General features: G+C 31.2%; 59 protein-coding genes and 7 non-coding genes across 99 annotated transcripts; 29 read left to right on the top strand and 37 right to left on the bottom strand.

Annotated features, from left to right (window-relative positions):
- The first annotated feature begins 21,627 nt into the window (after window positions 1-21,627).
- On the top strand, window positions 21,628-32,098 carry LOC125068106. 2 transcript variants are annotated; one of them, XM_047677115.1, is made up of 10 exons: window positions 21,628-21,880; window positions 21,963-22,172; window positions 22,687-22,799; window positions 23,690-23,792; window positions 23,919-24,074; window positions 24,480-24,597; window positions 27,258-27,440; window positions 27,697-27,784; window positions 27,867-28,102; window positions 28,186-32,098. In XM_047677115.1, exons 1-10 carry the CDS (start codon window positions 21,801-21,803, stop codon window positions 32,020-32,022), a joined length of 5,124 nt encoding a protein of 1,707 aa, XP_047533071.1. In that variant the 5' UTR covers window positions 21,628-21,800; the 3' UTR covers window positions 32,023-32,098. The 2 variants fall into 2 exon arrangements, with proteins under 2 accessions (XP_047533071.1, XP_047533070.1); XM_047677114.1 differs by having other exon boundaries at window positions 22,684-22,799.
- Window positions 32,084-33,070, bottom strand: LOC125068107 (zinc finger HIT domain-containing protein 3). The gene is made up of 3 exons (XM_047677116.1): window positions 32,909-33,070; window positions 32,688-32,833; window positions 32,084-32,354 (listed from the first exon to the last, which is right to left on the bottom strand). The coding sequence occupies exons 1-3, from the start codon at window positions 32,971-32,973 to the stop codon at window positions 32,176-32,178; spliced, it is 390 nt and encodes a 129-aa protein (XP_047533072.1). The 5' UTR covers window positions 32,974-33,070; the 3' UTR covers window positions 32,084-32,175.
- Window positions 33,071-34,279: 1,209 nt separating this feature from the next.
- LOC125068418 (beta-glucuronidase) lies at window positions 34,280-59,581 on the bottom strand. 3 transcript variants are annotated; one of them, XM_047677529.1, is made up of 13 exons: window positions 59,557-59,581; window positions 47,698-47,961; window positions 46,908-47,090; window positions 44,255-44,424; window positions 43,512-43,654; window positions 40,806-40,996; window positions 40,206-40,352; window positions 39,630-39,802; window positions 38,921-39,064; window positions 38,009-38,093; window positions 36,243-36,419; window positions 35,512-35,650; window positions 34,280-35,053 (listed from the first exon to the last, which is right to left on the bottom strand). In XM_047677529.1, exons 2-13 carry the CDS (start codon window positions 47,956-47,958, stop codon window positions 34,872-34,874), a joined length of 1,995 nt encoding a protein of 664 aa, XP_047533485.1. In that variant the 5' UTR covers window positions 47,959-47,961; window positions 59,557-59,581; the 3' UTR covers window positions 34,280-34,871. The 3 variants fall into 3 exon arrangements, with proteins under 3 accessions (XP_047533485.1, XP_047533484.1, XP_047533483.1); XM_047677528.1 differs by lacking the exon at window positions 59,557-59,581 and adding an exon at window positions 48,549-48,661; XM_047677527.1 differs by lacking the exon at window positions 59,557-59,581 and adding an exon at window positions 48,267-48,299.
- A 9,275-nt stretch (window positions 59,582-68,856) lies between these two features.
- Window positions 68,857-68,927, top strand: Trnag-gcc. Its single transcript has one exon. It is a non-coding gene; the product is annotated as a tRNA-Gly (tRNA).
- Window positions 68,928-73,398: 4,471 nt separating this feature from the next.
- On the bottom strand, window positions 73,399-73,471 carry Trnak-cuu. The gene has a single exon. It is a non-coding gene; the product is annotated as a tRNA-Lys (tRNA).
- A 1,156-nt stretch (window positions 73,472-74,627) lies between these two features.
- Window positions 74,628-74,700, bottom strand: Trnak-cuu. The gene has a single exon. It is a non-coding gene; the product is annotated as a tRNA-Lys (tRNA).
- A 19,664-nt stretch (window positions 74,701-94,364) lies between these two features.
- On the top strand, window positions 94,365-244,440 carry LOC125068045 (matrix metalloproteinase-2-like). The gene is made up of 12 exons (XM_047677020.1): window positions 94,365-94,726; window positions 98,288-99,062; window positions 151,071-151,193; window positions 151,298-151,470; window positions 235,490-235,639; window positions 239,348-239,493; window positions 240,831-240,989; window positions 241,073-241,704; window positions 242,052-242,193; window positions 242,274-242,433; window positions 242,528-242,631; window positions 242,831-244,440. Exons 2-12 carry the CDS (start codon window positions 98,589-98,591, stop codon window positions 243,097-243,099), a joined length of 2,532 nt encoding a protein of 843 aa, XP_047532976.1. The 5' UTR covers window positions 94,365-94,726; window positions 98,288-98,588; the 3' UTR covers window positions 243,100-244,440.
- On the bottom strand, window positions 105,945-106,017 carry Trnak-cuu. The gene has a single exon. It is a non-coding gene; the product is annotated as a tRNA-Lys (tRNA).
- On the top strand, window positions 113,234-113,306 carry Trnak-cuu. Its single transcript has one exon. It is a non-coding gene; the product is annotated as a tRNA-Lys (tRNA).
- Window positions 155,497-155,569, top strand: Trnak-uuu. Its single transcript has one exon. It is a non-coding gene; the product is annotated as a tRNA-Lys (tRNA).
- An 863-nt stretch (window positions 244,441-245,303) lies between the features above and the next one.
- On the bottom strand, window positions 245,304-245,736 carry LOC125068371 (cytochrome c oxidase assembly protein COX19). The gene has a single exon (XM_047677471.1). The coding sequence runs from the start codon at window positions 245,610-245,612 to the stop codon at window positions 245,361-245,363; it is 252 nt and encodes an 83-aa protein (XP_047533427.1). The 5' UTR covers window positions 245,613-245,736; the 3' UTR covers window positions 245,304-245,360.
- Window positions 245,737-246,230: 494 nt separating this feature from the next.
- On the top strand, window positions 246,231-256,646 carry LOC125068500 (probable RNA-binding protein 19). Its single transcript, XM_047677676.1, has 15 exons — window positions 246,231-246,414; window positions 246,490-246,852; window positions 247,349-247,591; window positions 247,826-247,939; window positions 248,463-248,643; window positions 248,966-249,057; window positions 249,666-249,771; window positions 250,133-250,324; window positions 251,517-251,678; window positions 252,149-252,252; window positions 252,330-252,833; window positions 254,620-254,822; window positions 255,645-255,761; window positions 256,075-256,183; window positions 256,415-256,646. The coding sequence occupies exons 1-15, from the start codon at window positions 246,379-246,381 to the stop codon at window positions 256,619-256,621; spliced, it is 2,733 nt and encodes a 910-aa protein (XP_047533632.1). The 5' UTR covers window positions 246,231-246,378; the 3' UTR covers window positions 256,622-256,646.
- A 154-nt stretch (window positions 256,647-256,800) lies between these two features.
- LOC125068501 (transmembrane 9 superfamily member 3) lies at window positions 256,801-260,230 on the bottom strand. Its single transcript, XM_047677677.1, has one exon. The coding sequence runs from the start codon at window positions 260,162-260,164 to the stop codon at window positions 258,437-258,439; it is 1,728 nt and encodes a 575-aa protein (XP_047533633.1). The 5' UTR covers window positions 260,165-260,230; the 3' UTR covers window positions 256,801-258,436.
- Window positions 260,231-260,512: 282 nt separating this feature from the next.
- On the top strand, window positions 260,513-264,386 carry LOC125068503 (notchless protein homolog 1). Its single transcript, XM_047677678.1, has 10 exons — window positions 260,513-260,724; window positions 260,800-260,957; window positions 261,042-261,178; window positions 261,502-261,676; window positions 261,884-262,058; window positions 262,200-262,344; window positions 262,424-262,613; window positions 263,393-263,556; window positions 263,876-264,002; window positions 264,278-264,386. Exons 1-10 carry the CDS (start codon window positions 260,581-260,583, stop codon window positions 264,288-264,290), a joined length of 1,428 nt encoding a protein of 475 aa, XP_047533634.1. The 5' UTR covers window positions 260,513-260,580; the 3' UTR covers window positions 264,291-264,386.
- LOC125068504 (something about silencing protein 10) lies at window positions 264,314-266,978 on the bottom strand. The gene is made up of 2 exons (XM_047677679.1): window positions 266,718-266,978; window positions 264,314-265,765 (listed from the first exon to the last, which is right to left on the bottom strand). The coding sequence occupies exons 1-2, from the start codon at window positions 266,732-266,734 to the stop codon at window positions 264,379-264,381; spliced, it is 1,404 nt and encodes a 467-aa protein (XP_047533635.1). The 5' UTR covers window positions 266,735-266,978; the 3' UTR covers window positions 264,314-264,378.
- A 390-nt stretch (window positions 266,979-267,368) lies between these two features.
- On the top strand, window positions 267,369-268,833 carry LOC125068248 (cysteine-rich with EGF-like domain protein 2-B). The gene has a single exon (XM_047677335.1). The coding sequence runs from the start codon at window positions 267,560-267,562 to the stop codon at window positions 268,667-268,669; it is 1,110 nt and encodes a 369-aa protein (XP_047533291.1). The 5' UTR covers window positions 267,369-267,559; the 3' UTR covers window positions 268,670-268,833.
- Window positions 268,834-269,096: 263 nt separating this feature from the next.
- On the bottom strand, window positions 269,097-288,548 carry LOC125068544 (active breakpoint cluster region-related protein). 4 transcript variants are annotated; one of them, XM_047677749.1, is made up of 21 exons: window positions 288,190-288,548; window positions 286,982-287,210; window positions 286,620-286,812; window positions 285,381-285,537; window positions 284,971-285,220; window positions 284,653-284,827; window positions 283,309-283,450; window positions 277,044-277,160; window positions 276,773-276,958; window positions 276,427-276,624; window positions 276,222-276,341; window positions 276,023-276,145; window positions 275,471-275,668; window positions 274,938-275,147; window positions 274,508-274,703; window positions 274,141-274,334; window positions 273,740-273,903; window positions 273,384-273,523; window positions 272,980-273,125; window positions 272,365-272,489; window positions 269,097-272,018 (listed from the first exon to the last, which is right to left on the bottom strand). In XM_047677749.1, the coding sequence occupies exons 1-21, from the start codon at window positions 288,463-288,465 to the stop codon at window positions 271,778-271,780; spliced, it is 3,780 nt and encodes a 1,259-aa protein (XP_047533705.1). In that variant the 5' UTR covers window positions 288,466-288,548; the 3' UTR covers window positions 269,097-271,777. The 4 variants fall into 4 exon arrangements, with proteins under 4 accessions (XP_047533705.1, XP_047533706.1, XP_047533707.1 ...); XM_047677750.1 differs by having other exon boundaries at window positions 284,653-284,824; XM_047677751.1 differs by having other exon boundaries at window positions 286,620-286,743.
- Window positions 281,890-282,954, top strand: LOC125068551. Its single transcript, XM_047677758.1, has 3 exons — window positions 281,890-281,981; window positions 282,053-282,584; window positions 282,732-282,954. The coding sequence occupies exons 1-2, from the start codon at window positions 281,906-281,908 to the stop codon at window positions 282,553-282,555; spliced, it is 579 nt and encodes a 192-aa protein (XP_047533714.1). The 5' UTR covers window positions 281,890-281,905; the 3' UTR covers window positions 282,556-282,584; window positions 282,732-282,954.
- A 432-nt stretch (window positions 288,549-288,980) lies between the features above and the next one.
- On the top strand, window positions 288,981-295,903 carry LOC125068546 (armadillo repeat-containing protein 5). The gene is made up of 12 exons (XM_047677753.1): window positions 288,981-289,357; window positions 290,475-290,701; window positions 291,057-291,279; window positions 291,393-291,561; window positions 291,649-291,819; window positions 291,924-292,366; window positions 292,805-293,132; window positions 293,224-293,412; window positions 293,531-293,768; window positions 294,055-294,163; window positions 294,241-294,386; window positions 294,474-295,903. The coding sequence occupies exons 1-12, from the start codon at window positions 289,112-289,114 to the stop codon at window positions 295,231-295,233; spliced, it is 3,249 nt and encodes a 1,082-aa protein (XP_047533709.1). The 5' UTR covers window positions 288,981-289,111; the 3' UTR covers window positions 295,234-295,903.
- LOC125068548 (cytochrome P450 315a1, mitochondrial) lies at window positions 295,847-299,798 on the bottom strand. 2 transcript variants are annotated; one of them, XM_047677755.1, is made up of 8 exons: window positions 299,657-299,798; window positions 299,390-299,565; window positions 298,879-299,282; window positions 298,545-298,748; window positions 298,141-298,277; window positions 297,828-298,022; window positions 296,256-296,471; window positions 295,847-296,061 (listed from the first exon to the last, which is right to left on the bottom strand). In XM_047677755.1, the coding sequence occupies exons 1-8, from the start codon at window positions 299,666-299,668 to the stop codon at window positions 295,936-295,938; spliced, it is 1,470 nt and encodes a 489-aa protein (XP_047533711.1). In that variant the 5' UTR covers window positions 299,669-299,798; the 3' UTR covers window positions 295,847-295,935. The 2 variants fall into 2 exon arrangements, with proteins under 2 accessions (XP_047533711.1, XP_047533712.1); XM_047677756.1 differs by having other exon boundaries at window positions 299,390-299,586; window positions 299,667-299,768.
- Window positions 296,466-297,749, bottom strand: LOC125068549 (cytochrome c oxidase assembly protein COX18, mitochondrial). Its single transcript, XM_047677757.1, has one exon. The coding sequence runs from the start codon at window positions 297,590-297,592 to the stop codon at window positions 296,522-296,524; it is 1,071 nt and encodes a 356-aa protein (XP_047533713.1). The 5' UTR covers window positions 297,593-297,749; the 3' UTR covers window positions 296,466-296,521.
- A 3,549-nt stretch (window positions 299,799-303,347) lies between the features above and the next one.
- Window positions 303,348-309,607, top strand: LOC125068547 (26S proteasome non-ATPase regulatory subunit 2). Its single transcript, XM_047677754.1, has 18 exons — window positions 303,348-303,524; window positions 303,595-303,651; window positions 303,733-303,951; window positions 304,020-304,105; window positions 304,195-304,401; window positions 304,833-304,991; window positions 305,080-305,209; window positions 305,378-305,603; window positions 305,764-305,997; window positions 307,030-307,178; window positions 307,266-307,368; window positions 307,481-307,647; window positions 307,720-307,825; window positions 307,922-308,085; window positions 308,225-308,409; window positions 308,786-308,991; window positions 309,125-309,243; window positions 309,344-309,607. Exons 1-18 carry the CDS (start codon window positions 303,450-303,452, stop codon window positions 309,536-309,538), a joined length of 2,787 nt encoding a protein of 928 aa, XP_047533710.1. The 5' UTR covers window positions 303,348-303,449; the 3' UTR covers window positions 309,539-309,607.
- Window positions 309,608-309,834: 227 nt separating this feature from the next.
- On the bottom strand, window positions 309,835-310,795 carry LOC125068280 (PRKR-interacting protein 1 homolog). Its single transcript, XM_047677383.1, has 3 exons — window positions 310,581-310,795; window positions 310,270-310,449; window positions 309,835-310,142 (listed from the first exon to the last, which is right to left on the bottom strand). Exons 1-3 carry the CDS (start codon window positions 310,683-310,685, stop codon window positions 309,894-309,896), a joined length of 534 nt encoding a protein of 177 aa, XP_047533339.1. The 5' UTR covers window positions 310,686-310,795; the 3' UTR covers window positions 309,835-309,893.
- An 843-nt stretch (window positions 310,796-311,638) lies between these two features.
- LOC125068003 (enolase) lies at window positions 311,639-314,704 on the top strand. Its single transcript, XM_047676937.1, has 8 exons — window positions 311,639-311,782; window positions 312,047-312,151; window positions 312,229-312,423; window positions 312,616-312,868; window positions 312,959-313,155; window positions 313,234-313,482; window positions 313,576-313,727; window positions 314,227-314,704. The coding sequence occupies exons 2-8, from the start codon at window positions 312,080-312,082 to the stop codon at window positions 314,408-314,410; spliced, it is 1,302 nt and encodes a 433-aa protein (XP_047532893.1). The 5' UTR covers window positions 311,639-311,782; window positions 312,047-312,079; the 3' UTR covers window positions 314,411-314,704.
- A 1,819-nt stretch (window positions 314,705-316,523) lies between these two features.
- LOC125068410 lies at window positions 316,524-317,321 on the top strand. Its single transcript, XM_047677518.1, has 2 exons — window positions 316,524-316,726; window positions 317,108-317,321. The coding sequence occupies exons 1-2, from the start codon at window positions 316,601-316,603 to the stop codon at window positions 317,237-317,239; spliced, it is 258 nt and encodes an 85-aa protein (XP_047533474.1). The 5' UTR covers window positions 316,524-316,600; the 3' UTR covers window positions 317,240-317,321.
- Window positions 317,322-317,473: 152 nt separating this feature from the next.
- Window positions 317,474-321,245, bottom strand: LOC125068409. The gene is made up of 5 exons (XM_047677517.1): window positions 320,751-321,245; window positions 319,951-320,101; window positions 319,309-319,451; window positions 319,047-319,232; window positions 317,474-318,011 (listed from the first exon to the last, which is right to left on the bottom strand). Exons 1-5 carry the CDS (start codon window positions 320,941-320,943, stop codon window positions 317,830-317,832), a joined length of 855 nt encoding a protein of 284 aa, XP_047533473.1. The 5' UTR covers window positions 320,944-321,245; the 3' UTR covers window positions 317,474-317,829.
- A 2,356-nt stretch (window positions 321,246-323,601) lies between these two features.
- On the top strand, window positions 323,602-327,057 carry LOC125068467 (THO complex subunit 5 homolog). Its single transcript, XM_047677602.1, has 5 exons — window positions 323,602-323,876; window positions 323,976-324,113; window positions 324,750-325,040; window positions 325,118-325,457; window positions 325,547-327,057. The coding sequence occupies exons 1-5, from the start codon at window positions 323,784-323,786 to the stop codon at window positions 326,755-326,757; spliced, it is 2,073 nt and encodes a 690-aa protein (XP_047533558.1). The 5' UTR covers window positions 323,602-323,783; the 3' UTR covers window positions 326,758-327,057.
- Window positions 327,058-327,747: 690 nt separating this feature from the next.
- LOC125068465 (serine/threonine-protein kinase unc-51) lies at window positions 327,748-355,876 on the bottom strand. 4 transcript variants are annotated; one of them, XM_047677598.1, is made up of 17 exons: window positions 355,490-355,876; window positions 350,357-350,533; window positions 338,216-338,432; window positions 337,871-337,944; window positions 337,623-337,783; window positions 335,532-335,668; window positions 334,109-334,201; window positions 332,538-332,657; window positions 330,878-331,131; window positions 330,524-330,631; window positions 330,079-330,196; window positions 329,846-329,997; window positions 329,307-329,424; window positions 328,715-328,843; window positions 328,509-328,627; window positions 328,097-328,235; window positions 327,748-327,853 (listed from the first exon to the last, which is right to left on the bottom strand). In XM_047677598.1, the coding sequence occupies exons 1-17, from the start codon at window positions 355,616-355,618 to the stop codon at window positions 327,768-327,770; spliced, it is 2,331 nt and encodes a 776-aa protein (XP_047533554.1). In that variant the 5' UTR covers window positions 355,619-355,876; the 3' UTR covers window positions 327,748-327,767. The 4 variants fall into 4 exon arrangements, with proteins under 4 accessions (XP_047533554.1, XP_047533555.1, XP_047533556.1 ...); XM_047677599.1 differs by having other exon boundaries at window positions 330,878-331,083; XM_047677600.1 differs by lacking the exon at window positions 334,109-334,201.
- On the top strand, window positions 339,532-342,660 carry LOC125068468. The gene is made up of 4 exons (XM_047677603.1): window positions 339,532-339,677; window positions 340,332-340,779; window positions 340,860-340,997; window positions 341,661-342,660. The coding sequence occupies exons 1-4, from the start codon at window positions 339,634-339,636 to the stop codon at window positions 342,360-342,362; spliced, it is 1,332 nt and encodes a 443-aa protein (XP_047533559.1). The 5' UTR covers window positions 339,532-339,633; the 3' UTR covers window positions 342,363-342,660.
- Window positions 355,877-356,402: 526 nt separating the features above from the next.
- Window positions 356,403-357,883, bottom strand: LOC125068221 (density-regulated protein homolog). Its single transcript, XM_047677284.1, has 4 exons — window positions 357,534-357,883; window positions 357,290-357,460; window positions 356,635-356,774; window positions 356,403-356,551 (listed from the first exon to the last, which is right to left on the bottom strand). Exons 1-4 carry the CDS (start codon window positions 357,709-357,711, stop codon window positions 356,507-356,509), a joined length of 534 nt encoding a protein of 177 aa, XP_047533240.1. The 5' UTR covers window positions 357,712-357,883; the 3' UTR covers window positions 356,403-356,506.
- Window positions 357,884-360,034: 2,151 nt separating this feature from the next.
- Window positions 360,035-369,210, bottom strand: LOC125068527 (septin-2). 3 transcript variants are annotated; one of them, XM_047677719.1, is made up of 9 exons: window positions 366,520-366,908; window positions 365,458-365,649; window positions 364,925-365,183; window positions 363,010-363,160; window positions 362,669-362,834; window positions 362,364-362,520; window positions 361,702-361,786; window positions 361,391-361,406; window positions 360,035-360,968 (listed from the first exon to the last, which is right to left on the bottom strand). In XM_047677719.1, the coding sequence occupies exons 1-9, from the start codon at window positions 366,635-366,637 to the stop codon at window positions 360,910-360,912; spliced, it is 1,203 nt and encodes a 400-aa protein (XP_047533675.1). In that variant the 5' UTR covers window positions 366,638-366,908; the 3' UTR covers window positions 360,035-360,909. The 3 variants fall into 3 exon arrangements, with proteins under 3 accessions (XP_047533675.1, XP_047533676.1, XP_047533674.1); XM_047677720.1 differs by lacking the exons at window positions 361,391-361,406; window positions 366,520-366,908 and adding an exon at window positions 368,853-369,210 and having other exon boundaries at window positions 360,037-360,968; XM_047677718.1 differs by lacking the exon at window positions 361,391-361,406 and having other exon boundaries at window positions 360,037-360,968; window positions 366,520-366,907.
- A 4,535-nt stretch (window positions 369,211-373,745) lies between these two features.
- On the top strand, window positions 373,746-384,712 carry LOC125068525 (carboxypeptidase D-like). Of its 3 annotated transcripts, XM_047677715.1 has the most exons (12): window positions 373,746-373,920; window positions 375,838-375,946; window positions 376,316-376,480; window positions 376,929-377,062; window positions 377,311-377,447; window positions 379,746-379,933; window positions 380,023-380,052; window positions 380,816-380,992; window positions 381,927-382,045; window positions 383,334-383,510; window positions 383,707-383,799; window positions 384,372-384,712. In XM_047677715.1, exons 2-12 carry the CDS (start codon window positions 375,838-375,840, stop codon window positions 384,477-384,479), a joined length of 1,437 nt encoding a protein of 478 aa, XP_047533671.1. In that variant the 5' UTR covers window positions 373,746-373,920; the 3' UTR covers window positions 384,480-384,712. The 3 variants fall into 3 exon arrangements, with proteins under 3 accessions (XP_047533671.1, XP_047533673.1, XP_047533672.1); XM_047677717.1 differs by lacking the exon at window positions 380,023-380,052; XM_047677716.1 differs by lacking the exon at window positions 380,023-380,052 and having other exon boundaries at window positions 380,798-380,992.
- Window positions 381,573-382,780, bottom strand: LOC125068530 (superoxide dismutase [Cu-Zn], chloroplastic-like). Its single transcript, XM_047677723.1, has one exon. The coding sequence runs from the start codon at window positions 382,678-382,680 to the stop codon at window positions 382,087-382,089; it is 594 nt and encodes a 197-aa protein (XP_047533679.1). The 5' UTR covers window positions 382,681-382,780; the 3' UTR covers window positions 381,573-382,086.
- Window positions 384,713-386,990: 2,278 nt separating the features above from the next.
- On the bottom strand, window positions 386,991-393,587 carry LOC125068528 (replication factor C subunit 5). Its single transcript, XM_047677721.1, has 8 exons — window positions 393,373-393,587; window positions 393,232-393,296; window positions 392,907-393,034; window positions 392,643-392,805; window positions 388,259-388,418; window positions 387,856-388,070; window positions 387,299-387,376; window positions 386,991-387,221 (listed from the first exon to the last, which is right to left on the bottom strand). The coding sequence occupies exons 1-8, from the start codon at window positions 393,402-393,404 to the stop codon at window positions 387,061-387,063; spliced, it is 1,002 nt and encodes a 333-aa protein (XP_047533677.1). The 5' UTR covers window positions 393,405-393,587; the 3' UTR covers window positions 386,991-387,060.
- On the bottom strand, window positions 388,576-391,994 carry LOC125068529 (ras-related protein Rab-28-like). The gene is made up of 5 exons (XM_047677722.1): window positions 391,649-391,994; window positions 391,226-391,405; window positions 389,714-389,947; window positions 389,040-389,628; window positions 388,576-388,706 (listed from the first exon to the last, which is right to left on the bottom strand). Exons 1-4 carry the CDS (start codon window positions 391,727-391,729, stop codon window positions 389,413-389,415), a joined length of 711 nt encoding a protein of 236 aa, XP_047533678.1. The 5' UTR covers window positions 391,730-391,994; the 3' UTR covers window positions 388,576-388,706; window positions 389,040-389,412.
- Window positions 393,588-396,950: 3,363 nt separating the features above from the next.
- On the bottom strand, window positions 396,951-402,998 carry LOC125068383 (cap-specific mRNA (nucleoside-2'-O-)-methyltransferase 1). The gene is made up of 14 exons (XM_047677481.1): window positions 402,734-402,998; window positions 402,558-402,659; window positions 401,820-402,346; window positions 401,603-401,746; window positions 400,852-401,125; window positions 400,578-400,774; window positions 400,324-400,507; window positions 399,984-400,209; window positions 399,606-399,720; window positions 398,823-399,072; window positions 398,606-398,706; window positions 397,977-398,092; window positions 397,517-397,755; window positions 396,951-397,374 (listed from the first exon to the last, which is right to left on the bottom strand). Exons 1-14 carry the CDS (start codon window positions 402,744-402,746, stop codon window positions 397,136-397,138), a joined length of 2,727 nt encoding a protein of 908 aa, XP_047533437.1. The 5' UTR covers window positions 402,747-402,998; the 3' UTR covers window positions 396,951-397,135.
- A 2,950-nt stretch (window positions 402,999-405,948) lies between these two features.
- LOC125068407 (THO complex subunit 4) lies at window positions 405,949-407,972 on the bottom strand. Of its 2 annotated transcripts, none has more exons than XM_047677514.1 (4): window positions 407,637-407,972; window positions 406,702-406,930; window positions 406,396-406,584; window positions 405,949-406,293 (listed from the first exon to the last, which is right to left on the bottom strand). In XM_047677514.1, the coding sequence occupies exons 1-4, from the start codon at window positions 407,838-407,840 to the stop codon at window positions 406,139-406,141; spliced, it is 777 nt and encodes a 258-aa protein (XP_047533470.1). In that variant the 5' UTR covers window positions 407,841-407,972; the 3' UTR covers window positions 405,949-406,138. The 2 variants fall into 2 exon arrangements, with proteins under 2 accessions (XP_047533470.1, XP_047533471.1); XM_047677515.1 differs by having other exon boundaries at window positions 406,702-406,915.
- Window positions 407,973-408,229: 257 nt separating this feature from the next.
- Window positions 408,230-411,489, top strand: LOC125068193 (U6 small nuclear RNA (adenine-(43)-N(6))-methyltransferase). The gene is made up of 7 exons (XM_047677243.1): window positions 408,230-408,486; window positions 408,570-408,783; window positions 408,907-409,047; window positions 409,532-409,667; window positions 409,798-409,914; window positions 410,001-410,161; window positions 410,923-411,489. Exons 1-7 carry the CDS (start codon window positions 408,382-408,384, stop codon window positions 411,471-411,473), a joined length of 1,425 nt encoding a protein of 474 aa, XP_047533199.1. The 5' UTR covers window positions 408,230-408,381; the 3' UTR covers window positions 411,474-411,489.
- A 1,271-nt stretch (window positions 411,490-412,760) lies between these two features.
- On the top strand, window positions 412,761-414,012 carry LOC125068158 (histone RNA hairpin-binding protein). Its single transcript, XM_047677193.1, has 4 exons — window positions 412,761-413,099; window positions 413,188-413,290; window positions 413,367-413,489; window positions 413,809-414,012. The coding sequence occupies exons 1-4, from the start codon at window positions 413,045-413,047 to the stop codon at window positions 413,972-413,974; spliced, it is 447 nt and encodes a 148-aa protein (XP_047533149.1). The 5' UTR covers window positions 412,761-413,044; the 3' UTR covers window positions 413,975-414,012.
- Window positions 414,013-414,091: 79 nt separating this feature from the next.
- On the bottom strand, window positions 414,092-416,749 carry LOC125068157 (high mobility group protein 20A). 2 transcript variants are annotated; one of them, XM_047677191.1, is made up of 8 exons: window positions 416,625-416,694; window positions 416,289-416,590; window positions 415,931-416,090; window positions 415,714-415,856; window positions 415,442-415,560; window positions 415,244-415,366; window positions 414,711-414,876; window positions 414,092-414,262 (listed from the first exon to the last, which is right to left on the bottom strand). In XM_047677191.1, exons 2-8 carry the CDS (start codon window positions 416,530-416,532, stop codon window positions 414,123-414,125), a joined length of 1,095 nt encoding a protein of 364 aa, XP_047533147.1. In that variant the 5' UTR covers window positions 416,533-416,590; window positions 416,625-416,694; the 3' UTR covers window positions 414,092-414,122. The 2 variants fall into 2 exon arrangements, with proteins under 2 accessions (XP_047533147.1, XP_047533146.1); XM_047677190.1 differs by having other exon boundaries at window positions 416,289-416,749.
- A 1,760-nt stretch (window positions 416,750-418,509) lies between these two features.
- LOC125068187 (exportin-6-A) lies at window positions 418,510-426,065 on the top strand. Its single transcript, XM_047677234.1, has 21 exons — window positions 418,510-418,662; window positions 418,802-419,011; window positions 419,080-419,274; window positions 419,475-419,646; window positions 419,727-419,856; window positions 419,950-420,088; window positions 420,441-420,604; window positions 420,723-420,846; window positions 420,914-420,996; window positions 421,071-421,179; window positions 421,360-421,452; window positions 421,621-421,771; window positions 421,889-422,054; window positions 422,361-422,487; window positions 422,571-422,711; window positions 422,930-423,145; window positions 423,543-423,724; window positions 423,812-423,991; window positions 424,068-424,260; window positions 424,366-424,587; window positions 424,775-426,065. The coding sequence occupies exons 1-21, from the start codon at window positions 418,660-418,662 to the stop codon at window positions 424,871-424,873; spliced, it is 3,099 nt and encodes a 1,032-aa protein (XP_047533190.1). The 5' UTR covers window positions 418,510-418,659; the 3' UTR covers window positions 424,874-426,065.
- On the bottom strand, window positions 426,066-427,882 carry LOC125068188 (ADP-ribose pyrophosphatase, mitochondrial). Its single transcript, XM_047677235.1, has 4 exons — window positions 427,519-427,882; window positions 427,219-427,435; window positions 426,446-426,594; window positions 426,066-426,373 (listed from the first exon to the last, which is right to left on the bottom strand). The coding sequence occupies exons 1-4, from the start codon at window positions 427,778-427,780 to the stop codon at window positions 426,093-426,095; spliced, it is 909 nt and encodes a 302-aa protein (XP_047533191.1). The 5' UTR covers window positions 427,781-427,882; the 3' UTR covers window positions 426,066-426,092.
- Window positions 427,883-428,921: 1,039 nt separating this feature from the next.
- LOC125068485 (condensin complex subunit 1) lies at window positions 428,922-437,630 on the bottom strand. Its single transcript, XM_047677626.1, has 21 exons — window positions 437,377-437,630; window positions 437,183-437,296; window positions 436,943-437,115; window positions 436,640-436,812; window positions 435,999-436,140; window positions 435,549-435,644; window positions 434,974-435,147; window positions 434,665-434,826; window positions 434,458-434,595; window positions 434,011-434,376; window positions 433,568-433,897; window positions 433,272-433,472; window positions 432,641-433,183; window positions 432,379-432,558; window positions 432,091-432,302; window positions 431,655-431,825; window positions 430,995-431,267; window positions 430,068-430,332; window positions 429,768-429,953; window positions 429,453-429,552; window positions 428,922-429,034 (listed from the first exon to the last, which is right to left on the bottom strand). The coding sequence occupies exons 1-21, from the start codon at window positions 437,492-437,494 to the stop codon at window positions 428,955-428,957; spliced, it is 4,197 nt and encodes a 1,398-aa protein (XP_047533582.1). The 5' UTR covers window positions 437,495-437,630; the 3' UTR covers window positions 428,922-428,954.
- Window positions 437,631-440,166: 2,536 nt separating this feature from the next.
- On the top strand, window positions 440,167-441,547 carry LOC125068191 (translocon-associated protein subunit gamma). The gene is made up of 4 exons (XM_047677239.1): window positions 440,167-440,424; window positions 440,580-440,799; window positions 440,953-441,084; window positions 441,305-441,547. Exons 1-4 carry the CDS (start codon window positions 440,292-440,294, stop codon window positions 441,369-441,371), a joined length of 552 nt encoding a protein of 183 aa, XP_047533195.1. The 5' UTR covers window positions 440,167-440,291; the 3' UTR covers window positions 441,372-441,547.
- A 186-nt stretch (window positions 441,548-441,733) lies between these two features.
- On the bottom strand, window positions 441,734-453,009 carry LOC125068480 (metabotropic glutamate receptor 6). Of its 3 annotated transcripts, none has more exons than XM_047677621.1 (3): window positions 452,901-453,009; window positions 444,159-445,563; window positions 441,734-443,102 (listed from the first exon to the last, which is right to left on the bottom strand). In XM_047677621.1, the coding sequence occupies exons 2-3, from the start codon at window positions 445,495-445,497 to the stop codon at window positions 442,984-442,986; spliced, it is 1,458 nt and encodes a 485-aa protein (XP_047533577.1). In that variant the 5' UTR covers window positions 445,498-445,563; window positions 452,901-453,009; the 3' UTR covers window positions 441,734-442,983. The 3 variants fall into 3 exon arrangements, with proteins under 3 accessions (XP_047533577.1, XP_047533576.1, XP_047533578.1); XM_047677620.1 differs by lacking the exon at window positions 452,901-453,009 and adding an exon at window positions 443,935-444,066 and having other exon boundaries at window positions 441,749-443,102; XM_047677622.1 differs by lacking the exon at window positions 441,734-443,102 and adding an exon at window positions 443,967-444,066 and having other exon boundaries at window positions 444,154-445,563.
- Window positions 453,010-458,639: 5,630 nt separating this feature from the next.
- Window positions 458,640-462,465, bottom strand: LOC125068434 (CUE domain-containing protein 1). The gene is made up of 3 exons (XM_047677548.1): window positions 461,808-462,465; window positions 459,706-460,001; window positions 458,640-459,319 (listed from the first exon to the last, which is right to left on the bottom strand). The coding sequence occupies exons 1-3, from the start codon at window positions 462,092-462,094 to the stop codon at window positions 459,153-459,155; spliced, it is 750 nt and encodes a 249-aa protein (XP_047533504.1). The 5' UTR covers window positions 462,095-462,465; the 3' UTR covers window positions 458,640-459,152.
- A 3,891-nt stretch (window positions 462,466-466,356) lies between these two features.
- On the bottom strand, window positions 466,357-472,013 carry LOC125068241 (lysosomal-associated transmembrane protein 4A). 2 transcript variants are annotated; one of them, XM_047677325.1, is made up of 7 exons: window positions 471,888-472,013; window positions 470,439-470,550; window positions 470,140-470,344; window positions 469,347-469,455; window positions 468,495-468,651; window positions 467,329-467,571; window positions 466,357-467,058 (listed from the first exon to the last, which is right to left on the bottom strand). In XM_047677325.1, exons 2-7 carry the CDS (start codon window positions 470,544-470,546, stop codon window positions 466,972-466,974), a joined length of 909 nt encoding a protein of 302 aa, XP_047533281.1. In that variant the 5' UTR covers window positions 470,547-470,550; window positions 471,888-472,013; the 3' UTR covers window positions 466,357-466,971. The 2 variants fall into 2 exon arrangements, with proteins under 2 accessions (XP_047533281.1, XP_047533280.1); XM_047677324.1 differs by having other exon boundaries at window positions 469,347-469,485; window positions 471,888-472,012.
- Window positions 472,014-473,082: 1,069 nt separating this feature from the next.
- Window positions 473,083-473,621, top strand: LOC125068114 (ragulator complex protein LAMTOR4 homolog). The gene is made up of 3 exons (XM_047677127.1): window positions 473,083-473,121; window positions 473,185-473,323; window positions 473,462-473,621. Exons 2-3 carry the CDS (start codon window positions 473,190-473,192, stop codon window positions 473,619-473,621), a joined length of 294 nt encoding a protein of 97 aa, XP_047533083.1. The 5' UTR covers window positions 473,083-473,121; window positions 473,185-473,189.
- Window positions 473,622-473,643: 22 nt separating this feature from the next.
- Window positions 473,644-475,429, top strand: LOC125068112 (protein RFT1 homolog). The gene has a single exon (XM_047677125.1). The coding sequence runs from the start codon at window positions 473,644-473,646 to the stop codon at window positions 475,318-475,320; it is 1,677 nt and encodes a 558-aa protein (XP_047533081.1). The 3' UTR covers window positions 475,321-475,429.
- LOC125068113 (vacuolar fusion protein CCZ1 homolog) lies at window positions 475,423-481,513 on the bottom strand. Its single transcript, XM_047677126.1, has 11 exons — window positions 481,362-481,513; window positions 481,180-481,277; window positions 480,968-481,058; window positions 480,800-480,859; window positions 480,594-480,719; window positions 480,348-480,520; window positions 477,073-477,347; window positions 476,542-476,726; window positions 476,270-476,355; window positions 475,672-475,799; window positions 475,423-475,580 (listed from the first exon to the last, which is right to left on the bottom strand). Exons 1-11 carry the CDS (start codon window positions 481,431-481,433, stop codon window positions 475,522-475,524), a joined length of 1,353 nt encoding a protein of 450 aa, XP_047533082.1. The 5' UTR covers window positions 481,434-481,513; the 3' UTR covers window positions 475,423-475,521.
- A 481-nt stretch (window positions 481,514-481,994) lies between these two features.
- Window positions 481,995-489,724, top strand: LOC125068240 (EF-hand domain-containing family member C2-like). Its single transcript, XM_047677323.1, has 16 exons — window positions 481,995-482,134; window positions 482,321-482,476; window positions 482,840-482,990; window positions 483,151-483,263; window positions 483,339-483,428; window positions 483,765-483,841; window positions 483,911-484,076; window positions 484,491-484,653; window positions 485,034-485,217; window positions 485,467-485,617; window positions 486,001-486,189; window positions 486,958-487,103; window positions 487,182-487,298; window positions 487,936-488,115; window positions 489,093-489,234; window positions 489,566-489,724. Exons 1-16 carry the CDS (start codon window positions 482,078-482,080, stop codon window positions 489,674-489,676), a joined length of 2,193 nt encoding a protein of 730 aa, XP_047533279.1. The 5' UTR covers window positions 481,995-482,077; the 3' UTR covers window positions 489,677-489,724.
- Window positions 489,725-489,893: 169 nt separating this feature from the next.
- On the bottom strand, window positions 489,894-534,196 carry LOC125068404 (dual oxidase maturation factor 2). Of its 3 annotated transcripts, XM_047677510.1 has the most exons (11): window positions 534,078-534,196; window positions 527,055-527,241; window positions 494,453-494,629; window positions 493,752-493,809; window positions 492,917-493,054; window positions 492,525-492,750; window positions 491,895-492,106; window positions 491,582-491,762; window positions 491,279-491,431; window positions 491,032-491,145; window positions 489,894-490,961 (listed from the first exon to the last, which is right to left on the bottom strand). In XM_047677510.1, exons 3-11 carry the CDS (start codon window positions 494,615-494,617, stop codon window positions 490,913-490,915), a joined length of 1,296 nt encoding a protein of 431 aa, XP_047533466.1. In that variant the 5' UTR covers window positions 494,618-494,629; window positions 527,055-527,241; window positions 534,078-534,196; the 3' UTR covers window positions 489,894-490,912. The 3 variants fall into 3 exon arrangements, with proteins under 3 accessions (XP_047533466.1, XP_047533467.1, XP_047533465.1); XM_047677511.1 differs by lacking the exons at window positions 527,055-527,241; window positions 534,078-534,196 and adding an exon at window positions 510,291-510,551 and having other exon boundaries at window positions 491,279-491,428; XM_047677509.1 differs by lacking the exons at window positions 527,055-527,241; window positions 534,078-534,196 and adding an exon at window positions 510,291-510,531.
- A 6,781-nt stretch (window positions 534,197-540,977) lies between these two features.
- Window positions 540,978-577,484, bottom strand: LOC125068265 (dual oxidase). Of its 3 annotated transcripts, XM_047677357.1 has the most exons (29): window positions 577,274-577,484; window positions 569,115-569,204; window positions 557,084-557,155; window positions 552,268-552,429; window positions 552,000-552,187; window positions 551,050-551,133; window positions 550,242-550,356; window positions 549,484-549,650; window positions 549,018-549,254; window positions 548,095-548,291; window positions 547,658-547,791; window positions 547,464-547,578; window positions 547,185-547,386; window positions 546,952-547,105; window positions 546,662-546,831; window positions 546,402-546,557; window positions 546,138-546,284; window positions 545,903-546,034; window positions 545,614-545,817; window positions 545,327-545,514; window positions 544,968-545,235; window positions 544,638-544,866; window positions 544,026-544,243; window positions 543,781-543,895; window positions 543,524-543,707; window positions 543,182-543,341; window positions 542,949-543,104; window positions 542,731-542,859; window positions 540,978-541,926 (listed from the first exon to the last, which is right to left on the bottom strand). In XM_047677357.1, exons 2-29 carry the CDS (start codon window positions 569,194-569,196, stop codon window positions 541,798-541,800), a joined length of 4,494 nt encoding a protein of 1,497 aa, XP_047533313.1. In that variant the 5' UTR covers window positions 569,197-569,204; window positions 577,274-577,484; the 3' UTR covers window positions 540,978-541,797. The 3 variants fall into 3 exon arrangements, with proteins under 3 accessions (XP_047533313.1, XP_047533314.1, XP_047533315.1); XM_047677358.1 differs by lacking the exons at window positions 552,268-552,429; window positions 557,084-557,155; window positions 569,115-569,204; window positions 577,274-577,484 and having other exon boundaries at window positions 551,060-551,133; window positions 552,000-552,066; XM_047677359.1 differs by lacking the exons at window positions 552,000-552,187; window positions 552,268-552,429; window positions 557,084-557,155; window positions 569,115-569,204; window positions 577,274-577,484 and having other exon boundaries at window positions 551,019-551,113.
- A 2,795-nt stretch (window positions 577,485-580,279) lies between these two features.
- On the top strand, window positions 580,280-586,461 carry LOC125068405 (transcription factor 15-like). 2 transcript variants are annotated; one of them, XM_047677513.1, is made up of 4 exons: window positions 580,280-580,536; window positions 581,548-581,678; window positions 583,647-583,731; window positions 586,334-586,461. In XM_047677513.1, the coding sequence occupies exons 1-4, from the start codon at window positions 580,391-580,393 to the stop codon at window positions 586,344-586,346; spliced, it is 375 nt and encodes a 124-aa protein (XP_047533469.1). In that variant the 5' UTR covers window positions 580,280-580,390; the 3' UTR covers window positions 586,347-586,461. The 2 variants fall into 2 exon arrangements, with proteins under 2 accessions (XP_047533469.1, XP_047533468.1); XM_047677512.1 differs by having other exon boundaries at window positions 581,545-581,678.
- Window positions 586,462-590,542: 4,081 nt separating this feature from the next.
- On the bottom strand, window positions 590,543-654,742 carry LOC125068445 (integrin alpha-PS1). 2 transcript variants are annotated; one of them, XM_047677560.1, is made up of 17 exons: window positions 654,308-654,742; window positions 604,128-604,255; window positions 603,351-603,374; window positions 601,535-601,652; window positions 601,247-601,360; window positions 600,837-601,048; window positions 600,287-600,512; window positions 599,722-600,118; window positions 599,092-599,472; window positions 598,725-598,920; window positions 598,463-598,614; window positions 598,090-598,340; window positions 597,596-597,698; window positions 592,835-592,970; window positions 592,455-592,753; window positions 591,903-592,127; window positions 590,543-591,688 (listed from the first exon to the last, which is right to left on the bottom strand). In XM_047677560.1, exons 1-17 carry the CDS (start codon window positions 654,481-654,483, stop codon window positions 591,452-591,454), a joined length of 3,375 nt encoding a protein of 1,124 aa, XP_047533516.1. In that variant the 5' UTR covers window positions 654,484-654,742; the 3' UTR covers window positions 590,543-591,451. The 2 variants fall into 2 exon arrangements, with proteins under 2 accessions (XP_047533516.1, XP_047533517.1); XM_047677561.1 differs by lacking the exon at window positions 603,351-603,374.
- A 1,679-nt stretch (window positions 654,743-656,421) lies between these two features.
- Window positions 656,422-666,011, bottom strand: LOC125068446. Of its 2 annotated transcripts, XM_047677562.1 has the most exons (8): window positions 665,850-666,011; window positions 664,186-664,357; window positions 662,879-662,968; window positions 660,322-660,531; window positions 658,373-658,642; window positions 657,941-658,283; window positions 657,603-657,859; window positions 656,422-657,322 (listed from the first exon to the last, which is right to left on the bottom strand). In XM_047677562.1, exons 2-8 carry the CDS (start codon window positions 664,333-664,335, stop codon window positions 656,990-656,992), a joined length of 1,653 nt encoding a protein of 550 aa, XP_047533518.1. In that variant the 5' UTR covers window positions 664,336-664,357; window positions 665,850-666,011; the 3' UTR covers window positions 656,422-656,989. The 2 variants fall into 2 exon arrangements, with proteins under 2 accessions (XP_047533518.1, XP_047533519.1); XM_047677563.1 differs by lacking the exons at window positions 662,879-662,968; window positions 664,186-664,357; window positions 665,850-666,011 and adding an exon at window positions 660,641-660,794.
- A 10,957-nt stretch (window positions 666,012-676,968) lies between these two features.
- LOC125068298 (HEAT repeat-containing protein 6) lies at window positions 676,969-688,490 on the bottom strand. The gene is made up of 16 exons (XM_047677407.1): window positions 688,207-688,490; window positions 687,882-688,130; window positions 687,548-687,808; window positions 686,629-686,832; window positions 686,264-686,548; window positions 685,904-686,115; window positions 685,236-685,465; window positions 684,191-684,519; window positions 683,612-683,819; window positions 683,281-683,444; window positions 682,550-682,672; window positions 682,155-682,279; window positions 680,119-680,206; window positions 678,203-678,427; window positions 677,591-677,806; window positions 676,969-677,403 (listed from the first exon to the last, which is right to left on the bottom strand). Exons 1-16 carry the CDS (start codon window positions 688,351-688,353, stop codon window positions 677,146-677,148), a joined length of 3,324 nt encoding a protein of 1,107 aa, XP_047533363.1. The 5' UTR covers window positions 688,354-688,490; the 3' UTR covers window positions 676,969-677,145.
- Window positions 688,491-689,117: 627 nt separating this feature from the next.
- Window positions 689,118-697,020, top strand: LOC125068358. The gene is made up of 17 exons (XM_047677458.1): window positions 689,118-689,376; window positions 689,783-690,009; window positions 690,149-690,211; window positions 690,786-691,000; window positions 691,079-691,358; window positions 691,431-691,558; window positions 691,638-691,901; window positions 692,036-692,163; window positions 692,583-692,631; window positions 692,737-692,829; window positions 693,470-693,508; window positions 693,836-693,877; window positions 694,326-694,499; window positions 694,975-695,160; window positions 695,764-696,125; window positions 696,856-696,920; window positions 697,000-697,020. Exons 1-17 carry the CDS (start codon window positions 689,118-689,120, stop codon window positions 697,018-697,020), a joined length of 2,595 nt encoding a protein of 864 aa, XP_047533414.1.
- A 179-nt stretch (window positions 697,021-697,199) lies between these two features.
- LOC125068122 (ATP-binding cassette sub-family B member 6) lies at window positions 697,200-713,974 on the bottom strand. Of its 2 annotated transcripts, none has more exons than XM_047677137.1 (17): window positions 713,899-713,974; window positions 713,392-713,544; window positions 712,533-712,677; window positions 711,432-711,631; window positions 711,182-711,332; window positions 709,895-710,066; window positions 706,583-706,749; window positions 703,101-703,338; window positions 702,682-702,857; window positions 702,148-702,217; window positions 700,882-701,017; window positions 700,323-700,530; window positions 699,836-700,014; window positions 699,290-699,404; window positions 698,872-699,012; window positions 698,446-698,567; window positions 697,200-698,304 (listed from the first exon to the last, which is right to left on the bottom strand). In XM_047677137.1, the coding sequence occupies exons 2-17, from the start codon at window positions 713,535-713,537 to the stop codon at window positions 698,115-698,117; spliced, it is 2,556 nt and encodes an 851-aa protein (XP_047533093.1). In that variant the 5' UTR covers window positions 713,538-713,544; window positions 713,899-713,974; the 3' UTR covers window positions 697,200-698,114. The 2 variants fall into 2 exon arrangements, with proteins under 2 accessions (XP_047533093.1, XP_047533094.1); XM_047677138.1 differs by having other exon boundaries at window positions 713,820-713,927.
- Window positions 713,975-715,423: 1,449 nt separating this feature from the next.
- Window positions 715,424-750,063, top strand: LOC125068181 (G protein-coupled receptor kinase 1). Of its 2 annotated transcripts, none has more exons than XM_047677224.1 (16): window positions 715,424-715,898; window positions 720,053-720,129; window positions 728,999-729,072; window positions 729,151-729,252; window positions 733,487-733,561; window positions 733,634-733,695; window positions 733,770-733,878; window positions 736,234-736,368; window positions 742,736-742,901; window positions 743,974-744,115; window positions 744,534-744,708; window positions 745,177-745,277; window positions 746,024-746,186; window positions 746,785-746,953; window positions 747,372-747,616; window positions 747,697-750,063. In XM_047677224.1, the coding sequence occupies exons 1-16, from the start codon at window positions 715,786-715,788 to the stop codon at window positions 747,889-747,891; spliced, it is 2,103 nt and encodes a 700-aa protein (XP_047533180.1). In that variant the 5' UTR covers window positions 715,424-715,785; the 3' UTR covers window positions 747,892-750,063. The 2 variants fall into 2 exon arrangements, with proteins under 2 accessions (XP_047533180.1, XP_047533179.1); XM_047677223.1 differs by having other exon boundaries at window positions 744,534-744,714.
- Window positions 750,064-751,318: 1,255 nt separating this feature from the next.
- Window positions 751,319-754,076, top strand: LOC125068282 (lysophospholipid acyltransferase 7-like). The gene is made up of 7 exons (XM_047677385.1): window positions 751,319-751,582; window positions 751,961-752,232; window positions 752,322-752,473; window positions 752,628-752,842; window positions 753,111-753,296; window positions 753,426-753,558; window positions 753,865-754,076. The coding sequence occupies exons 1-7, from the start codon at window positions 751,377-751,379 to the stop codon at window positions 754,057-754,059; spliced, it is 1,359 nt and encodes a 452-aa protein (XP_047533341.1). The 5' UTR covers window positions 751,319-751,376; the 3' UTR covers window positions 754,060-754,076.
- Window positions 754,077-754,127: 51 nt separating this feature from the next.
- On the bottom strand, window positions 754,128-761,785 carry LOC125068441 (pyridoxal kinase). Its single transcript, XM_047677557.1, has 5 exons — window positions 761,500-761,785; window positions 760,542-760,788; window positions 759,178-759,444; window positions 756,973-757,152; window positions 754,128-755,610 (listed from the first exon to the last, which is right to left on the bottom strand). Exons 1-5 carry the CDS (start codon window positions 761,593-761,595, stop codon window positions 755,495-755,497), a joined length of 906 nt encoding a protein of 301 aa, XP_047533513.1. The 5' UTR covers window positions 761,596-761,785; the 3' UTR covers window positions 754,128-755,494.
- Window positions 761,786-762,557: 772 nt separating this feature from the next.
- Window positions 762,558-763,658, bottom strand: LOC125068271 (biogenesis of lysosome-related organelles complex 1 subunit 1). Its single transcript, XM_047677366.1, has 3 exons — window positions 763,480-763,658; window positions 763,337-763,409; window positions 762,558-763,046 (listed from the first exon to the last, which is right to left on the bottom strand). Exons 1-3 carry the CDS (start codon window positions 763,538-763,540, stop codon window positions 762,797-762,799), a joined length of 384 nt encoding a protein of 127 aa, XP_047533322.1. The 5' UTR covers window positions 763,541-763,658; the 3' UTR covers window positions 762,558-762,796.
- A 2,013-nt stretch (window positions 763,659-765,671) lies between these two features.
- Window positions 765,672-768,299, bottom strand: LOC125068220 (acyl-CoA Delta-9 desaturase-like). Its single transcript, XM_047677283.1, has 7 exons — window positions 768,200-768,299; window positions 767,854-768,082; window positions 767,398-767,528; window positions 767,107-767,312; window positions 766,736-766,921; window positions 765,994-766,150; window positions 765,672-765,842 (listed from the first exon to the last, which is right to left on the bottom strand). Exons 2-7 carry the CDS (start codon window positions 768,077-768,079, stop codon window positions 765,672-765,674), a joined length of 1,077 nt encoding a protein of 358 aa, XP_047533239.1. The 5' UTR covers window positions 768,080-768,082; window positions 768,200-768,299.
- Window positions 768,300-785,070: 16,771 nt separating this feature from the next.
- LOC125068402 (kazrin) lies at window positions 785,071-878,045 on the top strand. 6 transcript variants are annotated; one of them, XM_047677505.1, is made up of 20 exons: window positions 785,071-785,252; window positions 845,641-845,820; window positions 848,182-848,452; window positions 848,730-848,990; window positions 851,871-851,992; window positions 852,546-852,708; window positions 854,869-854,996; window positions 855,841-856,017; window positions 861,626-861,770; window positions 862,047-862,184; window positions 865,966-866,056; window positions 867,946-868,130; window positions 868,501-868,688; window positions 871,051-871,260; window positions 871,404-871,562; window positions 873,394-873,517; window positions 873,688-873,832; window positions 876,058-876,169; window positions 876,249-876,544; window positions 877,722-878,045. In XM_047677505.1, exons 2-20 carry the CDS (start codon window positions 845,785-845,787, stop codon window positions 877,861-877,863), a joined length of 3,093 nt encoding a protein of 1,030 aa, XP_047533461.1. In that variant the 5' UTR covers window positions 785,071-785,252; window positions 845,641-845,784; the 3' UTR covers window positions 877,864-878,045. The 6 variants fall into 6 exon arrangements, with proteins under 6 accessions (XP_047533461.1, XP_047533460.1, XP_047533462.1 ...); XM_047677504.1 differs by having other exon boundaries at window positions 862,041-862,184; XM_047677506.1 differs by having other exon boundaries at window positions 862,032-862,184; window positions 871,072-871,260.
- An 8,979-nt stretch (window positions 878,046-887,024) lies between these two features.
- On the top strand, window positions 887,025-887,108 carry Trnal-uaa. Its single transcript has one exon. It is a non-coding gene; the product is annotated as a tRNA-Leu (tRNA).
- Window positions 887,109-895,253: the final 8,145 nt, after the last annotated feature.

Raw genomic sequence — 895,253 nt, 5'->3', positions numbered from 1 at the left:
AAGAGTATTTTGATTTGATTTGATTTTTTAAAATTATATAAGATGTGAAGTTGTCACTAAATTATCGGTTTTGCGAGCTATTTTATCAAGTATTTTCCAAATCATCCTGTGTGTGCATCATAAAAAATCACTCTCATCATTTTTTCATGACGAACCTGAAGAAACATAACATAAAAAATAAATGTATTTTCGTTATGCGTGTGAGCATCGATTGATTTGTAACTTTAAAGTTTGAACAGTTGTTGTAAGTATTTGTTTGAAGGTTTCTACTTTCTGGTATTGTAACATCAAACTATTGCACGCTTGGCATTAGTAGTTTTATTTTAAAAAATATCTCTGAATGAATTCGATATCTGTTTTTTTTTTTTATTATAATGTACTTACATGTGATCAATCTAATTTGATACTTTTAGGTAGTAAAACGTATTAACATAAATATAGAAAAGTAAATTTATCTTAAGTACTAACTTTAGGCTTATCTTTTAAATACATAACCTTATTAAGATCTATAAATAAGACTTCCGTAATAGTGTGAATACTTACCATGTTCGATACTCGACAAGGCTTGACGATCTCAGTCCGATTAGATGAACAAATTAATACAATGCTTATTAAACACGATTGCTCGATTCACGGAACAAGCCTAGTAACACAGCTAATGTCTGAATATCTCATTGACGCGAGTACACCACTGTTTGACAACACATCAAGAATGACGCAGATATTATTTGATTGAAAAAAAAGCGCGGCAAAATGATGGCTGGCTGGGCGGAGCGGGGCGGGACAGGGCGTAGCGCCCTTAGCACCGCCCCCTGACTCACCGGCGTCGGGTGCGCCTGCGCCGACCGTCGCCGGCGCAACAAAGAACTCGAACAACCTTACTAAGTGAGGAAGGCTATAAATTATATTAAAATCATATAACTGTTTTAATTACATTGGTTTTATATGACAGGTTTTACCATAGCTGTCAAAGCTATTATTAAAATCAAACAATTTATTTAAAGGCGGAGAACTCTAACAAGTCGACTCACTCAATAGCTCGGAGCTCGCCTTGACGTGATATGTTAAATATAATTAAGTGTGTCCAGTACAAAAAAAAACACGAATATTTTTTTCTATTATTGGCTTGCCGGTATTCGAAGTCGATAGATGACTCACGAACTTGTCTACAAATCTTGTTTTCAACATCCGTGATCACGAAATGCTTTTTATTTTAGTTTATAAAAATATTCTATTTATATATATGTAGTAGGTACATCGACTACTTTCTATTAATGGTATTTTTCAAAGTCATGCGTGTTTTGTTGGAATTGATTTATTAACTATGGGTATTAAAAGCTGTAAATAAATTGGTGAATGGTTATAAACAAATCATAAGAGGTAGGTAGGTTACGGATACCTATATATACATAAATACAGTTAGGTATTTCTAGATATTTGTGATAACATCAGACTCGAAAGGATTAAAGTATTTTTTTATAGAAGTACTAGATTATGTTATTAAACATGTTTTATATAATGGTTAGACTATCTTGTGAAACTTATATACACACTTTAAACCTAAATAGTATATTAGTTAATTGGTACATATACCTTTGACACATATCGAAATACCATACAGTTATAATCTTAACACGTAATTTGATATCAAATTATTACACCTATATAAATACCTAGCTATACTGCTGTGGTTTGACACGCATGAAATTGATACAACTTTAAATATTACATAAAAACCATCACCCCCTATTTCATTATCTCGAACCCCCGAGAAAAAATGAAAAATGTTTTAAAAAGACTCATCTTCAATTCCTAAACTATCTCGATACAAAATTTCGTCTAAATCGCTTCAACGGTTTAAGCGTGAAGAGGTAACAGATAGAGTTACTTTCTCATTTATAATATTGGTATAGATTAACTTACGATAATTTATTCTGATTTATTTATCGTCAAGTATGTCATTTGATGACATTAAATTAATGTTGTGTAGAAACAATCATCACCTTAATTCTTATTGAAAATGTGTCAAACTGATAACGACTGTACTAATTATTATCAATAATGATAATTCATATTACATCACGTACAAATTATATTATATAAAGAAATAAAAGAGGAATGTTTTTATTTGTGAGTGTTTCAGTAGAGTTTAAGAAAAAAAATATTATCTAATCAAATTTGCAACTTTTGTAACATGAAAAACGTAGGTTATATAGAGTTTATTTTTTGTATGTTGAAGTCTGGGAAGTTGAATACCTTAGCATCCTGGGCCCATGGAAATGCACCTTACTTCCTGTATTTTAATAATCAGAATATCCATACGGGTAAGTTTTTCGAGGTGCTATGGATTTCTTTTTGAGTTTTTAAACGTGGACGTGTGAGCTTAAAAAGGAGACGAATACAAAAAAATCACCACTTTTTGCAACTTCGCTTAATTTGAAGCCTTTGGCTTAACCCAGGCTTAACCTCAACCTCCAGGGAAATCATCCCCTTTGTATAATGTTTTATTTCAACATATCCATATAAATTATCGGTCTTCGGAAGACTCAGAGACCTTGGGAAGTCAATAGAATAAATGGGATAGGTGTCAAAATATAACTTAGGGATTTATATCAGTATGTACTTAAACGAAAACTTTGTATATAACATTTATAGATCCACACAATATCAACAGATATGTCCGTGGCCAGTTCTATCTATGGTGAGTATTTTTTCTTTGTTTCATGTTAAGGGTACAATGGGTTAATTAAAATCGACTAAATCATATTCGTGCGATTTCTACATTTGCTGTATATTGTCTTTGTATCGATTAAAATACAAAAATCAAATTATATAACACCGACCTACCAGACAGAATAAGTACGTCTAAAGTAAAGTCAAAACTCAATAGTTAAAAATCCTTATTCAATAAAGAAGCATTAGGTACTTTTGCCTTTTGACTGGAAACAAATACTTCACACAAAGCCCTGAGAAGATAGTTTCTTAAATAGATACTTAGGTAGATCGTTTCTTTCCCAAGGTGTGTTATTTACATAATAACACACCTTGGGCAAGTAATTAGTTTTATAATATTCTTTAACACACAAACGTTCCTTAACGATTTATTTTCATTTTACTTCTGAGTATGTTATTTTGGTTTAGTAATTTTGATAAAATATTAGACCTAATTATCTCTTCATTACCTATCGAACAAACAGCATGGTTTATGAAAATTGTTAGTGTCTTAATAGTAGTCTTTATATGCTAACATTAACAAACTTTCGGATCGATCATGTTGTGTAATGACTTTTCTAAAGTATTTGATAAAATTAAACATGATATTTTAAAACAGGTAATTTACATAGATGGACAGACCCCGTGTACGCAATCCTATGTAAGCTGTTAATTTAATTTTTTTCCATATAACTACGATAAACTATAATCACACAGATGTTTTTTTATTATTTAAGGGCTTAACTAAAATAATGGCTCTATATCAAGTTCCAGATATTTTCAGAGGTTTTTTTATATTTTGCTACATTTTATATTATGAGTTTTTGACATCTATACTATTATAAAGAAGTAAAATTTTGTATATCACTAAAAAAGTATTATGATACTTTTAGAAATATGTGTTATCGATATGGTCTAGGTTTAGTCTATACAATAAAAAGAACTCTTACAGCGTCCATCGCTGTTTCTGCTCTTATTGTACCTTTTACAAATAATTTGCGATGGTGACTGAACTGACAATAGTTTACTACAACCCCGTCTTATGTGAGGGGCGGAATGTTAAGTAGCGGAAAATGCTCAATCGATCTCGTCTCTAAATTTTATCACGGTGACGTTTGCAGTTGAAGCAATTGGAGTTATAGTAAAAAAACATAGCATTTTTGGCTACTGGTCCGTATTTATTTAAGAAACTTACTACATTTTAATTCGTTTATTAAAATTTATTTATACCTAATATTGTATTTCGTTTGTGTTTGTAGGTCACACTACACTTTTTTGTGTATTTATACTAATTCTACACTTATTTCAAAAGTTATCGAATCAAACTCAGCTAATTTTCAAAACAAAAAACGATTACTACAAATTAACAAGGTACTAATTTTAGCTGTTTGTTAGTTGGTCCGTAAGTAAAACCTTAAAATAATAACGGACTCAATGTGGTCCTTGTGGTACCCTGGATTTGAAGCAATAGGTAGGATCTATGCATTAGGGTTTCGAACCAATAAGATCATCTTCAATTCCTAAAATAACTAACTCAATTAATACATAAATATCTGCTTATTGTTCTGACAACAGCTTAAAAATAACCTTAGAAGTTATTCGTTTTCCATAACTCGAAAGTCGAAACTCAACGCAGAACACGAACGTGAAATGTCTGAATGTAATATGCGACATTTACTATACTACTGAAAAAAATATATAGGATATAACCAGCAAAATGGCATAACCCGTGACGTATAAGTCGGTGGTCAACATTTCACAAGTGGGATGCTGATAAATTATTGCGTTTTATGATTTTATATACTAATAATTATATGTATTTTAAACAAAAACAGAGAAGAAAAAAGTATGGAACTGTTTTGTCTATTTGTATATAGATGTAAATTAGTACCTGTGATCGAATTTGAAATGGGATTTCCTTGCTACTAGGGCTTTTAATTATTCGATATATTTTAAAGAGGAAATATTATTTGTCTACTATTATTAATATGCGATAGAAAACGTCACTATTGAGGTTTCATTAAAATCTATATTACATTTGTGTCCCGGTTATAGTGTAAATATTTTTTATATGTATAAAATGTGACTAGTAAAATTGTCAATAATAAAAGTCTTTAAAAAAAATCTTACATAGACAGGTTGTGGAACTAGGTTTATACTGTTATGCATAGATTTAGTTACATTACAAAATATGACTCAGTGCAGTGACGTCAGACGACCTGCCCATTGGGCAACTGGTTCAGCATGGCCTGCCCCCTGTTTCTGAGAACGGACAGCTCATCCTTGCAACCAAACTAAAAGAAAAAATAAACAACTGTGTGTGATTCCAAGTTTTCGTCCGCTACGCTATACGTTCCGCGCAATTAAATATAGACTACGACATTACAAAGTCTACTTTTATATTAATTGTTCCTTTCAATAGTATTTAATAATGGAGCAATTATTGATAAAATCAATTATATTTTCTCAAAACCTTTATCTTTGTTTTCCATAATTAAGTCCGTTCTATTTCGTCGAAATGAACTGACTTGCTTAGTATTTGAACTATCCCAGACATGCAGTTGCCAATATCGTGTCGTAAAGTATTTGAAGAAAGCTCACTCCAAATATTAACTTTGTAAAAGAATAATAATAATAAAAGTTGTGTTCTTCAACCCATTATACTTCGTTAAAAAGTGAAGGCCACCTTACAGCAGTGGTAGCTCACGGTGTATCACCAAAATTTCATGAACTTATATACTTATATACTACATATATATCGTAGCTTATATTTTATCTCAAAATACAATCACCAAATTAAAACTTACTTTCAAATCTATTAATGACCTTTATACATTATTTCGCCAATGTCTCATTCTCATAATCCGATTTAACGGCAAATATAATAACCAGATACCAGAAAGATTTCAGGCGTTGGATCAAGGGCTTTACGTGCTCTTCGAGGAATTCACGGAATTGTACGTACTTTCAACTAAATAAACCTAATAACTTTTTATAGACTCGGTTTAAGCCCACCGCCAACAGATCGAGTACCTTTCGAATTCTAAAGATTTACACAGCGTGAAAAAAAAGACAATTCAATTGAATAATTTTACTATAATATCGAAATTAACTTTAAGATCAGTTTTGCTTACCCTAAGAGACATAAGAAATATCCAAACTTTGGGAGATTGACATTATCAAGCGATTCGATTATGACCCGTAAGCGTATCGTGTAATTTCCTTTTTGTACACTTTTTTTGCCTATCAGAAAAAAAAATAGCTTAAAAAGTTTCGTTTACAAGAATAAAAAAAAAAGTTTAGAACATTTCCGATGTTTGATTATCCACGTTTGTTTCATTTTATTCATAAAGTTACAGTCAATATTCTGCGAGATACTTTAGTAATAACACTAATAAAAATAATCCCAGCAGCAATTTTGTGCCCAAGAGAACGTTTTCAATAATAAAGCACTCACCTCCAACTATATATGAATGTAATACAATTAATCAAAATTGCAACAGAAAAATAAATATTGGTTTTAAGGTAATGTCCAGTAAGATCTTTACGATATCAGGTGAAATTCGGCAACAGCACAATCGATCGGCAGAAATAGGTTGTACTATGTCAATAAAGAAACAATTCTAAACCGTATATTTGACTATACGCATTTTGCTAAAATCGATTCTACTTAATTTTATTACTTGAAAAACTGCTATAAAATTTAAACTTATAAAATATAGATTTAATAAATATATCTATGTATAGGTTTATGAAATATTATAAGTAAGTTTATGCAAAAATTAATTTATTGCCTCGATGTATTTTGTTACTTAAAAGCGTGTCAAAATTTTAACTAAAATTGCTATACGTGATACTATATTTGAATATAAGTGCTTCTTTTATTGAGTAACTGAAATAAATTTTCTAAAATATCTTTCGTTACATATTACGTGCACTATTTAAAAATTAACAAAATGTTGTGCGGGCGCATGCGATCCGAGCTTCGACCGGGTGCGGGTGAACGACCGCCAAACCGCGAGCCCGCCATGTTGGATTCGTCACGGCGCTCGCGCATTATGTCTTCTGCGCCACACCACCGCTGTCTGTATCACCTCGTGGCAATATAAGATGTAAAAACGCGAAATTTTATAAATCTTTGTTAGAAAGTTATAATTCCAATCAACAAATTGCCCATTAGAAATGACAATTTTTTTTAAAACCTTCAATGATTATATTCTTATTAGGTATTATACATTAAGTAGATACACTAATGATAGTTCGTTTGCACCATGCGTCGTTGCTCTAATTGTTGGTTAGCTTATAAAGCTGCAAATGTCGAGGCTTCGAAGACAGTAACAGCAATCAAAAGTTATTGAGTTCTTATGTTAAGAATCGTTAAGCGCGTGATGCGGTGTGTCTTGCACTTGCTCTCCTTCCGTTCGTCATTGTCATTGGGATTGGCGTCTCATCGCAGTATAAGAGTTAAGAAAAGATTTTGCATCTTTGGCTATTACCTTGCGCAGTAACCTGCACAGTTTGCACCGAGATAGTTATTTTTTAATGATAGTAGGACTTTTTCGGATTCGTATTCGTGGGTTCGAACTACAAAAATTCTACCGAATAACTTATTTTTTTCAGTTTTTTTTTCAGGTTGAATGTGCCAGTATAATTACAGGCTTAAAGGACTTAACGTCTTGGATTGTAAAGAGTGATTCATACTTTTTGGTTTTAGTTGACGGTTTTGAGGGCGACCTCTTACGTTTAGGTGGCCCTTTTGGTGTCTTAAGAAAATACAAATTAATAATAATGTTATACTGTCAGAGACGAGGGAAGTCAAATAATTTGATGCAGGTTTTCAAGATTAATGTGGGTGTCTTTAATTCGTTACACTTCGGATATATAATGTTTTGAATGGCTCAGTTAAGTAGGATAAATGATCCTGTAATCCAATCTCTAAATAAATTCAGGAAGTGTAATCGCTTTGACATTAAACGACATCGGGTCGCACATTTAAAACAAGCTATGCTTTGGAATAAACGTGATAGAATGTTGAATCTATTTGATATTCATTAGGAACTATATATAGGATTACAGTTTAGATCCAAGAAAAGTTACCATTTGACTCTGTAACGAATATGCTATCATTAAATCTTATTTACTATCTAAATTATTACTTATTTAAATCTTGATTTTTTTGTGTCTATGTAATAATTTGTACACCTTTTTAAACTTGGACTTTGAAGATACACTTTTTTAAATATTCCATTTATTTTATATTTTACACTACCCACCGCGACTTCGTTCGCGGAAATTTAAAATATAACATTATATTTGTTCGTCTAAGTTACAAATAAGAAGGTATATGACCGTATTTGTCTTGTTTTATTAATAATAATGCCATAATAAAATAATAAATGATACATTAGTGGGAAAGATGCGATTAAAGTTAAAGATTAAGCGCAGCAAGCCTCTTGAAATCAATTTTTTTCGAAATCCTTACTTATGGCGCCTCTACGTACCAAAACAATGGTCACCTGTCAAAATTTAAAGTCATTCAACCAGAATATTTTCCGCAATGTCTAAACATCCTTCCTGGGACGTAACATTCGTATATTATTTTTCAATGTTCCTAATACCCATGTTAGTTAAATAATTGTGTTATTTGTTTTAAAATAATTAGCAAGTAATATTGCATGAAGCACATTCATGCGTGAATACTGCGTGTTAACTATCCATGTTGGTGCGAATGTTCGCATAATAGTTGAGTATCGATGATATTATTGTTGATATCATTATAAATATTTATGCACTTTTTTCGTGTTCAGGTTATTGATATTCCACTGTATGAATGATAGTCATATGACTACATTTATTTTTAATAAGATTTAGATTAGTAATATTATGTTGTTTATAAATTGTAGTTTATAATATTTATATTAAACTTTGCTGTTTAAGAGGTGCATCCTTTAGTGAATTTGGGGCATTTATTGGGAAGTTGTGAGCATATTATAAAGACATGAGATTATTATCTTTTTCAGGTTTAATACAATATATTATGTTCAAACAAACAGACCATCTTAAATTTGAAGTTGTCATTTCAGACACAACCAGAGATTGAAAATAAACGCTTAATTAATTATTATAATTTCCTACTTAACAAGTAAAGCGTAATAAAATGGATTCGAAAGCATATTGATAGCAATTATAGCTAAGTTCGTGCTTAAAGTAATTTGATCCGTTGAGAAAGGCGGTATAAAATAAATATTAGCATCCTAAACGATTAAATGGTCTTAATATATCGCATGTAGGTGACATTCCGCTTGCAAAGGAGAAACTAGTCGGACTGCATTCAGGGCCCGCCCTTAGCCGAGGCCGGGTACCGTTGTTGCTAGTGCCATGGCGGGTGTTGCCAGGGCTGACGCATGTTCTAAGTATTTATACAAATAAAATAAAATATCCTTAAATTTTAAAGTTTTTATAATATGTTACATATAAACGATAGATGTTTGTTAATTTTATTATTGTTATTATTAAAAGTTTTGTTGTTTTCGGAACGTTTTCATAGTTTCTATTATCTTCCTATTAATATAAAAGTATTTTTATATTAAACAGTGTAGGTCTCATTCGATGAAAAATAAATATCACAGACAATGTAAAACAAAATGTTATTGATGGTATTTATGAATAAATATATTTTTTAATTGTGATAATTCTTGAATTAGTTTAATATTTCAATACTGTATACAGCGGGAAAGCAAGAAAATTCAAATTCGTTCAGCTATCCATTCGGATTACGGGGTGTGAAAGTCACGGAAAGCTAACGCGACGCAATGGCTACCTAACTAGGCACTAGCACTAGGCACTAGGCAGCCCTAATCGCACAATGGATCTAACACCGAGCTCATAAAGGCACGATCTATCCGTAAACCCGCTTTAGACATTGCAGAGCTTTTTAGACATTGAATTTATTACGGAAACTTTTATTGAAGTATCTAATTCCAAAAGTAAAATATATTCTTACTTATTTTTATTTAAATACGAGTTAAAAATCTTTTAAAATCAATTTTTTGGTAAAGTCAAAAATGGTTCTAATGTTTACAGAATCGCCGAAGCCTTGACAATACCAAAAAAAAGGATAAGTTTAGGCCAATAGATATTTGAATTTCGTTATATTGTAAACCGTAAAGAATAATAATTTCAATGTTTACGTTGGTTAACTATGTAAGTAGTACGTATCAAACAATTTATTTATCTTCACTTATGAAATGAGAGGCGAAGTTCTGTTTTAAAAATATTCAATAAAAATAATAAAGTTAAAATATTAGTGTTGTATAATGGATTGGACTCGCCGAAACAATCCAAACTCGAGAGATATACTCTTGTACTAGTGCTATACGTCTTGTTCTATTACCTCTAGCTTATGCATCTTTTTCATCATCGGATCAGCTAAATGGTTTTAAATTATTTTAAAGTCCGAATTTCATATTTCAAAACCGCAAACAAAAATAATCTTATTAGAGCGTAAGGTTCCAATGAAGTCGTCATGTTAAACTTGCGTAATTTTAAATTAAATATTAATAATGTTCCTAGTATTCCTATGTGGAAAGAGAGGTAATTAAACCTTGAACAGTGCAAACAACAAAATGATTACACTAGGTATTGCGTACTAACAATAATACAAAATAATAATTGTAGTAATTTTGTTAAACTCTCTAGAGCATCGTATAACGAAACAATAATTATACATTACACAACCGCATTGATAAGTAGGTAGGTATAATAAACTTGCAAAGATTCAAATAGATACGCATACGACATTTAGAAGTACTTAGTTTAAAATCGACTTCCTCAATTTCTACAGATTGCCTTTGTTAGATACATAAGTATAAAAAATAAGCTAATATAAAGCGTGTAAAATTTAAATTAAAAATAAAAGGTAAATAAAAAAAAAACATACACGCCATACAGTTTTTTATATTTTTAATTTGATTCTATTTAATATTGGAAGTTTTTAATGTGGAATATTGAAAGGATATAGTATAGAGGAATGACCGGCCTTGAGGAATGCCGCCGGTGCTCATTGTAAGCAGATTCGCCAACGAGGCTACTTGCCGCCATCATATCTTGAGTTTCATCTACAGCCAACGTACGACACACTTTAATTGGATCTAACTTTCGAAATATCTTGCGCGTTGTTTCACAGACATCATTCTCAAACTTATCTTTAAATAATATTGAAACTTTTTATGTTAATTTCGATATTCAATTACCTCTTTGTTGGTGCCGTAGCATGTTTATCATACAATGTTTATATAAAGATTTATACTGCACTTAATACACCTACATCAAATTTGGATCTGAAGACTGAACCAGTCTAAATGAGTTCTATGGAATACAATAAAGAAACCGAGACCCAAAAATATATTTAACATCTACTAACTATACCACGTTCTAAGGAAGCCAACATGTTAAATATGGTTGAACGATATATCGTAAGATTATTATCATAAGGAGTATTATACAAGGATGATAACTGGAATACAATGTCCGAGTCAGTAATAAAAAAAACAACAGAACAATTGCAATTGTACAGTTTTAGAAATCGTAAAATTTTGATTGTGATGCTTTCAAGGCTTATAAACTCGGAAGTGATATCATAGGACAAAATTTCTCCTGATATTTGATTATTTCTAGAAAAAAAGTCCTTAATTAAATTGGTAAATAGTCTTGGCACACTATAAGAATTTTCAGGTGAAAGGACTTAGCTATATATCTGTTTCATCAATTCATCCAAGTCCAATCTGCTAAAGAAAGTCACAGATAAATTATCGCCTTACAGATATTATATTCCTGGAGTTATGGAGTATGTAATACACTGGCTCACTCGTCTATTCAAACCGGAATAGAGCATTACAGTGCATTATTATTTATTTTTGGTGGAAGAATTGATTAATTATTATTATTAATTATTAAATAATTCCGTTGAATATTTTATTAGGTATTGCAAAAATCAGGACCGTATGGAATGTCGGCAGGAATGCTAGCAGCATTTTCACATTGAAACTTGAATTGTACTGCGATTCCTTGAAGCTCTCAGTGGAGGCAATAACACGAGGTTTTGTTCCAAAACTAAAAATTACAATTTTATGTTAATTTCAATGTAAATTACATGCTTATGATGAGTATGTAATGATGCAATGCTCCAAGTTTGATTCACTCGTTTTGAGAGAGCGGTAATGACTCAGTGTTGCGTGATGCGCTCATTTCACTGCGATTCATACACGAGGTTGTTTTGCTGATGTCTAAACGTGAATTGTATAGTCATTGTAACTAACTAAATGGTCTCAAGTTACTTATAAATAACAAAAACGATAGATTATAGTATATATGTACTGTTTTTTTTTAAATAACATATAAGGTTCATTTGTACTTAGGAAATTTACATTTTTTTTAAAATACTCTTGTCGGTTTTGCAGAAGATTTCTAGTAGTTCTAGATTTTATATACATATAAATATAATTGTTATAATATAACTTTAATATATATTTCCTTCTATAATATAAAACTTAAATAAATAATTTTTAATGGGTTATAATATAATTAATAAAGAAATTAATGTTTACGGCGACAAATGTAGACAGCTTCAGGGCAACAAGTGAAGTGCGAGTAACGGCTTGTATGATTACAATCATAATATTCTTAATTTTTTAGTGAACAATTGACATTTATCTTTTATTATTATTATATCAGATAAATAATCTATACTCCGTGCACATTTCTAATACACCATCAACACTAGTCTATCGGAGAGCTTATCAGAGAGCCAAAGCTCTCCTTTAAGAATTTTTACATCGACTTTGTTGTGCCTTCTTGAAGTAGCTTTCCGCAAGCTTTGTAATTCGGAAGTTCATAGTGTGAGTAGCATATTTATTCTTGTATTGTTATAAAGAAATTTCTGCTGTATTGGTTCTTTAAAAAATATGCCACGAGCTTAACAAAAAGTCAGCTTCAACGCTGCGTTCTAATTGTATCATATAACACTCTTTTTAACTTGAGCCTTAAGCCTTTAATTTTCAAGAGTTTATGCCATAATTGCTATATAAGTTAATTAATAAGAAAATCAATGGTAGGTGTTTTTGAATATGAGTCATTTACTATCCAGAAGTTGAAAGATGTCTGTCAGTGCCAGTACAGCGTTGAACAGTTTCGAAAAATTATACCCCACTACTTGACCAGTTGTTAATTAAAATTATTTATTTTAAGGCACTTAGGTTTAATTATTTCGCGGACTTGTGCGGACTAAATTTTGTTTTCGATAATTACATACATAACATAAGCAGCCCGTAAATGTCCCACTGCTGGGATAAAGGCCTCCTCTCCCTTTGAGGAGAAGGTTTGGAGCATATTCCACCACGCTGCTCCAATGCGGGTTGGCGGAATACACATGTGGCTGAATTTCGTTGAAATTAGACACATGCAGGTTTCCTCACGATGTTTTCCTTCACCGCCGAGCACGAGATGAATTATAAACACAAATTAAGCACATGAAATTTCAGTGGTGCCTGCCTGGGTTTGAACCCGAAATCATCGGTTAAGATGCACGCGTTCTAACCACTGGGCCACCTATTAATTGAATTATATTACCAAAATTTGACAATTTAAAATACGAATTAAGTAAAATTTAAAGTATTCCTTATTCTTATATCCTCTTCTTCTTTTTAAAGATCACGCTGAAACAGAATCTTTAGTTCGCCTACATTCTGAATCACAAATTAGTATTATTAATAATAATTGTTTTATATATCAGCTATTGTTAACGATGCAAATTATAGGGCAGTCATAGTTATAAAAATCTATGATAGAGGAGTTTAATAAAATTTTTCAGTGTATTATAACTTTTTGACATCTTAAATAATAATATAAAAAATACTATATCTTGTATGTATTATATGTATTTAGTAAGATTAAAAACAATTTACAGTACAAAAATAACTATAAATTTTCATATCCTACCCGAAACCTATAGGTACATGGAAGATCTTTACGATAAGATTCGTAAATTTATGGGATGAGATTTTTTAGTTATTTTTTTTTGCTATTTTTGGTCTTTGCCGCTTGGTCTACATGATTAAAAAAAACCTATTCAATAACTGTTTTCGGCTTCGTCAAGTAAAAGATATTTTTAACATACCTTTCCCTTTTGGTTAAAGAAATTGTCTCGATTGCTTTAATTACGCTTATTAATTGTATTTGTGGGATATGCAATATATAAAGTCACGTAGAATGATAAAACCAATAAAAAGACGTGAATTTATTTAACAGACCTTCTGAAAAAGTATCGATCGGTACCTTTGTATCAATAATAATACTTTAAGTATAAGTTTACTTAATGTACAATATTCGATTGGACAATATTTAGTCAGCAGTTTTCAAACGAGAATAACCTCGGTGAAAGGAGCGTCTATCTTACAGCGGCATTATTATACCATTTTGTGGAGTTTACTAGAAATGCAGCGTCATAAAACGAAATCAAATTTTACTTAACAAATTAACTTGAGAGCGGATAAACCAGCGTCAATGTCCCAGCTTTAGACCGTAACGAGCAAGTAACGTTATATTCAATTTTAAATAAAATTGTTATTATTTTGTGTGGCATTAATTAGTCTTGTTGAATTTTAAACGTTTTCAAGTGATCAAATAATATTATATCTACATCGCGATACCTGAATACAATAACCTAACGTTTGAATTTATCGTAATTCATCTGTGAAACAACTTATAGCAAGCGGTAAGGAAGTGTAATTCAATTATCGACTGTGATAGGTCGGAAACTGTAAGCTCCGCCGTATAAGGGCTTAATTAACTAAGTCGAACAGCGACAAGGTATCGAGATCAAAGACGTTAGACGGCACAGACGGTCGGCCAGACGCGTGGAGGTGCATGCGAGAGGGGAGGGAGAGGGAAGTGCAGACGGCGAGGGGTGGTGAGTGGAGAGCGGGGAGTGAAGGCTGCGTTACGTCAGACTGCCGCATCCGGGTTCGCGGCCGGCGGCTCCGCACGCGCCGGTGTCTATTGTCCGTGCGCTGCTGCTGGGCAGGTGGACCCCGCACTCGATCAAAAATTAAGCTCAACCACAAAACGCTTTTATTCATTTTATCAGTAATGAATATAAGAATTAAAAAAACGACTATTGTTAATAGTTACTTGTAAATGAAACCCTTATTTTAGGAGAAAGCGTAAAGATGCATTTAAATTATTATTGAATGTAATTTAAAAAAATGTAACGTCACAATTTATCACATATTATAGAATACATTTCTTGCTTGTGGGTAATCGCTGTTGCTAAGGCGCCGGTCGCTTGTGTCCGCTTGTGGCAGTCGGAAATTGTCTAAATTCTTCAGCGTTCCGTAACCGTTCTCCATCTCCCTCATGCACGTTGTGAGAAAGCTATTTCATATCTCATTTAGTTTTTGTAAATATAAGTTACTTAAAGCTGTCATAGCTCTGATGATATATTTTTTAAATATGTAGTTAATGAAATTAATAATATATAAATTATTTTTTATATGTTCATGTCATAAATTAAATGGTTTAGTATAAAGTTCAATACTATGTGGGTTTACATATAGAATACTTATTACTGGATTAAAAATAGTGACTTCAAGCTTTAAATTTAGAAGTCGAAGCAGATATAGAAAAGGCTAATGTAATAATTAATTTACGAGAACTTTTAATTAAAGTTCTTCTTTCGCCGCCACCGTAACGAAATGTGGACATACAGCCAACAAAAAACTTTTTTAAATAAAAAATAATTGTATTTTTATATATTTACGGTAAACTACCTATGTCACCATATTTAATTATAATAATAACACTTTAATCCTTTCTAAAAAAGAGTTAACACCAATGAAAGCTATCTATGAGAACGATTTTCAAACGACAATAACTATTTTCCGCGTCTGCATCCGTATAAAGACTTGAATTGAAAATATCTTGTAGTGTCAGATTTATCGGCAGAGCGAGGGCGCATGATCGAAGATAAATCACCGGCTGACGGCATCGATATATCCTGTAACGTTACAGACATTTTGTGCGTGAATAATTAAAACGATCGTGTTTGAAGGTATTTTTAAAGAGTAAATAAAAAAGAAAACAATTTATATATATAAAATAATTTAGAATTCTAAATACTTTATATTATACCGGAAACGGATATTTAAAGGTACCGGTTAAAACATTCAGTTTTAATGAATAAAAACCTACCTATTTTAAAAAGTAATTAAATGTTGCGTGTCAAAGCATCAATGAAAAATTTAAAGTAAAAGCGATTTTCTGCAAAAATCATAGTGGCGAAACTAGACGCTCTAGTTATATGGATCGTTCAACATTCCGTGTTTTATGTCCCCCAGTCGATCTTGGCGCTGGTCCAATAGCATTGCATTTTTTGCGCTAGCATCGAACCGGTTACCGAAAGTTGCGATAACGGCATAGCCGGCGAGAGGCGCGAGATCGGTCGTGGGAAGACCGAGTTCCGGCTGTGCTACTTGCGGCACGCCTTTCACCGTGCAAGGTCGCTGCGCGGCCGCGCCACTTTCTTTTATATAATCGCCTGGCGTTCAGCGGAATGCGACACCCAAATTTATTGCGATGACGTCACGTCAAGGTGATTCACCGCACCATTACCTAGGCTGGCTGTTCTTTATCACGGTCGCGCAGGACTTGGTGATGTAACTTTGCACGTGTCGCGGATGTTAAATCTTACGAAAGGTCGGCTATTAGTTTGGTCGTGTCGTAGGTGGCAACGCTTTGCGAAGGATCCTCCGATTTCCATATAAACTTAACCTTGATGATGATAAAATCCATTGGATTGGACACATCGACTTATTTAATGTATGTTCTGTAGATCAAAGTAATCTGTATATTTTATAGAAAAAAATAAATTAGGTCGTACATATGATGATAATTTTAAATTTCTTTTAAAAAAAGAAACAATTCTTAAACAATATACAGAAAATGTTTTGTATTAAAAATAGCCGTTTTCATATTAATTAATTGAAATATACCATAAATGTCACAAAGTAGAAAGTGACAGTTAGTGTCATATCCGGATCATTCCGGAACTAAACGCGCAGTGCTTGTATTACATAATCACGTCGATTGTCGTCAAGCCTAAAATTTAAATAAGTTCCGTTCTAAGAAATGAAAGAAAATAAATCGTTAAAACTTCGCAGTACTCGAACCTTCAGTAAGTACAAACGCATTCGGATATATATAATTTTGATGAACTGCATCGTCCTTATATTATTATTAGGACTGCGTTAAAATATTTTAAATAATGCCAGATTCAACCTTAGTTCCGCCACTACGTACTGTGAAAAATGCCGCCCGGTATATTTATTTACATAAAATGAGTAAAGCTTCGATATAAATTTGTTAAAAAGACGAAATGACTCACTTCATAGCATTTTAGAAAAAGCGAAGAAAATTTTGTTTTCTTATCCTCGAAATTTTAGTGTTTCTGAAAATTACCTGCTCTGGGCCGAGCCCTAAGTGCACCAGTGCACATCCAGGGCTGCCTCCAAACCGCAATACTATGTAGTGTTGTGGTTTCAGTGGTTGAGTAAGATGTAATAGGTAATTACAGATACAAGCCATATTAGATAAATCCTCACGATTGGATCTAAAAATGATTGTGATAATTCTAGTATATTAAATAAATTACTCGCAGTCAGGGTACTAAATGCGGGGCTATCCGGTACAAACCTAGTACAATCGAATCCATGATAAATACGCCTTCACGCCGAAAATGGGAACGCTACCAAGACTGGGCTAACGCATCAGTGTCTCGTGATGTAAATACCAGCGCATTCAGAAAGGAATATAACTCTGCCTCTAGGTCCTTCAAAAACGTGATCGCTAAGGCGAAGACGGAGTACATTGGCAGAATTGGCGAGAGACTGGTGCGCCTCCCTTCAGGAACACGTGCGTTCTGGTCTCTCACCAAGGCTGTCTTAGGGAATTTCTGTCAGCCTTCCTTACCATCTTTGCACAAGGACGGTGAGTCATTGGCTCATACAGCGAAGGAAAAGGCTGATCTTTTAGGCTCTCTCTTCGCGGTGAACTCGACTCTGGATGACCGAGGAAAGTCACCACCAACAATCCCGCGGTGTGATACCACGATGCCGGAGGTTAAATTCCGGCAAAGTGCAGTTCGTAGAGCACTTCTTTCCTTGGATATTCATAAGTCGAGTGGACCCGATGGCATCCCTCCAATCGTGCTACGGACTTGTGCTCCCGAGTTGGCGCCGGTCTTAACGCGTCTTTTCCGGCAATCCTATGCATTCGGCGTCGTCCCGAACTCCTGGAAGACTGCTTTGGTGCATCCGATCCCTAAAAAGGGCAACCGCTCTGACCCGTCCAATTATAGGCCTATAGCCATCTCCTCCTTGTTCTCCAAGGTAATCCAGCCCATTATAAACTGCCAGCTCCTGCGGTACCTAGAGGAGTACCAGCTGATTAGCGACCGCCAGTACGGTTTCCGTCGGGGTCGCTCAGCCGGTGATCTTCTAGTTTACCTTACTCATAGATGGGCGGAAGCAGTTGAGAGCAAGGGGGAGGCATTAGCAGCCAGTCTGGACATAGCGAAGGCCTTCGATCGCGTGTGGCACAAAGCGCTTCTTTCGAAGCTTCCTTCCTATGGGCTTCCCGGGAAATTATGCAATTGGATTACCAGTTTTTTGGCAGATCGGAGCATCAAGGTCGTTGTCGACGGTGCATGCTCTGACTTAAAATTCGTCAATGCTGGTGTTCCACAAGGCTGCGTTCTATTACCCACTCTGTTTCTTCTGCATATCAATGACTTGTTGCAAATCAGTAACATTCACTGCTATGCAGACGACAGCTCCGTAGACACCTCATACACCGGCCGTGCTAATATTTCTCGGGAAAACGTCGAAGAAAACCGGAACAAACTTGTGTCTGAAATCGAGTCTTCGTTAAACAAAGTCTCGAACTGGGGTCGGCTAAACCTAGTCCATTTCAACCCCAAAAAGACGCAAGTTTGCGCGTTAACTGCTTAAAAAACACCATTTGTCGTATTTCAACGATTTGAGAACATTCCGTTAGCCGCCACAGCTAGTATCGGAATACTTGGCGTCGATGTTTCGAGCCTCGTTCAGTTCCGCGGTCAATTGGAAGGAAAAGCCAAATTGGTATCAAAAAACTCGGTGTGCTCAGCAAGGCAAGACAGTATTTCACGTCGGCCCATCGTCTAATACTATACAAGGCGCAAATTCGGCCTCACATGGAATACTGCTCTCACCTCGGGGCGGGTGCTCCCCAGTACCAGCTCCTTCCATTTGACCGTATCCAACGTAGAGCGGCTCGAGTTATCGACGATCAAGCCCTTTCCGATCTGCTTGATCCTTTGGCTTTGCGTAGAGATGTTGGATCGCTCTGTATCTTCTACAGAATTTATCACGGGGAATGTTCCGAGGAATTGTTCGGATTAATTCCGGCTGCTGAATTTCACCTTCGGACATCTCGTCAAAATTCCAAATATCACCCGCACCACCTAGATGTCCGAAAATCCACAACAGCGCGATTTTTAAGACATTTTCTGCCTCGCACAACCACTCTGTGGAACCAGCTTTCGCCGGCGGTTTTTCCGAACCGATACGACTTGGAAACCTTCAAGAAACGAGCGTACTCTTTCCTGAAAGGCCGGCAACGCACCTGCAAGCCCCCCGGTGTTGCAGATGTCCATGGGCGGTGGTAGTCATTTTCCATCAGGTGAGCCTCTTGCTCGTTTGCCACCTCTGACATAAAAAAAAAAATGCTTACCTTTTGCTAACCAGATTCTCGCACACCTGTATCACTTACCTCCTTAAGCAAACGATTCAAAATGGGGTACAATCATATACAAACATAGTGCAATCGAATGGAAGTCATTAAAATTAATTATTGTATACCTAGTTTTCAACTTCACACAGGTATCTTTTCCTAAAATCTTTTACCATAATTTGCGAAACCAATACGGTATTCTAAAAACGACAACATTTGAATTAAAAGTTTTTTTATTTAATACAATAATATATTTTTTTAATTAGCTAAGTGCTATTTTAATGCATTTATATTATTTAGGAGAGGTAGCTTTTGCCTAGCAGTGAGACATTTAAAGGTTGTTACGTTTATGTACATTTAATTGTTTTAGATTTTACTAGATACTCGTCTTACTTTCCCTTGTATATATAAAATTAAGATTTCAGCTCAGGAATGTTATTTTTTTTATCGTGAGATGTATATTACCATACAATCAATATCTTACCATGCCCTGGTCTTTACTGTTAAATTATAAAAAACTAAAGAGAAGGGTTTTATTTCCTATAGAAATCTCTGGAATTAATGACTGCTCTTGCTAATTTTCAAATATTTGCTAAATTAGGTGTACCTGAAGGAAGTATTGATAATAGCTTCAATTTTTTTTAATTAATTATTTTCATAAACAATATAAAAATAATGACTATCAATCTAAATATACGATATTTTTGATGAGAAACAGTGAGGCCTGAATTGAAAAGGCTTAGGCTAGAAATTCATGCACTTCTTACAGAGAAACTAAGCGTCACTGGGCTATATTTGTAACATCCATCTGGTCATTAAAAAAGGGAATCTCGTCTGAGCTCTACGTGTGGCCCACACACAAAACTGTCACGGCGTAGGGTGACTAGTAACAACATGCTAAGGCTGGATCGAGAGATTAATGCGTATATTCACTTGTCAGCTATAGTAAGCATCTTAAGGTGCAGACGCACAACATTTATATTATTTGAGTCAAGACGAGTCCTCCCTTTACAGCATCCTTGATTAATAACTCAGGTAGTGAAGCGACTCTTTTGGCGCCCTCGTTTAATGATAATATGCAATAAAGTGCAATCATGCCGCTTAGGCAAAACACGATAATGCAGCTGTTGCTGAGGGTAAACACTGCTGCTCCCGATAAGGATCGGGAGTTAAAGGTAGCTTGTATTCGTCGAGGGGCAGGTGGTCGCGTGTCTAATGGATACTAATAAATACATAAGCATTTAGAAATAAATACTTAGTTACTGCTTTTTTTGCAGAAATATTAGTTTAATACATCTTTAATATTATCATTAATGCCGACTGACATGCAGATCGGCTTTATATATATAATTGTATTTAACTAACATAATGTATTTCTAATGTTAGAAAAGAGTAACTACACCACCAGTGTAACAGTACCGCTGGTAACTTTACTTAATATAGTTCTGTAAAATTACGATTCAAAAGTCACTGCCAAAGCTTACTTGCTTACTTGAAAGTATATTTTGATTAGACTTAAGAAAAAATATATTAATGTTGCAATTATAGTCGATAAGAGATTTTTACCAATTTGATTTTTTATATCAATTATTTAATATCGATTTATGTATATATCTGTATATTTTTTAAGAACTTATTTCACAACACCTAATCCGATTTACAAAGGAAATATTATTATGTGAAGTTTATTTTTTATTTTAGACTAATTGTGTTTAGTATCCAATTTATTAGCCTCTCATTGTACTAGTAGATGATGTAGAAATGTATTTCGCCGTTAATAGCTAGCATCCATTTATTATTATCAAACAATATCAATAAACCAACGTACTAATGATACTTTTATTACCCAGTGCATCAGCTCAATATTGGTCCAACTTGTAACGGAGGCCTTAAAACAAGTTAAATACAAAAACCACTTACAACAATACCACTTATAAAAATACAATCACGACTTCAGGAATTTGAATTTCATAATAAGTACTCTGTAATTTTTTTTATATATAATCTGTTATATTTTATTTTATCTGTGCAATTTCTTACTTTTCGATATAATCTGTTTGTTTATTTTCTGAATAAATTGTGCTGCTTTTTCGTTATACTACCCTGAACTTGACTATTATACATAAAATGAAATATTGTTATGTGACATTTTATTTTGTTATTGTGAAAATGGTCATGTAATTAAATAAGAGTAAAGACGGTCGTACTATCAAATTCGTCTAAATCATTATTATAGGTTACCGTTAAATTAAAATACGAAAAACATGGATCGAGAACCCGAAAGCCCTCAAAAAGTATTGAAAAATTCACTTTTAGATAAAATTAATAACAAAACGTCGATCACGTAAGTAGCTTTAACTGTCGTATAGTGATGACACTTGTGGCAAAGCTTCCCAAATCTACCAATTCGAATACTCTTTTTCCAGTTGTTCTAAGGTACCAGAATGTCTGTTCGAAGCTAAGGCTGCTGAAAAGCACTTCAGTAAATTTGGTCGTGTACAAAGGATTCGCTTACTACCGAAGAAGTTGATGTGTATTGTTGAATATGATCAGCAGAGTTCAGCGGAACGTGCTGTTCTCAATGCTGGTGCTTACGATGGTTTTATGTTTGATGTAACACGCATGAAGCCTAGAGTGTAAGTATATTATCTTTTAATTTAGATTAAACAAAATATCTTTCAGCTTTATTGTCAATTGTATATTATGTAAAATAGTTAAGTATGAAGTATTTAAATATATATAAACAGCTACCTGTCCTGGCTTCGCAAGGGTACGATAAGGGTCTACATGAAAGATTCATAAACACTTTTGTTCTAAAACATTCCCTCATGTAAAGGTTCAACATGATCAGATACTCTATGACTTTAAAATCCTACTATTACAATGCTACAGGAATTCCTAAGCTGGTTTTTCAATTCTTGGTTATTCCTAAATTATTATTTTTTTCAAACTTTTGTGTATTGAATTGCATTTTGTCTTAATATTGTTTTTTTTCAATTATTTCATTTTTGTAACATTATATTTATATGGAGACAAACATTATATAAAACAATTGATAAATAACATCTATTAACAAATCATTATTAATAAAAGTTTCAGAAGTTTGAAATTGACATTATGATTACTAAGTAACTTACAATCTTTCAGTAGAAGAAAAAGTAAGAAGGATGATGATCCAGATTGGGTACCAGACCCAGAGGTAGAAGAGGAACTGACAGCCATGAGTGGAGCACCTCTATTTTCCAGAATTTCTAGGCAAAAAGGTATTTTAAAAATTATATTTCTTATATATAAGGAAGAGAAACAATCACCCACAGTTGCACAATGCTACATGTATCTTTGGCAAAAGAACAATTAGATTTTATTCTGTTATGTGCATAATTTGGGTTATGGGCTATGCTATATATTATTATTGTGCCAAAAAAGTAAAATTACATTGTTTTTTACCATGCTTTCTGAAAAAAATGCAATCAGTTGTAAATAATTAAAGAGTTTGTATGAAGGTTTGAAATGTGTAAAGAATGCTTAAATGGTTCTAAAAGAACATGCATATTTAACAGAATATTTTCTCAATAGATTATGTCTTTACTTGATACAAAGAACAAAAAAGTGAAAAAATAGGCTTAGATCATTGAATTAGAAAATGTCACAATTTGAAAACTCAGAAAAAACCAAGGTCTTACTGGATGAATAGGTTCTAATATAATAGGGTAATTTTATTTTGGCCATTAACATCACCTTTGTAACAAAATATTTTTGGTATCTCTCACAAATAGGTCTCTCGTTATGGTATGATATCTGTTTTCCAGATTTGGGTAAATATTTTCAGTAGTATTGAGAATAAACCTGATTTACTAATATTGTATATATATCATGAATTTAAGAGTGGCTGATCTTCAATATTTGATTTGGGTAAAATATACAATCAAATATAATAGTTCAATACAGAGTTCACAGTTTGTTATGTAGTTACTGATCATAGTTTCAAACTTTGCTGTCTTTTCTATATGTGAGTTTTCTGTGATTAATCCAATGGCTTGTGTAAATTTTAACCATGTACCTGATTATTAATATACACATATAAATACATAATAATTTATATATTTGAAAAATGAATAGGGACAACTAAAATAGTATGTTTTATTCTTTGCAGCGATGGATGTTAATGTACCAGTGAGTTCTATTAAGCCAATGAAATCACCAATAAGGAAGAAAATGGTTACAACTACACCAAAACGAGTGAAGAAAGTAGTAGTGTAAGTGTACATTTAGTTAAATAAAGTATTTCTATTCAAAATAACTTATAAATAAACTCTTAAACTTCTACATTTTGGAATGTATAAAAACTTCTTTGTAACTAAAGAAATAATATTTTTTTTTAGTAAACAACCTACCATGAACATGGAACCTCCCGTCATGGTAACAACAACGCCAACTTTTCTTAATACTAAAGAGGCGGCTCTAGAATTGCACAAACTACGTTCTAGAGTATCAATGACACCTGATGAGAAATGGAGGACATTAGATGCAAGGGACAGGTAAAATAAATTGATTGATTTAATATTACATATTATAAAAATATTGTTGTTGCTGTATTTTTTTTATGTGCAAAAATAGCACTGTATACTGTACTGTAAGTGCACTTTCACCGTATTATCCTACCCTCATAATCCACACAGATTGTAGTGATTAGACAGGAGTTCAGACGCAAAATCATGGCTATACACGATTTTGGGTCACTGAAATATATTACAGTGGCAACTTCTAGACTCAGTTCAGCTACTGAGAAAGTATGGTTAGACCTAACATGGGGTTCGTTAAGCTTTTGTTCAAATGTAGTCTATAATTATATTTTATATAGGTAATAAGTATAAATTGACTACCAATGTGACAGTAATATATTTTGTATGAATTTTCTTATGTATATAATTTAAAACTCACAGGATTCTTAGAGCATGGGGTGGTGCAGGTTCAAGGGTAAAAGTTGGTGGAGCAACCGTAGGAACATGTCCTGATATGTGTCCAGAGAAAGAATTACTACACAGACAAGCTGAACATCAAGTAAATTTAAATTAAATTAAATTATATTATTAACCCTTATGTGAGTGACGAGGTACCCGGGTACCTTTGGCTATTTTAAATTTAAAAAAAAGTATGTTTTACGCCCTGTAGGTACCTGTAACTTCGTGAGAGCTCCTAACTATTTATAAATTACATATCTTTTAATGTTTTGACCAAGTCTATTATTTACAATGTTTTGTGGAAACCAAAACATATTTTAAACTCACAATCGAGTGACAAGGTACCCGGGTACCTCTTTGTGTGTTGTATGACTATGAAAAAAGCATTTATAATTTCGTATTAAAATTAAATAATAAACATGTTTTATTTTTATAATAGTTACAAATTCTTTGTTCATACAGAATTAGTACAGCTCTCGAAGCAGGTGTTACATGTTGGACGAGTTACTGCATGTTCATCACAAATTGGTTTTCTGCAGTTGGTGCAAGCTTTTCGAGTTTTTCTTTGCTTGCGTTTGAGTTCTCTGCATAGGTAACAACTTCCGACGACTGCAACACGCCCGGTAGAATCTCGTCTAGTCTGACTTATAGAAGTTGTAGATCCAGAAGAAATTGACGGCCTAAGTTCTCGACCAAGCACGTCCTGCATTGCAGATCTCACATGTAATTTTGATGTCACAATGCAATTTTTTGATCTCTCTTCTATATTTTTACTACACAGTTGTAGACTCAATGATTTTAAAAATTTTCTACGTCTGTCACTCGAGGTCAATTGTGGGTTATGTTCCATATAAATGATATATGCCGCCAAAGCTGCAATGTCAATGATGTTGTAAAAAAGTGCTAAAGGCCACCGATTTGTTCTGCGTTTTACAGTATATTCTGCTAACAGCTTATCCATGTTATCCACTCCACTTTTGGTTTTATTATAATATAAAATTATTTCAGGCTTGGCAGTTTCCTTATAACTTTCAATTACTGGTGACATGTGCATTGATGACAACATTATTACTGCTTTCTTTTTTTTAGGTACGTAAGAGCATACAGTTGCTGCTTTGCTAAATGCGAAGTTAGAGGAATAAATCGACCTCTCCTTGTGTGCTTGCATATTTGCAGGAAGAAACCGTTTATTTTTTCTTACCGTTCCAACAAGTGTCATATTCCATGAATTCAAGGAATGAGCCAGTTGCAGCGACGTAAAAAAATTATCCGTAGTTACATTGAGCCCTGAATTTTTATATTTAGCCACTAGATCTAATACAGTGCATTCTCCTACATTTGTTTGACGCATGCCATCACTTGACTTTCCTGTATATATTAGTCCATTTAGGGGGTAGGAATTATTTGCATCAGAAGCCCAGAATATTTTTATGCCATACTTTTCTGGTTTTGATGGCATGTATTGAGTAAAGCGAGTCCGCCCACGATATCCATATAGCTGTTCGTCAACGGTAATACATTCACGAGGCTTGTAGAGTTTTTTCAAATTTGAAATAAACATAGTCCAAATATCTCGTATAGCAGCGGCTTTATCAGCTAACAAACGTTCAAGGCGCGTTACATCATTATCAAACCTTATGAAGCGTAGCAGCATTTTGAATCTATCATGGGACATCGCAGCACGAAATAATGGTAAGTGACTGGATTTCCAAAGTTCAGTCAAATGCTCTTTATTAGATCTATGCACCCCACTAAAGATTAGAATACCAAAAAATGCATCCAATTCTTGTTCTGTGAATGGTTTGAATATTTTTTGTTTTGGTCGCTTGCTAATATCAGGGTAATTTTCCATCAGTCTATTATTGTATGCTTCAGTAACCTTAGTCCCTTTACGATTAGTTTCCCTCAAGATTATGTCACACATTTCATTGGACAATATATTTTTGAATATTTCCATTTGATTATAAAGTTTACTGAAAGATGCAGCTCCGCCCCGTTGGCGAAGAATATTTCGGTTACTAGTTTGTGTTCTGGGAAGTGGTTCAGACTGCCACCGCGTTCCATCTTTTGCAATAAGAATATTTTCAAGCGATTCCCCTTCAAAACTCGCATCGGAATCGTAAGAATCAATCTCATTTTCGACTTCAGCTTCTGGCTCAACGTCCGAAATTTCAAATCTACTCTCTTCAACCAAAGGAATATAATCATGTTCATTATCAGAAGCAACAAACTCACCCTCGTCACTAGAAGATTCTTCTAATATCGCTAGTAATTCTGTTGAATTATATCTTCGAACACGTGATCTTTGTTGAGAAGTACTCGCTCCGATATTCATAATGAAATAATTATAAACTCACAAAATATAAATATACTCGAACAATAGAAACAAACGTATGCAGTCAAATGTCAAGCACGATGCAATGAATGGATTCAGTGTTTCTTGCGCGTCGATAACCATGTACCGCACTCCACTTCTCCTCCACTTTGATCGCCACAGATTGTCAACTGTTTAGCTTAGCTAAAATAATAATATTCAAAGTATATGTAACACAAAAGCAGACCTTGATTGTTTACATTACTTATAAACTGTATGAAGGTACCCGGGTACCTCGTCACTCTGTTAAAGGTTTTTTAGTTGTCACTCACATAAGGGTTAAAAACCACTCTAAAAATAATTTAATTAAAATTACTTAAAACTAGATTTGTATAAAGTTCTAATTTGAAGTTTTATAATAATATAATGAAAGCAATTCTTTACAGGTGATGACATTAGAAACAATAATTGATTCTGATGGTCTATTAGAACCATGGCGAGCGGTGAAGCAGTACAGTCGTAGCTCTGCTGATCAAGAGATTCCAATGTGCTATGAGCTAAGACCAGCGACAGTCCTTATGAGAACTTGTGTTTACCTCCTGCATGAAATAGCTGATACCTCTAGACAGGTAAGATATATATCTTTGTGTAACGGGCATATAAATGGCAAAACTAAAAGTAATTATTCAACTTTGACTTTAAACTGACGTGACATAATTGATCGAAATTTAAGTTAATATATATGAAATGGCATCTAGCATGTCGACGAAGTAGTTATCGGAATTATGGAAGAAAAATTAAAGTGAATTAAGTAGTTCGTAAAACATTTACCAAATTTTACTACATTTTGTATTTTGTTAATAATTTATCCTTTTTTTTGTGAAGGTAACTTTGGCTGACTGGTTTCATTTTATGTGGGATCGTTTTCGTGGAATTCGCAAGGATATTACTCAGCAGGCTCTATGTTGCGCCGGTATTTATTTATTGTTTTAAATTATATTGACTACATAGGATATGTTATAATCTCCCTCTATATGTTTTGTTTTTTGTTGCAGATTCAATCCGTATGGTAGAGATATGTGCTCGTTTTCATATTCACTGTGCTGCCCGCCTTGCTGACTTAGAACACACTCAGTTTGACCAAAAATTAAATACTGACAATCTTACTAAATGTCTTCAGACACTTAAACATATGTATGCTGATGTAAGTCCTGAACAAAAGCCCAATGAAGCCGAATTCCGGGGGTATATAGCTCTACTAAATCTTGGCGATGCTAACTTCTGGTGGGAGGTTAGTAACATTCATACCAATTTCTTACAATACCCAAACTTTGCAAATCATTTTTGCTTTTATTTATTTTTTTAATTTTTCAGATAAAACAATTGCCACAAGAAGTTCAAAAGTCAGAAGCAATTGTATTTGCCATACAAATATACACAACCTTGGACAATAATAACTATGTAAAATTCTTCCGTCTTGTTAAGGAAAAAGCAACATATCTACAAGCTTGTATACTTTTGAGATATTTTAATGATGTCAGAGCTAGGGCTCTAGCAAGAATTATTAAGGCATACGCCCCAAGAGGTGGATCTCTATACCCAGCTGAAAATTTAATTAAAATACTCGCTTTTGAAACAGTTGAAAGTATGAAGTCATTCATAAGTCACTATGGTTTACGATTTGCAAAAAATGAAGCTGAAATAACCGTAATTCTCAACAGAAACCAATTCATTGAAGATAGTGATCCATATCCTATCTCTAGAGCTATAAAAGTTATAGAATCAAAAAGACAAAACACAGTTGGTGAAGTAATTTCTGGAGGTCGCCTTCCAACATACAATTATGCAAAAAACACTGTTCATTCAAGTTTTAATAGTGATGGTAGATTAAAGGAGACCGCTTTAACTGCTGAAGATTTAGAGTATAATACTATAAATGATAGTGATAAAGATGTGAACACATTAAAATTAGAATTACAAAAACTTTTACAAGTTGGTAAAAATATTGGAATTTCAGAAAGAATTTTAGAACCAAAGAAAAGTGGTATCTTTGTCAAAGCTGAAGTTAGTCCAAGAAAAAATCAAAACTTATTTTCAAGGGCAGAATATGACACAAATCAAAGCAAAGTCTTTTCTTTTCAAGCAGCTATTCCAGTTGCATCAACAGAAGTTATTAAAAATTCACCAGAGAAAGTTTTGGAAAGTTCTAAAAATATATTTACATTTTCAAAGCCACAAAAAACAGAAACTATTCCTATCCTTCCAGGTAATGTGTTTCAGACACGAAGTACGGTCTTTACAACAGAATCCTTTTCAGATAGGCAAAATATTTTTAATAAGGGAGGTGAAAATGGAAATTCGTTGAATGCTTCAAACAATTTATTTAATACTAAACAAGTAGGTGATGGTTTAAAAAAATCAGTTATTGGTAAATCCATATTTAATCAGCATGTTGATAAGAAAAATGACACAAATATCGTAAATAGCAATAATATTTTTATGAGCGCAAATACAAATTTGTTTTCTAAGCCCGAAAACATTCCTAGTAATGTTTCCACAAGAGTCGACAATCATAACTTATTTCAAAAACCTGTGGATAGTATAAGCAAGAGTTCTAACATTTTTGCTAAACCTGCACAAGATCAGTCATCAATAACAAATCCTTTTACTTCTAAAACTCTGTTTGAATCAACTTCTAAATCAGAAAATAACACACAAAGAGATATCCATCCATGTCCCCAAAATGGTGATACATCTGTTGCAATATCACCTGGAAGCTTATTTAAAAGTGCAAATCAGCCTTTAACCGAAAATCCATATACCATATTTCAAAGCAAAAATAAAGCCCCAACAGTGGCTGAAAACATATTTCATTCTGTTCATTCAAAAAATAATGTTTATGAATTTGATAGTAATCAAGGTAAATCAACTGCCGAATTACCTAGCGTCGAGCAAGAAAATGAAGAAGAGCAAAAAAGGCTGCAGGAAATAAATAGGATGGAGCAAGAAAAACTTGAGTTGCAAAGAAAAGAAGAAGCTAAACGTAATGAAGAAATAAGGAAAAAAATGGAGGAGTTGAGAAAAATGGAAGAGCTGAGAAAATTGGAAATTGAAGAAAAACGTAAGAAAGAAGAAGCAAAGAAACAAGAGGAATTAAAGAGAAAATTAGAAGAAGAAAAGAAAATGCAATTAAGGCTTATTGCTGAGGAGAAAGAAAGGTTATTTAAAGAGAGAGTCGAACATGAATCTGTTGAACTATTAGATGAACTTATTAATGAGATTGGAGATGAAGAAGTGCGAGTTATTGTTAAAGAAGAGAATGAACGTTTAGAAAATCTTATTTCATTTGCCAAAGAAATCACTGAAAGCATATGTTCAGATTTACTTAATGAAATTTGTGATTCTGAACTTAAAGCTGAGATTTTCAGAACTAGAAAGGTTATGAAAAAATGGTTCTTAATATGGAGATTACAATTTGTTAGAAATTATAAAAGGCGAAGTCTTTTGGAAGAAACTCCAGTTTGGTTACCAGACAAAACGCCTCAAGAAGAAGCAAGATGTTTAAGGAGATTGAGTGAAAGAGCAGCATTAAAAAATATGAATGCTATTCACAGAGGTTATAGATTTACAGGAGAGTTGAAACAGATACCAACACCAAAACCATACAATGTTTTAGATATTATTCGATCACCTCTCTTGAAGCGCATGAAACAAATAGAGTATCCTTATGATAAATGTTTTTTTTGGAAAGTTGCTCTAGTGTCGCCTGGTGATGCGAAATATCTTTATAAAAAAATAAACATTGAAAAATGGCTAAATGATGTTTTTAGTGATCGAAACATACATGATACAAGTGACAGTTTGATTTTTGTTAATAAACAGTCATGGAATAATTTGATGGAATTTGCTATTTCAATTAGTCTGATTAATAAAGACAAATTAAGCATTGCTAATGAGGCCCTGAATGGTGCTAATGGTGTAATATTTTACAACACCGAAAGTGATAATAACTGCATAGATATAATAGAGCAAACATTGAAATGTAAATATCAATATCAAGTGATACCAATTGTTCTTGTCACAGTACAATTTAAGGATACTGGTATACTGAATCAACTTCAAGACAAATTAAACATTTTAAAAAATAATAATACTATTTCAGGCTATAAGGTATTTACCCTTGAACCTGAAAATGTCAATGATTCCATTAATGCTTGTACTAAAAATGCGTTAAAGTGGCTTGCAAAGAATTTTCCTAAGTCACCACCTCTTGAAATAGATTATCTCAAATCGATTTGCCAAAGATACTTGGGTTTCGAAATATGGCATAAACTAAAATCTGAAAAGGACCATCAAACAGATTTGGTACTTAAAGATTTGCAAAAATTAGTGACTTGCTACAACTGTGCTGTTGATAAATTGACTCAAGTAATAACAAATGAAGACAATTTTAACTATATGTCATTTCCTTTAGAATTCAAAAAATATTTAGATGATACTTCACCTTATCCCAAGCCGTATGAGTTTATTACTAGCAGTGTGAAACAGTCAGATAATATAAGTGCCATAAAATATATGATGAAGAAATTGAAACTTCCAAACCCTGTATCTGCCTTCTTACCCAATAGTTTAACTGATATGCAAAAACAGATTAGGAAATATTGTAATCAGATAAGTTGGTTTCAAGACCCTGAAGAAGTCGTCTGTAAAGTTGTGGCTATCTTACCGAATGAATTTTCTGACATAGATATGCAAAGTGATCAATTCAATGAATGTTTTAAGAATTATGATTTAATAGATTTATTAAATGTTATTGTGTATGAAAAAATTAATAGCTTAAATAATTTTGAAAATAAATTTGCTATATATATCAAATCTGATTTAGAGGAATATCGTAATTTCCATTGGTTATATGAAGTAGATGTTTATACTAAAAGTAAGCATCGTGCATTGGAATATGAAGATGACATTGATTATCTTATAGAAGCAAAACGGCGAAAGATACATGACAAGTCATTTGATTTGAATTTAACCTTAGAAGATAAAGATTGTACTATGGTTCAAGAAAATATTCAATTAGTAAATCAAAATATATCCACATATACCACCTACAAAGATGTTGTATCTGATCTGGAACTGAAGTTAAATGAAGAGAAGAAAAAATCTGAAGAATTAGACACTTTATTAAGAGAAGCTCTTTTAAATGTTTAGTGAAATTATTCCATATAAATGTTAATTTAATGAAGTCATTATTTAAATAAATTAATTTGCATAATTTTGGTCACACTTTATTTAATAAAATATTTTAATTAGTTAACAATTCAGTTACATTTTCCTTTTATTTTATATCTTAAACATTCAAGTTTATTCATCATTACTGCTGTTTTGAACAACATTTAAACAAGCATCAACAAATTCTGTAAATATTGGTTCTTGCATATACTGATTGATTAGTAAGTCAGGGTGTGGTGAAGAATCCAAAATTTCTAGTATCTCTCTTACATGTGGATTTTGTAAACATTTTCTTAATTCACTTGATTGTTCTGAAAAAGAATATAAAAATTATAATTTCTAGTACATAAATGTTAATTTATAATTCAATCACAATAATAAAAGAATTATTTAAAAATAACATGAGTGAAGTGTGTCATTTCATTTGATCATGATTTTATATGAAAGGTGTATAAAATAAGATCAGCTGATTGGGTTTTGGGTTCGTTGACATTACTAAAGTAACTGAAATGTCGGATAATAAGCTATAGCCTGCTGTAAACTGTAATTTATATATAGTTTAATTTTAAATTTTAGGAGTTATTTTCTTGTAAAAATTAAGAAAAAATAAATTCTAATTAAATATTTAAAAACTCAATTTATACCCAGTAACTTCAGCCTTTCAAGTGGCACTGTGTCATCTGTAGGAAACTCATCTGTGTTAGGAGATTCTTCTTTTGGAGCTTGGACTTGTGATGGTGGTGGCGAGCATGGGCTCTCTTTGTGAAGCTTACAGCAAGCAACTGAGCAACTGCAATAAATATGGATGAGCTTTTATACGTTATTTATTGAATCAAACAGTGTTAAGTATTTTTAATGTACTTACTATGGCTCTCTACAAATTGGGCATTTGTATTTTGAATCCTCACCACATTGTATACAATAATCCATATCAATTTTTCAGGTAAATCTTCTATTTGTTTTAATTTAAAAATACACAAGACTTACTTTTACTATCAGTATTAACATACAGTTTACAAAAGTTTATTAATTTTTTAAAGAAAAACACAACCTTTTTGGACAATGACAGTTGACATTGACATTGACTTAAAAAATTAGAATCTGTTCTATTATTTTTAAGGATCGTAATAAAATATTGATTTTCCTTATTAAGCCATTTAAATGTTTTTCCTTTTTAACTATTTTCTGTTATAATATATATTTAATTATTTTTAATACTAGCTGTTTGCTTTAATACCCGCAGCTTGGCTCGCGTAGAATATGAATATATTAACAAATTAACTTAAAATATTACGTTAATGTACCTCTTTGTGAACCACATTGATGTGTATTACATCCCTTAGGGTACAATATCCAGAAACGCTTAAATGCGAATCAACTCATTTTTATTCGGTAAACCAAAAATAAAATTTTTAGCTTCTAACTTCAAATTGACGGACTTCCAGACTAACCTGTTTACGGAATGTTCTAAATTCTAGTTCTAAAAATAACAATACTTTCAACAACTTACATCCACCTTCCACCTTTTCAACCCTTTACAGCCCTTTTTGTCAAATAAAAAGCCTATGTCCATTCTCAGGCTTTAGACTATTTGTGTACCAAATTTCATTAAAATCGGTCCACTAGTTTTGGCGTGAAGGCGAGACAGACAGACAGACAGAGTTACTTTCGCATTTATAATATTAATATGGAAATATGGATAATATTTTATACTTAGCCGTATCCAATACTTAAAGATAAATCTATATCATACTCAATTGATTTATCACGTTTAGAGTGTTCCGTCGCAGGTTAGGCTTGTTTGACAAAAAATAATATAAGTAGTCCCAAATTGAAAAAAGAGAATATAACAATACTCTGCTGAATGTTATGTTAAAATTTTCTGCGATTCTCTTGAATAACTCTGTAAATGACTGAAGATTGTTGAATCATTGGTCTTTCTAGATATTACCTTTTGATTCCAAGCTTTAGTACCCGTTTGTTCGCCTTAGCAGAGAAAAGGGGAAGCTAAGTGGTGAATATTATGCGATTCAAACTAAATCATTGTCCTATAATTATGATATGGAATTTTGTTATGGGGTAATGACATTAAAATTGTATTTATTCTTTAGAACAGAGCCTTCCGAACTATTTATAACTGTGTTGAAGTCTATTAATCTCAAGTATGTATATAATCGTAAAATGTTCTTTTTTAAAGCTTGTTTTAGAATAAGGTTAGGAAGTAAAAATACGATACTAATATTTGTACTTTAATAAAATTACACACAATAAATATTAACAAACACAACATATTCATTTCAACCGATTACAATGCAACATGTCAAATTATAAGGTAACATTATTTCTAGGAATATAATAGTTTACAACAATACAAAAGTTACAGTGTATAGAATATAAACGAATAAACATAAGTAAAACATGTGCTTAGTTAAGTTTTTGTTGGTGGGTTTATACTTACCTTCTCCATCTGTGTCGTCCTTTCGTGTCGGCACCCGGGACATTTATGTAAATATTTGTAAAGTCTTAAAGTAAAATCGATACAAACAAACGGGGCAATAAAATAAACGAAATTAAAGTATAAAACACATTCAGGAATTCGAAAATAAGAGAGAACCGAAAGGAGCTTAGGTACATTATGAGTGTATTATTTACAATACAAAATATCAGCTGCTATGAGACTTTGTGCCGTTTGCATCAATCAATGAAGCTAAGCACACATACTGATCGGGACAGACGTAATACATTCTTTCTGCTCGGCTCCGGCGACCATTCCAAACAACAAGGCATCAAGTGGTAGTGAATATTGGATCGAGGCGACCGAGCGCGCCCTAGAGCTCGGAGCGCGCGAGCGGCGCGTGGTCGCTGACGTAGAGCGCGGGCGCGGGCGGCGCGGCGCCGGCGTCGGCCGCGGCCAGCGCCAGGTAGCGCGCCCGCAGGTGGTGCGCCGACGCCTTGGGCTGCCGCGCCCGCGTGAATATGCCCTTCTTGTTGCCCCCCACTCGCGTTATCGCTGAAAGCGCGGAGCATACTCCTTCGTGATCGATTGACGGAAATTTATTTATATTACGCGAGAAGTGACTCGAGAGAATCGTCTAGCCCGAATTTCGACCACGGCAGACGGAGTGATCGATGGTCTCCTGGCAGCCGCTGTGCTTTATATGAGTTACTGGATACTCGTGAGCAGTTTAAGTTTTTGAATCAAACCCAGGCGTTAGTTAGTTTGGGTGCAAACACTAGTCCACTATAGAGTGGAATAGCGTTTGCACCTACTTACTTCTGCGCTGTTGACTAGACTTAGTTGTGAATTGCCGTCGTGCTCGAAATTCAAGTTGTTATTATTATTTTCAAAAATACATAAATAATACATATAAGTGTTGGATAAAAACATAAAAAAATATTTCAAGTTCTACGCTACGTTAAGTCAAGTTCCGTGAAATCAGTGATACGATTACGTATATGTATACTTACTCTGTGCAGTCTTAAAGTCGGCGAAGTTCCAGATGAACTCCCCAGAGAAAAATCCAGCATGTCGTAATCGATCGAAAGCTTTAAAGTGTTCCGACATTACTGCTACTTGGTACTCTTCCGACCACACGTATTCTGGTAACTAAAAACGTGATTTTTGAGTGTGTCTATTTTAACGTAGTCATAAATTTTAACTAATAATAAACAGCTGTTAATCAAAATTAATTAGAAATGATTCGATAATTTCATTAAGAAGCGGAAATACGTGATATGATGGTTTATTTGAGTTACATTGATCCTTTCTTCCTTGGCAGTTCTTATCAGAAAAACTTAAAAAGTAAATGTCAACCTACATCATGTATACACATATATAGCATTCCTCTTCTTCTCCCATAAAATGAATTTGCAAAATATGTAAGTACTAATAATATAATAGTAAGTAAGAAATAATACAAATGAACAGCCAAAGTATCCTCCGAATTTGATATCATTAGCTTTATTTCTATCTATCCCAATATTTTTTATTATTTACATTATAAATGGAAATTCAATAAATTTAATCTATTACTAAAACTTCCTTCCTTATTTTTATTAAACCGGCATGGTGACAAGAAAACAATCCACCAGCAAACGATTTGCCAGAGAGTTAGCGTCGGGGAGAACACCGATGGTAAAAATCTACCAAAACCGTTTTGCTGTAAAGTTTTTAACACTGCATCGATCAGCAGACTTACCATATGCAATCCGGCAATAGTGTCCGCTCCGTACTCCGTCATGATGACGGGCTTGTTGTGCTTCCGGAACCAGGCGGTGGCCTCGTCCACCACGTACGCGGCGATGTTCAGCAACGAGCCCGTGTTCGCATACCAGCCGTTGTAGCGGTTGAAGCAAATCACGTCCAAGTGCTGACCCTGGTTGAAGGGTGAATGCGGGGTTCTTTATCATTTGCTAATGATTCGATCGAGCTGATTCTGATCGTGATGTATAGAATTGGGCGATACTTAAACAGTAGTCTTAAATTAAAAAGTAAATGAGTAACATGTTTTTGTATCTCCAGAGGCTACTCAATTTTACAGTACAAATAATTAATTTTCTTGTTTTTGTTTGGAGATTAAAAATTTATATTGATGTGATGTTCGCGATTAGATTTTCTGAACGCGTTGTTCGCTTCGGCTACGGCTGAAGTATTTCTAAGCGTAAATATCTAGTATTGAGTCAATTGCTTTTTAATATAAGCTTTTAACAAATTAAATGGTCAATGTAATGACAAATTATTTGTATCATTTGTAACAAAGACTAGTTATTACAAATGATATAAAATTGACTATGATATAAAAGCAGGTTTAAAGTTAATTTTGCAGCAGTTGTAGTTGGAACAAAATTGTATTCAATATATTTTTATAGGTACAACAAAAACTTAGGGTAAATTAAAATAATCTTATACCTAAAATATGTCCTAAATACCCGAGAAGTCAAATTTAAGAATTATGTAAATATAAAAATAGTTTAATTGAAAGTGATATGCAGTTAAAATATTTGAAACAGCTATATAAGAAGAAGTCGAATTCTAATAGGGTTTGAAATGGACATGGTACGGTATAAATTGAAATAATTACTTAAAAGGTAAAGTTAAAACATACCGGCGTTTATAACTGGAATGGATCAGTTTATCGAAAATGTCATAGATTTCGTTGCATCTTATATGTTGAATTTATAAGAAGGAAAAAGGTCGCCCGTTATATTGTGCAAGGTTCAATAGAAAACTAAGTGTAGACTAATGATGTGGTGAAAATGGATCTAGTAGATGTTTTCGGGTATCATGGATTGACTTTGCCAAGTAATATCTCTTTAGACAGAGAGATTGATACTTGTATTAGAATTTTGGCTCAAATGTTTGGGTAGCATAGTCTAAGGATATCTATGAGTCTACTGGAATGATCCTGACGAAGCATCTTAAGCGGACATAAGACCACCAGCGACCAGGAGGTTATAGACCAGGTAGGTGAGAAGTGTAGCACTGTAGATGTAACACTGCAATATCATGTGACGAAATAGACACTGAAATCTGTACAGCAGCCTAACTAGGTTTTATGAATCAAAAGCATACATAGAATATTGTCTAGAACATGTTTACAAAATGAAGCCATCCCATTGGCCAATAAGATCAATGAGAGAGAGAAGAGATCAATCTCAGAGAAATTTGGTTTTCTATTGAGATTTATGAGCAGCGTTGAAAGCGATTTGTTTGATTTCAATAATTGTTAATATTTTCGGCCGACACTTAAATTATTTCTTTTAGAAGGAAATATGTAGGTTAATGTTGATGAAAAAATTGATCAAAACATCTTGTTTTCATTTACGATTCAACCATTATTATTTCATACGTATATTTCATGAATGTATTTAACTTGACATTGAATGCTATTATGTAAATATCTAGTTCTTTAAAATAATTGTATTTTGAATTAAAAATATTTTATATGTACAGATAAATACGCACCGATTTATCAATGAGGTAGTTTTGAGCGATTGCAATCGTAACTGGTCTTGACAAATCCATGGACTTCACGTGTTTCACGACGTTCCTGGACATGAAAACATGCAACACATTATAATCATATAGGGATATCGCTTTACATTACATTCGACACTGTAATATGACGTTTTAAAAGGGCTTTTTGTCTACTTGAATAAAAAATATTTTGATTTTTGCTGGCCCAATGTCACGTAAATCTTATATGAAAATTGCGGATTCAAACACAGGCAAGCACCGCTGATATGTCATATGCTTCATTTTTTTTTAAATGTATTGCCTGCCGCTACAACGTCTAAAGCATATGTTTAAATAAAAATTAGCCACATTATGCCACATTTGCAAAATCAATTAAAATATGATATGCATTTGTTAAAAAGGCATTAGTGTAATAATAAACCAAAACATTAGAAAACTTGTTTCTATTCTGGTAACTATTTAGTAAGTGGTATCTTACTTATAGTGGCTCGTTTCACAGAATTCACCTCGAGGTGAAGACCATCGTGACATTTACCACGTGTATTGAAGAAGCGTAGTGGAATAAGCTCCAAGAGAAGAGGAGAAGGTCCTCAAAGGAAGGAAGGCATCACTTCGTTATAATTTAAAGACTCTGACTATACATGTTCTTATAAAGCACAAGACAATTTTAAAAATAAGGATGTAATATATATAAATCTATAAAGTATAATGTATTAGGTTTTGTATTTATTAGAACATGTACGAAGATTACATTGAGTAAAAGTAAATCACAAAGGTTTGACCTTGTTTTTGTTCAGTGAGTTTTGGAGACAGACTTGAAGATGACCAGATGATAAAATTCAACTTGACAATTAAATGAAAGTTCACCTTGACGGTGAAAAATAATCGCAAAATTCTTACCCAAAATATGCATTAGCCTTAACATTCTGAGATCTGGGTTCGTTGGAGATAGACCACATGATGACACTAGGGTGATTCTTGTCTCGCCGGATGAGTTCAGTCAGAGACTGTTTGTGCTTCTCCAGCAGTGCGTCCGTGAAGATACTATAAGTTACATTTAGATCAATTGAAACATGTACCTATACAGTTATATAGAGTTGTATATTGAATAACGTAAACTTATTCATTAATAAAATGTAGGTTACAACTTGAAGGCAATCAAATTTTAAACTTTTAGCTTGACGACGTTTAGGAATAAAAATGGTCCCACAATCGAACCCTGCAGGACATCAATGTATGATTTTTTAAGATCTTCTATGACATGAATTACGAAAATAAATGTTTTGTTGTCTACAATTTTTTAAATATAAGTAGGTAGGCAGACATTGGCCACCTGATGTTGAATAGTCACGACTGCTCAAATATTTATCATTTCTAATATTACTAATGCGCCACCTTGGGGACTAAGATGTTATGTCTCCTGTGCCTGTGCTAACACTAGTTCACCCACCCTTCAAACCGGAACACAACAATACAAATGGGTGATACCTACCTAGAGGGGTTTGCACTGAGCTCTACCAACTAATATTTTTTAATAGTAAATTTTCCAGCTGTTCTTTAATGAAAATGTTAATATTGCTACGAGCATCTGGCTGTACATTTAACTCACTCAGTGTCGACGCCAGGACATTCGTCAATAATCATGATGCCCTGTTCGTCCGCCAGCTGGTAGATTTCTTCAGCGTAGGGATAGTGAGAAGTGCGGAACACGTTCGCGCCGACCCATTTGATGAGGTTGAAGTTCTTCACCCATAAAACAGGATCCCAACCTTTACCACGTAGCTGTTAAATCAAATTTAAATATATATAAATAAATACATATCATGAATTAACATATATATATATATATATATGTTAAAAGTAAAATATAAGGATCAAATCAAATATTATTACTAGGTAATAATATTAAAGATTTATTCTTGTACTGTATCGCGAATTTCTACATACGTTACATTCAATGTTTCACTAATCAATTACAATTCTTCAATTAATTTATTCAAGCATGCCAACATTCTATGCGGTCATGATTTGAAATGAAAACTTATAATATTAACAGATTATAACACATACAGTACATAAATTATATTTATTTTTTTTGTTATTAATTAATCTGTAAAAATCGAATATTAGAAAAACGTATGTTAAAAAATATAAATTATTAAATATAAATATAAATTCAACTTACATCGGAATCTTCGTGCATACCGAACCCTCTTAAATAGATCGGCTTATCATTGAGGTAGATCGTTGTATTGCTCCACGTCACAGTCCTTATACCTACTTTCAAACTGTATGTATCAATTAATTCCCCTAATGGACCTAATAGAGATGCCTGAAATGCAAATATACATATGTTGAATGAAAACAATTTACATTATTAGAACAATTCGTATAATTAAAAATACTGTGACATGTCGTTAGGATTAGATTTTGGTTCAATCGTGATGGAAATATCAGTACTACACTGTAGGAAATTTAAATTTATTTTTACCACCACCAAGCGACACCAATGTAGGGATTTACAAAGAGATCAGGAGACTTAAAGTATTGATGTCGTTTTCGAGATTTATTTCAGGCACGAGCCTGAAATAAATCGCTAGCTCCAGGATGCTGCTCTAAGTTCTTTGGCAAAAAATCTTGACAATTATTGGCCTGCTTCGAGATTCGAAACCAGGGCCTCTTGGAAGCCATAAATATTAGTCTATAAATCTACAAGTACTTTGTAGATTATGTAAAATTTTCGTTAATTGTCTTTTAAGAATGATATAAATAAAAAAGTATTTACCCTTAAAGTATATAAATAGCCAGGCTCTGGGTGCATGAGGTAGGGCCACCAAAAGTTGGCGTTCCCGAGCTCCAAAAGACCAGCGCAGTCATTAGCACCGGCTACTTGGGTGCCGTTCTTATCATATAATTGTATGAGGCATTGTGTGTTGGATATCGTGTTTTTATACGTCACGTTGTAGACTACGAAACCTGAGTAAGAAGATATAAAATTAACTCCACCAAGTTATTATTTTATACAGGAGATATTTCTTCATTAGTATCTTGGATGTTATTTATTTAAGTGGGACAATGTTTGAACTATCTATTGCTGATCGAATTCTCTTTCCTCGTTAAGGAATATAATCTGAACATATGTTTTTTGTATGAAATAAATTCCTAACAAAAGATTATCAACGGGTAAACCCACGGATGTAGTGTAACATTAAAAAAACAAAAGCTTATCACATTAAAAAACAAAATTCAGCGTCTATTTTAAAATCTTTTATTGATAAATGTGTTCTTGCGGCTCTCATACATTAAAATAAAAATATGAGTGTATAAAATTTATTGAACTATAAATTAGTTTCGGGTGATACATAAATTATCAGGCGAAATAAATTGTTTATGATTTGATTAATAACCCTCAACAATATCGTACATTTCATAAGCTCTTGTAAACGTTATAGTAGACTTTTATTAGTTATTGTTAACGGCGATAAAGCGTGCAATTAATGTTCGATCTCTTATCTTCACACTTTAATTTGATTCTACTAAACATCAATAAATTGAAAACTTTATTGTTTTAATATACAATAATATTAATTTCAACACTGTCACGCAAATAGAACAGATCATAATTGCATAGATATAAGATCTATTCATTTTGAAAGGCGCGCGTATATTATAATCGGCGTGCATTAGAGTGAGTGACGTGTGTTACAAGATGTCTTAGTGTGCGTGAGACGACGAAGAGTAAAGACAGCAAAAAAAAAATACTTAGAATGTATTTCTTAAGTACATTTCATTAATAATTAATATTATTAACGTGGAGGGGCTAGATATATCGAGATATATAGATAATAGATCTTAAATAAATTATAGCGTTAATAAAAATAGATCTACAATTTATTGAGGCGTGGTGACATATTCACATAGTTAGATAATTTAAAACTAGTATAAATGTACTTTTAATGGAACGATATAAACGCAATTAACATCTCTTTTGACAGTAAACGTCAAGCAACCTCGTTCACATGAACCGTTAAGTTATTGTTCGCCCTCAGTGCAACGTTGATATGATCATTGCATTGTGGTTTACAGGCTCGTAATATATGTATGAAGCATAATTTGTACAAGGATCATGCAACCATGAACCAACATTATTTCGAATATTCAAATCTTTGTTTAGGCACTGGATTGTATCACTAATATTATCCCCGTGAATACTTCAGACAATACTTATTCATCTTCATAATAAGCGTCGTTTTTCACTAATATTATGATATAGTTTTTTTGGTTTTAACATTGTTATCATCAAACCATTAGACGCATTTTAATGCAATTTAGAGAAAGAAATTCAAATTTAGTATAGATTAAGTACAAGTTCACACAAACGTTATGTTTAGAAACGCTGTATTTAAATTCGACTTGAATCTATTGCCACACTAACCACTCCTAAATAACCTTACTTCAAGAAAAGTTCATAAGAGCCAATACTTTGTTTTCTCCTATAAACTTGAACCAATCGCAGGTCAGCAATTAGAACTCAGCGACTAGACGAGCTGGCGCCGAATAAGACCTCGAACAGTTTAGCGGATTATACGTAGGGCTAATTGGTATGAGATCTCACAGAATATTCGACATGATCATTCATAATTGCTAAATTTTAATTAACTATAGCAATTATAAATTATAATTACCTACCAGATTCAATGAAGTTTGCTTTGTGAGATTTTGGATCACGGTTAAATATTATCGTCTATATTTCTCGCACGAATACATTGGACGTATAATTTTATTTGCTAGTATTTACAAGAATATTAACGAAATGATACACTGCTGTGATAAAATGAAAATGAAACAAGTCTATGTCAACCGGGATATTGAAAAACAATAGTTTTGGTAATTTAATTGTATGACAGTTGATAAGTTATAGTTTGTATTTAAGACGTTTAGATGATTTACTCAGGATTGTTAAGTAACAATCTACAACTTTATTTATTTTAAACGAGCTAGTTTCTTCAGGGTCGTCATACGAATGGCAAATATTTGTTACTCAAACATATTGATGTATCTTATTTGTTCATTACATATCAGTTATTGAAATACGAGTATATGGTAAAGTAGTCAAAGAAATTGTTTGTTTTTACAAGTACTTTGATAGATAGATGAGCGGATACACCACTCGATAGTATTTTGTTACCTGTGTCCACAGATATAGATACTGTTAGAAATGTCAACAATTGTAAACGATTTCACACTGCCCACTCTATCATCAAACCTTCAAACCGGGACTAGATGTCAATAGAGAAGTATAATTTATGTTTAGTCGTAGTATAAGCGGCTAATTTATCACTGAGACCTTCGTTTCGTTCATATTTATTTTATATAATACGATACTAAATTAGTATTTAATTTTAGCATTAATTCGTAAAAATATATTTTTTTCCTTGGAAATTGAAGCTTGAATTAATTATAAAAAATAAATGGACTTGAAACGACTTACCAGTTAGTCCTTGTATGTCTGTGTTGACGATGACATCGTCAATATAAGCCTGCGGCGTGGTGTAAAGGAACACGGAGCGGTGAATACCCGCATAGTTGAAGAAGTCAAATGTATACGACTGTTCTTGACGAATTTTCGTGTTCCTGGTAAAGCAAAAGGAGATTATTGTATGTTGGCAATATTTTCGGTAAAGTCAACCATATTACTATTAACATTAGTAGTGAAATATTGAACTAAAAACATAATTAATAGAAATAATAATTTATAGTAACCATCAGAGGTGGAGTTTGCTTTTCTCTATTTTTCTAATTTTTATATTGTTTGAGATAACAGGCTTAGTACTAACGATTGTTTTAACTAAAAAAATAACATTTTTAAATCAATAATAATAAAAAATCTAGTTTTGAAATGTGTTGTCGTAATCTACAGAACAACATTTCAAATGCACTTGGATTTTTATGGTTGAAGCCTCGTAAAGCCCGTGATTACTAGGATCTATCGATACTGTTGTTGAATATTAATTTATTAAGCATATAAGTTCCCGGAGTCGTTCATAAATAAAAAGAAATCTACATCAAGTAACCCTAGTACTTACAATTTCTCATATTGTTGCATAAAAAGGACTACCTTGAAAGCATAAGAGCTTAACATTTCCTATCACTATTAATCATAAGACCTTTTCCTTATTTATAAATTGCTTGCATAAATAATTTCAGTGATATATAATGTCAATTACGACTCACCCTACAAAAATGTCTCGTATAGATCCCTGTGGCACAGTGTCACTGAGTAATGTGTTGTCCACGACGACAGTGAGGAGGTTGCTGCTGTTGTAACTCACGAAATCAGTAACTTCAACTTCGAAGGGCAGGTGACCGATTTCATGGTAGGTCACAGGTTTTCCGTTCACCCACTAAATAAAATTAACATGAATGCACGGCGAAGTAAAAAAGGAGGCTATGATTTCAGAAGTCTATATAAGTAAGTGTTCATCTTAAACCGTGTAGCTAACTCAAAAACAAAAACTTGACAGGTGATGTGTTGTGGTAACTCGAGTTTCGCATGTCATAAGGAAGGTTTGATATATCATATGCCAATGATCTAACATGCCCGTTATGACTTGAATATTCAGCCAAGCAAAAAAAAATTAAGACAAATGTTCGATACGTCAGTATCGGATAAATGGTTTTAATTTCAACTTACTGTTTATTGACAGATTGATTTGAAATTATCTATTAGACAATTATTTTGTTATATTTTATTTCATTAGGAGGATAACGGTACATAATAAACACATTATTTAAGATGATAATAAAAATTATGTTCAAAATCTACACTTATAGGCTAATTAAATTTAATATTTATTAAATGATAATACGTCATTCTTTGCTCTACATCTTAAATTATAGTAAACAGTTTGTTGTCAGAACTTATTTTTATCACTTGGAGCCATTTTATCATTAAAGCGAATTGTTAAAACGATTTCCCACTGAGGTAGCACTTTAGAGATAAGGCCCGAATAACTAAACAAGACACATTGATAACATATGACTGTCGGGAATATTGGTTATTCATCTGTTTTTTAGACTAGTGATGTAAAAAATACCTATAATTAATAGTCGAGCTATTTATAGGATAAAACACAATGAACATAGAAAATAAAAAATAACGAGCTTGTAATTACTTTAAAGCACTTTATATATTAAAATCATACTTTTATTGCGTTTGCAAGTTCTAAAAGAAGCTGTCACATTAGATAACCGCTCGGCTCTAGTTGAGATAGCACCCTTAAACAGAGGTTTCAGTGGCAGCTATTTTTTTCTATTATCTTTTACAATTTACCATATCAATAGTTTGAGGAACATGAAAGAGAGTCGTTAATATAACTTTCATCAATTCATGCCACGACGTCTCGCATATCACGACGATTACCGCATTCCTTAAATGCGACTATCTGCCACAAACTCGCCGCAGAATTAAATTCATCTGATCGTGTTACGAGATTTCTTTGACTTGAATGACTTATTGTAAGCCAATATTACGATAACGGTTAATTATTCGCTATTCGGTTTTGTGTACTTCTTAAAACAATAAAAATATATATGTATGATAGCAACAATGAAATTGATTAGATGTATGTTGTATGCAATTGATATCATAATTCTTAACAAGAAATACGCGTCGAAAGAAAAACACACAAGCATTTTACATACACGAGTACACACATAAAAACGTGGAGACAGTCATATTTCTAAAACATTCATAATGTGTGAAACTTAAACAATGGGTATTTTATATTATTTAGACTTTTAGACATCAAAATAAGAATCAATTAAAATTATCAGCCAGTAGAAGGTTAGTAAACCACGCGTTGTTCGAAAATCAGTAAACTATTAAATTGCTTTTAGTTGTAAAATTATTGTCTAAATAGTGATAAAGGTATATTTATATTGTCTAAAGGATGTATGAAATGTCACGAGTTGAGACAGGTCAGTTGAACGTAGCGTGTCTAGATCAATTGCGGACGAGGGACTTCGTTTAAAATCATGTACTTGTATTAATTTAATTCGATTGTACTGAGGTTAACGGTCTATCATTCCTAGTAATTTGAAGAAAATGGTATCTAATATGGTATGGTTCAAGCATCGTGTAATTAAAAAATTGACTATTTAAATTGCTAACATTATATTACTCGAGATTTATATATATTTATATAATTTTAAGAAAAAAAGTTATAATTCGCTATATTATAAAACTATATACTAGATAATATATATTCCTTATATATTTATATATATAAGGAATGAAGATAATTTATAATTATAATGAAAATTGTGTTGCTTTCTTTTATAAAAAAATTAAGAATCTCTACTGTAATGTAACTAGTAGTCGTCGTTTATTTTATATAGTATAGAAATTTATGAGGATAGAAAAAGGTGAATTTTCGTCAAAAAGGGGAAGTAATATAGTTGAATGTCCTAAGTTTCGCACAGCACAGCCCACAGGTCAGTATCGGTCATTCGGTTTATCGTGGCGGGTGTGGCGAGCTATCGCGACACCGGTCTCGCCCGACCTGACAAATTGTTCAATTATCCGAGCAATTGCCTAGCGACAGATGATTGGCATAGATACCTTCATTCCGAAGACTTACGTGATCCTTATTCAGTTACATCGGATTAACTGGAAATCTCTTAAATTACGCTTACAGTTAGGTAATAGAATAAGTATGTACTTACTCTGTTGGAGAATTTCTCAAACATTTAAAATAATTATATTTTAAATAATCTTAAAAATATACAAATTTAAATAAAAAGACATTTTAATAAAATACTATATTTAAAGAGTTAAAAAATATATGGCAAAAAGAGTATGTTTGTTATTTTAAAATATACTTACAACTTGTGCAGCGTAATGAACGCTGCTAAATCTAAGCCAAACGCGCTGTTCCATTTTAGACCACCACGGTGGAACATGGAAACGTCTGTCGTACCACACCAGGCCGACGTGGTCTCTCAGAGAAGCATCCTCGCCAATGTCGTTATACGACGCCGGAACCGGCATCGGAATAATTGGACCTGTCTGTACAAAGTTTTAGTTCACTTTTAAATAAAGTTAAAAAAATAATGTGCAGAAAGGATTAAAAACTATACGATTATTCATTAAAGCCAGGCTTATAAACATTAAAATGTTTAAGAAATTTGCATAACAGAGAAGTGAACTACGAAACAATAATTTTGTAACTTCCTTTCGCGTGTCCGATGACGATGAGATACGTGTGTGAATGTATGTAACAAAATCCTTAACAAACACATCTGGCGTAGGTACTGGGTACTACTTGAAACAAAACAGTTTTTTTTCGCAAAATACGTCCTCTAAAACACCTTTAAAAGAGTCAAGTTTTTAAGACACTAATTAAATATTATTATATTTACGATGACAATGTCGAAAAAATAAAAATGTGTTTTAGAAACCAGAATCAGGAGGTAAATAACCCGGTGAACTATGTATGGATCGCTAAATATAGCAAGCAGTAAAAAACGAGGATAAATTGTTCGTTAAATATTTATTATACCATAGGTGTTTCGTAATAATGATACGTATAAGAAGTTTTTTTTAACTCCTCAGTCAATTCATTAATATTAATAATTATTAATATGATTTATGCTTCTATTGAATAAACATTTACCTTTTCGAGATCCTGTTCGTACCAGCCATTTCGGTAACCGTATTCGGGATCTGTTGGTGATCTTCTGAAGTTCCATATACCATCTAATCTTCTCAAATCTCTGGTCTCTGTTGCTCTTGGATACAAGGTTCCTCCATTGAATTGAGTTTTCTTTTTTTGTGGCTGATTAATCTCGTTTGCGCTCGCGGTTCCCGGAACGGTAGCATTGACAATTGATACGACAATAGAGAAGATGACTAAGCTTGATCGACTTTTTATCATTATCTGTAAATGAATACAAATTTGTTTATTTCAGACATTTTACACATCGAGGGGTTTGTAATTTTATTGCTATTTTTTATTTTAAATAATAACTTAGCTTATTTGTTTTAATATGTCATATTCCCATTCAATAATATAGTAAAGAAATTGTATTATAAATTGTTTATGGGAAATGTAACCATTTTGACACGTAAACTGTTTGTTAGTTTATATTGCATGTTGATGTTTTGAGCTCTCATGATACGATAAGAAAGTTATATATGAACATCTTTCATAAAAAAATAACAAATATACTCAAAGTCACACACACAAAGTCTTGTATTCATAGTGTAAGTACAATTTTTATTAAGCAATCTTATTAGCCTGTTGTCATAAATATTGTAGCTTCTCTGGTTTTAAGTAAATACTCTTTGGTATGGATTCTCTTCAATTTAGTTTATGAAGTTACAAGATTTTTAAAGAAAGTATTTTCTAAAGATATAAAACACAAAACACGTCTTATATATTTAAAACGATTGAGTCTCAATTGTGTGCGGACAATGTAAAATAAAATAATGATTTAAAATATGAATAAGTCTGTCAGTCCTTACCACGTTAAGAGCGATATCGATTTTGAACAGAATTTCTGAAGTCGAATGATTTACGAGCTAGTACTTAATTGGTTATATTGATGTGTTGTTGCGAAACAAGTTGGCTTTCTAGCGCATGCGCATAAACAATAGGACTAATAAAAATTCTGTTTCGGATTCCACATGCCGCCATAGCCATTGCAGAATGTGACGATAAACGGATTTTTTACAATTTTCACATAATTATGATAATACTCAGTTGTTACACAAGCTTTAAACAAGTAATTATAGCATTGTTTGCAATATTCAAGTATAATTTCTATCACAGTATATAAGTGGAACTCACACGTCGTCGTTGTGAGTGTTATGGTTTTTTAATCATGTGTTTTTTATTGTAATAATATTTGCTTTTTCCGATGATAAGTTTGATTGTTTTGTCAGGCTTTCAATCATCTCAAGAGTAAAATAAAGTGAAACATTTTGATACTACACTAATATCTACTTACGTGCAGTACCATGACAGTACCTAAATAACGCACTATACATCATATTTGAAGTGCATTTATTTAACATGCATTGATCAAAAGAAACTTCGTAGTAAATTTTATAGCAAATAAACTAAACTACGAAGTTACATAAATAAATATAACCAAATGATCAGGTATAGTTTATAAATATTGTAGGTATATTCGAGCAAAAACTTAATAAAAATATAATCATTGTTCTTCATAACAGAATAGGTTCTATAATAACGTCTAAAAAAATCTAATTAAAAATATTTTTACATACATACTTGCGGAGGCCAACAATTGTTTGTAAGAAGTCACAAGAAACTTATTAGCATTTAAAAAAATTTAAAGGCGGATGTAGACTAACCAAAGACAACATAGTTTTTTAATACTTGTTTAACGTTTAATATAATATTATATTTTAATATTCTTTTGTGACAGTATGAGATTCGGAAGGTGTTTTCTAAGCGGTGGGGCATTATGACCAAAGAACATAAGATTACCGATGCATTCAAAACAATCACGTAAGTAGGTTGTCAGGGAATTATTCCATTACTTATTTTATAACAATGGGAAGTTATGGTTTCGAAAAGGCTAGCGTTTTTAATCTCATTTATTTTTTAAATTAAATCTTGAAATGAAATCCTTAAAATTTATTTATATAAGAACTATGGGCCCCCACTTTTCTGTTGCGCCAGGGCCCCCAGACCTCCAAATCCAGTCTTGAGCTTAATCGGATCATTTAAGCTTTTCATTTGATTTAAGGTTATTTATAAAGTTACGAGTAAGTAGCAAAAAATATTATTTAGCGATGTTTCTTAGGCACTAATACCATTGGATTATTTATTTGAACTGAAATTTATTTAATATTTTGCATACTATTATAAAGTTCAATCCAGTGAGAAAAGAAAAATATTATATAATAAACGTCTCTCTATAAACTTTCCACGAACGTATAAGTTAACTTAATAATATAGCAATTAATAGGTCGTTGATATCCGATTAAGTTATCGTTTAAATTTGTTTGTAGATTGATTAACTTCGAGATTGGGCTTCATAAGGTTTTATTTGATAACACGAATTGTAATTTTAAGTTTCAAAATACTTACAAATGTTAAAAAAAATTACATTGTCAAATTAAATAATTATTCTTTGAGAAATAAATACTACAACATAAGTCTTTATAAGGTGAAGGTGATATATGATAAATCCTATCTATTGATATAATAAGGAAAAATTTATATGCCATTCAATAATTGTGCTATTGACTGCTTAATTAGCTATCGATAATTAATAACAACTTCACAAAACAATGTTAAGTAAGAAATTATCACGAAAGTTACGCTAAATAATAAAACGCTTTGATACGCTCAGTATTCTCGTTATCTTGAAAGTTATATATCTTTTTTTCCTGTTACTCTCCGAACCAGTAGTGGTATCCCGAGAATTATTATTATGTATTTCCAGATTGCTATGGATGAGAAGAAAAGGTGAAAGATAGGGATTTAATTTACACAAGAAAATGAGAGAAAATTGTTACGGTGTTTTGGTTTGGTAAGCATAATTAACGTGAATGACGATAATATAGGATGTGAATATAAGGACATTCGAATAATCTGTTCAGGTCAATAAATTAGACTAAAATGAAACCCTTCCTATAGATAATAATTAACCACAGAGACGCCACATAGTTGTAACATGAAAAATTATTTTTTCGTAATATGTCCAAGTTTGCTGCAAATGGGAAAATGAAACACAAAGTAACCGTTTTACTAAAATATAAAAATTGAATTATTAGAATGCCATGAAAATTTAAGTGGCCAACAATAGTAAGTGATATAATACGTGACTTTTTTTATTATTGCTACGTTCATAATTTTGTATTGAACCTTGGCTTCGATAGTATACAAAATTTTATGTCAATGGGTAGGTACAGGTGAGTATGTATTCTATCCAATTCATATCAAACGTGTACATTGTAAGACGTGAGATAATAAATAACTCTTCCGGATCTGCGATTGATTCTAGGCAAACGATTGCTTGATTGACCAACGATGCCCTTAACGTTTTTGTTATTTCGTTATTAAAATACACATTTATGAATAGGTAGGCTGGCGGGCAAATGGGCCACCTGATGGTAAGTGGTCACTACAACCCATTGGAGTGATAAGAAATTTTAATCATTCCTTAAATCTCCAATGCGCCACCAACCTTGGGAACTAAGTTATCATGTCCCCTTTGCCCGTAGATACACTGGTTCAGTCACCCTTCAAACCAGATTACAATAATACAAAGTATTACTGCATGGCGGTAGAATATGATGAGCAAGTGGTACCTATACAAGCGGGCTTGCACAAAGCCCTAACAACAAGTGGAATAATATAATATGTCTGATATTGATATGTTTCAATATATAATTAGGAATATACTCGCTTATCACAATATACGCTCCGAGGAGTCTAAACCTTAGTCTAAAGTGATAGGGAGACCGTTTATGGAACTCCTTATCACTTGACGTGCTCAAGACGTGCTCAATCGAGCAATACTCACAAAATTCAAGTCAAGGCTATTATTCAGCGTTTATAACACTAACTGTGCTTTTAATGACTGTTTGTGTAAGTTTGTGTTTGATTATTACATAGGTAACTTATCTGACTGCCTCGTTGGTTTAGTGGTTAGAAAAAAATCCGCAGAACCCGAGATCACCCTCCAATCCCCAGGCCGAGCAAATAACAAGTTTGTGAGTTTTTCTAAAGAACAATTCTCGGTAAAAGTCTGGAGTTTGGAAGTCGGGAGTGTGTACACTCACGTGCATCGGAAACCACATGAGTTGTACCTGAGGTTGCGCACATTCTGGTCCGTTATATTATGTCTAGCATAGTTGGCTGATTTCCCTTGGTTCTTATACCAATTTTGGCCGCAGAGGCGGAAATCGGCATGATGCTCGTTATGATTATCTGGTCACATTTGTATCTTCTTTTCCCTGTCCTTGTCCCAAGCTATTTGGGGTGTCCGCAGCATGTCTTTTCCTTCCATTCATCCCTATTAGTTGTCACCTCGCCATCTGACCGTTCACATCCATCTCTTTCATATGCCTCCTCACACACTCTATCAATGTCTTCACAAGTAAAGTTAGTTTGCATATAAGAATTTATATAAATTATATTTTCTAAGTTTTATCATCCGTCTGTACATAGTATGGTCTTTTATTCAAATATTCTTCGGTAAGAGATCTTTGTTTTAGCGATAAGATTTAATGCTTACATAACGCAGTACATAATTTTACTTCAGTTTATAGCTATATTTTATTATACTCTTCATAATAAAGCATTTTTATATTCTATTCTAAATCTGGTTTCCATAACATTGTCGGCAATATAATAAAATTTGCATTAGAAATAACAATAATAATATACCTTGAATTTGACATTGAAATTACAAATCAATGGATATTAACATTCTTGTCATTAAATATATTCAAGTTTACGATTAAGTAAAGGGGATTTTTAATAGTTTAATTTCTCCTGTTTAATTTAATAACTCACGTGCCTCGGAAAGTACGGTAAGCGGTAGATATATGATAATAGTAACAGCCTGTAAATTTCCCACTGGTGGGCTAAGGCCTACCCTCCCTTTGAGAAGAAGGTTAAGAGCATATTCCACCACGCTGTTCCAATGGGGGTTGGTGGAATCACATGTGGCAGAATTTCGTTGAAATTAGACACATGCAGTATTTCTCACGAAGTTTTCCTTCACCGCCGAACTCGAGATGAATTATTAAAAACTCATTTTTATACAAAATATAATATTCTACAAGCTGCAACTTGGCAGATATGGATAATGCTGAATAAATAATGGAATCCGTGCGAATATCTGGAGATATTACCAAGTGCATATGTACTTTGCCGCATGTGTGTTATTTAAAAGGCTATTTGCTGAGTGGCGGCAGTGCAGGTTTAGTTATAGCAAAGTTAATGAATTTTACCTTTTCGTCACGTATGAAATAATGAAGTGCTAATGGACAGAGCTATTGACCTGACAAACGGTCTCTTTACGGAATAAGGAGCACAAATAGCCACGCATTAGTTTCCACTTAACCTATTTTGCCTAACCGTTGTTTTTATCGTTTTAATAGTTAAGCCCTTTTCGAAAATATTTATTAGCTATGTCGTTAAATAATTAATAAGTAATTAATATCATAAAAATGAAACGACACCATAATTAATGAGACAACCAAAGTTGTAAAATGAAGGAAAAGTAATATTACTATAAATTACTAGTAAAAGTAAAAAAAAACATTGCTCGTATACATTAATTGAAAATTTTGTATCGGTTACATTTTTCTAATCTAATTTAACCGTTGATATTGTACGCAGGAGACTTAACATAATGACCCAGTTTAAACTCCCAGCAAACACGATAGGTTTCGTTAGCTGTAACAAGCTTTTAGCGTTATCGAATACCGTATCTTGGTAACAAAGCGTCAAGCACCTCATAAAATCTTATATTAACAATATAGCATCCATATACCAATGCCATTTCCTTAACAATCCTAGAATGTAATCGTACAGCTTACTTATTTATGATCATGTCTGTTCTTCTGTTTATATGTCATTGCTACTTACTCTTTATTATTAATTATTACGCTATTTGTTTTATTTTTTATTACTTTAGTGATGTTTAAATACATTCGTTTAATATGCAAAAACACTTATATGTTTGCAGTTATATATTTATTACCGTGTGTTTGCATAAATCAATTGAGATTACCTCATGTTTGACAAATGGTTATTTTACGAAATCTGTTTCAGAAACTATTCAAAAGACAAATCCTTATTCTATATAATTTACAGAAGCATAAGTCAATATTTTTTATATTCTAACCAAAATTACCTAATATTATTATTAATTCAATTGTTTGTTCAATTTACTATTTATAGAACGAGTTTTTGGTAAAGACGAAAATATGATTAATAATTATTGTGTTATAAGTTCCTTGTAAAATGAAAATTTGGACATTAGGTAGGACTCACCCATTGGTGAGTTTATATTTTTAAGAGCCTTGCTCTTAAAAATATAAACATACCCAAGGACCTTGATATTTTGACTTTGAAGATTCGGTATATCTATTTATGTCGCCATATTGTGTATACTGAACATGATCCGCGTTTGTCGTAAAATGATACACGTCTAATTTGATTTAAAACTTAGTATTCCTTTCGAGCTAGTTGATATAGCGTGTCAGTGTTTATAGCACTTGTCCCACATCGATATGGTGATTTGTCGGGCATACTAAAGACTGAAAGCTCGATTCTTAGATTACTACTTACATTGTAGATGTAAACAAATTGCGACCTATTTACATCGTTTGTTCGTTTATATCAAGTCGTGTTTAACTTCCTCGTCTATGAGGATCGGCGTTCCGAAGTAGTTTTTGGATAATAATCTGATGTTGCTTACTGAAGTTATATCATTAAAAAATAAAAAGTTGATCTTATAGAGCTTGTAAATTTGTTATAATTGATCCTATACTTATCAAAAATTGGTATTTGAGTCAACATTTTTTACTAACCCTTTTGATAAAGTGATTCTTTACGAACGATTTTATTTATTATTAATGAGGACTGTTTGATATATAAAAATATATTTTGACTTTGAGGTTAATTGTGAACTGGGTGAACTAACATGTGAAATATAAATTTAAATATTAAAGTATTATTTAATGTACACTATTTGTGGAAAAACAATCTTTTAAATATATTTTTTTACAATTATTTAGTACATAAAGGAGTCTATCTCTATACCTCATTTTTTATTTATTTATTGTTGTTTATATACATATAAAAGAAATACTCGGAACATTTATAAATATGTAATATGTATTTTTACAGATTAGTAAATTCTAACAAAATCCTAATATACAATTATCTACCACCATAATTATTTTATTATTTACGATTATAATTATTTCGTTGTAATTCATTCCTCAGATCGTGTAAGTCGTGATTCAGAAATATGCGTACAATTTAATTTTATCTGTAATACTAAGGATGAGGGGTTCGAGAGGTTACGTTATTAGCAAATGAAAGAAAATGTTAGGTATACCGGAATATATTTTCTTTTGAAATCATGCTTTTATTCTTTTTTTTCCGAATCCACGCAAAAATTACTAACTAATACATTTGACACACAGGTTAAGTTTAAGGACGAACAGCGTTATATATAGCAAGCCATGTTGCACATATTTTGAGATAATATATATCAGAGTAGTCGATGGTTCGATCGCCTTTCAACGGAATGCTACTAAAATTACATTAGTAAAGTTTAAAACTTAACAGAGAAATCCGACAGTGTAAAGACACACAGTCAGGCGGACGGTCTATAATAATATAATTTATGATACAGTAGTTTTGTGTTCTACTTTAGTGCTCTAATAAGAAGCTAAAATGACGTTATAGAGAATTTTACAGATAAAATTTACGGAAAAACAACAAAAATACATAACTTTCCTAAAGACTAAAGTATTATATTCTACATTACAAATAAATAACATCAATAAGATGCTTGAAATACTAATTTGATTCAAGATCTTAATTCATGTAACAACAATGATGAGTGTGATTTAAATGTATATATTTTGGAATATTTAAGTATGTTTTATTGTATGTATGCCTTTTGTTAATATTTCGATCAAATTATAACCTCATAGACGCCTTTATCCATAGACATAAAAATATAAAAAATATAAATCATTTTGTACACCGTTGATGCGCCGCCATCCATAGGATTGAAGATGTGATATCTCATGTGCACCTATCATTAAAATGGCTCACTCAACATTTAAACCAGAACACAGCGATACAGTGTAATGATATTTGGCGTTAGAATCATATACGAATGTTTTGTACCCTATCCAGACGGACTGCAGAAAGCCAACGATTAAATCTAGAATAAATGAATGAGATTCTCCTAGGACAGTTAAGTCGTGTGAATTTCGAATTAATATTAAATACACAAGTTGTACCCACGACCTTACGTGTGTTCTTTTGAAGTGTATGTACAGTTTATTTATGATGGATTAAAGGGCTTGTAAGCCTTGTGATGGCCAGGTCGAAGAGAGTGTTGGAATAATCAAAATTTTGCTTAAAAATTTTTGTTAATTATTTACATATAGACAAGAGCGCAGGGCCGGACCGTAAGTTTAGGGGGCCTTGGGTTAACACTACTTAGGGGCCCACCAAAGATATATTTGAACGTAGACTCGAATTAAATTAATTGAATGGGATTGATTAATTACAGGACTCGCAGGGCTGCAAACCATATGATTTCTTTAATTAAAAATAAATATGGATTATTTCGCATTATCGTCTATTTTTTACTTTAAATTGACTTTGCGGGCCCCCCTTGAATCCACGGGGCCCTGAGATGAAGCCCAAAAAGCCATATGGTAGATCCGGCCCTGCAAGAGCGAGTAATTGCTGTATAGATTAAGTTAAACGACCTTGTATAATAAATATCCTAAGATAATTAAATTTTAATTTAATAAAAGATATAAGATTTAAATATAAGACTTTTATTTCTTTCTCGATTATTTTAAATTATATTAATTAAGTGCCAATCTTCGCTTAAGTTGATTATTATTTATCATTTCGACTTCAGTCATTTTTAAATGCAATATATTAAAGTACAATTGAATTTCGTTCGTTGATTTAAAAACGCGGAAGAATTATATAATGTACTCATATGTATTCAGAACAAAAACATGTTATGTACAAATTAAGTGTAGTTCGATGTGCGTCGGAAATTAACATGTTTTTTCGTATTCAGATTTTGTAAGTTAATTTATTTTGATTTTTTTATTTAAAAGGGTGACATAATAAATATCTATGACATCTATATTTAACTTCAAAATCAAAAACAAAATATACTTTATTGAAGTAGGCTTTTACAAGCACTTTTGAATCGTCATTTAACAAACTAAGTATTTAATGTAAATCTACCATCGGTTCGGAAAGTAGATTCTACCGAGAATAACCGACAAGAAACTCAGTAGTTATATTACTAAATGAATATAAAACTTAAATACCGGTCTTTATTAGTATAGATATATAAAGTCAGTAACACAGTAACACCTATAATATTAGTATTATAAACGTAAAAATCACTCTGTCAGTCTGTTACGTCTGTTGTTACTAAGCCACTGAACCGAATTTGATGAAATTTCTTACGAAGCAAACTCTATGCCGAGAAGAATGAAGAATATAGTTCTTTTTTTGATTAAAACTTACGACTGCTACCTCTAACGCGCAGACGAACTTAAACTAGTAATTAATATGTTTATTGAATATTCCGTAAGTACGTACTGTATAATTTTCATAAATATTGTCTATATTTTCTCTTCATTCTATTATTAACATTAGTATGCTAAATAGATAAAATAAATCTCGCTTTAGTAATATTTTAAATACGACCATAAATAAATGTTGTCGAATAAAATAATAATGTAACAATTTAATTGTTCGTGGGAAGATTCAATTTAATTCTTCATTCGATAAAAATGCAATTTAAATCGTTATAAATCTTTTCCATTTATATTAAGGTTAACTCATTTCTTCCTTACGATTTTCAAAAAAGATAACCGGCTGGCAACACAAGGTCGTGTGTGTGCACACAAATATTATCCAATAAAAAAAACGAATTCTGCTATTTTGTAGCTTATATTTTATAATATCATGTTGTTGGAAAGCATTTATGTAGATATAAATATAAATTTACTTCTCATACTGTTTTCGATGTGTGTATCTCACAAATAAAAAACTTAGGCTATTCAAGCTAATGCCTAGACCTACAGATTGTATTGCTAATTCATTTTAATTAGTGCGCTTGCAAGAATGGCATGTCTTTAAGACCTATGAAACTATACAGTACTTTACCGATTATCAAATAGATACATAAAATTTTATATATTTTGAAAATATTCCTTTTTCGCGTGTTCTTTGCCAGCGCTCGCACAAGTCAAAGTGTCAATTTGAATCTTCTGAACATATTGTTAATTAAATGGAAGCTATAAAAATCTATGGATTATGTTTTTTTTTCAACATTTATTGATTCAGTTTTATCATTTTTCATTTGAAATTTTATTGTATATCAAATATTGCTTAACTAAAATCGAACCATGTGAACCATTAGCTATTGTATGAAAAAAAATTGATTGCAGAGCTCAATGCAGTCTGGTTCTTATGAAGGGTCACCAATTATTTTTCGGCACAAAGAAACCCGTGACAGTTTTTTTAGCTGAATATTGGTATAAAACTATTACAACAATAATACCAAACATATACTGGTGTATCTACTAAACATGTTAACATATTAAATTTAAGCATTTTTAACTCTAAATTTTATTATTAGGTCTGATTCGATGGATGTCCATTAATCGTGCTCGTAATTCTAATCAAAAATGATATAATCAAAGCTACTCAGTAATGAGTATTTTAAGACTATTCTACAATGAGAGAAAATCAATAAAAACAATATTGACATTTTCAAAGCGAAGTTGTCGTCTATTTGTCACTAGTAAATAAATATTTATAGTCCAGACCACTTAAATATTAGTTTCATAAATATTATCTAATTTTGTTTCATTTATTTTATTTGTCTTAAGCATAAACTTCTTTAAATAAACCTCTTTTTTAATTTTATGTATTTAAAATAATAAAACAAAAGTGATATTAATTAAATTATAATTTAATTTACTTTTTAAAATATAACACTAAGTGGAGCTGTCGTTTTATTGAAAATTTATTGCTACAAAGTTGAACGGACTTCAAACATATAAATTATGATGTTTTCATTTTATTAGTTTTATTTTCCGGCATCTCTAAATTACCTAATTAAATAGGTTAAAGGAGTTCATTGCTATAAAGGTGTCGGACATCGAAACCACGATCTCAGATGTTTTGTTTTTTTTTTTTTGGCGTGTATTTAAAATGTCCTTATATTAGTTTAGAACAATAGAACAAAAAGCAACGACCTTAAAAACATCTTATTTTTTATAAATGGTAACATTTGAATCATCAAATTAATATAAATTGATAAGTATATTTTTAAACATAGGTAGGTATTAAATTATAGTATTGATAAATATCATTCATTAAGATATGCTTGACAAACAACGAAAACATAACTTAAATGTTAAATGAAGTTAAATCAAGGATAGATAGAAAACGTATAGACTTTCGTTTATTTTATTTATAAAACAAAATACCGTTTATGAACTTAAAGACATAAATATCTGCTTATTTAATTTAATTGCAAATAAAAACTGCAGCTATTATTATACCAGTAAAATCAAACATATACCTAGCAAACAATCTTTTAACCTTAAGCATTTAATTTTTTAACAATACATATCTAATTATTATTAATTAATTTAATGCTACAAAAATCAAGAAACAAACATGAAATCAAATCAATAAATAACTTTTATTAATTATATTCAATAAAAATAAAACAATACTTACGTTTTAATAAAAAAAACTTGTAGGCAGATGTTTTCAAAATTTGCGCAATTTTTTTATTATTTTATAACAATTTAAAGAAATATATTTTCACTTTAAAGCTAATATTTACAATATTTTTAGATATTTTTAATCATTCTAATAAATCGTTTTAATATCTAAAATAATTTGCACGTATCTAAAGTTATTTTCCCTCCATGCGATATTCAAATTTCGAACACAAGCGCGTTCTCCACGCCACGCCAGATGCCGGACTGGCTGGATGTAAAAAAAAGCTGTCACCGAGATAGGAACGCACCGGCATAAACCAACCAAATCGGAATTAATACAAGTATTTACTGTTCCACTAGTATTAATGAAGCAATTCTACGTGGTCGGTTACGTTATACCAATTCACTTTCTAGGTTTAGCGTGACTGAGTTGCTCCAGAGCTAAAAACAAACTAATGTAATGTAAACAATGATAACTAGCGATTAAAGGTTATTGTTTGTAGTGATGATTTCTATTATGTAGCTAATTGATTTATTCATTTAATTATGGAGATATTTATTATGACATTTCTTTTACGCTAGTTGAAAGCAGAAAATAATTAAGTACTAATAGGTATATTTTTTATTGTCTTTGTTTATTAAATGACACAATAATAAAATAAAATAATATATGTCCTCAATTTATTTAGAATAATAATGGAATTATATTATTAAATAGGTAGATATGTTATATAATTATAATTAATTTGATCATGACATCAAATCAGTATTAAATTTGAATAACGTTGCCTTTGTTCAAATAAAATAAAAATATTTATCAAAACTAGATTTTAACAATTTTGAGTGTTGCCATGAGAGCAACGGAAAAAAAAGACTAAAAAGTTCGCTATAAACACGCTCTAGAAACTTGTGAATTATACAATTCTCTTAATTGATTTTCAGCGCCTTTAAATTTTATTGCAATATTGCAGTAATCTCAGATGGCTTACCTACCTAATTTAATAAAACGGCATGCCAAGTTTCATTTGTTGTTAGACATAACTTCTCTCCAACTTATGTAGAACCTTAGAAGAGAAACTTACAACAAAACCTAATTTGTGGCTATCTTAGAAGCTTTAGCATATATTGATTCTATCGACAGTAATGAATTTGTAGTATTCACCGATTCAAAAAGTGCCCTGCAACATTTGGCTCGTTGTACCTCGACTTATCGAGGCACACCGATAGCTTATAATATTTTAAACCAATTGTTAAAACTAAATTCAGGTGGAAAATCTGTGTATTTACAATGGATTCCATCACATGTTGGTGTTAGGGGCAATGAAACGGTTGATTACTTGGCTAAACAAGCTTGCTTCGAAGGTGAACACATATCTATAACGCCATTTTTTACGGATCTTATTTGGCATATAAAAGTTAAGTGTAATTCTATGTGGACTGAATATTTTGACAAGCGATCTAAGGAGAAGGGTATTTGGTACAAGACGATGCAGCCTCATCCACTAAAGATATGCTGGTTTGACAACCATAGACTTAGTCGCAGAGATGTAATAACGGCTCTAAGGCTTCGCGCCGGGCACATTCCAACTAATAAATTTGCCTTTCTTATAAAGAAATCGGAAACACAGAATTGCATCCCCTGCGGAGTAGTAGAGGATATTTACCACGTTTTGTTGGAATGTGTTCGGAACGAGGGTCTTAGGATGACTATAGCTACTCAATTTAATATTAATGATTTGAATATAATTGATTGCATGACTTTTTTGGCGTTTCCATTAAGTGCTGAAGCTAGAGCATTGTATAAGTTAGCTAACAAGTATTTTAGGTTAAGGAAATAAATATGTAATTTTAAATAACAGAGCGACATAGTCACACATGGTGACAAAGCTCTTTAAATAAAGAAAAAAACAAAAAAAAACAAAACCTACCCCTAAGTTAGTTTGGTTTCCGGATTCTTAGGACTTTTAAATAAAATTAACAACAAAGTAAATTTTCCAAAAATTCTGCGATAAGAAACTTAGAAACAGCCTAAAGCGGTGATCCTGTTTGCACTAATCTACGATCGTTTATTTTCATATGAGCGAATGAAAAATATATTGCAATTTTATGGTAATGTAAATTCAGTGTATTTTATTTTGCAGAATGCCCACATAATTATTGCTGCCATTCACGCGGTTTGGCTTATGAAGAACCACTTCTTTGTTATATCTACATAAAACAAAGATATTCAACATAACCCGATTTTTTTTTTCTTTTAAATATTTAATAACTAACCAGTACGTTTTACAGTTTAAGAGTAAGAACATTTTGTCAAATAACAATAATAAAAAAAAATAGATTAAAAAGAGTAAATATATTTATAATCATTTTATTTATTTCGTAATATGTTTAAAATTATATATTTATGTAATGAACATAATATAATATAAGTGTTATAATAATAATTATAGTTATGTTTCATGAATGTACACCAAGCACTTAAATAGTCCAATAAAAAAAAAGCACTCAATGTTGATGAAACGATATGTTAATAGAATAATCAAATTAAAACCCATACATATATCGGTATCGAAATATAATGTTAGCGTATGAATTAACATTTAATTTATCGTGTGCTCAGAAAATGAAACGGAAATTGTCAAAGACTAATTCACCTTAGCCTTTTGCCGGAATCCATTTTAGAAATATTTTTAAATGCTCACAATGTCACTGTCAATTCGTTATTGGTTTACTTTAAAACTAATGTTCAGTAAAAAAAATCGGTTGGCAAAAAGAGGAGATAACGGTACTGTGCCGTTTTGCCTTCGTCTATTTCTGCGATACTTATGTACATATAGATACTCTTTGGCACTGATATATAACACATTAAAAAAGAGAACCATAGAGAATTAAACATAAACAATATTGCATGTTAATGGTAGGAATTTCCAAAAATTATTCTATATCTCTGAAACTATGCAGACACTACTACCAGTACGTATATTTCATAACCCATAAAAAAGTACATAGTACAATTTTAGACAGCTACATCTTTTTTTTACGAACATTTTGTTTATATAGATGTATATCATTTACTAAAATGCTTTATTACAGAAAACACATTAGGAATAACAGTACAATTCTAGTAACTTATATCCCGATTACATTCCGATCCAACTTAGAAGATAAACATGAATAAAAATAATAATAGCATCATTGTGATCTATACTGCTTACTTTTCTTATACCTTAGTTCTTACTGTGAAGTATGATATCGAATTTTGTTTTTTGGAAGATGATATCATATGTTTAGCTTTTCGTACGATATTAATATCACGTACACATTTATTACGTGTGAATATGAACGCATAAAAAAAGTTTTTTGTAGGTACAGTCACGATACTGACAATTGAAAAATATATACGAAAATTTTTTTACGAAGGTTTATTTATTTACTATTAACTATTATGGACAAATTATTTACGAAAGATCAAATATATTAAAAATACGAGACACATCATTATAAATACTCTAATGTTAAACCATTACTATTATTATTTATTTTATTTACTTTTAAACCATTGAAATCTATCAAATAAGGAAAATATAATATTTGTTATATTTTTTATATATACGTATATTTTTGGTAACAGTTATACAATGAAGCTACAATAGCACATCTTGATTGAAAGGTCACGTCGAATAATGGCATTAAGGCTGGGTCATTGGGTTAGTGTTGTACTAACCCAAGGTCGTAGTCTTAATCCTGCTTGAATCCCCGCACCACAGGCGTGTGGAGCCGCAGGCGATAAATAGTAATAACATAGACGAATGAATACTTTTTTTGCAGACTGTACATTTGTAGCAACCATAAGTCACGGTGTTCTCACTAATATCAAATTACTTAGTAACTGGTAGTAGAATCTGTTATGATATTTTTAACATTTCTAAATTTACTTTTTGGAAACAAAAGTTTCTCAAATTGTCACCTACACTAGTTGATTGATTTCTTGTTTAAACCTAAGCCTTTGTTGTTATGACGTTACCAATTTTCCTAGTTTAATATATAATCATTTTAATAGACGATACGAATTAAATGTGACAAATATTTCTACCATCAAATTAACCTAGCTACAAACACAATATACCAAAGGTATATTTTGTTTCTTAGTTGGTATTGTTAACAAGAAGTTAAACTAGTGAGGACAGTCAGCTGCGAAATTCTAGGTCACGATATGACCTAGTTAATCTATCCTGTAGGTACATACCTCGCTATTAAAGGAACTAGTTTAAGTGGTTATTGGTACAGGCTTAGGAGATACGATGAGGCTTTAAAAATCATCATAGTCAAAAAAAGGGTTTTTGGATAATGTAAATGTTCTTGATAAGCAATGGTTTATTTTATTAAAGGGATCTAATACCTTTATAGTTATATAGGAATTAGTCTAAACTGTATATTTTCCACGTGAATTCGTTAGTATGCGGAAGCCGTATTTTGTTAAACCCTAATGAAATGATTCGGCATTATGAAAGATTTGGCCAATATCTAGGTTAGCTTTTTATTACAGAGCTGTGCCAAAGAACAGTTTTATATAACCGACGTCCAAATAAAGAAAATAAAGAAGCAAGTCTATAAGTCATTTTGCCGTGCCCAAGGCAGAGGTGGGACAGTCGACGCAGCGCAGCTGCACGGTCATAACTGTTGTACGTGTGTAGGTACTTAAGCTAGGCAGTAGGCCGTAAATTATTATGTTTAATTTCTCGGGTACAATTTACGTAATATTGTTACATAGTAAAATTACTTTAAACCTTCCCTTTAAATAGTGTAAGTTTTTATAGATGAGTAGCCGTAACAATTTATTGCCTAAAATAAAATTTTAAAAATTAGGTACTCATTACGATTTAGCGCGAATTACATTTAACATTTCGTCTAAACTTATGCGAGCTTACATACTATATATCATAAATTCTTACATAGTACGTACATTTACGAGAAACACCGTGATGGCCCAGAGGTTGTTACATGTGAATTTTAATTTGAAGACTGCGAGTTCAAGAACTTGCAAGACCATCAGCTGAATTAATTATAAATCACTGAACTCGGGTTTTTCTAATTAATCTCTCTCTCATTTTTAGCAGAGAAAATCTGTCACGTTTACGAACCCGCATCGTAGCAGCGAGGACTTTGACCAGAGACAAAGAGAGGACTATGACTAGCTGAGGGATATTTTGTACGCTGTTCCTTTAATGAGAAACAGGATAAGGTGTATTGGGCCGGTGTTCGTACAATCGATAACGGGCGAAGACATCGATTATTTCTATAAAGAAAAATACAAGAGATTTAAATATAAAATGTTCAATGCGAAGTCGAGGCGACTTCTTATTCATACCAAGTATAATGAGGTCCAACAGGCCATGAAAAAGATGTGACATTATGATAATGACGTAAAACAACATACTTATCTACTGTATATTCCAATCGAATATTCATGTCATTTTTAATACATATTCCGTAAACAATAAGTTGTTGGATTTTATGATGTTACCTGTTATAAATAAATTTTAATCAGTTTTTTGTAAAATCAGTGTTGGTCATGATTACTGTCGTCAGATGTTAATTAATTTCTTATTATTTCTCTTTATTGTTGTTTTTTGTTTAGATCAATAATGTTTTTTTTTAAATCTATTTTTGTATGTACATACTTTTTTAATTGTAAAATATTCCTCTCAAATAAAGGTTTTTCTTATTTTTATTCTATTATTTACTGTATCTGCTTTGCCCTCATATAATTCAGTTTGAGACGAAAATATTTTAAAGTTTGCCATTTTGAAGTTTTTTTTTAATAATTATACACAATATTTAATTTATATATTGGATTGGTATAGTAAGTACACCGAAAAGCAAAAAAAAAAAACAAATAATATTAGTATGTACAATTGTACACATATTACATGAAATTGTAGACTGTAGTATACTATACATTCTAAATTTGTAGAATACGTAATATTAGGAAAGCATAAAATACTGATAGCCTCTCCCTTCCCTGTTTAAGCCCGTCTGGTGGCACCTTCTTATTAGTCATTCTGCCGTTAAAAACAAATCCTTAGGTCCTAATTCCGACATCTGAATTCCTAATACATGATGTTCCAGGAATTACGTTCAAGGAACATATTGTCTAAGTTCCGTGGATGGTATTGACGATATTGTCTTTGGGCCAAAGTAACATTTAAGAACTGCCAAATAAGTCTGCTTTCAACTAAAACAATAAAAAAGGTACGATGTAAAAATTTTACGTTGAACGTAATGAAGGCAGATAAACTAATCATTTGGTGGTAGGTCTTTGTACAAGCCCGACTGGGAAGCTACCACTCACTCATAATATATCTAAGGCTCAAGGGACATAATAATTTAGGTCCCAAGGTCATTGCTGCATTGGAGATGTAAGGAATGAATAAAATATTTTACGGCACCAACGTTTATGAGCGGTGGTGACCACTTACCGTCAGGTGGACAATTTGCAAATCCCCCTAGCTACATATTTCATTAAAATGCACTTAATATGAGAGTATGTAGGTATAGGTTATCTAATTGATGTTATTTATATTGTGGTTATAACTCGAACACTCAATCTCAAGTAAAATAGATTTCAAGCTTTACGATCCTTTTTAAATAAATGTTATGCAAATTAACTTCACCTCTGTTGTGGTCGATACTAGATATAGGTGTTTATTGCTCTATTATGATCTCTTCTCTGAATCACGAGATAACTGTATTTTCCCATAAAGCGTTTATTGACAGCGTATCAATTCGTGAGCAGAGATATAAATCTTCACGAAACGACTTCGAAACACATCAAAATCGCGAAATGTCTTTATAGTATGTATCTACTTGTAAGTAAATATTTTCTCAGAAGTTATAGTGAAAAGTTTTAGCAGTGGATTTCTTTAATAATGTTTATACTTTATATATTATATTTTTCGTTAATACTAAGTAACTTTTCTAAATAATTATGTATTAGTAATTATTATTGGGCTTGAAAACAGGCACATTTAGTATTCAAAAGCAATGTTTCTATGTGAAATCATACATCGAAACTGTTTGGTTGCAAAAAGAATAACTAGTAACCGCTGCATGTTAAATAAAAAGTAAGCCATACCTACAATATACTTGTGCACATTTTCAACTATACCCTGTTCAAGTTAGCTTGATCTTTTTAACAGACGGGTTAGTGATTAGAAACAGAAAATATAACATAAATAACTGTCGACGGAACGATGGAATGCGTAATTCAAATTAGAATTTAATATATTTTTTAACTTATTTTTCTAAAAAGAGTTATACCAGCTAAAGAGACCACCAGCCAAACCAACCAAAGCCAACCACTAGCCAAAGAGACCCCAACCTTAAGGACCCCGTTCGTAACAATAACTTAACAATGATCCTTTAAGGATCTTTTAAGGATTTTTGTAAACGATATATGTAGCAGTTACTGCCTGTTATTCGCGTCCCTACTTTCCGGCCAATGTAACATTGTACAAGCGTCTATTATTTTCAGTGTTTCTATTTAAATTTTTACTTTGAAGCAATAATATATATAATAGAAAAAGTCTTAAAATTTTCTTGTCTAGGAATCTTTAGGAACTTTTATATTATGTTTTTTTTTTTTACAATTTTTAAAGTCATTAAATTAAGAAAAAAATATGTTCGTCATTGCAAAGTTATGTCGATCAGAAAAAATTACATCTGTCAAAAAGATCAAGCTATCTTGTACAGGTTATACGGATCGCTTCAACCTTAAAAATTATAATAATCATCTAATAATGAGATGTCATAAAAACCTTACTAAAATACAAATTAGAATTAAAAAAAAAAAAAAAAACTTAATACTGAGCTATGTTGAATGCCAATTCTTGCTAAAGATCCGGAAGACTTCGAACTTTATAGAACTTTCTCAATTCTGTCACCGAGTTAAGATTTCAACAGATCTGGTAACATTAACTAAAATCTCTTTAGGTGCCATGCTAATTTCATTTATGACGTAGAATATCGAATTCAAAAAATTCGAAGGTCATAGACATTTCACCGATTGCTTCTATTGCATTGCTTCCTAGGGGCTTTATAGGCTTCTTACGTAGCTATTTTTTGAGATAGTCCTGGTTTAATCAGGGATTGTGGTATATTCTTCACTAAAACCGTATTGTTCGTACGCTGTTATGTTTTCAAGTCAAAATCGATATATGTATTTAATAATTGTCTGCCATTATAATATACTAATATTGTAGGTCTTTGAACTCAATAAAAATAATAGCCGTGGACTATAAATTACAATTTTATGTCTTTTATTATAGATTCATAGTAAGCGGATTCAGATACTTTTAGATAAGTTAATCGTTTGTTTTTTTTTCAATATTCAGTCTTATTTTCTTATAGAGTTGTAGGTATATAACATTAATTAATGGTAATCCTTTTTTTTGGCAGGTATCTACGTCTAAATTTAACATATATGGTTAAATAAACCATATACTGCAGTAGGTATTGTACAGATGAATGTATATTGCAGTATTATTGGACGAACTATTAGCTTTATTTTATTTGCACACAATCGTTAAGCAAACATACGTATCGTTAATAACAATAATTAAAAAAAATGGAGCTCATAATGAAGAAAGAAGCGTCGCAAACTTTTTCACGCTTGTCATTTCGGTAGTAGCAGCCGTCTTTTTCCGTTGTTGTCTATTTCTGGACCATGAGCGTGGTACAAAAGGAGACTACACAACTATCTATTTATCACGTCGATTATCTACGGATAATCTCTAACACCACTTCTCATAGACAGAAGGTTTGTTCAACTTCGTAAATCAGATCCTGCATCTCCATGTTCAATGCGGGACATAACTCGAGCGTATGTAGGGTAGTTATATCCCTGTCAGAGCCACACTGATAGAATATCGTCCATGTTGCGTCCGATCTTCGAAAGAAACATCGGTCATGCCAAAGCATTATGTGCAAACCGGACAATGAAAAAATAAATCGAACTATAAAAAAAGGGGATAAAATTATTGGTAAAAAGGTTGTATCCACACAAGCGAGTTTGTAAAAGGCCCTACCACAGGTTAAACCTTAAAAAAACGATTCAATAATATACGTCGATGATGTAACTAAAATAATTATTTACTTACTAGATTTATTACTAAAGTAGTAAATATCATAAAATTAGCTTAAATATTCTAGTAGTAGTTGTTTAATTTTATTTAAGAAATTTTTAAATAAAATATTATTTAAATATCACTGGTTTTTTTCTATCATTATTTCATTTTTGCTCTTTCAAATGTAAGCATCGGTGGTTCAGTGGTAGAATGCTCGCCTGCCACGCGGGCGGCCCGGGTTCGATTCCCGGCCGATGCATCTTATTTTAGTATAATTTTTCTTTTTAGTTTTTATGTTGATGGTTTTATTTTTAATTTTAAAATAAATATATAGTTTTTTTATTGTGTTTCAATTTGTTTCATAAAAAAATAACTAGAAAGTAAGCACGTTTTGAAACAGTATCGAATTAAAAATACTTATTAATATAATCTGTCAAAACTAGGAATTATTGGTTTTCGTTACTCACTATTGAAAGTTTAATTAATATCAAATTGTGAAATTCTATTTCCTGTTTGTAAAAATTAAACGTTGAAAAAATAGACAATATAAGAATACTCATTATTTTGGTCTAATAAAAAAGTATTGACAGCGCCATCTCTACGTACAACTGATAACTATATAAAGTTACTCACCACATATTGTTGCTATTCACTACTAGGTGGCATTATCGCTCTAAATTTTAATAGGCTATAATATGCTTACCCATGTATCAAGCTTATCCACAGTAATATGTTATTATAACAATATAAATAAAAAAAATACAATTATTTTATAATTAAAAATACTACTATTATACTACATATATTAAACATGATAATAATTATTTCCCATATTTTCTTACTACACTTGTACCTACTTACTAGTTAGTAAAGCATTTAAAATAAAAACTATGATTTGATAAGGGGTTGCGTTGCGTTACTTAATGCTATCAGAAGCTAAATTATGTTAACGCTAATTTGTTTCGTTGTGAGATAAGTTCCGAAGCCATCTTTCCTTAATAGGAGAGTAGACAAGGAACGAGGGACATGTATGGTCTGTTATTTTTTTGCAATGGTCTGTGGACTGTGTTCGCTATTAACTTGCAATAAAAATAAATTTCTATACGGCAGACCGTATTTATCAGAATAAATTCCTCATTTTTTTTATGATTTAGATATGACGATCAAATACGCCCTCTGATGGTAAGTGGTCAATACCACCCACAGACATTGGGGCTGTAAGAAATATTAACCATTCCTTACATCGCCAATACTACACTCACCTCCACTAGTTACACTGACTCACTCATATTTTAAATCGGATCACAACAATACGAAGCATTGTTGATAGAATATTTGATGAGTATGTGGCACCTACGCAAACTTGCACAAAACCCTACCAACATGGATTAATAACTAATTCCGAAAAAGAAATACAAATCAAATACCAGAATTGAAGAAACATATTGAATATAAAAAGCGTGTTGGGACAGCTAAGAAACACAAGTAAGATATTACGTCGTTAAATATTCAACAGAAACTTGCTTTGAACAATTGAGACCCAACGGATATAAATCCTTCAACGCCGCACCCTACAAGTCCATATCCGAAACTCATGACGCACGGTATTGCAGTTAAGGGATAATCCGTTCCAACACACCTAGGACACGTCCCACGTACTGAAATCGCACGTAACGGTATGAATACGATCCCGCGTGACTTTCGTTTATGAAACCAAGTTTTACTTAGCTCAGATGTTGACTGTGGGCGGAAGAATGCTTATACGGTTCCAGTAATCGTTTAATCATAAACTACTTCAATAATATTAAACAAAAATTTCTAATATATTAAGTATAACTATAAGAAAATTGAAGTACGTTAACGTCGATGACTCAAATTTACTTATTTCGCTAAGCCACTATTAGCAAAAAGTAAACTTTTTGTAACAAATTGCAGTTTTTACTTTTAGTTAATGCAATTATTCTCATCTCTCTGTACTGTGTATGATCATCTTCGGCTCCCTGTTGGATTTTTTACAAGGAGCCGAAGATGATCATATCTTATGTACGCGTTATGAATGCATTGGTAGAATTTGTATAAACTAGAGCATGTAGGCGGCCTATTGTTTTACATGACGGTGTAGCGGAACTTTTACGAGTGTATTTTTAATATTCCAAGGCGTCACATGCTTATGCAATACAACGGTTAATATAATCGGATCATGAGATTTAAAATTAGAGGACAAGAACTCCGCGAATAACTCGTTGATAATCAGACCTAAAGATTTAAAAGCGTAACTTTGCAGTAAAAAAAACCGAAAATGTTGTATTGAGTGCATGCGTCAATTATCAATTATGGTTTTTATAACTTATAACAGAAGTATCAGGCAAGTAAATACTGATTTTTCTGACAGTTTTATAAAACATTGTGAACTAATAGATAGGATAAAAATGAGGCCAAAAGTGTAGAATGATGTCGATGATGGACTATCGCACAGATCTACGATACTATGAGAAAATAATAAATTATTTATTTTGCTATAGATACTAAACTAGTTATTCTAATGATTCGCCAAACAAAGGTAAAATGTGTGACGTTTCTTTATACATTTTTCATAAGCTCAATCAAGTGATATAAGAAAATAAAAAAATTCAATACAGACTTAACTTAAGCGTATTTTATGCTTATTTTGTGCTATCATTATAATATAATAGATACAAAAGACAGCCAGACAATTGTCGGTGATGACTCAGTTATTGTGACACATTGTGCATTAATTTTATAAATGCAACATAAAAATCGATTACAAGTCGCATCCCGTGCATTTTTATCTCATGAAGCACATAGTAACATTCGATACTAAACATACGGGTAGTCAGCACTTATAACAAAAGAATTTAATATCTATAAGAGCCGAAATGGCTAGGACACCTGAAGGCGACTGTGGAAAATATAATGTGGAATTCTTTGGGTCAGATGTGACATTTTTTCACATGTGCATGTTTAAAGCCCTAAAGCTTCTTCTTTAATGTTGAAAAGACAGCTTCGCACAGCAGTCAGACATTTTCGGGCTATGTTGTTAAAATTTGTTTGTGAGAAAATATCAATTGTAAAGACTAATCTTTTATGTTTCAAGATTATATAGATCATTAAAAGTATAGTCAGTCGTCGTTGATTCGAAGTTTCTCGATCTTCTTCTTGTCTTGTACATTCTGAAAAAAAGATGCAAAAGTACGTTTTGAATAAGGTTTATTTCGATATTCTTTGTAATGCTTTAGATGTGCCTTAGTGTCAAATGTGGATCAGTGTAATTTAACGTATATAAAAGGTAGCCATCAAGTAATCAAACAGCTTGTCTGTTTTCAAGTCTTTATTACATTAACTTACATCAGAAACATGATAGATATTTCCTTCATAAATAATTCTTAATTTTTATGCAATATTCTATTAATTTCCATGTTTATGATAATGATCATTTCTCGTTAAGCTAAAAACTAGTTGTCAGTCTTGACTTCATATGGGTAAAATTCAAACAACACTCCCATTTCATTAATTCCCCCTTAATGATAAAATTTCCAAAAATCCTTTGTTAGTTTTCTAGAGTATGTATTTTAGGATGTGCATTGATTGTCAAGGCAAGTAATTTGATGTTGGTCATGAATTCTGTGAAATATTGGTTGAAAAAATACGAAAAGTAAATTGTCGACCTATTAACATATGAAAAATAGTTACCACGACTTCTGAGAGAGATGTTTCGGTCAAAAGTAATACAAATAAATATTTACGATAATTAAAAAATGTACATACCACATACACACACTTCAATTAAAAAATATTTCCTTGTTTTTCTTATAGATTTGACTTGAGACTGGTTAAATTTGGAAATATTTTTCAAAACTCTCCTTATATTAGAATATTGCTTCCAGTTTTCGGTCTTCGTGGTAAAATATAAATCCCGAATTTTGTTTATTTAATTATTTTGAAAACAAATGTTCCTTAAAATGTAATAATTAGTTACGATACACTGGTTCTGACAACGGAGGTGTCTGGACTTAAAACAAAATGTTTTCGTTTGAATTATTTTAAAGTCGTTTTAAAGTTGCAATAAAGAAGATGAGTAACTGTTTGATAAAGAGCTTATCAGTTGCTATTTCAAAATATTATAGGCAGTAAACATGAGAGGAGATAACCGGTTAATGTGGGACGATAAATCACTTGCGAGCGTATTGCTTCTTATCTCAGAATGCGTTTTGAGCTTTAAGTGTTTCCTTACTTACCAGTTCTTTTTGTTGGTAAAGTAATGCATATCTTTTACGGTATGTTCAATTTTGTAAGGGTGATATTTTTAGTAAAACCTACATTTGGGAACGCTTTGCATTGGTATATGCGCATGCGTTACTTTGAGTCGAATCTTAACTTTAAATATGCAATTGTATGTTTGTTTGCTAGTTACGCTAATAAATTTTTCATACACTGTGAGAGATACAGAAATAGACAAAAGTCGCAGGAGATATCGCGCGCGGAAACTAGTTATTAAATAATGTAGATGTTGATTTGTTTTATCATACAAACCTTATAATTAATATAGAATATAAAATGATTATATTGTTATTGTGAATGTGTGAGCATCAATTTAATTATTGGTTTTATGAGCGTAATGTCAATGATGTACTCATTTGTCATTAAAATCCAATAAATTGAATTTTACAGTATACAATGTATATCAAAATAAATTTATAATTAAAAAAAAGCGCCCAACGTGGGGCTCGAACCCACGACCCTGAGATTAAGAGTCTCATGCTCTACCGACTGAGCTAGCCGGGCTTGTCCAATGAAGATATTATTTGTGATACTGCATTAAAATTATCTTTCTAGCTAATTTCAACCAGGTACACATTTCCTGGGCTCTCTCACTGTTTCCCGAAAAAGAGCATATTACTTGGGTTGCCATCGCGAACTGTTAAATAATCTTTATTTAATTAAAATAAGTAATCAAGAAAAAAAAATATAGAGTATAAAAGTAATTAAAATAAATAATAAAAAATTAGTACGTTAATTTGATACATATTTATAGTATTCTCACATTTTTGCAGCACAGATAAATAACACTTATAAAATATGTTCTATTTTATTATAAAATGTTAGTTATATAAATACTTAGTAATTTATTGATGTTTGGAAAACAATGTTAAGTTTAATTCTTCTGAAATAATTATCTTAGTAAGTGATATTTATGTTGAGAAATTAGTATATTCAACGCGATTAGGTATTTATGCCAAAATAAAGCAAGCTGCCTCAAGCTGTCAAATAATTATATGTATAGACAAATAATTATTTTGTATGTGTGTATTTCACTGACGTCCTAAACGGTTGGACCGATTTTAATGATTTTTCTGTGTGCGTTTGAGTGAATCCACGAATGGTTTATATTGAACCCCGTAGGTAGAAGTGCAGTCAAGTTTCTGGATAGTTTTAGAAAATATGATATCAGCACGGGCTACGAGTAATATATCCAATACAAGCCTTCCTTTTTTTTTTTTTTTTTACATAAAAGTGCATAAGATACACGTAACTATATAAGAAGTACTAAATTTGATTTAAATTTTAAAGAAAAATATCATCTCATCTTTTTAGTTTTTTACGTAGTATTACTAATATTACTATTTGTACTTAACATTGCATGTAATAAAAGCATCTACAATCCCCCCCTTTCTGTAACCGTCATAGAACGGTTGTAAAGTTACATAATGCTCTGTCTTTCTCTTTCTAATATTCTAGTACTGATGTAAGAAAGAGAGAAATTAATGTGTAAGTCCACCCACTATACAACGTTTATTAGTACTTATTGTTAATATTTAAAATGAACGTAATTAATTATACCGATAAAATAAGAATTTATATTAACTACTTTTACTATAAAAGTCATAACATTCAATTGTATAAAACGTTTTTATTATCAAAAACACCGGTTAAAAATTAACGCCCAACGTGGGGCTCGAACCCACGACCCTGAGATTAAGAGTCTCATGCTCTACCGACTGAGCTAGCCGGGCTTATGCAACTGCAACTGAAATGAATAACCATATCCTTTACATAGATACAATATTTCTGTTTTAACAGAAATATTTGTCCGACAAAAACTTGACCTAATTTATATTTGTTTGACGATCTATTTGCTTCAGTTTAAACAAAATGAATTTGTCTACATTTAACGAAACATGATTGTACATTTTATACTCTACCTGCAATGAATAGTAACTTACTTACTTGTCAATTATTAGGTAGACGTTGCATTTCGTTTTTAACAAGCTTATTTTAAATAATTATATGTAATTTATTTAAATACAGTTTACTTTAAATTATACATAATATGTATGAAATATGAGCCAAGTCCGATTTGTTTGCTTATATGTTTTTGTTAGGTAACTGACTAATGAGCTCTTGATATTAATCAAACATGCATCATCGTGTAACTGTAGATTAACGTGTCCAAATCTTTATCGTGACGTCAGTCCGTACGAGCTGTGGAAGGTTTCTATTGCACTCCACCATAATCTTTAACAAAATCGAGTTTCGAGAATTCAGTTCACCAATAAGTTATATCAAAATTCAAAAGCTCATATTCTGATTATTTTTGAACATTCAGGTTTTTGTTACAAGCTTTTATTTAAACCGTATAAATTTATAATCATGTAGAGTAACTTTGCTTAAATGCGTTGTAAGTATAATATGCAAAGCATATAACAGTCTAGAATAATTACATTTTGTTATGATTGATATTACAGGTCTTATTTAATTATTTCAGATATTATAGAGATATAATTCAAACCAATCAGAAGCGATTCGATTAAATCGATTAACTAAAATACATATAATCATTATAATTTGCAATTCGAATCACACTTCTCTAAGGCTACAAAATGTCATAAAATGCAATTATAAATCAATACAATTACTATTTTTTGCGTTTTTATCTTCGAGATTCGGTTAAGATACGCATAATGTAATAATTATTAGTTCAATTTAATAAAATTCTATACAACTATCATTTTCTTGCACAATTACAGTACTGGATCAGATACTTTATTGGTTTTTTAAAAATGAATGACAATTAACTTAAAGCTATATATTTTTTAACTTCAAAAGCTTCGAGTAGCTTTTTTTTATATCGTTTACATCATGGAAAAATAATAGCTGTTGTTAACTGCTAAGCTAGGTCATTCGTTGGTGTTGCTTAGTAAATCTAACTGTCTACGTCGATGCGTGTCGTTTCCTGTGAGCGACACCGGTCGCATATTGAAGAGGCAGCGTGTCGTGGCGCCTATGTCCCTTTTTAGGGAAATTGTGATCTAGGGAACGTATTTTTTGTAATATTATTGAATTTACCTATTGTCTATAAGGTATTTCCTGTGAGGAATATATTGAATTGAAACATAAAGTAAGCTCAATTGTAATAAATAACAAGGCCTTATAGAAAGCTATTATATAATAATAATCAGATATTTGCTGTAATACTTTATAGAATAGAATAGAAAATAGAATTATGTATTTTTTATATAATTTTTTACATAAGTCGCAAACCGATTCGTAATGTAATTTATTGGTTTATGTTAGCAATGACGAAGAGATTTGTTTAAAATAAACTTTATTATAAAACAAATATATATAGTTATCTGATATTTCATTACATAGTATTAAACAAAGTCGCTTACCGTTGACTGTCCCTGTGTATGCTTAGATATTTAAAATTACACAACGGAATTTGAAGCTGTTTTTTTTTAAAGATAGATTGATTCAAGAGGAAGCTTTTTTATGTATAATACATGCACAATACAGTAGAGAAACACTAATCATTTTAGAGGTTTCAAAATAACTGTACTACAGTATTGTACACCATATAAAGGAATTCAAAAAAATCCTCGATGGTATGTCTATCTTTTAGGGATAACTCACAAAAACCATTTTTTATCATTTACTTTTTACGTGAAATAATGGCTTATTTTCGAAGCGATTTTAAGCAATAGAGCATCAATCCTTTTCCAATTAAGTATCTTAAATAGATTGTGCATTTAATATAGATCAATATTGTTTAATGACTGTGAACATTGTAAGATATTTTGTAGTATATTTAGTATGAGCTTGGCACCCGTGCGAAGATGGGGTGGGACCCTAGTGTTATATAAAGTCTTACGTCTTTATATACTTTAATAATATTTTGAAGAGGCATATATACATATATATCGTATTACCAAGACTATATAGATTTGCTAACTTATTGACTATGTAAATTCCTCACGTCCATTTCATTCATGAAATCCGACTACATTGAATATTCTACAAGTAAATGGTTGAATGGAATTACGATAAACTCCGGTCATTTGATCAGCAGTCAGATCAACAATGTGATTAATCTTAGTTTAGGTATAATGAGGTGAATGGTTTCCGGATTTCTCTGAGTCATTTTATAATTCATTGAAGCCTCAATAATTTGACTGTAGAAAGAATGGTGATAATAAGTTGTTTTTTGGTTTTATATAGAATTTTCTCTAAGTAAAATAGTAATAATTAAGTTAATAACAGCTTGTAATAGTGAAATATATTTACATATACAACTTTATTATTTCGTTTAATATACATTTAAGTAGTTCTCATATAAAAAGAAAAAAAAAATCAACAATTAAACTATTAATGAATTCCAATTCAGTTTAGTCAAATTTAGTCCTAGATGTGTCTGCTGATCACACCAACTCTTGTACCGGGCTTGAATTTCTGTATGAAGTTCTTCTGTTAATAATTTCCCAGTAGCAGCCTGGTAACCTGGCAATATTATACTCTATATTACTCTATAAAATACTTAGAAAAATGTTAGATGATTAAGTTTTTCTATACTCAATTGCTCTTGAGTAGATTAGAGTTGGTAGTATTATAGTATGATATAATAGGGTAAAGGGTTCTGAAGGTAACGCTGTTGATCCTGCGCTTGATTTTCTACGTCCGGTTCTAATTGCCTTCAGAAATTGACCTCGGTGACCGAAAATCGGTCATCAAATTATTTTTACCGACATCACTTACACCGCGACACAGTTTAGACCATTACTGTTTTTCTACAGAATAAACTAAAAAAAGTTTCTTAGTCATGTTTTTCTTTCATTAATGAACTTGTTAGTTTAGGAACGAAGGTATCATTATTTAGTATACTTTGCGGTTTGTTTCCCGAATGTACCGTAAAACGGGATTTCCAATGATTCATTATGTAATTAATATTATTAATAAATGCTTTTAGATCGTCGAACTGTATTAAGCTCTCGATTTGAATTTTCCCTATGTATATATATATTTTAAATTAAACTATTCTACCTAAAAGCAATTGGTTGACAGTTTGATATTCCAGTTATATATCTGATAATTTTATTGTCATATTTTAGGTGTGCGATACACAATAGTAATAAGGTCAGAGAATCGAACCTTCGACTTTCGTATATCTAAAGAACACCCTTGTGCAAATGCGGTGTTGGGGAAATGTTATACATGTTTTGTAAAATGTCGGAATATAAATTTGTAAATATTCCAAACTTAAAAATTAAAATAAAATTTAAATATGGATAATAAAATACATAAGGTATTTTTAAATTTTCTTACATTATTTATTTATGTTATAATTTTATCATTTTAATTATTGTGACGTGGTGACAAAAAAAAAACCGAAATCATTACAACCAATTGACGTATTTCAGTGCGCAAATAAGCAACAATTGTATAAAAGGAATTATAATTAAATAAACTCATTTTATTTTCACTGAAATATATTTCCAATGTTAAATATACGGGTATATTATAATTTTATTGGGAAATGATTTGGGTGAACATTTAAATCCAATTTGTTTACACGGAACAGTCGCCGTGACGCATGCCGTGCCGTGACTTCTAGAAACCTAGGAGGCGCGACTTTCAGTCCACTAAGGACTGAAAGTTAGACACAGTTGGAGACTGTTCAGTAATAACTTTTAAGCAACTATAGATGTGAATGTGGTATGATTACGTAAATAGTTGGTTATAATTATTATGCAAAATGCTCTATTAAAATTATATTCGTTTAGTACATAATAGGCTGTTATAACGCTGAAAAAAATTTATATTCCTTGAGTTGGCTCCACCCTTATACCATTTTAAGTACATATCAATAACCTCTTAATATTTTCTAGTTTTAAAATTTAAAACAAGGCTGTCCTGAATCGACATAACTGGCCAGTATTTAAAAGTTAAAAATAGGATAATAATGTACATACATGAACCCCAAAACATTACAATCCTTTTTGGACAGTAATGTAAAACTCCAGTTAAATGTTGTTTTCTGTGGTAATCGGAGGTCAGATAAATGTATAAAAAAACAATATTTTAAATTTAAATTTAATATTTTCTAATCAATACTAGAAATGATTATAAAGTCGTACGTTCTCTGTTAACGCCCCGCCATGACTAATATGACCATTCGTGTGGGGACGGCTCAGAGGACTGCTTCAGTTCACAGAACTTAGTACACACGTATAAAAAAATGGAGTTATTGTGACAATATTGTTATGTTCTACTTGGCACAGTGACCGTGTCGCTTTAGTTGAATAAATTCACAACTTTGACACTGCAACCGTCATCGCAATAATTCTAGGTTTAATAGATATAGGCAGCGGGCGCGTTCATACGAACACGAACAAAACACGGCACGACGCACGCGCTGCTTGCCACATGACGGCTCCTCACGACCGATCTTTAGTCCAACCGTTCATCCAACCCTCCACCCGTAGCGAGGTCGTTCATGAATGTTGATGATGTTGGATAGTATTGGCACGCAATCGCTCCGGATGGCGGTACATTGTAATTATACGAATGAACCCTCCACACATCAGTGTCAAGGTATAGCCTAGAAGTACCAATCACTTTAACGTCCTCGATAGGGAATGAGATTGAAACGTATCTGTGGAGAGTCTGTTTGATCGATCATAAGTTGGATGGAGAATGATGTCAAGTTGGAATGTTGGACAGTTGGACGATCCTGTGGCGCCGCGCCGTCATCGCTTGAATACCTCTGCAAAAGGTTTTTGACGAAATTTACTTTTGTGTCGTTACTAGAGATGAAACGGATAGCAGTTTGGCCGGATACCGGATACCGGATATTCGGCCGACCATGTGGCCGGATAGCCGGGTATCCGGCCGCCGGATATCCGGCGAAACTTAGCCGATTGCAATTGCGTCCCATATTCTTTGTGGGCAGCTAATGCCAAACAATACCCAAATTTAACAAAGTTTGCTAAAATCTAACTTTCTGCACCTTGCAGACCCTGTTGCTGCTGTATAGCGAAAGACTGTTTTATGAAGAGAAACGCAACTGCCTGCTACCTCTCAATGCAGAAAAATTAGTATTTATTCACCATAATTTGCCCTTAGTGCAGTATGAGTACTAATTCATTCATTTTCTCAAACTAGTTATATTTAAGTTAAGTGATACTAACTAAAGAATTACTCAAAAATATTTTTCTTTTATCCAGTTTTTTTTTATTCGGCCGGATGTCTATCCGGTATTCGAATAGTAGCTATCCGGTATTCGGCCGGATAGTATTAGGGTGGCCGGATAGGCCGGATACCGGATAATTACCGGATATCCGTCTCATCTCTAGTCGTTACTAATAATAGAACGCAAACTTTGTATTATATGCATATAGATATGCAGCAATTTTCTTTGACGGGGATATAATTTTTAATTTTGTTTTGTTAATTAACAATTAATAATCACGTTATTAACGAATGTTATAATGTAAAATACGCGTTTAACTGTATAAGGAATTTGACGGCCGGCGCGGCGGCGGTGGCAAACGGTTAATTTATTATATATATGTGCTAAGTCTCATGTTCCTTGTTCGTATAATTGACGTAAATATAACTTTACAACATTGTCCTTAAACTCAGCAAGATATATAAGTACAGTTTAATGAAATGGTATTAGTGAATTGATTAAAGAATAAAAAGATTTCATCTGATTTATACCTTATGTATGAAATCGTTGGCGATAAAGGTTAATTCAGTTCGCATACGTTCACTTCTTAGTATGATGACAATATGAACATATCGAATCATTCACCCGTCGTTTACGACCGTTGCGACGGCTTTATAGTCGGAATAATGAGCGCGATGGAGCTTATGTTTGTTGTAATTAATTTAGTGCACATCGCAAATTGTGTTATGTTCTGGGCTTCTAAATAAAAAGCACATCTTCACGAGCGTACGTCGAAAAATTACATGTTAATGTCGAGACGTTTTACCAAAGTAAAGTAATGTCCATTCAGAGGCATCAACAAATTAGTCTTTCACATAAAAGTACTCTAATTATCGGTTTTAGTGTCGATTATGTTCACTGTTTAAATAAATCATTTTGCGTACTTTTTACACATACATATGTCGCAATTTGTCTTTAGTTAGTTTAACTGAGTTATAAATATGTAATATATGTATTAATCAATCACTGATTGGCAATCAGTAATTCTAAGCATATTGCAATAACGAAATAGTCCGTCAATTATTATAATACATGGATTTATTTTCATCAAAAGAGTAACTACTGAGTTTCTTCCGGTAGAATCTACATTCCGAATCGGTGGTAGCTTCTTAATATACATATATTGCTAAATGACGATTGAAAACTACTTGTAAGAGCCTACTTGAATAAATTATATCTTGATTTTGATGTAACCATATTGTAAGCGAATTTTTTATATCAATATACGAATATTTGAAGTAGAGCAATATTATTTAGTAAAGTTAAAAGTTTATACATATTAATACCTACATAGAGTTAGGTGAGTAGATATCCGATAAAATAATAACATATATATTAATGTTATTATTTTATCGGATATCCAATTATATGGAAGAGCTCCTTCATAATTGTATTATTAAACAATTAATTTATGTTTTCGTAAAAGTCGAAATGGCGTAGTAGATATAATAAGTAAGTGCTTAAAATTCGACTTTATAATACATACAACCAAAAACGGTGCAACGGTAGAATTAAGTTCTGCCATATGTGTATCCATCAACTCGCAATGTATTTATTATAGAGATAGAGTAATTTTCAAACTGTCCCCATAAAAAGAAGTCTGCAAAAAACTTAGGGTTCTGTGCAGACCCATCTGATTAGATATTCTTTCGCCAATCAGCAATACTTAGTATTTTTGTATTTCAGTTTGCAGGCACAAGGGATATAACATTTTAGTTTCCATGGTTAGTTGTACATTGGCAATGGCCTAGGGTGGTGAGACCACCCACCACCAGTTGGCCCATTTACCTTATATCATAAAAAACATTACTACTACAATCTATTCGAAATTTAAGCAATCGAAAGTTTATGTCTGTATAAACCTAATGGGTTCGCGAAATTAGTCAACAAGTGACTGATTCGTTTATAAATAAGTATTTATTATAACCCAAATACATATGATTTATTTTATATATTTTTAAGAAGTAATAATTTTTCATATTACGAAGTTTGTATCTTTATTGTGCTTTTATTATTGGCTTGATTTATTACTTCCTCGTCGCCACCGTCGAGAGTTACTTAAGATATCGTTTTTCATGTGAAAATTGACATTTCGGTATGAGGAACGTTAAATCTTTATCTCCTGTCCATTACTCGTTTAATAATCATCACTTCTTTTATTAAATAAAGCCTCCTAAGCTTGTCTTTAAATTCAGTCTTATCTCAATGATGACTACACGTATTTTGAACAATTTTATTTTAAATGTTACTTTGTTTAGTGTATAGAATTTGAATGTAACGTTTGAAATGAAATTTTGAAATTATTAATCCGATATTAAAAATAGGCAGCCTTATTGAACTATTGAACTCAAAATAATGGAAAAATACACAAAAGGCAAGGACAACACGTTTGGGCCTTTCGCAAGCTTAACTATGATATGTACCACTCATCACTAATATTTTTACCGCCAAAATAGTCATACTTAGTATATTATAACGAGCCGCTTACCACCAGCTAGAAGCATCATACACAGGCATACCTAGTTTCTAGATTGGTAGGTTGTCAATGACATGACAGTGACAATATAAGATGGTTAGTATTTCTTAAATCGCCAATAACAAAGGGCTACTGCTATCTTTAGATGGATTTTTTGCCAGACGGCATATTAAAAATTAAAAAAAGGTAAGGTTTAAACAAATAAATAAAAAAATAAACAATCTAAACGCAAAAAACCGTTAATTTGTCACGTGTACCGAGTTTTGTAGTTGTAAGAAATAAGTATAATTTAATACTAAAACTGTTCTCTTTAGAAACAAGGTATGTATTCAATTTATATTGTGTATAAACGAAATTCATCACTTGCTGGTAGTAAAAACCTCATTAAAATAATAGTGCTACCGCTGCAGTACTTATGAAAACGACAGCGCTTTTATGAAACGCTTTCAGTTATAATGTAAACAATTAATATTTTTCAATGTTGTTTTTTTCTGAAAATTTTCATTTCAAATTATTTAATTGTTACAATATTTTGATTTAATTCAAAGATGTTTAATTATATTTCCTAGGAATTGGTTAGTTAATAAATAAATCGTAATAAACTATTATGCTTTAGAATTAGTAAACGAAGACTTTGCCACATTTAAAATTAAAAAAAAAACAATATTTTCAGAAATAATACAAACATGTGTTATATTATACATCATACATGTGGTATTTATGTATCATCCAATTTTTAACTTTCTTGTTGAAAAAAACTTGATATTTTCTTGTAATTGTAATTATTTACCATTTCAATTATGATTCATTTTATAATTCAATAATGATCAAGCATTTTACGAAAAAATCGGGACCAGTTAATTTTTTTTCTAAATAAAAAATTAACAGTATCCACGTTATGACGCGTTAGGTGCAACATGACTCATTCGGAAAGTCAGTATAAAGTTATTTTAAAGGGGAACGTTCCGCATTTTATTATGCTATGTTAATAGGTAGGCATGTTACTTTCATTGAGACATTAGAAATAGTATTTATTAGTATTTTAAAATATATAAAATATTTTATAAAGAAATATTTTTAGAATTTAAACTTCCAAAACGTCAAACGGATACACAACAAAAAAAGTTCCATACCATTGCTATATTTTATGAGATATGCGTTATCGCTTAAAAACAACATCAGCCAACAAATAACAAAGGATGATGGCTAAAATAGACAACAGCATCATAAACAAAAACTTATCAAGTCATTATTGAAGAGCTTACTCTATGGTGCTTTTAAAAAGGATATCTACAGAGACAGATTCAGTCTATCCACGAAAATTATATGTGTATATTTTTTGCCAGGTAGGCCAAAAATACCAGTCTGACCCGAATGACCGATTGAATGAATGTGGTACCTACCTAGTTTTGGGACGGTATGAGTCACTATTTATCCCAGTTCATAATTTCTTAGCAAAAATAATAGACGAATAGTTTTACAGGATTCTAGTGATTTTTGTTACATTAATAACTTTTTTATTTTTATTATATCCATAAAATAATAAAACGATGCAATTAACGTGTTTTATTACAATGTGATAAAATTCTATTTTCACGCAAATCACAATGATTAGGTATTGTTGTTATATCTAATACTTAGATTTGTTGATCAGAATTTCAGGTTTCATAGAGATCCATTCTTTATTTTTTGCATCAATTAGGTCGTAGTTAATAAAAGTCTAGTAAAGTCTAATAACATATTTATTAATGTATTCATAGTGTAATTGCAGTCTCAAGTTACATAGCATCTTAGATACAAAGCTTGGTGCAATTACAGTGTAAAAAGTGGTTTTTATTTCTGGCAGCACTATTGTCTATGAATGTGACCACTTAACATCACGTAAACTATTTGCTCGTCTGCCTTTCTAAATTAAATAAAGCTATAAACATAATTACAATGGTATTTTAGTCGGATTTGTAGTTTATTGAACATTTAATATTTAATTGTTATAAAATTAAATTAAAATAATATATATATAATATCTTTTTTTTTCTTGTATTTTAATGCTAATAAGAAAAATGCCATCGTTCAAAATAAAAATAAAGAAATTGAAAAGTATAGCTTTAACATAAAATTCGTTTGTACAAACAACTCAGACAGAAACAAATTTGATCAATTAAGCGCTTGACGTGGCTCTCTGAAACAATTGTCGTAGGACAGTCTACGTGTCTGTCTGGGTTTCCGGACTCACTTAAAGGAAACTTTTATATGATAAGCCACGATCAATGAGATGATACAGACAGCTTACGATCTAATAGAAACAAATAAAGGTATATTCGCTAAATTATAGAATACTTTATTTTTAGAGGAATAGTCTTTTTTACAGGAAAGTTATTCCAAAAACGTCTTTAGGTAATATCCCTCGTAAATTTTTTTGTACTTTGCTAGCTTTTATTCAACTTCACCTGTTAGTACGTTTGCCATGGAATCAGAACAAAATTTTAAATCAGTTCTAGTAGTTGTTATTGTATTAACTTATTGAATATATATATTTTTATATTAAAAATGATTAAGAACTGAGTATTTATGTCCTGTCTCTCATACAAATAAAATATTACAATGAATGATTAATTTAACCAAATATTTTGAATCCCGATAAAATTTTGAACATAATTTATCGTCATTTTCTTTGAGGCTTTAAATAATAGTATAGTTGCATTTAAAAGTATATTTGTAATAAGTAAGTGTAGCATCTAAGACCGACTCGTATGTCGTAAAAGCAAACAGCAAACGCTCTCTTAATAATCTATATAGACATTGATGCCGTAAGAAGTTTTATACGTTCCTTACATCGCCAGTTCGCCAGAAATCTTCTGAGCTGAGATTATGCGTGCATGTCTTTATAATAATCATCAATTTCGATGTTTCATTATTGCCTAAACTTTCCGAGTCAGTCTCTTTATTAAAATATACCTAATTAGGATATGTTAATATATGCCCTAATATGTAATATTAATGACGCATGGGTTATTTCTTTGCTGAAGCTCGAAATATTCTCTACATAAGCATTAACGCATTAATTAATTTTAATGAACAGAATTTGCAGCGATATTTTAAGAATATAACTTTAAACACAAACAACATTTTGGTAATATTTATTTGACCCACCTAAATATAATTCGTCATAGATGGTACATATGATGCAAATTGTTATTGTGATTCATCTTGGTTTGTTAAAGAATGAGTAGGCAATAGTTCATGAGGAAATAGGAATAATTTTTGTTATTTACAAAAAGTTGAGTTAAGTTTCATTGGACTTCTACAATATTTTCGTTACTAAGACTATACTGATTTAAGCAATATGTGTTGTATATTATTTTAAAGGTTACAAACGAGTACCAACATAGCAATTATCATATTTAAATATTATTTTTATTTATTGAATGATACAAAGATCTGAGTTATTACAGTTTTTTGTAATACCATACAAAATCGAAGTGTTATTGAAATATTATTTTTAGTTTATTGTTCGTTACAAAAAACGTTAACACGAAATTATATAGAGGTAACATTTATATTGGTTCTAAATCTAAAATTATCTGCTTAATATAGAGGTTTACGAAGAGTGACTAAATTTAATATAGACTCTTAGTAAAATTACAGCTTATCAATTTCATTAGTTGATCTAATTGTAATAATATGTTTGTAGGTCTGTGTAGCGTCATTATCACGCAGGATGTCGGTCGGGTCGTCGGTCTGACAGCCCGAAACTAATTATTACAAATTGAATTCTGTATCAGTTTGTAATATTATATTTATTCGGATATCAAATATAATGATAGAAATCATTATATTATACTATGGAAAAAAACAAAAATCAAATCAAATATCCAGACGTTTTATTTTGTTTTTCATTTCAATACGAGTACGGAGTTATTTACTTGATTTTCTTTGTTCAATTATAATATTCATTCGAATAATCACAATTTATTTATGGTATATTCATGTATCATTGTGATATAACGAGGAAATTATATATTTTTGGAATGTGTTATGATTTATGCACATATTTAATTAAGCGCTCAATGTAAATGGGCTATTTTTTACTATTCAGTCGTAATTAGCAAATTTCATTGACATGAAACATTTTTTTCCTGATTCCTAACGTGTGATGATTTTTGTTGTACGGTTTAAAGTAATATTTGTACTAAAGCAACATTCAAATTAAATTTTGTTGTAAAACATTAGTATGAATTCTTTAGCGACGTAGAACGTTAATCCAGCAAGAACATCGTATATTATTGAATATTGCTTTAATTCTAATTTATATAAAACTACTGTTTGTCAGACTACATACTCAGATACAAAAAACAACTACGAAATGATACCATCAGATTTCTTAACCTATTCAACAAAGACGTATAAAGTCACAAAGTAGTGAATCCAAAATTATATTTTTACAAGTGTCATCGTCCAAATTGTTAAAACGCTATTAGTATAGTCACTGCTGTCATAATTAGTCATTATGTGCAAAAGCTAGTCATGCATTTTCTGCACGTGTTAAGATTTCTAGAAAACGATAATGAATTTTAATGATATTACATCGTAACCTGATGACGTCAAACACCTTATTTTGTGTCTTTCTGACCGATTTCGGCAAAAAGCGCAGGAGATGTTATCGTTTACAAGACTGTGCGCACAATGAAATTTTAAATTCTCTACTAACATGAAAATCCAACAATACTAGATCAAGCGAGCAACTAGACTAGATCAATGGCATTGAGTGCTTTCTTAGTATCAGAAGAGTAATACAGCTGCCTTTGTATCTGCGACATCTATCTTGCCAAAAAAATCGTCACAGGTTTAGTTGATCTGTCTTATAATACAAATGCATTCGACCTCATTCCTCATTCCGTCAGCAACCCTATAACTAAGGCCCTCTTTTTCAATGTATTATATCTTTGTTAACTTTTTTTAACATTATTTTAACTGTATTCCCAAAATAATTTTTGCAATTAAATATGTCGTATTAAGGATACGGTTATTGTTAAATAATACGGCTTGGATTTGTTAAAATTAAACAGTTTTGATATTTGCAATTTAGCTATGTAAGTATATTATGTCTGGTAATGCAATAAAAATGTACTTACTAAGGAATAAGCTCAAAAGCATTTTCTACCAAATTAAAAGTTTGTAATAAATACTCTTTGAAGATTGCATACTTAGTAACGCTGTTTTTCTTTTATTTAATACACAAAGTTCTGGATTTGTCAATAGTAAATTGTTTTTGAATACATTTGTCCTATGATTAATGCTCGCATTTGATCTAAGTAACTCGTAGTAAAAAAGGCGGTTCATTTAAAGGTCAAAACAGGGCCAAATATCCTTGTTGATTCATTTAATTCCAAGCGTGGATCATTTATCAAGACATCCAATCCAGTGCTATACAGACTATTTTTTGCTCGGGAGTTATTTCTCGGAACGACAGATTAGTTATAAACCTTGAAAGTTATTTTAAAGATCTGAGTAACTTTAAATACAGCATTTATATATACCTCAATAATGATAAATATAGTACTAAATTTAATAAGATCGCCACTACAGTGAAAAATGACAATCTGTCTGTCTAAGCGAATGGATCTAAAAAAATATTTTGATTCAATTTTATTCCGTTCATGGTTAATGACATTTTAATTAAAATAAAACTTTACTTAGATGGCACTACATGATTGATCGACTGATTTCCGAAACAATCTAGTTGAATTGTTTAATAGCAATAAATATAATTATATATTTCTTTTATAAAAGTAATTCGTAGAGTCAGACGCGATAATCTCAACAAATATCAACCCGATTTGTAAATTTAATCAGCTTATTGAGGTAGGTTATTGGCTTCATATCTTGACGGTGCAAGCCTAAGGAGCCGCGGTGAAGTAACGATAAACGTCAACCAATATGGCATAATGTATGGAACAGGTGTGTTAAACTGTGTGAAACATCCAAATTTAACGCGAGTGAAAACAGTTATTATTTATAAATAAGATAATTACGATTGATGTTTGTTAGATTTAAATATTAATAAGAATTATAAAGTAAATTAATAGATTGTAAATGTAATTCTGTTTGGCTAAGACCTATTCTTTCTTTGAGAAAGATTGGAGCTTGTTCCACCACTGCTCCTATGCGGGTTGATGGATACACATGTGACAGAATTTCGTTGAAGTTAGGACAGAAATTCAATGGCGCTTGTCTGGATTTGAACCCACAATCATTGAGTTGCTCACTTTTTTAAAACTGGGCCACGTCTATTCTAGAATAAGTATATTTTATTTTTCTGATATACGTGACACTTTATTTATGTTAAACAGTAAATTTACAGATACAGAGATTATTAACAATAATATCATAATACACTGGTGAAGCAAATGTAATGTAAATCGAAGCATGCAAAAGACGTCATAACGAAAACATATGATTAGCAAAAAAATAATAATAAATAAATTTCTCGCATTCAAGAACATGCAAAAACTATTGACCTGTCACTTAGTCATCAAACGTATGTAACGGTAGCCGTCCAGTAGGTCAAGTACTCGGAAATGACTGAGGTTGCGTTTTGGTGTGTTCCCGTGTTACTCACCGACGCGGACGTCGCAGAAACACAAATATTATACACACATACACGCTGCGACATCGATGTAGCGGATAGCGATATAAAATTAATAAATTCATAAATGACCTACATAATACACCGAATTTTTCATTTATATTATATATGGCCTTTAAGTCTGAATAAATATATTTGTATTTTTAATTAAATTAAAGCATTTTTGGGACAGTAAAATAATTTTCTAATTCCATTTAATCGCTTCCGTCGTGTATATGGTATAGGTACAACGAGAATTTATGATGAACTTAATGAAAGCAGGGCGAGCGTCAGTCTAATGCTCAATTTCATCCTTATTCGCGTGTAAGATAATGAAATTGACGTAGGTCATAACAGGAAAACACGGAATAATGTTTTATACCTTATTAAGACATGATTTTGTTGGTTTTTCCAAAACTGAATTAATTTGTTATTACAAATTAAACAAAATATATAGTATACGATTGATTAATAAGATACTGATACGGAATTATTTGATGAGCTAAATAGTGTTATAAGATATGTATTTCTATTAATTAATTTCCGTCTGTGGTATCTCGATATGGAAATTAATGGACGGATTGGACAATGGCCCACGAAACCAGGCGCTATATTTAATTTATTTATAATAATGTTGATTATGAAAATTTTTTTGATGTTCCTATTCTCTGTTGACACTGTTTGCAAAACATTTATGTTTAATGTTTTTTCCAATACATATTAAATTGATCTTTTAAATAACAAAATATCAAAAAAAATATGTAACAATCGTGTTTGGAATTCGTTTACATTTTAACGCCTAAACGGATTTGGATTTGTTTTATGCTATTCAAAACTGATTATTATAATTACATTTCAACACTATCAATGCCCACGAATAGCGAGTTCTATATCCGAACGTTATAGCAAAAAAGATCATGATTTATATATTAATGCATAATTATTGTTTGATAAAAGTATAATCGGTCGGTATTCTGCAATATATAATATAGTTTATATCATGCAGACGAAGTTGGGATTAATATTAACTTATCTTGTTTCCACGCTTAGTTTCACATGACTGGTCGCAATAAACAACATGAAATTGTTACATATAAGGCGAGGAAGTCCACGAATGTACATGCCTGAGGAGTAGCACTAGAACAGCTATAGCCATCGTGACGTTGTTATTATGAACAATGAGAAATAATCATTTAATGGCTTAACCAAATAATATTACTCTTATTGCATTCTATATTATAGATACTAAATTAGTATTATATTATGTTATAAGATAATTGAATACTATTAAATTAATAAAAAAAAATAGAAAATTTAGTCAGTTAGAATTGAGTCTGTAATGCCTCTAAGTCCCATCTGCTGGGCTGAGCCCTCTTTCTTGGAGATTATGCCACTACGCTGCTCCAATGCGGGTTAATGGATATGGAGAACTACATTTAAATTAGACATATGTATATGTATATGCAGGTTTCCTTACGATGTTTTCCTTCACCGTCGAGAATGATCGAATTATTAGCACAACTAAGCACACGGAAATTCAGTGGTGCATGTCTGGGTTTGAACCCGCAATCAATGGGTATGATGCTAATACTATTTTATATACTAAGATAATCGAGCGCTTTTTATAAGTTAATACAAACTAAAGAAGTTTTCAGTCAGTCAGATATAAGATCTGGTCAAGTAACTGGAATTTTATTAAAATAACACAATTAAAACCAATTATAAATATTATCCATATATTTGTTTGTTTTTCTGTCTATACTGCAGTGAGATCACTACAAATATACTGCATATACCTTATTATATACGTATTATATCAAGAAATATTTTTCGCCAAAACATAATTATCCAAGGCATACTTGAAATCCGCAGACATAATTCGTCATTAATAAATATGTTTCGATTGCTAATTACTATTACCAGATGGTATATAATTTAATCAGCTGTGCGGTTGGAAATTATAATGCAGAGTGGAACGGCATTCGCCCGAGGAATTGCGATATGAGAATCATGATCAGAATACCGTTATTACCAATATTAATATATTAATTTGAATTTGGACTCTATGATGAAGAAACTAATTAAATAAGATAAAAACTGCAACTTATTTCAGAAATGAAATTTGAAATTATATAAAAAAAAATGAATAACGAAGACTAGCTGTTTTGTTTTAATCCTTTATTTATTTATATGGAGAATAAATAAAATAATTTAAAAATAACTGTTTGTTACCACGTTATAAATATTTGATTGATTATATTTAGTTGTAACCACCCGCTTCGCTCAGCGTTAATTCAATTTTTTAATAATAATATTATTTTATGATTAATTATAAAACACCCTATGATCGAAATCCTTTATGTGCTGGTATGATTCACTTTATAATCGAACTAGCGACCCACCCTGGCTTTGGACGGGTGCAATGCTGATATTGATATATTCTACACAATGTTTAATATACTACGTTCACAGCTTTTTTGTATTAGACAATACAAACCGTTATTTTAAATCTGTAATATCGTCGATAATATTCATTTAAATTACATGCTGTAAAGGGCCATATTGATCTATATTAAATGAACAATGTATTTAATTGGATAAGGATTAAGGCTGTATTGCTTAAAATCGCTTCGTAAATAGTCGTAGAGATCGTTGTTTCTGTACTAAGTCGCAACGTGGTTAAATGCATAACCTTCTTCGACTTACATTCTAAAATTAAAAATTGTGAGCTTTAAAAAAACCTTCCAATCAAAATTATTTTTAAACATTCCTATTTATAAATTAAAAAAAGTTGTGAGTTATAAATGCTTATTGTATCAAATGAGTGGATGAAATAAGAACATATATTAGTTGATTTATTTATAGATTAAGTTAACACTGTTAGTTAATTTAGGTGTAATTAAAAAAAAACAGAATTTCTAGAATCTAAATACAAGTAAATGCGGCAGCTTCACATACATTACTGTGTTTGGAGAACAGGTAGGCCTCGTTGAACAATAACGTTTTATCATAGCTATTTACGTAAATGGCAAATACCAAAATCGGATGTTTATTCATGTTCGTAAGTCTTTACGGCATGTAAGATCTGTGATAAATAAGGACATTTCCAGTTGATTCCGTTAGCGCTGCACTAAATCAGAGTCATAATTTTATCTTTTGTAATTAACATCAACGTATGTATATCTGGGTTATAAATAAATAATTATTCAAACTCAAAATTAAGATATAATTTTTCAAGGCTTTTACATGCAATTTGATTCGTCATTTTATAAAACTTTATTAAGTGAAGCTACCACCAGTTGGGAATGATGATTCTTCCGAGATGAACTAGCAAGGAACTCAGTAGTTACTCCAAAATTTAAACACAATATAATTGTATAACCCACCCGAACCAGCTCTACGCTTTTCATCAATCATCTGTATAATCTTGTGTTAAATTATTTTGCTTTATTTATTATTGTATTTTTTACAGATGATTTGAATTTATAAATATTAATAATACTTTCTAGGAATTTACAAACAGGAATAATTTACTCTTCACAAAGTTGAGCGGTTTTTGTACTATATGTATGTTCCATTTGGATTCCAAGTTTTCAGAGTTTCAACAGGATTCCTTACGGACAGTGATTTTTTCACAACCATAGAGTTAAATGCAGAAGGTAATTGGATAAATTGTAATATATTTTGCTCTTAATACATCTTTGTATTTATAATACAAGCTACTTAGTACTAACAATAAAATCTGTATCGACCAATACGATCTATTTGTCCGCACTGAGCTTAACAGTCTTACTGCACGACCCACATCTTATTTTTTCATGCGCCTATTCAAAAGTTTAGCATTACAAATAAAATTACTACAGGTTTTATTTAAAGAAAATACGTAATATTAAAATATTATTTTTTTTATATTAAGAATGGATAATGTGTGGTCAATAAATTGAACTAAGATTATTGTTTACTTAATCTCAATTGTTTAAACAAAAAGTAGTTGCAGCGGCTTTTCAACAAATTATCTATACGAACTTGTCTGTAAACATTTTAAAGATGTACAGCTTCACATATAAACTACACATGTCTTACGTTTAAGTTACATATTTAGGATACGTCTTATAGTTTAAATCGAGTTTGCTTGGAAAACGTCACGAGGGAGAATTCTCAGTCCAACGACGACTATAACTATAAAAAGTCTTATAATATGAAGCAATTTCTTTTTTTGATTTTGATTTTGATTCTTTAATCGGATTATTCATTTGTGCATGAATATTATAAAACGAAACTGTCCCACAATACTTCTCTATTAATGTGCAATGTGTAGTCTATTGTTTTTGTGAGACAAAGTACTATATATATATATATATATATATAAATTCATTGTTTTTCAAACTTTTATCTATGGGTATTGAAACATTGTATCCTTATGTAATTAATCAAAGTTAAATCATTCATTTGTTGAGCATACAATAACCACATACGAAGTGTTGTATTAGGAAACAGATTTAAAACTATATGTATGAGAATATAAATTTAGTCTAACAATATGCAACTTAGTTTTACTAAAACTGTGTGAGAAGATTAGTTCTAAGCTCCAACGCTGCTTGATGTCTAGACACTGCTCCAGGGACTCGATAAATTCACTTCAATTTTCATAAATAACATGTTTACTTTCTCAAAAATTAGAGATAGTTTGTCGATTGAACTCGTTGAATACAAAAAAACTAGATGCATACATTGCTAAGATTTTATTTTCCACTGTGTGCCGTGCTAATTGCATTTGTTCGAACCAAATTACCGATAAATAAGTTTCCCCCTAATTTAGTTGCACACAAAGACCATACAGAAGCTTCAGGCATTAAACAAAGGCGCAACGCTAAACCGAAAGAAATAACCAGACGAAATTGCCCCTTATTGTACACACTTCATTGTGTCGACAATAATAACCCACAAAGCGCCACACACACATGTGCATGTTCACTACAACGCAAGCGAAGGCGCATGCACTACGTTCCGTTCACCCGAAGTTCACAATTCGAAGTTTAGTACCGACTCGCGCGTGGTCGCGGCGAACGCGTGCCGAGCACTTTGCTCATGGACACTTTTATTGCTCACGAAATATTCCGACTGAATGCGATCGTCAATAAGTCCGTGATTTTCAAATGAAATAAAGTTTACATCTCTACTTTTAATACGATTTTATGTGTGGCCTATTTATACTTACGGTTTGTCTTCTATGAAAACTAGGTAATACATTTTATTACCGAATTATAATACAATATTCAGTGTAAAGTTTTATAGAGCAGTGCTTTCAGTGTAGCGTTGTGGATGTTTGTTGTCTCTGTCGAATGAAAGCGAAAGGAAGCGCTCAGCATAGGGGGAGTTGTTTTGTTTTCGTGGTTTTCTTTGCGGCAAATTTGTAGAGCGAATTAAGAAAACGTAAGTGTTCTATTTTGTTTTGTGCTGTAAACTTTTCTTACGAACCTTGTTCATTTTTTATTTGTAATATGTGATAATAAATTTGTCCGTAAAATACTTAAATAAATATACGTGTACATATTTTAGATAAATAAAAATTGTTATGCTTATTTCAATATGTTCCGAAGCTTTAATTGAGTCGGGGTTAGTTTATAAATAGTTACACTTAGTTCATACTTGCTTTCAACTTGTGCCGAGCATGATCCGCCGACTGGAACTCCTACATTTATTTTAGCTTATTTCGACATATTTCAAACAGACATCCAACAACTCAAGCCTTATTGCTTAAGAAAACAAATTGATTCAATATATAAAATGTAATGTAAATGAAGCCTATTTATATAGAAAAATATTACGAGAGCTTTTTTATCAAAAGTTATTTCTGTTATTAACTTTTAAACAAAAATACTATTTTAGGGATTATACATTGAATTATTTGATACAAAGTATAGACAACCATTAAAAAAAAATAATTAACTTGGAAGGTACTACATTTCATTGTCTTTTTGTATTTGGATATAAGTCAATGTATCCTTCCGAATTTATGTACGATGCCATAAAAATATTTCAATGAAAATCGGCTTTTGATACATAATGATTACAACTGATACTTTGTACTTACTTTATGATTTACGTCGATGCAGTAAAATGAAAACAAAAGTAACAGCTTGCAAATGACCCACTGCTGGGCTTATGTCTCATGTCCTTTTGAGGAGATTGTTTGTAGCTTATTCCACCTTGCAGCTTAAATACGCGTAGCGAATATTGATACAGTAATGTCAAGAATCAAATAATCATTAATGTCCATCTCTAGTTGACGTGCAAATTATAACAATAAACGCCATAAAATCTCATGAAATAAAAAAAAGACTAGAGGCGCCAATTTATACGTAGACAGTCGTCATTACTTGAATTGTGATTTATGTAAGTAGGAAATGACATTCTCTTAACGTTCTGCTGAGCAAATAAAAATCAATAGGCCCAATAAAATAATATAACTGTAATTAATTGAGAGGATTGACACAATTGGGTGTTAGAGCACTTGAGTAACGGCTTTTTTGTGGTGACTATTGACATGTTTAATTTTGATTTTTCCCCAATATGATTACTAATAGAACTCAAATTATAATTTAAATTCTTTAACATCGAAATATGAAGACTATCTACTACTGCTGGCCGTTTCTTCTCGATAGAATTTTCAGTCCGAACCGGCTTACATTAAAAACCTTATAAAGTAACGGTCCACAATGTGCTTATTATTTAGTATATATCTACACTTTTATATACTCTTAAATTAAATGCATACGATTACCCATTAAAAACAATATTGCTTACATGTAGAAGTCAGTCATACTTATTATAATTTAAATAATTGTAGAATAATGACACTTGAATGATTACCAACGTAACAGTACTATCACCTCAAAACTAACGATTACTCGAGCTGTTCTCATTAAATATGAGTACCCACGTAGTGTTTGCGAATTATTTCACTCGATTTTGTGTACAGTGCTAACTTGTAATTTTCCTTTAAGATGGGATTATTAGACAGTATCTAACTACCGTTATATTTTATGAAGTAATAGTTATATTAAAATATGTTAATTTACAGAAATTAGACATTATGTTTCCTTCAATTAAATCCTTTTAAAAGTTGATTTGTACACATACAAATAGACGAACAATAAATAGAAAAACTGTGTTTTATAATACACTAGCGACCCGCCCCGGCTTCGCACGAGTGCAACGCTACCACTAAATATACTACAGAATCTTTTACAAGTTTTTCATTCGTTAGACAATACAATCCTGTCCCTGTCCCTGCATTTTAAATCTGTAATATCTTCGAAAATATTCATTTCAATTACTTGCTGTAAAGAGCCATATTGATCTATATTAAATGCACAATATATTTAAGGTACTTAATTTTATAAGATTTATGCCGTATTGCTTAAAATTGCTTCAAAAATAGGCCATTTTTTCTCGTAAAAAGTAAATAATAAAAATAGTTATTGTGGGTTATCCCGAAGAGATAGACATACACCATCCAGGACTTTTTTGAAGAACTTTTTAAGGTGTACAATACTGTAGAACATTATTTTCATCTACCTCGTATGGTTGAGCCAGAATCTGCAATGTAAGCGAAAAAAATGTGTTTATTTATGACATCACTTTGGAAATCTCTAAATTTATCAGTATTTCTCTACCATATTGTGCATATATTAAACATATACAACTTCCTCCTGAATCAATCTATCTATTAAAAAAAATCGAATCAAAATTTGTTGTGTAATTTTAAAGATCTAAGCATACATAGGGACAGACAGCGGTAAGCGACTTTGTTTTATACTATGCAATGATAATTATTCATATAGAAACACGTTTTATTATTTAAAAATGAAAACGGAATAGTAAACAAGTTCAATCCTATAATTTCTACCGATAATAAGTTTCGATGTAAGTGAGATATCAAAAAGTATCTCAAGGCGATGACGGAATTGCAAGCATCTAGACTAAGCAGAATTAACAGTAGTTTAGCCAATCAAGGGTTTGTCAACTTGTTGTTGATAATCTTAGTTAAAACCGGGATAAATATCCCGGTTTTAACTAAGATTATCTTTGAAGGGATCTTGATTAATAATTTAACCGGTTGTTATTTTCCGTGTTTAATGGTTACGGAAACCGCATAGGCAAATTGCAATTTAAAATGTCTTATTGAAATATATTTCTGAATATTATCTTATATTATTTTGTTGTCTTGCATTACAATCGATTCTTGTTATGAGGACTTTTATTTTAAATATAACATTGGAAATATAAAAGCGTATATAACTAAAATACCTGATTATATTCTTTATACAAATTGTTTTAAAATTATACAAAAAGATGTCTATTAACCAATCACGTCAACAGTGAAAACGAAACCAAAAAAAAAGGAAAACTTAGTGCATTAATTAAAAAATTAAGCCGCTGGCGAATTTTAAGGGACATTATTCCTTTAAGAATAATGATGCCTCATAAAAATATGTTTAGTTGGATGGCTTAAAAATCTCTAAATTACTTGAAGAAACGTAGAAATATTTTGTAGGGCTACTGCTGACTAAGTTGTTATTTATAATGATATAATACTCCGTATTAAAGAAGGAAATTATTGTGGAATTAGTCTTAATCATTAATAAATTATTTATTGCAATACCAGCATGCATTTAAAATATATCATTGTTGGACATTACAAATGAAGATTTATGTGAGGATGTCCTTCAAGCGTTATCTAACTGACATTGTTTATATAGACATCTTATCAATGGACAACTTTCTTGTTCTGCTCCGTAATATTTTTATTATTCAATGAACGCCTTGTTCTGTTTACTCAGATAAACTTTATTATTACTCAATTAAATACTAAACCTATGAGAAAGTAAGCCACGGTTTGTCATATAACTAACATACTCGAAAACAGTGCCTACCTTTGTTTTCGATCGTTATCAGATTTCATTTATCATGCGTTGTCTTTTGTTGCAGAAAATCGCTTCGATATCTTGTGCATACAAGAATATTATAAGTGTAAAACAAACAGTCACGCCGCCCACGTTGCTTGATAACGCAGCATCCCGTCCACAGAGAAATTAATCTGGAACACGGTATCAGGAAACTTGTCGATAAAGTGCTCTGCGCTGTAGCACTGGATGAGCGCACAGCTCTATATCGCTGGCACTGCCTGGCAAACTGAAATGATCATTGACCTTGTTTTAATCCGGAGTAATGTAGCACAGTTGAAAAGATTAAAACTAACAATTAATAAGTACTAAGTAAACCGCTAAATATGGGGGTCAATAAAGAAATAACACGAGGAAACGACACGAAAACGAAAATGCAAAAATCACATTTACGTATCGATACAAAAAATTCGAGTGAAAATCATTCCAAGGATATAGAGGTAAATGATTCGACTGATTTAGTTAGTAGTGTAAAATGTAAGAGTGAATACGGATGCCAAATCGAAACACGGTGTTCCTTAATCGAGTACGGATTGCATAAGAACGAAGACGAATACGGAAAAGGATCGATTAGACAGAGGGTACGGTTCGACGGATATGGTGGTGCAAGGCGAGCCGCCGATTTGAAATTTAAATGTGTGCGGGAGACGGAGGAGTGTACGGATGCCTTCGGGAGGACAATGGGTGTGCACGTGCGAGTGGTTGCCGTGATAGGACTCGTGTTCATGTTACTGGCGACGAGTGCAGCCGCGCCGGCGAGATCTCGCACAGGACGAAGTACACACATTGAGAAAAATGCGGTAAGTTAAACATTATTGGATTAAATAATGAAAATTCAAACAATTCAGTCTAATTTCTTTTTTATTTTATAAAAATAGAATACGTTGAAACAGCAGGGTTATGACATGCATACAAAGTGGTATACAATGTATTCTGAGGACTGAACGAATTGTCTCGTCTGGCCCTTGCCGGAAACTGAATGCATATATTAAGCTTCCATTGTCTGCTTATCTGCATCCTTATCTGTTATACCAAAAAGAAATGGGAAGACATCTATTGATATAACTGCAGATGTTTCTCTCAAAAGAAGTTTTTGATGAGACGATGTAAGGATGATAAATATGTTTAGGAAATAGAATAAACATCCTAAACAGGAATTACTTTATCTACCTTTTTAACAATACAAATATTAAATACATTTTTTTTTTCGAATAAATATTAAAAATACAGCGAAGTGGTCATAGTCTCTCCTCACTTTGCCAAAATCATAAATCAAAAACAAATATCTAACGTAAAAGTTAGCATCAGCCTACCAATGTGCTACCACTGGGCAAAACCTCCTCTGAAGGAGAACAGTGGGAGCTTATTCGACTATGCTGCTCTAATTAATCTGCATTAGAGTTATTAGGCGGCTATGTTTTAATAATGCGCTTTTTAAATGCACGACTCGAACACTAATTCTGGCTATATTCGGGTATGAATAAGCGACTGATTTCCCGTTTACATTCAATGTCCTTTTATCTCAGGAATGTTGAACCTATCCTTTAAAAAGGCTTCTTTATATTGACGGATTAACGGCCATTTTAAGGCGTATTTCTGAGTGCCACTATTATGGGGACAAAAAGCTAGCGTGTCGTATTAGATTACTGACAGTGACAGACGGATGGACCGCTCGCGAGATAAATGGGCTAAGTGACGAGTGGGAGGTTCCATCGTCCTCTAACACTCCATGGCCGGGAAGACACGTCCATTTATTACGAGGACAGCTAGAAATGAAAAATCCGGCGAATTTAAAACGGAAGTGATAAATTGTCATCTATTTCGTTTTTGATACGTACTTAGTATACTTTTTTTTTTTAGCATTAGCAGCCTGTACATTTCCCACTGCTGGGCTAAGGCCTCCTCTCCCTTTGAGGAGAAAGTTTGGAGCATATTCCACCACGCTGCTCCATTGCGGGTTGGTGGAATACACATATGGCACAATTTCGTAGAAATAAGACACATACAGGTTTCCTCACGATGTTTTCCTTCACCGCTGAGCACAAATTAAGCACATGAAAATTCAGTGGTGCCTGCCTGGGTTAGAACCCGCAATCATCGGTTACTATGCACGCGTTCTAAACACTGGGCCATCTCGGCCCAGTGTTTAGTTTTAACTTCCTCGGTAATAATTTATAGTTTTGAATTGAAAGCGAATACAATTTATTAATGTGTAAGAAAACATCTGTCCATAAAACATCTGGTGCAGTACATGCAACAATAGCGAATCAAAGCCGATAAAAAGCAGTTTCTTTGTATTATATTTAATACTAATACTTAAAACAATAAGTAAATTGGTAAAACTTTTATATATTAGTGCATACGCATTCTAAAAGGATCGATTAAATTTATCTATGAATCGTTATTAATTATAAAAAGTTAAACCTAATATGTTTACTTAAACTTTGTTATATTAAAGTCTCAAAGCTCAATGGTTTACAGGCCGCCTAGCGATGTAAGTCCCTAGTTCGATCCTGACCCCAGAGCTATTGTCGTATTACAGCTGTAATTAGTAATTAACGTGAGGGAAATTTGGGTAGAAGGATTGTGCATAAGAATAATAGTGCTCAATTTTACGAGTCCACCAAATTATTACACTTAAAGAATTTATTTCGAAATAAAACAATTTTCAATCCAATCACATTTTTTTTAAAGTAATACATTATTAATTTTCTGTAATATGTAATTTGTGATGTACCGTTACAAAAACAAAATAAATTAAATCAAAGTTAAATTAAATTTAATTACAGTTTAAACACGTTACGATGGCGATGGTTAGCAGCTTCCTGTACAAGTAGGTCGAGTTTGTTCTAAACTTATGTAGTTGTATGAATGATAAGTAGACCATCGCGTTGCGTTATTCCATTGCTGCTATATGAGTGTTTTTGATTTTAGATTGCATATAAAAGTCGTGTGTGGTGCTTTGATTGACATTTATAAGTGCTAAAATTATAGAACTATTTAGTTGTACAAACCATTTATTATTTAATTTCCATTATTTTTACGTTATATCACGTATCCGATAAATATATCGTCTAAAATAACAAGTCACGTGTCTCATTTCCATTAAATCTATGGAACTCGCGTTTTTTTTTCATATAACTACGTATTCATATTGACATACTATATAGAAGTATACTGCAAGTGCGGCAATTTGTATTAAAAACCAAACGTTTTACTTTATCAATATCAACTGTGACAAGCGAATAATTCAGTATTAGAGACCCAAGCTTACAAGAAACGTCGATTGTTTTTCACGCCATGCCACGAGCAAATGCACTAAATTATGGTTAGTGGTCACTTCTGCCCATAGACATTGGCGCCGTATGAAATTTTAATCATTTCTTAACCAAAGCGCTACCAATCTTAGGAACTGAGATTATGTGTCCCTTGTGCCTGCAGCTCACATACCCTTCAAACCGGAACACAACAATACTAAGTAATAATACTTGGTGGTAGAATATATGATGAGTGGGTGGTACCTACATAAACGGGCTTCCACAAATCTCTACCAAATCAAGGTGTATCGAACAAATAGTATTATATTTTCATTGAAGTTAATTTTGAAGTTAATAAAGCATTTATAGAATAGGCCAATAAAATAAAATAGAATTCAATAATAAACTTAATTGATCACAAAATTTTAATGGGAATATATAACAAAATAAACCACCAAAAAATTATCACTCCACTGTTCCGACATAAATTAGTAGGATGAAGATTATCAAATGCATTCAAGTCAACTTAGTGTACATCACAATTTGAAAGAGCAATGATAAAATCATCTGTATATACTCGTGAAAAGGCAAATGACAATATCTGATGTGTAGTATTAAGGAGATGAGCAATTTAAATTATTTAAAAGTTTAACCAGATATGACTGGCTGGGAAAAGAATCAAGCGAGAGTAATTTGTTTACCCGTTTAGTATAGGCAGTAGAATGAACACGCGAAAAATTTGATAAATAAACGTGGTATTTAAATAAAGAAACAACTTGACGATGAAACAAAATGGCTTAATTTTCACGCCCAACTAACAGATATAACAGTCCTCCATGGCGCAATCAAACCTTTTTTAGTATTTTCGTCTGACGTGTTACATAGTTCTAAAACATACAAATTAAATAAACTCATGATGTATATTCTATCCATATTATCTCTTAAAATATTTAGCGGTAAATATTCACTCAACATTTATGAAATCGAAAACCACGTAAAATTTAAATTTATAAATGGTAGGCAATTCAGTGAAATGGAAAATATATTAATGAGCTTAACATAACCTCTTCGGCATATTCCATACTAATCGAATGGAACACAAGGGACCACAGGGATGCTTATGTTATTGGATCAGATGGTGGTATAAATATAGGAGGTTTAAATGGGCTTACAACAGACTATTAAGTCTCGATAGCCACTTTTCATTTTTTGTTGATTAACCCTTTGGGCAACTTTGTTATATTAATATCTCGGTCGCTGGCATTTGTTTCCGTTCCTTTAAATCATTTTCCTTGTGCTTCACTTAAAATTAGATTCCGCCCACAGCTTCTCCCACGTGTGAAAGTGCTAAGTCAGGTGTATTTGTTCTGACCGCGTGTATGTAGTATTTTATGATTAACCATTGAATAGTTAAGACATTATGATGTAACAAACAAAACTCACCACCGCACTTAACTAATATTAGTTATGATATAACTAGAACAGTAACAAGTAGTAACAATAAGAAATCGCGACATCAAATGATAGCAGATCTATATTTGCTAACAAGTCTTATTATAATTAACAAATGTCAGTGCTTTTCAATGGTCTTAATTTAATATTCATATTAAGTTCTGGCAGAATATTTTGCTCTTAACTAGTAGGTAAATACACGCCAAAGAAAAAAAATTAGTTCGACGCTAATATTAAAGTATTTCGTACTATGAGAGAATTTTCCATTTATCACGTGACATGATATTATGTAGATATTTAAAGAAGATAGCTACATCAATGTTCAAATCATGTCTGAAGTCTGAGCATGCAGGTTTTTCATTTATATTTATTTAGTACGCAGCGTGGGTAATATCCTCGTTAAAGATTCCAATTTCGTTGGAATCTTTTCAGAATTGAATGGAGTCTTGTCGTTGGTATGTTTTATACGACAATATCGTTACTTTTTATATATTTCAAATACGAACAAGATTAAAAAGCTTGCCATGCTTCACTGTCCTTACGCATGTTATTCTCATACAGACGAGACCTATCCGCGGACACGACAGGTTTCCTGCCTGTGCATCATCCATGCCAGTGACATTTACCGTGCTGCAAACAAAGGTTCGTCTGGATCGTTAGCTTCAAGTGCACACTTTGTCTTACTAGACAATTATTGTACCTGTAGCCCTTATTACGTGGATTTTAAAGTTTATTCTCTAATAATCATGTATGCTATTTACCTTTGTATCAGACTGTTTTGCATTGTCAACTATATCGCGCCACTCTTTGAAAGACAACTAATAATGGCTTTTTCATGCAAGACAAAATGTATTTTTTAATTAAAACAGATATAATAATTTGCATACCTACTACAACAGTTACAACTATTTTCTGAAATTATGAGTAAACTAATAAAGTCAGGTTAACTAATGGGACTACTATATATTGAATGCTCATTGGCCGCCTATAACGTCATCGTCTGCCGCCGACTAATGATCATTCAGATTAAAGTCAAATCATTTAATATGATTTGATCAGCCTTTCAGAAGCTGAAGGTTAGTGAAATAAAAAATAATCAATAGAATACTGAATATAAAGTAATTCTATTAAACACAATTGTATCGAACAACGACACGATTACACAAATTTATCTCTATTTGATTTATTATTTCACAATAACTGGTTAATTTAATACGTTACAAAAGTTCTTAAACAATTGCAGAATTCAGCAGCGGTTACGCTTTAATTCGACCGCAAACCATCGACATTTTAGTTAAGGCAATGGCACTAATTGAAATCACTTTCGTCCCCAATTTATAGTAGTTGAAAATTAATTGACCATCCTGTCGCGGAAACTAGCGTTGTTAACCGCGTACTCTTACCACTTCTATACTACGCGTTTAATGACTCGAATCTCGAACTGTCAAATATACCTGCATAACCTGCTATATTCAACCTTAAATACAAAGGTATAAAGCGCATATTTATAAAATCGTTTGTAAAGTATAAAAGAGATTTTTAAAAGGGGCAATTTCTATGAACTCTGCACTTATTGTCCCGAAACTCACACTACTTCTTTCACAGAAATGTATGTAACTGAGCTTGAACGGTGAAATCTTTTGTTGAGTGCATGGGTTTTTAGATGGCGTTCAAACGTTACGTGTGTAAACAGCTTTAAATATAGCTTTTACTAAAAACGTTTTTACGTTTGGATAAAACAAAGCAGTTTCTGTAAAAATACATAATAAAGGCCTATCTTGTATTTCATTTTTTAAAGTACAGCGTTATATTTTTATCTCACATTAACACTTACACACATATAAAAACTTTTAAATCATAATATAAATATAAAATTACTATTTAATAACCTTATTAGTAGTCTTCTTATTACATGATTAATTAATACTTAATTTAACGTATTGATAAATAATAGAACTTTAGTATGACAACTGCTGTAGGATTTTTTTAAAAGTAATCGCCACTGTCTTAGTTTTCTTTTGAACAAAAAAAAAGCAAATGAAAATTATCTACAGTACGATGTAGATATTAATATATTGTTGTTTGTCACTATATTTAAATATATTGTTGCTGTAGATTCAAGAACAACGATCAACAAATGTAAACTGTGTATTACCGCTGTAGGTAAACATTTCGTAGAAATCCTTATAAGGATTGTATTCAGCTCAAATATTATACCCTGAGTCAATATATGGATTAATTTTAATCCCGTCGATTCGAATTAATGGAAATTTAAATGTACGACATACAGGCCAGCATAACCAGTGTAACTATACAATATTTATTTATACTTAAACGTACTTTATATTAAAATTATCACAATTCAATAAACATCTTACAGATATGATTATACGGATTTTATAAAACCTCAAATACGCTTACCCTAAAATATACGGAGTCAATATATGGAGTAGGTAATATTAAACCCGACCAGTGTAAGTGAAGTCGGAGGAACAAGAGCCTTTTGTAACTATATTTATTATTCAACATTCGAACGAGAAGTACTTAACTATTTCGTTGCGATAAGCGAATTACGTAAGATACTATCAGTTGAGCAACAAGTGTGAATGGGCGTGTAATTAGAGTCTACGATATTTATATACTGTAGCGGTGTGATACAGCTCATATTGGCAAGGTTTGCTTCGTTAGCTAAGATTATTAAATTAACCCTTTAAATATTAGATATCCTTAGCCTATTTTTCCAGATTTTAAAAGCTTTGGTTTTTTAAAGTGTTTTAATTTTGTTTACCTAAATATAATTTTAAACTCGTCAGCGACATTTACCTAAGTAGATTTTGGAAACTTTCTCAAACTCAGCATAGTTTAACAACTACAGTGTACAAAGTTGTGTGTATTGAACGTATAAATCATAACTCAGAAGTCTCTTGAGGTTGAATGAATATTTCGAAAAAAATATTAGGATAAAAAATAATTCGCCCAACGTGGGGCTCGAACCCACGACCCTGAGATTAAGAGTCTCATGCTCTACCGACTGAGCTAGCCGGGCTTATACTAGAGTGACGAAAGAGTTTATATTTTATTACAATACAGACAGTATAATAGATATTATTTAATAATCAACACAAAATTGATGAGAACAAAAATTTTATTTATTAACAATTTCATTTGCAAATATAGTAGTAGTAACTCATCGTCATTGACCTAAATTAGCTTCGCTATGCGATATCAACGCCTGACATTTATATTTCGAGCATACATTTAGTTGCATTTTAGATAATTGATTTAGAATCATAATTATAATTATTTAATTTTATTTGGGTAAATAGTCAAATTTCTAAAGCGGATATGTTAAATATTTTATAATATTTTTGTATTTCAACATATCAAATAGAATTTATTTGTAATTCTTGCTTTTAATAATTTTAGGTTCTGGTTAGTGATGGTTCTATCTAGATCAGGGTCATTATTAAAAGAAGCGTTTTTGTTTCAATTGTAACCAACGAGGGCAAGTTATTTTAAGTTAATGTTATATCTTGTACAACTTTGTACGAGGATAGAACAGCGTATTGCAATCAACCAATATCTGTTATAGAACCAAGAAGTTTACTCTTTATGCCGTCGGTCTCTTAATTTATATGTTTTTTTATGATATAGTAAGGTGGGCGGGTAAATAGGCCACCTAATGGGAATTTGAGCTATATCGCTTAAAATCGTTAAAGCTATTCTGAGAGAGATACATATACCATCTCGGACTTTTTGAAGACCTTTTTAAGGTGTACAATACTGTAGTACATTATTTTGATCTATCTCGTAGGGTTCAACCAGCGTTTGCTATGTAAGCGAAAAAATATGTGTTTATTTACGACATCACTTTAGAAACCTCTAAATTCAGTATTTCTCTTCTATATTGTGCTTGTATTATACATATGAACCTTCTTTTGAATCAATCTATCTTAAAAAATACCGCATCTAAATCCTTTGAGTAATTTTAAAGATTTAAGCATACCTACACAGGGACAGACAGCGGTATGCGACTTTGTTTTATACTATGTAACGATATAAATGATACGGAGATCATGTGACGTGACTAAAGTCAAAACAATTTGCTAATTGAATTAAATTAAATCCAACTGTGTTCTTCAATACATATATAAATAATTGAAATGTTTCCACATTTCCTTACAAGTGTTTAAACACTGTATTAAACACACACTGTGTTTAAAATTTGACGTATCAATGGACAATTGATATAAGTTTGATCCTCCTTTAATTATTAATTTAGGAAATTCTCAATCACACTTCATATCCGCTGCGCCAATTAAACGCTGTGCTCTTAAATTTAGTCAATCTGAATTATTTACGTTACAGTCGTTCGTGGTTCATTATTAGAATTTGCATTTGAAAATTGCCAGGTAACTTATTAATTGTCAACTCATTTTCAATGGAATCGCGTCAAAATGATTATGGAAATTATTCGAATATCCATTCCACGCCAGGAGACATCTTACAATATTTTTTTTATATCATATCTTTTTTTTTTTTTTTGAGCACACCGACCACTTGATGGTAAGAGGTCATCTTCCATAGACACTGGCAAAAAGTAGGTATTTTAACTACACGCAAATAATATGTTAGACTTTCGTTGCTTACACGGGCTTAATCATTTTTGAAACCGGAATACATCAATACGTTAATGTATATGGAAGCGGTAAAATCAATTATGACTAGGTAGCACCCGCCCAAGCTGACCTGCTCAAGGCCCTACCACCGTTAACCTGTATACGCAGTAGTACTTACAGTTAATATAAATTGCATTTTGTATGCAACAATAATACTAAAAACTCATTCGTTGAATCATTTTCGAACAACGGATATTAGTAAATAGTATTATTTTCCTTATGATAATAAAACATTTTATCAATCGTACGAAATTAATCCGTTTTCTTTGAAGTAACGTACAAACGTTTCATATTTCATCGAATATAAACTGACCCAAATACATTTCGTAATTATCACGGGTTAGTCGCCTGAAGATCGCAGACAGCGATAACAAATATTATTCGGTTCCTTGAATTTTTATTTATGGGGTAAAATATAATATTCAACCCTTGACATATTAGGATTATGGAGGTTAAATGAATTTAAATCGATATTATGTGACTCGTACGTACATATGTGTGAGTGCAGACAGTGAGTTTTATTGAGCTATAATTTATTAAAAACATTGCTTTGTAATAGTCAAGGTGTTTTATTTGCTATTTGTTACAATATTTTATAATATAGAGAGGAATTTGTAGTTCTTAAAGAAGTAACTTAATATAAATCTCACGATTGATTGATTACGTAAGCACATATATGCGTCTTCTTTAACTTCACCTCCGCAAAATTCCAATCATAAATGACCTCAACCTTATTGGTCATACTAAGACAAACGGCATGCCGGTTGACATTGCCATTGCGATGAGAAACTATGACATACGTTTGACGTTTGTTGAATACTTCAGATCTTGTATTGAATGTGTATTATTCCATTCAAGATGATTGTCAGTTGAAAGTATTGACCCACTGACTTCTGGAATATTGGATTATTTTTGGAAAAATAGTAATTATACATTATATTTTAAGTTGATGTGTATAATACCTTTGCATATAGACAATATTTAATGGTATTAACATTATCATGGTACGTCCATATTTTGCTTTCAAAATGGTATGCAGAACATATTTTAATCCATAAATGTCGCTATATTTACCTTTTTATTAGCAGATAACAAGGTGACACAAACATGTGCGTTCGTAGGTTTGTAGTTGTAGTTATATATGTATTAAAAAGTTACTGAGTATTGAGTCGAATTTTCTCAGTAGTTTAATAGACTGATTCATGAGTCTTGTAAACAAACGATTCAAAAGTTACAAGAGCCTTTTAACAATACAAACGAAGTTTATGACTGACAATTTTATATATATTTTTAATAATAATATTATACTATTTACGCACTATTACTAGTACTATTTACGTACCGATCATAAAACAGTTTTTTTTTTTACTATGAATATAATTAAGTAACTATATTTACTTCATATGTTTTACAATGTCCCATAATACATCAATGTCACGAACATAGCAATGCAATTTTATGAGGAAGTTCACACTTGTGCCAGATAAATTTTTATTTATAATGCACACGATGCAGTGGGCTTTGAGCGGCATCCTCGAACCGGAAACCCCGTCTTGAAGGATAAATATAGAACAGGCAGACATGAAAACATTACACACGAGCTTTGGTTGCTTTTGCAATTATTACTAATTACGTGTGCACTATTAGAAGGAAATAATAATATAATTTTTTATTTGTGAATTGAGAATTCAAATTTAAAGTTCATTTAATTGTTAATTGGAAACAATTGAAGGTATATACTAAAATATACGACATTAAAATTGACAGACAATATTTAGAGAATGTATGAGAGTTATTTGGTGATACAAGAACGTCGCCACGGATTAGATTAAATTCAACGATCAAATGACCTTCAAACATTTTCATAAAATAAACGAAATATAATTTAATTGTATACTTTCAAATAAAAAATGAAATAAGTTATACAAGGCTAGCTTATCTCATCTCATTACAAATGCAAATATTTTTAGTTATTTTTAGATACTAAAAATTGGCAGATAGATTCTTAATATATTACTATGCCTTTTTATACATATTTAGGTATATATGTCTCTAAAGATTTATATAAAATAAACCATTATTATAATATAATTAAACCGAGCGAATTAGGCGGAACAGTAAGTTAAAAAGCTGATTATATATAATGATATTAATACTGACATTGTTATATTTGATTAAGGTAATAAAAGTTTTTTATTACATTAACACTTCAGTTCATTTGATAATATATCAATCATGAAGTTATATCAATGAAATACGTAACAACAATTATTATTAGTATAATATTATAAGATTTTTTAGTACACATCGTTTACATTAACGCCTTTCACTAATTCACAGTCTACAAAACAAAAGTGAATACGTGACATGAATTAATTATTAACCAAATTATTGAACAATGTAACAATAACATTAATTGTACATTATTATTAGCTTTTGGTCTGCTTGTATGTCGTTCGTCCACAGATTTTAAAACGCTACATAGCGATATAAATCGTCCGTCGATCGATATCGCATGTCATAATAGTTTCATTCGCATGTCTGATTCTTACTATTTATGTGATAATGGCAGCAATATAAGCAACACGTAAGAAAAGAGTCTCGTTGCAATGGCACCGTCTGGCGCCATATGCAACATGGACGATCAGCTTTAATCAGAGTAATCAGTATTCAAATCTCGTTCGTCCAACACACGTGAGGTCCGGACGAATTTCGAATCTGTTCCGGTGACTCATTGTGTCCGTTTTGTCTATAGCGGATAGGTACGCTCAAACTAAATTAAATGCATGCAATCGTGACGGTTTAAATTTTATGATATCGTTTTCATCTGCATCATTTAAGGCGACAGGAATTTATTTGCATTACCTTTGTTTAATATGTCAAAATATGTAAATGTGCACGAAAAAATAAATTGGCAATACGTACTGGCTATTGTCCTTTATAAATTACCTACCTACACATTGGTTGCTGGACAATTCTGTACTCGATATATCGAATAATATGTAGGATATAATTTTGAGTCTACCCAGTAAGCCAAACTATCTATCTCATTTTTAATTTGTTTATATTCTTAACTATTGAGGTAAACAGTTTTACTTTGAATTTAATCATGAAGTTTTCATTATTAGGTGTCTAGATAAACAATTAATTAAAGTAATACAGATAAATTAAAACTTTGCGTGTAAAACCGTAAAATTTTTCAGAAACATCACCCCTCTGTATTTGATGACTCATGTTAAATTACATTGAACAATTTGAAAATGAATAAAATAAATAGATAACACCAAGGAGTTTTTAATACAATAATGAGAGGTTATAATTCGCCAATGTCACGTGCGATGAATTTACTTAATTAATGTAAATTATTTTTAATTACTGTTAGAGAGCAGCAAGAGGGCAATTGTGGCGTAACTTAATAATGTTGACTTTTAAGTTAATTTAAACAAAGTTACGAATTCGTTGACATTGACGTGTATTTTAATGAGTCTTATAGACAATTTACTTATAAAACTAATTTTACATAACGAACTTAAATGCCACATTATTTAATGACATTAAAAATAATCATTTGCATTTAATATTTATTTTTTTTTGGAAAATAAAGATTGATATATTAATTATGATCAAAAGATTTTTTATTTTAGTATAGGGACTTATAAAGCTTGATTTTTTTTTAATTTAATGTTACATCACGTTTCATAGCAAAACAAAAGAAGAAATAACACAGCAAGCGTGCCATTTTATGTTTCCTATTATAACTTTTTGTCATTATAGGCTTCGCACATTCAAGGCAGGTCGGCGGTTTCACTAGAATTTTAGTAAAGTAGTATTACAACAAATATATTTACAATTGTACGGGACTTTCGATCTTATAATTGAATAATAAAGCTTATATTTATATGTATAAGCCAATACGCATACTTTGAGCTCTTTGATTGGTTGTACACCCTTGTTACAGTGGACAGCAACCTTAAAAGTGCATACTGCATTCTCTGTGACCGCAGTTTTTATGTCGCAAAGTTTATGCCAACGTCACATTTCTTGAACTATTGAGTAATGAAACTTGTAATCTTCATAATGATTGTTAAAATCAACAAATCCGTAGAAAAAATATCAAAATATTACATTATTACAATTATTTTTAATACAAATTGTATTCTGATTAATTTTAAGGAGCCTTAACATTAACAAAGCATACCGAAACCTTTGCTTGATATATCTTTGTAAGAACTTTACATTCTAAAATTTTTAGTGTTTGTTGATTAGGTGCGTGGTGTGCGGATTCCTGTCTCGTTTTATTATAAAAGTTCTAACTTTTTCTATAGCTCAAAATAAAATTATTAAACTATAATATTTTTTTTTTTTAAAGGAAGTTTCTGTTTGAATTCATTGCAGTTTAGAATAATAAACACGCAATCACTTTATGTACACGGCATACATTTGAATTATATATTTATAAACTAGATTATAAGTTTGAAAACAAAAAGATATATTTTTCTTACCTTTAGAAGACGATAAGAATCGACAAAGGTACTCATCCCTTTCACGACTTTTTGCATATAGCAAATAAAAATAAGATTAAATTTAAAATTAAAACGCTGATACCTATCTCCAGTAGCTTATCTTGTATGCAATTAGAAATCAATGTGTACCCAAATATGTGTATAACATCAAGCTTAACTTCCATTTAATTCTTCTTAAGTATAGCAAATATATGGAATTTGATTGACAATACAATATTTTACTATTTATAATATATTTTAATACTAGGTACAAGACTCTTCTAATAATAAACCCTTTAATCTTGAGAATATTTGTTTTGATATTACGAATCCGTACAAGCTATACATTACACTGACGAAAGCATGTTTCATAGTCGTTGTAAAATATGCATCCTAATTAACTTAAATCATACAACAAGTAAATATTCTAAGTATTCGACGAGTTATTCTTACGTATATTTCTTATAATGCAATGTGTGTGAAATAGCAAGGTGTTTTTATCTTAATTAAATTAATTAATACCGAATATGGACTACATAGATCTACGAAACAGGTTTTATTTGGAAAAAAATCTAAGCTTGATACTGAAATATACACTAATATCAAAGTTAGAGAATTTGTTCATTTGAGTGTGCAAATGTCAAAAACTAGGACACAGATTTAAAAAAAAATCTTATGTATGGTGTTATGGTTCTTAATTATGTATTGTAGAAGCAGTGTCCGAACCAGAAGTAGAAGTAGGATCAAAATCGAAATATACTGTATTCAAGTAGGCACTTTAAAATCGTCAGTTTACAAACTATATTAAGTATAAGATAAGATATGGACGGCTCCATGGGTCCCTAGTCAGAACCGCTAAAAGTTCCTCCCTGGCTTACTCTCTGTATCGCCTGCTGCAGCTCTTTTTTCAGCTGACGATAAGCCACATAAGACTCATCGTGATCACCGTGAAACAGTCATGTACGATTCAAAGATAACGCAGTTGAATCCATGGAGAACTGCTAATTATAAATAGATTTTATTTAGATTATAAAAATATATAACGTGTGATATAAACACAAATTTGATACGTAAGCGATAAGCCCGGCTAGCTCAGTCGGTAGAGCATGAGACTCTTAATCTCAGGGTCGTGGGTTCGAGCCCCACGTTGGGCGCAGCTTTTTACCTATTCACGCTAACATTTTAGTAACAACGTGTAAAATATTAATAAGTTCCGGTATTAATACAATCAATAATTGTTTTTTTTTTTTTTATTTATATAATATTCAACTAGTAAAAACTAATTTTAGATCGTAAGGTATGGTTTTATTCCAAAATATAATCAACTGAATATACGCCAGTATATCTTGGAACTAACTTACCCAATTCTTTCCTAAATACCAGATACAAAACACGGAAGAACATTAATTACGGTAGAGAATGTTATTGTTTTCACTCGCATAGTTTTCTTTTTAGACATTTCCAAATATACAACGGAGTGAGCGGAACGGCGCGTGCGCAACTATTTATCATAGAATACCTATATCTAGTGCTAAGTTTAGAAAGGGTGAGAGGCCTGACTAAGATACATTTACAGAAATAGATCAAAGTAAAATTTTTTCTTTACTGTTTTTATATTCTCGAATTTAATTAAACAAATCAGATTCAGTTCTCTGATGATCTTTTTCTTTATTGTGTATTTTATCTGTAACTAGAAGGTTTTAATTGCAATCACGATTTTACGTTCTAGGTGTTAATTTAAAAAAAAAAATTAAGACCACTAATACATAAAACATCACATGAAAAAAGCAAACGTTAGTAAAAACTCATCAAAAATTTATTAAATAAATCAAAAATCAAGCAGAAAAAAATACGAATAATACGTCCAGTCCATATACCTTATATATTATATTGTTACCTGTGTAATATTAATTCACGTAGTGTATTTAATTATTATTAGTAAAAGTAGTCAATTTAATAGCAGGTGTAAGTAAATGTCCAACTGCTGGGCTTGAGAAGAATTTTTGGCTTATTCCAAGAGGCTACTCTAATGCGGGTGGATCGATATATGTAGTAGATTTTTATCCAAGCATGAGATGCCAATTCAAGGCCAGGGTTTGATCCCGTACAAAATTTACATCATCCGACCATTGGGCCATCTCGGTTCGTGTTATCTGTGTAATCTGTCAATTTCAAATGTCAGTGCCCATATACAACGTAATTTAATGAGGAACTGAGATAAACCTTAGACTGATCACTGTGATTAATGATAAAAATACGATGACAACGGTACATGATATTGAAAAATAATAATTTTAAAGTATATCGGGCGTGAACTTTAGTTATGTATAGTATTTTTAATTTTTTTTTGAATTTCACTGATTTGGTATCGTCATCCATAAGAATTTTTAAATATAACGTCAATATCTATATTTTTTGTCTTTTATTGAATTATATACCCCACAGACTCATGACTTCTGATTTTTTTTTATTGTTCTGGTCCGACATTGCGAATTTAATTCTAATATAATTTAATTTAGATGTTCATAATACATATAATTATATCTTATATTAGTCCTGTGCTTATATAAGATATAATTATATTACTATGTTATAATTTTTTTGTCTTTGTATTGACAGTCTTTTGGTGTTATGATTTCTTACTGCGTTTGAAGTAGTCTCGGTCTTCCGGATAAATTATTTACCTAATTAAAGTCTTTTAGTTCCTGAGTTCCTATACCATCTCATATCGTAGGTAAATTTTGTTACCGCCGATCTTTCATTGATTCTTCTTAGGTCAGGGTATTTTCTGTTTAAATCCTGTTTTAACAATCAATAAGATAGTGTAATTAATAAAGGATTTTGATTTGAATTGATTTGTCCCCATATATGGGTAATTACATAATGGTGATAAATTAAATATTAAGTAAACACCAAATGATAAATTTCAATTTTACGAATTACTTATGAATCGTATTTGCATCGTTCAACCAATTATTTGGTCATATAAATAATTCATCAGACAAATAATAATTTGATTTGATAATTATTTACATTTCGTAAAACGTATTTAACTGAAATTACTTTGTATTTCAAATCTAAAAAAGATTTATTGCTGAGTTTCATGCCGGTTCCTTACGGTAGAATCTACATTCCAGACCGGTTATAGAAAGTTCCAGCTTAAAAAATAGTTATGTAAAATTACGAATCAATAGTGCCTACTTAAATATATATTTTTTATTATGATATCATTTGACAAATAATTGATTTATTTATTATATGGTTAATAGATACAGATTATTTTAACATGCATCAGATTTTCTTTTATAAAACTAAATGTTTGCAGAATAAGATAATTTTAGTTGCTTAAATATATTATCTTTGAAATATAAAACTTCGTAATCTAATATCTCATCAACAGCACACACAAATAATACTTTTTAGGGGTAAGGTAAGCGTTCCGTTGATTGTTTTAAACATAATTTTTTCAGCAACTTCTGTTTCTGCTTATTTCAAAGTAATATTTATTATCTGTGTTTAAAATAAGAACATATTTTCGGTTGAAATTTTGTCAATAAATTCAAATAATTCTTCTTATAAAAGATAACCTGCGAAAAGTTGTCTGCTTGGTGAAAAGTTGTCCCTAAACTAATTAATTTAACGCCATTAATTTTTTATAATATCTTCCTTTTTTATATAAAGTAAATTTATCCCTAAAAATAAGAATATTACGATAATCCTCCCCGTCTCTCCTTCTTTCCTCCCCATAATGAGATAGTTAGATTGATGACTCAAAAGTTATTGGTAAATAAGCTATTGCAATACTAGCCGTGTACGCGATGCGATTTCCCATCGGAAACATTTTTCAGAAACCCTCCCAATTTAGCACCTGTTAGAACTTTTTAGCCAGTACACCTTTATTAACCGTCTGAGGTAATAATTATTTGTATGTTTAAGTTAAATTAAAATATATATATTAAACACCAATTAAAATTATTTAATTTAAAAAATTAAGAACCATCATACATATATTTATCCCCGAATTAATTCTCTTCATTCAGCCTCTAAAAGGCGAATTCTCAAAAAAGCCTCAACTTAAGTAAAGTAACTGACTTAGAGTAATGACTCTTTCTAATGAGCAGAAACATAAATATTGTTTTCCATATTTCTAACCCCAGAAACGACGAATTTTCATACACTTCCATCCCTTATTAAGCCTTCTCTGGAAGTGAATTTCGAAAAATCCATCAACAATCCGTTAGTTCTAATCTGCGATTCCTTAGGAACTCATGTGCAATATTTATATAGACTCACTGGTTTGGGCTGTGCGTTGAGTTTCAGTCATAATATAAAAATGTTATTAAATATATGAAAAATATAAACTATCATATTTTAACTTATATATGTAAGTCAATTGGATTGTTGATTTATAAAGAAAATCGTAATAATACCTTGGGTATATCAGTTATTATATGGCATAAAACTAATTCATTATTAAAACAATAAATACTTCGTATATGTATATAGAAGTGATTAATCGATATTATACCATAAAATCGACGATTGCATGTTTAGCAATCAGCGAGCTCTTGGACACGTAGGCTCAATACTATGAAACGATATTCAAATCAATATTTCACTGTACCGGGCTAACTGCTCTATTTATCACGTTACCTTCCCGACCGGTCTATAAATAAATGTAACGGGCAACTTTCTCCGCGAGAGGGCGCGACCGATCAGCTGATGCGTTGCGAATGAGGGCACAGATCAGAGATTCATATTATAAACATGTGTTGATGGGGCTTTATTTCATCGTCTAAACAAACTTTGATTATAGACTATTATGATTATAAATTTTATTTGCAGCTTATAATATCAAAGTATCTTTCTACATAAATTAAAGCATTTTATAATATAATACGTGTCTATGGTGCTAAATATTGCTAGAAAATGTGTAATTTAGGATCAGTTCAAGGGTATCATCAAATTATCACTACATTATACCATTCTATTGATATATACTCATAGACGCTTAATAAGCTTTACGATACTAGTATATAATTTATTAATATGAGTACGTTCATCGTTTAAAAAGTTCGGTCTTGATTCTTAATTTAGCGCACTGTTTTAGACCTAAGTTATTATTTCTAATTAAGGTTAATTTATTATGAATTTCAAATTATATGTGAACTAGCCTACATGTGAACTAGAAAGACTTTAGCACGCAAACATGACATTTCAAATTAGTGCAAACAGAACTAATTTTAATTAATACCTACATTAAAATTAGTATGAAGGTATAGTTATATATTATTAATATACTGTTACACATTTTATATCTTCCTTGTAAATATAACAATTTTATGTTTTGAGCTTAAAATAAATAACATTAAAATCAGTTAACGCACTCATGTTTTGCAATAACTCTGAAATGTTTGAGCTCACAGTTACGACTTATATGACTCAAGGGCTTAATTTGGAATCTTGCGATGAGACTTAGCAACTTAACATCTAAGTTTCAATTGCTTTATTTATCTAAAACAATACCTAAACTAAATACACAACATTATTATCGAGCTAGGAAAATTTATTACTCATTCAATTTTACGAGTCATAAATTTCTTTCGTATAAATAAATACCGTTGCTACCACATGTCTGGTCATTGCTATCGAGTAATATAACGAGTACGTACATATATACGTCTACGCCTTGGTTTCAATATTCAAATGCGGGGCCTCGACCCTTATAAATGCACTACTCTTGCTATTGGTAATTAAAAATGACAAGCGACACCGGGTGACACTCCATGTTACGGCATTTACAATGGTGATTTAAATGGGACATAAAGTTAAAACAAACTGGCGTTGATGTTGATTTCGAGCCCGCTTTTATGGCGGTTGTTTGTATAGCAGCGGTAAAAGCGATATTTGTAAAGGTCGTTCGAGCCCCGCGTATTAATAGCTAAGCGCCCCTGGGGCTTTAAAATTCGTCGGCGTCGCCCCATTCGTAATATATCATGATATCGAATTCTATACCCTGCAAGCTATTGCATTTATTTATATATACATATTTAATGGAATGCCAGCGTTTCTTAAATCAAATTTAAAAAATAAAATTTAATCGACTTAAAAAAATTACCGAAAATACACTCACAATTATATTGTCTGTACTGATTTTCATTTTTTGTTATTTTTAATATTGATCAATCGCGCATTGATCTTGCAATTGATGCAAAATGTCAAAAAAATATATTGAGGTCATACACTCTTTTAATATAATCACATGTTACAGACTTCTTTAATTGCATGAATACTGTTACTCAAAATATATACGTCAACGTTATTCAATGGAGGGCGCACAATACACTATGGCGGGAAGCGCAATCGATTGACGAGGTCAACGACACAGGAACTGACCTTTTGTAAAGTACAGCTGATCGAACATCATTTAATTACAAAAATCTTCTATTAAAATACAAAAAAAAATTTTGTAATTAATGAGATCAACGTCTCAACGAAGTAGTCTCAATGACTTCACTTAACTAGTTAATTTAATACATAATTTATTTTTAACCAAAGAACATAAATAACGGTTTATAATCTTTGAATTAAAGAATAAAGAAAGCTTTATTTCGGTGATTTATATCAAACATAATCGCATGCATCTTCACGTCATGTCACAATCGCTGTAGTATTTTATCCTGTCAGCGGGAATGTTTTTGATGCACGCGCAAATTTTATTTGGCACATCGTATTTGCTAAATGAAGTATTTTCTGTGGCTGACAACAAGGAGGCACTAAATGTGGCTAATCAGTCAGTTGGGGTAGAATCAAATGCAGCGCTTTGGCTGGCGGCCAGTGATGCGTAAAATAACCTATTACAGAATCCTTTTGTTGTCAACTGAGCGGCTCGCCTCTTTCCCTCTCTCATTCTGGCGAGACGGTTAAGACCTTAGATACTGTAGAAAAGTTGTTCGAAGTTTCAAGACAAATTGTATTCTTAGGGAAAGCCTCAGAAAGTATTGGAAATTTTGATGTTGCGAAATCACAATACAAAACAAATGGTATGTATATAATTATACGTTATAATAGTACAAATACGTCATTATTGTTATGAAAAAGTTTTTATCACACTGATCAAAGTATTACTCAGATCCTATTTCTGAGTAGGTAATGTAATCGTCTAAAAGGATGTGATCCCTATCTAAGATTAATGATTTCTAGTTCACTGTTGTTTTCAACGCTAGCAATACTTTGGCTACAGTTTCGCCTTAACAAATTTACCTTTAACTATTTCTTAAGTTTCTCACGGATTAATAAGTTTTTTTGGATATACATGATATTCAGTAAAAATTCTAATCAAAATTTAAATATTTTTAATAACCTAAATAATTTATTTCAAATTGTTTATCTAAAATGAGCAGGCAAATTTCATTGTTTACACTGCACCGATAAAATTGTATCGGCGGTGATTCATCCCGCAAAATCGTAAAACCTGTTACATAAATGTGGGTCGTTGAAAGTTCATATCGCCCAGTGCGTTATGAAACTGCGTACAGAGAGATTTCTGAACAAAAACATTACTATTATTTATTCATATCAAATATTAAGTAATTTTAAATTTATAGGCAAGACTTTAGTATTAGTAGAAAAGTGAGCTATACAAATAATTGTACTAAATTATATGACAACATACTTTAGTTAAGGTTCAGGTAAAGGTAAGTTAATCCTTATTTTCTATATACAACAACATATGTGCACTATTTGTAATAGAAATGTTTCAATTAAAATACACAATAAGTGTTTTTTTTTTCTTAAATCAAGTAATGAAAAATATAAATCTTAGTATAAATCTGGAAAATGTTATTATGGATAAATATACTTTCTCTTAGTATTTTTTTAATTGAAATGATTTATTATTCAATGCCTCAATAGTTCGAATGTGAATCGTCTGAAAATGTAAAAATCGCAGGTCTTAAGTCTGACCTTTTAGGATATTTAATTATTCAATCCTAACACAAGTCTTATGCTTAATTGGAAGGCCATCCCTTTCCCTAGTGGTACCTTCAAACTCTGTAGCTTTAGAATATTAGTATAGAAGTAATTGAAACACAAAGACAATGAGACGCTAATGATTTTGGAAATAGGTAATGAGTTTCTGTTTACATTTAATCTGTGAATAATAATAATTATAATAGTTATTTGAACTGACAATGGTTTGTAAATAAGCTTTACACTAACTACTAATAGGACTACTAAGGACAAATTTTACATGACGTTGATGTATCTCAAGTTATAATTTTAGCCTAATTTTTATAGCCTTTATTACAAAAACAATACAAAAATAACCAATACTTTTAATACAATATCTAATGTAGGTACTGCAACGAATAATTTAAATAATAAATCGGACAACTCATAGAAATCTATTTAAATTGAAATATTATAAAGTATCATCAAATATATTTGAAAAATACTGTGCGTTATTTGATATCACACTCCAATCTAGAGGTTATTGACCTAATAGGTGTTGACTACCATAAAACAACCACATAATACTCGTAAATATTAACAGCATGTAGGAGTGCACTTGTTACGATTATTTGTATTCGATCCTATTTTATTACCAATTTTGGGACCAAAAATATTATTACTAGCTTTGTTGTTAGGAAAATTATTGTTGAATATTGTATTGTTATCAATTCAAACAACGTTCGGATGAATTTGCAATTGATATGTAAAACTAACATTGCGAAATATTGCTGGGAATTAATGCATACAATTAGACGTATTGTATAAACGGCAATAATTAACTTTTACAGGTAATAAAACTGAATACTATAATTAAACGAATTAAACTGTTTTTACAAAATAAATAGAAAAATCTTTGAATTAATTCATGAAGTTTACGAAGTTATCCACATAGCCCAATTTGGTTTGAAGTCTTATTTAATAAAATAAAAAGGCTATGCTTTAACAATAAAATGGATTAAGGGACTGTCACGGGTCATTCCTTTTTTTATTATAATAGGTAAGCGGACTGGCCTGGCAATTGTGGTGTAGCGGTAGAATTTATTTGCATATAGCCCTACCAGTTAATAAAATTTTACCACTACTCACCAAGTAACATTCCTCTGTTGATAAATGTTATTGCATAATATTTCGTTTCAATAACTGATAAACTGCTTCGATTTTATTGTGTACTTCGGTTAAATACTCATAAGATGTGTATATGTCACTGTAAAAGCTCGAACTACGGTAAATCTTAAGATTTTCCAGTAAAACCTAATATTTACCGATTATGAATGGTAAATATGCATAAAACTTTGTGATTCGAACTTTTACCATCATTCACTTGGTAAATCTTAGGATTTACATGTTAGGTTAGGTTAGGGTTGGAATGGTAAAAGTCCGAAAAAGTCGTCCCTTTTTAATAAATACTTACATTTATACATATAAATACTTGTAAGATAGTATTAATTGATCACTTAGTTCTTAAAATTGAGTTTAAAAAACTTAACTTATTAATTTTAATAGAATATTAGTTATCATCCACTACTTCGCTAGCGTTTTAGGCACTGGTCATCGGCTGTTAGATATAAAAAGTAGCCAATGTCCTTTCCTTGAAGTTCAGATACAGAGACAGACAGAGAGTTATTTTCGCATTTATAATATTAGGTAGAAAACATATAATATGTTTTTCGTGCGCGCGCAGAAAAGGACACATTTTTTTGTATTTTTTTTTTTAAATGAAGATGCAAAAATACAAAAAAAAAGATTAATAAAATTAGATGGCTATCTCACGTTGATCGTGATTGACGGAGGAATGTTCGTCAAATCAATGCGCACTGGGCCAGCACCGGGTGAACGTCTTATTTATTGACTTGACATTATGAGAATTAATCGATATCCATTACAATTTATAATCAAGTATAAATTTTTGCGTCCTAGTTATATTTGGCAAGGAAAAAATTGGCGTCTTTTAAAGAGGCATTTTAAAAAGTTGAATTTATGTTTAAGAATTAATTAATACTTCCAGATATAACACCAATAGCTGATAGGTACTACATAATATTGTTGGTCTAAATGTGTAAGTGTAAATCTATAAAACAGTTTTGACTTTTATAACAGTACAAAACGAAACTCGAAACGTTAGATTTTCTAAATATGGACGTTTTATTCATTATTATAGTACGATTAAAATAACTTCGATTTTGAATAGCGAAAACTTATATTTTTTCCTCGTTGATTTGTTTCAACTTTAACACAATAATGACATTTTGTTTTTTACAATATCCAATAAGTGACATAGAAGACAATTGAAAGCTCATGGTACAGCACAAAGTCCTTAACACTTTCAATCCAGAACTAAGAATAACACTTTTCTCGTTTACTTTGTTGTCTTACGCAAGTTTAGTTCGCACTAGTTGAGAATACAAACGACGTGTGTCCCGAGATGTGACGTATACTCTCTGAATACAAGCAACTAAGATGAAAGTAAGTAAACAACACAGTTAATCAAACATGAGGAATGAATCGTTCGTTTATAAACACAAGACGTCCCTAACATTTACATTTGCTGTTTATTTATCGATTGAAGACTTTAAGCCACTTAATCCTTACTTTGTATTTTGTTTAAAATGTAATTTTTAAATTATAATTTTTCATTGTCTAAAGTTCAATTAAATTATGATAATAATTGTCATTTTTTTAAGATAATAAAAGTGGTAATCAAGTTTTATTTTCAATTTTTATGTTTATAATATGTCATATGTGGTATTTATGTAATCTTATGTAGTTATTGGTATTATTAATGTAGGTATAAACAAATACATTACCTACCCTGATTTCAATTTTAAATGTCCTAAGACGAAAGTTGTCTGGAAGAAAGCTACTGAGCGGTAAAGCGGTCTTGGTTGTACGTGTATTTTATTTTCTTCACTTATTTTTAATCTGTGTTACGTATTAGACAATACATGTAGATACATCAAACTAAAAAAGAATGAACTACTAAAAAGAGCCACCAAAGTCAACAACAACCCAACATGTCCATGGAGATTAGAATATAAAATAAAATAATATGATTTATAATAAAGAGTATAAATAAACCGAATATAAAAGTTTATACATCGAAGGTTACTTTTAAATATTAAGAATTGATGTACTCGTATTGGACTGTAATACGGACAACTTAGTTTGACGAGCACGTGTACTTTATGGGTGGGACTGGCGCTTGCAGTTTGCCATTCGATTCGACAGTATGTTACCAACATCAATTTACGTGCTGCGTGCGAAGTGCTACTGCGGATATCGATTATTGTTTAAAACGACGGATTCGGGGATACGATAGCGATTTTTATAGCGAGTCGTAAATATGAAAAGTACTGCAAATTCTATCGAGACTATTACTTTTGATTTTAATAACCTTAATAAAGGTTAAACAGCTTATCTATCTAATAAAATGTACAGCGATTGATAATTTAAGAAAAGCTTCAACAATAAGTTTTCGTTATTAATTATTTTATATGGTTAATTTAGGCCATCATATCAGATATTATTTTCGAACTGTATTTTTTATATCACTTCACCAATAAATACATCTACACTCTCGTTCGCCAATAAATGGTCATCACTCAAAAACTTAATAAATAATTTGACCAGCTTATATCAATTGAAAGCCTGTCTTGAATGTCTACTCCCTTTTAAGGATAAAAGTTTGGGCTTATTATAACGGAAAAATTTAACCATTTTCCAATTGCGCTAAGTAAGGTACTATAAACACAAATTTAAAAAAATGAATCCTCAGTGACATGTGCCGTGTTGGGACCTCCTATCATCGTTTAAAATCTGCTGAGCTGTAAAATAATTTCAATATGAATATTATCATTTAGATCCACACAATTAATGGTTTTGATGCCAATATGACCACCATAATTTTATTAATATCATCATCTGGTTATTCTCAGACGTTTTGTGACTTTATAACAAGTCGACAAGACTGATAATCATGACTTTTACAAATGGCAGCAAAACGCTTAAATATCTTGTACACTCTTGAAGTTCGGAACGTTTGATATCACACAAGCGCCTTTAATAAACTCCTTATTGAGTGTGTAATAAATTGAAATGGAACTGTAACATTATTTAAAGCACAGACGCGAACGTTGTGAACGATTTCATTGTTCGCGCAACTTGTACATTGCGATCATTGTTATTAGATAATTTGAAAGTCCATTTTGAGTGGGTACTTATTCACATTGTACTACAATCAAGCACTTTGTACCGGACTATTCCAGGCAAGCTATCTACTGGCTGATTTGGCTCTCTGACTGAGACTCGATCACAGTAATTCTAACGCAAACTATCAACTCTTCAAATGCAATCAGTCAAATATCTTTATTCAGTATAGAAAATTACATTTACTTATTCATTGTCAAAAAAATTTATTCGTATTTCATTTCGGTATGAAGGAAGCCAGCCAGCGTAATTTCAGGCGCTTGCATCTTAAAATCTCAGGTCAAATGGCTGGTGGAATGAATAGAGTGAAAATGGATTAGTGCTCCTACATTGTCAGTGTCTCTAAACACATATAATCTATTACTATATACTACTTATATAAGAATACTTCTATTTTTAACGCTAACTTTTTCAATCAAGCAAAATATATTTCAAGTTTTTAAATCTAAAAGCTTAAACAATTTAATGTCCTTCGCATGTATACATGAAGGGTGAAACGAAATGAAACTTAGAAATACATTATGATGTTCAACGTTTAATGACTTTGTATACAAATAGCTAGTCGCTGCTCATTGAACCAAATCATTCACATCGGCGCAGGCGCAGTCACAACCATATTTGTATCAATCAACCGTTGCACATGTAATTGAGCCGCAGGATGTTACCCATCACGGCCATTGAGGAGCTTTTCTGAAACATCACATGCAAATTAACTAATATCAATCTTATTGTATTATATTAAAGAATATATTATCATAATCTTGCAAAGGCCGTTAATGCGATTATTTATAGAACGAATAGCCGCGATGATTATTGCAATAAAGTTCGAGACGTTAATAACTCTCGTGAAAGTATCTAAATTTTCTTAACACTTCAACATTATCGGTGGTAGGGTTTGTACACATTAGCTACCGTCTTACTTTGTAGTGTCGTGTTTAAGGGTGAGAAAATCGTATAATTACACAAATAATATTTTGTTAACAATTGACTTATACTTTTAACCAGTATAAGGACGAAGTTGATCACTTATTATCAGGTGACCGTGTTCGACATATGTGCTCTAAAAATAATAAATAAATCAATTTCTTTTTTATTGCTTCAATATTGTTTATTATATTGTCTAATAACAAATAATATGTCATAGAACGCTTATTTAAGTTAACTTTGATAAACTCTGGTGCCAATACAATAAAGTGACAAGATATCAAGACTGGCATAAATTATAAATCAAATAAATATGAGGATTCGTTTATAATTTTATACTGTTCATGGAGATCGGTTAGAACGATAAAATCTAAAAGATATTTTTGTGCAACAGCAGTTTTATTATTAGTTCGAGGAACTTTTTACGGTCCCCCATCAAGACGTCAATCAATGCATTTAGTTTAACGGCAATATGAAACGCACGTTAGCGAGTTACTCACTCATCATCATTGTAGGGTTGTCGATATCTTAAAGAATTTTTTGCTTTTTTTAATAGCAGATTTTATATATTTTATCCCAAATCGATTAAATGTAAGTAAAGTAAAATTAAAAATTAAGTAATAATATTTCAATTTTAAATTGTACAAAACACATTAAACTATTTTTAATCTATTTAGAAAACCTACAACTAGCGATGTGTTTATTGATTTTTTTTAATCTATATAATATTAAATTATACTTATGACAGCCCTAAAATCAAGAGTACAAGGTTTTTAATCTTAACTTTTAATCGATTTGAGATGAAAAAACATAGCACTTTTACAAATCAGACCAAATCTTAGTGATATTTTATATTTTCTTTAATTATTATTTTATAATTCATTATATTCTTAAATTAACTTTAATGCTATATTCTATAAAAATCTAAGTACCGTTTATGGTTTTATCGTTTTACTATTATTATTGCAACATAAAACTTAAAGCGATTTCATAAAGCAATAAACCCGTCCTTGTAAACTTTAGAATTACACAAATTTGTATCAATCTTTCCAGTTTTATATTTTGCGTACGTTATGTAGGTTTTCTTCTTTTTCCTTATATATATAACTCAAACGAGGTCGCACTTTAAGCGTTTAAAATTAAATTCAAATTATTAATTTTATTGCGTTCAGAAGATACGCTTCTAAATTGATTAAGACTTAACGGATTTCGAATTAGTCAAGATGTGTATTTATTATTAGTTGTCCTGTCCTGTGTTTGTTTGTACTTATTATTAGTTGTCCTTTAATATAATATTAAATATTTTAATGAGTAAATTTTATATATCTTTAATATGTCTACTATAACAATAACTTTACATATTGAATGTCTGCTTTTCTAAGTACAGTAAATTGGATTGAAACAGTACGAGTATGTTTGACCACCCGTGCGTAAATGAATCTTATGTAAAGTAGGTATATGTTCCACATTTGTACTTCAGCCGTTTATCTATTTCTGACTCATATTAAAGCAAGTCATTAAAAGCGTAAGTTTCAATACAGAATAACCTTTCAGTAGTTTCTGTGGTTAACTTAGTTACAAAAGCGAATTCTCCTTAATCATTTAAGTATATAATTTTCCTCTTCCTCACCTCACTCCTTTGAAGGAGTCAATCCGTTCGTTCCGGCTCAATCTTCTTCACTTTATCCTGTCTTTTGAAAGCGACTCCGTTGGCCTTTGCCGTTTCTAAGACTAATAGCCCTTTTAGAGTCTCAATGAGGTAATCATTGGAGAAATGTATTGGAGTATTAATAGAGATATATAATGCGCTAGTCTTATATGAGATAAAGTGACTTAAAGGACGATGAATTTAAGTACAAGCTTTAAATGTCAACGTTGACATGTCTTAGATTGCTTAATACTAAACATTAAGTTAGCACGTGAGCGCTTTTATTATGTAATTAGTATCTATCACTATGCATGTATTTAAATTTAAGCTAATCACTGTTTTCATCGTCGTTTCTTATAATTCATTTAACGATATTTCCTATTAGTAGTAGAGCTGTATTAAAGACATACCGTCATGATGAGCTATGAATACATATTTTGCAAATAAGTCACCTACGTCACGCGTGGACAGGACAAGAACTTTGGAATTTCACTCATAAATCAGAGCAATAGTGTAATTCGATATTAAGCAACATACTTGGTTGTGATTAATTATGTTTACAGTAGGATGCAGTCCAGACGCCACATTTGCTGCACGGTGACGTGGCCGGACAACCATTGTTCATGACTGTATGGATTAATTATATTATTTAACAGGAATCATCTATAAACATGGACACTTGAATACGATCGCATATATAGAGCTTAGAACGATGAACATAGAGATGATTATTCAACGATGTAAGTAAAAACAGCCGAATGACAATTTTTCCTGAAGGCGACTGTCGTCTTAAAACGTCTATGAATAAAGAACCAGGATGTGCTGGTCTTTGTCATATTCATCGAAAAGTCATTTCCTTAACATGATATTAATACTACAAATACGTATAGTATTTCTAATAATTTAACAATGAAATTAATGCGCTTTGTCAGTTAATTCAAAGTACGTACGGTGATGAATTTTGCATGCGTGTTCATTTACATTGGCGCCCCGTGCGAAGTGAATGCTACAATGACGTTATCATTTATTTTGTTTACTAAAAGAATTAATGTCCCCGTAAATTATGTTAAAGTGACCGTTTTGAAGTGGCGGTATTTTAGTGAAAGATTTGCTTGCGGTTTTGACATGACGATAAAATTTACAACGCGCCATAGTAACCATATTTCAGCGATGGACCATAAAGTACACGTGTTTAACACACAATGAGCAATTTGTGTTTTTTTTTCAAAATTATGTCCCAACAAAACGAATACACTAATTGATTCTTAAATCTTTTAATACGAACATAAACTTACTGAACAATAAATGCGAAATAATTTTAAATAATTCCTATTAAACATTATTAAAGTAACCAATTTTGTAGGTAATACATTTTTAACTTAAACTACATATGTTGGTTTTTGTGATTATTAGTAGTTTTTTAGTCACGTTTGTATATAACTGGATAGGTAGTTGAAACTTAGGTAATTTGTAATAAAACCAGTGAGATTGTAAACTGACGAAAAAATTTAAACGGAGCTTGTAATAAAACGCACATACATACATACTTTTTACAACTTTATTTATTTTCTATTATGAATAAATATACTAAGATTTAATTTGACCAAAATTAAGTCATTTACATACACTTTATGTAATTGAAAAGTCACAAATGAAATTATAATATCAGCTTGACAATAACGCTGCGACACATACATACATGTGACGGATTAATACAGAATTCTAAATGTTTTCGGTGAATTCCTGTGATTACAATTAGTGTAAGTAAGCCACAGATTATAAATACAATACATAAAAGCCTAACATTGATTAGTTTGGTTATCCTATAGTCTCCTCTAAATTGAAAGTCCATGGCACTGAATAGTTTACGCTGTGTATTTATAGTCAGTCATTGCCTTTTATAAATATATATATATATATACACTCCACTGAGTATATTTTTAGTGCTAATACTTTTAGAAGTATTACTAAGTATAACGATACTATCATAACATAATGTTCTTAATAAATATTTGATTTCGTCTGGTACATAAAGGTAGCTCTTACTAAGAACGAGTCAGTATAAATAATGTATGGATAAAACGTCTCATAAAGTCATAACTATGTAATTTATAACATGAAGTCGGAAACATATGAGTACTTTATATTACCTTAAGGCTGTTTTTACCTTTCAATATAAATAGTAAGCTTAACATGACGTTTCACGATCATTTTATATTATTTCTATGAAATGCCATTTATGAAAATTCGTTTTTTATTCATTCATATTCTAATAATTATTGTATATATTATGGTATTTTCATTGTACTAGCTGAGAGAGTCCAGTGGTTAGAACGAGTACATCTTAGCCGATGATTGCGGGTTCAAACCCAAGCAAGGACCACTGATTTTTTTATTTATAATTTATTTAGTACTCGACGGTGAAGGAAAACATCGTGAGGGGACGTGCATGTGCCTACTTTAAATGAAATTCTGCAACATGTATATACACCAACCCACATTGGGGCAGCGTGGTGGAATACGCTCCAAACCTTCTCAAAGGGAGAGGAGGCTTTAGTCAGTTAGGCACTCACAGGCTGTTCCAATTGTACTTATATTCAATTGATAAAACAATAGAGTGAACCGACATAGGCCAATGGTAAGAAAACATGGAATTAAGCCGAAGATCACGGATAATAACTCTCTATAGACTTAATATTGTGTATATAATTCATCTCGTGTTCTTCGGTGAAGGTAAATTTCCTGAGGAAAACTGCATATATTGGATAAAATTGTGACAAATGTATATTTAATTGGAATCGTGGAATAAGGTTCTAACCTTTGTCTGAAAAGTAAATACAGCTTTACCCAGTACTAGAACATTTATGGTCAATTATTTACTTCATATCAATCAATACAGCAGCTAATTAGTGAGTGATGTTGATTTTATTATTAATAATAATATAATTGTATTAGATTCTAATTAATTAATGCAATTGGACTACAATGACATCATATTATATATTAATTAATGATATAACCGAGAAATTAAAGCAACGACATGAGTCTAAAAATAACTATTCTGACGTTTTTAATTTATGTAATAAACTCTATACTTACTCAGGTTTTGGGTTTTTGTTAAATTAATATAAAATTAAAAACGCTTATTCGAAAGTTCTTGTTCGACTGTTATTTGTATATGATATAGATAATAAAAGAATTGAGAAGTAATACAGAGATCATAGATCAACTGATCTAGGTAACTGTTGAAATAAAGCGAATGTAACGCGGGTAAAACATAAGCACAACACGGCCGCTGTTGTATTGTATTCTATTATTAAAACTTTTTTAATACGATTAATATCACAGATTAGGTTATACGTAAAGCAATTTATTTTCCGTTTCGAATAATGTCAATATTTCCTGAAATTAATTAAAATCATATTGCAATTCACAAGTTAAATATCATATTTGTTTATTTACCTCGGTTTATGAATCCCTTTTTATTATGACACATAATAAGATATACACTAAATTAATTATTATTATATATTTACATGTAGATATAAGTTCTTATTTAATTGGTCACCTCTTAATAGGAGTCGAGATGGTCCAGTCAGATGTAAATATGCGGATTCAAACCTGGGCAAGCTCCGTTGATTTTGATATGGTTAATTTTTTAATTGTCTTATACTTGCTCGGCTATAAATGTGAATATTATTGGGGGATCAACATGCCAAGTTTGACAAAGGTGTTTTGACCGAGCCGCATTGGATCAGCGTGGTGAAATATGCACAAAACCTTCTCCTATGCTAAATGTAGAACATTTAAAAGCTGTTACTATAGCTCTTCTCATAAGCCGGTATTGTAAGATGTTGTATTGTATGGCCTTTTCTTATGTGCTCTCTTCTTATGCACTCCCAACAGTGAGTGAGTGTTATCTAAATTATTTTATTATAACATTCTGTTATTTATATATAAAGTAATTTGAAGATAATTATATGTTATATTGACTACCGCAAATATTGGCAATACAGAGTCACTCAAGGAGATAAAGGTACATACGACCAGGTAATCAATAAGCTACCGTTTCTATTTTATTTTTAACTCTAACTATTTAGTAGAATTTTATACTATTCTTTACGATACGCATTTTAAGTACCGATACAGTAGTATAACATGATAATTGAATATAATTTCCTCACTGTGTGAACAAATCAAAAACTCTTAAGTTTTTATTTAAATTTGACACAACGACAGCAAGCTTATATAACATGACACTTGACAAAGTCGAAAGCATTAAGTCTTTGAAATAGGCAATTATAATAAAGCAATTTGAGTAGACAGAAATTGTAAAATTATAAAGAGATAAAAGGCATCGCGTTAGTCAAGAAAATTTGTTAAAATCTGCATAATAAATGCGGCATCACGCGTCATAACTTCAGAGGGAATAAATTAATTAAGTCTTATTCGGAAGGAGATTTGTTAAAACCCTCTACTCTTCTGATAGCGCTGACAGAAAATAAAGTTACATTACTTTTAGAATAATTTAATCGGAAAATAGGATGAAGTAGGTTATTATTAAGATATCAACAAATACCCTTCCCTTACCCAATTTATTTCGATAAAATTTACACTTTCATAAATAAAACTGACGAGATATTAAATTCAATACCTAATCTACCTAAATAGTAAAAATAAAATAAAAATAACACAGATAAATTTAAAGGAAGTAATAATATGTATGATAAATTCTTTCAAGACTCGTTTTATTAGCCGCAAATCAGAAAAAGTTCAGCTCACGCGGCAGACTTTTAAATCTTGTCAATAAACAAACATGCTTTCTAACGAGTGTGAAAATAGATTCAGTTCCCTGGGGAGAAGAGTGAGTCGGCAAGAAGTAGGAATACTAGCGAATATGATAGGCGCCAAGACGGCGCTCTGACTCATACGACCTCTTTAATCAGAGGACGCCTACAGCACTTCCTTAGCATAATACTCTTCTGCTAAACGATTTTACACCTTAATACTCGAGGCGTAAAACTACAGATAAAAATAATGGCTCAAACAATCATAAAAACTATGATAGCCGCTGCAGATGCTGAACTATAACAATGCTCTAAATCTGGAGTCTAATTTCCTTTGTGAATGTTCATCTTAAAACACTCGACTATTCTTACACCGAATGAACTTCGGTTCAATTAAAAATACACACTTTTACTTCAGTAACTATTTGAATAAGATTTTTATGCAAAGGTATTTACATTTTTTTCTTGCTATTAACTGTTAACCTTTTATAAATAAACAATTTTGAAATTAAATTGAATGTTATAAATCTTTAAAATATGTTTTCTAAGAAGTGTAAATTAAATATACTCCGGAACTTTGATGTATTTAAATGACAAAAGAAATGAAATAAAACAATCACGATATTCATACATACCGCGAATAAGTATCGAATAAGATCAAAAGTTTTATATTCGTATCAAATATAACGATTTTTTAATTTCAACGCTTGAAGTTTATTTCTTTTATTAATATATGTTTTACTGTATATTATTATTGCTCACAATGTTGCAAGTAAGTTAGCTTTATAAAATTGTTTTTATCATCTGTCAAAAAAATCCTATACTTTATATAATTTTGCAGTTAGTGTACATCTTCTACGACAGCACAATAAAAACTCCTTAGTCATATTTATTTAACACAACGTTCGCAACGACGAAAGTGAATCTTTGCCTATGTAATATATAGTCATAGAGCATGTAGAGAACACTTTAGTTTAAACAAATTAAAATGTTGATGAATGTAAAACGACAATTACTAAGCTAATAAATGTATGAAATACAACCGGCGACCTCATTTGATTCTTATTTAGATTATCGGTCACTTGTTAATTTTATTAATTCATCAAGAGCATCACAATATGCATCGCTGCATGGGGCATCGCATATCGCTTTTCAAGTCACTGAACTTTTTGTTAACCCAAATTGGCTTGTCCGTCTGTGTATGTCCACAATAATTAATCAAGCTTGCCAACAACTAAGGGACGTTAATAATGTCCAAGGACCACTTCAATTTATAACAATTCCCTCTCAAAGTCCGCAAGATAATTAATAGTTGAGATAAATGCATTTTACTGACTAGACGTATTCAGGCGTAAGGATAGATAATCTTTATTAATATATTTAACGTACCTGTATCGAGATGAAAAGTTTTCATGTGTTTATTATTATCATTATGTTCTGTCTGGATCAGACAAGCTGTTATTTAGATTGAAACGAGTATTGTCCAGATGGTTAGCTTCTGGATTTATATTTTTAGCGCTTTAAATATTTTTATGAAACAAAATGAAATTATAACAACAGTACGTTTGTATTTTTTTTTAAATGGTAGACAACGGTACACAATGAACGCATTCTTTGACAATTAAAACTTATGATTAACATCGTGTACAGACTTGCAGGCTATCAAAACATACAGATCATAAAATGATACTACAACGTTCTTTGCCAAACATTTATAAATTATAACTTTCTTTTCAATACAACTTATTTAATACATCAAAACAATTAGAAATATTAAAAATACGTAACTAGTGTAACAAGAGAAAAACAATTATATTATATTCGTTTATGACATGTGGAAACGGCTTACTCTCCTGTTAAGTTTAAAATTAAAAATGGAGTTCAGTCACAATAATTTACTGCAGCTTGTCATATATATATCGCGGAACTTTCTACTGAAAATATAAACAAACCCCAATACCTTATATAAAGTTCTAATCTCTGATTGGTTTCAATAATTTTCACATTAAAATATTATTAACGATCTGTAATTAACGTATGCATTGAATACACACAGAGTTTTACACGATTTTAATAAAGACCTTAAGTACATACATGTACTGAAGTTCTTCAGATATATCTGGTATTCTAGTAAGTAGGTTATACATATTATTATTATATGTGTTTCTTCTAAAACGTGCAGAACTCCGTGCGATGTTTTTGTTACCTCAACAAAATAAATTAGCTCTTGACAAATATAGTTGCTATTGATTAAAACCGACCTTGGATTAAGAGACACGTGTTTTAAACAGCTAATAGTTGTTCTAACTATATTATTACCGCTAGGCATTTAAATTGGCCTTTACACATGAAATAAATCTAATCAAATTATACGAATTCAAATAATTCTTTATTAATAAACAACAACAAGAACAACAACAGCTTTTGTAAAATTTTCGGTTCTGGTTTTATAATAGTATGTAAGTATATACATATACTTATACGTATTTATTTTGGACATGGGGCCTATAGCTTTAACTCTCACAGCTAAAACTATAGGTAACTAATTATATATAATAAAAAATATTTAATGAAGTAACGTAGTTTTATGGTTATGTGAGTGAGAAGTTTTTTTACTGAATCATTTTATAGATCAGTGTCAACCACTTCCATTGGCAAATTAAGATACTTTTAAATAAATAGCCTAGCCCAGAGACATGAGTGTCTGCTTAAAGTCTTTCTAGTTTGTCTGTCATTATGTTTTGCGAGTTCCATTTCAGACACCTATCAAAAAATATACCGAACAGTCTAACAAAAGAACTAATCTCAAGGAATTTTCGACCTTATCTTAATTAGACATAAAACTTCAACGTGATTAGTATGTCTATAGAGGTGAATATGTTTAATCATAGATTTTTTACATTTGGTCATTTACATTTTTTATAGTTTATAAATTGTTTGTTAACTTTTAAGCTATACACCTATTATCCATAATAATGTCAACATTATACTTAATAATAATTTATTGACTCGCACATTATATTTTAAAACACTAATAATTCTTTGAAGACACTTACCATTAAAAAATGGGTACATTAATATTAATGCCTGACTTTGTTTATTTGTTTGTTTGTTGATTGCAATTTCATATAGTACCTACCCGACCGATCGTCATGAAATATTGGATATACATCGTCAGGGATAACGAATAAGTCATATACCTATAGTACTTAGACCCTGTACTCTCTCCTTCACAAATAAACACAAAATTTATTACCACAATAATTTTTACTACCGTATAATACATTAATGTACGCGTACCTTGCAATTTTATCAATCATTAAACTCATTGAATTTCACGATCTTCCCATTCTGAGTGACCTTGCTGACGTCGAGTTACGGCAGCCGAACGTGCCGGTCATTGACTCATTATAGTAGTGTTGTATTTATGTACAGTGACCTAATTCGGTATCATCACTTATCTCCATGAATTATAGTTCTAACAATCACTGTATGGGCTATCGATATTTTTTAATGATTTATTTCTATTATTCTTCATGCTAGGAATAGGTTTATATTTGTTTCGATTGTTTTTATGTATGTTCCGCCATATTATATCAAAGCCACACATATTTTAGAATCATATAATTATAAAATAAATTTGTTGGAGTTATTTTACTTTTATCTTTTCCGAGCAGTCTAAAATTCAGTTAGATAACGTTTTTAAAGTTAGTCGGTTGTTTTATAACGCAAACTCCAATTAAAAAAAAATAAAAAAACAGGCTAGCATTATATGACTTATATATTTTATTTTATCCCATTATTGTTTTACATTAAGTTTTATATGAGCGAGACTTCATTAAAGTTCCGAGGTTTAAAAACAACACCAATTCACCATTGTACATGAAAATGTACTTAATCCACACAAAATAGCAAAACAACTACGATTTCGTCCATCCCAGATTACCGTCGAACAATTTATCTTACGCTTCAATTAATCTTAATCGGCAAACTACGAATTTATTTTCCCCGGCGTTTTAAACGAATTTTAAAGAAAATACTTCGTTCAGCACTTTTCAGTGGAATGACGCAGTGCTAATTCAAATGGATTTTGTCTTTCGTGAAACGGTTACTTACAGTCCAACATTTAAAACCTGAGCGTGAGAAAATATAATACAGTAAAAGACAGTGTAAATGTACAAAAAATCACAAAAACATACCTACAGGGAGGTTTAGGTTAAACAGAAAAGTAACTGCCGATTGATGTTCCACTGTTGGACTTAAATCTACTCTTCTTTTTTCTCTTAGGAAAGGTTTGGGGCGCATTTACCAAATAGCACAAGATGAACTAGTGCTTATCTAGGCTTGACCGTAATCTGACCAGAGATTGCTTCATGACCCTGACCTGTTTTTATTATTATACTCTTGTTAATTCACAGAAGATAGTTTGCATACCGTTGTAAAGAGGATTTAATGTGAATTATGTACTTTCGAAACGTAAAAAGACATTTAAATAGTCAAAAAAATTAAATAGAGAAAACATTATAACTTAAAATAGTTAATAAATATCCACAATAATTGTATTCTGTTTATGTACTTATCTCTATATATTTTAAGTTTGAAGCTGGCAATACGTAGAATTGTTTTTTTTTTTCGATTCTCTGAGCGCTATGAGTCATGCAACTTTGGATTTTCCAATTTAATTAATTATCTGACCGGTGTAAAAGTAAAAAGTCACTCCTGCAAATCAGTTGTTAAATTTTGAGTACCAAATTCTTCAGAGATTTTATAAATACTGTAAATGCATTTTGTGTCGTAGTTTGAATTTTGTGTGACTCTCTAATGATAATGAGGTCTAATAATGAAATGGTGTAAAAGCAGTTCACTGACTGATAGTGCTTGCACTCGACCACACATGGTGTCAAGTGCCAAGTATTTCGTCACACCGTTACGTTAGCTGATTGATACTTATAACTGCAGACATATGAGACACAAGGATAAAATATTTTCTCACAAATAATAAAAAATAAGAACGTTTGAATCTTTATTTTACAAGATCAATTTCAATTTAATGTGAACACAGTTTGGCCAATTAAATTACATAAATAATTAGGTACAATTTAATCATGATAATGATTCATGATCTTAAATGAAAATATTAGTATACAATGCTTGTTTTCGTCTATATCGTAAAAAAAGAATATAACAAACAAAGCACCAAAGAGCCCGGTAGTTAAAGAAACTTAAGAATCACGAAAGCGCATTCATTCCATTTGCAATAATAGTGACTAATGGTTTCCACGTGGGAGTATCTACATAGAATTAACAGTATGACAACTGCGTGCTAAAGAGGTGGCATTTTTAATGCTGAACATTCAAAAGCCTTTAATCAGACGATATATTAAATAAAAACACCGAACGCATGTTCGAAGATATAAAACGACGATATAAAAACTTTAAACGTAATTGTAAATAATGGTTATAACTTGAAACACGTAAGGGTCAATACAAGTAAGTTCTGTTAATAGGACAGGTTGTAGGAAGGTCCAACTCGGGTTTAATCTATGACGTCGTTAAAACTGTTGTAACTCGTATGAGGTCCATTCCCGCGGGCTTTTATCCCTATTTGGTATGCTCCTGATAAATTAGAAGTGTGACGTGTCATCTCCTACGTTGACATGACGGAATTACTTGTTCTCTGTATAAGGACTGGTGATTTTAGTACGTTTCATTTATTTAAATGAGTTTATATTTATTTATATTTCGTTTAGACTTGAAGAATTAAATAGTTACAGCTGAGTACCTACTCCGTACTCGCAAGGGTTTACTTGAAGTTTATTTATGAATATAGTGGTATTAAACAATCAGTATCCCTATAATCTCCCCATAATTTACATGGTGCATCTAATCAGACGTTTCACGCCTTTATGTATTACAGATAATTGATCACTTAAATAATAGTTTATACACAAAATATTATAAGTATATAAATCTGTATTAAGCTCAAGTATTGAATACGAGTGACAAACATACATCGGATATCTATGATTAAAACTAAACCGAAAATATTGTTATATAATCAACTTTTTATTACTATACACATTGAAATTAATTATTTCAAAATGTTTATTATTAAATTTGGAAGATACTCATTTTAAAATTGAAACATCAAAAAGTTCTTGAATTAATAAATTTAAAGACAAAAAAATTACGTATAGAAAAAAAACAAATATGAAATTCGTAGAATAAAGACGAGTGATTTACCAAAATCCCGAGGGAAATTACGCCTAACGGTAAATGGTATATAATATTTGGAAGTATTGAACTTATAAAAATATTATAATATTGAAAACTAAAGTGATCATACCATTCGTGTAATCAGCAGATGAATCAGAATAAATTGATAATGGTATATAACGTATCACAGCTATAATTTAAATTGATGCCCCAAGGGAAATTATGCTAAATATAGATTCGTATTCAAATTTTGTAGATCGCATTCATTTGTATAAATAAAATTGTATTTATATCGAACCAGTTGAACGTGCTTATATTTGCACAATAGCGATAGTTTTAGTGTATAGATTCTAATTTAGTATTTATTGAACGAAAATATTTGAATATTTCTATTTAATGAATAAAAAAAATTCAGTAGTGTTTGTTGCACTAGGTGGAAATAATCTTGATATACAAACATGTTATTATATAGTTTGTAAGTATAAGTAAAATTATTTTTTCATTTGTCATTTTTGGCTTGGAACTACAGGATTGATGAGTTTCGGGTAAGGCGTTATGATAAAAAGTCTGAAAGTCCTGTTTCCACATATAGGATAAAGTATCCATCCCGAAAAATGAAGATTTTCCCGTGGGATACATTCCACAAATTGTCTATCCACATTCACCGTCCAAGAACGAAATCGGAGACATAACAACCCGTATTATATAAAGTATTATAATTATAGTGTGTACTTATACATGTATGTAAAACAAAAATGTAAGGATAATCATGAACTGCAACAGATTCTTGTATATGTAAACATACCGTAGACATACATAACATTGCGTGCCGGAGACGTTTGAGATGTGATCCAGAGATTAATTTATTTAATGTGTAATTCCATACTTCAGAACATAAATAACAGTCGAACGCGTCTCTTTGTGTAAGAAACGGCGCAGACCTTCGACAACACTGAGACTATCTCTTCCCTTTTAATCATATGTTTATGACTTGCATGTACCTAATTGATATTATATCAATACAAAAAATTCTTCAAACATATAAATAAATTTAAACATATACAATAAGCTTGATACGAGCAGCAAAACATTTACATTAACGATTTCAGCTACATGTGTCTATGAATTTTTTAGATATTTCGATCTTGTGACGATTTATAAGACATGGTAAGGTCAGCAAGAAAAAACTTTTTTTAACGAAATTCCATTCTCTTTCTCCTAATGGTAAAAACTTCGAAGTAAGACTAATAATATTTTTACAATATTACAATACACTTCTACCATAATTTTGAACTAACATTTGACAAAGTTTACTATATATAACAAAGGTACAATTGACAAAACACAACTAATCCTTATACATTTGTTCCGTATTAAATTGCTAATCGTTCAAATGTCTTATATAAAAAATGTCAAGACGATCTTGAATCAAGGCTGGTTATTAACTCCCATGTTGGGAGGTTGACTAGGCGTGTTTGCCATAAGCGTCACAACGACAACCGCAGCTGGTTACGAATCACTTTTTACCGAGTTACGCACGTATTAAAGGAAAAATAAAGAAGTACCTTGAATACTGTACTGTACTGTAATTATACTGAGATTTTGTAACCGCGAGAGATAATTTATTCTAATGGTATTTAATATATGATCATACAGAGTTTTGTATCATACATTTTATTTTGTCGCAGACTATATATTGTGAAAAATTACTCCTTTGTTAGTTTAGTGGTTTACTTATAAGGGCACATATCTCCAGTTCCTAGGTTATAACCCTTCGACACCAACAATTTATATTACGCTAACTCGAGAGTGTAAGCACACTCCGCTAATAATAGTCAGGGTAATTTAAATCAATTGATTTCAAAAATTGCCTTTTGTTGTGTAAAATTTGTAACTTCGTTAATTTTGTATATTTCTTCACGATTTTTTGAATGCATATAAAATATTTTAAGCAACTTATGGCATAAAAAAACGATTTTGAATAAAATTCGAGTTAGCGTAGTATATATTGTAGGTATCGATCGCCCTGTACGTGTCATAAAAAGTTATTTGTTTTTTTAGTCAAGAAATTCCCAGTAGTAAGCCGCAGTGTGGAAGTTGGCACTGTTTACCCATGCTATGAAGGACAGGATCAATGGCTTGACGAACTCTTAACGAAACAAAACCTTTGAACATCGGAGATTTTGGGTTTTAATTCCAATCTAGCTAATTGTTGAAAATTAGATACCGAGGCATCCATACCAACATTAATACATAAATTAGACGATACAAAAGCACATACAAAGACACAATAAATTTGTCTTCTTTTTAGAATAAAGAATTGATCTTCAGGACCCTTTAAATGAAATTTATTAAAAGTTACACCGAAGAACACAGGGAAAAGTAAAACTATTTGTGTTTATATTTACTCCACGTACAATGATTGAGTCATGCTGATCATAGATGCGAATTTCAGTTTCTTTTCATTTTCTTATCTAAACATTTACCAATTGGAGTGTAGCACGTAACATAGTTACTATATTAAAGAAAGAAAATAGAAAAACCGTTGTTCAGCTATTTTGTTTGATTAAATTAGCATGTAAAGAAACTTTTCTTTCAGTCCATCTCGTATCGTTTAGATGTTGCTACCGTTTATATGTCTACCCACTTACCTACCCACTGTCTAGAATAGTGTTTTTACGATAAGCTTGTAAAACTATAAAATAATTAAAACCTTATATTTATAACTTATTGTAGTTTTGTCGTTGATACTTATTACAGGTAATAATAATATAGATGTATTCACAACTCAAAGTTTATCGCTGAATAAAAAACTTTTATCTTTAGACTAAATTTTATGTTATTTTCGTTAAGCTTTAAAAAGATAGGAATGAATTTTAAAACATTTTGATATTTGTTTTATCTCAAAACATCATGTGGAGCAGACAATGAACTTAAACACTTTCTTTAAGAAATAGTTGTTAGATTATTTACCAATTCTCATAGAATTATATTATTATTATTATTATGAACGGTTATTTATCGAGATATGCTTGACATTTTATGAGTCCCGTTGTCATATATTGTCGAAACTGTCGAGAATTTCTCAATATATAAAAATAATTAAGTATAGTTCATTTCAAATTTCATTTACTTTCACTGGAACAGTTAATAATAATGATGTAATGAGATGTAATAGTAATCATAAGTATTTAAACAATATCTTGAACACGTGGTTAATGTCCATCCATTAAAGTTTGAATTATAGTTCCACCGCAGGACGTACATGGATTTCTCCTGATCAGCACCCCTCCGATCTTTCTATGCCATCTGAATTCAGCGGTTTTGCTTTCATCTTCAGGGCGACCCCCTTTTCTATCGAACAACGTGACCTGCCTACTGTCTTTTTTAGTCCGTTTATTGTTATAATAAACACTATTTAAATGTGACTGGTGTAAAATATATTTTAAAATCTATACAAAACAAAAACCTACCAAAAACATTGTCATATATAAATTGTGATAAATTAATTTTTTTTTGGTTTGATATTATAATAATACAGTTAATCATAATATACTTTACTTTCATGATATATGGATATAAATAATAATGTACATTTTTATTCTGTAGCACATGCATAGTATATAGTAATGAAAAATACAATGAATTATGAACACGTAAAGTTTATGATAGAGTTTTTTAATAAAACGAAACCATTTTGAAAAGATTATTATTAAAATTATTTTTCGCACCTACACTGCATTACATGAATTAAGTTATAAAGTATTAAATTTTATCTATAGCAATAAAAATGAATTTACGACATTCTACGAAAAGATCTGCGTTTAATTTTATAAAATGGAAATATTGAAATGGAAACGACGTACATAAAATACTGACAAAATGATAGTACTGCTACTTAATTAACTTTGAAGCTTAAGAGTACTTTTTGTGTTTCTTAATCGCTTTACAGCCCTTTAATAAAACTAAACGAAGAGTTGGAAAACAATATTTAGTAACAAATCGATTTTTTAACTTTACAATTACTTTTAGAAGAACTTGTTCGTGTGAATATTAATAATTATAGTTCTATATATAAATATTTTTAGATCTTCTGTTCTATCAAGCCCAACAAAACTTGTAAGAACAATCTTGGAGCTAACAGCAGAACAGAATCATAGTTAAAGAACTTTTATTATATATATATAACAATTATAACATTAAAAGGATACGCCCATCAAAATTGCATATTACCGTACATCGGCTTAGAGAATAACACTGCAGAATTTAATATTAAACATACTCTAGTTTTAACGGGAATTTCTGTCATGAAAAGGCAATATTACTGTTTACTGAGATGCAATAACCGATTCCCAATGCCCCAGTACTTATTACTGAGGCGATTCTGGTAACACGCCTTAGAAAACGATTTTCACCTTGAAGTATACCAAAACGTGCAAGATTAAAATAAGGTTTCTGCGGACGTTTCGGTGACTTATTTCAATTTCTAAGACTTCAACTGATGAAATGTGTATTTACTTCAATGAAACATTATTCCTACCTATTGTACTAATTGAGTTTATACATTTTATAAAAAATATAAACGGAATTCCAACAGATTCCACTACTAATCAATTCTACTAGTAATTGTATCGTATTAAAAAGGAAATGTATAAAATGTAATTTGTGTATTGCTTAATAATTACCTTTCTTTGGTTGAAACTATTATTCTACTTAGACTGACATAACATAAGTTTTTAAAAGTCATTCTCACGCTTTGCGCCCTGTTGTATTGAGTATGCACACGACGGCCTACGTATTCCATCTGAGTCGCTCCGTGTCTAGGTTTTGCAATGCAATGCACTTTCATTGTAAGACTTAAAAGGAATGTATTGATTTTAATTAGCAATGATTTATAAGGAGCAAAAAATTTAAATAAATCCATTTTATTTACCCATCATTACACTTGATGTAGATCTCTAACACAACTGCAGTAAAAATACGATTCAGTTTAGGTATTACCTTTTAATTTAAGTAAGAATATTTGTTTTGAATTTAGAGTTCAAATTTAGAACTGCTTTAGAATCTTTACAAATAATAAATAAACAAATCAAAAACATAAAATCGGTGAAAACCTTTGATTAATTACTGAACTTTTATTAATAGTAGTCTACGCAAAAACCACAAAATCTATAACTTATAATTATTTACCAAGTTAATAAAATAATGTAGTTTATCGGTGAAAATGTAATTAAGTGCACAAACCAGGCGTCAAAATGGATGTTTAAAGCGCCTTTGACGTCGTTCCCTGGAAAACCGATAGTAATCTGAGTGGCATTAGCCGAGCGCCAAGTGTACGGACGATATCAGCGCCTCCTGAATCTAATTTAACTTTCGTTTGTTAAAACGCTTGATGAAGCACTTTTTATTATATGGGTCACACTTTGTAATGTGCTTCGCTTATCTGCTATGTGTGTTTTTACATTTTAATACGTAAAATACCAAACCTAATTACAATGTAGCTTCTGCAAACAATATCACAATATCTATCGGATAGGGTGTATACAAGAATGAATAAATAGATTTAAAAAAAACTTGACGTGATGATGTTTTAGATATGTAGATGCTGGTAACATAAATAATTCATAAAAAAATCGGCGCAAAACACACATATAATATATTCATAACAAAAGATATAATAATCATTCTATGTAAATTCATTGCAACACCCTCAACGAAACAACTTCCGTAATTAAAATATCCTCATAAGCCGCATGTGGCAATCTGCCAAAGGTGACACAAAGCAATAGTGTTCACAAAAATGACATTTCTGGCGGCATCCCATTTCACAAGATTGACAAATTATGGAGGAAATAATTCTACCATTTTTATATATACATATATTCAATATTTGTGGTCAAATATTGAATATATGTATGTATTGAATAGGTATTTCATATTTGCAACAGTTTTCAAATTATTTGTGAAAATCAATATGAATATAAAAATATATACAAGGAATGTTTACAAGCATTTTTGAATAAGCGTTTTACAAGATCAATTAAATAAGAGGTACAAAAACAAATTAACAATATTTTATAAAATGTTTATAATTCAAAATATAGTAAAAGTAGAAAAACATAAATCTAAGGTTTTCGATTGGATCAGGCTATAGTTATTTATATATTATTATATTTAGATGTTCTGTGTCATCCTGTGAAATAAAAATCAATTTCCCCATTTCGAAATTGAATTAAAATTATTAGACGAAAACTTGAAATCAAAGACTACATCTTGTTTGCAAAAATTAGTTATTAGATATTGATATTTATTTCACAACAACTTATTTTTCTGACGAATTTTATTTTCGGATATATTTTTCATTTTTAGTTGCTCGTGAGATTTATTTTAACTAAAAGCTAATATAACCAGTTTGCATTACGTCTAGACTCTTCTTTACTAAGAAAATGAAATGAAACTCGAAGATGTCTTGCAACATAATATTGAGCATAAATTAAAATGAAGCAAAATAGAAAAGATTATTTAAACAAAATCTTTTTTAAAGTCACAAAAGTTGTCTTAATCAAATGTTTCGAAATACTAAACAATAGAAAATAATAACAAACTGATATTAACACTTAATTACTACTTGTGTTTCCCAATTGTTATAAACAATTTATCAACTTATATCCTAGCTGTAACATGTATTCAAAACGATGTGACGTTGTTACATTGATTTTATTTCCAATGACGACTTGAAAACGTGAGTACAACACTACAGGAAAATATATTGCGGTTTCAAACAACTTTGCACTCTGATTTCTGATGAATTAAACAAATACTATGCTTACGTCAAAGTCGCCGGAACAAACCCATTTCCCTGCCAAAGTAATTTCATTTAATTTCGTGTGTCACTCGCAGATTTGAAATGCAAATGCTGTCCCTTATTGTCGTCCCTCGAAATTCAAACAGATACTATTGTACCTCACTCACGGCTCGATGAAAATGATATGCTTTTGTTCAATGACATAAAGGACGAATTATTAATATTTTCCTCTAAGAATGTGATTTGAATGCAGCTATTTACAGTTTAAAACGGCTTTGCGGTTTCGAGACACGTTTTATTTGGTTCTTTGGGCTTTGGTGAGCTCCTTCAAACATTGTAAATATTTAGTTTTCAATTGCATTGATACCACAATTATATATTTTTGCCCAAAATAAAATTAAACTAAATAAAATATACCAAGTAGATTTTTCTAGTCGTGTATCGTTAAGTTTATAATAAACTATTCACTAAGGGATGACCCAAAAATATTAGACCACATGAAACATTACTGTGCAATAAACAACGATCGATATAAAACTTTTAATGATTTCAGATGTAAAACGATTAAATCGTTTTTGTAGATGGTATTCTGTTGTCTGAACTTAGGACGAAATATGGCTCCCACGTATCACTCATTATTGTCATTAGCCGTCGAACAGATGTTCATATAGCAGATGATTATAACCTATTAACTGTTATTAACTAACCCACTAATAAGACTGCTGAAGCTATGGCCTATTTAATATTTTAGTTGTTTGCAAAATATGAGATTACTTCACGTAAACAAACTTACTTCTAATGGATAATGCTGCGGAGTAGATTTGGCCTTATTTCCATACATAAATAAAAAATAGAATAAGGCGTTATAAATCATATCGTATACGTTGTTTTTTATCTAATGTGGAATTAAGTCATAATGTTATAAAAAATTATAAATATAGTCGTCAAAGAAAAAATATATAACTTGTATTTAATTTTAAATACAAATGTATTTACGTTAGCAAAATGATATGGCAATTTGCAAATCTTATTATTATTAATTAAAACATGAAATAAAAAAAAAACTATCAGAATGATAATGGATTTTAATTAAAAAATATTGATTATTATAGTCGATATAACCGATGCACTAAACAGGCGTTGTTCTGAGCCATTAATATCCACTCTCGATAGGGTAATGACGTCGAAAGTGCTGACACATGTCAACGGGTGCGAACATAGAGTGAGCCCAACCCCCAAAGCTTAATTAGTTTACGATGATAGACACGATGGGGCATGGTAATGAAATAATGACATTGCAATCAGAAAAAGTCCCATGGTAAACTGTATGGTAGGAAATATATCCAAAACAACAGTTGTTTTTTTATGTTACAGTAGCTCATTTAGAAATATGTATTTAAATTATACTATTTTAGTACAAAGTAACAGTTTACAATATATTCTCACTATTAAACAATATTTGACCCATTTTGACGGAACTGTAATATATTTTAATGACCTACTCCTAATTGGTAACTTATGTCTTAGGTGCATAGAAGCTAATTAATCGACCTCAAAAAGGTGTAGGTTCCCGATTTGTATGTATTTTTTTTTAGGTTTAAGGAGAAGGACGAGCAGATAGGCCACCTAGTTCATAGTTCTGTAAGAAATATTAACCGAACCTCACATTGCCAATGCGCCACCAACCTTGAGAACTAAGATTTTATGTCCCTTGTGCATGAAGTTATATTTCTTTCAAACAACGTGACCTGCCTTTTTTTATGACATCGGTAGGCGGACGAGCAAATGGGCCACCTGATGGTAAGAGGTCACCACCGCCCATAGACAACGGCGTTGAAAGAAATATTAACCATTCCTTACACCACCAATACGCCACCAACATTGGGAACTAAGATGTAACGTCCCTTGTGCCTGTAGTTACACTGGCTCACTTATCCTTCGAACCGGAACACAACAACACTGAGTACTGCTGTTTGGCGGTAGAATATCTGATGAGTTAGTGGTACCCCAGACGGGCTTGCACTTAGCTTTACCACTAAGTAAATCGTTTATATGTATATATTATGCATGTTGTACCTTTTTATCTTTGAACCTTTTTATCTTTTATTGTATTGATTCTTTTTGATGATGAAATTTTTGCATAGCATCCAACGTGGTTCCTCCTGAATCTTATTGGTACTGGGCGTTATTAAGTCATTTTTGAAGCATATATTCATTTGAGTTGGTATATTATAAAACATTTTTTTTATTTCATTTAATATAAAAAGTAATTTTTAAAATTAGTGATTTTGCTTCATACTTTTATTACGTCGAGATGTAAAAGCAAATCAGAATAAGGACAAGATTGTAAATGATGTATCATTGTTGTTGTATAAATGAGGACCAGTTATTTCTGTCTATTTATCCACTTACATTTATAGTGATCGTAAGGCGCTGCCTTGTCTTGGAATAAAGACTATTTCTAGCCTTGAGCGCATATACTTTTTTCAATGAATTTATTTTTTTGCAACAAAGAAATTGTGAACTTTATTGCCAACATCTGTGAGGGTAGAGTGATAAATCCTATTGATTTATAGCGAGCGAGGAAATTGAATTTGTTTTAATAGTTTTATTTCTCTGTCCATGTTACCTACTTCAGTGGGCAAGTTTATATAGGAAACTTGGTAGATGCATAAGTTTATTTAAAAATAAAAAAATAAGCCGTTAAATACACCTTAATCTATAATCTCTTATATCTTAAAATTCCTCAACAGGTTTTTCTTAAAAACCTAATTCTTGTATTACTAGAAATATTGGATTTTTGCTTCAAGACATAATACAATAAAAATAATACACGAATTTTAACCGATGATTGCGGATTCAAATCCAAACTCCACTAAGTTTTCATAAAAATCTGCAAGTGTTGGATAAAAATCTGCCATATTTAATTACGCCAACCCGCATTTGAGCAACATGGCGAACATTACAATAAGCTTCTCCTCAAAAGAGTTTAGTCCAGCAGCGAGACATTTGAAGTATGTTTTATAAAAAAATATGTTGGAATTAATTAGTTACTCCTCTTGAATATGCGTAATCAGATCTCACAAGTATTCATTGTCCTCAAAATAACCCAAAACATTTAACAAAACCATCCTTGTAATCTTTCGGAGTATCGGACATTCAATTAAAAAGAAAGTAGTCCGGACTAATGAGATTCGTCAATTAATTTAAGTGAATTAAAGGACAAATAGCAAACATCACGCGATTCAGGAGCTTAGCGTCCTAGATTCGACAGGAGCCCATTTGTAGAGCAGGGAAGTGCTGCTAAATCAGCAATAATTACGGCCATTCGGGGAAAGCACGCGATATCGTGATTTGTTTCTTGAAGAACTCTTACATATTGAAGATGCCAGTGTGATTAGAGGCACTAGGGACATAACATCTTAGTTCCAAAATTTAGTGGCGCATTGGCGATATAAGGAATGGTCAACAACATGGTGGTTTCTAACAACAGCAATGGGCAGTGGTAACCACTTAACAATCAGTGGCCCATTTGCCCGACCTCCTGCGTAACATGTAAGCATGTTATTGGGTCCTTGACATTGACCTTAGGAAGAGAATGTTCCATTTGATGCACTTAACTATGCAATTCTAAATATAAGAGTCATATCTCTTTGATTTTATTTACAGATTGTATAAAATAAGCTGAGATTAACCAATAGATCGAACACGTAGATCTTAACTGGAGATTCCTGGTTATGTTCTACATGGCAAGCAACTCTTTAACTTTTTTATTAAATTGAACCTTGACCAATAGTGGGACAACCACCGGTTGTTACATGTATAATAATTTACCGTTAAAATATCTTTAAGAATTACTACATTAATTGTACATAACCGTAAAAATGAACATTTGACTCAACGCAATTTATGTTTAAACCGTCCATTTACGAGTATCAATTAACAAACGAAGTACGATTAATATGAACACATCGTATTATTGTGTCTGTACTTATTTATCCTCCAAATCATTTTAATAAATTGAAAATCAGCGGTATCGGTAATAAATTTCAAATTAACAACGATCAATTAACGTGGCACTGATTCCGACGATCAATAACGGTTTTAACCTAATTATTGACATATTCGCATTGTTTTATGGGTTCATTCAGCCGATTGGCATAAATTATTGTAGACCTCTATGGAATCTATAGGTCCGTTGACCCGACTTACTTTTGTAGAGCGCCGGGTCACGTCCTCAAACGTTAGTCGTGCTATTAATAAAATATTTGTTTACCTTTAATTCATAATTTTAATAGGGATTTATTTGAAGGCTGGTCAAATTTACCATGAACACATCAAACAAAAACAAAATATACTTAATTTAATTATATTTTACAGAATCATCTTAAATGTAAAAATACCACCGTTTAGGAATGTACACTCTAACAAAAATAACTGGCAAGAAACTTACTAGTAACTTATATGTGACATAGATAAGGTTTTAAAACAATCGGACTATTTATTGAAAATGAATAAATCACATTAATATGTCAATACGAAAAAACAACGTAGGTACGTAGGTAGTATAAAAAGGATGTATGTCAATAGGATTATTTTATAAAATTAAAACAAAAGTATTTCCAAGAATGTAAATAGCGGTAACATATTCTTCAAAAAAATATGAATCTACAAAAATATGATAAAAGAGCTACGTGCTACTCCGTAGATAAGGATGCTACGATGGTTACGTAACAACATACAGGTTGACATAACACACGGCCTTACGTTACGGTCTCATTAAGAACGTAGCTGCTCGAAGTGATTATGCTTTGAATTTTAACCCTGTGAGAGGTTCGTAAAATACTTGAGCAATTAATTTTAAATATTTTTTGTATCTTATATATCGCTAAAGTATCAAAACCTTCCAACCACTAAAAAATAAATCATTTTTCTGTATTTTTATTGTGAACCAAAAAGTATATAAAATAATATACGACACATTTATGTCGATCTAGAAATCAATAATATTTGTATGTGTAAATAAAATATTACATAATTTGGTACCATATACCTCTATATAAATATTAAATCGTTTGGCTTGATTGACTAACGTACAGCCAAAACTACTAAGACTAGAAAGCTGGTAACATTGGTTTATTAGGAGGTGTAACTTTTTAAGCATGTTACCTGTACAAATACAAGACGTACAGCTAATTCATAATCTTTATATATATATATAATATTATTTATAAAAGTGAATTACCACTCACTGATTATTCACAAACTCTCAGAAACTATAACACCTACAAACTTGAAATGTGGCAGATAGGTTCCTTATAGGGTAGAATTCCGCTAAGAACGGATTTTACGACATTCCACCCCTAAGGGGGTAAACGGGTGTTGGAATTTTGTGTTTTATAAATTTCGCGCGGGTTAAGCTGCAGGTTCAGCTAGTATATATATACAGTTTTACTTTAAATAATTTGTTAAATAACGATTCAAAATTGCTTGTAAAAGCCTCCTTGAATAAAGTATATTTTGATTTTATTTTATTTGATTTATATTATAAAAGATAGAGTTCATGTTAAACCATTATTTTGAATTCTGTAAATCCTTGATGTCTAAGTTGTTTAAACAGACACATTAATAGAGAAGATAAATATTATGATGTAGAGGGCGTGTTGCTCCGAGACTTAACCATTTGTAGAGGAGCGTAGGCAAACTTTGCAAGTAAACTAGAGCCTCTAATCGGCTCTGCGAAGCAAGTTCTATTGATGTAAAGTAATTCAATTCTAACACTTATATTTAATTTAAGATTAACGAAACATTATTATTTAAAAATATTTGACTTCACTTTGGGTTTATTGTCAGGTATTATTTACACAACATAGTTATCATTTACAGCCTATGTATGTGTTATTCTGACGTAAAAGCTATGTTATTGTAAAGTTACGTTAAAATCGACTCAGTAGTTTTTGGATGAAAGAGTAATATAGGTCCATCATACAAACTTTCGCCTTTATAATATTAATAAGGGTAATTTTAACTAGTAACGATTTTATCATTACCAAATAAGATTTAACTTCTGCATTATAACTTCTGTCTAATGTATTATACAACCAATATTGATATGAACATATTATATCCATATTTTCGGCTTCTTATGATCATATCCTGAAAAGATTTTTGTCGTAAGAAATATTGTACCTATTATTATTTTTTACTTATGCTATAAATTCTTCTGACATTCAAATTGTTTGAATTTTTTCATTAATACAATTTATTATTATTGGAAAATATATGTTCGAAGATCACTTATATTTTTTTTTATATATTTCAGAAAAGTTACCTCGAAACCTTTGGTTATTTAAGAAAAGGCCATCCAGAAGTTGGAAACTTGCTCATGGGGGACGTGTCTCAATCCTACGAGGACGACTTTAGGATTGCCATCAAAACTTTGCAAGTACGTTATAAGATTTATTGCAGCAATTGTTACAAGATATACGGTAAATTTAATATTATGGTACAAAAAATGTTAGCACCTTTAAATTAACTCTTTATTTTCAGGAATTTGGTGGTTTACCAGTAACTGGTCTTATAGATCACGCCACCGTAGAACTAATGAAGAAGAAAAGGTGTGGGAGACCTGACAGGGAGCCTGGAGATGACGAGAATGGAAGAAGGAGAAAGCGTTTTGCAGTACAAGGAGAAAAATGGAAACATACCAACTTAACTTGGAGGTAAGTTCAAGACAATGATATGATATGAAAGAAATCCATTAAATATTAAAGATGACATTGCATGTTCCAAAATAATTATTAACTAAAATTTATAAAAGTACTATCAACGCCATCTATTACGCATTATCAAAACTATTTAGTATAACGTAATTCATTCTAATAGCAGGTTCCTAGGTGGCGCTATCAATATTAAATAGCGCCCTCTATCGTTAAATTAAACAGAATATTTTATATATCTACTCATCACTAGATGTCGCCAAATAACGTACCTACATTGAATTTATTATATAATATATATTATTGTGTTAAAATTTATAATTTTATAATATGGTTATCTACAAAATAAAAATTGAAATCCAATATTTTCATTTTCAAAATATAAGTACCTATTTTTATTTTATTATGCGAAATTTTGAGTTATATTCTTATTTATATTTTATTGTTAATTGTTGTCTTTATTACTTAACTTATGGACACATTATCTATGAAGTCGCAGAATTTATTTCTCCAACAGCACAGTAATACTTTAGGGCCACATAAAATTGATGACAAATAATAGTTAAATCACGGAGATCGTAAAAGTTACGACGCTTTTCACGTGGCTTAATTAAAAGAATATGTCCATCCGACGCCGCTGAGTGTAGGTGCCTATTTCGGGCTGCAAATAAACAAGAGAAGGTTTCTACGAAACATTTTATTTCATGACATACTTTGAAAGCTATTCTACATTTGTGTTACGAGTAATAACAATAATTACAAAGTTTAATTGTGATTTTTGTTATTTAACCGTTGTAAAATCGAAGAAATAGTTGAAGGTTCTTTTTCTTCTTTAAAAATTGGAATTAATCAATAACAGTTTCAGCAAATTAAATTTAATACTAGTAAAGTAATATCACTCGTACGACATTCTCGTTACAAAGTATGATGGACTTAGTTGCGTTCCAACATAACTCTGAAAATACTTTAGAAAGCTAGGCACGTTGTCGGTTTTATTTGAAGTGGAAACAACTACAGAACATGCGGCTAATTTGAAAAGTTCACAATCACCTGCACCGATCGCGGTTTCAGCACAATTTCCTGTCGAATTAATGGTCTGTCAATATTGTAGTCCTCCATTACTGCTTGTTGTGCAAACTGGCAATAAAACGAGCAGTGCCATCTCGCGGCGAGTTTATGAGAATATGGCGCCGGTGGTGGCACATCACGAAAAAAAGATATTGACTTTTGTAATCTTCTTACTTTTTGTTTTATTTCAGAGCTTTGCTCACTTTAATAACATTGCGTGTTGCTTTTACTTAGAACAAAAAAATAGTCAATTATTTTATTCATAATGACTACGAAATATCGTCGTAGTAATTTAAATAGAATCATAGGAATAATTATAGTACCTAATCATACACACAATGTACTTACTATAGATCTAATTTTGCGTATTAGTTCAATATTAATAATATTTTTTTTCATTCGTTCAATAGCATAATAATCAGAAGTGCAATATATAAATATTATTCATATCTTACCTACCTACATGAAACTGTATCAAACGAACTCTATTTTAGATATATTATCCGCGACATTGAACAATTTGAAATGTAAACGAGCCTCATGTTCGAGACACCCAATAACGATAGTTATTACATCGAAATGGTATTGTTCTCGCAATGGTGCTGACAGTTGGATGACGGCCACATTTCGCCCCCCACCGCGTAGCGCTGTCATCGCCACTCAGGCAACACTGGAACATAAACAGGGGAATGATATATGCGTAAAAATATAATCAGTTATTGGAATGATACATACTAAAATGCATGAAAGGTGTGGCTGAACAAGCGTTATTTATTTTATGAATTTAACGAGTTTTCAATACGAAGATAAAAAAAAAAAATATCTATATTATGTGTTTAACTGAAGTCTTAGAATGAAAGTCTAATATTTTGCAATTAAATACATTTTAATCTAAACATACAAATACATGTTGCTTATTTTTTAATATAGTTCTCTGCCCATTAAAAGTTAAAGTGAAAAAGACATTTTTTTTGTGATATAGGTTGGATGCTGGCAAATGGGCCACCTGATGGTAAGTCATCTCCATCGCCTGTAGACATTGACGTCATAAACATCCAATACGTCGCCAATGTAGCACCAATACTAGGAACTCAGATGTTATGGCTCCTTGCCTGTAGTTACACTGGCTCACTTACCCTTCAAACCGAAATACAACAACGCTAAATGTTGCTGTTTATAAATATATGTATATAATATTTAATGTACTCGTTAGATATCATTGTACCTACCTAGACAGTTTTGCACAACGTAATAAAATTAATTCGTGAGATACCTTAGTAAATCTTAGTATTTATACTTTCACCTTGCAAATACAAATTATCAAATTCAAAAATTATGGTATCGATCTCAAATCAATTCCCCACGATTCGTATTAATACTTTGTTATTCTCTCTGTCATTAAATTTTATTCATTATTATACTAAAAATAATAGGATTGAAGCAAGTATTATTATTGACTCAAAAGTAATTAATAGCAAGTTGTAAGTGGGCAGATCAAATCGCTTGACCGGGGTATAATTTTATTTAGAATAGGTTTTGTTCTAAAATGAATGAACGAAACAATTGTTTCATTCATTCATCCATTCGTTCATTTGTTCAATATAAATATTTGAAACGATAATTCATTCGATTCTTTTTTTTCGCAAATTCTTCTTCAAAACTTTCTGTTATCACCCCTATCTCAGAGTCGACGTAAACACGAACTGGGTTGACATTTCAATATTGAAGGCATTTCACAATATCCATAGCTTTATAGCCCTGGCTATATGACGCGATAAACAGCTTATTATGCGTAAATTGAATGTACCACCGCGATAATAGCATCAGAGGTTTTATATTGTCATATTTTGAATCTACTATCAGGCTCATATTACACGCCGTAATAAACATAATGAGTTTTTTGAATCATTAGTAAAACGAAACATATCGGTTATAAATGATTATTCGTAGAAGTCAAATAGTATGTAATATGCAAAGGTTAAAACATTTTTTTGTATTAAAATGATAATAGGTAGTGATGATTTTTAATAATACATTCTATGACATAACAATGATATTAATTATAGTTCATACAAAATAAAACTAACTACAAATTAGAAACAAGAGATTTCTAGCTAAGGAAGTATCCTCTCGTCCTTCGTCTTATCCGAATATCATAAAAAACATTTAGAAATCGCCTTTTTATTTTGGAATGTTAAAAATAATAATATTATTTCACTCAAATTTTATTTTCATTAAACAATATGATTCCTCATTTAAATGTTTTTATATACTTAAATACAATTTGATAATAAATTAAAAATATTTTTATATAAACATTTACTACACAAAATACAGTAGTTAACGACTCAGTTATGTATCATTTTATATTCTAGAGTATCAAAGATGTGTTAAATTAACCTTAGTCATGGAATCCATTCTCACGGGATCATAAAACTCAACAAAGCGTTAAGTGGCAGCACTATCGTTAAGCGCTTCTTAATTTTTATTCTAGGGCAAGTACCACTACGCCATCTTGCGACTGATAGACGAGTTTCTCTAAAGACGTCAAGCTTTATAATTTTTATTACAAATAGTTTTACTACGTTTATCAAAAGCTCCTTTTTTTAATAAAACCAAATTACTACAATATTTCATTTTACACTTATCTTTGGCATTTTGTTCAAAAAATTTATTTTTTTTTAAACAAAAAATTACAATGGTATTCCATAATCATAAAAAGATTTTAGAAAATACTTTTTTTTTTAATCTGTATTTTATAATTAATAAGAACGATATTGGTTTAAACATCGATAGTGTTATATTAATCTTTAAGTATTGTATTTGATATTAAGTTTAATTTACTGTGTTTGATTCATATTACCTTCTATTACCTAGAATACAATCATAATATAATTTAGAAATAAAACGTTACATGTTATACACAGATTACTATCAATAATTTTGACACCACTAACACAAGCCCGGATAGCTCAGTCGGTAGAGCATTGGACTTTTAATCCAAGGGTCCAGGGTTCAAGTCCCTGTTCGGGCGGGCATAAATTTTTGGTTTATTTTACTAATGGATGAATCCATATAGATAAAATAAATAAATAAAGCCACTTCACATCTTTACAAAAAAAGTTATTTTTTAATATTGTTAAATTATTCTCCACTGATATAGTTTAACCATTTACACAAGATTCGTTCTTTATTGGTAATATGAGAACCGCCATTTTTTACCAGTTTTTATTAAATAGCTTTGGGCAATCACTATGTAGTTATAATAAGGCCAGTCTATATAGCCCAAAATATCAGCGATAAAAAGCAGTTTATTTTGTTCTACACATCTTTCAAAAATGGAACCGTTCCTTAAGATTGTTAAAACAAAATTAGGTACAATGTTCCCGGACGAATTCACTGTACTGGTGTTAAATAAAAACAACTGGTTAAATAACGAAATATATTTAGTTTCGTCTACAAACAGAAAACGTTCGTATATAATTATAAACATGTAGATATACAATATGGCTTTACCGTATTGATTGAGTGATTAGTGAGAAGCCTTAGAGTCTGCCTCGATGAAAATGTGCCGTCACACTCAAACGGTCGAAGTGAAATTTAGCATACATGTGGTTTCACTCAACTCGTGGTATAACAAAACAGTTACGTTATTTCGATCAAGAGAAACTTAACTTTGAGCGAGTATTTATCAAAGTGTTGTTACAATATTCTTGACGTTTACCCAAATAGGTATATTTATAATTAACGTCACAAACTCGTAACGGTTCATAAAATATTTCGTAATAATTAAAATATATATTTATATTATATAATAATATTTTACTTATAATGATGAAGGCGTTTATTAATTCACCAATTTATATCAATATAAATCAAATTGATTCTGGAAAGGAAAGAGGTTTAACTAAGATTTTAATATACAAAATCGATTAAATTAGCGATTATTTATAATGTTTACAAAATAGTAAAGCACACACTGACTATGTTTGATACGAGTGACTTTCGTTTTATATGTAGAGTCTCAAAGATGTTACTATCCCAAGGGATGGTCAAGAAATCCGTATTTCTATAAGTGCAAAGTCCATCGAAATAAAAGACGTGAAGATCTACGGATGTAAATTCCGATGATTTATTATTTTACATGTATATTGTTACTGACATAAAAATAACAGCTAAACAGTTAAAAATTGTACCAGTGCTGAGTCCTGTCAGTAAAAAGAGGAGTCTTTTTAAAATAAGTTTAGGATTTTATAACTGTATAAAATCCTAAACATATTTACATACTAGAGCATACTGATATTCTAATGAAGTTTGATGGATAAACATATATTTGGTTGGCCTGGCTTTGAAATTGCAATGATCAGTTAGAGTTTATATAAAATAAACCATCTGGGATCAAACTTCAGCGAAAATATACAGACATAAGTGATGTACACGTTGCATTATGTATATCAAAATAGAATCACCGAAAGTAATTCGATATTAGGTATTTATTTCGTTTCTTCGACACAATTCATTGCAATATACTCCACATCTCCTCATACTCGGTATGTGGCCATTTCTAGTATATTTCTAAGGCCCTAATTGAAGCCGTGTTTATCCGAATATTCCGATAACAACTCACCCGTGACGTGGTCAGTATTGTACGTTGTGTTTGTTTGGTCACCGTTGCCGAGACGAACCCTTAACAGGGGTTAATTGCATCATCTCTCAAAGCATCATCACAATAGGCTTTAGGGCTAACATCGTTTTGGGGCGAAAGCGTGTTGAGTTTTGAATTTATATTCAACAAGCGACACTAAACTTTTGTATTAATTAAATCGGGTAAGTTCTAATAAATATACAATATGTCAATTTTATTGGTTTCTTTTTTCGGATTCACGACGCATATTATGATAGTTTATAGTTTTAAAACGTAGACAGACTAATATACCTATTTATATATCCTTTTTTTTCTAATTCGTCAATTTTCACGCGACAGCTGTCAAAATTGTAAAATATATTAAAACATACACGTTAGATGTTTTGTAGACCTTCTAAATGTCTTAAGAAGAGTGTTAATATATAATCTATCTTTAACAGATAAGTCAGAGGGATATTTATGCATTAAATAATATTTAAGTTTTATATATATTCATTCAAATAGTGGTTTTTTTTTTAATTTTAGTAGCATTACAGTAAATAAACTTCACAATATGGGTCAGTAAATTTAAGATATTCGATGATATTTGAAAAAAAAAACGCATGGAAAAATACGTGAAGCGTGTGTTAAGATGCGTTACAGCACGAGCGGATAAATCGCTTGGATGCTTGCTTAGATGGTATTATTTAAAAAATATATCTAACAAAATCAGATTTTTATACGTCGACGTCGAAGTCGTGACGGGTTGCTAGTAAATGAAAGCATTCATTATATTAACTCATATCTATTATTACATAATAATTATTGAAACTAAATGAAATGCATATAATAAAATAGATTAACGAAAAGAACAGATGTACGAAGAGATAGAAAGAGAAAAGAGATAGAGCATAGTACGAAACACAAAACCGATTAGTTACTACCTATTATATAACATAAAATAATTTAGCTAATGTAATATTCGAAATGTGCTCTAGAAATAATAGTACGTATTAATGTATTACATATTGCCATTGGTTTACTATAATTTCATATTTCTGTACTACGAGTTGAAACTTATATCTTACTTAGTTTACCATTCGATAGTACTGACTTTTTAATTTAATTTTCATAATTTGTTAACTGCTTACTAGTAATTTTTATTCAAAATAAAAGTTAGTTTTATTTGACTTGATTTAAATTTAAGTTATAAAATTAATTTTATTCTATTCAATAAATCTATATTATACTAAGTTGAATTAACAGATTATAGGTGAATATTTGCTTAGTAATTGTTTTCGCGTATTGAATATATATCATAATATTATTACGTTCCTGTTATAAAGAACATGTTCTATTTTTAAGTGACCATAAATAAGGTATAAGAAACATGATAGGTTTTTCATATACACGCGGAAACAACCCCTGTTTTTACACTACTGCTCTACATTGGTCGTAGCGAAGTATAGTATACATATATCATAATATTATACATATTTATAGATTGGTATGTATCCTGTTCAAAAGAGATAATGAATATTATAATTTTACTCTTTTTATATTTATGACACGAATCATTTAGTTCCAGTCCTGTACTGTCCAAATCGAATATATGAAATGTGTTGGTTTTTCGTTTTCGTTTTTCATAATCTTAGTAGCAACCCAGAGTCAGATAGTTGGCTGTGTATTGAAAAGCAAGAAAAGCCTTTGATTTTGTGCTTAATGTCGTCAGTCATGTCAGATTACCGACCCATTGGACTAGGAGTGTTACAATACACGGTCTGAATTTGCGCAAACACACGTACCCTATATCATCTTCTGAGGAGTTGACTGATCTTTGAGATAGGTCGCTAAGACTTAAATTCGATCAAAAATACAAAGTTATTACTATATCATAACCCGTATTTACATATATAAAAGCCACACTGACACGATTATATGACAGAGGATATCCACGTTTGGTTTAGTTTAAAACAACAAACATTACAAATATAATGAATTAGAATTGTTCAGAGCTTAGGAAACGTTGATAAAAACAATACTCTTTTTTTTGTTTATAAATGATTAGAGTAATCTTATTACGCTTACAGTAAAATCAAAGCTACAATGTTCAAGGAATACTTCAGGATATAACATCTCATCATCAAATCTTTAGGTCTAGGGTATTACTGAACTCTTATGATTTTATAAAATTTTGATTACATTAACTTTTAGGTAATGATAAAATAAATAAAACTATGTCAACAAAAATAACCAGAAAGTATAAATATTAACTGATAAATACTATTACTAGAGAAACGGAGGTGCGTTATTTTTGGGAAGAATAAATTGTGACACATTAATATCCACTAACCCATGCGCAATGGAAAAAGTTCCAAATACTTCTGTCTTACTGAATTGTAAGCCTGACTAGAGTAAGACACTGACGGATCGATAATATACTTTTTCTTTATTAAACAAATATGCACTTAAATTTACTAAAAATAAATGCTACGATTAAAACAAACGAATGTACGAGTTTACGGATACACATTAGGGAAGGATTTGCCCTTTTTATTCCCAATGAATAACACATCCATCAATTTCTAACTATGTTTGTGAAACAAAAGAGTAGGCAATGCGTGTGACGGGGCACTATTACATACGAAATAGATTATTTTATATTAATTGTACTTTCAACTATTTGGTTGAAATGCCCTTCTATTGTGTAAATATAATCAATTGAATTGTTTTAATAATATAAAAAAATTGACTTAAAGTTAATTCAGTATCATATTGGACGATAGATGAAATTACTTCGCAGTTGATATTAGTGTTTATTCTTAAAATGTCCGAGGCGAAAGAACATTAATTATGAAAATAACCATTAAATAAAATTATGAATAACATTAAAATACGTAAAACGAAAAGCTTTAATAACTCAGTATAAATTTCTGACACCTCTTTGAATGCTGTAACTGAAAGATAAACAAGTTTTAATATATTTTCAATTATTTCGTCGCTTTGTCCCTTGCGGTATAAATGAAGAATGGGGAGCTGGCGCTGCGAGCCTCACATACCTTTCACGCTATATTAATAATATGTACTAGAAAATTTTTATTCATCTTATCTAATACAATATCCTTAATGCTATTATAAATTCTTTTAATTCATATATTATAGTTACAATTCTTAATGGTTTTAAAGTCGCTTCAAATTAAATGTTAATTATTTTAATTCTTTACTGTTCGGTTAAAATCTCCGTCAAGGGATTACTTCCTCAGCATCACGTAAAAAGGAGAAGGGCAGTTTGCAAAATTGTTTCCGAAAAGTATTATTTCCTGAAATGTCATCGTTTCACATGAGTAATGTAAATTTATATTATGTTTATATTAGAGAAATCTGAGATTTCATTAAAAGGAACAGGAATTGATTTAATTTCACATGGTCACACTTCTTGGCTACAAAGACATAGGATATGAAGGTATGATATCAAGTCTTTTATGTTTTATTAATTAGCTCTTGGTACTCCTCAACGGTATATACGACGACAATTTTTATAACTTTTTTCGTTATAAGGAATGAGTAACTATTAATTATATTTATTTACAGATAAATCTATATAAATTAGTGTTAAGAGTATATTTTTAATTAGACTTACTATATATTTTATTGTTCTACTTAATGAGATATTTACATTTATTTGGAAGCGGGTTTCAAATATATATATATTGGAAATATTATATGGGGCTTATAAATATTAGCTATATTTTCGTCTAGAAAGGAATCTTATCCTCCCACCCAAGTATATTCTAATTAAGGGGAAGCTCTAGCCGAGTTCGCAGGCCTGTACGAAGCGATCACTCACTTGCACTTTTAATTAATTTATTTATCGAGTCGCGAATCGACGGCGCAACTCGCGCCGCCGCCCCGCCCCTCTTTTACCTATATAAGCCATAGAAGAGCAGCGATGTACGTCAGTTTTCTCAGGGACGCCCTGGGCGGCGGTTCCCATCGGGAAAATGTGTCGGAAGGACGAGGGCTACTTTTGATATTGTAGATTAACTAAAATGTAAAGAGGGTTAGGGGGTTGCGTTTAGGGCTCGGTCTTCGGGCAGCGATGGTGGTCGACCTTGAGGTAAGTCAGTGCACGCGCGCGGTTAAGTCGATAGGCCCGGAGCCGCCCGCCCACGCGCCTGCACTACAGCTGTTTTATTTGATAACGTGTCATTCCGTTGCTTCCCCACATATCCTACTGTCCGAACTTTTATTTCGCTTACAATTTAATTGTTACAATGTTTTCGGTTGGTTTCATTTTTTTATTTATGTTTTTTCAAAGCTCCCAATTAATACGTTTGCTTCTATAACTGTTTTTATTTTATATTTCGTAACATTTTTTTTGGTATACTTCAAAAATGATAAAGATTGTTTCGGAATTTACAATTAAATTTCATTAACTATTAAAAACAATCATATCTTCGCGTTCAATTAAATATTTCACTGAAATTGCTCAGATAAAATGATTTTAAACTCAAAAGGTCGAAAATAAATATTTTTAATCCAAGTACATTCAAAAACACATTCGACTGCAAATAAAAATGTTTCACGCCCGATGATGCGGCATTCTGCGATAACATTCATAACACAGCCCCAGGGGCTTAAACCAATCGAGAATCGTTGGAAAATCTGTAACCCCATAAATCTAGTACATTCGGGGATAAGCAGCTAGGTACTACACTTGGTCGGTGGCCAAGTAGAGACGCCGTATAATTACTGTCTCACGAACCATCTCTTAATTTGCTTAATTTATCCCGAGTCGTTTCTTGGAGTAAATCGCGAGATATAATGGGATATTGGAATGATTCGTATTCCTACGCCTTCGGTCTCAGACGACTTCTTATTTTCTAAACAGCTTAACTCAGATTATCTTTTCTAAACGAATATTTCGTAAGTATTTACTTAGATACGAATAGAACAATGAGAATGACTTGAATGATTTTGCGAATATAATATCTGGAAGATACAAAAATACAACAGTTGTTCAAGAATAGTTTCACGTGTTTTACAATAAAAGCCTACCAAGTGTGTACTCAGCCGCAGAGCCGTATTTAGAGCATGAATTTTAGATACGTGAAACCAACACGTTTGAAACACAACATTATATTTTATGCATGTGTAAAAAGCAGCATTGAGCGGTAGCGATGAAAATGATTGTGGGTTCGTATGAAAGTTACAACAAATTTAAGAAGTTGAATCAATCTCTATTCGAGCTGAAAATTCCGAAACTTTGTAGAAAACTTCGAGCAAAACTGCTCATGTTGTGTACGGCATCGAAACGAAGATTTTGCTCCCATACGAAATATATGTTTGGTATCTCCGCATTAATTATTAGCATATTTGACTTCGAACTGTTGTTAAACATACACGCCTTGGTATAATAATGAATTAGTGCATTTTACATAAATAATAACAAAAATCTAAAATTGCCTTATAAATTATAAATTAGTTAAGGCAATTTCAAAGTTAACTAAAATATCTCCATTAGTATGTGACATAAATATTGATTTATGTTAAAATCTATCACGGAAAAAAAATAGTTTACATGTAAGCAATTTTGAAAAGAATTTATATTTCGTAAATTAATGTATGTACATGTATGCACACAACGCCCCGCTGGTCTAGCTAGCGTATAAAGTTGCAGTCCCGGGTCGGGGTAGTAAAAAAATATTGCGTTTTTCTGTAAATAAATTCTCGGAAGCAGTCTGAATTGGTAGTTGGAAATGTTAGCACAGTGTTGCCTCGGAAATAACGTAAAGCCTTATGCTTGAATTCGCTCTACTCGTATCTGATTGACATCCGATTATAAGGGTGAGCGAATACAGATTACACCAATGTTTGCGCATACGCATAAACTTGAGCACTTTAATATCTCTTGCATAATATTCTTCAAATAGAATGGCTGCTATAACCGAAATCGGTTAGTAAAACATCATCACGTACGAAATATGTTTTTCGTCACATAGAAATAACGGAATAGATTTTATCGAAAATAACGAGGTTATTAAGTTGTAACTCAGATGAATATATCAGGAATTGAAAAAAAAATCAGAGTATATGTATATCCATAGCACTGTAAATTTATGTGTACAAATCGTGTAAGTACAAAAAGATAAAATACTTTAAAAATATATAATCATTGAGCATATGTACGATATAAGCACGTACGTACGATTCTAAACAATTTCTATAGCACAAAATGAATTATCGGTTCTACTTACAAATATAAAGACCGAGCAGCAAATTGTTAGCAATAAAAATATATAATTTTCCTCAAAGTGCCAGTTTCGACTTATCGTACAAATAATTTAATAGGCGAGTGCTTGCGTATTGTCATCGTAATAAAATAGCGATAAGAAAGAAAACAGCCTTCTTAATTAAAGGAAGAGCTTTCTGCTGCCTTATTTAATTACAACATTGATACTTCTTGAGTACCGTAAATGGTGTATCTTACGGATAATTTTCACAATTTTCTCTTTACTCGTACTAAAGGTGTGTATAGACTATGATAATATTATAGTCGTCATATTTAAAGTCAATGTTTGAAGTATTATCATTTTTATGTTAACTTTTATTTTGACTTCAAAATGTAACAGACGCACTACAAACTAAAAAAGTAATGAGACGCATGTTTTTTTTGTATCTTAGGCCTTCAATCTGCCTGTACTTAAACTTAATCATACTATATATACATACAATACATAAAATTAATCGATCACGAAACAAAATTATTTCTTTCAATATTTGATTCAGAGAGGTAGGATACCTAAACGTTAACTTTGCTGTAGCTGTTTTTGATAATATTCTTTAAATTGGATAAATTAAAGATAACTTCTTGTAAAGAATATATTGGTTTTGAAATAAAATCTAAATGGTTTTTTAATTAAATATAAAAAAGTATAATTACATATAATAAATTTTATTTAAATATAATTCTCGGTAAAGTATTTGCGAATCGGATGTGGACAAAAACGTTCGTCTACTACGAGTTCGAACAATTTTAATATCTTCAACTTCCAACCCTGGCTTCTCTTATTATTCATCTCATCGTATACATACGGTTCTGGAAGCATATTCAATTATATCAATATACGTTCAAATTTAATTTTAGAGACGATAAATAAATTGAGTTCTAAGGAATACATTTTACATAAATATATTTATGATAAATTCTTAACGCTGTGTTATTTGCTATAAAATAAAATACACATTATATTTATATTATACTTTATTTATTAGGCAATAAATAATGTAAAAGTTGTTATATTTATATAATTTAATTCCTTAATATGTTAGGCTTACAATTATAGGTATGGCTGTTAATTATGACGTTACATCATTTTAAATTATAACGAAACAATTATATAACTTTGATAAAGCAATAATACGTCTAGTTAGCATAGTGATTATTTCAAATACGCGGGTGATTCAAAATCAAATTCTAGATATAATTTATTCAAGGTTTTTACAAGCACTTTTGAATCTTCATTTTACAAAACTATATCCAGTTCAGAATGTAGATTCTACCGAGAGGATCCGGCAAGAAACTCAGTAATTACTCTTTTCCTACATTTGTGATACAAAGTTATTTTAGTTAAATACAATTATGTATATAATATATCCTACCTGAAAGTCAAGAAGTATTAGCTCCACGCTTTTTTATCATCATCCTTCTTAATCCATCTCGGTTATAATGTTAAATCAAATGGTTTAGCTTTCGATAAACCTTTTAGAATAAAAATATGTTCCTTAAGTCCGTTGTTTTTAACCAAAAAAAAGCAAACAGGTCGCTGATCGACAAAAGAGCGATTGCACTTATTGAGTACGTAGATTTAAGAGCTTAAAACAAACTGAATCAGATTTCTGGGTTTCGTTTTGTTTTTCGCTTTCGAATGATGTAAAAGTAAGGAAGAGTTTTGTTTGTCAAATGAATGTTGTCTAAATGTCAACATTAATCTAGTTCTAATTAATCTTAGCACGTAAATATACTTGTATTGTTTGGTTTTTATTTTGACTTATAATTTTGGATTTAAATTTGAATTTTATTACATTAAAAACAATAATAGTATTAATATTGTTATTGATTTTATATTTGAAAGGAGTTGTTGAATATTCCTTTAATGGCAACGATATTCTCGAATAAGTCTTAAATTAACAAACTAATAGCATTTCTTAGAATAAAAGTGGCATATAAATTAAAGCTAATAAATTGGAAGCAAATCATCTTCATTTACATTTTAAAATGCCAACGGCGACGTTGATTGGAACAAATTTAACCATTAATTAAGTTTACTTTATTTCAATAAACCCAGTCTGATTCCTTGTTAATTGCCAGGCACAATGAAGTGAAAAATCAGTTGCAACTGAACTGAACGACTGGAAATGCTAATTTACATTCAACAACAAGGAACGAAATAAAATGTGATTTTACAAGCAGATAGTTATACTCTAAGTATCAGCCTTCTTGTAGATAAATTCCTTACCGATTAATATTCGATACAAATGTCATTGTAATAATGACGTACATAGATATATCATATATTAGGAGAATAAAACGTATCTCCTCAAATTACGAATAAAACCCTTTTTAAATGATAAAATTATTTACCGTCAGAATGCTTGACCGATTTTAATTGTTCTATATAAATACTCGGATGAATCATTAAGCCTTTGACTCTCGATTCAAATTTCCCTCGCACTCATCCCACTCGTGGTAATTAAAAACGCATTTATGTTCGGTTATTGGATCTACGCGCCACTTCACTACAGATTATCCCGCCTGCTTTTCAATATCATTTACATTTGTCTCCTACCTTCTTATTCTTCTTCTGGTTGACATTTGTCTTATTTATATTTCTCACCAGATAATTGATAATACATTTTATTTTATACTTTTCTGAAGTTCTAATTTTCATTAAAACATCAAATTCTAACTAGAAATATAACTATTTAAAATTAAGTATAAAATACCATAGAGAGATATAACATTTCTTTTCTATATGGATTCTAGAATTTTTCACTACAAAATTTTCATACAAGAATTTTAAAGAATAACTCTTTTCCTTTTTTTTTAAATTCTCAGCATGCACGTCCAAAGCGTTGCGCAGCCTAAATTTTTCCCACATGTGTAAGCCCCCGAATAAAAGTGCTCTAAGGCGTGTGTCAGGCGAGTGTGGAGGTGGCTTTTTGTTTCCTTACGATTTCCATGTTCTCTCTGCCCGCCCCACGAGCCGGGTCGGCGCCGCGTTATTATGCAAGGTCATTGTAATCTACTCGCAACACTCCATATTATCAAACTCGAACTATTGTATTGCTTAATATAAACTAAAGTATTTAATAAAGTTTCAAACAGATTGTTAGATGTGCAATCAAAATGGTTTTACTAAAATGAATTAAATACTTATTCTACGATAAGACACCTCCGTCAAATATTTTAGTGATAAATTTTAATATATTTATTAAATAATATGTATAATATATATAGTTATAAAATAAATATATTTGCTTAACATTATTACTCGAAATATTTGGAAATATTCTCCGATATCCGGTAGTCAACGTACATTTCATGCTGCCTCTATATTCGACGAGTGAACCGCTTCGACACCCCTGGTTCGTTTTTGGACATTTTGCCGCGCCATTTTTATTTCGACATAATTCCGTTTTCAATTTCTAGCGAACGTCGTCGGTGAGATTGGCGCGTAAAACTCGCGTAAACATTCGAGCGGTTGCGGAACGGTTACTCCCGACTGTAACCGGTTTATGCCATTGCAGAGTGTAAAGAGATAAGGTTCTTTATGTGTGTAATCATTTTGTGTTACGACGGACTTTGTCGCTCGTGAGTGTTATTAAGGCGTTGTCGTCCCCCAGCTTTCATGACGTGATTTTTAAAGTATTCAATGTGTGCGAAGTCTGAAACGTTTTCACTCTAGACATTTTTATCTTAACGTCTTTCAAGCGCTAAAGTAGATTAAATGAACATATTATTTGAACATTCACTTAATTAAAACTATTTGTGTATATTAAAAAAGTATAGGTGTAAGTTACGTTAAATTCGGCTTTCAATTAGAGCTTAGTTTGAAAACAATATACCGCCTTTCGACACGTCGACGCGTCGCGACTCTTCTATAAATCGAGACAGTATGATTACGAATTTAAGCAGTCGCAGCTAATATGAATGACAACGGGTCGACCTACTCGACATTCATTTCCCTCGGCGCACCTCTCTTATAATAACTTACACGGTAACATCGCCTTAAGATACAAATATATATGTAGTATGGGACGATGGGGATACGGAACCCATATAAATTGCTAAATGTACTCAACAAAATATAATTGAATTTTTGCAACGATAGCGAGAGCAAATAAATTATTCCAATTTAGGCGAATCCTCGTGCCGAAACACCTTTTTTGCAGCGAAACGTGTAGCGGCTGTATATTTGCCCTTTGAATAGAATAAAATTAGAGGCAGACAACAATTTTCGGCATTTGAATTGCTGAGCTCCAAATACTTTTATACATATCTGATGAAGGTGCAGGCTTTGGCGCCCTATAATCCAGATTCGACCCTTGAATACAAGCGAACGAGCGGGTGGCCGAGGTTCTAGAGTGGCCCTTCAATCAGCCCTTCCTTGCGGGCATGCGCGGGGGAGGAAGAACACGGCGCGGCGCGGGAGGGCGAGGCCACGAGGACCTTTGAGCTCAGACTCTTTGACACGAGCCACTGGCGCACTCTTCAAGTAATGATTCATTCTGCTGATGACTGACGCGGCTAATGCGGCCGTTTCACCCTCTATAATATTTGGTTAAGGATTAAAGATGCGGTCTCTTTTATTTCATTTGATCTTTACTCTTACTTGTGTGTGACACGTCTTTTACGTGTTTTTTTTTTTTAAATATTTTATGATCTGCCATACATTACTGAAAATGATTTTAGTATATTTAAGGGACTTGAAAAAGATTTTAGCTTGAATGAGAATCGTCTCGTGGACGCACTGTTGCCACGCGTCGGCTGGTGACAAAGCCGGCCATTGTATTCGCAATCCGCCAATTATGCAAGACAATGGCGATCCTCTTGCGATCGTCCCGTGCATAGTTTTAATCCCTAATCGATATCAGAAAGCTTTTATTTTAAACGCTTTTAATTTAAACTACTCAGTATAATTATTAAACGCTGATGTTGTTAATCTTTTACAACAGACTATATGTATTATTTAAAATATATAAAATCATTAACTTCTACGTTATTAACGTTTTCGCGATTGTCAATTATTTTTGTTTTTTTTTTTTTTCAAAATATTGTGTAAAAGTCGATTATGTCAATAGGTTATCATAAAGTCCCTTAAGTAAAATAGAAGAGAAACAAAATCAAAACAACTGTCGTCCATATTTTTATATATTCGATATTCAAATTTAAAATGAAGAGAATAAATGTAACCAATGAAACTTCATTGCATGATATTTTCAATATTTTCTATTTTCGTATACATCGAAGCTATCATCAATAGAATATAATATATTCAGTTGGTAGAAGCACGAAGATGAAGGCGGGTCGTTATCATGTCAAAGAAACTATAATATTACCGGACTCAAAGACCGCGGTTTGTTTGATGTCAGTTATGGAAGATCGATCTCGTTGAAATTATATTCCGCGACATAGAAAATTATCAAAAACACTATAAAATATGTATATACTAAAATAGGACAATGTAAAGAAATCAATACTTCCTATAAAATATAATATATATAAAATATTAACAGACTAACAAAACCTATTTGACTATAAACGGAAAAAGTACATATCAATATACTGAGCTTGATATAAAGCATGAACTCTCACAATACAATCGCGGGTATTCGAAGTTGTTTATAAATTCTGCAATATAAACGAAATCCTTTCTTAAAGTGGCCGCTATAACATGCAGTGGATGTTTCATTCGCAGCTATAGCTTCGTATTCAACACACAAAGCTTGAATGCATTGCTGTATATCAAAGTATGAAATAACATTTCCTTAATACATCTCGAATGACGTCGGAGTTTATGTAAATTGTAATACACGTTCTGAATATTTCGGTTTATGGGAGATATTTACTCTCGTAATGTGACTTTTTACGCATTCATGCCGTGTCTATATTAACGACCGGACACATTGAACGTCGAAGTAACAAATACTAAGATATACATATTTAAAACATTCTATCATAATTATTTTCATTAATTATAATTTTCACGTCAAACTTATTAACATAACGAAATTGTTTTATGCAAAAATTTACTCATTTTAATTCAAAATAACCTTAATATATCAATCAAACTTCTCTGTAGTGTTTTCGAAATATTTTGAGCTAATATTAATACGATTTAAGGTAATGATGAAACGTTATGGAAAATAGCGACTTAAAATATGGGATATAGATTGCTTTGTTGCACAAAACAGAATGAAAATCCTCAATGAAAAATTCACTAAATTCGCTTGAGCCCTTAATGAAGTTTAGCAGCAAAAGTATTAATTTCACCATTAATTCTGAGTAATTGCGCTTGAATTTAGTCAGATTTTAACACATTAAATTATATTTATGTTTGTTTTTTGTCGAGCACCGGTTTCCGCCTCTTCTAATTGGTATTAACGTTGTATTATGATGTATGAATATGAAAATTAATAGGGTAGCAGAATTCGTTTAATTTTGATACATTATAACGGTTGTGTAGGCACGATCTATTTTTTTAATTGTTTTAAGTGTAATGCTGGCGCAATTATTTAATATAGCAGTTCTATAAATCTTTTAATAAATTAAAACATAAGACTAACCTTTGATTGCATTAAATATTGAATCGTATATAAATATTGGGTAGAGCGAGAAAGAAGTAGTTTTTAGATTGTATTATTATTAATTAACCATTTTCAAATACTGCTATGCATTATAAAATATCAAAGTTCAATATTTTGCTGTAGTTTATTCCTGTAGTATATTATTTGCCTCCTTTATTTTATTAACTATGTTGTAGTAATGATTATTTCATTTGTTACAGGTACGTCAAAGTTTGAATATAGTTTTGGTAAGCTAAACGACATAATACTAAAGTAAATATATTCAACTGAAAACACATCATGTTTTCACTGGATATTTATCTACAATGTAATTATTTAACCATTTTAATTGTATTGATGGTAAAAACGTCATTTCCATAAACTTATCAGATGTATCATGTTAAACGAAATTTATATAATCGATTCAACAAAGCTCCTAGCGGCCATAGCACGCATATGCCTTTAGCCGATTAGCTAACTTTAGCCTTGTAAGCTATAGTGCATTATAAATTGAGGCCAAAGAGGGTCCCTTGGCCCCAGTACATTAAAGAATTAGCCTTACACAACCGCAGGTCAAGTGCTGTTGAATATCGATGAACATGCTCCTTACTTTCTTTTAGTGATATTGGCGATGAATATTTCAATATTACTTTAATATCTAATTTTAATATGAGAGTTATTTTTAACGTTATACGTAAATTTTATATAAATAAAAATTAACTACTACTGCTAATTTGATTGACATAAAAGTTTTCTGATGTTGATATGGTATTGTTTAATGTATTTGTTTATTTATACGTAAAATTAGCAGGAAAGAAAAATCATTAAACGATTATTTGGGGATCCCTTTCAAATTTTAGCTAATAGACGACTAACTTTATGAGAAAGATTCGTAGACAGTTTCTTGCCAAAATATGATCCACTACGGCCGATATTTTAAAGACTAATTGTAGATAAAATTTAAGTAAAATAAGTGATTTTTCCCCTTTTTATTATATATATTTAGGGGTAAAATAACCGTACACATTTCTGTTAAATTCCGTTACAAAGAATACTTTTTGTAAATTATTTTTTTAATAAAATGGTAGTACGGTTTATCGTCATTTTTAGTTGTCTATATCTCAACATTGCGTACATACATCGTACATATTAATTATAACGTTTCGATAAACAAAGGGAAAACATAAATCCAAAGTCGGGCACATTAAACATTTCCGTACATATTTTACAAAATTATAGGAAATTTACGTTGTAAATAAATGTATTTAGTAGTTTCATATATTTTATATGGCAACAAATTACATGTGCACTGTCCACGACTTCCTCGCCGTTAATTTTGAACATACGAGTAATATATCGATCGACTAGGCTACACTATTTTTTATAAGTCTACCGCCATATGTCACGATTTTATATTATATGGCTACATTTTAAAGGCTGAATAATAACATGATAATATAGACTTGGTCCCGTTATTAGTCTACTCATCGACAATATAGGTATGGAATAGCTATTATTTCTTACTACTTTCAATATAATAATAATACAATATTATGCCTTTGTTATTATATATATTCATAGTTCAACTATATCCTATTACATACTAAGAAAGGGTAAAGATAGACAAACCTTAGATTTACGTTCAATTTGCTAATAGCTTGGCTTTGTCTTGATTAATATATTCTTGTTTATAATATAAGACTATTCCACTTAACTTCTTATATTCACTTAATTTTACGACAAAAACTTATTTCACAGATCCATAATAAATACCATAGATTATTCAAGCCAAGTGATCAATGATATCAGTTTAATTCGGTATCTAATTTTGTTTATTTGGTTTTGACCTCTTGTGGTTGGCTATACATATTTTCGCGTATATCTAATGTGACAAACAAAAATATACATAAATATACCTAATTGTCGACCAATACCAAACACCACCCACCTCCAGTTGTATTTCTATAAATGATCACGATATTTAATGTCACTTCTCACAGTAATACAATTATTAATATTGAAAATTAATCACTGTATAATAGTCAAAACGATTATAAGTTACTTTTGTTTATCGTAAGAGAAATCTTTGCAAGAGATTCATCATTAGCTCTTCGATAAATAACTTACTAAGATACTTATAGAATAGTTACGGAGTGAGCTCTAACGCTAAAAGGTGATCTAAGCCGACTTTGGAATCTCTCGATATAAGAGAGGGCGAATTTATAAAGGAATATAATATAAATAAGAATCACGTTTGTAATAAAGCAGAAGTAGAATTCCTCACACGTTTGAAGGCTTATATAACGGCTTAACTTTACTCATTCAGTCGATCGAGACCTCTATTTTTATTGCAAGAAAAATAATAAAGTTTAAATTATTTTGATACTATCACTTCAATACATTTAATTTAATTGCATTACCAAATGTTCTACCGTAACAAAATACTAATTTTGAGTATTATAACAATAAAAAAAAACCAATACGACGTAAATTACATATTGGTTCTCTTACGCGTAGAATCGAAAGATTTCCACGCCATCAATGCCGATTCAATATCGGACCACTTATGCGGGTAGAAAGCCAAAGATAACTTTAGCACCGACGGTAATGGGAATCTTCACCCGGGAGAAACAACTTTTTTATTATACCAGACATCGAATAAAATTAAATTATTCGACTTCAAATATTCTTACATTCGTGTATTTTTAAATCAAATATCCTTTGAGGGCACTCGAGTGCTGCGCGACAAAAAAATTGCGGAAAAATATACGCGAAACAACTTTTTTTTCGAATTTTTGAGCAAAGAAATACTTACACAGGCTCAAATATTTCATTTTAAATCAATGAATATGTCTTCAATAAAACAGCGATGGTCGTAGATTCATCATCTTCGAACATCGTTGTTTGATTTAGCTCGATAGATGATGAATAAGCCCACTCAATCAATTATGCAATAATCTTCATTACAAACAATATTGTGATATGATCTGTGATTAATATGCATCTTGCATGGTATTTGCCAATGTTTGTATAACTCTATTAAGCTGCGGTCACTTGGATTACCCTAACCACTGTATCGCATGTTCCCTTTGGTACAGAACTCCATCCACATTATGCTTATTAAATATGTAAATCATGCTAAATTAATTTACTATGCATTTAAGTTGATTATTTAACTCCTAATCTTTGTAAGCATTGATTAATATGTTTAAATTATAGGTTAAACAAATTAAATTCCTATTGTGTAGGTCTACGACACGGCGTAGTACTTTATTTTACTAACTGTTACTTGAAAATAAGTGAATTTGATTTCATAATTTTAAAAGCATACTGTAATATTATATATTATTAAACAATAATGGGTAAAAACTCGCTTGTGTCAACGAAATGAATCCACAATTTTTGAACTAATGTAATTTTTCGAGTTGAAAATTTGTATGCTATAAGATCGTATTAAATAAAATTTCGGATGCCCAAATTTCGTCCTCGTTTCTTACTTGTAATTACTTATTTACGTTAAGCTGTATAAATGTTTGTTAGATCATGTTTCAGACGCTACATGCGGGCGAAGTTGTAGTGCAATAATTCGGAGTTTATTTGCGATGTGGCCATTAGTGTGTTAATTATTCAGTTCTGCGAACTTCAGGCTTCTGTGCCCACTGATACTGCTCCTTGCTACGTTTCCGACTCTCTTACACAAACTATGTCTTATGTTTAACTTTTAAAATAACTAATACATTATTCAGCTTTATGACTATTATATTTTTACAATTTCAACATATTTAACTACTAAAAACATTTAATGTTTTAATATTACCTAAAAAAAGATTATTTATTTTTTAGGTTTAGGCCTTTTTTATTTTTAAATTTCATATTGAAATACGATGGTTTGTAATATTATACGAAACAAAGTTAATAACTAATGTTATTTTATTTATTAAAAGACTCAAAAGTTAGTTTAACTAACAAAAACATAGTGCCATATTCAACGAAATTTGTATCGACTTACCTCCGAGGTCTCGCACCAACTCTGCCGGCTGTGATAATTTATTCACGTGTAAACTCGTCCCACAACTTAGATTGGACTTAAACGAGTATGTTGTGAGCGAGTATTATGCTTAATGAAGTTAAACACGTCCTAAACAGGAAACTTGACAGACTCCGGGTGAAATACAATGCAGCAAGACAATTTTGGTATGTCGCAGCTGATGATGTTGCATTTACAGAATAAGGTTTAAATTGTAACTCCCATAGTTATATGTATTTATGCTTACGACATAAGTATCATAAGTGTAAACATAGGGTAGTTAATTGTTTTCGTGAACTGTATAAAAATAAAGTTTATAGTACAAATTAAATTTCACTGAAATATTGAATGCCTATTATGCCCGGTAAGTACACAAAAAAACATTCCTGTAATATGTCCAGACCTATTAGTACTATTTTATGCGGGTATTGAACTCATTTTTATCAATTTATCTTTTTAATATGATAATAATAATAATAATAATTATAAAGGTATATTTTTATGTTATTTCAGTGGATTCGTAAGGTACGTATACTTTATTAATTCAATTTCACAGTTGCATTTACTTAGACTTCAATGTTAGATAGAAACGTCGTAAGCTGCATTATAATAATAAATGAACGTAAGCCACAAAACGTTGTAAATGTAGAAGCCTGAAAGGTACAAATTGATAGTTTTACTGTGCATTTACGGCTATAGTTTGTAAGCACATCAGGCTAATTACGTTTGAAATTGAAGCGGCCAGCTAAAAGGTCATTAGAAGCTAAAGGTGTATGAATTATTGCTAGGTGGCGGACATGCGACTAAGTAATGGGACGAACAGCGATACGGTCCCGTATTCCCAAAACAGAACTGTAATTTCCACCCTTAAATAGTGTAAATGTTTTAATTGCTTACAGCAAACTTAAATTGTCTTTCGTTTGACGGTATTAATATTAATCGATTAAGCGTGAAAAGTTTTAATATTTATCGCTACAGTCATTGTAAAATATTAGCATTTAAAACGTTAGTATAAAAATACACATTGTCACAATAGAGCCACAAATAATGCATACACTCATCAGTAATTAAAGACGTAAGGGCGACGCCGGCGCGGCTACGACCGACAGGTAGCGTGCTGAATACATTTTGCTGTTCTATTTAAACATTACACATTTACACATACACACGATATATTTACTTAAACTTTAATATTCACTAACATCAAAACGTATTTTAATTCACACGAGCTTGGAACATACATTTTATTGACTTAAATAGTTTACCCAATAAAAAACTCATATAATTAAAAAAAAACAATTGTTCTAATTAATACAAAAACAGCAACTAAGTATAAGTTCCTGACTTTGCTTCATATAATAGAGTATTTAATAAAAATACAATATTCATATTAAAAATGCAAATGTAATTATGTCGGTCACGCTAAACCGCTAATCCGATTTTGATTAAATTTAGTACGGAGTATTTGAATACTTGTTAATTGTCATAAACTAAATAACAGTAAACTAGTAGTTTATTTCATATTTATAAACATCCATGGATAGAGCAAACGCCCAAAAAACTTCTCGCTATTTAATAAAAATAAATATTAGTAGCAATGCATGCATAGTGAATATTTATTTGGACTATATTATGTAGCAAATACTTCCACTATGAAAATCAATCGGATCGTGACCGAGCTAGTGATGAGATTACAGACGTATTGTTAACAAGCCAGTATTAATAGTATACAGTTAAAACGTAAATGTCAAAAATATACGATTCAATTTAATTTATAGAGAAATTTATTTTTGTAATCATTTTCACCTCACTAAAATTGTCGTTTAAACGATTAATACATTTAAGATAGATATATTAAGCGTAATATTTTTTTATATCGAATAAAACCCAAAATCAGCAACGCAATCGTAGCTTTAATATTTCATCGCACGACCAACAAAAGACGCTACTCTTTCTCGCCAGTTATTGCAAAATGGGATTTCACTACCATTGTTAGCTGTTTATTTTAATATATTACACAATCATATTATATAGTGATTTATTTTGTTACGAACAATTTAAAAATACGTTTTTCTCCTATAACTCTCTTTGCAATAAATGTAAAAAGATTTATTAAATCAAACATATTTTGCCCAAAGAAACATTTTATTAATAATATATGAATATATCGATAATTTTAAATAAACATGTATTCAATATTTCATTTACAATCAAACCCATTAAAAAAAAACAAATTTGGAATATTTTTTAATAAACACACTATTATTAAGCCAAATATTATTGACTAATAAAAAGAGTTAAACAAAGTATTAAAGTGATCTTAAATAAGAATTTCCTCATGGTCAAGTTAACGTAAAGTAAGCAATGAATATGTATGAAGGTGTAGCGGGGGGAATAAAGGCATGCTGAGAATTCACTGCACATTCCCTGTAAAATATGCCGTGAAAGCCTTCGAAACATGAATATAATACTACGAATATTGTCCTGTGGGCTAAATACTTTACTGTTAACTTTATTCAAGCAATAATATTTATTTATATTTCCTATATTTTCATTAAATGCCTTCATTAATTATAATCTACTTAGTACGTAATTATAATTATAATCTACGTAGTAAGTAATTTGATAGTATATTTTTAAATTATAATCTTTGCAACATAGCTTTAATCTCAATCGTTATAGAGATAACTATATACAAAACAATGTTCTATAATAGGACAATTTATTATTTTTGGTAAGGCAACATTTAACGATAAGTTTAATGTTTATTTGGAAAACTTAGAATATCAAATTACTGAGTCATATCGTTATTCAACGTTGTATAACGTTTATTAGTATAGCCATTATAGACAATTGTTATTATCGACATTTGACTAACTATAATTAAAAATAAAATAAAGAAGCTATAGAAATGAGAAGAGAGCTATAATATAATTAAAAATAAATAAATATATAGGTATATGTATATTATTCTTTTTATTATGTAGTCCATTACTAGGAGTCGACCTTTGGTCGAAATTCGACCTTAATTCATTGAATCATTAATTATAAGATATTCGCTACATTTTGAAGTTTTATTACAAAAAGGTTAAATACGAACCAAGCCTGCGAAATAAAAAAAGCGACATTTATGAACGCAGTATCGGTAAGAGTGACTCTAAATTGGTCCAAGCGTTTTCAGTCCGGGATTTTTTGTGTCAAAGGTGAAGTTTGGTCTGTTCGACCTGTTGTAAATAAAGTCAATGCAATTTTTGAAAAATTCGAGCAAAATAGACATAATAATCATATAACAGCATAACTAAAGAATCAAGTTGACCACAGAACAGTTTTGACTCACTACACAAACAATATCTAGCTGCAGCACTTCTCCATATAAAAACATTAACTATGGCAATATCTCTCTTAGAAGGTATTTTCTTCACGTATTTAATATGTTTGATTATTTATATAAGAAAAAAATAGTGGCCACTAAGTATCCGCAAACTAGTAAAGTAGTATGACTTTCGGTGAGTGTCAAGCGTAGCTGTCACGAAAGCCAAGATAAAGTTGACTCGTTTCTATAAGGTCTTATGTGAGTGCGACACTCTCGATTAATAAATAATATAAGATTAATGTACAGATAATATAAATATTATAGTATTAATCAGTTAATTTGCCAATTTTTAAACAGTCTCCTAACTCCTTGGTTTATACTTTTAAACCGTTAAAAACTTAGAATTGCATATTTAAGTTGAGCAGCCTCACTATTGCAGGCTTGTTAATATAACGAGCGCATTAACAAATAGCGAAGTCTGAAACACAAATGAAAGTGTTGTTACGTCTCTACGGAACATCCCACGGTTAGACACACTCGGCTGCCTTGCTTATGCGACTAAAGCGTGCTTACATTAACAAATTTCACGTGTTTGTAAGCAAACGAATCTTAACGAACATTTTCTTTACTCTATACGATTCAAATCGAATGAGTATTTTGTAAGATACTGTGTAAAAATAATATGTTAAGCAGTAACGATTCATTAGAAACAGTTACTAAAGTTCTTCTTAAAGTAGTTATCACTTTCTAAATAAATGAATGGTATACTTATCGTGCTCAAATGTCTCTATTACAATTGTATTAGGATACATATGTTCGCGCCGTGATCGAAATTCGACCAAAATCATAAAGTAAAACGGTACTGAACTCTTTCATATTCGTATATTTCTATAGATAAGTAATCTTATTATAAATCAATATTTCTAGATATCGTGAACTTTTGCCTTCAGGATATAGTAAGCACTAATAATAGTTCAAGGATTGGATCTAACTTAATACATCCGTTGCATAAGCGTTGCAGATGTCAACCCACAGCAAACATCTCGCGAAGCCAACCTATGACATTTACTCGAAAATATACAATAATAATCGCGGTAAATTATGCTTCTCATGAGTCTTCTAAAGAATAAATAAAAAAGAAAAGAACAGTGTATAAAAAAAAACATATTATTTCTTATACACACACAGTTTATCATATTTTTGTCACATCAACATTTTCGCTCCAATAATAAAAGCCACCGATAACACTGGACAAAAAAGTGATTCCTCCTTAACAAAAACAAAATAATGACTATTCGATAATCCCTTTCAAAAATAACGAAAATCGGCGACCTTTTAGGAGGCACCATTAAACGGAATATTGGATATTGAAATGCGTACATACAATGTTCTAAGCCAATTAGTTGGTCATTTTTGCAGTGGCACGGTCGCACTCACGGGTACCGGCTAAGCTGGAATAAGCCGGTTACACCCGCTACGAATCTAATTAAAGGACACTGTGTTCGTCCGAAATGCTGACAGTTGCCATTTACCGCATTTTTTTCCTCCACGTAACCATTCCAAAGGCTGCTCTAATTGGTTTGTTTGTCAAAAAGGTTTCACTGGAATACCTATAACGGTGGCGCGATGAAAAAGCGAGTTGGAGTAGAAGTATAAATAATACGATCAACTGATGCAGCGGCCGCAGTCGTTCAAAATTAATACGATTGTTTTGTTTCCCTTGGTAAATTTATTCGTTGTTTAGAATAATGAAACGAGAGTATACGCTCAGGGAAATCCATTCTTTACCAATTTAAGACGGTGCGTCCTAATGTGTTGCAATTCTTCGTTTTTAATAACAAGGAAAATCGTCTTTTTTTTTGTTCAGATTATTTAAAAAAATATATACGTATGCTAATGTAATAAACTTAGCATATTTTAAGCACATGTTTATATAGTATCAATTACAAAAAAGGAAACACCTTTTTGCAAACAATGCTCGACAAACATGTTGTACAAAATAACTATTTGTCGATAAGTTTATATAATTAAAATAAATAATATACAAAACTCATGAATATTGCAAATGAAAATATTAGTATATATGTATGTAAGACAAAATATTGTATATAATTGAAGTCAGTATCAAATCGAATACCGCGTTCGCTTATAACATGCGAAGTTACTCCAAAGCACGCTTCAGTCAACGACGTTAAGTAAAAGAGTTTCGTGAGCTGTAATTTAGTAGAAAGCATTGAAATATTCGTGTATAATCTGAATAACATGCCGATATGAACAACGGGGGAACACGGAACGTTGGGGTGTATTTTATCCGATATTAAACGTTTAGGGAGCTGCCCGTGGAATATTTTACGAATTACGCAAGTGCTTTTAGAATATTCAATAAAATAATAGGCAAACTGAATTTAACCTGTATCGGAATTACGCTAAAATAAAACGTGTTAAAAACAAACCACCACCGTTTCAAGATTCAGCGAACTTTTCATATACACAAGTGTATGCATTACACTGATATGCTACTTATCATTTATTTTCAAAAGATGTTATAAATATTAAATATCTTACTTTTTTTCATAAGTTTTCTCTGTAGAGTAAGTGACCTAAAACGATGCTACTTAAAGTATTATACGAGTGTGTATACATCGACGCTGAGGAAGACCGCAATTTCTCTACAACCTATGTAATGTAATTTTTCGTCTCTTGGTTTTTGCGTGTACAAAAACATAAGGTTTTATTGAAATATTGGATGTCAAGTACGGTACAGTTGTTTTCTTTGTATAAAAGTTTTTTTTTTTGGGTATACGAATAGAGTTTCCTAGTAAGAGTTTGTGTATTGGTCTTCTCGTCTATTGAAAAGGGATCTTAAAGAGTAGGGATCATGACATTGACTTACGATTATACATATATATAGAATACATGTCACTTGTAATTTAATCATGAATTTTAATAAAAAAGTGGTACGAAATTTTTACATGACATTTTATGTCATGATAAAAAAAGAGTTCTCAAAAATCATAAATAAATTTACTTTAAATCATAAGTCGCTGCCAGTCTTTCAAAAGGTATAAAAAATATACTCTTGATATGTCTATAAATAAAAATATTGCTTCCCAAGCGAGTTAATTTGTAACAGGAATCATCGTTAGGGAATGTTTCTTGCGGCTTCTATCTGACCGCAGAACTTGACACCAGCATCTAGGACGGTATCAATATCTTTTCCCATCGACATAAATACTAGATTACGTTTAGTATCCTAGAAAATATATGTCTTTGGTTATAAGCTCTTTTAGTTATTTAAGCATATATCTTGCTTAAATAAACCTATAAATTAAGTTAGTAGTAGTATATTGTTAATGAATAAACAATAAATAGAAAACGTTTGAAAATCAAGTAATTGGTTTTCAAATTATAATTATAACTTTATCCCAAACAGATCCATTTAATTTATAAAATAAATATTGTATATATATTAATAGGACATAGTCCAACCAGGACTTTGAGCAACCCCGTCTGCGTAGATAACACCCACATTGAATATTCTACCAGAAAACAGCAATACTTAGTATGGTTGTGTTTCGATTTAAAGGGAGAGTAAGAAAAAAATCATGAAAAAATTGGTATAATTACTAAAAAGTGTGAAATTAAAAAAAAATACTCTACATGATCCTGACTGAAATATTCGAACTGACTATTTCTATCTAGCGTTTTAAATTAACACCAAGTCAAAGTTCTAAAATAAAAAGTGATTGCGGACGAGACAAATTTCATCGCATGCCTCAGAGCAAACCACTCAACTAGTGAAAAATCCCTTTGCTTTTATTTCTAGACGAGCTGACACTCGATCGCTTACGCTGGTGTCACTTCGCCGACTTGATTTATGCGACCAATATGGCGGCTCCTGTCATTCGTCGGCGATATCGAACCGCTCATATTATTATCGTCCATGTTTGACCGCTTTATTTCTATGTAAAAAAGGTTTTAAAAGAATATTGTAAAATATTTCAGTATTTAAGGTTAGTTTAATTCATGATGTAATCTTGGAAATTTTTCTTGTAGTAAATTCAAATATTATGCAATCGTTATCCATATTAAAGTAAAGTCTAAATTCTATGATCTCGTGCATATTCAAGTTTAAACCAGAATCGTAAGAAATATTATTATAGATATTTATATAGATTTTATTTATCTTCTTGACGTGTTAAATGTCTTAAATTTTATATCATATATATTACATTGCTATCATAACAATTAAATTGAGTTATTGTTATATATATGATAAACTATTTTAAATCCGAATGATGTGTATAACTTGCCTTACAAAGAACCTTATAAAAACCCTTAAAACAGCATACTACCCATCTATCAGCCGATCGGTTAATTTAGCTGCAGTTGCAAGTGACATAATCTAGTCTACGGTTCACTGGCGGCTTTTAGAGCTTACAAACAAACTACTCTACTAAATTTTGTTCGTACAGCAATTTAAAACATAATTTTATTTTCAAACCTATTTATAAATACGTAAACGTAATTATAGTTTTTATATATTTTTATAATAAAAAAATAACGTTAAAACAATTCAAATTGAACTTCTAGGAAATATTTCGAAAAAATTCAAATAAGGATACAAAGGAAAGTATGAAGTAGATTGCTCGAAGGACACCTTGCCTTCTAAGTAGGTCGAATAATGTGACGGACTGTCAAGTGCACTCGGGGCCCTCGACACGAGTGCTCTCCGATCCTCCTCACTAAAATCGCTCGATTTGACATGATTTTAAAATATCGATAATAAAATACGTTCTACGTTTTTTCGGCATACTTGCTGGTATGATTTTACATAAATTGGCCTCCTTAATAAGCGTATTACTACGAGTCGTTCGTTTTATCTTCATTCAATCAAATATTTGAGTCTTTTACTTGATTGAACCGAAGTTTTAACATGGAGATGAATATGTCTAGTCGTATTCCAGTTTATCCAGCTTATCAATTGACAAGTTTTATTCAACTTTATTGTATGGCCTCTCTATGGTTTTACTATTACTACTTATTAGTACTACTATTTGTATAAGCTTGGAATACGGTTGTTTGGGTATCAACATAATATGTGATGAGGTCCGCTTCAAAAATAATCAATGTCAGTGTTACGTCAAGTACTTCCTATTACAATTATAATTTTAGCTCTTGCATAGTTCGAAACGAGTTGAACATACCGTTAAGCAAAATAAGATTGAAGCTGTCTCTTGTACATCTTCATCAATCACTTTCATAAGATAGCGTAATGTTCTTCGACATTTTTTATGGTTTTCTCATACCGGCAAGGTCGAAAACGGTATTCAGACATGAAAATGAATTATGTAGCAGAAACCCGGGTTTCTGAAAACTAATTGATTTGGGATATTGAGAGGCGTTTGAGTGAAACGCTCAAGTGTTAAGCGTTCACTATGATATTAAAGGTTTTAGTAGAAAATTACCGCTTCAATGTGCGACTACTACAACTACGAATAAATATATTTACTTACGGTTTTAAATTATCATTCAGTTAAAATTGCATATTTTTTTATTTCTTGATCTCCAGAAAATAATATATTTGATCTATAACTATGTTATAAGTTAATACTTACCTTACCTCTATTATCTTTAACGCGTGTTTATTAAAACACGCGTTAAAGATAATAGAGGTAAATAAAAACAATCGCATAAGGTATATATAATACATTAAAAGTTGATATAACCCATAAAAATTCTAATCATACAAGACAGTGTACTCTTGAAGGGCCGCTAGCTGTCACAGAGATTCGACAAGCGTATCGCTCACTCGCCCTGACGGACCGACTGAATTGAGAAATTGAAACGCGTAATCACAAAAAAAGTCTCGTCGGACGCTGAAGATTGCTACCAATGTTTCTTATTACAGTTCCGAATAGAGTTTGCCGCATTAAGTAATATATATTTATATGTATACAGACATGTACCTAGTTAAATCATATTACACTCACTGCGCTTGAGAAACTGAGGTATAGAATCTTATTTATAATTAATGTAAATTAAAAGAATAAATGTTTATGACATCGTCTTGAAGTAAAACTTTAATTTATCAGTATATTTCAAAGTTAATGTAATTTAGGGCTAAATATCTACGTACAGTCTAAACTTTAGACTATAGACACGTAAACTTAAAATTTGATTAACACCTCATTTTTGTAATATAGACGCGCACTAAAAAAATATTTAATGAAATTTATCTTTTTATGAGTTTTAATATTCTCTTTATAAAACCAATATAATTTTTTTATCTTAAGTGGACGTGCAATTTTATTTAATTCGATAAGACAACAACATAATCATATATGTTTTGAATATTACACAGACATAGCGTGTATTCAATGTTTCTCTTTTACTTCCGCGCGAAGACGTAGGAATACATCAAAATCTGGTTTTTACAAAAACTCTTATATTTTTAACAAAATATTTCATGTCACGACTACCCGATAAAAAAATTTAGAGCACTTGAACATGTGAGGATAAAATGAGTATTTGTTAGCGAATCAAAATTCTCAAAATATGCTCGGGCATTATAGCCTTTTCATCTATCACTATTATGGATTGAAAAAATGAAAAGATATATCTATTTATTGCGATCAGGGCATAATATCCGCGGTTAATACTTTTTCTGCACAAGGCTTAATACAGAAATACGTCGGAAGCTTTCGTCTTTTTCATTGTTCAGCAAATAAGCCTAGTGGGTGGACAAAGGCGGCATGTCGTGACGACAAGCACGTAAGGGCTCGCTTCCGCCGCGCCAGCACTCTCAGGCCGCGGGTCGGAGGCTCGAGGTGGCTCGAGCCTTGAGCTCGAGTCTCGCCACGTCGAGTGCCTGTCGAGCCGAGCGCTGACGAAGCCCAACGAATAGCTGACATTATTACGCTATGCAGCCGCTTTAAAATAGGATACTGCGGATTATGCAGTACCGATTGCCCAATAAGAATACTGCAATCTAATAAGGTAGTTCCATAAAATGAAAATAGTCACAAGGATAAAACAGACAAATCTCGTTTGTTAGACTACCTCACATTCACGAGGTAATACAGTGGCTTAAGTTTAATCATTTAAGAAAATGTTTGTCCTGAATAATAAATACAAACCGAAACAGTAATAACATGAAACAAACGTACTCGTATACTCTCTGCGGTAAAATTTTATTTTCAATTTGAAATGAATAACTGTAGTGAGGCGACAATCTAGCTGAACAAAAAGTTCTATTCAACGTTTGTAATTAGACACCGCAGCGCAGCGACAACGGGCGGGGCGACTGAGAGCAGCGCCAACTTGGAAATATAGAAAACGTATGTCTCTTAATGGAACACGAAAGAAAAAACAACCGCTACTGATCTATAAGATTGCTCATTCAATTATTAACATATTCGACTGAAATAATTTTGTTTTAGATATTTTATACAGAGTACACGAAAACAAACTGCTACGTTTAACGTCGATGTCCTCTATTTAATGATTGTATTTAAGATGTATTGAAAATTCATATAAAATATTGGCTATAAATCTTAATATAAATGCACGCTATGCGCGGTAAATTTTTAGTGAATTTTATAGTATTTAATACTGTTTGAAGTATAATCTTGTTTTATATGTATACTGCACGTGCTACGGTTAGTTAACGATTTCATATATTCCACCTCTTTGTTCCGGACGCTTTGAAAATAATTCGATTATGTTTTACACTGAAGAGTTCTCGTACGTTAAATGTAATTATCACAATTATCCCATGGTCCTAAAACTAACGAGATACGCACGTAACAATGTTTTTTAGTTTTTTGAGTAAAATGTAAATGTAATAAATGTAATAAATGTCTTTCAGATTAGTTTAAATTTTATGAAAATAATATTATTATTTAAAGACGTTACTAAATAAAAGTTAAATAATATTTGCAATAGTAATTATTACCTGCTCTGCATGGACTAGCTCCGAGTCTTATTGTACTTAAGAAAAATAACCAGTACACATTAAGAAACGGATCAAATTCTTTGTAATCCTAGGAAAATATGATTAACGAAGTTCGAAAGGTATTTGCGTCAGCAAAGGCCGTAGAACAACAGTTAATTTTCCACGCTCTTTTAGAAGGCTTGATAGAAACCGATCGGGGTATGGTGGCCCGCTGTGCGTAGCGGGAGCTCGCAACATACCCGCCTAATGGAGGGGCATACTCACTAGGGGGCTCCTACCCACGGCACTTACCAAGCCAAGACTTTCTTAATAACGCAACATTTAACCAACGTTAGGACACAATTTACAAAGTTCCAGCAAAAGTTCGTTTTACAGATTTATCTCAAACACTGCGATTTTGCTATAATAGAAAATTAATTTCTTTAAGCTTAAAATTTACGATTTCGTATTGGATATAAAATTACCGATTTACATAATTCCATAACACAGAGGTTTCTTTCATTCTTATTAAATAAATAAAGATTTTATTTCTCGACATACAAATTTATTAATTAACAGAATAGTTATTTAATATTCTATACAATAACATAACATTTTAATAATAACACTTGCATTCATTTGTACGTACCTTTCACCCACAGTCCGACAAAACTTTTGAAGTACAACGTATCAACCAACAGCTCCTCACAAACCCCCAAACAAGACACGCAGTAACGCACCTTATGCATATGTAAGCAAAGCATCAAATCGCTTTGCACGAATCCTTATTTAATTCTTTCACAATAATGTTTCACAGCCACTTAAAACTTTTGAGTGAATAACAGATCTCCACCAAAAAGTCTATTCCACGAAGTTAGGCTGTTAAATTGTTTGTCGGAGACAGAGTAGGTCTTTTAAAAAGTTGATGGAACGCAAAGCGCATAAAAGGATGAGGTAGTGGCTTTTGTAACTTAATCCTATAAAAACATGACGCACGAAATGAAAATAGGATTATTTGCCTCCGATTACTTAGCTGCAAACGCGATTTTCACGCAAAATGGAAACTTTGATAGATTAAAAAAAAAACTTCGAATTTTACGAATACCCTTTATACAAAAACTAAAAATGTTTAAAAGTTATTATACCGAAAACTTTAGAAATAAAACTAATTACTATACACGAATTTTAACTTTCTTAAAGAACAGATTGTTACTATGAATCATTATTAAATCTAATTAGTAAAAGATTGCTCATTTTATTCTCTCATCTGATTGATTAGATTACAGAACCTACCATTTGTGATAGATACAAAAACCAGCAGTATTTTTATTTAATTACTTGCACAGCAGTTGACAAATCCATTAAGCGGCGTAGTCGGTATTATCTTTTGTTGTCTACAAGTCTAATACCAATCAATTTAACACCCAATAAGTTGTTATATATATTTATAGATTACTATAAATTTCGTTTATTATATCGTTATCGTTATTATTATATCACTTCGTTTTTCATTATATAAAAACTATCAACTTCGTGGATTTTTTATTAATTTTACAAATAAATATTATTGTACAGTACTTACAAAATACTCATCGAATCATTTCTTTATTTTAAAAAAGTACCAAGACAACTATAAACGAGCCTCGCTTATTAAATTTTGTTCACATTCAATAAAGTTCCTTGTCACAGTTAACAAATAAAGTTTCATTAAATTGGCGCCAAAGATCCCTTATCTCGACTACAGCTGCTTTGAATAACGATCTAAAGTGTAACCCCATCGCAGAGGTTCTTTGATGTCCTTTAATTATAAAAGTTTTTCTCTGAAGTAAAACCTTTTAATACATTTGCGAGTAAAGCCCCAGAGAACACGACCGACCACAAACAACACGACTTTTTGGTGAACGCACCTGTATGTAAATAAAAAAATGTCATTAAAAGAAATAATGACTCCTACTTCGATTCAAAAACTCCCGGAAATCCTTTGAAAAAACATTGCGTAATTGTTAATCAAAAAAACTTAAATTAAACTATTATTAAACCTGAAATTAATATTTAACCTATGATGACACTGAGGCTGCCGGGATATTAATACCAAAGTTCATATCAATTTCAATTATTTGTGTTCGGCTAAATCAATGTATTCTATCTAAATTCCCAGCACGTTGACTACTTGTTCCTTGTCTAAATAAACTTAGGGATACGATGAGATGAAAATTTATGTTGTTGCCTAACAACTATTTTATATTCACATCGTCTTTTACATCATGTTGCGTCAACTGCGTAAAGTTCATTTGTCAAGTCTCTATTTCCTTTCTATTTACTGGAGTATTTACTTTACTAGTACTTTGTCATAATTCTTCAATATGGAAACTACCATAATTTAACAAAGCACAGATTATAAGAAGACGCTTAAAAGTGTTATAACTTAAAAATAATAAATATATTTTATTTTACTAATTGTATTAATTTGTTTTAATTGTAATTAGTAAACACCTTAAAGCCCTAAACATAATCAACGCAATAAATGACCAAACACTTTTCAAATTTAAAATTTATTTAACATATCCGCAAAGCCGTAATTTACCATAAAGTGTTTGTATAAAACGGATATTCATTGCTGTATTCAAATAAAGGGCAAAAGAAAATAGAATGGTGTGGCTACCAACTAAGTAGGACACAGTGGGCCGGGCGTATCGATCAGTCGCTAAAACAAGCACGCCGACGTCAGTCTGCCTAGCACTCCCTGCCTATATACAACCAATTCACCTGGCTGACTCTGGTACCATAATCTAGTAACTATTTCGAGTGAAATTAACTAGGGTAGGACTCGAAATAACTAGTTTCGTAAGTCTGAAAATGTGTTTCATTTTTAAAGACACTACAACGTGGATCAAAAATATATGGAATTGGCTTGTAATTTAAAATTTGATTACTACAGCTATATTTCTTTATGTTTTCTGCAATTATTTAAAGTGTTTTAGTACAATAAAATCTATATCATATATAATTATAAACAAAAATAAATGAAACATTACTAAAATTTGTAATATTACAGCAATTTTTCTGTATTGACTGTCGCAATAAATGTTTATATGTTAAACTAAATGAAAAATAAATCATGTTCGCATTATAACACTCAATTCGTTAGTAATTATTACATTAGTTTTTCGATATCACTGACTTGATAAATAATAAAAATACTCGAATAATCCCCTAGCGTCTCGAATTACTAATTGATGTGAAATTTGTTTAGCCAAAGGAATTTCTTCATTATTTTCAATGTGATGAATGATCCAAGATAAACGTTTCTACGTTAAGTAAATCAAACCTACGACCCGAGCAGCAACTTTCGAATGCTTTTAACATATTATTTATTTTACATTTGGTTTCAGTAAAGCAATATGTACTTAAACGATTGCTAACCGTTCATTTATTAGCCGTTGCGCCAACCTTCCAGATATTCAATGATTTGTTATTTTATGCTTCAATTATTTATACTTAACAAAGAAGCTCACTTAATTTTTACCGCTCCTTACGATTCATGTAATGTTAATATTATTGACATCGACGTTTATATGTAATGTGCATCGTTAACGATTTCTTACCAGCACCATGAATGTTCCTATGCACTTAGGTCATCCATTAAGACCACTGCAACGTTCGCTGACGGAAAGCGACCGTAAAACCTTTATAACATCCTTCCAGTACTTGTAAAGCGTTTTGAGAGTCCCCTTTTTATACGACCAGCGCTATAACGCACTACGACATTTCGTGTCTCGTAAAGATTAGAGCATCAAATGGAGCTGTTAAAATTCTTCATTCATTCATTCGTTCTGCTATCTAACAAACACATAACGTTCTTATTTTTTCATTTCGATACGTTACACGAGCAGAAAGCATAGAATAATTCAGATCCCATATGTGACCGAGAAAAGTAAGCAAATGTCGCATTAGGACAACAAACTTATATTAGAGAGCTAGGCATCGCGCCAACGAATTTTCGACATGCACACAAGAAACAGACGAAAAAAAAAGAAAGGCAAAAACATTAACGAATTAAGGCTTATTAGCAAAGGTCCTGATTCGAGGTTTGGAGATAAGTTTAATCATAGTACCGTTTTACTGCCTGGGTGCATACGTTTTATGGAGCTTGGGGCGACATTGTCAACAGATCTTGGTCTTTACGGCTGCTGAAACGTTACTTTAACGGTTTTATAGTTTTCGTCGTTCGTCGCGCTGGCGGTCACGACTCCTTAATAGCCAACGCTAAGTGCCCGCTCGGGGCTTCGCTGCCCTCAAATATCCTTATGTTTTTCTCGTGTTTGCACGATTTTTATCTTTACGATACAGTTTTAGTTTTTTGTCCTTTTACGACCACATTACTATTATAGATCGTGAACTTATATTATTGTCTGTTCTTAATATTTTAGTTACCTAATTTAAATTGTAAATGTTTTATGTAAAATCTAAACATATTATAACGTACACATATGCTACGGACGTACTACGTAGCATATGTATTATGGGAAAGTGAATAAATGTCCATATATGTATATATATTTAACTATATAATAACATTATTGGCCACTAAGTGCCACATGCACTTAGAAGGCTTCTTTAATTAATTCTAGAACAAGAGACGGCGCACGCGACACTGCAACGTCACGTCAACTGCACCCTCTGAGTATTAATTTGCAGGACTAATTAATTAATTACATGTGAACATTTGCTATTCATCAGCTCTGCCACAGCCGTCACTGTAGAAACAGCAAGAGTACATTTCTTCGAACCCGCTAGATTGGCTTCGTAAATATTATTTATTTAACACACTTTATAGTACATAAGTAATTGCGAAACAAAAGTTTGATTAATTCATTTTACAAATCACATATAAAAATAATATCATCGAAATTATGATAATAACAGTGATGATATTAAATAAGCAATGAGAATAAGATAAAGCTCGGTTCGCTAAAGATTTATAGAATCTATCCGTAGCGTCGATAAAAATCTAATAATTTTATCGTCTATCGAATCGACGCACCAGTACAAACTGAATTATTCATGTCTCTATAATATCGCAGTAAATCCCGATACGTCGATACAATGAGCTGTGAAACAAGCTAAATGATCTAAGAGCTGTAGTAACTGATCACGTGATACATAAAAATAATATTTCGCGTTAAAATGACGTTCATTCGCAGCTTTTTGACGTTTCGGGTTTAATTAATTTCATATTTACCATTCAACTCACAATGTATCAATTTAATTCTTGATATATTTTTTATCCCATACCGTTCCATTTGCCTCATGATACTAATCAAGATGATGCGTAATAGATCATCCATATATAGTCATTACGTGCATGTGACGTATACTCCCGACTGATTAAAGCATGTTTCCTTCACGACGCAAGGCGTCGCGGCGCGCTTTTGAAATGCCATTTGAAAGGATTCCCTGCCAACTAACCAGGGAATATGTCAAGTTTCCAGTGAAATTATAGCTCGTATGTGCTTATTTACTACTCAAGATTGCGTATTTCATGAAAGCAAAGCAAATTGATATATAAAATACTGAAAAGAAAATGACTGGCAAGAAACGTTACTTTGGAATTTACCATTCAATGCATTTAAGCCAAGAAACCAAATTGCGATTCACCATAATGACATATCAAAATTTTCATCGTTAAATAAAGGAAATATAAAAATATTTTAAAAACTAATTGCTCTGATTTGACTTAAAAGAGAACGAGCAAACCCTTTGTAAAAAATTGCTTCTAATAAAATACAGTCAATATAAGTACAACAAAATGTATTATCGGCGATGAGATAAAGAGATATATTATCGCTCCACGATGCTCTAAGTTTAATATACAAATAAATTAAGTAACACTATCAAATAATATGATCACGTAGGGGTAGTTATGACGTTTCGAGCAACAAGTGAGGCGCCAGCCAGCCGGCCGGGGCGCTGGGCGGAATTTCAATCTGGTCATGATGAGCAAAGGCGTAAATTACACGTCTTTCCCTCTTTTGCTATTTTCGATATGGTCGCCAGACGCTTCGAATATCCAATGACTTGCGCCTGGCTTATGTCAGTTTGATTTTAAATCGAATAAATGTATGGTTTAATTAATCATTGGATTGGATTTACTCCATGAAATTATATTTATCATATCAGATTTTTTCAATTGTACTGTTATATTTTTGAAGTTGATTATTGTTTAAATATTATAGATATAAATTAAAAATGTGAACAATATTATTACATTAACGTTAAAATATTCAAGATAACATTCAAAAGTTAAAAAAACCTAAACGATACATATACGAAAACAAATGTAATAATAATTAAATAAGACACTTTAATTATATTGAAAACTACTAAAAGAAAATAGTTTAAAAAATTCCTACTTAATTAAAAAATACATCGGATTGATTCGATCTACAAACAAATAAATAAAAAAAAAACTCTCTCAAATAGAATGCAAAGAATATTAATATCTATCATGTTTCTGTACATATGTTTAAAGTCCATAGTATGACATCAATTGTAAAGTAAATATATGTAGCCGGTGCGTACATAATGAACTGGATGGCGTCGCGCAACAAGTAGGGCGACGCGTCGGCGCCCGTACACCCTTCGATTCAAGTTGCAATAGCAATACAACATATGCCTTAAAAACGAAGTTATGAAGTATTTGCCTTCGGAGGGAAATACCATTTTTACTGAGGTCTGAATCTTCGTCTAGGATGAATAAAGTGCATGTGACAAATACAAAATACATTTATTAAATATTCTCTCTAGCATAATACTAGGATAACCATTTAAAGATATATGTATATCATCAAATATCTGACAAATATATTTTTTTATTTAGATCAACGTCTTATGGCGTAACAATATCTCAGCGAATTAGGTTCATTTTTCAACCATATTACAATTTCCTAATACAAATATTTTGAATTAAAATATTTGCATATAGGAAAGGCTGCCTGCTTACATCTACGCTATTTTTTTATTATGATAATATTGATAGTCATTGCATGAAGTTTATTATAAAACATCAGTTGTTTTGACCAAACGAGATTTTTTTTTACATTTTAATTTTCATGTAGAACATAACTTGGGTTTCATTGTGTATAAATCCACACAGGGTCAGTCGATTTTGTAAACTCTAACAAAGCGAGCCGATTGTGAGCTTCGCTCGATTTTCAATTTATAGGCTTTGCCACTTACACTATTAAACCGCTATGCGATAAAAAATTTAAAGCGAGTTTTATTATTTAACAAAAACCTATCACAAAAATGATTGAATTAAATTTTATTACATATTTTATTCAACCTTAGGGAATAATGAAGTAAATAATAATAACATGTTCAGTAAATATGAATAAATCCGCATTTGCTTTATGAAATATATATATCATCATTTTATTTATTAGAAATAAAACTATATAAGTAAAAAACATACTTTTTAATGTATATTATGCATTATATTTTAAATTAAATAATATTTTATGAAATGTAGATATTGTTAAGTTATGCAAGTTAAAATTAACATTTAGACCTCATTATTATTTACAAATCCCTAAACCTTATGCAGAATCTACGAAGCTACGAATGTGCTACGAATTAATCTTACAAGATATTTCATGTAACAATCGAAAATCTTTAGCAACGATACTATTATGTAAAGAATTGTTAAACGTACGCTAAATTAATATATTAATACTACACGAACGTTAATAAAGTTGATTAAATTATAAAAATACATATATCAACACCAGCTTCGAAATTTTCCTTTTCTCTAACTTAAAACGTGACAACCTTTTAATGCTGTTTATAAAACTTCACTTGTATCAATAAAATCGTTTCCTCAAAATATCTTCCAATTTGCACAATGTATTATACGTAATGTCAACTATAATTTGCCGACAAAAGAATCGTCTGCGCCATATGAACTAGGGTGGTATGACAATCCGAGTCCTCCATCCACGACTATGTAAAGGCGGCTGGGGCACCGTAATGGCCGTCCACTTCCGCTTTATTAAATTTCTTCGCAAATACACTTTTATAGACGGCTTGATCTTTGTCGGGCATCATTGTCTTCACGTCTGTATCGTACGCAAATAACCGAGCAAACGGGACATTTTATTATTTTTATACGTGCGCGCATTTCTACTATAAAATATAATGCAATGCCTTCACAAAGACGGCTGTTAGAAAGGAAGACATTTATGCATATGTTGGTTACTAAAATAATCGTTTGTATGTTACATAAACTTTTTATTGTTAATAATTTAAAGTTAACCACCAATAATGTTGATTTTTAGAATACTATTCTAATATTAAATTTGAAATACCGTTTAATACAAATAAAAGTATTCTCAGCGAATAATCAATTTAAATAATATTTTATGTATCGATACTAATAATAAAAAATTACAGACCTAAGATATAGATCAAAAATTAAACAGACTCATGTTAAAAATGCCACTGAGTAAGAATTGTTCAGCACGAACCAGCTCTCCGTAGAGCAAACAGCGTTTGCAAAACCTTGCCTCCCCGTCGACTTATGACCTCCTAACGAAGTTGTCGCGAGTGTTGCTAGTGTAATGACTTACTCGTGTCACAAAACCAGTCAGCTTTTAACGTATACATATCAAGATATTTATATAGATAACTTATGATGTTTTATTTTTTTATACCTTATATATTAGAATTATTTAAATCATAAGAACGTCTCTCGTTGATAATTTTTACACATATTTTACTAAAGAATGGAAAGGAGAGTTTTCGTATTCTTTTTAAAAAGCAATAACGAAAATGTATTTTATAAAGTCGCCTTTGATAAGATGCGCACACGTCTTTTTTCACATTGCATGTATTGATTTAGAATGTACTGTAGTGTAGTAATCCATGGGTGCTTACGCACAATTTTATGATATAATGGACTATTGGCTAAATTTAAATTAGATCGGTTTTTTACTGACTTTCGAAAGTACCATAATTTGATGAAATAAAACTTCATAAATACAACATTTCTGTTAACCCAGTATTTAACCTATTATAAATAAAAAAAAAACTCAGATCGATACCAACTTAAAAAAAGTGATCTATTTTCTATTTTAAAATTTTAATTGATGTAGGTACATGTTTGCTATTTGATTATATCATATCAAGACTAAATCTATATACGGAGTTATTTTATAGTTCCTTAATGACATTTTCGCTGAGTTTGAGCACCATAAATACGTAGGTGAGTAATAACGTAGGCAAGTCTAAACCTTACGTCGCATAGAGTACAGGTTTCAAACTAAGGTCTTAGCGATCCATAATCTCTTTTCACACGATTTCATTCAACAGCACACGCGTAAATTAAACTTAGGGTTGGCTGTTTTAACTACCAATGTTAATTATTATAGGTTTGATTAAAATATGAAAATGAACAATAAAAAATGAACATGAATGATATGATAAATTATTTTTATTTTACATGAAAAATACTTAAAATACAGGATAATATTACTTTTATAATCCCTCATTTAAAAATTCAAGCGTAAAAGAATGCTTCATTACCGTACACTAATAAGGTTAAACACAAAAAATTAAAAGCTCTTAAAGTAATAGTAATTGTTCAGGCAACCCTGTCCGTGCCAGCACTCAGGCAGCTGGAGGTTCGTCTCGAACAAATTGCCGTGATGCCCCGCCATATTAAGTTAACGTACCCCTCCCCCCTTTTTCTTCACTTGAACTCGCTAAGTTCACTATTCTATTGTCGTTTATATTTCTCTTAGTTAACAGTACAGATTATCAAGTTATCTTAATCTAGCTTTTTTGGTATTGCCTAATTACCACTTTATTAAATTTACATACTTTTGATAGGTATGTCTTTTATAGTGGACGTTCTATGCTGATGGTAACTATAATCAATAAGCAGAGTCGTACATTTTTCATTACCCGCAGGTAAGGGTAAGGGCGGTATAAATGCCAACGCGTCGTAGAGAAAGTGAGGGGGCCGTGAAGCCGGCGCGGGGAGGGTTCAGAACAATGGCCACCATGACATTTAGCATGGAAGCGATTGTCACGGTCCGTTAAAGTCGCCAGCCACTGAGCGTACAGCCGCCCTCCACTCGGCTCCTCAAATTCAAATCGTCAGGGAATCTTTTCCTTTATTCCTTTTTTATCCTTACCGCAGACGTTTCATATCAAACTTTTCTAATTACTTATCTCCCCCAAGTAATATCTTAGAATAGAATAAAAACAAAATTACTATGTTGAATGCTGTAAGCAAAATCTTAAGTATACAGAAGAAGCGTAAATTGCTTAAAATTTCAGAGCATTTTCCATTGCGAATGTATAACTGCGGAGGTTATTAGAAGATATAAACTGCCGGATATAAACCGTTTAAGTATAAAGAATTTTATTATGGAACACAAAACATTGTTAGATGGTAAGTTAAACATATGTCATATAGACTGTAATCCATATTATTGTGATTAATAATAAAAATAACTACAAAAATGTTTAGCCTAGAAATTATTTTGTATTAGGAGAATTAATAAAAATTAAACTAGTATTTCTCACACGAACCGAAACATGGAATAAATTACTTATGCATAAAAGCTAATGCCTGTTTTATGGAAACAAATACTTAGTTTTGGCAAGGTTCTCGCTGAGTCATGAAGGCTTTGTTCACGTCCCGACATTCCCAGCAGGTCGGCACACACCTGCGTTACCTATAGTAAGCAAGGCACATTGCAAACCACTGCAAGGTTTCCCGAACATACTGGTCTTGAATCTTTAAGTACGGCTTGTGATCGCTGCCGTTCCTTTGTATGTAGTCTCTTTAAGTTTCATCATAAAATTAACTAGTTTTCTTAAGAAAGTCGGAATAGTGAATCAATAGAAACATGCTAAAATGATTACTTTAATTCTACGTGATCATGGTTATCAATAAAGAAAATGTAGAAATAATTATCATTAATATTGATGCTGAAAAGAAACTTGCTTGAAATAATTTAATATTATAACTATCTTCTATTTATTCACTAGTTAAAAGTTATTATTTTGGAAGATACTGTTTGTAAGAGAAATTTGTAATAAAGATCATTTAACTCAACAAAAGTATCGAATGTCAAAAGATTAAGCGCAAAGTTTGAATTTTAGCAAAGAGATAATCGCTTTGTTACTGTACAATACATATTATTATTCAATATTATTTAAAACAAACCAACGCTCAATCAAATTTGCTTCTATTTCAGATAAAATTATAGTTACCTATTCAATTGTAAAGTGATATTTCAATATTTGTAAAATTAACAAAGGGATTAAAATATAATCATTACTTATTAACTTTTGTTCAATTAATAGAATATTTTTAAGCAATGGACGCATAAACGCGTTTCCTAGCAGTAAATATACTAAAAAGAAAATAATTAAATTTGATTTGAAATCTATTTATCTTTTGTAATTATATTTTCAATAATTGTGTACGTCGTATAAGGTTTAGTCTTACACAATCATAAGTACAAAGTGAAAATAAATCGAATGTGCTAGATCTCAGAACAAATTAGCAATTATAACAACAAAGAACGTTTACTTTGCTCTACTGAAACATTTGAAATCGACAAGAACATTTAAATCTCGGATAATTTCAGTAGGCGAGCTCGTTTACATATTACAATAACTCCTGAGCCTGATGTTGCTGACAAGCATTCACTGAGATAATCGCTTGTATTGTTCACGAAACCGTAATCCTTTTAAAGGAGCATTATCTGCTGTAATCGGGATGTAAACGAACTTTATTAAATTCGTTTATTAACTTACTTCCTAAAAAAGTAAGGAAATATCTTTGTTTATTAAGAATATTACATTATCATGGAATTTATTAAAAGGCCACTGCAATAGAAAGGTTTAATGTATTAATAATAATTTATAGGTTTTGTCTATTTTAACGTTTATAATTTAAATAATTATGTAGTTCACGGAAAATATAAGTGGAATGCCGGAGGTCAAGTGAAAAATATACTGTGTAAAAATGGCAGTTATGGAAAAAGAAAAAGTCAACAGCTTACTTACTTTTAATGAGCATTTTTTACTGATATGAAGAAATGAGTATAACACAAAATATTATAGTATTAAATTTTATATATTTTTTAAATCACATTTATACATTACAAACACTATGTATACATTAGAGTACTAGATTTATGTAGTTCTATATTCTGTACACCAATTCTAATTTCACTGTAGCAATAAAGTCGCACAATATCTAAATAAATATCAAATAGGCTATTACTTTTTGTGCACATTGCTTTTAGCGCCTTAAAATATTACTAATGCAGTAAATAGAGCTATTAACGAATTTTTACAACCGCCTCCACCGTGCCAACAGAGGGTGGCTGTAATATAGGCATTTTTATTTTATGCGGTGACACTCTGAACACCAATAGGGAAATTGGATTGATACTACTTTTAAGGGCTTTTTAGACATGAACGGCGCTTTTTTACGCGCAGTTCAATACAGTCTTCCCGCTTTTATGGTTAACGACAATTATTATTTTTATATGAAACAGTTTAATGTAAACTAATCGATTATTTATTTCTAGATATAAAACATCGCATATTCCAAGATCATAAAAGACGTCAATGAATACTGATGTTTCGTACAAAACACGCTATTTTCACACCCGAGTAAGGTTACGAATGGGCATAAAAATTGTAACATAAACTTGTTTATTATTTATTTACACACTTATACAAAATCGCATTTTCTACGATGTTAATAATTTCATGGCAATTAATCGGCTATATGTCGAATAATTTCTAAGAATGGAATAATAAAAGAACCACACCTAAAAATGTTCACAAATGTAACCTTGTTTGGTTCAACGCTTTAAAATTTAAGCACAAAACGTTATGTATAAACTATAGTAAGATTGTGTGCAGATTCCCAGTCCGATTAAAGTGTTTGCAGAGATGCCGAAGTCCGGAGCTCGGACCCCGATTACGTTGCCGCAAGCTCCTCGGTTTCATTTATCACAAAAATAGTTGTACTTTTTAAGCTCTTCACCGTACTACAAATAAATTTAAAAAATCATATATGTTTGATATTTTGTAATGATCATTTTATTTTATTATTATTTGTCAAAAAACTAAAAAGTAACATATTTAAATATGTATTAAACACTTCAGCCAACAACAGTTATGCAAACGCATTCAGTAGAAAGTTAAGTATCGAAATCCCAGCACATGCAAACACATATGTAATCCCAGTGGAAATAAAAACAAAATAGCATATACTATCCGATTTAGATAATGTTTAAGGATAAATTGAACGTAAAATAAAACTGAGTAGGAAAACTGTAGCGTGACAGTTGGTAGTGTACGGTGTAAAGTTAGCACTGCCCCCGCGGCGATGTCCAAGTTTCATGCTATATTCTACTCAGAATGCTCCCTCGAACTCGTGTTTCAAACAGTTTTCTGATACTTTAAAACTACATTTTAATATCTTTGCTATAAACTCAGTACATGCTGTATATAGTCTACGTACGAATTTAATTTATATGGCAGTTATGTATTTTGTTACATTGTGTCTTACTCATAATCAAAATATTATAATTAATTAATTATTATTATTTAGATTTAATATAAATGCGAAAAATATAGAACTTTTCGTTGTTTGTATCGTACTTATCTAATTCTTTTCAGTTTAACATAATATGGTATAGTCTGAAATTAGAAATATTGATATTAATAATATAAAATACTTTTAAATATATTTAAAATTTAACACGTATATATACACAAATATATATAGTACTATAAAATATATACATATATGAAATATATATTACAACAAAATATAAATAAATAACAAATTTTGTCTTGATCAACTACAGTATACTACGGTGTAAAATATTCATGGCCACGCCTATAAAATTGCAGTCTCTCTTAACACTAAATAAAAACGTTGAGAACGAATATAATTTACAATACAATACTGGCTTTGATCGAATATATTTTCATCAAGAATATACACTAAAAGGTTTCAATAAAGCGTTGTTGAGAAAACTTATTTCTGAGTCTACTACCGGTTGTATAGAAGCATCAAATTGTCCTAAATTATCCTGGAAACTAAGAAGCGAGGCTGACATATTTTTATAACATATAATTATCTCATTGGTGAAAAAAACTAACTATATTTTAGAAAATCTCATTGGCTAATGAAATTAAAGAGTTCATGTACCATATGGATATGTAGTATTATTTAACGAAAAGAAGCACATGGTTAAATTCATAGACACTAACTAAGTAAATCAATTATTTACCTGCTCCTCACCATGGTTTTATTGATAAAAACCACTTTAGCGAACGTCGTTGTACAAATTTAGTATGACCAACCCTAGAAATATGTTGTTCGTTAACGATTCTTCACCAGCTGACATTCCAAAAGTCAATTTTCGCAAAAGGGATCTATATACGCAAAACTTTTTTTGCTCAGCCAGTTGCAAACGAGCATAAGGAAATAAAACAAAACAACTGTCATCAACGTCAACTCCGGCATCACACTATTTTATTGATTTTTCTGTCCTACCCTCTGATTCAACCTCTCGTGTTGCTTCAAACCTAAAGCTAATCTTCTTTTTTAATTTTAACTGGTTTTAAGGATCATTTTCTTACCGATCATGGTGATAAAATGAATTTAATAATTTTATCCCCTAAGTACATTAATCTAATCTCTTACAAAGAATATTAAGAACAAGATTATTTTGTATCGGAATAAATTAGTTTCCAAGTAAAGGTTAAATTTTGATCTGCTAATTTCATAGTTTTAAAATACAAATTGTAATCGTAACAAAAGATGAACGATGAGATCTAAAACAGAGCGAACTATAAACAGGGATTAAAATAGAAAAGTTTAATCATGCCATAAAGGTTTTAATGGAATTTGAAAATCTAGAAATTGCAGAATTCCAAGTACAAAACCAGACAAGAGGTTGGGTTGATAAATGATAGTTGAACATTCGTGGTTCTATGTATCTCCATCAGCACTTCGCAATTTAAAAATAAATGTAACTTCCAGTTTTTATAATATTTTATCAGTACTGAAGAGATGCATAATAATTATAAAATATATTTATATTTTTTATTTTTTAAATATATTTATATTTTTTATTTATTTTTTTCTTAACACAACCGAACGAATTAGTTTTAGCTTAATAGTCAGTGGACTAATTTCGGCCGGGTACTCTAGTTAATTTGGAAACGAATAAGAGCAAAATCTACAAAAAATCCTTAATACTTTGCCAACAAATATTTGCATTCTACGACGTTATTCCACAGAATAAGAAATGATATTCATAGCGCTACATTACCCCCTACTCTGATTTATTCTTGAATTTTCCGTTATTTTCGCTTGCATGTATTCCGCAAAAAATGTCGTCGATACAACATACAACTAACAACGTTATTGTGTTTGAACTTTGAACCCGGGGATGATAAATGTGCGGGCAGAGGCAGACTACGGATGCATGCTGCTTATCACGAAACCCGCTTATGCATGGAGAATTTATTTAGAATCGTAACTTAAAATCCTTCGAAAATTCAACGACGTTGTGTGACTGAATGTTATCTATTTGCATTCGAACTCGTGTCTTGTCGTGAAATATAACTGACGTCACCGAACCACTCGTAAAGAAAGTCTACTTTCGTTTACCACAGTTTGAATAATTTTTTTCTTAGAATATTTTCTATAATATATATTTCTGAAATCAATAAACACATGGATTTCTTTAAAACAAACTATTTTTATGAAATTTGGCCGCCTTCCGACCAATACTATAAAAAAAAAAAGAAACGGCAGAAAATGGGCCACTATAGATGTGTGTAATGAAATTACTGTGAGTTACTGATTTTTACTGAATTACTAATTTTTAATGCAAAAGTTCATAACGAGTAACCAATTGTGGAGTAATTATGCATGTATAATTCATACACACGTAGACTGCTTACCCATCTAGGTTATATGTCGTGGTGTTATTCCTACCTTTATTGTGTCCCAAACGACTTTGCTCACGCATGTCACGCATGGTCAATAAGTTACTATTTTTCCTTCTACTCAAACACACAATATCATAAGTTGCATGTAATACTTACTTATATCGTTATATAATACAACATAAAATAAAAAAAATTAAATTGTTATTCGTGTTAGAATTCCCGCAAACATAAAACTCGACTCTTTATTTTTATTGACGAAAACCAAATAAATGCCAGCTGTTGTCAGTACAATCGCAACGTCTCCCTTTTTCTATGCCTTTTTCTTTGTATAAGTGTAGCCTTACACCCTTGGAATGTGACAATATGATAACAGATAATTGACAAGTCACCCACATGTGTTTGTTTACATATTACGTCAACATTACGTTTTCAGTACAAAACAAGATCGTAAGTGTTTAATTAAATGACTTACAAGAATCGCCAAAATTGTTTGACTCTTCGGACCTTTTGATCTTTACAAGAATAAGGTTGTATTGCACCGCAAATATTGGGTCCAGAACCCAATGTCCGACTCATTTCATCAGTGCTAAACCGCAATCGCCGCTCCTTATGGACTCAATTGTCTTTTGTAAAAGGCCACGAACGCTCACTTGGTTCTAGGATTTTACGCTATCTAATGTAGCAGACAACGTTAAAAATGTTGGGATATAAAACTCAATTGGCGGTGGCATTGTCTTATAAAAGACTGTTTGTCGTTGTCTTTAGGGTTCAATAGACAAAAAACTCTGTAGTGATTTATTGCTAAGGATGTCACGTGTTTTTAAATCATTCCGATTAGCATTTTATAACTTATTTTTTATTGAATACCAAAAAAAAATTTGTATAGTCATCTATTTAATGATATTTTAAAATGACTGACTGCCATACAACGCTCCTCCTAAAGCTGACGGTTTTAAGAAATTGACATTTTGCACAAGAATTCCTTATAGAACGTAAGTGAAAAAGGATTTTACAAAATTTAAGGAGGTTAAACAGGGGATGAAGGTTTGTATGGAAATTCGTTATTTATGATTATAGAAATGAACAAATCAGTACTTAGGCTTCGTTTATACAGAAAAATACAGTTCTTTAATTTTTTTTGAATATTCATCAACCTAAGAGAATGAAATTTAAGTTGGTATCGATGTTGGTCATTTTTAAAAGTTAGAACTATAGAATTTGGATTCTGCTTATGAGCGATAGACAGTTTTTAAAATGTTTGTGACATTTATCACCTAAAAGGGTGAAATCGGGGTGAAAGAAAGGTTGTAATGAAATAAAATATCTTATTTGGCACATAAGGCTTTTAATAACATAAGATAATAATAATACTAAAACATAATTATTACAGAGTATTAAAATTGAATCCCTTAATATAATCAAATTGAGTCCCTTAATTTAATGTCAAATCGGTGTTTCGGCTTATTTAGGGAATTAAAGTTTGCACAAAAGGGCGTAAGTTTTCTTACTTTGAACAAAATATCATTAAACATAGCTGGATATTAACATTAACGATTTATTTCATAACATGGCTTTAAATAAAATATCAGAAGGCTTTTCTAGTTAACTACAAGAGAGATACGAATTCAGAAATAACAGTACAAACGCACAACTGGCACCCTAATCCCGAGCGGGTTGAGGACAGCACGCGCCATCAGACTCGGCTATGTTTAGGAAAATTTACAAATTCCATTTTCCAAGTCTTAAAATAGCTGCGTTTACTCGAAATAATATTTTATCGTAAGAAATAACTCAATATAATAATCAGCATTTATGATACACACGACGACTTAATAACGTCAGTACATTTTAATGGTTTATGAACGTCGTTTCAAATGCAAGTGACGAATCATACAATACGAATGTAAATATGGGCGAGCTGCGTTACGGAATTAATATTTTGATTGGATTAATCTATTAACACAATATTCCATTGCACAAAGCTGTACTCATGAAGCTGTCGCCTACATGCGCGTTATCGAGTAGTACAGTAATAGAAATGTTACGGCGGTATTAAATTAAACATCCTATTTACTATTTTGTGTATCTTTAAAATATATTTTATACTCTATTAGTAAATAATGTAATAACCATATAGATACTCCTTTAGTATTTATTTATATGCATGAACTACACTTTCTTAAAATATTTACTTTAAGGATGGGAATAGGGTGATAGGTGTTTCGTGTTAATACTAAGACATAGAGCAGTGGATATCTGGACATCTACCGGTCCGAGTTAATTTCGTTTTTATAACACCACAAACCCGAATGATCTGTTTACTAGCGGGTCAGTAATAAAAAAGGGGCCGTGGTGGCCATTACAAGGCGAGTAGTCGTGCCGCCCGACGTCGCCCCCTATCGGGTTACAAGTGAAATGGAGCGCAGGGGGCGGTAACAGATAACGACCAATATAGCCGATGGTAAATGTCAAGTCAATTATATCTACCACCAAAACTCTAATTTACAAATCGTGCAATATAGTCTTAATTATTTTGAAGTTACATATATATTTCCGTTTTTATTTAATTTTTTGCAAGCGAAATCTATAAAATCTACAGCTATATCATAGCATATCTGTTGAAGGTACATATTTTATCATATCAAAGCTTTCATCATCTATCATGTTTCGACATGTTTACGGATCCCGTATTTATTGACTATCGCATTGAGCGATCGCATTCATTATTCTGATTATGGCAACTCCATTGTATAGTCTCTTGCTTGCAACGTGCTTTCATTTAAATTGCTTCCTGTTTTGGAATTGGCTATTTTATTCTATATGTAGTTTATAATCAAAATCAAGTTTTATCGGAATCCAAAAATTGTTAATCCCTTGAGTGCGTCTAAGCCTGTGCATGCCAATAGGCCGCGTTTAGACGCGTTGCCGCTGACACATCCATTATGGTGACATTTTCCCGCCCTTTTTCCTGTCACATTTGACAGGTTTGAAAGTGACTCCTTCTCACCAATGTTTTTGGCTCGGTATTCGTTATTGACATATCTGCCTATAAAATAGATATACCTAGATGTTTTCAATCATATGCGTCAAAAAATTAAATAAAAAAATATATCTTTTATTAAATTTAGTTTAAACTTTTTTTAATTTATTACTTACATCATTTTAAAATTAACTTAATAGTGATAGTGCTTGATAGTGGTTACAACATACAAAATGTACTTAATTTAAGAAACAATCTTACAGATTACATTTAAACTTGATTAATTGACCAATCAACGCCATCTATTGCACCTTTTTGTTACCCTTCGTCGCTATCACTCAACGGACAACCACACAGTGTGGACGTCCCTGTCGCATAAATACTTGCTTAGTTATTTATAGGGGCAATCTTAACATGGCTATCTCGAAGAGAAACATTACCACCTGTATCGACACTTTACGATTTATTACGTGTATATTGGATACGGATTTATAAAATACGTAATGTAATTAGTTGGCTAACCTAAATACTTTTTGCTTACTATCCTAGGTTCCAAGTATTAATTGTTTTCTTTCTTTACAGGTAAGTGCAAAATGGTGTCGTAGGATTTGCAAGTATATAAAACATCAAAAGAGAATTCCTAGTTTGCAGACGAGCAACATTACCACGTAATAAAAGGATAGTCACCTCTACTCTTAAACAGTGTTATTGTAAAATACAGTAAGTATTCCTTGTACAAGTATAGAATCAAAAAAAAAATATATCAGATAATACCAAAAGTGAAAATGAGAATATACGAACAAAAGCGCGTATTTTTTTTATTGCTTAATTCAAATTCTAAGAATTTGAGAAAATTAATAGCTATTCCGTGAAAATTAAATTTCTAACTTGGATAAAAATCCAAAGGACAAAAGTCCTGCACTGTCAATAAACTGTCCCTAATAGACATTATAGGAGCATGACTTCATGAGGACAGCTATCAATTTACGAAGTTCAATTTTATTATGTTTAATAGATCTGTGAATTAAAAAAAAATAGATTACGTCCTTTATACAGCTTAATTACTAATTTAACAAAAAAAAAAATACGATATAAAATTGACAAAAATAAATTATTATTAATATAAAAAGTACTCAATACAGAATTTAAATATATACGAGTACATTCTAATAATTTTGTCACTAACGGCGTTATTCATTTGACTCTGATTTTGACTCGATAACAATATTAGTATCAACTTTTTTTAAATACAAATGAGTACAGATGATATATCCATTTCACCTTATTTAGTCGCGATAAACAAACACAATTTATATCTACGGCGATTTTATATACCTTAAAAACTTAATAAAAGCAAAATTAATCGCCAATGAAAATTTTCGTCGATCCGTGAAATTACAATTTTAATACATCGTTTAATGTGATGTTAACAATTCGTAATAATCATTTTTGCATTAATATTATGATAAAAGACTCGAAATCTTTAGAAAAGAGCAATATTTAAAAAAAAAAACATTTATAATTTTATTTTTTACATATGTAGGTATATACTTTTTGTTTTAAAATTATAGAAGTATATCTTACTTATTCAGCCGTATATCTAATTATATTCTTAGTGTTTTATTTAAAAAGCTAAAGAAAATGCTCATCGATTAAAGAAGCCACAATTCAAAAAAAACTTAGAAGTGCTAATCCTTATTAATTTCAGACGATACTAAGTCATACTTTATCGTCCCTTAAATAGGATTATAAAACATGAACTTACCGCCACATATAACCATTTATTTAATGTCATAACCAATTATTTAAGGCTAATTTTAATAACGCAAAGTACGATTCCATTAATAAAACATAGTATCCAAGCGACATTGAGTTTTAAAGCCATAAAGTTTTTTTTGCGTTATTCATCCATACTGATAAGTACGGGAAGACCAGGCCCTCTAACAGATGTTCGTGGTTTATCTCCTAGCGGATATGTAAAGTGTAGCTTTTAATAGGTATGTAACGCTATATTATCGTGTTTTTATCAGTTCCGCCCCGTTCGGCACTGTTATAACCGCCCGCCCTCCGCTTGCCGGCCTGTGTGCTCGATTGCACGTCATGCATTCAAACGCGCCTCACTTCTCGGCCTCGGCTACGTCGCTCGACTTAGTCACAGCACGCTCGCACTTCGCATACAGCGGTCGCACCCCAACAATTCAAATCAAACATTCCATTAATTTGTACATCACGCGGCGATAAAGCGCACAGTTTTATTACTTTACGCCTTTTATTTATATTTTTATTTCGCGTCCTAATGCAATTGCAATCGAGCAGCGCGAACTTTATTATTTGAAGTCGTTTTATTCATTGTTTTATTTATTTTGTGCGTAATTGAAAATGGAATCCAGTTACTGTAAGGTAAGTTTAAAATATATTTACTTTTATTATATTAAATTAATGTGTTCATTGCATATGCTAATTTATTGCATGTTTTAATTGTGACTATATTTGTAATAGATTTATCTCATAGATATATCTCTATATTTTACAAGTGTCAACGTCTTAAAATTGAGATAGTACATCGATAGCTTCACTTGAGAGCCGTCACTGGCCACTCATGCGCATTGTGAACCAATCAACATCCATTAGGCCATTTATAGAGTCACAACAGGCAGCCAATAAAATACACCATAAATATAAATGGTTTATATTATCACTTAACCTCATTTGAAAGCCATCTGAGCGATGATACTGAAATATCGTCGATGAGAGAAATTGCCGTATGCAATTTCTTTGAAATTGTGTTCATCATAAAAATCGTTTTTTATATCAAAAATATTGATTGAACAGCTTCCCTTCGAACAGATAGGCAGAGATAAGATAGTTTATCTCGAACGGGACCGCCCCCGCTGCCGCTGTCACTCTGATACCAGAAAAAAAAACTAAACAAGCCGCGTAGTTAATGAAGATGTCCCTACCACTCGTTGATATCATATTTTTTACATCTTTTTTGCGTTTAGTAATTTTAACAGCCTAATTGATGAAAACCTATTTTAGAAGGCATTATATGTTATGTATATATTCAGAAAATTCATTAAAATTGTCGTAAAGAAACTCTTCTAATTTTATAATAAAAAGGCTCTATTATATTTAATAATAAATAAACAAAATCAATAATTTAGTATTAATTTTAGATTCTCTTGTACATAGACAGAAACAAAAAATCAAACATTAAATAATCGAATACATATTTTTGGAATTGCTTACCTATATTAATTCAATTCAATAAAAATATTTAAAATCCAAAATTATTTTAATCAAACATCACATTACTTACAAGAAAAATGTAAATTCTTTTGAATTCTTATTTCAAAAGAATTTAAATTTTTTTGCTGTATAAATAAAAACGAGGTAACAAACATTTTTTCGAAGCATATGAAGCCAACACCCACCTATTTCAAGCCAAGAATGTCAAGAAACCAAACACAGTCAATAACAATTTATTAGGCCATTAATTCTATGGGCACCAAAGGTACATTACAGTACACACTGCTAAACTGAACGAGCTATTTGTTTTATAAACAGTTTTGTGTAACAAGTTCTAAGAGATTAGGCAAATATTCCAGAATTCGTATTATTCGTTATGAACAAGTATTATATCAAGTAATTCCATTATAATTAAGCAATTTAAAAAATAGTTCTTGTTAATTAAAATGACTTGTTTATTAATTTATATAAATTTTGAAATAATCCGCATTAAAACATATACTATTTTCTAAATTTTTTTGTAATATCCAAGGCCAACTTTTTACTGCTGAATATTATATCTAAAATATACGAGTATTATGATCAACGAAGACAACCCAACTGCACAGGATATAATATATCGTGTGCAGGCAATCCAATTGATTCGAACGAGGCAATCGTATAAACGCCTCGTATAAAAGAGGTAATATTTGTATTTTGTATTTCCTACTATTCAAGGAAATTATCACTATTTATAATGAATAGACATTCGGTGTAAATGCTATATTTTACAAAATAGATAGAAAAGTTGATACCACTTAACTATATCATTTATTACATCCGAATTATATGTTACATCAAAATGGAAAGGAATCTATTTAGAAATACGATAAGTGATATTTCTTTATATTATATCCCATAATGAAACATTTAATTGTTAACAGCGTCGCTACAAACTTAACAAGCAAACAGCGTAACTGTATTGCAATGTCAATTTCTATAAGCTACATCTATAGCTATATACATACATATATTTATCTCAATAACGCGCACTCAAAACAAATAACTGTCACAAGTTCATAAAAGAAGTGTCTCATCAATTAGGAACAGTCATGCGAAAAGCTAACTCCCTAATTATCTATAGTGGTTCCTCAAAACTCCTTCTCCCATTAGGAAAGTTGATTTTCCCTTCGCTTGGGCCATGTTACAACGTCACTTGATATTAGTCATTTTCACGGAAAATCTCAACAAAGAGATGGTGTAACATAACTTGGTGACCAAACAACCTTATAGGGAAAAGCGGAAAATATGTTCTAATGACCCCTTTGTTACTGAGGAATGCTTTGTTATAACCAGTACGTATAAAAATAAAATATTCGTATATCGACTTGACTTATAAGTGGTATTGTTAAAGGTATTGCATAACATTACGTGAACACAGAATGCCTTTTAAAGTCACGCTCTTTCATTAGTTCCAAATAGATCGAATTGTATAAGTAAAAGCGGTAAAATGTTTGATTTAGTACTTTTATTAATTTTAGTTATTTCAATTAAAAAAAGTAGGAAGAATTTTAACAAAACAAATTTCACGAACGAAAACCCATCACGTCATGCAATAACACGAGTGATATTTTATAACAGAAATATTTTTCAAACAATTTTAACAATTCGCTGTCACATTTATCACTTACATCGACATGAAACTAAATATAATCTTTTCAGAATGTAAATGAATTAGTTTAAAGCCTATTTTTATATCGAGTCGGCATATATCAAAATATAAAATAAATACAACGTGACTTAAGTATAGGACTACGTCATAAGAGATATTTAATAACTTATATGACATTTATAGTTTTAAGCCAAAATAACGAAATTGATTTAATACCTAAATATATGTACATATAATTGGTATATTTATAATATTATGTCAATTTCAAATCTTCCTAAACCTCTTTAAAATAACTTAGGCAAACAAGATAAAAATATAATAATATTCAATTAGATAAGTTACGAATGCTGATATTTATTATAGTATAGAATCGGAACTGAATATAAAATATGCAATAAATCAATCACAACATATTTAGAAACGAACGCTATCCCAATATAAACGTTATACAAGAAAGCTTCATCCTCACATAAAAGATTTAGAAGGTGAGCGGAGTAGTAGGAAATATGATCCTCGCACAAATTGATTGAGAGCGACATTTGATATAAAATCGTGTTGTGATTGATGCGAGCCCGCCTCGTACGCGCTCCGCTAAGTGCTCTGTCGTGGTGTCGTTTATACCTTCGATACATATTACATGTCACTGAGTATGAGCTTTATGTGAGACGCTCCTTGGAAAATATATTTAAAAAAACTTCAAGTGTCTATGAAATGACAATAAATAATTCATAATTTATTGTAACTTAACATGATTCTTATTCGCATTTGTGCTAAATGTTTACAAAATGCTTTGAAATAATTTGCAAAATATCCTTTGCTACATAACGTATCTAACGTAATCCGTTATTCTATTCCCACATTTTCTCACACAAAGCAGCCTCAGAATTTATAAGCCTCGCTGTATTTATAAATTGTTTTCAAAGCTTGCGCTTTGATATGTTCAATAATATTTTAGCCTATGGTTTCTCGGGAAGTCTAAAATAATGGATTACTACTTAAATTTATTAAGTTTGTTAATATGCACGGAAGTTATCAATATATACATTATTTTGTAGAAAATTAATTTACATTAAAGCAAAATTGGCCATTGATGTAATAGTAAGTAAGTAAAAACTTGTTGTAAAATCATATTTGTAATAGTACAACAAAATAAAGCAAATACATATTTAATCTCAATTATTGTATACACACGGTACATAGTTTAATATTTCAGTACTCGTAGTAAAGGTTCAATGTAGATAGGACCCCTAAAAATAATAGATAAGATCGGTTCGCTGAAAGTGACAGTATGTCTCGAAGTTTACTTAATTTTGTAACCGCGAGGTTTTTTTAGGTCACTCGGTCGCAAAGGGTGAGAAGCTGCTGACAAATTGCCCTACTCTACGCCTAATTTACTTTATAAATGTCTTTAAATTTTCAGTGAAAATTCCGAATGCTAAAAATTTTTATGTATGAACTACATTTCATATTTATCTCAGAATGAGTTAAGATTAGCTTTCATGTAAAAGACAAATATGTAATATACATAAAGAAAATGTAAACAGCGCTACGAAGTTATTTTGCCATAAAATCGCATATGATTTATGTCGTTGTTAACGTTGTTGACAAGACCAAGCAAATAACTTATATTTTCCTAGCGAATTGAAAGAGAAATCATTATGAAAGATTGTTTTAACGATGAGGACCTGACGTTACTGGGAAAAAGTATCACTATCATCTATCTTATTTTATAATCTGTTATACATTTGCGTAGTTGGTGAGCCGTACAGGAATCTGTAATAAATACATACGACAGTGGCTTCGCTGCAGATCCATCCATCACACTCTAGATTCATAACAGTCGTCTCTCTGCAAATGTCCCGTGGACGTTTATAACAGATGCGTTTTGGTATATTACAGTTAGGTGTGTATCCTTGCATTTTCAGACAGATTTGGAATTATGATGACAAATACATACATTATTAATAAATAAACCATGCATATATTGAATACAATGACTTTTTTTGGCGACGTAGACTAAAAAAATTTTAAGATATGGTACGTTATAAAACAGCAATAGTCTATATCGGCTCGAAACATTACGCGAACCATCCCTTAGAAGCCACGCCCTGTAAGGGTAAACGATGACGTGATTTGAACGCGATATATCGTCGTACAGGGTAATATTGTGTCGCGGACGCACTGATAGCTTGGGCCTTTTAGCAAAAAATAAGGTCACCCGTTTACATGAGAGTAAAGGCTTTAAGTGACAGATACTAGATAAATGTTTTTGCGCCTTAGATAAGAGGATGAAAAAAGTACACAATGAAGACGGCGATATGCCCGTCATGAGTTCATATTAAAATATGAACGACGTGAACGTAATTATCACTGGTATCGAGGAAGTTGTGTTGCGAATTCTAGGACAGTCCCCATTTCATTATTCAGGAGTGTAGCGGACGGCCGGACAAACTTAGATTGAAGGCGACGACGCGGGCGCGTGCTTAAACTCTCTCACTCTGCTCGACTTAGATGAAGATTTATAGCAACTTAACACTGCATATAGAATACTTCTTTGCTGCTTAATGTATGCTAAATAATTAAAATATAAGCTGAATTTGTATAACAATCTTCATAAGATTTTCCTTATAATTATTCTGTTGAATAAATACAACATATTTATATAAAACAATACAATATTTTAATCGTTTATGTATAAAACATTTTGCTCATACTCATAGCGGATGTTTATTGATTAATGTTTTTTGTATCTCTTTATTTTTATTAATTATCTTATCAAATGAAGCCTCATCGTGTCGGAAGTTCCTAGGTGGCTTCCGTCGGCGCGTGCGCATATCCGCTGATATCTAACACTCACCACAGAGTATCGCGTTACGCGTCATGTGATATTCATTCGTAAGTTTACAGTAACAAGGAATCCACCGCAAAACCTGCCTTCGGTAATCAATACTCAACATATGTGCAACATTAATGTACTCAAGGTATCAATAGGTGATATATTATTCTATTTTATCGTTTGACAGCGTGTCGAAAGAATAAAATGTCATTATTTTATTTTATTCATTTTTTTATTCATTGTTAACCGTTAATTTAAAATGATATACATGCTAATTAAACGATGAACTTATTTTGATAATATTTGAAACGACTAAACGGTAATAAACAGTTAAAAACAAATGAAGAAACCACACAATTACATTAATTACCGCTGCCTTTACCAAATCACGAGAAAATTCACGCCTTCAACCCTCCACATTACAATAAGGAAATGGAAGAAGCCTATGAAAAAGCAAATTAATTTAATTGTGATGTAAACGAGGGTAAAGTCGTAGTTCGTCTTACAAGCAATAGATGGCGTTCTTTTTAACTCCTAGATTTATACAATAAATTGTGTTTACTTCATCGTTAAAAGAAGACATCAAAGTTTATTTTATATTCATAGTATTTGATTAATTAAACAAGTGTTTTAATGAACTTTAGAACTGGTAAGAAATCAAACAATTTATTTACTATTACGTGAAAAATTGAAACGGAGAGTTAATAATAGGAGGCCGTTTTCAATTATTTTACAAATGGACCCTTGTTCATAAAGTGTGACGAAATGTTTAGCCTGGTATTTGTTCATGTATGCATGTTAAAAAAGATAATAGAGAAAACTAAATCTTGAATATTAAATGATTAAATTTATAGAATCTTATCACTTTGAGCAACCTTTGAGGTTGGGCAGGCTAACTTTTACACTTTTATATAAAACCTTCTTTTTAACCAATATTACGAATCATCGCTCGCCTGACTATCAATAGTATACCTAGAAGTCCGTTAGACTGCTGTTTTCATAAGATGATGAAATATATTAATCATCGATTTCCATATGTTATCTAAACATATCTAATAATGTATTAAAGTAAACTAATTTGTCCTCAAACTATCCAACTAAAAGAAACCATTAAGAATGATGTACCTCTCACCATACAGAACGATCTTGAGTAAGACGGTGAAGCGATTTAAAGCAATGTTTTACATCGGTTTATTTTTAACGCAACCGACGAAGCGATAACGTTCCCAGGGATTTATGCAACACAAGAGAATAGTTAATATACGAGTAAACCTTATTCAAAAATAAATTAAAATATGATTTTTATAGACATAACATTAGCGTGTAAATATATTGTAAAAATATTAATAAGACTTATTATATTGTACAAGATTACTATAACATGCATAATAATGAGTCTCTTACCACTATCGTGAAAAAAGTATTTAAAAGAGCTTGTACGAACAGTCATGTGTGAAGTATATTGTATTTTGACTTTTTGTTAATGAAAAAAGAAATATTGTGCCCTTTATCATTAGTACAGAATTATAACATCTTATTGATTTTTTAAATAATTTGTTTGTTAAACAAACCATTTTTATTAAACGATAACAAGGTCTAAACATTAACAGACTCTTGATGTTTTCCATATTAATTGGTTGTTACGACTGATGATATTTATTACTTTTAAAAAACGTGCGAATATTTTGATACATTTTTGGTAATATTTTATACTAATTAGATAAGAGTTATATGTAATTAATGGTCGTGTTTTATAAACTGCCGATGTAGAAGAAACGAAAAAAGAAGAACTCATTTCCGGTGACTCACTCAACCTGGGTGTGATGTGTGCACTCGTTGCTCTTCCCATCACAACCTCCTTGAGTGAGCGACCGTGTATGGGACTCACAACTGTGACTGAAGCGAAGAAGATTATCAACTATGTAACTATTTTAATTTTATCAAATGCATTATATGTTTAAGCTGCTAAATGAAAATTGGCCACTTCTGTGTCTTATGTCTATAGTCTTATGTCTATAGTCTTATGTCAAATTAATGTTGATGACTGCCTTGTTTTAAAAAGAATTACAAATAATTTCAAGCACAGAAATTGCCAACTATTTAAGTGGAATCAAACCAATATATTATCTATTATCAAAACCTTAGTTGGTATTTTTTTTAACAGAATTACATTCTGCAAAAAAAACTACTATACTGCCTAAAATATAAATAAACAATTATATGACTTCTTTTAAAATTTTTACATGTAAAAGTCTAAAACATTTTAATTGTTACATAACGATGACTTACCACTACACAACCCGTATAAAAATAACAATTTGTGGTATCGAAAATTATATATTAACCAAAAATTCCATAGTTTACGCGTAAAAATATTGATAGGTAAAACTATTGGCAGCGAAGCAGTAAAAATAGCCAGACTAACGTACAGAAAGCAGGCATGATTCTGCAACGTGATTTATTCGTTATTGGTTCCCGATTCGGCGGCTTACGATATTCGAGTATGTTCATAGTTCATAGTACAATATGCCAATGATAAGTCACGTAATATAGAATAACACATTCAGTCAGCAACATATTCAAGATTATTTATTTCATCAAACTATAAATGCAGCATACAAAATAGAACATATTTCTATTTCAAGTTTACCTCAATCGTAACGAAAAACAAACGCATATTAATATTACATTTATAAGTTTTTATATATAGTAGAACTCCTACTTCATTAAAATTAATACATGTAAATAAACTATTTGCAAATTAGTGATTTCTGTAAACAAAACATTTTTTTTTTATATAATATACTAAAAAATATTTTTTCTTCTCTATTTAAATCTAGCTCATAATTAATATTGATTAATTCATGAGCACTTTCAAAATTCGTTTATGGTTTCATTAACTTTTGATGGCATTTTTTTTTATTCAAGTAGAATATAAAAGCAGTTTTTAAATCGCCATGTTACAGTAATGACATAAATATGAAGCTACCTCGGATAGCGTGATATCAAGCAGATGTAATTCACATTTTCACACGTTTGTCATCGTGTTTTTTTTTCTTTTTTCCGAAAATGTCAAAGACTAAACAAAATAATATGTAATTAAAGAAAAGTAAATAAAAGAAAAGTCAAAAAACGCTTGATATCCAATATAAAGTGTTTGAAATTGATATTGCAGTTAAAGAACTGCTAAAAAAACACCATTTGTCGTATCTCCACGATTCGAGAACATTCCGTTAGCCGCTACAGCTAGTATCGGAATACTTGGCGTTGATGTTTCGAGTCTCGTTCAGTTCCGCGGTCAATTGGAAGGCAAAGCCAAATTGGCATCAAAAAAGCTTGGTGTGCTCAGCAAGGCAAGACAGTATTTCACGTCGGCCCATCGTCTAAGACTATACAAGGCGCAAATTCGGCCTCACATGGAATACTGCTCTCACCTCTGGGCGGGTGCTCCCCAGTACCAGCTTCTTCCATTTGACCGTATCCAACGTAGAGCGGCTCGAATTATCGACGATCAAGCCCTTTCCGATCTGCTTGATCCTTTGGCTTTGCGTAGAGATGTTGGATCGCTCTGCATCTTCTACAGAATTTATCACGGGGAATGTTCCGAGGAGTTGTTCGAATTAATCCCGGCTGCTGAATTTCACCTTCGGACATCTCGTCAAAATTCCAAATATCACCCGCACCACCTAGATGTCCGAAAATCCACAACAGCGCGATTTTTAAGACATTTTCTGCCTCGCACAACCACTCTGTGGAACCAGCTTTCGCCGGCGGTTTTTCCGAACCGATACGACTTGGGAACCTTCAAGAAAAGAGCGTACTCTTTCCTGAAAGGCCGGCAACGCACCTGCAAGCCCCCCGGTGTTGCAGATGTCCATGGGCGGTGGTAGTCACTTTCCATCAGGTGAGCCTCCTGCTCGTTTGCCACCTTATGACATAAAAAAAAAAAAAAAATATATTGCAGTTAGAAGGAAAGTTAAATTCTCAGATAATTGTTTAAATTTTGTCATTGCATAGTAACATACAAATATGGCTTTTAAAAGAAAAAACATATATTAAATGTTAATAAATAAAATGTTTTGATTTAATGTTTTAATGAAGTAAACAAATAAAACGTATTTCATGGTACATTTGAGACGTTTATTGAAAGTATGTTTCAATGCTTTACCTTTGTGTCCGCTTTTATGTAAATGGAATCACGAACGTCTTCCGCAATATTTCTCTCCAACAGATATGCTTCCTATTCAACTTCCATCGTTATAAGCAGGAAATTAAACACCTTATGGCGTTTGAAAAAGCATATACACCTACCTTCAAACAATTATAAACCATAAAAAAAAAATCATTATTAAGATCACTATTATCAAAATTAAGATTAGCTTTAATAAATAGACTCACATAATAATCACAAATATTTGTCTTTGTAAAGTTATATAATTATATTTTTATGCCTCATACAATAAGGATATTACTTTACGTACAGTTCAGTATATAGTCATCAAATGCACAATAGTAAGTTGGCATTATCTCCGTGTTACACCTGGGCGCATTGATTTGCATTTGCAATGCACTTGATAGGCATTCAGTGTTTCACACTTAGACGTTGATTGTGTTCATACCATTTACATCTATCTGATTGCATTCCAGCACAGCTTATTATATAGAGCATTACTATAACGATATCAATAAATATGTATGAGGTATTTTCGACTTGATTGTAACTCATTATCTGTTTCTACCTGAATTTAAGTAAAGTCGTAATAACTTCATAGTTTTTACTATTAATAATGGAAAGTAGTCATTAAATATGTCTCAGTTTATATTATTATTTACATATATGTTAGAAAATACTATATTATAATTCGTGAAATATTTAATCAACAGTTTTTATTAATTACGATAGGCAGAATTATACATTGTCATGTTTGTTTATTACTTTCAATAAACGTGTGTTCGTTACACTATAATGTTTACTCAAGACATTACAAGAATCTTAAGGTACACACATGGTAGATTTCTAACGTTAGCTTATCCGTCGACTTGGCAACTCGTATATTCGTAGCGTGTGCCAACAGGCCTACGCAGCTTAACAGATAGCACCCATCGCGTGCTACGCCGTAGCCGTCAGCTTAATTAAACCACCCGACTACGCCAAAAAACAATTACTCAAGTGTGACTTAATTGACCTTAGCCAACTATTATATTTTTATTCATTAAAATAAAAAATTAAACCAAAAGAGATTATTTAAAAACGAAGTAATCAAATGTAATCGTACAAATCAAACTATAAAATAATATAATTTATGAAATAAAGTAAAAATGATTAATATCTTCTATTCAATTTGTTTGTTTTGAAATTCTCGTTCGCATTTTATGCTACAGTGCGGTTTATTATATAACACGACATACACGGCGGTGTCGTTTAATTTACCTCTGTTACGTCTAGTTTTGCAGGCACAATCGAACTTTGTTACGCGACGCCGATGGCCAGTAATTAATCAACTTGCTTAGTTACTATCACTCGGTATCACTGTAGGAGGTGAAAAGTGACTGCTAATTGTTAAAGTTTGCCGACGTCGTTCAATCTACTCAACAAATTGTCTCTGCAAAAATATAGACTCAAGCTGCACGAGTATTCTAAATCAACGTGATCGAAAAACTTTATAGACGCAACGAGATTACAAGATTAATTCAGAAAGCTATCCACTTGGTTAAAATGCCGAGTGTTTTGGAAAGAAAAATACGTAAGACGTTTTATAAGAGGTCCGATAAAATCCATCTAGATGTAATACAAATCTACTTTGTAGATTAAACAAAAAGGGCGCAAAAATAGTGAATTCACTTTTCACATAGGGAAACAAGAGCGGAGAGCAATTTGGTCGAGTCAGTCCTTGAGGAAACCGTAGATGTTTGGTTTACTGCGAACATCTGCATAGGGTTGAGTTGTTTACCGCATCGTGGTCTCAAGACAATTTATTTGAAAGGTGTCGCGAAATCCACTCCGACGCGATCACTACCGATACAAATAACAATCTACAAATAACTAGATATAAATCACTTCGGTAGTTCCATTTGCTCAGATGGACTTGTCTCGAACCGACATCACAGTTTGTAAAGTTTATTGAAAGCAACACTATTAATTGATTTCACGAATGTATTAAAAATCTATGTTCAATAAATACCAATTTACGGATAACAAATAACCTTGTAACTATTAAACCGAAAGCTCACTGTATTCTCTCCGTATTTTTTGCAAATAAAAATACAACTTTATAATAACACAAATGATTTTTTAATGACAGTTGCATTTCTACTTTTAAAATAAAATACTTAAAATAAAATCCATCAACACCATAAACTCGACTAATTTTATGATGATATGAATAGAATTTACGCGTTAAATTTCTTAATTAAGAGAAATGGAAAATAAGACAAAATTACATTAAATCGTAGGTTATCTCAGCTCTTACTCGCATTATTTCGGAGATCGAGCGAGACGAGTTCGAAATTTACTTAATTACGTTATAAAGATACCGATCTGAACAAAGTGAGCTGAGATTCGAGGCGCCGATTTGATAGATGATCGCGATCATGTTATCACGTCTTACAATCGTTATTTAAATTTATAAAATAATGTATTTAATATTATGAAGTTGAAAGATATTTTTTTTTTATTAAAAATATTTACCACTTATAAACATACATATGTATATCTTATATACAAATTTAAAGTGTAAATCTCAAAGAAAGTACTTTAAATTTATTACCGAAAACAATTATCAACCTAACCATTGACAATAATTTAGCCATGTAACTTGAATAACATTCTCTGCGGATAAAAACATTATGCTTTTAGAGAAAATTAAATTGCACAGTAGAAGTTAGCTACGAACCGAAACTCTTCACTTAACAGACTATTTTCAGACAACAAGAATTTAATGTACTATACTTAATGTACAAGATAAGCTAGACTTTAAATTACATGTACGAAATGATGAATTAAGTCGAGATGGGTTTTTCCTTAACGGAACTAAATGAAGTGTCCTGTTATTAGAACTCAAACGGTGCAATCCCAATCTCGTTAGGGACAGCAACGGGGAGCGTCGCACGTTGAAATAGAAAACGCCGGTGATTAATTGCCAATTACTCGGACTGCCAAGTAATTCCTACTCATATATATGTATGTTCAACAACATACCTTTAAAGAAAAATGTCTTAACAATCTAAAATTACCCAAACGTGAAATACATACATATGCAACGTTAACTTATAATAAACTTGGCTTTTAGTATGACTATATTTCAGTTAAATTTTAACATACTTACCTAACCTAAATTATAAACTATCGATATGTGCTTTGTTATAAATTGAGCGTTGTTCACGGTTTTTCAAAAGCTTAAAATTGCATATTACATTATAATCCAACCATATTTACATGCGTACATTTTTTTTTATGAAACTAAATATTTTACGTTATAATAGAACTTGTCTAGTTCAAATATTTTATTAATATTACTTATGATCTTACCAAGCTCTGCTCCACGATGACATAAGATTTAGTTAATGGTTTCAACAATGTAGCAGACATGTACCGAATGAATTGAAGATGCTGGCCACTACAATGGTCGCTCGGGGAGTAACAAGGCTAATAAATGTATATTGCACTACGGAGCACACAAGGATATTCTGTTCTATTTGACACTCGGCATTTCGTTATTCTTAACGGTATCGGGCTCAAACTGAACCTGTAAAATAAATATATTCTTTATCGAGTGCGAATAAATTTGAAGATAGTGTTACGTCCCCAATGTAAAATTGTAATTTGCTATGATATAATCCAATATTAAGCATGGTGTAATTGAATATTTTTCCAATTTGTTGCGCGTAATGGGGCAAGATTGAGTTGACGGTCCCCGGCGAGGGACCCTTCTCGGCGCAGGACACGCGCGACATTTCATCTTCACGCATAATTTTACGCTTTCAATTAAATTTCCTTTTACAAATGTTATTTTAGTTGTGTTTACTTAGTGACTTAAATGATAACATCTTCTTATTTTTAACCAACAAACATAAAATAACCTAATATATTTTATATGATTTATATGAAATATAAAATATATATAAACTATGTAGCAAAAATTTTGCAATGCCATAGATATATTTGATATGATCAATTATGTATAACTTTATAAATAATAATTAAATTGAAGTGATATTGATATTACATACAACATTTTTCTATAAGATAATATTAATATATTTTTGAAATCGATTATAATTAAAAACACATGTTTTTCGAAAGAAAAAGCGCTGAAAGGATTGAAAGCACTGAACATGAAATCGTGATAACCAGACGAACACATGAGAAACTTTTTATTCGCGAAACATTTACCAAACGAAACATACAAAGCGATCTCTCTCAACATAAACGACTTTAGTGTAAGAAAATAAATTTGAATTTTTATTATTAGATGTTATATTTAAGAAGATCCGTTCTTAACGTTTAGGGTTGTTAGTATCCACAGCATTGCGTAGCAATATATCATAGAGGTGTGGATGCATGTCATGTCTCCGCACCAATATGCCTGGATTACCCCTGAATTCACTCGCATATACGCTATGCTTGTCACGTGCTATATTTCAGCCACCAACAAAAAGTACCTATATTTCTTTAGATTCTTCCTTATGTATATTCCATATTATACCTATCTTTATTATTTTATCGCTACTAATAATCTTGTCTAAGTAGTTTAGTAGTAAAATATATGTGCAAATAATGTATAAAACATGTTATGAATAACTTATTGTGCGGATTTAATAACGAGCTCTCCTATAGCTTATAACATAAATGCATTTTAACGTAGCAACAGCAGGGATGTCAGTCTACGTGACGCCGAGTCATTCCAGTGGCGTTCAATACTAGCATACTAATAATTTCTGCGAGCGATTCCATGTAATTTCAGTTATTCCACCACCAGTAAGCGCCAACCAGCATCTTGAATATGTTACAATTATTCTAACTCCGGGCATAAATGCCTGAGTGTACCAGAATTCATCTAACCGTAATTTCACTGACTCCTATCGGTGTTCCTATCGAAACAATATTGCTCGACCGATAAACGCCGCAGCCGGCTCAATAGCTAGTACTATTACGATAGTGGTGTGAATGTTTCAACTGATATTATTTATTCAAATTTCACATATTTATAAAGATGACTATTTTTATAAATGTATTATTCAATATCATACTGAACTACTTATATTCCATTTTTGTTCTATACATATAAGAAATATATTTGCTTGTACACAGCATATAGTAATTATTATAAATTGTTTTTTTTTTTTTTAACTTAAAAGAATACAAAATAAGCCAACCTAAGAACGTTTTATGAGCTAACAAGTGACTAATGCGGCGTATGAAGAATTACGACATAAGTATGATTCAGCAGTCGTAACTCACCTCCGCTTGAGGCTAAACAAACTCTGCTTATCGCGCGGCATAAATTGGCAACACGTCGTAAGGCGAGCCGCACTCTGCGTGCCGCTCTGGCTTTATCAGCATACTCTCGTAAAACAGCGCTCTCAGTTATTGCGGCTGGCTGCGACATTTTTTGAGACTTTTTTTCATATCGCGAAAGCTGATCGTTACTATTTGGACGTTATTAGCACTGCAGTCGAACCGAAACTAACCAATAGTTTCGATAAATATGTCTATTTGGCGCAAAGCGAGCTCCTATCAACTAAAAAACGTGCCGCCTTGAGCGCGAATGTAATTAGAGGCCAATCGTAAAACGAAAGGGTAGCGCCCGGAACATCCCATCTGATAATGAGCAGTACTGGCGCGGCTCCAGCTGCCGCTCATATTAGGCGGCTCTCTGTACCGCTATCGTTACGACTTTTACACTTTTACGAGTTGTTTAGTTTACAGAGCCGGCTGGGTACGAACGCGTGCGCTGCCAAATGCTAGTTCGCGGCTCACCGCGCGCGTCCACTCCCTAAATATACCACCGCGCCACCGCTACGTGTAAATGAGATGTACGTTTCGGCCTCGTTTGGCATTACGTGAACGCGCTAGTCATCCCGCGGTACATTAACTCTATCTGCTCAGTTCACTTCACAATCACTATTGCGTTGATTTTTGGGTCACGTATTACTTAAAATGATAAAAGTTCAGATTTAAAAAGGATAAATTAAGATCTATCTTGAGATTTCATTGTTTATATAGAAGTATATCATAACGTTTTTAAATCAATATAACACTATGTTCATTAAAAAAAGTTAAACTTAATGTGTATTTGAGAATAATTGCGTTGTTTCTATCAAATTCGTGTCAATAATTTCTTAAAGGTGTAGAAATAATTATTTAAAGGATTTGTACAGACTTTGTAGTACATATAATACCATGTAATTAAATTGAGTTATTTTTTAATATTTACAACTGTTTTGAAGCCTGTTTTTTTATATTTATGATGTACATTTTTTAACGTCATTTTAAAAAACCGATAATTTCTACTATTGAGTAAGGATATATAGAGTAAAGATTAAAAATAATACAAGTGGGTCTCCCGCGAAACTTCGCGTTTATTCATGTTTTTTTTCGGAATTTCAAAACCTATGACAGGTTTTGTTTTGATTTCATTTCATTGTAAGCTGCAAGTCACTCACCTACATTTGGCGTCAACACGATGAAACCTCCTTTAAATGAAATTTAGTTATATGCACATCTACGGCTGGAACTCTTCAAAATGAGACTATAACCGATTGTTTATATGCAGCCATCGTCCCATAATCTCTAGGTCAAAAATCGGCTTTCACTAATAATATATAAGATTACCAACATTATTTGGTTACATAATTCGTCATTTACGATTGAATATACTTATGACTTTTTACTCTAGTAACATAACATAGACAGTAAATTTTATTTAATAAAATAGATAAGGATATATATGAGATTAATTGATATATTTTTTAAATATTTTTAACAAAAGAGAAGATTTAATAAAAGAAGTTAATCTTCGGAACAACAACAAAAAGCTTTTAAATAAAAACCTATCAACCGACAGCTCTCATAACTAACTGCCGGCATCCGTTTACAATGAGGTAGGCAGGCTTCATTCCCGATGATATCAATTTTGTTCAGTGGCTCTTAATTAACATTTTCTTTTCTTTCCTTTCCAGGTGAGTGAGGCAGGGAATACAAACCTGACGGCTTTGTGCGGCCCGCGCGGCTCTCGTCTCGAGACAAAAAAGAATATTACACCGCATTCAATTCGAACACAGAAGAAAAAATATGATCTGCACTTTTGTAAACGCAAATGAGGTTCGCTTTGAAACGTGGGACTTAATTTAAATAACGTTGCTGAGCAGGCACCTGAAAAGTGAAAGACTTCGGATATATGCTAAAATAGTCAAGTGCCACTAAAACAATGTTTTCAAAATTCCATTATTTTCATAAAAAAAAATTCTAATTCACTATATACTTCCCCGTAAAAAAATCCTTATTGCAAAAAAACTCTCAAAAATACTATCTGAAAAATAAGTTTCATAATTTTTACTAAAAAAATTCAATATGTTATATAGGTCTATTAATATAAACAGACGCAAAACCAAATATTTTATTTGCCTGCATCAAATAGAGACTGCTCAATTTAGTATTCATATTCAGTAAATCTAGACTTAGGTACCTAAAATTACAAGATACCATTTTATTACTATTTATCTAGGAAAATAAAATAGGTTACAAAGTAATCATTAAAAATAAAACTATTTTTCCAAAAGATTAAGGATTCTGCTCACTACATATAAAACGGACGGACATATAGATAACAATCCAATATAACTTATAGGATGATATCAAGTGTACGGAAACGGTAAACGGTCATAAAAAATACTAGTATATTCTAGTATTTATTATACGAAATGTTCAAATTCATTCGATTTTTGAAAAGTTTGTTTTCCAAATCGGTTAACGAAGCCATTAGTTAAAGATTTCGTAAAGAAAAATGATTATACTTGAGCGATCTGTTTCATAGTTGGCTACTCGGTATAACCAAAATAAACTCCGAAATAAAATAAAAAAAAATCCTAGTTTCGAATTTGACCAACCACTTATTTTAATTATTTCAAAATGTTAAATAAAAGTAGATATGGTCGTAATTATTACTCATTTTATGAATAGCTACAATAACAACAATTCATAAATCAATAAAATTTACTCCGGATAAAATTTCAATGTACCAATGTTATTGACCGTAAATCTAAATTCATAATGTTGTCGTTACGTAAATCAAAATATGTGTATGTAGATAAGATGCATAAAGACAAAATGTAATATTACATAACAAAGGAACTCCATCTTCAGGGCTTCGACCTTGGTAGCACCGACCCCTGAATGCTGTTGACCCGTCGTAACGATCATGTTCGTTCACCCCGGTATTTTTTTCAAATAATTATGTTTCCTTTTGTAAATCTTACGCGATGTGTCGTGACTTTTCTATTAAAATGTTTGATTTTTAATTCTTTTGAGTACTTTTAAAATAACATCGCAATTAGAAAAATTTGTAATGAGGCCACACCACCGAATATTTTTAAATTTTATAAAAAATATGTGAAGTATTCTTTAGAATGGGCCGAGTATTAACATTGTATGAAATTTTTTATTATATTTTCCGGATAGTAGAATAAAACCTAGTACAGAACAAGAGGTACGAACAAAGGGTACCTCGGTGCGGCGCCCTCCAGGGCTTTGCACCCTGCACTCGACTTGAGATAATACTTTATGTAACGCCCTAGCTTAGGAAAAAACTAGAAAATCGCTTACTAGCATGTTCCATATTTAAGTTAATGTTTAGTCCGAGTTTAGTTAAAAATATAATAATAATACTTAGCTACAAATAATCATTTATTTTAATATAAAAAGCAGTTTTCATTATTGAAGCTTAATTAAATTAATACTCATAATAAAAATATTTTTTCTTTAATAATGTAATTTGACCTGACGTCAATGAACAAAATACAATTTTAAGCAATTGATTCGAATGCAATCCTAATTTACTTCATACTTAAAATTATTCATTATTGTCATTTCTACAACATAAACCGTATTCAGGTCCCTAACCTTCAGGACGATGCTCCTAAAAGATCATCCATGTCAAACTGCGATTCAACTTAGATCGTAAGAATATATTAAAACTCAACGGTATTTTAATATTTGGAAAGTTTCTTGAACACTTGAATTCAACTAGTACTTGAACTTCCACGAACGCGCTCATATTTTTGGGTCATACCGCGGGTAACTTTATTCAGTCAGTCAGACCGTCGCAGTAGTAGGTGCTTCAGAGTTTGTTCAAATATCATTCTTGTTTGAAAAATATTAGGTACATAACACTCTTCTTGTTTGTCTTGAATTATTACATAAAAGCCTTTATAGTTTATCCTAAATAATTTAAATTGAACAATTGAGGGATTTTCTTAAGAATCAATTTTATGTAAAAAATATATTTACAGAATAAATATTAGTAGTGACTTTATTTTCATTTTAACATTCGACATTTAAACGCTATTAGTACAAAATCTTAAGAGGAATGTGTGGCTCACCATCGAACAACTGCTGCCAATCTGCGGAAGTTATAAATTTGCGTAAACTTGTTTGACTTGCGAATTTCCGATGTTTGTCCGGACGTGCGGGTCCATTTAGCCGCTAACTGTTAACTTCTCTGCAAGTGCCGATAACTGAAATTGTCTAACTCATTTAGAACGTACATTATCAGTCTCATAGTACAATACAAACAAATGGTATAATAAAAAAAACACTGTTACTTTACTAAATTATTCAATAATTTAAACTACTGTAAAATGCTTCATTTTATTTTATTATTTATTGACCCTCCTCCTAGGTGGATGTCAAATGAAATTTTTCTTTTTAAAATACTAACGCAATATGCGGGTAGATCCCTACTGATAAACTCCTGTTTGAACTACCCAACTGAGAGGAAACGAAATATAACTCTCACCTGCTTATTATGTAGATATAACAGCCGGATTACTTTTACCTTCTTTCATGGCGATGTAATAAAATTCAGCTTAAAAAGTACGTAATAGTTACCCCGATCCTCACAGCTATACATATATAAATATTGGAATGTTCTATAAATTTATCAAGTAAAAACATTTGTGAATTATATTCTGTTTTAATTAGTCACGAATATAATAAATAACAGAAATTGTCATAAGCATAAGTCGTCTCATAAAAAATGAGTGAGCAGAGCGGATAGGATGGAGCTTCTCATTTTAAATGTATCAAGAGTTTACTAAGAGTTGCAACGCTGAACCCGGCGACGGGAGTGGCTGAAAACAATCTCAACTGCGTTAATCACTTATTTACGGCCCCGGTCCACTCCGCCAGAGTATTTCTAATGAACGTTGAGAATTCTGGGGAATCCTAATGAATCGTGGGAATTTCGATTGTAATGAAGCAACTCGACTCTGCAATGACGAGTTTTCAACGGTTTTGTTAAGTCTTATTGCGTATCGTAATCGGACATTGTTGGCGTGCATCGAGAGCAACGCGGGAAGTAATTCCATTGGGTTCCGCCGGATATATCTCCCGAGCGCAGAGACCTACGACTAATCGGTTTGTCATTTCCGCAATCGACCGCCACGACGCCGTTTTGAATACTTAATATTTATCCTTTGTGTACTTCGATTATTCCTGATTTTACAATAATTTACAATAACACCTAAAAATCGAATACACATGTTAAATAAACAATTACTTTCTATTTACAAAATAATACTAATAACAGAATTATTTGTTACTGTTAAAGAAATATATATTTTTTTAATTCTGTCAAAGGAATGATAGTTTTTTTACAAATCTTTATTTACCTGCTTAGGTCGAAACTTGCACTTTATTGAGCTGAAATTTTATATACCCGTTTAGCGCAGTAACAATTTGCAAGCTTGTAAATTAAAATGTGTTAAAGTTTGGTGGTTTTAGCTAATTTTATTTATCAGTGTGTGATAGTTGAGCTTACAACATTTTTTAAAGAAACGAACTCTTAATTTTTTGTTCTTTCAGATAGCGAAGTAAGGCTAATTTTATATAAAAGATTAAAACACTTTTCACAACGCACAATTGTTGAAAATTTTATTATTTAACAGTTGCTTTTTTAATCCAAGTTGATTGTAGCTTAGAATTCTAGCGTCTTTTTGTTCAAAAACTTCAATTGGCACTTTAAAAATTCAAGACAAACGCTTTTAGTGCAGCACGGTAAGGCAGCAGTAAAAATAACTTGGGACTCTTAGAGCTCTCGAGGTGCATCGACTTTAGCCGAAACATCAAACAGAGCCGTTGACTTAGCCAATGGGGTTATTGGATAGATAAACTATAAACTAAAAGTCTGCTACTCGCTCTTGGAACTCTTTTGACATCAGTTTCTTTTTAGTTCACTCTGAATATAAGTTAGAAAATCTCAGAAAATAACCGTCCAATTTTCCAAACTTGTTAAAATTAGATTAGAGATTAAACTTTAAGATGCCGTGCCCTCTTAACAGCAATCCATGTAGTTGGCAATCTCTAAGTCAAACACTTCTTAACTTTTCTTGTAAAGACTCGACTGCATAGTGATAAAGGGCGATCGATAGCGCTCTGTGTTGAATATTTGTTTTTTCATATGACCTTTTGACACCAAATAATGAAATCGAGATTTTTAATTATAATATAATCCAAAATAAATACACATTAATTTTATTTAGTAAATAATTCGAATGTATTTCAACATTCGGATTTTTAAAACGGTCCCATAAACTGATAAATAGTATTTAATCATTTGATAGTTGATTTTACTAATAAATAGGTGTTATAAATACAATACCTATGCTATTATTATTTTTTTAGAAGTCTTATTTATAACTTGATTATTAATACATATCTAACTTTTAGTTATTTTACTAATAGATAGGTGTTATAAATACAATACCTATGCCATTATTATTTTTTTAGAAGTCTTATTTATAACTTGATTATTAATACATATCTAACTTTTAGTTTATTATAATCATAAGCCAATTATTATAAATACTGACAATATTAAGAGGGTTTTATTTTTTATTTCATGTTTCAACACAAATGTATTTATGATGATTATTATTTTATAATAATACTTTGTTTATATCTTAATGGGGTAAAGCTTTGTTTATAATCAAGTTATATAGAAAAGTGAAAAGTTAACTTGCGTCTGTTATAAAATAGTAAATGTAATTTAAGTTTGCGTATTCATATTATATCTTAACTGTGATCTGGGTAATATCTAAAAATGTAGTAAAAAAAAAATCTGTTCGAACTGGAAACACAAAGTGATTTCAGAAAAAGTAAAATTACTATATGTTCGTTATGTTGTTTAAAGTTACTATGAAAGATTTATCAATTCTATTGATATTCATTAATTTAGAACATAATACCTACACAGGACACATACATTTTATATAGATTTGAAACGACATCTATGACATCTAAACAAAGGGTGCAACATTCAAGCGAATATTACATATTTTATTATATATTTTTGGTCATTCTAAAAATAATCGAAAATGTTTTTTTTTTTTATTATATATCGCCCGTGTTAACCCAAATCACATCCCAACAAAATTACCTATTAAAATTTCATCTTGGAATATGCGAAACCCATGTTAAAATGATATTAAATAACGACTACTTGGTGTGGTTCCAAATGCATATTTTTATTGCCGTTCCTCAAATTTATTGTCCTTAAAATAGGGAAATTGAAGTCTGATGTCCCATGAGTAACAATGTAGTTAGTATTCACTATTGAGATCGCCTCAAAAACAGTTAATTATTATTAATTTTCATTTTTAATGTATATATATATGTAATAATATACTCATTAAAAAAAGTAACAAAAACATGAACAAAATACATATAATGTTCAAAAGACAATACTTGCTTACGTTTAATTAAATTCTGATTCCTTACTCTTGTAAAATTATCTTCAGAATTAAATTATAATGTGAAATATATAAAACAAGAAATAACCACCGTCACACCCGCGTTATTGCACCAAGCGTCTCGAGTTTCCAATTATATCTTGCAGTTTAGCTAACTCATATAAAAGTTCCGACCCATGTCTTTAACTAGATCCCCACGATGCTTCGTCTAAGGCTATAATCATTTCAAATTAATCCATAACAGTTCAAGTACACTTCAAAGTTTGTTATTTAATTATTATATTTTTATAGGGTCTTTTAATTTGTTAATTACGATGTATGGTTTTCAAATTATTAATTAATGTTCTTGATATTAGTTATAATGACAAAATCAGATAAATCGCTAGGTTTGATACCTATTTGAATAATTTGAAAAAGTTCTCAGAATTTCTTACAAAGATTATAATTAGTACTAAATAATTATTCTCGTAGGCTTTATTGAAAGACAATATAATTTCCTTTTAGAATCGTTTCACATCATTCCACATTATTTTATATGACATTCCATATAAAACTAGTAATTAATTAATATTTAAATATAGATCGCAATATACACAAATTGTAAACAAAATAGTTAATATATTGCTATAGCTTTTATATAAATACTGACATTGTAAATTTACTTTTTCATGTTTACAGTAGAACACTTAACTGTTTATTATGTTCCACTTTTTCAATCCCGTCGTAATTTCATTAAGTTGCTAGTGACATCACGAAGGGAATATCGTGACAGCCTACGCGAACCGGAACCGCATTCGCAACACGGTTATGAATATCAAAAGTGCTAACGGTGTTCGTCGATGCAATCATGTCACTGAAAAATCGTTTCAATTTGGTAGCAGAACTCGGGCGGAAAATGGCGGCACGGGTGCGAGCGCGGCAGCACCGAGCGGTAATATGCTATTACCGTCGTAACAACGTTACTCCCGACTTAATTCTGCCCCCGGCACTGCACCGGCCAGATTCGCTAATTTCTCTTATGTGAGACGACGAACATCAATACCCAATTTGAATATGAATATCTCTTAAAACGAATAGTTGTCATTATTATCGTTAACTCATTTTTGTTTTTGAGCGTGAGTGTGCTTATCATAAAGATTTTGAATTTATTGTATTTAAAATTCCATTTATAATAAACATGTTATCTTCGATAAAGGAGATGAATAGCTAAATTTAAATAAAAAAAAACTAAGAAACATAAATTTCCCTTATACTTTCCAACCTTTTTCAAATAATAATATTTTTTCTTATATAATTTTAAGCATTGATGTATTCCCAGAAGTGCAATATTGTATTCCATGTAACGGTAGCGATAGCAATCCTTGCCTAGATATTCAACTAAATCCCGAAGGAACATCAATGGTTCTCTACAATGGCAACGGTTAGCGCTGGCTGTCGGCCACATCACATTCAAAGGAGCTATTAGCAAAGCACACCGATAGACGTCAATTGAGTTTGAAGGCCTATACAACAGAGTAGTCAGGTTTAATCGCAGAGACGAAATAACATCTAGGTATATCAGCTTGTAGACGAATTGTTAACGAAGACAACAACGACTTACTCGTGTAACTCTTCCTGTATTGTTTGAGTGAAATTGTGTGAATGAGACATGTTTAAAATGTTGAAATAAAGTATAATAAATTATTTTCTTTCTAGATTTATTGCATAACGGAAATATACATATATAATCGCAATAAATAAAATAATCCTACTTGAATCGAACAATAAAATATTATCAGTACGAAAGTCAACGAACAGGCTATTCTAGGTTATAGGAAGGCGTTTGAGCGTGTAATTTTAAAATGAAATCGCTGCATTCAAAATCGGTATTTTCTTATATTCATAGAGTTGCTTCAAATCCCGCTTTACTTCGAAGAATCGAGGAGATAGACTGCTATTGAAGTCCCCGGTGAACATCAATGCCTATTGCCACGTCGCTTATCTACAATATACGGTGTGAGAAAGGCGCTCAGGGAGATGGGGTCGTTTTAAGGAGAAAATGCAACTCTAAACAATTATAGCCCATCCTTGAAGCATAATGCAATAATAACTTGTATTTGATTTAAATTTCATACCTATAGTTTAGGAAGTATCGTTTTTGTTTTGCTAGGTTAACGTAAATAGTATGGGCAATACGATTGAAATTGGTTATATTGGGCGTACCAGGTGTATTGTATATTCTTCTGGGTTATGTTTTATTTTATACTAGCGACCCGCCCCGGTTCGCTTGGGTGCATTGCTGGTACTAAATATACCACAGAATGTCTTACAACGTTCACAGTTTTTTAATCTTTAGATACAAACCGGTATGTACCTGTCTTTTAAATCTGTGATATATTCGAAAATATTCATTTAAATTACATGTAAAGGGCCATATTGATCAATGTTAAATGCATTTAAAGTACTTAATTAGATAGGGATTAATGCTGTATTACTTAAAATCGTTTCGAAAATAAGCCATATAGCATTGCGGACTTTTTTGAAGACCTTTTTAAGATGTTCAATACTGTAGTACATTATTTTGATCTATCTCGAAGATTTCAGCCAGCGTTTGCAATGTAAGCTCAAAAAAAATGTGTTTTTTTACGACATCACTTTAGAAACCTCTAAATAAGTGTTTCTCTGCTATATTGTACGTGTATTATACATATAAACCTTCCACTTGAATCAATCCATCTATTAAAAAAACCGCATTAAAATCTGTTGTGTAATTTTAAAAATCTAAGCATCTGCAGCAGGGACAGGCAGCGGTAAGCGACTTCGTTTTATACTATATAATGATGATGTTTTTCGATTAAATTGGCTATACACTTTATTATCGAATGGGTAAAATAAGTATTGAAAATATTGTTTTAAATGTAGAAATTTAGAAGAAACTTTTCTACTTTAATCAATGTTTTCACATCGTACCACGACAATTTTTAATATGCACTTTTCATATTGCATAACGCGTTTTCAAAAAAGATTTTAAGTTAGTAAATTAAAGTAAAAAAAAAGTTTAAGTTAGTAAATTTTCAAAAGTTATGTAGAATTGTAGACTGATTGATAAACAACTGATTAGTATAATTGGTAAAAATTATGTGTTAAATTTTGGTCGGGGTGTATTAATTTGAGTACGTTTTTATTATTATTAACAAGTAAGATAACGGCTCCATATGTCGACGGAGTTGACAATCGTTTTGACAGGCGGCCGGTGTCGAGGGGTGCCACGCCACGGGGGACCACATCCTACTGACATTTTATTATTTTTATGCTAATTTCTCCACTCGAACCGTGAAATAAAATGTAATTTGAAAACTCTTTTCTCTTTCTCCGCGTCCAGTCATCGCTGTCAAAATATTTCACTCTGTTATTTTTGTAAAAAATTAAAAGGTAGATTAGGGAATTAAATTATATTAGGAGGTGTAGATCCCAATGTTTTATGTCGCGACATCTTTTCTAGCTACGCATAAATGTAACTTGAAACAAACGAGAGCATGGACGAATAATTTTAATGGCTCTCTGACAGATTATTTCAGAAAATTAAATTTTAGCTCGTTGGACACAGACCATAAAGTTCATGCTTACAAATCTCTTTGTTATGACATCGTAACGAGATTATGTCCATTTCGACGTGAAGACGTCGCCATGTCGTCATGATATCGCATGTTTTATTATTTTATGCTATAAATATTGCGTCCGTCCGCTACAGTACATGTTACAAAATCAAATTCATATGTACATAAGACGAAGCTCAAAAAAATAATGTTTTTCTCAAGTTCATACATGGCCGAAATAAAAGGCATGGACAATAATTTTTTGAATACGAAAAATCTACATTGAAAAATTGAAAATATTTTGGAAAAGTTCTTAGAAAGTGACCGTTATTTTTCTCTATGATAGAACGGATGTTTCTTTCTTATCTATCTATAAAAATATATCACATGGTGGTGATCCCTTTCTTGTAAAGGCCCCAGGGTTAGAACCTCTATTGTGCTCCCTAAATCCGGCCCTGACTATACATATAATATGATTACTTTGTATCAAGTATGTTGTTATGAAAAATCTCGATGGACAAACGTTGCCGTTCGAACAACCAGTCACGTGTTCACGTGGCATCACTCACGTTTCTTAACTCGAACTAGAATAGGCTTCTGTTTGTCCGTAATGTCAAATAACCCCAACGTGCCCTGAAGTCCTTCAAAACCACTAGAAACTTATTCGTTAGCTCACGCGTATTGCGAATGAAAATTATTACCAACCCAGCTTTTACTTTCCAAATTTATTTTGATGTTTATTGGGTTTCATCAGCTTTTACAATGAAACCATAAGTTTATTACGTTTAAATATAGTTGAAACGTCATAAGACGAACGAACTTTAAAACTATATTAATCTATTTTTTATTGATTTATCGATTGAATGTATTATGTACTCCTCATTCGATTACCCTTTGGATAAAATGGTTTAAGGCAAAATAAATGTTCTCAAGCATACGCACATACACACGTTACACCTTAACTCACACACTGAGTTTGATTCTGTCTAAAAACACAGAGTCAACCTCTATTAGGATATTTTGTAGTTTAGAGCTTCATTAATAAAAAAACTCTTTTAAATCTTTACACATTAAACTTCGGTAATTATATTTCTGGTCGTTTTTGTTTTTAAATTACACGCGTAAGTTAGTCTGCATTCAACCACGCTCATTATTTCGACGTGACATTACAACATTAACTTTGAAATGTGGTTGCAAATTTCATCCAAAGTTTGCAATTAACTAGTCGCCTGATGTAATACGTAAACGAGTCTTGTTAAAATAGCAATAATACATTTTGAACGTTGAAACTATATATGTATAGTCTATTATAATCTATACTGTGAAAAAATGTCACCTACTTTATTCGATGTAACAAAATTAGCGCCGAAATGAACATTTTCGCTTCCAAAACATAGTTCATACTCTCTTTCATATTTCCCCAGTGTCCCTTAATAATGTTATTGAAATAATTATTAACAACAGCGACGGCCAAAACCGGCGTTGGTTAGTTTTAATTACCCACGAAAGCTATATTTTATTTAACAAATTTTGCTGCACGACTGTTAACAGCTTATTATAAATATGGTTAAGCAAATCGGATTGTTAATTAAATAAAATATTAAAACATTAAATACGCTGTACAGTTGTGAACATTTGTTTCATACGACTTTAAAATTTGCACATCAAGCTAACTCTCTAATGAAAACTACGTGCGGGCCTAATGAGATCACTCTGTGAATGTGACAACGCATAAATCTAGCGTAATAAACGCAGCATCCGTTAAATAGGGCCGAGGCAGTCAAATTGTCCACAATGCGATTATTCCATTACATGAAAGCTGCTACGACCACAAACTGAAATACACACTAGAGCGTTCTACTTACGACCTGCGTCCGTCGTCTAGTTTCGTTAGTAATGTAAACCTTATTAAATACTCGGGAAACATTAAAACGTACGTATAGAGTGAAATCTAAAACGATATGTTTTTCATTATTTTTTACTTACGATAACAAAAATACCGATGACTAAATTACCGATAATCTTTTTGGTAGCAAAACGTAATATTCATATTTATGTAAATATGATATAGTACTTGTCTTCATTTAAATTTAAAATAATATTGTCTCATCTGTATCATCTACCCCTTTTAATTCCACTCCATATTTCATATGGATAAAATATATGATATTATTTGATAGTGAGATAAAAAAATATATTATAACATAATCGGAATATATACAAATTATAAAAAAAATACAATTACAAGGGGAAAGCCCCTTGCCATCTATCCTAACGCAAGCTTTTACCACGTCCCGTGTCTTTTCTCATATGCATTTATTCAAGAATCTCGTAATATCGCAAAATGTGTACATCATTTATTTACAAAAGTGCTTCAAATTTATTTGACTATTATTTTGTTAAAGATTAATACTCGAACAAATTAAACCAATACATGGACGTTTTTTTAAACATATACATGAACGTTTTTTTAAACATCAAATTGGTAATTCAGTCTTATCCGTAAGAGGTGCTGCACTGACTTCTTGTAGGCCTTTTTGATACCGGTGTATCAATGGTACATTTGATGTGTCTGGTGATTTTGTCAACGTTAGCCATACCAGCGGCTCAAAAGCACCTTTAACCAAATGATTGCAAAATATTAAAATGTCTTCACTATTGTTCAATTTAATATTCATGTATTATACATGGAAACTTTTCAGAGACAAATGATATTGAAATCCCAAGCATAGAAGAAGTAACCGGACAAACGAGCAGTTCAGACTAGTTTTATACTATTTTAAGAAAAAAATATTTCAATAAAGATTTAAAGACATGTGATTTTTTTTATTTTTTTCAGGCACTTTAAACTTATCAAACAAATAATTAAATAAACACAAAAACAAGAAGTAGTCTTCATATTGTATAGCTGATAAATGACTCTCTTTTTCCTTTACAGTCTGTCTCAAGTGCGAAGACCATCGCAGCTGGACCCGCACGGTACAAGAAGCGTGCTCGCACGCGCACTCGATGTTTGGGAGCAAGCCTCAAGACTAACATTCACGGAGGTCAATTCAGATGATGCTGATATTGTAGTTTCATTTGCAAAGTAAGTTTTTTTTTGTTTTGACACCCGTTTTCTATTTTTAGCTTCCTGTACCAAACAACATAATAAAATGAGCTTTGTTTAATAACTAAGAAAGTTAAAAATATATTAGAATTATTTAAATATATAAATGAAAGTACTGCTTAAATACATTTACATTACATAAATTGAGTTTGCAATTTTTTCGCAATTAGCTCACTTTTCTTACTAAGCCCAAACATTATGATGTGTACGTTATTATTTATACGTTTCTACAAAATACAATTTTTTAATAATATTGTTTTAGACGGACATTTTGTACATTCGAAAAAGTATCAAATACGTTTCTTGATTCATTGCGCTGATAATAAATAATAATCAAGCGAGGATTTGGGGGACACGTCCTATCCATTTAAGGGGATTTGCGACATTCTCGTGCGAGGCATCACAATAAGATTCGAACAAAATACTTTTAACATTAAAATCTAGAGATATTGGCGAACTTTATTCGCAACTCGAAAAATATTGGCCCCCTTTTCTCATAACGTCTCAAATAAAAGGAAGGAAAAGGCCCGTAAGAAATTATTTGTAAAATGTAATCATTGCTTAAAAAGAAACCGAAAAGCGTTTCGGCTAAAATAGTTTAAAAAATAAAAAGTAGATTATCCATTTCGACAACAATAGTCCGAGCATTAAACGATAGGTAGTCTATCGTTTTCATTCAAGGTGAACCGTTTCTACTCGATTCAGTTTTACTGAAAGAACGTGACTTGCTAAATTCACTTTGCTATTAATCTAATAGGTCCTTCTCACGGTAAATTGTATCGTTCACAATGCACGAGCTTTATTCATAAGAGTAACATAATTTTACTTAAAATAAAATATCTACACCTTTCCAATAATTTTATTTTTCTATGTTTATTAAAATCATAAATCACAAAGAAAAATTATTTAGGTAACAAAAATTCAGAAGAAAATAATCCCACGAAATGAGCTACACAAAAAATACAAATTACGCGTAGTCGAAGACTGGAGTTGCATATCGAATGAGCGTAGGGCGAAGTTTCGCTTATTAGATCACCGTAGACGACGATATGAGAAAGTACCAGCGACAAAAACCTCAACTGAGGACATATTGCGGCCGCCATATTGCTGGAAACGTTGCAAACTTGCAGCATAAAGTTCGCTGTGGTCTACATCAAATTTTCTCGTTTTTTTTTTCTTAGAACTATGCGAGCGGCAAGTTGCGATCACGCGCACTCTTTTATTAGTTGCGACGGGATACTTCCGAATGCCCGACACGAGCTCAGATATCGTATGATAACATTTCCAAACTTTTAGTCGAGTTACAAGCTTCTTATTCGAAACAAAGACAAGATGTAACAGTTAGGTAATTTCGCTAATGTTTCTTATGAAGTAGTAAATAATTTGTTCAAGTATTGTTTAAGTTTTTACTTATTGTATTTGTATGTTAAGCTGATAGAATATATTATTTAACTTAAAAAATTAAGTTATTTCAAACACTAATTACCTAAACTACTATACAATTTATCTTATTCTGTCGTCAGTAATTAGAAATTCAAATATAAAAGAGCATTGCACACGGTTAAATGTGTTTCTATTATTCATAAACACTATATTTTTATACCACAAATAAAATGATCTCATTCGATTTCGCAAAAATGCAATATTTCGATACATTATGTTACTTTTAATGGTCTTTTTTAAATCAGATTTTTTTTGTCAATTCGTCTATAGATCTAGCCAATCTTAAACTAATTACAAAAGTTGTTTTGTTCATTTAAAAATAACTTCTATATTTTTTAAGTGTTCTATATTTCGCTTAATGTCTAAAAATAATGCAGTGATTACAGAAAGCACAGCGTCTTACTGTATGCGTCTGCAGATTTATTACTCCCATAAACTGATATGACTCGAGCAATAAAGAATTCATACAATTTAAAAGCTTCTATATAATTTTCTACGAAATAAAGTAAGGCATAAAATTGATGGACGTTAAACTAAAATGTTATTATAAATTTGATATATTTCTACAAAATAGTATGTGACTGAATAAATTTCAACGGAAGAATTCAATTAAATTAATTGTTGAAATAAACTGTCACCACCACATAAACTACTATCACGTCCATCTATGTACTTTAGATAGCGGTGTACCATATACTCGTACACCATCACCGCAATAAATCATCCTTGAACTCGGAAACTTTCCATGCGAACCCATTATATTGATGGCGTATGTCAGCACTACGCTTTCCCATTGGAACGGAAAGGGTTTAATATAGACGTCGTTAATACTCATATTTCTAACGATATTTTTAATAACGTTAAACAATGTGATAAGTACTATTGTTACTACTCCTTCACGTTATGACAAATCAATATCATTTATCTTTCTTAATCAATTCAGATTACTATATTGGTTTGCTAATACCATAATAAATAGTTCCTACAACTTTCAATATTCATTAAAATTTAGACGTGAAACATTAATCAGAAGCGTAATTACATATCGAGACTTGTCATTTTCATCAAATCTTAAATTCAGTTCAGGTCCAGTTGATTTTATCAATACGAAATATTGTCAGCAGAACGACTTACCATCATTTTCCAATATTAATATTCAAATAAAGTCGCCTATTACATAAATGTTTGTGCATTTAATAGCTAAATGTAATCACATCACAATAACAAATTATGTCCTACCTTGCTCCATGTGCACTAATAGCGGAACTTTCTCAAATAAACTCAATGTTCTACTAATAATACGTGAAATATTCATGGATAAAGTCTTTTCGCTATTTTGTTTGCACGAAAAATGATTAGATTGGTAGTGTCCGAGGAGGTCCCAGGGGGGAGGGAAGTTTGATTGCTGAGCAGACTCGACGTCGACCACAGTTGTGTGTTGAAATGAATACATTACTTTAGTTTATTTTCATGCGTCAAAGTCATCACGTAATTAACATAAACATAATTATGTAATCATAAATACTTTTTGTCGATTATTAAAATATATACTTCAACACCTTAACGACAAACATAAACTTCACTTTATTATAATCAAATATATGAGATAATCTAGTCTGTGATAATTAATTTTCTTTTGTAAGTTTAAAGTAAGGTAGTTAACTGTAGTGTATTTTACTATACGTTTCATTTTAACTGTGTACTTGTATACGTTACAATCACCATAACGAATACTATTATCCCATATAAAAGTTGTTAACACAAAATAGATAACGTTTAGCTTAAAGATAGTGCAGCTGCGTTTTATAGTTTCGATCAATAAATTTTTCGAGAGCTCTTGATGAGTAAGGCAATTTCGATCGCGTTGCATAAGCATTTTCTAATAACTTAGAATTGAGTTTCACATATACCCTTATAGTGCTTAAATTGTATTTAGACTACGAAATAATAAAAAAACTTGATAGTAGAACCTTGTGCTAGCCGTCTGGAAAAGTACCAGTCACTCATTACATAGTCTACCAAACAGTATTATTTAGTATTGTTGTATTTCAGTTTTTAGAGTGAGCTAGTGTAATTACTGGTACATAGCACCGTACATCTCAGTGTTCATAGCGTAGCAGTGATGCCACCATTATGTGGCTTATTTGCCGATCTACGTACCCACTTCAATAAGAATAAAATATATAATACTTAATTATTTTATTTTAACAATATACAAAACTTTAAATCACTTTTTTTATTCAGGCGCTACCACGACGATGCATATCCATTCGACGGACGCGGTTCGGTCCTTGCTCACGCCTTCTTCCCGGGTACAGGCCGTGGTGGTGATGCCCACTTTGATGACGACGAATTATGGTTGCTTCAGCCAAACAATGACGATGAGGAAGGTAAGACATTTATTGCATTACCAATGTATACTTATATATACGATTTCCAAACAAGGAATATGAAGTCTAGAAGACTAGACTATAATAGAAGAATAGAATAATCCACTAGTTGTCGTAAGTCTTTGCAAAAGGTATACCTAATTAAAAGTTCACCTTGCTATTTACTACATACGTAAAATAATTAAATTGAAATTATATTTAATTTTTAAATAAGTAGGCATGTGGAAATAGTGAACTTTTACGACACTTCGATCTTTTTTTTGTACCGATCTTTCTATCATAAGATATTGCGTAAATTATTGTAACCGTTTTGAATAATTTAATTACTTGCTATTGAACTTATGTATGAGTAATGATTAAAGTGTTGTAGGCTCATTGTAAATTTTTATTTAATAATTCAAATTAATTTTAACATTTGAATGATGAATTTGAATTTACAACAAATATAACGAATCTGAATACGGGTGGGTACGCAAGATCTGAAGGCAGTTAATCTAGCCAGACATTAAGCTTAGATATAGAGTGGCATGTTGGACATGACACTGTATATTCTCAACTAAGCTCCAGTAATACCTAATATATCATCATACCATATTATAAATTGTTTAATTAATATTGTTTCTGTATGAAAATCATGTAATTTATTTTGTTTTTTTTTTACATTAATGATGTACGTATAAAAATAATTCTGTGTACAGACAATTTTGCATTTTATAAGGGTAATATTATATTATTAGCCTATTTTAACATAAAATAATAGTTATTGAGCTAGTTAGGTAATTAACCAGTTTCGAAACGATAGTTTTTCCACGAAAAGTTCGCCGGAAATGAGCATGTCGCGGTCAGCTATGTTTTGACATGCAAATGGCGGGGAAGGGCTATAGGTAGAATGAGAGTAGTCTGAGTAGCACATGTACTTACTATGTAGCTATAGTTTCGTTTAGTACATTGGATGGCAGAGTGTTTGTATAATATTGAATGATTGCCTTATTGCATAATTATTAAATACTTGGTTTTATTATGTTTTTATCATTTTATAATAATGTCCAACAAAGAAAATGTATATAAAATTTATTAGTGGAGGCAAACATTCCGTCTACATCACTAGTTACTAGCGACAACATAATCCCGTTCGATGCATGTATTACAAATACGATCGGAACCCAATACGAAGCCCGACCGCAGCGCCGACACACTGAACACAACTACCGTGCTAAGGTCGCCCTGTAACACCACACGCGTGATAATTCACCCGAACAACGGATATGTCCACGCTTTGTGTTCTATTTCCACAGCCATGTTCAAACATTGACCAATATTGATGTATTGTTTTACAGGAACGTCGTTGTTCGCTGTTGCTGCTCATGAATTTGGACACTCGCTTGGCCTCAGTCATAGTTCAGTAAAGGGTGCACTCATGTTCCCCTGGTATCAAGGTATACAACCAAATTTTGTTTTACCAGAAGACGATAGGAATGGCATTCAACAGATGTATGGTAAGAATTGCTTCATTGATATTTTATTACTTCAATTAATTATACAAAAATCTGAATATTTGTTCATGGCCTTTGTATTTTAGGTCCTAAAGTAAAGAGAACATGGGCGAAGATTCCTTATTATAGGCCGATGGAAACTCCACCAACGACAACGACAACAACAACAACTACAACCACAACAACAACGAGACGACCCTATATACACCAGCATCACCCAGAACGCCACCCTAACCATCGTCCTTATACTCCCTATCCACGCGCACCTAGTAGAAATCCGACATATTATCCCGAAAGACCTAGTTATCCAGACAGGCCGCATTATCCTGAAAGGAATTATCCAGAGCGAAATCCTTATTACCCAGATCGGCGACATTATAATACGACTGAAGAGCATCCACGGCGAACTAACCATAATCATTATCCTCGTCCAACTGAAACTACGACACATGCAACTACATACCGCCCGCGTTATCCCTACGGTCGTCCTGAATATCCAACTCATCCTAGACCTAATTACCCAACTGACTCTGGTCAAGATTACCCAAAGAAAAAACCTTATTATCCCGTGAAACCAACCACTGTTAAGACAACCACCATCAAAACAACCACCGTAAGACCGACAACCTCATCAGATAGAGACAAACCTGATACATGTGACACTAATTACGATGCTGTATCTCTAATACGTGGGGAGCTCTTCATTTTTAAAAATAGGGTAATTATTTCAAATTTTATTATTTTATTTAATTTAATGGATTTCATGTATTTATAGTTTTTTTTTCAACTTCAAATGGTTGTAGTTTTTACATTAAACACTGTCACTCTTCTTGAAACATACTCAAATGAGGATATACCGCTTTGAGTAAATCGAAACATAATAAAATCGATCTTTTTTTAAATTTTACTTTCTACTAATTCACATGATACCGAATATATAATCGTTTTTTATTGATGACTAAAATCATTATACAATTAAAAATTAAAGTTGATGGATAACCTTCTTTTGAAATTCGCCCAACAATTTATATATATTCATTATTAATACATGGATTATTTTTACAGTACCATTGGAGGATAGGAGCAAATGGTCGATACCCGGGATACCCGATTGAGATATCAAGAATGTGGTCAGGATTACCTCGAAATCTTACTCACGTTGATGCCGTATACGAAAGACCAGATCGTAAAATTGCTATCTTTGTTGGTACGTTACATGGAAATGTACTTTATTTTTTTTTAAATAAAGTTATTTTTATAATTTATTAACGTTAAAACTATTTTTAGGCAAACATCTCTACTTGTTTGATTCACAATATTTAATACAAGGATATCCTAAAAACCTAGTTCAACTTGGTCTACCCGAGAGTGTAGAGAAGTTGGATGCTGCCATGGTTTGGGGTCATAATGGCAAAACATATTTCTATAGCGGTTCAATGTATTGGAAGTAAGTTTAATTTTTGTATCCGTACCACGAACACTTACATTAACGCTTACTACTCTTACTACTCTTCTAACATTTATTTTTCAATAATTAACAGGTTTGACGAAGACATTGGAAGAGTTGAATTAGACTACCCTCGGGATATGGCGATGTGGAAAGGCGTTGGTTACAACATTGACAGTGTGTTCCAATGGAAAGATGGTAAGCTAACATTTCAAACCAACTTTAAAAACCCCAAGCAAAACTACCAATATTATTACTTATTGGCATTATTAATTCCAGAACAAATTAAACTTTACTCTGTAAGAAAATGCGTATAACTATTACGTACTTAACGCGAAGCGGTGTGCTCGTTGGCATAAATAATGCTTATAAAAATCTTTATGAATTCCATTCACAGGTAAGACCTACTTCTTCAAAGGCAAAGGTTTTTGGAAATTCAACGATCTTCAAATGCGAGTGGAGCACGAAAGGCAGTACCCCTCTGCACCATTCTGGATGTCATGTCCGACTGAACGCGCTGGCCGCAGAGCGCCGTTCCGTGCACCCGCCGCTCCCGGCTCTACGCTCCGTTCTCCTAGTGCCGCATCCAGACATGCTATTAATATCCTGCCATATGTCACTTCCCTAGCTCTAATTTTTATTCATTATATTAAATTCAGACTGTAAATAGTATATTTATTATTTCTGAATTGTGTGCCACTTTATTAATCTAATTAAAATTAGAGATGAAATAAATTTACATAATTTATGCATAATAATATGTCTGATTTGACAAGTACATATCGATATTGTCTGAAATAAGACTGTAATAAACTGCGCAAATGATGCACTGCCCGTCTTAGTAAGTAAATTATTAAATTTTGTATATAAAGTAAAGTACATTTAACTCTTAGCGTAATGTTAGAAATGAGACATTTTGTTTTTATTTTAATGTTGTATGTACATTTTGATCTCAACATGATCGAGTTCTTTCGTTAATGTAAGGTATAAAACACCATTTATTTAGCTTCTGTACAGATTGTATTGTCAGTTAGTGTCAGTATTTATGTAATATAAAAGTGTATTTTCATATATAAAACTTGAAATATATCACAAATCTTGTAATTAATTCCTTAAACTACATAGATAATCAAAAAATGTTTATTGTTGTAATGAAAATATAAAAATCCACAAGTATGCCTTAATAGTGATAATGTTTGATTATAGTGTAAAATAGCAACACTTACATACTAATATACAATTGTGTAAAAAAAACAATTATTCCTATGCTGGTTAGAGGTTCACATACTCGTAATTTGTAAATTATAGTAGTAAAGTATAATAAATGTTAATATTTAATGTAGTCATTTTCAAAAATTAGTAATATATAAAAAAATATTTTGATTCCATATATATGAAATATATTGTAATTGTCTTTTATAATCATTAATAGAATTTGTATTATTACATGGAATATTTAATCAAGAACAAATTTCATTCTGTTGATAAAATAGCTCGTCTATTTTGCCTATTTAGCTATATACCAAAAGGTTATATTATAAAATACCTACTAACCAATACATAAATGTTGGTAAAGTAATTAATACCTTTTTGAACTTGCAAAGTTACATGAATATTAAGTAATAAATACATAGCATGTGTACTGAATGATTGCCAATGCATGAGTGAAACAAGTGGAGCTCTTCAGAATGAAAATGGTGCTTTTCATAGTTAGTTAATGTACAGAATAAATTGAAATTAAGTATTTTTGTATGCTATCGTCTATAAGTCCTATAAATATGGACAATTAATATTTTAAACCTACATAATAATAGTATTCTTCCATAATAATCCTATAGTGTTATATCATATTAATTACCTTGTGCAATTAGCTAAGGAAATAGGCATATTCTAAGCATAAGTATTGTTAAAATGGAAAAAAAGCCAATTTCTGTTTTAGATCATTTTTATACATCTCATCTCGTCATATGTTAATTATTGACAAGGAATGTTTTTTTTTTCAGTAACTTTGTCACAAATAATTTAATAATAACTGTGATATTTACGTTTATTAAAAATATGCCATTGGCAATAAAAAAAAAAACAAATTTGTAACCTTTTTAAAATAAATGCTACTCAATAATTTGTAACTGCTGTTTAAAATAACATAAAAGTTACTTTTAAGCTTATTAATTAAGAACAAATAAAGAATTTTTATTAAGTTTCTTGTTTTATTGAACATGATGTATTTTTATAAATTATATCGTGGATTGGTGAATTATTAACTTAATTTTATTTTAATTTATAATGGAATAATGTCAAGATAAAGAAGTAAAGCTCACAAGTAATTTCAAGTATCACTTGGAAATTTCTTTAGAGTAATATTGAAAATAAAATTATAGTTCCTCTTTTATTCTTATTAAGATAGAGACGTCAATGATAACTCTCATTATTATATTTATTAATAAATAATTCTCTAATAAAGATAAGACAAGATCCAGTCTGATGATGATAATAATGATGATGAAGATCTAGTTTTCAGACTGCATTAAAATGGCATAATTTTGAACTTTTTTTTTTTAATAAACCTTACAATTATAATACCAGTAATTTTTGTGTGTGTAGTGCTAATATTTCTAATAAATGAATACTGTTACATGATGATATTGTATTTTTAATTATGCAAATACAATTTAGCAATACAATATTCATAGTTATATATAAAAATAAACTATATAAACCAAAATGTGGTCATTATAGTTTAAAGAAAAGATTAATACTAAGAGGATTATGAAAAAAAATTGGTACCTATTCCAATTTAATTATTTTTGTGTGTGTTAATGATGAATAAAGATTGAATACTGAAAAGGCAATATAGTATTGAAAACATTTAATTGAAAACTAAACTTAACTATATTAATTATAAAATTATCTTTTCATTTCTTTTATTACAATTCACCTTCTTTAAAGCCAAGCTTAGTCCAGTCTTCCTTTGCCATTAGGTTATGTTCCATACGACAAGCGAGGTAATCTTTGGCCTCGTTTCGACACATAGAATTATTACTGTTATTACTAAATATACAGTTCATATACTTAACCATACTCTTCTTACAAATACCATCATGATCGAGTGGAAAACTGCCCTTTTCTGGCGGTGTTGGTATAAATTGTTTTTGCCCAAATGTCATTGCCGTCGACATTTTTAACACTGAAAACTATTATCCTTTCTAATTTTTAAATATATTACGTGTAACACCAAAATAAAAATCAATATGTAATAAAAGATAATACTTTAATGTATTTTGTTGACATTCCACAAATGACATAAATGAATCGGTGACATTAAATAAGTTTTGCCAACATCACAATTTAATATAACCTTTTGACAACAAGGGATCTATATTATAATGCCGGAATCACACTTAGGAATTTATTTTACAAAACGTTATTTAAGTTCTTTTAAGAAAACAGGCAATTTCACAAAATAAAAAAAAATTAAGTTGGACGCATTCTATTTATTGAGTTTTTAATAAAAGACCCTAAAGAAGATCCATTTAAAACAAATTCAATTCTCTAAATTATCCTTTTTTTTAGCTTTTATTTTGTAATATTAGGTTATGTTATATTACAGCCGTTAACTAGGTACAGTTTAATTTTATTATTTTTTATATATTTATACAAGAATAAACACAAAGTACTACATGATTATATAAATAGCCCTGCTTTTATGTCAACTTCACATTCTATCATTCTTTCAATGTCATATTTGTCAAATGTCAAATCGTTCACGTGTTATTGTTTTGATTATCGATATATTTTCAAATAGGTTAATCTTGTTCTATTACAATACAAATTAGTTTAGTTGTTCTATAGTATTGATAATAATACACGTTATAAAATAATTTAAATATTCGAAAGCATTTAAAACTATTTGTTATTTATGTCGATAACTTCAAGCTTTAGAAAATGTCTCGACTTATTGTTAAGAACTTACCAAACAAGGTATATAAATTTACTATTACGAAAATTTAATAGTCTGGTGAAATAATAATCGTTATTATAATAATTTTATCCAAGGTTACTGTAGAAAAGCTACGAGATATATTCGGTGAAAAGGGGGAAGTAACTGATGTGCAGTTAAAATATACTAAAGATGGCAAATTCAGGAACTTTGGCTTTGTGGGATACCGTACAGAAGAACAAGCTGCAGCGGCAAAAGAACATTTCAATGGTACATTTGTAAACAGCATGAAGATAAATGTTGAAGATTGTGCAAATTTAGGCGATGAGAAAAAGCCGAGGGCATGGAGCAAATATGCAACTGACAGCACAGCATATAAGAAACTTCACAAAAGTGATATTCCAGATGTGAAGCCAAAAAAGGATAAAATATCAAAAGCAGAAAAAAACAAAAACAAAATTAAAGAACTTCTAAAATTGGTATTATTATTGTTTTCATATAATATATTGTACTCAAATTCAAAACAATAGGTTTAACTGTTTAGGTAGAACTACAACTGAAATTTGCTCCTGGAATCTATGAAATCTTCTATGCAACTGCATAACAATAGTCTGCCATTATTATACTAATGTATGGTAGTCAGTCTACCATTTTGAAGATATGTCTATATTGCTCATTTATTACAAATATTTAAAAAATAATCATATTCATAAATTATATATTGAGTATTCAATAACTAACTAGGATCACAGTTAATGAAGGTTTTTTTTTTCATTGCAATGATAAAAACCACAAATACATTTGGTTGAGAATAATAGTAGTAAATACCTTGAGAAGACTCTTTGCTTTGTATATATTTATCTTTTTATAATGTCTAATATCTCAAAATCTTTTACTCAGCTAATTTGCATTTACAATACCCTATTTAGAATAACATGATATTTTAATAATCTTTCTATGTGTACTTTTTACCAGCACAAAGGAGATCCACTGTTCACAGAGTTCATAGAAGCTCATGTTAATGAGAAAACTGCTTGGATAAAAGATGCATTAGAGGAAACTAACAGGAGTGAGGAAGAAGATAGTGGAGTTGAAGATGAAAGCCCTGAGAAATCTGATAAAACGGTTAAAGAAGCAGAGACTAAAGAAACTGACAAAAAAGAAAATGTAACCATTAATAAAAAAAAAATTGCAGACACACATATAAGTGATTTAGAGGTAATTACAAAAAAACAACCTATATATCAGATATGTCTTTATAGTAACAGTATGTTAATAATATTTCTATTCATTAGAACAAAATGAAATTATAATTTTCCAACAAAATATCAAACCTAATAGAAAACACATATATATATATGAACAACACCCTCATTATCAAGCAAATATACCTTCATTAAGTTGGTCGTCATTTTTTTAGAATAATATATATATATTTCATTTTTGTTTCAGTATATGAAAGTACTAATGAAAAAAGTTGATGGTTACACAGAAATAAAAGAATCTAAACAAGAAGAGGAAGAAAAGCCTAAAAAAATTAGAAATAGACCTTTGTTGCATGTTAAAGTAAGTTTAACGAGATAACTAACAAAAAATTGACAATGACAATGCAGTTTTGTTTTTCATCAAAATCGGGTTAGAGACTCTTTTGAGTATTTTCCCCATAGTTTTGGATTTGGCAATTCACTCATTTATATAAGCATATAATGATTTTTATTTTCTATGTGCGTCAATCAGGCGAAAAATACTATACATATTGGTCTGACCAATCAAAGTGCAGTCTGAAGATCTTACCCCCTTATTCCAAATTTAAATTTTATTATGTGCTCAGCAAAGTATTAAAGTAGCAAAGCAATAATTTAATTGTACTGCAACACTTAATGAAATCAATTAAAATAGTTTATTTATATTTATGCTACTTATAATTTGCTAATAATTCAAACTCATTTATTTATACCATTTGAATCTTTGATCACATACAAAATGAGTAAATTTAAAAGATTGCTGTTTTCCAGCACACCCACTAGAAACAGGTGATATTATTTATAGGTCACCGTCAATATCTTATAAAAACTTTTTTCTGTTATAGGTTACAGGCTTACCATTCAAGTGTAAAAAAAAAGATATCAAAGAACTATTCAAGCCTCTAGTGCCATACTCGATAAGATTTCCTTTAGGTAAAGGAAGGAAAGTGGCTGGGTTCTGTTATGTGGGCTTTAGGACTGAAAAGGAATTTAACAAAGCACTTAATAAAGATAAACTTTTTATAGGTATGATAATTTTAATATTATATGCTACAGAATTTTATAGAAACTTAACCGAAATACCTGGTGTATTTCGGTTAAGTTTGAATTCACCATAATGAAATGAAACTCATATTCATAAACATAAACATAATTATTATGTCATGGATAAAATGTATTAATGTCTTCTCTTTCTTGCAGCTCACTTTCTCATCTAACTCTTTTGTATTTGTTAATCATAATGTAAACAATTGCATTATGCAATCATGCAATGTCCATTACATTTTTTTTAAACATTTAACCACTGTACCTGTTCAAGTTAACCAAGAAATGTATACTATTATTTAAGGTAAGCATCGTCTACATGTTTATAAATATGAAGATAAAGCTAAGCAAGCCGCTGAGGAAGAGGAACAAAAGAACATAAAGGAAAAACGTGAGGTATATATAAACATTTTTAGCTGTGGTATAATTTGCAAATAAATAAATTGTATCTTTGTTAACTTTCCTATTTAAGAAAGAAGTATTTAAGTCATACATAAATAAAAATATGTTGTAGAAGATTTTAAAAATTAAAGAAGCAATCGAATGATAAATATTGATTTGTTAATTGATCATGATACAAATAGTCGAATGCACAAGAGCTGAGTTGGGTCAGTGGATAGCACACGTCAACTAGTGCTAGTTCGGACCTGGGCAAAATTGTTTCCATATCGATTTTGAAAATCTTCAATGATATATGCATGAATATGAGCGTCTTCTACAGGCTAAATATTGACATTTTTATTAAACAGTATGAAAACTGAGCGTGCCAGTTTTCAACCTGCAATAATATTCAACTGTTTGACCACTAAAATAATTACAATAGGTATCATTCAGTATCGTCCACGGGTAAGATCCACGTCTACTATTCGCAAGCCCAGCTCGGCTCTTGCTGTAACAACAAATGAAAATCCAAAATTGATGTGCAAATGAATTAAGTGGTTGCTGTTAAAAGCGCATCAAGTGCTCTATAGTTATTAATTAGTTCTTTTATTTGTTTATACTAGAAAGACGGCAATGAAGAAACTATTGGCGAGAGTGGTAGCATTTTTGTGAGGAATTTACCGTATGTTGTATCTGAACAAGAAGTAACAAATTTGTTTGAAAAATATGGTTAGTATTTAACGTAAACTTATTTTATCACAGAGATAAAAATTAAAAATATGTCACAATACCATTATAATAATGCATCAACATGTTGTGGACCAATTATCTTGCTGGTAGGGCTTCGTGCAAGCCCGTTTGGGTAGGTACTACCCACTCATATATTCTACCGCCAAGCAGCAATACTTTCTATTGTTATGTACCGGTTGGAAGAGTGATTGAGCCCACGTTAACTTGGGGGCGCATTGGAGGTGCAAGTAATGATTAAAATTTCTTGCGCCAATGTCTATTGGCGGTGGTGATAAGGTGGTCTATTTGCCAGTTCATCTACCTATTTCATAAAAATAAACTCCTTTTATTTATTTTTCAGGTCCACTCACAGAAGTCAATATGCCTATAGATCCAGTGCTCCGTCAACCCAAAGGTTTCGCCACGGTCACGTTCGTGATGCCTGAGCATGCTGTAAAGGCATACACGGAGCTGGATGGTACGGCGTTCTGTGGAAGAATGCTACATTTGTTACCGGCCAAAGCCGAAAAACTAATCGATGAAGAGGACGATGGTGAGTTCCATCAGACCTAGACAATTTCTTTTAATACAAAGAATGTCGAAATATGTTCACCGATTATATATGACGAAGTGGCTTGTCTCAGCTTGTTTTTAAAAACATCGTGACGTCAGCATTGCTAACGTCACGATTGACTTGGTTTGGATTTCTATCCATCCTCGAAGGTACGAAATTAAATTAAATGCAGGAAATATTCTTCTTTGATTTATTCCAAGCTGAGCAGGTCCGATCGCTTCGACGGCTCGAACAAGCCTCCCGATACCGGCAGGTGCTCGGACTTTTATAACAAAATTGTGTGGGGGAACACTCAATATAGAACCTATTTATGGACGGTAAAATATTTCAGACTAATTTAACATCTCAGAAGTCACTGAATATTATTAATTTCATAATCAAGTTTTCAATCATTAAAATGTTCATTTGCGGATACGTGTTTTTCATAAAGACGTGGTTTCCGTCGACATATATATATTTTATAAAATCTTACTTCGAATTGATTCATCATATACATAATATATAAAAATCTCTACCTCGATATTGTAACCAACAAGCTATTATGTGGAATAAATCAAAACTATGAAATTGAACTTCCTTTACAATGTCGAACCACTTAGTAATATTATAAACAGCACGTAAATCCGTTGATCTCTTGCGCTCGTTTCATTTTTTAATTATACCGTATACTCATCACCAATCTACTTTAGCTTTAGTTAAGCTATATTATCATATTTAGGATTATAGTTTTTTTCAAAATCTTTGTTAGTACTGATAACAGTAATGAGCTCAATAACGGCACAATGTTAATTGTGCAGCAGATAGAGATGTTTAGTGTGCTTTATTTATCCTCATTCTTATAACCATTATTTCATTAACATTATGACGTCAAATATTTATACATTTATTGTAAGATTTGTAGTCACGGTATATTATGGAAATTTATAAGTATTTTTATTTGAGTATGAATTTAATTTAAGGATACATTACATTACATTAACAGCCTGTAAAGTTCCCACTGCTGGGCTAAGGCCTCCTCTCCCTTTGATGAGAAGGTTAGGAGCATATTCCACCACACGTTAATTAAGGATAAAGTGATGAAAATTGTTAGAAATAAATCAAAATTGTTTCTTTATTACATTTAAATATTGAAATTCAATTAATTGTAATTATAATAAATGATAATTTGCAGAAGGGCTGTCATTTAAAGAGAAGAAGGCAAAAAAATTGAAACAGCAAGCAAAGTCGTCGCATAACTGGAACGTGCTGTTCCTGGGAGCCAACGCCGTCGCCGACGTGGTCGCCGCCAACTACAATACCACTAAGGAGGTGTTGCTAAGCGATAGCAATAAAAGTGAGTGTGAACGATTCTGCCTAATTTCTTCACTATGATTAAAGAAACCTTGTTCCGACTTCACTATGGAGGTCATACTTAACTTAAAAATAAAGAAATTATATAGTTACAGTCTCGATAATAATTCAATATATTGCCCTACATGCATGTGATAAAAACGCGTAACAGTTCTTTGGGTGTACTTTTAATCAATCTTGAAAAAATATAAAATCATGTTAAATCTGATGATGATTTAACATGATTTTTATGATTTAACATATTTCTAGTTTGTATTGTATTACCCACAAGCTAAACAATATTATTGACATTTTAGGACTTAAAAATATCAATTTTATGTATTTGTTACATTCTTGTAGTGAAGCTTCTGAGGTGCAATTTATAGTTTTTACAAATGGAACTAAAATAATCTTGTAATAGCGACCTCAAAGTTTTTTCTACTACCAGTCAAATGAATCTTTATTAATTTTTAGATACAAGTGCGGCTGTTCGTCTCGCTCTAGGAGAGACACAACTGGTTGCCGAAACTAGGGCGTTCTTAGAATCCAATGGTGTTTATTTGGACGCCTTTAACAGAGTAAGATCTTACAAATTTTGCTCACCGTGTTTTGTTAATTTTGCATTTTTTTTTTAATAATCAAATACGTCTTTCAGCCAGCGAATAAAAGATCAAAAACATGTATATTAGTGAAAAATCTACCAGCGGGAACCGACAGAGAAGAAATTAAATCGTTATTCGTAAAACATGGTCAATTGTCACGCTTTGTAATGCCGAACCACGGTATCACCGCGCTTGTAGATTTTATAGAACCATTTGAAGCTAAAAAGGCTTTTACTAAGTTAGCATACTCTCAGTTCAAGTCAGCCCCTCTTTATTTGGAATGGGCACCAGAAAATATATTTGTTAAAAATGCTGAAAAATCAAAAGAACTTAGTGAAAAAGTCACCGACAGCGAAATAGTACGAGAGAAGAGTAGTAGTAGAATTGACGGAAACGAAAAGGTAACGTCAGAAGAAAAAGAAAAAAGCGTGAAACAAGAGAATGTTAAAGAAAATAGTATCGATGAAAATAACATCGAAGATGAAATACCCGAGAACGATACGACGCTTTTTGTGAAAAATCTTAATTTCAAAACCACAGAAGATAATTTAAAAGCGGTCAGTATTACTAATTTAATATTCTTTTTGATAGGATAATTTAACGCTCAGAGATCTCTCTATCTATATTCTACCAAATAAAAATCAAAACTTTGCATACCTTCTTTAAAATATGCTTTAGTTAGTAATAACTATGATAATTCAGCATAAAATTTTGTTATTTATTTGTGAAAAGTTAGTTAGTTAGTTCATTAATCCCTTTACTAAAAAAACATGGGGGCGAGAATAATAAACTTTTTAAAAGGCGGCTTGGACTGCCGCATAGAAGTTGATTTTATTCCTTGTAAGAAGTTAGCTAAATTTCGGAAATAATGATAATCTGTTGGAGCAAGGGCCGGGGAGCATGGTGGATGTCGCAGACATTCCATTGTAGATCATCTCACTTAGTGGTTGTTTGTTGTGCAGTGTGTGCATTGTCGTGAAGCAGCAGTGGCAGAGCGATTGACCAATCTCGGTTGTTTAGTAGCTAGTTCTTCCCTCATGGCTTGCAGTTGCTGACAATACATATCTGCCGTAATCGTTTGGCCAGATTTTAGAAAGCTAATCAATTTTCGTTTAGGGCAGGATTTGGCTGGGTGTCCAGGTTTCAGCCATTGAGACGAGCGCTTCCGACTATCGTACAGTATCCACTTTTCATCACAAGTAATGATTCGATTTAAAATACTTTCATTATTGTGTCTGGTGAACAAAATAACACAGCAGTCGACGCGTGTTTGCAAGTTCGATTTACCCAATTCATGAGGTACCTATCGTTTAAGTTTTTTTACTATCCCGATTTGCTTCAAGTGGATTTATACAGTTTTATCACTTACCCCGAAGTCTGCAGCTGTCTCTACAGTACTTTGTTATCATCCGCTTCCACAATAGCCTTTAATTCTTCATTTTCCACTTTGGTCTCCAGCCGTACACGGGATTGGTTCTGAAGGTCGAAATTTCCAGAACGAAAACTTTGAAACCAAAAACGTACCGCGCTATCTTTTGCAACACCAGCGCCGTACACATAATTAATCATTCGAGCTGTTTCTGCAGCACTGGTGCTACGGTAGAACTCGTACTCGTAAATATACCGATATTTCATGTTTTCCATTGTATAAGCGACGACAAAGAAAAAAATAATGAGCAGAAAATTAAATGAATGACTGTTTTCAAAACTCAAATGTACCAGCTATATGAATTTATAAATTTGAATTTGGAATTCTTAACCAAAGAAGAGATATTTCAGATCAACCTGAAATACCCCCCTGGTTTTGCAAGTGTCCATGGGCGGTGGTAATCACTTTCCTTCAGGTGGGCTCATTTGCCCCTTAACATAAAAAAAAAAAACAAAGTAGTCAGTACGACAAAACGCTAATTTCGAATGTAAGGACCTAATATTTGTGTCGGCCTGTTATTATCTCACTGCTTGGCAAAGGCGTCCTGTCCCTTTTAAGAAGGTTTGAAGTTTACAACCCAGCTTTCCTCACGGTGATTTTTTTCAACGCTGAGCATAATAATAATCGCTTAAAATCGGTCTTCTAGGGCCACCTCTGGAAAATTCGTATTTATTTAGAAATTAAAAATACATTGAATATCTAATAACAAACTTCTGATAAAGAGTAACGAACACCTTCATATTTTGAGTATGTCAACTTATTGGTATTAAATAAATCGTTCCAAGCTAAAATACCATGAAAATTAATTAATTTTAGATTACCAGGAAGTGTCTATCATATGCAGTTTTAAAACATTTGTCCATTCACTCATTAACACCACCAGTGAATTAATTCGATATAATACATTTTTATAGCATTTCTCATGCTGCGGAAAAGTTCACGGTGCTACAATAGCCAAGAAGAAAGACCCAAAAAATCCCGGACAATTGTTATCCATGGGTTACGGATTTATTCAATATATTAAAAAAGAACATACAAATAAAGCTTTGAAAGAACTACAAAGCTCAACTCTTGACGGTAAAACTTTGGAACTGAAACGATCCGAGAGAGGAAATACGTAAGTATAGTAAAGTCATTTATTCGTTTTTACCTTTCAAAGAATGATGAAAATTGTTTATTGTATTGTATATATGGATATTTGGTTAAAAAAATATTAAAGTATAATAATAATAACATATAATAATAATAAATATTGGACAACATCACATATATTTCTCTGATCCCAATGTAAGTAGGTAAAAGCACCTGTGCTATGGAAAATCAGAAGTAACGACGGTACCACAAACACCCAGACCCAAGACATAGAAAACTAATAAACTTTTTTTACATCGAATCGGCCGGGAATCGAGCCCGGGACCTCGGAGTGGCGTACCCATGAAAACCGGTGTACACACTACTTGACCACGGAGGTCGTCAACATAGTTTGAGCGGACGTGGATATAGTGCAAAATGAGACAGCATTTCGACATAATGAATTTATTTTCAAATTGTCACAAAATCATAAAATAATCGCAATCATAATAAGTCTATATTACAAACAATTAATGCGACATTATACATTCTATGTCGCTGACAGTGGTCATACTGAAATTGCCATCTACAGAGAAGTTATCCAATCCATAGGAGCGTAATCCTACCAAACTTCGATCTTAGCAGAAAAAATTAATAAGTTTTAGGGCTCGACCCTGGGTTCGGCCCAGGAAATCGGGATCAGCAACCTTATAAGCCAATTACTAGACTGACAAGGCAGGCAATATTAAATTTTCTGATGGTACTTGTGACTTATATTATTCTCTCATTATACGCGATTTTTGTCAGCGACAAACAACAAAATAATTATTTCATTCGAGGCCGGTTTTTTTAATGTTCCTTTTTTCAGCACGGAAGTGAAGTCATCTAAGAAAAGTGTTAAGGACACAGTACAAAATGGCACAAAAATTCTCGTTAGGAACGTGCCATTCCAAGCTAACAGAAATGAATTACATGAAATATTCAGGTAATCGTAGTTAATTCATTAGACTATACGAATAATCATATCTTGATAGTGTAAATAAATGTATTGATAACATTTAAAAGTATTATTGGATAACCTTGCGGTTTAACTCAAAAGATTTTATCATTATAATTTATCAATTCCGTTAAAAGTATCATATCTTGTACAGATCAAGAATAAATATTTTTATTTTACTGATATAATTATTAACATAACATAGTTTTGTTATCTTAATTGCAGGTCAAAATTTACACAAGAAATAAAACATGCACTACATTAGTTAGATATTTTTAATTTTATTATATTTATCTTACAGAGCGTTCGGAGAAATTAAAACATTGCGACTCCCTAAAAAGCTAACGGTTGGATCTGACCAACATAGAGGATTCGCTTTTGTCGACTACTATTCTAAAACGGATGCAAAGGTAATAAATGTCGGGCATTTGCAATTAAAATAAACAATTTAGTCTAGATAAAAACAGTCTAGTAATAATTTAAAAGACCAACATAAAACAAAAAAGTAATACTAAACGATAGGGTGTTATGATTGTACGAAACATCAGCCGTCTTTTTGTGTTTAATTGATTTAAGATGAGATAGTTGTGTTTGTAAACAATTTTATTAAGCTTTTAAATATGAAACAATTTTTTTTATAGTCTGCATTTGAAGCTCTCTGCCAATCAACTCATCTTTACGGAAGACGCTTAGTGTTGGAGTGGGCTGATCAAAGCGACGAGGCAGAAGATGTTGGCTTGTTAAGAAAAAGGACAGCAGAAGCGTTTAACGCGAGGGTTCCCGGAGGCAAAAAGTCAAGAAAAGGAGCAGTTGATGTTGAAACATTCGTTGAAACTGATGATAAATAATTGTTAAATATAGTTAATTTTATTATCTTAATTTAATCTTATTTGAATTTTGACACCCATACTTTTAGATCCTTTGTAAATATAAAATTAAACTGTTATTACATTAATATTTCAATAAACTTAAACAAATTTTAAATAATAATAAGATTAAAAACTTTGAAGAAAAATAAGAATTCAAGTATTGTTACGATCAACTTGATCGTGTGATAATTATTTATTCAATTCTTCAATTAACAAAATTAAAATAAAGCACAATACCAAATGCCGATATTTGGTTGTACAACGGGTGGCTGTTTTGCAAAAGAAGAGATAATGATCTCTTGCAGCCAAAATGTAGCCAGAAGAACAATTGGGAAACAGGTAAAATAAATAAATGTTTAATACATTTTAAAAATACATACATACATTCATAATACATATGCTTAACAATTATACTATAAATAATACAATCAGAATCATCCATATTCATGCTTACTTTATATAAGCACTTAATATACTTTTTTTATAATAATTTCTTGTGGCTAGTTGCTGGTATATAATATGTAGTTATGTTTGAGTTATTAATTCATTTTAAATCTAACATTCAAGATTGATTAAAAGAGTTAAGTGATGAATAAGCATAAATAACAAATTAAAAAAAAAAAGTGTTTATCCAAAAAATGTCCAAAAGATATATAATTCTAATTTTAACATTGATTTAGTAAAGGCCCAGTAGATTAATGCCTATATATAATTAGTTATGGCATACTATTCAACATACAATTATTTTTTATTTAGATCTATGATGTCCTAAATTTTAAATTCAGTGTTATTGCTTCAAGTAGATTATTGTTACAAAGTCAAGTACTCTAAATAAATAAGTTTCATGCAATTTTAATTACATATTTCCATTAACTGACTATTATAATTAAAAAAGCTCTTCTCATTGTAATAATTCCTGATACCATAGCATACTGTATCCGTAATTAGATATCATAATTTAAATATATTAATGAAACTGGGTTTATTTCATGTACATGTCAACTTTATTTGGGATAATAATCAATAAGATACATTAATGTTGGATGGCATACACAACTATAGATTCTTCCATCTTACCGCACAAATTAAATACAAAATAATGCATTATAAAGATTTGAGTTCAAACTCTATTTCTAGTAAATATTTACATAAGTAAAATTACTCTAGTTATTAATTACAAAATGATCACATACCTAGGATTATTATTCTAAAACTTTAACAACACTGAATTAGCAATGAACAGTAATAGCATTCTAGGTAGTGATTTTAGACTTTTATAAGCATGTAATAATGATAAAGATGAACACCATAAACACGATACATACGGCTAAATTTCTATATTAGGAATTTGATTAACTTTTATATTTACAAACTTATATGATAGAGTAGTATAAGGCATAATATGGAAAATTAACAAACTAAAACAATTAATAAGATAACTTTATGAAACAGTGTCTTTCCTTAATATTTCTTTATAGCATTTGTAATTCTTGTTGTAATTCTAGGAAATAATGAAAAAAAAACAAGGCTTACATTTATTTTAATCTCAAATAACTCATAACCACAACAATTAAGAGAGAATTGTTAATTGAAAAACATTTTTTTATTGTCCCAAAAACTACATTTGGAAACAATAAAAATGTCCAAGGAATGTGTTTGCCTTCAAACAGTATGGCTGTAATATATATTAATGGTTTCATTGAACCTTTTGTTGGTTATCACCACTTAGCCTAGCAGCACATTTTGACAAAACCACATGAGAATATAAATATTAATTTTGATAGTTTCTGATATTCAGTCAATTTTAACAGTTGAATATATTTTTCTAACAAATATACTTGTTCCTATATATCCAACTGTACCACAAATTATTCCCAAAGTCAAACTGAACAAAGCCATGTAGCCAAAGTAGAAAGTTGTTTGAAATAGCCCATACATTTTGGTTTTAAATATGAAATAGTAAAATGAATACAGATAAACATACAGTGCAGTACTACCAGCCGAAAGAAAACTTGTCCATTGCCAGCGATAATCTTCTGCATTCAACAGGAAGTAAGTACAAACAATTGTTACACATACAGTCACAATCATGAGAATTAAAAAGACCAATAACATGAAACCATATACATAATAAATTTTATATGCCCAAAATGATGTGAAGATAAAGTACATCTCAATGAATATGGAACCAAAGGGTAAAATACCACCCATTATGATTATTATAAAAGGTTCCATAAACCATTTTTTTTCTGGAATTGGTCTAGGGACAGCATTGATGCGGCAAGGATAGTCAGGCTGACCTGCCAGATTACGTCCAAGGACTGTTCCAACTAAGGTGAGAGGTAAGATCACAAAAGTGCAAATTGACATTACTGCAATCATACTACCAAAAGGTATGGCTCTCGATGCATGGTAGTACATAGCAATGAAATTTATAAAGAAAGCTGTACCACATACTAGTACAGGTAACAAAAATGCAGAGAGCAGCATCTGTTTGATCCATAATCTTCCACCCATTCTAGCATACAAAGACCCACCAAAGTAGCCATTGATAGGGGAAGTAGCAGCATATATGAAAATAGCCGTTGATAGCAAAGAACCTCTTTCAGTATAGAGCTCCCCAAAAATAGTAAAAATAATAACAGCTAATGTCACTACAGTAAGCTGATGTCCAACTCCCACAAGGGCAGAAAATAAGGCCAAATGTGGAACAGGCCTAAACACATCTCCGTGCACCTGCTTCCAACCATACTCATCACCTAAATCTTTTTCTAAGTCATCAAGATCATCATCTTTTGAGTACCTTGCATAATCTTTACGCAGTGTTCTCATAAGAATCATTGATACGAGACCTACTAAAAATATAACCATCATAAAACTGTTGAAGATACTAAACCAATGAATCCTGTGTTGAAAAAAGTTAGGATCCAGATATTTATCAAACCTGTCTTCAAATCTAATGTTGCTCTTCTTCCAATTAACTTCATAAGTGAAAGGAATTTTTGCATTAAGCACTAGTCGTTCTTTATTTTCGGCTGTGAGGTTCACTTCCACAATCCTATTTCCATTATATCCAATATCGAATTTTTTGTGGGTCCAAATGTAGTGATTATCACCATCTATTTCTCCAACAATACCCCATATTGGAAGGTCATCGACATACATTTGGTACCAGTAGTGATTTTTAACGGCATACACCAATGCTTTAAAGGACTGTTCGTCGAGTTCAATAGCACAAAATTGTTGCGCTGGTACATTATCTTTGAAGGTAATGTCTAAGCCACTTAGTTCTAATTCAACGCCTTGAAGAGCTTCTGATAATGTCTCATGGTAATGACCAATGGTTACTTTTGTGCCCGCACAGAAAGGAAGGGAAAAATATGCGTACGTTTCTTGGCGATTGTGGTATGGGCCTACGGTGTTCATCCATAGTACCACTTGTTCTCCATCCTTATATGTATGTGTATGCTCATCGCAGTAAGCAATATGCCACAAAATAAATAAAATGTATAGAATTTTCATTTTAAGTTGGCGGAATAGATGGTTTTATAAATAAAACGATAAACATAACACGTAAGTTATAAGCCGACGTCAGACATATAAATAAATGTTGCTATATTTCATTTTGTAACAATTAAAAATACGTCGCTTAAAATAAAATGTATAAGCACAAATTTTAAGAAAAAAAATACTTATTATAATAACTTATCATTAGTAATTAATAAATTATGATATAACATTCAGAAATATTAGTAATTAAATTTGTGTTTTTCAATCTTTAATAAAATACCGATTACACATTATTACAAATTATTTGTACATTGTATTCTGTGGTTTTTTGACACTTGACAGGTCTTCAAAATTTCCAATGTGTTTTTGACTTAAGCAAGCAATAAGCAGGTTATATTTACAAAAATAATTTTAAATAAGATTTTAAAATGGACATAAGCAATGACTTGCCTAGCTGTGTGCAAGCTAGGTTTAAATCAGATACTGGAGAAGAAACAGGCAGCCCATTGGATTTACCTTTAACCATAAATAAAGATCAACTTACACTTATTTGCAATGCATTGCTAAAAGAGGTTTGTTTTACAAATTGTTTAATTGTAAAGGATATTTTGAATAATAATAACCGAAAAATATATTAATTATTTTAGGAAGATAAACAATTTCTATTTTTCGTCAAAGATACTGAAATAACATCAACATTACACGAAGCCTTGGATCTTACTAAATTAAACTCTGAAGAAGTTGTAGATATTATATATCAACAACAAGCAGTATTTAAAGTTCGACCAGTAACACGTTGTACAAGGTTTTTATTCAAATAATAATAGTATACTTGTATTATAAAACTTTTTCAACAGATTTCCTTTAATCAATATAACATTATTTCTAGTTCTATACCTGGACATGCAGAGGCAGTTATATCAACGTGTTTTAGTCCATCAGGCAATAATTTAGCCAGTGGTTCTGGTGACACTACAGTTAGATTTTGGGATTTAAATACACAAACTCCACTACATGTATGCAAAGGTACACAGAGCTTGACATGGTTGTATTTGAATTAATTAATTGTGTCTTAATTATCTCACCATTAAAATATTATTTAACACTCTATCACAGTACTGAAAAGAAAAACTTAAAAATAACCAACAAAAGACAACTATGTATTAAAGAAATAAAACTATTTCCACTTAAAAAGAGGCAGACACAGTCATAAAATCTAAATTACAATCCACAATGATTATCATTTTTTATCCTGAATAATCTTATATATTAACTCAGTTTAGATTTACAGAAATACCACATTTAAATAAGTACCTAGCTACTGTAATAATAATAAAAAAATATTATAGGTCATACCAACTGGGTACTCTGCATAAGTTGGTCACCGGATGGCTCCAAGCTTGCATCAGCTTGTAAACAAGGTAGAATTATGCTGTGGGACCCAATAACAGGTAATCAAATTGGGAAGACTATGATGGGACATAAACAATGGGTTACAGCACTAACTTGGGAACCTTATATTAGGTAAATTTTGAACAAAGTAATTTAAGTCAGGTTTATTTATATTGTTGATCTAATTTTATTATTTAGATTTTAATAGAAACAAAACTTATATGAATTGTTTTCACACTTGGCTTATATTATTTATATTTATTTAAGAAATATAAAATATATAACATTTTTCATAATATGAAATTGTTACTCAACAAATAAATTTGTTTTTCACTTCAGAAACCCAGAATGTCGTAAATTGGCAAGTTCATCAAAAGATGGTGATGTTAGAATATGGGACACTGTAACTGGGCACACAGTTTTAAGTCTGACTGGACATTCCAAAGCAGTAACTTGTGTAAAATGGGGAGGGACAGGCCTCATTTATACATCATCTCAAGACAGAACTATTAAGGTAAATTTATATTACTGTATTCTGGTAAGATAAAATACTTTCTAACATTAAAAGTGAAAGTAAAACTCAGGGCCGGATTAACTATATAATTATTATATAAATTGAATTTAATTTGCTATGTTTTATTTATTTCATAATAAGGTCTGGAGAGCTGATGATGGAATACTATGTAGAACTTTAGAAGGTCATGCCCACTGGGTTAATACACTAGCTCTGAGTACAGATTATGTTCTTCGAACGGGTCCTTTTCATCCTATTCTAGATAGATTAGATTCTACGAATGATAGTAAGTTTAACCTTAGTTGTGTTTAATTTAAAATACTTTAGAAACTTAACTAGCAAAATTTAAAACAATTGTTTTCTAGGGACCATTTTACAACAATGTGCACTGCAAAGATATGAAGAAACATGTCATAAAGGTGAAGAGAGACTTGTGTCTGGCTCTGATGATTTTACACTGTTCCTGTGGCTACCTGAAAAAGAGAAAAGACCTCTGGCTAGAATGACTGGCCATCAGCAGCTCATTAATGATGTTAAATTTTCTCCAGACACAAGGTAATTTTATTATAGATAGTAATTATGTCAATAAATACATAATATAGAAATATTAAAAATCAATAAAATATCACAGAAACCAATCAAGTTTCTACCAATATCAATGTACATATGAGAAGACTTTTTGCTTCTCAGTAAGAGAATTAGTAATAGTTAAAATCAGAATTTAAAAAAATAATTAGAAAATCAACATTAAATACAAATAATGCATGAAATTATTTTGGTCATATTTAGTTTCTGTACAGGGCAAATCAAAATGAGCTTAATATAAATATGCTTTTTTATACTTAGTGTCCTAATATAACAAGACAAGAGTAATAATTTATATTGTACATGATTAATAAATTTAATTTGTACCTACTAGATTGATGAACCAAATTTCATGCAAGAGTGTGTGTATAATAATTTTTGAATTTTTTACTAACCCTCAATACAAAGCCATGCATTTGATAGGCCTTAGCAACAATATGGTCTATGTTAAATTTAAAAGATAATTTGCTATCAAGGTAAATGCCGAGGTTCTCTCAGTTCAGTAATGTGGTTAACAATTTCATGTTTTAGATAATACTAATGAGATATCAGTGCTTGTTAATGTGTGAAAAAAAGATTCTCAGTAGAATATTTGCATAAACTGTTGAGGCCTTTGTGTAACAACAAACAATCCGATAGCCCAGAGACCTTTCTAAAGTTTTTCATTTCATCTCCAAATAATAACCGAAAGGTGCTCAAAAATTACTTACAAATATCATTAAAAAAAATATTAATTAAATTACTTTCAGAATTATTGCTTCAGCATCGTTTGATAAATCTGTTAAATTATGGGAATCAACAACTGGCAAATTTATAACAACTTTAAGAGGACATGTGCAAGCCGTATACATGGTTGCATGGTCTGCAGATTCTAGACTTTTGTTAAGTTCCAGTGCAGATTCAACATTGAAAGGTAATACATGTCTTTATATTTACTAGGTGACTTTGTGCAAGCCTGTCTGGGTTAGTACCATCCACACATCAGATATTCTTTCGCCAAACACCAACCAGAACATAGCAATACGTATTGTGTTCCGGTTTGAAGAGTGAGTGGGCCAGTTTAACTACACGCACAAGGGACATTACATTGTTGATGTAAGGAATTGTTAATATTTCTTACAGCACAAATATCAATGGGTGGTGGAGACCCCCATACCTTCAGATGGCCCATTTATTTAATTTAACTATATTAAAAAGAAAACATTTACATTAATAATTTTTAAATTTTGCAGTTTGGAATTTGAAAACTAAAAAACTAGAATTAGATTTACCAGGCCATGCTGATGAGGTATATGCAGTAGATTGGTCTCCAGATGGATCATATGTTGCTTCAGGAGGAAAAGATAAAGTATTAAAGTTGTAAGTAAAACTGAGAGACTTTTATAATCTCATTTATGTGAACAATAAATTAGTTTTTAAAATTAACTATAAATGAGGTGAAAATGAAACTTGTCAGTTCAGAAATTATGGTAGTCATGAATGGTTAATTCATTATTAGTTAAATTTGTTTACAGAAACAAAGTTTTAATTATTAATATTTGTACATTCTTAACTTTTGATAATAACCATAAATATATATATGCTCAAAGAAAGAGCTACTACAACAGTGCCTAAAATTTGTTATTTTGTTACAGGTGGCAACACTGAGGAAATAAGAACCAATATTGTAATTAGTTATTTTATTATGAAGTTAAAGTTACATACATTTTTTGAATAATAAAAGATCAATCAAATTTTATTTTATTTTAATGCTCTTTTTAACATTAGCTTTAATGCCAGAAGGCTCTCCACCATACTTAGATATTTCTGTTCTTGGCTCCCTAACTGCACCCTTCCTCCTTATTTTAGCCTTCCTATATTTAAGCTTATGTTTAACTCTTGGATTTCTTTGTTCTTTCTTTCGGTATGGAGTCAAACCTTTATTCTTAGCAATCTGATAGGTGATTTCTCTTTTATCTCCAACTTCTTCTGTAATCTGATGATGATCTTTTGGTAATGATGGTGGATTATTCTGATCAATTTCTATTTCATCATTATCAGAGAAACCACTTTCTTCAGATTGACTAACATTTTTGTCTACATTTTCATTATTATTTGCAAAGAAGTCACTTCCTTCATAATCATTGTCATTATCAGATACTCCAGTATCTTCTGCATCATCTTTTTCAATAGCATTAATTAATTTAAGTTTTTTGATTGGGTACTCGTTCAACTGTTTCCGAGGCTTTCGTTTTTTAGTTTCATCTTTTTCTTTAATTACCTTTAATACTAAGTTATTTTCAACTGCATTCAATATTTTATCTATTTGTGGTTTTATTACTTCAATGTATATAGGTTCCATTTTTTGTAACATTTGTCTGTACTGATATAGTCTTTTTATAACTGGATGGTTTTGAATATTAATTTTTTGACTCTTTAATAATAAGTAAAAACTAATATTTGTGCAGTAATTCAAAATTAAATCATAATTTGTTTTAACAAATTTAGAAGCCGAGCAATTTGGTAACTTTCCACCTTTTACAAGTTCTAAAACAGGATGCAAGTCATCTTTTGCAACTGATAACTTTGATTTAAAATCATCAATAAGACCTAAAAATTCTGGACTCTCTTTTTCAAGTAGTTGAAGTTTTTGTCTCTTTGACATTAGACTTATATCACTTTTTATTGTTGTTTCTTTTTCATCATTTTTGGCCACCTGTTTATTAAAAAAATCTAGTGTAAAATCATCTTCTCCTAGTTGTTCAATTAATCTTTTTTGTATGGTTTTCGCTTCTTCCTCTTCCATCAGAGCATCTTCTTCATCATCACCAAATCCTCCATAATCTTGATCCACATAATCAGTAGAATAATAAGATCTTTTTTTCTTACCCCAAGCTTTAGAATCAGGTAAGTCATCATCTGATTTCTCTTGACCCTCTACATCGCTATCGGCTATCCCTAAATCAGTTTTGTCTTCCCCATCTTCATCTGATTCAGAAAATGCATATACCTCATCTTCACTGTCAGAATCTTGCCGTTTTCTTTTCCGTAATTTGTCCATTATTTGCTTTTCTGATGCAGAATATTCATTTTCAGAATCTGATGGTTCATAGTTGTCTTTTAGGTCATATTTGGACTTCAATCTGAAAGAAATGATTCATTCAATATATTTAAAACACTAATGAAAACATTCAAACTATATATGTGGTCCAGGAAACTAACATACTAAGTGCAAAAATGATATATTTTATCATTTTAATGATATGTGTACTGTCTATGCTCTTTCCATTCCACTTATCAATTTAAATATCATATCCTATATCTTATTTTAAAGTGTCTTAACTGACATGTATGTATGTGGACTCAAATAGGTAAATAGCAGTTATTACCCTTTGCAAAAATTACAATTATGATAAAAACATTATGTCATTGTGTTTTGCCAGTACTCAGCATTCATAATGGATCTAAGAGTTTCTATTATTTTTCATTATTTAGAAACATTTTTATTTAAAATATATTTACTTGATATTCTTATCAAGTAAGTTGGATGAACAATTTTTGTGGTATTAGTTTAATTGTCTACTTAGGTAGGAATATAGCCTATTCCAACCACAAGATGACAAAAGACAAAAAAATTGCATTTCAAATGCTTACAAACCTTTCTGAATCTGAAGTTTGGAAGGTAAAAAAGTAGACAATTAATAAAGATATATTAATCAAAAGCTGTTAACAGTGCACAATACAGAGCTAATAGAAAATTGCATGAAATACATACAATTTTTATTAGACTATTCCCATAAATGTTAAGTGATAATAATGATGTATTTTAATTGAACAAAAGTAATAAGTGCCATCCATTTTTTTAATGAAAAGGTCATCTTCATTTAAATTAGCGTGTAAAAGCTAATACAATGCGTACACATACCCCATTCAAAATGTCGAGTTTCTGAAGTTTAAAATGACATTCACAAAAACTGCTCTCCTGAACCATCACAAAACCTACATTTAGCGTGTTAATCTACTAGACCATCGATATTCAACATTTTAAAACGCATTTTTGTATACCTAATTTCAATTATACACCTAAACGTTTACCTTATATTTTCTGCCATGGTTATTTCTACTTCTTCAACGTAATATATAAAGCATGGAAGTTTGATTCATAGGTTATTCAAACATTACCCGTCTTATATATTCGAAGGTTTTTAAAGCTGCATTATATTTTACCAAAAATTTCAATTACGAATTAACAACGATATTAAAACTTTTTAGCTATTTTGATTTAGTGAATAATTTAACTGTTTTCATGCTTTGCTAAAGCAAATATTGAACTACATATATATAACTAGATGTATAAAAAATTGACATTTGAATAAATGACAGCTGACAAATTAGATATGCTTCCTTCTTGCAGAACTCATTTTTGATATCAAATAGGTATACAGTTTTTAGCAAGAAATTAAAAAATAAAGTAACAAAAAAATAATTAAAAGTCATAGGTCAGATAATACTGGTTTCAATAATGAAAGGTATAAATTGGTTGTAATTCTACACTTACTAAAATACTACGAAATAGATTAGCAATTGAAATTCTATATTGTAAATAAGTTGTTTATTTTATTTTCAATAAATAAATAAGAATTACATGAAATGTTTATCTTGATATTAAATAAAGAGAGGAAAGTAAGGTTGGTTAACTGTCAATGTCAGTCAGTTAGGCTTTTGGCTCTGAGGTTTGAGCGCTCACTCTAGTCTACAGTCTACACTATTCTAAAGTTCTTATTCTTAACTGACAGCTGTTGTACTCATACAACTCTTTAATAATTATTATCAATTCCTGATCAGTATTTCTTATGAGATTTATTTCGAATTATTAATTTTTCATTAACATTTTTAACTTATATATAGTAACTATTATTGTTTAACACTTGACAGAAATGTTTTGTTCAATGGCCTACTTTACACTTTTAAAATTAATTTTAATATGCATGTCTACTATCACTTTTGGTATAACACATTCAACTTTAGATACTAAAGGAATATTACATTCAAAAAAAATTAATGAATGCCAGCGTTGTAAAGTAGTAACTGATTCTTTTAGTCACTGGCTTGAAGAAACCTCTCGAGGTAAACACGAAGGTGGCGATGCCGCTTGGGAGGAAGCTAAATTAAAGTCTTATGCGCGAAGCGAAATGCGATTAGTTGAAATTCAAGAAAACTTATGTTCTGAATTAAAAAATCATCAAGACGATTGTTATTCTCTCTCAGAGGAAGCAGAATCACTCCTGGAAAATTGGTGGTTTCATGAATATCAAAATAATTTAGATTTATATACTTGGCTTTGCATAGAAAATTTACAATACTGTTGTCCATCGAATCATTATGGTGAATCCTGTACCCTTTGCCCGCATATTAAGAATAACAAAATATGTGGGGGAAATGGAAAATGTGATGGTGAAGGGACACGTAAAGGTGATGGTCATTGTATTTGTAAAAGAGGATTTACAGGCATTGATTGTGAAGAATGTTCCCATAATTTTTACAATGCAAGTAACGAATCCTGCAAACCTTGCCATAAAGCGTGTGATGGATGCCAGGGTGATGGAGTAGAAACCTGTGTCAAATGTGCTGCTGGTTGGACTATGAACTCTGGTAAATGTGTTGATAATAATGAATGTTTGGATTTGTCTATTTGTAAGAGTAATGAGTATTGCATAAACAAAGAAGGAACATTTGCCTGTAAATTGTGTGATAAGACATGCAAATCATGTGAAGGTCCTGGTCCATCCAGCTGCTCATCTTGCTCTCCCGATCATGTCTTATGGATTGGTAAATGTTTAGATATTAAAATTCAAAGGGATCTTTTAATAAATTGCTCAATGAGAATAGCTTCCTATTTATGCTTGGTTATCCTAGTGATGTTTTTATATAGAAAATCAAAATCATTAGCATCCCTCACAGTTTTAATTATTTCACTTCTGATATATTATTCTGAAACAACTTCTGAAGTAGGTTTGATTAAAATTATTCCTTATTTTTCCAATTAATATTAATGTAATTAATTAAATTAATTAAAGAAACATTTTTAAAGGTGTATTAAAAATACATTTTATTGTGAAAGGTACATAACTACATTTAGTATCAATTATATACAAAAATTAAATACAATTAACAAAACTTCCATTTCTTATCAGCATATATTTGCCAAAAAAGTATAAGAAATGTAGTACAAACAAATATTAGTTTATAAGAGAAATGTTACAAATATTTGATATAATCAGAATGATTATTTAACAAATCAAATCATATTTATAACACTGTTAAATGAAAAATTGTAAATAAAAAAAATTACTTAATGCATTGATTTTACTAATAATACCTTATATATTTCCACCTCAAATTAAATTTTAATAATGGAAAAATCTAAAAATAACCGAAGAATATATTTATGTATATATATTATTTATAGGCTGGTTAAATGTAAGTGGTAAGCTATAAAGAAATTATTAAAAAAGTACAAGAAAAATGTTTTCTATTACGAAATCTTTGTGATGTCCCTTAAACATTTAAATTACATATAAGTATGTATATAAAAAGCATCACACCCTACAGCAATAGTGCCAATGTTTATTTATTATTTACGTAAATTGGTTCCAATATTTACTGTTTGATTAGTACATATTTGCTTTTGCTTTAATATCTTAATGTCTTTTTATCTTGTTTTTTCTAAAACAAACTTATTGAATAAACACTAAGGTACTTGGGCATACATTTAAAGATATCTAAATATTGGAGAATTGGAAGGTATGTAAACATATTATTTCCTTAATAATTTAAGGAAAAATGGTATTGCTGTGGCATACATATGGTTTTAAGATTCACCAAAATAATTAATACTCTTTAGAGAGAATAAACAAAGTTGGACCACATAGTCAAGCATTAATTGAACCAGTATTTATAATAAAATATACTTATAAAATATATAAAACAATTTCATTCTAACCTAAATAATACATGATATAAAACCAACGAATGTTTCAGAAAAATGTAAGAATTTTAAGAATAAAATCAAAAGCTTGCTAGTTAAGCTGGCTACTTGCTTGTTTGGAATCTTTGGTGAGAGAGTCTTGGTACATAGAAAAAATAACTAAACTAAGGGACAAATATATTACTCAACAATATAAAAGAATCATTAATAATGTTAATGGTTATCAACAAAATCTATAGAAACTATAAACGAAACATAACTTTGTTCTAAAATTTTCGTTTTTGGTAGCTTGTCATATATTAAGTACTAATTTAACATCATAAAAACTACTTGCAAATAACATATAAGAATGTTATGCTATCGGAATAATATGCTGAGGCAATATCTTGTTTTTACAATTTTATCGATTCATTAAGTGAACATAATACTATAATATGCACGACTAGTAATGAAAATGCTGTAATATGGAATTAAGTTTGTTATGGTTGATCCAGGAATTAATTTTATTCTTTTTTACAAAAGATTTTTGAAAAAAAAATAAACTTACAAAGTTATTATTATCAGTCCATTGTATTAAGCTAAATTTTTTTTTACATTTTCGGTCCCTTTAAATACTTATTGAAATGCAAATAAGATGCTTACACAATAACAATGACTACCAACATTAGGGATCATTTACTTGTACATAGTGTGTACATAATACAGCGATGTAAGAAGTAGGTAACTAATATAATAGTAATATAGCTATTCACTTAATAACTTAAAAAAACTATAATTATAAATAATTTTGTATGTTCTTAGTTATTGATGAAAAAAACATTTTAAGAATTAAAATAAATAATACACACTTTTTTTTATGACATTCTTTTTAATTTAGATGCAATAATTTTATTTTACACATGTTACGAATCATTGATTCAGGAAACCTAGTTACCTACTTCCCAGTATCTAGATTTTGTGCAAAATACACTCTAAAAGATATTACTACATTCAGTCTGTTTCGTTTTATGGAATGTTTTAACAACGATTGCAATATAAAAGCATGCAAAATATAATATAGAAATACAAATATACTTAGTTGTATCTATATGTAAGATTGATTTTTCTATACCTTGTCACTAGCACTTGTAAAATAACTCTAAATGTAATAATTTATTACGACATAGTCGAACTTTTTCTTATAATATGACTATCAATACTTATTTCGTTATTTATGGTGTTCTTATATAATTAGCGTCGATAGAATCAATTCTTGAATGAATGGATTACAAAAAACACCCAGTCAGGTCAGGAAGTGCATTTTGTGATATTATTTCACATACATTTCGTGCCATAAATTATTCTGAATATAAACGAGAGTGGCCACTCGGAATTTGTGATGACAAGTGAAGTTTTAATATGATAATAATAATACTAGTTAATAAATTTTAGTGACTTAAGATTTACACAACTATCATTTTTATCATCTTTGAATCGGGTAGAATTCAAAATATTAAGTATGGCATTGAAATATTTATTTTGAGCTATTGCTTAGATAAAACGTACTTGATAGTGTAAAGCTAATGTACATAATCTAAAGTGTTTAAAAAACAAAAAGCAAAGGTATTTTAAACATGTTTTCCTAAGATTTGATTTAATTCATACTAATAAAACCTGTTAGAAACAACATTAAAAAAAATGTTTTTCAACAACATTTTTTGTTGACTGCAGAAGTAAAGTTTTTGTTTCCTAATACTGTCGGCAGTGGTTTTGAATATAATCCATCTTTTAACTGAATTATCTTATTAGTTTATCAATCTCTTATGGTGCAAGAAATTATTTATAATACATGTTTATTTTGCTCTTTATTTAATCTCAGCATGAAAATTCAGATTTGTGAATATCGAGTTTGTGTCAGCTTAGAATGTGAAGTATGCCGCGGGCAAGTAGCTTAATTGGCCATTGAATTAACATCCTAAACTTTTTGCTGTGTTGCTTTGTTCTGATTGAACGGCGGCGTTTAATAAAATGCTTAGACTGATGATTGAAAATCTAACTAAACCAGTTGACTGCGAGATACACATTACCGGTTTTCCCATTCAAACTAAAACAATTATTGCGACGCAGATTTTAAATTTAAAAATAATTAGGTCGATGGTATAACAGATAAGGTGACTCAATATGAAGTTCAATCGAGTAACGGCGGCGGGTTGGCGTGCGGGCGGTGCGCGGACAGGTGCTGCGCGAGGTGTCGTTGTTGCAGCAGCGTGTAGAGGATGCCGGCCTGCGCCATGGCATCCACGGTGCCGGCCGCCAGCTGGTCTGCGCGCAGCTTGCCGCCCGCCGCGCTCGGCCGCAACAGCGTCGGCCCGAATACGGTAGCCAGGTTGTGCAGAGACATCTTGTTCTCGCCTTCGTGCTGATTAACTCTGTTGCCATGACATAATTATGTTACATGTTTGATAGTCAAAATCAAAATCTTTATTCAAAAGTTTTTTTTTAGCAATGTTTTTTTTTTTAACAATTTAGCACCGACCGGAGGAAAATACTGACACCTACACACCTGGTACACCTGGTTCCTTTTATAATATCGAGTTTAGTTTCTCAAGTCATATTCTAAAGATTAGTGTAAATATGTATAAAATATTTGTAAATTTTCTCAAATAAACAGATCATTAAAATATTCAACTCGTATTAAAAACGTATAGTAAGATTTGTACTTGGTAGCTGAAATATAAAGTATTACGCTAATATATACTTGAGGTTTCAACTTACTTGACAAAATGATTAAGGAGAAAATCAATACAATTCTTATTGAGGTCTGGAAGTTGTGCATAACATTTGAGTAGTGCGTGGCGCCTCGTGTGTGCCGGCCCTGAATCTGTAGAGGCCCCAGCACCCTGAAAGTTAAATGTTGATACATATTTTTAATGATAGGATATTTTAAACCACAGTAACATCTTAAGTATTACATTGGGCAATTTGAGCAATCATTTTAGAAATGAATGCAATTAAACAATGAGAATATCACTCAGTTATAAACAAATATATAATTAATTGCAATAAGTCCGGTGCAATATTGTAAGTCTTATACAATATTCTGAGTGACAAATGTTAGTAAATTTATTTTATCAAATGTATTTTCATTTCCGCGGATATTATTGTGTTCGAAAATTACGTTTTTGATTGTTCGTGTTTTTGTTCATTTCAAACTTTTATCAACATTATATCAATGAATATTAATAATTATTTCATTTAATGTGATGACGACATTGCCACACTGTATATATTGATGAAAATGGAAAAAATGTAACCTCTTTCAAACTTATTCTATATTGATAATTAACGATTATTATTTATTTATAGTTCTGTATTAAATTAAATTAATACCTGTGTTGATCCCCAAGCCCGTAACAATTCTGGATATAAAGCGTCAGTAAACAATGCCTCCGGCAATTCACGTAAGTACAGCTTCAATACTCCAGTCACAGAGTGTACGTCAACCTCTTTTAATAACTGTTCAGCTTCGTATGCATCTGAGAAATAAAAAAGGTTCGTTTTTTCAATGAATACATGATGAATTTAAAGGGTAATTGTATAACTTAGGGCTATTTTCAGTAACTCTATGAATTCTTCTGTTTTTTCTTTACAAAAAACTGTTAAGCGAATTTTATTCAATGTAGAGAATTATAAACAAGTTTTTAAGTAATTTTTTTTCTACTATTTCACAGACTATTTTGAGATTAATTTAATTAATTTTAGATTCATTGATTACTAATTAATGAGTAACTTACTAGTTTCGAAGCTCTTCTTGAGCCGGTTGAGGTCGGAGGCGCTGCCGGATACGCGGTAGATGCCCACCTCGCCGATGCCGCGGCGCTCCACCTCGCGCACGCACGCGCTTATAATGAAAGGGATGTTCCGTTTTTCACGTCTGCAAATTATGTTAAACTCTTACTATTGTTATTAAGTTATTATAGTATGCCCGGGGAGGCTACACAGATTAAGTCAGTAAGTTAATTATAGACCATTGGTTAAAATAAATTCAATACATAATATTTATTTATTTCGAGTTAAAAAAAATAAAATCATTTCAGCAATAGTTGTCTGAGGAACTAGTCAATAAAGTAGGAAATCAGAAGAAACGGACTTGGCGACGTGCGTGATTTTGGCGCCGAAGAGCGCGCCGGGCTTGGCGCTGGGCACGTGTCGCGCGGAGCGCTCGGGCGGCAACAAGCGCACGCGCAGCGGCAGCGAGCCGCCGCCCACGCACACCGTGCGCGACACGCTCTCGCCCACCCACTCGCGGGACAGCTGCCGCAAACATACGAAACAGATTTCAATAGTTATTAGCAAAGTTTGCCACGAAATGTAAACCACATAAAAAACCATTTGAGACCTTTACGGGCAGAGTGTGTGTGCATGAGAATTCTAACTTCGTCCGATAATAGAATGAATAAAAACAAGGGTTATACGCAGTATATATTTTTATATTATTTTTATTCAATGTCATAGTTAAGATGTCAGGATGACTGGGTCCAAGTCCTATACCTTAAGCGTACACTTCCCCCGGAGAACCGGACGAGCGGCATCCTCGTAGAGCAGCAGCCGTAAGTTCTGCGAGCCCTCGAGGTCGAGCGTGAAGCTCTCGTTCCAGCGTGGCTGCGCACTGCGACACACCAGCTTAGACTTCGCCTTGCGGAAGTAGTGCCCATACGAATCCACCTCCACCACGATGTAATAGTCTGAAAAAACAATATAATTTTATTAGCAATTTATATTTATATAAACCGAAATATTGGACCGTTGCTTTACCGAAAATTTGGACAAAATATAATTGTAAATACGATTTTTGATTTATCAGCAATTGGACAAATACAATCAGTCTTCAACAGCAATAGCTGCGAAATAATCTTACCAGCTGAAGTATCCAAAGGTGCAGTCATGCCTCCTATATGTAGTTGCAAGTCCCCTAGCAGCAAAGAGTCATCTCTACCGCTCCGAAGGAGGTAGGAGCCCATGTCTGTCTGCAGGTAGCTGCGACATGCCGTCACCCATCCTTGAAGTTCTAACATTGATACAGTACTGGTGCCGGCGGGAGGTGCAGACGATGCCTATTAAACAAATATTTTTACTTTTAAAATAAAACTACAAATTGAGAGATCAACAATTAACTTGCAATTTATATAAAGACAACTTGTTTATAATTATTTTAGGCTTATTAACGAATGGCATTTAACTTTTTAAAGCCACTGGTCAATAATATAATAATTTTAAAAAATGTTATCCTGTTATTTGGATTTTATATAATATAAACATCATTAATGTTGTAATTAATCCGCGCTAACCTGTAGGGCATGAATGGAATCAATCCACTGCGTGCGTTCATATTCCGAGCTGAGGAAGAATATGTGTTGCCGCTGCAGCGTCGTGGAGCCCGGCGCCCGGGCGCCCACTCGGAACACCAGGTTCGGAGACGCCAGAACGAGCTGTCCTTCGAGCTCCGAAAGTTTTTTCCGTTGTTTTTCCGCCGCACCGCGACCTCCCAGACGTATTTTCTGTAAGGTTTAACAATTTTTAAAAATTAAAGTCTGACATTTCCATGTTAAAATCTTATGTATTAATAGCGTAAGCCGATTTTTGTCCGGTTTTAAACATTCCAACTGAACTAATGTATACTACCTATTTGATATTAAAAATCTCATTTAAAAGAGGTTTCATCATTTTGGCGCCAAATGTAGATGAGTGACTTGCAGTTTACAATGAAATGAAAAATCAAAACAAAACCTGTCAGCTTGACGAAATTCCTAAAAAATATTTAGAATATTCGCGAAGTTTCGCGGGAGACCCATCAGTGCAAGTAGTAAGTTGCAACACGGACCTTGTCGTCCTGCGTGGCGCGCTCCTCGGCCAGGATGATGTCGCGCACGGTGCAGGCCTGCGACTTGAGCGCCACGATGTTGGCGGGCGACGCCTCGCGCTCGGCCGCGCCGCCCGCGCCCTCGTCCTCCACCACCACGATGTCCGGCAGCGGAATGAACCACTTCAGCTCGAAAGTGAATTTATCTCTTCCGGAAGCCTAGCAAATTGCACCGGCCATTAAATAAAGGAAAGGGGGAATGTGTCCGATTGGCCACCTAAAAACTACTTAACGTATGATTTCAGTAGTTCTTATTTTATATATACAATTATACATATATAGAAGATCGCAATGGGTTAGGTTAGAAGCATTCTGTGAGCAAAGGAAAGCTCGGTTCGAAATTAGATTTCTTCTAATTTATTTAATAACATACGTCAATTATAGATCACGTGTTAAATCAAATACTTCGTGTAATTGAGTTGCACCACTTGGGCCTTTTCTGAAAACTAAATCGATATTCGCAATGTGATTTTGTCTAGTCTTAATGTTCGTTCGGTTAATCGATGTTTATACCTTGTATTTAGCGCAGGCGATAACGTCGTTGAAAAGAAATAGATGTCTCAATTTTCGATGCCCATCTGACAGTTCGACGATAAAAGAATTTTTTACGAGTCTCCGCTGTGCTCTGTCTGCGTTCTGTAAAAATGTATATATACATTGTATACATTGCATATTTAAAAAAATATATTTTAGAAACAAAATAAACGATTACCGGAAACATGGACTTAGTTTGTATAATATTGAATTCGTCTAAGAAATGCTGCGTCATATTCAATGCCTCGGTTAACATCGCATGATCGGGGTGACTCGCCGGTGTGTACTTAATAAGATCCTGAAAATAATAATTGTTATATTTATTAAGCTATATCTCTTCGAAGAACATATATTAAAATATATCAATCATTCTTAGTGCATACGTGTAAAACTAGTGCGTTCTTCTGCACACGAGCTACAGGCTTATGCAGGAGATCATCGAGCGACATCGGCTGTCCGCGACACGTGATCTGCCGCGTGAGGTCGGCGAAGCGCTGCGAGGTCGCGCATCGCCGTCGCACGGCGTCCGTCGCGCGCCCGTAGTTGTGGAGGAACGCCCCATATACGTTTATATTTTCAGCCTAAAATACAAATTTCAAAAATTTATTGGTCCTATTTATAATGTTATGCATAGCCGAATACATAATATTTTTTTTAAGAAAATTTAAAATAAATCAGTTTTGTTTATTTGAGCAGATGAACAAATTCCTACGAATTCCATTCACTTACCATTTTTTTAAAATGGATTCCTACAGATAATGGTTCTTCCCAACTGGCGACAGCATTTTTTAGGCCTTCAAGGAAACTCTTGTGCAAGTCGTGCAACTCCGATATTTTATAGAATATCGTACCGAATTTTTCCTCTGTTATGACAGGTTGAGACGTCGATAGTGTGGCTTTTATAGCGTTCATGTACTGGAAAAGAAATATTTTTCTTAGTATATTTATTATATGTATTTTTTTAATATTATGGCTGACGGCCAAGGCTCATGATGCTCACCTTCTCCATTACATAGAGGCATTCCACATACACAGTCTCGCTTTCTATGATACTTGTGACAATGCAACGGTGCATCGTGAGACGCTCGGCCTCTGCATTACTGCTGATGTTAGACTCCTGTAATTTGTTTTCTCATATATTTCCTTGTTGTACAAATTAGTTTTAGTACTTAAAACAGAAACCTAAAAAAATTTTTTAATGACTATTCAGTTTAAACCAATTCATGAAAGAAAACGAATTTGAATATTATTTTGTTTAAACAGTAGAAGCAATAATATACTAAAATGCCAAAAGTAAATTACCACTATGTAACTCAGCATTGTACATCTCACATAATATGTAATAATAAAATTTATATTCCTTTTACATCCTTATAGGCATAAGTTAGTTAGGAATACAACAAAACCAAGTATGTTTAGTTTAAATTAAATATCCGATCAGCAGCTCGTTGGGTACCTACCCAACGAGCTTGGACAAAGCCCTACCACCAAGTTAAAATGATATCAATTTAAAGATATATTTTAAAATTTAGCATTAGTTTTATTTATATTCATTTGTACACTGGCGACGCCTCGTCTTCAATCTTGAATTTATTAGTAAAGAAAATAAAATGACATACATATATTCTATACCCCATACGATATAATAAAAAGTGCTATAGAACTCAGAAATGATGCAGTTTTCTACCAATGAAAGTTTTTTTTTTAAATTGGATTACCCTTTACATACAAACAAACCAATTTTACCTCTTTATAATATTAGTATACATAATATACTTCCTGCTATACATAAGCTTACTTTGCCTCAGCTCCTTGTATATTTTTTGTTTCATTGTACAACTGATTGTATAACAAACAGGTTTGCAATTGCTTACATAAAACCTTTGTTTGTAAAAACAGTTTCAAAAAGCGCTGTTTGTTTTTGGTAACAAAACTAGCCACAAAAAACCATATCACATAATTCACAAAGTGAACTTAAGGTTGCATTTTAGGTTCGAGCTGAATCAAACTCATCAGTCATGAAAATAACAACTATTTTCCTCTTATTATTTTACGTAAGTTTAGCGAAGTGTATGGATGTGGACAGTGAGTATTACAGTGTAGAGTAGATTTTAATTCATTTGCTTTCTTTAGAGTTCCTTAAAGCATGTTCCTTAAATAGTTCCCCTTATTGCTTCTAAATATATTGGCTCCCTCACGCTTTACTCCATTTATACAGAGCATTTATTGATTGTAAAATACGTACTATCTACCCGCAAAGGTCTTTTATGTACCAGTATCTTAAAAGCACAAAGATAAGTCTAGAAAATATTAAAGTTTCTTTTATATTTATATTACACAGGTTATGAAATCAATCGTATTGAATTCACTCCACTTCATGATGCGATTATACTAAACGACATTGTCGATATCTTTAGCGAGTTTGAAAACAGTATGGTAAGCAAAATAGAAATAATAAACATTATAAAGTTTTAAGCCAGTCCATTATATATTCCATGTACATATGTTTGCAGAGTCCTCAATTAAATAATCATATGTTCAGTAACAGTGAAAGTGAGGAAGATATCGAAAATCTACTGTCCGAGTACCAACAATATTTAGATAAAGCACACGAGCAGAGGATAAATTATATAAGAAAAAATAAAAGCAAAAACAAAGTGCCACCCATGCGACATGAAAACTTCAATAAATTAAAACCAATTGAGCGAAATAATTACCGCGAGAACAGTAATTTTTACTTTAATAATATGAAACATCCAGCTTTTCTGAATACATTTATGCCACTTAATTCAAACATAAAATTTGCAAAAAAGAATGACAACCTATTCGATTTTTCGAAAAATTTATATGATGGGAAAAAATCAGACGATTTACCTACTATACTTCCAGAAAATCTATCCAAAACCATAATGTCATCGTGTTTTTGCCAAGAAAATATTTTTCCATGCAAATGTCAATGCAAGAAATGTTTTTATAGAGAATCTGCTCTTTCTAGAAATTTTAATAAGATTAATCACCTTACAAACAGTTTTTTAAAAATTCCAAAATCCTTTGAAGAGAATCCAAGTAACAACTTGGACAATTTAAGCCTTCGAATAAAAATAGACGTTCAATTGCCGAACGCATTAAATAATTTACTTAAATATCTAAACCAATTTGAAAAATATGAAGAACATGAAGATACCTTTCCAATACCAAGAGATCCTTTATCAACCATCAACTTACCTTTTCCATATTTAAATTTTTCAATTCCAATTGATTTAATTGGATACAAACAGAATATATTAAAGGATAAATCACCAATACATAAAATAACTATTCATAAAAAGAAAAAGTTTCGTTTTGGAAATAATAACAAAAAACACAAAACCAAGAAAATGTACAATTTACAGAATTTTAAAATTGAACCGCAATTGGAACGTAATATAACAAAAGTAGAAAATAGTAATAGCTCTTTTAATAAAAATAGTTCGTTCAGCAATAATGAAGATACGAAGCTAAAAACAAATGAAACTACTGAAATGACACTCAATCACTCTAGTGATAAAACAACTGTAACTCACACTCCCAGAATTGTTTTAACTCTTAATATAACAAAAGGCAGTTACAATCGTTCTGAAAATGCATCAAAGATAGAGAATAGTATTGAAGCAGACTTCGAAATTGAAAAGGATAATGTGTCAAACACGAAATTATTGCGGTTAAAACGCGAAATAAATAATAAATCACCAAATTATCTTACATTGCTTAATAATAATAAGAGTATGACAACATCCTTTGCAATAAATAATCGATCCAGTTTTCCTGAAGTTATATCTTCTAAAAAATTATATACAGAATCGGAGGTTGACACTGAATTGGTATATTGGCCATTGGCGAAAAAAAATCAATCCCTGATACATTCAAAGAACATAACTGCCTTGATTTTAGATAGAGAAATTAAAAAAACAAAATTGAACATGACAAAAGATAAATTAATTAGTAACCACACTACAGCTTTAGAAAAAGCAATATTTGGCGATGTGGATTGGAACGATATTGATGCAGTTGTTCCGGTTTTCATGTCTTTTGTGGGCAAATATATAACAGGCGTATTAACGTTTTGCTCTGAAAATATATGCCACTCTATGAAATGCGCAAAAAAATTATGTTTACATAGAATTTGTACACCAGATAACCGGTACAATAGTAAAGGTCATTGTGCAGGCAACAACTACACTGGTAAGTTAATTTAATTAAAATATTTATATTACTCATGGTAAAAGAGAAACAAGTTTTACAGGAGGAAAATTGATATACACTTAGCACCTTCATGAAAATAACATTTTAAGTAATGTTTGTTAAGTAAAATCAAATTAGAAAACTTTATCCAGAATAAAACATTTTTTCCATATAGAGATTAGTTGTACGCGATGAAAATCTCCTAATTATTTACATATTATAAATATAATTTCTTAAATCTTGTATTATTTACTTTTCAGATAGCGTAGCCACTATGGAGTCTATAATGGATTTACCATCAAATATAGCTTTTGAAGTTGTTGACATATTAGAGGAGAAAATGTTAGGAAAGTTGTTCGGAAAAGGAACTCTTTGTATTCACTCAAAATGTAGCACCTTTGCAGCATTTAAGAAAACATTTAAAAAGGCCAAATGCACATTTAAAGAACTTAATATAGCAGGTCATTGTCCTAATTTAAAAAATATTAAAATTATATAATAAAAAAACTTACGTAACCTATTATCAAACAAGCCGCGGCGTAAACGTTTGGTGTTTATAAACATTAAGTACTTTACTCATTAAGCTCTGATAATGCTAGAGTTCTATGCTATTTATCTTAAGTAGATACGAGAAAAAAGGTTTAAAAAGTGTTTAAAAAATATTACTTTCATTCACTATGATACTTCTGGTTTTATTTTTGATACCCAAAATGTATACCCAGGTAAAGTATAAATTAACACTTAAAATCAGTAACCATAATTAAATTCTACTATTTTTTAAATTACAATTAAATTTTTATAATCTTTCTTATGTAATCATACTAAAATATATGCAAAAAATGTGGTTATTAAAATTATTTTAGGTTGAAAATGAAATTTATTTAAGCCCTTGGAGTGTAATAAATAAAGCTAAACCAAAAATAATAGACTTTAATCCTAATGGAGAAGTGAAAACGAGAAACGTTCCCATCGAACATATTATTAGTTTAAAAAATATCTTACAAAAATTCAGGAGACATGAAAATATGAAAAATGTTTTAAGATTCGATGATCCATCGTTTTGGAATACATCATACGTTTTGCAAGTAATAAACAAGTATATGAATAACATGACGGATACGTCACGTCCAAAAACGAGATTAAAAATATTGACGAACTGCAAAAAAAGCTTGGAGTTATGTAGATTCTTAGCATGTCCTAACATTAAAGAAAGTTGTATTTTATGTGAAGTTCAGACGAAAAGCAATTCAAAAAATACAACTACATGTGAGAAATTTTCAACAACATTTTTAAATAATCATAAGCAACTACAGAATCATTCGTTTTAGCCTAATTATAATATTAATCAATCAATGTAATTGATTTTTATTGAATGAATAAAGTGTTAAAATATGAAGATATTTTATTTTTCTTAACAAAAGCATATCTAAAAACATTTAAGTAAAGTTTTGTAGAATTGATAATAACTGCGGGAACAATGAAAAGGTTTTGGTATGTTTCCTCGTAAGTCATTAAGTAAACATTCCCGAAAGTCCCTTATCTCACAACAGATAGGTGCATAGCGCAGATAACTATATATAAGGGAGACGTGGACTATTCAAACATTTACTGTCGCACCTTGTCCCTAAGTCACCCGTCACTATGTTCAGTTCTAGGACGCTTTTACCTTTTTTTGTCTTGTGTATTGTCCATGGATCGCTGAGTAAGCCACTCACTAGTAAGTTTTAAAAATTGATTTATAAAATTATTATTCTTTACGAGAAATCAAAGCATTGCTATATTTTACAGATAACGTAGTTGAGGGGCGCGGTATCGGTTCCACAATATGGGGTTGGATAACATATCCGTTTACTTGGTGGAGCGCAGATGTTAGTGAAACACTGCCTGAGAAAGATCAACCTCTCCAAACAGATACGACAAATACTTACGATAATGTACGCAGACAGAATGTGAATGTACAGTGCAACGATCAGACATGTACTACGATCAGGTGTAATAAGTACGGATGCGTGAACATTACGTGTAATATATATGACACAGATCTAACTGGAGAGTGTCGGAATTACAATACCGAAGTGAAACCTGAAGAGCCTACTACTCCTAATTCGTCAGAATCAGTATCGACGCTGCAGTCACGAGATAAAAAAACTGACGTGACATCGAAAGAACCTACTATTTCAACCACAGAAACATCTAAGCCAACTATCGAAGACCGACCACTAGAATTAGAAGCAGTATTATCGTCAACCGTTACCGAAATTGTTGATAAAGTAATAGCTACTGTTGATTAGGAAACCGAAATGAAACATACTATACTAAGGTAATCCAACTCCATATTGTACTTGTTGTTTTTATTGTAACCGAAACCGCTCTTTATTTGCAAATAAATATAACATTATTTCCTTATAATTCGATAATTTAAATAGATTATAACTTTTAGTTTCTTTTTTTTTTTGTAATATTTCAGATGCAAATACACTAAAGGAATTCACTTACAATATTTTATCGCTTGATTTAGAACAAATTTTCAGAAATTATTTCGAAACATTTTTTACACAATATGTTACAAAACTGACGAATAATTTAATTGAAAAAATGGAAATCGATTCGTATTGCTCGGACGGTATATGTTATTATTCAAGATGTGAAAATTACAATTGTGAGATACAATTATGCAAGTATTATTTAATAACAGGAGAAAAACAATGTATGACTGAAAATAAAACCAAAAAAAATAATTTTAATTTTCAAGACAAGTTTAAAAAATTACTTAATAGTGATAACATGGAAGATAATGAAGTAAAAAAATGGTGAATTTAATAAATAGATGTAATTCGAATTAATTATTTTTATTTCAATTCTTTAAGTGAATGAAGAATGTTTTTTATAATAAAAATTAATAATAATTAAATTATTTTTTAATACATCCATGTCATGATATTAATAATAATTAGCCCATAAATCATTTTGTTATTGAAAATTACACGATTGTTTAAATTATAATTGTAAACAACTTTTGGCATTTTGACATTACAAATACTAACCTGATGTTGAAGTTTTCTTAAAACCGGCGGCGTAGCGCTGGCCTCCGTGTCCGATGAAATGGTTCGCAGCAGGAGCGGGGTGTCGCTGGAGTCTGCCAGCTCGGAGCTCGTCTCGCTCGGTTCGGTACCCTCGCCAGCTTGTCTGATTGGTATTTTAAAACATTTACACGATAGTTGTTCGGTTTCGGTAGATTATAATAGAGCCAACCGTTTTTGAGCCAAGGGACCTATTTGTAATAGAAGGCCTTTAGGAAGAGTTATGAGATGGCTACCTTCAATCCGGATCGAAGAGAAAAAATAATTTCAAAATACGAATTCTTGTAAAACGTTACAAATTTATTTACGAAATTCGGTTTCCGGTTTTCGAAAGTTTATCCTAATTGAAATACAGTTCACATACGTCCCTAAATTAATATAAAAAGGCAAGTGTATCATGATGAATCACTATATATCATAACTTTTCGAAAAATGGAATGCTGAAGTCATAGTCCTGGCAAGTTGTGTAATTACATGATCAATTTTTACAAAATACATTGTTATTTATTTTATTAGAGAATATTGGTGTTGTTAAAAAGTAATAATAGAAATAATAGCTTAAATAATTATATTTTCTACGAAAATTAATCATAGATACAGTTGTATAAACAACTTTTGTACTTTTTTTTTATACTCTTGGCTTTAATTATTTAAACTCAGCTGACGTATTTTCCTCTTTGCTTAAAAAAAATGCATAATTAAGAAAGCATAATTAGTTTGCGCCATATAGCGTTCCATTCCAGGTGATGATACGAATTATATTACACAAAAGCAAAATAATAAAGGAGTTATGTTATTTTATTTAAAAAATATTTCTTTCATGTATAACTTTACAGTTTAGATACTAATGTATACTTTTAATTCTGATTGGTAAATTTTACTTCGACTTTTACGACGATATTTATTCGGTTTCCATCCATTTCTTACAAATGACTAAATATTTAATTAATATCATACGTTAGTATAAAACTAAATATTTTAATTTGATGCTTCCGCTGTTTCATTAAAAGTACTTCGGTCACGCAATGGTAACGTTTCGAATGACTCAGAAGCAAATTAAATGTAAAAAAATATCTATACTAATATCATAAAAAAGTAATTGTCTGTCCGTCTTTCTGCTACGCTGTCAACACTGAACCGAATTTGATAAAGTTTGTTATGAAGCAAACATGACCTCCAAGGAGGAACGTAGGATCACTTACTGTTTTTTAGTAAAACCTACGAGCACCTTACCTCACTCAGCCGAATATAGCCGAACATGTAAAGTAGATAGCCCTAAAGCGATATCCGGATCGGACGGGTACTCACTGTATGAAGTAGTGTATGTTGACGTAGTTGGGCGCGGTGGCGCAGAGCGGCGAGTCGGGCGCGGGCGGCGCGGACGCGGCGGGCGGCAGCGTGCCCGCGCTCGAGCTGTCCTCCGACCCCGCGCCCGCCGGCACCACGCCCCAGTCCGACAGCGCCCGGAAACGGTCCCTGCCTTCTGAGCGCGGGTCGTGTTGCAGTTATTGGGAACTTTTCATTTCATTTAATATATTCAAAAGAGTAAACGATCAGTATCAAAAAGCAATAAAAAATATTACGAATTCTAGATTAAATTTAACGCGAGCGAAGACGAAGGTTTACCTGCTTGTATATAAACGTATTCTCCATCGTTGATGTCCACCGGGACTTGGTCGTAGTAGGGTTCGTCCTCGGCGGAGCGCACGACGGCGGGAATGCTCTCTAGCGATATCGGCGCCGACTTGTCGTCGGAGGCGTCGGGCGGGTCGGGCGTGCAGGACGTGGCCTCCTCGTCGATGGAGAGGGGCGTGGCCGCGCCGCCGGACCGCTTGCGTTCCGAAGACAATGAGTTGATTGACTCGTAGCTTTTTACCTGCATTTTTGAACAAAATATGAAATATTATTTATAATCGAGGCCTAAAGCCTCAATGATATTCCCTCCATAAATGACTTTGTTTGTGCTGTTTTTGAGACAAATTTTTAAATCTTTATATAAATAAATAAGAAAACTATTCATATTGAATTGAACTTACCCTTTCACTAATTGAAGGTGTAGACGCTCTGCTGGCAATGGATTCTCGGGACTCGGCGTTTCGTAGTCTTCTTCCCAGCGACGATGGGGGACTGTCTTCGGCCAAGCCTGATTCTGGTAGTGAAGCTCCACGTTTGTTGAAAACTTTTGGGGGTGGCCTAAAATATTTATAATGTTTATCATATTATAAATTTTATTGAATGACTCACTTTGATGAAATCAGTAAATTAACTGAAGGATAAAGTAGAAAACTGATCAAATCATGCTTGGAGACACACAGACTTTTATCACAATTATGAACTATATATATATAATTATTAACAAAAATGAGTGAAACGTCAAAAATTAAAAAATTGTATTTATTTAAATACTTTTTTGACCACCACAAAATAAATGGGACAAAAGGAGGTCTTAATGCCTGAAGGCATTCTCTGCCAGTCAGGTCAAACAGAAAACCCTAAAGGCGGTAATTAATAATTAACAATACATAACAATATACATACTTTTATATCAAACTAAAAAAAAACATACATACATACATGTATGTATGTATGTATGTTTTTTTTATATATGTATGTATGTATGTATGTATGTATGTACATACATACATACATACATACATACACATATAGTAATTATAGTAAAAATAATTTATGTAATCTTCTTCATATTAATAACGTAAGCCGCTTTTTATCCCAGTGATTATGGGAAGATAGCTCCATATAAGAAATCGGTTATGGTCTCATTTTGAAGAGGTTCAGCCGTAGATGTGCAGAAAATTTTAGAGGATCTTGATTGCAATTTACTGAATTGTTACAATTTAACAAAGAATTAATTTTGGTGAGGGAAAAAACTTACTGGCTGGTTAGAGAGCGACGGCTGTATAAGAAAAAAAAATTAAAAACGTAAACAAAATTAAAGTAAATTATTTTCGACAAACTCTAATCCTAAATGAACTAATATATACTATTTTACATTTAATTTAAATAAGCATTAATTATTATTGCGCCAAATGTAAATGCAGTTTACAATAAAATTTAATCAAAATAATCATAGGTTCAATAATAAATTTCGAAATTCCTAAGAAATCTTTTGAATAAATATGAAGTTTCGCAGGAAACCCACTAATAATTATAACTAATCTACATTATTACATGTGTTGTGTATGTGTATAAATGTTTTTGTGAACTTCATTTATACACATGTTTGGTTATAAAATAATTAAAACATTTATCCTTACTTTGGTGGCACTTTCTTCTTAGTAGCAGATGCGGGATCTGTAGAACTACTTTCCGAGGATGGTGGTGATTCATCCAATTTCTTAGCAGCATTCTCAACTGCTTTTAAACCATTAACTTCAATCACTGTTACAAAATCACCTGCTTGTGATGCTGGACGGTTTTTAGCTTGAGTTTTATTAGTTGATTCTACATCTAGTGGAAACATTCAACACTGTACAATCTTTGTCTCTATAATTTCTGAATTAAATTCTGTCCACTTAAAAATATGGGAAATATCTATTTAGAAATAGTAATAACATCTACACTAAATACTTTAAGGAGATAATAAATACAATTTATTTATATAAATAAAATGACTTACCACTTATATCATTATCAGTTCGTTTTACAATTTCACTGTTGCACCGTTTTCGAGCTTCTGCTGCAAGGTTTGATGACAGTTCGTTTATGCATTGGTTCACAGAACTCCTTTCAGCAAAATTCACAGGTTTGTTTCTCAAGTGTACCTCTTCACAGTCAGGAGCCTCCGCTGAGTCATCACTCTTAAGACTTGTTTCACTTTTCTTTGAGAGTGAGTCAGTGTTAGAATCCTATATTAAAAAATACAATTAATATAAAATGAATTACACTTGAAAAGTTGTAACAAACATATTTTAAACAGCTGTTTAAATAAATTTTGACTGCATATGTGGGACTGCATAATATACACAAACTGATAATATTTGCATGAATACTTTAATAACTGCTATCAATCAATTATTGTTAATAAAATCAATAAATAAAGTTCATTTATTTATGGCATCTGATTAATGCAACAAATAAATAAATAATAATATAAATAACCTGTAAATATGAATCTTATTGGTTTCCATTACTGTTTCTAACACTTGATACAAATAATTATATAGTCCTATCAGTTTAGTCAAGTGGTTAGGTTCAGCATATGTGACAGCATGTTGAATGAACTTAAATAGGTGCAATGTGGTAATACATTTAATATATTAGAAAGTTATTTAATTGAATTGGGATGATCACTAACTACAATTATTTTTAAGAAAAAACTGTTTATTCTTTTCCTTGAAAATAGTTAAATGTTAATTTAATTTTAACACATTTATACTTTGAATATTACAATAGAGCACATACCAAACATCTTATTGGATATTTTATCTTACATAAGAACAAATTATTTTAGATGCCATTTTAAAATTAATATAAGAGACTAATAACAGGAGGTAGGTAATTTGTAGATAAATATGATTCATATTAGCTAATTCCAATAAATAATATTTTAACTTGTTGATATGAACATTAGCATGGACTGAATAATCTGAATGTAATGTTAATATATTATGATTATTAATTATTGTATTTCGACAAGATAAAATTTAAGCATTTACCATGTATCTTCTATTACAAGTATGAGTTACACAAATTTTATACTATAGGTTAATGTAAATTCTAGGTAAGTGGACCCGATACAATGAATCACCAAATAAACAAATAATCTTTTATTACTAATCTCTTATCTAGTAGAACGAAATTGACTGTAAGATAACTAAATCTCACTTGTTTGCTATCAGATGTTTTATCGTCATTCGTGTCAATCCCTGAGGGCGGCGCCGTCCTACTTCCTTGGGAAGCTTTATGTTTCTCGACATCAGACAGCAATGTCTCCAAATACTCGACATAGAATTCTTCTTTCTCTAGCTCTTCCCTAAGGATAGCTACTTTCTGTTTATGTTTAGCTAAATTGGCCCTGACATCGTCTTCCCAAGCGGCTGGTAAAGTGCTCTCTGGAAAACGTTGCACCCACACACGCTGAAAATCCCCGAAGACGCTCATCTCTCACAAAACGATTTCATGTCAATTTTATGTTAAAGTAATAATATGAAATCACTGTATTCACTGTTAGTGTAAAAAATGTATCAGAAATTCTGTCATTGCAAAAGCAATTTTTTTATATTTTTTCATATATTTTGACATGTACTAAGTCGAAGGTGTAAATCCATGAAGCTTAATCTATATGATTTAAATCTAAAAATATAATAAATAAGTCTTTGTTTTTAATAATATTTTATTCTTTATTCCGATGACATATCATTAATAAAAGGTGGGTAAATCTGTGATAGAACTGATAAATAATATATAAAATTTGCACAAAATATATTAATTTCATTATGGAAGTTAATTCGTATCACTGTTTTTTTTTTAAATAACGTATTCCAAATTATACGAACGGCTAAAATAAGTTTAAACAAATAAAAAAAATATTAAAATGTCCAATAAATATATTTTTAAGTGGCAGCAATTTCTGACATTGACATTGTTGAGTTATCGAATATTGACTATTGAGGGGGTCTTGTCTCTTTAAATAAATTACAAAAAATAAGTCTTTGTACAGGACTATAGATAGCATCCACTATCCATTAGTCTGTGACTCTTTGACTATAAGTCTAGAGTAGCTTCAAATGAAATATTGATTATTAAAATGGATATAAATGATGTTAAAAATGCCTTAGAAGGCTTAAATTCCTCATCCTCTAAAAGAATTCAAGATAGTCTTTTACATATAAAATCTAATATTATTGTAAATGATAAAGGTATTAAAATATTTCGAGATTGTGATGGTTTAAATTACTTATTGCCCCATTTGCGTAAGCCCAATGAAAGGATTCTTGATTTAACATTAAGTATATTAGGGAATTTGTGTTTGGAGGAAAAAAGCAACATATTGGTGAGTGATTTTATTTAATATTAATCATAGTATAATAGACTAATGAAAGAAATGTAAAAATATACTTGATATTTTGGAATAATTCATTTAGAAATTAAACTTTATAGAATGTTTTCTATAGAAAGATTAAAAAATCTCTTACTATCTTAATTCTTGGGTATATATAATATAGATATATAAAAAAATAATTATTATGATTAAATATAAAGTATTAACAGATTTATTATAACCATTAAAAAGTTTTATTACATTAATTAAAATAGTTTGGTATATGGCTCGATAAATATACCTTATATGTTAGTTTATTTATTACATTTATTTAAATGGTAAATTAAACAAAGTTTAAAACGTTAAATCAGTTGTAATTATAAGATATAATAGACATGTTGATTCACAATTCACATTAATAAAGGTATAAAACTAAATGTATGTCCATATTAATGTTAAGTTAAAGGTAATTGTTGAATAAACATTATCTAGTACAGTGTGTACTATATATTATACATATATGAGAAATTACATGCATTATTTCTTGTGAATGTAGTCATATATAACTGTTTTGAGTTGTAGTTATTAAACTAAAAATTATTTGATAACAATAAGCTTTATAATTATTTGATTGGAACAAATATCAAGCTTAATTCCAAGTAGACATTTTTTATCAATGGATTCATCAATCAATTCAATTAAAAATGAAATTTTGTGAATTAAATTATTTTTATGTAGCATGTATATGTAACAATATGGGAATTACATTATTTTCCTGCAATGCGAAATTTGTTTATTTTTATATACCTACAAAACTAATATAATAAGTAAAGAAATATATATACATATGTATATAATTACAATATAATAAGATATTTAAAATTTACCAATAGTAACAATGAAACACGAGAATAGAGTTAATAATGCAATTAGCAATTAATTCAACAGTACAAATATATTCACACATAGAATACTACTATATAAATTTCTCGTTGTTACATTGTTCTCGCCGATCGCCTGTACATAATAAATAGCAATACATAAATTCGAATGCGCCGCTGCGTTGCTAACTGCGCTGCCGATCGATTTTGCAACGCGCCTGTATTGATTGGATGCAAATTTGTTTTAGATTGGGCAATTAAATAGTTATGGGTCACTGGTAACAATATTAAACACGGTGTGTCGGGATAGTATACTCGGGAGGACATCTCGCGTAATTGGTAATTTAGCACAAAACCAAAGCAATGCTGAGAATTTACATAGCCATGGGGCTGTTAAGGCGTTAGTTGACCTTATCGAAAATAGAGATAAGACCACATCATATGCTACACTCTCGATGGCTGTGAGAGCCATTCGGTAAATACAAAGACTCCATCTTACACTCATTAAAGTAACGTAGTCCCTGGCTTGATATGGCTGTTAATATATTGTGATAAAATATTTTCGTTAATAAACAACTATCACTTACATCTTCTATTATCTCTTTAACTTTATATTGACATCCTATATCAAGGAATCCTTTTCTTATAACCGAAGATATATTTTTTTAGTTAATAGTCGTAATGTAACTTTTAACCATATTGCATTGGATCTTTCATCAAAGTTATGACCATCATGAAATATAACTATTAATTATTCGATAAATATACACACTGGATATCTCTTAGACAAAAGCATATACATGGTATATTTAGAATTTTACTTTTTTTAGGCAACTATGGATGGTAAAAGATAAGAGAAATGAAATGTTAAGCTTAAATGCTGTGCGTTGTATATCAGCACTGCTGTCTACTGAATGCGAAAAAAAAGGCATAATAAAATCGGTGCACCGAGAGAAAGAAGAGCCTAAGAAAAGTCAGGAAGAACTTATAAACGCTATACTGAAATGCATGGGACATTTTACTACATACTCAGTTGTCGACTGTGCGGAACAGGTACCTAATGTGTACAAATTGTCATTAAAATTTATTACATATATATATATATATATATATATATATATATATATATATAGATGGTTATAAACATAATGCTATTTTTATTGCAGATTAAAGGCTATGGAAAAGGATATCATAGTTTGGTGGCGTTAACTAAAACACACGAGCCTATAGCTCTTAAATGTCTATTCAATTTATGCTATATAACGAAAAGCCGACTTCTATTAGGTCAAGCTGGTCTAATTGAATGCCTAGTGGAGTTGCTTCAAAAACGTTCAGGTAATCATAGTTAATCAACTTAGGAAGTGATATTGTTTCGTTTTGGATCAATTAATAAGCATGTCTTTGCGTCTTTGTTATTTTTAGGTGTTTCGTGTTGGCCGGAAGGTGCGACGAAAGCTCTCTCACAACTGAGCAGAGAATCCGTGAATCGATTACATTTGCGTAACTGTGGGGGATTATCGTTACTCGTTGCCGCCGCTCGGGACGACTCATATGCTTTGCACGCACTCCTTCAATACGTTTTTGATGATGAATGTAAGGCGACACAAATTTTAAATCAAGTAAATAATAATATTAAAAATGATAATTATAAATTATTAAAAACTTTGATCAAATATTTAAAAATATTCTCTTTACAGCTTTCCAAATGCTTATTCGAACAGGTCTCGTCGGTCTACTCACTGACAAACTTAAAGATTATATTACTACAATGGAATATGATCATAACATCGAGATTGTCAAGTCCGGAAGTTCTAGTGTACCAATCAAACGAAAAGATATACCAGAAAATGAACCAGGCTCAGTATATGATATAGTCCTCCAAAATTTAACCGAAAACAATGTCGGATCAGGTTTATTTACGAGACGTAAAAGTATTTTGTTATCAGAAACTACAGACGACCTGAAGGTTGTAATTGAAAGGGATAGTTTGTTTGTTGGATTCGTGGATGCAATTGATAGCGATGCCTCTGCGCCGAGTGAAAGTGAAGATAATGAACCACCAACGCCTTCGCCACCTTCGCCGCCCCGCCGAAAAGGAGTTAAAAGAGCGCGGTCAAAAAGCCCAAATTTGATTCAGAAGGTTAGTCGGATATGTCCTTATATTTCTTCATCTGGATAAAATTATTGTTCTAAGAGTAAATGTTATAATAATAGTAACAGCTTTTGTTTGTATTCAAGCTCTTTACGCTTGTTTAATATTATATTATTACAAAATTATGGTATTACTCTTGTTGTCTTGTCAATTGATTGTCCTGAAGAAGCAGACTTCCTTAATTTTTGCCTAGAAAGCTGTCGAAAGCTGGAGACGGTTAATCTATTGCATTCCATCAAGTTTTTCTTATGTACCGCAACCTTACTTTGACTTTTAGCTAGTTTCATATTTGTATTTCCATGAATTGTTAATTCTTCTATGCATTTTTAGTTGAAATTAATTTTTCTATTATATGTCGTGATTCTTGATTAACAATTGTTTTTTTCTGTAATATTTAAGAATTTTACCATTTATTACTAATTTTAGAAATCCCATATAATAAAAATGGCTCATAAGGATTGGACAGCAGGTGTTTACTGGGAACCAATGACCTCTGACTGGCCATCCCCTTGTCGATCATCTACAGAAACATGTACTACTCAAGATAAAGGACCTACGTCCCCTGCATCAGATATGAATTTTTCGGACTTTAGTCCAGAACACAAGGGATCTTCGAGCAGACGCAATCGTTGGGATTTGAGTCCAGACTCAGGAACAAGTGCTGGCGAAGGAGGATCAACTTCTCCGAATCGTTCGGATTATCAGTGGAGTCCTAACAGTTCCGGCCCTTCATCTCCATACAGCACGAATGATGGTACACATAAAAGCTATTAATACTAAATAATTTTATATAATCTTATACTTTCAAAGTGTGTCCACTGTAATGTCGTAATTTGCGTCTTTAGAAAGTTCGGATTCGGAGATATCTGGACGTTATTCACCAGTTTGCAGTGACACGAATAGTGATTCAGAAGATGAAGAAAAAAAAATATCGGCAAAAGCTGATAGCGATCTAAAAGCTGCGCAAGTTGCTCAAGATTTAGATGAACTGGTCATGGACGATCAAAGTGATCACGAGGACTCTCCCTCCGACGGTGAGGATTGACATAAGATAGACGATATTATTAAAACATACGTGATGTATAAATTCGACTCTTCTTGTTTTGTACTAAATTCGTAGTATTTTTTATTAAAAATGATCACCTTTTTTAGATGTAAGCAAAATAGATATAAACTCAAAAACATCAATCATAGCTTGCGTCATGGTGTTACTTTTCCGTGTCGCCCAAGGATCGTGTAGAACTTGCAGCACAGTCCGCGATGAAGCAGTACATAATCGGACCATGATTTCACTTACTGGTCGGGAATGCCTTAACGGACTCCTTGATTATGTGGAGAGGTGTGATCGTCCCATAGGCAGAGCTGCAAGGATACTCGCTAGAGTGCTCAGGTGATTTAAGCTTACTATTTAAAATATTTGAAGATGGTCATCTTTATGATATTATTTATGTGTAGCCCCATTATTATTTTTAGAATCGAACCTAAAAACTCGTGATCATTAATCTTTATGGGTGATTACTATACTGTACAATTACAATACTTACTTAAATATTGAGTATGTATCTTGTCAATTTGTAAGGAGTATTGTATGTTTTGTCCTTCAAAATTGCTCTTTTCCCTTAAAATAGATTTTAAATTAAGTTATTTCTATTTAAAATATACGTTTATTTTAACAGTAATCATCTCTGCTTAATAAGCATATTAAGGCACAGGGTAGTCTTAAGGCTACACTACATGACTCTGAATTCCAAACACCCACCTAACCTATGCGCTCAGTGCAAACAAGTGAGTATACAACTGAAACAAATAGGTATTAATTGTATATTGTTGTATAAAGTTTTTTTATTATTGCTATTTTTCAGATCATAAGGCTGAGCTCAAGACTATTGTCTCAATTGTCAGTTTTAGCTGAATCTAGCTATGGTATCGGAAAAATATGTTATCACTTATTGAAAGGTAGTTCATCAATGAAGCAAACACTTTCTTTGACTTTACCTTATATTGTCAGGTATGTCAATTATGTGTAAAAATAGAACAATATAATATTAATATTTAATTATTAATTTCTTCTAATTGTATTTTATTTTGATCCCAGGACTGAAAAAGTTTTGAAGAAATTTCTAATAGATTGCAACGGTTTGAATTTCTTGCTTAAAACTATTGCGGATTCCAAAGAAGATATTCAAGTCTGTGTTACCGCTTTAGTGAAGCTTGCAAACAATATTCATATTAAAGATCCCAAACTTTTGGAAAACAGATTCAAAAGTAAAATTCAGGTGAAATACAATCCAAATCTAGATAATTTACCACCTGAAGATGTAGTAATTTTTCTATTAGACGACGCAACTACAGTGAGGGCAAACAAATTATTTTTATGTCAACATTCTGATGTGTTCAGTGCTATGTTAATGGGACAGTTCAGAGAGTCTGGAGAGAAGTTCGTACGTTTGAAAAATGTGTCAAAATCAGCATTGGAATATTTAATAACACTTCTTCAATGTGGATTGAACAATCCTAAATGTGATATTGAAGAATTTCCATTAGCTGAAAACCTGGAAACTAATTTAGAAGTATTGCTTTTGACTGACAGATTCTTATTTGAAAAATTAAAACAGCTGTTAAGTAGTGCAATAGTACAATTTAAATTAGCACCAGACACAGCAGATATAATCTATATTTGGTCTTTAAGTGAAGGTATGGGCTTTTTGTGTGTTGAAGCCGTAGCATATTTATTAACAGGCCAAATGGCCGAGGAAGATCGATTGAAATCATTTAAAAATATTCTTAATCTTCAATTTAAAGATCAATGGTTGGAAGATATCAAGTCAATGATAGTAAGACAACTGGTAAAATAAATCTCGGTAAAACAGTGTACTTGAGGAGAGAATAAAATGATGAGTAATGTATTTACATGGGAATGAAAAAGAAGGAACCACCTATGTATGTACATAAATTATTATTGGTGTACATGTATTCCTATATTATATATTGAATAAATATAAAATATATTCTCTGATTGTGTCTTTATAAAGATTATTGAATTTCTTATCATCCAATTAATAAAGTACTTATTTAAATAAGTGTGCAATAAACATTTTAAAATCATAATTATGAAACTGTTTTTTCAAAAATCTCAGTGTAATATGTGTCTCGATGTTATAGTGTATGATTTAAATGTGTTTATATAATATATTAGTGAGGGGTGCCTTCACATATGCAAACTTATATACAAAAAGTTAATTTAAAAACTCAGAAAATGTATTCTTTTAAAGGTGTAAGAGTGGTATTCATACAGATGATATTTAATATTTTTGTGATAAAACATACAGTCTGTAATTTTGCTTTGTATATAATATGTACTGATATAAATTAATTATCTATGATCTCGATGTATTGGAACCCAACACTATTCTATACAACTTGTTTATCAATGGAAATAAATGGGGTAATAAAAATAATAAATGTGTTACTGTATTCTCTGTATTAAATGAAGCATAATCAAATAAAATTAAAGTGCAACACTTAACACTGTAAACTGTATTGTTCTTTATTTATTCCTATTTCATTAGGTCATCTTTCACAGTGAAAACAAATTCTATAGGCTTATCTGGTATTAACACTTGTGAGGTGATACAATTTATGTTTTCTTTATTAATACATTTAATGTCAAAGTTTTTCACAATCTGGAAAATAAAATGCCTTAATTCAAGAAAATTTACATAAAATTCTATAGAAATTTGTTAAAATAAATAGGAGAATGAATCTTTCAAAATTTACATGCATTAAATTTTCACAGTCACAATGAATCAGTCAAATAAAGTTTCAATCCTAATAGTAGGTGAATAATAAACCATTTATTTACTGCAAGTGATTTTACCTGGCTAACTATTTCTGTTAGTTGTATCATAGCTATCTTTTTTCCGATACAAGACCGTGCTCCCATAGCAAAAGGAAGTGATGCTGAGGGATCATGATTTACTAAATATTGTTTTTGTTGATCATTTCTATTCCAGCGAAATGGTAAAAACAAATTTGGTTTCGAAAAGTTTTCTTCATTGCGGCCTGAGGTGTAAATTGAAGCTATTATGGGTGTCTGTAATATAGAAACACTCAACTTATTGATAATAAAGATGGTATTTAATTTTAAAGCAACTTCTTAGGTAACAATTTTCTGATTTTTTTATTTATTTCTTCTTTCATATGACTATATGGATGTTCAAGTTCACTTGGAGCCTCTGGAATTTTCAGTTTTCTCCTTAAAGTTGGTGATAATAAACTCAAATTTTGAGCTAAACCAAATACACTGGAAGTAGTCCAATACAAACACATACACGAAGGAACACTGGCTGCTACAGGAATCATTGCTATTGAAAATACTCTAAAAACATTTGTAAATATGTTGTAGATTTTAGATGGCTCCCTTAATTTAGACAATCTCTGTACTTCAATAATAGCAATGTTTGCAATTCCAAATGTCAAGGGTAAGATAAGAGAGTGGTCAGATTCAGTTAGGTTTGGTATCCAACCAAAACCACCATTTTGTAATTCCATAAATGTTATCATTGCTGATGGACTTGACGGATGCATATTTACCAAATTTCTAAGTGCGAAAGACATGCAAACCCATATCGGTAATTGAAGCCAAATAACCAAAGTAGCTTTCAGTGGATGACAATTGTCCCTTTCTATAAGCTTCTTCCATTGTTTTTTGAGAGATCTTTTATATAAAATCATAGCCTGTTTGTCACTTAAGCTATACATTTTTTTAGCAATAGCAGTCTCTTTTTTTAACTCATTGCTTAAATCTCTTAGCTCTAAGCCAATGTTTTCAACTTTTGCTAGAATATAATTTTGATAAACTGAAAGTGGTAACGTCATGAGCGCTCGAACAAGTATAGTTGAAGTAATAATTGTAGCTGACCAAGTCAAACCCGTGGTATCGTGAAAATAAAGCAATCCATCTTGTATTACATTTACTAAACTGCTATTTGATATACTCATATAGGTCTGTTCTTGCCATTTTACTACACTTTCTATCGAAATATTTCTTTTATTAATATTACCTAGTAAAGTTTTCTTTTTAAATAAATTATTATGGTTGGTTTCGGAGCAGTCTAATCTTCTATCAAAAGTTAAATTGTAGGCACTGTAAGTACGATAGTTGCAAAAAGAAGGTCGACTTATAAAAGTGTGCATTAATTTATGAAAGTTCATATTTAAACTTTTATTCTTTCAGTCTTAAAAACTTAAGTTCTGATTTTTTTTCTATATTTTGATCACAACTGTCAAATTCGACCATTACATCAATCAAACACACTGTCAAGGTATAACTGGAACTTGACAACTTGTCAATCGTTATAGGTTAAAAAGAGAAATATTTATTGATGTCGTACAAGCAAAATATATTTGTCTTAAAAATAATCATTAGAAGCAAAATCAATTTACATACCCCTTTATTAAGCTTATATTTCCCCAAAGTAGTGTCTTGTGGTAATATTCTTGTTAAAAAAGGTGCAACAGGGTACATTCTCATTGCTTCCTTTACAACAAATTTTATATAAAAATTATCTTGAGCACGAATATTCTTAACAACTTCATCATTTTTTGATAGCAACAAAAGGATCCATAAGGTTGTATACGCTGTCTGAAATTAAAAATTTAATTTTTGTTAAAATCAATCATATTCGTTTTCGTAAGATTTGTACTAAACAGCATAAAATTGTAATATTAAAAATATATTGCAATAGAATAATATCCGATACCGTATCACCAGCAGCAATTATAAAATCTGCAACTATTCTTATTATCATTTCTTCTTCCATATTGTCTTCCATTAATCGTTTAATCAATCCATTACTTTGATCATTATGATTTATCATTTCTTGAGCCAATTTTTTTGCTTAAAAATAATAATAATTTGTTTAAATTTACAATACAGATTTAAGAACATAAAACCTCAAGTCCATACATTTTATAAATTATCCTTTGCGTCACCTTTTTTTTGTAAATTATATGTAATTCTTTCTAATTGTTAATTGATTCCAAGCATATTATTCTAGTTTAAAAAACACCATGAGTATATATATATGTACTCATGGTGTGTGTGTTATATATATACGATTATTATTACTAATATATTTTTAATAATGTTATTTTCTTTATTTACCTATAAATAATGATAAATCAACACATTCTTTGAAATCTCTCCAAACTTTTAAATTCAAACGCTGGCACCAGTTTATCGGCAATGCATATAATCTAGTTGTAGTTTGAAATATTTTTCTTACGGATGTCGTAAATATAGTTAATAATTCTTCATTGTGTCGACTACGTGAAAGACTGTTAGAACCTAATAGCACATTTATAACAACTGAAAATAAAAAACAAACGCCTCTAATTATTTGATTACTTAATTACTTACTGTTTATTTTATTATATTAAAATAATATGTCAGTCGTCGTTACAAAGTAAAATACTATATTATATTAAAAATTACAAACCGTTTGTAGAAAGTTGATACAATTCGAATTCCATATCTTTTACTAGACAGCCGTTTCTTGTTTTATTTTTTAAGCTTTCTATAAAGTCTTCGACAGTTTTATTTACTGCTAAACGAATCCAATCATCTGCATTTTCTCTTAGTAAATGCTTGTTAATAATTCGTCGATTTAACAACCATTCTTCACCGTTCATAAAAAAAAGACCCCTGTGCGATCCATAAATTTTTTCATAAAGAACCCATGGGTCGGGTAATATATGAATCGGATATTTACCCTCAAGATTAATAAAAAGTGATTTTATCAATGCAGGATCACTTATAAAAATGAGTTCTGTGCTCCCACTTAGTCGTTCCGCAAATATGGAGCCTAATTGCTTGTGTCGATTATCAATGTACTCGTGCAATCTGAATGTAAGATTTATTTTTAAAACTACTAATATAGTTCATTTTAATTTACCAATATACTGTTATACTATCAATAAAGCTACCTCATGAAAACTGTAATAACTTACTTTTTCCCACTTCCAGCAAGTATGAGATCTAATTTTGTTCCGATAATTGGTAATGATTTCGGATGCGGTATATCCGCAATAGTTAAAGGTATATTTGATTGTTGAACTGATCTTATCACATACCTCTTTGCACTACATCTCAAAATTCTCTTCAATCGATACATTGTATAATTACACTGAAAAGTAACAAAAACGAGCTACGATCTATTTGATTTTCAACAATAATAAAATTTTAAAATCTAGTATTTTTATTTATTTTGCAGGCACCGTCTTATACATTTAAATTATAATATTTCACTTTATCCAATGGAGCTTCGCATTGCAAAACGTTATCAACCAACAAATTGTTATTGTAAACTGAGACTAAAATTTCAATTTTATGTCCACTTAAGCTACATCAGGAAAGCGGTATAAAAATACATAGGTATATGAATTAAACATTAATACAGCTGCCAACAGCATAAAATATGCTAATAGAATTTGTTTTTATTTTTCGACATCCAGGTATCTCTTGGCGCAAAACATGTTTAGTTTTTTATATTTATTATTATTATTATAAGTTTCATTGTTCAATAGGATTTTAAGGAAAAGTATTTGTATTTGACGCTCGAAACTGCATATAATAGCTGATTTTAATATAATGAAAATCTACTTTAAAAATTTAACAACATAATAACAATATGGCAATATCACCATGTAGGAAGTCTTAATTGTTATTCTTTTTTTTCATAGAACCTTTTGATATGCTTTACATAAAATCTTTTTTATATTTTTTATTTAACATTGAAACACAATGTGGTTATTGCTTATTATGATACGAAACCTTTATAAATAATAAATACTTATGTAAGGTTGTCGTAATAGATGTAGAACATAAAAAAAATATTATACAATTATATATGAAAGATATTAATGACAACGAATTGCTACTTCGGTGAACTAAATTAATATAATAATATGCTTGGCGCAGATGACGTACTATAACCTCTCAGGATTCTTGTGTGTGAACCCTTCGCAAAAAAAACACGATAATGGTGAGCGTGGACTCGACTCCAGAGAAATATTTTAAATGTATAGAGTATGGTGTTGTGATAGCTACATTACGCCTCGGAGGTGGTACTAGAGAGATGTGAAAAATTATTTTTATTCTAGTATAGCGCCCCTTTGATAGCCTACAAATCACACCAACATATAAATTAGTCGAAAATTTATTGATAGTAATGTTATATTATAGTTAAGATATGTAAATTTGTACACTATGACATATTGTATTGAGGTGAATACATTTAAATAATAACAATGCTACAATTTATAGTGACAGTATTTAAGAGATCAAGCCCCACATATATTGTTATAATTTTTTATGGTCATTGTGCATATATATATTTTAATACGAATACATTCATTTATATTATTTTGTGCAGTTATATTTTTATGTACATGGTTACATCGTGGATTCTTTTAAATATAGAAGGTACTACAAGTAGAATTAATCTTTGATTATTTATATGTCTAGATATACTGTGAAAGCTGAGAACGTATTGAAAAAATAGTGGCCAACAGTTGGTTAGTACTCGCAACTAGTATAATAGTATGACGTTTTTGCAGTATCATCAATTGGAAAAGATTTAATGTTAATCAATGGTTTTATTTTTTGTGAAAAATTATTGATCCATTTTGCATAGTGAGCAAATAAACCAAGTGTTCGTTTTAATTCACTGTTATTCGTTGGGGGTGGCAGGTCTAATAATGGTTTTAATCTATTAGAGTCAGGCTTGACAGTATTATCTTTAATATTGTATCCAAGCAGATTAATAGAATTGACACCAAATGTAGATTTTTGTTCATTTAAGGTTAAATTATACTTTTTCACAGCAGCCATAAAACAATTTAAGTTTTGATCATGATCACCTTTATCCATTCCACAAACTGTAACATCATCTAAATAGCAAAATGTACCTTTCAAATGTTCTGTTTTAATTATAAAATGTAAAGCTCGTTGGAATGCTGCTACTCCATTTGTAACTCCAAACGGTATTCTGGTAAATTGATATAGATTGCCAGAAGCTTCAAAAGCAGTGAAAATTTTTCATTTTCTAATATTGGGATTTGATGGTAGGCACTTTTTAAATCTATTTGACTGAAATAATTATATTTTGGAACTTCAGATACTACATTTTCTATATTTGGTAAAGGATATGCATCTAACAATGTAAATCTGTTAATAGTTTGCGAATAGTCTACTACCAAGCGTTTTCTGTGAATTCCTCCGCCAGCAACAAGGACTTGGGCACGCCAAGGTGAAACGCTGGGTTCAATAACTCCGTCTGCTAAAAGTTTCGAAATTTCAGTATTAATAAAATCACTATCTTCTTTACTATATCGTCTAGATTTTACCGCCACAGGCTTAATATCAGATGATAAGTTAGTAAATAAAGACACTGGTGGCACAGATGCATTCATAACGTTACATATTTTAAAGGCTCTTTATTACCTCCAAATTTAAATTCTAATTTCGAATGATCTTTTCTCATGTCATGGCCAATAATGATATCTGCACAAAGATTGTTAACTATTAGAAGTTGACGTTGTTGATAAATATGATGTAACTTAACTGTAGCATGGCACATTCCTTCTACGAAGGATACATGAGTCAACGATGCTAAAGTAATCGTCTGTTTACAGGGTTTTATTTTTAAATTCATTATTTGTACTAATTTCTTATTGATAAAACTGACGGAGCTTCCTGTATCTATCAAGGCATCAGCGCGTATATTATTTATAAAAATAGGTATGGTAGCATTTTGTAAGCTACTAGGCGATGCAGCTAAGAAACATTTATTTGAATAATGTACCTAAGCATGTGTCAGTAGTAAGAACATTTGCAGTTTGTTGATTACCGCTTCGACAAACCTTAGCAAAATGGCCTTGTTTAGAACACAGTTGACATGTGACTTTAAAAGCAGGACATTTTATTCTTTGATGTATATTGCCACCGCAAAAGAAACAGTGTCTCCGTTGTGTAGTAGATACCGTCACATTTTGATTAAAATCATTTATATTATTAGAAAATGCATTTAGTTTCGAAGAATTTGTGTTAACAACAATTATTTCTGATTTTTTTTTCTGCCGTTTCTAATGATATAGCTTGATTTAAAGCTTAATCCATAGTAATTGTAAATTTTCTAAAAAACGCTCTCGAATTTTCCGAGAACTTATACCTGCAATAAATTCTCCTCTAATCGTTTGTTATTCGTGTTCTTCGGCAGTAACGTTTCGGAAGATACAGTCATGAGCCAAGAGTTTCAAAGCTCGTGAATATTCGGAAAATGTTTGTTCCGGTCGCTGTTTTCTCATAATTAGTATGTGGCGTGCTAGAACTTCATTTCTAGGTTTTATGTCGATACTATCAAGTCATTTAATAGCATCTTCGTAAAATTTTCAATCACGAATATGTGAAAAAATTGTTGGAGCTCAATGATTTACCAACAACATCAGTTTCATAGAGTCAGGAGTATTAGTGGAGATTTCTTCTGATAAAAAATTTGTAAATGTAAATCGCCAATGAGTCCATTTTAAGTCAGAATTGCTAGAATTCGTTTCTATCTCAAATATGTCAGGTCGGAGATAGGGAGACATTGTGCCTTTTGAAAATGAATGTGTAGTATCGACAGAATCGTCTTGAGACATATTTAAAGTTAATTAAATTGACACATAAATGACAAAACCATAAGAGAACTTGGCTTTAATTAACTTTAAGAATTGTACATAATAAAGTATGACAATACATTTGACAAGATAATCGAATACTATAATTTCTTCATAAATTATACGTCAAGTATAAATACTAAAGAAATACATATAATAAGTGGAATCATTTTTACTTAATAACTGTGAATTACTTATTTCATCTGTTCTACAAATATATTTTTTTATTTATCTGTAGTAATTCAGTGACTTGTCAAAATTTATAAAATCATCTCATTCACCGCCTCAATAGAAAGATTACTTACGGAATAGTGCTAGTGATCACAAATACAGTTTTAAATCGCAAATCAAGATGACGATAAAAAATAAAACAGAGGAAACTAAGAAGGAAAAAGCAGATCCGGCACCTACAGCAAATGATGATTTGGTATATATGATTCTATTTGATTTACGAAATCTTCTGATGAATCGCCTGTAATATTAATATTTATTTACAGTCCGAAGAAGATAAACGACTCCAAGAAGAGCTTAACATGCTGGTTGAGAAACTTGTGGTATGTTTTCGCTTATAATTATGCACGATATGCTTTAACATTTATACACTTAGCCAACTAAATAATTTTATAACGTTTTAGGGCACTGAAGTCGATCTCTATTTACCAGCATTGCAAATGTTAAGCAACCTAATCAGAACATCTACAACGTCTATGACCTCTGTGCCTAAGCCATTGAAGTTTTTAAGAGAACACTATCCAGCTCTTAAAGTAGTGTATGAAAAAATCGTAGATGAAAAGACAAAGAAATATTGTGCTGATGTGGTTTCAGTCCTTGCAATGGGTGTCAGTGGTTCTCAAGTAAGTTCCTTGTCACAAAATTACTTGTAGTCTTATCTATTATTTTACTTAAACATTGTGTTTTTTAGGATGCTGCTGAAAAACGTGAATGCCTTAAATATTGCATGCTAGGAACTATGTCAAATGTAGGTGAATGGGGTCATGAATATGTTAGGTAAGAAACTTATCTTTTGTAGTTAAATTTGAAAAGTACAATTTTTATACATACTTTTAGTAAATTTTTTAATAAAAAAATGTTCACAGACAACTTGAAGGGGAAATTGCTGAAGAATGGAACATAGAGAATATGAACACATTAATGCCTCTTGTCCGTGATGTGGTGGCCTTTGATATGCAACATTCTGCTGAGATACAAGCTTGTGATTTGCTTATGGAGATTGATCGTTTAGATCTTCTTTCTCAACACATGGACCAGAGTAACTATCCTCGTGTGTGTCATTATTTAATTGGGTAAGTTTTATAACTTTTATAACACTATAAATATACAATATACATAGTTTCCAAATCATTTGTTTGTAAAACCTATATGTATATATATGGTCTTATTACATATAGGAATATATATAATAAATAAATAAATATTGGACAACATCACATACATTACTCTGATCTCAATGTAAGTATCTAGAGCAATTGTATTATGGAAAATCAGAAGTAACGAGGGTACCACAAAGACCCAGACCCAAAAACAAAAGAACCCAACTAAAAATACAAATAATTACTAGAGAAAACTACACCTAATAAACCCCCTGAATGGGGTTATGATGTGTGATTACAAAGTTAAAGTGGAGAGAGTCAGATTAATGTAGAGTAGATCATTTCAAATTTGACTACCTAACTACAATTATAGTGTTTTAATATTTTATTTTGTGTATTTTTAGCTGTGCTAGTTATGTTGTGGAGCCGGAGTCTACACAGATTTTGCAGGGTGTCTTAGACACATATTTACGTTTTGGAGAGTATCCTCGTGCCTTACTTGTAGCAATGCAGTTGCATGACAAGGCAAAATGTGAAGAAGTATTCAACGCCTGCACCGACCCGTAAATAAAAATTATAAAAAATCATTGTTTTACAATTACTTATATTTTTCTAATTATTTAATTTAAATTAAAAAAAAACTCATTTTAGATTGATTAAAAAACAGCTATGTTATATGCTGGCACGGCAGTATGTGCCATTGGAATTGGAAGATGAAGATCTCCGGACAATACTATTGAATGCTCACATTAATGACCATTTTCTAAGCTTAGCTAGAGAAGTAAGTTTTTATGCAAAAAAAAATTATATGTACCAATCAAATACTGTGAATTATAAATTTATTTTATGGTAATAAAAACTCAACTATAAGACAATTTTAAATTAGCATAAAAAAGTTGTCAAAAAAGTCATATAGTCAATAAAAAATGTTTCTTGTATTGTTCTCTAGCTTGACATTATGGAGCCCAAAACACCTGAAGAAGTATACAAAACTTGGTTGGAATCTGCAGGATCGGCACTTCGCCCGTCATTGCTAGCTGACCATCCAGTTGATTCTGCTCGACAGAATTTATCAGCAACTTTTGTCAATGCATTTGTCAATGCTGGTTTTGGTAGGGATAAACTTGTTACTACTGAAGACGGAAACAAGTGGATGTATAAGAATAAAGATCATGGTAAGATTTCATCAAATATGTTTAACAAGTTAAAACAATTAAAGATATTCATGCTGAATATATTATATATAATAACTATATTTTATATATTGTTATAATATAACAACGAGTATATTCACAATACATATTTTTGGCATTTAAAATTTAATTTAATTTTTAGGTATGCTTTCGGCGGCGGCCTCGCTTGGTATGATCCATCTATGGGACGTGGACGGCGGACTTACACCTATTGACAAGTATTTGTACACAACAGAGGAGCATATCAAGGCGGGTGCGCTTTTGGCTCTCGGGCTTGTCAACTGTGGTGTGCGTAATGAGTGCGACCCTGCGCTCGCGCTGTTGTCCGACTACGTCCTACACTCTAGTGCTAACTTAAGGATTGGAAGTGTTTTAGGTGAGTTGTTCCACTAAGATTTAAAAATAAAATCAATTTTAATTTGTAGAAAGAGTTCTGATGGGAGAACAAAATCTCAGCTTTTGACTGTGTAATAAAAAAATGTTTAGGAAATTATGCTATTTATTATCAATATAAAATCGAAATTATAGAAGAGATTTCACAGGGTTTTTATCAGAGGTATTCTCATAAGAACCAATCTCTGTATATTTTCTGTTCCTTGAATAAAGGAATAACTTGTCATATATATAATATGTAATAATATAATATGTATTCTTTTATAATATGTAGTTATTGTGTTTGTAAACGACGATAGCATAGGCCAATAATCTTTTTTAAAATTGTATAATATATTTTAGTTTCAACTTAATTTAAACTTTATTTTACATGTTGACACCATACACTGTGAATGTTATGTACACTTGTAATCGATGTACATATCAGAAGTTGATTTTCTTTTTTTGGATGTTGTGTAAACCATCAATTAATATGTATATTGTTAGTGTACTTATTAAATAAAATAAAATAAATTACATATATACTATGGAATCGCATTCGTTTTTAAAGTAAAACAAAAATCACTACAGGACCATAGTTCTTTACAGTTTGTATGTTATAGAGTATACGTTATTACGAAAGTCACTGTATACACATGCATCATTTCCAGTTCAAAAAAATGCGGCGTGATACGGCGCTACTCTAAACTAATAGTTGTTCTTTTTTACTACTGACCAGGGCCGAATATATGGAAGTCCCTCACAAAAGTGATGAAAAAAACACATAATTTCGAGTTTATATTATAATGTAAACATTTTAATACAAAGTTGTTTCTTTAAAATGAAAGAAGGTCATCTTCATAGGTCATATAAATTATTGAAAAACCTGACTGATAGAAATATAACAATAATAATAATATTTTAAATAATAATTGAAGGCCTCCACAACTCCTTAGCCTCAGAGCCTTCTTTCCTTTGTTACCCAAGGGCCCGCAGATGGCTCTACCGCTCATTGTCAGTGAACCTGTTTGTGCAGGTCTGGGCATAGCGTACGCGGGCACGCAGCGCGAGGACGTGCTGACGCACCTGCTGCCCGTGCTGGCCGACATGGCGGCGCCGCCAGAGATCTGTGCGCTGGCTGCGCTCTCCTGTGGTCTCATCGCCGTGGGCTCTTGTAACGGAGATGTAATATTCATGATGATTCTGGAATATTATGGCGTTTTCTTCCCACAAAATGTGCAAAGTGATATTAAAAATTGTTATCTTTTTCAGGTAACATGTGCTATTATACAGCGTCTTATCGACGATAACAAAGATCTGCATTCGTCGACTTACGTTAGATTCCTTCACTTAGGCCTCGGATTGTGTTTCCTTGGTGAGTTCAATAAATACTAATATTACAATGATAACACATTATATTTGAATTGCTACGCCAGAACTAGCTGACCAGGTAGCCATATTTTTTTTTAATTTAAAATAATGTAAAGGTTGCAAGGAGCGCACTGAGGCGACGATGGCAGCGCTGGAGGTGCTACCCGAGCCGCAACAGTCGCTGTGCCAGACCACTCTCTCCATGTGCGCCTACGCGGCCACCGGAGATGTTCTCGTCGTCCAACAGATGCTGCACATCTGTTCCAAGCATTACGACACCGATGTAAGAACACTGAAAGGTTATGTTAGTATATATTTTTTTTCCCCTACTTTACGTATTCTAATTATTTTCAAGAATGAACAATCTTCGACTGAAGATACTGCATTTAAGAAACAAGACAAAAAAGAATCCAAAGAAAGTGGGAGCACAGCGAGCGGATCTAAAGACGACAAAAGCAAAAGTATGTTTCGGTGACGATCTTTATTATTAATGATCATTACAAAGCTTAACATTTATTCATATAGTATATTGAATAATGCTAACTTTATAATTGTAGGCAAATCTAAGGACAGCAAGGGCAAGGATAAGGAAAAGGACAAGGAAAAGGAGGCCAATAAGGAACTATCGTCGGTGCAAGCTGTCGCCACGCTAGGAGTGGCCGTCATCGCGCTCGGGGAGGAGACCGGCGCCGAGATGTGCACGCGCATCTTCGGCCAGCTGGTGAGTACTTAGATAGATTCAGTAAAGTTTATTTACTTCTATATTCACTCAACTAAAGGACTAGAGTTATTGTAAATTGTGTGACAAGAGTGTCAGTCTTTTATTTGAGTTGTGTTTTAAAAACTTTTTCTGTAAAAAGGGTCGATACGGCGAGCCTGCAGTGCGACGCGCGGTGCCACTTGCCATCGCTTTGTGCTCCATTTCCAACCCGCAGCTGTCGGTCATTGACGTGCTCAACAAGTACTCGCACGATTCTGACAACGACGTCGCATACAATGCCATCTTTGCCATGGGTCTAGTTGGTGCCGGAACTAATAACGCTAGGTAATCTAGATAACGGTCGACTTTGATTTGAATATTTTTGTAGCTTTTGCCCTCGTATCCTTGACACGTAATGATGACTTGTCTCTGTTACAGATACTATTTTGTTTTAAAAGTAAATATTTATTTTTTAAGATTATATCGTCAAAGTTGAAAGTGTAACTGTCAGACAGTTCTTTCGTATTTATAATATTAGTTTGTTTGGTGGCTGAAGCCACAAAATTAACTATGTATAATTGCTTTTATTTGAGTTCTCCGTTAGTATCTTCGTATAAATATAAAGTAGTATATTATCAAATAATGAAATAATTACTTTCCTTCTACAAACATAATACATAGCTAATGAGTTTAATTGCAACTGAGTTTAATGTTACGACAGATTAGCGACGATGCTGCGCGCACTGGCGCTGTACCACGGCAAGTCTCCGGTGCACCTGTTCATGGTGCGGCTAGCCCAAGGGCTCTGCCACGCCGGCAAGGGCACGATCACGCTGAGCCCTGCGCACGCTGACCGCCGCCTCATCAACCAGCCCGCCCTCGCCGGCCTGCTTGTTGTGCTCACAGCTTTCCTTGACTGCAAGAACAGTGAGTACTTCCCTAAACAGGATCGATAAGTTGCAGGATATACCTTCGTTGATTCAATGATCGATTATAGGAGTCAATATAAACCGTAGTTGAAAAAATGATTGCTACAATATTAATGTTATTGAATTTACAGTTATTCTCGGAAAATCTCACTACCTGTTATACGTCTTGGCAACGGCTATGCAACCACGTTGGCTTGTGACTCTCGATGATAACCTCCAGCCCCTTAATGTTAGCGTGCGAGTTGGACAGGTAAGATTATTGTTTTCATATTACTTTTAACTGTATTTTAATGTGTTCTGATGATATGAAGTAACAAAACATTATTGTTAATATGTTTTTTTTTTCTTAGGCTGTGGATGTTATTGGTAAAGCAGGAACTCCTAAGACTATTGCTGGTTCACATACACACACTACACCGGTGTTGTTGTCATTTGGTGAAAGAGCAGAACTAGCAACTGATGAGTACATTCCGCTCTCCCCTGTCATGGAAGGTTTTGTCATACTGAAGAAGAATGAGGACAGTGTCATGGCATCAGTTCAGTAAATGAAACTATTATAATTAACTATAGTATTAATTTTGTGATGAAGTAATTCATTTTATAATAATAATATGGAAAAAAATAATGTTTTTTTTTTATGTCCTAAATCAAATTATATACATATTTCTATTAATTTATCTTTAATTTTAATATAAAATTTTTGATAATAATATTATATTTATGAAATGTAAAAGTTTTTTAAAAATTAAGGGCAACTTGAAGGGTAGATGGTAAAATTTCAAGACATAGTAATTATGATTGTCTTATGAGTACTGTATTGTTTTTTAAATAACTTTTAAGATTATTATAAAAATTATGTATTTATTCATATTATTACATAATCTATAAACAATACAAATTTCATGAAATTTCCTTTGATGCAATGAAATTGTTTTCATGTTTTTTTGGTGACCCCTCTTCATCTTCATCATCTTGATCAGACTGTGAAGAATCATTACATTCAGAATTATCAGACTTCTTAGGTCGTTTTTCTTTTATCTTTGCCTTTTGTTTTTTCTTTAATCTTTTAGCTCTTTTCTTCGCTGTTTTTTCATCAGCAAGTCTTTTATTTTCTTCTATTTTCCTATGATATTCATCATCAAGCTTTTCCTATAAAATAAACATTTTTTTTATAGCTTACTTCACTTCTATATACACTGTTCCAACATCTTAAGTATTTTTATTTGCAACAATTAATTAAACAATTTCAAGAAACAAAATATATAAACATTATTACCTTTTCACTTTTCTCTTGTATGAATTTTTGTCTAGCATATTCTTTTCTTCTAAGATGCCTATATACATGGAACTCTCCAGAGCCTGCTCCTGCACTAGAGCCCATAACATTTCGAACAAAATCTGGTGGAGGAGCCAAAGACTTTTGTTTAGGTCCCTCTGGTATCACCACTGGTTTATCCTGATGTGTAAAACAAACATTTTGTTTTTAAATAAATCTGTTGCTATGAATGAACTATTTACAATTTTACTAATCATCAACTTAAAACATGTAACGGTTATTATAATTTATAATTAGAAAAATAAAATTACAGGGTTTTTCAACAGTTTCTCTAATTTTAATCTTTGAAGATCTGTTGCATTTTTTATAACAATAGGCTTTTTTTCTTCAACCGATTCTTTATCTTTTTTGCTCATATTGCTTAACCTTCAATAACAAATATTATAACGAAATTAATCGTAAAGTAGTAAGGTACAAAATTATGACTATTATGTTAATTTTGACTTGAGGCTGAAAGCGTGACAGCCTGACTCCTGACACTGACTGCTGACAGTAATTTTCAGTGTGTACACCTTAAAGTGCTTATATAAAAATTAAAAAATGGCATTTGTTGTCTATTATCACATAATTGATAACATCATGGCCTGTCAACTAAATTTGTCTATAAAGCGTAATTCAAAGAAACGTCTTTTTTATTAATTAAAAACGTTCCATACCTTTCAAAGTCACAAGTATGTGCCGTGAAGATGATGTTCATAAAGACTTAATGGCTCGTTACTCAAGAGTAAAAATCGATCAGGTAATAATGAAAAAGAGGAATTCAATAAATATAAACTGAGGATGAGAGTTCCTTCAACCAATTGACGTACTATGATTTAATTATAACAAAAAATATTTCAATAAAATTATATTTTTAATAATAATATCCTTATTGTTGCATTGCAAACCTTGTGGCAATCCTTTAAAAAAACATTTTCACAAATTGATTTTTATAGGATTACAATAATAATGGTGAATAAACAAAATCATCAAAATTTGTTTTCGAAAATTAACGTTCTATTCTTTCATCGAACTGCTGTATTTCCTAGTATGAAAAATATATTCAAGGCGGCATTTTATGGTAAAATTTTGAATACCTGACAAATAAATAATTAAATTTAGAGGTCCTCGTCACATAATTTTATACTTTTATGCTTAAAGTGATTGTGCCCGTGCCTTATCTTTAAGTTTAAAAGTATATATATTTCCAAAATTTGTCACAAAATATTTTTTTTTAAACTAATGGTAATAATGCATATGTTATGTATTATCGAGTAATAATTTTGATAGTAATAATCCTCGTGTACTATTTATTTACTAATTTGTATAGCTATGCAATAGGCAACCCTAATTTCACCTTGCGAAGGTCAAACGTATACTTATACAGCTCAGCAGCCGGCTAAATCTTGACATCAATTTCAATTTGCAAAGGTTAAAGAAGTCATATCTTACTGAGTTTTATTTTTTGAACAAGGTGAGTTAAATAAACTTTGATATGCAATTTACTGCTATCTAAGTATCTTTATTGTTTTTAAATAATTTTAAACGCAGGATTTTCTTAATTAAACGAAAAAAATATATTAGGTAATCTCACGTAATAAAATGTTTAAGTACTTTTTATTAAAAAAAGGCAAAACTTTTCTCATTTATATTTTGATAAATTGTTAACTTTTAGTCGAATTAGTGTCATTATTATATATAAATATATTAATAATAATTTGTTTTTTGATATCGACAGGTGTTTAATACAATACATTACAATTTGTTTAAAATGGCTATCAAGTCAATCAAGGCTCGTCAAATTTTTGACTCCCGTGGCAATCCTACCGTCGAAGTCGATTTGGTAAGGAAGAATATTTTTTTTTTATTTTCGCAGTTGATAAATATATGAACACAGATTTAAACAATTCTTCATTTAAGGTGACTGAACTTGGTCTCTTCCGGGCAGCAGTGCCGTCTGGGGCTTCAACTGGTGTTCACGAAGCTCTTGAATTGAGAGACAATGTCAAGGGCGAATATCATGGTAAAGGTGTTCTCACTGCCATTAAAAATATCAACTCAATTATTGCTCCAGAGCTATTAAAACAGAGTTTCGAAGTAACTCAGCAGAAAGAAGTAAGTAGTACTTAATTATGAATATATACTTGCTTAAATATGAATTGTTTTCTTAAAATGTTCTATTTATCTACTTGTTTTTTTTTTTTTTTAATTATACTTTCTTACTGTACATTTTAAATGGACAACAATGAAGTTAAAAGCAAGGCTAATGAATATATATTTAAACCAATATTATACTGAATTTTTCAGATTGATCAATTTATGCTTAACCTTGATGGAACTGAGAACAAATCTAAACTTGGTGCCAATGCTATTCTTGGTGTTTCTCTGGCTGTAGCCAAGGCTGGTGCAGCAAAGAAGGGTATTCCCCTGTATAAACATTTGGCTGATTTAGCAGGCAACAGCAACATTGTTCTGCCAGTGCCAGCATTCAATGTCATTAATGGTGGTTCTCATGCTGGCAATAAACTTGCCATGCAAGAATTCATGATATTACCCACAGGTAAATATGTTTATTAAATGAATAATATTTTGAAAGTCATTAAAATATGAAAAAGCTTATTTAAGATTTTATTCTAACTATTTTTTATAGGTGCTGCATCATTCAGTGAGGCTATGCGTATGGGCTCCGAAGTATACCATCATCTTAAAAAAATTATTAAGGACAAATTTGGTTTGGACTCCACTGCTGTAGGTGATGAGGGTGGCTTTGCTCCTAACATTCAAAACAACAAGGATGCTCTGTTTCTTATTCAAGATGCTATCAAGCAAGCAGGTTACACTGGCAAGGTAAAATAGAAAAGAAGCATACAAAGTATTACATACCCTTTTAAAACTTGCTTTACATAAATTAATGCTCTTTACTAGATTGAAATTGGAATGGATGTAGCAGCATCTGAATTCTTCAAAAAGGGAACATATGATCTTGACTTCAAGAATCCCAACTCAAATCCAGCTGACTACCTATCATCAGAGAAGTTGGCTGAAGTATACTTAGACTTCATCAAAGACTTCCCCATGGTATCAATTGAAGATCCCTTTGACCAAGATGACTGGTCTGCATGGGCAAGCTTAACTTCCCGCACCCCGATCCAGATTGTGGGAGATGACCTTACTGTAAGTTATTTAGATTTATTAAAAATATATACTAACTTTAAGCTAAAAAACCACAATAAAACAAATTTTTACTAATAAAAATATTCCATATAGGTCACCAACCCAAAACGCATTGCAACTGCTGTTGAGAAGAAGGCATGTAACTGTCTATTGCTTAAGGTGAACCAAATTGGAAGTGTTACCGAGTCCATTGATGCTCACTTGCTGGCTAAGCAAAATGGTTGGGGCACTATGGTATCCCACAGGTAAATTATCTAAATTATTTTATAATATATAACTTAGTGTTAAACATATTTTCAATTTAATTCATGTTCATACTTGGGTAGTTTATCAATAACTGATAAGAAACAGTTATTGATAATTGTATGATGAATATTTATAAATATCAAGAGGATTTCCATAACATTTAACATATTCAACATTAAAGATGTTGAATAATCAACTTGTAACCTCTGCTAACAGGGTTACTTATAAAAAATAATCATTAATTTCAATTAAAAAAAATAGTTATTATTTTCTGTTTTGTTAACTAATTCTTCTCAGGGGTCTTTCCAAATAAATATTTTCGAATATTAGCTTGTACTGCCTTATCATAGACTAGCAATTGCAAGTCACATCACAATGAACTATATTTATTTAATGGTAGTGAGTGAATTAGAGCTATTGATATAATGCAATTACTAATTAAATTCATTTATACTTAATGTTGTGAATAAAATATATCGTTCTTAAAAATAATTACAGGTCTGGTGAGACAGAAGATACATTTATTGCTGATTTGGTGGTTGGTTTGTCTACTGGGCAAATCAAGACTGGAGCTCCATGCCGCTCTGAACGTCTTGCTAAGTACAACCAGATTCTACGTATTGAGGAGGAACTTGGAGCAGATGCCAAATATGCTGGCAAAAACTTCCGTAGACCTGTTTAAATGTTCATATATTTATGTCAAGAGTATATTTCAAAAGTTAAATCCTATTTTTATCTTATAACCCATACTCTTGTTAATTATTCTGTCAATACTATGTGTATTGCCTTTAGATACTGAAGTCATATAATGATTTTATATCAGATGTGTAACTGGTTTATACAGAAATTCTTTATTATTGCAAATGCTTTTAAAATAATTTGCTGTGGCTTTGAGTAAATGTTGAAAAGTGTGACTATTTTAATTTAAGTGAAAGTGAAAATGTAATAATTTAAATAAACCATATATGTATAGCAACTTGTATTTTTCTTAAATAATATTGATTTATGAGTTGTAAATTCTTGCTTTATTTCGACTGATACTATATTTTTGCAAGATACAGATTACTTTGAAATAATTATCTCAATATAGCAAGTAACCATCCCGGCTTAATCACTGAACTAACTTACTCTCCCGCTTTATATTCCTTTCGTCACTGTGACACAATTTTTATTCTGTGTTGAGAATAAAAATTGTGCTTGTCTGGTAGTACATATAAGTCATTGCTTGATATCTGCGATTTGCGATGGTCATGAAAGACCATAGAAAGCTGGTTTTTGTGTTTGCATTTTTCGTTAAGAAACAAAAAATGCTTTTGTATACTTTAGTTTATAACTTTTTGGCTATTCATTTAATTAAAAATAAAAGCAGTATATTGAGAAAATGCATGCATGCGTGCAAAAACGTGAAGTAAAACAAAAAGGAAAATTTGCACGGTATTGATATATGTATCTGTGTAAAATATCGTTATAGCGAAACAGCAATAAGTTGCTATATGCACTTTTGTAGCAATTGTAGGGTTGTGAATAGGGTATTCTACGAAGTTTGAACTTTGTACTTGAAATGTTATTTATCTTATCATAAAAATCCACAAAAAAAGAAATCGACAAAATAAAAACTCTTTCTTGCCATAAAATGAAATTAAAACTTTTTTATTCCCGCAAAACGCAGTTATTTTGATGACGTCATATTGTTAAAACCAACATTCATGTATGTACGACCGGTACACATTCCACGTTAACAGGTATCAATATTTGGTGTTTTTTGGGAAGATAATGAATTACAATCGCTTTCGTTGGAGTGCCTCCAGAAAAGTTGTTTATCAGAGTGCCAGATGATATTGAAATGTAAATTTTTCCCTAGATAACGCCATAACATGGCACCTAAAATGCTATTACTATTAATTTTATGCGCTTTTATGACTCAATAGCACTTGTGCTCATTATTACACCGCTCACTCATCATTCAAACCGGAACATAATAATACTGAGTATTGATGTTTGGCTGTAGAATATCAGATGAGTTGGTCCTTCAGTAATGTACCCAGAGACACTTGCACAAAGCCGTACTACCAAGTTTCAACATTAACAGTCTGCATAATTCCCACTGCTGGTCTAAGGCCTCCTCTTTCTTTGAGGAGAAGGTTTGGAGCATATTCCACCACGCTGCTCCAATGGTCGATACACATGTGGCAGATTTCGTTGATATTAGGCACATGCAGGTTTCCTCATGATCTTTTCTTTCACCACCGAGCACGAGGTGAATTATAAACATAAGTTAAGCACATGAAAATTCAGTTATGCTTGCTTGGGCTTGAAACCGTAATCATCGGTTAAGGTCTAACCACTGGGCTATCTCGGCTCCTAGCAAGTTTAATGAGATACTATTTACTTTATTTAAGTATATACAGTTAGTAAAGTCTCCTCTAATTGCGGGACGACAGAAACTAAGTGAAATAGCAGATTAAAAGCTTGGATCTAAAACTTATCACCCTCCCCGGTAGCGTAGTTATAGCAAAAGAAACAACATAGTAAATCGCAAGCTCTATGGAATGGTATATTATTCTTTTTATGTGGCTATGATAGATAGTTACCACATTACTCGTTTGCTGTTTGATATCATCAAATTGATAATATTATGAACTTATTTTAAATTCAATTCAATTCCTAGCTTTCTAGGTTTTGGTTGTGCTGCTTTTGTATATTTCTACCCATAGCTCCGTAGACTATTGTACTGTATTATAATTTTGTCAGAAAGTGACACTTGTCATTTTGTAACACTAAATTTGCCGTCAATGACAGTTTAACAATTTTTTTTTGACAAGTTGAAATACATTTTTACTTGTGATTAAATTTGAATCAACCTTAACTAAAAATGGTGCGAATAACAGCTGTACTATCTAGAGTCCCAGTAATTAAATTTCGGAAAGGACTAGGTTCATCCAATGCCCCTTCGCCGCCTCCTGCTGCAGCAGGTCCCGCGGCAGCATCAGCGCAATCGGTAATTATAATGCATTAATGCTTTTAATATTGTCATAAGTTCTTCAATTAATATAAATAATAATACCAATTATATTTAATTCTATGGATCTTAAGTTCGAAATTTTATATATAAAGTCATTTTTCTCTTACGCAAACATCACATTACGTAGAGTGGTGGAATACTTGAAATTGTTATCTTACCAAATCGTAAAAACGTAAAACAGTTTTTTAATAACTACATAAAATCCACCAATTAAATAGGTCATATATAATAAGTTTGTGTTAGCTACAAATGTATGACAAATGATAAAAAAATTGTGTGTAACATTTACTTGTTACTATTTTTATATGTTAAAAGCAAAGTTTTATAAGCAATTTTATGAAATCTTATAAATTTCAGTCGGTTCAATCTCAACCTGCAGCAGCAATGAGCAGTGCTCCTATTTCTGACATTGATTTACCACTACGCTACAGACGACGACCATTATCGCAAGAAGAGATCGATCACATCAACGGCGGAGGAGTTGTTTAGTTACCACCTTATTGTTTGTAGATAGAATTTAACTAGTCAATATCTTAACATAGTTGTTGGAAGATATTTAAAAAAATGTTTAGTCAATTTGTTTTATTTTATTGCATTTAATGTATCCTCTTGGTTTTTAAAATAAATGTAGTTGTTAAAAAAATATAAATTCAGATATTTATCCCATAATAAAGAAGCAAACACCTGTAAAATTATAACTAAGTCACATGACTACAGATCACATGACATTGTTTAAAGAACATTTTTATTATTTTTATTAAAAATTTCTTAAAAATATAATTTTACAGGAAAACAACAGTCCGAGTATAAAAAAACCATCATCTCTGGCCATTCAAGTACCGCACAAAATCATCATTCAGTGCGGAAAGAACAAAGAGACACTATCATTTAGGTTTATTCTCCAAAATTGTAAAATAGAAAATTCAGGCAATTAAAGATTCCAAATACTATTATATAGAGATTTCAAAATAATTTGAGTTTTTTTTTTGTAAATAGTATAAAAATATTTTTATTTTTTTGGTGTATAATCAACATACAGGATGTATAAAACATAAACTAAACTTATAATTAAAAAAAGTCTAATAATATCTAATATTGAGTTTTTCGGTCTGGATGGACCACATCTGTGCAGCCGGCCCATCATAAGCACCATTATTGTTACTATGGAACTTTATGAGACCGAACTTAGCAAATTTCCTTTTCCATTCTGGTGTGTCTGGCAAAGTAAGAAGAGTCTTAGTTATTCTATTCTTGATGTTATCTGCAAAGATATATATATATATATATTCTTATCTTATATATTTGAATAGATTGTTAGATGATGATTGTGATCACATTGCATTAGCAAGTGATTGTACTACTTGAAATGCTGTTGCCTTTTTGAGAAGGTTTTAGAGCTTATTTCACCATATTTCTTCAATATCTATATAACTTATAGAGATGCATACAAGTGTGGATGATTTTAATTTAATACGTGTTGATTTTCTCACTATATTTTTCTTAACCGCTGAGCACAAGATGAATTTTATATACAAATCAAGAACATTCAAATTCAGTGGTGCTTGTCCAGGGATTTGAACCCGCAATCGGTTAAGATTCACGTACTTACGCCATTGACCCATCTAGATTATTTCTGCTTCTAATATTTTATCTGTAAACATCTCTGTTTAGTAAATTGCGATTTGAGTCTTTCAACACCTTGTATACAGCTCGCTTACAGTACAGCTATAACAATTCTAATGGTCTGGATACAGTTACAAATCTTAGGTTAAATACCTTAATTTAAGTTTCTTAATTAATTAAGGAATTAGCATTAATTTTCCTTGGCCAGGCTTTTTTCAAGTAATCGATAAATAGCAAAATTACGGACATGTTAAAAAAAAGTCTGTGCTCATCACTGATCGAGATGGGATATACTTACTCGTAGATAAAATTCAAGATTTCATGTCCATGGTAAGTAGATCCCTCTACAATCTAGTTCAAGTACGCAAATTAAAAGAATTTTTACCTTTTACTAGAAATATAAAAAATATTACAATGTTATACACTTGGACATATTCTGTTTATAAATAATTTTCGTTAGTTACAATTCTCACATTAAAATAACTTTATTTTCCTTTTTATAATGTAGAGCTGGCGGCAGCCAGCTAGCTTTTATAATGAGGGGCCAGACGACTTTGTTCAAACCACCACTATCAAGTAATTACTAACGCTAACTTGCATTAGTCAAGGAAATTTACTGAATTTAGGTAAGCTCAAAATAATGTTAATTTAATGAATATGTGAAACAACATACCTGGGAGTCTTGAATTAACCACGATGGGGTAGGGCGGCAATCGTCCTAGCGTTTCTAATGTAATAATGTCTTTTCCACCGTCCTGCATAAACTTTTTTGAATAAAGAAGTGTTGTTGAATCAACTGTTGCCCAGTCAGCTTGTTTAGATAACACCATTTGCGCCGATGCCAAATGTGATCCAGATTCTATAAGTCATAAAGAATGGATTAAATAAAACAAATGTATGTATAATATTGAATTCCACAAACCATGTTTTTATACTTAGAACTGATCCAAAGAATGAAGCATTTTCCCCTTTTTCTTTAAGTGTTTTAAGAACAATTTTGCTTCCACTAAGAGATTGTTCGTCATTGCATGCAAAAGTGCATCCTCTGAGATCCAACAAAGTGTTTACGTTGTGGGCTCTGAAATTATAAAATCAATCAATGTTGTCACAAACATTTAAGCTCTTTAATTTAATATAACTACACTGTATGGAATTCAATTGAGTAATAATAGAAGTTAGAAGCACTCGTTATCTGAATACTCGACTTGCTTGATAACAAATAAATTATCTACGTATTTATTTAGGTAATTTAAACAATGTTTATTTTTTGGTATATTATGATTTTTTTACGAATAATGACTAAAAAATATTACCAAATTCACAAATATACAATAAATATAAAAATACACAAAAATATAAAAAAAATACATTGTATTGCATACAAATTTTGTTTGCATATACATATGAGTATAAAATATTTGTCTTGAGCGGGAATAAAACTCCCGGCCATTGAACCCACATTTACACCACTTGACTACCGCGATACAACACCTTATAAATAATTTATATTAATTTTAATTACATATAAGGATAAATAGTAATAATAATCTGTTCCCTAAAAGTAATAGAACGCTTACTTTTTATCACAGTGAATGATAACGTCCGAAAAGTAGCCCGGCTTATTCTCTACATTCATCTGGTGGGCGAACACCGGTGTAACGAGTAGTAGCTCGGCAAACTCATTGTTACTTTCCTTTAAGTTCATGTACGCTGCTGCAGTCATAAACGCTGTAGATTTGGAGAAAGTGTCACATACTTTACTAGTTGTAAATTTCAAATAATGTTTTCGTATATAATATTAGAGTTGTATTTAAACAAAAATTTATTAAATATTTGATAAATAAAAAGGGCCTCACTATTCATTTGGCATTTTAATGAGCAAGAAAACTTCTGTTTGTTTTGATTTATAGTTAATCAAAATTCTGTTATCCTAAAGGCGTTATTATCATTGTCATTAAGACTTTCATCATAATTTTCTTACGTATTGTGATATAATAGGTAGACAGTTACTGTATTGGAAGGCACTGATGATGATTTTAATTTAAATTCTTTTATCTTTTAATAGATTTCAAAATTAATAAGAAATATTGTATAGTCTATAAAAAGATAAGAAATAGTATCTACTTTCTCCTAGTTAAGATAATCACTGAAATAATATTTAACTTTTATCTATCAGACTGATGGAATTTGTAAAGGGCTAGATGTATAACAGACATCGTCCCTTAAGAATTTTTAAAATGTAAACAATTACCTTTTTTTAAATTTTTTTGTTAAATATGTTATTGGGAATAATATTAAATAGGTACTATTTATATACATATATATGTGTAAAAATATATATTTGTAGTAATATAAATAAAATGTTTTGTATACGTACCGAGATCAATTTTATCTCTTGCAAAAGGGTCTGGACGTCCGGAAATCGGACCGGGGCTACGACTTTCATATTGTAATATCGCATGGCAATCCAAGGCTTCTTCCAGTAGCTTTATAATTAATTCATATAATTCCACGGGATGCGTTGGACACATGTAAGTTATTACTCGTAATTCAAATTTTTCTTCTGACATATTTTATGGTAAAGAGTACGTGATTGCTGGCGATAGAGTGAATAATATTAAAAGTTAATCGAAAATGCAAAGAAATTTGTTTACTTTCAATACCAAAGCGTGATAAACATTGCACGATAATAAAATGTTCTCGATCAGTCCGGTTTCCAGTAAGCCGACCACGGAACGAGTGTGACGTCTGAACACACGCTTACACTGCGTGCTACCTAATAAACAATCCTACAATATAATTACCTAGGTACCGTATTTAGAACAACAATATTTATTTATTTTATCAGTTATTTACTTTTGTATATTGAATTTTTAACTAACACTTCATATTAATCAAAATTTAAATATAAGATGACTGAATAATTACTACAACTCTATTTTAATAATATCAGTCTTGATTACCGAATCATTTGCGGTTATAAAATATTTTAAAATGTATCTATACATTGTAAGAAATTACGATGTACCCACATTGTTACAAAGATTTTTAAAATAAGAGTAGACATTCTCCATAACAAAGAACTTCTGTTGGGATTCTTGGGGTCAATATATAAAATGAGGTCATTTGAAGTGCAAAGCCCGATTGACTACAAGAAATATTGGGGTGCAGAACAAAACGAGACGGTACTTCACACTGAGACACCAGCTTTTGCTCTACAAATTGCCCAGGTCCGTCCCGATGGACGGACCTGGGCTTTTTCTTCCATATCGATGGAGTACTGTTCAAATGTTGTGGATTGTGCCCCAGTACTCACGTATTAACGTCCCTGCAGCAAATATTCTGCGAATACACCAATATAGCTAAGGTAAGGATACTGTAAGGAGGATGACGAGATGGCCCAGTGGTTAGAACGCGTGCATCTTAACCGATGATTTCGGGTTCAAACCCAGGCAGGCACCACTGAATTTTTCATGTACTTAATTTGTGTTTATAATTCATCTCGTGCTCGGCGGTGAAGGAAAACGTCGTGAGGAAACCTGCATGTGTCTAATTTCAACGAGATTCTGCCACATGTGTATTCCGCCAACCCGCATTGGAGCAGCGTGGTGGAATAAGCTCCAAACCTTCTCCTCAAAGGGTGAGGGCCTTTAGCCCAGCAGTGGGAAAATTTACAGGCTGCTAATGCTAATGCTAAAAGGATACTAGCCTAACCTTAAAAATTCCTGAGATATTAACAAAAAAAAATTTGTAATTCTAAACTTAAAATAAGGTTGTTTATTAATAATTTCGAAACTAGCCTTCGGCGCTCCGGGATATGCAGCATCGTCGTCTTTCGCCTGTGCCTTGTTACACCACCTTCTACTAAATATTCGAGGGGTAACACCGACAAGACCATGATGAGACAGAGTTCCGGAGTCGTTTTTGTGTCAATTTTGCGCAAACAAATGTATGAATCTAAGCCTTCCAGTTAAATGATTAAAAGTAACTATAACAAACGTATTGTTGTTATCAGGGACCAAACTTCTACCGTATACAACACTTTGTTTCTCCAAAACCGTGCGGAGGAATTCTAAAGCCAACCTTTTTTTTTGCTTTGGTGGCGTCAATACGTAAGCACCAGCGCCCCTAATTACGAGCCCCTAATTAAGAATCCTACGCTGAAATTATCGAAGACCCAAAAGTAACAGACGATTTCGATCATTTAAGACTCCGGAGAGACATTGGCTCTCTGTTTGTTCTACCGTACAGTGAGGAATACGCCACGGAATTATTTGACTTGGGCTTTGCTATCGACAGATTCCGCCATTGCTGATTGCAGCCTTCGTCGCTGAAGTAAAGCTTATACACACTCCTTCGTTTGTGTCAATTGGGTATCCAATGTACGTGCGCCAAAATTATACTTTTCACGCAACTTGTCGTCGTAGAATGATCTTCCTCCTGAGATTTTCCGGGCACAATAATAAGGGAGTTTTTAAGGCCAGACTCCCCTTTATGTTGCAGGTGTTCTTGAGCGACAGCAATCACTTACCATCATATGGACCATTTGCTCGTTTGCCACTTACAATACCAATAAAGAATTTAAAAACAGTCGTTCATTCATTTAACTTCCTGTCTTAATTATTATCAAGAATGAGCGTCAAACTTTATCATCAGTACTGGATTGAACCCAACCCTTTTGTAAAATAATAATAAATAATTAATTAGGTGTACGTTATCACCAAATTAACTTTTTCTTTTTTTATGTAATGTGGCTAACGTGCAGGAGGCTCACCTGATGCAAAGTGACTACCATCGCCCATGTAACCTTTGAAATATATGCGAACTTTTGATATATGTAACAATATTTTTAGGACGTTCTAAATTTTCGCTGATAACATCAGACGTTAAGTGATATTAAATGAACATAAAGGTCATAGAAGTAAACGTTTTTAAGGCGTAGCAAATTATTAAAAATATTCAAACAGTGGCAAAGTCAAGAATCATCTTGACTTTGCCACTGTTGTAAGTATCAACTTATGGTATAAATTTAGCCGTTGCGGCTTATAAGTTATGACAGAATTAAAAAAAAAATACGCTCAAATATATCTTTGTCTTGTATCAATTATTTTATTGTTCATGTTATGACAATAATTAAAACTCAAAAAAGAAAAGTTTTTTTAATAAACATTCATAATTCATAATCTGTTGAGTTACTATTGTCTGTCACTGTCGTCTGACTTGTCTGAGTCTTTCTCATGTCTGTTAGGCCTATTATGTTACTTTGGGGTTATTATTTTGTTCGCCGTATAAGTTATATTTTCTGAATATTAGGAAGATTAATAGTTTTAACTATTAGTTATTCATAACTTCTGTTATTAATTTATTATTTGAATTTGTAATAGCTAAAAGAGTATTATATCAAGTTGCCATGGGTAAAGACGATGTATCAACTAAGAAGCGGCGTAAATTAAACACAACATCTAGCGAAAATACTAAACAGTCACCAACAGATATATATAAGGTAAAAATTGTAGTTTATTATAATTTTTCGACGTGGTGTAAGAATATTCATTTCATAAATTAGCTAAAACCTTATGAAATACAATTCATATTATTACAGAGAGTAATCGAATTCGAAGAAACCGAAGCACAACTACGTTCTGCTGAAAAAGATTCTGCTCTGTTTAAAAAGATATGCCATGATGTGAGACAGCTGTTTGCAGATATTGCCGAATTAAAAGCCAAAGGAACAGACGAGGTAAAATATGCACGATTTATTTCTTTTTATGTGGTAGGTTTTTCTTATTTTTTTGGTAACTTTCCGTTTCCTCCTTTTGTCTTTATCAATGTTTTTTTTAATTATTCATTTACCCAACCCAGTGACAATTATTAATAAGAATTATTAAATGAAGAAAATGACAAACTATAAATGTCTAGTAATTAACAAATATATAGTCCTATATGATTCATACACTAGACTTATATATAATTGTAACGAAATTCATTACGATATTAGATATTTAAAATAACCCCATAACATTTTCAATAGATCACTTACAAAACAATACCTACCTAATACACACATTGGACAATGTGCACACATATCTGTACACAGGTTTAATACAGGCACTCTGTACCTTATCTTATAAAAATTTGTTATCTCTGCAATGTGAACAAATCTCTTTGCAACCCCTCTCTTAATGAACCTGTTACAGTTTTCTCTGCCATTATAGCACACAGGGAATCTGATATTTCCACTCTGCATATTTATTGTTATCAAACAATTAAGCTATGTCAATGACATATGATGCATCTCATTATATTTGTGTTTAAGTCTATATATTACAGTTCCTCTTTAAAATCATTTGTATTTAATTCTTACTATACATTATAGGCAAAGGAAAAAATTACTGCAAAAAGAATTGAAGCATCATTACATTTGGTAGCATTAAAGAAGCTTAATCGCTTAGAAAAAGTCCGTACAAGAGCTGGCCGTGATGCATTACACAAAGAAAAACAAAGAGTGGATTCCACACATTTACTTTTACAAAATTTGCTATATGAGGCTGATCATTTAAATAAAGAAGTAACTAAATGTTTACAATTTAAATCTAAGGATGAAGAAATAGAATTGATATCTATGGAAGAATTTTATAAAGATGCACCTATTGAAATTTCACGACCAGTATGTATTAAAAAAACATTCTTATTTGATTTTAATTTTAAATTTTTTTTTTACTAAACCAAAGAAATGTTTTTCAGGAAATTACAAAAACTGATGAGCATCAATTGCAACTAGCAAGACTTGAGTGGGAACTGCGTCAACGTAGAGAACTGGCCGGAGCATGCAGTGAGTTAGTTGCTTCCAAAGAACGTGTGGCTGCAGCCATAGCTGCTGCCCGCTCTAGATTAGATGCTTTGGCTCCGCATCTTAAGGATGTATTAAAGGCCACAAAGCCTCTCCAAGAATGTTTAGCATTAAGACTAGATGAAAAAAGAGATGAAACTAGAGCTGCAACACTTCTTTCACCACCTTTGTTTTTGCTCTATGCTAATGCCAACGCATATTCGGATGCTCTTGGTTCCAAAAATGTTTCTGTTGGTAAGTAGTTCAACTATTTTTTTTTAAATAATATATTAATATATGTGTTGCATGTAAGTATGAGAAAATATTTATGCCATTTTTTTAAGGTATATCTGGAGATGAAGATGAAGCAAGAAGAATTGATCAACTCTCAAATGTTGAAAGTGAATTAGTTGTTTCAAATGATTCTGATTCAGATCAAGAAAATAATGATGAAGATCAAAGAGATTCTAAGAAGAAGCGGCATCACAGGTCATCTAAAATATCAAAAGAGGAGAAAGCAGAAGCTAAGAAAAAGGAAGTTCTCAAAAAACACCCATTAAATGTTCAAGTGACTATTACTAATAGTGATGGCACTGCATTAAATCTTATCTTTTCATACATGATACATCTTAAAATAGTAGTGGTCAAATTTACTATGAATTTTCCAAAACCTATTACTGGAGTGTCTGCTGCAGATGTTTTGAATGGTGATTGTGTTTTGAATGAACTATATGTAGGTGACACGGGTAATGACTCACCACATCCAGCAACTGCTTACTTATTGAAAGCTGCTGGTATATCAGAAAATTTTCCACATTTTATTTCAGAAGTTGGTAAACCATACATATGGGCTCAGAGAATGTGTGGTCTAGATTTTATGGCAGTATCTGTAGATACTCAAAAATGCAATAAAAATTTCCTTCCTTGTCAAAGTCTTAGTGTTGCAAGTGTTGAAAATTTTATTTTTACTTTAAAGAAAAGACTGAGAGCTAGGATTGATTTAATGAAAGAATTGCAAGATTTAGAATGTGGTAAAGTTCTACCTGCAAAGGGCTTATCGTGTCCAGTAAGATTATCCGGTTCTTTGACTCAATGGCAAACTGTGTCTTGGCATGAATACAGTCAAGCTCTTTCAACATCATTTGTTATATCTGAAGGGTTAGTGACTCCTGATAATATGCTGTACCGTGCAATTATCACAAGACAGTCTGCTAAACTTGTTGCAATGGTAGCAGTTAGTAGTGATTACCCAAAGCAAGCACCTATCTTTTCGTTAACTTTACACTGGAATGGAACACACCATGCTGGCACAAGTGATGACATTAGAGATATAGAACGAGTAATAAATACCAATTGGCAAAATACAGAAAAAAGGCTGTGCACTCTTTCCACTCAAATGATGAAACTGTTAACATGTTTGGATGTTCTTTTGGAGACTATGGGTTCCTCAGAATTTCCTCCAGATAAAGTTATGTTACAGTCTATCCGAGGAAGGAATCGAATGAAGCCATATAAGTATTTAAAACAAGGTACTGGAATTTTTGTACAGTATTAAAGACTTGCATATTTTAATGCCATGTATGATGTGAATAAAATCGTTTATTCTTTCTATAAATGATTGCTTATTGCTAAGATTTAAAACATCCCCATAATTTTAGTGTTAGAAATAAATTTTTATTAATAAAAACAAAACATTAATATATATTTTGACAGTCTTTATTCTTATTTCTGTAAAATATTGAACATTATTATTGAAATAAAAAAAATTAGAACAGTCATTATAATTTGGCGACAACACGAATTTATAGGGCATAAATACAAACATAAAATTCATACTGTTTATTTTTAAAAAAATACTTAAAATCATAATAATCAGTAACTTAACCTAAAAATGCCATATTGTTATTGGTCGATAATAATGAGATCTCTATAGTATCATGTCTGTAATAAGATATTTCATAATATTCACTTTACATAACACACTACAAATTAGTAATATTAAGAGTTGATATAACCATGAAATATTTTTGTAAATCCATACTACATCTAACCTATTTTTTACATTTTCAATTGATGATTGGAACTCGACGACTAAATATTATTTTTAGAAAATTATTAAATGTGCATTTTATTCGGCAGAAATTATTTTAAATATATAATTTTGTGTATGAAAGAAAGAAAATCATTGACGTAAAATTACTACCATTTATTGCGAAAGTAGGAAGAAATGACAAGACAAGAAATGACAATTATCTACTTAGAATTTATCTTAAAGCAGTACTATAATCTTTACATTCAAATGTTCTAGGGCTTCTACATGATTTTATTGTTTGCAAGAAATCTGCACTACGTATAAAAAAATATAACTCACTATTGGAATCTCATCTTCTTTGCTAAACAACAGTTGTGTATATGACGATTATTTTCAGTTGATATCCTTCACTTATTATTTTTATACACTTTTTAATAGTTTATCACTGTATGTCATTTTAAAAAACAAAATAAAATCACTTCTCATCTTGCGTTTTGCGTTTACTTATTTCTAGGTAAAGATAATCTATTGCATTATGAGATCCCAGCCTCTAACTTCACGTCCATGATTTTTCGCGGCCCCTTGAGGCAGTTGAGCCGTCTTTGCACTGCGTCCCTGTCTGTAGATAAGACATTCTTAAGTCAAATTTGATCAAGATTTGATGATTGTAGAATTAAATCGCAAATTGTTTTTAGTAAATACTAGAAAAACTTTGTACACAGTTAGATATTCGAATATTATTAATTACTCTCTTACTACTACTATCCTTAACAATTAAATAATTTGGGCACTAGAATATGTAGCTATTTTCGTCAAGGAAATTACGTATTGGGCTACGTCGTGTGTATGTAAAGCAGCTCACATTTGGAGAGCGTGGTGCGGTGGTGCGGATGCAGCGGGTGTCGCTGCACGAGTGAATGCAGGAGCACCTGCGCGGACATGTACCGCCGCTCGCACTCCTTCACGTCTCCGAACAACTCCTCGATTGCGGCCATCTGGCACTGCGGAAAAATGGGAGGGTCACAAATTAAACAATTGAATTAATGTTTTATTTATAATATAACACTAATCCACTTGCCTACTTACATATATCAACTTTTTTTCTTAAGTTCCGATAACTGCTCTCTCATTTAAAACGTAATATATAAAAAATAATATATTTATATTTCAAATCCATAACGGAAATTTAATTATTTTCCCGACAAACTTCAGTAATTCCGATATTTGATGTAATACGAATATTTTAATATATTATGTAAACAAATATAAGTTACCAATTCGATAGCGTGTTCGTAGAGTATTTTATCACAAACTGCGGGCGTGACCCCCGCTTCGTGTAGTCTTTTTGATTCATTGACAATCCATTTGTACTTCCCGTTCATTAGCGATACAACTGCAAAATAATATATAACATGGAACCATTACACTAGTAATTTTTAGAACTGATGAATATATCATATAATTGACGACGAGGCCGTACCGTTCCGCACTTGCAGCGTGGGCTGCAGCGTGCGCGAGCGGTAGTGCGCGGCGGCCAGGCGCAGGCCCGCCGCCAGCGCCTGCATCGCCTGCACCAGCAGGCCCAGCCGCACGCTCTCGTTGCAGCGCTCTGCGGGCAACGGGAAATCACTCAACATAACATCGCCGCTGGCCCATTCGTGTGTTACCATGGATTATACCTACCGATTATTATTATAGATATTGATAAAATATTTTGTATGTAGCTTGCAATGTAAAAAGAACTCTTTGTACTATTGAAATTTACATAAACGTCACAACATTTATTATAACAAACTCTGGGCACACGGTAATTAAAAATAGAGGCATATAGAATATTTTAACGTCTATAAATTATCCCTTATATGATCTCAATAAAAACCTTTAAAGAACATGCGTAACGGCGATGTTTGATCGATTCCTATTTTACGCATGTTGTTTTCCGAAATTAAACAATCGGGGTACAAAAAATGAACCTGACATGGAATCCCAAACCTACTCATACAACCCGGAAAAGACTAAAGCGTGTCTCCCTCGTGGTGTACCATGCGTTATATTATTATGGCGACTCGTACCGTCCGACGCGTCCATGAGCGCGGCGAGCGGCGCGCCGCACGACACGGCCAGGTCCGACAGCAGCTCGGCGAGCATCAGCACGAAGTTCAGCTGCGAGAAAACTTTGCTATGCTCTTCCTGCGGGGGAGGATATACTTAGTTTGAGAAGATCCTTGTCAAATATGAATGAGAAAACAGTGACACTGCAGGTCGATGGTGATTCCACGTGAGATGCTTATGGCGAGTGGATTCTTAATGCTTATCTCTTTATTAGGAAATCGTTGTTACAATGTGTTCACGGTGTTCCGATTAATGGGATAAAATAGTTCATTTAATTGGGACTGATTGATAGGTAGACATCACTGAATGTACTAAATGTAACGTTGTATACGTTAGGGTAATATTCCTTTATATATAATCGAGAATAAGAATATGAAACCCGTGGGTTATAATATATAAGAATGGGTAAAAGACCGAAACTAAACATCCAAAATGTTGACAAAGAAAACCACAGACTAAAAAAGTGTCGCGTCGATCATAACAATGCAGAAAGCCTAACCGCCAGGATGGTCTCCTCCTGCAGGTTGGGGATGTAGACGGGCGGGTCGTGGTGCAGCTTGAGGCCGCGCAGCAGCGCGTCGGGCAGCGCGCCGCGCTTGGGCGACGACTCGCCGCTCGCCTTCAGCGCCAGCGACACCGGCGGGGACGAGCCTGCGCACCGTCGGACGACGTTAGACATTTTATCTTTTTCAGAGACGAAATACCCTCGAACCGAGGTCTTAAAATGCTTACCCGATCTCCTCAGAGGACTGTTATTGGTGGGTGAGACCTGCCATAGAGAGGGCGGTGGGGAACTTCCAGATGCACTTCGTCGTCGAGACGAAGGAGGAGTCCTCATTGTGAATGGTACCTGGAAACGACGATTACATTAAACTTACGTTTTTCGACGATCTTAACTATGAAAAACATATCGATAAAAATAAATCTCCCAATATAATTAGGAATAATGTACAATTTTACTCTTTACTGTGAGCACGTTACTAAAAGTTTAAATACACAATCTTACATATTTGGAAAGTATGTATTTACAAAAAAATATTATTATATGCATTAAAATCTGACATTAGTAATTGCGATCTATTTTTCGTTTTTCATATTCATCTGACTAAACAATAAGCACATTTGCAATGAGCACATTAAGTTAGTTTAACAAATATGATATATGAATGTTACTCACAGTCGGCGGCGAGAGGGAGCCGATGTCGGTCGTATTTCGATTGTGATTAGATCGGAGCACGTCGATGGGTTGTGAGCGAGGCACGTTGGACGCCACGCTCAGTGGGTTCTGTTCACACAACCACTGAGTTATACGATGAGGTTTTAGCGATATACGATAGCTGGTTAGCATATAACTTTTAAAATGAAATCGACATACAGCTCATGGTTAAAGTTGTACCAATTTACAGAGTCGCATGTAAGATTATATTATTATTATCTACCAAGCGGCACCGGGGCAGCGCGATGGGCATGGTGTTATTCAATGTGAGCTATGTTCGTGGTACTGGTGTTGGTCATGGTATCGAGGACTCACCCGAGACTGCGGGTGCGCGGGGTGCGCAGGCAGCGCGGGGGGCGAGGCGTCGGGCGCGGGCGCCACGAGCGCCAGCGAGCGCGGGCGCGGCGCCGCCTCGGACGCGGACGAGCCGTGCGACGTGTGCGAGCCGTCCGCCGAGCCGCTGTCCGCCTCCACCACCACGAAGTCCTCCGCGCCCGCCCACATCGTGTCCGACGACTCCGCTGTCGATCGACACACCTCTTCATATATCGTGTAGGTAGTGTTCGTATCTACGAGATTACGTGCCATAGGGTTCGTTACAGTGCAAGAGTGCAGCAAAGCATCGCACGACCCGAGTTATGTTAGATGCAAATTTTATGAAAAGTTATACGTCTTCTGCAATGGCAGTTAATTGCCAATCATATTCATACCAGTGTTTGTACACTTAAAAAAAACATTGTTAGGTATATCAATCACCTTAAATTACTAATTGCTACTGTATTTTCTATATTACTTTATTACAGCATTCATACTTGTCACGAAAGTAAACTTCTAACTCATATTTTTGTTATTATCTGGTTAATATTATTTAAAGACAATCAAACCAAAATATAAGGTTAGAATAATTTCACCTCGTATACTATAATAATTGTTTACAGAATTAGTATATTAAATTGTATCACCGATCTTTTTACGCAGTCTAGCCATCGTTTTCTTGAACACCGAGTACATAATATTGTGAATTTAAAAGACAATAACAAAACGGTATTAGAAACTGTACGTGAGGCAAACAGCTGGGCGACATTGTTCCCGCGCCAACTTTGCTCACTCTCTATCATTTAGTACTTTTATAAATAGATTTTATCTATCTATGACATAAAATATTTATATTTAGCATGAAAAATCGTATTAATGAACTTATGTAGTTGTTTTTCGTACGTCATCAGTGAGCAAATGTTATAACGTGTTACATTCCGTAGAAAACATTAAAAATTATGCAAATTTTAATTTTGTTCGTTGAAACAATGATTATTAAATTGAAATAAAATAACAGTTGCATAATATATGTATTTATAATCAAAATTTATGAGGTTTGATTGAATAATTGCAGCAATAATATCGAATGCGCTGAGAGTCGCCAACATCAGCGAAGGTTATCAGAACACTCGAAATAGAATATAACGCTAAATTTTAAACGCAGCTCACATGCCCTTCCATTATCATTGTTGGCAAAGTTGAAATAAAAAATACACCAAGGATTTTCAAGAGTTGTTAGATAAAATATCGCGTTCCAGAGTGTGACAACAATTTTTACGGTCAATATAATTCTAGTGCGTTTGACCTGACCGTCAATAATACAATGACTAATAAATTAACATTAATTATTAACTTTTCATTTTTAAAACATTCGATGACTAACAGTGCGCATTTCTAAATGACATTGCAACAGAGGTTCGTAACAGAGGTGACTGAAAATAAAGTACATACTAAGTAACGCAACGTATTTTTACTTTTAATAACATATTGTGATATTTAATTATCTACATTAAATGTCTTTAATTTGAGGTCATGTAGTGTAAACCTATATAAATTCATTTAAAACATGGAAATAGTTAAGTATGATTAGGAAGATCCAATAAAGGTGACGTCACGCATATATGTGAAACAGAGAAACAGTAAGGCGAATTATCCTTACCCGAAGACGTGGGCTGCGGCTTCTTGGTCGGCTGCGCGACCGGCTGCGGCTGCGGCTGCGGCGCCGACACGGGCGCGCGCGGACTAGACGTCGTCGGAATAGCGCTGTTAGAGTTTGTCTCTGTGAAATTAAATAATAGCTCCTGTTTCTAATTCTTGAACTCTCTAAATAATATTTTCATATTTATATAAAAATGGAGTGATTCATAAACATGCTTTAAAAGTGTTGCAAGTTTAAGCGATCCCAAGAGATTCGAAATAAAGGATCTTCATAATAATCTTATCCGATTATTATCATTGTTTGTTTGTAGATTTTACACCAGGTAAAACATGGAGAATAAAAATACTGAATTAAATAAACCTTTAAATATTAATTATAAAATTAGCATGAGTACAGTTTGCATCACATGAGTCTCGTCACCAAAGTAAAACAGATTTGGTAGAAGATTCCAATGCATTAATTTTTCCTGTAAATTTTTAACAAAATTGAATGATTTTTTTAATGGTGTCCAAATATTAAAGTTTTCACTACAATTCACACACCGGTGATTTGTAGTGAAAGTATAACTTTAACCCACTTGCTACTTTATGATAATCAATGTTTTAGTGGGAAAGCGCTTTTCCTCATAATATTGTTGTTCACTGAATTTATTATATATAAGTATAGTATCTTATTATGTATTCATAAATTAAAGTAATTACTGAACTGGGGACTGTTTTAAGTTGATTGAATTGATTATTTAAATAGCATGCTGTAAGCATTTATCTAATAAGTATTATATTTTAAAACACATAGAAAAAAATGTGTTTGATGTATTTCAAGCGTAAATTGTGTCACTGTTTTTAATAAAATAAAAATATATACATGCGAAAGTACATATATACAACATACATGAAAAAGATAAAATAAATTAAAAATCTTAAACGAGGAAATTAAAACCCGCACTGATTTTGAAGTAATCGAACTGAAACATGAATATAGAAAAAAAAATTGCTACATGTACCCTACCAACGCAAGACCTACAAGGAGAATACCTTAAAAGATGATATCTTTAACCAGCAGTGAGATATTTACGGGGTGTTAGTTTACGTTTTTATACAAAGAGGAATGTTTTAGAGTTAGTTTAGACTATCTATATCATGTCTGTTATGTAAATGTGTAATTTGTGTTTTAGTGAATGAAAGCGCTTGCCCACTAACTCGCTGATCGATTGATAAAACTTCGAGGTCTTGACGCAACGCGACTTTTTATCGCAATAATAAATTATCAGATACTTTATCGGCAATCAAGTCGCGATGCGAATCAAGATTTGAGGATGCGACAACAAGAAAAGCGGTGAAATACTCTGTTAAGCTAGTCCCTTAAATTTTTGAACCGAGCGGTGTACACAGCGGTTATATCTTAACCTTATTTACATTGATCTTAACAAAAGCCATGCGTTTCAAGCGATTTGTTAATATATGTTTATAAATGGGATATATCAACTGTCGAGAGGACATATAGAAAATCATAAAATTAGCCCACCCCATGCACCTCGTACATATCAAGCGTAATTATAAACATGTAAATACCCTGACTGTCCCACGACTCCTCTAGGATACAGTTAGTTTCGACACAGCCTTCGATATCGCACTCCAATACGTCAGGCAGTTCCGAGTCCAAACCTGAACAATATTCATAGACCGTAACCGCACCGTTACTCGTTAGATACAATACCCTATCATTACGTGTGTTCAAAAATTCATGGACTTGGAAGCGTGATGCTCGCGGTGATATTATGTGCTTGTATGAAATATGCGGTTTGTTAATGATGATGGGATGGATATAGATAATATTGTTAATTATATTTAAAAATTTAATTTAGAGAGTTTATTTGTATGTTAGTATTTGAATAGATAGATATTAATGTAATATTGAATTCTATCAAGTCTTTTTTACAACAACGGTTAGTTCAAACTATTTTCATAAGTTGTTGAGTACAAGAAACATTATTTCTTATGGCTACATCTGCAAGTTCCAACCTGTTGGTCTTGCTACCATACTAAACAATTTAAATGTAACAACGTAAACGTAATAGCATAAAAAAGTTACTGAAAACAAGTTAGAAATTTACGCAGCTAATATATATTCATAACTAAATATGTGACATATTATGATAACATAAGAGCATGACTATTAAGAACCCGAGTTCATGTAGGTTAATTAATTTCTCACAAACTTTAAAAACATATGATAAGGTCAATGTACTTAAAACATGTGACACTTATATTGAAATATACCAGTTTTTTTTTTGCAGATCAACACTAAGCTCATGTTTATCAGGAAGTTTTTTTATGACTATATTTTTTATATTTGTAATTAATTAAAGTAAAGTAATAATTTAAAAGCAATAAAGGAAATGAGGGCAGGCTAATGTCAAATAAATGTGTATAATAGGAAATCGGATCCAGTTACGAAAGAATAAGAACAATGGAATGGGTCACTGCAGTGAGTCACCCGAGCAGATAAGTGTCTAAATTTATTACAAGAAAGGTATTCACCTAACCTACATGTAATGAATTGTAACCTTACAGTAAAAGTTATTTAAATCAAAATCATACGAATATTATTCACGACGTCATTTCGAATATAGATTAAAATGATTCAATAAAAGAAAAATAAATTTAATTTGCTGTAGTTCTGTAAACATGACCAGTCGTCGAACGTGTGAGTAAATAAGGGTGAATATATTTACACATGGATAGATAGGGTGTAATAACATCTGAATGGATCATTTTATTACTATTCATATTTTGCAAGTATGATTTATAACTGTGATTATTTGCGGATGCTTCACTAATTACACGTTTATATTCCTTAATAAGAAGCAATTAAAACAGATAATGTAGGTCAAATGACATCTACTTTCATATGTAAAACTCGTGTAATAAATGATAAGCTACTAGGAAAGAATGTAATACAATGAACGTATAACAGTATTTATCTAGTACTCACTCGTGATGGATGTGGTTCTCGGTCTCTGTAAGAAGGGGTGGTTGAAGAATACCTCGAAGGGCATGCGCTCGCGCGCGTTCCTTCTCAGCAGACCGATCAATAAGTTGCACAGTTCCGGACTCGTGCCAGATGGCATTCTGCAATTTGAAACTTTTATTTAAGTACTCATTTTCATAATCATAAAACAGTCTTAATGAAGAAGACCAATATTTGGTTTAAATTAAGACTAACGAGGATCGAAGTAATCAAATTAAAATGTTGATATAAACGAAGTAGGTACAAACGGCTAGAACAAAAACCATGTGCTTATCAACATTAAGACATTGTTGACAACATTAACCTACAATGTGGTACAAGAATAACGTATTCCGCAATGGCTATTTCCGCATTGAATACAAACACCATGATGTGGTACATTCCTATAAACGTGCAGGTAAAGATGAAAATTTTAGAAATTTAATCTAAGCTTTATCACATAAAATTTAACAGGAAGGCGAAACCGGTTTTATAATTAACATTAATGATGTAATATATATTTATTTTTATAACTCGTCAGTGTGACAAGTTGCTCATACCGAAACCGAAGCAGAGCAAAACCATTGCCGTTTGGCGGAAGAATAAACGACGTGTGTAGATTTAAAAAATATATTAAACGAAAATCATTGTCAAGTATATATTAACCTAAATATAGTAATGCAAACGTAAAGGGTCACGAAAATAATTCTGTTACAATACGTACATATAATACAGAGTTCTTAATATTTTACTCGATACAGTAACCCAGATGTTTCGAGTGTGTTTAGTAAATGATATCTGGTATTGTTGTCAGTAAACCGTATCTTGTATTATTTATGTAATGAGCGCGTTGTCAACTTGTCATTTGTTCATTACGTTGAGTCAATTCGATATTATCTCAGAACATATAGTTATAAATTTACATTAACAAAATCTGTAAGGGTTCCATTTTGATAAAATGGTATATATGTATTTTGCATTTATCGCTACATTACATTAAGTTTATATTCTAATTATGATCCTTATGTGTGCACACTGAATATATTTTGATTGTAACTGTTTATACTGTTTTGAATGAGTATTTATGATATTACGAATCGAGGTTAGAAATATACAGGGTATTCATTTAAAAATATTTCTGTGATTATAGTTAGATTTGTAAGAAAGAAAAATAATTAAGATTACGAGACCTTTAAATGAAATACTTTTCTATTAAATTATTACTACATTACGAAATTATTTTATTAGACATGTTTTGCGCACAAAAGATTGATTAGATAGATAATAACTTATCTTATATCTAATCATCAACTTATTGTCTTAAAATTCTGTAGTGTTATAAATGATACCTATATCCAAAACAAAGTCACGATATAGTACATAATTTAGAGTAAAAGTAAAAAATACCGTTCAATTAAATGTTTTTGATATTATAGACGGATATTTTGATTTCCGTATCCTTCATAAAGGAAATATTCATAGTCGTTTCGAATATGTTGCAATAACCATAAGCTTTAAGACGTAACGCAGATGCTTGCGCACGTATCTCTTTGATTAAACAAATAAATTAATATACCTAATATACATTTGCTTTAGACCGAAATATATAACATAAGCTCTCTACTTGAACGAGCGTGAGTGTGAGTAATACAATTTGTTCGTGGCATCATTTATAAAGCAAGCGCTGAACAAGGAAGCGACGCTTATATCGGCCACTTTAAAACAGACCTTGAATATGGCCGCTGACTGCGTAGATTATTCAGTTAAAATTAGCAAAAAAACTCGCCTGTACACTAAAAAGCCATATCTACTTGTTAACATGTGCTTGTATAAAAAAAATCACATTGTAACATTTGAACGATATAGTCGTCTATTATTGCTGTCAATGTTTTTACTGATTACTTTAGATAAAAAATAATACCCCTTTTGCTGTATATGTGACCTCGCCTCGATTGTGTTAATAGAAAAAGTTCTACGTCTTTTTATTTTTATTATACCTAAATATCTAAAGACTACAAATGTTAATAAGCTAAGTTAAATGTTTGCTTTGACTTTGTATGCCGGTGAGGGTCTTACTTGGGCTGTAGATCGACGCTGTTTTCATAGAACGCTTTGAGCTCATGCGGCGTGGTGGCCTGGAATGGCGCCTTGCCGGTGAGACACTGGTACACAATCGTACCTAGACTCCAAAGATCTGCTTTTGCGTCATACTTTAATGACATTATTACTTCGGGTGCCTAAACAAAGACATCATAAATATAAAATAAAGATGCAAAGTATTTACCTATAACAGAAATATAGTTATGAATAGTAATTAGAATTACCATGTACATTGGTGATCCGCAGAGTGTAACGGCCATGTTGCCTTCCTCTAGGAATCTTGCGAAACCAAAATCCGCTAATAATAAATAAAAACTATTAGTAAAATGTTTTGGGTCTATGTTAAATTCAATCATTTTTGAAAAGAATAAAATATAATCTTTAAAGGTATAAAGCGAATCGTACCTCGTTTATTTATGATTTCCCTGAAGTAAAATTATCTACTATTCGAGGAATATTAGTCATAATAATATCCTGCATGACGATTCAGCAAATGGTGATAACTTTCTTACGATTATTAAGGATAAGCCCGCAGTTTGGCTAGTTTGAAGCCCGATTTATATACTTACCGATTTTTAGAGTAATCTCTGTAGGGTGTGGTGTCCGCGGAGGCATAACATTATGCGTGAGGAGTATGTTCTGCGGTTTAAGATCACGGTGGACGATGCCCTTAGCATGTATTGCGCGCATTGCTTCCGCTAGCTGCCGGAGAAAGGTCCGAATTGTTCCCTCGCTGAGCAGTCTGTTGGCTTGTAGGTAGTCTGCCAAATCTCCCCCATTGCAGTACTATACGGGGAAAAGCAATAGTTAATAAGGTATACTGTTTGTTTCCCAAATAAAATAAAATAAAATAAAACTACATACAAGCAGTTTATATAAGACAGGAAATTTATATGATCAATGAAACCTCTATTTTTTTTTAATTAACATTTATTTGTATTTATCTTAATATCATCATCATATTACATCATAATCCTCAGGACTTAATTTTATATGAAATTGTTGCGTTGATATAATAAAAAAATGATATTTCGAGGATTATTTATGCTGTTGTACCAAATCTGTATTTGCTCGTGGAATGGCAACACTCTTTCTACTAAATATTGTTTATAAAAAATTATGGCTTTTCTAATGAACTTTTTTACAATGTTGTAAAGTGGAATAAAATCTGATCTATTAAACTTAAGCCATTCGTTCCTGACAAATCGGTCACCCAGAACAAAGCATGTAACATGCCCACAACTTTGATAAAGGTGCGATCATTGGTGTTCAGTAAAACGAATAAAATACTCTAATTAAAGCAATGTAATTTTAATACGTTAAATTTACATAGCTGTATAATTCAAAAAACCACAAACAGGTTTGACGGAAAGTGATACAAGTCATTAACAATCACTTCGAACAATGAAACCAGACAGATACAACGAACAATAGGAACCAAGCTAGTAAAATGACTACGACGACGGTCCAGTTTCGTCGTATGATGGTATTTAGTTTAATAACATCATTTTATCAGTAAATGAATTCGATTACTTCCGAAAAATGACTGGACGTCTTTCTTTTAAAATGACAAAATCTGATAAGAAATTCGACGAAAAGTGTTTCCGTTTATAAAACTCTTATTTCATGATATTTTGTAAACGGACGTAGTATTCAAAACAGGCTGTTATCGAATGCAATGACGTATACTTCTTATCATATTGGCTGTATTTTGATTGCACGTCTTTAGCACAAACTAATGTGTATTTTTGAAATGATCTTCAAAAGTGAGTGTTAGCAATATACATCCAATACATTTTTGCCGTTTATTCGTACCATGTTATCAAGTTTGATTCGCGATAAGCTGCGCCATGCCGCTGGTAATCTTATCATTGAGTGATAATAGTTTTAAGTGTCAGTGAGTTCTCGCTCTGCAATCCGAAAGTACCAGTTTCTTGCAGGTATAAACACCTGTAATTGGTAGATAGTTTGCAGGGAAAAAGTGACGATGAAGCCGAAATATATCTGCATATTATTGGTGTTGTCTCTTACGTAAGTTATTTCTATTTTTTGTAATAAGGTTTCTTACTAATCGTTTATAATATACTATAATAGGATTTATTTATAAATTTTATGTATTTCAATAAATGTATAAGTAGTGATTGTGGAATTCTAACAGTTTGTTTGTAAATTACAACATTAAGAGCTGCATCGGTTCTTCTTTTCAGTATTGTGTATTTAAATTGAATTAAATACAAAATCACATACTCTTTGATCAATAGTATGCCTATATAAAATCAAAACGCACTTTATACAAAATTGAACAAAATTGTGTCAGGCAATCGTTTCAAATAATAAAAGATCAGAATGATATGTTACCTCTGCATTGATAATACAATATAAAGTTATGACATAATCACACATGATTCAACAATCATTAAAACACATCTTCGACTATGCTGTTGGTGAAATATATATTGAAATCTATGGATTTTGTTGCACAAATACAACTAAATGCATTTAATATCTAAATATTTTGAATTTTTATGTGTCAAGTTTATACAATTACAATTTGTTACACCCTTTCCGCTATCACAACTCTTATCTCTGTCCTTAACAATCCTACGTCACCTCGTTATGATAAATAAATGATACCCATTTGATTTTATTGATGTCACATGGTAATGTCAAAACCAATTTTTTCAGGGTCAACAAAGTTTTTTCACAAAACGAAGATGAACCCTCACTTCCTCCCGATCATACAGAATTGGAGGGTTTTATTGAAGGCAGTGGAGATGGAGTTGATGAACCAGTTATAGATAGTACTACAGAGGCAACATCACCGCCCAAACTAGAAAATGTTGAAGAATCGCGGAATTTTTATGAAGAGCCTGTTACAAACGCGGATTCTAATAATACTTCTTTACCTTGTCCTAAACCCTGTGTATGTAATACAGAGGGCGACACAACTAATTTTGTTGTAGATTGTTCAGGATACGGTCTTACTGAATTTCCGTCTCCAATCGATTCCAGGACAACTACTTTAAAATTGCATAACAATAAATTAACTGAAATACCAAAAACAATATCAGAACTTAAAAGTCTAAAAATTTTGAATGCAAATAATAATTTAATCATGGAATTGGCACCTGGCGTAAGTACTTCAATTACATACAATTTGATTAATATTCTATTTAAAAAACCTTGGCACTGATTTTTTATTATTTTTTATAGTCTATCAGCGAATTACCAGAGTTAGTGACATTAAATTTGGGAAACAACCGACTCATTGAATATCCAAAAGACTTAAAAAATAGTTTGTCTTTATCTAAATTGGAGGAGCTGGATTTAGGAGGCAACGATATGAGGACGGTATGTAAAGGATAGATAATAGCGCAATGATTTTGAGTCGGCTAATTGTGTGAAAGTTGATGCACGTTCGATCCTGATTTACTTGGTAATAGCCCGGACTTGGGCAGTAGTCAGAAAAATTCAATGTCACAATAGTCACCCAACACTTAGCACCAGCTTTAGGTTTAATTGGACTAAACAGCTATAAAGGATATGAAGATTTTTTAATATTCCCTTAAAAAATGCAAATCTTTTTAAAAAATAATACTTTCAAGAAAAGATCAAGAAAATCAAGGGCATATTCATTAAATACAATTAATAAACTCACTCTCTGAATATTAAAATATGTGTAGTATGTATGTAGCACTGAAAAGTTACTATTTTCCAAATTGATCAATATCGTTTTTAAAAGTCGTTTTTTCACTATATTTATCAACTTTTTGGAATGGAAAGGCTTATTTCCAATACCAAATTCAAGTATAATTTTATAAATTTTAATTTAATTAATTTATAGTTTTAATTTAATACTGATAATAAAGCACTTCTACGTCATTTCGTGGTGTGCAATATACATAATATAATAAAAGTAAATAACCCCATCCCAAATTAAAACCGTCATCTATTTTTTTTCACATGTACATTCAAATTATAATAATTAACATCTATAACTTTCTTTATTTTCAGAAACTTTCTTCTGAGAATTTCTCTTATTTCAAAGCACTTCGAAAAATTACGCTGCCTGCTGGTTCGACGGATTTGGCTTTAGATTTATGTGAAACTTTGAAGGAAACACTAGAAACGGTGTGTACTGAGTCTTGTGATACCAAACCATTTGATTGCCCAGATGCACCACCAAAAATTGATGAAGATTTATTTGACGCTACACTGCCCGGTATGATTCCTTTAAATACTTTTGAAGGTAACAAAGAAGTAGTTACAGAAACTGAAAATTCGGTAACAGAAAGCACTTCTACAACAATACCGTCGAAACCTCTTGAGACGGATTCTACCTTAAATGAAAATATACCCGCTAAAGAATTTTCTCTTCGTACTGCTGTGATTAACGCTCCTCAAGAAAAAATTGCATCCTTAAATGCCATTCCGGACTCTCCTAAAGATGCATCTAATGCTACAAACGTAAAGGTTGGTGCTACAACAGCTGATACAAAGAAAACTGGTGGTGTAGACAAAAGTGTTATTGGAATGGTCGTTGCTGGTATGATAGTTGTAGTGGCAGGAATTACTATAAAGAAGAACTGGAGTTCTATTAAGAAACGGTTTAGTTCAACACCTAATAGAGCTAATGACAGACCAGGAGGAAATGCAAATGGAACTGCACCTGAAGAGGTTCCATTACAAAATAAATCAGACAAATTACCGGTTTAGAAAACTCTTTTTATATTTTGACATGTATTTGAATGAACTGAGTAGTGACTAGGTTCGATCTGAAAGATAATGATGTTTTAAAATGGTAGCGTTTGGTCTAAAATCTTAATATTTGAACAGGAACAGACAGCTTTTAGTGGAAGAGTATATTTGTTGTAAATGATATTTAAGGGGCACTAAATTAGATTAAGTTATGATAAGATAGTCGTAATGTAAATATATCAACAGTTACGGTCGTCACAGTATTTTCGTTTTATACTAATGGATGTTGAAATTTTAAAATAAAAAAACAGTTGTTTATTTTAGTTTTCTTTGTATTCATCGTATTGTGGTGTAGCGTTTAAAGAGTAAAAAAGTTTTTTTTTTAATGAATGCTTTATTTATTAAACTGTAAAATTTTGAAATAAGTCAGTTTAAGAAAGAAGATCTCTTAAGATCTTAATCACATTAAAAAATATTAATAACCTTGCACTTTCACAATCAAAACGATAGTATTAATTAAATCATAAAATTGTATAAGTTTCTGACATCTTATTTTGTTAATTTCTATTCCATGTGTAAATTCGCTTCAAATTTAAAACTGTTAAAAATAAAATTGGGATCATTATAAAGTTTTATATTGAGTATGTTAATAGACAGCAAAACATTATTATTAAGAAGGAAGAGTCTCGTTATCAATGTTAAGGCTTATCTCTTATACGTGAGCTTAAGGCACTAAAACTTTAAGAACATGGAAATAATTCATATTAAAAGCTTAAATAATTTGTAATCATTTATTCTTCAGAACTAAAAAGTTATTTTCTTTGCACTTATAATGCTTTTAGTATAATTATGTACACGAGATTTTAAACTGTTCATTTTTCGATCAACATATTTATTTGCCAAATATCAAAGTTTATTGATGCCTCTGCTATACAATTGCTTGGGGCAGGAGTCGATGTACCTTTCAATGCGTTTATCACCACCCCATCGTAAAAGAAACTATTAAAGAAGTTAACTAGTCTTGTTTGACAGTGAGCTTGTAAATCATCATTACACTTCTTTACAACGCATTTCTGCAGTAATTGTTCTATCAGGTACCAAGAAGCAGTGATGAACAATGTTCACATATATATGCCATACATATCCATGCAATTTTTTATAAAAAAAATTTTTACTTTAACTTTGTCATCTGGTTTGGCTTTTTCCTTTCATTCATTTATGCCCATAAATCACCTCCTGGGGCCCTCCACTTGGGAAAACATGCGAGCGCATCGGTTGCATTGCCATAGCTACGCCAGTATGGAGGACTATTGAGATTAAATTTACACAACGGAAACAATCATACTAAAAACATATCGTACTTTCTTTCACTTGCGGTACCTTGCTTAAATTCATACTCGAATATAATGCGCAATTAAAATTTTTTTCGTGGTTACAAAACAGCGATATCGTGGAAAAATCTAACGAATTTTCAAAATAAAATATTGCTTGGAAGATACGAGCCACTGTAAAAATAATATCTATCTTTATCTTACATTAGCCGTTATTTAAAATTGACCAATTCATAGATAAGGAGCTAGTACGACTTGATAATTGTTGTTTTCTTCTGAATGTTACCAATAGGAAGAACAATACCAAAACAGAAAAACTTGAAGCATTATTTATACAGTTACAATATCAAAATAAACACGGTTATTGACACAGCAGTTTTCAATGCACCAGCGATATTACCGTTCATGTATATTTAGTTGTTTACTATTGATGTACATATGTATTGAGATAAATAAACTGTTTATTTTCACAATTTGTTTTTATGCGTAAAATCATTCCTTTGAAGTAATTTACGATATCAAAGATTAGTCATGAAAAACAATGTTGTTGCTTATACTTCTTTTGTAATTTATGTATGTAACTCACCGTTATTTTGTATATTAGCTATTGTCAGCTGGTTCACTGTTATTTAGGCAAGAAAGTAATTGTAAAGATACATACTATGTTTAATATGTACTTATTCAAATTATAATTTCGTTATTTCTAATACAATCAATAAATTATTTAAAAAATGTTATTTTGGCTTTTATGTACCTAATAGCTAATTACGTAAAATAAAAATACGTATAAAACCTAGCTTTCATTTTGAAGTTATGTTATAATATGTGAACGAACACAAGAAACATATTCACATGCTCCGGTAATTAAAAACAATAGACGGTTCAAAGACGTCACGAAGAAACGCTAGAGTGCGGTAAACGCTTTTGTGCACTAAGAACAGGTCGTGTAAAGAACGAAAATGCGGGCGGATGCGTGCTTGACTGCATGCCTGTCTGACCGAGACAATCTGTAGTGTTCCGTTAGCCGGTAGCCGGTAGCGGACGATATAACATGCTTGGGCCAATGAAGCTTTAATATTTCGCAACACGATATTTTATGAATCATTACTAATCTTAAAGAACACATGGGCTAAGGTTACATAGGACAGTCCTAATAATGCACGGGTTATTGACCTAAAATGCGCCAGGCCTACGTCCAATGCACTGCGCAGTACGCTGTGGCAACGTTTCGGTGGACGTACTCTATTTTTATATCATGTCTGATTTGATTATCAAGATGTACTGCAATTCGAAGGTTATTGTCCCCATTTTTAAAATTTGTATATAAGTATGTATTTAGGCAGAAAAATTTATTCTTGTTGATGCTCAATACTCAACCTCAAATCTTTTTTTTTGTTGCGTAAAAGTACGATTACCATCTATATCTACTGGCCGAACTACTAAGAGTGAAAATCTATAAAACAAATAAAAGAAATAACTACATACTGCAAACAACACATTCAAGATATATTATTATTAAAAACAAATTTATTTTATCGTATATTCCTTGGGTGGAGTCTAGACGAAAAATCAACATTAACGAAGCTATGATTTTCCATATGATATAAAACAGGACATTAATAAAAATACTCTAATAATTAAAAGCTCTTTGATTCGATAGAAAGCTGAAAGGTTATGTATTTCCTGTGCGTCACTTTCAAGCTACATCGAGTTTCAAAACGTGCAGAGAAACCGTCCTGACGCAATCACACTCTTTTTCATTTCTCCGACGGGTTATCGTATCATCGTTCTACATAGAACGTAGACAGTTTATCGAAGGAACATATTAATTGGTAGATATTTTGCAGGGCAATCTGCCAGTCATATAAAACAGATGATGAAAGTTTTTAAATTGTCGCACTATATTAGTTGCATAACCTAGTGCATGATGAAATGTGTTACAAAGGTATAACTTCATAGGTATTTATGTTATCTATTAAATTCCTAAGATTCGAAAAAGTGGCCTTTTGTAGGTATCATACCTCGAAGTTTGTCATATAAGAGTAAGAATTTAGTATTTTATTAAACGTACATATAATTTAAGCACTAATATGATTTGCAGTTCTATGAATATCGTAATTGTTGACAGGAAATTGTATAGATTAGTATCTTTTAATTCATTCCCGCTGCCCAGGAACTCATTAAGCTATTAAATACCTATGCAGAAATACTGTCATTTCATAAGTTTAATATTTGCTTCAATAGTTTCGTATTATGTTTTATTAAATTCTTGGGCAAATTTAAAACATATAAATAAATGTTTTTTACATTAACTTATAAGCGACGAAATGAAATAAAATTATAAATAAAAATTTAATAGTACTTACTTTTTTTTTGTATGTGAAACTACTTATTAATTGAAGCAACTCATATGAACTGTACACTTTTTATTCCGACAGATTAAGATCAATGTTTTTAATACAGTTATTTTATATTGTAATTGTATGTAATTACTCCGGTTTGCATTGCAAATTAAATATGTAATTATTTTTATATAAAAGGGAATAAAAAAAAAATTCCATTGTTGCTTATTTTTGTAATATTCTAGTCTTCAGTTTATAAAAATATTTATACCAGAAGAAACACGTTTTGAAGTAAATTGTTTAAATTTGCAATAAATGAGATTTCTGAAGCATTTTCAATTGAAATACTTCAAAAAGTATAGTTATAAGAGTTGATTGTTATTTTATTTTTTTTATTACAGATGTATGTAACATTACTAAACCGTTATTCAAGATTTCACATCGGTTTACTATATTATATAGTTTCAAGGTATTTTCCTATGTCGATAGAGTCGAGAAACAAATTCTTAGTCCAGTATCAGATAGAAATACCTAAATAGATATTGGATGCACAATCTCAAAACTCGTTTTTAAAAATGTTAATTTTGGGAGTAGTTATACCTATAGTATAGTTTTAATTAAACACTTTCACTTCAGTATATAATTTAAAAAAAATACGAATGATGTAAATATATAAATAATAATTTCCGGAATTCGAGTTCGGTATCAACAGTTAAAATGAATAGTTGCTGCCAACCATGTTGACATTTTATCTTCTGAATAATTATTATTACTTAATCGTCAGAATTGTATTATATACATACTCCTTGCCAAATCAGATGGTTTAACGTTTGAATATTAGTAGATAATTAACCAAATATTTCTTGCTAGACGAGAGGTTAGAAATTAGAATACCGAATTTCATGAGTTATATTTTTATAATTATTTATATTGTGCACAGTGGTGGCAAAACCGTTGTAAGGAAGCCTGCATGTGTCGTATTCAAATAAATTCATTGCGTGTTCAAACATACTCTAAAGTTTAGAAGAGCTAATTTTGCCAGTTGTAATTTGAATTACTTATTTAACGTTTTAATATTATATTCTTTATCATTAATTTATAACTAGGATTATAAAAACCTCTGAGGTATGTCGTTAATGCTACGATAGTAATGCGTCGTGTTATAAATATATAATGTTAAAATACTATTTAAACTTCAATCATTCAGAGCTATTTATTATATTTTGTACCTACGTGTTCAAAATCACACAGTGAAGACATGTTTGGTATATATGCCCTTGCGGATCTATTTATAAAGATCTTTAAAAAATATTTTGAATAAAACTATACTATGGAAATCCGTATTTTAGTTATTTAGCAGTTGTAAAATCTTCAGCGCAGAGACTGTCGAAGACTTTGTAATATATCGCTATTAATTCGAGGCCAAGGTTATATATAAATAATTATTAGCTTGTTGTCGTGGAAGGTGTGGGTATATATTTGTCCCTGTGTAGGAATTAATTTTTATGGCTGCGGATTACATCAGAGATGAACAACTATTGTTGATATCTCACATTATTCAGGTCCAAATTAAACTAAATTCTATTAATCAGTTTTTTGCCATTAAATTAACAGTAACAGTAACTGTATGTTCCATTGCTGGTTAAAGGCCTCTTTCTCTTTACTACGCTGTCTGGGTAAATGGATAGACATATGGCATAATTTTGTTTTTGTTGTGTTTGTGGTAGAAAAAATGTTTTCTTTCACCGCCGAACTCACGATTTAAACCACAAATCATGCACATGAAATCTAAGGCGCATACTCATGTTTGAACCTCAATTTATCAATTAAGATTCACTCGTTGCCAGCCACTGGAATCTGAGGTTTTATCAATAAATTTCATTGGTTTTATTTCATATAATAGATCAGGTATGCGCCTTTCATATTTCTGGCTAATCCATCGTTGAGCTAGTGTATTGAGTGGCTGTAGTTTTAACAATGTTCAATCTATATATTGTTACGTGATCATGGAAGTTGTCGTATATTTGCCAAGTATACATTTTAAAAGGAGGAGAAATATACCTTTCGGATTATATACTATATGTATATAATCCGAAAGGTAAATGGGCGATTTTCGACCACTTCCGATCGCAGTTAAACTAATTGTGCAATTATTTCTGTTCGAATTCATATTACAAGTATTATGATCAGTTCACTTTCGTTCGCTACTTTCACGTCGTTTCGAGTGATAAGTATGACTACGCGTGTCGGCAGTTTCTGCGCAATAACCTAGACTAGCGCACATAGCTATAAAGCAAGTTTGGATTCAGCACGTGCATGTCTCAAGAAATATAGCGTTACCTTTAAGCTTCAACACGGGGAACGAAATTGCATCATGAATTGTTACTCGTTCCCTTTAATATAACTTGTTACGACAACTTTGTATGCAGATTTTATAAAACAATATTGATAGGTTCCGTTCATTAAATAAATTATTATTAATTTGCGTTTCAGGCTTTCCGTTAACGCGTGCGAATCTCAATACTAATTAAAGTTACTGCAATTTTTATTTAATTTCTAAATCAATTTTAGCATAATTGATTTATTTTTCGTTATTGTTTTAAAGTAAGTATTTTATTTATAAGGTAGGCATATTCCAATGTTATTACATAAATGTTTTATCAAAAGCTGATAAGGTGTACATGAGTTTTGAAGTATTGACTAAATGATATAAAGGTTAGTGGGGCAAATCAGTGACACCATTCGCGAAAGGGCAAAACAGCGCACTGACAACTGCCAAGTGGCCGTTGTGAATGAGATAATTTTCGATGTCTGGTTTTATCAAATTTACTAATTAAATAAATGTATCATTCATATCATTGACCTGTTACAGTTTTTTTTTATTATTTAATACGCATTAATATAATATTAAGTGCAAGGCTCATATTTTATCTAAAGCTTTGTAGAATTTTAAGTGATATTGGATTGGTCGAACGTCGTGGCTGGCGTCGACATTGCACGCTTCGTAAGCGTGCTGTTTTTAATTCGTATACACAGACGATTTCCTTATCGCAAATAATAGACACTACACAACATATAATAAATAAATATCCCGACATGATAATAAATTTAAATAATAAATACGGAACGCTAAACCTGTTTTTTATCAGTTTTACTTTATTTATTTATATGTACAAACAAACAAAACGATACCATCCCACTTTGCGCGGACACTGTAGTTAAAGCCATTTTCATAACATTTCCTGGAGTTGCCAAGAAGTTGTCCGTAGATTTTTTTTTGTATAAATACCTACATGATCATAAAAAAAAATACAATAAAACAATTTGTATTTACCAATTATGATCATTACGATCTTACAGCAAGTCTGCGTTCTTTTTCGTACGCACGTTTTATCTTCATTTAAAATTAGAGAGAACTTTTTAATTTGACATAATTATAATTTTTCTAAAAAAAATATGAAGTAAAAATGATCACGTAAAATCGTATAATTGACACGCGATACTGCGCTATCGATGAATGGATTAAGGGCAAGGCCAGTGGGTTACGGACGCTACCTAATGCTCGTTAACATCTATACCATTTCCTGGTAATTGTTGTTGATATACCGAGCAGCAAACAAGGGAAATGAACCAGGAGTTATTGTGTGGTAATTTCGTTGTTCCGTATATTATAATTATTGTAGTCCTCGAATACGTATCCGTCCATGTTTAGGACGTCTTAAATCACTACGTCACTATAATACCTACCTTTAAAATAAATGTATATTTTAAAACAAATTAGTAAACCTCGAAGGGATTTCAATTGAGCATTTCATAGGCCTCATGGTAGGCATCATCTTCTATCACTGTTATGAGATCCGTTTGATGGTACACAATTATTTGATTGTCATCAGAATAACCTAATTACATTTGCAAAGACTTACGTGTAGACTAAGAGTTATAAGTAGTTTAAATTGATTTCCTAGATTTCTTTACATATTGACTTTTTAGTTACATAATGTTAGGGCCATTACATAGCCGTTCGTTATATTATGCTGTACACAGCGCCATAAAGCGCCTTTGGATGTTTCGGACGTTGCTATATCATGGCCCTGAGGGCATGTCGCGCACATCGGGAACAATAAATGATTGGCTCGGCATTCGCAGTTTTGAACGCAATCGCTTCTTCCTGGTTCGTGTTAATTTTCGCGCATTTGATAGTAACATATTCGAATAAATATTGTTTCCGTAGTAAAACAAGTTATAATCGGTTAGTATATTTGCCTATAAATAAGTCAATTTAACAAAGGCGTGTATTAAAAGAGCACCTGAAATGTTTTTTAAATCAATGAAGTCTTACCTCCATAACAACGTAGACGTAAGCGGGGCTGTCCATACAGTCGTGCATAGCGACGAGGTTTGTGTGGTGAAGAGCTGTCAGTTCCCGGAGTATTTTTATTTCTTTGACGAGTATCTCTGACGCTTTTTGAATACCCTTCTTCGTGACCACTTTCACGGCCACTGACTGTGATGGATTCTGTGATAACAAAGAAAAGGAAGATTTTAATTTAAAATCGGTTATAGTTCATTATAATATACTGGTCGGTTAATTCGATAGGTCGAATAGATAATATCGTTAATTTTATCTTTAACTATCTTTAACTTTACTTCACATACCTATGAAGTATGTATATTCTTGAAAGCAATTTTCAAGAATATACATACTTACAAAATTTACATTTATTAATCGAAAAACATAACTTGAATGACAACTTTAGGAAAAGCAAGTTATTTGAAATATCATAATATAATTCTAGTAGTCACCACCTTGACAGGGATAATTATATCAAATCTGTTTTTAATCATGAACCACTTATACATAATTAAACAACGACATAAAATTGAATATGCATATTTTATTAAAACATTTTAAAATCTACTTAAGATAAGAGTCCAATAGCTAAATATATCGCATTACTTGTTAGCACGTGCGTTGTCGTATCACATGTTACGTATTATTTTTAGTTTTTTATATTTACGCGATAATTTAATCCAGTTTTTGGCCTGCCGTCCTTGCATAATAAAAACAATACTATTACAGTATAACGTGTATAGATATTTCCAATCATTCTAAAGAATTACATAAGTACTACGTGAGTAACAATTGTCGTATAAATCTTGCGATTGAACATAAATGTACAAAACAGAAAGGAAGCGAGAATAATAAATTACATAAGTTGTAGATGCAATTAATGTTAAAGTGAAATAAAATTATAATGATCTTCATTATGCAAAGAATACTTTTAGACAAAATACATGTGCTTTACATGTTACCATCTTAAAGTCCGAAGTACAATAAAGTAGAATGACTAATGAGTCACTATAAATTTCCTCTTCCTGATGCGAATATATTTTAATTACCGATTTTAAATTTTAATTGAATACATAATATTGGTTTAATAGTAATATAATATTTTATTTCAAAATTAAATGTTTCTGTAACAACAAGGCGAATTAAATGAATCCAAATTTATATTTAGCGAACAGACGTTCCGAGGGATTTGTTATATTATTTGCTTATCCAGAAGGGAGTCGGTGGTGCGCCGGAGTTGAGCTAACATTAGCCCGTCCTACATTCCGAACTCGGCAGGCTCAAGCAGCGATTACAATTTGACCCGATTTCGTCATGTAGCCCCGTAGCCCGAGAAGAATGAGTTGCACTATTGTAACCATCAATTACACTTTTCTTATCTTAGAAATATGTAATTAAGTATGTATTTTAAATGTATATATTTTTAAACGTTTTTTTCGGATAATAATAATAGAAAAATGATAAAGTAATTTTTGTAATAATCAAGATTCAATAATAGTGAGTGGAGTATTTAATAAGTCGAAGTAGAAAAACCTTATACGCTGCACGTATTATTAAGATTAATAATTGAATCAGTCCATATTTTGGTCGCAACACATGGCACGTGTCTGTGTGATGTATGCCCTTGGAGTGCATTGCGCGTGTCGTATTGTGCAGCGACGCATTGTCTCGTCGGTTTTACACAAAGAGGTGAAACCGAATCTCAAAACATGTCATCGTATAGCCGGCGTAAATAAACAAATTAATAAGTTGCGTTTAACATGATAACTGTAAAATATTGGATTTATATTATACGTTGTCAAAGATTATATTATTATAAATGATTTAGTTTCTAATTATTAATTAAATTCGTGTTATTTTTATGATATAATAATAAACACTAGCTCAGACACAAGACTAATTACGCTTTCACAATTTGAGTAGGACAAGGATAGCATGAGATTGTAAGTTGCAACAGTTTATAAAATACCACATGAATTGCAGTAGGGAGTGGCTTGATATTACACGGTCGTAAATATGAGACACGTGCAGGTAAAGCGAGCTGGTTAAACTTAGTTTGGACATTAATAGATGGGAAATAGAAACTAGAATGACAGCTGCAATAATACTAATAAAAACTGGTTTCTTTTATTTCTGCATGGCGAGCGTTAAGGCTTTTATTACACGCTTATGCAGACATCGTCAGACATGATATTCAAATGACAAAATATATGTGTTAGATACTAAATTGATTTTTAAAAACATGTTATGACCAGGAGTCGATTAAATTTAAAGGCAGAAGAATCCGACAGTATAAAAATACCACGTGTTAGGTGTGCGTGTTTCTGCTAAAAAGTGAGCAAATTATCGGCATTTTTTTTAAAGTTGACTAACAATGAACCAAATGGACCTAACTAGAACTCTGAAATAATGATTTAATAGAGCTTTACTTTATTTTCAATGCGATTTTTCTGGATGTCGACCTTGTGGATTCGTTTTTTGAAATCATTGGTAAATGTAGCAGATCATAAACTGAAATATGTAACTCTAAACATGTCACACATTTTCAAAAACCAAAGTTGAAAACCAAAAGATAAGCGCGTAATAGCGGTCGTACATTGAGGCTGTAAAAGCGTGAGTATCATTGCGGGTCTGTTTAGTGTTGTTTGCTCCGATTTTTATTGGAAACTCGAACATCCTCGAGCTTAGCTTCACATATTTCATAAGACGCGGTTTGACGACCTCGGTTTCAGATTATATGCATATATAATTAAAATACTCAATTGAAAATGACAATACAAATTATATTTTGTGATTTACAAAGGTTATAGTAACAGGAAAGCTAAAATCATTAAAATTTACCAGATTTTTTTAATCAATTTCATGTAACAACAGTTTAGATAGATACATATTAGATAGTAGATAATCTGTCGCTCATAGATGTTACTAACTAAATTGATAGGAAATCCTATTGTATAATTTTTGTTTTGTATTTTTATAGCCTATATAATATATAAAGGTTAAATATACTATATAATATAGCAATCATAAGCAGGTTAGTATCTAAATTGACTAAACTTCTAATAGCAAGACAAGGACTTGTTGACCATTTGAAAAACTTAGCATCTAAAATGGCTTCAAATCTTTATTTAAGAACCACATATTCTTTTCGAAGCCATCATCACAATCAGTTCAAAATAAACTAATATTATAAATGAGAAAGTAGTCTGTTTATCTGTTGCTCTATCATGGCTAAACCAACCAACATGGTTTATCCAAATTTGATGAAATTTGGTATGAAGCAATCTTGAACTCGAAGGAAGGCTTTTTTTTAGTTTGACACCTGACAACTAACGTGAACATCCTTTAATGCGATTGATAAATATTTTTAGTATAAAATTATGCATATTCAGTTATGTTTATAAACATTTAATAGTTGTTAGTGTGGTTTATTCATTAGATGTTTAAATATTAATTAATTTCCAATCAATTTATAGAATAATTCATTTATGACAAAAACTATGAAACAGCTCTACTGGCTGAAAATAATAAAACACTTTAAATCAATCTTGTCAGTTAAAACCATGTCACTATCTTTGATTATTCATTAAACATAAAATTTCATTTGAAGAGGGTAAGGATACCAATTACAAATGTATGTTTAAAAGCAACACCAATTAGACAGAAAAAGGCCTATATTCAAACATTTATTTATTTAATCTTTTATCTACTGAAACTTTATTAAAATTTATTAAGTTAAAAATAAAATCGATATTGCTGTTTTAATTTAACTCACTTTAAGTGGGATTTTATATATATTACTGGAACTTTGAAAATATCTAAATTATAACACATTGTTATGCAATTGCAATTATCAATTAGAATATATCTTTACTGTAATTAAACATTTCTCTCTCTTTCTTTCAAATGAGAGATTTAAAATTACTTTTAGGTCTCTCATTCATTTCATTTTATCCATTTTTATAATCTTAAATTTAGAGTCTACATTGTTCATATTATGTTATTGGTAAATTATATATTTCATTAAAAACCCATAAAAGGAAGAAATAAATCAAGACTTAAATTATTTTTAAATGTTATAACATTTTAAATACATAAGATGACATTAAACACTTATATTTAAGTCAATACCAATAATTCACATATTGACCACAAATTTTGTAAAACCATCTTCTTTAAATTGGTTTATACATGTTTCAATTATATTGTTCATTATAATATAGAATACATTTCTAATGTAAAACAAATGATTTGAAATAGTTTAGGTTATAAATAATCTATTATCATCACATTATATAGTTATATTATTATTTTGATTGTGTTTTATCCTATAACTACTAAAAAATTTTGTAAAAAAATACATTTTTTTTTAATATATCAAGAAAGTTCTTGGTTGATTTATTTATATATATAGACATTAATTTAAAATATTGTTTATTGAATTTCCATCAGCAGTTGTATTAAAATAGGCTTAATGTTAAAATGGTCCTATGATTTTATTTTTTTTTAATAACTAATTGTCCTAAAAAGGCTGTAACTGGTGTCATTGGGTTAGGTTAGCTGGGGATTAAATGTAATTAAATTAAAATTACTACAAGAGTGATGATATTATGTACTGTAATAGGTTGATTGTTACTAATCATTTTATATAATATGGTATTGATTATTGTCAAAACATACTAAATATTCATGTCACAACTTTTAGCAAACTATTTCAAGGATAATGTCAAACCAAGCAATATCATTTTCATACACATAATGTTTACATGGTGTTATTGAAAACAAATTATTCTTCTTTTATTTTCATTTAGAACATTATTTATTTACTTTGGGTATTTGCATTAGAAATATTTTTTTGAAATATGATTAGTAGTATATTAATTAATCAATTTATGTTTTTTTTAAGAAATATCAAGGCACTATGTCATACGTTATGATTGCTTCATCTCGGTTGATATGACGTTTACGCTACCCACGGATAAAACAAATCGATACGAATTGTTTTATGTTAACCAAAATAATTTTCTCTCTTTGTGTGGAGAAACGTACATTGAAACTGTTTTACTGTCTAAATATCTAACAGTGACAATAGAAAATCTTGGAGAAGCAATGGAAGCATACCTTTCTTTTCCTGCCTTTGTACACCATGGCGAAGGCTCCATGTCCTATTATATCTTGTTTGGTGAACTCGTATTCACCAACCTGGATAACTTCCATTTTCACCAACGCTTTTGCTTTAACCACTGACATTTTAAGTTTTTATAAAATTACACTTTATTACTAAAGACAAAGATCGATAATACAATTTTAGAAACTCGTTTGTGGAACTTGACTAAGCGCTACATTCTGATTTTGAGCTCCTAATCACTTCCTTTTGGCTTCCACGTATTATCTTTTAACTATTAGTCTAATGCACTAGTGAATCATTGTTTTTCTGCTATACACTACATACATTGAACGCAAAACGCATAAAAGTGATTTTATTTTGTGTTATGGTGTTGTGTTTGATTTTGCGAAGTAAAGACTGTATTGCCATAATCCAATTAATATGAAATAATATTGTCTTCTTTCAGAGTTGCCAGTTATACTTTTCAATGTTTTTTTTTTACTTCTAAGTAAAATATTTCAAATAAAAAAATATACTTCTAAAGAAAATCTGATAACTACCTATATAATTTGAAAATGCAAATCAACAAAACTAAAAAAATATATCACTAAGTATCGCCATCTATTGATAAGAAATCGTAATAATAAATGATACATAGATGTCGTTGTTATTGTAATTCTCATCTATTATGGTTAAGATATTTAGGTCTTTATTCACTAGCTTGAAATTAATTATGCTTAAATAAGGTAAGTAATATGATGGTAATATTTAAATTTATTTAATATGAAATATGAATTCCTAAATACATTATGCATGCAAATTATCAATATTAAAATAATTATATATATATAAAATAATAAATATGAGCAATAATTTATGATAGGTTTTTATTAATAAAAATCATGGTTAGATAAATGAAAGATTGACAAGACTTCATTTCTATTTCAAATTAATAAAAAACATACAACAATAATTGTCGCGTTACAGTTTGAGAAACAGAAGCAGGAAATATAAGCTTCTGAATATTGTGACTATCTCTTTTGGTCTCCTAAATCTTCAATACTGTCTTCATCAATCTGCAAAATAAAGATTAAAGTTTTATAAACTTAGAAGTGTTGAAATCAAACATTATATGAAAGTAAGCTATATAATTTCATACCTCAGGCCATTTATCAGGAATAACATCAAATAGATCATCCTTGACATCACCTTGAATTACTATTTCATCATCACCAGTCACTGATGACCCACAGGCAAATTTAGTACCAAAGAATTTAGCTGCTACCTTCAAATCAATATCTAAAAACATAATACAGTAAGAATAACTTATACCTACAAAATATTGTTTTTCTTTTATAAATTGATAATATTTTTCTATTGAAACAACACTATAAAATTCAATCTTGTTATATAGTCTAATTAAAATTATATACTTGACTATTCAAGTACATAATTCTCACACAAATTATTGTGTAAATCTTAATTCAATGTCTTCTGCATCAAATTAAGATTTACACAATTATTACTTTAGGTTTGAAAAAAAAAACCTCCATCAGTATTCAGTGAAAGAAACTAAGTGTATTAATTTTATCATTGTTAAGTGGGTTTACTATTTATCTTATCTTTAGTATTTATATTATTTTATCTTATTAAAAATCAATTCTTTAATTTTCAAGAGATCTACTTAAGACATTAATGGTTGGTTAAACTGTTAATCAATAAATTTGTGGCAGTCTATTTTCAACATCTGCTTCCAGCACTGTATTTAGTATGTTTATCAATTTTAAAAAGATTGAAGACCATGAATATCTTACCAAAAGTGCTTAGCCCAGACACAACAGTTACAGATTTCTTTTTTCCACGAGGGGCTCGAGAGACTTGGACTAATTTTGGAACATCTTCTTTTTTCTTTGATTTTAGCATACCTTTACCACCTCTTTTTTGCCGTTTCTTTTCTTCTTCCCCACCGCCATTATCTTCCTCATCTTAAATTTAAAAAAAAAATAATGAAATTATAAACTAACCTTACTCTGCATATTCTGCAACCAATGATCTTACCTATTTTCACTTTTTCGAATTCTGTTGGTAAATTTTTCTCTAGCCATTGTTTACACTTGTCATATTCAGGATAATATTCGCAGTATTCTATCGGCATAGAACAATTACCACAGTATTGCACCTTTATTGGGTACGATACACCTTCCCTCGGACCAAGCGACAAATCTCTGTCCGCCATTGTATTTATTTTTTCAATGAAACTATTGCATATACATATTTTTTTAATAAAAATAGATATCGTATGTAATACCTTTTATACAAATTTTAATCAATAGAAAAAACTAAGCTAAGCTGTTTAAGATTTCGTTTCGAAGCCGAATTGACATGACAAGTGACAACCGCGACGTCTAATCAAAACCATCAACAAAATTGTCAATGTCAATTACCATTTGTCACCTTAAAAGACTATATAAACGATGTTAATGATTCATCTACATAGGGATGACTAGGTTACCAGTCACAGAAAGCTCGTTGATTTCCTTCAACTCAGAATGTCTCCTCAATTAGATTGATTTAATAAAATCATATTTCTATTTAAATAAATATAACCTCAATTGTTATATTTTTAGTTGTTAATAATGGAACCCGGCTATTTGTCGCAGCCAAAAATTACTCTTTGCCAAAAATCGTATAAAAATAATAATAATAATTACTTCTATAAAAATTACTACTTTACATTTTACTACTTTAAGCCGTCAGATTATTCTTTTTTGATAGCTGACGACATTAGAAAGTTTTTTTGAAAATGTCAATTTATACAAAACAAACAAATCTCGGTTAATATGTAAAAAAACATTTTATATTTTGGCAATGTGTAAGCAATTTATGTAAAAATATTACATTATAAGCAGTATAAATGTAACATTATTGTTTATAATTTATAGATAAATTGATTTCTAAAACGACAAATTATATTTTTAAGCCTATATATTAACGAATTTATGAACTCCATAAACCACATTGAGAATTTATATTTACAAATAAATTTTCTTTTGCATTTTATATGCTTTCAGTATTAAATAACGAGAAGCCTACAAATCATACATGGAAACAATAAGCTGTAGAGTAACTGCGTTAAGAGTTAAGACTTTAGTTAATTTTCTAAGTTACGATGTGAGGCCGAATCTGTTTGTTAGCATTTATTCTAATACAAAGTCAAGAAACCATATGCTTTTTTTATTAATTATCTCTTTATAATATTTACAAATTTAATACAAACATGTATTGGAATAACGGTTTAATTAAATGATTATATTACATTTAACAACAACGAACAAACCTGAAAAACAAATCTGGATCAGCAGTTTGTTGTTTTGTATAATGGCATAATACTGATAATAAATTACATTTATGACATTTTAAAAATGAGTAATTCGTTTTTTTTTAGTATAGTTATTTTATATATATAATTATTTTCGTGGCTCTGGTCACACAATCTTCTCCCAATCCTGGCTATGAATCTCAGACATAAGGGTAGTCGTGAAGAAGTTTCAATTATTTTAGATGGCATACGTTCCACATTGCCGTAACCCCCTTAGATAATGTCATTGATAACTTGGTAGAAGGAGGGTCCTTTTTGAAGGAATTATTTCAAAAAACAAAAAATATTATTTTAGTCGTGACAAAGCAAATGTACTTCTATCGCACAAGCAATTATATACGCAATCATAATTAAAAATAAACATGTATTTTGTTACAAATAATTGTGCTCTTTAAATTTAATAGAAGTTTACTCGTTATAAGGAAATTCTTCATCATACGACGAGATCGCGGTGTCCGACACTGCATCTATTATGCATCCACAGCCCTGCTATATTATATCTTCGACAATGAATATTTATTTAAACAAATAAAAAATATATATTTCATTAACGATATGTAACACTTTTTAGGTAGGAGTGTTCTTTTAAAAGTGCTACCCCTGTGTCAGACACTCTTCCATGAAAGCAATTGCATTAGAAATTAACGTACGGTCTGTGTATGCGTGTGGGTGGGTGTGTGGTAAGAAAAAGAGAGGGAAGTAATGAGGGTGCTTATTAGTGTATATACTCAAGCTTTGAAATGGTAATGTTATATGATTTTTTGCTAATTGGCATTGATTTGAATACTAGCAAACTTAGTTTTTATTTTTGGGTTAGAAATAATATTATTTATTCTTCTGCATTTCTCTAAATCTTTTGTTTAACTGCAGGGCTTTACGAGTTTTTAAAATGCTTTATGTATAATTTTATAACAGTTAACACCAATAGAATTAAATCAATTACAATAGAAGTTCGTTTGATCTTAAAAAAACCCCACTTCTTAATTTACGCGAGATAAATTTTACATGTACTTACCTTAAAAAACGCTGTTGCTATATCTATTCATTGATATGTTTTAATACGATTTTTGTTTAAATACGGGAGGAAAACGCGCAAAGAAAACGAAGACAACATAAAGTATCAATTTACTATAATAATTCGAATACAAAAATTCACAGAACGTATATAAACTTTTGGTAAGTGCCTTTGCAGATAATTGCTTAATTATTGATCAAAAAAATAATCACAATCTTTTATACATCAACATATCTGTAAATCTTGAAAAATATTCATATTTAAAGTATATTTTCTCTTATCTTGAAATTTGAAAATCGATGGAAATTACATAAATATCCTTACATAAGTATATAGTGTAATAATTAAATAAAAATCCTTGTTTATTGGGTGTAACAATAATCACCATCTTACGTGGAAAGAGATTAAAACGTTATATATATTTTTTAAATATTTAATTAATAAATTTTGGCTAATCAAATTACAGCTTAACATAAATATTTAGAAACTTCTGTTTTTAGTATCTTTGGTTTAAATTGATATTAATGAGATTAGTTGTCTAAGTATACATATATTCTATAATATATACTTAGTGTACACGTAGACATAGACATGTGGCTAAACTAATGTGATAAAACTGACTTAAATAAATAAAATTTTGTGTAAGTGCAAAGTGTAATACTAATTAGGGCTACAATAATTTATACTGATTTATTACTTTCACATTGGTTTTTATTAAGATAAATGTTTTCGCAGACGCTATGTCCTAAACAATTTGTTGCTAATTCTGATTTTTCTTGTTCCTGATTTGATTTTAAGACATTTTAAACATTACAATTTAGTAGTAAATAAGAATCTTAATTGATTCAATAAAATAATATACAATTAGGCATATACTCACATAACGCTTTTCTTTTTTAAAAGTTAACAAACTACAATAAATTAAATTCTTCGAATTTTCCTAAAGACATTCTATTATTTAAAACTAATTAAAACGTTATTATAGTTCTTAGCTAATTCTGCGGTCTATGTACTATACATCAATAATACTGTCATGTTTTTTATCGGAAGCTTTGAGTTTTTCTTGCATTTGAGTTAACATGTCCTGCATACGTCGTATCTGAAATTGAAGTAAATGTATTAATCGATTATAATAACAACCAGTATATTCCATGCTCTTGGTATAAACACATTTAAAAAATGAAAACCTAAATTAGGTCGAAACCTTTAAGTTGAAAATCGTTCTCAAAATTTTTCTAATTTTAGTATCTACTATTGTAATAACACATGCAATAGAGACAAACGATATAACCTATTTAAGATGAACGTGTCGTTAATATTATTAAATTTTGTGACTTCATGGACCGACTGTCTGACCTGAATTGAACCATGCGTCTTATTTAATATTTTACGTTTTAGGATGTACAGTAACCTACTTGGAATGATATTATGTAATTAAATTCTATAACTAATAGCTGGTAACTTTATTATGTTTAGAAATAATGCTTTTATTGAAAACCATGCACCATGTTCTGTACGTACGAGGTCCAAGGTAGTCCTATATTGCGAAAATCATAAAATATTATAAAGATGATTTACATACTTATAATTGTATTTAGTCGCACTTAGTTCAAATTCCTGTGTTATTTATGTATAGTTATCTCATAAGAACCATTTAATAAAATAAATCAGTATGTTTTCTCATAATAAGTAGCTATGTAGAAAAAAAATCTATTTTGTTTAACTAATTTACCTAAATAAATATGTAATTAGTATAAGGGTTAACAGTTGTTTATTAAAGTAATAATTAATTATAATTTTGAATTGTAATACAATTAATTAAATGCTAATACCTCTTCATCTTTTTGTAGAAGTAAACGGTCGGTGTCCGTAAATACAACGTCGGTGTTATTGCCCATCGAATCTCTCTTTAGCTTTCTGTCGACGAACAAGAATTTATCACTACACACATTTTGACAAAATTAACCACTTAGTTTCATATTACTTGGCAGATGGTTATATGAATTCGAAGAAAGGAAATGTATGAATGTCTTTAGCAACAGTAATAATTAGCTTAATACTTAAATAATAATGTAGTTGTAAATAGATGAGGATGGATTTAATACAAATCAGTTACGTGATCAATAGGTACGTTCGATCTACAGCAGTATGCATTAACAACGCAACAGAATTGGGCCTGTGTTGAATTTTCCAAAACTTGAGTGGGTATTTTTTGTCATAGCCGCGTAAGAGGACTTTAAAAGTAACTATAGTTGCACAAAAGCTGAAATCGATTAATTATCATATTAATCGTTGTGAAAAGCACAGGGAAAAAAATTTGATGAATTATGTGATGAACATGTATAATATGGGCGAATAATTGAGGAAATGGACTAGAGAAAGAGATAAATGGGGATAAAACATTACTATACGATCAAATAATAGGAACTTGCCAATGAAATAAAGCCAAGCGAATACTACTGATGATAATAATATAGGTTTAATGTACTCTTACCCTCTTTCTCGCATTGCATGTTGTGATATCTGTGAAATGCATTGGGCGCGGAAGTTTTCGTAATGGACGTCTTGTGTAACGTCCTTTAAATCCTGCATATGCGTCGAAATCAGCATTGTCCGTAGTTTCGTGAAATCAGAGTGCCGGGGATTTTCCACTGTTTATGAGATTATGAGGTATTATAAAGTTTTCCTTATCGTGAGTATTATACACGTAATTGCCATGTTTGCAAAGAAGCTATTATTATACAAAAGGTTTAATAGGTAGGTTAGGAAAAACCCGAATAATCTGAAAACCCATGTTACCGTTAACTATGCCCCATGGGTACTGTCTGCCGCGCACGCGCTTCCCGCCGACCTCCAGCACGGTGTCAGACGACACCACGGCAAATGGCGCCGCAGCTTTAAGTTCACGATCTTGTTGTTTGAACTCTTCGTCCTCGTCGCTGTCGCATTCTGGGAATTGATATACCTAAAGAAACGAAATCCTTTAATTTTTATTTTATTTTCAAATATAATGATAAATCAAAAGTTATTACGTGTAGGTAATGAAAGTGGTATAAGCACGTACGGAACGCTAAGTACATCTTCTAAGAAAAACTGCATACCTCTTTGTTCAATTTAAAAAAGTTGTTATGTAAGAATACCTGAATCTGATGTTCTTCTAGATCGTTAAGTATGCGCGTCTTCAGTCGCTTCACCTCCGCGGCGGTGAGGGAATCAGCTTTTGCAATCACTACTACAATATTAACTTTACGATGTAACCGTCTCATCATTTCCAGATCCACTTGACGTAAACTAAAAAAAATTTTTAAACTTAATGACAAATATTATTGAAAAAAATAATAAGCACGTATTTTCAAAATTTTATTAAGTTTAGATTCGTTCAATAGTACCTACGTTCAAAATCTAAACAACTTAATAACATTGTTCACGATTTATATGTTTATATAAAATCATAATATACTTTAGTCAAGTAGGCTCTTACGCCTACTTGAATAAAGTATATTTGCAAGCACTTTTAAATTGAATTTATTAAATTTAATGTAAAGTTATGACTGGTGCCAGTTGTGATGGTGTTTAAAAACACTTCCTTCAGAGAAAAACAAACAAGAAACTCTGTAGTTAGTTTAGTAGTAGTTATACATATATTATATGTAATAATCTTTGAAAATCTTATATCACCCCTGTATTCTTGTACAATATAATAATATGCTTTAATAAAAAAAAGATAAACAAGAAATTCATAGTGAAATCGCATGCAGGAAGGTTGAATTTAAAACTATTATGAAAGATATGCTCTATAAAAAATCTGAATGAAATCTCAATACTGGTAAACCGCATATAAAAACTAAAAAAGCCATTTAATTATTATTATATGACTGAAAAAATACGCTCAAATTATTTTAGTTTCATTTATTTCATATTAATTACATATTAAGTATTTTAAATGTTGCCAAGAAAGTAATCTATTACGGTGAATTAAGTAAAATGATCAATTGCATTTAATCACTTCATATCAAACATGTTTATTGATTCATAGTTATTATCTGTTGTGAACAAACATTAATCAATCGAAATGCTAAAGAACGCTATAAGAGATATTAACGCAACAAGATTTTATTGACTATAATACTATCGCACCTAAAGGCAGCGTATAAATTCTGTCATCATCATTTAGGAATTCAACTTTTATCTGCTGCATAAATTTCAGAAATATAATTATCACTATTGAGTTCTTAGTCTTGTTTAGTTACTATTTACACGAAATATATCTCTATTTAGCTCGAAGACGACGAGATTTAGACAGTCAATTGTACTACTTTTTACTAATTGTTATATTCCAACCTCTTAAAAGGTGCAGAACATATATATTATACGTATTGAATAAGATCTGAATTATTTAAGCTAAATGGTATTAAATAAAAACTATCTGATTTTGTCTTAGCAGGTGTCGAGATGGCCCAATGACTAGAATATCGGTAGGTGAATCCTAACCGAAGAGTGTTTGCACTAGTGAATTTTCATGTTTTTTAAATTTGTATTTATAAGTCATCTTGTGCTTAGTGGTGAAGGTATACAGAGACGTGATCGAAGTATTGTGTTCTGTTTTAAGCCTTCTCCTTAAAGAGAGAGGAGGCTTTTGCCCAGCTAAGAGACTTGCAGGCTATTACAAAGTAGAAACTTTGTACTTTGTTAGTTTGTACAGCTAAATTATGCGATTCATAAAATTATATTTAATCGTGATAAACATATAGAAAGATACATAAGTATACACATATGTACACAAGACGAAAATACTTTTATTAAATAAGGACGTATGTATATATTATTATATATACTTGTTGATTTACTCAAACTGTATCTAACTATAGCTACTACATATATTATGAAAATGATAAATGTTTATCATTATATAGACCAAGCTAAAACGTGTTTTTAAAGAAAGATGTGACAAACTTAGAGTAAGTATGCATCATTATCATACAAATGAAAAAAAATAATGTCTTTATTATATAGATGAATTAATTAAAATTATTTTCTCTGAGACGACTTATGTACCTGTGAGCCCATGGCGGCACAAAGTAAAGGCAACAATGTACTCGATTATCCTGCATGTGTCGTCTGTTGAGACCACTCTCGTCGGTGAAGTACTGTCGAAACTGTTCATCGACGTAAGCAGAACACACCCGCCACGAGTCTTCGCAATTGATGGCATCTCCAAAACCTGGCGTATCTACTATCGTTAACCGAAGCTTTACTCCACGTTCTTCAATCTCCATTGTTTTTTTCTCTATTGTCGTCGTTTTTTCTATTCTATCTGTTGCGAGAATTTAAAACACATCACTATAAAGTTTATATACACTCGAAATTACGCATGCATACAAATCTTATTCCATATGCAAATTTCCACACAAAGTCACGGATGCGCCCCAGAAAGTCAACTTATTTGTAAATATGATATAGAACGGACATGACTTCCGCCGTCGTAATAAAGACCGGCATCGATTTAATGTATACTATATTTTATATGTTCCTCAAAACATTGAGTTACTTTTGAGGAATATGGAAAATTTATTTTAAAAATAACTTACCTTGAACATCAGATATTTTTCTATTTTTGTAAAGATCTCCAAGAAAAAGGCTATTGATCAAAGTCGATTTGCCAAGTCCAGATTCTCCGACAACCATTAGTGTAAAGTCGAAACCTCTTTTAACAGATTTGCGATGTACTTGCTCCGGTAGAGTCGCAAATCCTATATAATCACGTTCCCCACGTTCTCTTTCTGGTAACAAATGTTTATTTACCAGAATTTAAATAAATCAATGGAATTAAATAATAATTTTTTTCATCGAAAGACATGAAGCATAACTAACTCAACCTATAGTTTTCTCTAAAATGATTATATTACAAACATAACAAAGCATGCGGGTTAGTATTCTTATTTGATTACTGCAAACTATTGCGGAAGTATATAGTCGGCGACATCCTGCAGATAATGGTGACTACATTGGACGATTTCTTTTATATAAAACAAGACGAGAAAGCGCTAGGTAAATTGCCTACGCAAATTATGTTGTTCTTTTGTGAAGATGCAAGTACTGAGTCTCAGTGCAATGGGCGCGACGAAGCGGAACACGTCGGGTTTCCTGAGTACCAGAGCCCAGGGACACAGTGCGTGCGCATCAAATATTAAGGACAACGAGCGGAAACGACGAACGTGCTCATCAATGTAACATGTTATGCTGTCGCTGTAATTAGTTAAACTATTTTATTATATCAAAAATAAAACTTGCAACAGTTTCAACATAATTATTATGATTTCTAAAGGTTCTAAAACTGAGTTTTTCCGTATCGTATCTTGAAGTATAAAAAAAAGACAATCAATAGGTATATCAATTTAGAACAAATCCCACTCACACGATCATAATAGACAATAGTGGCCTCATTATGTTTTCAGATTACATGTAGGTATACAAAAACTGTATAGAATTGTTGTGTATAATGACGTGCGACTTATTTGATGTTATGAAAACAAACAGATTTTGTGTCATACTTATTAAGATAATTATTACTAGAAATATATATATATATATACAGTTCAAATGAATATAAATATATGTATTTATCATATTTGCATATGAAAAAAACTTACGAATTTTAATTACAGTTGTGAGAGATGTCTTCTTTTTATTATGATTATTATCTGCTTGTGCTGAATCCTTATCACAAATATTTATATCTAAGATTGCGTATGAATCGCTCTTCTCCATTACTGGAATTGTTGACTTTATGTTTTACCAGGAATAGGTTGTATAACTTTTTTTGTGTTACAGTGCTGACATGTTACATTAAAGATGGAATAATAACGCGGGAAATTTATAAGCAATCGAATAAAAAAAATCACAATATAAATTAAATTATTTACTTTCATTCAGGAATTTACGTATTTCGATATCACGGAAATGAGCAGCGCAGGCGCCGACGGCAACCACTCGCGCGCTCTACCAGTACTACGATCGCGACGAAACTGCACGATAGCGCATACTTTGTAAGAGCGACAACTTCTATTGTCACTCGTAACATTTAGATAGATTTGACATTACGTCATTAATTAACTGCAATTCAAATTAAATTAACTTTAATGTGATCATGTACTAAATATTGTGAAAAGGTTAAGAGTCAAATAGATTTTTACTATTTTTTCTTTTTAGAATTTGACGACAAAAAGTCTCTTTTTTAATTAAATAAATTACTCATTATTTCGTTAATATAATTGATATAGAAGTGAAAGTTAATTTTACTATTTGATTGGAAATCAAAGGAATGCACGCTCTATTTATTGCATCACGTACAACAACATTGAAGTTTGTTTAATATTTAGTTTTAATAAACATATTTGTCTATATATGGTATATATAAATTATTATGTTATTATTGTCTTGCCGTTTCTTGTTATCGTTGAGATGTGTAATCTTATTTTCTTTTAAAAATGTTTCACATTTTTATGTAAGAATTTATTTAAAACTCTCGTATTTTAAAATTAAGTTGAAATTTAGTATTTCAAAACTTACAACAACGTTCATTCACCCTATGCATAGACTTACGAATCGTTCACGCAATTATTTTTGATTTATCGAAGTTGAAGCGCAACGCTACCAACGTACTCTTCAAAACTGCCTGGGCCAAATTTTTGCCTCCGGCAACGACACTATATTAAGCTATATCTCAAAAAAAAATACTGTATAACCTTTGTCTGAACCTATATATAAAAATAATATAAAAGATTCATATTCGTCGGGATTGTAGTTTTTGCATAAAGCAATAAAAAACAAACAAACAAGACCTGTTTATATACTTGTTTATATTAATATGATATAGGTATTGTATTTTGTTAATAAAATGTATTAATGATAGCAAATAACGTAATTACTGCGTTATCCAGATTTAACATAATCTATATTTTATTTTTATTTTAACTAAGTTGACATACTGAAGTGGTCATTACTGCCCATATATATTGTCACTGTAATATATGTGAACACTCCCTTACATCATCAATGCGTCCCCAACCTGTAGAATTAAGATGATAAAATGTAACTTATGCCTATAATTACACTTGTTCACTCGCCATACATTCTGGGACACAATAACTGTACCTACTTTTTGGTAGTGGAATATATCTTGTTTAGGTATATGTATATCTTGTTTTAAAAATATTTTTTAACCTTAAATTAATATAAATAAATATATATATATATATATATATATATATATATATATATATATATATTATTTCACTAAATAACTTCAAAAATTTAAAAAAGTTAATAAAATATAGAAAAAAAATAATTATTATTAGCCTAAGGTTTTAACCGTGTCACTTCGTCTGAATACTTATATAAGGGTACACGAACAGTCTAGAGATATGTAATTCGTACTTTCGGTCCTGATTCCTGAGGCATTGAGTTTTTATCATCATTTATATTTAAGGACCAAACAGCAATAAAGGAACGACATACTATCAATGATTAAAATCTTTTTAAAATCAATTTTATCCAAATTTACGACTATTTGGACTGATAATGATTATGGCACGAAGGAAATTTATTCCAAATTTGTATTAAGACCATAAACATAAGCAAACAATTGCGTTCGCATAAAGTGAAATTACATAAAGCCAATGCAGGAACACATATTGCACATACGTCACATTGTTACATGTTGCACCTCGCTTTGGGTCGTATCTGCTTTCTCGAGGAGTTGGTATCAAGCCATACCGATCATAGATTATTATGACTTTTTTATAGGAATGGATGAAAACAAAATCGTTGAAGGTGAAAAAAACTATGGAAACTATCAAAATTATGTTACAATATAATGAAATGTACGAAGCACTCACTTTCTCCTTTTTATTAAACACAAAAAATGAAGAACCAAAAACATATATGGTTCCTAAAACGCAAATAACGAATACATAAGTCTTACCGTTCATTTTTTTGTTGACTGGGAAGCTCCTTCTTCTTTCACAAAATATGTATGAAGTAAATTAGCGAAAATTATGATAAAATTTTCACGATGTTTTTCCTTTCATTTTATTATATTTCTTTAATCTTCTTAATATTAACATTTTCCCGAGTTTATCTATTAATCTTAGATGATCGAATCGACTTCACCAAAATTCACACTAATTTTTATTCTTTCACGTTTGCTCTCAAATGATTTAAAATTACATATTGTAACATTTATGGTGTGCTCAATATTAGTATTAGAGTAAAATTCACTATAAACTATTGTTACCTTATTAATAATAATATATAATTACCGGTATAACTTCGGATATATTATGTCGACATTATTTAAAACTACACATCAAAAAGGACTAAAATGAAATAAAATCGCGCGAAAATTAGAATATAATACGATCCTAATCCTATAAATTGTATAATCTAAAACAGTAGAAAATATTAGATAAAATTAAATCACATTGTTTGTGCGCCGTCCTGTGCGTCTACGTTATATAATCTGAGGGTCCGGGGCGAGCTCGCGTCCTCGAAGACCCTCCCCTGCGCCCGGCCCCGGTAATGCGCGAGAGGCCACACGTTTCTCGCGTCCCTGGCGCGCGCACTTTTTCGTCACAGGGCGGAGAAAAATCGATAATGCAGAGCTTTAAGCGCATGCACGACTACCCTCTTCCCCGCTCGCGCGTACATACATATTGCTTTGCATTTTTCTCAATTTCTACTTTGCCCTAGATGTAGTAAGGGCGTTTCAATAATCTCAAGGTCGATGTTAGTGTTTGTACAATTAATTGTAATCTTTTAAAAATTGATTTATAATATGAAATAGTCATTTAATTATATTTAAGTAATAAATATTTTTATCCGATGTAGAAATAAGGCTGACTTAAAACAATATATTATATATAAAAAAAGTTTTCGCTTATTGTGTTTAAATAACATCCTATTTAATTTAAAGTAATAATATTAGTTATAAATTATAACACAAGCAAAACTAATGCGAAGTTATGAGGCGAACTTTTTACTGATATTATTTTTTGTCATCTTTACAAAATCTATCGAACAATGAAAGTAAACTTTTTTTAAAGTTGCATACTAAAATTAACTTTTTCTCAAAAAACACATACGTTCTCTTATATTTAGGATTACTATTTATAACTATATACTTAGTTTAAAAAAACAGTCATGTGTTTCTTATACATCCTTAGAACATAATTATGTGTATAGTATATATACATTAATATATTTGGAATAAACATTTGTCTTATTTCGTAAAGGATTTCTTACGGTTTGATGAACCTACATGAAAATATTGGCATTCCGTAATTTTGGTCAATATTAATGGCAGATTGTTATACGTTATAATACAACAATGATCTATAAGTAATAAGTATATATAATAAAATATTATATTGCTATGAAAGTTATTAATATTAGGATCATAAGTACATATTTACAAATTAGAAGTAAAAATTGCTACGGAAAAATCGTGATCGCGTGATACCAATTGACAGAAGACGTTTACAAAAATCGCAGTTCCGAAACCCCTGTTTATGTTCTTAAATTGTGTTTATAATAAATCACATGGTCGGCTTAAACTTTGAATGTATCAAATAATATTCTGACATGTTTAATTATAAAATTACAATTCGTCAACAAAAAATAAATAACGAATATGCTCAAATTTTAATAGAAAGGGAGGCAGCTGTCCAGCGCGGGATATTATAGGCTATAGTAAAATATACTTTTCAACATATGTAAATAATATAATTAAATAGTAAAATATTATAGATATAAACATATTTACAATATTAAGTACATCATTACATAATAATTTCTATAATTGCTCAACAAAATCAGACAACGTTAAATTAAAATAATTTTATATTGAAATCAAAGACGCGTCTAATGGGTGCCATTCGATAAGATTTCCCATCATTACCCACAATTTATTACACCCTCGTCGGTCTGAGCTAAATAAAGATTTAACTTCCAACATTTATTTAACTTTAACCTTTCACAAAACTAAGGACAACCGACAAAGTTATTAAATTGCTTGCCGGTTCAAGTAAAATCATTTTCCAAGAAAATAGGGGTAGGTTCTTAGAGTTCTCAAGAACCTATTCTTGGAAAATGTGTTGAATGAAAACAGGTAACCTACATATGTCTTTTGTACATATATAGTAGTAAACTATACAGATAAGGTCATATATTAAGTAATACCGGTCCGGTACCGAGGTCTTTAGTTCAAATCCCGAGTTAAGTCAAACAATTATTATTGATTTTCGATTCTCTTAGGAGAAAGAGGAATTCTCAGCAGAAGCGTAGAATCTGACATTGTGACTCTCTCTGCCGATGGTAGTTGAGGTAGACTATCGCCGTCCTACCGAATTGTGAGAATGAGGAAATAGTGTTTGATGCTAAAATTAAAATATAGTATGTAATAGAATAATTATTATAATATAATTATTATGGAAACCCCTTTTCCTTAAAAGAAGAGGACACTTTAACCCATTAATTGGTCATTTGGATTTACTGCTTTTTTTAAACCTGCAAATATATTTTTGTAGAACCAATTTCGATAGGTTTTTTATATTCCTCTAATGTTTTGACGTTTCCTTTAACATTCCGTTCATTAAAATGTTTTTGAACTCGCTACTATGACAGGTGCCTACAACTAAGTACAGCCCTGTAGTACAACTAAGTACAACGAATTTTAAATTAAGTTAACAGGGAACAGTTTTCAAAGACCCTTGCAATCGATGCCTTGCAGGTGATCTCATATGATGAGCCGCTCGCCACGTGCCTCTGAATTTAGGGTTAGTATAGGTAGGTATCCTACATTAACTTCAGTTTGAAACTCACACACATATTTTTTAATTCTTATTTTGGTTTATTTTCTATCCCACTCACTCATTATATATTTTAAAGCCAAAATTAGTATTGTTGTGTCCCGATTTGAAGGAAGGTAAGTCAGTGTAACTACAGGCTCAATGTTATGTCCTTTAAGGAACATCTTCCAAGTTTGGTGGTATATTGGCGATGTAAGGGGTGAGGTACTGTTTCTTACAGTCTCAATTTCAATGGGCAGAGCTAACCACTTATCATGAGATGACCCATTTGAAGTCTGCCAACTTATTTTAAATAAAAAAACCATCGTATATTACCAAAAAAAATGATTTTGCCTCGCCACTATATAAATATAGCAAATACATACACAAAATTAAATAAAATATAAAGTAATATAAATTGATAGTTAAAAATTTAATCCGAGATGCCCAAGTGGAAAGAACATATAAATCTTAGCTCAAGTTCGCATTTTTAATCCCAGGCGGACATCGCAGAATTTTTTGAAATGTAAAATTTGAGATCATGAGGTATTTCACGAAGTAAAACATCGTGAGGATGCCTGCATGTCTACGGCTACATACGCACTGGAATAAGGTGTTGGAATAAACTCGAAGCATTTTTTTAAAGTAAAAACTGTGGACAAAATTATTTTAATTATAAATGCGAAGTGGAAACACAAATAGTAAGTTTTTAGATTTTATCTTGAGGTCAGGTGGAACCACACGCTCGTAGAGTTGACATACAGTTGAGAGAATATGTTTAATTGGAAGGTAACATTTGTTGGAAATAGAACTTTTTTACCTTGACCCATATTTGCTGGGGATGCGAGACCTCGGAACCAAGGTAAGAGTTGACACGACCTTTGAAATTAACAGCGAATACCCTTTTCAATCCTATTTATATTAAATAAAATAAAACTAGAAACAATATACCTTAAAGTAAAAACACCTCGATATTATAATATTATTTTGTATAAGTGTGTTCTTGTAAATTCTGATAGAATTATTAATGAGTAAATGATATAAAAAAAAGTGATATATGACCATAATCTAAAAAAAAAATTATAACTTGAGTAATAATTAACAAATCACCATAGTTAAGTCACATATCCACTAAGTTTTTTTTTTAATATAAATTTTGAACATTTTACATAGAAGTATACTTAGAAGATTAAAAATGTGTCTTGGGAAAAATCATGTTGTAAAAACGAACGTTGCGTAAAATATTGTATTTTTTCGTGTAATGAGTGATGTAGCAAAATTAACTAAATATAATAAAAATATATTTCGTGCAAGCTCGTCCTTGTCTATAATATATATTACTGCCAAGCAGCAATAGTTGATATTGTTGTATTCCAGTTTGAAGGATGAGTGGGATGATTAACAGATAACAGGCGCATAAGACAAACCAACTTAATTTCCAAGGTGGTTGGCGCATTGACTATGACGAACTGATTAAAATTTCGTACGCCCATCTACGTTTTTTTTGTCGTTGATTAGAAAATACAGTTGTAATTTATGTACTACGCTAAAAGCGACATAACAATTGAAGTTTAATCGAGCTTTTGGCTTATACTTTTAAAAACTAAATAAACTAAAGCGAATATATATTATAATCTCAATAGGCAAGTTAAAAGTAAGTGGACCCAAACAATGTAGGTGTATTAAGTTTCACTTAGAATTTTCTCATATTATATATCGAGTAGACGAGAAAGAAACTTTATCCGCGGGAAAAGTGCCAGATGAGAAGGCGTAAAGCTACGTCACTTCAAGAATCCATTAGTTAATTTAGTAAATTCAATTTTATAATAACAGTCGTAGAGAAGAAAATACCTATTTCGACGATTTTCCACGTATATGAAAACGAAGTAAACCTTATTCCTTGGATTTAGGATTACTTTTAGATGTTCTGTTTTGAGAGAAAGCACTTTACGGTCGTGTGGCGGCGTGGATGACGCAGATGATGCCGTACTCATGGTTAGCAGCAGCAACTAAGCGACGCGGCTGCCAGTCGTGTTTCGTTCGCTCCCTGGCAAGGACCTATCAAAGGTGCCATTTTAGCGCTATAATAAGTTACAATACTTACGCGGTCGCATTCCTTACATATGTTATTAGAGGACATCGTAACTACCAATGAAAACAAAAAGTTTTTAACAGCTTAACAAGCCGGCTTCCACAGCTTTTAAGGTAAGTGTTTCACATTTCTTATTAATTAGTATCAATTTTTATTAATCACCTTTACTTTAGTCAGTTATAAAAAACTAACTTTCCAATACATTGTCTACATGTCTTTTTTTATAAATAGATACTATTATATGTGTTAGTTAATGAAGTTCAACATTAATTATATATTTATTTATGAAAAGTTGTCTGTAAACTTGTTTTGCCATTTTAGTATAAAAAAAAGTACAGTTAGAAGCTTTTAATAAATTCGTTCACCCTAGTTTTAGTTTTTATAAAAACGTAATCAAATTAAATGTTTTTAAGTATATATATTTAAGTATATACCGATATAGGTATTATTTATATGTGAATACATAGCTCTAAAGGTAGTTATTGTTCTAATGGTCGGTGGAAAGAATGAGCAAAAATATTGAAGAATTATGACCATATGGAACTATAAAAGCTTAAAAACTTGTAATCCTTTAACATTAATAACATTTATTTATTTTTAAAACCAACTAATAAGGTAAACAAATTTTGAAAATAAGAAAATGATAATTTTTTCTTAGCCCCAGATATTCCAATGAATAAAAGTCAGTGTTGTTGTGTCACATACATATATTTAAATCGCAATACTTTCACTGATTAAAAAGTGTGCTGAATAATCAACAGCCAATATCAAGATATGAAATGTTAGAAAATACTTGGCCATTTTATAGTTTGTCTTTAAGATAAGTAATACTTATATATCAGTTTTTGTACGAAACCGAATAATACATAAACTATATAAATAATAAACATTAATAGGTAATTACAATCATAATTTATTTCTCGACATTATTATACTGCAAAAATAACATTCTGTCCTGGGCTCCTATGCATTTCGGATCTTACAAAAAAACTTTAATCTCTAAAGATTAAAATTGTAAGTTCCGAATTATTGGTGAAATATAGGTTTAAGTATTCAATAATTTGAATATCCATTTCAAATTGTATCTCACACAGTAGGTGTAGGTAATGTATTTTATATTCTAAGACGAGTAAGGTAAAAAATTTGAAATTTTAAAAGTCACAATAATATGATAATAGGGTTAGCGTGTCAATGTCGAACAACGAAAAGAAAGTCAAACTCTACTTCCGTCCGTGCAAATGAGTTCAAAAGTGAATTTCATGCATTATTTTATTGGCATAGTTAGTTTTGCTCAAATTTATTTAAAACTTATGCAATAGTTATTAATAATTTGCATCGCTTACCATTAGAACTTGTGGACCATAGAATTATGTAAAATCATATAAACTAATTTATGAAGAACCTTTATATCCTCCTACATTTAATTTTATCACAAATATTACTGGCATGTAAGAGAGCATAATTTTTGTATATCTGAGATTATTTTCGCTTGATCAAAATAGTTACCAATACATAACACACCACACCACACCGCACTGTCATCTAGAAACTTAGTGGGCATGACGGTACAGCGGTATTTAATTTTTAAGTTAAGGTCGACGTACCTTCATTGTAGGGTGGTCCACTGACCTAGTGACCTTGAACATAAGACCGGTTGCGCTCGCGCAACTCAAGTCCAAAAATTTTAAAAGATGGCCTGTTTCGAAAAAGTAATAGAAAAGAGACCTGAACAAGGTTATCTTAAATTTGGACAACCGCTATAACTATTCTAGCGCTATTTTCATTTTTAAAAAATGTATTACCACTAATACATTAATCGCAAATTAATAAAAACTGTTTGATAATTTAAATCCCTACGTCATTTTCCAAGTACCGTCTTGGATTATGTTATTTAAGGCAAATAAATGACAGGATATACAGAAAAAACTAATTCGTCGCAAAAGGATCATGGAAACAGCTAGATTGTTTTATTTTAGTACGAATGTAATATGTATTCAAACTAAAAACAGACTATATTATGTTTGTTATAGATGAATTTGCAATTTAAATGGACATTATGGACAGCCAATGTCTTTCTGCTGATGAACATACTTACAGGAGCTTTTGGACAATACGCTCCTAATGCGGCATATGCAACAGGTAATTATTGTAGTGAGAGTTTAATTACGCTGCAAATATTGTATTTAATTACAACTTAAAAAAACTATTTTTATGCTTTTATCTTTAAATTGATTAAAACTTAAACCTTTTGTTTTTTGTTCGTATATCAAAGCATACAATTGATATTATAATACATTAAATTTTAATTATACTTAGTTATTATGTTTATGAGAACAACAAGCTCAATGTCATATAATCGAGCTGAGTGACCAAAAAATTTTCTATTAAGTATTTAATAATTATCAATGTTTTCAAACATTTCTTAATAAATGATCAGTTAAAGCACGCTGAAAGCTGAATTAGTAGGTTTTATTTCATCTAAACAGCTATAAGAATATATTTTTACAGAAGATGACGTATCTACAAATCTAAGCGAAGTAGAATCACGCGAATCTGGACCAGAATTGGAATTCAAATATCATGATCATGAAGAGATGACGAGGTATCTTCGTGCCATCTCGGCTCGGTACCCTGCTCTTACAGCTCTCTACTCTATCGGCAAATCCGTGCAAGGTATGTTAATTAACAATATGATTCTTTACGCATACTCGTATGTACGTAACAAATCGATAAGTTGGTAACCATTTGCAAATCAATGAATCGTTAATACGACAATTTTTTATTATCTTTGCAACATGGTTTCTTACTGTTATATATTTGTTTTTATATAATAAGGAAAATATATATGTTATAATAAATATATGAAAGTAATCATTATTGCTATCTACCAGTGCCGATGTACCTCCAGATTATGAAAATTACGCTATTAAAAATAATATTTAGTTAAACATTAAACGAGCCATAAAATCGAATCCATTGTAATATCTTGCCTTTTTGTAACTACTAAAACTAATTATGTAAGTAGAATAAATAGTCGTTTAAAACGATGTAACATAATTATAATTTGTTAAAAGGGGTGATAAAAGGCACGATTTTATTCACATATTCTATGATGGCACAGGTCGTGATTTATGGGTGATGGTGGTATCAGCATCACCGTATGAACACATGATCGGAAAACCTGACGTGAAATACGTGGCCAACATTCACGGCAATGAAGCTGTCGGTCGCGAACTGCTATTGCATCTGATACAGGTAAATATGTACCTTCTTATTTATATTCGTTTTTTTTTTTTAAATAATTTAATACAAAACGACACTTATCATTATTATAAACAAATTTTTAGTATTCATTTATGGAAAAATAAAGAAAAATATTTGTGTATATAGATACACATACATACATATATATTTTGGATGATTAAAATAAAATAAAAGAGAGTGTATAAAGATTAGATGTAATACCTTTACTACAATCATTTTAATTATTTTTTTTTTTTTAGTATTTGGCCACAGCTTATGAGACAGATACGTACATAAAATGGTTATTAGATAATACAAGGATTCACTTGATGCCATCCATGAATCCCGATGGCTTTCTTATCTCCCGCGAAGGACAATGTGATACAATCCACGGCAGGTATGTTTATTTTATGTACATTTACATAATCAGTCGTGCTGGACTTTTGACACGTGAGTACGGGTCTTAATAAGAGCAGAAATATCGATGGTGGCAAGCGCCCTTCTTATTATATCACTACTATTAATGATATAATAAAAAATGCTCTCGCATGGCCATAGCGGAATACTGTGGAAGCTGAAACAGTCCTTCTTTCCACATGGGCTAAGAAACTCAAAGCATAGCAATGCTACCAGTATATTCACTGTCTAAAATGGTCCAAAAAATTGTAAAATGTGCTTGACCTGACACTTTACTTGATAGAGCTAGAAGCCTTTATAATAATAATAATAACTACAATAAACATTTCTATTTGACTAAGAAAATTAATTCGTTTGCTTCTTCAGAAGCTTTTATATAAATATAAATAAATTAAATATGAATGTACATGATACCAACATATTCTCAAACTTACATAAATATTAATAATAATATTGATAAATAAATGCCGAAAAATCCGTGTTGGAAAAATTGTTTGCAAGCAATCAGGCATACGCAATATGTGACCTTGCTTTATACTATTTACAGATAGTTTATTGAAACAAAGAAAACAAAATACGAAATTAATTCCTAAAATGTGTTACTTTTAAGCCTACTCTAGCCGTGTTCAAACTACTAGTACAAGTACTGACAATTACTACTCTAACTACTAACTATACCAATGTAAATACAATTGGTAGTGTGCTATTTATATATACATAACGCCATTCACATTGTGTTATGCCGGCTACTCGATATTTTTTTTATTATTTTTACAACTTGAAGCAATCGTAGCGTAACATTAGTCTGATATTATGAAATGGTTGCCAGCTAGGGCTGGCCCTTGAAACAGGATTTCAAATCTACGCTGTTAGTCAGTAACAGTTTCGAGGAAACTTATAAGTCTCACAGAATATATAATAATTTGCTATTTATTTTTAATTTATAATATAAATTAATTATAAAATAGATAACACACGGTTTTAAGCACTTGTTAAATGTCAAGCTATGTAGTGTTTATTATGATATGGTCCAATGGCGAATCCCAAAGTCTTTGTTTAGTAACTTTCTTAGGGGTATTGCCATTAGGGGACTTTACCTTCCAGTTCCCTTTCGCCTGTGTAACATTTGTGATTTTGACTGATTTTGATGTTAAAATTTGTGAACAAACTCCTGAAATGCACAAAAGCTCCCTTTTGTACATAGCATTTCAAGGCCGGAATTGCAACACTTGAAATTTTCCTCACACCGATGCCACTTTATGAATGGGAAGTGGAGTTTATCTTTCTTAATTACTAAATAAGCTTAAACTAGTTAGTTTCAATTATTTTTGTACATATTTAAGGATTTCAATGAACAATTCTTATGTAAATAAAAATGTTATACTATTTTATAACAATATTTACTAGTATTATAAATTTTCAACTATTTTTTGTACAAACATTTAGCCGATGTATGGTTACAATTATCATAAATAAAAATCTATGCCAGAACTAATAATGTTGACACACATTCGCTTGAGTGATTATGGCATCAATTTTGTTAATTTAACAAAATATGTAAAGTTGTCTCGTAAATACCCATGTTAGGCATATAGTATTTAGTATGTATATATGAGTATAATAAAAAAATGTTTTAGAATAAAATCATTTGATTCTTTAGAAGCTTTTATAACTTTATAATTATAAAAGTATATATCGATATTGTTAGTTTTTGTAGAAAGAAACGAATTTTTAAATTATAGAGCTCTACCGGAAATCGGCTTAAAATCTGTTGCAAAGTTCATTTTCATGAAAACTCTCTTCTAAAAAAATACTTTTAACCTTCTAAGTTCGATTTTTTTACTTAATTTTACAAAACCAATCCAACAAATTAATCAATCGTAATTTATAAAAATGTGAAAGTAGCTTTATTTAATTTTGCCCTTTCAGGTCTTAAAAACTCAACTGATTAACTTGAAATGTTGCAAGGACGTTGTCAGGGCTAAAGAAATAAAAATGCCCTATATAATAAAAAATTATAAATAATAAACTAGAAAACTATAACTTGAGATTAAAAAAATAATTGCAACTTTAATTTCTCGTATAACGCTCGGCTGTCCATGTTCATTTTTATGATAAGTATGGGCAACACTTCCTTCCTTTTTTTGTATTGAGGACCGTAAAGTCTGGTGAACATCACTCTATATAAACATATACCTTGAGAACTGGAACCATACCAATACTTCCTAAGAATTACTTGAATACAAATAAATTGCATAAAATTTGTAATTTGTAACAGACATAATGCTCGCCGGTACGACTTGAACCGCAACTTCCCGGACTTCTTCAAGACGAATACAAAGCAACCGCAACCGGAGACGGAGGCGGTGAAAGAATGGATCAGCAAGATACAGTTCGTGGTGTCGGGCTCGTTGCACGGCGGCGCGCTCGTCGCCTCCTACCCCTTCGACAACACGCCCAGTGCTAGTAACTATAATATTATAATATACCTACTAATTTTTCTGTACTTAAAGTAGATGTTCAATATATTTTTTTAATTTCCTGCTGCTAATCAGGAATATGCAGATCATCCGTGTTATGCTCAGGTGAAGTCTTCAATTTTATTTCAGATAAAGATATAAAAGTAATTAAATTATTAATTATTTTTAATCAATTCATTAAAAAGTAATTATTTACATAATTAGGCCTTCAGTACCAATAAACAAATTAGAATAAATTAAATAGCTACTGCACAAAACATTATCTCGTAGAATGGTGGCAAGAACATTATAAAAATAAAAAATCCTCATTCTCACCTTTAGTTTAATAATACTTAGTCAGGTATTATACGAATATTTAGGTAACTTAGGTAATGCAGAATGCTCTCATCAGTTGTATGTATATTGTGAGCCTTCTTATTTTTAAGGAGTGTATTTATTTTCTTTAAATTTTAAGTATTTAATATTTTTTAATAAGAATGCGTTAATGCAGTTGCCTTTTTAAAATTCCATGCACTTTCCAAGTTTTTAGCTTTATTCGATTTAAAATAGATAAGCAGACTGGCAAATAACTCATGTTATGGTAAGTGATCACCACTATCCAGAGACATATTAACCATCCCTTAAATCGCCAATACGACACCAACCTTGAGAACCAAGATGTAATGTCCCTTTCGTCTTCAAACCAACCATTCTAAGAAGTCATGTTTAATAGTAGAATAAGTGGTAAGTGGATGCCAGACGGGCTTGATAAAAGTCTTCCCACTAAATGAGTCATAGAAACATAATTCATTTATTTTTTAAACGTCGATGTTGCAGTATATACCTAACTAACTTTAAATTTTTCCTACATATAACATAATAAACGCAGTTTTCCAAAACTACGCGCACACTCCGTCTATCGCTCCGGACGACGACGTGTTCCGTCACCTAGCACTCGTGTACTCGAACAACCACGCTAAGATGTCGCGAGGTGTGTCATGCACGTCCGGCTCGTCGAGGTTCGAGAAAGGCATCACCAATGGCGCTGCGTGGTACCCACTAACAGGTTAACAAAAACAATTTTCGTTACACTTCTTTCCTATTAGGTAGGTAAATAGTTAAGGGAAGTTTACCTTCGGATCACTATTAAAATGAAATGTATGTTTCTAAATATACCTAGTTACTTAATTTTTAATTTCTTTTTCATTAGATTGTAATCAATATATTTTATCGTTTATATGTATCTAGATAACAAATATACTACTTAGGTGATTTTATCATATGGAAACATAACGATCTTTAGGCTATTAAACCCCGTTTTCTTTAAATATTTCGGTAAGTGTTATACTAAGAAAGTTTTTGGTACCGTTTAATAATAATGTGATTATAAAAAAGATATTTTTACTTTTTATATGCAAATTTCCATACATTTATACTATATTTTTATTATAATTATATATAAACACAGCTCAAAAAAACACACTGTGTATTTTTTAAACAAAATTCATATATGGGACCTCAAATTGTATTTCATAAACAAAACGTCACAGATTCGTCTCAGCCGTGTTAAAATATATTAGCTACTTATTAAATATAGCAAATAATAAAACAAATAGTTTTAAAATACACGAATAAAACAAAACTAGTTCACATTTAATTCTTTATTTACATTCAAAAGAATCAATTTATTTAGGCGAAGGCCATCCCGTTAGACATAATTATTTGTTAAGTATCTTTATGTACCTAAGAATGTGAATGTTTTAAAATTCGCCAATTATTTCAATCATATTTTAAAACTAATTATAAATAGCAAACCGGTCAGTCACCGGTTGCGAAGATGCTAGTTGTTGGTTGTTGCAGCTAGAATTTTATCATATACCTACTGTCAGTTTTAATTTAATAAACATAATTTTTTGGAATAATGAAAACTTCGATTCAAACACATTTCTATGAGTGTTTAGTGATGATTAATTATTTTTTTGTATAAATCTTCATTACAGGCGGAATGCAGGATTACAATTATTTATGGCATGGATGTATGGAAATAACTTTGGAAATATCTTGTTGCAAATATCCTCCAGCCCATGAACTCAATAAATACTGGCAAGACAACAAACAGGTACAAATTCGGCCTTAGAGTTAATGAATATAATTAATCTATCATTCAATTATCAAAAACAACAAACCGATAATAAGTAATAATACAGATGGATTAACTGATATTCCGGAATTCCAATCGGATGGTGATCGGATTCCTATTACTCCGCACGCTATTCTTGGACCAGCGTTTCCGGTCGTTAAGGAAGTCTCATGGTCACCTAGACCTAGGTCGTCTTCCTGTTCGTGAAGCACCAAGCCACGACCCAAAATATTATTTCGACCTCGAAGGGTTATGATATTGTCCACGAAGTCGATTAATGCGGTATTCCCTACAAACTGCACATTTCCAAGATCGCCAACGTGTCGCACGGTGTGATCTCGTCCGCCGTGGTCAGCATCGTAAGGGTTGAAGTGCGCACCCGTTGCGATGCACGTACTTATGTCCCCTAGCTCATGTACGTGAAAACCATACCGTCCAGTACTTAATCCCGTTATTGTGCCATGAACACGAAGTCCATTATCTGTCTCCGTAAAATAAATAGTTCCATTGACTTGTTCAGACATCAAATGCGCTACTGCCTCTCTGGTTTCACCATTGATTAGAACTGCACTATGGAATATAACTACAAAATAAAAGTATATAAGACCGCACATTGTAGGTATTACAAAATTCTAAATGTATTTTGTCAAAATAATTCTTCAATGTATGATTTTTCACTGATCGAGAACAAAACGCTCAAATTTATAGCCTTTGTTAAAGTATAATGTCGATAAGATAGGCGCTATCTTCAAAGATTAAACTATGAAGATAACTATATTTATTTGTCTTGGTATATTTAAAAAAATGCGTTGAACGGAATAGCATTTCAACGGTTTGATTGGATGAAGTTAAAGATTGAGGGTTACAGCACCCACTTAACACAAGATTTGAACTTAACAAATTTCTAGTTTCTGTGTCTCGTAATGTAAACTCTGCGTTGATAGTCAGTCAACCAGAACATTGCCTTGTATTGCATTTACATACATTATAATCATTAGTATTATTAGGAAACAAACTTGTCAATTTTTTTACAGAAAATTTTAATATTAATAAATAAAATAGTCATTGAATGCAATTATAATGAAAAAAGATACAAACAAACGTAAATAAAGCCAACAAATAATATAGCTATAACAGTTTAGTACTTGTTTATTTTTTATCTACTACGTCGTTTTCTTTTTCGAGGTGTGTAATTAAGTTATTAATGTACATATGTATATCATATCATATACAAAATCTCAGTCTCAAACAAATCTTTTATTTTCAGTCACTCATAAAATTTTTGGCAGAAGCCCATCGCGGTGCGCATGGATTTGTTATGGATGAGAATGGTAATCCGGTAGATCGGGCCTCCATAAGGGTAAAGGGACGCGATGTTACATACCATACCACTAAATATGGAGAATTTTGGCGTATTTTATTGCCCGGGACATACAAACTTGAGGTAACACTTATGTAATAACAACTTGCAGCTTTGAAAATACGGATAGATTTGCAAACAAATTAAAACGTATATAATTTTACTCTTTGTCTCGAACTGGTATGTAGTAAATTTATAAACCTATAAATATCACAAGAATACTTAAAGTACTAGATTTTTGCACCAACAAAAAAACCATAGGTCAAAAATATTATTACAGGTCGCGGCAGAAGGATATTTACCACAAGAAGTGGAATTCTTTGTTATAGAGAGTCATCCAACTTTATTGAATGTAACGCTACATTCAGCTAAGGTGAGTTCCTTACATTTCAGCATATATTTTTTGTATACATTATTTTTATTCTGTAAATAGTAAATACATTTGTACCGATTACGAAGCGTGGTGAAGGACTCTTAATTTATGAAATTTTATTTACTAACTGTTCGGATTGATGAAAATCATTTGTACAAAACTGGTTTGGGTAAATAGTGGTAAAGTACATATATGATAGTAAAATATATAATTAGTCGATGTCTAATAAATAGGTTTATAAAATAAGGCAGAATTATATAATTGTATAATTTTGACCTGTGCAATAGACAAAATTATCTTATAATTTAATCATTAAAATATTGCTTTACATTTTCTAGAAAAGTAAAATTTAAAACGGACACTACAATAGAATACGATATGTACTAAATTACAATTTATAGAATTTATGTCTGTCTGTATGTAACGGCGTCACGAAAACACCTGTGTATGCGGATGGGGTCACGAGTAAACTTTAATGTAAGCCAAATGTACTGATAATATCTACTAGCCAATAGCATATACCTAGTGTACTGTATTTTTTATACAGTATTGTACATGTAGTTGCACTCTAGGGACACGCACCAAGCCGAGCCACAACAACAAAGACGAAGTCGAAAAGAATCACAACAACGACCGCTCTACCGCTGGAAATAGGAAAAATGTTATTTCCTGAAGAATAAATTGATAATTACATTAACTGTATAAAAGCATAATTATGAACATTTGGTCTTGTTCAACTAAAAAAACTAATTATTTAACATTTGTATCCCTTAAACCTAATTAAATTATTCAGCACTTGCCTTTCAGGCCACTTCTAATATTGGCGTATTTAAGAAAAACAACTAAAAGATCTATGCTTGTCTACTCTAATATGTACTTTCTGTCTAAATTTAATAAATATATGACATGGAAACTGTCTAGTTATTGAGGGATCAAATATTTAATTCAGACTTGATCGGATCCAATAATGTTTCCATGTAGACTCTTGGAAGAAGAATAATGTGTAGGTTTTTTTAAGAAAGTAAAATATATATCATATATTTTTATTTGGCGTAAATAGCTCGTCACCTGCCTTGTAAAATAAGTCCGAAATTAAATGCTACATACAACTAACCCCGCTGATAGATCCAACTAGGAAACAATAATAATCAGAAATTGTAGTACCTATATAATATGTGTAATATAGTAGTGGCATGTATTTAGAACAAACATTTTCTTAAGTGCATATTATTATAATATTTATTGATATTTTGAGACTTCAATTATTAAAAAGAAACCGAGTGATCTTACTTCGTGTCTTCAATAGACAATTTGATATTCCAATAAAATTTAAGAGGAAGATCCACTGTACTTTTAATATTTTTTTTATCAAAAATCAAATATTAAATATAATTAAAAATGTACATCTACTTAAATACAAAATAAATACCTATAAAGTGTTAAAATGCCGCTGAAGCTGAAGCAAATTAAGAAAGAAATATCTCACTTAGATAAAAATACTAAATACTAATGTGAAAGTCTACTGAAATTTGTATTAATAATGTTCATTGGCCATTCAAATATTGATCGAGATCCAGGTAAGAAATGGATATTGCATGCTTCTCTTTTTATTTGTAAAATTGAATAATGAATCATAACTTAATTTCTATCACCATCACCAACTAGTTTGCACTTAATAGGTAGTACAGAATCATGCAAAAATAATTTACAAACTATTGCTGACAACTAATTACATCCACGTTACTCATCCACATAGTTCTAGAATCTAGATAACAGATTATAACATTAGTTTAACACTCGGCTTTACTAACTTTTGTTGCCACTATTAGTTTAATTGATATTGTTTTACAAATGCTTATGAATACTTTAATGTAAAGGTAGGTTAATTAATCGATGATTTATTCACGACAGCGAATTGATGGCGGCCCGTACTACCGGCCGCCCTCGCTGCCGCCACGGCCACCACCAGCGCCTTCTGGACTCTTCTCTACTCTGACAAACTCTATCAACAGCTTCGTCTCTAATATTTTTGGATAATTTATTTTAATTAAGCAGAAGTAAATCAATTTTAATTTAAAAAAAACACTTGTATTTGTAAAAGGTTTAGAAATGTCATTAGATCAACAATTATTAATAAGTATCATTAATATTAATATTTTTACTTTAAAATTTGTAAATAATTAAATTAGATTGCCTCTAAATTAAGTTCAACTTTTTAGTTTGCAAAAAATTTCATTTTTAAAAAATATACTACTTTATATTAAAAATAAACAACACTCGTTTAAGATTTCGAATTAACTATGAAGAATAGATTTTCTCCTGATAAAGTACCTACCGATTAGTTGTAAGTTTAAACAGGCATTATTGATGAAACTTTTATTTCTGTGTATTTCTTGTTGTGTTGATCCATTTTGCTTATAGTTAAGGTAACACAAAGGATAGAATTAATAGATTAAATGGCATATTAAAAACGCGAAACGAAAATTGTAAATATATTTTAGACATAAAAAGGTATTATTTTGTTTAGATTATAATAGTAATTTATTTTGAAAATAAAAATTAAACAATGATACTAAAATATTTTTCTTCTAACCTAAATATGATTCATGACAATAAATATTATAAAAATAAGTATTTTGTATTATCATATTGTAATTACGCTATTACAAGGAGGTCTAGGAGCGATGATTTTAATAATAATTTTAACAAGAGAATTTCGGATGAATGTATGATAATATATCTTAATGGAGCGTTCAAAAAATAGACGTGTGATGCGACACCCGGTCGGAGCGAAGTTGCTTTCGCTTATTACGTATTAAATAACAGATACAATAATTGAAGAAATTAAGAACGTTTGATAATATATGAAATTTAAGAAATACAATTGTTATTAAAAATCACCTTTGAATTAAAACAATACAAAAAAAAATTAACAGTATATATTACAAAGACAGAGAAAGAGGGTCGAATGTCACGTAAACACTTTTTCTTACGTGGCGATTTATGCCAATTCACTCTACTGTTAGTCGAGTAAAAGAACTTCGTCCAAAAAAATCCAATAAAACATTTAAAGCTGGACTAAGATCCGATCTCCGATCCGATCCAACTTTATTAATTAAATCACAGATAATGTCAGTAAAACATTTTATTATCATGTTTTTCATTTTTTTATTAAGTTTTTATTAAGACAAATTTTAAAAAAAGAAAACTGCTTATTTATTGTAAAACATGTTATTCAACAAAAAATATTACAATTTTTTGTTATGAAGCAAGGTCATTCAAATCGATTTGATCTTTACAAAGTTGAAAAGCGGCAATGAGAGCGGCTAGTTCGATTCGTTCACTGCAACCGCTCGCAAGTCGGGCCTCGGAATCCGCCATTTTGATTAATAACGAAATTAGCACTTCGGGCGGGAATTTCACTAAAACGAAATATATTTATTATTAACCAGCGTTCATATTAATTCATAATATATTCAACAATTGGATATTGCAATACCTCTTTGTATTATTGTATGAATCTCAGTCAAAATATCGCCTAGTGCCAAACCTTTGGCGATCTTGAGGTCATTGATTTCTGGGTATAATATTAAGAATAAATATTGCCAACTGTTTTATTGTTTCTATCAAAAGAAACAAAAAATATATAATGAAATTTAATATCCATAAATCTGTAAACCTACAAATATAATTTAGTTTTTTTTCTTATTATTAAAATCTTATTTTCGTGTTTTTGTATCATGCACAACAAACAGAAAGATTATTTTACAGTTTAAAGCTATGGAACAGTTATTCAATGGAGTTTAATTTTTATAAAATATAATAACAATTAATCATAATAATAAGATGGAAAGTAAAATGGGATAGTATTTTGAACACCCACTCTTTCATTTTATATCCACATTAGAAGGTTAAATATAAATTTGTAAAAAAAAGTAATCCGCCATCTTGTAACGGCGTCCTTTTTGAATAGAATAACACTAGTCAGCACTAAAAAGGTATTACAGCTCAGTCTTTAAGTTGAAACCTAAAATTATAGATATACAAAAAGGATACGTTTAAAACAAGCTGCGAAATCGTTTTCATTGAGGAGACAGTTCATGATGTAGTTGATGTCTGCTCTGAGCGGATGTCCGACGCACGTGTAAACGTGGTCTTCGCTCACGTGCCTGTAGGCCAGCCACGTGCTCTGCAGTGTGTTCAGCACCTTGCGCATGTCACCCCCCGACAGCGTCAGCAGCGCCGCTATGCCGTCCTCCGTTATGTCCACACTGGACAAAGATGTTAATTTGCAATATTATATTAGTTGTGAATTAAATGCGTATACAGAATACAATATTCAGCGATGGAGCAGACTAGAGTTAAAAAATAATTTCTATTGTTAACATATATGAAAATGATGAACATATATTATACACATGAAATACAATATGATAGAGTTACTATTTATATATCTTACTTTTCTTTTAGTACAATATCCCTAAGCCGCGGCATGATCTGATTCTGCTGCAGCGGTGCAAATCGAAAGCGAGTACATCGCGACTGCAGTGCTGGAATAATCTTGCCTAGGTAGTTGCAAATTATGCAGAACCTCACGTTTTCCGTATACTTTTCTATAACTGAAAAGATCGGTAAATTAATACAGGAGTGTTTAAATGAATCGACCCAGTACGAAAACTGTAAATAGTAAGCATGTTATGTGTTTATATAGTAATTATAAATAAATAATCTTAATATACTGCTAATAACAATTTAAATTAACTGCGACAAAATTAATTAGCATTCTATTGTTACGCATCCACATAACGGTTAGCGTGTACTCGAATGGATATTCTATCGGAAAACACTACACTTTTAGTGTTTTTGTTAAAAACAGAGCCTAACACCTATTTAAATAACTCTTTATCCTAAAAAAAGAAGCCGAGATGGCCCAGTGGTTAGAACGCGTGCATCTTAACCGATGATTTCGGGTTCAAACCCAGGCAGGCACCACTGAAATTTCATGTGCGTAATTTGTGTTTGTAATTCATCTCGTGCTCAGCGGTGAAGGAAAACATCGTGAGGAAACCTGCATGTGTCTAATTTCAACGAAATTCTGCCACATGTGTATTCCGCCAACCCGCATTGGAGCAGCGTGGTGGAATATGCTCCAAACCTTCTCCTCAAAGGGAGAGGAGGCCTTTATCCCAGCAGTGGGACATTTACGGGCTGCTAATGTAAAAAAAACTAATGTAATGTACCTAAAAAAAGGTCCATATCAATTTCTAATCCTAAGGAATGAATTTTCGTAAGAGTATTACCTAACGACTGACTTTTATTCATAAACCTAAATTCCGACTACTATATTTCAAACACTGAAAAAAACTTCGATACCAACTGACATCACAATTTCACTGACTTGGGTAATGAATTTCGAATGATACTCTCTCTTCTAATTTTATAAGGAATTTCTGTGCAAAATGTAATCCTTTACCACTCACGGTTCGGGATGTGCGTTGTATGTCAATCAGTCATTTTAAAATTTTATAAAGCAGATACTTTTTACAGAAAAATATAAATAAACATAAATTATATAACGTAAGGAAACATCATTTATTGTTGTAAGAATGTTTATTATTGAATACGGCAGACAGATGATGAAGCCTTCCTCTGAACTTTCCTCAACATCTTCCTGCTCATTATGAGTGAGTTTGCAGGGTCTTGCATCAGTGGAGGTGTGCTTATTTGATCGGTAACTTGATTGTCTTGATTTTTTTTGTAAGGAGCACCTTCTAAAGGAGCTTTTTTCCCTAAAACTCTTGCAATTAAATTTGTGAAGGCGGTGTTAACCTAAAAATTAAACAACATCGTAATATTTAACTTCAACACTATTCAATAACAAAATAATAGTTTATTTTATATTGAACTTCCTTACCATTTCCCCAGATCTCGCAGATCCTTTAAAGTTTTCTAATAAATGTTCCGACGCAAACTTTTGCACGCATGACAATCTAACAGCTCGTTGATGTTCCAAGTCAGACTTGTTGCCGAACAAAGCCATCAAGGGTTTTTTCGATTCAACGTCGAAAATATCTTTAACTGCCTTTATCCAGTCGGTCAACTTTTCAAAACTTTGCAAATTTGTCAAGTCGTACACAAATATTACAATCTAAAATATAAATAAAATCGAACATTATCTCTCATAATTTAAATGTAGTTTATTATACCTAAAAGTTAAGTTCAGCCAACTACACCGTCTCATGCCACGACCGTTAGTAACGTGTAAGACAAATAATTTTCTTTGTATTGAGAAGTATGACACTATAGCTAATAAGCCGTTCCGTCAACGAACAACACCGTCGCGAGACATTTTTTTGTCATAGGAGGACTTATTTAGATTGCTGGCACTTTCTTGCTCAACCAGAGATGGAAGAATGTGCCTTAAAATCGCGCTGGGCTAACAAATCACCGCAGTGCAGAGATGGAATAGAAGGCTAAAAATTCCTTAACAGCGAGATTCCTTAAGAGCAAGAGAGACCAGAAAGCACATCATCTATATTAAAATGGGATACGATCAATGAGTAGGGCAATTTTGTCACTATCGCTATACGCGTATATCATCGCAGTTTTCGAGCATACATAGGATGGATAGGTCTTCATGGCTACCTATGCGACGAGAACAAATATCTTCTCTGACGTAAACGTACACCTCAACCATTTGTAAAGAAAAAAGACCTCCACCGAAAAATATACCTGGATCTCAGTAATAAGGAAAAGGCTTTGCCATCTCAAGATAAAAGTGAATGGTCTTTCAGTTGGAATTCAGTGGCAAAAGTCGAAAGCATGACGAAAAAGGATGCCTTAAGCTGCCTGCCCCGTATAATAGTGAACGAAAAATTGACGCCTTCCAGAATTCGAAGGATAGCCTGTGGCGACTGCCCTGAGTAGGGATGTCCAGAGTTATTCTCCAACGCAATACAAATACAAAGTGAAACACGATATCTTAGCAGACACTTTACGATCGATTTTAAAGGGAGATTGGTAATTCTTCGGTCGTGCCGTTATGTACGGTTGTGATACATTGTCGATACAATATAGTACGCATAGTGGTCCGTGTCATGCTTGTTTTCGTACCTGATATGTTCATAGCAAGAGCATGGTATAAGACGGTATAGAGGACCAACTCCTTTATGCTACGCTATAAAAGGCCTTTTAAATCAAATTAATTAACGTCAATTTACATAATAAGGAATCATAAATTCCAAGTTACTCAGTTAAACCAATGATTATTTAAATTCGTTCGTCACAAAATCTTTAAAGTTGATTACTTAAATAGTTCAACTACTTCCCATCTTAATCACTCGTAAGTCGTGATATCAAATTAAGTTTTTAAAAGCTTCATTAAGATTCCAACACACAGATTACGTATAAAATAAAGTTTCCTAACATCCGAATCGTACAAGTAGTTCCTCAGCATGTCACTGTGAAGCGCGGCGCCCGCCACGTCGCACAGCCGTAGCGCCGCGCCCCCCCACTGCGCCGCGCTCACCTCCGCGCCCTGCGTGCCAACCGCCCCCGCGCCGCCCACCACACCGCCGTCGCCGCGGTACCGGCTGCATAAGCAGCTCTACAATAATACTATTCCTACAACGGCTAGTAGCTGAATTAAACAGTCTAATTGCGATTAATGTATTCTACTCAATCATACAGACAGTTTAAGTTGAAACAATATTATAAAATAAAAATTCAAATAAATATTGGGCAATCTATGGACGGACTAAAATAGGTTTTATTGAAAATTCTATGTATCACATTGTATAAATTAAAACAATATTAAATTTCTTTAATAATATATTATAATAAGACTTACCTTTCCAGATGCAGGTTCTCCAACAAGAGTAATTTTTACAAATTTTCTTAAGCTTTCTTCTTCTTCTTCAGTATCAGACATTTGTCACATACAATAATTTAATTTTAGGTAGAAATAGGCAACCCAAAAATATTATTAACAATAAACTTATTTATAAAACAACTTATATTTAAGAAAATTATAAAAACAGCTAAACATTTGTAAATCCTTTTTGTCAGGCATTTGTTTGTAATTTTTGGTTGCCATGGTGTTCAGTATTAAAAAAATGATTATTTAATTATCTTGGTAGCAACATTGCACTAATTTTGCATATGTATGGCACTTTCTATTATTATCTGAATGTGAACCAAAATAGACTTGACTAAAATTTTGTTGATAAGCATCAAATCAAAAAAAAAAATCTTTATTCAAGTGTTGAATTAAATGTAAAGCTAGTAAGTAACAAATAAACAAACTTTCAAAAACTATGTTTAGTAATAATCAAACCAGTAACAGCTGTGAGTGTAAGAATTTAAACATCTTATTTTAATTCTTTTTATAATTAATGATATTATCTAGGAATCTATTAATAAAGGTTTATTATATATGCTTCAACATAATTCTGTAAATTGTAAAATTTTATTTACATGTAATTTTACTGTATGCTACAGCAGTAGTAATTGTAGTGTGTATACACAAATACACACTCTGACTATGAAGCCAATGTGTGAAATATTGAGCACTAAGGTCTTTGACACTATTTGGAGCGAAATAGACTTACACTATTAAGTTATAAACATACAAATCATAATATGTGTATCCTTTTTTGGTATGTATCTCTGTATAATCTTTGCCTAATACTTTAGCTCAGCAAGCTGATAAAAAATTAAGGTCACAAATAAAACATAATAAATTACTTTTCTATGCTATCTTAGAAATTATTGTGTTAGACTAATTATTACGCTTTTTGTTATTTTAAAATACCACATAAACTACATATGACTTTTAAACTTACTCCGACGTAAAGCATTTTGAGCATCATTTGTCATAGCATCTGCTTCGTCAAGTATGATAAGTTTTGGCCCTGCTTTGAATATAGTTCTTGTTGAAGCAAAACTAAGTATTTGTCCTCGTACTATTCCTATTCCTCTATCATCAGAAGCATTTAGTTCTAATACCTGGATAATAGATAATCTTATGTTAAAATGCACAAATCTATAATATGATCAATAGTAAAGTTGGCACCTGAATAATTCAATATAGATTTTTCTTTACTTACCATTGAGTTAAATTGTTGTGGTGTATACATTTGTTTGGCACATGCTAAAATGGTTGATGTTTTTCCAGTCCCTGGCGGTCCATAAAATAGCAAATGTGGAAGTTGATTTTCTTTCATAAATTGATTAACTATAAAGAAAACCTCATTATAGTTCTTTACTTTAGATTGTCACAATACAAATTATTGATTAAATATGTAGTTTTTATAAAGAAATAGAAATATAAGCATAACAGTGAATAGGTATAATAAAGTAAGAAAGAAATAAGAGCACAATAGATATAAAACGATAATTATTTCTTACGTTTTTTTTGTAATTATTACTTACTTGTTTGAATAATATCATCATGTGAAACAAGATCTTCTAATTTGGATGGTCGATATTTCTCTACCCTGTATTTTATAATAAAAAACAACATTAATTTAGAACTTATTTGAATATAATAAGAAATCGAAATATCGTTCTTACCATGGCAAATTTTTACCCCCGTCAACCGTCATTTTCGTTTAGAAGACCAAAAGACAATTTTCCAATGTTAAACTTTATAGTAAATAAAATCAAGTGAATTTTTAATTCCAATAACTTTATTTGAGTAATAAATATTAATACAGTATTAAACTATTAACCCGCGAAAACTACAAATAACTCAAAAAAAAAGCAATAGCACTGACACTTGACAATGACAGTGACAGTAAGTACTAACTAGTTATATTTTTAAATAGTTATTGTTTACAGCCGAAAATCAAATCTAAATATGTTAATAGATACCAACAAAAAAAAATCAAATGTTCACTTTGTGAGAAGTGACGCTTTGAGATGCGATTCCAACCGTAAGTTTTCTAATGCTAGACTGATATCGCTTCAAATTATAACAACTCAAATTAACCCGTTTTTCAGCACTAATGAAATCGAAGTGTAATATATTGTTAATAAATAAAATGAATCATTAAACTCTTTTCATTCTTTTATCAGTCCATTGCTACGTCATACTTATTTTGAAAATATTTTGGACAATAAAACAGGTGAACGACGGTACATTTCGTTCTTTCGACTTATGATTTTGATTCGATACAGGATATGAAACATTGAAGTTGTATTTGAAAAAGCCAGCAAAAATGCTTAATACTCCAGCGCCTCTTTGCGTTATTAAATTATAAATATCTGCGAGGATATCTTCAAGATATTTATCTATATATTTCTTCAAGATCATCTTCAGTATGGGGAATAGACATTTCTAGAATTGTACATTGTAGATTAACGTTACTTTTACGTTAGAATTTTGTACACTTAAAAATAAGCAAATTTTTATCTTACTGGCGAAGGCGTCACATCATGCATAATTAAACGGTTAGATATCAACGGAATCGATACTACAAGTTGTTTTGGTAAGGGCTATGATGGTACTTCAGGGATGAGTAGAAGTTTCAGAAGTGCTCAAACTCTAATAAGACGAAAATTTCCCCGAGCACTTAACTCGTATTGTATTGCTCATTCATTTAATTTGCCAAATGCTTTTAAGGGTTTAGGTATTAAAAATTGTGTCGGGAATTTTTTTCACATATTACTACTTTCTACGTTCGACTGTACAGACAGATTCAATCAAAAGTCTTATGCCAGATTCTTGACACAAGATATTCATAGCAATGTGCGAAACTCGATAGTCGAAAGACATAACGGTGTGATGCGTTTTAACGAAATTCTTTTGCCTATAACGTATGCTTTGAAAAGCCTGAGCTAATTGCTAGTAACGATTCAATGTTCAGATTTTGTCATTGATTCAAACATAGCCAACAATTTGATTTATTTGCTATTGATATACAACAATATTTTTATATTTATAGCATCAAGACGGACATATTCATACTCAATTTGCTGCATATTATTTTAGACATACAGATATTATATGTTTTAGATTGCTCGGTGAATAGTATCATTGAAAAAGAAATACATCGACATAATATCCTTTTTTACCCGTACAGTCGAGGTAATTAAACATTAGATTCATACATCTTTTATTCTATCTACTATTTGCTGATAGCTCTACTATATAATATTGTAGTGAATATACTATGAACAGTTTTTGAACGTGAACGTGTTAAATGGCCCCAACCCATAATATATCTGACATGAAATTTCATGTTATCATACATTTCAAATGGCTTTAGGCTGCCATTCAGAATGTTTAGTGCAATATTTTGTATTGAAATTGACTGACATAGCCCCAGAAAAAATAATTTAATTTACTCTATAACATTTTGTTCAATAAACTTTTTTACTGGCCCTGCTTTTGCATGTATGAATGAAGTCAATCAACATTCAAAAGCAATTCCACGGCTAGGCATTGAAAAAGAAAGCTGATCTTATAGGCTCTCTCTTCGCATCCAACTCAACTCTTGATGACCGAGGAATGACACCACCAATAATCACGCGGTGTGATACAACGATGCCTGACGTAAAATTCCGGCAATGTACATTTCTAAAACATTTCTTTCCATCGCGTCAGAATTCCAAAATTCATCTACACAACCTCGAAATCCGGAAATCCACAATAGCACGATTTAAGGCATCATCTGTCTCGCACAACCACTTTGTATAACCAGTATATACCGGCAGTTTTTCCGAACCGATACGACCTGTGAACCTTCAAGAATAGATTCTACTTATTCATTATATATGCACAGCATGACCGTAACTTTGGTAACTGAGTATCACCGTTTGGTCGGTATCGATTAGGTGTCTCGGCACTGGACTGATAAATTTTACAACTTTATTTGTAGGACTATGTGGAGATTATATAATAGGCCTAGTACAAAGTACTAGTACTAGAAACAAAAAAAAATTGTTCTATTTAAGCTTTTTAGAGAAGTCCGATACAAAGTTAAGGAAACATTGTACGATACAAAAAAATAGCTAACTTATATTAAAATCATGAGAAATTTAGACTTTCACCGCTCTAGAACTTTTTTTATGCTTTAGAATAAGAAAAATCTTGAAAAAGATGCTCTAAATTTATTAAACCAAGTATTTTAGAAATCAGTTATTAACAAAAAATACATATTAAACAATTCTTCAAACTCTATTCTCCCTATCCCCCGGTACCATTCTCATCATGTGAATTTGCTCCGTTCTTGAGATATTTACAAAAAACTAATCTTATAATTCAAACCTTAAAATCTTATCAACAATTTAGAAACACAGTGGCCTTTCTCAAAAAAAACACTAGGGGGTTAGCCCGACAAGACCACATAGAGTCGAAGTTAAAGTAGTCAGATTTTCAATAAAAAGTCAAATCCCTACGAAAGGAAATATAAATATAATATATTGGCCGAGTGTCATTCAGGCCGCCGATTGAACAGCTAGTTAATTAAGCTACTTGCCTGCGACATATACATATACAGAGACGCGCTCCGATTAAGTCAAACTAAATACTGCATTTCGTGTATCTCGCGTGAGAACGGGCAAGCGGAAATGGCGCACACTCGTCGCGCTCTTACAAAATCATACGATATATTACGATACGATACTGAGTCTTCGTCATTGGTAGGAAAATCTACTATTTAATTTGGAATAAAATTTCTAAAATATTTTCAACCTTACTGTAAAACTATTAATTGGCTGAATGTAATTTTTTTTCATTATCAAATTGTATTTGTTTTTATTGGTAGAAGTGTAAGCATTTTCTTGGGCGAACTGTCTTTTTCTTGTTTACTTGTATTTCTTCTTTGGTAAGTATGTACTTATTTATTTCCTCTGGTCCAGGAAAACGAATCCTGACTTTGGTCTTAATTCACAGTGGTAGATTTCGCGAAACAATGATGTTCAATTTTACTCATCCTGCGACTGTTGGTTTTAGACGTCACACGGCGTTCTTTTCTCAAAAGTCGTCTACTTATAGCATTTGATAATATTATAATAGCAACTGATAACATAGCAATTTTTTATCTGAATACAAGTAAACAAGAAAAAATAAATAATGATCTTCAATACACGATTAGTTATTAAAAAGCATAATATAAGAACCAAATACTGTAAGAAAAAAAAACATGAATTTTTGTTTTCTTTAATTAATAAGAAAATAATATACAGATTTACTTTCATAACTCCTTTCCCAATATAAAAAGTTATGAAACTGAAATATGATCATATTCCATCTTCACTTAAATATATCAAAATTATAGTATAAAAATTATCAGGAAAAACTTTATGCTTTCGGACTGTTATAATATTGGTCTTAAATTTGAAGTCCAATGTGTTCCTCCATGTGTACCTTAGAAAGTGGAAAATTTGGTAGACCTTCAAAGATGGCACTAGCGGACTCCCATGGCCACATAACCCGATCGGAATACGCGCTTATCATATCTAGTTGCGCTTTATCTGGAATGTAATATTCACTGCGAGGTTTTCTGTCTGGACCGACACAATAGTAGTATTTGCAGCCACTTTTTTTTGAAATTCGAGCGATCCACGGTTCTAGAAAATAATTACTTAATATAGTGCATGTTAAGAAATTGATCTTTAAGAATTCGTACTTTTTTTGAATAATAATAATATAACCAGATATCACAACTATTTCAAAGATCAAGTTGGTAATATGATTATAATCATGACTCACCTTTTATTTCTTTTATGAATAGGAGAGACCCAATTTCATAGAACATGTCGTTCCTTTGTCCTCGTTTTGGTATGTCTACTGTCAATGCCTTTTTAGTTCTCTTCATAGCTCGATACTCTAAATTGGCTATAGCAGATGAAAAAGATTCCATATTGAAAAATCTTTTACACCTGATTGGAAGAGCCTGAGCATCATCTGGTTTCTCCAAAGCATTACAGAACAAATTACATTGATTGACACTGAAAAAGAATATATATATTTTTTTAATTACTATATTTAGGAAATATAAGCAGATAATTGTTCAAATAGTAAAATTGCAACCTAAGAACAGACCAATAAAAATATATGGACAATTAGAAAGATTAAAATTTCTAAGACTCGGAAAGTAATTATATTATTAATATTTTTCAATATTTAGAAAATTTTGTTTTGTTTTGTTTAAAATTATGATCTAACAAACCGTTCAGAAAGTGGCAACGCTGAAATATCTATACCACCGAGCACCATCGCATCAATAACGTGAAGTGCTTTACTGCGCATCTGTTTACCTCCCTGCCCGCGGTATTCTCTTGCAATCTAAGAAAGAAATAAATAATAAATAGCTGTGAATTTTCGATTAAAACAACTTGTGCCTAAATGTACTAACAAAAATAACTAACATAAAATTTAAAATTTCGGTTTGCGATTTAGCCTCTAGTTGCTCGAGTCTGAACAAACGAAGGTATACTCGCTATTACCTCATTCTCATAGCCCGATGATACGGCAATCCGACAAGGCCGGAGAGAACACAGCCATAGGACACAAAAGTGAGTCTTCCGGGGCACGGAAGTGCAAAACTAAGACTGCTAACTTCTCGACTTTGATACTAAGATTTTTCTATGGAAAAACCGAAATACTTTTTATTGGTCCGACCAGGAACTCGAACCCAGTACCAGCCCGTGTCTGGGGCCTTATGAGCCACATAACTAACGGGACAGTCAAAAAAATCCTATTAACCTTAATACCCATCTTACAACCAAATATACATCACATATAAAAATTTAAAATGTAAATGTCTTTTTTTTTTATTTTACTATTTAAAAAAGGTACCTCTCCATAAAGTAGAGTATTTGCTGGTAAAGTAATATGCAGATCAGCAATGATTCTCCAATTTGATCCCTCCAGCTGGTATACTTGTTTACCCCCACAGGCTAAAAACAAAATTTACTTTAAAATTATACAAATTATTTAAAAGAGTATGCCAAGTATGCATAACTTGATCTTTATGTATCATCAAAAATCAAATAAAAAACAATACACTATTTACCTATAAATATTCGTAGGTCTGAGTTATTTTTACCACTACTCAAGAAAGTGAAATGCCAGTCATACACATTAGCGAACATTGTTCGTAAGTCAGATGCTTGCTCTAGATATCTCGGTGGTCTATTGAGATAAGTATTTTTAAAAGAATAAGAACTGTGAATACCGTTCGTAATCTTTGATATGTTCAAGACATTTGTTAACGTGTCTTCAGGGCCACGGCGCTCTGGTTTCGTACGTACTTTATCAGGTAACTGAAAAAAATCATTAGCTCTTCGGTCATTTTTATTTTCAATTAAAAATAAAACCATTTTTGTATTCAATAATTAAAAACTTGTACAATCTACCTCGAGAAAGGTTCTATTCTAAATTGCAAATCAATCGGACCTATAGTTTCGGAGATCTCGTGATATGTGGTATTTTGCTTATACATTTTATTAGGTGGTAGGACTTTGTGCAAGCCCTATGGGTAGGTACCACCCACTATTATTATATTATTTATCGGATATTTTACCGCCAAACTGCAGTACTCAGTATTATTGTGTTCTGGTTTGAAGGGTGAGTGAGCCAGTGTAAATACAGGCACAAGGGCCATAATATCTTAGCCCCCAAGGTTGGTGGCGCATTGGTGAAGAAAGGAATGGTTAATAATTCTTACGGTGCCGTTGTCTATGGGCGGTGGTGACCACTTACCATCAGGTGGCCCATTTGATCGTCCACCAACCAAAATAAAAAAATAAAAGATTATATGCAGATTATCATATAAAATAAACATAACGGCTCTTACTTCCCATAGCTGCAAACATTTTTCTTTCATCTTAGCTTGACTCTCGTCTCTAAGAGTTTTGTCTTTACTAAATTCACCGATCTTTAACAAATTTTTGATTTGTCTTTCTCCAATTCTAAAAAAGCATTATAGTTTGTTGTTGTTTGAAACATTGAATGTTAAATAATAATATTTTTATTAATAGCACTACTATAGATTATCCAAATTAAATTGAGTATGTTAAAATAAGTTCATATTTAATTAACCAAAATAAATAGCAAAATGTACTATGATTAAAAGTCAATGTAAGTGAGTGAGCTCATAAGAGAATTTATAATATTTCACAAAAATATTGATTATTGATAATCAAAATACTTAACAGATTTATTATTTACATACATACAATTGCTCTTGTATATATACTCATAGAACTCTCTGTCTTCTTGAATAACTGACAAGGGAACCAACTCTGTAACATCGTCATCCCCTGATCGGCTATTCCATAATATTGAATTAACAGAAAACAAATGTTTCTCAGCTGATTCTGTACCCACTTTTTTCCACATACATATTAGATATCTCTCAGAGTTTGCTGGTCTTGAAGTTACAGGTTTAAGTATGCATACTGAAAATTAAAATATGCAAATTCAAGTGACTGTATTCTGATTCAGTGGAACTTAGAACAATATATGATAAAAGACATGCATTGTTTCACAAATTTTGATCAACATTTTATTACCTTTTTCAAAACTTCTATACATAATATAAATTAGTCCTACACTGAAGTGTGTGAAAATGTCAAACAACTTGACAACAAAATGACCACCAGTTCTTACAAGCATCAAGGCAGCAAGACATTGACACAAATACAATTGTTTTGATAATATTTCTTGTATATTTTCTTGACCTTCCACTGAAAAACCCTGTAAAAATTTATAATTTGACAATTAATGTTCCCATATCAATAACACTTATATAATTCAAGTTGCTTACCCCATCTGCCATCAGAAAGTGAACACCTATATCATCAGTTTGTTTTAAAACATAATCTTTTAAAGACGACAAATTAGCTGGATCAAAAATGTTGCCATCATTATTCACACCATAATATGTATTAAAAGTTTCTGGAGTTCCAGCATAAAAATCTGATAATTTAAAATCTTTAGAGCCTTTTAAGGTAAACCCAAAACCTGAAAAAACAAAAATACTGTTAACACAACAAGTAAAAACTAATGTTTGCAATCAATATACACTGCCATGTTAAAACCTTTTGCTCTCCATCCTTTTCTAAATAACACATATTCTGAAAACCCTCCTGGACCAGCACACACATCTGCAAAGTATAGTAAATCTTTTTTGTCAACTGCAGGCTCCCCATTTTGTTTCTTTGGATTTGTAAACATGAAGTCCAGCACTGCATCCATATTAGCCATTTTAACTGCAGCTCGGTTTAAAAATATCACAGAACCTATTGTCTCATATGGATTACTACGGGATCTAGCAGTTCTCATATCCTCTCCATCTAAGTTGTCAAATATTGTCTAAAAAAATATTCCCAATTAATTTAATATGTAACACATACACTACCATCCATAAGATTGGTAGCACATCTGTTTACAAGATCTCCATCACCCAACCTTTCTCTTGATGTATAAACTTGATGAAAAATTTCCTACATGCTTAGAAAATTTGTGGCAACTGAGATTGAGAGTGAATAAAAAAAGTTATGTGAATGTTGTTTAAATAAATACATTTCTAGAATGCCTAAGATAAGTGAGTATCTAATGACAGAAAAAGTTTATCATTTCAATGAAGTTAAACATTTTTTGCTTTTTTCTTATTATATGTTTAAGATATTTTTTTAATTACATTTTATCATATTACGTTTTTAATTATGTTTCAATATTCATAAAATTAGTATTGTTTTTATTTTACCTAGCTGCTTCCAAACGTTTGGACAGAAGTATATATACATTTTATGAAAAAATTATAAGTATTAGAAAAATATGATTACTTACTTTAGAGTTCAGAATTCCTTTTAATACTTGTGGATCAACAAAGTCAGTCTCATCCTCAATTGATAATTTTTTATGGCCTTTTTTTAACCACTTCTCTAAATCATCTCCATTGAGAGTCTCTTCTGATGAAACTGGCATCCACACCTACACAATTCAAATGTTACAAATACTATCACAATGATTATGAATATAAAAAGTTATTAAAATTTCTATTCACCACATCTTCCTTGGCCTCTGGAAGTGCATCATCTGATGACCATTTAAAATCTTGAGGAACATCTCCAACAACCGATGGTTTTAAGCCTAAGCCTCGTCTTCCTTTTTGCGTAGAAGCTTGCACAGGTTCAACCCTGCCATGTTCGAATTTACCTAATCCTTTGCCAGGTTTGTGACCCATGTTACTCATCAACCGTTTGGATATCTCAGAATAGCCACTGGTATATGTGTTGATGTCTTTATTATTTTCAGATGGTTTGTTGTAAAATGTGCTATCATTAGACATTTGGAAACTTTGCCGACCTGATCCCTCTTCACTATCATTTTCCTTAAATCCGGGTCGAAAGTCATCATATTGTTCACTGGGTGATGAACAATTTTCACTTAAACTGCTTCTACTTAATCTAGTCGCTCGTCCAGGGCTGTTTTCTGTATAGCTTAGTCTAATTTTATTGGATCTGTGACTATCACTTGCATATCTTTCAGTAAATTGTGTCTCTGGTGATTCTTCATCTGATTCTTGAATAACTAAAAATAAAGCGACAATAGTACAAATTAGAAATGTAAGTTTCTTTTTGTATATCACCAAGATAACTGTTACACTGATATGATTATAAATGTTGCACCTAACGTTATTTTAACCTTGGCTAAATACTAAAATACAATTGTTAATAGTTAATACACAATCCATCCATCGATCCAAACCGTAGTATTTTATTATTTAAATCGAACTACGTACTTGAACCGTGAGAGGTTGTTGAAGAAGCACCATACGTATCTGCGCGTGGACGTTTACAGGGCATGGAACTTTCATCGCTACTCGAGTCATCATCTGAGGGATCTATCAAATAAAAAAATATAATGTTATGATAACAACAATTATTTACACTAATGAAAATAAATGTGCATTACTACCTGAAAGATTCATGACTACTTGTTCTAGAAATCAATATTAAAAACCCTAACTAGTGACACGATATAGTTTTAAAAACAATTTTTGTTTAAAATTTTCCTCGTCAGTCTACTTGTATCATTTTAAAAAGTTTTCTTTTGTATTGCGAAAAGTGTAAGTACACACACCGTAAACAGTGTATTTTGATTTCAGTAAAATGTAAAACATAAATTGATACCGATTAAAAAACTGAAGTTGTATATTGTTGTGAATGTGAACGGGACACGAGTACAGACTATACAGAACACAGAGTAGATACCTAGTATAAGTGTATTATCTATGGTAAATACACTTATGAAACAGAAATTCTATACAGTAAAGACATGACTATATTTTTTTCATTTTAGTGTCGGTTTCATTGCCAATTTCAATAACTAAGAAACTAACTAATGATATAGGTTTTTTGGCCAACATGAGTAACGAAATTTAAGGATGATCGGTATCGAATCTCCCTCTCCAGACGACCTTTCCCTCCTCTCTATCTCCGAGTATACGGTTTTATAAAATATTTTAATAAAATATTTATAATATTTAATATATTTATTAATTATTATTTGTTAAGCTATATTACGGTTTTATATTATTATTAATTATTTTTGTTATTGTTTTAATTCACAGTGGATTTTTAATGTCAATTTTGTCATTGCCATTTAACCCGCATTGGAGCAGCGTGATGGAATATGCTCCAAACCTTTTCCTCAAAGGGAGAGGAGGCCTTTAGCCCAGCAGTGGGAAAATTTACAGGCTGCTAATACTAAAAAAAATTTTAATTATTTTCAAATGTTGTTAATTTATGATAGGCTGCCTAATAGTAAGAAATCACCCCTCCTATAACACCAAGCTACTATGATGCGCTTTGTAAATCTTCATCGGACAGCAGATATGTGTTGCTGAAATTTTAGGAAGATTGGTGGATTTTCATTATAGACTATAATAATAGGTTCAATACCCAATGAAAAATATTCAAAACCCAATTTATAAAAATAGATAATAAGTATGAACAAAACAAACTTGGAATGTACCCAAAATATAAAAGAAAGTAAACACATTTTTTTCTCGTTTGGAAAACATCATTACGCATTTCTCCCTTATGAAGTGGAGGGGTATAATATGGGACTCGCCGGCGCCAGGACGACACTAGTACACCGGAATACCCACCAAAAACCAGCTATACCCTCTCCGTCTTTTCAGCGGACGCCACAGGATCACTTTCGCATGCAACCGTGACACAGAAAGAAAGCGCCTGAGTGACAAACGTGTACTCAGTCCTCACACGGACACGTTTTATTAGTCATGGTATTAATGTTGTCATCGATTTAAAAGGTTTATCCAAGTAATGACTGAAACCTCTAAAATATTTATGGCTAAAAACTTTTATGCGAACTATAGTTAGATTAGGTTGTGGGCGTTGACGGTTTTCTAGACCCAAGACCACATAGAAAACTACCTACCTTTTCCTACGTCGACTCGGCTTGGATCGAACCCGGGATCCCGGAGTGGCGTACCCATGAAAACCAGTGTACACAATACTCGACCATGGAGGTCGTCAAATTAATATTATTACTCATTAAAAGTTCATATTTCGTTAAAGATGCTTGGATTTAAGCTCGAATTCTAGTGCATAACTGTTTGAGAAAAACAATGGACATAAAAAATATATATATAATTTTTTTTTGTATATCAATGGAATCAAGAACAAGATATTGTGGACCCTAACTTCATTCAAAAACTGTTTTGTTTTAAAAGAGTAACTATGCGAAGTTCTTTAAGCTGTATGCTGTTTTCCGAAACAATGGTTGGTGATTGAAATATTGTCTATTCAAAACTGCTTTATTGAAGTTTATGTTCTGGAAAAAAATGCATTTGGTTTGATTTGTATTAATCAATCATTGGAAACTTATATTAATAATGGTTTGTAATTTATAAAGATTATTACATATTGTTTGTCCCCATAATAACAATCAAAAAAATATTTTGCTATTTATTCTTATATTCATTAAAAAAGTTAAAGATTTAGTAATCTAATCTACCAAAAGCTTTTTTTTTTGTAAAACAATTTAATTGGTATAGCTGTAGGAAAAAGCATACATAACTAAAAGTTAGAAATAACTCGAAAAGGCATATACCTATACAACTATTATACTAAAAAAATATATTAAGATTTTCATAAGTCAATAGATCGACAGAGAATGAGTATGCTCATTAATATTAGTTATGGTTATGATAGTTGTAGGATACAAGAATTGATGAAATCAAGCATGATATATGGTTATCAGATTATGTTTTTGTAATAATTTTTTTTTTTAAAACAATGGCAAATGTTACTGCATGTATTAAAATGGTTAATATTTTTCGATATCTCTACTAATTATAAAATAAATATTTTTATACAATTTTTACTAATCAATGGAGTGATAAATGGGAAAGCTTTAAATGTATAATTCATTACAATTTTGTGTAAATTATCTGAAATATGATGGTGATTGATGAAGTTATCAGAAGAAATATGGCGATCAATAGTTAATATAAATATTTTATGTACCCCTTTTTTCTACCCTGCGAAGCCGGTGCTGGTAGCTAGTGCATAAGAAAACAGTATAAGAAAGAAAACAGCTAGATACGAATTTCAATCTCTTTACTTTTTAAGTAACCAAAAAGTATGTAATCACATTTTGGTATCTTGATAAAGAGCATTTATGGCAACAAAAAAACACCATGGATGGTAAAATCTTGATTGACAATGTCAATTTAATTTTTTCTTTGCAAAATTCAACCCCTCCCCCAACAATATCTAAAAGAGCCTTTCAGTATTTAATATTGATTTTTAATGATCCCTGATTTTTTATAACAAAAATATAAGTCGATAACATTTATTATTGGCAAATTTTGTTTGTTTTAAATAAAATTCCATTCAATTTTAAAATAAATGGCAAGCTAAAAGTATATTGACTGAGTGTTATCAATGCTTTATTTTGTTTAAAAATTACAACTAAGCAAATAAAATGTTCTAACAACAATGTCCAAGCAATCCACTCACCAAAAACCATATTACTATAATATCACTTAATATTTTGTCATGCTTAAAAAACCCTAAGTACTAAGGTACTTAACCCTTATATTTAATTAATCTTATGTTGATGGCACATTTGAAATTACTCTAAAGAAATAAAAATCTCTATTTGGTTATTACTTTAATAAAAATATGTTTTTGATCAAATCAGATGTTGCATCTTAACTGACACAGTCAAAACTGGAAATAGTCTAGGTTATAAAAACCAAACATGTACATTTTAATTATAATACCAACTTATTAGTATCTTACAATTAGGTATGTCAATTATCTATAATTAGGTGTAGTAAAACTTGTATCACTTTATTTCTTTTACATATGCATCTAGTTCTGCATCTAATTGTTCAGCTGTTGGAACTGGTCGCCTTCCACGTGGTGCTCCTCCACCACGACCTCCACGTCGCCCCCCTCCACGACCACCAGCACTACCACTTTGTGGCCTGTTTCCACCTCCTGTAATAGTACATAATTTTTTAGATATCAAAAAAAGCTTTAACTCGGTTCATAAAACTTTAAACAATTTTCAGTTACTTAAAATATTGTAAAATTATTTACCTCTATTTAAATTTCTTCGTATGGGTCCTCCACCAATGGTTGGCCTAGTTCTTTCTTCATTTCTAAATGTGTTAATTTCAGATGTGGCCAATTGAATGTTCATAGCACGTCCATCAAGTGGCACTCCATTATACTGTTTCATAGCTTTTAATGCATCAGCTCTTCTTTCAAATACAACATCAGCAGTACCTTTAAATTAAACAAAAATTTTGTATTTATAACTAAATAATTACTAAAATACTTTACATAAATTACTTAAGAAAAACATCACATATTTTAATTAATGAAGAAATCATTAATACCAACCTAATGATCTACCAGATCTATCGTAGTGAACAGCAGCACTTTTTAAAATGCCAAATTCGGAGAAAAGTTCCTGTATGTCAGAGTCGGAAACTCCAAAATCCAAATTTGAAACTAAAAGTTTAGTGGGCCCCATTGTGATTGGAGCACTCCTTTGTATCTTCCTATCATTGAAGTCATTGAACATGTCATGTTTCCAAGTGCTGTTAACATCACCCTGAAATAGGTTGTCCTTCATAGATCATGCCAACTGCCCGCTGCAGCTTCTTTGAGTATACACTCAAAATACTTAGCAAACTTTAGTTGTACATGTTCTATTACAATTCACAAAATTTATAAATCATATTCTAAATACATTTAAAAAATTGTATACAATGATAGACAAAACCAATTTTTAAAAACAACTGCAACATCAACAATTTATATGGAATCGTTATTATCACCACTGACACTGCACTTTTTTAAACTTTAACACAAGAAAGTTTTATCATCCACATTCAATACAACTCATTTATAGTTGTTGTCCGTGGGCCGTAGTCACCCATATACAATGACAGCTACTCGAAGAAAGGGTTGTTTGCAAATAAAGCCCCCATCCACAATACATTTAGTGGTAATATTGTGAAAAATCTTCAAAAATGTTGTCGCTGCTGGTGCTAACTGTCGATATTAAATCCGAGTCCCAAGAATAGAGCAGACGTCCAGTAAAATTTATTTAGAATACAAATAATGCCAAATATCTCCAAATATTAAAATATGAACGGGAGTGGAAGTTTAGAACGCCTTTAAGATTAATTAATAATAGTAAACGGTGGGTAAGCTAGGTATATTTTATGGAAGAGATGAACCAGACACGATGCACTTGACGCGTCATTTCACCACGTTGGTCCGCCATATTGCAAATTGTATAATCAACTTAATACTTTTATTCGATTTACCCTTGTGTAGTTAGCTGGCTTGGATACTCCACCACGATTTCGACCTCGTAACATACCACCCGTACGGGCATTACGAAATCCACCTCCGCCCCCACGAGTAGGTCTTTTTACATCAAATTTTCTTCCAGCTCCTCCACCACCAGTTTTTCCTTTTTTATTTGCTTTTATTATATCATCCAGAGCCATGTCGATTCTGTCCGCCATTTTAGGCCTAATGAAACAAATGAACGTACTAAAATGTTTAAAAACTTGCAGAGGTGAGTAAAATTAACTTTATCGATAAATTGACTTGACTAACGCGTCTCTTAACAATTGATTCACCATCACCAAAATGGAGTCTTACAAGGTGTTACCAGATAAATATAAAAAATTATGTTAGAATGTAATTGTATGAAAAAATAATGAATCCTTGTTAAAAATATATATTTATTGTACAACTTAGCATGTATGTGCTTATAAAAAAATAGTATGAACGGTTTTTTTAGTTTTTTTTTTACCGTAGGATTATTTTTTTATTGATCAACTTTGATTTGATGGCACAATTTTTTTTCTGGCAGCACATTTTAGTAATAATAAATGATAACAACTATTATAATGTCAATTTCGCTTTTCAAGTTTTCAAATTTCAAGTACAAATGCGAAGTGAAACACAGATTAAATTTTAGAACTATAGTTCTAATTACATATTTTTTATTAGATTTCATTAAGTGAAATTATTTTAAATAAAATTCTAAACAATTAGATAATGGCATTAAATAAATTTATGCATCCTCGTAACATTTATAAAATACCTCCTGATTTTTCAAATTTAGCCAAAAAGTACAAGGAGTTCTCTGAAGTTGCAAAAGTGGTAATTTAATTGTTTATTGTTATAAAAATAGAATTCTCCGTTATTACTTTATTTTTCATTTAATTAAATTTTTACAATTTTAGGACATTACGGGAAAAGTGAGCATTGACTTCAAAGACCCACATGCATTGAGGGTTTTAACCAAGTGTTTGTTAAAGTCTGACTTTAACCTTGACGTAAATATTCCTGAAGATCGTCTGGTACCAACACTTCCTTTGAGACTCAATTACATTTTATGGATTGAAGATTTATTGATTGCAATAAATAAAAATAATTCTGTATCAGGCATTGATATTGGTATGTTAATCACAATATGAACATTGAACATAATAAGAAAACAGTGCAATTATATCTTTAATTGCCTTGAGTCAAAGCTTATTTTACTTGATTATATATATAGTATGTTTTGTGATTTTGAAGGAACTGGGGCATGTGCTATATATCCTTTATTGGCTGTTGTGAAAAATAAATGGTACATGCTTGGAACAGAAACAGATGAAGCAAGTCTAATGAAAGCAAAAGATAATATTGAAAGGAATAAGTTACAACATCTTATTAAATGTATGTGTCATAATTAATCACTTGATTTAACTTTAATTTTTATTGATATTAATTTATTATTCCAGTATGATGTTTTTACAATAATATTTTTTTAGTATATATTTTTTCCCATTTCATTTTATGAAGAATGATATATTTTATAAGAAATGATACAACATAATAGGTTATCTGATGTTACGTGAAAGCCATATATATATATATATATATATATATATATATATATATATATATGTATGTATGTATAGGCCATATTGGTATTTTGTATTTATTTTGCAATGTTTTCATATTAATAGAACTCAATAATTCACCTATGATTTTCACTTATTGGTTAACACATATATTTTATGAAGTATGGAACTGTAAGAATGTCTGTTAGTATTTCTTATAGAATTATTCTACCTCCACATGTTATCACCAATCAGTTTTGGCGAGTATTTAATTTTTCAGTAGCAAACAGTGACATGCAGAATAATAATGATTGCAGTGAAAAAGAACATGTCAACATCAATATTTGAATGTGTGTTTATGGATGACAACGACCAAGTTTTTGATTTTTGTATGTGCAATCCACCCTTCTATACAAATATACAAGAGTTATTGGAATCTCGTAGCCCGGCCAGGTAAATTGTTCTAACATAGTATTAAGCTCTCAAGAATATGGCTAAAAATAGTAATTTATTTATTTGTTCAACATCAATAAAACATTGAAATAATTTAAATTTTATATATTGCAACCTATATATATTTTAGACCTGCACCGAAAAATGGCTTTACTGGATCTCCACATGAACTTATAACTGAAGGTGGCGAACTGCAATTTTGTAGGAAAATTATTGCAGAAAGTAAGATTTATAAGGATAGAATACTGTAAGAAAACTTAAATAATACAGTTAGTGTGGTCTATTTGGAAATGAAATTACAAAGATAATTAATTCATGATTTTATTATCCCAGAATATTTACAACAATGGTTGGTCACAAGTATAATTTGAAAGAGCTTATATTAGACTTGAAAGCGGAAAGCATCGAGCACACAACAACTGAATTTTGCCAAGGGCGTGTGACAAGATGGGGCTTAGCTTGGACATATAAAGATTATCACTTTTCTAATTTAGGTATGTTTGTTCAAGTTAACTTTAAAATTTATAATTTTAAAAGATTTATTATGACATTATATATTATTCTATATGCATAAATATTATGAAAGTTTTTAAAAAAGTCGGAACTGGGACCCGGCCACGCAAGCGGCGCTCTAAAATTGGCGATTTAGAGAAATTGGCCACCAGAAGCGCATGTGAAACCCAAAGTGTTGCTTATACTATATCTCAATATCGACACGCGATATTGGCACATTTATCTATATGTGCACCCACACCATTCATAAAAGACCAACAACCCTTTCCAGCCATGTCATCTTTCACACAATCCATCTTTCTTTTCTTTGGTAGCCCTCTTCATCTATATCCATCCATGCCCATACCATGACAGTCGGCTTCCACATAACTTCTCGGTTATTTGTACCATTTTCAGACTTCCTCTTTATATGTAATCAGCACTTCCAACGGACAGTCACAAAAAAAAAGAAGACTTTTTCCGGTCGCTATGTTTGTACAATTTTGTGTAGACTTCACGATTCGCGGCAACCAGAAATTTGGGCTGGGTTTCTTTATATATCTAAGCTACTGAATTTATTTTTCCTTGGCACCTCAGTTCTCGATGGTGTAGGTGGAGTATATACTTGGGAATATACTATTAAAATCTCCGATTAAATTAATCTATATATTAATTTGTAGATAGTAGGTATCACCTTATAATATTTAATTGATTTAAAAAAAAACATCTTTATCTCCTAATAATTTATTTATATTGTTTTTAGTTGTACCAAAGCCTAAATCTCGGAAGAAGAATGCACCAATAGTTGTAACATTACCAGACTTACCAGGTTTTGAGAATGATATAAATAATTGTCTAGAAAAAATAAAAGGAATACTATTAGATTTAAAAATTATGTTTAAAGTTATTAACAAAAGACGAAACGAAATAACCCTAAGTATTATTGCATATAATAATACTTGGTCTAACCAACGGCGGAAACGACGACTTTCAAAACAATCATCGGAAATCCAAAGTAAACAACCTAAACAAGATTTAGAAATACAAGAACCGCATGTAAATGAAAAATTAAATCATAAAGATATTTCAAATGAGGAACAAATTTCTGCTTTGAAACATACAGAAGTTGCAGAAGAAATAATTTCTAAACCGTCATGTATAAACAAAGATAAACAAGAAATTATTGTTCATGGTATTATGAAATTATTTATGAAAGACAATCGCCCAAATGTCGAATTGGAATATTTGAATGGAAAAGCTGGAAAAGAAGGATTACATCAAGTAATACAGTATATAAAAAACAATTGGAAATAAATGTTTATAAAGACAAGTCTTGCTTTATTTAATGCAATATTTACTGTTACGCAAAATATATTATAGAAAAATAAATATTCGACATCATTTTTCTGTGCAGACGAATTACTTGATTATTTACCAATTTTTAATAGTTTTTTTACTTTTCGTGATTTTGCTGAATGACTGACTGACTGACTTGCCTATAAATTGAAAATGATTCTGCATATTGTTGATTATTGGACTCCTGTTTATATCACTTACATATCAACAACTCTATTAATGACAGCCTGATAAAAATCCTTAAAACTCATTCTTACTGGAAGCGAAGCTCTTTCCCGCTTCAGCGATTTTAATCGATTAATACGTTTAAAAACCAAGGAAGGTGACGACCCAAGAAACGATGGATGGATTGTGTGAAAGACGATATGATTCGAAAGAATACTACTTGTGAGATGACGAATTGTACAGCATGTCTTCTTCTTCCACAAAGAATTATGGAAGAAGAAGACATGCTGCGCCGACCCCAAGTAAAATTGGGATAAGGGCAGGAGGATGGTTGGATGACGTTTAAAAACCAAGTCAAGGCGTATATTATTAAATCCATTATGGATACTCAAAGCGTGTGATTTTCTTTAGTTTTTATTAACACAATTATACCTGTCTTTATATTTAAAAAAATATGATGAATTTATATTAAATATTTTTATAACTATATAGTTATTTCTTCATTATTTTCTTTACATTGTTTCACTAATTATTTTCACTATTTCACTAATTTCATTATTTTCTTGACACTTTAGGTGTACAATAGAGAATATTATATTCTATTCTATTCATATTTTTCATAGAAAGAAACAATAAATCATACTGGAGAAACAAAATACACAAACTTATCAATTCAATTCAATTCTTAGTTGTGCCACCACAAACTTATCATGACATAAATTTGATTAATTACCTCTTTTTTAACTTTGAAACATTATAGTATGTTATATTTTAATAGTTAATTACATTATAAAGATAAATCTACTTTCAATTTGGAAATAAATATATATAATATATTTTTTATTATATTTTATATATTTTGAATTTAGTATAATATAACTCGTGCTATATATATCACACCATACAAAAGCTATTTTAAAATAATTAATTTTTCAATTTTATGAATAGTCCGACCTTCATCTTTGCAGTCATTAAATCACTCATAACTGTGTAGGTTGTATGATATAGTACCTTTGCCGTCTCAAAAAATAATGAAATTTTAGGCTTAAAATAACAAAAATGTCATAACAATATGTCAATTTTCGCGCGTATTTGACGCATCCTATACTGTGTACGCCGTTACTGTAACAAATTTCTTCAAATAAATTGTTTAATTTGTTGGTGTTCATTTTTAGTACAATTCTTAGAGATCATCTTTTAAAACAAGTCTATGTATACGTACTTTTTGTATTGTTCTATGTTTCGGGATACCGTAAAGGTATTTTATAATTTACTTAAGTAATAATGGAATTTTGAATAACCCTAAGACTAAAAATTTTCATAAAATTATTAATATCGAATATTAAGGAAAGTTGTCAACAAAAATGAACAATAGTGTTGGTACAAATCGAAATGCGGATGAGAATGAAACTAAAGAGGGTAAAACCATGACTCTTCTTATTTAATAGAATCCAATAATTGTGAAGTGCGAATTGACTTAACTTTAAATGCATTATATATATTTTAGTCAGGCGAGGTACTAAAGAAAAAATTAAAACGGATAGCAGAGAAAATTCAACAAGTAGAAAAAAAATAAAGTTGAATAATAGAAATGAGACTGAAGACAATAGGTATGTTGAAAATTAATTGCTGTGCGTTAAATAAATAGTACTGTTTTCAATCTTAATAAACAGTATCGATTTTTAGTAAACCTAAGAGAAAGCTGCTTGAATTGGAAACAGATCCATCAATATTACAAAGACGACAAAAGCAGATAGATTATGGCAAAAATACTGTTGGTTATCACAGCTATTTACAGCAAGTTCCTATGTAAGTAAAAGACTATCCTTAGTGTTTTGTTAGTTAAGCTTACTTAATTCCCAATCCACATCTATTATGTATAGATTATAAACTTAGCTGTAAATAAATAATGTTTATACTAGTGTGTTATCCACAATCTACACATTTAATCGATAGCTTTTTAGGAATTTCGTAACCTATGACAGGTTTTGTTTTGATTTAATTTCATTGTAAACTGATGTATGTTCTCACATTTTCTTCTTAATTGATTAACTGTATAGATTATTTGGAATATTTATATAAAACAAAATGAGTAATTGTTATTTTATAATTTAATAACAACTTTCAGGGATAAACGCACAAAAGATGACCCAAAAACGCCAGATAAGTATACAAAATATAGTAGAAGATCTTGGGATATGTTAATAAAAATGTGGAGAAAAAAGCTACATCAGTATGATACTGGAGATAAAAAGGAGCCTAACATGGAATCTGATGAAGATACAGATTCATAGTTAAATTTGTTTTCAAAAAAATAAATGATTAATATGTATTCAATTTATTTCTATTACCATATTAATGCTCACATTTCCTATTCTATAAGTTTTAGTGATTATACATAAAAACAAATATACATGTGACATAATTTTATTAAATAAAGTTTTAAACAGTTGGTAATTCAATTCTATTCAAAATATCCTTTGCTTGTTTCAGAAGTGGATTATTCTTTCCATCTAAAGCAAAGCTTTGTAATTTTTCCATATATTCTTCTATGTTACTTTCTGAAGCACCAGTAGGACCTCCTGGAATGTTTATTATGATTATAATGTATAATTTAATTAGCAACATAGGCTAAATATTTATAAGAATGCTTTTTAACATAACCTTACTAAAGCCTATTCCAATTGAAGTAGGAATAAAGATATAAAGGACAAACCTTCTATTGACTTATGTGCAATTTGCTAATAGCTCTGCTATATTGTGCACTACTAAGAGTTTATGATTATTATATCTTTATTTATAATACAACACTATTACACTTAACTACTTATATCCACTTCAATTTTACTTCCAAAATTCTGATAACAGTTTCATTAATGTTCAAAACACATAACATATACATAGTGAATATCATATATTATTCAAGACAAATCGACCAATGATATTAATTCAATTTACGGTCAAATGTTGTGTATTTGGCTTTTTCTTGTTATAGTTAGAATAATGTTTTATAAAATATAGTAATAATACCTTGCAAAGGTAATACAACTGATTGTAACGCTTGGCTCAAAGTAGATACAAGGGCCCGACGGTGTGCTACAAGAGCTGCTGTTCTCTCAGCTGCTGCTGCAGTTTCCGCACGAAGTCTTGCAGTTGCGGCGCTGACTTCCTCAGCATGACGTTGCAAAATAGCATTCTAAAAGTAGGCTTACTTTAACATTATAGAATGAAAACAGATAAATTTAGCTACCACATTATGTTTCAAACTGAAACAAATAAGTCCTACATGTTACTCATTTTGTATAAAGTATTAATTTAAATCTTTTAACTGTTGTATGATGAGGAAGACTCCCAATGTTTTAAAATTGACTTTATTTTTTATTTTTACAGTATTTCTTTTCTTTTTTCAATGCTTTTTAATTTTAAGTTGTTCAAATAAAATGTCAATATCAAAGTAAAAGTGATTTCTAATATCTATAATTTCTTATTTTTGGCATATTACATGGCAAAAAAAACAAAAGGCAAACTACTGATGTAAAGATTTGTACTAATGTATTTTTCACCTGTTGTTCATAATCAGAATTTGCTTTTCTTAATTGACGAAGTTCTGTTTCTCTTAATTTGTTATGATGTAAGAATTGGTCTGTAAATATAGGAATATCTGTGTCACCGGGTATTTCTTCTCCCTGTGAAAAGTAAATTTATTATTAGAAATGTGATTATAAGAAAGTTTAGTTAAATTACATGGTAATGATACTTACAGATGCAGGTGTTATACAAGGCCTCGGACGAGGTGGTGTTTGTTGCCTTGGTAAACATGTTACTGGGACAGCAGCTATATTACCAACAATACTTTGTTCTGGTGTTTGTGTAGCCGCACCTCAATAAATAATAATAGCATATTTAAACAATGTGAAGGTAATGATCATTTTTCTATTGCTATTTCTTTATTCTATCGCTTAAGGTATTTGCAGAATATGCTTGTTATTTTACATACTTGAAAAATTCTGAATTAATCTATTTACATATTTACCTGTATTATTCAAATTAGTATCATTATTTGTGTTTGGTTTAATTTTTTTAGTGGTGGTATTGGAGTCCTTCTGTTCCATTTGCTGCCTTCTAAATTCTTTGTATGCATCAGTTTTCTTGTATTCTGCCCATTCTTTTATATATCTGTTAAGAAGTAAGAATATGTTAATAATATTTTTAATTTATTGAAAATTATGTGTATCCTAACAATAGTTTACCGTTCTTTATCTTGGTCAGCTGCATCAAGGTATTGTTGTTTTTCTTCAGATGGAAGCTTACTCCATTCACTAGCCAACTGTCTAGTTAATTCAGCAAAACCTAACTCTGGTTGCTCAGCACGCAATTGATCACGCCTTTCATTCAGAAATCGTACATATCCTTAAACATTTAAATTACATTTGTTATAAGTCTTTACTTATTACTTCATCAAATCTCGTGGAAAAAAATTGAATATATGGATATTAAGTTGTAGTATGTATCTGACATTCATTGTTATGGTAAATAAATGGAACACTTTACAATTTTTCATTTTTAAGAGACACAATTTCTTCTGAATACAGTTTATTTAATAATTACCAGTAAGAGGTTGTCGCGGCGCGGTTACATCGCGAGGTATCTTTGGCTTTCGCTTTTTAGGTTTTTTTGGAGATGGTTTTTGAACATCCTTTGAGTTTACAGATTGAGTGCCAATATCATTATCGTTTCCATTTGTTGTTGCGAGTAGCGCTGAATTGGGGTCCTGTTCTACGTTTAACGGTTTTGGTAACTCTTCAAGTTTAACAGATTGTTGTTCTGCAGACTGGGCAGCGTCCACCTCCATGGTAATCTTTTATTAGTTTGTTGTCACTACTTCAAAGTTAAAGTTCACTTTTTTTAAGCTGATTTATCAATTATCAATTTTACTTACTAAAAAGTAAAGGTAACTAATAATATTTTTAATTTAGGAAATACTTAAATATTCTTATATTATACTGAAAGTAAATTTTATTCAATAAAAAGTAAAGTGTAAACGATACAATCGTCAATCACAGAGTTACAGTAATACTAAAAGATAGCGGAAACCATAGACAAATTTTACTCTGACAAGTCATACAATCGGTTTTTTCTTTGACGGTGGATACTATGAATGATCTGTGGTTAACAGAGCTGCCAACTTATTAACCAACTGCATAGGTCATTGGAAATTTAATCTTACGAGCTGGATAAGCAGTGCTGCCGCATTTTATTTACTTCTGAATTTAGTATAATGACAAAACTGTGTCGTGATTTCGTCGCATTTCACCAGATTACCAGTACATTACGGATAACATATTATTTTAAATTTGAATATTTTGTATTCAATCATAAAAGATAACCTATTATACTCACTGGATACAAAAAATGACTACATTATATACTCATTGTAATTATACGTAGTGGATGCCCAAGGTGGTTAAGGATTTTTATTACGTCGTTTAGGAATAACTGGAAGCCCATATTTATATTAGAGTTATAATAATACCTCTCGACCCTTTTGAATCTAAAGGTGAAATTGGCGAATTTACATGCAGCCAGCGAGCTTAGTAGAGCCTAGGGTGGCAGATTTAAATTTAGAGGCTAATTTTATTTTAAATTATTTACTATACCCTGTCAAACCGGTTATTCACTTTTTGACAGATGCCTAGTGTTTGATTGTGAGTGTAGGAAAACAGATAAAGAAACATTAGATTTACGTATTTCATGCGACTTGCTAATAGCTCAGCTATGTTGTGCACTATTAAGAGTTTATGATTAATATATCTTTAATTATAATACAACACTATAGCACTTGACCACTTATTTCCACTTTAATTTTATTTCCAAAATCCCGATAACATTTTCGTCGACGTTCAAAACGCCATTTTTGCGAAAATCCATAGTGAATATCATAGACTAATCAAGTTCTCGACCAATTATATCGCACGGCTTGACAGCTAATTGTCTTTATTTGTATTTTTTCCTCTTATGGTTGGAATGGAGTATACTTTGAACGTACTATGGGATTTTTAGTGGGTATTCCGGGATGTCGGTCAGTTCCCCGTTCCTTTTTTGTATTCCCTGAAATAGCGTCTTACACGTTTCCAGTTGTGGAAATGGGACTCGCCGGTCCCCAGGAAGTTTAGTCCGCACTAGTACACCGGAATTCCCACTATAAAGCCAGCGGTAATTTCTTCGTCTCTATGGGGGGCGTTACGGGATCGCTTTCGTATGCTACTTTGGCGGCCCACATACTTGCCGGTTCATGCGACGAACTACGTATATAATAAAAGAGTTTACATTTAAATATAAATGAAAGTTTTAAAATATCCCAATAAAAAGATTGACATATGATTTTCATGTCGGAAAAGTAAAAAATTAAGCTTATTTAATTTATAATACTGTTGCAATAAATATTTATTATTTTTTTAATTTTTGATGCAAAAAGCCCAATATATATAACCATTTACAGTTGTAATATGTATATAAGCAGTCATAAATAAGACAATTAAATAATATTAGCATTTATTTTATCACGCTTATTAATGTTTACTTTTACGCAATCCGCAACTCCGTACGTCTTCTCCTTTGCACAGGGATATTGTTCGTATATCGTATGGATAATTTTCCTCCTCTTCAGCCGAAATAATAATTATATTTTTGCAAATTATACGATTATATACTAAGGAAAAACCGACGTAACTTTGTTGTGCCTTCTCCAAGACAAAAATAATTTAAAAAATAAATTGATTTTGACATTTAACTAAATTTTATCTGTTACGGCAGGTTTTTTTATGAAGTATGAAGTTATGAACTAGAAATTGTTTTGCACAAATAAATAAGAAACAAATTTTAAAATTAAACTTACTTGTACTGCTAATACAACTTACAGACAAGAAAAATCTCGCCTTTGTCATTATGTAAATATTGTTAATTTGTGAACTAAATAATAATGGTAAGTTTATTTTTTGTAATAAACAAAAATTATTATTCAAATACAATGATAAAAAAATAGCTAATATTATGACATTATTACAACTTTTCTTTACCTAAATTTTTATTTACTGTTGTATTTTGTTCTGCTAACTTTCTAGGGTGATTTTGAAATAAACGAGGCTTTGGCCTCGTTGGAGATGCTGATGTCGGAGTTCTTTGCACCAACTACAAATAATTTCAGAAAAAGAGAAATTGAAAATATGTTGGAAAACTTTTCCAATGCTAGAGATTCATGGAAACATTGTTTGTTATTTCTTCAAAAATCTCAAAATCAGTATGTTTTGATGTTTATATTGACAACATTGGAGGTAAGCTATTAATTTTAGTGATAATTTAATGGTATCGGTTAGTATTTTAAAACAACTTATTATTGCAGAAAATAATAAATCGACAATGGATAAGATTGTCAGATGATGAAAAAACAGAAGTCCGACTAACTTTAATGAATGAGCTTATGAACAAACATGACGTGATGTACTTTATTAGAAATAAATTAGCTGCTCTGCTAGTGTCCATAGCCCGCTACGACTGGCCACACTTGTATCCTGATTTCTTCACAAACATTGTTGAGGTAAATTGTTGACAATGATTGTTATATAGATTTAAAAAAAATCCCAACACTAATTTTACTATCATAAATATTTACGTGTAAACTAAATGCTAGTGTCTAAGTAATCTCTACTATATCTATAAATTCATTCAGGCATTCTAAAATCTGTATATCATTTTATGTGAAATTTTATAATCAATACTGAATTCTTTTCTATTTAGTTATTAAAATGTGAGGGTCGTCAATGCATAGTTGGCTTGGTGTTAGCTCAAGCAGCGAGTGAAGAGTTGGGTGCAGCTCGGGATACTGGAGTGTTACTGCCCTCAGCACGAAAGAGTCAACTAGAACGACTTATGCTTAAAGGCATGCCTCAAATGCTTGCAGCATTAAGTGGTAAATATTCATTCACACTTCAACTAGAATATATTATTAAAATATTGGTATTCTAAGCAATAAAACATACATTATTACAGCTATATTGGAAAAAAATGCTCAAAAAGAAGGTCAATCAAATCCCCCACCATCGCCCACCAGTGGCTTACCACAAACTTCGGCACTACCTGATTTATTAGCAAATGCTCATGATGTACATTCAACAGAAAAGTAAGTATTTTAAAAGCATTGTTGATGTGACAAATAATGAGATTTAAATAACCAACTGTATCTTTAATGAAGTTAATGCAATTACTTTTCCAGAGCACTGAATATGGAAATAGTTGTAAAATGTCTGACTACACTTCAGCATTTATTTTCATGGTTGCCACTGTCTTCCCACGTACCTCCTTCTCTCGTTACTACGGTGTTCTATTGGGGCAGTATTGCTACACAATCACAGGTCATAAAAGTGTTAGCTTAAATTATTGTACTCTGATTATAGAAGACATGTGACTATGTAAGATATTACTACAGTAGTATTAAAGACCTCTGCCGCCAGGTAAACATAACATGGTGAAATAGGAATACAATTGTGCAGTGCACTAGGCAAAAACATGATACTTTCTAAAGTAATTTGTATGTATGTAATTATACTTCATTTAAGAGAGATTCCATTATAATTAATTTTAATAAAATCTAAGTCATTTTATAAATACATCTATAATAACACATAAGCATAAATGTGGTTTTTTGGCAAGTCTTTAATACTACTATATTTCTGTGCGTTATGTGAAGTGGAATGTTGTGTTCAGAGCACGGAGGCGGCGCTGGCGGGGCTGGGCGGCGTGTGCGAGCTGCTGTACCGGCGGTACGCGCCGCCGTCGTCGGCCGCCACGGCGCTGCGCCTGCAGCATTGCGCGCTGCGCCTGCTGCGACACCTGCACCACGCGCACCACATGATGCGCGCGCACCCCGAGTATGTACCCAGTGCGCTTGTTATGAAACTACAATACAAGAATTCCGAATACATAATTTATTTTATATTAATGTTGTACCAAATTCGAGTAATGGGCGGCTAATATTCTTCTTTGCAGTTATCTGAACAAGTTAGCTGAGTTCCTAAAGTTATTTGTGTCCCTGCATTTTAAGAGGCTGGAGGCCGAGCCTGAGTTTGATGCTATAGAATTTTTATCATATTTATTCCAGTATACATTCCAGGTACATAATTCAATTAATATTAATTATATGTAATGTTGCTCAAAAATTAATAATGAATAATTTTTAGGTCCCGACATGCGCAACATTTGTAAGCTGCTTAGATATATGGATACAATTTATAGATGTATTAAAACCTGAAGACACTCCAAAGTAAGTAAAATTATATTTAAAATCAATAAAGTCGTGACCTCTTTTATAAAGGTATTTTTTAATTATTGTTATAGATATTGGGAGGCACTTCAAGCTTTAGTGATTAGCATATTAAATAAAATACAATTCCAGCACAATAAAGCACAGCTACAGCATCTCGACAATGATGTGTGCGACGATGATGTAAGTTAAACAAATATTGTTTTTGAGAGATAAAATGAACTTCATTTTATTCATATAATATAATTTATTTTGATTAAAAAATAGATTTTATTTTATTTCATATATTAATTATAAATAGGTCTATCCGTCATTTTTGACATTGGATATAAATAAAAATAGTGATATTGTATTTTGTCATAGGGCGAAACCGAATGGCAGACATTCCTTAAACATTGTATAGAATGCATCGCTCGAGTAGCAGACTTGGCGCCTCTAGAAGTATTTACAGCTGTGGTATGTAGATGTGGTAGTTTTAAATTCAATTTTCCCGACTATAAATCGTAGAAATTCCGGCAAAAAATGATTTGAATGGAGATAAAGCTTTTATTTGCCTCCGCAAGTGTGGGAAGGCCTTATATATTTATTAAGTATAGTCCTAAAGCGCGCGCGACCGCGTCGCAGATGGAGCGGTGGCAGTGTCTGGCGGACGTGCATGCGCGGGCGGCGGGGCGCGGCGGCGCGGGCGGGGAGGCCGAGCGACTGCTGGCCGCGCTGCTCGACCTCGCCACGCTAACCCGTCTTCTGGGCCGTCTCGCGCCCGCGCTGCTCGCCGGTGAGTCGGCGCCACTGGACTACGATTCGTGTTACTTCATTACGCTGAAGTCATACTTAAAAGCGTCGAGTTTTATATGTCTATATAGTTGTAATTCGTTCGTCTGTTGGGAATCAGAACCTGAGAGCGGCGCAACGGGCGGTGGAGCGGGCGGAGCGACGCGTGCGCAGACGGCGGGCGCGGCGCTGGTGGAGCGCTGTGCGAGCGCGTTGGCGGGCGCCGCACTGACGCGGCCGCACCGCGGACACCCCTCGCCGGCGCTCGCGCGTGCGCACGTTATACTGTTTGTGCTCACTTTTAATTGTACTTCTGCTAATATTCCAATCTTTATTCTAATCCGACATAAGACAAAAAAACATTTAGTCTGTCCCTAGTTCTAGGAACATTTATATCAATGTGCTCTGTATAAAATTTTGAAAGTTACCTATCTCGCTTTTAAGCCTATTCAAATACGAATATATGTGGCCGTGATGGACGACGTCGTTTTTTATCGCCTCGATATTCTTACTATATTAAAAGTGATACAGCAAATCGAAATTAAATCGTAAACATGGTCCGTTTGTAAAGACGGTAATGGTCGCCCCCGCAGGCACGCGGAGATGTTCGCGTGCATGGGCGCGTGGTGCTGCTACGCGGGCGAGGTGCGCGCGGCGCCGCCCACCATGCAGGGGCTGCTGGCCAGCGCGCTGCCCTTCCTCGTGCCGCACGACGCGCCGGTAACCGCTGCCTTATCGATATAACCTTTAATATTTATTTATTTGTGACTTTATCGTTACCATGACTTTATTACTTTACTCAGGAGCCCCCTCTACTGTGTCACGCGGCGGCTCATCTCCTGCTCAGTCTGTCGAAAAACGTCAAGTTCGCAAACGATCCGATGGTTATGTTGAGCGATTTATATAATCACGCGCAACGATCTTTGCACTACTTGGAGCCGAAGGTAGCTAATATATTTATAGTATTTTGTCGAGGTTATATGATATAATATAAGATATAATGCCTACTAGAGGCATAATTCCAGATATTCGTGGTTGTAGGCAATGTATATTTTGTTGGTTTTGACTTAAAGTTCAAGGTCAAATCGAGATTTAGAGAATCAAAGGTAATCGTGTTTTTAACAGGTTTAATGAGTTAATCGCATTCTATCTTGTGTCACAGACCGCCGGCGTAGTGCGCGAGGCGCTGGTGTCGCTGGCGCTGGCGCGCGGCGCGGCTGGCAGCGCGACCGGCGGCGCGGTGGGCGGCCAGGAGGCGGCGCGCGCGCTGCTTGCTTCCTGGTCGGCTGCGCTGCCGGTAGCCGGGCCCGCCGCCGCGCTACCGCCGCTGACTGCGCTACTCCACGCATTTGCTGCAGCGCCGACTGCCGCTAAAAAAGTAAAGCTACCACATTCTGTCTCCGCTCTATTCATTACACATTACAATATTTTTTGTTTTTATTTAGTTACGTTTAATGCTTTAATTTTTAAAGTTTTGTTCAGAGTGGGCATGTTTTTCAGTTAGTGTCAGAAAATAAGATGGTTCTATCTAATTTCTAATATTATTTTATATTAAAAATCACCAGTCATGAAGTGTTAAGTATTCTAATGACACATTTACACATTTTATAAATTTAATTCCATCTATAGAGCTCTTATTTTCCCAAAGTATAATTATGATTGTAATTATTTTTGTGATTTCCTTTACATTATTCTTTGCAAAACGTTGAGTTCGCGGAACGTCAATACGAATAAAATATTACCTTATTAACCGATCATGCTAATGCAACACCCAGATAATAGCGGAGGGCGTGTCATCGGCGGCGGAGAGCGCGTTGCGGATGCTGTGCGAGCCGGCCTACGCGACTGCAGAGACTGACATCACGGATTTCTTCCTCGCGCTCTTCACGGCGCTGTTACCGCAGCTCGGGGCTTTCGCGTACACCGCTATCGACGTGTTTCTCGAGGTAGCGCAGAGGTGAGGCGCCAATTCCAATTAATAGCTACGAAAAACGATAGCTCACAAAACGATAAGCAAACTAAATTGTACTATTTGCTTTGCTAGGGACTCCGGTGACGGCTCGGGTAGCCTGGAGCGCCTAGTGGAGTGTGTGCGGCTGGGCGTGGAGGCCGGCGGCGGTGGAGTGCGCGTGCGTGCGGTGCTGCAGCTGCTGCACACGCATGTGCTGCCGCGCGCAGACCCCGCACCCGCGCTCGCCCGCGCCGCGCACCGCCTGCTCGCCAGGTACGAGTGCCGCTGTCGACCTCGAGCCGAGAGCAGCAAGTCCTCATTCGAGCGTCTAACTCGTGATGTCTCACAGCGTGCTCATCCATCGCTGGCGCTACTTCTTCCCGCACTCGTGCGAGGGGGAGGAGGGCGCGCGGCGCTCGAGCGAGCTGCGCGGCGCGCTGGCGGCGGTGGGGCGCGCGTTGCTCGCGCACGACATCGAGCTGCTACGCGGCGCGCTCGCCACCATCGACACGCTCAACGCCAAGTGGAAGCTCTATCACAAGGTGTGTGTGCGATCGAACTTTTCATGTAGATCTGATCCTCTTCGTATATGTGTTTCATTTATTTGTACTAATTTTGTCGGTCTAACTTTCTGCGGTCTGTGGCAGGCGATATTCCGAAGTGAGTTCATGTGCGAGTTCCTGTCGGTGCTGTTGTCGGGGCTGGCGGAGGGCGGCGCTCGAGCCCTGCTGCGCGACGAGGCGCTGGGAGCCGTGCACGCGATGGCGGCCGTGGACTTCGCCGTCTTCCGTCATGGTTTCCTGCCGCACTTCCTGCAGTCGCTGCCCGGCCTCGACCCGCAGCGCCTCGGCGAGTTCCCGCCTGATACGGTATCGTTACACTTCCATAGATCCTTGATACTAAATTAGTATAAAATGTCAATTTAAGACAAACCAAAATATTAAGAGGACTAATACCGACCGGTTTAGTTACTTATAACTAGACCGGCTGAAAATTTTTGACGCGACACCCAAAGCTGTACCTCAAGATTTTATAGGAATCATTATTTGTTTTCAGGATCTACCGACGTTTACTCAAAACATCCTGCGATTGATGAATGATGTTAACTGCTATCGAGCATATCAATCACTTACATGTAATGAAATGGGTCTCTAGTGAACCTCAATGGGTCTCAGTGAACTATTGGTGCTGTGATACAGACCAGCTAGGGATTAGGCCACTGGTACTTTAGAAATCAATTTTATACAAAAATAAATAATTAAATACCATCTCATAATTACACCCTCGTAATTAATTTGATTCATTTTTTTAAAAAAAAGCAGTTACTACTACTTTTTGTGTACATTACGTTAGGTGCATTTACAGCTTTATTTAACTGAGTTTAAACATTATGCAGTTAGATTTAGTTTTTAAATCTGATAAAACACGAATTTATAGTTCAGACAATGTTATGTTATTTTTAGTTTACTAGTCATAGAAGACGAATAATAAATACTACTTGGTTTTAGTAGTATATTTTAATTTTGAATATTTTCCCGTATTTTTAAATAAAATGTAGTTTCTCATAGGTTACTGATGATGCGCTCAATCATCTAATAGAATGCCCATTTTAATTTAGAAAAATAATATAATAAAGTATATTATATGTTTTCAGAAATCTGCCTGAAGTGATAATGATATATTATTTAAAATAAAATAGCATTGTAACAATTTTAAATAAAGCAATTAATGGAGATCCATTGGTATATATCCTCATCACAATAATAACAAAAACAAAAGTAATAAATATTTGTTCAGATTTATTTAAATGGTCATTCTGATAGTATAGTTTTTTATGTTATGACGTATACTTTTATTTTTATCGAAACATTCAATACAAATATTTAAAGTTGACGAAAATCAAAATACAGGTAAAAAATTGTATATGTAGTTTGGGTAATTACTATGATAGTGTTTTTGTAGAAGGTTGAAAAAAAGCGTGAAGGTTTTTGATACTATTTTTAAGAAATAATTTTTAAAATAACTCAATCGTACCCGTGTTAAATCGGGCTAGTCGCTAGTTTGATATTTTTTAGATATTTCAAAAGTTAGAGAATATGGGACCAAGTTTATTTAATAACCTTTACCCTATTTTGGAGTTTCTATAAGTCCCACATAAATGACTAAGGTGAATTGAATGAATTTGTTATTATATTGAAGCCTGTAATATAATATTTTACGTATGTTTTATATATATTATGAAGAGTGCAGTAACTGTGTTTATTATTATTTGTAAGTTTTATGAGTTCACTATTTACTGTACAAAAGTTGAAAGTAAATGGTTGAAGCAATAAAGATAAGGTTCCTTCAAAAATGTTTTATTGTATTATAAATTTTAAGATGTATGTTTTATTAGTACTCTATTGACGATATCCTTATGGCTTGCATACAGATTTATGTCACTTGTAATATCTACCCATTGTACACCAACAGCATCATCACCAGCTTGCAGGTTTAGTGAACTCACTATAGAACCACTTTCATCATGGAAATTATAAGCCACTGTTTCCATCCAGGCATTGTCAGTATTTCTTGGATCATCAACATAGCCGCTATATATTTCAATGCCACTACTAAAGAAATTATCCAATTTTTCTTTCATAACTTGTTTTTCACCTATAATATTAATAATTTATTATTCAACAAAAGTAAAACTTTTATACAAATATAGGAAATATTTCAACATACATTCAGATGCTTCTAACAAATTCAAAGCTTCTTCTTGAAATTCTCTAATGGCAGTGGCTGCCACTTTTTCACCAGGGTCTACCATTCCTCCAGGTAACGCCCATTCCCCAGTATCTCTTCGCTTAATTGCTATAAATTGAAGAATGGGTCTGAAAAGTGTCACATGCATGTTAAATCTTAAAAGGGTAAAGTTATACTTAAAAAGTGATGTAAAATATCTAAAATGACATAACGGCTAAGTTTATAAATATCAACTAAGCTAGTATCGAAGAGACCGTACAAGGAACAGAGTATAGCAGATGTAATTCAAACTTGTCTTAACTAAAGAAGAGATGACAGACAGTATGCATTATAAAGACTGGATACCTCTGACAGAGACACACAGAAGTTACTGTGTAGAATGAAATATATAAAATTAAAGGACTTATTGATTGATTAATTTGATGACCTGGTGCTAATGGTGCAAAAGAACTCTTGAGTAAAATATAAAGCACAATCTGCTATTTCCAAAATAATTAATTTTTAAAAAATATTTTGTTTTAGGTATAAGACAGTATAAGCGTAACATTACTAATACCAACAATATTATGCAAAAGCCATATTTGTTATATAGAACAATCAACATCTGTATATTGTTTCTGTTCTGATTACCAAGAGTTAAAGCTACATAATTGCTAGATTTTGCTATGCAGTATGCATAAAGTATATTCAAAATTGAATATTCTATTTTTTATATCATGTTTTGAAGATTATCTAAATTACAAAGCGGGTACTTTTTATCAATATCTTTTGCAGTGTTTTTCCATCGTGTAACAACAGGATCTGCTGCATGGTTAGGACCCCAACGTCCTAATACACCTCTTCCACAAATACCAGTACGACCAACTGGATTTAGTGGATAGCCATTCACTATATTATATAAACCCATGTAACTTTCTCTGTTTACTTTTCCATCTAATGTATTCCACTTTGGGCTGAAATTTGCTCTACCTTAAAAATATAAGACAACTACATGAAAATGGGAAAAGAGCATGAAATAAAAGACAATATTTTTATTCAAAAAAAATGTATACCAATTTCTGGATCCGCCCATGGTTGACCCTGTATTGATGGACATGTATAAGTAGGTGGTTTGTACTCTATAAATTCTGTATTCCAAGTAACTTTATCATCAGGAACTGGAAATCTTTGTACAGTTGACCGAGGATATAGGGGAGACCGGCATTTTAAATGAAGAGGCATAGCGAGAACGTTTTTTAGCATGAGTATTTTTAATATAACAATTAAAAAATTAAGATGTGTGAATAATTTAAAAAACAAACAACTAGCAATCATTTACAGTTATTACTATAGATAATACTTAATCGTGATGACTTCTTTCTGTTGGTAATTGGTATGTTATTGTAAATATGCCACTGTGACAAGTGTTATTATTAACGATTGCAATTTGACATTTAAATAACACGATAACATTATGGGTGCGTTACACTAAGCGCTCCTTTATGGTAATGCTGTAAACATCATCGTTTTCTGTTTTTTCATTGTTGCTGTTCTGACAGGTCGTTATCTGTCAGGACAGCTGGGTCGAAGAGGGCACTGAGAAAATGGGCGCTGTTTTAAAAAAATAATAATGAGTCGATATTTTTAAACGATCACCATTTTGTAAAATTGTCTTTCGGTCTTCATCAAAACTAGACAAAGTCGTTTCTGAAGCATTAGTGCGGTATGTTCATTAATATTGAACTATTTTGATTATATTTTTGAAACGAAAACTATATAAATACTACTAAAATGAAGGCAAAAATAAAATTAATTGTATTTATTATGTCAGGTTCATCAACAAGTTTTAAAGATTATTACAAAAGCTTATAACGTAACGTATCAATTCCAAGCTTCAGCCTTAATTTCGAGCTCGAAACGAGTCATTTTTTAATGTTAACGTTTTAATTAACATAAACTAAAACGCACCATTATTTCACCTACACTTTCGACTGTCACGCTCACAATTAAGTAGAATGGGAAATACAGCAGTGGTGACCGCGATCATTATGAGTCATTAGAAATAGCACTCTTAGAGTTGCAATTGAACTTAGGGATGGATCTTCTAATAGGCATTTTCGACTGCATCCCAGGACTCCGTGGACATACTGGCCCCAGCCCTCATTATAGAAAAATGCAAGATATTTGTAAATTTAACCCTTTCACAGATTTGGCAATCCCGTTTAGGCGCCTATCGAACGAAACGGAGGATAATCGAAAGGCTCGTTGGTTTTTGATGTATTTACAACGCGTCTGTTACTCCTTATCCCTGCTCGATATCGGTGTATTTTTCGCAGTCATTCGTAATCGTACAGGCTTCATAACTTCCTATCTCAGGACTGTTGGAGGTAAATACTTCAAGATTTTTAAGGACCGAGAGACGGAGTGGAAGGATAAATGAACTCTCTATTAGGGATTACTTAAAATAAAACAAGCATTATAATAATTTTATATAATATATTTTTTAAATTTATGTTCTCTTACGGGTTACTTTTCTTGTAGATGGCTTTTTGAAAACTTCGTCTTTTTTCTGAAAGTCTTCATCTTCATCTGCAAATAAAAGGTCAACATATAATTGAAACATCTGTGCAACAACTATAATAATTTTGTCTGCCCCATTTGTCAAAGTGACTAGATTATAAGGCTACAAACTCGAAGTCTTAGATTCAAGCCTGGTCAAGACATCTTTTATTATTTTATAGAATTTGCAGTTTCATCCGATTATTAAAGTGAGGGAATAGAAAGAGCACTTTTGTGCATTATAATATGTCCTGTGTAATTGACTATTTTTTGAGTATGGCTGCCGTGGGTCACTGATAGGTGGTGATATTGGTTACGAAGACATCATCATTAATGTATGTCCATATCATACATGCTAATAGTGTTTTCGGCATATATTCTTACATGGTATGGATGCATACATTTTGTTTTATTTCCTTTGTTTACCATTTGATAATTAAGATTGTACCTGATTCCTCTGATTCATTCATTGTTTTATTTTTCTGTGCAACTTTCCTTCTTGACTTTCTCACAGTTTGTGGAGTAGCATCTTTATTTGGTGGTTCATTCTTAAATAGATGAATATTATTATTAATAATTAATATAGAAAATTAATATTTTTAACCGATAAGAATATTGAAATAATAATACATATCACAATATCTTTTACTTTCAGGTAAACCAATTATTATTTTTTAAATATTAATTATTTGTGTTCTAGACATTTAGAGCTAGCTATAAGTAATATATTTGATGCTTAGCACGAATAACTATAGGATTATACCTCATCCGGGCTAGACGAGGACCGTTGCCTGTTACGTCGCTGTGCAGGGCGACGCCTTGGAGTAGCTCGCGGGTGTTCCTGGCGTGCCTCAGTGCCTTCGCTATTTACATCATCACCATCCTCACCGTCTTTTTCTCGAACAGCAAAGCACTCTTCTATTTTATCGCCTAATTCGTTCACCAGACTCTGAAAATGTTTTAATACAAATATTGCTACTACAGCTATCAGTGTCAAATGATAAACCTATCTTATACTTACAGTATAAGTTTATCATTTCAGTTAAGCTTTAAATTGAATTACCTTGATTTCATTCCGCGCCATTTTGGATGTGTTATTCATTAGCGTCGTAAAAGACTCTATAACACCAGAGCAATATAATTTATCTTTGTAGCAGTCAAGATTCTCTATTAGTTTTCGCAAAGACCTTTCATTATACGTAAACAAGGAAAGGCAATAAGCTAAATCGCGCCATTGTCTCTCATCCGTTGATAGTTTGAATCGTTGACAAAGTTTTTCTACTAATGCTTCCATTTGTCTATCCTTTTGTATAAGAGATGTAATGTATCTGAAATTATAATTATTTATCATCATTATATCAGTCATCAATGGTGTAGCTAGGCTGACAACAGACCTGGTGCGGTGTTGTTATGAAAAAAATATGCATCAGCATATTATATTAACATGCTATTTCCAAACATATAAGAAACATCTGACGGATACCTAGTGTAGATGCTGTCTTTTTCTTATTTTTTTACAGTATCGGTAGGCGGACTTATAAATGGACCAATTGATGGTAGGTTCGTGGTTATCACTACCCATAGACATTTGTGCCATAAGAAATTTTAACGATTCCTTATATTGGCAATTCGCCACCAGCCTTGGGAACTGTAATTGATTTGTGCATCTAGTTGCATTGGCTCACTCATCCTTCAAACCGAAACACAACAACCTTAAGAATTGCTTCTTGGCGATGGGCGACTTATCCACCTACTGCTCGTACTATTACTTTTAAAAGAGTAATCATTAATCTCATGTCGCCACATACGTGGATCCATAGGGTGATATATTAGCTTATATTACAATATTCGCTAATGTAGGAATCAATATCTCTCACTAACAATAATAGTTAAGTAATTCAAGTTACATAATGTTACCAAAATGTAACGATGCATTTCGCTGCATAACTACTATAGTGCGTAATGATAAAAATAATCCTGAAAGTCTTACTTCATGATAACCCTGTATTGTTCTTCTGGAACATTTAACTCCGGATCGCTTAGTCGCGATATAATATCCGGCATGACATTATATAAAGCATTTCCTTTTTGAGAGAGTTGTTTGAAAAATAATCGAGTCATAGAAGCTATACGAGGGTCCTTGTCTGCGCAACACAAAGCCATGTCGGCTATTTGACCTTTTACACGGACCATCTCGTGTAATACCAGGAATGACAGCATTTTCACAGCGCACTGACGAACTTCTAGTTCTTCATCACTGAGTCTGTTGGGAAATGTTTTGTATAAATAATTCGAAAAAATAAATAAACATATGTATAATTTCTTAATAACACATTATTTTTCATGGTTTCCCTACTAATATGATAAAGCGAAAGTCAGTTTGTCTGTTAATCGTTCACATGTTAATTACTTAACATATCTAAAAGTATAATTCCTAATATCTAACTAAGCCACCCACCACTCCTCCTATGCGTGGGTGACACCGCGGCCGGAAATTGGTAATTTAAATGCTCCTTCAATGGACGCTGCGTCTGCTTAACTACGTAAACTCTTACAACAAAACGTTCCTTTTTTTTTTAAACTTTTAAATTTAATTATGAGTAAACAGTAGGTACTATTGTTGTTTTGTTTTATAATTAGATTGACTTACATATGGTATATATGATGCGTCCACGGCTGGGTCAGATTAGGGAACCGTAATGTTAAATCGGCGAAAGCGATTGTAAGATTCGTTCGGAGGGAAACATTTTTGGACCTCTTCAGCACTGTTACCATTAATTGAAGACCTTCTTCACACACGGAGCTCGATACCAACATATACCTGTTGAAAGAAGGATCGAAATTATATGATGAAATAATCGAAAAATTATACTTTATAAGTTTTTATTCTCAAAAAGATCATATATAATAATAATATGTATGATCTTGTTGAGAATATATATATATAATTAGGAAATAAACATCATAATCTTTGTTAAATTACTCCTGCAAATTTTCTTTCGTCGTTTTTTCTGAATGAGAGGTATTTTTTAGCATCAATAAGCAAGTGTATGCAAGTGCTTCCACATCGATTAAAGTATCCGCACCGGGTGAAGGTGAGCGCGGCGGCGGCCTGCAGCGCGGGCGAGCAGCGCGCGGCGTTGGCCAGCAGCCAGCGCAGCAGCGGCACGTAGCGCGCCAGCGCCGTGCCCGCGCCCACGATGTCCCGCTCGCACACGCTGCGGACGTACTCCGCGTCCGCGTCGTCCGCTACGGCTCCCTCGAGACCCGTTTCCTCCTCGGTCATGGTTGTGTTTGCCTAGTTAAGGTAAATAAAATTATATTATAAAGTAATGTGGGAGTAGTAAAGCTCGTATCGACTCGAGTAAAATTACCGATGGACCCTTATTAGATGTGACACTAGCGGAACGCTGGCCACGTGAGGAAGCGCTCGCATTGCTGGCATTCATGAGCGTTTGCCTTCGCAGGTCGTCGATACGGCCGCGTCGTTTTGGAGTTGCAAATGCACCCATTTTCTTTTTACGCTTTTCTTCCACTTTACGTTCTTCCCGTACCTTCAAATAAAAAAAAAGGAGTTTTATTTTTATAAAATTTCAAAAAATTAACTTTATTATTCTAATAATTAACTGTATTTACTTGGTTCCTTCTTCTTAGTTCACTGTAAACGGTTATGTCCAGATAAATGAGTTGTTGTAATGCTATATGACCTAGCATAAATATGAATCTTATAAGCAGTTCGGTCGGTAGACTGGCCTCTTCCTCGTTGTCTGCATCTTTTACTAACGATTGCTCTATACACTTGTACATCTCTGCTAGTATTTTTGTACAAATAACGTCAGGTGTATCGCAAACAGCATATATTAAGTCTACGGAGTTGGCAGCGAATGCCGTAAACTTATCGAATTTTAAAAATGCTTCCATAAGACTGTCATACAATGATGTGAAAATAGTGTGATCTGCGGGATATCTCGTGTTCTTTTTGGATAGCGAGATAAGAAGTTCAACACTTAACCTCCTCGTGTCGTAATCTCCCGTCAGTCCATGGGTTTGAATCACTTCAATGTTCGCGAGCGCCACTGACGGTTTAGCTTTGGCTATCATGACAAGAAAGGATAGGGCTGCGTAGCTATCCATATCGGTCGTACCATCGATCTTTTTTAGGAACATTTCCCAAAATACCTACAAGGAAAAAAATAACCAGTAAACATTTTCGTCCAGCGGTTTTAGAATCTGGCTGACTTTATATGCATGCATATGCGTATTAGACCTGTATGAGCGCGGGCGTGATGTCGGCCCGCGCGAGCCACTTGTCGACGAGGTGCTGCAGCGCGAGCGCGGCGCCGCGGTCCAGCGCGGCGGCGAGCGCGCTCAGCTGTCGCGCCACCGCGAAGGCGCGCGCGCGCTCCGCCTTCACCTCGCTCTCCAGGTACATCTCGCGGTACGCGCGCTCCACCGCTTCACGTTTGTCCTCGTTATCAAAAACAAAATAAAAAGGTGCCACTTACGTACGTACGTCACGTCCTACGGTACGAGATGCTAATCTCAAAAATGTTCATCACTCACTTGATCCGGTGACCATACGAGTAGGAGCATATTTGTGACTCCTTCTTTGGCGGATTCGATATTGAAATGGTGGGCGGTCGTGAAGAAATCGATCGCCTCGCTCACGTCTCCCGCTTGCTTTGACATTAACAGTGAGTTGATTAGGGGAACTGCTTCTGATATCATTTTGCTAAAATGTACTGATTCTTGCAAAAATGCTACGATACTTTCTTTTTCTTCGAGTCTCTTGTAGAGTGCGATTTCATTTTCGCATTGCTGCGTTAAAGATATGGACTGAGGTTTTTCTGGTACAATGAAAACATTACGTAATAATGCCACAAAGTAGTCCACCTAAAATAAGAATGAACATGCCTTATTTGGTATTTTCTTTTAAATAATTAAATAAAATAATGAAAACGGCATTGACCGAAATTAAGTTTCGAAATCTATGGGTTTTTAAGTACCTGATCGCTTTTTTTCATATCACACCTTAACAACTTAGCATCAGGATACTGTCTTTCAGCATGTTTCACGATCAAGTAAGCCTTATAAAAATCTTTTTCACGTAATTTTTTACGAATTGCTTCATATACATTTTCAATAGAAGCCTGAGATAGTTCTGGCTCATCTTGAGTGAGAGTATCCATTTTTTCATTTATGGTCTTTAGAACATCTTTTTCTATTTTCTCCCAATGTTGAATAAGAACAGGATCAGGTCCAGGATTTAACTTCTTTTGGAGATCTTCTAAAATATTTTGCTCATTTTTTAACTGCTCTTCCAGAAGTTGTAGTTTTAATTGAGCAGAGAATGGATTACATTCTAAAAATATCTGTAATTAGCATTACAAATTAAATTCAAATTAAGTTTTAGTCAATTATAGATCTTAAAAAATCTAAAACAAAGATATTACCTTTAACAACTGAATAGCGGCCTTTCTAACGAGCGCCGCTTTGTCCTTCAAGCGACCGATTGCTCGTTCAAGTACCACATGCTGTCGGGTCACAGGTACACAGTTTTCTCTTTGCAATCTACACCAAAATTGAAGAACCTAAGGTTGAAATAGAACATTGTTAAAACCATTTTAACATTGGTCAAAATTTGTTTTTTTAATACTTGCCTTGTGTCGCACATAAGCTGAGAGGTCATGCATGTGCTCATACAGATCATCAAGGAAGTCATCACGTTGTATTCGTTGTTCATCAGATAATCCCTCACCAGTCAGCTCGACACTTAGAACCTCGCACATCATGCCTAGTACACTGATGCGAATGGTATATGACTATAAAATTACAAATAAATGTTACTTAAGACTTCTTGAAAGATTTGAGCACTTTTGATAATATAATAAGTTGTTATGTTATTTAAACATTGTTTATAGAAAACTATTGTACTTTATTAAAGGGGATACTATTATCTAAACACACACCTCATCACTTTCCAAGTAAGGTTGTATAGTAGCTATGGCATTCACCATTTCCTTGGGCAATTCTTTTGTAAGTTCAAGTAAGAAAGCTCCACAATTTTTAGCAGTACCTTGTTCAGTGCCCGCACCCCCATTGTCTTCTTCTGTTGAAGCCAATGCTTCCGTAATCTCACGAACCTAAGCAAAATTATAGTGAATGTTTGTATTCATGTCCTATTTAACTGGCATTAAACATTATTTTGGGTATACACTAACAATAATAATAATAACAAATGAAATAAACCATGCAATTTATGTGTGTAATTTATAAGTATTATTTTACACTTTTAGTTCTACCTTCATGTAGATCTGATTAGACTAAATGTGGACTGATTAAGAGTATGCTTTACAATTAATTACAATAATTTGGTCGTAGAAGGCTTTAAATTAATTAAAAAAAAAATTCTTCTTAAGAGAAGATGCTGGACTTAGTCTAGCATTTGGAGTTTAATAGGCTGTTACTTTACTTTTACTTTATACAAATTATAAGCTACAAAAAAGAGATTGTATTGGTATGCAAATTAAATAAATCATCTTACCATTTGTGGCCCAAATGTACTCAGACCAAAATCCTTAGTTAGCTGTACTACACCAGCACATATTGGTGACACGGAATGTTCAACTATTTGTAACACCTGAAATTTATTTATTGATTTATTTACTATGGTAGTGTAATATTTAAACAACTGTAATTAACGAAAGTTCTCTATTTTCCTCATATGGTGTATGACAATTATTATAGATCCTTTAAAACTTTTTTATGAATCCTTTACAGTTCTGATATTTACATAATTATTGAAAGAAAATCAGAACAGAACACTAGACACAATAGCTAGCCTATTACAATCAGAGGAGTTTTAAGTCTAGTTTGGATAGACAATAAGTAATTGTTGACATAAGCATATTTTGTCCCAGAAAGTAAAGAAGTCTAATGATAAAATAGTGGGTTTATTATAAAAAATATATATTTATAAATTATAATTAAGTACCTGAACCAATTTTATGAGACAAGATGTCCCATGGTTATATTTTTTTATGAGGACTCCTAAAATTTGAAATACAGTTTCTCGTACTGTTTTAGTTTTTATTATCTGTTCCTCTAAAGCTTTGTAACAAGGATCTGCTACCATTCTGTAATTAACATTACGTTACAGTTATTTATGTATGAATGACACAATACAGCTGTAAATGTTTGATTATATGACATTTAAAAAAAAAAATTTAATTTAAAAGAGTTTTTATGCTAGATTAGCCATTTTCATGAGATATTTTAAAGGTATTATTCCAAATATTTATCAGTTACTTAAACAAAAAATATTGTACAAAAGCATAACTGATTTGTTTAAGATTAATTTTAACAAATGATTTGTCATTTGTTGTAAATTTGAGAAAAAAATTACGATTTAATATAAAAGTACAGCCAAAAGTCGTAGAAAATATAACTATACAAAAGAAATTTTGTAATAGCATCACAATGCTTTATATTGATTGGCTTGTCTCTAGTAGTTTACATGCATAAGCATTTACATGCACACAAGCTTAAAAATGACAGAAATTGAGAAGCAGCAATTGGAATAAGCACTCTTAAAAAAAATTTAGTAAATTATTGTTATGCTAAGAAAGGACTAACGACACAAAATTGTCTTCGGCCAAAGGTGGATCCCATAGCTGTGACAATGGTTGTTGTAGAAGCATGTGTAAACAGATAAGCGCTGCTTGCTTGTCTGCTTCAGTCCATCCACAGAACTCATCATCATCTGTTGCCTTTTTTCCTTTCTTACCCAATGTTAATTTTGTTGAATTCTATAAAAAAAAACCAAAGCAACTTACTTCCCTTTAAATGTAAATATAAGTAAAATAGAACATTACTAATTAGTAGTTTACTTTATAATTTATATGTAAATCATTTCTGTAGAATGAAAGTAAGACTTACATCAGCAGCTAATTTAGCATCTTTTGTTTTCATTATTTGAGTGAACAAATACATAGTCATTTTTACTATGTTTAAATTTTTCATTCGTATGTCTGCATCTATTACTTGCTCTTGTAATATTAGTTCGAGATGTCCACACAAATTTTTGACAGTCCTTACTATATGATCAAAACCTAAAAAAAAAAATATTTCCTATAAGTATCAGGAAATTACAAGTAATTGATAATTATGTTAACTTACCTTTATTTATTACATTCCATTCTAATTTAGTCCCATGAACTATAATAGAGAAATAGGTATCAAAATGTTCTAGTATATAGTCGACACCATCAGAGTTGTAAGCACGGGCCGCATCTATTCGAATAATTCATATAAATAAAAAATAAATATATTATTTACTTATGAATATTAGTAGTGTTTAAGCAAATACAAACCTTGAAGTTTTGAGAGAAGTAACCTGGGCTGAACAACATCTTCAACATGATACTGGCCAGCATGAGATTCTAATAACTCGTCTTTTTGTAATGGGATGGAAAACTCAAAATGACTCATATTCGAAACAATTATTTTACTATTCTACTTATTCTTAATAATCCTTATTAATAATGCAAAATTATTTGATACTGCTCACAGAGCAGAAATACTGTAATAATAAACAGCTTTGTATTCAAAATTTGAAAACAAATTCCGTTGATAGTGCTGGGAGTTTTTTTCAGAAACGGTTTTAAGAACTAGTTACTTTAAAAAGAACGAACGAACTGTTTCTGGATTTAAAACGAACGAGACGACACTCGCCACCGGCGGCCTTCGTTTTGGTACTGCTTCGCGAACCGGTTCCTTTCACGTGTAACTGACTAAGCACTCTATTTTAATTGACGTAAGGACTATTATTGTATGAATATTAAACCAGTTATAAAGAACTACTTTGGATTTGAAGTAACGAATATGCTACAATGAATCTTATTTCTATAGAAATACAATACAAATTTGGTTGTAGAAGAAAAGACTAAATCGAAAAACCTGTTTCTTGGTACCGCTGCGCGAACCGGTTCCGATCACGCGTAACTGACTAAGCACTTTATTTTGATCGCAGTAAGGACTATTATTGTATGAATATTAAACCAGTTATAAAGAACTACTTTGGATTTGAAGTAACGAATATGCTACAATTAATCTTATTTCTATAGAAATACAATACAAATTTGGTTGTAGAAGAATAGACTAAAATGAAAAACCTGTTTCTTGGTACCGCTGCGCGAACCGGTTCCTTTCACGTGTAACTGACTAAGCACTTTATTTTGATCGACGTAAGGACTATTATTGTATGAATATTAAACCAGTTATAAAGAACTACTTTGGATTTGAATCTTATTCCTACAGAAATACAAATTCAAATTTGGTTGTAGAAGAATTAAAAAATTACGAAACAAAAAAAAAAGTTTTCGTAGGCTCCTTATACGCTTATTATTTTTTTATTACAGATTTAGTATTAACTGCTTATTAAATTACAAATAATTTAAAAATATTTCTTAATTTTCTGTTTTTTTAAATGCAAATAAGTGCGTGACGTAGAATTAATCCAAATAAATTATAAAGTCGAAGTCTATTTTTAAAATTATATAATATGACTCCAGTGTTGAATATACATTATTTCAGTAAAGTATCGTAAATATAAGTATATACGTAAGTTCTCGAACCTATGAAAACAAACCGGTTTTTTTTATAACCATTTCGAAGAACTGTTTTGTAAGTGTAAAAAACCGGTTCGTTTCGTTTTACATAAAATCTGAAATGACCCAGCACTATCCGTTGACACTTGACAGTAATTTACACGAATGACAAAATCAAACTTCAAAAGTTCAAAGCAAAGCAAGCACTATAAAAAAACATTGCATCACATCTTACAGCCGAGTCTTAAGTTTTCTTTTTTATTTTTGTTTTCATTTCCTTGAGCAGACTACATTGTTGGATATTTTTGACATCTTAAAGATGAAGTTATAATTATTTCCCGATTCATAATAAAAATTGTTAGCAGATCCATATTAGATTAATATTATGACGATATGTTAAGTAAATCTATACTTAAAAAAAAAACGAGAACAGGAGACCAGGTAAATGGCTCTGTCAGAAATATTATCATCTAACCATCACCAATGTGCTGCCAAACTTGGGAATTAAAATATTGTGCTCCTTTGCTTGCAGTACCACCAGCGGTGCAGAACTATCGATAGTTTGACTATCGATAGTTGACCTCGAAAACTATTCAGGATATCGATAGAACTATCGATAGTAACGTGATCAATACTATCAATAATATAGATAGCTCTCCGTGAACAATACTATCGATAGTATCGCTAGCTCTTTGTAAGCAATACTATTGGTAGTAGCGAGATACTATTGCTACTATCGATAGTATCGATAGTTTTGGACTATCGATAGCCAGGGATTTTTTGATAGGATTGGTTTTTTAATGTAAGTAATGTATTCTAATCGCTACACTCAAGATTACTACAAAAAAGTTTCATTGTAATGCCACCGTCCTCTAAAAGTTTTTTTTAATGTTATGAGTATTTATAACGTTTATTCATAAATCAAACACAAAAAAATATTGACAACGTCTTTCACATTCAAATTTTTCAATATTCCTTATTCCGCACAAAATGTCTTAATTCAAAAACAAATATTGTGGTAAATTTAATTTCATTTATTTAAATATACACTATAGTTGGTCTGCTAAATTACTTATCTTGAGAAAGTAATACTATCGGAAATTACTGGCTATCGATAGCACAAAACTATCGATACTATCGATAGTTTAGGTTAAAAGTAACGGATTTTGCAAAACTATTGATAGTATCAATATTGCTCATGGGAAACTATCAATAGACTATCGATAGTATCGCTTACACCTTAACTATCGATAGTCTATCGATAGTGGACTACCGATATGCAACACTAAGTTACACGCTTCAAACCGGATCACAACAATTTAATAAATATTGATGTTTGATGTAGAATACGTGATGAGTGGGTATATGAGTGGGCCTATAAATGTGGGCTTGTCCTTTACCAACAAGTACATAATTTATTAGCCACGAGAAATGCCCATATTTTATATAACATATATTTGAATATGTTTTTAATTTTTTATCTATTATTAAATTTGACACGTTGGATACGAGACTGAAAACGTCAAGTGACTTGTAAGCTAAATGTCATCAGAAAGATTTTAGATTGTCTTGTCAGCTGAAAACGTACACGTTTCAAGAGTTGTAGTCGAGTTATTTACTTTCTCCAATTTTGTGGATCCATAGAATTTCATACAGACGTTAGTTTTCATTTAATAAATATGTCAGGAAAAGCAAACAAAGCGTTTACCAAGGAAGAAGAGTTATTATTACAAGATTTTAGTAGAAATGTTTCCACTAAATCATCAGCCTTATTCTATGGAAATGCTTTCATCGTATCTGCTATTCCCATTTGTAAGTTACTTTTTGAATATTTTATATACATATATTAGCAAAAGAATGTACTTTTCATACATAAAATGTTATTAAGCCCGAGCTAAGGATATATTTTCAGTGCTTCTTATATACGAATATATATGCTATAAGATATTGTTTTTAATTAATTGTAGGGTTGTTTTGGAGAGTTCATGCTTTGGAAGTAAGCACCTCGTTGGCTTGGTTTGCATTAGTAACAACAGCTAGTACATGGTTATTGGCCTTGGCTTACCGAAACACCAAGTTTCAATTAAAGCATCGTGTCGCTGTCCGACGAGAGGATGCAGTCGCCCGTGAGATGGCTAGGAAGTTGGCTGAAGAAAAGAAAATGAGCAGGAAAGAGAAAGATGAGAGGTATTTTCTTTATAAATGTACTACTACTACAAATAACATTAAGACATTTCTATAATTATATAAAATTAGTATAATAGAATAGAATATTGAATTACTTAAAATACAAATGTAATTGTGTATATATTATTGATATTTTACTATATAACATTTCAGAATTTTGTGGAAAAAGAATGAGGTAGCAGACTATGAAGCAACAACTTTCTCAATTTTCTACAACAATGCTCTATTCTTGACGATTGTTATTCTTAGCAGCTTCTACTTGCTGCGCACATTTACACCAACAGTGTATCCTTTTTTAAATTATCTTATTAGAATTAACAGTGTCTAATTGGCCTTTAAATCATAATCAGGTAAGAAATACTAATATAATATACTACGATTCACCAATAATAAATGAAAGATACTTAAGAACATATTATATTTTGGTTGTTGATTGTGTAGCATATAATATTATCTTTATGTGTATACTCATGTGATAAAATATATTCCCTTAATGCTTGCACAGTAACTACATTGTATCCCTCACAGCAGCTTCTGGTCTTCTGGCTCTGCTGTCTACAGGTAGCAAGTGAAAACTGATAGGTGTGTGTTTGTGACAATTATATGAACACAATGATTTTCTACTATAGTGCATAGGTTACTCAGATTCTAAATTATTAAGAAATGCACCAATGCCTATAATGTTTTGTTTTTTACAATGAATTTATAACTTAAAAAGAAATAGGAATAAATAAAATAGATTTAAACAGTCTTTTGTTTTATTTACAATCATTCAGAACAATGATCTAACATAACCTTACATCTAAAAATAAAACTAATTGGAACTAAATAATACATGTTCTCAAGGGGTGGGTCATATAATGTTAAAATCACAATGTTAAATTTTACAAATGAAATTGTTGTAATATATGGTCAATTTTTGAATCTTGTTTATTTTTAAATTACATACTAACTATACAGTTGTACAAGAATGTACATAATTGGAATGTATAAAATTTAGGTAGAGTATAATAAGGTAAAAGTATTGAGATATTTTATATTATCTATTAGTATTTATGACCATTAAAAAATTGTGTTGAATCTTGCAATGATTTTAATGAAATTTAATTTTATTCAGATTGTCATAGATTCTTACATATGAGTTCTGCAAAATTTTTTGCGATTATATGTTAAAAATCATTAAAAGCTTTTTAAAAGCAAACATAGTATTAACTCATAATTTAGTACAATAACAACTTTCAAGAGTTTGAGATTAAAATTAATTGCGACCTATGTATGAATTGAATATATGAAACAGTAAATGCGAAATTATACAATTTCACACTAATATATAGTTTTAAATTGTAAATATTTAAATTCACTGGGGAATTGCCTCCGCAAAATAAGTGTTCCGTATCATGGCTGTTTAATATATTATATACTGAAACTAGATTAACGCTTTCACTTATATAACAGAAGCTCTCAATTATTCGAATTTATATGACAGTGCAGTTTGGAACAAGTTCACTAATACTATAGCAATAAGCCTACAATACAATACTTATAATTTATTTTCATGATGAATACTGCCATATTTTTTTAAAGTTACCAATTTTTTAGGTTTTCTGAGGAATACTTTAGGTGTAACCAGCCATGTCTTAAGCACAACAAGCGCCAGGGCGCATCAGTGTTCTGGCAGTCTTCCCTCCCCCAAATCATTTTAAAGAGACCTTCTGGGGCACCTCACCTCTGTTTCAAGACTTGACCATCATTGGCGAGGCGCCCCCCAAAGCATGGCACCCAAGTCTTTAACACCCCCTGCACCCTGGATTGAGACATTCCTGGATGTAACTAGGCTGGATACCTTTAATTAGTTATTTAGTGAATACAAGTTAAATTAAAAGTGTAGGAAAAGTGATTGGTACTAGCTTATTTTGATACTTCGACACTCGATGGGATTCATTCATATCTATAATTTGGCATTGGGTCATAACAATCCTTAACTAGGTATGCCAAGTTTCATATCTCTGGCTTATATCGTTCATATCAGAAATACTGTGACAGAAGCGTTGTAATACAATAGTTAATGTTCCGTTATCAAATTTGGTACAGAATGCTACTAATGCATAACAATTACCAAGTAGTGACTAGCAGTTGCACTGTCAAATCTCACTGTTCGCGTTGGAACGCTGGTTTGCCAGAGGCTCAGTACATCATGCCGACGTGCAACGGCTCTGTCCGTTGGAAGAAGACGTTGGGGTTGCTGCTGAAGGTGGGCTCTACGCTCGTGTACACGTTGCCCTCCTCCGGACGCATCATCACGCCTGTAAGTTATATAGATGTTAGTTCTTTGCGAAATAAAAGTAAAATCTACCTATATTTACTAAAAAATAGTCTGAATTCAGTCTATTGGTAACTGTTCTAATATTAAATTCTTGAGTAGCCTCCCGAGATAAATTACACTAAGTTGTTCCCGTAATATTAATGTAATATTTTGTGTAAAAGTAACGCTAAAATAAAATATTAAATTTGAGTATATAAAAAAATATATAGCTTATGACTATATAATACTATAACAGGTATTTGTGAACTATTATTATTTTTATTTGTATGTAACATTAATTTTTGAACCCATTATAAATTATAAGTTATAAATAAAACCGAAAAAAGAGATTTTGTACAACCAAGATATAATGATAATATTAAGGTCAATAGTTAGTTCAGATGTAGAGTATGCTGCTAATAATAGGTATAAATTTATTCATATATTAACCGTTTACAATCTATTAAGTATGTTTTATATCTACGTTTTTACATATTTCAATTCAAGTATTTATGTAAATTACATGAAATATAAAAATTTGAATGATACTCTCATTTAAGTAGGTAAAATTTTTCGTTGAAACCTCAACAAGTTATTTATATTATAACATATAGAAAAGTGTATCCAATAAGCCGTATTAAGGCAGCGTGGTGGAATAATCTCTAAACCTTTCCCTCAAAAGGAGAGGAGGCCTTTGCCAATCAACATTTTCAGGTTGTTTCTATACTTTATCTTTATAATTACAGGTATCTTTTATCATAGGTACATCACTTATTATTTTATTTAATAAAAATATCTGAATTTATGTACTTATATTTTAAAAGTGCTATTACCTGGCGGTAGAAGGTAATGATAAGGCGGAAAATTGTAGTGATAATGCGTTAGTGGGTGCAGTGGGTAGTGTGGCGGAGGACACAGTGAGCGTGCGTGCAGAAGTGAACCAGCGAATTTAGCTCCGAATGGATCTGCAAAATAAAGTTTTTGAATCTGCTGTATAATCCCAGTGCGTAAAAGCGCTAGTTCTCACTTATTAGCGCATTTTAGATACTTAACTAACCGGCTGGCTGAGCAGGGGGTTCCTTGCGGTCGAGCATAGGTGGCAGAGCTGGTCCAGGAGCTGCAGCTGACACCATACCATACTTGACTGGTTTGAAATGGAAAAAAGATGGGGAGTAACCGGAACCACCCGCGCCTATTGAACTGAGTCCCTCTTCTCGGTCAGCATCCCATCGACCCTCTCGACCTAATGCCGCTAGGCGTCGTCCTTTTGGCGCAAACATTAGCGCAAATACTACAACACATGTGCCTATTAATCCTGCCGCAACACATGCTTCCCGATGTTGTTCAGGTGCTCCTAGGGCTGCTGCTATCCAACAGATCCACACTGCGGCAGTTGCACCTCCGGCTCCTGCAATGTGTGTCGCTTCTCTGTAGTTGTCGCGTATACCCCGCGATCGCAGAGCTACTCCACAAACAACTGCGATTAAAAATGCTGCATAGCACAATGAAAGCAGTAAATCTGATAGAGGTGAATCACATTTTGATGCTCCAAATGCCACTCGTGGGGGTGAACCACCTAACCATTGTGCACCAATGGCCACTTGGATCATTACAGCAAAAAATAATAACAATCCTTGGTATGCTGCAGGTAAGTATACTCCACCATTTAAACTTAATAGGAAGACACATTTTACAAGAAGTGATGCAAACACTATTACGTAGGCAACGCCTGTGCCAAATCGAACGGCACCACAGGTAAATGCAGTGGGTGCAGCGGTAAACAGTGCAGCCGTAGCTGCACACGTAAATAGTCCCAATAGCAAGCTTTGTCCCAAAAGCAAGTGCCTTTGACTGGGTGCCTTTTTACTTGCACCCCATACAATAAATGCTTCAAAACCACCAATCACGACCATGCTTGCACAAGCTAATGCTAATATAGGTACTGCCCAAGATTCATCTCTTAGTATGGTGACTTTGTGTGATGGTGATATCTGGGCTGGCGTTGTATTCGACGGCCGTATCGTTGATATAGTAACTGTGCGCGAGGTTGATGATGGTAAGGGAACCGGTGATGGGCGCTCAGGTATCACAAAATATTCAGTGCTCATTTCGAGGCGATGAGCTTCTGTACGCGTTGGTCGTCGAGGTGGACTCTGTGGTTGCTTTGTTTCTAATGGTGGATCATCTTCATTATGGTTGTCGTGCTCATCATAATCTTGTTCGTATAAATCGTCATCTTCATTATCAACGTAGTGTTGCGCTGCAGGCGCATTGCGGGGTGCATAAGGAGCCGGCACGCGGGGTGCCAAACGATCGCCAAAACGTGCCGCGCCAGCATCCGCAACAGTGGCCAAAAATGCCGTCACGAGTAGTGTGCGCACTGCTATGTTCGCCATCAGGCCGGGCCGGCCTTCAGCTGCCCGTTTTTCGTTGTCGACACATCCGCACTCGTCGCTTTGTCTCTGAAAGTGATAAACGTGCCGTCAGTCAGGCGACAAGGTGTCCGCTACAAGTCGCGACGTCCCGACTTCGCGATAACCAAACAAAGAATCTCCCGGTTAAACCGGTTTACTGGTCGCCTTGCACCTCTAGGCACCCTAACTTGCTAATTTTCTTTTTATAATTTTTCGTTTCGAAAAGTTAAAAATATATATTTTTAGATACATTCTATTTATTTACTTACTTACTTATAAAAAATATTAAAGATGTATTCTAAATAGTTAAATCGGATTGTTTTAAGTTTTGGATAATTAAAATAAAAAATTATACATAAATAATTATTTTTATCATTTAGGTATTTAAAAAAAATCGACGACTGTCGTCAGGATTAAATGTGAAATAATATTTTTTAGGAAAGTGTTTAGACACAAAGGAGTCGATTATAAGTACCTACATTCTAAATACTTTGGTAATAAATAGGAAGAAATAATAGATAAAACAACTGAATGAAATGACATTGTGCCAGCCCGTCTGAGTGTGTATCATGCTTAACTAATCATTTATTATATCGCAAAACATTGCGTAACATAACAAATAACACCAATTATAATATTTATTACAGGGGTAACTGTTTACCCCTGTAACTTTATATCATTGAACTTGGTAATCTCTTTGCCCGCTTACATTTGAAATTTTCAAAAAATACCTACATAAATAGCAATCTTTAAAAAAGTATTATCCTGCGTAAAAACGAATTTAATTAAAGCACGGATGGTATTAGTTAAATTTAAACATAAAAAAAAATATTTAGTTAAGGTAAGTATACTATTGACATACAAGTATTTGTAATATTTATATAAATCTTATGTCGTTCCATAATCGAAGCGCATTTGAACGCAGTCACGCGACAGCTTCTTATACATAAGTCTATTTGTGGTGATGAAATTTACTTGTGTGTACAGAAATAGTATAGGAGACACAGGACTACGATCGTTGGTCCGACAGGGGCAACGAACGTATTAATTCTCATCCCCAAGGGACACTGTCGGTACAAGTGAGTTACCTGCGCATGGCAACAACTTACTAGTTTCCAGTTATTATAATTTTATTTCTTAAATTCATATGTATTAGAGTAGAAATACAAATACAGTCTTAATAGAAAACATATTTTCCGAATGATAAAATGATCCTTGAACAGAATACGTAACTACGTAACTCACTAAATAATAATAGTAAAATAATCTGGTTTAATTTTTTGGTCAAAAACGATGAGTCTGTAATAATCTGATACGGACAAAGACAATATAGGCAATAATTTATTTTGGGATTAATAAGTTCAAATGTTGCTAAAATTATAAGTCTTTGTTTCTTGTCAAAAATATAAGGACCAACATTTTTGACAATAAAATAAAAAATGATGCAAACAACCATTGGTATTCATTTACGCTATTTTAATTCAAATACTAATAGTATTACTACTACAACTAACTACTACTACTAATAATAATCCCATTACTAGTGAATATTCCCAAATTTAATAATTTCACAAATAAAACTTATACGTTAGATCACGCTGTTTATTTTTACATTTGTATGCACCTACTTATTTAAAATTTTGAAAATTTTTCGGTAAATAGACATAGTTAAAGCCAAACAAAGGCTTATTTATTTCATTTAATGATCAGGAAGAGTAACTAAGTTCTCGCAACTCAACATCGTTCCGATAAACGTAAGTTAAAGATCAACGTTAGTCGCAAATTGTGATAAACTTAAAATATGCATCGGTGCCATACAAGGAAGCTTCTAAGTCAGGCTCGAGATTACGCAGACAGCTCTGCGAACCGGATCGTGACTTTAAACTTCTTATCCGAATCAAAGTATGTACATGGAGCATATTGTAGACAGATTTGGCGCTAAAGTAACGGTGTGGACTGCGGACCTCGGCTTGGGGCACTCGATCTCGACCGCGCCGGCAAATGATGGCCGCAACGGTATTCAGTCATGTTATCCAGATGAAAAATCATAGCCAAATCTTTTGTAACACTACGCATGTTTGTAGTAATACTGATTTTTATTACGCTACAAGTCGTTAGTAACAAAATTACTTTTAACATTTATTAAAATACATAAGTAAGTACTTATATCAATTAATAAGACTATAAATTTGCAATAAAATTACAATAATCATATATGACGTTAGATTGAGGTGTAGCGAGATGTAATGATGGATTCGCATCATTATCATATCGTTAGTATTGTATTATGTTATTATCCTTTTTTAGCATATTTAAGAAGATGTAGCATATTAACGTATTTAATAAGTTATTCAAAAAGTAAATAGACTAATGATTTTTGGTAATCATAACTATGTTCTACTTTTATTTTTTGTTTTCATATATTTGATTTTCTTTTTAGAAATATGTTTTATTTCAGTAAATACATATTAAATAAAACGCTGTCAATTAAAAATACTTAACGAATTACATACATTCATAAAACATTTACTTATAAGGTTAAATTAATCGATAACCAGTTTTTATTTAATCATGTACATCTTTTAATAGACGTCTATTCTATAATTTATTTGTAGGTACATATTTATGTGCTGTTTGCAAGTCGTGATCGTGATCTCTATAAAAAATATTACCTATCTACAACGCTCGTGATACCTGATTTGTGGCTCTTTAGGCTTCAACCAACCAGAGTTATTTCCATCCACTTTAGAACACGAACTCTATAAAAAATGATCAATGGATGCTTTTGCGTTGTTTCTTATATTTAATTGGGTTTTAAAATTACTTTTAAGTGATTAATAACATATAAGGAATATTAATATACTTTATACGAAGTCCTCACGAGTCATACGATAAAGAATTTAGCAAAGTAAAAGTAAAATTTACAATTTATAAAATAGACAATGCTTTGATTTATGATCCGTAAGTAACGAGAGTTTTTTAGAATTTGCGTTAATTTTCGAAGCGGTTTTGTTTGCCAGAAATACGAAAAAGAATAAACGTAAAAGGGTGATTGATGGCGATGTCTTGTCATTTTTATTTCTATCCATCTTAGTTAAATTTTAAGATTACCTATATCAATACTCAAGCCTTCTATGAATCGGAAGAGTTGGAAATTCTAAATAATTAGTTATATTATACGTTAATAATTTATTTAATTTTTTTTACTATATCCTAATGATATTAAATAGTATGTAGGTACTTATATGTCTACAAATATTATGGGCACACCATAGTGTAATCCATTCTAAGGAGCGATACAAGCTGATTATGTTATTAAATAATATGGGCTTTTTAAATCGCCAACAAAATGTCCAAAATTACTTGAGGACTGAGTATACAATGCGAGTAAATAAAAAATAAACAATAAGTTCTACTTTATGTTTTAAACCACCATTAACGAAGTAAGACAATCACCAATAACTTAACTTGAAGTAAGAGGTGCTTTCCCTTTGGCAATCTACAAGCCATACAGACTGGAATATATAAAACCTATTATAGACAAATAAAACCACAAACAATGGCAATGAAGCGTGGCTTAATCGATCTATCGCGTTTACACAAGGAATAAGTTATAAGGAGTGGAAAGTCAAAGTTTTCCATCAAACAACGTATTACATGACAATGAGACCCAAGGAAACAGAGCGTTGTCATGTGCGGCCGCGCGTTGTAAAAGTAACAGCGTGAATACTCTGGGTGAAACTCGGCTGAACTGATTGAGAAGACTGCCATGTCACATTCCGCACTTACCAAGAATTATTTAACACTAAATTTAGCTTGCATAATTAACGGCTTATTGTATCGTTTAGTGAGAATTGAAATATGGCATTATAATTATTATTTTAATAAGGAAAGTTTTGTAATTTTTAATGATCTTAATTTGTAAGTTAACGTAATTTATTTTAAATTTATCTTAATTTTAATGTTGTAATATTATAAATCACCAAGTGAGAAAAATATGTGAGTGTTTATTTGTCACTATCAATGCCTTCCTCTTACAAGTTTCTCATATTTAGACGAAAACAAAATTAATCACGAAGATATGTAAAATAAACAAAGTCATATAAATGAACTAGTATATAAGTAAAAAAGAATTTATTAATCACGGTTGCTGGGTTGATGGGATGCATTTTGTAGTACTAATATTTATGTTTGTTTTCTTTTACATTGTAAGATATTACAATTTAGCACTTTAGTACAACACAATCATTTACTAGCTGTAATAAAATGCAGTCTGTAATTGTGTATTAGTGAAAGCTAATAATATCTTGATATTCTTATACTTTAGCGTGAATACGACTACTAGCTAAACCAATTAACTAAACTCGCCAATTGAGTTTATAACACTAGTTACGCCAATGGATTTACCCGCATGAAATTTGGATTTTATATACAAAAAAATACGGAATGATACAAAATATATAAAACACTTACAATATAAATTAGAAACAAAAAAAAACTGAGAAAGTATATACATGATAAAAATATATGTACGTAAACTTGTAAGTTAATTATAACTTTGATAGATTTAAATGATTGTGATGAAATAAAGACTAAACGGTACGTACCTACCTAGTAATACTTCCTATCTAATTTCCAATTGTAATTTTTACCCTTGTTGAACACCCAGAACGAACAGACAGATAAAAAATAAAATTTTCGTTGTTTTAGTTTTCATAAAAAAATACCCTTGTTTGAAATTACAGATGACACCTCATTTAATTTTTCTTATACCTATACAGATAAAATATAAGAAAAAGTGACTAGTTTGAAACGTTTATCATCGTATATTATTAAACCGTATTAAGAAGTCCAAAATAGCTTTATTGATATTTAGATAATGAATTGCAACGAAAAAAGAGATAACGAGTAATCGTGATTACTCGTTATCTCTAGGTCTAAAAAATAGAGATTTAAATAGCACTTAATACTCAATACGATTATTTTCAGCCTCGAGGGCAATAATGCACCGGGCGGCAGCAATATTCAAGGAGGTGCCAAATTCATATAATTATTTAATAAAAAAAATAATTATAATTAGGTACTATTTAACCAGGTTTAATACGTTAAAATGAGTGAGAAATATTTTTTTATATTTATTATCTTTATTTTTATATTGATAAGCAACATATTTCCTTGTCATAAAAGGTGGGATTTACTTACGCGTCGTTGACTTAGCTCGATTGGGCGTTACCGGTAAATTTGCCGCGCGGAAACCTCACACCACCTAGGTATATTTGCGGAGAATGTACAGTCAAGAGGTTCATTCAGCACAACGTTCGTCCTGAACTGATATATTAGACGACAGAAGGTAACACCGATTACGTAAAAAGATATGTTCTAAAATTTAATTGAATTTTAAAATTTAATTGAATTAAAAATTAGAAATTAAAATTTTTACCTTTTGCGTAGTTTAAAAGATCTAAGCATTCAGTCGATGGACAGCGACATTGTTTTTATACTTTGTACATATATTTGCATACATATATAGCATTAACTTTTCTTTTCGGAAACAATAAAAACAAGCCTTTGTAGGTGTTATCACTAGCTTTTATTTCCAAAAATATCTATCATATTTATTTTTATTTTTATTGAAATATTAGGTAACACAACGATAATAATTTATTCAATACAGATCAGATACAATAAAATTAAAAAGTGAACACTTTGGACTATAAATCACCTGCCTTATACAAACCTATGTAGAAACTAATCGGGCTTGTATAACAGTCCTTTTAAAAGTAACTCAACTTATAGTTATTAATAATAATATTGAGAACTCGTTTGTGCTTTTAACGTAATTAGTATTGATTAAGACAATAATAATGCAATCCGTTATCATAATTATTGTAATCAATTTCTGTCACTGATCACTAATTCGAGAGAGGCTGACACTGCATTAATGCGACTCTAACGTCGTTTAAGCTTTATGGAAATTTTACTTTCGTTTATATAATATATTTATTTCATATAATCGTAGACAGGTTGTTTGTTTCGATTTAATGAAATATTGTTTTAAGTAAACAAATTCAAGACGTTTTATTTTAGAATATGATTAAAATACTGCGTACCCTACTATCGTCATTTTATTGGAGTTTTGTCTCATATTTAAAATCCAAGTGGATAAAAGATTACTCTTTTCACAAACTAATAGGTGTATTCGCGTGATATGGAAATCTATATTAAACTACATACCTAATTTAATCTTAGAAATGGCCTTCTTCTCTATACGTATCTCAAAGAAATCCTTAAAATATAATTTTTAAATTAAATTAAAGTAAAATATAGACACAGATATTAAACAGATAATATTAAAATACTGGTTTATACAAGTTATCGCATTATGTTTTTCTCACCAACCACGACCTACATGGTCGTAATTGTAAAAAATATTAAGCACATGAAAACTCAGCGCCGCTTGCCCGGATTTTAACTCGCAATCTTCCATTATGACTTATATGTTCTAGCCACTGGACCAACTCGGCTTTTCTACATGTAATATATGAAAATCTTATTTTATGAATCAATACTCTTTATTTATTATTTATTTAGTTAAAGTGTTAGATAATGTTAGATAATAATAATAATCAATGAATTACTACAAATAAATATGACAGAAAGGTTAAAAAGTGCTTGCGTAGATGGGATTATTATTTTGTAAGTCTAAATTTTAAGGTTTTTAAATTATTTTTTCACAATGAAATGTATATTGTTTGTTCAAAAACTTACATAAAAACAATTTGCTACGATCATCCGAAATAAATAAATTATATAAACGAAAGTAAAATTTCCAAACAGCTTAATCGATGTAAGAGTCGCATAAATGCAGTGTCAGCCTCTCTCGATTTAGTGATTAGTGACAGAAATTGATTATAACAATTATGATAATGGATTACATTATTATTGTCTTCCTAAACTCTAGTTACGTTAAAAGCAGAAACGAGCTATTATCTACTTAATAACTACCTTTAATAGTTACTTTTAAAATAACTTCTGTACAAACCTGATTAGTTTAGGTACATTTATAACAACAAATAACAAATATACTATTAAATTTTGGTCATTAAATAATTTTTATATTTATTGTATCTGATCTTCTTCGAATAAATTCTTACTCAGAAGATAAATAGTATCTAGTTTATAAGCTCTTCTCTTATGATTGAAATATGCGTTTGGAAAACCTTTTGTTTTGTTTTTTGAAAAGTTTGAAATATGTGTAGATTAGCTTAATGGACTTTTGTTAAGTATATAACATAAACTTTTCTAATTCTTCCGATATGAAAGACATATATATGGCTATTAGAAAATACTAAATTAAATAAGGCTATAAAAACATTAATACTCACAGTTCGATATTTTCTTTCGTTTTCAATTTAAAAACATTACATGGAATCATGGAATTCAACACCGAATTTTCATAATCACTGCGCGGTTAAGCTCACTTGCGCACGAATGGCACCAAGTCCAAGAACAAACTAAACGAATATCCGAGTATCCGCGAAGCGTGACGGATGCACGTGCGCGATGCGCGAGCACATTTCAAGCTCCAAGCGCACGAGTGACTTTGTCAAGACGACTGTTTTGTGTGATGGCTCATGGTTTGGATGGCAGGGTCAAGTGCAGGTAAGTTCAGAGAGACTACAATTATTTATTCATACACGAAATCTTAGTTAAATATGGATGGTTTTAAGATCTTATAGAATAAATGTGAACGATTTTTTGTCAACCCTGTCATACAAAAAGGTTAGTAATACGTGAACATTAAATAACATTTGTTTTAAATAACAATTAATAGATAAATGTTTTTAATGGGAATTTATTATTTATAATTAAGCAAACAATTAACATAGATTTATATGTTAAAGAACAGTTACATTGTAAAAAGTAGTGTGCGTAAAATATTTCTTTACTCTAGATAGAAAGTAAACACAACATTTTTTCGGCATTCGTTTTAATCCTGATTATTTGTTGTGAACATATTCTGTATCAGTAATAATTATTTTTTCTTAACATCGTTATAAGTTTTCTCTCATCAAATAAAATATATGTAAGTACAGAATAAATAATACCTACTACTACATAAGTATATATACTTAGAAATATATAGGTAAAACTTGTTTGTATCTATGGGAATAGCCATCAAATTCGCATCTATATATTCAAATCTCTTTTATAACAAATAACAAAACTTATATACCACTTTGTTTTAAAAACAGAGTTTAATATGATCGTATGATGTGAGTTTGCTGGTTATAATGTCGCTACATTTTTATTCTTATGAGCTTTAAGCTTTTCGCTTTTTATGGAATCTCAGTAGGTACAACCGGTTTTATGAAAAAAATATATTACGAATATTAAACTGTTTATTTCTTAAACAGAAATCAATTTATAATATAAACTTTTATGTATATAAATATGTTTTATATGATGTTATGCTTTACATATGTATGTAAAGCAAAATAAATATTAAGTAGATAATCATAATCATAAATTTCACATAAAATATGATACTAGAAAACATTTTTTAGTAATTTACTTTACTTATTTTTGCCACGGAGTTATGGCTCCGGACGTTTCAACAAAATTTATTTTAAATAATTAATTGCTTATAACTAAAACGTCTTAATTAATATTTAGTAAAATATTACATATAATTATCTTGGTGTATACGTTTTATATTATAATTGTAATTGATAGCCAATTTATCAAATATTTTTAACTTATATCATGTAAAGGAATAAATTTAATTGAATAAATATAGAATTTGCAAGATTAAATTTTAAATTATGATTTAATGAATAAAGAAAAACATAATCTTGTTAGATGTAACCTATAAAATAAACTTAAGATTTTTTCTACATAGAGTAGAATATTTATCTCGTTGCTGCGTATATATGCTATATAAACACCTGAGTAGACAACTCGTTTTAATGTTGTCTTGACTAGTAGTTGCATCGACTACTTTGCTCAGATCGTTTTAATACAGGATATATGAATAAATACAAATATCCGTTAAAATATCTTTAAGTAGGTACTTAGTTCTCTTCTTTCTACTTCGCTTGTTAAACATACTTATTATACTGGGTACCAACTAGAAAAAATTAAAAGATAAAAAATAGGTACACATATATGTATATATATTTTTAAATATAATAAAAGCGAATTTCTCAAAATTTTATAATATATTTTATATATCATTAGATTTTGGTAAAGAAAAAATAATAACAAAAGAAATCAAATTCCCGAAGTGCCTATAAAACTTAGGTTACCAGTAAATAAACAGTGCATAGCGTTGAAGTCTTTACTTAGAAGACGATACTTTCGCGTTACGCGTCGCCAGGCACGTGTAGTTTCAGCTACCGATCTATTCACCACGCACCATTTATCTTATTTTTGACGTCTATTTACTTGTTTTAATTACTTAATTGTTGGTTTTTTTAAATAGCGAAGAGTCACTCATTTCTTCTTACTAATATTATATATGCGAAAGTTTGGATGGATCTTAGTTACTCAATCCCGCCAGAACATCATAATAGATCTGAATTAAATTTAGAACGGAGATAGATTATTATAGTCTGGAATACACATAGGTTACTTTTTATCCTTAACTCGCAGACAAACCCCCTTCGCCCACACGCGAGCAAATTAGCGGGCGGAAACTAGTATTAGAATCCTATTTTCTATATTCATTAAAATACATATTATATGGAGTGTCAATTTTAGTCTCTCATACAGTTTCTCTCAGTCTTCTAATTTTTATTAGATACTTACTGTTATTTACTGTGGCTTCGCTCGCGTTCAGGGATTGGTCGCAAGTTGTTAGGCATAAAAATCCTCAACCTTCCTTGCTTTTGAAACTTGCGGTTCATGGTTTGGCCGTGAAAGAACAACAGACACACATAGGTTACTTTTGCATTTACAATATTAGTATAGATATACTCTACGTCTACACGAGGAGGTACACATGTTAGCTATAAGTACTCGTAAACTTATTTTTACCCTAAATAAAATTACAAAAACTTAAATTTCATTTATTTGACTCAATGCGTTTTTTGTACTTCATTTGTGTTTATTATTTATGTTTTTTACGTGTTATTCATTTCGTTCCAGGAAGTAAAGTAAAACATGGTGAATAAACCAGCTTGAGTTGGATGAAATTCTGCCTTACTATATGTATCTACTATTAAAGTAGCGTTCTACAAAAACGCTCAAAAATTGCATTTTAGAAACCAAAGTATACTTATATATATTACTAGAAAAAATATTATAAAGGCATGACAAAAGGGGTGTTCTTCTTGCAATATGAATAATCTAAAAATAATTCAAGCTATAGAATATTAATTAATGTTTAACTAACGTCATAGGTAAATTTGAAGATGGTTAAAATATATGACATTCTTCAAAAAAGCAACTTGCAGATATCTGAGTATATTTTAGGAGTCTATTAATTTATAATAATATAAAAAAATAAAATATATAAAACAAATGTTTGTAAAAACAAACATTGGTAGTGTGGCATATACTATCCGTGAGACTTCTATTCGAGTCTTTTTAGGGAAACCGAGGAATAAATAAGTTTTATATTTTTTTTATGCTGCCGAGTTTAAATTTGAAAAATATTCATAAGTACATAGTGTATCATTGGCAATGGTAATATGATATATATATATATATAAGAACTTATGTTTCCTGTAATATTATATTATTATTGTCGCCTGACCAGTCAATGCCTACGCTCTCTCCCTGGCATTAGCTAAGGTCGACATTCATATATAAGAATGTCATCAATACATCAACCATCACATCGCACACATTTTTAAATTTGCCGTTCCATAGATTCAAGTCATTTGTAAAAAATACATTGGTAAAGAAGGCATATTATTCGATACAAGATTATACAGATGATAAAAAAGCGTGGAGTTAATGCTTGTTGACTTCCAGGCAGGAGACATAACATACAAATATAATTGTATTTAACTAACATGACTGTATTTTTAGATTTTGAAAAGGAGAATCTACATTCCGAACCGGTTGTAGCCTTACTTTAAATAGTTTGTGAAATGACGATTCAAAAGTGCTTGTAAAACTTGTAGTACTTGGATAAAGTATATTTTGATTTGATCGTGTTTAATGGTCTATTATATGATTAAATTAATTTTGGATTAAGATGTTGTCGTCCTGACATATTTTGGTAAAGGCAGCCAACTCGAGAGGGACCAGCCAATTATACAGGATATATTATAGTGCACAAGTCAGCTAACCTGTGTTAGCGCACACGCTTATATACATATAGGTACAGTGTAAACTCTTTATAACGAAGCTTAAGGGACTGAGCATTTTTTGTCGTTATAGAGAGTTATCGTAATATGGAGTTAATAAAAAAAAAGAACCAAATTAACAAGAATTTTTAATATGTTTTAGATAAAATATGCTTATAAATTACTGTTTACACATATAGTCTGATAACTTTGTCTGACGTTTTTTGCTATGCCAGTACTTGTTTTGTATTATTTTATGTATTCTATTCATATATGTGGTGGAATCATCTTGATTAAACAACAAAAAACAATCTACCAACTTAGTGGCACCTAGTGCTTGTTGAATTGTTGGTGGTGATTCGGCTTCATCAAGGCAATTAAGGATAACAAAAGCTAGATCGACCTCGGATGTTTCGGAGCTTAGTCTTTTGTTACCTGATAACATAACATAAACAATAATACCGATAATAAATATTTACTGTCTAAAATATGAACACATTTCTTCGTAATAGAGAATGGCTTTATCGCTAATGAGTGTATCAATATGTGGGTTTTAAACCAAGTTGTGCTCACTTCTACTTTATAGGGAGTTTATCGTTATAAAGGATAACGTTATAAAGAGTTTACACTGTATATCCATCATCCGATGAGACAGCAAATCAGGCATGACCGGAAAGAGTTCTGTTGCAGAAGCAACGGGTTACTTTCTTCCGAGGCAAGAGAGTGTTCAAATACCACACGCCAGGTTATTGCCGCTTTGAAAGAAAAAAAATTGATACAATTTTTTGATACTGAAATCCAATAACTTATTCAGCCCGACCTGGGGTTTGAACCCAGAACCTCGGTATCTGTGACCTTATATCTAGTCAATAGACCAACGAGGCAGTGAAAATAATTACTTAAATATTTATCATAAAAGTAATAAGCAATACCAATGAAGGAGATGGTTTTTGTAATGCCTGAAAACACTACTTAAAAGGTGGATATACATCATGGGCCTTGCACGATTGAGCGATATTTTATAATATATTAGACGATACAGAGCTTTCGGAGGTTTTAGTATATAATGTTATTACATATGTAAATGCTCTTCGTAGTTTCGTCCGCTTTAAATTTAGACTATTCACGTAACAAGCATGAACTTCAGGTTATCGTATATTCAATACGTATAACATCAACTCTATCGCAGAAGGTACACTATCTTTGAAAGACTTTAAAGATGCACACACGCAATAATTAAACATAAATAGATTCAATAATAAATGATTTACACTTAACTATAACTAAAAACTACTATTAATAAATAATATGATTTCCATGCGTGATATTTCCTGTCAGAACCGTGTGCATAAGATGTTTACGGCTGGACGGTCGCATGTCGTTAAGCATGATAATACATACGTGCGTAGGAAAGCAGTTTTTCTCTCTCCCCTACATGAGTTGCTTATTGATCAGTCACGATGCGATGTAAAATACAATAGGTACTGTATATCTTTTACTATTCATATAAATAAAGAAAATGTGTCATTTGATGTGCCTATTTACTTATATTCAAATTTTAAGTTAAAATTAACGAAAAAAATCGCATGTTATTTTATATTAAGCACTTGTTAAATAGTATGTAATTTTTTTGCAAATTATTTAATTAGATATTTTCTTTCATTATCATTTAGAAAGAAGTAAAATAACTTCTTAAGTTATTTATGTGTTATTATATTTATTATATGTATATAATTTCATAGTAAATTTTTAAAGGTCAGCGAGGAAAAAAAAAATACAAGATTACTTATCATATTTTTATTATTGGTACTAGCATTGAAAGTTGGATAAAACTAAAATATTTATTTCTAGTGTAGGCTTAGAACAACTATTTCATACAGGAACAGTGCATAGCAGTGTGATGATAGAGGTTGTGGTTAGTCATATAAAAATATAAAATTGAGGCTAAATAATATAATTTTAATGTACTAGTACCATATTGTCGAAAAAGATAAGAAAACAATACGTTGGCAAAATAATTTAAGGCGATGGATGAACAAAGCGATCTATCTAATGGAATTTGCTCGTACAACAATTATTTACAATTAAATTATCGATATCGTTGAATATCGCTTTAAGGAAACCATCATCAGTATTTCGATTTAACATAGTAATCTAACAATATACAACCTTCTCTCTACGGGCTTCCAATAACAACAAACTAATGCGATCTTATCTAAACAATCCCAGTCTTATGCGAAACCTTGTGCAACTCCAATTAATACATTAAGGCCCTTCTTAATAGTCTTTCTTCAAACACTCAAGCGTGGTGATATCATTATAGAATGACGACATGTTATATTATATTTTTATATTTTGCGCCTGCGGTCGGTCATCGTCGTCGCTGTGCTCTTCTTGCAATAGTAAGCTGTCAGGTGGACCCCGTGAGGGCGCGCGCGCACTACCGCTACGTCGTGATCCACCACGTGAAAACATCCTGGATAATTGCGCAAATTTCTTGCGTGACACTAAAACATATGTTAACATTTAATGATACTAATCAAATAGTGTTAAATAAAATCGGTTTACTAATTGTAAGTTACGATAGTTATTAATTTCACCAAGTCAATTTTAGATAAATCCTTAAAATAAAATGTGACACATATATATATCCTAGTACTAGTAATATTTTGCAATTCTTTATATTAAAAATATATTGTTTATCCAATAATGTAAAATAATTTTAGTAGACCACTATTCAACATTAAATATAATTTGAGCTAAGAATAAATCTTACTTGGCACTAATAAACTTTGTTGAAAATTTTAAAAAAAGATAGCAACGAATAATGCTATCTTATATAAAATCTTAGTACTATTCCTAATATTACGATTTAGGGTGGAATCTAACTCACATTTCCCCATATTTTTTAATCTTTCTTTAAATGCCGCTTCGTCATCGTGACATTTAGTTTTATTTCCTTGCTCGCTATCCAATGCCGCTATAAATTCCTGATTCCAACGCAATTCAGCCATAAATTCTTCGTTCTGCAAAAATGTTGCTATGCGATCGTCATCCATGTCTAAACTAAGGTCGATTCTGGCATCAGTTGTTGGCGGTATACGAAGAAACATAGGAGGTAGAGGACCAAGCATTCGAGGAATCCATTTTCTTTTCACAGAAAGTGGTACTGTATCGCTATCAACGTTTCTGTAAGTAAGAAATGTTTTTAAATTTACGGAAAACAAAAATAGTTTCATATTATCTTCTCAACCGATAGGCTATAACCCTTTATAAGTATTTTATGTAAATCTATCTCCTCAACCGATAGGTTTGTGTTTTTATTCGTTTTACCCTAAAACAATAAACAAAACAAAAGTTTTTGTAATAATGCCAGACCATGAATTACGTTTACTTTCTTAATAAATATTTAAATAAAATTACTTACATATAAATAATTATAAATAGTAATTATTTTATTTACTAGTTAATTAAACCAAATATTATATTTATTTATTTATATTTGTTTGATATTCTAAAACTAATAATTAGATTTTATTTAGTGTAGTAAGGCAAATGGACCACGATGGCCTATCATGAACGTGTGGGCCAATTAAATACACTACAAAAAGTATAAATTACTTCTCCACTATCAATGCGCCAACAACCAAGGTATATGAATGTTACGATACCTAATGCTTATAAGGATGCTACTTGACACATCACACACAAAGACAGAAAGCAGTGACACAAAGCAACACAATTCATAGTATAATTGTTAAGTGGAAGATATAATCCCACCCACACGGGCCTAAACAGGGGGCATTAAAGTGAACTACAACTTTTGAATGAACCAATAACATTGGAATCGTTTTCCGCAATAACATAACTTTGTAGAAATCAACCGGGATCGTTCGCTTGGGATTTATGGATAATGGGCTCTATGCATAATATTGGTGTCAAGCAATACACTAACCCTAAGAGATATGCATGTAAATCCTTAAAATTTATATTGATATTGTGACAATTAATGTCAAATTTAAAATAAAAATATATTTACATAAAGTTCTTTTAAAAATATTGCTGAAATTTTTCTTCAACACCTTTAAATTCGCTAAGAGGATATTGATGAGATTGCTTCATTTGTTTTTATTTATAACTCTTTTTTAGGACTTATATTAATTAATTAAATATTGAAGAAATTTCCATGTTTCTTTTATTGAATGGTTTTAAGCTTCACTTGCTTAACCAATAAAATATTTTTTTTAAAAAGCCATAAATGTACACGAATCACATAGATTCGTGTATACAGTATAATAAAGCTATATCGGGATTTATCTACTAAAAATTTACTAAAAGGCTATGCTAAGGCTATATCAAAATATTTTTAAATTTAATTACTTCAATATCTTTAACATTTTATAAATTCGGCGCAATTCATGAATCGTTTATTTAAATCTACTATTATTTTGAAATCTTTCGTATGCTTACTAAATTAATACAATAGTATTAAAGAGCTGAAATAGCAAGAATAATAGTTAGCTAATTATTAGCAGCTTACTGTTATTTGACCTTACAAGATGAAACTATATTTAAAATATATCATAATATACTACCAAGGTTCTATCTATAGATATATATCTATCATAATATGCTAACTCGGAATACAGAAGCGCAAACATCATATGGTAAATGGTCAATATTTTCTAGGTGCGTGTATGAAGTTATTCCCCTTCCCGTTGAACACATAAAACCTCTAATTGGCAGTAATATTATCGGTGAATTAAGTATTAACTATTAAAATTAATTCAAAATATATTCCTTATACAAATATAAATGTTATTTGAGTTAAAATTTTTCATTTTTAGAGGAAATGGTATTTCATATAAAACACTGAAAAAACAATCTAATATAATTGTATTTCAAAAATATAATATGTGTTTCAAGTAATTCAACGTCAACTCAGAGCCTATGAGCACGTGTTTATTTGTACGATATGTAATTAAATAAACTTACACAAGTGCTGTAGTATCATTGTCCTCACCATTTTCTACACCACGAGAAATTCTTTTAATTAAATCTTTGCGTCTTGATGGAGAACTACTTTCAACTCTCTCCATTTCTAAACGAAGTCTTTCGTTTTGATTATCTGTACTCATAGCCAAAAGCTGGTCAATGGTAGCATCCACCGCTCCCTGATTAGCTCGAAGTACTGCCTCAATAACATCGTCATCCATATCAGGAAACATAGTTTTGAAGTCAGTCATTGCCTGTGTGAACTCGAGCTGCATAGTGGACGCCATGGTGTCGGCCTCCCGCGGCTCGTGATCCACAAGAGACGTCACGATCGTACGCCTTTAGCCGGCAACTCAGCTGTTATGTGACGTACGACTACCGCAGTATCGGAGAGCACCAGTGCCGTGTAGGCATCAGCCATCCTCGCGGCGCAATGGACACCGCGGCGATTTTGTCCTCGCGCTGCTAGTTTGCCTATTGCAACCACTGTCCAATATTGCAGCGCCCTACACCGAGCGATACCATGATGTGCAATTTTCACTTTCTGCGTTTCAGGTGCGCATTGCGCTTGCGTGAGTGCAGAAAACCGCGGGGAGGTGAAGTCGTCGATATAAATAGAGAACGCGTGATACAGCGACGGCGCGCAATGCTAGTCCCTCATCCGCCGGCCGCGCATGCCCGTTGCATTGTTTGTAAATTGCGTTCATCACTTTGACCTTTCAATGTTGCAAGACATTGATAAATACTACGAAACTGCGTCAAAACATTGAAAACGTTTACGTACACTATGAGTAGCTTACTATGCGTTTTCAAACCAGTATTAGTTATTTCATCAGCATAAACATTTACGATACATTTCTAGAGACAATAACATCCAGAGCATAATTTTTATTCGTAATAAACTAGATAAAAACACATTGAATTTTAATTTCTTCTAATTACAAAAAAAAAAGAAGCAAAATTATTGATAAATAAATTTACGATTACTTAGTACTTAGTACTTATAATATTCATAGTATTTGCATCCAAAGGAGAGAAAGTCGTAGTCTTTTAAGGGATCACCTATTATGAGTTGATATTACATTACAGAATAGTAATGTTATGTCTATCAGAACTTTTTCCTAGAAAAATTGATATCTACTAGATGGAATTTAAGGAATAATTATTATGTACAATTTTCATAATAAACATTACATAGTTATATAAAAAAGGGGTTACTGTTGAAAAAGCAAACGAAATAACACTGGCCTACCACCGGGACTAGGCAAGCTGAATAGACTATTTGACAATGCGAAAAATAAAGTGTCAATTATTGTAATCAGATATTATGAGTTTAAAAATGGTTATTTATGAACGAAAGTTGAAAATAATAGTCAATTTATTAAAAAATCCATTAATAAAAATACTTTAATTTAAATGTTTGTCACGTGACACAAAACGCTCCGATTGGTCGGGTGTATGATGACGTCACTTGCTTGTTAATCTTGTTTGCCTTCTGTATGTGGATTATATGTGCCACAGATACAGGCAAGTGACGTCACCAACCCCAATGCAGCGCCATATTGTCAAAGTAGCGTTTTCGCGCGCTATTTAAATATGGAATTTTTTATTTGATATTTTTCAGCAAATATGTACTAGAATTAAAAAAAAACTAAATAATATAAAATGGATTTTAAAAATCAATCAAATACCGTATTCTGTCAGTATAAATAGGATTTTTTTCAAATAAGTATGATATTTCCCATCTTATCATCAAGGATGAAATAATTTTCAATTATGATTAAATATATTTATTAAGTATAATATATACATAAATATTAAATATATATATATATAAATATTAAATAAAATAGTTATAAAGATCATAGTTTTCTTGTGCTATCCATTTTTCTATTTTTGTTATGATTTGTACTGATATATTACAATACGATTATAAATAGATGTGAATTAAACAGTTATTTTTCCTAAACAATTTTTATTGCTTAGAATAATTTACGGTTATTGTGAATTAGGTAAATTAATATGTAAAAAATATATTCAAGCCAGTAAACAATACACTATGCAAATAGATCTTGATTCCCGGATTAAAATCAAAGAGTCTAGGGCAGCAGAAGGGCAAGTTTAGGGTCCAATTTTTGTATTGTGACTCTAGGTACTCAGATAGGACACATGAAAAAAAATGGTTAGACGGACTGCGAATCTGTAACTTGTAAGATGTTTTATAGAAAAAAGTTTGACCGATGATTTTTATCCTTTGCCCTTAATATTAGACAAATAAAGAATTTTGTAATTTCAACATTTCAATCGCAACATTTTGCGAGTGTTGGAATTGCTAAATTCTTTATTTTTTTTTCCAATCGCTCCCCCCAAAATAATTTTAGTCACAATTGGTAAAGATAAACTTTGGCTAGCATATACATATAATGAGGTATATACTAAATATCAGCGAAGTTTCCATCAGCATGCTAAGAGACATTCACTTTGTTGTTAAATAGAGCTGAATGCAAATAAACGCGTTGAGACTTTTAAGTGTAGTTGTTTCTCACTATTGTTATTTTACACGCCGCATGCGTAAATTAGTCTACTCTTCATAAAAAAAACAAGGTATTCAAATAAGTATAGATTTTTCAAGACTTTGTAACGTCACATCTGTCAGCACCAAACAAATGTTTTAACAAATAATAAATATGTTTATACGAATTATTAACGAAGTTCACATCTCATATCTCCATAATTCTCAGAGTAACTATCATCTTTATCGTCATCTCATTCTTAATTTAATTATATTTCCTATATTATAATAAAAACTATTTGAAATATTTTTAGTTTCGTCATTGTTATAGTTAGATTTGATTAAATTATTTATTTATTTATATATTGTTTTAATAAAAGCTTACCTTATTAAATCTTAGATTTTTTTTTCGACGCGCATATTTTTGCATATATTACTTTCCAAGTAGCAGTGACATGCAAAAGTTGATTTATAAATTATTTTCAGATCACATAACGATGCACACGCGGGATTTCTCTAACACCGACGGAAATTTATTAAATAAAAAAAATACATACATTATGAAAGAATATACAAAAAAAACCACAAATTACAGTCTATGTTTTATTTATTTCAGAATAAAATATATCGCACATTCGTCGCTAATTTAGTGCTTAATAATAATATGATTACACACCAATTTGTTTTTCAACATACTATTCTAACAAGACGATTTAAAATGTTATTTTAAACATATATAAGTTTCGATAGCACAAAAATAACTTATAAAATGCTTACTGGCACACATGTAAACAGAATATAGATTTTTTCGTAAATAATTTCTTATACTCTAGCATTGTTTTGGTAATCACTTACAATACGTAAGTACATTAGTCAGCGTATATTTATTTTTGATTATTTACAACTCATGTAAATTTGTACATGTAGGCCGTTTCGAAATAATTCATGATTAGCCTTACATACAAAATTGTTACTATATAAAAACACCTCGTTTGACGGTTTCGTCTTGAATACATCCAGAAATTCAAGTTACTTAAATTCAGATTTATTTTTTAACGAGATACAATTACTTGAATTACCCACAGGTCAAAAGTTAACTTTTGATATTTAAGCGCCCCTACTATTCTAACGGTTTAGTTATATCTTATGTTCCCTGGCCCTTAGACATAATATTAGTTCGACTCTGTACGAATTCTTTAAGACCTTAAGAAGTTATACACCAGATATTATTCAATACAAATTCTTACATATTATGTACGAGGTAACTACATATTAAAATAAGTAGGTTTTGCATAAAGTGCCAATTTTGTCAAATTAGCATTGTAATCAACACCGCTAGTTTCTAAGTTATTTAATTTTGATTTGTCAATATTAATATGTCTAAGCTCATTAAATTTCGAATATAAATTATTTTTAAGCTTTGTAAAACAAAACATTAACATTTGTTGTTTAAATTAACAAAAACATTTTGAAAAAAAACTTCATGTAAAATTTCAACTAAAAATTTAGTTTAAACTGGACCGGACGGCACGTCAGATTCACATAAATTGACTTCAGAATATTGCTGTCAGTGGGATCATTAATAACCCAGTCCAAAAGACAACAACACTTTCTATGAAAACTTTTTCTACATTCATTCTACTTTATAAAATGTTAATGTCATGTTTTTATTCAAACAATATGATTTTTTTTTTAGGTATATTAATAAAATAGATTTTTTTGTGTGGAATGTGGTTATTGATTTATTTATATTTTTTTCAGTGAAATATTAATATTTCGAAAGTACAAAAATAAAAATTCTCAAACAAAACAAATGGCACTATTTCAATGTTTTTAGTATAAGATAAGAAGTATCATAATTTAAACAAATAATATAAAAAATATTTTCCAAATGTGCAGCGAACTCTAATAGAATCTTATTTCACCAGTTTGTCATTTGTAATCATAGTATATAGGGGTTTGAGTTTCATATTTTCAAAAAGTACAGAATTTTAAATAAAATGAAACGGAAAAAATAATTTTTAATTCAATTAAATGAAGTTTCCTAAAATCAATTTCTAATGGTCATCTTACTAATTATAAGGTACTTACTTATTTACTTCAAAACTATTTTCTCATTTTAACTTCAAATTTACCTTTTTTCATAAACAAAATATTTAACGAATACCGACTAATAAGCTTATGCAAACATTCAAAGTCTGTTGAATATTTGTTTTTGTTCCCATATATACATGGCGTTGTATGTACTAGCAAAATAAGATTTTACTTTAGTGTTTTAAAAGATATAAATAACGGAAAAAAAATTTAAGCTTCGATAAAGAGAAAGAGAGTGACAATCTTAAGTTGATATAATAAAGCCCTACAAAATAACTTAATGTACTTTAATGAAATGAATCAAAATAATGAAATGAAATGAAAAGAAAAATTAATACAAATTAAGTTATTACTACACTAAAAACGGCATGATAGATGATCAGTACCAAATGTGTTAATTTCGACCCACATATTTTTAGGCTATTAATTCACATTAAATATAATACTCTTAGAAGCCTATGACAATGAGGGGTTTATAAATATAGCATCGTGCAATTCATAGTGTAGTTGTAGCTTAATGATAATCCACGGAAAGAATGTAGATTAAGGCGACGAGATTCAGACACGTGCTTGTGTGCCTTGCTGGGGAAGCATCACCACCGTGTTAGTGGACAGGGGTTGGTTCTGCTCTGCAGACGGTGGAATCTGTAATACATATAAAAATTATATAATATATATATTTTACTAGCAGACTCACGCGTCGATGTGGCTACGTTATATGTTGAATTATATTGTTTAGACAAAGCCCTTCCCTAAACCACGCTGAATATATTTTCTCGGTTTTTGCGTGATGCGCTTTCCAAAAAATACAGCGATCTTTATATACTTCGTAAAAAAATATAGATATGGATTCGTCACTGTTCTACGAGTTAATTACACGTCGATCGATTAATTCATCAAGCGGTCCGGACTCACAGCGGCGACGGGGTCGGCGGCCGCCATGAGCGTGGCGGCGCGGTAGGAGGGCGGCGGGGTCTGCTTCACGGCCTCCTCGTAGTCGGGCAGCAGGCTGGAGTAGGCGGGCGCGGGCGGCGCGAGCGGCGCGCCCGGCGACAGCGCGCCCGAGCTCGAGATCACGAACGGCGTGAGGCTGTGCAGCGCGTGCGTGCGCATCGTCAGGTACTTGTAGCATCGCCACACCACGCTGATGCAGTAGCCCTGTGGCGGGGAATTACTTGAGCATGAGTATATAGTATATACAACCATGTAGACCTTAGAAATGGAGCCAAATGGCCCGGTACGCCCGGGAAAGTACTAATGTCTCACTAAAATCCCATTCATAAGTGGAGTGGTGCCGATGGCATCCCTTCGATCGTGCTGCGAAAATGTGCTTAGGAGTTTACACCGGTTTTAAAGCGACTTTATCATCCTGAACTTCTTCTAACTGATTTAGGGCATCAGATCCAAAAACCTGTCAGACCATCTTCATTGTTCTCCAAGATAGTGGAGTCAATTATCAAATGCCATCTCCTCCGATAATTAGAAAAACACCAGCTGATTAGCGACCGTTAGTAGTGTTATCGTCGGGGTCGCTATGCTCTGTGCTTCACGCTTCACTTCTATTCTGGTTTTCCACAACGCTGTGTACCTACCTGTTTTTTGCCCGTGTACCTACTTCTGCGTATAAATGCCTTGTTGCAAAATATTCGGTGCTATGAAGACGACAGCACCGTTGATACCTCATCCAGGCCGTGCTAATATTTTAAGGAAACACTGACGAGAACCGGAACAAAACTTGTGTATTAAATCGAGTCTTTATAAACTAAAATCTCGGATCGGGACCGAATAAACGTATTTCAATTCGGCCCTGTAAAGACACAAGTTTGCATATGAGCTGCTAAAATGTCACTATTTGTCACATTTTAAGATCATTCCTTTTCCTACCACAGCTAGTATCAAAATACTTGACGTCAATATTTCCGTAATTGGAAGGTAAGCCAAGCCATGGGCGGTGATAGCCACTCTCCATCAGGTGGGCCTCATGCCCATGTGCCCCTATGCCACAAAAAATACTTTCTAAAATCTAGTTCTATGTTAAATAAGTTGGAAGCCTGTCGAGCTTTTTTAGACATGAAGTGTACCTTTAGTAACACGGCGAACAGGAAGGTGGCGAGCACGACGAGCGCCAGTGCGGGCGCGGGCAGCGACAGCAGCTGCTCGCGCCACGGCACGCGGCGCGCCTCCGCCACCAGGCGGTGGATGGAGCGCAGGTAGCACAGGTAGCCGGTCGCGGTCAGGCTACCGGTGGGAGACACGTATGTACATATTGCGCGAATGTCATGGAATTTATTGTTGTTGAGTTTTAAACTTATTTAAACATTCCATTAGTAACTTATAATTTATTAATAAAAATTGATGGAACTTTCTTTTATATATACACATACACATGACACCAGCCAGCCGCTTTTTTATACACTATTTTATACGCGATAGACTTTTTTACTTTAAAGCCTTTTATGGCAGCGTAGTCTTATCGCCTTAAAGCAAATTTATTAAGCACGAATAATATCGAAATACTGAAATTATTATATTAATTATTATTTATGTTTTGAGCATAACGTCGTGTGATGTAGGATGGTAGATTTTTTTAAACATATATAAATTTTTATTAGAAACTTTCATTTGTTTTACAATTAAATGTTAACTGTGTTTTATTATCACTTTTAAGTTATTGTCTTGTTTAACTACTAATTACACTATATAGTAATTATTGTTACAGAGTCCTTCAGCACTATTACTCTAAAAAAATTCTGGCACATTGTCAAATATTTAATATTTATATAGTAGGTACCATTACATATTTATCAAAAGCAATGATAATTAGACATAGACAATTTTACTACTTTTTACCAATTGATATATTCTAAACCGGAGTAAAATCGGAGTTAATGTGTATTAAAGTAAAATAAATAAAACAACTTTGTATAACTTACACAGTGATGGCAAAGTCAAATATTTGCAGGCAGAAGAACGGCAGCAGATGAGCTGGCTTGCCGCGTGACGCTCCATATATCAGCATGAGTGTGATGGCCAGTGTACACACTGTAACCATCGCACCCACATCCACATCATCTACGCACAGTTTAATATGCAATGGATACAATTTTAATAGTCATTTTCCAACTCTTTGTTAGCGGCGATATACATCAGTTTTAGTGTCCCATATTAATAGCCTTTTCCAATCACTAAAGACAAGAAATAACTTTGGCATTGAATTGACACCATATCTACGATATACTCTATCGATTCGCGAAAAAAAAACCGTTATAATTATCGATTGGAATAGGCTATAAGTACAGTAGCACGCGCAAAATTAAAATGCGTCTCGAGTAAAGTTAGCTCCGTGAGTATGCGTGGGTATAATCAAAATAAAAAGAGGTTATTATTAATTAGTATGAAATGAGACTGTAAATAACAATACAAACTAACTATGGTTTATAAATTTCTATCAATTAAATAATTAATATAGAACGAAAATATCTATGCCTTATATAACATAATTTTCTACCACATGCAATTTATACAATGATAGGTTTGTTCTCTATTTCTCTTTAGGACAGATTACAAATAAGACGTGTTTAGAAGCGAGTGAGACAAAAAATATTTTGAAAGAAAGTATGTACTGTTAAATTAAGATATTGTTTGATATAATATCGAGAACCTCAGAAACGCATTTAAGTTTTACGCTAACTGTAGTAATTTTGTTAGCTTAGCATGTTTACTTACGATATATAAGGCTATGATCTCTAGGATGTGGTCCATGTTGTGGGTAGGGGCTTGGACGAGTCTCGACGTTAGACAGGGGAGTAGGCATCGCGGCCCCTATGTCGCTCCAGTCAGCCACTGGCGCCGTATCACGTTCCAACTCATCTAGTAGACTAGGGTCACGCACAATAGCTGCTAGGAAACCTAGAGCTACCAGGTGTAGCAGCTATAACAATAGATAAATCAATCATTAAAACAACAATATTAACACATACAAATTGAATTAATTAAATGAGTCTGCTTTAAATATTTTTAATTACCAAATGCCATGTGCCGAGTAGGATGGTTCCAGTGCGGACATGAAGACAGAAACAACAACGCCACTCCTTACTGCGCTCCGTTCCCAACTTGGGACGAAATCTTAACATTTTTCTAAAAGAAATAACAAAATTATTATTTTTTTTAGTTCAAGCTTAAAAAATATAAAGTATACAGTTGAAATAATGATAAAATTTAAATTATTGGGTTTATTAATTATTAGATATACTTTAACATATACACATAACATACTATATTAATTAAGAAAATGATTTAAAATTTTAATACATAAATTCTTTTAAATAGATAACTGAAACAACTAGTTCAAACTTTTGTTATTATAAAGTTAGGTGGTCTGGCAAATTGGCAACCTGATTTTAAGTGGTTTATAGACTAGCACTGTAGGAATTATTGATCTCTCTTTACATTGTTAATGCGTCACCAACCTTGGGAACTAAGATGTTAGGTCCCTTGTGCACACAGTTACACTGGCTCAATCAACCTCCAAACCTGAACACAATAACACTAAATATTGCTGTTTGCCCATAGAATAAATTAAGACTAAAAATTGGCAAAATTGCCAATACTTTATTTCATCACATGCCTATTATGATCAACAAATACTAACATTTTCCATTATCTATGGAATTGTCTAGAGAAAATTATATTGAGAACAATAATAAAAAAATAAAAATAACCATTTGCGTTTAAGGAATTTTTAAACTACTTCTATAATGGCCTGCTTTCAGAATGGTATATTGTAACATATTATTAGTAATACAACAAGGAAGTTTACTATGAATAACAAATGAAAATGTATGGCATTAAACAATTGACTTACTGTACCGTTTGTTACCGATTATATTGTAATAAAATATTTGTCAAAAAATAAAAACAGCACGAAAGTTCCAAATGAGTCATTAATATTGAAAATTGAAACAGATTTTTATATATAATTTTATGTATATAGGTTTATTTTAATACGAATCTTTAACCAATTAGGTAAATTATTATGATATGTGACTTGATATTCACGTCAAATCTATAAGCATAGCAATTTTAAGTATTTTCGTCGAGCCTAACCACCATCATTACCCATACGTGATAACACAATAAAACCAAGCTAATCTCATCATTGAAATGGATGTTATTGACAGCAATAATCAAAAGAACGTCATCACACCAACACTAACATAAAATATCTCATAAATATCGTAGTGTTAATATCACGAATTACAGATTTTATTTCGCTCATTACAATTTTCGCATTTTATTGTTTAATAACAAATCTTATGAATACATAAATCACTACAAAATAAATATTATGCCACTTATCAATCTGATGTTATAGTTATATGGCGTAATACTATAAAATTAAGTGTATAGTAAACTTGAAAATAAAAACCAAATATCTCTAACGGCTAACAAAATAAATTTATAGGATATCTTACCTTTTGTATATGTTTTAATCACTTTCGTATTTAAGGCAAGACGAAAAAAAGGAAATTATCAGAAAATATTGTACAATATACTGTAACACTGATGAGTGATGACAGTTTGTACTTTGTAGCATAGAGTATATTAATACAGATAGTTGGTAGGGCTGCCAGTAGAACCAACTAATTTTATACCGCTGCTGAAATTATATAATAAAATCTTAATATACAAACTAACATCACTGCAGCAGTGTCGCCTTAGTTATGGACAATATTTTTTATGTTTACACTTGGTGGTAGGGCTTTGTGCTTTCATCACAATTATAATATTCTACTGCTAAACAGCGATACTTAGTATTGCTGTGTTAAAGTTTTTAGGAGTCTGTGTCACTCTAGCATAATGTCTTAGCTCATAAGTTTTGCGCATTGGTGTGATGTAAGAAATGGTTAATATTTCTTACGGCACCAATGTGTATGGTCGGTGGTGACCACATACCATCAGGTTATGGATTTGTCTTGGCACTTTGTATTAAAAAGTTTCTATTATTTTCAGACGACCAGTCTAGCAACTTGCGGTAAAATCTTTTTATTTGTTTTAGTTTCCGAAAAGTTCTCGAGTGAGACCACGAAACGGAAAACGCACTGACGATCTAGTGAAGACCGCCGGAAGACACTGGGTGAGATCTTTGGGAGAGGTGTTTGTACAGCTGTGGACGTCTTGTGGCTTAAATTATGATGATTTAATAACAATTAAAATAATTTTAAAAAATCCCAATTGATATCCTTACCAGAAGAGTCAAGCGTTTATAATTTACTTTTAAATATTAAATTATCAGCAAAAACATCGATTGATTATTTTTTAAGTATGAATATATAATCAGATATTTTTTAACACGTATGTAATATTACACCAGCATAATATCAGATGTTACTATCTCTTTAACATACATTTATTAACATAAAAATTGATAACATTAAGTGCTTAAATATATATAAATATTAATTAATAATAGTTACTGTATAAATCTTGACCGTGTGGAATGGTGGCAAGAATGCAATGCAAATTTTCAATAGTAACTAATGTTACAATTGAAAAATGGTTTTTATACTTTATGACTACATTAAAAAATTTAAAATATCGTTTGAAAATATTGATATATCAAAAATAATATATGGATATTTTCATAGCTAGTTGGAATAGCACTACGACGCGTCATTGTGACTGATGACATACAACTACATAATAAGGGTATGTCATATAAATAAATATTGCCCACTTATTCATTTATTGTTTTCTCTGTCGAAATTTCAGCTATAATGGAAAAAATTCCAGACCAACTCGGATATTTAATATTAACCGAGGATGGCGCGGTCCTAGAGTCGGGTGGTGAACTCGAAAACGACGAACGTGTTGCAACCATTATAACTGATCTTATCAGTCTATCTAATAGGTTAGAACAGATATTATAAACTCGTCACTATAAAATTGTTTACGTACCGATTACTTGCAATATTATTTAATAACTTTAAGATATGGATGTAGTTTAACTGCTATTATCAAGTAGTATAATTTAAATATTTCTTTTCAGTATTGATCCAGTCGCATTTGGTCCTGAAGAGAAGTTTAAAAAAATATCTATAACATATGATGACCATTGGTTTGTTATATGCATATCAAACAAAAAAATATATGTTGTTAAGAGAAGCATACAATCATCCCCTTCTGAGAGTATTGCTGTAAATGTGTAATTGGAATTATTAATTTATCAAGATGGGTCGAAATTTATTAATGAGCAGTCTTGAAAATGCATCGTTTAACATTTTACTACAGATTTTATTTAGATGTGTAACATTTATTATAAATGCCTGGGTAATCAGAAATGTAGGACATGAAATTATTGGTATCATGAATGTCAGACTGTTATTACTAGAGAGTACTATTCTATTCCTAAGTAGAGAGCCATTCCATCGTGCCTGCTTAGGTCAAAAAGATGAATTTATTTGGCATCAAGTCATGAATCAAATTTGGTTATCAGTCCCACTCAGTTGTTTGTTATCTTTTATTTTTGTTTATATATGGCTTTATATATTGCCATTGGGTCATCCAGAGCTTGTTTTTCAATATGAGTTTGGTTGTTGGAGTGTAGCATTGTCATGTATATTAGAACTTTGCTCAGCAAATATTGTTCTGGTTACACAGCTTTTTTGTTTTGTAAAGCTTAAAGTTATCCTTGACACATTACATATTTTTGTAAGGACAGTATTATTTTTATCTATTATAGTATATGACAGGTCATTGGCTCTTATTGCCTTTTCAGTAGCCCAAGTTGGAAGTATTGCAGTTATTGTTCTAGCTTATTACTCATTTTTCTATTGGTACATTAAATTTAAACCATTGTATGCAAAGGGTGCACTCAAAGTGAAATTTCTTCCAAATAATATTTTGGAGAGACTTTATAGCAATATGGACGACTTCAACTTCACTTCTCTTAGAGACTTTTTTCCAAAGTACTTGGGTTCTATAAACTCTTCATTTAATAAAAAATTGAATACTCTAACTTTAAGTTTTGCCAAGCAAGGAGTTGTTAAGCAGGTTTTGACAGAAGGAGAGAAATATGTTATGTCAGTTAGTCCTGTGATGACTTTTACTGAACAAGCAACTTATGATGTTGTAAATAATCTAGGTAGTCTAGCTGCTAGATTTGTATTTCGACCCATAGAGGATAGCAGTTATTTTTACTTTACACAAATGGTGAGCAGGGACTTGCCTTTATGTAAGCAAGATCAAAACAAAATCCAAGAATCTTGTACAGTTTTGTCTCAAGTTTGTAAAATTGTGAGTTCCATTGGTTTGGTTGTTCTTGTCTTTGGGTTGAGTTACTCTCGTACTCTCTTGACTTTGTATGGTGGAGAAGTTTTTGTTGCCAGTGGATTACCAGTACAGTTGCTTCAGAGTCATTGTCTAGCTATTGTGTTGATGGCTATTAATGGCATTACTGAATGTTACACTTTTGCAACTATGACTAGTGCTCAACTAAACAGTTACAATTACTTGATGGTATTCTTTTCAATTAGCTTTTTGATACTTTCATATGTTTTGACATATGTTCTAGGACCAGTTGGATTTATTATTTCGAATTGTATAAATATGTTTGCGAGAATTGTGCACAGTATACATTTTATTAGTAATAAAACCAAGGATACTGATTTTAGGCCACTTCAAGGGCTATATGTTGGAAAATACTTTTTAATAACTCTATTTATTGCTGGTTGTATTTGTAAGTTTTCCGAAAATAATTTCTTTTATAATTCAGTTGTAACGCACATTGCTATTGGCATGGTTTGTTTGATTTGTGTTCTGCTATCTTGGGGATACGAAAATAAGAATCTTATCATTAAAACTTATCAAAAGTTTATGAAAAGTGAAGAAAAGATGGCAACGGATTAGCACCTGTGTATTGTTAAGCTTATATAACATGTAAATAAGATGTGTAACTATTATTTCTATAAAAATATATAAAGTATATTGTAATATTAAAAGTATTTTATTATTAACATTTATTAGAAATATTTATTTGATTTATTACATTCAAAATTAAACATAAACAATAATAAATATGTAAATTTACATTAAGTTTATAATAATTTTTCACATAGGATAAAAGAAAATGCCTTTCATTTGATCTTCACACATTCTTTTCACCTCATCTGTAAATATAAAAAAGTTGGTGATGAATGAAAAAAAATTATATGATAAAATTATAACAAAGACTTTAATGGAATTTAACTACAACTTTACCTGCAATATCCTTTAAATTTGCATTTTTATCTTGTATTATAACATAGAACTCCCTATCATTGGATGATTTACCTGCGATCCAATATTCATCTGGTGTTTTGATAATAACTTCGCCATAATTTCCAAGACTGAAAGTAATTTTATTTAATTTAGTACAGTATGAATTTTGAACAACAACAAATTATAATTATTTATATAGTCTCCTTAACTTGGAGGCGTGTAGGAAAAATTTTGTAATAATTTGAAGAATATTTATGACTAAATAAATATAAGGAAAGACTGGCAACAATTGCAGCATATTAAAGCTTTTTTATTTATTTCAGATTAATTTATCCTTAAATAGATATATAAATAATAAATAAAGAATTGACGTAGTTATAATAAATCTTAACAAAACTTAAAATACTTACGGAAGTAAGTAGAAATAATCTACATTTTAAAAAAAATAATATATGGTGCACCTATTTATGTCCTTTAGTTATTACTAAATATTTTTTTAACGATTCGTGTTAATGGAAGTTTAAAGCCAACATTATGGATTCATTTAAAAACAAATTTGTTGAACCTTCGATGTACAACATAACACAAAAATACATACCTTTTTCTGTCTGAATGAATGCCTGCAATTATACTTAATACTTCTGGCTTTATAGCTGTCGAAGGAGTTAAAGAAGTAGCAGGTGTCTAAAAATGCAAATTCCATTGCTATTAAATTATAATGAATATGATAACTAAGCACTGTTATTACTCTTTCATAATCTTAAAGCAGTTATGTATAACTGTGTAACTATGAGAAATATTTTGTCACATTATTTTCACTTGCTTTAGAAGTAGAATTGGCATTATTTACACATTTAATAAAATACTTACAGATGTTTTACATGCTAAGTTTAGCCGGTTAAAATATAGAAATTTATGATCAGAGCTGGCTAGTTGTGCACTTTGCAGTGCATGCATTGTGCACTGTTCACTTATTGATGACGCAATAGTAGATAGTTGCGGGCCAATAAATGCATCTAAAGCTCTAAATGTATCAATGTTTAGTTCTGTATCCACTGAAATAAAATGTTTATATTATAATTATGTTTATTTACAAGAAACAAATGTGTAACTAGTTACATCTTTCGGACTCGCCAAAGGCAAGGTAGAATAAAGGCCTCCAAAAACACACTAACGACATTTTTCTTTTGACCACAAAATAATCAGGTAGTTTTTTTTTAGAATAGAATGCAAACATCACAAACATACAAAGAAATATTTATTTTTATATATTTAGAAGATCATAGATAATAGTTTTTGAATGAGGCATAGGAATATTCATATGAATTTTTGACAACAAAAAAATGGATGAAAGGAACTGTTGAAACACTATTTTTGTAAATAATCAAATGCTATACTTACCATCGACAGTGAAGCAAACTGTAGCGCTCAGTGTTCTGTAAATTACAAGATAATATTGCTTTGTATCTGTGTCATCCTCACGCATGAGATATACTCTATGAAGCTTTTGCAGATCTTCTGCACTACGAATACCATCTGGTGGGCTGATAAAGCGTCCATGTCTCTGTGCAGCAGTTACTGCTCCACCTTGTATCTCCTTCTCAACTTGCTTTGGCAGCAATGTTTGTACTAGATATTGGTATAATGTTAACATATCGTTGGTAGCAAGGCCATTCCTGTTTTGAAAATAGAAATATGTAATAATTATCCTGTAATATAATTTTCCACATAACAAGAAATATTTTTTTGAACTAACTTCAAACAGAAATTAGAAGAATAAATTGAACTATTATTATTTTTAACATGAGCTGTATATTTAACCCTTATGTGAGTGACGAGGTACCCGGGTACCTTTGGCTATTTTAAATTAAAAAAAAAGTATGTTTTACGCCCTGTAGGTACCTGTAACTTCGTGAGAGCTCCTAACTATTTATAAATTACATATCTTTTAATGTTTTGACCAAGTCTATTATTTACAATGTTTTGTGGAAACCAAAACATATTTTAAACTCACAATCGAGTGACAAGGTACCCGGGTACCTCTTTGTGTGTTGTATGACTATGAAAAAAGCATTTATAATTTCGTATTAAAATTAAATAATAAACATGTTTTATTTTTATAATAGTTACAAATTCTTTGTTCATACAGAATTAGTACAGCTCTCGAAGCAGGTGTTACATGTTGGACGAGTTACTGCATGTTCATCACAAATTGGTTTTCTGCAGTTGGTGCAAGCTTTTCGAGTTTTTCTTTGCTTGCGTTTGAGTTCTCTGCATAGGTAACAACTTCCGACGACTGCAACACGCCCGGTAGAATCTCGTCTAGTCTGACTTATAGAAGTTGTAGATCCAGAAGAAATTGACGGCCTAAGTTCTCGACCAAGCACGTCCTGCATTGCAGATCTCACATGTAATTTTGATGTCACAATGCAATTTTTTGATCTCTCTTCTATATTTTTACTACACAGTTGTAGACTCAATGATTTTAAAAATTTTCTACGTCTGTCACTCGAGGTCAATTGTGGGTTATGTTCCATATAAATGATATATGCCGCCAAAGCTGCAATGTCAATGATGTTGTAAAAAAGTGCTAAAGGCCACCGATTTGTTCTGCGTTTTACAGTATATTCTGCTAACAGCTTATCCATGTTATCCACTCCACTTTTGGTTTTATTATAATATAAAATTATTTCAGGCTTGGCAGTTTCCTTATAACTTTCAATTACTGGTGACATGTGCATTGATGACAACATTATTACTGCTTTCTTTTTTTTAGGTACGTAAGAGCATACAGTTGCTGCTTTGCTAAATGCGAAGTTAGAGGAATAAATCGACCTCTCCTTGTGTGCTTGCATATTTGCAGGAAGAAACCGTTTATTTTTTCTTACCGTTCCAACAAGTGTCATATTCCATGAATTCAAGGAATGAGCCAGTTGCAGCGACGTAAAAAAATTATCCGTAGTTACATTGAGCCCTGAATTTTTATATTTAGCCACTAGATCTAATACAGTGCATTCTCCTACATTTGTTTGACGCATGCCATCACTTGACTTTCCTGTATATATTAGTCCATTTAGGGGGTAGGAATTATTTGCATCAGAAGCCCAGAATATTTTTATGCCATACTTTTCTGGTTTTGATGGCATGTATTGAGTAAAGCGAGTCCGCCCACGATATCCATATAGCTGTTCGTCAACGGTAATACATTCACGAGGCTTGTAGAGTTTTTTCAAATTTGAAATAAACATAGTCCAAATATCTCGTATAGCAGCGGCTTTATCAGCTAACAAACGTTCAAGGCGCGTTACATCATTATCAAACCTTATGAAGCGTAGCAGCATTTTGAATCTATCATGGGACATCGCAGCACGAAATAATGGTAAGTGACTGGATTTCCAAAGTTCAGTCAAATGCTCTTTATTAGATCTATGCACCCCACTAAAGATTAGAATACCAAAAAATGCATCCAATTCTTGTTCTGTGAATGGTTTGAATATTTTTTGTTTTGGTCGCTTGCTAATATCAGGGTAATTTTCCATCAGTCTATTATTGTATGCTTCAGTAACCTTAGTCCCTTTACGATTAGTTTCCCTCAAGATTATGTCACACATTTCATTGGACAATATATTTTTGAATATTTCCATTTGATTATAAAGTTTACTGAAAGATGCAGCTCCGCCCCGTTGGCGAAGAATATTTCGGTTACTAGTTTGTGTTCTGGGAAGTGGTTCAGACTGCCACCGCGTTCCATCTTTTGCAATAAGAATATTTTCAAGCGATTCCCCTTCAAAACTCGCATCGGAATCGTAAGAATCAATCTCATTTTCGACTTCAGCTTCTGGCTCAACGTCCGAAATTTCAAATCTACTCTCTTCAACCAAAGGAATATAATCATGTTCATTATCAGAAGCAACAAACTCACCCTCGTCACTAGAAGATTCTTCTAATATCGCTAGTAATTCTGTTGAATTATATCTTCGAACACGTGATCTTTGTTGAGAAGTACTCGCTCCGATATTCATAATGAAATAATTATAAACTCACAAAATATAAATATACTCGAACAATAGAAACAAACGTATGCAGTCAAATGTCAAGCACGATGCAATGAATGGATTCAGTGTTTCTTGCGCGTCGATAACCATGTACCGCACTCCACTTCTCCTCCACTTTGATCGCCACAGATTGTCAACTGTTTAGCTTAGCTAAAATAATAATATTCAAAGTATATGTAACACAAAAGCAGACCTTGATTGTTTACATTACTTATAAACTGTATGAAGGTACCCGGGTACCTCGTCACTCTGTTAAAGGTTTTTTAGTTGTCACTCACATAAGGGTTAAGTTATTAGATTAAATGTACATGCATCCATTCACGAAAGTGTTTATTTCTTTTATTAAAATAAATTTTATTTTACAGTACTGTAACTGAAACTATAAGTATATTAAACCACTTAAGCCCACAAAGACCATATCTCCTGTTATGTAGGTTTACAGATTATTTCAAAATTTTGCTGTAGGTTGGTGGTGGTGGTGGATATAAGAATTTTGTCGAAACATGTTTCCTCACAATTTTATTATTCACCATTGAGCACAACATGTCATAATTCTAAATTAAAATCAACATTTCAGTTATTTTTGAATGGAAAAAAGTAAGAAAGTCTTTTTAATCTTACCATATGAGTTGATCATTGTAGACAAATGATATACATTTAAAATCTGGATAGTTCATTTCAAGTAGATCTATAAAGCACATTACTTTAAAGAAGGAATTTTTTTCCAATGGCAAGTAGTTTATTCCCTGTATTATATTACTTAAATTATTAGTAATGTTCCTTGTCATAATATACTGTAAACAAAATGTACATTAAATATAAAAGTAATAAGTTTATAAGAAATAGCATTATTTCAGTTATTCTTACAGGTGTAAAGAATTGTTCACACTTCGAATAAATATCTTCAGGTGGAATATCTTTAAAGGGGCCTATAAACATTCTAAATATTTTATGAGCAGACACTAGTAAATCATACATCACAGATGGTTCTACCTAAAAAAAAAGGTTTATTATAATGTATTTTAATAAAATTATCCTAATTAGTATTATTTTATAGTATGATTAATGCTTACTACATCTTTTTTTTCTCCAGTTGTTGTAGAACTTTTAGTTGCATAAGGTATTCTTACAACCTGAAAGTTATGTTACATATAAGCCATAACCTAAGGTTCTATTGGACACTCATTATTTATTAAATGTTTGGTTTTATGAGGTTTTCAATTAATAAAAGAATATTTTACCAAAACCATCCAGAATCCTTTCTCTGGCTGGTAGAATATATATCTTTTTGATTGTGTTTGTAATGCCTCACATGGTTCGGAAGAGAATGTTCTAAAAAGATAGATAGATAATAATTTCCCAGTAGTACATTCAGGAGCATACAAAGATGTTTTTGCAATTAATACCATATACATAGAATACCAATACATTTAAAATTATGAAAATAACTAACGTCATAAATTTTACAACTGCTTCACATAATCCTACTTGCATTTTCCGAGCATCGGATGTAACTTGAGTAGGGTGAAAAAATAATATTCTTTTAAGCTCCTGAAAATAATCGATTGATTGTTAAAAATACATACAAAAATATAGTACATTAAACTATAACTAAAAAATACATTGTTGACTTACATCGCCTTCTTTTGGACCAAAGCTAGAGTTAAATATAAAAAATGAATTTACTTTATTTTTCACATCAATCATTTTGGTATTTATTTCAATTTTAATATTTGTGTAAAATTAGTGCTTATGTTCACTATTTTATTATCATAGGAAAAATAGCATTATATTCAATTACACACAGTAAGTATATCTTTATAATTATAGTTTATTATAAAATTGATTTATTAAAATGAGTTTTAAGTAGTAACTTTGAAATTTATAAAAACAAAAGAAATAATTAACAGTAAGGTAAACACAATTTCGTCTTGTAAAACTTGACAAATTGTCAGTTTTATTTAGTTCGTCGTTGACAATGATGGCTTTCATTTTGTTTTTTATTTAAGTTATATGTAAAGGTATGCTACCGAACAGCCAAGTAATGCGTAATAATTATACATTTAATTATACATCTGATGCAAATTTTCGATTTAAATCTTCCCATTCCACGTGTACGTTAGTTTTTAAAGGTAGACATACATTTAATACCTACCTCACTAGACTGGATAATATTGACTTATACATAACATCAATCAATTTAAATAATAATTGTTTACGTCGCTATAGCAACAAATAATAAAATTACAACCTGTTTTGTTTCTTACTTGTAAGCTCATGAACATTTTATATTTTTGAGATTTATATTTGTTACAGTATTTAACTGTGAGAAATCATTCTTTTTTAACATTATGGCGATAAGGAATCCCCGCCTGCCTTTATTACCCGGCTATGGCTCTAACCCTTTGGTGAGAAGTCTAAACCTTTAATAATAATAATAATTATGTATATATGTGAATTTACATTATTATAAAACATTTTCATTTCATTATTATTATATTTTGTTCTCAAACAGTGAAAACAAAATAAAATAATAATACCTACCTACGTGATGGTGTATATAGCCTCAAAAAACATGTTGATAATAATTGCAGATAGGAAAGAAAAGTTTTGGAGTACGTCCCATTTTTACATCTATTGATAAAGTGAATATGTTAGTGGATAAGGCAGAGGGTGTAAACCGTATACCTTCGTTGTACTGCCGAAAACAAACTCCAGATCTGCCGACTTGGATCATGTATGACAAAAACGTACGTACAAAAACGATTTTTTTATTCTTACTTTTATGTAGATTATCAAATTATAAAAGAAAACGCAGATGGAGCACGCAGAACATTATATTGAAGCAGCAAGAGCGAAAATAACTTGTAATTTAGTTTACATTTCACATAAGAAATCTTTGCATTTTCATTATCAATATTAGTTTTAGAGATATTTCAAGATTTAAAAAAAATTACGAGAAGTTAGATATATTTCTTATATTACATGTTTTTTGGTACAACAAATCTGTGGTCAATACAACAATTCCCTTTCGAAGTAGTTAATATAACTTAATAAAAGTTTTTTTTGCCAATAAAGATCTAATTAATTAACTAATTGCTTATTTAACACAGATATTGCGGTTTCAAGCCTTTTTCCAACAAACTCTTCATGAAATGCGCTCAGGAGCTCATATATTGCGGAAAGTAGAAATTTTCTTTTTTCTAGAAGACGGCACTATTAAAGTTATAGAGCCAAAAACTGACAATAGTGGTTTGTCACAAGGTACTGAGACATTTCTTATACAAATGTATTTTAATTAAACATTATATGTATTTGGTAATTTAGCTATTTAGATTAGATATTATCAATTTATTCTTAACATTCTTGAAGATGTTATATTATATTTGGTTTTTATTTTTTAATGATATCTTTATCAACTTAGGAACGCTCATAAGCCGCCAGCGAATTCGTCTTCCGTTTAGCTCTGATCTGTATTATGATCTCCTTGATTTGAATATTGGTCGTGAAGTTACATTTTACGGAAAAGTCTTCAAGGTATTTAATGTCATTGAAAGCGCCCTATTATTCTAAAAAATCGATTAAATTCAAAATTTTATTTTATTTCAACAGATAGTTAACTGTGATAATTTCACGAGAGGGTTTCTAAATCGCCTTGGTATTAATGTTTCGGATCCAATACCTTGGCCTGATGCTATCGAGGTATGTTTTGTAATTGTTATGTATTTGAAATAAGAATATTATCCAACTTAAATCAATGATGTTCCTGGCCATGATATTAATCATTTTTCTTTGACTCTTGGAGCCTATGTATTTATTAAATTGGATTTAAGTCATTGATGATGCGTTAACAATCTAAGAACTAAGCGAATAAAAATTAAAACTAATCATTTCTTATATACTTATGTCAGCCATTAAATCTAAGATGTCATATAATATCTTTTATGCTTTAATTAATACTGGCCTATTCACCACACATTTTTTTTAGATAATTGATTATTGGGTTATATGTATTTTTACACTTAAATGCAATTTTAGAGGACTCCTGCTACTAATCGTCCGCCGAAGCATCGACCGTTTCGACAGTTTTTAGATTTCGATAGACAAGTTTTAAGGTAATTCGTTTTATTTTAAATAAAATATGTTTCATTGTTTTACTTAATATAAATATACATACCTAATAGATTTCATGGGTACTGGGACGATCGAGAATCTGAATTTGGAACAATACATCATTTAGAACTACATTATTTTTTGGCTGATGACACTATGGAAATTAAAGAGGTACTTCCACCGAATTCTGGAATGGAGGCTGGCCCAATGTTTCTAAAAAGAATGAGACTGCCAAGGGTAAGTAAAAATTCTAGTGTATATAAATATTGCATAAATGCAATTAAAATGAAAATAAATAAAATCTCGAATAGTTTTGTTTTTATGACTTTGTATTGAACCATAATTGTGTATCCTTATAATTTATTCTGGTGCGTTTGGTATTAGCAATTAGATAAGTATTTATTTTATTCATAACGTCATATGTATCTTAATATTAATAGATGATGAAGTTCAAAGTTACATTATCACTTATAGCAACTATAGACTAACTATAGACGATAACATAGCATTTAAAATTCTTATAAGCTAAATGATTTTTATTGGTGAGATCTCTAACCTATCGTAGGTTAGAGATCTGACCAATAAAAAACGAAATGTGATGAAAACGAAACACAAATAACAGTTGTTTAGTTCAATTTAATTTATTTCCAGAAAATTCCACCGCATATAGAGATGACGGGTGGACCAATACATACGTCCTATGGTCCTGCTGACTTGAGCATCGGAGCCGTCGTTAATGTTTACGGTCGGAAAGTTGTTCTCACTGATTGCGATCCATTTACCAAGGAATTTTATCGTGTCACCTATGGCTTTGGTACGAACTATATTTAAAAATATTAAATCAATTAGTATAATCGTTTTTTAATAATAATCATAGTATAGACATATAAAAGTAACTGGAAAATATTTGTATTAGTAGTTCCTGGTCCACATAGTATATTCAATTTTAAGTATATAGGTAAAATGAATTTATCTTGTGTCAGTGACAGCGCATGTATATTATAGCACAATAATGTATCGTATGTTTTAGTAATTATATCCATTTTAATCGGCAATTATTATAAAATAATAGCATTTTTTGTGTCTGTAAAACTTAAATTCGAAGTAAATGCTTAAATGTGTTTTCTATTTGAAATAAAGGAAAACGCTCAATGTATTATTGCTTAAAAAAGATTTAAAATTTTTCTGTTGCAGACACATTTAAGCCGTTGCCTGTACCAAAAGACGAAGGTACGGAGTGTATAACCACTACCTTGGCCGAACGGAAGTTACCGCCTTGGAATGGTTACGGTTCCTATGAAGACTCTGCAGAGAACTGTCGTACTGTTGAACCAAAAGCTCCTCACAGGGATTTTATAAAATTTTTGCACAAAGATAGGTAAGCGTATTAATGCCGTAAAGTTTGGTATAATTCGTGATGTTCCGGTTTGAAGAGTGAGTGAGGCTTAAGGGGCATAACATCTCTGCTTAGGTTGGTGGCGCAATGAAAATGTAAGGAATGGTGTATTCTTCCTACTGTGTGACTGACGGTGTCAGGTGGCTCATTGCCCGTCCGTCTAATACTATAAAAAAAAACACTTCTAGATTCATGTTTAAATAAAGTATTGATTATTTTTTTAAATTTTAGGGTTGGATTTGATTCTCATATACTCCGATTTGCAGCGAGATTAATTAATGACAACCCTGATGACAAAAGACGTTATTTCATAATTAAATATTTTCTTTGTGATGATACCATTGGTATTTTTGAATTGGGCGAGCGAAATTCCGGCTTTAAGGTAACTTCTCAAATTAAGTATATTAATATTATACTAGTTAAGCAATAGTAGTAGTAGTTTACTCGAAAAGTCGAAACTGCGATCAAATCCTCTATTACCTGCATGGTCGGCAGATGTATCATGCAAAATGTTAATTAAAATAAAAAAAAATGTATAGATATATTCGTAAATAAAACTGGTGTGTTCTATAATACTTTAGGAATATTTTATAGTTATTTTATTTTTTGAACAGTCATGTAAAAAAAAAAAAGGATCACTCGCCGGGACCCTTCGCGAAAAATGAAAAAATATATAATATTGTTCTCAGTAATCTGATGTATGAATTAAATAAAATATGATGGATATTTTTTATTTTATTTGTAATAGCACATGTAATTAATTAGGGTGGAAAATTCTTTCGTCGTGGAAAAATGTATCTGCCGAATGTTGATTTCTTCGTGCCAGAAGAACCTCCCGCTTACACGGACAAAGATATGTGGATCGGTAACGAACTGGTTATAAATAATCATTGCTTCCGTCTAATTGCCGCGGATGAGTATGCTTTGAGGTACATGGAACTTCATTCGAATGAGGTACGACTTTCATCCTTTTTCTAATTCAGGCAGTATTTTTAAGTTTATTTTTACATTGATTGATACATATTTTTGACAATAGGATAAACGAAGTGCATCTTAGGTTAATATTTTCAAACTAATGATCAATAAGCAAATATAATGCTCAAATATATGTATTTGTTGAATAAAAGTTGTATTTTTTGTTGTTATTTATTTATAAAATAACCAAGATATGTATGGATTTTGGTAATGAGTTCCTTGTACTTTATTCAAGTACTTTTGCTAGCTAGTTAAGCTTCAGATCCCATCCCAGATCTAATCCTGGGTTGAAACGTTATTGGGTTTCTCTGTAGAAAACTGTTTAGTAGCAACCCGGATTTTCCGCGCATGCTGTATTGATATCCCATCGGACTATGAGTGATGCGGTAATAGAGAATGTACTTGTGGTTGGTGGGACACAAACTTGTCTGCTGTATTCTGAATTATCTTTAGTAAAAAGTCATAGTAATTGAAATTAATATTTACGGAAATTCAGTTAAATTAGTTAGTTCTAGCTAAATAAATAGTAAATTTTATTAAAAATTGTTTTACACAACCTACCAACGACTTTTTTTTCATATTTAATTATTTTTATTTTGAATTATTATGTATTTATTGTTACTTTTTAATATGCAGTCGTTGATAGTTTTGTGTATTAAGTTAAATAATGTAATATCGACACGTTCACGTAGAACTATTTATTAAGCAATGTTTTATATATAAGAAAAAAAAACTTTTTTATTTCAGTACCCGATGGCTAATATAGCCTTAATAATGGATAAAATACGCCGAACGCTCGCTTCTCAAGAAAACGGTTATAAAAATTTTGTAGCAAAATATATGGAAGCTGTTTCGCCGGACAAAAGTGAGCTGATGTCCGTCCGATGCTTCAAGTAATCATATTGCAACATTAACATTACATTTCTTTTAAATACATTGGATGACAATTTAATTTAAATAAATCGTTCCAGGCAAGCTTTAAAGGAAATAATGTGTGAAAAAATGACTGAACATGAATTTTTCACTCTTATTCGACATTTCCGTGGCGATTCCGGTAAAGATAAAAGTCCACGTCGAGAGATGATAAGGTTTGCAAGAAATACAAGGAATTCATTTATTATTGTTCGAATTCGAAAATAAAATCGGATATTAATATCACATTGTACCTATAACATTTTAACTATATGTTAAAAAAGTTGGGTACAACAGGCTTTCTTGAGTTGGTATTCGGATATAAATTTATATATTTATGATATGAAAAAAATATTATAATAATTCCATACAACAAAAGTATTGTATGTTTATTATTGTGATTAATTAAAATATATCTTGCGATGTATTCGTTTTGATTGCGTTTGTACGTTTGTTTTATATTTACTCATGCAAAGTATTTTCTCCTCTACCTTTAATGCGTCTAGTCTGCGTTTTATGACTTACAAGCATTGATTACAAAAAAGTACTTATAAATATTCTGCATGATAAGTATATATAGATTACGTAGATATGTATGTTGTTTATAAAAAAAATAATTATATATACTATTTTGGAATATTTCCTTACTGACATCAGATGTGTAATTTCATTTGAATCAAATAATTAGTTTTGTTTGTTCCGTGAAAGGCGGAAAAATATTAACGTCTAGTCTTCAAAAACCATCCAGGATTAATATTCGTAATTATAATTGATAGTAAGAGTTGTATGGGATGTTTTCTCTCGTTTCTGGAGATCCCTCGTGTTTACGGAATTGACTCGTGGGCTGTGGGACGACCGCGCGCGGCTGCGCGAGGGGCTGGCGCACGCCGACACGAGCGGCCTGGGCGCGCTGCGGCCCGAACGCGTGCGACAGATGCTCCGCGCGCACAGGCTGCCTATAAACCGCGATCTCTTGGATTGCATGTTGGATGTGTTAGTTCAATTCTAAATTTTTATTTATTTATAGTGATGATGATGATGATGATGATGTCTTCCGGTCGATTGTGGTCACGGTGGCCAATCTCATGGCTGACCAATCCGCTACGGAGGATATATTATCGTGCTCAAGACCGGAAAGAGTTCAGGCGCAGGATGAACGGTTTTACTTGTAACTTCCAGAATCTGGACTTTTACTGTAAATTTTTCGACAGAAAATACCAGTAACTTTTTATCGGCCTGGCCTGGGGTTTGAATCCAGAATCTCGGGATCTGTGACCTTGTATCAAGCTATTATGTAGAAGGCAGATAAGCAAATTTGTTCCCTGACGATTAGTGGTCAATGCGATCCGTAAACTTTGACAGAGAGTCAAAGCCATTTGTGCAACATCAAAGCGTCGCTGACCATGGGACTTAATATGTTATATCTGTGATTACGTAGCCACTCTCGAACAATTCGTTACATCGATTTTTCTTACACAAGCTGTTTATCAGATCGAAAATCTCATTAGAGGTTGTGTGAAAGAGATTTTTATAAGCCATTGCATCATAGCTTAATATTAAGGAAAATTGTCTCAATATACCTACTCATTTTTATGCGAACCAAAATTACGAGATGGTACGTAGCGATAGAATAATTGATAACAAAAAAATTGGTTTTATGATATTATATTGCTTAAAAAAATTTTAACTCTTGATTAATATTAGTCCAGTATACCTAATATTAAAAGCTTCCGAAGATATATAATGTTCATACAAAACCAAAATAATCTGTTTTTTCTTAAGCAAATGGTTAACCCGATGGTTATTCAGGCGCTGTAATATTAAAACTTTATTAACCATTCTTTACATCGCCAATGTGCCACCAACCTTGGGAAGTAAGATGTTACGTCCCTTGTGCCTGTAGTTAGAATATTCAATTTCAAATATTAATATAAAAAATCATTGTTAAGTATATATATATATTTTTTTAGACTGGAAAAAGATGATAAATGTAACATTGTATGCGAAGATCTTATGTCATTCCTGGACTTTCAAACGCGGCCAGTGTTCAATCTCACGGAGGCAGATTATCAAAAGGTCGTTCGTCACGCGCCACCGGTTAAAGACACAGAGGTGAGGTTTATAATGGAATAGTTGTTAAAAATATAAATGGCCCGTAAACGTATCAAATGCAAGTTATTACTGGTAGTTACTCGAATTTGTTTTGAATATAAAAGTTCTTGTCTTTAAATCTATAATGATACCTCAGAAATAAGGATTTATATTATTGATCTAGTTCTTAAATAATTGTACTTAGCAAAATTCAAAATTTGATAAGTACGTACTCTAAGTAGAGTAGATATATAGCTTTTAGGTTAATAAATTTATTTGTTTTAATTTACTTTATAATACGATTGTTAAAATTGTGTTTAGCAAAAAAACTTATTTTTATTCGTTTCAACAGTGTAAGCTGTGGGCAGAGGCTGAGACTTTAATAAAAGAAGGCTTCGTGAATTGGAACGCATTTTTATGTCAACTCAACCTTGAACATCTCGTAAAGGAACAAACAAATTAGTTGGCAAATTATTTTGTCATATTTATATATTTTGTAAGACTTTTTATCCTTACGGCGAATACAGATATAAATTTTGAATCATTTTTGTAATAGAAATTAATGTTTTTACTTCGTAATCTTTTAAATTTTCTGATTTAATAAACACAACACTTTATTTAACAGGATTTTATTTCAATATTGAAAATATTGAAACTATTAAAAATAAAAAAATAGAACGTACATTTTTAAATTGGTATATTTATGATCACAATAAATATTTTTCTACGTATTCTCACTTTTTACAGCTAATTACAAACAAAATGTTTAAATACGTTATCACTATTGCAAACACATTTTCACAACATTGAAAAAGTATAATGAAAGAAATATTCTTAATGTCAATTTTTCGATTGTGGCGTACAAGAGAAATGGCTGGCTACTATGCTTGGCAACTTTTACAAAATAAATAACTTAAAATTAATTATATCACTAAATGACTCCTTTCCATGATAAACAGACTGCATTTTTGTTCCTGTTTTAGGAAAAAAACAATGTCGACATTATTACGTAAACAAAACTATTTTTGTTGGTAATAGTTTTTTTTAGTTTTGTTTCTATGAAAATTGTTTAATATTTGAAAGTATTCTAGATGCATAAGGTAGGTCGAATCGTACTCAGATATAAAAAAAATAATTGGACGAAATTCTACGCTTATGTTCTTCAATACATTTCAAAACGAATTGTGTCATAGATTCACATTTATCTCAATTTTGAAACGAGTTTTTACCTCTTTCCTATAGTCCTGTACACCGTATACTTAACAATAATCTAAAATTACATCATATTTGTAACTATTAATGATATTTATTATATTTTCATACTAGTTGTGATTTTTAACGTCATCGTTATATTTACAAATGGCACAAAGCATTCACTTGTGTCGATATAATCGTAGACTTAAATCTATAAAACTATACAAAGATAATGAAACGAGGTACAAGACTTTAGACATTAACTTTATCATGACACTGGACGGACAGTTTGCTTATAAGTTAATTTGCTTAATACGAATATAGGTACATATTTACACGTCCCTTATATAGATAAGTATTTAAGATATATCCTATTATTATTTTTTATATTCAAAATAATACTATTATTCAAACACAATACGCTTGCGATTTCTTTTTTCACAGTCCTTTCTGTATATAAAGAAGATTTGATGGATATAATACCAATATATTTTTATTTCGTCGCTCACCACATCTCTTTTACGCGTTCTTTAGCTGGTATCTGGGGTCTATACCTGTTAAAAAATAACATTATTTTAAATCGTACATAAGATAGAGATTAATAAGGTTTGAAATAAATATTACCTCTGTGGTGACATTGAAAGTGAATTTGATGGTGGACTGCTTCCTAGGGGTGACATTTTGATACTGGACCCGTTACCATTTATGCTTGAACCAAGGCTCGATGCCGAATCGACACTGAAACATTCATTAAAATACACTTCAAATTAGTATGATATTGTCAGTCTAAAATCGATTTTATAATTGCTTACAAGTTATTATTAAAAAAATAATTAGGTACGTCAATACCCGCAGATGGGCACCAACTCACCGATCTATTTGTCGCCTAAACAGCGGGTACCTCCACGGTGAATTAGGCTTTCGCTGTTCATGTTGATAAGCCGGATTATCTCGACCTCCACTTTCATTTACTATGGACATCGATACCTGGCGCTCTGGATCGCGAGTTTTTGATGACAGTCTTCTGTGGTAAATCGTGTATCATGAATTTCAAAGTACAAACATCCATTTATAGATAAGATGGTTAATTTGTGTGCGATGTAAGGATTACTATGATATATACATATGTTTGGCGTTTCTTAAGTAAGTATATAGGTTTATAAATTATAACTACCTAAGTATTCTAGAAGGCAATGAACTCTGGGTCTGCGGCCGTGCTCGTTGTCGACTGTCTACGATGAGCACGTGTCTGTCATATGGCGTGTCGTAGTCAACTTCCAAAACAGTGGAGAAGCGATGTGGCCACACGAGGTCCAAAGCCGCTATTAATAGCCCCACTACTATACAAATGCCACCTAAAAACATTTTCAAGTAAGACATTGTATATGATTTAGTCTAAAACAAAAGACTTTACAGATTGATGATTAGCTAACAACCACATGCTATTTAGCTTAAGTAAATAAAGATTAGTTTTAAGTTTTGTTAACCTGCAATTAAGACTAGCCAGAAACACCAGCCCAAGGAAAAAAACAGCATGGCTCCATCAATTCTTACTACTAGAGGTACATTCGGTAATGAGGCCCAATAGCCTCCCGCTGCTGCACACAGCGTAACACCAAGTGAGGCCATAGCATATGCTCCATAGCGTGGAACCACGACCAATAAAAGGTTCATCAACAGCCATAGTGCCAGCGCCGTCCTGGAACATTCCAATTAACTGGTTACGTTCTTATTATCTGATTTATTTAGTTAATACGCGTCAAAAGTGTGGCGTTGCAAATATTTAAGCAGTATTTTGTATTATATGCTTTTTTAAAATTATTGTAGGAAGGCAAGCTAGTATTTGGTATAGACCATATTATACACCGACATTTCACCGCTGACCACGGAGTCGTGTTATATTTCTATTCGTAATAAGCCTGACCATGCAAACCGAAACACAGCAACACAAAGCTCATTATTGCTGTTATATAAAACAGCACTTCGAAAATCGGCCTGTACGGGCCTTTATTCAATTATGTAAAGGCTTAAAATTTAGAAAGTATATTTAATATTTATGATACGTTTTGTCTGCCTAAATACTTGCCACGCCACAGCTAATAGTCGTAATTTCATACCATAGCAATGTTGTTGTTGTGTATCCAGCTGCTCGATACTTAGCACCCCAGTCAAAGCCTTCGTGCTCAGCTGCGAAGTGTTCTGCGACAGACAATACGGGATATGGTAGACCTCGTAAAAGTCCAGCGCGGTACCATTCTTGTATGGCTCCAGATTCTTCCCATCGAAACTGCTCATTATAGTCAACGCCAGGATCACCTCTAGATACGTTGCCCCACGATAATGCTGCAATGAAAAACAAACTGTGTTTGTTGAATAACATCAAATATAATATCAGATTTTCATCAAGACATGAGCTTTTTAATTCTTATTTATTTTATTTTTAAATTATGTTCTAAGAGCTATATATTCTCATAGAAGATTCTTTTCAGAACAATAACTAGTAGTTTACCTGTGAGCGAAACATTGACATGACCCAAGCCGACGTGCACGGCGAGCCAGCAGTCTAATCGCTCGGCGGAAAAGGCTCGGTATGCGGCGCGAGATACTCTCGATCCTGCTATATGCCACGACGATCCATGCTTACATACTGCAATATAAATATTATAACTTTTATTCAGTTACTTTTAATTTTATACGAGTTACATCAAAATAAATTATTTGCAAATGAATATCCATTCAACCACTCATTTTAAAAAAAATACACATTCTTTGACACTTAAAAGATATACCTACTTATGTTACATGTTAGCAATAGATCTTGCTTTTGTGTTCTTTTGGCACTTATAGAAAAGTAAAAATAAAACAAGGTAAAGAGACGCTTTCTTATTAGATGATAAAATAAAACTTTCGTAGTAATATGTATTTTTATATTAAAAAATTAAATAATTTAAAGCGTTCGCTCATGCTATTCGAACATTTCGTATCTTACTCGTGAAATATCTGATATACGTATGGATGAAATGTTGTAATTATTTATTATAGACACGCATATCATTGTGGCTGAGTTTATTTTATAGAATAGCTCTACTATTGCAATCCACCATTAAGTATATGGTTAATGTAGAATTTATTTAATCTTTGTGTATGGGTCAATTGAACAGAAATTATTTACACATTTTTCTTGCTACTGACAATACAATCTAATAATATAATATTATATTATTGAAACCTAATAAATTTAACAATATAAAGTAAATAAAAAATTGGTTCTTAAAAAAGGTTTTCGTAACTATATTTAAATAATAATCATGAATGTAACCTTTGAAAAAAAAGTCATTACTTACCTAAAATTACAGTCCCCACGAATAAACTAAGGGTGACGATCGTAAATGTAGAAAATCTCTGAAATATAGATACAATATGTTATGAATTTTGTAATCATACGCTGACCTTATTATTATTTATTTATTAAAAAGTTAGGAATTGACTTATTAAATACTATATATTATTTTAAATTTGGATTTATTTTGTCATAAAATGTTTCTTAATAAGGTCACTAAAACCTTTTGTATAATGGAACGTTTTGTTTGTCTGTCGAAGCAAACGAATCTCACTCAATATGTTAATAATCGGTTAAATCAAATTCACAAAATAACGATAGTTGATATTCTAGGTCATATATAGGTCATGTATATTTTAGGAAAACCATCATAAAGTGCAATTTCCTTGAATAATGATAGTAAAATTTCAACATTGAGCTATTTTGCAACGATAATTAATCAATATTATGTAACGATAACGATTGATAAACAATATGCATCACACAAGTTAATTCTCCCACCTGTCTTTGTACGTGTACTTATTCTGTTGCAGAAAAATAACCTAGAAATATTTTACAGAGTAGATATACTAAAAAACTGTACCCTCACATTGGTGGCACAATGCGCAGTATTCACAACTTCAATAATATTTTCGAATTATTATTTTAGTCATAAAACTATATAATTAATATAAGATGTAAACAAATGACGAAACCTTCTCTCACCTCCTTCCTGATTCCGGGGAAGACCGCCAAAAATGCGAGGTAAAGTGTGAGTGCGGCGACGAGCAGCGCAAGCGCCGGTACGTCGGCTGCGACGGCTGTGCGGTTGTGATAAGCGTACAGGGTCGGCCCGCCTTCCTCGCGGAAAGCGTCAAACCACCCCTTCATCGCTCACCCAGCCTGGTAATTACAATATTTTTTTATACAATCTATATGAAATTTATAGTTTATCTCATAATTTTGTATAGGACTCGAACTTTCAGAAACTTCGAGATTGTTATTATGAGAAGGTTATGATCTAAAGAATAGTAAGATACCAATCTTATGTACAGATTGGCTTCCAACAGAGAATCGATTCATTTCGGCAAACGAGGAAAAATAACGCTTGTCTAAAATAACTAGATACTAAAGGTCAATTATGTTTTAACTTATGATCTATTTCATTGTAAAAATACTCATCTTTTTCAGATAACACTGGTAAAGCCGTTATAAGTATTTGCTTATATAGGTCATTGCTTCATTTTTAAATCAAAGAATTCAATTGGTATTGAATAAACTTCTGAATCTGTACAAGGCTCAATTTTGGGTCCTTTTTTATTTTTAATATATAAAAATTATTATCCTTTTTTATGTTAACGGAAATACCGTATGATATTGTATTGATCAACAATTCATTATCACTGATATAAAGTTGGTTTAACAAAAAAAAAGATTTGCCAAAAAGGCAAAATGCGTACTGTTTGCAATTAAAAAAATGTGATCTAATTGTAACTGACACTATAGAATTTTTAGAAATAACTTGATGCTCAAATTTTCAGTGGAATCCTCATTTATCGTTTATGGCAGGGAGACAACTAACTGATGTCGATACTGCTCGATTAGTATTCTATTTTCGGCATATTGTTTTGGGGTAACGTTTCATATAATAAAACTATTTTCATTTTGCGAAAAAGATATCTGCTCGATCTGTTTATTATCTTTGAGCACGGGCTTCCGGGATCTTTTGAATAAATGAATCTATTTAGAGCTGCGTTACAATATATTATTGTAAATATGATGTATATTTACAATAATATAGATATTTTTTAAGAAACAGTGACAGTTATCATTTAAACACGAGGAATAAAAGTAAACTTATACAACCTAGTTTCTGATTTCGCAATCACATACCAATTATAAACAGACAGAAAATTTTACTTTATAATGCATAAGAATCAAATTTTTCACAAACTTGAATTATTAGTTTTAGTTAAGATATATCGTGTCTTTTAAATAAACATACGACCGGTGGTTCACATTGTTCTTTTAAATAATGCGAAGATATGAATTGCAAAAATGTTCCTTTCATGAATCGTTCTTGACACGATTACCGCTATCCATCGTTACAATCCGATTTAAGACGCTGTTTTTCTGTTTCATCTAAAAGTTAATTAAAAATAATTTTCGGCTGAAGCAATTTTCATTTAGATTTGTTTTTTTTTTTTGTTAAAATTAATAAATATTTTAAGTGAAAAATTAGTCTTGTAATCTGCAAATATATTTAATTTTAACATATTAAAATAAAATAATATATTTAAATTGTATACTTTACTAAAAAATGTAATATTTTTTATTAATCCTATGTAGGTATACCTATTCTACAATTGCAATATCTGCGGCAGAGATGGGCCAGATATTAAAGTATAATTTCGTAGATATAAAATCTATCTAATGGGAATATTGATACGATAATATATGCATAATGTACATTTAAGACTAATTGTACCTAAGTACGTTAAAAGTTGATGTTTTTTTATTGTTTTACATCCGCGAATCTGACGGAGTTCTTTATTTCAGGTAAAGTTACCTATCTAAGTAGATTGCGCGTATTGTACTGACTATATTTTCTTCTTCCAATAAGTAATTGCACCCGTAAATCAAAAAGTACAAAAATATGTTAATTCTTAATATTGTATAAATATAAAATTTGAATTTTGTAGCTAACATTTTCAATCTTTATTAAATTTATCACTGTATATTAAAGGCATAGAGAACGATTACGAAGAAGGTTTAATAAAACAAAAATAATAATAAAATTAGGTAAATTTACCTAATTTATCACTTGTTTATAAGAAATTTTTCTGTTATCGTTTTCCACTAGTACACCAATATATGTATTTCTATTTTAATTCTCTATTTTGTTTATTTAGACAAGCATGAATGGTCGATGTTTGTGCCGTGTTCGTTCCTATTCACACTTTATTTTGTACAATTTGTGGTTAACACTTGCGTGATGGCTTCTGACAGTCCCATTGTATACAATAGTTACTCATTGGCGTGGCATCCTACCGAATATTTAAAAAAAAAAATTAAATAATTGACGAGGCATTACAACGCATACTGTACAACATTTAGTACTAAATAAATTCATTTATTAATCGATTGATGAATATAGTCTGTGAAAATCGAATGGTCTGACGACAAATGTTTTTTTTTTGTATACACGCGGTATAGTACAATTTTTGATATTGTTATTTTACTTTGACGATAGCTTTCTCTTATTTTCATTTTATAATGCATGATTCATTTTAGATTTCGTTTCCTTCTCTGTTTATACGTCAATTTTAATTCAAATATTTAACCTTTAGGCGGTAGAGCCTTGGACAAAATCATATTCCAATCCTAATATAATAAGAGTCTTGTTCAAAACTTAATTTATGTTGTTAAACATGTTAGTTTGAAGTTTTTAAAACGCACTTAAAAACAAATTGTATGAATTGTCGGCCTTACAGACGGCGAGATCTTGACATAAATACTTTTGAATGCAGGCGAAGGCGTATCGGAAACTACTTAGTACGCTCCCTGTTTTTTTCTGACAGCCGGAAGAACATGTGATTGTTGAAATATGCGAGGTTAAAATACATTACAAGAAGTTGACAACTTCTAATTAGTAGAATCACTGTAGCATATTGAAAGGCAACCTTCGCAAAGACAAATGTTATTTATTGACATTACATCTTATGAGTCGTAAATTATTTACCTAACCCGACTTCGCATTAACTAGTCGTTCTTCATACGTATATTAAAGGTTAAGTTTGCAAATTTGAATGAAGATAATGCCCGAAATTATTCATACGATTTAAAAAAAAATTTTGAACAATATTTAGAATGAACTTTTAGAGTGGATATAAATAATTAGGTTAAAATAAAAGGCTTTATCGTTGAGATCAATTTAGCAATGTAAGTCGACAAAAAAAGACGTATATATCTTTATATTGCCGTTAATTTGCAAACTTCAACACGTCTGCGGTATTTGAGTTGTAGGTAAGTATAATAAAATATGTCGAACGGCGATGACAGTTGACTTGTTGGCCCCTATCATACTGGGCACAATAATGCGCCTCCACACATACACGGCTATTTTTAATATAATGTTTAATTTCCAAAATAAAGAATTTTATATATTTTTTTGAATATTGTGCAAATAATAAATGAATTGAGCAATAGTTTTCAATACATTTTTATAAGCTGTTAAAAGATTAAAGTGAGTATTGTGAATTGTGACTTATATTGAAGGTATAAAATTTACGGAATTATGTTTATTTTCCTTTTCTTTTCTTTGTTATTTTTTTTACGTTTCATTTGTTAGAACAACTCGCGTGCTTTTATCGTAACATAATTAAATCTATTTTTTTTTTACATATAAAACAACGAGGTCTACTGAGAGAGAGAGAGAGGACTATACATTATATTTGTATTTTATCGAATTATTAATTTCGCCAATACCACAAAGAAATTGATGAGAGGCGCCAGAGTTTTTCTGTCTATGTGTCAAAGTATCAACGACTGGATTTTCTTTTTGAGATAGAAGAAACTGACATTATACGGTACACTGACAATTTTCTCTCCAAACTGTTACAGTAAAAAATATTAATAAAAAGCTAGACATAGACTAGCTGCTAGAGTAATGAGGCACTACTGAGATTTAATTATATAGTGTAAAATGTTAAGTTACATTTTTTATACTGTGTTTTTTGACAAATTTACATTAACAAAAGATATTATGCCGAAATTTTTAATTAGTATATTTATCAAGATATCGTTTTAAATAAACAACGCTTATTATAATTTCTCTGTTAATAAATATATCTATTAAGACGCTAGCCTGTTCCGGAAGCAGCATCGGTCATTGAGCCTTAAGGTCGCTATACTCCCGGCCTCTATAGGTGATAGCAAGGGCGACAAGTCACGGCCGGTTTGGATTATAGGGTAAAAATAGCGAGATGGCTTTGAACTTAAATACATTATGATTTATTGTATATAATACACATGCTGGGGGTTAATATATTTACGCATTATATATAAATAAAAAACCATAATATTATAATCACTCAAATATGAAATTCAATGTACAGTATTTTTTACTTATTTTTATTTTCTACAAGTTCATAAAATATGTTGTATTTATGTTTGTTATTTGAATTCTCGGCATTTAGAACGTCAATTCCTTGAACTTATTTCAATGTTTTATTGAGATTCATTTAAATATGACATAATATAATTCTTGGGTATTAATTTTCTGATGAGTTTGTTATTTCATATTTATTTATAAAATTCAAAAACATTTCATATGCATTTAGATTTACTAGATCTTTTTAGTCCACTTCATTTACATTGAATACAAAGAAAATCGAGAAATATTGCTAATATACGTATATGTTTGTATGAAAACTAAGTATATATATATATATATGCTTACTACAATGGTAGTAACCATTGACTGACATATGTGACTGTTTCTTTACTTGATGCGTTTTCACGTTTAAATCAGCTGATAATTGAAATTTTGCTAATACGTCAATGTCTGAGGCAAACTAGTCAATACTAATATTATAATAGCGGAATTAACTCTGTCGTCTATCTGTTGCTCTTTCACGGCCATAGCACTGAACCGAATAAGATTAAATTTAGAATAAAGAAAGCTTTAACACCACGGAAGAACATAGGCCTTTTTGCGTAACACCTGGCAACCATAAAACGCAAGCGATACCGTTGACGACAACTTATGTGACAATTCATTGTCAAGAGATCTCATTTTACGTCTTTTTGGTATATTTATTTCGTACATTTATTTTTACTAATTTCTTATATTAAGACAAATAATAGGATCCCAGTGACGGCCGGTCAGACGCAAGGACATTACAATGAGGATGTTGGAATGATCCTAATGTGACTTAACCTTGCTTTATGTTTCCATGTGTGACGTCAATTACGTGCTTAGAATATGAAACACATACATAAATATATATGTACTTATAAATCATAAATACTTAGGTATTAGTGTAAACGAAGAATATTTCTTCTTTTATATATATATATTGTAATTTAAATAAAGCGATGTTGAATATATTAATTGTATTTTTGTATACCGGGGTTAATTTGCTAACAAATTTTATTTCAATTGTTGTTGCTTGATATCGTATCTCAAATGAAGCTGATACAACTTTTTCTCGGCATTTATGTAAGTAATTAATTATACTTTTATGTAACGATATGCCGCCTTCAGAGCCCGTTAGCCCGCTAACCTTAATCTGTTACATCTATTTTGACTAATAATTAAATAAACAAAAGGCTTTGTTTTCGATTTTCGACATACTGGCCCGCTTTTGATTTTGCTTTCTATGCATCTTGAATTTATTGCTTATAATTGTCATATTTTTTACGAATGGATGGATGGATTTGTACGAATAACAGATAAAAAATGATTGAATTTAACGCATTTAGAATACATTATTTTATTTAACATTATTTATCAATGTTAATTACATGCAAACTCGCCAAGCGATCTCTTTCCTAAATAAAATTAATATATTTTGAAAATATCAATATATAAAATTATTCAAATTAAATCATTAATAACTATTTATATATTCTATAATATATGAAATGTTAACGATTTTGATGGATTAAATTCAAAAATAGAATACATATAATTATATAGACTAACCGATGAGACAAAGGAATCAATGAAAGCTTAAGTATAAGACAAAAATTAAAAATAATACACTTATGACGTACCTACATACATTACATACGCGAATATTTAATTTAAAGTAAATTTTTAATAAATGCATTAAGCAATAATAGATTCATGTCTTAACTAGTGGTTATGTTAAGACGTGGGATTTTAAAAGATTAACCGACCGTCAAGTATGACAATCTGTTTTGTCATGGTTTCATAACAAACGTTTGTGAAACAGTCCAAACCGCCTCGTTATATTTAGAGATCATTAATATTACCATAAATTCTGATTGTATGATTTTTTGATTCAAACAAATTGCTGAATACCAAATTATAGAATAAAAAGTTATTTCACGAGTTCGAGTTTCTTTTTTAGTTACACTTAAGAAATGGACATACCTAGGTACCTAAATTTTATTAATCAAATTAAAAAACTTTTTTATTTAAAAAAATAAAAATGTACTAACATATGTCACTTTATGATTGTGTTGATTAAAAATAATTAATGATCGTCTATTTTATATATGAACTATTGTTTTATACGGAATTTTTGCTGGTGTTTACAAAAATACTTATTATTTGTAAGCTTGTACTTGTCCTTGTAAATATATTACTAAACAACGACTGCGGTTAATGTTATTACGAATGGCCTTTAAAAACTCACAGCTCAGCACAGGACATTACGAATAACTTGTAGTTACGAGGGTATGACTTAATCTTTTATTAATTTAATGAATGCGTGTTATACATATGAGTATAAGAAATACAGAGTTCATAATGTAATGCTTTATTAATTTTTAGTGTTCGTAACTTATATTAGTTAATCGGCCATGTCTTAAATGCTGGACTAATGTTTGAAGCTGAATTCTTTTGAATTTTTTTTAAGCTATAGGTGGCAAACGGGCCTGGTGGACATCTGCAAGACTGGGGGGCTTGCAGGTTCGTTGCCGGTATTTAAGAAACTCGTGGAAGATTAGGTCGATCTTCTAAAGCGGGTGAGTGGATAAACATGAGGGCAGATTTTGATTCAACCCATGTAGATTTCCACGCGATGATTACCTTCACCGCTTAATTTTTTATTATCAATAATAAAAATAAATGAATCGTTGAAATTAAATACATATAAATTGCCTGGCTTAAAAACCGCAACTTCGGTTAAGATTCACGTGCTATTCCACTGTTTCATTTACGTTCGGGCCTAAAGAAGTCACATTTCGACTGTCAAATTATTAAAAAAAAAACACTAAATTATATTATAAAATTGGCATAGTTTATGGTACGTGACAATTATGGATTAGCTTACGTGATGAAAGATGGAACACAAGAAGGAAGAAAGAGAAATTAATTCGTTTGGACTCAAATCAGATTCCTATACCATTTGACATTTTTGAAAGACAGTACAATGAAATTTTGTAATACCTATTTGTCCTGCTTGGATTAAGATTAAAAGAAACGATTAGTTCGTTTCCGAACTTATTATAACTTAATCTAAAAAAGAAGAGTTTAATTTTCTTAATATAAGTATGTGACTTATTTCAATATAAATGTTTAACTAATTGCGATAAATTCGCTTATATATGTCATAGCCAATTACTTTAATTATCCTTTCAATTAATAGTCTAGCAATTTGCTTTAGAATCACCAGAAAATAAAAATAATCATATTGGTTAGGTTTTATCAAAATAATTTCATTGAGTTTATGTTAGGCCGATGATTCAATGGCGACGCTTAGCAAAAAGGCAAAGCTGTTAATTGAATGGCTAATTTAGGTAGTCGCCTGTCCCATATACATTATAAAGATAAATAAGGGATTTGTAATTCGAAATAATAAAGGCAAGGCTAACAAACAAAACAGTAATATGACATAAAAATTAATGAAATCTAATTCGTTAATGTGCTTTTTGGTACCACTTAAAATAATATTTATTAAACAATAGTAATTCTATAAAAGAATATGTTAGGGAATTCTAAAATACTTTTAGATAAATTTATATCCACGAAATATTTATTTATATTAAATCAATTAAAAATGAATGTACCTGTACTGAATTTTACTAATATTTCTCAGAATATTGATCAATATTTCCATACTGGGTTGTTGTGTCAGTGTCGTCTCGATGAGACTTATTTAATCTGTGGGTGAAAGTCACTCGCGTAATCACAGTATACAATACGGAAACAAGTTCCAAGATGAGTCGTTTATACCGAGTTCTTGTGGTATGATACAGGAGATTGAACGATTTAACTACTAATTTACGATTATGTGTCATTGATCTCTTATTCAAATTAGATATTAACTATGATTACATTTTTGAATATCATTCATATATTAGTTTTTTTATAACATACATATAATATGTAATTCGTAATATTGGAATAACATCAATAAAAATTAATATATTATTACATGAATATTAAGAGTTGTTATAATATTTAGGATTTATTAAAGGTGTGAAAACATCACTCGAAGGTTTAATTGTGTTCAAGAGTCTGGTGCCATGTATTTCGTTAATCAGGATAAAAACTAAATTTGCTGTTTGTTTTAGAACATTTAAAATGATTTAATTTTACACTAGAGCCCGTCTTACATAACCGCCATGTGAGTTCCGATCGAGTCGGAACTTGACCTTGCTATTAGTTCGCGAACAGCATCCGTTTCACCAACATAATAAAAATTATTCTTTATACTTATGTTGGAAAGACATTACGAGGTTACGTCTTTTGGGTCGTAGTTTCGAAACCGTTTGTTGTTATGCTCGTAATATAAAATATTGTTTAATACTTGTGTACTTCGAGTTGAAACAGCTTGTATTAGGAAATTACTAACCGGCACGACTCATAGCATCAGATTAGAGAAAATATTAAATCTTGTATAGTGTTTTCGATGCAAAGCATTTTGTGCAATTGGTACGCTTGGTTAAATATCACTTGAAACGGAGCTAAATCTAAGTTTGGTACGCGGATCTATTTCGCAAAATACATTCAGAGCGTTTGCTAATTGCTTACTCGGACTTCCATTGCTTATTCAGCGCGGTAATCATAAATCAAATAGGTGGATAAATGGATCACAGGCATCGGTGCGACCGGTAATTTTTCAAGTGAGTGGTGCTGACATTAGTGGGCTTCAATTCCACTGTAACAAGTTTGCATTGAGTGGTGCTTTGGTACAACCTTCTCAAATGACAGCCTAGCATAACTACCGACATTCGGTATTCGAGCCAAGGCCCAGTAATGAGATATTTAGTTTGATAGCCACACAAAGAGAATTAAGAGAATTCTGGCCCGTTTGAGCAGATAACGTCTCTGACTATGTAATTAATATTGCTAGCGGGTTTGCGGCGATTATAAACGAGTGTTGGTTTCGGTTTTGTGTAAGACGATTAAATTTTTATCCGTTGTGCTTGTAGTTCAAAACATTTCTTCACCTTGTATATATATATAATATAATCCCACACCAAACATTAATCACGTAGTTATTATAATACCATCTAAACAATCTACAATAAGGCTTCAGAGTATGATTCTTAAAAACTAATTAAATACCAACAATTAATTTGACTCCATTCAATAAATATTCAACCTTGACATTTTCTACTGATACATTTTATTTGAAAATAAATAAATTATATAATATATTAAGCAAGAAAATCAATATTAAAATATGTTTTAAATATCATGTAGACTAATATACTTATCACAGTTAAAATCCTCATATGACAGGATTAAACTAGACATTGAAAATATGAGAACATGAAAATCAATGAATACTCATTCCAATTTAGATAAGTAGGAACAGGAGCTTGTCTGAGTCTTCGTTATCATAAAACTGCCACCACTATCTCTTACTGTATGTTGGCATAACCAACCGATATAAAATTATATATACTTCTTATTGCAGTAAAATGAAGTCATCCTAAGCGAATTGACCACGGTGGCTAGACAATTTCAACTGGAAATATTATAGAGCACAGTTCCTCACGAATATCCAAATGGTACAGAATTAATTCGAGGTTTAATGGCTAATTGTTCACTTCCATTGCTTGTTCAGCGCCGTAATCATAAATAAATATTTAATAATATACTTTGTACATTGCATTTTATCATGTTGATGTAACTTTAACGTTAACGCACGTATGCAAGTTCATTCCGTAAGGCGGACGCTAAAGTTTTGTTAAGAAGTGAGAATTATTTATAAATAGATGCATAAATGCATAAAATCTAACTAACCTGCTAATGGTAGGTAAGTGGGCAACCTTGCACTACCCGTTCTTACACAACCGGAATATATCATTACGAATCGCTTTAGAATGCACTATATAAATTTTATTATTGCTCGAAAATCATTATTACTTGAAGAACAGAGACGAGTGAACGTAAATCACGCAATGGAAATGATATGTGAAGCAAGTGGTCGTTATTAGCCTCTTTTTGAATATAATATAATGTAATAATTTATACTAATTTTTACTTAAGACTCCAACACGTATTTCATAAATAGCTATAAAATCTTCGAAGATAATCAATATAGTTCATCAAAATCATCCCATTTTATTAGAGTTTAGTAGTTATATGTTATCAATGAAAGAATAATTTAGAAAGCTATTTACTTACTTTAGCAAATACTGAATATTCTTAATAGTCATTAGATACTCGTCGGTTCCCACATCTAAATAAGGCAGTATAGGAAAAACGTTATTTATATATAAACTTTATACAAGTCTATATAGTCTAATAAAATCTTGTCTGTGTGACATATCAAAGAGTTACAATTACATTTTTAAAAAGGTATAAAGTATTGCGTATTTAAGAATAACTTGTCTTACCATTTTTTTTTGCATTTATTATTTATTTACTGAATAATGTGAAAAAAACACTTGATAACGTTGGAATTGTCGAGAGTTAGAAATCACAAGAATGTAATGATGGCATTTGTATTACGTCTTCCTAGTGAATTTCCGCCAACGAGCGAGTTCGTGTATTAGATGGTACGCGGTGCCGCGAGGTCACTGTAAGGCCACTGAGTGACGAACATTCGACCACTTTACTATTCTGCATTAATACTTAAACTTTTGTTTACTCATTTATTATACGTAAGTATTGGCAAAGACGTCTTAACTGATCGTTGTAAGTGCAAGTATTTATTATTTTCGTTAGTTAAAATTTGTTGGAACGAGTTACACCGTGTCATTTCAATTCATCGAGTACTTGTATATTTATTTTATTTAAGTTATGTTATATTATAAGGAAAATGAAATCTAGATAATTTTTTCCTAAAATAATCCTAAACAAATGCAGATGTGATGATTAAAGTGAATTATCACACAGATGCTATGAGACAGTGATAATTCTTAACAATCTTTGGATGTCGGCTCGTATATAAGAGATTAGTTATAAAAAGTTCAATTTCAATAACTTATCAGTTGAACAGTCAGCTTAACAAAGCAAATAAACGAAATGGTGCACCTTTATTTTTAAATACATACATATTGTTATTAATTATTAATTTTAGATATAATATTAATTTGAAACCAAATATTATTCTAATATTATTTCAAAAATAAAATTTAGCATGTACCTTTTATATTGTGTGTACCTGTATAAAGTATATTAGGTATATTATGTACAAAAAAAACCATTACTACCCAAGAGTTAACATTTAAATTCTATTTGCACTGTTATTGTTTATCCTCAAATTAACATATTCAAACAATGATTATTTATCTGAAGAGTAATAAGTATAATGGTAATTAAAAACTTTATATACACGATTTTGTCATTACCGAAGGTTTTAGTAAAGCGGGCGGGAACCTTGCTAATTGTTTAAGCTGACGGACAGATTAATACGTCCGTTCATCATCGGCATCCGACTGTCAAAAATGTAAGGATTGCGAAGTGATATTTTAGAATTACTATATGTTACTTTATTATGATTTACACCTAATTTTTCAATCGTGTCTTATTATTTAATATATATATGCTGCGTTATGACTGAGGACTCTCAAGATAACACGATTGGTTGACAGGTGTTTAGAGACCTGATTTGACCATCATTTGTCACACGGCCCTCTTGGATTTTGTCTCTAATTGTAGTTAAATCAAAGTATATTAAAACAAAGTACTATAGTGTCCTACCATATTCTATATGAATATAAGTATTTCTTAAGCAAACTGAAAGATTGCACTCATATACAAACGGCTTAAATATAATTTACGAATATTAAAACACAGCCTAGATCTATTTCGACAGTTGTTAACCTAGATGCATTTACAAATACAAGACAAGATGATATAATCAAAATAAATGAACTCCTTTTCCAAAAATGATAGTTCTAAGCCCATCAAGCCCAGGGAACTATGAAATTCATCACATAGCACTCTTCTTCCAGAAGAAGGGTACTGTGTGAAACGCGTCTTCTAGCTGAAATAATGTCGATAATTCACACGTCTGGTCAATAGTACGACGTGAGAAAATCTCTGTTTAAGTTCGACTTCATCACAAGAATGACTATTACTATGAATTATGAATTTAAAGTATTACTTTTTAATATTCATGAAATAAAAGTTACTATTTATTATCACGTCACCGCTATTACTTTTATGTTGTTATACAAAAGTAAATTGAATGAACGAGTCATTAAAACATTTTACATTCATACTAATTAGTTTAATTAAATGGCGCATTGTTAATGTTATTGTCGACCATTTATGGCGAAGGACATTAATCAAGTGCGTGAAGTAACCTTTTAAAATAAATGAAATCTAATACTAAAATGTATAGCTTTGTTATTAAATAAACTATAAATATTCGTATTATATCAAATCAATTATGTAATATATTTTGTAGGCTTATTATTAAACGAACTATTAATGTAATAACTATAGATAAGTCATATGACTTATCTATTACTGGTATATAGCAGTAATAATATTAATTTAATTAACAATAATAATATTATTTTTCAAAGCATGCCTCTAGTATGCTTTAAAACTTTCCGATACTTTTTGCGCGCCTTTCAGAAACCTTCGCGAGCATTATTGCAACCACATACCAAAGTTTGAATGCGATAGGACGAAGGAACGCGTTTAACACAAACAAAAAACAATATTTTTTATTATTGTTATTTGTTTGCGTTAAACGCGTTCGCCGAATTAAGAGTTACTAAAATATCACACTATGATACAGTATGTGCGTTGGGATGGGATAAGATAGTACCGATGGAATTTCCGGCTGGTACTCCATTTTTATGTTAACAATAGAAGCAATATTATTACCTCGTATTGTCTGGGGAATAAAGTCAATAAAAAGGTGCGCAATTCCTACGTGCGTTCGTTCGTTAATTCGTACGTAGATTCCTCTTCTCAACCCATTATTCCGATCTTACTCCAACGCACTATAATCTTACTCAAAGATTAATAAAAACTTAATATAGGAAGTCATTGTAACCTATGTACATCGGGGCTCTACATTTATATTTAACTAAAATACAGAACGCAATTTGAAATAAATCATGATTATAAACTTTGTAAAAATATAATAATGCTTATGTAGAGTGAAGGGTATTTTCTATTGTTGTGTCGCCTTCATCTATATTGAAGTCACGAGTTTCAAGCTCGTGAGCGACAATTAAAACTGTAATAGATTTTATTATTGAAATATTTGTTAAACTAAATCTAATATTTAAAAGACTATTACGAATTTCAGTTTTTCAAATACATTTACTAGCTTAATTTTTCTAAAATACAGTAGGTATTTAATTTAATATAATACAATTTTGTAATTCGACTTAGTATAAAGGATGACATATTCTCAAGTATCATTATTTAAATTAGTTATAGCTTTCAAAATCATATTCAATTACAGATTACCTTAATAATATAGTTTACGATTGGTCATTGTCACAGTGAACACAATACATTGCAACGTTGGATAAGATCAATAGTTGACACTTTATGCTATTATTTTTGATTTATCGTTGTCTGTAATTTTAGTTTTCTTTGTCTGTTATACAAATTTCGGATCTTGTTAAGACACACACACACACAAATGAAATTCAATTATAATATATAACTATTACTTTTACAAAATAAAATATAAGCAATAATAATTTCATTAGAGTTTAAGGATTTAAAAAAAAAAAAGTTTGATTGGTTAATAAATAATATATACCCTAATCCAATTAATTAATTAATGAGTAAAGATAAACCATCTTATATTAAAATATTCCAGGCGATTTCCTATCTCTACTATATTATGCACTAAACAAGTACTGTTACTTGTTTAATATATCTTTGTTTATAATACAACACTACTCTATTTAAATACTTATATCAACTTTAATTTTTCTTATAAAAAAAGTTCCGATACCAAGTCAGTCGACATTCAAAACAGTATTTTTACGCGAAACCACAATGAATATAATAGATTATTCAAGATCTCGACCAATGATATCGCGTCAATTTAATTCAATGTTAAAGTTGTTTATTATTTGCTCCTGTGGTTGGTATAGGCTTTAGCTAGTGTTAACAAAAACCTAGTTAGAATAAACCTATACCTTATTATATACGAGGACCGTAGATCAATGGCCAGCCGGACATTTCTGATATGACCTTTTTGAAGAATTGCTCGGATCTAAGCGACAATTAGGCTTTATTGTTGTTACGGTATCACAAACCAGCCGTTGTAAACATTTGTGCCGAATGTTGCAAGTGTTTAATAATAATTATATGCATTGTTGCGATGATTGTCGTTCCCTTATTATTTTCCGTTTTTTTTTTTTATTGTAGACACAAATCAAGTAATTGTATATCTTTATCAATTTTAGAACAACTACTTCATATAGTATATATAGTTGTGGTAAAAACGCGATGTTTATTATTGTTTTTATTTATCTATGAAAAAATAATTTACATTCTTATATTTAACTTATTTCCGTCCGCGGCTCCAACCGCTTATGAACGGTGCAGGTGTTAGGTTAGAAAACGATTAATGCTGCTTAAAAAAATTTAAATTTGAAAGTATGTAAGCTTCTTCTTTTTATTGCGGATAGACACTTGTTAATTAAAACTATGAAATGGTACTGAAAACGGTTACGTCAGCTAAAATTAAGCAAGTTGCAAGTAAATTTAAATTAAAACAAAAAAAAAAACAATCTAAGGTCTTTGCAAGCGATAATGTGGCATAAGAACACACAACCGGAAGATCAATTAGACTCATCAGATCTATTCTCGAAAACTAATTCCCTCAGCATCCCTTCAGCTTGAATTGTTCACTTATTCTCGCCCTAAATGCTTTTTTTACTAACTTTAAAGATAATGCTTACAAGAACATACTCTTATCAAGCTAATAAATAAAACCTAAATTCGATCGGAGTTGCAACTTTTCCATAATTTCTTGTGGAAAAGTCGAACGACTTTTATCCGATAAAAGGATTTCAGAAATTTGCAATGTGTATTGCTTGCAAAAAAACATTGCGTATTCACATCAAATACGATGATTGGTCTCTTTACTGTCAATTATTTAATACAGGATATAATACCTCTAATATTTCATCCTTGATTTATTATAGTACGTATATTTTAATAAAGCCTATATTTTTGTTGTTGCAAGTTTTAATACATTTTATCATGTAAATTTTATGTGATATAAAATTGTTATGATAATTCAAATTATTTTAATATTATTAATATTATCTTGCACTAATTTAAACGCAAATATTTAAAGCAAGTTCAAGTTCCTCTGATCTATTCATAAATCAGATAGTAAAAACTATGTAATATATAAATATATACAGGCCGCGGGTATATAAGACTAACTGAATAAAATATTTTGGTAATACCTACCTTTCGAAGATTATTTTCGTAAAAACTTATTTGTATCCTAATATGGCACAAGAAATATTGGCACAGAACATCACAATACAAACAAACTAAAAAGTGCACTTTATTGCACAAATATCACTCGGGAAGGAAGTCGTTCGGGGTGCATTGTTCATACGCGGAATATTGTTGTATTGTTGTAAAATCGTATCGTGTTGTGTCGATAGAGGTTCGGACCGGACTGAGCGGTTTATTATTATATCAAGGGAAGGAGCATTCAAGGTTCCGGCGGCCGCTGGCGGCTCACGTAGTTCGTAGCGAGGCTTATCTGCGTCGCCTTTGTCACTCACGACTCGCTCGTTCCTCTCATCTCATTACGTGTATCGCGCGGAAATCGACACGATTGCTTTGACAGTGTGCATCTCCGTGACAGATGATGAACGAGGTATATTGAGGCTATTTCGACAGAGAATATTTGTTGAAAATTATTACTGGTAAAATTTACCAACTTTTTAGAATACTATTGTATAATTTTACAACATCACACAAAAGTAAACTGACAAATGTTTTTATGAATTCACATTAATTTCGATAAATGAAAAAATAAGCTATAAGTTTAAATTCAATTGGCTTTTTTTTAATGTTTTAAATAACAATATGTTGTAAGTATTTGGTATTTGTTAATTTATTAAGGCCGCCATATCTTTATCGAGACATAAGTATTGTATATGTTAGACTGGGTTTATAATAGAGTTACAAGATTTTTTAAATCTCTGTGTGATGCATAGGCGGACACCAAAAACTGTTTTGGCGATTGTTACGAAAATAATATTAACTACTTTTTACCATTCTTGTAACAATATTCATGAGCAAATGACAATACTATTGCAGTTCTATTATATGTATAGATTAAACAGATGTTATTCTAAACACATTGCCTGATACATTAAAAGTAAATGTTAAGCAGTTTATCGAAGTTTTCAATGGACACCTGAGGACGTGTTTTCAAACATGTAGGTACTGTCGCGCCGGTGCCGACGTCGCGTGGTGGTCGGCGCGGGCTCAGGCGTGCACGGTTTCACGTATAGGTGACGCGTGACGCACGGTGGTCTTTGACGAAGACGGCATGATGAAATTTATAATTATTTGCCGCTTAGGATTTACCTGTTTCTTCAATAAATTCACCTAATGCGTATTGACGAATAAAGTTGAATAAACTTTCAAAAACCGAAGTTATCCTATTATAAATAATAATTTCCTTTAAAATACCACTGGAATGGAAAAGCGGTTTTTATAACTAAAAAGAACTAAATGTTACTTAAAACATGAATAAAAAAAAATCTTAAAGGGGTAAAACTAAAGGGTCCGCATGCCGCCTATCGCCTTCGAATTATGGAAGCAAAAGGAAATAACGCAAAATTGGTACCCAATCTACAAACTATATACACTATGAGTCACTTCAGTGGAACATATGCTATTTTGGATCCGTCACAGATAACGTGAGTCAGCATTTTTTCTATCAGGGACATTATTGATTACAGATTATTCAGGCGCTGAGCTACTCTACTGACACAGATCGAACTCTATTTCTGTTTATTGAGACCCTGTAAAGTCGTTTTATATCTATAGAATATATCTATAAGTAATCAATGTCCCGTATTAAGTCGTCCGAAGAGCAGCTTAAGAACAGGTCAGAATATATCAAATAATGAAAAAGTAACTGGCATGCATGTTCTTAAAAGTTTCTGTAGTCATATTTTGTTGTGGAATAGAATTGCAATTATGACTTAATAAATTTGTAACTTTTCAAAATATTATTGAATTTCTTTATCCCAATTACCATTAACTGTATCGACTTATAGATATTATTTTTTATAAGATGGTTTTTTTTACTGACTATGTACTCAATAATATTTAGGAAACACGGATACCACTCAAAAAACCACTCCATATATTCACAGAGCGCATCAGAAATTAAAATAGTCATCGCAGCGGATTATTTATTTAAAAGCTTCTTAGATCACTTATTAAGATGAAATCAATAATTTTATTTAAAGTACGATTTTCTAAGCACCGGCAGCTAGTTTACTGTCGGATGGGTTTTCACTGGCTTACTTTATGATTAAAAATGAAGGAACCTGCGTAATTTGCGTTTTTTTAACTGTTAACAAAATTATCGAATTATCCAAAACACGAACAACGCATTTACATAATATAACATTTTATGATTCATGGAACTGTTATATTCTGTAAATCAAAAAATCTCCTTAAAATTGACTTCCATTAGCGGTTCTCAATGATTTCAATTGTAATACTTCCTTTTATGGAGTCTGATTGAAATTGGAATTTTGTTGCATCATCAAGTGATTACATGTTAAGTGGTTTAATTATCAACATAAGAATAAAAAACATAACATAACCAATTTATAACGGGAGCACTAGCAGGGTGTTGGCAAATCCGACGAATCGACAATGTGTTGGAGAGTCTGATATGTTCTCTTTTATCTGTTTATAATGACTATTGACGACACTATTGAATGTACAGAATGCGTCGCAAAACCTCATATTTTTGTAAATAAAAAGGAATAGGTCACGTGTACCTCCATGTGTACTATACCAGAAACATAACACGAGTGTATAATTGTGCAAACTTTCAACATAATCGGTTCGGTTAGGAAGCCATATGACAATCATTTTTATAAAATCAAATTTAAAGTATTCATTAATGAGTTAGGTTTTCTGTATTAAATACGTCATGTTTAAATTGAATAGTATACTATACACTGGTTCAGATTCTATATGAATAGTATAAAAGTTTCTTTTTAAATTAATTTAATAAAGAGATAATTGTTAAAAAGAAAAAGTACAGGAAGTTAATACGACACAAGTGGATGACCTTTTTATTAATGCGTCTGCCACATGCGAGGCGGTCTTCTATATGAAATTAAAATTCACTTCCTTTTATTTAACAATTGCAAGGTTATATTTATAATACATTTGTTAAATGTTTCATACATTAATAATGCATATTTATTAGCATTAACAGGAAGAAATTACTTATTAGCAACTAAAAATGTTTTAAGAAATGAGATTCCGGATTAATGTTTCTGTCGTCTTAATAATTACTTTCGGTTTAAACAGTTTTTTTTTTAATTTAAATAATAAATTGTCCTAAACTTACTATTCATTAATTAACAGTATTATCTCGATATTATGATTGCATTAGACTATTTTGTGCTTGAATTAATTGCATGCTTAAGAGAAACCGAGAGGCCTTCGATGTGCGACACGGTGGCCATTACTTAAAAAAAAGTCAATTAGCAAGAAACTAGAATAAGAAGCCTTTAAAATTTTGCCCAAAAAAAATCTTGAAAAATATTAATTCAATGAATATATAAATAATAATTATAGAATTTGTAGTTGATATTTGCAAGTCGTGAGAAGATACAAATGAATACAATAGTTACAAATCAATATGTTATATGAATTCATATTTCCACTATCGTATGCTATTTTATCCAATGAGTGATTTAGCTTTCTACAATGAATTCGAAACCAAGACTAATAAGGTCAACGATCTATAATTTACCAAAAGGGCGTTAATACAATGACCGGCGGGTAGAGAGAGATGGCAAAAAAATCGCTTAATAAAAAGAGTTCAATGAGACGGATGTCGTTCCGGAACTTTATAGAACACGTCATATCATTTTTCTGTTCGGAGCAGATCAGACGATTAATTATTTAAATATAATAGATTTTATTTCAGAACAGTTATACTTAGATACGTATCTTATTTATTTATATGATTGTTTATACGATATTATCAATATCAGATTACTAAACTATATTGACAAAATATTTTGTAACAAGAAAAATATTAAAGTAAAAACTTCCTTCTACGTAGGCACGGTTCACTAATCACATATTCTATCAATGCTCTATTCCAGTTTGAAGAATGAGTAAGCTAATGTAACTAGGCACAAGGGACATCAAAATTTGCTCGTTCGACTACTGATTATATGTTAAAAAAATACAAGCGATGGGCGTTTCTCGAGCTTTTATTGTTGTCTGTGAAACAGATAATGCAGGTAACAATATTTTTTAAGATTTAGCACACTATGTCAGATTCGATTTACTCTCCTCATTTTGTTACAGAGCGGTATTACTTTTTCTGAAGCTTTGTCAGTGGGAAAACCGATGATGTGGTACTGAGTCAGTTGTTATATAGTTGTCAAATGAGGATCTTTATTGACTTTTCATCGAGCATTTACAAATAATAAGATAAAATAAACCCAAGTGGGACGTCCCGGGCTTAAGGTCTAAGGCTTAAGGAGTTTCTTTGTTGATGCCGCTTAAAACTTAGGTATGTTATCATTTAAATGTGTAGTATTTATATTAAGCAACATTTATTGGTAAATAAAGAAACAAAGTAAGATAGTTAGCTTAGGTTACCCAGATTCTTATGTTTGTCCATGTTTCAAGCATGGTATAAATTATAAGAACTAGGAGGTTGTTAAGATATAGGCAGAGCAAAATAAAAATCAATCACATAGTTGTATATATTGTAAGTAATCGTTCGTAGTTTTAAAACAGGGAAAACTATTTATCTTTAATTCGGTAAATATGACCTTTGTATTTTAGCATAGTAAGGTTAATCTTCGAGCAATATCACTTGAAGTATATTTCTTGATACTTCAAGATGAATAAGTTTTATAAAAAAATTAAGGTCAAATATAATGTGATAATGACAGAAGTTTTATTACTTTGATGACGTCATCTTGACCTTAAATTTATTGAAACATAAAGTAAGTGTATTGCCTAATATTTAAATCTGCGATTAGCAGATCATATTGGGTATTTTAATGACTATTATGTCAACCCCTTATTGGTTACGTTTTGGTTTTATTCTGATTGGCATAAAAGTATGAATATATTTCGATTGAGGTTTACTCGAAGCTTATCAGTTATCATACAATACAAGATAATATAAATGATAAAAAATGTAGAGTTAGTATGTGTATGCCATGTCTATACATGACATTTCATTGTATATGTATGTTGATTGTGTTATAATAATAATAAAACGTACTGTTTTATATCAAGGAAGGATTGTATTATTTGAATAAAAAAACTGTAAATCTTAAATAAATAATTAGGTGCAGTAACTATTTTTCATTTTGGCTATCCTAAATTACACTAACTTTATATTGAAAACGATAAAATATATTATATTCGAGATAGATCCGGGTTGGTACCATCCACACAACAGGATTCTATCATATATTTTTTTTACGACTTAAAATTGGGATTCATCATCCAGCGGTCCTCTGTGCCTAATCTATTTTTCTACAAAAAAATAAAGAACGGTTCACGAACTTGTCTATTAAAGTTTTTGTTCAAGGTAGATATTAATTATTTGCTTATGTAATGCATAAAACAGAAATATTTCATGAACTTTTTATGTTAATTAATTTATTATATATTTTTTACAAACGTTGATCAAGTTGTATTATTTAATTAAGACGAGTGATTAATGATGCTCATTATTTTAAGAGAAGTGGTGAATGAACTCTGCAGACGTGTCCTTAATTTAAGAATATGCGATCACGTTGCAAGTTTTATAATACCCCATATCAATATCTTGGTATTTTAATTTGGTAAGTATAATAAGTTAGCAAAATAAAACCTGAACATTTTATTAAATATTATTATAATATCTTTATTTAGAGATCAACGCGTTAAATGTTTGTTTAGCTTTACATAATTCTTTATACAATATAAAGGTAGATAGACTAGTAATTATCTAATAATCGCCCAATAGCATCGGCAATGATGTATTTATAATATAATATCTAGTAATTATAATGTTTCATTCAACAAAAATTTAGGACAATTAAGTGTTAAATTTAAATCAGTAGTGGATGTGCTATGACATCTGATCTGCTAGTGAGTCACGTCCGTACCGAGGTTGCTTGTGAAACATCCTGTACATAAAACGGCTTTTGGTAAAAAGTTAATATGTATGTATGTGTAATTTACGAAACGTAGCATTCGTCTTGATTTTAATGAGAATTTACTTTACTGGTACGTTTAATTGCGAAGCGTAATGATAACCTGTTAAATTCCTTCTGTTAATTGTAGCCTCACTGACTATCTATGCATCTGTTTTAATCTTAACTAAATATTGATAAGATTATTTAATATATTTTTTAGCTTTTCATCTCACGAGAACAAAAGAGTTAGACAGCAAATTAATTTTCTATATATGTACATCTGATTAAATATTTAGGGTTTGATGGAATTTTCTAGTTTAGTATAATCATTCGAAAAGTTTTACCGCTCTTTTTTATTTTAAATGTAGGTAGGCAGACGGGTGAGTGTTACCACTTGATAATATGTTATTACCACCGCCTGCAGATATAAAAAGTGTCAAAAAACATTAATAAGTTCATATTTATAGGTACTTCCAATGCAAACCAACCACTGGGACTATATTAGGTCCCTTGTGCTGGTAATTAGTGGCTCAATAACCCTTCAAATCGTAAAAAAAAAACAATATAAATTATTGGTATTTGGTGGTAGAATAAATAATGTTGGTTTTAAAAAAAAAACTCTGTTGCCAAGTAAAAGTATCCTTAATCTTTTAACGGCAATAATTAATTCTGGAAATGTATTACCAAGAGTTTCAAACAAAATAAAGTAATAATTATGATATCCTTCACATTTAACAATTAAGAAATAAATAAAATTTCGAAAAATAATGAAATTTACCAAAATGTCTACAGTTATAAACCATGAATAAAAATGTGTGTAACTTCAACAAAAATAATTTAGAGTAAGTTAAGTTTGCGAAGAATTCTTTTTTTTTAAGTTTATAATAAAATGAGAAAAATATATAAGCAATTCTTAACCACGTGAAGCAAAATATGTACTAATAGTTCGAAGCAGCGAAGAGCACGTAAGAATTTATTATAAATAATATTATTTTATTATATAAATTCCAAGTTTAATTATCACGTTAAAAATACATAGCATTTTGATATTCTTGATATTAATATAACTTTTAAGAAAACAACGACCATGAAATAGTCTTTGTTTTTACTTATTCTAGATACTTTATTATTAATTGACTTATTTATTTTATTAATTCATTTATTAAAGGAAAACAAACATAATCCACTCTCGGTCTTCTGAAATAAATTACTGTAGAATGAATTTATATCCATTTTGTTGCCTAAAAATATAAATATTGCACCAATTTAAGCAAGAGTTACCGGAAGCAACTTATGTTACGTATAATAATTTCATAATTTATATTTATGAAAAAAAAGCTGAGAGTCAATATTTTGTCAGAACAATAGAAATATTGTTCATATATTATGATGCCAACAGAGTTTTTTTATGTTGTTTTTTTATGGGTCAACGGACCACCTGATAGTAAGTGATCACCATCGCCCACAGATATTGGCCTACCTAACCTACCCAGACGGGCTTGCACCAAGCTCTACCACCAAGTAAAAAAAAAACTTGGGTTTTATATGTCCGAATAAGAGAAATTTTTATTTATGTTTTATACTTCAAGCATAAAAATAACTAAGTATACTAAAATATTCAATAAAAGCTGATATACATACTATTAATACAAGAAATAAGAATAAACTTGTAACCCCTACTTTCCTTTTGGATACGTTACAGAGATCGTTTTTGGACAATAGTATACGCATATATAATAAGATACCGGGAAATATAATCTTTTTACCATTTACAAAATTTAAAAAGTTAATTAAGACTATATTAATAAATAAATTTAATACTTTTAGAAAAAAAATGACTGGTTTTATGCGCGGGTTCCATCACAGGACACTAATTATTTTGAAAAACAGCATTGTAAATCTGTTTATTTGAAAAGAGCAACTATGAGTTTCTTGCCGTTTTTTCTCGCTAGAGGCTGCTTTCCGAAACGGTGGTAGTGTTTAAATATAAACTACTATAAACGCTCTATTGTAAAGTTTACTTGAATAAAATTAATTTGATTTAAAAAAGCTTAATTTAACTCAGTCTAATAAATTCTCATATACATTATAACATAACAATTCTTAGGTATTATTGTTTGCTTTGCCGTAAATTTTATTTATTTTTGAGATGTGTTTTTTATGATTTTTAAACACAACTATCATTCTATTTTTCCTATTAAGTCTGGGACCAATACAGAATAGTGCGTGGGCATTCCCCTTTAAAACTTAACGATGCTGTATATAATCTTTGATGTATAATAGTGAGTGCCTGTAAGTGTGTAAGTGTAGGACGGATACCAGTAAAGTTTCCACATTACGCAAATATATTTTTTTTAAATAATAGTAGCGATTCTTCATTATAAGGAGTAACTAATATTTCTATTTACCACTACATTTAATCTTAAAGCTTGCGTTAGGAGTCGACAATTGCCCCAGGGGTCAGGATCGAACTGCGAGTTTTTACATCTCTAGGCGGCTCCTAAACTTTGCGCTATTGACGCTTATTTTTACTTTACTTTTAATAGTTACTAAAAGGAATTCGAAAATTAATATATTGGTAGGCCTTATTTAAAATTTAGTTAAAAATATTATAAGTTTACAATATATCTAAAACTACTTGTTCAAGATCAAATATTAAATGAATAAAATATTCCAGTGAGATATCTATATTTACAGTGTGTTCGGATATTATGATATTAAAAAAAAATTGTTTCCTTCAAGGATAAAAATATTAACCGATGATAAAAACGCTAAAAACGAGAAGAGATTAGATACATCATTAGCAACGCAGGTGCGCGGAAGCATCCGGTTTTCCTGTCCTGTCCATTAGAGGAGGTCAATAAGAGGTCACATCGTCAAGGCAACTAATGCCAGTGCCTAGACGTTTCGGTCTGTCGGTACACTCGTTAATTTTATACGTTCCAATATATTTAAAAATGGTAATCTGCAAAAATTGATCTTCTATTCAAATCAATATCCTTATCAACCCCAAAAATTTTTTCGGTTATCATTTCTGTACTCAGAATAATTATAGAGTTTCATTATTTTTCTTAAATCATAGATATCCTTTGGCGTGTTAAATAACTATTCCCCTTTATAGGGGTACTGCCTTTGCAAATATAATATGCTATAATCAAATCTTGACCAATTTTATACTAGACTAACCCTAAAACTGTATTTCTAACAAAAAGAGAACAATTTGAAATTGGAAGTCGTGGTAAAAGAGTCGCTGGAAACACATAAAAACATTGTTTCTTCCTACGGTTTTATTTTTATTATACTACTACTAATTAAACATTATACACAAAGTAGCTTATACACGTAGAGCACAGAACATGTCATTTTCTTTAATGTAGGTTCTATAATGTAGGTTTGTAATTGTCTATGATACAACAGTATTGACGTTTATTGCGAAATGTATTTAAATATTTTAAGTTACTTACAAATTGTTGAATTTGGTAACAAAATGTCTTAATATTTTTCTATTTGACATATTTGTAATTTTATAGTTTTATTTAGTAATTGAATTATTCTTAGTAATTATATGATATTTTTATTATCTAGAAGAGAAAGCGTAATGTTTAAATCAGTGGTATGATTTTTTAATGATATATATAGACGGACGGTTAACGGGCCACTCTATAATATGTGGTCACTATAACTGCCCATAGACAAAATATAACCATTGCTTACATCGCCAATTTGCCACCAACCATGGGAACTACGATGTTATCTCCCTTGAAGGCACAAGGGTAGTTACAATGGCTCTCTCATCCTTCAAACCGAAACACAACAATACTGAGTACTGTTGTTTGGCTGTAGAATATCTGATGAGTGGACGGTAGTGATGATAGTGATGATAATATATGAACAATTATAATTATCTTAGGTATATATAACATACCACATATCAAGAATATAAACAAGTAGTTAAACACAATTATACCGTTATTATATGATATTCACATGCTAAGACTCGTGAATAGGAAATGCCAAGGAAATTAACTATGGCTGATCGAAACACACTCGTAACGTTCTAACTCGTTGAAAAATACACTACATTATGACCGCGTAAAAACAAAGTCGTGTACAAAAGGATGTGGAATTGTTTGTCTAACTGACACAATATTAGTATTTGAAAAGACTTGTTGTAACCATATGGAAAATTTGTCAAATTTGGTATTGTGACAAGTGTACAGTCGTGATCGTGAAGAACGATTGTTGGAATGAGGTAATGATTAAAATCGATTCTCAATTGATACGACCGAAAAACCAGTCACGCTCGGTGACGTCAGATTGACTTACAATTCAAATAATACGGTTTTTGTGCAAATGTCAATATCCATAGCGATTTATTAATATAAGTACCTTCATAGTGGTATGCTGGATTGTATATAAAAAGTTATAAATAGAAATATTGTATGGTAAGGTCATTACCTCAATTTATGTATGTTAGTTTATTATATCTAATGTACTACGATAAATATAAGAATAATGTATCTTACAAGGTCTGCCTTATGAATGAGTCTCGCGTTAAATTTAAAAAAATAACAATGAATATTATTTTATATATTTACGAAATGATATTTTAGTATTTAATAAAAATTTAAAAAATTTGATATTCATTTCTGTCAATAATGTTTTGAATAGAATCGAAAAGAGAAACTTCGCTTAGGCAATTTGGAAGATGAATGTTACTACGTAGCAAAGTGACACAAGACATTTTTTGCAGTATGTGCAACGGCTAGAAGTCTAAGCAAAGAAAGTGCAAGCAACAATCGCAAGCCGCGTGTATGACATTGCGCAAGCAGTTTCTCCCATGAGCTCATTAGGTAAGTGGGGATTTCAGTTATCAAATATAAAAATACCATATGTAAATAATCAAAACTGTATAAGGAGTTAATTTTGTATCTTCTCAGTTTGACATAGTTTTATAAATAAATAGAAATAAGTAATTACGTACTAATAAAATTGCGGAAAGTGCTTCGACGTTATTATGTTTTGCAATTATTATTTGTTTTAATAATTAAAAAAAACATTTATATTTTATAGTTTCAGAGATAAGTAGACACAAAAAAACAACCAGAAAAATATTATAAAATAATAATAAATAAACAAGTAATGATTGTTTATTATAAAAGAGTAGATGTTCTTATAATACTACAGTGATTTATTATTTTTATTTTCGAGGTCGTAATAAGGCAATGGTATGTAATATCACTTCCGCTTCTGACCTTTACACAAAAAAGGTATGTGTGTCAATACCTCTGTCTGGACGTTATGTCGAGGTTTAAGATAATGACAATGTTTAACTTATCCTTTGAAGGTAAGGGTTAGTCAAGTGGGATATGATGTTATCATAAAACGAAAATATTAGGCATTTAATAAAGGGTACACCTCGCTCTTATATTAATTGTGTGCATATATACATAACTCACCGATGCTTATTTAAATACATTGCGAAATAAAATATGCTTACAGCAATTTGTTGCGATGTGTATGCGTAGATATGTATGTACCCGCATGACTGACGCATTTAACGACGCTTTCTTCGCCCAATATACCTCTTGCGCAACACTAATGACAGTCCACACTTGCTGAGCATGGGAAATGTTTGACGCTGGACATTATATTGTTTTCCAACGAATTAAAAGCATAGAAAACGCTATCACGCCTCTTTATTTCAGAGCCGATAAGCATTTATGCAACTATAAGATAAAAGCAATAGAGACAGCGCAATCATTTGCGTCATGAGAAGTATGTGTCGCGATCGTGTGAGAAAGATTTTTTTTTTAACAATAAAAATATTTAATATATTTTTATTTTTAATATATTTAATAGGAATTTAAAATATTTTAAATGTATGAGAGAATAAAACGAGTAAGAGTAACTGTTCATAAAGGTCAAAGAATTAGTTCTCAATTTAAACGGCAAGATTTTACTTTGAGTGTCCATTGTGAATAAAAATGTAATTATCATTTAAGTGATCAAGAGATATGAAATGTTTTATTACAAAAGCAAGGATGTTGAGTTATGAATGTGCTAGAAATGCTAGTATTACATGTGGTTTGCGTCCTGCTAACATTACGGAATATAGCACTTAGATTAGTCTACATAATTTTAGACGAAGGAACTGAATTGGGAGTTGCATATTATATATAGTACGATGACGAACATCAAGACGTCTTCTTGACGTCCCTTTAAGGCCAACATATACCCGCGAAATCTGTCGAAGCAATCCTAATTCCTACGCTGGTGCCGTATTAAATGTTCAACGGTCAAAGATCATCATCTTTGACTGGTGAACATATAATTATGATATTGGTGTGGATCAATTAATATCCCTTATGGAAAATGATATACTATAGAACAATATTGAAGAAGATTTCTTGGAAAAAATATGTTTATTTTTTATAATACGTCATAGTATTCCATGACACGCTATTGCATTGCTTCGCAACGTGCCACGATTATAACGATATCGTACGTATTTATATGATTTCAATGTACTCGTGTAGCTATGCAAACAAAAGCCAAATTAATGACAGTGAATGTCGACTAAAAAAAATGTATTGTTTTCGAAGTAAAATAAGAAATACCTTTATATTTTGAAAGAAAACGCTGTATTTGTCAAATATAGTATGATATCTGGGCATAACAGTCTCGCAGACTGAACATTTAGGTAAACCTTTCAAGGTACACGATCGATTTGGTCTAGATAACACAAGGACAGTACAGTATAGGTAGTATTAGATACTACGGTAAAATTAACACTTTGTGACATAATAGTATGCGCGTGTATGAAAGGAAAGGACATTAAGGAGTGAAGTTAGTATTTTATTTTTATTACATCTCTGTTACATTCTAGAGTCTATTTTTAAATTGATAATATCCAATACAAAGTTTGTTATTAATATTGTTTTTTAAGAAGGTAAACGAATCAGTGGGTCACTTGAAGATACAACATCCTATCCTAGACACTGGCACTGTTAGACATATAAACTATTTCTTATCGCGTCAATCATAGGATCGAATATATTATCCCCCTTGAGTGGTATTATTTTAATATTGACTATTCAAAAACGCTTCATTGTGAAGTTTACTTGAATAAAATTGATTTGATTTGATCTGCAGTAGTATGTATAAACGATTACCTCATCTAGGCATCATACAACGTCCACCTAATTTAATTGATTCTACCTAATTAAACTAAATTAGTTAATAAAATATTTTAATTGATATTCCATAGACAAATATTTCTAAAACTTGTTTGATTATGTTTATGAATAAGAAGTTGTTTTGAATCATTTACATGTGACCTTATGGGAGATTTGATCGTATGACTTAATTCTTGCTTGATGATATATGTTTGCGTGCTCGGAAATTATATGAGATATTATTATGCATGACACTTCCTGTCGGCCACTGATCTCGGTACGGTGAGTATTGAGGTGACTGTTCAAGGTGGTTTGAGCAAAGCGTATGATGGCATCTACGACCTTATAAAAGGTAATTCGTAATGATATTTTAATTAATACCTTAGGTACTCATGAAAAGGTATAGTTAGATGTAATAAACAAGTAAATTTTAAAATTATTAGCAATAAGTATTTCTGTTGTTGGACTTTTTTGTTAATATAATGCATACATATATATTTTAGTTTTATGTTATTGTTTTCATTTACATGATTCAGAGGGAACTGTTGGATTTGTTGGATATCTCCTCCCCTAATAACTTTCATTGAGCATTGTGTCTTTTTATACGACTACCCAAAAATTTAATATTATATTCTGAATTTTTTATGTACCATCAAATACTTGAACAGATTTGAGGTATTTTTAGAATAAACAATCCTGTCATTATCCCGAGGTATCTTGTCTATAAACTAATTTATTTATTCATTCATAGCATTTGTGTTTTTATTTTTTAAGGTTAAAAATGTGTTTGTATACAAGATTTGTTGTTTTTTTTTTCAATTTGTTTATAATTAGACTTTACAATATATATTTTCTTTTATAATACATCAAACATTAACATATTTATGCGGATTCGCTTTGTTATTCAAGTCGATATATTATATTCGTGCTATGTTGCTAAAACGGACGTTATGATCAAATGTTTGAATTTAATTCTGTTGTGATTTACACAATCATAAAACATTTCGAAGTTCGCGATAGCCTTCTGTTTTGTGTTAGAGTCCATGTACTTTCCAAATCGTGATACAGCACTATGAATTTAATTAATTATTTAAACAAATATCTCGATTAGGCGATTGATGGATTATCACGAGGAACATTGATATGCATGAGTAGCGTTTCCGTATACACCGTTACAGTCAAGCGTTTCTTTAGATAATTAGTTGGCATTGAATTAAATAATTATATGCATTTCTGACTCTAATGAAGCATTGTCTATGGGCGGTAATGAGCTGTAGGCTTCAGTTACTTAAAAATATTTAATTTAATTATGTAATTCGTAAGGTAATTTCGTAATCATTCAATGAATACAACACTCAAATGTTTATTATAAAATCACTCGTAATACACACGACACTGCTCATATTTCGATCTACCTTGGTGTCGAAGTAATATCATTAACATTTACGGTCATGATCGTTCTGGCGCCGCAAATATAAGACAAAAGCTGTCAACAATGGCGACCTTGCCTCGCCCACTATTAAGCAAGAGTACCTTCAGTAGAAAGCCAGCTTTCTTTATCTTTAACATTAGCTCAGTGTAAGGACTCGAAAATAATTACTTTCAACGACCTACTTTTTTATTGAAATTTTTTGCTCATTGACATTTAAGAGAAAGGTTTGTATTGTACTGTTGAGCGAACATACTCGTATGTATGAAAATGTTCAAACATAAAATCAGATACGAAACCAGCGTAAACATTATTATTGAATGATTTTTGTGTGATGTTTATTTATATGTAGACTTGTGTTATTGGATTTGCATGTTATGAAACATAAATTTTGCAAGTTTCCTCAGGATAAATTCATCTTGTTTAGCAGTGATTAACGTTCTGAAACAACTTGCGTGATACGGAAGATATCAAAATCATTTATCCGCCAAACCGCAATGTGAGGTCTTTCCTAAGCTTCAACATACATAACGTACCTACCTGTAATTAAGTGCGCAACTTTGTCTTGGTTTATTTAAAAAAAATGAAAAAATAAGAATTTAACTTTAGCGAATTCTATTAATTCACAAAGAGACGTTATTTTCTAATTTTAACTAGTATCGGCGTGCGTGGCGTGTTTACAAAAACCAGGGATGGATTATGGATATTATGTTATTGAGGAGCTGGATATGGACACGGATATATGAATAAATTTTACCGATTTCAGATACAGTTACGGATACGATTTTATTTTAGGTTGTTTCGGATAGTTTCAGTACGGATAGTAAATGATTTAGAAATTGTAAAAGAAAACAACATACATGAATTTGACTTAATTTATAGGATATTATTTAGAATTAGCTATTTGACTATGCAAAAACAAAATTATAATAAACATATTTTTTATCGGTTTCGCTTACGGTTACGGATTGATTTTTATTTCGAATATCCGATAATATCGATTGCGGAGCTCCTTAACATAACAGCTCCCGATAAAAACTGTGTAGCCCACCTGCATTAGAACCGGCGATCTTCGATTAAGAGTCAAGTGTTCAATAAACTAAGCTATATCGACTCCTTATTATATTGCACTTATGATTATTTTATGAAATGGCTATTGATGGAGCAATTTTTTAACTTTATGTTTTGATTAATTCTTAGTAATTGTATTGACACGCTGCGCCATCATTAAAGTTTTATTAGGTAGGCACATTAATCTCTTTAGTGTCCACAGCCCGTCTTTTACACTTTCACTACGCAAATATTGCCAGAGTTTGACGTAACGCAATTGATACAGCGTAACACCCAGAAATCAGAGGTTTTGGCTGACTGAGTTGCTAGATATTTGCTAGTTTTTATAAGTTTCCGTGATGGACCAGTGGTTAAAAGATGTTAATCGTATCCGACGATTCCAAGTTTAAGCTCCGGCAAATGCCACTGAATTTTCATGTGCTTAATTGTATTTACAATTGATTTCGTGGTTGGTGGCGACGGCAAACATCGTAAGAAAACTTGCATGTGGTGGATGAAAATCTGCCATGTGTAAGCGTTAGGCATAAGCTCCAAACCGTCTCTTCAAAATGAAGAAGGCAATTTGGTGGTAGGGATTTAAGCAAGCCTGTTTGGATAGATATCATCCATTCAACCGATATTCTACCGCCAAACATAAATACTTAGTAATGTTTTGTTTTTGTTTGAAGTGTGAGTAAGTGGTCAGTGTAACTACAGGTAGGTACATGGTACATAACATTTTAGCTTCCAAGGTAGATTGCATTGGTGTTGTAAGTGATGGTTAATTTTGCTTAGGGCGCCAATGTCTAATGGATCTGGATGGTGACCACGTACCAGGTTACTAGTTATTTTTATAGGTTTCCGACAGTCAGAAGAAAACAATCTCCAAATACGATTTTACAGAAAAAAAAACAATGCGTCGACTTAAATTGTATTTGGTTGTAAGAATACTGTAAGTTAGAAACAGGTATTCTGATTAATGTTAAATCAATAGCTTGGATTTTATCTTAAGAGTATATTCTGTAGCGTTCCTAATTTATGAAGACATCACAGAAAAAACAAAATTTATTTGATCGTACTCATTATGGATTCAGAAATGATAATGTCTCTCGATTTATTACATAAAAAAAAAACTTACCGGAATCCTAAAAAAGATTTCTTGTACTTTTCTCTTTTCATTTCCACGTGCTAACCAGAGTCACGATACTTCACTCTTCATTTCACAACACACGCACAAGTATAATCGGCCAAGAATACAATCACATTATCACTTAGTTAAAATCACAAGACACGTTGTTCTCATGACATCAGTTTACACGAATAACCTGCAGACAAAATATATTGTTAAAATAATTAAAGTAAATATACATGTGTAGTTATTTTCTTGCTTTTTTTAAATGCTTCAATATATAATATATTTTTATTATATTATATATATTAAATATATAATATAAATATATTTATAAAAAAAAAACATAAAATCCCACTTCAAGAACTAAAAGTCAAAAGTATTTTTATTATTTTTTAAATTTTTGTAGAGTCGAGGTCAATTAATTTTTTTATAATGGTGATTTATAAAAGTATTTCAATATTTACAATGCTTAAATAATATAATATGTAGTCCTAACTTCACCCTAAGAATCTCTATGACGAATATTTTTCATCAAATTTAAACGGGACCACTCTCGATGATAACCTTTTCAATAAAAAAATAATTACCGGCAACAATATATACAAATAATGGCGAATTTATTAACCTTTTATTCTAGTCGTTTAAAAGTCAAAGTAATAAAGGCTTATAGTAAACTATATTACAAATTTCCTTTCCACTTAAAATGTACGCCTAATCAATCTCAGTACATTAATTATGTTTCTAACCAAGCAATTATTTCAAACACTATGTAACTAGAGTCGTAAAATATAGAAAGGTGCCTAATTAAGATCTTAGATTAATTTAGCAATAAATAATTTGATTCAAGTAGAAGATATAGTATCTGAACATGAAATCACGTAGGTCAGTTTTTAGTTTTATGTCTCGAAAATACAATTTGCATAGGTAAGTTTTTAATTCAGCTGTCCGGTAATGTGATTAGCCAAAAACCTTCTATAAGAAAACGCTGTATATAAATGTTCAAATTTCGCGTCCAAATATTCAGCCCTTTTTGGTTGATGTACGTTCACAGAAAACAGGGATCGTTTCATAGATAAAGATTATAATGTCTTTAAAAACTTACGAAATATGTTCCAATTCTTCAGTATCTAACGGCCTTACTTACGAATGTTGTTTAGCTGTTGTTTATAAATTATAAGTTATTTCTTTCAGACATAATTAATTTGACATTCGAAGGAATGAAACAATACATTGTTTAACTAATCACCCTCAACATTTACGTACCGACTATATAAACATAGAGTAATATTTATGATGTTAACATTTTCCTTTTGACTAAGGCATATGATTGTAGTTGTAAAATGTTATGCTCGCACTAACAAGGAGGTTATTATATTCTGTAGTTAGTTTAAAATTTTGAAAGGTTTAATAGGATCTATATAGCGAGTCTAAGTAGGCCGTTGCCCGGGTGGTACATGTTAGTCTAGACTGGCTTTTGTCCAGACACAATATCGAAACTATTGCAACAGTTTTTCGTAACTAGAGGCTGTAAGAGTACTTAAATAATATGTATCTTGAATATTAATCGTAGTCTCAGATTAAACCAACTACGTTTTAACGATTCAAGATAAATTCGAACTAAATGTTGTTTTGAAGAACGCTTTTGGGCAGTGTGCTACGACTATAACTGCATGGAGCCGAGATAGACCAGTGGTTAGAACGCGTGCATCTTAACCGATGATTTCGGGTTCAAGCCCAGGCAGGCACCACTGAATTTTCATGTGCTTAATTTATGTCTTTAATTCATCTCGTGCTCGGCGGTGAAGGAAAACATCGTGAGGAAACATGCATGTGTATAATTTCAACGAAATTCTGCCACATGTGTATTCCCCAACCCGCATTGAATAGCTGCATAAAATAAAATCGTCTTCTCTTACACGAGAGTGGTCTCTCCCGATGACAGTGTCAATGGACCTCAATCATCATCCTACTTGTTAATGTTCTATCATCATCGAAATAATATTTATTTTAAATAAAGCTTTGTTCAAGTTAGTTTGGTTAGGTTTGACTCATTTATTAGTTATTCTACTGTCAAACACCAATTTGTTATGCTGTTGTCCGGTTTGAAATGTATAGCTATTTATTTCTATATTCTTTATTAAATATCACGTTGCACGAGGTGCAAAAGAAAGCCTGTTCGCTAAAAAAGTGACCTTTGTGAAGCGATAATTTTGAATTTGTATAATAATTTTAAAATTACGAATAATATACACACGAATCCACCTTATATAAAAATTTGACCAATACAGACACTAGAGAAAATGACATTCAATGGCCATACCATTGAATGTCATTCATACCATAGTTGGACAGGAATGAAGTTTAAATTCTTATAATACTAATTTATATGCATAAAATATTTAAGCAGAAACGTTCCAAAAATAAACAGATATTAAAAGTCAAAATGGCCCTCTCTATCGCTTATTAACATTTCCATTATGCTTAACTTTTATACAGTTGAGTTTTTGAGCGTATATGTGAATTGGAAATACTATAAAAATTACATCATTTATATTCAAGACAGTAATCAACGCCTATGGTATAATTTATCACATTGATCTATGCGCTTTTGTTGACTACAACGAATACATTGAATATTCCTAAGTCTGTACGTGAGAAAACTTTTTGCTTTCCAAGACGAAAGTTAACGATGAAAAAAAAAAAAAATACTTAAGTTCAATTCATCCAATTATTTATATATATTTGATAACTGTATAATTTAAGAATTCAATCTAAGCTTCGAAATGTATTTTACTATTTCTACTAATTATAACAATTTCAGAAGTGCCAAAGTACAGCATATGGTGTGACTTCTTTGTTATCTAAACTTATCAGTATGGGTACAAATGAGCTGAGATGATTTAGTGGTCGGAACACCTGAATCTTAAACGAAGATTCTAGTTAATAGCCCGGGCAAGCAGCACTGACTCTCCATGTGCTTAATTTGTGTTTATAATTCATCTTTTACTCGGCGATGAACTTACATGAGTTGGATGAAAATCTGTCACCTGTATCCACCAATCTGCATTGAAGTAGCTTGGTGTAATAAGTTCCTTAAACGAGGTAGAGGCCTTAATCTTGCAATGGGACATTTGCGAGCTATTGTTTTTAGAATTTATTTGTTTAATAATGTGTTTGAAAATACTTAGATCCATTTCATTTCAAATGTTTTAAAAGTTTAGCTTTTTGCTAGCCAGTATAGGTACGGTGAAGTCTGAGGGCATTCATTTTAATTCGATACGGACGGCTTTTGCATGCCGTCTTATAATTTTGCGTAATTCCCAATGCAAGCTCTTTGTGTCTTAAAAGAAGTGTTTGGCATACAAATGAATGTACATCCGTATCCATAATTCAATGACATTATATGAAATTGCATAAAATTTGACCATGTACGTAAATAAAAGCCGCAAAAATTTTAATTATGAAAAGTAAAACAAAAAAAAGTTTGTTTTTAAAAGTAATATGAAACCTTACGATCAACAATTTTTATAGCCCAGCTTATCTCGATGATTGCTTTTAAAAATTAATAAGCTTAAGCTTTTAGTATATAAGTGCAATTACAATAAATAATGAAATTTTCAAATTAGTTTTATTCGTAATAATATTTAAACTGTGGTTGTTAAACCTAATTAAATTTTAAGTAAGTTAAATTTTGGCGCCAGAAACGTAATGTCTATTAAATTGCAAAATACGACCTTCATCTTTAAGTTAAGTTACAGGACCTGAGGCGGTATGCACCATTTACGGGCAATCACCAACTCAAAGCATCTATAATTACTCATTACACTAATGGATCTTCAATCTCCACTCTATTATTCGCTTTGTCACGACTCCACTATAATAAACTTAGCTTGAATTTAAACTTTATTATACCGAAGTTGATATATGTTTGATTTGCGTAACATTATATTTTGTAATTTTGTCGTTTGATATATGATAGTATGTTCAATGCATTTATTTATAAATTCGAAATTCTACGAATAGTTCATACACATAGGAACACTTCGTTTATATACTAGAATGTTAATATTTTTTTTTAAACACAGTTTGGAAATTGTAACATGACCTGACCTTCTTGGGTAGATTACTTGTGGATTAAGTCACAGACGTATTCATTAGAAGCATGACCGTGTCAACACGTTAAAAATGTAAACATAAGGAAAAAGAAACTGCAAATAAGACCACATCTCGGTCAACGCAGCAATGAGTACAGGCGTAGTTAATTTGCGCAAGAGTTGTTATGGTCAAACATCGATCACAACCGGCCTTGCCCGAAATTCTTCGGTAACTAAATTTATGTGACTTCTTCATTATCAGTTTGCAAAACTATAAAATCGCAATAAGTAGAAATCATGTTTTACCAATATTGTTAATCGTGTTTTACACGTTTACGGTAGCTGATCGTTATTCTGTAATTTATTTCAAAATAAGACTAATAGTCTTGAAACTAAATGACTAAATTTTAAATGTGAGTTTTATCTTGATTCGATGTATCAATTTGTAGGGCCTCTACGCCTAAACCTTGAAGCTGCGTAAGTCAAGTCCACTTAAGTTTTCAATTAAATTAGCTAAGACATGTACATATTTGAAAATCTTTGTTTATGTAACCTATTGTGTTGTCAAAATAATCATCGCCAGGGGTCGTCATCACAGAATGCAATGGTGATACATGGTTGCGCAAAAACAATGGTGTTTACGTCATACATTATGAATTCCATCAGCTATAGATGCAGCTTACAATAGGGGTACGTGAGAAATTGTAACGCATTGTGAATAAAACCAAATAAATTTCGTGACTACATTCTGTGGGAATATGGATAGTACCTATATGCTTAAAATAAATTTGGCAACAAAAACTAAAATTGTGTTTAGTGACGAGAGTAACATTAATTGTAGTTCATTATCGGCCTCTCCACTGAATTAGAAGGGAGTAAGCCTCATATGAGCACACTGTTCCAGTGTGAATTGGTGGATATAGATATGGCAGAATTTTATCCGATATCCAATCACTGAATAACAAAAGCAAATTGAGTGCATGAAACCTTCATGTTGTTTATTTTATGATCTTCACTGAGATCAACAGTGTTCTATTCACTAAGTCCTATCGTCTCGTCTAATTATCGTGTGCGTTAACAAATTGGTTAACTGCTATTTACGCGGTCAAATTACAAAACTACAGGTCGCATTAAGTTTTGTTTAGTAATTAGTGATTATAATAATGTATTCATTTATTTAGCAATAAAAGATAACTTTTATATTTTATTAATTAAAATTGAAGATAGAGACAATATTTTCTAAGCAAGTAAAGTGTCAGCCTCTATATCCCACAGCTGGGCCTTGGAGTTATTCCATGACATTGTTCCAATGTGGCAGATTTTAATTCAACATGAATATTTTTAATCATGTTGTTTTTCTCCATTGCCAAACACGAGATTAATTAATAAATAAAAACAGTTTAACCAATTGAAAATTTAATGAAGCTAACCCCACGTGGGTTCTAATCTAACTACTGAGCCAGCCTAAACCTGTAATTTAATAATAACTTTGATAAATATGTTATATTATGGATAGTGTTCCTTGTCAGTTGTGTAAGAGTTTCGAACTCTTTATGTGTTAACATTAATTGTTATTAAAGATAGCTTTTAATTGAGTTTCATATTAAAATCACGTTTAGTATTAGTTATTACTCGTACATTTGTTTATTTGAATATAAAATATAAACTCTTAACAATAAAATTACGTCATTATGATTATTAATAACATTAACCTATTCACAAATTACTAGTTTTATGAATTTAATAGAGAATTAATCCATGTAGCAAATGTTATTAGTTAAATTATAATAATAATAAACATCAATTCTGCAACCGAAGTAGTTTTAACTCTGTGGAACTGTGTATACTTATATAACATACATGTACCTCTAGTACAAAATGTATAATATTCTTGTCAGTTTATTTTTCCTTATAATAATTGCTTTATTAATTAATGTGTATACATTGTTATAGATAATATTATTTTAATATTTTTTGTGAAGAAATGTAAGTGAGACGAAAACATACGAAAGCTAGATGCAAGACAAGGATGGCGATAATTTTAGTCAAATGTCAAGATCGTAGGCAGCTGTCGTATTACGAATGTTGCAATATAAGGACTTGGATACTGTTGCGGAGTTGTTGCTAGCTTACCGGTTTTGATTGAAACAGTATTTAATATTAAAATAAAACTCATCAATACTATTGAAATTGTTTTCGTTTTATTGTATATACGTAATACGTTTTATTTCGAAATGGATTACCAATGGATTTACTTTATAACTATGATTTATGGATTTATATGTGAATTATATTATTATGAAAATTTATTAGATTCAAAATAAATTTAAATCTCGTCTCTTTAAATAATTGGTTTAAGCCATGGTAGAAACTAGTTAGTAAGTTAGTTTTGACACATTACTTGCTGTTGCTTTAGAGCGTGAAGTTATACTATTGAAAGACACTTATTATCAGAACAATCTACATCCACGTCGTAATAGTCACCTTTTACATTTAAATGTATAGAAGGAAGTCGCGTAAATATACGAACAGATTAAAGGTCGCATTTATTAATAACGAGAACGTTAATCTCAGTAAAAATCTTTATAATTTAACCGATGCTTACGCAACCTTTTTAAATATGATTCGAGGAATATGAAAAACTTTAAGTTGCAATGTTATTTAGTCAGAAAAATTTATGACACACTCATAAAAATTAAAGAGTTTAATAACTGTGTTATTCATTGAAACTAATATTTAGTTACACATAATTGTTCAATAATTGATTAATATAAACGATACACAGATATTAATAATTTAATATTAAACGATAATAATTTGCGACAACAAGTATATAATTCAAATGAGGAGTGCCGTAAATTGTTTTAATTGAGGACAAGGATGTCGGCAGTCGTGTGTACCGCGGACAGAGAGCGCTTTAAATGAAATAATATACCTTTAGAGATCGGTTAACGTGCTTCTTGTCGTCTCTTTATCGTCATGGAACTAATAAACACAACACTAGCACTAGGAAACGATACGGAGGTCACCAGTTGAGAGTGCCTTCGATGCGCGATCACTGAAAACTAACCTGTGATCACTCTCGCGCCGCGTACCTCTGAACCGCGGAATGAAAGCGAGTGTGAAAAGGACGCCGAATCATTTCTTTCTTTCACTCATACGGCGAAAACGGCTTTCATAATATAAGCCGACTTCGGTTTTTCTTGTCATTGAATCATCTCGCAGTAAAGCCTCGATGTAACCATGTGTGAAAAAATCTAATAGAAAAATTAATTTTAATATATTAATTATATGAATACTTTAATAAGTACGGTATATTTATATTGACTATCAAATCTAAGTACGCTATAATTTGTTCAATTACCGATATAAAAACATACAATAATATTGTAAGTAAAATGAGTATTAAATTAATTTTCTGTCAGTTTCTATGAGCGTATAATGAGGAAACGTGGGGATGAATACGGTACGCAGCGCACGCGCACCCGAGCGTAACAAGATCCGCCCCTATAATCGCTTTCCGGTTTGACTTACATTTCACTTTCTTCATAAATATTTCTATTTATTTGTTTCAATGGACACAGCAAAATTTCTCTCACAAATTGCCTTCGTTATTCATTAGTAAAATGAAAATCTTAATAAAAAAGTCGGGTTTTGCTTTAAATGATGCAATTGTAAATATTTAAAGAAAATAAGATTTATTAAATTCCTCTGAAACATGAAAATATGACCCATTTATAAAATTCGATTAATTTTTTCTTCGAAACGAATTAAGGCTTCTTAGTAAATTTGAGTATACGCAAGGAGCGATTGATTTAAGTATCGTCATCATTTATTTATATATGCATAAGACTTGCAACATGTTTTTAACTATATCCAGTATCCATATTTGTTTGATAAGTTGTGTAAAAATCAAAGATACACTCGTATCATACGAATAAATATCTCATATATCGAAATGTCTGGCATAATCAAATGAAAAATAATTTAAGGTCATTTAAGATGACCAGACGCGCTTGGAATATTTTATTTTGCTTTCTAACAATGAAGTCGGGAGAATTTCGACACAGTGATAGACCAAAAACTCAGAGTAGATCCTTATTTGTATAAGAGGCCGTTGACTTACATTTAAGTCAATGGATACGACCCGACTGCGCAGGAGATGGTAAACAAGAGTAGGCGCAGACATGTCCGCACATTGAGGTGTACTTATAGTTTCATGAGAAGGCAATCTGATATAACCGAATAGACTTCAAGCGCTGGTTCGGCAGCTGTATATGCTTTTCGGGATAACAGATACGGGGTGAAAACAACGCCAATTTCCAAACTCTCGTAAAAATGTATTGTCAAAAAAACACAAAAACATTTATTAACCGAACTTAGCCGATATTTAAACATAAGTTTAATACTCATAAATAGTCATTTTATTGAGTCATTATAAAAAGTATCATAACCTTCAGTAATCGAGCTGCGGCAAAATATGAGCAGTATTATATAATACGCAAACAGAGCGTGTAATTTTAAGACATGTCACGGTTCGTAAATTAGGTAGATCAATTAAAATCACTAATCTCGAAGTATAGCTTGTACGAATAGATGCTTCCAACATCAGTTACTTTTTGCAGCAGTTAATTATATGTTGTAATTTAGACGTTACGAGCTTGACTCAATGTTATTGTTCGTTTAGACTTTAGACATTTAATGGTTGGATAGAAACAATAAGTACGTCGACTCTCCATTCATGATTTCATAATCATCATTATTACTGTGAGCTTACTACATTACTTATACTCTTGTAAACCCACCAGACTTTACACGAGTATAAGTAAGGTAGAAATGGTTGCATTTATTTTTTAAAGAGATCTGTGCAATAATCTCTTACTTCACGCCGAAATAGAAGATAGAAAAAGATAATAAAATTAAAAGTCGGGTCGTTCGATGTAACTGCAACGTGAATTTAAAAATGTGATACGCATTTATTTATGTCTGTTACAATACTCTTCAAATATCATGTAAGTTGTACAATTGCTATAAATTGTTTACGAAATAAAATCTCACAGACAATTTACTTCAAAATCGAATAAACATTTGAATAAAATTTTATTATACAATTATAAATGCGAATGAGCCATATACTACTATAACGATCTAATATAATGATCATAATGTTCTTCACTTTACAATCCAATGTTGGTTGTTTTCTGTTACAAATAAGTATTATATTTTACCAATTATTTTATTTGAGAATAATTAAAAAATGCTGCCTAACGAATCACGAATTAAAAAAAAAAAGAGTAAAAATATTATTTATGAGGGCATTACACTAAAATCCGCAAAAATCCATATCTGTCCGTTACCAACATAATTACGATTCAAACTTTTGTTTTTGTTTACTTTTAATGTTCATAGATCAAGCTGATGAGGGATACAGTTTTATATATGTAAATATATGCAATGTCATACAGATCCAATTGCATAAAAGAAACCCCCCTCCACCCTCCTTCCATCCACTCTTTAACTTATATTGCCCCTTAAATTAAAAATAGGAATAAAATTATAGGTAGGAATTAGAATAAGATACAGGATACAGTGAGTTGAACTTATCATTAGTAGGCTAAATCTATACGTCATCTCTATTCAAAGCTCAGGTTAGAGCGCATCCTGAGCTCCGGGGTCCTGGTGCACTGCACCACCTGGCACTGGGATAGCTATGCCACAGCCAATATCCAATATATTTTTTGATTTCTGATAATACAACAGGTCAATAATACAACACAACAATAAATAAATCGTGTAGAAAAATTACAGAAGGAAGGTAAGGTAGAAATAAGTTGTAATTTTGAAATTTCGATTGTGAGGCTTCCTGACAGTAAAAACTTATAATATATACACGAAAAGCGTGGACAACACATCCGTGGAGATTTGGTAGTTAAAAAATGAAAGAATCTTTATTATTTTTTGTTTTGCAACTTTCTCTATTTAATTTTAAGATGTAAAGGTTATAAAACAACTGGTTTTTGTTTTAATGAATACCAAAATCAATGTATTTTGCAATGATTTATAGGCAGAGGTAATAGGTGAAGTTCTCATCGTGTTACTCAACGGCCCTAGCGGCACCTCTGTGCACGTCAACGGTGTTACATTAGATGACACATCTTCGCTCTTAGCGTTTAGCATAATAAGGTGATTTAAGTTTATGTTCAGATTCAGAGAAGATAAGAAAATGTTATATTATCAATGCATATTCAAAGTATATTGTTATCTATGTTTCTTTCTAAATAAAATTTGAAAACAACTCTTTCTGTGGGTAAACAATCATATGACAATTTAACTCTTCATTATTTATATTAAACAGTAAACGTAGATTTGAATATCTTCGGAAAGTGTAGGGAGACTTCAGATTCACATACATAATAATACTAAATATTACATAGGTCAAATATTCCAATTGCTAACAATCAAAATTCACTGACGCCCTGACTGACTGACCAAACCAAAACCCTATATCTGGCCTATACGCAGGAGGAAAAGAAACTCCTGATGGACCAGGGATACGGAAAAGGTGAAGGGTCAAGCGCCATGGTCAAGCGTCATGACCACGAATCTCAGGGACAGACCTACGGCGACGTTATCATAGTCCAGTCGAAGAATGTAAGGCTCCGTATACATGAAAGTGTTCCTCACGCTGTTGTGGCAATCACTAGACACACTAACACCTGTGTCTATTACACGGACGATGGTAGCGACGCTATCGGCAGATTCATCGGCCGAGCGGCGGGTGTTTCAGAAAAGACCATCCTAGAGCACAGCCTTAAAACATCTATACATAAACCCGACATCAGAGTCGCCGAGTCGAGATCGAGATCGAGTACGGAGCAGGGCCCGCTGGATTACAGTAATTCGGATAAAAAAAAACTACTATATACAGTATTTTTATATATTATATATTACCATATATTATTTTAAACTGAAAAAAAAAAGTCAGTGTGGGCCACGTTTTCCAAGAAGACGACAAGCTCGCGAAGTCCAGCGAAGATCTGCTGATGTTTAGTAAAAATATAAAAAACGCCACAATTTATAAAAATAAAATGTAAAAAAAGGCACGGGCAACTGCGAGCACGTGGATGTTGTATATTAAAAATAAAAAAATATTGATTAACTTATAAAAATCCATTTTTAGAAGTATCGAGTTTAGTTAAAAATCAATACCGTGGTGTCTTGAGAGGCTTTATAAAGAAGGAACTATAAATCATTCGGTTACTAATTAAGTCATTTGCGTATATAACAAAATGCGTTTACTATATTTTTATTACGTAAAGTTACGGCTACTGTACTGTACGATTACTAGACATAATTATGTTTGAAGTACTTATTCCCACGCGCTACTTTGTAATCGAAAACACTCTTGATTTTTAAGTTATTCATGAGAAAGGCATTACCAAAAAGAGTAAAAAAAATTATACAATTCGACTTGTAACAACCCTAGTGTTTAGTAGTATCAGTGTTTTGTAAATTATCAGTAAAATATTTTGAACAAGTATTTATATTTTCAATCTAGCATGTAGGCAGTAAGTCTAAAATGATTGCTTAACTAGTAAAACATTAACTAGTGGGATTTTATGTAATTTCCCAACAATTATTCTGTAATTTTCAGTTATGTAAAGCCTTTATGTGGTCATATTTAGACTTTAGGTAATCCTTATCAAATTATGTAAATTTTATACATTTAACAAATTTTATTCTTTTGTTTTTTAATACCTTTGTTGTGTAGCCTGATGCCAATCATTAAAATAATGCAGAATTAATACTATAGTTTATTTCCTAAGAAAATTTTATTAATTATGTCAATTTATGTTCATAAAAATACAATATCACTATGATTTACAAATCATCCGAAATTATTATTTAAAATAAACTCATATTCCTAGCATAAATTATTTTTAAAAGAATTAGAAACGATATGGCACAGTGGCTAAAACACATCTTAACTGATGTTTGAAGGTTCAAACCCGGCCAGGAATTATTAATTGCTTATTGATTGCTTAATATGTGCTTATAATTCATCTCTTACTTGACAGTGAAGGAAAAAATCGCAAATTTCAATGAAATTCTGACACATGTGTATCCACCAACCAGCATTGGAGCAGCGTGGTGGAATTAGCTCCTAACCTTTTCCTCAAAGGTAAAGGCCTTAGCCCAAAAGTAGGAACTATACTGTTCCAACTGTTAAAAACTGTTAAAGAATTAAGTGTAAGAATAATATTATTGATTGTGTATCTAAAAATGCGTTTACAATAAATATTGGGTTATATTTGTACATGAAAGAGAAGCGAAGAAACTTTGTTAGGTTGTCTACTCTTAAGGAGAAACTTTGTTTTAAATGGATCGTTGTATACACATGTGTCAATATTTCATCCGTCACAAACAGATTTTCTAACGGCATTTTTTTACAGTTTGATGAATCGTGTGGGTGTATAACACCTAAAAATTAAGCAATGTCCGAATATAAACCCATCTTGACCGACATGCAAAAATATTTAACATTAAATGAAAACTCAGCTTCGCTTGGTTAAACTAAATAAAACTAAACAAATACGGTTTATCGTTTGCTTTTCATAAACGTTGATTTATAATTAATCGTGGATAAATTTTCTTCGAGTCTACCGTACGTACCCCTGCACGAAATTATTATTTGGAACACACTTTCTGGACGCACCCGTAAACGTCAAACATGGCCGCCCGTTGAACTGTCATGTCATTGAATTTTATATTTTATATCTAAATATCTCGATTATACAAATTTTGCGTACGTACGTGTCGAATAAAAATAATTATTTTTTAACGATCTATAATTGTGGTTAGGTTTCGTTCGGTTCCATATGTAGACCTGCACTTAATTATTAATATAGTTTGTTATAAACAATTGATTTGATTTTTTAAATATATACTTCCATTATAGGTTTTAATTATTTTTTTCTTGATTTGCAAGCGTCTGAGTTGTCATGTAATCGTTTAATAACGTCAATTATGTTTAAGAGTCTACAACATTCTGTAAATTACAAGCAAGCATTATGTGAAAGTTTAATTTTAATAGAATAAGTAATTTAGCCTTAAACTGTTGTAAGCATACAAATAAAATGTATCTCTTTATAAAAATAATTCGATAACATAAACCTAAAGATAAAGTTAACATTTAATATTTGATATTAATTTCAAATTCATGTAAGTAATTCTTATATCTGCTTCGATTACTAGAGGTTTTCATTACTCGTAATATGAATAAGATTGATTTTGATCTTATACCTATCTTTTTTATTTTATATTATATACGTACGTACAAAAATAACAGACGATAAAGAAAAAGCTTCAAACTGTTTAATCTCCAAATAAAAAAATAGCTAAATATTAATGAAAGAAACGAACAAAGTCGAAGTTGAATCGGTGTTCATCGATTATTAAGTAAATCATTACTATAGTAAACTAATATTTTTAATAAATTGTTTTTTTTTTCACATTGGACGACCGGCGATACTGTGTGTAGTCACTTGCAAGGCTAGTCATTGCCTCTTACTTAGAAGGCAACCTTAAATTACCGTCCATAAATAATTCAAGTACGATCTTGAAGGTTTGGGAATACTCATTACATTGCAACTACCGCTCCCGGTAGATCTGCGCATGATAACAATTAGAACGAAGGTTTAATTAGTTAATAATAGACTGTAGACAAACTCGCATTGTTCTGCCCCAGGTGGCCAATTATTTTAAAATGAATAGTCATTTCATAGGAAACAAAATTTATTGCATTATTTACATTATAAACTTGTAAAAATTGGTAACTTATCCTAACCAATAATATCTATCTACATTATTTACATTTAAAAACATCTTTTTGAATTTTAATTATGGTTAATAATTTATTTTTTAGTCGCAATGAGTATTACTACAATAATTCTTAGTTTTACATAGCTTTGTACATAAAAATGCGAAGTTGTTTTGTACTAACGCCGCAATGATTTCGTGTTAACAGCAGCATTTTAACGAAGAAAGCAAATTAATAAAATATGACTGAAATAAAATAATTTTTTTTAATTTACAAATATTTAAGGAGAAAAAATGAGTTTAAAGTTTAAACATTATATGGAACTACAAGAAATTAAGAGTTATATAAATAATGACGAAAGATATGACTTAAGATAACTTAATTAATATAAATTGACTTGCATAATTATGTTTACGTTCACGTTAGAAAATAAGATGGTATTTAAATTTGCTAAAGGTAAAACGAAAAGATTGTTTGTGTGAAATGCATAAATATCTTATGTTCAACATTTTAATAGCGTCAATAGCTTATTCATAGGCAGTGTTGTAAAAACTATTTAATAATAAATATGTTTGACGTCACATAATATTTGATCTTTTAATCAAGAGATTAGCAATTGCTTCAGTTATTTAATGTTACGTTCAGGCTTCCTTGCATCGATGTAGCCGTAATATTAAATACTATATTCACAGTTAGCTGCATGACCTTTACAAATAACAATATTTTATTATTATTTGAAACTGTATGTTGTAATAAAATATTTTGTAAATATTCTAAAATAAATATACGTTAGTTAAATTTCACTCCCGGGCATCTTCTTGATTTTTTATCTTGATTATCCAAAGTTTTCGAAGTGGTGAATGAAGTATGGTAGTCGTCTCGTGCGGTTGACCTGCTCGCACGCTGACATGACGGATTTGGTGAGCGGCCGAGGACCGCAAGAGAATACACCAATTTTAGAAACCTGAATGGCAAATGTTTATGTAGATATTATTAAATTTCACCACCCATACACATTGGGCTCAATAAGGTAATGTCATTTGAAACATAACAAACGCATATGTAAATAAACACACACATAAAAAGCACAAGCATACCACAAATAGGTCTAAAATTGCATAATACATTTATGTGATTCTTATATTTTTTATAGTTTTAATTGTTATATGTACTTTAACTATGAATTTGTATTCGGAGGAAGTAGAATGGATCCTCTTATACTAGCTAAATAAATATATAAATTGTTTAATATCTAGGGCACAGTAACATTAAAGATATCGCAGATGGCTCTCATTCATGTCCTTGTGTCACAACAGATCAGTCTCAGTCACGACTATACTTTATTGCCATCGAATAGAAAGGCAAATCAAATCACTTTATTATTTATCAAATTAGGTTATACTGAAATACATTACGAGACGAAATTATGAATTGCTTTTTATAGTAATTTTAACACGTTCTACAATAATGATGCTCTGATGTAGTTATAATTATTTGTGATTTCATTTTATTAAATAAACAATTCTTGCATAACATGTCGTTTAGGATTCATACCAGTGTCCTGTAATATTTTAACTAAAAACTTAGACATATCTAGAGTGTCATTTTTAAGCTAGAAAATTCGAAACAATATTGTAACAAAAGGACGCATGTTTTTAAAAAAACATGGAACAGGAAATTAATAACAAATTACTTATCATATATTGGTCGTTAATACAACGAAATGCAAGTTTTTAATAATCAACCAAGGGAAATGTGTAATACTTACATAACTGTGCTTTTTCTGCACGAACTTAAGAAATGAGGACATGTCAGGTCGTCCGAAATGATTGACAGCTTTAAGACCCGTGAACATGGACGTGCGAGACAATCTCTGGAAGTGGTTTTCGCAGATATACTGGAACAAAATAGCTTAGTGTCGCTTAATGTGCTAATATATGACGAATACTTTGAAATTCTGATGTATGGGGCAATATCAATATTTACCAGCATTGTCGTCCTGAGGTCGAACTTGTGAAAGAACTGTGTGATGAATATGTGTATTTCCAGTACATTTGTGACGTCTTTACGTTCCACATCTCGTAACACGTCGATAAACCATTCAAAATGTTTATGTGAAGGGCAGATCCATAGGAAGTAGACCTATAAATATCATATTTTAGAATTTCAAAACTATGACATAAGTACCTATATATTTTTATTTCTTTTATTTTTGTTACCTTTTTGCAAGCAACTCCTGAATATCTATTGGTTGACGTTCCGAACACAAGATCATTTAGAATTGAGGCATAAGGAGTCACACCAATGCCTCCACCAACCATGACCGCTACTTCAAATTTGTACCAATCTTGATTTCCTCCTCCGAAGGGTCCTTGAATTCTATAGTTAACAGAACATTAAAGTGAATTTAAAAATATAATAATAATACTATCATTCAATATTATGCGCGAGCATATATAAATAACATTGACATTATGACAATTGCTTAAATTGAAAAAATAATTCGGATATAAATGCCTAAACATGAAAAGTGACAGTTTTGGTAAACTCTTGTTACTAACCTTATCTTAGGCTGATTTTCAGGATTATAATTGCAGGGGTCAAAGTAGTTTCTGAGCTTCCAAGTCCAAGGTCCTTGCGCTTTTATATGACAAGAAAGGAAGTTCTCATGAGGTGCAGATGTCAATGTAAACGAATGAAATTCTTCCTTCTTAAATGCTGTACAGGCTAGTCGGACCCATTGACCTAAGAAATATATTTTTTTAGAATATAATTACTCATATATATTTAAAAAAAATATGCCTTGATTTCTGCTTACCTGATAAATATTTTAAATTAGGCGGCCTATAGAACTTGATTTTTATGACATCAGATGGCAACATTTCCGTTTCCAAAACATCTAAGGCTAGATATTTAGTGCGTAGAGAAACAACCTACAACAATATTCGCTTTTGATTATTTCGATACTAGCCGTATGATATAGAGTATAGACACTACTTTTGCTTTTCAGTGAAAACAAAGATGATATTATATCATTCTCAATATATATTTTTTAATTCTTACCTTATCCAAAGTGTAAATAATAGCTGGACCGAGGAAGAAAATCCAGAACCTCGGTGCTCCAGTAAGCCTTGCGAGACCGTGCACGAGGCAAAGTGCATAAAGCGCCACGTGTAGGGAGTGCGCTCGCCAAAACCACGGGTAGGCCCGCTTACGTATAACCGGATGTGCAAATATAAATATTATGCACATGATTATAAATAAAAGCACACCAGTTACGCCTGTAAATAACGAAATTTAAAATAGATTTTTTTAATTTAGAATTATTATTATAAGGCAAGCGGCTCCGCCTACAGACATTTTTATTTTAATATAGTACTATATTAACAATTTATTAATATGTCATTCTGAGGAACACAAATCTTATGTTCACTGTACCTGTAATTATACTATCGTTCTTTACACATATGAAATATTGCTTTTTGGCAGTAGAATAACTTATGAGTATATAGTACCTATTCGAACTGGTAGTTTAAATTTAGTTTAAATAATTACATTAACTGGGGATAGAGAATGAAATAAAGGAATAAACATGTATATATTTTCACTTCTAACAAAATGTTTATTCGATGCAAATGAAAATAACTCATCGATTAGAACTTAAAATAGAATTACCTGTTATAGTTTGGAAGACCCAATAAGTTATCCCAGGTCTAAAGTCTGATGTGAAATGAACTTCTTTTGTTAAACAGCGTAAATTTTCTACTGGTTGTGTTGAAACGTGATAAAAGTTCACCATGTGACCCGCTGTGTGGAGAAGCGAAAAAAAGAGTGCCGTGCAAGCTACTATCTTGTGAAACTGGATACTTGAATCAAGGGGAATGTACTGTTGAATGCTGAATTCCTGTAAGAAAAAAAATATTTTTCGTGTTATGTATTGCAATTATTAAATTATTTATATTTTATTGTATTTTTCAAATAATTATCAAAATTATTGTATCATACCTTTAACTTAGTCAACAAGTTTCTGGACATGGTTAACAATAGAAGACTGTAGCAGAATGACAAGGAAGCCGCCGATCCCCTAGTTATAGCAATCCCAACTCCCATAATATGCCTCAGATCCAGATGTTCAGACATGAATGAATAATGTGCAAATCTTTCCACGAATAAGCCTATTGTTACGACGTAGAATACAAATAGATAGAATATATTTTGTCTGTTTTCCTCCAGAAATGTTGTAAGATAGTCCCATTTGAGTAGGAACCAATGCCTGTAAAGATTTAATATGAAATATGATATCATAAAAAACTTCTTTATTTTTAGTTGTATTCATATTTAATAAAAAATGACATATTGGATACCTAGATTGGTCCATGGATGGTTCAATATGAAAACTAGTCATTCTTGCAACATTCGTGGATGTGTCTAAAAAGTTTTGTTTTGCACCTTTACAGTCTAGACCAATAGCAACGAACTCTCCTTTATATTCTTTCATCATAAGCTTAAAGTCAGAATACGTGAGATGATCTTTGTGTTGAAGACCAGCATCCTACAATAAAATATAATCATAAAAAACATATATTATATTTGTATATTTCTTTCAATTTAAATATACCTTGTTTTCGATTGAGTAAATCATTTTACTTACAGAAAACATGCCATCTATGAGTTCAGTAACGTGTTCGTCTCTTAATGACGTGGTTCTAGCAATCTCGACTAAGGAACGCAGCATTTCACTTAATTCACCTTTATCGATCACTCCGTTCCGGTCGTTATCACACATATCAAATATAATTCGAAGCTTGTCATCTGTTGCCCCTCGGGAAAATAATACAACAGTATCAAGAAACTCCTGTAAAAATATATTGTTAACATTTATTTGGAATTAAAAATGTTTTTTTTTTAATAATGATTAAGATTCATTTTATATACTGCACCTGGAAGGATATTCTTCCATCACCATCTTTGTCAACAATATTGAACATTTTTTTCACAAAAACTGCATCGGATTTCATTCCGAGAGCGCTTGCGAATTCGCCTTTAGATAAAGATGTTCTCATTACGATAGACTGTAAAAAAATATTGTAATTACTAATGACATTCCTAATAATTTGTATCGATACTATTACGAAATAAACTCATTGACAAAAAATTTATTACGTATCGCATTACCTCTGGATCGGAATCTTCTGATCTTCTTCTTTTTTCACCAGGTGCAAGGCCAAAAGTAATAGCATATGCTTCCCTAAAGAAATGTTCCAGTTTTCTTTGTCGTCGTTCTCTTGTTTCCGCTGATGCTAAGATTTGATCTCGATGCCCCTGTAAATAAACACATTATCCTTATTCCTAGAAGTTTACATATTTTATAAATCACAATTTTGTCTGAAAAAATAATTATTGAAGGTAAGATATACATTAAATTTTCAGATTACTTACCTGAGTAAGATTAAGTGCTTTTTTGTGTTGCGCGAGAAAGGCGTCAAATTTAACAAGAAATTTGCGACGTGAAGCAAGAGAGTCCATTTCTAGAACAAGGTCGTGTTCACGTTGCACTCGAATTAAGACAAGAGGACGTTTATTGGTGCGACTTTCCTAAAATAATTGAATTATTTTAGTTTATTTTATAGAAATAATTTGTATACAAAACGATTATATAGCTTTATAAATAATTGATAATAAAATATGTTTCCGCTTACTTGGCTCTCCAATACAGTGAGTTGATCGGTGTGTTCTAATGGCACAGTCCGCAACTTATCTCCCTTGCGGTCTGTTACATGAAGTGCAGATTCTGGACCAAGTCTGAGTTTTACTAGTCTCTTGTGGGATGCATGTACCCATTCCCTACATACCATTTTATCTACAGAACCTATAAACAAATATTTTATTTAATTGTTTAAATAGTTATAATTATGTATATTGTTTTTATGAGTACAAACATTAACATTGGTTAGAAAATAGATATTTCTAAAAATAGATAAAATAATACCTTTTTGTTCAGTGTTTTTCAAATGTTCTTGCTGTATTTTAAGGCGACGACGTCGGCTATTCTGTAGTTTTACTACACCGTAGCCAGCACCAGCACAAAGTATCGGAACGAATGCGAGAATTAAACAGGTGTAAATGTAAGCGAACTCGTTACCCTGAAAATTTATCAAGTTTTTAATACCCAACTTAGAATAAAAAAAGGTAAAAGCATTTATTAATGAGGAGAAAATTTACCTCAAAGTAATCGTAACCCTTCAGATATTTGCAAGGTGGTAGCTTAGAAGCGTTTAGCTGATATGGCTGACGGCATGGGTCTCCTTCACTCCAGTGGAATACATCTCGTTGAATATCATTAGGACCTACTGCTGTACTATTTACAATAATGTCCCAAAGACTTATACGACGCAGTTCTGCTATTTCTTCACTTGTAAATATCCTGAAATTTATTTTAACGATAAGCATAATTACGTTGATAATTATATGTTGTCTATGGTTTATTTAATATGTTCTTACCCATTTGATTCGTTCTCAAACCAAAATCTATCAGCGTCTCGTATTCTTGTAAACTGGTCAATGATTATTGCTCTGAACAATTCTCCTGGGTGACCAGTTGACTCAAGCATTCCACCTAGAAAATTGTTTTTTTGTATTACGTATATGAACATGTATCATTTGTAATTTTTAATAAATAATCAAATTACTCTTACCAATATAAACATCTATGTTATCGAGTCTTCCTTCGTAAATTTGTATCAATTTTTGGAGTAAATCAGGATTATTCTCAAAAAGTTGTGGATTAATTTCATTAAAAGTTTTGATTTTAGGTAGATCAAAGTAAGCCCTGTAATCAATTTAGAATAGATCAGAAAATGGCTAATATAAAGAAATATTGAACATGATTTATCAATTGTCTGAAAAACACAATGGAGAAAGTATACTTATGAAAGGGTTATCAATTCGGTTGCTCTTTTTGTGTTTGTTATCTAAGAACTCCGACATTTATTAAACGATTTTAAATTAAAAAAACTTACAAATAGACACCACGTAAGCATAGTATATTCAATGTTAATAAATCAGTTATTTATTTTCCAAAATTTGAGATTTGAATTCGTTAATTGAGCTAATTTATTTTGTTTTGAATTACCTTGCAGTGTTGTAGTCGGGTAAGCCGTTATCTCTTCCTCTCATTATATTCAAAGCACCGAGATCTCTTCGCGAGAATTCCATTGGTCCAAAGAGATTATCCCTCACATCTGAGCACAGGAGTGCATCCTCACGTTCCGATAATTGTGATGCCATACCCATAAGAACTTCTTCTATAGGTACTTGAGACATAACATCCTAAAAACGGAGTACTTTTATTGAAAATTCAAATTTATTAATCATTCTTTTAATTTTGGTTATTATTTTTAAGGATTTGCTCGGATAGTATAAGCAATATTGTTGTAGGTATATGTAACAATTTAGGTCAAGGGAGTAATATATCTTAATAACTTAGACGACGTTCAAGCTAAGAAGCACTAAAAAGTTATTGTTTTGTTATATTTGATTTCAAAAGTCACGAATACCATTATATTTTATCACATCACCGACTTAATATTAAAGTCGTATTGCTAGTGTAGAATATATAACATAGAGATTGTTTATTCTTATTTCATGTATATCTTATATAATGTAAAAATGATTGTACTCTTCGTATTCTTTGTGTTCGCGTATTTTCATCATTCATCGTGAAGATTTTTGACATACTACCATTAACGGATTATAAGTGACTAGCAACTCGAACTCGATTATACTTTAGAAAATAACATTTTGTTTTTATCGGCATCGCAACGCATCCATTAGCTTGCGAGGCATTCCATTAGCTAGTTTTATATAAATAAATCAAGTCACTTTTAATTAGACTGAATATATTTATATACATTTTTTAGTAATTGGAATTTTTTGTACTTTACCAAATCGTTAGTAGGCTTATACATTTTATATTCACATACAAAATGAACTATATCTGCTTGTAGGCTTTAATAATCACTTTTGATATGAGAATATAGGCATTAAGAGACTTACATTTCCATCCCACCATGTTTGGCATAGTCTAATTGCATCATGACCGCCAGGTGCTCTACCGTATCTACAGTTTCTGTCTCTCAACAATATGGCCGGTGGGACTAATGTGTGTCCAAATCGGAAAGCAGCCACGGCGAAGGCGTGTGTGACACCTGGTGCTACGTCTGCGCGGTATCCAGTGTATGGCGGGATCGGGACGCCCAGGAAAGCAGGGACGTATTCATTCAGGATGATATTCTGAAATGGTAAATAGTCTTAGGTCAATTTATTTTACTAAATATTAGAAAATTATTTGAAAAATGATCAGAACAATAATAAAAAAAAAATGTATATGACATGACTTTGAATCTGAATTATTTTTTTATCAAAAATAATTAACATTAGAATGACGATTGCACCGTTGATTGAATAATATTGTTTAATTAGATATTATATATGTAATCCTATATGGACAAATGTGGTATACCTGTAAACTCGCAATTACGATTCTTCTCGCTCGTTGGAACAGCTGTTCGTCGCTCCAGTCTGGATGCTGTCGATGCACCCGCGCCGCCACCACGTTGTGCCAACGCATCAATAAGATCCCAAATGTTACCATTGCTGGGTTTTGATTTGTGCGCGGATCGCCTAACACTGTGAGTGCCGAACCAATTTATTAGATAACATCCCGGAGTCTTAAATAATTATTATTATAGTATTGAAATGATAATAAAATAAATTATTATATTACAGCATACTGCCAACTTTTTTTAAAATCCTTGTATTCTAGATTTATTGCATTTACTATACAGACCATACAATAGGATCAACAATTGCATCATATCATTTTTCAGAACAACAATAATAACTTTAGCTTTAAAACATTTTTTTAAATGTTGTTGTTAATGCCTGTAAATTTACTACTTCTGGGCTAAGGCCTCCTCTCCCTTAAAGGAGAAGCTTTGGAGCATATTCCACCACGCTGCTCCAAAGTGGGTTGGTGGAATACATATGTGGCAGAATTTCGTTGAAATTAGACATATGCAGGTTTCCTCACTATGTTTTCCTTCACCGCCGAATATGAGATCAATTATAAACACAAATTAAGGACATGAAAATTCAGTGGTGCCTGCCTGGGTTTGAACCCGATATTATCGGTTAAGATGCACGCGTTCTAACCACTGGGCCATCTCGGCTCTTTTAAAACAATACTTAGTAATATTACTATAGTATATATGTACTTACAAAAAAGCCTTTCGGGACTAAGCATCCTCATGTAATGAGGAACTGGGTTGTTAAAGAGTGGTACACGTTTCGTATTTCGTAAAGGCATCCCTCCTTCACTTGCTAAACTTCCATTCTGCATTCAAAATAAGGATATTATTATTTATATTAATTGGATATATTTAAAGAATTCTGCTTAGGTCATTATAATTTCTGTGATTGCAGTAATTTAAAACGGAATGCATCGTAACAATTTCAAATGCTGCAGCACATCAACCGCTTGTCAATTATATCGATAAATATAATTGGGTACTCCGTTCAAGAGAGTAAATGTAAAAGGTAAGTAATGTCACAGTTGTTAGGCTTGATCTTTATCGTATTCATAGCACAAAATAATTGTAGGCCTTGTATATTTAGCTCATTACGAGAATAGTGTTTGTGTTGATGTTATTATTGATCTAAAAATATTATTTGATTTTATAGTGTGACCATTACTAAATATATTTTTTTATTTATTTTCCCAACGAGATAACTATCTTTTTATTTAAAAAAAAGGTCTATTTAAGATCTGCGAACTGTTTAGTGAAAATAATGAGCGTTTATGATCTCTGGAAATTGAGATATGAATTACTACACAAAGCTACGAACCACGATCATTAAAATAATTAAATACCTTCGGTCAAATCTATGGTTCTTTATATACTATGTGCAATATAATGAGCGGATGGTCGGTTTGTGAAGAGTAATGTTTGCAAATGCAAAGCAAAGAGTACGTATATTGTAGGCATATGAATGTACATAAAGAGGCAGGCGTGGCTGCTGGTGGCACCTGAAATGACCTCATTGCATTCACCCAGGCCTCACTCGTACTGTACACGAAACTGCTGTCAATCCAAGATGTTATCTGATTTATCTGAAACAAGACAGTGATTTTGAAATCGATATATTTAAATTATAGAATTAGATCACTTGCGTCTGTGTTCGTATAATCATTGTCTTTTTATATATTTGTTACTAATTTAACAATTATATGATTATCATCGCGTGTGGTTGCATTCGCAAGTTTTATATGAAATACGACATATTTTTCTGCATGGTCATCGATAATTTTTTTTCATTTCAAAGAAATATAAAATAGAGTATGAGAAGACTTTCAATGTTTTGTGTAATTAAATATAACTAGTTATTTCGCAATAAACTCTTAACATGTTTTTTGTTTTTTCGTCTTCACTGTAAGTAAAAAATATTGAAAAACACGTACGTCGTTCACGTACGTTTTATCATTAACATCGCCATATTTATGATATTTGATTGATGTGTTACATAGAAATCAATAACTTTTAGCGTACAAGTGTTAGTTTAATAATAAAATGCTTTGTATATGGGTAAAGACCGTAGCAAATCCAATGACGCGCTATCCGTCTCAACCTCAAGCTCAATAAATATTTGTTAAATGTTTTGTGAAATAAACGCATTTTATCAATTCAATTAGTTTTCAAATTAACATTCTATAACAACGCCGTACGGAATGTGTGACTTTATATTTGACGTCGGTACTTATTTGATGTTAATCAACGCTGAGTATTCAGATGCGATCTAGGTTAGAAGGTGCCATTGCATTTTATTGCCTAGAATTCGACCTTCGATTTACAAATTAATACTAGTGTATGTGATGTATCAAGAAGTAGGTTCATATTATTTCAGAGTCAGTGTTATTGTAATTCATTCGAATAAAGAACGGATTATTTGGCGTCATATTTTATTGATCAATGTAATTACTTGCTCTCGAGGACTGTTAGGACTTTGACCAGTAGATCTATCGTACGCAGCTCTATGGAAGGGCATGTACATAGCGCCTTGGCATTCTGGGTCGTACATGTGGTCGCATTTTTCTACTGGGATGCGATGCTGCTCGATCGGACACCCCGATTCTGAGGCCATCACTATCTCTCCCGTGACAACTTGACCTGTGGAAAAGGTTAATGTACAATCTGGAAGATAGAAAATGTGACAATAATGTCGTCGGTGTACTAGAATAAAAATGTACCGAAAAATGCGAGCAAAGCTGTTCTGTTTGCGAGAGACGGTAGCCCATCTTGTCCTCGCATGAAAAGCTTAGACAAAGTCCTTGCGCCTGGTCTGTCCACGCCCGCCATCATATACACGCCGTCAGCATACGAAGCGGGTGTTTTTCTTGTTAGTCGACTGCCTGGGAAATGGAAAACGTGAAATAAACTTTAAAGTGGCGGCAAGATTAAAACACAATACAAACTTTAATAAATATAGGCATGCAAAGGTAGCAAAAGTAAATATAAGCTATGCCTGAATAAAACATATGTCACTTGAATGGTGATTGCTATTTTCTGGTCGGAAAATAAATTAGGCCTCCTGTCACGGATGAAGGTAAAAAGGCGGTGGGATTCGTTAAATCTTGAATTTTTTTATGCACTAATACCGAAACTAATACTACTTTACCAGGATATAATATGTAATTAGAGACGTTTATTTGTGTTACTTGACCGCTTTTGAAATTTCCGCCTCGGCTTCCGCTTGAAGATATAGTTTATTATGCACTGGCTAATCTTTGAGATAGACCGTATGATTTCCTAGTGACCTTTTTCTTCATTCGAGATAATTAATGATATGAACACAATTTAACGTTTTACTAAAACACTTTTTTGGAATCATACTATAAAACAATATTTATTATCTTTTAACTTTTAGTGAGTTCTTCTTCGTTTTGTAATCGGTATTGATATATATTCTTATAGTGCTCGTAAGTAATAAACTATTTATTTTAATTTATAATCTATCAATATTCAATGCTCGTGATGTAATATTTTATGAAGCAAATTAATGATGATTATTTGTAGGTACTATATACGCTGCAGGCATACGTTCACTTCGAATACGAGACATGATCTTGTTCCATTATTTACTATCATATTTAAATCCGATTTATCATGCAGATAATGAGTGGAGTAGACAAATAAGGCAATACAAGTAATAATATAGTCTTAACGAAAATCACCTAAGCGTCATAATTAGTTTTCATACCAATTGAACAAATAGTTCCCATAAGTAATGATAAAAAGTTGCGAAAATGTTTCAGATACATTGATTTTGTTATCTATTTTAAGGTTTAGGCAAACTTGATTAATACGTCTCATATGATTATGAGACAGGAAAACGGATATAAAACTGGAACGGATGTTCAAAGGAAATAACTTAAAACAATTACCATATTATATATACATATGGTAACCATTTATTATAGTACAATATTCTATCATCTATTGGATGCAGTTGATCGAGTTATGTAGCCTTGTTCAGCTACATCCCGTTCACAGTTTCATTACTGCATTTACATTGGATTAATTAATGACATTTATTTATCTGCTTTTTAACCTACTTGCATGTCTTACAGATCACCGGTCTGACTAGATATGCATGTGTTAATTGAAATTCAATCTGTGTTGAGATTTTAATTTTTTACTATAGTTTTACAGTATTTTACGAATAAAGGGTCAATTTAAAAGTTAGTATGTTTTGAAAATAATATATTTATTATTGGTTCTGACAGTGATGGTAATCAATAGCAAAGTCTGCGAAAGTGAAACCTATACTTAATTGAAAGTAATGTTCAACGTGGATCAAAGGATCAAAGCTAAACGTTCGATACGTATTACGAATGTTGGATATTTCGTGATTGATAGTTTCTAATAATTATGGAGGTGGTCTAGCAAATAATTAAGGTGCGCGTGATCATTGGTGGCGTAATACTCATTCGTTCAATCGACATGAACTTCGAATTAGGAACGAGGAGATCTTCAAACAAGGCATTCTTTTGTAACTTGAGATAAACGTAGCTCGATTTATACTTGATTGTGCAAACTGTGATTTATGCCTTCTTTGTGTTTTGAGATTTGCAGTCACAATGCTCCTAAAATTGGGTTAGTGAATCGTAAACGTCGTTGGAGCATACAGAAAATGTATGCAGTAACAGTGATACAATAATGTACTTAATCATTGTGTTGGTACCTACTGTTTGAAAGCTATTTGATAAAGTATTTCGATACTAATATTATTATTTATTTTTTTATGTCATTGCTTGGCGGACGAGCATATGGGCCACCTGATGGTAAGTGGTAACTACCGCCCATAGACAAAGGCGCTGTAAGAAATATTAAACATTCCTTACATCACCTATGCGCCACCAACCTTGGGAACTAAGATGTTATGTCCCTTGTGTCTGTGATTACACTGGCTCACTCACCCCTCTAACCGGAACACAACAATACAGTGTACTGTTATTTGAATAAATGCGAAAGTATAAGTCTGTTACTTCTACATGGGTTGACCCGATTTATATGAACATATTTCATACGGAGATGGTTTTGAGTCCCGGGAAGTACATAGGCACTTTTGCTAATTCATATCTCGAGGGCGTAAAATGTAGATGATAATTTTATAATTATCGCACAGATAAGGCTGTAGGTTCATCTAGTATAAGGATATTAAGGATATTTTCATTTGAAGTATATCATTCAGTTGAAAAAATACGGGGATATAGGTAACACGTGGACTTTTTAAATGTAATATTTTTATATATTGTATTTGTATACTTGAAAATCACTTATCAACAAAAGTTTTATTTTTAATTCGAGCATAATTAAATATTTTTCTGTGATCATTTTACCTATATATAGAATGTCTGAAAAAAAGATGATCTCATGATTATTTAATTTTAAAGTCACTTGGCTGCGGTCTAATTGTAATGGCAAATAAACGTGGATCTCTGAGTGTACAAATAAATCAGGTCTTTAATTACCTAGAATTGATTAAAGATGATTGCCTTTTGTTATGAATATTTTCTTATGTAAATATTATGATCATTGTATAGTCTACACTTCTATATATACGTTCTATTATAAAGAGGTAACAATTGTTTGTTTGTATGTATATTTTTATGTATTTGACTGATGATGATCGATTAATTACATATGTTGCCCAACAACGAATGACAAATTAATAATAATGTGTTTATCAAATCATGTTATCTGAGATTGTATTGATTAGATGATGCAATTAATCATTAATCAACGCAACTTTCTACCGATCATTCCTAACCGTAACCTTAGGTAACGACTATATGTACTTAACTAATTACCCCTTCGGCCTAGTGCTTTGCTCATAAGACGGCAGATTTCGAGGTCTTGGGTTCAAACCCAGGTTTGATCAATAAAAAGTGATGAATTTCATAGTAGCCTGGAGTTCCATCCCATCGTAAAATGAGTGAGAGGGAATAGATAGATACACCCTTTGCTGTTGTTCTGTATTTAGGAGGTATTTGTTAAAATCACATTGATAAATAATATGCCGCCTATAAGCTGAATCAATTCGCTGCCAATAAAATATATTCTAATACATATGATGTATAAAAAATGTGAAGAGTTAGTTTGTATGTTTGTTCGATCACGTTATATTCAGAATTTGAATTTTTTGTTACATTGCTCAGTAATTGAGAAACTTTATACGACTACATACCATCTATATCACGAGTAAGAGTAAGACCTAATGTGGCGAAATTGAAGAAGTGGAGAAGCCTGTATGATACGCTACATTAAGGAATATATGTGTTCCTGCTGTGCTATGCAAACGTTTTAAGAAGATTCGAAAACTCTTTCGGAATTTTACCTTGCAAGCCTATTGAGAAATCCAGCACTGATTTTAGTGCACGAGTCTAAATTCTAAAAAAATGCCAATTTCACAATCCGATGTACAATAGCAACTGCTTTTTTGTTTCAAGGCTATATCGATAAATCATACCGTTAAAACAAATACGACATGAACAGCGTCAGTTCGAATCATGACAGCTGACAAAGGCTACAGTAGTAAACTTGATATGTCTTTACAAACATTGCAATATGATATACTCCAATATTCAACCTTGTAACTTATACAATACTATGTAATTGTAGATCAACTATCGTGCTTAATAAAAGTATTCATATTTGATTAGAAATCATGTTTAGGTTGTGAATTGTATGTTCGTGTGAATACAAGTTAGTTAATGTGAGAAAATTTAAATGTGCAACCTGTTGGTATTACTGTTATCCATTCAAAGTCATCTCAATAATAACGTTATTTATGTACTGCAGAAATATGTTTTATAAAATAATATTTATAATATATTATATTATCTAAAACCATCTGAGATGCACAATATGTCATTCATATTGCTATCGCGTTCGTAGTGATTTCTTATAAAAGCGCTAGTGGTAGTTTATAAAAATGTTTAAGAATAAAATAAATATATATAATATCATATCTATATTAATATTTTCGTGCAGGTTTAAGATAGACTCGATCGAAACCGATTCACAATTATAAATCGTTATTAAATATGGACAACACATGGATATGTGTTGTCATCTAAAAAAATTCATATAATTATTATTAGCAAAATTCGTATAATCGAGATATTTCGATATTAAATGCATAAAATTGAATGATATGAAGTTCAACGGGCGGCCATGTTTAATGTTTACGGGTGCGTTCAATGAAAAGTAAAGCCGTATTTGTTTAGTTTTATTTATTTTATCCGAGCGAAGTCTGGTTTTTATCTAGTATTTCTATAAAATACACTATTTGTACGGAATCGAAGCGTTTGGTTATATGTGACAATTCACATCATACACGTTTATAGGAAAAATGCATGTTAGATTTGCTTAAAAAAATTAAGTAAATTTTGTACTTTTAATATCCATAAATTTTATTTATAGTAGATATAAAAAATGTGTAAAAAAAATCAATGTGTAAGATCAATAAATTAAAATTACATGGAAGATATTATTACTTACCAACTGAACCCCAGTCGGGATAGGCTCTGTTATTGAACCAACCATCGTATCGCTGTTTTTCATAAAAAACCTCTGAAACAATACAAAAATGATATTAGTTTTGAAATTTGTAGAGCAATATACACCCGAAAAACATTTCAGCTTTAAATATATAGAGTGTTATATTAGTTTCCATGTCAATGTCTCGGTCAATATTAAGACATTTTATTAGTTAATAGTCTACAAGTTAAGTAGGTATTTGTGACTATCTTCTAGTGGATGTATGATTCCTTTGATTTTAAATACCGATCGATCTACAAAATAATATGTGCTGTTTAAAATTTGTAGTTATTAAAATTACATTTACAAAATTATAAAAAGGTATTTAATATTATTTTAAAATAGTAATTTAATTTTATTACTTAAATATGTACGGACCGACTTTGTTATTGATTTAATAGCAGATATTGATTTAGTCTAAATATCGTTATATTAAACTAATTTTAAACTTTAATTATTTCTTGAGCAAAACCTGAAGTGACTTGTAAATATTATAACCGAATGGAGTTAATTCATACTTGAGTGTTTTTCTTATAAAATTTCAATCTAAAGATAAATCTACTGAAAAAAATTCAAAGGTGATTTGAATGCTATCATTTGCATAAAACTTAACTTTTATGACTTGAGTGCGAGTCACGACTTTGTTAACCTACAGAAGGTATAAATTAAAATGAACACTTCAAACGGATACAGAGCTAGCTATCTGTAGCACCTGCACAATTAATTTCTAATTCAGTACGCCACGCAAGCATTGAATAATTAAAATTACACGATGTCAGAAGTTTTTATATGTATATTGTGTGTGGAATATTGACCTTCCATTTAAAACTGACACATATTTATGTTGTTGATATGTTATTTATGTTGAATTTTATATCTAAAACGTTTTAATACATAATATTATAAGACTATTTACGAGGTTCAAGCGGCTTACGCAAATAAAGCTCTCAGTCGGATCATTTTTTCCGACGTTTTCAACAATCATTGTCATATTTCAGTCAATTTCCACGAAACTGTAATGAATTATACTCAATAACCTTCCTCATATATCATTCTACTAAGGAGAACCTTAGGAACATCCGCTTGGTAGTTTTAGTAGTAGTTTTGTAGGAGATAATCGCGTTCAGACATACATAGATAAAGGCGGCAATAAACTTTTTTTTTATAATGTACTGGTTTCTAAAACAATGTTCAAAGAACTTTTTTTCTTACTTTAGTATTATAATTTATCTATGAAAAGTTTACATGTAATTTATCTTACTCGCTAAAATATGGTTATCAATATTTAAAACGGATAAATGTAATTAAACCTTGCTTCTAAGTTGTGGCTAACCAGCGTTCTTATTAATTCATAATTGTATTTCAATTTTAACTGAATTTATTTTACTTAACATATTTTAACAGTTTGTGTGACAGGAAATTAATTAAGCTTACACCGTTTTGGACCTTATAAACTTTTATATAAAAAAAAATGGAATATATTTTATTTAAAAAGGTATTTTGATATAAATTCTATACTTCAGTTTTGGAAGAGTGTACAATTGCTAGATATTTAAACATTTCTTAACGTTTAATTTTTACTTCGGGTAGACTAACATACAAATGGTGGTCGGGCTTCGTGTGAGTTCTTGATCTAGAGAGTTTTATTAAACTATGCATACATTAACTGTATTTGACATTCACTGATCTAGCACAATAAATGTTGATGTATTCCAATTTAAAGAGTGACACTTAGATCCCATTTTTGGCGGCGCATTGACGGTGTACTAGTTTAAGGAATTGTTTTAATTTTTTTTTCAGTGTCGTCGCCACAACACTATTGACCTATTTATCCATCTGAATTCAAACTAAAAAATCGTGTTTTAGAGAAATAGTTTATGCTTTTTATTCGTACAATACTTATTCCTGTAGTTAGAGGTGGTTGCATACTATATGGTACCACTATATAGTATTTGTCTTCATTCTAAAATTAAAAAAAAATACATCACTACGTTACACGCCTTTGTATTCTTCGATGCTATTGTTACGATGACAGCTCATAGAGGAGTATAGAGTTGGGTAACCTCTGGCTTAGTAATACATTAAACAATTAACACTGTATCAAGATAATAGAACGGCAGATAATGTTATTAGCTGTCAACAGTCGACCTCTTCACGAGCGGTGGGCGTATCGGGTCTTACTCTAGATACGGTTACGAAATAAACATAACTGTCATTAGATAAAAATCAGAACAATACGTTATGGGTAACTTTATATCTAGTATATTAATGACGAATTGGAGATAAAGAATATACAATTTTTCAATATTTTTTTTTAAATTATTAACAAATAAGGAATATTAACAAAATATGACAAAAAACATGACGTTAATATTTGTAGTTCTTCTCGGTAGAAAACACAATTCAAATTCTTTTGACGTTATTTAAAAATCTTCTAATTAATTAATTTAAAAAGAACGATACAAAAGTTCTTACAGACCTACTTAAATAGTGTATATTTGAAATAATTAGAAAGTACATTTTTAGTAAATCTAATCTGTGCTAGGGGTGCTAGTAGGTGGTGTACTGATCATATTATAAAACAATCGAGTACAATAGACAATAATTAATATACGTTTACTTCATAAATACCAAACAGTATCTATTTTCGCGACATTATGTAATAATATAAGTTGCTCAATACAGAGGTTAGTGGTTTATATTTCGTATATGTCAATTCAATATAACATTTTTGCTTAGTGCTTAGTTGTAAGAACTCGTAAACTTTAAAATAATAATTCTGCTCTTATCTTAAGGTGTAGTGAAATAGACTCACGCTATAATGTCAGACGGCGAGTCGGGACAATAAATTATGCTTAGATATGTCTCAACTCGTGCGCCCGTGTCGCCTCCACTGACAGCTTCGAAGTAGGTTAAATCGATACAGGCATGTATGTTACAGTAATGACTTTTAAATTAAATCCAAAAAGGATAAATTATATTTTATAAGTTTCAAGTTATTTATAAAATTTATCACGTATTGTAACCATTGTGCAAATACAAATAGTTGTTTTTTTTTAAATATTGCTTTAGTGGAAAAGATTACTGATAGAGATAAATAAATTATTAAAAAGAAAATAATACAGGTACCTACTTACTAAACAGAATTTTATTATAAAACAGTATACACTTGAAAGACGAGTTTATTACATTTAAATAAATAATATTGTTCATTTATAAAACCTGATTTTGCGTTTAAATTATCTTAAACAAAAAAAAATTGTAGGCACAATCAATAGTTGTTTTATAAGAAATATAGTTAAATAGATGTAGTTTTTTAGTTTGGTTTGTTTTTATGAAAATCAATTAATGTTTAAGGTAATTAATACAAAAAATAATTCAATCAGTTTTACGGATTAGTCGTTAATTAAGTACAATGTTAACAACTAGTATATATTTTACGGATGAATGAAATAAAAACAGGCGGATGCTTTGCGTACAAAAACAAATCCGGTATCATCAGGACAGATCAATTATATTAATAATACGACGCTTTTTGTACTAACAAAACTTTTTGCGAAGTGAGATCATAGTAATTACAGCATTGCATCCTCCTACAAAGCCTAATTGTGTCTGTATCTTGTTTTTTTTATGCTTGTATCACGCTCCATCTGTTGGTATGTATTAATCAAACTTGAAACTGAATTCTTTAAAACAGTTACACACCAATAGGGTTGAAATGTTGGACTCGGTGTTCTTGATTGTCATTTTTTACGTCTTAGTATATGTATGTATTATTACTAGGTGCAGAATTAAATAAATAAAAGTAACAGCCTAAAACAGCCCCACCGCTAGGAGTTAGGATGAAGGCCAAGGTATGGAGCTTATTCTACTATGCCGCTCATGTGGATTGTTCATATGTGGTAAACTTTCTTCCGTCATCGAGCTCGAAATGAATTATAAACACAAGTTACGTAAGCCTGGGTTTGTACCCGTCATCGTTAAATATTCGCTTGTGCTAACCACTTGGTAATATAGAATTGAAAAAAAAAAGTATAACTACATATATGACAGTTATGCTTCATAAATAAGCGATGTTCACATTCAATCTAAACGATGTCAATATATTATATTGACATCGTTAAAATTAAATAATACTTAATATCATAATATTCAAAGTTACTCTTCAAACTATTTTTTTATTTCTTTCATTTCAAGAAAAAACAAACTCAATATTAATTCCTCGTTTTACTGCTTTCTCTAGCGAAATAACCGTTTCTTTATGTTTCGCCTTTAGACTAGGAATGTAGGGGGAAATTGCTGCTTTATTACAATTGATATACGAAGTGTAGGTATACTACCTATGTTATTTTGTAATCTCAATGAAAGCATCACAAATTAAAAACTCCTCTAAAGATATGGGTTATTAATTTAAATAAATTGTAAATAATAAAATGTATACAGCGTAAACCTATACACATTTTGTTATTTACTCTAGATTCTAGTGAACCACGTAAATAATTCGTATTATATTTATTTATATATTCTTCTAAAATCGTCGGTAGTGGAGTACCTGTTGTTTAGAAATTAATACTTTGATGATGATCTTTGGAAAGGATTGGATCTTTCGATCTTCACGCTATCTTTAAAAAGTATTATTAAAAACAACTATAATATTAACAAAAACTTTAAGGAAATAATTAATTTGCTGTAATTTTTTGTTCTTTTTTTGGTGAGGAATAATTAGGACTTTTTTTTATATTATACAAAATTTAAATTAATTTAATGGAAAAATGAAGCTGGTACAGTCAGATTTCTTAACGATATTTCTTTGGTCTCAATTTAATAATGTTGGTCTTGGATTTGAACTCGCCATCTTCGGGTTAAATCCATTTATTTCTACTGAGTTTTCTTAAGATAAATATGTATTTTTTTATGTACGATAGAAGATGTATCGTCTTAGATTAACAATTCTCTAAGGAAGTAATTATCTAGTTAACCTGTCGTTAATATATGTTCGTGTTAATACATGGCACGCTAATAATATGTGAGAACGGAAAGATGTATTACTTAGAATATTATGTAGGAATTTATATTTAATAGTAACCAAGTGCACTCGTAATATATTTTATTATATAATTATTGTAATTAATGCACATATACATACGCGAACAGATTATTTACTGCGTGCGTAAGGTTTTTTTGTTTGTAAAGAGATGATACAATAATATATCTTGATATTGGAGTCGGTATTTAAATTAAGTAATACTAACAATACTGGCCAGTGCAATGTACACATTTCAAATATTAATATTGTACATATAAAATACCCATACGAAGTAAAACAATTTATAAATTCATTTAGACTCGTAAGTGGATATAATGATGTGGTTTTAGTGGCGGTTGTTGAAAATAACATCTACATTTCATTTATATATCATTAAAGTAGTATTATTGTTATATAATTTATAATTACAAACAATACTATCTATGTATTTTTAAATCAATTTCCATGGCGACCAATTGGACTGTTTAGAATTTGATATGATGCAGCGCCATCTAGCGATGAGTTGCATCAGAGTGGATTGTACACATATAACTTCACTGTAAAAAAAGTTATATGTGCCAACTTTCATAGTGATCGGTCGAACTGTGACGAATTATCAGTTAATCTCAAACAGATATACCAACATCCATTTTGAAACATAAGATTTCTCTAACATTTGCGAAAACCAATCAAAAACAATCAGATTCTTAGGAGACTTTCTAATCGTGTAATTAATTTACGTGCAAATTTAAAAAAAAATTATAAATATTTCTTTAAAGTAAAAAACAATATATTGTTTAATATTAAACCAATAAAGATACACTTGAAAACATCGAAAACATTACACTTATATGTTGTAATAGACATAGTCAGCATATAAATATATTCTGATGCATATTATTGCTTATGCATGCATTTGCACATTCTTTTGCTAAATGTATGTCATTAGCAACCCGTCTGCATTTTCCTTTTATTTTATTGTTTTAACATAATTTTGTATATTTTATATATTGATATATATATAATTAGATAAAAAAAAATATTGAAAGGAAAACCTCAATATTATTGCAGATACAAACTATATGTATATATAAACATATATAATAGAAAGGCAGACTGGCAAATAGGTCATCTAGATACTCAGGGCAATTCCGTGAGTAGATAGATAATAAAATATTATAGATAAACAAATACTTATACCATCTCCAAATCGAAACTCACCGCAGAAAGGAATCGTGAAATGTCAAAAACCGATATATTATATAACGACACATTGCCATTATCATTATTTTCTGTATCCATCTGTGGCTGCCGAGCGATCGTGGTAGGCGGGCGAGGAGAATTAAAACTACGTGTTTGAATTTTTTACAATATAACAGTAATACAATCAGCCCTTTCGATATTATAATAATGTAACGACGCTCCACCAGGCACGTCTTGCTTACGCGAAATGCAAAATGCATCATACAAAAAAGCCTGAAGTTGCGTCAGAGTGAAGAAACGTCAAACCGCACTATTCCCAATGTTATTGTCAAAAATATCATTATCACTTTTTTCGTTTCTTGGCACTCTGAAAACATAGCGGCCCGTCATATATATATACGCACATAAAAATATTGTGTTATTTTAAGTCGCTTTTCAAAATTTCACACGTGATAACAACCCGGCTGTGGAAACAGAGTCGTAGAGGATAGGAATTGGGATTGAACGAAAATCCTGATAGCATTGCACCATTAGTTATTTTTGAATTTAATATAAATGTATTTATAATGTAAATGTCTTTACGGTAAATCATTCTTATGTAAATAAATAAAATATGCCAAGAAACTTGATGTAAAATTACCGTAACTAAATCCTTATCTTATCTTTATCTGTTATTATAGTTCATACAATTATCAATGAATACTAGAAAAAGTTTTACAATACAATAAACAAATATTTATTCTTTTATCTCTGTAACCGCAAGTCAAAGAATAGCGGCTTACCGCAATTAAAATATGAGAATATAAGTAATCACTTATCATATTATATTATGTATACGTGTGAAGGATTTTTGAAGAAATTGTGTCCAAAATTTATTTTAGTGCAAGTTACAAAATGTATTTATAAGTATGTTAATTTTTTTTTCAATTCACACATCTATATAATCATAATACGTATCGGTTACAAAAGTTTCTTTTTACTCGTTATTTCGATAATAATTTGAGATTCAATATACTTAATTTTACTGAAATGCGTCAATTACATAATAAGTAATCCGGTCAAAAACGACTTTATCAAAGTTGATTCCGATCTTTATGATGCCCAGATGAAGGGCGATGTAATATGGAAAGGAAAAGTATCGAGGGCAATTTTTTTTTTTATTATGGGTTTAAATGTTTAAGACATATCGAAAAGGATAAATAAATAATAATTAAAAGTTTTAAGTCTACACTTAGTTATCGAAACCTTAACTGAAAGTTTGAGGTTAAGGAAATTGCATTTAAATAATATTTAAAGTGCGCTTTAGTAGATGGAGCTGTTTTTTTAGTAAAGCAATTATTACTGGTTTAAAGTACCAGAAGGACAATTTAGAATATATCTATATTAATTTTATTGATAGGTAAATTTTGTTTGTTTGTACTATGTAGGGGGTAATCTCCGAACTAATGATCCAGTTGCATATTTATTTTTAACGGTAAATAGCTACACAATTTCTAAGTGCTAGGGTTAAATTAAAATTATATTTAATTTTATATATTTTATGAAAAAAAATAATTGTACCAGTGCATAGCCGCGAATCGTAACATTTATGATGAAATGAGAATTTTTATGCCTCTTGTTGTTTATAATAAAAATGAATCGGTCGTGAAACAGAGACAATTAATTGTATATAATAGCAATTTTTACGGAAAGTATTGTGAGGTGATTCAGGTTTCAACGGGTAAAAAGGTATCACTTTTATAATATCACACAGATACAATGTTTAGTCAAATGTGTTTATAAAATCATTATGATTATAAAGACCTTTTTCTACGGTCGTATTTTCTTTAAAGTAACGTACATACGTTTGAGGCCAAATGTATGTATATATACATATATTCATATTATATTGCAATGAAACTCAAGAAATTAGATAGTCATTAATAGTTAAAGCTTTATAGGTTCTATAAATCTTCGTAATCTTGTGATTTCTCCCTATACTTAATATAAAATAAGCATCACTTTCTTTTCATTAAAATTTAGAATTTAAATTATAAAGATAGATATTGATGTATTGTTAGTACAATAAAAGTTAAGTTTTATACGTTTTCAAAACTTAATAATAGATTACATTGGTTTTAAAAACAAGAAAAACATTCGAATTACGGTTAAAGCTATTAAGGATTGCGCTTAAAATATATTAGTAAATTGACAGAGATATGATATGATATATAATGCCTACCTACATATATGTATGGTGTAATTAACCAATACTGAATACTTCAAAATCCGTACATAATAACGGACATGTTGTTATTACATATTATATATTACTCAACAAAATAATACTGAACGCTTACCGACATTTGCGTGGGCACAGACGGGCTTGCACAAAGGTGTAATCTCACTTATAGAATAGGAAGTATTGTTGTGTTCCGGTTTCAGAAGTGAGTAAGCCAATGTAAGTACAGGCACCAGATACATAAAAGCATAGTTCCCAAGGTTAGTGGCACTTTGACGAATCCTGGTTATAATTTCATACATTGCCAATGTCAATAGTAGCTGGTGACCAACAACCATCAGGTGGTCAATTAAAAATATATTTGGAGTAATGTTACAGAGCCCTGCCTCCTGAGTATATTTACTTTTTTATTAAATCTGAACATTAGCCGGATAATGAAGACTTCAATCAGAATTCAGAAAGTACGCTTATCAATGCTGCATACCCGTAGCCGGTCACGCACACCGTGCTGAGCGATCGTTTTGCACATGTCGAGTGAAAGCGAGCGAAGGTCAGATTAGTAATTGCAGTGCTTCATTTAAAACTTCATCATTAAGAATAAGAAACACACGTTGTTTTGTATCTTGATTTATAATAAAAACATATTATAACAAGCGCACTGTAAATATTTTCTCTAATTGAATCCACAACTGTTACTTTAGTTTCCGTTTGAGCACTTTCACATTTTTGAAGCTACAAATAAGGAATGAGTAATTAAGTATTGTCAGGGGTCATAAATCATATTCATATTTGAAAAGAAACATTAATGTTAAATAAAATAAATTAAAAATATACAAAATGAAAAGGAAAGCTTATGTTGTATATATTAGTATACAGAAAAACGTTGTAGAGTAATATCTTATCTTAAATGCATTATATAAGAAGTAGCACGTGGATGTTTGTGATAAAAAAACTGTGTTGCGCTGTCATTACTCTGAATGTATAACTTTAACTTTAAAAGTTAAATCTATTTAGGCAGCAATATAATGGAAAAGTATATTTATAATAGTATAGGAAAATTTACATATAATTACACAAATTTCTGCAGTTTTTGTTAAAAAAAAGTTAGGTAAAACTTAAGCTATATAATAGTAGGTAAATATTAGTCAGAACTGTATTTAAAATATCTACGTTATAATTAAGATAGGTCAGGTACTGAATGTCTTTATGACTAAATTCAAGCCTGTTAATTATAAATTTATTAAATACTATTGTTATAAATTCTAAAATCTTAAAAATATCAGTCTAATATGACTTAAGCTGGCCTTTTCGAGGAAACTGTGATCGTATTAATATAATAATTATGACATTTAAATGTCAACCCGTAACGGCAGTATATTATGTGTATCATATTCAATTTAAAATATGTAATTATTTCAGATTTAACCTTTAAAATAAACAAATTTTGAATTCAGATAATTTAATTTTCGGTTTATTATTTAAAATGAAATTTACTTTTTTATTTGAATTTATTTATTTATTTCGAATTTAAAGTGTCCCTGATCTACCAGAAGCGGAAGTGCAGCCAAGGTCGTAGGGAAATGTTCCTAGACGAGTTTCGTGACTGGTGGTGCGCACGCGCCTAAAATGTCAAGATCTTGACGTCTAGTCAACGACTTCAATTAAAGTTTTTATCATAGATTAGACGCTTCTTGAAAACATTTTATTTCAAGCGAAATTTAACGCAATAATACGAGAAAATCATATACTTTTTGTTTAAAAAAATAATTAAGAGCTTTGCCTGCATATTTCACATGTAAAATAAAACAAAATTTTTTATAGTAAAGTTTTTAAGAATAAATACTAAAAACATTACTACTAAAAATATTTTCAATATAGGCATTAAATATCAATTACTTTTGTCAGTGTTACTATCTAAAATAAATTTGGCTCGCTTTGATTGAAAATTAATATTTATAAGCATATGTACCTATAAGCGAACAATGAAAATATTCTTGTTTAATTGTTAAAATAAAGGCATTCTTGACAACTAAATTGCGATTAATAAACTCCTTCATCGCATAGAACTTAAAAAGATAGTCAGATACATTAAAAAAATAATTATAAGATAGAATATTTGTATAGATCTTGCCGACTTTATGTGCAATAATGAATAAATTAAAAAAATGCAAGTTCAGTGTAGCAGTTGGTAACAGAAAAACCCGTAATGCTTTACTAAATACACCGCTGTCGGTTATTCGTGACCGATCAATGTGTACGGTGACAATGAGAACCACAACGAGTTCACATCCTTGTTTTGTAAACCCACGTATAAATGAACATCCGTCTCAAGATTAATCGTAGTCTTTTCATCGTATACCAGAAAACCCACATTATATGAGTTCCTCAAACAAATTACTATATTTGCTAGTATTAAGACTTATAAGGTGTAAAATTAACGCAATCCCCCATGGGAAAGATTAATATATATTTTCAATTTTTTCTTATTTTAATTTTTTCTCATTAAAATTATAAGTAAATTGTATTATTATAAAGTCAAAAACTATAAACGATACTCTTAGGTAAATGAGTCATAAGTTCATATTATTATTAAGTATTTCACTTATATAATTAATTAAATATAAATAAATAACGGTATATAATTAATAATCAAAACCTATACACTTCAGTACTAATGTTAATACTATTTATATTTTTTTCCTCTAGTTTCTTCTTTACCATGCACTAATTTTAACGTATAAATATATACATATGATTTTTTTATCTAAACGGCTACTTTAAAAATATAAGATCATCATCATATATGTACGTACCTACTTCCAAGATTGTACCAGCACTGTGTGCAAAATAAAAATCGCTTAAGTAGAACTGGTTCAAAATTCAGTTGATAGGTTTGTACCAGCCTGTAAATACTTATATGCAATAATTGTATAAAAACATTTCGAATACAACATGGCCCCGTAACAATTTTGAACTTTTTGTATGGATCATTTATTTACTCTGTTGTATTGCGAGTATTGCAAAACACTCGAGCAGAAATTGCCGTAACTTGATTGTAAATATTAATAATCTACTTGCAAAGTTCAATGATTCCTGTTTAATGGGTGACAATGAAGTCAAACTTAGTTCATACTACGAACGAAAGTATAATAAGTTTTTTTTTATCCCACGAAAGAGATATTATAGATATAAGTTCCCAAAGGGCAGTATATAATAGTTTGCAAGATTAAAAATATAATGTATAAATAAAACATGTATTACTTAATTAATCTGTAACCATTTTTTTTCGTTTTAACTTAAAACTATAGTTAAAATATTACCGCTCAATTACACAAAGATTTAAAGTATAAAATGAAGTTAACTTACAAATTAAATCTATGAGTCTACTAAATATGTACACGCGAAAGCCGGAACATAAAATTTAATTTACGAAAATTACATAATTATGGCTTAACTGGGTGGGTTATATTTTGTTATGTACATGTTGTGGTTACCTCTATGTTCACTTAACTAACTTACAACGTAATGAAATCTGTACATACCTGGATCACTGCAACATGCAGATATACATGCCAGTAATGTAAGTAGGCATCCAAAGCCGCAATGTTTGAGTATAGCCATCATAGGAGACCCTGTAAAGAAAGAAAATAAATATTTATATGATTTACTTGACACTAAAGCCACGACGACTTACTGAACAGTAGAACTAAATATACGACTTCATATTCGAATAATTAATTAGTTTTTGAGTTTTAAAATTTATTTCATACTCCACGGTCAAAAAAAATCTGGTGATGGCTGAAAATTCTAAAACACATTTATTTGCCAATACGCAAAGAGTCGATGGTTTTTAGTGTCGACATGGACGAAATGGACGAACTTGAAGACTGCAGTTTTTCTATCATGTCAATTCATACTAAGTTACTTACATAAATTAAGAAAACAATGTCAAGTTTGTTTATAATGTGAATATAATTATAATGTTCTTAAAGTATTATTATAACGCAATTTAAATTTTATATATGTTCTTACAACTTTTATGAATATATCTAAATTGACATGTTGATGGTTTAAGAAATATAATGTTTTAAATTAAAATGCAACAAAATATTATCTATCCGTAATCAGGACATGTGTTAAGCTTATGTTTAAGTAGTAAAATAATCGAAACCAAGGTAAATAAAAAGTACAATGCTTAAAATTACTTTTAAGTATAATTTATTATTTTAATCTTGCGTTTTTAATATTCCGAAGTCCGAAGAACAATTGGTTTTCTTTTTTGATTATTATTAAAGTGAATGTCGATATCAAAAGTTCAATAATGCGGTTTTATTATATATGTATATATAAGTTTATAATTGAATTTTAACAATTTATTAACAACAATATTTGAATGCATTAAAATAATATGCCACGATGGCTTAGTGGATCTTAACCGAAAATCGTGGGTTAGTACGAGCGAAGTATGTGACGAAAGAAATTCTGACAAATGTGTTTTGAACACAGTAAGCAAGTTACAAAAATTTATTATTTTCTCTATTTGGTTTTTTTTCTTTACTATTTTACTTTCTCTTATTTTGAATATTACTTTCCTGAATACTTTATGATAAAACTTTACTTTTATCTTTTAAGAAATATAATTTTGAAATTAAAAAAAGAATAAACAAATACTTGTTTAAAACAATATAATAAGCTGCAATCATTGCGGTACAAAAAAAAACGTTTTACGGTTATTGTTCCATTATACGAACTTACTATAACATATAACAGACTTTAAGGTCAATAAACTCTTGACACCAAGCTTCGTTAAACGTTTTTGCTTTTAAATAATTTCAATAATTGCCGAAGTTCTTGCTAAACTTATTTTATTTTGTTCGTTATCATACAATATTTGCTTATGCAAACATTATATAACTAATTTGTTGAAGAAAACACTAGCAAACAAAAACAAAACTAATTTGTAGTATTTCGGATACATTATTATATAACGTACTACTATAGTTTTTTAATGAATTCGTCTTCATCATCTCATCGTATTTAAATAAAGTCAAAGAATTATTTGAATGACTTTATTATCTACGATATCTATAAAACGGCCACATACAAGGTATGTGATTAGTGTCACTAAGAGCTTGTCCCAACATGGTTTCTTCAAAACAGATCTTGTCCATATTCGATGTCGGCAATACTTACGCAAATTATGTCGACTTGTAAGTCCGTAGACCTTCGCACACGATTTTATTACTTTACTCTATAATGTAAGGTTGTTCACATTTGTTTTAATTTAATTTCTTGATTTTGAAACGGTATTTTATAAGACCTAAAGGTCTTTATACATCCAGAGCATTACCTAACACATTTTAAGTTATTTGTAGGCGATATTTGTTGTTCCAAAAAGTCATTACAATTATGTTTTTTCGTAAAAAGTACTTTAAACGTTCACTTTATTAAAAGCTACAAAAACCTTCCAAAAAAAAAACAACTTAATTGTACAGGCTTTTATAGTATCGTATATTTTACGACAAAACATAATAACAGTAGTACTCTCATTATTTTGATATTAAGATAAATAGTAATACACAAGTAGTAATACACATACGCATATATATAAATTAGTTTTCTATATTGAAGAGGCAATTCACAAGGCAAGCCGAGGTGCAAGGGCAGATGAAGATACTGTGACGCTTAGCCAACATTAAGCATGCTTACACGCATTACACAACATCAGATTCACCGGCGGATGACCATTCTGTGTACAAACTGTTCTCAATTAAACATTGTTTCGGTGGATAAATCGTGAAATAAACGAGTTTCTCTTGTACCTATTCCGTCTTGATAGTTAACGCGTTATATAAATACTATTTTGTAAGAAAGAGGATGTTACAGTTCATTTATAAGTGCTTAAAAAAATCTGGAATCAATTATATGAATTAAAAATGAATGATATAATAAATACTTCTCATATCTTTATTTTAATCACTAGTATAATAAATACTGCGTTAATATAAATCAATATACAAGTGCTTAAAACTATTACAGTCGTTATAATTGCACACCTCGAACACGAAGCGGCGCGGTAGTGCATTATTATATGGATAAATAAAAATCACGATTCACTTTAACTATTTTTTATTTATTTTTTGGTATTTATGACCTTTACATACTATAATTAAGGTTTCAACTCAGGTTATTTTGGAGATTTTTTAAATTACAAACAAATAGTATTATTTTTTTAAGATATTTTCGCTCCCTGATTTAAAGTTAAAACTACGCTTGTACTGTTTTCTATTTTCTTCAAATGCCTGAGAACGCAGTGACTTCTCAAGATGAATCGATAAGCTACAGTGTTATTAAATAAAATAATGAGCAGTCATGTTTAATTATGCTTATGCAAGCCGTTGAATTTGACCCATAAATGCGAACAAGGCCGCCTTACCAAACTACTGGTACTGATGTTTGATGACCCAGACAATTCACCGCGGAAGTAATAAGTAACGATATCACTTATACTTGATTTATACCGACGATTATTTAATTTAACAATACCTGATTTTGTTATGTAAAACAAGATATAATTTTTTATATGATAATATATTAAAATTCTAACTTTTGAGTATAATATAACCAATATTCATGTCGTTAAAAATGTTGTAATGTACTATTTTAAATTTATATAGAAATAAAAACAAAGGATATGTAATAGTATGAATGAAACATATAGAGCCGAGATGGCCCAGTGGTTAGAGCGCGTGCATCTTAACCGATGATTTCGGGTTCAAACCCAGGCAAGCACCACTGAATTTCATGTGCCTAATTCATCAAAACATCGCGAGGAAACCTGCATGTGTCTAATTTCAACGAAATTCCACCACATGTGTATTCCACCAACCCGCATTGGAGCAGCGTGGTGGAATATGCTCCAAACCTTCTCCTCAAAGGGAGAGGAGGCCTTTGTCCAGCAGTGGGAAAATTACAGGCTGCTAATTTAATGTAAATGAAAATTTATGACACATATATACAATTTAAAGGCTAAATCGTATATGTATATATTTTTTACCTATTGAGAACAGACTACCATTAAAGGAGTTACTATATATTTGAATGGTAAACTCAAAGCGTGCTTTGGCTTGAGCACAAGGCATTGCAAGACACATTATAAATCACTCAGATAAATATTGTTCAGAATAGACAAATTGTAGGGTTGATTCATGCTATAATAATTCGATACAACGAACCAATCCCTTTCAAATGATGTCTTTACTTAAGCTTGTTTTAGCAACTTTGTTCTGGGTAACATTCGAGATAATTAAAGTGATTTTTATGCAAACATAACTTTTACTTTTAAGGAGTTTTTTAATTTTCTACAGATTTAAGAAACAATATACTATGTAAATATTTTATTTATATAATGTGCGTAATTAAGACGGAAAAAATTGGGGTTTTATACTGAAATACTTTATTATACATATTTATCTTATCTTATAAAATATTGCGCGGTTCCGGAAGAGGAGATTCGAAATCAGCCTCAATCAATGGTTGTCGTAGGAGCAGTTAGTTAGTGAGCGAGTTTTTGTAAAGCGCTTCCAATCAAGCAGATAATGTTCAGTGATGTGGTAGCGAAAATTAATTCAGATAGCCGACTTCCTTACGAGTCTGCCAAATCACTTTTCACTTATTTTACATACTCAATATAAATTGAATAAGCATATGCAAATGATCATGATGAATCACGATGAAGTAATTTAGTAAGAAATTAAATATATATTTAATCATTAATAAATAACGTTATAAATATTTCTGAAAGTCTACGAGTATTTTAACAAAAACAGGCGAAGGTAATCTTCGTATTCGTGACTATTTGATATCGATTTTATATTAAGGCAATACATCAAACTGCACCTTACAAATGAATATTCTGATTGTGGAATTTTAAACTTTGTATAATCTGGAATTATCTTGCAAGTCAAAACTTGTAGTCGAACCTGAGTGTCTATAGATGGCTCGTTTGACAGAAACTCTGTTTAGGAAACTTGATCTTGGTCAATTATGCGTGTGATCTTTTAAAAAACAGTAGAGCTAAACTTGTGGTTATACTTATGATACAGCTGAGATCAATACATCGAACATTAAATATTAGTAGTAAATACGTTTGCTTACCAACCCATATTGGAATACCGTGATGGGATAAACGCCATACCTGCTTCTCAATAGGAGAGGAGACCCATGAGTTCCTATATTTACTGTGTTGTTTTTGATTTGAATTTCTACTAGATTTTTTATGCTCTCATTATTTTATCATATTTACAATTTTAATTATCACATTTTAATATATCTGCCTTTAAGATCTTATCATTAGCATCACAATCTTATTTTTTGCGATTATTACTCACATTTTATGAAGTTCAAAAAAATTATTGTGGTACGTTATCTTAAATCTCTTGTATATAACTAGAACGGCATGTCATTTATTACAACGGCATCGTTTTATATTTATAAAAAAGTAAAATTATTTCTCTGTAAAATATTAAAGTACATAATATATAATAATGAAGCAAATAAATATTTTAAATGATTGTGGTTACTGCTATACATATGCTTAACATACTTAATCATGACAAAAGTTTCGTTTTGTATTCTGATAAATCCTTAGATAAATAATTACAATTTATTAATAAAACTGTTAATTATATAAATTTATTATTTTATTTGATAGAAAGTTATTATAACGACATTTACTTTCATGTCATTTTACATGGCAACGATCAAGTCCCCCTAAAAAGTTTATCGTCGACACAAATGTACCAAATTTTTGGTATTTTGTTAGGAAGTAATTAAGCAATGTTATGTCTTCATATTTTACAACATTACATTAAAATTGATTTGAGTCGTTTAGAAAATAATACAAGATCTACAGAAATAATGTCCAGGGCGCCAATTTTATTAACAGATTGTCACTTTATCGGAATCGAATCGAAACATAAACGTTGACATTCGCCGTTTATCTATTCTACTAACATCCGGTTAGTTCGAAATATAGTCAAGATCGTATTGTAATCGTTGTCGTTGTTGTTTTGTTAAAGTAGAATTTGTCCCAGGGAAAATTAATTAATGCGTTTTGTATATGAACTGTTAATACCGACTGAAATCTCTGAAAATGAAATGCATGAGAAGAACGTCTCTTATATCTATTATTCTTATGTCTATTATTCTAAATACTTTATTGAAAATATTGAAAATATATAATGAATTAAGAATTATATGGATAAACTAAGTATAAAACGTCATGGCAGGTATGTCGAGCAACAAGTAACAAACAACTCAAATCAAAGTACCTATACGTTATTCAAGCCTTTTACGAGCACTTTTGAATCGCCATTTTTAGCATTATATTAATTGTAAAACTGCCACCGAACCAAAAGCCAATCAGGATGAAAAATACATCGAAAAGAACCGAAAAGATTCTTAGTAATTGCTCTTATCCAGCATTTATTTATATAGTATAAAATACAACGGATTTTAATGCGATTTTCATCAATAAACAAATTGATTCCAGAATAAGGATTATATGTATATTATAATAGAGAAAAGCCGAGAATTTTAACATTATTAGTCGGAAAAAACAAGAATATTTCTTTTTTGTTTGGTTTTCAATGTAAAAGTTGTTTGTTGATTTTTATTGAGCCCGTGTGAATTCGGAACGGAAAAAGACAAAGGTAATTAAGTACATAATAAAAAATATGAAATATCTACTCGGCTTACTTACAATAAACAGAAATCGACAAAGTACTAGTGTAATCGACACTTCAATTATTCTTTAGTCAAATTTTATATGATGTTTGTTCTTTATTACGTTAAGTTGGTAGTAATTTAAATGACTACGACCGAAATTACGTTTGAATGAAAACATTCGTAATTGTTAGTCTAACATCTGACGACATACAATGCAATAACGGCGCTTTAAGGCGTAGGACAAGCTACGGTACGATGACATGTAGGTATATTTTCCATACAATTAATATGAAAAAGTAATAAAGTTTTTTACGTAAGAAATATCAAAGAGTTAAAATAATTCCATACATATATTTGTATAATTATATATACCAAAAGTATATAGACATAGCTACTGTATTTACATATAATATCAACGTGGACTGGCGGCAATAAATATGGCAGAAATTCGCTATTGAATCGGAATTCCGTTTCTGATTCTCTGAACGTACAAATTTAAATTAGATACACCTAAGTAATGTAAAGTACGAATATTATAAGCCCCGAATTCCTTACATTTTTTAATCCACAAAAATTCTCTAAGAAATGTCTTTATGTAATCATATACAAAAACAAAGAAAATATCTGTTGTACTAAAATAATTCTGTGGTTTTAGAAACCGCTAACTACACACCTATTATAAATATATTTTGTACGTTAAGATTACTTGTCTATAAAACGTTAAGTTTCAAAGTGTATACTTAGCTTTATAACAACGATTGCGTTGCCCATTTGCATTGTAATAGGTCATTGGCAGGATGCTTACAGATCCTGAGTGAATCACGCGTTTTTCCAGCGTACAGAAATACGTGAAGCACGTGACATAAACTTTACGAAAAGCGGATTTTGAAATATAATGTTAAATGAATATCAAATTAAAGTATTATTATTAAGCATAAATTTGCAGTTACTATTATATAAATATTATAGATATAAAGTATATAGGTACTTACAGATTCACTATATATATAAACTTAAAATATTATGTATACGACCGAACAAGCATACGAGTATCGCTTATTTCAACCCGTCAAACATTTAAAACACCTTTTTGCCAAGCTAAATGACACTTTGACAAGAAAATTTGATTTCGTTATCAATACTAACTGACAACATGTAATGTATCGTTTAATAAATGCTCCACTTTAATAAATTTAGTCTTCGAATATTGGATTTGTGTAATAAATTGTGACTTATAGTAATTATTAGATACAAATGTTTCATAAAGTTATAACTGAGAATACTTATTAAAGGCGATTATTAAAGTACCTCAGATAACATTTGGTTGAAATTATTTTAAGTTCCATTAAGTCGTATTTCTTGCATTAAGTTAATTAAAGGCCAAATTCTAATCATACAATCTTCATTTAAGTGCTGTATGAGATTATCTTTTTGAGTGTTACCTCTCCCTGAGACTGGATTAAATAAAGCATAGTTTTAAATGTCAGATGCAGTTCATTGAATAAACATGTGGTTCCAACATAAAATAAATATGTTTAAATATATAAATAGCATTAATATATGCTTTCTATATCCGTGTTTACATAAAAAAATAATAAGTTTATGAAATTTGTGTTAAATATGCTCGGTTATTCGTATCTAAATTGTATTAATACTCGCTGTAGAAGCTGCACATAGAAACAACAACTAAGAAGCAATCTTAAATGTAAATATCCTTGTTAACAATTCATTTGAAGGCACATAAATGGGCATGCTTACGTAATGTAACAAAGCAGAGGATGCAACTTGTACTAAGTGGATAAATAACAAAACCGACGATAAAACATGCTAGCTTCTTACTCGTGTGGTGAGTTCAAGAGGTAGACCAATGGCTTACGTCCTTGCATTCACCACGAGGCACTTCGCCCACCTTATCACCGAATGTCATCGTCTAACACCGGACTATGGCTAGTAGAAAGGCAGTCCAACTCACCTTTAATTTTGAGTAAGCATAATTCCTGGGCTGTTTCGTAAATTAGTCCAATATTTTAAGGTATGCCAGAAAATATGATTAGAAACACGAAACGTTCGCACAATTTGTTTACGAAGCGAAAGCGGTAGAACGCGGAAGTAGGGTTTGGGTCGCGGCGTCGTCGAAGGCGGTCGACTCGCGCGCGGTTGATGTGCGACTCCGGGTAGCAAACGTTTCTCCGGCGGAGGTGTCGCGAGGAGAAAGTCTCGACCGTGGTGCGCCCGCGCCGGTTGGTGGAGGTCGTGGAGGGGACGTGACGTAGTCGCAAAATCAACATTCAACAGACACCTGAGCATCTTCGTAATTATTTGATAGGTCACTGCCGTAACTCATCCTGAACTTGGACAAGTAGAAAATTTGTGATCTGGATTCAGCGTACTGACTTCAGTATTTATTAAACGAACCCACGTATACGAGAACAAATTAATGAATTGAGAAATAGTGTTTGTCTAGTTACTGAAATAGCCCTAATGTTTTGTAAATTTATTGTAAAACTGTTTTTGTGACCTTTTAAAATCACTGATTGCAGGACTTAGAAGTATATATCTTCAACTAAATCGGTTTATTAACTCATAAAATTAGCGACACTATATGTCAAAATAAATACGAATATTATTAGTACATGATTACATAGGTAATAATAGTATAATACTTTGGAATCTAAAAATGTATTAGTGTCTTAAGAAGATTAATTTTAAATATGATTTAAGTTCAAAACTTTGGTGGAGTAGAATGGTTTATTAACCTGAAGTTTTTCAAGTTTTCCACGGCTAATCCCTCCCTCTAACTGTAAGGATATAGTCGTGCAGAACACACAGTGAGAAAAGCTAGACGAAAAGATGATTTAATATTTCGCGTTGTAATTATGACAAAATAATTTATTGATCATTTCAAACACCGGTTATCGACACGCACAAACTGTAATTTTTGTACAAAAAAATAATCTCTATTCAAAAAAAACATTATGCATAATATAGTGTAAAGATGTCAATTGATTTTAGGCAATTTTTAATCTTAATTTTATTTGGTTTGATAGAATTTTCAACATCAGACCCACTTATGTCCCATTTATGCTCCATATTTTGCCACTCGCAAGGGAATCAAAACCTATATGACAGTTCTCATTGACATAGAATCATGAAATTTAGCTAGAAACAAAATCATCCGAATACTGAAAATTTGTTCATCACAACAAAATATTCCAATCCGATGATTGATGTAGTACGAGTTTATACGGAAACCTTGATGCGCAAGTTCTCCTCGCCCTTGGGTGTTTTTTTTATGCGACGTGGTTTAAAAAATCCGGTGAAGTGCGTCTATTAAATGTTCTAGGGGTGTCGTGTATGAATGTTATCGTAATTCCTGAGTTCTAAGAATATTTAAAATTCGAACTAGATATAAGAGCGATGTCGTCGATATAAACGCTGACTCTCTCAGTAATTTGATTAGAAAAACATATATTCTCCGAAATTCTAAGTCTCGTTCACTATTATTGGAAACTAAATTTTGACAGTAAAAGCTTTATTCGGGATATTAAAGTATATATGCATATTATGTACGCATGACAAAGGGATTATTTCTTAGGGCCAAATAAAATTAGGTAAAAACTCATATTGGTCCGTAGGTAGCTCGAAAAAACTCAAATTAACTAACCAAAATTAACTTTTGGATACTTCATAATACATATACTTAGGTATAGTTAACAATTTATTTAAAAGGCATGCATTTAACCTTGATTAATTTTACTGTAAAAATATTATTGAAGTGTTACAATTAAATTTTAATATAATCTATTTCGTCCTACTTTTTTTTTTAATAATGCATTTACAAATTCCTCTTAGCGATAAACAAACCATATAATAATTAAAATATAAGTTATATCATTACACTCTTCCATGAGTTTCTATTTAGTTCATTTTTAAACTTCAAGTAGACTAATTCACAAATGAAAACAAATTACTTTATTGGACGGTCACATAATTTAACCAATTAACGCTTTCCCACGAAACCCATGATTCCCCTGTGACGCGCATGTCAATGAGAACACTACAGACAAAATGATTAAAATTAAAAGTATGTAAACTATGTTTGAAATCAAGCACCGTAATCTTATTGTTTACATACAAATACTGTAATTTATTATAAGGTTAACAAAATGACAATTATAAAAAATAGTTATTGTCTTTTTTTATTAAATGTTTTAAATTCAAATAATTGTCATAAAAAGTTTAAATTCCTAAATAACGTATATTATTTAAAAACAAAAATTTGATATTTTTTTAGAAATATTATTGAAAATATAAAAATAAATGTATTTATTTATGTAGACAAATCAGAAATACAACAGACGGCTCTTTTTCCAAATTTAAAAATATTTTATTTAGAACAATCATCAGAGACGTTAAATATATTTATTGCGGTAGTTAGCTTAAACAAATAAGGACAAACTGGGGTCTTAGCGTTTTACATCCTCGATGACAACTCAACCATTCGCCATAACAGGCACGGATTCAAAACTATTCGTTTCAATTTTGTTGTAGGGTGATATGAGTTTCCATAAATATTATTTTCTATATTGAGTAAAACGATTTTATTTTGTCTCATAAGTATTCATGTTCAACATCTATACAAATACAAAAAGTAATAAAAAATGAAACTTAAAAATAAACTTCTTTGATTCAATCAAGGGTTTTCAAAAGTTTACTAATAACTAATACTTTACGGATAAATGTGTCAAATTAAAATCAATTGTTTTGTTTTTTTTTTTTTATCTGAATAATGGTATTATTTATAGTAATCATTTATTTTTTAATTTAATTTTCAAATAAATAATATGCACATATTGTATTAAATTCGGGACTGTTTCATAAGGAGGCATCTGTTTATACAATTATCGGTTAAGAGTCGAGTCAGTGGCCCGCGCTGTTCTTCCTAAATGACTTCCACGATACCATCGGGTGTTGGAACGCTCATTACGAACCACCAAACTACGATCAGTCTACATCCCGCATCCCAACTAAATGTTTCCTGCGAACTGTAAATTGTTTAGTTCGAAGAAGTTTTAAATAGTTCTTAAATATGGAAACATATACGAATTTTCAGATTAGTGAAGAAAGTTGGGAACAGTTATATTCAGTGATACCTTTTCAAAATAACACAGAAACAGTGCCGGCTACGAAACAACGGTGTCAAGCAAATGCAAGGGAACGAGATAGAACGCAGAAGTTAGTATTTTATTTTTTCTGTCAAGTATATTTTCACTGCTAAATAATTTGAATTATTATAAAAGAAAATTATTACTATCAGTATTTAAAATGGCATATTTACCATGTTTTTTATTTTTATTTATATTTCGACATTATCTACGAATGTCCTGTTCACGAGTTCTCGTTTTAAATACTGATAGTAATAAAAATAACCATGTTTATTTAAAATCTTATAAAGAAAATTATGTTCGATACGAAATTTAAAAAGAAAATTTTAATAAAAATACAACATTATTATTTCATCAAAGAACATTTGAATACTTATTGTTTTAAAATATTTTCATTCTGAGATATTATTAAATTAGACCGTATAATAGAATGATATGGCTCACGTGTCTTTTAACACCCCAACGTTTACAATTTAATTGCACCATTAACAATTAACAAATATGTTGTATAAATATTAATATTATAAAAACATTTTAATATGTATATATTTTAATCATCATTTTGTAATAAAATATAATAATTTTATTACCTATTTTTTTTTCATATAATGTGTACGAACTCGTACTATTGTGTAAACAAACGTTATTATCAATTGAGTTTATTTTTTGCAACATTAAGAACCGCTATAATTATATGTATTAAGATGTGGTCCCTTCTATTTTATACATTCATGAATAATATAATAAGTAAATGTTAATGTATAAATGTATAATCATAGTATCACAACTTGCTATTTAAAAGTGGCTGATTTTAGTACGCATAATTATATATTAATAGAATAGGTATTATTCTAATTATTATCATTAAATTTCGGTAACGATTCGCTTATCCAGTGGAAGTTTGGAGAATTGCTAATTCAAAAGCGTTCCTATAAAAACATTTCGTACGTTTCGAAGTCGCTTAGGAATACGAATAGCATCTAGAAACATTTCACTAGAAATCTTATGAAGGCGCAGAATTAAGAGATATTTGTAATAATGATAGAATTGTTATCAAAATACCCATTAAATTTCCAAGCAGCGTCAACATGGCGTTCAACGCGTTGAGACTCCTAATACCTACGGAACCGCCCGACCGCAAACTCAGCAAAATCGAGATATTACGCCTCGCTGGCAGCTACATCACACACCTGGACAATCAACTTTATACTGGTACGTAGAATTTTATAAAAGGTATAACTATTAAAATGAATAGTAAAAAAGAAAATTAAATTCAACGGTCAACATTTTGGATATAAAGCGTAACACGCAAGTAAGACAACACGAACATATATAATTAGGCATATTAGAAGCTATTATATGTTTATTTTTATACTTAGATAATAGATAGAGTATTCTGCGTATATTCAATATACTTCTTCAGCATTTACTTATTATAATAAATAGAATAAGAATTTTATTAATTAAATTGTGAATTTTAAAAATAAGGCCTTTTTTTTCTTTGTACGGACAAACCTTAGTACAGGCTGTAGCATATATTTTTTGTAGGTTTCGATTAGCATTTAATTTTATTATAGACATGTTCAAGACTTAGGTATTTGTATCACTTATGTGAGCTATACACGAGCAGCTGTGCTCTAGATAACTCTAAAATATTAAGGTAAGTATTTCGCACCACACAGGTTATATTGTATTTTTATTAAAGCACTGATTTATAATAAATTATTAAATAAGTCGATTACAGATAGATAAAAAAACTAAAGTTCCTTTCATAGTGAATTAGATTGTAGATTGTCTTGATATGAAATGCATATAGCTTTATGTTTTTAACATTTATAATAGGTATATAACATACAATGCTATCTTTTCGTGACAAAATTCGCAGACGTTCTCTGAAATTTTTAGGTATATGTATATTAAAAGCCAAAAAAAACGCTGTACATTCTATGAAATTAGCTTGTTAGTTTTTTTTAACATCTTTGATGGAAAGACATTTCCTAATTTATTTTATTTATCTGATAAAATAGTTGAATACCTTTTTCTGCACCTTAACCGATTTTCGTTTTATTTATTTTTTGTAAACTTTTAGCTCGTCAATAGCTCCCATACAAAAATAAAACGAAAATATTTGATTCCTAAAATTGCCGAATTAAAAAAAAATATTTCGTATTCGGTGGAAATTTGACCACGAGGCAAACACTAGTTGGGCTGAAAACTCAAATGTAATATAGTATTAATATTAATTTATCTAAAAACACCTGTACCGATAATTTATGCCCATAAACATTGAACGTGTATATTTGTTGGTGCGGATAATTTAATACATGCTCAATCCAATTCATTTTTGAACAACATATTAACACAATTAAAAAGCTACACAATAATTAAATTAATTTATTTGCATAAAACAAACAAGTATTAATTGTAAACATAAATATTAGAATGATGCATAGAATAATTAGCGGGATATAAAAGAAATTACGTACCGACTGTTACTCAGCAGCTGATGTCATATCCAAGCGGCTCATGATTTCCTATCACATGTTTTGAATACTAAGCTATGGTAAAAACTACGATTAAAAATCCTATCAAAATAACAAAGCATTTAGAATGAGCTATAAAATAGCTTACTATTACATTTTGATAGGATTTTTTTACTTAATACAAAATTTAATTATGTCAAAATAAGAGGTAATTTTATCAACTGCAATTTTGTGTGAGAGACTAACTACTATATTAGTTTCTTAGAAGTTTGTACGAATCGAATCTGTGGTAGTTTTACGAATTTGATCGGCTTTGATCGTGTTTTAGGAGTTGTTAGTAAAGTGTTATGGATAAAAATGGAGCCTACGTCCGTTTTGGGGATCCAGTTCGGACCGATCGACAGATAGAAATAATTTCTTATTTATAAAATTAGTATAGACTATTATATGTATTATATCGTTTAATGCTACTAGGATTCTTACAGCCAAATTTTTACAGTATACAGCTATTTTGAAATTTTATTTGAATGTCCTCAATGTAAATAATGATTTTGTTAGCGTGTAATATAATTTTTCTTTATAAAATGATTAAAGTTGCATATGAATTGAAAAATTGTTTGTTCTTGACGGTTGTAACGATTAAATCTTATGTCTTTTTTAAAATATACTGATTACGAATATATTATTTTTTTCACAGGAGAAACGGAACAACCATGTCTAATGAAGAGCGATGAGTATAACACCTCGATGTGCACATTTTGCTGGTCCTCGACTAAAAAGACGTAAGCATTTTTTTATCATTATATTTATATATAAATACGCAAACGTTTAAATTTGATTTCAATAGTAAATACAGATTTATCAATGACACTGGATATATTTAGGTCGTTTTGATATTAAATGAAATAACTCTTTTATTAGGTGGTAGAAATGAGAAATTGCTAAATTACCTGTTCTTTTCGGTAGAACTGTAATTCAATGTTCTAGTCGCTAGCACTTATTAGGAATATACCAATTGATCAAAAGTAGTAAAATTGTCTATTTTTAAATTCTATAGTCTTTGATTAGGTACAATTATATTTGACACTACGCCAGAAGGCTATGTTAGAGTAGTTTCAATTCCAGGGAACTCTGTAGTAATAATTATGTATATTATAAATATGGTACATTTATATATAAACACATAAATATTTGTTATATTAATATATATTTTTTTCATAATTTTAATCCAGATTTAATCAGATCTCTTATTTAAAAATAAGTTAAAATAATTTTAATATAATTGTATTACTAAATATTAAATAAACTGAACAAACACAATAACTATTAATATATCAATGACGTATTTTATATGTAAATATTAACGTGTCCTTGTTTTTGCTCTATTTCTTTTGGAACCAGTTTAATCATTGATAAAAATGCGAGCGTTGACTTATATCTGATTTCACTTAGAATGGTGATTTGCACGTCGCCTTAGGCTATTTAGAGTAATAGATTATGAAGTTCTCATTGTCAGTTGTCGTACAGCTGTAGAAAGTATTAAAAGGTTATGATTGATTTTTCCATCACGGATACGAATGTATATTTATTCATTTATTTTTAAAATCTTATGTGAGAATCAATGCAATAAGGCAGCGGAATTAATACTTAGTTACATTATGTCAATATAAACAAAACCAATTAGTTTTACTTATTAATTAAAATGACATGAAAAAACGATCGTTTAAAAAAGCAATCGTTTGATTTTTACTTGGTAGTAGGGCTTTGTGCAAGTCTGGGGAGTTACCACCCATTGATTACATATTCTGCCGCCAAGTAGAAATATTTAGTATTATTGAGTTTCGGTTTTGATGGGTGAGTGAGCCAATGTAACTACAGGCACAAGGGATATAACATCTTAGCTCCCAAGGTTGGTGGTGCATTGGTGTCTATGGGTAGTGGTGACCGCATACCAACAGATGGCTCATTTGCCCGTCCACCAAATTATATCATAAAAAAATCTATAATTAATATGTGTATGTATTATTTATTAGTACTTTGTAAAATATAAATATTGTTATGAAACCTATAAATAATTGTCAAGACATAACCCTCATTTGTAGTAGCATCGTGTGACAGGCTTATATTGTATTTCTTCCTTTTTTTTTCGCTGGAAAAACGCGTTACGCTTTCCCCCCACGTGGAAGTGCGGGGGTATGTGGGACTCGCCGGTGCCCAAGATGTTGGCGGTACACAGGGATACCCACTATAAAACCAGCGGTACCCTCTCCGTCTCATCGGCGAGCGCCACGGGATCGCTTTCGTATGCTACCGTGACGCTTTGCTTTTGGCCCGCGTAGGCGGGCTTCCAACTCATAGGGAGGATTCCCAGGGTACTGAGGGCCCCTCTAGTCCCTGAGGCGGGAGGAGAAGGTGCGCATAACGCTTTTTCCTCCTTCCTGGTCGTCTTCGACGGAGCGGGTCTGCAGCGGGATCCTCTTCCCGCTCCCGCTCCGCGGCTTCCTTCTGCGACATGACGCTTTCGCAGAAGGAGCGCATCTCCGACCAGCACGTTTCGCTACCGAGCATTTCGTTGACAATACTCGGCAGCTAGAGGTCTCCGCCCATAGTTGCCGCCAGGGAATACCTCTGGGGCCCCCACGCAGCACCCTCATTCAGGGTGTGGTACGCCGTATCCACTGGCACGCCATACTCGTGGCAGGAGGGTGACACCTTCCGCCGCGCTATCCCGTGCAGGTACTTACCGAAGCATCCGTGCCCGGTAAGTACCTGTGTCATCCTTAAAAGTGAGCGTGCCCTTTTTCCTTTTGACCCAGCGACTCAAGTGGGGACGTATCGCCTCCACTGTCGCCAGGTCCACTGTGGGTGACCCCAGGTCCTCCTCCCATCGAACGATCAGGGCTTGCTGGGATAGAGCCCTGATCCGCCCATTTACCGCCGACCCTGGACGGTCGCCGCGGTTCCTCGTCTCGACCCGGAACCGGTACACCTCCGCGAGCACCTCCTTTTGTATTTATTCCTAATATAGCATATATTAGGTATGTCTGCTGCTTTACAAGTCAAATTTGTGCTGAGTTAAGAATTCTACTCAGTATTGTTGAGCTTAAACCATCATATTGTTTCTCTAAGTATATCATATACCCACAAAGTCTTATACGAGGCGAAACGTTATCGTCATCACCATTGTACTAGTAAGTGCAATCGAAGCATAAGCATAAGCTTCGATTAGATATGAATATCTTATTTAAATTGTTTGGATACTAAATAAATAAATTTTGAGTGGTGAAAAAACATATTAGTTATTAAACACACATATATTTATGAATGAATAAATTTTTATGTCTATTAGTGGTTTAGATACTTATATATTTTTTCTTTTTTCAGAAATCATCGCTGAAAACCAAAGAACTACACACAAACTCTTTATATGAGTTAAAATTTAGAATATAATTTTCTTTTTAAGCTAGTAATAATTTTTAAAATATTATTATTTGTATTACCAAATAAAACACCTCATAGGTTAAATTAATATTTTCATGTATAAATAGCTGTACGTAAATAATAAAATGAATATTTATTACCTAATTTTGGTTGTTTGCTTTCTAAGTTGTGATGTGTTCTCATTATAATATCACTTACAAATTTAAATACCTCGATGGTACCATGAAAGTAAACAGTACATAATTAATTTAATAAATAATTATGTAATGTTTGCTTCATACCACTAAAAGTTTATAATTGTTGATTAACACATATAACAAAGTAGGAGAAGTAGATGAATTGAATAGAATTAAAAATTATTTCGAAAATTATTTTAAAAGAAAGAGAGAGAAATAACAAATTCATAAGTACCCTGTTTCCTCCTATGTGGTTCATATGTTTTAAATTCCTTATTGACAATAACATGAACCTACTATTAATTATTATTAAATAAATAAATACTCCAAATAAAAGTATTATGCGCACTAAAAAGTGTTTGTAGTGTATTAATTTATTACTATAACAGGTTTAAAAGCAAAAAAACATACCTTTGTCTGTGCAAAACATTTTATTAATTCTAATGGCCCAACATTAGAAAACCCCAATCCATTACCCGTCACTGTAATAGTAAAGGTGTGTAAGGTTCATGTTATGAGATTATATTTGTAGCAAGTTTATTTATATTACGAAATTTAATTTAAAAAAAAAACATTTTGTATTCAATTGGACATGAAACATAAAAACGTCATGAGTAAATTTTTTTTTTATGGAATCTATATGATCAAGAAAAAACACAGATGTATTGATGAGGTTTAAACTTTTGAAATATGTAAACGTCCAAAGCTCATCTTAGTAGTAGTAAAGGTTATAACTGTATTAACAACCAAAAAGCTTAATTTAAGTTCCCAGAGCCAATCATGACAAATGAATAGTCACCAAGTGAGGAGCTTATCGTTGAACCATTAGTTCTAATAGTATCAGAGTTAAATACAAGTATGTGATGTTGAAAGTAAAACAGAAGATGATACTCTAGAACGAAAGTTAAAAAGAACATAGAAAACTTTAAAAAAATAGAAAATCCATCCTTCGATATATATTCGTGTCGTAAAACATCATACAGTTTAAATATTATACGGGCTTAAAAGCAATTTTGCTACTTTATGGAAATTTCTAGGACCCCATGCTGACATAGACACAGACATGCTGTTGAATTATTAAACAACTTCGGAACCAAAAACGAATCGTGAATCATTGCGTTCAATATTTAATAAATATGATCAACTGTTGTCAATATGGAATTTACTAGTGCTGACCCTAGCGGATATTTATTGGATCTTTAAAGGAAACAGGCAATTTTTTTGTAATATAAAACAATCAGGAAAATTCTATGTCTAAATCGTATTGTCTTTGAGTATTTGAGTAGTCACTAACTTTATAACAATATTAATACAATAATAAAATTAAAAACAATAACGATAAATAACGATTACATATAAATGAATAGTGAGGGTTTTGAGGTTATATTTGTCTAAGTAGGCGTTCACACTCGACTACTATGTTCCATCTTCTGGTTAGTTAGCAAAATTTTTGAGTTCGCTGTGGCCAATACTCGGTCAGTAGGACATTATTTACAAGAAGGAAAACGGCCTTATCCGTTCTTTAATATTAAGCAGTTACTTGAAATCATTGTAATAACTTAAAATCCTTAGCCAAGTTGATTTGAGTTCAATGGAAGAGGGTTTTTTTAATACCTTTATTCTTAGCACTGCAGTGATGTAATTTGTATTGTCGTTAATGTATGACATTATGCAAAGTTAAGTTTATTTAATCTGAAGATAAATGATCCTCTGCCTTGGCGGGATATTTGCTGTTCAAACTGGTTAATCAGAGGAAACGACAGGGAGGAATCTACTAAATGGCAAGGCTCTGTACAAACCCGTCTGGGTACAACCCACTCATTAGATATTCTACTGCCACGAAAGTAGTAGGTACTGTTGTATTACGGTTTGAGCAGGTCTCACTTACCCGAGCTTGTGGAACTACAGGTACAATGGACGTAACATCTTAGTTCCCAAGGTTGGTGGCGCATAATTGGCGATGTACAGAGTGGTTAAAATTTCTCACGGCGTCAATGTCTATGGGCACCACTTATTATCAGTTGGCCCATTTACTCGCCCACCAACCCAATGTATGTCTTATCCCAAATACTTTACATACAATGACCTGATGATATGATGACATTTATTTATATTAAGACGGCTAAGAATATTTTTTTTTTCAGTCGTTGTTGCAGATATTTGGGATACCTCTTAAAATCAAAACTTACATAATAAGATAAGATAAGATAAATATACTTTATTGTACACCGAAACAAAAAATACAAGAAGCAACACAACAAAATAGAAAACACGGTACAAAAGGCGGTCTTATCGCTAAAAGAGCGATCTCTTTCAGACAACCTTTGGATAGAGGACATTGAATACTCTAAGAAAGGGGTTCGGAGGTGTACACCTTTTAAATCATATATACACAAACATAACGTATCTACATAACATACATACATACGATTAATACATGTTATATATAACATATAAATACGTGTATAAACAAAATAATACATATGTTTTATAAATGAATTCAAATACATAAAAATACATACTTATATATAAAGTATTATTATATTTCATAAATAAAAGTACAACGATTTACAATGACAAATAATAGTGTTTTAGAAGCCTCTTAAAAGCAGCAACGGATTGTGCACAATAATACTTTCGTTGTCGGGTTCTAGCCTAAACATCTTTTGTGAAGCGTTGTTAGTTAGTGAACCAGAAAACTATTTATAGCCATGTTTGTATAGTTAATTTAAAAAAAGATAGGTTAAATTATTTGTAGCAATTATTAATAATTATTTCAAGCCCATACTTTTTTTTTAAGTTACTTTATTTCTTTCAAATTAACATTCATACAGCAATCCACTGCAGAACAGTCTTGGTTCTCCAGCTGCAGCGTCCAGTCCGGCACTCTAGCTTCATTAAGTCATCGGATCAAACCTATCTGGGGTTTCTAATATAAGACGCTTCCTTTTTTTATAATTATATTTTAAAGTAGAAGCCGTCAACGTCCCAGTTATTACTGCGCGAACGCCTAAAAGTACTTCTTTCGGTTGTTAAAGAGAAGGTTTGTAGAAGGTATACGTACAGTTACTATATGAAATATTATTATAAAAACTAAAATGTAGGTACTTACAAGGATTTATACTCGATCGAACCGAGTACCCGTTTATACCGAACGCACCAGTATTTCAAACATTTATCTTTATAAGAGCCGAGATGGCCCAGTGGTTAGAACACGTGCATCTTAACCGATGATTTCGGGTTCAAACCCAGGCAGGCACCACTGAATTTTCATGTGCTTAATTTGTGTTTATAATTCATCTCGTGCTCGGCGGTGAAGGAAAATATCGTGAGTAAACATGCATGTGTCTAATTTCAACGAAATTCTGCCACATGTGTATTCCACCAACCCGCATTGGAGCAGCGTGGTGGAATATGCTCCAAACCTTTTCCTCAAAGGGAGAGGAGGCCTTTAGCCCAGCAGTGGGAAAACTTACAGGCTGCTAATGCTAATGCTAAAATCTTTATCCACTGGACCAGCGATTGCAATCGCTGTAAATCGCTGTGCTTTTGTAATCGTGTATACATATTAAGAGCAAATTCAATTGAAGAAATTGAATAAAATGGTCTAAAAAATATTAACTTTTGTTTTTAATTACTTTAGAATTGAATTTAATAAACAAAGAGTTATCATTAGTGTTGGGTACAATGTAATTTGGATACAAAAAATCATTAAGATTTTTTCGAGATTCGGAGAATTAAAGTTTGTTCATGTGGCTTTGTGATCGCTGTCCGCACTTCCGCTGGAGTTATTGTGTCATTTAATTAGCGGTAAAAAGCTCAATGTGTCATCGATAATCTTTTTTTTATTTTAACGAATTGATATAAATTTAATGATATATAAAATTAAGTAAGAAAAAAATAACATCAAAATGGCACCATTTATTTATTAATAAATTCAGTTGAAAATCCTAGGTTTCTTATATCGTTTATGAAAATTTTCAAAATTCAGTAACAGTCACATTTATTACATATATATATTATCATAAATAAAATAAAATTTGTCAGTAGACATAAAAAATAATTAAAAATATATGTATATGAATGAAGTGTACAATTTTTGATGCGCGAAATTTTTATATAAAGTCTAGTAAAAAATCTACTATAAATACTACTTAATTGATAATATTGTACATATTTATGTTTAAGCAAATAACATTAAAATAGTAAATTTTGGTTAATAAAAACATTGTTTTACATTTGAATATGGAATAACATCATCTAATATTACCCGCTTAATAAAAGTACACAACTTTCTTAGTAATTTGAAATAAATCTTCAAATTTAATCATAACGTTTAAGTACTGATAAGTAAATGTAAGCAATTAATTTTCATTAGGACAGCTACATGTATAATATTTCGACTATCAAATACTTTAAGTAGATCCTACAAAAACCTATGCACCTATGTTATAGGCATTACTGACTAGTAAAAAATCTAGTCGTATCATGGAATCCTAAATTAAAATTTCATAAATAATAAGGGCAAGTACATATTTACAGATTAGCACATATTCATCGAATATATAAAACAATCATAAAATCTTATTATTTTCATAATACTCACTACGGAAATGCAAATAAAAACAATTACAAATAAACGTTTCTCTCATGGGACTCGTGCATAACATCAACAAAACATAACGTCGTGGCCATAACATCACATACTTAGACAATAATTCCTCTACGAAGACATCACAGTCAAATGATATTTTAAATTATACTTATTCATACCATCGCTTACGCATACGAAACATTCTACAACAGCTTCCTTATCTATGTACATAGTTCCACTTCAAAACTTTAGTTCCTGGACTTCCACTAGTTTGGAATTACAATTTAACGGCTATCGAATACTATTTCTGTCGCGACCAATGAACGGGCTCGATTCGTGGTTATTTTTTTCTAGATTACCAGACAATGTCGGGTCTGGTCGACTTCTCTTGAAGAAGCCGAGTTTCCAAAGAGCAATTATAAGAAGCACTAGAACTATTAGTCCAACTATTACAGAAACAATAATCACCCACAAAGGAACCTCTGACGGTTCACTGATTTTCAAATCTGGATAAGCAACGGTGACCACCTGAAAATTGTACAATATTAGCTTATTTTATATAGTATTTAGTAATGTCTTATTACTCTATAGAATTGTAATTTAAATTGATTACATTATATTTGAATATTCAGTTCAAGCTAAATCTTTCAAAATTATTATCAACAGTAGTATTATTGATATCTCAATTAATCATAAAAACAATTTCAAAATTATTTTAATAAATAATATATTTGTTACAAACCGTTGTTGAGTCGTCTTGGTTCTTGTTTTGGTGTATGTTATAATCGTCGAGGATGTGTATATATGCGGTAGAAGCAATGTTAACGTGGCTGACTCTAGGATAGTCTTCAACGAGTGTGGAGTTCCACAGACGAGCTTTGACGGTGATGGTGGTGGCCTGCATGCGGCCTAGACGATATATCACGCATTGGAATTGAATACACTTTGCAGTCTTCTTTTGGCAGTTCTAAAAACAAAAAAAGAATTAATTTAGTATGTTAAAAATTTTCATTAATATATTATATGTTTATGTTTGTATTCTATTCCTTTAATTAAACTATAATTCATGTAAAATCAATAACGACATCTTCATTGAATTAAATATAATCGTATATATAACATGGATGTATTGTCTGTGTGAAATTTGGTATGTATTGAGAAGTAGCTGAACTTTCAAGTATTACCGTATTACCGTATTTACAGCTTTAAATTGAGACTGTTGATGTGATAAACATGAAATTAGTGTTCTCGTATTACAATTACATACATATACATCTCTTGATTACTAACTTACCATATTAACAACATGCTTTCTTTGACCATCCTTGTCGGTATAAGCTTCAGCTTTCACAATGTCACTTTCTCTCTTACGGCGCATCTTATTTTCAGCCCCACTATTGTAACCGACGATGTGATTGGTTATTCTCGTTGAATTGTGTTCCTTTTCGTTCGAACTAACGCTTAGCTTGCCAGATGTAAGGAAAGGATCCATTTCAAGATTTTCAAGGTAAGGTTCAGCTACTCCTGGACGAGGCGTTATTTTTAGAGGATTTATTTCAGACTCGGATATAAAACATTCTCCATTGCTTTGATCTGAAAAAAAAAAGATTATTAAACTTTTATAGTTATATTTATATAGTTCCATGTATTTTCAAATAGTAATCGTTTTATTACATCCTTCTCCATCGACAGTAGGTACATCTTCGGGGTACAATAGCCATTTTCCTTGTGAATTTTCGGATGCAACTTGATGAGGCCAAGATATGACCACTTGCACGGATGAGACTCGCCAAGGACCCTCGTTAAATACCTTGAATAAAATTAAATTATGAGGCTATATTATTATATTATCTACATTTGCATATAATATAGACGAAATGCAATGTTCTAACAATATGCTTTGGTTGATCGGAAATCATCTTATGACTCGAAAAAATATATCACTGATAATAAATAAATAATAATAATAATAATAACCCCCCCAGGGGATCACCTTGGCGCGGTGGGGGGGCTTACGGGTACATGGCACTAGTTATTTGGTTTTAACATCTTACCAACAAATTATTTACACCTACCTAAACTAACGATCCCAAACCCATCTTATGGAGAAAATAATGGAAAGTCGAAATAAGATATATAGTTTACGGCCGCTGCCCGGGGGTCGCCGGGGCACATCTGGAGCTAACGCTGGATGTCACAGCATGCGAACCGTTGGCGACGGGGGACTGAGCAGGCGGGTTCCCCTCGAAAAATTGACTACAGCCGAACGATCATCCTCACCATCATCTAATTCATCCTCAGAGCACTCACTCTTCTCTAACATACCATCTCCTTCTTCCACTCATAGCCTTTTCCGTTCACTGAATTCATCACCATCATCCTTATATTCATTAAGGTCAACAAGGTCAACAGCTGTTGTGCAGAAGGCACTCGCCATCAACCCTGTACCCACTGCTGACCTCCCACGTGTGCGGAAAAAATGGACTGATGATATGAACCGATTCATATGGCGCACATACCTTATAATAACTAAGTGTGAGACAACACATATGAATTCATATTTAGAGTCGCTACATAAAGAGTTCGATTGCAAATTCCCCGAAATGCAGGCCAGTCGACAACGATTAGGAGATCAAAGAAGGGCAATCTTAAGAAGAAAACTTCTATCACAAAGTACACTTGATGATATACGCGATGAAGTAAAACAACAAATACAGACAGATTCACATATCATTCACAATCATTCAGAAGCCCATCAAGCAAACAGTCTTATGCATCTGACACCGACTTTAACGCAAAATAAACCCACAAATAGTAGAATGAAATGGTCAGACGCAATTAACGATGAAATTATTAGATGTTATTTTATAGTAACTGAGTTAGAAATAAATAAAACTGCATACCGGAAAAAATTGCATGAGCTATTTATAGAAAAACATCCACATTTGTCACATATTACAGAACAGAGAATTGCTGATCAAAGAAGACTATTATTCAATAATAAAATAAACATAAATAAGTTACATAGATTAAAAAGAGAAGTAGAACAAAAATTATCTGAATTAAATATACACCCTTAACTTCAGACTCCGGGAAAAAATATAACAATAGAAAATTTTGATAATAACAAACCAAAAATTGCCACGGATACCTCAAACTCGCTTACACAAATACGACCACAAACACAAATTCAAACATTGATTACAGATATAGATCCTGAAAACCATCTACTACAGAAAATTGAAATAGAGTTTAGTAATGCGATAGCACAGTTTAGTGACACAAACCCAGAGACAAGACCATACATACCAAAACAAAAATCATCTCGTAAATTTTCTCAAATTGTCTATTACCTAAATAACACAGTAGTACCGAAACATTTAAATCACGACCAAAATTTCAACACACTCCATACAATAATCTATTCAGCAGCGTATACAGCAGCTGCCTGTAATGGCACTAGATTTTTTGCAGCAGAGTATACGGTAAGAAATAGTCGCAATAGGAAACCTACATGGCAAAAGAGGATTGAGAATAAAATAGAAAAATATAGGCTAGAAATAGGTAGGCTTACACAATACATTGCAGGAAATAGAAGTCACAAAATACTAAAAACTGTTGATGAAATAAAAATAAAATACAAAACTCATTCACGGCATGAAGAACCTAATACAGAGCCCCAACACTTTCTTGACACACTGAAACAGAAGTTGAATGCAGCTTCGAATAGATTAAAAAGATATTTAAATTGCACAAAACGTAAACAACAGAATTTAACCTTTATAAATAACGAAAAACAGTTTTACAGAACTATGAATACTAATCATGAAGACAATACTACTCAGAACTCCAACACTCCATCACCTCAAGACCTACAGCAATTTTGGGCAAGTATATGGGAAAACCCAGTACAACATAACACTAATGCCGACTGGCTCCTAAAATCAGCAGACACAGGACACATTACCGCAATGGATTTTGAAAATATTTCCATAGACATCTTCATTCAAATTATAAAACGCACACACAATTGGAAAGCACCTGGGACTGATAACATTCACAATTATTGGTACAAAAAACTCACATGCGTACATCCATTCATTCACAGCCACATAAATCAATTTATTCATTCACCACACACTATGCCAAAATTCATATCTCACGGAATCACTTACATGCTCTCGAAAGGTGCAGATTCCAAAAATCCAGCTAATTACCGACCTATTACATGTCTTCAAACTATATACAAAATTATAACAGGATGTATCAGCCACTTAATTTATACACACATTGATCACCATAACATACTAGCAGAGCAACAAAAAGGATGCAGGAAAAATAGTCAAGGATGTAAGGAACAGTTAACAATAGACGCAATAGTAATGAAACAAGCACTCACAAAAAAATTAAACATTCACACTATGTACATAGATTACAAAAAAGCTTTCGATTCAGTCCCTCACAGTTGGTTACTTTACATACTGCAACGCTACAAAATTCACCCTAATTTAATAACATTTTTACGTGTTACCATGCTTCATTGGCAGACAAAGCTAAAATTAATACAAAATAATACATCACTTACTACTGAAACAATTAAAATCCAACGAGGTATCTTCCAGGGAGACTCGCTCAGTCCGTTATGGTTTTGTATTGCACTGAATCCTTTGTCAGAGTTACTTAATAAAACTGAAATGGGACTTCAACTAAAACATAACGACTCGCATCATACCCTTTCACATCTACTTTATATGGACGATATTAAAATATATGCAAAAAACAATGCCGAACTTACAAAACTAGCTGACATCACACAATCATTCTCGACAGACATCCAAATGCAGTTTGGGGTAAACAAATGCAAAATACACTCAATTATTAAGGGGAAATCACAAACAAATTCTTACGTACTTGACACTGGTGAACAAATAGAACACATGAATGAACACAACACTTATAAATATTTAGGATTTCACCAGTCAAAACAAATAGAGCAGAAACAAACTAAGTTAGATTTGATCAAGACATTTAAAATTCGGCTTAACCAGATTTTAAGGACCCAACTCAACTCACGTAATACTGTGAAAGCTATAAATACCTACGCAATCCCGGTCCTCACATACTCTTTTGGGATCATAACCTGGTCTCAAACAGATTTACTAAAACTACAGCGTATGATAAACACACACATGTCTAGTCATAGAAAACGTCATCCCAGGTCATGCATACAACGTTTAACACTACCTCGTCAGGATGGAGGACAGGGTTTAATTGATATAAAAAATCTACATAATACATTAACGAACAAACTGCGTAATTATTTCTATTCTAAGGCTGATCACTCACAACTCCACAAGCACGCAATCGAAATTGACAAAAAATTAACGCCTCTTAATCTAAGCAATAGAAGTATTCAAGCAAAATTAATTACTAGACAACAAAAAATAGATTTGTGGTCCCAAAAGTCTCTACACGGTAGGCATTTAGCCGATCTTGGCCAGTCACACGTCGACAAAGATGCGTCGAACGAATGGTTACGGAGAGGTGAGCTCTTTCCAGAAACAGAGGCTTTCATGATCGCCATTCAGGATCAAGTAATAGACACTCGCAATTACCAAAAGCACATCATCCGCTTACCTAACTTACCAACTGATTTATGTAGACGATGCCATAGTGGTTCTGAAACCATTCAACACATCACCGGGGCTTGCAAATCCATAGTCCAAACTGATTACAAACATAGACACGATCAAGTTGCAGCAATTATCCACCAGAACCTAGCTCATGCTTATTCATTACTAACCAAGAAGGTGGCCTATTACAAATATACACCTGACACAGTATTAGAAAACAGCACATTTAAATTATATTGGGACCGAACTATAATAACAGATAAGACAATACATTATAATAGACCGGACATTACAGTAATAGATAAAAATAAAAATATAGTATTTATTATAGACATAGCAGTATGCAACACACATAATCTTCTTAATACATACACTGAAAAGATTTCAAAATACGTAGAACTGGCAACCGAAATAAAAAGGCAATGGCAAGTAGATAATGTAAAAATCTTGCCCATTGTAATATCTACAACGGGTGTTATCCCAAAAACCCTTTCGACTAACCTAAACGCACTGCAAATGCCCGCATCCACACTATTCAGAAAGCAGTTATTCTCAACACTTGCCGTCTCACACGTAAATTCCTGTCATCATCATAGGCTTAACCCTACAAAGACTGATACACTTGGCTTAGGCTCGTGTATCTGTTTTATTACCTCTTCAAAAGGGAGAAAAAAAAGAGAAAGAAAAATAATAATAATAATAATTTACCGCACCTATAATCGAATTCATCAATTACGTATCGATACTATATTTTATTTAGTTTAATTGACGTTGTATTTAATTAAGATAATAAAATTAGTACCTGATATGTGTGTATTACTCTCGTGCCGATATCATCAAAGTAAGTCATGGCGGATTCTCCCTTCACTTCGCCTCCATAGAACACTTGCTCAGGCCGCGCCGCTCTGTAATGCCAATATTAATTAGTATGAGTTTATTTAAACAATATTCTAAGCATTTATACGGAACTGACTAACACCGCAATGCGTAGCAATTCTTATTCTGTATTTACACGATGGTGTGAAATATTGGGCGTGCGCACAAGAACAGACAAAAGTTTCATCGTAATTGGTATAAAAACGCTATAGGACAAATATTCGTTTCTATATAAGAAAAAATAAAAAATTATATATAAATCTCGAAATAGACGTTTAGACTACTTATATGCTACTAAAATCTCACATATTCCAATGCAATGCAATATTAATTGCAATTTTCACATCTTTACAAGCTTCAATACTATTTTTTGATAATCGAGGATGTGATGTCTTAAACTGACAAATGGCTAAAACATACCCTTTAATCGATAATTCAGCATTTTTGATTACTAGTGCTTCAACTTGAACAGGCTTTTTATCAGGTTTGAGCTCTTTGGACGTAGAATTTGCCCAAACGGAGAAGATTACAGAAGGTTCATTGTCTTCTAATGTTCTGGCGTCGAACCTCATAGTAATCGGCGGGTTTCCTTCTGGCTGCCTTTTAAACGGATTCTCTAGTAAACAAGACACCGTTGTTTTGTTAAGGCTGGTACAAATCATGTGCTTGCCCTGTAATTACAAAAGTTATTTTCTTATATATATTATCTTACATGATTATTATTTAATAAAATACAAATAACATTAAATGTAAACTTTTATTATTAGATTCAAAAGATGTTTTAGTAACTTACAGTGATATTAGCGGCAATATAATGCAAACTGGCATGATGCTGCACAAATAATTGCGCTTCGTAAGCTGATTCTTGATAGTTATCAACATTTATCGAAAGTTTGATTTCTTCCTCTTGGCCCAGTGTAAGAGCGTATGCCTTACCATCTTTAGCTAGAATAAAATGTATAAAAGGCTTTATTAAATATAAAATAACTATTTATATTCAGATTGCAACCAAAATTACTTCATTGTATAATAAGCAATAAAAAGTTATAATTTACTTTTCGGTAACAGCAGCACTGGCGATACGACTAAGTCGCTAACACAAATGCCATCTTGACCACAGTCGTTTAGGAAATTTGCGTTAAAAGATGTTCTGGCTGTAGCATTTAATACTGGATAGTCATCAATGTTTGGAAGGGCACCCACATTTGAGTATTGAGGCTGAATGTGGACTATCTTATAAGTGACTTGAAACTGTAATCGAAAATATTAATTAATTAATTCATTATACTTTTATGATGTATTTTATTAGGTTTTCAATATAAATAATTTGATTGCAAAAAAACAGTTAAATTGTAGTTAGATCTGAACTACAACCAAATATTGATCAGTTTTGGAAAGGGTTTTGAAATTATTTTTACTTACTTTGATTGGTGTTTGTATATCTCTAGTATTATTTTTTAAGTAAACGACATGCTCTCTGCAGTCTTCTACGTCTTTGCCGAGGTGTATAGTTTTATTTACAATATTCGATTTATCAGAGTCAAAGAAAACTCTGGAATACTTTCGACCGCCAGGGAAGGTTTCTGCTTCGATGACGTAATTCAATTCGTGAGTGTTGCTTTGAACAGATCTCACGAGAGATTTAATAATACAACATGCTTGAAAATGAAAGCACGTGTAATTCGATGTCGGGTCTTTTTGGCAACCTTGGATCGTTGGATCGATATTTATGATTGTGTTTGATGGACGGATAGAAGTTTTTATATCGATTATTGGTTTTGTCCGAATAAGAGCGACGCTACTCTGTAAAATGAAAAAAAAATTGTATTCATTACACCTGCAGGATTTTGTAAAGTTATTTTATTGTTAACAAAATGATTCTTTGATTTTCGATGTATGTATATATGAAACACGTATTTATCTCTAGAAATATGTGTCACTGGATGTGTATACTTTTCTTACAATTCATTGAATGTCAAACAGTCAAGTAGTTTAGGTTTTTTAATAAATTCTATTTATTTTTCAAATTCAATAATCACTAATACAACTTACATTTTCATAAGCACCAACTAGTAAATCCGGATAACCATTAGCGTCAAGATCCATTCCGCCAGAAAGAGAATAACCAAAAGTCTTCATTAATATCGGTAACGATTCCGCCTTTATAATTTGTTCAGGTTTTGTTTTTAAGCCCTGTTTTCTGTCACCCATGTGAATATAGACCACGCCGTTGTCTTCATACGGACTTCCTATTGCTACGTCATCACAGCCATCTTTATTTAAGTCCCCTGTATTGGCAATAGCAATACCAAACTGGGATTCGGGTTTGCCAGTTAATTTTAAACTATACTGTTGAGGCAGGTTATGTTTTTCATTAATATATAAGTAAACAGCACCGCCAGCATCTCGGGAGAAATAAAATGGCGCTCCAACCAAAAGATCTGGTAACCTACAAATAATACGTATAAAGTAATGAAGTCATCATAAAAGAAATTTAAAAACTTTTTTTGGATTTCTTATTAGATTTATAATAAAATATAATAATATTATTTAATTCACAGTAAATAATAATTAAATAAATATTTTTTAAATAAACTTTATGAATAAAGTTACAAACCCATCGCCATTAACGTCAGCGGCTGCGACTTCATATCCAAAACTGGAGCCGAACTGCTCGCCGTTAAGAATGAAAATTAAATTAAGGATATCGACATCGTTGCGAGTCCAGTCATCAATTTTAGGTTTACTGAATAACACGACTTGTCCAGTTCCATGAGCTCTGGGTGCGCCCGCCGCGTAAGAAGCTTCAGACCCGAAGAAACTGGCGCCTGATACCGACATGCCTGAGAAAATAACAAGTTTTTGATGTTAATAAATGAGACCATTGAAAATACTATTCAAATCAAAGCGATATTGTTAATAATATATTATTACTAAAATTAGTTCATGGTCTTGTTTTGTTACTATTTAACATATATACTCATTATTATTAATACAGAGTCCGCCGGCATAGACCATACCCTAACATAGGCTTCCGGCGTACTTTCAAATATATGGTAACTACTATTTAATGACCATGAGATTTATACATAGATAATTCTACTACTTCTTACTAATTTTTAAATGCCTAACAGATGTATATATTATTTATTGCGTAATTATCTTACCAAGATAACTGTACTTTTCAACAGGACTGACACCGTCTTCGACTGGCGCCATATACACGACATGGTCTCTTTCCAACAAATCATCGTTGGTATCTTGAGTGAATATAGTGCCTCTCCACGTGTAAGGACCAGGACTGCCCAGGACTAAGGTATCATCTTCAAGAAGTGAACTGCTCGTTCCAACTTGACAAAAACCAAATTCTTCGTGTTCTCTGGAATTTTAATAAGAAACATGTTGTAATTTCCTAAATACTTGCATTTCATGTAAGTATAAATAATCATCATACAAAAATTTTCAAGACATTTTGACCAATTTATTTCAATAGTCATCATTATGAGATCAAATAAATTACTGTTTATATTTACATTTATATAATTTGAGTGAAGAAGAAAAGAGACTGAAATTATACCTTTGTACAGAGCGACCTCGGCATGGCTCCCACACATCGATCAACTGGAGGTCGTTACTTAGCGTATAACAGAGCCCTTGACCAAATTGTGACTCCCCGGATTTGCGTATATATCTGTAAAATTTAAGATCTAATATAACTAAAGCGTAATATTATGATTATAATTCTTGGTGTAGAAGTTTTAACATATACCGTATATATATATATATATATATACGCACTCGACTTACAATTTGCTGGTGTATATAGCGAATAAAATAATAAAGACGCAAAAGATGAGGTATTTACCTGTGAGCACAAACAACCGCTTTTTTACCCGCTCCCTGGCTTCTTACGGAAACTCCCAGCCACTGACCGTCCTTGATCTCGTCGGGATGCGGCTCAGTCAAATGGAAGGAATCAAGACCTAAACATAACCAATCCCCTTCATTACTTGAACGGTGGATGAGTAAATATAAACAAGCAAGGAACATTAATCAAATAAATTCAATTGCAAAATATATTAGTGTTATTGAAAGTTTTGTTTATGTTGGCATAACATCTTTATAAGCAAAACAATTAAATTAAACACAAAAATAAAATACTTAAAATGATTAACTTAAAAAGTTAGACTTAAACCCAATAACGTGTAAATTGTTTACATAATAAAGGCAATAAAAATTATATAAAAGTCATTCGATAATATATTCCATGATTAAAACTTAGATATAAAGGAAAACGAAAGCAATATGTCATCGAATATGCATTGTTTTCGTTTCCAATGAATTTGATAGAAACCCAAGATCAAACCAAGTTGTGGATCGTCGGCAAATGCAAAGCATTGCAACCAGGCGTGATGCAAGATAAAAATATCATTACCATAAGGCAAATTATAGAAAACCTTGCAAAAAAATCAGAAAAATGTGTTTCAAATGGCACAGATATCGTGTGGATTGCATCATTAGCACTAATCTTTGATCAAACACGAGACATGCATTACACAAACTCTTGAGAACTTGCTAGATCATTAGAGGACGATTTTCTTCAAGACCTGTAACGATTTTTAGTGAAAGATACGGCGTGTGGTGAATCTCATATTTTAATTCGTGTGGTCTCAGGTTAATTTTCGTTATCGAATACTACTTAATGTTAATTTTGAGCTGATAGTGACGCTAATTAATCGATGGCCGATACGTTAATTCACCAGAAGACACCAATTATGTTTTATTTTAAGTAAGTGGAACTAACTGTTATTCTATGGGTAATTTTACTTTTGTTATTTTGGCCCAGCATTATTCTCGCTACGTTCTTATTACATTGTTAGACGATTTGATTATGAAAAACCAGACATACTGAGGTTTTCGTCGTAATTAATAATGAGTGACGTATGAAATTTATTTCTACATTTTTTTTCATAAACATTATTGTTAACGAATTAATAATTCTTTTAACCAATCACCATTCAAGATTTCTGTTATATTATGTTAATAATATGATTGACTTTTATCAAAAACAAATAATAAAAAAAAACTAATTTTCAACTAAGAACTATCAGCGTTTTGCGTCGCTAAATATTAAAAATACTTCTAATTATGACTAAAAACACAAGCTCTTGCAGTATATACAACACCGACATGGCGGCATCGAGCCATTATGGGTGTGAAAACTGATTTACGTCATTACTATTCATAAAGCAAGTTTCCATCTAATTTATTACATAATGTTCGTAGTTTCGTGGTCAATAAATACAATTAAATTTCAAATTTCTATATTATTAAGTGCTAGCTCAAGCTTGTGAGTGGGTGCTTTTGCAAGCAGTTAGTGCTGATTCATGTAATTGGATTTATTTTCATGGTACAATCATATTTTATAGTTTATTAAAATATTTCAAGGCAAGAGATAATGAAAATAAATTCCAAACATGTTAATCATTAATGTGATTTATACAGAATAAAATAAAATCATTCAGTTAGTACATGCTATACATTATTCTTCATGGCATAGCTGGAACTTAGCAGACAGACGGCGATTAGTATAATCAAAGTAAAGTACAGCGATTAGTCAATATTAGTCAAGGAGCGAATGATTAAATGTATAAAGGAGATTGAGACCACAGCTCACTTACTCGTATTTATCTTGCCGTACTTCGCTGTTTGGGGCACCACCGACAAAAGACAACAATTTAATTAAAACTTATAAAACTCACATTGATTCGGTTCCAGCATTTCCTTCCTTATCTAAAATCTACTAGTGTCGTATATATGTCTACTAGTAATAAATTATCAGATTTATTTTTGTCTTGTGTGTATTATATTAAGCCGCTATGAGTGCTCGATTGGATTAATTACTCTTTAACAATTCTACGTTTACTACGTTTGAATGCATATATCTAATTTATACATACGATTAAATGCATATAAATATACATCGTATGTATCACGTCGTATATTTATATGCATTTTATGTCTATATTTCATTATCTCGTTACGTAAAGTTAATTTTCCTGATAATCAAACATACCTGTACAAATGTAATTGAATATTAAAATACGTTTTGACAAATACATAAAAACGTCTTAAATAATAACATAAGGATGAATTGTTTTTTTTTTAAACCGATTAATATATTTTATATTTACGAATTGTTCTAAATTAAATATGAGATAAAAATAACAATCATTCGTTTCGTTTAAAATAAGTCTTTTTTTTAGTAATTAAAGTTGAAAATATTTTATTGTAGTAACTTCATTGCATTAAATATAGTCGTATTCATAGTTTTATCGGAAATATTTTTATATTATGTACTCTAAATTTCATGTATTTAATAACAATATCAAGTTTACTAATCCAAACACCAAAAATAACACATATAAGTTGTATTTATAAATAAAACGAAAGCTCACTTCTCTTTCCGTCGGTTACGATTTGTTCGCAGTCGCCGGGTGAAGTGCTTACACTGCATTTCCAAAGCGCACCTGACTTCGTTGTGTTTGGTTGTAGATTCTGGCCAAGAGGAGCACCAACAAGCAGCCTGTAAATAAAAAAAAAGACTATTGTCACAGTTGTCAGTGTAATATTCACATGTAAGGGCGATATAGATACAAATTAGATTAATAAGATATTATATTTAAATATCAGCTCGCTGCACACACACCGTGTGTCACTCGAGACGACAGGTGCATAAATACACAGATAATATATATTTTTACAAAATCTAATACTAATTAATATGTTATTATTATGTTATCTGCGTCCACTGCAGTCAATACATACACAAAACATTTCCTCGTGAACATATCCTTAATACTCGCAGATATTAAAAGTCGTTAGACATTATTATATATAAAATAATTGTATTTTTTTTTCACGCAGTATTTACTTTCGCTTAAATCGCGTTTGGGTAATAAAATATTACCATGCCTTTCGAGTTCGAGGTGTGGCTTATCTAACATATGAATATCTATCTTTCACCTGAAACCAGCAAGGGCATATAGAAGTATACTATAATTTTATATTTTAAATTCATAATCATGTTTGTAAATATAGTCGATATATCTTCGTAATTTATAATTATAACTTTTAAATGAACGAATAAATTAAGAGGATATTACTATATAGGAATAATTCTGAAATTATTTTTTATCATTGATCTACTAACAACTATAAAATAATGTTGGAAACAACAGGTAATTCACTTAAAAAGCTTAATGCTAACACAACTTTTGTTATGAGGTATATCATGATACGGATGCAGGTATATTATTATATAATCATTATGTTGGTAATTATATTTGAATACAGGGAGCCCGTAGTGAATATTACATAGTAGTCCCTAATTATTATTTGTACAGATCTTAGATAACCCGTCAACGCTGTTCGTGCCCCTCGCTGTTAGCAGTTGCTCATTTGTAATTTAATTGCTACTACCTCTTAATGACAATAAGGGTATAGGATTTTTTTTTTTACTGTTTAGAAAACAACAAAACAGTTGTTGAATAATATATAAAACGCTATTCTTGCATGTATTTAAATAATTTCCTCGGCATAAGTTCTTCAAATTAAATTTTAACGAATCTATGTTTTACAACTAATATGACTTTTTATAATTTAATGTATTGTAATCTTAAAATATCTACTATATATTTTTTTTAATTTTATCATACCAAAAGTACAAAATAATTTGCAGCTATATAAAGGCGTAGATTAATTTCAAAGTAATAGTATTACCCTCTGTACTGAAGTTAAACAATCGGTGATATTGTGTCGAATCGATTAAATCGCACGCGTTCGATTATTCGATAGCAAATAACCCATCCCGCATTCAATTTAATATTGGTTACGGAGAGTGGTCCCTATTATTATTATACGACCGTCTATGGCATACCCTTATGCATTTAAATTATCATAAATCACTCTCTACGTCAATGTTCGACTTCCCCGCTTGATCTCAACAGCGTTCAACGTTTGATTCAATTAAAAAGAAATTTAATATTGATGAACATTATCTATGTATATTACTGTATTTCATTTCACGTAACGAACGTTTAGTCTCATTTACTATTATCGTTCGACTATTGTTCGTAAACTCTGAATTATGTGCAGCGAAATAGTACCGCGCCAGACACCCACATGTGAAGGTCATCGAACTTTTTGTTGAAGGGACATAGAAACATGGAGATACAATTAAGCTCTCATTGTTTTGCTCAGTGTTGCGACACTACCTTATCTAAACATTTTGTTAAAAGCGCTCTTTAGAAAACCGTGCGCCCTGCATTATGTTTGAGCAAATAGTGGCTTGTACTCAATTCTTTCAATGTGTCATTGCGTGGGTGATTGATGCTTAACTTTTAACTTGAAAGAGGCAATCACTCAATATCTTGTAACTAATTTAATTGAAAAGGGGTTCGTTTAGAGAAACAGTTAAGCGCCCACATGACCACAATCGATCTTGCCCTTATTGGGGTAACGAAATGCGCCTACGCTTCAGTATATTCATATTGCACATATATTTAACCGACAAAATTAACTATACAACAACATCGCTACCAGTAATTGCAATTAAAAGGTCAAGTACTCAAGAATTCAATTTATTTAATGTACTTATAATAATAGCCATGTATATTTTATACTAATAGACTGGATTAGTATTTTTTAAATATTTTTTCCTAATTTACTGTACAAGTTCATACTATTGTTTTTCCTAAAACAATAGTATGAACTTAAATAAAACTAATTAAAACTAATAGCGCAATGGCTTATGGGCCGCCTAGCGATGTAAAAAGACGCAGGTTCGATCCTGACCCCTAGGGCTCTTTTCGTACCCACTCCTAGCATAACCTTTAAACTTAATTGGAGGGCTAAATAAGAATACTAGTAATTCCATAAGATTCCATAAAATTCCATTGCTACTATTCTTTAAGTAAAAAATACACTAGCTTTATATTTCATTCAATCAGCCCTCCGAAACAATACATATTGAATATCATTTTTACAAACATATCTTCCAAATTATATAAATATTTCAAAGCTTTTATTTGTAACTTTATTGCAATTGAAATGTTGTCTTTCCATTTAACAGCAAAACTGAAATATCGCCTGTACGGCTGGCACTCCTGTTTACAGTGTAACCTATCGTATCCTTGACGGAGCCTCGCCCCGCAAACAGCAATAAATCCCCATCACTATACCATCAATCCTTGACATTGGTTGATAGCGGTGCCATATTGCACTACCATTTAGATAAGGTTTACAATAAAAATGCATTCCGTGGGTGGTTCGGTACAAAATTAGTTTTGCTTCGGTACCAAACGGCCGAAAATAAATACCTGATAAATGTTTTGAATTTAAAAGCTTTTATCGTTACGCCCATAGATAAGTAATGATGAAACAAAACGCATTAAGAAACATTAAAATTGTCTTTGATTTACTTTGTAATGTAACGGTTTAATTAAAACATCATATGTATCTTTTTACACTTCACTCTCATTCGAATTTTATAAACTTAAGTTATCTAAATCAGCGTCTAATTTGACGTCTTCATAGAGTAGAAGTAGAAGTCAATAAAAATAATCTATTGGAGTGACTATTAGATTAAGTCAATTGAAAAGATCAAAGAGCGAGCGGTCCGTGGCGATATTAGGATATAAACGTGCGTATACAGCGTACCGTGTTGTATTACGTGAGGAACGCGCCCACACGTGAATATGAAGATTATGTTTTATTATTATTATTTATAAAATCATAATTTGTGATAGCGAATCGTAATTCTATTTATTTGTCAAGATTAAATAACGGATATTCATCGTTAACAATAATTATATTGTTTTAAATACTTATAATAAGAATTTAGTTTGAAGTTCAAAAATGGAATATAAAGAATATCATTTTCAATGTTAAAAATTCAGAATAAACAAGAACGCAGGATATATTTTGTATTTTGCTATATTTGCTTCTGCATTATAATAAGCAAAGAATTTTCTATTCTGTCATTCTGTTAGAGTCAGTCTCGAGTTTAGGCAAATATGTCCTCTATACCAGTAAGAGGATCGATGATATGTAAAGATATCATTTTTACTAATTTACTTTTACAATGTTACACGATAAGATAAATTTCAACGATCGAATTTTCATGCTTTCCAAGGAAAAGGAGTATAACACTGACATACTCCTCAATCCCTCCCTACCTCAGCTTGTTATAAATAAAAACTGAGTTCAAGACAGAAAGAGCCGGAATGTTTTACAGGGTTGTCTGCAATCGTACAAGCAAACCATGTACGCTAGCATATTAATGATAACTTTGTTAAAATACCATTATTAGATTATCAGATATTTGTAACGATAACGTTATTTTTGTAACAATAAATGAAATATGTAAAGAAGAAAGTTGTCGTAAATGAAGTACGATTAAGGAAACATGGCTCTTGTTAACATTGACATGTTACATCCTGAAATGTTACTAATATGCTTGCCAGTTAAAGCTTTACTTAAATTACCGCAGCAGTCTGCTGAAGATAATTAACTGGGAAATATATGAAGGTTCCATAGCAATAAATATTAAAACGCCCGGCAAAAACATGAAGGAAGATTGTTATTTCGTACAAAAATGATATAATGACTTAATTAACGCCGAAAAAGACGACGTGAGCATAAATGGATTGAATTATCCGCTTAATCTACTGCAATTTTATTTTAATTACTCTAACTTAGATTTTTAAGTATGTATACTTTTTAAACGTACAAATATTCAACCAGTTATCATAAAGAGGCTGTATATATTTTATAATGATGTTGAGCTACACAATTTATTGATGCTTATGTAATTGTTTTCATTATGACTCCATCCGCATACCCTGAGTAACATAAGTAAATATTGTTGGTAGTCGAGTGGTAGCAGGGACTTCGCCGGTGGTCCACCGCAAACATTGTCCGGGCATTGCCATTGTCCAAACTTTATTGCCTTTACCCACATAAGGAAGAACCAATGTGGCCATACGGAAAATTCAGCAGTAAATCAACTGAAATAATTACAAGCTAATAAGTATGACACAGCATTTAATTTAGTTGGTTATATTAATAGCGATGCCGTCGTTTCATATAGATACTTGTATTATATTAAATTATTGTATTCGTTTAAACAAAAATATTTAAGAATACCAAGTTTCTTATTTTGTACTAAATGGCTGCAATATCATTTAAGTAATGAAATGAATCATTAATGAAAAAGTGCCACGCGCCACCCTCTGTGTGGCACAAATTGTATGGAAATAAGCGAGTGCATGCAAATATATTTATGCAATAATTCAAATGAAACTCGTCATAACTTTATTTACGGCTTCCGATAATTTCTGCGACAAAGGCTTTTAAATAATACATTCATACTAAATTCTTATGACAACCTTTTAATAAATCTAATAAAGCATATGAATGCAAGCCGCGACCTTCAATACGCGTCATGAATAGAAACTACATTAACTAGCAAAAATTATGTAGGTTGAAATCGATGTCTCTTCTGGGTTAACGCAGCTCAAAAGCCTTTCTAATCATAAACCGTCGCTTTCCCCACTTTGAAGACCCTTCGACCATGAAACTTCTCAATTAACTGTGTCCATAATTACTCAAGCCGCACGGGTCGAGTCGTGACTGACGGACAACCCTGTCACCGACATTTTTGTACACAAAACATTACAACAGATCAAATGAGCTAAATAAAAACAAGCTTTGTCGAAAAAACAATAGAGAACGGTTTCATTCATATCGGTACGAGATGACACCTCGAGGCAATGAATCCATTATGCATCATTTTCTGTGACATTTAGAATTTATTACCGATGTCGGTGTGATGGAGAAGGTTGAGCAACGCTTTGAGTTTACGATTTAGCAGAAAGAGTAAATACTTACATAACTTCACACACTCTACGTATAAGTAAATATTCATATTTAGCGTTACTATAGATATTTGTTTATATTACAATTCTTTAAATTAACAACTTTGGCCTTTTAGGTTATTATTTTTCGAAAACGTTTTTTCGTAATTAAATGTCTTTGTTGATCCAGGGTATATCGTCATTGTTGCGAGTTTTTGTCCTTAATGACTCACGTACAAAGTATTTGTTAAATCTCAATATAATAGCAATATACAAACCTACAACACAAGATCGATAGATCGATCGTACTCGTTTCTAGTTTAACTTTAGTTTGAAGGATTGGTATAGAATTTGCATTGACAGTAAACAACCAGATGAACAATATTTTCATTAATGCTATATTTAAACTTTAGAGATAGCTCTTTTTTATTATTTATCAACATTCAAAATTTAATCAAAATATTATTTATTCAAGTAGGCACATAAAAGCACTTTAGAACCGTCATGTTACAGAGTTGAATTAAATGTAAAGCAAATCACCTGTTTGGAAAGTAGATTCTACCGAGAAGGATCGGCAAGAAACTCAGTAGTTGGTCTTTTCCACCATTTTAATTACAGAATATATCAGTAAAGAACCATTATTTTTTTATATATCCTGCCTAGAAATCAATAAATACTAAGTCCACGCGTTTTTATCTTTAATATAATCTTGTATTAAGTGATATACCTTATCATCAATGTTTTTACGATTTGAGCTTTAATTTTTAAAATTTTGCGATTTCCTTCCCGTTTTCATAAAGTACTGTCGTATTTTACAGATTAGTGACCATATTGTAAATCGAATGAATAAATAAATGTACGAATGTGCAGGTTTAAAAAATATATATGACAAAGATATAATTATTTTATATAATACAGATACACTCTGTCCAAACTTGATCCCTTACGTAATAACCGCTAAACACGGCGCGTGCCATGTATTGTATTGTATCCATGCCATGGATTGTATCTGTTATTATTCAAATATTTTACGTCGCAGCTTTCCTAAGTAAAGCATTAAAAGAAGAGGAACCATTTGCCCTGCTGTGGAACACTTTCCAGCAATCACTTCCTTACTTTATACTATTGATAAATATCATAGTTAATATTAAAGCTGGCACAAATCATTACGAATACAATGGAACTGAGTCTTGCTTCGTGCGCAAGAGTTCTAGAGAGTAACCGTAAAGTGTGAGATGAAGTATTATCGTCGGGCGATCTCTCATTAGCAGTGTGTGGAGATAGCCGCGCTCGTGACTTGCTCATGTTCCACCGTCGTTACCCGACGTAACGGAGACATAGTTTCATATACGTATACTAACATTGATCGTTGATTTACTTTATATAATTAAATTCCAACATGTGTACGAAACTTTCTTAATAAATACAAATGATTTTTGGTTTGTCCTCGAGGCGATCCTATGCTAAGTATGATAAAACTTTGATGAGTTGATTTGAGTACGTAGTACGTAAGCAAAAGGTTACTGGCCCAAAAAGTATTACATCATTGTATGTTTGTTCATCAGTATAAACGTTTTATTTAGACCGTTATTGCACCCGTATGAAGCCGGGATATACACTGAACATCATTGATGTAAAGTAATAGTAATTTTGTATATTTCACATCTGGCATATAATATACGAGTAGATAATTACATATATAAATTTTATAATTTACACAATGAAAACATACTTACTGAAGAAATATTATGTAAATAATGTAATATCCATATATGTATTAGGTACATATTAGTATTATTTACAGAATATTTCCATTAATAAACGTCGTGATAACCAGCTTAGCTGTGGGATTTAAAAAGGAGCACATTGATATCTTAAGTGGTCTGACGACAGATATTTATCTGTGAACAAATCTTTTATTTGTATTGCCATCGTGTTTGATTTTATCAATGAAGTTTTTCATGTAACTGTTTAACGAATTACATTCACTAAACTTTTTTATTATTAATAAAATAAGTAATACATAAATATATTTTGATTACTCTGCAGTTAAAAAATACTTCAAATAAAAATTACATGCCAAAGTTCTTCAAAAATTTAAAATGTTTTAATATTCAGATACACTTAAAACAAGTCTTTATCATGTATGTGATAGAAGTGATATTAAAAATTATTATTTACGTTTTAATTGCTGACTCGCATTCACTACCTATTTAGTATAGATGGGTGGCGCTTATTCATTCCCGTAAAGTAATTACGCAGGATAGCGGATTTTTATTTCTTAAGTCATTATCGTGTTGCAGAATAAATATGAAATTAAAACAGCTTATGGTGACAAACGTCACAACTAGTTTAAATTATATTTTTTTAATTATAGCTCCTGAAATTAGTGTCAGATCCAAAAAAAATGATAATTAGAAAATTAAAAATAGCTTCTAGTTACGTTTCCCTAGCTTTGCCTACACATTTTCGCGATCTCATTTTAAGATGTTTATCGGAGGTATAAATTAAATAATAATAATAAATATCAAAAGCAATAATTAGATAACAAAACTTAATGAGTCTTCTTATAAGTTGAAAGTTGGTGCAAATTCTATTCGTACTTGCTATCCGATTTTTATGTATTATAATAATTACAGATGGCTAATATAATTTATGAACACGACACATCGTGATTATTGTAACAAAGTGCAATACTAAATCTTGACTAAGATACGGTAAGGAAGACTGTAAATCAAAGGCAGGCGCTATAAAGCAGTGCGCACGGGCATCGCGCAGATTATCTCGAGTTGCAAACCAGTTCCGAACGAGTAAATATTACTGGAGTGCATTAGTCAGATATCGACCCCTGCTGTGTGGGCAAGCGAGTTTGAAGACTTCTAAAACTTCTGGATGAAAGCCAACAGGAGTATATATCAATTCACTTACGAAGGCGCGCCCCTCCACGTTAAATTATTATCGGCGTGCATTAGTAAGAATGTGTGACGCTCATGCTTATTCGTACATGACGTTTTAGTGTGCGTGAGACGACTAAGAGAAGAGACAGCAACAAAAAAAAATGTGTTTTTTTGTAACGTTCATTTTATTAAAAAATAATTAATTTATAGAGTTAATACCTTCGTGAGTAAATAAATCTATAACGATTTCAATTTCTTTTTTTATTTATTTTGTAAGTAGAATGTAAATCTTCTAAATAACGTTGGAGAGTTACATTTTCATCTTGAGAGGGATTATAACTGGCATTGACTTCCCCTTTTACAAACAAGGGTAGGTTACAATTACGCCTTTGTGTTCATTCATAAGTCATTTTTTATCCTTGCTCAGACTTATCATTCCTTACTACATAGCTCATAGTCATTTGTGTCGGTTGTTTCTCTTATATACTTTAACATAACATATTACATCATTGTTCAATTTTTAATATTATTTTCTTTTCATAAAAAAGTTTCTATAACAAAAAAATATTTTGAAGCAAATTATATGAATAATTAATAGTTTCTTAAACATAAAATTAAGCTTTCGAATCATACTTAAATATTATATTTTATATCGACGAACTTAATAATAAATTCAGGAAATAATATGAATAATGAAAAGTGTAATATTCATCAATAAATACTAATGAAATTACTGTAATTTATTGATTGACAATATCGTTTTTGTTTTTTTTTTCAAATAAATATCACTTTGTATTTTAAAAACTATTTATTTAATAAACAGTTGCTAGCTATTTCATATAGTTGTGACTATATAATTACTAGTTACTTGAGGATCTTAAGACCGTCGTGAGGCCCAGCACGTCTTTACTCAATATTTACGTAAGGCACGCCTTTCTCACGCAACACCGACAGTCCGACGGCAGCGATCAGTAAAAGTCAATATGGCCGAGTGTGTTTATTGTAGCAATTTTACTCTAAATATGTGATGACCGATATACTAAAGTAAGATGTTTCTCACGAATTTCTATGTTTGTCGGTATGTACTAAAACAGTGTCGCTGCGACAGAAATAATCTTCCGATTAGTCTCCAGCGTCATCGCCGTGCGTCATGTTTAAATTAAGAACACAAATGCAGCCCTGAGATCGCTTTTAGGATGAACTAGCTAAATTTACCCTGTGCAAGGTTTTTTTATCTGTTAAATATTAAATTAGTGATTAGTGACATCATCTTTATTTGTTCGATGTAGTCAAATTGAATCGTTAATTCAATATCCGTTTTTTTTAAATACCTTTAGGAAAAAACTATTCAACAAAAAATAAATGTTGGTTTCAAAATTCTTTGTGTTTTAGATCGAAACTATGTAATGTTTGGTAAATTTTACGACCTTGAGCGGGCAACATTGTCACCGACAGGAAGATTCAATTGAGTGAATGAATCGGCGTGCGTTTGTGAATCGTTCAATGGCCTAGAGATCACGTGTGAATTAGGTCACTGTACTAAGTCAATAACCTCCAATAATGTGATGATAATGCCAAGATAACAAAAAGTTTGTAAATGTTGTATATACAAGATTATACTTAATATTTCCTAGCCTTTTTATGTAATATTTATATACAGTAGAATACTTATGGAATTAAAAAGCGTCGTACGGCTCACAAATCAGAAATATCAGATAGAAACATCTAAACGCGCGTACAATTTACGAGCACATGTCAAACTTGTCAATTAGCGGATGCTTGGAACTGAAATTGGATTTTACAATACAACATTAAAGCCATATAAAGTGTCTCTTTATAGGGAAAATTTAAACTTGCTAGATGCCGTGACTGAACAATACGACTTATCAGGATACAGTAGGGAGTTAGCCCTTAGGCAGTGTAGGCCGCTAATTGGGCCCTAACTTGGCATCGTCCGACAAAACTCTGATAAGATCTCTGCACTGGACATACAAGGTCGTAATTGATAAATTATTATTATTAATCATAATAAAATTGTGCCACTTGTTTGAAATATAGCTATATTTTTTGTATGAATTTATGTTTCGTTAGATACGTATATGACAGCTCAGATAGGTTTTTGAGGACAAATGTTATCTTAGTAATATAATAAGTGCGAAAGACTAAATTTTTCTATCACGCTGAAGCAGGACAGCTGCAGCAGGACGGATTATAATAATTTGACCTAGTTATCAATTACATCAAGAATAGAAAATAAATAGGAATACAGCATTTGGTCGGCTAGTGTCAATATATGTATATAATAAATTTTGTTCTGTTGTTGTAATTTTAAGGTATTCAATAATCCTTACAAGTCCAAAATAGGCAATTTCGGTTACCGAATCCACCGCGCGGCATGTTCATCACGTCCCTGCTTTCCATAACAATAGCAGGTACACTTTGTACAAGACACTGACATAACCAACGCCATCCTCTATAATTTATGGAAATGACCACGAACAAAAACGTATAACAAAGGTGTCTACTCGAAATTAAGTAGATGGGTCGAGTATCGTGTTCCCCATTGTCTAACTATTGTCGAGGTAGAGTTGGTAATCGTAAATGCCATCCCTAGCCAGCATTATTGTAATAAAAAACTAATTTGAAACGAATACAGTCAACGCGAAAAGTGATTTATTTTCGTTATATTTTCTAAGACGTTTAATTAGAACACTTCTTTGGGGAGTTTATAATTGATCTGTAATACATCTGGAATTAAAAATGTAGTGTATACCGAGTAGTTAATTAGAGAGATGATCATTAGGTTCGTCTTTCCGAGAAAATGTCGCGCGTCATACGAAACAGTCGTTTTTTTTATTTTCTTTATTCGTGCTACGAATCTCTAAACTTATTAGATAGCGCTGAGGATGTCAGACTTGCTTTTCTTTGTCGCAAATAACCGCAGTCACATGCTAATTGAGTAGAATTTATTGCTTGGGTTCGACTACTGGCGCGCTTGTGTATAGTAGCCGCTTCTGATTTCTACATCATTACAATCTCATCTTATAACATAAATGCATAATCTCGGAATTTTTATTTGCACCAAATTTAGTAATCTTTAATACGCGGTCACGTTAATGTCATTACGGCATTTGTGAAATGTCCATATAATGTTCGTGCGGTTGAAAATATTTAAATATCTTCATAAAAATAGCTTCACTTAGTTCTAATGAAAAATATTTTTCATTAAAAGTGTTCATTTGGAATAACACAGTCTAACAGTGTGTTTATTTATGTTGTGATGGATTAAGCTTTAAATCATTCTGTTTTAAAAAAAATGTATGTGTTTCACTTTGCTTTTTACTCGAAGCGGACCGGATGTCATTTTATTGTGTTCTTAAAAGGCTATTTTAATACAATCCTGTAAAACTCATGAAAATTAATGTTACATTTCATTCTTAAAACATTTCCACGTAACACGTCACCCTATTTGTTTTCTGTATTTATGCTTTTTACTTTCCCCCCAGCTCAAGATTATGTATATGCACTCAAGTGTGCATATACATAAGTATAAATAAAAATAACATACAGTAATCACTGGAATCATTCAGTGTTCATTGAAATGTAATATATTTTTATTACCATTATATATTATATTATTTATTTTAATTTACTTGACGTCTCACCGATACAATATACATATCTAGTAGTTTTCAATAATTCAACCTTAAAATTGAATAATAAAAAAAGCAATGAAATACGTAGATACGTATTTCGTGTATCATATATAGATATAGATGATACAAGAATAATCACGGTATGTTATGAAGATTCACTCGAAATCGATCGAACTCGTTTCCTAATAGCCTATCGGATATCAGTTAAATTGGAACGGTAGTGAAATCAACGGGAATGATGATCCCCCTAGCCTCATAAACAAGCGGGATAGAGTAATCAGCAGATTACGTTAACCTAGATAAATAGCGGGAAAGCGGCCCTTCATACGAAACTTTCTATTTTTCGATAGCGAAGTCGATTCGAAATTCGGCCGTGGGCGAACATGTTTCGAAATAAAACAAGCAATACGAAAAGGGTTTCTGGTCTGACACAATTTTTGCTTGATTGGTTACAACTGTTTGCAAACTATAATATTTATCTAATTGATAATATATTTTCAATAACAAAAAACTGTAATGTAAATGTATATGTACCGATAGTAGTGGAGAACGCCCAGTGGCTAGTACACGTGAACCTTAATCGATGATTACGAGTTCGAACGCGGGCAATATTGATATATATATATATATATATATATATATATTGATATGAATACATGTGAAACCGAAGTGTCAATAAAAGCTTTGGATGGAGCTTTTTGCCCAGCAGTGGGATATTTGTTATTTCGAGTTTTTTACGTTGTCGTTGGGCTAATAATTATTTTCTGATGTTTTGTTATTTATTTTTGTCATTTCATGCTATGTTTAAATTTAATTAGTTATTCCTTGGACATCAAATTGATTTTAATATTAATATCGTAAATATTATGACTTAAATTTAAAAATAATCTACTCTCTTGAACATCAGGTTATTAGCGACAAATATATGTTAGGAAATATTATATATTTACCTAAGTATCGATCGTATCGTTAAAAAACGTCATCGAACTCACATATGCAATAGCGAATTTTAGAAATATAAATAAAAAATACATATACAAAAATTAATTAATTACACGTTAACGACAATTTAAATTCCAAACACGAACTCTCATTGAAAAATTACTTCCATCAAAAGTCTATCAATTCATAATCGTCGCCATAATGCAATTTAAATATTCTCTCACAATGGTGCTAAAAATATTTTGAGTCATACGTTATTAGATTTGCATACAATCACTTTACCATATAAGTATGGGATTTGGTGTAGCATTAGTGAGAACATGAATTACGTTGACGATACCCTTATAAAGTGCAGTGTGACCTTACAGCGTTCTTAAGTTACGGCTCATTAAATCTATTTAGCCCTGGCGCTTGTGATAAATAAAGGTTGCATTTTGTTAACGCCCTTTTTACACTGCCCAAAAAAGGATTGTAATGTTTTCAGGGTATATGTATGTGGGTGGTTTTTTCCACCAGAACTTTTAAATTCCTGCCTGTCAACATTTAGATGTATGTAGTATATATACATTAATAAATGGAGGGCAGGCGTGTTTATTAATTTCTATGATTAAGATCTAAGTATTTATATACAATTATATCAATTTTATAATTGTATGTAAATACTTTAAATTTAACTTATATATATTTTTTTAATGTTATGGCAATTTTTCTAATTTTTTTTTCTATTAATAGAAAACACGGAGACAGAAATTAGAAAATGTAACTTAAGGTTAGAAAACTTGCTTAGTTCAACTAATGCAATTTTGTTTATAGAAACTGAAAACACAATCTAATGTGGGTTAGTGGATACACATGTGGCAGAATGTAACTCAACACATGCAGGTTTCCTCACGATATTTTCTGTTACTGCTGAACACGAGATGTTTTATAAACACAAATGTAATAAGTAATACAAAAGTTCAAAGTTCTGAAAATAATGAACATTTTTACATTCTCTATAACCAGATCCAGCTGTATTTCTCCTTCTGTTTGTTCAAGGAGATGTTGGAATACAGGTCGTGCTGGCTCAACTTTTGACCTTTGCGACCATATCACCATATCTTCAAAGTAGCCGAGTAGATTACAATGTATGCATCTGCCATACAGATGTAAATCGCGGCCCTTCTCTTTTATGGGCACATTAAGTCAACCGACTTCAGCTTTGTTTTGATAAGCACATAAATAGCTCATATTAACAAGACATTAGGCCTGTTTTTCACAAACGGTAAATTGTGTCACTTCCGTGTGTATGAAATCTCTGTATAAAAATCTGTTTGAAGACTCTGTTCCCGTTTCCTTTCAATGATGTAATCAGACGGCGATAGATGATGTTTAATTTGGGCATTATGCATATGATATTACATTCAGAATCGAAAGAAATCTTCAACGGAGCGCGTAATTGGCTCCATTAGGAAGAAATCATTCCGTTTCTTCACACGTGAATTAAGAAGAGCATAACAAATAAACTTGAGTGTCGGTCCGCGTCTCGTTTCGTCAATAATGAATCACGATGTGAGAAAAGGGGCAACTACTCTCATTATTACCCTACCCATGAGTCACAAAAGGAAGCGGTATGTCGTGCAGGGTAGCACATGCATGAAACATTCCTGTTTGATATTCTCAAGAAGTTCCATGACGTCAGTGCACACGATGATAGAACAAATGGAGAGCGATTATATATCGCCTTACTCACCCATTAATAATAACAGTCGCGAATTGATAGTAATTATTATTAGGAGTCATTCATTATCCACATTAAGAAGTTTATTAAGTAGTTGTAAATCGAATGAATTTTCGTAGTTATACTTATATTATTAAAAAAAAAATCGTTTTTATTATCTATGCAATGAATACAGATGTTATTTATAATTCATTTCCGTTCACCAAGTGATTGATTTATCAAATTATTTATGATACTATATTTATTTTTAAAAGCTAAACACGAAGTAAACGTAGTTTTTTTTTAAATCTTAGTAATGAATGAAAGAAGACGGATATATCACGGACAAACATACGGTTCTAATCTCATCGGTACACAATGGATTTGTTTATTTCATCAATTGTATACGGAAACTGAATCTTGATACCAAAGTGGGTGGTCGTAGTATTGTTTCAAGGATCATCTCTAGCATTACGTTGTGAACGGAAACGAGTAATCCTGCACCTCGGTTATATATTATTAAATTATTATATTTAATGCTATGACTATGCATCTTGCAACACGTGATGCTAGTGTACACTATATTTTATTTGTATCACATTACAATCTGTGCATGTTAAGAGATATTTGTTGTATTTGCATAGATGTGCAAAATTTCAATAATTGCGTTCGACTACTTGGGAATTTTTGTGTTCGTCATTTTCTTACAAAATCAAAATCACGGTATAAAAATAAACTCTTATAATACAAAAATCAAAAATTAACAGAAATAGTATTGCAAATGTTCCTGATCTTGTAAATTTATGATGTTATTTTAAGTAAAATAATGCGTTTTACGACCATAAGTCTTTACGCGGCGACTATATCTCACCTAGGAGGACGGGGATAACTAAATAAATTCATTCGAGTTCTATAATAAAGGGATTAAAAGTTTTTCCAGCTATCCACTAATTTAGTACGATTCCGGCGTTTTATTACTACCAAACAAGAAGGCTATTTTTATAATGTCACAAACAAACTAACTATACTTAAATATTAAAAAAATCTTGTAGCGTGGAATGTAGGAACTCGTAAAAAATGACTTTATATTTAGCTCAGTTAATAATAATTTAAGACGATTTAGATTATTTCATTGATTTAAATAACTTTACTAATCTCGATGCGTTTAAGCATTCGATCTATGATATTTCAAACCAACAAAAAAAAACACATTTAGATAATATTAACTAGTAATTTGTCTAAAATAGAATAATTATCTTAAAAGGTGAACTGGTTTTTTGAAACGCTCCGACGGAAGCACTCGACTTTGGTTTGGTAGCTTCGGCACTCTCCTAACCACTTGAGATTACAATAACACCTTAAATAGATTTATCTGTTTCATTTAAATTATTTATTTTCCTAACTCTTAACCTTTGCGACTAACACTTGAAAGGTAAATTAATAATAGCTGGAAAATATTATTTTTAAAATACTTATATAACTATAAGCCGAAATGGCTCATTGGCATGAATCTTTATCGTAGATTGCGAGTTCGTTCCTTTTAACGGTCTAAGTAGTGATTTATACTTCTTACAGTGCCAGTCTCTGGGCGAAGGTGACTTATCACCATGAGGCGTTGGTTCGTTTACCTTCTTGAAATAAATTTACAAAAATGTACATGTTTCTAAATTAAATGTTGCAAGAACAGCCTGGATTTAACGAGTGTTTACTCAAAAGGCGTGTCAGCTCGATATGTTTTAAAAAAAAATTCGCCGAAACTGTTATCAACTGTAAACATTGAATCCGTAAATATGCAAATCATGACGACATATTTTATTAAATAGTGTGAGTAAACAAAAAACGAATATAAAACTTCTTCATATTCATAATTTATTATGGACTTAGATGAATCTGCGGCTTTACCCGCGCGTTTATAAAAACCTTACCTATCACACAAACCGTCACTCTCACTTTACCCCATCGAAGAGTGGATTAAAAAAAGTAGCCTTTATCCTTTCCCGGGATTCAAACTATCTCCATATCGAACATAATCTAAATCGGTTCAGCGGTTTTAGCTTGAACAGACGAGTTACTTTCGCATTTATAATATTAGTATAGATTTTGCTATTTCTTATAACCGTAATTATATTTATTCTAAATAAATCAATTATTTTACTTTAATCTATATAGTCTATATACATATATTGACATTTAAACGAAGTTTAATTATTTATTTAAATACTAATTCAATTTAAGACTATAATCTCATATCTAGTTGAAAAAAAATATCCATATCTATTAGTACTATTATTTTTTGCGACGAAAAATATAAAATTGATACCCCGAAACAAACCTAGTCGAATCAGTTTGAGCTTTAACCAAAGTCAGAAAGTTCAAAGTGAATCAAAGTGTATCAAAGATTGTCATTCAATAACACAAATGATATAAGTAATATGACATTGTTCGTTCTCATCTACATGTGTATCTCATTACTTTCGTATCCGCCGCCTCGGAACATCGGCGCCACGAATTCTCTATCAAGATTATTATTGCTAAGTTACGCTTTTATTGTACGGAGTGAATTTTCATGTAAAGCATTATTCTCATATCAAAAACGATTACTTAAATAATATTAAATGATATGAATACTTAAATAATAACACTTTACATTTTAAATAATATTCATTACATAATATATTTCATCGGCACTATTTAAGATAGACTTTAATCCTATTTTTCGTATTGATTTATTACTTTTATTATTAGAAATTGTTATAATAATGCATATTTTATCTAATAACGTATACATATTTAATCCATCAACAAATTTTCTTGGTATTATTTATTAGCCTTAATAAAAGTATAACTAATACAAAATTATATTAATAAATTACCTCATACATTTATCCGTTCTTGTGTTTATTATAAAAAACTTGTAACGGAATTAAATTAATGATGACAGTTTTACGTTTAATGTTTTTGTACTCAGCATGTGGTGGGCTCTATTCCTACGCATGTCCTTAATATAATCAACTAAAAACAAGTAGCCTTTATAAAATAATAAACCTTCAGAATGAATAAAAATAAAAATAAAACATAAGGGTCTGTGAGGGCCCCACTACTGGGCAAAGCCATTATCTCCAACTATTGTTATTTTTGGTGGATAAACATTTAGCAAAATTTTATGTTTGCCTCACTGAGCACGGAGGTGAGAGCAGGAAGAGTTGCAAACAAAAAATAATAAAATAAAAATGAAATAACTAGTTTGAATTTTTGATCTTCGGTTTATGTCAATAACCATTACACTATCTCAGTTTTTAATTTATATTTTAATATAAATTGTATCACAGTTTTTCGACTTAAGCGTTGATTTTATAGTTTATTTTGATAATTTTGAGTGACAATTTAATTATTGAGTACTAAGAAGTTGAACTGATGCAGTTTCGTGTCTCGAAAAAAGTTGAATGCAAACTAACATTCCCAATTTATATGATTGACGATAACTAACTTCAATAATCGGAACAGTTATTTAGCATGTTCTAAATTGCTCTACCTTTATAGGCAAATGTGTTATAAAACTGTTAACGCCTGACTAGCGAAGAATTTTTTGGCGCAATTTTTTTCATACTCATAGTGAATATGCTGGTACACCTTGTGATGATAATGTGGCTTCTAGCCTGATATGATTAGGAGATGAGGGATTGGATTGGATTGCTAATCTCCCTTATGAACGTCCGCCATTGACAAAATCGGTCAGGAGGGGGACTTTAGTTACAATATTTGTTTTTTCTATCGATGAAATTCTTATTAATCACTTACAAGCAAGTGACTTATCCGTGTATTTGACATAAATGCATAATCATGCTTTATAATAACGTCATTTGCATTCAAAATAGTATAAACATTATAACAACAAACTCAAAAAAAGTCAACAATTAACCCATTTTATTTGTATATAAACAAAATCATAATACATAATAGAAGATAACAACGTAAACTAAAAGAGTAAGGAAAGAAAAACCGGTTAGTAAAATATTTTTCCACGTGGGTTGAATTATAAAAGCGTTTTATAAATTCTGGCAGTTGATTGACGAACGTTATAGCAAGCATAATGTCTGATACACGCCTTTCATTATAATCTAAAGTGTTGCTTATCGTGAAGTCATTAATTATAGACTATGTTTGAATCGAAACAAACACCTATACCATAAGTACCGAAAAGTTAAATAACAGTAATTGATTTATATATAATAATAGGGTGAGTGTATAGTGTGTAAACAGCTTAATTATAACGTGCACCGAAAATAAATTGTTTTTGGTGTTGTCGTGATCATGGATCTGATACGTGCTTTGATAGTAACTTGCTTTACATTGATCTTTATCTTCGACGATCTCAATTTCTTTGTGTTATAAATGCCGCCGTATTATGTGATACAGTAAAATGAACCAATAAAAAAATTGTATAAATATGATTAAAATTCAATTGATTCGATTTTCAAAAGTCAATTGTTATTTGTTACACTATTCTTACTTAGAAGATCAAATTTAGTTTCATTCGCTGATATACGTAAGTTAGCTACTTACCGTGCGGTTCACCCGTATAAATGATGTGTCTCCACACCTGTGTATTGTAACATAATATTATGTAGCCTATAATATATCTTAATGATTCGACTATCAAATTCTAAAAACGTATTTTCGTTTTCCAGTCCGATTTAAGACTAGTAAATGTAATTAACGCATTTAAACAAACAAACGAACTTTTCAAATGTATTTAATAGTACAAATACTAACCACATAAGCGAAAAATTATATACGTATAACAAGAATCCGTTCGATCCAAATTAAAATATTATAAAATATATTCCGTTGGTAAAGATATTTGATCAGAAATCCCACGAAACATTCAAGAATAGGATCATATTACGCTACTTATTTAATACGTGTCCCTCAATCTCAGTACATCCGCTTCTGGATACACTTGATTTTTTCCTAGCAACACCCATAATATGAACGTAATAAGCCAGGCGGGATGAAAGAGGGCTTTTATGAGCGCGCCGGTGTTGAGTTTCAAGCCATCAGCCATCAGAAATGTATAAGGGGAAACAACTATTTGTTTATATTAAAACTATTATAAATATTTGAGACAAGGGCATCGAGTAACACGGACCTACTTGGCTTTTGAATAAACTAATTATTTACGCATTGTATAATAAAAATATCGCGTACGTAAATCAAGAAATAAACGTAAATGTGTTCTATGCTTTACAATAACTGAACTCTGATCACATACAATTATTAATAATCTCCTTTGCTTCATAAATAACTACTACATATTAAATGCATAATTCACTTGCAATGGAACAGCCGAGTACGACTTAAGTTTTAGATGATGACGTCACGAGGACATCGACCTTTCGTTAGCTCATAAAATTGCGATCGTTCGAATTCGCAGTCAAAATAAATAGTTGTAAGATAAATTAAATTAACTTTGAGAAGAAGAGAAAGAGACTCGATTTTGAACAGTCTAAGGTTGATAATTGTTTGTAAGAAGTAACACAACGCTCTTTGATGTTCTTTGCCAAATCACATTTTCCTGTTACTACAACTTTGAGTAGTATTTAAAAAGTTTTACACTTAGCTTTATCTAGTATAGTATGACGTATATTGTCTAAATATTATAGCAGCAGAATAATTTTGTCATGCTAAATTCAAAACAGATGAGATAAGTATTAGTACTGTATTAAACCAAAGAAACGTTTTCATGGTCTCATTTTTTGTAAATACACAAATTTCAGAATTCAAACCAAGAATTTAAAAACACGTTTTATTTTAATGAATGTCCGATCACCGATAGCTCGCTCCTTACTTGGCTAACTCCTCGTAATTATAAGATTGGAGTACGTAATGATACCATTCATCTTCGCAATCCTATCGCCCACTTTGTTAGTGACTGTCAGATACGTTGCTATACAGTATTATCTCATGACGCCTATTTTGATAGCACTGTAATGATTGAAAGGGCGCTATTGCCCTCGTGTCTTTTAATACGAGTTGATAAGAGCATTATAGTGTGCTTAAAGGAAATATAAACACAGTCATCTCTATTCTATATATTGTTATTATTTATGTAAATTTTTTTTTATGATAGTAACCACCGATGGCTCTGCGGCTAAATTCTGCAAGTCTTAGTCTTACGGTTTATAACTCGAGCAAATGCCACTTTTAAAAGTTTAATTTGTCTTCATAGTGCATTTCATGCAGCGTTGTAGAACAGCCCATTCTTCTCAATTGGAAAAAGATAGAATGTAAAAGAAAAAGAGACACAAATGCAATCATAACAAAGCTCAGGCGATTCAAATATAATATATTACAACCAAAACTAAATATTACTTCAATATTATAATCGTCATAACAACTATTCCTGAAACTATTCCATCATTACAGATTCATAACATAAAACATCTGTTACAAGTAACTCAGTTACTTGAAGCAAACTGATTAAATGCAATGAAACCGTTAGTCGCATACAGATCATACAATTGCTATTCAAACTATAAGGCCATACATTTCGTGAGATCAATATCTTATTTATAGACTCGCGTAGGTTCATTTTAAACTTATAGCTTCCAAGAATACTTATTAAAGCTAACTTTGTAGCAAAAACTATAAATACCTTCTCGGTATATACTTCAAACGTTTACCTCTAATTAACGCGTAACAATAAAGAGGGCTCGGTATTCAAAACAATTAAAGCATTCCATGCATCGTTCATTTAAAGAAAAGAACCTTATAAATTCATTTTGTATACTTGTATTTATATAAGGTTAGCCCACACATGTGGATATCATTTTCTTTAGTTGCCTTTACACGTATTGCCGCGGGATCTTATAATCACGCCCACTGAATAAACAAACATGCTCTGTGTGATAGTAATTACCTATTAGAAAATCATTCGATAGTAATTAAATAAAAAATATGGCTTATTATGTATAATTATGTTCTCATTAATATTAATTCAATATAGTACTCGGCTATCTAACGATCGTATATTTTCGTTTGAATACGATTTGTTTTATATATTGTGTGGTTAATTATTGAAACATATCATTTAATATTTCCAAATATACAAATTTGTAGCGTATTACACATTTATTATTTATTGCTACGCTGTTTATTTTTTGCGTGTTTTTTTTAATGTCTATTCATCCATCCGTATCTGGCTTGATAGTTCGTGCTGACGCGCGACGTAGCCCCCGAGCAGCAGCGGTCGTTCAATCCATTTCACGGACTAGTGCTCCCTGTAATTACAATGTATTCGGAACCAATGATTTCATATTATGCCTCATATTCGATAACCTGTTGACATCAATACAGACAGAAATATAAACGCTTCATTGAGCAGTAGATTTGATATTTGTATATATTGATAGATATTGACAATTATTTGTGACAAATTAATTTGTTTGAAAATAATTAAATAAGCTTACTTTCCGCTACTAACCGATTTCAATTTAATTAAAGATAAACTTAAAAAAAATTCAAAGATTCGTAGTGTATTTCTTATTTGAATGGTCCATTCACAATTTCCGTTAGATGTCAATCTTGCAAGGTTTATTATAATCTAACGGTGCTGCATACACTTTTACTAAAGAAAAATATTATTAAAAAATAATAATTATGATTTATAAAAAATTTAAAACGAAAATAAAGTTTCCTTCAATAAAAACGAAAAAAAACTTAGTAATATAAAACGTTTATATATTTTTATCGAACATTTCATTTATATTTTTCTTGATTTTATTTTATTACGATATTATTTGACAGATCATGTTTCATAATTTATTTACAGAGTATGTACACTGTACAGTGTTTGGCAATAAAGTAATCCTTTGAACGTATGACATATCTATTAGTAGTTTGGGAAGTGCTTGTGAGAATATGTACATTATCTTATAGAATTTAGACTTCATTTAATTATAGTCTATTGTTCGATAGAAGACAATAGTATGTTAAGTGAAATAGCAAGTCGTCTGCAGTTTACAACTTGTACTTGCATGGAACACCTGTGCTGATATTGTGTTCTGACTGAAAACACTATGAATGAAGACATTTTCAAAGAATTCAATAGTTTATATTAATAAAGGGTAAGCGCAGTTACGTCCTAGATGTTATTTATTAATTTTGTCATAAATTCGTAAATGTTTTAAACGGTTATAGTGGGTTTTATTTTAAAATTGTAAGCAAAAAACAATGGCTTCTAAGCGTTATTTTGAAACGATGGATATTGTCACAATATTTTATATTTCATTAGTTCTAATTGTGTACAAAATAAATAATGACTATTGAGTTTAGAGAACATTCTTTAAAACATAATGTCACCATATTGATTTATTTTCAATAATGATGATGTATTTAGATACTACATATATTCAAATCTGTTAAGAGATTTAAGAGCTATGGTGGAATAAAGTAGTAGAAATTCACAAACATACATGAACCCTGAAAAAATACACTTCTTTTTAGGCAGTCGTGTTTAAATATGTTTATTACAATAAAAATCCCATTTTATTTCAATTAACACTGAATACATTTTGTATTTTATATTTTTTATTAATTATTATTAGCCAGTGATAAAAACTTACAACTACCTAACATACTCCGCAAGAACAAAATTATTTCTTTAAACCATTTAATTTAATATGCATTATGCATATTTATTAAATATGCAGTCTAGAACCTTATTGCTATAGGATTAAATACTATAATGCGGAAAATATTAAACTTTTGCTCGTTGTTGGTATACTATAATATTACAAAGTATCAAAATGTTTATTTCATTATATCCAGGTGATTCTTGAGTCGTTGACAGCTGTATCCTGTCATGCAATGTCTAATATACTTTGTAGTGTAATAACTAGGTACAGATAAGTTCAAAAGTGTGCTTAGGGTTTATAGATTGTATGTTACGTTTATTACTTTTACAAAATATACACTTAATGCCGAACACTTTCAAAATTTAACATCTACGCAAGTAGTAGGTATTTTTTATAAATAACTCTACTTGAGTTATTCTCATTTAAAAAGTGTGCAGCATACAGTTTCTATACGTTCCGCTATATGTTTATGTTTCAAAACATCTCATTAACTGTTTATGAAAAGGTTTTAATTACGTCCAACTACATTAATATTAAATAGAAAGTATTTTTAAAGGTATTTTAATACGTATATCTTATCAGTCCGGAAGCGTTATGCCGTTGATTAAACTCAACGATATAATTTACTTAGGATTTGAGGTTAGAGAAAAACTTCCTTATCTATCCGGATACGTAAAGTAAACTGTAAAACAGCAATATTTGTTACACAAATATACCAAGTTTTTAAATATATCACATAACATTTATAATTAGTCGCTCACTTAAAAATAAAGATACGAATATAATTAAAATTAATTAATGAGATATGTATAAATGCTCTACTCATTTTTTGTTATCAGGTTATTTTTAAATTTCAATTATTAATGGTTATAATATAATGAATAATTAAATGTAGTTTTTAAATACATAAATAATTTATAACACAGGATTTGATTTTGGAATCTAGTACATAGCCATTAGGTATACTTAACGCTACTTCAATAAAGTACATTTTGTATTTTGATAATTAATTACATTGTTACCTGTGCAAAAATAGAAAAAGTAGAGTCTTGTTGTTTTTCGTAAGTACGTATAATTAATAAATGCAATTCTGCTTTACGTATGTATGCATATGAGAAGGGAGGCCTTTACCCCCTTTGACATTTACAAGATGTTCCTTTTAATTTTAAACCAAAATGTATATATAATATATGATACAAATAAATATATGATACAAAGAAATGAAACTGTTTAAATAAAATTTATAGCCTTTGATTCGCGTGCTAAAGTACTACAGAAAACAATTTCGCATGCCGCTAACAACCCTTAGTGTTTACGGAATTGTCCTCTGGTTGCATTTAGGTGCGACCCACGCCTGAAGGCTTGGCCAACACACACGCCATCTCGTAATGTTATTTTTGATTTATGATCCAAATTATATTGTACTCGGAAGCTCTACATCATGCTCGGAAGTGTTATTTATACTTCAATAGTTTATTGCTATGGTTAGTTGATTTTGTAATGTTAGGCGGAAATATAATAGCTAAATTTTCAGCTTTTCGACTTTTTATTGTTTTCTCGATGGCTTTGATAATATTGCATTTTAAATCCAGTGTAACTAGAGGCATAAGGGGCATAACAACTTAGCTCATAATCACGTATTACGTACCTATTTGTGTGTCGTCCTATTTATTTCATAAAAAATAATTATGACAATATGTGTTTCGTTAAATATTATCATTTGATCGTGAAAAAAAAAATATACTCTATTTATATTTTCCTGTTATAAGTTAAAATAAAACTAGTTAAGCTCTTATACATGACGATGCTATCGAGAAAATACGACCGGAGTAAATATCTTATCGATTTATTTTATCTGTGGTCCATGGCGTAAACCCGTCGAGAGTTGCACTGGTATCTGTTAGCAACATTAGCGCCGTGGGTAATTACTGTTTGACCTAAATGCTCGCTAATTGATATCTCGACCTGCTACGCTTAACGGACCGAATTATATACGACCTTCTTGGGATAGGGTGTAATTTATGATAGGTCAAGGTTTTATTATTTATATTACTATATGTAAACGAGAGAATTATTTACAATGTACCTACTTTAATGTAAACCTAATTGTAGTAATTTAATGGATTCCCTTTCCCATATTAAATTATATGAACAGAATATTTCAATTTAGTTGTTATAGATATAAAGTTATTTAAATGTACAAGCTACTGACTTATAAGCTTAAAGTTGCCACAGCAATTGATCTATTATAAGGATAGGCGAATATTCGTTATCCAGTCACGTTTTTGTAAAATATCGGCAAACATTACTAGGAATAACAATCAGGCAAGTCGGATGTCGCCTCGACGAATTCAAATTGATTCCAATCTATTTGGTAATATTATAAAAATGATGTCCCTATATTTTGGACGTCATCGTCTCTAAGGCATTTATGAAATGAGTTATAGACTTTTGATTTATGTAATGGGTATGTTAGTAAGATATACTCAGATAGCGGGCCATATCTGAGTTTAGGTAACAGTTGGAAATTCTTCTTTCTTGTTTGGAAAGTCACCAATATTATGTAATTTTTTGTTAAAAAAAAATCGATTATGCCACTGCATTGTTGATTAGTTTGATGCCGCTCCTAAATATCGACCGGGATGTAACTTCCAGAACGTCGTAAAATCGTATCGACAGTCTGGTTCAGTATGCAATAACATCCTAAAATGATACATAGAAAACAATTTTATAGCTTTTCTATATATACATACAATTTTATAACTTGTCTATATGTAAACTATTCTATTATAACATGACTGTTGCTTCTATATTTTAGTATGATATTAATGTAGTCTCTGATATGAAACATTGCTTTGTTTTATATATATTATTTTCTTTACAATAATAGAAAAAAATTGAATTGAAATAACAACTAAGACTAAATTAATTTCCAATTCGTTCAAAGCTCGGTACTTTTATGATTTTTTAGAATAGATTTCTAAAAAACAGGTGTGAATAGATATAAATAAAATTTAAAAAACTGTATCGTTTTGTAGTGAGAGGCAAAAATTAAAAGACGCAATTGTAAATGCATTTTAGATGCTGGGTAAAAAACTTAATACAACTAGACCAAAGCAATAATAAAAAGGTGCTTGTGGAACCACAACAAAGCACCTTAAACGTGCAATCAAAAACTAAGAAACGAAGCGCACACAATTAGACCGCATTCACGCCCCAACGCTTGTATTCAAATTTCAACCACTGGTGTATAACGATGACGTTTGTTTTTTCTAACGTGTTTTGTTTTTATTATTAAATATCTGAATAATGGAATTCGTTCATTTACATATAATAAATACTTCGATAACATAATTGATATAACATGATTATTCAAATTTATTGTTATATTAATTGCATAAAAATTCTTTAAGCATTTAAGATTTCTAGCGACCCAGCCACAGAGACTATACGGCTAGACCTAGTAACATCTGCTCGGCGTATTAATGATTCAGGTACACGTATCCGAACGTCAGCCGTTATGCACTTTGTCATGTGTCAATATAAAATTGATGTTCTCTACGTGCCACAGATACTAACCCGGCAGAGTAGGTCAAATAAGAAAATTAGTTACAGTTGCAACTTTGTTTTTATCTTGCGTGTATGCTACTCATATTTACAGGTCTATCTATTCCTATAAATACATCCATGTGTTAAAATATTGTTTTTGTAATATTGCGTTATCTAATTTTTTTTTCTTATATTTTATTTATCTGAACTGACCACGACTCCGACTTTGTTAGACTAATTCCCGTTATGTTAGGAATGCATCAAATTAGTAAAAAGTAATAAAAATGTCTATGTCTAAATCTCATTGTCTTTGATAAATAAGCATCAGAAGGTTGAACTGTAGGTTTATGTCCGGAGAATTCTGATATAATAATTACATATACAGTGAATTACTAGTTACACAAGACAAATAAATAAATAATGATATTAATATCAATACGTTATATTTTAAACTTCATTTAACGCACAATTAAGGTTTCAAAAATAAAATGATTAGTAAGCTGATACATAAACATTTACTTAAAATAAACATTTGTAATTATTATAACAAGTAAAAACAAACATCATGCAATTTATATGATTGAAAACGAATGTCAGCGAGTCAGCGAAACATAGATAATGGGAGGGCCGCTTTCCTCGCAAGTAGGCCACGATCGCTAAGTGAAATTAAACACGACACTGACGGAAATGCATCAAAACTTGATATTTCTGACAAGGTAAAATAAAGTTATACACGCAACAATAATTATATTGCGTCTTTAAAAATATGTTCCGTAATTTCTTAATATCTTAACACAACAGATATATTATATACATCATTGCTATTGACAATATAGCCATCGCCATAAACATTATTCCTATGTTTATTTTTTAATGTTTCTAATTTATGAGAAATAAATGCTTTTCTTAACTATTTTTTTTCTGTTATGTTATGTAACTTACGCTCTTTGAGTGCCTAACTTACTACAAACAACATCACGTATGATAGAGATTAGGACGCGCAGGAGATTGATCGGTTGTATTTTGAAGACTTCATTGATGATATAAGTAAAAGTAAAGTAGTTTTATAGTAGGTACATAAAATTATAATAATTTAAATTAATTTTACACGGAAAATTTAATTAAATAAAATAAAATAGGGATTTTATTAAATAATCACAAAACTAATGGCGGACGATACATTTTTGTATGTAGTATTTATTAGTAGTATTACTACAGTAATATTTACTGGACGTTCGTTTTATATACAAAATTATTTATCATTACTTAAATAACAAGTCCTAAAAAAAAATATATATAAATATATTTATATAAGATACAAACATATAGCATATAATTTATTTTTCCATGTAAACACAACATTAAAGACCCTTATTATCGGAAATACAGCATTAGACTGCGTATATATCGATATATAGCAATTAATTTACGACTACTAGGAATTGAAATGGCTTCCCATTAAATAAATACATATAAAATTGTGAAAAGTGCACGCGTCAAGATAAAAGTGCATGCAGCCCATACGTGTTAAACGTAGCAGAAAGTAGGCCGTATCATTCGATCGTAACTTACAACAGTTCTATAGAAAACCAAACGTACGAAAAACTACTGAAGCATGACGAATATTTGAACAAATAAATTCTTAAGCATTTATACAAATATATTTGTACACTCTAACAACTTCATTTGCTTGAAAATTATTGGCCGAGTAGTTACGATTTATCGTATTGTTTTAGTTTCACTTTCGTTTTTTTACGTGATATGAAATTCGAGTAATATTTAATGTAATTTTTTTTTTTGATAAGGTAAGTACATATTTTGAACACCGACATTTATTACTATTTATAATAATATATTTATTAATCTTAACTCTCTTGAAAGTACTTCTTTAAAAGCAGTGATTGCCCACATGTCATTTAACATTTAACAAAAATTAAACGAGACATTAAAAACAAACCAGCAATAAACTGAAATCCAGGTACTTATTTAAGATTAATTTTCTATTATTTCCTATGCAAATGTATACATTAGCATGTAACATTTTATGTTTTAATACCCGGTTTTATTTCGCGTTAAATTTGGATTATACATGTTCCGTTCACATGATGAGTACTTGCGTAAAGTTTGTTCGTTTGGTTGACGTTTATAGTTATTATTCTGCTTCTTAGGACCATAGCGAGAAGTAATATTATTCTACAACTTCCAGAGTAAAAGGATTATTTCATTTTTTTTTAAACCAACATTTATGATTTCCAATATAATTGCGTTCAAACAAGTGCCTGATGATAAGTAGTAACCACCACCTTAATAAATAGTAACCATTTATAACAAAGATAAACAAATAAAACAACATTACTAAGGAAATTTAGGAAATATGTTTTAATTTTTTATTTCATTAAAGCGCTGTAACAATTATTCAACCCTTTATTAAGATTTATTATAACAGCTTCGTCATAAAAATCACGCAAGCCATATTAAGAGTATGTTGGTTTACTTTGAATTTAAAATAATAAGGCAAGTTTATTCAAGAATACGTACGTTTCATAATATTTCGATATATTTCAACACATTTTTTAAACAAGTTATTCTGTTACTAGTTGTAAAGACACTGATTGTTAGTTACGTTGATATTATTTTATTTGTGGGTTTGTAATAAAAATAAAAGCACTAAGAACCACAAAAGCATTCTTTAGATGACTTATAGGCTCCGGCGAGTGATATAAAAATTGTATAAATAAAATTAAAAATATTTACGTAAATATTTATTTAGTAATAATTTTTTTCTTTTCTATATGATACAAACTCTAAGTTCATTATATCCCAACCAGGAAAAATAAATTAATTAAGCATATATAAGAAAGAAATAAGCATACCACTTTTAAGTTTGAAAGGAACAAAGCAGTCAGAATTCTTCAAAAGTTTTCGTAACTGCTTCGCAGTATTATGGTTGAAATCAATTGAACAAAGAGATTTTGAGAGGCATTTTGTACAAGTACCTTTGCTTCGTTTGCAATCATAAATTTTTACTAGCGGAAATAAAATCTTTAGATTTTTGGAGATTAAAAATACTCGTTTTTCACTGAAAGTAAAAATCTACACGCTTTAAATACAGAAGGTATAAAGTGTGTGTGTGCTGTTTGTTCTTGAAATATTAAGGTTGATAAAATCTCATCAAACCAACAATTTCGGGTTATACGTAACTAACCAATTTGACACTCTATTTTAAAACTTAATATATAGCTCATAAGATACATATTCAAACGCATTTTATAGATGATGTAGGTGTTCTTGAGATAAACCCTATGAATATTAATGTCGTAACCACGTGGACTACGACCTCAAGGATACAGCCCTGCTGGGCCTTGGCACTTACCTGTAACAAAGGAAGCATAAAATTATACAACGAAAATATTTATTAACATTTCGGAATTGGTACGGAAGCGTATTGTTATAACAAATATGTTGTCCATTCAATAGCACTCGTGATTTTATTGAACCCGGATAAAGGAGGGTGAAAAGTTAGTAATTAAATGTATTTCTATACTGGACGAGTCAACAATTTATGTGACGTGACCACCCTGAAATGCTATTGTGTTTCACTTCACGCCAGTCACTTGGCGAGGGGAATCTAATGGAATAAGGCATTGTATATACCGAATTGATGAATTCCTTGTTTAGCGATCCTCTCTTGGCTGTGATTATTTCAAGTAAAATTGTACACATATAACAATAATAATTTACACAATCTCTTATTAAATTTTAATTTAAAATGATTACTATGAAGTTGTCGTGTTCATAATAAAAACTAATTATTTTAAAGTATCAAAATATATTCATATGATATCTAACAACGTATTTAGAAAAAAAAACTTACAACAAAGACAAATCTTATCGAAATTCTAATATCTCTAATACTTAAAAATATATATTGCCGACAACCATACAAAAATCCATTAAGATATTTGGAATATCTTCAAAACTAACAAACCTTAATGAAATATCTTAAAGAGCATTAGGTAGATATAGATATACATTGCTCGATTATTGAGACAGAAATACCGCGGCCCTTGTCCATGGCTGTCGTAAATTAGACGAATTCGAGTCCCAGAACAACGAAATCATGTTAAACACGCGGGCACGAGATCAGAAATAACGTACAATAAACCGTAAAATACAGAGACCCGCGTTCGGATAGGCCATGGTAAAATGGCTCGTATTCCTTTCGCATTAAAAACAAAATTTATTTTCGAATTATCCCGCATTGTTCCCTAAATATGTGGTAATACTATACAAAGACAGGCGGAAAAAACAATACAACACGTTCTTCTGAACGGGTATTCATCTCGTTATGTTCCCCATAAAAGGGTTGTGATTTCTTTTTACCTCATTGAGATGTGAAATTATTTTTTAATTGACTGCAGTATTAAGGCATTTTATAAGTCGCTGTAAGTAATGGTATTTACTTGCGAACGATACTAACCAGTTTAAAAATAAAAAAAGACTGCATCGAAACGTTAATTAAACTGAAAGGAAAATAAATACATTGCGATTTTCTTAAATTTGAAAACTAGTACGAGCAACAGGTAATAAATATATAAGGTACAAATATAGCGTTAAATAACGTATACAATTAAAGTATGTGTCCTCCACATTGTTCCGACAAGCTCATAATTATATTTCATTCAGGGACAATGTGATGACACAGATAATTAAAAGGTTCATGACTCGGAAACATCAAAATGTGCTCGTTATGAGAGACTACATACATGGATTAGGAACGAGTAGATAACCGAATATTCGCTCTTAAATAATATTAAAATGAGTTTATTTATGTGTAGAAAATCTTTAGAACAACATAAAACCAAGTAGAGTATAGCAGGCTGTAAAAACCGAATGGCTTTTTACATTTAGCCCACAACTGTTGAATTAAACTCAAATTACAGCTTACGGTTTTGCGGCGAACGAAGAGACGGTCAAATGACGCGTGGGTTTTTTTGGCTTACTTAAATTTATCGGGAAGCGAACACATTTGTGTATGATAAAAATTCAAACAATTCATCATATACTAAAATAAATATATATTGCACAGATTGTACGTAAAAGAACGTACTCTATTATCACCGTAAATAAAAATCGCAATTCGCTTAACTTTAATTATTTATAACTACTTTAAATAGTACTTACATGATAAAAATCCACTTATGTCAAGAGATCATTCAAATAAACAATTATGACATCGTTATTATGTATTTTATTAAGACATATAATTTTTCAAGTGCATTTGGAAGATATATCTTCAAATATAGTTAAAAAGATATTATTAACAATTCAATGCATGAATGGAATTTCTTAACAAATAATTTAATTCCAGCGCAGTTACAGCAATTTAAGTCGTTTTATTAAAATTTCATTTTCTAATCTCGAATCTTAAAAGCCGATTAATCATCTAGGCTGGTCATAAATTACAGGGCTAGTTCTTTTGATTTGTAATTCAATAAACCAGTCATATAATTAGATCTAAGAACAGGTTATTTTATCAAACACACTAAAACACTTGTTCAAATATATACTACATATTATATGTGCACTTATAAGTGGTTCGGATGAATGTTTGTGATAAAATTATAATTTATATAAACGCTGAAAAACATCGATAGCTTTCGAGTATCGAAATACGGTTTTACATTAGCATTAGCATTAGCAGCCTGTAAATATTCCCACTGCTGGGCTAAAGGCCTCCTCTCCTTTTGAGGGGAAGGTTTGGAGCATATTCCACCACGCTGCTCCAATGCGGGTTGTGAACAAAACACATATGGCAGAATTTCGTTGAAATTAGACACATGCAGGTTTCCTCGCGATGTTGTCCTTCACCGCCGAGCACGAGATGAATTTAAGCACATGAAAATTCAGTGGTGCCTGCCTGGGTTTGAACCCGAAATCATCGGTTAAGATGCACGCGATTTTAACCACTGGGCTAGGTCGGCTCTTACGGTTTTACAATATACATTAAAGCCTATATATTTATATACAGAGTAGTAAGTATTTATATAGTGTCAATATTTTTGTATAAAGTTGTAAATCAAAAAATATAAAAATATAATGTTTTTAATAGGGCTTTATGCAAGTTTTCCGATACTCATCAAATCTACTTGGTCGTAGGGATTGTGCATGTCTGTCTGAATAGATACAACCAACTCATCAGATATTGTACCGCTAAACAGTTACACTTAGTATTCTTGTGTTCCGGTTTAGGGTGTGATTGAACCAGTATAAGTTGTAGGCACATAGCATATTAGGTTCATCCCAAGGTTGATGGCTCATTGACAATTGGAGGGTATGGTTAATATTTCTTACAGCGTCAATGTCTATGGGCGCGGTGACCGGTTACCATTATTTGGTTTATTTGTCCGTCCTCCTACCTATACCATAAAATGTATGTATTTCTGTACTTTAATATGAAGGATAAGAGAGCTAGTGTAATTACAATTACAAGAGACAAGATATAAGTTCCTATGGTTTCGGTGATTTTAATTTTTCTATCTATTGACAAATGACAATGGTGCTGCTCGTGTCTCTTGCTATTATATAAGTACACACAAACATTATATTTAAAATTGACACACAATACACATAACATAAAACGAATATTTCATTCAAAGCAGGACTCCTTTTTATCGAAAGCACTTTGATGCATCCTGCGTTTAATACACAAATTGCGTAATACATCTTTCACCTATAAGGCATTGTCGATTGTCGGCATCTTGTTACCAATTAACAGTCGACTTCTTTGCTTCCGTATATAGAATCGATTAATTCCAAAATACGTTGTACATCAAACGTAGCTACCAATTCAGCTGCCAATTTCATACGAAGAATCATATGGGTATTGAACATTAATTGGAAGCTGAGTTATTTTCTCTCACAAAATAATATCGGATAATTCAGATGCCGTGGTAGCTTAATGAGCTATGGCCTTATTTAAGCATTTACTTGTTCTCTACATGCATATCTTCATATTGCAGCCTGCAGGCGTCAAGAACGTAATAATGATAGCCCTTAAAGAAACATCGATTTAAGTCTTAAGCATAATAATTAATGATTTCTCCACGACTTGTCGACGTAAACAATAAAGATATTTTACAACTACTTATTTTTTTAATAATAAACTTTCAAAAGAAAGTTGGTAATTTTTTAAATTCAAAATCTCAAGTTATCATTAAACTAGTACAAAAATAAATAAAGTAATAGATAAACTTAGGATAATATAAAAATAAAACGAAAAGCGAACGATCCGAAGATTACTATCGCATTTGCAAACCTTTTCCTAATTATCAAAAGTCGACGCAGAGCCAACCACTTGCCTGATACCAACGTTCTTAGAAAAACTGCTCTTAACAAGCTATGCTAGTTTTAATTTTAAATATAGTGGTTCTATTCCACTCTGCTGTACTATATGTAACTCAAGCCATTCCAACTATAGGATGAGTAAAAATTAAGAACAATTTTGACGCGATGTCATTGATAGAGATCTTGAATAAACTATAATATTCGTTATGGATTCGTGAAAGAATTGCTTTTTGAATGTCGGTGAAGTTTTTATGGATATCTTGGAAGTAAAATTCAAATGATTATATGAAAGATATATTATAACAGAATGTTGTGGAGCAGAATTTAGCAGATCTATTAGAAAATCGCATGAAATAGTTTATTTAAATTTACTTATTAATCGATAGGAAGATTTAGAAGAGATTTTATCATTAGCTGCCTATATCTGTCTGCTGCCTTTATACAGCGTTGAGGGCATTTAAAAAAAGGATACTTTGTTAATCTCAGCAGTACAATGATATGATGAATCTGATAAGATATGTTAGATAAGTCTTATGAAAAAAATATCGAAAATGAATTGAAATCAAAACAGCAACTATTTTCTTTGGTTATAAATGACAAAAAAAAAAATTGATTCAATTAATTGAATTTGAATCAACGTTCGTACTCTTTAATGACATATACACTAAAAACTATAATAATGCTATAGTCAAGAGTCATAAATGAATAATGTAATTTATTATTTTGCGTTACAATAAAACCCTTATTAGAACGTACTTGATAAATGTTTTCATTTTATTAACCTTAGTACTCAAGAACAATGATCAATTTAGACTATAAATAATGGCGTGGTAATAACTAAATAATACGAGTTGAAATATTTTTCGGCGGCTCTGATATTGAAGATTTATTGCAACTAATAACAGAGCACAGACAATGTAACTTACTTGAGTTGAATTTATAGCATGTTAAGTTAGGTATAGCTATCAATGCGTAAACTGATATTATTAAATAACAATAACTGATCCTATTCTTCGATTTTTAAAATTGTCTGTAATTTTTGATCTTACATATTACATCTTACGTACTACTTATTATATTTCATAAGCCTTGTAAATGTTTTGATATATCTTACAAATCTAATACCAAACGAATCTTTAACGCAAACGTAGTTTTTATTGAAGTTGTTTTAAAGAGAAATGGTCTCGATAAAAAGTCGGACAAGTTTAATGACAGCATTACATCTAGGCTTGGTGACAAAAAAAACGTGTGGAACCGGGTCTTGTCACCCACGCGAATTCCGAGCGAGGCGAGAGTTGCCAGTGCCAAGATGCACCGCTCGTATTACTACATCTGTCCCAATAACTTCATCAATCATTTTGCATTTGCAAGCTTAACGGCCTTCAGTTAACAAAATCTTTATTTATAATCGAAAAGTAACCTAAAATTAGAACTCCTTTGTGTAGAAAATAACGAGTTTGGTTTGAATATTTCTTTGAGATTATGCAAAAGGTTATATAGTGTCGTGTTTTTGTATAAGGTACCCATTTCTAGACTAGTAACATGAAATATGCATAGCATATTAGCAAGTATAATTCGTAGGTTGACGCTGTCGTGAGGTCGATGTTTAAATAAAGTTTACTTCAATTTGAAAGGAAAGTTAATTGAAACATAGTACCTATGCAAAATGACAGCAAATAAAATAATATTATTCGGTTTATGAGTTCAATGTACTGCTGATTCATACACGAATTTCAAGATTAGGACGAGTATCCGAGCCGATACCTAAATATAGACCGGAAGGGTGCCTTAAAATGTATGCGGCTTTAATGCTAAAAGTTAAACAGCCATGAATTTTAATAGCGTACCACATTTGACGAACGCTTGGCTACTTAGACGCTATAAGATACGTTTAAATTATATTTTAAAAGAAATTTATCTTTACACATACTAAAGCTATTATTCAAACAGAATATAAATAAATTGTATAAAATGACGAAATACTGCATAACTAATTACTTCTGGAATTTCATAGTTTATTATTAGAAATTACAATCCTTTTAAAAGACACGTCAGCGTCCAATAAATAACGAACACATTTTGATGTGATGGATTTAGGTAATGAGTCAAGAAGCTATGGGGAACTAAAACCAAAACCAAGAATGAGCTCATCTCGTTATATAAATAAATTTATCATCCCTTTATTCGTATTATATTAATATTCAATGCTTAAATTTCAGCACTTTATTGTTTTATATTTCATAAATGAATCATCCATGATAAATGAATGAATGAATGAATGAATAAATTATATTTGTTTAAAGATTTATTGTTAATCTTGTCATCAAATTCACTGAACTAGTATAAATATAACAAAAATAATACCAGTTTATTTGTTTTTTGTATACATATATTTTTATATGAAAAAATGTTTGTGTAAAATAAATTATACTGACTATGATTTGAGCTTTTAGTAAGCCGGAACGAAAAACGTTATAGGTAATGTGTTATCATTGCATACTATGTGGATGAATTTAAGGGAAGAAGAACGTGTATATTACGTTATATCTTTGTATATGATTTTTAATGAATAAAGAGTTTTTTTTATTATATTTAGCTACCTACATATTTTCTAAATATGTAAACTTTTGCAAAATTATTAATATTTTTATGGGTATCATAATTTACGGTACTTTAATAAACATTATTCTAAATAGACAACTGTAATACATGCTTTTAAGGTCTTCCTACAAAACGCATCTAAAGAGGTCAATCTGAAACAAACATAACTATCGAACCGCAAATATTACGGTAAAACTGGTTGACATTACTTTATTAAATCCGTAACATGCGGTCAATTATAGATGTGCGCTCTCGATACAAGCGAAGAAAAACTGAGAGCCATTAGAAGAACAGTTACGTAAAACGCATAACATTTTACAAATGCAGTCAAGTTAGAAACTAGTAGAAACCACAACCTAAATGAAACGAACAGCAACGTTATAGAACCTAATGCAAGAAATGGTCTAGATACATTCCATTTGCCGCCCTTAAACACAATATTTATATAGTTTCAATGCATATTTTATTGACTTTTTATACTATACGTATGCTTCTTCTTTTTATTTTTTAATTGTTTTGTATGAAATATCTCGTTATAGGTGCGTCTTGCTATAAGGCTGGATATTCTGGGGTCATATTTTGGGCCGGATCAATAAAAAGTTATTGGGATTTTCCATCAATAAATTCTCGGTAACAGCGCCGTTGTTATCTGCCTGAACTCTTTCTTGTCACATCGAGTTTACTACTCCATCGGATTATGAAAGTGAGGATATAGAATGTGCACATGTGTTGTGTACACTTTTGTGTACTGTATATATAATATTGTCTGTGCTGTAATGGCTAGTACCTCTCGAGATTGGTCACTGTGGCTTAAATCGTTCTAAAATACTTTAATCAATATATATTGTTAAAAAAATATTAGAAAAGTGTCGTTGCTATCAATTAGCATTTTTGTTATGAGTTGCAAAAGTTATTTTATTGAAAATGCTGCATAGAGGCTACGTCAAACTTGTGGTTCAGAATAACGGAGATAGGCACAGTCAATGGATCGGAAAAACTAGTCGATACTCAGTCTGCGATCTCTTCGTGTGGCGGTATGTTTATTTTATTTGATGGTTACTAAACGATTCGGGAACATCGATGTCCTAATTTACCTAAACTTTATTGTAACCAATAAGTTACAGTAGGTATCATGTTCATTAAAAAACTTTGGTATAAAGTAGCTCATGTTTATTATGCCAAATACCAAAAGACTATATACTACCTATAATTTTATATAAGTTTAATAAATTAAATATGTATGTATGCAAATAAAACTTTTATTGATAAGGTTAAATGTTCATAATTACTAATTATGTTTATTGCATGGGATTCTAAGTTGATAAATGCTAGATAAATATTATGTTAGTTATAAGAATATTAACAACAATAATAAATAACCGAATGTGAGTTTTGATCTCATACAGACATTTTTCATTTATAACTGAGGCAATTAAGGGTTTTTTCTTCGTTCCAGGTTCTAGTTTATCTTGCTCGCTGATGGAGTTGATCCTGACCGTTAGCGCCACCTAACTGTATATATAATGGGGAGTCACAATGCCACCGGGTGACCGCTCCTTTCCATTACGAGTTACCATATACAGAACATGCCCTAGACACGTAATTATGTCTAATGATAGAACCAATAAATATACTACCCACATAATTTATTGGTCTCGTTACCGCTAAACACGTAAACAAACCTCTTTGAATGCATTAAGTTTATATTATGACATCAATTACATAACATTTTTTCAGAAAAGTAGTTATAATACGTATAATTAAGTGTTAGAGACATGAGATTCTCAACTAAAGATTACGGGTACAAACTCGTGAAAGCGCTACTGAGTTTTCATGTACTAATTTGTGGTTATTTATTCATCTCGTGCTTGATGGTGCTCACGTGTTTTAGATCGAACTATGTGAGATTCATCCTCATTGGAACATAATTAAAGCTCCTTTTTAATTTAGTCGATGTATTTTACTATGAAAATACTGGGAATATTATAGACATAAATTTATAGCGATTTCGTTTGTTCGTACGAATAATTACGATTCCCCTTCAAAACTACGTCATTTTGTCTCTAACACCAACTTTACGTATAATAAGTCAAACAAACTACTCTAAATCTTAAATAAATAACTAATATTGTTTTAGCTTCCGTTTAAAATATTTTTATAACATTATGAATGCCTAATGACTTCCGGACTATTCTATAGATAAAACAAACACAAATAAATATTCATTCATTATTTTTTAATTGATAATAATTGTTTCATGTAGTTTCATCGTAGACCACAAATAAATAACAGTACCACAGAGTATAAAGATTAATGAAACCAATCGCAAGAAGTAAAGGTAGTGTTTCATAACGGTCTTCTCCGTAAACTGTAAATGAAATGCGATCTCAATCCAGTTAACATCAAGATGGTTTAAAAAAGTACATATACGTCAATGTTTCAAAATAACACTCACACATCTGTTGCTGTGTTTTCTTAAGCTGATAGGTTCTTTAGAAAAAATAAGAATCATTCAATTCTTTAATTTGACTTATTCATAAATATGATATCATGTCGAAAAATGCATTAGTAAATTAGATGTGGTGGTATTCACTTCAGGTAGACCATTTGCCTGTCCAGCCAGCGATATAATAAAAAAGTCAATTGCAGATTATATTATCAGTACTTTGGCGGTTCTTCGCTGAAAAATCTACATTCCAAGGCAGGGGTAGCTTTACATTTAATTTAATACAGTAAGTTGATAAACAACATTGTTTTTATGAGTCTTCTTTCATTTAATGTGATTTGATTTGACTGAGAGACCTAAACAAACAAAAATTGAGAGTCTTGCAAGCTCTACAAATATATATTACTTGCAAGAATATTATAAGTGTAGATACTTTTACAATCGCAATATTATTTTCCTGTTCCATTCTAATTTTATTTGAATTCTGTAAAATTGTGCGCTAATCAATACTAATCTATGCTAATATTATATATACATGTCTGTCTGACAGTCTGTCAGGTTGTTGCTCTTTCACTGCTAAACCAATGTCGGTACATTGGTTTAGCAGGTCCCGTTTTAGGGATTAGTTGTCAGGTCTTATGCCTAACACCTGACAACTAATCCCTAAAACGGGCGACGTCGCGGGCAACAATTAATACTTAATAAATTATCATTAGAGTAAAATTTGTTGTAATTTACTATTAAGCAAATAAATTATATTAATATTAAGATTTTATTTTAAATTCTTATAAAGACAACGGTCAATACAGTAACCAGTTTTACACATGCTGTTTTATTTCGTATCAAGTATTTTAACGGATAGATAGAACAGGCGCTGGAAGCTGACACGCCAGTCGCTATTTTATATGCCTATAATATTTGCTCTTGGAAATAAAGTCTTATCTATAGTTAGAAGTACGAATGGCTAAGCAAACACATGTGAGTCATTTTAATATTTCCTTGGATTTATATTCTGACTAATGCTTTAAGATGAGATTTCCTCAAAAATATTTGCGGTGAATACACCGCAAATGGTTTTGTTTTCATCGTGTTAATCATTTCATAACATATATAGTAATAATATATATAGTAATAATAAATAATGATAAATAATAATTAAATGGTTAGAACCCTCATCGAAATCTAATATGGATTTTATACTATCAGTTAACTTAATAGCTCAATAAAAGCACGTTTTAAGTACCACCCGAATTACTAAGGCATAGTAATAAAGATTTAAAAAAAATCTATTGAACCACTTTTTTATTATTTATACAGCATACTCGCTTACGAGTATGCACAAAATGATTACATGTGTGAATAGTCTTCGTACATGTACAATATTCACAATATTGTTATTGCTTAGATATATTTACTGTATTCCTACCACAAGAATGCAATTTAATCGGCGTGTTATCTGATAAACTGTAGTTTGATATCGCTGCATTTTGATACCATTGTTGATTTAAGCGCATATTACAAATTCTATATAGAAGTTCTATATAGAATTTGTAATATGCGCTATAAGAAAAGTTCTATAAGAAAAGTTCTATATAGAAAATCAAGAAAAAAATAACATATTGGTAATTCGACCCTGCAAATATTTCTAGTAACCTATCGAAGTTCGAAAGGAAAAACCTTTGGAAAGGTTCCTATAGGTAGGTAACGATAGGTGTCTATAGATAAAGGAACGAAAATTTTGAATTTTTTTTTTTTTTTTATGGGTACGTGTTTTTTATGTGACGGGAAAATGGGCCATCTAATGGTAGGTGGTCACCAGTGTCTATAGACATTGGCGATGAAATTTTAAACATTTCTTACATAACCAATGCGCCACCTACCTTGGGTAACTCAGATGTTACGTCCCTTGTTCCTGTAGTTACACTCGCCCACTAGCCCTTCAAACCGAAACACAAGACTACTAAGTATTGCTGCTTGGCGGTACAATAAAAGGTGAGTTGGTGGTACTTAGCCAGATGCCTAACACAACGCCTCACCGGCAATTTAAGCAATTTTAAGAACACTATTTTCAATTCTTCTAAAACCATTTAATATTTTTGTGACATTTTAATACTTTGATGTTTTTAACACGGACAATAAACTCAACAAGATTCAGATGTATGCCTCATTCCTTTATCATTAATTTATATTATTTAGTTATAAAAATACTTACATAAAATTAATGAGAACCTTATTAATTTAATTTGAATTTCAATCACCATCACTTTTAATATTAATTATCTTACTAAAGGCTCCTCCAAAAGTATGTCAGATGGACCGAATTACATTCAACTACAGATCGTTATGGATAATTGGACGCCTGTAGCCGTGTCTGTGAATGACTTTCAAATTTTGAACGATTTCGTTAAGATTCCAACAAGTCAACACAACTTTTGTGGACTTTACTTATCTCGTCCAAAATAAATCACTTGAATTTTTATTAGATCTCCCATAATACTTAAAAATTTATAGGACTCGAAAATTTTTTTTACCAACCTACCTGAAAAGTGTACAGATTATAAGAAACTTTCGAGATTTGAACCGTTTGCATAGTTTTCGGTATTTTTAAGAACATTTTGTTTTTTTTGCAGCTGTCTCCTGTCCTAGTGCGAGTTTAATTTTAATTAATTATCAAAACAATACATAAAGTATTTATAGTAAGTGAACCTTTGACTCCTGTTATTTATTCCTATAGCTGCATAATTCCATAAATATATATATATATTTTTAAATATTTGTAATCGGAGGGAGAAATCGTACACCTAAAGTAAGAAGTATTAACTATTTCATACAACACTAATTACTTACGCAACCAAAATTGGGAACTAAAATATGATGTCCCTTGTGCATACAGTTACACTGGATCACTCACCCTTTCAATCGGTATACAACAATGCTAATTGCGGTTCGGCGGTAGAAATTGTTATGGTTGCGGTTGTGTAGTACATAACTCGCTCAAAGTCCTATCAACATTGCCTTAATGAGAGCTTAAATAGAAGTTTTATTAGGATGTTCTGTTTTGAAGAACATTATTTCGTTAGTCGAATAGAAAATTAATATTTTCTCTTTCAAGTGGTATAATTCTAATTGTAATGCATAACTCAACCGCTAAGAATAATACTTGTTATGAACAAATACCCTCAGACCGGCACAGAGATTATACCTGCGGTCCATTGTATCGGGGAACTTGTTAACTTTGGACACGGTTCTGAGAACGCAACACCTTTACATTAAAAGCTTTGAATATCAACTGTACTTAGCACGGAATTATCCTCTTTGAGAAATGGCGGTCTTAAGATACTTTGTGTACATTGCTCCTTTTATCATGTACGAATACATTTTTTCTTATTGTGTCATTTTTAAATACTTGAAGTCGGAAGCATGAATACGATACTTGAAATTATCATTATATAAGACAAAATTCTATTAATTTATAGTGATTGTTTGTGAAATATACATTAAACGTAATGCCGACTATGTTCAAACATAAATTTAACAAAGTAGGTACTTAATACAATGTGCAATGCAGTAAATGTAAAACGTCACTACAAATGTAACGAAATATTTATATCGTTGTTCAGTGAATGTCAGAAGTTCTAAGTGTTCTAACGAAGGTACGTATTTAACATAACAAGGGGTTATGTACAAAAGGCGCGGTAATGTATGCCTTATGAGATGTCAAACGAAGCTCCTTGAGTTATAATCATAAATAAGTTTAAAAAAAAAAAGCTAAGTTATTAAGTTAAATTGTTAAACAGAACAGTGTATTCTTTGTATACTATTCTATCTAGTACGTCTCTGGTTGTTAAAACTTTTAAGTACAGGTAGCAATTGAAATTCAATACGAAAGCACGTGACTAACCGCTTCTAAACTGTTACACGGAAACTAATGTATTGTTAGATTGACTGTTTCGTCCCAAATAGTCTATCCAGGAATAGCAACTGTACGTACAATTTACAAATGTATTTTATAATTATATCAATCCGTCGCCAGTTGGCTGTATACATCATGAAGCCGTCACGTCTGTACCATACAAAATTTTTTTATTGTAACAAGTATTAATATGAAAGCTAAAAGGTTTTGTTGTCTGTATGTTTCTTTTAAATCACATAAGCTGTACGTAATGGCATACTCAGATATAAGAACATGTACAGCAAATACAATTCTGAAAAACACCTTAGTCAAAAAAACATCCGGCGGAATTCACCACCACTTTTAGCGAAAGTGGTCAGCGTTAGACAGTGGTACAGTCCATAGAGGGCTAAGTTGCGCAGACATCCAATTAGAGGGAATGTGCCTTTGCGACTTCGATGGTATACATGGTGATTGTTTATAAATTAAATAAAGATCAACTAAAATTTGATGTTAAAATAAAATATGTTTTTTTATGGGTAGAAAGTAAAATACGTTGAATAAGATAATTAAAAATTACAGCTTTAATAGTATGGTGCAAATGTATATTATAAAATGGTTTAAGTATATATTGAAATAGATCAAAGTATTAAATAGCACTGGAAACGCATTTACTTATTAATAAGCCACGACATTATGGCTACTATTACTTAAGTATGAAAGCTCCTGATGCGACAGCCTGTGAACGAGTGTCCATAAAAGGCATCCCGACAATGGCCTGGGAACTCAGCTCATTTGAGGTGAAACATCATATCAGCCGCTAAATTACTTTATATAGACACTTCGCAATGTAATAAGTGCCAAGTTTAAAAAAAAAAGTAGGATTCGTTCTTAAATGTCACACATCATGTCTTAAAAACATACATGAAATCTGCAAGACATTCATTTCTCGTAATAGTTTACAGTTGTATTTAAAAATACAAGACCTACATATAATTTTTCAAATATTAAACATCTTATTGGCTTAAATTTAGGTATAGATATAAGTTTAACAGATTAATTAAATCTTTGTGACTTTGTGCAAACTCTTGGGTAGATACCAGACATTCATCAGTTAATCTACCGCTAAACTCGAGTAAGCCAGCATAATTTTAAAAATAATATCTTAGAACCCATAGTTGTCGGTGCAATGTGGTTAGAACTTACCATACTGCAGATAAATTATTCGACAGCCATTAATTTTAAATAAAATACGACTTTATAATATATTATGTATAAAAACAATAAATCAATGGGACTCATAAACCTGCGCGCTGCAGGAGAACTCTCAAAGTTAAAAAAATATAGCAATAAATTTATAAATATTTATATAGTTTTATATTATATATTACGTTTGAGATTCGTCTACTACTCATTTCATCTGTACCACTTTCAAATATATAATATGATAGTAGTGGCACAGTACAGTTTAAGAGGTTGTATTGGAGACATGTCAATCGACTTTGGACCAATGATTATATACATTTGAGTAAAGATTTCATGAACATGTTCAGTTAATAGGAAACTTTTTCAAATATAAAGAAGATTTTACGTTCATTTAAACTTTAATTATTTTTTTTAATTATGTATTCATTAGATTTTTCAATTAAAAATCTAGGATTTCCTGGGGGCGACAAGGTTACTAGCATGTCAGCAGTGCTACAAGTTTTTTTTAATAGTTTATGTAGAACACTTAAATCGTTAAGGATTTATACGTACATTTAATTATTTTATATTATTCTGGGATATTTGACACAAATTTACTATAAAAAAGCTTACTTATTACACTTAAGGTAATTTTACTCTCATCAAAGTGGACTTTATTGTATGTAACCTTGAACTAAATAAGCAGAGGGCAGCACCGTCGCCAAATATGATATCATAGGGATTATCACTATTTATCTGGCGAGATAACCGGGTAAATTAACACGGGCGCCATGTCTCATTGCTTTATCGCACTTTACTTGTAGGTCTTTGCGTGCTTGTAGCGATTAAAAATAACGTCCCTATAATTTATAGTTACTAGTAATCGCATAACAATTTATGAAAGTATATAATTACCAACGAGTATATGACAGAGCTGTTTTGCAACAACTGAGCAGTCTGGGCAGTAAGAGTCAATAAAAATATATATTTTTATTAAGATCGTTCGACGCGACTTCTAGTCACTACAAAAAATCTTAACAGGTCCGTCAGTATGAGCAAACCACTGTGACCTTGTCGCTAACGAAGGCTACACACCGTACAAGGCTGGCACACAAAACAAAATAAAACGACAACGCGAAGACCTGCTACAAAAAATAAACTAATAAAACCAACGATGTTCGGAGCGAGTGCGACGGACCGAAAATTTTACTCTTTTATCTTTTGGCCGTGATTTTTTAACAAGTTACTTGAATTATTAACAAACATTACGATTGGTATATCTGCGATATTACAATATTGATTAACAGAAATTCTATTTTTGTACCAAAAATATTGTAACACCTTTGTATGCACATCATTTCATTTTTTAATTATTTTCGTACTTCTATCTAGACTAATATTATAAAGAGGAAAAAAATGATTTTAATTGATAAACTCTGAAATAACGGCATCTATTTAATAATTAATCATTTCACCAATACGTCACCTTATTTTATTTCAGTAATTATACCTAACACCTAAACCTCCCCGCCCCGCATATGTATAATATGTACGTATAATATGAAAATAAATATTATATCTCTTTATCAATGTATGCATCTGTGATTTGTCAAAAAACAAAATGGCGATCGGCGGAAGATTATTGACAGCTATGTAGAGCATGAGCAGATGTGGTGCGAATTGGGTTACACAGATATGATAACGTTATTTACCAGCGATATTTCTATCCCATGGATAACGAGCTATTTGCAATACGATCACATACTCGTATTCATTTTTACGGGTATTCATGGGTTTCGTATTTAGTTTAAGGGTGATGTATGAAATGCTATTTTGGGCACCTTAGCACATACCTAGGTTTTAAAAAAAGAAGCTTTTGGCAAAATATAATTATATATATAGACTATAGAATATAATAAGACCTTTATTTTTCTTTAAATACATGTAGCGATGACTAATAATTATAGAAAACCATTTTTATCAAGTCCTCTATACTTTTTTCAGATGCATCAGCAAACCTAAAAGGCACGCCTGACGTTGATGTAGATAATATTAAAAAGGAATCAATATGTGTCGCGCGAGACGACAACATTGATACAAACTATGTAATAATCATTTCACGATTGATTTATTAAACAGGCATCGGTCTGTAGATTGAGCGCATTCTGCATACTAACGTTCTGAGTCAATAGGTCGATTTCAATGGAAATAAAATACCGCTGCGTGTTAAATTATATAAAATAAAAACTAATAACTGGAAATTTCCATCATAAATTATATTTTATTTATTAATTATATTCTTACCACTCAAACATTATTAAATTATTGTCTGTGGTGTTATTTATTGTTAAAAAATAAAGTGCTAATAAATAACAGCTATATTGATATTAAATTCCGGTTGATAGTGCTAACTAGTTTCATTACAGTCAGAGGAACCTAAAACAAGTTAAGCCGAGCGCCTAGGAGCCGTAGGCGGATCCAGTTATCCCTAATTTAAACATCGCTCTTGAACTAATACTTTCAATATATATTACTGTTAAATATCCGTTATCTGCTCAATACTGCCTGTATTTAGGACAGATAGTAAAAACGCATTGGGAATACTTTTTTACTGAATTATTTTAATAAAAATTTTGTACATACATTGATTTTTGTTGAAAATCAACTGTGACATTAATTTCAAAAACATGACTTACAAATCACTTTTCTTTATTTTAAAAAATATACTTAATTTTAACAACGTTCTCTTGAGTTATTTTAGCTCTAAAGGCTAGGTGGGTTTATTTAACTATGCATTCAGTGAATCGTGTCGACTCCTTCATTGAATTCGTCGCGTAAATTATAGGGTCCTAAGAACATTCGTTCACGACAGAGTACGTCCCGCTGGGCATGACGTGTGAACATTTTAATTGGAAAGAATCACTCATTGGGGGACAACCCTAAAACCAGAAATAAACTTATTGTATACTACAAAAAGTGTGGCGTATTTACGTAAACGGAATCTTTGTTTCTGATATATTTCTTATTATATTTTATATGTATAATATTTGTGTTTATAAATATATTTTCTTTAATGTGCTCAAGAGTGAAAGATAATATCCTAAGGACCACGAGTTTCTTAACATTATAAAGTTGCATCTTTTTAAACAAATGAAACTCGAGTTGTTCGTTGTAAAAAATTGCTTGTAACGGAACATACGAATATAGGCATATACGTTCCACAAACGATTTTACGAGCCCGTCAATTTTTAAGAAATCGCTTTATTTGTGAACAAACTCATAGTAGGCAGCACTCCCACATGCGTCTTAGGAGTTTTTTAACATGTGTCGAATATAAAACACGCCAGATACTGTTATATTTTTTATTTTTTTGTTTATAAGTATATGTTTATTGAATATTTTTAAATTTGTTTCAAAATTAAGTTAAAATAAAAATTAAGGTAACATAGAAAATACAAGGCACAGATTATAAAAAATCTATGATTGACTCGTTCTAACATTACAGTGACAAATCAAAACCTTATCAAAACTCTTTACAGACGTTTACATAGTGTCACCATATCATTCGTTTATTTACTGAAAGATTGTGACTGACATAATGACAGCTACGTCCTATGAGACCTTATACATTGACGCCATCATTACACATTGTATAAAAAAGGTGTAAATTTTTCTAAAAGAGTAATTTGTCGACCAGACTGCCCTTAAACATTATTTGAAGTTACAAATAAAAATTGTATTCTAATTGTATTGTAGGTATTTTATTCGGCGTTCTCTATATCGTAAATTAAATCGGTTGACACTTTGCTTCCGTTAATTATTTATTGTTATCAATTTCAGAACGGTAAAAATAAGAATTATATAAAATTCAATCCATTATGACTATTACTTACGGTCGTTTTACATAATATTGACAAACAGTATTGTCCGTACCACCCAGACGGTGAAAACCATTGGATGCTTTCCAACACACTAGTCGTCTATTTATCTTAAGAAACGGTAAGTTGTCTAGCACTGAACGTGATTCACCCCACAAACAAGACTATAAAATAATATTTACATTAATATTATAATTCGATGTATAGTGTGTATTATCGTAAATATCGTATAAAACTAACATATTGAATAAATATAACTTCGTAAAAATGAATAAATAAATTATGTACTTTATGTAACTGAAATTAAATTTGTTCTTTATAATAGATATTTAAGTATAAGTATGTAACTTATACACATTTTTCAATGTTTTTTTTTGTATATCAGATATAAAATTGTCGCAGAATGCGTGCATCATTTACCTAGTTTACTTAAATATTTTACGTGTTAAAATTTAAAAAAAGTTAGTTACGCATTGTAAATTTTAAAATTAAGTTAAATTTTAAATTAAGTTATAATTAAACGGTCATTCATTCTGTCATCTTGAAATAATTCCTCTTTTTAGTATAAAAAAAAATTGCTCATGTATCCTCGTAATGAAGGAGTTAGAAGTGCGTTTATTTATTTTAAAGTCTCGTAAGACCAGATTCGTTTTCGCTCAAGATAAATATTTAAACGTATTTCGAGCCCTAGTAATATATGATAGAAAATATTCTCAAATGTCTCGCTTACTTAGATGTCGTCTTTCTTAAAAACTAATGGGTTGCTCTACATTTCTTCTGCAATATTTGTGTCAGAAAACTGTCGAGTGCGACATTAAAATAATTTATTTAGAGGCATAAAGACCTATTTTCTAGTTCAATTTGATGCCAAGTGCACCACGCCAACTCCGACTGAAAAGATTACAGCATTCCGATGCCAATAAACTGTACACATTTTTAATAATTATCTCTATTAATTACATAGTTTAAATTATAAATAGCCTTTTTCTCTTACTTGACAATCGGAATCGCTGAACCATAAATATGAAAATTTAACTTTTGAATATAAGAAATATGCACGATAAATGTATAAAATTTTACAAGTTAATTTAATTTGTATTGAATCCTTGAACATATTCTGCATCTTGTAGGTATATTTGATTTGACATACATAATACATATGTTTGTATAGAAAACTCATTTTTTAATTTTATAATTATTTTTGTTAAACCATTAAATATAAACTCAAATAGTTGGTCATGTTAAAAGAATTAATATATAGGCTTAATATTCTTATATTTATTTTACAATATGTTTTTAATAGTAACGAATTAATTTTAATACAGCAATAATATCAATTATTAATATACCGCAGAAAAAAAAATAGTTTTTATTGATCAATAAATAATTCACAATTATTAGCTCTCTATCTATATTTAAATACTTTCTGACTTCTGTTAACACATTCTAAGTTTAACTTTCACTTGCGTAAATGTTACTTATGCAATCTTTGAAGATAAGATAGCGAAGGGTTGCTAACCTTAGAGCCGTTGTATTGAACTCATTTAGTTAATTAGATGTAGACCTAGTGCAACTAGTGCTGCGGCTAATAGCCTAGCGGAACGCAAAACTCATTAAATTGTATTTATATGCGACACAATCTTCAAGAGAATATTTTTTAAAACATTTTTTATTTTTATAAATAATATATTTATTTCAACTGTTATAAAAACATATGATTAATTATTGAAATGTAAGAAAAACTACTTTACGGAATAATATTTACAAAATTAACATATTTTAATTTAACATACGGACTCTTCGAACGTATCGACAACTCTATATTCTGATAACGGCAAAGTCCGATAGGCCGATATCAAACTTAAAAGATATTGGACTTATTGTATTAGCATTCACAGAAACTGAGAAACGATATCGAACACATGTAAGGAAGCGACCTTCACACATGACATCATTGTAACTTATTATTCAAGATTAAGTTTCTATACTCACCAACTTTTTGTTTTGTTATTAACGTCGATGGTGAGATGTTCAGCGACAGAAAATCCAAAATACGAGCCGGGCTCGCCAAACTTTATCACAGGAATCCTCGGTTCTAAGTTGAAACTTGTGACACAATGTAATATGCACAATAATAAAACACTGCTTCTAGTATTTTTTGTAGCCATTGTTGCGTTCGTAATTTTATCGTATTGTAAATCGAGTTATCGCACCAATTCACAATCTACCAGTTATTATTTGGAACATCGCGATTTTCGTACAAACACGGTACGCCGAACGGGCGATGAGACCCCCAGCGTGTTGGCCGTTCGCCGGTCGAATATTCCCGCTTAACTTAACTCGTATTTCTGTTGACTCTACGTAGACATAACAAGGCCTACACTACGTTAATACGTATACTACGCGCGGACCGAACGTCATCCACTGGAGGCAACTGAACTCATAAAACTGTGTAGGTTACAGAGTTCAGCGCCATCTATTGCCGACAGAGAAATCACTCAGTCATAAGTAGACTGACATCTATACGGTGAGTTCGACAATAGAGAGTCAGAAATTGGTCGTTCTATTGCTCAATACGTGCGATTTTACATAGATGTCCTATGTAATCGACATACTTTATTATACAGTATAAACTATATGTGATAGATTTTCATTGGTAATTTGGTATACGTTATGAGAAGGTGCCTAAATGAATCCTAATATTCGCAAACTTTTGATTTTCGATACAAATAATAGATGGTTTTAATTGGAAATTATATCAAAATAAAAAATACAAATAAACAATATTTCACAATGAATTATCATCGATCCGGTTCTCGAATAATAATCTATGATATTCACGAAAAACGGCGTAATGTTGACGACAGCTTCGTCGAAATTATAAAAAAAAAAATTTAGAAGTTAAATTCAAGTAATTAATTAGAAGTGGAACATTGTTTTATTAAAAATAAATATATATTCATCTAGGACTGTTCACAATCAGCAAATCGCAAGAAAATCTGAAATCTAAGATTTGTTTATACTTATTCCTTCTTTGATTCGAAAACGCAATACATAGGTATAATGTTTGTACAGACACAGTCAGTCAAACAATTTCAATCGTTATTTTTGTCAAAATAAAGACAAAAAAATAATAATCAAAATTTAAACATTTCTAGCATCGTTTGCTAGTGATGGGAAACAGAAAATAATTAATAGTCCAAAAAATAAAGTTTTTAAATACTTGTAACTGTGACGAGAGAGTGTGGGAGTATTGTGTGTGAAATTCTTTATCTAGACATATGAAACATTGGGTAGATATGCGACGGTGGGTCAATATTCAAGGATCTATTTAATATTACATGGTTATTTTTGGACCTCCCGCCAAATTTAAATAGTTGGTTCAGACCATGAAAGTAAACAACTTTCCCAAAGAAACACGGGTCAAAAAGTGAAAAAAAACATCAGACCTTATACACGAAATCTTTTTTTTTCTAAAAAGATTTATACCAGCTAAAGAGACCCCAACCACTAGCCAAAGAAACTCCAACCAAAAGGACCCCCGTTCGTAACAATAACTTAACAATCTATTTTAATAATGATTTTTTGTAATCGATATTTGTAACAGTTATTCGTGTCCAATCCCATCCGTCCGACCGATGTAACATTTTACAAGCGTCTATTATTTTCAGTGTTCCTATTTAAATTTTACTTTGAAGCAATAAAAAGTCTTAGAAATTTCGGATAACGCTTGAATCTTTAGAGACTTTTGTATATGTATTTTTTTAATATTTATTAAATAATTAAATTATATGTTCGTTATTAAAAGTTATGTCGATCAGAAAAATTTACATCTGTCAAAAAGATCAAGCTAACTTGTATAGGATATAAAAGCAAAGTCTGCATAGGGCTGCAAATCCAATAAAGCGAAATGATTGCCTTATAATCTATAATTTAAAAATATATATATAGTTAGTTAATTTTCATGACTCTGTCACAAGTCTGGCAAATTTTATTAAATTCTAAGAAAATGCCTCTGGGATTGGAGAAGCTCAGTGTACCTAGTAGACTAGCGCCGGCTCTTAAATAGTTTATGTGCATGTTTGGTATAAATAAAATACTACACGTATTATTCATTTGACTTTATTCAAAAAACGCTTTCCGAGACAATCAATAAGAAAATAACAAAAATGATATTGACAAAATAAATGTTATAGGAGCAACATTGAAATTTTTCAAATTTAACATAGATGGGTATAGTCTTTTACTCTACTCTCTCCAAATTAACAATGTCAAAATTAATATCTGGTCATATAAAATGAATAATATTTAATTTAAAAATTTAAACTACCACGAATTCAGGTGTATACATATTTTTTTAGAAATAACAAGTAACATTTCATAGGTACCAATGCTTGTATAGACATTCATTCATAGGAATTACTAAATCTTCGAAGCCATCGATGTCAGCCCATATAACCATTATGCAATACAGCCGAGATAAATCTACAACCGAATTGACCGAAGCAATCGTACAATAACATTCATCTTCTTTTGGTTGTAACTCGTACTAAATCGGTTAATATTTGACGGAACTCTTCACGCCAGGTGGGTATTTTTGGTATTACATTACAATTCTGTGACGCTGGAATACCATCACGCGCATTGCAATACCATTCCGGTCTAGCTGACTGTTTAGGGCAGAGGATGGAAGGTGAGCTCAGTCTGTGAGTGTGCAAACAACAAGTTGAGTTGGGAATCCAAACCAACGTTATACATTTTCAATAATTTGGCGACGGCTTCTCCCGGTTCCTTGCGTACAAGTGCTGTACCAGACACTTTCATGAGGTGTACTTCTGAATCAACTGAACCTCCACCTGTCGTAGCCAGTTTCACGTGACATGTGACATCGACTTGAATATACTTCTCAACGGCTTTTCCTCTCTTTCCTGGCACATCAACGTATTTTGTTCTTTCTTCAATTTGGGGTAAATCGGCGCGAAAAACGCTAGCCTCACCAATCTGACCCTAAAATAAAATAACGAAATTAGTTAAAATTATTTTTAAATAACGAATATTTTTTTATTTTATAATAACAAAGATGAATACATGGCTTCAATCCAAAATGAAATTAGAATTAATGTTCTCCTGCCAAAACAAATATATAAACTGTTCTCAGCTGATAAACGTGTGAGATAAACAGATTTGAGAATTAACACTGCGCATATCCATCACAGAAATCTAATTATACCCTGGCATCTACCCAAAAACATGTAAAATATGCATTTCGAAACTATTTAATACTTACTCCATTTCCTGTGATAGTAAACTTCATATCAGGATGGACAGCACGTGGTTCCATTCCAAGCCCCTCAGGATGGGAGTCGGACCAAAAATAGTTTTCTGGTTCATTCAGGGTATCAGGTTGGAAAGTGATACGTTTCCCATATCCCATGCCAACTGACTGCAATAAAAGGCTGCGGCCTTCGAATAAGAGGCGACGGCTGTTTGCTGGCCTCACTCGGTAATGGAAACCGGGCACAATTCGGGGATCAACGTAAGTACCTTTAAAAAATAAATTCATTTAAATATACATATAACATTCAAAACGGCAAAAAAAGACACATTATTATTTTTTTAACTTACCAATAACGGGATGTTCGTATCTCTCAAGACCTACGACAGAATACTGGCATGGAATGTCATTAATTTCGCAGCCATTCACGGTTATTCTTCTAGATGAAGATTTGATTCCAGATTTAAGCTCGTAACCCTTCTTGAGTTGTTTAATACCAATAGCAACATTAACAATTCTTGAAACAACTGCATTGCCTCTTCCTTTCTTAAGAATTGCAATGCCAGTCACTGGCACCAATTTTGTTATTCCATCGTTTTCATACCATTCCACTTTGCACAACGTACTAATCTTTACTTTCTTTTCAATTGATCCGTCTTCAGCGATTTTTTGCTCAAGCTCAATTTGATTTTTCTATAAAAATAAAAATAAAAAATTAATATACTATTGTTTGCACTCTGATAATCAATCATTAAAGTTTTACTAAAACAAAAAAAAAATACCTGCTGTTGTACTATTTCCAGTATTCCCTGCGGCTCATGGTTAGCATCATAAATAGTAAATTTGTCACCAGCAGAGACTGCTTCGATCTCAAAGACAAATCCTTCTGGCCGAGAGTCAGTCCAAAAGTAATTGTTATTGTCATTCAAAGTTGAATCCACGGGCTCAAATGTCATCCGCCGAGCAAATCCACGTCCGATCGCTTGCAGAGTAAGGGCCTTGCCTCCGAACAAGTATCTTGGCTTCAGTGATAGAGGCTGGGCGTCCAAAGTCTGGAAAATTTAAACAGATGATTTATACATTGCTCCTAAAAAGGGCTGTAAGACTATGTATGTATATTTATTTTATCATAGATATAACAAAACGAATTACTTAAAGAATATCTTGAAGATTTTTCTTCACGAGTATTCAATACACATATAAATATTTAATGTAAATGTTGGGTTAGATGTATAGATACTTAAAGTAATATTAAAAATTCAATCATACGAGTGTTTCCTTTAATTTTATCGGTAAAGTATGAAAAATAATGGCATGAAGCCCTTATGAATGATACTTATGGTTTACCTATAACATGCCGCCAGCCAGAATGTCAGTCTGACCTGTCGGGTGTCAGCGAGCGTTCTTGAAGATTGTTTTGTGAGCGCCTCACTGGGCGTAGGTCTGAAAAACTGGACGATCCACATACCATCGCCTACAACGGCACACAACCAGTGGCAAACACGCGCAAGTTAACAGTGTTGGTCGTTGATGATATTTTCATTCTGTAAATTTCAGCAACGGACACTGCTACTCACTGTCTAACACCCCGCTAACCTAATGTAACCCAATTTACTTGAACTGCTGAAATGAGCTAGTAGTTTAATTTAATTGAATTCGGACAAACAATAAAATTTGTTTTAAATATAAATACAAACGTTATATGCCACTACAACAGCATCTTTTAACATTTTCTTTTTGTAAGGTTGACACAATAAAATTAATTTTGAAAAACACTGAAATGTTAAATAAATGATTCATTGATATATATTGGTAACGTAAGAAAATTATCTTAAAAATAAAAGCAAAGAGATCAATTTGAAAATCGAAAAATTCGTACATGACAACCTTACTTTATATTGTGTAACAAAGATTCAAAATTAAACAGTATACTAATATATTCGTTTGTGATCATATGATGTAAAACTTTGCGCAAATTCTTAATATATTATTGTATTTTCCGTTATAATTATTTACGTATATATTTAATAATAACGGTTCAATACACTTTGAATTGTCGCTTCGTTCATGAATATTATTGCAAGTTTTTATCTGAAAACAAACTCACCATCCAGCTGATTTCTGAAAAAAATAGTCTTGCAAAAACATTCTACATATAATCACAAAAAAAAAACAATTAATATTTACAACATGAATAACGTCAATAAAATAATAAAAACAGATTCTCACATCGTAAAAATTATGAAAAATCATTAAAATCCATGAACCACAATGTTCTGTTAAAAGATAGCCGTCTAATAAAGTCCTGAATTCAATTTAAGTAGATTCTAATTTTAAACTAGCCATTTCTTTCGTAATTCAGTAAATAATTTTGCCCTTGATAATATGGATCTTCTGAGTTTTCCTGATGGTTTCGAGTCGATAAGCATCACAATGATGGTACAAAAGCTGAATCTTATAAACTATCGACGAATCGATGAATCAAGCCACATTGAACGAAAGAGGTTTAAGACTCGTTGCTATGAAATATGCAAGAAAATATTATAGATTTCTCAGTATATATTATTCTTGAAAATATAAAATGAAATGTGGAAGATTGCTATTCTTATTACTATGAATAGAGCAATCATCAACACTTCTCATTTAAATCTTATTCAAAGCGACGAATTCTTAACCAGGCAACGATTTGTGATGAGCATTCAAAAAAGTTTATCGATATTTCTAGTCTCACCTGCATGGGTCTAATTTTGTATCTGAAGCCGGTTCTGACTCGGGCATCGATGTAGACTCCTATGACCGGCATTTCATGGGCTGCCGGAGCAGGTACTCGGTAAACGGCGGGAACATCTCCAAGTGTACTAGCATCCAACAGAACCTCCTTTTCATAAGCACTCTCTGACCATAAAGACCACGAAGGCTTCGTTGCTTGTTCAGTTTGATCCTATAAAGACAAGCAATGAGAAATATTTAACAATTTATTTGCGGTAAAAACAATTTATCTAATAATGTGGAAAATGTTCTTATTTTATGAGGAAAATCCTTAATTTTACCTCAATATAGTCTATACCGAAACACTTGCAGCAGATGCAGTCATATTCGTTGCAGTTTAAGGTTGTAAGCATTGTTTGTTTTAAATTGATTTTGGTCAATTATAATAAGTGACTATTCTGCTAGCCGCTCCCAAAGAGAATAAAGCAAGTTAATTATATCCTCTCCTATACCTATGTCTAGTAAACGTAACTTGGCACAGAATGTTATAGTACAACACAATGTTTGAGAAAAAACTTGGCAAGTCAAATTAAAAAAATAAATTGCAGCATATTTTACAAAAGAACAGCGTAACTTAGTGGCCAAAAAGTGACAATTATTTCAAATTTTAATAATTATAAGTGCATTATGTAATAAAAAAATTGCAATATTTCGTTATTAGTTACGTACACATAGTTTTATAATTTGGTATAAATTGAATAAAGCAGTATCTATTAGCTGTATAGGTGTATATATGGATCTGAACACATTTATACTTGAATTGCCATGAAACAAAATGAAAGTCATTGTTAATATAATTTCAATTGTAAATAAAAGCCTTTTGTTACTCCTTAACTCTAATGTTTGCTCTCTACTTTACTCTTCTCGTGTTAATTAACTTGTTGGACAAATATAGTTAAATAAAATCGATTTTTGCTTCGATGGAATCTACATTTTGAATAATCAAAGCTGATGATTCGAACATATAACAATCTATTTAAAATATATATTTGATTTGATTAATTATTATCAAGTGTTTCGTAAAGGCCATTCGTTAATGATTTGTAGGTGCTCATTCAGTTTGACATTGCAAATTGAAAAAACAACTATAATAACTATTTGCGCATCTAAGTAATCGACCTCAATTGAGTCAATTGCTGCGATTTATCTCGACCAAAGTCCATCTGAAAGAATGTTCGGTCTATTTTTATGTTTCCAGTCATAATAGTTTTCAGGCGCGTATGTTAACTAACATAACCCACGCAAGTGCTCGTGAATACTAAAAAAAAACACAGTGCCGCTATCCTTGATATATGACTGTTCAACGTGTAAATAGACAAAAAATTATATAATATAAAGATAAAACATTACAAAAAATTATTAAACGATATCGGAAAAATAGTTTGATTTATATTATCTTATTGTTGATACTACTACTAAGGAAAAAATTATTTTGATTTTAGGATCGTTAAAAAAATTGTTTATGAAACAATATAAAATTATTGTTTTGTTTTTTTTTTTTTAAACAAGTACAATAACAAACTTGACTTGCTTTGTCTCATACTTTAAATTATAATCTACCTCATAAAAAAAAAAACAATTAAAATCAGTTATGTAACTATCGGCAGCGAGTACCTTATTACCTATTATAAGCACATGACAATTCCAGTAGTTACTACGCTTATTGCAATAATAAAAAAAAAGTTATTCCGAGATTACTTTTTAATTGTAATCTATTCTTTGAAAATGAATCATAAAATCGGTTTATAAGGGACAAAGAGACAGGCAGAAAAAAAAAAAACAAAACAAATAATACCTAATTTAAGGAAGCTTTTTGAAGTCGGCTTAAAACTGAAGCAGGAATTGCTTTGTATATCTAAATAAAGAAATACATTGAAGCAGATACAAGACTAACTTTAGATTAGTTTATGGTATTGACCTTACTCTGTGAATAATAGGGCAGTGAAGCGCAACAAATTCTGTATCAATAAGAAGCCAAGCATTGGAAAACGTCTGGATGAAAATAGCATATAATCAAATGAATGTACTTAGCGGCTTATATTACCTAAACAATTCTCTGGACTCTTACGTAAATAAAAACGTAACTTAAAATCAATGGGTGCGGCTGTTCATATTTTTTACATAATATATAAATATCTTATAAAAACTGCTCTTTAAACAAAGTGAAGCGAAATTATTTGAAAATATGAACAAGAAACTCGCGTTACTATTGACCAGGAAAATTGAGGATATAATGTATATTTTATACAAACTAGGCAAGTTTGTATAAAATAAACGCTGGGTATCGTTTTTAGAATTAGTTTGAATCTAGTTTACTTTATATGAACAAAATATCTTAGCGATGAAACACATGGTAAACAACAGAAGAAAAAAAACTAGAACTATAAATCTCAAAATATTTGAAGATCGGACCGGAAAACTGTAAATAATCGTTTTCTTAATTTTGTATAAAAAAATTCGTTCGAATATTCGACTCTTAAAATTTATTACAATCATCTAAAATCTTAAATAATACTTACATGGGTATCCAATTCTGGAAAGGCTTCCTCGCCATCGCTTTCATATTCACAAGAATTCGGTATACAGTTTTTTGGTGTACCTTCCGGCTCCTAGAGAATAAAAATCATATTTTATAGGGAACTCGATTAACTTTGATGTTTGAAAATCACTTATCGTTACTAGATGACCTAATTCATATACGGATAACGAACAATCTTGGTTTAGTGATAAATGAAGTAGTAAAGATGTCATGTCATGAGGTGAATCTGAGCTAATCTTCGCAGATAACGGTCATTTACGATATCAAAAGGAGGTCAGATAAAATAAAAACAATAGCCCTGGACTCAGTTAAAAGGAGACATTTTATGAATTCTAGTAATGTGACAAAAATAGTTTCGATTTCCGTATTCAATATTCCATTATATTCGATATCTCTGGCACATGAAGGGCAAGTACGAGGTCAGTATGGCCTTAATGTATTTGCTCAGCTTGACATAACTGTTAAAAATTATCTTACGTTTCAATTTAACATTTAATCTCTTAGCTATTTTAATTAAATTTCCTTGCGCCCAAAACACATTTTTTTAACAATAGAATAACGATATAAAAAATACTTTATATAAATACTATAAAACACAGTTTCACAAACATGTTTTACAGTTTTTACATTTTTTTTTATTGTTTGTATATTTTTCTGTACCGTTCTACTGGTATAATTAATTACTGATAGCATTTTAATCAATCTTTCTTGTCTTTTCTTTACATTCTCCTTTATTATTCTTCATCTGATCGTTCACATCCATCTCTCTTATATCCGTCCTCACGCACTCCATCCAAGTCTTCTTAGGTCGTACTCTCCACCCTTCCCCCTCTCTCCCTCTACGCTCATGCTCATCACTCTTTCAATCAACAATCAATTTTACAACGTCTAAAGTAATTATTACTGCTACCTTCTCTCATTAACATAAGCGGTATTACATTAATACGTGTATATTTTCTGATTGAATAGATAATTATATTCGTTGATAATAAATATTAAATTATGTTAAAACACGTTTCTGATCTTCCTTTTCTTAAACCGAATCTTATTGAATATTTTACATTAGAATACGAATATAATTACCGTTATATCATCGTCTAATAATTTACTTCCTAAAACTATTAATAATAAGTTTTAGAACATTATAATTTGTTTTAAATCTATAGCTTTTCAAAACAAAAGTGAAATTAAATAACGTGGTACAAAATATACAATTGACAATCAATGAAAAGCCTTATAGGTACTTTGTCAAATGATTCTGTGACAATTTTTTGAAAGTATTTGTACCTGAGCTGAAGGTAAAGTCTCGACCAACGCTTGTTCCTCGTCCAAAGCGGTAGAAGTACCAGCGAGACGGGCGCGGGTAAGATTCCAGAGGCGACGCAACGCTAACGGGGTTTCCTCAACTTGTAATTCCATTGCTGGGCTGGACATCATCTTGGTTGCTTAATTGATCTACCTGACAATGGAAATATTAACCTTTAAACTTTCGTTTGTTGGATACCACGTATTATAGAATTAATTAAGGAAATAGTACAAAACTCATGCTTAAATAATTAAAAAAAACTTATCTAATTAATGTAAACTCATTAAAAGAGTAATGACAAAACAATCGAATTATTTACGATTTCCTTGACATTTTTATTGTAAAATGTTAAAGTTAATTCAACTTTAACATTTTTTTTTACTGATTATAAAAAATATAATTATTAACAAATTGATTGTTTAATATTGGTATCGATAATATTAATGAAGTATCCGTCATGTTCATTGAATGGATTACGACGGATGTTCCGTTGTTTTTTTTAGATATTTTTAATTGTAATAGAATTTCATGGAAAAATACAAAATCCTTATTTCATTTCTTTAAGAGGTTTTTTGTGGAAAGGGGATTTAAGTACACTTCCCAGAATTTTAGCTGTTGTGAAATATGAATGAGGAAGCTATATTCGTGTAGATAACGAAATACATTTAGAATATGTATATACAAAATTGTAACGCGGTCATGTCCAAACAAGTAATATCTATGGAAAGTTTTCGGAAATAGATGGAAGTTGGTATGGGATATTTTCCCAGAAGAACTCTTGAGTCAATATTGAGGAAGCGTATTAATTACCTCAGCTAATTAATATGCTTGGTAAAAATGGAATATATCAGGATATTCATTGAGTCATAAACATCGCTCCGATATATTAGGATTTCCAAATGCATATTAATAGCATTAACATTTACTGAATAATCAATCAGTTAGTTTGTGACAACACAATCTTTACTCAAGGGTAAATCATATTTAAACAGCTGCACGAAGTGTCTTTCAGTTCCGAACAAATGGAAACTTGTTCGGGTTCGATACCTGTTGAAAGCAACATATCCTTTTCGATGACAAAACTTGTTTTATCACTATGCAGCCGACAAAAAAATTTTTAGATTGTATAGATACCACACAGAAACAGGTCAGGCCTTTTACGGTATTTTTCTGAAATACGATTAGACCCTTTTTCTGACGAAAGAACGTATAAACCTGATATTTTTATACCTTTTTTGGTTTAAATAACTTTAATAAAAATACAGTACAAAATGTAAATATAATTTTAGTAACCGTATATTTTTAATTCATTTAAGTTTTTATTCCGTGCAATTTAATTGATTCGTTGTAGTTCAGTTAAACTGTAGGCGGTTTCTAAATCTATTTATACACAATAATAAACGTGAGAAAGTAAATGCTTCCACCAATAGCTACGAGTCACACGGGCGGCCAAGAGAAAGCGCTTGCTTGCTTATGCATCTATGTCAGCCATTAGCTGCGCTTGCCTCAGTGTAACTTGATTTACCAGAATATTCTGTATACATTCTTACCGTTGAAACGCATTCAAATATATTTTTTACATTTTTCTATTATTGAATTTTTCATGCATTTATATTAATCTTAATCTATCATTATAAGTTCTTACCTCGAGGAAATCAAAATTCAGATAAATACTCTCGATGTATAGAATCGAAACAGGGTTCAATATAAATATCTGTAATACAAAATACTGTCACAAATGCGCACGTTTCACAAGGTGAGACTCAGCAAACGTATAGAAGCGCAGTTTGAACACGACTGAGGGTTAACGCAACGAGTGAGGTATTTTAAACTTGAGTAATCGGTCCTCCCCAGCCTGAGTGTGAAGAGGACAGAGCTATATACATAAAAGAGAGGGACAACGTAGCACGCAGGGTCCGCGTGCTCCACCAGACACTAACACACACAGATAGAGAGAAGTTACGCATGCGTTCCAACTTCCAGCTATTGATACGTCTCAAAACGTCGAGGTCGACGTCACTGTCCTCCTTTCAGTGCGAAGTTCAGACGAGGGTGCTCGGAACGAATTTGTTTGTTTCTTAATTTACAGGATATTGATAATTTTACATGTGCTTAGTTATGTTCGTTATACTAAATCATGAAAATATAGTAATTATGATAAAAAATTAGAGCATATAAATTCGTCCCAAGACATTTTATTCACTGCTAAATTGATCTATATTATTTTTAAGAAATATCCTTAACACAATTTGGATAATTTGAATTTTCATTTAAATAATAACAAAGGTGCCTTAAAGATAAAAGTCTATTACAATTAAAATAAATAAATTAGTATATACAAAATTATAGCTACGAACGCTTATAAATTATAAAGTTTTCAAAATCACGTTTCAACTGATATAGCTTGCTTCACATCTCAGTAACGCTGCCTTCGATGTTGAAATGCATAATCGCAAGCGAATATAACTGTGATGCAGCGACGCCAACGCACATTTAAAATAAGATTTTGTGCAAGCCCTATCTTACTGAAATACCGACAAGTGAATGCACTTAGTTTAATTATAATTGAGTCCTTAAACAGTTTATTATTTCCGATTGATTCTATTTCCTGAAGCATTTTTGTGACGAATCTTGTCATCAACAATACCAAAAAAATACATACAAAATGACCTCTAGCAATAAATATCAAAATATTATATATGTACATAGTTTATAAAATCTAGATAAGATACACTTAAACGGGTTATGTTTGCTGATAACTTTTCACCAGACATTTCTATCTGAGGTCAATCTATGGTAGGTGATAATCATTATATAGATTTTCCGTAGCAAGAACAGTCATCAGGACTTAAGTATCGGAAAAACACATACCGTCATTAAAAATAGTCTGTTTATAAAGCTATTCAAAACTGAACATTGTTAAATACAATTAGAGTAAATTGTTTGCAAAATAAAAAGAAAAAGCTTAAATATAAACCACACAATATAAACGAACTATTAATATGAATTTAGAGTTTACTTAATTTTGAGAACTTAAAGAATTCAATACTGACTCTATAATGTCAAATGAAAACATAACATAATTTTCGCACCTATATTGAATGGAAAATTTATACCTATATCATGAAAAGCAAACAAATGTGTTAGGTTTTTACAGATAATATCCAGTTTTATAAAACAATGAATACACAGTATTTATAGATTACCTAATATTAAAAATGAACGTCACATTAAGAATGTGTCATATATTTAGAAGTTCCATATAATCAGGCCTAACAATTTAATATAGGATTATCAAAGTTATCTTACCGATATTTCATAATTGATTCCACGGTTCAGTTATCTGTCTAATATTGTCTGCTTGAAATAAATATCCATAATATAATATAATTTAACTAGAAACGGTATAAAATAACACTCAATTATATGAATTGTTTAATATAAAGTAAAAATCTAAATATAATATAATATATTTAGGCTCGGTTGCTCGCTTCATTCTTGTCATCCTTATTCTTGTCATTCATCCCTCTCACAGACATCTTTGTTTCATCTTTCTCGTACCGAATAACTCTCTTCTTATAATATGACATTATTTACTGATATAACCTATTTTTATGCAGTACTGTTTAAGTCTGTCTTTCTGTTTCGGATCATTAAAAACTCATGCGTAAATCAAATAACACTAATTCTATTTGCATGGTTATATAAAGTAGTATAGTAAGTATATATAAAGTATACCTAAAGATTCGAACATTATATTTGTACGTGGACTGAAACGATAGGTATTTATTCGATAATGTATTATCTGACTATTTTTGTATCACCTAATTTATTTACTATTTTGTGTTCTTATTTTAAATTATATTGATATAACCTTTGACCCTATAAAAATTCCGACGTCAATTATCTTCCTACTTACTTGAAATATTATGATGCAAATACATATGTATATAAAGTAAATTTGAAAATCACGAAAGAAATCGTATCATATCGTAATCGTAACTAAGAAACAATGGCCGACTTGAAAGAGAGGACATGGATCAAATTTCTGTTATATGATGATTACAGGCCATACACATAGCCATAACATTCGAAGAAGCGAAAAAGTGTTTAATAAACACTCGTTATTACTTCAGTGCCTTATGTTTAATAAGACAATGATAACATTGTGCGACGAAAATGAAATATTTCGTAACTATGACTAGCAATACCCGAATCTATGTATTTTGTATAAAATTGGCGTTACTATAAAAAATATTTAAAAATTAAACATTAATCTGGAAGATTGGAAAAGTTTCTATTTATTATATAAATAAAACCAGTATAACAAAATTTTAAATTTACATAGTATTTCGTTCCCTACCTACTATATATAAGTACTATCTTAAAACAGTCTAAAACATAATTTCAAAACATTAAATTAAATGTAAAACTGTCACCAGTATTTTCCAGAACCGACCAGAAATACAATAATTACTTTATTCTTATTAAAATACATTATATTAATTAATACTTGTGAAAAAAATATTCTTCTCCTTGTCGAGGGAAGCCAGGTATAATTTTTTTTAAGTGAGCATTCATACAAAGCTTTCTCAGGTAAACGATTTAGTTTTTGCTGGTGTACTTTAATACAACAAAGGTAGTTTAAATGATAGCAGACATACCAAAGTTTCTTTATCTGCTAGCATACTGCATACATAGTATAATATAATATAGAGTATTCTAGTAGATGTTAGATATACATTGTTAAAATATAGAAATTATATATTATTATTGCAATATAGGTTCTATTGGTTTCCATTATACGTACTTGCATATAATTTATATATGTATTTACCCTACCATCTAACCCAGAAACATGTGTTATGTAATATTTTTTTGTAAAATAAATATCTGTATTCTCCTATTTTTTTATATAAAGTATCCATTTTATGTTAGACTTCGATTTTACTGAACATTGCACATAGTTACACAACGTGCGTGTGCGTAATTCTGTAGCACATTTTATAGTGTTCATAAGCTCGTCAGCATAGCATGATAGCAATATGCTTATCCGTAATATTTGATTATTTCTAGTTCTTAAGATCACTGTACCGTATATAATGTCTTGACAACATAATATTAATGGTATATGGTTGCCTCTTATTAAATAATTTGCGGAGAAAATTGTTCTTCGTATTTTCAGTACGATATGTCCTGTGCTGTTTTTTGACACATGTCTTATAACGAAATTTGCGCGTGTTAATTACGTAAATTATTTATGAGATATATTTTGCAAAAACAATGTGAGGGATCCCTTTGTGTAGTATTATTTAATGTGCTGATATCAATAAAAAATACTTGTACTACATATCTTAGTAGCCAAATGCAAATTAATAGTAAAACAGAGCGTAATTTGCATATTTATTTATTAATCTGTACAATGATTCCCGAGGAGGTTTTAATGTGACTCAAATGAAACTCACGTCACACATATATCCAAGTCCTAATATTTAATAGCTCTTAAATTTTCCATTGCTAGGCTTCCTTTCTTCTTAAGGAAAAGGCTTAAAATGAAATCCAAATTCAACACTGGGAGAATTTAATTCAACACATGCCGTTACGATATTTTCCTTCACCGCTGACCGTGAGGTGCATAATAAAGAAAGTACCTGAATACTCAGTGGCATATTGTCGGATTTAAACTCATGATCATCAGGTAAGTCTGACGTGTGTTTTTCTTTTTAGCTAAATCCTGCTTAAATTAATAAATAAATAATTGGAAGTGTGATCTGTTAAATAAAAATGTATATCCGTATTTATTGTATATAATATCAATCATAGGTATAATACATATATGTAATGCTCTTATATGTATATAATCATTGCAATAATTTTAAATCGGACAAGAGGCAATTTTAGGAAAAGGAATACATAAAAAAATAAGTAAAATTTTATAAAAGATAATAATTTTTTTTTATAAGTATATAAGTGTTTTAACAATTATTGTTTTTATATTTATATATTAGAATGCCAGCATAGTTTATCAAGAAAAATAAATACTTTTAGAAAAACTAAAAATAAAGTAAAATTTCATCACAGTTCACTGTCTTATTGAAGATAAAGATATTCTAAGACATAATACCTGTAAAAATAAAAGTTTTAAGTCGATGTCACGTTTTACTGTATTGAAATACTTATTTAAGCACGGAAGTAAATACCAACGAATAATTCTGATTTATAGCAGAAGATTCATGAATAAATCTACTGCAAAAGAAAAAAGAACTACATGACTATAACTAAATAAATACTTGGTGGTAGGGCTATATCTATGCCCTTCTGGGTAGGTAATACTCACTCATCAGATACTCTACCGCCAAACAGCAATATTTAGTATTGTTGTGTGGACATAACAACAAGGGGCATAACATCTTAGCCACCAAGGTCGATGGCCCATTGGTGTTACGTAAGGAGTATTTAATAATTCCTTCAGCACCGATGTCTCTAGGCGATGTTGATCACTTGCCATCAGGTGGTCTATTTGTAAGCCAACCATTACATTAAAAAAAACGCAAGTAGACATAACAGTGCGGCCTTTTTGGACCTCAATTCACAATAGACTTTCACTGACTCCATGACGTAACATGTCTCCATTATGTTTATAAAATTATACCTAACTATGCAATTCAAATCTGTAGAATGATTCTATCACTATACTTAGTATTATTGTATTCCAGTTGGAATGGTGGGAGAGCCGGTTACAAAAACACGGAGGGCATAAATTCTTAGTTCCCAGGGTCGGTGGCGCATGGCGCATTAGTGATGTAAGGAATGCTTAATATTTTTTACAGCGCCTATGTCTATGGACGATAACGACCACTTACAATTAGACGACCTTTTTGCCAGTCCGTCTTTAAATAAAAAAAATATATATTAATGTTTATTACGAATCAGGTATAAATAATATGATTCAAAGTTTTGTATGTCATATTATATGGCTACTAGTTTAAAATATAAAGTCTACTTGATTCGTATAAGAAATTTAGAAACGTGTTTCATAATATAGCTGTTCTAGATTTTTAATAGAGTCTTTACAAATATACACATTCAGAAATATTAAACAAGAGAAATTAACGCATTTATTAAAAAAAACTAATATAACTAAGTATATTAGTATAGAATACCCTTATCGACATATAGGTATTACGCTACATTAAATGTCTATTCGACGGATTTGTTTTTTTTCTCAGAAATTTATATTTATGAAGGTTTTGAAGGTTCCAATTGGAGTTATTAGTGTAAGGTAAAAAAATGTTTAAAAATCGCACTGTAGTTTGTATCGAAGTCGGATGGTAAATTACAAAGGTCTGGAGCAATTCCCAGAAACATTCGGTGTAGATATTGAGTGATCCAACATTTCTACGCCTAATATTGGGATTTACCGCACAAGGGTCAAATATGGAATGGCCCTGAATCAGCGACAGTTCGTTGAGTTAATGTTGTCTTAGATTTTCGCGATTATTACACATTGAAATAAAACTACTCACGGGCTCACGGACTCACGGGCAGTCTGCCCGTGACCACGAACACTGCAAAGTGCTCGAAACGTCGGGATGTTAAAATAAAATAATTAATATACGCGATTAAATCCGTTAAAAAACTAGTTTTATTTCAGTTCGTTGAGTTGTTCGCGAATCCATACTAAATATCATAGATTAATCAAGATTTCGCCCTATTGATTTTTCTTTACTCGTCTTGAAAAGACAATGCACTTATATCTAAAATAATGAATTTGTAAATGGAATACGTATTTTTATGAAGAGTATTTTACACATTAAACTTATATAGTATTTTAAAGTTGCAAAAACTCAAAATTTATAAGGTGTCATTAAACCTCGAGAAGTATATTTAGATAAGTAGTAAAGTAAGAAATAAATTTAGGTCTCCAAGGATATACGTAGATACGGCCCTCTTGTAATTCAACAATGTTACTATTTTTTTATAAAACACCTTTTCCGTCTTCTGTTGTTAATAAAAACTATTTTGACAATTTACATAAGATCGAGACCATAATTGATACCTCGTAATTAAAATTGATATTTATTGAAATTATTAGAGAGTTGTCGAAGGCCATGAATCACACCATAACTTTATCTTTAATCGTGAATGAAATACTGACTTATAATTTTATAATAAGTGGTTACATCTATTAGGTAGGTACCTCCGTTACTATTTTCACAAAGTTAATTAGGTATTATTTTATTCACGATAAGTAAGCCCGAAAAAAATATATTCTTAAAAAATAAAAACGCGGGTGCGTCTCGGTATGCCCGGCAGAAGTGATAACTTAAACTGTCCGAAATACGGCTAGCACTGTGGGTTAGAGTGAGAGAGGAGGCCAGCCTACAGCTGCCGTATGCGCAAGTGAAAGAGAAGCCAGACAGACTGGCGCCGTAACGCGTTACGTAACGAAGTGGGTTACCCTCCATTAGAAGTTATCACTTCAAAACCAATCCATTAAGGCTTAATCTAAGATTAGCCGTATTTTATTCAAGAACTAGGTATATAGAAAACTGTTTAGTTAAACTGATATCAACCCGGACTTAGACAGATCTCAATACAGCTAATGATAATACAAGTAGTTGTGTACACTTTCTTTGAATAAACATAACAATATGATTACTTAGTCATTATGAATGTGTAATCTTGTGACACGTGTACGTTAAACATGCAATGTCTTGTCATATCAAGTTCAAGCATTAAATTACAAATTATACAATTATGTATTTACTTATAGAATTAAGAAACCGGTTTCTGCAGAAGATATGTAACTACGATTGATACCATACATATAAAGTTATATTAAAAATCCAGTCTTTTCTAGAATAAACGTTTTCTTTCAATAGCCTTTAAGTAGTCATTTTAATTTATGTAGTGTTACGATACCTCGAATACCTATACCACCCATTAGTATTTAACTAATGTAAAGCCTTTGGACTGACCTATCCGTGTGGATACCACCCCAACCACTTGTCGCACTATTTCTAGTACCTAACATCAATGTTCTATATAATATTTCGAATTTGAGTAATTACCGCGTGAGTTAGCCAGTGGAATAACAAGCATATAGGATGAAACATATTATAGATCCCATGATTGGCAGTGCATTGACAATGCGAAAAATGTTTTATAATTCTTGGAGTGCCAGTATCTATGGCATTACGGCGACTGTGAAAACTTCGCACAGGCCACCAATATTTAGAGTTTACTTACACTACTGCCTTTCTAAATTAAATAAAAAAAAAGCGATATAGGTGGTTAATACTTTTAAAATTATTATTTTTTGTATACCTACTTTTAAACAACCTTAGATATACTATATATAGTTATATTAGTTCTTCGAAAATATCTCGTGTGAAGGTAATTGAAAACGATATATTTATTTTTATTCGACTCCAACATTGACCTCGATTTGGCAAAAATATTATAATCATCGTGCGTATTTGCACATCTCTCGTAAGGCATATCTTAGCTTAATATAAAAATAAATGTTTAGTAACTTATAATTATCATAGCTAATGTTTATATTCTATTTCAACTACTATATCATCTATGCGATATACAATGAAAATCTATGGTTTGACAAAGACCAAGACAAAACGAACACCTAGCTTAATTAAAATGTATAGTGATAAAATTATAAGGAAAAAGGATAGGAAATCACCGATACATATAAGTCAATGGATAAACATATATAATACTAATGGAGCCGACATCGTTCAATTATAACATGATTTTATCGCAAAAAAAAACATTAAATATACATATTATATCCAAAAACATTCAGTAGTTTGGTATAAATCCCGGTGGTGTTGTCGCTCTATCCCACTAGTAACAATTGAAAATAGAACGGCGTCACACAAATTGCCGCGCCTTTCATATACACATTATAGCTACGTCCATTTGTATATTTTTCTCTAAATTTATCCTTGTTAAGGTTATTTATAGTTAATTTTACTTTATAATAATAGTAGGTAGAAGCAAAAACCAATGAAGGAAAACAACTTATTTGTATTTAATGAATCGGCACTTTTAATTGTGTACTTACTTCTACATGTTATTAAATTAAATCGTATAAACTATTCATATACGATTCTCTTAATATCCAAGCGTTCAGAATGTTCTATCATTACTCAACTGATGATGTCCTCTTGACCCATTGAGGCCTCGGTGTCCAATCTCAAGGGAGAGCACAAGTATGTATGTACGTCAACACAGGTGCACTTTCAAAATAAGTAGGATAGGATTTGGACCCAGGACCACGCGATCAGCGGAGTGATATCTAGCTACCTACTACAAAAACAAGGCAATCAAATTACTCATATATACGATTACAATACAATAACAAAATCATTGTCATAAATAAAAAATAAATTACGTAGATTTATAATTTTTAATCTTATTATTTTATGAGACTTCCTGCAAATGTTCTTGATAACAAAGTAACATATTATGTAATCCCATTGATACGCGTTTAGTCTATCATTAAATGACTATGCTGTAACCAAAACAAATATTATTTGAAAGATTTAAATTCTTCTTTGAATAGGTAAAAGTTATATTGAAAAAAAAACAATGCTAACCTAAGTCATATTCAAATATGAATTTATGATTGTTATTGTTTTTTTTTATGAAAATTATTGTTATAAGCAACAAAATGTAATCAAAAACAAACTAAGTATATAGCGATATAAGTTTAAACACATTTCTGTGGAAGGAAGAGGAAGACTTCCGCTGTATATAAAAAGTAGTTCTAGGTACTACTTTTATTAATACGTCCTTATCAGCCCTCACATATAACCAACATTTAATATCATTATTAAATGTATAAACAAAAACAAATATCCATTAGAAATTAATTCTCACGGCGAAGATATATACTTTCTCCGATAAGTGAAAGATATATCTAATTAAAACAAATCGTTAACTTTATATCGCCGACCTTTGTCTAATCCATTATAGATTTACGTCAATGCTCTCTCTTTCACCCCCAATTAGAGCTTATCACAATGAGTTATAAGATACTTAAATATTGCTTTGGTTGACACTTGAAACCAGTTTATTCTGGTTATAAGTAATGCGCACTCAATTTACGTACCTTTATCGTTTAAACCGAGTCTAGCGGAGATAATAATTATGTCAACAGTTTTTATCTCCATTCATAATTATTTATAGATACAGTTTACCAGCCCAACGGTCGTACCGTCTTAGGTTCGATCTTGCCCCTTGGGCTACTGTGATACCAACTCTTAACACACTCAGCGATCGGAGATAAGCTCTTAAACGGAGGGAAATAATAATACCAATTAAGCAGCCTTTGCAATAATCTTTATCGAAAAGGATTTTTCTAGAACGGCGTAATATTTATATTATTACAGGTATTATTTTGTTCTATCTGTTTAAGTATAGGTTTAAATTATTTAATTCATATTAGGTAATTACATTTTCGAAATAATAAGTACTGATATAATTATAGTTTTGTTTTTATAAACAGTTATTGTTTCTGTTTTTAAATTCAGTGAATACAGCTCAAGTTTCGGGGTAAATAATTATAATCATTGTGAACGTACAGTGATTATTATTGTTCGTAATTAAAATTGATCGTCGCCATACTTGGCGTCACAAACACAAAATATTCGTTGATATAAAATTGGGATGTAATAAAAACAACTTCAATGTGCGTACTATTTTATTAAAAAGTAAAAATAGTGCGACCTATTTCATTTTTTCACTTTGTAAAACATTTTGTAAAAGTGGTTTCAATTAAACGAAAAGGAAAATCACAAACAATTGCCGAGTTGCATCAATTATGCAAAAATGAACAAACCACAATAATTAACTTACGTCAAAACTCAAAGCCAGAGATAAGGAATAATAATAATATTTTTGGTTCATTAAAACAGCAATCCTAAAAGTACCAAAATTTATTTCGTCTTTTGTTCTCTATTAGAACATCTCTAAAAAATACAATGTGCTGCAAGGATACTATATACGTATGTAGTTGCAATAGTAGTGCAGTTTAAAGTAGAAGTGGTAATCAAGGTAGTAAAACGTTTTAAAAACAAACTTTTATGTAATCGTATTGATTACGTACGTATGGAACAAATAAAATTACTAGGTATATTGTCATCAAAAAGATAAATATGTGTAAAATTTTAGACTTCGACACATACGACGATGTACTAACTTCACTGAACTAATCTTTGTAAAAACCAAAAGTTTAAAAAATTATTATAACGTGGGTTGTTACATTTTGGCATAACTCGGTTAAAATTAAAAGTGAAAGCTTATTTATTTAAAACATTACACTCGGTTTGGATAATATTACGGAACTGGCTTCGAATCTTTTATATCATTACAAATAAATAATTTTACATAAAAAAAACAACAGTCTCACTACAGAAATAATGTTACTTAACGTGGAGTTATAGAATATGATATGCAACATAAATACATTTAAATGTATTAGTAACGTAAGTTATTAATTAAGAAGCTTAAAACAAAATTTTAATCTTGAAATCGTATATTAAGTTTAACTTTAAGAGCGTAAGTTTATTGAACTCAATTTTATTAGAAAGACTGTAAAAAGAATTTAATTGCTGAACGAACATAAAACTCATTGCTTACTGTACTTTTAAATTATTCATCTAATAAATAAATCTTGTCGGCAAAAACCAGTTTATTTAAATTAACTTCTGATCAAGGTAAAAATTGAGACTATAATCTTCTTTTATAATTTTTATTAGAAGTTATTTTATTTATTCATACAAAAATCAGAATATTAAATTCTCTACTGCAACCAAATATTCACTGAAATCAATGATTTCATTCTTTTTTGAATAAATAAATAATATTTATATAAGTTATATAAAACGTATAAATGTATATACAATAATAACGAATCACATTTCCCATATGAAAATGTCTTGTAACATTCCCAAAGACTGCATCTGGGTCTCGTTTTCCGGAGCAAAGTCCATTGTGACGTATTTAGCAGCTTGGAGTATTTTGAGACAGGAAGTATTCTCTGGAGGCAATTTGTTGTACAACTGGATATATAAACTCTTAGCACAATCGAAATGGAAGACTAGTGGGTCCAAAATATCCGTTAGATCCGAGGGTTTTAGTAGACAACACAAGTGCGCGAGAGTTACGCACAACTGTAAACAGAAAAATATATGATATGTCACGGCTTACGGAAACATAATTTTGTGTGAATTCGAACAGTTCTAAAACTGGCACGATCTGTTATCCACAAATAGCCGACTGATATTTTCAAGCATGACTAACGATAAACAAAATATCTTTCATCGTGATATATTTAAATTTACATAATAATAGCTATACCTGCTCAATAAGATTATCTTTGTGTTTGTATTCCGTAAAGTCGTCGACATTAGCCGCGTTTTCCATGGCTGCCATGACTCCCCTCCATATTGACGCGTAGTGCTCACCGTATTGTGCGCGCAATGCGGGCGCACGTAACGCCACGGCTGCGTTTAAACGAACTTTGAGGTTCTTACAGTCTTTAGTTAGCGTGCACAGGCTCGGGAAGACTTTGCTCTTAAAAATGTACATTAAAGTTAATATTCTGTTAATAAAGGTGTTCATTACGAATATTCTTTTTATTACATTAAAATTTTATATGAACACATAGTTAACTGGGAAATCAAACATTAGTATTGGCTTTAGTACGAGGTTATAAGACTAAGACTATTTGCACGAATATTCCGTATGAATTGTAGTGATGTCAAATTTGATCTGTGTCTAATCGGCATTTTAGCTAAACGATTCAGCCCGATACGATTATCTTTAAAAATTATAAAACACTGAAGTCAAGAGAAAAATTGGATGTATTCATTCAATGGGATTATTATTACAATTAGAAGACTTTTAAATAAATATAAAAAAATATTTAATTTCATTGCTATTGGTATAATATACTAAACATAAATATACCTGCCATCCATTAAAACAAGTGAATAAATCGTCATTCTTCATTGCGTTGCCTAGCGCATAACAAGCGTTCCAGCGAACCTTCATATTGGTCACTTTGATAGCGCATTCCAAAAGCTTTTCTATTGCTTTCTCGCATAAGGACTTCAATTGCGTGTTCCGTTGTAGATTTTCATTCTTGATCAATCGTAAAAGATTGCCAAGGCCGCGCGTTGCGCTCATTTTAACCTGAAACGGTTTATGGCTATTTATTCAACACAATGGACTAAATTCGTTTCCAAATGACAATAGACTTGATTTATTACTCAAAACGGAAATTTTTTTTATAATTTTATCAGAAAAGCGTAAAAATCGCTAAATATATATGTATTGCAATTAAAATTCTCAATTATTTCAATTTTAAATATGTCAACCTTTGTGGAATTGCTCAACGTGTTTTTCTTTATTTTTTATCCTTATAAAAAACTAAAGAGATGAATTTTAATTGGTTACAGAATATTTAGGTTAAAATAAAAATGTCGCTGCCCTTGCAGCGAGTACTTTTAAGACAATATTATTATATGGACATTAAAAATAACATAAGCCAGTAAAGGCTATCGGAAAATATAAATGACTGTATATCAACATGTCATTTAGTCACAATGGCTAAACTATCATATAACAAAATGGCGGTTTATGAAATCTTCCTACGGCTAAGTTTAAGCGTCGATTTATGATCCCTTGAATCCCTTTAATTTTACTGTGAACAGACTAACGCTATAAATGAGAAAGTAACTCCTACCGTCTGTTCGTTACGTCATCACGAGTAAACCACTGTACCGATGGTAATAACAATGACATTAGACCTGAATTCTTATTCAGGTCTTATTCAGGTCTAATGTCATTGTTATTGTTATTGATAGAACTTCGGTAAATTATAGCTCTATGTTCTTACATAGAGCTATTATTTACCGAAGTTCTATCAAATACCTTATACAATTACACTTTAATATCACATTAAGATGATACTTATGTGTGTACGACTTAAAAATAATCAACATTACAGACTATTATTATTAAATGAAGCAAAGTAAAAATGCTATTAAAAAAAAATAACGTGGTGCTGGGTAACAAAGTTGGGATTTCAATAACATTACACACGACGTTGTTTTGGTGTTAGGGTTGCCGATTTAATTAAAATTATTTATTATTTAAGCAATAAAATTTTGATTTCGTACAAAATATACATTTAAATATTAAACAACGACCTCTTTAGAAAGTATATTTTGGATGGTAGCGACTTTATATATACCTATACCTTTGAGTCGAATGTTGAATTGTAATTTAATTCATGAATTTCTTTAACCTCGATGTCATCTTGACCGAATTCGGCTACAGTAGTTAATCTCAAGGTAGACCAGCTACCTACGCAGAACATTTTATAGTGCACAAGTATGTGCGCAAACGCAGGTGCACTTTCGCAAGCGAGCAACGAGAAAGACAGCAAATCCGACCGGAAAGAGTTAAGGTATAGAACCGACGGCTTTATGTGCTTTCCGAGGCACGGGAGTCTACTTACTTCCAACTTCCAGACACCGGGCTGTTACTTTTTAATTTTTAAAATAGAAAAACTCAATAACTTTTTCTCGGCCCGATCTTGGGTTGGAACCCAGGATCTGCGGCCTGATATCTAACCACTAGACGAGCGAGGCAGCCAGTTCCTTTAACCTTATTGATTTACAGAACAAAAACTTCTACATAGCATTCTACGGTACATGTTAAGTTGTTACCTCTGCAAACAACCATTGGCATTGTAAGACATTACGTTTCCTTTTTTGCCAGTGCCAATTCAATGCCAAGAATGTTATTACATTTACAAAAATGTAAAACATGAAACAGTATTATATAACTATAAATAAGTTGTTTATTTATTGACGCACCTTATCGTTGTCGTTGGCGCATTGAACGCTAACCTCGAGTAGACGTAGTAATAGGTCATCGTCTATGTCTTCTATCTCCGGTTCGTCCCTAAATCAAAGTAACTGAGTTAGAAAAGAATAATAAGGAAAAAGTTTATATATGACACATCTTAATAAGACACAATATATATGTACATATATATATATAAATATGAACATATCGAAATGGCTTAGGCATCAACTCATTATCAGACATTATAATATCCGTCTATTCTTTCATGTTCGTAACGTAATATTCCCTTAACTATGACCCTTTCGGCTGTCACGTTTTCTCTACATCATACTGATGTGGCCAGCAATTACGATAAAAATAAATAAATTACAATCATATTATATAAATTATATTACAATTACATTTCATTTCACTATTTTATCGTGCGGTATTTTCCGGTTCCTATATTTACCGAATCGTTATTTTACATCAGTAACTGATTGTTTTTGAGTTATGTACGAGCCGCTGAAGTCGTTCATGTACGACATATTCAAGCGAATACGAAATTTACCGAACATTTATATTCGTTCGAGACGCTTTTGAATTTCGTCTCATAGACAATTCTACGATCAGTAAGCAAAACGAATCGTTAAATTACAAAGAACACAGTAATTTAGTATGTCTTTAATTAAATTAAGTATAACAGTCTTAGAAGGAACTACAGATAACAGCTACAACGTTATATGACGTAATTAATAATCGCAAATGAAAGAACCGAAGTCCATAAGAAATTTGATCTATGTATTATTGTACATTATCAATTAATTGAAGTGCATGACGCATTGAAACACACCCACGTAAGACTGCAGCAAATTAATCGAAGTGGGTAAAGTCTATAAATTTCCTAACCTTGAAATCTTCAATAGACGTAGAAGTCTCGTTTAGAATGTTCTAGTTAAAAGCGAAGGAAAATCAAACGTAAACATATAATTAGCGTTTCTGAGTCTTACTAAATTAAACTTTATCTCGATTTAATTAAACACAAATAATATCATTGTGTCGCAAGTTCTAATAGTAGTTCAAGGCTGGACCCAAAAAGGCTAAATTTTTTTTTTAATAAAAACTGAAATCATATCCTTTGGTATAACTTCTTTTACAAAACCATTTTCATTCATATATATCTATATTATCTTAAAAACAACGAAATATTTTCCGTTTCAAACAACTGGATTTTCTTTCTTTAAAAAATATTTTGAGAATAAAATTCTATCGATACTTCTTTTGATTTCCAAATCCAAAAATGAAGGGGGAATAATACTCATCGTCATACTTTTTCAACCTCTATTCCACTGACTGCATAGAATACGAATATCAGACAATCTCGGCAAAACCATCGGCTTCGGCTTCAGCCAAAATTAGCCGCAGTTTTGGCCGAAGCCGAAAGTTTCTGGTAAGCATCGAAACTAGATGAACTGTTACTGTTACGAAGGGCCACTGAATTGCCAGATAGTCAATCACAACAAAACAAGTTTGTCTGCGAATTTTCATACTATCTAATCAATATAATTAATCGGCTTTAATTAAGCCGATAGTATTTGAGCGAAACTTATTATTATTGTTAAATAACTTTTGAATAAATAAATAATATCATAATTGTTGGAAGAAGTTAAACAACACCTAATGGCTTAAATACTTTTTTGTCATCTCTTAACTTTTCCTTGTGTCTGTCAATATTATATCAATATACTTGCATTTGTTTTTAATAAACCGTTTTTAATGGTTACATTTTAAATTCTATTCCATCCCTATCCTATCCTAAGCTTTTGATATTTTTATTCAGCAACCATTGCTTCAAATTACACCTTCGGCCAGAAATCTGCCATTAGTTGGACACTACACACTATCAAAATACATGAAAATGTTTTTGCAGATGTCTATATTGTTCTTCTTCTTTTCAACTTCTAGCGGGCGGTGAAATGAAAATTCCCTTAAAGGCTCGTAAATCACAAGGCTACAACAAATGCGGCTGCAGGATTGCAATAAAACATAAATAAAAAAATCTTACATGTTTAAAACGAGAGCGTCACTGAGATTACCGAGTGCCCAAGCGGCTTTGGTTCGTACAACAGCCGTCGGTTCTGCTAAAGCTCTTAGAATATTTTCACCGCAGTCGGTCACGAAGCAAATATCCTGTGTAAAGAAAGTTTCAGTAAACAAAGGAAAATATAGATGTCTCATTAAATTCGCCAGTTATATGCTATAAATTGATATACAAATTCTATGTATAAGTACTTTTGGGTTTATATAATGTATTACTTAACAAATATTAAGGCTTCACGCAGAAGGGACCCTTTACTTGCAAAATTATTTAAAAGAATCACTTTTCTACTAAATTTAAAATATAATTATTTGACGACTCGGCCGATGACGGTCGCCACGTAGAGCATCGGCCCCGCGTACCTCTCGCAGCGAGCGGTAGACGACGGCCATGGCGAGCGCGCGCACGGCGGCCGCCCGCAGCGCGCCGCACTCCGCGCCGCACGAGCCCACCAGCAGCGCGCAGCACAGCAGACGCGTGCGCGCCTGCGCCGCCCGGAACACACGCCCACACGGAAACAGTTAAACACCTGACCGATTTCGTCATGTACTAATACCCAATGTGAACTATACGTAAATCCAGGTTGCGAGGAAAACTAAAGACAAGTATGTTTAAGAAATACTATATTTTCGAAAAAAATTGTCAATAAAAATTTTACATATTTACAGATAATAAATAAATTAGGAAAAATTAAACTGAAACCTAAAATCACAGTACCTAATCTATTTATTTCTCGGTAGGCATTAAACACCGGAGTGTATTAAATCGTTAAATTTATATATTACGAACTTTATATAACTTGGGGACTTTATATATTACGAAATTGGGTTTCCATTATTGGCTTTTTGGGTTTGTATTGATTACGACTAACAATCAACCAATTTTTAAATCGCATTCTTAATATAACGAGTAGGTACACCAGTGACTTATACATCGATTAGTCTGGGGGGATTTTATGGATGGATTCGAGTATAAATTAAAGCCTAATTAATCTGAATTATTCTATATTATGAAGACGGTGTACATAGAACACATGAGCGAAACCCGAACGGGGTGCTAATTGAAAAATATGAAAAATAATCCATCTTTTTACCGGTAATTCCTTGAACGACTTCTCCCCAATATTCGCGATACAGTCGCACACGACTGCTTTAGCGGGAACGTTTTCATGATTTTGTAACACCATTGACAATGGAGTTATAAGTTTCTCCCACATGTACAGACACTGATTTAGAGGAAGTGATTGATTCTGTTGATCTGGAATAAAAGCAATCATATTGTATATTATAGTTGGATATTTCGTGTATTTGACTATATATGTATATATATATATATATATATATATATATATATATATATATATATATATATATATATATATATTATTAATAACGTCTTTACAACGAAAACGTGATAAAATATACCTAATCTCTGAATAGCGTCTCCAATAACACTGATAAGTCTCGCCGTCTGTAAAACGACGTCTTGGTGCTCATGTTGCAGCATTTCACTCAGAATGTCCGCGAGTAGTGTTATATGTGAGTCGAGAAGATCCTGTAGATGATGGAATGCAATCGCTGATAGGACTTGAAGAGATTCTAAGATTATTGGTATCGCTGACGGTTTGCATCTCTGTAATAAATGTTTAAGCATTAAATTGAAAAATTGCAAGAAGAAAGCCTTTGTTATTTTTTGTTTCGAATATTCCTTCGAAATCAATTTATTTGGAAAAATAAAAAAATAAATCATTTACGTCTCTCTAAATTAAAAGAATAACCAAATAATATAAACATATTATTTTGAAAGCCTTTTATAATTTTGTGTCATTACGAATATAAGATCTGTACCTTGTTGACTATGTTCAATGCTATTAAAAAAACCTTAACGTTGAAGCTATTAATAAATATAATACCACAAAACTACAATTAAAATGTTAGGACATACTATTAGTTTCAGTGCTTATTAATTTATTTGTTTTATTTATTTAACATTTAATAACTTACTGTAACTTCATTATCCTTAAATATCCATCCCATATTTTTAAAACAAATATCTAAAATCCAACTTTTAAAATGCACTTCGGTATTAAGTTTCTCATCCTTTTCATCGTGTTCAGTAGATCCGACCGCAGTAAACATTTCATCATCAGAATAGCCTTCTTCAAAATCATCACATTCATCATTTAGAGGATCATTCTCTTTATCTCCTTTATTATTCTCGCCCTTATCGATCGCTGTATCTTTCTCCAATGCCTTCAAAACTTCGCCTACTTTAGGATCGATGGATATGACGCACCCTATAGTTATTAACGCACCGACTTGTAAAGTGACATCTGAAAAATATTAAAATAAATGCACTTAAAATATTTAAATGACTTCATCAAATTCATTTTGGAGTTAAAAAAAGTTTTTTTTTTTATAAAATAGTTAGGTTGCAAAGCAAAAAGGTCACCTAATGGTAGGTGTGACCACTTAAATGAATACCCCCCCATAGACATTGGTGCTGTCAGAAATATTAACTATTCTTTAAACACCAATGTGTTACTTACCTAAGTCTAAGATTCTATGTCACCGTTGCCTGTATTTACAGTGGCTAATTCACCCTTTAAGCTGAATCACAACAATACTTGAAGTTGCTTATTTAACATGAATCATAAATTATAATAGCAATCTATACTAAAGTATGATGAGATTTTATTTTTGTTATGCCTAACAGAAAACATTTCTTAACTAACATTCACAAAACATACACCAGAAGGTGCCGTCGTATAGTATAAAATTTTTTTTAAATTTAGCTTAATGACTATATTAATGGAATGAATTTCATGTTCTTGTGAAATAATATTTTCTTAACTTTTTAGATTAGTGTACATTATAAATAAAAAATTATTCAATAATATAAATATATATATAGATAAATATATTTATTTATTACAACACCAAATTTGAACAGAACTAACTGCATTAGCACTAACTATTAATTGTGACCATACCATATCAGCAATTATTATTACTGTATCCAAAGCTAAATTTTGTAAAATTAACTTACCCCTATGTATCAAGAACTTGCGCGTCGATCTCACCAACTCAACAATCAAACCTTCATGCATTTTGTGATATGGTGTCGATTGCACCAAAGCTGCGCAGCATTTTAATGCTACTATAATTACTGAGTGACTCCTTTCACTCTCCAATATACCAACTAAGATCTTATGCATACATGTAACAATGTAGCCTACTGATACCGAAAATGGTATGAACGAAGCATTCGTTTTTTTGCTGTAAAAAGTCGTGTAACATAATGTCTTATTTAATACATCAAATAAACTTGGTAGGTTCTCGGTTTTATATACATCTTATATTTTTATAGTAAATTTCCAGACTAAATTCCAATAACTTAAAGGGTATTTATAAAAATTTTATACTATCTAGATAGTATAAAATAAAGTCGCTTCCCGTCGTCTGTACGCTTTATAACTATGGATTTTAATGTGGTTTTCATAAATTATCAAAATGATTCAAGAGAGAAGTTCACAAATATGATACATGCATATTTATAGTATAGAAAATTCTCGGCGAATTTCAATTTTCATAAATGGAAAAATTGTACCGATGGGAAGTCAGGACGGAAAGCTCTTACTGAATATTGTATGGATGATAAAACATAGCATACATTCAATAAATGTGATATAATAAATATAGATATAATATTCTTACCAAGTTTCAGCTTGAGACAGATACATCTTTGAACCAGCGAGTAAAGTTAAAATTACACTGAGGGCACTTGCTCTACTACTAGCTATAGGGTCTGTTACTGCACAATATGCAAGGGTCTTTTTAGATTTTTCTTCTCCCAGCCAGTTATTAGCATCGGGTGAATCTGGCAAAAGGGCCCACCAATAACCAAATATATCCTTTTTTTCTTTGATCTGAAATATAACTAAAAATAATATACAAACTTGTATCCATAGTTTCCAAAATAAAATCTGAGTCTTTTCATAAATCATTTTGTTACTAGTTTAACCTAAATAAACACAGATAAAGTCACCTATACTTGTATAATAATTTTTTTATTACCTTAAAAACAACAAGGAATAAATTTGCTGCACTCTGCCTTACTCTGGATCGTAATGCAATAAGTTTAGCTTCTCTTCCATTTTCAACATCAGACATATCCGAATCACTTGTCAAAGCCCAGCAATTTCTTGTCTTCTGAGTCTCTAAAAAGTTCTGGCTAGCAGGCTTATAAGCCGAATTATTCTCAAAATTGCCAACATCTCTCATTAAACTCCGATCTGACACTGGAATTTCTTTTTTTAAGCTTTCTATTGCATTATTCCTCTGTTTTCTTATTTTTTGTTTCTGTGAATAAAATATTACAATTTATATAAATTTTATTTCTATTTTAAGATTGAATGTTATATATTAAATTTAATACAAACCTTTCCCCCTTTAGCATTAGGCTTGACGGGAACAGCTGCAATACTTTGCTGAGCAGGCATAATCTTTTCGGGTCTTTTATCCTGACTTATGATTCCATAGAGAATAAAATGTCTGCATAAACCCATTATTTCTGGCATTGGAAAGTCAACTTTTTGATCATTGAAATATATATGAGATAGAATTCTCAAAGCCGATATAATTACCTGTAATGAATATTTGTACAATACATTTATTGAAAAGGTCTATTGTTTCTAAATGTGTGTTGTCTTTGGCAATATAACGTAAAATATGAATGTTTTATATTAAATATGTATAAATTATATATTATACTAGCGACCTGCCTCAGCTTTGCATTGGTGCAATACTAATACTAAATATACTAAAGAATGACATTATATACAAAGTTCATAGCTTTTTGTCATTAGACAATACAAACCGCTATGTCGCTACATTTTAAATCTGTAACATCTTCGAAAATATTCATATAAATTACATGCTGTAGGGGTCATATTGATCTATATAAAATGCAAAATGTATTTAAGGTACTTTATTGGATAAGGATTAATTTACGACATCACTTCAGAAACCTCTAAAACTATTAGTGTTTCTCTGCTATATTGTGCATGTATTAAGCATATAAACCTTCCTCTTGAATCGATCTATCTATTAAAAAAAAAAAAAAACAATAAAAAAGCATACACAGGGACAGACAAACATCAGTATGTAATTTTGTTTTATACTATGTAGTGCCAAATTTCATGTATAATTTCCTTCATTGAAGTATTTTTTCATAAAAAGGGGTATAATGTTTTTACTTTAAATATATAGACAGCAAACATTTATTGATAAATGAATCAATTGAATAAAATTTTTATATTTTTAAATTAATATATTTTATATTTTGAAAAAAATAATTACCTTACAGTAAATAGACTCATCATGAGATTTGATAAAGCCTCTCATTAAAAATTTAATTATTAATTGAGAGATATCTTCTTTCAGCTCCAAACTTATATCAGCTTGTTCAGATTTCTTGTTATCATCTATTTTTAATAAATTTATAATACATTTCAGTACTATCAAATATATTTGCATAGCATTCTGATGACTTTGACTGTACTTATCACTGTTAATATTTTTAATAAGAAGTCCATCCTTTCCTATCAAATCTATGATAAACTAAAACATTAACTTGGTGTTATTAGATATTCTTTATAGAGTTCAAAAGTATTAAAAACATTAAAAGAAATACCTTCTGTCCACTTTGTGGATTCACATGTAATATGCATTGCAAATTATGCAGTATATCAGGTAAAATAATATCCGAACATTTCTTTATACAATCAACGTGCCATGCAATGACATTTCCTAAATATTCACCAGTAAATTGTAAATTTTGTTTCGTCACTATATTGTTTATTAAATGTGATGTTTTTGCTGCTAAAAACTCATCGACAGGTTTAATATTTACATATAATGATGTCACGAGAGCAGCAGCATCCTGAAAGCAGTTACAATAACACTGTCAAGTAAGGAGACCTCGTTATGTACCTTTTATAAAAAAAAGTAACTCATACCTGCTTTCCTACAAATAACTCAGCCTTGAAAGGTTTAGCATTTAGTTCATCTATCAAGGAATTTATTTTTTCTTTATTGTAATTCTTAACATAAAGATGACTACACAGCTCGCCAGAGAGTATAAGAAATTGTTGAGATAAGCTCATGTTGTATTTAAATACTAAGCTGGTCAAACAATTATTTTTATCGTGTTCTTTAAGTTACACCACATGTTACTTATAATTATAACTCGTTTAAGCGATATTTTATACTAAATTTATCATGTTTTCAACTTATAACACTTTTCACATAATTGTAATTTGCATACTGTCATTGTCAAATTGAAGTTTGACAATTTTACTTTATTTCCATATTTCGCTATTCTCAACTATTAAAAATAACCATATTTTAGAAACATGAATTTATATATATATATACACTTTTCAGACAACCGTCATTTAATAAAATTCATTTAAATTTAAAAATTTATAGTGATAGGAATCGGCAAGAAACTCAGTAGTTACCTTTTAACGACAAACTCAAAATGCTATTAAATATTACCTTTTTTTTTTTAATATGTACACATATAACTCTTATGGTTTTTACGGTACGTTTGTGATATCAATACTTTGTTCGAGATTCTGAGAAATCAAAAACAAGTAATAAATAGTTCTTTGAGTAAAAACGAAAATGTTTTGTATATAGTCTCTTTGTTAGCAACCAAAGAGAATAGGATCACTAAAAAAGGTTTTAGCATTATCATGTTTTATTAGCAACCATAAAAAACAGTTAGTCAAAAACTTGCACCAAATATTCAATAACCAGTGTACCATAATTTAATTGTAGTACTTGTGGTACTTATTTTTCTTTTACGGTTACATTGTTTGTTGTGTAGCTTGTTGTATTGTTTTATTGAAATTTTATAGATAAAATGATAAGCAACACAAAAGAGACAATACATCATCCATGGGAAAGAACTATAAAACATGTTTATAATGACTTTAAACATGGACATAACACCGTAAATAATCCTAATTATCCTGAGAAAACAGTATGTGCCCAAGTTAAAGATAGAGTCAAGATTTCGATTATCGGAAATAGAGTCGTAAAGGAGTTCATAAGCTGCGTACATTTAGTAAAAACAATGCATAAATACCGCCCAAAAACATTCGACACTCCTTCAATTAGAGGTAGGTATTTCATTTCTGACTTCATTAGTATGCAAGTATTACTTCAAACCAATATACTACAGTGTCTGTTAGCTAACTACACTAACTTCACGCAATTAAATTAACAGAAATATCGTATCATTTTATGATAAATCATAAAATAATTTAACTATAAAAATATATAGATTTTAATATCTATTGGGAAAGCTACTTACCAGCAAGTGCTTAGTTGTTTTAAATTCCTAATGTTGATTTTTAATTTAAAAATAAATAACTACTATCTACATTAGAAAGCACACAGGCAAAACTATATTTTAAATCTTTTAACAGATCAATAATATTTATTATCTTAATTTTAAATCTTACAATTAGAAATACCTATAATAACAAAAAAAATATTTAAAGGTATATTTTTTACTGTGCTCAGAAGTAACAACAGTAGAGTGGCCAAAAGTTTGGAACGATTTGAAGTTACAATACGGTGGTCTGGCATATTGCTTAGAAAATCAAGTCGCCGTTATTCTAAATGATAAATTTCTTGGCGGTGAAAAAGAACTCAAGGAAATCATACAGTCAAGATATCATTATAACTTTCATTTAGACTACTATAAAGAAGGAATAAACAATTTTGCGAATTTCATAAGAACTTCTGGGGTAAGAGCATCTACACCAGCTTTTTAAATTGATAACATTAAAATAGATAAGTGAGGTTTCACTTTTCTACCAAATATTTATTAAACGAACCAAAATACTAGAATACGAATTATTATATGTCTTTTTATATTCGTTGCAGAGACCATGTGCCTACATGCATATTGTAATAGATTGTGAATATGCAGGTACTTTGATTTTCATGGTGAGTTAACGAACTAATTTAACGATGACACAAAATTAAAAAAAAATCACGACTTACTATATAACTATATGTATCATTCATCATTCATTCATGTCAGCCGAAGGACGTCCACTGCTGGACATAGGCCTCCCCTAAAGATCGCCACTACGACCGGTCTTGTGCAGCCCGCAACCAGCGGCTTCCCGCGACCTTCACCAGGTCGTCGGACCACCTTGTCCTTGGGGCCTACCCACGCTGCGTCTTCCGGTCCATGGTCGCCACTCGAGAACTCGTCGGCCCCATCGGCCCCATCGGCCATCGGTTCTTCGAGCAATGTGTCCCGCCCACTGCCACTTAAGTGTGGCAATTCTTCGGGCTATGTCGAAGACCTTAGTTCTTCTGCGGATCTCCTAAATTCTGATTCGATCTCGCAGAGAAACTCCGAGCATAGCCCTCTCCATTGCCCTTTGGGTGACCTTGAGCCTTCTTATGAGGGCCATTGTGAAGAGGCTCAGTGTATCATACGATATTAATAGATAGTCAATATCTGTATGAAATAAATGTTCGATTCAAAACATTTAACATTATTATCTAGCTCTACGCAGACATAGTTCCGTATACATCAGAAAATTTTCTTCGCCTGTGCCGAGACAAAAAAGGTGGGTATTCGGGGACTCCTGTACATAGAATTGTTAAAGATGGTTGGATTCAATGCGGTGGATTTGGTCTAAAAAATACAGATTTGGATTGCGAAAATTTTATCGTCCCACACGATAGGCGCGGCGTCCTCTGTATGGCAAACGATGGAAGGTAGAGTAACTGCAATGATAAAAATATAAAATGATAACACTAGTTATGATACTAAAATGCCATGATATTTTTTTGTAGACATATAGATTGTTCCACTCAATTCTTCGTTTTATTGCAACCGGCACCATGGATGGCTCATAAATATGTTGCGTTTGGACAATTAATTGACGGAGAATCAACTTTAAAAGCAATTGAATCCGTACCAACATTTTACGAGTCTCCAAAATGTGATATAACAATACAGAAAGCTGATATATTAAACTTGGAATGTCAAGACATAAAAATAAATAAAAATACCAATGAATATTTACAAAAGCACATTGAAGATCTCGTTGCCTTAGGAGATTTACTTTATGAGGTATAAACCGTTATAAGTGAGATTCTTTGGTAATCGAATGCTATATTCTATAACATATTATTATTTGTTGAGGATCTTATGAAAAGAGTACTTCTCGAGATAGAATTAAAACGTATCATCTTAGAAGAAATGGAAAATGTAGAAGCCGAAGAAATTAATACTGTCGAACACGGTACAAGGAATATTCGCCCAACTGAAAGGTATAATATCAATTAAGTATAAATAATACAATCATACCAAAATATTCTTACATTTTTTTGTCTCTTAATTTTTTTAAAGGTTTATACGTAAAAAAGAAGATTTAGAGCAATTACAGAAAAGCCAAAATTATAATAGTAGAGCGTCATCTGCTATAAGCGAAGCCCATGTTAATAACGAGTTTGATGTTGAAGTTTACGATTACGAACCAGAGGAAATGTCTTACAAGCATATATCGTTGGCGGAAACTGTTAGTTTGGTTGTCAAACCAGTGAAACCATATTATTTACCTTTGACTGATGTGCTTTATCCTGGAGAAGTCGACTCTACATATGACTTGAAAAAGTAAGAGCCTATAAAATACGAGTGCATTATCAGGGATAGCTATGGTTATAGTCTAATAGATTATGTATCAAAATAATATGATGGTGATATATAGATAGTAGTTATATTATTAAATGCTTTTGTTTTATATTTAGGTTTTTAAGGGGTGACTACTGCCTCGAAAGTGATTTGCAAAACAATCCGCCGAAAAAAAATATTGGAAATAAGATATCGTTTGTATCCGAAGTTTATAAATTCGACGACGATTCTGAAATATCATCAGGTATATAATTAACCTTATCAATAGAAGAGACAGACTTTCTCTCGTTGGGATATAAACAGTCATTTTATTACTTATATAATTACTAGTTGTCACCTCCGTGGAGTCGGAGGAGTTTTGTCTGACAATGCAAGAAAAATTAAGCAACCTTAAAATGCCAATACACTATCAACCTTAGGAACTTATGTCCCTTATGCCGGACATAAGTAACTATAGTTACACTCGCCCGCTCACTCTTCAAACTGGAACACAACGATACTAGGTACAGCGGTAGTTTGGCGGTAGCATATAATATTATGAATGTTAACGCCCAGACGAGCTTGCACAAAACCAAACCACAAGAAATATGTCGAAAGAGTAAGAAATTATTTAAACTCTAGAAATTATAGTTAAAATTAACACATTTTCTATTCTTTTTTTAGTTGGATCAATCTCCTCGGAAGATGAGCAAGAGATAAGAAGATATCTAAAGTATGTATTAGCAGTAATTTATTTAGAAATTCATTGTATTGTCAATGTTTCGTTAAATGATCAATTGGTACTTTTATTTTACATATTTCTTGTCTTTGTATTTAGGCTCAATGTCGATCGAGTAAGTTTCGGCGGTGGCGTAATAAGAAGTATTGCGAGGGGTATTGGTAAATACAACATCTTTGAAGACACGAGAAAGTAAGATTTATTTTCTTAATTTTAAATTGTAATCGTTCTGATTTTAATTTTCAACAGTTCTCTATATTATGCCGAATTCAATAGATTTAATTTATTTATAAGAATGGCTTATAATATCATAGTCAAACTTTATACCGCCAAACTTCATCTATCATAGTAAAACTTTATACTTAGTGTTGTTGTGTTCCGATTTGAGTAAGCCAGTGTAAATACAAGCACATAGAACATAATATCTTAGCTTCTAAGGCAGTGGCGTAGGCAGCTAGAAGGGCAAGGACCCGGTGCATAGAAAAAGAATCGGGCTCTCACCCCCTCTTTAATAAGTTAAAGATTGCCCTTCAATATTATAGATAGGAATAAGAATAGGTGTTGATCTTATCATTAGTAGGCTAAATCCATACATCATCTCTATTCAAAGCTTGAATACCACTGAGCTACGGGGCCCTGCTTCACTGCACCACCTGGCCCTACGATAACAACGCCACTGTCCCAAAGTCGGAGTGGTGCACTACCGATGTAAAGAATGTTAATATTTCAAACAGCGCCAATGTCTATGGGTGGTGACCACTTATTTTCGGGTGACCCCTTTGCCCGTCCACGTAAGCTATATTATCTAATTACAATAATATTTCTTCTTCAGATCCGAATTGATTACTGATGAGGAGCTAAGACGTTTTAGGTTAGTTCCAGTTTGTTATACTGGTATATTATTTTATTTTACGTTTTTTCATCACTTATATATTCAGCCGTGTCTGCCGAAAACAGCTACTTATAGTATTGTTATCATTATTTTATATGGTGGTTATTTAAAACTTCAAAAATAAATAATAATTATTATAATTATATACTTTAATAATTATTAATTAATTCCTAACACTTTTTTGAATCTTTAATTATTAGGTATATAATTAAATTACATAAATATTAAAAACAAAAAAAAATATGTAATATGAAAAAGATTTTGTGTTACTTATTGAGAAAAGACTAAAACATGTTCTATTTATAGGCTAGCGTCTATGGATCGCCGTTCGAGAGAAAGTCATGATAAGTAAGAATTTACATTGTTATACATATATCCGTCCTAACCAAGATTCGCGAATTCTACCGAACCGAGATCTGAGATTTTTAAGAGCAAAAGTGTGTGCTCGAAGACAGGTGCAAGAGAAATAGCCCTCACTTTCATTGTCTCATGGGACGGTAATTTGACACAATCAGTGAATGATCAGGTACATGTCAGGAGTGAAACATAACTGAATTCCTAATTCTGATCTGCTACTGAAAACTTTTTTAAATGAATTTATTATAAATAGCTTTTTATGCATATTTCAATATCTACATACATCTATTGGTTGTTAAAGACATCTACCGAGCAAAAAATAAAAAGATTTCGCGAAACCTGGATTAAAACAGTACAGTACTTACGATACTTGAATTTTTTTTTATCACTTTATATATTTTTACCATTTTTATTTTTATTTTTGTTTATTTTCTATCAGAAAGGTATCAATAAGCTTACCAACGAACAATGCTTACAAAGAACCGACCAGGATTAAAAGACGCCAGACAGGTTTCGTGAGACCTGAAGATTTAGAAAAAATCTATTTAATACATAAACCCAGTTCACACGATGGAGTCGATCCAGAGGACGAAGGGTCGATGACAGGATCTCGGTAAAGGCTTAAAATGTACCAGAAAGTAATAATTACTTTTTTTTTATGGAATATTCGTGTATCGTCAGGGTAGATTCCACCTCCTCATCATATATTCTACTGCCAAACAGTAACACTTGGTATTGTTTTGTTTCAGTTTGAAGGTTAAGTAAGCAAGTGATAGGCACAGGGGACTAACATCATAGCTCCGGAGGTTGTAAGCGCTTCGGTGATATGAGGAATGATTAATATTTCTTAAACTACCAATATCTAAGGGTAGCGGTCACCGCATAGATGACTTTTCACAATCCAAATACGACATAAAATATATCTCTGTCAATTTTACTATTTGTATTTGTATTTTTATACATTACTGAAACTAATTGTATTGTAAAGATATAGAATTTATGGTTGTATTATTAACTTATGTTATTAAAAACTAAATATTTTGAATATATTTATAACGTATTATTAAAGTAAGTATATTTAATTACAGAAAAGTCCGAATCGTTGAATCCGCTATTGGCACCCAAACTAAGTTCACTCGAAAGCAAGCTGGTGCTGCAAGATTGTCTGATCTCACGGAGTCTGACGTAGATGTTCGAAGAAAATCAGCTCTCACGCGCTTGTATGACAACTTGACATTTGACAACGAAGTTGGACCAACACTAAAAGAGTACAAGTAAGCTTTGCTTACCTTACAATTAAATGAACTTGTATAATTGTTTTGTTTCATCATTTTAAGCACTTCTATTGTTTTATACCATCCCAATGAATTCGTCCTATTTTATTTAATAAATAGTAAATGTACATTACTTATTTATGCCTACGATATTTCCCAAATACGTATAATTTACAGAGTACGCATTTTTTGCACCATATAATCATTTTCAAAAATAAATCAACAAGGCTTTTCCGATACAGTTTAACAGATATTCTCCTTTTATCGAAGCATGTGTGGTTCCTGGTATAAAATAAAACTCAATTACAAATAAAATACTAAAAAAACGTATGAATGAAAATGAATGACATGTTAAAATAAACGCGTTCAATTCGGTTCATCTGTATCATTTATCAATAATAATTATATAATAAGGTTCATTGTATAGCAGGCTATAGTTATCTTTCTACTTATTTTACGATAAAAATTAATGAATACGAACACGTTTAATGGGTTATTTTTAATTTAGAAAGTTACCCATACCAAGATAAAAATATTTCTCCACCTTTTTCGAGACCAATCACTTTTTTTAAACTGAAATAAATATGTGGAAATAAATTTTAGACCCACAGATAGAGGATCATTTAAGAAGTTTATCCTCATACAGTCCCCTATGACTCGTATGAAGAATGGCGATTCAACAAAAAATAATTACTTAAGGACATCTATAACTATAGACGATAGTTCTTTTGAGCAAGTCCTTAACATCCAACACGATCGTAGGACCGCCCGGAAGATTTCATCTGATTATGTCAAAACCATAGACCAAATAGAGCATCGAGGCGAAAGTTCTATTAGAAGTGTTGAATTCGCTAAAACGCGCCCGTCCTTGACGGTATCTCAATATCAACAGAAAAATATTAAACATCTACAAGAAATACAAAACGCTGCATTAAAGAAGAAAAAATCATCAACACGAAATTCAGGTATTAACGTCCTCAGTGCCTTACCTAATCTTAAATTAGAATATACTGAAAATACGATACTATTTACTTCTCAGCGTTTAAAATGTTTACAATGATATAAGTCTGCGTATCCTGAAAACCTGGATTAATATATTATTATTCAGCTTTTCCGTCATTAAATTCCTAGTAGAGTTCCGGAGTTTGAAGTTTAGCAGTGCTTAGCCTAAAAAAGGTATGGGCGTTGGTCCTGTCTGATTGCCGTCTTATTTTTTTTTGAGAGCATGGCATAAACCAATAAAACTATGTCAGCTACTGTGTCACACACTTTAGCAATAAATTATCTTCTAACCCAGTGGCGGCGTTAGGCGTCAGTAACGTCGGCGACTATCGAAAACCTCGTGCCTAAAGGTGATACCGCGAACGTAACTCTGTCTATCTTTCTGTTGCTTTTTCACGGTCAACCCACACATAGGTTACTTATTTATGCCTAACATCTGAAGACCAACCCCTAATAGTCAAGCGAAGCGGCGGGTGGCTAACTGTCGTAAATCTCGCAGACTCACATGGCTAGTCTCGTTGAGAATGGTTGCCGTAGCTTAAATCACAGGAGGATGTAGTCAATAGGATAGGTATAATATGGAGGTTACTATTAAGTACAGACGACCCAAGTGAGAAATCAAAGAATTTAATCCTCTCTCAATACTTTAGATTAAATTTTTTGTATATCTGTATTTTTATTTTTTTTATTTAGGTTCTAGGCATTCGTTACATGGCTTGCGCTTGCCGGGTGATACTCCATTATATTCCATGACAGAAGTAAGAGTTTATAAACTCTATAAAGTAAAATATTTTTTGACTCTATTGATAACTTAAACTCAACTTTTTGATTTTTCAGGTGGATGATTATCAAAAATAATTCGTCTTGTTTATTTATTTATTTTTAAATTTAGAATTCATTTTCGTAATTTTACCTTGAAACAATGGAAACTTTTTGGAACATTTTAATAAATTAATATAAAAATTCAACTTTTGTTTGATTGATAATCAATTATTATATTAGGCTGTACTAGCGTATTCAAATGAAAAAAAATAAAATAAAAAGAAACAATTTAATATAATTGAAATTGCACATAAAATTTCCCTTCACAATATATTTAATACTACAAGGTACAACACGGTAACAACATCACAATGTTATCATATATATATTGAATTATTTTTGTTCTATGTTCTATTTATGTACAAACTCATTCATATCACAAATTGTAACATACGTACAATCGATCAGTCAATAATGGCACCGTTCTATACATTGTTACGAGATATCAAAGGCAGAGAATTCGAAGCTATGGCATGTACATACGTATATACAAAACTTGAATACCAACTATAAACTATGGACCGTTTTATTGGTCCATGGATGCCGCGAACGGTCCATTGGATGTTCAATTTCGACCCGCGATAAGATAGCCTATAAATAAATTTGTGTTAGTCCAAAAATTTCAGCTATCAAATATTCGATATAAATTGAATTACGAATAACGATATTCCGTACTAGACCTTACAATTTACATTTGAGGGATCTTATAATATAATGTGATGCGATAAGTAATTCGAAGCTTGAGTAAAAACCACTCTCTTTGTATTCTAAGCAAACAATCATTCTCTGCTCGCAAAGTAGGATCATTCTTGGTACATAATAAATTCTACTAATTATTCCCCAATCAACAACGGCTATGTATTTTACACTGTGGTCTTATTGTTATAAGTATATAGTCTATAATGCAACACTCAGCTAAGCCCAAAACTGTGTGAAATATACAAAATTACGTTAATCGTGAATCTATTAAAAAAAACATTCAAAATCATCAATAATTAAATATACTGTATTCGGAACTCCACTCCACAAAGAACATCTCCAAAACCGTATCCACAAAATCCAAAATGAGAAAAATGTTTTTTGATCCAACAAGATTCTTTTAGCACCCCATAATTTATATTCTTAAGCTTCTAATGTCCGTGGCCGTGCCCGTGACCGAACATGCTCAGGCCGTTCGGCTGGCTCGGCGCTCGTTGGTTGTTGTTATTGTTGTTGCCTTCAGCGTTGGTTTCGTTGTTGCCGTTGACGATATTCCTGGATTCGAGTTGTTGTTGCCACATCGATGCATAGAATCCGGATTGAGCTAGCAACGACTCGTGACTGAAAAGAGAATAATATACATTGTAATATATAATATTGGTGAATTATTCCCTATAACCCTTTTAACATATATTAAAAATATATATATAACTTAGTTATATATTCGTTGAGATAATAAAATTGGAAAAACATATAACATACCTTCCTCTTTCGATAATTTCACCATCTTTGAGTACAAGAATTTCATCTGCATGCACAATAGTCGACAATCTGTGAGCGATTATAAGTGTAGTCCTGTTCGCGCAGACGCGCGCCAGAGCCGCCTGAAATATAAAAAAAGTATGTCAGTATGATCACTGAACTAACCGTTTTCTAAGCTTTCATTCCAAATTTAAAACAAATAATATACGCAATACGCAGGAGGTACATGGGTGCTAACTCGCATTATCAATTTTTCGCTGACATTGCCCTGATACAAAAACGGCATATACCTCCTGGCTGTTACTGGAAATTACTTGACGGATTGTCCTTAAAATTTAACGATTTTAAGTCCCAACGCGGAATTCGAAGCTCAAGGTCCGGAGCCATATCAGCCGCTAGCTAAAACTATTCTATTGTAAATGTTACCTGTATATTCCTCTCCGTATTGGTATCCAATGCAGAAGTAGCTTCATCGAGCAGAACAATTGCAGGATCTTTGAGAATAGTTCGCGCAATAGCAATTCTCTGCTTCTCACCGCCACTCAAACGCAGTCCTCGTTCACCAACCTATTGAAAAGTTTAATGTAAATCATAGCATAAATATTTTTTTGATTTCATTTGTATCAATATTGAAATCAAATCAAATTCCAAAATGATTATTATTGAGGAGCAAAATTATCCAAAGGCAAGACGAAACACAAATAGTGGGTTTGAATGAAAAATGAATTGTTGAATTGAAAAAAATGGCCCAGGTAGTTAAGTTAATGTTACATTTAAATAATGTAAACACATAGCAGTTCAACAAAAAGCCGTTACAAATTAAATAAATGTATGCAATATTTACCTGTGTATCGTACGCATCAGGGAATGTTAGTATTCTGTCATGAATGTCGGCGTTCTTCGCCGCTGAAATTATGTCCGCTGGGGTGGCAGTTAGCTTTCCGTACTGAATGTTATAGCTGAAACAGAACGTTAAGTCATATAGATTTTTTAATGACATTTTGGAGCACTGTACAAAATTAAGGCATTTTCAGTTTTAAATATGTGTGACCCATTGTAGTTAAAACACAAGGGAATATATTAAGTTTCCATGGTGGCGGGTGCATTTACGGTGTAGGTAGTATCTGCCACGATTTGCGTATGGCCGCCGATTTCGTCTGTCTTTATTTATACTTAATTACGTACACCTTTAAAAAAAGGTACGGAAAATGCTTAGAATTAAATTATCTGTAGTATACAAACTAATACTTACTTACCTGAAAATAAAATAAAATATATATAACTATAATACTAGATATAAAACAGATACAGAATTAAAATAATATTCTATCCTTTGTATACAGGACAGTGTTTTAGAATAGAGCCCGGGCCGTCCACTGCGCGTACTGACCGGACGGAATTGTTGAAGAGCACGGTGTCCTGCGGCACGACGCCCACGGCGGCGCGCAGCGAGGCCTGCGTCACGGTGCGCACGTCCTGCCCGTCCACCAGCACGGCGCCCTCGTTCACGTCGTAGAAGCGGAACAGCAGCCGCATCACCGTCGACTTGCCCGCGCCGCTCGGGCCCACCTGCCCAACGGAAAACGCATGAGGCGACCGCTTTCCGATGCACGACAATATTACGCCGCCAACTTCAAGATAACTTTTAATAAACTTTTAATGGCTAACCCAGAATCCTCACACGACTTTGAAATTTACTATAGCAAGAGAGCAGTTGAACTAATATCCGAAATGTGAACGAATCCTTAATGATCTACCTTTATTCAATAAATAAGACACACCACTATACTAACGAGATTACACACATAAATTTGAAAATTAGGAAACCTAATTTTATATTTCTTTGGTGACTTTGTTACGCTTATAAAAATACGCACCAAGGCGACGGTCGAGCCCGGCGCGACCTTGAAACTGACGTTGTTGAGGACGAGCCTTTCGGGCCCGTAGCCGAACGACACGTGCTTGAACTCGAGCCCGCCGCGCCGCACGAGCAGCTCGGGCGCGCCCGGCGCGTCGCGCACGTCGGAGTCCACGCGCATCAGGTCGAACATGTTTTCCATGTCCACGAAGTTCTTTTGTATTGCCCTTAATATATTCCATGGTAAGAATTTAGGCACCAGCCGATGGTAATAACGAAAAAAATATAGTTCGATCAACGTTGAACAGCAAAATTTTGATATTTAGCTATTTCTTGTAAGCATATATTGTAAACATACAAATAAACTTTAAATTAGGAAGCTAATAAAAAGTACTATATCACAATCATAAATGAAATTTATTCTCATTCAGGTCCGTAAATATTTATTACACGCTTATCATGCACTATGTGTACTCACGTAATATCTGTATATAATAGTATATAACGGATTAAAGATAAGGGAAACAAAACAATGCCTATTTACATTATCATTCATTATTATCTCTTGTTTAGCTTACCTATAATAAGTTCCGAACCAGTTCAGCGGAACATACAACTGAACAATATATGACGCAAACAGAACGTAATCTCCAACTGTTAATTCGTAAGTTTTGACGACCATTGAAATTGCCAGCAACGAACCGGCCATCAAACCTAAAAGTTACAAATATTTATAGTAGTTTTAACGCTAAGTATTGTTAAACAAAATTTAAGTAGAATATACATAATACAGTTATCGTAAGTGGAAGCAACATATTAGTGTATAAATATATGACTAGTTTTCGGCCGCAGATTTTTCCGCGTTTTTAGTTGTAGGTTTTAGATATAAAAAATCAGCCTTTGTCTTCCTTGGGTTTCAAGTTCACTTCATTCCACATCAAATTCGTTTCAGTGGTTTAATCGTAAAAGGGTAACAGACAGACAGTTTCGCGTTTATAATACTCGCATAGATATTCGGGTTTGGCCGCTGTAATTGTCTTAATATTTCGACTTTAAATCTTGCTCTTTCTCTTTCTAATGCTTTTAGTTAAGCAAGTCTATTTCTGTCAAAATAGTTTTAATAGAGATTGTGAACAACAAAGTCAACAATGTTATGATAAGCAGTGAATAGAATATTTTAATAAAACAAGCGGTTTTTCTTCGATCTTACATTCATACAACAAATGGTAGTATGAAACAAATGAATGCGATAATATTGGCTTTAGTATAATGTACTGGCGTTATGAGACTCAGGTTATAATTATGTATAAACGTAAATCACAATAAACTAACAAAGTGTAACTAAATAAGTTCTTGATAAAAAAAAAAACATTGTGAAATGATATCTCTAAAGATAACAATATTAGTATAGATAATAGTAATCGTACATTGATACGAAACGACAATAAATAATCATTCTTATCAAATACTTATTAGAAAAATATCTTAAATAATTTCATAGCAATGACAGTGGGAAGAAAAGATGTTACAAGCAGATAGGTATGAGGTGGGGAGAGTAAACGTTGATCTTGAAAAAAAAATTTACAATTAATTTGAAAGTGTCTATTTTAATAGAAGTCATAGACAATTTAATAATTGTTAGGGATTGTTAAAAGTTTTTGGAAAATGTAAAATATGGACGATATATTTGAACTAAATTATAATACTTAATTATTATTGTAATTACAAAAACGATCGAATGTTAATTACACGTACAATGATAAGACGATAAATATTTTTATTACATGGGAATGAGAACAAGTAACAATTTATTAAATTAATTTTTATTAGCGTCATTAACTTACCAGCACAGATAATAATATTCTGCATCGTATTAAGCATGTTAAGAGTTATCAAGGATTTAAATTCTTCTTTCTGAAAAAAGTAAACAATATTATGTTTTAATATATAACGCACCTTTAACTCTAACGGGCCTTTCTATATTTTTGGAAGTTTTCTTTTGTCTTCGTAAGCTACAATGATTTACATGACATAGTATATAATATTAGAATGAAAAATAGATGTGACTTTGTATTTTTATATATTTATCTATGGTTGTAGAGTCTTAGAACTTACGCCAATGATTATTGATTATTTATCATTTGGGTTAGTACTAAGTTGCTTATTTTTAGAAATACGAAGAAAACCTTGAAACTAAGCTTAGAAGCTTGAATGTGTGTAATTACAGATACAAATTATATGTATGTCAAAATTTATAGCGCATAGACAATGTAGAGAAAGTCTTTGATAAATATACTACAAAGATCGTCTTAACTAATTTCCTTTGTATGTATATCAAAGAGAATATATATAAATTTATCAGTTACGTTTGCACTTACTTGATAATTTACAATGGCATCTTTATATGACACCACTTCGTAGGATTCAGCGCCATAGTACTTGACGGTTTCATAGTTGAGGAGCGAGTCAACGGAACGGGCTTTTTGTTCATTGTCGGCTAGATTCATCCTTCGCTGGAATTTTGTACGCCATTCTGTGACTGCTATTGTTGCGACTGGAATTAAATCACAAATGTAAAAATGTTAAAAGTAGTCTTTGAAATAAATCAAGCAATCTAAAGAGGAAATATCTTGTTCTTCTTTTGTTTAATTTCCTACAATATATGAAAAATAAACTTACGACCTTATAAAAATTGTATTCAATATTTTTGTTCATTCTTTAAATTATAAGAATAGAAAATTAAAATAAAGAAAAAAACAAGATAAAGGATATAAACTTCAACTACTTCTATACTTACTTATGTAAAGCACCATTGTTGAGAAAACAATGAGCCCAAACCACACATTGAATGCTGTTATGAAGTAGATTACAGCTATTATGATGTCCACAATGGTCGGCGTTATCGAGAACAGAATGTATGACAGTAGATTGTCTATGGAATCAGTACCCCTGTCCATCACCCGAAGCACTTCACCAGTTTTCCTTGATAAATGCCATTTGAGGGGCAAATCGTGTAAATGTCGGAATAATTCTAACTGAAATGAAAATGAGTTATTTTCACGTTAGTTATTATTGTATTTTATATTAATTTATTTTGTGTTATTTAAAGGTGATTTTTTCTATAACCTTAACTACGGGCCGAGATGGCCCAGTGGTTAGAACACAAGCATAATAAGCATAGACAAGCACCACTGAATTTTCATGTGCTTAATTTGTGTTTATAATTTATCTTGTGTTCAGCAGAAAAGGAAAACATCTCGAGGAAACCTGGAGCAGCGTGGTGAAATAAGCTCCAATGATTCTCCACAAAGGAGAGCCTTAGCCCAGCAGTGGGCGTTTACAGCCAGTTACTTACTTTTACACTATAATATCATAAAGCAAGACAATACGAGCTAAAACCTATGAAATCGCGAGGAGCATCCATTAAATAAATATACTATTCTAAAACTAAAATTATGAACTTTTAAACGAGCCTCAAAGAAATGCTCTCAAAACATAAATTTTAAGTATGATTTCTAACTAGATGTTCCCCGCGACTCGATCTGCTTCATATTTTCCCGTAAATCGTGAACTCATCATCCCTATTTCCTTATTCCAGTCACGGACAACGTTTCTAACAAGCTGTTTAATTGTGTAGAAGTAGCAAACTGACAGTCAGTGTCTTTATATATATATATATAATATTAGTATGATAAATTTTAATCTCATTTTTTTATCTGAGCTCAATTAAATATATATTATAGTTGCAAATATTTTCTAAAAGTAGTCTCAAACTCGAGTAATAATTTAAGTGATAACTGATAACGCACGAATATAGCTACACGGTTGATGTTTTTTTGTTAGACCCAAAGACTTAAGAATAAAGATCATTTTACAAAATTAGTTTTAATTCGTTTGCAGCGTAATAATGCTATCCATCAATTTTATTTACATAGTTGTAAAACAGTGGAAAGAAACCGATCGAACATTAAAAAAAAAATTATCACCTAATGCTTAAACATTTCTTAATTTTTTGCATATTGTTATGATTTCATTGTGTTGCCTAATTGAGATATTTTTAAATTTACTGCAATATGCTAATATGTTACCGGTTTCTGTAAACCAAAAGACGGAAATAGTATATAAAAACATAAAGATGTTAACTGCAGATAGACTCTAAAAGCAAGCACCAGAAGTGTTTCGCCATCAATCATCTTATGATAGTTTTTTTTTTTTTAAATAAAATTAATAAGACAATGGTATTAAAATTACTGTCATAATCAAGGAAAGAACCTGTACCGAAAATTGCAAGTTACAATAATAATTGTGTCTAAATTTGCGTATCGTTTCATACATAACGTTTCTTTTATGAAGGTTATCGATATTAGTTGAACAAGTAGTATTGTTGGTAACGAACATTAAGGTCACCTAGTCGGCTGACCACTGAACCAGACACAGAATATGATACTCGCTTGTCATGTACAAAACAATATTTTATTATTTTTCCTTTGCATAGATTCAAATAATTTGAAACCTAATTTGATGCTATTTAAATTTTGCCTAATATTCTTTGTGGGTTTACCACAGACAACAAAAAGATAGAAATTGTTTGTGTTTAATGCACTGTACCCATTTTTATAGTCATGTTATTCACCGCGACAATTTTGGCATCAAATTTCGATGTCGTAATTTATATGCCGAATGTCCTTACTCAGGTCGTAGGCTACAACAAAGATAAATTTCAGTACGATCGTTCTCGATTTGATACAAACAATCTCTATTTATTATTCCTGTTCGTGATGCTTTAGAATAGTTTAATTCGTAAAATAAATATATCCTATTATGTCTATCTTATAAATTCAATTGGTTAATAAACTCAACAGCAGAAAAAAAATTTAAAACACCAAAACTTTGGACAGTGTCGAATTATGCTATATTTTTTATGCTTGATTAGAATCTGCGTCAATGTCACAAATGTGCTGATGGAATAATAGATTGTTACTTTTACAGTATCATTATAATATATGTCTTGTAATAACAATAAAAAGTATGTAAGTTATGCGTGTGCAACTTAAACAAGCTGTGCGTTATAAACATCGATCAACATGTTACAAAATGATAAATCTTTATCAAAATAAACAATATTGTAATAATCTAAATATATAGATTAAAAACAAAAGTAATTATAGAAAATACTTTTTTAGGTTTAGGTATTGTAGTTGTCGTGATAATTAAGAAACATAAGACCTTGTAATACTAGACCTTGGGCTTGTTATTAAATTGTTTTTGTAAAACGGAACTTATTGTAGGTTTAAAAGGAGATCTTTTTATACGAAACAGGATTTTGATACAAGCGTTACCGCTTAACAACAATGTTCGAATACTTTAATTTATTATTAAAAATATTTGCATAATTATGAGTAATACTTTAACCACAATATATCTGACAAAATATTATTTCACACGAAACTGGTGACTGCCGATCGTGTATAAGCTGTATATTCTTTTGTTATTTATATTATAGAATTTTTTTTTTTTTCATTTCATTAAACTCTTGTTATATTAAGTTTTTCTAATCGTTAGACACGTTGAAAGGAACGATTGAAGATAAATATTTGTTAAGTTTTATTTGAATACAAATAATTTGATTGGACGTAAAAATGTTTCGCTCCGCTTATAATTTATAAGTCTCACTCTTGGTATTCTTACTCAATCAGTTAAAAAGCAAAGAATTAAGTAAAAAAAAGAAAATTCTAAAAGTTAATTATGTTGTGGAATCTAAATCAAAATATTCTTTATTAAAGTAAGTTCTTACAATCACTTTTGAAACGTTATTGTAGAAAACGGTATTAAACGCAAAGGTTTAACACCCATACGAAATGTAGATTCTACCGAGAAGAACCGGCAAGAAACTCGTTGTTACTCTTTTGCAACATTAAATAATAATATTTCATGGGTTGGTAGATACAAATGTGGCAGAATTTCGTTATAATTAGACACATGCAGGTTTCCTCACGATGTTTTCCTTTTCTCGAATACGAGATAAATTATAAACACAAAATAAGCACATGAAAATTTATTGGTACTTACCTGGGTTTGAACTCGCAATCATCGGTTAAGATGCTAAGATGCCATATCAGCCTTACAGTAATACAACATAATACATATATAAACGTATTTAAAAACTATACTAAATTCCGATCATCGAGATCCGGACAAACGACCAGGATGTTCGGACTACTGCAATTAAGAAAATATAGGATATTGCTAATTGCTTAGTTTATTAATTACTCATGTTACCTGCAATTCTCTCGTTGTATATTGTTGAACTCTTATCCACAGGAACGAGCGAAGGTTGTTCAACAGGCCCATCCCCCCCGTGCCGCCGCCTTGCAAAAACTTGAAGAACACGTAAATCACAACGAGGTCCCATCGGAAGTACAGAGGCGGTATTGAAAGACTGTCAACTGCAAAGATAAGAATATATGTCATTTTTTATTTTATGCATTGATACATGATTTACGATGAATACATGACATTTCCGCAACCACACACGTACATTGTTATTTAGGCTGATAATGATGAAATGTCTACCTCAGTGAAATTCGTTCATTATAGTCAGTATTAACGATAATTTAGTAAGGCAGGAGACATACTTTATTATGTCTAGTGTAGGCTGCTATTGAATACCTAGACGGAAAACCTCTAATCTACAACTTCATAACGAGCCACTAGACCACAGATATCCGACACCAAGGAGGCGGTATTACACGGACCGAAGACGATGTTATATCTAATAATTTTGAAACACTTCAATACAATATGAAAATTTATCGAACGATTTATTTCTCTGGAAGAACTTTCTGGTGCAAGCGCTATTCGCATATAGCATTTTAATGTAATATAACTCTACACTAATATCATAAATGTCTGTCTGCTGCTCTTTCACGGCTAAATCACTGAACCGAATTTGATAAGATTTGGTATGAAGCAAACTGTGAACTGCAAGTAAGGATATTGGCTTTTTTGTCTTACAACTGACGACTAACCCCTAAAAAGCGAGTGAAGCCGGTGCCGCGGGCAATAACTAATATTTCATAATTTAAAATTGAACTCTAACAATTTTTTTTATTGTATTAACTCGATAACCTATTCACTGTCCATAGACATAAGCACTGTAAGAAAAATTAACCATTCCTTACATCGCTATTGTGCCACTACCCTTGGGGACTCAGATGCCTCTCCCTCGTGCCTGTAGTTACACTGGTTCACTCTCCCTTTCAAACAGGAACATAAAAATCCTAAGTACTGCTGCTTGGAGGTAGAATGTATGATAAGTGGGTGGTGCTCAGCGGGCTTGCACAAAGCCTTATCAAGTAAACGAGACTAATCTCATTAGAAGGTATGAATTACAGCAATTAAAATAAGTACTATGATAACGATATCGCTACACACTTCGTAATTGTGCAAGTAATGGATTTTTTCGGATCTCCCGTGTAGATACTATCTAATTGGCTCAAGACGCTAAACAGCAGACAACTCTCTAAGGTTTAGTTTCGTTTTGAAAAAGGTGTGGGAGCCAATGTTATTGCAGTCACAAGTAACAATTTAAATCAATGTTGAGTGGAGGATATGATAAAATACGCTACAATCCACCTTGTCTATTTTTTATGTCAATAAGAGGCATCTGCTGAGTAGCAAGTGATTAAAAAGTTAAATATGATATCCAGGTCAAAATTACGGAACCCCAGTGTAATAGCTTTTACAACTTGCACAAATAATCTGCCGATAATTAGGTCAAGAGTATATCAATTCGATGATAATTTAAAAGTTCCTCTCAATTGACGGTCTACGGGAGAATGATACTAGTGACCCTAAACGTCAATGCGATAAACCTGAAAACTTTTTATAATTTAAAACGTGAGACAAGCGTGCGCTTTCATTCGTCTTTAATATATTTAAACTATTCGATATCGATTTCATTTTTATTAGGATAAATTAATAAGGTTTTGTATTTTGGGAGTATATATCCAAAATACTTATGGCTTTATTTATTATTTTGTAGGTTAAAAATTATACCCAAGACTTTTGATTTTAGTGAATATTATGGGCCAGTCTTTTCTAATATATTCCATCGTTAATGCCCTTCGGAGGGTTTCCTGACCGATTTTGATCACAGCAGCTATCTCAACGCCCATTGCGAAGGACATATTACAGTAGTAGAGTGTGTTACACAGATACTATTTCTATTCGCCCACTCTCTAAATCCGATGGGACACTAATCCAACACGAGTTTTGGACAAATAAAATATTCCAATAGTTTGTAATAAGTAATTATTAAATATACTTATATAATTTCAAGAAAAATATCGAAAAATAAATATTATTCATTGCAAACAAAATAGTAATATTAGGCTTAGCTGGACGATATCCTGTCATTACGACAATAAAAAAAAAAATGACAGTGTCAGTCATTTTTAACTTTGACATGATGAGTTTTGTCTTTGATAGTATGAACGTAAACTATGAATATTTCATTTACACTTTTATACTGAATGTCACCCAGGTCGTTAGGCTTCAGGCATAAAAAAGCCTATGTCCTTCCTTGGAGTTCGAGCTTGCTTCATACCAAATTACACCAAATTCGGTTCAGTTATTTGGCGGTGAAAGAGCAACAGACAGATCAAGTTACTTTTACATTTATAATATTACTATAGATTTGTATGTATTAAACGCACGGTAGCGTGTGTATTTTATTTATTATTTTAATGTATTTCTATTGCATTAAATATATATTAATTATTTTTTTAATCTGCCGTCCTCCATATAAACCATTAAATGTGTTATATTTCACTGTCCTCCGTTCGCATAATTTTCCTAAAAGGGTTACGAAGTTTTGATTCACGTATTAACATAAAGATGAAAACCGATTGTCATATACTGCGATGTATTTTATCGTCACGCTAGGTTTTAGTGGTATTACGAGACATAAACAACATCGTAAAAAATTGCAATTTATAGCTAGTGTTTTTGTAATAATATATAATTTAATTTATTCTTTAAAATTAAGTTAATTTATTCCTTTTTCTTATTAAGGCATGTGATTTGATCTTTAGATAAAGTTAAGCTATGGTTTGTTCTTAAAACACCAACAATAAATTACACAACATAAACACAATATTCTATTAAAATTTAATATTAGATGGAAATGTTACTCTCTAAGTGTACAAACAGTATTTATGAATAAATATTTAAATAGTGTATATGTGAGATATAGAGACAGCACTTTAATGATTATGGCTTGTAGATCCGAACCATAACTATTTTGTTTTCAAATAATCCTGTCCGGTAAGGTAAACACATCTTCTGGTAGCTTTGCTTTCGGTGACCAGATTACTTGTAAGGTCTAACTTACATGTTTTAATTTCTACTGTTTTATTTAACAAGTGTACGGCATTAAAATAAAAACTACGAGAAAATGTGCATTCGGAAATTGTGACAATTTTGCTGGAATTTTGTTGGAATAAGTTTCGAATGTGTCAAAAGGAGGTTTCTCCTCTCAATGACTCTCAGTAAAGATTATATAATCTGGATTTGTCGGATAAAACTTACCAATTCTTTTGTTATAAATAGGTACATATAAGTTGATCACTCGTCCGGCTAGCAGTGCAAGTATACAGATAAACACGTATATTTGTAAGCACAGGCTCTTCCTAGGCCAGAGGAAAGGCAACAGTGTACGAAGTTTGCCGAACACATTGCGGAAAGTCGATCTATTGTCATCCTGTAAAGGAATATAACGTTAGAAAATTTTCTTAAACTACTCGTATGCTTATTGGTCGAATTTAGATTAACGCGCTTTGCATATTGGCCCATAAAATCTAAATTTAACTGTAGCACGTGCACGTGTAGCTACTACTAGTGATCGCTCATTGGTCGAAATTCGACGATCTCATTTCGAAAGCTATGTACGATAAAACTTATTCAATTATTCAGAACATAGAAATCTTAAAAACATTAAATTATATGTTTTATGAATTTATAATTAAATTAGTCGTGTGTTTTTTTAAGGTTTTAACCAGAACTATATCTCCTCTTTTTTACTTTTTGGATACGGCGATACATGCGTAAAGTAAATAAATACTATAAAAATCAAGAGCACGCAACTTATGTATGTCTAGCAACAAAAAAATATTTTTTTTTATACAAACTCCACTTTTTAACTCATAAGGAGTGAGCGTTTAATTATGAATAGAGGCCTAAAGATCAAACCGCGATCAAAGCTAGTACGACATAGATCGTCTAGCAATTATCATGAACACTGAAAATTTACGAAGACAAAGGTAAACATTGTATACATCCAGCTTTGTACTACCTACTGTCTATTTTAATTATATATTATAATTTATAATATCATGGCATGTGCAAGCATGGAAGTATCCGAACTGATAATAATGATATACAATGTCGAAATAATTATAAACCTTTTTAGTTTTAAGATTATGTTTCGCACATTTTATGAACAAAAAAAAATTAAAACGAAATTTACATTATTAAGCAATTTTTTCATTTCGTCGACAATTTAAGCAAATATAATTTTCTCATTGATTGGCCACGTGTAAGGAACCATTACCTTAAGTTTTAGTTTCTTTTCGTCTGATACTACAATTAAATGATTTTGATATGGACATGACATCTTAACCTATATACTAATAAAGATAACATAATTATTTTTACTAGACATATGTCAATATTCGGTTGCATTTTTAATACCGGTGTTTGATTAAAAACTTTTTGGTATATTTTTATTTCAAAGTCCATTACACCAAATACATTTAGGAACATAACATCAATTTTAGAAAATTAATAAATATATTTTTATTGATAGACTTTACTCACCCTAGGGGGAATGTTCCTACGATTTCCATCATCGCTTTCAAGGTATTCAAACTGATGCATTATACCAGGAGCTTTCATTCCAAGAATAAACATTATCATACAGGAGACATAGCGACCGACGAAGAGCGACATTTCCAAACGATCTTGGAGACTGAAAAATAACAATATTATACGCAAATTCTACCGAATGTTGCCTATGTTTTATATATAACAAGTAAATATAATAATAATTAGTTGAATGACATCTTACTCTTTTAAATGCCACCACCATCCTTCTTTGTTGATATTTAAAAATGATAAATTTTCTGATACAAATATCATAGCCCAGAATACGAGCAGCACAAATCCATGGCCCCTCGGTGGTACCGACGGTAGAAGATACCGCCTTTCAATCACAGCTAAATGTGCTGATAGTGGAAAAACTATAAGATTTACCACTACAGCTAATATCTAAAAAGTAATGTTAAATAAATAACATATACAAAAACATTAAAATTTTAAACAATAAATATTTTACTTACTAAAATCATTCAAACAATATCATAGAGCAGGATAGAAAAATTGAGCTGACTTATTTTTATTTGAATTTCCTTATAAATAATTTTGTGACTCGTTTAAATAGATAAATAATATCTTATGATATTTTTACAATTCTCTTTCATCTTCAGGGAATATATCCAGAAACAGATCTATGCAATTCGAATCGAACGGCTATTGTTAGTTTATTTGCATAGCATACAAATGACTCATGAAGAAAACAGCACAATTCAAATTCACAATAAGCCTAATATACTATTGAATTGCTTTCAGGTATTTTAATGATAACATTTTAAAAATTCTATCAGACATTTAGTAAGTCTCTTTAAAATACCCATCTTTAATTGGCAAACGCGAATCGAACCCGCTAGTATCGAAATTTTGGCTTCCACAGTCTACACAGTCAATTGGTATTAAAACTACTTTAAATGTTATATGAACTAATTGCAAGGGATATAATATACGAAGCATATATTTAAAACAACAGCTATCAATTAACAGGAAAATTATTATGTTATTGGTATGGATGATAATTTGGTAAAATGGTCTTTATGCATTTAAAATATATTCTCCATGTAAACAACAAATTTTGGTAAGATTTAAGTAAATAATAAACCTTTAAAGATTCAAAATCTAAATTATATACTGAAAGATTTTACGAAATAACCTTGCTGTATAATTTAAGAACTTAATTGTTTTGTGATTTGCATAACAATTGACTGTGAAACATATATATAAAACATAAAAAACATATATATAACTTTAACATAATTTGTATGTCAATATTATAGAAAATATAAGTATATAAGCTCACCATATATCCATAGATATGTCCTCCTTTGAATACAAAGGCTTGTAAAAGAAATCTCACAACAGCCAATACAGGTACAAAAAGTGTGAAAAATAATTGCACCAAAAATAATTTTGACGATCGAACATCTATTACTTCTGTAGCATATCTGCAATCAAAGCAATCACCATTCAAGTAAATAAAAATATGAAACTAATACAAGTTTGGAAAATGAATTGATTAATATCATATTCAAGTCAAAAAATTCTAAGTACATAACTTATATAACAGGTTAATTTGAATTTCCTGAATGAAAATCAATATTAGCTAAGTCTAAATTTTTTAATGACCTATAAATATAATATAGTCTTAATTGCAGGCTCAAGTTAGCAAATTTGATATGCACTTATACATTTCAAAGGGTACATATACTTTTATTCTTAATCTTAACATTGATCAGAATAATGGCACTATATATATATAAGTACATAATTAGTTTGATTAGATCTCCTCTTATTTTAAATAGTTCCTACATTATTTACATAAACATTGTTCCTTTGCACTCTAAATGAACTTTTAACAACCCACTGCATATAATATTATTTGAGTATGCTTAATGAAAATTAGAAGTATAAACCAATTCTCAATGAAAAAAAAGGTACAAAATATTATTCTTTCTAATTTTTATTGTATATTTTTCTTCTTAATATGATTTTATTTTAATTAAATGTAAGTTTTGGTATGAATATAACATTAAATTATCTAACAGGTATATATAATATAATATGTTTAAATTTTGTGTAATTATTTATTTCAATATATAAAAATGTTTCGAAAAAACACAAATAATTTCTTACTGAAATTTCTATCTCTAGTTACTTACCTTTTATACATAACAATTTGTATTGTCCCAAATACCAATAAAAAGCCACCTATGACGGCAGCAGAAACTGTCTCCATAAAACATTGTGATATCCCATGATCTATCCATATTTCGCCCAAAGTAACGTTCGGCGGACAATACTCCATGGGGATTCTAAAATTGAAACGTTTTTGTAATAGTCGGTTAAGAAAAACAACCGGTCGCTGAGTTTTAACCGTAAACACCGGCATTCACGATCGGTAATTATATTTTTATAGGTTAGTGTGATATATTTAACACAAAAAACTACACATTTGGCTTTATAAAATCATACTTTGCATTAAAGTTTGCCAAAAAACAACGCGCAATTTAATCTTCAAGTATTAAATAAAAATTAAGCTTTTTATATACGTTTTCAGTACATAACACTATAATGTTCAATAACAAACCTTGTTTTTTTCACGTATAATCAAAATTTCTTTATCATGCACACACGTAATAAAGTAAATGATATATACATTACATTACCTTCCGAAGAAATTATCGAATAAAATCGCTTAATCTGTGACTGACAGATGACTAGACATTACATTTTATGACAAGTAACTGCTAATATCTAAGTCAAATGTCAATCTGACACCGTACTATTAGGCACTCAAAGTTTTGACAGAATACAATGTTACCAAAAACATTTATAAATATAAAGATTCCATGCAGACTGTAGCCAAGATTCATTTATGGCTAAAATGTCAATTAGACAAGACACTGCTAATCATTATCACAAAAATAATTCTCGATATTTAATTCTGATATATTCAGATAATCTGATATATTATTAAAAAAATTATTGAACATCAAATGATAACATATTTGACATACAACATATTATATCGGAATTAAAAAGTTAAAGTATTTTTAAATGTTTATTTTTACTAAATTTGTTATAGTATTTATATTATGTTTATGTATGCAATTTATTTTACTTGAATATTATTATTTGGTTATAGTACCGCATTCATGTATTACTATCGATTTGGTTGATCTATAACGTATGCTCTCTGGTATTAAGGCCACTTTTTGTATTAACTAAAATAATGTTGATATATAAATTTATTTTTATGAATATATTGAGTTAAATTTAGCTAAGCTAATCAATATTACCGCGCTTTATACGACTTCGTCCGATATTGTTAAAACACCCGACTTGACTTTAGATAAATGCACTCAAAATTCAAATCGAATTATAGAATGTGAAAGCTCGTTAGTTATTGAGCCAGTACTATAACATAATGCTCAAGAGTGAATCATATTCTTTTACATTAAATACAAATGATCCCGGTGAGAAACGTCCATAATAAATACAAAAGACCTTGAATATATTTCTGTATAAGAGATATATGTATAGTTTTAAAAAAAATTGATAGCATAGAATCAAGATTTTTTTTTAAATTACTTAGAATCAAAAATAACTTTAATCGAAGAGTATGCATGGGCTTAAAGTACTGAGTTTTCAGGTTCCCTTCATATTTTGTATTTATACCTTATGTTGGGCAGGAAAAAACATATGAATCAAAAAATCGAACGTACAAATTAATTTAGTGCTCAATAAAATATTTTTTTAAACCACGATATTTGTTTAATATGTGTTCTACCTTTATCTGTTGAATTATCGCGTCTTCCATAGGTCACTCTAAGCCATTTCTGTTCATCTACTGGACCATCTCAGCTTCTCAGAAAACAATTATCAATCATATTAATTGAAAATAAAAACAGGCATTTCACCTTGACCACTAATTTAAAAATCAATATATAATTTGATGTCTTACTATACAATATGCTAAGACACCAAATTGTATTTAGTGTTAAGTTTTAGCAACCAGTCTGGCAACCAAATACTTTTTATTTTGGTAGTGTTCTAACCCTTAAAATATTAAAGTTAAATCCATTATAATCTGTTAACATCCAATGTAGTACCTATGTAGCTTTTTGTATATTATCTCTATGTAGATTGTAGGTATAGAATTATGTATAATATATATATATGTATGCGATTGAAAGCTACTTGAAATGACGGACCGTAAGCGAGTGATGGTGGATTTGGGTTATACATTTAATGATTGTTGTTTAATCTTACTCATTCGCGTGTATAAATAGATAAAGAATCTTATAAGAAAAACTAATGCGAGTTACTATCTATTATATTGCAGCGAGCCCATATGTACGTCGTACATTATTATACGAAAGAAAATGTGTCAATCCCCATCAACATTTGTTTTAGATCAGTGAACAGTAGTCATGTGAAGAAGGTTATGACTTTAAGTAGGGAATCTAATTGGAAATTAGGTGTGAAATTAGTGATTGTGTAGTGTACGAGTGCTTAGTATTTTGTGGTGAAGGTGATTATTCAGTCTCAAAATGGCGGACCTCGAGGCTGTGCTGGCCGACGTCAGCTACTTGATGGCAATGGAGAAGTCCAAATGCACTCCTGCAGCAAGAGCCAGCAAAAAAATCGTTTTACCTGATCCAAGGTAATAGTCTTTAATTCATGCGCCATTTAAAAGATAAGGTCTAAAAATCGACGTTTATCTTTATCAACCTTGTTTACAAAATATGTTTCAGTCACAATTTTGAACAAAAATGATCCAAAACATTTGAATTTTAAAAAGTAGGCTATACAGATAATTAATAAAAAAATATTGAAAAATGCTTAACATAAACGTCATTTATTGTAAAATTAATATCATATCAGACTACTTAAAAAATAAACAAACCCTCAAATGTCTAAGATTTTATACATTTCTTATTGCATTCATTACAATATTAAAAGCAAATACAATAATTACTATTAATAATGAAAATATTAATTCAAAAAAACCTATCTATTAATATATAAATTATTATATACTGTTGCTTAGAAAAAACTAGTTATGAGATAAGTATTGATTATTTTGAGTGTTGCCTTAAATTTTTTGGCAAACAGGATATTAAATTAATCAGTGTATAAGATCTTTGGACATTATGTCATTACCAATATTAATACATTCCAAATCAATTGTAGACAGATGTACTCAGACTAATTTTTGTAATTGGAAAATGCAAAAAAACTAAATAATCAACCGTTAAATGTTTTTTAATATAATAAATCTTGAGTATTGTTTGGATATAAACAAATACAATTTTTTTAAAAAAATTGTCATGAAATTTGAATGTTTTATGCTTCTGTAAATAATAAATAAAAATTAAATTACATTACTCTGTTTCAAGAATAAATATTATTGTTAAAACTGAATCTTTAACATGTAACAAGACAATAAGATATTAATAATAAAAAGGTATTGTATTGTATTAAAGGTATAAGTATATATATGGGCTAGTGCTGAGTAATTGTAATCACTCTGTTGATGTGGGAAAATTTTGACAATTTTGATCCAATTCTAGGTTACGGCATTAGTATCTTTCAAATGATATAAGATTTATTATATCCTATTTTTCCTCCTTTCATAATAAATATAAATTATGAACATTTAAACACATGCTTTTAAAATGAAACATCTTTTAATATCAGATTTTTTATAACAGGGCCATTCTAGTCCATAACAAGAAATGTCAATGAGAAATTGGATGATAGTTATTATTTTCATTTTTAGACACTTTAATACTTATATAACATCTATAGTCCATTCTAATTCTATCTATTAAAAAATTTAGTAACAAAAAAACAAATTGAATATTAATTACAATGACAAAATATCGAAATTAAGTTTTCAAAACTATTGCTATTAAAAAAATGTTCTGTGAAAAAATCCACAGACATGGTACCACCTAAAACTTTGACGTCTTCGTTTTCTATAGAACATTGCAAGTTGAGCATCCTGTTTGTATTGCTTTGCGTCAGCTCACCCTGTCTGACAAGTCGTGACTTCCGTATGATCTGCGTTTATAATTAAAAAAAAAACTATATACTTTCGTTTATAAATAAAATCAGCCAGATCGTCCTTAGCATTAACATACGAGTTCGCATATTGGCTTCGATATATGGCATTTTATAAACACACATTTCGTAAAACGGTGTAGGGGCACACAAGTTTGCTTAATGATAATATTACACAAGGAAATTGAAGGATAATAAATTTTACCTTACTCTCGAGGTATGCAGTACTCATACCACAGGTCGTTTCTGTGGTCTAATGCTATAGAGCCAGAAAGCAGGCACAACGTAGCATCAGTACGGAAATACTTTCGATACCGAATTCCACCAACACGACTCGTTCCGGGTGTCACTTACCGGTCATAATAAATGTATGTAAATGATTTATTTGTTATTTTCGGAGAGACAAAACTCTCCTGACTACGATCTGATTACACACTTTCGTCGCAAAGATCACTTGTCGCCGTTTACCGTGTCCTAATTATTGGCGAGCACCTTCAATGGCTCCCAAGATATCTCTGATATTGACTTATACCTGTGTTGATCCCCACGTTTAGTTACGCCTACGTGGCTTGAAACATTTTATATCGAAATCCTCTGCCGAAATATTATAATAGTAATTCAAGTAAGAGAACTTATCTCTCTTCGTATTTTAGCAAATATTCAAAAAAATATTAAAACAAAGGAACAAAAAAATACCAAAAATAAAATAAATTACAATCATGATTATGACGATAACGGAATAACTGCAACCCAAAGCTCTTATATAGAACATCAATGTATAAAAAAAAGATGATGGCTTGTATATAATACACGTTATTGAATATTTTCGTTATATAGTTTTTTTTTTTATAAAGTATATAATAATTTGTGATATCATGTCGAAGTTCGCCCATACATACATACATACAGTGCGAGCCTGTTACGCTCTCGCCCAATAGTAGCGTGTTTCGCTGTTATAAATAGAAAGAATAAAGATCTATGAGAATTAAAGCAATTGTTATGACATGATATGATACACGCCGCGATTTTAAAGTTTCGAACGAAAAATATCTTCGAAGTATATAATAAGTTATAGATAAAAAATTTAAATAGTGACTGAAATCTGTTGCTTATTTATTTAGACCTGAGGGTTTCTTAATTTGATGTTTTATCTGTACAAGGAATGATGGTATAAATTGCTTACTCTCAAGCTTCGAATAACGAATATTATTATAATTCAATTTGGCCATCCGTTGAATTGGATTCATGAAAATAAAATATCGGTTACAAAATGGTAATTCGAAATAAAATATGGACCCCAAAAGCAATGAATATATTTTTTGTAAAAGATGTAAATAAAATAAAAAACTTAAAATTATTCATTAATTTCATTAGTCAAAATCACTATGACGTGTTATGTCGTATGTTTGCTTTGACAACTCATACACCGGAAATCGTACTATAGAAGTCGTAGTAAAAAAATATATATATTGAACGAAAAAATGTAAATAAAATAATTCAAACACTGCTATTTGTACGAAAAAACATAATTCAATTCTTTAATGCCAAAAAGACGAAAAAAATTACGATACAGACCTCGATCGAACTTTTGAATATCAATTTTAATGAAAATATCTAAGACGATAGTCTCTTCATCGATGGATAATATTCATAAACGAATACAAAAGAGTTTAACTTTTATATAAATGAGTTACAGTAGATACTTAAATTAAGAATGACTAAGCTTTCTCACTGCTTTTATTTCAATACAATACCACAGTCATTTGTATTAAAAACTAATATTTTCCGTATGTAAAATAATTCTTGCATTTGCATTAAAAAAGAAGCCTTTCCAACAAGCGCTGGTTATTGTAAATATTTAACATTCATTATAGACATTATCTGTGAGTGCATAGAAATTATCTAAAAAGCAAGATTACAACAGCCATAATGATTCGCAATAACTGCGACTCATTTTGAAATTAATGGTGCCCGACTATTCTATTGATGTTAAAGAGTTATTCATTCAATAATAGTATTTAGATATCCCATATAAAAGTTATAACTTTACGTTTGTGTATATGGATTACTGCTTTTGAACAGTTTTTATGTGCGTGCTATTAAAATTTATCTTTACAGCAGAGTTTTGTCCATTATTTAACTTTCCTGTGTTTAATTTTCGTTCATTCATTGCAGAGCTTTAAAGAGCGTGGGTGAAAATATTGCATAATTAATGAGATTCCTCAAATTTTCTTTAATATAGCCATCGTACCATAAACCGGTTGAAGTATAACGACCACGTAATATTAAATCTATTATCTATTTATTCCTATTCAAATGGTATTCTTACTGCAAATTTAATCGGAAAACGAAGTAACTTTAATCGAACTTTTTTTTAATAAGTTGCAGAACTTTGCAGAAATAAATTAGCAACATTTTGTCGACTTATTAAACGCTCTGAGTCGACTTAGGACAATTTTTCGTAAAGTAAAACTGAATGTTTTAAATAAAACATCATTATTCGAAACAAATACTTCGTTCTGACATAACTATCATGAACAAACAAGGCCTTTACTAAACTCGTAAAAATATCCGAGCGAATGTGCGACATAAAAAAAAATGTCTTCATAGTTGTCACATAGTAAACAAAACGATAAAACACTTTTGTGATTTTGTTTATTTAACATTCGGTTTCTGTTATGACTGAGCGATCCGTTTGTGTAGAATAAATTGAAATATTAATAATGAATAATGTGCTTTATTTTGTTCCAGCGTTCGGAGTGTGATGCATAAATATATGGAGAAGAAAAATGAAGTAAATTTCGACAAAATATTTAATCAAGTTCTAGGTATGTAAAATTGACATTCATTTGTTCGTAAAGTAAGCATAAAATATTTAAACACCATATAATAAAAACAATCAATGAAAGAAAGACACTAATGTTTTTATAATCGTATTGTTTATAGAAGCCATTATATGCCTATACATTGTACGATCACTAAATAAAGCTAAGTAGTACGGGTATGTATGTACGTGTTTACGTATACATACACATATGTATTACATACAATTATGTGTGTATGTATTATTATATATGTCGGGGAATTTTTCGCCGCACATAATCTTGAGAACAAATTATTTGTACTCTAACCCAATTTCGTCCGTCGCCTCAGCATAATGAACATCTGAGTAAGTTTTCATTAAATTCAAATCAGCAGCTTAGCTATTAGAATAAAACTTAACAAAATATAGATGATTATTATCTTTATTGGCGTCAAATAAGAAATTAATCTTGATAAAATAAAATTCAATTTTAGACTAAAATTTTTAATTTTAAAACCAATATCTAACTTTGTCCAAAGAAGATTAGCGTAAGTGCCGAACATTGTAATAATTGAAAGATAGTGTTTCGTTTTAGATAAATAAAGTTAGTTTAGATTGAACACATTCGATTATTATCATTGCTGTAAACTTATTCAGCCTCTTTTTCATTTTTCCAATAACATAATTGCATTATCTCCGCGGAAGTAGGTTAGTGTGTGCGAAGAACCCTTTGTACAGTTCTTTCATCTCGAAACATGTTACTGCTCAAGTCTTGCAACACGTGTTTATGTTGAGAAATATGTATGTTTTTCCCGTTTTGCAGACCAAAGACCGTATGCATTGTTCATTTGAATATATGTAGAAATCTGATACCGAGAAGTATTTTTTATTAGTAGCTGTCACCACCTATAGACATTGGCGGAAATATTAATCATTACATACGTTACATCATCAATGCGCCACCAACTATCGGAGCTAAGATGTTATGTCGCTTGTGCCTGTAGCAACTAATTAATTTGAAAAATTTTTGGAATGAATAAATAATACAAATATCTTAAAGAGGAAGTTTTGCTCAGAAGCAGCAGCAAAGTATAGACGGTTCCTTTATACATGCTAACGCAAAAGAAGAAGGCCATTAGATCGATAATGTAAGCGTACGAGATGATAAAGAATGTAAGGAGGACAATTTCTGTAGCTACGTTCTTATAGAGATTTGTATCGTACACCACAGTAAACGTGAACAAGATAGGCGGGCGCTGTACACACACATACGTATATTTCAATTCGTCGGTCCGTCCGTCCTCAGAAATGGTTTAACTTTTTATGCGGTAAACACTGAGACTATAATCTTACAAAGAGCTGTCTCTCATAGTGGTTTGTGTTGTATCTTAAATGAAGTCAACTTATGTGACAGTAGTATATTAATAATATTAGTAAATGTACACGTCATAAATTAAAATATTAATTTTGTCCTCATAAACGGGAATTCTAAACATTTTCGAGGACTTACGACTTTACTAATGACAAGTATTTAAATAGACGGCTCATTAAATTAAATTGTTACAGAAGACATTAGAACAAATAGTATGCAACAATTGGAAAAACTACCAATAGTTAAAAACACTCTAATGGAAGTAATTTTGTATTTGATCAAGTGAATTAAAAAATTTAGTGAAAATAAGTGTGTATTTATGATTTTGGAAAAATAATGTCGATTCGGTTACATCTCTTTGAGAGTAAGCTAAAACATTCCTAATTTTCGGCAGAAATATAACGCTTGGATTATTTGAAGTCGGTACTCTTTTACGTCTTCGAAATAATGATCCAACACGCGACTGAGTCAGAATGTTTAAAAAAAGAAATTTTGTACAGTAAGTCCTTTATTGCTTTTGAAGACTCGATTTATGGCACAAATCAAAGAAACACTGCAAGATGCTTCTATAGTTAACGGTAATGTGAAGTTTTCGTTTCGCGATTGGATATCGAAATTTTACACGAAAAATTGTTATAGGAGTTAAGTTGAACTCAACGAATTTCGTCGTCGTCAACATCATCGGTATTCATTTATTCGGTAGTTAACATACACACATAGTCAACTCTATAACTATAGTGTTATGATTTTATATTATAACGTAGAGTACGTGCGAAGCGTGCACGTGGAACGCAATTTTAGGGGGACAGTAAATGCAATGTATTTACTGTGTTAGGGACACAGTCGATGCAACATAAATTACAAAGGGCCCCATGTTTAAAATTATTTTCAGTGTTCAATAATAGTAAATTTTGATTTGTTCAAATGGTAAATATTTCTCTTATTCTGAGAATGTCCCAACGTACGTTCATACTGCAGATCATAGTTATATATAAGTTCAATGTTCATGTGAGCGGCACGCTTGAAACCGGGTCAGAAGTAAATAGTTTTTACAAAATAATCTAAATCAATATTTGTGAACCCGTCAACGGTAAACCACTACCAGTATTTTGATGAAAATCAACACTGATATATGTGACGTCCTTATAAATGCAAACTATAGAATGAACGACATTCTGCATCTTTAAACTCCTTGTCCTCATTTAATACGAACGGAATACAAAATAATTTTAAACTAAGAATTATATTTTTTTATAATATAGCTGCCTGTCTCGATTTTATGCGTTACTTGTCATGTCCAGTCCAAAACAGCCAGGTTTTCTCAAACCTACAAAAATCATCAAATCGGTTCATTTTCTACCTACAAAATGTATTTTGAAATTTGAATTAACAAGTAATTCAACAATAGCGTGTTCCATTTACAAAGTTTGATGACAAATTTGAATGAGTTATCCGGTGTTACAATTATGCATTAGCATAGAATAATAGGTGTTATATGTCACCAGCAAATATTTGATTATGTTAATTATTAATCTTATGTCTCACACAATAGTTGGCTAATCTGCCTCGGGTGCTGGAATATATTTCATTACAGTTGTTTCATATGTAATAAAAATGGGTCACTTGTTGTTAACCATGATCGCAAACATTTTTTTCAATATTTGTCGCAGAGGTCAATGTTATTTCGGTAACCCTGTACCCAACCCACCGAGCCAACTGTACCCATTGTTTTCTTTAAGAAAAAAGAACTTGAATGTGATGTTCTCCTATGCGATTTCGATTTCAATTCGACAACAGTCAACTGTGCAGAAATGTCATAGTGCACAAATGTTTGCTCTCACTCGTATTCTCTCGGATTCTATGGTTTTTGAAATAAATAATATTTATTTATTTATAGTCCGACAATCCGAAAAGATTGATTCGAACCTAATTATTTGCAGCCAGCAGTGAGCCTAGCAGATAGACTGTACGCCTCACTGCTAGACTTACGAGGCAATCCTATATATGTAGCAATATGATGATGTTTTATAATTATTATTTTTTTAATTTTTATTTATTTGTAAGAAATGTCAGTCGATTCGACTTTCTGACAACCGCCGTCAATTGAAAATTTCACATTATTTTAGATTTCTTAATTAACTCTTGTCACAATATTCCATACCGGATTTGCTATTAAAAATATGCTATACGAAATTTAGTGACGCCCTTCATAATCTAGTTTCCTGATGACGTTACTCTGGTTAGCACTAAATATACTTTAAAGGAAATGTAATTAAACTCGTTAACACTCTGGCTAATAAGTCTTTGCTGAGTAAAAACTTTCATGTAAATTAGTATCAGCCATTTAAAATGACACATTTACTCCGCCATACATATAAATATATAAACACAAATTTCAAATTTCTATTTGAAATTTGTGTTTATATGTTTATATTATGTTAGGATAATTTTATAGACCCCGGTAAAGTTTAATAACAATTTTAAAATGACTGACTGACATACATCGCACAGTTTAAGCCGGTTGCTCTAACGGGCTGAAATTTTGCACAGTAATTCCTAAGGTTATAAGGTCATCTCCTAAGTGGGTTGAATAGGGGATGAAATTGTGTGAAATTAATTTGGGATTAAATTGATTTAAATTGTGTGCAAATTTGTTTAAAGATATTTTTGAAGGAAGTTTGCTATTTTGGATGTTAGAAATGTGAAAAGCGTTGTTGAGGCTTCCGTTCTGTTCTAAGGAATTGGCTGTTCAATGAACGTTTTTTAATATGCATCACCCAAGAGGATGAAACCGAAGATGCAAGTTTGTATGCATGTATCGATGTTTGAGATTTTGCTTATATTACGGTTATTACAGTGTTTTTGAAACAAAGAGGTGTATGAAAGTTACTCAGGAACTTACTAAGGAAGTTTGCGATTATACATATTTTGAAAATGCATCCCTTGAGAGGAATTCATTGGGGTTGAATTTATAAGTTCGTCTTTTTTAAATTCCGATTTTTAAAATCCGAATTTTGTTATTAGGCTGTCCTAGGCTCAATACAGGTTATCGAATAAGTAATACTTTAGAAAATTCAGTGGGTTTTTATATGTTGATGCCGGTGGGATATCACATAGGGTACATTGCTATTTAATCAGAAATTATGCCATGTTAGGACTCAATTATTAATAAAATATACTTAACTGGCCACTTTTCACCTGTAAAAACGACGGCTTATCCTATCTATATCTATATCTTCTATACATATAATAAAATTGGAGTGTATGATTGTAATATTAAAATAACCGCTTTTGACTAAATGCGTATAAAAGGTACATATACCAAACAAACATATATATTTTTTTAATTTTTAATCACGGAACGGCTGTACGTATTTTGACGGGACTTTCACTAGCAGATAGCTGATGTAATAAAGAGTAACTTAGGCTAAAACAATAACTTTTTTGTTAAATTCAAACGCGCACGAAGTCGCGGGCACAATCAGATCTTTTAAATAATTGTATATATTATGTTTATACAAAAAAAAGTTAAACTACACTAAGTATTGAGCCCATCGTTCACAGGGTAATACCGGTTGTCCAAGGTCTTTTCACTTCCGGTATTTCAAATATATTGCATAAGATATTAACATGAAATCTTTACTGTGACTTATCTGTAAACGACCGAACGAATTTTCTATATAAAATTGAGAGACTTACAAATCTGACGATACGACGTTTTTATGTAAAATGTCTCTATTATTATTTTGGCAGCGTATACGGAATACATGATATACATGATAGTACCAGTGGTTTGAAAAGTAGGTTCTTCACATAATATCCGATGAAATAATAAGTTATTATATTTGACTGATTTCAATACATATATCGTGTAATTCTTTGCAAGTCATGGTTTTTAATTCCGCTTTTACTAATCATATATATCTATGTATGTCTTTGGTCTAGTGACTAGTCCATAAGGCAACAGATCCCGAGGCTTTTAATTCAGGGCGAGGCGAATAAAACTATAGTGGGTTTTCTTAGACCTTATCTTTGCCAACGGCGGAGAACATGTTCAATAAAAAGTATTTAATTAAATACCTATCTTGACCAAAAAATACGTAAATAATGAATGTTAGCAAATAGGAACAATATCAATTTGTGTGATATAGCTCGATATTGCAGCTGGAGTACCTACTCAAGGCAAGTAACAAACGCAATTTACGGGCGGCGGCCCCTTAGACTTGCAGTAAATAACTTTATCGGGTGCGCTGGATGCTATGTGGATAGGGCAAAGGCTATTTGGTTTGCACTTAGCCGAGCACGTCCTTCATTATCTACACATTGCCATTCCACATAATTACGTTACATAATATTACAGTGACTTTTATAGTAATTACTCGGATGTTATCTTTACAATATAGACAATATGTGATACGCAGAAGACATTGATGTGAGTTATAAAATTCTATTTTATTGAATGTCATAATATGCAAAATCACAGTTTTATTATTTTCTTGATTGATCGCAACATTGGGCGCAATTTTTTAACCGTTAAGAATTATTATCGACCAAATTTATTTTTGCAATATTTGATTGGCTCGTGATGACAAAACCATTTGATTATCGAACTCTTATAGATCGATACAAAAACGAGCGATCAAGCAAAACGGAAGTACCATGTGTACCATGACCACACCTTTCCAACTACACCATTGTGTAGTCCCTTTATTGTTATAGTTTTTTCTTATCGTATTATCTTCGCTTATTGTCACCAAGTGTGAACACATCCTTAGTCAGTAACGTGTAAATGAGGTAAATGTACCACGTTTACACGAAAATGTCAACGTTCATCTTAAAGTTCTCTTTTGTATTTCGTTAAAACCAGAACTATGTTATTTACGAGGATAACGTGCGAAAAACTCATTCTATGAATATATAACTCATCTATTATTGTAAATATTGCAATGATGACAAACATTTTTGTTAACGTTATAAAATTTAGCTAGGTTCCCGAAATTCAATTATATTTAATTTTTAACTAACAGTGACTAAATGATCGCAAATCAGAAATGCATACAGCGATTGTTTTATGAAACTTAAAGCGCCCATACTTTCTTCAATAAATTATAAACTACGCTATATATTTGTACATGAATAGCACTTCTTACTAAGTAGTTTGCCGTATGACATATTGCGTGCGTTAAAAATATTAAATCCATCAATGATTAGTTTTAGTTTCAAATAAAGAAAGACAATTTGGTATATTCATGCAAAATCCTGGTTATTATAATTACTGCTTATGTTGACACAATCTCGCAGTCTACGATTGAGAATGGCCATTGCACGTATTTTAGTTGGTTAGAATCCCACATAAACCATACCCACATATACCCGCCAGGATTCTGATATCTTCGTTCTGGTTTTCCTGCGAAAAAGAAATACCTTCACGCAAGTCCCCACATCAATTTTACAAAGTTGTAACTCAATTCATGGTCGATGCATGAAAGTAATAAAATAAAATTTTAAGTTCAATTAGATGTCTATAAATCTGTCTTAGTATTTTTTTTACTATAAGTATAGTAATTAGCTAAAACCACAGCTTCACCCACACACAGTACAGTTTTTACCGAAAATTCTTGTAAATCTGCCATCGTGCCAGTTTAAAAGTTTAGTTATTTTGTATTTAACATAGAGCATATTTTAATTACAGGTATATATAATCATATTATTTATGTATAATGGACCATTTAGTCAGCGCACGTGGGTAAAGCAAATGCCATTATTTCAGTTTAAAATCTTAATATTATTGAAATATTTTTACTCAGCTACCCTTTCTGATGGTGAAAGGTGATAGTGTTTCAGCGTATACCACATTATATATTATACTTTGTGAAAATTAAGCAAGCAGACGTTACGTCTCCTCTGTCAGCTTAAACACTACTCATATAGGAATATGAATATATATATTTTTTTTCACTGTATAATAACTACTGGGATGGTTTCCAGCCAAACGGACATGCACAAAACCCGACTACCGTTAAAAGCAGACCTATTCATAAATATTTACTACTCCCAATTTTACTATCCATTCATAACATTAATTAATTTACTAAAACGCCTCCTTAAATCAATATGTATGTATAGAAACGTACGTATATCGACCTTGTGATATTTATTTAATAATTTATTATAATAGATAATTATATTTATATGACTATCGTATCATTTACAATTACGCATGAGAATTTACGTCAGGGACTGCGGAATGTGTGAACTTTGTTTATTCATCTTTATTGAAATTATGGAAGAACTGAAAAGTGAAAACAACATTCGTCACCGTTATGTTCCATTGATGTCTTTGACGTAAAACAATTAAATTAAACATATTTTTTTTCGTCGCCATTCATTTATTTCATGTATGCCTAAAAATATGTTTGATTTCTTTCATCGGGGCTGTGTTCAAAATTTTCCAAAAAAACCTGTTTATAAAATTAATACGTTAGGAAGGAAGCTTGTATATATTTAATTTCGACTTCATTAGTTAGTAGTCGGTACATAAAGAGATTCTCAAAAAGACAGTTTTTCATCTAGACGGTATTTCATATCCGACGTCCACTTGAATGAATTGAAGTTACAATCTTGCTTCGTATGGGTAGAATAAGGATCTACATAAAACTTTTAAATTGTGACACAATATATAATTTACCCAAAACCTTAATTAATAACACACCTAAACCTTCCTTATTGATCACTTCGACCATGAATGATAAACGTATGAAAATCCGTTCAGTAGTTTTTATGAGTTATTGCGTTCTAACAGACCGACTGGAAAACACCGTCTAGGGGCTTTGTATATAATATATTTATAAGGTACCGAATTATTTACCCAAAAGCTACAAAGGCTACAAAATGTGACACAATTGTAGTTTTATAAATCAAACGCTGCGACGTAAGTTACGACGCGGCACAATTCAGCTAATATATGTATATGCGGTCTTTTTAATGTACATATAATAAAATCTTTACACGTGAGTTTTTTTTTTAATGTTTTTATTTTAAAATATATGTTAATTTCGCTAGTTCAGTATTGCAACTATGCAGTTTAATTTTATAATCCCACTCATTTATTACCGTGTCTGGCTTCACGAAGCCTGTTTTTAATGAATGATTTACGTTAATGCTCTTTGTTAAACTTATATATATATAAATATATATATATATATATATATATATATATATATATATATATATATATATAATCAGATTTTAATATAATACAAAAAACAGTATACAGGTATTTAAGAAAACACTAAAGCAACAGCGCTTTTATAAACGATTTATTCAGACAAGTACTTAAACTTATGCTATTTAGTGATTAAAATGATGTCATATTTTTTATATAATTCAATTTTTAATTTATGATACTAATTATTCATAGACAAATAGTTTTATTGTGGTAATTGAATAATTACGAATAATCATTAAATGTGACATGTCATAATTGTGATGAAACTAATTTTGAAATTTGTGTTTGTTTCAGGTTATTTATTATTTAAGGAATTCTGCGAACAAACGTCAGAAGAACCAGTGCCACAATTAAAATTTTACGAAGAGGTAAACAATATTACGATGGTGATATGCGTAATAAACGTTTAGCTAGAATAAATAATAACATTGCGTTTTGTTCGTCAGATAAAGTTATACGAAAAGCAGGAATGTGTGGAGGAAAGGCGAAGAATCGCGAGAGATATTTATGACAATTTTATAATGAAGGAACTATTAGCACATTCGCACGTAAGTTTATTTTTATTGAAAATAGGTTGAATTTATAAAGTTATTTATATTATTTTGTTGCTTATGACCTATGATTATTAAATAGATTATTCTTTAAGGGAAAGTTCCAATAGAAATAAAACATACTTCTATAAGGGTGGAGAGTGGAAAAATATACATTCGTCACTTGTTTCTCTAAGCGACTTTGACTCATCTAAACAGCGCACATATCGGCTTGCCACGCGCTAAAGGCTAACACCGACCCCAAAAACATCCAATAAGATATTGTAAATATCAAAATAACAACACTTTTTTATAATATTGTCCTTATAAATATATTAATCTATATATGTATATATTTTCTTAGTACTTATAAAAAAGTTTTTAGTATAAGTGAACAATGAACGAAATATTTTAAACTTTGACTTATTTTTTTCCTATAGTTTAGTTTTTTGAAAGTATGAAGAGATATTTTCACCGAATGCTATAAGACTTACACCATTTTATGTTGCATTTATCTGAATAGATTTGCCTTGTCTTGCTTTGTATAGCACTGACTTTAAAAACTACCTAATATCTGTTTTTAATATTAACATGCAGTCAAGATTTTGATATTGCGTATAGTTCTTTGTATTTTTTTTTGGTATTACGGATTTAACTGATTGTTTTCATAACAATCAGATTAAACGTTATATTTCAAAAAGTTTGAGTAATTACCAGTCATGCTTGTACTCATATATTCTCTCACTGAAAATTTTCGAAGTGCATTTTTTTTAATACTAAATCAAATGCAAACCGAAATTGGAAGATTGGGTGTTTCGAGTAAATTATATTTTACAGGTCTTCTGACTCACCCAGACTTCGCGAGAAATTCAAATTAAAAAGGACGTATTTCTATATAATTTGTTTACTCTGAACCTCAAAGCAATTCTTTGGTTGTATAATTCATACAGGACATTTTTTTTTTTCATAAAACTAATAAACGAATGTCCTTGTTGACTATTCCTACTAGAGAGTGACAGTTTCATTTAAATTTCGTTTGAAGCCAAAAAATAATCGATGTTTGCGTAAGAGTCGTATATTCGTTGATACAGGAATAAATGTTAAATGTAATTTTCTCCGTAAGGAAATTGGAACTTTCATTAGTATGTTTGGACCAAAAAAATAATCTACAACCACATTGATAAGCTACATCTCAAATATATATAACGTATAAACATATTGTAAAGTCTATTTTTGATATTATTACTGAAATAATGTAACAAACAAACGAATTTTTTAACTTTGTCATATTAGTAAGATAAAATAAAGCTGCTGCCGATTGATTCTACCGAAAAGAACTGTCCAAGGGTGTACTCTCTATGTTTCGTACATTTCTGGATCTGTGCGAACATATAAAGACCAGTACTTGCTTCTTTCTTGTCAGATTGGTTATGGTCATTGCTCCACTGTACGTAGCCTGAAGTAATATAGCTAAATAATCTTTACATCGTTTTCATACACATAGCTTCTGAAATGACCGCTTTCAAACATACAAAACAGTCCAGTGTTATAATATTAACATACGTCTTCCAAGAAGACGACAAGCTCGAAGTCCAGTGAAGATATGCTGATGTTTAGTAAAATAATAAAATAACGCCACAATTTATAAAAATAAAATGTAAAAAAAGGCACAGGCAACGTGGATGTAGTAAAATAAATAAAATAAAAATATTAACATACGAGAAGAAAAACATAACCAAAATGTCTACATTTCCACATTTAAAGAAGGAGGATTTTTGGTTAAGTGAAATGTTTGAGTAATCTTAAAATTGTCATTAGTGTTGCTACAGACGTATGTTTTCGTAAAGAGCACTGTTAAGTAGATACTCTTGGCAACGTGCCAGCCGTCTGCCACTTCGTAAGCCTTCAATCGCAATACGGGTACGTGTACGACGTCTTACTTATACATTAGTCGTAAACACTGTGTGTGTGTTCAATCCGTTTGAAAGTTCACTCATCTGAAATAATCTCGTGCAAACATCCGTTTAAAAAAAACATAAAAGTTTTCAATGAATGTCACGAGATTAAAGCTAGTTCGAATATTTTTAATGTATTATAGTATGTAGATTGTTTTTAATCGTCTTCAAAGATGCGTTTAATACTTTTGTAATAGAATACGATATTAAAACCGGCCAAGTGTGAGTCGGATTCGCGCACGAAGGGTTTCGCACCACTATGAAAACGACAAAAAAAACACATTTGTTGAATGGAAACCCCCTTAAATATTTATTTTATTCATTTTTTTTCGTATGTGTTATTATAGCGGCAACAGAAATACATTATCTGTCTATCACGGTTCATGAGAAATACCCTGGTGACATACAGACAGACGGACGGGCAGCGGAGTGTTTGTAATAGGGTCCTGTTTTACCATATATTTTATATATTACGAAGAGCTAATATTTCTTATTTATATTTACATAAGTATGCATAAATATTGGTAACAATAATAACTTACCGACCGAAAAACGATTTAAAGTCCTAACCGTAAACGAATATTTGGTTAAAACTTTAAGTGAAATTATAACTTTTATATGTAATAGGTTAAAGCTATTGTTAATTTTTTATCATTCTGTCTAATCTTTCTCGGCTTCAATATTAAATAAAAGACATAAATTTCTAATTGATATCAACAAATATAATCGTAGTGGTTATCTTAATCTACTACCGGTTTGAAATACGAATTCTAAATTGGGTTCTCTTTTAAATTAATCATTAGTTTCCGAGTTTACTCCATACATACAAACAAATAGATATTAATTACCTCTTTATAATATATAGTAGAACATTTGTCAAAATAATTTTGAAATGTAATTTATTTTGATTTTGATGTGATATTGTATCTACTGTTGGTTGTCTTATTTAAAATAAAAATAATATTACTTTCGATAATTATGTTTTTAATGGATGTCAAATTTATGAAAAGTAATTTAAAAAAAGTTATACTTATGCTTACTCCTCTACATCCATACATGTACAATATAAAAGTTTTTACGGATAAATCTTTATTAAAAAACAACGGTAAATCTATTATTTAGTTTAATGTTTTTTATGTAACTGAATCCAGTGCAGGCGAGATTCTTTTAAAAGTTAAGAACCTCTTTAGTGGGTAAATTGAAGATTTGAAACGACTTTTTTTCAATTGGACGGGAATTGTTTCCTTTTTCCAAGCGCTCGACGCTTTACTTATCTGTCTTAACAGTGACGTTCTCGGGGGAGAGAAAAGGTATAAATAATTGTCTTCGGTATACTGCCAAGTGAAGTGCTCTCAGTGAGACTAAATATATTTTATTGCAAAGACCTATTAATTTTGCTTTTGTGTTACAGATAAATGTTTGTGCCTATTTAGTTGATTTTAAAAAGTATATATAATCATATCAATATGATAGACCGAGGAATAATAGTTAGTTTTTTTTTGTCTTGAGCAATATAACAAATGCTCCACTAGCTGTTCTCCTTAAACTTCACAATAATTAGAGATTATCCAAAATATGTATATGGAATACAATATATATATATATATATATATATATGACTTGTACGTGTTCAGAAATAAAGTTTTGTATTGAATAATTTAGACGAAATCGAGGTTCGACCATTGTCGAATGCAAAGTGCATGTCTAGTCCGTGCATATTCACCTCCGCCCTTAGACTGTAAAACAATATATATGTCACCGTATAATTATAAATACCGTTAGATTATAATCTATCTCGTAAAATTGTAAGCTTTCGAAAGATTGTGAACCGAAACTTACTGCTTACAATTTAACGCATTACTTTACGTTAGATTATAATCTACCGAACCTAATTAATTTTTTTTAATATAACCCTACCGAAAGATTATAAACTATCGGACTTTCATAAGTTTTATTGTAAGTCGTATCACCGTTTACAATCTATCGACGGTTTACAAATTCGTGAGATAGATTATAATCCAACGGTATTTACAATTTTACGGTGATATATACATTATATCTTCGAGCACCCTAAATTCACTGAAAACCGGAATAAAGGTTGTTCTGTCGATAGTGTCTTTGCTCATTCATTCATTTAAACCGACAAACCGAAATAAAGAGTATTGATATTTGACAGTTGAGTGGGCCGCACATTCCTTAACGGGTTTGTCAAAGCCTTATTGCATGTTAAATATACCAAAAATTTAAAAAAAGATATATATTCTCACTCATAATATAAACCTTTTTTATTGTTTTAGGATTATTCTAAAGAATGCGTCGCGCATGTACAAAAATATCTAATGAAACACGAGGTACCACCGAATCTATTTGAGGTAAAATTATATTTATATATTTATTGATTTATTATTCTGTTCGATGTTACTAAAACTGCCCTTACATTTCAGCCCTATATTGAAGAAATATTCCAGCATTTAAGAGGAGAACCGTTTAAAAATTTCTTAGAAAGGTATCTAAGCGAAACGGTTGTATAAATATTGTTGCGATCAAGTATTTTTTCCTAATGTGGATTTTTTGTTTCAGTGATAAATATACGAGATTTTGCCAATGGAAGAATTTAGAATTGAATATTCAGTTGACAATGAACGATTTTAGCGTACATCGTATCATCGGTCGAGGAGGCTTCGGCGAAGTGAGTTCGTTTATTATTTTTTATATTCTATGCTGTATCACCGTAGAATTGTAAATATCGTTAGATTGTATTAGTCTAGTTAGACTTTACGCGAGATTGTAAACTGCCGAAATATTGTGAACGGTGATTTAACTCAATATGAAACGTCAAAAAATTCGATAGTTTTATGATATTTCGGTAAGGTTAGGTTAGAGTTTTTATAATTTAACTTTAGCTTGAGTGGATTATAATCTACCGAAAAGTAATGCCTTAAATTGTAAGCAATATGTTACAGTTCACAATCTTGCGAGATAGATTATAATCTAACAATATTTACAATTTTACAGTGACATATACATTTGATGTGTATATCAAATTAATGTTACTTACAAATTGTATATATGTTATGTTATCACGAGTTAATTTCGTGATTAAAAGTGATTACTTGATATTTTCTTATAAGAAATTACTAATGTTCCTATTTTCCTCCTCTTATAGACTTAAAGCTTGTCTTAGGAGTAGGGATGATAATAGTCCATGGGGTCAGGACCGATCCTGGGACTTTTATATCGCTAGGTGAATAGGTTTCAACCATATCGCTTCAAACTTTGTCTAATAAGTTAATTTCTATGAGATTACGTTACTTTACGCATTGTATATTTTGTAGAGTTCTAAAAGTAAAGCTTACTAATTCAGTAAAAACGTTTCTATTAACAGACGCTCTAAAAATGTAAATATAAACAGACACTAAACTATATATTTACATATAGATAATCCTCTTTGGTCTCCGAGAACAAACATCAACACGCTACTAAATAGTGTTTACAGTCGCGTGTTACGGCGAGACTACCTCGCCTGCTATGCGCTGGATTGTATTGATAACCAGTTATTGGCAGGTGGTATTGACATGTTCTCCGTCTGCGTCCTTTTTTTTTATAAAACCGATGTCCTTATCCAGTAAGCTCGGTATCTGTTTGACAAATTTCATTAAGATCGGTTAAGTTGAGATTCGCTAACAAGCAGCCATACAAGATACTTTTATATATTAGTATAGATTCATTGATATTGGTATAAGTAGATAAAGGACAGGAGCTATGAAATAATAAGTTCGTTTCAATAACAGTATTCTAGTTTCTATTATCTATTATGTTCTATTCCTTCAAATATCCTTCCAGTGGAAAGTAAAAGCCGATATTGTATTCGCGAATGCTATATGATCAACATCGCACCGCGAAATCGATAGTATCGTCGCGTAAGCATTTTTGTTGTTCTTAGGCATGGTTTTCGCACCATGTTTCAGAACAGAAATACTATATTCATATACTAAGTTTAAATAAAATGTTATTGAACTATTGAAATTAAAAAAATCTTGCTTTGATTACATTTGTATTGTCTCGAAACTATTATCAAGGTACAATCGCTCGGTTCGAGATTTTAAAATCGTTCGCGAATGTTATCGCGATATTAATAAAAAGATAAGTGTCGTAGCGACGGCGTTCTCGTGACAATGTATTTGTAAATGTAATAACGGCTTGATTATAATAGGTCCGATTTTGATCTAAACATTTTGACAAACAGTATGCTTGGTTATGACGTTTTCTAGAAGTGTGTGTATGGTCGTCAAACTCGCATTATTTGTTGACTCTTTTTGATTAATTTCATCACATGTTTAATGGAGACCTAATTCAGTTTTACTTTTTTCGAAACCTATATTACATATAAATGTATATACATCGTATATACATTAGTATAAACAAAGAGTCGGTGCCCTGGTTAGTTAGTCAAAAGAAAAAGTTATTAAGGACTATAAAAAGCAACATTTATTCTCTACTGAGGTTAGAATATGAGAAGAAAATATAGTTCATGGTGAGAGCTCATTAATATGCTACGTGTAACCGTGCCAGGGTAGCCCTAAAGAAAATCTATACGCTATCTCTAGGATTGCAATCAAATAGTAAAGAAAGTTACCTACTTTTCCTTCATGATTTTGCTACGTGTTCATTTAGCTTTCATATGTTTGAATAGATAAATTTGAATCCGTACATATTATGAAAATCTTAATATTAACTTGTGTATTAAAACTATAAACTTCAAACTAGGATGTTATTTTTAAGGTATTCAAAAAAAAATAACTCAAAGTCAATTCATAGTTCAATTTACTTACATCTACTCAGTAATAATGTTACGAAGGAAACCAAGTTCCTCTTTGTAAAAGAATAATCTGAAATATGATCCAAAATTTATTCTTGGTCTTATTGCGACTCGAAGTGTCTCTCTTTATGTATAAAGCTATTACGTTTTAAGGCTTCTTATTATATAATTCGCTAATATTTTCTATTGATAACAAAACATCTAATAAAAATCTCTCGTTGCCAGGTTTATGGTTGCCGGAAGGCGGACACGGGGAAGATGTACGCTATGAAATGTTTGGATAAGAAGCGTATCAAGATGAAGCAAGGCGAGACGCTCGCTCTCAACGAGCGAATCATGCTCTCTCTAGTCAGTACCGGGGTGAGTGCATTCTTTATTATTTTAAACGATAAAATGTATATAAAAAATTCTTAAAATTTAATATTTATATTACTCTATATAATATAATACAATCTATTTTTTACTAATGTTTTTTTTATTTCGGTCGCGCTTGCCAATATCGTGAATTAGTTAACTGCGCAGAAGAAATTATAATGCACAATAAGTATATGTCCAAACACTGGTGCACCGTGTACTTCCTCACTCATAATCCAAACAGACGGCAATCCGACACGAATGGAGAGATTAGGCGCAGGCTTTAGGTGCTTTTCAACACAATGATCCGTATCAATGCAAAAATCCAACTTCTAGTTATTAAAAAATTTGAACCAATAATCGGTTTGCAGCCATTAGGCTACCCGCTAAACAAACGCGGCAGTTTAGTTGAAATGCTAACATTGAAACCTATTAATTAAATAAAACTAGTTCCTTATAATTTTATTGAACGTTTTTTTTACCCGATAATTCTTTTAACCTTATTTAATATATTTTTAATTTTAATAGAGCAGTAAAAAAAATCGACTTTATTGTTTGACCAATCGTTATATGTATATATCCACACATATGCTTTTCGTATTTATTTTAAACTTTTATGTCAAATAAATAAATTTAATTTTCTTTATATATTTCCATAAATAGATACCGTTTTGAAAACAATATCATTAATCAGGGTATTATATAAATAAGTATAAAATTTTCTCGTAAATTACATTTTAAGAAAATACGAGCGCTTTTTTATTCGTCTTAATGTTTCCATCGCGTGGTTCGCGCCACGGAGATTTACATATTTAAAACAAAGGAATAGCATTACAATGCCGTACTCTCTGGAGTAAGAAACCAAGTAGTTTGCAATATTCTTTCTAAAGGGTTCTGATTAAATCGTTATTAAAAATTCTAGATTAAACGTCGTAAGTGGATCAACATGCAAGTAAATCAATAAATGTTTGTCATTTATGTGGTTAAGAGAAGTTGTAATAAAGTTATTTAAGTACGAATAAACGAATTTTTTATCGTGTTTTTTTATGAAAATATTCGGTACGGTTATTTATGTGATCCAATTTTATCGTCTTTATTTAGGGTCAGCTTCTTAAGGTTATGATTGTCAGTATATTTTATACATGTCTATATGGTGAAAGATGTAGATACGTGAAAACGTTTATATTTCATGTATCTGATCAATATATTTGTGGAACTCTGTGTCGCAATTAAAATAATTTGATGATTTTAGGAGTACAAACATATACTAAATATATAATGTAATATTATTTTGTCAGAATTATTTAAATTGTTCGTTAAACTTTCGACGTTATTTTGCGTTAAATATCAAAACTATTAACTTGATTTTGCTACGGAATTGTATCTTTGTTTAAAACTCGTTCTAGGAACACAGTTCCGTTGCGAACTCCAATGAAGTTTTGCTTTAACGAAAAATTTGTAGAGAGAAACACAATTTAATGATTTTATTTTAATCTGTAATTTTTACTCTTAAAGTATGTAATTGTATTCGAAAATATTGACTTTGATTTTTTTTAATCATACAAAAAAATAACAAACGTCTACCATTTCAGAGCACTTCTTGCGATGTGTAAGTAAATATGTCATTAGTGTGCACCATTCAGTAAAAACTAAAAATCCAATAGTTTTTACCTTATAAACGCTTATTAAATTCTGCTCGAATGCTATACTTCCTGTTTAGGTTTAATAAACGATATTGTTTGACCTTATATCTATAATCGTATGAGTGTTATCATGCGATGGTGGGTTTCCGTCCAATCGGACAATGAAAGTAACGAAATACAGAGTACATCTATGCACACATAAATATAATCCATTTGAATATAATCCTGCAGTTAACTGGTTGCAAATGGCCGCTATGGTCGAAATCGGTTTGATCATCGTCGTCATATGAATAATTAAAAATAAATAAATTTAAACGAGTTTGAACCGCATAATAATCTACTTTGATAACTTAACAGCTCAGTAGCCTTTTTCGAATATAATGTAATCACACTATCGCATGACTTTGTTTATACAATTAATTTAAAAATAGTGTTTATTATATCTATATAGATAATAGTATGTTAAATAAATATGTGTCTGTCCGTATTAAAGGCAAGAAAGAAAAAGAAGGCAGAAACATATTTACAGGTTCATGTGTTGTATGTTCATGACGCGTATCTTTGTTGGCGACAAGTCAACCATGTGTTTCCTCTCGGTACCTACATGAGGCTTTATCGCCGAGTTTTCGTTATTATTTAACTCGGATAAATTCAACGAGACTTTTCATTCGAAAAATATACAGTATATAGGCGTCTTTGTTAACGTACAGGCAAAATAAATGTTTGATTTTCGTTTTCGTATTTAAAATAAAATACTCTACGATTATTGATTTAATATTTCATCATGATGTTAATTGTATACATTGACAACCAGTTATCTCGATTTTGTACTGACACTCGAAATGAATGTATGTAGAGGAATAAACGTTATTCGAATATAACTGAAGTATTGTTCGAAGTGCTACGGAGACCGTTTTTATATATATAGTAAAGTTGGAAGCTCGTGTATTCAATGCATTCTTGTGCAGATTTGTTCGCACGAACCTTGAGCGTGGCTGTTCTAACCATGGTGACTCGACACTGACCTAAAACGAGCACTATTCAACCTAGAGACTTAATATTTGTTTTATCTTACCCTGATCAATTAAATATTTCACATTATATTCTTCCCACTGATTTCTGAATGTTCGCTGAGAAAATATACTTTTTAGTTATGAGCAAAAGTAATAAATCTTAATATAAACCTAGTCTATAGATGTTTGAAATTATCGTATCATTTAGCTCGACCACATTGTTTGTCTCCATGAATAAGAAACTTAATATCATACAAAATCAGGTCTAATAAGTTAAATGACGAAAAGTTTGTTTGTCTAGCAATTGTTCAATAAATATAATCCAACCATATGTCTGAATGGTCAATACATTACATTGGTGATTTGCGACGTTAAAACTTCGTGTTCGAAATACATTGATAATTTTAATGAACACGGATAAAAGTATCATAAACAATTCATGTTATAATAATACAGGTTTCGGTGAAAACAAATCTTATCTTCAAGTGGCTAAATGTTTCATAAACCGCACGTTGTTCTTTTTTTTATGACGACAACGATTTGATTGTTTATCTATATACTGCTTTGATTCATAGTAATATCTTCATAACGCTGTGTGTATACATGATATGTCATCGGGGACATAAACGATATCCGACCAATTGGACTGAAACGAATTGGCTCGCCCTCAATTTGTCGTAGTCCAAGCCGCTTCCGCTGCATTTTGTTTTACAATTCAAACCAATTGAATTTTTCATCTTTATTAATAGCTTAATTCTAAGCTTTCATTACGTTTGCTTTATTCTTTTATGAAATTTGAATATTCAGTTTGTTAAAATATTGATTGTACTTTTAATGTTTTTTTTTTAAAACAAATAATTTGAGACTGCACAATTAGTATATCATGGTTCCAATGATTAGAACACGTGTATTTTGCGAAAACAGAGTTAATAGTATACGGCTTCAATCCCATACATGTAAATTGTGTTGATCATTAATTTTTTCCTTGTCGCTGAAGGAAAACCTTGTGAGGAAATGTACATGTGTCGGGTAAAAATTTGCAATATGTGTATCCACCTAACCACATTGGACAGCGTCGTGTCAGAAGCTGTAACCGTTTCATCGAATGGAAAAGAGGTTTTAGCCAAGCAGTGGTACATTTAAAGTATTATGACTTATTAGGTTATCATTCGGTACGTACCTCATTGAAACTGTTTTCATACTAAAAAAAAAAGTTGTTCGGTCGGTTCTATAGTCTTAAACTTATAGATTTATTGTGGGATGTTTTTTACAAAACAGGAACACTAACGTTTACACTGTTTCGATCGTATCAATTGTATTTACAATAGATACGATGGAAACAGTGACCAAAAATGTTTAATCAATCACGAGAAAAAAGATAAACTGAATATAACATAAGTTATCGATTCCACAAAGTCAATAATACATCCTTCGTGGGGCCACGGTAACAAGATATTCTGCATAGTTTTGCACTTGTCACATAATTAGTATAATATTTACCGTTCGTGTGTCTGTTATAATTATTATAAAATACTAAGGTTAGTTTCGATAAATTTTACTTTTCAAACCGGTAGGTGTAAAATATCGTTTCAACAGGGCCTGCTCGTTTGGGCATTTTAATTTTAATAGAATATAAAGATATTAAAATCATAGAAATGTAATCAGTATTTCTTTAGATATTTGTCTTTAAAAACGAAAGGACAGACAATACCTTAAATGTTATTACATTGAGTGTCTACGTTGCTAAGAATGACTACACCAATAAATCTTCTGGAAAACATAGTCGACGCACTGTCGGTTTTGATACAGACTATATATTGTATGTTTAGAAATAAAATCGCTTCAAATACAAGAGACGGTAAATCTACAGAACTCAAGACATATCCATTCTCGTGACCTAAAAGCCTCTCCCTAGTCGGATAAGTCCGTCGGTCTCCAAAGTTTATAAAACGGGTACCGCCTCGACCTCTTAGTCTTAACTTATTACATTTACATGTTGGCTTAACTTATGATGTGAGTCTCTTTTTCTCTGACCTTATTTCGAAATGTATTCGACGTGGTAACTGTAGGGTTCATGTATACAATTTAGGATAAGGCTATTCAAAATCAAGCTCATATAAAAACTGTTGAATCATCATTTATTTCAGTATTAACATGAAAGCTATCATTGGTTTAAATGTAGGTTATTACGAGAACCTCCAAAAAACCACCAAAAAAGTAGATTTACTCTTATCCGCCAACAAACAAAGGCTCATGCCTTTGAATCCACGAATGCTAACTCCATGCTTTTTAATCATCCATATATTCTTTTATCGAGTAATAAACCTCATTTACCAATATTCCTTGAAATAATTTATTGTAATAACATTTATGTATGGTAAAACTGACAAATTTTATTTAATTTACTTGTTACCGTTTGGAATCCAAACGACCACTTGAATCATCGAGTACCGATCATTAAATAATCATTTTTACTTACTCGATAAACCGATAAATTACTGACTTCCTTCGTAATAAATGCATTAACATCACATTATAAACCGATTTAGGGGTAATTGCTTTGATATGCGGTTAATCTTTCAAATCAATTTCTACTCATATAATGCATCGATTCGAGATCGTTCACGCAAATAGATGTATTATTAGCTCGAACAGGAGTAGTTTTAATGCCTTCCAGTCCATTTGTCAGAACGACTAAGCTTATCTTTTATGAGCATTCGTCTGGTAGCAGGGCGCCGCCTCGTCTACTTGTGTCGTACACAGCACTAACAAGATCACGGCTATCTCAGCGCGACACGCCTTGTCTCGAAGATCAACTTGTTCTTCAATTACATTGACAACTTTAACGCATCGATCACGGTTCACATGTCCCAGATGTTATCTCTAACTCTTCTCTTGTCTTTGTTGGCGATGTCTCTGTTATTTGGAAAATTTTGAACGATCCAACTTTTCCGACTTAGTAAACTTATCAAATTGAACGAAAACTTTCTCCGACAACATATTTGTGTCTCGTTATGTATGTTTTTATTGATTGCATTTAAAATTTAGTCCAAATCGATGTTCATACGCATTTGCGATTATCGAAGCTCATCAATCAAAATAATCGCTCGGCGCTGCGAAGATAATGTTTGAAGTGGTCACAAAAACATAATTCGATTACCACATGTTCATGAAGTGGGATCGTTTGATAATTTTATTTGTTACCACGTAATTGGAAGTGGTTAAACTATTCGATTCACCCGGTCGTACTTGTCACGAGGCCGTCTCGTAAACAAAGGGAACGCATTCATCACAACGCTCGGTTAATATTTCCGCTTCTCGTAATACGCCGTCATAACGTTCCAGCAGTTTATTAGTTTTATGCTATTTCGCCTTTCGACCAGCCAATGCGTCAAACAATGTTTATTTACACTTCTCGAGAATTTAATACGAAGGCGAAAACCATCGAAATCGGTTTGAATTATTTTTTTATTATTACTAGAGCATATTTTTTAAATCAATAAACTTCACCTAAAATTTTAAAATTCTGTATTGAGCTTGAAACTTTTGTATAAGATTGAGACATTAATCAAATTGTTGGTGGAATACTATGAAAAAACGTATGAGTCATTGAGAAAGTCTGAGGTACGACAGCATGAGTCGCCGTGAAAACCTAACAACGGCGAGATGACGTTTCATTTGTCAATTTCCTACAATTAATACGTGCGTCTGTTCCAGGTGGATTGTCCATTCATCGTGTGCATGACGTACGCGTTTCACACGCCCGACAAGCTTTGCTTCATTCTGGACCTTATGAACGGTGGGGATCTCCATTACCACCTCTCCCAACATGGCGTCTTCAATGAGGCAGAAATGAAGTTTTATGCAGCCGAAGTCATATTAGGTAAGACAGGATTGAAACACAGAGTTCGTTATTTATATAATTCTTAATTGGTATCTCGTAAAACGTTAAAGGCGACTCGGCTCTTTTTCTTTTTGCATTAGTAGTGTTCCGTTTAAAAGTAGCAACTGTGCAATTTCTTTTTGTAAGCTCCACTTATTCTCAAGTTTTGAACAGTATTAAGAAACGTTTTTTTAGTTACATTTGTGTTGATAAATTGTTTTTAACTGTAGCAAGTATTACATGAAACGTCACTCGAACGGTTCTCGATCGGAGTGGCCAATAGATGTGGACAACCATTAACTCTAACGAGATGGTCAAAGTGGAGTGCATTCGAGTTGTCACAATTGCAGTTAGGTCCCACTAATCGAACTCCGCTGAGTTTTAATTGACCGTAATGAAAAGGCATCCTGCGTATACAATATGAATGTACACTGATCTATTTTTTTATCTTTATTCCCTACTACATAAGGCCGATATTATCTCTCGTGTTTTATGAAAAGTGCGGTCAATTGTACTTGACATATTTAATATTAATTTATGCCGCTCATATTTAACCTCGCCCTCATACTGTTTGTGATTATTCTATATTCTATTAATAAATTAAATTTAACTAATCAGTCGATGGATATATTAGAAAATAACGTCAACGTAGTAATGTGTTTTCTTTGTTATTGATAATAATAATAATTTCGTACGGTAAAAAATTGTGAACAAAGCATTATTAATAGTAATTAACGTGTTACAAATGAGTTACGTAATTCGTGTAATGTATAATGAAAAAATATTTAATTATAACACGGAGGTGTGGGAAATTCACACCTTTGTAAAATGAATAGAGTATAATTATTTTATTATCTAATATCATGTAACAAGTGACATTTATAACAATTAAATGTTTTGCTTTAAACAACTACGTTTTTGATAATAATCAATATTGTCAGTCTTAGTGTAAACCAGCTTAATTTTTCAAATTACTAACGATATATTGATAAATAAAATAAAATTACATTTGTATTTTATAACAATTGTGCCGTTTATACATATGTATTTATAATGTTATGATTTTTTATAGGCTTGGAACACATGCACAAACGACACATAGTGTACAGAGATTTGAAACCAGCGAACATATTGCTCGACGAACACGGTCACGTTCGGATATCCGACCTTGGACTTGCTTGCGACTTCTCTAAGAAGAAACCGCACGCCAGCGTGTAAGTTTAAATGTATTTATGTCAAAGATATACATCGCTGTCTGTTATATAAAACTACTAAGACAACATATCTCCTACTTATGTAAGATGGATAAATCTAGTCACAATTTTAAAGATCTGATTTAACAAATGACAGGAAATGTTTTCAATCACTTTATTTATAGAGCATAAAAAGTATTGACAAGTATTTTTCAATATACTTATTTTATCTGAATATTGTGCCAGTCAATCTATCAAGTATAATTATTGTAACAGGAAATACTTTATTTCTTTTAAATAGTTTAATAGTTTAAATCATATTTCTACCATTCCTTTGACGAGTATTAAAACAATAAATTCAACAAAATTATGTGTAGTTTAAATTATTTAAAAATGTTAGTAACTAAAAGGTTACATTGGAGTTCGCTATGATTTCCAGCGGAACCCATGGTTACATGGCACCCGAAGTGCTGTCCAAGGGTACCGGATACGACTCTTCGGCTGACTGGTTCAGTTTCGGCTGCATGCTCTACAAGCTTCTGAAAGGTCATTCGCCCTTCCGCCAACACAAAACTAAGGACAAACACGAAATAGACAGGATGACTCTCACCATGGTACATGTAATCTTTGTTTCAGTTCAATATATACTTTATTTAGAAAATAATTGTTTTTCATGTAATTTCAAAATTTGCAAACCTCAATCATGGAAATTATTGTTACAAGGAGAGCTGAATAAAAAAAAAATCTAATACGCGTATTTGTAATAATGACTTTCGAGATTATATCAAAGTAGGTTGTTTGAGATAGTGATTTCCACTTTATTCGAATAGGCTTTTGCATCGCACTTTTTTACTGAGGAGAACTAGCAAACTCAGTATTTACTCTTTTCCATTATTTTTTTACTAGTTATTAAAAAACTTTTAACTTTAAGTGTTATACAATTATACAAAGGATTTAATGTACGAGTACGTCTAGAGTACACTAAATGCTTCAACATTTGAGGTGTGCAAAAAAAATTATTTGAAAATTTATGATAATTTTCTGTTTTGAAGTTTATTAAAAATATATATATTATATTTTAGAATGTCGAACTGCCTGAATCATTTAGCCCAAGTTTGAAGAGTTTGTTGGAGGGATTATTACAAAGAGATATCAACAAGCGACTCGGCTGCAAGGGACGAGGGTAAGATTTTACGAATTGTCACTTTTATGACAGATTTGAATGTGTCCAGTATTACAATATTACAATTTAACTTTTGTAAACAGTTAAATTGTTTATTTTTTTTTAGCTTTAGCAGCCTGTAAATTTCCCACTGCTGGGCTTAAGGCCTCCTCTCCCTTGAGGAGAAGGTTTGGAGCATATTCCACCACGCTGCTCCAATGCGGGTTGGTGGAATATACATGTGGCAGAATTTCGTTGAAATTAGACACATGCAGGTTTTCTCATGATGTTTTCCTTCACCGCCGAGCACGAGATGAATTATAAACACAAATTAAGCACATGAAAATTCAGTGGTGCCTGCCTGGGCTTGAACCCGAAATCATCGGTTAAGATGAACGCGTTCTAACCACTGGGCCATCTCGGCTAACTAATTGTTTATTAGATATATAAAATTGATTGACGATATATTGTGCAATTTGTATAAGTTTAGTAGAACCTCTAGCCGTTGTATGTATTATAAATATATTAATCAAGACCTGTTTGTAGTGCATATTACAGCAGAGATAGCGTGGAAATATGTAAATATGTGTCTTACTCTACTCCTACCAAAGACTATAGATAAATTATATTTTTACGAATATTAAAATATCCTGTGACACAAAGAATTGCATGAGACATAATTTGAGTGTGGAAAGAAATGTTACGATTATTTGTAGAGTTAGTTTGTGTAATGTATGAAGCCGATGCTCAAACAAACGTGCCCTCAGCGCCGACGAGGTGAAGGAGCACGTGTTCTTCGCCGGCATCGACTGGCAGCAGGTGTACCACCAGAAGTACACGCCGCCGCTCATCCCGCCGCGCGGGGAGGTCAACGCGGCCGACGCCTTCGACATCGGCAGCTTCGACGAGGAGGACACCAAGGGCATCAAGGTATACGCGGCCCTCGGGCGTACGCACGCCTTCGGGGCACCTGGCCGGTGGGAGCTTCGCTTGATATACTTTGTTAAATGACGATTCAAAAGTGCTTGTAAAAGACTACTTGAATAAAGTATATTTTGATTTTGGAACGCACGTATATTCGGTATATTACTTGGTTCTGGTGTATTCCTATTTCGATTTCGGTTTAGCTTTGGTACGTCACCTATAATTAATGTTTGCAGAAAATCAAGTCGTTCAAATAGAAAGAGTACCTAAGTAAAGAACCATTTACCCACTAAGCGATCTTCCAATCCCATATACAGAGTGACCCGGTATACCAGGTCGTACGTCTTTTCTATACATATGAGCATATCCTAACATATTTTATGTCCACGGCCCTTTAATTAATTATTATTAATTCACCTTGGTGTTACTTTTTTTTTTTTAATAAAACCAGTTAAAGCTTCCATTTATATTCGTCTGTCTGCCGTCATTTAACATCTAAAGGTAGTTAATATTACTAGTCAGTATTACAAGTCTAAAATATAAATATAGTTATTGGATTTCTTGTCAACTAAGGAAGTTAATTTTTATATAATCTTGAATATAGTTGACAGAAGCTGATCAAGCACAATACAAAGATTTCCCGCTCGTGATATCCGAGCGCTGGCAGTCAGAGGTGGCGGAAACCGTGTTCGAAACGATCAATCAGGAGGCTGATAAACTCGAAATGAAGAAAAAGTCCAAGCAGAAGCAAAAGTTTGACGCGGACGAAAAAGGTTGATATCGATTTCTTTGATATATAAAACTTGTATACAAATGTTAAAATCGTTATGAGATTTTTTGACAGCAACTTTTCGATAATATTAAATTCAAATTGATATTAGTATAAACCAAGTACAAATGACTAATGCTTCGGAAAGAAAATACATCTGCAAGAGCTGCGAACCAAAGACAGCTGTTTTTAAAATAAAATAGTCAGGATTATCTATGAATTCTAGCACCGATTTACATTTTATTATTTCTTAGCTTAAAGTTAGTTAGCTTCTAATGCAATATTTTCAGTATATATAAGGCATGTATCCAGTGATTTGCCTTTATTATATAATACTTGTTGAAGTTGTCGTTTTAGTGGTTCTTTGTTCTTTTTTGTTTGTATTTTTATTGGTATATTTTTTATAAAACATTATCTTTCAGAGTCTGATTGCATATTGCATGGATATATCAAAAAGTTAGGCGGACCATTCGCTAGTGCTTGGCAGACACGTTATGCCAAACTTTATCCCAACCGCCTGGAACTCCATCTCGAGAACAGCGCCAAGCCAGAAATGATCCTCCTCGACACCGTCGAAGAAGTCTCCTCCGATTTGGTCTCCGTCAAAGGCGAGCAGTGTATCGTGTTGAGGACTAGGAACGATACCAAAATCGTTCTAACCAATACCGTGAGTACAGTCTCATTGCACAGTCTCTCAACCGAAACTAACCCTTCACATATAAACGACCGTAATTTTACAAATTCAAGGACGAGATCGGACTCAAGGAGTGGGCGATATCGCTGCGGTCGGCGCACAAGTGCTCCCAGGAGCTGCTGGCGTCCATGGCGAAGAAGGCGGGCAAGATCTACGGCACGGACGGCGCGAAGGAGTCGCTGGCGCTGGGCCGGCCGCCGCCCGCCGCCTCGCCCGCGCCCGCGCGCGCGCCCAACGGGAGCAACTAGCACGAGCTTTCCGCGCCCAACAAGGGCGCGAAGATGTTCCGCCGCTCCAAGAGCGCCGCGCAGCTCATCAAGTGAGCGGAACATGACGATCGGTGCGAGTGCTGCGAGTGTAGTGAAACCGACCGAAGTACGATGCCATGTCGATGTGGTGCGGATTGTGAGTGGTGTGCCCGTTAGTGTAGTCGGATCGTCGATCGGGGATTGACCGTTGAGGTATTCTGATTTAATAGATTTATGATATGAAGCTACTAGACGAACGAGCGGACGGCCTCGGCCGTTTCCATATTTGTAAACTGAGAGTTCAATGAGAGCCGCTCGAGTGCGGCGTTAGCGTCGTTCCCCGCCCGAAGCCGCCGCTCGTTAGTAAGGACTATAGTGACTATTAGGACTGCCAATTATTAATAAATAAATGCTGTTCGTATTTTTATTGTTGTACGAATCGATGATATAGGCATTCAATAAAGTGTATAAATAAAATTCCTTTACAGTGACTTTATTGGGTATAACTTTTGTAATTGTTTGCACGGATTAAATTTTGTAATTATTAATGTAAACATTCTGGATGTTGTATTTAACTATGTAAAAAATTAATAAAATATAATTCTAGTAGATATAGAGATTACCTATATGTCTGTGTTTGTGCAATAGATAATAAAACTAAAAAAAAAAAATACAAATTGACTAATTGACATTGGTTATTAATAAAAATTAGTGTCTTGACATTTCGATTCGAAAGTGTATATTGATAGTTGCTTGAAATTAATCGATTTAAATTATAATTAGAGAATCTAGCACTTCAGTTACATCTGTCTATTGCACAATATGTATAAAATATAACTTATATTGTATTTATGTTATCTCTGCTGGCTCTCTTGTGCAATTTGAATAAGTTTGCGTTGCATTATGTGTAGTTAAAACAATTTTGCAATTATTTATTACAAGGTACTTAAATTTATATTTGTTTCATATCTACTGTTGCATATGCAATAAGTTTGTTATTTATTCAAATAGAAAAAGATATATAAGTAAAGTTATTATAAAAATAATCTCCTTTCATATGAAATATAGAGGCAATACTTTTCTAACTACCTTAGGTGTGGTAATAACAATAGTTGTGAAGAAAATAATTAATTAGAGAGAATTTAAATGATATTCCAATTTTAAGAATTTTATCATAATTATGTTCTCCACATGATGTTGAAAGTGACTTTTACAGAGACATTTGTATGTTTTATAACAATGCAATTTATTTAAACGAAAGTTTATGTCTGATACAGATTTAATTGTTTGTCTCCTACTAAATTATATCACAATTTTAAGTGCATGTCGTAAATCTGGATCGAAATAGTCTGATTGTTTTAAACAATATAAAATAATATTTTCGAGAAATTTAATTATGTAATTATTTATTATTATCAAGAGCTATCTGAGTACTAGTGTTCAATATGATATAATAATACTGAGTTTATAATTAATTAGGCCATAAATTAACAAGCATTTTGATGGTTGATTATCTGATGAGTGTATGCGGACACCTCAGTATGTTTAAACATGCAAAGGTGACAGGGTGTGATGTTATTTTGAATTAATAGTTATTATTGTAATATTGTAGTATAAAACGATGCAATAAATTTTTAATTGTACATATTATACTATTAAAGGCGTAATATAAGAAGTCGTAAAAGTCCTATTAGCTAGTAAAGTAGGAACTTTTCGTTTTACCGATAGATATTTTCTGCCTACCTATTAGTAAACTCATTAGATTTCCGAACTGTGTTTTATGGATTCAGAATTATTTCGATTTAAATAATATATATTACTTTTGAACTCATAGTTAGATGGGTAAATATGTAATGCATTTGAAGCTAGTTTCTAACTATATTACAACTTACATTACAAAGAAAACAAAAAAAATTTAGATAGTTTTTTTTATAATATAATAATATTCTTAAATATGGTAATTGCGCTTAAAAAGTAAGTTCAATCCATGTTATGCCAATTATATAACTTGTAAAAGTTATTCATATAAATCCCGGTTTTTTTTTGTGTTAAAGTATTCTACTCAAAATATATTGGATACTAAAATACATCAATAATATGAAATAATCAAATCAAAGTAATCTCTTGATTTTCAAGTCTGGTTATATAAAGACCATAATTTTAGAAATACATGTTTTATTTAATAAAACATTGTTATCATATTTAAATATGGTTCGTAAAAATTGTAGATAAGTTACAATTAAATATAAATGTCAACTGACGACATGTATAAAATAATGAATATTTATTCTCTAATGTAAGATTTTATTTCATATGTACCTTTTTATATATTATTTTATATTTAAACTCGGCACCTTATGTAATAATAATAATAATAATAATAGTGTATGGATTAGATGCTAGTCAATTGAATTTACACAACTGGATAATTGAATGAAGTTATTTTGAAAATACAATAGATATTTACAGCTTAAACAGTATTATAGGTTAGGTTGTTTGATAAAATCATTCTGTCTAATGTGATAAAAATATTGTTTTAAAATGCATATTCACTTGTAGGAGGCTTCAGTGTTTGTCTTTAACTAAATTTATATTTATTTTTGTTGCTTCTGCTCTTTACTTTTAAACATTGGTTGAGTAGTTTCATGTGTGGCTATTAAGCTATCGCAAAATTTTCAGTAATATAATACAATTATATAAACAATATGTAGGCTACAATGGATTTATGAATTCTCAACATTCCGTTTTGCCAAATTAGTATTAAATAATGTAAAAAAAGCATTTAAGGTTTTTTCTATTGTTTGTAATTTGCTTTTCACCACGTTACATAGCGTATATTGATATTCGAAGTTAATTTGTTTATGTAGTTTGTTATAGAACAATACACACAGCTAGATCTGTATCAGACAATGTGTTATCGTACATACCTCTTTTTAGAAAATATTTTTATTGTGAACCTACATTATGTGTAGTAAATTGTTTATTTAATCATAAAGACTTTTATTTATTCTAAATTCCTTATTTACAACCCAAACATACTGTTACTATATAATTTCAATTAAAATATATAAAATATAATTTAAAAAAATTAATGAATATCCTGGATGTTCTAACAAATGGAAATGTTGTTTTTCACGATATTAAAAATTAATTATCTCATGAAATTAAATCATCTTAATCTCATTAATATGGTTATACTTTTTGTTTACAAAAAAAATTTCAAAGACAATAAATATGTTAATGATGTAATATATTGTCTATATACTTGACACTTGACAGTAAATTAGTGGAATGGCCACAGTGAAATAAATTTTCAAAATAAAAGAAACCTGTGGAGTGTAAAATGTTTTAACAATGTTCGAATACATTTTTGTTTTATAAAATTATTGTATGATATAATATTTTTAAAAACGCTATTTATCGAATTTACAAAAATAATATTCCATCTAAAACAAATGGGAAGTAATTTCAAGCAAAATTAAATAATGTCTGAATTTATATATTATTTTTCCTTGTTAGTTTGCATATCACTTGGTAGCTATTATAAGAAAATAACGGATATGGATATGAAAAGAAATTACGGGACAGGACTAGGCTTGTTATTAGTCTGCTTGATCAGTGGTCATCACGTGTACCACTCCGCACTCATGGTTTGGGGGAATATTATCATTATCAAATGCTGTGACAGGCGGTAAGTTGAATTAGATTTTTTTAAATTATTTTCTTTAAAAACTAGCTGCCCCAAGTCGTTTTCCTGATATTTTGCTCACAGTCCTTATTAGAAAACCCCTATAAGCTGCTATACGACAGTTACGCTCTTAAGTTTTGCGAGTATTTCCAATTTTTTTCCGCAAAAACCTTCTAAAAAATAATAGAAAACTTCAAAAAAGAAGAATCAAATCGATAAAATAAATGACCAAAATGACTAGCTAGTCATAAAGCCAATCTTGTTTATTTGTTTATGTTTTAAATTATTAATAAATATATATATATTTTATATTAAATATATATATATATATATATATATATATATATATTTATATATATATATATATTTGTACTGTTCTAGATATTTACACCAAATTAGCTTGGCTTTCACATGGATATACTTGATATACCTTCACTTAAACGTAACGAACATTTACATAATTTGGCTGAATCAAACGTTAGCCTTAAAACTAGTTGGATTAGCTTTCGAAATGAATGCAGTTCAAATAAGGACGGATGCTAAGGGAATAAACGTATCGAAAATTAATATTAAAGATATTGACAGTCTTGCCCCAGAACCCAGTGCCGCTGATATTATTGCATATTCTTATTATTTTATTGGGCTTCATAGAGGTAAATAGAATATTAATGTTTTGAATAGCTATCACGGATAGCGATCGATCGTCATCGAGTTAGATAAAAATGTTATTTAAAATTTTCAGGTCCTTATTACAGGTGGAAAATTTTCGATGATCATTTCAATGCCCCTTTCGGAGCTCTAGGGGATTGCAGGATTATAACCGAACAAAAATTAAAAAAAGCTATTGTATGTTGGCTTGGATATTTGCTATTGCGCTCAAAATATTCTCCAGAGGTACTAAATATCATCATCAAAAATACGTACATATACGCGTAACAATGACAGTAATAAAATGTTCAAAATTATATGAATAAAATATTTTTCCCCGTTTATAAACAATTTAAACGAAAGCGTTGTTTGGTTATTTAATATAATAGCGAATTTTCAGCTTTATTATGAAGACGTATTTTACAATATGTATGGAGCTGATTTTCGCTACTTGTACAATATACCGCAATTAACGATGTATCTCCTCCACTGGAAGACGGTCATGATGTTATGCACGAGTGTCTTCACTGAAGCTGGGTTCGGAGTGTACCCGGCTAAATGTCAGCCAATACCAGGATTTGGACCATCTACTCATTTAAGTTTTGTTACATTGGCGTAAGTTTTCATTGCTCTGAAATGTTATGATTCTTAAAGTTACATAAGCACTTGTAACTGAGAGTGTTTATGAGCCCCGGTTTCTGTGTGAACGTTTGCGAATTAGATTCCTGTTCTTGAGGAATATTCGTAATATCATGCGGGTGTTATTTTGAGCTGTATTTTTCGACCAGATACAAAATGTTGTGATCCGGTATTATTATGTCTAGTTATTAATTATTGTTTACTATTTTAATATGATTTTTAAGTTTTACATATATCTTACCAGGACTACTTCCACTAATGTGGCACTTGAAGAGGAATACAATTTCTCCATGCTGAAGTGTTTTGATGTTGAAGGGTTGCTCATAGGGCCCAAGATGAAGGATACGATGCGGAGTTGGGACATGCCCACACGCTATTGGTTTTGGGCATATGTACAAAAAACATTTGTCAAGTCAAATAAAGAAGTGAGGTATGTTTTAGAAAATAATTATACGATTTGTGAGTTATTTAAAAAATAAATCGTTTGTAATGCTTTGTATATTAATGACGGAAAATACTAAATAATCATTATACAGAAATGTTGTTTTGTTAATTACAGGAGTGCTTTTTCTCTTTTGGCTTGGACGTTGTGGTCTGGTCCGACATTACCTCAATTCATAATAGCTTCTACGCTGTGGGTTTACGTTCACCTTGAGGCAGAGTACAATGTGCTATACGATACATCCGGCGCAGTGAGTAAAAATAGAATGACTATTTTTAAAATCCGTTATTCATCATAATTTTCAGAACACTCTATTTTATTTTTACATCATGCACCTATGTTTATCTTCTATTCTAGCGTACTCCCTAAATAAGTAATGATTTCTTACTAAATAAAGTTTGTTGTTAAACCAAAAATGAACAACATTTTTAGTTTACGCTATTTACTTATATTCATTTAAAAATTAAAATCACGCGAAACATGCCTTGCATTATTCTGGTCTTCTCTAAACCATATTAATGAAAAGATTTTGAGTTTGTTTTAATTTTGTTTTCAGCTAAAACTTCCTTGGGACATCGGCTTCTCAATAATGCGTATGTTTTGTCTACTGTACCTGACTCCGTGTTTCGTTATCAAGAATACTGATATCGTATTGAGGTATTATAATTCAATTTTTTGGGTTTTCCACTTGCTACTTGTCTTTTTGATGATTTATTCAGTTATAGTTTATAAAACTAGAAGAAGCTTATGATTAAATTTCGATGAACATATAATAGTTTTATTTGATTATAAGAAAAAAGAAAACGAACTCAATTTGTATAAATAGCCATTTATTATAATATTTAAATAAGTCCATAACAAAAGTTAAATGCTTAATTTAAATCTTAAAACTTATTTTTTAAATAAACAATCATTATTATTCGTCATATCACAGACACTTATTCTGTATGGAAGACAATTGTTGAACTTAAGACTAACAGAATCCTATTTCATTTATTTCATCATGAAAAAATATCAATATGGTCTGAATTCACATTACAAATATCAATTTCCTATATACATGATTAAAATTCATGTTGCACATATCAAATTCCTATATTCACTATAAACATGATTAATTTCGAATCGATACGATATGGTTTACACTGTTCACTTTCAACATTTATTTAACGAAGCAATTATTCCATCAAAAAATATACTTTTATAAAATCATACTGAACTTAAATTAGTGCAACGTTACAATATATTAAAATTAGTTTAGAATGAATCGATTTCTAGCACATCACTGTATCGTCTACCTACTGCATTCCTCACTTCACTGTACCAGCTCTAAGTTAGTTTATATATTTTAAATATTAGATCTATGTAAAGTATTTCATAGATTTAAATCTCCGTCCATATAATTCTTTAATTATAACCTTGTATGAATTAGAAAATACCTAACGGTCGTCAATATTTATAAATAATCATCATGTTATGGTAATTTGATATAATAAATTGAGAATTTAACCTATTTTACTAGTTAGCTAAGCTCATAATTGCGGAATTAAAAGGCTATATAAATACTAATATCTCTTTTAGTTATACGATTATAATTATTGGTATGGAAATGTTTTATTGTCTTTTGTACTTTTTTTATATATTTATGAAGATATAACATAATGTTCCTCTGAAATAAATTCCGATTATAATATCAAACATCACTAATTTAAGCTTAGCGCTAGCTATGCACGATAAACTCAAGCAAATACGACCAAAGCGGGCGAAAGACGAAGCAATCGTGAGGCAAATTGTCTCCACCTTTTCAATATACCGTACGTACACATGTGTACCGTCATTTTTTAAAACAATTTTTATATAAATTTAAGTAACAGACTTCGAACAACAATATTACTATGTTATAATAATATTAATATCGATGCTATTAACGCACTTTGTGACATGTTTATGTATGAAATTATCCTTAATCTATATTGGCAGCACAGTCGCTTTGTCCCTTTCTAAATAGTCGTCAATTATGAAGCTTTTGGTCAGCCTAATGTTTAGTTTATTACACAAATAAGGCTACGTTAATAATAACGTATAACAAAATGTTTGTACTAGTTTAATACCATTAAAATAAATCAACAAATAATAAAATTTAATATGAAAAAATTTAACAATAACCTTATAGAATTATATTCTTCTTAAATTCTAATTTCCTTGCTGTTTATAATAATCTTTGGATCCTCAATAGTAGCTTTGTTTTGAATTAATTTCAATTCCAACAAGGCTGGTGAAATGTTTCCAGTTGGTTGCAACGCTGTAATTAAATCACATCAATCAAATACATATAATATACTTTTGTTTTATTCAATACTGAAACATTACAGTATCAAATAACATGAGGTGTCCCACTGATGGACTCAAGCCATCTATAAAAGCGTGGAAATATATATATATTTATGTAATAGGTAGGCGGACAGGCAATTAGACCAACAACTGATGGCAAATGGTCACCACCATAGACATTGACGCTGTAAGAAATAATAACCATTCCGCACATTACACCAATGCGCCACCAACCAGCCGAAGCTAAGATGTTATGTCCCTTGTGCCTGTAGTTACACTGGTTCACTCACCCATCAAACCAGAACACAACAATAGTAAGTATTGCTGTTTGGAGCTAGAATATCTGATGAGTGGGTGGACCCAGGCGGGCTTGCACAAAGCCCTGCCACCAAGAAAAATATATGTACGTGAAAAAGCAACATTTGAGTAACGTTGCAGCATTTTTTCTCACTAAAAGTCAACAATTTTTTTTTTGAAAAAGGCTTGTCGATTTTCGTGACATTTAGCATTTCCATTTAGCTTCAAAAAACATAATTAAATAAACACGCAAAGTACCTTCTGTTTACGTTTATTAGCTTTTTTTCCTAAGATAGGCAGGTATCTATCAAAAGTTTTCTTTTTTAATTTAAATCGGAATGTTAAGTAATGCTATACTGAGGGCTATTTTTTGCTAATTTTTGTAAAATATCTTTTGAAATATTATTTTACGTAATCAAAGCGCAAATCGTGATGCAAACCCTCTGTCGCCGAGACGTCGTTGCGCTGAACGGACCTGTAGCAATTTTGTCTTACAATTCCAGAGCACAAGGGGTGGGAGGTTACCGCGCGGCATATTTGTCATTAACATCCAATCGGGTCAACGATGTATATCCATCTCATATACTTTAAGTCCATCGTGTTGTTTTAAAAGTTTCAATGCATGATGGTGGAATATTCTACAGGTACAATTATTTGATCGAAAAGATCCAGAAATTTTTCTCACAATGTCTTCATAATCGAGCACGATTTCAAAATGTAATCGCAAATTTAGCTAACGTTCAATGTTGCTTCACCGAAATAATAAAAAAAAGTTGTGAATCGAATTAAATGAAAAATGAATCAAGTCGTCGGCCAGGGTCATATTCATTATTATTTTTTTAATTATGCAAGTTTAAAATATTCAAAATAATAATAATAATAGCGGTTGATAATGATAACACGCACACACACAGGTATACACGAACTCATGCATCTTGCATTTATAATTGTTATATCTTGTTGCTCATACGGTGATAACTAATATAACTTCAACTTATAAAAAAATACGTATATTTAATAAAATAATAATAAATACCTCTAGCTTTCTCATAAGTATCCTTGACGACGTGTTGGAGCGTCGCTATTGTCTTCTCAAGCGTCAGTTTCAAGTTATTGTTAGTTTTATGAGACCAAGCTAGGAACAATGCCGCAAACAAGTCTCCGGTGCCGGTAAATGTTGCGTTTATTTTTGGTATTTCGATCTGATAACAGGACTCTGAAACCAATATTAAGAACTAAATTAACATTTATGAAGTACCTTTCTAGGTACCCTAGATCCTTTAGGTACTTTAACCTAAAGGATCAAATAAACATTTTTCCATTTACATTATTTGAGCATAGGCCGTTTCTTTGGTCTGTCCATTTGCTATTTAATCTATACATATAATGAAATTGGAGTGTCTGTTTGGAATATTAAAATAACCGCGTTTTACTAAATGCATATGTATGTATACACGGTACATATACCTAAATAACATTTTTTACAATTTTTGTCTGTCTGTTTGTTCCGGCTAATCTCTGGAATGGCTGGACCGATTTTGATGGGATTTTCACTAGCAGATAGCTGATGTAATAAGGAGTAACTTAGGCTACTTTTATTTTAGAATTATGTGTAAAATAATAATAAAGTCACGCTTTTTTATTAAATACAAGCGCGCACGAAGTCGCGGGCACAGCTAGTATGGATATAAAATAGTAGTTGCACCCTTTGTGTCCGTAATTACAACATCATCAAATAGTTCACACTATACTATTATCTAGAATTTAATTCTATCTATAATATTCTATCTATATCTAGAATTATGTTAGAAGATTTAATGAAATAAATTATTTTCGAGGAATATCATTAATTTGCGCCTGTTTAAATTAACGCTCGGTCTGATATCCCGGTTTGTCACCTGAGACCAACGCCTGGCTAAATTTTTCCTTATTTTTTTAAGAAGTAGGATGTAGGATTTTGTCCACCTCACTAATTAAATGATACATAATTTCATCAAATTTAACGCATGCCTCATGTTTGTCTTCTTTACCGAGACAGTAGGCATATATACATGAATTGGCAATACTTTCGTACACGATTAATTACCTTGTGCGAAGGTTGGTTCAATAATAATTCAAATCCGGACTGATTTGAACACGTGAACTATGATTAAAATTCACGTGCTTTATCAATTAACGGTGGTTAACCAGAACAATAATAAAAAGTTTAATCGACCTTACAGACCAGCTATCACGACACAATTTAAGTGTTTTATTTAGTGAAATCATAACTGTTTTCAACTGCTCGTTGAATGAATATTTTTTAAATCAACCAACATTTGTCATTTAAAATAAAGAATCACGTTTAGTATGCTCGTTTAAAATCAGATGTTTAACTATCTTTGTTACGAATGTGTTTAACAATGTGTAAAATTCGAACATTAAGATACCTGACCTTCAAACCTTTATCATCATTACATAGTATAAAACTTACTTACGCTGTCTGTCCCTATGTATGTTTAGATTTTTAAAATTACAAAACTTTAACGGTTTTTTTTAATAGATTGAATGATTCAGGGGGAAGGTTTATATGTATAATACATGCACAATTTAGCAGAGGAACACTAATAGTTTCAGAGATTTCTGAAGTGATGTCGTAAATTAACACATTTTTTCGCTTACATTGCAAACGCTGGCTGAACCCTACGAGATAGATCAAAATAATGTACTACGGTATTGTACACCTTAAAAAGGTCTTCAAAAAAGTCCGCAATGGTATATGTCCATATTTTAGGGATAGCCCACAACAACCATTTTTATCCTTTACTTTTTACGAGTAATAATGGCTTATTTTCAAAGCGACTATAAGCAATACAGCATTAACCCTAATCCAATTAAGTACATACATTGTATTGTATAGTATATTACAGTACATTGTATAGTAAATACATTGTGCATTTAATACAGATCAATATGGCCTTTACAGCATGTAATTTAAATGAATATTTTCGATGACATTACAGATTTAAAACGCAGGAACGGTTTGTATTGTCTAACGTTTGAAAAACTGTAAACATTTTAAGAAATTCTGTAGTATATTTAGTATCAGCATTGCACCCGTGCGAAGTCGGGGCGGGTCGCTAGTATACTATAAAACCCAAACATTTAGCAGTATATCTTATCTCATTGTCAACTAATTATATATTAATATTATATATATAGATATATTAACTAACTATATTAAAAATAAATTTAAATTTACCTTTATTACTGGCAATAGCAATCATATTGTTCTCATCCCCCAATATAGTACTAGAGAGAACAACAGTTTTAGCTCCTATACTATGTAGTGCATCTATGACTTTGAGGGCTCCGGTGAGATCTTTCATTTCCAAACCGGTTATCAATTCTGCTTCAAACTGGTTTGGGGTTATTATATCGGCTAAAGGTATTACAATATCCCTGTAAACGGGTAGGATAGCTTCTGGCACATACATTTTCCCATTGTCACCCATTACCGGATCACATACTGTAAATAATATTATCATTATCAAAATTTACCATAATTAATAAGATAGAAATATGTAAAAGGCCAAATAACCGTTTGAAAACATTGTCAATAAGTACAATGGCAAATTTATATATATCTTATTTTCTTACTATTGAAAAAAAAATACTTTAAAAAAAATGTCTACTTTAATTTATCCAACTTTATATATGGAGTGTATATAAAGTTAGATAATTTTAAATTCTTGTAAATTTAAATAGATATCAATGTATTATTGTTTAATATAGTTGACAGATAAATTATTAATATATATTTATAGTGGCAGATATAATGACGACTATAAATTAAGACTTGCAAAGACCTTGACATTATTTACCATCTATAACAATATGTTATCTTATTCTATTATTTCATAATGATAAGGTTATCACCTATAACTAAAGTAAATTAATTTTAGAATTACAATTTCTTAAACTTAGTGTTTAAAATATATTTTTTTAACATAAACACATGGCTCATAATAGTAACCACAATGTTGAATGATAAGTTTAATACAATAGAGTTTTATCTTTGGCTATATCCAATCATAAAACTAAAATACCATAACAACCAGAGTATTACTTTTTGTATTAATTCAGAATAAACAAACAAAAAAGTATTTACTTCATAACATAGTATAAACTTTTTTTTTATATATAGCAGAAGTCATGTTCTTAGTACAAATGTATAATGAAGGATTTGCTTAAACAATGTTACTATCAAACCCACCATACACATAATAACAAGATAAAGATTTTACTGTTAGGTTAAATCTTTACGACTCTGTGCATTAGCATATTATCTTTTACATGCATTCATTTTAGTATTCAAATTGGAAAAATATTCCTTATGAAACATTTATTGGACATGGTTTGTGGAAAATTGATAATTTAAAAAAATATATTCAATCATAATCCATTATTTTCATTTAGTTTCGGTTTACAGTTTATAATATTTCAAACATTTTTTTTTTGTTCACTATTTTTAATATTACTTTACGAGCATTTATTACTGGCTCATATGACAGCAATTTGCAACATACAAAATCTTAATGTACCCAAAAAAATAATTTTACTCACCATAAATTAAGTTTGGATTTTTTTGTCGAAGCATTTTAATGATTTGGGCAATTTGTTTTAATGAATCAGGGGACATTGAGTATCCAGTAAGAAAATGTGTAAAATAATCAACTTCATTCAACATAAGGCCTTCAATAAGAGCTCCCATTTCCTCATTTTTCAATATTGTTCCTTTATGTTTATGTACATATCCCCCATGTGTTGAAAATTGTACAGAATTGATAGCGTCAACTTCAAAACCTAAAATCTACATTATAGGAACAAAAGTTTATTACTAAGAAAGTTTTAATTGGTATATAAACAATGACTTAAAAATAATTATTTAAGTATGTTAGTAGTAAAAAAGTGTGTATGTACTTCCACATTTTAATATTCTAATTTAATTCAAATATTATGATCCATTGGTCTAATATTTATATCAATATTATATTGATTTGATTTATATTTGTTAATATTGTTATTATTATTATTTTTTATGGTATTGGTAGGTGGACAAGCAAATGGGCCACCTGATGGTAAGTGGTCACCACCGCTCATAAACAATGGCACTGTAAGAAATATTAACCATTCCTTACATCACCAATGCGCCCAACCTTGGGAAGATGTTATGTCCCCTGTGCCTGTAGTAACAGTGGCTTACTCACCCTTCAAACCGGAACACAACAATACTAAGTGATGCTGTTTGGCGGTAGAATATCTGATGAGTGGGTGGTACCTATCCAGACGGGCTTTCACAAAGCCCTACCACCAAGTAAACCTCTTATAAATAGTTGCAATACCTCGAGCCATTCTACTGATCTTTGAAAGATTTTTTTTTTTAAAACAACCATTCTTATTTTCTACCATGATCTGATTACAAGCCTGGTGTGGGTGTAAATAAATAGATGGAACTGTTTTTTTTTTTTTTATACTATATCATTTAAGGAATACGAAAATACAAAATATTTTAATGACTTACTTGAAGAGGGAAAACGGCACTTTTATTACCAACATATCCGTGAACGACATGGCTTTGTATTGATAATACCCTAGGAGTTTCAGAAGACATTTTCATTAAAATATTATTTGTCAGCAATTGTGAAATATATTGTTGTCAATCCCGAGTTAACCTTTATTAACTAATAAATCTTGATACATTAAACTAATCTTACTTTTAAGGATTTAAGAAATATTGTACAACAGACTGAGAAACGACTGAACATTTGAATACTTAAGTCCGACTGACAATACAAATTATTACTTCATTAGATTATGAAATATGAACATTAAATAATAGTAGTTGTCAAAGTGATAAGGATATTTTTTCATTTTGAAATAGGTGAAGGTATTCCGCCTTACAGCCACTAGTGCTAAATATATAATATTAAATTGTGTGTTACCGTATAGTTTTTTCTACCTATTTATGGAGAAATATTAACAAAAAGATTAAAACATTAAACATGATCAAATGAGTGTTCGATCATGTTGTTGTTGATATTAACATACTGACTTGTTCGGTAGTTGAAAATTGTAACCAGAGATATAAAATAAATAATCGATTTTTAAAATCTATCTTTTCTTTTGTCTTGTTCGTATATGTTCTATATGATATGATGATTCATATCATATAGGGGATATATACCTTAAAGAGCAAACTGCGGTTTTTCAATTGCATTGCAACAACTTAACTATGGAAGACTGCGAAATTTTCGATTGTAAAACTAAATAATTTAATTATTTAGAGGAAGGATTTTATCTTAGCACCATTAGGCAGCATGTAGAGCAATGGTGCAGTTATATCTCAGTTATATTAATCGATAGATAATACTTTAAATTTCAAGAATATAATATTTTAAGTTTGTTTGAGTCAGCTGCAGCACAAATGTATTAATATAAATGTATGCATTCGGCATTGGAAAAATATATTGGCTGTGGGATAAGATCTTTTGGTATAAGGTAGGAAATATACAGGCTGGTAAACAGTAAATTAGTAGATCATTGTTTAAGTGTTATTATGAATACTAATTTTATTGAGTAAGTGATCAACTATATTTTATTTAACCTGACTTACAACTATAAATAATATTTATTATAAAACATTCTTATAAAATGACCTGAAATGTGCTAGTCAAATTAATAAACTGTAAAAAGATTGTTTCTGTACATTTCAGATATAGAATGAAATATTCCTAACCTTTAATTTAATTAATATAACTTAATAAATACATGTACTGAAATTTAACACCTATGTTTAAATTATACTAGTATAGTCTAAGTTATTGACTAGAGCTGGGTTTCTCTTGGGTTGTTTCATAAGCTCTCTCCAATGTATCTGTGATTATTTTCATATCACTTTCAATACTTCTAGCCCAATTTTCCACATCTCCTATTTCTTTTAAGGCACTGCTAAAATTCTCAACCAAAGCCAACCATTGTTGTGTTTGTTTCGCAAAGTTAATAGCTCCTTGATGTAACAATTTTGCTTCAGCGTCTAGTTTCTTTTGGTTCAAATAGGCTTGAGCTACTCTATAAACAAAAAAGTAACGGTTTAGACTAGTATTGAAAAAGCAAATCTGTGAATTTGTTACCTAACATTATGATTATAAGCAAAGTTTTTTAGCATCACAGACTTTGATTTAGTTCAAATTCAATATTAATTTATATTTGTATATATTTAAGCACCAAATGTTATCAATTCTTATGTTAATAAATCTTTGTTAATTCAATGTAAGTAACAATTTTACGGTGCACATGAAAATTAAAATGTTTAAATGTCAAGTTATAACAACATCCATTAATACCTTAACAACACTTACCCCACGTTTAAGTGATCAACTAGTGCTTGAGTCAAATCATTAGCAGCTGCAATGCATTCCTTGCGTTTTTGTTCTGAAATGGTCACCATATAATTAGAGTTATATTAAATATGGTCCTTATAAATAGATTAATAAAAACATACCTTGTACTACTCGTTTAGCTGCTTGTTTAGTTTGATGTTCTTTTATTAAGGACGAGAGCATTTTCGCACAAATACAGTTTATCTATATTCTTAAATGAAATTTACACAATATGTTTTGATTAATTCAAATATTATAAGTAAACTTGTGTGTTTACGTGTTGGACATGACATCAAAACAACAAAAATGACATTCGACTCTGACAGCACAGAGTATATATCATAAGCATTAAATGTCTTCGCAATAATTATCATTTTGTTGCAATTTTAATCCTTTCTTCATGAGGTAGGCCAAACTTGTTTATAGGTTGATAAAATCGATCTATTTTATATTTTTCAAATAGTAAACAAATTTAGGCTTTTGAATCGTCATTTTATAAAACTATATTAAGTGAATCTACCGGTTCGGAATGTATATTCTCACTAAGTCGTTACTCTTTTCCAACATTTAAAATACAAAGTTATGTAAGTTACGTAATAATAATACGTATTATATACGTATGTAATGTATTTTATCTTCACTAACACCGATGCTCACTTTTTGTTTCCGCCGCCGCAATTTGTTATTTTTTATGCGCTGCCAACTTTAAAATCACAGTAGTCTATTCCAACCACAAGAGGCCAAAAAACCAAATAAACAACATTTTATATAGAATTTCTGCAATGTCTTTGGCCGTGGGTTTGAATAATCTATGATATTCATTATGGATTTGTGAAGGAATGGAGGTTTGAAAGTCGAAGAGCCTGCTATCTGAACTTTGAATGGAAAATTAAGTGGCTATAAGTACTTCAGTGGAATATTGTTGTATTATAAATAAAGATATATTAGTCAAGAACTGTTAATAAATATTTATGTTAATTTGAAAAAATCCGTTCGCGAAAATATCAGTACACACTTATAAACTTTTAAACATTAACGTAAGGAAATTTAATATATTTAAAATAAGCCCAATGTTTATTTTTCAACGTAAATAGAATTTAGTTTATGTAAATGCAGGCGTACAAGAGTGAATTATTTGCACTTCATTTATTCAGGGATTCCTGGGGAAGTACCTACCCGCTCAGCAAAGTTGAAAGAATATTAGTACCGCGTAAAAAGTCTAGTTGGCTGTAGAGTGCAGTATTTATTGTGTAGTGTAGTGTTTATATTGTTGAAATTATTCAGGTACTAAGTACATTTTTAAAGTATTGTTTAGGATTTGACCAGGGGAACACGGATGCATTTGGGGGCCTCCGAAGACCGGAGGCCCGGGGCGAGCTGCCCCTTCCGCCCCCCTGTTGGTCCGCCACTGATTTGCAGGTTGCTTTTATAATCTCAATTAGAAACTTCAAAACGTTCCTATTATCGTATACGATTTCTACATGTATTTGTAGGTACAACAGGTACAAATACTTATGTAATCGTATCAGATGGCATGTGTTATGAATTTGTTAGAGTCCAATAAATAAGTGTTTTTTTTATACATTCGATTTTCAACAGTATAAAATTATTACATTTTTTTATTGTTTTGAAATGATTTATCATTGAACGGTTTATCTTCATCACACCTTTGGAAATTCTAGGAAGTAGATGATAACGCACTAACGCACGACTGCCTCTGTGATTTGCTCGAGTCAAAAACCCATTAAATTTTATTAGTTCGACGACGAGTTTAAATCGGAATCTTGCGCTTTACTGTCGTAGAAACTAACCAATATAACAGCAAATTTCACAATTGTATAATAATTCCCTAATGTATAGATAAATTATTGTATCTAATCCAAACAGCAATATTTAGAATTCTTGTATTCCGGTTTTCATGAGTGAAAAATATATATATTTTTTAAAGTATATAATTTTACGATTAATTAAGTTATCGATGTCTTCCATATGATTATACCTACTTGTAACAGTAGATATGAAGTACTTTGAGTAAGTACGTACGTGATTGTATTGCATTAATTATACTCTGCTAATGGAAGAGGTTGGTATTGATTTTCGCTTATCGTTTACTACAGTTCCAGCTGCGACATAAAAAAATAATCATTTTAAAGGATACCTTCATCAAAGTAATAAGAAATAAAATATTTTACTTTCAGTTTATGTTTACTTTAATAATAAATAAAGAACATCCATTTATAAATAAAGGCTATGAGATTAAAATACAAAACGTAATTTTCGCAATACAATTAATAATATTGATTTTATTTATAGACTAAGCAGTTTTTTTTTCTGCATTATAAACAACGCTATAACGTGATTTTAATTTTTCTGTAAATTCAGGATCGTCCCATCCCCAAAGGTGATGTGTTCCGTCTCCCGTACGTTGAGCTCTCTGTTTTATAATTTCAGGTGTAACTGCCTTCAAGTCATAAGCTTGTCCGATCTGAAAATAAAGAAAATTATTTGTCAAAAATGTTTTCTAGTATATAAGTTATATCGTATTTAATATGAAAAATGTTTATAAATCATAAAAAAAAATGTTTTGTTACATTTTTGGTATAGAGACTCTAGTATATATTAAATTGTTTAGTTACCTTAGCCATGGCCTCAATAAACATAATAGTTGGTGTAAGCATGTTTAGAATAGGGTGCTCAGTCGCGCGGTAATCCCATGGGAATGTGTGATGGTAGTTATGGAAACCCTCCACGCAAATCATCCATACGGCGAGGTTTTCCCGGGGATTCAGTGACCTATAAACATTTTGTGTAGGTACATAAATGGGACACACAAAACTAAATTATAACTTGGACCTAAAACATGTTCATCATTCTGTCTGTTGTATTAAGAATATTTTAGGAAGGTACAATTTGCTTTTATATAAACAAACAATATATTTTAATTGTTAATGTAAACACAAAACGATTACATACATATGTATATATAATACATGATTTTTTTATTATGTGTTTTAAAAAAATAGAATTAGTATTTTGTTAGATTATCGTTGAGTGTGTTTTACCGCAAGACTAACTTGTCTAAACAAATCTAAAATTAAACGACTAACAAACAAAATTTGTACACGTTGACGCGGTTGTGGAGATTGTAAAGTGTAGTGATGCTGACTGTATATTTTATCGTTTTCATTACGATGTCACTTTATATTAGTAACAAATAGAGTTATGTTTATCCTACTATTATCCTAGTAGTATCCAATATTGAAAATATTGTATAATTAAACATCTAAGAGTACACATTTTTATAAACGACAAAAAATGAAGATCTTTTGTCAAATAGCGATTATTAATCACAAAGCATAGGAATCTGTTAAATCTTACTTGTCATAAGGTCGGTATCCAAACTTGTGGGCGAAACTGTTTACACTCCAGACTACATTAATACCGCACGTGTATCGAAGGATTGTGGGTATAAAGAAAGCATTGAGCCAAGTCTCATTCCAAAAGTAAACGGGGATGACGGTCGGTAGCACGAAGCACAGGATCGGCATCATCTTCAAGTAATGTCTGAAGACAAAATAATAATAGTAAGAACGTTCAAGTTTTTATTACGGATAGAGGCGATGTTTCTTGTTAAAATAATCTTTAATACTTTAAAGATATTGTATATTTAATACTCGTAGGCCATAATTATGCAGTATGCTGAATTAAGAAGAACATTAAAGTAATCAATGGATATTAGTATTTCTTACTTTCTTTGGAACATAACAACAGGATCGGCGTATAGATCACTGAGATCAAGACGACGTCCGCCTTCAACAACTTCCGGCAATTTCTTGACACAGAGCCACCCCATATGGGAGTAGAACAGACCTCGTTCAGCGTTGTGGGGATCGGCATCAGTGTCTGCGTATTTGTGGTGAGTGCGGTGATCTCGGGCCCATTCGAATATGCTGTCCTGCGATGTATAATGTACAATTAGGTTTACATTACATTTTAAGTTATACAAGGTACAATATATATAATACTTTTATGAAGTATACCTGGAAACCCATAGTTTGCCAAATCATAAGAAGTATGCGAAGTGGAGTTCGTGCTTTGAAGCTTCTATGTGTCCAGAGTCTGTGTGATCCAGCACCAATTCCCGTTGCACACATAAGGTGGACCACAAATGCTGTAATTATAAAAATAATGTAAGAAATAAGCTAAGCACAAGTTTGCTTCATTTCTATCGCAGTAAATATTTTACTGATTAAAAAATATATTCTTAAAATTTGAACTAGGAATAGGTACGAAAACAACTAAATGGGCAGCATCAAATCCACCATAGCGGCTTTACAGCGATATTAGGAAACTAGCTAGGAGGTCAGTAGCAGAATAAACTGTAGCCATATAAAATACTAACTTTTTGAACGACCAATTATGTTATTTTATACAAATAGTGATAATAATTTATGAAATTAATAAGATTATACCTAAGGATGAAGAGATTAACGTACCAAACACATTAGTCTGCCATTTTGCAGACGTCAATCCTAAGTAGATTCCATATAAAGAACCGATGTGCAAAAATAAGAACCAGAATATGTTAAACCATACGTATTCGTATTTTCTAGGCGTAGCGTTCTTTAGCACGGATACATCTTTATCGAGACCCAAGTCTGCAGTCTGAGTATCTGTCTCAAAAACAACCCCACTCGGTGTTGGGTCCACATGAGGAGGCATTTTCTGAAAAACAAAAAAATATATATATTTAAAACCTTTTTTAAAAATTTAATATAATAAAATAAAATTGTTACTAGATTTATTTAAAAATGGCTAGTTATTAAAACACGAAACGCTTACATTTAAAGTTGTATTTCTTCGGTTACTTTTAAAAAAAAATATCCCTTTTTACAACATTTAATTTACTTGACTGTTTTGTAGCTCGTCTTAGATCGGAATATAAAATTTTCGTTTATTCGTTTCCCTTTTATACCTTTAATACAATGGAAGTGTATGTTAACATATTCAAATATGTGAAATTAGGTAAACGCACGCTTTATAAACCTGTTTTGTAAACTTACTAATTGTTTTCGATCAAATGTCCTATTTACTATAATTATATGCATAGATACCTATTTACCTATTTTTAAGTTTCTTAGGAATATTAATTGGTGCTAGTAACCATAATATAGAAGCTGCATGAATACATATTATTGTATATTTATATTTTCATAGTATTACCATAGTATTAGGTAGCTTCATGAATTGCACTTTTCCTACTGTAGAACAAGTTATTATTTTTTTTAAACCATTATCTCTCCATGATTTTATCAAAACAGCCGAAGAGTTAAAAAAATTGTAAAAACTTTAAAACATAACCAAAGCAATATTTCGTTATAAGAATACATTGCTATATATTTTTGAAATAGGCAGAACGTTTTAAATATCTTTATTTTGTCCCTTACTCTATATACTCGTTTTTGTCCTCTGGAAATCCAATGTGGCGGCTGTGAGGCGTTTTTTTTTTGACATTTCTAACGACACCTCAAATGATAAAATACATCAAATGAGTAGACAACAGAGTGAGACATGGAAATAAGTATAAAAGTATGTGCGTTTATAGTAATAATGATAGAAAATTGGTTGATATGTACCTACTAATTTTGTCATGTTAAAATATTTAATTACTGTAGACAGACGATAAAAAAAGTACATAATATTATGATCAAAACAAAATAATTAAATAAAGATTACAAAAGACGTTAAGAAATGTTGGCGGCGCGGCATGAGAAAAAATGATTATGCATAATATAAAAAATAAATAGGGAGAGCATAATTACTCAAAATACACTTTTTGCGTTTTTGGTTATAAGATTAAGAATAAAAACGAAAAAAAAAGATTTTAAGTTTATTAACGGAGCTCTTATTATACCATTTTCGCCATATTTTAGCTTTTGAAAATTTTATTATTTTACCTACAGTAGGTATGAAATGAAACACACGTCAAGCGAAATAGATACAGAACAAGCAGTTACTTACTTGATTTTTACAAGTACATACAAAACTTTTACAATCGTAAATCTTTCCATCGTAACTTTATCTAAATCATAAAGCGTTATGTATATCAAAACGTACAAAACTTTGCGTTTCGAAATAGAGTATTCCATTTCTTTAAATGCAATTTCAACATATCGTGTAATATTTAATGTATCGGGCAAAGTCTCTAGAGCAGGTGGAAAAGGCAGACAGAGTGCGGATTCAAACCGGATCAGCGATTCAGGCAAGCTGCGCGTAATTTCCGCCGAATCGGTCAAACGCCCGCCTAACCTCTGTAGGGCTAGAGCGAATAAATCTGTCGTTTTTCATCCAATCGTCGCCGAATTTCGAGTTGAAAATGTACGTCCGTGAAATCAGTAATATTCAGCAAAAATAAATTGTAAATTTAAAAGTTAGACCGATAGAAGTAACTATAGAGCTAAAACAATGAAGAAAAATGTCAAGATAATTTTTTGTCCAAGCTTTTAATGGGAAGGATCTGCTGCAGTAGATTCATGTGCTCTTAAGACGTTTTTTTTACCAGCGAGCACGAGATGAATTACAAACACAAATTAATTACATGAATTCATTGGTGTTTGCTCCGGGTTTGAACTCAGAATCGTTTAAGATTCAGGTCTCGTAACCATCGCGCCATCATAGCTCATCTTAAAGTGAATTTGATAATTATTATTCTAATTAAACTTTTTAGTAAGCATTATACCTACAGCAGATTAATTGTTGTGTTATTTAGTGCCAAGATTTAAGCCCCTCCCACACAAATCTTGGATCCGCCACTAATTTGCTTTTCTGTATTATAGACTGAAATAATCTCGTGATAACATTAAAATTCGTTGAAAAATAAAGTGATGAAGTATTTTACATATATATACTTACTTTATGCGATTTTGTATTTTATTTGAAGTAACAGCTTCGACAATCCATATTAATAACCAATTGGTCCACATACGAGTACATAGTACCCTTTTTATATCAGGATTTAGGATGTATATTACACTAGATATTGTAAATATTTTTTTATAAATTAGGAACTGAACTGTACCTTGTGCCTAGTTACACTGTCTTATGCACCTTTTAAACTAGAAAACAACCATAGTAAGTATTGTTGTTTAGAATACTTGAATGAGTAGGTGGTATCAACCAAAGCGGGCTAGTCCCACCACGAAGTAAAAGTTATAATGAAGTAATATAAACATTTCTATTGGCTTTTGGCCGTGATAATGATACTTTTTTATTATGATAAAGAATTATGATTATATTTATAGAAGTAAAAGCAAAGTAACGGCTTGTAAATGTTTTACTGCTGGGCTAAAACCTCTTCCTTTTGAGGAAAACATATATAGATTAGATTAATATAGAATATATGTACCTAAATTAAACCCATACATGAAATGTCGCTGTTTATATATACACAGAATACCGTAATTAATATATTTATTTTACTAACAATAATAATATCTACAGCCCTCTGGTGTTGCAGATGTCCTTTGGCGGTAGTAGTCACATTTCATCAGCAAGCCTTATTTCCCTTTGCTCCTATTACATTAAAAATATTCTAAAATAATGTTTTAGATTTATATACTACTGAGCGATATTATTTGAAAGCACTTTCTGAAATGACATCAAAGAAAATCGTCAAATGAGAGCTAGCAAATTTTTGCTGTATTTACGGTAAACATATGTGAAGGGAATGAATGTTAAATCTTTCGACGAAGTTACTGGGGCATGAAACGGAGATTCTCGACTCTCGAAGCTCTTCAAAATAAGTTTGGAGAATTGAGACCATTCAGATTTTTCCATTTCATCGTTATTTATATTTCGTTTATCGTTAATATATGCAATTATACGGAACCATTTATATTCCACAGTTTAGTTGTAGAGTCAATAATAATTAAACATTTAAATATGTTACATAATAACGTCAGTTTAATTTAAGAATAAACAATTTTATTAGAAAATTAATAGTGAAAGAAAGTGATTTTTATTCCGTTAATTTAGTTGAAGGAAATCATCTCTGTACACATATAGAAGTAATATATTTTAAAAAGGTTTTTAGCGGGTGCACGAAGTTCGTAATGGACGATGCAATGGGAATCTGATTACGGTGATAGCGGTTTAAATCGATTTCAGTCTTGAAAAACGATTTTAGTTTATCATTGAAAAGACAGTATGGTCGGTTAATGTCTCGTTTTATAAATTATTGTTACATTCATATATACCATACCTTAATTATTTTTATTGTTTTGTGTTTTTAAGCGATTTACAAAATGTCTTATAAGTAACAATGTCTTAAAATAAAGAACAACGCACATTCGGTGGTGCTTAACAGGGTTAAAGACCTTTATCATCGATTCAGATTCATGTGTTCTACCTACTGGGAAATCTTGACTTGTCTTATTAAAAATGTTAATAACAAAATATAATACGATAAAACAATTAAAACTTCCGTTTTAACTTGACATTAATTAAATGTAATGCATATTCATTCTTATTAGATTTAATTACTACTCAAGCTGAGTAATAAGTACATTTCAGAATATTTATTGTTTACTTTAACTTCGACTGGTCCAGTATTAACTAAAACATTCCCAATTTTATTATAATCAATCAAATATTTTTACATATATTACGATAAAATTTTACTTACTAATCATATAAATAAATATGATATTATTATTTTATTTATTAGATTAATATAAAAAAAACGAAACCATATACATACAAGTGCTTGATTCAAGTCAATGTAGAGATGCATCTATAATTACAACGAACGTTTTCAACGCAAATGAAATGTAAGCCAAATGAAATTGAAGAAGAATTTAACCATTACTCTTTTCCTTAATCATTTGTTTCAATCATATATATTATACGAACCTATTCTCTAAAATTATCCTTATAAAGTTGTTGTTTTAATTTAAAATTAATCACACCTTTTTATAATATCTGGAAACATTATTTTTAAAAATAACTTTATAATTATGGTGGTATTTTAGTCGTGCTGTTATTTAAAGAGGTATTTATATAATAAGTCATAAGGTTTAAAAAAAGAAACATATTTTTAACTTATTCCGAGATAATATTCTGACAAATAACCTACCTATATATTTTATTGATGTATAATATTTCAATTGGCAACATTTGGTTTATAGGATTTATATTACGAACATGGTATGTAGTCCTGACTTTATCACTGAATATAGGATTTTATTGTTGTTATTACTGTATAAGTCCTAGTGTGTAAAGCATTTTAAAATATTATTTCATTGCTACATACTACGTAGTAGTTTATATATTTCATGTATAAACGACTACGTAGTTTATATATGTTTTTCCTTTTTTTGTACCATACCAACAACTAATCTTTTTAAATTTTATTTCAAAAAACGAACGATTTAGTAATCTGTATCTTGAGTCGTTAAATCTAAGTAACTTATTAAGTAAATTTAGACATAATTTTATGTGTCCAATGACATATAAATATTTATTAGTGTATAATATATATATTAAGTATAACTAGAAGTGTGTAAATATTTGTATGTAAGTTTATAACAGCACCGGCTCCCCTAAGATTTGGTTGTCTGGAAGAGATGGCTAATTAGCCATAAGTCCGCCCGTTGTACAATACATAAAATATTTGTTTATATTTTAAGATTTATGGTTGTGGTGTACAATAAAGTATATTAACAATTAACAATTCATTCTAATACATATTATATGAACTATGAACTAGTATTGTACTACGTCCGTAGTACATTCAAATCATTGTATGAGTGTCAGTCTGTTAAAAAAAACGTATTAATTATGTTTTTTTTGTCAATCAGTCGTTAGATGTCAACATATATTATAAATATAAGTAGAAGTCAGAGTGCGTTATCCGAGTTAGTTCCCAATGTTTGTATAATAAATTAAACGATTTAAACAAGGTTACCGGGCGGTTAAATTATAAATATGTTCACCAACGTCATCCTCCAATATGCATCATTACCTATGCACAATTGTTTTTATTGCACATTATGGTTTATATTCGTTTAATAGCTATAAAGATTGCTCTACAGAAAATATAAGTTATTTCTTATAAATCAGGTAATAAAACAATCTTTATAATAAATAACTCGGATATAACTCCGATACTCAGATAATAAACAGAGTTATAAAAGGCAGACGGAGAATGCCGAACGAACATTGAGTTTCTAGAAATTTACCATCCGCTTATAGTGCTTGAGACTTGACAGCGATATATAATAACGTGCCAGTGATGCCAACTCCATTGGGTTATATGGTACTTCACGTCAGCCACTCGCCTCAAATTGTACAAGGCGCAAATTCGGCCTCACATGAAGTACTGCTCTCATCTCTCGGGCAGGTGCTGACCTGCTTGATCCTGTTGCTTTGCTTAGAGATGTTGGATAATTCTGCATCTTCTATCGAATTTTCAACGGAGAATGTTTCGAAGAGTTGTTTGGATTAATCCTAGAAGTTTCATCCGCTCCACCTAGATGTTCGAAAATTCACAACACCGCCATTTTGAAAGCATTTTCTGTTTCGCACCACCACTCAGTTTCGCCGGCGGTTTCTCCGAGCTGATACGACTTGGGAACCTTCAAGAAAGAACGTATACAATTCTTATAGATCGGTAACGCACCTGCAAGCCTCCCGATGTTGCAGATGTCCATCGGTGGTGGTAGTCACTTTCCATTAGTTGGGCCTACTGCTCATTTGCTACTTTAGAAAAATAAAACTTCTTTTTCCCTGTCACTTTGACAACATTTTCATTTTGAACATTTTGCTTAATAGTATACATAAGTCAATTCCCAATTTAAACTAACTGTAGGAGTAAAATACTAGTTATTTTTTTTTTTAATTTTAATAAGATCAATCACAGATTTTGAACAGCACTTTTGACGTATTTACAAAAAACGCTTTTGTTATAACCTCCATCGTCATATATTCTACGATAGTTAGGAGCATTCATGTTAAATTTATTTACATACTGGTAAAAGTTAGAACTAAAGTTCGCTGCAGACATAAATCTTCATTATGTCATATAATTAAACTATTAAAATATACAGCGCGTCGTCTTTAAATATATATTTTTCCTTTTGTGGTATTACAATAATATTAGCTAGTTATTAAATCACTTAAACAACAAGTCGTTTTACTTGACTACTGAATTGATATTTAGCCACTACCACCCACTCAACATATATATTACCGCAAAGCAGCAATTCTTAGTATTGTTGTATTCTGGTTTGAAGGGTGAGTGAGCCAGTGTAACTACAGGCACAAGAGACACATCTTAGGTCCCAAGATTGGTGGCGCACTGATGATGTAAGGAATGGTTAATCTAGACACGCGGTAGCGTGTCAGCCAAGATCTAGTTATTACTTACAGTACTAATGTCTATGGGCAATGGTGACCGCTTACCAATTTGCCTGTCCGCCAAACTATAAAATAAAATATATATATATACTTTAAATCGGATTGTCGAATTATTAACGTGGCTTTGTAAGCGTCCACTAATCTCATGTGAACAGTCTACGGTTCCGTTAATAATCACTTATTCGGAACACCATAATATGTAGTGCGTACATAAATATTAATGGTTGCTTCACTATAATTTTTCCGTCTCCGTCTTCATTTTTTACTATGATCCGATTCACTATGAAAATTAAATAATTTACAATAACGATTTCTCCTATTGTCACATTCATTCGTTTCTTGTCATTTCGTTATAATGTGACTCCGTAAATTTAAAATTAATTTATTAAGTTACATTTATAAATAATTAATTCATACTTTTAATATCATACATATGCAATTACATTTACTTTATATACATATTAATAACATATATACATATTAATTATTTTTTTTCAATTTCACTCTAATTATATTACAAAGTGAATGACATCTAAGTAAATATACGTATTCTTGTATGAAAAACAATGAATACTAACTAGGTTATTATTAATGTTTTATTATATAAATTTTTAAATGTGACAGAACTTTTTATAAGATCAAATTAAAGTAAGTAAAATAATATGTAAAATTTTGCGTTTCACACATTTATTTATATCTAAGAAATATTTACATTAAGGTCTTAACTATATACAAATAAAAAATTAAAATACTTATTTTACAACTCATGACCGCGTGAATGTTGTCAAGAATGTTAGCAGCATTTCACCGTTGAATCGCAATTCCGATCCTTAATCAAATCAATTGGCAGGAGAGCTGATTAAGCTATTGACCAAAGGTAGAACTAAATAATAATAATATTTTACTCAACGTTGTTATAGTAGGTTATGGAAAGAAAGTAAGGTCAAGTGTGATGAGCGTGTGTGATAATAAATTTAGGGTTTTGGTTTTTCTAAATCTCTCAGAAAGCCTATGTCTATAGCTTTACTAAATGTTGAAGGAAATACTCGAGTAGCATTTGAATCTTACTAAAAAGTATTTTTTTTTCTACTTAACAGTAGATTACAGAAGATTCGTTAACACGAATCTTATCCTTCTGTCCAGTTTAGGCACTTACATTGTTATAAATTATCAAATTCATTCCTGAAAAAGATATCGAATAAAAAATATATCGGATGTGTGAGGAGGTACTTACCCAGGCCTGACCCGTTGTGTAGGGTTTTCATTATCCCAAAGTAAGTCTATCAAGCAGTACCACCAAGTTACCACCAAAAAGAAATAATATTTCAAAACGTTGTAAACATCTCAAGTTTAAGCATTCCAAATTCAAAATTAATTTATGTCTATCAGAAACATTGAATATTGAAACATAATGATATAAGCAAAGTCCTAGAAGCGAATAATCACTTAACAACTATGTAATTACATAAAATAACCGAGGAAATTCGGCCATTTTCAAGACGTTAAGCCGTGGAACATGGAAAGGACGGCCATCCATCCCAAAATTAGGTCCCGCCTGTCTTATAACAATTAAACATCTCCGTCGTGCTGAGAAAATGAGAAAGTACTACTATTATAATTGAAAAATATCATTTGTGCCATTCGTTTTAAATTTGAATTCTTTAATTCTGGGATAAATTGTATGGGTGACATTGTAACAGTATTATTTTGCATACTTACATATACATTTACGTAAAAGTAGTTTAATGTTTATATGATTTAGACTAATTAATAATTATACGTCTTTTTAGCTTTATTCACACGAGTATTAATGATACGCCTGTAAAACAAGATTCGATGGTAAACTTCTTTACTTGGCAATAAATTAATGTTTTTGTGTTCCGGTTTGAAGGTTGGGTAAGGGACATAACATCTGATATAACAGCAGATGTCTATGGGCGGTGGTGATCACTCACCATTAAGAAGGTAAGACTAACTTCCTACTTTGTGGTTAGATGCTACAAACATGGACTGCAAATGTATATTACTGCAATATGTACTGTAAAAAATGTACTGTATCCAGCTTTTACGCATCATTTCAAGTCAAATATATAATAATATTAGAGCAAGTACATGTACCTCTTATCCCAGAACCTAGATTTCATGAATCATAATTATTGTTTTTATGTTTCTCCTCTCGTACTCTCTCTACACCACTAATACCTAGTGCATTATTTTCATGCTGCACAGTGAGAACTGTCGGAAACTTTGTACGTGACGAGTTTAGTTTTCTAATGATACAGTATTGTTTGAGTTAGACCGCAGTTTATAATTCAGTGTGGGTAATGAAACTTCATACACTACGTGAATAATTTACAAATTTCTAACAAGCACACTCCGAAATTCACATACAATGTACACTGAATTTTAGCATATTTATTTAAAAATAATATTTTGATATGATACTTTATGGTGGTAGCCTTGTTATGTTAGCAATCAACAATACTTTGTATTGCTATGTTTATATATGAAGGTTTTCTGAGGAGTTATTGCTACAAAGAACATTATAACTTCTCATTTTCCTATAAAATCAAAGCAATGTGTCTAATAGAAGTGATGACGTACCACTTCCAAGTACTATAAGTATATAATAGTAATTTATATAGCCTTTAGTTATTTAGCCTCGTATTAAAAAATATATTTTAATCTAAGGAACGATAACCACTGTGTTAGTTCAAAATCGATACAGCTTATAACTGCCTCTCGACCTTAATAAAGTTACATTTTTCTGTAATATGTAGCGGACGGACAAATGGGCCACCTTAATGTAAGTGTTCAACAACGCCTATATACATTGGCGCATAAGTAATATTAACCATCCTTTACTTCGCCAACGACTTTGCCTACCTTAGGAAATAAGATGTTACGTCTCTTGTGCCTGTAGTTACACTGACGCCTTATCTTCCATAGCGGAACAAAATAGTATATAATAAGTATTGCTATTTGGCAGTAGGTATCTAATGAGTGGCTGGTACTTACACAGGCGGGCTGGCTCGAAGCTCTACCACGGCGAAAAGAACTATTGTATTGTAAAAAAAACTAATTAAGAAAATTGTTACCCGAGCAATGATTTTGAAAGTATTCATAAATATCGGTAGAAAAAAGTATGATTGGGTAGTACTAAACCATACGCTCAACGAAAGTAACTCTGTCTGTCTGTGAACCGAATTTGGCATGAAGCAAGCTTGAACCCCAAGGAAGGACATAGGGTACTTCTTTATACCTAACACTTGACGACCAACCCCTAAAACGCGAGCGCCGCCACGGGTAACACTAGTAATATACAATTGAATAAATACTCTTTGCTGATTTTATAGCTACTATACGGTTGGCATTTGTTTGTAAATAATGTAAACTTGCTTGTTAGATGTGACTTTGATTTAATAATTTCCCCTGTCTAATCCTGTTCCTCTAACCCTCCTAAATCTGGTAAGGATTAAGAAGTAACTCCTCATATATCAAAGAAATATTTTACTGTATATACATATATAGAAATAGCTAATTTGGACCAGTTGCTAAAAAGTGAAGATAGCGGAATTAAACTCGAGCAAAACAAATGAGATTGTATACGATACCTAGTTTAAAATTAATGTTATGTTCAGCGGTGGAGGAAGGAATACATCTTAATATCTATAGTGTTAGATGAAATCCTGTCACGTGCGTATCTACTAATTCGCATAGATGTATGTTGAAATAAGTTCAAAACTTCTTATCAAGTTAATTTACTTTTTATTTAATTATTTAGTTATTAAATACATCTATCAGTTATTGAGTTACAGTTTTGCTACTTTTTACTTAGGTATCTAAATGTGAAATGATTAATATCAATCATACAACAATCATTTTTCGTATCTACTATTTTTGTAACCATTCCCACACTATTAGGGTACAACTTGGTACAAAGGTAGGGTCGTCGCAGTGTGTAAGAGGCAAGGAAGTGAATTGGCTGGCCATCTGCTTGACGGCCTTTTACATTGCTTTCGCTGTCGAATTGTTTTTCCATCTTCATACACGTGTTTGATAATATAATAAAAATATAAAGAGAATAAATAGCGAACCTCATATTTATGTTAACAGCCTAATGTGTTATTTATTACTGCTGAACGAGAATAAAATGTACCTAATGCGGATATTGATCTCGATACGGAATATACTACTTAATATTACAATAAATCAATTCCTTACTGTCGCTCATACATATAGATGGTCACATGTAGACCGGGTAAATATCGCTTCTATAGCACTTGTAAAGCCTATAGTAGTTAAGTAAGCGACTTTAGTCCATAAATCACGTGGCGAAACAAATTGTAATCGAATGAGAGCGGGTCAGCTGAGTTCAAGTCGTTGGGGAGCGACCTATGGTTGTTTTTTGATTGACGGTCGGACTTGTAATATGAGTCAATATAATGGCCAATATTGGAAAAAGATTTTGTGAGATTAGTTTATCTCGTGTTTTGAGCATATTTATGAGAGAAATTGAAGCCTACGCTCTAGTAAAGTTTAATGTTAAAGGTTAAACAAAGAAATGTACTTAATATGAGTATTAATTATCTATTTAAGTCAAGCAATTTTGTTATCAAGTTTGTGTGGGTTGAAAGGTCGTGCGATTCAAATTGTTTTATTATACAACACAATGTAATATATATTTTTATATATGGAAGAGATCGCTCTTCAGCTATTGGTAGATCTTTTATAACGTCATATTTTGTTTTATCCTTCTGCTGTAACTGGATTGTCTTGTCGGCGTAAATTACAATTGTAATATAATATATTGTTACAATTATATTCGATGTAATAATTGTTATGTTAAGTCGATTAATAAATTTGAACTCCACAGTGTGCCTAGAATAACAATTTCAAGTTTTCTTTTTAGAATTTAACGAGTTGGAAAAGACAAATGGCACTATGTGTTAGGTCAAAGAGAAACGAACAGCAATAAAGTTCGCTTCGAATAGGTTCTTATAGCAGTTCCGATTTTAATCACGTGGATTAATGGTATAACAACTTAACTGCTAATTGAAAATAATGGTTTCATTCTGCTCTTTTGTACTATTAGGCAATTTGTATGAATCTTATGTATGGTATCATAAGCACATCACACATCTGTTAGTTAGGTTAGGTATTTAAGAGTTATTTTAATTAATATTTTAAAAATATTCGACTTATACTCATAATAGTTATTATATTTTTGAAAGGTATTTATTTTTTTATAAGCTTTAATGAAAAATAATGTGTGTCCTTCTCATATTCAAGATAATTATTTAGGTTAGTTTTTTTGTAAATCTAATGTGCGTATCTACTAACTCGGAAATGTTAAGAATATGAATTTTATTAAGGAGCTTCGTTGTAAATTCTCCTAGAGTATGATTTTAAATAGCAATGTAGATATGAATAAGTTTTATCTTTCCTTTAGGAATTGAGAAACGTAAAAATGATACCAACTGGCGAACGTCAACTCTCGAGGCGAGCTCTTTGTCGTCGAAACAACTTTTGAAATGTATTTCCACAAGCAGAATATCTGTAACTCAGTAAATATTTTCAAAGGGGATAACTTTACATCACAATACATATACCCTATAACAAATAATCCAGCCGATACAGAAATGTTACAGAATCCAAAGTTCTATACATAACTGAAACTTATAAGAAAATATAGTTGAGTGAACTTTATGGAATACAATCACAATACAAAGGAAAGCTTAGACAAAAATGTCGTAAGGGCCATCGGCATTAATCGATGACATAAATAAAATAAAGTTGAGATGTAATAAAAATTTTATCCAGAAGTCGGGATTTATGTAGGCCCGTCTGGGCGGGTAGCACTCAATCATAAATTATTCTACCGCCAAACATCAATACTCTGTATTGCTGTGTTTCGGTTTGAAGGGTGAGTGAGCCAGTGTAATAACAAGGATAAGGGATATAAAATTTTGGATACGATATTTGGTACGTAAGATGGTTTCTGTAAATATTTCGGGTTTTCTTGTAATGTTTTCTAATGAATAAATATATTCTGTTTAAAAATTATCAATTCTAATTATCACAATAATATCTGAGTCGAGTCGTGAAGGCCGAATGAGCCGAGATGGTCGAGTTGTTAGAACGCGTACATCTTAACCGATGATTGCGGGTTTAAGGCACTGGTTTCCCATATGTATAATTTGTTTTTATAATTACTTTCATGCCCGCCGGTGAAGGAAAACAATATGAGAAAAACTGCATGTGATTCAATTTCAATTAAAATGTGCTGAATTAGAACAGCGTGGTGAAGTTCGCTCCAACTTTTTTTTTACAAAAAGGGTGACAAGGCTTTAAGCCTAGCAATGGGAAATTGACAACCTTTACTTTTACAATAATGTCGGCAAAAATAAAAAAAAAGGTAAATTTAAAAAACTCATATTACAAAACTACTGCCACTCCATGAATTTTCCCATGCCTATTTTTATTATAACTATATTTTCTTTACCTTTTCCGCCTTTGTTTTTTTTCTATTACATGATAAAGTAACTGTAACGTAATAAAAATATGAAATCTGAAAAAATAAACCTACTTTAATTTTCTTTTCTTAAATGGGACAATAATGAGACCAAAAAGGCTTCAAATGTTTTTAATAGACGCCAACTACTGTAGTCGTATAAATACCTATATTTTACATATTATATTATAATCTTATTTTAAAATACCTGCTGGCAATACAATTAACATTAAAAAATACCAAGAACAGAAATGAATAAGAAATTATATAATATAATATATTTTTTAATATTTTATGTACTTGGTCGATAGAAGCCTAAACTAATTTTATCTGTAATATTGAAAAAAAAAACAATGAATATTGTATTATATTGTGTAATAATATAAGACATATCATTTAGTATGTGGCAATTAGTCAGTTTTTATATTAAATAAACGTATAAACTTGATTATCAAGCAAGCTTAAAGGTCATAGGATGTCTATCGACCCACCATTGTAGTTCTATTTTTAGAAGTTCTGGACGAGACGAGTTGGTACCATCAACAACAGGTTCATATTTCGTTTTGTAAATAAATCGTTATATAGTTAAAGGCCTATGTTTATACAATTAAAGTGGTTAAGATCAAATAAAATCAATAATACAATGAAATAATTAATTGTGGATGTATATTATATTATCCTAACCGATTTCGACCACGGTCCTTAATCTCAAGACCTAGCAAACTGCACAAGATATATCATGGAGTATGTTTGGGCTTAAAAATAGGAATATGCATCCAGAGACGCAAGAGGAGAGACCAGGCACAGGATAACGGATTTACATTATTTCTAAAACTTTTTAAGTTCGGGCTTCTTTTGAGTATGTTAATAGAACTTTTAATTGGTGGCAAGGCTTTGTGCAAGCCCGTCTCCACCGGGCACCACCCACTCATCAGATATTCTACTTAAGTTTCTGTTTAAAGGGAGGGTGAACTAGTGTAAATCTGTATTCTGTGCCTGTTCACAAGGGGCATAATATCTTAGTTCTCAAGGTTAGTGGCACATTGGCGATGTAAGGAATGTTTAATATTTCATACAGCACTATTATCTATGGGCGGTGGTGACCACTTACCATCAGGTGGCCCATATGCTCGTCCGCCAACCTATACCAAAAAAAGGTCAGTCAGTCGTTTCCTATAATTAACAAGTACTCCGAAGAGTACCTCCCGACTATGTCAATAGAACACAAGGCAGTGATTGACTGCAGTCTATTATCTACCCATTTATATAGATGTCGACTTTACAGGTATGTATTTGACACATAATTTTATGATAATTATTTACAAATCCATTGATAAATACTCCTTAAAACTGATATAAAAGAAATGAAAAAAAAAGTAATTTCGTCCTGCAGTCTGATTAAATAAATTCAATAGTGTTAATACAACTGACCCATGTATAACGTGTGAGAGGAGTAACGTAGGGTTTATTGTGATCAATGCCAGAGCCACTATATTGGGGCTAGAGGCGAGAGGGTCACTATCGCACGATCACTAGTGCATTTTTGTTAATAGCTCTCCATCTTTTCGGTACAAGTTTTGGCGATTATTATGTTTCAAATTGTTTATGACCTGTTGAAATATCAACAATGCGTGTCCCTTTTAAAGGGTACTTAAGCGAGGGTTCCGATGATTACGAGCTTGACTTGATAAAAGTTTGATATTTAAATATAGATTTTTTTATATTCATTCATCTCTCTAATTTGAAGTAAATAAAAATCTAAATTTAAAATAATACGAAAAAAATTATATTATTACTTTTTATATAAAAAAGCAACAGTCTCTTATTGTTTCACAGCGGGGAAGAAAACTCATGCCTCTTAAGGAAAAGAAGCTTACTTCAAAATTATTAAATGGTAAAAAAATATTATTATTATTACTATTTTTCATATAATTTATAAACTATTTTGACATTTATAGTCGAATAAAAAAAGAGTGTATTGTAGAAATTTATAAAACAACAATATTGGAAGGGTAAGAAGACTGAGGAAAAGTTAAACGCCGTAGAAGATGTTTTGTTTGTACTTCCGATCGTTATTTTGTATCTTTTGTTTTTATTATTATTTTCTTTCGCTCGTAGCTTGCGCCATATTGCCGTGTCCCCTCACAAAGGGCAGTGTATCGGGGGGCGACAACAACCCCAAATAGAAAGGGCTCCGAGAGAAAACTTCGCGTCTGTCCTTTTGTTACGAATCTCATAGATGTTAGTTTTGCCCCTAATATGTGTATGGATCAATGAAATGATTTCCTTAAACCACGTTCACACGAGTCGATTTTGGTCGATAGATTGCTAAATCGAAAACGATTTTTCCCGTCTCAAAAGATTCAATCAAATTGTAGCGGCAAAGGTCGATTCAGTAATAGGTTAAGCCTGTAAATTTTTGTTGATTTATGTTTTTTTATTATTAAAAGAATCGAATGGAACACCTAGTATTTTCTATATTTGAATAGGTTTATTTTATTAAGTGCTATATTATTTTATTTTTCTTAAAAAAAGTGTAAAGCCTTATTGAATGAATCGAAATGGCATTGAAAGTAGGTATAATAATTCGTCTTCGTATAAAAATACTATAATTGAAACGTGATATCGATCCTTTTAGGTATTTAAAAATCAATTTGCCTAATGGTTTTTAAACAGTCCTAGATAAGGTTAATATATTTTAAGTATAGTCAAAATGTATATGTAACTATGTACATATATACCGATTGGCTGATCTGTGTGAAATTAATACTGATAGTTTGCATCATTAGTATTACTGATAAACTTTTCACTTATCTTTCAGTATTTACAAATTGCACGAATAAAGTATTTAAATAAAACAGTTAGAAAATAAAAGCTTTATATCAGACGTAACAATGAATGGCGTAATATTTTCTTCAATCTTTTCCATCATTAATAATATGCAATTTTTAGTTATCATCATACAAAAGATAATTTAATTAAATAAAAACGAGATAATTATTGCTACTGTTTTGATGAGATAAAAGCAATTAATATTTCGCAGTGGACCCAGTATCACATCTACGATGGTAGAGTATTTCAATATCATAGCTGATTTATAGCGAGTTGCAGCGAGCATTGAGGACGGGCGGCGTGGAGCGTGCCCCGGTCTTTGTGAGCGACGCGCTGACGTCACTTGGCGCATGCGCATTAGATGGCTCCTTGATGCACAGAATAAGTAAAGTTGATAGATAAATGTATATTTATTTAATTGATTAAGTCGAGTAAATGCATTTTTTTTCTATTAAAAATCCTGTCATATGGTAAAAAAATTAAACAAAATAAATTGCTATCTTTAAAATTATTATATTATATGTATTATTAGAAATGGAGATTTTAATAATTTTATACAAATAGTTATTAAAAATTGGTTCTCATATTTTATTTTAGATGATCAAAAATATTATCAATCGTGTTATATTGTTTCACTAAATTTAATTACTCAAGAGCCTGATGTTGAATCATTATTGTTAAGCGATTAATCGGCTAGGACAGAGAGATAATTTAACTGAATAATTTCTAGAATTATCAGTATTTTCATAGATATTTTATTCTAGAATTATAGCTGGTTTATTTAGTACGAATATAATTTTATAGAAAAATAATAATTGATTATATTTTTTAGTTTAATCATAGAACGTAACAAGTGAGACAGATTTATCTGAAATTTAGTGCATACTGCGGATCGCAATCCGTGTCCGCGTCGGCAGCGGGGCTTCCAGTCGAGTCACTCGCGTGAGCTACGCTCGCACGCTACGAACTGCTACGTTACGTAGCCTCATCGTTCCTCGTACATTAGGTACACTACGCGCCCGTGTCTTACCTGTGACTGTGACGTTAACGAATCAACTAGAATTGCCAGTGAGCGGTGTAAGTGCTACATTAGAAAAGTAAAAGTGCTCGCAATACATAATACCAGAAAATAAGGTGGGTGAATATTAAATAATGAAATGAGAACAGTTACAACTCGGATGCGAGTCCAATTTGAATGTCAAGGACACAAATATTGATCAAACATGTTTTGTTCTCGTATGTTTGTTACACATAGAGCGCCTAGTTAGTTCTCTTTAAGATTGTGACCTTGACACAGAGGTACAGTTTTGTTTTACGAATTTAACGAAGGTGATATTCCAAGTAATGCGACAAAGGAAGCGGTGTTCGAACGTCGTACGAATAATTTATTAGTAAAGCTGCTCTATAATATCGGGTTGGTGGCCCAAGTGTAAATTCACTAAAACGTAGAAGGTTCATGCATCCATTACGTTAATTTGACTCGTTTCATATGCTGGGTTTTTATGGTACTATAAACAAAGATTACATTTTGAGATATAAAATGCGCTGAGAAGAGGACGCTGGAACGGTAGATAATAAAAAGTCTCATTTTTTAATTTTATTTTTGACATGAGGTTTGTAATTATAATAATGGATTTTGTGGTATACGTTTGTTCGGTTTTTATGATAATGGGCTCATTCTAGACTTTCATTTGTTCAATATTATTAATGGATAGCTTTTTGACACGATAGCGACTCTTTTAAGTAAAATACGTTTAAATTACCTCACAATTTTGACACATCAGCATAGCGGGCGATAAAAAAATTTATATGCTTATTAAATAAGTATGGGAGTAAATTTATTTTTACAATAATCTATGAAAATTTAAATCAAATTAAACATATATCAGTAGCTAGATTTTTTTTAAGGCAAATTAAGAGCCAAGTGGTCTTTAAACTGATTTGGATTCACCTCTACTTCCTATTAAATAATCTTTTTAAGCCAACGGAACAACATTATTAATTGGAAGAGGTATAAGAAGGTCAGAGGCATTGGAACATCAAAATTGGATATATTTATATTGATTTAAACATTATCAGTTACGTGTAAGAACGCAATTATGATAATCTTTAATTAAATAATCCTAAACGTATTCAGACAAAGACGAACAAGATAAGTTCGTTTTAAAATATTTTACATATTACCTAATATTATTCAAGTTATTCTTGTTTTAAACTTTTAACTAATAAATCGATGTTCATTTAGTTCGGTCGGTTAATAATAGCTTTGTAGTTTTAATTAAATATGTCAATTCAAAATGTTTCGATTTAGTTTTATTCTATTAATTAAGGTACAATACAATAACTTCTTGCGGGTTTTCAAGTTAGATTTAATATTAATTTCCTTTCATAAATTGTTACAATTAATTTGATTGCTTTCATCGTTACATTTTCATCAAAGAAAATAACGGAATCAATAATTGTTTTAAAATATAGGTCGTTTATATTTATGTTTATTACACTTAGTAGAGGCAGAACCAAAAGGCCTTTACTGCTGAATTTACATTCAGCAGTAAAGGCGTAAAAATCCGTAAAAAAGTTATATACATTTGAATGCGATAGGTGAGATGATTAGTGAGTATATAGGTGATAGTTTCACATTCAAAATAATCGCTCCATGTCATTTTTTATTTTGAAAATTGTAAACGGTTACCACCATGGTAAGTGATTACTATCGTCTATAGACATTAGCGTTTTCAGTAATATTTACCATTCCTTACATCGCCAATGTGCCACTAATCATGGGCACTAAGATATTGTCCCTTGTGCCTTTAATTACACTGGCTCACTCACTCTTCAAACTGGAACACAACAATAATAAGTATTGCTGTTTGACGGAAGAATAGATATTTGGCCTGCAAAAAGTCCCACCACCAAGTAAAATACGTACAAATCTTAATATTTTTATAAATTCTTAAACACCCTATGTACGTTCTGTTATATACGAATAGGTTATTTATTATTGATTCAGTAAATAGTAATAAAGTACGTGTCTCATCTTTTATATTTATACCCGTTGCATCTTCACTCGCAGTAAGATAAATTATTTATCAAGTAAAGACGTTCACGTCGTTTCGAGTGTAGTCAAGTACATTTTTCTTTAATTTCTTATGTATCGACATACTTATTTACTTCTCTTTAAAATGGCTTGCGGTCGCTATTTTTTTTTATATATATTTTACCGTAATATATATGAATTATAGTAATTAAAATTTGTATTGTCTTTTCGAAAAAAAATGCGAGTTTTGTTTTTGATTCAAGTTGTCTTCATTGGTCTTTTTTATATTTAATATATTTTAATAACATTTACAAAAAAGAGAAGCGATCGAACAAAGAAACGAATTTCAAACCATATTTGGAATAAAATGAGGCTGAACAAAATATTAGTCTCATTGAGAAAAGTCAATACTATAATGATGAAATAATAACATTATGAAGGTTTTAAAAATGGAAGTGTCTATTAATTGAAGATAAAGCTTGCTTTTTATCTATCAGATCTGGGACTTGGCTCAGCGCCGATACTAAACCATCAGGGATTGCCTTGCCAAATGAATCTTCAAGTACTGGGATTATTACGCAACCAAAGTGGGTATAATGAATTTAGGATACTTATTATTATTACGATATGCTATTAGTTATTAACTTAACTTTTTTTTAACTTTAAAATATTTGAAAATTTTGATTTTGAAATACTTAAATTACGAAGTTACGACGGCCAAGTTCTGTAGACATAATGGTTTTTATTCCGAACACTATTTGTTTAGATTTTAATTTCACTCGAATAGGCACTTATAGAGTCTTTTATAGCTTTTGTTTTTAACGTTTTCCCATTTCCTGGTTCTAGATTCGTTGCAGATATTCAAATGGTAGTGTTTGTCTTTATTGTTCGACTCACAATGCAAGTCGTTATACGTACAGCCAAACTAATGAAGGAAACTTCCTTTACGTGATATTTTACGCTATACCCGATATTCGGAGTGAATGGTTCATATAAAGAACTATTTTCTAGAAAAAATGTGATCTTTTATATTCTTTTGTTATTAATTATAGAATTCTATACATTTTCGTATTTATTATTGGGATTCATGAATTACGATCGATCGGTAGACGTATACAGAATAAGTCTTCAATGTAATATTGATGTTCGTATTATCTGTGATTCTGGAACTTCAAAGGATTACATTAGAGCCCGTGAATTAGATAGTGTTATGCTATTATTTATACCATTATTATAATAAAATTATATTAGTAGATATCATATTAAATGTTTGGGAATCTTAAGAAGTGTATTACATGATAATGGCGATATTAAACGGTGCGGTGTTACATATATTGTATGAAAATCAACGCTGTAATTATATTTAATTTAAATATCTAACTAAATAATTATAGGATAAAATTTTGCTCAAATATTTAAACTTTATGTTTTATGTGTTTTTCACAATGTGCTTCAAATAATACAAAAAAAATTAATAATGTTTTGGTGATAATAGTTATAATTCTGATTAAAGTCGAAACACTGTATTATTTCGCTTAAAAACATGGTGCGACTCTAATTTTTTTTTAATAAATGTAATTTAGTTACTAAAAAAGAAAAAGGTATACAAAGATATATTCAAATTAAAACTTTTCTCATAGTAAATAGTAAAAGTAATTACTCAATTGAATGGATTACTAATCGATTATTTAAACTTGCCAAGAGCTAGGAATCAAGACATAAATTATTTATTGAGTAATATTTGGTTAATAATTAATTTTATTATGTCATTCAGAAAGCTTAATATTCGATTGAGAATTGGCTAATAAAATATGTATATACTGTTGACATATGTAGTTATGTGTTAATATGGAGAAACAAAAAATTTATGCACCTAATCTAAGGACACGAAAGTCTTTTAAAACATTTTGTAGTTGATTTAATCCTTGTGCACATATAAAAATACTATTAAATACCCTCCCCAAAAAGTGCCAAAATTAATCCTTATAATTTTTTAAATAAATTGCGCTCAATTTAAATACAATGTTGTACAATTGCTGCTGTGAAGTAATACTCGTTTTATATGAATTGCTTCTTTGAAGTTCAAATAATACTCTTCATATGAAACGTTTATATCCCTTCTTTAATAAAAACATCTTCGGTAATTCCGTATAAAGTTTTCATCGTTTATATGTTAAGGGTAAATGTCAGAATATTAAAATAGATTAAGCGACTTATAACATTTTTAAAACGGAAAATTAAGCAAAACATACAAAATTAAATATAAACGTTTTGTTACATAATAGGTATATACAAGTGAATTTTAAACTAAACCTTACATAATATTCAAAAGCTTGTATATTGATTGTAAATTATATAAATATAAACCATTGTTTGTATGTCAAGTATAATATATAACTTGACATACAAACAATGGTTGACATAGCATACAGTAATTTAATAACCCTTTGACAAAATTTTGCTACAACAAAAATAATAAACTTGATCTTTGCTATCGTTACGTGGAAGGTGAGGATCATTCCACCGTATTCTAAAACGATATTGTACGACAAAACGGTAATGGTCGATGGTGACTTCAATTTATCTTCCTTTACACTCGAAGTGGGGCGCGGGTCGGCGACGAGCTTCGAAATAAAGGGTCTCTCGCATCTTCAAACTGTTCGAAGTGACAAGCACACGAACTGTCGGGTAATTGTTCAAAATACTTGCTTGGAGTTAGATGATTAAAATTAAAATTTACTTCCATTAAAACCTGACTTTCGTTTTTAATACTTGTTATATTGAATAGATTAACATCTATATAATATAATATAATATAGATAATCACACATGTTTTGAGGCTAGATTATGTGTTGAATTAATGAATGTGGATTTTTTTAAATCTCAGTAGTCGAGTAAATTGCCCTCCTGAAGGTTAATGGTCACCACCGTCTATCGACATTGACACTGTATAGAAATATTAACAGTTCCTTACATCACAATCTTGGGAGCTAAGATGTTATGTTCCTTGTGCTTGCATTCACACTGGCTCACTCACTCTTCAAACTGGGACACAACAATACTTAATATTGCGGTTTGGCGGTAGAATATCTGATGAAAAAATACCTATCTAGACGGGCTTGCACAAAACCCCACCACTAAGTTTTTCACTTTTAGTTGTTTTAGTTGGTATGTATGCTTGACAGGAAGGGTATTCGGAAACAAAAAATATTAAAAGTATCCGGGGAACATTTTGCTTGAATTCGGCAATATTTTCACGTTAAGTGCCGTCAAGTCGGCATTTGGATGAAAATTGAAAAAGTTTTATCCCCCGAAGACATAACAAGCGTTTTAAAGATATTTTACATTTATGTAAGACGGGAAGTATCGAAAACCTCGGTTATACGAACATCGACTTTTTATTGACTTATATTTAGAGACATTATTTTATGTAAATAATATGCTCATATTTATAAATGTATACTTACTTACTTTTGTATATCTTACTTACTTAGCTTAAAATTTTCTTAACACTTAAAGTTTCTATTGTAAATAATCCTACGTCGACTTCTCTCTTCTTTCCTTAAAGTTAGTCCATAAGTAAATGAAGGAGCTTCTGAAATAACATCGTTATTTAATAAGAATTTATATTAGATACCGTTTTGTATTCCAGTAGTGGTTGTGCAGACCCTACTATGCATACAGCCGGTAGACACGTTTTGCGCTATGACATACGGTACAGATATTCGAATTCATAATGCAACAACTACAACACTCAATTAATAAACGTTGATCTAATGACAAACACATATATTTATTTATTTTACACAAAACATTATTATGAAACAAATAAATATATTTGTATGATATTATTATAGAAATATATTATTTAATCAAAATGAAAGTTTATTTATTTAAATTATTTATGTTTCTAAAATAAAACTTATAAAACTTAAAAGTATAGAATTTAATCCATTTTAATTAATTAAAATTTTCATACAAACATATCTAACGCTGCTTTATATTGTAGGATACTTGAAACTCTCACGGACCTATAGCAAAGGGTTCAAAGCACTCTTACTGTAATTAATTTGTTATGTATATTATCATTTACTCGCTGTTATTCAAAGTTTACTTTCATATAACACACGATACACTTGTTTAACATGTATATATTTTAAATGTCGTTATAGTCTGGTAAAACATACTTGTCAATGTGTTTCTTAGGTTTATAAATACACTATATAGTCATATAAATGATGAGTTGCTAAAACAATCAATTTATATTTTCTTCTTAGTATAATATTTAATGTTCAATTAATTTGCCGAAAACTTATCCGATTTAAATAGGTAGTATATTCAAAGGAATCATCATCCTCCTGCCCTTATCCCAATTTTACTTGAGGTCGGCGCAGAATGTCTTCTTCTTCCACACTTCTCTGTCGGACGTCATTTCACAAGTAACATTATTTCTAACCATATCCTCATTCACACAACACGTATTTGATATGAAGTTATATTTAATTTCACGTTATGTATACATCAAATGTATAATTACATAAATATTTATTATTAAATAATAATACCATAAAAATATAAAGGCAAGTTTAACTTTAAAGTCTTCATAGTTAGTGATTAAAACAATAATAGCTTATTATGTGTGGATAATACTATTGATGTAACGGTACGCAATTATGACGATGACGGGCGCAAATTGAGCTAAATTTACAATTTTAGATATTAAATACCATCAGTCGGTTAATTTGCTTTCATAATCGCAGAAATTGCTTTGTAATGCCAATTATATTTGCCTGTTTTGTTTGATTAGAGTAATTAATTATAATAGAGATAAAAGTGGGATTTCAGAGGAGATAGTCATAGATAAATATTTATATATACTATTTACATTTTTTATTTTTATCATTAGCAAAACAAAATACATTATAAGAATTAATGAAATGCGATACATATATTTTCCTTTACTTGCTTGATGTAGCAGCAACCACTCTGTCAGTTGAAGTGATCTTGATACGGTTTTCACGAAAACTCGGAAAGTCTTTTAAGCAATATAATTCAGTATTTTTTTTAAATTACCGGCAAAATAAAGATACGAATCTTCCTACGAAGAAGAAGAGTATGCACAAATATCGTAACAAAACCTTCTTTTATTATAAAACTACATACAATTATTGAAGCCGGAACCTCCTTACCTTTGTATTTTAACATATTTTAAATTATTTTCATAAATAGGAATTTTATACTGCGCATTCGAAATGCAAATATTTCTTACATAAGACGTATGTAGGTAGAATTACGGAACTAACTACTTTGTACCAATTGAAACACGTATTGTTCACTAAATTGTTCCTGAACGCCCGCATCTCTTTCAATGCCGATAATCTATATACAATGCACATTTGCCTTTTATCAATATATAAATAACTATATAAAATATAACTTTATTGTTGAAGATTATATATACAATGAAAATAGGAATAATTTATAATTATAATTTCTAAAAACATCATCTACAATATTTTATTATAATTTTAATTAGAAGTTTAAAAATATTTTTACATCAAGAAACCAATAAAAAATATTTATTTAAAAAAATATTTCAGTTGTTAATCTTTTTTTTTCTGCTAACATTGTCATGTTTCATCTGTGGAACGAAGTATTTCGTGTAAGAGGTGCAATTTTGTAGGCTTACGTGGTTGACCTAGTTTGTCTGTTTCATGTCAGCTTATTACTAAGTAGATAGAAATTTTAATAGCTTTTAAATTTATTAGTATTTAAAATTTTCAGAGAAAAATCTTACATGTAAGAAAAAGCATAATATTATAACTACAAGCTTCTCAAGAAAGAGAGTTGAATTTTTTATTTTAGCTTAGTTCTAAAGACAATACATTTTTATGGTAAGCATGACCTGTTTCTTCACCCAAAATTGGCTTCAGGTGAAAGAAATCCTAAATAGTCAATATTATCCACATATTTTTCTAAAAAAATGCTTGTTTTTTATATATATTATATGTATATTTTATATACTAGCTACTGGTCCTGGCTTCGCACGGATAGAATAAAGGTCTACATAATATATTTAAACGTTAAAAGGGTTGAAATATGATGGTGATTAAAGTTGAAACTGTTTGTATATTATGTTTAAAAATATATACATCTCTATTAATCGGTCGGCATACTTTTTCCTACAACTTCAACAATCATTATATTTCAGTCCATTTCTATAAAATTATAATGAATTGTACACCTAATCTAAACCTTCCTCGTAAAAAACTTCGACCTAAAACTTCGACTGTTGGTAAAAACCTTATTATAATCCATATAGTAGTTTTGAGTTACTACGTACAAACGTCGGTAGGATCTTATTTTATAATATGATATAGTTATATGTATATTTATTTTACTATTAATATATTTTAATGTTACTTTTGGGTAACGCTAAGTACAGTTAGAATAAATTGGTCGCCGTTCAATGGTTTGGATTATCTTATGTATAGATCGATACGCGTCAAATATATTGGAAGTGACATTTTAAACACTCATTGATGGTGGTCCGCGTTTTGTCGTCGAATGGTCGTTGTAAGCGACGACCGCCCTGACCCGCCGGTGATCAATAAATAGGGTTGCCACTATTATTAAGCTTGTTAATACGTCAATTCGATAAATTTTAATGCATGTAAATTTCAAGTCTACATAGGGATTTTGATATTAAAATCTTAATTTTGGAAAGAACAATATTTACCTTTTCTTTTATGACGTCCTGTGTAAGTATTATTTGCATTGATTTATTTTTATTTCATCTGTAAATTCTACAAACTTAACTTAACAATCTGAGAACATTCCAAGAAATTCCTCGCAATTTGTATATTGTATTGTTTTTCAAATTTTTGCAAATAATAGTTAGTATATCTGTACATTTTTATAATAAATTATGTGCTTATTTATCTTTTCAGATGGTAATTGATTTTGAGAATAACGTAATCCATAAAAAATCATGGTGCATGTTGTTGAGATTGAAAGTAATGCTTTAAACGGCAGGATTAAATTCCAAGGGTGTCCTGGTGTAAGTGTTATGAATGTAAGCGGATTAAGCATGAACATATCGTTTTAGTTTCATATTTCCGTCCGCTCAGCAAGTGACTTTACGAATAGAGGCATTAAAAGTTTATATGAGGAAACTTCGTGTTGCAATTTCGATAATACTATTACTTAGGCAACTTAATTGTAAAAGATGCATTACTATTTTTATCATACGGTAGTGTAGATTTTTATATAAGAGATTAATATAACAATCATATAAATTATTGAAAATTAATAATGATTTTTTTTTAATTTTATGTAATCCTTGCTCGCATCTATACAGCCTAATTTGACACAATTGTTATTACACCTTACTGAACGCTTTACGGCTTACACGTGTACATTACACATACATTTTTCTTATAAAAATATCATGAAGTATAAGTTAAATATAAATATTTTAATTGATGTGATATAAATGGATATTTATATGATGTATATGAATAAGGAAATGCTCAAAATATTCTTCAAATAATATTGTGATATCGAACGTAGCGTTCTTGTTTTAAGGTTTACCTTTCACCGGAAATAATACCTACTGAATTTTCGACATTGACTTTATCTCATATTTATTTATAAAATAAAATAAATTTATTATATTGTTTGTATTCTTATTTATAAATCTAAAATGTTCTCTCAATGTGGTAATTTGTATTTTATATTGGATTAATTAAAAGTAATCAACACTTTTTTTTTCATTAAAATTTAATTCCTCGAGTTCATCCCTACGAGGTGTTTGGCGTTTGATTTATTAGATTAGAGTTGGAATGGAGCAGCGAGTCCGACAATTGTGCGGTAGCTGGTCGTATTGTCACGCTCATCCGTCATCATTCATGCACTATTTTTAGAATAGTCATATAAGTCTTTACAAAATGGAATCACGAACGGTCAATTATTATCTTTCTATGTATATCAATAGTATATAATGCAAAGTAAAATATATAATAAATAAATAAAAGAGGATTTTGTGATATATTAGTGACGCGATGCTTCCTTTAAAATATTTCCATCGAATTATTTATTCTATGAATACCTTTATGTTTAAAGGAATAATCAATATTGTCTTACATGTTTTAGAGAATAGACAAACGTGCCACAGGGTTTGTTTTTTCCTCAAGCGATAAATTAACTGGAAGTACTTATAGAATTAAAGTCGGCAATAATCGGTATTAAGTTCATGTGGCAATTTTATATCAATACGAATTTCTTAAATTTCTAAGGTATCTCTAATCTAATTTAATCAGTAATATATATATTGTATCTTTCGTATTTACACTATCCTATCTATTTAGTCTTACTACTCATGATGAAGATTGTCTGTAAGAGATTGCTTAAAGTAATTGGACGCTTGAGCATGACAAAGTTTATTCGAGTTTAACTTATTGATATTGCGTGTATTCTCTTACTTTACTCTTCGTTGTTCTGGCTTTTATCGTTATATTTTAAAAACAAGCATTTCTTATGATGTTAATTCGGTTTCAACTCTACGGTGACTTTAAATCCCGTTCAATAGGTTCTGTGTGAAGGTGTGAAGGTTATACTGACAGACAGATGGATTTTTCAAAATCCATGTTTTATTAACTTATCGACATTAAGTTTTTTTTTGGCAGAAGCCTAATTGCCATTTAGTATATTATATTATTGAATAAAAAAAACGATACGTACGATTGTAACAAAAAATAATAAGACTAAACGCACGGACAATAAGTATTTGTAGTTTGTAGGAAAAAGTTAAGAACATTCATCACAATTAACTTCTTTTTTTTTTAGCATTAGCAGCCCGTAAATGTCCCACTGCTGGGATAAAGGCCTCCTCTCCCTTTGAGGAGAAGGTTTTGGAGCATATTCCACCAAGCTGCTCCAATGCGGGTTGGCGGAATACACATGTGGCAGAATTTCGTTGAAATTAGACACATGCAGGTTTCCTCACGATGTTTTCCTTCACCGCCGAGCACGAGATGAATTATAAACACAAATTAAGCACATGAAATTTCAGTGGTACCTGCATGGGTTTGAACCCGAAATCATCGGTTAAGATGCACGCGTTCTATCCACTGGGCCATCTCGGCTCATTAATTAACTTCTAACAAACAACTTCTAATACTTAAAACAGCTAGAGTTAAAATAATTTCAACTTACTTTTGAAACACATCACATTAAAAACAATCTGATATCTAAAGCTAGTATTGCAAGTGTAATGAAAGGGGTGCAGTAATATCGTAGGGTGCGGGCGAGCAATCGATACGCACCCCGGTCTAATGCACCCCCAGCACCGGCACTAGGCAATGCAAGGGAAGATAAACTGGGTCGACATGTATGTATTTATTAAAAAAATATGTTGATAGAATACATTTTTTTTAGAATCTGTATTGCATTTCCAGTATTTTATTCCAATTTCATTTATTCATTCATTACATTTTTGATAAAATGAAAATGTTATTTGTAAATATGTTTCTTTTGATTTGAAATATAAAAAAAAGTAAAAATTACAATGCGACTTTCAAGCGAAGCGAAGTGATTTAATCCATTTAGAATTTTGATCATAAGTAAAAAAGTACACATATATTAAACATATACAATTAGATATTATGTATTTTGTAACTAGCCCGCACAGGTCAGTTATTCTTAAAAAATAGGATGCTGAATAAAACTAGAAGCATTTAAGATTCGAATTAGATTAATATGCAGGATTACAGAAGCTGGCAACATGCCAGGCTAATGCTATGAAGAATAAATGTTATTTCAACAGCAGAAGTGTTAATGACCAAAAAACAATTTGTTTAAAACCACTTTATGTCAAGTGGTTCTGCGGTTAAAGGGGGGTATTGTAATTGTTACAGTTTTAATGCCACCTTTTTACCGATGTGATGTTCACCACAAGACCACAAATTGCAGTCTCCTATTTTTTTAAATAATATATGCAAACTGATAGATTTCATTAGTATTTTAATTGTAAATGCTTCGAAAATTAAATCTTATTCAAATACTAGACGCAGGTTGGTTTATCCTTAAACATAATAAAATCGTTGTCATTGTCTTTTTGTTCCTAATTGTCACGTGACGTTTTAAGTTTAAACTATTAAATATAGTGTACTAGATGGAACTAGAATTATTGTTTATTTTTCGAACAATCATGTTGAAAATATGATGTGATATTGAAATACGATCCGTGCCTTTGGTGTATTTTTTGTATTAATTGGATTTTCTTTGTGATGAGTCTGCGTATTTTTATTTCCAGACAGCATTACAATGAATAATTAATTGTATTATAATAGGCACATTTATGAATATATTTTACACAGATTCATAAAGGAGGATTTATGATTTATTATTTTAAATTCTAATTTTTTTTTATGTATTCTTTCCACTGTAAGAACAGTTTGATTGTTTATATATTCATACTCCAATGAATCATCCGATATTTGTCAGTGTTTTGGCAAGACATCATAGGAAATGTTATAAAGGAACAATTTTCTACAAAAGTTTGTCCGCGATGATTCCCATGTCCTTTAAAATATTTCGCAAAGCTTTGAATGCAAAATAAGCCAGTATTGCATTTGAGTTGTTCAAAGCGGATCTCGACATAGTTTGCTCGATTTTTCTGAAAATATTTATTTATATTTTATATGTCTCTTTCGTTTTACATCATTTACAGAATAAGATAACCGTTAACATATTTAATAAAAATGTAATGATTTCAGTCCATTAAAAGTTGTTCGAAATAAATTCTAGCAATAATAAGTAGTTAAGTGAATTGAGGTTGCAGACATTTTCGTTATCAAGTAATATTTTAAACTAGAATTTATTATTTGATATAAGTAATTAAACGATCGCATGTTCAAATATGTTCTATAGAAACCGAGTTGTGGGCAAAGTATTCCCTTCTCAAAGGCTATCGTGCTAAAAGAACGATGTCATAACATTATGTCGACGTCGGAGCCTTGCATTTATAGTATGGTTTTATATAATACATATAAATAAATAGTTATATAAACTTTTTAAATTCAGAAATACAATTTCATTATACAGATAGATAATTTTAGAATATTATTTAAATTTTTTATTGCGTATAAAATACTTTTATACTCGATCCCATTGATATTTTATCTTTCAACATCGACTATGTAAATACAACTAGTACCGACGTAGTTCCTTACACAGCACACAATATTGTACAGCATTTGCCCTTGTTTGCTCAGCGCACTGGGCGAAGCTTTTCCACTCTATTATAGGCGACAAAGAACATGACTACAATGCATTTGAGATTCAAATTGTATAAATTCAATATACATCGAGGTCTTGAAGTAAAATGGAGTGCAGCTTTGACAAAAATGACAAAGCTAATAACATATGGGTTTGCGTAATGATTTTGCTAGAAAAACAATATAAAAACGTTATCGTTTATAAACAAAGTATAAAAGAAAATTGTACAACAGCGGAAAATCGATTTCCCGTGTGTCTAGACCTATTCCCGACATCAAAATCGTGTTATAAGTCCCACCGAGTGCGGTGTAAAAATATTTCATGGATTCTTTCATTACATCGCGGGGAGTATTGAGCAATATAAATGGGTTGAGATTGTATAAATTCGAAGCGCCTAAAGGCAGGCAACCCGTGTCAACGAACGAAAATTTCCTAAACAAACAGAAATACCTGTCATGGATATATTTTGTGAAATAAACAAACGTTGTATACGACAAACTATGTTCGGTTGTTTACGATATATTATGGGCATATATTATAAAAACTGTATAACAAAATCCAAGTTACCAAGCACTGAGTAAATTTATACTAATCAATAAGGGATAAGCCTTAGTTTCAGAATTTATTTAATATAAATAAAACCTCAGTAATTACATTGAATCATTTATAATTTTGTCATTAAAACATAAATTTTACTAATATAAATAACTATAATTGTTATTCTTTTGAATAATCGTATTATGAATATTACGCCTAGAAATAGCTAGTATTTTTTTCGACGTACTACATCAACTAACCAGGACTCATTCAATTGATGCTATGGTACTAGAAAGTCCAACACAATGACGCGCACATCAACGTTGAAAGCGTTAAAGCAGTTAATGCATACGTGTATATTCTACAGGACAAGTGGTCGGACATACATTGAGAACATTATAAAAGGAACTGTGCGGACGAGTTTATCTCATACTTGTCTGGACAGGACATGTTCCGCGCTGATAACGCTCAATGTGAAACTTGTTAGTGTTCCAGTATCACGTTACTGATAAAAATGTTATGAAAGTAACTACGTCATTGAATTTATCTTTCATCTGAATTCATAAATCTGTAACTTTGTTGTATAGTTTTAAAGATTACATTGACTTATTATAAGTTTAAGGAATAATTGATAATTTGTTAAAGTGATATTATGTTACGGAGGTTCATATTATTTGTATGAAGTATGCAGTTCATTCGAGTTATATGCTGCATTGCATTGGTCCTTTAGAAGTATAAATCAGTCCTTGTAACCCAAATGTGCAAATAACTAGCCTTGTGGAATGAGCGTGGCTCTCAACTTTTAGACCGGAACATAGCAATATCGCTGTTTGTTTTAGAAAAGCTGATGAGTACGCGGTGCGGTGAAACTAATTCTTGGACAGTATTGCTCATGTTTGCGTTGTTTACACAATTTTCACTTTCGCTCTAAAATCTGAGAAATAATTGAATGAGATTTTTTATACCGTTTGCTTATAATTAGAACTATAATAGAATAATATGCAATAGCATTTTTCATCCAAAAATAATATTAGATATTTTTATAAAAATAAACGCTAACATTCTTTAATATAGATATTTTTTTAATGTACATCATAGAAATAACAGTTATCGTATTAAAATATATACGTTAAATTTAATGTAAAAGAAGCATGTTTATCTTTATTACATTATATTGAATAAAAGTTCTTTGATCAGCTTCAAATGAAATTAGTTAGTTTTATTATATTTATACAACCGTTCAGTTCAGTTCAAAGTAATATTTCAATAATAATATTAAGATAACGTATATCAAAACAGTACAGATATCGTAAAGATATTTTTTAGTATTTTATCATTGCTCACAATAACAGTTGTAAAATATGCGCGTTCGAAAACCATCTCGTTTACATCAAGATCTTATTGGCATTATTACTAAAGTTGCCGATATTACTAACATTAAAGAAATTGAATATTTGTTTGAATTTGGAACAGATGATATAGATTGCTTTCTTGGTGGACTACATAAAGTCATCATTAAGGGAATAAGGGATGGTGCTAAAGTTAAAATAAATGTGTTAATAAAATGGCATTCCAAACCTTCAGATCGCATATGTTTTAGAGCGGCCTATCAAAGAGAATGCGTCTTTTACCAATATATAGCACCAAAGATGTTAGAACTTCAGCGAAGTTATAATATAATTGAAGGCCTAAAACTAAAGTTCCCAAGCTGTATATTTGCAAATATGGAATACGATAAAGAAACTATCGTAACAAATATGGCCACTGAATTCAAACTATTGGACAGATTTTATAAAATGGATTTCAATCACTCATCGCTGGTTTTGAAGAATCTTGCAAAATTCCATGGCCTGTCATTTGCTTTAGAAAATTTGTCACCTAAGGTGTTTGAAAGTATACGAGATTTGTGTAGTAAGGATGTTCAATACGCCGATCCTGATGCTATACCAAAATCTCTAGTAGAATATTTTAAAGAGTCTTTAAGTGTTATAACCAATATTGAAGCCAAAGTAAAACTCGAAGGATTGTCGCCATATATTTTGGAGCTATTAAATAAATGTGCTGCACCAGTTTTAAATTATAGTGCAATTTGTCACGCGGACTGTTGGAATAATAATATCTTGTTTAAATATCAGGTAATTAACTCTAAGTAATTACTCTTTAGTTATACAATAAATTTTAATTAAACTATTTTAAGGCTAGTTTTAAAATTGTGACGATTCGAATGTTCAAAACATAAGATGAACATTTTTATGTAATGAAAGCAATGACATTCGTAATCGGAAAAATTATATAGTAATAATAGTTATTTATGAACAAAAGTAGCATAAATTTATTTGCATAGAAAAAAGAAAACTGTTCTGAAACTTTTTCACGATGAAAATTTGAATTGGCTGACTTCTCTTTTTATTGTCTCGTTTTCAATTACAGGGGAAGAGACCAGTCGATGTTCTTTTTGTGGATTATCAGTTAGTCCGCTATGCTTCACCGGTGACGGACATTTCGTACTATTTATATATGAGTGCGGATCAAGAAATACTTTCCAATCACTACAATCAACTTCTTGATATATACTATGGAACTTTATCGGCCGTATTGCGTCAGTGTAATTTAGACGTGGAGGATATTTATCCTAAGAGAATTCTGCAAAAACATTTAATTGAATATTCGGTATTAGGATTAATAGAAGCATTGATATCAATGAAGATAATAACGGCACAAACTGAAGAGGCTTTAAAAATGACTGAACTGAAATATTGTTGATAACTAGACTTCGAACTAGAAAGACGTGTTACAAGCTTCTCTCATTTAAAATTACTTAACTCTTAAAAAAGTGGAAATAGTGATTCAAATCAATAATCCTTACATTAAATAAATCTTTAAACAGTGTTTCCAAGAAAAATATAAACGTTTTGTCCATGCGCAAGGTGCTAAATAATAAAAATATAAAGTGGTTTGCTGGATACAATTGAGTGCAGTGATATTTTTTAAACCATCTACCCACTACCTACTACAATTTATTATACATCACGCCAATACAGTACGAGAAATTTAACATATAAGTCATACACTCGCTGGTGTCATGGACACTGCGCGGAAGTAAAGTCGAAGCTCGCGGTGAACCGAGTTCGATTCTCAGCAAAACTACAAATTTTGTATTTTTACAAATTATAAATTTGTTAATACTGGTAGACATAAGCGCCAAAATGGTATTTCTATGTAAGATATGCAATATCAATGTCGCAGTTACTCAAAAAAGAATTAAATGTACGGTATGTTCGCAGTACTATCATACCGATTGTATCAAAACGATTAAAGATCTTACAGCAACAAGAGCGCAATGGAAGTGTTCATCATGTCTGGAACCGCAGAAAAAATATGCTTTAAGCAACACTAATAATTCAGATTTAGAAGTTAAAAAAACTAGAAAGCAACAATTAGACACAGATGAAAATAATCGTCCTATGTCCACAGCAACGTCACGATCACCTTCCTACTCTTCTCCAGTAGATAATGCAGGTCAACCATTAGTCACTCCAGAAAAAAACAGTCCATCTGAATTTTTGGTACACTGCGAATCAATTATTGAGGAACGTTTGAAGCCAATGGTACAAACAATTGTGAATCAGCTAAAGCAATCGCTTATGGAAGAAATACGAAAGGAATTAACCGTCGAGTTTAAAAGCTTAGAAGATTCACAAAATAAATTGCGTATGGAATACGATATATTAGAGAAAAAATATAGTGAACTAGAATCATTGGCGCTTAAATCAGAGAGCGAACTCTCAGACTTGAAAGCACAAATAAATAAACAACAGCAGTGGTCACGAATGACAAATATAGAAGTAATGGGCCTGCCAGAAACGAAAGGAGAATCGCCGATTAATATCATTGTAAATATTGCAAAGCATGCCGGAGTCAATGTCAAACCTGAAGAGATTGAATTCGCAAATCGAGTGCAGCCGATGCAGCAAAAATCGGGTAGACCCAAATCACTCGTGGCCAAATTAAAAAGTCGCGACTTAAAGGATTCGATTCTATCAGGATTAAGAAAATGCAGGGGTATCAATACGAGTCACATAGGATTGAATGGCCCACCTCGAAACTTTTTCGTCAACGAACACCTAACGCCCATGAACAAAGAGCTTTTCAGAAAAACAAAAATACGCGCATCAGAAAAGGCTTATAAATTTGTCTGGATAAGAAATTGCAATATTTTTTTAAGAAAAAACGAAGAAGCCCCTGCAATAAACATAAACTCCGAAAAGGATCTAAGGAAAATTATGTAGATTTTAATTATAATAACTTAATATTGAAATCTTCTTATTGTGTGGATATTGTAAACTTTATACTAAATTTTCAAAGTTATGAACTTAGACTACTTATTTTAGTTGATGTGGCGAGGTGGGATTCAATACAAAAAATACATGTCATACTTACACTTACATATAATTTACTAAGCTACACTACACTAAAACAATCTACACAATTACTTATACTATACTTATTTACTTTTAATCAAATCAATTGTATAGCTGGACAACTTTTATTAAAATCACAACAAATACGAGTAATATGTCTAGTAAAAACTTTTAATTTACATTTACAAATTGATAATACTATTTCCTATTTTATCACATTTTTAGAATCATGCAACAATATTTTAAATTTAAACGTCACCATTAATGTTAATTTCAATTATAATTTATTCATATACTTAAGCTTTCCTTTAAATTGCCTATATAAATGATTAATGCTTTACAACTATTTTATCAGAATGTCCGTGGATTGCGAACCAAAACTGAAGAATTTCGTTCAAATATATTAATCAACGATTACGACATCATTCTAATAACCGAAACTTGGCTTACTGATGGCTTTTATGTCAGAGAACTGTGCGATGACAGATATGACGTTTTTCGTACGGATCGAAATATTAGCACATCGGCCAAAAATACTGGAGGTGGAGTTATGATATGCGCCAAGACCATATTACAGCCTCAAGGAAGACCAGAGTGGAGTTCGCCCGGTGTTGAATCAGTTTGGATAACACTCCCTAAAAACGTCATGAAGCACAATCAAAGTTTACATATCGGAGTATTTTATATACCACCAGATATTGATCAAATTAAACGTATTGAGACAGTAACTACTTTTTTGTCATCCATGTTAATACACTTACCTGAAGATTACTTTATAATAGTGGGTGATTTTAATCTTCCCCACATTGACTGGAAGGGTACAGGGCCATTGCACCTTAATCGTGGATCATCATTGTTACAGACCGTATCAACTAATTTTATTGAAACCTGCAGTGGTTTTAACTTGACACAATTTAACAAAATATCAAATTGTAGTAACAACATTTTGGACTTAGTTTTTGGAAATACTTATCTAGATGTTCAAAGGTCGAATCAAAACTTAGTTGCTGAAGATAAATATCACCCCAGTCTCGAAATTGATGCCTCAGATTTTCTATTAAGAGAACTTAATGTACCTCCTTTAAGTAAATTGAATTTCCAAAAAGCGGATTTTTATGCTATTAATGATACTCTCATTAAGTTAGACTGGCAATCTATTCTAAACGGTAATTCTATTGATGACATAGTTAACAACTTCTATACCGTTATTAACAAAATAATAGACGAACATGTACCAAATACCACAGGCAAATATCTTAACCACTACCCCATTTGGTATAGCAAATCCCTAATACATATAATTCGAGACAAACTTAAAGCTCATGCACGTTGGAAATCATCTAAAAATCCACGTGATTATGATGAATTTTCGCTATTACGATTCAGACAAAAAAAAGTTCAAAATAAGTATTATAAGCAATTTCAAACAAAAATGCAGGAAAAAATTAAAAAGGATCCAACACGATTATGGTGGTACCAAAAATACTTACGAAACTGTAAGAATAGCTATCCGAGCTCTCTTTCCTTAGGAGATCGTCAATTCAATAATCCTACAGAAATATGCACGGGATTCTGTGAGTTCTTCGAAAGTGTTTTCGCCAAGCGTAATAGTAATGCTTACAGCACACATATCCAAGAGCCTAATACAAATGATATTATTTGTAACCTCAACATTGACAAAGAATTAGTTTATAAAATACTTAAAGACCTGGATATAAAAAAAGGAGCAGGAAGTGACAGAATCCCAGCCATATTTTACAGTAAATGTGCTAAAGCATTAGCAGAGTCACTGTCAATAATATATAATAAGTCTGTCAACGTATTTAGCGCTTTTCCAACGAAATGGAAGGAAGCACTAATCATACCAATCCATAAATCAGGACCAAGGAATAAAATAGAAAATTATAGACCCATTTCCATATTAAATACAATAAGTAAAATCTTTGAAAGAGTTGTTTATAAGGCGATCGTACCTATTATCCATAACTCAATACCCGTACAACAACATGGCTTTATGGAAAAACGATCAACAGTAACAAACTTATCACTATTTACTAATTTTGTTTACATGGCAATGGACAATAGAGAGCAAGTAGATGTAATATACACCGACTTTCAAAAGGCGTTTGACAGAGTAGACCATGATATACTAATGCAAAAGCTTCAAGAACTTGGAATCAAAGGTGACTTGCATAGGTGGTTTTGTTCCTATATATCAAAAAGGCAGCAAGCAGTTGTTATAGGTAGTGCTCGTAGTGACTTCATATACGCAACTTCAGGGGTCCCACAGGGATCACTATTAGGTCCGTTACTGTATAACGTATACTTGTATGATATATTTAATTGTTTTAAGCACTCCCGTTTTTTACTATTTGCAGATGATAAAAAAATTTATAAAGTAATAAGTAGCACATCTGACTGCATTGAATTGCAACGTGACCTTGATAATCTTTCACATTACTACGAAAAAAATAAAATAACGATTAATATTAAAAAAACAGTAAAAATAACATTTTCTAGGAAGTATAAAAATATTGAATATAACTATAATATTGATAACAAGCCGATACAAGAAGTTAAATCAGTGCGTGACCTTGGTATTCAATTAGACTCTAAATTATTGATGGCAGAGCATATAGAACTCATTACTGATAAGGCATATAAGCAATTAGGCTATATTAAACGTATATGTCAATCTTTTAATAATATTGAATGCATAAAAATCTTATATTTTACTTATGTACGTTGTATTCTAGAATACGGTTGTAGCATATGGTCTCCGAATTATTTAACTTACAAAGAAAAACTGGAGAGAATACAAAAAAAGTTCATCAGATTTCTTTGCTTCAAGGACTTTAAAGAATTTAACGATTATGTTGATATATGTAAACAATATAATATTGAAACATTAGAAACGAGACGACGACATTACGATATGTATATGCTACATGCAATAATAACCGGAGATATAGATTGCAACGATTTATTGAGCGTTTTGTACTTTAGAGTTCCTAATCGCCGCACACGTCACACAGCACTATTCCACATGCCTGAGCTAAACACTAATTATGCACACAACTCTGTCCTTAATCGCATGGTCCACACATACAATTCAAAATACTCAGAAATAGATCTGTTCAGCATGTCAAAACTAGCTTTTAAAAAAGCTATAATTAAAAAAGATAAAAATTCATTATAACACACACACACACACACACACACACACACACACACGCGCGCGCGCTCGCGCACGCACGCACACACACACAGACACCCACCCGTAAACAGTTTTACTTTTACTACCGTCTTCTAGTTATAAATATGTTTAAGTTACCTGTGTAATCCTATTTTGGTTTTAATTATATGTTATATAATAGTCAATATATCAACTTACGTATAAAAACTGTTGGATTACCAAATAAATAAATAAATAAATAAATAAATAAATAAATTCGTCTGATGAGCCATATCAGTGTGAAAGCGAGAATCAGGCAATATACGTGGAGAGAATAAATGAAGTTGTCAACGACTACTTCGGAAGAGGCTATTCAATAGACGCATTATTAAATCAATGACTGAAACGGTACCATTGTTGTAGTCTTAAATGTTTTATATTTCTTTGAAACCACTTATTTATTTACAGTAACATAAATATGAGAAATCTGATAATAGTTTAGACCGTTTATGACACTACAATTATTATAATTAAAATTACGCTTCATTACTGAAGGCAATCATTATTGCAATTATGTAGTATATAAAAATAATATAAATATATGAAAGCAATAATTATTATTATAAGTATGAGTTTGACAAGTTAGAGTTTGTAATATGCAATACCCGAATACATTTCGTTAAATATATTCGCTTACGTGATGGGTTGCAGACGCTGTTTATGTTATTAGGGTTTGTTTCGGAATGTAACTGAATTTTTGGTACTAGTTTATTTTCGGTATGTACCGTAATAAACTACTACAATGTACTCTCAGGTCCGTCTTCAGACCCACTGTATATTTTATTCAGTATACTTTCAAATGAAAATAACACTATTATAAAGTTATTAAATATATTTGTATTGACATAACCTAAGAGCAATTAGACTTATGTTTTCTTAATAAATAAAGTAGACTAACAGCTTGTATAAGTCGTATCGTGTAATGCCTTTTTTTTGGGAAAGGAAGTGGATAAAAATGTGGCAGATCATCAGATCCGACACATACCTGGCGAGCAAAAGATTACTTATTATATATGAGCGATTAATATAAACTCTCTGTTTTGTGTTTATTTCTGTTTCCAAATGATCTCCGCTCCAAAATTATTTAAAAATAATTAATAGAAAAATGAAATATCTACTCTACCTCAATTACAAATTATTTATTGTTTTCTTAATAAATATCTAGTATTTGAAAAGACAAGTTTCGAATAGTGGTTAAAAGCAAACTAGAGAAAATAAATTCCTTGGGATTGCAGTTAATTGTCTGTAACAAAGGTTTTTCAGATGGGACGAATAAGCATCTCTGTTGAAAGGAAAGTAATGGTTGTGAGCGCGGGCAATATTTAACACTCTCTCTTGAAATTTGAAGTAAGCTACAAGCATTCTCAATGAGTTTTCTGTGTTTCGTTGAAGTGAACTTTGAAATATGCTGCTGAACTTAAGCCACGTTGTGCATTAAAAAATAATTTGATGTAACGACCTTTCAATGATGAAACACATCTTTTTTAAATATAATTAACTGACATATTCATATATGTATTAATATTGATGTATAAATATATTTTTTGTTATATAAAGCGTATGGACAATATTTAAATGTAAAACACACAAGAATGGGTCTCATACTGGATATTTGATTTGATTAAGTATTAAAATTCTGATGAAAATATTTTTAAATGATGAAAAATATAATTGATAATTTAGCTCAAGTCATGATTGACTTATGACAAAAATGTTTCGAGTAATAAGAGATTACCGAGTTCGTGTATTCATAGTAGACAAGAAAAGCAAAACCTTTGATTCAGTCTCAAGTTTAACATCACTGATTACGTTCTACGTAATGTGAATAATAATTATAAGCTATGTGCAAATGCACGGTGGCTTAAATCAACTTTAATATTCAATGGCTCTGTGGCTCCTCACCGAGGCGGCAAATTTCGTGTATGTTAACAGATTATTATTTATTCCATTAGTTGTTTGTAAATGTTATGTAAATGTATGTTAATACATATTTAAATAATGATTTCAGTGTAGAAACAAAGCTATACGATCAATTCATAAATAGGAGTGTATTGTGTAGAAATGTACCAACCCATAGAAACACTCATTATATTTGCTATGATTTAACTGAGTGAAACACTTTTATAGTGGCAGTAATCCTGTTAAATTATATATGCATATATAATAATAATGTTTCGTATGTAATGTGAAAGACATTTTATGACTTCGGGTTTAATTTAATCTTAACAATTTGTGCCTATATAAGTTGGTATGTTTCTGCAAAACACGGTCCAATATAGATACAAATATATAAGTATTTTGAATAGGTCATCTTACATCAAATTATTACGTTAAATACATGTGTTATTACGTATTATAAGAATAGTATAATACATAAACACATATATATAATTACACACACAAACTTGCATCATTTAATTGAAATGTTTAGTAATAAACAACATTATATATACTCGTAGATTTAATAAATTGAATATAGCATCTTAGCTATGTTTTCATATCAGTGATATTGTTCAATATCCATTTTCATTCATGCAGTTCTGAACGGTCTATGGTTTTTGTGTGAAGGCTGGCATGTTCACGGAGCTATAAATAGTGAATTTACCCGCACCTGTCAATACCGACATGCGGGTTCGCCTCCGGCCGCAGCACGGCTCAGGTAAATAAAAGCCTGAGTATACAAACAATACAATTATCCCTCGGAGAAAACCCAAAATAATTGAAAAGTGATGGATTTCAGAGCTTATTACTTTTAGCTTTTTTCCTGTTATTTCTTTCCGTGCTTTCAAGCTGATGTTTCTTGCAACTTTTCTTTGTTAGCGACTGACTTTTGAGCCTTTTAAACTTTGAGCTTTCTTGCGAATTAGAAATGTTGTTCTTCGAGGTTCCTTAATTCCGCTTTCGTTAGCATGATTTGTTTTCCTGTCGTTTACTTTAGGGGTGCGATGCTGACACTGCTATATAGTAGCTTAGGCTTAACGATAATATTTTCGTACTAAATGAACCACAAATAAAAAGTTAAAAGGATATGCATACATTTTTATTTTTAATAAATCTATTAAATAACATATATGTCCCTAGCATTTTACTTGGCTTAACTTTGTGCAAGCCTGTCTAGATAGGTACCACCACCTTCATATATTCTACTGTCAAACAGTAATACTTGATATTTTTGTATACCGGTTGGAAGGGTGAGTGAGCTGGTGTAATTGCAGGCGGTGTAATTACAAAGGAATAACATAACAACTTAGTTCCCAAAGTTGGTGGCGCGTATGTAATAATGGTTAAAATTTCTGACGGTGTCAATGTTTACCTGCGGTAGCCCATTTTACTACGATCACATTTAAAATATTAATTGATAAATGAAGTAACGAACTTAATATTTACAAATATTATAAGGCATCGTAAATTTAATTAATGTTGAAATGATATAGTAGTTCCGTGACATAGTTATTCAAATCATTAGCATTTTGTCTCTCGTTAATTTATTCGCAAATCCGGTCACAGAGCCCTATTGTTTTACAATATACTTATTATGTTACCTCTTTATTATAAAATCAAAATGGACATAAAATGAAATATTATCAACCAGTTTATAATTTATTTTATTCAAAGTATCTAGAGTGTGATTTATGATAGTTCTGATTACTTTCGAGAAAGAGGATTTTCGAATGTTTCATGATAATGTTGTAGGTACGGTTAATGCCGGATTCGGTCTTTCGGAGCGTGAAATTAAATGAGTGTAAAATCCTTCTTGTGAGGTGATAGGCTGTTTAACTCAAACGCTAAGCTGTCGGTTCGCTTTATTCCGAAACTTTGTTAATTTCTTGTTTCGTGTATAATCTGGGATTATAACTTACAGCTTTAAGTATGATGTTTGCGCGAGAATTTTCGATTACAATTGTGGGAATGGAAAAAACGGCTATTTTTGTTTTTTTTGAATATTTTATAATTTGCTTGTATATTAATATTTGAGTGTTTAAGGTATCCTATATTTTTTCTCTGACAATGTGAATGCAAAATTTCATGATGCAATAGTTAAGATGTGAAACTAAACGTAACTTACACATTGGCGAACATAAATATTAAATTAGAATTAAATATATATCAAAAACAAATTTCTAAGACAAAAACATAAATACGTGAATCACGGTGACTTGTAAATGGATTAAAATGCCTCGTCATATTGATTGCCTATACAAAATAGTACTGAGTAAATATATTTTTATCTGTATCTCAATATCCATCACACGCACAAACTATAGAACAGGTGATAACGACTATCAAAAGAAATCAATCAGTATGTTTGTAAAAACGACGTTATCATAAAGTTTTTCGCATATATTTCCATGGATATTATTGAACTGTGACGTAGATGTTTAAACGAATGAATGGAATATTAAACAATAATACGATTTGACATAACATTAATTACGGCGATTAAGTAGGCATATATAAGTAAGCAAGACAACTGTAAATATGTGCGACACAATTGTAGATATTAATCGGACCTTATAAGGGTATATCTTATATATTAATAGCGTAAACCGATTTTGTCCCAGAGATTATGGCACAATAGCTGCACGTAAAAAAAAAGTTATAGTCTCATTTGAAGAGCTCTAAACGTAGATGTGCAGAAAAAAAGGAGGGTTCTTGATTTTAGTTTACTAAATTATTACTATTAAACAAAAAAATAATTTTAGAGAGCGGAAAAAAGTTACTGGCCTGTTAGACAGAGAGAGTACGAGGTCTATATATATAAAAAAGAATGAAATACGTAAACAAAATTAAAGTACATTGTTTTCGAAAACGCCAATTCTAACTGAACTATAATGTATACTATTCGATATTAAAATTTCATTTAAATAAGCTTTCTTATTTTGGCGGCAAATGTAAATGAGTGACTCGCAGTTTACAATTAAATGAAAACGAAAATCATAAAAAATCTTTTGAATAAACGCAAAGTTTCACGGGAGACCCACTAGAATATAAATATATATTGTACATATTATTAAAAATTGTACTTATATTGTATTGTATACTCGGATATAATTAAAATATATAAATATTGTTCAATTTTTATTTCGTTTTATAATAAGTTAGTTTCGCACTATATAAGTAGCAGGTTGGCTTAAAGGAGTTTTTAAAACAATTCCACCTTTTTGCGGTTTTATGTTTATCGGCACTTGGACATATTTAGTTTGTTTATTTATAAATACCAAATATTTCATGGCCCTAATAGTTTACGCTCGGCTATGATCGTCAGTGAGAATCAGTCAGTTAGGACATGTTATTTTATAAGTATAGATTACATAAAATATTAGTATTCCTTCTCTATAAAAATATTTACAGAGGCAAATTTCATACTCCTACGTAATTTGTGTTCGCGTAATTTGTGTTACAAGGGGTACAAAATTTTTGCCCACGTAAATAAATCATATTAGAAATAAATGTTTTTTTATTCATTATATTACATTAATGTTCCATTATATCTTTCTCTATTTAACGCACATGATCATTGAGACTTTGAATATACTTATTAAAATCAACAACTAATAAAAGAGTCGTGAAGTCCCAGAAAATTAGAAAATCTTATATTTCATTTTTATATATTTTATTAGTATGATTATGCCATGCATTCAAATTAAAGTAATTGTAATAATTTGGGAAAAGGCTATTTTAGTTTGAGTTGATTTAATAATCACAAATAAGCAAGGAGGATTTAATATAAATAAAGTATAGATTGCGAGTTAATATTTAAAATATTCTTTATTCCAGTGCCTACAGGCTTACAAAAGCACTTTTGAATCGTCATGTTATAGTGTTAAAGTAAAGGTAAAGCTAACTAAACGTAACTTTTTTTAAATCCAAATCTACATATCTATTTCCAAAGGTTAATTCCATAGAGAGATATATTATTAAAGTAGGTTTTAACCAGTACGTTTGAATCGTTATCGTATTATAAATAAACAAATGTACCATGTATAACCACTAGTTCCAAATGTAGATTCTATCAAGAACAACTGGCAGGAAAGTCATAAGTTACTATTCATCACAAATCAATTTATATATGTTTCTACTATAAAGAATTACGTAAACAAATTGTAAAAGCGTTTAATTATCAGTTACAGTGTAGGAGTTAATAATAAGGAACAATATGCTATCCTCTCCCAATACGGAAGGAATACTCTGTTACCCATTACGCTGGCACGTAGCGGCTCGGCTAGCGGAGGGTTAAGTGCGATGTTTAAAGTTAACCCTTTTAGTTTGAGAACAAAAGGGGACCGTAAACACGGAACGCCGTGTTGTGCTTCCAACAAACGAGGACTTGTTTTTTAAACGTCGTGCGTCTAATCGTTTTAAAAACATTTTTAAATACCACTACTAAGTGTTAGTGTGATACAGTAATTATTTTGGCAAAGAGCATTTTGGATATTCATTTTCATAGTAATACAACTTTAAAGGTATCTTATATTATTTTAAAAAATGAAAAAGGTTATATATGTATTTATACTAATCAAATCGTTTGTACTGACTTACCTAATAGTCACATAGTGACAAAACTTTTGAGCTTAGAAAGCTAAAGAACATAGGTTTATTTTATAAAGTAATCATTCGCTATTAAACTTTTAGCTTTGAAGAGATATGGAAGGGGTAATTTTGTATGAAAGTATTTGTTCTTTAACGTTAGAAACATAAAAACATTTTATCCATGCAAAGTCGGTAAGAGTAGATGGTTAAAAATAATAATAATCTAAAAAAAGAGAAGACAAATAAAAATGCAAAACCTACTGAACTTTTTGCTGGTGAAGCTGCCTAGACATAAAAATATGCCGGCACATTTAAGTACCGAATTAATAAAAAGATTCCATTGTTTACACTGATGTATTATCCGATGATAAAATGGTGACTTATTTTTGTTATATGTAGGTGGAATAGTAAATTGTCCACCTGATGATAAGTGGTCACCACCGCTCATTGACGAAAGTGCTGTAAGAAATATTAACCAAACCTTGCATTGACAATGCGACATCAACCGGCAACGCACCTGCAAGCCTACCGGTGTTGCAGATGTACATGTGCGGTGGTCGTCACTTTACATCAAGTGAGCCTCCCGCTCGTTTGCCACCTATCATATATATATAAAAAAAATAAACCTTGGGGGCTAAGACGTTATCTCATAACATATATACCCAGTAGCCAATATCTTCACAGTGCAATTATTTAAAGTGACTTTCTATCAGCACCATCTATCGCTACCGGGTTGTAACACACGTCAAAAGCTTCGAACACGGAAGGAGATCAGAAACACAAATAAAAAAAACAGAAAAATCTAAAACACATAATTATAATTAAGGATTACATATTCGAATGATTTCTCGGTGTAACAAAGACCAGACTCTTGGTTTGATACGAATACGAATAGTATGTCATGAAAATATTGAAATGATAAAATGTTCACAACGTCGTCGTTGGCTTTTGCTGTAGGTGTGTAGTTGCTGTAGATGTTGTGTTTTATTTGTTGTCTGAAGAGTCGTGGTATGAGTTTTAAGCGTGCATTTCATAGATCTCGACGACTCGGTTTGAATATAAGCAGTAAATTCATTCACAGTTTCTGTTCAATCCACAGTTATCATAGCGCATTCAGTAATGACTGAACTTTTATGTTTTTTTTTTGTAAGCTCAACTAAAGTCATCCTTATATTGAATTATGAGAAAGAGCTAGGTCGCTGTACCTACATTTTACATTTTAGTATAAAAGGGCATTCATACTGTATAATTACTAAACATACATGCATAGAATCGGTCCTACGAGTATATAATTATATAAATAAAAACAAACCATGTAAACCTATCTTTATCAGAAGAATCAGCAGTTAAAAGAAAAAATGCAGGCAGTAAATACAAAATACAATATTCATTATACCCAATTACATAAAAAAATACAAGTGAAAAGCTTAAAATTATATATTTATGAAGTAAACGTTCTAATAATTTTATGAGACCCAATATCAAATTATCCCAAGTTAATAACAACGGAACCGAATCCCTGGCGATGTAAAAGGATCTTGATAACATAATCCGTGCTCAGCAGGCAGTATTCAAACATTATATGAATTATCGATGAGACTTGAATGTTGGAAGCAATTCTTTTCATAATTCGGTATTAGTGAAACCGTTCCGTTTTGCGTGTAAGTAATTCTGCATAATATTCCATAATGTTTCGAACGCATCCACAATTTTAGCTGCTTGAAATTCAATATTAAAATTCAGAATAGACCAAGATGTTGCAACATCTTCACGATTTCATGCTTTGTATTCATGTAAATCAGTAACGGTTTTCTACTTTGTATGCGCTCACCCTTTTTATCTGTGTCTAAGAAGCTACTGAATACATTATTATCAATGAACTGTAGCTCAAAGAAAATTAAGTTTTAAGTACAGATAAAAAATATTTTTATCGCTGTACTTTTTGTAAGACTTTAAAACGATAAATTCAATTATTAATTTTAAACTTAAGACCCCAAAATTTTTATGTTGCTATAAATTGTAATTAAACGTTTTTAAGTAAATCAAGTTTGTTTAATCTATACAAATTCAAAAGTAATCCTATCGGGCAATAAGAATAAGCATTTAAGTGTTTTTCTTTTGTCAGAAGCAACGTAATTTGAGAAACGAACGTGGAACAACTCCTATTCCGTGTGAAATTAAGAAATATATCCGTTCCGTTGTTCGTGGTCGAGAGGAAATATAAAATGGATAAACTGCAGGGGTGGAGTGGCTAAACGGGACACGGTGAAGGTAATCCTAAGAACATAAATGTACAATAGAAGTGGCGTCTCGAAACCGTATGAATCATGTAGCCATAGAAAATAATAGCATTATGAATAGAAGTATTAGAGTATTTGGAGACTTATTTTATATTTTTTATTAGATCTGTAAACTCAGATCTAATAAAAAATATATTAAAAAAAAATATATAATGTTAATATATTATTGTTGTTCTAAGGTAAAACTCGCACTGGTGTCGGGGTTAAATCTAATTTTTCCCCCGCTAATGTCCGCGCACCTCCCTCGCCCGCCTCGCTCAAGGTTGAGTGAGCGCGAAAATTGTAACTTCGCAGAGTATGGAAAATTCAGAAAGTGGGGCTTTTAATGTGCGAATGCGATGAAATGCGGATATTATGCTTTATTTTAATGTTGTTTTCTCTTGATTTAATTATTTTTGTGATTACGATATAAAATATGCCACGAGCACATTAATTTAACCTTTTTGTTCCATAAATTGTGAATACGAATTTCGTTTAAGATAAAACCGTATCATTTACAAAATTGAAACATTTTGCGGTGTATATTACTTTATTGAAATTGGTTTATTACCGTGAAAATGAAATTTCATTATACCGTTATACTCCTGTCATTAACTTTAAAATCGATTAAATATTGGTTTTATTACAAGCGGCAAAATTCGACGCTCGCCCTATAATATTCTTAAATGTCTTAAATATATTTTACTAGGTCTACAGAATCAATATCAAAATGAAATAACTCTTACAATAACTGTTGGAACGTCATTTTGCAAGTTTCAATTTAATGTAAAACCGGTTCTCAATGTGGAACATACCAATAGGAACTGGTAAGAAACTCAATAGTTAATTTTTTTCAGCAAACATATATATATATATATACCCTGTATGAAAAATTAATACATGAATACTCCTAGCTCATTCATCATTTAATCGTATTTAATCTCGTATTGTTAATAAAGCATACAATTTTTATTAATAAACTTGATTTAGTTTTGTTTCTACAATTTAAAATGCTTCACGTATATACATTTAATTAGAAAATTTTAAATTAATTAAAATGTTAAACAATTCTTATTTCAATATGAAACCTATTAATATTTAAATTAAAGTGAGATCATTCATAATGCAGGCATGTAACGCTCAAGGCTCCCCGCTCACTGAACGTCGGCTATCTTAGTTTTGCTTTCATGTATAAATGTTACGGACATGAGAATTGAATCATTGATTCCTGCGGCTATTCGCCCGCGGTCGGATGTTTGATAAATAATTGAAATACAGTGGTGTGTTCGTCCCAGCTGAGTGTTTTTGATCTCACTTTGAAACTTTCGACATGTTACTTGAGTCTGTAAACGCGTTTGTTTTTTTTTTTAATTAAAAAAAAATGTCTTTGATAAATAATTTTAATTTAATTAATAATATAATTAAATTAATATAATTTTAATGTAAACGGAAAAAAGGTGATTGATGTTAAATACTCTATTTGACAGATTCTGATACAAGCTGAATTTAATATAAGTAAATAATTGGTTTTATCAATTATGTTATATCTTTTTATGGGAGGGTAAATCGCTTCGTTAGGTAACGTGTTACAACGCTCTTATACATTCTTAGGTACAATTCTAATGTATACGATTTCAAAATTAAATAGTTCACGTTAGATTAGTTTAAGTTGTCGCTTCTGTCGAGCGTCCGCAGACGTACACGTTTTGTTTATTTAACATGTATAAACATCGAGTGATTGATAATATCACTCAAATAAAAATCGAATAAATCAAGTTATACTTCATTGGAGTAGATACCTCGCAATTCATTTCATAAGGTCATTTTATAAGGTATCTCTTGCTCATGTCAATTTAATGAAACCTGCCATGCTCCGGTCGAAATGTAGATATTACCAATAAATATAAATTTAGGAAATCACTTTTACGTAACTCTTACGCGATTTTGAAAATAACATCCTTGTTAATGTTTCTTTGTCTGGTTGTAACATTGAAAGATTATTAATATCGCATGTCTATCTTATGTATCGGTTGTCATTTCTTAGTACACAGCCGGCAAGCAGCTATTAATTAAGTGCTGTCTGCTACGTTTTTAATAGTAACCTGCTGAGCAGATATTCATCAAAGTTAGTACAGAGATAGATCGAATGCCAAGAAAAAAATGACTATGTTCAACAACAAATCAGAACCAATTTAGTTTACACTAAGAGTGTTTGGCTTAAGACGTTACCGTCTTAAGCCAAACACTCTAGTCTATATGAACTTTCGCTGTTAGAAACCAATAAATATTGCCTACGTACCATTGAGATGCACAATTGTCACAGATTATATCAAAATAAACTATTATATTAACATGCTCATACAAAAATATGACTAATATCTATATCCTATATTTTTAACCGGTTTACATTTTTAAGATCGTAAGCTGACGGTTTCGGGAAGTTGAAAACGATTTACAGTTATACGCTTTTTTGATTTCGGTATCCTTTGAATGTTATAAAAAATATATTCGACGTGGCACAACACGTTCTGACATTTCATGATCGTATTCTGCGGTGAATTTCGATTTTATTATTACAGATTTTTTATACTGATGAATTGTTTGACATAAAAAATATGTTGGAAAACATGATTGCAATAGAATTTCAATTTTTTTGCCGTAAAAAGAGAAGTCTTTTATTGAAAGCAGAATGGAAATATATCATCTACATTCTTTTTTTTTAAATTCAATCACAGACCAACAGATGGTAACGCGTTTTCAAAATTTGCAATTTTGTATGTTATCCGAAACGTCACGAACATGTCACGAAACATGTTGATAAATATACTATCGTCTGTTTTAAACACGTTTAAGTAAAGTTAAGAATCCTTAATCGCGGATGCTTTTACATTGAAATATGTTATAGAGTTTTGTAAAATAGCACCAAACGAGTTGATTTTTTATACTTGTAATAAATTTATTATTAAGCATCAGAAAGTTAATGATGCAATAGTTTGGTTTAAAAATATTCATGAAAATCCTAGGTGCGATACTCTTCGAGGCAATTGAATAGCATTGCTATTTCTTGCTCTGCTTGAAAACTTCAGAATGTAGCTACACGAGGGCTCGAGTCTAAAGCTTTGTTGTAGAGCCTTCATTATTTCGTATCACGTCCGGGATCAGAACGAGTAGCGGTTATTGATTGAAGGCCCATCTGAGGCTTTGTTTCTGTAATTAAGCTGCCAATTAAGAGTTTTTTCAATTAATTCCTCAACATCTTTGTTGCGAAATTTTCCTTTATTCTAACATAAAACCGCGGTAATAATTATTTTATTGAGTTGTATGTTAGTATTTTATTATCAACAAAATTAACGTTATGATTAATTTTATTGATTGATAAAAAATAATACTTTTAACATAAATTTACTCAAAACATCGTTAAATCATTTAAATTAGTTAGTTTGTTAAAAAAAATACATTTCTTCCTTATTTTAAATAGTAAAGTCGAGTCAGTTTTAAAGTTGCCAGTAGTCGTAAAATCACCACAACTGTCTTGTCTAGTGTGAACAGAAAGTTGTATTTTAGATTTTTCATCGCAAGGAAAATATAAACTCGTGAAATGTGTAGAATTAAGCCTTGGAGCCATTCCGGCAGTGGACTCTAATTAAATTTTTGCAAATACGCTGCATGAAAGTGTTTTATTTACTTTCATGTTGCTCGTATTTGTCGACTGCGTTTTTTGTTGAGGACTTTGAAGAGGTAATTTTGTTTATTATTTATGTCGAAAATTCATTTAGAGCTTTAAATGTTGCTTTTATAAATCCGAGTATATAAGGATGTTTAGAATCGTCTATTCCCTGGATTTTTATGTGGATCTAATGTAATGGTTTATTCAAAATAGAAACTCCATTAGTATGACTATAACTGCCAATTAGGTAATTGATGAATGGGACCTCGTATTATAATGGTAAGTTTTGGTTTTATGTTAAGATATGTACATGTATTGATGTTAAGCGGTAGAATACCTGATGAATAGGTGGTACCCAGCCACCCATATAGACTTGCATAAAAGCTCTTTCAGCAAGCAAAGGTCGCCTAGGTCGATTCGGTCAGTACATTTTCATACGAGATCCCAAAAGTTTTATTCTATCATTTCTTAAATATATTGAAAAAAAACAAGAATAATTAAAACACCGCAAGCTTATAAAGCTATACATTGTAGCTATATATTGTAATTTGTTAAGGAGAAAGAAAAGTTGTCGATATGGTAATAGAGGTGTCTTCGGTTAAAACCCATCCTGTTGCTTAGGCATTGTTGGACGGTTCATAATCTCATTACTACTGAGTGCCTCCACGAATAAATAAACTCTTTTATTATGAGAAATGGCGTTTCGCCGAGACGAGATTTGCTTAGTCACATTTTTGGAATAAAAACCGTGTTTCAATAAAAAAATCGCGTGTGTTTCTTTAAAGTAATCTTTTATAAATAAATTTCATCACACTTGTTATACATACATGTTTGTATTAAGGTTACGTTTAAATAATAATATTCAAAGTTATCCAAATCTATATTAAATCAAATGTTTAAACTTTATAACAAAGCATTTTTGAGTCATGAATAACACAATTCGACCGCCGTTTCGGAAAGCATCTTCCAGCGAGAAGAAATGTAGAGAACTATAGTTGGTCTTCGAATTAGTGTTATTTATTTAATATTCATGAAAATTATTGTGAAATTAATTACAACGTACCAATGTTTATACTTTGACTATAATATAGTAAATAATTGATGAAATAAATCCAAATAAGGGCCATTTAGATTCATAGTTATTTAAATTAAGCGCTTTCTGCTACGTTAGTTTACAATAAAAATTCATTTTACGTTACTTATATGTATGAGGCAATTCAGTAAACTCACAACTGCTAACTGAAGGACCCATTTAATACCTTTATTTGGGAAAATTCTATTTTCAAACGCAATCTCAAATTAAATTTCAATCCTCCGTACCATTTTCCCTCTGGTTATAATTTAATGTGCGGACAAGAGAGAAATCCATAAAATCTAATGGGGAAAATTCCAGGGGCGTCGAAGCCATCGAGATTTATTTCAGTGAGCATATTTAACGACCGTAGATCTTAAGGCTTATTGCATTCAAGCTAACCACTGATTGCTTGGATTATTAAACCTTTGTTCTTTACTGACTGACTTTCTTAACGATGACCTAGTAACTCAATATTAATATACTTTATTAAAAAGGGAATATCGGTATTTTTCTTATCAGTTATATTTAAATATGTCAGAAAATATTTACTAGGAATTGTAATTAATTTATCTTATAAAACAAAAGGACTCTAACCTAGAATGAAATTACTTGAGTACAATGTATTACACGGGGGAACATCGCGAATGCATCACTGAACGCTATCTTATGCAAATTACCGTCCAACTTGGCATCAAGCATGTATTCAACCTGAGCCAAGCGGTCGTTGACTTTTAGCTTTGAGTTTTAATCTCCACCTAATGGCCGGGCGCCAATATTATTTTCAATATTTTCCACCTCAATACACGCTTCGATGTTAACGTTTGATGGTCTCATAAACTACCTAGCCTTAAAGAGGCACGCCCGTTTCTTCGTTCATTCATTATGGGGGTTGCAATACTCTATAATCTAAACACAATGGACACGCCCTCGGGTGTGAGAAACAATTTTAAATGCAAATGGACTCCCTGAAAGACAGCTATTTATTAAAATTAATCCTCATAATGCTCTTGTAATATTGTAATCTTGAGAAACAAGGAAATTAACCTCTTCGACAATGTTTTTAATATTGCTAGATGTTTAACTTGGCTTAATATTTTAATATCATGTCAAAACCTAATTAATACCATGTCTAAATAAGGTTCGAATTAGAAATACATGTATAATAATTTCGACTGAAAACTATTGAAATTGAAGAAAATCAGGAAAGAAGCTAAATGATAAAAATAAGTTTAAAATATTACAGTATACAAAGAAAAGAGATGAAATTGATGAGTGATTATTTAGCTCATAATATAGTAAAATATATTATAAGAACGTGATGTTCAAGCTTGTCACGCTCACGTCAATAGTCTTAAAGTCTGAAAGCGAATGAAACTAAAAAGTTCAGCAACATATATAATAACATTACATACTTATTACCTCTTCCGAAATCTGCTGTATCTTTCGGTATAAGTTTTATGTATAAATTGTAGTTTTTTCAGCTACGTATCACAATGAAATTCTCCTATATTATTAATATGAATGTATTTCAAATACAGTAACTATTTAACTACGTTACTAAATCATTGTTTTTTTCTTAGAAAAGTATGAGTTGGCAATATATGGAGATAGAAGACGCCGCTTTTGACGTCATTTTGTATCCTATTTTTCATTATTATAAACACACTAGCCGTTTGTTTTGTGAACTATTAAAAATTGACTCATATTCTGCTTATCGTTTAAATTATTTTTTACAAATTTGAAGAAACATTATAAGATATATAACATATCACAGAATTGTTAACAAATACTTTAAATAGACAGATATATTAAACTCGAATTTTTGATTCGGCTAAAAGTTGATAAAGGATATAGATTTTAAAAATAAACGTAATTTACATTTAACAAAACCTAGTATTATTGATACAACAAATACATAAATGTAAAGAACATACCCGTAAGTCTTAAAATAAGCCTCGTACGACATTATATATATAGCCTGTAGGCTGTAATACTTGCATTGTTTTGAATAAGGGATTATGCAAGCTCGCATGGGTGTGAGCTGGAATAGCTAGCATATACAAATCGGACAACATCGTTAACCATCAAGACGAGCGAGTGTTTGTTCTTAGTCCGTTTGACGTGATGTATTGTAGGGCACGAGTTTGCGTTACTGAGGGCGTAAATAACGGATCAACTATTGTTTACATAAAATTATAGTTCAAAGATGGACGTGCTTAATAAATGTTTTCACGTATACCATTACACAAAAGTTGTTATATTCGATGGTATGCGTTCATGTCATGATCGATTTTTCATCATTTAATTATTATTTTTTGTGGATTTAATTCGTGTACTTACGAATGTCAACTATTCAATTTGTTTTTTTCATTCAATATGTTTTCATGAGTATGTCGAGTGTAGGTATTAATTTAGTTATTGAAAAAAGCGATCTTTTTATCGAAAATTATAAAACAACAGCTGTTGTTATAAACTTGGTATTTGCTCGATAATCTTGATAATGAAGAAACGGAATTCAATTATGTTCCATTCGGGTCAATGACTTTTCTCGTAAGCTTTTCTTAAACACTAGACTAAGTTTATTTCAGTTTAATGCGTCAGCTAAGTAGTAAATCGCGTGCTTACTTATAAAAGAGGCGTCTGGCTTCCCAGCTCAGGTCGAAGGCCGATGTCTAGCTGGAGACCCGTAATACCGAAAATTTTAAGGAATTACAAATATTTTTTTAATAGATGTACATTTAAAAAACGAGCCGCAGCGAATGATTTAAAAATATATCACTTATAAAAATATTATAATGAAAATAATTGTTCTGAAAATCGTATCGACATTTAAATAATATTTACTTTAAAACAATATAACTGTTATTTAATTAGATTAGATAATGACTGTGTCTATATTTAGAGGCTTTCAAATTATGACCGAGATTGTGGTACTCGAAAAGTCATTGCCGCCATAAGCTTATCTTACACCGACGTTATAATTATAACCATATCTTATTTCTGTTATCTTAACAACAATTTAGTTGGTACTCATATGTAGGCACCGAAGGTACGTCTATTTATGTAACAAGTGTGGGGAATCGATTGACAGAGTCAATGTTAGTTGCCTCACGCCCGCCCCGACCGCTTCGTTAACCGACCATGTTACTTTGTCTCTATTTACCTTGCATTATGTACTATAATAATGTACAAACATCGTATTTCAATAATAAAAGAACAGCAATTTACATCGGAAACATTTTAATTGATTTAATCTGTTTCAGATTTTATACTATTTGAATCGTAGAAAAATGATCCTAATAAACGACGTTAAAACGAAGGTAGCAGCTTGTTGTGTGTTTCTCGATAGCTTCGCCTATTATTAACCGAATATAATGATTGTTAAAAATTATTATAATAGTATTTTTATTTAAAAATATTTTTTAAGTCAGTTCTTATTGCTTTAATTGATTTTGATTGCCACTTGGTTCCAATCAAATATTGTTTAATTTATCAGACATAAGAAATACTAACATTCAATAGACTATTATTACGAAATTGTACGCGTGAAATAAAGAAAGGCGAATTTTATCGTTTGTCAAATAGTGTATTATTGCCAAATGTACCTTCCAGTATATAATCTACTATGAGCGAGTGCGCTCAATGAGGTCGTATGTACGTGAGTCGACTGCCGCCCTTGGGATACGACCATGGAATATTAACACTCGATGACGGACGTGTTTTGATGACATGACATAGGGCTTGAGAAATTCTGCGGCAAATCATAAGCTTACATTACATGATAATTGAAAACTAACACACATACATAGAGCAGAGCCAACAGTCACTGAACAGTAAGCGCAGTTTTTTTTTTGTATTTCCAAGGGTGTGTGTGTGTGTTCATGGGTAAGTGTGTATGTGGATAAATAATTGCTTATATGCCAAATATTTGTGAAAAGAAATAACGACATGATATAATAACTGTCACCAGGGAGAGGAGTGATTTAAAAATGATAATTATAAATTGATGAAAATAAAATAAATGATATTACTTAAAAATATATAAATGACCGATGTACCGTCAAATAATATATACATTATTCTACATTTTAAAATTAATTTTTTAGGTACATTTGTTCGGTAGATAGCACTAATCTCAAGAAATGCTCGTCCGTTTTGAATAAATTTATGTGATAGACATACGTTAATTATTAAATAAACCTTAAGACTTACGAGTACGATTAGTAAAACTCTTTTTCATTACTAATAGGTGATTTTACATTACGCTATGATCTAAGGTGCAGTAACCATACACATGACCTAAATTGAAAAAGCGGAGGTACAAACTTATCATGGTACAGAATCTTAATTCTATTAAGATTCTATTAAACAAATTTAACGCGAAACGGTTAGAAAAGTAAAATTAAAGTCTCATACACGTTGTTATCATTTATTTACAATCCTAAATAAGCTTTTATAAAAAGTTAAAAAAAACAGAATTATTCTTTTGTTATTTCATGCAATATTTAAAACCATATAAAATACGATGCATTTACTGTAACGTGCACTATTGGGTATCGCGACAAAGTTGCTGTCAATTGAAATTTATGTAAAGAGATTTGAGGCTCTAGCTTGGTCTGATACCCAAGGGATATATATTCAAATAGTATTTTGTCGCAATTTTTCATTTGACTCCCTCATTTACGTATTGTCTCTTACGAAGTGTAAGTTAACATTTAATTACAAAAAATAACGTACGATGGTAGTATTTTTAAGTTCGTTCGTTCATTTTGTTTTCAGTAAAGAATGAAAGTAGGTATATTCTTTGTCTGGACTTTAATTAAATAACTAATTAATAGGTCTTTGAAGTAGCCTTTATAAAGAAAAGTTAAATAGTTTGTGAATTCAGAGTGTTCTTTTTTAATTTTGTGACATCCTTTTTAAAAAGAAAGAAAAGGTTAGGAATATATAATTTTTAAGTTTATTTGATCTATTTTAAGATATTTTTTCTAGTAGCTCTAAACACAAATATATAAGAAAGAGAAATTAATTATATACATATAGAAGAAACAAAAAAGTGGTATTCAATCTGTATTATAGCTGTCTGTCTTATTTTCGTACTTAGATGGAAAAATATATACTAAAATTATTTTAATAAACTAACCGATTTTTTTTTTTATGAAGGTTTGATTAAATAAGACATCATTAAATTATAAACATAACTTAACTTACAGTATGATTATTTATACACTAGGCAAAAAACAAAATATTTCAATTCATTTTCTCCTCTGTTGACCGATTTCTTTTTAGTGGTAGGTACCACCGACACGTAATATTTCTACCGACAAATTGTAATACTCGGTATTGTTGTGTTCTGGTTAGAAGGTGAGTGAGTGTGTGGCGCATAGGTGATATTAGGAATGAATACAATACAATTTTGTATTTTTAACAAACTTTCAATGACGATTATGGTTGAATTGCGACCACTGAGCAAACACTAGTAATTATTTATGTAAATATTAAATCATGTCACCTCTTGATTAACTTTGCCTCTCATTTTTATTCAATTTTTAATCTCATGTCGAATAAATACATTTTAATGTTTGTATCGATACTTGAAACGATGATAAAAAAAGTTAAGATATATTTTTTTTTAAATTCTCTAAAATTACTTCTAATCTTAAGAAAATAAAAATCTGAAAATTTATCTAACTTCTAAGTTACTTCCCGGCTCCTCTACAATCCAAACTATTTGTAATTTTAAATTTCATCTAAATATGATATTCCAAAGTTCTTATATGAGTTGACTTGTGTATACAATATTTTGATTTTATATGTATTTTATATACTGTGGCTCCTAAATTAACTTCAAAAGCAACGCCGATACTCGTGACCGAAATAAAGTTAAAGGCAATATTATGTTATCATCATTTTATCATGTGTTTCACGTACCGTCTTAGCCTTAATAGTATACTTATTATATTAATATACGTCCCGCAATTTTTGATGTGAAGAAGAGTATGATTATTTTTGTTAGTTATTATATGTTCCCAGTTAGGTTAGTATATTACGTTCCTAGGAGATGGCTCACCCTGATCCGTATCGCAGGGGTTTTAGTGGATAAGAATTGATCATAACCTGATGAACCTAAACCTGAACCTATGGCTAAAAAAAAATATGTGTCATACATGAATATCATTAAAATTTAAAAATGTAACTACATCGTTCTAATTGTTTACTTATACAGCTTCAGATCCCACCCTCAAGGTCTCGATGCACTGTAATATATTGCTTGCGTAGTTGTAATCTAGTCTTTGGAAACCGTGATTGAAATTCGGTCAGGAAGATGATACAATAAAAGTTTTTTCATGGTCATGTTGTAAGTTCCATTTTTAATATTATATGCAAAAAGGTCTTATTTTGGCCAATAATAATAAATTTATATAAGATCAAAATAACAGCCCAAAATTACCCTAATTCAAATAGGCGTCCACTTCAGGAAAGAGTTAGAGATTATTGAACTACGTTGCTCGACGGCGGGTTAACGACTTTCATTCGACGCATGTAGTTTCCAATTATTTTGCCATTGACCGCAAGATGCAAAATTGAGTACACGAAAGCTGAGTGATATTTTCTTAGATACGTCATTAGTAGGCCATCTCGGATATATTAGCCAGCTCAGATACTTAATATAATAAAATAAGGAGATTTTGTTATTTCTTTTCTAAATAACATTTAAATCTAAAAGTAAATTGCATCTGGGTGCTGATATCCGATTTTCTAAGAACTTTATCGGTTAGTTAGTTCTGGCAGCGCTCCCAATTGCTTGCAGATGGCAATAGAACTCGGCAAAAGTTTTGTAAGGGCATCTTTATAGTTCTAGTTTGATCTTTTCGAGAATAACCTTAGAGTGTACTAACATCGTTTTTTTTAAAGAAGAAAATCATTATTTACATAAGAAACCATAAAACATTACAATAATTATGAAGTCGTAGTTCAAATGACAATAATGTGGCTGCGCAACTTACACATATATTCCAAAATACATAGATTGAGTACAGAGATTAAACAAAAAGCAAACCAAATCCTGAATTAGTTATCCTGGTCAACCTTTACGTTAATAAAAGTAGTGTGTACACCGGTTGTCATGGGTACGCCACTCCGAGGTCCCGGGTTCGATTCCCGGCCGAGTCGATGTAGAAAAAGTTCTTCAGTTTTCTATGTTGTTTTGGGTATGGGTTTTCATTAACACAAGTACTTTAGCTACTTACATTGGGATCATGTTGTTGGGATGTGATGTAGTCCAATATTTAAAAAAAATACGTTCTCCTTAAATTCGTGAAAACGGTATATAAATTCTATAGAAATGTAATAATAGTATAAAATTTAATATCTTAATAAAATAAATTTGACTTTCTAATAAAACGTTTTCATGTTTACTATAGAAAATACAGGGTTCTAAGAATACATATTAGAAGGCACACAGTTTTTTTAATAAAACATAAACAGTAATATTTTTACAATACCATTTATTATACTTAGTATTTTCGTTGGCGTATTTTATTTGGCATGATAAAAAATGTAAGCTGTCTTACGAGCTCTTTGACAGAACAAGGGTATGTATAAGATAAATAAAACTGCTTACTCAAAGCCCCGTTCATTGCAAAGTTCCACCTAATGCTAGTTTTTAAAGTTTATGAACGTTAAAATATGTTGTTACATTTCACTATGTCTTTCGCGAAGCAATTTAAAAACTTTCTACGAGATAAAACGAAAGAAATATAACACGCGTAACTGCTTTTACGGTCCAAGAATAGAATAAACGTACATTTGATGCTTTATGGTTTTTAATCACGTAACGAAGTTTAATTTAAATATATATGCGTACTTGATTGAAGTTATATCTATTCCTCATATCGCATATGCGCCACTAACCTTGGGACCTGAGATGTTGTCGTTTGTGCCTATTGTAGCACTGGCAACTTAAACCAAGTGCAATTACAAATGCTATTTTTTTAATCGTCATTGGGATTGGCTCCCTCCCCCGTCAAATTGATGTTGGGAATAATTGATAAGGTACCCAGATCAGCTTGCACAAGATATATAAAAGGTCGTAAATCGTTATGAGTCCAATTCCGAAATTACATAAAGAAGATAAACAAAACGGTCCAATCAAAAAAGGTTAAACAAAAATTTAATGTAATAGCCCAGTAATTAAATATCCCACGCCTGGGTCCCTTCTAAGAAGATCTAGAGCGAATTCCTATACTGAGTTTCGTCGATGTTTTATTAATTAAAATAATTATGTACAATGTAACTTGCTAGGCATAGAATGTATTTTAGTTCACGTCTACAATACTTTCAAAGTCGTTACAATTTCTTAATCCTCATCGTATCTTTAATCTAACACTTTATCCTCCAACTTGAAGAGGCTCTAAATTTATTTGCTGCTTTTAATTAAAACTTTACCGAATCTCGTCAAACTCGAATCAGTCCAGGTGAGGAAGTTTAAATTTATACATTTATTAAATTATTTCCAATAGTTTTTGTCTAAAATAATTTAATACAGCACTATTTCACGTTGGATATAGGTATTTTCTCTTTTTAAGATTTAAAGCATAGTTCATCATTTCTCTAATCAATACATGCACGCGATGCTTTCCTTTACTATTGAAAGAAAGATATATAATAAGTAATTTACTCGTAAGCGTTACAGCTCTCTGCTGGATTAAAACTATGACTATTGCGGGTTCAAACCCAGGCAAGCAACATTGAATTTTCATGTTCTTTGTGTTTATAATTCATCTCGTGCTCGGCAGTGAAGGAAAACATCGTGACGGAACCTGCATGTGTCTTATTTCACCTAAATTCTACCACATGTGTATCCACCAACCCACTTTGGAGCAGCGTGGTGGAATATACTCCACCACGCTGCTCCAACCTGCACCAAGTTGAGAGAAGGCCTTAGCCCAGCAGTGGGAAATTTACCGGCTGTTAATGTTGTTACAACTCTATGATGTTTATTTTTTTTTCATTCTATCACCAAACCTACATGGTACCTATAGTGGTCTGAATACAAATGAAATAATGATTATTTAAATGTTTAAAATACATTTAAATAAGTTAATAAGATGGATGAGTAAAGTGGGGTACTTTATATGTTATGATGAGGAAAATAAAACTACAACGTGAGCTCCAAAACAAATGAAGCCCTGAGTCAGGCATTCGATTTGAAATCCATATTAAATATTATATTTCAAAGACAGCTAACAAAAAAAAAATAGGTTGACGGGAGCATTGACCTTAGTAGAAAAAATAACTAATGATTTAAAGTAAATATATTTTCATACAAGAAAGTTTTACACAATATGAACTTCAGCTTAAAAGCACTTAACTAATAAATTATAGCTCGGTATTAAAGGAAACTCAAAAGATCCCTATTGAGTTCAATATTATATTATAAAATAATGATAAACAATTATTACTAATGTTAAAGGCTACGAAAATTTAATTAAATTTCCCCTGGTAGGAAGGGTGGTTGATTAAAAAGGAAAATTTTCAGTGCTCTGTCATGAAATTAAAGAAATTACGTCACAGTCATGTTCGACAGCTGCCATTTACTCGTTCCAACATTTACTCCCATTTACCTGCTCTCTTTACTCGGTTTTACTTGGATTCAAGTTTATGTAACCTTTTAAAACTACACGACTATTTTTTTTTTTCTTATAGCCGAATATAACATTGAAAGAAGACTAAATAACTATATAAGATTAAATAACTTTATTTTAACTAAAATATAAGATTCGGATGTTTAACACAAACATAATAAATATTTGATTTCGAGCAAATTGCTTAGAGGTTACAAAGTTTTGATTTATTAAATATCAACTATTAGAATATAAAATGAATCTTACCAAAGATTAAGTAGAACGCGAAGAGATTAATACCAAAGACATTAAATACTACATTGCTTAAATCGTTTTATCTAAACTTAACCATATATCGAAAAATTTATCATTCATATAGACCATTATTATACCCGTGTTATTACAAAGGTTTAAACGGCCCTACTACATGGACAAAAGGATTCTTGGACCACGAACTTTTCAATGGAACCGTTGATAGAGGTCCTATTGTATGGCCTGCTCGCATCCTAACATATCTTTCGATCGCAATACGTGAGTAAAGTTTATGACGCGTAAATTTACGTTAAGTGTTTGTCTCTCGTTTCTATAGGCCGTTAAATTTCACTTCAATAAGGTGAAATGTATGTTATTCGTATGTATAATGTAATGAGTCATAATGTATTAAGGTCACACTATTTAAATATCGATTTAAATATACAACATTCATGGATACTTCGAAAAAAATGCTTATTCATTATTATTCTGTTTGATCTAGTCATTATATTATATTTATAAGTTGTTTTTTCGAGTATGAAAGTAAAAAAAAATATATTATATTAAGGAACCGTGACCTCTTGTTCATTTTTCAAAAGTAAACAAAGGACGCCAGCGAAGTTGTTTGATAGCAAGAGACGACCCGGAGTGCTTATTCGGAAAATCTATTTACGCGAAACCCATGGGTTAAGCTATGTTGAAATATAGATTAAACTCCCCCAGCAAATAGGCCTGCGGGGTCTAAGCGTTCTCTCATCTGAAGGACACGCAGTACTTGAGTACGGAGTGTTGTGATTCCCTGTTAGTGAGTGCTTGCTGCGTTGAGCTTTTTAATTAAACCGAGTAATAACTGGGAGGGAACGCAAATTGTTCGTGTTTATGTCATAATGGAAATTATTTTTTAATACCTTATTTGAAACAAAGTTCTACCTGCGAAATAATTGTCTTATCTTTAATGTTTGTTAACCTTATCTTAATTGTATATTTTTATTAGTTTTTAAATGATTATTTTATGATACTAAATAGTATTAAAATATTTTCTAATACAATCAACGACTTTGATTGGTATACATATAATACAATAATGTTTAGGTTACAAGTTTATAAAAGACTCGCACTCTCCGCATTTTCCATATTAATAGTCTGAACCTTGTAAGCCATACACGTATAAAGTGTACTGTAAACAAGCATGTTTATGATAAAAACTTTTACTATTAAAACTCGAGAGTAGAATATTTTAAATGAGAACATTATAGACAAGGTCGCGTAAGACCTGCGGGTCATGAACTCGCCAACTGTACCCAGCGGGGCCTTCAATTTACATATGCAATTAAAGTTTTGAGTACAGCTCACAATAACTACACCGAAAATACAAAGCCCACTTTATACAAAGCGCCATTGTTTTTGCAGTATATCAATAAGGTTTCAAAACTGTGATGCCTCTGGAATTTATTTCTATTTATTTTATGAAATACTATTTATTTTTTGTATATCTCGTAAGTATTGATTATTATTGTTATTAGTTAGTTGAAGTTTGCACTGCACACATACTACGCAGCCATTATTTGCTAAGTAATTTTCTTTATATATTCGTTTTTTAATGACATTGGTTGGCGGGCGAGCATATGGGCCACCTGATATTAAGTGGTTACCACCGCCCATAGACAAAGGCGCTGTAAGAAATATTAACCATTCCTTACATCACCTATGCGCCACCAACCTTGGCAACTAAGATGTTATGTCCCTTGTGCCTGTGATTACACTGGCTCACTCACCCTTCTAACCGGAACACAACAATACAGTGTACTGTTATTTGGCGGTAGAATATCTGACGAGTGGGTGGAACCTATCCAGACGGGCTTGCACAAAGCCCTACCACCAAATTCGTGTTATTTCATTAATTATAATATAATTCATTTTGTTCTATATTGATAATGGTTTAATTATCTTGGCTTTTCTACATTTATTATAAAACCCTAATAACATAGGTTATTGTTAATCATAACAGAATTAGCTTAGGCTTTGGTTTTAATTTTTGTACCCGTGTCGAGTAACAAAATACTACTATAATTAGGTATTACATATATTGTTTTGATTTACATAATAAATAATTTAATATTGATAAATAAAAATATATATCAATTAGGTTCGCTTTATAAAATCCAATTAGTCCTTTGAAGAAATCAGTTTATTAAAAATTCAAAGATCTACGTCGTCTTCTATTTTTATAATTTCTTACACTTCTAACCATCTTTGATATGTTTTTGCTACATTAGTTATTCCTACGCTAATGGAATTTTGAATAAGCCTTTTATAAACATTTCATTCCAGCAGCGACATTTCTAGGGAGTTTTATTCAAAGCATGAAAACATAAAAGAAAATTAATAAAAGAAATAGCAAGGATAACAAGGTTAAAAGAACTTACAGATAATTGAAAGACTTTCATGGACGTGTATTTAAAGTTTTTTATATTTCTTTACAAGATTAAAATTATATTAAGATATATAATTATGGCAATTGCTTATTATATCTAATAATAAAATTTATCTAAAGTATTTGAAAATTGGTTTTATTTATCGGAAGCAATATATTAAAAGTTCACCCCAAAATATTTTCTGCATGTTTACGGTTTTAACTATAAGTTTAAGCACGAACAACATAATAAGTTAGGCTGAACTGCTGTTACATAAAGATAACGTTGCGTGTTGCACTACAATATATGGGCATCCGACTAACTCCCCTAGTTTTGATATATTTTACATGAAGTGAAAACAATAAACAATTGTCATAGTTGTATTTTTGAGATAAATTACAGATAAAACTAGTGAACCATTAATGTAAATATTCGTAAATGAAAAATCGTTAAGTTCGACCAAATATTTGGTGTATTTGGTCGTATGTATATAATATAAGGTATACGTATATTAATACAAAGTATTAACCAAATATAACAAAAACATCATTAAATTGCACAATATCCTACTCAGCGAACCAAGTGTGGAGTGTGAAAGGCCATTTGTTTTTCAAATATTGTTTGTGTTATTCAAATCTTTTTGCATATGCAATGCAATTTATATTTATATTTATATAAATAAAAATTGTCATTTTGATAGAAATTTGTACCTATTTGGTATTAAAGAAAAATGCAGCATTATATAAATAATTTCATATTAGTATTCAATACATTAACATTTTCTCACAATTATTGCAAATACTCAAAAAAATCACGGCTATGTAGGTCTACAACATAATTAAACAAAAAATACATTTCGATTCTTTGTTGTTGTCTTCGTTTGAAAAGTTTCGACACGGAGCCGAAGAAGTGTTGTGTTTTAAATTTTCCACGCTAAAGTAGAATTTATTTGAAGTACTTTCAATAGGTTTAGTGGCTGGCAGTCCGGAGAGTGTACCTCTGCAGTTGATAGATACTCGAGACTGTTTGCTGTATCTACCCCTGAACTCAACGTAGACGGTCCTACACTTTAAACAAATTGTTGGGAACTATCTGATAGAAACTTTATTTCTTCAATGGCATAGCTTTAGTACGAATTGGAAATAGAGAATTTGGGTTTTAATAGGATTTGGATTGAAGCTCGATTTACGGTTCACGAATGGCTTCTATAGCCAGATAAACTAGAGTGGGAATGTGTTAAGTAAATAAAAAATAAATAGATCGGTAAAACCATTTGCTCTCTTAAAAATTAAACTAGAACTATAGTTTTGAAAGGATAATCAAAATATTCATTATTTTAATAGCCTAGTATAAGCACTTTAAGATTATCATATTATTACGAGGTTACATTTAATGTAACGCTACCACCGTTTCGGTATGAAGATTCTAAAGAAAATACTCGGCAATAAATTCAATAGTTACTTCTTTCCACCAATTTATATATTTATATTTTATTGAATACAGTGAGGTGTTAAATAAAACAACCTATATCAAACTGAACATTACTTATTTAGAGTGACAATTAATATATTTTACGTCCTTTTAAAATTGACGCCATTTCATTTTTCGTAAGTTATAAAAAAAAATGGCACCTGTCATTATAATAAAAGCGGGAAATGTACAAACGTAATTATTATAACTTAATACATAACAATGGAACCGTTTCGTTAAAATGATATTTATAAATTTAATGTCAATTAAAAATTAAATCATATACAATTAAATCGAAATTTAATTATGGAACTCTTAATTTTCATTAAACTGATACTTAAAGCCTCTGAATAAACTTAAAATTTATCAAATCCGTGCGCGAATTTCTATGAAAGCTTTATTAATCAAACACTTTATGTTTACAAATTCATTTGTAAGGTGATATATTAATATAATGTATATTTTTAAAGTAATTTGTTAAATGATCAATAATTACTAGTGGTTGGTTCGTCAGCATTCGTACTCCCAACTTGATCTTGCCGAACAACGATGTTTCATATTGTGATATTTCATGATATAATTCCAGTGTAGGTAAGACTCACTCACCCTTGTCACTTTGTTCCAGCGTAACGTCATAGTTTCTATGGCTGACGGTTCAATGACTGTAAAAGGAATATTAAGTATTTCTTACAGCTCACCAACGCCCACAGCCACTGAGTCTGTCATAATGGGGTCCGTTTGTTAGATAATACGTAAGAATCATTTTACTTTTAAATAGAATATACCATATGTTACCGTTTTCCGTCTTTGTACAGTATCTTTCCTAAAATTCTTCCTAATCAGACACCTATTTGACTGCTCTATGTATGTATATGTTTAAGGAGTTAAATTAACTCATATGCGTTCAGTTATTCATATAGGTTTTCACAATTATCAAAAGTATGTCGAACACAAAAAGATTACTTTAATTCCAACTAATAGTTTCTAGTACGTTCTCGTATTAGTACGTTCAGACAAACATACAGACACCACTGCTTTATTAAGAGCATATAGATCCTCATCAAAACATACAAGTCAAAAAAAAACAAAAACGTAAAATTATTCATTGTTTAACGTATACAGTGTCTTTAAATATGTATTATACATCTTGTGTGTCATCCTGGCTCATATATGACAGAACTCACAGTGAACAACGAATTACTTTTTATAAGATCTCGAAAAATTCCAACCAATCGCCTATTCGGCAATCGATTAGAAAAGAGTGATTTAAGTCATTCAGCCAATAGGAACATTTCTCTTCGGTGTCCTATATTCATTGAAGAACGTACTCAATATGATTTCCTTATTCTGTCAAAAATTGTGTTGTCTTTTCTTAAAAAAAAGTTACATTTTATAATCCGGTTCGGAACATATTGTTACATTTAACCAACCATTACCAACATTAAACAAAAACAAATTTCATTTTGCATTCAATGCGATTTAAACATCGACGGAAATGAAATACACAAAAAACCACAAATTGTAAGAAAAAGTTAGTCCATAACTAAATGAAGGAGACTCTGGAAATGTACACGGCTTTAGTATGAAGTTATATTAGACGCCTTGTTATACTCGCGTAGTTATTGTGCAGAGCTTTACTGTGCATACAGACGGTAGACAGTTTGCAATGAGATACGATATTGATATACGAATTAATTAAGCAACAACTACAACAGTAATATCAAATTCTAAATATTTGAACGTACACAACATTAATTAGCTTAATTGACACAAACGAATAAAATGTGTGCTCGAAGTATGTGTGTTCATCGCGAGAGAGAGATGGTATATACTGTTATGTAAATTTATTATCTATTACAAAGATTCTACTACAGGAATAAATTTGTATACGAGAAAAGTATATTTATAAGTGTAAAAGAAATCAAAAACCACAAGGTCTTTTTGGAACTAATAACAGATAAATATTTAATGAATTAATTATATGTTCATACTATGAATACCTACACAGCACATTTTTGAAGAAGGGTGTTTTTTAAAATAATAAACTGCCCCAAGTCATAATGAAGTCATTAATTAAATTCTTTTTATAATTAAAACTAAAATATCAAGAGTAAAATTAAAAGAAAAATTCAACTAAATGTATAATTTATCTCAATTATAGGAAGATGGGTTAAAACCTTTTTTTAGGAGTGTGCCCGTGATAGATGAGTTACAGTTACTTACGGTCCCGCTTGGACCATTCAAACTTTTTGATAAAAAAACATATTCAACGTTACTGTAGTTTCTGTGCAACAGCGGGATGTTCTATAAATCTTAAATTAAACAATAAACGGTCCGTTTTCAACTTTATTTCATAAAATTATCTTTGTCTGTTATTATTACGAAGCTAACTTTCTTATATAATTGAGATGTTCTAAACATATTCTTGTTAATTAAGTAAAGAAATTATAACTTATTTGTAACTTTGCTTGTATTTCAAGTCACATCTGTCATTGTCGTCTACACTGTCGCAATGAATTAGTGAGTATGTCATTAATTCATTGCGATAGTGTAGCACAATATTATACATACTCAACTGTTTTTACCTAAACTAAGTACAGCGTACTGGTTCGGTAAAAATAAGGTAAGCCGGGAGACTTCGACGTGTAAAATAAGAATTCAATACATAACATTTCTTAAATATTGTCCACTTTATACTCAAATATTTTGAACAATTAGAAATTATTAAGAATTTCTTCCTCCAAAATTTATGATTTAAATCTTATTTTTACCAAAAAAAAAAAAACGTTTTGTTTTTACTTCATAAATAATAATTGTATAATATTATGTATTACTAATATTTTAAAAATTTGATTAAAATTTTAATTCATTTTATATCATACAATGTGATTGAAATCACGACTTTAGTAACTTTCAATGCAAAATAGATTGGATTGGTCAATGTAAGTCACTTTATAACCAAAGCACCTTCAAAATGTCAGTCTTGACAAATGGCATTGCTAACCAGGTGGCATCGGATGGGTATGTCATCTGAAATGGATTGCTTTGTGATTTATGAACGGGAGATTAACAGCACTGCTATTGCCAACAACAAAATGAAACACAACCGCTTTTGACTCTTGATTGGAATGCAAATTTTCACTGTGCCAATTTATGATATCGTTTGTATTTCTTACGCGTGATTAGAGAAATGAAACATAATCAAAGTAAATATTACGTAGAAGACTTATATATTAAGCAAATTTTCGTTTTGTTTCGAGTTTTATTATAAATATATTCTCATTCGACTAGTCTCGTTTGGGCGTTCTTTAATTAAAAAGAACAATCATATTTAAAAATTCACATACGACATTATAATACTGGTTATAAGACTATTTGCCTCATCTTGAAATCGTAGAAAACGTGAATGAAATCTTCAAACTTCAAATATTTTAGAAAAACAAGTCTTTTTGTTTATTTTATTAATTTATTTACATAACAATTATTAACATTAAGGCTTGACAAATATACAAATAAAAGATAAAAGTAGTTACTGTCCAAATCATGATCGCGTGGGATGGTGGTAAGAATGCTAGCAGCATTTCCCCGTTGAATCGCGATTCCGATTCTCTGGGCTTTTGCCCAGAGAATCGGATGGAATGAACCAGCCCCAGTGGTCCCTCCACTGAGGTGAGGAGTTATATTTTCATGGAGATTTGTGCACTACTACTTCCAGGTATAACTAACAACAGCTAACGACTGGTGTTACAACTGCAAATGTTAATATATTTTATATAATATATAAAATGTATTTATTTTTCTGTTTGAAACTTGGGAATAAATTGCCAAACTAAAATATGGCAATTATGTAATTTTTAATGAAATCACGATGGTGATAATATCTTGAACATGGATGTGGATGGATATAGAGGGAGGGGAGGACCGAAGAATCAATGGATGGATTGTGTGAAAGACGATATGGCTGGAAATAATGTTACTTGTGAGAAGTATGGAAGAAGAAGGCATGCTGCGCCGATCCCAAATAAAATGGCGATAAGGGCAGGAGGACGATGATAATAAAATCACGATCGTTTTATACAGAAAGAAATAGCTTAACTTTTCCATATTATAAAACATTAAATAGTTTTGTAAAGTAATAAATTTCGAATATTTATATGTTTAATATCATGTCGCTTCAACTACGTTCACCAGTGATTAATTACATATTATGTGATAATTAACATATTCGCGAACCATATCCGTTTTCAATAGCGTAATTTTTAATTATAGTCTTAATAAACTATTTTAATTTAAATGCATATCATTTGGTAAATTATAAATAGCAAATATTAGTAATTGCTAACAGTTTCATGTGTGGAGCAGGATGAAGGGTTGTAATTTGACTTTAATTTACATATTGCATAAATTTAGAACAATTTTATTTTTTGAGTGATTTACTCTACAATAGCTTGATATTCTAAAGATAAGCTCAAAAGTATCATAAAGATTATGCAGCTGCGGTTTGCCAAGCACGTCCTCCCTAGTTAGCGAGTTATGTAGAAAGGAGTGAGGAAAACTTTCCGAACAGAAACACAGTTCGTGCTGACGGTATTCTGCGGAAATACAGAAACTTCAAGTTCGTATCTCGTAATAATACGTTATTACATGACATGATTCTTAATACGAAGTTAATTTAAACGTCGACACGTCAAAAAATATATTGATGGCGGTTCAACTATTCAATTTATTTATGTATATTTTATCGAATCCGGCAAATTTTTGATGTTGGAAAATTTTGAATTAGTAACAATTGTTACAAAAATAAGTTATTGTCCAGATATAACGTGGAGACATTATGATTATATTAACCAGAGTAAAGGCAGAGCGACATCAGATTGTAAAAGATAAGGCAGATGGAGCGTCTGGAACATATAGTGAAGTAACAAAAGCGAATACAAAATCATAAGCGAATGCGAGTTCCCGGCATCGAAAGCGAAACGACACGTCTTTTTATAAACATGTCAAATTGTCACCTTAATTATGATTTTTTTGACGTATTAACAAATAGTTAATTACTACACACGCTACTGGGAATTTGCATTCGCTTTTGATTTTGTTACTTCAATGTCATATTCCGCGCGCTCCATCTGTCTTTTGTTTTAAAATCTGAGTTCTGTATATAGCCATTTCATCTTTTGTCTTAACTTCGCCACGATTTATTACATGGCCTCCCTAAGCTTCTAAATTTTAATTGTTCGATGTTTTCGGGTTTCAATTTCATATTCATTAGACATAAGTCGTAATTTTTTCCATAAAGATTTTTTTAGCATTGTAACCTTATATTGACGTTCATGAAGCCCCGCTAAACTATGTTGTAGATGTAATATTGTTTTGTAAAACCTACTTTTTTGTGATTTATAATAACATCTTAGTTATGTTAATAGAGGTTTATTAAATGTATATATTTTCATGACATCTTACAAAAATCACTCAATGCATTCGCAGACTTTTTAGGCCCTAAAATTTGTAGACAATTGTTGAGATAAGTGCTATAAATAGCCTTTATAAATATAACATTTTTATTGATGATTAAATTTAATTGATGAATAAAGGTGAAATGCATTGTTATTGTTTGTATATATCCTTACATTACAATATTTTTCATTAACAATATATACATTAAACCTTTGTGCTCGTATTGTTGGTATTGATATTGATATTGTTTGAGTTTCCTATCACAGGAGCATGTTTATTTGCATCTTTAATCAACCTAGTGTTGAATATCACATAGCATGTTATCAATTCAAATATCCCAAACCAACAAAATAATTATCATTATGTTTGCATGCTAAATTTTCAATATTCACTTCAATATTTATTTGATTAAATAATTGAAGCTCTATATCATAAATTTAATGGATTTTAATTAAAATCATGAAAGACAAAAACGAAGCAATGAACTAGACCATATGAATTTCAATATTTGTACTATATTTAAAATAAAATATTAAAACAGGTATTTTGGAATTTCGATCACTCTATGTATTCTAATTTAATTAAACTGCGAAGTATCGTAAATTGATTTAAGGCCTTTTAAATACCGTTCAAATTTATTTGAAAGTCCTCCAAGTCTATAATATATTGGGCAATGTTTTAATTACCTAATGGCTTGTGGCGGCACGAGGAAGGAGGGAAGTGGGACGTTGTAACAAGTGTAAGAGCTTAATATTAGGTATTTATGAAGTCGATTTAATATTGAAGCAACGACGAGGCTAAGTATTAATTAAGTTTATTGTTTAATTAGTTCACTAAGAGTTTTGTTAAGATTATTCGCATTACTAAATATCTCTTAACCTTAGGAAATCGTTTAAAAAAATTGTATCCAATTATTTGATACTTATGGATCGAGTGTGGAGTAACTGAGTTGATGGATAAAAAGCGAGATACATACATCATAGCTGGGACGAGATTGTTAAGAAGAAAATTTGAAAATAGTTCCCAACAGAAAATCTTAAAGGAAATTATCTAGAATTATTATTAGTAATAACATTTAATTTTTTACATATATAATGCATAAAAAGCTAACAAAAAAAATACATTTTCGTGTCAAGGACAAGTAACGCAGACGAAAGTGTGACAATATAATCGTATAAGGAGATAGTTTGGCATGGAAGTAGAGAGCTAAAAAAGGTGTATACCTCATACAAAGCGTGACGTGTGCAAGAATCACATGTGCAGGGTTTGGAAAATAAATATGATAAATCATTTCTCTATATAAGGGATAGATAAGCGCAGGCTAATGATGATTGGTTCTGGTATTGTCTTAACCTTTACTACTCACTCATGAATTATCAATAAACATCAATGCTTTACTTTCGTGTGTTCTAATGCGTGTCAGTGTAATTACAGGAAAGAGTGATTATAGATATGAGATCTAATTGTCAGGAAACTATTAATAATGTCAAAACAACCTATGATTGAATATTTCTCATCGTTTTCATCAAGATGGACGTACAAACAAGAGCAATGCGATTTCGCAACGCCATAATCGGACGACACGCGTCACACCATAGAACTCGAACTATAAAAATAATAATAATTGGGTTTATGATACGAATATTTGAATTACTCATTGCTAATTATTTATGTACGATTTGTTTTATTTTGATCAATTGTGAATTAACTCTAAACGTATAACAGCACTCTACGATTTGCTCATAAGCAAGTTTAACAGCAGTACTTATGTTATATAATATTGAAATGTAGCTCCCTAATGAAGGAAAAAGGTTTCCCGTTCCCGTATTTACATTTCCTACTGCTTTGATCGGACCGAATGTTGCCGCAAGCAATATAATCACTGGCCTTTTTAAAAGATTCAAGCGATTCCGACTGGTATATTATAAGTCAGGGCTAATATAGTGTTTATTTAAATGAAGGTAATAAACGGGATTAATGAAAAAAATAATTTATTTTTATTAAAAAACAAGCTTAGTAGAGACTAAGCTTGTTTTTTTAATCCATACAGAGTATGGATTAAATTAATTTTCTAATTTCATAAATATGTATTGCTTCTACATTTTTATAAAAATAAGGTTTACCATTTGCATTTCAGAGCTATTTGTTTAATTATTTTTATTTGCTTATTATTACAATAATAGTTTTACAAAAATATTAATTATATTCCGTAAATAAAAATTAAGATTTTCAAAATGGCAACATTGTAATTCTTCAATTAATTACAAGAACATAACCGATATGTAAAGTTAATTCCGACAACAAAGCTGATCCGCCTTTATTATTAGATCATCCCTTACACTGACAATGACGAATAGACATCGTCTGTATTAAAATGATGGATGATATTAACAAGACAACGCCCGTTTATTACTTAGCGTTATCTATTCATTATGATATTTACAAACTGCATCTAATTTAAATATTATGATGTCAGTGTGTGAGACGTGATACAAAATCTCTTTGAGTACGTTTTAATTAAAGTATGAAGTATTCAAAGGCCGCTGTGACAAGCCCTGTGCAACTTTGTAAGTTCGAGAATGTGTGCCGGCATAAGTTTTACATGCACTTTGCGAGTACGGACTCTTGCATTAATATTTAAATTTTTGATACTGACGATTACTTTTAAAGTATATTTTTAAATCGTTCAAAAATGTATGTTCTCTTATGATTCAGCTTATCTCATAAATATGAAAAATACTTCGATAATAAAACATCAATCTCATTTTATTCACTCTCAATCAATCTTTATAAAAAATAATTTGTAAATCATATGAAAATTGTATCTCACTTGAATCTTAACTTGAAAATATCGAGTATCTTATCTAAGTACTCCGTCATTAAAGGTCATCGACCGTAGCTATAATCTTTACAGAATAACGATCTACAACGTTATTTTATACCAAAGAATTTATTTATATTACTTGCGAATAAAGTATATGAAATGGAATTACTTTTTCCACTTGAGTTTTAGAGTTTCAGCCAGCATTCGTTGAAAGATATATAAAAGAAATAAAGTAAAAAACAAAGTAGGACGTGCAGTACCCGTATTGATCCTGCGTGATAGTCTATTGGACGATTTGGAGCGAAACTAAATTTAACTGCTTGGTTGCTCTCGTGGCTATCTGATATGGCTAATCATGAGAGTTCCTGGGTTCGAATCCCAGATCGGAACTGTATAATGGATTAGTTTTTTTGTCAATATGTAACATTACGGCATTTAAGAGCTGACAACTGGGTTGTAAACTAATACCGTGCCTCATAAATCACGTAATGATATAGCCTACATCTGAACCCTTACCACCAGGCATTTAGATTTGCACAGATACTACACTATGAAAATGATCGCTGTAGCTGTAACCGTGATATTCATTAGTAAGATCAATTAAGTTCAAAAAAGTCAGACGCGTCGCTAAAGATATTTAAATCGAAATGGATCAACCCTGTTACTGGTAAACGTAATTCGTAACTAAATACTTCAAAGTAAAAGTCACCAAATGAAAAATTAGTTTAATGTAATCGCAACTCATTCCCTCCGCCTAGTAACTTTTTTTATGCAAATCGAGGAAGATGTGACCTGATTTTTAATGACACTGCGCAATCACTTTGATGAATACTGTACGCGTGTCAGATTTGCATAAAAGGCCCTCGTAAAATATATTTGGGAAGAGTTTAAGTTTGACTTTTTGTGATTTTAAGATAGAAGTAAATCATTTATTGACGTGAGGACTGCGTTTAATTTTTCAGAATAATGTTATAAAAATTGTGTAAGTTATTGAGAAATGTAAAACACACATTTAACAATCATCTGTAAATATTATAGTTTAAAAATTGTAATTATTGATCGCTTCATATTTCAATACATTATTATTAATGACATGAAATTCAGTGGTGCTTGCCTGGGATTGAACCTGAAATCATCGGTTAAGTTGCACGCGTTCTAACCACTGGACCATCTCGATAGCTTATTACAGGGGATTATAACATATTTGCGTTGTAGCCATGTATAGTTGTGTGATTAATAATAATTATTCACATCAAGCACTCGTACAAAGTATTCAATCTGTATAGAGGAGTTTTCATTCTGGAAATATCTGATAATTCAATTTTTTAGAGATAATCTAAATAGTTAAGAACATATTCCAATGAAAAAAAAATCGATTATGTTTTTTGAATGTCATGTTTCATGTAATAAATGTCAATGCATGCATTGAAATAAACATATTTTTTTTCTTGTTTTGCGGTACAGCTCGGTCCTCAAAAGGATTGACAGGGCAATTACATTTCTATCTGACGTCGGACTATTTTGACCGCTTATCATAAAAGTGGCGCTTAAAAATGCACTACATATTTTTTTTTGTTATCCCCGTTTTATAGTGTTGAATTTTGCTTTTTATTCAATGCATTATAAATCATAGAACGTTATGAAGCTTGTAAATATTATATTAAACGTAGATTTCGAATTCTATGTAAAAATCGTATTAAATATTAAATATTTATTGGACAAACTTATTATGTTATATTTAAAAAAAACTTGTGGTAAATAAAAATATATTTAATAATCACTAAGTAATGTGCCTACTTAGTGCCAAACGCTTTTGTAATTTTAATCAACAATGCGGCCAATAGCTGAAGTTGTCTCAATGATCAAGACCTTCTCAAATTACCGCCTTAAATTGTTTGGACTATATTCTTCAGGACTTAAATTAAAAAAGAGGCAATTCGTTTCGTCAATTTGCATAACAACCCACTTACATTACGGAGCACGTACGAAAGATCCGTGATGTTGTTTTATTGAGAACGGGGAAAGAGGTGCGTTCAAATAAACAATATTGATGAAACTGATCGTAAACAAAGTATAAAATTATATATAAAGCATTCCTGTGTGAAAAAATTACAGAAGGTTTTTTCGTGTTGACTTATTCCTAACAAAGAAAATGACACATGTTCTTTAAGGAATTTTTGACTTTCTGTCATTGGGTTATTTTATTTCAAAGTTATTGGGTTCTTTATTATGATTTTAAATCTATTAGCATAAATTATAAATATTTTAATATAAAATCGATTTCATACGGCTTAAATTACTAATAAAAACCCTAACTATATTCAAACTTAGGAGCGAAAACCACAATAACAATGTTTCTTTTCAGAAAAAAGTCGATAAAAATTATGTTACATACTTCAAAGGTAAAGTAAAAGGTCTTTTTGCAAATACGCCTGAGGCTGCGTGAAAGCGTTTCCTTAGTGTTTTCATTATATTATACATTTTTTAAATAAAGCACATTTATTCTTGACTCGCCTTGACATTATGACTTTTGAATCAAAATTAATGAAAACATTGATTTATATATTTTATAAACAGGTAAAAACATGAAATAGAATAGAATTATTATGATAATTTTATGACTTGCTCCATCTTTATGATTTCAACAATTTACGTGATACATATTAAGTATGTTTTTGTTTACAATTTGTTAATATATTTATCTAAATGAAACCTTAGCGGTATCTACAATTGGTTTCTCAATTGTTTTTATTTTAAAACATTCAAATGACAAATAGCACGATAATACTACATGGCATTTCGTAATATTTTTATTGCTTTTGAATGCCTGAACGCCTTTGTTTACCAGAAAGATAAATAAATGTACATAATATGACCTTAATAAAATACAAATAATAGCATTGAAAGCGACTGGTTTAAAAAGCAAATAATGTTGAATGCAAGGGAAAATACGTTTATATTATTTTGAATAAATATGTAACAGATTTTCTAGGTTAATTTTCTAGTATACTAAAATAAGAAAATCGTAAACACTCATGTTAATTACAATATATTTTGAGATCTTAAACGAAATTGTAACTATTATAATTAATTAATCTGTTTTATATTTTATATCTGTCTAAATGGTTTTATAATTAAATTAAAGCACACGAAAGCCTCCAAATATCGTATCACACGTTGATGCCACTTGACCGACACTGTTGACCCATTTAGAGCGCAACGAGCACTTTTTAATTAAAATATGTATCTTCATAATTTTTATCTTATCAACATTATTTAATTTTCTAGGTGAATATTATAAAATAGTTTATGGACAAGATGACTAAATAAGATTTTTTTTTAATTTTTAGTTGTTAAAATGGTTGTAATTTTGAAAAGTTCACAAATAAAAATGATTAATTCTAATTTTCTTTGTTTCAGCTCACTCTGATCTCAGTTTTTGAAGAGAAGGATACAGTCAAAAAATTGGCGTCAGTAGGAATACTTGTCTAGCGTTCGAGTTTGATGGCGACCATGCGGGGAGGCGCAGGTGGATAGCATGATAGCGCCTGCCACGGCGGCCTAATGGCGCTTGTGCGCCGGATACTAGGCGACGCCCAGGTACCGCAATTTATAAAACAGTTTTACATTTAAAATTACTATTTGTTAATATATAAAAAAATACGATTCATGCTCTATTTGGATAATCAAACGCAACTTATTTAATTAATAAACTTACTAGATGTAAGAAACAGGTATGTCATTGTGCAATAATAACAATAATTTCTACAGAATACTTTGAACATTTACCCGTATTAAATTCTGAACCGCAAAATACAACTCAATAGTATTTATTGTACTTGAAAACAAATACAATTTCATAAATATTTTATTTTTGATAGCTTACAGATTTAGAACAGACATTAGTTGTTATGTTATTGTTTACCAAAACTTTCCAACTGATATTTTCTGATCATTAATTCTTATATAATATACGAACTTCCTGATAATTAATTCTTACATAAATATTCACATTAGCACACATCACATTATTGGTTTTATATTATAATCTTTGTTTATTTCTATAAATATCAGAATACGGAAATTATTTTATATGTAATATGTAAAGGGGGTTTTCCCTTCAGATTTTTATAAATATGAAAAAAACCGCGGTGTAAATACGAACGTTTTGCAATTGTTGATTGCTATATTATAATACTTATGAAAGAACTGTAACTTCACGCTTCGCATAATCTTTAGAAAGAAAATCGTGTGTAAGCATATCTCTTCGTTTTCACGTTTGCAAAGTGTTTTCGTTTTTCATTATTTATATTTTTAGTTTTATTTAAAAACATGAAACTATTTGGATAAATAATTATTTTTATTTATTAACACGAAATAAAAAATCGCTCTTCGAACATATTTTATCATTTATCACTGTATTCTTTCATTACTATATACTATATTGTTATATATAATATAATTAGTAATAAAAAAATAATATGTTATATTTGTTGTATCTGTATGTGAACGTATGTTCGTATGTTTATATGTTTGTCCTTATGAAAGTGCTTTTACGACACTTATTTTCCAATTATTAATTTATACCTACAAAAAAATTTAAAGAGGGAACGTAATTAATTATACAAGAGCGCCTACGTTTCCTTGTAGCACTTGGTGTAACGGATGCATTGACCTAACCATCGAATTTTGATAAAACTTGGAGGTTTAGGACCCTTGATCGACGTATAAGTTATTACATTTTGGTAAAGTGATTAAGTGTTCCCAGAGAACAATCAACATACATATTGTTATAACTTTGTGTCCAAAGGCCACGTGAACAAAGTCGCTGGAACAGCTCGTATGCCCTTAATAAACCCAAGTTTGATTGAGTACTGGTAGAACATAAACCTAAGCCAGGTAGCCCGTAATTATATTGTACTGCGTTGTCAAAGTTTCATCGAAGTGTTAACATCGATTACAAAGTTCGTTTCAATCAGGGAGCCGAAGCTGCCTTAGCTATTAAACAGCCATTATGTAAACGATTTTGCCAAAGCAAATCAATAATATTTAAAGGTATTTAATATTTATATATAAAAAAAATATGACATAAACTTTGTTCTAAAAAAACTTAACCAACTGAACCAAAATCAATCTTAAATAATATTATGTATTAAATTTATTATTGAAAAATGATTTTTGTAAACAAGTATTTATAGAACACGTATATTTTCTTTATTGTCCAAAATAAAAATGAAATAAATGGTAAGCTTTAGATTAGCATTTCGAATATAAGTTAGCTTATTATGGACTGGTGTTTACGCAAACTCTGCTATTAAGGTATAGGAATGTTTATTGAGCCTTTATAATTCTTGCGGTAAATCGTGTATACCTAAGTTATTTTCGTCTGGCTTTTGTAATATTTAATATTTAGATTTCGACCTCAATATGAAACGAATGATCCCCATTATTTATTTTTAGCGGTAGTTTGAATTGTCCCTTACATTACTAAAATGATTCATGTATTACGTGACTACTAAGTGATTTGTTATATTATCGTACAGGTTATATAATATGATTCTATTATCTTTTTATACATAAAAAAATGTTTTATAAGTTTATTTAAGTTTTGTATTAACACGTACTTATATAACGTGGCTTATATAAATATTCTCACAGTATAACGCTTCAAAGAGGCTCGTAGCTCCCAAATTAACATTATTTTAACAAAAACTATTTATGAAAGAATGTTAAATTTGATACAAGTTAAAAAATATCATACATTATATTAATTATAACTCAAAACATAAGACGCACTATGTATTTTGTTTAATTTAGTTCAAACAAACAATTTTTACCTCTTTATAATATTTGTATAGATTAATGAAAAATTTTTATAATTTTTCAGTTTCTTCGTCATAATTTAGTTTGAAATTAGTTGAACTTTATTTGTTTCGGTATTAACTCTACATTATTTAATAGGCGAAACTTCGCAAAATGGTAGACGAGCAAGTGTCAGTGGGCACGAGAGTTGAGGCAGATGCCGAACCCGAGCCAGCGGACCCACTTATCACCCCCGCATGCTCGGCCCTCGACAGAAGTGACGACCCGCGTCCTGTCCCACCCGAACGACGCCTTCTCATCAGCACTCTTGACAAACCGCGCAATGGATCGCTGAATGGGGACAAAGAAGGCACGTTGAATAGGTCTACGCGACTCACGATCAAGAATGGGAAGGATAATCCATTTATAGGTGAGTTACAAAATTACTTCAATTATAACTATCACTTCTTGTTAATAATATCGTATACGTATATCATTATAGAGTTATATCATGAATGATACGCTATTTGAAATTATTATTGACTGTATAATCGCAATATTAGTAAAAGTTTGTCGCTGTTTCTCTTTTTATGTATTAAATTACTGCTGGTATTTAATTAAAAGTAAATACCAGTCGAAACAGGTTGTTTTAAATTGTGATTAATATTTACAATTACACAATTGATTAAATATTATACATTCAACAGTATCCTCCCCTGACGACGATAACAAGGAAAACCAGGCGAACGGTAAAATAGATTCACCAGTGAAATGGTCCACGCAAAATGGGAGCGACAGTGGAACGTATGCCGAAATAGGCACTGCAGGGAACAGTAACAGCGACAGGAATGTTTTAGATCCCGCTGATAGCTCTGAGGAAGAAGTTCCATTGCCAGATGCAACTTCCCCCGGTAGAAGTAGTGATGGACCGGAACCTAGAGCTGATATTACTGCAACTCTTGAAGGAGGTAAGATTTAATTAATATTCAAAATCTGTAATAATGGTACGTAATTATATTTGAATAAAAAAGGAGTAGCCTAAATTTTAAACAAATAGGTTTAGATTCAATTAAATCCTTGAAAAATAAAATCGTGCGACGTATAATCTTCATCAACTATTTTTTTTATATTTTTAAAAGTCTTATCGGTTAAATTTATAACGTTCTACTATTGATCTTAATTTTAAAATAGTACACATTAATGATGAACAAACGAATCTATATTTAAAATATAGTTTAAGCTCTTGTTTTACTCAGTGTATAAAACAGGAGATAATAGTTACTAACTGGTCGGGCCGGCATGTTTGTTTTGCTGATGAAGTAAGTTTCGAGTTAGTTGGGAATTCTTCAGCAAAGCTGCCTCTACTAGCTATTATGAATCAAGTCTGTATAAAACTAGGTTGGCTATAACTCAGACAAATAGCTTGTTAGAGCTAATAATATATGGGTTTTGATAGATTCCGATTTCTGTTTTAAAATGTAGTAATTAGATGATAATTTTATTATTAATAATTTCAATAATATTTTATTTATTTTGATGATTGCGTACATAATAACCTTATAAAACTAAGCTAAAATCTATCTTAGTGTAGTATATATTTAAACTTTGACGATATGATTTATCTAATAATTACTCGCAATGGTAGTTCTCTATATATTCTGACCATTTTACGATAGTTTTCATACATTGCTCGTCGACTTAGTGGAATATCTCGCGCACTAATGAGCCACTGCCGTAGGGAATAAGCTCATTTGCGACTGCACAGCCAGCTAACTTCGCAAGAAAGAAACTTTCCGCCTGATGTTGCAATTTGTCATTTAGTTTTCGCTACCTTTTTAATTAGCGTCTGATAATTAGAAGTTTTCTCACTTTTCTTACATTGCGAAATAAAAAAGTTAATTTCGTTAACTTCTGTTCGAAAATATTTTAAATAGAATACAACTGTTATTTAAATGTAACATAATAACATAGTTTGTTAATAAACTTCTAAGTTCTCGAAGAAGGAAAGCTTTGCTTAATAACTTTTACACACATAATCCTTATTATGATTTTTCCTTAATACTTTATCTTTATGTGACGTAAAACTACCTACATAATAGCCAATAATTATTCAAAAGGTAATTAACATTGTATATTTTATACAAGTAAGTCTGATTAATAAACAAAGCAAAACTTTTTGATTATTTCATGATAATACAACTTTTACATATAAATAATGAAGTGTGCAGCTTGAAGAGGTCGTTGTAAGCTTACTGCAGTTCGTTACTAAAGTAGGTCGACATCGTCACCCAAAAATTTAATTGATTTATTATTGCAGGGAGGGTTATTATTTTGATTATGTTCTGTTTTCCGTTTTATTTTTATTTATGTGTTAAAGATGTATTAAAAACTTATTCAAATTTACATCAATATCATGTATACGAATATTTCATAAAATAATTGTAAGTGTAGAGCATTTTTTGTTGCATTAATCTATGTTCTGTCATATCCTCCGCAACCTTAAACCTAATCTTATAACATCCGGACAAAATGCATCCAACTCTTTGTATTATTTTTTTTATCTTCTTTTTTTACTATCAATTTTACTTCTATCGTCTATGATATGATGATGTAGCAAGTGATCTCGAAAGTGACCTAGTTTTTTTTGATTAATTTCTTTGTATATATATGCAAAATATGAAAGTCTAATGAAATAGAATAAAAATTAAAATCTAATCATTTGACCTAATATTAAAAAATCTAATTTCGTCTCCTTATTATATAGATGTTTAGTTAAGATATAAATTAATAAATTTGAAAATAAGTTATATTGTGTTATACTTCCGTGTAAAATAACCTTTAAAAAACTATGGATTTCATCTGTGTGTAACAAATTCAATTACAGCATTAAATAAATATAAAAATTTTAAATAGATCTTATAATACCATAAAGCATTCCATTAATTATTTTTCTAGACATTTTAATGGAAAATCGTAGTAGGAGTAAATAAATTCGCATTTATGTACTTTTCATTTACTTGGTTCGTTTTAGTTATTTATTCCTTTTTTTAGAATGAAAAGGTTCACGTTACTTATTAAAAATATTTAAGAGCAATTTTATTTATCGAAGAAATATTTTACAGTTGGAGAATTGCACATTTTCATTTTTCTGTACAGTACAAAACAACATGTGTAGCAAAATAAATACAAGGTCTTATGTAGCTTGTACAAGAATCGCTGAAGTCGATAGATTTGAGTGTTTACAATAAAACAGGTCGCATACACACCTGCGTCCTGCGCCCTGACGCATGATAAAACGAATAATCGATTCGTCTGGACGGGGTTACGGGCTTTCGTGACTGGGAGAACTTTTGCATTGGTGCGACGTTTACGTCCCCATAACAGTTTAAATTTATACACATTAACCAACATAACTTTCGACAGTTTTTCACAATATTAAAGGCTGATAACGTTGCAACGTAACAATTATGATCAATATTAATGAAGCGGGAAATACCTAATGGTTATTTCCTGTTTAGTACATTTTTGTACGCTATTACAAATAGAAACAAAATAACTGATAAGATTTGCGTTTACGTTTTTATTATTAATAGCTGTACCATCAGCAAATATAAGAAAAATATATTTATTTTATTTTTACCACTTGCATCTAAAATTTCTTTATCACGGTTAGTTGTTTAATTAATACACAATAAGAATTGTATTAACGAAAAACAGAATATTTGAATACAATTTATAATTTGATATTCTGTCCTGACTTGTGATTTTTTGTAATAAAGCAAAGTAAGCCCATGTGTATTAAATTGGCCTTAAAGAGTATGTTATATTTACAACGTAAATACAAACAGGTTCCGGTTCCCCGGGTGGGCGTTCAGACCGGTCGCGGCAGGAAGAGGTGCCCGCGTCCCCGGGGATGCTCACCGCAGCGCAGCTGGCCCGGCGGCTACGTCTTGAAAACGAACGTCTGCAGGTCGCCTTTTTATTTTCCCTGTTTTTCAGAATCGTTCGTAATTTATATGAACAAAGAAAAATTCTGTCTCTCATTAATTGTTTTTCTGTAAATTTAAAGACTTTTGCAGTGGAATAATAACCTGTTTCTTTACTGTCGCTTTGAATTAAATTTTAATTTTTAAGTACTCAACGGCAGCTTTATGCTTTGTAAATCAGGGGTAAAAGAGAAATGGAATTGCTAATACTTAATTGAATAAATATTTCAAAGTAATATATATATATTTAATGATTTTTTTATGCTCGAAAATACCCATTTACCTAAGCCCCATTGATTTCCAAAATAAAAAATCTTTCAAGTAGCTAGTATTTTATATTCTTACACAGGAGCCAAAAGTCAGAGGTAATGGATATCTTAAACAAGTAACTTAAATTATAAAATATAAACCATCCAAGCTCAGCATGTATACATACTCGTATTAAGCTAGATACTTCGCGTGACTCAATTTAACATGCTTACGGATGGTAATATCGGGAGAAGTTTATAAATCGACAGCTATTAATCCTCGATGCAGGCGGAACTGACGCGTGTACGGCGTTTGTTGGTAGCGGCCGCGGAGAGGGGAGAGGCGGGGAATGCTTTGATAGAGAGGGCCCAGGGGGACACACAAGATGGCACACCTCTCGATCCGCAGCAGTTGGAGAAAGAGCTGCTACTGGCTAGAGAAGCTGTTAATTGTAAGTTTTATATTCCTTTATAAATATGTCAGTCTGGCTTTTCTAGTTTATATTTATATACACTTAGGACAGAGACTGTAAGAATGAAGAAAACTTAATTATATCAACAAAAATAAAATATCTTTTATATACTTTTTTTATTATATTTTTATTACAGTTCAATTTATTAGTAATAGGTATGTTAATAATTTTTGATATGGATAATTTTGTTATATTGCTTTCGATGAAATGTACAGTTTACATAGGTATATACAGTATTTAATCTAAGCATCCTACGACTTCCATCAGGAATGTAACTACAAAGTGAATATTTCATAATGCCGTAAAGTGAACGAAATGAGGCAATTTGCTCAAGCAACCGTTCTTGATCGGAAAAAGAAATAGGAAGCCGACAGTTTGATAAACTAAAGTCATAATGTTTTAGAAAGTATCTGGTCGGAAAAGTGAGGGTAAATTAGTTTACGAGTCACGTTTACTCCAGAGTTGGACTTTGACTTTCACCGACATTTTTAGTGAAGACTTTACCTTAAAGATCTAACTATATAAGTCTCCTGAAACGACTGCTTTAGACTTTCTCTATAAATACATAAAAGTAATATTTAAGATACAGATCTTAATATAATATTTATTTATCTCTGTCGTTCGCAGGAACGATACGATAATTTGCTACTTCATAAAATTACCAGGGTTAATATATTTATATGAAGGTATCATTGCCGATTTAATTTAATTCCGTCGTCACTAAAAAACACATAACACCTGAAAGCTTAAAATAAAGTACTGTGGTGGTAATAAAAAAGATTGTTTGTAATCCAATACGTCAAAAGGTTTCACCCTACGTGTCGAGTGTAACGACAAGCGTTAACGTTAATGGTTTTTAGGAAGTATCAGTGATATTGCACTATTTGGAAACGAATCAAAATAGCCTCTATAACAACCTAATAACGGCTCAAATTGCGAGATGGTTTCCAGTTATATCGGTATTTTTGGAACTGTATATAATATGGATATAGTCTAGTTTATCTGATGCGATCCATCGATTCAATTACTGCCAGTCTGTTTTGTTATTTTGTTAAATAAATTTTAACGCCATATATTTAAAATACTAAATATACTTATATAATTCTATTTCCATGGCAATTTAATAATTTTTTTAGCTTTATACTAATTATGTAAGTAAAGTAACAAGGTAAATTTATACCGAAAACAGCATTAGTGTTGCAATATTAAAAATGAGGTAGTGTACCTAATAGAGACCACGATAAATGTAATATATTGGCTCTCATTATTATTATTAAGTTATTACTATGAGCCCGATGTTTGCGTAGCATTGCCATTGATTTACTTACTGTGATGACAAAATGCTGTGAAGTGTAAAGCGCTCTTGTATAAAAATGTATTTTGTGTAAAAGTTTTCAATATTGTAATATTAAAACAAAAGTTAAACAATGCATTTTTTTTTATGTAGCTTGTGGAATTATAAAGTCTAAGTCGTGAAATATTAGAGAAATATCAGAATCTAAACTATGTTATCCGTGATCACAATATGATCAAACCGAACGTATTAAATGTATAATAAGGGTAGAACGAGTCATTTGATGCGCTCAATGAAGCATCGATCAAAGGACGCTTATCAGCGTGTAAGCTTTCCAATCGTCGGAGGGCATTGTGCTGTCATATTTATATATGGTTTGTTTTTTTTTTGTTAAATAATGTGTATTGAATTGCATCATGATTTTATTCTTTTTACCTTATGAAAATGCAAGATTATTTCGAGTTATCAACACTTATTAATATTTCATATACAAAACGTGTACTTTAATTATTATTACGGGTCATTTTATAATATCAATAGATAGAGGAATAACTTTCAGTGCGTAATTGATATGTATCTCAAAACTAAATTTCGTTACTCTTGTAGATACTTCTAACCGTTTTTATATTGTTTTTTTTTTATGCTCCTTCTGTTATAACAAAAAAGGTGTTAATATCCTACTGAAAAATATTTCGAATGTTTTCGCTAAAAGAAATATACGAGAATAAATAAGTAAGACATTTCCCAGTAAAGCCTTTCCGTGTACCGGAATAGTTGAAGAAAATGAATAAAACACCTTAGCGTTGGAGAAGCAAGCATAAAACTAACAGTTTCTTTTATTGCAGCTTTGAAAGCCGACAAGAAGCGGCTCAAAGCGGAGAAATTTGATTTGCTGAATCAGATGAAGCAACTGTACGCGACTCTCGAGGACAAAGAGAAGGAGCTCAGGGACTTCATTAGAAATTATGAGCAGGTACTGTTGAGGGCTCCTAGCACGCTGTTATTATTATCCGAGCTAATTTTATTTTATAAATTCAAAACGAACCTTCTTTGAATTGAAGAAAATATACAAAGGTTAAATCTTTAATTTTAATTACAGACTTCTTTGTAATATAATAATGCAGTGGTTGACCAAATTATATGTGGTTTTAAATTTCATATTGCAAATGAAAATCGACGTATTTATAAAACAATAGGTATTATAACTTATAATAAGTAATTGCCCTTATACAGTCATTCAGTCGGTTTTATGTCTGTTTTGAGTATAATGCTATTTTAAATAAAACAAAGACTCTTCGTTTCAATAGATGACATAAATTGTTATTGTTTCATAGTTTTGCAATAAGTTAATAGGATAGTCGAGCTGTATACAGCAGCATTTATTTGTAGTTTAACCTAACAATAGTCTAATAAATAATTACTACTCTCAAACTATCGATATGGATTTTTGTATTTTAATTATTATTTATTTAAAAATTGTGTTATTTAATAGCATTGCTCCATTTTTACCAGCGATGTTTCACAGACAGTGTTGACAAGCAATACTTTATTTTAACGAGTTATCATCTTATCTGATGACCGAGTTGATGATTATATGTTGTAAAGTAGTACCACATTTCTAGAAACAAGTATATGTGACTTGTACAATAATTAGACAAACAAAAAAATCTGTTATTAAATAAATGTCTCTCGATTGATTTTGTTTACACATTATAAACACATGACACCTACTTACTGTAGATACGGATAAAAGTAAAAATATAATTTATACGAATGTAGCAATATCGATTCGATTGATTAGAGTGTTTCGCGTACAGATGCGGTCGCGTAGCGGCGCGTCGTCGGCGCTGGGTGCTGAACGCGCAGAGCGTGAGCGCGAGCGTGCGGCGCTGCTGCGACATGCGCGCGACGAGGCGGAACGCTCGCTGCAGCTCGCCGCCGCGCTCAGTGCGCGCGACACGCAGCTGCGACACGCGAGGGAACAACTTTTCGAAGTCAGTTTTATTTATACATTACTTTGATTCATCGTCTGAAAGTTGAATATATTTTAATATATTAACCGTAGGGGTTTTGTCGAAAACGAAAGTCATGAACACGATTTTGTAAATAGTATTAGTAGTTTGTTTCTGCATTCCCAAAATGTGCGTAAATTTTCTGATATACATACATATATATATATATATATATATATATATATATTTATTTATAATTAACTAATTGAATTCTTGTAAATCTTGATTGTCAAGAAGCCTTTTAGAATTTGGGTTAATTTTATAAAGTGATATCACACATGATCCCACAATTCGAATACTGTAAACAAAGTTGCCCAGAATCGGTAGAAATTCAGCGGAAACGTGCGTATTGTAACTCCATATTTTTGTGTATATACATTTGTATATATACAGAAATATTTTATTTATTTATATGTGTATTAAAAATATTTAATTTATTATTATTATGAAAAAAAAGAAAATTGTAGTTATTATCATACAAACCTTTAAGTTAGTATGACAATGAAGGATGTATAGTTAATCTTTCATTCCAATTTTAAAGCGCTGCGTGTTAAAAATCATGTCTTGATATTTGATTTCTGCCATGGCGGAAAGTCTAAGCGTCGGGCAAAATTGGGCAGAACATTTTATAGAGCCCAATGTGTGCAAACATAAGTGTACCTACTCTTTATTGACTCACTATCATAATTTAATGAGAAAGCAAGTTTCTCACGACCGGAAAGAGTTCAGGCGAAGGATAGGTCGGTTGTCGTACTTTTACGGGATAGATAGACAGGTACGGGTAGCCTCCTGGCTCCAAGGAGAATATCTTGTCTAAAAAACTTAATAATTTTACTGGCCTGACCCGACCTTAAGCCCTTGGGACCAACAACGTGTTGATACAGTAGTACTATTACATAATCAAGCTATGTACTCGATTTTGGAGAATAGGTATTACGGTTGAATGTATTTAGGCGACTACGGTCAGGAATGCTTGATAACATCTCTGCTATGTAATAGAGTATTGTTAGTTCAGTGAATTATATTAGACTCAAAGGTCGAGCGGCGGACGACTATATACATATAATTATGTAAATCAATCAACTAATGTACTTCATATAATATTCAATTGGAGTATTTCTTTATTTGATGTACTGCGCTAGAAATTTTATTGTCTAAATCCATTAAAAATACAAATTAAATATATGTCGAATGGAAAACACATTACTTGCTTTCAGTAGCTAAATGTCGTAAGTAATTTGAAAGTTCAGTTCCAATTAAAATAATTTACTAGAATTAATTTTGAGGAGATTCTTATTATTAAAAATATCAAAAGTATGACGTTTGATGAAGTAATGCTTAGGTATTTGAAGCAGAATTTATTTGAGTGGGCTTTAGTACTATTTATACCTTACCAATAGGTGATTGAAAAAATATCCTCATTATATGTTATTAACTTTCATTATTATTTTATATATCAATACACAATTTTATCTTTCTCTTGCAATTATATGCAGCAGAAAATATTACGATCCGAGCTACTTTTGTACAAATCAATAACTTGTTTACAACATTCGTTTTATTAACGTTTGTAAATATCACGACAATTGGTACGACAACAGCGCTGCATTTTTATTTAGATTCGTTGTCGTTGTATTTATTTATATAAATTTAAAAAAATAATGTTTTTTTATTATAATAAAAGTAGTTAGTATCTAATGAATGTTTTTGTGCTAGGCGAATACAGAATTCACAAAAAACAACTTTTGGAGCATATTCCACAACTCGGCTCCGGTAGCTTGTTAATACTAATTAAGCTCGAAAATACTAGAGCCTAAAAATCTACTAAGAAATTACTGTTTAACGCAATCGAATCGTTACCGTTCAGCTGTTTTCTTGTTCTACAAAGGCAACCACCACTTGCGATTTAGTTAAAATTGGACCGGAATTTAATCGAGATCATATCGTAACTGATATAACTAAATAAAATAAGTCCTCAGTTATGCTTACGCTGAGGTTAATCTTTGTGAGGAACAGTCGGAGATGGAACAGAACAGAATCGGGAACTTATCTACCGCACCGTAAACATATTTATTTAACGTATGCCGTTATATATAACTTAGTAGAAATGGTCTCAAGGTTTTTGCTCGGATTTGAACCATGATACTTGGTGGTAGGGCTTTGTGCAAGCCCATCTGGGTAGTTAACACCCACTCATCAGATATTCTACCGTCATACAGCAGTACTCAGTATTGTTCTGTTCCGGTTAGAAAGGTGAGTGAGCCAGTGTAACAGGCTGCACAAGGGGCAATCTTAGTTCCCAAGATTGGTGGTACATCGGTGATGAAAGGAATGGTTAATATTTACCTTGCCATTTTCTATGGGTGGTGGTGACCACTAACCATCAATTGGCCCATTTGCTTGTCCGTCAACATATATCATAAAAATAAAAAACTGTTAAAATCTCCTTCTTCAGTAATCCATATTCAAGTCAAATAGCTTCATAATCTTGAGAGTATTGAGAATAAAATTTATATAAAACTATATAGTTAACATGATATTTTCATGTTTGTTATATATAATTATTTAAATATGAAATATTTTCAAAGGAAAGCACTCTGATTAGAAGCATAATGTATATAGTACAAATACATAAGGATCTCTGATAAGGGCTCATCAAATATTACTACAATGATTTGTCTTTAGAGACAACCCTTGTCAAGTAATGAAAGCCCTTAGGAAATGAACTACACACGTTGAATTGCAATCTTCTCGAACTAATAGATTCCATTTTAATCTAATGACTTACGAGAAATATAAAATAAAATTCATAAATATCATATACAAACAGATTTATTATTTAGCCTTCTAATAATTGCGTCTGTTTTTTTTTAAAACATATTTTCTCAAGTTGTTTTGCGCATTAAGTATCGTAATTGTAAAATAACGTGGAAATCCTTGTAGCATTCTTGCAATTATTCCACTCGATCATGATTTTTACACTAATTATTATTAAATTTTTCTCTCTGTTCTAATAACTGATCTCGGCAATAGCGGTTCTTTTCAACGGAGACTAGCACACTGCGCAACAAATATTTCAGAGCACAAGTGTGTGCATAGAAACAGGAGCACTCTCAACTCCCTCACTCATGGTTCAATAGAACGGCAAAGACACGACCGGTTTATTAGCTCGGTCCAGGATTTAAGCTCAGGACTTCAAAATAGTTTTCGAGACACAGGACTGTAACATTGCCGTCTTCGTAACTTTGGAGAGCTGATTAGGATTCTTTTATTAAAACAATTATAAATGTGTACAATAATAATTAATTTAATCAATAAAATACAATCAATTAATCACTACGATTATTAGAATCGATTGAAGGAAAATCGTTTCCTACTTTCATTAATGCGAGTTTATTTTAATGGGTTTTTTGGACAATTTTTATTTAATTTCTCATTACTGCAACCACCAATTTCACATTATAATGACAATCAAATTGAAATAGGAAAGTTTCTAATCTATCGAATTTTGAGTCCGTTTGTTTGTAACGTACTAGTAATATATGTAAAAAATTAACTATTTAATCGTAAATTGGAATTGATATAATTGAGCAAGATTGGTCATATATTAATGTTGTTTAAAATAAATAATAAATGATTGACAAGTATTATGAATGATTAATGGCTCGGCGCAAACAAAGCGATCGTTTAATAAAATACGCATTATTATATATGTATTACTACATTGAGATACAGCCAATATATCCCCGTATGCCGTCAAAACAGGTCACATACATTAATTGTACTTTATTTTTTTTACTATAAAATCATAAACTTAGAACAATAAAGACATGACAATATCCCACAGAGTAAGTATCAACTTGCAACTACAACGCGAAGCGACACATATAATCCAGTTGAGCCATTGATCCAGAAATTTACTTTTAATAAGCAAAGCTTATGTGAATAATCACTAGTGCGAATAAAGCAATTAAGAGCAATACGAAACAGTTTATTTTCAGCTTTGTGGCGTGAAAATCCTTTCGAATTATCCTTTAACAAATTATTCTAGGCCAATAAATAAACAGATTCAACGTTAAATATTTTCTGTGCTATTTGATACCAATAATAACTGAAGTGGTGAAGTATTATAAAAAGGTTTAACTCTCGATTGATGTTAAACATATTTTTCTCTTTATATTTATAACATTGTTTCCATAAATAAAAACACATTTATATATAGATATAATTTTTATACATGATTAGCGTAATTAATTTATAAACAAGAAATTATGTAAATATTTCATAAATATTCAACAGACGAATGTATTTTTGCAAGTATCCATAGCAGAAAATTTGATGCTTTGTAGCCGATCCATCAACAACATCCGTTGCTAATTACAATTTCAAATTGCTACACTGAAAATGAGAAGGAAATAAGCCAACATGTTTAAGGTATCACAGATTAAATTAAAATATATGTATGTGCATATAACAAAATAACAGAACTTATGAAAAAATAGTAGTTACGTTCCGTGAAACACATGACCCTTAAAATGCAATCCATAGTCAATAAACATACAAAAATTACTCTTATTATATATTTTACGAAAAAAACAATTTTAATTTACCTTTTGCGTGTTTTTGTTGCAAATATTATGAGAGTAATTGTTGTGAACTGATTTGTTCAGACCAATAATAAGATTTTTTTATTATTGTTGCAGTATTGCGCATTACTTCCTAACTGTTAAACTTCTTCGTTTTCTGATTTTATCATTTTTATTTAAATTATATGATATTAGCAATTATTATAACATATTAATATTATTTACTTACTATCGAGCCAAGTAATTTATCTGCCGGTGCATAAGTACATATTTCTTCTTATACATTATACTTTTATTTAAATATATAGTAATATATCTCTATAAATCAGCTCCGTTAATATACACCTAAAAGGCAAATTATACAGAAAATACTGTGACAAATAAGTTTACATATTAGTTTTTTCTTGCTCTGAGTCGTTAAGAGTTACCACTGATACAGAATATTTTTGTATTACAATGATAGGTACCATCTTGTATTCATGGTAATAAATCTAAATAAATTATGATTATTTCATACTTGTGATATATGATAACATAAAGCATTACACTTTACTTGCAATAATTTGCAAATTAAAAACGCAAAAGTGCGGACCGAAAATAAAATATCGATAAGATATTATCTGAGATTATGAACGGCTACAAAACAAAGCAATATAATTTTATTACATCTCTAATTTCGGCAAGACCAACCCTATAATTCGCATGATACCTAAACGAGAAACAATGTCAAAGTGTCCTCGAGTGACAACTCTCTGATCTTGATTGAACTAAACAAAACAAATCACTTTTAAGTTACAATCGTAAATATTAATTATCTATCATCACATTAATCAAAATTTTGGTGACTTGAATGACAATCGTTAGTCGAAAATCGGAACCATAATTATCAAATTTTGACCACAAAAGGAAACGTCGTATATATAATAAAATATAACAACGTTAATAATTTGCTCGAAATACTTGTACTATTTTAAATTATTATTTCCATTTTTATTATTGTCTAGGCTCGAAGACAGTTGCAGGCTGCCGGCTGCCTCTCCGAAGGCGAAAGTGTGGCGTCGCTCGGAATCGGGCCGCCGATGCTCCTTGGTGGGCCTTCAGGATTGATCGGAGATCGTGGCAGCTGCAGCGCCGACTCTGGCGTTAGAGGTACTATCATTATATATATTAAGTTTATTTAGACCACCCGACGGTGGGTTTTCTCTCATCGTCCTCATTTTGTATATTGCGCGTGTAATTTCAATTATTTACTCACTCCTTAAATATAATTTAATTGCTTAAAGAGAATAAAATTGAAAACAAGATTTTATAAGAACAAATCTTTATTTACATTCTCAAACCAAAGTAAGTTGCAATTTGTAAATTAACTTTAACAGTATTCCATTATTCTATGATAATTTCGAAATAAAGCCTTGTCAGTGACAGGTAGTAGTGACGGCGGCGCCACCTCTGTATGCGGCGGGAACCTCTCCGACTCCACTGCGGAAGGAGTTCCACCAACCATCGACCCCTACGACACGGATGCCGCGTCTCTCGTTTCTTCAGCGCATCCTATATATCAACGTGAGTACACTACCATGAAACATACACTAAAAAATATCCGCTTTTCTCCATAAAAATAATTACAGATTTCACAGTGACAATGCGTAGCCTATAAGACAATGGGATAGCTCTGGTCCTTAGGTGATCTTTAAATCCGAAAGCTGCAATACGAATCGAAGTTTACTTACCCTTTTAACCGGCAATTGATGAAAAGCGGTTTTTACATACACTTCGAGGCACGTGAGCGTAAGCGCTGCCAATTCTAAGTTTCGGCTGCTACTGAGACTGTCTAGACAGAAATATTCAATATATTTATATATTTGGGGTCCAGGATTTAAACCCACGTAGTTGTGGTCTGCAGCCATATGAGCTAACTAAGATACTCAGGTAGAAAACGAGCTTTAATTTATGATAAAACATATTTTTACTTTTTCATTATAACTGATTAAGTAATTTTAAAACTGTATATAACTGTATATAACTGTATATAACTGTATGTATACGTGGTATATCGAAATGGTCTACTTGCTCACAGTTTTATACAGTTACATATTATCGTCAAGTATACAGATATACATTATTCATCAATATAAAATATGAAAAAAACAAGTCTTGCAACGCATCGAAAGATGAAAGTTATAAGATCTGAAATGTTTTCCTTCACTGCCCAGCACGAGATCAATTATAAACATAAAGGCCCACTAACAAATAATTTAACACATAAATTATTTTAATATCAAAAGTTCTTACAAACTTTTAAATTGTGAATTTTCTACTCAATTAAACTAGTTAATACCAGTTCGAAATTCGGATTCCACCGAGACGGACCACCAAGAAACTTATAATAGCACTTATTGTTTTATAAAAGCGTGTCGAGCGGATTCGGTTACATTTATTTACTCAATTTTAGTCAACAATAAACGCAAACAGCTCAAGTCAAGTTTATTTTAATTTTCTATCGACTTTGTTATTAATTGTTATTAATGTGTTACTGATGGTATTGTCGTCGTCAATGCTCTACTAAGCTTCGGAATTTAGATTTTCAGTCCCTCATACTTGCAATACTGGCACACTAGCCCTCAAACCGAAACAACAAGATCAAATATTGCAGTTAGGCCGTATAATATGTGATAAGTGAGTGGTTTATAAATTTTATACCTAATTTATATGTAATTATATTTATTACATCACTCAAGCCGGTGACCCAATGGCTAGAACGCGTAAATCTTAACCGTTGATTGTTTGTTCAAACCGAGGTAAGCACCACTAAATTTTCATGTGCTTAATTTGTGTTTATAATTCATCTCGTGATTGGCGGTGAAGGAAAACATCATAAGGAAATGCATGGGGAGGAGGTCTTAGCCCAGCAGTGGGACATTTATTGACTGTTATTTACTTTTTACATCACTCAATATGCATAATATATGGTGATATACGGGTAGAGCATTAAATTGATATCAATCAATTTTAATTCTCCAAATAATGCAAATGTTGTAAAAGAAGTATCCATGATGTTTCATTATTATTTATTAAGCTAACAATTGATACGATCAACCTACATAACCCAATCGTGCCATGTCAGATAGTTTCCACTCATTGTCGGTCGTATTAATGTTACTGGTTTTATTAAACAAAATATATGTATGCATACAGTGCCAGTTTAAAATGAAAACTATTTAAAAAAATATATAATGCCAGTCAATTATTGCTTTAGCATTAATGAAAAAAAAATAATGAACGATGCTGAATTTTGATTGGTTTTTGGCGGTTAAATAATACGTGATTGGATGGTTCTGTTTAAGATGATACAGCACAAAGCCCTAGGAATAAATATAAGAAAATATAAATGGTTTATCATTGTTCATCATTTCATTAAAATGCCATCAACATTTATTTAAAGTACTTAATAGATTATTAATATTGACGAATAAAATTAAAATTATATTTCAAATTTAATTTAAAACGTTTATTAAAATAAAAGTCTTTAATGAAAAATCCTCTCATTTCGTGTTTTCGTAGCACAGGAAACAACGCGTTAATACTATAACAATTTTAATAAATTAAAATCACTATCAGCCGTAAGGCTCGAATTTTAATTTTGCACATTTCACTAAAAGTTTCAGCCTTTAACGTTTTTATATCGGAAGCATTTTCAATATGGAGTAAATTTTATTTGCACAATTCATTTCATAATCTCTCGAAACTTTAAGCTTCGTTGTTATAATTTTAACAATGCTATCAATTTCATGCCGTTTCATTTTTCAGTGTTTTTAAAGCTTGCACATGAAAGTTTACATTTTGAAATTAACCTCAAATTCAAGTAAGCATCAATTAAATTCGTTTATGACAATAAGAGTGTATGAGGTAAACTAAAGATATATAATTAAACTTGTATTTATATCTTAAACTAACAATTTCATTAAACTTTTATCTATATAATTAAATATAAATGCTATGATCAAGAGCTTGTATGAGAAAATCAATTGTGTGTAGACCTGTCACTGTGACCATTCGAATAGTTGTAGAATAGCAGCTCCACTTTTAAATTAGAATTCAAATAAAAAATTACATTTAATAAATTCGCTATTATTATTTATTTTTAAGATAAATAAGGTTTCATAAGCAAAACAAAAGATTTTATTGATTCTTGTTATTTTTACTTCTTGTAACATTGTTCTGTATGAATTATATAAAAAAATATATACGGCTTATATAATGAACATTATACTTAAATTATAAAACATTTTAATGAATACTTATTTCAACGTAACTACGTTGAATGGTCTAGCCTTTGCAATAATAGCTTAAAGGATGACGTAATCTACTCGCAATTGTCGTAGATTTCAAATACCCACCCGTAGCCCAGCGCCGTGCCTGGAAGCGAAGATAAGCTGAAACAATAGTTAGACTTTCACTAGCAGCTTGTATTATCAGCTCCGAACAAGCCCTAGCTACAAATTCATGTATGATACTATAGTATTTTAACGTTCATTTAAACATTGTATCGACTCCTAGCTTTAGTATTTTTGTATATTAATTCGTCGACGTATTTTTAAAGAAGACGTTACTCTAGTACATGGTAGGTGCAGTATTGAGTATTTTTGTATATTAGTTCGTCGACGTATTTTGATGAAGACGTCACTCTAGTACATGGTAGGTGCAGTATTGCAAACATCTATCTCGCCGATATTAAGTCTTGAATTACCATACGACCTTTAAAACCATATATTTAATAATGAGCATCGTAATCACTTAGCAAAACTTGAAGTAATTTTGCGAGGTTTCTTGTGTCTGAGTAATGTTACCGTTATGGGCGTGTTTACCATTTATATTTTTTTTTTTACAAATACAGTTACCAATTATCTCGTAATTTGCTTCAATGATCATAAATCACTTTTTAATATCACGATTTTTATAAGCTGCGATACAGATCGTTTAAATTCCGAGTTATCTCTTATTTCTATTTTTGTAACCATTATATTATACTGTAATAAATTTATAGGTCAAATAGGTTAAAGGTCAATGAATTATTTCAATGGTTACCTCGAACTGTACAATTTCCTCAAATTTTAACGCACTACAATTAATTACACCGTCTTTTAGCTTATTTAATTATTTACCATAACAATGAATCTCACACAGCACTACATAAAAGGATCTTTTTAGAATGAACCAAAATAAAAGTACATTAATGTTATTATTCATATATATGAAGTAATTGAAATATAGTGGTGTGTATTTATTTGCAAGTAAAGAATCAATTTAGCTTATATCAATCGTAAACAACAATTATTGTTCTCAGTGAGCACTCCGCGCGACTGTAGTCCAACTCTGTCGCCACACAACAGCGCGTCATCCTTCACTCGCTCCATAGACGCAGGATCTTTGTCCAGGTTTGTACTTTAAGTTTGTCTTATTTTTTTTATTCATTATCTCAACGTATAATTGAACTAGTCTGTAGTCACAGTTTTACAGTACCATTCTCGTTACAGTTTTTAATTTTTTAACGAATTATTTTGCGTCAAAACATTAAGTTTACGACAGCCTTTCTCAATAAAGACAATTACATTACACAATTAGTCAATTACAAAGAAGTTGATTAATCAACTAAGATTAGCTCTTTAAGCTCTATACCCTCACTATCGTGATCCGATGACGGTAATCACAAATGACAGTAGAATATTCAAATGGCTAAGGCAAGGAGAAGGCTTTTCGCGCTTTCCGTTGTTTCTCACTTCAAAAATCGTGGCTACTTACTATTTACAGTTAAAGTTTGAAACCAGACCTTATGATCTTCATCATTATAAACTAGACGCTATAATTTATTTATATTACCGTGCTCATATAATGTAACTTTAAATTTTTCAGTCATGTAATTCGTTTTCCACTGAAGCTTTTAAAACATTACTCTTAAAAACAGTGCGAAATTAAATTAAAATGCACTTCACCGGAAACAAATTTCACAACTGGAGTATAGAGCTGAAATTTCACTGAAGATCCATTATTAAATAATAACTTTAAAAATAATATAGTTAAACTCCTGTAGTTGTAGGACTTTTAAATAAAAAACTTAACAAACATTTATGTATATGTTTCGTAAAGATGTTGTAACTTCTACTTTAGTTTAAAATTTTATCGCCTGAACTATGTCTTACCCGAAGAAAAATGTAATGCCTTGCCTATTATAAAAATATACTTATACTAATTTATTTTTATCCATATATATTCATTCGCGTATACGCCAACGCTCCACCTACCTTGGGAACTAAGATTGAGAGATCGCTAAGCGATAAGAATTGTTGATTTTATTTTTTTAGTTTCTATTATGTAATCTATTTACTAAATATAAAAGAAACTAGTAGTAGTTAAAAGAATAAATAAATAAATAAAATGTTATGTCCCTTGTGCCTGCATTTACATTGACTCACTCACCCTTTTTCTGTTTGGAGGTAGAAGATGTGGAGAATGGGTGGTACCTACCTAGATGGGCTTGCACAACCAAGTATTAATAACTTTAATAGTACTGATTCAATAACGAATGAACCAAACCAATGAACAGAAAGTCGATTTCCGACTATAATACTAATGAAATTCTTTTTTTAGCTTTATTTCCATGGGTTGAAACACAAATCTATAAATAATTAAAGAATATTACATTTTAGACCTCTAACAATTTCTGCGCAAGTTATAGTTAGTGTAATAAATATAACTTCCAAATTAGTGTGTAATGCTAGAAGTAACGTAACTCCTATCAAGTAATACGATGTAACAATTCCAAGACAGAGTTTAATGATTAATGGACGCTTTTCGCCGCTCGCCGTCTGGTACGCAAGAATGTTATAACTTAGATAGTTTTATTGGACTTACAAACTATGTGACCTTTGTTAAGTTTCTTATCTCTGAATGTGCCATTTAATAATATAATTATATAACAAATTGTCTTGTTCTTTTGCTCTATATAATATATTATTATTTATATTGCTGTACTATTAAACTTTCTATTTAAATATTAATATTATGTTAAATCCAACTCAATCCTTGTTTCGATTTTAGGATATTAATTCCAGAATTGTAGCTCAATCGTAAAAACATGAATAATGTTAAGATTATCACTGTCCTGCTGATACTGAACTTGACAGTTGTATCAAAAGGAAACTATTGCGGGAAATTACGTGAATAGGGATACAGAAAATTTATTTTTCCTTCTGTCAAATAGCAGTTTATTCGATGACTATTTTGTACAATATGAATAAATGATTTACAAGTATATATGGTTATTTAGGTCAGTAGAGCAATTATCGAGCCCGGGAGAGTGCGACTCTGGTCTGGTGGGTATGAGGTCCCGTGCGGGTGGCTCCAAGGGTGGAAGAGGCAGGGGTTCCGCTTGGGGCTCGATCTCACGCGTGTTTGCCCGTAGCCGACACCGCACCAAGTCCGGCAGTGCGGCCAGCAGTGGACATGAGAGTGGTGAGAGAGATATCATTTTGTTTCGCGCAAATGAGATACAGAGATTTACAATTCACGTTCAATTTCTGTTGTCGTATCGTATTTCATAATATATACTTATTCAAATAAAAAAATAAACATAAATAAGTACATTTTGTTTTAGCAAAATAGCTTAATTGTTTTAACAAAAGCAAATAGTTGAATATTAATTAACTTATCGCCAATTTTTACGTAAGTCAAATTTACATTTTGCAATACTTTTGAAAACAGATATCTTAAGTCAAGGAATATTTAAACAGAGTATTTTATTATTGTAACGACACATAGAAAATAATAGTTACAACTCATGGACACCAACGGGATAGTAGCGAATATTTCTTCGTGAACGCAGAGCCGGTGTACGCGGGAACTGGAGTGGGTCGCGCGTGGTCGCCTCTCGGCAGCGAGGCAGCGCTGCGGGAGGCGGCGTCACTGCCGTTGTCGCGGTGGCGTGCGCCCGCCATCATCGCGTGGCTTGAACTCGCGCTCGGCATGCCGCAGTATGCCGCCGCGGTGGCCGACAACGTCAAGAGCGGAAAGGTAAGTTTGTGCTATCAATAGGCATATATAATTATAAAAAAAAAATATGATGAGTGCTTCAAATGAAAGAAACCATTAATAATGTTGTATTACTATTTACACATTATCTTAAATTAAGTTTAATGCACATGATGATGTCCTCTTGATCGATTTTGGTCTCAGTGTACATTCTCAAGGAAAGCTTGCTTGCCTAGAACATATAAGTTACTAAAATTATACATATAAAAAAGTATCTTAAAATAAACGCGCTATTCCGATGTATTAATCAATTTAGAAGATTATAATACCGCCACCGTCAGAAGACGATATTTTGTTGTGTAAAAATGTCATTCCATTGGATTTATAATGAAGCGACCTACGTTACCTTGTCACAAATTTAATGAGAAATTATTACTTATTAAAAACTGTATATAATGGTTCTTTTACCTTATTAAAAGTAAAAATCTTTTTTCTTTTTATGTCTTATTTATTTAGACAAAAATTACATAACTTTTTTTTAATAAAAATGAATAAATAATGTTGGCAAAATGAATTCTACCTAAATGAATTTCGCAAATGAATCATAAATCAGATTTTCTTAGAAAAGAGTTTTCAAACTACATCGTATAAATAAAAACAAGATAATTGTGTGGTAGTTCACACATAGTTACATAGAAAAATAAACACACACGTAAGATTCATTCGACAAACGACGAACTTTATGGATTACAAGATTTAAACTTCCAAATATAAGACCTCTTTCAATAACGCTGCACATATTCTAAGTCACCTTAATCTCAATTAGGATATTATACCCACCAAAAAAGAATAAAACTGGTTGAAATCATATTTTATTCGTTTTAAGGAGCTGTAACTTATTTTCCAAGAAGATTGACAATCCCGTAACACGATTAACAGCTGATGTAGAAATTCTTTTGATGTTTATTCTGTTTAATTTAGATTACCGCTAAATATAATGTATTTGTTAATATTATTCAATCGTCATTTCAATTTAATCCATTAAAGAACCCTTAATACTGTGAGATAAATCAAATTCATATAAACATCAATGGGAGAAAAATCCTTATTTATACACATTTATTATTCACAATAGCAATTTTATCACATTTATATGGAAATGAAGTCGCATCACAGACCTTTGATAAATTCATCGTACCATTTGTTTATTCAAATCACGTTGGTTATCAGTTCGCAGCGGTGTTATGTTATTAATATTTGGAACAATTATTTCATATCGTAGGAAGACCGTTTGAATTTAATTTTAATGGTCAAATTGAATTGATAGATCGTAAGGAAATTAAATTGAATATCTGATGATATTCTCAACTCTGTATCAGATAGTAACAAATATAATTGATGAATATATTGTATAACTCGAGATGGGGACAGCGCCGGAATGTTAACCGAAGATTGCCATAAGTGCACCACAGAATTTGCACCTCACCTTAATTTTTGGTTGAAATTAACACTGGGCTCGATGACGGAAGGTAACTTTGTGTGGAAACATGTTTGTGTCAGATTATTTTTTATCACGTGTATAACCAACCCGCATTAGAGCAGCGTGGTGGAATAATTCCAAACCATCTCCTCGGGAGAAGACATTTACAGGATGTTAATTTACCTTATTATAATAGTCGTGGATATCTTATGACAAAATATACAGTATTTCTTTCTATTATCATGTTAATATTGAAAATTCGTTTTGAAACTTCGCAGCTCATAAACCTGACACTATCTCGAGTTTTTCATATCGCTCTTCCGACATCGAGTTCTTCATATATTATATGAAAATCATATTACGCGGCTCTCTGAACGGGAAGTAACGAGGCATTATTAAAACAAAAATTAATATGCCACTGCATACTGTAACGTTGATTTTTATGCTATATGAATAATAATTCTCATTATTATATTTTAATATATAAATGTTTTAAATTATATTATTGAAGTCAGGAATTTTTAAATGAGGTTTTTCTTTCTCATTTCTGCGAATCGTGACTAGAAATTTCGAGCGGTTAATGCAGAGTAGACTGGTTGATTTATATTTTGTTGCCATTATTATATTTTTCTCTTAGACCTTAAACAAGAAGGTTTTGATAAATGCATTATGTTAAAAACACTTTTTAATAAATTCAAAAAAATATATATATATTCATATATATTCATTAAATTAAAATATCAATCAATGAAACAAAATAAAATGTTAAAGAGATTAATTTAAAAAAATAATAATTTGGACGGTGTAACTTAATTTGAATATAAGGAGCGCGTATTACCATAAGCTATAGAATCATCAGTAATTAAGTACTGTAAGAAAATGACGCAATATAAGCGTCAAATATTGTGTTCTGGTTGTTTCTAGATCCGTGCTTTGAATGGGCAGGTTCTGCTCGAGCTGACAGACACGGACCTAGAGGTGGGCTTGGGGATCGCTCAGCCGATGCACAGGAAGAAGCTGCGACTCGCCATCGAGGAGAGGAGGAGACCCGACCTCGTGCGCAACCCCAGCGTGGGACAACTGACGCACGCCTGGGTCGCCGCAGAGTGGTTGCCGGACCTCGGCCTCTCGCAGGTGAGAATGAGGCTTTTGTATATTTTATAGAACGGAATAAAAAATATATTTATAGAACATACATATAGGTTCCAGACTTGCCACTACCCAGACTTGCATAAACCAAATATATTCTTTTAAATAAATTAAAATTATTTCAACAGTACGCTGAGTCGTTCTTAGCTAACTTAGTGGACGCGAGAATGCTGGATACTATTAGCAAGAAGGAATTGGAGAAGTACCTCGGTGTCACGAGGAAGTTCCACCAGGCATCCATCGTCCATGGCATACATCTGCTAAGGATAATGAAATATGATAGACAAGTAAGTTTCTTGAAATTGAATAATATTAAAAATACTTTGGATTTATGGCGTCCTCGTATTCTAGAGAGAATTATCATAGCATTGAAAACTTCTTATTAGTTCTCAATATGTCCATTTTATAAAATATAATGTCTTAAGATAATTTAGATGTATTCAAAAATCAGATATTGTACAAAATAATAATAAAAAAAAACCATACTTAAATTGTACCAACCTCAGACTTGCATCAAGGTAAAATGTTAAAAGTGTGTCAGTGTACTAGAATAGATCTCATTACTTAGCTGGCCTGCTTACATACTATCAGCTGATTTTCATGTTGTAACTAGGCTGTGTCCGCAGAAACTAGTGTTTAGAACCGCAAGAGTTACATTACGCTTTAGTTAATAATATCATTGTACACATCGAACACCCTTAATGAGTAAAAAATACTGTTGAAAGATAAAAATATATAGTCATTTTGCGTTAATGTCTCTTTGACTGTTAAGATAAACAGGTTATTTGTTACACGATAAATGAAGGAAGACGTGGCAAAAGTAAATGAATGACTACTGAAGCTTCTTAAGACGGGCACAGACGGTAGTCAAAACAGCCTACAGGCAGTTTGTGTGCTTCGTAAACATGGAGCATAAATGCGTGGACGTTAAAAACTACCGCGTTTACGAGCTGAGTGGCTCTAAATTATGTGAACATTTAATGCAATAACTCTTATGTCCTAGTTTCGTAATAATTGTTAAAAATATGTTATAAATTTTATACTTCTGCGAACGGTATAAATTCTTTCAACAACATTCAACAAATATTTTTATTCTTGACATACTTTCGGTTATCTTTATTAAAAGTTACTATCAGCGCAAAAAAAAACACAATACATATTTAGAAGCAAAACACTTCATACTTTATTAAAATAGTTAAAAAGTAATTTTAAATTTAGTGAAGCTTGTACACGTCCTTATAAGCTGTTTCGTGTAGCCGCGACCCTAGTAATGTTGGAACCATTATTCATTTCTTATTCAAACCTCTTTTGAATTCCGCAGTGACATTGAACAAAATTTGTCCTCGTTTATCTTGCCCATTTTTAATAATATTGTTGTGAATTATTATAAGCCTAAGGTTTCAATGTTTTGACAGACTTTTTTTATTTATGTATTAGATCTGTGAGCGATATTTATACAAATTAAAAAATTACTATGTAATTTTAATAACATGCACAAAGGATTAGATTTATCAGGACATGAAGTAAACATATATAATATATTATAGTATCTTAATTTATATATATACCCAGATTATGTTTTAATCTTGGTACAATTAACCGTTTATATAATTTCAAAATAATTATAATTAAAACATTACAATATTTATAATATAATTATATACGAATAATTAATTCCTGAAATTAAAGTCGCAGATCACTATGTTTTGAAAAGTATAAGCTAGATTTATGTTTATGTCTCTTCAACGACTTACCTCATTACGTTATTTACACAAGTAAGGGAGAGTTGAGTTAGCACCGTAAACTACGAGGGTGCGACTGCGAGGTGGTACAAGAAGGGTAATGGCATTACTCAGACATCTATTAGGTGCTCTGAAATTGGTTTTATTTAGTAAATGAAACAGTTTACTTTACTCCTTACTTACAATAATTTATATAAAAACATCAAATCAATTTTTTTTTAATACTTAATTAATTACAATATGTAACTCGATTTTCAGGTAATAGTTTTTATTTTAACACCTTACCGTTTGAAAATAACTAATTTCCTATTTGGGTACATTAATCCGCTTTGTATGTTATTTATTATGATTTATGATGTCATTTTTCATATGATAGGCTCTGGCAGTGCGACGACATCAATGTGAAAACGTGGACGCTGATCCACTGGTTTGGACCAATCAGAGGTTTATACGTTGGGCGCACAACATCGACCTAGGCGAATTCGCTGATAATCTCAAAGGTAAGGCATAACCTTAAGCTATGTTAAAAAAATAGTCTGCTAACACATATCTGAAGACGAAGAAAACTACATTTATCAATTTAAAATGGTAATTTAACGCATTTACTTGCAATTTACAGTGATATCCAAATAGTCTTCTCCGATATTATGTTTCGAATTTTTTATTTTAGACAGCGGTGTCCACGGTGGTTTAGTGGTCCTAGAACCGTCTTTCACTGGAGAGACAATGGCTACAGCTCTCGGAATACCACCATCAAAAAGTATAATCCGAAGACATTTAGTTGCAGAGTTTGATGCTCTGGTTATTCCTGCGAGGTGATTAATTTTCTTATTTATTTATCGAACGTATACATATATTATTTAAAAATATTTAATAAAAAGAGACTTTACCTAAAGCAATACATTTTTTGAAACATAGTATCTTAAATTGAGAAAGTAATACATTAAGAATTTCACCGCTACTGATCAATCATCAACGAATTAAACACAAAGATAATTTATTCGATATTTATACTCAACAATCTATCGATATTTTTACACATACAATTGTCGAGTGCATCGCAAAGAACCAAATCATTGAATAAACGAAGCACTGCATGTAAGCCTAGTCACCGTCACAAGCGAACTACCTGTAGATGATTATAATATGAGGTGCAATCCTGCAGGTATACGATATTTTGCCAGGTGGAAGAACTGCAAGTGGAGGCTGCCCGAGCATCCATGTTGTCCACAAAGCAAAGATAAATCCAAAAAGATCAAAAAACTCTCCTTCAGAAAATAAATGTCGCTTCGATGTCCTTTTACGATCTGTACCTATGTAAAATTTTCCTCGTTGAAAAACATTGTAAAAGTGCTATTTTTACACGAAACTAAATATAGTTACGTTCGCTGTATACTTTTATAGGAGTTTCTTCAAATTGCTCGTCTGTAATTATCTGTCCTAAAATTTTACGAGCGGTGAAGACTGATATGTAATAGTAGGTAACGTGGTTCGCAAGTCAAGTAGAACGAAGTTCGTAATGGACACCTTCGGAAAGATCCCTTCGCCTTTGTCAATGTTAGATTCGATGTTCTCTCCCCGAAACCTTCCAACGCGCTGTAGTTTAGATTCGTCACATTAATGTTATTCGAAAAAAGATCAATTTGATAATTTTAGTAAATTATATAACATACGAAGTACGAGTAGTTACTATTTGCGTAAACGCATTAAATGCTTTACGTTATTATAGGGGTCAATCCCCTCGTCACATAACGAAAATATGTTTAGTAAAAACAATACTTTCATTTTTAATTATTACACATTTTAAAACATAATAAAATATTTGAATTTCATTAAATATTATTAGATATAAAAACGGAACCATTCACAATAGCTTTAGGGTTATAACAATAAATAGTATTTACTAATATTGTAAGATAAATATGTTTTTGACTTGTATACATTCATATTGTAAAGTTGAGAACGGTGTATTAGTTTTATTGTAACACTATCGATTGGCATATAAATGTGAATAAATCCTTATAAAAGATAAACCTTAAGGGATATCGAGCCAATTTCTTTTCTTGACCATCATCACTAAACTTGGCGATCCTTGCATCGAGACGGAACGGTAAACCATTTAATCGATACGTCATGAATGCCTCTGTCATCATCATTAGTTCGCACCTATCGGGCTTTGTCCACTCTGTCCTTATGATGTTTCTTTCTTCCACAAACATTGATTGATTTATTTTTTGGACCATTCGTTAATAATTTTATTGTTTCGAACACAGTGATATGCTTGTCTACTTTAATTTAGACATTGTTCTTATATGGTTGTTGTTTTCATACTTCGTTACAAAGAAAAATATCGCATTAATAGTATTGCAAAGCATCACGTTTTATTATTAGACTACTTTACAAGCGCCTGGGTGCAAACAGTGTTCTGGCTATCGCTACCTTCCATAGAAGGTTTCTAAGAAACCTTCTGGCGCCTCGCCGATGGTCCAAAACTTGATGAGGCACCCTCTAAAGCGCACTGTCCTGGTTTTCTGCACCTCCTACAGTCAACTATATTTATAAAGAAAAAGTGCCTGGATGTTTTTAATAGCAACCTGCGGTATTATTCTTTGTAATCAATATTTCTAAATTTTTCCTTGGTTACTCTTAGGCCATTTTTGTGATCATACTTGTACACAAGCATGATTCGTATTATTTTTATGTAAAGTGCATCATGCTTTTGGTGTCTATGCAGAGTTTGTTGAGAATCCTATAGCTCTTCAGTATACCGAGAACTATTTAAATATAAGCTGTTCATATAATATCGAATAAAATGGGATAGATCGATTAAGTAACAGATTTCTGAAAGCAATGTATAAATAACAATAGACAATGCATGTATGCTTTTTGTGTTAGCAATGTTAAACGAATTTAGTACAAATTTGAGGGCGCGATTGAGAAATAAATTTGCTGACCGCTATCTGGCTACTTACTGTCTATGAAATTTTCTCAAATTTGTACCTTCCGAGAGAACAGAGTAACCGATGAGAACAATTTGCAGGAATATGTTCGGCCATCAAATAAGGATGTTAGGACGACCCTTTTCGAGATCAGTGGCCACCGGCCTGCCTGGAATTGACTTCAGTGCTGATTCCAGAAGACATAGTCTGAGGGTAATCTTTTTATATAAATTTTTAGTTATAAGTATTTTCAAAATAATGTACTAAGATCATAACATAATTATATTTCCAGGGCTCGATAACCCGAGCGTTAGGTGTATTAAAACCTAAACACGACCGCGCCTCGCCCTCCAGCTCGAGCGAGAGTTCCAGCGTGATGAGTCTAACACAACCTTACCACATGTCGTACTCCCCCCCTATAGCGGTCCGTACGCTTTCCCAACTGAGCATGACGTACGCTCCGCCGCCGACCCTGCAGGAGTACGAGCCGATATACACTCCACTGAGTTTGTACTCTCAGTCTAGTGTGTCTACGAGAGACAGCTTACAGCGACTTAATGATATCAAGGAAACGAGTATTACGCACAGGTAAGATATAAAGATCGATTTCGAATAATATAAGCCCTTATTCGGAACAGGCTTTAAATTACGTTACAATCTTTAGAAGCAAGATACAAAAACAAACCACACACTTTATAACTTGACGTCATTTAAAAAATTAGAATGGTTGATTAGTTTCTAATTATTAAAATTAATTATAAAAAAAGAGTACTAATATCATTTTGAAGTATCACCCGTATCCTAAGAACTTAAGATAAATTATTTTACAATATAATAATTATATCATCAATTTGTAAGTGTTCTAAATATAAATATATAATTTAAATTATACACATTTATTGAATTAAATAGCTACAGTGTGATACACATATACTTTGCAAAATATTTTGATAACTGAATAGAAATACACGCATATTTTCATACTTCCAAAGATATGTATTACTTTCTTGTTAGAAACAGATTATATAATAACGTCACGTGAATGAATAACAAATTATTTATATTAAGCCTATATATGCATAAATGTGGTTGGTATGTTAGAGTATCAAATGAATATAATTTTAAGCTAGTTATAGCTAACACGTTTATGTTATATAGTAATCGGTACATAAACTATGACAGGAAGTTGTAAGCTGGACGCAGCTGCGATAGTGCATTACTCTGTCCAAAACTATACGCATAAAACTATACAGTAGCTTTATATATGGATAGGAACTCAGTTACTGGTAGCTACTGTGTATTAACTAGGTATTAAATAAAAAATAAAATATTCATTTCTTTTTTTAATACATTTTTATCGATTCGACACAAAATATTTCGTAGGTGCATAAAAATATATTTCATAAATAATTTTATTATGATTTTATTTTTAAGAAGTCTATATAACTCTATATAATGTGTTGTTTAATTTATCAAAATATAAATATTATTTTTGCATCTTTATATAAATTTTAATGTATGAAAGTAACTTTTATGGAAAATATACAAAAATAACGGGTTGTGTTAACTAAAAAATTATGTTAAAATAACCCAATAACAGAAATAAAAAATAAATAAATTCATTTTTGATATAATTAATTATTTTTAGTCTGTAAAATGTTTGAGCGCGATGATATAAAAAATAAGAAAATCGCAAAAAGTAGCTTGTATAAGACAATCGGGCTGAAATCATAGTGTATGTACTGTAAGTACATTATGCGCACAGGTACGGTCACAAAGCAGACCACGCTCATCGAGTCAGCTCGCCGCTGCCAGCAAAAACCAGCGACGACTCTGTGAAGCAACGGAGACATCGACGAGTCAAGAGCATCGGCGACATTAACGCATCCAGTAAAACAACCGTTTAAATGAATGTATCATTTAACGATAAATAAATGAAAAATAATTAGTCAAATGCTACTTTTATTTATTCAAATAATGTGTGTTTATGTAATTTAGCCTTCGAGAATCATTATTTGGTAATCAATTTACTCCGTGGAGTACTTCTTTAAAATACATGCTCTGCTTTTACTCATAACAATAATTGATTTAAAAGTCTGAGTACATATGAAATGAAATTATTTGCTTTTATATCTTTTAATTTTTAAAAGAATTTATTTCATAACGATTATTATTTTGTTAAAATAATAATAACATTTATTTTTGTATTGAAAATGACTCAATAGAGCTATTTCTTTAATATTAAAAACCGTTAGTTTAATAAATAATTAAGAACATTGGAAAAGACCACTGCCAATAGAAAAGTATGTAATGTCGAAATGTTCCTATAACTTGGAATCTTATAAAAGTGTGTCCGACATTTTCATATATAAACAAAATATATAAGGCATATCAAAAAAATACAAGAAAACATAATCAATCCGGACGATACAGACTAAGGATTGAAATATCATTATTATTTTATCCATGATATTCTGTGTTGTAAATTAAATTAATAAGCTAAGATGTCATTCATAATCTTTTATATGATTTCTTCGTACTATTTTAAATCTCTTTGAATGCTGTAATATTGCCGAACACTGTGATAATAAAATAATCTCACATAAAAAAAAAAATTAGTCAACTCATTCTCATATTATATATTAGTCAATTTGTATGAACAAATAATTTTAATTATGTATGTATCGCAATCGAGCTTGGATTCCTATAATATTTTATAATTGTTGATTTTTATTTGGTCGGTTGTGTTGTTATTATTTGAGTATAATTTTATTTAAATAATTTAAGTGATTTTATTTTCATTGTGATATAATTGAGTTACCAATGTTTAAATATGGATGTCTGAAATAAAAAATAATAATTTATGAAATAAATTGTTTCATTTAACGATTTCAAATCTTCGATAGATTTTTACAATACAGCGTATGATAATAATTGATTATATATAATTTTGAAACACTTGTAACAGCTATCTCTTATTCTAAATTATAACGTCGTGAATCGTTAAAATAAATATTACAAGATACTTTATTGAATTGGTCCTTAGTAACAATTTACTCAACGCACTTGCCTAAAGTCTACAGTTTTAAATTATTCAATTATAAAAAACAGATACATTACGGATCCTACAGAATACAAATAAACTGGTTTTATTTATATATATTTATACTCTGTAATTATATATTAAGATCAATTAAATTTATTAATCAAAACCAGAATTTCAAAATCCATCACAATATTATTAAGATGTTAACATTTTAAAACATCATGATTGAAGTAAATATTTCGTTGCTCATTTAATTAACCCAATACACACACACAAATAACATATAAAAGAATAAATCCTAGATTTCAAACCAAACTAAATTTAAATCGAATAATGATGATATAGAAATACAGAAAATAACTAAACATCGTTTTCGTCTTATTATAATCGGTGCGTGCGGCGCCGAACGTCGCCTCCATTCTTAGGAGTGCTATTATGAGGATAATATACCACAGCTCACGCCGCGATTATATATCAGCTTAAGGAACTAGGTCAACCAGTTGTTGATTATTATCTGGATGTATTTTCAATGCCTCATAAGTTGAAATTGATATTTTAATAATTGTGGACATATAAAAGTTGTAATGAATCTGGATAAATAAAAAGTGGCAAGATATAAATAATTTCTTTTAATTTTTGATTAAAGTTCAAACTTGAAAATAATATGAGCAAAAGAAATATTTTCTACAGCTACAAATTTTTTAATTATCGTTTCATAACCTTTTGAAGAAATCGCTTAGCACTTCAGACATAATTATATACTTCGTACGAGTCTCAGTTCTATCTCATCGCTTTCAGTTCCATGTATGCATCACACGGTATAAGATCTTCACTTGACCTCGCTTGCCTTCAGAAGCTTATCTTAATCTTTCCTACGACTTGCTCGTCACTTGTTACTTCTTTTAAAATATGTACATTAATATTATAACTTAAATGTAATAAAACTGAATGTTCCAATATATTAAATAATACATTTTAGTTACTACAAAATGTGATCAAATTTTTGACTGTTTTGACGTAAACGATATGTATAACATTATATAACTTTTTACTTGTCTGAGCTGATATGTCACAAGTCAGAATAATCAAATCTTAGCTGAGCCGAGAAGATTCCAAGCTGGGCAAGCAATACTGAATTTTCACGTGCTACATTTTTATTTATAATATATTTCGTGCTCGGCTTCGAAGGAAAATATCACGGGGAATCCTGTGTGTCGTATGACACTACTATTACTTGTATTACGTTTTATTACCTTAGCGCTGCAACCAGAAAGAGATTTGAATGACAAGAAACCAACACTACCGTAACAACGGAAAAGACTACAAGATGTCAGGTAAGGTTGGTTATTAGATTGACAATATTTTTTTAATATTTACTAAATTATAAAGGTATAAATTATAAAATATAACATAAAATAAATATATTTCAAATTCATAATAACTTATGTTCAAATCCAAATAAAATTATACTATATATACTATATACTATAAACACATTTAAATATATATGTTTTGTAAGCGCACATGAAATATATTTAGGAAATTTTTGGTTGTCTATTTTCTGAGAGATCGTAATTCAATTTATAAACAAACGTACGAACAGCACGTGCTGCGAGGACGACAAAAACAATAAATAAATAATATGTTGAGGTAAAAACGTATAAGTTATAAAATGTAAATTATTTTATTAATAAAGAATATTTAGAGGTAACTCTTAAAAATGTTCATAAATGTATTGAATATATCTTATTAACAACCAACTAAAAAAGAATTTGTTACTTTTTATACAAATAACAGAACATAGCTTACAGCTTAATTTAATTATCCTAAAGAAAAACCACGTATTTTGAAATTTATGTAATCTTTTGTATTGTAGTCATCTTGATATATGTACTTAATAAATAAGTATTTTGAGGTTTTTTATTATAGCAGTTAGTGGTAGGCTTTGTGTACGTACGAACCACCCACAATCAGATATTCTACTGGTCCGTTTTGAAGGGTGAGTGTGCCAAGGTAACTACAGGCACATGGACATAACATCTTAGTTCCAAAGTTTGGTGGTGCATTGGCGATGTAAGGCATGGTTAATATTTCATACAGCGCCATTGTCTATAGGCTTTGATGACTTCTTTCTATCAGATGACCCATTTGCTCGTCCGCCTAACCTATATCATAAAAATAAAATAACAATATAATCAGTTTCTGAACGGTATTTGTATTTCTTTGTATTAAGAGATATATTTTATGAATTTGATTTATTTCCACCGCAGAATTGTGCTGGTGTATTTATTACATACAATTACGAATGTAGAAATGAATTAAAGTACGTATTCCCTCTAACAACTAATTAATGTATTGGTTTCTTTGGCCTCAATATGTTGCACGAGACATCAACCCCTCAATTTATTCACCTTAATCCGAAACAGGGAGGAGACGACAGTACTCGTAAATCTCCTTTGATCCGCTCAATAACTTCTGTGAAGATATAATTAATTCCTGTAAATCTTATCAAAAAGCTTATGGTAAATTGCCTTCAATAAATTTATAGTAAAAATAAACATTTTTATAACAAGTTTTTATTGAAACTATCTGAATACGTGAAATAAAAATCTGAAAGTAAATCAAAACTATTATTTATATTGTTACACTATATATATATATATATATATATATATATATATATATATATATATATATATATATTTTGAATCGTCGATTTAATTTAAATGTGTTCATCTTAAGTAATGCATCATCGTTTTTCGATTCCTTACGAGTTAATTACAAGAATTTAATCCTTTAATAAAGCGACCTTCTAGAACTTTGACCCTACTTAAAGCAACATACACTTGGTCAGCACCGAAGCTTTGATCCTAAATAGACAAGTGCGTGGTTGATGATACTACCCTGCGTTTTATGTACTGGGCAAGCTTACTTCTAATGATTTGGACTTAATGACGTGAACACCGTCTTGCCAGACGATATAAAGGGTCATCACAATTGTATGTGTATACGAAATTGTGCCTGTGGTGTTAGTCATCGAGGAGTTCGTTTATCGAAAGCCAACCTTTATAAAGCCATGTCATGGTGAAAATTAGAACGGGTCAATATAATAATAATTATATAAAATTTATTATCCACTGTTGCGGAGTTGCTGTTGCCCTCACCTGGGGCCAATTCAGAATTAGGTCATGCCATAAAATGCATTGTCAACGATCCCGAATTATAATGACAATTATCGAATCCGAGAGATAAATGGAAGTGTCTCTTATTCAGCTTGCAAGATAGATAATATAATTACGACTTTACGGTTACTGGTTTTGAGCATAATTTAATTAGGACAACGATGAATGACGGTCGAATTCTATATATATCTACGTGATCTATAATTATAAAATAACTATACATTACTTACCTTCCATTGATTGATCTCAAGCCTTAGTTGTTTATCAGAAACCTTGGTGACAAATCGTGGCTGTACCTAATTATAAGTTTTGTATTGAACTTTTACGTTTACAATTTAACTATACAAGGAAATTATAGACAGTAATCAATTGTAGACAAATGTAATTTTGTCCAAAGTATAAATAAATGAATCGGTTATAGGGCTTTGTGTAGGTGCGGATGTACCACCAATACATTAGATACTCTTCTGTCACACAACATTATTAGTATTGCGGTATTTCAATGACAAGATTTTATCTTATATTCCGAATATTGTGCAGTAACGATGATGTATATACATGTATATTGTATATATTTTTATATATAGGCGAAGAATTCTCTATCAAGTCCTTATTTGCTCGTCTACCTTTCCAAAACAAGTTAAAATAAAAAAACAAACGAATATTTTCGAGGACAATGTATAATTATCCTAATATGTGTATTGTGTAAGTTTGAGTGAACTTGGATACGCAGATACGAGACCCATTCTCTAAAGAATTCTTTAATTAATAGTTAAATTAAAAAATCCCATAATTAATGAGGCCAAGATTGTAAAACTTACTTAAAGTCTTTGTAACTTATAATCAAATGCTGTAAGCTTTAGTTAATGAAATAAGATAAGTACAATGAATATCTACAGGTCATATAAATACTTCATTTTTTTTTTCGTAAAACACGAATTAATTAAAAACGTAGGTTCAATTTGTGGTTAGAATCGATAGCGTATTTCAAGTAGTGAATAATCATTGGAATAAATTTATAACTTAGTTATTGGTATAAATACTTAATAAGCATTTGTTTATTTTACACTTTTATATAAACTGTTCACACTTTTTCTATGAGCTTTTGTTCTTTTAAGGCTTTGTTAGTATTTCATACTTTTTTTTATCAAAGCGACTGCCAACAACTGCTTGAAAGTTGTTTAAAACTTTTGCTTTTTTTTCATTTTCTTTCAATTAATTTTTCAATCGACCTTTAAACTTTACCTGCTTTTACATTAAAAGCCGTCCGTTTAATTTAAATGTTGCAAAAAAATTAAACGTCTATCAATTTAATCGAGACGAAAGTATAACTCATAATTTTAAAAACACAATAAAGTATAATACTACAGTAATTCATAAGAATTATAATTTATGGACGCATGTATAACATCTTTATATTAAATATGTGAATACTATATTTGTACGTAATATCAATTTCTGTTTTAGTCCGTTACGTTATAGCTTCTTATAATTTACTATACGCTTCCTCAGAAACCGTAACATGTGAGAAACTTGTATGCTCCAAATATGTAGAGAGAATTTATCATGCAACGATCTACTGAAACTAATTAGTAATTTAATAGTAGTCTAGAAAGGAGTGAGCAGGTATCTTACTTACTAGCGCGTATACATGTTTAATAATATAACTATAACTTAGAGTTCACCTTAACCTAAACTAAAACAAAATCTAAAAAAAATATAATATGTTTTTTGTTTACCGTGTTAATAATATTTTGGGAAACATTTGTAAAAGTTCAGACAGTTTTAGTGTGCCAAACATTTTTATAAACATTTTTGTATTTATAATAACTTATCATTATCATTTTTTGTGTAAGTTTTAAGAATTATAGCTTTAGTTAGCCTATTACTCGAGTTTTTTTAAAGAGCCAAATATTTCAACAGCATTGCAATGAACTGCTTATAAAAATGGTTGTGTTGTGTATTTTCAATAACATAATTAAAATACATATGTAAATAACCCCTAATCCCTACAAATACTGTCCAATATGTGTAATTATGCGAAGATGTTTAGAATTGATTGAATCAATATATTTTTAAACCAATCAGGATCAAGAAAAATTCAGTCATAACGTTGCCCTTACGTTTGTGTTGCGATTTACAATTTAAAATTTCGAAAAATAAGAGTTAATTATTACATGCAGAAATTAATATATGAGGTGGGTAATTGTCAATAAATTAACGTTAATGTGAAATATTTGGCGGAATTTCAAATGTCGGGATGGCAGATAGATGATGTAATAAGGAGTAACTTTGGCTACAACAATAACTTTTTTGATATGCACGAAGTCACGGACACAGCTAGTTATTTATATGAATATTACAAATATACTCAATGCGAGTATACATATAACAGATTTCCATCCGATACATGCCGATATCCTGACAATATTTTTCCTCAGCACCGAGCGCGACTTGAATTATAAGCGGCGCTAAATTTGAACCCGTATTCTTCAGGTACGAAATCCAAAAACTGAGCCACCTCAGCTTAAACTAATAATGTTTCAGATTCAAATTAACACACGAACATATCGGTATCTTTAAATATTTTACAGTAATAACGGTGCAAACTAAGTTCTCTATTTCCTTGTTTAGAGTTTCGAACTTTCGCATGCCGTACAAGTCTCGAGCTCGATGGGTAGAAAATATTCCTCATACATGACTTATACTTAGTTCGCGGAAATATTTTCGAGCCAGCAGGAGGAGCGTATGATTTATTTTGTCACATTATATTTATGATATTATTACTATTTCATCATTTGGACATTCCATTAAGTTTTCGGATTTTATTTTGCAATACCATGTACTGCATTTGAATTGTTCTCTTAATATACGCTTACATATTAAATTTCAATCATTCGTAATATACTCGAATAATTGACCCACAGGTATATAAATAAATAATAAAAAAAATCTAAATCAAATCAAGTATTGAATATAATATTTAAGCTATGATATTTAAAGAACATTAAAACAAACCGGGTAACCGTTTAAAGTTTCTTTTTTTATGAAATATTCAGTTACTAGAGATAGTTTTAATAAAATTTTTTTTCAGACAATGCTATTTGTCACTTTACCGTCTTAAAATGTTTTAAGAAAATTGCTAGTCTTTTATAAAACATGCGGCCGGAGTATGGGAGATGGCGCATGACTTTTATATGCGCGGTTTATGCATACGGATAGTATGGAATGCATTTTTGTTTTATAACCGTATAAAAAATTACTATATATTTGGCTTATTATATTTGGTTTAAAATTAAGCCTATCCATATTTTATGAAATAAGATTAACTCTTCTAAACTGTAGAAGACTATTCTTGATCTAGATTAACAGATGCGACTGTTATCGGCTTAGAAAGATATAATATTAGATTTAATATTGTTTCATCGACTCAATGACAATATTGTTTTAATTTTTTAAACACATCTAATATTTCAAATAGCGAACACTAAAATTTAGTAAAATACGTAGATAATCAGAATGCAAATCTTTTAAATCTTACATACCCTGAATCAAAAAACATTAATTCTGAACACTTTGAACGTGATCCGTAAAAAGTATTAAGGTTTAATACCCTAGTGAAGCTGAGACTAGGAAATTTGCATGGCAATTAGAATGAGGCTAGGGTCGCATTACCATTTCAATCGTGGCGAATGAGCGACTTGCACTCAAGCGGCGACTGAGTGAGCAGCACCTCTTTTCAGTGTAATCCTACTGGGTAATTTTAGACTTTACTCTTTGTTTAGAAAAAACGATACGAAGTTACTCTATAGCTGTTCTAACTTTTAGCCCTATAGCTGTACACAATTTATAACTTACAGTATGAACGAAATAAGATAATTTCCATCAACTATTTCGGTATGAAAACGAAAACAACTTTTTGATATAAAAGTAAAATGTTAGTGTATATGCGAATACATTTTAGTCGTACTTACATTTTTATCACAACAGCGCGTCGAAATTCGCCAATCCTTTTAACGAAATCAAATGTTGTTCACGATTTTAAATATCGATTTTACATTTCAAATTAAAAACCAAGTTTTAATTGTTCTTTATAAAATAATCTTATCTTTATTATATTTATAATATATAAATGATAAAGCAACAAATGAACATACAAAATTCATGAGTAGTTTGTAGTTGATATTTGTCAGTTAATTAGTTGAAAATAAAATTAAACAAATGAATTATATGATTAAATTAAATTTTATAAGAAATCGAATAAGATGTTATTAACACAAATGAACGGAGGATCATTGTATATATAATTAGCCAACTACATTCATTACCGATAGGTAAAGTAAGGTAAGTAAAAATGTGATCAACAATACTTAATTATTTTCTTAACCTTATTATATTCTTCTAAAAATAAAACTCTTCATTAATTTTCGACATACTCGAAGACGCTATTCTTCTTATATATTAGGCTCCGATTTAAGTATAGATTGACAGCAAAAAAATTAAACAAAACGTTACATAACTTGTTACGGTATAGAAACAGATAAAAGATAAAACGTCTACGTGGATAAAAAAAATCTTTTTATTTCATGTTGGGTTGTCAATCAAAGTTTTATTTTAGTGTTCACGCATATCGGAAAGTTTCATGAGTATAGGTACTATGGAATGAAAAAAACATCTACATTTATGACGATATAGACATTTTTATTTTTATTGCTCGTTTACTTGTTTTATTTTGAGTTGGATTGTAGAACTGCTTGCACCATTAGTAATTAGAATATAAATATTTAGGTAAAACACTTAAATGCTGGTTAGATTGTACCATTTCAACATCGATTGCTAAGTCAGGTTGGCCGAGTGGTCTAAGGCGCCAGATTTAAGCTCTGGTTCCCGAGAGGGAGCGTGGGTTCGAACCCCACACCTGACAGTTCAATGAATTAGATAATTATATTTTTTCTGCTTATAAGAACTATCTCATCCAAACAGTTCAGGTCGGTTTTTCTGTAAGCCGCTACTACAATCAAAGTTTCTGTACTATTTTGAGCGAACACGATTTGTACAGTGTCTTTTTTTAGTTTTGATTTTATATGTATACTATACATGTTGCAAGTCCTTAATATGAGTAATTCTTACACAAAAAAATAATAAAAATAAGTGGAAAATTGCATTGATTAAGAATATTTCTTATTTTCAAATTAATATAACTTATGATAAAAAAAAATTACGGCTTTACGGTTACTGGTTTTGAGCATAGTTTAATTAGGACAGCAAATAGGCCGCGATAACACGGGGCCGGAGGTTTAAATCTTTCTAAAATATAATGTATTTTTAGGTACAAATTAGGATAAAGAACATTTTTAACTAACATTTTTGTTTCTCTTTAACGACAATATTACGATTTTTTTTTTACAATAACTTCATTTTACTTCGATAGCTACAAAGCTAGATTTAGTTGAATTCCGACCACATTTGCCAATGCAGAAAATTATTGCAATTGACACGTAATGATTCATACGAATGCTCGCAAACGAACCTTAATTATATTTCAAGAGCACAAAATATAGACTGTTGATTGATTTCGCGCTCATTTTCAATTCACAGCCAATAAATAGGTGCTGTACGATATCCGAACATGTAAAATCAACTCAATGGGAAGAATCATATGAATATATATAGGTATATATTCAGTCAATTTTGTTTTTTAAAGGGACTAATCTTATTCAACTGGTGGTTTACTCTAACACTATTAATTTTATTTTAGGACTTTTGCGTGAGTTACTCTATTACTTTATATGATACAATATTAAAGATAAACATTAGCTGACATCGCAAATATACAAATCTCATTCCATTTTTAAAACTTTATATCTTTTTTCTAATGAATATTTGAGACGTTCAGAAATTCGCGATTTTCAAACTAAAACTTATACCGCAGTATTCAATCTTCACAGCTTATTTCTACTAGAAAAAACACTATTAACCGATACGACTCGCACACAACACATTGACAGTAATAATAATACATTACTTTTCATGCATGTGCCAACAATAACTGTAAAAGTTTAATCTCAATCGCTTGAATGATAAGTGAACGTATAAAATACGAATGAAAACTATAATTATTGTGTATATATAAGATTCATATTACACAAGACGATATACAGAAATTATAGTAATCCAAACCTGTACGTGACATCGAGTCTTTAATAATATTTGAGAACGTAGGAATCCGCGCCATTCTGGGAACACGTCGCTAAGTCATAAAGCCTTCTGCAACTTCGATCCAACTTAAAAATTGTTCCCTAAAGTATTCTACTTCTTCGGATTACAGTACGTGGCTATTATTTTTATATATTTCACCGAGAAAACATGCTGCTTTATTCTCGTAAACGTTACAATTTGAGAATATATGTTTATAGAAAATTGTTTCAACTCAAATTTATCGTTTCAATAAACTATTCAAATTTATGTGTACCGATAACATAGTAAAAATTATATACGACTATATATATAAAAACAACATAATATTAATTTAATCGGTGTATTTAAATGATCTAAAAAGTAATTTCGTTTTTAAATTGATTACAAGTGATAACGGACAACCCACTTAAAAGCGGTGTAATTTTGAAGGAAAATATTTTTCCGACGGAGTTGAAGTGATTTGAACTGAGATTGAATTCAGAGCTTAGTCTACATAAAGATCTTAAGTGATATCTCACTGGCGGAGTACGAAGCTTAGTGGTTTTTCTAATACGACTTTAAGTCTATCTTGGTCTAAGGGAAGTTTATACACTCACTGTGGTTTACTGTGGTTAAACATTGCGTTATAAACTTTGAGATCTGACAGTTGAAATTTCTTAGACGGTCTGTAATAAAACTATTCCCATTTTTGTTCATAAAAATACAAACTAGAGGCAAAGCAGCTTTTATTAACATTTTTTAATATAAGTTCATATGAGATAAAATATGTACTACGTTTGTTCTTAATACCATCATCTTAGCCTTATTATTACCATAAAATTAAATGCTCCTCATCAAGAGATCCCCATGATTAGCGTGGTGGAAGAGTTTCATTTTTCTCAAGAGTAAAAGTGAGCTTAGCCCAGCCGTCGGAATTTAGAAGCAGTCTTTTACATTTAATAACATTTTATAAAATAAAGTACGACTTAGTTTGCAGTTCCAAACTTCAACAAGATATTCTATGTGTGATTTTATTAGTGCATTATATTATATAAATACACATTGAACAGAATATTGACTTGGCATGCGAGATAATATTATACTCAACGCTTTTATCAGCGGTGAGCTGTTTGTTTTAATATTTTATTATGATTTATTTAGTTCTTCCCAAGTGTGGCATTTGTTGCGCGCTGTTGCTTTATTGTTTCATTTTTGAAAAGTATTAATTGCATACAGTAACTCTTTATTTTATTTTATTTTCGGGAAGCATACAGCATAGTATAGTACTCAAATATTTGATACCAAAATAAGTCTTACATAAACCAACAAAGTATCCACTGTTACATTAAAACATGGAGTAAATCTAATAAGATAATTTAATAATAATCAATGTATATAAAATTAGGTTTTTTATAAAAAATATTTTAAGCTATAACAAAACAAAGAATATTAATAACATATAAAAAAATGTAACTCTTTTTTTTACTATTTCTTTCTTAATACAATGTTATTTTATACTAAAACTAAAACTTATATGCTGAAATTTTATACAGATAATAAAAAAGGAAAATTTACATATGAACAGTCTCGCTTCCAGTTTGCTTCTTATTTTTTTTAAATGGCAATCCTTAATACTTCTAGTTGACTTATCATATAAAGACAATAATTTTTAAAACGTCATTTGATATTTAATCTGTTCATATTGGTTGACAATATTTTGAAATAATAGACAAGTGTAAGTTATTACTTACATTTAATTTACGTTAAGCTTTTATTGTTAACAAAAGGATCAAATTGTCAAAGTGAAGTAAACATTTCTAAAAGCGTGTACAACTAAAATGACGTGAAATCATGAAACAGCAAGTACAACGCTGTCGTAGCCTCAGCTCGGCTTATCGCTTATCCGCTTACAGCCTGAATCCATCTGTAACGGTCTACCTGACTTCAACTTACTGTTAAACTATGTTATATTCCAAGAATTACAATTTTTAGTTTATAAGATATATAATTCATATATTAATCTGAGTTGTATATCGAGAGATTACACAAAATATGCATCTTATTCATATGATTATCTTTGTACATATATATATATATATGCATACATGTAAGAAAATTGGAGTGTCTGTTTGTAATATTAATAACCGCTTTTTGTTAGCAGCATATGTATATATATATCACGATAGATATATTTGCAATGATTGTCTGTCTGTGTGTATGTTTATTGCGGCTAATCTCTGGAACGGCTGGACCGATTTTGACGGGACTTTCACTGGTATATAACTGATATAATTAAGAGTATCTTAGGCTACTTTTATTTTAGAATTATATATAAAATAATGTATAATCATATAGTCATACTGCAATGTCCAAGTATGCCCAAACTGTCCAGTAACGCGCGCAGCCCTCGCGCCGCTGTCACGCTGGTTTCCTCCCACCAACGACTTAATAAGACAAAAGCTGACTAATACAAAATAAGTTAAAGTAAATTCAAACCCACACGAAGTCGTGAACACAACTAGTAAGTATATAAAATGCTAACAACCTGCCCCGGCTCAACATGGGTGTTGTTTATTAATAAGAAAAAGAAAATTATATGATATGAATAATTATCAGTGAATACATTTTAAGAAGGCCTTAGGCCGCTACATACAAATTTTGCCTCTTTATTTTAGTATAATTAGCCAGGTATCAAAAATTCATAATGATTTCCCGTTCGTGTGTGCATGCCTAAATAAAATATATGAATACAGAATAATATAACATTATATTTTTAATGAAGTCACTCGTTGATTGTATAGTTCTATTCAAATACATAAGTCGAATTGTAAATATTTTAATTGGATGGAATCTAGCCACTAACTACAACCTATGTTAATACACAGAGCTAGATATATGCAGCTCTGGCATTGCTCTAGTGCTATCAGCCGTGAAAACTAAATGGTTGTCTCTCGTGTCTGTAATTACTGGCTGGATCCTACTATTTGCTAGAATAGTAATAAACACGAGTCGTAGGTTTTACCTATACTCGTATATAACTCCTACTATTAAAATTTAGCTCTTTGGCTTTTGATATTTTTTCTGTTATTCGCATCGGATATACATAAAATAGGTCCCCGCTAATACATGTGTATTAAGACATCACGCATTTTATGAAATTATGTCGCCACGGTAATTCATTTTTCTTCTATTTGTCATGTAATTTTGTTGAATCATTTAACGTCGTAAAAATCTAAACTTAGAATGAATTCGTCCTTTTTAACATGCTTATATTAGCTTCACTTGTAACTAGGTATGTAAGAAAATCTTGGAATCTTAATTTGACCCACTTCTCGGTCTTCGATTAGGATGAAATTTTGCACACGCTCTGAGTTCTGATGACAATACTAGCTAAGAAACGTCATTACAAATCCAATATGGCGGCCCCCCCAAGATGGCGGACTGGCTGTTTGAAATCCACCCCCATGATATGGATATCAAATAAAAGGGTTTGCTGTCAGGAATACGAAAAAAATAGTCACGTTACTTAAATCCAATATGGCGGACGTCCAAGATGGTGGACAGGCGATTTGAAATGGACCCCCATGATATGGATATCAAATAAAAGGGTTTGCTGTCAAGAATACGAAAAAAATAGTCACGTTACTTAAATCTAATATGGCGGACGTCCAAGATGGTGGACAGGCGATTTGAAATGGACCCCCATGATATGGGTATCAAATGAAAGGGTTTGCTGTCAGGAATACGAATAGGAATAGTTACGTGACTTAAATTCAACATGGCGGACATTCAAGATGGCGGATTGGCTTTTTTTAGATTTTTAAACTATTATTTTTGGACAAAACGCTCCATTTATAATTTTTAGTGTGTGCTAAAAGCGGGTTTTTTAGTTTTTTCAACCCATTAGTACGTCTTGAATAATAGTCTATTAATGTCACACTGAGGCCTTTTCTCACTTTGTGGAGAATGTTTTGAAGCTTATTTCACCACGTTGCTCCAATACAGGTTGGTGGCAGAATTTCATTGAAATTAGACACATGCTGGTTTCCTCACGAGGTTTTCTTTCAACACCGTGCACGAAATGTGTTATAAACAAAAATTAAGCTTACCTGCAATCATCGGTTATGATGCATTGTTCTAACGACAGGGCCTCCTGAGCTTAACTTTGGTTATTAAAATAGCTTAAACTACTCAAACTGAAGAATTTTGATTTGCTCAAGATGTTTTCCTTCGCCAACAAGCATAGATAAAGCACGTGAAAACGCAGTTATTTGCATACCTGAACCTAGTGAACCTGTAATCTGCGGCGAAGTTCCACGAGTTCTATCCACTGTGTTATTTAATCAATTCCTTGGCGGTGAAATATATGGGTTGGTGGTACTCGCCCAGGCGGACATACACAAATCCCTATCACGAAATTACCCATTAGCGTTAAGTAAACAGCATTTTTTGTAATAAAATATATTTATTAAAGTTTTCTGTTACTATCCGTCCAAGTGCAAAATTAAAACATTATTTTTTACGAGTTTCTCTCGAGGTAGGTTCGCGTGAACTTCGGACATCGAGATACAGATATGAATTTATCCCTTAGGCAGCCTCCATTCGCCGAGACAACAGTATTACATCAGATATATATTACTTATTATGGTTTATTTATAGTAATAAAAAGTAAAATATGAGATATTCCTTTTTTATTAGTATGAGACGTACAATCAGTTAAACGTCAGTAATATTTTTATACCAAAATCATTTATTATTTACCTCCAATTATTATGAACCTATTATATCTCCATTTCTGAATTATTATTAGTAATCTGCTCTCTACTATTCATTTTTAATGTATTCGATTACGATAAAACTCCTACTTTTCCAACTTTTATAATTCTATATATATTCTTTATAATTAGATATCTTATGATAATCAGTTACTTTTGCCTGTAGGTGTCGTCGCTGTAATAAGCAAATATATTCCGTCAATGCGCTGCCGACCATGGGATCAAAGATATTATCTTCCTTTGACACTCTTTTACATCCAGTCATATTTTAGCACAACTTATAAAAAAGAGTAAAATTATTGCCTGAGGAAGATGGAATATCGATTCCGCAATTAACTAGGTAACACTACATACATACATCCTGTCCTTTCTACACAATGAAGGCAATAACGTAACGAACGTTAATATAATCGAGATATCACAAACATACACCAATAAGTAACAAATACTTCGATTTTCTCGAAATTTCAATATTAACATTATTTGAAAACATATACAGTATTCATTTCATTCATTCATTCAAAACGATTTAGTATCATACCGCGAACCAATTCGTAACAGTTTATATTCATAACAGGGACGCGATGACAAAATCGTCACAGTTCAGACCTTATTCTAATTAATATAAAGTACCTCGTGTTCTTATTACACCATTGGGTAAATCATTTAATTCAACCATTAATAATGAATTGCCCTCTAAAGTATCTTATTAAGCAAAACCAATTTTAAAAGTTTTTCTTGGAATTTAATCCGGTATAGCTCAATGGTAAATTTTAGCCAAAGATGAGAACGGGTTCGAAATCGCGTTGCGGTGTTCCTTTAAAGAGTATGTATAATTCCTTTATTTCCATTGTTCTCTTCTATCTTTCATAGATTTCTGATAACTGATATGTTATACCTTCGTACCTCATGACCTCAACACAATATAACAACGCACGACAGACTTACATTAAAAATATAAGTCCATTAATAATAATATGTTTATTTAACGAATAACAAAGTTTAATACGAGGATTGGAAATATCTAAGAAATATGCTTTGCTTATAATTTTACTTATTTTCATAAATCGCTTCGCATCTGGGCGAGCATTACAGGCATTCTTGTGATGCGATCCGGGTAGTAAAGATATTTAGATAAATAAGGTTGTGATAGAAAACATTCCGCGGGAAACATTGTCTGCAAGAATGTTTATATTATATTTATACTGATGATCACTACGTTTTTTCTGTGTATTAAATACTTGATAAACATTTTAAAAAAAACAATGAAATTTTCGAACATTATTTCCTTTATTAACGATAAATAAAAAAAATCTAAGTGTTAAGTTCGGTTAAATATGAAAATTTCGTTCGTGTATATTAATGAGAGGTACTTTATTTATCTCTCATTAAGTTTAAGCCTGAATAATTACGTAATTGAAATCGTATAATTGTTAAGTCAATTAAAAGGGGATAGCTTTAAATATTAATTTCTAAATTGGGAGTGCTACAAAGCGACAGCCTTCAACCGGCCTTTGGTTGCAAGACTGATGGCTTAAATTGCTAGCGCTCAGAATTGTTGAATATTGTCTAGCATAGTTCGAAACTCCTAAATGTAGTTCTAATTATATTAGAACTGTGAAAATTTAAGAAATATATTCTATAATATAATTGTAATTATCAATATTACGTTAGTACCACATTATATTATGGTTTATTTTGTATTAAACTGCGTTTACTGATGTTTTAGAACAAAGACGGAACAATTTAATTTAATATTAATTGCAAGGCTCTATTTTAAGACCTGCTATGCCGCTGGGTTCAAACTACAACATAACTTAACATATTTTTAATTTTAAAGAAAAATAGGAATCTTTTATGAAATTTACCAAAGTTTATTAAGGTAGCGTCTAGTTTATTTGATGTGCTTTTAAATAAAATGCATACGATAAAAAAGAACAATAACATTGTTCTTAGAGATCGTTAAAAAAAAATCGGTCACTTTGAGTTCAAATTCATTTTAATAATATAATATGCATTGTATCAATTTCTTTAAGGGTTTTATGTAAAGTAGACTAAACTTCAATTTCAAAGCTAAACTAAGAACAAGCTGTAACTAACCGTATAAAGCCAGACAA

Source organism: Vanessa atalanta, chromosome 13 (genome assembly GCF_905147765.1).
Source record: "Vanessa atalanta chromosome 13, ilVanAtal1.2, whole genome shotgun sequence".
NCBI lineage: Eukaryota > Metazoa > Arthropoda > Insecta > Lepidoptera > Nymphalidae > Vanessa > Vanessa atalanta.
The sequence above is the reverse complement of the archived record's forward strand: the minus strand, read 5'-3'. Positions and strand labels throughout refer to the sequence as shown.

Excerpts from the sequence above, each read along its gene's own strand:
- LOC125068434 (XM_047677548.1), bottom strand. The coding sequence starts at position 462,094 with ATGGCGTCCACTATGCAGCTCGAGTTCACACAGGCAATGACTGACTTC. Across the intron at positions 460,002-461,807 it reads AATGATACTACAGCACTTGT|AAACGTTGATAGCGATACAG; the intron begins GTAAGTTTATTT and ends TCTTACTTACAG. Across the intron at positions 459,320-459,705 it reads ATTAAAAAATATGGGGAAAT|TGTCACGCAAGAAATTTGCG; the intron begins GTGAGTTAGATT and ends CATATGTTTTAG.
- LOC125068404 (XM_047677510.1), bottom strand. The coding sequence starts at position 494,617 with ATGAAGGGGTGGTTTGACGCTTTCCGCGAGGAAGGCGGGCCGACCCTG. Across the intron at positions 493,055-493,751 it reads CGTGGGGACTGTAATTTTAG|TATGTAAGCATGGATCGTCG; the intron begins GTAAGTAATGAC and ends TTTATATTGCAG. Across the intron at positions 491,432-491,581 it reads TTGCCTTCTAGAATACTTAG|AAGACTGTCATCAAAAACTC; the intron begins GTAGTTATAATT and ends GATTTACCACAG.
- LOC125068122 (XM_047677137.1), bottom strand. The coding sequence starts at position 713,537 with ATGGAGTATTGTCCGCCGAACGTTACTTTGGGCGAAATATGGATAGAT. Across the intron at positions 711,632-712,532 it reads GACATATCTATGGATATATG|ATATTAGCTGTAGTGGTAAA; the intron begins GTGAGCTTATAT and ends ATTACTTTTTAG. Across the intron at positions 699,405-699,835 it reads CTCTTCAACAATTCCGTCCG|CTATAACATTCAGTACGGAA; the intron begins GTCAGTACGCGC and ends GTTCTGTTTCAG.
- LOC125068191 (XM_047677239.1), top strand. The coding sequence starts at position 440,292 with ATGTCAGGAAAAGCAAACAAAGCGTTTACCAAGGAAGAAGAGTTATTA. Across the intron at positions 440,425-440,579 it reads CGTATCTGCTATTCCCATTT|GGTTGTTTTGGAGAGTTCAT; the intron begins GTAAGTTACTTT and ends AATTAATTGTAG. Across the intron at positions 441,085-441,304 it reads CGCACATTTACACCAACAGT|TAACTACATTGTATCCCTCA; the intron begins GTATCCTTTTTT and ends ATGCTTGCACAG.
- LOC125068113 (XM_047677126.1), bottom strand. The coding sequence starts at position 481,433 with ATGATTGATGTGAAAAATAAAGTAAATTCATTTTTTATATTTAACTCT. Across the intron at positions 480,521-480,593 it reads GTGAACAATTCTTTACACCT|TATATTATGACAAGGAACAT; the intron begins GTAAGAATAACT and ends TTTTGTTTACAG. Across the intron at positions 475,800-476,269 it reads ATTCATTCAGACAGAAAAAG|TCTTGGAAATTATGGCGAAG; the intron begins GTATGTATTTTT and ends AATTACTTTCAG.
- LOC125068480 (XM_047677620.1), bottom strand. The coding sequence starts at position 445,497 with ATGGCGAACATAGCAGTGCGCACACTACTCGTGACGGCATTTTTGGCC. Across the intron at positions 444,067-444,158 it reads ACCCCCTGCTCAGCCAGCCG|ATCCATTCGGAGCTAAATTC; the intron begins GTTAGTTAAGTA and ends TTTATTTTGCAG. Across the intron at positions 443,103-443,934 it reads TCATTACCTTCTACCGCCAG|GCGTGATGATGCGTCCGGAG; the intron begins GTAATAGCACTT and ends TATAACTTACAG.
- LOC125068114 (XM_047677127.1), top strand. The coding sequence starts at position 473,190 with ATGGAAAAAATTCCAGACCAACTCGGATATTTAATATTAACCGAGGAT. Across the intron at positions 473,324-473,461 it reads CTTATCAGTCTATCTAATAG|TATTGATCCAGTCGCATTTG; the intron begins GTTAGAACAGAT and ends ATTTCTTTTCAG.
- LOC125068106 (XM_047677114.1), top strand. The coding sequence starts at position 21,801 with ATGGATCGAGAACCCGAAAGCCCTCAAAAAGTATTGAAAAATTCACTT. Across the intron at positions 23,793-23,918 it reads CGAGTGAAGAAAGTAGTAGT|TAAACAACCTACCATGAACA; the intron begins GTAAGTGTACAT and ends ATTTTTTTTTAG. Across the intron at positions 24,598-27,257 it reads ACAGACAAGCTGAACATCAA|GTGATGACATTAGAAACAAT; the intron begins GTAAATTTAAAT and ends AATTCTTTACAG.
- LOC125068445 (XM_047677560.1), bottom strand. The coding sequence starts at position 654,483 with ATGGCTACAAAAAATACTAGAAGCAGTGTTTTATTATTGTGCATATTA. Across the intron at positions 600,513-600,836 it reads TGAAAAGTACAGTTATCTTG|GCATGTCGGTATCAGGCGCC; the intron begins GTAAGATAATTA and ends TTATTTTCTCAG. Across the intron at positions 592,971-597,595 it reads GAGTAATACACACATATCAG|GTATTTAACGAGGGTCCTTG; the intron begins GTACTAATTTTA and ends ATTTTATTCAAG.
- LOC125068188 (XM_047677235.1), bottom strand. The coding sequence starts at position 427,780 with ATGATTGCTAGTTGTTTGTTTTTTAAATTATTCACACATCTTAATTTT. Across the intron at positions 426,595-427,218 it reads GCAAAAGATATTGATAAAAA|ACCCATTCTTCAATTTATAG; the intron begins GTACCCGCTTTG and ends GACACTTTTCAG. Across the intron at positions 426,374-426,445 it reads TTTGTTAGAAGCATCTGAAT|GTGAAAAACAAGTTATGAAA; the intron begins GTATGTTGAAAT and ends TTAATATTATAG.
- LOC125068418 (XM_047677527.1), bottom strand. Across the intron at positions 40,353-40,805 it reads GCTATTTATATACTTTAAGG|GCATCTCTATTAGGTCCATT; the intron begins GTAAATACTTTT and ends TTTGCATTTCAG. Across the intron at positions 35,651-36,242 it reads CTATTGCCGGATTGCATATG|TTACCAGAATACGTGTGGTC; the intron begins GTAAGTCTGCTG and ends TCACGTTTTTAG.
- LOC125068112 (XM_047677125.1), top strand. The coding sequence starts at position 473,644 with ATGGGTCGAAATTTATTAATGAGCAGTCTTGAAAATGCATCGTTTAAC.
- LOC125068405 (XM_047677512.1), top strand. The coding sequence starts at position 580,391 with ATGGAAACATATACGAATTTTCAGATTAGTGAAGAAAGTTGGGAACAG. Across the intron at positions 580,537-581,544 it reads GAACGAGATAGAACGCAGAA|CAGCGTCAACATGGCGTTCA; the intron begins GTTAGTATTTTA and ends TAAATTTCCAAG. Across the intron at positions 581,679-583,646 it reads GGACAATCAACTTTATACTG|GAGAAACGGAACAACCATGT; the intron begins GTACGTAGAATT and ends TTTTTTTCACAG.
- LOC125068407 (XM_047677514.1), bottom strand. The coding sequence starts at position 407,840 with ATGGCGGACAGAATCGACATGGCTCTGGATGATATAATAAAAGCAAAT. Across the intron at positions 406,931-407,636 it reads AGCCAGCTAACTACACAAGG|GACAACCTATTTCAGGGTGA; the intron begins GTAAATCGAATA and ends TGATCTATGAAG. Across the intron at positions 406,585-406,701 it reads TAGATCTGGTAGATCATTAG|GTACTGCTGATGTTGTATTT; the intron begins GTTGGTATTAAT and ends TTTAATTTAAAG.
- LOC125068271 (XM_047677366.1), bottom strand. The coding sequence starts at position 763,540 with ATGCTCTCGTCCTTAATAAAAGAACATCAAACTAAACAAGCAGCTAAA. Across the intron at positions 763,410-763,479 it reads AGCTAAACGAGTAGTACAAG|AACAAAAACGCAAGGAATGC; the intron begins GTATGTTTTTAT and ends TGACCATTTCAG. Across the intron at positions 763,047-763,336 it reads GTTGATCACTTAAACGTGGG|AGTAGCTCAAGCCTATTTGA; the intron begins GTAAGTGTTGTT and ends TTTTGTTTATAG.
- LOC125068298 (XM_047677407.1), bottom strand. The coding sequence starts at position 688,353 with ATGAGCTTATCTCAACAATTTCTTATACTCTCTGGCGAGCTGTGTAGT. Across the intron at positions 682,280-682,549 it reads TCTACCGCTCGCTGCGAGAG|GATATTTGCTTCGTGACCGA; the intron begins GTACGCGGGGCC and ends TTCTTTACACAG. Across the intron at positions 678,428-680,118 it reads GCGCCAACGACAACGATAAG|GTTAAAATGAGCGCAACGCG; the intron begins GTGCGTCAATAA and ends AAACCGTTTCAG.
- LOC125068240 (XM_047677323.1), top strand. The coding sequence starts at position 482,078 with ATGGCGATAAGGAATCCCCGCCTGCCTTTATTACCCGGCTATGGCTCT. Across the intron at positions 482,135-482,320 it reads GCTATGGCTCTAACCCTTTG|ATAGGAAAGAAAAGTTTTGG; the intron begins GTGAGAAGTCTA and ends TAATAATTGCAG. Across the intron at positions 483,429-483,764 it reads CTTGGCCTGATGCTATCGAG|AGGACTCCTGCTACTAATCG; the intron begins GTATGTTTTGTA and ends ATGCAATTTTAG.
- LOC125068221 (XM_047677284.1), bottom strand. The coding sequence starts at position 357,711 with ATGGCGGACAGAGATTTGTCGCTTGGTCCGAGGGAAGGTGTATCGTAC. Across the intron at positions 357,461-357,533 it reads ATTCGAAAAAGTGAAAATAG|ATGAGGAAGATAATGGCGGT; the intron begins GTAAGATCATTG and ends TTTAAATTTAAG. Across the intron at positions 356,775-357,289 it reads GTCTGGGCTAAGCACTTTTG|ATATTGATTTGAAGGTAGCA; the intron begins GTAAGATATTCA and ends TTATGTTTTTAG.
- LOC125068241 (XM_047677324.1), bottom strand. The coding sequence starts at position 470,546 with ATGTTAAGATTTCGTCCCAAGTTGGGAACGGAGCGCAGTAAGGAGTGG. Across the intron at positions 470,345-470,438 it reads TACTCGGCACATGGCATTTG|CTGCTACACCTGGTAGCTCT; the intron begins GTAATTAAAAAT and ends CTATTGTTATAG. Across the intron at positions 467,572-468,494 it reads TGTTCGCCGTGTTACTAAAG|GGCTACTGCATCAGCGTGGT; the intron begins GTACACTTCATG and ends TCCCCGCCACAG.
- LOC125068220 (XM_047677283.1), bottom strand. The coding sequence starts at position 768,079 with ATGCCTCCTCATGTGGACCCAACACCGAGTGGGGTTGTTTTTGAGACA. Across the intron at positions 767,529-767,853 it reads ATGGCAGACTAATGTGTTTG|CATTTGTGGTCCACCTTATG; the intron begins GTACGTTAATCT and ends TTATAATTACAG. Across the intron at positions 766,151-766,735 it reads GGATACCGACCTTATGACAA|GTCACTGAATCCCCGGGAAA; the intron begins GTAAGATTTAAC and ends AAATGTTTATAG.
- LOC125068402 (XM_047677503.1), top strand. The coding sequence starts at position 845,785 with ATGGCGCTTGTGCGCCGGATACTAGGCGACGCCCAG. Across the intron at positions 848,991-851,870 it reads TACTGCAACTCTTGAAGGAG|GTTCCGGTTCCCCGGGTGGG; the intron begins GTAAGATTTAAT and ends AAATACAAACAG. Across the intron at positions 861,771-862,031 it reads CGCCGACTCTGGCGTTAGAG|CCTTGTCAGTGACAGGTAGT; the intron begins GTACTATCATTA and ends TTCGAAATAAAG.
- LOC125068383 (XM_047677481.1), bottom strand. Across the intron at positions 402,347-402,557 it reads AACAACCTCTCACGGTTCAA|TTATTCAAGAATCAGATGAA; the intron begins GTACGTAGTTCG and ends CTTTATTTTTAG. Across the intron at positions 397,375-397,516 it reads ATTCATAAAAGAAATAAAAG|AACCGTGGATCGCTCGAATT; the intron begins GTGAGTCATGAT and ends ATTATTTTCTAG.
- LOC125068410 (XM_047677518.1), top strand. The coding sequence starts at position 316,601 with ATGGTGCGAATAACAGCTGTACTATCTAGAGTCCCAGTAATTAAATTT. Across the intron at positions 316,727-317,107 it reads CGGCAGCATCAGCGCAATCG|TCGGTTCAATCTCAACCTGC; the intron begins GTAATTATAATG and ends TATAAATTTCAG.
- LOC125068409 (XM_047677517.1), bottom strand. The coding sequence starts at position 320,943 with ATGTCAGAAGAAAAATTTGAATTACGAGTAATAACTTACATGTGTCCA. Across the intron at positions 320,102-320,750 it reads AAGAGATAAAATTGATCTCG|CGTTTATGACTGCAGCAGCG; the intron begins GTACGTATACAA and ends CCAAATCTACAG. Across the intron at positions 319,233-319,308 it reads ATTCTTTGGATCAGTTCTAA|AATCTGGATCACATTTGGCA; the intron begins GTATAAAAACAT and ends TATGACTTATAG.
- LOC125068528 (XM_047677721.1), bottom strand. The coding sequence starts at position 393,404 with ATGACGGTTGACGGGGGTAAAAATTTGCCATG. Across the intron at positions 392,806-392,906 it reads CACAACAATTTAACTCAATG|GTATTAGAACTAAATGCTTC; the intron begins GTAAGTAAAGAA and ends TCTATTATCCAG. Across the intron at positions 388,071-388,258 it reads GATATTGTACTAAAAGAAAA|TGTGGACATAACGGAGGACG; the intron begins GTAAGATATATA and ends ATCTTTGTCCAG.
- LOC125068441 (XM_047677557.1), bottom strand. The coding sequence starts at position 761,595 with ATGAAAATGTCTTCTGAAACTCCTAGGGTATTATCAATACAAAGCCAT. Across the intron at positions 760,789-761,499 it reads GTGCCGTTTTCCCTCTTCAA|ATTTTAGGTTTTGAAGTTGA; the intron begins GTAAGTCATTAA and ends CCTATAATGTAG. Across the intron at positions 759,445-760,541 it reads AAATCCAAACTTAATTTATG|TATGTGATCCGGTAATGGGT; the intron begins GTGAGTAAAATT and ends TATTATTTACAG.
- LOC125068468 (XM_047677603.1), top strand. The coding sequence starts at position 339,634 with ATGAAGCCGAAATATATCTGCATATTATTGGTGTTGTCTCTTAC. Across the intron at positions 339,678-340,331 it reads TTATTGGTGTTGTCTCTTAC|GGTCAACAAAGTTTTTTCAC; the intron begins GTAAGTTATTTC and ends CAATTTTTTCAG. Across the intron at positions 340,780-340,859 it reads TCATGGAATTGGCACCTGGC|TCTATCAGCGAATTACCAGA; the intron begins GTAAGTACTTCA and ends TATTTTTTATAG.
- LOC125068193 (XM_047677243.1), top strand. The coding sequence starts at position 408,382 with ATGGCATTAAATAAATTTATGCATCCTCGTAACATTTATAAAATACCT. Across the intron at positions 408,487-408,569 it reads TCTCTGAAGTTGCAAAAGTG|GACATTACGGGAAAAGTGAG; the intron begins GTAATTTAATTG and ends TTACAATTTTAG. Across the intron at positions 409,048-409,531 it reads GTTACAACATCTTATTAAAT|TGAAAAAGAACATGTCAACA; the intron begins GTATGTGTCATA and ends TAATGATTGCAG.
- LOC125068107 (XM_047677116.1), bottom strand. The coding sequence starts at position 32,973 with ATGGATTATTGTATACAATGTGGTGAGGATTCAAAATACAAATGCCCA. Across the intron at positions 32,834-32,908 it reads CCAATTTGTAGAGAGCCATA|TTGCTCAGTTGCTTGCTGTA; the intron begins GTAAGTACATTA and ends TATTTATTGCAG. Across the intron at positions 32,355-32,687 it reads TGAAAGGCTGAAGTTACTGG|AACAATCAAGTGAATTAAGA; the intron begins GTATAAATTGAG and ends ATTCTTTTTCAG.
- LOC125068525 (XM_047677715.1), top strand. The coding sequence starts at position 375,838 with ATGAATTTGCAATTTAAATGGACATTATGGACAGCCAATGTCTTTCTG. Across the intron at positions 377,063-377,310 it reads TGCTATTGCATCTGATACAG|TATTTGGCCACAGCTTATGA; the intron begins GTAAATATGTAC and ends TTTTTTTTTTAG. Across the intron at positions 380,053-380,815 it reads ATCATCCGTGTTATGCTCAG|TTTTCCAAAACTACGCGCAC; the intron begins GTGAAGTCTTCA and ends TAATAAACGCAG.
- LOC125068358 (XM_047677458.1), top strand. The coding sequence starts at position 689,118 with ATGATAAGCAACACAAAAGAGACAATACATCATCCATGGGAAAGAACT. Across the intron at positions 690,212-690,785 it reads CAGGTACTTTGATTTTCATG|CTCTACGCAGACATAGTTCC; the intron begins GTGAGTTAACGA and ends ATTATTATCTAG. Across the intron at positions 692,632-692,736 it reads GAGATAAGAAGATATCTAAA|GCTCAATGTCGATCGAGTAA; the intron begins GTATGTATTAGC and ends CTTTGTATTTAG.
- LOC125068157 (XM_047677190.1), bottom strand. The coding sequence starts at position 416,532 with ATGGAGGTGGACGCTGCCCAGTCTGCAGAACAACAATCTGTTAAACTT. Across the intron at positions 415,857-415,930 it reads GCTGACCAAGATAAAGAACG|ATATATAAAAGAATGGGCAG; the intron begins GTAAACTATTGT and ends ACTTCTTAACAG. Across the intron at positions 415,367-415,441 it reads CTTGTATAACACCTGCATCT|GGAGAAGAAATACCCGGTGA; the intron begins GTAAGTATCATT and ends TACTTTTCACAG.
- LOC125068544 (XM_047677749.1), bottom strand. The coding sequence starts at position 288,465 with ATGAGCGTCTTCGGGGATTTTCAGCGTGTGTGGGTGCAACGTTTTCCA. Across the intron at positions 285,221-285,380 it reads CACCTTCAATTAGTGAAAGG|GTAAAAAGCTACGAGTCAAT; the intron begins GTAAGTTCAATT and ends TCAAAAATGCAG. Across the intron at positions 276,342-276,426 it reads AGAACGCACTAGTTTTACAC|GATCTTATTAAGTACACACC; the intron begins GTATGCACTAAG and ends TATTATTTTCAG.
- LOC125068371 (XM_047677471.1), bottom strand. The coding sequence starts at position 245,612 with ATGTCGACGGCAATGACATTTGGGCAAAAACAATTTATACCAACACCG.
- LOC125068248 (XM_047677335.1), top strand. The coding sequence starts at position 267,560 with ATGTTTTGTTCAATGGCCTACTTTACACTTTTAAAATTAATTTTAATA.
- LOC125068280 (XM_047677383.1), bottom strand. The coding sequence starts at position 310,685 with ATGAGCAAAAAAGATAAAGAATCGGTTGAAGAAAAAAAGCCTATTGTT. Across the intron at positions 310,450-310,580 it reads AGAAACTGTTGAAAAACCCT|GATAAACCAGTGGTGATACC; the intron begins GTAATTTTATTT and ends TTTACACATCAG. Across the intron at positions 310,143-310,269 it reads TACAAGAGAAAAGTGAAAAG|GAAAAGCTTGATGATGAATA; the intron begins GTAATAATGTTT and ends TTTATTTTATAG.
- LOC125068446 (XM_047677562.1), bottom strand. The coding sequence starts at position 664,335 with ATGATGTCCAGCCCAGCAATGGAATTACAAGTTGAGGAAACCCCGTTA. Across the intron at positions 662,969-664,185 it reads AGACTTTACCTTCAGCTCAG|GAGCCGGAAGGTACACCAAA; the intron begins GTACAAATACTT and ends TTTATTCTCTAG. Across the intron at positions 660,532-662,878 it reads TTCCAGAATTGGATACCCAT|GATCAAACTGAACAAGCAAC; the intron begins GTAAGTATTATT and ends TTGTCTTTATAG.
- LOC125068265 (XM_047677357.1), bottom strand. The coding sequence starts at position 569,196 with ATGATGGCTATACTCAAACATTGCGGCTTTGGATGCCTACTTACATTA. Across the intron at positions 552,188-552,267 it reads AGCTTTGCTCGCATTTTTCG|GTCAAGTTGTCACGGGAGAG; the intron begins GTACATTTTTAT and ends CCTTTTCCACAG. Across the intron at positions 548,292-549,017 it reads AAACATGGTGGGATGGAAAT|GATGTTATGTCTCAAGTACC; the intron begins GTAAGTCTCTTA and ends CTCCGTTTTTAG.
- LOC125068530 (XM_047677723.1), bottom strand. The coding sequence starts at position 382,680 with ATGTGCGGTCTTATATACTTTTATTTTGTAGTTATATTCCATAGTGCA.
- LOC125068045 (XM_047677020.1), top strand. The coding sequence starts at position 98,589 with ATGGGGGTCAATAAAGAAATAACACGAGGAAACGACACGAAAACGAAA. Across the intron at positions 241,705-242,051 it reads TCTTCATTTTTAAAAATAGG|TACCATTGGAGGATAGGAGC; the intron begins GTAATTATTTCA and ends TTATTTTTACAG. Across the intron at positions 242,434-242,527 it reads AGCGGTTCAATGTATTGGAA|GTTTGACGAAGACATTGGAA; the intron begins GTAAGTTTAATT and ends AATAATTAACAG.
- LOC125068181 (XM_047677223.1), top strand. The coding sequence starts at position 715,786 with ATGGCGGACCTCGAGGCTGTGCTGGCCGACGTCAGCTACTTGATGGCA. Across the intron at positions 720,130-728,998 it reads AATATTTAATCAAGTTCTAG|GTTATTTATTATTTAAGGAA; the intron begins GTATGTAAAATT and ends TGTTTGTTTCAG. Across the intron at positions 745,278-746,023 it reads CTCGGCTGCAAGGGACGAGG|CGCCGACGAGGTGAAGGAGC; the intron begins GTAAGATTTTAC and ends ACGTGCCCTCAG.
- LOC125068549 (XM_047677757.1), bottom strand. The coding sequence starts at position 297,592 with ATGAACTTTCATAAATTAATGCACACTTTTATAAGTCGACCTTCTTTT.
- LOC125068003 (XM_047676937.1), top strand. The coding sequence starts at position 312,080 with ATGGCTATCAAGTCAATCAAGGCTCGTCAAATTTTTGACTCCCGTGGC. Across the intron at positions 312,869-312,958 it reads ATTCATGATATTACCCACAG|GTGCTGCATCATTCAGTGAG; the intron begins GTAAATATGTTT and ends TATTTTTTATAG. Across the intron at positions 313,156-313,233 it reads AAGCAGGTTACACTGGCAAG|ATTGAAATTGGAATGGATGT; the intron begins GTAAAATAGAAA and ends GCTCTTTACTAG.
- LOC125068548 (XM_047677755.1), bottom strand. Across the intron at positions 298,278-298,544 it reads TGATTTATCATTATTTATAG|CAAAAAAATTGGCTCAAGAA; the intron begins GTAAATAAAGAA and ends ATTATTTTTAAG. Across the intron at positions 296,472-297,827 it reads AATATAAGCTTAATAAAGGG|ACACCCATAATAGCTTCAAT; the intron begins GTATGTAAATTG and ends TCTATATTACAG.
- LOC125068547 (XM_047677754.1), top strand. The coding sequence starts at position 303,450 with ATGACGATAAAAAATAAAACAGAGGAAACTAAGAAGGAAAAAGCAGAT. Across the intron at positions 304,402-304,832 it reads GTGTGTCATTATTTAATTGG|CTGTGCTAGTTATGTTGTGG; the intron begins GTAAGTTTTATA and ends GTGTATTTTTAG. Across the intron at positions 305,210-305,377 it reads TTCTAAGCTTAGCTAGAGAA|CTTGACATTATGGAGCCCAA; the intron begins GTAAGTTTTTAT and ends ATTGTTCTCTAG.
- LOC125068527 (XM_047677718.1), bottom strand. The coding sequence starts at position 366,637 with ATGGAGAAGAGCGATTCATACGCAATCTTAGATATAAATATTTGTGAT. Across the intron at positions 365,650-366,519 it reads CACAACTGTAATTAAAATTC|AAAGAGAACGTGGGGAACGT; the intron begins GTAAGTTTTTTT and ends ATTTGTTACCAG. Across the intron at positions 365,184-365,457 it reads AAAAATATCTGATGTTCAAG|ATAGAATAGAAAAAACGACG; the intron begins GTAAGTTATTTT and ends TTCTCGCAACAG.
- LOC125068187 (XM_047677234.1), top strand. Across the intron at positions 421,772-421,888 it reads CGCGCCCGCGCTGCTCGCCG|AACCTGAGAGCGGCGCAACG; the intron begins GTGAGTCGGCGC and ends GTTGGGAATCAG. Across the intron at positions 422,712-422,929 it reads TGCACTACTTGGAGCCGAAG|ACCGCCGGCGTAGTGCGCGA; the intron begins GTAGCTAATATA and ends CTTGTGTCACAG.
- LOC125068503 (XM_047677678.1), top strand. The coding sequence starts at position 260,581 with ATGGACATAAGCAATGACTTGCCTAGCTGTGTGCAAGCTAGGTTTAAA. Across the intron at positions 260,725-260,799 it reads GCAATGCATTGCTAAAAGAG|GAAGATAAACAATTTCTATT; the intron begins GTTTGTTTTACA and ends TAATTATTTTAG. Across the intron at positions 263,557-263,875 it reads TGCAGATTCAACATTGAAAG|TTTGGAATTTGAAAACTAAA; the intron begins GTAATACATGTC and ends TAAATTTTGCAG.
- LOC125068282 (XM_047677385.1), top strand. The coding sequence starts at position 751,377 with ATGTCTGAATTTATATATTATTTTTCCTTGTTAGTTTGCATATCACTT. Across the intron at positions 752,233-752,321 it reads TTTTATTGGGCTTCATAGAG|GTCCTTATTACAGGTGGAAA; the intron begins GTAAATAGAATA and ends TAAAATTTTCAG. Across the intron at positions 753,297-753,425 it reads AAGTCAAATAAAGAAGTGAG|GAGTGCTTTTTCTCTTTTGG; the intron begins GTATGTTTTAGA and ends TGTTAATTACAG.
- LOC125068551 (XM_047677758.1), top strand. The coding sequence starts at position 281,906 with ATGTTCAGTTCTAGGACGCTTTTACCTTTTTTTGTCTTGTGTATTGTC. Across the intron at positions 281,982-282,052 it reads GCTGAGTAAGCCACTCACTA|ATAACGTAGTTGAGGGGCGC; the intron begins GTAAGTTTTAAA and ends TATATTTTACAG.
- LOC125068501 (XM_047677677.1), bottom strand. The coding sequence starts at position 260,164 with ATGAAAATTCTATACATTTTATTTATTTTGTGGCATATTGCTTACTGC.
- LOC125068158 (XM_047677193.1), top strand. The coding sequence starts at position 413,045 with ATGAACAATAGTGTTGGTACAAATCGAAATGCGGATGAGAATGAAACT. Across the intron at positions 413,100-413,187 it reads TGAGAATGAAACTAAAGAGG|TCAGGCGAGGTACTAAAGAA; the intron begins GTAAAACCATGA and ends TATATATTTTAG. Across the intron at positions 413,291-413,366 it reads AATGAGACTGAAGACAATAG|TAAACCTAAGAGAAAGCTGC; the intron begins GTATGTTGAAAA and ends ATCGATTTTTAG.
- LOC125068529 (XM_047677722.1), bottom strand. The coding sequence starts at position 391,729 with ATGTCTGATACTGAAGAAGAAGAAGAAAGCTTAAGAAAATTTGTAAAA. Across the intron at positions 389,948-391,225 it reads ACTACTTGTACGATTCGGAT|ATTGTAATATTTGTGTACGA; the intron begins GTTAGGAAACTT and ends TTTATATTTTAG. Across the intron at positions 389,629-389,713 it reads CTGCGAGATCTGGGGAAATG|GTTAACACCGCCTTCACAAA; the intron begins GTAAGGAAGTTC and ends TTTAATTTTTAG.
- LOC125068500 (XM_047677676.1), top strand. The coding sequence starts at position 246,379 with ATGTCTCGACTTATTGTTAAGAACTTACCAAACAAG. Across the intron at positions 249,772-250,132 it reads AAATTTGTTTGAAAAATATG|GTCCACTCACAGAAGTCAAT; the intron begins GTTAGTATTTAA and ends TTTATTTTTCAG. Across the intron at positions 255,762-256,074 it reads GAATTACATGAAATATTCAG|AGCGTTCGGAGAAATTAAAA; the intron begins GTAATCGTAGTT and ends TTTATCTTACAG.
- LOC125068546 (XM_047677753.1), top strand. The coding sequence starts at position 289,112 with ATGGATATAAATGATGTTAAAAATGCCTTAGAAGGCTTAAATTCCTCA. Across the intron at positions 292,367-292,804 it reads GCCCAAATTTGATTCAGAAG|AAATCCCATATAATAAAAAT; the intron begins GTTAGTCGGATA and ends TACTAATTTTAG. Across the intron at positions 294,164-294,240 it reads TATGCGCTCAGTGCAAACAA|ATCATAAGGCTGAGCTCAAG; the intron begins GTGAGTATACAA and ends GCTATTTTTCAG.
- LOC125068485 (XM_047677626.1), bottom strand. The coding sequence starts at position 437,494 with ATGAGTCATTTTGAGTTTTCCATCCCATTACAAAAAGACGAGTTATTA. Across the intron at positions 436,813-436,942 it reads ATGCTAAATTAGCTGCTGAT|AATTCAACAAAATTAACATT; the intron begins GTAAGTCTTACT and ends TTTTTTTTATAG. Across the intron at positions 432,303-432,378 it reads CATCTAATAAGGGTCCATCG|GCAAACACAACCATGACCGA; the intron begins GTAATTTTACTC and ends TACCTTAACTAG.
- LOC125068467 (XM_047677602.1), top strand. The coding sequence starts at position 323,784 with ATGGGTAAAGACGATGTATCAACTAAGAAGCGGCGTAAATTAAACACA. Across the intron at positions 323,877-323,975 it reads CACCAACAGATATATATAAG|AGAGTAATCGAATTCGAAGA; the intron begins GTAAAAATTGTA and ends ATATTATTACAG. Across the intron at positions 325,041-325,117 it reads CTATTGAAATTTCACGACCA|GAAATTACAAAAACTGATGA; the intron begins GTATGTATTAAA and ends AATGTTTTTCAG.
- LOC125068465 (XM_047677598.1), bottom strand. The coding sequence starts at position 355,618 with ATGTCAGTGGTTAAAGCAAAAGCGTTGGTGAAAATGGAAGTTATCCAG. Across the intron at positions 335,669-337,622 it reads AGCGTCGATCTACAGCCCAA|AATGCCATCTGGCACGAGTC; the intron begins GTAAGACCCTCA and ends TTCAAATTGCAG. Across the intron at positions 328,844-329,306 it reads GCTCATGGACGCGTCGGACG|AGCGCTGCAACGAGAGCGTG; the intron begins GTACGAGTCGCC and ends CGTTGCCCGCAG.